This window comes from Lissotriton helveticus, chromosome 2_1 (genome assembly GCF_964261635.1).
Source record: "Lissotriton helveticus chromosome 2_1, aLisHel1.1, whole genome shotgun sequence".
NCBI lineage: Eukaryota > Metazoa > Chordata > Amphibia > Caudata > Salamandridae > Lissotriton > Lissotriton helveticus.
The window spans coordinates 300,986,008-302,139,440 of NC_136059.1; the positions used below are offsets into that span (position 1 = coordinate 300,986,008).

The 1,153,433-nt window shown below is 45.0% G+C and overlaps 2 protein-coding genes across 6 annotated transcripts in view; both read right to left on the reverse strand.

Moving 5' to 3' along the window:
• The window catches only part of LOC144819324 (uncharacterized), a 1,068,202-nt gene extending 1,033,706 nt beyond the window's left edge, over window positions 1-34,496 (reverse strand). For all 3 annotated transcript variants that reach the window (XM_078677268.1, XM_078677269.1, XM_078677267.1), the window contains exon 1: window positions 34,307-34,496. In XM_078677268.1, the coding sequence (XP_078533394.1) occupies window positions 34,307-34,418 (112 nt within the window). In that variant the 5' untranslated portion in view covers window positions 34,419-34,496. The remainder of the gene's footprint in view (window positions 1-34,306) is intronic.
• A 92,404-nt stretch (window positions 34,497-126,900) lies between these two features.
• ATP8B1 (ATPase phospholipid transporting 8B1) lies at window positions 126,901-684,365 on the reverse strand. Of its 3 annotated transcripts, none has more exons than XM_078674864.1 (28): window positions 684,180-684,365; window positions 477,769-478,020; window positions 449,964-450,061; window positions 446,724-446,837; window positions 437,260-437,358; window positions 437,066-437,127; window positions 425,350-425,422; window positions 425,183-425,253; window positions 422,137-422,249; window positions 411,569-411,727; window positions 408,527-408,615; window positions 386,832-387,031; window positions 370,026-370,234; window positions 354,218-354,261; window positions 306,578-306,734; window positions 306,264-306,452; window positions 288,518-288,630; window positions 246,211-246,375; window positions 236,064-236,175; window positions 228,570-228,645; window positions 226,729-226,825; window positions 211,203-211,491; window positions 195,524-195,747; window positions 187,346-187,429; window positions 163,137-163,382; window positions 157,565-157,703; window positions 135,180-135,310; window positions 126,901-129,911 (listed from the first exon to the last, which is right to left on the reverse strand). In XM_078674864.1, the coding sequence occupies exons 2-28, from the start codon at window positions 477,995-477,997 to the stop codon at window positions 129,678-129,680; spliced, it is 3,816 nt and encodes a 1,271-aa protein (XP_078530990.1). In that variant the 5' UTR covers window positions 477,998-478,020; window positions 684,180-684,365; the 3' UTR covers window positions 126,901-129,677. The 3 variants fall into 3 exon arrangements, with proteins under 3 accessions (XP_078530990.1, XP_078530991.1, XP_078530989.1); XM_078674865.1 differs by having other exon boundaries at window positions 306,578-306,731; window positions 684,043-684,365; XM_078674863.1 differs by having other exon boundaries at window positions 684,043-684,364.
• Window positions 684,366-1,153,433: the final 469,068 nt, after the last annotated feature.

The window sequence follows — 1,153,433 nt, forward strand, 5'->3', positions numbered from 1 at the left end:
ACAACCTCTTATGACTAACCTGGTCCTCCCAGACCAATCTGGCTTTATACCATCGAGAGCAACCACACATAACACCCGCACCTTGTTCGCCTTATCCCACTACCTGATCCCGAGTACTAAAGCTGTGGCGGTCATGTTAGACGCTGCTAAGGCGTTTGACTCCATTGAATGGACCTATCTTATAACAGTGCTAAATAGGATGGACTTCCCACCGATGTTCCTTCAGTGGGTCAAGCTATTATACACACAGCCAGTGGCTCGAATACAAATCAATGGTTATACCTCTGACTCAATAGCGATAGAACGTGGAACACGACAGGGCTGTCCACTATCTCCCCTATTATTCGCCCTGGCCCTGGAACCGCTGGCATGCAAGGTACGACAAAATCATCACCCATCTGCGCTACAATTCCCAGGCAGACCACTGCACATATCATTATATGCAGATGACATGTTGCTGTATGTTCGAGACCCCGAAATACATTTAGCACCTTTGTTGCGGGAGTATATTACATTTGGAGGACAATCCGGACTTCAAATAAATTGGGACAAGTCATGCATTATCCCACTCACTGACACTACACTACCACAAGCCACTGACGTCCCACTGGAGTGGCAGGAAGATCCCATCAAATACTTAGGAGTATGGTACCACAGAGACCCAGACATTATCATTAGAACCAACTATGGTAGAGCATTGTTCTCAATAGAAGATAAGGTAAATCGTTGGATACAGCTACCACTGTCAATGGCCGACCGTATAGTGAGTGTCAAAATGGTCATCCTCCCCAAACTTCTTTACCTATTCAATAATATTTCAATTCCCCCACCGAGGGAGGTTTTTCGGCGTGTAACTTCGGTAGTGACCAGGCTGATCTGGGCAGGCAAACAGGCCCGTGTTGGAATCCGTAAATTAACGCTCCCATACTCCAAAGGAGGGCTATGTGTTCCAGATTTTTTGTTATACTACCTATGTGCACAAGCACAATATGCCACATACTGGTATCACCAAATCCCATACCTGACGCATACAGCTGTAGAGGAAGGTGATGCACTGCCCATACCACTGACAGCAATCATTACGCACAAACGCCAGCCCTTACACGCTAAAGATATTAATACTATTGATGCTACAAATAATGCATGGTACAGACTTGGAACGGCTCAACCACTCCACTTTCACCCTGAAATATCGGTCACCAATGAGAAGGTAGGCATGGGACTACTACAGCAGATAGGGTTGGACACACTAGGAGACCTATATAAAAACGGGAAATTCATAACCACGCAAGATCTGTCATATGTGCAGAATCAGACCCTAATGCTTAGCTTCACCCACTTTAGGTTGCAGGAGGCGGTCAAACAATTATATCCCACATATCCTGCTGAACGACCACAACTTGACACACTACAACTGATACTTGCATCTCAGAATACTGAACATTTAGTGTCCCGTCTCTATACCGTAGCGCAAAATTAAATGAATGGTAACACACATGATGCCAGAGAGGAAGACTGGCACATATCTTGTGATTTAATTTATTTTTATTTTTATTTATTTAAAATTTATAACGCGCAACAGCTACCCGCAGTGGGTTTCCCGGCGCAAGGGATAGACTAAAGAAGAAAAGCCAACCTCTCAAACAGCACCATGAATCAACTAAAGCGGCATGCGAATCATTGGAAAAGTGTGGTTTTCAATTTTTTCCTAAAACAGAGAAAATTAGTTTCTGACTTCAGGGTGATGGGTAACGCGTTCCAGTATTTGGGGCCTAGATGGGAAAAGGCCCGACCCCCCATCCTTGCGAGCTTGAATCTTGGGACAACGAAGTCGCAGTTGGCAGAAGATCTTAAAGTGCGACTAAGCTTGTAGGGTTGGACCAGACTCTGCAAGTATTTTGGGGCCGAGCCCTGCTTGATTTTGAAGAGATAACATAGGGCTTTGAATTTAATACGGCTGTGTAGATCGCGAAGAGCCTGTGAGGCCGATAATCTCCTCGGGATGTTACAAAGAATTAGAATGTTAACGCCAAATGGTAATCTGCGGCTAGTACATTTCAAGTATCTGCACCAAATGTACCACACACCTGTAAAACTGTATAAGTATGGACTTCGTACAGAAGCATGCTGTAAAAGATGTGGCCACGACGAGGCTGACTTCATTCACTTGGCATGGTCCTGCTTAAAGATACACGAGTATTGGGAACAAGTTACGTCGACACTGACAGAAATGGTGGGTATAGCAATAGAATGCAATGTTCAGGTGTGCCTACTGGGATTGCTGAGGGATGTCAGAGCCATGAAGCGTAAATTTTGTGCTGTGGCGTTACTCCTTGCCAAAAGACGTATATCTATATGCTGGGATAGTAAAGTTACCCCGACTATTAAACAATGGCTGGGTGATCTGTCCCATTGCCAGGACACTCTACGGACATATGAAGAGGAGCTTCCTGCCCGATCCAGACCGAAAGACTATTGGCAATATTTCACACAGTACCTAAACACTAACCCGAACACCTCATGATGTAGATGATTTGGGAGCTCTTTCAACTTCATTGTAGCTGATATATAAATGCAATGCATGTGTACTTTCATTTTGATACAGATTTTGATGGGTTGACCAATGCTGTAGTGAAATGGCCTGAGTTGTTCTTAGCTTGTTTTCTTGATTTTGAGATGTATTATACCTGAAAACAATAAAAAGATTAAAAAAAAAAAAAAAGGTTGCTCACCACCACGTGAGTCATATCAATCACTGGTTTGAAGTAAAACCGTTTAAAGGTAGTGTCTGAAAACCAATCTGCTGCATTCAGAATGTCGTCCAGACGTGCTCCCAGGGCAAATGCTTTGGAGGCCATTGATCCTCTAGTAGAGTGCGCTCCAAAAGCACGCAAGACGATCCCGGCTTCTTGCATCACCCACCTTACCCAACGAGCAATCGTGGGGGAGGACACAGCCTTGTGAGGCTTCTTAATCTAAATGAGCAATTGGCGTTCCCCAGGAGGACAAAACTCCTCCATCTCCTCATATGCTTTAAGGCAAGAAACCACACAGAGTTTAGGGGAGTTCGGAAACGCGGGATAAGAGATGCATTTTGTCCCACATTTGGTGTGTCTATGAATAGTAAAAGTAACTCCTGTAGGGGAAAATATCCTACCCAAGACATCCAGGGCCATAACATCAAAGACCTGTTTGCAAGAGATCAGACATAGTAGCATGGCTAACTTTGTGGAAAGCTCCTTCCTAGAAAGGAATCTATTTGGTTGCCAGGAGAGCAGCACATTAAAACCCTATTAACATCCCATAACTGGGAATAACAAGGTTCAGGAGGCAACGAGAGACGATGCCACGGAGCAAGAGACAGACCAAGGGATGCTCCCCGACTGGTGAGCCATCAACCATGGCATGCCCAGCAGATATAGTGGAACGAAAGTATTGACGGTCTGATACGCCAAACCCCCTTCCTCCAGACAGGCCAAGAAGTTCAAGATGGAGGTCACATCCGATGCCATGGGATCGATACTCCGTTGCAAACACTGACTACACCACTGTCCCCAGGAGCACCGGTATCTTTTTACAGTACTGTCCGCCCAGGCTCTGGCCATGAACGCCGAAGCCGGTTCCAAAAGGCATGGGACAGCCCATCGTCCCCTGTAATCCGCCATGCCATTAGGGTCGGATTACAAATGGGTGTCAACCCGGTAGTCAAGGGACCGGGGTAGTTATGTGGTATCAAAGAATTGGTCCCTGATCTGTAAGGAGTGGCTTCAAATATCATAACAAACATTCATTGACAAAATTATTTGTAGTACACTATCGTTTATTCACATAGTGTCAAAGCTTTTTTCATTGTATTTTTCATTTCATAATTTTTTTATTTTGTATTTTTTTTTTTGTAAACCTTTATTTGTACAAAAAGGAAATACAAATCTGGGCCTACAACCAGACCGGCCGGCCACGATACAATAGAGCAATCCAAAAAATACAGAAGAAAAATATACAGATACAATCAGGATAATATGCAGTCAATACAGTTCGAAAAAGGAAGGGGGGGGGGGAGAATCTGGACGGCCCACAAACAGGAAGAAGGAAGGTTAATTTTTATAATATTACAATAAGGAGTATAACAGGCTCGGATACAGTATAAATGAATCCAGGTTCCCAGAGCAAACTATTGGCCATAAGAAAACTAAAGGGGCAGCAATGCGGAAAATTATCACTACAGTCTACATCAGTACGAAAGCAGATGCGGTTAATTCAAATCAACATACAAGTAGACTCATCGTGTGCACCTCTACCACCCAATAGCACAGCAGAGATAGGACGATGGAACCGGAACACTAACATCACTAAAGCCAACCCGTCATACTAACCCTAGGGAGAGAGAGAAAGAGAAGGGGAGGGGAAAGAAAAGGGGGAAAAAGAAAAATATAGACTGAAAGAGAAGAGCGCCGCGCCGAGACAATCATCCCGTAGTAAGGACACAGAAAGAGCAGGAGTATTAGCAACAAGGAAGGGATGGGAGTCGGCACTGAAACGCAGCATAGCCACAAAAGGAGAGAAGCAGCAATCCAGACCCCATCCCTATAATACCACGGGAGGCAGGGACAGCCGCGGCGCTCCTATAAAGGGATACAAAAGGGCCATAGAACAAAGGAAAATAAACCGGGAAAGAAAACCCATCCGACCCATCCCACCCAGCACCCCTGCAGAAGGCTACGGCCTACCCCCCCAGCAGCGTGCCTGTCGCCCTAATCCCGAACCCGAAATGTAGGAAACACGAAAGAGAAAAAGAATAAGGAGACAAAAAGAAGAATAAGAAGACAAAAAAGATGTGAGGGAGGAGTGAAGAAGTAAAAACAAAATGGTCGGCCTCAGCCCTCCGCCCAACCAGTCAATCGTAATACGTGTAGACGAAAGCGATACAACTCGAGCATCATAAAACGCACAAGGGGGTCACCCACCGCACTATGCACACGGGAAAGCTCGCCACGGATATGTATACCAGCAATCCACCGGAAGCAATGTATCTCACCCCAGGCCTTCCTTAGCTACATGCAACTCCCACCATACGACAGCGAGAAGCGAACAACTCGGTGCAAGGCAATCACACGAACAAAAAATAGTCCGATGAAGACGTAGGCCAGGGAGGGCAATCCATAAGCAAAAAATCAAAAGTCCGGGTATACAGTGCAAGTGTCCCAACAATGTTAACAGGGGCAGGAAAAGACAGGAGTTCAGTCTCGCCACTCGGGAAAGCGGGTGCTCCCCTGCAGAGCAGAAACACGACCTCATCAAGGTTCTTCCCTCTCTCCTCTTCTCTTCAACCTTTATATCCGACCCCTTATTTCCTCGCTCCTTGAGCTGGGGGTCTCGGTGTATAACTACGCAGACGACCTCCAGCTCGTTTTTGATCTTTCCTCCCCCACTCACTCTCTCCCCAAGCTCAGTTCTACCCTTGTCTTTATCTCCCAGTGGATGAGCTTCAATCATTTGAAGCTCAACCCTGACAAGACTGAGCTCGTTCTCACTGGTGGTCCCTCTAATCCCTGGTCCTCAGCCCACTGGCCCCTCTCTTTTGGTCCTCCCCCCTCCCCTGTTCCCTCTGTTCGGACCCTGGGCATCAAGATCAGTAATGATCTTTCGATGCACGCACACATTAGCTCTGTTGTATCCTCCTGTTTCCTCTCCCTCCGCCTCATCCGCAAAATTTCCCGGTTTTTTTCTGTTGATGCCCTCAAAGTTATCATCACTGCCCTCATTACTTCCCGCCTGGATTATGGCAATGGCCTGTATGTAGGCATCCCTGCCTACGAGACTCGCCGTCTCCAGGCCATCCAGAACCAGGCGGCCCGTCTTGTCCTCCGCCTTCCTAAGTTTTCCCATATCACTCCTGCCCTTAAAACCCTCCATTGGCTCCCCGTTCATTTTAGGTCCCAGTTTAAACTCGCATGTCTGGCCTTTCGGGCGCATGCTCGATCTGCTCCTCTCTTTATCAACTCTCTGATTTCTTCTCATGCCCCCGCCCGCTCTCTCCGCTCTTCTTCCCTTTCTCTCCTTCACGTCCCCCGCTTTCGCAAATCCCGCACTGGTGGCACTCGTTTTTCTGTGCGTGCTCCTCAGATCTGGAACTCTCTCCCCCACTCTATTCGTTCCATTCCTATCTTCTCCCACTTTCGGAAAGCCCTTAAAACTCTTTTCTTTCTTCAGGCTTTCCCTGGCTAAGTCCTCTCGCACCTTTTAGGCAGATACCGATGTGTTCCTTAGCGCCAGGAAGCCGCTTGGCCACAGTGCGCTTTATAAGTTTCTTTTTCATTTCATTTTCATTTCATTTCATTTCATTTCAAATAGATGTAGCAAGCCATCATGTTTCTCGGACACTCGAGTAGGATCCGACCCCAGAACGACATCCGGGCCCCCAAACTCCAAACAGTGAAGCGCAGGAGGTTCAGAAGCCAATCGTTCGCATACCTGTCGACGGCCAGTGGCAGTAGTTCTCAGCGCGGCCGAGGGGGGTGAGGCAGAAGCATCACCGAGACGAGAGGGGACCGTGAGAAACCGGCCCTCTAAGATGGCGGCGGACCGCACCGATACCCCAGAGGCAATGGGGGTCAAGGCCGCATGCAAGGACCGCAGTGCTTCCAGAACGTCGCCGATTGTAGGCTCGCGCACACATGTCCAGGCCCCCGTGCAGTCCAGTAGTCCAGGTCCGCCGTCCGGAGGATATCCACGGTCTATCTCGATGGCCGCCATTTTGTGGATTCAGGCTCGTCACCACCTCCCACGACTCCCGGATCAGGGCCTCAGATGCGGACCTCCACAGAAACCAAGGGGGTCCCGCTAAGGCAGCCTTGGTGCAGAAAGGAGAGCCGCCAAAGTCGGGTTGCAGCCTGCAATACCTTTGGCGTGGTCGAAGAGCAGATCCCGGGCGCGAGGCTCCAGGATGGATGGACGGAGCCGCGGCAGGGGGGCCCCCTTCACACGAACAGCCCTCGGTGCACCGTGCCCCACACCAGCTCCACGGCCGCCAAGGCAAGTCCGGATAAGGACCACCGGAATGTTCGCACAACGGTCTCCCACCAGCGGCTCACTCTCTCGGCCGGGGCCGACGCGTACAACAATGCCAGGCTGGGTCCAATAGGCGAGGCCCCGGCTTCATCACCGCGGAGGCCCTGGTTCCTCAGGGGGCACAACTTCAGAGTCGCGGCACGTAGGAGCCTCCAGGTCAGACGGTGAGTAAGAGCAACACGTTGCGTTTCAATCTCTGCTCGAGTGCATCGTCCCTGGGCAGGATATATGGCAGGATTTGCGAGTCAGGCCGGAAGGCTGACGGAGCCGAGCTACAGAGCGACCATTACGATCGCGAGCTTGGCTCCTCCCATTTCATAATTTTTATACTCTTGTAGTTCACAACTTAGCAGTGCCCACTGTACAGGGAAAGGGAAGGATAGTGCAGTGTTCAGGGAGGTGTGGGTGGGTGAAGTGACAATTCAATTGTAGGTTACTTTCAACAATTGGAAATGGCTTCACACGGGAGCCTTGCCGGAATTAATCCAAAATCAAATAAACATCATCGTAACATCATGTTGTAACAGGTGTACTAAATCACACTCTGATTATGTGGATTGGTTGATAGTCGACGTTTCGACCCTCGTTGTAGGGATGTTGCCCCTTACATGGCAGGTCTTCTTCAGGACAGTGAAGAGGGTGGGCAATTCCTATAGGGGAAAGGTATTTACAAAACTGATTACTAAGGATTCATTTAATGGAGACTATTTACACAGGGGTACAGTAATTAGCATCATACGTTGGTATTGCCTTAAGACCAAGGGCAAAAGGCAGAGTACCAGGTTAGTTTCTGTCTGTATCAGATCAAGGAGCATCCAGTTATAGCAGTTAAAATTAATTCGGGAAAGTATTCAAAAGGATCTAAGATATTAATTGAAATTGCAATATCTATTAGATCACAAATTACTACATGGATTAACAAGTATATGCAGTGTTACATTAATAAGGTACTGGATCTGACTCACAACCGACGTTACGTGGGCATTATGGAGAACAATAAGCGGTTACCTTGTATAACGTTTGTGGGGACGTTATGGAGTTGCACTTAGTACTTTAATGACAACGGCAATCCTAGAGATATAAATACGAGGATTTAGTATACTCATATGTGAATTAAAAACGGTAAGGCTTAGATACTGGCTCGCTTATTACCTGGTATATGATAGAAAGTCCTTGATTGATGGGCAATCTAAAGAAAAATGGTTGAATCAGAATAGTTGGATACGGCAGTCACATTTCCTTTCTAATTCAAATGTGCAAGTGGCATTAAGTCTGCTTTTACCTGTATTCTAGCGTACCGATCTAGGCACAGGTCCTAGTCCAACTCTGACTCGGTCGCTGTAATTTAAAATGAAACTCAATCAGGCTTGATGTAACACGAAGGAAGAGGAAGAGTTGCCACACATAATCACGAATTTACAAGACCAGTTAAATTAAGACATGAGGGTGTTAGATGCCACTTTAACACCCTGTGAGGCAGTTACGTGGTTGTGGACCATAACAATATATGTTTGAATTTCAATGGTACTTCATGCAATGTTCTATTAATGCGTATGATCTAATCACTCCCCAATATACCTTAGACCGCTTTAATACCCTGCGATGGCAATTACGTGGTCTAAATACATCATATGCTGGTTCTTTTATGGAATTACTCATGCAACTTTATGAAGAAAATAGAGGTTTTGTGAATAAATAGGAGCTTCCTCGATTTCCTGGTTAATAATAACCATACCTGATCACCCTTATATCTAAATTTTGGTTTAGCGTTGCTATACTCCCCTCACAAATTATGGAAGTCTATTGCATCTAACACCCTCATGTCTTAATTTAACTGGTCTTGTAAATTCGTGATTATGTGTGGCAACTCTTCCTTCGTAAATCAATTTTGGAAGGCTGCTGCATACAATTTTATATTGGAACCTCATTCGGAGTAGTTCGCGTCTTGAGCGTCCTGGTAACCACGGCAACCAGCTTAGTCTTTCCTTCCTTGCCCTCGTGGTCACGTGGTGCGGAAGTGGTTTAATACAACACACTTCGTACGCGAGCGCCACACTCCCGAGTTAACGGTGGAGGTGACGGATGCCGGGGACGAAGTGCTCTGACCCGGTTCTATAGGTAAGAGCCAGTAATACCTTTCTGCCATATTAATCCACGACTTGGCTGTGTGTTACATCAAGCCTGATTGAGTTTCGTTTTAAATTACAGCAACCGAGTCAGAGTTGGACTAGGACCTGTGCCTAGATCGGTACGCTAGAATACAGGTAAAAGCAGACTTAATGCCACTTGCACATTTGAATTAGAAAGGAAATGTGACTGCCGTATCCAACTATTCTGATTCAACCTTTTTTCTTTAGATTGCCCATCAATCAAGGACTTTCTATCATATACCAGGTAATAAGCGAGCCGGTATCTAAGCCTTACCGTTTTTAATTCACATATGAGTATACTAAATCCTCGTATTTATATCTCTAGGATTGCCGTTGTCATTAAAGTACTAAGTGCAACTCCATAACGTCCCCACAAACGTTATACAAGGTAACCGCTTATTGTTCTCCATAATGCCCACGTAACGTTGGTTGTGAGTCAGATCCAGTACCTTATTATTGTAACACTGCATCTACTTGTTAATCCATGTAGTAATTTGTGATCTAATAGATATTGCAATTTCAATTAATATCTTAGATCCTTTTGAATACTTTCCCGAATTAATTTTAACTGCTATAACTGGATGCTCCTTGATCTGATACAGACAGAAACTAGCCTGGTACTCTGCCTTTTGCCCTTGGTCTTAAGGCAATACCAACGTATGATGCTAATTACTGTACCCCTGTGTAAATAGTCTCCATTAAATGAATCCTTAGTAATCGGTTTTGTAAATACCTTTCCCCTATAGAAATTGCCCACCCCCTTCACTGTCCTGAAGCAGACCCACCATGTAAGGGGCAACATCCCTACAAAGAGGGTCGAAACGTCGACTATCATCAACCAATCCACATAATCAGAGTGTGATTTAGTACACCTGTTACAATATGATGTTACGATGATGTTTATTTGATTTTGGATTAATTCCGGCAAGGCTCCCCTGTGAAGCCATTTCCAATTGTTGAAAGTAACCTACGTTTGAATTGTCACTTCACCCACCCACACCTCCCTGAACACTGCACTATCCTTCCCTTTCCCTGTACAGTGGGCACTGCTAAGTTGTTAACTACAAGAGTATAAAAATTATGAAATGAAAAATACAATGAAAAAAGCGTTGACACTATGTGAATAAACGATAGTGTACTACAAATAATTTTGTCAATGAATGTTTGTTATGATATTTGAAGCCACTCCTTACAGATCAGGGACCAATTCTTTGATACCACATAACTACCCAGGTCCCTTGACTACCGGGTTGACCCCCATTTGTAATCCGTTTTCAGTGCAGGTAATCACCTGTGAGGTCGCTCCCTTTTCCACGCGAGATTTTATGTAGATCCATTATGGTGGACGCTGAAACCTTATCCTACACAGAGGATTACATTAGGCAACTCATACAGGAACGGGCTAATGAATTTCTGTCTGACAGTACACCTGGAATCGATTTTAGTCTGAACGACAAAATCGCACGCTTGGAGCGCCTTGAAAAGAAATTAATAAGGACTAGGCTACATGGACATCTATTAACCCAATACCTTCAGGCAAATATTATCCCTACTGGATTGCAAATTAAAATCGAACCTGCAATGTTTGTGGATGTACCCAAATTCCGGGAAGGATTTAGCTTCGTGGCCAACAACTGCTCCCGGCACTGGATGGTGCTGGGAGTGGAGACGGCAGCAGAGCAGATCAAAATCCTGCAAGAAGAGATCACAACTCTCAAAGCTGAAATTGAAAGCGATCCCACCCTTTCAAATGCAAAAGAAGCTCCAAAAAAACTAGACGCAACACTGAAAGACTTTGATATTACCACACAAACTAAAAAACTAAATAAGTTGGCAAGGGATATTAGACTGTATGATAAGAAAAAGACCTACCCTTATCTACAAGAAGATTTCTACAGACAAGACACCCAAGGCCGTTTTACGAACAGAGGACGAGGGGGATACAGAGGCAGACGCAATTATACCACCTTCTCCGATTCTTCTTACAGTTCGGGAGGGGATACAGAACAGGCAGGTCCTAGTGGTAATTACCAATATCAAGACTACAACTACCAGGCACCTCAGTCTTTTTTAGACCAAGGATCATGGAGACCACCACGAGAACGAGGCCGCCCTTTCCCGAGAGGGTCCAACAGAGGACAACAGAACAACAGTGGCGACTGGGAAGGCAATCGAGGCCGGGGCCAGAAACAGGTCAGATTCAACCAAGAAGAACACGGAGAGAGGTCAACCCGCCGGAAAAATTACAGGTGGTGAAGGAAAGTCCTGTGGTTAATCTATCAAACCACACCCTGACTGAGAATGAAGGAAGAGTGCTCAGTAGAGGCTTATCTTATGTCGCCACGGCAGTTCCTAATGCTTTCAATATCAAAACTGAATTGTTCAAATTCTTTCGTAAAGTGAGATTAAGATATCATTTTCGGAAGTCTCCGTCCACCAGTCCTCAGACACATACAGGACTTAGAATTCCCTTTACTTATGTACCACCAGCCCACATGATGACTAAAAGAATTCTGGCATATGAATCTGTGGTAATGAGAGACGTTGAGAGTATACTCTCAAAAGAAAAGTATACCCAATTCAATATCAGCAGAGATGAAAAACTTGCTTTGCAGAATCTGAGAGACAACAAAAATATTGTCATCATACCGGCCGACAAAGGCGGAGCCATTGTGATCCAGGACATCAGCAAATATAAAGCTGAAGTTATGAAAGAACTAAACGATGGTGTAAGCTGTAAGAAACTCCCAGGTGACCCCACTCAAGATATGGCATCTGAAATAATGCGCGTGACCAGAGAAGGATTGGACCAAGGCTTCCTATCAAAACAAGAATTTCAATACCTTAATCAAAAAAAAATGGACTCCTACCATTTATACACTACCCAAAATTCATAAAGACTTGCACAGCCCTCCAGGACGCCCCATAGTCTCTGGGTGCTGGTCCATATTAGAACCCTTGTGTCGATATATCGATTTCTTTTTAAAACCTATCGCCGAAACAACTGCCACTTATCTACGAGACACCACCCATACTATTACTATCGTTGATGGCTTACCGTTTAACCCAACTAGCCAACTATTGGTCACCAGTGACATTGTTTCACTGTATACAAGCATTCCCCAAGAAGAAGCTATCGAAGTGATTACCAGGGTGCTTGATCAAAGAACAGCACCTGCCTATGTACCTACCAAATTCATCACATTATTGCTAAAGATCGCTATGATGAGAAACTTTTTTGTCTTTCAAAATGACTTTTACGTTCAGACTAAAGAAGTCACAATGGGGGCGGCTTTTGCCCCTAATCTAGCGATTATCTTCATGGCTACATATGAACAACACTTTGTATTGAACAATGTTAACCCATACAGATCTATGATTATGACGTGGATGCGCTACATAGACGATATCATCATGATTTGGGAGGGGGACAAATCACAACTAACTGATTTCCACACATGGCTCAATGCTAGGTCCCCTGACATTCAGTTCACCATGGAGCCCAGTTCCTCTACTATAAATTTTCTGGATCTAACCATCTACACACAAGAGGACAAACTCTGTACTACCCTTTACAGAAAACCGGCGGAAAGAAACTCTCTCTTTACAATACTCTAGCCACCATCCTAGGGCATTACGCGATAATTTGTCTTTTGGGCAATTCTTGCGTATAAGGCGAAATTGTTCCTTGAAAGACAATTATATGGCAGAGTCTGAAGAATTAATCCAACGCTTGACAGATCGAGGATATCCCAAGCGTTTGGTCAAAAGAGCAAGAAAAAGAGCATGGTTCAGTCCTCGGGAATCCCTCCTGCAAGGAAATACACGAGATGAACCCGAACCAGACCGCCTAATTTGTGTGACGACCTTCTCTACGAAGAGCAACGAAATCAAAAAAGCTGTAAAGAAATATTGGAATTTGATCAGTGACGATGTGGGAATAAAAAACCCGCCCATGCATTCGTTTAAAAAGACTAAAAATATTCGAGAGCATGTGGTCAGTTCCTTCCTTGACACACCCACACCACCATCACTCACCTCGATGTGGAACCTGAAACCCATTGTTGGACACCACAGATGTGGTAACTGTAAGGCCTGTGAGTACACCTTACAAATTAAAGAGTTTGTGCATAAAGATCACAAAATTGTTCTAAAACACCACACTAATTGCAATACCATGGATGTCATCTATTGTATTGTATGCCCTTGTCAGATGATATATATAGGGCAGACACAGCAAAAGAATTTTGCAACATTGTAGTCGTATTAGATGTGAAACGTTGGGCGCCCCTCTTGTTGACCATTTCAAAATGCTAAAACATGCACCTGAGGACCTCAAATGGACTGTCCTAGAGAAGGTCACTCTTGGACCTAGAGGTGGTAACATTTGCTCCTTACTAAATTTGCGAGAAATGAAATGGATAACTCATTTCAACTCCATCAATGAAGGATTGAATGAATTAGACAGCAGTTTCATACAGATGTCTACAATCTAACGCCTAAGGTTCACCATCTATAATGTAGGATTCTACCAATTATAGGCCAGAATTCCTAATTCGCCATGTTAATGTGCACAGCAACCCGGACCGCCATAATACCCTGTGAGGCAATTACGTGGTCCTTTGATATGAAATATGTTATAATGATTTTATTCTGGATTATTATAGGGACCACTTTAACACCCTGTGAGGCAGTTACGTGGTTGTGGACCATAACTATATATGTTTGAATTTCAATGGTACTTCATGCAATGTTCTATTAATGCGTATAATCTAATCACTCCCCAATATACCTTAGATCGCTTTAATACCCTGCGATGGCAATTACGTGGTCGAAATACATCATATGCTGGTTCTTTTATGGAATTACTCATGCAACTTTATGAAGAAAATAGAGGTTTTATGAATAAATAGGAGCTTCCTCGATTTCCTGGTTAATAATAACCATACCTGATGACCCTTATATCTAAATTTTGGTTTAGCGCTGCTATACTCCCCTCACAAATTATGGAAGTCTATTGCATCTAACACCCTCATGTCTTAATTTAACTGGTCTTGTAAATTCGTGATTATGTGTGGCAACTCTTCCTTCGTAAATCAATTTTGGAAGGCTGCTGCATACAATTTTATATTGGAACCTCATTCGGAGTAGTTCGCCGTCTTGAGCGTCCTGGTAACCACGGCAACCAGCTTAGTCCTTCCTTCCTTGCCCTCGTGGTCACGTGGTGCGGAAGTGGTTTAATACAACACACTTCGTACGCGAGCGCCACACTCCCGAGTTAACGGTGGAGGTGACGGAAGCCGGGGACGAAGTGCTCTGACCCGGTTCTATAGGTAAGAGCCAGTAATACCTTTCTGCCATATTAATCCACGACTCGGCTGTGTGTTACATCAAGCCTGATTGAGTTTCTTTTTAAATTATAGCGACCGAGTCAGAGTTGGACTAAGACCTGTGCCTAGATCGGTACGCTAGAATACAGGTAAAAGCAGACTTAATGCCACTTGCACATTTGAATTAGAAAGGAAGTGTGACTGCCGTATCCAACTATTCTGATTCAACCATTTTTCTTTAGATTGCCCATCAATCAAGGACTTTCTATCATATACCAGGTAATAAGCGAGCCGGTATCTAAGCCTTACCGTTTTTAATTCACATATGAGTATACTAAATCCTCTTATTTATATCTCTAGGATTGCCGTTGTCATTAAAGTACTAAGTGCAACTCCATAACGTCCCCACAAACGTTATACAAGGTAACCGCTTATTGTTCTCCATAATGCCCACGTAACGTCGGTTGTGAGTCAGATCCAGTACCTTATTAATGTAACACTGCATCTACTTGTTAATCCATGTAGTAATTTGTGATCTAATAGATATTGCAATTTCAATTAATATCTTAGATCCTTTTGAATACTTTCCCGAATTAATTTTAACTCCTATAACTGGATGCTCCTTGATCTGATACAGACAGAAACTAGCCTGGTACTCTGCCTTTTGCCCTTGGTCTTAAGGCAATACCAACGTATGATGCTAATTACTGTACCCCTGTGTAAATAGTCTCCATTAAATGAATCCTTAGTAATCGGTTTTGTAAATACCTTTCCCCTATAGGAATTGCCCACCCCCTTCACTGTCCTGAAGAAGACCCGCCATGTAAGGGGCAACATCCCTACAACGAGGGTCGAAACGTCGACTATCATCCAATCCACATAATCAGAGTGTGATTTAGTACACCTGTTACAATATGATGTTACGATGATGTTTATTTGATTTTGGATTAATTCCGGCAAGGCTCCCCTGTGAAGCCATTTCCAATTGTTGAAAGTAACCTACAATTGAATTGTCACTTCACCCACCCACACCTCCCTGAACACTGCACTATCCTTCCCTTTCCCTGTACAGTGGGCACTGCTAAGTTGTTAACTACAAGAGTATAAAAATTATGAAATGAAAAATACAATGAAAAAAGCTTTGACACTATGTGAATAAACGATAGTGTACTACAAATAATTTTGTCAATGAATGTTTGTTATGATATTTGAAGCCACTCCTTACAGATCATGCCATTAGGGTCAGCGACCCCTGCTCGATAAGAGGGTGAAGATTTCCTGTCGGATTGAGAAGAAGAGTTGGAAACAGGGGGAGCGAGATTGGTAGATCCCAAGAAAGTTCCAGTACAACCGGAAACCAGACTTGCGATCTTCAAATCGGCAAAATGAGCACCACGTCCGCCAGTTGACGCCGCACCTGGGCTGTCACCCGTGTGATCATGGCAAATGGGGGAAAGGCATAGCCGCTTCCTCCCTCCAATTCTGTAGAAATGCATCTGACCTCTCTGCAAGGGGATCCGGCCTCCAACTGAAAAAACGGGGAAGCTGGTGATCCAGGCGGGAAGCAAAGAGGTCTACTGAGAAGGGAACCCAAAGGCTTTGGAGATCTGCGAACACCCCCGGCTGAAGCTTCGAGAGACTCATGAAGTGGAAATGTCGAGACTGGAAGTCCACCACCTGGTTGTCCTGCCGCGGCAGGTATTCGGCCGTGACCGAGACCTGGTGAACCAGGCAGTACTGTCAAACATTTGCTGCAAGATCCAAGAGAGCTTTGGATCGCGTGCCCCCGAGATGGTTGATGTACCGGACCGCCGACACATTGTCCATCTTCAGAAGGACGCAGGACCGGAACGAGTCCTTGGTCCAGCACTGGATTGCGAACGAGCCCGCCAAAGGCTCCAGACAATTGATGTGTAACTTCTGCTCCGACGGAGACCACACACCTCCCGTGGCGAAGTCTCCACACCTCGCGCCCCAGCCGGACCTGCTCGCGTCGGACTCAATAACAATATCTGGCGTGGAACCGAAAATGGCTCGCCCATTCCAAGCCTCCATGTGCAAGAGCCACCATTGGAGCTCCTCCCTGGCGTCTGTTGAGAGTCAGTTTGTGAGAATATGACCGACCCTTGCACAAGTGTGCAGCCTTGAGACGCTGGAGGGCTCTGTAATGGAGAGGGCCCAGAAAAATCGCCTGAATGGAGGCCGACAATGCGAGCCAGCTGCCCGAGAGATATTTGCGACTGGGATAAAGACCTCCAAATCTCGTGACAAATTTTTGTCATCTTGCAAGAGGGAAGGCTGAGGGTGGACTTCACAAAGTCTATCGTAAAGCCGAGAATAAGAACAGTCTGAGACGGGACCAGGGTAGATTTGGCCTTGTTGATCACAAACCCGAGGCTCTGAAGAAGGTCGACCGCTATCTGAAGATAACGAGAGAGCGTCCTGGGATCCTGAGCCATCAACAGAATATCTAGGTAGACGATGAGTCACATGCCAGATGTTCGCAGGCATTCGATCACCGGCCGAAGGACCTTGGTGAAGCACCAAGAGGCGGTGGACAGGCCGAAGAGTAGAGTGGTGAACTTGTACGTTTTGTCCCGCCAGGGAAACTGTAGAAACCACCGATGAGGTGGGAAGATAGGGATCACCGGATAAGCGTCTTTGAGATCGAGACGCCCCATCCAGCGAAGAACATTGCGCAGCAGATGGATGCCCTTCATCTTGAACCACTCGTTGAACTCGCGACGTTTTCCCACGTCCGGTTTGTCCACTAAAAAGAGGTTGCTGAGGAAACCATTGGGATGAGGCACGGTTTCTGCAATAGCCCCTTTGTCCAGCAGAGAGTGCACCTCTTGATCGACCAGAGCAGAGTCTGCCTCGGAAAAACAAAGTGGACGGGGGCACGGGTTGCGAAGGAGCCCCGAGAAACTCTATGTGGAAACCCCGCACTGTCTGTAAGACCCAGGTGTCCCCGGTGATGGAATTCCAAGTTGGGGAAAAACGTGCCAGACACTCACGGAAGAACTGGAGATGCCGCTGCCTCTTACTCCTCTGTTTTTGCCTTGCCGGCCTCGGCTGGGATAAAATTTGCCAAAGTGGGCCTGGTCTTGGTATTGCCCATTACCGGAGCCTTGTCCCCTGTGCTGATTGGGACGGTTGGACGAGCGGCCCCTCTGAAAAACCGAGGGCGAAACAGCTTCCTGATGGAGGACTGAGCCCGGTCCAGGGAGGTAAAGGTATTGATGAATCGCCACAATTCCTTTATAAAGGGTTCGCCAAAGAGGCCGCCCTGCGCCACCGGACCCACGAGGACAGATGTTCAGGAGATATAAGCGAGCCAGACATTTTGGCCTCCTCTGCCATGTCTAGGATCTTAGTAACGGAGCCCAGGATATCAAGGAGCTTGTCCTGGCGCACCCGCCAGGACCAGTCGATGCCCTTCTTAGGATCCTTGATGAATTTCTGAAGGAAGGTGGCCATTCTCAGGTGAATGTCCGGCTGGCAGCCACCTTCCCCTCCAGGGAGGGGCGAGGACATTCTGCCCTAAGGCAGTTGCGAGTTGCAGGTTCAAGTGGGCGGCGGATCCGACTGGCCACATATTGGGCGACCTTGTCTGAGGGGGCCCAGTCAGAGGATGAAGAATATCATCCGGGTCCAACATATCCCCACAGAGATTCTGCCCAACCGAAGAAGGGCCTGGGCGAGAAGGGCACCAAGGACGAGATGGGCCAGCAGCGTCATCATCATCCCCTTGCCCATCATCCCCGGGGCAGGGGGCACCGGGGGGGGGGTAGAGGGAGGGGTCGATTGAGTGGCAGTGCTGGACAGAAACGCCTGCTTAAGGCGTCAAAAGCATCGGTGGCCGGGCTAGCTGGCTTGGCGCGCTTCGCCGGGGGCTGCGGGTCCACCGAAGGGGCACTAGAAGGGGGGGCGGTAGATAAACCCTGCGAGGTCTAGGCCAGCCGATCACAGGCTTGGTCAATCTTAGGAGTCAACCTTTGTTCAAGGGGTGTCATGGCTTGCTCCACTGCATTATGGATGAACGCGTTAACTACGTCGTAAAAGTCGTCGTCCCATTGAAGGGCCGAAAGGGGATCTTGCTCCCACTGATCATCTTGGAACTCATCCATGGTGAAAAACCCAAACACCAGGGAAAGTCAGACAGAGTCAGTAAACAGCCGCTGTGAGGTGGTATACCTCAGAATCCAGGGGGGCTGGGTGTCAGCCTAAGAATGGGCGGGCAATGCTCGCAATAACAAGGGACCAAGCCCTGGACCCACACAGCCCTGGTGCCAATGGATTATGTGGGCAGCCTGCAGGAAAAAAACGGGTCCCTAGCAGGCACTCTCTGGAATACTGACTCCAAAACCGGAGCGTTATTGGCCTAGTAATATGGACCCCTCAAGGCAGTAAGAACTGCTGCTAGCTGCCTAACGGCAGATACTGACCCGAATTTACAGGCGTTCTGGGGGCGTAATAGTTAACGACAACACATGGGATAACTCCCCAAAAACAGGCTACCGACCCGGGTCAGGGGCGTAACTGCAGGCAAAAGGACCAGACCAGGCTTGCGCGGCAATGGTGCTCTGGATCTTTACGCGCTGAAGAATGCGCGGAATCCGGAGCCCGCATGCTGCGTCAAGCGTGAGATCCAAGCGCCCTCTAACGAGGCGGCGCGGTCACCGCGAGTCTCAGGCACCAACAACGCGGCCGCTAGGGAGCTCAGACGCTCCCACGGCCGAACGCGAGCCGCCAAGTAGCGGCGGACTCGCCAAAGAAAAAGAGGACCTGAAAGGGAATAGAAGTAATACCGCAAAACACACGCGGACCTGAAACCCGAGGCGGGCGCACATTCCCTGACGCCACGGAAATCAAGACAGCATTATGCGCCTCAGGCAAAATAGAAATACGCACAAAGGCATTAAATAGAGCAACGCGCAGCAATAGTAAAATACAGCAGAAAACACCATATACCCACAGTACAAAGCCTAAACTTGTGAGAGAAGAAAAGTTGGACTTATCTTGGCTGCAAGCAGCGAAAAAAGAGGAGGAATGGACAGGGACATGGGACTACCAGTGCCATAGGAGCCTGTGATTGGTGTAGAGGATGGGACACTCTAGCCATGGACTCTCTATTGTTTTGTTTGTTATTCCCTATGGTTCATGGGAATAGTGGTTTTGTTTTGCTTGACTACAAATGGCTGCTATTCAATTAAGTGAAGAAAGATTAGCATAATCCTCGCCTCCTGTCCTGACATAGAATCTGATGTCTCTGGTTTATTTACTTAAAGCTGTATTTTGACCCGTTACCGCTGGGCCCCTAAAAGGAGTGGCCTAGTTTGCCTATTTGGTAATCCGGAACTGACCCCCAACTTTTACCAGGCAAGAAGAGTGTCTGTTAGGCTGAACAAAGGTCAGCCTGACAGACACTCTTCTTGTTTAGGTCAGGCAGGCAGGCAGGAGGTGGAAATGCGCTAAATGCGCAACTCCCAGCTACCTGAGCTGTGACCGTTTCAGTCTGCTAAAAGTGCATTGAGGCCCTCCCCCTCTTGATGAGAGGGAGCATCCCCAATTGCCTCTGACCTGGGTGCTTCAGTTGTAAGCCCTGAAGTGCCCAGGGCCCAGTGTCAATCAGTGGCAACTAGTCATAGAGTGTGGAGGGGTCAGCAGTCTCACTGACCCCATCCCACTCTGTTGGGACTGCTGCCTTCCCTCATTGGCTGACCTTCGAAGGTAGCTGTCCAAACCCTCCTGGGACCACCAAGGCTTGGTACTACTGCCGTCCCTCATTTGCTGACCTAAGGTTGAAAAGGCCCCTAAGGTCAGCCAATGGAGGAAGGCAGCAGTCCTAACCCTACTGGCACCTCTGAGGCTTCCTTCTTGGGGAGCTGCAGCTAAGGAAAGTTTTATGCGTTTTGTATGTTTGGCGCATGCATGTTATGTATGAATGTATGTGTATTTGTTAGTGTTGTAAATGGGTGTTTGAGCATGTGTGAATGCATGGGTGTCAGTGAGGTAAATGTGTTCATGTGTGGCCCCTACCCTCTTTCCTGGTAAAATTACCGGTCACCACTGCTTTTAACACGGATCCTTGTGTTATTTTCAGCTAATATGTCACAATCCTTCTAATACAGCACACTGAGGTATGACCCGGCATCAAGTAAACTGCATGCAAACTGAAAGGCATTACTTTAGAACCTTGTTTTTATCCTCAATCTTTAGTTATTCCAAGGTTGTTAAAAAGGGTGATTTTGGATAATAAAAACTTATTAGCAGCACTCTCAACAACTGCATGTTTTTTAATCCTAACTTCGTGTTTCTACACACCAAGCGCTCTTAATATATAATGCCTACCAGTGTGCATGATATATGACTCAACTACACAGTGTAGCCCTCATTGTGCACATGAAGAGTGGTGCTTTAATTTACAACAAGAATTTATATAACCATCGCTCTACGCGCTCTCCTGAGAGGTCAAGGATTGGATATGCATATAGTCTGAATACCTTAATGACCCAGTGGCAGGCACTGTGAGAAAGCGGTACTGTCTTCTGCCACGGGACTCTCAATCGAACCCATGATAAATGTCTTCTCCCAGTCTGAACTCACCCAGACCTGAAGGCGAATCATTTCACAATTTGTAACATATGTATTGTGAAAATAATACTAGAAAAACACAACATCTAGAAAAATTAAATACGCTTAGGGAACACTGCATGAAGTATAACACATGAAATGTAAGCATGGACTACTTTGCTGACAAAGATTGCCTTTCTGCTCCAACAGCCTTGCGTTTATCTGTACCCCAAACACACCCATCTGCTGCTTTCACACACCATTGTGACACTCGTTCAGTGCTTGCAAAGATTTTTTTTATTTAATATGTATAATTTACAAAGGGCAGTCACACCAAATGTAACAATTTATATACATTTTCTTTGTAATTTAAACGAATTCCTTTTAGAGTGAAGTAACACTAAAAGTGAAAGTCTGTTTTCAATTACCACTGTGGTGAGGTCCCATGTACATATTTAACCTAGTGATGTAACTGACACGGTACCACGGTACTCGTGAACATGGGATTGTTTTCCCGAAACGCGTAGAGGTGGTCTAACCTGTAAGAAATAAACACCGCTTTTGAAGCAACCAACTTGTGTCCACGGCATGCTGTGTATTTCTGAAGGAGGAATTCAGCGTTAGTTTTTTATTTATATATATATATATATATATATATATATATATATATATATATATACATATATATAAATCCAACTTGTCCTTGGCGCGCTTGGTACCACAGACAGGTACGCAAACTGCAAAATATTACCGGAGATACGAAAAGTGGTGCAAGCCTTCAGACGCGTTTCGGACGATGTGTCCTTGCTCACTGATAACGAACGGAAGGGCTACCACTGTGATATATATATATATATATATATATATATATATATATATATATATATATTCGCCAGCACAGCAAGTCACCAAATAAGCACACTCTCAGGCATAGAAACACGGCACCCGAATAAGTTGTCAAGGGTGTTTAATGCTCACAACGCGTTTCAACACACGCAGTGGCTTGATCACGTGATCCTGAGAGTGTGCTTATTTTGTGACTTGCTGTGCTGCCGAATATTGACTTGCCGGTTTTTCTCTGCCGGCGTGCACACCACTTTCCAAGGGTTCAGGAGGTCCAGAAGGAGTGATTTTGGTTTGTTCATAAATATATTACCTACTGGCGGTCGCCAGTAGGTATATATAGTTAGGATTTTTTCTCTATGGGATTTTTGAAAATTCTATGTCTAATAACTTTGGCGTTTGTGGACGGAATTGGCTGAAATTTTCAGGAAAATGGCACATTTTGTTTCTGAGCAGCCCTTGAAAATTTGGGGGGGGGGTTCGTCAAGGGGGGGCAGAGAAAAAAGGGGGGTCCCAAAACGTGTTTTTAACATTGAGTTTTCCATAGGGCGGTTGGCCTCACTTTTAGCCCGAACGGCTGAATGGATTTGCACGAAACTTGGCAAAATTGTAGGGACTGGTAGCCCGATGTGCCTTTTGTAGGTCTTAATATATGTGCTCCAGTGGATTTTGAGAAATTAACGTTTAAAAAAAGATATATATCTGTAACAGCGGACCTGGCAGCGTCCCAGGACGCGTACTTTTCGCGCAACGGAGCTTTGTGAAGCGAAGCTGATTGGTTCTCCGGCGTCTGTCAACATTCCAAAAAGTCCGTAGCGGCCGCCATCTTGTCTCTCGGTAGGATCGAGAGACAAGAGGAGGTCAAAACAAAGGGGGAAATAACTATAAGGGGGCATAGTAGATCCTCGCTGACCCCCTAGGTTTGATGTGGAGGTTTTAAAAGGGCCCCGCGGGGCAAAAAAAAAACAAAATAATAATAATCGAACGGCTGAATGGATTTGCACGAAACTTGGCAAAATATTAGGGACTGGTAGCCCGATGTGCCTTTGCTAGGTCTCAATATATGTGCTCCAGTGGATTTTGAGAAATTCACGTTGAAAAAAAGATATATATCTGTAACAGCGCTCCGCTTCGCGTACTTTTCGCGTTACGGAGCTTTGCGAAGCTGATTGGTTCTCCGGCGTCTGTCAACATTCCAAACAGTCCGTAGCGGCCGCCATCTTGTCTCTCGGTAGGATTGAGAGACAAGAGGAGGCCAAAGCGAAGGGGGAAATGACCATAAGGGGGCATAGTAGATCCTTCCTGACCTCTTAGGTTTGATGTACCATTTTGCCAAGTTTGGTGTAATTCCGTTCAGCCATTCAGGCTGTAGACGTATGTAAATGTCCTATGGAAAATTGCATGGGGAAAACACATTTGAAAGTGTTGAAATTTAGAACCAATTAAAATGTTACTTTGGTTTTGTATTTGTGTGTGATGAAAGTTAATTGGTTATGTATATATGTCAAATGAGAGGAAACCACAGCCATTTTGTGATACTACTGTCTGAGGTACATTTGTGAGGAATTTTTGGTGGTGAATTTCTGGTGTTTGATTTACACAGTACTAACACTTCTGCTACTTTTAAAAAGGTGAGTTGTTAATTTGTAAGGGGAACTATGTTGTACACTTGAAGATAATTTGAAAAATGTTTTCTGTTATTTATTTGCAGTCCTTCTGTTATACTAAATACTTGATAAAGTTAGTTTTATATTATGTATTACTAAAAACGATAAATGAAAGTGATTATTTTTTTCTGCAATTTACAGCAAGCAATTTCAAAATAAAATGGCTCACAATGAAGAGACCGTGGCAATTTCTTTTGAATTGTCCACTACATTGATTGAAATTGAGAGCACCAATAATGAAATATTGTCACAAGGAGGACATGACTTGTATGATTCCATTAGATTGATTGAAATGGACAGCACCAAGAATGAAATATTGTCACAAGGAGATGACTTGAATGATTCCACTACATTGATTGAAATTGAGAGCACCAATAATGAAATATTGTCACAAGGAGGAGATGACTTGTATGATTCCATTAGATTGATTGAAATGGACAGCACCAATAATGAAATATTGTCACAAGGAGGAGATGACTTGAATGATTCCACTACATTGATTGAAATTGAGAGCACCAATAATGAAATATTGTCACGAGGAGATGACTTGAATGATTCCACTACATTGATTGAAATTGACAGCACCAATAATGAAATATTGTCACAAGGAGGAGATGACTTGAATGATTTTTTTGATCAATCTCTTGATGGCGAATTTATCGAGTGTTTGGAGACCATAGAGTTACAAGAATCATCATTGGAGACTTTTAATGAGGACATTGCTGATGAGGACATGTTACTAGTTCTTTCAAATTTAGAATATTCTGAAGAATAAATTTATATTTAGAAATCAAAAATTGTTTGAGACATTATTCATTTTTATTTTTAATTTATGAGGTTGTAGCGAAGTGATTGTAGTATAAAATGAGACTTATAGTATAGAGTGCAACATTTTTATGTTACATGGTAAGTTTACTCATATTTACTTCCCTTCTGCCACTATATTATCTCCAATGTGTATTTGACATCTCTTCTTCATCTCCGGCCTCCTTTCTCTCACTGTGTGTCTCCGATGCATCTTATCGCTGCTATTTTGTGTAATTACAGAAGAGAGTAAAATAAAATAGTTCGGAACGTGAAAAGGGGGCAAAGTAGAGTACTCCTCACCCCCTAGGCCTTTTTAGGCGGTCCCAAAAGGATCAGTTTCTGCTTTCCTGAGAGATTATGGTATGAGTTCCATATACCACAATAACTTGCATTACAACATGCAAGATATCTATCTCCTATTACCAACTTTTGGAGATATTCGCGCTAAGCGCGAATATCTCCAAAAAGTAACACCTGCCCTGAGCAGTTCTTAGCCATGTTATCCAATGGGAGGTGGATAACATGGCTAAGAGCATTAGCTCGGTAATGCATGAATATCGCTGAGTTTTTAGCGATATTCATGCATTGCGGCCGTTTATTATCGCATTTGCGATAAACCTTGATAATAGCAAGGTTTATCTTCGATAATTTCTGACGATGCTTAGTGGTAAAAAATTGGTTGGTAAGCATCGTTAGCGATAAATATCGCTTAACTTTGGTAATATGCCCCAACGTCTGTTAACGTTCGATTCGAAGGAAATGAGGAAGTGTTGAAAAACATTGTCTGCGCCATCTTGCCTTTTTTGAAATGCCACACTTTTGTCGTGCACGGCAGCCATTTTAGATGTCTTGACCAGACCCACTCTCTGCACGCTGTCGATTCGTAGCATGGCTCCTCACCCACGCAAGCATCTTCCCTAGGCACTGGTCACCACCGCTCTCTGTCTTATGCATGGGCAATAAACCTCCCCCCATCTGCGCTGCTCTTCCCTGAGAATCACACTCTGTGCCCGCCCGACACCTCCCTTTCGCCCTATTCACTACCGCACCCTCTGACACTCCTCTTTCTCTGTGTCCGATTGTCCAGGCTATCAGCTAGCCCTGCAGATGTAGTTTATGGCCCCAGCTGTAAAGAATCACCCCTCTTCAAAGGAGTTATAGTAGATCAAGGCCCACACCCGATGAGATCCGTCACACCACACGTGTTCCTACTATCTGAAAACCATCCTGTATTGTGATTGGGGAGGGGACCGAGCCTGAAGCGGAAGATTCCAGGAATGACTCTTTGTACATCAAAGTTTTTACAATTATGTGTCACATTAAAAATATATAGCACTCCAACAAAGTAGTAGGAATATAAAACTTTAATAACATATAAATATATACAAGAAAACAAAAACAGTAAAAACATTTAAACAACGAAGAGACCGTGGCAATTTCTTTTGAATTATCCAATAGATTTATTGAAATTGACAGCACCAATAATGAAATATTCTTGTCAGTAGCGGTCTGTTGTGCGAATAGTTCCAAGGCAGCAGAACGCGCTGAAATCTAGATGGCACGAAAGTGATGTCTAGTAAGTTGCCGCCCAGCAAAAAACGGCGTGGGGCGCCGCGGGGGTGAGTAAGTCCAGTAGGCACTACAGCTATTCTTACCGGCATTGCAGAATTACTGCTGGGGACAATGCCTGTGCTGTAGCAGGGTCACAGCAGAAACAAAAAGGATTCTGTTGAAGATGTTGTTGGTTTTCAATTTGAAAACAGTTCTGGTGTCAACTGCTATGCTAATGTAGTGGTTAATGTTTTGTTTTCTCTAGAAAATGTAAAAGAGGGGGAGGCAGTCCAAAGTTCCGTTAAAAGGGCAAAGGAAAGGATCGGTGGTTTGAACTATCAGTCAAAAAGGGGAGGGGGTGCAATAATTTTTCCTACCGGGTCACACTGTGCTTTCACCGGAAGTGAGGTCTGCAGGATTCTAGTAATTCAAAGTGAGGCTGGCGCCAGCATGGGAGCGCCGACGTCCCGCGGATACAGTTTCGTCACTCCACGGGCGATCATGGCAGTCATTCCCCATCGGGGGTCGGAGACTCCCGCGGCTCCTCTAGAATCTTCAAGGTCGTGGAGGACTACGGTGGTGGAGTCAACCAGTGACCAGGCCATTTCTTTATGCTGGGCCCGCTCTTGCCAGGTCGACCGCCATTTTGAGAGTTCGGCAGCTACCGGCGATCGCGGGGTCACATGAGCGGACGGGCTCCACCCTGCCGGGCGAGACGTTGCAGCATGGCCACAGTGGAAGAACCCTTTTCCGGGCGCCTGGAGCGCTGAGGGTGCAGCTGGGAAGCCTCCACCTGGGGAGGCGGGAGAGGCCTGTTCGCACCGTCTCTCCCTCCCAGTGCACCCCACGGCGTCTCGGTTGAGATTTGTTATGGCCGGACCAGGCGATGAGGACGAGGGGGGGGGGGGGGGTCGGAGGCATGTGCAAGACATCCCCCCCCAGTGTTGTCGCAGCCATTATAAAAGAAAGAAGTGTCCCGTCCGTCTTCGGGCCGGGCTTCCGGTGGATGTCGGCCGGACGCCCCTGGCTCTGGCCCCATGAACGGGTTTCTTGGTTTATCGGCTGCAGCCGGATCCCGTCGGCCTCGGCCCCCCGACCGTTGGTGGTCGGACCGGAAGAGCATGTGGCGGGACTACCTGCAACTCTCAAGGGCCACCGCGGCCGGACTGGGAGAGAGAGGGGAGGGTCGAGGAGACATTCCCCCCCCCTGCAACTGTTCAGCGTTGTAAAGGCAATCCCCTGGCCGGGTCCCGCTGGCCTCGGCCTCTCCTCCGGCTACACCCTACGTTAGGATCTCCTGGCCGAGGCGTGGCAGCAGGACCTGCCTTATATGGGCTGCTCCCGGCTGGGCGTAGCCGGAACCCTGCCCCACCTTGGAAGTTTCCAGAGTGGGGGTGGATGTTCTACTGACTTGCATTTTCCCTAGTCTATCGATTTTTTTGGCGTGGCAGGCGGTGGGACAGCGAGGGGTGATTTGATTTCTCTTACTGTTTTTCTGGTCTCTCACCACTGGCATATTTTAACGTTTTCTTGTTTCTAGGACATTAATAGGTTTTATCATTACGTTATGTTATCGTTTCTTTGTTCGTTGTTTAATAAAAGTTCATGTTCATCAGTGGCCTACTGATTTTCGTTTTCCTATTTTTTTCTTTCCAGGTTGTTTCATGGTAAAGTTTCTGTTAACAGGATACAGTGATCACTTCGTTATTATTGCATATGTCCTTTTCACTAGGGGTGCTCTCTGGTCGGGCCAGATGACGTATCTCTAGTAAATGGTCCGGGTGAAAAAGGTGCATCAATCAGTGGGGAGTAGATAGGCATGACAGATTACAACGGGGGAGAACGGTCCGCATTACGTACCCTTTCACTACTTGCAAAGATTTTCCTACGTTTATTTGCAAACAGGGAATACCTCCAAAAAGAACTAATTCCCAAACAGTCAATGTTCGGACAATCAATCAATCAATGAGGAATGAAATAGGTACGACGTGTTAAAGGCTTGCGTTACCTACCCTTCACTATCTGCAAAGGGAGAGAGAATATTCCTATTCTTCCTCGTTTGCAGGTAGAGAAGATCCTTAAGAGAATTAACTTCGAACAATTCAATGCTCGATTGAAACAATCAACAAGGGGTACTGTGAACACAAATGAACGCCGCTTATATACATACGCATTGCTATTTTCAACAGGTTGTTCCTAATGTTTCTATTTTAGCGAGGTCAAAAAGAGATCCCATTAGTGGCCTACTGATTTTGCTCGATTCCTTTTGTTTTTTTACACGATTTTTCGCTATCTGCAAAGACTAAACAGAGTATTGCGACTCTGTGCTTGTTTGTAAATAGAGAATGAACCAAAGAGAACAATCAATCAAATGGAGAGAGAAGCAGGCACGACGGATTACAAAGGGGGCAAAGGGCTGCGTTAACTACCCTTCACTATCTGCAAAGAGAGAGTACTCCTAATAGAAATGAGGGGTGGGGGGCAGCATTCAAAGCAGATCAGTGTGCATAAACACGAAAATGTTTTTACTTACCACGTACTTGACATTCGACAGCTTATGATATTTGCTATTAAAAAACCATTGAAATTCACTGAAAAAACCATAGGTTATAGACCATATATAGTTAGGAATTAGCATTTACAAAACCTTGAAAATTCACTGAAAAAACCATAGGTTATACACCATATATAGTTAGGAATTAGCATTTAAAAAACCTTATTTTACTCACACAAAACCATTGAAATTCCATATATAGTTAGTTGCACTAACTATATATCGCGCACCCGCAATCCACTGCTGATCATGTCACATATTACATCATTCATGACATGGTCAGTGACATCACTGATGACATCACTGATGACATCTCAAATGACATCACTGATGAGATCACTGATGACATCATCCAGTGACTGTGTGTTTCTGTAAAGTTTAAATATGTTTTACATATTGAAGAATGAGTAGATGTATAAGTGTCTGGACGAAGGATTTAGTAGGTGCATGACTGAATGTATGAGTGAGTGATTAAATGTGTCTCACTGAGTGCATGGGTTAGTGACTAAACTGTCTTAATTTGTGCATCATTATGTCTGTTGTTCTGTAAACTGCTGCATGTGTTGATCAGTAGCTATATGATTAACTATATGGGTTATTGATTGATTGTCCAAGTATTTGTATAGGAGACTGAGTGTGTGTGTGGCTGGCTGGGAGGTGTGTGACTCTGTGCAGATCAATGTGTACTTGTATCAATGATTGTATAAGAAAGTAAGTATGTGTTAGTATATGTTTGAAAATGTAAGGTGCTCTATGTTTAACTGTATAGACAAGAAAATGGAAGTGTGATTGATTCTTTACAGGACTGACTAGGTGTGTGAGTAACTCCATGGATGAGTGGCAGAGTGTAAGTGTCTGTATAGGTGTATGAGTGCATATGATAGTGTTGTAAAGATGAGTGATTGTATGTATGAATGATTGTATGGGTGAATGAGTGAATGTGTGTGTAGACGTAGGAATCAGTGAGTACGTATGTAGTAACTAGTATTGGTGTGTCAATGGTTTCAAAAATTATACTCTGTATTTAACACTGGGTGAAACAGAGGTTATATTAAAACGTGAGGAGATGCATTGTATTGTCACATGAATGATATCATCAGTGATGTGGTCATTGATGTCAAATGAGATGTCATCAGTGATCTCATCAGTGATGTCATTTGAGATGTCATCAGTGATGTCATCAGTGATGTCACTGACCATGTCATGAATGATGTAATATGTGACATGATCAGCAGTGGATTGCGGGTGCGCGATATATAGTTAGTGCAACTAACTATATATGGAATTTCAATGGTTTTGTGTGAGTAAAATAAGGTTTTTTAAATGCTAATTCCTAACTATATATGGTGTATAACCTATGGTTTTTTCAGTGAATATATAGATAGATAGATAGATAGATAGATAGATAGATAGATAGATAGATAGATAGATAGATAGATAGATAGATAGATATAGATATATATATATCACTGAAAAAACCATAGGTTATAGACCATATATAGTTAGGAATTAGCATTTACAAAACCTTGAAAATTCACTGAAAAAACCATAGGTTATAGACCATATATAGTTAGGAATTAGCATTTAAAAAACCTTATTTTACTCACACAAAACCATTGAAATTCCATATATAGTTAGTTGTACTAACTATATATCGCGCACCCGCAATCCACTGCTGATGATGTCACATATTACATCATTCATGACATGGTCAGTGACATCACTGATGACATCACTGATGACATCTCAAATGACATCACTGATGACATCACTGATGACAACATCCAGTGACTGTATGTTTCTGTAAAGTTAAAGTATGTCTTATATATTGAAGAATGAGTGGATGTATAAGTGTCTGGATGATGTATTTAGTAGGTGCATGACTGACTGTATAAGTGAGTGATTAAATGTGTCTCACTGAGTGCATGGGTTAGTGACTAAACTGTTTTAAATTGTGCACCATTGTGTCTGTTGTTTTGTAATCTGATGCAATTGTTGATCATTAGCTATATGACTAACTATATGGGTTATTGATTAGTTGGCCAAGTATTTGTATGGGAGACTGAGTGTGTGTGTGGGTGTCTGGGAGGTGTATGACTCTGTGCATAGATGTGTGAGCAGTTGATTCACTAGATGTATGGGTTCAAAAGTGCATGTGGAAACAGCTGTATGGGCGGTTTACTGTGTGCATGAGTGTATTGGTGAGTGAATGGATATCTCAGTGCTACATGTCAAAGTAAGTACATATGTAAAACACAGTACATGTGGTAGTTGACATATATAAATAACTGTGCATAAGAGCCAGTGAATGTGTGAGTGGCTGTATGGATTATTGTGAACTTGTATCAGGGATTGTATAACAGAGTAAATATGTGTTATTATATGTTTCAATAAGTAAGGTGTGTTTAACTATATAGTTGAGGAAATGGAGGTGTGATTGATTCTTTGCAAGACTGATTAGGTGTGTGAGTAACTCCATGGATGAGTGACAGTCTGTGAGTGTCTGTTTACACTGAGTGTATCTAAGGTTATATTAGAGTCTGAAGAGGTTCATCGTATCATCACATGAATGATGTCATGAGTAATGTCAAATGAGATGTCATCAGTGATGTCATCAGTGATGTCATTTGAGATGTCATCAGTGATGTCATCAGTGATGTCACTGACCATGTCATGAATGATGTAATATGTGACATCATCAGCAGTGGATTGCGGGTGCGCGATATATAGTTAGTACAACTAACTATATATGGAATTTCAATGGTTTTGTGTGAGTAAAATAAGGTTTTTTAAATGCTAATTCCTAACTATATATGGTCTATAACCTATGGTTTTTTTCAGTGAATTTTCAAGGTTTTGTAAATGCTAATTCCTAACTATATATGGTCTATAACCTATGGTTTTTTCAGTGAATTTCATAGGTTTTTTAATAGCAAATCTTTATAAAAATAATACATTTTAAATCGAATTTTATATTTTATAATTTTTTTATTTATTTTTTATATTATTTTTGGTGCGCTCCCGGGGCGCGGACAGGTGAACGCACGGGTAAGCGCAATCTTGCGGCGCGCCCCGGGGTGCGTACTGATGCGCGTCCCGGAAGCGATATTGCCGCGAACGAAAACAACATCGTGACGTATCGCGTAGCCGCCACGCCTTGCGTCATAAGACACGTATCGCGTAGCCGCGAGATGCGTCTTATGACGCACCGCGTAAGCGCACCCGGAAGCGCATACGATCGCACAACGTAAGCGCCCCGATGCGCTTACGATACACGCCCGGGACGTGCCCCGGGGCGCGTAGCGTAAGCGCGTCAAACCATGTGACTTTAAAATAACACTTTTCATTGGTTCAGAACTTTTTTTTTTCCAAATTGTGTGAAACCCACCCATTTCTCTCACTATTGCTTTGTACTTGGAGAGAGCAAGAGCTGTTCTGTCTATCTCCTACTTTTCTGATCTCCAGCAATGGCTGCAAGAGGGTCATCCAGCAGTGATTCAGATGGATTTTTAGATGAGGACCCTCCTCAGCAAAAGAAAAAAACCAATTTCATCTGGAAATTTTACGACATCCCTGAAGGACAGAAAAAAGTCAACGCTCCCAAAGTAACCTGCAAAATATGTGGGAGTAGTTTATCCAGAGGCAATCCTCTGAAAAAATATAGTTTTGGGAATGCTAATTTGATCAGGCATGTGAAAAGAAGACACCCTAACAACTTTGCCAGGGAGAGTGTCAGAGAGCTGGCACGGAATGTACCAACAGATGGCGGCAGCACCTCCACTGGTGGAGCAACACCTTCGGGACCACCCCGTGGAAGAATGGTCCCTAACATTCAGCCGGTGTTTGCAGGCATCAAATTTTTGTGCACGGAGTGTGACGAACTGCTCTGCTATGGGGAGCAGAGTGTTGAACTCATTGCCCTAAAGAAACAGCAACACCGCTGCTCTTCCAGTCCCTAAATTTTCTAATTTTTTTGCTCCTGTTGAGCAGTTTTGGAATCCTTGTTTTTGTTTTTCCCTTGACAAAAATCCCAAAAAAATATAAAATTGTTTTAAAAAGTCTAAAAAAATATAAAACAACAAAAAACAAATATAAAACAACAAAATCAAAAAAAAAGTTATTTTCAGAACTACCTCCAATTTATAAAAAGAAGCTTTTTTTTTTTTTTTTTAAAGTCTGTCATTTTTAATCTCCATGGTACGCTCCCCCGTACGCTCCCCGGTGCGCGTACCGGGCGCTCCCCCCTCGCGAAAATCGTTTTTTTTTTTTTTTTCACCCGCGGGAGCCTTTTATGGCCCCCACATCAAAAGTAGGGGTCAGGGGGGTGTACCCTGCCCCCTTTTGCTCATTTCCCCCCTTTGATTCTTGCCACCTCTTGTGTCTCAATCCTACCGAGACACAAGATGGCGGCCGCTGCGGACTGTTTCGAATGTTTACAGACACCCGAGAACCAATCAGCTTGCCGTGCGCAAGTCGCGTGGCGCGCCTGGAGCGCTCCCCGGTACGCGTACCGGGCGCGGCTCTAGATATATATCTTTTTTTAAACCTAATTTACTCAAAATTCACAGGACCACATATCTTGAGACCTAGCAAAGGCACATCGGGCAAACAATATCTACAATTTTGCCAAGTTTCGTGGAAATCCATTCAGCCGTTCGAGCTAAAAGTGAGGCCAACCGCCCTATGGAAAATTGCATGGCAAAAACACGTTTTGGGACCCCCTTTTTTCTCGGCCCCCCCTTGACGACCCCCCCCCCCAAATTTTCAGGGGCTGCTCAGAAACAAAATGTTCCATTTTCCTGAAAATTTCAGCCAATTCCGTCCACAAACGCCAAAGTTAGTAGACATAGAATTTTCAAAAATCCCATAGACAAAAAATCCTAACTATATATACCTACTGGCGACCGCCAGTAGGTAATATAGATATATATATCTATATATATGTATATATAGATATATATATCTATATATATATATGTCAAAGTCCACTTCTGAAGACCCAACCTCTTAGCTTCCCCTGCCCCCGCACACGTTTTCTGCTGCCATGCTTTACCCACCCCCAATATAAAGGATTCAAGAGTGACTTTTTCCAATTTACAGCACAGGTACTACCAAGGCTTTAAGTGGGCCAGGTGCTACCAGTGCTCAGCACCGGCAGTTTTAAATAGCAGGTGTTGAGACGGGTCCCTATCAGGCTTTCCATTTTTGCCCTCAGGGTGAAAAAGTGAAAAAACAATCTTAACTCTGCAGCTGTTCCACCCTTCCCTGCATTGATGTACCTTTAAAGAAACTCATTGTAGTTCTTTTACAATCTCATCATTTCAGAACTGAACCATTTTCAATATTACATACAACAAAGCCATAGTTGTTGCTTACTTATCTTATGCAACTAACGACCACTGACAAAGCCAACAGTCCTGGCTTGTTGCAGTTGTAATGCTACTTGTATTATTTATATGGATGCAATGAAAAAAGCAGCAAAATACCAGTCGGGCGGCACATTATGCTAAGCACAGATGTTTGGTTCGCCTTTTCTTAAACCACGCCCTTAATAACATCCGCCACGCCCCTCTGAAGCCCCATCCCCCCGCGGTTTTTTATCCCACCTAAAGCCCTGGGTACTACCCCGTACTTCACATATACTACTCTGTCCCCAACACAATGCCACAAGCGGCCGTCACTACACCACTACGAATATGGAGGTTAGGTAAACGACGTCAGCCTGGAAGACGAGGACACGTGGACAAGGGTTTCACTCACAAAGATCGGTCGTCGGTGTGGGCCCGGTGTCTGAAGCGCTGCTGATTAAAAGCGTCAGAAACAAAAAGAGGGCACAGGGGCCGGCCGTCGGCTGCCGTCCACTGCGCGACATTGTCGTCCTCCACTTGTCCTCAGCGGTGGTCGTTTCGGGTTGTAGATCTCGGGGCTCACCTACTGCGCGCACGCGGCACGCGCCTTCGCGGACGTACAGTCGTTGGACGTACGATTAACGGCACAACGTCCCGCAGCCAAAAGTGCGCACCTTGCCACTCAGCTGAGATCGTTTGAATTTAAATAATTGTGCGAAATTATATTTGTACCTGTTGGCACACGAAACCGAGTGAAGGCTGAGCGGATATCACCGGGGACCCTGCAAATCTTGCCAACACCTTTGACCGCTGCCGTTTCATACACGGATATGCCTGCCATTTCATCTCACTCTGTGGATCAGACGGAGGAAGCAATTAATCCACTTTTGATTATCGGGGCACTGCAAGCTAGCATAGCTGCTTCGTATTGCTATGTGTGACATTGTCATCATTTCAGTGGAATTATGAGTGATATTTAAACGACACTTTCTCACGAGCAAAACCAATCAATGAAGACAAGGGGAATCTACAATTATCAGAAATGACACCCATTTGAGCAACGATAAACTCAATAAGATCTTAAAACATATATGCAAAGCACCAGAGCGCTAACTTAATTTTTTTATTTTACAGAGTTTTATAAAGCGCAAACTTGACCCGAAGGTATCGGGTATCAGAGCGCTTTACAAAGCACCAGTTGCATTACATGAGGACACATTCATTTGTTTTGGGATGGGGAGATGAAGCCCAGGATCACAGGATGTTCAGAGTCATTGCCGAGACTCGAACCCAGTCCCCCTGATTCGAGGTCGCCCGCCCTAGCCATTAGGCCAACTCATCTAACCTATTGCCCCTGTAAACTGATAGGACTTTGGCCATTGCAGAAGAGCACTCTGCTTGTTGTCAGCTGTACTATATTATTATATCTAGGCCTGGCTTGTTTGTTTGTTGACGCCCCCAATGACCACCTTCACTACAGATTGCCTCACTACCAACCTTTAACAGTGCCCCTTAAGTCTCCATAACCACTCTCTCACTCAGATGCATTTAATTAGGATTATAGTGCCACTCATACCAGTATAAGGTGTCAGAGCACTTTACATCACACGCACGTTACACAGAGACAATCAATCAAAATGTGTAAACCAGTGTATATGAATGTTACATAAGACAGAGGACTACAAGGTGTAAGAGTCACATGTCATCCATACTGATACACAGTATAGTTTGAGTGCTTGTATAGAGAAGCACAAACTCAGAATTTAAAACATTTCACTGTGGTTGGGGGTTCTCTTTGATAATAAGAACTGATTTTTTTTACCAAAATGAATCCTTTTTGCAACATTTTAATAATGAAAAATTGGGGGGAAAAATCATAGCACTCTAATCTATACCTTGCAATTTACAGGCAGCTCTTTTAAGACAGTTATTAGCACACTTCTATATTGTGATTTTAACTTATACACTGCAAGTAAAAAAAGGTTCTTTAGAACAAAGCACTGCCCTATTTACATTACATGCACTACGTGATCTGCATGGAACACGTACTTAGCATCAGGCATATTAACCCTTTGCTCTACTTTATAACGCCGCCGCAAGACTGGTCCTCAACCTGCCAAAACACTGCCACATCTCCCAGCACCTGCGCACACTCCACTGGCTCCCTGTCGAGGCGAGAATCACCTTTAAGATGCTCACCCACGCACACAAGGCCCTCCACGGCACCGGACCAGCATACCTGAACAGCCGACTCAAATTCCACGCACCCCAAAGGACCCTACGATCAGCCCAGCTTTCCTACGCTGTGGTCCCCCGCACCAGAAAGACCAGATCGGGAGGCCGCTCCTTCTCCTTCCTCGCGGCCAAAGCATGGAACGCCCTTCCGCTCCACCTCAGACAGACAACATCGCTCCCCATCTTCGCAAGAAACCTCAAAACCTGGCTCTTCGACAGACCCCCTCCTTGATGGAATGGAACCTGCACCCCCAACCCCCCCCCCCGCCCCTAGCGCCTTGAGACCCTTACGGGTGAGTAGTCGCGCTTTAACAAACTCCTGATTGATTGATTGATAATCAGTCAAAACTTCCACTAGACAAAATTATCACATTCTAGGATGAACATTAATCACAGAGTTAGCGTGACATTTTTATTGTATGAACATGTAATGATATATGCCTACATAGGAAGTAAGGTTGAGGTGTGTTGAAGAGCCGTATTGGATTGGGATAAAAAACTCGCCTGGGCACTCTAAAAAAAAAGTAGCCCACATTTGCGGATTACGTCTTTTTTCAAAACGCTGCTCCGGTGTTTTAAGTGTTATAAAAAGAAAGATGGGGTTTCTATAAAAGAGGTACGTTTGCTTAACTTCACTAAGACATAAAATGCAAATACTGCAAGGCCCCTGTGCACGGATAACTTCACAATGGTGAACCACACATGAATATAAGTGAGGCAGGTTCTGCTCAGGCTTCCTGCCCCTGCTCAATCTGCATACATTAATGGGTTGGCCCAGCGATAGACTCGGAATGACACCTTTGCCCCACTGTTAAAGGGTGGTAAAAGAGGCCCATCTGCCTCAAGAAAGGCCGCTCAGGCTCCGAATGCACCGGTAATGGCATCTGAACTGCACAGACGCAGCCCAAAATGGCCATCAGGCTGGCCAAAAAAGCAGCCCGCAGCTGTGATACCGGCACAGACACTTGGCCAATGATTGGAAATGTCCGGCGCAAAATCAAAAGTGTACTAAGTGTGGCATTATCGGACACTTCCAGAAAGCATGTCAGAGAAAATCGACCGCTAGAGTTAAGATTGTTGAGCAGAACGTTTAAGTTCATCTGATGAATCCGAATGTATATTGTGTGTACATAATGTAATAGAAGCACAAGCCGCTGATACTAATGTGAATGGGAAGGGGAACAAGAAGAAACCCATGTGCACGGTAACCATGATGGTGTGAGCATTACTATTGTTGCTGATTCAGGCTCACCGTAAACTATTATCAACAGAGATGTGTGGGCTGAGAAATTCAAACAGGCTCTAGATCAAGACATGGAATCACCTGATATCACTTTAAAAACCTTCACAGGGGAACCCATAGACTTGGTTGGGTACAGGGAACTCAAAATTGTATTTAAGAACAGGGAAACCACCAGCATACTTAATATCTCTGTCACGGGACCCTCTGTATTGGGATGGAAAGACCAAGGCAAATTGGGCATAACACTTAATCCCAACAGTCCAGAACCTGTGCTATTGACTTAACCTGAAAATGTTTTAGGACCTGCCATTTCAAGTAAGTTCCACAAAGTATTCAGTGGTACCATTGGTAAGTTGAAAGAGTTTCAACACGAAATTGAACTTAAAGCCAATGCTGTAACAAGCATACGCAAAGTCAGACATATCCCCTTCTCCCTAAGAGAAGAAGTCAAAGCACTACTGGGCATACTACTCAAAGCTGGCATTATAGAACCTACAGAATCGTCTGAGTGGGTAGCGCCCTTAGTCGTAGCCCTCAATCCCAATGGCAAATTGAGGTTATGTATTGACTTACGCACCTCAACAAAAGCATCCTGGTAAACCAATACATCCTGCCCAAAACAAAATGCTAGCGCTTACCAAAAACATGAAAGTATTTTCCACCATTGACCTCACCGCAGCCTACCACCAGGTTTCATTAACCCAGACAGTAGGTGCCTCACCACCTATATCTCACCATTTGGGTGCTATAGGTTCAAAAGAGTCCCATTCGGGCTGGCCTCCGCGGCAGCCTTATTCCAAAGACTGAGGCACTACATTTTCAAGAGGGTCAGAAACATACTCCTCTTCCAAGATGATATCTTAGTAATGGTCAAGGACAAGAGTGACCATGACCAGAGGCTATTCCAAGTGCTCAATACTTTACAAGATTGTGGTATGACTGCTGAGTACAATAAGTGCAGGGTTGCTGAGAGGAAGGTCACGTACCTTGGGCATGAAATCACACCGGAAGGCATCAAGCCCAAGAGGGAGCTACTGAACGCCATTCGTGATGCAACGGTGCCACAGAACAAAGAGAAATTGAGAGTCTTCTTAGGCCTGGTGGAATTTTAGTCCAAGTTTGTGAGGAATTTTTCATCAGACATGTGACATCCTACAATTGTTAAAGTCAAAGAACAAGTTTGAATGGCCACCTTGTTGTGAAAAAACATTAAGAGCACTCGAATAGGAAACTTTTGATGCCCCTCCTCCTCAAGGTTTTGACCCATAACTTACCAGAGTGGTCACTACAGATGCCAGTGGGAGCAGTATCGGAGCTGTTCTTACGCAAGCTAGTGAGGCAGGTGGGGAGGTAACCATTATGTTTGCTTCGCGCTCACTTACTCTCACCTAAGAGAGGTACTCGGTCATTGAGCGCAAGGTACTAGCGTGTGTATGGGACCTGAAACACTACCGCCAGAAAATTTGGGGCAAGAGAGTCATTCTATGGAGTGACCACAAACCCCTCACCAGAGTACTTACTGCGAAAGGGTTGTATGCTGCGTCACCCAGACTGGCACGCATGTCGGTAAGAAAAATATAGTCGCTGATTTTCTCAGCCGTTTATCCCTCCCCGACTGTGGTGATGATTAATGTAAGGAGGAGGAATTCTGTGTGGCCAGCATCACTGAGGAATTTCCTAGCATTCCCAGAGAAAAGTGGTTGAGAGCAAATGAACAAGATGACATTTTGCATTTCGCAGTTGGCCTAACAAGAAAACCGTCAATAATGAACTGAGGACATACTGGGAACTTAGAAATGAGTTGTCAGAGGAGGGTGGACTCATTTTGAGGCAAGGGAAAATTATACCTACTGAAGCACTAAGGGAAAGTATTATAGACATTTGCCATGAAGGCCACCTTGGTATTAATAAAACCAAAGACAAAGTTAGATATTGGTACTGGTGGCCAGGTTGTGACTTAGAAATTGAGAGGAAGGTCAGGAATTGTGTGCAGTGTGAAAACTCGGACAAGTCTCAGGTCACCCTTAGACCCCCGGTGCAACCCTTGTCCTGTACTGGCACGCCCTGGGAAAAGGTTGGCATTGACATCATGGGACCCATAAAGGACCGGGGTGAGCAGGTGTATATGGTAGTACTTGTTGACCATTTTTCTAAGTGGCCTGAGATAGATATACTCCACAAGACTGAAGCCAGCAACATTGTCAAATTTCTTTACGGTGTTTTCATGAAGGAAGGCTTACCGAAATCCATTGTAAGTGACAATGGTACACAGTTCACCTCTGAAATTTTCAATAAGTACTTAGAAAGGAATGACATCACCCATGAGACCACATCTGTGTATCATCCAGCAGGAAACAGAGCTGTGTAACGGTTTAACGGGGTGGTAAAAGGCACCATACATTTAGCCAACAATAATAGGTTGTGTTGGAGGAATGAATTGAACAAAATTATATTGGCATACAGGATCACCCCCAGTGTGAGTACATCCTTTAGCCCCTTTGAATTGATGAGAGGCAGGACCTCCATGTCCAAAGACAATGTTGGTTGGCTTAAAACAGCTAGGCAAGCAGAGTGGTCTGCAGATGTGGTAAGGAAGATTGTTCAAGACACACAGAGTGAGGGCAAGAAGCGGTTTGACTCCACGCATAAGTGCAAACCACATAGTCTCAAAGTGGGGGACCGAATGAGAGTGAGAAGGGATGGATTCATCGAAAAAGGACAGAATCAATATTCACAGCCCCTCGTTGTCGAAAAAATCTTCTGCAATTCTGCTCTACTTAGTGACGGCAAGGTGTGGCATGTTTCTCTGCTCTCCTTGTGTGAGAAAGCCGGTGAGAGTGGTGTATCTCAGGACATTGCTATTTGAGCGCAGAGTGCTGCACGTGTCACTGCATGTGGACTACATACCCCGAATTGGTTGCTAGACGATATGTCAGGATTAGAGTAAGATAGCAACAGAGCCTCTGGGCATTCCCAGTCCACCGGTGCCTGTGTCCGCTTCACTCAGGGGCGCACCGAAATTATAGGTCAACACCTTACCCCGGATAGTAGCGATTCTAGTGATGTACCATGCATGAGTAGTGCCAAGTTTTCGTCAGAAGAAGATGATCCCGCAGGTGATTCTGTAACAGAGGGTGGTAGTACGGGCAGGTTTGGACGTGTTATTGTTAAACCTAGCAAGTTTAAAGACTTTGTATATGATTCATGTTTCTACACTTTGCAGGTCGCCTAGATCTCTTTCTTTGTGCACCTTTTCGCATGTACAAAAGCTCCTGCTCCTCTTTTCCCTCCTTGGGAAGGAGATGTGTTGTGTTGACATTTACATTTGCCTTTCCCTTAGCTTTGTCCCACCTAGGTCCCCATCCCTTCTCCCGTCGTGCCAGCACCCTGCTCGCGCCAGCATTGTGATGTAATCAGCTGGCATTCTAGAATGGCAGCTGATTCCGATGAGAGTTGGGTGACCGTTGTGAGTTCCTGCCCAGCTGCCATCTGCTACACACCACTCCTGCATTTCTGGTGTGTTGTCCTCATTGCTCTCTACAAAGAAAGGAATTCAATCTTCACTGTGTCAGAAGTATCTTTACAAAAGCAGGGTTGGATAGGAATCAAAAACTCGCCTTGTCACTATTTTTCATTTTTTCTTAACAAACATACTAATGCACATTATGTAAGTCTGATTTCCATGTTTTGTCTGACTATGGTTAGTGATTTTTTCGTTTTAGTTGACCATAGTTAAGGTGTGTTCATGTTAATTAAGCCATAATTTATGTAGACCTTGTGGAAGACGACTTCAGGTACTTCAAGTAAGTAAACAGGAGTAGTTTATTGAAGAGCACAGGAGCTAGGAACCCATCGCTTGCTGACCAAACTCCCAACTGAACATTATAGAACATGAACATAGAGGTAAACAACTTTTACCACTAATCTTTCTCCCCGCAGGGAATCACAACACGGTCCTTACACCGACTGCGTTGGGATTCCGCATACCATTACTCCGCAATTCGGAACAACGACTTGCGGAGGGGCGGGAAGGTGTTGGATTTAAAATCCAACACCTTCCCTATTGTCCGCACAGACTGGAGTTGGAATAGTAAATGATACTATTCCAACATCCAGCGCCCCCTCCACAAGTCGTTGTTCCGACTGGCGGAGTAACGGTAGGCGGAATCACAACGCGGTTGTTGTAACAACCGCGTTCAATCAATCAATCAATACATTTATAGAGCACGCTACTCACCCGTAAGGGTCTCAAGGCGCTGAAGGGAGGGGGGGCGCTGTTACTGCTCGAAGAGCCAGGTCTTGAGGTGTTTCCTGAAGGTGAGGTGGTCCTGGGTCAGTCGTAGGTGGGTGGGGAGGGAGTTCCACGTCTTGGCCGCCAGGTAGGAGAATGATCTTCCTCCGGTGGTGTTTCTGCGGATCGTGGGACGGAGGCGAGGGCAAGGCTGGCGGAGCGGAGTTTGCGGGTTGGAGTGTGGAACGTGAGGCGGTTGTTGAGGTATTTGAGGCCTATGTCGTGGAGAGCTTTGTGTGCATGGGTGCGGAGCCTGAACGTGATCCTTTTGCTGACGGGGAGCCAGTGCAGGTCTCTCAAGTCAGCTGACATGTGGCTGTGGCGAGGGATGTCGAGGATGAGTCGTGCGGATGCGTTCTGTATGTGCTGGAGTCTTTTATGAAGTTTGACTGTGGTTCCTGCGTATAGGGCGTTCCCGTAATCTAGTCGGCTGGTGACAAGGGCCTGGGTGACCGCCTTTCTAGTTCCGGTAGGGATCCACCGGAAGATCTTACGGAGCATGAGCAGGGTGTTGAACCATGAGGAAGAGATGGCGTTGACTTGCTTGGTCATCGTGAGAGAGGAGTCCAGGATGAATTCCAGGTTGTGTGCATGGTCAGTGGGTGTCGGTGCAGTGCCCAGTTCTGTGGGCCACCAGGAGTCGTCCCAGGCGGATGGGGATGGTCCGAGGATGAGGACCTCCGTCTTGTCTGAGTTCAGTTTCAGACGGCTAAGTTTCATCCATTCCGTGACTTTTTCATTCCTTCCTGGAGGTTGAGTTTGGCGGTGGCTGGGTCTTTGGTGAGAGAGAGTTTCAGCTGGGTGTCGTAGGCATATGAGATGATGTTGAGGTTGTGTTTGCGTGCGATGGCAGCGAGGGGGCTCATGTAGATTTTGAAGAGGGTTGGGCTGAGCGATGAGCCTTGGGCTACGCCACAGATGATCTCGGTGGCCGCGGAGCGGAAGGGAGGGAGGCGATCTCTCTGGGTTCTGTCAGAGAGGAACGAGGTGATCCAGTCCAGGGCTTTACCTTGGATCCCGGCATTGTGGAAGCGGGTTATTAGGGTGCGATGGCAGACTGTATCAAAGGCGGCTGAGAGGTCTTGGAGGAAGAGGGCGGTTGTTTCTCTGTTGTCAAGCAGGGTCCTGATGTCATCAGTGGCTGCGATGAGGGCGGGCTCGGTGCTGTGATTGGCTCGAAATCCTGACTGGGATTGTGGTAAATAAATAAATAATACCCTATTTTTGACTAGACTTATAGCATAACAGATAGCTCAATAAATAAGAGTCAAGATTCGAGGTAGTAGGAGTTTCTGCAGGTTTATTACAGCATAAGGACAGGATCAGGACAACCTGCATAGGAACAGAGTGACAGGGCCCAGCAGGACAACTGGGGCCCAGCAGGGGAAAAGAGGCCCAGCAGCTGCTGGGGCTAGGTCTGGGATGAGCGCGCTAACATTCAATAACAAAACACAGGCATATATACATAGCGCAAACACATAGCATTACATTGCAGTAGGCGTAGCAGTGGGTGGAGCAGAAGGCGTGACGCGTAGCAGTCGCGAAAGATAACAGTTAAAAGAGGTGTAACTGGGAGTATACATAGACATGTGATGCAAACGTAACAGAATATGTCATGAATGGGCGGAAACATAGGAGGGGGCTACCTAAGGAGCCGGGACCTCTAACCTAATGGTGCGCGAAAACGGGCAATGACGTGTTACTAGGAGAAGCTGGGGGCTACGAACTCTGTGCTAGGAGCAGAGACTAGAGTCTGGAGGGTCGGAGCGACATGTACCTAAACCCTATCTGGTATCTGATGTTTAGGGAACATGTTGATATAAACTAGAAGTCATGAGGGGAGAAGCTAACTTGACTCTAAGACTGGACCATGCATTATTCTACATGAAATGCGTGATGAAGAATACTAAATGACCATTAAATACAGTATTTCTCTAACAGGGAGACGAGAAGGCTAGACAATGACGGAAACTATTGATGCAGTTCAGTAGCTTAGGAATGCAGAAGGAGGACTGAACTGATAACTGGAATCATAACATACTTTTGGCAGACTCAGAGGCAGAGCCGGGCTGCACCGGGCATTGCGAGGCAGGGAGTAAGTGAAGGGTCGAGGATACAGGTGGGGGCTGTATCGCTCCTCAGCGAGGCTTTCAGGAGACAGGAGCTGAATCTGTGGTCCGGGCCCTTTTGAGGCCTGGAAACGGGGACTTTAAAATGGAATAACGTGCACACTGAGAAACGTGGCAACATTACTTTACATAGGCCTAATATTCGTAGTATTCACGAGGACTGGAAAATGTCATACCAGAGGTGGACACAACTATAATTGCGTCATTAATCGGACATGGGGAATAACATATGCATATTGGTCATGCACACATAACATATGATGGATAAGGCGTAGGGACACAGAACATGGCAAAATTTACTTTTCCACATTCCCTCCTTGTCACTACGTTTCCATCAGGAAACATCAATTTTCATGATACCATCTATCATTTCATACAGTACCATTTGCTCGTCTCGAATTGTCTGGGAACGGGATTTAGAACGGGGCTTGGGACTAGGAATACAAGAGGTAGCACACATGCTGCAAATCGCATGGCCACATTGTATACAGAGGCAGCAGCTAAATATGATCGCTACTGCTATACTTAGAAAGGACAGGACTTTCCATCCCCATGCGGAAATTATATTCCAGAACCAACCGGACCATGTCCAGGTGCCTGGATCTTGGTGTAACAGATGGGCAATTTTATGGAGTCTGGTTATAGCTGAATAAACAGACGGCGCGTTATTTGGAATGAAAATGCAGCAACTAGATCCGATGACTCTACAGGCCCCGCCCCTATCGGCCAGTATGACGTCAAGGACGAGACGATTTTGCAAAACGACAAATCTCATAGCAGATTGTTCTTCAGTTAGGTTGCCTAGAGCAGAGGCAGTCTCATTTACTACAGCTTCAAGGGTTCTTGTTAACCTACGGATCAGTTTACTATTCTGGACAGGTCCTACAAAGAAGAAGAAACCTTTATTGAAATCTGTATACTGTTCTAGAGTAGTTTCAGTATAATCGACAATTGGGGACTCCCTTCTATGTCTAATGTGTACTAGATGTGTGTTTCTGTGATAATCAGATGGGGCTAGGAAAACAGGTGGCAGTAGGAAAGCAATGTAACAGGTTCCCTCCCAATCGAGGGGCAGACGGACATATGCAGTTTGACCACAAATAAAATAAGAATGACGTGAAGCTTTGAAAATAGATTTCCCACTGTCACTATACTTGATAACAGTAGTACATTCACTATGACCTATGTGTACAGAACCATAACTACGGACACATAATTCGCCTTTGACTGGTAGTACTGAAATAGCAGGTAAGTCTGGAGTAGTATCAGACTGAACATTCAGGACCATGAAATTCGACGAATAATTACCTAAATTATATACTTCATTTTCTAGATCTAAACCTGTTCTGTGGGGGAAACCTTGCTTGTCTGAGAAACATGTACTGTTAAGAAAAGACATATCTGTTGAGGATGACGTTAACGTGGACCATGCTCCACACGAACCATTGTGTGAGAATGGATAAGGAAAAAGTGGCAGAACTCCCTTCGGTGTCTGAAAAGGGGGGAGTCGACCACACACCCAACAATTAGTAGCATTGCTGGTCTGGTGTGAGTAATGTAACATACGGATGAATGTGTTGTTGCGCATAGCGAGGCGGTAAGAATATTCGTGAGGAGGCAGATCACTAAACGTGTGCTCTACTGTAGCATTAGTAGACATATTTACATGAGGAACTGGTAAATACAGGAAAAATGCGTAGCTGGTGCAGGAAATCATTATGCTGAGAAACAATATGAAACTTAAAAAAACGATACATTGAAGTGAACTTCGACTGACTCTCTCACTATGGGGGTCTATTTTATACATGTCAGAAACAGTCTAACCGTTTCACCTAGGGGAGGACTTATACAATCAAACTGACTGACTTATTTTACTAGACCTGAGCTTTAACTTATACTCCTGCTGCGGAGTTTTCTCTAACAAGGGAGGGGTTGTAATAATGTCTTGTGCGGGACAGTCCTTTAAAACAATGTTCTGGCAATCTTTCGAATCTTGGGAAATGTTTTTAGAAACAGATTTCAGTCCTTTAAAAAGTTTAACATGAGACAGGTGGATCCATCCTTTCCTGCCTTCCAACTTGACGGCAGTACGGGTGGTGAGGAGGACCTGACGTGGCTCCTTCCAACGTGGTTCCAGCGGACTTGATCTGTCGAAATTTCTGATCATCACCAAGGAGCCTGGAACGATCTCGTGCGGTGCCACCTCGGTATTGTCTGGAAATGCGGCAGCAACCTGTGAACGACATGAGTTGAGGGCAGACATCAAGGAAGCTAGGTAATCTGTCAGCATATTACATGAAACATCGGTAATACTTCGGGGTCTAGGAGTACCCCACATGTTAGGGGGGCGGCCGAATACGACCTCATACGGGGACAGACCTGATCTGGAATGTGCGACCATGCGCATATAAAATAAAGCGACTGGCAGAGCTATTAACCAGTCCACACCTTTGTCTTTACAGACTTTTGCAATACGGATTTTCAGAGTCTGATTATGTCTCTCTACGAGACCGGCTGCTTCAGGATGGCGTACACAATGGAACTTCCACTGGTACCCTAACAAAAGGGACACGTGCTTCATGAGTTCGGATGAGAATGGCTGACCGTTATCAGAATATACGACTCTAGGGAGTCCATATCTAGGGAAGAATTCACGAACCAACTGCTTAGCAGTGGTCGCGGCTGTGTAATCTGGGACTGGATATGCTTCTGTCCACCTGGACAAAGCGCATACAACTACAAGGACATACTTGAAACCTCGACATCGCTCCATCTGAATATAATCCATCTGGAGGACCTCAAAAGGGTGGTCAGGGGGCTGGAAGCCACCTTGTTCCACCGGGACACTTTTACCTGGATTAAACTGACAACATATCATACAGGTACGGACTTTCTGCTTGGCTGCAGCTCGTAAATGTTTGTTGAACCAAATGTTCTGGATGCTGTCTAACATAGCTTTTTCTCCTAAATGTGCTGGACTATGTGCGGTATTGATAATGACTTGAACCATAGAATCGGGGAGAAACCATGTGGCTCTACCCTTCGTTAACCATCCTTGATCTGTCTGGACCCCTCCTTGTTCAGACCATTTCTTGATTTCATCGGGAGTAGCATGTAACTGTATATCTATGACATCTTGTGTAGGGTCCTTAACTGTCATGCATTTAGTCGGATCTGGAGTATGTGTCTGATCAACTGGAATGTCTGGAGTCTGTGCTGTAAGCTTGGCTGTGCGATCTGCTAGATCATTACCTTGGGAAATAATGTCTGTGACTTTCGTATGTGCTTTGCATTTCATGATAGCAATGGATGTCGGTAAATGTATGGCATCTAACAGGGCTTGAATAAGGAGACCATGCTGAATCTTGGTTCCATGAGAAGTCATGAAACCTCTCTCCTGCCAGAGTACTCCGAAGTCGTGTACAACTCCGAATGCATAACGTGAATCTGTGTAAACATTAACCTTCAGGTTCTTGGCATGTATACAGGCTTGTGTCAGAGCGACTAGCTCTGCTGCTTGAGCGGACAGGGTATCAATACGGTGTGTTTCAATAACTTCAGTGTCAGTAGTCACTGCATATGCGGCGACTAGTTCTCCTGTACCAGTTCTCATACATGAACCATCCACATAAAGTGTCAGGTCAGGATCTGGTAACGGAATGTCTGTCAGGTCTTGTCTTGGCTTTGTCGTAATGTTAACTACTTCCACACAGTCATGTGTGTCTGGATTTAAATTAACTGATGGTAACAGTGTAGCAGGATTCAGGACGTTGCAGCGTCTAATATCTATGTGTGGCTGGAACAGTGTCAATTCATAACCTGTTAAACGTGCAATTGTCAAGTGCTGTGTTTGTGTTCGGTTTAAAAGAACTTCCACTGAATGTGGGACTTGTACTGTCAGAGTATGTCCTAAAACTATGGAATCACTTTGTCTGATAGCTAGTGCTGTGGCTGCAACTGACTTGAGGCACGCAGGCAACGCCTGGGCGACTGGATCTAATGCGCTCGAAAAATAAGCACAGGGCTTGTATTGTCCTGCTTGATCTTGTGTGAGAACAGATAATGCTGTACCTTCGCGTTCTGTAACAAAAAGTGTAAAAGGCTTACTGTAGTTCGGTGTAGCTAGAACTGGAGCTTGGCATAAAGCTTTCTTTAACTCGTTAAAACTAAGTGTATGGTCAGATGTCCAAGGGAGGACAGTCGATACGGCTGCCTCCTGTGTCGTTAACTGTATTAGTGGCTTGGCTAGAAATGCATACTGGGGAATCCATTGTCTACAATAAGAAGTAAGGCCGATAAAGGCACGTACCTCCTTCTGGGTTCTGGGCTGGGGAAGACTCGCTATTAACTGGATACGGTCTGGTGTCAACTGCCTACCCCTCTTGGACAGCAAGTGTCCTAAGTATACCACTTGCTGGACACAGAATTGAAGCTTCGAAGGTGACACCTTGTGCCCCATCTCGGCTAGAAAATACAGAACTGTAAGTGATGCACGCTCGCAGTCATGTTCAGAACGGGCTGTGATCAGTAGATCATCGACATACTGGAGCAGGGCAGTGTCAGTTGGCATGTGAATATTGTCTAGTTGTCTCTTGAGTGCTTGACTGTAAATACTAGGGCTTTCTGTGAAACCTTGAGGAGCGCGTGTAAACATATAGCTCCTTCCATTTAAACAAAATCCGAAAAGAAACTGGCTGTCTGGATGAATTGGAACACTGAAAAATGCATTCTTGAGGTCTATGACAGTGAAAAACATGGCTTCGGAATCAATAGCAGTTAACAGGGAAGAAATATCTGGGACAACTGGGTACTGAGGAATAATACATTTATTAAGCTCTCGTAAATCAATCACTAATCGATATACTGGGGGTGCATTTGGATCAGTACGTTTCATGACTGGAATGATCGGAGAATTGCATACATTGGAGTCAGTTTCTACAACTACTCCTTGAGCCATGAGCTCGTCAATAATTTTGGATAAGGCTGCTACAGCCTCAGGTGGCAATCTGTACTGTCTGATTCGTGGTAACACTACACCTGGTTTGAGAGTCACACGATGGGGTGTGATTTGCATGTAACCTACATCAGTTGGACCTTGCGCCCATAAATGCTGTGGAACATTAGACAATCTTGAATCAAAATCTCGTAATACATAGTGACCCTTAAAGTCACGTAGGAACAGACGTATTCCCTCTGGGGAACAGCAAATAACTGCACCTAACTCTTTCAGTGTCTTAATGCCTAACAGATTTTCTGGACATGACTTAGTAAGTAACAGATCAGTAGTACGGGACAATGGACCTACTTCTAGAGTGACTGGCTTTGATATTTCATTAACTATTGGCTTTCCTGAAAATCCAAGGGAAACATTTCTTGAGCCTGAGAGCGGAGCCCCTGGAACTTCGGCATGACTAATTGTGGTCCTACTTGCCCCTGTATCAATCAAAAACTTTCTGTTTTTCCCTAATACTTGACTATGAACATAAGGACCTTCTTGATCTACAGGTATCTCGATGAGAGGCAAGCCTACCTCCCTCTCTAGGCTGTTTCATGAATATGACTGGTACTCTGGATACTCGGACTGTGCATACTGATACATCTGCTGTGTAACATGCTGTGTTGCAGCAATAGGCTGCGGTGCGGAAACTGTCTGTTGTGCATTCTGTGGCTGAGGAATCTGTGAAACTTGTTCTTGTCTTGGCGGACGTGGTCTTTCTTTAGTCTTACCGGTAGCTATGTTGTGTTTCAGAACTGCACACTCGTTTATAAAATGACCTGGCTGTTTACAATAATTGCAGTTCCCTTTAACGGGAGCTACAGGATGACTGGCTTGATTCGGACCCCTCTTCTGACTGTCTTGAGGAATAGATTGTGCAACTAGCACTTTCATTTTCGTGTCTTTCATACGTTTTCTTTCGTGTTCTTGCTCTTCTCTGATTCTATTCTGGTGGTACTCGAGCATCTGGAGCATCTGGGACGGAGTATTTGCTTGCCAGGTGCTTTCGACTTTCAAAACTCGATTTTTAATTTGTGGGCTTGAATTCTCGACTAATTTGGTAACGAAAAGATGAGGGTATGACTCACTACTTGTCTTGAGACCACTATTAATACTGAAACATTTCTCAAATCTAGAATAAAAATCACTAATATCTTCATCTTGTTTCTGTTTACAGGCTGAGATTGCATCCCAGTCTTCTTTTCTCGTTGTCAATAATCTTTTTCTCTCCCACCTCCCATTCTTTTTCCTTTAACTTTTCATACACCCCTGCGGGTAACAGGACCTTTAACATTTTAATGATATCTGGGTAAGTGTATTCTCCCATACGGAGCATGTCTTTTAATTCTCTATGGAACCCTGCTGGATCTTTGTCATGACAAGGAATTAATTTCTTCATTTCAAGAAGTTCCATCTTTGAAATTGGAGTGTATACAAACACTCGTTGCATTTCGCCACCCGCCCCTTGGACTGGGTGGACTTCTCGTAACGGATTCTGTCTGTCTATGTAGAATGATTTCCTTTCTGGGGGTGAGACATGAACGAAATGCGGGTTCAGGAACGTTCTATATTTGTGGCGCTGTTCTAGAATGACACTAATTAAATCGGTACCTAGACCTCTCCATCTATACTGGAGTAACTCGTTCAGGATATCGTGTAACGGACCTGGATCAGAATGTTGACCCTCATACAGAGTAATGAGGTACTGGATCATATACATACCCACCAGTCGTTGCTCGGCTGGGGGCAGTTTCAGAAACATTTGTGCCACTATTTCGTCTGGAAAAGTGGTAGAATCAGTAATCCATCGGACTGCTGATCGGGCTAGTTCTTGTTCATGCATAGTACTTAATTCACTGTAACCGACTCGTGATTTCAGAATGTGATCGGTAGCTTGAAATACTTGTTCTAGAGAACCTTGTTCTGGTGCTTGATGATGAAAAATAGACTTGTGTTCTAGGCGTAAATGGCGATCTGGAAATCTGGATTTTCCTACATACGCTATTCTGGCGGGATTCTCGTTCTCTTCCTCTTCAGGATCAGAGATACTTTCTTTCTCGCTTACTTGTGCTGCTTTACGCTGGTCGTGTAACCTTATTATTTCTTTACGAATTTTCTTGTACATACTCTCCATAGCACCGACGGTCTTGTGCTTACCCTCGGCTATATTATCACTCCACCTTGTCAGGATTCTCATTTCGGCGGAATCTTTAGACGGGTAATCTTGTTCTCTTATTAGACAATTGATCAGGAACTTTAATATCATGAGCTGAATCTCGGCTTTCCTTTGAGACATAATCTCGCCAATACTTTCTGGATCATCTCCTGTACGGATGAAACGATATATTCTGTCTAGATCTTCTTTCATATTCGGTAAGGTGACTAGATACTCGGTCACTCTCCTTACACGTACGGAATATAAAACCATATTATACTCGCCTGGAACTGGATCATAAACACATTCGTTAAGGGCTTGCCTGATTTCTGTGACAGACTTATTACTTTTAGGAGTACGCTGTGATGCTTGAGCATGTAATTCGAGTGCTGATAAACGCTTGTGTGGCGGCGGGGTTTGAGGAAGACCTCCTCCCGCGGCCCCTAAACTGGAATCGTCGACTGACATTCTTCGTCCTGACAGGGTCGGTAATTGTAACGTGGGCTGGACTTGTATAGCGGACTGGGCCGGGGGAGCTGTTAAGAGCACCCCGGTGTCTGGAGGAGCAGGAAGTGCCTGATTTACAGGGACTGGCGGAGCGCGAACAGGATTTGCATATTCTGGGACTGTGTCGTCCAAATAGGACGAAATAAAAATATCAGCTGCGGTCGGTTTATGACGTAGCTTGGTCGGAATTAATGGTGGCGGGAAATTACTAGATGCCTCTGGGGTCGCTTTTGGCACACCTTCGGCAAGAAGAGGATACATACCCTTAATAAGGGCATGCCTCTGTCTGTCTGACTGTTCGGCTTTGACTTGTTCGCCTATCTCGATTAATTCTCTTTCTTGGGCTCGTTCCTGGGATTCTCTACTTAACTCTGACTTTCTGACTTCCTTTTCCGTTCTTCTATGAGCTTCTTTACGCCATAACTCGATGGCATCTTTCTGTGACTGTCTGGCTTTCTTTTTCCATAGTGCTTCTTCTACTCGCATGATACATTCGGCATCCCATGTACCCGATACGGGCCATCTATACTTTTCTTCTAACTGTTTGGTATACTCTACCCATAAATCTAGATACATTATGGCGCTTATGCCATGTTTCTGATACATAAAATGACCTGGACTGTCCCTAGGCGGGACAGGAACTGCTTCCTCTAATAGACCCTTTCTAGTTTTTAACTGACGTAATCTTGAAAAGAGCGGCATTGTAAACTTAAATCGGAACACAATACAATACACGAAGAACAATAACAAGTGGGAAAAACAATTCAGGCATACCACGACATTGGAATTACATTAAACAATATCATAACATAACAGTTCGAACAGAATATTACCTGAAAATACTGAAACCAGAAACAGAACAGATTTTCTCGAGAACGGAACAGACTAGAGTTACTGGATGCACTGCTGTAACAGTACGGAACATACCGGTCCCAAAAAGGGACGCATCAAGACCCGTATCCACCTAGGTGAACACTTCGTTTGTGAGTCTGGGCACCACCAACCCACGGACCAGGAGTCAATTTAGATTGGTCCTGTCTAGATACTACCCCAGCAATGGTACTCACCGGGCAGCACGGAACGGAAGGCCTCGGACGGGACTGGACTGCTACGACGACGAACTTCGGACTTCGGACTTCAGTTACGGGTGGGCCTCCGGATACCTCGGACCTTGGACTCTCGGCTTGGGCTCTGGTCGGGACTCGCCGCGTTCCTCCACCGTCTCGTTTGGATGCTGGACCGCCTCCTCCGTCTCCTCCGTGGGCCTGAGGGATACTTGAGCAGAAATATCTGCCACTGCGCAGAAGAGTTCCGTCACGACTGCAGAGGGTCAGGGGGTCGGCGTGGCTTCACCGACGCGTGGGGAAAGGGCAAGTCCCTATTCGGGCGCCATTATGTGGTAAATAAATAAATAATACCCTATTTTTGACTAGACTTATAGCATAACAGATAGCTCAATAAATAAGAGTCAAGATTCGAGGTAGTATGAGTTTCTGCAGGTTTATTACAGCATAAGGACAGGATCAGGACAACCTGCATAGGAACAGAGTGACAGGGCCCAGCAGGACAACTGGGGCCCAGCAGGGGAAAAGAGGCCCAGCAGCTGCTGGGGCTAGGTCTGGGATGAGCGCGCTAACATTCAATAACAAAACACAGGCATATATACATAGCGCAAACACATAGCATTACATTGCAGTAGGCGTAGCAGTGGGTGGAGCAGAAGGCGTGACGCGTAGCAGTCGCGAAAGATAACAGTTAAAAGAGGTGTAACTGGGAGTATACATAGACATGTGATGCAAACGTAACAGAATATGTCATGAATGGGCGGAAACATAGGAGGGGGCTACCTAAGGAGCCGGGACCTCTAACCTAATGGTGCGCGAAAACGGGCAATGACGTGTTACTAGGAGAAGCTGGGGGCTACGAACTCTGTGCTAGGAGCAGAGACTAGAGTCTGGAGGGTCGGAGCGACATGTACCTAAACCCTATCTGGTATCTGATGTTTAGGGAACATGTTGATATAAACTAGAAGTCATGAGGGGAGAAGCTAACTTGACTCTAAGACTGGACCATGCATTATTCTACATGAAATGCGTGATGAAGAATACTAAATGACCATTAAATACAGTATTTCTCTAACAGGGAGACGAGAAGGCTAGACAATGACGGAAACTATTGATGCAGTTCAGTAGCTTAGGAATGCAGAAGGAGGACTGAACTGATAACTGGAATCATAACATACTTTTGGCAGACTCAGAGGCAGAGCCGGGCTGCACCGGGCATTGCGAGGCAGGGAGTAAGTGAAGGGTCGAGGATACAGGTGGGGGCTGTATCGCTCCTCAGCGAGGCTTTCAGGAGACAGGAGCTGAATCTGTGGTCCGGGCCCTTTTGAGGCCTGGAAACGGGGACTTTAAAATGGAATAACGTGCACACTGAGAAACGTGGCAACATTACTTTACATAGGCCTAATATTCGTAGTATTCACGAGGACTGGAAAATGTCATACCAGAGGTGGACACAACTATAATTGCGTCATTAATCGGACATGGGGAATAACATATGCATATTGGTCATGCACACATAACATATGATGGATAAGGCGTAGGGACACAGAACATGGCAAAATTTACTTTTCCACAGGATGGGCCGAGGGAGTCATTGGCCTCGAGGAATGCGGTCAGCTGTTTATTGACGATCTTCTCAATAACTTTTGCAGGGAAGGGAAGAAGAGAGATAGGGCGCAAGTTCTTGAGGTCTTTAGGGTCCGCTGTGGGTTTCTTCAGTAGGGTGTTGATCTCTGCGTGCTTCCAGCTCTCTGGGAAGAAGGCGGCCGCGAGGGAGTTTTTTATGACGTTCCGTAGGTGGGGTGCGATGATGGTGTCGGCTTTGTTGAAGATGTGGTGAGGGCATGGGTTTGAAGGAGAGCCGGAGTGGATGGTGTTCATAGCATGGGCGGTGTCTTCAGTGCTGATGGGAGTCCAAGCGCTGAGGGTGGTTGTAGGGGGTATTGGTTCGGTGGCTGGGGGCGGAGTCTGGGCGCCGAAGCTGTCGTGTATATCGGCGATTTTGCAGTGAAAGAACGTGGCGAGCAAGTTGCAAAGGTCTTGCGACGGTGTGATGTCGTTGCTGCTGGCGCTGGGGTTGGAGAGCTCTTTTACGATGCTGAAGAGTTCCTTGTTGTTGTGTATGTTGTTGTCCAGCCGCTCTTTGAACGATGTCTTTTTGGTGGTGCGGATCAGCTGGTGGTGTTTGCGAGTGGCGTTCTTGAGGGCTGTCAGGTTTTCTGTCGTATGTTCACGGCGCCAGGTTTTCTCGAGGGTACGGCAGGATTTCTTCGATTCTTTGAGGTCGTCGGTGAACCATGTGGTTTTCCTGTTGCCGGGCTTACCTGGAGGGTTCTTCATTGGTGCAAGGGCGTCGGCACAATTGATGATCCACTGAGTGAGGTTGCGGGCTGCGTCGTTGGTGTCAGCAGTGTTGATTGGTAGGTTCTGGCTCAGTGATGTGGTTAGCTGGTCTGTGGTGACTTTGCTCCAGCATCTGCGGAGGATCTGTTGCGGGCGGTGGTGGGATGTGGTCTTCTTAAAGGTGAAGTGGATGCAGCTGTGGTCAGTCCAGTGGAGTGGCTGAAGGCAATGTGGCTGCTGGCAGAGAAGATGGGGTCGAGTGTGTGGCTGGTGTAGTGGGTGGGGCTGTTCACCAGTTGCTTGAGTCAGAGGTTGGCGAGGTTGTCGAGCAGGGTGGTGGTGTTGTTGTCATTGTTGTTCTCCAGGTGGAAGTTCAGGTCCCCTAGGAGGATGTAGTCTGATGAGGCGAAGGCATGTGGGCTGATGAAGTCAGCGATGGCTACACTAAATTGTGTGCGTGGGCCCGGGGGTCTGTAGATGAGGGTTCCTCTGAGGGTGGTCTTGGGGTCCGTGTAGATCTGGAAGTGTAGGTGTTCAGCGGTGGTGAGTGCATCTTCGGAGTTGGTTGTAACGCTGATGGTGTTCCTGTGGATGATGGCGATTCCTCCTCCGGTTTGGTTGACGGGGTCCTTTCGAGTGATCTTGTAGCCGTCCGGGATGGCTATGGCGATGTTGGGGGCTGAGGAGGCGTTCATCCAGGTTTCTGTGAGGAAGGCGACGTCTGGTGCTGTTGTGTCGAGGAGGTCCCAGAGTTCGACAGCGTGCTTGTGGACGGAGCGGGTGTTGAGCAGGATGCACTTGAGGTGTTTGTTGTTGTTGTTGTTGTTGGTGCGCTTCGGGGTGGCTTGGTAGCAGGCAGGTGGTCGACCGGTGTTGAGTGCGTGGAGGGTGTTGGTGTCGTATCTCCGTTGGGTTTCTTCGCTTCGGCGGGGGCCAGGGGTTCTGGCGCTGGGCGCGGTCCAGGGGCGGACGGGCGCAGACGGGCTTGCCTTTGGCGTTCCTTCGGCGCACCAGTGGCGCGGCCGCTGCGCGGCCTCCATATGAGGGGCTGTGGGAGGGAGGAGCAGCTGGGAGGCTGGAGCAGGGCGGCGAATGGGGCACCAGCGGGGCGAGGCCGCAAGGGAGGCAGCGGCAGGAAAGCGCGAGGGAGGGGAGCGGGTGAGGGGGTGATACAGAAGGCAAAAGGGGGCAGGGGGGGAAGAGGGCATAAAGGGCACCAGTAAGCGAAAAACAGTAAAAAGAAAACAGTCAATGGCAGCACAATTAAAGGTCAGAATCAGGAAATAACAGGCACAGGCAAACCAAGCAGTTCAGGACACAGCGGGTAGCGGCAGCGGGACAGCGGCACAGGAGGACCGTGTGGCGGCTGAGGGGGGCGACCTACCTGGTGACAGGGTCAAGGGTCACTCCCTTCACCACCGCGTGGCCACCATATGAGGGGCGGTGGGAGGGAGGAGCAGCTGGGAAGCGGGAGTGGGGCGGCGAATGGGGCACCAGGGAGGCGGGGCCGCAAGGGAGGCAGCGGCGGGAAAGCGCGAGGAAGCAGAGCGGGTGGGGGGGGGTGATACAGAAGGCAAAAGGGGGCGGGGGAAGACGGCACAAAGGGCACCAGTAAGCGAAAAACAGTAAAAAGAAAACAGTCAATGGCAGCACAATTAAAGGTCGGAACCAGGAAATAATAGGCACAGGCAAACCAAGCAGTTCAGGACACAGCGGGTAGCGGCAGAGGGATAGCGGCACAGGAGGACCGTGTGGCGGCTGAGGGGGGCGACCTACCTGGTAACAGGGTCAAAGGTCGCTCGTTGTGATTCCCTGCGGGGAGAAATACAGCGGAATAATATCATACATTCGAACATAGAATACACGCAGGTATTCTGGAAGATGGGAGGGAAAACATGGTGAAGGATATGTGTAACTATAGAGAGAATGATGTAATAGGAATAATTTACAAACACATCTTCCTTCTTTAGGGAAAGAAAGATAAAGGAAATTTTAAAATAATAAAAATGTACATAAAATAAGCTAAACAAACTATTCGCAACAATAATCATTCAGGTAAGCTGGTGGTCTACGGTACCTTGCAATTCTGGTATTAGCAGGCAAATATTCATTCTGAGAATTGGAAGGATCAGTGGTACCATTGTTTGAATGACAAGCGCTGCTTGAATCAAAGGCATCACCTCCACATCACATCTCCTGCTAACCGGAAAAGAAGATAACGTAAAGTCTTCCATGGTAGATAACATGTAACCCCTATTCCCACTGTTACAAGGAGAATGAAGAGGTTCATGTGAAATACTATCCTTGTGAACTGAAGATTTCTTTTGGTATAAGGCAACATCTTCGTAATTTCCATTTTTCACTATTTCTCTAAACAATATAATGAGGAAATACCTCACTGACACAAAAAGGACCTCTGAATTTGGATAAACCTTTAGAAACCCTTACCATGTTTTACCTTAACATAGTCACCTTTTGAAATGTGAGATCCAGATTTTTTTTTTACAAGTAACAGGTAGAGAGTCTAATTGACCTCCTTTAGAGACCAATTGTTTGATCCACGAAGGAGGGAGCTTTGTGCCAGGAAGTCTACCACGCATAAGTTCAAAAGGTGACATCATTAGAACCATGTATTGTAGTGCGATAAGCACAGACCATATCTTGGACCATGTCATGAGCTGACACACCTTTCGAGCAAGCCATCTGAAGTATACCTTTAACAAGTCTGTTGACTTTTTCACACAAACCATTACCATGTGGGTTATATAAAGATGTTCGATGGTGGGTTATTCCACAACTAGATAGAAAAGAACACATGTCATGGGAAACAAGTTGTGTGCCATTGTCTGTGATAAGAACATTAGGATGATTCAGAAAAGGGGGTGGTGATGAACAGAGTGTCTGAATTAAGCAGACCACTCTTACCCAGTCCAAAGATCAGGGCTTGATCCATCACCGTTATTTAGCTCACTGCCCCATCCCAGCTCAGAACCTGGCTATATGCAAATTAGTCTGTCCCTGGCCCAGTGCATCATGGGAACAGGGCAGACCAAACTACCAAGCCAATTCTTCACCAGAAAGGAGACAAGCTACCGGGGACCGGTTTCTGGCATTTCAGCCTCGTCGGCCCGGCTTGCTTGAATCCTGATGGAGCAGTGAGCAAGGGACTCATGTCTGAGTATACCCTGCCACACCTATAGTGGCCAAAAACGACTCAGAAAAGGGGGTGGTGATGAACAGGGTGTCTGAATTAAGCAGACCACTCTTAACCAGTCCAAAGATCAGGGCTTGATCCATCACCTTTATTTAGCTCACTGCCCCATCCCAGCTCAGAACCTGGCTATATGCAAATTAGTCTGTCCCTGGCCCAGTGCATCATGGGAACAGGGCAGACCAAACTACCAAGCCAATTCTTCACCAGAAAGGAGACAAGCTACCGGGGACCGGTTTCTGGCATTTCAGCCTCGTCGGCCCGGCTTGCTTGAATCCTGATGGAGCAGTGAGCAAGGGACTCATGTCTGAGTATACCCTGCCACACCTATAGTGGCCAAAAACGATTCAGAAAAGGGGGTGGTGATGAACAGAGTGTCTGAATTAAGCAGACCACTCTTACCCAGTCCAAAGATCAGGGCTTGATCCATCACCGTTATTTAGCTCACTGCCCCATCCCAGCTCAGAACCTGGCTATATGCAAATTAGTCTGTCCCTGGCCCAGTGCATCATGGGAACAGGGCAGACCAAACTACCAAGCCAATTCTTCACCAGAAAGGAGACAAGCTACCGGGGACCGGTTTCTGGCATTTCAGCCTCGTCGGCCCGGCTTGCTTGAATCCTGATGTAGCAGTGAGCAAGGGACTCATGTCTGAGTATACCCTGCCACACTTATAGTGGCCAAAAACGATTCAGAAAAGGGGGTGGTGATGAACAGAGTGTCTGAATTAAGCAGACCACTCTTACCCAGTCCAAAGATCAGGGCTTGATCCATCACCGTTATTTAGCTCACTGCCCCATCCCAGCTCAGAACCTGGCTATATGCAAATTAGTCTGTCCCTGGCCCAGTGCATCATGGGAACAGGGCAGACCAAACTACCAAGCCAATTCTTTACCAGAAAGGAGACAAGCTACCGGGGACCGGTTTCTGGCATTTCAGCCTCGTCGGCCCGGCTTGCTTGAATCCTGATGGAGCAGTGAGCAAGGGACTCATGTCTGAGTATACCCTGCCACACCTATAGTGGCCAAAAACGATTCAGAAAAGGGGGTGGTGATGAACAGAGTGTCTGAATTAAGCAGACCACTCTTACCCAGTCCAAAGATCAGGGCTTGATCCATCACCGTTATTTAGCTCACTATCCCATCCCAGCTCAGAACCTGACTATATGCAAATTAGTCTGTCCCTGGCCCAGTGCATCATGGGAACAGGGCAGACCAAACTACCAAGCCAATTCTTCACCAGAAAGGAGACAAGCTACCGGGGACCGGTTTCTGGCATTTCTGCCTCGTCGGCCCGGCTTGCTTGAATCCTGATGGAGCAGTGAGCAAGGGACTCATGTCTGAGTATACCCTGCCACACATATAGTGGCCAAAAACGATTCAGAAAAGGGGGTGGTGATGAACAGAGTGTCTGAATTAAGCAGACCACTCTTACCCAGTCCAAAGATCAGGGCTTGATCCATCACCGTTATTTAGCTCACTGCCCCATCCCAGCTCAGAACCTGGCTATATGCAAATTAGTCTGTCCCTGGCCCAGTGCATCATGGGAACAGGGCAGACCAAACTACCAAGCCAATTCTTCACCAGAAAGGAGACAAGCTACCGGGGACCGGTTTCTGGCATTTCAGCCTCGTCGGCCCGGCTTGCTTGAATCCTGATGGAGCAGTGAGCAAGGGACTCATGTCTGAGTATACCCTGCCACACCTATAGTGGAAGGGTACACTCAGATGTGAGTCCCTTGCTCATTGCACCATCAGGATTCAAGCAAGCCGGGCCGACGCTTGTTTCCTTCCCAGTGTAAGAATTGGCTTGGTAGTTTGGTTTGCCCTGTTTCCATCATGCACTGGGACAGGAACAGACTAATTTGCATATAGCCAGGTTCTGAACTGGGATGGTGCAGTGAGCTAAAAAACGGTGTTGGATCTAGCCCTGATCTCTTGACTGGGTGAGAGTATTCTGCTTAATTCAGAAACTCTGTCCATCACCACCCCTTGTTGTTAAATATTTTGTCCACCCCAAGCGTGGAAGGGTATACTCAGATGTGAGTCCCTTGCTCATTGCACCATCAGGATTCAAGCAAGCCGGGCCGACGACGGCTGGAATGCCAGAAACCGGTCCCCGGAAGCTTGTTTCCTTCCCAGTGTAAGAATTGGCTTGGTAGTTTGGTTTGCCCTGTTCCCATCATGCACTGGGACAGGAACAGACTAATTTGCATATAGCCAGGTTCTGAACTGGGATGGTGCAGTGAGCTAAAAAACGGTGTTGGATCTAGCCCTGATCTCTTGACTGGGTGAGAGTATTCTGCTTAATTCAGAAACTCTGTCCATCACCACCCCTTGTTGTTAAAGAACATTAGGATAGCCTTCTTCTTGAAAAAGTGATTTAAAATTTTTTATGATGCTTTCAGTGGTGATATCTTTTAAAAAAACAACAGTGAGCCATTTAGAGAAAACATCAATGGAAACAATGGCAAACCGATGACATAGAGGTAGTTCCTCCATGGGTCCAATGAAATCAAGGCAAATACTGTGTCATGGACTATTTGGAGTAGACAAATGACCCATGGAAGAACCAACTGCAATTTGGAGTTTTTTCTCCCCTTCTTTACATGTTGGACATTTTTCAATCCAAGAAGACACCTGTGAGTCCATTACAGGCCACCAAAATTAGCTTTTAGTCTATGTTGAGTCAAAGTTTGTCCCAGGTGACCTTCATGGGCAATGTTGAGTAATTTTGTTCTCAACTCAGAAGGGGGAATGAATTTGTCACCAAGCATGAGGATATTATCACCACACGTATATAATTCATCAAGCACCTTAAGAAATGGACTAGCAGAGACATGTACACAACTTTCACGTCTGACACCCATTTTAACCAGGCGAATGACCTCTTGAAGTGTAAGATCCTTAACCATAGCTTAACACCACTCATCATGTGTAAAAGTACCTTCATAAACTGCTAAGACATCATGGACCCAAGCAATGGCTTCATCCTTATTTTCTAGATTAAGAGAAGCATCATCGATGTTTTCTCGTTTGATTGTAAGTCTAGACAGACAGTCTGCTTGAAAGTTGCGCCAACCTTGAACATGTGAAATTTCATATTGATACTCTTGAAGTTTGGCTGCTAATCTGGCTAACGTTGGGGAACCCTTACCCGCACCACCTGGGGACAGAATGCGAACTAAGGGTTTGTGATCAGTTTTAAGAAGAGATTTCGTGCCCCGCAAATATGTGCGGAAATACTGAATGCCCCAATCAGCTTCCAATGCTTCCTTTTCAATAACCGAATAGTTCTGTTCAGAAGAGGTAAGGGTGCGAGAAGCAAATGCAATTGTCCGCTCCCCATCATTGTATTTCTGGAGAAGAACACTACCTAGCCCAGATGCACTGGCATCAACCATTATGACAGAGGTACGTTTAGTGTCAAATGGAGCTAGGACATTGGCTTCCCAAATTTCTTTCTTGATTAGACTAAAACATGTATTTTGATCATCCCCCCATGCAAATTTTACTCCCTTTTTAAGTAAAAGCCTCAGTTGTACAGTCTTGTCAGAGATTGTTTTTACGAATTTTGAGTAGTATTCTATCAGACCCATGAATGACCCAAGTTGATCTTTGTCAATAGGACAAGGGGCAGAACGAATAGCTTCCAAGAGATTCTTCTTGGGCTTGACTCCTAAGGCCGATATTTCATAACCAAGATACTCTATTTGCTGCACAAGAAAAGAACACTTCTCCTTACGCAAAGTAAGACCGGCATCCATAATTCTGTGCAAAACATCTTGAGCATCAGGTTATGATCAGCCATAGAGTCGCCAAGCACAAGTATGTCGTCCTGGAAAAATACAACTTTCTGTAAACCTTTAACAATGTCTGTGACCATACGTTGAAACACGCTGGCTGCTGAAATTAAGCCAAAAGGAAGGATTGTGAACTGAAAAAATACCCTCTGTAGTTATAAATGCAGTGAGGTGTTTGGAGTCAGTATGTAGTCTTATTTGGTGGTATGCACTCTTTAGATCTAACTTAGAAAAGAACTTGGCGCCCTGTTGAGTGGACACTAATTCTCCAATGTTTGGCAATGGAAAAGTGTCAGCAACTAGATATTTGTTGAATGATCTTAAATCTCAATTTTACGTCCGATTTTTTTGTGATTACAACCGGAGACACCCATGAGGATGCCTCAGCTGGTTCTATTACCCCACTCTGTAACATTTCATTCAATAAAAATTTTACATTATGTCTAATTGAGAAGGGACTCCTTCTTAATTTGTCTTGGATAGGTATGCTACTTTTTTTTAACTGAATAAAATGTGAATAACCTCTCAGTTCACCCAATTCATCTTTGAATACAGTGCTAGATTCAAGTAAAATGTCATCCAAGGAGTGATCTTCAATAACCATGACCTGATTGGGTGCTCTTGGATTAATAATAATATGTAAATCATATTGATGAACCCAACCTAATATAGGAGGTCCATCAACAGAAACATATACTTTACCAAAAGTAGAGCTGTTTTGAAAAAAAATAATCCATTCAAAGTAACCCAAAATTACAATGGTTTCACCCTGAAAACCCCTTGGAGAAATGTCACTCTTGCACAAGACTTTACTACTCCATTCACCGTCCATGAAGGATTGAGGAATGATGGTATATCTCGAACCTGTGTCAACCATGGGAGACACTTCTCGACTGTCAATTGTGAAAAGAGCTTTATGTCTATTTTGTCTTTTGTCATCTTCTGCAACCACATCAATGTCATCAATCGCCAGTAGTCTGTTTCTCTCTTGTTTAGTTTCTTCCATATAATCATGAACTACTGCTATTTTTTGTCGAGTTTTAGTTTTGCCCATTATAGAGAAATTACCTAGTCGACCACATGTGAGATACTCTTTGTTAGATGCAAAACAGAATCTTGCGTCTGATGTGTGACCATTGCTACCACAGCATGAACAAAACTTTTTTTGAAGTTAATTCTTTTTGTTAAAAGATCTAGATTTACTCTTTACAACTGCGACTGATTCCTCATGAGATAGTTCACTTTCTCTTCTACAAAATTTTTCAGAGACTTAAGATACATCTTGTTGAGAATTGTTTTTCTTCTGGGTCTCTATCACTTTCATACAGCTTTCAGATTACGCTATTACTTTAGCCAGATCAATGGCCACTTTCAAGGAAGGGTTTTTTGCGGCCCACAACCTTTCTTGAATCTTTTTGTTATTACATTGTACCATTAGTTGGTTTCTAATGAGTTCATCATTCATAGCTCCAAATTTACATTTGACTAATAGTTCTCTAAGGTGAGCTACAAAATCATCTATAGACTCATCACTCTTTTGGCAGCGAGTATAGAATTTGCAACAATTCATTACTAGATTTTCATCTGTAGAAAATCGCACCTCCAATCTCCAATCTTATATTCACCAGGCATTGGCTGCCCATTTGCTTGTAGTGCTTAAGGAAGGAATCTAAATACTCCATGACCTTCCTTACCTAAAGTGCTAAGTAATATGGTTTTTTTTACGCTTCCCTGAAAATTCTTGTCCGTCCAGAGCCTCTAAATAGTTATCAAAAATAATGAACCAATCTTCCCATGTTATTGGGGGAGTGCCAGGTTCATTTAGGAATGGTGGGGGAAGAGTGACGGTCACTTGTTGTGTCATGAGTATAGATTTACACTTGTACAGTAATTGAAATTAGCACTATTAAGCTATAAGTTAGATTAAGCACAAATTTGCTATTAAAAACTGTGGTCGTAGAGCACACAATAAAATTAAAGCACAAAAATGATGAAATAAACAAATGAACATAACCGTCATATTAATGGGAAAGATGTGCGTATCATCGTAGTATAAGCACTAAGAATGAATATGTGTAGTTCCCTTAATTATCTTTAGTCCAATTAAATTGTTCAATTCAATATGAAGGTGTGCATATCACAGTTGTTTTACTTTTAAAATGGCCAAATTTATTCCTGAGAAGAGCACTTCACCACATTTACACTGTGTGATAGGATGCAAGCAAAGTTGTTCATTAACGCGGGCTTCATTTGACGCTAGCGATGTTTTTGTTTTTTTTAAATGGCCACCGGCGTTCACGTATGAGGCTTGGAACGCAGTGTTGAAGCCGTGGAGAACAATGGTGCCAAGGAGGATTCTAGGATAGGCAACGTGAGATGACGCTACAGCTTGAAGCTAATGTGCGCTGCTTACTGATGCCACAGTAGCCATGGAAACGTGTTACTTAGAGACGGTAACACCTACGAGATTACGCGGGCTGCAGTTTAACTCGCAGTTGCTGACGTCAGAAATCCTCCGCTGTGAATTTCGGATCTCTAATTCAAATTCCTGAAATCTTGCTCCTCCGCCGATTGCAGGAGGGAGATGGGCCTCGTCGTGATGGTTTTTTTTTTCATTGTGTGGATTCGTTTGTCGAAGGGTTCTCCGCTCTGTGAATTCTTTGGCTGGGAGCAAAGTAGAAAACAATCAGTCTTCTTTGAAAACAGTGCTGTTTTCAGTCTGGTCAGCTTGTATCCCGGTATCATCGCCAAATTGTAGAAGAAGACTTCAGGTACTTCAAGTAAGTAAACAGCAGTAGTTCATTGAAGAGCACAGGAGCTAGGAACCCAACGCTTGCGGACCAAACTCCCAACTGGACATTATAGAACATGAACATAGAACATAGAATACACGCAGATAGTCTGGAAGATGGGAGGGAAATCATGGCGGAGGATATGAGTAACCATAGAGAGAATGGTGTAATATGAATCATTTAAAACAGACCTCAATTAAATAATTAATGTTAACATTGTAACTGTGCTTTTGGCTACTGTCTCACTCTTTTCTCTGGTTTCAGGAGCCAGGCTTTAAACTGCTGTAGTTTGAATAATGAACGGTTTCAGTTTTAATCTGTATGAGAACAGCTTATATTGATGGATTCACTGTAACTGAATAATTTGTTTCGCCCCTGTGCCTGGGAAGGCCTGACTGTGATGTACCATCCTGCATGAGATATCTTCTGAGTGCCGTTCAGCTGTAAGACCCCTTTGTGAGATACTTGGGAAATAGGGATACAACACCTTGTCAGGGAAATATTGAACTTTGATTGGTCCCTACTTCTTGGGACCTGTAGGATGTGTAACTGTTTGTTGAATCTTATGTTTTAATTATAAATTGCTGGGCTAGTTAGTTGCAGATGCTCCTATCCACTCTTTCGAGAGCCAGATGACCTATTTCTCTCCCTTGAGACTCTATGCCTACTTTGTTCCACTCATAGTTAAACTCTTGAGCAAATCTATTTCTTCTGTCTGATAGACCCTTCATTTGGTTCTGCCTTTAAGACAATTTACTTGCTGACACCTGCTGCTTATCTTCCCCCACTTCATTTGAATCTTTAGCTTAGCATTAGGGAATTTCCCTTCAGGGAAACTGAATTTTATTTGATTTGTATATGACAATCCTTAAATAACTTGCCTTTGTATTTGATATTTTGATTCAAACTTTGGATTATACTGAAAGAATGCCTTTATAAGATGATTACTGATTTATGACTAATTTGATTGAATTAAGTTTGCAACATGAAAAAGCCCATGATTATATAACAAGACTGTTGCCCAATAATATACCCTGAGATTTGGAAGGGCTAATCCTCCTCTTTCTTTGGGAAGTATCAGCAGTTTATAGGCGCGGCGGGGGTGTGTATATGACCAGACAAAGTCAGTGAACATATGCTCCATTCTTTTAAACCACTGGTCTGAGATTTCCAGATTAATGGCTCTAAATATATACAGGAGTTTTGGAAAGTAGACCATCTTGATGGAACAGGGACAACTGTTGATAATGACGCCCCTTCAATTCATCAAATAATACTAGGCGATAGAAGCACTGGTTATCTTTGGAGATATCTCTTCAATAGTTACCATAAAAAAGTGAGATTAAAAACACTCATAGGAGCATTTAAGGTTTGGAAATCTGTGAGGAAAATGATAGGTTTGGGACGGTTATCTTTATATACACCCATACAAAATAATCCCTCCCTACCAGACATATTTAAAGACTCCCACATTAATAGCTGGATCACAGCCGGAATCACTCATATAGGATGTTTTTTTTTCCTCAGAGGGGCTATATTCTTTTGAATTTTTGAAAGATAAATATCACTTGGAATGGAGAGACTTCTTAAAATATCTCCAAATAATTTTCTGTCACGACGTATAAGGGGAGAGGACACCCTGATTAAATACCCCATAGCCGAAATTCTCAGCCACTCTCAGGAAAAATTCCGGATTGGGGGGTTATACCAGCTATTACTGATTCATTTTACGGATGATTTGCAGAAAATCACCCAGGAAATGGCAAAGTAAAATCACAATCTCCACAGAAGAATTTGAGTATGTATATGGGCTATCGCAAACTGTACTTATGTCAACGAAACTACAAACACAATTTTATAAAATATGTTTTTTATGTATTATACTCTGGACAGAATCTCCAAATGGGGTAGTGGGAGAGGCACATGCTGCTTTCGATGCAAGTTACAAAATGCGGACTGTATACACATTTTTTCATCCTGTCCCTCTTTAATTTCTCTCAAGTCAAAAATCGAACATTTCTTTTCACTGATTCTCAAAATAGTGGTCACCCTACCTGATCAAACAGTTGTCCTGGGCGTAACAAACCGCACCAACCAGAATATCGGTCATTAATTGATTTTTATCTCGATGGCCGTATTAAGAATTTGCATAGCATCAGCTTGGCTAAATCCTATGGCCCCCTCATATCAACAGTGGTTTTCAAGACTGTTAGCAATCTTTAACCTAGAAATGGCAATATATAAAACTAAGGGTAGGAAGCGTAGGATAAAAGGGCTAAAAATCTGGTCACCTTTAATAGAATGGTCTGAATCCCAGTGACTTATATTGTAACAATCCGGCTGTAATGATCTAGCTGTCACGTGTACCTATCTAACCTAATGTTTATTTGTCTTTGAATAATTATTTGTTCATTCATTTATTTACCTTTTTCCTTTATAATATACATGCTTTATGATTCTCTTTTGTTCCACATTTAACCTGCCCGACCAGAGGGCGGAGGGGGGGTGTTGTTTTGTTTTATGTGTTGTATTGTCTTTTTTGTATAAAATCTAATAAAGATATTTATAAAAAAAAAAGAATTAAGTTTGCAACTTTGATAATCTGCTAATAAACCTTCATGGTTTGCAAATCCAGTACTCTCCGTCATCCTTGTGAGGTAACATTTGCTTCACTGTCAATGATATTTTGTTGAACTGTTGAAGTTAAGCCTCAATTCGAGACAAATGTCCATCCATTCAAGTGCAACTTGTACCTGAATTATCGCCGAAGAATGAAACATTTCCTAGAAACCATGACGGAAAGTTTCAATTCTATTAAGGATGCAGAGGCGAGGATTATGCTGTAACTTCCTTTATTCCTACAGCCAGCAGTGTAAAACTCAAACAGATAAACAAAAAACTAGCACTCCCAAGGTGCTCTGGGCAGTCCATAATGTCCACCAATCAGCATGCCCCGTCATCCCCGAATTTGTGTGCTTTCTGGATCACCTCCTCTTTCGAGACTGCGGCCAGAACCAATTTCCAACTTGTCACTCGTTCTTGGCTCCATCTGATCCTGAAAGAAAGAACCAGAGGCCCATGACTCTGTTCTCCAGCCCAAAGATAATCAATAAGCCAATAAACAATAGAAGTAGGATGACTCAAGGCATGCGTCTAAAACAACCAATATAAAAGAATACTTATACAATACGAGGCCTCGCTCACCCAAAAGAAGGCAAAGTTATGAAACTCAATCCTAGACGGGGACAGGAGTTCATTAGAGCCCTGGGTGGGAATAATTCTCGCCTCCGCGTCCTTAATAGAATTGAAACTTTCCGTCATGGTTACTAGGAAATTTTTCATTCTATGTCAGGACCGGAGCCGAAGATTATGCCTCTAGGCAGTTGATGGTCCAACCTGGATGCAAACAGATCCACTGAAAACGGACCCCACGTGTTGTTGAGGCAATGAAAAACACCTGGTTGAAGCTGCCACAGGCTCATATCCGTCCAACTCCTGGAGCACTGGTCCGCCACTACATTGGCGACTCCCGGTAGGTACTCCGCCGACATCGAGATATTGTGGGACAGGCAAAAGGTCCACAGATCCTTGGCCAGATCTGCTAATGCCTTGGACTTCGTCCCCCCCCAGGTGGTTGATGTAACGCACCGCCGAGACACTGTCCATTTTCAACAGGACGTTGCACGAGACCTTGTCCTTGGTCCAACACCGAATGGCAAAAGACCGGCCATCAATTCCAGGCAATTGATGTGCAACTGGCCTTCGGCGGTGGACTACTTTCCTCCTGTAGATGAGTCCCCGCAGCGAGCCCCCCAACCCAGCTTGCTGGCATGAGACTCTATGACCAAATCCGGATCGCAACCAAAGACGGCTCTGCCATTCCAGGCTTCCATATGGTCGAGCCACCAACTCATGTCCCTGCCCACCTCCTCCGTGACTGAGACTTGGTCCGAATACTGGAGTCCTCTGCGGAGGTGCGATGCTTTGAGGTGCTGAAAAGCTCTGTAACCGAGCTGCCCTGGGAAAATCGCCTGAATGGACGAGGACAAGAGGCCCACCACTCTCACTATCTGCTGAAGCGAAGTGGAGGGGCGGGCCAGAGTATGCCGCAGCTCCCTGCGGATCTTGATGATCTTCCTGGGAAGAAGGCTTAGGGTCCGAGCCACCGAATCGATGGTGAACCCTAGGAAGGTCACCTGCCTTGAAGGGACCAGAAGGGATTTCTTGTCGTTGATGACAAACCCCAGATGCTGCAACAACTCTGTAGTTTCTATGAGATGACTGGCCTACCGCTCTGGGCACAGTTCCAACAACAGAATATCGTCCAAGTAGACGATGAGGCGCAGGCCTCTCCCTCGTAGCGTTTCCACTACCGGCTTGAGAACCTTGGTGAAGCAACACAGTGCTGACATAAGGCTGAATGGAAGGGTCGCAAACTCGTAGACCTGATCTCTCCACATAAACTGCAGGAAATGCTGGTGGGGGGAAAAAACGGGCACCGTCAGATACGAGTACTTCAGATCCAAACGGACTATCCAATCTCCGGGTTGCAAAAGGTCACGTAGCAGATGGATACCCTCCATCTTGAGTTGGCGATAAAGCAACTACTGGTTGAATTCCGTGAGGTTTATGACGGGGCGTTGACCGCCATCCGTCTTGTCCACCAGGAAGATGTTGCTGAGAAAACCATGTGCATCCAAGGGAGCAGGGACTATCGCTCCATTCCGCAAGAGGTCTGCCACCTCCTTGTCTACGAGAGTGGCTCTGTCTCGTGCGAAAAACAGCAGTCGGGGTTGAATGTCCTGCACAGGAGTTCCATAAAACTACCTGAAAGCCATTTATGGTCTGCAACACCCAGGCATCTGAGGTAATGGCTTTCCAATTGCTCTCAAAAAGAGCCAACCTGCCCCCCACCCCGAAGTGTGACAGAGAAAAGGCACTCACCTGAACCGGCCAGTCGCTGGCCTCGGCCTCTGCCACCTCTGCCACCTCTGCCTCTGGAGCCCCGGCAGGACTGGAAGAACTCTTGCTGTCCTGGATCTGCGTTTTCTTTCCGCCTCTCTGCAGGCCTTGCATGTAAAACTTGCCGGCCGAGCGGCCCCTGCCACGACCGGTACTGACAAAAACACGCGGGCAGAACACCTTCTTTATTGAAGTCTGCGCCTTATCCAGAGATGTAAATGTACAGACGAATTTCGTCAATTCCTTTATAAATGGGTCCCCGAACAAGCCGCCACCTACAATCATGCCCGCCTCCGAAGAGGCCAGGTCTCCTAGGTTGGGATCCACTTTGAGTAAGAAGGATCGGCGCCTCTCAGTAAAGAGGGCGCAGTTGGCGTTTCCTAAGAAAACGATTGCCCTTTGAACCCAATTAGAGATGCGATCAGGAGACAAGGCAGATCCCGAAGCCTTGGCCTACTCCACTAATTGTAGAATCTTTGTGAGGGGGCCAGTCAGTTTGTCGTGGCAGTTCTTCCAGGACCTATTGATACCCTTTTTGGGGTCTCTAATGTATTTCTGAAGGAAAGTCACCATCTTCTGGTCAACCTTTGGTGTAGTGGCCACCTTGCCCGGCAAGGCTGGTCGGGGGCACTTAGCCCTAAGGCAGGCCCTAACCTCCTTTTCAAGAGATTTGCAAAGCCGACTCACCACAAACGCCGTCACCCTTGGAGAGGGACGCCATGCAGATGAACGGGGATGCACCAGGTCCTCCGGGACCAACATGTCCGCAGGTCATTCGGGCTGAGCAGAAGGCTCTGATGGGGGAACGCTGGGATATCATGAGGTGGACAGGCTTGGCTCATCTAGGGAGTCCCCTTCCGAATCCTCGTCACCTTCACCAGCAAAGTGCGGCTCCTCTGGGATTTCCGGGGTCAAATCCTGCTCCAAATGCTGAGTTTTGGCCAGAAACACTGTCTTCAGAAGCTCAAATGCCCCTTGTTCGGGCTCCTTGGCAAGCTTCCTCTTCTCAGCATGTTGGGGCTGCTCCGCTTTAACAGCATAAGCATATTTCATGATGCAGCGTTCAAAGGGCCCCATTGCTGCCTCTACAGCCCTATGAATGGATGTGTCTAAGGCATCACAAAACTCGTCATCCAAAGGAATGACTTGGAGGGTCTCCTCTTCTGAGTACTCAGTCTCCATCGCCTGGTAGGGACTTCTTGTCAAAGGAAATACTATAATTCCCTTAATAAAGGGCCAGGAAGGCAGGGTTTAAAGGCGCAAAGCGCTATATATTGTGCCGCCCAAACAGAACAAGGGGCGACTCACCCTGCACTCACCGGGTGTTCAAAGTCTGGGCCTGCCCCTTCCCACAGCAAGCGCGCTTCAGGAATGTGCTCTGCTCTCAAATTGCCTCACGACAAAAGGTCTGACCCCAAAGGTTGTCCCGCTGTGGATCTATCGCCAAATCAATCAACCTGCAAGCAGGTGTCAAGGTCCCAGACCCTCCGCCGCCGATTTGCTCTGCGTCCTCTCTGAACCACGGGCGTGCTTGAACTTGCTAGTCCCCGCCACAGGAAGCGACACGGACCAGCGAGACAACACACGCGCCTCCCAGCGATGTGACGTGCAAATGCAGTGAAGGCAGGGGACGCGTGCGGAGCTTACCGCGAGCGCTCCCGTGGCCCCTCAAAGCATACTAAGCATCGAAGAATCGCGCATCAGCGCCGCTCAACAGAGAAAGTCGCACCGGAGTGAAAGGGAAGCCACCGCGGGCCGGCAGACGGTACCTCAGCGGGTTTCCCCACTACCGCGCCCACCGAATAGACTAGGCCATGCGAATAGAAAACACACACTCGTGTGAGAACCTGAAATAGTATTAAATACAATCAGCAAATGGTATCACTGGCACAAAAGAAAACAAATGTAAGCAATATCACTGTAGCTGAGTAATACAATCCTAAATTAAGCATTATAGCCATATATCAAAGTCCTAACACATGAAATATGAGAGAGACACAAGAAAAATGAACTTAACTGCGTGGCAGCAGGAAAGAAAGAGGAGGTGATCCAGGAAGCACACGCCTTCGGGGATGAAGGGGCATGCTGATTGGTGGACATTATGGACTGCCCAGAGCACCTTGCTAGTTTTTTGTTTATCTGTTTGAGTTGAACACTGCTGGCTGTAGGAATAAAGGAAGTTACAGCATAATTCTCGCCCCCGGTCCTGAGATAAAATTGCACGGTGCAATCTCCATCCTGCGCTGCTTCAGTAGTAAACTGTTTCTGCATTGGTTTAGTTCCCAGTTTTTCCTGTCTGAAAAGATGTAAGAACTGCACTAGTCAACCTTGTGCTGGGCTTCTCATTTACTTCATTAAGAAGTCTCATAATTTCTGCCTTTCGTTCGGAAAACTCCCTATCAGATAACTTTGACTATCACTAACAACTTTGACACTGATGTCACTGACTGTGCTGTCTGTCAGCAGGCTGCTAAGGTTCTCCAGTTCTCTAATGCCATTTTACTTGTAAATTTAATCAGATACCGTGGTGTAGGGTCTCCAGAAGTGAGCATGTCTCTCCTTGTCACCATGAAGACCTAGAGGGTAGCTTTGGCTTGGGAGAGTCAAACCAAAACTGCCACTACTGACAGACAACTCATTGCAAAAGATTAGTTTTCACCTTGGGAGCTGAAGTCTTTTCTGTAGCTAAATTCTGTGCTGACCTTATGTTGTGCTCCAGCACCTTTGGGTGCTTTCTAAGTGAATTTCTAGAGTTCATGGTAGCTGTTCTGTCCCAGATGGGAAACGCATTTAGCGCTGCTAACTGCTTAAGCTACAATATCCTCCTCATGTGCATGTTCTTTTCCACAAATAGTTGTAAAGGTGCAGTCAGTACAATGGCGGTCTGTGATGTGGAGGCCCTTTCTCCACTACTATTAGAATTATCTCTGTCTTTCTGGCTCTTAATTTAGATTTTGGCTAAGGGATTGTGCATTGAAAACTGCATTTACATGATGAAAACCTGGTGGTGCATTGGGATCATATCAAAAGTATGGGCGCTACATCGTCACTTGCTTGTACAAGTACATAACAGCAAGTTAAAAGCTTGTGGTCCTGTAGGGAAAGGATTAAATGCCTAAACACTCCTTCGCTTTCTGCCCTGAACCCCTTAGAAGAACAGATCTCTGATATTTTTCTGGTTCTGGCCACATGTAACTGGACCTTGAAAAGGAACGAGGTGGGATGAGTAAAACAGGCTCACCCAGGCCCCATTAGGATATTTCAGGCTCATTGTATTCCTTCACACCTTTGTTGATTATGATTGAGTATTTAGGATGAACTGCTTAAATTGTTATTATCTAGTTGCATTTGTATGGACAGTCTGCAAATTGAACAACTTACTTTCCTTTGGTAAGGCTCTTTCTGGTGGATACTCTATATAACCGCAGATTCCTTATCTTTAGAATATCCCGTGGACCTGAGGAGGAAGAGGCCGCGACCACCCTGAAGAATCTCACTGCTTGCCCAGTGATGAGAAGGTGGGGGCAGCGGCAGGACAGAAGCCCGAGCCAAGGTGTGCTTGCCAGGCGAAGATGCCCCACCTTCCTGGAGACACGGTGGCAGGAATACCAGCCGAGGGGCTGCTTGCTGGGTGGGGAGACCTGAAGTGAAGTGAGAGGAATCAATGAGACCCCCCACCCGGTGGGGAGCGCCCGCATGAGCTGCGGCCCTCCACAGGTCTGACTGAGACCCCTGATCTCAATGAAGAATGCCTGACCCTAAGATGGCGCTGGCTGCACGTGGGAAGGACACCGCCTTGGAGGTACTGGAGCGGGAGGGAGAGGCAATCCACTTATACTCTCTTATACCTCTGGGTGCTCTGAGACCCCAGTTCCTAGTGGAGGCTTTAACGGGGCCTACCCCTTTCCGGGTAGCGGCATCACTATTTGACCCGGAGGCAACCAGGGTCCCCCTATTACTGGGATCCTGCTCAAATGCCCAACACTCACTACTGCTGCTAGGAATGGGGTAAGATCTGCAGAATTAGGAACTGTCCCTTCCACCTCTCCTCTCACCACTCTTGACCTGGGGGCAAGCTGGAGGATGAGGCGGACGGCGCTTCCCAGCAACCCCTTGACCATGTTCTCGATGGAAACATGACGATGCCCCCTAGGCAGAAACCATAACTGTCTGTACCTTCAGCGGTGCCCGAGCAACTTTGGCCAATGCCCGGTGGAGCTGTCCTATGTAGCTATAGAGGAGTTTGGCTCTGGTTCACCCCTCGGCCATCACCTACCCAGCCGGACATCGGACATTGTTTTTCCTCGCCTCCCCGTTGTGTTTTCTACCTACATTCCTTACCCTTGTTTACCATCCCTCTTTACCTTTCACTCCCCATAAGATGTGTATACACGCTAATAACTCACATTATTGTGTAATCTCATGTTTTTCTCCTATGTATATTATACTTGGCTATGTAATTATGTAACCTGTAACTCGCTGATCCTCAAGTAAAGCGCTTTGATACCTATGGGTCTAGCCAGCGCTTTGCAAATTAATAAACAAATAAAGAAAGAATACCAGACTGGATCCAGAATATTTGACCAGCGTGGCTCCTGCTCACTGCAGCTCCAAGTTGAAGTCATTCTGCCCCAGAAATGATGACGGAGCCACATAAAAGCACTGCACCTGCATGTAAACATCGGTTTCTTTCTTGATTCAGCCCGCACCTTCGGATGATAAGTCCAAGAAAAATTAGAGGTAGTAGTTTGCAGATGCCTAAATTTGGAATATTTTAGAGGGGTAAAAGAATAATTTACAGAAAGTGTAACGGGGAGGGTGGTGGGGAATCTTCTGTTTAGAGTATCCACCAGATAGAACATTACTGAAGGTAAGTAACTTGTTCTTTTGACGGATACTTCTAACCCCAGATTCACCACCTTTAAAATAGATACCAAAATAGTCTCTGGAATGGCTTATTCCTGAAGGACCGAACGGGCAAGATGCAGTTCCCATCCAACCTGGCTGTCAAGGCAATGGTGCTTCATGAACATGTGAACTGATGCCCACATCGCGGCTAGGACTGGCACTACACGTATCATCACAGTGGAAGCAGCATTGGACCTGGTAAAACGTGCCCTCAGTCCTTCTGGGGGTATTCTTCTTAGCCAGTGCATTCCAGATCTTGATGAAGAGGGCTATCCACCTTGACAAACTCTTCTCCGCACTAATGTGCCTTTTTTTGTCTCAAAGAATCCTAAAAAGATCTGGGAGTCCTCCCGCTGGTCTTTAGTGCGATCAAAGTAAAAGCGTAAAGCTCTCTTGGGGTCCAGCAAATGTAATCTCTCCTCTTTTAGGGATGAGGCAGAGCAAATAACTTTGGAAGAGTGATGGATTGCCCAACGTGAAAAGCAGTAACAAATTTTGGCTAAAAGGCCACCTTGATCCTCAACACCATTTTGTCCCAGAAAAAGGTGGCATAAGGTGGCTGCACAAGGAGAGCTTGGAGTTCACTCACACACAAGCTGAACTTACTGCAACCAGATCAACACAGTCTTCCACACTCTCCGCATTATCCAAAGATTCTTCACAAGGCTTCCCATAAGCACGAGTAAAACAGTCACGCAAGCCCTAATCACCAGACATTTGAGCTACTGCAACGCACTGTATGCAGGTACCACCTCTGAACTCATGAGAAGGCTCAATACGATATAGAATTCAGCAGCCAGACTGATCCTCAACATGCCCAAACTGGCATACATCACCCAGCATCTGGGGGACCTCCACTGGCTCCCTGTCAAAAAGATGCTAATTCAAACTACTGACAGATGCCTACAAAGCCCTCCATAATCAAGAACCAGCATACATGAACCACCGCCTAACCTTCCACCAAGCATCTACAAACCTCTGCTCCGCCTCTCTTGCCCTGGCTCAGACATTGCACATCTACCGCAACCACAGCGGTGGCCGCTCCTTCTCCCACCTCGCCGCCAAGTCCTGGAATTCCCTCCTTCTCCAACTCCGGACATCTCCCTCGCTGACTGACTTCAGGAAGAGACTCAAGACCTGGCTTTTCAACTGAGCCCAGCAACCCAAGTCCCTTGATACCCTTGCTAGTAATAATTTGCACTTTAGAAGTACTGATTGATTGATTTATTGATTGACTATAAGGAGCCTATTCAGAAAGGCATTTTAAAGTATGTTAAACAGCATGCCATTAGTACTCTATAATGCCTTTGTGAAGTGGTCCCAAAAAATCTAAAATGGAAATATTCAAGAAATAGTCATTTACAGTTAGAACAAATAGAAACAATGGTACTCTCTTTGCACATAAAAGCTGTCGTTTTCAAGGCTGATTCTCAAAGGCTTGTAAGAGTACCTACACTTGTACTCTTGTACTGTGTCACTATTTTATGTACTCAAATGGTTTTGTAAACATGTTTAGTCACAGTGTGTGGCTATAGTCACTCGTGTTGAGGACTCAGGGGAGTCTTACTAAGGCTTTGTGGATAATGATTTGAATGGTTCGGCTCCAAGGATAATATGAAGATGAGGCAGTGAGCACAAGCCCATATATGAGGAAAAGGGTCTTATGTTGTAGGAGTTTGGGCAATTGTAGCCAATGTAAATGTAAATGTACCAATATTTATAGAGCGCACAGCTACTTCCCGAAGGTAGTGTCCCGGCGCTGTACGTATACCGCTTAGGAACCCTTCCTGGTTTTACCTGTGAGTGTCCACTCCTGGGCACCCCCAGGTGCGAAACTAGGCATCCCAGCGCTTTTGGGGCCGTTGTGGAGATTAAGCAAGCTATTGCCCAGAGTCACAGAGTGGGACCCATGATTAGAATAGGCACCGAGGCGAGAATTATCGGGTCCGAGGAAATTGAGCCCAAGACCCACCGAGGCAGGAATTGAACCCTGGTCCCGGGCCAGACCTCTGCATCAGGGTCTGCCGTTCTAACCATTTGAGCCACACTTTTCCACAATGACTTAGCCAATGACATCCCACGATTTTGAAGTTTGACTTTGAACTATTGAGCCCCATTTAGGCCTGTCGAGACCTTTTCCACTGGGGACGTATATACTTTTTGTTCTTAGTGGCTTAGTTGGGAAATCTCTTGTTCACACACATACTTACTTGGTTGTGTTTTATTTCCCTTTGTGACTTACAACAATGGATGTAACTCACAGACTCATTTTACATTTTTAGTCACACACATTCTTTCAGTTTGTCATGCTGCTCTTTCCCTTGCTGACACGTGGAGTGCTTGTGATGGGTCACTACTGGCATCATTAGGTTAATTTGAACATTTATTTGCTTATTTCTAAGCTTCCTTGTTCTTGAAGCGGGTCTTCATATTCCTTCTGGAGGTCTTTCAATCCCCGGGGGGGAGAGGGGGGGGGGGGGCAAAAAGGCCACTAGATGCCAGGGATTTTTTTGGGGCAAATTTTATTTAGGGTGGGGAAATTTGCATGCCCGTTTTGGGCAGCCCCCACCCTAATTAAAATTCGCCTAAAAAACTCCCTGGCATCTAGTGGACTTTCTGCCCCCCCTGGGGGCAGATGGCGGCATTAGCCCCCAATCTGCCCCCGGGGGGCTAAAAGCCCCTTAGCCCCCAATCTTCCTTGCCAAGGGGGGCTAAAATACCACTAGATGCCAGACATTTATTTGGGGCAAATTTCGATTAGGGTGCGGGCTCCCAAAACGGGCATGCCCATGCCCCCACCCCCTCCTCCACAAAAATGAAAGCCTTCCTGCCCCCCTGCGGGGGCAGATGGGGCAGTAGCCTCCAATCTACCCCCCAGGGGGGTAAAAAGCCCACTAGACACCAGGGATTTTTTGGGGCAAATTTGAATTAGGGTGGGGGCATTGGTATGCCCGTTTTGGGCAGCCCCCACCCTAATTAAAATGTGCCCAAAAAAATTCTTGCCGTCTAGTAAACTGTCTGCCCCCTGGGGGGCAGATGGGGACATTAGCCCCCAATCTGGCTCGCCAAGGGAGGCAAAAAGCCCACTAGATGCCAGACATTTATTTGGGGCAAATTTGAATTAGGGTGGGGGCTTCCAAAACGGGCATGCCCATGCCCCCACCCCCTCCTCCACAAAAATAAAAGCCTTCCTGCCCCCCTGGGGGGCAGATGGGGCAGTAGCCCCAAATCTACCGCCCAGGGGGGCAAAAAGCCCACTAGACGCCAGGGATTTTTTGGGCACATTTTAATTAGGGTGGGAGCATTGGCATGCCCATTTTGGGCAGCCCCCACCCTAATTAAAATTTGCCCCAAAAACTCCCTGGCATCTAGTAAACTGTCTGCCCCCTGGGGGGCAGATGGGGACATTAGCCCCCAATCTGCCTCGCCAAGGGAGGCAAAAAGCCCACGAGACGCCAGGGATTTTTTTGGGCAAATTTTAATTAGGGTGGGGGCATTGCCCGTTTTTGGCAACCCCCATCCTAATTAAAATGTGCCCAAAAAACTCCCTGGCATCTAGTGGACTTTCAGCCCCCCCTTGGGAGGCAGATGCGGGCTCCCAAAACGGGCATGCCCATGCCCCCAACCCTTCCTCCACAAAAATAAAAGCCTTCCTGCCCCCTGGGGGGCAGATGGGGCAGTAGCCCCCAATCTATCCCCCCAGCGGGCTAATTAAAATTTGCCAGACATTTATTTGGGGCAAATTTGAATTAGGGTGGGGCTGCCCAAAATGTGCATGCCCATGTCCCCAGCCCCTCCCCCACAAGAATTATAGCCTTCCTACTCCCCCTGGAGGGCATATGGGGCAGTAGCCCACAATCTGCCCCCAGGGGGGCAAAAAGCCCACTAGATGCCAGGGATTTTTTGGGGCAAATTTGAATTAGGGTGGGGGCATTGGCATGCCCGTTTTGGCAACCCCCACCCTAATTAAAATGTGCCCAAAAAAACTCCCTGGCGTCTATTGGACTTTCAACCCCCCCTTGGGGAGCAGATGCGGGCATTAGCCCCCAATTTGCCCCGTCGGGGGGGGGCAAAAGCTCACTAGACGCCAGTGTTTTTTTTGGGGGCAAATTTGAATTAGAGTGGGGCTGCCCAAAAAGTGCATGCCCATGTTCCCAACCCCTCCCCCTCAAGAATTATAGCCTTCCTACTCCACCTGGGGGGGGCATATGGGGCAGTAACCCCCAATCTGCCCCCCGGGGGGCATAAAGGCCCACTAGACGCCAGGAATTTTTCTGGGCAAATTGTAATTAGGGTAGGGGCTGCCCAAAACGGGCATGCCAACACCCCCACCCCCACCTGCAACAATTACATCCTTTATGCCCCCCTGGGGGGAAGATGGGGGGCAGTTGCTCACAATCTGCCCCCCGGGGGGCAAAAAGCCCACTAGACGCCAATAATTACGCTGTCTTTTTTATGTGTGGGGGTGGGGGTTGCCCAGAGTGGGAATACCAATGCCCCCACCCACATAAACATCGACATTGCCTATGAAACAATGTTTTTGGCCCTTGCCTGTTGCCGGTACTTGCATCTCCCACACAAGTGAGGCACCATTTTATCAGGAGACCTGGGGGAACACTGGGTGGTAGGATATTTGTGTGAGCCCGGTGATACCACACTTTCCCACACAAAAATGTGTGAAAAACTGATTTTTCCAGCTAAAATTAAGGTTTTGCAAAGAATTCTGGGTAAGGGAACGTTGGGGGATCCACGCAAGCCATACCTCCTTGGAAGCCACCGGGTGTCTACTTTTCAGAAATGTGTGGGCTTGGTAGGTTTCCCTAGATGGCCGTCGAGCACGGGGCCAAAAACCCAGGTGACCCCCCTTGCAAAAGCAGGTGGTTTTGAGATAGGCAATTTTGATGTTGCCTTACTATGTTTCCTGTCATGGGCAGTAGGCCGACCCACACAAGTGAGGTACCATTTTTCTTTGAAGACTTTGGGGAACGCGGGGTGGAGGGACATTTGTGGGTACACGCAGATTCTAGAACTTTCAACCACAGAAATGTGGAGAAAATGTGCTTTTTACACAATTATTTAGGTTTGCAAGGGTTTCTGGGTAATAGAACCTGGTGGGAGGCAGTTAAGTCCCCCATCCTGTATTCCCCTTGGTGTCTAGTTTTCATAAATGTATAGGTTTGCTAGGTTTCCTAGGTGCCGGCAGAGCTAGGGTTCAAAAACTACAGCTAGGCACTTGGCTAAAAAAGGGTAATTTTTCACTGCGAAATTGAGGTGTGACCACGTTGTGTTTTGCGCCCTTTCCTGTCGCAGGTACTAGGGCGACCCACACAAGTGAGGTACCATTTTTCTCAGAAGACTTTTGGGGAACGCGGGGTGGGTGGAAATTTGAGGATCCACGCAGATTCCAGAACTTTCCACCACAGAAATGTGGGTGAGATGTGTTTATTTGTAAATTCATTAGGTTTGCAAGGGATTCTGGGTAACAGAACCTGGTGGGAGGCAGTCAAGTCACACATCCTAGATTCCCCTGGGTGTCTAGTTTTTAAAAATGTATAGGTTTGCTAGGTTTTCCTAGGAGCCGACAGAGCTAGGGTTAAAAAACTACAGCTAGGCACTTTGCCAAAAAAGGGTCTTTTTTCACTGTGAATTTGAGGTGCAACCTCGGTGTGTTTTGCGCCATTTCCTGTCGCAGGCACTAGGCCGACCCACACTAGTGAGGTACCATTTTTCTCAGAAGACTTTGGGAAACGCGGGGTAGGTAGAAATTAGTGGATCCACGCAGATTCCAAAACTCTCCACCACAGAAATGTGGGGAAAATGTGTTTTATTGTCAAATTTTTAGGTTTGCAAGGGATTCTGGGTAACAGAACCTGGTGGGAGGAAGTCAAGTCACCCCGTCCTAGATTCCCCTGGGTGTCTAGTTTTCAAAATGTTATAGGTTTGCTTGGTTTCTCTAGGTGTCGGCAGAGCTAGGGTTAAAAAACGACAGCTAGGCACTTTGCCAAAAAAGGGTCATTTTTCACTGTGAAATTGAGGTGCGACCACTTTGCTTTTTGCGCCGTTTCCTGTCGCAGGCACTAGGCCGACCCTCACAACTGAGGTACCATTTTTCTCAGAAGACTTTGGGGAACGTGGGGTTGGTGGAAATTAGTGGATCCACGCAGATTCCAAAACTTTCCACCACAGAAATATGGGGAAAATGTGTTTTTTTGTCAATGTTTTAGGTTTGCAAGGGATTCTGGGTAACAGAACCTGGTGGGAGGAAGTCACATCACCCCATCCTGGATTCCCCTGGGTGTCTAGTTTTCAAACATTTATAGGTTTACTAGGTTTATCTAGGTGCTGGCAGAGCTAGGGTTAAAAAACTACAGCTAGGCACTTTGCCAAAAAAGGGTAATTTTTCACAGCGAAATTGAGGTGTGACCACGTTGCGTTTTGCGCCGTTTCCTGTCGCAGGCACTAGGCCGACCCACACAAGTGGGGTACTATTTTCCTCGGAAGACTTTGGGGAATGCAGGGTGGAAGGAAATTTGTGGATACACGCAGATTCCAGAACTTTCCACCACAGAAATGTGGGGGAAATGTGTTTTTGTTTTGTAAATTCATTAGGTTTGCAAGGGATTCTGGGTAACAGAACCTGGTGAAAGGTAGTCAAGTAACCCCATCCTGGATTCCCCTGGGTGTCTAGTTTTCAAAAATTTATAGGTTTACTAGGTTTCTCTAGGTGCCAGCAGAGTTAGGGTTCAAAAACTACAGCTAGGCACTTTGCCAAAAAAAGGGTCATTTTTCACTGCGAAATTGAGGTGCGACCACGTTGTGTTTTGCGCCCTTTCCTGTCACAGGCACTAGGCCGACCCACACAAGTGAGGTACAGTTTTTCTCAGAAGACTTTGGGGAACGCAGGGTGGGTGGAAATTTGTGGATCCACGCAGATTCCAGAACTTTCCACCACAGAAATGTGGGGGAAATGTTTTTTTTTTTGTAAATTCTTTAGGTTTGCAAGGGTTTCTGGGTAACAAAACCTGGTGGGAGGCAGTCAAGTCACACATCCTGGATTCCCCTGGGTGTCTAGTTTTCAAAATGTTATAGGTTTGCTTGGTTTCTCTAGGTGTCTGCAGAGATAGGGTTAAAAAACTACAGCTAGGCACTTTGCCAAAAAAAGGTCATTTTTCACTGTGAAATTGAGGTGCGACAACTTTGCTTTTTGCGCCGTTTCCTGTTGCAGGCACTAGGCCGACCCTCACAACTGAGGTACCATTTTTCTCAGAAGACTTTGGGGAACGTGGGGTGGGTGAAAATTAGTGGATCCACGCAGATTCCAAAACTTTCCACCACAGAAATATGGGGAAAATGTGTTTTTTTGTCAATTTTTTAGGTTTGCAAGGGATTCTGGGTAACAGAACCTGGTGGGAGGAAGTCACATTACTCCATCCTGGATTCCCCTGGGTGACTAGTTTTCAAATATTTATAGGTTTACTAGGTTTATCTAGGTGCTGGCAGAGCTAGGGTTCAAAAACTACAACTAGGCACTTTGCCAAAAAAGGGTAATTTTTCACAGCGAAATTGAGATGTGACCACGTTGCGTTTTGCGCCGTTTCCTGTCGCAGGCACTAGGCCGACCCACACAAGTGGGGTACTATTTTTCTCAGAAGACTTTGGGGAATGCAGGGTGAAAGGAAATTTGTGGATACACGCAGATTCCAGAACTTTCCACCACAGAAATTTCGAGAAAATGTGTTTTTTTGGCTATTATTTAGGATTGCAAGGGTTTCTGGGTAACAGAACCTGGTGCGAGGCAGTCAAGTCACCCCATCCTCCATTCCCCTGGGTGTCTAGTTTTCGAAAATGTATAGGTTTGCTAGGTTTCCCTAGGTGCCGGCAGAGGTAGGGTTAAAAAACTACAGCTAGGCACTTTGCAAAAAAAAGGGTCATTTTTCACTGCGAAAATGAGGTGCTACCACATTGCGTTTTGCGCTGTTTCCTGTTGCAGGCACTAGGCCGACCCACACAAGTGAGGTACCATTTTTGTCAGAAGACTTTTGGGAACACGGGGTGGGTGGAAATTTGTGGATCCACGCAGATTCCAGAACTTTTCACCACAGAAATGTAAGAAAATGTGTTTTTTTTGTCACTTTGTAGGTTTGCAAGGGATTCTGGGTAACAGAACCTGGTGGGAAGCAGTCAAGTCACACCATCCTGGATTCCCCTGGATGTCTAGTTTTCCAAAATGTATAGGTTTTCTAGGTTTCCCTAGGTGCCGGCAAAGCTAGGGTACAAAAACTACAGCTATGCACTTTGCCAAAAAAGGGTCATTTTTCACTGCGAGATTGAGGTGTGACCACGTTGTGTTTTGCGCCATTTCCTGTCGCGGGCACTTGGCCAACCCACACAAGTGAGGTACCGTTTTTCTCGTAAGAATTTCAGGAAACGCAGAGTGAGTTGAAATGTGTGGATCCACGCAGATTCCAAAACTTTCCACCACAGAAAGGTTGGGAAAATGTGGCTTTCTTGACATTTTGTTAGGTTTGCAAGGGATTCTGGGTAACAGAACATGGTGGCAGGCAGTCAAATCACCCCATCCTGGATTCCCCTGGGTATCTAGTTTTAAAAAATGTATGGGTTTTCTAGGTTTCCCTAGGTGCCAGCAGAGCTGGGGTTCAAAAACGACAGCTACACACTTCGCAAAAAAAGAGTACATTTTCATTGTGAAAATGTGATGCTTTTATGTTGGGTTTTGAGCCCTTTCCGGTCGTGGACACTACGCCTACCCACACAAGTGAGGTACCATTTTTATCGGGAGACTGAGGTTAATTCACATTTGTAAAGCAACTGTTATTACCTATTGAGTTTTGATGCATTTCTGCCTTCCAAATGAATGACATTGTGTAAAAAAGAAGTCATTTCGAAAAATGACCAATAATTCTCATGCTAGTATGAGCATTCCCAATTTTGAAAATGTGCAAATATGTACTGCTTCTAAACTGTATAATTTGTACCCATTTCAGGAATACATTAGGTGTCTTTCATACCGATTGTTCCATTTATACATTTTGCCACAATAATTGCTACTCAGTTTTTGACTCTGGGTTTGTCTGCTTCTTGCTGAACCTACAAGTCCTATATATCCCCACAACTTGGAAGGTCCATCGGATGTAAGAGTATATTGCTTTCAAAGAGCTGTCATAATTACAAGAAGTTACAGGTGAAAACGTTGACACAAAAGACTGTTTTTTTCAACTAATTTTCAATTTTTCCAATATTTAACTGCAGTCGTGTGACTCTATCTTTATCCTGCATTCTTTTAATGCTGGTTACAATGCTTTATTTTATCTGTCTAATAACTGCAGCTCACACTTTCTATACAAGAATACAATTATTTCAATAAAAGTTTGAAAATCCAGATGCAGATCTTTTGTGCGTTTACCTTGGGCATGCAAAAGTAACCACAAAAGGGTCGATCGGTTTACACAATTAATTTAGGGAATAAAGAGTGGTCATGTTCAAGATTGCTAATACCGTCTGTTACCTTGGTATGGTTAGGGGTTCAGATGGGGCACTGTGAGGTAGCTAGGATTTAGACCAACATTTCCTGATGATATGTTTGAACTGAGTTCCCATATTCTGAAGTTTATGTTGTCCAAATACACAGTACTATTTCATTCGTAGGAACCGGATAACATGGCACCCAATGTGGCAGCGCAACTGTACAAATATTTGAAATAAAAAAATAAAAAATTATTCGATCTGTCATTTTAGCATTGAGCTGCACAGCAGCTTATCTTTTCACTCACCCATTTCCAGTTTTTTTGCAGCTGCACAAGTTCCAAGATAATAACTGACATAGTCATACTTGGGGACCTTTACTGACCTTCAACCATTCATTCATTCATCCATCCATTCTGTCTTTGAGTTGCAAGTGCCCTAATCCATCCACGTCACATTTCCTATTCTGCAAGGATGTTTCACATCCATTTATCCACCACTTTTTCCAGCCTTACATGGGTCCTCATCTGGTAAATTGCCCATTCCTCATATTGACTCTGTGATGCATAGCTCCTCGTCTTTTCATTCATCCTTTTCAAATGATATCATTGAACGGCAAGAGCCCTCTGCTTATTCATAAAATTGTAATTACATCAATGAGCTGCAGTCATGTATGATGTTATTCCCCTATAAATCCATCCATCCATTAAGTGTTTTCACTAAACTTAGTAAGCACTTTTACACATATCCATTATTTTCATTTTCTGTCAGAGCTGCACAGGTCCTGTTGTATTAATTCACCCAGTCTCATTGTTTCACCGGGCTGTACTATTTGTGTATCCATTCCTCAGTTCCTACCTGTGATACAGAGCCACTCAGCTGTCAAGTATAATTTTCTTTCCTTGTAAAAAGTTCCTCCTTCAGATGCATGTCTACACTTGCAGCCATGTCTCACTGGCATGCGACTGCATACAGCCATATCTAATTTGCATTTCTCTTCGTCCCATAACCATCACGGCTGGATGAGTGATGCAGTGGTTGTGTGATATTTCCATGCAGATCTTCTGACTGCCCTGCAATTCTATTGGCGAATTTGCCAAATTACTGCAAAAGCTCACAAATGTCATTTTAAGTCAGGAAAAACAATCTCCAGACATACTGCATTCAATGAACTCAGAGTGGGCTTTGGGTCTGCCTTCTTCAAACCCCTGACTTGCATTCTTCAGCCATTGTCTTGAGCTATTGTCAAGTATATCTTGGCTCAGCCCAGGAGAATATTTTAATCTCACTGTCATGCTATTAGCTATCTACATCCATATTTGTGCTTCTACTACTGGAATTCACGAGGGACTATGTTATACATTAGAACATTTAATCACAGATAGAACCAAGAAAATGACAAAGACAGAATGAACAGGGAAAAAAAACGTCTCAGAATCGGGCTCGGAGGCTAGCGATTCTCCCAGACTCAGAATTAAAACAAATATTTGTAGCTATGCAGCACAGTCTGAACAAGATTGATGGGAAAATTGATGAGTTAACTGTCTAGATGGACAGGATGTCTGAAAGGCTAGACAAGCATTCAGAGCGCCTAGACGCTGTAGAAAAATGGGTTTCTGACGCAGAGGGCACCTTAAACGCCATATCCCTTTCATACTCCGCCATTTACAAACAACTTCGGCTTGTTCAGGCCAGGGCGGAGGACTTGCAGGCCCGCTCAAGACGCAATAACCTTTGCCTGGTGGATATTGTGAATTCGACTGACATTCCTAACATGGAGCTTTTTGTGGAACAACTACTCACCACAATGCTGGGAAGAGACTGCTTTTCTGCTATATTTGTGTTGGAGAGGGCACACCGTTCGCTTTTAATTTAATTTAAAGGAGTTTGTAAAGCGCATGGTGACGCCTCCCGGCGTGTCCCCGCGCTGTGGAGCGAGCATATTAGAAGGACAGAGAGAGCACAATCACAAAGTAAAGAGGCAAGTTTTCAACTTCTTTCTAAAAGAGGACTCATTAATCTCTAGCCTGATATCCAGAGGCAGGAGGTTCCAGTGCCTAGCCGCTAAAGTGCGGAATGATCTACCTCCCATTCTAGCTTTTTTAGGGCAGGCAGTTCTGAGCAGACCCATTCCTTTGGATCTGAGTGGTCTATTGGGTTCATACAAGGATGCCAGATCCAACATATAGGCCGGTGCTCTGTGATGGATTATCCTACGGCACCATAGCATAGCTTTAAAAACAATCCTCTTACTAATAGGTAGCCAATGGAGGGCTGCCAGAGAGGGTCGTGAGGGGGCTCTGCGGGGAAGCCTTAACACCAGGCGTGCTGCCGAATTTTGTAGAACCTGTAGTTTCTTGATGTTTTTCTCCGATGTACCCAGGAGCAGTACATTCCCGTAATCAATGCGGGAAGTTATTAATGCCTGCACCATGGTACGTCTGGAGTTAAGAGGTAACAGGTCAAGGGTGCGATTGAGCGTTTTCATCACCCCAAAGCATTTGCCTACAGTTCTCTTTATATGGCTGTCAAAGGACAGCTTGTTGTCAACCCAGACGCCTAGATTCTTAGCCTCTCGGTTAGGAGGAGGCAGAGGACCCAAGCAACTGGGCCACCATTCAGCTGTCCATTTGGCCTCATTGCCTCCAATGATGAGGACCTCCGTTTTTGTACCGTTCAGTTTTAAGCAATGCTCTGTCATCCAAGTGGCCAGCTTAGTCATGCAGGCATTAAAGTTATCAGCTTCCATGGACGGGGCTTGGGTCAGAGATATAAAAAGTTGCGTATCGTCGGCGTAAGAGACAAGCTCCACGCCGAACGATTGCACCACCTCTGCCAGGGGGGCCATGTACAGATTGAACAGGGTGGGACTCAGGGCCGAGCCCTGAGGTACCCCCTGTTCAAGCAGCACCCTGTCTGAGAGGGAAGTCCCTCTTTGGACTTGAAAGCTCCTATTGATCAAAAATGCTTTCAGCCATCCCAGTGCCTTATTAGTGACTCCAGCTTTGTTTAGACACTGTAGCAAGATGGAGTGTGCTACAGTGTCAAACGCGGCACTGAGATCGAGCATGATGAGGGCCATAGTCTTTCCCCCGTCTGCCCCCTCTCGTAAGGTTTCCGTGGCCCTCAGGAGAGCTGTCTCCGTAGAGAAACCAGATCTGAAACCCGACTGGGACTTATGGAAGACATTGTGGGCCTCAAGATGTTCCATGAGTTGATTGTTGGCAATTTTCTCAGCTAGCTTAGCCACATAAGGTAGCAAGGATATTGGCCGGAGGTTATCCATTGTGTCTTGGCTGATATTCAGCTTTTTTTTAAATTGGTAACACTACTGCTTGTTTCCATTCCGTCGGCAAACAGGCAGTGAAGAAGGAGATCTGCAGTAGGTGTCTGAAGTGAGGTTCTAATGCAGGGAAAGCTTCAGCTAAGATTTTAGGAGGCGCCGGGTCTCGGGGAGACCCCGATTTGATTTTATTGCACAATTTAGACAGGACTTCATAAGGGGGAACTTCAAAAGATTTTAGGCACTCAGGTGTATTTACACGGTTGTCATTTTCAGTAAAGTCCGTGGCCGGCTCTGGCTGATTGGAGAAACTAGTATAGATTTTATTAATTTTGCCCGAAAAGTATTGTGCAATTTTATTACAAGATTCCACAGAATCATTTTGGGCGGAGGAAGTCACATCCACTATAGATATTTCTTTATATATCTGAAACAGTTCCCTAGAGGAGTTGCCTGCTTCCATGATACGAGTATGATAGTGTTCTGCCTTGGCCATACGTACTGATTTATAGTATTCTCTCTGTGCTGCTTTATACTGCATTTTAGTATCTGCACAGAAGTTCTGGCGCCAAGCTCTCTCAAGTTTTTTGCATGCCGTCTTCAAAGTTTGCAGTGCTTGGCCAAACCAGGGAGCATCTTTTTTTGATCTCCTAGCATTGGTCAGGGTGCGACTCGGGGCAGTAATGTCAAGAGCCTTAGTGACGATATTATTTAAGTTCTTGTTAGCTGCCTCACAGTCGTCCCCTTTAGGAGGGCCTTCGTCCTGGGCAATTTGAATGAAAGAATCTAATGAAAAGTTCTTCCATTTTCTGCGTTTATATCGCAGGGATTGATGTCGGAAATGCTCGGTTTTGTCAAGTTGAACCGTGATGGGAATGATATAATGATCCGACCAGGGTATGGGTATAGGATCTGAGGTGAAAACTCCCTGCCAGTTCCCAAAGATGGGATCTAATAAGTGCCCTAATTGATGTGACGGTTCTTTGTTTTTTATTTCGAGCTGAACCGAAAGAAGTTCCCTTCGGATATCAGTAGCGTCCTTGTCTAAGGGATCTTCAAAATGAGCATTGAGATCTCCTAGCACTAATACTCTGGATTTCCTAAGTGCTAAATGAGTAATAGCTTCCATTAGGGTGGACGTGAAGTCATGCAGTCTACCAGGTGGTCGATATATCAAGATGCCTGATATAGAATGGTTGGGACCGGTGTTGATTGTAAAAGATCCGGCTTCACTGTGATCAACCTGTATGTACGATAGGGAGCAGACTAGAGGGGCTTTCGTAGCTATGGCAATGCCGCCTCCTCTACCGTCTTTCCTATCCAATCTCGAAAGGGAGTAGCCGTGGGGCATGGCCTGGATAATGTCCGGGTCTGAATAATCATCCAGCCATGTTTCCGTCAGGAAAAGGATGTTAAGGTTTTGGTCCTCAAGTAGATGGAAAATTTCTAGGGCGTGCTTGCGTAGAGATCTACAATTAAGTAAAGCTGCTTTGATGGTAAGACCCGTACTAGTGGCTGGGACTTGCAAGATGGGTTCAAAGCTGCACCTCATACATTTTGTTAGCGACTGGGCAGGCATGGAGTGTTTACAAGCGGCAAGCGTGACCGGTTGTAGTGCAAGCAAAGCATGTCTGCCATACCTTATGGTAGTTTGAGTCGATATGCAAGGGTCCATGGCCCCGCGCCCCGTCCGGCCGCGGACGGGCGCAGACGGGCTGGACTTTGGCTCGACTTCGGCGCGCTTCCGGCGCGCCCGCTGCGCCAGCCCGCTGCGCCGTCTGGTCGGATGACACATGATATAGGGCGGAGGAGGGTGGGAGGCCGGCCCGACTTGAGCGCTGACCTCGCCTTCCTCACCCAAGATGGCGCCCACCGCCGAGTGAAGGATCCTACAAAGCGGATTGAGGCGGATTGAGGCTCAAATATGAGAAGTAAGGGTGTAAAGAGTGTCAGTGTGCCTTCCAATTCAATTCCCCTTTCTAAAACAGCCCCCAGAATACAAATGCGGTAAAATTCTAAAAACGCTGAAAATTGCTCCAAATAATATTTTTACAAGGCTAAAATCAGTGCGCATAGGTTCGTGCTTTCACCTGTCCCCTCAGCAGCTCGCAGCCCCAGAGCCCTCGCTAGGGAGAGCTACTGTAGGGCAGGGAGCGCTGGGCAGGGCGCGCCTAAATACTGTGGGAGGGCGGGAGGCCGGCCCGACTTGAGCGCTGACCTCGCCTTCCTCACCCAAGATGGCGCCCACCGCCGAGTGAAGGATCCTACAAAGCGGATTGAGGCGGATTGAGGCTCAAATATGAGAAGTAAGGGTGTAAAGAGTGTCAGTGTGCCTTCCAATTCAATTCCCCTTTCTAAAACAGCCCCCAGAATACAAATGCGGTAAAATTCTAAAAACGCTGAAAATTGCTCCAAATAATATTTTTACAAGGCTAAAATCAGTGCGCATAGGTTCGTGCTTTCACCTGTCCCCTCAGCAGCTCGCAGCCCCAGAGCCCTCGCTAGGGAGAGCTACTGTAGGGCAGGGAGCGCTGGGCAGGGCGCGCCTAAATACTGTGGGAGGGCGGGAGGCCGGCCCGACTTGAGCGCTGACCTCGCCTTCCTCACCCAAGATGGCGCCCACCGCCGAGTGAAGGATCCTACAAAGCGGATTGAGGCGGATTGAGGCTCAAATATGAGAAGTAAGGGTGTAAAGAGTGTCAGTGTGCCTTCCAATTCAATTCCCCTTTCTAAAACAGCCCCCAGAATACAAATGCGGTAAAATTCTAAAAACGCTGAAAATTGCTCCAAATAATATTTTTACAAGGCTAAAATCAGTGCGCATAGGTTCGTGCTTTCACCTGTCCCCTCAGCAGCTCGCAGCCCCAGAGCCCTCGCTAGGGAGAGCTACTGTAGGGCAGGGAGCGCTGGGCAGGGCGCGCCTAAATACTGTGGGAGGGCGGGAGGCCGGCCCGACTTGAGCGCTGACCTCGCCTTCCTCACCCAAGATGGCGCCCACCGCCGAGTGAAGGATCCTACAAAGCGGATTGAGGCGGATTGAGGCTCAAATATGAGAAGTAAGGGTGTAAAGAGTGTCAGTGTGCCTTCCAATTCAATTCCCCTTTCTAAAACAGCCCCCAGAATACAAATGCGGTAAAATTCTAAAAACGCTGAAAATTGCTCCAAATAATATTTTTACAAGGCTAAAATCAGTGCGCATAGGTTCGTGCTTTCACCTGTCCCCTCAGCAGCTCGCAGCCCCAGAGCCCTCGCTAGGGAGAGCTACTGTAGGGCTTGCCCCTTGACCGGTACCAGGGGTTCCGCGAAGCCCAAACATAGCAAGGCTTCTTAACTAAAGGGACCTAGACAGTGCTCTCCTCAGAGAATTGCAAGAACTTCATTCTGAGGAAATGTCAGTTTCTCTTTTTCTGGACTTTACGCAACAAGTGCAAGATGACTTTTTGCACTAGTCAAGAGGAAGCTCCACGAGCTGCAACTGGACTACAACATGATGTATCCTGGCAAGTTGCGAGTTAAAGCTGATGGAAAGATGCATATCTTCACTGATCCATCGCAAGTGATGCCATTTCTTAAACGGAGAGATGCCGGTCGCTCCTGGAGGGGCCCTCAGGCGAACAGCAGGGATGAGATTTCACATGGAGAAGAATACGGACTCCTTGATTCCTATGTACTACTGGGAACTTTAAGTTACAGAGCTTAATTGAAATGTAGTGGGCTCACCTGGTTTATAGAATCCTGCTTGAGGTGTGAGAGTAAGCCGCTTTGCAGTGACTGGGATATCATTTGGCACAATGTCACCTGATGGTTTGTTTGTTTTGGAGGGCTAACTCTATTCAGAATGCTATATGGTGAACTGTAAGTTTTTGGGGGCTTTACACAAAGCTTCTCTCTTTACATGTCCTTTTCCTCCAACATTATAGGGACCTCACTGAGAATGATATACGCAAGTTGTTACTCCAAGAGGTCATTTTACTATTCCTATGGCATAAGTGTGGTGAGAATTGATCCGGACATCTTCCCCAGAGTGTGAACCACAAAGGGAGTGTCTCATTTAAAAACAATTATTTGTTAGGATATACTTCTTTCTTGTTATTCACTGTATGAGGGTAACATAGCGGGTGGGGCAGGGCGGTATCGACTATGTGCAGTTGGGGTTTGCATAGCATGGGTGGGGGGTGGTTGTCTGGTTTGAAAGACAGTAACAGTCTGTGACATTCATGTAATTCTATGGTTTTCCTGGATGTGTTTATCTTATGTAGGACTCCAGATGGGGTCAGTGGCGTGCTCGACATAGCCCATAGCATCCTCAATAATGGCTAGCACTGTGTGTTTTTTAACATGGAACATTAATTGAAAATTCAAACTGATGACAAAGGGAGGAAAGTCCCTGGCAGTATTAGGTGCTAAGGCATGGAACACGCTGCCTCCTCAACTGCGTACAATCACACCCGAAAAAAAGTTCAAGAAATTCCTCAAGCCATGGATCTATAGTCTGGCAGACTCAGTCTGCAAATCGTTGGTCTAATCACCCTAATTGAGAACTCTATTTCCGCCCATCTTTAACATATGAGTCTAAGCGCCAAGATGCTCCCTGGAGTGGTAGTGCGCTATATAAATGCGTATCACAATGCGTATCACAACGATCACAGAAAGGTTAGGAGGGTCGTTGGATACCTCAAGAGGCACCTAATATTTATAACAGGGGACTCACCAACCTCTTCAGAGAAACATGCTTACGCAAAAGCTTCTTCAGGATAGGTTCTGTGCAGCAGAATTTACGTCACAATCTAGAGGTGTATTGGTATGGGTGAAACTTCGCTCAGTGATCTCATTACAAGAAATAGAGGTGGATCCCAATGGGAGATATGTCACTGTGAGATGCCAAAAAGATGGGTTAATGGTTAAACTGGTGAATGTGTATGGTCCCAATTATGATGACCCTGGAATTCTATCATATGCTGGGGGCTAATATGATGTGTGAGAGGAACACCCCATTAATGTTAGGCGGTGATTTCAATTGTATCTTAGATCTACTTAAAGATCGTTCTAAGGGTCACAATTGCCGCCACTCAGCAGCAGCTGGAACCATCCTAGATCTAATGGAAGAATTGGATCTGTCGGATGTTTGGCGACAGCGTTCTGATGATGTTGCAGGGTTTACCCACTACTCAGCCCCTCATGACATGCATACTCAAATTGATGATTGGTTCAATTCCAAGATCCTACTCTCCCAGATTAAAGCGGGCGCCCTCCTCCCCATGCACCTACTCTGACCACGCACCTGTACAACTTAACGTAAAATGTCCCATTAGACAGGCGACTGCATTCCTTTGGAGGTTTCCCCCTTATTATTTAATGGACTCGGGGTTCATTGCTGAAATTGCAACAGCAGTAGATGTTTTCTTCGAAAACAACATAGGATCGGTAGAAATTGCCATTATTTATTTATTTTTTTAAATCTGTTTATTAGCATAGTAAGTAGAGCAGTTACATATATATTCGAGCGCAGTAGTAATCAGGGTGGTACATGCATGTGCTTGCCCAGAACATATAAATACATAGTATCACTGATTTTACGTTTTGTTGTTTTCTGTAACCATATCAACTGAACAAACCCAAGTCGTTCCCGAACCCTCCCTCCACCCACGAGAAACCCTCCCGACACTCTCTCAATATGCACATATCCGTAGTGTTTGCAACTGGGTCACCCATGACACTGCAACAGGCAACGTTATCTACACACACAGGTAGTTTGAGGTAGTGTGGTCGATGGTTCGGGATTCCCCGTACCCCATCACTGTGCACCACAGTCAGCGACGGTGCATGAAGGACTAGATCAGGACGCATCTATCTCGTGAGTGGCGAGTCATGTGTATCCCCATCGTCACTGTCATCCCCAGCTTCAAACGTTCCCATCATGGCAAACCAATCCAGCGAGATCTGAGTTTTCCGGAGACCTCTGTGTTCCTCTCGCTGCAGTGCTTCGCCTTCTGCCTTACCCCACCGTATTACCTCTGCTTTCCATAATTCAGGGTTGGGAGGTTTGGGTGACTTCCACCGCATCGTGATGGCACGCTTCGCTATTAACAGGGCCAAGTCTGTAAAGCGTGACGCCACGGTTCTAGTGCGTGTTGGTGGTCCCAGCCCTAACAGTGTATGTTCTAGTGTAGGTGACCGGGACAGAATACCAGCCCTCTCAAGCGAGTCATGGACCGTGGTCCAGTAATACCCCAACTTAGGGCATTGCCATAGCATGTGTATTAGCGATGCGTCGTCAGCGTCACATCGGGGGCAGTTGCTATTCGCGTCAGGGAACATCACGTGTATGCGGTGTGGGGTCAGGTAGGCTCTATGTAGCAACATCAATTGTATAAACTTGAACTTGGGGTTCGAAATTGCCATTATATTCGAGACTTTTAACGCCTATATTAGAGGGATAGTACTCTCCAAAACATTCGGGGGTGCTTCGGTAATAAACTCCCCAGTTTAATCATTTCGGGCAGTTCCATGTCCACCCCCACTGAAGTGATGGACTTGTGTACAGTAGCCCTGTCCAAGCTCATATCTTGCGTGAAATGTAAAACTTTCCAGGACTAGTGTCTGATATTGCTAGTCAATAGAATCAAATGCCTTTTTTGGTATCAAGAAATAGGATCTCTAATGTTTCATCAGTACCTCTAGTTTCATCTTTCCGCTTATATAACTGCTGTAGATTCATTCTGGTGACCCTTTGCAACATAATGTCCGACTGGTTTATGTGGTTCAGTGTTCGAATAATTTTTTGTATTCGTTTTGCCAGTACGTTTACCTTTACCTTAAAGATTGGCTTCAGCTGGTAAGAAGAGCAGTCTGTTTTTGATTTCCATTTCTTGTGTATTGCTTTGATTGTATTTGTCAGACGGATTTCCGTGGGCGGTACGAGGACTACTGGGCTCAGCCATAGGGCTTAGGGTTGTTTGCCTCTGAGGTCTCAGGGTCTATCCTACTACGAACGGGGTCAAATACAACCAATTCAGTGGTAGCAATTGTGAGCAGTCACATGTTCTCTAGGAGGTGGCGTGGGAGTGTGCAAGCTCAGGACTCAAGAATTACACAGCAGTACAATACCAGATTGTCCAGCCCTATGCTTTACCTTAAAGTACTTTAATGCACACTCAAAATGTAATACTCTAAATAATAGGCTACAGGTACATTTACTACACTAGTGCTTGGGCTACTGAGCCTTAGATCAGGATTGAGGCCTCCCACTTCTCGGTTATCCCCATTTTCATGTCTCGCGTTTAATAAACACGCAGATACGGAGTGGGGATTAACACTTCTTTTATTCTTTATTTCTGTTCCCCGACTGGCGCTCTCTCGCGCTGCCCCTCCCTTCTCCGTCTTGTCATACCTGACCCGGAAGTAGCAGACGGAGTCAGGCAAGATGACATCACACCCATTACCCCTTTTTAAGTTCATATTGCTCAGTTACTTTAAAACATTCCCCTTTTTTCATGTAGATTCACCACATTGTAGTCTGGACACCTGGTGGGAACCAACAGAATGCAATCACTCCCTCTTTCAGGAGCAAACATGCCGGCTGAAAGTACAACGCTCAATCTCAGAGGCAACACCAGACAGCAACAGAGACCACTGTCTGATGTAAGGATGATCCAGGTGCAGACGCCTGCCAATCACTGATGATGGACTGGTTTCTGGGTCTTCGGGTGAGAATCGGCAATGGAGACCCCTTTGGGACGGACTTCCCAGCGACACCAGGACAGCCACAGAGGAGTTGTCAGTCAGGAAACTGATGTGGGAGCACACTGCTTCACCTCCCAGCAGGTTCGCCCCTAGGCATCATGGTAGATGCAGTTCAACAAGTGTGTATACTTGCAAAGTCTCTCGAGTGTTTCACCAGGTGGGTGCAGATGAGTGCTGGCCATCTCTAAACACGTGTTTCTGGATTATTATCCGTCATCAGCAGAGATTAGGCATAAGATTATTTGGGGTTGCTGAGCAGGCTGCCAAAGCATTCTTGGGTCACAGTACCTCTCCAGGCGCGCAGGTGCCTCTCCACGAGCTCGTCAGCTCAAAGCGGCTTGTGGGAGCCTCTAAACAGGAAACTGATGTGGGCGCACACTGCTTCACCTCCCAGCAGGTTCGCCCCTAGGCATCATGGTAGATGCACTTCACCAAGTGTGTTTACTTGCAAAGTCTCTCGAGTGTTTCACCTGGTGGGTGCAGATTAGTGCTGGCCACAGGGAGGCTCCTGATTCAAGTGACACATTCCTCTTGGGGTGCAGTCTTTGTTGATTTGGTTACAGCACAGTCCATCTCGTGCACAGCTCGTCATTACAGCAGCACGTCTTCCTCAGGCACAGCTCTTAGGTTGTGGTTCCCACCTGGAACCATTTACTTCTCATGCCACGCAGATCACTCTCAATAGAATTCTCTGGCAGACATACACACAACTGTGGGTCAAACTGATTTTGGCAGTCTCTGGCCAGTCAAAAATCTTGCAGGGTTTGCAGGCTCTTTCCCTATCTTAGCAGGCAGGTTAGCTTGTAGGCACCTGGGGTCAGGAGAACTGCTTATTCGATCAAGGCAAGGCTTCATGTGTCCCTCACCTCTGGGAAGCTGACTGTCAAGCATACTCCAGGTCTGATTGCACAAAAGTGCTCTGAGTACTTCCTTGGTCAAAGAACCTGAAACAATAGATTGTTCAGTGTGTCCCCCTTTTATACAGTGAAAACTGTCAAGAGATTTACTATTGCACTTTCAGAACCAGTTCATAGGTAGGTCATCCCAGGCACAGCCTTAGTTTAGGCTGAAATCAGTTTGGCCTTGATTGATGTGCTTTCAGTTTATTACCCCCCTGAAATCCCAAAGTCCCACTTTTCCGTCCTGCAGATTTTCAACCATCCACCACTACATGCTTGTAAATCGACAACGTAATGCGACTTCGTAGGGAAGCTGTCCCCCACGAAACACAGTAATGTGTGATATAGGCAATGTGTGTCTGTATTACTCATCCCTGTTGGAAATGGCCCTTTCTGCAGGGTAACTCCCAAACATTTCGATTCCTCCTCCCCTTTTTCTTAATTTGTTTTTGTTGGCCTTAGGAGTCTGGACACTTTACCGCTGCTAACCAGTGATCGAGTGCAAGTGCTTTGAGCTTAAAATATGGTAATATTGGCTTATCCACAATTGGCATACTTAATTTACTTATGTCTCTAGTAAGGTGCACTACATGCACCCTGGGCCTGCAAATTAAGTGCTACTAGTGGGTCTGCACCACTGATTGAGCGAACCACTTAAATAGCCTTTTAAACACGTCACAGGCTTGCCACTGCAGAGCCTGTGTGCAGTTTTATACTGCCACGTCGACCTGGCAAGTTAACCCTCTTGCAAATCACTGAAAGTATGTTCTCAAAAAGTTTATTGAAAGACATCATTAGGTCGTGAAAGGGATCCTAGTGTGAGGAGGGAACATTTTGATGAAGCATGTCACCCTTGGGTGAGTGAAGGTTCTCGTCCTAAGAAAGGTGTCTCCTCATTAGAAGCAGGACATATAACCTCTTGGCCCACTTACTATATTGCTTTACAGTCCCAGAGGAATTCTCTGAATGACAATAATTCCTCTGGAATTATGCATCTTGAATCTTGGACTGGAGATCCTTCCCACACCCTTACACACTTTCCAGCGCTCTCCCTGGAGGGTCTTAATCGACTGCTCGATAAAACTAAATCAGCTTCTCCTCTGGATCCTGTCCCTCTGAAAGTACTCAAGGAATGTAGGAATACTATTTTACCTCCCCTGTTGGAGATAATGAATGGGGCTATGGAACAGGGCACCTTTCCTATGGTCTGGAAGAAGGCGATAGTAAAGCCTCTTCTTAAAAAGCCCTCACTGGACCCTGGCCTTCTTAAAAATTTCCGACCAATTTCCCTTCTGCCAGCCCCCGCAAAGATGTTGGAAGCTCATATGAACTCTCAATTATCCATCTTCCTGGACTCCTCTGGGTTCTTGGACGGGTCCCAACATGGCTTTAGAAAGTCCCACAGCACGGAGTCTGCCTTGACTAAGGTGGTAGATAACATTCGCCGAAAAGTAGATCTTGGCCAAACTACCGTGTTAGTGCTGTTGGACCTTACGGCGGCGTTTGACACCCTGTCTCCCTCAACTTTAACATCTCGGTTGAGGGAGGCAGGGGTAACAGGGCCGGCCCTGAGTCTCCTAAACTCTTTTTTACAGCAGAGAGAACAGCGAGTGATGCTCGGAGATTTCCTCTCCCCTGTTAAATCTCTGCTATGTGGGGTGCCACAGAGGTTGGCCTTGAGCCCGACCCTGTTCAATATCTACGTGGCCCCCCTCGCGAGATTAGTAAGATCACAGGGGATGGAGGTGGTGTCGTACGCCGATGACACGCAGATCATGGTGTCCCTGGCCCACTCTGTGAGTACATCCGCGTCCAACTTTAGGTCCTGCATGCAGCTTGTTGCAGAGTGGATGATTCTTAACTCCCTAAAGTTGAACGGCGACAAAACGGAGGTCCTGGTCTTTGGTAAGGACCAGGACGTGTGGTCGAGTGAGTGGTGGCCCTCATCTCTTGGCACCTGCCCCACTCCCACCCAATCTGCCAGGAATCTCGGCGTCATCTTTGACACCTCGCTCTCTATGGAGTCTCAGGTAAACAGGACAGTTGCCACCTGTTGGGGTGTTATCAGGACCCTTAAAAGAATCCTTCACTACCTCTCCCCCCAGGCACGCAAGCAGATTGTGACTGCTCTTGTTGGCTCCAGGTTGGATTATTGTAATTCTCTTTACGCTGGGACCAACAAGAGTCTTCTGCAACGTTTACAGGTGGTGCAGAACGCTGCTGCGCGATTTGTACTGGCCCTTCCATGGCTTGCATCTGCTACTATGGCAAGGAAGAGCCTCCATTGGCTCCCTATCTCCTTTAGGGTGTCCTTTAAACTCCTTTGCCTTACTTACAGTGCCCTCATGGCAGGCCCTTCTGATGCTCTTGGGTCTCTGCTTACTCGCTATGTACCCAGCAGATGTCTTCGCTCTCTAGAGCTGAATCAACTGGTAGTCCCTCGTTCTAGGAAGGTTAGATGGGGGAGCAGGGCATTCTCCATCTTAGCACCCCAATTGTGGAACACACTTCCTCTTGAGATCAAATCTCAGCCCTCATTGGATCTCTTTAGGAAGGCCCTTAAAACCTGGTGCTTCTCTAAAGCCTACCAGTAAGTCCCTGCCACCTGCTGACTCAGCTAGACATTGAGCTAGGCGCCTTGACGCCCATTGGGCTAAGTTGCGCGTTTACAAATCACATTTCATTCATTCATATCTTTATTACTCTTAGGAGACCCTCTCTTCTATGGTTTCTTTCCCCTTTCACAACCTAATGATGTCTTTCAAAAACATTTTGAGAACGTACTTTCAGTGAGTTGCAATTCAGATAGGGAGCAGTACGCTCTCTCCTTGGTGCTTCTCCCTTTTATCTTTCATGTGTATTAATAAGTTAGCACTCTTGCCAGGCTCAAACCTTCTTTTTAATAGACATAAGTCGCCCCGTTACGTGACCCTCGACAGCCCAAGGGCAGGAAGCAGTGTATGAAAAAAGTAGGACACGCACTTTTATGGTTTACATGTCCCGATAGTTAAAACTCAAATTTGTTTATCTCTACTGCAAGGCCAATTGCTTCCACAGATTAACATTGGGATTACCTTATTTCATTTTATAAGTGTAATTTAAATTGGGAAGAGATTGGACCCCAACGTTTGTTGTCTTTGGAATCAAAATTTAAACTTTAAACAACTTATTGTAGGATTTTATATTGTAATTCTTAAAATGCACTTTTAGAAAGTTGGTATTTTCCTAACTGTAGCCATTTGGTGCCTGCTGCCTTTCTCTGAATACACACGTCTGGGGTGGGAGACAGCTTGGCTTTGTGTATTCCCTCTAGACAGCAACACACACTGGGAGGTTAGGTGTGACTTGATGGGCCATTAACTGGCTCGATGGGGGGCCGGAGCTAAGCACTGCCTCACTTACACCAGGATAGGCTGTGTCCTGCACATACACAAAGGGCTGCAAACTCCCTGTAGTGAGTTTGGAGCCAAGGCAGGGACTCTGTGCACTTCAAAGGCTTTTTTTAAAATTCTTGCCCCACTTCAAAGGCACAACTGAGATAAGTACTGGACCTCCTACAGCAACAACTCAGTATACTTCTGGACCCATGGATACTCTGCGAGGAAGAAGGACTGATGTGCAGCTGTAGGGACTGCCAGTCTGCTGGACTCCTCTGCTCTGCGAACCAGCTGCCCTCTTGCCTGGGAGTGAGGACTCATCTCCATGCATTGGGCCCTCATCGATGACAAGGTACTTTGCTGCGGGACAAGTTTGGTCCCTGAATCCAACCCACACTCCATCCAAAACTGTTGTTTTTGACCCAGTCTAGTGTGACCAGACAGCCCTGGTTGGTGCTATTTGCTTTTAAGCACTACATTTCAGTGTATTCTTTAAAAAAATCTTAGCTCCAGTTTTACTTATTGAATTTGTCATTTTGGTCTTATTTTGTTAATTAAATTAAGCTTACTTAGTAGGTGTGGTATCTTTGTGTGTGGTGCTGTACAAATACTTTACGTATTGCCTCTTGAATTATGCCTGATTGTTCTGTACCAAGCTACCAGCGGGTGAGAATAGGTTAATTTAGGTTGTGTTTCTGACTTGCCCTTACTAGGATTGTAGTTCCTGCTTGAAAAGGGTGCATACCTCAGCTAACCAGAAACCCAATTTCTAACAATCCCTATACACTGATGTTTTTAGGACTCACCCTGTAACATTTTGGAGTGGGCTAATAACAGACAACATGTTAGTCTCAATCTCTTTTCAGAAAGTTATAAAACTCTGTGTGTTGATCAAATCTCACATGTGTCAGAATCTATACTGTTGTTTTCTGCTGAGTCAGTTTTCATTCCTCCTATCAAGCCCACCTTGCATGGACGGGGGAAGCCCATGCGAAGCCTATATCTTCATCGAGATGGATCTTGTTCTTCCAACAGCAGGTCTTCCTATCTGTGTATCACTTTCTGTTGGGCTAGGAAGAAGAGCATGCATTCTTCATGCATGGCTGTAATTTTTTTTCTTGACATCCTCAAAGGATTTCCTTTGAACTTGTGCTAACTTCTTATAGTCGGAGAAAAACATTACATGGGATAACTCAAGTTTAAGTGCCAGTTGAGTATGCCATTACTAATACAAATCTGTCTCAGAGGCGGAGAAATTTTACAGGGGGGCAGCATCAGCGATTGTTTGGTTAAAGAGCTGTGAGCTCTTTCTGTAGCACAGCTGAAGGAAAGGTCATAAGTGAAATTAGTGTGCACATCTATTTTTTCAGGAATTTTGTGTGGGCTCTTCCTTAAGTTCACACTGGAATACAGATTATTCTCAGGTTGTTTCCAGCACACTCAGCCCTCTGAATATTCTATTCTATCCTTCAGTGAAAGCGATGTGCCTATTTTTTCGGACTGCAATGTGGATACTCTGGGTGTTGCAACCCTTTATCTCAGTCATGCAACCCAACACGTTTTGCACGTCTGGTTGTGGGATTGCAATATTTAATGTATACCAACCCCCCCATTTTTTTTGTAACCATTGCAGTGTGCCACATAGCTCGGTGGATGACTTGTGAATTCTGAGTCTGTTTAAGGAGTCTAGTTAGCTGGGCTCACTCGCATGACTGATGCTGCTCTGTTGCTCAGGGCTGATGGGATTTTTATGTATTTGTCCAGCCGCTCATGACAGAGGAAACATCCTCCCCTTGTCTACCATCACTTTTCAACTCCCCTCAGAATACCACTTGCACTCCCACAAGACCACCAGCCAGTGTTATCACCGCACCTACAATAGTCTTCCAGTGGCTCATCGCACAAAGTTGACCATTCTGTCAAATGCAGGTATCTGTGAAGGCATCCCACTTGGCAAGTCCAAGTCAGTGTTTGTTATTGAAAGTGATTTATCCCTCTCACATGCATCCAGGCACCTCATAGTGTCTACATCAGGAATATGTCAGTGGGTGCCCACCCTATTTGTAGGCTCAGATGTTAACATAGTGGGTATTGCTCTAGTCTGTCTCAAATCACAATATGTTAGAATTCTCGACATTTGTTGTATACGCAGTTTGAAAAAATATGAGATTTGGCACCATGGGGATATTATACAGGGTTAAGCTAAGTTGACTGCTTAAACTCAACGAAATAGATCACAGACTTAAGAACAAAGCATAGATAAATGATTTTCCGGTTTATAATATGGTTCTGGTGTGTTGTATTACGACAATGACTTGTTTAATCAATCCTAATCCATAAAATGAGTGAATTTTTATTGCATGCTTGGCTTTGTAAATGTGCAATTGACGTGGTACCTACAGAAATAGAACATTTTTTAAAATGTATGATGCATAACAACTGTCCTCACTCATGGGTTTGCTTCCATATGCGTGCCCAGAAGAAAGAGGGGGAGGGGTAATTTCACTCTGTCTAAGGCTAGCTGACAGACAAGGCCCCAAGTGGCATGTGGTGGCCCTGGACATACAGGAGATTGTGTTTTTAGCACCCTGCCACATCCAAGTCACTTTAATGGGCACTTAGTGCCCATGTCAATCAATCAGGATTTATAGTGGTTCAATTTGTTCAGTGATATTAGATTCAGGTCTTGATCCTGCACTTGGTGTGAATAGGCATATGCAAGGAGTTGCTATTCAGTATGTGCATACAGGTAATGTAGTCCCACAGGGTAGAGGCAAAGGAAATGTTGGTCTGAGTCCTAGTGCTTTGAAGGAAGGTTATACCTTACCACTTCTGCAGTAAAGTTGGATTTGGAAGTCATACTACAGATTGAATCCTGATGTAGTGCATTTTGATTCTCAAATGCAGAATGTCATGCCACTAGAGAGGGCGATGCAATTAGCTAGCAGCCCCAATTCTGAAGGCTGCTATGCCCAATATGCAGAACCTGAGAAGCACGAGGCAAACTGTGTCCCAAACACCCACGGTGCAACTGCAAATGTAGAATGAAGGGTTAAACTCCTAGCCCCATGCTGTGGAATATGTGTAATATTTTATTTGGCATAAGCAGCAGCCATTCTGGCTGTGATGTCCATTTCCTTTCCTTTTCTTCGTAAATATCCCGTCCTCCGCAGGTCGTCTTTTCCTGCCTGTACTATCTATTATCGTTGACTTCCTGACTCAGCTAAAAGCAATGTACATGCTGAGAGTTGGAGCTGCCAGTACATCTGTTAAACTGTCAAACATTTCTGCGGCCATAAGCACTCCTGCTCCCCCTCTCTCTTTGCTGACCATGTCGTTTTTATCTGCCCTTGTTTGCTGATAACTATTTCTAAAACTGTTCTTTCCATTTCTGTTCACGTGCTTACACTGCACAAAACCTGTATAAAGAGGGCACTGGTTTGCAACTTGAGTGCTGTGTGGATGTGGTCCCACTCATGAGTGATTAATAAACTTGTTATTTATTTCCTACTCCAGTGCTGATTGCTACTTTATTGGTTTTTGAACCCGTGGACAAAAGGGTGACCTTGCACCAGTGTACCCCTAAAAAAGTATATTTCCACAGTTGGCACCCATCATGGGCCCCATTTGGAGACGCCGCCATCCGAAGGAGTGGTCTTGACGGAGGATTGGAAATTTGCTGAGGAAGTGCACTGCACGAGGAGACCTTGGTCTTTGCAGGCCGACATGAATTTTACAGTTTTCCTGATTTGACCCTCCAGGTGGTAGCCTGTCTCAACTGGGGTTTTCTTTGGTGCACTTTTGTAGTAACCATTAGGTCGACCAGAGATCAGCAGGTGGAAGTTGGAGTCTTCTGTCTGGTAAGGTCGATAAAGCGGCACTCTTGATTTTGTTACGCCTGGGCTTTTTGTTTGAATCTGTTATTCAATCTTTGCAAAGTTTGAAGGCAGGTAATGTGGAGATTTTTCTCCTTTTTAAATATTTTGTGGTAGTAATAGTTTACATATATTTTTGAAGCATACCTGTTCTCAGCACACTCCGTGGGTGGTGTTGCTGTTCTGGTGGTACCAAAACAAAGTTTAGAAAAAAGTCAGTCAGTTCCCCAAAGGGGACACCTAACAGAGACATGTATGTCAAATATGGTATTTCTTCCATAATGTACGGTCCACTGTGGAACAAATACACAAAAAAAAAAAGATTCTGATCTACAATGACCAGTGAATGGGTCATTTGATTTTAAAAAGGTTCAATATGTAGAGCAGTGTTTAATTAAAAGAAAAAGTAGACAGGATATGTCTGATTGTGTGTATGAGGGAAAAAAGAAGTATGAGAGCAAGTGAAGAGAGCAGAAGCTACAGCAGAAAAAGAACAGCGAAAAATGATATATCAAAACGCGCTCGAACTAAAAAAAAAATAAATAAAGAACGAAGATAGGGAATGTCGATTAGAGGTAACTGTCCAGTACCCTATTGGACGCCCTCCTTATCCAATACTCAATGAACCTCAGGATTCCTGCATCCTATTAGGACGCCCCCCACCCCGTATAAATTTCCCACTTCAAGTGCCCATGATGAGGTTTCTGACAACAAGCATTTGTCTTCAGAAGAAAAAGAACAAGATAAACAAGATAGGCGACAGACTTGCTCTACTTTGACTAAAGCAGACAAAGATACATTAAAAACCGCTGCGAGGGAGGAGGCTCGCCGGCCTCATGCTGCATCGATCATTGTAACTATGGTTCAACAGTGGAAAAATACAGAGCAATTTTATTTTGTAAAACAATCAGTTTGAGAGGTAATATTTCATTATAGACAAATTTCTCAAGAACTAGAGCCAGCTGATATAAATACAGATTACAAACGATTAACAGAGGAGACTTTTTCAAACTATCTGATATGTTTAGACGAGTGGTTAAAATACGAGACGCAACATTGTGTTTATGAATGAGTAAGAATTAGCTTGAAAACAGAAAGATGTAGAAACAGTCCAATCCCCGGCACAGAAAGTAGATGCCCTGGTGGATGAGGTTGCACCTGTTAGTAGTACATTTGCTATGAAGCTGCACCCCTGTATGTTCCTCCAAAGGGGGCAGGACAAATGATGACAAAACTTAAGTTGAAGGATAGTCTCGCAATCCCAATAAAAAGGGCGGGTATCACCACCTGGTTAGAGCTTGTCTCTGAAGAGGGACTTAATCCATGGGAGATATTAAGGGCTAAAGTGGGGTGTAGTTTCTCCAGGTTTAAATACCTGCAACTTGCCTCTTGGTTTACAGCGGATAAGGGAGACATAAGAGGAGATTGGGAAACTGAGCAGTTCTTGCAAACAGCACATTGTAAAAAGAAAGAAGTTTCTATTTGGTATAGGAAGCTCATGGAAGCGGACGACATGGAAATCCCCCAGCAACATGAGGTTTGGAATCAGTCTACTTTTGAGTCTAACATTGCAGACATTTATGACCCCTCCTTGAAACTTCTGTATAAACATGTTAACCGGCCAGCTTAAAGAAGAAAGACTTCTTTGTGATCAACAGACTTAACTGCACAGCTGCTAAAATTGCTAAGTGTGCCCCTCTTTCTTCCCCCAAATGTCCAAGATGCAATTTTCTTAACTCGAACGACATACACATTTTTTATGAATGCCCTGAACTTCGAGATTGTTGGGAGGAAGTGGGGGGTGTACCATGTGGCATCTTTAAAGCCAATATAAATATTATTTCTCTGGTAATATTTGGGGAAGATGGTGTGTCCGGGAGAAATCTATCGCAGCTATGTAGAGGGCTGTTGTTATACCTGTTACTATTAGCCTGGAGAGAGATCTGCATGAAGTGGAAAGAGCTACAGCCTCCGAGGTGTGAGGATTAGCTTTAAGCTGCGTTCCCTATGGCCCGTTTGGATCAGGGAGAAACTAGTGGAAGTGAACATCTGGCAGGCTTTAGTGATCTGGGTCCTGGATTTGAGCTGGATATAATCCCCTCTGGCACTTCCCGATCCAATGATTACCCCAAGCCAACATCAAAGGGGCTGGTCTGGTTTGACCTAAGCGAATGCAGTAGTCGTAGGGAGCACAGTTTGGTATGACGGCATCATGTAAGATCTGCAAATGCTTATTGGTGAGATGAGGACACAAAAAAAACTTTGGATGATGCAAAGGGATATTTTATATATAATTGGGTTTACACTCCTTGGAGTAGAGCTGACGTGATGGCCCTTAAAGCTGCTTTGCCTGACCCTCGGACAAATCCCACTGCCTTCTATGATAAGGTGGAAGGAGCCATTACCTCTTGCACTATGGCCTTGCCAGATATTGAGATGTTCTTTGGGCTTATTTTGGCCCCTGATATGTGGTGAACAACATGTAAAATAGATGATAATGTAGCATATGGTGATACCTGGGAACATTTAGAAGAAATAGATGCAGAAAGGGAGCCTGCGCAAAAACCTCAAAGGGAGATATTAGATCTTCCTAAAGCTATTGTGACTAAGTTAAAGACTCTCATACTCCCTAAGAAAATAGATTGGACTACGTTAGCATCCTGTGAACAGAATACGTATGAGTCAGTTTCTGACTTCTTTTCAAGGTGTGAGGAAACATTCCATGATTTTAGTGGTCAGTCATTGGCCGATGATATGGGTAGTCATTTGTTCATTTATAAATTGGTCGCTAATATGTTACTGGAAATAGCTAGTCGCTTAAAGGCCAGCGAGAGTTCTTGGACCACATCTTCCCCTGTTTCCCATTTGACTAGGGCTCAATATTATGAGCGACATGAAGCGAAAGGCAGGGTGGGAAAGAAGGTTAAAAGAATCAAAAGTTATGTTGGCTCAAGTAAATGGTTCACCATTTAGGGGAGGTGGAAGAGGCGGACTTGCAATGTGTACACCTGTGGTGCCCCCTCGCCGTTGAGAAAATGTGTCCCCTGATCAGTGTGCTTATTGTAAAGAGACTGGGCATTGGCATTCTGAGTGCACTCATTTGCAAAGTCAGCAGTACCAATGGGGAAACGGTAGTGTGAGAAGACACCCAGGGAATTCAGGAAACGGGAGGTACAGGAGCGCGCCCCAGATTTGAAGCAGTTGAACAAGTACCAAATTACTCTAATACTTTTGATAGGCGAAATCAATATCAAATGTCTGATTATTCTGATGAGGTCCTTGCAGATTCTGATTACGCTTAAGGATGCCTATGATGGGGTAAAGAACTGGTTAATGTGCCAGTAGATCAAATGGGTCCTTATGTTGACACAAACCTCTTGGGATCTAATGATCAGTTTCTGGTTGACACAGGGGCTACCTGTAGTGCCCTGTCTAAAAACTGGTTCCTAGGGCTCCCCGGTCTGGCACAAAGATAACATCAATAGGATTCGATGGGACACCTACACCTAGCCCACTGCCACAGCCACTTGAATTCAGACTTGACAAATTCACTGCATCCTGTCCATTTTTGTTTTTCCCCTAACATGCCGGACAACACTGTGGGTATAGATATGTTTAAATATTTTCCTGCCACAATATGGTGTTCTCCGGAAGGTGTGTGCGTTATTTTAAATAACAATTATCCAAAGGTTGAGAGATCCTATCTTATCAATGAGGATGGCACTCTGGCGTCCTTATCTAGTGTGAAGAAGGAACCCAGTTATTGTTATCATTTCTTGCATCCCATAATCAACAAGTCTCACGCAAGAAATTACAATTTTGTAGACAGCAGGTTAACTATTTAGGTCACCTCCTGTCCAAGGGGGGGAACCTGCACTCACACCAAACCGTATTCAGATCATTATAGATACTCCTGTACCCCACACTTAGGATGTTTGTGCACTGATTGGCCTCACTTCTTTTTAGGCAGTTTTCGCACATTATTAAACCTTTGTTGGCCTTTTTTCTTTTTGCCCCTCACATGAACTGCTGAGTGCCAGAACGCCTTCCAACAGTCACGCCAAGCTCTTTGTTCTGCACCAGTATTAGGAACTCCAGAATACACTCACTAACAAGAGCATGTGAGCTTAGTACAGACTTACTTGTCAGTAATTTTACCGACAGCCAGTACGCTTTCGGGGTGGCACACAATTTTGGCCGCTTATGGATAGAAAGGGTCTTTCTCACCTCACATGGGACACAAATAGTGCATGGAGAATTAGTGCATAATCTTCTTATTGCCCTAACCTATCCTAAGAAAGTAGGAAATGGTAAATGTAGTGTACACAAGAAAGTGACTGATAAAATAGGAGCAGGTAAATGCATTTGCGGATCACATAGCCCGTGAGACCGCAATGCAGCGAAGTACCACCTCCATGTATGTGGTGAAGTCACAAGCTTAACGTTGGCATGATGCCAGGCAGGAAGTGCTGGACATGCAACAATCTGCCTCTGCGGATGAAATATATCAATGGTCTAAGGAGGGAACACTGGATGATGAGGGCTGTTGGAGGAATAAAGATATGACCAAATGGAAGTTACCCACAGCCTACTTATATTCCTTGATTCACATGGCACGGCACACATTGGTGCATCCTCATTAGTAAAACAACTTATGCAAGTTTGGGATCATCTGGATATTGCCGGCACTGCTAAAAAAAGATAGTCCAGTCTTGTCTGGTCTGTCTCCAGTATAATCCTGGGAAGTAAACACAAACTCCAACAGGAGGGTTTGCAACACCAACTACACCTTCGAGGTCTTGTAAATGGACAACGGACCTCATTTCATTTGGCAAGCTGTAGAATACGTCATGAAAGGGTTGGGGATTAAGCAGAAATTGCATGCCGCTTTTCACCCACAGTCAGCAGGCCTGGTGGAGCGTTTCAACTCCACCTGAAATTGAAATTGGCTAAAATACAGGCTTCCACGTCTATGAAATGGCGTGATGCACTGTCCCTAGCTCTGCTTTCAATCAGATCGATATCACATACACAGTCTGGCCCTACACCGCATGAACTAGTCTTTGGGAGGCCCATGAATATTTGGGAGGTCCCTAAGCCTCGCACTATACATGATGTACCCCATGTGCTGATGAAGGACTATTTGTCTAAGTTAACTGACAGCTTGTCTTCTATTTATCAGTAGGTACAGGAAGTTCTTCCACACAGGGTGAAGGCCACAATCTGTGGCCTGGCGATTCCATGCTGCATGCCCTCGTAAGCCCAGCTACGCTGACAGATCACCGAGAAAGGACGAGCTGTGTCACCTGAAGGACCGGAGGAAGTCTTCCCGGATCACACGATCCCTGATACATCTAGATATCAGCTTCAATCCAGGAAGAAAGCCACTGTTCTGGTTGGTTAAAAACTGACTACACAGGGGGATAGCCTATTAGTGACTACTCATCTCAATGTTAGTGACAAAACCAACGCTTCCCCAGGACCTAAGGGCATCATCTGTTTTGTTGTTTGCCGATGAAAATGAGCTCGCCTAAGAAGGAGATCACTGCAACAATGTGCAACGGCAGTACAATCTGCATCCTTGGTCTAACTTTGACTGTTGCCGTAATCGCTACTGTAATGTGGGTGGTGAAAGAAGTAATGCCTGGAGCCTCCTTACCTAACATTACTGTTACATCACTTGCTGCAAAGGAGCACCATATTTTTGATTTGCCGCAACATGAACAGGGAGCCGGCAAAATCTGAGAAACAATTCATTTCTTCAAATGTTGCATCAGACACATCAGCTAAGCAATGCTACTAACTGTTGGATTTTTGGCAAGATTCCCCCTCAACATAACATAAAAGGAATTCTGTTGTCACTGCTGTCATTCTCGCATAATGGCTCCCGATGAGCCTGGTTCGCACTGTTGTGGGCCTCTGAAATTGCTAATATCACTCTAGCTGATGTAGGAGAACTAAATACAAAGTTTAATAAAGTTTGTTACCCCGATGAGGAAGGAGACCCACAAGCCAAAGGAACTATATGGGAAATGGAGGAGTATCGCAGAGGAAATTCCTCCACACGTTATGTTTTCCCACAACACTCGAACGGCCAAGGGTAACTGGCCTCTTGTCATCATCGTTACTAGAGCCCCAGCAGATTTTTGTGTGAGCAGTTTTGGTAGTATCTCAGTGGGAAAAAGTGACTGTACCACAGTATTGAACATTACTGGAACGAACAATAGCAGTTTTTTATCCTCGCACAACACTTATTTCATTTGTGGAAGTAAAGGCTACTATCATCCACCAATCGGATGGTCCGGAACATGCTACGTGTCCTTCTTGCTTCCTCCTGTGTTCCCAGCACCTGCATCTTATCAAAGATCAAAAACTGTTTAATGCAACCTGGGAACAGGACCTGGGCGAGATGGACACAGTAGACTGGGAAGCAGACCTGATGCACCACAGAGAAGTCGCAATTAAATCCAGACTACAACTTATTCAATATAAGATACTACACAGGGTATATTATGATCGGGTTAGGCTACACCACATGGGACAAGCCAGTGATTCCTACTGTCTCCGATGTGGATACCCGCAAGGGGCCTTTTATCATATTATCTGGGACTGCCCCATTATCCACACTTATTGGACACAAATAATGGGGGAGATGAGTAAGGTTTTAGAGACAAAGCTTTCTGTGGAACCAAAATTTGTTTTACTAGGGATAACTATTGATGTCGATTTGAGCCGCCCACACCTAATTTTTGCAATGCTAGCCCTGGTGGTGGCGAAAAGAGACGTGGCACGAGCATTGGGGGCACCGTTACCTCCCCAATTAGGGGAATTGAGGAGGGGGATGGATATGTATATGGCAGCGGAAAGGGTTACCTACATAGCAAGAGGCTGTCCCCGGAAATTCTACAGAGTATGGGGAAAATGGAGACAGTATCATGGTCTTGATGGGGGTCTGAGACCAGATTGACGCGCTGAGAGTCCTACTGACTAGGGTTTTGTTCCAAGTTGCCAGAAGACGGCCCATGGGCCCTAGACTTGCAGAGATTTCCTGGGGGATACCAGAGTATTGCAGAATAATGTATTGTAGGAGGAGGACGGATCTTGTGGAGCTGCTGTTCACGATGTTGTCATTGCAGAAGGTGGGTGGTGGGTGGTGAGACGGGGGGCACCTGGGTGTGTGGATAATTATCTGTGACTTGCCAGTTGTGTTCATGTTGGTTGAAAATGCAAATAAAAATATTTTTTTAAAACTGCTTAATGACATTTCCTTGAACCGATTCAAAAGTACTATAAATAATGATGAAGTGGATCAAACTGACACTGCATAACAGCAATATGTTGATTTTAATTTGGGACTCTTTTTCTTTGTTGCTCCTGCTTTGAATAGCAGGAAAATCAGGCACTTATATATCCAATGCGGGCCAAAGCTTTGCTCCCTCTGTATTTCCACTTGTACTACTTGTCTACCATCCAAAACAAATGTCCAAAATGTAAATGCCCATTTAGCAATAGATCAAGAAATCAGTAACATAATGTTAATTGATATATATGACATTTATCGTACCCCTTTAGAAGCATAAGAAAATGTCTTGGTTTATTTCAAAAGGGCCGTCTGTGGAAAACGTGTAATATTTTATTTGGCATAAGCAGCAGCCATTTTGGCTGTGGTGTCCATTTCCTTCTCCTTCGTAATTCTCTCTTCCTCTGCTGCTAGTCTTTTCCTGCCTGTGCTATCTATTTTAGTTGACTTCGTGACTCAGTGGAAAGCAATGTACGTGCTGAGAGTCGTACCGGTGCAGTACTGAAAAGTGATATACCCCAAAATCCCACAAAGGTGAGTAAAATACCACAGATTGGAAAAAGTGCCAACTTGTGCAGTATAGAAAAGAAAGTAGAAATTTTTATGCGCTACATAACAGCACCTCCGTGTTGGAAACTTCGACGGGTAAAAATATTATATGTCATATAATCTTTTTACCCGTATAATTCCTGGAATAGACTGGAGACCTGCAGGCATTGCATAGTTGGATCAGATTGTTTTTACATACAACAACAGGTAATTCCAAGGAGTACGCACTGATCTTCATATATGAGAAATATCCCTTATCTCGGTTTTTAACAATATCTAGCTGTGGAACTCACTGCCATCCTTTCTAACGAACTTTCCAACACGGAGGTGCCGTTATGTAGCACGTAAAAATCTCTTTCTTTTCTATACTGCACAAGTTGGCACTTTTTCCAATCTGTGGTATTTTACTCACTTTTTGGGGATTTTACTCACTTTTTGGGGATTTTGAGGTATATCACTTTTTAGTAATGCACGGATATGAGTATAGAGGCAAAGTAATTGTAATAAAAAAAATCCTTTTGCCACCACCCCTATTGTTACAAAAATGGTTTCATTTTCAGACAGCCCATGTCTCTCTATAGAGATTCCATACATCTTGGTCTTGAGGAAGGTGGTTTCCCCACTGAAACGTGCATAGACCATAAGTGTCTTTGAGAAGAGGTCCCTGGGAGCCTATTCCATCGAGGTGGGTGTTTTGGCAACAACTCCACCTGTTCTCCCATAACGAACATGGGACCCTCCACAGGGTCGAATCTCTTTTCCCTTTTGTGCTGCATGTGTGGTGTGCAATTCTAAGAATGCAGTTTGAATCAGTGTAAATATTGGTAATGAATGATTAGATACAGTTCCTTTTTGTTTTGGGATGTCTGACTTTACATATAATTGTGTGATACTCAAAAGAAATGATTTCCGGAAAACTTAGCAATACAATTTGACACAAATATATGTATTTTTGTAATAACTTTTACTGAAATGTATGTACACAAGAAAATGTACATAAAAAATAACGTTTACATTTCTAAAGAAAGTTCTGACATATAATAAAACGTTCTAAAGTTTGTCAAGGTTGATAATCATAGTTGGGGTGTTGTGGCATATTAGAAACTAACAGATCTTTTGAAAAATTAAACAGGTTGGTATAGAGGTTCCCTAAACCTTTTGGTTTTGTTTTTCCCCCCCTCCTCTTGGACCTAAAAGTACCGTAGGGGGGCCTTTTTCCCCCCGACAGTCATGCTGAGAGTCGTAGCTGCCAGCACATCTGTTAAACAGTCAAATCATTTTTGCTGCCATAAGCACTCCTGCTCCGCCTCCCACTTTGCTGACCATGTAGTTTTTATCTGCCCTTGTTTGCTGATAACTATTTCTAAAACTGTTCTTTCCATTTCTGTTCACGTGCTTACACTGCACAAAACCTGTATGAAACGGGCACTGGTTTGTGAAGCCAGTAGACTACTTCAGGCAGCACCTGAGAGTGCTATGTGGATGTGGTCCCACTCATGAGTGATTAATAAACTTGTTATTTATTTCCTACTCCAGTGCGGATCTGTACATTGTTGGTTTTTGAACCCATGGACAAAAGGGTGACCCTGCACCAGTGTACCCCTAAAAATGTATATTTCCACAACCCCAGAATTCATTTATGGTTAACAATATTACTTCTCTGGTACCTGTGATGTTTGAAAGCCCCCATTGGACTCGAGCAGTCACAATGACAGTGCCTGGGAAAGGGAGGAGGATTTCGTGCTGCGCACAATTTTAGAGGTAGATCACAGTGGCCCCTATGTAGAAGGTAAGGTGACTGGCCAACTCAATTCTTGATTGATACTGGAGCTACCCGCTCAACCGTTAGGGCAGTTGAAGTCCCAAAATCTACCCTTCTCTGGGTGATTTTAGCCATTGATTTGTATCAAGCATTCTTTTGCATTCCTCTACATGAGGACAGCCAATACCTTTTGTGTTCAGATTCCAAGATAAAACTCGTGTGGAGTTTACTCTTCAGGGATATACAGAAGGTCCCTCATTCTTTAAAAAGATACTGAAGCAAAATCTAGAGACCCTGCAGTTTGCGATTGGTGCAATACATTGATGATCTGCTCATGGCATCTGTGAACAAACACACTTACCGGCAGGACACAATTGTCCTCCTCAACTATCTTGCTGAGAATGTTTCCCCCAACAATTTGCAATACTATCAGAAGCAAATCTGTTATCTAGGGCACCAAATTGAGAAAGGAGCGAGGAGTGTATCTCACAAACACACCTCCACTCGCCTAAAAATGAAGCACCCTTCCACACAAAGAGAGGTGAGATGGTTTCTGGGAATATTGGACTACTGTTGCCAGTGGATTCCCAATTTTTTAAATGCCAAAAAGTGCTTTTGTGAAAGAAATCGCAAATTACCACCAACTTCAAGTTGGTGGTAATTTGCGATTTCTTAAGGTGAAATCACAAAACTTGAGTGCTTCTTGCGTAGCATTTAAGGAATCGCATTTTGCAATTCCTTAAATGCTTACACAAAGTTAAGGAATCGCAAATTTTGCAATTCCTTAATTTTGCGATACAATTTCCCTCATACATCCCGTTTTCCAAATTTTTGTTGCAAACGCTACTTTTTTGCGATTCGCAGCGTTTGCGACTAAAAATCATGTTGATACATATGCCCCTCAGCGACCTCATATGTTTTAACAAGGAGTGCATGGAAGCCTTTATAACGACACAAAACTTACTTTGTCATGCACCTGCTCTAGGTAATGCCAGACTACAATAAGGAGTTTACTTTGTACAGTCATGAATCAAATGGGTGCACGCTGTGTTGGCACGGACTGATGGGGAACAGAAATAACCAGTGGCATATTTTTCAGCTACACTCTATTCCGTGGCCGTCTTGCTCTCTGGTTGTCTAATCAAATCAGTGACTGATGTCATTCAGAGCACGCAGCATAGTGAGGACAACATGATAGTCCCGTACTTAACTGAAATCATTGTGACTTGTACTTAAACTCAACACACATGACAAGTAGTCACCACACTATGGGTAAACAGGTGATTTTGCCAGCTGTAAATGAGTCACTGAGGCATTATGCTCAATCTCACCACTCTTTTGCCCATTCCAGATAGTGATTCTGAAGAGAATGAGTTCGACCATAGCTGAATCCATTTAACCGAGGTATGCACCAGGCTGAGGCCAAACACTCTGGATGTACCACTCGAAGAGTCTGATCACACACTATTTTTAGATGGCTCTTGTTTGAGATATGCGAAATTGAGAGCAGCATATGCAGGTTGCACCATGAATGGTTTGTGGAAGCACCTTACTTGTGCAATATAACCGCCTCTCAGGTAGATGAATTGATCGCAATAGTAAAGGCATGCTACATGTCTGACAGGCTGAGGGTTACCATTAATACTGACAGCCAGTATCAATTAGGCGTGGTGTCAGGCAGGCAGCTATTGTCGCAGAGAGGTTTCATGATCTCCTCTGGCTCCCCTATTTGATACAGTTTTGAGTCATGAATTTGTTGATCGCAGTCCAGTTGCAGGGCAACAGCAGTCTTGAGTATGCTGTCCACAAGAAGGGTGATGATTTTTTCACCACTGATAATCATTATGCAAATGATATTGGCCGGTATTGTACTCGAGGCGAGTACGTCACTTGGATGAACCATGCAATAATGAAAATGAAATGGGCTCAAACATGTTGTTAACCACTGTGCAGACCCTTAGTGAGCCCTAAAACGAGGTACCTGAGATTGAGAAAGAAAAACGGGAAAGGGCAGATTGTGTGAAAGATACCAGCGAGGTCTGGGTTTCTAAAGATGGGAAAACAGTTTGCCAGATTCCATGGAGCAAGCTATGGTTCCACACCTATATGACCCACCCCACATTGACAGAGATGGAATGGTGCAGACATTTTAAACAGTATTGGTACAACCACACCTTCGTGCAACGGCTGAGAACTTACAATAAAAATGTAGTGTGCTTCAATAATAACGAAAGAACAGGTCCTTTTTGAAAAGTTAATTCTTTAATTCCTATTCCAATAAAAGGTGAAAAAAGCCACAGCCAACGCGTTTCGTTCAAACAATGGAACTTCGTCAGGGCACAGCTATAGACGGGCAAATTGTGGTCTATAGATAGAAAGGGGTGGAAATGGTCGAATCGCCAAGTCAGGTACAGGATTGGTGTTAATGAAGGTGAAGTCATGTAACAGTCAGTGACTCCACGTGCAACCCGAGCCTCCTTGATAATCCCAAAGTGTAATCTGGAGCAGTGAAAGTAGAGAGGCTTTTTTCACCATTTATTGGAATATGAAATAAAGAATTAACTTTTCACAAAGGACCTGTTCTTTCATTATTATTGAAACTTCCAAGCCTGGGAGTGCACCTCTCCACCTTTTCTCAAAGTCTTGTACATCTGCCCAGCAGCTTGCATCTCCCAACGGCAGGTGCAGGAGCTGATTGTGCACACCAACTTCTATTATACTGTGACAACATAATAAGGGAACATAGATAAGAAGTGTGGCTACTGGATTCCGCCATTGTTTTTTTTTGCTACTGCCAAAAATGTAGTGTGTGCCTGAAAGTAAATGCACTGAGAATGACTATTGTGACCATGAGTCATAGGGAAATGCCCCGCTGTAACTAGCTGCTACATAGTGTCGTAGTAGCGTGCTTGTTTTCACGCTAGGTATAGGTTTTTCAGAGTAGGAGGTGCGATAGTCTGACCCTGGCCAAACTACTCTTCAGGGAGTCGATCCAGAGGTTTGATAGGCCTGATTATCTTGATTCAGATGAAGGGAGTAATTTTAAAAAGTGAGGTGCTGCACATTCTATGCAGCCTTTGACATCGGCCAGATGTTTCCCTGTAGTTAAAGACTGGAAGCATCAGGAGTTGTAGCAAGGGTCAACTGGACGATTAAAGCTAAACTAGCAAAAGCATATTCCTCCACTGCTCTTAAATAGCCAGATGCATTCCTGCCGGTACTTACAAAAATCCAGAGTATCCCCTGCAAAAGAACAGGACAATCCTTCAATTAAATGTTGAGGGGGAATGGCCATGATAATTCCTTCCTTTCCTTCAGTTGTTCTTTTAAGTATTAGAGATGACAATTATTGCAAAGCAAGGGTAGATGTGGTGCGTTTTCTCTCATCAGGTTGACTTAGTGACTACAGCAGCAATACCAGAACCGTGCCATGATCTGAACCCATGTAATTGGGTTCTTGTGTAGAAGCATGTGCGCAAGTCATGTCTGGAAGCCCTTTGGTGAGGACCTTACCAAGTAATCCTTGTGACCAACACTGCTGTGAAATGTGCAGGATCACCGGGATACATGCCTTGCATATGAAGAGAATGAGACGAGTAGAAGTAGTGGGGGATGACATTAATTGGAGAACAGAGATCAATCAGTCAGAAACCTCTGCACTGCCAGTTGAAGACAATGCAGGAATAGTAGCAGGGGTGAATCCAGAACTCAAAGGTGAAAATGTGTTCCATGAATCAAAAGTGATGAGTACTTCAATGGAGAGAATGCATAACGAAGACAAAATGGCCAAAAAATTAAGTGACGGAAAAAGAGTGCTGATCAGCTCAAGAAGGCCAGAGACCATTAGAAAAGAAAGATATAGAATAGCAAGAGGACATGGAACAGGTAGAGTTTAGTGATAGCGACAGCAAGAAGTCAAAAGACCAAGAAGATTCACAAAACCGAACAAGGTGTACTTGGGCCCAGAATGGATTTGCTTTGTGAGAGCGGACGCTGACAAGTGATTTTGAAGAGCCCACATTAAATGCAGAAACTGTAGCCAAGGTGACTCTTTGAGACTATAGGTATCCAGCTGAAGACGGTCACTTTCGAGTCTAGATGGAATAAGGACTGCAGGAAAGCTAGACGGAACTGACTAAAACAAGGAACTGAATGTCAATAAGATCAAAGAACAAGTTTTTATTTTTTTGCATTGAGCTGTAATTAGATTAACATGACATTCAAGGCATAAGTGTGCTGCTAAATTGTCCTAGTAGTCTTGGCATTTGCCTTAGTAATCTCAGTAGTTGGCTTGCTGGTGGACCTCAATTGTCTGGATGGATATGCCTCAACTAAGAATCAATTAAATCAGATGCTAGTAAAGAAATGGAAGATTAACACACAAGGAAAATTCTAAAAGCATCTTGAGTTACAATGTGATTATCCCCATACAGGGGGAGGAGCAAGATAGCGGATTGACGCCCTTTTAGGAGAGTCGGGTCACGGAGGAGCTCAGGAGGCTTAAACTACACTAATGAAAATATTGTAGTGGGAAGCGCGAAAGCATGAATAGTTGGATGGTTGGACTTTGTGTTTCTGCGTTTTTCTACGAGGGAACAAGAAGCACTGAGACATGCAAGAAAAACCAGAATAATTTTAAAAACGGCAAAGTGGCAAATGGAAAAGCCCGAAGTGGATGTTGTTTATCGGGCAGGAATTGCTGATGAAATTTGATGTCAATCTTTGACAGATCTCTGATGGATATATGTTTGCTGGTGCTCTGACAACAGGGAGGCTTGGCTTGGCTTACTTGCTGGTGCTTGCTGTTGCTCTGGCGGTCTGTGCAGTCTGAGCATCTGGTGAAGGCTGCGCTGATGAAATAACATTGCAGCTTTAGTACTTTTGTTTTGTTTCCCTGGAGGCAGACACAGAAAATGTCGCATTAGTGCTTTTGTTTTCCTCTGGTGCAGGGAAGCAGAAACCTCAGAAAATCGGCAAGAAGACCAGCAAAAAAAAAAAAAAAAAAAAGCAAAATAGCAGACGGGCTAGTGGAAATCCCGAAATGGATAACAGGGCAGGAATGGCTGTCAGAATTGTTTAATGGATCGCTGGTCCTTTCTGGCTCTGGCGACCTGTGCAGCTGGTGGCGGCTATGGATTACAGATGCAACAAATTACAGAGGAGCTTGGGGAGTTGAATGCAGCTGAAGGCAGACGACAGTAAGGCTTGGCTTTCGGCGCTTGCCGTATACTAGGGTAGCCGAGTGTTTGGCTGCCCAACGACATGCACAGAGCTCACAAAACAGCTGGCAAGCTAGTAGTCATAGACGCTCAGTGGCTAAATTGTACTTACTCCAATGGGATATGGCCCCACCGAAAGCAACGGTCAGGAGTACCCGTGCCACTAACAGGACATTGGTGAGTACAACAGTGACTCGGGTAGTAATATGGATGTTGAAGGTGTGGACATACAGCGGGTGGACTCTCCTAGCTCAGCTTTTGGACTGGGGAAGGTGGGAAAACCTGTGTTGCAGTTCTTGCAATCAAGGAAATCAATGGAATTGCTTTCTTCTGATATTGTGGCGGAAGCAGATACTTTCAACAATGGCAAGATATTAGCAGATATTGTGAGTGAGGCAATTGGGGCGCCACACAGTAGTATCTTTTCAGGACACATTGTTTCAAATAACCAGCAGACATCGCTTCAGGCACTTCCCTCAGCCTCAGACTAAGGAAGGCCTAGATAATGGGAGGGCCCCGGATTGGATAGGTGCTTGATCAAAGTGGGTATGGAGCATGGGAACCTCTTCACCAGCCCTGCTGAACCAGTGAGTGTTCGGGACTCCCCGAGAACACCTGGGAAGTTCAAGGCGGTTGAAGTCAGAGAAAAAGAGACCGAGAAGGAGACAGCAATGGAGCCCAGAATATCTAAATCTGGAGAAGGTAATCCTGAGGCGATTGGTAGTCTTGGTAATATTGGGACCCTTATGAGCCCTATTACTCCTTTAACTGTGCCTATTGAACTGATATTGGGTGATTTGAGCATCTCCTCTTCGGCTTCTGTTACCGATATCGATCAAGTACAAGAACAGAGCCAGACCCAGACTCCCTCTGCGTTGAAACATGAAGTCATAGTTGGCCAACATAAGAAAATGTCAGGGTCAGTAATTGTTAGAAAGAAACCGCAAAATCAAAATCTAAAATTGAAGGCAGTGAAGGAGCTCAAAAAAGCTTTTGGGGGTTAGGATCAGGCAGTAGGAGTTGAGAGGGCAAAACAACGGAAAAAGGGAGCTACAGCTGATAACTCAATATGGCGATGGGTACAAGTAAAAGGTGGGGTGAATAATACAGCATCAAGGTTATCAGAGACTGACACGACTGATGAAGCTGGCAGGATATGGATCTGGTGGCAGAAGGCTCAGGTGACCTAGGAATTGGCCCTGGGTCAGCTTTAATGATGTCATCGGTAGAAACGAGCCTGCAGCAACTATCTGGGGATCTGGAAAGTAAAGAGGAGCAGGGAATCGAAACAAAGATGCTCTCGCTGATTCTCCAGAATCTTAAAAATCAAAGAGAAGAGACTAGAGAGCTCTTTACCCAGGTGCGATCAGATACCCAAGGTATTCAGCAGTCTCTAAAAGAAGTCACTACCAAATTAGGATCACTGGCGGATGAAATGGCTGAACTTCAACAGCGAGTGGCGGATACAGAAGAAACAGCTTTGAAAACTTTTAGCATAACCGAGAAGCATGACAACGTTTTGGACACGATGTAACTTAAGTTGGAAGATCTGGAGAATAGGCAGCAGAGACAGAATTTGAAGATGTTTGGCATTCCAGAAGGACAAGAGGGTACAGACCCTAGAACATTTATAGTGCAAATACTGCAGAAATTGTGTCCTGACCTTAGGGATTGGGATTTCCAGATTCAAAGGGCTCGTAGGGTGCCAATGGTCCAAAAGAGACAAGATAGCCAATATCCTAGATCTTTTTGAGGCAGGCTGTATATTTAAAAGCTGGCCCAAGGTTGCCTAGGTCTGTTGATGGTAACTCAATTTTTATTCCGCTCCGATTACTGTAAAGTAACAATGGACAGAAGATGGCAGCTCAGACAATTGATTGACCCAATGAAACCTGCTGGTATGAGGCATATCTGCAAGAGCCAGCTCGACTAAATGTAATTTGTGGGGGTCAATCGTATATGTTCTTTTCAGAGGCTCTATGCAGATGGCAGAAAGAGGGGAAAGGCTAAAAAGGGGGAAAATGTATATCTCTCTAAAGTAATTTTTTGCTCCATTATCTATGTGAGAGTAGAATCTATGAGAGGTATACGGTAGAAGTTACTACATTAACGTTTTTCCTTTTTTTTATCGTGTAAGGAAGGGATCTATTGTGGTATATGATAAAAATATTTCATTCATGCTTCCCTGTGTTTTATGACTTGCTTTTTCTTGTGTCGAACAACATAGATACTAGAAGCCTCTGGAACCTTTGTGACCGGGACTCTTAGTGGGCTGTCAAAGTCAATGGCAGCTTCGAGAAAGGGGATGATTCCTCCTTCTAGATGCTGGGGGAGGGAGGAGGGCCAATCTCTGGTAGAGATTGGGGAGAGGGAGGGAAGGGTTGGGGGTTTAAAGGAGAAAAGGTCAATGATTGGGTAAAAAGCAATGATAAAAGTATTCAGATAAGTAAGGCGGTTACTAAAAAGAGTAGGTATCTTATTTTATATGGAGGGTGTTAAATGCTTAGCATGGAACGTTGCAGGGCTAAATAGCAGGATAAAGAGGCGACTGGTGGCAGAAGAGCTAAAAATGTGTAATCCTAGTGTGGTTATGTTAACAGAGACACATCTTTCGTATAAAGACCAATGATGATTAAAACAGCTAGGATTTGAGGTTATAGTATGCTCTACTCAAAGTGCTTCTATATGTGGAGTTGCAATATTAAAGAATAAACGGCTTAGGGCAACAGTATGTAAGACAACATCAGATAAGAAGGGTTGCTGGGCTATCTCACAGCTTATATTAAAAGAGGAAATATGTGTTCAGTATAGTGTATGGCCCTAATAATGACGATCCTACGGTGGTGGATAACAAATATGGAACTTTTGAACTGGGAGGGGGATCGGGTGATGATGGGTGATTTTAATTGTGTTATGGATTATGGGATTGATACTACAAGGAGGGGGGCAAATCAGAGGATGCGAAAACATGTAGGGCAATCTGGGAACTGGGTCGACTACAGGCTATTAGCGATGCCTGGAGAGCATTGCACCGAAGCATACCAGGGTATACCTATTTCTGTGCCCCACATAAATCTTACTCAAGAATAGATATGGCCTGGGTGTCTGCACAATTTTATGGTCTGCAGAAATAGATATATGCCTGAAAGTAACATCAGACCATAATCCTATTCTTCTTACTTTTAAAGTCAATACAGAAAATAGGCCACTAAGATCTTTTTCATTCCCTAGGTATCTTTTATCAGATGCGGATTATGTAACTAGTACCCAGGAACAAATCAAAAGTTTATTTAAAGAGAATACTTGGTCTGCTACTCCTATTATGGTGTAGGATACATTTAAAACCCTTATTAGGGGGCACACCCAACAGTATATCTGGCACCAAAATAAAATTAATAGAGGGATATTGAAGGATACAACCTCTGCAATCCGTATGGCTGAAGATTTACATGCAGAGGCAGTTCTGAAGGGGGCGGGTGAGTCAGAACAATAGGGGTATGAGGTAAATAATCTTAGATTGGGTCTCAAGAAAACACTTAAAGAGAAGAGCATGGTCAAATGTAATAAATATCGGCAGATACAGTATGAGTATGGGAAAACAATCAGGAAAATTCTGGCCTATAATGTAGCTGATGACAGAGCTTAAGCCCATATTACAACTATTAGGGGGCCTGCAGGTAGACTGTATGAGCATCCACTGCAGATTTTAGAGCAATTTGTGAGGTATTATCAAGCATTGTATACTTCAACAATAAAGCCAAGGCAGGCAGATATTTGTGAGTATATTTAGGCATGTTTCTTGCCAAGTGTAGGGGAGGAGATTGCCGAGTCCCTGGATGTAGAGATACTGTGGGAGGAGATTGAAATGGCAATTGGGGCTTTACCTTTGGGTAAGGCTGCGGGGGAAGATTCTGTTCCCTTAGAATTTTATAAAATCTATGAGGATGACCTGAGGATGACCTAAGGCTGCCTTTTAGCCAGACGACAAGGTTCATCAGTGTTAATGGGCAAGTGCCCGATTCCTGGAATATGACAAAAATCGTCTTCTTAAAAAAAGATAAACCAGCAGAGGAATGCGGGTCATATAGACCAAATTCTCGTTAACACAGATGCAATCATTTTTGCAATAATACTGTCTAACCGGCTTGCTCCAGTGATGCCTAGTCTGGTTTCTCCCCAACAACATGGGTTTATCCAAAATAGAGATACAACTACTCATGCAAATACGGCAGTGACAGCGTACGATGTGGCAAATATTACATCTACCCCACTCGGTATGATTCTATTAGATGCCGAGAAAGCATTCGACCGAGTGGGGTGGGAGTTTTCTGGGCTGTAATCGATGCCTTCGGGATCGGAAGTCGCTTTAAGAAATGGGTACAAGCCCTATATGATAAGCCCAGTGCTAAATTAGCGTATTTAGGTTTATCATCATCTGTTTTCCCGGTGTCCTGTTGCACGCCCCAAGGGTGCCCTCTCTCACCCCTATTATTTGCTCTATATATTGAGCCATTTATCTGTGCTTTACAAAACAATCAAATAAGTGCTTTTAGTAATGGAACAACTTCTTTAAAGGTCACTGTTTATGCGGACGATTTGGCAGTATTCTCCACAGACCCAGGGTGAGCATTAAGGGAAATAACGGCGGCTGTCGGGTTCAATCAGATATCAGGGTACAAACTAAATATTAATAAGACCCAAATATTAATGAATCACAAACCGCTAGATGTTATACAGGGGGTATGTCCAGTCATCACTTATGTAGGGGTATGGATATCAGCACAAATAGAGAAAATTATCTCTCTGAATTATGAGGAGCTGCTGAAGGATACAATGAAATCATTTAAAAATTGGCACAAGCTACCGATAGGCATTATAGGTCATATTAATATAATTAAAATGAAAACCGTGCCCAAGGTTTTATACCTTTTATGCTCCATTCCACTACGGGTCCCCAACTCCTCCTTCAAACAATTAGAAGGGGCAATTGGTAGCTTTATATGGGGATACAAGAAATCTAGGCGAGCGATAGAAAGCTTAAAATTACCATTTGGTCAAAAAGGCTTGGAGTTACCGGATTTGAAGATTTATTTCTGGTCATCTTTCTTTAGTCGCCTCCGTAGTTTGATTAATCCTGCGAGTATTCAATTTTTTTCATGCATTTATGCTGGGGGAAGAAAGCAAGATGTTTTTGTATAGAATGGACCCTAATTATTTTAAAAGGGTTAAATTCAAGACCGCTCGGGACAGCATATATATCTGGTGGGCGATTTTGCATAAAGGCAATATATCTTCATATCATGATAAATTCCCTCTGTATTCTAACCCTACCTTACCTAATATATTTCACGATGGGTCGTGGGGAAAAACTGGGGCAGATTGGAAGTGGGATGTTTGGGTGATCTCTATGACTATAATGGTATTATTGCTTTTGAAAGACTCCAACTCATATATAAATCACCAAATTATATGCTGCTAAAATATTATCAGACCCGAGATTATCTTCTAAAGCACCTGAAGTCTACCAATATAACTGGGTCTGAGGTTTGGGATTTTATGTATGATGAAGTAAGGGAATCTATTATTAGCAAGGTTTATAAATGGCTGAGCAGCAACAGAGCAGATGATTGTGAAAGATTGGCTAATCAATGGAGTGAAATATTGGAGAGTCCTGTAGCTATTAGCACTATAATACAAGCATTGGACACTATAAAAGAGGTAGTGCATTCTACTAATTTGAGATTGCATCAACATCGGACTATCCGTCTTCTCTATTACACACCCGAGAGGATAGCCAAGTGGGCGGTTAACAATATAATTACAGATAGGATGAAGTGCCCAAGGTGTGATGTGTATAAGGCAGATATCAAACATATGTTTGTAACATGTTTAGAGCTAAAAACATTTTGGCAGGATGTTCAGAATATCATCCACCAGAAATTGGGGTTAGAAATACCTTTGACAGTAGGGGAAATTATGCTGGGCCGTAGTGATGTTGGATTTAAAAGCAGTGGCCTATTAACTATTTTGTTAGTCTTGGCAAGGCTGATTATTGCTCGAGAATGGATATCGCCAAAGCCTCCAAATGTGATGGATTGGTGGCTTTTAGTCCAACAGACATATGCTATGGAACAAGCATTGGCCAAGTCAAGAGGCATACGCTCAGTTGCTAAATGTAATAAAATAGGGGGTGTTTGCTTTAGATAATCTTCTGGAAATTCAAGGATACCTAACATGGTGTAAATAAATGGGTCCTAGTATGTATTTTGGTATTTATTTTGTATGTACTCCTTGTTTAATTACTTTATCTGTGATATTATGTTTTGATGTTGGCTATATGCAGTATTGATACTGCGTTGATGTATTTGATTGTACTATACATTACCCAATCATTGACAAATAAAAATTTATAAAAAAAAAAAAGTTACAATGTTTATTATCAAATGTTAGCAGAACCCGCGAGGTTAATGAAAGTAAAAGAAACATGTATTCTCATTTAACTGCCTCTGCAGCTGATTGTGCTACGAATTTACATCATTGATTGTCATATTTATTCGCGTGAAGTGTGTTTTTGAATTTTTTGATCACCAGAACACCATCAATCTGTTTTATTCCGATAATTAATCACCTTTAGAGAAAGCACACATTAAGTCTTCAAACATGTATATATGGATGACTAAACCGATTTCTCGCATCTCAAAAGCAAATGGAAAGGTGAGAAAAAGAGAATACCTGATGAAGTATTTCCAACCTTATTTTCATCCTAATAAGACTACCACAAGTGCAAGCAGCTTTCATGTAAAATGTTACCATGCTGAAAGATTTTTTTTATAGATTAACTTAACAAAAGATGAAGGAAGGAGAAGGAAAACTCAAAAGAAGGGAAGAAGTGTAAGTCAGAACAGGGGAAAGCAAAGATTGAAAAGGCAGAAATACATCCAAGGTTAAACTTCGGATTTAGCAAAGAGAGGAAACATGTCATTCATTAAAGAGAAGGGTACAAGAATGCAGAAATTGTGGGCTGGAGCAATTATGACCAGATTTATTTGGTGAAGGGATCAAGCACTCATAGGGCAGGTAGCTTATATAAAAGGAAAATTATATAAATATTAATAAAAATATTAAGTTTGTCATAAAACGTCATATTTTCAGATACCATGTCATTCGGTGGGAAGTTACTGTGTGGCTTTAGCCCTTCCAAGAATATACCATACAGATGATTTGAGTTGAGGGAATGCTACTAATTTAGGGAGGAGCAGGAGTAGCTTTAAACAGGTGCTGGGAGATTTATTTGGCGCTTTAATACCTTCTGTTGGAGTAGCCATGAACGATGTGAAGATGAGAAAATTATCTTAGTTGCCTAGGCTTGCTACTAACAGAGTAGGGGCTCTAACAGCCATTAACAAAGAATTAGTTGGTATGAGAGGCATGATAATGCAAAATCACCCGGTATTAGACATGCTACTCGCAAAAGAAGGCAGAGTTTGTTGCATGCTTCCTTTACTACAATGCTGCGAATTTATACCTAAAGTGAATAACCAGGTGAACAGTTTGTGATTAGCATAACTAATATCACTCCTGCGAGTTAGAGGAGACTAGTGCATGGGAGGGAATAGCTTCTCTGCCCTGTTTAATTAGTAGATGATTTGTAAAGGTAGATGAGCAGTTTGGAAATGTAGGCGAAGGAGTCCACAAGCTAATCTTAACCCCCATACTAATAATATCAATTGGTGAAGTAAGTGGTATTTATTAAGAGTTTTGGATATATTTCATCAAGGGGTGGGACAATTTGTGGAAAAAAAAGCTGTCAGCAAAGAGTGGAAGAATAAGAAAAACAGCAACATCAAACTGGAGAAAATCCAAAGTCAAGTTTATACTGAAATGAGGGAACTAGGAGAATCTAGATTCGAAAATCTAAAGCAGAGGACTTCTGTTTTGTGAAACCGGTTTCAAAGGGCAAGGTGTGTTGAGTCTAGTGAATCATCAGACCGGTGGCATTTAGTTACGTTGCTATACAGTCCTTCAGTTTCACCTGGAATACTGTTTCGGCAGGCAACTCAATAGATTTGTAGATGCCCGAACAGGGCCTCAGCAATTGCAAGGTATTTTACCTATCACCAAAGAACTATTGCAGATTTTTAGACGGCTGCAGGAAGCGCATTCCTGAGGTACATTCACCATCTTGCCTTTTCAGGCCATAATCCTCAGCCAGTTAAGAAGTAACGCGACTTGCGGAGCAAAATGATGATGACTAAGCAGTAGTCGCGTTGACTCACAGAGCAGGGATACAGACTATCAGTACAGGTGAGAAGCATCCAAATATAAAGATGACCATTCCGCAGTGGACTCACCTGTTCGTCGAGATTCTGAAGGAAAAAGCAGGGCTAATTAGACAAAAGTGTGTACAATAGCACAGCATGGGTTTTCCAAGCTGTGCATGGGATTTTGGCCCCAACACAGACAGACAAAGACAAGGGAAGAGAGAGGGGTCTTATATAGAGGAATAGTGATTGCCGTTATGTACAGCCCAACACATGTACACGTATGCACCTTACTAGAAAGAGATCAGTAAATGTAAGATGAAAAGCAAACATTGAGATGAAAATCAGTACTGAGGCAAAACAAAAAACTGAGATACTTTAATCTGATGATCAAAAAGCCTACATACACGGAAATAAAAAAAAACATGCATACCCAAACACATCAATACGAATTCAGTCAGTATATTGTCACATAACGTAGGAGTTGATTTGGTGTCCCTTTCTATGACACCCAATTATTTGGTTTCTTTCTGTACAATGGTCCTCTCATTGATGTCACTGCTGATATAGATACAACATTCATTATCCAAAGGGTAATAACATGTAAAACAACAACGGTTTAAATAGAAATGTTTTATTAATTTGTAAAGCTGACTTTCATGAGCAGGTTCAGAAAAATACTGAACTCTGGAGGTTGCAGAAATTCAACCATCATATAATAGGGCAGTGCTGCCACCTTGTGCCGGTGTCAGCATATGGCAACTTTAATTTTATTATTACAAAATACATTTTACAATTTTGCATGTTAAGATTAACCAACAGTTATCAAAAATAGCTCAACATGTGGATGTTTCTGTGGTTGTGTTTAGCTAAAATATATTTTCATGGAGTGGACAGCCCTGGTATAAACTCCAGTTACTAACGGTTTCTGCTTGAGCCAACTGCCAAACTTCTATTTATCGTCACTGTATATTATATTTATCCAGGTGAAACAAGGGCAAGAATTCTGGCTAGATATTGACCGAATCATTTCTACACCACTAGACACCAACAAGTAATTACGATATGTAACTGGAATCCATTATAATTGCCTCTATGCAAATTACCCATATGTGCAAACCCGTATGCTAGCAACTGGACCCATTCATTGGGAAGGATTGGTAAACTGGAGTTTCCCCCGGAAGTACTCTAGTATCAGCAACCGCTGCTTCCGGTAACCATGTAGGCAGTAGGCCATCCATCTCACTATTTTTACTCAAAAAAGCATGCAGAGAGCAGACCAAACAGTTGGGCTTGTTGTAATATAAAGCTTTTAAATCCTCAGATGGATCTCGTCGATGTACAGATACCATGGTAATCCTAATCACACTGTATAATCTTGTTGGATTATTTTGCACACTTTTGATGGTCAATAACTATGCAGCTTTTTTCAAATTAATACATATTAGAAAAATAAATCATAACTGTGTAGCTTGAATTTAAGGGTAAAAATGTTGCTGCTCAATAGGTAAACTAGGTGTCAGTACGAGAAAAGCATACGTTTTAAACCAGGAAAGAACATCTTTTAGTGATACACAGTGTTTTGCCAAAGTGTTAATTACATTTAGTAAGTAGTATTAACTATTTTATCACCGAGGAAAAAATCACTATGAATCTATTCCCAAGTCTGTATGTACATCTAACCTCTCATATCTCAGGTCATTAACATTTGGAAAACAATCTAGGGATCACTCTGCACTTGTTCCCATTTCATTTTGTAATTGGATTGATCACTTTTAGCGATGGAAAGTGTTACTGCACGGAATGTTGGTTTAAGGGAATCGAGTGCACCTGCTGTAGAGAAACGCAGCCATTCCTTGGTTCGATGACAAAACAACCATATACAAATGAAAATGTTACTAACTCATTCCAATAAGGTGCTTTAAAAAACTGTGCATAGGCACGTGCATTTTAGTAGCCAAGGACAAGTAACAATTTCACAATCGAAATGTGGACTTCTTACCCCCTTAGGGAAACCTCGTTTTAAAGCATCCCTAAACTTAGTGGCATGGTGAAGAAGGAAGGAAAGGTGCAGAGATTGCATTGGTAAATGTCGTGGTTTTAAGCCATCTGAAGCCCATTTTTCTCTGCAAGCTGAAGACATTATATCCCCCACATACTGTAGACTAGACATACTCTAGATAGCAAAGGAGGTTATTCGTTGGCTGTTAAAAAGTTCGATTTTCCATTGTATTCTGTTTCCATAGGTTTCAGCATTAGCCTGTGAGTAGCTGGAGAAGAGAGCTAACAATCAAAAGAAACGTACCTTAACCTCTGAATAAAACTACTAAATATGAATACGCTACTTAAAAAATAAGGTAAAAACGTATTCATTTTGATATACTAGTTTTCACATGTACATTTTCTCTGTACATTTTCCAGGGTTGCATTAAAGTATCACAAAGTAATATGCAATCTTAATTTTACATGAGTACATTTAGTTGTGAGGACTCCAGTAGCGAATGTAAATACTCCATAGTAGACCTACAGTAACACAAGGTGACCTATTATCACTAACAAATATTGCTCTTTAGATCAGCCCTTCTGTAACAGGCAACTGTCTTGCATGTATGTTTGAAGCTTATAAGCAAGCTGAACTGATTTTATTCTTGAAAATGGTTTGGTGCCCTATGCACCTGGAATTAAATACAGCTTCCGTAATGACGAACGGTGTCTTTACAAGACGAGAAAAGGAGAAACGAATAGAAACAATTTAAAAGGAATCTATAGAATTTAAGGTAATACAGCAGGGGTACAAAGCCATTTAGACCATTGTGTTACCATGGAAGACCCAAAAAGGTACAGAAACATACTTGTATGAAAATATTCTTCTGCTATAAATAGGTGATAATGAAAAACATTGGAGGTTTTTAAACAGATTTAAATATAGTGCTGGGGTGCACAAAGGTGGTTAATAAATACTGAAACCAGAATCTCTTCCATTACATTATTTACTTGGACTACGTGGCTTAAAAGTTATTTGATTATGGTGTCCTAGACTCAAAGATTGGTATTCCCTTTGTCCCTATTAAAGCACTTTTAACTTTTTCTTTTAGTTTGATGAAAGCTGTTACCACCAAGATGGACTGCCATAAATGCCAGAAAACTTCCAGTACAATTAAACTTTACCTCAAACCTATAAACTTTAAAACCCCCATTCTTGGCATGTTTATTGTTCCATATTGTCCACCAAGTGATAATGTTCGAAGAAGTGTGATGCCTTCAAAAACTTCATCAACATTATATTTTTTCATTAAAAATCCTGAGAAAAAAACTCCTCCATAAAAAATATACCGGTATATATTTATGCTTGTCAATTCGATCAATAAAAATAACGTGGGATGGAAGCTGTTAAATCAACTTGTGCTCTTAGAAGACTGCATTATTTCTGCAGCACTCGTGCCCAAAACTGCATCCAACGGGGCTCGTTTCTTGGGGATGCTGCGTCCTGAAGCAATGAGATCACCATATCCACGTTGATGTGAAAAAGCATAAGCAGAACGGCGAGCTGCGTTCCCCCTCCGCAAAACAGTTTCCTTCGGTTTCCACTCAACTTCTTCAGGCTTATATTCCTTACGGGCCCTTTGAATCTAAAAACAATTACATAATGGTCAGTAAGCCCTAGATACTTTAATACATACCATAAATCCACATCTGATACAAAGTATTCATCTGATTTTGAATCTCTACACTAAATTCTACTACTGTGTTGCCTAATATATTATTGTAATAGCCTAGCTGGACACAGCAATATCTGAGCCCCAAAAGAGAAAAAGTACATAAGGTTAAGCATGATGTAGGATGGATACAACTCAGCCATAGTTACTGAAAACGGGAGGGAGGGATAGTGCACTAACGGGCTGGCTTAAATACTGGCATGTTACACAGTTCGAGTTTACAGCCCTGTCTCAAAAAGAAAGTGCAAATAAAAAATCTAACCTCAGCCAAGATGTAGGAAAGGTTATCATTTACAGTGTAAACCATCTTAATCAATTCACATCATATTTGCTGCAAAGAAAGAAGATTGAAGGGTGCTCGGTCTAGAACATCGGCCTAATTCTGATTACCAACAACAGCATACAAGCTGAACATTGAAGAATCCAAAAGGCAAGTCATTTACCATGCTAATAATATGCAGAAGGTGTTAAAGATTTCACAATTCTGTCATACGCATAGTATGTGGACCCACAGACTTCACTTCTTTTATTCATTTGATATCAATATAAAACGTACTCAAAATTCTTTCAATTCAGAATGAAAGACAATCAGGTTTGTTTCTTTAAGAATTATTTTTCTACTTTTATTTCAGAGGGATATATCTAAATGTTTTCTTTCTGAAAGGGTTCTGTGTCGTAATTATAGGGCATCTTCAGAATCTTTTGTATTTGGTGCTTTCCCAAGAGTTGCGTTGAAAGAAACACTAAAGTCTATCAATTTGAACTTAGTCAAGTTTTACTGTTACATTAGATTAGAATGAATTTCTGTTTAAATTTGTTTAAAGAAGAGCTGATGCAAATTTAAGGACACAGGCCTGCACAATGTGTGCATGTTACACTGGGGAAAGCTTTGTTACCCTTGGTAGTTTGCTAGTTTGAGTAGCCATTCGCCAGAGCATCACAATCGTTGCACCATCCGAAATAAATGAAAAGAAATGAACTCGTTCTAGAAGCTCAGAATACTATTTTAAGACAGTTTAAGAAAAGGTAATCTACCCAGTGCCTGCAAAGTAGAATATACAACATTAAATAGAGCAAATAGTCGCTTGCCACTTGTCACCATGCGCAAATGGGAAGGGTTTTAGGTTTACTCAAAAAGGTGTTGTGACAGCACAAGATCTTGAGTGCAAGGATATAAGTTCCCAAGTCCTGTGTTCCAGATGAGATCCTATCCTTGGATAAAAGGAGGAACAGGGAAATAGGCATGTCGTTTTTAAACTGCTGAAACAGAGTTAGAAATTTTTAAAGGAGATTTTTTTTTCACAGGTGGAACTGACGCCCAGCACACTGCTACACTGGCATTTAAATGAACACCACAATTTAAATTCGCATGCAGTGTTTCTCTGCTAACCATTACAGATTTGTGTAAATGTAAAAATACATGGCCCCTCTCACTTACAGGTGACAGACGCAGACAAATGTGGGCTCAAATGAAATAGAAAACTGGAACAAACGGCTAAGATATAGTAAAGGATAGAGTTCATACCTACTCCACCACCACCACGCTCTTCAAACTTAACGGACAGATCGCAGGAGCAGTACTGATAGTAAGATCTTTCTCTTTCTACATAATCAATTTTGCTCCATTTTGAAAAAAAGATATTGAATGTCTTCCACTGTTCAGTTTCTTCTTTAAACTTTATTATTAAACATGTTGTGACCATTTAAAAATTGGAGTCTACTATTCCTGCAGTCCTGCATAATCTATGGTACATTATGTTTATATTGTTAACGCTCTGTATATATTGTCAAGTAACAACTATTGATCCTCCTTGTCTCTAATCAGAGTATTCTTAACAAGCACTTGTTTACACTGTTAAATTTACTCTAGGTACCCGGTCTCTATCTATATTTTCTTGTAACAATGTTTTCCCCGTGCTTTGCCCCGGCAGATTTTTTGTACAGTGCTCAGAGCCATGAAAATGTGTAGCACACTCAATAAAATTGGAAATAAATAAATCTGTTCTACTTACTGCAATCATAATGTAGATCGAGTGAGTCTTTCCTTACATGATCTACGGACAAAGGCAACTCAAGAGAGATGTGCCCAACAATGACTCCGCTTCCACATTTAGTGTAGTCAAGGCGTGCCCTCACCTCATTGTTAAGTTATTTTGATGTGTTACCATAGGTATACCATATACCGACTTCTGTGTAGAAACATACAATACACCAAGACGCGATAACCAGAATTCCTAGAGGAACACAGGCCTATCACACAAACCAAAGAGCCTGTGGTGTAACAGAAAATGATGCCCCCCTCATCCCCCGCAGAATGTGGTGAGGGCACCACCCAAGTCTCAAAGATATGCATTGACCATGGACTGAAGAGGGACATCTTGAAGTGTTGGGGCCCCTTTACCCCACAGGAGCTGCGGAGGCCTGTGTTACACCACTGCAAACAGCTTAATGCATCAATCGAGGGAAGCAGAGTTAGCTGCTATTTAGCTCTTAATGAGCATATTTAGGTACACAACAAGAGACTTCCTTAATATTGTGTCTTGTGCAATTTCTTTAAGAAATGGGGAATAGGTTACCTTAGAGAAAGTGGATCATAGTCAATGAGCAGTGACCCTAAGATCTCCATATAACGTTCTTGCTGAATCTCTGAGCAACGCCGCACCTGCCTGCAACTGTTCATCGTTAGGATTCATGTAGGAATCCAGCCTTTTCTGGGTAGTCCCCCTGTATTATTCCTCTTTTGTTCAACCATGTATGTTTCCGGGCTTTAGTGCATTTTAACCACTACTAACCAGTAGTAAAGTGCTTGTGCCCCCCCCCTTTAAACTTGGTGGAATTGTCATATTTAACTTACCTATAAGTCCCTAGCATATGGTACAAGGTGTATCCAGAATTGGTATGTCCTCTGATGGACTGCAGCACCTATTGCGCCATCCACTACAGTGGCAGTGCAAACATAGCCTGAGGTATATCAATGTAGCCTGAATGCAGCAGTGCAAAAACTGCAATTCAGCCTGACAAAAAAACAAAAAACTTTTGACAGGTCAAAACTTTGTTTTTAAATACAAATAGATCACCCTATGCAGGCAGGCCTTGTAGTTCACAAGGTAGCAGGCATGGTATTTAAGTGTAGGACATGTAGCAAATTAATGTTAGCATGTCCTTACTGTAACCATATCCCAAAAGACATTTTGACTGTTGAATGAGGCCTCGCTGCCTTATGTTGAAAACCAGAGTACACATTAAAATACTAATACTTTATCTCAGATTTTTAATAGTTATTACAATCCAATTCAATGGTGCAGAACAATTTTTCATAAATATTAAAGAAAAATATGCTTTTCCCTGCCTGACGTTTCGAGCTGCTAATTTGCATTGACTCTATAGCTTCTCACAGCCAGTAATTTGCTTTTGAGAAGCAATTGACTCAATGCTAACAGTAGGCGGACCTGTTTTGGCAGAGATGACTTCTCTAAACCCCACAGAATATGCCAGGGAGGGAAGCTGTAGGTGGTGTAAAATCCTGCCTGCATGTCAAATCCTGCATTCATGTCAAATCCTGCGTGACAGGTCTGCTGGGTTCATATTTAACTCTCCGGGTCACAGTTGAAAGGGAAAGAGTACAGGATGTCGCAACCATTCTGGTGGATCCGGTGTCTTGTTTCTGAAGGGCTCTGCTTTTGCCCTACCAGATTTATGTCTCTAGGGTTATTGTGGGTAGAGTGGATGCCTCAAACTGGCTTTTAGTCCTAGATGTGGGAGGACACTAGGATTTCTATAGCACACTCCCAACACACCTGCAGCCCTCGGAGCCCATGATTAGTAGCTGAAGATTTTCACCACCTTGAAAATGCCTAAAGTGGGTGGGGTAGGCCCGGGAACTTTTACCTCATTGGTTAGAGCATACCTAGGAAAAGTTCCTACCTACTAGCTCCCTCTTCAGAACATTCTGTTACCTGAGGGGGACCCTGAAGGACTGGACCTACTCCATCTTGTACCAAGGACAAAGAAGTGATTTCCAATGGTCATAAGGCGGACCTCCTGTTCAAGCTACAGGGACACAGCAGGCAACAAGAGGCCTTTTCCTGGAAGTACCCAGCAGACCAGTGGCAACTGGTCCTGGACTAGACCCTGCTGTTAGCCTCTGCCTGACACCTTGCAAGTCTCCAAATGCCTCCAAACAGGTCCTGTGGGGCGTTAGAAGTATACTCCTGTGGTGGATTTAGACTTAAAAGACTGGCTCATGAGGTAATATCTTTGACCAGGATACATAGTGGTCAGCCTCAAATTGCACCTAGGGCCCAGTCTACAGTAACCATAGACTCCTCTTGGCACTTAGTGCTTCTTTGTTGCTAATTTCCCACACATTAAAACATTCATAACTCCAGTTCCCCTTGTTTGCCAGTTTGCTGCCACTGTGTTTATTAAATATTATCCTATTTTTCGAATTTGTGTTGGGATTTATTTTTGTTGTTTTGCATTCTGACTTTATAACCGTTTTGCTACTCCATAATTACTTTACACACTGCACTACGTTAAACCCGTCTGCTCAGAGCCACAGCTACCAGGGGGCTGAGCTCAGTTTAATTTAATGGCTCTAAGGAGTCACCCTCAGAATGGTTGTGATTGTTTCCAGAGGTGGCAGTCACCCACCCGAATAATCATCCAGCTAGGTTTTCCCTGTTTTAAACTATTACAGTGATATATTGTATATATGACTTTCCCATTCTCTTTCCTCAAATTCCCTACTCTCCCACTCCCCTGGTCTACTAGCTGTCTGATTTGCATTTAATCCGTTGCTTTGCACAGTGTCACTGTATTTTGTATTGCTTTAGTTTTCCCTGCTCCTCTTCCACTCACTCATCTCACTGCTCTAATTTACTTTGAATTTTGAGTCCCTATTTATATGCTCTCTCCATCATCTATCCACAGAGCCCGTCACTTGCTATCATGCTTATTTAAAGGGCTCCCCAGTTACCTAATCACCATTAAATTGCTTTGAGACCTTGTCACGCTTACTAATTGCTATAATACTGTGCAATACTTCAACCATATAAACCAGATGCTTTCCTTAGTCTAGCAACAATAAGGCAGGATGATGCATAACGTGTCATTCAACTGTAAAGTTGCAATGCAAAATGCATATCTTGTGGATAACAGAAAGTTTGTGTTTCAACTTACTTTGTCGCCTTCAGAAGGCCAGATTGTCTTGACCAGGAAGCGCCCTGCCACAACTGGAAATAGACAAACTGCAACTGTAATTATAATGGTCAGCCAAAGATATGGCTGCCGTAGAGCATTTGGAGCTGCTCCTGAGGAAATAAATAAAAGAGAAACAGAACATTTAAGGAACAACTCTGGTTTCTTTTTTCGATGGTAAAATGAGAAAAATAGTGCTAAAAATCTCAAGTGGAATTTGATTGTACGTTGCAACACTCCCCTTTTCAGCTTTTAATTTTTTTAAACTATATTTACAATCAGAATTACATTGCAATATTTTGACATGCAGGAAAAAAGATCTTGCCATCCATCAGCAACAGCGAAAATCAAACAAGCTCAGCAACAGCTTTTAAATAAAGTCAGTCATAGTCATAATCTCTTGTATAGCGCACATTTCATAAAAGTCTGAAATGTGAAATATGAAGTGAAATGTCTTAAAAAAAAACAGTGCTAAACTATTGTAGAATGAAATTAGAAAATATTAATTCAGATACCTATATTCATGTACATTCTTATATTTATATCAGAAGGCGCACCCTCTTTGACGAGGGGCCTTTCCCATACTGCTGAGCTTCAAAATATTTTATTTTACAGAATGCAGGTTCTGGTTGCACAGAGATACAAAATTTGGTTACAGACCCTATTTCTATAGAACATAATTTGCAAGATAAAATATAGCAAGAGAAGTATTAACAAATCCATAATGTTGAAGCTTCCTGGTTTGAAGACAAGGCGGCAAAGATTTGATGAATTCAGATTTCATGGGGACCCCGGGGCCAAAATTGGCCCGGGAAGAGGGGGGGGAGGGGGGCTCATGATCCCCCACCGCTTATTGTCTTGAATAAAAAATTTAAAAAAAGGGCAGGCCTAGGGGTCCATGGGGCCAAAATCGGCCCAGCGGGAGGGTGGGTGCACCTCCTCATCCCTATTTTTTAAAAAGCATGGCCCCGTGGGATGGGGACTAAGCGGCCCTCCTGTAAAAAAAAAAAATGCAGGACAGGCAAATTGCCAGAGGCCCTTCCCCCTTTCTCCAATACTCTGCAAACTGCACAATGAAGTCCCCTTGGATGCCGAGGGTCCTTGGGGGGCCAGGAAACCCTTATGTTACCTCCAGTAAGTCCCAGATAGCGGGATTGCCGAGAGGTCTTTGGAGGCCCACCCCTTTCTCTACCACTCTTCAAATGCACCTTCAAGTGCACTACTGGTTGGGGAATGAATTCCAGTTAACTGCTGAGGGTGTCAGGACCAAAGTGGAATCGTGCACCTGGAGGTGCGCTTGCAGAGTGGTGGGGAAAGTGGGAGGGACCTTTGACAACCACATAGCAATCCAACTATGTGGGACTTACTGGAGGTAACATGAGGAGTCGTTGGCCCACAAGCACACTCAGGAGTAAAGCAAGCCTCATCCCTCAACCAGTAGTGCACCAGGAGGCGGGTTTGCAGAGTTGTGGGAAAAGGGAGCATGGGCTCCAAATACTTTTTAGCATCCCACTGTGTGGGACTTACTATAGGTAATATGAGGACTTGTTGGCCCCCAAGGATCATCAGCAGCCAAGGGGACTTCATTTCCCAACCAGTAGAGCACCAGTGGGTGCATTTGCAGAGTGGTGAAGAAAAGGGGTGTGGCCTTTCAAGACCTTTCAGCAATCGGCAGTGTGTGGGCCTTACTGGAGGTAAAAGGAGGAGTTGTTGGCCCCCAAGGCCCTCCTTGGGACTAATTATTTTCTTTTTTTTAAAGGGGGGCCGTGGTGAGTGGCCCTGGGGACTCTCTATGTCCCGGGGTGCCCATACCCAGGAAATTACTGTTTGCTTCGACTACAGCTCCCTCCAAGTCAGAGCAAACACTAACTCTGCTCCCAGCAAGCGCGGAGTTGTCAAACTGCTCCAGCTTGCTGGGAGAGGAGTTTTCCACAATTTCCTGGACCGCTGTCATGTGGACAGGGAAACTGACAAAAGGACTGCTACCTCCACAGAGGGAGCTGCATGTTTAGCAGCTCCCTGTGTATGGGAGCAATGCCTGCTACTGCTGGAGAAGAGGAGCCGGCAGGGACTGTGAGGTCATTCAGTCTCCTCCTGCGGTCCCGAACAGTGCAGACTGGGTGCACTGACTGGGCTCCAGGGCACCCAGCATAACAAGGCCAGGCCCGGGGGATGCGATTCCAGAGGTCAAAATCAGCTCTGGGTGGGGAGCCGCACGGCCCCTCTTCCATATTCAATTGTGGCCATGCCCCTAGAGGATGGGGTCCCTGGGGCCCAAATAGGTCTGGTGAAGGAGGATGGGGGTCTTCGGGTCAAAATCGAAAGAAGCACTTACCTAATTTAGTCAAGAGGAAGTGCCTCTGTTTGGTGGTGATTCACCTCTTTATATTCCAGTCATCTCCTCAGGACGAGGATTCACTTTATAACAGATTTATGGATGAAGACGCTCTAGAAACAGTCATATTGTCGAAAAGACTATGCACTCAAGGTCACTGGGAACATTACTCCATGTTCCTTCACGCAGCCGTAAAACAGAATATGCATGGGACATTTATCCAACAAGTATGAAAGTACTCTAGTTGGGTAGACGTTTTCAGGAAAGAAATGAGGTTTCAGTCTAGCCCAGGTGTGCATGTCACACAAATTAAACCTCAACAGGAAGCACTTACACATTTCATTGATCTAATGTGCACAACCTGATCTGTAGTGTCTGCCACACGTGGTTTCTTTCTTTTTGTCTCATGGTGACCGCTGAGTCCATGGTAGCACCACTCACAAACCCAGTCACGGACCCACACAGGCACCTACACACTCACTCAGCCCCCCTACACACACACTCACAGACCCAAAGACCCACTCATACACCCACTTACAGACTCATAGTGCCACTCACACCCAGGAAATATCCTTTACAACGCAACTTTTACCATGCAGTGCCTTTACGACGCAACTTTTACAACGCAAACCATTACAACGCATTGCGCTGGGGGGCGATATAGGATAGGGAATAAGTTTAATTTACTATCCAACACCTTCCCTAGTGTCCACGGGGACTGGAGTTGGAATAGTAAATTAAACTATTCACTATCCAGCACCCCAAAGCGCTATGCGTTGTAAAGGTTTGCGTTGTAAAAACTGCGTTGTAAAGGCATGCGTGGTAAAAGCATGCATTGTAATGTCATACATCCCACCCACCCACACAGCCACTTACAGACCCGTAGCACCACTCACAAACCCAGTCACAGACCCACAGGCACGCACACACCCACTCACAGACTGACAGGCACTCACATACCCACACACAGACCCATTAAGCCACTCGCACAACCACTCACAGACTCATACAGCCATTCGCACAGCCTCTTACAGACCCACACAGGCACTCACACACCCACTTACAGATCCACTTACAGACCCATATAACCACACCCCCTCACAGAGAAACACAACCACTCACAGACCAATTGCACCATTCTCAGACCCACACACGCACTCACACACAGATTCATACAGGCACTCACACACCCAATCACAGACTCACACAGCCACTCAGACCCATAGTGCCATTCAGACTCACACACTAACCTATGCAGCCACTCACACAACTATACAGCCACTCAAACACCCACTCTCAGTTTACAGGTACAGTTAGGAAATACAATTAAAAAAAAGTAGACATTTACTGAAAAAACCCAAGGGTCACAGGAACGTTGTAGTTATAGTTAGGCTCAGATTTCACTTGTACAAAACCATAGAAATTCTCCCTGAGAGAACTATAACTTTCGCCCTGCAATGCATTGCTTATGACATCACATATTACATCTACGCATGCTTTCAGAGGCCAATAGCTACAAATCAGGAACACAGCCAGTGGGAAGGTCAACACACTTGCACTTTCATGGCACAATTTTGTTTCTCAAGCCCTCAAAGTCTTATGGAGTCTTTTCCCTCATGTATCGCCAATGAAAACTGGAGCATGCTCCCGCTATGGCCTTGTACCGCTGCTTGTTTCCACTCTTCATGCCGTCCTTAAAGGCACGTGCCAATAATGCTAAGGTGCTGTTTCACTCGAAACATTTCATTTTGAATCTGAAGCGGTGTGCCGCTGCATGGGTGCACACCATTACCCCACTCTATGTTTAGCAGCTGTCCACAGAGTTTATCGAACATCCTAGGTGCCCCAGCGGAAAAAAACCCTAACAAGAGGAACTACCTCAAAGTCTACTCCCCTTTGTAGTTGTTAGATTTGTCCAGCTACTGGTCTCTTCATGGTCACAATGATGTGACATGATAGTAATTAAACAAGACTGTGCATTGCAAAGAACCAAGTGTGAAGAATCCAACCTAGCTCATCAAGTGACTCACATGGAACACCTGCGCAGGCAAGAACCAGATAGAGTTAACATCCTCCAAGTGTCAAAGACCTGAAGCCATAATAGCAACCCCTTTTAATAATTAATGGACAGCTATAGCTGAGCTGCTGAAAAGTGTGGCCTGTTCCACTAAGATAACAAGCGGTGATTGTTTTCGCAAGGTTAAAGAAACTATAAATAATTTCAGAATGAAGGGATCTAAAGTTCTGCATAAATAGTCATTATTTACTGCAAAAGGCTGAATCTATGATAAAGATAAATTATGGACAATGAGTAACAGTGCATTTTAAAAGCTAGAGGTGTGCAGCATTACCTGCCTGGCCCTTTTTTTAGGTCGATCCTAAATGCAGCACGCATGCACTGCTCGTTCTGCGAGGCATGCAGTATTGGGGTATGCACTGGAAGCACCTCCCACTTTCCGCCCGTATTTTTACATTTTTAGTAAAAACTATTGCCTACAAGATTAAAGCACCAACTGTAGGTATCTGAGCGTGCGCGTTTGGTTCAAAGTAAAAAAAATATGTCCCACTGCAACGGAGAGCTGGTCATATGCAAGAAGTGTACTGAGCTATCTCAGTGCTTACCATCCGACTTGAAAGAATTTAAGAAAAATGTTATGAGACGGTAAAGGTTCAGCTGGGAAAGGGAGCAGGAGGTGTCAGAGGAAGGAGCTTCGTCATTATAAAGCTGCTGAAACGAATTCGTGGTGAAGAGTTCTAAGTTCTGACTTAATGACTTTTTGGAAGTCAAAAATCTCCTGTGGGACGTTGCAGGAGGCTGTAGACGAAGACAGTTTCAGGAGGTCAGATACCCTTTTGACAAAGGACTGCTGAAATGGATATTCTGCTGCAGAGAAGAGCAGAAGCAAAGTCAGGCCAACCAGCAATGCACTTTGGGCAGATAGACGAATAGGTTGGTCCTGGTCTTCCCCCTGCTCTCAGAGCAGTTTTTAGCAATAAAATGTCAGAAGTTTTGGATTTTGCCTATATGGGCACCTATTGCAGCACAGCCAAGTGTCCAGGACTGGAGGGACACCACTTCCGGGTTCAGTGCTCTCAGGTCGGGTCAAAGTGCAGGTTCAAGATGCTGGGAGCCTTTTACATCCCGAAGTTCTGTACAGGAGGCCTGCTAACTAATGCCTAAATTCACTCTGGTAGTCCTGGGTTCAGGTGAAGATTCAGGGCTTGAACAACAGGTGTGACCTCTAAGGGTTTAAGGCATGCTCCAAGCACCACATCCATTCTTCCATGTGCATCAAAGCAGTCTGGAATACACAGCAGACCACCGCAGCAGGCAGTCTTCTGAGAGTTCATCCACAGGCACTGAAACTTAACTGAAGAGTGGGTCTGAGGGCCCTAACTTTTTTTTATAACTGGTGCCTTTTTTTAAGTTGGGACAGGTTTCTAGAGGTTTCTCTTTGGAGTGCTTAGAATTTCCTGACTCCCCTGCTCTGGCTCCAAGTTGGCAGCAAAGTAAGTGTGGATGTGACAGACCCTTTATGTGAAGGCAGAGCACAGCCAATTCAGTTACAAGTGGGACTGTGCCCAGCTCTGTGCTCCCTCCTTTCTACCTGCAGATGGCTCATTTAAGAACACCTTATAAAAGTGGCATTTTCAAAATTGTAATTTAAAATCAGACTTCACCATTAGAGGATTTTTTTATTACGATTTCATAGATACCAAACATGAAATGCTTATTTGTTCCCAATCAACAGTCAGCACAGCCAGGTATCCCTCACAGTAGTGGAACCAGGATGTGTAAAAGTTAAAAGTATATGTCCAGTCTTTTAATTACAATGCACCCTGCTCTATGGACTACCTAGGGTCTACCTTAGATGTCATGTATATTCGATAAAAGAAGATTTTAAGGCTTGGCAATGGGGTTATATTGCAGAGTCGAATTGGCAGTTTAAAACTGCACACAGGCTGCAATGGCAGGCCCGAGACATGTTTTAATGGGCTACTTAAGTGGGTGGCACAATATGTGCTGAAGGTCCAGTAGTAGCATTGAATTCTACAAGGGATTTGTAAGTAAATTAAACATGCCAATCAAGTGTAAACAAATGTAACCATGTTAAAGGAAGTGAGTACAAGCACTTTAGCACTGGTTAGCAGTGGTAAAAAGCAAAGTCCTGTCCTAAGGCCCAAAAAGTCAGCTCAGCAGTAAAACGGAGGGAAACAGGCAAAAAAAGATTTGCTGGGGTGAGATCATCCCAGGGCTGACAAGTCTAACAGCCGGGGTACTCTCATAGGTGATAGTGCACCTTACAAATCTGATTTTTCAACAAAGTTTGTATTCATTCAAGATTTTTAATTTTTAGATTGTAGATGAACAGTAATTTGTGCATGAGTCTGCTTTTCTACATTTTAAAAGGTAATAGAATTACTATCAATTGTTTATTTTCCTATTCCTCATGTTATTTGCCAGAGTGTGCTCAGTTCTGACAACGTATCACACCACATAAGGGTGCTGGGGTAAAATAGGATTTGCAATATACTGATGTCTTCTTAACACTGTTGACCTAGTACTGCTGGTAATATTTCCAAGTGTGATTTATGCCCAGAATTATATGATCTTCATGTTGTGTTAATGTGTGTGTTGAGTACAATCTTTATTTACATTCACCTCATGTGAAGTCTCTTTTGTGACACTCAGTGTATTTATTGTGTGAAAATGCTGTGCTAAGGCTTTATACATTGCCTCTGTGATGAGCCTGACTGCTCAGTGCCAAGCTACACAAGGGTGAGCACAGGTTGTACAGTGACTGTAATCACCTAACCCTGACAGGAGTGGTAGGTTTTGCCTGACTTAGTTCTGGAACTTTCTGGTTGGGCTTAGGCAGTGTCCAACAGTAGGCCATGAGAAGAGTAAATTATTTCTAATGAAGACAAGATTGTTTTTGTGACGTACATCAGGTGACGTAGGTCAGTAGTGAATTTAGTCAGCAGGATGGCACAATCCTTAATGGTACACTCAAGTTTAAGTATACCAAACAGTGTTCCGAACAGCGACTATCCCAGGACCCACATAGACATCTCAAGCGGCATTGGTGCCAGATCGTGCCAAATTCAGACGGCGGATCCTTTACCTTGAGTATACCATTAAGGATTGTGCCATCCTGCTGACTAAATTCACTACTGACCTACGTGGCAGTAGGCCTTTTGTGCCTTTACTTATATTGATAGGAACACGATCCGTCCTTTGTCCTAATTGTTCTTTCTACTCTCCCCGTTTTGGAGCTGGTTGGCCCAACACTTGTTTAACTTTTCACGGTTACCTGCCCCTGTCCTCACCCACACCCTCACCTTCCTGATGAAGACCCTGTTTTAAAGTCACATGGATACCTAAGGTACTCTTAGGGTTGAAACGTTGACAGCCTACTTCCCAACCAGCTTGCGCCACCCATATTGAGGAGATTTATCCAATGCGCCTGCATCATGGTTCAACTGAAATGTTTTTGGAACATTGATTGCTCTTCCTGTGTCATGCTGGCTCTATGTTGAAGCTAGCATGGAGTAATTTAACCAACCTTTAGCTATTAACCAGCTTTGTGTATTTCTTTGAACCTTGCACCAACTTTCCTCTCACATTCACCCCTTTACCTTTTCTTTCCTCGGGGCACTAATGAAAACCTAACTAATTGTATGATAAAATGTATCTTTGTGTGTCCAACTGAGGTTTTTGTATTTATGTATGAATATTTGTTTGAATGTCCTCTTTGGCTAAACGCTATACACTGGGACCCATCTCTAATGCACTATAGCAAACACAAGAGGAGAAAGGAAAGAAGCGCACCTGCAAAAGCCAAAGATGAGGAATGCTAGGCTTTCAGATGTTTTTTAAAAACCAGATAAGAGTCTGCATTGGAGATGAAGGTGGGTAGAGAAATCCATAGCTTAGTGGCTACTACAGAGAAGGAGCCGCCACCTCATCTGGTCCTGCGAAAACTGGAAATCACAAGTTTTGTCTGAGAGGAGGATCTCAGCAGCCTCCCAGGGATGTACCATTAAAAAATAGATTTCAAATATAGCGTACCCTTACTATGCATGGCCTTGAATACCATACTCATAGCCTTAAAGCAGATACGCTTACTGAAGGGGAGCCAATGCATGGAGAGAATCCAATTCCTGGCTGACTGATGCTTGGGAATTTTAAGAATCAGCCGCGCTGCTTTATTCTGTACCACCTAAAAGCTTATTAAGGGAGACCGCATTGATGTTCAGGTACAGAGCATTGCAATAATCCAGCCAAGAGGTGACCAGAGCGATGATGGACTGGTGCAGGTGGGACAGAATAAGAGGCAAAACCTTTCTAAAAATCCTCAAAATATAAAAACAAGTACTAACCGTGGAAAGGACCACAGACTGCCGACCACCAGGAGTTTGACCAGCTAGAATTCTGCATGCCAAATACCAGGACTTCAATCTTAAACTTCAATGGATTGTCCTTCGTCCAGCAAATAATGCTGGACATACACGGACTTAACCTCTCAGATAAGGATTGTAGGTAATTCGAGATGGAGAAGATAATTTGCGTGTCGTCCACATGGGATAGCACCTGAAAACCGAAGGGCCGCACCAAATCGGCCAAGGGAGACACAAAGATTGAAAAGAGTGGGGCTCAAAGACGAGCCCTGGGGCACCCCACAAGATAGACTAAAGGCCTTGGCTCTAAGGCCTCCACAGCTGATGAATGATATGGGCCCCGTTTGACATTAATGAATGGAGAAGCTGCAAGGCATTCCCAGCAGTTCCCACTTGCACCAAGCGCTGAGCCATACGCGCCAGGGAGACAGCGTCGAATGCCGCTGATAGGTCGAGCATTATCCGAACTGCTGCCATGCCCTGATCAACCTGCACACGAATACAGTCAGTAGCCACAATGAGGGCAGACTCCGTGCTGTGACCGGTGCATTTTGCTAAACAAATTGCACAAGAAATTGGCCACTGGATCTGAAGCCAATGGACAAGGAGACAAATGCAGTTAAGCTACTTGACTGTTGCTTGGTACAAAGGTTCTAGCAAAGGGTCCTCAAATGGAATGATGGGTCTCAAACGGCAAAGGATGTGGATCGACAGGCATTGATAAAGGCTAAGGAGGTCTTGAAAATGCTTTTTGTTTCAGTTTCTTTTCCTTTGATGTTTGGACATTATTAAATTATTGGAGAATGTAGGGGTCTGTATATACTAAACCAAAGCGAGGTATAGTGTGCACAAAGTTCAGTGGAACCCCAAAGGTAGGCAGAGGTAAAAGGAGACAGCACCTTACTCTCTATTTGTGGCAGTGTGGTCGAGCAGTAAGGATGTATCAGAGGGTAGTGTTAAGCATTTATTAAACACACTAAATGAGTAAATGATATCACACACTCAAGACTGAACCTCAGACCAATTGGTTTTGTATAAAAATATTTTTAGTTATTTTATTTTCTAGAACCGAGCAAGCCTGGCACATGTAAGCAATAAATACTTTACAGCAGTAATGCAGTTTGTCAACAGTTTGAATTGTAATTGTATATATGCACTTTGATTCGATTACAGTTGAGTTACTGGTAATAAAATGCTTTTGATATACTGTACATATACTTTGTATAGGCTTTTTAGTCTAATGTCAAGTAGATTACTTTACAGATTACTTTTCTTACACAGTGCGTAATACCTGTATACTGCACTGAGAAATTTCCTGTAAACAGGTTAGTAAAAACGTTTTTGTTATTCAGTTACAGTTTTTTTTAAAGGTTTTCATAGATTTTCCAACTCCATACTTAGAAACTTTTCATAGAAAAACACTCAATGTTATCCTATGGAGGAAAATAGTGTTATCGGTTAACAGGTAATTACTTTGTTGAGGGAGTTGGTATTCTGGGGTTAGACTCAGCGGTCCCCCAGGGTCAAGAATGCACTCTTTTTACACCGTCAGCGGCACTAGGGCGGCTGGGTGCAGAGCGCTGAGGCCCAATGTTATCCAATGGGGGAAAGGGGGCCTCCGGTTGGTGGCTGCTGACTAGCAGTTCACTGGGTTGTGAGAGCAAAGCTCCTGGACTTAAGCTCAGGGCAAATGGGGGTTTGAGCCAGCACAAAAGGTGCACCCTCAGCGGCATTGGTGCGGCCGGGTGCAGAGTGCTCTTTTGGCGTCAGGAGCCCTGTGGCTTTCAATGGGGAGTCTCCGGTTTGCAAACACACTGCAGACTCAGGGACGAAGGTCTTCTGGGTGCGACCACCACTTGGAGAGGTAAGTTGGGATGCTGGGGGTTGGTTAGGCACTGTCGGTTAGGTCACCCAAGGCCGTGGGGCGTTGGGTGCAAGGGTGCCTTTTAGGGTCGGATTTTCTTACCAGCTCCTGGTGGCGGTTGGGGCTACCTTCCAGTTTGAGGCTGCAGGGGTCAGCTGGAGGCAGGCCAGGGGTCACCAGATCTGGGGTCAGGATCGCGGGGGAGCTCTCGTCTTGGTGTTGGGCCACTCGAATTTGGGCCGTGGGCGTGTGGTGCAGACTTGTGGATCCTGTTGAGGTGGAGTCTGTTGGTGAAAAAATCCAGTGTTCATGAGAGACCGTCTTCTTATGAAGGCATGGCAGGTCCTTGGGGTTCTTGAGGCTGCTGGCTGCAGGACACACCGGGGTTTTGCTTCTGCAGGTCAGAGGTGGGGACAGGCGGGTAGGGCTGGGGCCAAGTCAGTAGGCATCCTCCTCTTGTTAGCTTCATCGCGGCTGTTTGGTCCTTCTTTTCTTCTTCTGTTTCTTGTCTGAGGAAGCAAGTTTCAGGGGTGTCCCTAAATACTAGATTTAGGGGTGTTAGAGGTAGGTTAAAATGTTGGGACCAATGGGTCGCTTCCCTGGTGAGGGTAAACCCCTATTATGCCACCCTCCAGCAGTGGGAGGGGGCAGAAGCCTATCCCTGTGTAGTGCTAGAGGCACTCTTGTGGTCTGACACCCTGTTATGACCATTGACTACCATTATTTTAATTGACTTTGGTGTGTTATTTTATCCTGCCTGAATGTACAACGTTCTGCATATGCCTTGCTTCTCTTACAGGTGTATTATTTTAATTGACTTTGGTGTGTTATTTGATCCTGCCTGAATGTACAACGTTCTGCATATGCCTTGCTTCTCTTACAGGTGTATTTCTTGTAGTGTTGCAGTCTTTCAATGGGAGCTGTCACAGAGTAGAACAGCCATGCCAAGACCAGAACGTGTAGGATGTGCATTTGAAAGCATGAGAGAGAGCGAGAGAGAGGTGTGGAATGTACATTTTGGTCTTGAACTGCAGTGTTATGAGCAGTGGTGCACAAATGTGCACTGTGTTGTACATTGAGAGATGAAGTATGTGATGCTATAAGTAGTGGTGCACAAATGTGCATTGCGTTGTACATTGAAAGTATTATGAAGTTCTCACTATTGGCTTTGACATGGCCTCATGTCATCATGAATTCTGACTCTGCCTGGCTTGAGCTTTTTCTGCGCGAACAGCAACGCTTGCACGTTGTTTGGGTTAATCACGTTCAAGGATTGTTTTTGTGAGAGATTGTTTAATGTACCCTGGAAGGCTTTCGTTAGCTTTGTTAAGATATAGGCTGGAACCTGCAAGATTGTAGCGGAAATGTGGGAACTCCTTCCTGCCATTGAATGCTTGCTTGGAAGCTGGCCAGTCCTGGTAAATTCCTCTGGCGCGGGGGAAGGTTTCTCGAACCTTCTAGTGAGAGTTTTGAGACTATAAAGCTGGTGTTTGTAGACAGTTGAGTTTGGTGATCACTTACAAAGTAGACTTACTGCTGTAAGACAAATGGAACTTGAGTCCCGGTTGACAGTCCAAGCCAGCTTTGAACGGGCCCCCCAGCGAGAATTGGCAAGGATGTCGAGTGAACGATCGGGTGAGGTGATTTGTTTCTGACCAGTGCATTGTGATGCGTGGTTCCAGTGGCTGGGGTCATTTGAGGCGTTTTCTTTGTGATGTGTGACTGAGTGAGGTGCACATCCAAAGTAATCATTTGATACATCTAGTGTATATGTATCTTTTTGATCTCTTGCAGGACGCCCAGCATATTATATTTGCTGGAGTCTTATCTCATATTATTGGCTACTTGTTTATTATTCATGGCATTATTCATGCATTTAACTGTTGCATTTACCAAGGGTGTTATTGTTGCTTGCATATAAACATATATATATATCTCTGTGTATATGAATGTTGTGCATTTGGCATCTGGGAAAGCCTTTCTGTTAGAGAGCATTGTGTAAAATAAAGCCCTAAGCCAACATACACGACAGCTTCGCAAACCGCCTCCACCAGCCGCAGAACCAACGCCCCCCACCGCCCTCCTCAGTCGCTGGACCCCCGCCAACACCGAAGAAGTCGCCCAGATCATGAACACCATCCACTCCGGCTCTCCATCCGACCCCTGCCCTCACCACATCTTCAACAAAGCAGACACCATAATCGCACCCCACCTCTGAGACATCATCAAAAGCTCCTTTGAATCTGCCACCTTCCCTGAAAGTTGGAAACACGCTGAAATCAACGCCCTCCTTAAGATGACGACAGCAGACCCCAAGGACCTCAAGAATTTTCATCCCATCTCCCTGCTTCCCTTTCCGGCGAAGGTCACAGAGAAAGCAGTCAACAAGCAACTGACCAACTTCCTCGAAACCAACGGCTCCCTCGACATGTCCCAGTCTGGCTTCCGCAGCAACCACAGCACCAAGACCGCCCTCATCGCCGCCACTGACATCAGAACCCTGCTAGACAATGGAGAAACCGCAGCCCTCATCCTCCTAGACCTCTCAGCTGCCTTCGACACGGTCTGCCATCGCAGCCTAAAAACACGTCTCCACAACACAGGGATCCAGGGAAAGGCCCTGGACTGGATTTCCTCCTTCCTCACTGACAGAACCCAGAGAGTCCGCCTATCCCCGTTCCACTCAGAGGCCACCAAGATCATCTGCGGCGTACCCCAAGGCTCATCACTCAGCCCGACGCTCTTCAACATCTACATGGGCCCACTCGACGACATCGTCCGCGCACACGACCTCAACATCATCTCCTACGCCGACGACACCCATCTGATCCTCTCCCTGACCAAAGACCCAGTCACCGCCAAATCCAACTTCCAAGAAGGAATGAGGGCCGTCGCCGAATGGATGAAGATCAGCCGCCTGAAACTGAACACAGACAAGACTGAGGTCCTCATCCTTGGACCATCCCCCACCACCTGGAACGAATCCTGGTGGCCCGCCACCCTGGGCACTGCACCGACTCCCACCGACCACGCACGCAACCTTGGGTTCGTCCTGGACTCATCGCTCACTATGACCAAGCAAGTCAACACCATATCCTCCTTCTGCTTCAACACGCTCCGCATGCTACAAAAGATCTTCAAATGGATCCCCACGGAAACAAGGACTGTCACCCAAGCCCTCGTCACAAGCCGGCTCGACAATGGCAACGCACTCTATGCAGGGACAATGGCCAAGCTACAGAAAAGACTACAACGCATACAGAATGCCTCCGCACGCCTCATCACCACCCACCTCAGAGACCTGCACTGGCTCCCTGTCAACAAGAGGATCACTTTCAAGCTCCTCACCCACACACACAAAGCACTCCACAACCCCGGACCCGAATACTTCAACAAACGCCTCTCGTTCTACACCCGACTCGCCAACTCCGCTCAGCCTGCCTCGCCCTCGCCACCGTACCACGCACCAGAAGAACAACAACAGGCAGCAGATCTTTCTCCTACCTCGCCGCCAAGACCTGGAACTCCCTCCCCACCCACCTCTGACTGACCCAAGACCATCTCACCTTCAGGAGGCACCTCAAGACCTGGCTGTTCGAGCAGTAGCAGCCACCACCGCCCACCCTCAGCGCCTTGAAACACTCGCGGGTGAGTAGTGCGCTCTATAAATGCACTGATTGATTGATTCTAAAAAGAGAGTCTTTGCATTTTGTAAAATGTAATCCTTTTCTAAAGGGGTTAGTTGTGTTTCATGTCTCCTGCTTCACCGTGGGTTTCCACCATGTGGGAGATTCTGTATTATCTGAAAAACAAATCAAGACACCATGGTTGGCTGTGTCTTCCGATCTGCAAGATGGCGGGGACCGAGAGTTGTGCTCACCTCGCCTCCCCCACCTGAGGAATGGAGTTGGCAGAGGTGAGCACACCTCTCTTCCTCACTTGTTTTTCCCGCCAGTTCTCCTGCCCAAAATGGAGGTCAAAACCAGTGGGGACCAGTTGCTGCAGGCAGCAAGTGGCATGGGGAAGCTCACAAAGGCAGCAAGCCCACTGACCTTCGGTCCCTGGCCTGCTCTCTCCCCAACAGCTCCAGTCTACCTTCCCTGCCGCTGAACCCTCCAGCCCCTCCTGCGAGGTGTTAGCGGCCGCTGTAGGCCTGTGTGTCGTTTGTCGCTGGCTCCTGCCTTCTTGCTCATAACTGCGAGTCACCTGGTAATTTGTATTGTTGTATTCTGGGAATTGTACTGTACTGTATTTGTGGCATTGTATTTTCACTTTTCTGGCATTGTTGTTGCTAACTGTACTGTACTGTATTTGTAGCATTGTATTTTTATTTTTCATCTCTGTGCCCGTTCGTCCTTCTCCTGCTCCAGCTCCCTCCTGCCCTCCCCCCTGTTTCAACCCATTTCCTGCCTCCCAGCTGATCGTCCCTCCCACCTCCCCTTCTTAAAGGCGACCGCTGTGCGGTCACGTAGCAGAAGCGCGCAGGGGTACGCCGCTGGCACGCCTAAGGCAAGCTCGTCTGCGGCCAGCGGCCAGCGCCCAGGGACCCTGGATCTCTGAAACCCTGCCGATACAACTCCACTGCCCTCCACACACTCAACCCCGGAAGACACGACTGCCAAAGATCCTCACCAATTACCACCCATGGACAGTTCTCCCGCAGACACTGCGGACGATCCTTCACCACCAACAACGACCCTTCAACCTCCGAAGTCTCACCGGAAGCCCGCACCACCGAAGGCCTGACATGCATCCTCCTCAACGTATGCTCCCTACACAGACATGCCGTAGAGATCTGGGACCTGATCAACACCCTCTCGCCCAACGTCGCCTTCTTCACTGAAACCTAGACCGACACCACCTCCGGCGATGACAACGCCACCTCCATCCCCAACGGATACAAGTTCCAGAGAAAGGACCACCCCCACCGCCCAGGAGGACTCGCCATTGCACACAAGACCTTCCTCTGCCAGCACAAGCGACCCCCACTCCAACACAGAACACCTCCACATCCAGATTCAGACCAACCCCAGACCACACTACACGGCACCCTCGCTGACATACCCCCCCTGGAACCTCACACCCAGTACACAAACACAATTGCCGACCTCGCCGTACCCCAAGCCATCACCTCTACGGACTACATCCTTCTCGGAAGCCTGAACTTCCACCTCAGCTACCCGACTCCATCACCCTCCTTGACAACCTCGGACTGAAGCAGCTCGTCATCACCCCATCCTCTCCGAGCAGAACATACCCTCGACCCCATATTCGCAGGAGGGACAAATATCCACTTCAGCCACACCACGCACCCTCTGGAAGTACCACCACTGAGTACACGTCACCTTCAACACCACAACCGCACCCAAACCCGACCCCGCCGGCCATGAAGGAACTGGAGCAATATCACAGAGGAACACCTCAACACCACCCTCCTCCTACACCCCCCCTGAGCCATGAGCAACGCCAACTCCACAGCCAATGAACTCCACCGCTGGATCTCCAGCTGCACCGACAAGCTTGCACCCCTTCGCCACCCCATCAAAAAAACACCCCCTGAAGGCCGCCTGGTTCACCACAGAACTCCAAAAAGCCAGGCGCTCCTGCAGATGCCTCGAGAAAACCTGGCGGAACCAGAAAACCACGGAAGACCTGAACAACTACCGGAGCGCCCTGAGGGAATACCACCAACACAGAAGAGTCACCAAGAGAACCTTCATCAAGAACCAAATCCACACCAATGCAACCAACACTAAAGGACTTTGCAACATCGTACAGCAACTCATCAAACCCCCCAGCGAAGCCACGGACGTCACACCGTCCCAGGACCTCTTCAACAAGATCAGCTCCTACTTCCATCTGAAAGTCAAGGCCCTCAACGACAACTTCAGCAAACAGACGTCGGACTCCATTCCCCTCCCCTCCACCGACAACGAGCCAACCATCACAACTTAGCATCCGGCCACCGTTGAACAGACCACAGCGACCATAAAGACCACCCACTTAGGTGCCCCCAAGGATCCCTGGCCACCGCACATCTACCACAGTGCCGCCACCATTGCACCCGAAGTAGGAAGGACCATCAACGCCTCCTTCAAAGCCGGCTTCTTCCCAGATGACTGGAAGCAGGCGGAGGTCAAACCCCTCCTCAAGAAACCCACAGCCGACCCAACGTACCTGAAAAACTACCGGCCCATCTCTCTCCTCCCCTTCACGGCCAAGGTCACGGAGAGACTCGTAAACGCTCAGCTGACCGTCTTCATCAAAGAGAACTCCATTCTAGACTCCTCCCAGTCCGGATTCCGCAGCAACCACAGCAATTAGACGGCCCTCCTCGTCGCCACTGATCACATCCGCATGCTACTCGACCAGGGCCACACCGCTGCCCTCATCCTACTAGACCTCTCCGCAGCACTCTCACAACCAGACTTCACGATGCTGGGCTACAAGGAACTGCCCTCAACTGGGTCCAATCATTTCTCTCCTGCAAAACCCAGAGGATCAGACTCCCTCCCTTCCTCTGAGCCCACAGAGATGATCTGCGGAGTACCCCAAGGTTCATCACTCAGCCACACGCTATTCAAAATCTACGTGGACCCCTCTCCACCATCGTCAGACAGCATGGGCTCAGCATAATAACATACGCCAATGATACCCAGCTCATCCTTCCCTCATGTTGAACCCCAAGACCCCAGACTCTGCTTCCAGGAAGGAATGAAGGATGTCGCAGCCTGGATGAAAAATAGCTGCCTGAAGCTCAACTCGGACAAGACTGAGGTCCTCATCCTTAGACCCTCCACCTCCGCCTGCGACAACACCTGGTGGCCCTCCGCCCTCGGGAGCCCACCCACCCTGACAGACCACGCATGGAGCATCAGCATCATCCTAGACTCCTCCCTCACCATGACCCACCAGATCAACTCTGTCACATCCACCAGTTTCAACTGCCTCCGCAAGACCTTCAAATGGATACCCTGCCGAATGCCAAAAGACTGCCACCCACGCACTCATAACTAGCAGACTGGATTAAGGCAAACCCCTCTACGCCAGAATCAACAGAACTCTCCTACACAAGCTCCAAACCATCCAGACCTCTGCAGGTAGACTCATCCTCGGGACCGCACGGCACACACACATGACCCAACACCTATGAGACCTCCACTGGCTCCCCGTTGAGAAGAGAGTAACCTTCAAACTACTCACCCACGCCTACAAATCCCTCCACAGCATCAGACCCAAATAACTCAACAAGAAAGTCTCCTTCCACGTACCCAAAAGGAACCTCCGCTCCACCGACCTCGCCCTGGCAGAGACCCCCCGCATTCTCTGAAACAGAGCAGGCGGAAGAGCCTTCTCCTATGTCGCAGCTAAGACCTGGAACGCGCTCCCAGTTAACATCAGACACTCCTATACCCTGGACACCGTCAGGAAGAACCTCAAGGCTTAGCTTCATGACAAAACCAGGGCTGCACTCCCCTCCCCCCCAGCGCCTTGAGACCCTCACAGGTGAGTAACGCGCTTTATAAATCCCTGATTGATTGAAGCTACCCCTTGGGGGACCCTGCCCATCCTGGGGGAGGAGGCTTGGCACCTCGTCCCAAGATGTGCATTGTTTCAGACCTCCCAAAAGCAGCAGGCTCTCAACTCAGGGGTCCAGAAACATGTCTGGTGGTGGCAGCTGAAAGCAACCACTCAGCCTGGACACTAAAGGTAGGTCGTTTTTCAGGGGCATCTCTAGGATGCTACCTGTGTGCATTTGTCATTAAACCCCACACTGGCATCAGTGTGGGCTTAATGTGCTGAAAATGTTGACACCAAACTTCTCAGTTTTCAGTGTGCCATTATGGGGGTGTGGAGTTCGTAATGACAGAATCCCAGCACCATATACTCTTAATGGCAGCCCTGCACTTACAATGTCTAAGAATGGACTTAGACACTGTACTGGTTCAGGGCTCATACACCTGTACCCTCACCACTGGTATAGTGCACCCAGCTAGAGGGGGGACTGTCAATGGCAGGGCAGTTGGTTGTAGGCAGGGCACACAGGGATGTGTGCCATGTCAACTCTTCACTTTTTGCAGCACCAAAACACGCCGCCTACAAAGGCAGTGTGTGAGTGTAATGGTACAGGGCCTCTAAGGAGGCACAATAAGTGCTGCAGCCCTTAGAGGTCTTCCGAGGTCACAGTGCCCTGGGTACCTGTGGTAACATTTACCAGGGGCTGACCTGTGGCCAGGGATGCCAATTGGGTTTTGTTTTCAATGCAGTTTTGGGGAAAAAACATAGGCCCTGGGTACCTGATTGGCAGGAGCCCAAGGCACACTCAGTCAAAGCACGTCAGCAGTTCAGCAAAGAGTGGGGGTAACCATGCAGAAAGAGGATACTTTCTCACACAAGGGAGATATCTTCATTCTAGATTTTCTCAACGTCAATGTAGAAGATGAATGAGATAAATCTGTTTGTCATTGTCTTTTTGATAGCAATGGAGTCTTTGTAAATGTGAATCGATTCCGTTTGCTCTGATCGATGTGCTTTTGGCAGCAACAACATCCCATCCATAGGCCACCAATGTCTTTGGTCTCTACTGCGCGTCTACCACTGCCAGCAAAGGTCCTCGATAAATATTTGAATCAAGAACTTACTAGGTTTATCAATGAAAATAATATCCTGCACCCCTTTCAGTATGGTTTCGTGGGGGCCATAGTATGGAGCTTGTATTATACATAGCCACAGAGGAAATTAGGCGCACAGTAGATAAAGGAGACATGGCTGCACTGATCCTTCTTGATCTATCAGCAGCGTTCGATACGATGTACCATGGTCTCCTTTTACGCCGCCTTCAAGAAATAGGCATTGCCGGCACCGACCTACAATTGCTCAAATCCTTCCTCTCTAACCGTGAATTATTTGTAGAAATGGATGGTGCAAGGTCGTAGAGCTTTACTCTTCCCTGCGGGCTTCCACAGGGCTCCTCCCTCAGCCCAACCCTTTTTAACCTGTATGTAGCTCCCCTGGCCAGGCTTATCAATTCCTTCGGTTTCACTTTAGTGTCATAACCCGATGACACGCAGATTATAGTGTCCATCTTAGAGGACCCTCGAAGCACCATCCGCAACTTTTATGCCTGTACGAGACAGATCTGCCTCAAACTGAACTCCAATAAAACGGTGTGTCTTCTTTTTGGCAGGGATGTTTCCCATTGGTCCTCCGACAGGTGGCCCAGAGAACTTGGCCCTCTGCCCATGCCAGTTGGCAAGGCCAGGAATCTGAGAGTTCTCATCGACACAACTCTTTTTCTAATCATGTGAATTCAATCAAATCGTCCATATGGTTCATCTTAAAAATCCTAGGAAAAATCCTCTGTTTTATACTGTCTGACCTTCAGAAAACAGTGGTCTCGGCTCTAGTGTTGTCTAGGCTGGACTACTGCAACAGCCTCCAGACTGGTTTAAACAAAACCCTTCTTACCAAAGTGCAGGTCTTGCAGAATTCCGCTGCTCGCCTGCTTTTCAAACTTCCAAAATATGCGTCCGCAACGGCGGCCATAAATTCCCTCCACTGGCTCCAGGTGGACAATGGAATCAAGTTTAAGGTCCTTTGCATTGCCTTCAGAGCGCTGCACAAGCAAGGTCCTGCTTATTTTATCGACCACTTCTGTTGGTACACTCCCTCAAGAATGCTGCGGTCGGCGTCCCTCCGGCTGGTAGAGGTACCTAAGGCGCGTCTGGCCAACTGGGGAGGGAAAAGCTTTTTTTACAACACCACCAGACTGTGGAATCAATTGCCACCTCCACTGAAAAACTCATCCGACCTAATATCTTTCAGGAAAAGCCTAAACACCTGGCTATTTCAGTCCCCTAATATGTAATCATTTTTTTTTCTCTCTTTTGATGACTCATGGCAGATGGAGACAAGGAGGTCAGTGCCTAGACGCCTTCAGGTATTAGTTGCACTATACAAATACATAAATAAATAAATACTGCCAAAATGTATTGACCCCACCTTCGATCGTAAGCAGGATGGCTCCAATACCCTTGACGCTCCTAGCTTTGACATCTATTTTGAGCAACGTTAAGTGGTGATGCCAACGGTATTTTTTACCACTCTGCCTTCTGTCCTTTGGAGTCCGTTTCAGGAGCCATCTTACTTCCAGAAGGTGCATGTGGCGAAGCTTCAGTCCTTTTCTTTTTTACTTCCCTCATGCCCTTATACCCTCCCGGTTTTTGATTGTAATTTTAGGGATTTCAAGGCAAGTGTCACATTATGTACCAAGATGTGAAGGCTATGAAGCATGCTACACACAGACCTTGGGTGGGTCTGTGACTGCCTTTTTTTCTTCCACATGAGGGCACTTTTAAATAGAGAAGGCATTCTGACTAGAAAGTGATGCAGATTATAGAGAAAAAACATCACTTTTCTTATGTTGGTTTAAAAGATGCTGAGTGACCGTGAAAAGACTTTAGAGATCAACGAAATTTGTAAAACAAAATAAAAAAAGGAATTAAACCTCAAGTGCTCTTATTCACAGAAGCGCCTGTATTCTTAAGGGGATGGTATACCCTTTCGCAGGTTTTCGATTTAGGCCTATAAGCCTGCATTTGATCTACCTTTTTTGTAACTAAATTGCTGCAATGCAGACTTGCAATTGGTTATTTCCAATCTGACACTCGGGTAGAAATGTCACCTTTAATGGGCTCCTAAGGGTGCTGCTCATCATATTGGAACCAGCAACAAGTGGCAAGGGACAATATATCTATGATAAAAGTGCTCCAGGGTTTTCTCTAGGATGTTGTGGGTTATCTTTACCGTTAGCGCCGAGAAGCCTGTGTGAGGTAGCTGTACGCTCTAGAAATGTATTGTAGTGTATTCTTACATGCAGAACAGTATTTTTCAAGCATTTAAGACTTTAATGGATAGTCCTATGCCCAGCATTAAGTAGCCTATACTTCCTTCAAATATAGGCAGATAAAAAACAGGATTGTATGAGTAAGTCTGTGCCCCTCATCATAAGTATGTCATTTATTTGAACATTGTTTTTGCTTGTTAATTAAAATCTGCCATTTGACAAATAAGTCATCTATCAACAAACATTGTTAAGGCAATTAAAGTTCAAATAAGTATCCACTAAAGTGTTGACTAACAGGAAAGACCCCTTAAATTTCAGAGTGATATGGTCTGTCCATAGCAGGGAACTTAACGTATTCTCAAGCAGTCTTTGTTTATGTTTCAAAGAGGACGCAAATACAAAGCTGCTAATACTCACTGTTCAGAGGAGGTGACATTTTTGCAACCTTCCCCGAGTCAACCCACTCCTTCCATACTGCTGTCCATTCTTAGTCTGATTGGAAATCCTACTCAAAATCAAAGGACCTTCATCTAGACAATGCTGGAGCTCTACATCTACTATAGAACAGACCTAAGCATGTACATTAACCTCTTCACAAGGTTGACAGTATGGGTTTTTGAAGGAGCTTTTGTTTTAATAGGTGCATTGAGGTCTACTTGAAGCCCCTCAAAATGGCTCTCATGCAAGCAGATGTTTTTATAGATGTGTTTAACACATCATTGCATGAGAATATTGACAACCCTGAACTCCAAATGTTCGGATCTCTGAACCAGCAATGGTTATGTTTTCAAACAAGTCAAGAAATGAACCACAAACTTGGAGTGACACACAAGAGATTAACCAAGTTACAGAAAGACATTTAAATCTTCTATTTGGGTTTCTAAAGTGTAATCTTGCAGGTTTTTGCATCACATACGCACCTGTGAAAATAAACATGGATGGGAAGAGAACATGTATTCCTGCACTATGAAGGTCAAACATAATGCCAAAGTAAATGGCAATGCTTCCGAACACAGAGAACGCATTTACGAATGTCCAGTATGATGTATCCAAGCCAATCTGTTGATAAAGGAATATGATGGTAAGAAGAAAGTTAGCCAGTTAATATCTTTATGAATATATCTGAATTCAAATCAACTCACAGTACAATCATTAAAAATCACAAACCGAAAAATCTAGAAATTGAAATGTTTTGGTGTAGTGAATCTTTCAGTTGTGGTTCCCACATTACTCATATTGTAACACAGTCAGGGGCGCTCCAAACCAGTTACACGATATACCAGTGGTTCTTGAACCCCATGGAAATTATGTGTGAGCCTTCAAAATTTGAACATTTTCAAAAGTGCAGTGTGTACCCGACAAAGCATATCAGCAGTAGACTTTTCAACCACATTCATACTGGATGCTAAGTAGGACATCAACAGGAAAGGAAATTAAGTTTGTCACATTTCAAAATTTGAGTTGCATCACTTACGTGTTGGAGGTCTAACCTTAACATTAGTTTGAAATTTTGCGTGATATCTCGCACAGTGAATCATGGCACTCAACATTTTAAATACAGTCTTAATAAAAACCTTAAATACTAAATCTAAAAATATTTAAAAGCAACTAATGATACTTTGATGGCTGATAACAGGCCACAGTCTCCACTCAAAAGGTGCACTTGCCGATACCCGCTGTATTCACACACAGACTATCTGAGGTCGATATATTGCCCAGAGGGCTTTCCGACAATTCCCAGGGTGTCCTTAAGCTCCACATGGGTTCGGAGTGTCTGCCTTTTCGATGGCATATCTTGCCCTGGCATCTTCGGAACCGGGCATATAGGGCACTTTTGTACCGATCCATTACAGAATATTTCTCCCTTAATACAGAGGTGTGTCCTGCAAAACAATATAATGGGAGGCTATGAAACCAACCCTCTGGGGATGAGGGGTGATCAGTTTTTGCATTGAAGAATGAAGGCGTTGAATCCTCATTCACAAACTCGAGGTGCAAATGCATACATTTAAAAAATGTGGCAGTGTGCGGGAGGGTGAGTTGGTACAGTGGCAACTAGGCCTGATCCAACAGCAATATCACCAACTGCTACTAAACAATGCTAAACAAGCATGGCAGGCTTCACAGAGCCACATATATCAATTGGGGGTCAAATTAAGTAAGATGCTGCATCGACTTGCCAGGCCGCATGCGTGTCCATCCCCTGGTACCAGTGATACAGAATGCATCGGGTGGTGGCTGATGTTGGGCCCCAGGGCTGTGGCACAAAGTTTTGATGAGTACTTCAGGGAGTGGTACGCCCAACAAGATGTGGTAGAAATAGACTACATAATCGATTTCATTCAGGCTCGCCCTACCAGGTCTCTACCTGTTGCTGCCAGAGTATGGTTGGATGAGTTGATCACGGAGGATGAATTAATTGGTGGCTCTGGGAAAGCAGCAGCCTGGAAAGGCCTAGGGGCCCAATTACTTCCCGGGTGAGTTTATTAAAACATATTCCACAACTAGGGAAACATTTGTTGGGGTGATACATACTGCGCTTGGTGAGTCACGGTTTCCACCAGATAGGTGTCATGCTGAAATTGCTGGGTTACTTAAGGCAGGTCATCCGCCAGACGTACACTCATCCTACCGCAAGATTTCTCTTCTGAATATTGAAGTAAAACCTTTAGCTAAGACTTTGGCCAATAGGCTAATAAAACATATGCCTAACCTGGTCCACTCTGATCAGGCCAGCTTTGTGCCTGACCGGGCTACATGTCACAATATTAGATTTATTTTATTTATTTTATATTCTTCTATAGCGCCTGAATAGACCCCCGAAGGGGTATCTCCGCGCTTTGCCAGTAAGAATATCCTCAGATGAATAAGGGTAGTACATATAAGCAGAGAGGGATCAATTGCTGGGGAATAGGTACGTTTTTAAGACCTTACGGAAGGTCAGATGGTTGGTAAGTATTCTCATCTCAGAAGGTAGGGAGTTCCAGAGCTTTGGTCCAAGATGGGCCAGAGCTCGCCCTCCTTGTCTGGACCTTTTTATTCTGGGCACCTGCAAAAGCTGCTGGTTGCCGGAACGAAGGGTACGTCCAGGGGCACAGGGCAGGAAGATATTGGCCAGATATTTTGGGCCTTTGCCTATCATACTTTTATGGATAGTGCATAGGGTCTTAAAATGTAGATGCATCCACAACGCTCTGGCCGACTGATTAGGGCAGCCAGTCGGAATACTTCTCGCCAACATAGACAAGCCCTTTGACTCCGTTAGCTGGAGCTACCTCTTCGAGTTACTGAAGCTCATCAATCTAGGACTAAGGTTACTTTCAAACGTCTGGCTATTATATATTGACCTTGCTGATTCAGTCCAGGTGGCGGGCGTGGTTTCTGCTCCCTTTCAGATATGTTGGGATACCAGACAGGGCTGTCTCCCTTTCTGTTTGCGCTGGCCATGGAGACCTGGGCTGCCTGGGTCAGAATTTAAGCCCAGGTCCAGGGATGTGAATGGTCTGTAGGGCTGTCTGGCAGGATCGCCTTGTATGGGGACTATGTTTTATTCTTCCTTATGGACCCGGTGACCTCGGGCCCCTTATTTTACAAATTATGCAGGTTTTTGATGACGCCTCCAGGATATAAATGGACGCAGGGAAGTCTGTGTTATTTCCCATAGGTGTGGCTGCTGGAGACATGGAGCGGGCATCGGGCTTCGCACTAGCTACTCATGGGTTTAAGTATTTGGAGATGTTAGTCTCTCCGGCCCAGATGGTTTTGTGGACCCAAAATATGGCCCTATTACTGTGGCGTGTTAAGGAGGAGGTGAAGGCCTGATCACCGCTGCCACTGTCCTAGTTAGGTAGACTGGCTATTTTCAAAATGGTATCCTTGCATCGTATGGTATGCCAACTTTATGGTTAAATGTTTTTATTAGCATTTTTAAAAACAGAAAACATTCCAACAACGTTGGCGGTGAGATGCAGAAGAATGTGCCATACATACATTTGTGCAACGTAAAAAGGGCATGTTGCTCGCAGATAATATTGTACATTCGTGTTAATGTCAAGGCAAGGAGAACATTGCAGTGTAGAGGATACCACCTTTCATATGAAACCAAAAACGGACCCCCCCAACCCGTCCGATATCCCTTGGCCCCTTACTGTCCAGATCTTGTCTCACCATAGAGACAGCTTTCCTCATACAGTTAAAGAAGGTTGCAGCTCTGTCCCCAGGTCGGAGAGTCGCAACACCCTCAGATATTTGGCTGAGTGATTTAATTGGATTCTGCTAGGAGCACTTTTAAAAATTGACTCCATACTTTCTGGAATGTTGCAGCCGAGCCGCTCAGTGTGGCAGAAATGTGTTCCATCCCAATGATGTGCCATATTCGATGGAGCAAACCCACATACTTAGGAGGAGTATTTGTCCCCCAATGCATCAAGATATTCTGTAAAGCTGCACCCAGTGCTAACCCCATCTGTCGCCCTCTCATGCTCTTCAAGGGGAATGTAATGGGGCTGGGAAGGCCCAGGACGACATACACCGGGAGTTGCGGGATTTTAGGGTTGAAGAGTGCATCTAACTTTAGAACCACCCCTATGCTATCCCGCAATCGTCATTATGACAGGTCATTGCAGTTCTGAGTCATCTTTTTGAGCATCATATATAGGTCTCCAGACTGGTTTTCAGTCCACATACTGTGGGGGCATTGCGGCTGCAGATGTTCAATCCTACTATGCGGCCTCTCACCTACAGATTGATTGGTGGTGAGGATCTAGTCAAAACCAGAGAATGATGGGCGATAACTCTGTGTTCGCATTTATATACTGGGGGAGGGACATGACAGCGCTGCTCCCCACAACTCTCCTCCCCGGCTATGAAGTGATTACCATATGGAGAAGAGCCCTCCGTAGGATGGAATGTTGGGGGACACCTATGCAAGAGACACTGCTATGGCAGGGCACTTACCTCTGTCAGGAGGCCCAGTTGAGGGGATTTAAAAAATGCGACGCCGTAGGCATTTCCACGCTAGGTGATATCATGCAATGCACAGTGTTTAATTCATTTCAGGAAATGTAAATCGAATATTAGCTGCATGTAGCCAGTTTTATAAATACTTACAGCCGTAGCATGCCATATCGCCTTACCTGCGAGACCTCCAGGACTTGCCAGAGTTTAGCCCGTTAGAGGACAATTATTATTGGGGGATCTCGATAACCACAAGATTAGTAAGATTTATCAATCCCTGGTTACAAATAGCTTGAATACACTACCAGCCCTTAGGGCGCCATGGAGAGAGAATATTGAAAATATAGATGAGGATGACTGGGCTGAAGCCTTAGAAGCCCCTCAGGGAGCAGCAGTGTCTTACTGGCTCCATCTTTTCCAGTTGAAATACCCACACAGAGTTTATCATACTAGGAGCGGTCAGTGGCATATAGGACTTATTGGTTCCCCGGTCTGTCTTCGTTGTGAGGCCGAGGAGGTACCTTCCTTCGTACGGTTTGGAGCTGTGTGACATGGTCAGGCTTCTGGCGAGGGGGGTCGCCCTCTCTTAGGGAGGTTCTTACATGGGATATTCCACTAGACCCCAAATGAATTCTACTACATAGCACAGAAAGTATAGGGGGAAACCGCTACAAAAGACACTGGTTATTTTTAAGGCCTTACACTTGCGAAGAGATCGCTAAGCTGTGGAAAGCGATCACACTACCATCAGTGAGGGCACAGAAGAGAGGGATTTATCACTGTATGGGCTGGAAGGTGGAACTGTTCCAGGGTAGGGGCTGCCCACAAAAACATCGGAAGATATGGATACGTTTGTGGATTACAGGGGTATAGTCTTGGCCCCTGTTCACATTATGCACTCTCAACTAGATGTTGAAATAAGATAATGTGGTTGTATATCACAGGAGACTGAGATGGGGAATGGTGTTACATCTCCTCAGGGGCATCGTTAATGAATTGATGGGGCGAGGGGGTTGGGTAGAAATGCACAGGTTCATGTGTTCTAACTGTTCACAGGATTTTCCATAATGTTTTGTAGAAGTAAGTAGGCCAATAAGGCCCAGATTTGAGGCAAAACCCCCAGAAAATAAGTTAGGAAAAAAGAACAGAATTTTTAGTTAAGGCACAATGCTTATGCATACTATTAACAGCGGATTAATGGATTATAATATAATCACTGAGTTTTTTCCTAAGGTACTCAAAGCATTGCCATTTCAATTTCACACGCACATAATAAAGGGGTTCAATACATCCTTTTCTGAGCTGCATATAAAAGTTCACTAATGCGGACGGTCTCACGGATCTATATAGTCCCTAAACTAAGCATGCAACCGTTGGGAGTGCAGAGTGTACTTGGTGCCCTTGCACATGACCTGCAAAAGGAACTCGAGTGAAGCCACTAATTATATGTAAACAAACATTCATCAACCCTCATTTTATTAGTCAAAAGAACAATAATTTTGCAAACAACAGGTATTCAAGATTACTAATACTTGCCTGTAGATTTACAATGATAATAAGAGCAGTGGCTGTTGTAACGGCAAAAGACTGGTAATCGGAGGGTGCCTCGCCATCCTGACCCATGGTTTGCAGGAATGCCCCATATGGTATGAAGAAGATTATCAGTGAAGAGACAATCCCATGGAACAGACTTACGAAGAATTTCTTGTAATTAAACAGCAGATCCTTTTGCCCAGGGATGTAAAGCCGCGGGAAGAGAAGGCTTAGTTTGTCACTCACATCCTTGGAGAAGAAGAAGAATTTCAATTAAAGGCCTGCATGTAAAGAAGATTTGTACAGCACACAATATAACTAATTTTGGTCTCGAGCTCCGGCCTAAGTTGACACAATTATTTGTAAAATGCTAAACTTCCAAGGCATCATAGGATATTTAGAAACTTTAAGGTATGAGAAGCATAATGAAAAAAGTTGGACAGCGTAAAATAAATTTATAATTAGCTTAATGACAGGATTCAAAATTAAACTCCAATACGAATACAAAAAATATATAACAATGTAACCGTTGTATTTATAAAATGCATGTTCACGCCCAAGGAGTTCTCTCAGTACTATTGACGGATAACAGCTAACTACATGTTGTCCAACTAAAAGACTTGTGTGTATATGTTGCTTTCTGAATACGTTTATCACTTGAAATATGTGAATCAGACCAACTAAACGTATGTGTTCCTGGAGATGTGTGTCTGGTCTCACTCTAATTATGTCAGCATTCTCTTTGTGTATGTCTGATTTGGTTAAACTGAGGCAAAGTGTGTAAAAAAAAATCATCTTTGCAAGTAATAGGCTTATGCCTGTGATGATCCTCAAATGCCAAGAAACCTACCTTCAGTAATGTTAGTTCTGGTGGATAATCAATGTAACCACAGACTCCTTAACTTTAAAATATGCCCAGGCCTCAGATTGAATCTGGAAGTTTTCTCAGTATAGCCCCTGTGCATCAGTAGGCTGCATCCTGTGATTCCTCATCGACTAAGCTTCACCCCAGAAGTGACAACTTAAGTCACATTACCGGCGCACTGATGTTAGTTGTTTTTCCGGACATCTTCCATACCCTCTTAAGCAGAGCCCCAAGCCAATCATTTGTGCCAGTGAGCAATTCTCCATTTTAGGAACTTTTGAGATGGTGTTTCCACAGAATAGGAAGGTGTGTATCCACCAGAAGAAGTGTTACAGAAGGTAAGTAGCTTGATATGGATACTTCTACCACAGACCCTTCACCTTGAAAATAGATAGCAAAGCAGTACCTCAACCAATAGTGGGTCTGTAGAATAGCAGACCAAAATGTCCTGCAAGTGCGAAAAGGCAGAAAGGGCTGATAAAAGCCTCCAACAGTGCCCACTGCAAGTCCTTGCTGCACCAAAGACAGAACAAACAGGTACATATCACTAGTGCTACACCAAACCACAAACTTGGCCAAGCGGCCAGTGTAAACCAGTTTTGTAGAATGCCTAGCCGCCATGATAACCAACTACTTTGTGAGTCCAGATGCAGGACCTTGCCCTGCTGCTGGAATAGATGATCCTCCATCACTACCCAGGAGACTATCGCGCGGACGGACCACATCGGGATTAGCAATTACGGCAGCCCCGTTCATCCAGCTGGGAATTAACATCTTCCCTGCGATGCTTAACAGCGTGATATCGGTTATATAATCAACTGGGGACAGCAACCACGACTCACCAACCAACTGGGCACTGATCCAGGTGGCCACAGCAATCGTTAAGAAACATCTACTAATTAGAAGCTCATCGAAAGTCTCCGGGAACAGACATCAATCAAGGCTTCCTCCAGCCTTGCCAAAAGTATCAACCTGTACATACAGAATTCCTGAGGAAGGCCAACCGCCGAAACGCGTTGAAGGGGAATTAATTCTGTATTATTTGAAATAGTTTATCTGAAAATTGTTTTTGAATTGTAAAGCACTAACTGTATTATACACATGTAAATAACCTTCCAACCTGATATTAATCGATTCAAATATGGGAATACAGTTTATAATTATAATAAAATAAAAGAAAAATATTTTCATACTAAATTCACCTAGGCATTGACTTTATTTTTTAGCGTTCACTAGTATGATGTAAATATGTGCACATAACCCGGTGCTAATTTTTCTCTTTCTAAACATGATCCTCCAGAAGAGACAGCTTGAGCAGAGGACAAATGCTCACGCCCACAAGTTCAAAGTACTACACTCTCCTGGGCTAAGCTGGAGCCACCAGTATAGCTGGGCCCATTCATTCTGGAGCATCTTCTTCCTACTAGTGGAAGACAGCCTGCACCACTTCCAGGTGTAGATACTATTCGTGATCTGCCAGACGTCACCAGCTAAGTTTGTCTGCACGGGTTGTAGGAAGTGCACTCCTAATAATATGGACCAAAAAGAGGTACACTGTGTAACGAGTCAAGGCAAATCCCAAAGGAATTAAAGAGGCACAAATGACACCCCAAATGCTCTTTGGTGTTCGAGTACGCGAGCAGTTAAGCATTTCAGAGGGTGGTGCTAAGCATTTACTGCACACACAAAGGCAGTAAGTGAGATCACACTCAAAGAAATCCGACATCAATTTATAAAATTAACACGTACTTTTATGTGAATTTAGATGCCAAGATCATAGGAAACAGGCAAGTACTAAAAAAGGACAGTGCAATTTTTGTAGAGGTAATGGTGTCTATCCTATGCAGGAAAGACAAACTGCATACATGTACTTCACTGCAACTTATGTGACCAATCTCCTGGACTAAAGGCACGTATGGGGAAAGGTCCAAGGAAACATCAACAAAACACCTCAGGTGGCACTGGGGCAGCCATGTGCAGAGGTGCTTTTCAGCGTCGGGTGACCCAATGTTTTCCTGTGTGAAAAAAACATGTACTACTTACCGGCTCTGCACAGCGACATAAGGGACCAATCTCCTGGACCTAAGGTGAGTATGGGGCAAAGTCCAAGGCCACATCAATAGGTCACCTTGGGAGGCTCTGGGGCGTCAAATGCAGAGGTGTGTTAAGGTGTTGGGTGCCTCATTCACAGTCCAGTCACAAAGAGGCTGCAAGCTGGGACTGGAAGACCAGTCAGTCTGAAACAACAAGGGGGCTCAGGTCATGATGCTCGGGGATGTGGGGACAGCTTTGGTCCACTTCTCCTCAGGCCAGGGTGACTGGGTGCAGAGGTGTTCTGAGGCATCAAGTTTGTCACCGGAGACACTCGTAGTAGAGAGGGGCCAGCACTAAGAGGCGGCATTGGTGAGTCCACTGTGGGCAAACCCAACGAGGGCACCGTCTCTGGAAGGTCGGAAGAACATGCTGGCACCGTTGGCCCTCTTCAACCTGGGGAAGGGGGCACATGTGCAGTGGTGCTTTCCAGTGTCCGGTTTGCAGAGGTCCGGATTCCTCGCAGTTCTTATGGAGTGCCCCCAGTATGCAGGGAAGGAGTTCTGCTACTCTAAAGGAGTTCCTGGGTCTTTGTTGAAGGCAGGTAGTCCGCCAAGTCTTATATAGGAACAGTATCTGTAGGACTAGACTATTTTAGCGCAATCTGGAGAAAACAGCAGACAGGCGGGCAGGGCTGGTGCCAAGTCAGTTGCTTCTCCACAGTCCTTGCTTCGAGGCTCTTCAGGTGTCAGGAATCGGATTCCCTAGTCCCAGGGGCTTCCCTAAATACTAGATTTAGGGGAGGTAGGGGAGTGTATGGTAGTAGTCAATGGGCTACTTACCCCTGGGGTCACTACACCCCCTATATGACCACTTCCTGTGAGAAATGGGCATCACCCTATCCCAGAGTTCCTAATTCTACCATCACCAAGAAGGCAGACTTTTAAATGTCATTCTCATATTAGGTAGCCCACCTTAGGAGTGGAACTAGCCTGAGGATGGACACAGCTCTCTGACTACTAACTTTCCTGTCTGTCCTGGTGCCAAATGGTCCTTAGTCAGGGCTTACATCCCTCACCTCTGAGGGAAGCCATATTTGCATACCAATGGCAGTGGGCTCTTGGATCTCCCTGCCTCAGAATGCTAATTTACCAGTCTTCCTGGAGGAGGTGTAAATACATACGTCCCTCCAGAGCAGCCATTATTCGTGACCTCCTGAGAGCGTGAACTGTCACCTGTGGGGGTCAGAAATTCATATGTGGTGGCAGGGAACTGGACCAGTCAGCCAGCACACTAGAGAGCTCGTAGGTTTTAGGGCGTACTTTAAAGGTACCCCCACGTACCTGTACTAATGAATCCATCACTGCAATCAGTGTTGGTTTATTAATCCTAGGTGTTTGATACCAAAGACCATGTGTTTTAGTGGAGCCAGTATGTAGCTGGGGAACTTGTTTCGATCAGTTTCCAGTGCATACCTTAAGATGGCTTTCCTGCTCACTTGCAATATCCAGCAATATCCAGCAACAGAACTAGACATCACAGTGGCGTGTCTGCTCATACATATACCCTCACATAAAATATAATTCACCCTTCCTTGGGGCTGAAAGTCCTGCTGGAGGGGTGACTTACATATATTAGATGCAGTGACTTTGGCATGACACACAGAGTGTGTCATGTTCTGTTATCACTCATGGTTTGTACAATGTCACAAAGCCTGCAATGACAGTGTGTCGAATTTGTGTGTGGGTTCCTTAGGGTGGTATGAGATATGCTGCAGCCCTTTGGGATCCTCATTGGCAATCATGCTGTAAGAAAGTGGCTCTGTATATACTGGACCAAAGTAAGGTACAGTGTGCACAGAGTCCACAGTCCCCAGAGGTTTGGCAGAGGCTAAAGTTAGATATCACCTTACTCTCTAAAGTGGTAGCTTGGTCGAGCAGTAAGGCAGTATCAGAGGACAGTGTAAAGCATTTGTTGTACACACTCAGTCAGCAAATGGTCACACACTCAAGAACTGAACTCTTGGCCATTTGTTTTGGATCAAAATATATAGTTGTTTTATTTTAGAACCAACAAGGTATCAAAATATACTTTCTCAGGATGAGTTACTTTAGTTAAATACTTTTCAAATAGGCAATAGACTTTTTGATTACAATAGTTAAAGTTGTTGCGATAGGCAACACAATTTTAAACACAATGCAACATTGAGCTCAATGGGAATTTCTAGCTAAATATAATTAGTTACTTTGTAGATTGCTTGTCTAACCTCAGGACTGGATCCTAGATTCAGTCCTGGGACACATCCTGTAAACAGTTAAGTAAAAGCGTTTTGGTTACAGTAGTGATTTTTAAGGAATATTATTTTCTTTTAAAAGTTGACAAACTTTTCCAGGAAGGAAATTCAATTTGCAGGTAAAGTAGGTTTGGGTTACTTTTGTAATCCAGTGCTGGGCTCCTAGGTTCAGCACTGGGACATCTATTTAAAACAGGCAAGTAATTACGTTTGTATCGTTGGCACGATTTTTAAAGAATATTTGTAAGTTTAAAAAATCGACACTTAGAAACTTTTTCACCAAAAAGCAGGCAATGATATCCTATGGAAGGAAATTCAAGTTACTGGTAAGTACGGTTAAAATAACTTTTCATGGTCAGTGCTGGGCTAACAGATGCAGCACTGGGTTCTCTCCTGATAACAGGTGAGTAAATCTGAATCCATTGTTCGGCTGATTTTAGATGAATATTTCAAAGTTTCAAAACTCCACACTTAGAAGAATCTTCAAGTGAAACCAGTCCATGTTACCTTATGGCTTTTGGGCAAGTACTCGACTGTCAGAGTTAAGGTTCTGGGCATAGACTCAGGGGTCTCCTAGGGTCAGGTAGGTACAGTTGGTACACCCTCAGCGGCACAGGGGCAGCCGGATGCAGAGGAAGTTAGGCCCAATGTTATCCAATGAGAGGCAGGGGGCCTTCGGTTGGTGGCTGCTGGCAAGCAGGCCACACAACTGTCGGAGCTGGGCTCCTGGTCACTTGCTCAGGGCAAATGGGGGAGTAGGTTAGGACAAAGGTTGCACTGCCAGGGGCACTCGGGCGGTTGGGTGCAGGGTGCTTTTGAGCAGTCAGGCACTCAATATTATTAAATGGAGATCTTGGGAGATGAACAAAGGCTGCAGGCTCAGAGATGGAGATTCTTCAGGAGCGACCAACGCTTCGAGAGGTAAGTTAGGATCTTGGAGGAAAGGTAGGCACCCAGGAGTTGGGCACAGGGGGCCGTGGAGCGCCGGGTGCAGGAGTGTCTTTTGATGTCTCGAAATCTTACTCTCTGCTGGTCGCGGGGTCCCTTGCAGTGAGGCTGCAGGCTTCGTCTGGGTCATCGAGGAGGGTCCTTGGACACTGGATTCCAAGTCACAATCACCGGGGGGACGTCCTCAAGGTCTTTGTCCACTCAGGCACAGGCCGGGCTTGGCGGTTGCAGAGTGTGCTGGATTTGCGGTTCCTGGCTGGCACCAGGGGTTTTGCTGTTTGAGCAGAACCACTGCACATGGGAGTCCCAGTCTTTAGGAGGTTCAAGACAGGCAGGTCCTCCGGGGTTTTCGAGGTTGCTGTCCGTAGGAGATGCCGGGATTTAGCCGGAGCAGGTTCAAGGATCAACAGGCCTGTAGGGCTGGGGCCAAGTCAGTTGGTGTTGTCCTTTTGTTAGCAGCTGCACGGCGGGTGTTCTTTCTTGTTTTTAAATCGGGATCTGAGGAAGGAAGGTTCAGGGTGCCCCTGAATACTAAATGTAGGTGCTTTACATGTAGGGGAACGGCAGGAACCAATAGGTCCCTGTCCTGGGATAAGTACACCCCCTATCCTGCTCTTCTCCTGTGGGAGGGGGCAGAAGCCCATCTCTGATTGGGCAGGGCTCCCCATCCTCAAGATGGCCGGAGCCCAGAGTTGTGCTTTACCGCGCCTCTTCCACCTGAGGGGTGGAGTTGGCACAGGCTGGCACACCCCCTTTCCTCACGTAGCGTTTTCCGCCAGTCTTCCCACCAGAGTGGGGGTCAGTTGCAGAGTACAGCAAGTGGCCTGGAGAAGCTCACAAAGGTGTCATGCCTTCGAAGCTTCCCCCTGCCCATCCTGGGGGAGGAGACCTAGCACCTCACCCAGGATGTGCATTGTTGCAGGCCCAGGAGAGCAGGGGGCTCTCCACCCAGGGGTCCAGCAACATGTCTGCTGTGTGGCAGCCTAGGCAGCCTCTCAGACAAGACGTGGATTGTAGGTTAGGTTTCAGGGAGCATCTCTAAGATGCCCTCTGTAGTGCATTTTACATTAAATCCTACACTGGCGTCAGTGTGAGTTTAATGTGCTGAGAAGTTTGATATCAAACTTGTCAGTCTTCAGTGTAGCCATTATGGTGCTGTGGAGTTCGTAATGACAACCTCCCAGCACCATATACTCTTAATGGCATCACTGCACTTACAGTGCCCAGGAATGGCCCTGTGTACTGTAGGGGCACAGGACTCATGCACCTGTGCCCACTCCACTGCCATAGGGTACCCAGCTAGAGGGGTGACTGATGTATGCCAGGGCAATGGGATTGTGGGCATGGCACACAGGGATGTGTGCAATGTCGACTCTTTGTTTTAGTTCTGCACCAGGACACTCAGCCTGCAAAGGTAGTGTGTGTGTGTGTGTGTGTGTGTCAGGGTGCAGGGCCCCTAAGGGTGGCACAATAAGTGCTGCAGCCCTTAGGAGTCTTCTCTGGTCACACTACCCTGGGTACCTATGGAACCATTTACCAGGGGCTGACATGTGGCTAGAGATGCCAATTCGGTGTAGGCTTTAGTGCAGTTTTTAGGGAAGGAACACAGGCCCTGGGTACCTGATTGGCAGGGATCCAGGGCACACCAAGGAAAAGTGCATCAGGTATCAGGCAAAAAGTGGGGAGGGTTAATGCAACAGAAACCCACTTCCCTACACATGCCCAAGCTACCTGGGGTACCATTTACTAGGGACTTAAAAGGTTGCTAAAACCCTTAGCCAGATGTAGCACAATTAGAAAACACCTTATTTTGGGGAAAGGAGCACTGGCCCAGATGGCTGGTGAGCAGGCCTGAGTGTACTGCCGGAGTCGAAAATCAGCATCAAGTAGCTAAAAAGGGGGGAAAAAGTGGGGGAATAACGGCAACAAAAGCCATGTTTCCAACACTGGTGTTTAAAGATCCTTTCAGGTGATGCATGATCAAGGAGATGCCTTGACAATACAGCTTGGTCCAGAGGCGCAGGGTCAGACTGATTTCCATATGGCCATGTCTGAACTGGGGTGGCGGAGTGAGCTAAAGAACGGTGATGGATTAAACCCAGATCAGTTGACTGGGGGTGAGTGAGTGTATTGTCAACGCTCCGTCCATGATCACCTTTGGTTTTTCTTTGTTCGCCATAAGTTGGCAGGGTATGCTCAGACGGGAGTCACTTGCTCACTTTGCCACTGGAGTCAAGCAAGCCCGGCTTAAGATGGCTGTTATGCCAGAAACCGATCCTGGGAAGCTTGATTCCGGTCCAGGGAAGACATGGCTTGGCAGTTCGGGCTGGACTGTTCCCATGAGGCACAGGGTCAGACTGATTTGCATATGGCCATGTCTGAACTGGGGTGGCGGAGTGAGCTAAAGAACGGTGATGGATTAAACCCAGATCAGTTGACTGGGGGTGAGTGTTTGTATTGTCAACGCTCCGTCCATCATCACCTTTGGTTTTTCTCCGCAGGGCAATCTGGCTCAGGCTCTAATCTCATCCTGATTATATCAGGATCACATTGCAGTGGTGTTGTCCATAAGGACATCACCCAACCTTCCCCTAAAGGATGGAAGCAAGGATTTCAGTGCCAAATGAATGGTCCACTGCCACAACAAATCAATATACAGTTGGGTCTTGACCAGAGGCAAGAGTTCTCTGATCCCCACCTCTCCCAGATGACCTCCCCAAGCAAGCAGTGATGCATCTGTCACCACCATCAGCTCTAAGTGGGATAGGGAAAAAGGGTCTGCTACTGCACCAATCGCAACCAAGCAGCTATCACTGTAGATTTTTTGCAGTCTCCTGCGAAACCTGAATGGAGTCAGACAGGTTCCTTTGATCCTGGGCCCACTGAGATTGCAGCTCCCACTGCAGAGCCCGCATATTCCACTGGGCATAGTCATGAGCAGGATACAGGAAGCTAGTAAGTCAAACAAGCCTCTGATCGATTCTCATGAGACCCAGAACAGAGGCTGAAACATCGGGATCTTAGCCCAAATATTCTGAACATGTCCCAGAGGGAAGGCTCAAAAATGTACTGTATCCATTTTGGCTCTTATGAAAGGGAGCTTCTGTGGAGGAGTCAGCTGTGACTTCAGCTTGTTGTTAGTGAACTCAAATAATGTGAGGAGGTTCACCATCTGGAGGTGGTCTACGACTCACTGTGGCGAGCTCCTTTAAAAACCAGTCTTCGAGTTATGGGAAAACTGGTGACCTCCGGAGGTGTGCTGTGACCATCACCATCTCTTTCACCCAATGAACAAATGGAAGCACTGCAAACTAAAAATGCTTCATGATGATCTTGAGCCACAGGTAACCTCCCTGGGCCTGCAAGACGGGGATATGGAAATAGGCACCCTGCAGGTACAACACCATACTCCAGTCACCTGGATCCAGGGCAGACAGAAATTAAGCCAACATGAGCATCTTGAATTTGCCCTTTCACAGAATGGAATCGTGGGGTCAAAGAACTAATTTAGTCGAGGAAGACATCTGCCCTTTTTGGCACTGGAAAGTAGCACCCAGTTCCGAACTCCAAGGACAGAACCCACTCTATGGCTCCTTTCTCCAAAAGAGCCTGATCTTCCGGATGCAAAATGGGCAACTGGGCCCCTAAAAGCTGCTCTGATGAAGGTGTAATGGGGCATGCAGAAAGGAATGGCAGGGCGAAGCCCTGTTGGTTTATCTGCAGGACCAGCCTGGCCGATATTATGGTTTGTCAGTGATGGACAATGAGTGATCCTGCCTCCCACATGATGGTCATGTACAGCCAAGGACAAACTAATGTGACTTTGAGTCTGCTGCCAGAAGGACTGGGACGTCATTGTTCATTGCCCATGCAGGTCAGTATGCTGTCTGCCACAACTCCGAAAGGACTGGGCTGTCTTGCGGTGGTGGTGGGCCCGGATGTTTATTCTAGACAAAACCCCTAGCGATACCTTGAAAGGAGCTAAATTGCTGATGTTAGGCCTTACTGGTGTGGAAGGACTGGGGAAGCATGCAGTAACTTTACTCTCTGTAAGGCACTCAAGGGTGCAATCTTTATTGCCAAAGAGGTGAGAACTGTCAAAAACATATCAAAGAATGATGCCTGAATGTCACCCAAAAAGCCCACTGATCTCTTCCCTGCGTGGCACCAGAGCACCACACGTATGCTGACTGTTCTGTCCAAGCAGTCTGTCATGTCTAGGGCTGACAAGATTATGTACTTGGACATGCCCTAGCCATTTGAATGGTCTGTGCCAAATTGGACCGATAATTTCTCCAGAACTGGTCTTAGAATCTTAGCCACTCCCCAGCAAACAGCTTGATCTGACTGACCTGAGAACGAGGCTAGCAGATGAAAATATACTCTTCCCAAATGACTCAGTTTTTTCCAACTCTGCCTCAGGGGGTAGTGGCAGAAGAAGCAGGTTTATTCCTGCTAGCGGAGGCCTGTACAATTTGGCTGTCAGTGCACTGCGCTAGAAGGCGAGTCACACTTTTGTAGGTTTGGTGACATTTTAACAGATGACCAAGAATATGAGGAGAGTGTTGAAGGAGTCTTTCAATTTCTTAGTTTCTGCATCTCTGAGAATGAGTGATTGAGTGTGACAGTGTGTGAGACAGGGAGTGAGTATGAAAGAAGGAGTGAGTGAGTGTGTGTGTGTGTGAGAGTGTGAGAGAGTGTCTGTGCACGAGTGTGTGCGCGCTAGTTTGTGCGCGCGAGTGTCTGTGCGAGAGTGTGTGTGTGTGTGCGAGAGTGTGTGTGTGTGTGCGAGAGTGTGTGTGTGTGTGTGTGCGAGAGTGTGTGTGTGCGAGAGTGTGTGTGTGTGAGTGTGTGTGTGTGTGTGTGTGCGCGAGTGTGTGTGTGCGAGAGTGTGTGTGTGCGAGTGTGTGTGTGTGTGAGTGTGTGTGTGTGTGTGTGAGTGTGTGTGAGTGTGTGTGAGTGTGTGTGTGTGTGTGTGTGAGAGAGAGAGTGAGAGAGTGTGAGAGAGAGTGAGAGAGAGTGTGTGAGTGTGAGAGAGTGAGTGTGAGCGAGTGTATAGGACGCAGAGCTGATGAGGTCAGAGATTATCAGTTACGTCCTTTCTGGGTCCAGTAGATTTGTAGATCAGGTCTAAGTGGGTGCTTTAGAGGACTCAAATAGTTAGAGTTCTGCTAGGTCTCATAGGGTGAAGGGCAAGGAGGCCATGTGGATGATAATTTTCATTTTCATTTTTAAGGTTTTATATAGCGCGAACAAGACCCTTGCAAGTATCAGAGCGCTTTACAAGTCATATGCAGAAAGCAAGATACAAAGATATTGGTGAAATAGGTATACAAAGCTCATAATCGTAAAACTAAGCTAGTGCAAAAACAAAGGACGACTATGGAGCACAAGAACAGAATTAGTAATAAAATACAATAAACAGTCAGAGAGTTCATGTGAATTTGGCCATGAGGATCGCTTTCACTTCTTTTTTGAAGGAGGCAGTGGAAGGGTTCATTCTTGTTTCAATGAGCAAAGCGGTCCTGATCCTAGGAGCCATACCAGAGAAGGATCGTTTATAGGTTTTCTTCTTGGCAAATCGTTGTAGTTTTAGAAGAAGAGTCTTGGCACTCCTGGAGGCTCTGATGCCCACAGAGGGCACCAGTTTCTGAGCTAGGTAGTGCGGGGATTTGTGGTGTAGGGCCTTGTGTGTCATACAAGCGATTTCCAGATTAATTCTAGCTTCTAATGGTAGCCAGTTGACGGCTCTCAGGTCTGGGGATATGTGAGAGTTTCTCTTTGAACCCGTGATGAGTCTCGCAGGCGAGTTGATAGTGGCTCTTAGCGGGGCTGTCGAAGAGCTTGGGAGGCCGCATAAGGATACCGCCCCATATTCCACTTGAGGGATTACTAGGGCTTGAACTGCTTGTTTGAAATCGTAGGCAGGCAGAAAGGGTTTCAGTTTTCGCAGGGTCTTCAAGTGGAAGTTAGCTCCTTTTGTGGAGGCGCTGATATGCTTCTACATCTTTAGGTTACTGTCAAGCGTTTTACCTAGCGATTTCGCTGAGTCGATGACGAGAGGTTGTCCTTTGAGAGCGGTTAAGCTAGTCCAGGAAAGTGAAAGTTTTGTTAGGGGGAGCGATTAAGAGGAATTCCGTTTTAAGGGAGTTTAGTTTCAAATGGTTTTCAGCCAGCCATGTTTGGGTTTTTTGTAGTGTGTTTTTTTTTAATTTTTATTTTTTTATCAAAAACTTTTATTGAGCAATAAAATAAGAGTTACAGAGATGGGCCTACAACCACACGGGCTGGCCGCTAATAGCAACGCACAACAGAAGTAGCGAACGATCATTCCCGTGGCCGGGCACAAGGAAGGTACCAGTTATTGCTCCAAACATAGGACAGGACATTACAATTTTTATAAGAAACATGAAAACAACAAACTCTAAAACAAGGCGAATGCACAGTAATCAAGTCAGCCCTGGAGGCGGAGGGGAAAGCAACTAAGCAGGAGGACAAAAGCAAGCAATGAGACTCGGCATGGCCAAAGGGGGGGGGGGGGGGAGGCCAGCGGGGAGGGCAGGAAAATCCTAAAACCATATGAAAAATTTCGGGAACGTCAGCCTAGGGAGATAGGGTCACATCTGGAGCGTCAACCAGGGGAGGGGCACAAATATCTCCACGATATGCATTCCACTGACCCCAAATCTTCGTCCACGCCCTGGGTCTGCCCCTAGCCACATAGACGGTCTTCTCTCGGAACATGGACCAGTCCATGTTATCCTCCCACACCGAAACTTCGGGAGGTCTGGATGCGCCCCAAAGTTGCGCAATATCCCGCTTCGCGACCATGTATCCCAAGGTCGCCCATCTGGTCTGGGCCACAGAATAGTCGGTGGGTTCCCAGACGTTCAACAGGCATCGTCGGGCCTCAGGCCGCAGGGTAATACCAGTCACAACAGTCATCACCGCAAGCACATCAATCCAGTAGGCTGCTACCATCGGGCACTCCCAAAGAATATGCAGAAATGTGGCACTCATCCCACAACCACGCTTACATAAACCATCCGGGGAAAAACCCATCACAACCAGACGCGGACCAGTTACATACACCCGGTGGAGGATCTTAAGTTGAACCAAACGGAGACGGGCGGGGATGGCGACCTCTTTCGGAGAAGAGAGTGCCGACTGCCAATTCTCGTCATCCAAGTCCAATCCGTCATCGACCCAAACCTCCCGAAGTCGGACCAATAAGTCAGCGCGATTATTAATAAGTTTCTTGTAAATAAGGGAGATAGTGCTATCGGGCAGGTGTCCATCCAGTATACGATCCTCAAGGGGAGAGGACTCGGGCAGGGTCACATCAGGAGTCAGAACTGAGGCCAGGGCGTGCCGAACCTGCAAATACCGAAAAAACTCTCTATCACTCAAGTCATATTCTACCTTAAGGGCCTGGAAAGACTTCGCTCTACCCTGCACACAGACGTCACCCACTTTACATATCCCAATCATATCCCAGCGGTCAAAGCCCTTAGTAGACCAGAGACACCCCAAACGTTCAGAAGCATAAAGCGGGGTCGCCATTGTCAGTCGGTTCTCCCATCCCAAACTCACATTCGCGGCCCGCCACACATTGACTGCGATCCTGGACGGGCCCACAAGATGGCGCCCGGCCGATCTGGACTAAAGCGCTCTATTAAAATCTCCTCCCGGCAGCTGGAGTCTATCCATCTCAAAGGCCGGATCCCGACCCGGGGAATACATTACGTGGGGAATGGCAGACAGCTGGGCAGCCCAATAATATCTCTTGATATCGGGGAGCGCCATGCCCCCGTCATACCAAGGAATAGTAAGTTTTGCAAGGGCGATACGTGGACGCCCGTCCCAGATCAGTTGCCTTTGAAGACTCTTGATCTCCCGGAAATAGGTAGCGGGAATGTCGTCATAAGAATTTTGAAGCGCGTATAAGAATCGCGGCAAATACATCATTTTTAAAAGGGCAGCCCTGCCCAGAGGAGACAGGGGTAGCTTACGCCAACGGGCCACATCCAGTCGCAGTCTAAGAAGCGGGGGAAGGAGGTTACGCTCGAATCGGAGTGAGGAGTCCAGCGTGATAAAAATCCCCAAATATTTGAAGCCAGAGTGGACAACCTGGATGGGAAACCTGTCCGGCAATGGGGGCAAAACACCCGAGAGAACATATACACAGGACTTAGCCCAATTAATAACCAGACCCGAGTTAGCACCAAACGAAGTAAGAACGTCGAATAGGACATTTAAAGATTTACGCGGGGAAGTAAGATACAGAAGAATGTCATCCGCGTAAAGCGAGACGCCGTCTTCAAAATCCGGTGACCAACGGATCCCTTTGAGTGAAGGTTCCCATCGAAGCCACGCAGCCAATGGTTCCAGAGCAAGCGTGAAAAGCAACGGAGACAGGGGGCACCCCTGACGGGTCCCCCTACCAAGACAGAAGGGGACAGAAACTCGACCGTTTACAACGACCTGTGCCAAGGGTTCGGCGTATAACAACTTCACCCAACCAATAAACTCAGGCCCAAAACCGAATTTCTCAAGAGCTGCCCAAAGATAGGGCCACTCTACCGTGTCAAAGGCCATCGAGGCGTCCAGCGAAGCCAAAATGGCCGGCTCCGTCAGTAGCCCCGCCCTCGCAACAGCTCCGTGGAGACGGCGTAGATTGAGAGCCGTGTTGCGATGCGGGATAAATCCGGACTGATCCGGATGAACCAAGCCACTAATGACCGTCAAGAGGCGGGTTGCCAGGAGCTTAGCCAGGACCTTGGGTTCAACATTCAAAAGGGAAATGGGCCTGTAAGACGAACAAAGGTCCCGAGGTTTACCTTCTTTGGGAATAACAACTATCGTGGCCAAACGCTGATCATATGGGAGAATACCCCGTTCGCGGGATTCCAAAAACATGGCACGAAGATAGGGTGCCACCTTGTCAGGACGTAGCTTGTACAATTCAATTGGCAATCCATTCGGGCCCAAAGCCTTGCCCGAACGGAGTGAGCGAATGGCCGTCGCTATCTCGTCCGTAGTAAAAGGGGACTCCAAAGAAACTCGGTCTAAATCGGAGACACTGGGCAGAGCTATATCACGCAACAAAAGGCGAGAGTCATCAACATCCCGTTCAGACACAGGGGTATAGACCGCACGAAAATAATCCGCAAAACATTCAACTATTTCAACCGGGTCTGTCACTCCCACGCCACTCGAAGTCTGAATCACAGGCACTACACGATTCGCCCTCTCCGTCTTATCCAACCATGCCAGTAATTTACCCGCTTTGTCCCCCACATCATACAAACGACCCTGTTGCTCCCGAAACATCAGTTTAGCCGCATCTGTGACCAAAGACTTATAAGCAAATTGCTTCAAACCCAGGGCGTGGAGTTTATCAGATGTAACGTTCGATTCTAGGTCAGCCTCTATATCAGCAATCTCCCTCTCAAGGTCTACCACCTCCCGATTCCTCGCCTTCTTGGATTCGGCAATAAGGGCGAGGGCCTGTCCGCGAATCACTGTCTTAAAGGCCTCCCACAGGGATACAGCAGAGGAGACGGAACCCTCGTTGTCCAGAAAATAATTGTCCAAGGACTTAATCAAGAGATTGCGAGTCTCGGGGGAGGTGAGGTACCATGGGTTGATAGGAGCCACCCGGCCCGCCGCCTCCACCCCCACCTCAAAACAAAGCCAGAGCGGGGAATGATCAGAGATGCCCCGGGGAAGGTGCCTAATCTCACGCACCGCTGGCGACTGCGCCGCAGGCATCAGGAAATAATCCAGTCTAGACAGAGTCCCATGGGCCCCAGAGTGGAAAGTGTATTGAAGCTGAGTAGGATGCATAAGTCTCCAGCAATCCACCAGGCCGAACGTATCCAGAAACCCACCCAGCCACTGTTGGGACAAAGGGGTGTCCCTAGGGGGGTGATGATCATGAAGACCGGAGAGCACAGAATTAAAGTCACCTGCTATGAAGAGAGTACTATCAGGGAGGTTCAACAACACACGGCCCAAATCGGAAAAGGTAGAGGTCTGTAGACCGGGGGGCACATAAACGGCAAACAAGGAAAGGGTTCGACCCTCATAGCGACCCACGAGGACGGCGTATCGCCCCCAATCGAGGATCACATCATCAATAGCTAGGGGGAGGGAAGCCCGAACAAGGATACCCACCCCCCTGGAACCCGTGGTAAACCCCGAATGTGCGGCGAGGCGATAGCCCCACCTATTCATTGCACGACATGTATTGCCTACCAAGTGAGTCTCCTGCAGAAAAACAATATCCGGAGACAAACGTCGTATACATCGCAACACCACACCCCGCTTAATACGATCCCCCAGACCATTGACATTCCACGAAATAAACCTCAACCCGCTACCCCCCCATCCCATAAAGCAATGCCGCAACCCCCCTCCAATGAGCATGACATCAAAAACATCATTAGCAAGATAGAATCGCCTTGAGAACATAACACACAAACATCAAACTTCCCATCCACCCACTCCCCAACAATCACGAAAACACCCCCCACCCTGCACCCCTGCAAGAAGCTAAAAAGCCACCCCAACATGCAGTGTGCCTGTCGCCCAAGAACCCCCATTCTACAAAAAGACCCCGGAGGAGGAAAGGCTCTGACCCACCCGCCACCCCAACAAGAAAAATAACAAAGAGATCACTCAGACAGCAAAGGCACTTGGGCTTAGAACCCCAGAAGAAGTTACTTGACACGAGGACCCGGGCAGAAACAAACAGTTCAGCTCTCTACACCACCCTCAGCACCACCCGGGTGGGCGGCGGACTCAGCCGCAGGAGGTCGGTCCGGCAGGAAGTCCAGCCAGTCATTCACAGAATCAGGCCGATCAAAGAAAAAGGTTCGTTCACTGTACTCAACTCGCAGCCTGGTCGGAAAAAGCATAGCGTAGCGCAGTCCCATGTCCCGGAGACGCTTCTTGACTCCACGAAATCCCATACGCTGTTTCTGCACCTGATGAGAAAAGTCCGGATAAAAGTTCACCGTGGCATTCTCAAAGGCCACCGGGCCCTTCACACGTGATGCCTGCAGGATAGCGTCCCGATCCCTATAGTGGAAGAGTTTCGCAACAATAGGCCTCGGCGGGGCGCCAGGCTTACCCTGGCCTCCCGGAACACGATGGGCACGCTCCACCGCGAAGAACTTACTTAGCCCAGACGGAGAGAGGTAGTTCTGGATCAGGTCCTCCACCAGGAGATCAACAGAGTGCGGGTCTGGATTCTCCGGAACGCCGACCACACGCACATTACAGCGACGTGCCCTGTTCTCAAAGTCCTCCAAGCGCCGGGTCATGAAATCGTTCACCCTACGGAGATTGCCAATCTCTGTCTGTATCTCCGAGACGTCTGCCGTGAGGCTGGATGACTTGAGATCCAATGACTTCACCTTCTCATTGGTTTTAGATAGGTCAGCCCGAATCAAGTTCACATCAATGGCCACGGTGTCGATTTTGTGGGCCCAAGCTTCATATTGTTGACCTATCGTTTCCTTTATGCCAGAAATGGCGCCCATGATGTCCTGCAAGGACGGTTCCGTTGATGCATCCACGATGTGATCAACCGCACATGGGCCAGGCAGGGCGGCCCCGGGGACCCCTTCGCATGGGTGTAACGGTCCATAACGTTAGACTGGACCGGGCCCCCACGCAGGGGCATCTTGGTCTTTCGTGTCTCTCGGTCCCCTCTGCCCGCCATGTCGGAAACCGCGCCACCAGGAGACTCACTCGACCCGATGGAAATGGCCACAGGAAAGCAGGGCGTCGGGATCTGAAGGCCGCTGCAAGGGTACCACAAGGAGAGGACCAGCTTGAAAGGAGAATAAGCCAGCCAAAGGCCCGACAGCCGTATCGCGCGCCGGACCCAGCCCAGGCCAGACTCCCCTGCCAGACGTCTCAGTCTGAGGCAGAATCGAAACCGAAACTTAAGAGGGGGACCCACAAGTCCAATCCCCCTGCCGTTGTTGTTCAACTCCGAGTCGGCCAGAGAACCTCACCCAGTCCCGGGCACATCCCAAGGGCGGACCCCGAAAGTTCAAAGCGCCATATCTTCGGCGCCCCGGGTCCAAATCAAATTCCAAAAATCACAGGAAGATCAGCCCAGCGTCCTCTACATAAATCCTCGTGAAGAATCAGGATATGTTCAGGATATCATGCCGGGAGTGGCGGGGGTCCGGAGAGCGCTGTGCTCACGCGGCCATCACGGATGCCCGCCAAGCTCCTCCTCCCTGTAGTGTGGTTTTGAGCGATTTGATTTCATTAAGTGAGTGGATCTCGATGTAGATTTGGGTGTCGTCTGCATACATGTGGAAGTGAATCTTGGAGAGGCTGAGAAGATCGGTAAGAGGTTCACTAAATAGGTTGAAACGGGTGGGTGAGAGGGAGGAGCCTTGCGGAACTGCTAATGTGACTGGCATGGGTTTGGACAGGGATCGGTTGATCTTGAATCTTTGGGATCTATTTTGGAGCAAAGAGGCGAACCAGTTAAATACAGTTCTAGACATTCCCATTCTGTGTTTCAGGAGTTCTAGCAGGTTGCCGTGTTTGACGGGTGTCAAATGCTGATGACAGGTCAAGAAGGATTAGTAAACAGGCTGTGTTTTGGTCCAGGATTTTTAGAGCGTCGTCTATTACCCGTGTCATGGCTGATTCTGTACTATGACCTGCTCGGAAGCCTGACTGAAAATAGTTAAGCAGGTTGAATTGATCAATGTGACTGTTCAGCTGTATGGTAACACATCTTTCCAGGAGTTTGGCTAGCATAGGTATGTCAGAAATCGGACGATAGTTATTTAGGTCCGAGGGGTCAGCTGTTTTCTTTAGGATAGGCGAAAACCTAACCTGTTTTCAGGATGACTGGAATGGATCCTTGGAGGGACGTATTTATGATATTGGTCCAGAGGGGTAGTAACAGAGGAATGAAGTCTTAAGTAATTAGCCGGGAGCAGGTCTGTAAAATGATTGGAGGGTTTCAGAGTGGTTAGCGCCATTTAATATGGCATCTTCAGTGTAGGTGTTGAAGTGGGACCAAGTTGCGTTGTTTTTAAGTTTGAATTTTGGGAGGTCGTTAGCTCGGGCACCTGCCGGGGGCAGTGATGAATTCTTTTTCATGTCTGAGAGGGATAGGAGGTCCTTCAGTAGATCTGATTTTATAGATTCTGTTTTAGAAGCAAAGAAGGAGGCAAATTCATCACAATTGGGTAGAGTAAGTGGGATAGCGTTAGGGAGACTGGGTACTCTCTTGGTTTGGGCTTTGATAAGATCGAATAGCTTTTTGGGGCGGTTCTTGGCTAGGTCTAGTGATTCCTGAAGACGTCGGTTTTAGAATTTCTGATCTTTCTAAAATAAGCATTTCTGGAAATTCTTAGAGGCTTGAGGTAGTCAGCTGAGGGGGCGGCTCTCCAACGTCGTTCAATTACTCTAAGAGAGCGTCTGTCTCCATTTAGCCTTCCATCATACCAAGGTTTCGAGTCTTTTGTGGAAGTTCTTTTCAGGTGATCGGGGCTATTTTGCCTAGTAGGTTGTTCATGCAGCGAAAGTAGTGATTGGTCAGCCCCTGGACATTGGCTAGGTCTTCCTGGGGATATAGAGGGTTTGAATTAGCTGATGCTATGAGGCCAGAGCCAACGTTTTCAGGTTTCTCTTCCAGAACTTAGTTCTCAGGGGTTGTGTTGGGAGTCGTTTAACAGTTTCCAAGACTTGGAATGCAATGACATGATGGTCAGACTAGTCGCAGGGGAGGATCAAATCGAGTAGTGGAATCCACTTTAGAGATTACTAGGTGGAGAATTGCGCCTTTGTTGTGTGTAGAGCTGTTACATATTTGGTTAAGATTAAGGTCAGCGAGGAAAGTTTTGAGGCTGTTTACCCCATAGTCGTTCTGGTTGTCCCAGTGAAGGTTGAAGTCCGCCAGGAATATTTGCTTATTTTGTTGGCTGTCATTTGACGCTAGAATATCCATGAAGTGTTCTAGGAATGTGAGGTTATCTCCAGGAGGGTGGTAGACAGTGTGAAAGAGCATATTTGTTTGTTAGTATTGGCGATGTTTAAGCAGAGGTATTCACAGGAGGATAAAGCGGGGGCATTGGAGTTGGTCACGGTTAGGCTGATCTGGTGTATGCAGGCTATCCCACCACCTGGCCTGTCCGTTCTGTCTAGTCTGGCGATGTCATAGTTAGGTGGTAGCAAGATGTCTATGATGGGAGTAGATGCTTCATTTAACCAAGTTTCGTAAGGATTAGAATGTCTGGTTCATTAGTGAGTAGTAGGTTAGCTATATCGGCTGCATGTCTAGATGCGGATCTGCAGTTTAGGAGAATACAATTTAGCCACGTCTTGTTGGATACTGTTGAGGGTTCAATTGTGAGGGAGATTCTAGTGAGGTTATTTTCAACTATGCCTCTGGAATTGTGTCTGGAGGCTCTGCAAGTGTTGATCAGAATAGGTTGTATTTGGGAGTTTGTATGTGAGATAACTGGAAGACCAGCGTTATGAGGAGGGAGAGGTAGCTCGTAATAGCGAAGTAGGGCCCCTAATTCTATAGCAGATAAAGGGTTTATCATCCTGATAGGGCGGGATATGGCCTTAGGGTGCGGAACTGTGCTCTAGCGTGGAGACCCCTGAGCCAGGGCGCTTGCAAGTTGATGTTGGGTGCGATTAGAGCTCTTGGAGTGTGGGTAGGAACTGTTTTCCTGTTTATTGCGAGTGAACTTGGGTTGCTGTATAATAAGGTCGTGTAGGGTTCAGATGTCAGATTTGACTTGCTGAAGGGCTGATAATATCTGGTGAAGTCTGGGGTCAGGTGTGAGAGAGTCCTTATAGGAAAGATGGACTGAGGGAGTAGGCGGGGTAGAAGCCTCTTTAGTGTCATTTGGGGGGGGGAGTAGAGGTTGGGGACCATGCAAAGAGCTCTTTCTGTGTGTATGTCAATGGAGTGGGGGGGGAGTGAGGAAGCCGGATGGGGAGGAGTTAGAGAGACGGCTATGCCATGATCAGAGGGGGTATATGTGGGGCTGACTGGCAGATGGGAGGTGCTGGGAGTAATGGTGAGGGGGACGAAGGGAGAGGTAGTGCAAGGTGAGGGGACAGAGAGAGGGCTATGCTAGGATCAGTGGGGGTATAGGTGGGGCTGATGGGAGGTGCTAGGAGTAATGAGGGTGGGGGAGGTAGTGCAGGGTGAGGGGGGATAGTGAGTGTATTGATAGTGTTAAGGAGTGCGGCGGTTATTAGCTGGAGTGAGATGTTAGGTGGGGTGTCGTTGAAGTCTAGGGTTAATGACGGAGCAGATGGGGACAGCTGGAAATCCTGAATTACTTCGGGGTCAGGATGGGAGTTGAAAAATTTGGAACGATTGGTTAGAGAGGAGGGGTGTGTTAGAGTGACTCTCTCCTTGATGAGTGGAAATATGTGATCTATCATATTGAGGTTGCGGTCGGTAGATTGGATGAGGATGATCCCATTACGATAGATATTGACGGTGGCTGCTGCATTGAAGAATAGGAAAGGTAGGATAGATAGTGTAAATCCGTGCGCTGTTTTCTTCATATGAGAGACCTTAAAGTGAGCGAGAAAGGCTTTTCTCCATTGAGCTCTTCTTTTAATGTAAAATAAGTCATTCTTAATGAGCCCTTTGTTCATTGAGAAGTATGGGTCAGTGATAGGTGTTTCAGGATGAAATTTTATTAAGTTGTGTTTGAAACCCATAGCTGCTTTTTTTGAAAGGCTTGGGGGGTAAGTGATGGAGTAGGTGAAGTTACCGGTGCGCTCCATAGTGTAGGTAACACTAGATTCGCCGGAGTAGACAGATGGGAAGATGTCTAAGTAAGGTGCTGCCCTTTAGGGGGAAAGTGTAACAAGGTTGTGAGTGGAGTCATTCCAAGGTGGCTGCTCTGTTAACTGGGTAGAACAGTGCTAGCAAGGAAGTCCACTGTCTATTTCAGTTAAAGGACCTCACGGGAAGCAGTCCTTTTTCTTTGTTAACCTATTGATCTATTGCGGCCATTTTGTGTGATCTGTAGAGGTAGTAGCCATCTTACCCTATCCAGGAATTTGAGTTCATGGGAGGGAATTCCTAGATTATGGCCATCTGGTTGAAGTAAATCTGCTTGCCTTCAGTCAGAGTAGCGCAAGTGGCCCCAAGAATGAGCTTGGCAACGTGGCATCGTTATGTGCCAGCCTCGTTCTGCACATATAGATGAGTGGAGGTGAGCTCAGAATATGCCTGCTGAGCTCCTTGGGATCACCGCGTTATAGGAGACTCATTGTCTTTTGGTCTCTGATCAGAGCTGGCATCCTCACTCCATTGTCAAGAGGAGTTCCGGGGGGCCACTCTGATTTCACTCGCAAGGCTGTGTCTCTCGCGCTGAAGAATGCAGGGGAGTGGGAAGGAGCGGGGGGGGGGGGAAGTGGGTCGCGGTAGGGCGCTAGACCGGGCGGTCTCTGGTAGCTTAGTGCTGCCTTCGTGATTTGACTCCGCTGCAATATTTCTCGCTTGTTGCGCTCCTCCTCTTCAGCCGGGAAAGCTTCCTGAGCTTCCGTGTGCCCCGCTCCGGTGCCTGCAATCAGAGAACAGCTCTGGGATCCGCGATGATTTCTTGTGATGGTTATGTTCCTCCGCTCTAGCCGGGAAGGTGTCCCGACCTCCTAAGTGCTCCGAGATAGCTCCGTTTGGAGAGCTCGCCACGCGTCGGTGTAGGGGTGGGGGGGCATCCCGGATTCACGAGTGCTCCAGAGCCATCAGACAACTCCAGTACATCAGATGGGCCAGCAACAGAGAGAGTCCTGTTATAGTTATACCTATGCAATCTGCACATTTAATATATGACAATGAGGGAATAACAAGGGCTAAAATGTACAGTAGATGGGCGACTGTGGGTTGGTTTGAGAGTGGGTGACTAATATGGAGGTATGGATCCTAGCCATACAGGATATGTGCCATCTGCATCTCCCCTTAGCTCAAGAAGCCTAGACAATAGACTGCCCTGATGGAGGGTAATGCAACAACCAGGTATCTGGTAAGCAACTTAATTTAAACATAGTAAACTAGAGCCTGGGGTACTGCCCATAATCAGCCCAAGGAAATGTGGCCAATTAACTGTCAGTAATAAAACCAAGCTCTTCACCGGTGGCTTAATCATTAGCAGAATACAAGACATTAAAGTAAAATGAGACATTAAGAGAGGACAACATATGGGCATGGAAGAGAACCATTGAAAACAACAGCAGTGAAATAGAAGAAAAGTGCCAAACAAGGTCATAATAAGATTAAAAGAAGTAGTCATTCAGCTATAATAAACTGTGAATTCCATAGACACATTAGTAGGCTATTTTATTAAGAAATAAAGGCAGAGGTGCTGCTCCAGGTGAAACAGAATTGTAATAGGGTACTGCAGAAGAATGACAAACGGAGGTGACAAAAAAATAGTGAAGAAAAAGCTAGGTGGAAATGGAGTCAACTGAAAAATGTGAAACTAAGGGAATGATCACTGAGGTGTATAACATGAAAGCAATACCACTAACTTAGGAAGACTAATCACATTTATAATAGTGGAGAGGTAACACCAGATATAGGTGAGGTATGCCTGAAGGATAGGAGATGTTCAGGAAAGCAATAGGAAAAGAGCGACAGGTTTGTAGATCAGAATGACACACTAAATAGCAGGAAACCAGCATAGCAAGCAGGGAAAGATTACTTGAATTCGGGTTGATTACACCCTCCAAAGAGAAATTAAAAAAGTGAAGAGTGAACACAAGCTGAGAGAATATCTGGCAGCTAAGAACTTCGGAAAATTGACCTTCTGTAGAAACAAAAGATGTAATTTAATCCTTATAGTTTAACTAGACAGTTCTCATATATACAATAATGATTGGGTGGGCTGAAGAGTTTAGTAGTTCCCCCAATAAGACCAATGATGAAGTTACTGCTGCATCTAAGGAAACAAATAATGTATCATATTGAAGCTTAACAGTCAAGATGGGGATTAACATCTAAACATAGTTGCGTAGACAGCAGAAAATACAAAAACTCCAATTCATGTGACGTACCTGATCGAGCAAGCCAACAAGAAGAACTGGAAGACTAGAATACAAAACATTGTATAGTGCGATGAACCAATCCTCATACACGGGCTGGAAAAAACATTTAGGGGTCAATGTTAAAAGTGACAAGAGTTTTACAAAAAACGATTTCCAAAGTATGAATTATCTAATGTGCTTTCAAAAAAGTCCCATTGCTTGACAAGTGCCCACAACACCTATCTCCAAAGAAACAGGAGTTACTATACATCAGCATGCTCTAGCATGAACCTTGTGGCATATTCTGCCTGATGACCATCTTCAGATGAAAAGGTAATTCATATCTGTTGGCATTCAAAATAGTCAGTACCTGTAGAGGCGAACTTCATGTCTAAATCCAAATCTTTGTCGTAAAAATACAGCCAGCCAAGTTTTAATATATACCACTCATTCGGTTCTCTGTCTGACCTCTATCCATCTTCTCTAAAAAAAAAATCAGAATGTACTGCCAAATGAAACACACTGAAAAGCAATTTGTATTTTTTAAAATATATTTTATATTATGTTTAAAATAACTTGGATAACAATTTGATGAGACTCCGATTGTGTGGGAAAGTGCTGAGATTCCATTTTGTGTTATCTCAAGAGTAGTAAAATCATTGAATTAATTTAAAATACAGGCATCTGTGGGTACACAGAAATTGTGTTTTTGTGAGCAACAATTGTCATTTATTGGGTATTTATCTCCTGCCCAGGTTAACCTCTCATGCTTTCCTCACTCCCGGTCAGATATATCTGTCATTGCTGCGCTCTATATTGTGGTAATTAGTTGTTGTTGTAGTAAAGTGCCTCTTTACTACACCCCCACTTTTTGTAACAAATGTAGGGAGTTGGCTGTAAATATAGTGGACCAAAACGACGACCCTTATTAGTGTACAGAGGCTTCATTTAGCAATCCCAAAGTGCTCTTTGTAGTAGTATGGTCAAGCAGCTTTCGGCTTCTCTGAGGGGAGTGTTGAGCAATTGTACACAGAGTTAATAAACAAGACACACTCCAAGAAGAAGTTCAAGACCAATTTAGAGAAAGAACACATTTTAAAATTTAGTCACCAACATCTTAGGGATCAGGTAAGGGCTTCGAGTTAGTGACTGTGCAGAAAAGAGTAACATTCGGAGCTGTCAGAATTGAGACATGAGCCTCAAACGCGGTAATGTTATCCTACGGGAGAAACATACATGGCAAAGGTATGCTTTCAAGCGGTTATTAGGATTGATATCCTGGACTTAAGGTATTTAGGGAGCAAGGTCCTCAAAATCACCAACAGTAAGATGGAACCTGCACCGGTGTTTCCAGGTGCAGAACTGTTGTTCGTGATGGTAGCCTCGTATGCTACAGGGAAAGTAAATGGAGAAAACTGTAGCAAGAAAAGTGATGCCAGTGGACACAAGTCTGGCTGAACACAATGGGGGATTGGCTCTGAAGGGTCACTGGGGTAAGGGGACACCTTCACTTGGCTCAGACTCTGGCTATGGAGCAGCTCTGGTGCAGAGGTGTTTGTCCAGCGAGTCGGTTGCGTTGGAGACTCACTTTTTAGATCAAACTGGAAGCAAACTTCTAGGTCGAAATACAATTTTAAGAAAGAGGCTAGGAGAGGTCAGATTTTCTGTATTGGCTCCTGTTGGGAAGTAGATTATTAGTAGTGGTAAATATATAGCTAACACTGGCAATAAGGCCAGTAACACAATATAGGGCTCAGAATAGGTCTCAGAAAATTATTACCGTGCTCACCCCTTGGTAGCTTGGCTGCCAGCAGGCAGGCTTAACTACAGAGACAGGTATGTAAAGTAAAGCATTTAAAAACATCAAATCAGTAAATTATTCAAACACAGCACAATAAAAATCCAACACCAATTTATAAAATTAGGAAACAATCTTATCTGACACCAAAACAAAAAAAATCCAATGTAGGGAGCAGGAGATGCGAATATTATAAGATTTAGCACTATATAGCACAATGAAACCTATAGCACCTATTGGGACATTTGATTGTGCTAGACAAAGACAAAGCTAGGTCAACTGTGATGGAGCCCTGCGCAGCTTCCACTCGCGGTGGGTCTGAATAAAAGTTTTTACCTTCTGACTTCAAAACTTTTCTGGCGCTTTTTTTCCCCGGGGTACCTAGAAGCTCTCAGTCAGTCCGGATTAAGTGAGGGCTCGCCGGCTTGCCTTGTAACCAGCTCCCGGTCAAACCTATGGAAGTCAGACCTTCGGAGCTTTACAGCGGGGGAACCAGAGATCCAGCACAACACATGGTTGAAGGTGGGCTGCTTGACTCTCACGGTTAGTCCTGGTCACCCTTTCTTTGTTCTGACTTAGAAACTTTTATGGTGCTTTTTCTCTTAAGGTCCCTCTAAGCTCTTCACCAGACCAGATTTAGTGAGGGTTCGCTTCCTGGGTTTTGACCATCCCCCGGTCAAACTCTGGAAGTTGCACCGCTAGAGTTTTTTAGTGGGACGAACCTGGAGGGGAAGGCGGCTGGCGGTTGAGGATCTCCAGTTTAGCTGTCCAGGTCGAGTCGGTTCACTTATGGAACTTTTTGTCAAAGTTGCTCCAAATTTCTAACTTCTGGACCTTCTACCTGAAGTTTCTTTGAAGCTCCAAGATGGTCCTTGAAAGTTTGGGACTTCAATTCCAACAATAAACTTGGACAAAACCCTTACAAATCCACGGGAGTTACTCTAGGCTGGGGATTCTTGGTGATGGTCCAGGTGAGCTCTGTTAAGTTGTAGCTTGCAGGGAGTTCACTGTGTAGTCATGTTTAAGCAGGTGTGATGCACAGGACTGTAGTTCCAGATTGTGCAGCAGGCGCAGTCAGCCAGAGTGAAGGGCCTGGTTAGTGCAAATCAAGCTTTCAGCATGGACCTTTCTGTGGTTTCAAGCGGCAGATCTGAAAGGCACTGCCCCGCTCAGATACTTATTCAGTGTTCTCTGGCACCACACAGGGGTTACATAGGAGGGCACTCCTGTCCAATGAGATAGAGACGTTTTAAGGCATGGGCAAAGTGAGCTCTGGCCCAGGTACCCAGCCTTTCAGGGGACTCTCTGATTGACCCACCTCTCTTCTGCAGTTTTTCCCCAAGGATCTTGAATGATTCTTAAACAGATTGTTTTAATTACAGGTTTCCTTTAATTGATTTTAATGTTGGTAATGTGTGAGAGTCTTTTACAAACATTTTGCAGAGAAATGTGTTTATGTTTCATGCAACATTCAAGGTTTTTTTTTTACATCAAAACAGGACCTCACATATGAGAACTGGGAGGGTGTCAGAGATAACTTGCAGTAATATCTGTGAGCTGCTGCTGTGTTACACTATTGAAAACACACATCAATTTCCCTGAATATTATATGTAAATGCATCTATAATTTGAATGAGTGTGTCTGTGTGCCCGGTGACCTGACCAAAGAGGGCATGAAAGAGCTGAAATTTGATCATAAATTCAAAATTGTTTCAAACAGGGGCCCCTAAAATACGTTTGGCCAGGGCCCCAACTTCCTTAAGATGTCCCTGAATTAAGAGGGCAACACTGCAGAGCATGACCATTTCCTCCAAAGTATGGCACATTGGTCTCGCAGAGAGCACTATAGCTCTAAAATTCAATATGGCTGAAGTCTCAGCAAGGCAAGAGCAGGCTAAACCAGTCTCCAGGATAGGATGGCTCAATCTCCCTTCCCTAGCCTCTGCACATTCCTTCCTTGAGCCTGCAATCTGGCTGGGTCAGAGAATAGGGGACTAAATGAAACTGGGCTCTTCTGCCTGTCCCTTCCTTCTTTTGAAGATCATGGTTTACAACCCCCTCCCCTTGCTCTGGCATTCTTATGCAGCAGAACCTTCTCCTCCCAGAATGGCTCTTCATCCCAGGTCCCACTTAAGCAGCCTGACTAATCCACTTTAACTGGCAAGTCAGAGCAGAGCACTGGAGGGCTGAATTTTGGCTTACAAACAGGAACGTCTTATAATGTTTTGTATGTACTTTATGTATGTACATTCTAGGATAAATTTAACAATACCATATTGTTGGATATTAAAATACCATTCTACAGAGTCCTTGAATGCCATTTGCTGCGTTTCTTGGGCAGGATTTATTCATTAATAACTTCTTGCCATGTAAACCTATGTGGCTAGGAATCTGCAATGGGGAAAATGCACTGGGCAATTTTACCCAACACCAGGGCTTAGAAAACATCTTTTGCTAGAACCCTGCCTATTTCTAAAAGACCACACACCCCTGGAACACCTAGGGGAGACTTTAAGGGTTCGTAATATGTAAAAATATTGCAGATCATCACTCCACAGTTCCTCTAGAACAAAAGTAAATTTTGGGAAGCACTTTACTACAATGTGGGAAGTAAAATGTGCAATTTCATAAAACCCAAGGTATATAAAACCTATTTTATAAGGGTCCTCCTTACAAGTACCTGACTTCCCCCCTACCATTGGACATCTCAATAAGACCCTGGGGGTATCTAATAGTCCAGAATATTGTAGTTTATTAATGGTTATGTTCCCCAAACACCAGAGCCGAGTTTGGGCACAATTTACATGTTAAAAGTTGTCCTGCAAAACAGGGCTGCTTTTAAACTGACCTCAGGCCTCGGCAGTGCACACATGCAAGTGCAGAAAGGGCCTCTTAACTGCCATTCCCCATTATATACTAGGGACGTAAAATTAGTTTCGATCCCTCTTCCCTATTATGTACTAGGGCCTTATAGGAGAGGTCATGCCAATCATAGGGGTGCCCTATCCTATAGTGTACCCTAGTGTATGTAGGTGTTTTCACAGTATTCCAATTCTGTTTTAATCATAGCACTGGCCCTGGTTAGACGAAGTTCAGGGACAGACAGAGTCAATTACCACCAGAAAGCAAAAAATGGTGCTGTGCAGGGCACAAGGATGACTTTGCAACAGCTCCCCACTCCTGGAACACTATTCCCTCTGACATTGGATCAGCCAATTAAGCGGGATTTAGAAACTTCTTAAAAACCTGGCAATTGAGACAAGCTTATGGCCAAGTCAGCTGCTAGTTGCAGCTTCCACTAACTTAGCTCCAATAGACCTTATGGTGTATGTGCGCTCTATAAGCTTAACATCACATAAGAGACAAATCAGGACAACACAGCCACTCAACGATTGGCTCCTTTTAGCAGACGTCCCTCGTCGGTATATCGGTCTTGGCAGTGTTGGTGTCTGAGCTGGACACTACGCAAGACTTGGCTGCTGCAAGTTTCCAGTAAATTAATCTGATTTCTGGGCATCAGGAGGCGACCATCTCCAAGTCGACCTAAAAAGTGAAAGCCTCCAACGCAAGTGACCCGCCAGACAAAACGCCTCTGCACCGGAGTCCTACAGCACAAGTCGACACAACTGACCCTTGAAAGCCAAGTGCTTGTTGTTTTCAGCCGGACTTGTCCCCAAGTCCCCACTTGCAGGACTTAACTTGTTACAGGTTGCTACATTGGCTTTGCGGGTAGCGCTCAAGGGTACCAACTCGACCAGCACTTCTGCATCTGGATTGACCAGGGCAGGTAAAACCAGACTGCTAGTTGATTTGTGGTCCTTGGTCCCAAAGTACCTTAAGTCCAGGAGAACAACCCTAACAACTGTTTCCAAGTATACATATGTTTCGCCCATTGGATAACATTACTGCGTTCGAGGCTCATGCCTCGAAATCTGACAGCTACTTTACTATTTTCTGCAAAATCACTAACTCGAAAAGTACTTACCTTATCCCAAAGATCTCGGGGTCTAAATCAATATAAAAAATCTGCATTATTTTTCTAAATTGGTCTTGAATTTCTTCTTTGAGCGAGTCTCTTATTTTTTTATTCTGTGTTTACAAGTGCTCAGCACTCCCCTATGATAAACCTAAAGCTGTTTGACCACACTGCCACAAAGAGACCACTTTGGAATTGTTAAACCAAACCCCTGTAAACCAAATAAGGGACTTTCTGCACAGTGTACCTCGTTCTGGTACACTATATAGAAAGCCTGCTTCCTACAGTCGTTGAGTTGCTTTTTCTGTTCTATGCAAGAGGGTTTGAAACAGGTTCCACATAGAAATTCGTTCATTCCATTTTGTGTGTTTCAGATTATATACTACAGGAATGCATGCATTGGCCCAAGGGTTCCCACTCTTCCTTGCACTACTCTAGAATTTGTGAATTGCCTTAATTTTCTGAGATTCATCACTGCTTCTACTAAACGTGCCTCCACAGTCAAAGCGGAAATCATGGTGCCCAAATACTGATTTTCTCCTGAATTAGAATTGCATTTATTATTGTGTACCTGTATATTGTTAAGACTCCACCTTGTAATTTCAGAAAACAAACACCTGTCAACCCCCTAGTACAAAATAGTTGATCAGACCATTCGTATTTTTTTTTAGATGCTTCCCCACTTAAGGGTTCTTTTTTAAGCCCAATGTGTCTGCAAATGTAATGACCATATTCTGAAGGAACAACAGAAACCTAAACAATGAGTCGCACAAATGCTGCATTACTACAATTTACAAGCTACCGGCTTCTTTCCATTAATACAATTACTTTTAAACACTCACCACTCACATGATTTACCTACCGCAGACCTACTGTCGGAAGTTTACTCTTCCCCTTTTAACTAAAAGTTTGTATATTGAGCCATATCTTGTTAGGGCAAGAGGTGATTGGCATCTATTTGCAGTATGCTTCTTCCAAGTAATATCCATATGTTAGGAGGAAGAGCAGCACAATATTAGTGACTCTGTGGGGATCCACAGAAGTCAACAGGGTAAGAACTTATAATCTACCCATTAAGGTATGAAGGCCATTATGAATTATTGATCATCTGGTGTGCCCGGGCTTCAAGAACAAGGCGATCACCACCACCCAGGTGGATGGTGGGAGCAAGCCCTTACTTGCTGTAGTTTTTACATAGTTCCCTTATGTTGTATGAGTAGAGCAGAAAAAAGCCTTATAGAGCTCTGCCTTTTTCACCTGATAAAGGTTCATTGAAACACTGCCCAAAATCAGTATCAATAAACACAAGTGTAACACCCTGTCCAGGCATATTGCAACCCACTCTCTAAGCATTGTGCAAACTGCCAAGACACAAAACTGCTCTGTTAAGGTTTTATTAGTATCATTAGTATAAATGAGCATGCCACTATTTGTTTTCTTCAAATGCTGGGAACAACATTCATGATTTTTTCTGGAAGACTTCTACTCTACAGCATACTGCCTGCTGGCAGCCTTACAATGTATGAATTTAATTTCTCAGCTGTAAACTATCTAAAGAAAACATCAAGCCTTTTTCTGATTTGACCCAGAATATACTTGGTGCCTGAATTTCTATGAATCATCTAATTTAGAGGTCTTTTTGACTTTCAGGCTAGAAGGGGAGCAATTTAGTGAGGAACATGGAAGCATAAATATGGCAAGCGGTAGTCTTTAATTCAATGTGAAACTATGTTGCTTATGATCTGGGTTTCGCAGCTGGGTTGTAGTAATGGCAAGTAGATATTTTTGGACTCTATACACAATTCTACAGATTAAGTATTAAAAACATACAATACTGCTTGCAATCCTTTGTGACTCTTCCTCAACCACATCATTTTAGCTACATTAATCAAAAATTAATAAATAGTAATTCAATATTTGGAACAAAAATTAAACAGTAAACTTAGAAGGTTGTATTTCAAAAAGGCATTGTTTAAAATGAAAGTAGTGCTTATGTTTTTCTGATTGTTTACAAAGTAATATAGTGTTTAAAGAATGTACACATCTAATTCTCAAAACATATCTACTGCTCACTTCTATAATTTACATGGTCATTAATGTTGGCCTACAGGGTTAGGAGTTTGAGAAACTCAAACCTCAGTGATTAAGGGAACTCAATATTTACCCACACAAAAAAGCTAGATGGAACAAACAAGTGCATTTCACTGCTAACAATGGGAATGGTGACTGTTGTATCTTACATATACATCTATGTACATTGCAGATGACACCTGGATAGTACTAAGCTACTCAAGGTCTTACTTTTCAACTATCTTTTTTATACAAAAGTCCGTATTTTGAATTCTGTGCTCTCAAATATATCGTACATGAAAACGTGAAATGCATGCACTAGTCCGAATGTAATTACAAATTGCAAGCCTGTAGAAGAGCTTACCTGGGCAGAAAATCCATTGAAGAATGAGTACCAAAAATGAACTAAGGTGAATGCAAAGTTTTTGTAGAAGAAATATCGCAAGAACTTGCACATCCTTATGTATGACCACCTTCCATGAACAAGAATTAACCGTTGTAAGAATCGGAACTGCGCAAAGGAGTAGTCACTGGACATCACTGCCTGCATTCCTTCCTGACCACTTATGCCAACTCCAATATGAGCAGCTGAAAAGTAATAATGATGTTCAACGTATTTTGGTTAAAGTATTTACACTATAAAACCTAAAAATGACAACTTTGTTACATAAAAAACAGAATAAATTATCCACCGTATGTTCATATCTAGGGTATTTCTCCAATATAAACCACACACATTCTAGTTCAGGAACCATTTTCTTTGTTTGTGACATGTTTTAGATCAGGGTTGTATTTAGCAGATTTTGATCCATGACAGGCGTTCCTTATAATTTTGAAAATTGCAGACAAGTCTAATTTATATATTAAATGTAATTAGATTTATCGTAAGTGGGATTTATGAAAATCTGACCTGGATCTTGCCAATCTGAAACTATGCTGGAAATCCATTTTTGTTTATCTTCAAGAAGAATCATTTTTCACCCACATATTTTTGTATCATTTGATAAAAACATCTACAGGTCTGAAATGGATATGGCAGGCTTGTCACTGCTACTATCGAACATTTGATTTCATGACCACAAAGTGCTATACATAGTCTTATATTTGAATACATATCTATTATAGCGTTCTGTAAGCTCAGATAGTCCAACGTGCCTCGCTGAGTCTCATATTTCAGACCATCTTTTCATGCTCAAAATTAAAGGATGCTTTGAATATTGGGATGAATAGATGCTACCTATCTAAATTACAAGGACTGCATCATTGGTACATCTTACTACCATGAAATGTCAACATTTTCTATCCACGCTAGGATCACAGATTTGCAAGTCTATCAAAAGGGACACATTCATGATGGTCAGAAAGGAGCCATTCCGGTCTTTTGCAGGGGATCATCTTTTTATTTGCTGATTTCTGTGTTGTAGATTATCAGATAACGAACGGAAAAAAGCCATGATCTAGTATTAGTTCATGTACGGAATATTTATTAGACATTTTCCACTTCCTGGGTCATGAACCTTGACGAAGTTCCCAACAGTGTTATTAGTAGAACAGAATCAGGGCCACATCCTTTAATGCCCTATCAATCTAAGCAACTTCACAGATACAACTCTGAACATAGAGATATAGGTCTCTGCTAATCAGAGAGGACAGCAGGCAATACTTCATTATTACAACTGCAGAAGTTGAACTCTGAAATATACAGAATTGTTTGGAAAAAAAACCTGCTCCTGTCACTCTCATTCTCTTGATCACCGATGTTCAGCAGGTATTTCTCAAGCGTCAATGACTTTAAGCTGGTCTAGATTCTCTAAGTAAATCGGTTATTAAAGGCACAAGATATCAAAGTCCTTAGTGGGAGCGTCTTCTCTGAAATGAATAAAGTCTAGATACAGTACACTGCTCATAACTATTTTAGCGGAGAACCATAAGCAACTGTTTTCTCTGACATACATTACAGGAAACAGGGTCCAGGCGAACACAAACTTCTTAAAATTAACACCATTGAGAAATAAAACAGCATGCTATGCTACTACCCCATCTCATTTGTTGAGACCAGGTACTATGAACCTGAAGTGTATCTAGCAGTCTATGATAACCAGCAGTAAGGCACTTTAGGAAACACTGAGCATAGACCTCATATGCTCAGGAAATTCAAAATGTGCCTTTGGGTTCATCTGCTACATTGCAATATATGTTTCTCCTTTCATCCCCAGATAAACTGGTACAGGTATTTGGGGTTTCCTGTACAAAGGTGAACCTCAGAACCACAAAACGGGTTCAGACATTAGCATATCTGACATTGCTGATTGTTTTCAGGTGACTCACAATGTTAGCCAACATAAAGCACCCGAGAAGATTGCAGCATTTCTGACCCTTGGATCTAACCATAAATACCCCATATTAAGCTGGTTATTGTTCTGAAATATATTGACAGCATAAAGAGCATAGGATTAAAAAACCATGTTATTCATTAGTAACAATAACTCTCCTTGACAATAAGACATAAAACTAGTGTTTGAGAACAACTGAGACAGTAGGCACTCCCTCCTATAGTGTAAAATACAAAATATTTAATCTATGACCTCAATATTTATAATTTTTCTTTGAAAGGTGCAAGAGGTTGATATTTGAAACTTATGACGCCAACTTTATTTATTTTTAATAGATAAAACCCTACATTTTCCAGATTCCTACAATACCCTTTACATTATTTATTGTTAACTCAAAGTGAGTGCTTAGATTCCGTTTTGTTACTGCATTAGTACGGTCTACATTATATACTTTTAACTGACTCCTGTTGGATTAGAATGAGAAATGCCATTTTGCAATTAAATTTCTGCATTATAGCGGTTTTAGCACTCGCAAGCAAAAAGAAAGCCAAACAACTCCATATTTGTTGTTTTTTTAGGTCGAAACATATCAAGCAGTGCAGCGGTCTGGGTTGCAAAGACATATTAGTTACATACTACAAGCTTTACTTGGAACACATTCAACCCATTGTTCACCATTAGCTTTGTGGTTTGTAACATACATTTGCTTGCTTTATTTATTTTAGGCTGCACAGCATGTCTTTGTCCCTTCCGTGGAGATTAGCATGTTTACCACATCTTTGACTGTGTCCTTGCATTCTTCCATGATTGCTCACTTTTTTTGGAAATGTTTTGGGATTTTTCATGAGGCATTCCATGGAAGAAGTTTTCTGTGTCCCATCTTTCTGCTTGACATAATCTACTTATCTTTTCCACTAATCGTACATGCCTGTGAGGAACAATGTTGTGTCACATCAAAAAAAGGGGGGGGGTTTAAGAAGATATTCTGGATTCATCCTCCTGACCAAGTATTTCATTCAAAGAAGAGAAGCTCAGCAATGTCACACGAAACAACTCTACTGACGAAAAACACGTTTTTTTGTGTGAAACCCTCACCCACCAGGGCTACCCCTTGGTAGCATGCTGCATCACCGGGTCTATACCGTTCCATTACGGATGGGGTTATGATGCGACCTATGGACTATGTGGGAGTACTTCATGATGTAAGAGAATGGCAAAGAAGATAATGAAAGGGAGTGGGGGTTATTTTGTGCTGGAGTGCAGTTTACACATACCTGGCTAGTAGGTAACTCAAGCTGTACTCCTATTGGCTCTTCTTCAGGACCTCAGGAAATTAGTTCTCTGGTCCTAGTGTTCACACTAGACACAAACTGAACTCGTAGGAGTGGCACCAGGGAATTTGTTTGAGGTTTTGAAGAAGATCCAATGGGGGATGGCTTGAAACAGGTCTACCTTTAAGAAAGCAGGTACATAATAACCTCTTTTCCCAATCTCACCATCCCCTTTTCTTTAACCATACGGACTAGAGGTAGGAATAAATATGAAACCAAAGGAGCCATGGTCTGTATTTTAAATTATCAGGCTGCTGATAGCAGAGCCTGATAAGGAGTCAGGTAAGCCCATCTGCGCCCGTCCGCGCCTGGACCGCGCCCAGTGCCAGGACCCCTGGGCCCCGCAGACACCAGCCCACCCGCCGAACCTACCTCGCCACCGAACTCATCGCACTCAACGACGGCCGAAGCCCGGGTTGCTACCGAGCCACCCCAAGACGCACCCACGGACCCTTCTGCTGCCACTCCTGCAAGTTCACCAGCATCCGGACCTGCACCACGCCGGCACCGACCAAGACGGACAACAGCAGCAGCCACCTGAAGTGAATCCTGCTCAACACCCGCTCCGTCACCGACACGCCGTCGAGCTCTGGAACCTGCTCGACACCACAGCCCCAGATGTCGCCTTCATCACGGAAACCTGGATGAACGCCTCCTCAGCGCCCGACATCGCCATCGCCATCCCAGACTGATACTAGATCATCCGGAGGGACCGCATCAACCAGACTGGAGGAGGCATCACCATCATCCACAGGAACACCATCCGCATCACGACCAACACAGACGACACCCTCAAACCCGCCGAGCACCTGCACTTCCAGATCCACATCAACCCCAAGACCACCCTCAGAGGCACCCTCATCTACAGACCCCCGGGACCACGCACACAATTCAGCGAGGACATCACCGACTTCGTCAGCCCACACGCCCTCCCCTCCGCTGACTACATCCTCCTCGGGGACCTCAACTTCCACCTGGAGAACAACAACGACCGCAACACCACCACCCTGCTGGACAACCTCGCAAACCTCGGACTCAAGCAACTGGTGACCACCCCCACCCACTACGCCGGACACACACTCGACCCCGTCTTCTCATCCAGCAAGGACATCGCCTTCAGCCACGCCACCGGACTCCACTGGACGGACCACAGCTGCATCCACTTCAGCTTCACAAGGACCACGCCTCACCACCACCAGCAACAGGTTGCACGCAGAAGCTGGAACAAGATCACAGCCGACCAACTCGTGACATCCCTGAGCAAGAACCCACCCACCAGCGCAACGAACCCCAGCCGAGCGGCCACCAACCTCACGAAGTGGATCAGCGACTGCGCAGACGACCTCGCCCCTCTGAAGACCCCGCCCAGCAGACCCGGCAGCAAGAAAGCCCCATGGTTTACCGACGAACTCAAGAGCTCCAAGAAGAACTGCAGAACCCTCGAGAAAGACTGGCGCAGAAACCCAACACCGGACAACATGACTGCCCTCAAGCTCGCCACCCGAAAACACCACCAACTGATCCGCGCCACCAAGAAAACTGCATTCAAGGAACGACTGCACAACAACGCACACAACAGCAAGGAGCTTTTCAACATCGTCAAAGAGCTCTCCAACCCCAACGCCGGAATCAACGACATCACCCCTTCGCAAGACCTCTGCAACTCCCTCGCCGCCTACTTCCACAACAAGATCGCGGACATACACAACAGCTTCCGCTCTCAACCAACGCACGCCACGACCGAACCACCGCCACCCACTACCACACTCCACAACTGGACCCCGATCAGCACCGAAGACACCGTCCGCACGATGAACTCCATCCACTCCGGATCTCTGACCGACCCCTGCCCCCACCACGTCTTCAACAAGGCCGACGCGGTCATCGCACCCCACCTGCGGGACATCATCAACACCTCGTTCGACACCGCTACCTTCCCGGAGAGCTGGAAGCACGCCGAACTCCGCGCTCTACTAAAGAAGCCATCAGCCGACCCCACCGACCTCAAGAACTACCGCCCCATCTCGCTGCTCCCGTTCCCTGCAAAAGTCATCGAGAAGACCGTCAACAAACAGCTGGCCGCCTTACTCGAGACGAACGGATCCCTCGACCTCTCGCAGTCTGGCTTCCGGGCCAACCACAGCACCGAGACCGCCCTGATCGCAGCAACCGATGACATCCGAGCCCTGCTCGACAACGGAGAAACAGCGGCCCTCATCCTCCTGGACCTCTCCGCGGCTTTCGACACTGTCTGCCACCGCACCCTAGCACAGCGCCTCAGCAACGTCGGAATCCAGGAGAAGGCACTGGAGTGGATCATCTCCTTCCTCGCCGGAAGGACACAGAGAGTCCGCCTCCCCCCGTTCAGATCAGAAGCCACCGAAGTCATCTGCGGCGTTCCCCAAGGCTCCTCGCTCAGCCCAACCCTCTTCAACGTCTACATGAGCCCCCTCGCAGCCATCGCACGCCAGCACAACCTCAACATCATCTCCTACGCCGACGACACGCAGCTGATCCTCTCCCTCACCAACGACCCCACCACCGCCAGAGCCAACCTACATGAAGGGATGAAAGAGGTAGCCGAATGGATGAAGGACAGCCGCCTGAAACTGAACTCGAACAAGACAGAAGTCCTCATCCTGGGATCCTCCCCCTCCGCCTGGGACGACTCGTGGTGGCCCCCAGCCTTAGGCAGCGCACCCAAACAATCAGACCATGCACGCAACCTGGGCTTCATCCTGTACTCCTCCCTCTCCATGACCAGACAAGTCAACGCCGTCTCCTCGTCGTGCTTCAACATCCTGCGCATGCTACGGAAGATCTTCCGGTGGATCCCCACCGAGACCAGGAAGACGGTCACCCAGGCCCTCGTCATCACCCGTCTGGACTACGGCAACTCCCTCTACGCCGGAACCACCGCCAAACTCCAGAAGAGACTCCAGCGGATCCAGAACACCTCAGCGCGACTCATCCTGGACATCCCCCACCGCAACCACATCTCCGGACACCTGAGAGACCTGCACTGGCTCCCGGTCAACAAGAGAATCACCTTCCGCCTCCTCACCCACGCACACAAAGCCCTACACAACCAAGGTCCAGGATACCTCAACAACCGCCTCAACTTCTACGCCCCCAAACGCCAGCTTCGATCGACCGGCAACGCCCTCGCCGCCGTCCCCCGCATCCGAAGAGCCACCACAGGGGGAAGGTCCTTCTCCTACCTCGCCGCCAAGACTTGGAACTCCCTCCCGACACACCTCCGCCTGACCCAGGACCACCTCGTCTTCAGGAAGCAGCTCAAGACCTGGCTGTTCGAGCAGTAGCGGACCCCCCCACCCCCCTTCCCCCAGCGACTTGAGACCCTCCGGGTGAGTAGCGCGCTCTATAAATGCTTTGATTGATTGATTGAGATTTATGACCTATGTGGGTCACATAGGTTCAGAACTGAAGCATTGAGATATTTATCTCTTAAATAAAAGTCATTCTCATCTCAATGTTGGAGCATGAGAACAAAATGATATTTGTGAATGCTTTTAAGTGAGAAAATGAAAATGAAAGTGTTGATTAAATGAGAAAATTAAAATGAAAGTGTTGACAATGATTTGGTTAACTCGTCACTTTTCAAATTGTCATATTTAGAAACAGCAGCCATCTTGTTGGCTGTGGCTGGTAGACAGTACCATATTTGTAACTGAAAAAGACAGTAAATTGCTTTTAAATGGGAGAAATTTACAGGGAAGAAAAATGTTTCTACGAAGCATTGTCTTAATGTTTTTCTCTACTTTAAATTAAGCCAATTAAGTCCTAATGTTTTATGAAGCATCTTTCATCACTCTAATTTATCACATTTAAACAAATGAATGTGTCTTCCTGTTATAAATATTGTACCATGTCTACAGGCCACCTGGAGTATTTATTTTTTAAAATATGTTTATTGGCATTTGAAAACCGCAATAATAAAACAAGACAATAAAGTACAGACATTGACATGGTCCCAGATATAACATCCACATGTAGCAGTGCAGTAATCATACATCGTAGTTACTTCCTGTAGAAAAAGTGGTTAAAGCAGCTAGCATTTCAAGTATTCGGGTGGCCTCGCTCACGGAACAATGTTGTGCCCTGTAATCGACACATTGGTACTCAAGTGGAGGGGAGTAGGCAGAAGGGAAATGAGGGACTATTTATGTTTTAGATCCTAAATTGTCGTGATTAGTCAAAGTCTGTGGGGTAGTTTCATCATGATCAGGGGACGTCGGAGTGGGTCTCCTAGTCATATATAGGGTCCTGAAGTTTTTGGGCCTGTTGCGAGGTGGTAGTAACTCGCTGTAGTTTTCTGTTTGAGTGCAACTGTACAGCATGTCCCTGGACCACTGTGTTCATGTAGGTGTTGGACCGCGTAGCCAACAAAGAGTAACGCATCTCTTCTCTAAGAGGAAAGCCATATCTACTAGGCGTCTGAGTGTCTTAGGGAGTGGTTTGGAGTAGACCAGTATAGCTAGTACCGGGTCTGATGATAACGATATATCCGTAATTTGGTTAATTTCGGTGAAGACCTCCCCCCAGAAGTGGGCAATCCCCGGGCAGTCCCATGCCAGATGAAAGAAGTCCGCGTTTAATACACGCATCTTTCGCATTGAGGGCTCTCGCGCAAGCCATATCGATATAACCGTTCCGGTGCATAGTAAACCCTGTTGAGGAATTTAAAGTGGACCAATCTGTGACATCCATTGAGCGAGATTTGTTTGGTACTTAGGCAGCAGTAGAGCCACTTATCGTCCGTCAGTTCTACCTGTAGATCGCGCTGCCACGCCAGATGTGATTTGGTGTATTCTCCTTCCCTAGCTGACAGCGTAATGCGGTATAGTCTAGACACTAATTTGGTGGGCGATTGTGCCTTAATAAGAGCGGTCAGGGTCAAGACCTCTGGAGGTTCCGCCATATCCTCCCCAAGTTGATCCCTGAGAGTGTGTCTCACCCTATGAAACTGGAATTTCGCCAGAGGTGACTGTACTCCATCCCCCCAAGCAACATCCCCCCAGGGGCAGTCGGTTCCAACTGCAAAGAGGTCTCCTATTGTATGTATACCCAATGTACTCAATGCGATTATGACTCCCCTGTCTCTACACGGAGTAAGCTAGTGGCACCAATGAAGACGGACCGGTGGCGCATACAGTATTTTACCGGCTTGAGCATCTAGTAAAGAATGCCAAGCTTGGGTGACTGAGTTCAGAGAGTCCAATATGCCAGTGCGTTTGTCACGAGGCAAGAATAGTAGGGCTGGGACAGGGCTGGGAGAGGTCTGGGGTCAGCGATTATGGTTTCAATCTGGATGAGCGGCACCTCAGAGGGTCCATGCATCCAGTAACATGCATGAGAGCATTGGGCAGCTCTATAGTATAGTTCTAAGTCGGAAGCTCCTAGGCCCCCCATCGTATATGGCAGCGTCAGTATCTTCCAGGCAACTCGTGGCTGTTTTTCCACCCAAGCCAGACAAACCATTAGTGAGTGCAAACGGTGAAAGAATGTTTTGGACAGGACCATGGATATATTCGTGAAGAGGAGGTGGGGTAGAACAATCATTTTCATGAGATACCCTGTCCATCAAGGATAGGGTGAGGCTGAGCCATCTGTCGACATCATCTTCCAGTTTTGAGATGGCAACTCTAATTCTCCCGCAAAACGACCTCTGAGTCCGTATGCAGACAAACACCTAGGTATCGCACTGCATCTGTGGTCCACTGCAGAGGATATTCCGGTTCAAATTGGTTTGTAGCCAGAGTGAGGGGAAACAATGGACTTGTTCCAGTTGACGTTTACACCTGAAAGGGAACCGAATGGGACCACCTTGCGTACAACCGGGGAAAGGTTAGTCTCAGGGTCTCTAACATAGAGCATTGTGTTGTCCACATACGTAGAAACAATTAGCCGGTAGTTCGGGAATCGTATGCCCCTCTGTCCGTGGTTTTCCCTTAGAGCGCAAGCTAAGGGCTCCGCCGTCAGGGCGTATAATATTGGGGACAGGGGGCAGCCCTGTCTCGTACCTCTGCAAACAAGGCAGTCAGTAGCAGTAAGCATTGCGGAAATGTCAACCCCCCCCTCCCACGCCTGCCCAACCCCAACTAGCCTGCGGTACCATCCCACACTCCCAAATAGAAAACTCCCGCCCATTCCCAAACAACAAAACACATCCCAGGTGTGGTTCACGCAGGGTTGGATGTAGCTCGCAAGACAATAAAGGCGTGTGACCTCTACGGGCCACTCTCCTTACCCCGCCATTTAGGGAAACTTCTCAGCTCCAAAATAGTGTAGTAGGGAACAACTCAACAAGTCCCTCAAAGTCATGAGCGCTTAGTGGACCTTACTTTTGAACCAACCCCAAAAAAAACAAAAGCTCATATCAAGGTAAGCATAGCAGATCAATCTCCGTCCCCGTTTACTCATCAAACTAATGCTGAGACAAGTTAGTGCATGTAAGGCTCCTCAGTGCATACCCTCCCTATGGGGGAACAGACTCTCGCCCTATACATAATACAAGTAAAGCAATTCGACACTATGGTAGGTAGCAGGAGGACTCAGACATAGGGGTTGTATAGGTCCCACCCCAAACACAATCCCAACAAAAAACATTTCTTCGTCCATCAGTGACACCAAGCTATACTCAACGATTAAAGTCATCCTGTTGTATTCAGCCCTGCTCATCCATTAGACCTCCCAACACTTCATCCAGGAGTTGTCGCTCCTGGGAGGGCCGATTCTCTTTCATCCAGTCTTTCAGCACTTTTTTGTAAGGCCTGCGGGTCAGTGAAAATATGCGAGTGCCCCTGCCGGTTTACTATAAGCTTCGCCGGATATAACATGGCGTAATCGGCCCCAAGTTCACTGAGTTGCCTCTTCATGGGGGCAAACAGGCGCCGCGCCTTCTGAACCTTGACTATAAAGTCTGAGAACAGTGAAATTGTCGATCCCTCGTACCGCAGCGGTTGCTTCTCGCGAGCTAGTTTGAGTGTGGCATCCCGATCCCTGTAGTTTAGCAGTTTCCCTATGATCGGTCTGGGTGGTGCACCCGGTGCTGGTCCCGGGCCGAGAGAGCAGTGTGCCTTCTCTACTACAAACATATTGTAGAAAGAGGAGTCGCCCAGTACTGTTTTCAGGAGTTTTTCAATGAAGAGCTCCATGTTCCCTGGATCAACAAAAAACACGTACATACAGCAGCAGACTAAGATCAAGCACCTCAACTACTTGAGTTTCAAAAAATAATCAGAATAAGTGCAACAACTTCCAGCATCCGCTGCTGAAAGGTGCCTATTAACAGTAAGAATTCAAGACAAAAGGAAGGTGCACTTCATAGAAGTCAGGACAAGTGACAAGTAAATACTTCACAAATTTCTTCTTTTTATTGAATTCTTGAAAAAAAAAAAAACACCGGCACACAGCCAACGCGTTTCATTCCCCATCACCGTACATTTGTACGCAGGTGGGGAGCAAAAAGGGGAAACAGGAAAGACAGAGCTTGTTGTTCTTTTAATCTATTTTTAAATGTATTTCATTATGTATATCTTTGTCACACTGTATGTATGTCTCTCCAAAAGGGGACCGAATGTCAAGTCTTGCCGCATGCTTGTCCAGTCTTTCGACCATGCAATCCATTCTGTAAGTTAGGGCATCCATCTTGGTGCCCAAGGAGGATATCCTGCCCTGTAGGTTCTTTTCTATTGTCAACAGGAGGCCGCCAATGTCTTGGCGTTGGTCTTCCATGACCTGTTCCTGCTCACCAATGCCATCCTCAGGGATGGATTCGCCGGCCTTGGATCACTTCGGGTCAAACATTTTAGATTGTGTCCTAACCACTCGCCCCACCTTGTCTACACTCGCAGGACCCCCTACAAGCAAATGTCACTCAGGCGTGTGTTTTTTTTGTGTGACAAGCAACCAGATTCAGTCACAGCCACCGCAGGGGAGACCAGGAGGCCGTCCAGTCCCTCCTTGGGCCGATCTTCTTCCCTATATGATAGGGTCCCCAACTCAGCGATGCAGCAGTAGGGTATTCAAAATGGCGGCACTCCACGCCCCACCTCGCGCCACCTTTACAGTAGATCTCGCACTGCAGAATGCAACTGGTCGCCGAGGGAGGGGAGGAGGCCCTTTCCATAGGGATCCTGTGGATCAAATGGCAAATGGCAGGCCTCAAATGTCTCCAAAAAAACCAGCACTCACCCTGCAAACCTGTCTTCAAAACCAGTTAATGCGCTCTGTAGCCAATCCAGCGCTTCCTCAACAAGCAGCTCAGAAGCAGTAATATCTGACGGCATGAACCAAGCTGGCTGTGAATGACACCAGGGTGATAGGAGCACAGGGCAGCACGCAATGCTTAGCGAAGTGTTCCGCCACGATCAATAATGCCAGCAAGGGGAGGGGGGAGTCACTACACGTAGCCAGTCCAGTACGGGGGAAGAGTTGCAGGGCCCCCTCAGTTAGCCTTGATGATTCCCCCGGGGCTCACTCACCAGCGCCGCCTCAGTAGCCAGCCAGTTTTCCAGAGTGCCCGGTCTCCTCACCTCCCAGGGCACCGGGCCTTAGATTCTCGCCCAGTCTATCGGCCCCGCTCTGCAGACAGCCAGTCCCATCCCTGCCAGTCACCAGGGGCAGCAGAGATCAGCCAAATATGTGCAGAGGCGATAAGGCCTAGCAGCGCCGGGCCGATCCCACCACGCTGAGCAGGCCTCCGGAAGAGGCCACAGGTCCAAGAAGGGTGGGGCTCCCCCCTCATCAGGGCGCCCAGACGGAACTCAGTAGGGCCACACTGCAGACCTCCCTCACTTGAGGACCGCATGCCAGCTTCACATCAGGAGCCCCGGGGACACTCAGCAGAGCACAGCCTCCGCTCTCACCCAGGTGCCGCTCTCCGCACTCTCGTAGGGCCGCTCCGACGGCAACCCCAGGCAGCCAGCCCCACCTCCAGCAATCGGCCGCGCCTCCGACGCCAGCAGAGGCGGACAAGCCACCAAATCAGCAGTATCTTCTCTTCGTGGCCGGCACAGCGGAGTCACCCGTGGCAGCCAGTTGCCACCCCCCAGTCGGGGAGGGGAAAGGAGGTCTCCGGGCTACAGCAGGCCCCACGCCACACCATCTCCCAATCCTGGAATCGATATCCCAGGGGCTCGCTAGTCTTCGCTGAGCGGTATAAATGTGGTGCAGCTGCAGGATAATAGACGGATAGAGTGGGGGATTAACGGAGCTCTCGGCTCAAGTGGCCATCTTGGTCGCGAGCTAGCTCCGCCCCCCACCGGCCACCTGGAGTATTATGCCTGCTGTTTGTACAGACTCTGACATGGGAGAAAATTATGATGAGTTTAATGTAATGCATACAAACAAAGTTAACTTTTCTGTTACATTTTCCCTATTTTCAAAGTGCCACATTTACACACAAGAGGCAGGTAGCACTCAGGGGCTATTCGACCCCCTGCCATGTTTATAAGTGAAAAATACAGCCATTTTTTAAATTGGGAATAATTTAAAGTGCAGAAAAATGTTGCATCAAGTTGAGAAATATGTTCCTTATAAGGAACATTTCTGGAGAACATTTTTCTGCACTTTTCATTTCATCCCAATTTTTAAAAAATGTTTGCTTGTTTGTGTTGTACAGGTAACGGTGCCACATATTGTTAAAGGGAGTCAGAGTTAAAGGGTCTCAATCACCCATACACATATATCCCAACACACCTGTTCATACATCCCCACAGACCATGCACTCACTGACCCGCATGGCAGACCCATCATAGGACCCCTAGTCACAGTATTTTGTTCAAACCACAGTATCAGCCTCCATGGACATTAGTTCTAAACTCATTAAAGCTGGGTGAGGGAGTGCCTGCTAACAATGCGCAAGTTACATGGTCTTTAGTAGCTCATGACAATTTTCACTTATCAGAAGGAGCTCCTATTACAGAAAAGGTGGGAGACCCCTGCTCTACATGCTCCGTAAGATTTTCCGCTGGATCCCTATCACCACTAGGAAAACCGTCACCGAAGCCCTCGAATCCATTCGACTTAACTCCAGAAACATACGCTATGCTGCAACCATCAAACAGCTCAAACGTCTCCAGAGCATACAGAACACCACAGCCTTACTCATCCTCAACCTCCCCAAATGTATCAGCACAACTCCCCACCTTGGAATCCTCCACTGGCTCCCTGTCCAGAAGAAATGCCATTTCAAGCTGATGACTCATGCCTACAAAGCCCTCCACAACTTCGGATCCACCTACATCAAGCACCATCTGGTGCTCCACTTTCCCACCAGGTACCTTCTCTCCACCTCCCTCGACCTTGCACACATGCCTCCACCGAAGCCACAGTGGAGGTTGTTCTTTCTCCTACCTCGCCACCAAGTCCTGGAACAACATCCACCTGTGAACCTCCCAGTTGCTCACAGCTTCAGGAAGGGGCTCAGGACTAAGGCCGCAAATCCTCAGCACCGGGATGCCCTCTGGGGTGAGATAAGCCACAAAATACAAATACTATATGATTGATTGAGTTTTTTCATCTCTACCATGTCGACTGATCGAGACCTCCTTCGGGCCTATGGATCCATAGACTTACACAGCCCCCATCGTAGTCCTGACCATCATTTTTTGATTTGATAAAAGATTGACAATTTGAAGATAAAATCTTCACTATGAAAAAAGTCCCATCTTGAATCCATTCGAGAGTGAGTAGAAGTGTTCTAAAAGGATGCCTACGCTTTGGTCACATTTATGGTATACCTATTTTTAAGTTTATCTTCATTTTTTCCATTGAATTCTCATAGAATAAGAGGGGGAAGCCAATACATTTAGCGAAGCAATCGTAGAAGAGCGAAGTTTACCCCTTCCTTTGTGTTGCGAAACATGAGAAGGAGAGGGTCTAGATTCCTTATTTAACCCATTAATGACATTATACAACAAAAGAGGTCCTGAATAGAGTTTTCACCTTACCAGCATCATTCATATTAAAGGGGGTCTGATTATATTAAAAAAAGGGGCACGAGAAAGATGAAACACTACTGAATTGGAAAAAAGGCTTAATTACCTTTTCTCTTTTCCTGGGTTTGATAATGGATTGAGACCTGAAGGACTGTCTTGAACATGAATTTCCAGAAAACAAAGGAATTCGGGAGATTGACTACATTCCGCAACATTGATAAAATACCCCTTTAAAAGTTTTCAAATAAAATTAAGTATTATTTTTACTAATGATGAAGCACTGAGCCCTTTTGGGGGGTGAAAATAATTTGTAGGGGACAAAACATCGTTACCTATATTTTGTTAGACTAGTATATTACAATAGGGTCCTATGTTTCCTTGTTAATGTTAGTTCCCAGCTTTTAGTCTTTAAAGAGCTTGCATATCCATTTGTCTTTAAATTTCATGGGTAACTTGGGCTGAACTAGATTTGTTTCTTCAAAGTCAATGGCATGTTCACACATCAAATCAAAAAGAAAAATATTCTCGAGGCCATTGTTTGCAAGACTCTTATTTGGTGAGCATACAGGAGTAGGTGTGCAATAAACAAAGTTTCCAAATGCCTCAATGAGGAAAATCTCTCTTAATTGCCACACAATCTAGAAATAGAAGGTAGAAAAAGTCTGCAAGACTGAAACAAAGAAAAATTCTCATTTAACAGAATGTTCGAAAGATGGACGTTTGACTACACCCATAAATCATTTTTTTTACTGTTCTCCCCAATTTTTTATAACAGATTTTTCTCATTAGTTTTCAATTCAATCTGGAAAAGGCAATAGTCTTACCCTTGACTGCTTATTAGTGTTATTTTTCTCACTGACTTAGTGTCTTTAACAGTTTTTAATGAATTGTAGTTGTGTTTTTCTTATGTAACTAATATTTTACATAGATTTAGTGTGACTACTGTCACTTTGTGTATTAACATATTGCTGCATCTGTACTGCTTATTTGCTTACACATAGCAATTGCACCGAGGTATGCTTTACTTTCGGGTCTAGCTGCCAACAATAAACGAAGGTTTTTCACGCTGGACTGGATTTGGGGGTCACAGTGAGGGCTGGTTTCTCAGGAAAATAAACACAATTCGCTATTGAGTAGCGGCAAAGAAGTAGTTGAAAAGAATGTGTTTCAAAAAGAACTATGCTGCTACTCCTGTAATAATACAGTAAATATTTTTTTCCAAATAAAATTTACATTTTGTTTCTTTGTGCGGTTTGGAGTTAAAAATAGCATATCAAACCTGTAGCGCATGAACAATGGATCAACAATGTTAAGGTGAATAAATACACGTCATGGTAATTCTACAGCTTTCCTCTGAAGCAACATTCACATCTCAGAGATGAATTATATGAAGTTTATCGGAAAAAGAAACTTACTTTTTATCATGTTAACATCATTTGCACCATCGCCAATAGCCAGTGTTATTGCCTTCTTGTACTTCTTAACCAGTTCGACAACCATTGCCTTCTGTTTTGGAGTTACTCGACAGCAGATAACTGCATTGCACTCACAAGCCAAATCTACAAAGCTTTTTTGCCGCAGTTCTTTTATTGCATCTGCTTTCATTTTGTCAACTAGTTCTTTTTGTTTTTCTTCTTGTGTTTTCGGAAATTTTAATCTCAATCGTTTCTTTTTTCTCTTTTTCTTTTCCAGAAGAATTTCATTCTGTGTCATAAAACGTTGATATATATTTAGTGTGCAATAACATTCACAACTTTATAGGTACAGTTAACTATGAACTATGCAACAGCAAGATTTCAAAATAATATGAACTATAAAGGACTACCAAATCTCCTGTACACTGTGGAACTTAAAATATGTGTATCACTTATATGTAACCTAAATCATACCTACCACAGGATAATGAGGGCGGTACAGTGAGAAGGTATTACACATATACTGCAACCTATACAATTTCGCAAACAGCACCACAACATACTTGCTGAAAATTAGGTTACTGCTTGAGTGGGGGTGAAATTCTACTCAAGCAGTAATCACAATTTCTGTTATGGTAAAGTCACAAACATACCCTAAATTAACCTGTGCATAACCATCTGGTAGCTTTGCACAAGCAGTCAGGTTTAACTTACAGGCATGTAATGGGGCATACGCCAGATACAGCGACCAAGCTAGACTTGCAGAACAAGGTACCTAAAATCCTGTTTTGCTTAGCATTGTGTGATCCTATGTTGGGGATGTGTTGTCCAGTGGAGGGTCCGAGGAGCTGTGAGGCGTCGATGAGGGAATTTCAGTGCAAAGTCCTGCGTAGAACATATGTTACGCAGCAGTGGTTCAAAAGAAGTTGTAGGGCTGCAATGCTTAGTCCTGCGTCATCATTGAGGAAGCTGTTGACGAGGGGCTTGCGATGTGAAGGGCTCACGACGTGAAGGGCTCAGTCCAGGATGCATCATGCAGCACCAGTTCCAAGGAACCATCCTGCTGCGATGCAAGGTCCTGCATTGTGGATGCATTGTGCTGCGGCGGTTCTGAAGCAGTTGCAAAGAGATGCGTCACACTGCTTCAGTTCTGCTCACAGGACCACAGCTGGGCTGGCAGAGTACCTTCAAGCCCACTTCCAAGGGTCCAGGACTGGGGTGGCAAACCCGGTGGGGGGCAGGACGCACAGCAAGTAGACGCCAGGTGTTGGGTTTAAGATGGAAAAGAAGCCTTTTCTATTCCTCATCAGCCAACAAGCCATTGGAGTCACTGTAGTGGTACTGTGACCAAGATGAAAGCCCAGTCCTTTCCCTCAGGTAGCAGGGCAACAGAATAGTAGTTCTCTTTGCAGAGTAGCACAGTAGTCCTTTCAAGTTTTCCACAGGTCCTAAGGCGTACTGAAAAGTTAGGTCTGAGGGTCCGTTATTTATACCTGGACCCCACTTTAAAGTAGGAGAAGGTGCTGGAGATTTTCAACCCCAGAGGTGTTTGGAATTTCCTGCCTGTCTTGTCTGGGGTCACAAAGGACTAGGGACAAAATTATTTGCGAGTGTGCTGTGCATAGCCTTTGTGCTAGTGTGGTAAGTGACAGCTCCTTCCCCCCATCAGGTCAGAGGTGGCCCATCCTACCAGCTACTATTCTCCTTTGTCTCACTGTCTGAGAGCAATACACAAAGACCAACTGTCAGCTATACCTAATCATATGACCCAGGTTACAGGCCCAAGTCGTTGGGATAAGAAAATACCAACTTAATGAAAGGCATTTTTAGAAATGTAACTTAAAATCCAACTTTACCAATAAAGAAGGCTTCAAATTACATGTGTTTATGGCATGGCTTGGATAGACATCATGGTGGTTGTCTGTTAGATGAGCTCTGTCCCATCAAGCCCACAATCCGCCAAAATCTTTTTTTAACCCCCTTTGGGCAGACCACAGACCAGCAGATCCGGCAGAGAGACACTCGATCAACAAATGAAGGCCAGGGAGGCAGTGCACCGAGACAGCACTACCCGGCCCGGCCTCGTGAGCCATCCGTGGTCGACGGGCCTACATTGCCTCGCGGCTGCCCAGTGGTCGCAAGCGCAGAAGACGGAAGGCGTGGCTCAAATGGTCTGAGCAGAGGCTGAGCATTGCGCTGCACAGCCAGGGCTCATGTGGCGAGGCTGCATGTGGCACAGTAGTGCGGCGCATGCACAACCTGGAATGTCGACGCACCAGCGCTGCAGGCCGTCCTAAGTGGAGTAGGGCCCAGCAGCATCCAACGAAAGCTGCGTGATCGTAGGCAGATCTTCCTTACCTCACTGGTCCCAGCTCTCCACCCCTTGGAGCCCAGGGTGGAGGCCCGTTCTCCCCTACTCGGGCGGCGGCTTGGCCATGGTGGGGAGGGTTTGCGGTGCCGGGGCCTGCCCACTCTGGATCTGTAGTGACGCTTAGGGCCGGATATTAGCCTGGGAGTGAAGTGGATACCCCACCCATAACCTCCCATGGCCCACTTTGCCCACATTTTTGGACCATGGCCCCCTAACCTTGAGGGCCCGAGTGGGGGCTTGTTGCCTCCTTGATGCGCTGACCCGACTGCAGTGAGGTAGGCCCGTAGTGCGGGGTGGATTTCTCCAACTTTTGGGTGCGCTACTGAACCCCACTCCTCATGAGGTGCGGTAGGAGCCCGGGGGCTGAATCCCGGACTGGGCCTTGGCGGCAGAGACACCTGGAACCTTCCTGGGCAGGGGGATATCTCGGTACCCTAAGCCCGTCTGCCTCCCAAACACATAACTGATAGCGATTGTCAGCACCGGAGTCTACATTAACAGGGTGGCACGTGGGGGACACTGAGCTGGGGATCCAGCGAGTAAGGCCCCACTAGGGAACCCGCTCTGCGGTCCGTCCCTGGGTTGCAGAGGCGGTCGAGCTAGGCCCGGTGCAGCTTGTGGCCTAGGGTGGGCTGGTTCCATGAGACCTGGCCCGCAGTAGCTCACCCAGATATACTCCTCAAGTTTACCAGAGTGGTGACCGGACCCATCAGGGGACACTCTTGTGGTGCGCGCAGGGAATGGAGACACCTATCCCCCCAAGCTGCTCTTCTAATCATCATGATGAAGGATAAGCCCGCCGGCCCCACCAAAAAAGCAGAGCATCTTAGATCAGTTTATAACCACCCCTGGCGGTGCGGTCAGTGCTGAGAGTGGGGGCCCCATCATTGACAATGCAGACCTGCGAACCGTGATCACACAGTCCCGTGACACACTGGATGCAAAGATCAGTGCAGTGGGCTCAGAAATAAAAGTTTTAAGACAAGCCCTCGGGAAAGCTGTTGACTGCATTACTGAAGCCGAGACCAGGGTATCGGATGCGGAAGATATCGTTGCAACTCTACAACAAAAGGTCAACAAACTTACAGTGGTGGTGCAAAAACTGGCCTCCCGGATGGAAGATGCGGAGGGTTGCTGTCAGCAAAATAATATCCGCTTGATTGGCTTCCTGGAGGAATGCGAAGCCACCTACATATAACGCTTCACCTACACAATGGCTGAAATCCATCCTGCTAGAAGACAACTTATTTCCCTGTTTCGTTGTGGTGTATGCCCACCGGGCACTGACTGAGGCCCCCGAGGGGAAATGCCCCCACACCTTTATCGCTAAACTATTGAACTTTATGGACCGGGACACCATCCTTGAGTTCTCCAAGGGGTCACAAAGAGAAACTTGTCTATAACTCACACACCATCATGCTTTTCACCAACTATACTCGACTGGTCCAGCAGCAACGCCAGTCCTTAACCGTGGCTAAGCGCAAGCTCCGAGAGCTCAACATCCGGTACATGTTACTATACCCGGCCCACATGCTAGTCATTTATAAGCCCTAATCACTGTTCTTCGTTACTCCTGAGGTGATTTTTGCTTGGATAGACGAGGCTGGTCATCTCAAGCCACACTCTCCACCTCCAGTGGAATCTAAATCCTCACAAGGCAACCAACGAACGTGTCCGAAAAAGTTCACCTCCATGGCACAGATCACTATCCAATTGGCAATCTCAGGCACAAGGTGAGGAGTCCTGACCACTGGGAAAACTTGGCTGACACCTGCTATGTTTTCCAGATACTGACATTCGCTCGTTCAGAGTATATGGTCCATCCATGGATCACCATCAGGCTTGGAGACTAGGATTAAATCCTCCACCACACCCTTAACAATCACGGTTGAGGACATTGGGAAGTTGGGGAACCATTAGCGGAAACTATCCAGAGTCCCCGTTTGGGGACCCGGGAGAATTACTGCTACGACAGATACTTCACGTTTGAAGTATTGGGGTGGGGGCCAAGATAATAGGTTTTCTTATATCAATGTTTGCACAGTTCAGGCACAGGCATACATTTAGTCGTTCCTCTACATTAGCCTCGCCTCTGGTATCCCTCCTGACACATAGATGGCTGTGCACACCACTAACTCTCCCATGGTTGGACTTAACATCCTGACTTGGAATGTCCATGGGGTCGTGGATAAAATCAAATAAGGTGCTATCTTGAGACTGGTCATACACCGTACGGTTCCCTACAGGGTGTCCAAAACATGGTCCGATTTTGGTGGACTCTACACCATTGTGTACATTATACGTGGAAGCACCGGGTCCCAGCGGGTTCCAAAGTGAATTCCTGCAATCTCATATGTCCCTCCTGGGCACATATCCCTTACATGTACTCCATAAAGCCCTGGAACAGCGGATTCTTCCCACGGATTGGAGTCATGCAAAAATTGTGGTGTTCCACAAACCAGGGTGCCCTCGCGAGGAGCCCTTCCTGTGCCGCCCCATTTCTCTTTTAAACTTCAAAGCTAATCTACTGGGCAAGGTACTTGCAGATCACCTCTATACTCATATCCATGAACTTGTCCATCTGGATCAGGCAGGATTTATGTCTCACAGATCCACTAGAAACAATACAAGGATTGTCCACAATGCCATTGTGAAGGTCCCAGAACTTGGACGTCCAGCAGCCCTTCTGTTGGCCGATATCGACAAGGCATTTGATTCCCTGAGTTGGGACTAGGTCTTCCAGATCCTCAGAGCTTCATTTTGGGCAGCGCTTCCTCTCATATACACAACATCGCTAAACCGATCTCACAACCTCTTTCCAAGTGGTGGGCATATGATCGGGGAACTCTCAATTCGCCAGGGAACAAGGCAGGACTGTCCACTTTCCCCGCTGTTATTTGCCTTCGCCATAGAACCCCTGGCAACATGGGGGAGGCGTGACCCCCCTGGAGCAGGGATTCGACTGGTCCATTGAGGCATCAGGCATAATTGCACTCTATGCAGATGATGTGCTGTTTTTTCTTACAGATCCAGGATTCTCTGGCCCAAGAATCCTACAAATTCTCTGTGTATACTGGGAAACATCGGGTCTGGGATCGAATCTATCGAAGTCAGTGTTGTTCCCAGTCTGCAGAAACCAGGGGAGAAGAACATGGGCAGCTCAATTTTCCCACGACCCAGAGGGTTTCCAATACCTTGGAATATTGTTCAAGCAAGCCCGCTAATATCCACCCATTGCTCTCCCGTATGTGAGACAAAATGAAGGGGTGGTCTTCCTTAAATCTATCCTTGTATGGGTGGTTCACTGGGTGACATAATCCAGGGAACAGTCCTGAAGACCTTCCTACAGCTACAAACGGAGTATCACCTCCACCGCAACCAATTCTACAGATATTTACAGCTTAGTAGGCATGCGTTGAACCCAGTGATCCTTCCTCTGGAGGGTTTGCCGGAATTCCACCAAATGGCAGGGTGCCTGCTGATGGGGGATCTGGGGCACACAAAATCCGGCAAGTCTATCAAACCCTAGTCATACACAATCATACAACATTAAACACAATGCGTATGGCGTGGGAGGCAGATATCCTGGACCTTACAGATGACGACTGGGCGGAGGCTCTAGAAAGTCCCCAGGGTGCAGTTATTGCGACACGATACTGTCGGATTCAATTCAAATATGTGCATAGAACTTATTATACACGATCGAGTCTCTGGTGCATGGGAGTTAAACCGTCCCCTATATCTCGGATGAGGTGACGAGGAGGGGACCTTCTTTCACATGGTATAGGGCTGCAGGTCTCTTCCGCCATATTGGTGAAAGGTTTGCTTGCCTAGAGAGGGTCTTATCCTGGCATCTCACCCATGAGCCCAAGTTATTTTTACTACACAGTACAGAAGGGATCCACTACAAACAGAACAGTACCTCTTGTTCCTGGTTCTCACGCCAGCCAAGAGGCACATTGACAAACTCTGGAAAAGGACTGCTACGCCTTCAATTGGGGCTTGGAAGCGCACCATGGACAGATGTATGGGGCAGAGATAGCCGTGTTCAAGGCATGAGGTTGCCCAAAGAAACTTGGGAAGGTTGGGTCCTACGGGGCAACATAAAGAGGCATTGACCTATCCCCTACACAACTGATAAATCCATCGTAAATCAGTAAACATATACACCAGTTTCCGACACCCTCTTGTGTAACAGTCTCGGCTATATAAGAGAACGTTTACATTCCCCCCTCCCCCCGAGGTTGGGGAGCAAAGTGTACAGCTTGTGCCATGGTTGTTTTGTTTGCCTGCATTTTACAGGCTCATGTTGATGTTTGCTATACTGGTACCTTGTTGTAACAGATTTCTACTTGCCTCTCAGTAATTGGCTCCAGCCACTATGTAAAACAAAAATCCAATATAATGTGGTAAAAAAACAATTCATGTGCTTAGACACAGAATTCAACATTCCTACATGCTCCCAATTGACAGGTATCACTTAATAAATGTAATAACTTGACCCAATTTTATTGGGAGAGGTAGGCGTTGCAGCAGTGAAAACATGAATTTAAGAGTTTTTCACCAACAAAACATGGAATATACAAAGTACATGTCCAACTTTTTAAATACACTGCACCCTGCCCTACTGGATGCTTAGGGCCTACCCTATGGGTGGCTTATATCGATTCAAATGAAATGTTTGAGGTCTGGCAAAAGGTTTGCTTTGCCTGGTCAAAATGGCAGCATAAAACTGTGCACACAGACTGCAATGGAAAGCCTTAGACATGTTTAGATGACTACTTAAGTGGGTGCCACAATAAGTGCTTCAGGCCCACTAGTAGCCTTTAATTTACAGCCCTGGGTACATGTGGTACAACTTTACTAGGGATTTACAAGTAAATTAAATATATCAACTAGGTGTGAGCCAATTTCACCATCTCTGAAGGCGAGAGCACACGCACTTTAGCACTGGTTAATAGTGGTAAAGTGCACCAGCAAAATTGGAGTAGTAAAACAAAAAGTTCAGGGTGAGACCACCCTTTGGATGACGGGGCTAGTAATACTACAATCACATATTTAGGGACACTTGACTTGCATAAGTTGTGATAAAACAAATGAGATTTGATGGTACACCATAGTTTATTTTTCATTTGAATCTTTTCACAGGCCTGTCGAAATTGCCCTCAACATGGCTTCGTAGATTAACTGCTCTTCACACCAAGAGTTAGTTCGAGCCCCATTGTTACACTTCCATTCTTTATAGTGGGAGCTCATATTACTACAAAAGTGGAAAGATCCTGTTAGTTATCTAACAAAACACTCTTAAGTAACAGCTACTAGAGACAGTGCAAGGATATAAGAGAGTAATTTGACATAGTGGATTTGCTAACACTTTTAATCCTGAAGCGGGTATGCCTATGAACTGTGATCAGCTCTAGCTGCTGACTGTATGGCAGATGTCCCGTCTCCAACACAATAGGGGTTTGACAGCTGGGCTGTCAAACCTAAAATGAGACCCTATATTTCACAACTTTGTGAATTCATGGGGTGCGCAACTCATGGTAATTTGTTCATTTTCAATTGGTCAATGCAGTCTAGCCAATCCTATCCACTCATGTGGAGAAGTGTGGCTCAGGGGTTAGAGGCGGCAGACCCGCAAGCTGAGATCGGTCCTGGACCAGGGTTCAATTCCCCGCCTCGGCGGGTCTTGGGCTAAAAATTCCACGGATTCGATAATTCTCGCCCCGGTGCCTCCTCGACTCACGGGTTCACACTCTGCGACTCTGGGCAATAGCTTGCTTAATCTCCACAACGGCCCCTCGCGGCGGGATGCCTGACTTTCACCTTGTGGATACCCTGCTATCTCACAGGGGAATACCAGGAAGGGTTCCCTAAGCAAGCGCCGGGAAACCCACTGCGGGTAGCTGTGCGCTATATAAGCTCAACTACATTTACATCAGCAATGACTACTAGGCAGAAAGATCAAGTATCAATAAGAAGTACTTGTGCTTCATAATTATTTATTTAAACACATTTACAGATACATTTAATGAAAATCAAATTTATCTTCATAACAATCACAATAGTCCTATATAAAATTGAAAATATTAAGTAGCCATGCCTCATCGGATCACGGAGCACTGAAGGAGGCTCACGCGACTTGACTGCACGGATTAACCTGCAACGACTTGCCGGACCCGCTCCGCGGGTCCCGCTGCGCATAGAGACACCCTGTGGGGCGCAGAAGGGGAGCCCTATAGCCAGCAACATCTTTGGTCACCGGCAGGGCTGCGAGCAGCCTAGCAGGGACTCCATTGACCAGGAGTCCCTGCGTGCTACACCTGTGGGCGCTCTGCCTGCCGGCAACGCCCCCTGACAGCGGAGTGAAAGCCCAGCGTTTCCCCTGCCAAAGCGGGAAACCTCATCGGATCACGGAGCACTGAAGGAGGCTCACGCGACTTGACTGTCACCGGATTAACCTGCAACGACTTGCCGGACCCGCTCCGCGGGTCCCGCTGCGCATAGAGACACCCTGTGGGGCGCAGAAGGGGAGCCCTATAGCCAGTAACATCTTTGGTCACCGGCAGGGCTGCGAGCAGCCTAGCAGGGACTCCATTGACCAGGAGTCCCTGCGTGCTACACCTGTGGGCGCTCTCCCTGCCGGCAACGCCCCCTGACAGCGGAGTGAAAGCCCAGCGTTTCCCCTGCCAAAGCGGGAAACCTCATCGGATCACGGAGCACTGAAGGAGGCTCACGCGACTTGACTGTCACCGGATTAACCTGCAACGACTTGCCGGACCCGCTCTGCGGGTCCCGCTGCGCATAGAGACACCCTGTGGGGCGCAGAAGGGGAGCCCTATAGCCAGCAACATCTTTGGTCACCGGCAGGGCTGCGAGCAGCCTAGCAGGGACTCCATTGACCAGGAGTCCCTGCGTGCTACACCTGTGGGCGCTCTCCCTGCCGGCAATGCCCCCTGCCCCGCCTTATTTCATAGGTGAAAACAGCCGCTGCGCGGGAGCGCGCGGGAGCGAACGGGGCGAAGACCGGGCAAAGAGCGGGCTGTTTGAGGCCGCTCGAGTACGGCAGAGTACGGTCCGGGCCCACCCCCCCTGGCCGTTTGGAAGTACCTAAGGTAGGCGGCGCGCCTTAGCATACAAACCTTTGCCTCTTGGTTCTGCAAGGACGGATTAAAAGTAACTGTGTGATCTTTCATTCCACCTACATCTCACAATGCCCTTAAGGTCAGGTAAAGAACGCACAGTCCAAATCCATACCACCAAGGGAGTCGTATCAGGCCCCCTTGACGCCTTTATCACACGGGCTACGGGGATATTGGAGAATGAAATTGCCATGGTCGAAAAAAGACTCTCGCTTGATCTTATCAGCGGAAAGCGCTCATCGCTGGGGGGACTAGCTACCATTACCAGCCCCGTAGCCCATGCTGCTTTCAACTGTGTCCAAACCTCCTCCACGGACGCTATTGTCCATCTAGAAAGCGGGGGGCGAGTCCAACTGTTTCTACTCTGGAGGAAGATGGGTACAGTGCAGATGACTCACAAGTTAGTCAGGGGGACGATTTACAGATTAGCGGGGGGCTTGAACCTAGCCAGATATCTGGATACCTACCCCTTAACGTCTCTAACCCTGTTGCCACCACGGATTCCCCAAACACTAACACTGACTTTAATACCAAAAAGAGAAAACAAGATTCTAGACTGTCGGGGGGGAGAGAACGAAAGATCCCAAAAATAAAAGATGCCCCAGATAAAGGGAGTCAGGGCTCGGAGCATCCTGTTGACACACAAAACCCCTGTGCGTTTTCTAATATGTTGTGCCCTTCCCTCACTACATTGGGCTCTTCAAACACTTGCCCTATGTGTCTTAACAGTGACGAAATACTGTTAGTAAAAATGGAGGCCATGTTTAAAACTTTATTACTACCGGTTTTGGAGCGGACAAGGCTAATGACCTCAAAAATTGACAGCATGGAAGCCGTAATCAACTCAAACCACGCTATGCTACAAAAATTATCTGGCACTAGTCATATAGGAGTTAGCAAAATACAAACAGCCCCAAAAAACTTAGTTAGTAATAATTTGGCAACAAGCAACACAGCCCATAATAAAACATCAAGGCCAAATATCAATACGCCTACAGGGGGGGAGAAGCAAAAAGCCACATTCCCTAAACTATCTACGAGCACTTTAACACAGGTACCCAAGACAAAAGTTATTGATAAACATAATTCCCGCGGGCATCAAAGTACTAGGCCACCGCTTCAAGTTAAAATAAATCCTGCCCCCCCCGTCCCCTGCCACATAGAGATATAGTTGGCCAACGCAGTAATAATAACCACAAGGAAGGGAGACACAGAAGATTTACCACCCCTCGCGCTGATCTACCGGTTGTAGCAACTCAACACACAATTGTTTTGACAGGAGTTGCCCCACTAAAACCTGGCAGTAAGGAGTCGTATGGGGACCTCCGTAACAAAGTAATCTTCTGGCTAAATAAAAATCGACCTTTACCCCCCTCCTCTCCTACTGAAATCTTATTTGTAAGAAGAGTGGACTGGGTGGGTCATGAGACCAAGGATCTGGAGGGAGATTGTATTTTGATCTCGTTCAAAGACCCATGGGTGGTTGATTCTATTCGCAGAGAAGCAAGATTTGCTAGACAGGGGGATGTTCAAACTTTGGCCCTATCGTACTTTTACCCCCATAGGCAAAGATCCATCCAACTATATTCCATCTTCCGCCAGCCCCCAGCTATAAGATACCCCCTGGCATTAACCCCTCTTGACCGCCAACGCCCATTCCTCTTTAACCACTTTGGCCCCCTTTCTGACCTTGAGGCCATAGATTGACTGCACACAACACTTTGTGAGTCCTCCCCTGTTAAAGTAGTTGGTCATGAGCCAATAAGGTGTAGTATGGAGACCCCGCATCTAATTGATAACTTAGATGCAGCTGGGGGAGGTCGAGAGACAAGGGCGATTAATCTACCTGCACCCAAAGATGATCTAGATGCTATGTTAAATGCTGATTCCATGGATAATCCTAAGATCATGGAGAACAAGAAGGATTGGGGGCGCAAGCAGGCACCTATTCTAGTTTCACCTTTGCAACTTCCCCCTGTGGTTCCAATCTTTGACAATCTGAAAATCTTATCCTGGAATATCGCAGGAATTAAGGCCCGCATGTCCTCTGCAGATTGGCTGGAATTTGTGGACATATATGACATTATTTTGCTCCAAGAAACCTGGGCAATTGAACCAGTCTTTAAGTTGGGCTATGCTAATTTCTTTAAACCTGCGATTAAAGGGGGTAAAGGGCGTGCCTCAGGTGGTTTATTGATTTGGGTGAAGCAGTCATTGGGTTTTTACCCAACAGAGTTACATGTCCAGCACCCGGATCTCCTTTTAATTAAACTGAGTAAGGCTAATCAACGGGATCTGTACTTCTTTAACATATATGCCAGAGGTATGCCTGGTGGCCGTAGCCCGCCGTTGCTGAACGTTATCGACCACAAACTTGCTGAAATAGGTAGTGGGAATGTCACCATCTTAGCTGGAGACTTAAATTGCACCATAGAGCCATTGCTAGATATGGGGGACAGTTGGAGCTCGGCTGAGGATGCTGTTTGGGACATCCCTGATCTGATGGTTGAAAAAATGGCTAAAGCAACAGAGGTAGCAGTGAACTGGATGGCCCTTTGCCTAAATAGGGGATTCCGAGCTTGTAATGGCCGCACAAGTTCGGATAAAGAAGCTAATTGTACCTTTGATAATGGACTAAGGCGGAGCCGCATTGACTACGTTTTGTTAAAATTGGAATATTGGCCTTCACTAGTAGACATGGTAGTAATACAGCGCCCGGAAAGTGACCATAATCCGCTGTTACTACAATTGAAATTGCCAAATATAAAGAGACTAGAGGAGCCTACTATTTCACATACAGGGGACGTTTTGTTAACCAATGACAGGAGGAGGTTGAAATGGTCCAGGATAATGGAGGATGAATCCTTATGGGACAATGTTAACACAATGGCCAAAAATGTGTACAATGACATGTTAAAAATTGATCTGTTGGGGGAAAGTCCGGACTTGGCAAACAATGTTATTAATCTCCATACTAGTTGCTTTGACCACCTAAAGTCCCTACTTTCCCTCCCTTGCCGAAGTGCTCCCATTAAAGCCAATTCCCTTCGCCAGAAGTGGTATAACAAAAAATGTAGGGAGGCCCATTCTGATCTTATTAAAACTATTAAATCTCGTGACATGGTTGCAGTCAAAGCGGCTAGGCTTCATTATAGAAAAACCCAGTGGGAATCTAAACGGAGTGGGAGGACAGGTTTTGGTCAGATCTCTTGGACGCCTCCACCTCGAATAATCAGAAAAAGTTCTGGGATCTAGTTAAGTGGGGGAAGGATCCAGACTCAAGTACCCCGGCTAACCATGTACCCCTAGATGAGTGGGTAACATTTTATTCCGCCCAATTCAGAGCCGATAATTCTAAACCCTTAAAAACTCCGGGTACGACACCCCCGCCAAACACCCACGGAGAGAAACTCATTTTTTCAGTATCAGAGACCGAGCTGGCATTGGGCTTGACCCTGCGAGGGAAAGCTCCGGGCATGGATCTCATACCAGCGGACCTGTTTAAATCAAACCCAGCCTTGTGGCTCCCTTACATAACCATGATCGCTAACTCTTTAGCCAAAGGAGCTACAATCCCAAAATCATGGAAGGGAGCTGAGATAATTCCAATATTCAAAAAAGGTGACAGGTCCAAGCCAGGGAATTACTGCCCTATCAGTCTCATTGATTCCATACAAAAAATCATCGCACGTATGGTCTTGGGACGGGTTCAGGGCTGGATTGAATCTGAGGACATATTATCTCCTATGCAGGCGGGCTTTAGATCAGGCATAAGCACCATAGATCAGGTGTTTAGATTATGCCTGATCTATTGGAAAGTGGTCTTGCTTGGCGGCGGTACCATCTTTGCAGCATTTATTGACCTAAAGTCCGCCTTCGACCTAGTGCCAAGGGACAAATTGTGGGGAGTGAGGGAAAACTTAGGCTGTCCACCAGAACTACTTGACCTCATAATTAAATTCCATGAGGATAACTATGTGAGGGTGAGGTGGGGAGGTCAGGGACAAGTGACGGAAACATTTCCCGTAACTAGAGGTGTCCGTCAGGGGTGCGTCCTGGCACCAACACTCTTCCTCTTATTCATCGACCAAGTGGTGAAATTCTTTATGGACACCCCCACTGATGCACCAATGTTGGCTGGGATGAGATTCCCACTGCTCATCTTTGCCGATGACACACTACTCCTCTCTAGAACACGCAGCGGGCTGCAGCGGGCCTTGGACCGCTTTGAGGAGTTTTGTGCCATTAACAATCTTGCGGTGAACGTGGGAAAAACAAAGTTCATGGTTTTCTCTAGAAATCATCCTGTCCGGAGCTCTGTGAGCTTGAATGGCGTTAACCTCGAGCAAGTCGAGACTATGACCTACCTGGGGGTTACTCTTGACAGCCGCTTGAGATGGAAAGATCAAATTAACACTCAACATCTCAAGCTTGCACGGTTAACGGGCTGTCTTATAAAAGAGCAAAAGAGATCCATCACTAAGCGGGTCCTCCCAGCTCTCAAGATTTATGACGCCAAAATCCCCACTGCTATCCTATATGGCGCAGATCTTTGGGGCCATATGGATCTCCTTAATCTCTTTAAAACCCAATGCAAGTTCCTACGGAACCTGGTAGGCTTACCACAGTCGACTCCATTAATCCCGCTTTGTCTGGATTTGGGGTGCCTACCGATCAATGAGATGGCTAGATTTAGGCTGGTGGCCCTTTGGAGGCGAATATGGACCTCCCCTGACCTGTCCCTATTCGCGAAAGAACTAGCAGAAGTCAGGTTAATCAGTGGATCTGGAAAAATCCCATGGTTTCAAGCTGTAAAAAACATCCTCATTGATATGGGTTTAGAACAGCTTTGGATATCTCCTTCATCCAATGCTTTTCCCTCTAAACAGGAGTTTAAAGCCTCGTTTTGGGCTTCTGTTCGTCTAAATCGAGTTTCACTTTCCAGCAATATCAGCCTCACGGGCAGGTTCCTTACATTCAAGCTAGACCTGTCCCGTGAGTCCTATTGGGATTTAATAACCAAATCACTGGACAAGAAACTGTACCATCAGTTCAGAGCGGGTGCTCTGCCTTTGAATACTTTTGTAAACAAATGGTCTACGGGGGTGTCAAATTTCTGTAAAGCCTGCCCGGGCCAGAAAGAATCAGAGGGCCATTTTCATTTTGCTTGCCCCAGTTATTCGGTGCCGCGAAAGAAATGGTTAAAACCACTGTTTCAGTGTTTACCATTTAGAAAATCTGCCGATGCCATCTGGGCGCTAAAGACTAATACCTCTGAGGTCTTTGTAGTGAGCCTAGCTAAATATTTGGGGTGGGCCTGGCTCATAAGGTTAAAACTCATGTCAAAGTTGCCAGAGCCCGCAAATAGTGCTTCATAAAGTGATATACTCTGTTTATTGCCTAAACATTCATTTTTTACTATCTGCATTTTTTGCATTTTAAATCATGAAATGGTTTCCCATTGACTGACATGACTCGATATGTATTATTTAACCTTCATGGTCTTAATCAGGTTTCTCCCCTTAGATGTTTAATACTTTTTCTTAACTTCTTTAAAATCAATTTAGCTTAGGTTATCATTGTGTGGTTTATATGGTTTGCCTCACATGTATATAGCCTTTCCTCACGAATGTTTTGCACTTCTTTTTTTTTTGTTAAAAGTTTTTTAACTTATTGTTTTGTTTTATTAATGTACTATAATGTGTCTTTTATGATTTGTCAAAAATCGAAATAAAGACTTAAAACCTGAAGTAGCCATGCATCCTTGCACGTTTGCATCAATAATATTTAACACTATAATTTCATTTTAGCTACAACTAATTTTTTGGAGATTTTGATATAACAATTCGAACAACAGCTACATAAAGTTCGCTGTTTAGCATCAACATTGTTAACCACAAACAGGTATTCACCACAGTAACCTATGACCAAGAACAAATTGCAAAAGGAGCTACAGCATTCAATGCAACCGTACTGTAAGGTCTTACTCCAGTAAATGCAGAGCTTTACATACCAACCAAGAACCGGTGATGATAAGAGCACGTTTGTTCAGTTCCTGATTCCCTTCATTTTGATATTGCTGGTTCCCCATTCTTTTCTGAAGGAGAGCACTAAAAAACAAAACATTCCAAAGAGTTATACTTGTCATTGGTGTTAATTGTAAATCTATTAACTTTGCATCACATGCTACTGTGGGAACAGTAACAATGTACCATAGAGCTGTTCAGAAATCCTCTAAACAGTAGGTGTCATTCTCTACCAATACCCCTTGGGATTTCATTTTGCAATTCACACTTCAAGATTTACAGACCATTCTGAGGTATTCCCTTTATATTTTCCATGGTTCTGTTCCCAAAGGACAGGTATCTAAATGACACCAAAAATGCATACCATAAAGTGTCTCATCACCAGATACAGTTCAACCTCTAAATTAATATTCAGAAACGCAATTTATTAATTTTACTAACACATTCCTCAGGTAGCTTTTCTAAAGCGGGAACCTTACATTGGATATACTTGTTTATACTTAAATGGCACTTTATGCTGATCACATCCACTTTTTGTTCCAAATGGAGGTTGATACCTCTACTCTATCCTAACTATAACTCTCTCCTGGGTCTGAGCTGGTTTGCACAAACATGAATGAATGTCATGCATGTTGTAACATTCATGCAAATGCACACTACTTCAATATAGGAGGCATTCTAATATGCCCAGGCCCCTAATCACCGACTGAGCGCCGAACTACGGCACTCAGACCAATCACAACGCAGCGTTGTGATTAGCTCAGGGGAGCCTCACTGCTTCCTGTTTGGGCAGCGCGTAGGAGAGACAACATGGGAGAGAGTGGCAAGGAGATAAGTGTCTTTTTTTACAACCCCTTACAGACTGCCCCGCCACCCCAGACCGTTGCTGGCTGCCACTGAATACTTTACTTCAAAACAAATTAAGTTACCTAATCATCTATTGTTTTGTAACTCCCAGAATTAACTTAAATGGCAGGACCACCAGAAGGGCCCAATCATATGCTACACAGAGACGTGAAGAAATGTCCAAGGTAAAATGCCAGAGTCAACTGGATTTTTTTTTTTTAATGCATCATCTTGTCACACTTACAACATGCGTGGTGAGGATTTAGATGAGAAATAGGACAGCAGCCAAAACTGAATCTGGATAAGTGGATAGTAAAAAATAGCTACGCAGATTAGAAATTGAATGCTAGAAGAACTTCCATCAGCTTTGGGCATCATGGTGCTCCATGCACACCAATGTTCACTGGGTGATCATGTGGAACCATGGCACCAAGTACACAGCTCTAGGATAGTTTACGCCCTACCTTCAACTCTGAGGCTAAAAGCCCCAGATCATGGATCATTACTGCTCCTTTTCAGTACCTAGTAGGTCAGACAATCCCAACTTTGTTACTAGGGCACTAACGTTATGGTGCCTTCAAAGTTGAGTTTATTGCCAGGAGTGCTATTTTGGTTACACAGTTATTGAAAGTTTGTTACTGTGCATGGATCTACCAATACCTAGAATAGAATGTTTTCTAATACAGCATTAGAGGCACTCATAATAAACCAGTTTGACACAGTTAAGCTCTGGCACAAGGGCCTGATCAACAGCAGAATAATTTGTACATGAGGACTATTGTAATTTTTCACAATAAAGAGAGAACATTGTTAAATGCAAAAATGGAACACAGAAAGGCACAATAATCCTGCCACTGGATAACTAAAATACGGCATTTCACCAAATCACTTAGCAGTATAGATGATCCTCGTCAACATGTACAATTATTACGAAAGGTGATGCAGACTAAAGAATATTGAGAGGTACTCTCTGTCTACTTACTTAATATCCTCTCCATAGCAGATAGTCATATCATTGTCTAAAAGCTCACAGGAATAGCCAATGTTTTCTGCCGTTTCTGTAATAAAAGAAAATAGTAAATATTCTTGCTAGAATTTAAACATGTTTTACGCAACGCGATAGCCTCCTCCCCCATGCCCATTTGAAAAAACAGTTTAATGCTCACTTCATCCCGCCATCAAACAAAAGAGAAGCTATAATATTATATTTGTATAATCAAAAGGAATGTTACTCCATTTTAATTTAATCAGTGAGGGAGGGTTAACAAAAATGGCACAGTGTATTCGTCCCACACAATACAAATGTATTTCAAGTCAAAAACTTGATTTATAAAAAAACAATTCATGAGCCTTATCAGTTTATTAGACAATCCAATTTTATTTGTTCACAAGCCATTGAACTAACCCTATAAACACACGTGAATGTACCTGGGAGCTAAGGTACTAGCTGGAATATAAATATCTTCACAGTCTTGCCTGCCATCTCATATATTGTATTGATTTTACATTTCCTATTCAAACTAGTACAATTAAGTGCCCCTTCAGGACTCTAATTAATGGGGCTCCATCTGGACCAAACATTTTTCAAATTAACTCATGGTTGGAGAGAGTTGCCCACATTTAACATTAAAAAACATATAACAAATGATACACAGACAAACTTGAGACTTCTTAACCAATACACGATGAGTTCTAAAATAAAATAGTATTCAAAAATTTCATCCAGTTTTAAAAATAAATAAATGAGATAAAAGGTAAAAACTCACACCCAGGCCTGTTTTACAACTAAAGTAATTAATGTGCTTCATTTGGGATTTGCATTGCTTAAAATTGTATAATTCCATTTGTAATGGAAAATGAGTCCATCAACAAAGATCCTAAGAAATAATCAAGGAGAGCAACAGTGGAGTAAGGAAAGCATGGAAATAGGATTAAAAAGAACAAGCAAACAAATTTGATAGCGATGCCTTAAACACCAAATGTATTAACCCCTTAAGTGCAGAGGTTTTTCCATCTTCAGTGTCAATCCCTTATATACATTTGGGGTAGTACGGGATTACACCTTCATAAACTTTTTATCCACCTAAGGGATCAATACCAAAGTATGTTCTCTTTTTCCAGCATCGAAGGGATTCTTAAAGTACCCATGTTTTGGAATTCCCTTGGAGGGCACCGAGAAAATGAGTGACCTACATTTTTGTTTTTTGGGTAAAAAGTGCTGTACAAGAAATTATATTTTCTCCTTCTAAAAATGGCATGAACTAAAGGTGTGTGTGGATCACCATAGTTTCAGTTTTCAGAAACAAGCTGAACTGTGTAAAAAAAAAAAAAAGAAAAATTACCACAGTTTAAAAAAAAAAAAAAAGAGGTTGTCCATTTTAGGTCAATGGAATACAGCACATGCAGCCCATCTTCCACAATTGGTAAACTGCAGCGTTGCACTCATTTTCTTTGATGCCACTTGTAATAACATGCCGCGTAATGCCAGGCGTGCAACTCCCATTGGACTCAAAGGGTTCTCCCCCCCCCCCAGTTGTGTGTGTCAGCCCGGGATGAGACCGCTTCCCAGGCACACAAACAGCTGCACCAGAGTACTTCACAGGTCTTTAAAAGACCTCTTGCCAGTTAAGGAGGCTTTGATTTTTTTCACCCCTTCTTAGAGCCCCTGCAGCTGCACTCTGCCTTTTGCTTGAAGAATCGACCCCTCCCCCCGAAATCTTTTCCTAGCCCACTCCCCCCCCAACCCGAAATTGGGTTCTAGTTGCGCCTCTGCGTAATGCCCTATACTTTTGTTTGGACCTTCCATAACACATTGACCAAGTACATATTTTCTACACTGCTCCTAGTTTGTGGAGCTAGTTTTTTCTTTATTTTTAAGCACTCCATAGGAGTACGTGTGTTTTCAGGACGTCTCAGTTGTACACACACCACTAAAATATACGTACATGTACATAAACAAATGCATTTTGTTTTAGTAATATTAATATCCGTGAACATTAATTAGGTCGTTACACACCATGGTATATGCAGGCCCGTCCATGGCAATACCAATAAATGCATATCGATGAACGCCATTAAATGCAAGCATAACAATACAATGTCGATATCAGTAGAAACAATGTCAATGTATGCCATAATCTATGCACTCAATGTCAATAGAAGTAAAGACAATATCGATGTATTGCTATGACAACTGTACGCACAATACTGAGGATATTGGTAAAAATAATATCAATGACAGCCATGTTAATTGTACACATTTTAGCGAACTCGTATCATTGCTCTCGAATTCACCCAGGGTGACATCCCTATCAACCTGAGTCAGAGATTATGATCTCTCATCAAGGGAACCAGAACAAGCTTCTGGCAGCTCTCTGGCACTTGGTTTAGAGAGCATAGTGATCATAAATTGGTCGAGAAAGCAAAATTACTCGAGAATACAAATTTCCTGCCGAAGGTACAGCACCAATATGTGCGAAAAGAGATATGGACATGTAGAGGTATGCATGGCCATACAGTCAGATATGAAGCTGAAGGCACAGAATCCCACATTAACCAATCCAACTTTCTTTAGAAGAGGAAATACCCTACCACAAGAGAGATCATTTGAACAGATATAACCCTAAAAGCAGAGAAAGGTCCCTTCGGATTGCACCACAGGAACAAGAGCCACAAAGTCTGGAAAGCTACAAAATAAATGGAGTGAAGTCTCTACACATTACTGCCCAGACTTTGCCTAGACAGTCAGAAACACTCGTCAGCTAACTGAATTTGGCACTGTAAAATGCATGTAGCATTTTGTTTGTCCTCTTTCTGGTGGAACTCCAGCACGAATCATTTCGCTAACCACCTCATCCTACAGATAAGTAATCATGAACTTTGCAACACGTACTGTACAGCATTTAGTCTTGAAATATTTCTGAAGCTGCTATAAATTAATTTATTAATTGAAACAAAGCCACAATAAACATTTATGAGGAAAGCACAATCCCTATCAATGCAACAGAAATTTGAAATAATTTGAAGAACGTTACAAAGGGCTAAAAGTTTGAAAGTACAAAGTGTGACCTCAATTCTGGCTCTATACTCAAAACAGTGGGGTTTTTTCAAGCAAAAGAAGGCCATCAGGCAACAGGACCTTCATTGCTCAATGCATGTGTGCACACTCCCCACCAAACAGACACAGTGTTCAGGTGATGGTACTATGCTAAAGCTCACTGGTAATAAACCTTAGAAGCAACCTAACTTTGTATATAAGTGCGGTCTAGAAAGAAAGTCAGCAAAAGAATGTCAGCTAATGAGAGCCTTCTTTCAGACAACACAAGACCACGGTCAACCAACAAAACTAACATACCCTCAGGCACACCATGCAAACCTGTTAATAGGTGGCCAGCATCATTCCAGGGAGCTCACGGATCAAATGCCACCAACATAAAAAAGTGTTACAGCACTCATACAACTAACAAACAGGTGAATCACAGTGCCCAACATTATCATTGATACATTACAGGAAAATACACAAACAGGCAACCATGTTGTACAAGATCGAACCAGGCATTTAGGAGCCAAGAACATAGTTTTCTCTGCTATACCTATCCACCCCAGCAGATGGAAAAGCCAAACACAGTAGTTGATTAGTAGTAAACCTCTATACGGAGCCAATATAATTAATGGACGCTAATGTTCAATGAGAGAATATGGGGATTCTAAGGCCGCTTCTAACAATGATGTCCTGTCATCCCTGATAAAGACTGTAACCCACATCAGAAAGACACGAATTAATGAGAAGCCAGGTTTAGGGCAAGGACAGTGTACTAAGGATATCCAAGTCTTGAACTCCCAGGCTTGAACCCCTATTTTTCTGAAGTATCCAGAATAAGAATGTCCTGATGAAGCCACACACCAAAAATTAATCAGCACATTTACAAAAATTACAAGGTCGACACTTAGGCCCACATAAACATTCAACACCTGAAAAACAACTTACAAAATGTAATTTCACAAGCAGAGCCTTGTGTAAATTTGCTAGTCAAAAGCTCAACTATTATTAACAATAATTTGCTCCCAACAAATTGCGCAATCATCCAGAAAACAAACAAGTTCCAGCAAAGGAACCATGAGAAAGGTTCACTGTGCCACAGTAATACATTGCATACCACTGTCTTGTAATGCATTGTTAATCCTACAACAGTGATCTGCCATATCTCCTTTAGCATGAAATTCTTAGGCTCACACTAGATTCACAACCCCAGTTATTGCAGTCTAAAACCGAACCATAAAGACCGAAGAAGCTCTGTGCCTAAAACAATAAATAAAAGTTTCCAAGGACATACCCAACCACAATTTGGATCTAGCATTCAAACAAAAGATAGAAGTAATGACCCTAGCAGTGCAACCAAGTTATGATCTACCCATAAGCTCATCAGCATCCGTTCAGCAAATGTGAAATGCTGTTGGGGGCCCCAAGCTCCGATAGTTCCCATTCCATTCAGACATAAACCAAGAAAGCAACATCTACCATATATTCAACTCAGTCTTAGTGAAATCACAAGAGAAAAAACCTACAGAACCTACTGGAATTGGTTTGCATCAGAACAAATAAGCTTGGCAGCATTACCCACTAAAAAAAAAAACACTCAATCTGGGAGAAAAGCTGCTATGAAATGGTTCCATTTCAAGCTTGCCAACCTGGCACACCAGAAAAAACTGTTGAATGATGACAGTCAGGACTTGCAGAATAAAGGAAGTTTATTGCACGGCACTATTTTGCTAACTGTATCAATATAAAAATCCTCCAATCAAGGTGAATAGTGATATTTTTGTGAACTCTCATCGAGAATCCTGGTAAATTCCACTTGCTGAGCCTGCTGACGTTTACAAACGTAAAAGATTATATAGTTACAAGAGGCCGTACTGGACGACTATGAGTAATCCAGTTAATCTGTCTACACCCACATGTACAACAACCATAGTTATCTACCTCAATCAGACAAGGTGGTATATTTAGATAAACTGGTAAAAACATTACTGTTTATTGTTTTTACACAGTTTTTGCCACTGATCTCATGGTACTTGTGAACTCCTCCTTGCCAAGGCCATTGCCCTTGCCTCACAAAACCCAATGTAGCATGCAATTACAACTACTGAGCCACTTAGATAGAAGAAACCTGCAGGTGAGTGCAAGGCTGCTAGCCAACTACCAGTCTATATCAAACCTTTTATATCCGTGAAAAGTCCTAGAAAATGGCTAGATAGGAGAGCAACCAGACAACATTTCTAAACAATGCTATTGTGGGCTCAGATTAACGTTTGTTGCACTGACTCAAAGAGGAGCTAAATATCCCCTCAAATCAATGGGTTGGGGAACAGAAGAGGCTTAAATAAAATTATGGATGAAGCGGTTAGGCTTTTGCTGATTTGGTGGAGGTAAGATGTATGGCATAAAACTCTGGCCTCATTTTTTGTTTGAGTTGGAAAATACAATTATAAGAACTGCGAGGCTCATGAAAACGGAAAAAGTGATCCCCAGCATCTGCTAACGAGTTGAGGTTGTGAAAAACACATGTATACCCAAATACAGAATTTTCTATAGACTGCCACATCTCTAAATGTTTTCAGTAATAGTGCAAGCAGGTGCACTGGGAGGTCATGGGAGTGAGAGCAGACAACCCTTGAAAGCATAGTTTCTACGGAAGTATCACTTTCTCAAGAAACCTCACTCACCTCGGGTGCCAGAGGAGGTTCATGTCTTGAACTGCAGATGGTAATTTACGGTTAACAGCTTCAGAAAGAATAAGAAAACACAGCCCTTACAAGCTACAACAATCAAGAAATATACAGGATAAACTGAGTTTTATATTGTTTTTAGACCGCAACAGTTATCCCAGAGGGTATCCCAACTCGAAGTATGAAAACTGCTAAGGGTGTGCTGAATTGGTTATATACGCTGAAGAGGAACTTTATTACTATTCTGAACGCCAAGTGCTTTTGTGATGTTCCAAAGCAAATGGGCAGAGGGGTCTACTGTTTAGCAATAACCACAAAAATTAGGGCCCTCCATCCTAGATTTTCTAAATTGTGGGGCCTTGGATGAAGCAGTAGCCACTGATCAAATAGATCTGTTTTGGACCTTAAGTGTAACCTTTTCTTCAATATATAAGCCTCAATCAACTTCTTAATGACAGGTAGCGATCGATAATCAAAACTGGAGACATCTGGGTATGTCTATGCAGTCCTAGTAAAGAATGTCCTGGCAAATTCTGCAGCTTATGCAATTTAGGACGATACCGCTTTGGAATACTTAATGTGGCCTTAAAGAATACCTGCGGATAAGGTAATGGGAGGAGGGAAGATTTACTTTAATAGCTTTAAACTGGAAAAGTATGAAGAGGTAATCTTGTTAAATGGAGTAGTGAAGAAAGGGAATTATGAACTATTACACCCAGATTCTTTTTTGACATGAAAGGAACAGATAGGGTTCCTACGTCTTAAGGTCACCAACCATGGGACTAGTCGATCTTTGTAACTCCAAAAATAAGTATTTTTGGTCTGATCAGTATTGAGCTTGAGTGCATGTGTATCATTTAAAGAGACTATTTCTGCAAAACAAGTTTTACATTTTGATTCAATGTACCCTGATAAGTCAACTAATTGGATAAACGGTGTGTCAGCTGCATAGGTCACAAGTATAAATGCAAAGGTCTAATTAGGTGGGTGAAACAGGTAAGATATATGTTAAACAATGTGAGATTTGGGGACTATTCTCTAGGTTCTCTTGACACACTGATTTAAAATCAGACACAAAAGATGACATTTTGATGCCTGACTTTTGTCCTTGATGTATGACTGGATCCAGTCTAACGCGGCACCACGAAAAGTGCATTCATAGTCTGATGCTTCAAATGATGACAGATTATTGAAGGCATCAGAGAGGTCTAAAAATAGGGGCTGCTCTGCTGCCTTTGTGAAGCATTCATTGACTATCGTCCATAGTGTATATGATCGTGGTTTCCACATTATGCACTAATCTAAAACGAGACTGAACTGGGTCCCAGGCTGCTGACAGATATAGGATGTTAAGACTCTGAACTAATAAATTGCCTCCCACTCAATTATATTGGATATTTGCATGGCAACAATAAGTTTAACAGACCGAAAAGGGGAGGATGAAATTTACTTTTGCATATAGGATTAGGTGGTACTTGTTACATATTGACATAACATGCAGGGGTTTTGAATTGGCAGTCAGTATACCACTTCTCCATTTGGGGACAGGGTCACAGCAGGCTGGGAAGGTTTTCACTTAACCGTAATCTAGCATTCAGGGATGCCTGTAAAAATATACTCATCTGGTTGATCACTTTGGGACTATATAAAAGATGCATAGAAAATAACTACAGGGAGCAATGAAACTACTAAATGTATTGTACTGCCCCAAAGTGGGAATTTTAGACCTTACAGTATATTTTAGGTATACCTTTTTTGTCACCAGTAAGCACCCAAATCTTAATGTCCGCCTTCGCCAGTTTTGAAATGGTTTGTGGAACTCCATCTTGCAGTTTATCTTCTATAGCTGTAGCACCAATGAGCTGAAAGATATTTAACACACAAATATTGTGAATAATGTTTTTAATACAGTATTAAGTCCCTAAAGCAGCATTCCGAGGCAACAGCAATAGTGGCACTGTGTCAGGTTCTATATTTTCAGTTTACTGGAAAGGTAAATATCACCAAGAAAGAAGGTCTGTTTGGGAAAGAATTACAAAACGTTAATATGATGCTTTTGAGGTAGTTTTCAATTTATCTGAAGCCATGGCTTCAGCATATATTTGACAGCGTAAGTTGGCACCAGACTCCTTGGTTTAAAATTGGAAAAAAGGTCAATAAAACGTCTGCCTGTCATATACTAGAGCTCATCTGCTAACTTGCTTAATTCTTTCCACGACTTACCAATTACTGTTCAAAAGAGTAATCCAGCTGCTTCAGTTTTAGGAAAATTGAGCAAGTAGAACTAGGGCATCCTTCATCAGGGAAGTAGAACTGGAGTCACTTGAGAATAAAAGGAAGATTACAGCACCAATGATATTTCATAGTACTATAAGAGAGAAACACTTAATGGCTGTTCTTGCACTCTCAATGAATCATCAAAAGGACAAGCCATGTATCATGTATCTTTTCCTTGATATAATTTCTTCTTAAAGACATTGCAGTTTGACAAAGAGAAAAAGTCATCTTCCAACACAAGGCATGCAATCCCAGGACAGTTTGACAGGCTTTGAGGAGTACGGCGAAAGACACACACACAAACTTTCACATACCAGTCTTCTTTAAATGAGGCAAAGCGTGACCTGTGATTTAAAAACATCCTTGACTTATACATCTAACAAAAACACTACCAAGCAAACAAATAACTCAATTGTGATATCTAACTCACCCCTTTATTCAATTCCCCTACTTTTTTGACTCGAGTCCATGCCCCCATGCTGTTCTGAACTTGCCTGTCTCTACTGCTTAGTTCCCCATCTCATATGTATGCATTGTACCATGTCGATCATTTTAATCAGATATAATTGTTTCTTCAATAGAACAAGCCCATCCTATATTGCCATAAATGGTAGAGGCACTTGAAAACTTCTTTATGTTTCCATGATCCAATTCTGTTCTTTGGGCTCAAATCAAATGTTTCCCTGTTCTTCCACTACTTGCTTTTCTGCTCTCCTCTGCACCAATCACTGAACCACTCAGTTAAGCATCATTACGCCTCAATCAACCCAGCCAAGTTAGCACCATTTCATGATTTTTCTATTAACATACGACTGGCTGATCTGGTCTTTGACTTTTCCTGCCCAACTCTTGCAGTTTTTAAAGCAACTGTGATCATCTCATTCTTCTCCATGGACAATGTACTTCAAGTTTTTACACCAAGCTGTTTACATATTTTTTTTCCCTTCACACTAACCACTTTTAAATCGAGTAACCACATATTCAAATTTGAAGGTTCTTTGCAACTACCTTCCCACTGTAATGATACAAACCTGCCAAAGTTAAAACTTCTATTCTCTCATTCTTTTTTCACACCCCATAAACAAATACAATTTTTCATACTACTGTTTGCTTGCTAAGTGTCAAAGGACTGAAGAAGTCTCATTTTACATTTATCTCTTATACACAGCCACTAAAAGCAAAGACTCACACAGGCACATCTCCTCCCATACCGCTCACACACTGGTTTCATAACACCTCTGTGCTCCAAGTTCCTGTAAAACATGTTGTAACCATCACCACTGACAGTCTAACTGGATAGAGTGGGTTCAATCAAGGCTTCCTAGTTAGAAAATCATTCTCAATATTACTCATGAAAGAGCGTAAAAATTTCTATGAAATTTAGAATAACGAATTGCAAATCTGCATTGAGCTTCAGAAATGAAACTGCATTTAAAGATATTCATAGGCTTTAGTCAGATGCTTTCCACTTAGCAACCCATGTAAAACATTTCACAATTCATAGCTTAATTTTCTCTTGTGTGAAAGTAGTACTCTTGGCATAATTTACAGCATGTAACCTCTGAGCCATATCTATTTAGTAGCTTTAAATGTTTAAACAAAACCACGTTCCATTCTTTGCTTTAGAGAGAATAGAAAACACACGTATTTTAAAAGTGCATTACCATGGTATGTTGAATGTTTCTTGCTTAATTAATAAGTTCTTTTGCAGCTAATGTGTGTTTAGTTAAAAAATTAAATGGGGGAGGAGCCAGGCTGGCGACCGAGATGGCTGCATAGACGCTTGGCTCCGTGAGCCTTCTCACCCCGCGCACACATCCTGGCAACTATCCTGAGCCGTCACGGCATATTCAAGTAGGCGAAGGATAACTTTCACTGACCGTTTGCTCCTGAGGCTTTTCCGTGTGGCTGACCCGAGGAAATGTCCCCGACTGTTTTGCGGCCTTCATGGAGCTGGGACCGGGATGTCGAGTGAGGAGAGTAACCGGCCACGACTGCGACAACAGCGGCCTCTGGTGGAGGTGGGGAGTCGGCCGGAGGGCGCCGGAGATCTATTTGGCCGATGGCGATAGTGCTGACCCAGTCCATCTAGCGGAGTGCCTTGTGGTAAAGCAGGGTCGAGGGGAGTGCACAATCCTTGGCCCCCTTTCCAGTGTTGTGTCCGGACATGATTAATGACTTCTCCCGGAATCGGCGGGCGGCTCCCAGGGAGCGGCGGAGATTTTGTTTAGCCTTTTGGTGACCCTCCGCTGGGAAGCCTGCCTTGCCTTTTGGGGTCCCCGTGGTGCATCCTGTTGCGCCCTGGTGTGGGGCCCGGTCCCGAGGTGCGGTGGAGAAGGACGAGGCCGGATCAGCTAAGATGGCGGATGGCACCCTCTTACGCAGACCACATCCAGGCAGAGAAGCTGCTGTACGAGAGTCCTGGGGTCTGGCGCCACGAGACAGTGCCCACGTCCAGAGATCTACTGGCTGCGCTAACAACCTTGCATACGACCCTGATCTGGGACGCCCGAGATCTGGGAAGAAGGATGGCCGCCATTGTTGTCCCACCGTTCCACACGGGCATAGTTCGATCTCAAGGAAGCGCCGCTGTGCCCGCCTCTGTGTCAGTGAGGAGTGCTCCAGCTACGCCTATGGTTGTGGAGATGCTGGAAGACCCGGTTCATGAGATCGCTTTGGACAGATCTGTTGTACATGTGAGTGGCTCGTCGGGGCACGTGTCTAATTGGTGGCTGGGGAAACAACGTCGATCTATGGTTTGGGCTGCCCCGGCGGCGTTTCAGCGCTTGCCGGATGGAGTGACTCTCTTCTGGCTGGTGAGACTGTGTTCGGACTGGAAGATGCTTTCGGGGTCGATGCTGAAACAGACGGATTTCCGCCATACATATTCGGCTGGGTTTTGGTGGTTGCAGTTCCATGGAGTAACAGCTCTGCCCGGTCCGCCCGGACCACTTGGACCCTCCACGGTGCTCTGTATGCCGATTGATATGTGGACGTATGTTGATACTGCTGATAGAAAAGGCCAGGGTGAAACCGTCTAGGACATGGTGGAACTTATTGTTGGCTGATGGTGATTTGGGGGACGCTCGGCAGGGATGTTATTGATTGTGCTATCGGTGATTAATGTTTCCATGGCTATTCTGATCTTGCTTTTAGGATGTTTACTGCGTGCGGTGGGGGGGGGGTGGCCAGATCGATGGCCCTTCCCCACATTTTTCCTCTTTTTCTTCTTTTTTTTCTCTTTTTCTATATTTCGGGTCACTCATTTAGGGCGACAGGCACGCTGCTGGGGGGGGTAGGCCGTAGCCTTCTGCAGGGATGCAGGGTGGGGGGGTAGGGGGATGGGGTTTGTTAATTTGTCCTTTCTTTGTTTCTATGGCCCTTTGTCTTTCTTCCTTTTTGGTGTCATCGTTTTTCATGTTTCCTACAGTATGTTTCGTCTTGAGGGGTGGGGTGTAGTTTTGCTACGCAACGTGTTTGGTTTTTAACTTTATCCTGCTCGTATGACTTGCCCCCCAATGCTTCAAACGTATTTGTACTGTTTGCAGATTTCCTGCTTCTTGCTTGCTATTGTGGGACCATGTATGACCGTATGGCATTGATTCTGAGTTTTTCTTTCTTGTAAAATTGACCTTCTCGAATCCTGAATTTTGCAACAGTACGCTTGAATACAAGTTATATCCTGGACACTTATTAGACCCCGATTTTCGGGCTGCTGTATTTTTATGCATTGATTTGCTGTACTTACGATTTGCCTAGCGGCCGGCCGGGGTGGTTGTAGGCCCATGCTTGCATTTACTTGAAGTAACAATAAAGGTTTTAAAAAAAAAAAATTTAAAAATTAAATGGTTCTCTAGAAGAACGTTAGGAGATGAAGTTATATTAAATATGATGCAGAATATGTCGTGGGAAGGGTTTCGCCTGCCTGACGTGCGCAGACAGCAGAAGGGTGGAGGTGTCCTTTTGGAGAATGCTAGATTTTAGTTGGTTGCAGAACGCAAATTACGCCACATGCTTTGTAACATTATTCATGATAGGAGTTTCAGAACCCTTGCAGAACCATTGAAGAAACCTTTGCGAAAGGGAGACTCAGACAGATCTAGAGATGGGAAGCTGCAGAGGAGTTTTATTTATTTATTTGCGAGTTTGTATCGCGCTGGCTTCCCTCCCGAAGGAGTATCTCCGCGCTTTTGGCTTCTACAGAGAGTTGAGAGGAAGGGATGCTAGAAGCTAATGTGATCTACTGTTTAAACAAGAAAGTTTAGCATTTTCCTAAAAGGAAGATGATCTACACATAGCCTGAGGGATATTGGGAGACTATTCCAGAGAGAGGGTCCGGCTATAGATAATGTTTTTGCTCCATGTCTGGTCGTCTTTGCTCTGGGAACACACAAAAGGCCTTGTTCACTAGATCTAAGTGTCCGAGATGGTATGTAAGGTATAAATTTAGTATTCAGATATGCAGGGCCTTCAGACATAAATGCAGAACTTAAGGTAGCAGAGCAGATGTGACTTGCAGATGCAAGGAAGGAGGGGGTAGACTTTGATGGAGAGCAGAACAGAGGCAGGTGAAGGCAGATTAGATGCAGGCTTTGTTACATTCTGACTTATTAAAATCCCCAAGCTTTATGCTTTGACTAACTGGCTGTGCCGAGGCTTATTTGTTCTATGCTTTATTTCTCTTAATGGGAGATTCTGCAATTATTAATTTAGCTTCATGCTAATCTCACTCTTGCTTTAATTTTAATTTCTACTGGAGTTCTGACTAACATCATTTATAACTCACTTTCTTAGAATATGATCAATTCTGTAACCTGATTGATATCTGGCTAATGAATGAAGAGTCAAAGAATCTTAAATTTTGATTGGAAAATAAATCGCTTTAAAACTACTCACAACTCTCATTGACAAAAAATGTTTATTTACATTTGATTATTTGCCCATGTTTATGAAGGAGTTCTTTTGGTCAAAACACTGTGGCCAAGAGCCATCACCTTGCACAGAAACCAGAGTAATGGTAATTAAAGGTAATAGTGCCACATTTTCTAAATTTCTAATGGGAGATTACCCTGAGATTTCCGCGTTATCACACAGGAAACACCTATTCCTCATATAGATCTCAGAACATCAAGATCTATGAATAAATTACACTCCAGGACCAGTTTCAGAATTCTCACACTGCCCCTCAAGTCTGTTATCCCGAGGATCAGCTTAGGTTACGCCCTCAGCTCTGATTGGTTTCTCTAATCATACAGAACTCTAAGGGTTCAGAAACTCCATTGAAAAAGTGATAAAAACTTCCACCTCAACACTGGAAGAGAGACCACAGGACCTTAGTTAGTTATTTTATGTTCTCCAGCTATTCTGTACCAATGGTTATGGCTTTGGTGGCCCCTCCTCAGTGCTACCTTCTGTATCCATTTTCATTAGCACAGCAGCAGTTGTTTCACCCAGTCCGGTCTGCTATTTACATCTTTCCTCCCAAGCTCCTAGCTTTCCCATCCAGGAGCATCACTCTATTCATTAAACTCAGAGGAACAGGTATTAGTGGGAAATGCATACCTTTGAAATGCCCCTAATGCACGGTGAAGAGTTTTCTGCTCTACCCTAGAACTTAATTGGCCAAAGAAGACAGCACTGTACTTTTCTGTTCTTTCCTTGCTCCTGTTTCTAGGCCGCTGTCCATACCCTGGACCTGAAATTTGCTTTTACCAACTAGCATCTATTAGTAACTGATTTTTTAAAGACCAGAGACATGAGAAGCCCTGTCTAGAAGCCCCCTTCTCCTTGAACCCTATGGTCACAGATTTACATTCCTACTGGTCATGTTGTAAGCCTTTGTCTTCGGCTTTGTGCTCAGGCATCACCCTCACAGTCCACCCTTTTGGGTTCAAGCTGTGCCAAGTTGTTTAGATCCTCTTTCTCTTCACCCCCACTTGGACTCCTCAAACACTATAGGTTAGCCATGTTGTGAATCACCAGCAAGTCCTTAACTGGTACACATCTTTCTCAGGATGTAGGAGTTTGGCTTAGTATATGGGTGCACACTTATGCAAGTGAAGCACCATGCACTAATCCAGGTAACCCTTATAGTGATTTTAGTGGTCTTAGACAACCAGAGAAATCTTTCAAAGTGGTAGCTATAGAAAGCACCCGTAAGGCTTAGTCCATAAGGAGTGTAAAGCAGCTTGTTCTACCAGTACTAATCATACAGTGTAGGTTAAGTGAAAAAGAACCACACAGTGTAGTTATAAAAATATGTATTTATTATAAACACTCACTAACACATTTCAATATCTCCTCCCCAGAGATATAATCACAATACACACAATACTTCAGTAATAGAACACGTAAGTAGCACAAATACACAGTGGTCTCCGGGGGAGACCAAACCAGTAAAGACTGGACCCAGAAGACTTAGAGGAGACGGGGACCCAAGGAGCCACCCAAGGTAAGTACCTAGGAACCCCACCGAGGCTGTGTGCGGAGTGGAAACATGACTGCAGGCTCAATACAAGTCAAAGGGTAAGTCGAGGTTGCAGTTTTCAAGAAGGACCCTTCCCTAGGACCCTGAAGAAACCCAGTGGAAGATTGGAAAGTTACCCCACCCGTGGAGACCCCAGGATACCTACACTAGGGAAGCCGGGTGCATAGGTGCAAAGTGACTTCTGAAACCGCTGTAGACCTAAATGGAGGACTTCAGTAAAAATACTGCTGGTGAAGACGGTGGAAGAGTCCGGTTGAATCCAAGGGTGGATTCAGGAAGAGAGGTACCTGCAAGCAGAGGGGACAGAGTCTGTGCCACTCAAGAGTGACCAGGAGGCCCGGAATACTAATGCCCACCAATGTCAGAAGATGCAAGAGAGTTGACGGTGACCTTTGCGCTGCAGCTGTGCGGACCAGGCGACGTTGCAGAAGGCCAGGAGCTGTTCACGAGCTGTCCCACGTCGGATGTCAAGAGCCAAGGTGGGGAGGGTGTCAGTGTCCGGTGGAAGTACCAACAAGACTTGGAAGCGGGAACACATATGGCAGACGAAAAAGGTGCAATGTCCAGCAAGGTCCAAGGGACTCACCACGAGCAGGTAAGCCAGAATAGGTCCTGAGCAAACCGGGGAGCCCACTGGAGCCAAAGACTACCTCAATAGCACCTACAGGCCTGAGGTGCAGGAGTCGCAAGAGAACCTAAAGCAGCTCACCAATGATGCAGGCCCAGGGTGCAGAGAATGAGGTGAGGGCAAAGTTCTTGGTAGCAAGAGATGCTGGAGGCTGGAGCATCTTGGAGCCCGAAGAGCTCTGGAGAAGATAGTCAAAACGCCTTAGCAACTGCAAGTCGATGCGGTGCACAGGGGTACCGCTCCAGCAGTTCAGACGAAGGATACTGGCTTCAAACCTGCTGTGAAGACAGTGCATGCATCAAGAGAGTTGCAGTACTACCACCCATGTTAATGAACCTTTCGGAGTCCGTGGAAGCTCAGAAACAACAGACCGATCAGCTTTGTTGCGGTGCCTGCGGATGCAGGGGAGTGACCCCTTCACTTCAAGGGAGATTCCTTCGGGTGTCCTGGATGCCCACAGGTATGGAGAAGAACCTGTATGGAGCACAGGTGACACTGAAGACTGGCAGGACAGCGAGACCAGGAGCTGCAGGAGTCTTCCAGATGCAGTTTTAGTTCCCAAAGCTAAGTCCAACGAAGTCCCAAGTGCCCAGACAGTTGAAGATGAAATGCAGTGGTTTCAAATCTGAATCTTGTCCCACGACAAATCTAAAGACCCACCCACTGATAAGCCCTTAAGTTCCCTAAAAAAAAGGCTTGGGACGATTCAGGGGTCCCTCCCAGAGGGGGGCCCGGACAGTGGGGAGGATACTCCCATGTCCTTTGTCCAGTTTTGCGCCATGTCCTTTGTCCAGTTTTGTGCCAGAGCGGGAAACAATGGCTACCTGAACTGGTGCCAACTGGAGTATGCAAGGAGGGCACCAAATGTCCCCGTCAAAGCAGTCTACTGGTGCTAGCAAGTGCTCACACCCTGGCCCAATACAGTAAGTCATGTCTGGCAGGTGGTCACACCTCCCTGTGACAGGAAACCTACTGTCCCAGCTTCCCCTGCTTGAGCTTGGCTCAGTCGCAGGAGGGCAGAATCTGGTCTCTGGCCGGCAGCAGCCATCGATTGTGTCCGGGTCTGGAAGACTGGTACCGGGAGCACAGAGGACTTCCTGGAAGGGCCCCACAGTGCATGTAATCTGGTGTATGATTCCAACATGTTTGATAGCAAACATGCCAAGGTTTGTTACACCCAGTTTAGAGTTAGCCACCGCATAATGACGCATGGCCACCCTATGGATCGTAATGGCTGATGCAATTATGCCTGGAGAATGGACTCCGGTAATTGTAGGGGTGTCCTGCTCATGCAGGGGCACCCTCACACTTCTAACCAACCACCCTGCCTTCAGGATGGAAAGGCCTGCCTTAGGGGTGATATAGGTTTTAAGTGTAGTGACCTCATATATAAGAAAAGTTATATCTGTTGTAAGTGGGGCTAGCACCAGTCTACATAGGCTGCAATGGCAGGCCTATGGTCACAATTTGAGTGGTCTCATGGGTGGCATAATACATGCTTCAGCCCATGGGGGACCCCTGGTGTACCTATGCCCTGGGTACCTTAGTACCATATACTAGGTTCTTACAAGGTTACACCTGTAGCTAATTTGGGGGCTACCTAAGTACTCACCATGGTCTAATTTAGGGAGGAAACACAGAGGCTTGGGTCCTGATTAGCAGGATCCCAGTCAGACTAGTCAGAAAAACATAATGACACCAGCAAAAAGTGAGTGCGACCATGAAAGCAGATCCTACTTTCATACACATGAACCCTCCCGTACTTGCAAATAAATAAGTACAGTGCAAGTAATTTGGTGTCTTCCTGGAGTAGTGTAAGGGAAATCTAAAGATGCCTGGGAAAATTAGACACTATCTGCAGTTAAAGTCAATCATTTTCTTGAAAAATTCAAAAACATTTAGTAACTAAATTAACTGCACCATTTTTACTGTAGCCTTGGGAGGTACTCAAAGAAAACATGACATCTCCCCTTTCTTCCTGATCCTGTACATTAAGGAACAATATTTTCTCCTTTTCGTAACACGTTTAGGTCTAGTTGTCCGTTTCAGATCTTGGTGCACCAGCACCATCCACTATGTAGACATACATGCCTAAATCTAAGAATAATTTCAAAAAAGTATGACTAGAGATAGTGCGGATCACTACAGGTGCTAATTTGTGATACTTGAGGATATGAAAAGCTATTAAAAAAAAAGCATGTGCCCTGAGCCAACACTGGCCCTTTGACACACAGCATAGATATATTCTCTTAAAAGGCTCACAGTAGTTACCAAACTTTTGGGTTCTCTCAACATAGAAGTCAGTATCAGGTGGACATAAAAAATTTAATTTACAAACAATAACAGATAAAAGTGCACCAAGACTGCAGAGCAACCATTTGAACAAACATTCAATATCTCAAACTTAAGACCACAACTCTTAAGATACAATTGTGTAACATGGATAAACTGTTCTATAGCTTACACTTTGCACAGTACAGAAACATATGAAAGGAAACGACTTACAATGAGATCCTTTTCAATTTCTTCATAAACCTGATCCAGAGCATGATCTCGGTTTACTGATACCACTGATGCTGCCTGATACTTCACATTCCATTTTTCAAACTCCTCCTCGCTGATATCTTTGTAGCAAAGGCATAACGTACGTAATGTGTCACTTGCAAAACCCTTAAAGCCAAAATCAATAAAATTCAGTTATGTTTAAGAAACAATGGAAATTTTAAATTGGTATTCATCATGCAAAAATGATAATAAAACACATTTCACCAGGTAAACACTTTAAAAGAAATGTTAGTTGGGTACCTTTTGTAACTTTGGCTGATGGATACTGTCTGCCATCCATTTTTGAACTATCCAGGACAGCAGGAGAAGATGACAGCAAAAACTATAATTGTGTCTGCAAAGTTTTAACAACTTGCTCTGCTTCACATTTTTGTGAAGTTTATGAAGTGGTAAAAACTTTGTAAGCAGAAAAGAATATATATAAAAAAATCTACACCAAAGTTGCCTGACAACAATAGGAGTTTCGGAGAGTTAGATTCCTTCTTCAGCAAAATTTGCACATGAGGGATTTTTTTGCAAGTACTTTATTTCAGAAAGTTCAAGAGAATTTCACAGAAAAACCTCTGCAACTTCACACAACACAACCATTTTGACATAGGCCTAGTCTTCAAATATGACCAGCCATAGAAGAACTCTGCAGAGTGAAGAAATTATTAGCAGAACCAGTGCTCTGAAAGCTACCCAATATGTGCTTCTGATGCATAGCATTTCACTTGCACACTAATCTTTTATAGACCTTTCAAGCAAAGCCTAAGCAAGAGTATGGTAAGTACAAAAATATCAAATTCCCAAACAAGCCTCCAGTACAGTTTCAGTATCCAGACATTTATGCTGAGAAGACCAAGTAGCTCTTTCCAACTCTGTTAAAAAGACACAGCCCTTAAGAAAGCATTTGCAGTCTGCTGCCCTTCTCAGGAAGTCTTTATGGCTGCCTAACAGCTTTCATTAACACAAGTGACAATCCACCAATATATTGTTTTATTGTTTATTTGCCTTTGCAAACCCATTCACAAATAAGCAAATAATGTGTCATTTCTGTACTTGGATACCTCGGACATTTAGTACCCAAGTGTCCTCTTAGAATCTAACCTGTAAAGTCTCTCCTCTACCCTAGATGCATAAGGTGGCAGTAACGTGCTAGAAGCTGGTTACCAATTAAAGTTACATTGAGAAACATCTTTGGGTACAAAGCATGCTTGCACTTAGGTGACAATTCCTGAAACTCACTCACCACTTTGCCTGTTATCACATGAAGAACAAGCACTGGCAAATAGGTCTGAGTTGCATGTTTAGTTCTGCAAAAACATTAATAAAAAGACTCTAGGAAAATCCCCACAAACAACCACTGCTTTTTGTACAAAGTTTATCTATGATGTAAAGAAGTTAGTGTGATGATTCAGTCTACTTTGTAGATGTAAAGCAGTCCTCCATGGAGGCAAAAGGACACCAAACGGCCAACAGCACGAGGAGAGATATATTCCACTGGTCCAAGGCCCGCTCTATATTTTAAAGCATTAATAATAGTACCTTTTGCAGACAGCTGCACTATAAATCATGCCCTAAAAAGTGTACCAAGAGTCCAAAATGTAAACCAATATTTACCAGGGATTCTAAATTAAATAACTTAAGTTGAAGCCAACAGTAAGTTCCAATAACACCGTACAGTCATATTTAGCACTCATTGATATCTAGTTTCCAGACTTTTCAGAAATAAAATTGAATTAATCACAAACAATGATGTTCTAGTTTCCTCATAATAACTTTGTTCTATGTGAATTACTTTGGTGCTTTTTTATGACAAACCTTAATATTTTTTCAGCAAGATCAGAAAGCACTATGCATGGTACCATCACCTCTATCTCATGCCCATCAACCCTGAACACAGTGGGCCAATCTTCAAATGTCACTATTTATTGCAGAAAGATTCTCAATTTACACAATGCTCAAGGATGCCAATAACAAAGTCGGCTTATAATCGCGCCCCCAACCTACAACAGATTTGGCAAATGGTGAAAATAAAAAATGCCTTCATCACTTTCCTTTTACTTGTTTTTTCAATTTTTTTAGGTTTTAATAAAACAGTAAAATAACCTTCCTTTTAAAAATAAGATCAATAATCGATGAGGTATTCAGAATATAAAAGTAACATTCTGTTGCTGTCCTGCTACTGTTCTCATACATTCTTATGTACAAACTACAGGAGCAAATTGAGCTCCAGGGTCATCTGGCCACTCAATATCAGGAGCTCATTCAATGCATGAGATAGAGTCCACACTGGCTGGTGTCTAGCTTGATGTCATTAGCCATACTATTATTGTCAGCACCATAGGATGCTGTGGATCAGAACCTGCTGCCCTGGCAGGAATAAGCAGCTCTTTCAAGAGCAGGTGCCTACAAAAGAATACTTTTCAGTGACTGCAGTGTGTTCAGAAACACCCAGTGAAAACCCTGTAAGAAGGAGCGGAGATATTTTTGATAATGTTACGAAATCCCTCAGCAGCTGTGCAACTCTAGACCCGTATTAAGTTGTCATCGGTCTTAATTTCTTATTCGAAAACTTTCTAACACCAAATATAAATGCTATCATTAGGGATCCCATTACAGCTCACCTTACCATCTGGTTTATGACCCTATATTATTCTCAAGCATGAAAAAAAGGACCCTCAACAACATCAGGCACAGACTTGGGAATATTTTTGTGGCGTGAATAGGGATACATAAATCTTTTTAATGCAAGATTTGATGCTTTATAGATCTACTTCTCATGTACCCTCTTGGTTATCAGTTCTAAATGAGGGCTTCATTTACTGTTTGGTTTTTATAAATATTAATAAACATAGGAAAAAGTAGAAAACATCCCTGGTTAATGTTCTTTCACTTTAGCACAAAACATTTGGTCAAGCCGTAGGACCTTATTTTTTAGTTTCCCTAAATTTATCTCGAACAGTTTTTAATGTCAAATTGGGGAGACTGGATCATTGGTGCAGCAGCCAAGGCAGCAGACTTTGGAGCACAGTGCTCACGGTTCGATCTCCGGCTGCAGCTCAGGACCATGTGACTCTGGGCAACAGCTCACTTAATTTCCATGATGGCCCCCAGCACCTTGAGACCCATTGAAGGGAGTAGTTCACGCTTTACAAATACAGGACTACGGAAGTTTGATTCTCTCGATGATTTCTTCTTAAGGATGTAGTGGTAAGAACATTCCACAGTAGACTTTTGGGCCTGAACAAAACCAGACCACATGCTTATAAAAATAGGAAACACTGGTACATGGCTAGTATTGGGAGCAAAAACAAGCTCACCTACATCTTCAGTAGTATACAGATTCGAGATTTCACACGCTGTTGGTAGAATAACTCTCAGTAAAACTTGAGCATGACAATGCATAAAGATCACATGAAAAAAGTAACTGCTCCTTTGCACCACCGTTCTGATTGTTGGAGAAATTTACACAGACAAGTTTGTGTTTTATCTTATGAACCAACTTTATTATTTTTGCTGCGTCTTATGCACTTCAGTGTTTTATATAGACATTACTTTTGCTGTAGATACAACATACGTTAAACATTTCAGTTACTCACGTTGAATTAAGTTTGTTGCATTTTGTCTGGTTACATTTTGGTATTGGTCAACACATTATTAAAGCTATCAACAAAAACTAGGGTCGGAAACCTTGTTATTGTTCCCACATGTTGCTTTTGCGTCCATGAAAATAATGATTAGAGTAGGCTCATCTTTAGAAGGGCATTTTATGAGTTGGTTTTTCTAGCGTTTTATGTTTATGTGTTCTATAGCAATCTATTCATACAGTATACAAATATGTTTCCTATTTATAGGTCATTGGGTCTAAACATGCTTGATGCCAAGTATGTGGACAAGTTTCTGTTTTATCGGGTAAAATTCAGCTGTCTGTACAGTTGTTGGTCGCTCGGATAAAGGTTGAAAGCTCATATGTTTTAAGTTTCTCATTAGATAACCATATCCAAGTTGCAGAATACCTTCTAGAAATGGTTGAAATCAGTAATGGACAATTCAAATGACCTTGTACAGTACCACTATACATCATCAGTGTATTGTACAATGCTTAATAGACTGACCTATAAAGGAACAGAACTGTCATTGCAACCAATACCAGTGCTGGTTTTTGTGAATACATAGTAAGGGGTGTGTTCACCATCAGTTAGATGCCTATTTAATACTTCATTAAACTATAACATTCATAAGAAAACATGGATGGTTTATTTATGCGTAAACAAAAGGAATGGTCATCCAGCTCAAGTGATACAATATACCAAATTAAGTGATGGCCCTTGCTCCAAAATTCATAAACCATTACAACTACAACAAATACTGCAACTCTTAACATAGAAAACAACCCTTCTATTTATTTCAAATAGAATATTTCTAATATTTGTTTGGAACGTGGGTGTCCTCTTTGCGGCTCTTTGCTTGTCACTGATTGGAGTCAAAATGTTCTGTGCATATTGAATTTGGTTGTGTTCATGTTATGAATGAATCATACTGTATAATGGCTGTTAGTTATAACAGACTGATATATTGTTTAATAACAGCCTTACCGATTTTGTGTACGTGATGGGCACTTGCAATCATTTTTGGGGACCTGGACTTCAATTACATCGCCAGACAGACAGAAAAAAGAAAGGCAGAGAAGGAATGAAGAATACAGAAAGATTGTCCCAAAATATTCAGAAGGAGATGATGATATAGCCAAATGGTTTACGGGCTTTGAGAGGGCTTGTCAATTGAGGGAACACAGCAACAAGTACTGGAGTTCTCTGCTCTGGGAGCTGTTTTCTGGGAAGTGTAGGGATAGGCTCCTGACACTGAATGAAGCAGGATGGTGGATCTTATGACCTCATGAAGGATACCCTGATTGAGGGCTTTGGACTTATCACGGACGACTACAGGTTCAGGTAGACTTGAAAACCCAGAGTCAGCCCTGGGTAGATTTTGTAGACTCTCAGTAAAGACACTAGGTGGTTGGTTGAAAACTAACAATGTGCATGGATATGGGGGGTTTTACAATTTATTGTTGAAAGAGCATCTGTTGAATAATTTTTATCAAGAGAAATTACGTCAGTACCTGGTAGACATAGGTCCACTTTCGCATCAAGAGATGGGGAAGAAGGCAGATCACTGGGTCAAAACAAGGGTGACCAAAACTATCACCGGTGTGGGTGACCAAAGGAAATAGGCCAAAAAGACCCCCCTCCAAAGGAAAGATGGTGATCAAACAAAAGATAAAAACAAAGTCTTCTAAAGCCCCCAAAAAAATCTGTTCAGGAGGGTGGGCCCAAGAACTCACAGTCTAAGGGTAGCTACCAGGGTAAGAACAGGGATCCCAAAAAGGCTTTATGTCATGATCTTAGAGCTCTTGGACACCGAACTTGAGACCCTAGTTGTAACAGAAAGATTGCCTCTAGTATACTCCTGCAACAAATGCAATGGTGAGTCTCCAGATGGGATCTCAGGTGAGCTCTGACTAAGTCATAGAGCCCACTGAGGCAATTCTAGTCTCAGAAAGTGGGATGGATGTAGCTGCCCTGTCTATCTGATTTCATAATCTGAAAGGATACAGACAACAGTCACAAATAAATTGAATGAGGGTGGAGGCACCGAGAGACACTAGGGCCAGTCTCACCATGGTGGATGAACCACTAGAGTCCACAGAACAACACTTGACTCGTAAGACTTATACAGTCCTCAATGCTGATAATCAGGCTGAGGTACTTTCCATGGCATCCTTAGAATGGGGAGGCGTTACTGACCACAAGAGAGTGGTGGTATCGTCTGCAATTCCTGTACAGTGTTTACGAGGTAATGAACTGGAGTCCTCAGCATGGGCTGAAGTCTAAAGAAAACCCCTTGCAGCAGTGCTGGGTATACCTGAATGGGTGTGTGTAAAAACCAGAGCATAGTGTAGAGCCCAGGGTGAACAAAAAGAATTGTAGACTGGGATAATGGCCCAACCTTCCAAGAGAAAGGGCGTGAAGACTAGGAAACCAGCTTCAAAACAGACACTAGATCAGGTCCCCTCTCCTCAGGGAGAAGAGCTGCCAGAACCAGAGGGAACTGACCACAGGAGCTTGGGCCTTGCACTGCAGAGCTCTGGGCCCAAGGGAACCCTCTAGGGAAGATGCATTCCAGGGGCAGAGGACCTGTCCTGCTCTTAAAAGCCTGAGACAGAAAGCTGATGATCAGGAAAAGGGATATATCAGTGGCTCCCAAAGGACCTACTGGAAGGAGGGACTCCTTTACACTGAGGCCAGTGACCCCACACCTGGTGCCACTAGAAGAGTGGTAGTGCCTCGGCAGTTTAGAGTTTCTCCCCACATTGGCCCAGGATATCCCCCTAGCTAGGCATCTCGTCCAGACTAAAACGTAAAGTTGGTTGGAGAACCACTTCTACTGGATAGGTATGTCCCAGAAAGTGAAGGAGTTTTGTAACTCCTGTGCCACCTGTCAAGCCAGTGGCAAGACAGGTGGTCACCCAAAGGCCCCATTATTTCCACTTCCAGTGGTTGGGGTTCCCTTCAAAAGGGTGGGGACTGATGCGGTTGGTCCCCTTGACCCTAAAACAGCCTCAGGAAACAGACTTATACTGGTAGCAGTGGATCATGCTATTAGGTATCCTGAAGCAATTCCCCTAAGGAGTACTACTGCTCCTGCAGTAGCTATGGCGCTAAGAGTGGGTTTTCTAAAGGAGGTGGTGGCAGACAGAGGTACAAACTTTATGTCTGGTTACCTAAAACACATTTGGGCTGAACGTGGTCTGACTTACAAGTTCACTACCCCATGTCACGCCCAAAGAAATGGCCTTGTTGAGACATTCCAAGATTACAAGACTATGAAAGGTATGATTAGTGGACTCCCTGAAAAACACACAAGGAGATGGCATGGCTTACTGCCATGCCTGCCTTTCACCTACAGGGAAGTGCCACAGAAGGGAGTAGGGGTTTCTCCCTTTGAACCTCAGTTTGGTTATCCTGTAAGGGGACTATTGTGTCTTGCAAAGAAAGGATGAAAGAGCCCTCTCAAAGAGCCTAAACAGGACATTGTGGACTATGTGCTTGGCCTACGTTGCAGAATGGTGTAGTACATGGATAAAGCAAATAAAAACCTTGCAGCCAGACAAAAGATCCAGAGGCTTTGGTATAACCAAAACGCTGCCATGGTGGAGTTCCAAACAGGGCAGCAGGTGTGGATTCTGGAGCCTGTGGCTCCGATTGCTCTCCAGGACAAATGGGGTGGACCCTACTCTATCTTAGAAAGAAAAGGGAAGGTCACCTATCTGGTGAACCTTGGCAGTTGCAGGAACCCCAAGAGGGTCATCCATGTTCACCGCTATAAACCCCATCATGAAAAGGCTGAAGTGACTATGCAAATGGTCACTTCAGAAAGCAGAGGATCAGGAAGCAGAGAGTGAAGCTCTCCCTGACCTCTTCTCAGACAACTCTAAAAATGAGTAAGTAGAAGGTGTGGTCTTGTCATGGCACTCTCACTGACCAACAGCAGACTGATGGAAGGCTTTTCGCAATCATGAGACATGGAACCGGAGGGTCGAGTTAAGGAGCGGTGGCGAGTGCCAGCTGGGAACTGGCCAAGAACAGCAAGAAGACCACGGACGGCGCACTCAATGCAGCAACTGTCGGGGGAGTCGGGGGAGCTCAGCTGACCTACATCGGCCCAACATCAGGTGAGCCTCGGATCAGGTACCTGCCAGCTAAATGGCCCTAGCAGACCTGGTGAGGCGGGACTGCCCCAGTCCTGGTCGCGGATTGCTGCTGTTCTTGGTGCTCTCCCCATTCCTCCAACAGTCCCCACCCCTCCCACCAGACAGGACAGAGGCGAGTAGCGTGGGCGCGTGTGCGGCAGCCACAGTGAGCCGCAGCAGAGAGAGGGCCCGAGGAGTCCACAAAAGCAGCCCAGCTGGGTCTGGGTGCGGCTTGTGAAAGTGCAGTGAGCCCCTCTCAGCCCTGGCCAGTCCAGTGCCTTCTGCTCTTATTGGTTCCTCCCTGTTGAAGCAAGAGAACAGCCGAGGAGTCGAGCTGAGGAGTGGGGGAGCCATGGAGGAAAGCCAGGCAGTTGGCTATGAATGGGGGGGGGGCATCCTCACTCCCCCCAGCATACAGAGTGACTGAAGGAGGCCAGGCCAATGGGGGTGCAGCAGTCTCAGCTGCCTCAGCCCGAACCTGGAGTGCTGCCTCAGCCGCCGCAGCTGCTCTGGTACAGCCTGCACATCAAGGATGTACAGCAAGACCAAGGCAGTGAAGCCAGAGCCTGGTGGCAGTATTAGCTACTGTCCGCAGAGGTCGGATCCAGGTCCTCCAGCAAAAATGGCCCAGCTAGGCTGGGTGCAGTTTGCCAGCATTCTGGTGAGCTTCTGCTGGCCCACCCAAGCACAACTCAATTCCCCAGTACAGAACCAAAAAAGAAAGCGTAGCAAGTTGGAGCCAGAGGCAGCAGGAGCAGCTGCGTTGCAACCAGTTATAAACAGCAGAGATAACCTGCAGTAGTAGATCCCACTCATCGTCTGAACCCAGAGGTGAGGTGTCCCCACACAAAAAGGGGTAGAGGAGCCATCAAAGGACCGCCATAGAGCATTTAGCACAAGAGACAAAATACATTCAGCAGCAGTATTTAGGAACAGCATAGCGACAGAAGTTAGATGGGCGATTGTTCACTCCTGCCACATTAGAGAAATTTGGGGTGGCCAGAGGGGATTAGAAGCAGGTAGTTCGAACATATTCCTCACCCCAACTGCCCCTCAATAGACAAGGCATGGCAAGGCATTCTCTGCAGCAGCACTAGGTCACAATAGACCTGGGAGCTTAACAGCAAAGCACTGCCGAGAACCGGTATCCAGTGGTGCAAAAGTGGTCTATTAGTTGCAAGCAGATAAAGAAGAAGAGAGAAACAAATCAGTCATAACCCCCAAAAGATCACGCAACATTTAAATTGGAACCAAAACTGGCAAAGAAGGATAGAGACAGAGGAATAAAGAATTTGAGTGACCTAGCAGAGGAGTGTTGCCATAGCACTCTTTATTTCAGAGCAGAACAAATCAATGTGAATGAAGCCTGGAAGGAGGCGGCCCTAAGGAAATATGCAGAAGAGAAGCCGCGGAAGAGTCCTAAGAAATACAACCGTACCATGCACTGGTCATAAAAATAAGAGCCTAAAAACACACAAAGCAAACTGAAATGAAATCAAACCAACCATAAATATATAGGGAAGAAGTCATGGCCTAAGGAAACCTTGAAGGAGGAACTGTAGTGTAGTTCCTATATCCCCGATATGCTCTGCACATTGGAATAATATACACTATAGTTTTGGCATAGGACTGAGGTCAGTATGCCTCTATCGAGTACATTAAACTTAATTACTTGTGTGTGCCAGCTAACTCAGAGGTCACTAGAAACTTCTCGAATAAACAAGGAGGGATTAGTTTCTGACAACCGCATAAACATGACAACTTTGTTTCCCTTAGAGTCGGAACAATCTCAGAATCATGGAATCAATAGATAAGTTTCAATCAGTCAATCGCGCATGCTTCATTTCTACAGAGTTTGCACAGAAATAGGGAGATGGGTGTTTCAATAATAAGGGTTTATTGAACAGTCTTATTTCTCGTGCAAGAGATATGAACTGCTACAATCGTAAGACAGAATGCAAACTATAATACGTACAGCGTTTGCAGTGTGATAAAATAATACTGTAATAGCATGGTTTGTAGCTACGACATATATTCATAAAAATACATACATAAATAACACAGGCTAAAATACTATTCTGGTGCTTTAAGATAATCCTACTCCAGCGTACCTAACCTAAGTGTAGTACGAGGGAAGAAGTAGGTGCTGTTTAGCTATAGTCTAGTGTAGCCAAGAGTTGCAAAAAGTTTCTCTAGGTTCTAGTCCGCACCATACCTTCGAATGAGTAAGGTTGGAATCTCTTTCCGGGTCTCGATTTCTAACACCCCGCAAGGGGAGTCAGAAACACCGGAGCTGGATTCTCTGCGAGGAGGATGACAGCGTCTGGTCAGTGCGTCGGTTGGGGACTTGACTTCCTTCCGAACTTTCAGTGGCGAGCCGCGTCGTGCAAGTAGGCAGCTGAACCGTACCGTGGTTTGCCATGGCGAGTGAAGGTATATTTATAACTTGAAGAAGTTTAGGAATGCCAGTATTGACGTAGAAGTCGGGCATAAGAACGTTATGAATTAACCCCTAAGGAATAGATGTTCATGCAGAATAAATGAGTTCTTGGAGAAATCCATATCCAAGCAAGGGGAAGTCCTAAAGGCTTAAGAGTCTATTTTTCCAAGAACTCGTTGTGACGAGAATAGACGGATGTAGTTGACCATGCCAGTATTTGGTTAGCAGGAGCAATTCCTAAATAAGGGCTGGATTTCTATGCCTAAATAAGGGCAATGTGAATTGTACCTATATAAGGGCATAAATTGGGACATCTATATACGGTATCTAAATCAACACACAACAGAACGAGAGAAAGGGGGGCACAATGCGCTCAGGGAAAAACAGAGGGGGTGCCGGGTCAGGGGAAAAAGAAAAGATCAAGGCAAGATTTCCACAAGCAGGACTCCCTATTGGACTCAGTTGTATGTTTCGGTGATACAAATGAGAAGAAATCACCCCCTCAAACTGCAGCCATGAAAAAACGCAAGGATGGTCGAAATAAAAAGGAAAGAGGGATATAAGATAAGACTTTTTAACGACAAAAGGTCTAGTTAAAACAACTAAAACAAGCTTCATCAATAAGTCTCGCACTAGAAACAGCAATCCAAGGATGTGATAAAGTGCCCTCTTTCTGCATGGTTGCCCCCACTCTTTGCTTAATTGCTGATGTGCTTTGACCGAGTGTGCCCTGGGCTCCTGCTAATCAGGTACCCAGGGCCTATGTTCTTTCCCTGAAACTGCATTGAAGCCTAAACCCAAATTGCATCTCTGGCAAAGGTCAGACCCTGGTAAATGGTGCCACAGGTACCCAGAGCACTGTGTCCAGAGATGAGCTCTGAGGGCTGCAGCACTTATTGTGCCACCCTTAGAGGTCCTGTTCATTACACTCACACACTGCCTTTGCAGGCTGCGTGTTTGGAGCGGAACAAAGTGAAGAGTAGACATGTCACACATCTGTGTGCCATGCCTGCAACCCACTGCTCTGGCATAGGTCAGACACACCTCTAGCTGGCTGCACTATACCAGCTGTGAGGGTACAAGTGCATGAGTCCTGTACCCAAATAGTGTCTAAGTAGTTTCTTAGACATGGTAAGTGTAGTGCTGCCATTAAAAGTCTATGGTGCTGGCAGTTTGTCATTATGAAGTCCACAGCTCCATAATGGCTACACTGAAAACTGAGAAGTTTGGTATCAAACGTCTCAGCACATTAAACCCACGCTGATGCCAGGGTGGGATTTCATGAAAACTGCACACATAGGGCATCTTAGAGAAGCCCCCTGTAAAATGACCTACCACTAGTGTCGAGGCAGTGTGACTGCATTCAGCTGCCACCACCAGACATGTTTCTGGACCACTTCGTTGGGAGCCTGCTGCTCTCGGGGGCCTGAAACAATGCACATCCTGGGATGAGGTGCCAAGTCCCTTACCCCAGGATGGACAGGGTCCACGAAGGGGAAGCTTCAAAGGCTTGCCACCTTTGTGAGTTTCCCCAGGCCACTTGCTGCTTTCAGGAACTGGTCCCCACTGGTTCTGACCCCCAACTTTGTGCAGGAGAACTGGCTGGAAAAACAAGTGAGGAAGAGAGATGTGCCCACCTCTGCCAAATCCACCTCTCAGGTGGGGTAGGTGAGGTGAAGCACAACTCTCAGTTACCACCACCTTGCAGATGGGGGGGGCTCAGCCAACCAGGGACAGGCTCATGCACCCCTCCCACTGGAGGGTTGCATAATAGGGGGTGTACCCACCCCAGGGAAGGGACCCATTGGTCCCTACCTTTTTCCTACCTGTAACGTCCCATTAATCTAGTATTTAGGGGCACCCCTGAACCTTGCTTTGTCAGAGAAGAAGGACCCAACAGCTGTGAAGAAGCTAAGAAGAGTAAGACTTGGCCCCAGTCCTACCGGCCTGTCTCCCCCTCGAACCTGCTCCTGCGAAATCCTGGTGGGTCCTGCAGCCAGCAACCTCAAATACCCCAGAGGACCTATCTGCCTTCTACGCCCAAGGACTTTGTCTCCCGTGAACACTGAATTTGTTCATCTGCAACCTCTGGCCCCAGCCAGAAAACGCGAATCCGCACCACTCTGCACCCGCTGTCCACAGCCCGAGCTCGAGTTGACACCTGCAGCCTAAATCCAGAAGGTCCCCCACAACCGCGACCAGGAGCTGGTAAGAACACCCGACCACAAAAGGCACTCCTCCACCTGACACCCACGGCCTTGGGTGGAAAACCGACGGTGCCTAACCAAACCCCCAACTTACCTCTCAAAGTGGTGGTCTCACCCAGAAGACCTTCGTCCCCGAGCCTGCAGTGCTTTTGCAAACTGGAGAATCCCCATTGAAAGCTACAGGGCTTCCTATGCCAAAACAGCACTCTGCACCCGGCCGCCCCAGTGCTGCCGAGGGTGCACCTTTTGTGCAGGCCTAAACCCCTGTTGGATATGACCCTTTTTGCAGGGTCATCCCTAAACTTTTTGCCTTTCTCCTAGCCTTTTTTCTGACATGGTGTTGGTGGTTTTAGGTCTCGGGGCACTTTAGCACTGCTGTTCAATGTAAAGTTAGTGTGCTTTCTGTTAAGTATGGTAAGATTGGTCTACACCTGTTTGGCCTATTTAATTTACCTGTCAGTCTCTTGTAAAGTGATATCTCATACCCAGGGCTGGTAAGTTAAATGCTACTGGTGGGCTTGCCGCGCTGATTGCACCACCCACCAAAGTAGCCTTTCGAACCGGTCTCAGGCCTCTGCCATTGCAGGGCCTGTGCGCGCAGGGTTGCTGCCGCTGTGATGTGGCACCTAAAGTGTGCACCATGTCCGTGACCCCCCTTTTACTACATGTCAGTCACTCCTAAGGTAGGCCGTAGCTAGCCCTATGGGCAGGGTGCATTGTAGGTAAAAGACAGGACATGTACCTTACGTGTGTGACATGTCCTGGTAGTGACAAACAGCCATTTTGGCGGCTCAATACTGTGGGGCTACCCTCCCATAGGAATGCATTGGGCATTCCCAGATAAGTGTTTCAGTTGTAATTCCGGATATGAGAGGAGCAGCATGGTCAAGTTTGGTATGTTTGAAATAGTAATAATAAATGCTACGCAATGGGGTGCGCAGATTTATTATGACTATTTTAGAAATGTCACTTTTAGAAGTTAGTGAGAAGAAGGGGTCCCAGTAGCAATGGAACATATAAACACACAAATGCAAAATAATCAAGGAAACATAAATTGTATCCACATTGTTTGCTTCACAATGGGAATGCGTATTGAATATGCAAGATTAATAAACATAATAATAGATCAATAGTTTACATGGTGCCCCAGAGAGGGAAGCGGGAAGGGTGGTATAGTGATTGTGGGGAATTGGTGAGGGAGAGAGTGAAAATTCGTAAGTGACAGTAAAATCAACAATTGTCGATCGTTTAACAAAGTTACAAACTATGTACAAAAAAATGAGACCAAGATGTTCATTCAATTATTCAGAACAGGTCATACTCTAAATAGTCCAATAAATGTAGACAGTGGGGTGTGGAGTTGACGGATGAGAATAAATGGATGTCGACGTTTCGACCCTCAATGATGCAGATATCAGTGGTTATCTTGCTGTAGGGTCTTCATCAGGACTGAAGGGGACACACAACCTATTTAATATATAAATATATGTTGTAAATACGGGAGACAAAGTCCCTGTATATAGTTCAAACAATAGTAGCACATCACCCCAAAGTGGGTTAAATTGAAGTAAATAAATTAAAATCCCATACGGATAGTTGGGACAGTGTAAACACTGGAATTGCAGTAAATTGAAGCGTCAGAATTATTATCTGGTCATGAGCCCGTGGGGATGAGCTAGATCCAACAAGGTGAACGGTGTCAAGGAACAGGTGGTAACTGCTGCCTGCTGAGGACTGGTCAGCGTGGTGCCAGAATCAAGGTCAGGGCCAAAGAGTCACTAGGGACTACATACATTTCAACATAGAGGTAAAAAACTTACCACAGACGTGGTATTGACCGGACTGATTCGATTATGGAAAACGTGCCACGGGTAGATCTGTAGAATAAGTGCATTCAAATTGTAAACAGCGCACTAGCTATTGAACAGAGAGTGGTACTAGTTAATGATGGTGGACAACTCACCGTGGTGTACACCAGTCGTTGTACAGATGTTGCGGGTTGGAATTGGGGTCGCGGATACCTTCGTGAATTAATTCTAACAAAGAGCAAGGCGAAGGCACATTTAGGCAACATAGGGAGACTGGCGTTGTCAGATTACATTAATCAAACAGGACGGAATCAGAACTCACCCAATTGCCGTAATGTAAACCCGTCCGGCTGGAATGGTGGGCCGTGTCGGTCAGGCGAGAACACTCTCATACATTAGTCTAAGGGGAGGGAGGTGCATAAAACACTGAGATTACTAGCCAGACCGTGACTGGCGTTGTCAGATTACATTAAGCAAAAAGGACGGAATCCGGACTCACCCAAATACCGTAATGTGGACACCTCCGGCTAGAAAGGTGGTCCGTGTCGGTCGGGCGAGAACAATCTCCTTACATTAGTCTAAGGGGAGAGAGGTACACAAAATACTGGGATTACTATCCAGACCGTGACTGGATTGCGTCTGGACGAAGAAAAAAGAAGGAAAGCGGGACAGTCAAAAGACACCCGGCGGCTCCTTACCAATCCGGGATTGAATCACTCTGGGATCGCGGCTTGGCGTCACAGTGGCGGGGCCGGTTTCCGGGTATGCTCATAGGTCCCAGCTACCAACAAAACTATCCGGATCCTGGTTATCACCAGCAATATCAGTACAACCCTTTTTTAGGGCAACGCCAGGGCACATGGCGCCCACCTCGAGGCAGAGGAAATTTTTGGCCGCGCGGCCAACAACGTGGATCTCAGCAGAACACCAACACCTGGAATGGGGGACGTGGCCAACAACAAAAACAAGTACATTTCCAGTCGGAGCCACAGCACGGGGAACGTGTTACACGCAACAAGACCTACAGATGGTAGTTGGCACCAAAACCTCAGAGGTAGCTATCTACCCCCGTTTAAGACTTCTTGGAGGAGCTCCCCCTGGCATAGACAGCCCGGTTGTCAATATCTCGAAACAAACTTTAAACGATGATGAAATTAAAATATTGGAGAAGGGTTTATCCTATGTCCCCACTAGTCATCCTGATTCTTTTGTTATTCGCATCGAACTGTTAAAATTTTTTCGTAAAATCAGGTTGAAATATTTCTTCAGAAACTCCGCACCAAGTGCACAATCATCTGTAACGGGTCTGAGACCTCCATCGACCTTTGTCCCTTTCAGTAGTGCTATGTCACACAAGATTCTGGCCTACGAATCGGTTGTTCTACAGGATGTACTGCAACTTCTAGGAACTAAAGGCTACACCAGATTTAACACCAGCAAAAATGAGAAATTGGCCCTACAATCATTGTCTCAGAATACTAAACTTGTCATCAAACCGGCCGATAAGGGCGGCGCCATTGTGGTACAAGATGCCAGCTCGTATGAATCAGAAATTCTCCGTCAATTAAATGACGGCACTAGTTACCATCTATTAAGATCTAATCCTTCTCAGGCAATTGCACGAGAAATTCTCGAAATAACAACAGCTGGTCTGGACCAAGGGTTCCTATCTGAATTGGAGTTTAATTTTCTGAATAAACCACATCCACGGCTTGCCACAATTTACACCATACCTAAGATACACAAATCAATGGTCGACCCCCCTGGCCGACCTATAGTATCCGGGTGAGGCTCGATCCTTGAGCCCCTGGGGCAATACATTGATTTCTTTCTAAAGCCAATTGCAGAGGCCACTCCGGCCTATTTGCGTGACACCATGCACACCATAAACATTGTTGAACAACTACCCTTTGATGCCAATCAACAACTTCTAGCTACGTGTGACGTCGTGTCATTCTACACGTGCATCCCTCAACAGGAAGCCCTAATGGTGATCACACGGTGCCTGCACCAGCGACCATCCCCGGTCCAAGTACCGACTGAGTTTATAGTTGCTTTGCTACGCATAGCTATGGACTAAGAACTTTTTTATCTTTAAGGATAAATTCTATATGCAAACATCGGGAGTCGCCATGGGAGCGCCCTTTGCCCCGGATGTAGCCATTTTATACATGGCAGCCTTCGAACAAGACACTGTACTCAACTCGATTAATCCATTCAGAGACCATCTCGGTCTCTGGATGAGATACATAGACGACATCTTGCTTATTTGGCAAGGTAATTTGGAACAACTGATGGGGTTTTTTGGCTGGTTGAACGCTCAATCTCAGTTTCTAAAATTCACCATCCAATCAGACAACCATCAAATTAATTTCTTGGATCTCACTATCTATGAGAACACAGGGCATCTATTGACCAGATTATACCGTAAACCTGCTGAAAGGAATTCACTTCTGCACTACGACAGCCACCATCCTCGAGCATTACGGGACAATCTGCCTTTCGGGCAATTTCTACGCCTACGCCGAAATTGCTCCATCAAAGAACACTATTTCACTGAATCTGAAGAACTGAAACAGAGACTGTTGAGCAGAGGCTACCCTAAACAATTGGTTAAGCGAGCAAGGAAAAGAGCCTGGTTTTACCCACGTGAGGAGTTACTGGTTCCTTAGACTGATAAAGACCAAACCGAACAGAGAATCGTATGCGTCACAACGTTTAACACTAAAAGCAATAAAATAAAACGCATCATCAACAACCACTGGGAACTGATATCGGACGATATCCAGCAAACAGACCCGCCACTACATGCCTTCAGAAAAGCAAGGAGTGTCAAAGATCATGTGGTCCGCTCTCTCCTCAGGACACCGGAGGCCCCTACCATCAATACTATGTGGAACTTACCTCCAATTCTCGGTCACTTTCGATGCGGCTGCTGCAAAGCCTGTGACAGTACGATACAAACTAAAGAATTTACATATCGTCATCACAAAATTCCGCTCAAAAGCCACACCAATTGTAACACGGTCAATATCATTTACGCCATCCTTTGTCCGTGCAATTTGTTATACATTGGGCAGACTCAGCAAAAGGCTAAAATCAGGATACTTCAACACATGAGTAGAATCCGTTGCCAAGTCCAAGGCGCGCCCATGGTTGACCATTTTTCCACAGCAGGTCACTCACCTGAAAGTTTGAAATGGGTGATCATTGAAAGAGCCACACTGGGACCTCGGGGTGGGAGCCTCCCTAACATCTTGAACACACGGGAACTCAAATGGATGTTTACCTTTGACTCAATTGAATCAGGGCTCAACGAACAGGACAGTTCTTTCTCTCAACTAGCCACTTTGACCTGAATAGTGTTCTAGTCTGATCCGTAATGGCCTTTACCCGCATGTGCGAGGTACGCCATCACTGTTTAGTTTTGAATAATGTCCTACTGCAATCGTTAATGGCCTTTACCCGCATGTGTGAGGTACGCCGTTTGTGTATGGGTCATGCGACTATAATAATGGTTTTAAAATCATAATTGTTCAGCACTTTGTTCCATCAATTATATGTGCTAATCAAGCAACCCGGCCCTCCCATGGGGCCCTCTACCCTCTATGGGGAGGTATGCTATGACTAAAGCTTTATGTATGTATGATTACACTTTTGTCATTACTTTTTGAGTTTCATGTGGGTACCACATCCACACTGCAACACGTGTCTCGCATTTACCAACTACTGCAGATTATTCCTCTCGGTCTGGATCTAATTAATATCACTCGTTCACGCTGCCATCTAATTTCAGCGTGTCTACTCTTTCCCATAATAATTTTTCCATTCGCTAGCAACGTTAACCTTAGCGAAGTATGTTCACTATGTCCTTTGTTTAGACGTTGCCAAGCTACCCCGGTCAGTCTATCCACGCCCACACTATTCGACTAAGCCACGTGACCTTGTTGCCACGGCGATATGAGCATACCCAGAAACCGGCCCCGCCACTGTGACGCCAAGCCGCGATCCCAGAGTGATTCAATCCCGGATTGGTAAGGAGCCGCCGGGTGTCTTTTGACTGTCCCGCTTTCCTTCTTTTTTCTTCGTCCAGACGCAATCCAGTCACGGTCTGGATAGTAATCCCAGTGTTTTGTGTACCTCTCTCCCCTTAGACTAATGTAAGGAGATTGTTCTCGCCCGACCGACACGGACCACCTTTCTAGCCGGAGGTGTCCACATTACGGTATTTGGGTGAGTCCGGATTCCGTCCTTTTTGCTTAATGTAATCTGACAACGCCAGTCACGGTCTGGCTAGTAATCTCAGTGTTTTATGCACCTCCCTCCCCTTAGACTAATGTATGAGAGTGTTCTCGCCTGACCGACACGGCCCACCATTCCAGCCGGACGGGTTTACATTACGGCAATTGGGTGAGTTCTGATTCCGTCCTGTTTGATTAATGTAATCTGACAACGCCAGTCTCCCTATGTTGCCTAAATGTGCCTTCGCCTTGCTCTTTGTTAGAATTAATTCACGAAGGTATCCGCGACCCCAATTCCAACCCGCAACATCTGTACAACGACTGGTGTACACCACGGTGAGTTGTCCACCATCATTAACTAGTACCACTCTCTGTTCAATAGCTAGTGCGCTGTTTACAATTTGAATGCACTTATTCTACAGATCTACCCGTGGCACGTTTTCCATAATCGAATCAGTCCGGTCAATACCACGTCTGTGGTAAGTTTTTTACCTCTATGTTGAAATGTATGTAGTCCCTAGTGACTCTTTGGCCCTGACCTTGATTCTGGCACCACGCTGACCAGTCCTCAGCAGGCAGCAGTTACCACCTGTTCCTTGACACCGTTCACCTTGTTGGATCTAGCTCATCCCCACGGGCTCATGACCAGATAATAATTCTGACGCTTCAATTTACTGCAATTCCAGTGTTTACACTGTCCCAACTATCCGTATGGGATTTTAATTTATTTACTTCAATTTAACCCACTTTGGTGTGATGTGCTACTATTGTTTGAACTATATACAGGGACTTTGTCTCCCGTATTTACAACATATATTTATATATTAAATAGGTTGTGTGTCCCCTTCAGTGCTGATGAAGACCCTACAGCAAGATAACCACTGATATCTGCATCATTGAGGGTCGAAACGTCGACATCCATTTATTCTCATCCGTCAACTCCACACCCCACTGTCTACATTTATTGGACTATTTAGAGTATGACCTGTTCTGAATAATTGAATGAACATCTTGGTCTCATTTTTTTGTACATAGTTTGTAACTTTGTTAAACGATCGACAATTGTTGATTTTACTGTCACTTACGAATTTTCACTCTCTCCCTCACCAATTCCCCACAATCACTATACCACCCTTCCCGCTTCCCTCTCTGGGGCACCATGTAAACTATTGATCTATTATGTTTATTAATCTTGCATATTCAATACGCATTCCCATTGTGAAGTAAACAATGTGGATACAATTTATGTTTCCTTGATTATTTTGCATTTGTGTGTTTATATGTTCCATTGCTACTGGGACCCCTTCTTCTCACTTACTTAATAACCCAGGTCCCCGTAACTTTAACTGGGTCAACCCCCCTATTAATAATTTACTTTTAGAAGTTGGCATTTCTGTGTGCTGTGTGTGAGCCTGGCTGATGTGAATTGCATGTCTGGCTTTTGAGTGCCAGGGGCTGAGAGGTGTGTGTAGTTCCAGGAGGGGCAGGGTGAGTCAGCGCTAGGCTGAATGGGACATCTGCATTTGGAGTGGTGGGAGGAGAAGTCCATGGTCCCTAAATAGGATTGTGCCTGCCCTAGTTAACGCTGGCTCTGCCCCCCTGTGGTGTGTGATGATGAGCCCCCACCTAACAATAGGGAGGAGGAGGCCTGTTTACAGAGTGCTCCAAATCCCCCCTGAACCAGTTGCATCTGGTTCTCCCAAAAGCCCTGTCCTGCAGACAAAGATTTGGTGTATAAATACTGGGGCTGTGACCCCATGAAAATGTGCTGTACCTGGACCTGCTGGGGGGCTTGCTGCTGCCGGGGGCCCAGGAGGAACTGCCACAAGGGCTGGCCTCCCTGGGCCCCACTATGCCCCTTGATAACCCAAGGACTCTTTTTATGTTGCCCCCAGCAACCGAGTGAGCGCTATATTTATATTGCCCAGGAGGTGAGGAGCGTCTGTCCCCTGCAGTGCTGTGTGGCGAGGGAATCCCAGGTGTGGGGATTTCCCTTCTGCGCTCCTGAAACCAAGCGGGAGCCCACCCCGCTTATGGTGCCGACGAGCGGGTGCCCACCTCGCATTGGTAACTTTATTTTGAGATTAGCGGGAGCCTACCCCGCTATGTTATGCCTTTCTGATGGCGGGTGCCCACCCCGCAATTATCTTTGGTTTGTAGCGGGTGCCTACCCCGCATTGCACCGCTGCCTGAGGGAGCCGCAGGGCCGCTGCTAGCGCGATCCAGAAGACAGGCACCGTTACCTGATTGTGGGCGGGGCTAAGTTCTGGCCCACCAATTGAAACGGGCCAGGAGAGGTAGCTGCTCCGGCCGCCAACTGCTGCACAGCCAGAGCGGAAGACCGGCAACTCAGTGCCTGACTCGAGGCGGGGCTCCCATACTGGAGAAAAGAGCCCAGCGCGTAGCCTGGAACCCTGCGTGCAGACCGGGCGAATAGGAGCGCAAAGTCCCACCGAGAGCCGGTGAGTGGAGCTTGAATCGATGCGAGTCATATTGCCAGTTCTAGTGTCTTGGCAGTCCCGAGAGAGAGCGGGCCACCCCAACGATGGGGGAATATTTTTTTTTAGAGCCAAGGGGGGGTCCAGAGGGCACAGGGGTGCCGGGCCCCTTTATGGATGTTGTCACAGCTCTGCCGCCGTAGCGGATAGCTGCAACATGGGCATATTTGTTCCTAGGGCCCCAGTGGGTCTCCAGAGGGCATCGAGGTGCCCGTGCCTGCTCTTTGTTCGCTCACAGCTGCACCGCCGTAGCGTGCAGCAGCAACAGTGGCCACAATTGCTTCTTAGGGCTCCAGTGGGGGTCCAGAGGCACAGTGGTGCCTGTGTTTGCATTGCTGATTCCAGCTGTCCTGTGAGAGCGCAGGCTGCTGCAGCGTTTGGGGGGCACATTGTCAGCAGGGTCCCAGGGGGGGTCCAGAGGGCACAGAGGTGGCAGTGCCCCTTTTCGATTTGTGCCAGTGTCCCCAGTTCCTTCACATCTGTACAGCAATTAGTGACAGCTGCAACGTTTAGGCCTGCACAATTGCACCCTTTTGATGTTGCTACATTGGCAGCCCAAGCCCTGACATTTGGGACATAGGACATTTGATCACTCTGAGAAGGCCAGTTAGCCAAGGGGGCTGTTAGATGGATAGGTCGCCAGGCCCAATGTGATTTATGTGGTACGCAGGAAATGTGATTTATGCCTAATGTGATTTATGCTTGTGATGCCTATGACATAATGTGTTTATGTTTAGGGTGTTTAGGCATACTGTGTTCATGTTGGTATGGCCTAGTCAGTAATGTGGCTATGCTAATGAGGTTTGGGCTTAATGTGATTTATTGCCTAATGTCATGTTATGTTACTTCAGGATGGGGTTTAGTGATAATGTGATAATGCTGAGGTCATTAAGGTACCAGTAGTTACTGGTTGTGTTTTAGATTTACTTACCTCTTCTGATGCTTTTGACCGAGGCCCAATTGGCTTGGTCCTGTATATAATCCCCTGTGAATATTGCCTGTGCCAGTTGGCACAGTGTAAAGGTGTGATTAGGTTTCTAATGTGTTTATGATAATACAAAGGCTATGTTGCTGCTGTGTGTGTGTGTGTGTGTGTGTGTTGCACAAACGCTTTAGACATTGCCTTTGGGATAAGCCTGACTGCTCATACCAAGCTACCAAGGGGGTGAGCAGGAGTTATCTTCAGCAAGTAACTCCCTTTCCGTGACTAGAGTGTTGGTTTCTGCCTGGCTTTAGAGCAAGCCTTAGCCAACCAGAAATCCCATTTCTAACAACCTCCATTTTCCCTGAGTTTAGGTCCGAGAGCTTTGCTCCCACAACCCAGTGGCCTGCTCGTCAGCAGCCACCAACCGGAGGCTCTTTATCCCCCCATTGGATAACATTGGGCCTCAGCACTCTGCACCTGTCCACCCCAGTGCCACTATGGGTGTAACTAGAGTGCATCCTCGACCCTGGGGGACCCCTAAGTCTACCCCCAGAACCTCCCTAAGTCTACCCCCAGAACCTCCCTAAGTCTACCCCCAGAACCTCAAGTCCCACCACTGAATACTTAATTCAAAATTGATAACACTATTTTCCTCCATAGGAAAACACTGACTGTTTTTTGTGAAAAGTTTCTAAGTGTGGAGTTTGAGAACCTAAAGAAATTCTTTAAAATTGTACTGTTTAACAAAAACGATTTTACTTCCCTGTTTACCGGAAATGTCCCAGATTAGTATCCAGGTATACTACTGTGTTTAAGAAAAGTAATCTAAAAAAGAACTTACCTGTAATCTTACTGAAAATCCCATTCAAAGTATATGTACTGTATTCTCAAAAGCATTGCATTACCAGTAACACTACTATAATCATATCAAAGTAAATTTACAATTGCAATCCAACCTGTGTTAAAATCTGTATATTTACTGCAAAGTACTTTACCTGGGCCAGGCCTGCTTGGTTCTAGGAAATAACTAAAAGAATATATTTATACAAAAACAATTGGTCTGAAGTTCAGTCTTTGAGTGTGTGAATTCATTTGCTGACAGTGTGTACAAAAAATGCTTAACACTGTCCTCTGATACTGCCTTACTGCTCGACCACACTATCACAAATAGAGAGTGAGGTGCTATCTAACTTTACCTCTGCCTACCTTTGGACATCCACTGGACTCTGCACACTATACCTCACTTCGGTATAGTATATGCAGAGCCAGCTTCCTACTAAGGAGACTTTATAAAAATTGCGAAATCAGATCTGGAAACAGATGGTAAAGAACCAGCAGAAAGTGAATGCGCTACCTGGATGAGCAGTCAAGGTCAAGAAGATTCAGAATAAGACCTAATTTTGCAAAGTCCAGTAATAACTAAAACACTAACACCACAAGCAGAAGTTTATAACTCAAGTCCGAGAGATTCCTTCTTTTCATTAAACCTCAGGTGCAGGGATTATGTGATTTAACACCAACAGAATCCAATAGGACCCCCAGAATCCCTTGAACAACCTCTAATTAAATTATTGGAAACATACCACTCCCACACAAGATGAGCCAACAATTGTTTAATCATCCACGAGCTTCATTACTAACTTCGCAGGGTGATGTTGGGGTTCAGTTGGACAAAACAATAACTGAATCAAGTCCTTTTGTGGCTGAAAGCAACCGTACATCAGACAAAAAACTATCCATCTTCAAGAATACATCCCCATCCATCTTAATAAGGAAGACCGAAAACAAACCGGCCTCATTTGAGAAACAAGAGTCAACATCCAGTAGTCAATTCTTCCCCCAAAACAATCAACAAAATCAAGGATGCAGAAGAGCGAGTACCATCTAGCACATGGGGGGGGGGGTACTCCTATCCACATTGGATTCAATTTCGACAGCAATCTCACATCAAGCAGACAAACATGACTTCCAGGTGGACCTTTTAAACATCATGGAAACTTATATAGTGGTAATCGATAAGAAGCGACAGGCACTGAATGATATGATTATGAGAGCTCAAAAGTATAAGTATACACAGCAAGTCAACTGCCAGAGCACAATGGCAGGTGACAACCCACAAATGTTATCATCAATCCTTTCAGATATATGGAGTCCAAGTAAGATCACAAGCAGTAAGACCACTAATGAGTCCAAAAATATGAAGGAAGAGAGTCAATAAATACAAATGATATATTAGAATTGCCACAAATAGAATCAAGGACAACGTCTCCATCAATCAAACCCCCACTCTGGAAAATAATCAAACAATAAGAGCAAATGTCAGTATTCCTAATAGGCAAGTCAATTCCAATACAAGAATAAAAAATATTAAAAAAAGAACCTAAAGTCATAGCAGAAGCGGAACTGGTGGTCTCAAAAAATGAAAACATGGGGGCGTGGCCAACTGCCGAGCATGGTGGCAGCCTGATCCGGGAGCTCCCCGCAGCATAACGGCCCTTCGGCAATATCCTTCACTTATCCGACCCTTCGCCTGCCCGAAGTAGCAACGCTGACTCCAGAACTGGTGCGGCACGCTCCGGTCTGGTCCCGGAGCAAATCGGAGACCGGGAACTGCCCCGTTCGCCACTCCCGTCCTGCGGCCTGTGCCTGACTGGCTGCACCGGCCTTGAGTGCGGAGGGGATCCCGGCGGAAGTACACCCTGTCCGGGTTCGGCGGAGTGGACGCCCCCCGCCCTTCTCCCCCCCCTCCCTTGTGGCTAATCGGCGTGGGTCTCTCCAGCCCTATAAGTTACGCTTGGCGGCCCCTGGGTATCAGCGCCACCCTGCACTGCTGGACCGGGCGGTCTGAGGGAGAGATCAACGGACTACGCGGTCCGCGACCCTGCGACGCCGGTGGCCGCCATCTTGGATACACGGCCGGCACATATCTCCGGAGACCAGACGGCTTGAACTGAGGGAGGTGAGGTCTCTATGAGTGAGCGCCTGTATTTAACACCCCGCCGAGGATTGAGGAGAGAGGGACGCTGCCCCAAGCCCCTGACCCCTGGCACGTCTGCCCGCGGTAAATCCGGCAGGGAGGGACTAGCGCCTGGAAGACGCGCAACACCCCCCCACGCTGAGGACGCCACACCATAGGTACTGAGGCACATCAACCGGCTCTGAGGTGAGGAGTTTACCACCACTCCGACGTCATTGCACCTTGAAGGTCGCTTGGCCCTGCACGATATGTTCATTTGAAACTTGCGTTCTGTCAGCAAGTGAGGGGGCAGACCGCTGTGCCACGCCAACGGGACATTCTCTGGCCAGGCAGTGGTTGGCCGGGTGTAGGACACTCTACTGAACACTGTAGCCACAGTCCGGTCTATAGCTGGGGACGCTGTGTGGAGCGGTCTGGGGTCTTGCACCGGCTCAGACGGACCTGATTGTATACCCCGCCCCGGACCTACGGAATCAGCCCCGCGGCTAATTGAGGTGTGGTGCCGCAGGGACCGCTATACCAGGCCCCCCACATAATCCAGACGTCCCACGCCATGGCGGGCAAGGGGACCAGGAGCAACTCGACGCAGGCTAAACTAGATAAATTCGCCTACTCACAGCACGGACACCCCCAGGCGAGTGGGCGACATTCTGCGGGCTCTCCTCCGGACGCGGACGGGGCCAGAAAAGTGACTCTGGAAGATGTAATGAGAACCCTCACGGCGGTGCAGACGACGGTGGGGTCCATCTCCTCAGAAGTCACCCTGTTGTGGGCGGACCTCCAGAAAATGGCAGAAAGGGTGTCCCAGGTTGAGGTGGTAACGAAAGCGCTGGTGGACGACACTTCAGACTTACAAGCAGCAATGGAGCGCATGGAAAAGGTCAATAAACAACTTCAGGAAAAGCTCGACGACCAAGAAGGACGCTCCAGGAGGAACAACGTACGCATCCTTGGCCTGCCGGAATCAGAGGGGAAGGGTGCGATGGACTTGTACGTCGAGGACCTCATCAAAAATGTACTGCGACCGAAGGGCCTATCTAACTTCTTCTCGGTCGAAAGGGCACACAGAGTACCTGGCGGAACGCCCAAACCTGGGGCTGCACCGAGACCTGTACTGGCCAGGCTTTTTAATTTTAGAGACAGAGACGCAATCCTGCAGACGGCCAGGAATTCACCGCCTGTAAAGGTCCAGAACTCGACTTTGGCCTTCTTTCCGGACTACACGGCGGAGGTCAAAAAGGCCCTGCGCGATAAAGGACTGCAGTACTCGATGCTGTTCCCCGCCAAACTGCGGATTGTGGCCGAGGGAAAGACTTGGTTCTTCGACAACCCGGAGGTGGCACGAGACTGGCTCGACGGATGGCGACAGGTGGGGCTTCCCCGGCGCCCACGAAGAGACCGACAAGATCACCGCGGCGGCGACCCGGCGGAGCAGAGGCCCGTGGACTCTCCGCACGGAGAGGGTGAAGCGGAACTGGGATCAGATCTGGAAAGAGACCCATTTGATTCGGGACAGCCGGCTGCCATTTGAGTATAGCGTTGCCGACTCATTCGCGCCTTAGGAACATATTGAACTCTGGAGTTGGCGGAGCTGAGTAGGGTAGGCATTGGCCGGTGCCTGTAGGGGACTCACCGACCCCACGTGCAAGTAAGATAGTTGGGGACGGGATTAAGCACTCTGCCAAGTTGGGGATGCGGGCGGGGAATTGTCCGTGGTGCAGGGGAGCAGGGAGGTGGGAGGGAAGAGGGCTTCGGTTGTTCTTGTTTTTGTTCTTTGTATACACGTTTTTGGTTTTAGTCATCACTCACTTCACATATCATGCATCCATCCTAGATGGCGGCTCGCTCCTTGACAACGTCACACACTACCCACGCTCTGAAGCCACCCTGGGCCATAGCTTACTCCTCGTTGTCTCCGCGCTGGTCACCAACACATTGCTGGGGTTACCCCCGACACGATCCCATGGCTGATTTCCTTCAGACACTGCCCGCCAGAAACACCGCGGTAACGATGGGGGTGCCCCCTCTGCGCATGCTCACATGGAACGTCAGGGGGTTGGGTGACAAAATAAAGAGGGGCCTAGTGCTGCAGGCTATTAAGCGACAGGGCCCAGATTTGGTTCTACTCCAGGAAACGCACCTTACGGGTACCACCTGCAAAGCGCTTGATAGGCGCGGTTACAAGATGGTGACGCATGCAGATTTTACATCAGGGTCCAGGGGGACGGGAATACTTCTGAAGAAGTCGTCACCCTTTATACTCACGCACCACACTACAGACGACCAGGGGTGCTTCGCAGCGATCCATGGCCAATGGGAGGGTACACCGCTTAATGTGGTATCAGTATACATTCCCCCGGCATTACACTCTGTGACGTTACCTGCACTGGGTAGATTCCTGCTGGACCTTCCTGAGGGTGACACGATTATAGGGGGGGACCTGAATGCCATCATGGACTCGGCGTTGGACGCCTTTCCCACTAGGGCCCGCTCAAGGGGTTCTTCACCGCTTCCTGACTTTTTGGAAGCGTTAGGCATTGTAGATATATGGCGGCATCTGCGCCCCACAGCCACCCAGTACACCTTTTACTCTGCGGTCCACAATAGCCTGTCTCGCATTGACTACTTTTTATTCCTGGGGGGAGGATTGGGCAGGGCTGACACGATCGACATTCTACCCAGGGGTATATCTGACCACTCACCAGTCACTCTCACCCTTACCCTTACTACTGGGGAACACAAATGCGCAAGGATCAACCCCATCTATCCGAATTATTTAAAAGTTCCTAAATTAAGACGGAAATTGAAACTAGCAACGACGCAATACTTTGCGGAGAATGGTGGCTCAGTATCCTCCCCGTCGATTCTGTGGGAGGCCTACAAGACCGTCCTGCGAGGGGTGGCGATCACAGCTATTACGGGTCACAAGCGTGACTCCCGGAAGGAACTCACGGAACTAGAATTAGCCCTCCACGAAGCCAACACGGCGCACATGACGGACCCTTCCCCGGTCAAGACACACACGCTCAAATTACGACAGCAGCAATACCAGGCGCACCTGAGAACGACCGAGAAGGGATACATGGCAAACACCAAACATAGGATTTACGAAGTAGGCGACAAGGCGGGGAAAATGCTGGCATGGCTGGATAGGAGAGAGGGAGGCGCGAAGGGAATTAAGAGACTCGTTAGTACGGACGGCAGCTTCATAACACACCCAGAAGACATAGTGCACGCGTTGGCGCGTCATTTCCACACAATCTACACACCGGAACACGCCGTCACTGCCCAACTGGCGGCGGCATCGCTGGAGGGCATTGTCCTCCCCGGCGTACAGCCGGAGGCTGCGCAGGAGTTAGAAGCGGATCCCTCGGAAGAGGAAATCCAGTTGGCAATACATTCACTGCAATCGGGCAAAGCCCTGGGACCTAACGGCCTTCCGGTGGAATGGTACAAATCAATGGCATCTGACCTCAGTGGTCCCCTGCGGGACATGTACCTGGACAGTAGGGACCGGGCTGAACTACCGTTGTATCAACGTACAGCCACGATAGTGGCTATACCTAAGCCGGGTAAACCCCCGGAAGTCTGCACCTCATATCGCCCGATTTCATTGTTAAATGTGGAAGCCAAAATACTGGCTAAACTTCTGGCCAGCCGCCTGATGCCACACTTGAATACCCTGATCCACCCCGACCAGTCGGGCTTTATGCCCCATAGGAGCACGGCACTGAACCTCAGGAGAGTTCATGGGGTAATGGCAAGATCTCACCTTCTCACTGAGAGGGCGGTGATCCTTTCCCTAGATGCGAAAATGGCTTTCGACCTAGTGGAATGGGAATACCTCTTTGAGGTGCTTGCACGTGTGGGCTTTGGACCGAAATATATAGCCTGGATACGGCTATTATATACTAATCCAGTGGCACAGGTAATATCTAATGGCCACACCTCCCCGACGTTCCCATTGAGCAGAGGTACTCGACAGGGGTGTCCTTTATCGCCCCTGCTTTTCGCTTTAGTGCTGGAGCCTTTAGCTATCCTGATCAGACACACGCCCTTGTTTAGAGGCATTCAGTGGGAGGAGGGGTGGGAGGACAAGATCTCCCTTTATGCCGACGATATGCTTATTTACATGGTCGAACCGGATAGTGGCATCCCAGCCCTCCTAGACATTTGCAACACACATGGGGAAACTTCGGGCTATACCCTTAACTGGTCCAAATCCATAATCTACACACTAAAGGGCCCGGCGCCGAACCTACCGACCGACTGCCCTCTGGCGGAGCCGGTGACCTCCTTCAGGTACTTGGGTATTAACATTGTGCCCTCTGAAACAGATTTCTTCACTAGCAACCTAAAACCGCCACTAGACCGACTGCGAGCTGATGTTAGACACTGGGCGACCCTGCCCCTCACCATCTTGGGGCGCGCAGCCTTATTCAAGATGATGGCACTCCCCAGATTTTTGTATGTGCTGGAAAACACCCCGCATCTTGTCCCTCCACGTTACTTCACACAGATAGCGGCGTTGGTCTCCGCTCTCCTATGGAGCAATGGTACAGCACGAATAGCTTACGACAAATTGGTTAAAAGTTGGTATGAAGGGGGAATAGCACTTCCCAACATTCAGATGTATTACTGGGCGGCTCAACTTAAAATAATTAACCAATGGATCCACGCCCCGAGACACGACCCGGCGTACAGGGCGGATTAGGCACAATTGGGGTCGGACTCCATGCTGTCGGTACTGTATAATAAACCGCAAATTAAACGTCTATGCGGCCCGACGCGGCATACTGCTACCCTTTGGCATACAGCACAGGCGCGACTGGGCTGGACGGGCAAGATAACCAAAATGACACCTCTGTGGGACACGAAATCACTGGGCAACCTTAGAACCTGCAAGGGCTTCACACAATGGGACCGAATAGGTATCTCCACGGTGGGGGACCTTTGGGAGGGGGACACAGTGGTACCGTTCTCACAACTTCAACAGCACTATGACCTCAGACCCACTGAAATGTTTCGCTATGTCCAAATTAGACACGCGCTGCTCCAAGCGATACCGCAGGACACTGCTCTGCCCGAATCCTCGCCGCTTGAAGACAGACTGTTAACGGAGTATATGCACCGGAGCGCCACATCCCTCACCTACAAAAAATTAATCAACAACTTAAAAGACCCCACGGCGAAACTTAAGGAAAGATGGGAGGGGGAGATAGGTATGATGGATGACTCAGAGTGGAATGAGGCCTTGGCTTCACCGAAAGAAATAGGCATTTCAGCCAAATTTAGACTGGTACAACTAAAAATCTTACATCGCATTTACTACACCAGGACACTGCTCCATAAAATACATAGAGCGCCCAATCCCTTTTGCTTGCGGGGTTGCGGGGAGGAGGGAACACTGTTCCACACACTCTGGGACTGCCCCGGGATACAGGGATACTGGACACAGGTTATGCGCACCATATCCCAGGCACTTGGGATTTCCATTATGCCAGGCCCGCGTAAATGCCTTCTGAACATTTGGGACCCCAATGACCTGAACAGATATGGTATCATATGGGCCACACTTGCCATGACAGTAGCAAAACGTGATCTTGCACAGAAATGGGGGGCTCCGGAGGTGCCCACTGTGGACAGATGGGCTGCAAACATGGACTGCCTGATGGTTACGGAACGAGCTGTGTATGTCCTTCGGGCAGCCCCGAAAAAATGGAATAAAGTGTGGACAAACTGGAATGTTTATAGGGGGGACATCTGTGAGCCCTTGCCGGAGGATGATGACCTGGATTCTGATGGGGAGGAGGAGTGATGGCTGAGATGGAGAATTATGCCTTGCGATCTTAATTGTGATGACAAGGGGGTTTCGTAGCGATGTGTCCAGTCACAGGGGCGAGGGAGCGTGGTTGGGTGAGGAGAAGTACGCAAACTACTTAGGAGTGATGACACCAAGTTGGGGTATGGGGGGGAAATGTTTCTTAAAATGTTCCACAACTGTTTCGTAGGTTGGGCACCATAACACTGCTACTTTACTAGTAAAGCTCAGTAGTAATACCTAATTGATGTATGGACTTACAAGTATAGGCTTTAGACGGACAAATTGTGATTGTGTCATAACAGAAATGTTACTGAAGGTGATTTTGTTTTACTGTTCCGTAAACCTGACTATGCCGAGTATATGTATTGTTTTCACTGAGTGCGCCACCTTTTATATTAATAAAAGAGATTTAAAAAAAAAAAAAAATGAAAACATTGAGGTGAAGAAAAGGGAAAATAACTCAACAAAACAAAATATGGCAATTATTTTTATAACATAAGAACACAACAGCATTGGAACTTGAAGATCAACAGGCAGAAACATCAGCGATTAAATCCAATGAAAAAATTTAAACAGGTCCCAGCTCCATAGTAAAAACCAAAGACCAACAGATCTTGACTTCAGTCTTCCAGGATAGTGCCACCAACATACAAGTAGCAGAGTTTGGACATCTTACAACAAAGACTCGAAGAAAATGATTTGCGCAGAGTATTATAACTAGTGTATCCAGTCAACAAGGAGAGCCCAAAGGCGGATCCGAATCAGAGATTCATACAAATGCAACACAAAGAAAGCGCACTGCCAGCACAAGAGCAAAAAAATCAATTGGCAATCGGAAGAATGCAGGCAACAACTAGTCACCCACTCTTTAACGAAGATCGACCCAGAGAGACAGCAAACAAAGGGGAGCCATTCAAATACTTTTGTTATTCCCAAACTATACTTCGAGAGGGCCCTTTGATATTTTAAACAGAGGCACAATCATAAGACTGATCAAGGAAATAAGGGATGTTGCCTACATTAAATCCTCCGACTTATCGGTCAAATTTAAACCTCGTCCATTTATGAATATCAGAGCGGCAACAGTAACCAACTGGGCCTCTTCAGAGGTAGCAGACCATATATTGATAAATCACTAAAAGTTTAAGTAATGAGGATAGAGTTACAAAAGGTCGATTCCCCATGCTATCCAGGACCTCTGCTTCCATTAAAAGAAAGAGGGAGGGGATTAAACTACAAAACTGCCCTCAAAACCACTCAGGCTGCCTTTTTCGAAGAAAAACTCAGATCCTCCACCAGCTCATCCAGGGAAACCTTCCACATTCTGGAAAAACTCCAGAAAATTCCCACCCCCCTCCCCTAGACCCCTCCAGTCACCGCTGTAATGAGATGGCCGAATTATTTTCGGACAAAATCCAAAACATTCGCAAACTTCTCCCCCACAATAAGTCTGACTACCCACCAGTACCTTCATCTTAAGTGTGTCAACAAAAGGATCTTAGCTTGGAATCATTCTCTCCCATTACGGAGGAGATACTTCTTCCAATTCTCCAATCAATTAAAAGAGGCTCCCCGCTGGATCCAGTGCTGTTAAACATCTTAAAATTAATCGCACCCACCATCATCCCCCGATGCTTAAACTGATCAACACCTCCCTCTCACAGGGTATTGTACCCCCGAACTGGAAGAGGGCCATAGTAAAGGCACTTCTAAAAAAGCCCCATCTCGACCCATCCGAGTTGTGCAACTACCGTCCCATCTCCCTACTGCCCGGTATCATCAAGGTGGCAGAAATATTTGTCAACCGTCAGCTCTCCACCTTCATGGAATCTGGTGAATTACTCCACTTCTCCCAGACGGGCTTCCGCCCGGGCCAGGGCACTGAAAACGCTCTGATTGCAGTGGTGGAGGAGGCTAGGAAGATCCTCGATTCAGGAGGATCCGTGGCAGTGATCCTCCTGGACCAGAGCGCAACCTTTGACACGGTGAACCACCACTCCCTGTTCCACCGGCTCAAGGGATTGGGAATCACCGGATCGGCCCTGTCCTGGTTGAAATCTTTCCTCCTCAACCGATCCTTCCAAGTCCTTGAGGGCAACTCCAAATCCCAAGTGACTCCTGTGCATTGTGGAGTTCCCCAGGGCTCATCCCTGAGCCCTACACTCTTTAACGTGTACATGTCCCCCCTGGAGAAAATAGTTACCCCTCATGGTATTAAACTGGTGACCTACGCAGACGATACCCAGCTCATTGTCTCACTGAATCAGCTGAATCGCACCCCCAAAGACGTCTGTTCCTGCCTCAAAGACATTACCTGCTGGATGAACAGCTCTCACCTCAAACTAAACAGTGATAAAACAGAGATCCTAGTATTGGGCAATCAATCTTACTTCACCCGAGACTATGTGGCCAACCTGTATGGGACCAGTGCCAATCCCAAAACATTACATAAAAAGCCTAGGAATCTGGCTTGACCAGGACCTCACGTTTAACACCCAAGCTAGGAAAACCGCGGGGGCCTGCTTTGGCCTTCTTCGAACTACTCACAAAATCCTTCCCCTCCTGCCCCCTGATTCCAGGAAACTACTAATCCAGGGCCTCATTCTATCCAGACTGGACTACGGCAACGCCCTGTACTAGGTGCCCCCAGAACAGTCATTGCCAAACTCCAGGTCTTCCAGAATTCGGCAGCCAGGCTTCTAACAGGCACTAAGAACCGGTGCTCAGCTCCACTGGCTCCCCATACGGGAAAGAGTACATTTTAAAGCCAAGTGCACCACCCACAAAATCCTCCATGGCAGGGACCCCCCTATCTTAAAAGACATCATCACATCCTACAAAGTGGAGAAGTGTGGCTCAATGGTTAGAGCGGCAGACCCTGATGCAGAGGTCTAGCCCGGGACCAGGGTTCAATTCCCCGCCTCGGCGGGTCTTGGGCTCAAAAATTCCACGGACCTGATAATTCTCGCCTCGGTGCCTATTCCAATCATGGAGTCCCACTCTGCAACTCTGGGCAATAGCTTGCTTAATCTCCACAACGGCCCCCACAACGCTAAGGATGCCTGGCCTCCACCTTGGGGGTGCCCAGGAGTGGACACCTCACAGGGAAAGCCAGGATGGGTTCCACAGCGGTATTCGTGCAAGTGCCTTGAGACCCTTGCGGGTGAGTAGTGCGCTATACAAGTATCAATTTACATTTTATCAATTTACATTTACAAAGCCAATAGAAACCTTTGGTCTGCCCATCTTCATGTAGCTTCTATGCCCAGAATTAAGAGGGCTCGCACAGGGGGCCGCCTCTTTTCCTACAACGCCCCCAAGCTCTGGAACTCACAACCCCTGGCCATCTGCTCTGAACCCAACCTGCTATCCTTTCGTAAACTTTTGAAAACTTGGCTCTTCCGGTAAACTCCATCCTTCCCGCCAGCACACGCATTAGAGCTGGGACGCTCCCGGGCAGCCATGCGCTTTATAAATCCTTTTCATTTCATTTCATCTCATCAGTCCTGAGGGGTGCTATCGGTGCTGGAATCAATAAAAAAAAAAACTTAGAAAATCTAAAAGTTGTCCAGTACTCAAGTAAGGGCCCCCACTGCTGGAACTCTCAGGAATAAGTGCAACTGGGTAAAAAATGAAGAAGAATCATGGCCTTACAAATATCAAGTTAAAACTTAGTCCTGACAATATGTGTAAAAGATCACAAGAGAATCTAACTAATATCAATATATGCTCTTGGAAGACCAACAGGCTAGAAAATCTGCTACAAAAAAACGAGGTCATGGCATTCCTCCAGAATTACGATATTATCATGATGCAGGAAACATGGAGCTTAACTTCACTAAACATCACAGGTTACACAGATTATCACAAAATCACAATAAAATCATAAACATTTGGACACTCGAAAAGGGGCCAGCCTACATTTGGTTTTTTATAAATTCAACTGTTCAATAGAAAAGTTTGAAACAGGGTTAAAATGGGTCCTCGTGACTAGGTTGGAAAATCAGAAAAGCATAGTACAGAGTACAGACGATAATTATTTTAATAAATGTCTACATTCAACCTAGAAAAGAGACAAAAGAGGAGCATATGAAACCCCTGTATGAAATAATAAAAACAATGCAGAGTCAATACTATCAGGTGCAGTTTATCATCACAGGAGACTAATACAAAACGGTGCAAAAATCAGAAGAAATACCAGCAAAGTGGGAACAGATTCAGATGTCAACTGGAAAAACTAGGGCTAAGGCATCTGAACAGGAATGCAAAAGAGGATTCACCAGCATCAATTACTTTTTTAAGCGGAAAGAAGAGCTCAGCGCAATACTACAGATTTGTAAATTTGAAATAATCCCATGCACGGAGAGCACCGTATCCAAATATTTTGAATAGCGTTCAGGTTTAGTTTGATACCGTCATCCAAGGAATGCACAGCTCCCTTGCAAACAATTTAAAAAGTCTGAAATGGCAGGGCACGGGGATAGAGAAGGTGATGGCAGAGGTCCACCTTCGCGTTGGGACCAAAGAAGCAATAATAAATGAATCAGGAACACACAAATTCACTCAACCAGAAGAAGGTGAGTGACAAATGGCTTGGGAAACCCTAAATACCATCTTACTGGAAGAATTCCCTGTTAAAAATCAGTTATTTAAGCATAATTTCTGTAGGAAATATAATGGTGATACTGGTAATCATTCTTGGTACAGTACTAAATTACACAAGCAAAAACTTCAAATATTGCAAGAAATAAGAACAATTGCAAACCTGTCAAAACAAGGACTAAGATCAGACAAATTTAGAAGACAAAAAGCAAGAACTCAATACAAGAAAAATTGTTTCAAAGCAAAAACAAGTCATCAAGTCATGATCTAGAACAAACTTCTGTTGGCAAGTAAACAACTAACTAGCAGAAAATTCTAGCAGCTGATAAATGAACGGACTCTTGGGAAGACCAGACATCAAAACGCAGGAATCAACGCAGCCACATGGGAAGCACATGTCCGAGAATGTACACAGATCCAGCGCCCAAAGAAAAAGATAATCCAGACGAAGTAATCGAAAGGAGGGCAGGCTCCCTTCTAGTGGATGTGCAACACTTTTTAAACTATCTTTTGAAGTGGGAATCCATTATTGCCAACAAATTACAGACTCATAGCATTAAAAGACGTAGAGGCCAAGCTCTAAGTAGCCTTTCTACTGGAGTATCTTAATAAATGGTCAAAAATCAACATACTCATGCGTCTGATCCAAACAGTTTTTAGGGCCAGGGAGGGCAAGCTAAATAATCTTACTGCACTAACACTCAGCAGAAAATGACAAAAATAAGAACACACAGGGTTGTATACTTGAGCCACCTTGTAGTGAGAAAGTGCCTTTTTTGCACGGTTAGCCCCCACTTTTTGCCTGGTTCTGATGTGATTTCAAATATAGGGCAGAGGGTCCCTTTCAACCAGGACTCCTGTGCCAGTGCTTCTTCCCTAAAAACAAATCCCCAATTGGTACTTCTAACCCCTGTAAGTCCCTAGTAAATGGTACACTGGGTGCCTGGGAGCTAAAGAGGGTCCCTTGGAACCCCCCCTCACAGCTTGCATGCCCCTGGGAGGGAGAAAACAACAAAGTCAACATGGCACCCTGAGTGCCAAGCTAGCTGTCCGAAGGCATGGGTAAGTCATCCTTCTAACAGGCCTCACAGCCTTAAGGCAGGGTGCACTATACCACAGGTTAGAGCATATTGCATGACCAGATATGCCCCTACACCATTGGGGTCCATTTTCCTAATATTGTAAGTGCCAGGGAAGAGATAGAGAGTAAATGGGCTGGGAAGTTGACAACTCGAGTTCCACAGCACCATGATGACTTCACTGAACACAGGAATGTTTGGTATCAAACTACTCCTTACAGTAAATCCACACTGATGCCAGTGTGAGATATATTGGTGTGGTCCGACAGGCAGCAGGCAGCCAGCCACCACCAGACATGTTTCTGGACTCCTGGATAGAGATTCCCCGCTCTATGAGACCAGAAACAATGCACATCCTGGACAGAGGTGTCATGCCTCCTCCCCAGGATGGGCCAGTGCTCAAAGAGGGAAGCTTCGAAGGTCTGCCACCTTTGTAATGTGACCCCCAGCCTCTGCCTCTGCTGTTACCAGCAGATGGCAAACCCTGGTTTACACCCACATTTTGGATGGGAAAAATTCAAAAGTATAGGAGGTGTGCTCACCTCTGCCAACCCCACCACTAAGGTGGGGGACGCGAGGTGAAGCACAACTTTCAGTCCGCGCCATCTTGAAGATGGGGAGACCCCTTCAAATCATGGCTAGGTCTATGCCCCCCTTCTACAGGAGGGTGGCATGATAGAGGGTGTTGTCACCCCAGGTAAGGTGCCTATTGGAGCTACCCGCTACTCCCCTAAAACACCTCCTAAATGTAATATTTAGGTGGCACCCCAGACCTAGAAACTAGATCTGCGATGACCTAAGGAAAAAGACGACAACCCTGCAGAGAAGACTGAAGACGGCAACTGCCTTAGCCCCAGCGGTATCGACCTGTCTCCAACTTCTGCAAACCTGTGACCAGTGACCTCCGAAACCCCTGGGAGGACTGCTGCCTTCAAAAAAGACTCCAATCTCCCTTGGACCTGTCCTGATTAAACCTACTCCAAGGACTCCTGATCCCGGCAGATCTACGTTTCCTGTCCACTCTGCACCAGATACCCATTGACCAGGTCTGAGTGGCTCAACTGTGCAGCAAAGTCTCCCCGGTGATCCTGACCTCGTATCCATTGCTGGCTCACCTTTGCTACCCTCCAGAACAGCGACTGCAGTGTGAATCCAGGGGCTCCCCTGACTGCGACCCGCTCGGGTAAGAAGACTCAGACGTCTAAAAGCACCTCTGCCCCCAAAGCCCCTGGGCCTTGGTGAGCTGTAAAGTCTGTGCCCCTGTGACCCTCTACATCTCTACTTACCTCTGCTGTCATAGGTCTTCCTCCTGCAACCTCTGGTGGTGCAGTTTTGGTACTCACCTGACCCTTGGCCCTTGCTGACTTTTGGCTCCGGAGACTGGGATTGGAAGTGCAGTACTTACCTGTTTAACCTTGATACTGTTTTCCCATAGAATACAATTAGACTGTGTTGAAATCTTCAAATGTCGATTTTTCAATGTGAAAAGTATTTTCAATTACAAAAAGTACTTACCTGATTACAAAGACCTTGGTCTTAAAATAAAATCCAAATTACATTTTTCAAAAATTGGTCTGGATCTCCTTCAAGAGGCGTGTGTCCATTATTAATCACTGTTGTGCAATAAATGTCTTACACTCCTTGGTGTTTGGCCTAAGGCAGCTCACCCATACTTCCCTTATAATAAAGCACTTTGGGGTTTACATTGAGCCTTGTATACTTTTGGGGAACCCTTGGACTCTGTGCACGGTATTACCACCTAGTGGCAATATCATATACAAAGCCAGCTTCCTTCAGTACCTCCAACCACCCAGAATCAAGTCATGGCATTCCTTGGCTTGACTGGTTACTACAGGAGGTTTGTGAGGGGATATGGGTCCATTGCGACCCCCCTCCCTGAGCTGACCTCCAACAATATGTCAAAGAAAGTAAGCTGAACAGAGGGCTTTCAAAAGGCTTTTGATACCCTGAAGGAAGCTGTGCCCTGCTCAGCACCCATTCAAAAAGCACCAGTTTATGCCAAGCAGTTTATAGTGCAGACAGATGCCTCTGAACATGGGATAGGAGCAGTTCTATCCCAACTAAATGATGATGGCCATGACCAACCTGTTGCCTTCATTAGCTGGAAATTACTCCCCAGAGAGCAGTGTTGGGAGTGCCACTAAGAGGGAAGCCTTTGCTGTTGATTGGTCCCTGAAGGAGCTGAGGCCATACTTGCATGGCTCTCATTTCCTTATTCAAACGGACCACATGGCTCTCAGAGGGGTAATGCAAATGAAAGGTGAAAACCCCAAACTCTTAGTGTGGTCCATATCCCTACAGGGAATGGACTTTACAGTGGAACACAGACCTGGGACTGACCACACCAATGCAGACAGCCTTTCAATGTTCTTCCACTAAGAAGATGAAGACTCTTAGGAAAGGTTAGTTTCACCCCCTTCCGTTGGGGCGTGGGGCCATGTAGGAAAGTGCCCCTTTTTGACATGGTCACCCTCACCTTTTGCTTAGTAAATGTTGCTATTTCGACTGAAAGTGCACTGGGTTTCTGTTAAACAAGTACCCACTGCTAGAGCTCTTGCCCAAAACTGTACAATTGTTCCCCTAATTGGCAATGCCTTTAGCACCCTCTCTAAGTCCCTAGTAAATGGTACCCTAGTACCTAGGGCCTGTTGTACTAAAGAGCATGCCCTAAAGGCAGCAGCACGAAATGTGCCACCCTGAGGGACCCCTCACCAAACACATGCAAGGCTGCCATTGCAGGCTGCATGTCTTGGTGCAGACAAGAGTGAAAACATGACATGACCCACATACCTGTGTGCCAATGTCCCTTACCACAGCATGGGATACTTGTAAGGCATCCCTACAGCAGGCCAGACAGCCCTAAGACAGGGTGCTTAGTACTAATATGAGAGCATACCTGCATGAGCAGATATGCCCTGTCCTGGTCGGTTATATTACTGACAGCACAAGTGACCAGGGAAGCCATTTTAGGCCATGTGCTGTAAACTGGTGAATAAGACTTTCCCAGCTACATGATGGCTTCACTGAAAAGAGGGATGTTTGGTATCAAACGTATCATATTGGCAAACCCACACAGATGCCAGGATTGGGTTTACCAATACATACACATAGAGGGCACTTTTAGGAGTGCCCCCTGTAAACCTACCAGCCTCTAGTGTGTTTGCTGACTGGTTTCTGCCAGCCTGTTATCCGAGATTCTGTTCTGGCCTTCTAAGGTGAGAGCCTTTGTCTCAGGAGACCCAGAACAAAAGACTGTCTGGGAAAGGGGTGTAACACTCCTCTCACAGGTGGACCTGCGGATTAGCCTTTCTTGGGCACCAAGCCTCAAATGCCTTTGTCCAGGACCCCCTGGGCACCTAGACAGGTGGAAAAATTAGCTCATCAGATCAGGGCTAAACCCATCCCTAAGGTGGATTTAATTTTTCAGAAGTAGCCATCCTTGTGATCTCATGCTTAGGAAATCTGGGACAGGCGTATGACCACTTGCCTTTGGAAGTGGTTATATAGGGGGTGTAGTGACCCAAAGGATCAGTAGCCCACTGGCTACTACTCTACACTCCCCTAACTTCCCTACATTTTGTATTTAGGTGAGTCCCAGGCACTTGAGAGGCAGATCCTGCTGACCTATGAAGGAGGAGAACAAGAAGAGCCACGAAAGCAGAAGAGAGCACCTGGATCTGACCAGAGTCCCGCTGACCTGTCTGCCATTCTCCATCTACCCTGTGCCAAAGTCAACTCGTCCTGCAGCGGAGAGCCTTCAGAATCTGGAGGACTGCCTGCCTTCAATAAAGAGCAAGACCTCCTATGAACAGCGGACCTGTACAAAAGAAACTACAAAGAAAAGACACTGAGGCCTACAGAACTACCAAAGAACCGACACCCGAAGCCACCTCTGCACCAGATGCCTCTGGCCCAATTTAAAGTGGCCCACCGGTGCCAATAAGGTTCCCCAGCTCTCCAGAGTCTAGCATGGTGTCACTCCTCGTGGACTCCCCGACATCGCCATCAACGTCTGCATGCAAACCCCCTCGACTGCTACCGGTAAGGGAACCCAGATGCCTGAAGACACCTGCATCCGTCGACCCCAGCCATGGAGAAGAGGACCCCTGGTGTCCCTACATCACATCACATAGCAAGTCTTTAACCCCTCCAACCCCTGGTTCACCCTGACTAGCCTCCCAGTCAGAGCCTGCAGCCTCTTTCGGCAGTGACCGATCTCCATTGAAACTTATCGAACTCCCTATGCTGTTTTGTACCCTGCACCCGGCCGCCCTCTTGCAGCTGGTGGTGTACGGTTTGTGCTGCCTTTGACCTTGCCCATGACTCACCCTAACTCCCTGAGGTTAGTCTAAAAGGCGATGTACTGTACTTGTTTGCAGAACCTATTTGTCATGACATAGGAATACATTGCAGAACTCAAAAATTGCACTATGTCCACTTTTTGAATTGAAAAGAATTTTTATTTAAAAATGTACTTATCTGAACCATTGTCTTCTGATGCCTAAACATATATAAAGATCCTTGCGAATTTTTATAAATTGGTGTGGATCTCCTTATTAAGTCGTGAAATCCTTTATCAACCATTGTGTGCATTTGCAAATGTCTTGCACTCCTCTGTGTTAAGCCTAAGGCTGCTCGACCACACTACCCTATCCATATGCAATAAGTCTTGACCCTGATCCAGTGGGAACAGTCCAGCCAGAACAGCCTTGCCAGGTCCTTCCTTAAACGGAATACAAGCAACTTAAGACTGATTTCTACCTAGCTAGAACCCATCAGCCAGGTAAACTGCCCACTATTCTATTGCACCTGTGCTAGAGTGGATGCCTGTTAAGAGACATGTTTGAGTCTAGCCAAAAAACGCTCTAAGCAAAAAAAGATCTATTTCACCTGCGTTTTAATCTCTCGTCTCCAAAAATAAGTGAAACAGGGAAAGCCTTTGTGGGGACACCGATATTGGTCTGTTATGCTGCCAAATTACCAGCCGAAAACCACAACACAGACTACATCTTTTTTCCTCTTTCCTCACATCAAAACGAGTTCCTGGGACTTGTTTAATCAATTAAGTATAAATAAAAAATTTAGTACATCAAAACAGACATCAGTCAGTCTCATCGGGTATTTCAGCCCTGAATTTCGTCGAGGCTACATAGTTAAAGTAACAATCTTTGCCCACAAATATATACATTTTTACATATACTTTGAACTTGACTGACTGAAATAAGTAACTTTTGACAGCACAGCAGATGGCGATCCAGTGGAAAATTAGATCATATTAGCGTCTTAAACATGTAGAACTACAAAATAAAATACAAGCACTGTTTGGTAAGAAAACATAGGGAACATACGGTCATTGATATTCTTGGTCTTATGTCGAAGGAAATTGCTTGTATACCTAGTTTAATAGTATCAAGAGGTTTTATTAAATACATATGTTTTGTTATGTTATTGGTTTTTGTACCGCGCACAGCTGCCCCAGCAAAGGGGCGTCCTGGCGCAAGGAAAGGTATACACAACATCACAGAGCGCAACTGAATCAAGAAGTATTAATTAAAAAGAAAGGTTTTAATGGCGCGTCTGAATAGAAATAGATCCTAGGTTTATTATTTAGGTACTGTGACTAATAACCTTTGATTAAAGGCAGGGTAATGGTCTAATTATTATTACACTACTTTGTTTTAAAACACTTAGACAATTTCTGATCCATGTTCATGGACCTTTGCCACAAAGTAACTGTTGCCGCGATACGTGGTCATGTGAATCATAACAAAAAAAAAAACGACTGCATACTCTACACATCAAATAATACTTCGTAACATAAACGTAAAATGTCCCCTTAAATGTGGAATGTCATTACATGTAAACAGATTTCTAAAAGAAAACTTACATCTAGTGATTCTTGCGTCTCTTCTTTCAAGGGATTATTAGGACTCAGCCTCTCATAAATGACAGTATCTGCACCTTTGCAGTACAGTCTTTTGTTGCCTTCAGGTTCAGTTACTATTAAAAAATAATTGTAAAAAACAGAGTTTAGATGTATTAGCAATTCCAACTTTATCATGATTCATAAACTGCTTTCCTACACAGAATCCATCATGTTCGTTACACAGAGAAAAGGCCCAGTGACCAATGACTTCTACTTAAACATTAATCAACATAACTCTACTTCGTTACAACTATTGTTCATAAACTAGGGGTAACCAATTTCCCCTAGATTGTGCTAACTTCTGCTACTTGGCATTACTTAAGAGACGACTCAATAGATTTCAAGTAATTCAGAATGCCACAGCTCGTACAATCTTTAAACGTCCTCTCAAAGAACACATCATCCTAGTTCTCGTTCAACTTCACCTGCTGCATGTGGAACAAAGAATCTGTTCCATGTTCTTAATCACTCTACACAAAATCCTACAGGTCGGCGCCTCCATCCCCCCCCCCCTTTTTTTTTTTTAATCAAGATTTTTTTTTTAATCTCAAATTCCATCCCGCTCTTATATAGCATCATCTACAATGCTGCTAATAAGCATAACAATCTTGAGAGCGGTAAGGAACATACACAGTAGTCTATCAGTTAGTCGTGCGCTGCATGGAGAAACCAAATGGATTACAATGGGGAGCAAGCGTGGTATTACAGTCTGTGTGACAGTAATACAACCAGGAAGCAGACCAGCAACCTACTCGCAAGGTGATCAGGACCCTCCAACGCCACTGACAGATTCAAGCATCCTCTGCGTCAAAATCCATGGATTGCTGCAGGAAATAAGTTCTAAAGGACTGCCATATGTCCATGGCCTTGAGAAGGGGGATAGCATTTCAATTCAAGTTGCTCATTGCAATATGGGCGTAAGACATTGCTTGAATTTAAAGGCTCGTCCCCTACCCCATTTGAACGACACCTGCCGTTTGGCCAACGGGAGGCCCCAATGCCACCATTTTCCTGTATGACCCGTTAACATTTTTGATGTTGCCTAGAAGGTCTATGCACAGATCTATGGCGAGGTCACCGCCAATCATCTTGGCCATGGCTGAAAACACCTCTTCGCAGAATTCTGCTTAGTGCAAAAGGAAAGGAGTGAGTTGGTACTTGTGGTATGGAATGTGAGCCTAAGCACACTAATGATAGCGGTCCAGGTCTGTAGCCCAAAAACCCACCTTTATGAAATGGCAATGCGAGGGTTTCCCATTCGATTTGTGGTTGTTTACCAACAAGGCCAAGTGGACTGTCTGTGCCTTGAGTTCCAAGAAGAATGCGGCCGTCAATAGGTGTGTTATATTGTAAAATAAGTAGAGTAGTTTTGGTATTAACATCATCTTGATTAGCCCTATGCAACCTGCCAGGGACATTGTGTAAGATATCCACCTAGAGATGTGTAAGATATCCACCTAGAGATGTGTTATGTGAACGTGGCAAGCGTGGTGCCATAGTTTGCCTGTATCACAACTTCAGTCCCGGTGTATCCAGACTCCCAAGTGTTTCAGATCAAATGTTATGTTCTGTTCTGTTAATTGTAGCTTATATAGCGCGTAATCACCTGCAGGTCTCTTAGCGCTTGGAGTGTGTCACGTCTTACTACAATCATGCACGGACACTGGTTAAGGTATGCTCAGCTCTTTATTATCCGTCTACTCAGTTCCCCGTCCCTACTCTATCTAACCCTTTCCTTTCCTGTCCCCACCTCTTCCCCTCTGCCCACCTAGCTCCGCCCACCCCAGCTACTGGACTGCTAACTTCTTTACATCTCCCCCTTTCTTAATAAAGCAACAAGGGAAAATAGAGATTAGTCCATCTCTGTGATCAGTCTCTTGGGAGGCTGCACGTGACGGCGGGGCCTCGCTGGTGTGGACACGGCGCCTTCAGTTGAGGGTTCCTTTACTGCCGAGTGCCCGGTGTCGGGTGCGACGGATTCAGGATTGTCTCGGGCTTCAGGTGTGGGGATCATAGTTATATTTTCATGGTCTTCAGGAGGGCATTTCTTGAGATGAGAAGCGTTGCGGGTGACTCGCCGGTTCTCTGATTCCGCGGTCACCATAGTGCCCTTTTGTTGGGTAATTGTTAGAGGCTCATCTTTGAAACGACAGTCAGTCTTTTGGCGCTGTTCCTGCCTGACAAGGACTCTGTCGCCTTCCCTCAGGGAGGGGGACCGGGCTCTTCGTTTGTGGTCCGCATACTCTTTCATTTTGTCTTTGCGGCGCTGATCTGTTGCGGCCATGTCTCGGTGTTGTTGATCCGACAGGGGCTTCCCCAGTGCTCCGTCCCATGTGGGAATTCGATTTCTCATTGTCCTCCCAAGCATGAGGGTCGCAGGGCATTGACCTGTTGTGGAGTGGGGAGTGGTTCTGTAGTCACTGAGGACCTCGTTCAGCGCTGACTGTAGATCTTTCTTCTCGGCTGTGGCTTGCTGGAATGTTCTCTTAATGGTGGACATGAATCTTTCCACAGTGCCATTGGCTTGGGGCCAGAGTAGTGTGACTTTGCGGTGTTGAAAGTCCATGTGTTTTGCGAAGTCGCTGAATTCGTGACTATTGAATGGGGGCCCGTTGTCTGTCTTGATGACTTTGGGGACGCCCCATGTCGCGAAAGTTTCTTCAAGTACCTTGAGGGTGCAGGCGGCACTGGTGGATGATATGAACTGGGCCACTGGGAATCTGGAATATTCGTCCATGATGACGACTACATACTTCCCTGATTGCAGGGGGCCATAAAAGTCCATGGCGACTTCTTGCCATACCCCATCAGGCAATGGGGTCATCTGTAGAGGTGCGGGTGGATTACCGTGGCTTGTCAGTTGACAGAGGTGGCAGTCTTTCAATGTGTCTTCGACCATCTGGTCGAGGGCTGGGAACCAGACACGTTCTCTCAGAGCTCTTTTGGTGGACACGACCCCTCGATGGCCTTCGTGGGCCAGGTCGATCACTCCTTGCCTCAGTGCCGCTGGGATGACTAGTCTGTGATCTCTGAGGAGGAGGTCGTCACCGGTTACAGAGAGTTCGTTGGAGACATGTCGGAAGGCTTGGAGTTCTTTCTTGACAGCGGGGTCTTCCTCTTCCTCCTGCGGGTGGTATCTCCATCTGTTGGTTTGTGTACGCTTCATGACTGTTTGTAGGATGGTGTCTTGATTGGTCGCTTCCCGAATAGCGTGCATGGGGATGGCTGGTGGACGGGCATGACTAGTCACAAAGTGAATGTATTCTTCCGCGATGGAGGGCTCAGTCTCTGAGGAGTCTCGGGGGTGGCGGGACATATAGTCAGCTGGATTCTCAGCCTTCCCCGGTTTGTGGATGATTGAGAACGTGTACTCTTGCAGCCGTAGGCCCCATCTTTCGATCCTGGGGGGCATCTTGCACTTGGGATTCCCGTAGATCGTGACAAGGGCCTGGTGATCGGTTATGAGTGTGAAATGTTTCCCGAATATGAAGATGTGGAAGTGTTCGCACGCCCACACGACAGCCAGGCTCTCTTTCTCTGGTTGGGAGTACCGTTTCTCAGGGTCGGTTAGGCTCCGACTGGCATAGGCGATGATCCTCCTCTGATCCGACTCATTGTCGTACTGTGCCAAGATGGCACCTAAGCCCACGGGGCTTGCGTCCACAGTGATTTCCGTTTTTCTCTTGGGGTTGAAGTAGGAGAGGCAATCAGCCGATTCCACAGCGCGTTTGATGTTCTTGAAAGCACGTTCACACTCCGGGGTCCATAGGAATTGCGTGCCAGCTTTCGTGAGGAGCCTCAGTGGATGATTTACAGTGGCATAATCACGAATGTAGCGGGCGCAGTAGCTCGCCATTCCGAGGAAGGAACGTAGGTCGTTGACGTCAGCCGGACTCTTGGTGTTATTGAGCGTGGCGATCTTGTCTGGGTCCGGTTTCATGCCACTAGCTGAGAAAATGTGTCCAAAGAATTTCAGGGTCGACTGATGAAATTCACATTTCTCCTTGTTGAGGGTCAGACCGGCTTCCATCAGGGCGTGGCAGACACGATCGAGAGCGATGTCATGCTCTCGCGCGTCCGATCCGTAGACCAAGATATCATCACTGTAATTAATGGCGTTTGGAACGTGGTGGATGAAGAGTCGTATGGCCTCCTGGAAGATTTCAGCGGCTGATGAAACGCCAAAACTGAGCCGTTTGTAACGGAATAGACCAAGGTGTGTGGCAAATGTCGTGATGGAATGAGAACTGTCATCTAGTTCGAGCTGATGGTAGCCCTTGTTCAGGTCCAGTTTAGAAAACACTGTTGCCCCATTGAGCGCTGTGATCATGTCGCTCAGGAGTGGGCCGGGGTGTCTCTCCCGTTCAATGGCCGTGTTCGGTAGGCGCATGTCCACACAGAGGCGGACCTTGTTGTGGGTCCCTTTCTTGGGGACGATGACCACCGGAGACACCCAGGGAGTGGGGCCCTCGGTGCGTTCAATGATGTCAGCGTCCAAAAGTTCCTGCAGTTCATTCTCAACCGCAGATTGCAAGTGAAATGGCACCCGTTGCGGGTGTTGAGCCACCGGTTTGATTTGCTCGTTGATGTGCAGATGGATTTGCCGGCTTTTCAGTTTTCCTAACCCTTGAAACAGCGATGGGAATTTCGCAGCGCAATCCGAGCTGTCATTAACGTTGAAAAGGATGTGCACCAACCGAAGGCGTTCAGCGGTGGGAAGGCTCAGCAGACAGTTGGCCTCGGGCCCTTTAATGACGTGGATGACTGCAGGGATGGAGACGTCACCATACGTAAGGGTGGTGTCAAACTTGCCCAAACATTGGAGTGGTTTCTTCGCCATCCAAGTATAGACACGGACAGGCGCGAAACGCAGACGGGGTTTTGGATTCATGCGGTCATGTTCAGCAACCGATATGTAGTTGAGCGACGCTCCACTGTCCATCACGAACTTAGCAGCGTGGTCGCCCACTTTGATGTTGAGACGTGGATAGCGTTTAAACTGATCGTGGTCAGCAAAGTTGACGTATTCAACGGTGTATGACGACCGCCTGGATGAGGATGATCTGGAGTCCCTTGACGGAGAAAGACGGTCCCATCTGGAGCGTCGAGATTCGTGACTGGAGTGTGAAGATGCGGGAGATCTAGGTGGCTCTTCTTGAACTGCTCTGATGTGATGAAGTTTGGCCTCCGATCGTGAGGGCCGCTGCGAGCCATCGCGTCTGTCATTATCACTGCGTCTTTCTTTGTAGTAGTCCCCACACATGGCCTCAAAGTGGTTGGACCGTCCACATTTTCTGCACCGTTGGCCCATGGCAGGGCAGGAGTCGATGTGAGGGTAGTCATATCCGCACCTGAAACATCGCCTCGTGAGTTCAGGACGTCGATCCCTCCTCTCAGAGTCTTTCTTCCTGTAGTCCGGGCGTCGCCTGGGCGAGAATCTGGAGCGCCGTCACCTGTCCCGTGGGCGACGTCTTCCACTGTCACGCCGATCCTGTCGTCCATGCCGTCGTTCAGTGACACGGTTGGCGTGTTCACGGCTGGTACTGGGTCCCGTTTCGATTTCCGCAGCGTTTTCTTCAGCTTGGTCGTACAACCGCGAGTTCTCTTCGATGTCTGCTAGTTCCTGTGGCTTTCTTAGCAATCGCCGTCTCAGCGATTCCGAGTGAAACCCAGTGATTATTTGAGATTTAATGGCTGCATCCGGCGAGAAGTTTGCAAACTCACAATATTGGGACTGCCGTCGCAGTCGATGTATGAAGGAGCTCAGTGGTTCCTCCTTTCCTTGGCGCTGCTGGTGAAATTTGTGTCGCTCGTAGTCGACGTTTCTCTTGTGCAGAAAGCGGTTGTTTAGGACATCTCTCACTTTGGCATAGGTGTCACCGTCCGCGGTTGGGATTTCTCGTACAATCTTGCTTATTTCACGCCCCCCTAGATTGCGAAGGGCTATGATCTTGTCTTTGTCTGGTTCAATTTTGGACCCTTCAATATAGTCCTCGAAGTCCTCGAGCCATTCTTGCCATTTTAGACCCATGCTGCTTCCTGTTGTGACTGTCAGCGGCTCAGGTGCTCGCAAGTGTGTGCCTCCCTGAACTTCCTTTTGCGCGGGAGGATTAGACATCTTGGCGATGGGTTTTCTGGTGCTTGACTTCGATTTTGTTCCACTGACTGGTGTGCGTTTCCTAGGATTGTTCTATTGTGGCTGACAATGCTTGTTTGTTTCTTTTAGATCCGCTAGGTTCTCTGCCACAGCCGGAAAATTTTCACTATTAGTGCTCGTCTTTGGTTCTTGCCTGACTCAAAGATGGCCGCCACACAATGACTGTGGAGTCTGTCCTCAAACCTGCCTGACTCCAAGATGGCCGCCACCAGTCATCCACGAGGTCTGAGCTCCTCTTCACTCTCAGTCACACTCGGTCTCTTTCGGTACTCACCGAGGGTCCCTCCATCCAGTAACCAGGATTTGGCAGTTCCCTTTCACCTTCTGGCCACTTTCCACCATTCAGGTAGGCCAATGCAGGTTCCCGCGTCTTGCTTACCGCGGCGTGCCGTTTCTCACGCATCGGGGGTGAGACCCGGTGTCGGCGGCATCGGCGCTTTTGTCCTGGCGCCTCAGCGAGTTTCGCTCGCTTCTCGCTGCACTCCTCACTTGTGCAGGACACTTCAGGAAGGCTGGGGTAGGCTCCCAGTCCCTTCCTTCTTGATTCTCTGCTTCGGGGCACACTCGGCACACTCCCGGATTTGGCGCGAACAGAGCGCCGGACACCAGAGGGGCAGCGTCTTGCTTTTCGCTGCTCTGACGTGGCCACACACGATCTCCTGGTCGTGAGCAACTTCTCCACCGCTGGCCTCAGGCTGGAGGCGGCGGCAATCACGGGGCACAGCTGTCGCAGCTAGCGGTCGCGTCTGGCTGGTGTCCTGGACGGGTCAGCTTCCTTTCTTGCTCTCCAGTGTTGCTAGTGGGTCACCGAATCCCACCCTCGTCGCCAGTTGTCACGTCTTACTACAATCATGCACGGACACTGGTTAAGGTATGCTCAGCTCTTTATTATCCGTCTACTCAGTTCCCCGTCCCTACTCTATCTAACCCTTTCCTGTCCTGTCCCCACCTCTTCCCCTCTGCCCACCTAGCTCCGCCCACCCCAGCTACTGGACTGCTAACTTCTTTACAGAGTGCAAGCTCAGATTGCTTCTACCATCCAAGAAAGGCACCAACCCAATGTATTAGACAATAGCCAGGGTTTCCCTAAACAAATAAGTCTTAAGACACTTCCTGAAGAGGAGGAGGGCGGGTTCCTTACAAAGGTTCTCCGGTAATTCATTCCAAATTTGGGGAATTAAAACAGGGAAAGCTCTGGCACCTTTCGATGCCATTTTGGCTCATGAGGGGGCCAAAAGGGCGGCCGTGGACGATCGCAGTGTGCGTCCTGGAGCATATTTCATCAGGCGCTCCTTAATATAGCCAAAGATGGCTTTGTGGGCAATGCAAAGGCCCTTAAACTTGGCTCTCTTAACAGGAGCCAATGCAGCTTAAGCAGCAAAGGGGTGGCATGAGGCCTTCTGGTGAGCCTAAAAGTCAGCCTAGCTGCAGCGTTCATGATCACCTGCAGCTTGCTGATTTTTTTCTCAGGAAGGCCGATATAGAGGGCATTGCCATAGTCCAACCTGGACACGATCGTGGCCAATATGATCATCTGTAGAGTAGTAGGCGAGAGCAAGGGGGCCAGCTTCCGCAGCGGTCTCATTATGCCCAGGCAGGTGCCAACCACCCAGGACACTTAATTGGTCAGGGTGAGGTTGGCATTGATTCTAATGCCCAGGCTTTTAATGACAGGCACTGGCCTAAGGGCAGAGCAGAGCTCTTGTGGCCAAAAAAGGTAATTCCAGGGGTTACCTCTAAGAGAAATTACCTTACCACGCTCTCAGTCTTGTCTGGATTGCCTTTTAAAGAATTGGCGGTCAACCAATTCACAGTGTATCTAAGGATGTTCTGTACGCAAGACTATGCTTGCGGGGAATTATTAATCTGCAGAATAAGTTGGGTGTTGTCTGCATAATTAAATACTTGATAATCCATAGCGGCTACTAGTTCTGCCACTAATGGCTGGAGATACACGTTGAAAAGGGGAGACAAAGCTGAGCCCTGGGGGACCCCACAGGTAAATCACCCCTATTTGACATTTGATCACACTATTGAATCTTTTGAGACCTCCCTAGCAAAAAGGACTCAATCCACTGATGGGCCAAACCGCAAATACCCAAATTGGCAATTCAAAGCAGGTGTTGTGCATGGTTTCCGATTCGAACGCCGCTGACTGTTCTAACAAAGTCAGGGCGCCCGCATCTTTGTTATCGGCTCTGACTCGGAGCTCATCGAGCACAGCCAACATCGCAAGTTCAGTACTGTGATGAGCCCTGAAGCCAGCCTGCAGCACTTGGAGTAAATTGTCTTCCTGCATGAAAGTATTGCGAGGACGTGTTGCTCAATAACCTTTGCTAAAAAAGGGAGCTGAGAGATGGATCTATAGTTTTTAACATTGGCCACATCAGCCCCTGGCTTCTTCAGCAGTGGGGTGACCCTGGCTTCCTTCATGCAAATGGGCAGGTAGCCTGTCTCGAAGGAGTGATTGAGAATCTCTTTCTAGCCCGGGAAGGGCCATACGTAAGATCCTTGGTGGGCAGGGATCTGCAGGGGAGCCCGATTTGACGCAGTTTATCAGGCATGCTATGCGAGCTAAGTCTAAGTTTGGTAAAACAGTGAGCTTCGCACCTGGATTGCGGGAGGCTAGAGTCTGGTCCAGGGCCGCCTGATGGGCTGTTATCTATCTCAGTCAGAATGTCCCTAACTTTCTGGAGAAAGAAGTCCTGAAATGTATTGCAGTGTGTCTCCTCTGCTACGAATTTCTGTTCGGACTGTTCTCACGGGCCTCCATCCTTCTCATGTTTTGGAGACTATCACTACCATCTCACAGGAAGCGCTCTTAATGCTGTGTGGTAAAGTTAAATCGGTCTCTCGGTTTATCCTTTGAAGCCCGCCCAGTTCAGGGACTCCCTTTCTGTGCTTCTGGCTCCTTTGTGCCAGGTCAGCTCAGCCTTGGAATGGGTCAAATCTTACCTGTCAGGCAGAACATTCCAAGTGACTGCCCCCCGTTTCTCTCCAGTGTCCAGTGCACTGGGCAGGGGGTGCCTCAGGGTTCCACTCTGAGTCCTGTACTCTTTAACCCGTACGTTCAACCGCTTGCTACGGTGGCTAGGGACAAAGGCCTTACTATGGTCTCCTAGGCCGACGACACGCAGTTGGTGGTGGCCCTTTCCGACGACTATGCAGGACGCTTCCAAGTTTAGAAGTGGTCTGGCAGCAATCGCGGAGTGGATCACCTCCAACTGCCTCCAGCTTATGCCAATAAAACCGAGGTGTTGCTGGTGGGGAAAGATAGGAGCCTGTGGAGTGGGCAATGGGGTCCTACCTCTCTTGGTAGTGCGCCAGTCCCCAAGACAGCAGTTAAAAACTTAGGAGTTTGGATGGACTCCACCCTCAGTTTCCAGAATTACACAAAGAAGGTAGCTGGTACTTGTTTGGGCCTTCTTCGTGGACTTAGACCCCTGCTGAGGTTCTTTGATCCACCCACTAGTCAGCTGATCTTCTAGGCGGCGATACCATCTATACTTGACTACGCCAGCTTTCTCCTTCTTGGGGCTAATCAGGCGGAGGTGGTGCGCTTGCAGCGAGTCCAAAATGCAGCCGCCAGAGCCCTGCTGGGGCTCCTGCGCAGGCGCTCCATAGCCGGTGCTATCCGGCAATTACATTGGTTGCCATTGGCTAAGCGAATTGAATTTAAAGCTCTTTGCCTATCCTTTAAAATTCTTAGGTTTGCGTCTCCCGGGCTTTTGGCCAACTTGTTGGTACCTTACGTTCCTGGACGCCAGCTGTGCTCTTTGGGGCAACACTTGGCTGTGATCCCTCGAGTGAACTGTCTCTGTGCCGGGGGGCAGTCCTTTCGTTGCTTAGCAGCCAAGTTATGGAACTCTATGGCCGGTCAGATTCGAAGTCTGGATAGCCTGCTGGCCTTCCGTAAAGTCATTAAGACCTACCTCTTTCCTGCGGCTTAATTTTGTCTTTTTATGTCTCTTCTTCTTTTGCCTCTTTACTCAGTTTCTTGCCTTCATGCCTATCTGCTGCTAGCGCCGGGACGCCTCTTTGCTGAGGTAGCTGCGCGCTTTATAAGCTTAGTTAACTTAACATAACATAACTTCTGGCTTAGCTCTTTGAGAATTCTAAAAGTTTCCCTCTGTTTATTGGTGGCCTCCATGATTCAGGCCTCATAATATTTACCCTTTCTGGCTAGCCTATCATGGCCTTTTTGTGTAGGGTTAGCAGGGCTTTGTAGCATGCAAGCGCGACTGGATGGTATAGTTTGCACCACGATCTTTCAGCTTGATGAAGTTTGCTTCCTCTTCCGCAGATCTTCATGAAACCAGGGGGCTCCCTTACCCTTAACTCTAATTCTTTCCCTCCGGGCCGGTGCCACCTGATCTATGGCCTTGTTTAGGTTTCCCATTAGAACTTCACTCTCCTAATCAAGGTTGTCATTTGTACATCATAGTACACCTGCGCAGTAGAACATCTTGCATGAATTGCAGGGTATATGCAGTTAACTGGAACATCCATAATTTGTCCTAGTTAATGTGCATACCGGGGAATGTGGTGAATTGTATAAAACTGTGCTGAATGATATTAAGACTTTTGTTGGGCTTCCTTGAGTACAGCGTGATATTGTCCACATATAGAGGTACCAGTATATGCCTGCTTGTGTAGTGTAGTACCTAAAAATACAAAGGACCTGTGCGTTTGTAGATAAACTAAGAGATTGGTGTCTAGTCTTATTCTGGACACCCCCCAAAGGATAGGTCACCCTATAAACCAGCTAACTCACAGTACCACCATAAGCCCCCTAAACTTAGCAAGGAGCAAATAGCTTCTGGCAACCATCGAACATGACAACCCTTGACTCTTCAGGGATCGTGGAAAAAGTACAGTCATTTTTGCTAGTCAATTGTGCTTGCTTAGTCTCAGAGAGAAACACAGAATAAACATTGAGGACATTTTAAATAAACATTTATTGAACCAGGTCATTCTAGTATAAAGCATGTGTGCTGCGACAACCATGAGACAGAAATTAAGGACCCCAACTGGGTCACGAGTTGGGCACCCCACAAGGGATGTCAGGCTGAAGCTTCAACAGGCAGGTACTCCAGTGTTTTGTGTCAGCATAGGTTTTTTTTATACCATAAAGATAGCCTCGGGGATCCTACCACAATTGATCTGTTGGGAGTATGAATATGTAAATGAAGCTAAATACCTGCAATTATGCAAAGTAGTTCTATCGCCCTAGGATTAAGATGACCATGACTTTTATACAGACTATGTTAATCCTGTTATGTTCGTCATGTGCAGGGGACTTTTCAAAGAATCCTCATGCATAATAAATGAGGCTAGTTTCAAAGAAACTGATTGACATTTATTCAGCACATAACTGGGTAAAAGGTCAGTGCTAGCACAGTTATGCAGAGCAAGGTAGGACAAATGTAGGTGAAAGGTTGTTTGCTACTTGGGCCTAGTTCGGGGTACATAACACCCACTCCTCATCCGAAGGTCGATAAGGTCAACTAATGCTAAAAGCATTCCTGCTAAAAAGCATAAAAACACTGCCATAAAACCATTGTCTAAAAACATCTAAAACATTGGTATATTAAAAAATATGCAATTAAAATTCATGCCACCCCAGTTTAGACCCAGCAATATGCAAATCAGTCTTGACCCTGTGCCTCATGGAAACAGTCTGAACTGCCAAAGTGTGTTAGTGAGGGACTCTGAGGAGAGTTCAAATCCTTGTTCTTGGCTAGCCCAAGACAAGAGTCTGTTGCACTGTGTTGTTCAGGAAAATCATCTGACGTGGTATGAGGCATATTTTGGCCTCAGCTCCCTGAACTTGCCAATCTTTAGTCCCCCAGACAGATTTTTTGTCTCTAGTGTCCCTCCAAAAGTCAAAACCCTGTAACGACAGTTGGGATATGAAGCAGAGTATATCAGCTTAGTATTAGTAGGCATATTTTTCTTTGCAGATGTAGGTGCAAGCTTATAGTAATAAGAAGTCAGGTCTGAAGTGTTAGACCCAGAAAAATAAGCAAACTTCTGCACAAAGGTTGTTGAACCACTTTTCAGCGGTGTTGGGCAATATTCCTATTGATAGTAAGTGAAAACATTACGTAGGATACTTGCTTTGTGTGAAAAACGGTGTCCTTAGTGTTTGTAGCAAAACATGGTGTCAAAATGATATGCACCATCATACAAGTCATCATTACAAAATGCAGCAGATTGTTCTAAACTAGATAGCATAGTATGCACAGTTTCAATGTCCCAATCATCAGAGAGAGTACTAGAGGTGATGATCTCACCAAGAGAAATTTTAAATAAATGCTCCATTCTTAACAGTTCAGTAGGACCATATAAATCATAGAAAAACTACGAGTGTAATGTTCACAAAGGACAGGTCTCTCTGTTCAAGGTGTGATGATGCATGCGGTTTTAGGACCAAGTTCATATGTTGTACTACCGAGAGTTCTGGGAGATAATGTCTCTTCCGGAGCATGAAAAAGACAGTCACTATACTGATCCAAAGGAGTAGGAATAGTAGACCAATTGCAACCCAGAGCTGTAGCCAGGGAAAAAAAAGTACGTCTTTTTGAGCCAAAGTTAGAAATCAAACATTGTTTTTTGTGGGTTACAGGCGGTGGCAGTAATTCAGGTTCACTTGGATCCAATAGGAAATTGTCAAAATCGACAAAGTAGCCAGACGCAGTTCGATCTAGTTTTGGTGGCCCAGCAGGTTTTGTGGAACTGTTCGATGCCTGAGACTTTCACATAGACGTTGGTGTTAGGCCGAATTGAGATTGGTGTTTCATTTGTAGTTTAATGTTGTCCAATTTCATCAAGTACAAGTTGAAATCCATCGTTTGTAAATCCTTTACTTAGTGGAGTAGAATCTTCAAACATTATTAATATTTCCATCTGAATTTCCTGTATGGTAGTGAGAGGAGATCTGTTGCTACCCAGGAGCCCACTGGGCTTACTATTGAGTATCAGTCACATAGTGTGATTTGATCAGATCAACTGAGACAAATCTATTGGTCATTGCAGCTGGCAAAGAGGTGAAAGAGGTACTGTTCTTGTTCCTTCGACAGCCAGGACAGGTACAGACGACACAAATTATTTTTTGTCCACCATCTTTTCTCTGAATGGGTCACCAATCATCAGGACCCAGGTAGTACTTGCCGGAACAGGTTTCACTTCCCCCATCTTACTGGGATGTTGCTTTGTAATACCTGGAATTCATGGAGTGCCTGTAAAACAGCCAAGCAATCATTGATGTCAAGTGATTTTTCATCCGCCACTGTCTAGGTCAGGTACCCACATTCTTATCCCAAATAGGTCTTCATATGGAGTACGGCCCCCAGGGAACTTCTTGGCATGTTGTTTAGTGCCCACTGGACCCCATATAGGTGATTGACCCAACTGCCACCAGAGCCTAATACCTTAGCTGTTAAGCATTGCTTCCAGTCTCAGTTCGTCCTTTCCACAATCAAATTTCTCTCGGGATGATATGGGGAGGAATACCGCAAGGCCACACCCAAACTTCCCATAGCTTCTTTACAAGCCTGTGAGCTAAAGGTAGGTCCACAGCCGGAATGTAATGTGCCAATTGCATATGTACAGATGAAGACTCACAAATCCTTGAGAACAGTTCAGACATCGGGCGAGCGCTGGGGCCAAACCCACAGGACTCTAGAACATGAATTCACTGCCACCAAGTCTTCAGAGGTCAACACAGTACGAGACTGCTCTTATTACAGCCTCAGAGTATGTCAGCCCCCTTAGACCAAGGTGGGAATGCTGCCTTAATTCTACTTGAGCTCTCGGCAGCGTTCGATACCATAAACCATCAACTGTTGATCAACCGGCTGCTAGATATTGGTGTAGGGAATACTGCACTCAAACTTCTCCGCTCTTTCCTCTCAGAAAGAACGCAGTTCGTGGAATGCAACGAACACAGATCCGCTCCGTTCACCCTACCCTATGGGGTTCCACAAGGGTCTTCATTGAGCCCCACTCTTTTTAATCTGTATGTTACACCTCTGGCCATACTAATCAAAGACCTTAGCTTTTTGGTTGTCTCCTATGCTGACGACACACAGATTGTGGTGCCAGTCATGGAAAACCTCGCCAACACAGCCAGCTGTTTCCATGACTGCATGTTGCAGATCGGGACCTGAATGTCCACAAATTGCTTAAAACTAAACTCCAACAAAACTGAGGTGCTTTTGTTTGGCAATAATCCATCATTCTGGGGCCCCAGCTAGTGGCCTCAGGAATTGGGTCCAATTCCCACTCCCGTGCAAAAGGTGAAAAAACTGGGCTTTCAATTTGATGGAAAACTTTAGTTTGTGGGACTTCATCCTGCTTCTTCATCTTTAAATCCCTCAGGAAGATTTTCCCTTGCATCCCTCTGAACCTGCGGAAAGCAGTGATTACCACCTTAGTCTTTTCCAAAATTGACTATTGGAATGGACTCTTCCTGACGGGGCCCACAATAAAGCCTTAAACAAACTGCAACTGGTCCAGAACGTGGCAGCTAGGCTGCAGTTAGGGATCCCAAAATATCAGTTGGTATCCAAGTTTCTTCCCTCACTTCACTGGCTACCGGTTAAGAAAAGGATTATGTTCAAATCCTTATGCTTAGCCTTTAAAGCTCTCCACTCAAAAGGATCTGCTTCCATTAGGCAACTCTTCCATCGCTATATCCTGAACAGAAACTTAAGATCAGCCTCCCAGGCAAAACTGCCTGTCACTAAGTTTAGGAGGGCCACTTGGGGAGGAAAGAGTTTTGCAGTCACCACTGCTAAACTCTGGAACATCATGCCACTCACACTAAAAACCTCAAGTAATCTGCTCCTTTTTCGTAAAGCACTAAAAACCTGGCTTTTCAATAACTAGATCTAACCAACCTCTTTACTTGGCAGCTTGCCACTGTCTGAGGCTGCTATGCAGTTTATTCTCCCCTCATGAAGCTGCAGCGCCTAGACACCCACGTGTATTATTGCGCTATAGAAATTATGTTTTCGTTTCATTTCATTTTCAAGTATACCAAGAACACAGTCAAGTTTAACCAAATGTTCTTGAACTGAGATGGAAGAAATTAAGATGTCATTTTGATATGCAACTATGTCTTTCTCGTCTCCTAGTAACTGGAACATTAGCTTCTGAAAAACTGATGCAGCTGATGCAAGGATGAATGGCATTCTAAGAAAACTAAACGCTCCAAAGGGAGTATTAAACGCCGTGAGGTCTCAAGAGTCTTTGTTCAATTCTATCTGGTGGTATGCAGCCCTCAGACCAATATTAGAAAAAACCTTAGTACCGGTAAGTTGAGCCAACATGTCTTGGATGCTTGGTAGGGGAAAAAAATCAACTTGAATATTCTTATTCAAAGACCTCAAGTGAACCCAAAGCCTGAGTTCTTCAGATTTCCTTTTTAAAGCTACAACAATGGGAGAAACCCATAAGGACGAATGTCTAGGCTCAATAACTCCATCTGAGCATAACTTTTGAAGATGTTCCTTCAGACTCTCTCTAATATTCAAAGGAACATGTCTGACTTGATAAACAACTGGGATAGCATTCGGTTTAAGAATCATTTTATGCTCATATCCCTTAACCACTCCTAAGTTGTCCTCAAAAACAGATCAATGTTTACATCGTCTGAATTAACATTCTTTTGCACAGTATCCACTAAAGAAATAGGGTGCTCCGTCCCAGGTCTCAGACCCATTCCAAACTTCCCTTGATATCTCCAACCCAGAATGTTGCAACCCTTCTTAACTACATGGAGTTTTGAATGAATAGGTCTATCTTTGAATTGCAAACTTTCTGGAAAATAATCAATCATGTCAATCTCTTGGCCTCCAAAAGCTACTATACGAATGTCTCGTGGAAGCATATTAATGCCATCCCGATCTTTTATAAAAAATGTATCTGAATTGATGTTATAGGAGAGCCAGAGTGTACTGTAACTAGTATCAATGTTCCCAATCTTATCACATACAGTATCACCACCATCATGATGTGATTGTGCTGCAGTATGTACCATATCTATAGACAAAACAATGTTCTTATTATCATCAACATCATTGTATACTCTTGAAGTAGTTTGAACTTCTTGAGTATCTAACCCCATTACTTTAGCAACATTTCTACATACTTTGGCAAAGTGTCCAATTTTTTTTACAATTGGAGAATATTTTACCAACGGCTGGAAAACTGGAGGCATTGGCTAGATGAGACTGACCCACATCTGAAACACTCAGTTTTCCTGTCAGGTTTATTCATATCAGGTTTATTACTTAATGATTTATTATTTTGAAGAGAAATAGAAGTAGGTTTTTGTGTGATTTTATTTACTGCTTCAGTACCAATAGCCTAAGCTTTTCCTAATTCTTTGGATGCAGAAACGAAGTGCTCAATTCCTATGGTAATTTCTAATGTTTCTACTAACAAAGGGTTCCTGCAACACAAAATTCTTTATTGAACCTTGGAATCATGACAATTCACAACAATTTCATCTCTTAAGTATTATTCGATAGGTCCTACAAACTTACACAAGCAAACTAATATTCTTGATTCAGCTAGAAAATTATCAATATCTGTATGAAAACTATACACTGGGTTAACGGAAATGAAGGTACAAGACAAATTGTCTCATTACCATTTACCTATTCCCTCTGGGCCCTAACAAAAAAACTAAATCAACTACAATTTTCAGATCCATTCCCCCTTGTTAAGATTAAGAATTAGTACAACCCTTCTTTCTCATGTGTGAGCATTAAGTTAACTATAGCTAGTCAGACAAGCAAATGCTTATGTGCTTCTGATCAAGTTAAAATTGTATGCAAGTATACAAGATATTTTTCCTTTGTGTATTTTTCCTGTTCTAAATACATACTGGTGGAAGGGGGCAAATTCACATTTATCAATCCAGTGGAAAAGATGATTGGCACAATGGAATATAGCTATGAATGAAAATATTAAGTGGGTGTGGCTAATTAATGGAAGCGGTCTGTATTGTCACTGTTCCATATACGAAATCCTAATGAAAAAATAATTTGCCCGGTTTATCTTTCTAGAGCATGTTCTTATTATAGTCCATTAATTGAATCCAATGAATCAAGTTGCTTTCATATCATCTTCATTTATTTTTCAGTTCGTTAATTCATCCAGTCTTCACCAAGCAAACCAAACATTAGCCGGCTAATGTTTGGTTTGCTTGGTGAAGACTGGATGAATTAACGAACTGAAAAATAAATGAAGATGATATGAAAGCAACTTGATTCATTGGATTCAATTAATGGACTATGATATTGACTTTTCTAGCTCAGGATATACCATTTCTTTTCCTATTACAATTGTGGTTGGTTTTTCTTATCACATTGTTTGGTCCATGGTGGGTGACCAGGACCTTATCCTTGGAGCTTAAACAGATATTGAATTACACTTGTGTTTCTTCCTAGCGCAATTAACACTCACTCACCTGTCCTTTTTCGTTTCCATGCTCTTATTACTTTTGCAGTTATTTGGAGAATGATAAAATAAACTTACCAATGACAGACATGCGTTTTCTATCACTGTTGAAGTCTAAAAGAGCATGAACAGTATATTTTCTTTCTGTTCCCATCTCACTTATTGTGATCGTATCCTGGGTTCGGGAGAGTAAGGCAAACCCAAAGTTTCTCGCAGCCGTTACCAATGCCCCTTCATCAGGAGAGGCAGCTTGATAGGTTAGGTCTCCTATTTTAAATTTCAAAAAAAGAAAAAAAAGAACACTGCTTATGGAGAAGAGCACTTGGAAAAAGTTATCTTTACCAAAAGTTTCCTAGATGCCTTGTTTGGACCTTTAGCTCAAAAAAACTTACCATCAGTGCGTTCCACCATTACAGTGTGACAAAGGGCGAGCAGTTTAAAAAACATATGAACAGTGGGGTCGTTTCCAGACTTGATTTGTTCAATTAGGTAATGATCAGTAAATGTAAGATTACCATCTGCATACATGTTCCAGCTAAAATCAACCTGCTGAAATAAAAAAGCAAGACAAATAAATAGGATTTTCAGTTTTCAGAAACTGAATCACAATACACACAGGAATAATAAATAATTAAATCAAACTATAAATATCCACAGACATTGCAATACAACTAAGATAAAAGAAAAAATATTTTTAAAGTAGCACAAGCCGTTTTCAAATGCTCAGGTACATACTAATTCTCCATACTTCATCATAATGCTTTAATCAACTGAAAGATCAGGGTTTACAAGAATGCAGTTTGTTCCATGTAAATGTAAATATGCAAATCCAGTATTTGTAAAGCGCACAGCTACCCGGAGGCATCACAGCATTGGGGGCCGTCGGGAAGATTAAGCAAGCTATTGCCCAGAGTCACATGGTGCTGGGGCAAACCCCTGCCGCCGGAGCCAGGGATCGAATCGTGAGCCCCAGCATCCAGTGTCAGTTGCCCTAGCCGCGGCGCCACACCTCTTCCCTAGCACTATAGCACTATATTAAGTTTATGGTCATGGCCAGAAATAACTGCTATATCCAAACAGCAGATTGCTCACCCAGCAACACATCATACCTTGGTCATTAAGAAAAGAAAGCCATTGAAAGGCTTTTTCCCACTCCTAAATGTCTTTTCAATGACTGGACCAAGTTCAATTTCCGCAGTCTCTATTTGACAATTGGTCAGTGAATTGATCTACCTTGTCTGACTTTTTTACCTTTACTGTATTACTGAACCAATGCTATATAGCTCATGGAGATAGGTGAAGGTTCTCGAACATTATATAATCTTAAAATGGCGACTAGAGGGAGAGTCCTTATGTTAGCAGTTTCAATGGGGGTAGTGTCCTTTAGTACTATTCATAGACCTCAGTGTAAATCATTCATCTGCAACTTCAATCAGGTCTTTTCTTGGATATGAAGGTCCAGTCCGCAAAATGTTGCTGGACTGCAGCAGTTGCAGAGGTCAGCTATCTAACAAGGACTTAGACTAAGGTGGACTTAACTGGAAGTTTTACAACTGGAAGTTTTTCAACTGGGACTTTCTTACCAAGATACCAGCCATTCTATTAATGAATATGGCACGGATCACAAAGGTTAACTAGGAGCTGCAATTTCCAAGTGGATGGTTGTTCCATTTCCCTCTTATGTTTTAGTGTTTTCACTGGCTACCCTGATCAGGGTCCTAAATAATCAACCTGTTGGTGGATTAAAGGCCAGCTGAGAGGTGCCTTTACTGCTATTCAGACATCTACTGCTATGGTGGGTGACACAAACCTTCTTGGGGTGGGGTAATTGGTGAAATACCCCTTCTCAGTGATCACCACTTCAGTATTTCTGATCCTCATTGATGCCAGCCTCTACCCTCAATTTATGTCCAAAACACCACCAGCATTCTACTCACTACCCAGTCACCTCCCACAACCAGACACATGCAACACCTAACCAATATTTTTATTTAGCATCAAATATGGTGTTTTCTCATTAATTTACAATAAAATCTTATACTCAAGAGTATTCCAAATCCTGGCATTAGCCCTAATCTGTGTTAAATATTTCACATTACTATTCTTGGTGCCACTCAAAGGTTAACCAATAAAAATAACTTTTATAAATAATATTTACTTAAAATAAAATAATGGACTCCAAACCTAATACCCACTGATTTTTACTTATGTGAATTAAAGAAATTCAAATACACATTTAGTTAGAAGACCTTTAGCCCAATGGCAATTGTATACCAATAATTCATGTTTAATATTAAACCGCATTAAAAGTAATTACATTAATGGCAATTACTTTACCTTTATTTAAAAAAAAAAAATGGTATTATTAATTCTGTTATTCCTAACCCATACTATAATCCTACCAACTGTTTACACTCTTTTTGTAATTTAATTAACTGTATATTTTTTAATATGGTGTCCTTACCTTAATCCTAAACCCAACCAATGGACCTTAACAGTGAATATGTTATCACTATTTTTTTAATGAGCTGGTGATGCCTAATGTAACATTAGCGGCAATGCTGATGAAGGGCCAATCACAATGAGTTAAGTATCAGAAGAGGATATGATGAAGAGACAATAGCTAGGGGTGGGTGGCAAATTCAACTACGTGGGTGAAGTTTGCTAAATGTTGCTACTCTGCTCTCCGCTTGGAGGATGGAGTTCTGCAAAAAACTCTGACTCCACCACGTGGTGGAGTTTACAGGCTCCAGCAGAGCGTAAGCAGACGAGCCTTTACCAAGTAATAAACTCCCTGCAAAGCGTGCACTATTTTGAAAATCCTGCCAAATCGCCATGCATATAAGCGATTGCGAGGCAACCTCTACTCTCCAAGCAGGCCAGAATTGCAATAATTGGCCGGAATAAAAATGAAGAGCTAGTTCTGAACTGGGGTGGCGAAGTGAGCTAAAGAACGATGATGGATTCAACCCAGATCTGTGACTGGGAGTGAGTGTCTGAAAAGTTTCAGTACTTCATCCATCATCGCCTAGTGTTTGCCCTAAGTTGGCAGGGTATGCCAAGACGTTGGTACCTTGCTAACTTTGCCACTGGATTCAAGATAGCCTGGCTGATGAGGGCTGTTACCCTGAAACCGGTACCAGGAGGTTTGTTTCGGTACAGGGAACACCTGGCTTGGCAGTTCAGGCTGGATTGTTTCCATGAGGCACAGGGTCAAGACTGATTTGCATATAGTTGGGTATGTAATGGCATGGCGAAGTGAGCTAAAGAGTGATGATGGAGTAAACCCAGATCTGCAAGTGTCTGAAAGTTTCAGCGCTCCATCCCTAGTCTCCTTCTGTTTGCCAAGAGGGGATTTAGCCAGGAAGATGCAAGCACAGGATGACAGGGGCAGTTTGCCTTAATCTAGGAAGAGTTCAAGTGCTTTGAAGCCATAATCTGGGAGCCCCGAGTGAAGTTCACGCTCACTGGGCAATTAAAGAGTACAAGAGAAGAAAATGTCAGGAAGGGTGGATGGCATTACATTTTTTTAACACCAATTAAATGCTTGTAACCTCATTTATTTTTCATTTAATATATTTTATTTCTTGTTCCATATTTAACAGCTGCAGTTGGCACATTGTACATTAGTTTCCAGTAGCATCATATGTGTTTTTTTGGTAATTACAGTGTCAGTTACTTGTACCAGAGGTGTTACTGAGCGGTGGCACCCAGGAGTTTAACATGATGCAAATCGCCATAACTGTTTAAGCATGTATGAGAAATCACTGGGCTACCTTGTGCTGTTATTTGCGATGAGTAACATGTAGCAACTAGTAGTGCTTAAGTAACAATGATTGAATAGCACAGCTGACAACTTAGGAAAGAGAACATAAAACTAGGAGTGGAGTTGGATAATCCCATCCACCCTCCTGTGCGGGCCTCGCCTATTCTACCCATGCTTGCTGCCCTGTCGTGTGGATCTTTGCGAGAGCTCATGCTGAAGTGTGGCTGTGTATTACATGTTCTCAGGCTGAGTGCCTTGGGTTAGTGTGGAAGTACGGTTCATATGTGCGACGTCATACTGCTGAATTGGTCGCTTGCGGGGATGGGTCTAGTGCGCCTACGCCCTGCTGCAGGGCCATCAGGTTTGCGTCCTAGTTTGCAGAGATAGGGACTTTTATTAGGCCCATGGTTTATTCGCGCCGGATTGCTATGCTTTCCGCTCTAGCCCATGCATGTGCAGAGTGTTTCCACGCCTGTATGCATGGGGGGGGGTGGAGGGGGGAGGTGGGTGCCTTCCATCTCTTGGTGATTAATCGCTTGGGTTCTGTAAAATTTGTGTAACAGGTATGTGGGCCAGTCGAAGGGTATATCGCGTTCAGTGCATGTATGGAGTGTAGCCGCTGCTTCCCTTCAGTATGCGATGAGGCTGGTGCCGCTCCAGAGCATATGTATGAGGTCAGCATCAAGCATGGCACACCTGGGGCAGGCAGAGTCGGCGCAGTTAAAAATATCTGTTGATTTTGGCAGGAGTAAAATACGCTCTCTGAGTGATATAATATTGTATTTTCCTGAATCTCATGTTTCTGGGAATGTTCACTGGACTGGATTCTGCGTCCGAGAGTTGTCGGCCCGGATCGTGCTCCCACTTGTGCCGGAGGGAGTCTAGGCTGATCGCTCTATGTTGCCTGAATGAGCCTGCAAACCACTGTGTGAGGTGTCTGCCCTGCTCATGACATGTATATATTGCATGGTGAGTTGTGTTTGTAGCTCAGTAGTGAGATCGCTCCATTTCACAGTGAGTGCAGTCACCAGTGAGCGGTGCCTGGGGGAGCCCCTCATCTTCTATCATTGTCATGTAGGGAACGAGTGATCCGTTGTGATATAGGTCTCCAAGGGACTGTTTGCCTGCCTCGCGCCAGTTCTCTTACTCGGTGGCTTTAAGTGCAGATTGACCTCTAGGGGTACCTTCTAAAGGGAGCGCGGGGTGTAGGGTGTTGTGTCCGGTTATGTAGAGGCTCCTGCTGTATCATCTGTATGCCACGTTGAGTATCAGGGGTTCTGGGGGTCTTGCTTTTGCAATGGAATGGAAGAGCCTGAGAAGCTGGGGTAGTGTGTATGGTAGGTGCGCAGTTGCCGTGTGGTCTTGTTGTCGGTCTGCCATCCATCTGGCTATCCACTGCAGCTGGGCTGCCAGGTAGTAGTGTTCGAAACAGGGGGGCAGCTAAGCCTCCCCGGTCTGTGGGCAAATATAGTTTCTTCCCTGCCACTCTATGCCGGCCGGCACCCCATATAAAGTCTCTGGCACTCTTCTTCAGAGTGGCAAAGAAGGGGGTAGGCACGTATATGGGCAGGTTAGCAAAGTAGTAAAGCAATCTCTGCAGGGCCACCATTTTTACAAGTGCTACTCTGCCTGTCATGGCAAGTGGGAGTATGCTCCAAAATTGCATCTGGTTGTTGTTAGTGGCCTGCCCAGGTTGCCATCGAATAGGTCAGTCGGCTGACTATATATTTGTATGCCTAGGTAAAGAAATGTGTTCGTGCTCCCCTGCACCCTTCCCCCGTTAAGCACAAGGCCCTGGATCACGGTTCCCCTCTCCGAAGGCATATAGTTTAGATTTGTCAATGTTTACCTTCAGCCCTGATATGGCTGCAAAGTCCCGCAGGATCTGGACCAGTTTACTAGGCACGCCGTTTATGTCCCTCAGGTAGACTAGGAGATCATCTGCGTATGACGACACCTTGTGCATGCCTTCACCTAGAGGGATGTCAACATTTAATTGCGTCCTTATGGTCTCCGCAAGAGGCTCTATCACCAACGCAAAGAGGAGGGGGGACAGCGGGATGCCCTGCCGTGTCCCTGTCCGCACTGGGACTATACCCGATATGTATTGCCCCCTTTTTACTCTTACAACCAGTTCTGTGTATAGTAGGCGGGGTAGTTTTAGGAAAGTGGGGCCTAGCTTATATTTTTTATGAGTTGTGAACATATTTTAGTTAAAGGCCTTTTTGAGACGGAGTATCAGGCAACCCGCCCTTGGCCATGCACGTGTGGCATAGGCTGCAACCTGGAAGAAGCGGCACAAGTTGAGTGAGGTGCTACAGGATGGTACAAAACCGTTTTGGTCTGCATGGACCAACGTAGGGACCACCTGTGCAAGTCTGTCTGCCAGAACTTTAGCTACTATCTTGTAGTCGGTGTTTAGTAGGGCAAGGGACCTGTAGGAGCTCATGTCTGCGGGGTCCCTGTCGGGCTTGAGTCGGGACACAAGGTGTGCCTCACGTAGGGAGGGAGGGAGTTGCCTCACCTCTGTGGCGGCTTCATAGAAGGCGCGGAACCGCTGTGTTAGAGACACCAGGTACGCCTTCTAGTACTCTGCCAGAAGCTCATGTGGCCCTGGGGTCTTTCCCGTGGACGATATTGTCTCCCTGATCTCCTCTGGTGAACTTGATTCATTCAGTATCTCTCCATGTGCTGGTGTCGTCTCAGGTAGCTGTATACAGTCTAGAAATGGTGTGAGGCATTGTGTGTCACATTGGCATGCCTACAATAAGTGCCCTGTATTGATGCGCAGTGTGCCTATGGGTTTGCAGGCGTTTTCCTGTTGAATTAGCCAGGCTAGCAGTTGGCCTGCTCGATCAGCAGTGGCGTGTGTACGGGCCGTGTGAGCGGCATGTTCTGTGTGCAGTGTCTGTAGGTGAGGTGCCCTCCTGTCTGTTTCGTGTTGCAGGAGCGGTGTTTTTACTTTGCTAAGGGAAGCAGACAACTGACCAGGTGGCTACCAAGCAATGTTCCCTCATTGCTACCTCAAATGCTTCCCATTCCACTAATGTGTCTCCTACTGTGCCTGCGGTTTGGAGTCACCGCCATGTGGCGGCCGGGGGGGGTACCCCGGTCTCCCAAGTGAGTTTAAACATCTGGGGGTATGATCAGAGTGTGTCCAGCCAAAGTATTCTGTTCATCATCGAACTAGGCGGGGGGGGGGGGGAGTAGAGCGGGGAAGCCCACTATTCGGTCCAAGCGCGCATGAAGTCCATGTACCGCGGAGTAGTACGAGTAGACCCGCCTGTCAGGGTTGAGGGTGCGCCATATGTCCAAGTCCATGTTGAGCACTGAATTGAAGTCCCCTCCACGGAGCCATGGAGTTCCATTCCATTTACCTAAAACTCTGGTTAGGCTATCTGAAAAAGTGGGTTGATTTACACTGGGGGCATGGATGGAACCGATCACCATCATTTGGCCATTGAGACGACCTCTCACTAATGTGTATCTGCCTTCGGAATCAATCAGTACCTCTTCACTTATAAATGGGATACCAGCTCTTACCCAGATAAGGACACCTTATGCATGGGCTGGGTAGGTCGTGCCATAGACTTGGCCCCTCCATCTTCAATCCAGGTGCTCTAGCTCTGTTTTGGGACATGTGCGTTTTCCTGAAGTAACGCAATGCCAGCAGACCTGCGCTGCAATGCCAGCAGACCTGCGCTGCAAGTAAGCGTAGATTGAGTAGCTGCGCGCTGGGGTGTGCATACCGTGCACATTCCACATAACTAAGTTAACTTGTGCCATGTCCAGACATTGTGTTGGCCAGGGCGATTTAGGACAAGTGAGGTGTGGTAGATCATGGTGTACGTGGGTGTGCTCCAAAATAATAACTTTAAAAAAAAAAAGGCATGAGTATGAACAAAAACGTACATAAGTGTCAAGGGCGATTTCCAATAGGATGTTCGTCCAGAATTGGGATGCCCAACTATGGCGACGACTGTGAGTGCGACATTTCGTGTGGGTATGTGTGGCGTTCGATTAGATGGGGTTGATTAGTCCCTAAGTGTTGTGATTCAACTGTATGTCTTCCTAGCCAATCTATTGTGTGAGGAGAGTGTGTGTGTGCCTTTGATCTCGATACCATGTAAGCGCTGCTCATGAAGGTGTATGGGGTGTCGCTGCTTTGTAATAGACATGCGAACAATTGATTGGCTATGATAAGTCAGTTTGCCAGGCTGCGGGTTACTTGTATGCACTGGCTTCTATCTAGTACAGTAGATTCATAAAGAGCATATGGAGCCATTTGCCGTCTACGGCGTAACATCTGGTAGATGGTAATTTTTGGGGTCAAGTCTGGAGGGCGTAGAGTCACTGGAGGCCGAGGATCTAGCAGGGCTCGAATTCTGGTCAGGGTGTTGTGTCACCATTCCAAGTGCTGCAGCTACTTGTAACGCCTCCTGTCTCTCTATTGTTCTCTGTTCGGGGTCAGGCGCCATGGTAGTTGTGGCTGTGTCTACATGAAACCTTCTGCGCCCACCGAGTTGGCGTCATCTCCTGCCAGGTTTCCATGGCGTGTCTTCCGTGCATGGTCTGGGCCCTGTCCATAGTCTGGATTCCTCCAGCCAGTTCGACACTTCGGGGGAGAACCAGAGAAGTGCACCACACCTTTTGGGAATAATAGAGAGTAACTGAGGTCATGGAGTTGACGCTTCACTGCAGCATATGCGCCTCTGCACCGCTGTATTTGTGCTGTATAGTCCAGGAATACCATGATCTGGCTATTGCATATTTTTATGTCTGTCAGCTTGCGGGTTTCACACAGGATCCCATCCCTGTCCTTGTAGTTGAAGACTTTGAACAAGAATGGGTGCAGACGGGCTCCCATGTGATTGGGGGGGGGGGGGGGAGGTTTGTGCTGGCACATGGTGCGCACTCTCGACCACAAATTAGGGCGATAGCACTACAATAGGTAGTAGCAGTTCTCAGAGCCAGCGCATGGTATATTCCTCTGGGTTGTGTCCTTCTTCCCCCTCTGGAAGGTCCACCACACGGATATTGTTATGGCGTGAACATCCTTCTGCATCCTGCATTTTGTCCTCTATGGCGTGTACACGGTCTATGAGGTCCTGCAAGGGCGCGGTGTGGCTTTGTGTGATGGGATTCAGCTTTGCAAGTGATTGCTCTTGCAGATGCACTTATTCCCAGATGATCGGCGTGTAGTAGGGTGAAGACTGAGGTGACTGTCAATCTTGGCCTACAGTGAGGAGCGATTTTGGTCCAGGGTAGATCCGATCTTCTCCACCGCGGCCAGCACGGAGTCCAGTTTGGCAGCGCGTGATGTGTGTGTGGTGCCCCTGCTGTGTTCCCGCCTTCCATGGGCACCAGCTCCGAATTGCCATTTCGCGTATTGGGTTGTTGCGTGTTCGTGCATAGGCGGCCCATTACTAGCTGTTGTACTGTTGGCATTCGTTGGAGAAACGTGGCAGCCGTGTGTGCCACATGGGGTGTAATACCTTGGTTGTGGCCACACCGATCTACGGGATTGCTGCGTGCCCGCTGCGGTATGTGTTTAACAGCGTGGACGGGCGTGAGCACCACTTGCTTATCCCTTGTGCACTTCTTGCCACAGGGTGGGCAGCCCCCGGACCCACTGCTCTCGGGGGCACTATGGCCAGGGCTTCACACTTGTATGCTGCGCTTATAGGACCTATAGGAGGGGCTGCATCTTCTGTGCGCTCCCACGGTGCCCAAGGCCGTGCACCCACTCCTCGGGCTGCTGCCTGGGTCAGGTCTGACTCAAATCTGGGGCGGGCCTGGCCTGCACCGCCTTGCTGCTTCACTTTGGAGCACTTGTCGCCAGTCTGCGAGAGGGGGGGAATAAGAGTGAGAATAAAGGGGTGCCGCTCACCCCTGTGGCAGTGCCTCTATTCTTGGCTTGGGGGAGGGTCTTTTGTGTCTGCAAGGTGACGGGGCTTGTCTCCTCCGCTATGCAGTTGTGGCCTGGGCCAGATTTGAACCCCGGACCCAATGCTTCTCAGGCAGTGCGGTCTAGGCACCATTTGGGAGTGGCCGTGTTGCGCTAGAACCCGCTGGGTGTGCCGCATCCTCTGTGCGCATACACTACGTCTCTGGTCGTTTTCTCCATTCTCCGCTATCTCGGCCTGGGCCCAATCTGACCCCAGAGCCTGGCGCGAGGTGGTCTGGTGCAGACTCTCTGCTTCACCGCAACACTATTTCAGATTGACTCCGTGTTGGGTTTCCCCAGGCCACCACACCCTGGTCAGGCAGATCGTGTATGGCGTGGGACGGGAGGAGGGAAACGTGTTCTTTACTCCCCGCAGCCGCTGCCTGGACCCGATCCGACCCCCGATCCCGGAGTGGAGCAGATCTGCACTTCCCCTGCGCCTCACCACAATACTCCCACGGCCCGCCTGTGCATGAGGCCTCCCCGGTCTCTCCCGCTGCTGGGCGGGAAGGGGATGACCGGGTGCTGCTCACCTTCATACTGGCGATGTCCTGTTGTTCAGGGGGCGGGCGCGTTTCTGCATGGTGAGTCTCTCGTCTGGAAACCAGTGGCACGTTGTGGGTCTGGAGGCGCAGGGCCCAAGCCTCACCAGACGTGTGAGGGCCGATGGCTCGCACTGCCCTTCCGCGGCAGCCACTAAGCCAGGGGCCGGATGAGAGGGCGGTACCCCCGCGGCAGCCGCCGATTTTTGTCCATCTGGAAGAATTGACCTACATACTTCCAACCTTTTTCCTTTAGGCTCAAAATATATTTCTGCTCTAAGCACTAAAATTAGACTTGCGTAATTAAGTTTAAAACGGGGAATAAGACCTAAAAGATCTTTCACTACCAGGATTTTAGGAATGCAGAAACTATGTCACTCACTTTTTTTAACACCAGAAATGCATATAGCTCACTGTAGAAAGTGTTTGAATTTAATTTGTACCTGTCAAGAGTAATATTTCATATTTATTATTAATATTACTCTTCCCCCTTATGAAGGAAAAATAAACATACCATTATTTTGTTTTATCAACTGCATTACTTTTTAGTCCAAATCTGTTAACATATGGCACAAAACAGGGCTATCACACTGACCGAAATAAAACATGTTTATTGTTATTTCAACAGTCCTGATGGGAGGGAGAGATAAAGGAAAACAGAAGGATAAGAGGGGAAAACAGGGCCAAATGGAGGGGTGCTATAGAAAGAAAGAAATGGGAAGAGGCGTTACAGGTGAGAAAAGGGAAGAGAAAAAATGGAACAGAAATATGGATGAGATATGATGTGCGAGGCGAAAGTGATTGGAAGTGAGAGATTGGGCAAGATAAGCAGGGGGAGAATAGAGAAGAAGGGGTTGTTGTAAATAAAAGGGGGTAGGCAGGACAGAGGTGAAAAAAGGGGGAGTAAGTCTAAAGAAGAGGTAAGGGGTGTAAATGGATGAGGGAAGACCGATAAAAGGAGAAGCGAGACCTGGTAGGGAGAGGAGAGATAAAAAACGGGGGGATTAAAGGAAGGGCTCCCTAAAGAAGGGAGTGAATAGAGAAAAGGTGGAAAATATGAAAGAATAGCCCTTTTAGGGCGAAACGATCATGTTCTCAGCCATTCTGGATGCGGGTCCAAGTTGTGGGGGGGGGGTATTTATTTTGTCTGGCTGGTCCCTTGGTGAGAGAATAGTGAAGAGAGACAAGACAACAGCAGTAGGTGAGGGATTTAGAGTGTGAAAAGAGAGCAGAGGAGGAAGACAGTGGGAGGAGGGAGGAGAATGCCAGAGGGGAAACAGGAGAGATGGGGGATTTAAATAATGGTCATGTAGGTGAGAAAATGATGATGACGTGTTTTGGAGGGGGCAACGCAGGGTATATGGCACACTACATAGCAGTTGAAACAGATTGCATCAGCTTATGTGGGGCAGCGTGTTGCATGTGATTACAGTGCATTGTCTAGAGTGTGCACTGTTAGGGTGTGAATCCTGCTTGGAGCACATGCCAAGGTGACAGAATTTGCTACTACCCTCTGTGACACTCACTGTGTACATAGATCTGACCCTCAGCAACAGAACTCTGCTGTGATGGTACCAACCTTAGGCAACAACAAAAAACAAACAAAAACACACTTTTCTAGCTGCCATGGATTAATATTTCCTTCTGCAACAGATCCCCCCTGCTGGTTGTTCATGGCAATTTTTATAAAGGAAGCCCTATACAGCATTTAGGTTTGAAGAATTCAGCAGAGTTTTTCCGTCACTCTGTGGAATTCTGCAGAGTGAAACTTCGCTAGCTCCGCCCAGGCCTAAACATCTGCCCCCCAAGGTAATCCTCCACCAGCTCCTTAGCAGCAGTGGGACAGTTCTGGCTCAGATTCCCAGGATCCTAATCCTCTTCTGTGAGGTTCTAGTTAGGTTCTTTGGTCCCCCCCACTCAACTGCAACTCTATTATTTAGGGTGCTGAGGAATATTTGCCAAACTGCTGGAATAGATGTAGAAAAGTGCACCTTTTTGTCATTGGTTCTGATGATTTTTGACTGATGTGCACTGGGATCCTGCTAACCAGGTCCCCCTGCCAGTGTTCCTTCCCTAAAACAAGGTAAAATGGTCTAATTGTCACACAACTGACACATCCTTTAACACCCGTGTAATCCCATGTAAGTGGTACCTTTGTAGCTATTGCATGGGTACTCAAGAGGGTTCCTAAGGGCTGCAGCATGTATTATGCCACCATAAGGGACCCCCATACAAATTGCTTACAGCCTGCCACTGCAGGCTGCATGTCATGGTGCAAGCCATAATGGAAAGCACGACATGGCACACTCACTTTGTGTATGCAAAAGTAATTGCATGGGATATATGCAAGTCACCCCTACAGCAGGCCTTGTAGCCCTAAGGCAGGGTGCATTATATTATGGATGAGGACACAATTGCAGTAGCAGATTTGTCCCTGTTCTATCTAGTTCAATTACTAGATAATGCAAGAGGACAGTGAAGCAATCTTAAGTATATGTACTAGCCACTGGTCATTACGAGTTCCCCAGCTACAGGATGGCTTCACTGAAACCTACGGTTTTTGGTGTTAAACACCTTGTTTTAATAAATCTATACTGATTCCCGCATTTGATTTATTAGGACCTGCACCCAGAGGGCATCTTATAGGTAACCCCTGAAACCTACTAGTGTGCTGGCTGACTGGTATTGTCCACCCTGCCACCACAGACAGGTTTCTGACCCCTGCAGGTGAGAGCCCACACTCTGAGGCAAAGCCTGTTCCAGAGAAAGGCGTTCCCACCTCCTCCAGGTGGCTAGTGGTTTAGCATATCAAGGCCAGGGACTTCAAAGTTCATGCCACCTTTGATATGTGATCTTGGCTTCGCCCAGACATGGACAAAGAGAAGGACAAAGAGCTGAAGACCGCAAGAAACGAAGGCTAGCTGTGGACTTGGTGCCAAACCCTGCCTGCCTGTATCAACAATTGCAAAGACCTGACTCGTCCTGCAGCTGTGCATCCTTCAAAAGCCTCGAAGAGCTGCCAACACTTTGCCAACCCATCAGCATTTCCCTTTAAGTGGAGTAGCCGCTTCCCTGCAGCCACAGACCAGAACATCCGGTTCACCTATCTGCTGACCACATGGTCCACTGACGCAGCAGCCATCCTGCTCACCTTGCTCATGGAGGTCCTATCCATCTCCCCATCCACGTTTGGAGATGCCAGGACCCCTAGAAGCCACCCTATACTAATCCCTGGGGTACCAGACCCCTTGAGGCAGCCACGGCTTGTTCAGTATCCAGCCCGGACACCAACACCAACAAAACCGACCTACTGACTAGGGACTTCAGCATCACCAAAGTCAGCACCAACAGTGGCCCTGCTGTCCTGTTTTGCCCCAATCTCCAGGTCGACCCTAAAAGTAAGAGCCCCTAATGCAAGCGACTAGCCAGACAAAACATCACTGCACCTGAGCCTCCCCACCCTAAGTTTGAGCGTACCGATGGTGCACCATTGTTCCAGAGACCATCAAGAACTGAACCCCCCTGTTTGGGTTCCAACAGACTTGTCCCAAAGTCCCCACTTGCAGTAGTATTCTGCTTACAGGTCTCTCCACAGACTTCAGCTGTAGCGTTCGAGGCTACCCTTGAGACCAGCATCTCGACACCTGGATATACCAGGGCAGGCAACCCAAAACCACAGGTGGTTCGGAGGATGTTGGCCCCTACTTAACTTGGATCCAGAAGAACTACCCTATAAGTGGTTTGGGAGTGAGCGGTTGTCTGAGGGAATTAGAATTCGACATGGGGACGTTATTTGATTTGAAATGTATAACCTGGAATGTACGGGGCTACACATGATGGTTAGACGCCATAAAGTGCATGCTTATCTGGTTTGAAGGGGGTTTCATATAGCCTTCCTCCAGGAAACTCCTCTTAATCAAACAGAGGGAATGGCGCTGAAACGCAGGTGGAGGGGGCAACTTTTATATACGGCATATTCAGCTTTTGCAAGGGGAGCGCTAATATGGATTGACAAACAGTGTGGTGGATCCGAAAGGGAGGTTTGTGACAGTGGCGGGTCGCTTTAATGACGTGGATGTAACACTGTGTAGTATATATGTCCCTAACGTGGATCAGGTCCCCTTTTTAGTCATCTATCTGGGAGACTAGCACCATACCTGACTGGGCCAGTATTAATTATTAATGGGAGGGAACTTCAACTCCATAGCGGACACCACGATGGATAGATCCCACCCCCCCCCCCCACTGCCCGACGCACCTATACATAGACTCTCCAAGGTTAGGCATGAAGGGCAAGAGAGATGGAGGTTAATGGATACGTGGTGCGCTCATCATTTAGGAGAGCAGGATTATTTCTACTTTTCGGCTCTGCACGAGCTGCATGTGCGACTCGACGCAATACTGTGTACCTCTGACATCCATGCTAAAGTGTGCAACAGTGAATACCTCACGAGAACACTTTCAGACCAAGACCCATTACTAGTAACTATATGTTGGACCCGGGAGAGAACCGTGGTACCGACATGGAGGTTACAACCCAGGGCACTAGAGGACCCTGTCTTCCGTGAGGAAATTAGGGTAGGCATCACCCAGTATTTTGACGAGAGAATGAGTGCACAGCAACAACATTGGCACTAGAGTGGGAACACGGGGCCTATGTATCGCTAAAATGGTGGGGGTACGGAAGACCCTTGTACATGATATCGAGACAGCAGAGCAATGTGTGGTATATAAATGATGTTCTTGAGTCATGGATATATTTATAGTTGCTTTATTCAGGATAGTTACAGGTCCAGTTCTTATGATGGTAATTAAGAGACCCCACCAGGAGTGACTGCCTTGTCACTCAGCCTGCCTCCAACTGTCTGTAGGCTAAGGCAAAACCCCCAACATTCTATGATGTCACTGGGTAAACTCACAGTGACATCAAGTGATTAACAAGGAAGTACAAACCTGGGAAAGGATACAAAGTCCATGTACAACACAATGTTTGTGAACAGCCGAAAGGAATCGCCCGTAGACTCCGGGCGCACAAAGGGAAGTTTTGGAAGCTAAGGAGGCGGTAGCCGCGCAGGTGGAGCGATTGCGCTGCTTTGACCACAAGTCCTATCTGGCACGTGTGCATGCTGAGGGGGACAAAGCGGGCACTTTATTGGCATGGCTAGCTAACCCGAATCCCCGGGGCTCGCCTATATTGGGACCGACAACCCCAACGGGAGGGTCGGTATACACTTAACTAGGAATTAATGGGTTGTTCCTAGATTACTATACCGAACTACACTAAAGCAAATGGCGGGATGCCGGGGACCTCATAGGGGAGATCTTGTCCAACGTGGCATTACCGAGGCTAGAGGAGGAGCAGGCGGACCTATTAGGACAGGAGATTACAATAGGAGAAATACGGGGCGCAATCAAGCATATGGCACGCAACAAAACGCCGTGGGCAGATGGGGTGCCCATATAGTTTTATTCAGTATATATTGATTGTTTAGCACCACGACTACTGGCAGTGTCCCAGGAGGCGCGGAAAACGGGAATGTTACCAGCTTCCACAAGGGAGGCTATTATAATTCCCTTGCTAAAACCTGAGAGGGACTCCTCCGATAGGGCAGCTTATCGCCCACTCTCAATGTTAACCACTGACTATAACATTTTAAGTATGATCCTTGCGACTCGACTCCTCCCGTACATGGTGCAGCTGGTGCATTAGGGATCAAGCAGGCAGGGGTGTCCGCTTTCACCCTTGTTATTTGCATTGGCCATTGAACCACAGGCCGCACAAGCCACATCGGGGAGACCCTGTATTGGTCTATACTTACGCGGAGTCATGCAGTATATATCGCTTTATGCAGATGATTTACTAATGTTCTTGGCCAATACAGAGAAGGCTCTAGATGGGGCATCATCTCTAATGCGTATATTTGGATCGGCCTCAGGCCTGCAGGTTCATTGGGCGAAGACCTGCCTATTCCTTGTGGATATATCGATGACGAGCCCTGCACATGTGGCAGATATTCGGTGGGAACCCCGCTGCCTGCCCTACCTCGGAAACCAACATCTATCACACACAGGAAGATCTGTTGGAAGGTAATATAGGCAGAGCCTTGAGAGGCATTAAGAGTAGTTTAGCGTTCTGGGGAACTCAGACGCTTTCAGTAGCAGGCTGGGTAGCACTCTTAAAAATGGTGGCACTCCCCTGGTTACTGTACTATTTTAGGATGCTGCCGATATGGATACCAAACTCATACTTCAAAATGCTGCGCTCTATAGTAGGAGGGTTCTTGTGGGGAAACGGTAGACGGCGGGTGGCATTAGACACAATGATGAGACTGCGAGGTGAGGGGGGATGGGCGGTTCCAGACTTTGAGCTATACTACTTGGCAGCTCAACTGCAATGGTTCACCCAGGCAGTGGCCAGGGAGTTTAGGGACCCAGATGGCCCGGATGGTAGGTGGATTCCACTTCATGCATTGTCCTTTATTATACTTCAACAGCGACTATATCTTGGGATGTTATCCCATGAGGAGCGGACGTTGAGGTTGTGCTGGCAGCGGGGACCTTCAAAGCTATCACATGCCTTTAGAGACAAATGATGAGTGAGGGAATGAAACCACTGAGCCAATTGGTGCGGAAATGGGAGATAAATATTTGTAAGGAGATTCCGGAGATGACATGGACCAAACTAGTCGAGAGAGCGTGGAAGAGCATGCGCAATGCCAGGTTCCAATTGGTTCACTTCTATATATTACATAGAGCATATTTAACACCAGCTAAGATCAATAGGTATTTTAAAGTGGATACAGCTCAATGCCCACGTTGCAATTTAGAAGGAGCGGAGTTTCACCACATGCTGTGGAGTTGTACGCAACTGGGAACGTACTGGAGGGAGGTGGTTGACCTGCTTTGTGAGATTACAGAAAGACAGATAGAGCCGGACATGGGTGTTTGCCTATTACACTGGTTCCCACATACGACTAAAACAAAAGTCACGAGTAAGTTCTTGAACTTGGGCCTGTTGCTGGCTAAAAAGGATCTAAAAATGCATTGGATATCCAAGCAAGGTTTAGCTTTTCACAGTGGACGGCAGAACTACTTAAATGGGCGACAAGTGAAAGCACAGTTCAGTTCCAGCGAGCTAGGAGATCTAATAATGAAAGAGCGCTAGAGACTGCGAGGGAGGCCGTAGTTGCGCTATTACATGATCCTGAAGCACACTCTGATGGGGACACAGAGCTAGAAGTACAGATGGGGACGCCTTGACCTATTGAACAATAGGGGAGTCATTGATATGCCCAGCGCTAATGAGATGGTTATAGGATGAGCCGAGCAGCCCGGAGGTTAAAGAGTTCCTTAACTTTGCATATTGCAGAAAGTTGTTTCTTTTATGTTGATATATGTAGACCGAACACACCAGTGGCAAGGGGTGGGGAGGGAGGGGGAGAAGAGACTGGCCTTATTTTCTTAATGATGCGATTATCTGTCAATCAACAATGACTTGGTTCGAAAGTGGGCAGTTTTCGACCCCGTATGTGAACATTGATAATTACAAGAAAAAGGAGAATTGAGAAATAGATTAACATTGTGAAGTATGTAACCATTCCATCACAGGGCAAGGGGGTCAAACACAGTATATTGAAGATCTGTTGTCACGATGTACATTGACTTATTTCTATGTGAATTGAATGAGCAGATGTCTAGTTGTTTGAAAATGTAATACAAAACAGACCCTAGAAGCCACAGAGAGCTTCCATTTTAAACAAATCTATCAAATGTGAGGCTGGAATGAGGATACTGTAAGGAATTTTTGTAATCCCAGACTAAACAACACTCATACTATTAAGTTTTTAGATTTTTACTGAAAGGCAAAAAAATTAAAGCTTTAAACCGATTATAAACTAAAACACTGCAGTAGAAACTTGAAAAGCAAAATATTTAGTAAACCACCCCAGATTACGCAGGTAAGGATACTCTCGCAAAGAAACTAGCAAACATTCATTTTGGTTTAAAAGCAGAGATAAACTAGGCATAGTGGCAGAACTTGTAGTCCTCCATTGATCACATTTTAAGGTCAACATATTGAGAAATATAGAGAGGCAAGGGCCAGCAAGCAGATGTACCATTGGCTGTGTTGTTGCAGAGCAAGGTACCAAGGAAGAAACAGGTTGCTTTCCCAAAACTACAGTCTTGCATCTTCTAGCTCTTCTTGAGTCACCTGCTGTGCTTTAACCCCTTGGCTGCTGCGGTAATTCCGCCGCAGCGCTAGGAGGGGAAGGGGGGCCGAGCGGCCCCGTCATGCTCATGACGGAACCACTCTGTCAAGAGCCTCGGGTGCGCTGTGCTTGTGACGTAGTGGTTCCGTCACTGCCCCGCCCGCTCAATAGAACGCTCGGCGCAGGCGCGAAATCGCTGCCGCGCAGGCGTGGCGGCGGGGCCGTGACGGAGCCACTCCGTCATTAGCACAGCCCGTCCGTGGCTGGTGACGGAGTGGTTCCGTCATCAGCACCCAAAGGGTTAGTCAGCCACCTTGGGGTTGGGTCTCAGTTTTCCTTTTTACTTTTCTCTTGTGGGAGTCATGTTGACCTCCTAAAATTCCAAGTGGCAACTCTCAGTGCCCCAGTACTAAATTACATATTTCGCTTATTTTCCACCATTGGGCTCAGAAGAAGCAACAAGAGTTCTGGTTCGAATAATGTCAAAATCAACAAAAATGAAAACTCGGGGTCTCCTGTTAAACAAACACGAGGGGGGCGGGGAGTAGGGGGCGAGGGGGTGGAAAGAAGACCACAGAGATATTTCCAGACCATATTACTGTAGGAAAGTGGGTTTCTGTTGCAGTACTCCACCACTTTTTGCCTGGCTTTTGATCCAACTTTGACTATAGACTATTTTGTCCCTGTTAACCAGGTTCCCAGTGCAAGTGTTCTTTCCCTAAAACTGTATCACGATTGGCATAACTTCAAATCCCCTGTAAGTCCCTAGGACGTGGGGACGGAAGAGGGTCCACTAGGGACCCTGAACCAAGGCCATATCGACTGCCACTTCATACTGCATGCCTTGGTGCAGACAAAAACAACAAAGTCGACATGTCAAATTAGCACTGCCTAAGGCATAGGCTTGATGTCTTCGATCTGCTCACGGATAAGCAATTTGACCTGCTGTTCCTCACAGAAACGTGGCTGAACACACATTCTGACCCGGATATTATTGAGGCAATGCCTGAGAATTATTCGATGGTGAAGCAAGACAGGCCTGTTGGGAAAGGAGGGGGAATTGCTATTATTTTCAAACAGCACCTTGGATGTCAAATGGAGCCAGTATCGGTCCAGGACAGCGAGGCAGGCTCTTTTACCATAAAAATCGATGGGGGCACCACGGTTAAGGGCTACCTTATTTACAGACCACCTGGGCCCTATACCAAGTTCACGGAGAGCCTGGTGGAAGGTATCACTGAGGCTGCTTTGCGTAGGGATAAGTTCATGGTGCTGGGGGACCTCGACATTCATTTGAACTGCCCGGCAGACAAAGGGGTCGAGGAGTTTCGCAAGGATATCCAGGCCTTGCAGCTAGAATTGAAAGTCCTAACCCCCACCCATCAACAGGGCCATTTGCTAGACCCTATATTTACGAACTGGGGGGAAGTTGAGGTATTTCCGGTAGTACCGATTCCCTGGACGGACCATTTCCTTGTACCGTTTGCGATATATATCTCAGACACTAAAGGGCCTAACCAGGCACCTTTGAACCATCAGAGCAGGAAATGGGCCAAATTCTCCCGGGAAAGATTCAACGAGTCACTGTTAGCAGGAGGTCAGCCAGGTGGGGAGGATGTTGAAACGGGTAATAGCAATCTCAATAAACGCATTACAGAGGCGTTAGACTGCACTGCCCCGCTCTGTCAGACCACGGCTGGTAGCCGTACTAAGAACGGCACCGTGGTTTGATGGAGAATTGCGGCTTACAAAAGCAGAATGCAAACGGGCGGAAAGGCAGTGGAGGGCAGCCTTCGACAGTCAGGCCAGGGAGACATATCTGGCTAAAAGGCGAATATACCACAGGAGGATTAAGAAGGCGAAAACGGCCTTCTACGCAGAGCGGATTATGGGGGCAGAGAACTCTGCTAAGGAGCTTTTCTGCATCTATAAGTCCCTCGCGACCATAAAATCATCGGCAGGACCTGAGATTTGCTCAGTGGAGGTTTGCAACCGTATAGCGAACTATTTCGCGGATAAGGTTGCAAAGATTTACACATCTTTCCCGGGTCAACCCGCCACGGGGGCTGAGACCACCGAAGCACCGGGGGGAGCAGAGGACCAGTGTGTCTTATCCCACTTCCTCACCCCTTCCCCTGAAGAGCTAATCGGGATTTGTAGATCGGTGAAGTCGGGTTCTCCTCATGACCCTATGTCACCTAGAAGGCTTATGGACAGTCTAGGGGTTCTGGAACCCTATAAAAGGCATATCCTGGATCTTTCCTTTGGGACCGGTTTGCTGCCTAGTGGCTGGAAACAAGCAGTCGTGCTCCCCCTCCGAAAAAAACCAAACATCAGTTTTGAGACATTAGAAAATCTTCGACCAATATCTCTGTTGCCCTATATGTCCAAAGTGGCTGAGAAGGTTGTGAATGGCCAGCTGATGCAATATGTGGAGGAGGCGAACTTACTCCATGACACTCAGTTCGGTTTCAGGCCCTGCCACTCAACGGAGTCGGCCCTACTCATGGCAACGGAGACCTTGAGGCAGGGTGCAGATGAGGGACAAACTATGGCCCTGATCTTGTTGGACCTCAGCGCTGCCTTCGACACTGTAGCACATTCCACCTTGCTACAGTGTCTGAATAAAGAGGGAATATCAGGTGCAGCGCTGAGATGGATCCAGTCCTTCTTAGCAGATCGTGGATTTCAAGTCAGGCAAGGGGACTATTATTCCAGAGTGGTCACCCTGGGCCAGGGCGTGCCCCAGGGCTCGTCCTTGAGCCCAACTTTATTTAATCTATATGTTGCCCCTGTTGCAACTATTGTCGAGAGCTATGGCCTACGAATAGTGTCCTACGCCGCCGACGCGCAGCTGGTCATCTCCCTATCGTGTGCGCCCTGTCTTGCCGCGGACAATTTCAGAACATGCATGCAAGATCTTGCTGGTTGGTTGTCCACCAATTGTCTGAAACTGAACGGCGGCAAGACGGAGGTGCTCATAGTGGGGGGAGGCCGGTCAGCGTGGTCGTCGGCGTGGTGGCCATCCTGCCTAGGGACGGCACCGACGCCCTGCCAGGAAGCCAGGAACCTGGGAGTATGGTTCGATGCAGGTCTCACCTTTGGATCCCAAATCAATCGTGTGGTCGGTGTTTGCTTCGGTGTCTTGAAAACTCTGAGGAAAGTACTGGAGCTTCTACCAACTGAAGGTACCTGGCAGAGTTTAAATGGAACAAATTACCGTTTGAACTGCGTCTTGAGCCCTCGGAGACCAGGTTCCGGTCTAAACTCAAAACCTACTTATATGTCCAGTAGTTGGTCCGTCCCCCCTTCTTTTGGATCCTGTTGTAGCCATCTCACCATAGCGCGGGGACACGCGTAACCAGGCGCTCTATAAGCCTACCTATTATTATTTATTATTATTATAGGTAAGTTAACCCTCTAGCAGGTCTTACAAGCCCTAAGGCAGGGTGAACTGTCTCTCAGGTGCTGGCATATCTGCATGAGCAGATATACCCCTATAATATTTAAGTCTATTCTTGATATTGTATGTGCCAGGGATGCCGTACAGAGTACATGGGCTAGAAAACTGACAACTCTAGTTCCCCAGCACCATGACGGCTCTAATGAACCAAGGAGTTTTTTTATATCAAACCACTCCTCCTAATAAACCTACACTGATACCAGTGTTGGATTTATTAAAACATGTACTCAAAGCCCACCTAAGAGGTGCCCTCTGAAAACCTACCAATGCTGGTGTGGTCTCGGACTGGCTTTAGGCAGACATTTTTCTGGACCCCTGGGTCAAGAGTCTCTGCTCTGAGGCCAGAGACAAAGCCCACCCTGGGCGGCATTGTCTCCCCCTCACCCACAAGATGAACACAGTGCCCAAGAGGGAAGCTTCAAAGGCTTTGCCGTCTTTGCAATGTAACACCAGTCTCTGTTTCTAGCAGCAGATGAAGTCCCCGGTTCAAATCCCCACTTTTGGTGGGAGAACCAATGGGAAAACTTAGTGGGAAGAGGAGGTGGGCCCCCCTTCGCCAATTCCACCTCTAAGGTGCTGGAGGTGAAGTGAAGCACATTTTTCAGTGCCCACCATCTTGAAGATAGTGGGACTTAACCAATCAATGCTATGCTACACCCCATGTCCCACAGGAGGGTGGCATATTAGCAGGTGTAGACACCCCTAGGTAATGAACCCATAGGTGTAGCACAGCAGTCACAGTTGCCAACTCCAAAACACAGGGCTCACAGTTCAATCACCGGTGCCAGCTTAACATCATGTGACTCTGGGCAATCTCTCACCTAATCTCCATGACAGCCCCCCCAGCATCTGGATACCCTTAGGGGTGATAAGTTTGCGCTTTATAAATGTGAAAATTATAATTATTGGTCCCTACCCGACACTCCCCTGTAACGCCACTAAATGTAGTATTTAGGTGGCACCTCAGACCCATAAATCAGATTCCTGATGACCTAAGAAGAGCCGGACACTACAGCGTCACACCAGCAGAGAAGACGGCAGACATGAACTGCTGTACCAGCCTGTCTGCTGCCTTCAACGATCCTACACCAACACACAACTTGTCCTGCAGCCCAGCGACCTCCAAAGCTTCGGGAGGACTGGCTGACTTGGACAAGGATCAGGATCTCCTGAGGCCAGCGGGCCTGTCCAGAAGAAACCAACCTTAAAGAACAAAGTCCTCTGCCACCCGACGCCCACAGCCTGAGTCCAAGTGGGCCACCGGAACTGTGAATGTTCCCTCGCTCTTCCGAGTAAGAGTCCACCATGGGCTGATCCCTGCGGACTACCTCGACGCCAGCAGCCTCAACTCATAGACTCCCCTGACTGCGTCTTGCCCAGTAAGACTTTCCTGATGTCCAAAGACACCCTTGCATCCGAAGCCCCTGTGCCTTGGTGAGTGCAACTAACAGTGTCACTACATCCGCTAGCATCTCTACTTACCAAGGCAGCTGTGGGTTTTCTGTGTCCCGTATCATGGCCTGAGCCTGCAGTCTATTTGCAAAACCGATCTCCCCCATTGACTTTCATTGGGCATCAGAAGCTGTGTTTATTTATTTTTATTTATTTTCTTTATTTTAAAAGTTTTATATAGCGCTGGCTAGACCCGGAGGTATCCGAGCGCTTTACAAGAGCATCAGATCATAGTTACAGGTTACATCGTTACAAAGGTTACACAGTTCTTAGAGCATACACCCTTACACCCTCAGCGCCCCTGTGCCGCTGAGGGTGTAAGACTGGTGCTCACTTGTGGTCCCTCCTGGGCTTACACTAACCCCATGAGACGTCGATAGCAAATCACTTTACTAGCCTGTGAGGGGCATCTCTTCGATTAACCCCTTTGTACTTTGGCTAACTTTGGCTGCAGATCCTGAGTTTGAATCCTGCACCCAGCTGCTCTTGTGACGCTGGAGGTGCAGAGTTGCTGCTTACCTGAACCTTGTCTGGTGATGATTCTTCATCCTGAAAAACAAGACTAAGTTCTATACTTAGCTGCAAAACTGCATTCTTATTTTCCTCCCATAGGTTAATATTGCTGAACTGAAAATGACAGTGTCCACATTTTAAAGTGAATCAATATTTCTTATGAAAAACATACTAACCTTTTCACATATTTCTTGGTCTTAAAATACATTTTGAAGAAGCTTATTTTTTATAAAATTGGCTTGGATCTCCTTTTACAGTCATGTCTCAGTCACTGTGTGCATAACAAATGTCTTGCACTCCTCTGTGTTAGACCAATGGCTGCTCGACTACACGATCACAAATAGAGTGCTTTTCGTTTACATTAAGCCCAGTACACTTCTGGGGGAATCTCTCTACTCTTTACACGATATAACCACTTAGTGGTATATTATATAAAGAGGCAGGTTCCTACAATTACTAGACAATAGAATAATGCACAGCATGTTAATCTATAAAAGATTCACTCTGAAATTGAAGTACATTTGGTGGTACAGAAAAGATATAAACAATTTTAGACCACTTCTTCACACCCAGGTGACCAGATAAATTAAAAAGCAAGGCACCGCCATGCATTGTTACAAAGTCAGTGGACAAGTCCAGTAGCACAAGACCTAAAATGAAGGACATCATCCAAAACATGAATAGAAACTAGGACTGGGCTACAACGGCAAAAGCATTTAATTATATTTTAGCTGTATCTGTAACTCAAATGCTCCCTCAATTATTACATTTATTAAAACAAGCATTGGCATAGCCAATAGATCTCGCCTTTGGACCTTATAAGTGTTTAGACATGCAACAGTTGATGTTGTTGCACCAAGGCTATTGTACTGCATAACTAAATACTTATAAGGTTCCAAAGGTGGGACCTATTGGCTATGCCAATGCTTGTTTATGTAAGTATGTGGAAACTCTACAGCGTACAGCTTTCCACTAGAATTGTTTCAAGGGTAAAGGTACGGTAAATGATGGGTTTTCAAAAGGAACTTTAACAAAAATGCAATTGAGCCGTGTAGAATGATGATATCACCTTCTGATTCAAAGATATCTGTTTTGCTGAATCTCTCCCTCTCCCTCTACCTCCCTCTCCCCCTCCTAAGGGAACCCAGAAGGCACTCACAGGAGGAGCAAGACTACCAAAAATCCTACCCCAATACCTGCAAGGTAGTTCAGACTTCCTCCCATTCAAAAAGACATGGCTGTGGTCAATCCACTCATTGTTAATTATCCCTCATTGAATGCTAACTGTAATCTGTTATTTTTCCACTTTGCGCAGGAGCCATGCAGCATACATACCTCTTTATTTACGCTGCCCCTCTCTGACTCATTTTAGTCTCTGCACAAACAAAATTACTCTCACTGACGTCAGTGGGGTCCTAGGCATGAAAATTGCCCTTAGCCTCCAAAATCAGGACATCGCCAATGGTTGAGGCCATCACCCTAAACCACAGCACTCAGTCTCACCCTCTATTGCGACCGCTAAGTTTGAGGTACAGTTGAGAATATACTTGCATCGAACACATCAGGAAATAATAATGAAACCGAAAACGCAATGGTACTGTTAAGGCAAAAAGGTACGAAAATGGGAGACGCAGACCACATAACGAACAAAAAATATATTATTGAGGTAAATCGCTCGCCGCTGAAAATGGAACAAGTGCCAATGGCTGCACTCACATCCGGGAGGGGAAGACTTCCATGCTGTCTTTGTTCGATATCTTCTAGCATTGGTGCAGGCAAACTGTGAGGTGTGTCAGTGGCTGAAGAAACGAGGATCCCAAACTGAGCGCACACTGCGGCGAAAGGTCAGCTTCTGCCACTTAAAAAAGACTCGTAGAGGCAGCACCAATTATGAAGAAAGTCACAAAGTCAAAATGTTCTGAGAATAAATGTTGGCGTCTATCGCGGGGGACTCGCTGTGGGTTTGATTAATTTCAGAGAACGATTGTACGAGGCGGCTTATCAAGGTCTGCCCTTCCTCTTCTAACAAAACCTCATCTCTACTTATAACTTATATCCTCAGGAACCCTTTATAATTGTTGTCTTTATTTGTACTTTAACTTACTTTTGAACCTGAACCTATATAACTTGATTGACGCCACAACTTAGCGCCTACACTTTTATGTGTTTGACATCTTATACTTTGCCCTGACGAAGCTCCCAAGGTGGGGAGCGAAACGCGTTGGCTGTCCTGTGCACCCCAAAAAAACAAAATACTCAATAAAAAGAAGAAGTTTATTCTCAGAACATTTTGACTTTGTGACTTTCTTCATAATTGGTGCTGCCTCTACGAGTCTTTTTCAAGTTCTATCTGGATATCCAGTAAGACCCAACCACAGCAGGTCTTGGAGGTTCAACATCACAGAATTCAGGTTATTTTATGGGACTATTGAAGTAGAGGTGCTGATTCTTTGGTCCGCTGTGGTTCTCCTATTTTGAAGCTTCTGCCACTTAAGCCAGGCTCAGCTGAGCGTTGTCAAGTGACCGTCTGGAGCAGTAGAGCTGGAGGAAGGACTAGCCAGGGTAAAGAAATACTAAAATGGCAGCCATCTTTAAATGATGAAAATATTCTATTTAATGTGTTAACTGTATGAAAGTTCTAGAATGAGCAAGGTTACTAGTTTTAAATAATTTGTGCAGTAAAAGCATTACCTGCAACAGTTATAATGACCTTACTTTGAAATATACTATAACATAAATATATATTCTACAATTACCTTTCCATTAATAATTTTAATTGGGATGCGATTTCAATTATTTTTTAAAATAGATACCTTTTTAAAATGCATACTTTCTTCGCTGGTGAATTTTGTTTAAAAAATGTTAAAGATTTTCGGTCACGGCAAAATGGCAGCGTTTCCCTTGCAAGAGCGAGCAGGGGCACCATCTGTTTGCAAGATAATTACAAACAGATGTTGCCAAAGCTCGCTCCTGCAAGGGAAACCCTAAACGTGCACGTGTTACAATTGAAAGCCATGCAAAGCGTGCACGTTTTGGGGCAAAAAAGCTGATAGATTCCAAGAGGTCCCCTCCTATGCAGCGTGAATGCGCGCTGCGTAGGGGAGACCTACACAATGACTAAACTGACCAGATTTTAATAGAAAATGGCAATTCCCATATAAAAGACTTCTTTAGGGGGCGTGGCTTGGACGGCAGGAGGAATGGCCGCCTGAACCGTGAGCTCTGCGGAACGGGTGAGCGACACCTCAGCCACCCCTGCTTCCTGAACCGAAAATCATCCCAAAACCAAGAAGCCCACATTGAGAACCATGCTGCACCCTCCGGTGGGCTGAAATCCGCCTGCAGACATCAATTGCGGTCATTTCCAAACTTTGTCGGCCGTGCGCTCTCCGTCCCCGGCTGTGATCAAAATGGCGGCGCCCAGTCGCGGCTGCAACGCCTGACCCCGTGAGCGAAATCAACGCTCCCACCACCAACAGACGTCCACCACATGCCGGGGAAGCGCCACAAACATCGACAACCGACCCCTGAGTGTCGCTTGAGATGGAGGATGCCAATTAGACGACGCGACTGCTGCCAACCGGCTCAACGTGCCTGACCCCCAAAATGGCGGCGGCGATCCCCGCGAAAATACACTGCCTGGTCACACGGTGCGCTTTTAAGCATATTTAAAGCCCAACTTCACCGTCCCAGTGGGTTTCCCAATCATCTGTGCGGCTCCACCCTGCCATACCAGCCTTAGAAGCGACTGCTCGTGCCCTGTGCCGCCTCCCAAGTGACCACCAAGACCTGCCTCACTACCGAGCATCTCATCTTGGTCGGAGAAACACAGTCCTAGCCTAATTGAGCAGTGAAGTCCGTCGACTGAAGTAGCGCTCAGATACAGCGCTTACGTTCCTATCTGCGCGCTCTCTGCGCTGCCATAAAACCACTCACGAGACCCAAAGCTCAGACGCTCTGCAGCCGGCCCTACTTTCGTGGGTGTCCAGCCTCAACAGCCCACAGTGTCTTCCTAAAGGTTCTACAAGGCCCACCCAGATCCCTATAGAAGCTAACACTCATCACGCAGCAATGGCAAACAGGGAGGACAGGAACAACCCCAAAAAGGTGAAATCGGACTCACTCTTGGACTCACCCATTAAAAGCAAATCGGATATGGCAGCCACTATGGATGTGATTCTCAGAAAACTGGCAGACCTACACGATCTCTCAAAATCTACCAAATCCAATACCGACTCTATGCAACTTGAACTCACTGCGATCAGAGCCGATATAAATGCAATAAACACAGGTTTGGGTGCAGCCGAACAACGTATTAGCGACGTGGAAGACCTGACGAGACAATCAGCTTCCAAGATCCAACGTCTAGAGAAAACTACGGACGAACTTAAACGCCAGAATGCGGAGTTGGAAGATAGGAACAGAAGAGGTAACATCAGAATCTTTGGCGTTCCAGAGAATTCCGAAAAAGACGCAGATTCCTGCGTGGCCTTCCTTGAATCATGGTTTCCCATGATCACCAACCTAGAATTTCCACACGGCCTTGAATTGGACAGGGCACACAGGATCCCCACCTTCGCTTCCAGGAACTCCAAAGGTCCCAGACCATTGATCTGCAAACCACTCAGATTTCAGCACGTTGAGATGATCCTTCAATTCGCAAGGAGAAACCACTCCATCACATGGGACGGTCATAGAATCATATTCACGCAAGACTTCTCAAAAGACACGGTGGAGATCCGTAAAGGTTTCCTGGAACTCCGAGAAACTCAGATCCAAAAATATTACATTCTCCTTTGCCGGTCCGGCGAAATTCAGGATTGTAGTCAATGGCCATCCAAAATTCTTCACGGACCCCAGAGCCCTTGCTGATTTACTTAAAGATCGCCGAGAACAAGAAATGGACCTAGCGTCCGGCCTCTCGAACAAAAGGAAAACGTGAGCTCATCCACCGCTTAGTTCATCACACAGTTTGCTGTTATGACTCTTGCGTCATGCTCTGTAGTCGGACAACGGCCGCTTCAACATTGAAGCCCTTCATCTCAATGTTCACTCTCCTGTATAGTGAGTTTACTGTTCTTCACAGTTCTGCCATTGTTTCCTATACAGTTTGCTACTCTGCGTTTGCAGATATCTACAACTTTAATGCAAGCAGGCCTTGTGCCTCAATATGTCACACTATTGTTTTTGACTAATGTTCGTCAATACTGGTATTTGCTAATGCTATCGTTAAGCATTACATGCTAAGGCGAAATGAGTTATGTTCTCACGCCTCGACCAATGTTTACCGTTATAGTTAATAGTACCTTTTCAGCCGCAGAAGCAGCTTGAAGTGTAAAACGAGTTTCCGGGTCTTTACTACCATGCTATTCTCAATGTCTATGGGATTTACTAGCTACCAACTGTGTACCCCTGATTCCGCCTTGCACGGTGCTGCCATCGCACTCCTTATGTACGTTTTTGGGGGGAGGGGAGGGATGGAGAGGGGGGGGGGGTTTGGAGGGTGGTGGGAACAGGGGAGGGAGAAAATGGAGCTAAAAGAGTTCAAAGATTCTTAGTCTTTCTTTCTGTTTTGCACTGTTTATGTTCATTTACTACACATATGACACATGTATCTCGTTGCAGTCCAATGTATCTCCACACAATGACCCGCATGGTGACCAGCTCACGGCAATACTCACTGATATTTTTAGATTACCTCGCAGCTTCTCAGCGATGATACCCTTTTCCAATGGCTAATGCAAAATCACTAGTCGATGATCTCACGATAATCTCTCTTAATGTTAAGGGCCTCAATCATCCGGTAAAAAGGAGGAAAGTTTTCGAGTATCTCACCAAATCTAAGGGGGACATTATATTACTCCAAGAAACCAAATTATCTGAAGATGACCTACGTTTTCTGAACACCCATTGGGCGTCACACATATTGAGCTCACCAGCAACTCATAAAAAGGGAGGGGTAATCACCTTATTAGCGAAAAAAGCGAACCTAACACTTGTCTCGCACTCTCACGACGAAGTAGGTAGATTTTCCGTTACACACCTACTAAGGGAGGACGACCCCATTCATGTAGTAAATATCTACGGCCCAAATGCTGACGACCCGGAATTCTGGGACTCTGTCTCCCGCTCATTAGAACCCATCCCTTCAGAAGACCTGATGATAGTGGGAGGCGACTTTAATCTCCCCCTTGACCCGATTCTCGATAGACAATCTAAATGTTCCTTCCTCCCATCCCGTTCGCATGACGCCCTCCTTCGCCTCTGTGATAGATATAGTCTGAAAGATTCTTGGCGCCTCCAAAACCCAGACAGTAGGGACTACACTTTTTACTCCGCACCACACAACTCTTATTCACGCATCGACTTCATCCTGATCTCAAGCCCCTTCACACATCTAATAGAGGAAACAGAAATAGCCCCTAAATTGGTCTCGGACCACGCCTGTATTCGCACCAAGCTGGCTGGCTCCAAATCGATTCTCCCTCCCAAGAGATGGCGCTTCAATGATGAAACACTAGCAGATCCCTCAAACAAACTAACAATAGCTAATGCCATTGAGGAATACCTAACCATAAATGACACCCACGACACTTCACCCAACACCTTGTGGGATGCTCTGAAAGCCACGATCCGTGGGGTCATCATCAACATCAGAGCCAAGGCAAACAAGACGCTAAATAAAGAGCTAGAATCTTTGGAACAACAGATTGGTACACTAGAGTCCCAACATAAGTCCAACCCTTTAGACACTAAATTACTTGAAACACTAACCAGAAAAAAGTACGAATACAACACCATCACCAGCAAACGAGCGGGGGTATGGATCAATCGCTTCAAGGCCCTAAAACTCTGCGAGGGCAACAAAGCAGGGAAACTGCTAGCCTCCTATCTCAAGCATAAACAGAAACTGTCCATCATATCGTCCATTAAAGATTCTAGAAACATCACACACACTAAACAATCTAATATCCTTGACACTTTCAAAGCATTTTACGAAGACCTATACAAAAACGACAAACCACTAGATGAATCAGCCTGCACTGACTACCTTGATTCACTCCACCTCCCCAAACTCTCAGAAACAGATATGACTCACCTAGGTTCCCCAGTCACTAACGCAGAGATCAGGGCAGCAATTAAAACTCTAAAGAATAATAAGGCCCCCGGACCGGACGGCTTCACAGCGTCTTTCTATAAGGCCTTTACAGATCAACTTAGCCCTCCGCTCCTCAATCTTTTTAACTCTTCAGCGTCCAGCTGCAGTGTTTCCCCATCGATGAGCGAAGCGACGATCATAGTAATACCCAAAAAGGGAAAGACCCCCTCCTCACTAAAAACTACCGCCCCATTTCTTTGATAAACCTTGATTGCAAAATTTATGCAAAAATATTGGCGACTAAACTCCATCCTCCACAAACTAATCAGCCCCTCGCAGGTTGGCTTCCTAAAACACCGGATGTCAAACGACAACACGAGACTGCTGTGCCACCTTCTAGAAAAAGCTAAGGCCTCTTCCTCCCCAACGGTAGCGATAATCTTGGACGCGGAAAAGGCCTTTGACAAGGTCTCGTGGTCCTTTCTACGGCATTGCATGCACTCCTTCAACCTTGGCGACTCCTTTACCAAGATGGTGTTGGCCCTATACTCTGCCCCATCTGCCAGGATAGCTATAAACGGCACCCTATCCGACCCATTCCGTCTGCACCAGGGAACCAGACAAGGCTGCCCTCTCTCCCCAGCTCTTTTTCTTCTAGCCCTTGAACCCCTCCTTACAGACATCAAAAATAATAGTGACATTGCGGGTGTCTCTTTCCATGACACACGAGTTAAGTTAGCAGCGTATGCTGACGACATCCTAATCACAACGGAAGACCCTACTAACTCCATCGCTGGGCTTATGTCCTCAATTGACAAATACTCCTCCCTATCCGGCTACAAATTAAATAGAGATAAATCTGAGGTAAAACCTCGGAATGTCCACACCTCTAGAGAAGTGCTGGGCGACTCTGACCTAACTTGGCAAACTAACGTGATTAAATATTTGGGGATAGAATTTACCGATGACCTTCTAAGTACCCTTAAACATAATGAAAACACGACCCTGGCAAAATCAAACGACTGCTTGACGGTTGGTCCCCCCGATTCATAACTTGGTGGGGTCGTATAGAAACCATAAAAATGATGATATCCCCCTTGGTCAACTACCTCATCACAATGCTTCCACTCATGCTTTCCAAAGAGTTTCATAGTAAATTGGATAAACTGATCTCGTCCTTTATATGGCAGGGCAAGAAAGCCAGAATTAGTTTAAAGAAACTACGCGTAGACAAAAAATTAGGGGGAGTCAACTTGGCGGACTTCAAAATATATCAAATTGCCTTTTTAGCAAAACAAGGATCGTACTGGCTAACTTCACAGACTGAATATACCCCTGTGTGGCTCTTTGTGGAAAGGTCAATACTAAAAGGTCTCAACCCCTGTGCCCTACTCACCATTAAACTCCGTCCCAACTTAGGCTCGGGCCCTATCTTCAAAAACACCAAAATGGCTCTTCTCCAAGTTAGTAAACACCTGCCACATCAATTCCGGCACTCAAACTGGGAGTCGCTCTGGCACAATGCCGCCTTAACATACAAAGGGAAAACTCTAAATTATTCTTCTTGGATAGAAAAAGGTATACTATTCCCCCACCAACTCACCGAAAACTCGTTATCACTCACCTTTAGTGAACTACAGAATAGATTCCTCCTACACCACATAGAATTCTATAACTTCTTACACATTAAAGTAGCACTAGCAAAAGCAAACCTGAAGGACGTCACCCCCTCCCTCCCCGGCTTGCTCACCTCACTTAACAAGCTGGGCCACCAAGTCTCTAGAATATATAAACTTATTCGCCCACAATCGTCCTCCCTAACCTTGCCACTCCAACGCTATTGGGACTCATTCTCATCCACACCTACCTCAGAGGCAGACTGGGCCAGAACCTGGGAGTCCACCACTCGCCACAAAATAAGCCCTACACTCTCACAAACACAGTTCTGGCTACTTCATAAGGCCTTCTGGACACCTAGGAGGCTGTTTCTGCACAAAATCAAGGTCGATGACACGTGCTGGAACTGCACTGGAGAGGGAGGGGACCTTGAACACTTAATTTTCAGATGCCCGTGCGTATCCTCCTATTGGGACAGAAACTTTGATTTTATATCAAAAGTCCTCCATATCACCCTCCCAAGGGAATTCTCAACGCTCGTCTTCGGATTTGCCAAAGCTGTCTCACTAAATGATAATGACAAAGCCCTACTCGATCTATTGCTGACGGCTGCGGTTAAAATCATACTTAATAATTGGAAAAGCACAAACAAAGCTTCTTTTCCCCATTGGCTGAATTGGGTCACCAACTTAAGAGGGGCTGACAATATAGCCCTCGCCACAACCCCATTGCGTCCGCCACTCAGGAAACTCTGGTCCTTGCTAGACGATCACTTTGACCTACACAAACCTCCTTGAAGCTTGGTAACCTCGCGCCCATTCCGTATTTTCGTCTTCCTAACTTGCCTGCTGGGGTGGTTGCGTTATCACTCTATGACTTTGTACACCTACCGTCACTCTATGACTTTGTACACCTACCGTCATGGGATATTAAATACAACTTTCCTATATATACACATGTATGTTTCACGTAATGTATGACTTACGATGTATCTGTTTTATTGTGTGGTAACATTATCACTCTAGGACTTTATATGCATACCCTCTCGTACCTTTGGATGCAACTCTCCTTTGGATACTTGCTTGCTTAACGTATGTATAACTTATGTTTATTTAATTTACTGTAAAATCTCTGACACGACTCATGTGCATGCCCTTTACGCCAATTTTTGTTACTATTTTATTTACCTTTTATGTATGTACTCTTTATTCTGCTATTAACTTTTGTTCATATTATCTCTCTGAAGCTCCCAATAAAAAACTTTTGAACACAAAAAATAAAAGACTTCTTTAGGATATAGCATGATTACTATTATATCATAACATCTCACTAACAGTCTGCAGAAGGCCATTTATTTAAACACTAATGGGGCTAAAGCGACTCACGGACAACAAACCCAGTTTTCATAATAAGGTTCCTTGTCTTCCTATAATTTTTCCTAATCTGTGCTAGCATGTCATAGCAAGTCAATTTAGACAAGAGAATATTGCTTTTTTTTTGTCGCGCTTACTATTGTTTGCCCTAAGTGGCAAAGGGTATGTCCAGACGTGGGCTCCTTGCTCACTGTGCCACTGGATGAGGGGGTAATACCCCAAAACCAGTACCAGGATGCTTGTTTCCGGTCCAGGGAGGGCCAGGCTGGGCAAATCAGGCTGGAATGTTCCCATGAGTAACAAGGTCAAGACTGATTTGCATATGGCTTGGTTCAAATTAGGGTGGCTTAGTGAGCAAAAGAACGATGGATTAAACCCAGCTCTGACTGGTTGAAATGTTTCAGCACTCAGCCCATCATCTTGTTGCGTTTACTATGTTCGCCCTAAGTGGCCACGGGTATGGCCAGATGTGGGTCCCTTGTTCACTTGTGCTACTGGATGCAAGCTAGCCTGGCTGATTAGGAGTATACCCCGTAAACGGTCCCAGGATGCTTGTTTCCAGTCCAGGTGTTCTATTCCTGAGTGAGGCCCATGTAGCGAAGCAGCCTATTTCTTACATTGTCCTATTTTTCAGCAATAACCTTTTGCACATATTTGCACATGTGACGATATTGGATTTGTTTTCCTGAAGCTAAACTTGTTTACACATCTAGCTTCGCACAACATTATCACAATGCCCTGAACATCATGTACAAGGTCTCTGACCAGAAACCACCTCAAACTTAATGCGCTTTGAGGGCGGAGCCAGACCGGCAACCAAGATGGTCGCCCGGGCTCCCGGCTCCGTCGGCCTTCCTCCCCTACCGCCGGATCCCGCTGTCTATTCTGCGCTGCTACTTTGCTCCCGAACGCCGGAGAGGGTACTGCCCCGCTGTGTGTGACTGACTGATCTCCGAGCCCTGGAGACGGAGATATGTCCTCCCGTGCATTGTGGCCTGCACGAGTCCCGGAGCCGGGACCCTGCGTGATGCGGCTGCGAGTGGAACAACAACGGCCACTCAGACCCGGAAGGGACCGGTCAACCGCTATGGAAGTCCGCCCATCTCCGATTACGCATCCAGCACTCGATTTGTTGAGCCCAGTGAATCTGCACTATGCCATCCCTATATGCCAGTCGTCGCCCCCCCCCCCCCCCCCCGATTGCTGATTTGTGGGACGGGAAAACGTGCTGCCGCTCTTTGTCTCCCTAACGGAGCTTTGTGTGACCCGCGGGTAGCTGATTGTGTCCCGTACTCCAGGAGATCGGAGCCGGTTGATACACGGCGTTTTTGACAGCGCCTTTGGGATCCAGGGGGCAAATGTGTGACCATCTGTGGGGAAGTGAGGATGGCACCCACACTGCGTGCAACATGGAGGTGTTGGTATTATGCTCCCTTTTGTGTCACGGGCTGGCTGCCCTGGTGCGCGCTCAAGCGGCACTCATGCTGGGAGTCCCGGTTGGTAATGTTGCCTTCATTGAGCCGTACCTGTCTGTGGTGATGGTGGCGTACACTGAAGATCGGAGGGTGAGGTTCGGATACCGCCCTGTGTGCTGGAAGGACAAAACCTGGATTGGATTGCTATGGTGATCAAACCTCGGTATATGTGGCCTGGAGAGACAGCCTGATGCCGGTATTATCTCTAGGAGACTTCGCTTGTGTGATCCCCTTCACAGTTTTTGGAAAGACGCGGCTGTGGAGTGTTGATGTGATTTTAATTGTGGCTGAGAAGCGAGAGTTTGTACTTGGGGGTCTCCCTGTTCGTTCCAAAACTTATCGTCAAGTCCATCGGATGTGCGGTTTGTGGAGTCTTGTCTCATGCTCTTTCTCCGGTGGCTGGTCTCGTCTCGCAATCCAGACATAGTGAAATGACTAATCCTTTTGAGCCAGACTTTGTTGTCCTGATTGGGAAATGCCTAAGTGGGCTGTGGACGGCTTTCGGGTGTGTCGTGTTCTGGTCTACCACAAGATTTCCTGCCTTCCTCCGGACTTACCTGCTTGCATCACTTTTGGTACTTTGATTGTCTGACCCTGCACCAAACGGACTGGGATATGTCTATGATTATGGCCGGGTGGGTCTGGGTTGAGTAATGGTACTCTGTTTTTCTGGTTGCTGCATGGGGGGACTCTCATCTTAGCTGTGTGACTTGTGGAGCTGGTATGGCGACTGCTATCCTGTTTAGGTTGGCGCCTTTGATATTTTGGAAAACAACGTTGGGGTATTTGAAATGCAATGCGGCGGTGGGGGGGGGCCGGGGGCCTGCACTGGGGACCCCTCAATGTTTCTTTTTCTTTTATATCTCTTTTCTCTTCTATGTTTCGGGGCTCTGATACTGGGCGACAGGCACGCTGCTAGGGGGGGTAAGCCATAGCCATCTGCAGGGGTGCATGGTGGGGGGTTGGGGGAGGGGTTTTACTGTTTCCTTTTTTTGTTTCTATGGCCCTTTTTCTTTGGATCTTTCTGGCCTTTCTTTCACTTTTTCCTCTCTTTGGGCTTGGGATCAGTCTACTGGGTCGATTCTTGAGTTTTTATTGATTTGTCGTAACCTGTGCCTCAATAACTGTTGCATTGTTGGTATCGATGGGCGGGCGCCTAACTGGTGCACATAGTAATGGTATGCATATTTATCCTGATTCCTCTGATGTGGTGCCAATGTCTTAACTGTGATCGACTTAATTGTGTAAGATTTTTTCGTTTGGCCCGCCCATTATATAACTATATTTTACGGTTCGGCACCTGATCCCCGCGTTTCTTTATTTTCTATTGAAGCTTTTTACGTTCTTGATTTCATCCTGATTTAACAGTTAAAATTGAACCTCACTTATCCGGAGATATGATCGGTGTATGCCACGATATTGTGTCCTTAAGATGCTGCCGTGCCCCTGGGATGTTCGGCTGAATAGCGGTGTACACTTTTACATAAATAAAGGTTTTAAAAAAAAAAAAAAATTAATGCGCTCTAAACCAAATTCCTCCTAATGACCCCTTCACGAGGAGACGTTAACATTGAAGATTGGATGAAACACTCCACTGCCTTAAACTGCAAACCACATCATAGATTCAGCAAGATCTCTGGAAATAACAATTGACAAAAATCTCAACATGCAGAAACCTATCAGTACAGCCACCAGAAGTGCAAACTTTCATATGAACATTATTCAAAAACTAAAGCCCTTCCTCCCCGCCGACTACCTCAAAACAGCAGAGCAAGTTCTAGTGATACCCAGAATAGACTATGGTAATACATCCTTAATGTGGTCTCCCAAGATCCAGACTGGCTCCACTAAGAACCTCTCTCAATGTGGACGCAAGACGTATCACCGGCCCCAAAAAGAAATACCCCATAACCACAGATCTAAAGGCACTGAACTGGCTTCCTTATGAGGCAAAAACTCCGCTTAGAATTTCCTGCATGACACACAAATCCTTGCACTTCAACACTCCAAGGTACCTAGACACTAAACTTGAACTATCAAGCAGGTTTCAGAACATCGAGAAGCACCAAACCTCAAACATTTTGGAAAAAGAAAACATACAAACATACTTTCTCCAGACTAGCGCCTAGAATCTGGAATGCCCTGCCCCCAGAAATCAGAATGACTCCTTCAAGCACCTTCTTAAAAATAGAAGTCAAACTGCTTCTAATGAACAAATCCCTACCCGACCCCATTACTTGACTTAGCTCACCACACAGGACTTACTCCGGATGTTAAGGACCAATGGTTTACACACTCTTGAGTACCCCCAGACTCACTACTAATGTTTGACCTCACTTATGCCTTCCGTACTGTAGGAAGTTGGCTCTGTATATACTATACCAAAGTGAGATACAGTGTGCACAAAGTGGAACCACAAAGGTAGGCAGAGGTAAAGTTAGACAGCACCTCACTTTCTATTTGTGGTAGTGTGGTCAAGCAGTAAGGCAGGTGTACCCTCAGCGGCACTAGGGTGACCAGGTACAGGGTGCTGTTTTGACGTCAGGCACCCTGTTTGCAACGGGGAACCTCTGGTTTACAAAGGCACTGCAGGCTTGGGGACGAAGGTCGGGTTGGTGCGACCACCACTTCAAGAGGTAAGTTGGAAAGTTAGGGGTTGGTTAGGCACCGTCGGTTTGGCCCCCCAAGGCCGTGGGGCTTGGGGTGCTTTTTGGGGTCGGATCTTCTTACCAGCTCCTGGTCGTTGTTGGAGGGACCTTCTGGATTTAGGCTGCAGGCGTCGGCTGGAGACTTAAGGCAGGTCAGGGGTTGCCGGATCTCGGGTTAAGATCGCCAGGGGGACCTCCTCCTGGTGTTTGCCCTCTCAAGCTCGGGACGTGGACAGCGGGTGCAGAGTGGTCCAGATTTGCGGTGTACAGCTCGAGGTTGTAGGTGAACAAATCCGGTGTTCACAGGAGAAGTTTAATACCAAACTTCTCAGTTTTCAGTGTAGCCATTATGGTACTGTGCAGTTCGCAATGGCAAACTCCCAGCACCATATACTCTTAATAGCAGAACTGCACTTACAATGTCTAAGACTTGAACACAGTAGGGGTACAGGGCTCATGCACCTGTACCCTCGCTACTTGTTTAGGGCACCCAGCTAGAGGGGTGACTTATCTATGCCAGCGGTACAAAAGGGGGTGGTGACGGCTGGAATGCCAGAAACCGGTCCTCGGAAGCTTGTTTCCGGTCCAGGGAAGACATGGCTTGGCAGTTCGGGCTGGACTGTTCCCATGAGGCACAGGGTCAGACTGATTTGCATATAGCCATGTCTGAACTGGGGTGGCAGAGTGGGCTAAAGAACGGTGATGGATTAAACCCAGATCTTTTGACTGGGTGGGAGTGTTTGATTGATTCAGATGCTCGGTCCATCACCACCCCCTTTTGTACCACTTTTGGCCGCCATAAGTGTGGCAGGGTATGCTCAGACGTGAGTCCCTTGCTCACTTTGCCACGGGATTCAAGCAAGCCGGGCTGAAGACGGCTGGAATGCCAGAAACCGGTCCTCGGAAGCTTGTTTCCGGTCCAGGGAAGACATGGCTTGACAGTTCGGGCTGGACTGTTCCCATGAGGCACAGGGTCAGACTGATTTGCATATAGCCATGTCTGACCTGGGGTGGCAGAGTGGGCTAAAGAACGGTGATGGATTAAACCCAGATCTTTTGACTGGGTGTGAGTGTTTGATTGATTCAGATGCTCAGTCCATCACCACCCCCTTTTTTATCTATGCCAGGGGAGTAGGTTGTAGGCATGGCATACAGGGATATGTGCCATGTCGACCAAAACACAGTCTGCAAAGGCAGTGTGTGAGTGTTATGGTACAGGATCTATGAGGGTGGCACAATAGGTGCTGCAGCCCTTAGGGGGGCCTGGCTAGCAGCCCAAGATGTAGGTTGCATAAGCGACTAGCTCCGGGCCGGGCCTCCATTTTTGATAATTTATCTGGACCCCTTCGTGGCAGTGGGACTGGCGAAACCGCCGGACATAGTGGAATGAGGCGTGTACCCGCTGCCGTCAGGCAGCAGCGCTATAGAATGCTCCGGCCCGACTATTAATGGTGGCGCATGTCGGTGATGCAGTGGGCCTGGTGAAAGTAAGTGCATCCTGGCCCAGAGAGGTGCGCCCTATACAAACGACCGTTGGAGTCCAATTCTACTTGGATGGGGATCGAGTCTCAAAGGTGAGGTGTGCAGCCCCTTCCCCAGTCCTTGCGGTGCTGTATGAGCTGAGAAGCTGGATCGGCGGGGCGCCACTGGATTACTGATTGCCTGTACGGGAGTGGCCGGCAGGGACAGATCATCTCCCTCCCCCTCTCTACCAGAGATGATTGTCTTCTGTCAGGGTTGACTGAGAAAGCGCTCCTGATGCGGTGGACCTTTGGGACCTGGATCCTGTAATGGGCCCGCGTGGGTTCACCTCCTGCTTCGGCACTGCTGCAAGTGGCTACTAGTCGCCCCCCAGGAATGTTGGTGCTAGTGCAACCACAGTGGGTTATGTAGGCACAACATAGGCAGACTCCGAGACCAGTCTCAGGATTCCCACCACTGGTGCCCCTCTTCCATTGAATAGAGCTCCTACACTACCTCCAAGCTGAGAGGGAGGGTGGGGGGGGGGGAAGAGTGCTTTTGTTGGTGCACTCGACAGTTGGCTGGAAAACCTCCCCGGGCTGCTTGATTGTCTGGACCTACAGTGGCAAGCACACCTGGACCGTGTCGTGGTGCATTAGAAACAGTGCTACCCGAGTGACTCGCCGGGAACACATAACCGCTCTTTGCAACGCGGGAATTGTGAGGGCTCCTACCACCCCCACTTATTAAAGGTTGGTCCTGGTCTATTGAATGGTGCATGGATTTTAACTCCTTGATCAGTAATCAACATGGATAGAGGGAAGCCGAGGCCGGGCGGCGGGCTTGACATTTGCACTGCTTTTCCCAGCCAAGCTCAAGATTAACTACAACCAATGTTTGTTGTTTTTTGATACCCCTGACAGTGCTTGGGATTGGTTGGAGAGGTACTTCCCTGATGTAGTATCGGAAAAGCGATTGGAATCATCACAACTGAAATCTCAGCGGTTCCCCCGGCAGCGCAGGATGGGCGTTGTCACGCAGAGTGTGGGATCTAATCCCCCGCCTCATCAGCTAGTAATGGAGGGTAGGCAGGAGGCCCTCCAGTCTGCTGAAGCACTTAGAGTTCCATGGTCGCTAATCAGTAGTAACACTTCCGATGAGGCAAACACGGACTCTGAATCTGGGGGTAGCATGGCATTATCCCGTCGGCAACTACTCAACATAGCCATGAACCGGTGGGCTGAGCCAGGAAGGTATTGGAAAGAATGCTGCCGCTGATTATTTGTAACATACACACCCACTTCAGTAGTTGGACCATGTAGAACCTCGGTGCATTCCTGACCAGTCTATATTGCAAAATGTGTAGGTTTTACTGCTGTATACACATGAAGGGTGTATTATTATAGTAGTAAGTAGGCCTTACCCGTCTTGGGCATGTACTCGTATTGTATATCAGGAAACTTGTGTGTTGAGTACGCAGCTTACCCCCACAAGTGAAAGTAAGAGATCCAAGTGTATAATGTTAACCCTTTTTTGCACAGTTTGGTCGGGTGAAGTTCAATAGTTGGACCCAGTATTGGGGTTTATTTGTATTGTTGCTGTATATTCTGATGGGGGACTCAGGGGACAGGGGTGGGTGGGGATGGGGCAGAGGGCCTTTTAACAGCTAGTGATGCCGGTTACTAAATTGCATACTGTTATGTTCTGAAATGGCTGGGGTCGGTCCAGAAGGGACACCGAATAGTTTCTCAGCTACACCGACGCAAGGCTCAAATAGCATATCATCAGGAGACGCACTTACTAATGTCGGAATCGAGTAAATTGCAGAAAAGATGGAGGGGCCAATTTTTAGCAACAGCATACTCTGCGTTTTCTAGAGGGGCTGCAATATGAATAAGGGTGAGAATCCCCTTTTTACAGAGTGAGTTTAGAATAGATGACCAAGGGAGGTATGTTTTCATTCGAGGGGCCCTAGATGGTAAGCAGGCAGTATTGGGCTCTATCTATGCTCCAAATGTGGATCAAGAAACATCTTTATCATGGTTAACACAGGCCCTTTCAGACTGGGTGCAGTACCCATGGTTACTGGGTGGAGACTTTAATGCGGTGTTTGACGTTCACTGGGACCGCTCCCATCCCCCTTTACCAAACACCAACCCTGTGACTCAGGTTTCTGCGCTGACTAGATGGGCACGGGGTGGAATCTTTTGGATGTCCGGCGGTCACAACACACAAATATGAGGGAATACTCCTTCTACTCTCACCCACATAACCTATATACCAGATTGATGAATGGCAGGGGATAAACCCGGGGTCCAGAGAAAATGATCCAGAGTACTTTCCATCTTTGACCATAACCCTGTAGAAATGACATTACACTGGGTACGGGTCCCAACGCCTATAACAAGGCTGTTGCATCCTTTGAACTTAGAGGATCAGCTATTTCGCGCCAAGCTAGCTGACACCATCACTACGTATTTTGCCGAAAATGAAGGCACGGCCATGGCCCGATCGGTAGAGTGAGAGGCCCTAAACAACAATACATGGGGTCTCCATGGGAAACTTGGTGGGAGCCAGGAGGGAGGTGACGAGGGACTTAGCGAAGTTAGAAGATAAGTTGTAAGCATTAGAAATGGCAGCTCTAGCAGACAAGACAGGAGCGGAGAAGTTATAGGAAGCTAGGAACAAGTATGCTGAACTGTTGGAGCGGCTGCGGACAGTCATTTTACATACTTACACACTGTGTACGCAGGCCGAAGCGGACAGGGCTGCCACACTTCTAGCGTGACTGATCGCACCCCCATTCACTCACACTCCTATTCTAGTGGTATATAATACACACCATATGCGGATTACTTCTCAAATTGAAATAAACAAGACTTTCCAGGAACATTATAAAAATCTCTACATGGCTCCTTCCCTAGATAGGACGAGTGTAACTAAGCAATTTCTTAACGGAACAGAAACAGAACTTCCCATTGTAACCGACTTATCTGCTAAGTTGTTAGCAGCCCCGATTACTGCAGCAGAGATCTGTGTTGCAATAAAAAGCGTTTGCTTTTAAGACCCCAGGCTCGGATGGACAGCCTGTTGATTTTTATTCCACCTATGTGGACGTATTGGCCCAGAAGCTGTTACAATTGGATGTCACCTCGCTCGCGGAGGGCACACTGCCCCGCACTACTAGAGAGTCAATAGTCACATCCTATTGAAACCGGATAAGGCCCCCACTGACTTGGCGTCTTATCGACCCTTGTCGATACTCAACACAGAATATGAAATTCGAAGTAAAATTTTTGCATCTACATTACTTCCTCTGTTACCGAAATTAATACAAACGGACCAATGTGGTTTTATTCCCAAGCGTAGCACTTCTCTTAATATCCGTCGGTTACATGCCCTAATGCATGCAATGGCGGGAGCAGTACCATTAGCGGGATGTTTGTCATTAGATATACGACAAGCGTTCGACACATTGAGTTGGTCATACATGCTCACAGTACTAACCAAGTTTGGAATACCCCCCCGAATATTGTAAATGGATTAAATTGCTTCATACTAATCCCACAGCCCAAGCCAAGTGGAAGCAAATATATCGCCTACATATCATATTTCTAGGGGAACTCGCCAGGGGTGCCCCTTGTCACCCCTATTGTTTGTGTTGGCGGTAGAACCTCTGGCACAACTACGTTGTGATATGGCCCCATATGGCATCCCAATGCAAATAGTCACCCACTCAGTTTCACTTTACGCAGCTTTTATGCTGTTGTATTTTAAGGACCTTGGCATGAATATGCAGCCCATAGCTACAGTGTTCTCACACTTCGGTGAAATCTTTAGCCAACATCTTAATGCCATGAACTCAGTGGTGTACTCCTTTTCTGAACCCACTTGCAATTTGGTCAATTACAGTTCAGGGTAGAACCCATAACTTTAAGTACCTTGGGGTACAAATTTATAGGTCCTCAACTGACACTATGGATGGGAATGTAGTAAGGACTATGAATGCAGGCCTGGATTTTTAGGACCTTGGACCCCTTGCGGACATCCTTGTTGTGGGGAAAGTGGAGAAACGGGCTAGCTCTGTCTAAGATGCAACTGCCGTGCGGTCTGGGGGCACCTGATTTTAAAGCATACTGTACTGTTGGGCAGCTATAGTGGATGGCGTACTGGTTGGCAGGTCACAACTTGTTTGAAATAGGGTACACCTCTGCGCAATTACAGCACCAGACGCTACATGCATTGCTGTGCCCCGGGGCCGACAGGATACGTGACACTCCCTTTTTATTGCACATTGCATTACACTAGTGGAAGCAAGCGCTAAAATATGCCAAAGTACTGAATCCATATGCTTCCAACATTCCCCTTTGTGGTTTGCCTACCCACAGTGGCATTTTATCTACTGTTCGGGTGCGGGGCTGGACACAGGTGGGGTTGACTACTGTGGGGGTCCTCTTTTTAGATGGTAATTTGATCCCCCATGGCAAATTAGTGCACACTAACGCAGTGCTAGACACTCTGTTTCTCACTCTTGCAACGGTCACACAATATATCCAGAAGTACAGACTAGGAGATCAGAAAGAACCCCCTACGTTTCAGTTGTTGCGGTCCCTTTACATAATGGGACATGAGCGCCAACTAGTTTGATGGACGTACCAAGGACTGCAAGAACACTTAAATATACCGCCATTACCTCTCCGTCAGAAATGGGAAGTGGTCCTGACAAGAGAATTAGAGGATAGGGAATGGAGCTCCACCCTAGAACATCCCCAGCGGGTGTCCTGTAACTTCCGACTAAAGACGATGCAACTATTAATATTACACAGGGCCTACCTTACACCGCAGGCAATTCAGAAGATGTATCCCGCTGCCTCTGCACTATGCCCCAGATGTTCTCACCAACCCACTGATTTTACTCACATGTTGTGGTCGTGCTCTACACTGGGGAGGGTTTGTCAGAGGTTACTCGAGGTTTATCCCAACTCATGGAATGCTCCCCTTGGGATACTATGGAGGTGTGCTTGTTCGGTCTTCTCCCACTCCCGAAGAAGGCGAAATTACCAAGCCGATTCACAGGTTTGGCCTGATGCTCGCCAAATGATTAATAACAGCGCTGGAAATCTTGCACGCCACCATGGGAGGGCAAATGGAAGGAATAAGTCATTAGATGGGCAGTGGCAGAAGGGGAAGCACTTGGACGCAAAGAATATAAGAGGACTGAGAAAGAGACAGATTTCTCTTGAATGGGCTCAGTTAATAGAGCAGTTTAAAGCGGAAACATATTATGACGCAGCGGTGCCCCTAGATCCACTGACAGATTAGATAAATAATACCTGGTTCTTCAGTGGGTTGTGGCCTGGACGGATTTCCCCCCTCTCTCTCTCCACCCCCTCGGCTTACTTCTCCAATCCTGTCAAGTTCTTTCCCTTTCTCAGAGCCACCCCCCCCCCCCCCCCCCCGAGTTCTTTTGCTCGCCATTGGTACAATCGATTTCCCGGGGCTCCTGTCCCGGTCGAGACGATTGGGAACAAGAGGCTACGTTTATAGCTAATTGTTAATAGGGAGGACAGAATTGTGTGTGGGATAACTAGGGTGGGTGTTGAGGGGGGAAAAATGACAATGTACCAATACATCTGGGTGTACTGTCTCAAGCATATTGATATGTGTATGTGTGGTTATCCTAACTACCAGTCAAAGTAATATGCAACTTTCATTAGTAATATACAAGAACGAAGATACAAGAATAGTTATAGAATATGTCTGAATGACGAACTATACAAAAATTGTAGCAATGCATACTGTTTGTTTTACATGCCAGAGAAACTCAATAAAAATTGTTTTTAAAAAAAGTGCTGCAGCCCCTAAAGGTTTTCTCTGGTCAAAGTGCTCTGGATACCTGTGGTACCATTTACCAGGGGCTGAACTGTGGCCAGAGATGCCAATTGGGTTTAGGCTTCAATGTAGTTTTAGGGAAAGTACATAGGCCCTGGGTACCCGATTAGCAGGAGCTCAGGGCACACTATGTGAAAGCACATCATCAATTCTGCAAAAAGTTGGGGCAACCATACAGAAAGAGGGCACTTTCTCACACCTACTATCTACTCTTATTTTTTTGTACCTAGTCTATCAAGCTATCTATTTTATGTAGCATTTATAAAGCGCTCCGATACCCTTCCAGGGTCTATTTCCGCTTTTTAATTTTTTTTTAAATAAATAAAAATAAAAGATTAGCATCCCAATAGATTAGCAGAGGAGGCACTCCAGCTGACACCAGAGGTCCGTGCATGCTGAGAGTTCACCACGGCATTCTGATATGGAGGACGCCACTGAAAGCATGGAAGACTCCGCCGAGAGCACGCTCGTACTTGAGCAGCCACCCACTGTGTTGTTTAACAGTACACGGTGCAGGAAGAGCGAGTTTGAAGATTTTTTATGAAGTCTTAACTTCTACATATGGGACATTTGCCCTATAGAAGTGGATCTTTCTCTTCAGTGTGTAGGGACCTCCACGCTTATAACTCCATAGTTTTCAGTGACAAGTCCTAAAGAGGAGCTCCTACTGTTTTCCGCACATACCGAAGAACCCTAGATCGAGAGTATTTTTGATTGATTTTCCTCAGTTAGTACCTAGGCATTGCCATTTCTTGTCTCCTCTGTCCTGATGAGGCCCGTATGAATAGGGCGAAAACGCATCGACCTTGCATCATGGAGGAGTCCGACAGATTATGATTAATACATAAAAGATTGTGATTACACATTTCTTGTACCAGTGGAGGGTTGATGGATTTCCTCGAGTGTGTAATGGACTACTCCCTCTATCTAGGATTGCGGTTTTTGAAATTACGTTTTTTGTTTATTTTTAGCATCCGTATGTAAAGACAATGGGTAGGAAGGATTGGTTTTTTGTATATGTTTGTATTTATGTTCATGTTTTGTATGTATCTTTATGCGTGTTCAGCAACATAAAACATAAAATATATCCTTTAACAACCATTTTTGGAGTGTATATTGGTATAAAGGAACTAATTGTAGAGATTGAGGACTCATTGAAAGGGAGTAATTTGTTTTTTCCCCCTATAGAAGTATATATGTATTAGTTCCTCTGCATCACGGTCTGTTTCAGAGTTCACCAAGCAGCGGTCAGCTGTCTCGTGAGGGGTGTCCAGTTCGTGACCAAGATGGGGTCCTTCACTCTCCCTCCAGGTAATGGGGTTGGATCGTCCCATGGGGGGATTATTGGCTCTACACCTACACACACATTAGCTACACTTAGAGTAGGGTTCGCATTGTAGGAGTAGTTTTGATTACTGCCTTGTTTTATATGCCAGCATATTTTCATTGTTTTTAGCACCATGGTAGAACTAGATCTAGTATTCACAATTTTGGTTCCTGTAATAACTTTTATCTTCTTCTGTCTACTAATCATTACAGCACATGTATTATATACAACAACAATGTTGGTTCAATAAATATATTGAAAATGTCCCCTGTGTCTTCCCTGTATACTTCTCTGAGAATAAGTAAGCACGAGCGACTTAGCAAAAGGTTCTGTACTGTTTCCACGATCCCTGGGGGTCTGGGTTATGTTCTTTGGTTGCCAGAAATCATTTGCTCCTTAGTAAGTTGGGGGAAGGGCGGGGGGGGGGGGCTTACGCTGGCACTGAGCGCTAGCTGGTCTGTAGGCCACAATATCATGCGGGGTGTTCAGAATCAGTCTTGGCACCAAGCCCCTAGTTTGTTGTCCAAAAAATGCACAGAACCTACGGATTAGTAGGAACTACACGACACAGGGAGAACCTAGCCAGGCAGTTCGAGCTGGACTATTCCCATGAGGGACAGGGTCAAGACTGATTTGCATATGGCTGGGTCCTAACTAGGGTGGCACAGTGAGCAAAGGAATGATGGATTAAACCCAGATTTGTGACTGGGGGTAAGTGGTTGAAAGGTTTCAGCACTCCGTTCATCATCCGGTCGTGTTTACTAAGATTTCTTATGTATCAACTTTCAATCCCTACATGTCCAGTACAGCAAGAAGTGGTTCACTCAATGTTAATTTTTACAGGACAATCTCATATATTGTCAAAGACTATTGTCACCTCTTACTCATGTAACAAAACCCTTAACGTATGAGGAGGCACACACCACCTATCTGGCTGCAACACAGATTACATTTTTGTTTTCCATCACACATTTTCTCAGGAGCTTTGAAGTGTTAGTTCCTCGAATTGACTGCCTCATGAATGCTATATCAAAATATTAAAATATGTTCTAAAGGAGGTTATGTTAATGATTATGCTACTGTTGGACGCTTAAATGCAATTCTGAGAACATGTTTCTTAATATGATCTAATGGGTGATAAAAAGAAGCTGCATCTTGTTCTGGAAGAGGTCTATGGTCATGCATGGCTATTTGCCTGTGTATTAACAATATATTTGAATTCAAAATTGCAAACAATGCCTACTTACCCCACTTTTTCCTGTTGCATGTCCTGAAAAATCCCTCTGTGTTCCTAAAGGTAAAATCATTAAAAAAACAATTTATCCACTGTTGCTGATTGAGATATATGAAGTTCAGTATGTGTCTTGAAGTATCTAATCTAGTTAATAACTTATACCAAATGTGTAGAACTATACACACAAAATGCATAGAATCCTAATAAACTATCTAACAATTTTAAATTTAATAAGTTGGTTAATTATGCAAATAAATGAAATTAAAATACTGCTTACCTTTTAATAAACATAATGTATCACTGCAAGCTCAATGTACTCAAAATTGTGGCTAAGCAATCTTAAACCAAAAGTTGAGTTTATTTCTATTAAAATTTGAGAAAGTTTTTTAGGTCTATGGCACAACTTTCCTTTGGTACATATCCATTTTGTTACAGCCAGCCAAGAGTGAAATGTCGAAGGCGAAGTACAAATTTGACTCTCAGAAATGGAAGTATCAAAAGACAAGAGAAGTTCAGAGGACACCTTGCTATTATTAGTGTTGTTGCGTGTTCTCTTGCATGGGATCCCTTCGGTATTGGTAGCTAAGACACTATGCCTCTCAAAAATGTTCTAGCTGCCATAGAATACATCTTTTTGTAGCTAGTCAACTAAAGCCTTGTGATTATTTCAAGCTCTCATTTAAACTCCTCTGAGTAGCTACGGGCTTTATTGGGCTCTGCATGCAATTAAAAATATTGGCTCTTTGGCCAGTCAGTCCACCGAACTTGGGACTTGGTTATTGTTTTAGCACAATTTTTAATTATGTTTCTGGTCTGTTGTCCCCCTTTTCTATTCATTTAGGCTTTTTTATTGCCTAAAGTTTGTGCCAAGGTATAACTTACCATAGTATTTAAACTACAATCTCTATTCTTTTCAGACTTTCAAAAAAAATATTTTCAAACTTTCTTCAAGACAAATGATATTAGAGGATACACTAGGGGAAACATGAGCTGGTTTTGGGCCAGCCCCTTGTTCATGAGTAGATGGCTTGTCTATCCCAGTTCACTGCTCCTTATTCAACGTGTTTCCTTCCTATCCTTGTGTGTATGTTTGTATGAAGGCACTAAAGAGCTGTACATGGTCAAATTCAAAGATATAGCCAAAAAACGATTGATGAGGAAGCTGTGTTCTGGGAGCAGAAGTTGAAGGTTACTTAATTGTGACAGTGTTTGGTAAAGAAGATCATCAGCTCTTTCCTAAAATAGGGCAATCCTTGTATTTATGTTGCCCCTGAAGCATTTCTACTTTATGTTTCTGAATGGATAAGTTGCATCATTTTTACCTGGTTCCTTGGTTTGTCTCCCATCTGCTCATTCTACCTCATATGCCTGCCCCTAAATTCTCCCTCAAGACTTCCCTTTTCTAGCGCTTCTTCGTTTCTCCACTCCACATACCGCAAATGTTTTTTTTTTTTACATTTAATTAATACAATTGCTTTTTTAAGGGCACTACAATTGTAGACTGCTACTGGGCCATTTACTACTATTGGCAGTCTCCCATCTTGGAAAAGTAAATTAAATTTTTTTTAAAATACCAAAATGGTTGCTGGTGCATCACGAACCATGTGCACACCTCTGTGCCAGCCTTGAAATGTTTTCTTTTTAATGGGAAAACAATTACATGCAAGCATGAGTAGACCGCTGTAGCCATTTCGGTATGATTTTTCGCTTAAACAATGCCCAAACCAGACACCAATTGTTGTGGATATATTGTGACAGACTGACAACCATCTAGGGAATGAGTTTTTTTTATAAAAGATAAAATATTCAAGATAGTTGGCCATGCATGTGTATGCATTGTGTTGCACCATCAGCCATCTAGGAATAGTTTTTTTTTTCTGGGCCATGCCTGCTTTAACAAGTAGGTGCAAAGCCAATAGCTCGGAAAACAAATTTGAATGGAGATGCCTATTGGCTTTGACAGCTTACATTTATATAAGGTCAGAAATCATAATGGACACTTCTGCTCCATAAGGAATCCTAAAAAGTTCAAGGTTGGAATGGAGTTCCGAGATCTCTCCCCCCTGGGCACCTGTGTACATACACACTCAGACACACAAACAGTGGAACCCCACCTGAGTCAAAGTCTTTTCAATGGCTTTATTGCATTCTCTGTTATGTGGTACATCTTGAGGTTCTTTGCACTATTATGGTAGGTCTAATCAATATGCATACATTATATTTCATGGCATCCTTCGGACCCTTTGGGATACAAACAGTTTTGCTTTAGGTTTTGAAGGGGCATGCGAGACGGAAGTGATTAACAATTATGCAAAGTTCAAAAAATAGTTATATGAAGTGACAGTAATGAGACCGGAGAGTTTAAGTCGAGTTGCACTGATAAATGGGAGGTTAGACCAAGAGTAGTATGGCGGCACTGTAAGACAAGCCAAATCCAGAACAGTCAACAATAGAGGGCCAGTCATCTCTTTCTGGTGATAAATATGCCCATCTCAACATCATTTGGGGTTATATGGTCCTTATCACTTGGTGTAGAAAGCTGGATCATTATAGGATATATCAAAATAAATTATATTGTGTAAGAGTCCTGGGTTTCCCTTATGAGTGGACATGGGCATGGTATGGCAATCCCAAGCTGCTCTTCTAGGAGGTCGAGAAGCCTTAGGCTTATCACAGAGGACTGCAAGATGTCTGCAAATACACACAATTGTCAATTACTGAGACGCAACTCAAAGAGATCCACATCAATTTATAAAAATAACCAGTATCTTTATATTTGTTTTAGTAACAGAATCAAGGCGTTCGGGTAAATACGTTTTTCAGTAGAAATACTTTTGAGTTTGAAAAGTCAACACTTAATTAAATATATGAAGGCTGCAATGTTAACCTGAACAAGGAAAAACATATGCAATTTACCAGTTCTCTGCAGCAATTTACAGGGCGCGACTCTCGGGTTACAGGACCAAGAGGTACATGGTCCAAGGTAGCATTAGCAGAACGCCTCCAGGTGCACTAGAGCGGGGTGTCTGGTGCTGCAAACACCGTCGGGTGCCCAATGCAGTTTGATGGGGCTAGTCAGGTAAAAAAGAGGCTGGGGGGGGGGGGGTCAGGGGAGGAGGGGAGCTGAGAGGTCAGCCCAGGGAAACCACCAAGTGGCTTCAGGTCTTGCGATGAGTGTAGACACCTTTTTGGTCCTCTTCTCCATGGGCTGGGAAGACCAGGGGTAGAGGCATTTGGTGGCATCGGATTCTCGTCACCGGTAGCAGTAGAGGGGGCCCGCACACAGATACTGCAGGTGTTGGAGGGTTCACAGTGGGAAAACCCATGGTGGGCTTACACTGTTGGCCCACTTTAGCTCTGTCTCAGGAGTACGTGTGCAGTGATGGCTCGGGGTAACAGATTTTTGTCCCCGTCAGCAGACCAGAGTCTTCCGTCAGGAGTTCAGACTCTCACAGTTCGTTTGGGGTACCCGCAGGATGCAGGGAAGCAGCTCCATCAGAGTTCTTGAGTCTTTGTTAAAGGCAGACGGTCATCCCAGACTTTGGAGGCACAACAGTTGCAGGACAAGAAGTCTTTGGTCTAGGGTAAAAAATGGACTGATCGGCTGGGTTGGTGCTCAGTCTTCTGCTTTTGCGGTTTTTCCGTGTCCTTCATAGGTCACCAGGATAGGATTCTCTGGTGCCAGGGGCTTCCCTAAATACAAAATTTAGGGGCACTAGGGGAGTGTAGGGTAGTAGCCGAAAGGGTAGTGGGCATACCCCTGTCCCAGAATTCCTTACTGTGCGTACCCAAAGATGGTCATTTCTGAAAAGCTGCACACACAGCTGGCTAGGCCAACTTTTGGGTGGTACTAGCCTGGGGGTGGGCATGCCTACCTGAGCTAATTTTCCCTCCTGTTCGAGTGCTAAAGGGCTATGGAAAATGGGGGGGGGGGGGGAAGGGGTCAGCCACCTCTCTTCTACCAGATTCACATTTCTAAAGCAGAACCTACCACTCCCTTCAGGGTTGGGTTATAACACTCACTGTATAGCCTGCGCCGACCCTTGGGTAGCTTGCACTAAGCAGTCAGACTTAAAACAGAGGCAATGTGTAAAGTATTCACAAAAAATCTACCTAGCGTCACAAGAGAGACTTCACACGCGATGTGTGTAAATTATTTTTGTATTCAACACACAATAATCAACGCAATATGAACATCATATACTTCTGCGGTACAAAAGGGGGTGGTGATGGACGGAGCATCTGAACCAATCAAACACTCACACCCAGTAAACAGATCTGGGTTTAATCCATCACCGTTCTTTAGCCCACTCTGCCACCCCAGTTCAGACATGGCCATATGGAAATCAGTCTGACCCTGTGCCCCATGGGAACAGTCCAGCCCGAACTGCCAAGCCATGCCTTCCCTGGACCGGAAACAAGCTTCCTAGACCGGTTTCTGGCATTAAAGAACGTCTTCAGCCAGGCTTGCTTGAATCCAGTGGCAAAGTGAGCAAGGGAAAAATTACTGGCAGTACTAGGTCGAACTGTAATGAAATTACATTAGTAGTGTGCTCACTTAATTTAGATCCTACTCTACCCCCCTCCCAGCACCCTTTTGCGGTGCAACACGTTGTCAAACCTAGGTCTAAATACCAGTATACAATACAATACCAGACAGTCAGTGTGCACCGCAGGTTACGACATTAGAAATATGTACATAAATACAATTATAACACTTTTAAACAGCACTGTGGGCCAAGGCTACATGGATAAAACAAATGTCAAATGCAGTGTTCTTCTAGCAAGAAACCAACCTGTAACACAACTGCGCTGGCCAGTACCATTAATCACAAGCAGCCCTCAACTATCACTCTCATACACACACACAGATACACAAAATACGCTGTGAAATGGATATCGGGCAAGTCCAAATACCCCGAAAGCACTGTAGTGCAGTGCAACAGATATCCAGCCGGTCAATTGGTAACACACAGCAGACCCTGTGGCCAAAGCCTCCGTCCATCCTCCAACTCACCCCGGCTAGCTTTTGCCCACATATTGGAAATAACCAGCCCTCCCAGCAGACTAGGTCACACACGGCCGAAGTCACACTTAGGGTCCCAGGGAAGTAGGAAGTAGACACATTTGAAGCAGTTATCAAACGGGGGGGTTTGGCCACCACTCAGGAAGTTCACCCACAGGACGCAAAGCAGAAGTAGGCAGAAGGCAATAGTTGGTCACTCAAAAGGGTTCTACCAGGCGCCTCATGGCATCAGCCCACCTCTGCGAAACATGGGTGTGACGCAGTTTCTTCACCTGCTACTGAGAAGTGTCCCTTCAATCCAATCAGTCACTCTCCATACCCAGGACCGATCTGAGCAATAATACCTGGCCACCCAATGTCGTAGGGGCCTGGGTGAGGAGAGGGCAGTTGGTCCGCCACACTGAGGGCCCAAAAGGAACAAGCTATGAATGGGGAATGTAGCGGGCCCCTTTCAGAAGAAAGACACCTTGCCTAGCACAAGTCGCTCAAAGTCACACCCAGGCAATCTGGGCACAACATCTGGTGTGAAAACTCTGGGCTCACACAACGAAGAGTTGCATGCTTAGTACCTCCCTGGAAATGAGGTACTATGTCCGGTGCACATCGATACGAGTCACACCACGCAATGACAGTCACAGACAAGCACAGGTTCAGCAGTGCCACACAAGGTAGAATGCAGCACCCTTCTGGGTATGCCTTCACCTCTGAGGGTCACACGATGTGAATCGGACACTGCACCAAGTAAGCATTACACATGAGAAATGAGGCTGTATTGACGAAACGGGCAATGCCGGATCCCACAACAGTTGAATTTGCGTCGATATGTCAGGTATAGTGCACCCAGATAGGAACTGGCGCCGCAGCGTCTGTCTCCACTGTCATGTGGGGCTGAAATGGTGTTGGGTGAACAAAATAGTGTAAAAAATGTGCTTGCCCACAGAGTGCACATCATTTCATATCCGGAGCACCCATACCTCCCTGCTTTAACGGAAGGGACAGTAGTTCCCACAACACTGTAGCCTGCCCACCCGCTCACACCAAAGAGATCAGTAGAGAACGTAATGTTTTGAAAAAGGCATGCGCAAGTATGATCGGCAAATTAACAAAAAGGTACAGGAATTTAGGTAATACTACCATTTTTGCCAGGGCGATCTTCCCTGCTAAAGATAAAGAAAGCTTAGTCCATAGTGTAACTTTATCTTCCAGCCAATTTATGGCTCGGCCATAATTCAAATTCCACACCTCCTGTAGGTCACGACTAATCAAGATGCCCAAATATTTGACCTTCTCAGCCTCCCATTTCAGCGGGAACTCAGAAATCACAGCCTTAGTGTAGTCTGTCAGGGGAAACATGACTGACTTAGCCCAATTAATGGATATGCCGGCTAACCCTCCAAATTGAATGAATTATCTTAAAATGGTGTCTAAATTCGTCGCAGGGTCTGTAATATGCAGAGAAGCATCATCCGCGTAGAGCGATATAAGGAGGCTTCTAGTACTGAACCCTATCCCGCTGGGCGTATGATGTTGTCTGTTGCGTGTAGCTAGAGGTTCAAGGGCAAAGAGCAGGGGGATAGGGGGCACCCCTGCGAGATTGGGAACTGATCTGACAGTAGACCATTAGCCCATATCCGAGCGGTTGGCCCAGTGTACAATAACCAGATCAAATTAATAAAAATGGGACTAAACCCCATCCTGGCTAATCTCGCAAAAAGATATTGCCATTCAAGTGAGTTGAAGGCTTTAGTGGCATCCAGGAACACTGCTGCAGCCTGCACATCCGGGTGTAGATAGTGCAGAACCGAAAAAACGGTCCGAAGATTATGAGAGGTGGACCTCCCAGGGATGAATCCAGATTGGTCCAGACAAGCAATAAGGGTGGGGGGGGGGGGGTCATGGGTTGTAACCTATTAGCTATTAACTTCGCCAGGATCTTAACATCTACGTTAATTAGTGACAAAGGCTGATATGAATCCAGCTCAGTGCCTGGTTTCTCAAGTTTTGGAATAGTAATAATGATCGCCTCCCATATCATTTGGGGCAGTATGCCCAAAGTTTGGGTCTCCACATATACCGCCAACAGACGAGGTGCTAGCACCTCCACATATGTTTTTATAAAAGGCGGTCGTCAACCGGTCCGACCCAGGGGCCTTGTCCAGGGGCAGATCTTTAATCACCTGAGCGGCATCTTCCACAGTAAACTAGATGTCCATGTATTCCCTATGTCTGTTATTGAACCAAATGAACTCCAAGGAGTCGAGGAAGGCTGGCATGCCCTACGGGCAATTATCCTGAGTGGCCGTATATAACCAAGAGTAAAACTAGGTGAACTCATTAAGAATAGCTACAGGGAGCCTAATAGTACCTCCTTCTAGTAGTGGACCGCAGGGTACGAATCATAACAGCAAGTGTCCCTCCCGGTTTGTCTCCCTCCCCATATCTAAACACTTCTGAATGCTTCCCAAGAAACTTCACCTCTCTCTGCGCTTCTTCGGCATAGTCTAGCAGTTTGGTTTTCAAGAGAGCCAAAGTATCAGGTGTATCAGCAGAATACCATTGCGTTTTAAGGTCTTTGATCTGAGCTTCACGTGAGGTCAGCTTGCTCCTAATGGCTTTCAGCACCCCTGCCTGGCAGCGATACATTGACCCACAATAACCACCTTGAATGCCTCCCACAAAGAGGCTTCTGTGTCGACAGATCCTGCATGAAAAATAAAATAGTCAGTTATGTCAGTCCGTATTTCTTCCTTAAAGACCTCGTCCATTAAGGCATGTGGAGGGAGTCGCCAGGAAAACGCTTGCTTCACGGAGTCAGGGAGTATCAGGCGCAGTAGGCATGGGGCGTGATCAGACAGTCCGTGGCAAGTGCGACACATCCACAATCCAACTGGCCACATCCCTAGATGACAGCCAAAAGGCCAACCGGGACCAGGCTTTGTGATGCTCAGAGAAGCAAGTGCCTTCCCCAGACAAGGGATTCCTCAAGCACCAGATGTCAATGAAGTTGCTATCTGCAAGTATGGCATTCAAGACCCTGCTAGCAGCAAGATGAAGAGTCTGCACCGTTCCCTGCCTGTGCATATATCGTGGAAGAAATTAGGAGAGTCTACATTAGAACCGTATACTGCTACTTGTACAGCAGGAACACCACCCAGCTATCCCAATAGTATAATGTACCTGCCCCCAGGGTCTGTGTGTACCACCCGCTCTCTCTCCAGTCAAGATTTCACGTAACCAGTACTGCCACACCGCGACAGTAGTTAGAATAGATCGAAGACTAAGTATAGCCCCATCTGTTATGTTTGAGCTTTGGGGAGGGTTTGAAGTGAAGGTGGGTTTCTTGGAGTAGAAATATATCTAAACTATATCGTGTTAAGTAGGCATGTACGAGTCTGGACATTCTGCCATCATTTAAACTTCTAATGTACCACATCAGGAAATTCAGGCCGTTATCGTGATATACAAGAATGCAATATGTATTAAAGCACAGTGTCCAGGGCAACACATCATAGTTGCAAGCCAGGCTGTGTAATTCATCCAATAGCATGCAGGTAGACTGGCAAAACATTAACATTCTCAACCCTCTGCCCCCCACCCACACCAACCCCTCAATCAGGTTGAAGAGAACCCACCCAACAACATAGAAGGAAACTTACATTCAGGAAAATTCCCATGGGGATGTGGGAGCACCGGCTCACTTCCCTACCGTGGCAGGGTGGCCAAGAAACTGCAGAGAGCTAGGTCTGCTGCCTAACAAGAGAACCAGATATTGGCTAAATGTGAGTTGCTTCCACGGCTCCCCAACCCTGTCAATTCCAGCATGACAAGATAGCGGACAACCAATAGCATCCTACCCTATATTAATAGCCGAGAAATCAAACCTTCCCCACAGCAACCAGGGTCATCTGTCCATCTCATGCATGGCCATCACGGAACAGATATAAGAAGCTTCCAATGCACAATTATAACCAGCAGTAATTGTCAAATAATGGTTCAAGTTCAAAAATTTGTATAGCGCACTACTCACCCAGAGGGTCTCAAGGCGCTTGGGGGAGGGGGGGTACATTACTTATCGAATATCCAAGTTTTTAGTTGCTTTCTGAAGGAGAGGTGGTTCTGTGTAAGGCGGAGGTGGGTGGGGAGAGAATTCCAGGTTTTGGCCGCTAAGTAGGAGAAGGATCTTCCCCCCATGGTGGATCTATGGATGCGCGGAATTGCGGCGAGGGCTTGATTGGACGATCGTAGTTGGCGGGTGGGGGTGTAGAAGGACAGTCGCGTGTTGAGGCATTCGGGTCCTAGGTCGTAGAGGGCTTTGTGTGCGTGGGTGAGGAGACGGAACGTTATTCTCTTGTTGACGGGGAGCCAGTGGAGGTCTTTCAGGTGTCCGGAAATGGGAGCTTGACGGGGGATGTCTAGTATGAGTCTGGCTGATGTATTTTGGATGCGTTGGAGTTTTTTCTGTAGTTTGGCTGAGGTTCCGGCGTAAAGGGTGTTTCCGTAATCCAGTCGGCTTGTGACCAGTGCGTGGGTGACCGTCTTTCTTGTTTCGGTGGGGATCCAGCGGAAGATTTTTCTGAGCATGCGTAGGATGTTGAAGCAGGATGATGAGACGGCGTTGACTTGTCTGTTCATCGAGAGGGAGGAGTCCAGGATGAAGCCCAGGTTACGTGCGTGGTCCGTAGGTATGGGTGCGATTCCCAGGGCCGGTGGCCACCATGAGTCGTCCCAGGCAGCGGGGGATGAACCTAAGATGAGGACTTCCGTTTTGTCCGAGTTCAGTTTTAAACGGCTGTTCTTGATCCACTCGGCTACTTCTTTCATTCCTTCATGTAGGTTGGTTTTGGCGGAGTTTGGGTCTTTGGTGAGGGAGAGGATCAGCTGGGTGTCGTCTGCGTAGGAGATGATGTTGAGGTTGTGTTGGCGTGCGATGGATGCGAGGGGACTCATGTATATGTTGAAGAGGGTGGGACTGAGTGATGATCCTTGTGGTACGCCGCAGATGACTTCGGTGGCCTCTGATCTAAAAGGGGGGCGGCGGACTCTCTGGGTTCTTTCGACGAGGAACGAGATGATCCAGTCTAATGCTTTTCCTTGTATTCCGACGTTGCTGAGGCGTTGTATGAGGGTGCTGTGGCAGACTGTGTCGAAGGCTGCGGAGAGGTCAAGTAGGATGAGGGCAGCTGTTTCTCCGATGTCCAGTAGAGTTCGAATGTCGTCTGTTGCTGCGATGAGGGCGGTTTCGGTGCTGTGTTTGGCTCGGAAGCCGGACTGTGAGGGGTCGAGGGATTTGTTGGATTCGAGGAAGGCGGCGAGCTGACTGTTGACGGCTTTCTCAATGACTTTGGCAGGGAATGGGAGGAGCGAGATGGGGCGGTAGTTCTTGAGTTCAGTGGGGTCTGCTGTGGGTTTCTTCAGAAGGGCGCTGAGTTCGGCATGTTTCCAGCTTTCCGGGAAGGTAGCGGAGTTGAAGGAGCAGTTGATGACGTCACGGAGATGGGGTGCGATAATGGAGTCTGCTTTGTTGAAAATGTGGTGGGGACATGGGTCGGTTGGCGATCCCGAGTGGATGGAGTTCATCAGGCGGACGGTGTCTTCAGTGGTTATTGGGTTCCAGGGGCAAAGCTTGTTGGAGGGCGGTTTTGGTTCGGGGGTGGTGGAGTGGACTGGTCTTCGGACTGGGTTCCAAAGCTGTTATGTATGTTGGCGATTTTGTTGTGGAAGAATGAGGCTAGGGAGTCGCAGAGGTCTTGGGAGGTAGTGATGTCGTTGGTGCCGGCGGTGGGGTTGGTAAATTCTTTGACGATGTTGAATAGTTCCTTGCTGTTTTGGGCGTTGTTGTCAAGGCGATCCTTGAATGCTGATTTCTTGGTGGATCGGATCAGTTGGTGGTGTTTGCGGGTGGCGTTCTTGAAGGTGGCCAGGTTGTTAGTGGTTGGGTTTTTTCTCCAGGCTTTCTCGAGGGTACGGCAGAGCTTCTTGGATTTCTTAAGGTCATCGTTGAACCAGGGGGCTTTTTTGCTACCTTGCTTGGTATTTCAAGGGTGCTAGTTAGTCAGCGCTGTGGGTGATCCATTGTGTGAGGTTGGTGGCTGCTTGGTTTGGGTCCGATGATTTGGCAGGAGGGTTTTGGTGAAGTGATGTGAGGAGCTGGTCGGTAGTAATTTTGTTCGTTTCTTCGGGGAATAGGTTGTGGGGGGTTGTGGGTTGTGGTCTTTTTGTAGTTGAAGTGAACGCAACTGTGGTCCGTCCAGTGGAGAGCTGCGGTGTGATTGAAGGAGATGTGCTTGCTGGAGGTGAAAATTGGGTCGAGCGTGTGTCCGGCATAGTGGGTGGGGGTATTGACAAGTTGTTCGAGTCCGAGGTTGGTCAGGTTGTCCAGAAGGGTGGTGGTGTTGCTGTCGTTGTTCTTTTCCAGGTGGAAGTTGAGGTCTCCCAGTAGCATGTAGTCCTCTGAGGGGAGGGCGTGTGGGCTGATTTAAGTCAGTGACTTCTTCGCTGAATTGTGCGCGGAGTCCTGGTGGTCTGTAGATGAGGGTGCCTCTGAGTGTGGTCTTGGGGTCGGTGTGGATCTGGAAGTGAAGGTGTTCGGCGGTAGCGAGGTAATCGTCGGAATTGGTTGTGATGCGGATGGTGTTCTTATGGACGATGGCGATGCCTCCTCCTGTTTGGTTGGTGCGGTCCTTTCGGATGATCTCGTAGCCGTCCGGGATGGCTATGGCGATGTCGGGAGCTGATGAGGCGTTCATCCAGGTTTCTGTAAGGAAGGCGACGTCCGGCAATGTAGTGTCGAGTAGGTTCCAGAGTTCAATGGCGTGTCTGTGGACCGAGCGGGTGTTGAGCAGGATGCACTTTAGGTGGTTAGTGTCGGAGCTCTGTTTGGAGTTTGTGGGTTTGGTGTGGGTCCTGATGCAGGCGAATTTGCAGGAGTGGCAGGTGAAGGGTCCATGGGTGTGTCCTGGGGCGGCTTGGTAGCAGTTTGGTGGGCGGCCGGGGTTAAGGGCTGAGAGGGTTGCGGCGTCGTATGTAATGCGGGCGGAGAGGATTTTGCGAGGGCCAGGGGGTCTGGCACTGGGCGCGGTCCAGGCGCGGACGGGCGTAGACGGGCTTACCTTTGGCGCACCTTCGGCGCTTCAGCTGCGCGTGAATGCTGTGCGCTAAAGCATCTGTCATATGTGGATAGTGGAGGGGGCGGGGGAGAGGAGGAGCAGCTGGGAGGCAGGAGCGGGGTGGAGAGCCGGGCAGGGAGGCAGAACAACAAACCACAAAATGGCAGCAAGCCAAAAGCCTAACAGGACGAGATAGGGGCAAAACTTTGATAATGGCTATGAAATGGCCAGTGGCACCGGCAGAACCAGGTACAAATTAGCAACTCAGGCAAAGGCAGCAAAGCACAACCGAATGTCTATGAATGCGCACCTCAGCAACACAGCGCTATGATATAAATGCAAACAGCGTTACTATATCAATGCAATCAGCAATCAGGCACAAATTATATGCAGGATGCGCTATGGCTTTAAATTACAAAGAGCGGTCTGGGAGTATAGCGCTACAATACCAGACAGAGCCTGGAGCAGCGTGAGGAGTGACCGCTTCTGATGAGCTCAGGACGGTCACCATATGGCAAGGAACGAGGTATCAAACAGCAGAACCCATAGATTTACAAACTAAGGGGCCAATTCCGATTCGGGAAAAAAGCGTCCGTCTGAATCGCATAGTACGATCCGTATCTCGTCAATCCGTCCAAATCGTCTTAAACCGTACGAATTGCAAGGCTGAAACCGTACGACACAGACCCTCACAGGGAACCGTACGATTTGTAAACATGCCGTACGACCCGACGAGTACGATCCGGACCGGGGTATGATGACGCGATTTGTACGGTCCACGTCAGGTAAGGGTGATTCGTACGGACAACCACACAATCACATACACACCGTACGGTGCGTACACCCCATGATCGCAGCGGTACGGTGAGTTACCCTGTGATCATGGGGTACCGTGTGTACACCCCATGTCGTGGGGTACGGTGCATACACCCCATGATCGCAGGGGTACGAACCATACCCCTGCAGACATGGGGTGTACGCACCGTACCCGGGGGTGGGGCGTTCCGTACTGGTTTCGAGGCCTACTCTGCATCTCTGGATGTTTTTGGCTCCCGTAAAAAAAGCGTCGTACAGTGCGTACCAGACACGAATCGTACTTGCTGGGTCGGGAAAACCTGCTTCGAACCGTAAGGATGTCGCGTACAGCGGGTTCCGAGGGAGAATCGTACGGAGATTAGAGTCATACGGTCTTTGTACGATTCGCATTCAGTCCTGCTCCTGGTATGAATCATACTTCATCGCACGTACGGGGGAGGTTGCAGGGTACGATTCATATGGGAAAAACGCTCTGTACGGCTATTCGGAGTGGTTTTTCCCGAATCGGAATCGGCCCCTAAATAGGAGAAAAACCTGAGCGATATACAAAGCAAGTTCAGCGTGCCCTCAATCATTGTCACTTAGCTGGTTTTCAGTCGAGTCCTCCAATCTAGGCCTTCTCTTCGCCTGCTTACCTCCTATATATTTTGCAAACTTAAGCGCGGACTTGGCGTCAGTAAACAAGTGGGAAGAGCCATCATGTGACACTTTAAGCTTGGCGGGGTAGAACAGTGAGCAGGGGATGTTTGCCTGCATAAGGACTCGTTTTACGGGCAAGAACTTGCGTCTCGCCGACTGTACCGCTGGATAAAAGGAGATTTGGTTCCCTTTATGCCTGATTTTCCCCATCTCACATGCCTGTCGCAAAATCGCAAAATCATATCCTGGGTCGTGATAATTGAGGAGTCTCGCCAGGATGTGAAGACCGGTGTGGATCAAAGAGTTCCCGCAGCAGATCCGTCACTCCCGACTCCATTTTGGAGATGGCCACAGTTTCCGGAATACAGGTAATGCGCAAATTGTTGCGGCGGGACCTCACCTCCAAATCTTCATTCTTGGCACGTATGACACCCAATAACTTATCCATTTGTAACAGTTGCTCTTTCGTCTCCGCCAGGAACTCATGGAAGTCTGTTTGGTTTTCTAGCACATCCAGCCGATGCTCATGAACTACCACCTGATTCTTGACAGATTCCATTTGGGTCATCAGAGTATCCAGTTTGGCGTCAATAGTGCAGAGGCTGGACCTCATTTCAAGCATGAGCTACCAAATGTCTTCTCCCTAGTCTCCCTCAGCAGGCCCCCCTGCGCCATGCTCAGGGTCTGATTCTATAAGCCGGGTCATTCTCCTCCTGCAAAAGGTGGAGCCGGGCACTCAACACAATCAAAGTCCGCACCACACTGTCCCTCAGGAGCCGAGCCGGGCCGGTCCGTGGGATATAGCGCCCTACGTTAGGGTTGCTCGTCAGCAGAGGTACAATGTGGTAGAGAGTCCGCCGAGAGCTCTGTCCCCCAATCACCAGCCTCCAGCTGCTCCTCCCAAAGGCACCAGCCCAGCGTTCCGCCAACTCTGCTATATGCGCAAGAAGGCCCCAGCACACCGCAACTGCAGACGTAGGCAGGCCAGCAAGTAGTTATTTTCTGCGGATCATCATCTACAGGGTCCGCAGCGGCATCTGACACCTATTAAGCGCGCGGGGGTTGAGCAGATAATTCCAGTCTTATCGCACTGGGTGAAGTTGTGCTCACGGAGCACAGTGCGCAAGCCCAAAATGGCGCCCTCGTGTTCCAGAGCACCCCGCAAATCCCTCACCACCGTAGCTTACCCGTGTGTGTCTGTAAGGGTGCACTGCGGGGCGTTCCGGCACCTCTGGCTCATCCAGCACTGCAGCAGAGGGCGGACAGGCTCCAGGTTTCTTAACAAATTTTCCCGCTGAGACCGCGGCTTCAACAGTCTCTAGTATTTCAGGCCGCTCTTCTGCCCGGCACCCGAATGCGCCCCTGCCGCCGCTGTCCACACAGCAGGGCTCGTAGCGTATCGCCAGAGCAGGGTAAACAGGCAAGGGTGTCGCCGCTCAGTACAGCATGTATTCCGCTAAAAGTGAGTCGTGCACAGCATGACCTCGACTTCCTTTTTGCTCGGATTTATGCAGGATGATGTCTTGGCCGACGGAGCTCGCTCACAGAGCGGCCATTCCGCAGCACGGCAGACCACGCCCTCAAGCATGCAACTTTGATGCATAGAATCTCGAGCCTTGAATCGAGCACAGTGCTGACACAGTTTAGACATGTTGGCCACACTTTTTAGTGTCAAATTTAAGTGCTAGAGGATCTGCTCTTAAAGGATGGAACTGCGCCTTGTTGTATGCAGTCTGGTTTGTGTGTCAGAGATCAGGCATCTGCAAAGTAGAATAGCAATAAAACATATGCCATTGTAAAATATTAAGCAAACCTATTTTCCTTAAGATGATGCCTAAACTAAAATGATCATTATCTTCGATCATGACAAAAAGGTTGCATTATCGTAGATGGTCACAAGATTTCCTCCAGCTAGGCCTGTAGTAGAGCCTATTGACTTTCTTGTATAGCAGAGCAGACATTTTTGGTAGTTGACCTATGACTTGAAATGGGGGAAATACCAACATGGCTGATTTTTCTAGACTGAGAAACATGTTGCACCTATTCAACATTTTTCTTTTTAAAACTCAGTTGAACGCATTTAGAAGTTGAATAATTGCTACTTTAAAAAAATAATATTGACAAGTTTATGCCAGACTACCTTCTCAATCATAAAAATAAATACACACAAAAATGAAAAGTTAATGATTTAAATTGGCACTGCCGATTAAATGTAACCAATGCTTACAACTTACCATATGTCTCTCCATTAATAGAGCATTTTTTGAACTGCATGATGTTTTGTGTGAGTGTTCCTGTTTTATCTGAGAAGATATACTCTATCTGTCCGAGCTGTTCATTCAAAGTTGTGGTTCGGGCTTTTGCTGGAGTATCTTTCGGAGTATAGTACATTTGTAGGTCCCAGTTTATAAAATAACTTTGACCCAAACGAATCACTTCAACGCTGGAAAAGAAAAACATGAGTAGGTTGTTATAAATGGTCTTTAATTACAAGTTAGTGTTGATACAGGTCATGTTTTAAAGTAGTTGGTCATGGTTATCCTCCATGACCAACTACAGTAACAACAGAAAAGTGTTAGTTACAGATCACCTTAGTGTTGAGGCATATATAGGCAGATTCACATGCTGTGCACATCTTGCGCTGTAAAGGTATGGTAGAAACATTAAATCTGTTGTCTTTCATAGTTTCATTGGGAGCATCACCAACGAAAGTCCGTGCAAGAAGGTCCTTCACTGACTAAGACACCTGCATTGTAGAGTGCTCTGTAATGCCTCACACACTGGTGACATCTTTCAGATGTTCTGCTCCACCCACGTTAAATTTAGTCACAGTACAATAAAGAAGATTTTGGAAGCAAAAATAAAAATCCCAATAAACAAAATACGACCTTAAAACTGGGTTCTCCAATGACCAGTGAAGGCTACTTCGAGAAATAGTATACTATATTATTTTAGGGATGTTCATTCAGAATGGGGAGGGCTGGAGAATAAAATCCTCTTTCCCTAGCTACAATCCGATTTTTTGATTGGCAATCTCCAGGTTTGCAGTCAGTGTCACAGGATTCCAGTTACATCAACTTTTTAAAATCACATCTTCTGAATAGATGTTTATTTACTGCATTGATGAAGATGGTTCGGGATGAGAGTGCTATATCTTATGGAAGGCTCTTGCAGCGTTTTGGAGCAAGATGAATTGTGAATTCTGTGCTAGGTATTCTAGAAATATGATCAGAAGTCCAACCAAGACACAGACATGAGCAAAGTAAAAAAAAAAAGTAAGGACAGTCTGATGCTTTAAGTTCTAAATTCATATGCCTTCAGGAGTAAAGATCCTGCATAGCACCTCGGAACATGTGGAAAATAGAACAAAACTTGCTCCTCTTTAGAATTTAAGAATGTTTCGAGAGAACAGTTAAAATCTTAATACTGGACTCATTAATTGGGAATTCCCAACCTTGACAGCTTTTTAAAGCAAATGGGAGTCAGACACTGGCAGAAATAAAGGCTCACCTATAACTATCTTAGACCCTTTAAGATTAGGCTACTGCAGCCATTTTGAGAAAGAGAAGAAGCCCTGAAACGAGGGAACAGATAAATATTTATCTTTCCCTGGATCAATTATTTAACACTTATTTATTAAATTAATGAGGTGTTTTGTAAACCTCTGGATTGTCGCTGGGCACATTGATAGTGGGTTCATTATGGCACGCCAGACAGTTTTGTGGCAGTGAAGACTGTATAGTAAGAACAATGCAAAAGATCTTCATACATAGTTTAGGTGTAGTTCTGGGAGTGTTTGCAGGCATTAGAAATGGCGCAGGACAAAACAGCTATAAATTACTCTTGGAAGGAGAAGAAGGTCTTCAGAGACCTCTTGCAGGTTGTTCACTGGTACTTATGGCTCAAGCAGGTGGTGAACTTGTTTCATTCTCCCAGATTGCCATCTAAAGAGTTATGAAGAATGGTGTCATCCATGTAGATTTGAATTTGCAGCTGCTGTTGTGCAAATACCTTCACCAGCACCCAATACAAAAGTAAGCACCTTTTATGAAGCCATAAGTGCTGTGGTTTAGTAGTCCGGTACTGATTTTGGGCTTATGTTCTTCATAAAAGAGAAATTATCAGTACACCCCTGGGGCTGCTTCAGTGACTAGCTATTTTTTGCTAAGTTACTGACTTGATTTCATGGACTCCTGAGGCTTATGCCATATATAGGTAGAAAAGGATTAAAATGTCTGTTTGTGTATGTAGGCAGCTGTTTTTTGTATATATCAAAATGAGACCTATAATGTAAAGAGTACAGGGGTTCTCTTATAAGTGGAAGGGGCTTGCTCCAGCAATCCCAAGGTGCTCTTCTAGGGGCTGTGTTCGTGCAGCCTTAGACTCATCATAGAAGAGTGCAAGACATCTGCATTACACACAATAGTCAATAAATGAAACACACAACTCAATAAGAAGATCCACACCAATTTATAAAAAGCATTTGCAATGCAATAGGTCTAGACTTTACGAGAGTTTAAGCTATTGGGATTGTAAATGACAATGTCAATTATTTTTGTTTTTTAAAACATAAATAAAAGGCACTGTCATTTACAATGCCAATAGCTTAAACTCATGTAAAGTCGAGACCTATTGCATTGCAAATTGTTAAGTTTAAAACTGAGCCCAACTATTGTTTTCTTTTTTTTTCTTTGTTTTTTTATCTTTAACGCTGAGCGCGGTGTCCCTGAAGCAGGCACAGCGCTCACTATAAAAGTCCTCCCCCCCAAAAATCCAACAATTAAACAGAGCACGGTGTCCCAGAAGTGGACGCTGTGCTGAGAATACAAATACAAACAAATTGCATCGGTCATTGCCCCCATAAGTGCCCGTAAACAAAGAAAAAGGTCCAGTCATTATGGGCGGTAACAAATGGCGACAAGGCAGTAACAAGGAGGGACTAACGAGCCTCATATTGAATCAGAAGCCAGCATTTACCTAGGACAATGACAAGAGGCAATTAAAAATATGGTAGGAGAGTGGGCGAGGCTTCCACAGCATACTCTACTACATCAGGAAATGGAAATCTCGCAAGCAATGTCGAGCAAGAGAAGAGCTGCACCGGAACTAAGATGGAATAAGCAGGAGGAACGAAGACCTAGAATGAACACAAGCACAATCAGACACTAAACAGTAAATAAAGCAGATCACACGTATTTACCGTAGGAGCAAAATAAACTTGCCTACATAAGAGTGCACACATGCACAAGCAGAGTCACAGCAGCATTTACCACAGGGAGAAAGAAGCAGGTACCTACCTCAAGAATCAATTTAAGGACCAAGCGTGTCTACCTCAAACTAATCAAAGCTGATGCAACACTACTCTTGGTCTAGTGAGGTGTACCAAAACATTTCGACCACAAGAGAGTGGGAGAAATCAAAACAAGCTGAACGGGGCAGCAGGTGATGACAAAGAGGTTAAATCAACAGCATATTGTTTTCCTTTTTTTATATATGACTGGCAAAGATACGAGCATCTGGTGGGAGGGCGCGGGGAAGAGGGGCTAAAGATAACAGCTCTCAGAGAAGAGGAGATCAAGTTAAAAAGTGCATAATGCTAAGTAGGGTCAGAGGGGAAGCGAGGAGGGAATGGGAGGCGGGTAATAGTAGATTTAACTTCGGATCACGGGGCTTAGAGTCTCCCAGGGGGGACGGACAAAGGATTGTGCCGTCGCATGCCTGGAACACGATGTTTGAGTACAGGGGGTTTGGGAGGGAGGGGGTGAAGGAGGGGAGGGGTTGTCAGTTAGGTTTGTATTGTCTGTCTTTTATATACACTTATTTATTTCCCCTGTCCTCCATCCTACCTTAATCTTTCTTGCTACATTTCACATACAAGAAGGTACATGGAACCAAGAGCTGTGGGAGACGAAAGCGGGCCCAACAGTGGGGGGGTATAGTTGCCACCCACAGAGCAACAGAGTTAACCAAACAGAAAAGAGGGGCAAAATCACACAGCAAGAGGTAGAGAGGGAAAACAGCGATCAATCACCGTAGCAAATGACCCAAAATAACACGCCCTCCTTGACATCTACCCTAAAGATAGTCGCCCTAAACGTCCAAGGCCTGAATCACCCAGTCAAGAGGAAAAACATCCTAGACTACCTAGCAAAGACCAAAGGAGACGTCTTCCTGCTGCAGGAGACCAGGCTAGCCGTGGAAGATGCTGAGCGACTCAAAGCGAGGTGGATCGGGCAGGTGGCCTGCTCACCAGCAGTGGGAAAAAAGTGGGGAGTAATCACTCTGATAAACAAGAACTCGAAACTAACGATAGAGAGCCAACAGTCCGACGAAGACGGGAGGATTCTAATAGAGAAATTCAAAAGAGGGGAGGAATCCATACATGTAGTGAACATTTACGGCCCCAACACAGACACTGCATTCTGGGAGGGGGTTATGGAAAGACTAGAGACAACCCCCCAGAATGACCTAACAATTATGGCGGGTGACTTCAATCTAGTGCTAGACCACACACTGGACAATCTCAGTGCCACTCACTCCCTCCAAACTCTCACAACACCCTAAAAAAATTATGTACCAGGTTCAATTTAAAGGACCCCTGGAGACTACAGCACCCAGATACTAGAGACTACACATTCTACTCCAACCCACACAGCTCGTACAGCAGAATAGACTACATACTAATCACAGGCTCACACACTCACTTAATAGAACACACAGACATTGCAACCAGAACTATCTCAGACCACTCATGCATCAGTCTTCAGTTGAGCAGTCTTCACAACGAGGACTTCCCACGGAAATGTAGACTCAACAGTGACGTCTTGGCAGACAAGGTTAACACAAATAAAATAGCAGAAGCGAATAAAGACTACATTAGACACAACGACACAATAGACACAGACCCCAAGAATCATGTGGGATGCTCTCAAGGAGACAGTCAGGGGCACAATAATTGGAGTCAAGGCCAAAATTAACAGAGATGGTAACCTACATCTGACCAAACTAGAAGAAGCAATACAAAAAGTAGAGGCAGCCCACATATCGAACACAAGGGATCGCAGCGCATTAACAGAGTTTACAAGGAAAAAATACGAATACAACAAAATTCTGAGCGAGAGGGCCGGACTGTGGGTGTACAAATATAAAGCAATCAACCTCTGCGAGGCCAACAAAGCAGGGAAGATCCTAGCCTCCCATCGTAAACACAAACAAAGACAGCACACCATCTCTTCAATTACCGACTCACGTAACAAAGTACACACAAGTCACAATGAAATACTAAGAGTATTTAGAGAGTTTTACGGAGACCTATACAAAAATGACCAAACACTGGACCAGGATGGCAGCACAGCCTACCTAGACATACTAAAACTCCCAAAGATGATGAACAAACAAGCCAAGACACTGGGTAGGAAAATTAGCTCAAGAGAAATTGAATGGGTACATGGCCTCTTACTATAAGACGTTCCTCACACAACTGCTTCCCACCATAAAAAAAGTGTTCAACCATTGCAAAGCTACAGGAGCGGTCTCACATTCCATGGCAGAGGCAAATATAATAGTTATACCAAAGGAAGGCAAGGACACACAGCTACCGCAAAACTACAGACCCATCTCACTAATAAACGTAGACTGCAAGATTTACGCAAAATCCTAGACACAAGGCTGAACACGGTACTCCCACTTCTGATAAGCAACGCACAGGTGGGTTCTCAAGACACGCATGTCACACGATAACACCAGACTCCTATGCCACATACTGGAACGGACCTCTAGGTTGGAGGTTCCGGCAGTGACGATCACACTAGTTGCCGAGAAAGCCTTTGACAGGGTATCATGGCATTTCCTCGAGCAATGCATGCCTACATTCAACCTGGGAGAAGCGTACACATGGAAAAATTTGGCTCTATACGAAAACCCCATAGCTCAAATAGTAGTCAATGGGGCGATATTGGAACCCTTAACCTTACAATGTGGTACAAGGCAGGGCTGCCCCCTGTTCCCCTCGCTATTTCTGCTGACCCTAGAACCGCTTATCAGGTGTATCGGGGCCAGCAAAGAGATGAGGGGAATCACCATAAATAAGGTTACAGTTAAATTAGCTGGATATGCAGACGACATTCTTATAGTCACAGAAGATCCCGACTCCTCCTCCGTGGCCCTCATTGAGATCATAGGGAAGTATTCAAGTCACTCAGGCTACAAGCTGAACAAGGACAAGTTGGAATGCAAGCCACTTAACATCCATACCACTAGACATATTGGGTAACTGAGGACTAGCCTGGCAAACCAGATTCATTAAATACCTGGGAAAACATTTCGGCAAAGACCTCAAATCAACACTTGACCTAAACGAAAAGCGACTCTTGCAAAAGATAAAGACACTGCTGGAGGCCTGGTCTCTTAAATTCCTGATGTGGTGAGGGAGAATAGAAACTACAAAAATGATGATCACCCCAATGATCAATTACCTTTCGAGTATGCTACCGCTCATACTCTCGGAGGAGTTCCACCGCAAATTGGACAAAATGATAAACAATTTCCTGTGGCGGGGGAAAAGAGCGAGAATATGCCTTACAAGACTAAGGCTAAACAAGAAACTGGGGGGTCTAAATATAGCAGACTGCAAAACATTCCAAACTGCTTTTCTAGCAAAACAGGGGTCCTACTGGATCCTGCCCAACCAGGAATACTCGCCGGTAGAGAGAGACATATTAGGCAACATGGAACCAATAGCACTTCTTACAGTCAACAAAAAGGCACAAGTAACAAACCCAATACTCAGAAACACCAGGAAGGCATTACTTAAAGTAGATAACACAAAAAGTGTTGATGGGTCTAAAAAAACTATAATGTCTACAGAGATATGTAACCTGACAGCACTAAGGTGTCCAACCAAGAGAAATTGAAAGTGAAAAGGTGAAAGATACCCTGACCTCAATGTGATCTAGAAAGGATACCCATCAGTCACCACACGGAACCGCCCTTCATCATTTGGGAGTCCTTATTGACCAAACACTTGGAAACCTACCGGTAACCAGGGAGGCCCTGATAGAATAACCTCCAACTACCAGGTAAGTGGAAAGGGAACTGATTTGCAGTGCATGTGAGAAAAGTGTGAATGTTAGTGAAATAAAATTGAGTGAGGGAGCAATATGAAATTTTATTCTAGTTCTACCCACTCCTCCAATGTTAAAAAAGCAACAGCAGTTTTTAACAAATAACTGCCTAGGTGTAAGTAATGGTCGACATGTTTCAGCAAATGTATTGGACAACTGTGTCCTTGCCTTCTTCAGGACCTGGGAATTGCTTGTGCTACTGCAAAGTGAAAAGTGATAATAAATAAAAAACTTGACTGCATATACATCTTACTATGGCAAGGAAAAAGATAACCTGATTTCCTAGGTGTCTTCTTGGCCTATTGTTGGTAGAATATGCATTTCACCAAGTCACAGGAGTTGTGGACCTCACTCCACCAGGCAGCGACTCCGGTAATGAGGGAAGCACCGCTCTTTCCGACGTTACTTCTCTGCCGACTCCCGAGCCGACTCCCCAGAAGAGCGGTGCTTCCCTCATTACCTGAGCCGCTGCCAGGTGGGGTGAGGTCCACCCCACCTGGTATGCATACTCTACCAACAATAGGCCAAGAAGACACCTAGCAATCTTTTTCCTTGTCATAGTAAGATGTATATGCAGTCACGTTTTTTATTTATTATCATACAGCCTGTCCAGGTGCCAAAGGGCTCTGGACAAAGGTAGCTGGCTTGCTCTCCTGTGACGGGCGCTAAATTTTCATTTGAAACGCGGCAACTTCTTTGATGTTTGCTAACCTAGGAAGGCTAATCAGCAGGTCATCCGGTGAGAGGGGAGAGTGACCGCCTCTACTCGGAGAGGCTTTGTTCCTGAGCTCCTTGAGCAAAAGGCTCTCACCCTAAGAAGTCAAAAACATGCCTCCGGTGGCAGGCTGGCAGAAACTAGTCAGTCAGCACACCAGAGGCTGGAAGTTTTCAGGAGGCACCTCTAAGGAGCCCTCTGAGTGCAGGTATTAATAAATCCATCACTAGAATCAGTGTGGGTTTAAGATGAGGTGTTAGAACCCTGAAAGCACTATTTTGAATAACTTGATTTGGTTGCTTTTTTCAAGTATGTTTATTATTAGAACAGGAATATGGCTGTACATTTATTTGACTTGATTGAATGTCATGCAAATTACATTATATATAAACTTGATTAAAATGGAAATAAGCAGTTTGAACTCTTGACTAACAATACTTCGGTTGTGCATCTTGGTGATTAAGGAGCCTGAGTGACGAGGCTTGAGTATGTTTTCATTATTTCACGCGAACGGATGGAGCACTTTCCAGGGTGGCATACCCTACATTCTTGACTGTGAGCAGCAACAGTAACATTGAAGACTGGAGTGCATTCTATGAAGGTTTTATATGACATCTCATTTTCCGTCCACAGTTTAGTTTGCACCCGCAGTTAAATTCTAGAGTAATCGCATTGTTCAATAAAAAAAAAAAAACACCATTATGACACTTTTAGTCAGACCTGATATATTGTGAATATTGATAGTCTCATGATGATTGAGCATTGTTTTTAACATTGCGTATATTTAGAAGGCCAACACAGAACGAATTTCGCATATCACTGGTTTATAATTTCTCACAGGAAATGTTCATTTCTTATCATATGTTGTTTTTTAAAGATCAAGAGAGATTTTTGGTTTCATATCTAGCACGGATTAAGTCAGCACAGTATTATTATTTTTTCAGTGTTCCCGGTCACATGTTTGCATGCGTCACCTGGTTTAAATTTAGCACATTTATTTAGTTTGACCGCGTTTAATTTGAGCACTTATCTGCCACTGGAAAGCCGTGGGGCGTTTCTTTGGTGCAGGAATTTTATAGTTTATATGTTGGCACATTTAAGTTCACTCATGTAGCGTTTTTTATTAAGACACTAGCCCCCAGATTCATCAAAGTCCCATTTTGCGAGTCCTTAATAGCGATTTTTAAGGAATCGCTATTAAAGACTCGCAAAACGGGATGCATGTAGAAATCGCAATATTTTTTGCGATTTCTACTGCTTCCTTATTTGCGATTCGGTAATTGCTAATCGCAAATAAGGAATGGCTTTCCCATTCATTCCTATGGGCCTAAAGGCCCATAGGAATGAATGGGGAGTCATTCCTTATTTGCGATTCGCAATTAGCGAATCGCAAATAAGGAAGCAATTTCAAGGGTGCCAAGGTGTCCAAAGGACACCCTGTAGCACCCCTGAAATGGTCATGTACACTGGTGTTGCGCACACACATGTCCATAGGACATGTGTGTGTGTAACATACAACTTAGAAAAATGCACTAAAGTGCATCTTTCTAAGTTTTCGCTATTTACCACGTAGTTAGACTTTGCGGTAAATAGCGGCCCCAGATTGCGAATTCGCAATTTTAAAATTGTTCATGAATTGCATTTAAGGAACCTCAAATTGAGATTCCTTAAATTCAATTATTCGCAATTTAGCGATTTCTAGATTTGCGATTTTTGCATTTGGGATGATGAATCACAAATGCAAAAATAGCGCTCGCAAATGGCCAGATTCTCAGAATCTGGCCCTTTGCAAGCCGATTTTGCTTTGATGAATCTGCCTGTTGGTGTGGTTGCATGCACAAGAATTTTATGTATATTTATTGCATGTGTTTGGTTGTAAGTTTTTGGGACAGAGTACGTTTGTTTTTCAATTGGTAGAAACTTGAAATCACCATTTTGAATAACTTGGTTTGTTCGCTTTTTTTACTATGTTTATTATAAACACAGGAATATGGTTGTGTACATCTATTTGATGTCTTTATTGAATGTCATTCAAATTACATTACAAGATATCATGTTTATTTTGAAGTTGGTGACCTTTGATATTTACGGTTTTATTTTAGCCAATACATTAATGCATGTTACATTATCACAACCACAGGTCATTTTATCAATCACAGGTTTTATACTCCGAGGATCTCATTATGCTTACCCTCACTTATCACAGTTCCAGATTATTTGTTTGTGTGTCATTCAGTTACTCATCATTCGGGTAACAGGCTCCTAATTTTGCAGTTGAGTATATTCCCCTTAGTTACAGTCCTCTATGTTTAATCCACAATCCCCATATGGGATGTTTTTTTAATCATAATGCTGAGGAAGGGCAGTCTTGCCTGATAGGCACTGGGTCTACAGTTCCCATACTGCACTATGAAGAACAGTGAACAAATGCGTGTTTTGGAGGAAAGTCTGATCAGCTCCTGTTGAAACTGTTGTTGAACTATTTGAATTAAGGCATGGGTACATTTGAATTACTGATGTACTAAACCTGATTAAAATGGAAATAAGAGGTATGAACTCGTTTGACTGACAATTCTTTGGTGTGCATCCTAGTGCTTCAGGATCCTGACGAGGCTTGAGCACGTTTTCACACTGGGATGTGTGTCATGCCAGGTTTTCACTTTTGTGTTCACCAAAACATGCAGCCTGCGATGGCAGCCCTGCATGAGGGACCCCTTAAGGTGGTACAATTTGTGCTGCAGCCCCTTGGAGGGCCCTCTTTAGTACCTCAGGCCTTGGGTACCATTCACTAGGGACTTACAGAGGGTGCTAAAGATATTGGCAATTGGGGTAATCCTTTGTACAGTTTTGAGAAAGATCTGGCCCTGGCGACATGGACAGCAGGAACCTATTGCACTTCCACATCACACTGAATACCAGGCAAAAAATGGGGGTGACCGTGTCAAAAAGGGGCACTTTCCTAAAGTGTAGAATTGTGCAATAGGGGCAAGTCACTGCGATATCCATTAAGGTAGCTTTGGTGCCAGCGCAGAGGCAACCCGATTGCTAGTCATTCAGGAAGTTCATCTTCACAATGTAATCTGGGAGTGGGAGGTTAGAGATCACACAATAGTTTACCAGGTCCTTGGGATCAACTATAGATGTTTTCAGAATTGTGACTGAGATGAGATGTTTTGGGACATATCAAAATGACCTGTTGAAGCAGTTTTCCATGCAATGCTGATTGGGCGTGGCCAAGCAATATGGCCGGCAACACAAGTAACCGGTGGCTCCTAAAGCCAAAATGTTATTCTTAAGTACCCTGAGCCCAGATAGCTTGTGAGGGAGCTACTGGAGTGCTCCGAGGATTAAGTAGGTGCTCTCTCTTTGCCCAGAAGACTGCTGACCCAAGGGTCTGCTACACATTCCTTGTTCAAATGCCCAGCCCTCCTTTCCTAACTGAGAAACATGGTGGCACCACCCGGCCCGTCCTTAGAGGCCTGCCTCTGAAATGGCACTTCCCACCCACGTGGGGGCCTTAATGGATGAGATGGCCAATGGAATGAGTGATCCACTGCCGTTCCCCCTTGGAGCTCTAGTTTTACTGTGCAGGGTGACGCTCTTGAGACTCCAATTGGAGGGTGGCGTGTGAGCAGTCTGGGCATGCTGCACATTTCTCGATCCTGCAAAGCTGACAAGCTCGTTGGATTGTGCTCCTTGGCCTGCTTCTTGGCTCCACTTCAAACTCAGGATCTGCAGTTGATTGCTACTGTTGGGTGCAAAAAAAAGGTAGGAGGGAGCACAATCCTAAGTATATGTAAAACAAGTGATAAAATGATCACAAAGTCCAAAGATTTTTTTTTGACAGGGTCAAGTTGAAAATATCAATGAGTCTTCACTTTTAGGCAAGATACACAATCAATTGTAGTCCATGTATGCTTATTTCTCCATTTATTCAAAATGCTTCACAGAAGATAATCAAAGCATCAACAAAAGCAGCCAACACGTGTTTCGTAGGTACATCCAATCCGTACCATGACTTTTTCAAGGCTAGATGAATGATTAAGAGCGTAATGGATCGTGGCCTTGCTCATGTACCAGAGTTCAAGAAGTATCAAATTATTCTTGCAATTGAAAGAGGCAGTTGTACACTAAAGAAAAATATTGACGCCATATCTTTTATCTTTTAAGATCAACCTACTTTGGACAAACTTAGATAAAGTTACTGAATGGTCTCCAGGACAGTGTTGGAGCTAAAAGCTGAATTAAATGAAATTAGCTCACTTGTTAGAACTAGCCAATCAGCTCAATAACAGAGGAGGAAGCAGAGGGGAGGTCATGTAGGTTCAATCTACAGTTCATAGGATTTCCAGAAAAGGCAGAGGTACAAGATTCTGAGACGTTCTTGGAAAGCTGGCTAATGTACCCTATCCAGCCGATTAAACTCTTAAAGTGCTTTATAGAGGAGGGAGTGCCTAGGGCGCAAACCCACTCCTTTCCCTTCCAGTCCTTAATCCAAAGCCATCGTAGCCAAATTATTGAACTATTGTGAAAGCCAGAAAAGTGAGTGACAGGTGCCATGAGGCAGAGGTCATTAGAATATTCAAAGATTACACTCAAAGAGTACAGTATTTTAAAAGGTCAGTCAAGCTAGTGAAGCAAAACCACAGGCTATGAACTTGAACGACATGCTCTTGTTCCCTAGACAAACTGCGAGCGATACATAAAGGAAAATGGCACTTCAACTCACCTGGGAAGATTTGGGATTGGTTGGAACATGGGGATAGAATGAGCCATCTGCCAGGGGCGGGAATGACAATGGGAGTGTAAGATCCACTTCGCTGACCTCATTGTGAGATATATGGAGAGCATGAGACTTCCAAGGTGCATATAGGTTATTGTAGAAGAGTTGGAATCTAAGATAATGTTGGAAGGAATAAAAAAGGCGATGCAATCAATGCCTAAGGGGAAGTCAACTGAAAATGACACTTTTCAGTAGAACTCTACCATTCACTGATTCTCTAGTTGCCTGAAACATTACAGACTTTCAATGCGTATAGACCAATAGGCACACTACCAGACGCAATGAGAGAGCATAATTTATATGATGCTGAAAATCTTGTCCTACAGACCTCGGATAATGGTTAACTTAGACACCAAAGTTCTGTTTAAGGTCTTGGCCAATAGGCTATGGAAAGTGATGGAGAAACTGGTACATGAGGGTCAGTGTGCTTTTATGCCGTGATATAGCACAACAATAAATATTGGTAAACTTACAAACCTACTTTATGCCACAACCAACTTGCCAGAGGAACTTGTGTTGGTAGCAGAGGATCTGTAGCCGGCAATGAGGTGGTTGACCAAAGATAATTGCAAACATCTGCTACACAGGAATCCTCCGCTGCTGGAGCTATTAATAGGGGAGGACATACCAGCCGACTGTAAAATGTACTTACCTAATACGTCAGACTAGAAAGATCTGGGAAATGGTAGGCAAAAGAATCCTGAAAAGACTGCCGTTGGTAAGGGAACTGGATATACAGGGCTTACAACCTTTCCAATGCAGATATGCTATACACTGGGAGACTTGCATCCTGATGAGGTCTTCATTTCTTCCCAGGAAAAGTTTGAGTTCCGTCTGGATCAACTCCTACAGTACGCCAGGAAGATCTTGAGTGACTTTCTGAATTTGCCACTTGCATATTAACGGCAATCCTGTAGCTGGACTCAGATTGCCATGTGAAATCTTTGGGACAAAGGCCTTAAGGCGGGTAGGGCCAAGCAATCACCGAAGAGCAGGCAGATATGAGAGATCAACTTTCATGAACATATTCCTGACAGGGAGTGAGGTGAGTCTTGCTTTCTGGTAAGTGGGATGTCATGGAACGCTAGATTCAGACTAATACACTTTAACTTCTTACACCACACAAATCTGACACCAGTAAAATTGAGAAAGATTCATTGCTTGGCATTTGACTCATGTGTGGGGTTGGGGAGACTTCTTTTCTGCATATCACATGGCTGTGTGATAAAGTGTCACGTTTCTGGTAGTGAGTGATCATGAGGCTGAAGGGACCTTCAGTTGGAAGTTTCTCCCAAACAAAATGTATTATGGGATGTCCCAAACCTGAAGAAAAGCCAAATGCAGTACAAGTTATGCATTACTGATTTTGGTATTGGCAAAACAGCAAATAGCCATGGGCTGGCTTGTGACCCATCTGTAAACATATGGTTCAGGGTCATCAAGGAGTGTGCTTTATTCATGAAGCCAAATATCAGAGCATCTAGAAGAGATAAGAAAGTAGCTGATGATCTGGCAACAGGGGCACAGACACAATGCAGAAGCTCATAGATGTGCAACAAACCGGCACACTGAATCCCCCTAAACATCAGAGGTGGAAGGGGAGACAAAGTAGGACGATAAGCCTGGGTTTCTGACCCGCTCCGTTTCCCCCCTACCCCGGAGGGAAACTTGAACAGCTATTGCATGTGGAATGGTTGAAGGGAATGTATTAAATGTGCATTACTGTAATGACTCGTTGACTCTTGGATTGGCAGCATGGGAGTTTGTGGTGCTTTTGTAATTTCCTTTAATTTTTGCCATATTATAACAAATAACATTATTAAAAAAGCAAATGCTGAAAGGTTAGGTGACATGATGCTGATATAGTCTTTATGGTGGATGCTGCCAATGGTTTGCTCGGGTAGGCACTTGTCAGGTAAACTTGTCTGTGGAGAGAAGAGCAAAATTATGAAACTAGTAGTTGCCTCTGAATGGCCAAGAAAGGCTATCCAGGGCTTAGATTCTCTGTAAATCTGAGTAGTTTTAACCCAAACATGGTCTTTGATAGTTCCTCACTCTTAACCCTTACGGTGCTCATGACGGAATAGATCAGTCATGAGCACCGGTGATCCTGTGCTCATGACGGAACCATTCCGTCATGAGGACAGGGGCAGAAAATCCCTCTGCTGTAAACAGCAGATGGATTTCCCTTTTGTTTTTATTGGCCTCTGGAGGTTGGAGAAGAGCTTCCTAAACCTCCCAGGGCCAATTTACATTTTCTTTGCAATGCCGATCGCTCTGACGTAATTGCAATGAAAAAATGAAAATGAAACTGAAATGAGCCAAGAGGCTCATTTCAGTGACCCTTTTTTTTGCCAATGGCTGTTTTTTTCAAAAAAATGTCTCCTATATTTAACTGTTAGTTTCTATGAAGGATGTACACAAATGACCCCTTGCTGAATTCAGAATTGGGTCTACTTTTCTAAAATGTATGTATATCCATTTCTACCATTAACTGGAAAGAGGTTGAAAGCACAAAAAATAGCATAAATAGGCTATGTCCCAGAAAAATTACAAAACTGATGGTTTGGTTTTCTGACAAAAGTCTGCTTGTCCCTGAAAGCTGGGAAGATGGTGATTTCAGCTCCACAACCCCTTTTTAGATACCATTTGTAGGGAAAAAACAGACGCTTTCATCTGGAGCCCTTTTTTCCAATTAAAAAAACAATCATTTAGCTATATTTTGTCTAATTTCTGGGTCCCCTCAAGGGAATCCACAAACTCTGGGTACCTTTAGAATCCCCATGATGATGAAAAAAAGGACACCAATTTGGCGTGGATACCTTATGTGGTCAAAAAGTTACAAGGGCCTAAGCGCAAACTACCCCAAATAGCCAAAAAAATGGCTTAGCACAGGGGGAGGGAAAGACCTAGAAGCGAAGGGGTTAAACAATACAAGGATGCTCTTATTTATTAGTGGCGACCTTGTGATGTTGCCAAATGGTCAGATAGGCTGGCAATATTTGTTTCTAGGTAACAAGAGATTTAGTATGGGGTGAAGCACGTGGCCGGTTGGAGAAACAAACACAATGTTTGAAATATTTGCCTTTGAGGGGGAGCAATACGCATTGTAGGTCATAGGAATTTTGCGTGGGTGAATGTATGATTACTTTAATTAAGGAAAGTAAAAAAGTAGAACATTTGGAGGGGAAAAAGAAGGCAATGTATTTTAGCATGTTGCAGAAGTAGAAAGGCTGGTGAGATTGGAAGAAGAAAGGTGGGTTCAAAACATTGTGCATTTGTTCATTAAAGTGTCAGCAACATTATGATTCTCATGCTGATGATTTCTCTATTAGGAGAGAGAGTTGTACCACCTGAAAATGTAAGTAAACCATTAACAGAGCTGGCAAATGAGGCCATTTGGGCCAGACAATCAAAAAAAAGACAAAAATTGATGTTAGAGGATGAACGAAGGATAGACTCTCAGTGAGTGGAGTGTTGTCCTGATTGTAAAAATATAACACTGAAAATAAACAGAAACTGTATGTGGGAACTGGATTAAAAGACGATCCAGAGGAAGCAGGGACTACAGCAAATATTAATTGTTTTTGGGATGAGAAAAGGTTTGCATATGAAATACAAGCTCCTAGTGAAGATATAGAGTGAAACTGTACAATCCGCAGTCTGCAGATGGGACTACTCAACATGCTAATAGGTAGAGTAAAAGCTTCATAAAAATGGGTCCCAGGATAAATGGAATGTGAGGAGGGCAGTTTAAGAGAAGGTGTGGTGCACTATATCGTCAGAGAGGATAGGACTAAGCTCATTCCAGGGTGGCTGGAAAACTGCAGGAAGAAAGCTGGTGGAAGAAAAAAAGGGATAAGAAAGAATAAAGAAAAAGGGCACAGAGAAAGAGAGCATAAGGTGATGGGACTTAGTGAAAATTAGATTTGAAAGAAAATGTGTTGGCCTTTCCAAGTTCTCTAAAAAGGTTAGAGGGCTGCATATGATTTTGAGTGATAGGCAGCATTTTAACAGGAGGAAGGTAACATCAATTGGAGAAGAGTGTAATCTGACAAGGAGATGAGAGTAGACAATAGTCAGGATATGGTAGATCTCTTGTTTGATTGGAGGTGGAGAATGAGGTGGGAGAGGGAAAGTCTAGCAAGTTCTGGGGATGCAGGGGTAAGCGAGGACGTTGTATAGGAGTGTTAATCTCAATAGCAGGATGTTAAGAGTAGCCATTAGCCCGGAGGAGAATGGTTTGTCCTAGTAGTATTTAATTTTCTGCTACCTCTTTTTATAAATACTCTCATAAGGTGGGGGGGGGGGTGTACCCTTGTTTTTTGCACTTTCATTTGTCATGATTTATTTCATATATTTTCCCAGGGTGCCAAAATTAATTTCATTTGAATAGTACAAGCTGATCAATTGAACTTACCTCACATAAAGGGAAATGGGGACCATGGTGTTCAATACAATAATGTAGCCCCAAAATGCAAGGAATCCACGGTAAGACGAAGTATATGTTGTCTTTCCGTCATAAAGGTACCATGACAGAGTATAGTTGCCAATCTGAGCTTCCCAGAATGAATTTCCAATTGCAAGACCAGCAGAAGCAAGGATCAGGAGTATAAAAATCTGGAAGGAAAAAACAGTAACAATTGTTAAGCAAGTCAGCATGAGAAATGAGAAATCTAGTAGTTGATGTTTTGAACTTACCAAAAGCTAATATCACATTTTAAAATTAAACTCAATAAGTAATCAACTGGAGAACCATTAAGGTTAACTGGAGAACCATTATGATCTACTAGAGAACCGTTTTGATTAGCAGCAGGAGCCTTCATGTTGTATTTGTTGATTTAAAATCTGCTTTCGACCTGATCCCAAGAGCCAAACTCTGGAGTGTCTTAGTTGCCCCAGGTATGCCTTCTGATATCTTATCTCTTCTAGTCTGCCTCTATAAAGATAATTATGCACGAATACGATGGGGAAGGGAACAGGCTCAGCTGACACAAAGGGTACCAGTTTCTAAAGGTGTTTGCCAAGGCAGTGTTTTGGCTCCCACCCTGTTTTCATTACATATTCAAGACATTGTATCCTTTTTGTCCCAAGTAGAAGCAGATGCTCCATCTTTGTCTGGACTTTAAACACAAACCCTTTTCTTTGCGGATGGCACCTTGTGGATTTCTAAGGATTCCTCAGGCCTCCAGAAACCTATGCTCCACTTTAATGACTTCTGTGAGGACCGGGGCTTGGAAATCAACACTTCTAAAACCAAGGTGATGTATTTTAATCAGCATAGATCTTTTAAGGGCAAATTGGCCTTGTAAGGTGTTCCTTTACAGAAAGTAGAATATATACCTGGGGCTCACATTGGCAGCGGGCATGTCCTAGCATCTTCATATTGTTAGGGCAACCATGAAGCTTTAGCAGATCTCAGGAGTAATCTTAAGGAGCTCTCGATATCACATGTTAAACCTATTTCTCTTGTGCTAAATATCTATGAGGCCAAGTGTTTAGGTCAGCCCTCTATGGGGCTGAACTATGGGGGCTTTCAAAATATGATGATATTATAAGAACTCAGAACAAATTCCTGAGGAATCCTGTATCTCTCCCAGCCAGCATCCTATTATATCCTCGATTTAGTGACTTCGGTACCACCAAGGTTTTGGATAAATAAGTTTGCAGCTTGTACTGTTTTGGAGACATGGGTGAACTACCCCGTACTTGCCCACAACACCGACTCCCTGCTGGATGTTATGAAGGTCTACTATTTTAACAAAATCCCTAGGCTCAAAATGATGAAGCTAACCCTATATTTGTTAGGGATCCACGATTTGTGAGATCACCCGGACACATCTGTTTTTACTTCAAAGGCTGCAATGAAATGGTTATATTGGTCTTGGTTTCTGATGGCTGAGGATTTGCAGAAGGCTGCCACTATCAAGCGAACTAGCAATTTTATATATTCTAAGCCCATCCGCAGGTTGGAGTTATTTTGGGACATAGTGCCTGTACCACTGCATAGGAATCTTTACTTAAAGGTTCGCATAGGCACCCTACCGCTTAGAGTGTTTACAGCAGGATGGACTGGGAAAAGAGGTACCTCTTGACCGATTTGTGATCACCCAAGCAAAAGTGTCTCCTGTGTTTTTTTGCATGTCCATCCTATCTATCTCCTCAGTATACCTGGCTTGTAGCCATCTGTAGACCAATAGGTGTACAAAATTATCAGGAAGCCCTTCAGATCTTTGGATCAGACTCTCGTCCTGTAATGGCCATTTCTGTTGCAAAATGTTTAGGCGTTAGGTGGATGATTCGTGGTAAAGCCCTTATACACCTTTCGACTTGACATGCACTATTTGAATGCATTTCCTTTTTTTTGCTTGTCTTATCTGATAATCAATTATGAATTTTACTTTTGTGAACAGATTTTATTTATCGGCTGATTATTATTTTTTATATGATCATTTTTTCAATGGTTTCTAATTATGCTGTACATTGTATCTATTGTATATGGTGTGTGCTTTTATAGCCGAAATAAATAATTTGAATGGAAATGAATTAAAAAAGTGACCTTTATGTTTAATTGCATAATGTTTAATTGTAACTTTTGTCACATGATATTGCATATGCCTCAACCCACCCATCCCTGCATTGCTCTGCCAGATTGTGTTTAAGTAATCTTTAAGCCCACCAGCAACTTTTAGAAGTTAGTTTTAGTAACATGTAATAATTTTGTTTTGATGTAGGTACATGCTATGCATTACTACGGATGCCACCCATAGGTGGATGGACATATGGGAATTAGATACTTGTTTTTCCATCCTGTAGTGTAGAATTGGTTTGTACGGTTATTGAAAATAATTCCATGAGTGTTTAATTGTTAATTGAGATCTGTGTATTATGAAACTATATGTGCTATTCATTAATACAAAATGTGTACACAGAAAAACCCCACAAATAGGGACAAGCTGTTACTTTTAGGATAATGTTCAAATCCATAAATAGTTTTATTTAAGCACTAAAGAGTACAAATGGACTTTTTGCAAAGCTGCATAATTCTTTGCCTTGGGTCACGCAGTAATATATAACCATAAATTGTTAGGTTATCCATATATCAAAGAGCCTGCACTGACTGCTTCATGGGTGTGGAGTGAAAATGGTCTCTACAAAAGGCTAAAGAAATTATACAATGCAGAGCTGTAGTAAAATATATGGAACAATGGGTACTTCACCAGTTCAGTGAAAGCACTAGTTTCAAACTCCTATAAAGCCACAATGTTATTCATAGTGTTCACCTTATTAAAGAAAACTGACATTTCATAAAAAACACGACCTTACATATGTAAAAGCACCATTGTATCCTTCCAACTTTTACGCAACATTGTAGTACTCACCTTTATGTGTATTTTAGAAAACTAAATGTATAAAAAAATGGTCAAAACTAAAAGCTGCAGGCACATGTTATGCTAATTATTCGGGAAGAAACACATTCAAAGTGCATTCTTTTATCAAGATACAATTGCATGGAAAAGCAAGTTCTAAAAAGGCTGCTCAGAGGTCAGCTAGGCTGGCTGCCAAGCTATTCTCATGGCAATGGGTGTAATTGTGCCATATTGATGCTTTTGCTTGCCGTAAAACACAGGTGTGACAGAAGGCAGTGGCCACAGTGGTGTGACAGGTCTATAGTGTGAATGTGTGATTGGCAATACATTGAAACAATGGTCCTTGTCCTACTCTATCAACCTCACTATGCCTACTGTAAACCTCCTGGACAATAAGCATTACTCTGTCCAAAACTCCCCTTGGTAGGATTATCTACATCCTTGACTTTCATATCACACTTATGGAATTATAATACAGATTTATGTACTTTCCCATCTTTCATACACCATTCACGAACAAATGTCCCAGATTGTCTCACAATTATACATCAGACACAGGATAGTTTGAAGCTTTGCCATGCAAAACATAACTTTAACAGAGATATTTTACCTTCCTGCTTCCTCCAAGATCACTTAAATTCTCTGGGAAAAGGGTCACCAAAAGAATAAGGTGTCTGCACTCGCATATCTGCCAAAGTATATGCAGATGTGAAAGGACTTCTGGGGGGAATCAGTGGGCTCTGTGCACAGTATAACCACCTAGTGGAACACCATATACAGATTGAAAGGGAGTCCACTCCTAATGTACTTTTTAATCCTAATAATTTGAAAATGCTTTTCACTTCTTTAGCATGCTACGTTTGCTTCTGCCTGCTTGGCATGTACTAAATCATGAAAATGGTCTGGTCCCCATCATGTGACCTGAACTCAAATGTGCAGAGCAGTTTTGGTTAAATACTCACTTTGTTTTATATTTATCTCTGATTAATAACTCATTCATCACTTTTCTTTTTCGTATCTATTTGAAATTTATTCCTCATTGCATGATTTAGATCAATCCAATAACATTTTTCTTTTTCTAAACATTCCTTAATGCATCTATAAATTATTGATTCATCATTGATTTGACAATATACGTATTTTCCGAGGCGATTGAGCGTTTGTAAGTTGAGCCCAATGCATTTAGGGACTGAGTCCCTTCTTCAGAGGCAAACCTTTAAATAAATAAATAAATTAATTAATGTTGTGTACCTGTTTCTAAAGGTGCACTGGTTGAACCATAACTCAGTTATATTACAACTTTATGTCATGCAACTCCCAACTTTCGTTATTTCATACATAATGAAATACACTTCAAAACATAGTAGAATATATTTCAGAAGCTTCAAGTTATTGGGTACCAATTGTGAGGCCTTCCGTTTTGAGGCGAGATCAATATACTTCAAAGACCCTATTTATTCTAGATATTCTGTGAGATACAATATACATTATAAACTAGTTTTTCCTTACCATTGTACAGCAGATTGTGTGTTCTCTTTATTATTTCTTTTTCTTTGTAATTTGTCATTTGTAATTTATATTTATATAGCGCTTTATCACCAACGGTCTCTAAGCGCTTGAGAGAGGCAGCTGCTTTGAGTAATTGATTGGGAGACAGTACTTACTGTGAGGCCCAAGCTTCCTTATAAAGTAGGGTCTTTAGTTGTTTCCTAAATGGGAACAGGGCACGTTCCTTTCGGATGCCAACAGGGAGCCTGTTCCAGATCCGTGGAACACTGATGTAAAATGCTCTGCCACCAAGGGAAACCAGGCGAGAGCGGGGGCAGACTAAGAGCCTGACCTCCAAGGATGGAAGTACTCTGGTTGGGACATAGTTGGCTAGGCTATCTTGGATATATTTTGGTGCCTGGCCAAAGATGGCTTTGTGTGCGATACAAAGCCCTTTGAATTTTATACGTTGCCTGATCAGCAGCCAGTGGAGTTGACGCAGAAGGGGGAGGCATGGGTGCAGCGGGGGACCTTGAACACCAAGCGAGCCGCATCGTTCATAATAGTCTGGAGTCTGGCCAATTGGTAGTCTGGAAGCCCTAAGTAGACTGAATTACCATAATCCAGCCTGGATATGATGAGTGCTACTACCACTCGTTTAAGATTATCCAAGGTAAGAAGGGGGGCCAGTTTCCGCAGTTGCCTTAGCAGGTTTGAGCAGACACCCACAGTAGTCGAGACTTGCAGCGACATAGTTAGTTTGTCATCGATCTTAATGCCTAGGCTTTTTACTGCTGAGGCTGGCTTGGGGTATTTGCCCAATTCTTGTGGCCAAAAAAGGCTGCTCCATGGGTTGGCGACAGAGGTGACGGCCAACACCTCAGTCTTATCTGGATTGATTTTCAGAGAGTTGGCAGTCATCCATTTAACAATGTATTTGAGGATATTCTGAACTCTAGTATGGGCTAAAGGGGAGTTATCGATCTGGATAATAATTTGGGTATCGTCCGCGTAATTATATAATTGACACTCCGTCTGATTCAGTGCCAGTAACAATGGTTGAAAGTATGCATTGAACAGGAGGGGTGACAACGCGGATCCCTGTGGGACAACACATGGAAGTGTGCCCGGCCTAGATACCGCATCTCCCAGCTGCACTCTCTGGGAGCCCTCTTCCAGAAAGAAGGTGAGCCATGTCAGAGCTAAGCCCTGAACCCCAAAATCATACATCCGCGAAAGAAGAAGCTCGTGGTTTACGGTATCAAAAGCCGCGGATAAGTCTAAGAGGATCAGGGCACAGGGAACCTTAGAGTTGGCCTTAAGTCTCAGTCCATCGAGTACTGATAGCATGACAAGTTCTGTACTGTGATGCGCTCGAAAGCCTGACTGGTTGAATTGTAGCAGGTCGTTGGCCTCCAAATGGTATGTAAGTGAGGCGAGCACATGCTGTTCGAGGACTTTGGAGAGGAAAGGGAGCTGGGAAATTGGCCGAAAATTCTTTAGATTCGTGATGTTCGCCCCAGGTTTTTTCAAGAGGGGGATCACACGCGCCTCCTTGAAGTCTCTCGGGACTACTCCAGTTTCGAGAGGGAGGAGTTCAGTAATGATAGAATCTCGTCTTTAATCCCTGGGAGGGCCATCTTGTAGGTCCTGGGCGGGCAGGGGTCTGCTGGTGAACCAGACTTTACGCTCCCCAGAAGTGAGGCAAGTGTTTCAGGCGCAAGCGGGGGAAATGAGGTAAGGTTCTCCTCTATGGTAGAGCATGCGAGAGCAGGTTCCAGGGGGCATGGAAGCTGTGGCGTGTCTTTGATAGTGGTCAGGAGGTCCTCCACTTTAGAGATAAAGAAGGTTTGAAAATTATCACAGTCTTCTATCCCAAAAGAGGGCTTCTGTTCTTTAACCTGTCTGAGTTCCTTAAGGACTTTAAACGTTTCTTTTTGCGTATTTGGGGCAGAGGTTATTTTGTTTTCGTAGAAGACAGCTTTCCTCAATAGGATGGCCTTTTTATATGTGGCAAAGGCTCCAAGATACTTAGAGCAGGCGATTGGATCATATGCTTTCCGCCAGGCTCTTTCGCTTTGGCAGAGCTGTTGTTTAAGGCTCCGGAGGTCCTCATTAAACCATGGGGCTCCCTTCCCTTTATCTTTAATCTTTACTCTGCGTGCGGGTGCTAGAGTATCAATGGCTATGTTTAATCTTTCCATTAGTGCGGTATTTTGTGCGTCGGGGTCCCCCGCGGGTAATCTGGTGGACGAGGTTTACTAAGAGCGGAGACCAAATCATCTGCCCTTATTTTATTCCAGCTCCTGATTGTTATCCAACTAGGGGATGGTGGAGCTCCCTGCTTGGGAGGTTGGATAGTGCCGCAAATAAGCGAATGGTCAGACCATGCACATGGACTGATGACTGGGGGGCCCGTAAGGGGCAGAGAGGACCAAACTAAATCCAATGTGTGTCCTTTGTCATGGGTGGGACCTATAACAGATTGATGAAGTCCTAGAGCGGTCAGGGCCTCATCCAATTGACTTGCTTGGCTTTCCTTGGGAGAGAGTTCCCAATGGAAATTAAAATCTCCCAGTATAAGGAGACACTGATACCGTGAACACAGATCGTGAGCCAATTCCGACAGCCACTTAGTAAATTTGGGCGAGGTTTTTGGCGGCCGGTACCCGATCAGGAAGGTAACACATGTGGCGGCAAGTGTGTAGTTTTGCCCCTTGTATTTCCGCTCCCTCAATGCTTTCTGAAAGTAGGATCTCTGCCTTCAGGGAATTTTTATGGAGTAAGGCCACCCCTCCCCCTCGAGTACTGCCCGGCCTGTTATGATAAAGAGCCGCGTAGTTGGGGGGAATGGATGCCACAAGATCCGGTGTAGATGCATCCTCTAACCAAGTCTCCGTGATACCCAGGATATCGATCGTTTCATCTTGCAATAATGTGAATACCTCTAGATGGTGTTGTTGTAAAGATCGAGTATTCAAAGTGGCAAAAGCGAGGACCGGGTTTTCGCGGGTGCTAGGAGGGCTCGGTGGTTTACCGGTGTCCCTCTGGGTAGTTGACCTAAGCAGCCCTTCCGCTTTAAGCAGGATTGCTGCCTTGTCATCCAAGGGTACTCGTCGGCTCTTTAGCCGGTGAAGGTCTGCCAAAGAGTACGTAAGGCCCCGTGCAGGGGTTCTGGCCCCTGGGCCCGGTATGGCGCGAACGGGCGCAGACGGGCTTGCCTTTGGCGCGCCTTCGGCACACCGCCGGATCGCCCGCTGCGCTCGCCCGCTGCGCTCGCCCGCTGCGCGCTTGTGTCCCCATAAATAAGTACCTGCCCTAATTATGTAGTCTCCGCCCACCCACCAATCAGCCCTGCTGTGCCACGGCTGTCAGTTCCCTGCACTAGACCGGTGACCGACCGGAAGTGCCTCTATCGGGAAACAGAGTGGAGTGGGGAGACAGGTATGCCAGAGCACAATGAAATATTTGTAGTTAAAACTTGTGAGTCAGTTTAAAAATATACAAACAAACACTGTGCAAATACGCAAGATAGCAGCAATACAATTTTTAAAAAGGGAGCAACGAGCGTGGCAGCGTTTCTGTCAGCCTACCACACCTAAGCAGGGCTCTCATCTGTGCGCTCGAATTCGGTGAATTATGTAGTCTCCGCCCACCCACCAATCAGCCCTGCTGTGCAGCGGCTGTCAATTCCCTGCACTAGACCGGTGACCGACCGGAAGTGCCTCTATCGGGAAACAGAGTGGAGTGGGGAGACAGGTATGCCAGAGCACAATGAAATATTTGTAGTTAAAACTTGTGAGTCAGTTTAAAAATATACAAACAAACACTGTGCAAATACGCAAGATAGCAGCAATACAATTTTTAAAAAGGGAGCAACGAACGTGGCAGCGTTTCTGTCAGCCTACCATACCTAAGCAGGGCTCTCTCTTTGCTACCTAATAAAGATATGTCATATTAATCTCATCATTCTGTTGGGAATAGAGTGTGCTGCTCTGTCTTATCTAATAAAAGTCGATCTTACCTCTAGGTATATTATTTGGATCTTCGTTCGGAATGTGACTTATTTCAGGATTGTTCTATTTTTCATTCTGATTGCTTCGTAAATCTCCGTACACAAAGCATGAGATTACATTGAGGCAGTGTTTCGTTTTCTGCTGATATTATCTAGATCATTAAAACGATAACAATTCTTACCGGGTATCATATCCATTCCAATGTGAAGCTTCTTTTTAAAATTTTATTCCTGCTGATTGCAGGTCTCTAAATAGTTCCCTAAAATGTATACATGACATTAGAAAAAAAGACTGCTTTTTCTTTGTCTACCGCAATTACATGTTTCCTTATATTCAGTCTTACCAAAATGGTGTATAACTTTCTTGTCTATGAGTGCGAGTCCACATGCCATTGTGTTGAAACGTTCTTCATTGGTTTCTATTCCATATGTTTAAAAATGTGACCTGCAATGTATATATAACTTTATGTGAGCAGCAGTCCTTTGTAGAAGAAATTGAGAATATCGATCATTTCGTGTTTTGACCTTACCTAAAGGTGCAAGTTTACCCCTGCGTCTGTATGCTTCAATCTGCTTAACCAATATTTGAGCAAACCTCTTCAGTTTTACTGCTGCTTCTATTGTCGTGTCTAGAAGAAGAAATTGGGACTGTTTGTAAAACCTCCCTTTTATGCCCGATTTCTGTTTGTTTTAGGTTAAAAGATGCCCCTTCTTACCTATTGTTTGTGTATCGATGATCTTTCAAGCCTTTCCAGCGCGTAGTCCACATACGGACTCTGTTTGCGATTTTAAATCTCTGTGTGTTGCGTGTTATTGCGAGACAGCGCAGAAGTGTGAGCACCATTTTAGATTGGGTTCAGATTTAGAATCTCAAGATTTATTCAACGTTCATGTCCTTATGGTAAACAATATTATTCACATATAAGTTCGAAACCGTTATTTATTGTGCAAAAAGGTTAGAGAGACACCTCTCCCTTAGTGCAAGCTCCGCTGGTTTAAATTACATTAATGTTTAGATCTTCCCTATCTCAAAACACTACGAAAGGCGTTTTTGGTTTCTATGGTTTCGGTCAAGTGCCATCTAAAGACGAGATTTAACGCTTAATATTCTAAGCTTAGATTATAAGCCACCTCGTGTCTTGTGTGTCATAGTACCTTTACCCACTTTCCTTGATGTGAATGTTACTTGTGCTCTTAGCGTACCAAATAATGTAGCTAGCTGCTGACATATTTACATGGAATTTCATGTTGCTGGTGGTTCTATTTAATTACATGCTTCCTTCATGTAACAAAAAATACTTTTTCCCAGTCAATTCATAATGTTATTTACATCTAATACATTCACCTATGTCTTAATCATAGTGTATAACCAAGTGAAGTGTGTGGATTTATAAAAAGCATGACATATCTAATTTATCATTAAGACCTAATGGCATCATTGTGTTTAATTTCTTGATCCAAAAGATCTCCCTCTGTAAAAGCATTTTTGAATTGTCTATTCCATCCCTATTTGGAATGTGTTCTATAATCTGGAATTTAACTTGTGCCCTATTATGGCGAGCTTCTTCCCCGAGGTTGTGTTTTTGGGTCTTATACGTCTCTTATGTTCCGTTAATATGGTCTTCATCTTCCCGTCTGTTTCCAATGTATAGTAGCCCACATGGACATTTAATCGAGTATACCACGTGTGTAGAGTTACAATCTAGTGCCTCCTGTAATTTGATTTTTTTCCTCCAGCCCTTGGATGTGATAGTACTTCTCCAACTATAACATTGTTGCAGTGGATACAATTACCACATTGGAAAGTTCCTCTTTTTGATCTTGTTCTTCTAGTTATATTTTTTGGATGGTATCTCTTTAATGTTACGACCTCTTTTAAATGCAAAAAAGTGGGGTGTCTTTGTATAAATTATTGAAGTCCTTTTCCTCCTTCAGTAGTTCCCATCTTTTTAGTATAATTTATTTCATCAGTTTAGAAAGAGTGGAGTGCTTATATACAAATACGCATTTGGTGGTTGTTTTTTTGGGTCGCTTTTGAAGTAATGCTCCTCTGTTCATGGATTTTGCATGGTTTATATGTTCATTTAATAGATTCTCTGGGTATCCACGAACCATGTAATTCTGTTTTTGTTGTTCTACGAAAGTTGGGGGTTGCATGACAAAGTTGTAATATAACTGAGTTATGGTTCAACCAGTGCACCTTTAGAAACAGGTAAACAGCATTAATTAATTCATTTATTTATTTACTTACAGGTTTTCCCTTGAAGAAGGTACTCTAAGTCCCGAAATGCATTAGGCTCAACTTACAAATGCTCAATCGCCGCAGAAAATATGTATATTGTCACATCAATGATATATCAATTAATTTATAGATGCATTTAGTAATGTTTAGAAAAAGAAAAATTGTATTGGATTGATCTAAATCGTGCAATGAAGAATAAATTGCAAATAGATATGAAAACGAAAAGTGATGAATGAGTTATTAATCAGAGATAAATATAAAACAAAGTGAGTATTTAACCAAAACTGCTGTGCACGTTTGAGTTCAGGTCAGATGATTGGGACCAGACGACTTTCATGATACCATATACAGAGCCAGATTTCTGTAAGCTTATAGTCCTTCCGTGCAGCCTTCTACAAAACGGGGCTCTGTGTAGGGTAAATATGATCTCTTATGTAAACACACCTTTTCTCCCTCACTGTGGAAAAAAACAATTCCCTATGGAGAAACCTGCTTCCACTACACCAACAGCAGATATTTAGGTGATCCTTTCTCACCCTGGAAAAGATTTACGTCAGCCCTTGCCATGCATGACCTGGTAGAAAGGGGATTGAAAGTAATCTATGAAAGCCCCGAAACCTACCTTTTGGAAGGCATTCACAAATGTCAAAACATAACAATGCTTTGCTTTCGAATGTCTGAAAACACCACTTTTCCTTGTCTGAACCAGTCCAGTGGAATTCAGAGTGGTGGAGAACTTTGCACTCTTGGGGTAGATGTAGGCATTTGTAAATGGAGTTAACCCTGCCATCATGCACCCTTATGTGAACTCCTTCCTGGCGTAAAACAGGTAGATTTTGCCATAAACCCACATTATGGAATTCACCTTTATTAATATGATCTAAAGTAAATATACATTATGTACATATCTACAAATTGTCTTCAGCACAGCTTTATTACGTTTGTTTCCTTTAAATAGGTGTACAATAGTAATTAGAATTAATATATGAGCGCCTTTCATACAGTTCCCGCTTACCCTAGAAAATCTAAAAGCTCTTCAGCCCAGGGCAATATAATTTCACCCCTTTGGCTGTTGAGTGCTATTTTTAATTCATTCCAGCAAGACACCCCTTGTTGGAAATGTATCAGGGGTTCCAGTGCAGACAGACACAACATGGCTCAGACAGAGACAAACCAAGCTTTTTATCTATAGTGTTCTAGGTCTTACCGTTACTGCAAAACCCAAACCAGAGCAGCATATAGAACCCATTAGACCTTCACCCTCAGGATAATGGAGTCCAGCAGCCCAAATCTTACTCATGGAGGATGTTCTGGGTTAATGAGTTGGAACTAAACAAACCAACCATTACAAGGTAATAATTCAGAGTCCAGCAGTTCTTAGTATTTGAAAAAAGTACTTTACTCTAAACTTTACATGGTACATAATATGTCAAAAGGTAAAAAAATTATAGGAGACATCTAATGAGTGCACAATCTTGGATGCTTCCTAAGGGAACGGGGACAGCCTCTTCAAAGTGCTGCATGTGCAAACTATCCGAACAGTCTATGAGATTCTTTTTGGAGGGGGGGAAATCAGAACCAGCACTGGTGATTATTCCCTTCACCTAAAAATGGTCTTTGCTCCCCTATTCACTGTTCTCTTGGTATGTACAGTGTTTTGTTGTCGGTTTGATCATTCAGAACACAGACATTGAGGGGCGTGGCTTGAGCGCCGACGGAGACAGAGATCAAGATTCCTGAGCAGAGCGGCCGATGAAGTGCCTTCTCGGTGGAATTTGACAGTGGATTTAGGTGCATGAGTGTCCGCTGAGACTAAGGATACTTTTTTCGTCTTGCAGTGATCCTGTATTCCTCTGAAATTTGGCTTTACTATGTAGTGCGCTCTCTTACTGGAGCGCAGCTTCGTCTCAGCTCGGCAACAGGCACTCTGAAGGTACGCCGCTCCCACTAAATATGTGAAGTTGATGCTGACCCCTTTAATATTTTGACTTTACCACCACTTTGCCTACAATGCAACTACAATATGCGGCGCATTTCATGCATACATCGCGACTGCCATCTTATTTGCCAATAAAATGTCTTATCTTTGGTTTTCTCCTCACCGGGTTTCTTCTCTATTTCCCTGAGGAGATTGAGTGCATAAATGGAAGCTTTTTGTTGCTTTACAGTTCCAATACATAGGTTATTGTTATGCACCTGATTTTGCCTATGTGATAACTTTTTCTGACTAAATTCTGCCTCCTCAAAATCTGTTACCCATCAAAATTTTCTGACAGAAAACAGTTCATAGGAACATCCTATGTGCGACACTCAACTCTATTCTTTAATAGTCTCTACACTGGATAGACTTTTAATATGCTATGCCTCATTTAACTATGACATGCTGACCGAGTCAATGACCACAATTCAGCTTTGTTGATGCAAAGAAATAGAATTTGATGACTGCTGTATAATATCACTTTGTGTCTTTTACGCTGCTTATTTTTAAAACTCTCAACTTTTCAGTATTCTTATCTAGATAGAGCCTTCTCCCTCTCCTGGTCAGAAAACAACTTTAACAAATATGTCTTCCTCCCGCAAAGATTCTAATCCGGCCACTCATCCTAAACAACATAAAAAGGAACACACTTTGCCTACCAAGTCACCACTACCCATTACTATGGAAGAGATTAAGTTGAAAAAACCTTTTGTCATTAATACTAACGCTACTCTTCAGAGGTTGGATGAGAAATGGTCTAACTTGGATTCAAGAATGTCTGCGGTGGAACAGAGGATTAGTGATATCCAGGACTTGTTACCTCAGGTGGCGGCCATGTCTCAAGAGATTGCTCTCCTCAAAACGCAAACAGAAGACTTAGAAAATCGTAACAGATGCAATAACCTTCGAATTTATGGCATTCCTGAGAGAGAGAAGGGGTCCAACATGCTGGCCTTTTTAAAATTACATATTCCCAATATTGTTGGTCACAAAGTCGGCACAACTCAACTTACAGCACGCTCATCGCACAGGTCCTAAATCTGCGGATTCTTCTCCTTCGTCAGTAAATCATCCTAGAAGGATAGTTATTTTGTTTTTGGAATACACTGATCTGTTAGGGGTCCTTTAAGCAGCAAAGTCTAGGAAGCAAATGCTGTGGTCTGGTCAAAAAATTTTCTTCTCAAGATGTGGCCCGTGCAATTGCAGCATGTTGCAAAGAATTCCTTTCTCTCCATCCGATCCTTCGATCCATGAATGAGAGATATGGTTTAGTACATCCATGCTTTTTCAAGGTTACTTATAAAGGGAGGTCCTACTTCTTTGATCGTCCTGAAGACAATTCATCTCTCACCATAAAGGGGACGCTATGGACTTTGGAGGACCCAGAGATGCATTGTTACTCTGTTATGTGTTTGTTTTTTTGAGATTATTATCTCTCTTTAATTGTTCTGAGGATTCTTATCTTCTATGTTGTTGTGGTTTATGATTTGTAGTTGTTGTTTTCCCTTGCCTTTTATGGCTTGGAGGTCTTCAGTAAACTCTTCATATTGTGACTTTTCCATGTTTTTCTTGTAGCTGTTCCTCCTCTTGTACAGATCCTTTCCCCAGGTGTCTCCCTCCTCATGCCCTTCCATCCTGACCCTAGAGTCCTCAGTCATCCCTTATGTTTGGTAAGTGTTGAGTTTTTCATTGCTTTGTCTTTCTTTGGTCGCTATTTTTCCGCCTATGTTATTCTAGGTTATGTAGTTGATCTCCTTGGCCTAGTATTCTATGTACAATTACTTTCTTTTATTTAAATATTATATTCCTTTAGTTTTGAATGATCTCATTGTCTGTATCGGTTCTGTCATCTGTCTTCCCTCGCAGCTTCCCTATGTTATTTTCTTCACCATGGAAATCTATTCCTTCTCAATTGACTGAAGTCTCCCGACTTCTAGTCAGCTTATCTTTTTCTATCACTTGTTTTTTATACTTTTCTTTCCTTTTCTCGCTTTGCGATTTTTCCTTTTTCACCCTCTTATTTGTTGGATTTATCTTTTTATTCATTACTTGCATTTCTTTTTTCCCCTCTTTTCTCATCTCCTTTTCTAGCCTGTTTTTTTCAATTTTTCACTTCATTAATTTTCTTTTTCATGCCTGTTCTCTTTTCCCCAATTGCATTAATCACTATTTTCATGTTCAATCGCATACTTCAATGTTTTCTTGGTTTTGATTTTGGTTTCCTTCATATCGACTGTACAATTATGTTGTATTGTATATCATCATTAATAATTTTACTGTCTTGTTTGTATTGTAAAGACTGAATGTTGGGATCATCTCATCGAATGTAAAAGGATTGCGTAATCCTTTCACAAAGCAACGGGTACTTACCCATCTCTCTAAACTCCAATGTAAAATTGCTATGTTACAAGAAACCCATCTTAATGAGAGTGATGTCAATTCCCTTAGGAAGCAATGGGTGGGTCATGTATATTGTTCCCCTTCCAAGGACAGGAAAAATGGTGTTGTAATACTCTTTCACAAATCCTTATCCCTCACATTAGAAAAAGAAGAGAAGGATGAAGATGGTCATTGGCTTCTTCTTCACACTATTATCAGTAGTTCTCAGGTTTCTTTATTGAACATTTATGATCACACAGGCATGGATTCACAATTTTAGCAATCCATGTCCCACACTCTTCATGCATGTTCTAGTTCTAATCTCATAGTGGGTGGTGATTGTAATCAGGTCACGGATCCCTTCAATGATAGGAAATCCTCCGTTAAGTACATTCCCAATAAAATGCAAAAAACCTTTGCTAAGACCATATCGGCAAGAGGCCTAGTAGACGCTAGTAGACGCTTGGAAAATATTCAATCCTGATAGTTTAGAATATACTTTTTATTCTCCTACTCACAATTCTACCTCTAGAATCGATTATATATTTCTAAGTCTGCATCTGCTTTCCAACCTCATTCATGCAGAGATTGGCTCAATTCTTATCTCCGATCACGCTCCTGTTCTGATTAGTTTAGATCTTCCTTCCTTGTCCTCAAAATCTCAATGTTGGCATTTTAACAATTATCTTCTAAAAGATCCCACCTTTCTAAACCATTTTAAAGATTTCTGAATTCTTTCTTAATACTACTCCTGTTATATCCTTTCATACTATTTGGGATTCCTTTAAAGTCACAGCTAGAGGTTTCATTATTGATCATGTAACTACCAAAAAGAAAACATTTCGCATAGAATCAATTTCTTTGCTCTCCTCCATTAAAAAATTGGAACATGCGTATTTTTCATCTAAAAATGTTGATTCCCTTAAGTCTTTGGTCCAGGCAAAGCTTGAGTTTCATAGGAGATCCAGAGAAGAGGCATCCGGGACATTGCTAAAAATAAACTCTAAATTGTATGACAGTCGCAACCAAGCCGGTAAGTTGTTAATGAACTATTTGAAGGTGAAATCTCAAAGAGCTAGAGTGGTTATGATTATTGATAATGATATTCCTCGTTTTAAAGATGAAGCAATATTAGCATGTTTTACAGATTTCTATAAACCCCTTTATACCCCTGAATTGTCCCCTTCTGATGCTAATCTAGACTCAATTTTTGATTTGTTACCTCCTCGCTCTTCCCCTCTTTCTGATTGTCCATTCTACCCAAGGATAAGACTCCTGGTCCTGATGGACTTACTGCTGAGTTCTATTCTTGCTTTTCGTCGGTTCTTCTGCCACATCTATTATCTCTTTGTCAATATTTTGCTCTTAATGGAGAGGCTCGAGGTTCCTTTCTTGAAGCTATGATTTGTCTCATTCCTAAAAAAAGATAAAGACCCTTCCCGTTGCGCCAACTATCGTCCTGTATCCTTGACTAACCTGGATTGTAAGCTATTCGCCAAGATCTTAGCCCTTTGTAATAATCAAGTCCTTCCGGATTTAATTGACTATGAATAAACAGAGTTTGTTAAAGGTAGGATTATTTCTGATAATTCCAGAACTTTCCTCCATATTATTCATCTAGCATCTAAGAGTTCTTCCCCTATAGCCGCCATCACATTAGACACGGAAAAAGCTTTTGACCGTGTTCATTGGTTATTTATGATGCGCTCTCTTAAATGGCATGGTTTTGGTCCTTCTATTTTGTCCCTTGTTAATTTATTATATTCCTTTATAACTACTTCAGTTTTTCGTTAATGGTTCTCAATCTTCTTACTTCCCTTTACAAAGAGGTACTCGTCAGGGATGCCCTCTTTCCCCATTACTTAAATCCTTGCTCTTGAGCCCTTTCTTCACTCTTTACTACACTCCCCCACTTTGAGGCTTTACGCATAAATCTGTTGAAATTAAATTTACGGCTTATGCTGATATTATGTTACATGTTTCGGATCCTTCTACCTCTATGCCTGCTTTTACTGAACTTCTCTCTTCTTATGCTGCCTTTTCAGGCTATAAATTGAATTTTTCCAAATCTGAAGTGCTCCCCTTAAATAAATACATGTTTGAGGGAATTGATTTTAAATGGAATACTAATATTACGTGCTTAGGGAATAAATATTCTTCTACCCTTGCAAAAACAATTCAGTCTAATTTGGATAAAGTTTTATTAAAAATATGACTGATAGATGGTCTCCCCTTTTTTTGTCATGGTGCGGTAGGTTAGACACCATTAAAATGATGCTGCTTCCCGTTAGTAGTTTTTATTTATCCATGTTACCTGTAAAAATACCATTAACATTTTTTCAAACTCTCAATGGAATTTTTAGCTAATTTCTCTGAAATGGTCGGAAAGCTTGTATCTCTTTGGCCTTTCTCTCTGCTCCTAACGACCGGGGTGGTATCCATTTTCCCAATTTTCGACAATATCATTTCTATTTTCTAATTCATCAAATGTTACCGTATATATCTATCCAGGAAGGTTCTTTCACTTCAGTATGGCAAAGGCTGGAGAAATCTTTGATATCTCCTTTCCCTTTTTCAGCAAGTTTTACTCAAATCCTCCCCGTTCATTAAATTAACCCAAGATTTCCAAATTTCTTTCCACTTTTTATCCTATTAAATGTAAATCTCAAAGCCCCTAGCAGATATTTTTGGACTCACCTCTTTGGCATTACAAACACATCAAATTGTCCAATTGCACTATTTTTTGGAAACCATGGGTTGCTAAAGGGATCTTTCAAGTTAAACAATTGATACAGGATTCTCGTTGTCTATCCTTACAAGAGGTTCGGTCCGCTTTGGACTTACCTGCTTCCTCGTTATCAAGATATGAATGTCTACGTTTGTTCTTAACGGAACAAATTTCTCGACTCTCTGGTTCTTTTCTTCCCCCTCAAGATCCTTTGTTAGAACCTTTACCCTCTTCCCCTTACATTAAAGCCTCCCAAATTTACAAATATCTACATTTCTCTTCTCTAAGCCGTCCTAAAAATAAAGTTGAGCTTTTATGGGAGTCTGATCTTCAATATTCCCTCTCTATTGATACTTGGAACTCAATTTGGACACGCATACATCATACCTCTTGCAATTCTAGAACCACTCAGACCATTTATTATTTTTATCATAGATTATTTTTAGCTCCACTATCACTCTCCAAATATAGTTCACATTTATCCCCGAATTGTTGGGTATGTCCTTCTACTCCCAGTTTTGTTATGCATTCCTTTTTTCTTTGCCCTAATATTGCCCGTTTTTGGACTAGAGTGTGTGAGTCAATTTCCTCTATTTGTACTATTAATTTTCCCGTTGATATATACTCCATATTTTTAGGAAGTAACTCTTCATATTGGTATCATTCTCGGAAGATAGGCATATTTGTAGACTTGTTAATTACTATCGCTCTTCAGGTAAGGTAATCACTTCTAATTGGGAAGATGCCTCTAAGGTTGCCTTCTCCGTTGGTGGAATCTTCTTTATTATCACCACAGACTACGATGGAGCTTCCTCCAAAACCTCTCAACTTTTTCATAAAGAAGCCCTTTGGTCTCCACTCACTAACTTCTTATCTGCATCTGCGCCCCGAATTCGAGGCAGTTCTTTTGTTTATCGACCTCTATGAATATTTGATTACATTCTTCTTTTAGTTTATTTCTTGTCATATGTCACACGTATATGTATTACTATGTTTTTAGAAACCAATGTCATTATTATAAGATTAACGTATCAATATTATGTTAGATGATGTTAGTATATTTCCAGTTCTTTTTTTTTTCCCTGCTCTGTTTTTCTTGCTCCTACTTTTTCTTTTCTCCTTTTATTTATTTTTCTTTTATACTCTTTCTTCTTCTGAAAAATAAAAAATAAAAAACACAAAATGCTATTTTCTCTTTAGGTAAATTTTTTATTATTGCCTTTCCTCTTTGGCTTATTTTTAGATTTAGATTGATCTATTATGTTCCTTGTTGCGCCACATTGTATAATCAGTCTGTATATCTATTGCTTCTTGTTTTACATCCATTGTGACTTATTGTACCTATGCTTCTAACTACCTTAATAAAGCTCTTTTAAACTAAAAACAAAAAAAAAACACAGACATTGCCTGTGTTCTTTGATAGCTTTTAGGGTGATGTCTGATTTACTTATTTGTAGGAGGGGGGTGCGCAACTCCCCTTCCCGAACCCATCCAATCCCCAGGGCCCAATTTAAATATTATGGGTTGCGAGGTTCCCCGCCCGACCCGTATTCAGCTCAGAGGCTGTTACTTTTAAAAAAGGGAGGAGGTCCCTCCTTGAGACTTTAATGGCCCCAGGGAGCCTATCCCTAGGGCAAGCTAACTTGCTGTGTTCTGGTGAGCCCACCACTGAGACCCAGTGGTGTCCCTGCCCGCTTCTGCACTGGCAGACAATTACGTTTTTGCTCCCATCTGGAGGAAGCATTTTTTAATCTCCCGCCAAACGGGAGAAACAGTCAGCTACCAGCCTTTGGGAGCTATAAAAATGCTCATCAGTGAGGTCATAAATGATGTCCTAGAACATGTCATGAGTGATGTAATATGAGAGGTCATAAGCAGTGCATGGCAGGGGCACACTGCATAGTTACCTCTGTTAACTATAACTGGTGAATTTCTGTGTTTTATTTAGTTGAAAATATCAGCGTTGTCACAGAGAGTCACCTAACTAGAACGTTATGTTAAACTAGTTTTTTTTGTGAATATATTTATTTTTTATTTCTGTGGCATTAAGAGTAAGGAAAATATACTCATATGGCAAATCGATTGTATGAGCCTGACTAAGGATATGTTTCTATGAGATTCCTGCATGACCATAAGCAGCATGTCAAATTTTTATATAAAATTCAGGGCTGTATGTCTTTTTTAAACTTTTTTTTTACTTTTTAAACCTTGATTTTATAGCATGTATCCGTTATTGATTCTTTTATCCAAATAAAGATTTGACTGAATGTATTATATGTAATAGATATATATATTGAAACCAATGTGCCCTTGCGCATAGGAGCGCACTCTACTTCTCCCAACCATGCGGTTTTCTTTAGCAGCCCGCTTCTTTGCACCCCATTATTTTGCTTTTGCCAACGCGTTTCAGGGCCATCGCCCCTCCTCATGGGCTCAAAAAGAAAGCTTGAAACACTCACTGCTTCTGAATCCGGTTCCTTTTATTTCCGGCATTTTTACAACAGCAGCCTCTAATGGGCGTTTGCATAATGCTGTTCGTTTCTGTGCAGAATGATGGGACACGAAGTCCTGCAGCGGTACCATTACACTTAAAGTAAGTTCAAGTGTTCTCTTTGTATTTCATTTTAATTATTACCTTATTAGGCTGTGGTGCAAAGAAGCAAACTCAATCTGCTTAGTAGAAGTGCTGATCCGTAGCTGATGTGCAACCAGGCAGCTTCGCAGCTGGTCTATTTCCTTTTCCAACCGCGATGGTGCAGCTCCCCACGGCTGGACCGCCGTATTAATTATTGAAACCAATGTCCCCTTGCGCATAGGAGCGCACTCGACTTCTCCCATAGATGCGGTTTTCTTTAGCAGCCCGCTTCTTTGCACCCCATTATTTTGCTTTTGCCAACACGTTCCAGGGCCATCGTCCCTTCCTCATGGGCTCAAAAAGAAAGCTTGAAACACTCACTGCTTCTGAATCCGGTACCTTTTATTTGCGGCATTTTTACAACAGCAGCCTCTAATGGGCATTTGCATAGTGCAGTTCGTTTCTGTGCAGAATGATGGGACACGAAGTCCTGCAGCGGTACCATTACACTTATAGTAAGTTCAAGTGTTCTCTTTGTATTTCATTTTAATTATTACCTTAGTAGGCTGTGGTGCAAAGAAGCAAACTCAATTTCCTGTTTGTTTATAAAAGAGGCAAACAAACAGGAAATCGAGTTAGTACTTCATTTGAAAATAGGCCAGGAAGAAGAGTCTGTGTGACTTGAAACGTGTTGGCAGTATGAAATAAATACTGGAAACTGGTGGCGAGTGCAGAACAGAAGTCCGGAGGGATGGTGAACTGTGTGTTCCCTCCTAAAGCTGTTGAGGATTTTGGTGAGAATATATTAAACAACTTTGCATAACATGCAAAATGCTCCAATACCTTCAGGTCTAGCTAGCGCTATATTAAACTCTAAAATAAATAAAATATACCAAATACCTTAACTATACTTATGCGTGGTAAAGATATACGTGAGAAAGGCACCAAAAATTGCTTGCATGGGAAAGGCTGCGTGGTAAAGGCTCTGCTTGATAAAAAAACATGATTGTAAAGGATAGCTCCTCAAGTGATCTATGCTAAAAAGAATGGACCTGATTATGCATTTGTAACTTACTTAAAACACAAACAAATGCATATCAAGTGAATGGGGTCATGAAGAATGCCAGTTGGATTTTATAGGGGATGAAATATGTTGAGTATTTGCAGCTCCCAGTTTTAGACATTTTCGTAGTTCAATGTCAGCACAGACCAAAAACGCCAAATAAAGTATAGAACATATAAAATATCTCCTGCTAAAGCGGGGTTTCAAAGTAAAGTTAGCATGCAGACTCATCTGTTTCTAAAGTAACAAGTGGACATGTTGAGTTCACTATATTTACCAGATACACCATGTAATTCATCAGATAGTCAATTTTGGTCCGTTTCATCCTAGTTTTGCCACTGTTTCTCATGATTTTCGTATCAGCGCCTAAAAAATGAAATATAATTACAATGCATTGTGTTAATTGCTCTGTATATCAATGAAGTATAAACAAAGGCAGTCAGATTTTGGGTTCTCTCGTATAAACAATTGATGAAAATATCCCAAGGAACCTAGCAATGTGACATAAAACAATGCCTTTAGCAACTAAGTAAAACTGTAAAGCATGCTACAAACCAATTCCGATCAGTGAGCATGCACTCATATTGCTCACCCACCTTTTTGTAGGCTTTCCGCCAGATGATATACATTGGAGAAGGTTTTGGACTTGAATGCACCCAACAGATGTGAAGGATTGGAGCTGGCTTTGCATTTTGATGCCCAGTCATTTTTATATACAAAGGAGAATGCAGAAATGCCACTTTCATCCATTTTTGTCACAAGTTCAAAATATGCCTATCTCATGTGTGTGGATACTCAAAGATGCCCCTTCAAGACGAGCAGATTGTGCCAAGTAATCTGCAGGAAGCTTGTGCGATCTGCTTAGGAAGGGGCAAATCAAGGTACTGATAGCTGGGCAGATATAGTACATCATTCCTGTAGAAACAGTCTACAACAGATGTACCACAAAAGTGAGTGATGCATATTGAGGAAAACGCAGATCTTAGGCCTCAAATTCTTGATTGGATGTTAGGAAACCAGGACTGTATGCATGACATGACACTGCAGCTGTATGACTTCTCAGTACCTATCAGAGGACCGAACCATTGTGTATCATTTGGACAACACAAAAAACCACGATCTGCAACTACCCCACCAATGTGACTTAATGAGCTTTTCCCCTCAGCACCTCCCATGCCACTCCTAATAGGCTGTTCAGCTATGCTTCAGCTTTGGATAAAGGAAAACAACTCAAGAACATATAGAAAAAATAAATTGACTACTTCCACATGTTTTGTACTCATCCTTTGTTGACAGAAAAGAACATCAGTGTGTTGCTGGCCAGACCGGGCGACGGTGGCACATCTTTAGGGCACTCCACCAACTCCACTTCATAGCAGGATCACAAGTAGCTGACGAAAGACTACTGAATGCACTCATGAAGAGGTATTGGGTTTGAATCCCTAAACAACAATTAGCAATCCCACTGCCATCTGCACACAGTAGAAGATGTCAGAACCATTGCGAACCAGATTGTGTATTTCCCCTGAGCGTAAAGGTACATGTGGTTAGCACATAAATTAACTGGCAGATACTATAGGCAGATACAAGGAAAACAATGGCTTTACTCTACGGCTTAAGAACAGCGGTAGGAAGTAACTTATGTAGTCGGGTTATTTATGGAGGAGCTTGCGGGAGGATGTCAGCCAATAAGCACTTTCTGCAAGAATCCCACTGTACTCACAAGTATTTACAAGAATGTTGGTTTGATTTTCTATTCCATTCTGCCTTTGGATATCTGCCGATACACACGATTGTTCTTGCTGGGATACAAGCCCCCCAACCCCCAAGACCCATGCTGAATGGGACTTCTTCGAGGTTTTGCATGACTCTGGCGGAACTTTTCTTTAATTCAAATTTACCCTGAGGAAGTCGATGGGCGATATACCCAAGATAAAACACGTGTTGGCTACATCTCGGCTATACCAGCTATGCCCTTTTGCTATCAGGAGCCATCTGTAATACATCTACGGTTCTGAATAAGATGAGAGAATAAAGAAGACTATAAACATAAAATTTGGACTGATATTTTCTTGGATTAACTTTTGTGATATTAATTTGCATTGTGCTCGGGAACGGGTTTTTCTTTTGTACTTTACTATTTGTGTACCTTTGGTCACAGAGGACTTCGGGATACGTGGGCGGTCGTTCCCCAACTGTTCCTTTGAGCACTCACCAGATAATATTGGTACTGAGATTATAATCCATGATAATGCGCGAGGTTTGACCTAGCCACGCTTCTAATTTACATGAACAAAAAAGGAGGGCAGCATTTCTCTTATCCCAGATCCATTTGCTTAGACACCTCCAAGACATGTAATGGTAAAGGGTTGCAAAATAAATGAAAATATAGTACAGTAGAAAAGCCATGTACCCTGCAACATGAACTCTAAGACACATGGCTATAAGAAGGCCGTAAGAACATTGAAAGTGAAAATCAAGCCACCATGTAGGGTTTTTAAACAGTGGAGGAAGAGGGAATAAACATCTTCCTGCCTGCAACAGCCCCCTAGGCATTCTGATAGATCCTCAACATTGTTTATATTCACAATAAATCAAGTGTTTGCCATCTCTTGTTGGAACAGGAAGTGTGTGATATCCATGCACACGTGTTTCATGCTAAATGGCACTCATTAGCAATAAGCAATCCTGTGGTTTGGGGGTTCTTGGCCAACCACTTTTAGTATACCCGGTTCAACCACAATATAGAATGGTTATTGGTGTGGTGCATGCTATGATTAAGGCAAAAGACAGAGCTCACTGTAGCATAATAGGTCTGAGAAGAAATAAACTTTCCAAATATTACAGGAAGTCTAGCACAATGCTGCAAGTAAATAATTACCTCCAGAAATATAAAGAGAACATTGCACATGCATGTTCTGGCCATTTTTCCCACTACTAAAAATGGAGTTCCAAGAAAGGCAATAGATAAAAATAGAGGCAAGCACGATAGATGACCGATATTATCTGGTTGAAATGTTGGTGGCTCTAGCTGACAGAAAATAGGTGTTGTGTTGCAGCACACATTGTTAATTGCATACTGGAGCAATTATTTCTAATAAATACTACGGAAAAAGGAGAAAATGTCACAACTTGTACAAGGGGAATGTCAAAGAAAAGTTAACTATCCATCCATATGTAATTGTTTAAAATAAAATATAGTGTACAACCCAATATCATATTTCTAGTTTATAATGACAAACATGGGTACAGTAGAAAGGCAGATCTAAAACAATTCTAACCGTAACATAAATGAACTGCAACTTGGTAATGCCCATACCTGCAAAGAGGACAAGCCCGTGACAGACCTCTGTGTTCCTGATCGTGCAGCCACGCAGTAATATTTTATCTGCATCCAAACCATAGCTCCTGTTCTTCCAGATTAAAGTGCCAATAAAACGGTCTAGTCGATTATTGGGCTCTTCACACTCAACCACCCCTAATGCAAAACAAAAGCAATATTTTTCATGTTATAAAATGTTATAGTTAAACATCTAGTAATACCTTTCCGTGTGCATAATTTTAATTAGGGATTACAAAATTAAAATTATGAATTGTCTAACTTATACCATAAAGTAGAGAAAAGAAACATTCACTTCCACAGCGTAAAAACTACATGCAGCATAGTCTATTTACTGGTACCCACATAAAACTGTGGGGTAAATAAGACACTGGTTTCTTCAACAGGAAAGCGGATGACCATGCATAAAGAACAAATGTCAGACACGTGCACTAAATATTGACCAACTACCCCTTCCCAACAGCTAGCATAGTAAGTACCTTAAAGAACTCCATGAAGCAGTGTGGTGCTGTTGAAACAGAACTAGTTCAAGCAAAAGTACAATTTAAAGTTTTGTAATAGAAGAAAAACTGAAATCGCAGATATGTTGGACTACAGCATTACCCCATTTGTATGTATGTGTATTTAAAATACTGCATACATGCAAGATGCCCATGTATTAGCAGCAACAGTATTTCCCCATACTGGCTGCATGAGAATTTGAATGATTAAGTTTTACAACTAAAATTAAAGAATAAAGGGCTAAAGATTGTTTTCCATTTAAAATAATACCTACAAAGTATAGTTAGAACTTGTTGCTTGATACTGAAGTGCAGTATATATAAGATGTTACTATTATTTAATTTATTCACTTCCGGAAGATGGAATGGTATGTACGTCTTGGTGACCTGAAGGTCACACAAGGTGTCAGTAAAAAGAGTTCAATTCACTGATCCACCTTGGCAGCAAAGTGGTGCATATAGAAACTATGCAACAAACTGCCCGAGTCACACGTGAAATCCCAGACAAGCACAGGAGACCAAATGTTGATCGATGCAAGGACCATAGGTTTAGCAGATATGCTGATTTTTGCCATGTAAGGACCATAGGTTTAGCAGATATGCGTTTTTCCCATCATTCTTCAGAATTTACAAACACTGAAGGAGTTTATGAAGTCCATTAGTCATAATTAGTTTTGTAATGTTTAGACTGTGTCAATCCATAACCCTGCTTTAGCATGAATAAGTTTCATGCAGTGGTTTTACTGTCATTCGGAAGCCCACACAAAATGAGCCTCTAACGATAAGGGCCCTTTTTGGTGCTGGATTCTATTCTTCTGGACTTTCCTTATTATGTAAATGTAAATGTACATGTATTTATATAGCGCAAATCACCGACACGGTATCTAAGCGCTTGCTTAGGGAACTCATCCTGGTATTCCCCTGTGAGATACCCCAGCAGGGTATCGACAAGGTGAAAGCCAGGCATCCCGCCGCGAGGGGCCGTAGTGGAGATTAAGCAAGCTACTGCCCAGAGTCGCAGAGTGTGACCCCGTGAGTCGAGTAGGCACCGGGGCGAGAATTATCGAGTCCGTGGAATTTTAGAGCCCGAGACCCGCCGAGGCGGGGAATCGAACCCTGGTCCACGGCCGATCTCAGCTTCCGGGTCTGCCGCCTCTAACCACTGAGCCACACTTCACCATTATTAGGGACTAGTAAGTCAAGGACTTGAAACAAGTGATTGTGGGGGTAACTGGCAAGGTCATTCATGTCAGTCTTTTTTTCTAGATGTGATATAGTTTGCTCTAAAGGCTACTAAACTCTTCCTCTGTTAGATATAAGATGGATATTTGGATGCTATTGTTTTCCTGACAGCAGTTTCTATAACCAGGTTGAAAATACAGCATTAGCATCCCCATAGTATTTCTGTACCACAGTAATGCAAAAGCATTACAATATCTGAGCATGGTTTATTTTTCTTACTCAATGTCAGGACCTCGAGAATTTCAATTTTGAGACTAACGCTGCAATAACCCCAATTTTAGGCAAAATAAAGAAAATGACAATTGGGTAATGGGAAACAATAACTTCCCATTCACAAATTCAGAGATTAAAAGTAATGGAACCAAATATCTATTTAATAAAGTAAGAATAACTCTTGGAAACAACTAAAATCCAACATGAATCCTAATTAAATGTTTTACTCCTTTATATGGTCTTGCTTGACAGCGTAGCTGTCACCAGACAATATGTGAGCATCACTAGAGAGGGACTGTGGCTCTTCCCACATGTTGGGATCCCAGTATACATGTTTTCATTGGGCAGACTACGTGTAGTTCCACGAAAAAGGGCTTGCCCTTCACTGCAGGGTTGCTCATTTTATTTAGCCAGCTGACTGAGATTGAACTTTCAGGGGCACACACATGACATTGTAATGTTGTAAAGGTGTGTTAGATAACTAGATAATGTATTCAGTTTGATCTTCTCTAGAAGCAGCACAGATAAGATGAGCAGTCATTACCCTAAATGGATTTTCAGGACTAACTTGACAGTACAACCGTCACCTAACTTTATAATTTACACCAATATTGTTCTTGAGTTCTTTACCTCCTGTTAGAAATGGGGCTTCTGGTTGGCTAGGATATGCAGCTAAGCCAGGCAGAACCCACCACTCTAGTCAGGGCAATGGAGTTACACACCGAAGTTAACCCCTGCTCACCCCTCGGTATCTTGACAGAGCGGTCAGGCTTATCCCAGAGGCAATGTGTAAAGCGTTTGCGCAACACACAGCAGTGACACACTAGGCACACCACAAAAGAAACCACACACAATTTTATATAAAAATATCCTTTGTAATATAAAAAAAAACACATTAGAACACAATCACATATATTACTGTGCCATTAAGCACTTGTCATGACTTCACAGGGATTACATAAGTCGGGCCACTGTCAAACATTACAGATAGGGTCACCAGTAACTATTGGCAGGATTGCACTTAACGTAAAACACTATGCATAAACCACATCTGCAGTGCACTATAGTAAATACTAGTTAAGTTGCACACATTATGGAGATATCCTTGCTGACATTGTACCTACCACTATCACAACACTATATCCATGGGGCGAACGCAGGCAATGTAACATTTCACATTAGGGCACAGAGTGCAAGATAAGGCCCATGAATCATCACTGCAGACCATCATACGCAATCCGGAGTCCCTAGGCGCTATCCGGTTATGGAACTGGCCATTTCCACACAGGACATACCACGACATATATTTATAGTTCAGGGTTTGAAATGACCCATAGCACCACCTCAGGGCATAAGAACCATGCAGTAGTCACCAATCACCAGGGACCTTCCTGGTTGTGTAGGTATTCCCTGTGTATGGTGCACTTGCGCTGCTCCTAACAGTGTAGACGGTAATTGGCACTTGCTGAAGGAAATGCGGCAATCCGCATGCCCCTCACCCCCGGCACTAAGCCTTCAATTTCACCTCTAAATGCAGTGAGGGTGTAGCAGACCCGGGCCAGCCGCACAAAGCACGTTGAGGGTGGAAACCCACCCTGACCGCATGGAGGACGATGCGGCCTGGCCGGCAACCCAACAACCACAGCACAGCAGGGGAATCTCAGCACTCACTTCTCACCCTGCGTCCCTCCCCACCCCCCCATCTCGGGCCGATGAGCACTCAGAAGGGGAGATGTTCCCAACAGAAGCACATGCACTGCTCAGGGTGCACGAGCTCCAGGATGACTCCTCTGTCTCGGAGCACTACGGAGCACTACCGCAGACTGTGGCGTCTTGATTCAGCCTTTTCTCCTGGTGCGAGGAGTAGGTACAGCCAACCGTTTGGGATCACACAGGTCTGGAGGACGAGGCGTGCTGGTCTCCAAGGCACATGGGAGAATCCCAGAGCAGATGCCAAACTGTGCCCCGGGGGGACTACTGAGTGGACGTTGGGATGGAATCACTCCAGAAGGTCCCTGCAGGGAACCCGGTGGCACTGTAAATGAAACACTCCACAAAATGGCTGAGGACGACCGGGCTGGCTTCTACAGCCTGGGGAAAATCAGTCAGCATCTCAGCATATCCACGTGAAGCCTGTCTGGCAGGGCAAGACGTGACTCCCTCTTTTGGCACTGGGTCTAAGAGAAGGCAGGGAGCAGCCATCCATATGCTCTTCTGCCAGAGAACCAGTTATAGCACTTCACACACACTTGTTGGCCTCACAGTGAAGGGAGATACAGCACTCACCAAGCGCTCTAGTTTATCAATACAAAGTGCATAACAGCACACCAGGGAGAGCACTGGGAGCACACCAGCAAGGTGCAGGTTGGTAGGCCAGCACAAGGGTCCTCAGGGCAGAGCTCCAGTCCTCCTTTCAGACTGACAGGCAGCAGGTCAGCACCCTAGAGGGGCAAAGATCCCAGGTGGTTCCCCCTGGTAATCCAGCAGCCCTCCAGTAGTATACAGAACCAGCAGCATCTGGCAATAAATTCCACGCAGTGTCTTCTAAACAATAATGGGGTCACATTCACTGTACTTATAGTGCAATGTCTGATCTGGGGGCACTTAAAACACTAATGAAGTGCACAACACCCCCATTCATATTTTCATCCCAGGCCCTAGCCACACCAGAGGAGAGTGGAGCCAGCATTGTAGAAGGTAGGCACAGCCCTATTCAGGGGAAAGTGCAAGTCCAAGCACCACTCCAAATGGTGACCAGGTCTATTCAGGTGCAAGGGACAACTCCTCCCGCTACTCTAAATTCAGCCAAGGTCTATTCAGCCTAACGCCGAGTCATCCAGGCATGGCAGGACACACCTCAAGCAACCCCCCACCCAAGGGACTAGCTGGAGTGAATGCACAGCTCCTCTCCCCTGTCAGTCAGAATCCAACGGTCAATAAACATCCAGGCTGGCACAAAGACACATAGCCCACAGAAATGCCCACTTCTAAAAGTGGCATTTCTAAAATAGTAATAATAAATCTGCTTTCACCAATTAACAGGATGTATCACTACTATTCAGAACATACGCCTCTCATGTCAGGAATTGCCACTGAAGTACATATCAGGTAATTCACAATGCAAACCTATGAGAGGGTAGCCTCACAGCAGTGAGAAACCAAACAGGCGGTTTGTCACTACCAGGACATGCCTCACAGCTAAGGCACATGCCCTACCTTTTACCTACACCAATACCTGCCCATTGGGCTAGCTAGGGCCTACCTTAGGGGTGACTAATATGTAGTAAAAGGGGAGTTGCAGACACGGCAAGCACTTTATATGCCACGTTGCGGCGGCAGTAAACTGCATGCGCAGGTCCTGCAGTGGCAGAGGCCTGAGACCGGTTTGAAAGGCTACTTGAGTGGTTCGCGCAAGCAGCGCTGCAAGCCCACCAGTAGCATTTAATTTACTGGCCCTGGGTATATGGGATATCACTGTACAAGGGACTTTTAGGTAAATTAACGATGCCAAATAGATGTAGACCAATCTTACCAAGTTTAAAAGAGAGCGCATGCACTTTAGCACGGATCAGCAATGATAAAGTGCCCAGAGTCATTAAACCACCACCAACAGGTCAGAAAAAATACAGGAGAAAGGCAGAAAGTTCTGGGATGACCCTACAAAAAGGGTCAAGTCCAACACCACCATACAAATACATATTTATTCCTGGGCTATTTACTTGCAATGCTTCATATTGCCATACAACATTTCTTTAAAGCCGGCCCTGCTGGCATTGCTAATGCTTGCTAATATGATGTAGAAGCTTTTTAATCTAACAACTGTTAGACCTATATGGCATCACAATAAGTCCATGAATTTGGAGGCAAATGTATTGGGGGGGGGGTTGAAGGGGCTTATCAAGTGATAGTTCAGACACAGATGCACTGCTTGTGACACTTAGTATCAAATGATTACCTTAGGTTTTTTATGAGATAGTAAATTAACTAATAATTGCAAACCTATGCCCCAAAAAATTGATGTATTTCGTTGTAAAAATTAATCAGAGGTTGTTCTTGCATGTATATGCATTTTCATACCAAATATTAGAATCACTGAGTGTTGCACTGATAAAATAATACGCTTTAGGCATATATTAAATGTATCTGCAACAAAACATGGTCAACAGCCTTAAGAATCTGCTCCCACAGTCACTCCTGCATGAATGATCAGTCACCTAAACCCCAGCTAATGCTTTCTCTTATTTTTCCTGCAAGGTCTCCTTCAACTTCACTGGTTGGGCTTCATCCCTTCTAGGTCCAATAACTGGGAAGATTGCAAACAGTCCTAAAAACAGGGGCATCTATATGCATTCTTTTGACAACTTGTCCTTCAGGCACTTACTGTTGGGTCTGTCAGGGCAGCTGCAATATGTGCCCCTGTTCACCAAGGCTTACACTCGTGCAGTTAGAAAGCACCAATTCCTTGGGAACGTCAACACTTGGAAAAAAACTGTTGGATACAGTGGCAATACCCCAGTTGAGCCATACCAGCATGCCATTAGTCCCCAAATGGCTCTCCCTGATACACTTGCTTCCTCCTTTTTACTGCATGGCACCCGTAATTGTAGACCTGCAGGCACTGCATGCCACGGAGGATCACTACACTGACTTCTAATGCAGGCACTTCAATGACCACCACAGTTTTATAGCTATTTATTTATTTATTTATAGAGTTTTGTATAGCGCGGACAAGACCCGTGGGTATCAGAGCGCTTAACAAGGAAAGAGATTACATATAGACATTATAATAGCATTAATAATAACAAATAGATATGAGGTAGAAGGCAATGTACTCTAAAGATGTGATTCGATCTATACATTCCTGTTGTCTGTGCAATTAGCAGTAGATGCTTAACACGGAAAAAATTACATATAGACATTATAATAGCATTACTAATAACAAATAGATATGAGGTAGAAGGCAGTGTACTGTAAAGGACATGATTAGATATATATATTCCTATTTTCTGCGCAATTAGCATTAGATGTCGAGCAGGCTTGGCTCGGGTCAGAAAAGCAAACCCCGCTCGGTGAGGTAGGGTTATAAGGCATTCTAGTGCTTCTCAAGGATAAAATGGATAGATAAATACAGTAGAGGTAGCGATTATAAAGTTTGTCTGTGAGATATAGTTATAGGTGTCTGGCCTCAGCTTGACCACGGCAACAGTCATTTTCATGAAGAGGAACAACCCTCTATCATTGTAGGCGATCGTCCCAGTAATCTTAATTTCTATGTAGGGTATTTACTCATCAAGTGGCTCTTCAGTTCTCGTTTGAATGTAACTGTATTTTGAATCTTCCTGATGTTTGGAGGGAGTGAGTTCCAGATTCTGGGGGCGGCTCCGGAGAATGCTCGGTTGTAGGTCTTTTTCTTGTGGAAAAAGGCTGGTCGTAGTAGTAACTCTTTTGCGCTTCTGGTTGATCTGTTACCCCCTGATAGCTTAAGTTTCTTGGCTAGGTATCTAGCCGTGTTGTAGTGAACCGCTTTATGTGTAATACAGGCCATCTTCATTTGAATTCTGGCCTCATAAGGTAGCCAGTTTAGTGCTTTCAGTTGCGGGGATATGTGATCGAATTTCTTCTTTCCCGTAATGAGTCTAGCCGCTGCGTTGAGGCAGGCTTTTAGTGGTGCAGTGGATGTTTTCGGTAGGCCCGCTAATGTGGTGCAGCCGTATTCGATCCTCGAGATAACTAGTGATTGGATAGCCAGTTTTAGATCCGACTCTGAGATAAAGGGTTTCAATTTTCTTAAGTAATTCAAGTGGAAGCGGGCGCTCTTGGCCATTGAGTTAATATGATCTTTCATGTCGAGGTTTTCATCTAGTGTAATTCCAAGTGATTTGACTGAGTTAACTAGGGTCGGGGTGCAATTTAGCGCCGTCACCAGTTTAGTCCATTCTTTAACTTCAGATTGGCTCCTTGCCGGTGAAATTAGCAGGAATTCTGTTTTCTGGGCATTTAGTTTCAGATGGTTTATTGTTAACCATCGCAAAGCTCTCTTTAGTGTTCTGTTCATTAGGTCAATGTCCTCAAGGGAGGCGATCTTTATGTATAGTTGCGTGTCGTCTGCATACATATGATAGGCTACCTGTGATTTTTGAAGGATCTCCGTGAGAGGTTCTACATACAGGTTGAATAGATCTGGGGATAGCGTTGAGCCTTGTGGAACCCCGATTGCATTGGGGCTCGGGGAGGAGATTGCTTGGTTAACCAGGCATCGCTGCGTCCTGTTCTGTAGGAAAGAGTTGAACCATTTCAGCACGTTTCCGGACAGACCCATCCTGTCTTGTAGTCTGGTCATTAGCAATTTGTGTTTTACCGTGTCAAATGCTGATGACAGGTCTAGGATGATCAGTAAGCATGTTTGATTTCGGTCTAGGGCTTGTAGGGCGTCATCAACAATATGCAGGATCGCAGTTTCCGTGCTGTGCCCTGTTCTGAATCCTGATTGGCAATCGTCAAGTAGCGAAAATTTTGCGATGTGTTGACTTAGTTGGCCCTGCACGCATTTCTCAATGAGTTTGGCCAGTAGAGGGATGTTGGTCACTGGTCGATAGTTGTTCGGGTCTGTTACGTCAGCTGTCGGTTTTTTGAGGATGGGCATTACCTGCCCTGTTTTTAGGCAGTCAGGGAGGGTTCCTTGTGCAAGTGAGGCATTTATTATATCGGTCCAGATCGGAACTAGAGTGTGGCTGATTTCTCTTACACACTTTCCCGGTAGAGGGTCTTGGTAGTGGTTGTTCGGTCTAAGTTCCGCCAGCGTTTTGGCGATTTTTCCCTGGTCGTATAGTTCAAATGTGTCCCATTTTGCCTTATTTTTTGTTTGGAGACCCTCTGCTGAGACATTGGCCTCATTATTAGGTGGATGAAGGGTCATAAGGTTAGTTGCTGCATTTTTGAGTTCAACTTCTAGCAATTTGGATTTTTCGGTGAAGAATGCAGAGAATTCCTCGCAGCTTAAAGGTGTTATTGTCTTCTCTTGAACCGTTTTGGCTAGTTTATTTGACTGTTGTTTTAAAATCTCGAAGAGCTTTCGTGGTCTGTTTGAGGCACTGTCCAATTCAGATCTGATAAATTCTTTTTTGGAGTTGATTATCCTTTTGTTATATTCTTTTCTTGTTTTTCTGAGGGCTTTCAGCTCCGGGGAGGAGGGATGTTGTCTCCATTTCCTTTCAGCCATTCTCAGTTTGCGCCTATCCTCATTCAATGACTCATTAAACCAAGGATTTTTTGGTTTCTCTGAGACTTTTTTCAGTTTTTGGGGCATGGTGTCTGACGATATTACCTATCGAGGTTAAGTAGTGGTCCGTCAGCTCATTGACATTTCGTTTATTGTTGGGTGGCTTCAGGACTGTCTCACACCTTTCAACCAGTAGTTCAATATTAGCCTCTTTTGTGTCTCTGATCAGTTTCTTGAGATTGCGTGGTTGCACGGTCCTGCCCTTTTTCATTGTAGGTATCGCGAATGTTATGACGTGATGGTCAGACCAATCACATGGGTCTATAGCGAGGATTGAAGCCTCATCCTTTCTTGAAATAATCCAGTCTAATGTCGCTCCATGTGAGTGAGTGGGTTGGTTGCATGATTGTATAAGCTTTAGCTCATTGAGGAAGTCTAAGCGAGTTGACCAGTTTGTCATTGCCGTCATCCCAGTGGAGGTTAAAGTCGCCCAGGAATATGTTATTGGCCTCCGAATTAGAGTTGGTCGTTATGATCTCCATCAGTTGCTCTGTGAACTTTGCGTTCTCTCCTGGTGGGTGGTAGAATGCGTGCAAGTTGCAACTTTGCTTATTTGGTGTTCTCACCTTAATACCAAGGTATTCACAGGATTCTAGGGGGTCAGATTGGAATTGGCCGACCTCGATCTCTGAACGGTGAATGCAAGCTATGCCTCCTCCCACATTCCTTGGTCTATCTAACCTGACGATGTTATATTGTGGGGGTATTAAGAGATCCATGGTAGGAGATGATGATTCATTGAGCCATGTTTCGGTGAGGGGGTATCTTGTAAATCTAAACCAAGCCTAAATGTTGGGAACGTTTGCAGGGAGGGGAAAAACCTATGGAAAAGCCAAGCACAGAAAATCTTGAAAGTTCAGTATGTACTTTGATGCTCATTCCAGCCAGAAAAGAGGTATGTTTATTCAAGTACTTATGACTACACTTCACACCGCCCTGGTAAGTGCCCATCAGTGTGACATCAGTTCCAAGTACAGAACAACTAATCATATATTTTCACTAAGAATTAAACGATCCTCATCAATAAAATAAAAAAAATCAGAACAACAATTTAGGAAAAAATATAATTGCCACAGTGGTCTTTCCACAGAGACCCGTATGTCCTTCAGTCCCGTTCAGTTAGCTTACCTGTCTTTCAACCATGTTTAGGAGTTTGCGAATTTGGACTCCGTGGACCGAGCTCTGGCCAGATTTATAAAAAATGGGCAACTGTTAATTCATCAATATACTAAAGTCCGTAAGCACATTACCGTTAACACTTGTAAAGCATACAGTCTCATCGCACAAAAGATAATGTTTATGGTCGCACCAACCATCAAAATCGGCCAAGTTTTTTTCTTCTTTAATTGATCCACCTGCATCACCATCTTCCTTGAGCAACCTATCTGTCACTTCCAATGACATTTTGAATTTCAAATTTGTTTCTCTACAAAGAAAGATTTCAGAAAACAATTAGTGTCAGTGGGCGGTAAAGAGAAAAAGAAAGACTTGATTGAATTTGAGATGCAAGGCATTTGTAATGGCTAAAAATAGAAAGAAGCTTCTGTGAGTCAGCGTAATGTACAAGCATGTTACCATACCTTTAATCCACGTGGAACTCAATATTTTGGGAAGAAATGATTAGGGCTAAATAACATGCATCAATTATGTTCACTGCGAAATTAACGAGTTGCCTAACAAAATGTTTTACAGAAATATGTAACTTTTCATGAAAAGAGCTTGCACATAAGTGGTGGGAGCTAAACATAGGCAATCGGTGCATAAGAATAGTCAGATGAAACCTTTAGTGTGAACTAAACTCAGCCCACTAATATTCTCATCAAGTGCTGGCAAAGGGATACATATATATTTTTGTATTCATCAGACATTCCGTTGTGATGCAATTCTAATAGTTACGACAAAATGAACAGGAAAATGTTCCAGCAATAGCGGGACACTTCACTGCACCTATTACTGCGTGCATTACATGTTACGACTAAAATTAGCCATTTCCAAGCTGAATGTTTTTTCTAATGGTTTGAAAAACAGAAAAGTATTTACCAATTTCTAAGCTTTGGAACCCTACTGTGAACATTACTGGAGAACCCTACCTCTATCCAGCAATGCTGTACCCTGAACAGACTGCCTCATCTCCATCAATATAAACTTTGATATTGAGTCGACCAGTCTAGATATGTCACTCCTGCAGTTGAGTTTACCACCTCTGACGGAACACAAACAGTTGCTAGTAACCTTGAGGGGGTGAAAGCACCAGGTTGCACATTCATCTTTGACTGCACTCAAGTGTCTGGAAAGAGGGCAATCTGGTACGCAGAGGGCAAGAACCCACAGCAACTGAACCATCCTTTCTTCATTGAAAGTTTTGCACCTTCCCATCTTGGGTGTGACCATGGAGCCAGTATCTACTCCTGGGTCTGGTAATAAAATCTTTTTGCAGGTAGATCATGCCTCCATCCCTAGGTGCTTTGCTGTCAATTACATGACTTACATCTGCTTTTTTGTGGAAGAATTGGGAGTGAAGCCACTCACATTGCAAAGTAGTCACTCAAACAAGTCCCACTCCGACAAAATATAATAGGCTATTTACTACTTGCTCACCAGTGGCCACTCCCATTTGGAGCAAGCGAGAACGGAGGGGAAGACTACTTAAATAAAAGAATTAAGCAGAAAAGTTTGAATTCTTTCATGGCAGCCAGTACCAGCTCTCTGGTCACCCCTACTGAGGTGACACAGGTAGGCGTGCAGGCGGCATCAGGCTACAAGGTTCACCTACACCATACAAGTGGGTTCCCATATAGTGATATTTTATTTAGAATATTATTGTATGTGTAGAATTAAAGTAAGTTTCACTTTTAAGAAAAAGCACTGCTAGACAATGATCAATTGACTTGGGTTTTTCACTTCACTGAGCTCCAGATTTCTGCCTTAACTTCACAGAGTAGGCCTTTGGAATGTCACCTTCACTATCCTGTTGGACTAATGCTAAAGGAGGGTACTTGGGTTCAATAGTAAGGTAGAATCCCAGGATGTGAGCGGTAAAAGGCTCTAATTGTCAGAATATGAGCCCAATCGCTCCGGACTATCCTGGGACTCCTCAAAATGTTCCAGCACATTTAGGTCTTGTGGCCCAAAAAACACTCCTGGTAGCATGTTAACATTTTCAAAGGCTACGCTTTTCTCTTATAAAAAATGTCCTCATTAATTAAGGCAGTGCTGTTTACTCTCATATGCTGTATTCTTTAACAAGAATGTTGTAACAAGGTCAGATCATTCTATTAAGTCTTGCTGTCCATGTCTTAACAATTGTTGTGAGACAATTATTAGTTACAGGGCAAGAAAAATACCATTGTGTATATGACCTAGATTTGAAATCAACAAGCAGTTACTCACTTTTGACATATAATAAATGTTAATTTTCAAACAGGAGCAGCTGGAAACTATTTTTAAATGATGCAAAAACCACAGCACAAAAAGATTTTGTGTGCAATCCTCCTACAGACAAACATCTGCAGGTAGGCTGAGGCGTTTGAGAAGGTTAGTTTACCACTAAAGGCTCAGTAATCCAAAACAGACTTCTGGGTTAGTGATAATACTGTAATTTTGATGAAAATAAAGATTCACTTTACCCTACAACAAAACCTCTTTCTTTTCACACATAATAAAGATTATTTTTTATTATGGAAGCTGAAAAGCCCTTTATTTGAGTTTCGCTTAATGGTGTTGACATAATTGGTATCTATAAAGTTATTCACACTTGTATTTGTCAGAAGGAACGGATATACATCCAGGCAGAAGGAAAAAACTAAATACAACAAACAAATACTGGTAAATACAATTGGCTTAGTGTAGCAAAACTGTATTGCTGAAGGAAACTGCTCGGCCCTCACTAATGAAAAAAAATAAATGGCTTAAAGCAAAACAATTTTTTTTGCCTCAAATAGCAAACATTGCATTGTAATATCTCTCACTGGAAGGGGCTAATTTGTGAGCAGATGTGCTCCATGTGAAAGAGTGGAATACAGTCACTCTTAGTGAAGTCAGGAAAAGGCAAAAATGCCCAGTGCTGTATTGGGCAGAAGAAAACTGTGAATTACAACACTGGACCAATGGATGAAGAAGACTGCTGGCTAAAAGCCCCTATGCATTAATATGATACATAGTTCTAGTAAAGTAAAAAGGTAAAAGTAAGCGGTTATATGGCTCAGACTGTTTACGTAGGTCTGATAAGAAATCCACACGTACACATCTTCTGTTGAGGAAGGCACAACACAGCCAAATGATCCCTCTCCCCCCCAACCCTCTCAAACAAATAAATACAGCAGCAAAGATATATTTTGTGAACTTTTGTTTCAAACTTACCCATCCAGTGCTGCTGTTTCGACATAACACAGGCTGTTCGGGTCTGAGCTGGTTAGCAAGAGAATGTCCGCCTATCCATGAAAAATAGATAAAGTAATACATCATGATTTTTTTGAAACTCACAAATTCCAAACCCTCAAACCCCAAGCAACAAATAGTTTACTTACAGGTACAGAGTCATTTTTTTTCAGGCGAATTATTTCTCCAACTTTTATATGCTTCCATTTGGTTTTTTTAAATCTGAAAATCAGTAACTACAATTAGTACAGACATTTTATGACGCTTCATATACTTCCAGAGCATCCACAGTTGTAACACCTGATGCCTTTTAGAAATAAGTATAATTAAGTTAGTGAAATTAAACGCCCAGGTTTTCATAACTCCAAGCTCCAAGACAATTTCTAAAAGTTTCCAAAATGTGGTACACTGGACAAAGAGAGCAATGGGATAACAATGAGGTCAAGCGGGCAATTGTTCCTTAAAAACGTTGCTTTGTTGCACCAATGTTGTTAAGGTGGGGTACAGATGTCATCTGCCCTGTTTAATTTGAGAGCGAAGTGTAGGCAAAAAGGACAATTCTGGACCCAACCACTAAATGTCAGAATAAAGCACAGCGTGCAAATTTAGAAACTATCCATGCAAAGCCCTATTTTCACAACTTCACCATCTTTAACTAGAGTATAAACGCCCATCATAAATGGGTGCCAGAGTATGGCTTTATAGTTCAGCTGGCTACAATAAGTAACATTACAACTGTAATATATATATATATATATATATATATATATATATATATATATATATATATATATATATATATAGCTTTGGATGCCCATTGGAGTATTTCTTCCTCACCTCATTCTACTGGCTAATTAGAGTACATATACAGTTTATAGGAATTGCTTCCATTACAATGAATGCTGCACAATGTTGAACCCAAAAGTAAAATCACAAGGCCTGTTCTCACATTCAATTCTTTACCTTCTATGTATATTCTATAGACAATGCACTCTCTTTTAGCTACTTTTTACAAAGCACAAGCCAAAAGTGCACTCTTGAATGTGGTAAACAATATTTGAGTATGAAAATAATGCAAGCATTTGTGGATGCCTGTGTTTACATAGGATGTTACACAAAGCCACCTTTATTTGCTTCACCAATGCTTGTTTTCAGCTGCATCTTCTTTGCAGTTACTTTCTAACATGTTGCTCCCATCCGTATATGCTTATATAGTATACAACTGGGGCATATGAAATACACCAAAAATCAAATTCAAGTTTATTATACGACAGTTTTAAGAAATAAAGATTTTCAACAAAAAAAGTTATTTTAAACGTTAACCTTGTAATTTATACTATGCCTCAGCATACCCTATATTTGGAAATGCACTGGTTCAATTGCAGAAATATCTTGTTCTATTCATATGAATCATAATAGCGTGTAATTAGTCAATTTTAAGCCATAAGACATACAAAGTCATTGTAGGGGAAAATAATTATTGACGCTAATTGTTTGCTCTGTCTGCCTCGGTGCATTTTCTGTCACATTAAACAGAGTTGAAGGACCATCAGTTCAAAATACTTGTAGTCCTCCTTGATAGGTTACTCTTACTTTAGCTATTCTTCTGCTGTCTGTTGCATGCTGATGAGGCAAATAAACTGCTAAATCCCTTAGTGGACACATAAAACCGATATTGACACCTTTGAGAGAAAAATAACAAATGTGCACAACTTGTGCTCACTATACATTGGAGAACCTGGAGAAATAGATCATAAAAAGACTTAGTTACTGCATCATAAAAGCATGCAGAAAAGTGTAGACTAGACGAAAATGCTCGTTTGAACAACATAGGTTCATGTTTTACTAAATAACACTGGTGTATTCTTTAAAGTGGAATAGAAATGTGAATGTGATGACTCACATGTTATAGAGGTTCCATTAACCATTCTCCTTTAAATGATGTATGTGAAGAATTAACTAAACTAAATGTAATATAGATAACACTATAAATGTTTATTGAAAAGTTTTATTTTCAACTATCTTTACTCATGTTAAAATCTGCACTAAAAGAGAAAAAGAGAAATGGGGACGCATGTTTATACTAATGAAAACTGCTCTAAAACTTAAAGAACGATCTTCATACATGTACTAATGAGAATTACTAGAAAATACATGAATATTCTATATTTTGAAATTATTTCATACATTGGTACTTTGAAAATGTAGTAGTGTGTCATAGTTACACGTATTCATTTCGATGAAACTTAAATGCGTTATAAGTACCATAAGTTAAAGGAAAAGATAAAGTATTAGAAACTCTAGAATGCAATATATATTTCTATTAATGTATATCTTGTATTTCATGCACTAAAATTCAATTTAGGCCTGCATTGACTTTTCTTGATTTTTTTCTCACTGAAAGGCTTTATAACTCGCAACGTGAGATGAAACTAGGTTTCATAAAAAGAGTTCCCATGTACATACTAGGACTATTCGCTACTTTGGGAACATCCACTGTGAGGAATGGGTCTTCTTTATGCTGCATGACAATTACCCTATACGAACTGACCAATAGATTGAGTGGTCTGACCAGATGAGGTGACCCAGGAGGTGTCACACTGGAACTTGAAAAATAGGGAGAGGGATAGAGAGAGGGAGGGAGAGAGAGGGAGGGAGGGAGAGGAATGGAGAAGGAGGGAGAGGGAGGGAGAGAGAGAGGGAGAGAGGGAAGGAGGAAGGGAGGGGGAGAGAAAGTGTCATGGTAGTCCATTTCTTCATCTTGTTCTTTGTGGACTGAAAGACAGCTTTCGCTTCTTGCGGGCTGTACTAGTTTTTCTTGGGCTGACGCCTAAGCTGTGTGCGCTATTCCCAGACTCCTATCCCTCATTGGGAGATAACTATTGAAATGATATGATTCACACTGTTTCCTGAACATTTCTATAACATGGATTTATTTACTATTCTAAAATCTGCATTGAAAACCATATCTTAACTAAATCCGGTTTGTCTTTCCATGACTTGTCTCCAATAATTCATTGTGCATTACAATGTAGTATTAATGAGGGATGGGAATTCTAACAGAGGTCTCTGGTCAACAGATTTTCATGTTACTATTTTGCATAGCTCTAACCGAATTATTGTTTGCATGATTCTAGTCTGACTGGATTTCTTCAGGAGATTTGGTCTAGCTATAATATTCCTGTATTTGTATAGCATAGTTTTGACAGTTATGAATATGAATTTAATTACAAGTTTATAGGTCAGTTATCGAATTCATGGCCCTCACTGGATAACTGGATTGGATCCCCTATAATCCTCTCGGCACAATTTAATATCGATTGGAGGACCAAGTAAATTAATCGTAGTTGTAGAGTAAGGAGATAAAGTGAGACAAAATGAATAGGCCCAGTGGTACTACAGCAGCACACAACCACAGCCCTATACCACCAACACCAGAGCTCCCAATTCATAACAGTACAGCTCCAGCCCTACAGCAGTGCAGCTCCATATTACAACAGATCCAGACCCCCAAAGCTACTGCACCAGCTCCACAACACTACAGCGGCAGCTGCTACAATACGAAGGCTCTAGTACCAACACTACTGCCAAACACTGCTACACAACTGCTCCAGCAACACAATTCAAACACTACAGATCCTCCTCCACAACAGCTTCCGCTCAAAAACACTATAGCTTCTACTTCACAACAGAACAGCTCCACAACAACACAACTCCACAACACTACATATTCTGCTCATCCAACATCACATCTACAAAACTACAGTCCCTACACTACAACTCTACATCTGGCCCTTCAGCTCTAGTAGCAACAAAACAACTTCAACATTAGAGCTCTAGCTCCTCACAGGTCAGGGCCCCAACACTATAATTCTACTTCTCCGACAAAACAACTGTACCGGTTCAATGCTACATCTCAGACGCTAAATCTCTACAGCTTGAATGCCCCAGCACTACACTTGACATCTACAACATTACAGCAACACTACAGTCACACACTACAGTGTTAAAGCACCAACACAAAAACACAGGCGATAACCATGTGCATCCTGAACCCCAGAGCAGGCAAAATCAACAGCCTCCAGTGGTTTTCCAAAACACATGTACACCACTATCAAAAGACAGGTGAAGAAGCATTTATCGATGCTGGTTTAAACTTGGATTAGAATATAAAAATGGTCTTTTGCTGCATGTGTTGGGGCCAAGTCATGTTATGTTATATGACTTTATAGAGTGCAACGGTTACCCGAAGGTGTCCTGGCACTTGCTCAACAACTGACAAAAAGAGGACTAAGACAATGCTGGACATATCTGTTGAACAGCCATGTTTTCAAATCCGTCCTGAAAGTCATCAGGTTGGGAGGAGGAAAGGATGTGAAAGGCACAGGCTGTTCAGGTAAAGAAGCTACAGCCCCCCAGTTGGTTCTATTCAATTTGGGAACCACCAGGGTCTTGGATCCCAGAGAACTAAGTGTTCTATTGGGAATATACCATTTCAATCTCAGCCTGAGAAGAAGTGAGCCAGTATCATGAGTCAATGGAGCTTTCCGATTTCAGTTTTTTTTTTTTTTTTTTATTTCAATTTTTTTTTATTTGCATCAAAAGGGACAAGCACATAGTAACCGATAATAAAAAAAAAAGAAAAGTTTCATACAAGCATCAAAACATAATTAATACAGTAAAATATCTTCAGCAAGGCCAAACAAAACTCATAAAACATTAAGTACATATAATAAAGAGAATTTTTTTTTTATAAAAGTAGTATCATGACTTTAATAGTCCCCAAATCCTTTCCACCTTCAGTTTAGTTTGAAGACCCCTTGTTGTTGCTAAAGCATATTCCATATTATATATGTCCTTTACAAGGCTCCACCATTCCATGACCGTCGGTGAGTTATGTTGGATCCAAACTCTAGCTATTATTAATCTAGCGCATGAAATTAGAATATTCAATAAATCACAATAAAACCTGTAGCCACCAGAGTTGCCCACGAGCACATCAACTGATGTTAATACTATTGGACATGCTAATTTCGCAGACATAACTTTAGTTACACCTTTCCAAAATTAATTGCGGACAGGTAAAAAACATGTGAGTAATATCAGCTGCTCTTAAATTACACTTTGGGCATTTCGTACGTTCGCTGATGCCATTATTATTTGCCCATTTAAGAATCCTGTCTGGTGTATAGTAGAGTTGACATATGGTTTTGAATAACTGTAGCTTTAGACTGGAAGAGTGGACAGAACGGTGTAAGCTATTTAGAGAGAAGGTGATTAAATTTGGAGCCACATCAATTCCTAGCTTCTTACTACATTTCTCGGCCAATTTTGTAGAGTCATCGCTTCTATAATCAATAAATATTTTATAACCAATGCTAATCCAAGCTTTATCATTTTCTCTATAAATACAATTCCATAAATCAGAGTCCAGAACATTCTATAGTCCTAGTTTCCGTACCAGATAGTCTCTAATTTGGTAATACTTAAACCGGGCCCCCTCAGAGATTATAACATGCCTTCAGCCTTTCAAATGTACAATACCCATTGTGATCATACAGATCTCCCCGCTTTTTAATTCCCAGATTCTGACAATATTAAGCCCGCTAAGTCATGGAAGATTCCCGGTAAACCCGGGTTGAACCACAATGGGGTTCTATGATGGAAAAGAGAAGTTTTACACTTAACCAGAATAGAGCGCCAAATATTAACAAGGTCTCGTACCGTCTTAAATGTCACGCGTTTAAAATAATTTGGGTCATTTAAACTCTAAAGGAACATATTTGCGTCCTCCCCTAACACAAATTTATGAAAATATAAACATTTATCGGGGATTATCAAACTCTGAAAGCGAGTCAAAAAAGTAGACCAATAATAAGCTTTAATGTCTGGTAAACCTAATCCTCCTTGATTGAATGGAAGTTTAAGCAATGTGACAGTGCGAAAGGCTTTCTTGTACCCCCAAATAAAACTACTAATAATACCATCTAATCTATTAAAATAAGAATTATTTATCCGTAAAGGGATAGAACGAAAAAGATAAATATTTGGGTAGTATTGTCATTTTGACCAGGTTTATTCGCCCAATAATACTTCAGGGTAGTTTGTGCCATTTCTTAAATGAAGTAACAGTTTCTTTTAGTAACGGCTCGTAATTTAAAGCAGATATTTCATTAATATCCGAAGAAATTTTAACCCCCAAATAAGTAGCTACATCACATACCCCCGTCACTGAGCTTGGTGGTTTATAATTCATAACGATTTGGGTCTTGCCAGTATTAAGTCTGTATCCCGAAACAGAGCCAAATTCCCCTGCCTCTATTAGAATGCCCTTCATTGCTTCCAAAACATTAGTGGAGTAAACCGCAACATCGTCAGCGTAGACAGTTATTTTAAGGGAGTCTACGCCATTTACAAAAGGAAGGATCAGATCTTGACTCTGTAATGCGATCAAGAATGGTTCCATTATAAGGGCAAATAGCAGAGGTGATAGAGGACACCCCTGTCTTGTCCCACGTTTGATCGGAAAGATAGAAGAGCATTTGCCCATATAGGAGACTTTACCCATAGGCTTATCATAAAGTGATTGAATCCACTTCAGAAATTGGCCTTTTATACAAAAAGCCTGTAGTGTGGCCCACAAAAAGCCCCACCCACTCGGTCAAATGCTTTCTCTGCATCCAATAAAATCATACCGAGTGGGGTTGGCTCGATCCGCGCCACATCGAAAGCCATATTTGCCATATTGATATGGGCCGTAGTGTCCCTCTTAGGGATCAAACCATGTTGTTAGGGTGATACCATTTGTGACATTAGTGGTGCCAGCCTAGTTGCTAATATCTTTGCGAATATTTTAGCCCCGCTGTTTATAAGCGATATAGGTCTATAAGACCCTCTTTCATAAGCTGGCTTGCCTTTTTAAAAAAAAAAAAAAAGATGATTTGAGTCGAGTTCCAGGACTTTGGCGCTTGCTCCCCATTCCCAATAGCTTGAATGACCTTCGCTAATAATGGTATCAATTCCTCCGCGCAGGTTTTTAATAATTCTATAGGGATCGAATCTTCTCCCGTAGCTTTAACAGGTGCCAAAGAATTAATAGCTATTCTGATTACTGCCGGTGTAATACCCCACGTTAATTGATCTGATTGTTCTACATCAATAGTCATAACTTTATTCAAAGTTAAATATCTTTTGATCTTATCGTTACTAACCTCGCTTTCAGGTGTGTATAGTTCTTGATAGTACTGAGCGAATTGCTGCAACATTGCTTTGGGATCCTGGAATATTTGATTAGCCCCTTTAATTTCTTTAATAGCCATTTGAGCTCGATCTTCAGCCACTTTATACGCTAAAATTTTGCCTATCCTTTCACCACCTTCATATTGACTTAATTGGTATTTTTTTAGTTTAATAATACTTTTTTCCCTAAATAGATTTTTTAGAGCTGATTTTAACTCAATTAATTTAAAGTTCAATGCTTCCACGCTATCCCCTTTTAGCAAAGCTTCAGGCAATAGATTTTCAATGTAAAGTATATCGGTTATCATTTTCTCATTTTGGCACCTACGTTCCTTATTTTGTTGCCAGATATACTGTTGTGAAAATCCTTGAATGCTCGCTTTACATGCATCCCACACTATTCTTGGTGAGGCAAAATGAATATTTATATCTATGAATTCTTTTATATGTTCTTTTAATTGATCTAAAAAGATAGCATACAGAAATAAATATCTAGGGAATGAAAAAGAGCGAGGAGCTTGTCTTTCAGTCATTACCTCAAATGTCAAAAGAATAGGGTTGTGGTCTGAGGTGACTCTTGGGCATATTACCATAGTGCTAGTTTCAAGAATAGAATCTGAGACCCAGACCATATCTATGCATGAGCATAATTTGTGTGCGGCAGAATAATAATAAGTATAGCCAGCTTTGTTAGGGTATAGATATCTCCAAGCGTCCTTAATTAGATGTATTGCTGCAAGATCCCGAATTGCAGCCCTAGTCTTCCGCATTCTTTGGAATGATCCCCTTCTAGTTGTATCCAAATTATAATCCATAATGCAGTTAAAATCTCCTAGCACGATACACTCTCCTTCCCAACTAAGCCGGTCCACATTAATTTGATCGATAATTCTCGGTTCATCTAAATCAGACGCATAAATGCCGCAGATAGTATATTTGCAGCCTTCGATTGTTAACTGTACAATCGCCCACCTGCCGGCTTTTTCCGTCAATGTTTTGTTTACTTTTAACTTGAGCTGTTTATGTTTTAGAATTGCTACCCCCCCCCGAATTGAAGCATTAAAATCCGTACATACCAAAGTATCATAACCAAGTTGTTTAAATAGTTTTCTATCTTTGTATGCTACATGAGTCTCAGTTATTACTGCAATCTGAGGATTATACATTTTAAGCTCCTCGAACACCAAACTTCTTTTAGTCCTACTATTTAAGCCCTCCACATTCCATACCAAACACTTTAATTGATACATTTGATATAATACATTTTCCTATACTTGATTTCAATACACCGTAACAAATCAGTCCTGCTACCCCAAAATATTAAATAACTTGCCCCTGTGATGCCTTTTTTCCCCTGAACCATACCACCCCCCTAACCCCTATCTTGCAAGGCACTGCCCCACCCCCTCCCCATTCTGTTCCTACCTGCAGGTCCCCCCATTAACCCAGCTACCGTTGAAGTGGCAGCAAACACAGAGTTACGGCCCGGAGAAACCGGCCATGCAATACTACAAGCTCATAGCTACGTATCATATCTTGCATTGTCTTGTATCAAAAGAATAAAAAATAAACATTTTTCGAATTTAACTGCAAGTTCAACTAACAAACAACCAAAATCCAATCATGATCAACCTGTATCTAGAATAATTCCATAATTCATCGTTATTCATAAGATAGACAAGAGATAATTCAATGTCCATTTTTCTCCGATTTCCATTTACCCATAATATGCTCAATCTCCTTTTCGTCCAAAAAATAATATACCCGGCCATTCTTTAAAACCTTTAACTTGGCTGGTTCTTGCAGAAAAGCCTGACCCCCCAGCTCCTTTATCGGGTCAATGTATTGTCGTAATTTCCATCGCCGCTCCATAGTTAGTTTGCTTATATCCGATCTGGCAAAAAAGGTAATTGAATCAATAGTGACTGGGGTATTTGGTCTTGCCTTTAATGAAATTGCTTGGCGAAGTAGAAAGTTACCAATACAAATCAGAATGGGGCGCGGGTATCGATTACTCTGATTTCTTTGAATCAGAGGAAGCCGATGGGCTCGTTGTATTTGTGAGTCCCAATCCCAGTCTGATAGCTCAGGGAATGCCTTCTGGAATAAATGTACAATGTATGGTCTGGGATCGGCTCCTTCGGCCCCTTCCACTATGCCAAAGATTCAAAGATTCGGTCTTCGTTGTCGATTTTCTAAATCTTCAAGTTTGATTTGCATTTGAGAGATCTGGGCCTCATGTTTATTTACTACTGTTTCAGAATAGTTGACTTTTCTTCCGTTAAAACAACCCTCTGTTGTAGATCTTCCATCTCCTGAGACATAGCCCCTAATTTACATGATATCTCCTGAAGCGATGACTGAGTCTTGCTACTGTCTTCCCGCATCTGTTGGTAATGAGATTGAGCTTCCTGTTTTTGCTCGCTGAGTAGTTGCAGAATGACGAGGAAACCTCACCATGCAAATTCCAATCAATAGGTGTGTCATCTTGAAAGGAGGTTAGGGAGGGTATACTGTTGATATTACCTGCCCTTGTTAGGGTCGAGCCAGTGTCTTTTATTACAACTGCGGCTGGGCTGACCCGGATAGTACAGATACTAAAGTTGGTATGGGAGCTATCCCTGTTGCTCCCAGCTGTGAAGCAGGGGGGAGAGAAGAAAAATCTTCTGTTTCTTCCATTGTAGCAGTCGCGGTGTCCAATCCATCTACCAAAACCTCTACAGGGGTTGTCTTATCACCAAGACAGTTTGTTTCCCTTGGTATAGTGCCCATCTCGGTAGGGCTATTCCCTGAGAGCCTTAGGGCCATAGATTTAACACCTTTAGCATGTACCCATTTCCCTATGGGACTATTCTCTGCTATCACTTTTGCCGTCGTAGGCTTTGATTTATTTACCATCTTTTTTACTTTGTTCTTCACTTTGCCTCTTCCTTTCCCTACACTGTTGATTTTATCTTTAATTAGGTACGAGGGTGTACTATTACCTGGGTCAGGAAAGTCGCTATAGTTCTCGTCCGTATCAGTTCCCTCCAAATGTTCAACCTGCTCAATCTCCCCTGCCGCTTCCGTTTCCTTAGTATTCTCCTCCCCTTCACCTGACAGTTGGCCAACCTCTGTTACTATCCTTCGATCAGTTTGTTATCGCATACACCTTCCGTCGTCTATCAGTACAGACGCAGGTGCAGATGAAGTCGGTAAAGGTAACGTGGTATTATTATTAGGATTAGCGTCATCATCAGTCTCAGTTTCTGGTTGGACTTCTAATTGAGTCTGAGTATCAATACTGGGAGAACAGCCTTTAAGGGAGATTGTATTCAGTCCCATAATATCATAAGTAGTTTTTAAGGCAATGGTTGTAACATTGTTCTCCCCGTTTGTTGAATTAGCAAGAATGTTACCCTGTAACCCCAGTGAGCCGGAAGCCTCCGATAGCATTGTAGAGTCATTAGCAGTGAGATTTAATATGCTTTTATCAGGCACCGAATTCGGCACCAAATTAGTTTTAACAAAAAGCGGTAAACGAAGAAGTGGCTTACTAGCATTAAGTCCGGGTTTCTCCTGCTTGCCGTTTTCTTTCCGCCATCTGGAATCTGCGCTGCCAGTCTCTCTGTGATAGCTCCTGTCGCCGCTATTGTAGATGCCATTTCATTATCCACAATGTTTGCCCCCGTCTGTTTTGTAGATCGCGCATTCCTCTTCTGAGGTTTTGGCGCCATTACGGGCGGATCCGCTGCTGCCGTTGAGCCTGGCAAGCCTGAGCCTAACCTCCAGTAAGCCGACAGGTTAAACCGACCAAGTGCCGTCCAGCCCTAGAGGCCACAGGGGGTGAGGCGCGGTAGTCTAATGGACCGTAGCAGCTCTCACCCGGCTCTCAAGAGACCTCAGCCGCAGCATCCAGCTCCAACTCGGCTCCGCTCTGCTGCACTCCGCTCAACTCCGCTCCACTTCCGCGTTCTTCTGATGGTTTCCGATGCTGTACCGTGATACATGTAAGCCGCCACTTCGCTTCAGCGGTAACCCTCAGCTCCTGCACAGTTCGCTATCACCGCTATCAAAATCACTATAGACAGCTTTGTCAGTAGTAGTATTTAGATTGAATCCTGGCCGTTTTGCAAAGCTACCAGCTACCAGCCATAGTCAGCACGGCCGGATCCTTCAGCAGCCGCTCTCTGCACTGGCGGTATCAATCCGCCATCTTGGACCTCCCACCCTGATTTCAGTTTTTAACGACTTAAATTTAGATATGCCTGACCGAAGTCTGGTTACAGTATTTTGTAACAATTGCAGTTTAAGTTGTTGCTGCTGCATATTGAGATATTCAATATAGTCTGAAAGAATGACGCATTGGCGAAAATCAGTAAATACCCTGTCCTTACCCTATCATGTAGGTTGTATGAAGGGCTCCCCTAAACACACACTTCCCACTAACAGGATGCAATTATGAAATAAACTCAAGTAGCTGATTCATTTCTAAAATGTGTTTCTGATTTAGAAATCTGCTACAGGACACACAGTTCTAGTGTTCCAAAAAGGTGTGTCTAGAAATTATGCACGGACAAATGATCAGGTTCCTATGGACACCAATGTTTCATAACACAGTAGTGAAACCAGCAAAAAGGTTTATACCTGCCATCCGCAATAACTTCACACGACCTGTTGTTGATTTCATTATCCATTCGATGACGGGCCTGAAGGTGTATTATACAAAAAAAAAGTTTGTTTTCTACAATGTGAATTAAAAAAATTCAATATATCACAACATAACTTTATGCACAAAGCAGTTTGTAAACATTGACAAACATTGACAAAAAGCTTCTTACAATGTCGTCGACAAGATCTTTGATGGCAGTTATCGAAAGCACCAGCAACAAAGGTATCAAGGTTGTGGACCAGGACACAGATGAGATTTCCGGAATAGCCTAAAAGATTTATAAAAAAAAAGTTTCTATTGAACTAAGTTTGAGCACTCATTAACAACACAGGTATACAGGGTGAGAAAATTAATTCGAATTAGCCAACACACTGCCCCTGCTTAAGGAACATGAGACCGATAAATGTAGTTAGTTTGCACACATAGGAACTAGTGTGTTCGAAGACTCTGGGCTGGGAACAGGTTTAAAGGCTGTCACAATACATGATTCACTTTACTGAGTAATAGTTACCCTATGCCACTTTTGGGCACAGGGTGTGCCAGCCATGATCAACACTTACTCATGCCTAGCATAGCGGACACTGTAAAGGCACTTGGGTGGTGGAAGACACGGAACAGAGAACAAAGCAAGGACGGCACTGGTAATGATGAAGGGAAGAAACATTGCAGTTTGTGGTGATGCTATTGTGGGGCATTAGGGTGAGGATTGCATGCTTAATGGTGCCAAATATTGGTTGACTCTAATGAAGTCCTGTAAGACTCCTGTATGCTCAGCAAGTCCACCAGTGCGTACATTGCCTTCACTTTTCCCATTATCCCCAGACTCTGGCCCATACAGCCCTTTATTGCAGTCAAGATGGCTCTATGAGTTAAACGCTTCTCTATTGCGATGAGCATTCCTAGCTCAGAATTCTATCCTTCCAAGGTCACACTTAAATCCAGAAAGAGGAAGGCTTACATCTCTAAGAAAATGCATGTGTGATATGAAGAGCAAATATTTATCTCACACACACACACACACAGGTGGCTCTCTGGACCATGCTGATAATGGTTAATATGGAAAAAGTCGATGCTAAAATGAAAAATTATACATTCATTTATGAGAACGGAATTGCATCTTTATTAACAAATTTGCCTGTTGTGAACGCCACATCAACCGTGATTCACAAATACAGAGTCAGGCAGGCTCTGAGCCCTAAGCAACTGATTGATAGGTCACAGGTGAGGTGGCACGTAGGTGGCAGATAAATGCACAAACAGGAAACCCTAGGTCAATCACACAGATAGGTGAATCAACACTAAAATGGTCCAGGGAAACTGGCCCTAATAAAAACACACATGGCTGGAGGGGTATGCGCGCTCCTAAAAAAAAAAAAAAAATCAAAATCAGATGCCACAAGAGTTAGGAACATATAGCCAATCAGGACACGCAGTTATCAAGTACTCACCATGCCGGACATCTATAAATATTACCCACTGGCCACATTGTGTCCACGCAAGTTCATGTGCCACCTGTACTTTCCATTAGACAATTAGGCCCTCCTATCCTGCTGATGATCGCCCATGCAGGTACACCTATTCCTCCTATTGTGTGCAGCAGTCTACAACCAGCCATGTGACCCAGAAACAGACTGCAGGCAGGAAAATGAAAACTTTCTAAAAGTGGCATTTTCAAAACTAATTTAAAACCGGGCTTTACCATAAGAGGAGTATTAATTACAATTCGAAAGACACCAAACAAACTGGTTACCGGTTTCTATTAAGACATTACAACCTATTAAACTCCAATTTTATAAAAGAATACATTTTAGAGTTTTTCACTAGCAGGACATGTAAAACTTAAAAGAATGGGTACAACTTTTTAAAATGCACTGCACCCTGCCCTCTGGGCTGTCTAAAGCCTATTTTAGGGATGACTTCTGTGTAATAAAAGGAAGGTTTGGGTCTGGCAAGACGTTTATTTTGCCAGGTCGGAATGCCAGTTTAATACTGCATTCATAGGCTGCAGTGACAGACCAGAGACATATTTAAATGGCTACCTAAGTGGGTGGCATTATTAGTACTGAAGGCCCACTAGTCAAATTTATTTAACAGGCACCGGGCATAGGTAGTGTCACTTTACAAGTTAATATGCCAATTAGGCATAAGCCAATTTTACCATGCTTGGAGGAGAGAACACAAGTCCTGTAGTACTGGCTAGAAAGTTATTAAGTGTGCAGCGTCCTAAAGTCAGCAAAACAGGAGGGTTAAAGGCAAAAAGTTAGGGGGGGTGGGACTATGCCATTGATACCAGGTCTAACACCTAATGTTTAAATATTAGTTACACCTTCATATGTTTTTATTCAAAGTTCATCTCAAAATGGGTTGAAATCAACTGAATGATTGGATTCTCTGCTCAACAGCTCTGGGTTTAATCCATCACCGTTCTTTAGCCCACTGTAGTAATTCACGGCACTACATACAAAGGTTAACAGGTTCTTTATTCTTAAGTATACAAGGATGTCGTCAGCTGTCTTCTGTGAGTGGCGCTGCTCTGTCAACATTCTAGAGCGAGCGCCAGTTGACACATGGGATGTACCAAGTGCAGCTGTAAGGGAGGGGGGAATGGGCACAAGGGTGATGGGCCATGCTAAGGGGCTAGTTACAACACATCATCCTCCCTACAGAAACAGGTAACAGAAGATGAGAACATATGCAGAACAAGAAAGAATTTCTGATAGGAGCTATTTCATTAGAAACTGTTTTTGCCATTGGGGGGCGTGCCTTTGCCTACCACTTCTCCTGTCCAATCTTGTCTCCCCTCTGACGTCTCCACCCTCTAATCTCGCGGTGTGTGGCCTGGAAACTTCCCTACCTGCTGGCACTACCCTGTCCTGGCTCCACATTCTTCCATCTTCCATGACTACGGAATTCTTGTTAAGAGTCTTGATCGTACTGGGGGCATAGAATTTGTCTCCTCCTATTCTCAGTCTCTCCGGCTTCTTTACCCAAACTCTTTGTCCTTGCTGGAATCCTCTCTCCTTAGCTCCCCACTTCCTGTCATACCACTCTTTGTATTTGCGTTGATTGGCTTCAATTTTCCTCTTGATCTCCTGGGGGTTGGCTTCCACAATTTGACTCCTTCCCATCCAACTGGGTGTGAGTTTAGTGCCCGCTTTTCTTCCTCTAAGTAGCTCGAAAGGTGTGCATCCTGTGGTAGACTTCGGCGTGGTATGATATGCCCACAGCATGTCCCTTAGTGCTTCCTCGATGTTCCGTCCCGCTTGTTTTGCCAGCTGTATGCACTCTTTCACCATGCGGTTTACTCTTTCCACCTTGCCGTTAGCTTTGGGGCAGTACAGTGGCGTGCGGACATGTGCAATGGAACAGTCCTTGAGGAATTCCTTCATCTCTTCAGATATAAGCTGTACGCCATTATCCGTCACCAGAGTCTCAGGCACTCCTTCTCTTGTGAACACCTCTCTCATGAACTCGATGATCGTTCGGGTGTTCACGTTGTGGACTACCTTGTAGGTCACCCAACTCGAATAGTAATCCACCATGACTATAAGGTACCAGTCTTGAGGCCCTCTACCATGTATCGGCCCGGTTATGTCCAAGCCAAGCTTGTTCCACGGAGCTTCAGGTACCTCCACAGGTGACAAGGGTGCTCTTCTCACGGTCTTGGACTTGTCGCTCAAGCTGCATGCGTAGCAATCACGCACCTTGTCCTCCATCTCACTGTCCATCATTGGGAACCAGTAGTCCGTGCGAAGTCTAGCCTTGCTCAGGCTTCTTCCCAAGTGACCTTCGTGAGCTAGCTCCACAATTTGGTTTCTCAATGCTTCTGGAGGGACCAGTTTCCCGGATTTCAATATTAAATCTCCCTCCACTGATAGATCCTCTCTCACGTTCCAATATGGTTGGATCTCGGTCTCCATGTCTTTACACTTCTTCGGCCATCCCGTGAGTATAAACCTCCTTACTTTCTTCAGTGTCTCATCCTGACCCATTTGAATCTCCCAGGTATCCTTTTCTACGGCTGCTAGCCGCAACTCCAGAATTGGGTCACTTCTCATCTTCTCCACCACCTCTTCCTCCGCCGGCGCTCTCGACAGGAAATCAGCTACTCTATTCTGCTGTCCAGGAATGTAAGACACTCTGAAATTGTAGGCTTGTAGTCCGACTGCCCACTTGGCTATACGTGGCGTCATGCTCTCCATATCTTTTTTTGTGAACAAAGAGACCAATGGCTTGTGGTCAGTCTGCACTTCGAAAGGAGTTCCCCAGATGAAAAATTTGTAGTGGCAGACTGCCCAGTAGACCGCTAGTGCTTCTTTCTCTATAGTAGAGTAGTTTTTTTCTGATGCTGTGAGAGTCCTGGATGCAAAAGCCACCACATTGACTTTGCTCCCTTCTCTTTGTGCTAGGGTGGCCCCTATCCCACGGTTGCTGGCATCCGTCGAGATGATGGTCTCTCCATTGGGGTCAAACTTCCCAATGAATGGGGCTTCAATGATGGCCTTCTTGATGTCTCTCATTGCCATCTCTTGTTCTTTGCCCCAATTGAAAACACTGTCTTTTTTAATCAAGTCTCTTAGAGGCTGTGACACCATGGCAAAGTCTTTAATGAACTTGGCCATGTATTCAGCAAGACCCAGAAATGACAGAATGTCCTCTTTTGACTTTGGAGTAGGAGCGTCTCTCACCGCCCTGATCAGGTCACTCTTCGGCTTGATCCCTTCTTCCGAGAGAGTGTGCCCTAGGTAGTCTACAGCGCACACTCCTAATTTACATTTTGAAGGTTTTGTGGTGAATCCCACTTCTCTCAATTTTCTCAATACCTCCTTAGCCATTTCGTTGTGCTCTGCCTCATTGCCCCCGTAGATTAGTATGTCATCTTGGAAGCACAGGGTGTTCATGCAGTCCTTTAATACATGTTGCATAACTCTTTGGAAGGCCGCAGCCGCAGACGCCAAGCCAAATGGCATGCGCAGGAACTTGAAGTTTCCAAACGGGGTTGTGAATGCAGTGAGCAGTTGAGAATCTGGGTGAAGTCTAATCTGATAATAGGCTGATGATAAGTCCAGCACACTGAAATACTTTGCTCCTTTAATCGTGCTCAACATTTCGCCTATTCTGGGGAGGGGATATCTGTCCACCAGGATGTTGGCGTTGAGGCCTCTCAGGTCCACACAGAGCCTAATGGTATTCCCTCCATCTTTTGCCGTGATCACAATTGGGGCCAACCAAGCCGAACTTTCTATTTCTTCGATGACTCCCTGACTAATCAGTCTCTGAAGTTCCTGCTCAAGGGGCTCTCTCATGCGCAAGGGTATGGATCTAGTCTTATGCACCACAGGTTCTGCCCCCTCCTTGAGGATGATCTTGTGCATATAATTCTTAAACACCCCTAGATTGTCACTGAACACCTCTTTAAACTCTTCCGTGAGGTTCCCCGCTATGCCCAAAGGGTCAATTAACATCACTTGTTCTGTGTTATTTGGGTCTAATTTGATACCTAACTGTTTCTGATGCTTCCAGCCCAGCAGTGTTGAGCCCCTGGAGGAAACATACACCTTTCCCACCGTGTGTCTATCCTTAAAGGAAATCCTCATCGTCACCATGCCCTCCAGTGGTATTCTCCCTTCATTGTACCCCTTGGGATTGATGTCAGGTCGCAACAATTTTACAGGGTGATTAGCAAACTTTTCCTCAAATACATTTTTATCCACCAGGGTGTAGGGGGAGCAGGAATCAGCATACATACTAAATTTAACTCCATCTAGATGAACATCACATTTTGGATACGAGATCACGTCATCTTCCTCATCCCCACTCACTTGAAAAACATATGATCTTTCCCCTTCCTCCCCTTGAGTGGTTTCTTCAATGACATTCACATTTTTGCCTGGCGTTTTACACACTTTAGAGAAGTGTCCCCACCTGTTGCACTTCCTACACTGTACATTCCTAGCAGGACACTTCCAGTTACTTGCCAAATGGTTTGGACTCCCACATTTGAAACACACAATGGGGCCTGACTTACTACGCACCCCCTCTTTGTTTTTGTCCCCCACTTTGCAAACAGTTTCTCCCTCAGTACTAGGCTTATTTTCCGTCCTCTCTTTACTTGCCCCCTCTGGTGATTTCATCTCCCTAATGCATCTCGCGGTATGTTACAGACCCTTGGCTATGTTAATAGCTTCTTCTAGGTTTGGATTCTTGGTGAGTAACTCCTCCTGAGTCTTAGTGTCATTAGTGCACCGCACCAGTTGATCTCTGATTAAAGAGTCGGTGATTTGCCCAAATTCGCATGTAGCAGACAACCCTCTCAGTACCGCTATGTAATTGCTCACCTTTTCTTCCCTCTTCTGCACTCTCTTAAAAAACTTGTGCCTTTCCATTACTACATTTATCTTCTCCTTAAAATGAGCTCCCAGTTCCCTGAGTGTGCTTTCATACACATTGACACCTTCCTCCACTTCCTCTTGCTCGTCTTCCACTAACCTCCCTGTTATGTCTTCATAGATCTTTCTCCCATGAGTACCCAAGTTGTGGAGTAGTATGTGTTGCTTGCGTATATTGGTATAATTGCTACCACCTATGGCAATCAGATGCGATTTGAAAATGCCTTCCCACCTCCTCCATGGAATGTCAGGTTCTCCTAATTCATTTAAAAAGGGGGGAGGTTGACTCATGCCCGCCCCCGCCATTGCCATGCGGGGTTAAATTACCTGAAAAAGACCTTGCCTGCGAGGCGGACCAAAGATGTGCAGGGGAAACCTTAATTATAAATGTTAAGACACTGTAACTATTCACTGTGTGACACCAAAGAACACCAATTTCACTCTTCTTTGAAATCAACACAAGTATTCAAAAAGAGAACAATATTTGATGAAATTAGTGGAAGTCCCCTTTCTACTTCCACCAAATGCCTCTCCTCAGACCAATGGGGTACTGGCCCCCTCCCACTGGCGGGACCTTCCTGTTGAGGTGACTTCCCCTCATACGATCTCACCCAGTCACGTCAGAAAACTCATGGTGTCTCGAGGTGAAAACAGGTAAGCTTCTCCACCAAATCTGTTCGATGCTCTCTCTTTCACAGGCGAGAGTTAAGTTAATTAGTGCAGCACGATGTAAGACGATCTCGAAGCAAACACGCTGCCTCACATCGTAGACCAGGCGAAGCGTTTGGCTTTCCCTTTCCACTTCACGCCACAGTTACACTGACCCAGTGAAGCGCAGAGCGCAGCGCGTAGCTTGGATTGCTTTATCCCTCTCTCTCACACCGCCAACTGAAACTGCTCGATTCCTCTCAGGCGTCGTTAATTTCTTCGCGCTCTGCCTGCGCGCTAACTGTGCCCGTAATGACACACGACTAAAACGCGCTGGTGTCAGGAGCTACGCTGGATTGGGTGAAAGGAATTCCCGGTGCCCGGCCCGACACCCGATGATGATTCCCACCACCCTTCTCACACCGTGGGCTGAATCACAGGGGAATAGAGGCTGTAGGGTCACGACCTCTTACTTGAAGTGCTTTGGAGTCAGCGCCTTTCACGCTCGCGCCGCATCAATCTTCTTCACCTACTCTTGACTCTGACTCCGCTTATCTTTTTTTCCGCGTCACCTCAGACTCGCCTCCTAAAACTTCAAAGCTTTTATTGACAGCAATGACTTCACCAGGGGGGCGACATCCGCTGTCCCTGGCACAGCTTTCCTCGTCCTCGTCGCCAAAGAATGTAGTAATTCACGGCACTACATACAAAGGTTAACAGGTTCTTTATTCTTAAGTATACAAGGATGTCGTCAGCTGTCTTCTGTGAGTGGCGCTGCTCTGTCAACATTCTAGAGCGAGCGCCAGTTGACACATGGGATGTACCAAGTGCAGCTGTAAGGGAGGGGGGAATGGGCACAAGGGTGATGGGCCATGCTAAGGGGCTAGTTACAACACCCACTCTGCCACCCCAGTTCAGACATGCTTGTTTCCGGTCCAGGGAAGGCATGGCTTGGCAGTTCGGGCTGGACTGTTCCCATGAGGCACAGGGTCAGACTGATTTGGATATGGCCATGTCTGAACTGGGGTGGCAGAGTGGGCTAAAGAACGGTGATGGATTAAACCCATATCTGTTGACTGGGTGTGAGTGTTTGATTGGTTCAGATGCTCCGTCCATCACCACCTCCTTTTGTACCACTGGATTCAAGCCTGGCTGATGAACCCGAAACAGGTGCCAGGATGCTTGTTTAAGGCCCAGGAAAGACATGGCTTGGCGGCAGTTCATGGCTGGGCTGTTCCCATGAGGCACAGGGTCAGACTGATTTGCATATGGCCATGTCTCAACTGGGGTAGCTCAGTGAGGCAAAGAATGATGATGGATTAAACCCAGATGAGTTAACGGGGGTGAGTGCTTGCAATGTTCAACACTCCGTCCATCATCCCCTTTGGTTATGCCTACTTCTATAATGCTGCAACTAGATTTATGCACAGCGTACACAATTCACCATCTACCTTTACCACCAACCATAAAAGACAACAAACAACCAACCCGAACGAAAGTTTGCTTGGGGTCCCGTCATGGAACTTTCTTAAACAAAAAAAAATAAAAATGAAAATTTCAGTGATACGCAATGACAAAGGTTGATGGCAGAAGTAGATTTGGCCATGGACACTATTCCTCTTCCTGCAGATTAAGTGAGGCCTCTTGGGATTATCCTAGACAAGCACTGCCTCACAGTGCAGGAATATGCAGGCTCATCTGTCTACTTCCACACTTTAAAGCTCCTAGAAAAAATCTTTCCATTCTCCCCACAATAACTCCACGCTACAGTAGCATCTAAGTTGACCACTGTAATAGCTACTCCGATTACATGAAGTTAAATGCAACTGCGAGTCGCTATGAATGGCTGCCAATCAGGCAGAGAACTAAATTTAAGGTGCTCTGCTTTATGCAGATGGTATACTATGCTAAGGAGAAATATGGTTTCCGCAAACATTTTAGTCCCTACAACTCACATAAGAGCCAAGGCTTTAATTCCTTGCTCTTACTCTGGTTCTATTGCCATGGGTGTTGCCAGCTAGGAAGTCTCTCTTCGTCTGCTTGACCCTCCACTGGAATAACCTTCTATTATACCTTAATGCGATTCAATTCCACCTCACCTTTACAAAAACTCTTAAAATGCATTTATTCTATTACAGATTTCTAGCTTTCAGAATTTTCATTTTCTATCTGATCTCAGTGTTCTTTAGCTTCAAGATACCGTTGTGGATACAAGAGCTCTTTCTAATAATAAATCAAAGGTATCATAATAATTTCGCTTTTTCAAAAATTGTTTTAGTTCTCATAAAACTATATATCATAAAGTGTTTTTATTGGTGAATGGCTTTTAATAACAAGTACCATTACGCGTATGTCTACTTCTCTGCACAAGATAAAAAACAGATACATCTCTGACAAATAGCACATGCCACACACCAGTGATATGGATTATGAGGGGTTCTGCATACTTTCATCATAATGTTCCGGACACCACAGTCTCTTGTGAAATACTCTATACCTTAATATTAAATCTTTCGGGGGCAATTTTGTCTTCTGGGAAGATACAGTTTCTAAAATCAAAGCAATTACCTACTGTGTGTCTGTATCAACAACTTACCTGGAGAATAAGCAGGGCAAGGAAGTAAGCATTGGCTGCTCTCTTAAATTGTTCGTATAAATTCATGGGTAAGAAGGTGATTGGGTTGTATTTGGAAGTCTTAATTGCATTTCCCTATTTAAAAAAAAAATAACATAAGTGAGTGTTTCCAGATAACATTTCAATCAACTTTAGTCCAACATATCCGGACATTTCACTCAACTATATGAAGAACCATTATTTTACCCCAATTCTACTTTGACACATTCAATGCACAGGTTAGTTAGCAATACTTCTCTTGCTCATTCCGGGCCCCACTGTACAGTTAAGAACTGTGATAAATCCTAATTCTGCGATTATCTTTCTGGTAATCTTCATAATTCCTAGCTCTACTCATTCTCTTATCTAACCCATTTTATTGCAGAAAGTACATTGATGGGGAAGACGAAAGAAGTATAATTTAAAAAAGTTTGCTAAATGTTTTCTGGGCATACCCTGTATTTGAGGATCTAATTTAGTGCTGATGACCTGCAGTCTCTAGCGTGTAAAATAGTTCCACAGAGAAGAAAATGAAAACAGAGGCTCAGCATTGATGGCAATGCAGTACTCTTCTTAGGAACACCTAAGCATTGCTCCACAGGACCAGGTTTATTCACATATTACACGCTATGAATTGAGATTCTAAATTGTGCAAGTTTAGTACAAGTAAAGCTCAGGTGAGTGCTGCATTAAGAGTGCTGGAGCTCAAAACCTTATAAAGCAGTTTCTCTCAAACGAAGTAGATTATTTGTGGTTTGTATTGTAAAACTCAAACCAGAATCGTAGTAGTATTCAGCAACATAAGATAGAAGTTAAATAAATACTATTCAGGGGATTAGCATGCAGTATAAAAACAGAATATGTTCTTGATTATACAGAATTGTTATATTACTTCAGAGCAGTTTATTGAGTTTCAGATTCCCAAATATGTAAATGCGAAAACTCCTACTGACATTAAAGACTGCAATACAGAAGAATGATTACAGTTTTTTAGACCTTTGCAAAAAGGGAAAATAGTCGCTCAAAATAAAACAAATTTGCAACTTCACAATCGATTACAAATAAAGGTCAATAATGTAACTTGGAGCAATCCAGTTCAATCACATTAATATGGGCAAGGAGGTAAAGTGTGTGGTTAGGTTCACACAAAGCACATTTTGGGTTGAATGACCAGTGAACAATTTGGCTTTAGTGACTGTGGTTCAGAGGTTGACATATTGGAACAGGTCCCCCAACAGCGGATACAAATGTTGGAGAAAACCCTAAAAAGATAGCAATTGGTGTGATCTCTCTCTCGTCTCTACACATTCACAAAAAGCTGCTTTGTCTAGTGCAAGCCGAACATGGGGAAAAGGATTGATAACATTCTCAAGAGTATGTGGAACTCAGTCTGCTGGCAAGAATGGGTAATTCTGAAGCTTAAAGGTAAGCTGTGACACTCTGGACAACATGGCACAAGTAGTCTGGCACAAGAGAAACAATTCATGCATCAACACCCACCGCATCATTTTAATAATAAATATAGGTTGAAATACTGTCTGCTATTGTCTGGTGTAGTTTACCAATTGTGGGATTGACCTAAAGGTTACACAACCAGAAAAGGGGTAGGGAACGTGCTCTTCCATCATTTTCTCTAACGTTTTGTTTAAGGATTCTTTGTTTACATTAATAAAAAATAAAATTTACTTCAGTTGTTAAATACCTTAAAACCTAACCATTAAATATTATCATAGAAAGCCACTAGTGGACATTTTTTGAATAGGCTGGCTGGGACCAGGATGATGTGTAGGATTGCGCCTCTGATTTGTTCTGCCTGCATGATAGCTGTTCGAAGAAGCTGGTGCTTTGGCCTCATACTTGCTTTGCGTTTCTGGTCATGATTTAGTGAATCTAGGAACGTCTTCCTCTGGTGATGCATTAGGTAGACAATCATTGTGTTGCAGGTACAGCCTATTCTAAGGTGGGAGTAGACCAGTACAAAAGGTTTGGTGAGAGATACAATTGCATACATTGGAGAGACAAACAGACTAGAATTGTGCCATAAGTATGCAGATCCAGAATCTGGAAGCCGTGGCACACTTCAGGCCATACATTTCCCTAGGAATCTCAGTAAATTCAACTGACTTTTCTACTAAATATGAGGATCTTTGGCTGGAAGTGTATTGCGCCCAACACACACCCCCAAGTGAGGATCTCTAGAAGAGACTGCCCTCATACAGCTCCTGGGCAACAAGAACCTTCTGTGTCCTGTGATCGAAGGTAGAGAATCTTCCATAGCCTCCCATTCAAATGACATGGAGGACCTTGGTGCGCTCGGTGGCAGCATTATATCTAGTAGAATTTGGGAGGCTGTTGCATGCTGTTTGGCATCCAGGAATTTACTCTTTAAAGCTGTAACAAATTAACCCGGTGGCGTTTATTGCACTACCCCTCATGTGCACATACGTAAGGAAGAGGTAGTTTTACTCAATCTTGATAATGTAATAGACTTGTTTGGGATGACACACAACTCTGATCTACTTCAGAGGTTCCTGCTTGTTCATCTTCTATCTCCTACTACTCAACATCTATCATTAAGATAATGGGTAAATCCAAGGAATAGCACAGACTGAATTTTATGAACTTGTCCGGTAGTTCTTTAGAGCAAATAATACTCAATAGGTAGGACTCCCTTGGTACATATTCTAAATATCTAAATGATATCCTTAATGGTCACACATTTAAATGATGAATGATAATTTACGGAGATCAACGGTTAACCAACTAAGGGTGTCCTGCCATTAAATTGCAACACCAGTAAGACAGACGACACTAAGTCAATTTTGGACGAGATTGGTATATAGATTTTTCCCGAAATCTAGATCGGAAATTCTTTGTCGATGATTAGCTTGCAAATGATTCCATGGCTTGGCAGAGAGGTGGCTAAAAGAACAACCTCCAAAGGTTTGCCTTCATAGAAGACCAACACTAGAGCGCGGGGTGTGAGGAGGTTGATAAAGCATGAATCACTGCTGGATGTGCCGGGGTCCAGAATCATGTAATGGTCTGAGTTATTGGCTTTGAATAGATGACAGCTTGAACTGTGAGCCCCTTTAAGTTATTCAGCTAAAGTAAAATAGACAATAACACACCATCCAAACGTACAATAATTGAGAAACAGGGTTTCTGGTCAGAAACAGGTATGACACGTGGTTTAAGTACAAAGAAAAAACGTAATCTTACTGAATATTTGCTCTTCTTTAAGCACAAAAACGTTGTTTTCTGAAACTCTGGTAGGTTGTAGAAGTAGGGGTCATTTGCACGAACTTGCCAAGAGCAATCTGGAAATTCAAGAAAACACAATTGTGAACTATGCATGCATATTGAGGACACATGTACAATGCTTGTGGTACAGTGTACCTGGGGGAGGGAACCCATATTCTGCTGGTCTAAAGTACAATAATGCAAGACACTTCATAGGTCATAATGAAAGAAAGAAAACCCGAGCTATGGTTTCCATCTATATTTCATATTTGTGTGCCAGTGTAGTTGTAGGTTTCACAAGCGATTAACAGGCAGATGTAGCCCAGAAAATTGGAACAGCCAGTTATTTCTTCAGCATTTCCATCTTTGACCTTTCTTGCGCTATTGGAAGGGGAAACATTACTTTTCACTGAGCCAAGGATGTTGCAGGGCTTGCAATTACTTAATATGAGTGCAGCCAACACAGGAAACACCGAAACGTACTCCCACAATAACCTAGGGCATGGGTCTGCTTTGACACTTACCAATACAGCGGAAACCATTCCGTGTAAGAATCCATGCACCAATCGGTGGAAAAATAATACAGTCCTTCATCTCTGAGGGAATGACCACTACAAAAGTAATCATTATTATTTTGTATTTAGTAGAAGAGGATTACTAAGCCAGGAATTGGCCTAATGCTTACTTCTAAAGGATCTCATGCACACCTTTGACATCCTGCCCTCACCAACAACTGAAAGAGTTAATGCTTAGCTTCAGAGAGGCTTGAAACAGAAACAAGCCAACTGAGCAGGAGAAAAACACCAGCCCATGAACTGCTAGCAGCAAAGATAAACACAGGCACCATACACAGCCGTGTAGCCAGCACGGTACACGTTTGGGGTGGGGAGAAGCGGGATAATTACATCTTCCAACACAGGGATATACAGAAAATATTGACAAGCAGCTACCATAAAGTTGCTACTGGGCAAACAAGCTGCACTTCAAACAGATGTTTATTTTTCCTTTAGTCGCATATGTAATGTTAATTTTGGACAGACTTGCCATCTTGCATCAGAATATAATAGCAATACAAACAACTGCAAAATGACTTACTCCCCACCGTATGTACCAAACCACTACACCAAAGGATTCAAATGTCGTCCAATCGCACATCGAGCTACCTTTTACCTTCATTCACATTATTCATTCAAGAAGCAGGCAGGGTCATCTCAAACTTCCACACAATCCACACATCAATCAGTCACAGCGACAGCACATGTGGGACTCTGGCCAATCATTACATAACAGAAGGAGAACCATTGGACACTCCCATGTAGTTAAGTTAGCCGCCTGGCATGGTAAACAACCAGAATTTCTAGATTCAATTAACAGATCCACATAGTAAATGGCTTAAATAACTATACTAAACAGTTTAAAATCTAGGACTTTAAAGTAGTTTAAAAAAAAAAATCTGGTTTGTCACTAGCCAAGACCAAAGGTTTACGATGATCTCGAACAATTAAAACATGTATGTCTTTAGCTGGCCTTTTAATGAATTAATATTTTTACCTACAAAGCAGAACTTTAAAAGCATGGTTTAAAATATCACAGGACCATTTAAATGACCTTTACATATTTTATTTGTTTTGTAAATAATTTGTTATCATAACTTTGAGCACTAAAATGCAGGCGTTACCACAGCCATTGCCAGAGAACCGTTTAAAACCTTAGCTATACAAAATTAAGTTAGATATTTGATGAAGAGGATAAATAGAAAGCAAACGTGCCTAGAGACAAATTATTTTTAGGTTTTTAGCTGACTGCATGGATTTCATTGTCCACATCTTAAGTTACAATATTTAAAGGATAATGTGTCAAAGGTAAATGGACATGCAACTTAGATGGATTATAATTAGTATAATGGCCTTTGGGCAGTCGAACTAAATTGCCGACCTTTTTCTAATATCTTTATGCTGGAAGGTGATAGCAACTTGGAGGAGGTACCTTATAATAATTGTTGTCTGGACCCTCAAGTGCCTGGTGTAATTGATTTACTCTTGACTTAGTGCTTATAATTAATGACCTTGGGGTGCTTATAATTAATGAAGGCCTTGTTGTAGGGACCTTGGGCATTTGGGTTTAATATTGGTTCTTGTTTTTGGACGGATTCTTGTACTTATAAGTAGGTGTATTCATCACTAACTCTTTGCACTGGGGATGTTTTATTGGAGGTAGTGACTCCAAGTATATTTTTCCTTGGTATTCCTTCGAGCACTTCTAAGGTTTCGCCGAGCCAGCGCATGTGCTGCTCAGAGAGACATTTAGTAGGTGAGATTTCAAAGTGCTACTGTCTAGCCTAGTGCTTGCATGCACATGAGCCTGCACGCGCGCTGCCGCCATCTGTCTTTGAACGCGATCACTTTTACTTCCGCGGGTCGTGCAACACTTTCACGGGCCACGTGGCCAGTACTTATTTTTTCTTCTTTTTAATTAAGCACTGAAGCCCTGTCCTCCCGGTCTGATCCTTCTTCATGATCACCTCCTCAGCCCACTCTCTCCAGCCTACCCTTAATTCTTGCACTGTGGCCACTCTCCTCTCAGTTTGGCCATTTCTCATCAGAGCCTTCCTTCTCTCCTCTCAGTCCGTTTATTTTCCCCACTCTCCAATAAGCCTACTTGATCTGTGCTCAATCTACCAATCTCTGACTCAGCCTGCCGCTTCTCCTCTGTTTTATTTCTATATGCCTATTCTCCTCACAGTATGTCTTCTCGTCTCCCAGTCAGTTTGTTAACCTTGTTCATCCCTTTCCCTGGACCCTCTGTTAGACTATCCTCACTTCCAGGCAGGCAGTCTTTCCACTCTCCTCCAGCTTGCGTGCTTCCCCCACAATCTACTCGCAGTCCCAGGCAGCATGCTGACTTTCTCCATCACTGAGACCCCAGATGTAACTAAGTGTCCTCACCTGATGCGAGTCATCAGAGAGAAGATGCTCAGGATATGATGTGACATTCTTGTCATGTGAGGGCGGGGTGGTTGATACGATTGTCATTTATGTGGCTGTCAGCTGAATACTAAATAATCATTACTATTTAGGTGGCGACTAGCTGGATAGTAACTAGGTAATGCTGTTTAGACAGAGGCTGGGTGGCTTGTAAATAACCTTTGCTATTCAAAAGACTGCCGGCAGAAAATGAAATAATCAATTCCATTTAGCGGGTCGCGGATAGACACCTCCCTTTAAATATCCTTTATCACGGGTACCACTTCATTTTGTAATGAGTGTATCACCTCAAAACATGTTCTTTATCCTGCACAAATGGCAAAGTATAGAGTTCTACATTTTAGCTTTGGGTTGTGGCTTCTACAAATGCCCCTACATTTTATTCTCTGTGTGTTGCAACGACAGCACTACTGCTGTTCGTTATGTTGTATAAAGGTATATAGATGTGTCAGTCCAGTACCTATGCATAAATATTTATTTATTCTTTTCTAAATCGCCTGGTTACGCCAACCGGCGTGTCCCCGCGCTGATGCGTACCTCCCAAACCTTACATGGGGGTGGTAAGCCTGTCTTTATTTGTATCACAGTACAGAGGAGAAGAGCACGGTTTTCAGCTTTTTCCTAAATGTGGTTTCACATTGTTAAACTCTTAAGGTTTCAGGGAGCTTATTCCACAATTTTGCCGCCATGTATCTAAGGGACCTTGTCCCCATTCTAGTGGTCCGTATTCTGGGGATTTTTACCAGCGCCCTTCCTTCTGATCGCAACTTGCGGCCGGGAATGTAGTGTACTATTAAAGGGTGCAGGTATTGAGGTCCTTTTTTCGCAAGAATTTTATGGCAGTAACACAGTGCCTTAAATTGTACTCTTTTTTCTACCAGCAGCCAGTGTAAGTCCTTCAGAGCTTTTTTTGCAGATGCTCTTTTGGGGAGACTCAGTATCAACCGAGCTGCCGCATTCTGTACTACCTGTAGCTTGGTTAGCCCCTTTTTTGGCGCTCCCAGGTATAATACATTCCCATAATCTAATTGGGAGGTTACCAGGGCGTGCACTATGGTTTTCCTAGTGCTGGATGAAAGTAGGTCCAGTATTTTTCTCAACGTTTTTAGGGTACGGAAGCATTTACCCACTACCTTCCGTAACTGGGCATCAAAGGATAGTGTAGTGTCTAGCCAGACACCCACATTTTTAACCTCTGTTTTTGGTGTGGGTACGGGACCCAGTGCTTCTGGCCACCATGCAGAGGGACCATATGTTAGGGGTTTTACCCACTATCATCACCTCTGTTTTAGTTCCATTCAACTTCAGGCAATGATTGGATATCCATTTAGCCACATCCTCCAAGCATCTCGAGAAGTTGAGCGCTTTCTGATTGTTGTTTCCGGAGAGTGTTACAATCAGCTGTGTATCATCAGCATATGATACAATGTTTACCTGATGCTTTTCCACCAGTTCTGCTAAAGGTCCCACATATAGGTTGAAGAGCGTGGGGCTCAGGATTGAACCCTGTGGGACTCCCTGGGATAGTGCTACACTTTTTGATGTTTGCGATTGTTGCAAAACTTGGAAACTTCGTATATATATTGAAACATCACTCCTAGATGTTCTGCTGTTCAATCCCTTGTTTTAACCATCTATTCTTAGTCTGCATTTACCGAGGCAGCCGTTTCACGTTTAAGTGAAGGCTGCTAATGATCTCAGCTAATAGCCTGAAATGTCTTAAGGACAGCTATTGCTCATCAAAGGACACACGCACGGCAACAACAGTGGGATTGTGGTTATATTAGATGGTTTTCAGTCATGCAGTTTGACTTTTTGTATCTTTCTTATTTTTTTTTCTGCATGTTAACCCCACTTCATATAATTACATCGTTTCTGTATTTCCAGGACAGCGAAATATAAAATGCATGAAACAAAGAATTAATGCACATGATCAGGACTACAAAGTTGATGTTCTTAAAAATAATGTTTTAAACATTCCGGGTTTAGGTTGTTTTCGTGCTGCACTTGTAACATGGATTTTGTTTTTAAAACCTTTTTATTTAATTTTATCTCCACACCAGAATAACCAAGCATTGGCATAGCCAATAGGTCTCGCCTTTGGGACCTTATAAGTGTTTAGCCATGCAACAGTTGATGTTGTTGCACCAAGGATATTGTGCTGGATAACTAAACACTTATAAGGTCCCAAAGGCGAGACCTATTGGCTATGCCAATGCTTGTTTCAATCGTCTTCTGAACTAACTAATAGGTTGGTGATGGTTCGGTTATGCATGACACCCGGGTGATTTGTCTTGTGTCAGGCTTAATTTAGTGGTTTATATTATGAAATTTGGTACGCCCTTAAATCCCACTGTTTTGAATTCTAGATGGAGTCTGATGGTTGCTTGCAATGTTTTTGTACTGATGATGACCTAATGAATTAATAAAGGTCAAAACACCATAAACGCCTTATTTTGGTGAATTAGGAGTAAGCATACATTGTGTCTTTTTCTGTCATTAGACGGGCCTTTTTGTGTTAATCTCCCCTCTGCTATGGTCTTTCTGTTTACAATGCATTTTGTTTTATTTTATGATGTATGTTCTGTGCAGCATTGTGAGCACCAGTTGAATGTTTGCATATAGGGTTTATCTTTTTGGAATATTTTTCGATTATAAATGCTTTTTTATATAATTATTGTGGGTACCTGATTTCATTGGGTTTAATTTTCCTTTAATTCCTTGTTACATGTATGTGTTGTGCTTTGAGAAATTTGTTTAAAAACATTTTTTCTTGAACAGCTGTTGCTATAATATTGTTGATTGCCCCCAGGTTCTGGGGAGTAGGTCTGCCCCGGTTTGTTCTACTCCTCCTATCAAGTACCAACATCTCAAGTCGCCATCTAAGATTTTAACAAGGGGTTCCGCATTCCACCACCAAATCTCGGACAGCATTGCCTCTCACTTTAGCACACACAGAATACTAAAATTAGAAGACCCCGTTCCTCGGAATACTTAATTTACATCAGCTCTCAATATTTTTATTGTTACACCTTTTTTGCCATCATACATCAATTTCATCCATCCAGGTCTCATTCATGACCTACTTCTATGGGGCTAAAATTCTTCTCACACACGCAAAACAACTGCAACCACAATTTTACCACGCTACAGTTTAAAAGGTGTTTTAATCATAGTCACATTTTCTATGGTGTGGAAAGACTACAATAAGGTCATCCTTCAGCAAAACTGTACTCACTCAAAGGACTATATTTATTGATTCGTATGTATCTTTTTGTAAGCAGTTTTGTGATATATGATAGCACTTGGACCACAAAACCACTTAATTGTACACTACACATGTGTATCCATCCCAAACCTTCAAATGTCTGCTGGCAACTTTCCTCTACATCTAGAGATGACCCTTATGAACAGTTTCTATGGTTTTCCTCTTCAACGCTTAAGTTGGCCTAAGCAGGTCTTCCCTCTTAAGCACATTATATAATACTGATTATTAGTCTTCTACCGTCCAGAAAGCCTTCTTTATACTTGGCCAACTCGGTCGACACACTACTGCTCCCGTAACAAATTTGGTTCATCTCCTTCGACAATCTCCACCCACTCCTATGGCTGGTTGTCATTCTTGATAAGCACTCTGCACTCACACTTCACCACCCTCCGAAGGATTATATTCAATCTTAAGATTGAACTCAAGTAGCAACACAGTAGCAAACATTTAAGCCTGGCAGTCTTTGATCTTTCCTAGATCTTTTTCTTACTTAGGAAACCACCAAATGGATTGTACTTTCCCCCCAGAACGGTTTTGCCTCCTCAGCCTTCCCACTCACAAAAAAAACCTTAAAATTGTCAATGATCCACAAACGCCAACATCGGGCAGTTAACAGAATACCTGCACTCAGGCTGATCATGCCATTCTCTTTGCATCATGGAGATGCAATATGTCCCTTAACCCCCTTCGATGCTCATGACGAGCTCAGCTCGTCATGGCATATACCTCTAGGGTGCTCATGACGAGCTGAGCTCGTCATGACCACACCCATTAACATTATGGCCCAGCACAGCAGATGAAAATCTGCAGCATCCATGTGGTTAAACTACAAAAGCTGAACTCATATTTGATATATACTTGCATGAGTGCTGCATAACTCCCGATCTTTGCAACATATGGTTGAAGGCAGGTGCATTTCCAACCTTTATGTAGTCAAACTATCGGACAATCTTCTGACCCAAAATCCTCTGCATGCTTACAGAACCACCTACAACATTTAATTTTCTACGTGAAAGTGGGTAAACATTTGGCATGAACTTGGCACCAACTGAGATGTTAGACTAGTAGCTCTTCCTCTTTTAGAAACTGGGCTTTTGCAAAGCTCTACAGCTACCAAGATTAGACTCAAATACCCCAGTTTACATATTCACAACAAAACACATATCCCTGCTATAAGTAACATGTTTCTCTAAATCCCGCAACATAAATTTCCATACTCTTGTAATGCCCTTCTCCCACATTACCAAAAAACAAAATACCATTTTAGAATGCGACTACTTCTTTTATGTACTTGAGCTGATACAAAAATCAACTGCTGAAATGCAAACATTATAGATACTAAGCCAAATGAGATCCAACAAACTTGAGAACTCGACGTCAGGTGAATAAAACTATATTATGGTGAGTTTGTCCATCCAAATTCATCCGATGCTAGGCTGCTCTCTAAGCCAGTTTAAAGTTTAAAAAAACACCACAACACTTGGCTTTACTCAAAGCCTTGATCAAATATGTGCCCTTCGGAAAAGGAAGGTTTTCTACCCACACAGTTTAATTCAGACTGCGCCAACCAAAGCACAAACTCACTTCAGTCTTTTCTTAAGGCAGCCATTTAGCAACCCGAACATGCTTGATGATTCTTTATAAACATACCTTCTCTTACAAGACACTAATCAATGATAAGTTTGACCAGTGTTACTCTCGTTTTCCCCCTTACTGTCTACCTCAGGGGTCTCCAGCCTTTTCTGTAATGAGTACAAAAAGGGGGTGGTGTTGGACAGAGTATCTGAGTTAATCAGAACACTCCTACCCAGTCAACAGATCAGGGCTTGATCCATCACCGTTTTTTAGCTCACTGCACCATCCCAGTTCAGAACCTGGCTATATGCAAATTAGTCTGTCCCTGGCCCAGTGCATCATGGGAACAGGGCAGACCAAACTACCAAGCCAATTCTTCACTGGAAAGGAAACAAGCTTCCGGGGACCAGTTTCTGGCATTACAGCCGTCTTCGGCCCGGCTTGCTTGAATCCTGATGGTGCAATGAGCAAGGGACTCATGTCTGAGCATACCCTTCCACACTCATGGTGGCCAAAATAATTACAAAAAGGGGGTGGTGTTGGACAGAGTATCTGAGTTAATCAGAACACTCCTACAAGCCCTGATCTTTTGACTGGGTAGGAGTGTTCTGCTTAATTCAGATACTCTGTCCATCACCACCCCCTTTATGAATCATTTTCTGTAATGAGAGCTCATTCTGATCAGTGAAAATCGTCGTGTGCTACTGAAGGCCATGTAACTCGTGCATGGTTACCAGATGCTACCTCATCCAGGTTCAATGACTTTACACCTAATATCCATGGAGCCTGATATTATGGTTTGAACAAAATGCTGTGACTAGAGGTACAATGATAGGGCTGCCTATCACACATCAGTGACTGCATAGTCTGTGAGGATGTATGAACATGTGTGTGAATGAATGTGATATATGTGTATGGGTGGGTGACAGAGACAGTGTCGTAGGTACTTGTGGCACTGGACATACCTTTAACCATATGTGGCACGATTACATGTACAACACAAATATACAACCATTTTTATTTTTTAAACGGGAGAAATAAAAAAGTAAAATGTTTTCCAGAAATGTTCCTAATAAGGAACATCTTTCCCCACTTGATGGAACATTTTTCTGCACTTTCAATTTCTCCCATTTAAAAAAAAATGGCTGTATGTTTCAGTTATAAATATGGCAGCGTATCTACCAGCCACTGGGAACAAGATGCCTGCTTTTTGTAAATCTTACACTTTGAAATTGGAGAAAATTTGGCTGAACAGTTAACCTCATGTATATGTGCACTTCATTAAACTTATTTTATTTTTCCCCAAGTCAAAGTATCTTTACAAAAAGCATGCATATTACTCCAGGTAGCCTGGAGACATGGTGCCATATTTATAATACGAAAATACAGTTATTTGTTTAAATTGAGAAATTTCAAGTGAAAAAACATGCTTCATAAAACATTAGGACTTAACTGACTTAATGTAAAGTTACGTAAAACATTAAGAGCGTTTCACAAAAACATATTTCTTCACCTTAAAGATTTCTCCGATTTAAAAGAAAAAAATATGGCACTGTGCCTACCAGCCAACGGGAGCAAGATTGCTGCTGTTGTAAATGCTTTCATTTTAATTTTCTCTCATTTAAAAGCATTCAGAAATTTAACTTTGTTCTCATGCTACAATTTTGAGATAAGGATTTTTATAAGAGTTAAATAACTCCGTGCTTCAGTTCTGAACCACTGTGACTTACATGGGTCATAAAATCGACTGAGTACTGCTCATAATCAGGCTCTACTATCTGCAGCCTGATAATTAAAAATTATAATAGCCTTGCCTTAACTTTAAAAGGAAAATCGCAACACTTACTTATTGCAGTTCTTAGTTAAACGAACTCAAGGCGGAGAGCTACTCTGAAGGTTTCTGCAACCTACTGGTAGCTCACGATGAACTGGTTGGAGACACCTGATTTTGTAAATCATTGACTCAGCATGTCCTGGAGTCCAACACTGCTTATGATTCAAATTGTAAATAAAGAAATGGCCTGGCATGAATGTCTCCCCTCATGTCGTGCTATGTGATTAATGATTTATAAAGTGCATTATCGCCAGTCTAGTCTGTTGCCAATAAAGTCAGTCCATCAGTGGAACAGACAATCGCTAAGCAAGATATTTGTTAAAAAGAAATGTGACTCTTACCTCAAGCAAAGATGCGCCATAATTAGTATAACACTCAGTGGCAGAGAATTCCACAGTGAAGGCACCTAAACTAATAAGGTGCAGCCACCCAGATGTGCTTTCCATAATGTGTACAAGGAAAGGAAGTTAAGAGGACAAAGTGATCTGCTGGGCCTGTATCCAAGAATTTAGAGATCAAATGAGGTGGAAGTCAGTTAAACATACAACGTTAAAGCAGAAACAAGCTTGGATAGGCAACCAGAACAGAGATAGAAGCGTCAAAGCCAAGGTGCCTAGGCTTCCATATGAGCTTGTTGATTTTCTATGTGCCAAAGGCACCGATTCAGGGCAGATTTTATAACTAGGTAGGCATCACTGCAGAGTTCAATGCCATGATGAAAGCACAGCAACCGTCTTTAGAATGATAAAGGGGAAGAATCAGTCTTTACTCCCACACTCTTCAGAGCTTTGGGGTCCAAAATCTAGGGCCCAGAGAGATGGATCCCAAAGGTTGGGATTTCCTCTATTGGCCAATATCCCTACTTTGTCTATATTTAAATTGAGTCAGTGGTGGCCCATCCACACTCTAACTTCAGAGATATATCGCTGAAGAGTGATCGCCTGCAAGGAGGTCACTCAATCTAAATAATATTTGGGCACCATCCTCATTGAATATAACCGAAGAATGATAGAGTAGTTGAGTAAAACAAGTAGTCTAAGATACAGAATAAATGGATAAGGGGACCGCATAGAACCCTGGGATATACAACGGGTTATGCCACTTGTCGAAGTTATAAAAGGACCAAGAGCTATTCATTATGATCTGGGAGAGGAAGGTTCAGAAAAACATCAGCACAGTGCCTCCAAGGCCAGCTAAGCAGAGTTTATTTATAAGAAGAGTGTGCTGGACAGTATCCAATGCCATTGAAAGATCTAATAAAACCAAGCTAGCTACACTGTCCACATCAGTCGCTAGGCAAAGACAATCTAAAACTGTAATACAGACTTGTACTTCTGTTAGGCCTATACCTTGCTTGAGCATCCTAAAAATGGACATTCCAAATAAACTTCTAAATACTAGATGAACCTTTTCAGCTCACCTAGTTTTTCAGAAAACCAATTTTGAATTCTCTACCAAGCCACTTTCTTTAAATTATACACAACTGCAAAACCCCAATCTCCTTCCATCCACTTACACTCCTACATACAAGTTATCACAACCATCCTTTCCTTAAATGTCCTCATCTTGGATATATAAATAAAATGTTCTACCACCTACACAATTTGTTTCTCATTATATGTTTCACCCATAAAACATACCTCCATGATTTTCCACCTCCTTCCATAAAGCCTAATGGCCGGACTGACTCACGCTTGTAACAGATGTTTTTAATATGTGGCTTCGTTTCATGTCTATATTTCATATTTCGAAAATTATGACTTCTACCTTGTACCTTACCAACTATATCTACTTTACATACCGCCCATGAAGCTAGAATTGTAAATGGGTAAATAATTTATGTACAACATTATGTTTAGGAAAATTAAATTATGCTGCAAGCTCATTGTGTAAGAGTTCAAAGATGTGATTTTAATTCTCGTTTGAATGAGTATTAAAGCGAATAATTCTGTGCTCCGCTGGTCATGCCGATTCAGAGTAAATTTTCATTTTTTTTAACTGACTCCGCAAATACTGAGAAATGATCATTAGAAATATTCATTCCCATGCATACATATATTACTCTCCTACTGTTCGGAGTTGAGAAAAGTGTTTTACAGGCAATTGCAGAATTAACAGCAGCTACCTCCTTGCGAGGAAGCCAGGTCTGTGCAGACAAGTATGTAAAGCACTGTTGATAGCTTGAGTGAAGGTGTTCTTTCTGTGCAGCTCTGGAATAAAAGGACGACCAAGTTAAGACTATCCAGGCTGTAAAGCTAACAGCCATCATAAAGTGCCCATTCATACCCGAGGTAAACAGTGGTTACTGAGAAAGAAGAGGATAGAGGCGGTATTATTTTTAAGCTTTAAATTCTCAATGTATGCTTTGACCTGGAATTGACTTTGAAATAAGAAACCTTGTGACAGAGCCTTTCAGAAAGCAAAGAGCACGTTTATTCAAGGCCCATAATAGGAATCAATAGAAAAGCACGATTTAAAATAGAGACGAGTGAGCACTACCAAAGTTAATGTTCCCAAAAGAACAGACTGTTGCTAAAATGATTGTTATAAAAACACAGGTTGTTATCACAAGGACTAGTTACATTTCCATAACTTACAATTTTACGGAATTAATGCAAAGCAAACTGAACAGAGACTGAGCTTAAGAAAGTGTTGTCGGATCTTTCTAAGTAGCCTTTGCAAACCATGGCAAAGTCATTCACATTAGAACAACAACATTTTATTAGGATATTGTGCGTACAACAGAGGATTTGCACCAGGATTTCCTGTGATCAGCAAACCATTAACTGATCTAACCTAAGGATATTACATATCAAAAAAGAAGGTGGAACGTGAAAGAACCCTAAAACAAGGTATTATGAAGTGTGTGAAGCCTCTGGTCTAAGATGAACTGCACAATGCCAGCAAGCATTTAACCAGCAAATTAAGAGGTTTACAAAGCCTTGGTATTAGTTTATGCGGATCTACATTTATCATTCTCCAAGTTGATGAAGTCAACATGCACAGTTTTTTTCTATGGTCGCTCTATTTTGGAACATTTCAAAATGATGCATCAACAGCTTTAGCTGACTACAGTTTTTTACTTGCCACAACTATTTTTATTTCTTCTGTCAAACAGATCCTGACACTAGTCCGTCCATAAAGTACTGAGTAGAAACCCTCAAATTGAATGTTCACACCTTATTTACCTGCATATAATGCATCCTCCGTCTGTATATTACAATATTTTGGCTACCCGTCAAAGTATTCTTCCAACTGCTTTACTGCAATCTTCCATTCATCCAGATTTTCACTACATGACTAACGGGGCAGTATATGGTGTCATCCCACCCATAGGTAATAAAACAGTAAACTTTACTTTCCGGTGTCTATATCTTGACCTACCAGTTGCTTTTCTGTAAACATTGATCACCCGCAACCACATCATCCATCGCACTGCAGGTTTTCCAGCAATGTTTGGGGGCGGGGGGTTTATACTCTGGGTGTCATCTATGTGATACATTTAAATGACTAAAAATCCCATCACAGTTCATTTTATTCTTCCCTGTAAATCCTTCCTGCTCCTCCACCACCTGTTACTTTCCCTCACTCTTTGCTGTACCCATGAGGCTCCATGGCAAACCTTAAATGGCCCTGCTTCTTTCATCTTACTGCCTCCCTTGGTCTTCTTTTTCACTTCACCTTTCTATTGGGAAGCTGGAGGGTTAGACATTGTCAACAAAAACGCTCAACCTACCAAATCCATATACGAGGATACTGCTACAGAATGTACATCTCTACCCATGTAATACTCTAACTTCAACTGTTATATTTTCATTGTGTCTTGTATGCAGACAATCCCACGTACAATTCTAGATTTATTGAACTATTCCCACCTTGCTTGGCATTTTCTCCCAAGATCACATTAAAAGCTCAGAAGCTACCTTCCCATTAAAAGTTCTTTGGAAGACAACTGTAAAAAAAAATTAAAAAACAGACTACCTCAATAGTAATTTGTTCAGAAAGAAATTTGCACCTCCTTCACATAAGCAGGACAGATAGAAACATACCTTCAGACAAAATCCATAGAACAAACCAATGAATTAACAGCTTCTTTGATCTCATTGCCCACAAGGTTTTTCTCCTTCTAAACTGTAATAATTTAATAATGGCATTGGCAAAGGGAAGCAGCCCATAATTAAGAGTATCACTTATTTGGTAAAAAGACACTCTAGAATACAACCCCACAAGTCTGACGATCTAGTCCATCTACAATTTGGGTTTATTTAAGAACACAAACGAAAATCACAGCATATATAATGTGCCTCTGGAAAAGGTATAAGCAAGACCAGGAGGGTGGGAAGAATTAACATGCATTTGCAATGCAATAGGTCTCGCATTTATGAGAGTTTGAGCTATTAGCATTGTAAAGGACAATGCCTCTTTTATGTGTTTTTAAAACAGATAAATAAAAGGCATTGTCATTTACAATGCCAATAGCTTAAACTCTCGCAAATGCGAGACCTATTACATTGCAAATGCGTGCTATAAAAATGTAAAAAGCAAGTTAGGAGAAAGCGTGTCCTGCCTGCAACAGCAAGCAGGACAAAGCTATTTGAGAAAATAGTGCTTGGAGGCTGTAATTAAAGCTACTGAGCAACAACACACGTAACCGGGGGTTTTGCTATGGGAGGTTACAAAATGAGACAAGGTGGTACTAAGGAGGGACCAAAGAACAGATAGAGTTTACAGTGGACAATGGCAGGCCAATGAAAAATGTGGGCAGAGAGTGGGTGGAGCTTCAAGTCCCTACCTCAATACAACATGGCTCACAGAGCAGCACATGCGGTGCCCAGACTCGACCTAAAAATGGGAAAATGTAACTAGAGGGTATGTGGCCCTTTTGCCACGCACCACCATATGGCTGATCATTTCACTCCCTGCATTACATTGCAGGATTCCACACCATGGTAGTCAGCGAGAAGAACAGTCCAGTTGCCCGACTTCTCCCAATAAAAAGGAAAAAACAAGCATTTGCAATGCAATAGGTCTCACATTAGGAAAGTTTGAGCTATTGTTATTGTAAATGACAAATTTTTTATTTATGTGTTGGTTTTGAAAATAGAGAATTTAATAGCTTTGACATTTACAATGCCAATAGTTATAACGTTCGCAAATGTGACACCTATAGCATTTGTAATGCAATATGTGTTGTATTTACGTGACTTAGATGTATTGATATTACAAATAACAGTGGCTTTTATTTTCTTCTATTAATTAATACTTAAATAAAAGTTATTGTAATTTATAATGGCAATAGCTTAAACTTTTGTAAATTACTTTTGTAAAGATTATGTTCAGTGTATTTTATTGTGACGAAAATCCAAGAAAAAAAGTGAAATATTAACATCTTTTTGTGACATTTGTAATAAAGCTTGAAACCGTGAGAGAACATATTTGAACCAGTTGTCGTTGAATGGTTGCACAGATTGATGCTGTGGTGGCGCTGAGTGATGCTGTGGTGGTGCCGAGTGACGCTGTGGTGGTGCCGAGTGACGCTGTGGTGGTGCCGAGTGACGCTGTGGTGGTGCCGAGTGACGCTGTGGTGGTGCAGAGTGACGCTGTGGTGGTGCCGAGTGACGCTGTGGTGGTGCCGAGTGACGCTGTGGTGGTGCCGAGTGACGCTGTGGTGGTGCCGAGTGACGCTCTGGTGGTGCCGAGTGACGCTCTGGTGGTGCCGAGTGACGCTCTGGTGGTGCCGAGTGACGCTCTGGTGGTGCCGAGTGACGCTCTGGTGGTGCCGAGTGACGCTGTGGTGGTGCCGAGTGATGCTGTGGTGGTGCTGAGTGATGCTGTTGTGGTGCCGAGTGATGCTGTGGTGGTGCCGAGTGATGCTGTGGTGGTGCGATAGAGTGAGTGCAATAGATAAAGGGAGTGCGATAGATAGCTAGAGGGAGTGCGATAGATAGCTAGAGGGAGTGCGATAGATAGCTAGAGGGAGTGCGATAGATAGCTAGAGGGAGTGCGATAGATAGCTAGAGGGAGTGCGATAGATAGCTAGAGGGAGTGCGATAGATAGCTAGAGGGAGTGCGATAGATAGCTAGAGGGAGTGCGATAGATAGCTAGAGGGAGTGCGATAGATAGCTAGAGGGAGTGCGATAGATAGCTAGAGGGAGTGCGATAGCTAGAGGGAGTGCGATAGATAGCTAGAGGGAGTGCGATAGATAGCTAGAGGGAGTGCGATAGATAGCTAGATGGAGTGATGGTGATAGATAGATGGAGTGATGGTGCTAGATAGATAGATAGATAGTGAGGGCAATAGATAAATAGTGTAATTATGTGGTGTGTAATTCAGTGTCACATTGATATTTGGAGTGTATGTTGCGTTGAGTGCAGTGTAATTATGTGGCGTGTAATTATGTGGCACGGAGTGGTATTTGGAGTGTATGTTGCATTGAGAGCAGTCTAATTATGTGTCGTGTAATTATGTGGCACTGAGTGGTATTTGGAGTGTATGTTGCGTTGAGCGCAGTGTAATTATGTAGCATATAATTATGTGGCACTGAGTGGTATTGTGTGTAGTGTATGTTGTATTCAGTAGAGTGCAATTGTGTGTCGTGTAATTGTGTGGCACTGAGTGGTATTGTTTGGAGTGTATGTTGCATTCAGTGCAGTGTAATTATGTTGTATATAACTATGTCGCACTGAGTGGTATTTGGAGTGTATGTTGCATTGAGAGCTGTTTAATTATGTGGCGTGTAATTATGTGGCACTGAGTGGGATTTGGAGTGTATTGTTGCATTGAGTGCAGTGTAATTATGTTGCATATAACTATGTGGCACTGAGTGGTATTTGGAGTGTATATTGCGTTGAGCGCAGTGTAATTATGTAGCATATAATTATGTGTCACTGAGTGGTATTGTGTGTAGTGTATGTTGCAATCAGTAGAGTGTAATTGTGTGGCGTGTAATTATGTGGCACTGAGTGGTATTAGGAGTGTATGTTGCATTGAGTGCGGTGTAATTAAGTGGCGTGGGAGGAGAAAGGGAGCGAGTGAAAGCACAACAATTGTTGTGCATTTGAAGATTTCGGAGAGGGGGCGGGGGAGCGGCTTGGGACGCACTAGAGTAGGGTTGCACTATGACAGATCGTAAAAGGGATGGTTCACAGAAAAGCGAGAGGGAACAATATACGAACGGGCATTGCAGCAACCAAGACTGTTCGGTGCACACACCACCCCATCACAACACCGGAAACATCATGGTACATCATAATGAGAACACTGTTAGAGTACACCAAATGGGAAAGTAAGGTTAAGACGGTTTGCTGTGGCGGGGGAACGCATTCCTTTGAAGTCTGATGGGGGGTGGGGCAGGGGAGCGGCTTGGGAGCTGATTGCTTTGAAGTCTGATGTCGAGGCAAAGGGAATGGGAGTAGGACGGGCAGGGAGGGCACAACAGGCAATATGTCTGCAAGCTGCAGGGAGAGAGCTCTGTGACGGAACCAAGCTCTTCACAAAACAAGGAACACGAAGCATGGGCAAGTGCTAAATGCTCAAATGAGGGATAGAATAAGAAGGGGAAAGAAACCAAAACTGGGGTACAGGTGCAGACAATAGATAGTGGGAAAAGAAAAGGCAAAAACATTCGAAAGTAAACTATAAAATAATATATGACATGTCTTATACTCCATTTATCCAGATAAGCACTTAACTGAAGTATAACCGCGATTACGTGTTATAAGAGGGCACCAGAAAAAAAAAAAGTCAGCATCCATGCTGTTTTAATTTATTCCGCAAGACTCGACAGCTAAAGATAGCCTGGTAAAGAATTGGAACCCCAGATTTTACCATGTTAGTCCATGCGGGCAACGAGCTTGAGCGCCTCCAGTTAGTACCTGAAGATTACCACGAGAATGTCCTTTTTTGGTAGATGATCCAAAATGAGTTTTTACAGCACAAATGTTTAAATATGATTCTAAAAAGTTACGGGTTTGAGCTGATGCTCTGAAGAAACACGCAGGAAAGTTGGTGCCCTGGAGCAAAATTTCTTTGCAGCAAATGTCGAAATAAGAAGGGGAAAGAAACGAAGATGGGGAGTACAGGGGCAGACAAGAGATAGTGGGAAAAGAAAAGGCAAAAACATTTGACAGTAAACTATAAAATAATATACAAAATAATTTGACGGAGGCGGTAACAAGGAGTAGGGTGTTGAATGTGGTAAGAAATGGCAAGTCTCAAAATGCTGGATAAACCAATGACTACATGAGACTGAAGAAAATCTCAGGGTGACAGAATACAACTTAAGAAACGTGCTATATGATTACTATTTTTTTAATGCGAGCATATAGTCTTGCTATGAAAAGTACGGAGAGGAGTCAAAGGAGGCTGCTTAAAAGATGGTTTGTAAGGCTATATTTTTTACCATTTGTACACTGAAAAGACAAAAAAATTGCGTAATAATTAAAATATCCTCATATTGCTGGAAGATTAAGCAGTAGATCGGATGGAGGATGCAACCTTAAAATGATAAGCAATATATGAGGAGCTTGGTTTAAGGCTGAAGTAACCACGCTTTTTGAACTGAGAATTTCCTTCAAAGAAAGATAACCTATCAGCGGAGGAAGAAATTATACATTTCAAAGAAAGGAGGAACAAGATAAGAAGAAACAATGGCAGAAAGGATGGGGAGAAGGGAAGGTAAGTGAGAGAAAAGAGGAAAATAAGGAAAAGGAGAAAGCAGCCAAGAAGGATTGTGAGGGAGTTACATCAGCACAAGAGACAAGAGGTGGTGAGGGGAAAATGGAATGAGACAGGATGGGAGAGGAAGAAGGAAGAGGAGACATGGTGTGGAGATAGAAAGGCAGAAAAGAGACACCAATATGAAGAAGGGGTGAGGCGGGGAGAAGGTTGGGATAAAAGCTGGAAGGAGAGCACCGGGGAAGGGTAATTTATGGTGGAAGAAAGGAAAGGAGAGGTGGAGAAGAGAATACGAGGGGCTTAGATAAAGGGAGAGGCGAGGAGGAAGGGAAACTGTGGTAAGGAACAGCCAACGGAGGAGAAAGACCCATCAGGGGCAGAGGAAGGAAGAGAGATGAAAGTGACTGCAGAGGAAAGAGAGGGATGAAAGTGCGACACGGTAGCAGCGCCGCCAGGCTGAAGGATATGGGGAGATGTGCTCCAGTGATGGAGGGAGCACAGAGAGCTGTGAATGTCAAAGCCGCAGATACGGGCCCGGTATCTCCGCCGCCATCAGGCGCCATCAAAGGCCCAGGTGTCCTTCTAGTCGAGCCTGGCGCTAGCCGGCACGAGATGGAGCTTAGAGACCCGTGACGGGGAGGAGAGAGGGGGGGTGACGGCCATGGAGAGACAGAGGCCGACAGAAGCAAAGATACCCATGCAGGGCCGCACACTAAAAGAACTAAGAGACAGAGGCAGGCGGAGGCAGGAAGGCTGTGACAGAGGAAGACAGAGTGAAAGAGTGACAAACATGCAGAAACGGAGGCAAAGACAGAGAGAGAGAGACAGGGAATGGTTGGCAGAGAGATGGGGACAGACTGAGGCAAAGAAAGAGCCAGACAAAGGCCGAATGAGGTAAGCAGAGTCAGACAAGTACAACAGAGACAGAAATTAACGAGCAGCCATAGAAAGATCCCAACAGCAACAGACCGATGCAAAGACAGAGACAGGAAGTAACAGATTTGCAGATACAGAGTTGGCAGAGACCTACAGAGTCAGAGAATTAAAGAGACAGGCAGGGGCATGGAGGCAGAGTTTAGAAGGAGGTAGACAAAAACAGGAACTGACGTACATGCAAAGACAGACACACATGGGCAGAGGCAAGGAGAGGCAGAGGCCGAAAGGAAAGCCATAGATAATTAGAGTGAGACAGAAATGGCCAGAAAGAGGAACAAGCACTCGGCATTGCGTGGCGGGGGAGCAGGGGAGCAGCGTTCCTTTGAAGTCGGGGAGGGAACGAGCATATGGGGTGTGAGCGATAACGAAAGTAAGAGGGGGAGCAGGAAGTGAGGCCGAGCGCACGCTGGCGAAGCTTCGCACTCAAATGCCTCACATGCACTAGGCGTAATCCGCACTCCAAAAACCTCTTGGTAGGATTTGCTGGTGGCCCTCTATATGTCTCGCCAGCAATGCGCAAGCACATTGGCAGGCCGAGAACTAAAACATGGGTGCAGGGGATAATCCTCATAAAAGATAAATAACACCAGGGAGATGGGCTACAACTACAGGAAAAAAAATACAAAATAAACTTCCATGTTGCGGATCGCCCCCTATAGCTAAAACCAAGCCACTCATCTTTTCGTTTTCCAAAAACAGATAGGACAGGAGAAGAGCAACAGTTTTTAAAAGAGTGGTGACAAAGGTGAGAGAGTGTAAGCATGAACGTGTGCAGCAGACAATCCACCACAAGCCAGACAATGGCACAGAACAGGTCTTGGTGAATGACCCACAGCTTCAGCTTTGCTCGATCTCCGAGTATCCCAAGAAGGTGACAATTCTATTTGTCTGAACCCAGTTGAGATGCACTCTCCTCATTATTTTGAAAAGGGCAGGCCTTACATCGAATGATTAAAATTGCAAAATTGAACATATTAACCTTACTGCTTCTTCACTTAAATGTAAAAAGCATTAGAAATCATTTGAATGATTTTATATAAATATATGTATGGAAACGAGAATCCCTGCGTTTCTAGAAGGAAAAACCGAGCCACTCCGGTGTGAAGGTGAAAATATCATGATCAAATGCCTGTCTATGCAGTGTTCTAATCTGATGTACTATGGTTAAATGATTCTGCATATTAATGAAATACAATCTCTTCAAATTTCAAAAAAGTGCATCATATTTTACATTAGGTTTGCTGCACGATATACATGGCAAACATTGCCATGGTTTAGCTCGTGCACAGACTCTTAGAGCCAAGCCTGACACTTGACTTGTCTCTTGCTCTATTAATAAGCCTGCACTCCCTCTATTTGAGACTCAGCCTTAGCACATGGGCCATCAATCACTTGATAAAAATGATTTATAAAATGTGAGGGCTAGAAACACGAAGCCCTGTCCACGTGCAGGGCTCCATGTGTCTAGTCCTCACCTTTGCAGTAGAGAAGAGGAGGAGTGCGTGCAGTAAAAATATATATAAAATAGTTGATCGCCCCCTTCCCCATCAAATCTCACTAAGATGCGCCACTGGTTAAACTGACTAAAGTACTCCGATCTATAACCTATACTAAATAGAAACAAGCTCAATTATACAATTTGGAAAACTGAATCCTAACTTACCTCATTAAAAGATGTGCCTTCTGTCAATCAGTATTCATTGGAGGAAAAACCATGTCTGCCATAGCAGAGTAAAAGAAACTGCATTCGTTGCAACAAACCACAATTTATTCAAATGGAGTTCCATATGTTTTATCACAAGACATCCCCTCTGCCTTTGGTACCATCCATCACGCTGCACTACTAGAGACTGGAAGACATAGAAGCATGGGATATTGTCCTTTAGTGGATTGTCTCTTCCTCTCTACCAAAGTTCTCAACACATCCCTTTCCCTTTTCTCCTAATTGGGACTCCAAGCCGGAGTCCCAAAGGCTCCACCTGCACGCCACTTCACCCACTCACACCAGTACCTGGAAATCCACCATTTCTCAATTTCCACAACACAGGATATTGCCTTTAAAAGGCTAACTAACTACTTCAAGCTAAGGGTGTATAAAACTGAGCTAATAGTTTGTGGTAACTTAGCCAATGACAACCTGTACCCAACATGGCCTAAAGAGCGTGGTTCAACTACAAAGTAATGAATCCTGGGGCGATTATGGACTCTAATCTCTGCGTTGTTGCTCATGTTAATGAAGTAACTCAAGGATCTTTTTTCTACAAATGAGATACCTTCATCTAATTATACCTGATCTAGGTTTCTTTCAAAGTGTACGTCCTATAATTAGCACATTACTCTTTATTCTAAATAGAGGAGGCCATCTGATTTGCAAACTACACAGAAAATGCAATTCTTGGGGTTCTCTTTACTTGTACCTGGAGACAACCAGCCATCAGCTTTAACACCACAAGGCTTAAAAACCGAGTAAGAAATATTAGAGGAATATTTACATTTTATGAAGGGGAAGGGAAATAGCGTTGCACCATGTAGGACAGCGACCGGTTTGAATACTCATCTATTTGCTCTTACTATATTAGTCTCTTATAGTGGAAAGATTTATCTGCAGTGTCTTGTTATTATTCTCACAAAAAATGCCTGAAGTATCAACAACTTCAAACAAGAATGGGACGGTCGGGGCAAAGAAATATCATCCACACCTTCTCTTTCGTAGCATATGTGTTAAGAGCATAGTTCTAAGTGACGTCACCTGGGGCACAGAAGAAATATAACTTATTGACAGTAAAATCTTTGTAAATGGGTGGGTAAACCTGCAATCAAAGAGCTGCAGGAACGAGGTTAAAACTCTGGGATCATAGGTGTTTTGAAAACGCCTACACAGTACTATATGACACATGGTGGCCTACAATATATTTTTAAACGGTTTATTGTTCTTATAATACTTGAGAAGCTACAGTCCCTGTATAAAAAGCCTGTGCCTCTCACCTAGAGAGTTGAAACATTCATCAAAACATGAGTGACGATAGCTGTACGTTTTTCACACTCTACTCACCTTTCTGCAACATCTGTAAAACCATGTTGTATGTACTGTTTTAAAATTAATTTAAACTTTCAGTAAAAAAGGGCGATAAAAAAAGTCTGTCTCCAATTGTGTTGCAGAAGAGTTGTGATGTCTCTAATCATCTGTAATAATGGCTGCTCTATTTTAATAAGATATTCAATCAGTAATTCTAGAATGCCTGCTGCCAGAGCGAGCAGCCAATGTTAATGGCAGCCATTGGCAGGTCACAGAGCCTAAATACAGCTATATTTTGAATTTAAAAAAAACAAGAAGTGTCTTTTCCTTCTTGTTTGTTGTTCTAAAATGAACAGTGATCTGCAGAAAGGAGATATTTATCGGAATATTTTTGTTTCGTATTCCATTGGTCTTATAGGAAACACATCAGCTCTCTGGATGTTTGTTCACCTTCCAAGCTACAGAATTGATTAATCTGACCTACAATAAATGGATTCTAATATTTTTGCAGCAAATTTAATTTTTTGGGTGTGTTTAATTTTGCACTACAGATTTCACTTTTATTCTTTCCTGCCTGCAATCATACTTTCAATTTCATATAAAAGAGTAGGAGACCAAGAATTTTAGTGGTTTGTTTGAAAAGTGAAGGTGTGACCATGTATTATAAGAAATAAAATACCCTCTGACTAAAAAACTTATAGCTTGTCCCCTTGGAGGTCAATGGCCTTATAAGGCCAAGGAACTCTGAGTTGATTAGCTATAACCTTTTCTGCCTTATGCCTCATTACTTTATTTGATTATAGAACTCTCCTGTGGCTTGCAATATCCTTATAATGTACAGCAGGTCATATTTTATCCCACATATTATCTTACATTTGGTACGTCACAAGCAACCTGTAATAATAAAATTACAAAGTAACTCTACTGTAATAAGTTAGTACACATTAGTTGTAACGTCACAAAGCCTGGCACCAGAGCTAGCAGACAATATGAAAAGAAACCAGAGCAGAATTACAATTGCAAAAAGAACTACTAAGTTTTTTGCTCTTCTGAACTTTTTCCACTATAAACAGTCCTTTGTAGTAATGAGACATTTAGAGCAATGTGTTCATGTATTGCACTGCTACAGTTCATTAAACGAATTATCAACATGTTAGTACACGTTCTAAATTACAGCAGTTTTTAGGTCTTTTAGATCTTTAAGTAAAAGTTTGATTTCAAGCGCACGGTCATCAGGTTTAGGTAGCGGCATGTTTCTTGTCTTTTCATTTTGTGCCCCAAAAAATGATGTCACAAATGTGCACCTATAATAATAATAAAGGGAAATTTATAAAGCGCCTGGTACGCTAAGAAGCGTGTCTCCGCGCTCACTGAAAGACTACATACTCAAACAGAAATAAGGAGTGGACCCGACTATCTTGAAAAGAGGTGTGTTTTTAGTTTCCTCCGGAAACTAGTTTCCGATGGGTCCAGACGGAGATCGAGGGGTAGAGCATTCCAGCTCTTCGCCACCAGGTAGCGAAAAGATCTACCTCCCATGCGGGCCCTTCTCACTCTAGGCACCTTTAATAGGCCTCCATGTGAGGAGCGCAAAGCGCGAGATGGAGCATACCTGGTGACTAGGCTCTGGAGAGGTACAGGCGACCTCTTAGCAAGAATGCGATGACAAGTACACAGGGATTTGAAATCAACTCTGCTCCTTACCGGCAGCCAATGGAGGGTCTGAAGGGCAGCTTTGGAGCTTGATCTTATTGGAAGCTTTAATATAAGGCGAGCTGCAGCATTTTGAAGCACCTGCAGGCGATTAGTCGCCTTACAAGTTGCTCCCAGATACAGCAGATTGCCAAAGTCCATGCGTGCTGTGACAAGGGCATGCACCAGGGTTCTGCGGGCGGTCATGGGGAGAAGAGCTAGGACCTTCCGTATCCTTTTTAATACACTAAAACAGATGCCCGTCACCCTGTCTATCTGGGGCCCGAAAGACAGGTCTGCATCGAGCCAGACCCCAAGATTTCTTACTTCATGTCGAGGTATTGGGGCCTCACCTAGACATGGGGGCCACCACGCCGACGACCAGACAGATGGGTTCCCCCCCACCACGAGCACCTCGGTCTTGTTGCCATTTAATTTTAGACAATTGGTGGACATCCAGGTTGCAAGATCTTGCATGCAAACCCTGAAGCTGTCCATAGCAAGGCCGGGTGCACGCGAGAGGGAGACAACCAGCTGAGTGTCGTCGGCATAGGATACAATTTGTAATCCGTGACCAACAGCAATCGGAGCCACTGGGGAGACATATAGATTGAAAAGAGTAGGGCTCAGGGACGATCCTTGAGGAACGCCCTGACCCAATTCTATGTCTCTGGAATAGTGGTCACCCTGGCGGACTTGGAAGCTTCTTCCAGTCAGGAAGGATTGGATCCATTGGAGTGCGGCTCCCGTTATTCCTCCGCTATTCAGACACTGTAGCAAGGTGGAATGAGCTACAGTGTCGAATGCCGCGCTCAGGTCCAATAGGATGAGGGCCATAGTATGACCCTCATCCACTCCCTGCCGCAGGGTCTCCACCGCCATCAAGAGCGCCGATTCCGTTGAGTGGCGAGGACGGAAGCCAAATTGGGTGTCGTGCAATAAGGCAGCTTTGTCCACAAAGTCCATGAGTTGCACATTAACCGTTTTTTCGGCCACTTTGGCCATGTAGGGTAGGAGAGAGATGGGCCGCAGATTTTCAAGATGATCAAAACTGATAGTGGATTTCTTCCTAAGGGGTAAGACCACCGCCTTTTTCCAATCTTTAGGCACGGTCATTGTGTTGAAAGACACGTCCAGTAGATGCCTGATGTAGGGTTCCAGAACCTCTAGGCTGTCTGCTAGGCGTTTCGGTGTAGTGGGGTCCCGGGGAGATCCCGATTTTACAGATCTACAGATTTTTAGGAGATCTTCTGTGGGCGGGGTGATAAAGTTGGTCAATCTAGGTTTGTCCCCCCATTCCCTTGGGCTTTATACACTTTAGCTGTTACGTGTACATATGTCTCCGGCACCTGCATTCACCAAGCCAAATATTACCACTGTATTTGTACGGCCCCCTTCTCAAGTGTGTGCTTGTACACCATAATCTCACCTGTATTCCCCTAGTCCCATCTCATGTGGGTGTGCCTAGATCTCTCTTACTGGTGTGTAACTACTTGTGTCATCTGCATCCATATCACATTACTCACCTGTCTGCACATAGAATTCCTTCACCCAAAACATGCCCAGCCTTAAACAGTGTATACTTATGGCTCTGACGTGTGTTGCACAGAGCCACACCCAAACAACTCACTTAAATTGGACATACTGTTATTTTTTATTCACCTATCCCCTCTCACATAGCCCTTGTCTATCATGTGTGCACTTCACCCCACTTAACTGTATATAACTCCTGCTAACCTATAAGTGCCAATGACTACAAGGTCAATCTGCACTAGGTCTCCATTACCAATATGCACCTACTTTTTATGTGGAGCTAACCCCATCAACCCCCTTTCATCTGTGAACACAAAGCCCCCTATAACCTATGTACATGGATACCTCTCTCTCTCGTGTGTACTAATTGCTCTTGCACCCTTATGTCCAGACTGTTGTCTCTAGACTCTTTGTACCTGAACTATGCTACTGTAGATTAAAAAAAGGTTTTATTTTGCGCAACCATAAATAATCAGCATGGTTTACACAGGAGCAAAATGCATTTCGTGCACACAATCTTGTCCCACAAAAAAATTGTAATCATAGGGTGTGACATGGATCAGGTTAGCGTAGAATCTTACACATTTCTGATTGATAGAGAAATGCACTGGAGTGCACCTGATGAAACTCTAGTTCCCCTGTGGCAATTCTAGTTTCAGCACGGTAACAAGCACACAGTGCAGAGCATTCCCACCCTCAGCTTGGAGGTCGAAATGTAACTAAGCATTGACAAGAACTGGACCTTTGCAACTGATGACTGCCAATTCCCCGTCTATGGGTGAAATGGTTTTATGGGTAGAAGGGCTCTAGTATCAGCAAGTTCCATCACCATCACCTTGTGGCTCATTTCTATTAATACATTGAAGGGCTGTCAAACTAGTTTATGATTTTAACATCCAGACAGCACTAATAAATCCAGAACTGTTGCATTTCACAGTGCTCTAAAATGCATCTAATTTGACCTAAATATGCGAATATATCATGTGAAGAACCAGAAAACCGCACAAATAATAGATTTTAGCTTAGCATTCTGTTACTAGTAACTAAACTTTCCTCATTTTAAATGCAGTAGTAGAGGTATGAAACTAGTAAAACACATCATCGGGACTGGGCGAATTACGCATACAAGTTATGGGACAACTTGAGAGCTTTGCAGCTCATTCACATATTGTTTCTACTTCCATTCAAGTGCTGGCACTCTGAACAGTGCACTAATGGCTATTTCCCTATCCTGCACAGCCCCTTCAACCGGCAAATAGAAACTTATTTACTTCAATTGCTTAATAGAAATGCTTCATAAGTTTTCATTTTGACGCTCCACCCAAACCCCGATAATCAAAGGCTCTCACCGGTATCAAAACAACAATCTAAATAGCTTTTCAGCACTTAAACGTCACTTTAAAAAAAAGGACTCCAAGTTATGGTGCACTAATTAATTTCCTTCCAGACTTGTTGTAGTAGTAGCCTATTTGATTCGGTTATTAAGTAAACAAAATAATTTAAATCGTCCCCAAGCAAACGTGCAAATACACAGTGCTCCTTAATGCCATACTGTGAAATGCGACCTCACCACTGTCGACAGCACGGAACAGCAGGCCCGACCTTCGCCTATCACAGTTTGATTTTTGCCGCCTCACTGGCTAAATTGCAGCAAGTGTTGCCGAGTATGAACGGTGAGGCCAAACTTCATTAAACTTTCAAAACCGTGCTGTACTGTTTTAATATTTACTATGCAGTGGTGCAACCTCATGGGGCACTGAAACCAACACCCGGGGACTCCAGTCGACCATGGACCTTATTTGCTTCAAGCAGGGAGGGGGGGGGCAGGTGGTAGTTCGCAAGCAACAAGCCGGGGGGGCGCAAGCAACAAGCCGGGGGGGCGCAAGCAACAAGCCGGGGGGGACGCAAGCAACAAGCCGGGGGGGACGCAAGCAACAAGCCGGGGGGGACGCAAGCAACAAGCCGGGGGGGACGCAAGCAACAAGCCGGGGGGGACGCAAGCAACAAGCCGGGGGGGACGCAAGCAACAAGCCGGGGGGGACGCAAGCAACAAGCCGGGGGTCAAGCTAAAGACCATTGGTCAAAGCTGCCACCCCTAAATGGCATCCATGCTCCTGAGGCTGTTTGTAGTGGAGTCAAACCAGAACTGCTCACACTGTAGCAATAACCCTGTTCCAAATAGAGATAAGTTACCTCTTCCACACAAAATTTACAACATATGCCTACTCTGGCACTCCTCATTCAAGAATAGATGGGTCATTCACATACCTCTAGTCAGAGTCTTCTGTCGCTCTTCCGTCTTTGTGTTGGCTTCATTCTGTCCTGGCTCAGCAGACTCCGGTCTGTCTAACTCATCCTCCGTTTCATCATCACTATATGGCATCACCTCATCGTTGGGCTCTTGGGACTCCTCATCAAATGTTGCATCAAAGTCCCGGTCCATATTTGAATCCCTGAAATCCGGGTTCATATTTGGATCACTGAAGTCCCGGTCCATATCTGCTTTGGGTTGGTGAAGACCTTTCAAATGTAACAAAAAGAACCAGTTAGCTCTGTGAATCATACCAACTACTGTTTGAGGATATATTTCGGATTGAACATAGTCCAAAAATTCATCAAGTTAAATATTTCCAGACTCAATAGTGGCATCTACAGATTTTACAGTTAATCGAGCAATATGCAGGTAAAACCAAAATACAATTGGAATACTATTATATGAAGTTAAGTAAACATCATATTTAAAACATACATAGGCATTCTTTTTAAAGCAGGATGTAGTTGCAATAAGCTTGCAGCTAAATTGTCAAACGCGCATAATAATGAACAACCTCCAAAATGCAGAACATGCAATCTACACGATCAAATATTTTTTATATACTGATCTCTTTACGTAAGTCAGCAATAATATATGTAAGAAGAAAAAAACCTGTTATAATCTAGATAACAGCACAACACAGGACAACATGGCGAGAGACCATGTTAAGAATGTAGAAGGCAGTAAGTTTTACTTAATGCACACTACAAACCTATGGCTATTTCTGTCTTGACCCCAAGTAAAAACGTGCTGGCGTCTAAATGTCTAAAAATCCAGAACAGAAATAAGATGACTTTTTTCAAAGTCGTAGCTAGAGAAAAGGAATGGTTCAAATTTGGAGGGAAGAAAAATCTTTATTGCAATGGGAAATCAATTGGAGAGTATACATTTATTGCTTCATAGGTCTGATTGGATTACAAGGAGATTGAAAATCAAATGTGAAGGGGCTGTTGCATGGATTCTGCCCCTACACAGAACTGTGCGCAGAGACCCAGGACCTCAGTGAATTGTGGTGGACCAAAAAACTCACCTCAGTACCTAGAAACCCTAACCAGCTAGCATCAGTGTCACATTAGCTCTTCGTCCTATACCAAAGATTAGACAACCCAGAACATGCGACTTAGGCTATACTCAGGAATGGTGGGAAATAAGAACACTCTTTCGTTATACTCTCAAACCAGTCCACAACAGGAGTAAAAAAAAGAGACACAGGAAAGTTTCAAATATTTATTTTAACGACATGCTCCAAGATGCAATATCTTTGCCCACATAAGCAGATATAGGATTAGAAATAATATGATCAACATTGTTACAACTCCATAAAACACAAAAGGAGAAATATTACAATGATGGTGAAAACAGGTATTATAGCGCCTAGTATACCACCCTCCTTTGCTAGGAACTATGTTTTATAAAATATAGAAGGTCTCTTAGGCTTATGTGGGGGATCCCATACCTCCAAGATCAGCAGGAGTATATCACATCAGGATCTGCAAAAGCTCTTTCTCTCTGGAAACAGAATTCTTCCAAGTGCCTGAAATCATGCCTAATGTGCAATATTAAAGGCGCCAGAATCTCCGTTGGCTTGCAGCTGCATGTATGTAATGTCTAAAACGTGAACCGATCAGCTCGAACAACAGCTACCTTGTTATGATAACATTGGAGGCTTTAGCACTCACTGTGCAGACTAGGGGTCGCAATGTAAGTCTAGGGATGCCAAAAACAAGCCTTTCTCATGTGAAGTAATTAACGCAGCCTAACTTACAACAACAGTTCTATGCAGTGTTTTGTGCAAAAGCAGCAAAAAGGTAAAATGTTGTTTAAACTACTAATAAGCCCATGCCAACATAGCAATGTGCGCAACAAGGCCCAGCCCTCACTACAGGGCAGCACTGCGCTAAGATAAAAACCCTGCCCAAACAATCCACAGTGTAATTTGTGTTAAAGTCTCCGTACACTTCTTTCACAAAAGAAGCTCATCACATCTTTTATTATACCAAGCGGGTGAACATGTAAAGCATCCACACTTTGATAAGAGCCCTGCTCTGCACAGGGTTATGTCTAGGGGTGGGCGTAGTTCGCGAAGTAGCGCTACGCATAGCTACGCAAAGTTCACTTCGCACTACGCGAGCTACACGTAGCACTACACGAACTGCGTAGTAGCGTGTTCGCACTGTGCAAGATGTTTTCAATGATTGCACAGTGCGGACAAGCATCCGGCACTGTGCAATCATTGAAAACGGCATCTTGAACAGTGCAAGCTGTACTTTTCTGCAGCTCGATTTTTAATCGAGCTGCAGCTTTCTCAACGCAGACTGGTAGTTTCTCATGCGCGACCACTCGCAATGAGAAACCTGACCTCCCCGCGTTGAGAATCTCGCCGGGATGTTCATTTTCCATGATCGCGATCGGCAACTTGATGTTGCTGATAGCGAACAAGGAAAAAGTCTCGCGAGGATGTCATTTTGCTTGCTCGCAGTCGCCAACTTGACATTGAGGACCGCGAGCAAGCAAAAAATTACTGCTACGCTACGCATGTTGGCACTGTGCTACGTGCAGTTCGCGTAGTGCGAAGTTGCGCAAACTTGGCAAACTACACTAGCATAGAGTAGTGCTTTGCCCAGGGTTAGTTATGTCCCTTGTGGATCAAGACAATTCACATCAGGTGAGTACTTGTTCTCTTTAAGAAGGAAACCCAAGATGGGCATCTGTTCATAGGCCACTCATGAGATAAGTTACATTTGCACCTTACTATGTAGGGGATTTGTGAGAGATTAACGAAGAACTCTCCAAGGTCCCTCCACTATCTGCAATTGTTCCCAAAAGGAGGGACTTGCCACATCTAAAGGCAGCTGAAGCTCAAGTGGCGTGCCTGTGAATTTCTCTATAGCAGGACGTTGTCCACCTCATTTCTCAATCGGTTCCTGGAGAAAGTAGATTGCATCCTTGGCGAGAGCCCACTACCTAGAATGCCATGGACCTGGGTTATGAGGTTTGTGTCATCGCATGATCGCAGCTCTGGAGGGCTGTGACCTCCAAAACACTCGGATCTACCTAACTCTACCCCCACCCCCAAGCCATGAACTCAGACTTTGATGAGGAATGTCATGGAGGTTCTCTCCACCATTTGATGTGCACTCGGGAGGTGGACATTGTATCTGCCTGCAGAGGACACTACAAACAGAATATAGCATTGTCATTTTGCTGGCCTAATCTGCCTGCCTGACTTGTTAGAAAGGGAAGAAAGACTATACAAATAGTTCCATCCTTTCTGGGTGACTATCAGGAAGGTAATTCTATATTTATTAACTGCCATTCAATTTTCACAGTTCCTCTTCTAATTCGACAATCGGAGATTTTTTCATGGTTCTGTTTTTGTTCTTACTTTACAGATAGTATACGCATTTGACTGAAAAGGCTCTGCAATATTTTACACTAATTAAACTAGCTCTCTTACACGAATTGTAATAGTTAATATGTTACCACACTGAAGAAGTCTCTGTAATAATGTGCAAGAGTATATATTTGTGATTCTTTCAACGATCTAGGAATCTGCTAGTACCAAAAAAAGCATACACGCCGGTAGTACCCGGTCCACATTTTGCCAACCTTTTTTATTTTTAAACAATTTTATTCTAATTTTTTTTTATAAAACAGACATCTCAAATAATTTGATCAGGATACAAACATCACATAAACCTCTGTAAAAATCCTACTCCAATTAACCAATAACCCCCCTCCTCTCCCACCCAACCTCTTAAGGTCCTACTGCTATCACATCATGCATCACTTTGTTACAATCAGTCTACAAAACGCTCACCTCAAAGTATATTTTTTCAGAATTTGCAATTACATATGCTCAATTCCAGATATACATTTTCATAATTTGGTACTACATATTCTCTAATAAATTACTATTATGTACATTCCTCTCCAGATACATCCACATGTCAGGATAGCTAAGACCATCTGTAGGAAAGTAGGATCTGCGTTCATGATCACCCCCACCGTTTGCTGGTGTCATCCTGTTTTTCTGCCTAGTCTGACTAGGATCCTGCTAATCAGGACCCCAGTCTTTGTGCTTCTTCCCTAAATTGGACATGGTGAGTACTTGGGTACACTCCAGATTAGTTACTGGTGTACCCTTGTAAGTCCCTAGTATATGTTACTAAGGTACCAAGGGCATAGGTACACCAGGGGTCTCCCATGGGCTGAAGCATGTATTATGCCAGTTATGAGAGACTACTCAAATTGTGACTACAGGCCTGCCATTGCAGCCTGTGTAAGCTTGTACTAGCACCACTTACAACAGATATACGTTTCCTTATATTTGAGGTCACTGAACTTAAAACCTATAAGTCACCCCTAAGGCAGGCCTTTTGATCCTGAAGGCAGGGTGCTCGGTTCTAAGTGTGAGGGTGCCCCTACATGAGCAGGACACCCCTACAACCTTCGGAGTCCATTTGCCCTGATTGTAGGTGCATCAGATATTAAGATACATTGAGTGGCCATGGTCATTACGCAATGGCTTTTTCTAAACTGGCTGTAATGAACCCTGTTGTGTGTGGTATCAAACATGTTGGAATCATACCCTCACACGCTAAACAGTGTGGGGGTATGATTCTATGCACTGTAAAGCTCCTCCCGGAGGCCCTCAGGGCTCCCGGTACCAGTCTTCTAGTCCCGGACAGCAAACTATAGCTGCTATTGAACAGAGACACGGTTTTGCCCTCCTGCTGCTGAGTCAAGCTTGAGCAGGGGAAGGCAGGACAAAAGGTTTCCTGTAACAGGACTTAGTGTTTTGCGACAGGGTGGGGGCGCTTGCCAATGACACTTGACTGTTTTGAGAGGCACATTTGGTGCCCTTCGTGCATTCTCCAGTTGGCTCCTGTGCTAGCGCAAAACTGGACAAAGGACATGGGAGTATCCTCTCCACGATCCATCCCCTTCTCTGGGAGGGACCCCTGGATCGCCCAAACCATTTCCTTAGGGAACTTAAGTGCTTACCTGTGGGTGGGTCTCTAGATTAGTCATGGAACAAGATTCATATCTGAAACCACTTCAACTTCAACCATCTGGGGAACTGGGAACAGAGACTGCAACTGGGAAGACTCCTGCTGTTCCTGATCTCCTGGTTTCGTCATCCTGCAAGTCTGCTGCAACGTCTGTGTCTGTGCTCCATACAGGTTCGTCACAGGACGTGGACATCCAAGACACCCAAAAGAATCTCGCTTGGAGTGAAGGATTCACTTCTCTGCATTTACAGGTACCGTATCACAGCTGACAGGCTTGCTGATCCTGAGCTCCCACGGACTCTGAAAGGCTCAGAAACACAGGTGGTAGTTTTACAACTCTTTTGAGGCCTGCACTGTCTTCTCACGAAATTTGAGGACAGTATCCCTCGTCGGAACTGCTAGAACAGAACCCCTGTGCACTGCATCGACTTGCCGTTGCTAGGCTGTTGACTCTTTCCTCCAGAAATCTTCTGGCTCCAAGAAGCTTCAGCCTCAAGCATCTCCTACAGCTAAGATCTTCACCTGCACAGTATCCTTTGCACTGTGGGCCTTCATCCTTTGGTGAGCTGGTAGAGGTCCTCTTGCAAATCCTGGGCCTCTGCCCCATGAATCCTCTTGAGGGTCTTTGGCTCCAGTGGCCTCCGCTGCTTGCTCAGGGCCTGCTCTGACACACCTGCTTTGGAGGGAGTCACTTGAACCTTGCTGGTCCCGACACGGCACCTTTTTCTACAACTACGTTGGTTGCCATTGTCAAGGCTTGTTGGTGCCTCTGCCTGACACCGACGACCCCTTGACTCTTGACATCCCATATGGGACAGCTCGTGAATGGCTCCTGGTCTTCCACAGCATGGCCTGGTCTGCACAGCTGCAACGTCATGGGCACGGTCATCTCTCCTGCATCTCCGGCATGGGTGGGAATTAGTCTTCTGTGCCTCCTGGTCACTCCAGAGTGGCATAGACGCTGTCCCCTTTGCTTGCAGGTACCTTTCATCTTGAATTCACCTTTAGGTTCCACCTGACTCTTCCCCCTTCTTTGCCAGCGGCATCTTTACTCAAGTCCACCATTGTGGTCTGCGCGGGTTCGAACATCACTTTGCACCAATGCACCCGGCTTCCGTGGTGCAGGTATCCTGGTTCATGGGGTATCTATGGGTGGGGTGATCTCCAAACTTCCATCTTCCACAGGGTTTCTTCAGGGTGCGCTGGGAAGGGTCCTCCTTCTGTAAAATTGCAACCACAACTTACACATTGACTTCTATTGGGCACGCAGTTGTATTCCCCACTCTGCACACGACCTCCATGGGGTTCCTAGATACTCACCTTGGGGGGGTTCTTTGGGTTCCCAGCTCTTCTATGTTTTTTCGGTCCATTCTCGACTTTAGTCGTGGTTTGCTTTCCACTATTTTAGTATATGGTTTGATCTCTCCCTGGAGACTTACGTATTATATTAAATTATTATGTTTATATCTCTGGGTAGGAGATATTTCATGGTGTTAGTGAGTGTTAATAATAAATACATATTTGTATAATCTACACTGTGTGGTTCTTTTTCACTTAACCTATACGAATAAGATTAAGTACTAGTAAAACAAGCTGCTTTACACTTCTCCTGGACTAAGCCTGAAGACTGCTCTCCACGGCTACCACTTAGAGAGCCTTCTAATGTTGTTTAAGACCACTAAAATCACCATAATGGTTGTCTGGATTGGTGCAGGGTGCTCCACTTACCTAAGTGAGCACCTAATACTAGGCCAGCCTACAACACAATCTAAGAAATGACCCCATGCTGCAGCCCGGTCAATTGATATCTTTCCTTTCCTTACTTCTCTTTGTAACACAGCACTCTGATAGCCAACCTACCAAATCAACTCCTCCTATTTTTAGGTCTCGCCTCTCAATGCGCATGCGCATGCGCATTGAGCGGAGCGAGACTATAGGGGCTTAAACAGACTTTAACTAACTGGCGATTTGATGCTGTGCCCGTGCGCTTTTAGGTCAATGCGCAAGCGCATTGACCTAAAATGCGCGTGCAAAGCATCAAATCGCCAGCCATCTGTTCCCCAGCAGCTCTTCCCGCTCCGCAAGCTTCCCCCAGCGTGCGCTCTGCCTCAGCCGCACTCCTCCCTGCTGCGGCCGTATCGCATTTCTCCTCCCCGCTCCCCACAGCAAGGCCTTCAGTCTTGTTTTCTCTCTCACCTAAATACCTATGCAGATATTTCAATACGACTCTTTCAAGTTCGACCTGTCCGTAGCAGACCGTTTTCAAGCGCTGTTGCGACGAGTTCTTTTATTGTTTGCCAGAGTGATTATTACCCAGGCAAAGCGCCCTCTCATAAAACTTGCCAATATCATAAGTCATGTTAAATCACTATATTCCACTCGCAGTATGTGAAATAGACACGCCCCTCATCCTTTGAGCCCGCTAGACCTATAGTACATTGGTATCCGGTATGTCTTTTCCGCCTTAAGTTACTGTTAGGGTTCTGAAACTTGTCACGAGGTGACCACATGTCCTTCAAATAACCCTGGTGTGACGGTGCTGGGACCCCACTACACCTTTTAACAGTAGCTGAATGGTTATGATGTGCATGGTTGGTTGGTCTTTGCTAACAAGGCAACCCCCATACATATATTCACGACCCCCTCCCCCCCGTGCTCTTTTTTTTTTCCTTACCCGTGCCATAAACCTTACCCAGAAAATTGCATCCTGGGCTTCTGTCCTCAGGAAAGTACTGTCCCACCCTCCCCCGAGCAATTTACACCTCAGTGGCAGCCAGAAGCTTGATAATACGACACTAGAAACCTAAATAGTGACCGTGGTACATTTACTACTCCAACATCAGCAAATGAGTGAAACACGCAGCAGGTATGTTTGAAGTGCGGAGCCGCAGCGGTGTAGCCTAGAGTCTTGCTGGTTCTGATGTCGTGGGCACAAAATACTACACTGGTGAGGGTATCCCGTCATGTCTTGTTACCATAACAAGCTGATTTCCATGCCAAGCCTGCCCCAGAATGTTGACCCTGTATGTTGCTGAGTTTTCATGCGCGAGAACCTGGCCCCCCTTTAGAGTGGACTTATGCAAAGTGGGTGGTGGGCAGTTCTTTGCCGCCACGGCTTCTATCAGAGGAGTGGCGTTCTTGTCCAAAAGGAAGTTACCGATAACTCGGAGCTTGCGTCCACTGGACTCTTCAGAGCATTCTAAAGAACCAAGTTATTTTTTGCATCCAATTCAGTAGCATTTACTTTAACAGCTTTGACCTCTTCAACGAGTTGAGTGAATTCAAAGTGTTAACATGCGGATGTTTCCCAGCAGGCACATAACCAAATGTTGCAGGTCAGTGTGTCCTGCAAGTTGCACATGCGATGACCACATAACCTCACTGAGCGGTCTTAGGATGTTGGGGCCTTATTTATGAAGGCCTTGCGCCACCGGTGCGTCACTTTTAAAATGGGAAAAAGGGACGCACCGGTGGCGCAAGGCCTTCATAAATAAGGCCCTTTGTGTATAGGTTTACACGCAGCGTTGAGCAAAAGACACAATATTGCAAAGTTGTGATAGTAAGTTGCTGGTTTTAAAAAAAATAATCATACACTTATGCACATACTCTGATTCTGAACACATTACTTAATTTCCCTGTGCCTAAAAAACAGGAAAAACTCAATGCGTCCTCGTGTTATGTGACTGGTGCTCATTTAAAGGATTCGAGCACCTTCTTGTGGAGATCGCGCTGTATACAACTGCAAAATAATAAGTAAGTAAAAAAAATCCCACAGCAGGGCTTCTGGCAGTGAGAGCCAATGAGTGTAGGGGGCATCGTGGGTGAGAATGCTAAGGTACTAACGGGCAATTCACACCTACATGCTGGGTTGAACAAAGGCCAGGAACCACTTCCTAATCTCCTGTCTGTTTGCGGAAAAGCTTTGAAGCAGGACATGACAAGTGACCAGAGCTGGGCAATCTGCAGAGAGAAACCCCAAGGGAACTACTTCACACTCCTGATTTTCACGAGCCAATTACTTTTTTTCTGTGCATTACTTTTGCGCCTGCTCATGTTACAAAACTTCGAATGTAACAAGGCAATTTTTACAGTAGGGAAGATCTGGTCTTTTGCCTAAAACAACTTCTCCATTAGAAACAGTTCTTAACCCTGGTGATTCTCATTTATTACCAAGATTAAATGTCATATGCATGCTTAATGATATCCCATCTTCCAAACCAACATTGCCAGTCTTCTTGACCCACGTAATCTCAACACATTATGCATTTCGATATGTTGTTACTCAGTTCCAAGGGGAATTCCATTTTAAATGAATGCAGTTACCCGAAAGAAAGGCCAATATTGCCTTTAATTTTCGAGGGGTCACTAAAATGCAAACGTTTTTCCATTGTACATATTGCGACTTTGTCTCAATGTTATCTTCGCGAGCTCCATCTCTTTTCACATTTGTCATCCGTATACATTTCAACAACCGTTTTGCCAGGCACGTTAAGCTGAACCAAATACACTCTTCATACATCAACTTGCTGTAAGATTAACAGTGACAGGGCTGCTCCAATTCGCACTAAACTGCAAACGGAATACAGTGTAGCAATCCTGAATCCCTCACCCTCACACCCCCTCACCCTCACACCCCCTCACCCTCACACCCCCACACCCCCTCACCCTCACACCCCCACACCCCCTCACCCCCACACCCCCTCACCCTCACACACCACCACTCACACCCCCTCACCCTCACACCCCCTCACCCTCACATACCATCACTCACCCTCACATACCATCACTCACCCTCACATACCATCACTCACCCTCACATACCATCACTCACCCTCACATACCATCACTCACCCTCACATACCATCACTCACCCTCACATACCATCACTCACCCTCACATACCATCACTCACCCTCACATACCATCACTCACCCTCACATACCATCACTCACCCTCACATACCATCACCCTCCCTCACCCTCACACACCATCACCCTCCCTCATCCTCACAACCCTCACACCCCCTCATCCTCACAACCCTCACACCCCCTCATCCTAACAACCCTCACACCCCCTCATCCTCACAACCCTCACACCCCCTCACCCTCACAACCCTCACACCCCCTCACCCCCTCACCCTCACAACCCCCACACCCTCACAACCCCCACACCCCCACACCCTCACACCCCCTCACCCTCACACCCCCTCACCCTCACACCCCCTCACCCTCACACCCCCTCACCCTCACACCCCCTCACCCTCACACCCCCTCACCCTCACACCCCCTCTCACACCCCCACACCCCCTCACCCTCACACCCGCTCACACACCACCACTCACACCCCCTCACCCTCACATACCATCACTCACCCTCACATACCATCACTCACCCTCACATACCATCACTCACCCTCACATACCATCACTCACCCTCACATACCATCACTCACCCTCACATACCATCACTCACCCTCACACCCCCTCACCCTCCCTCATCCTCACAACCCTCACACCCCCTCATCCTAACAACCCTCACACCCCCTCATCCTCACAACCCTCACACCCCCTCATCCTCACAACCCTCAACCCTCACACCCCCTCACAACCCTCACACCCCCTCACCCTCACAACCCTCACACCCCCTCACCCTCACAACCACCTCACCCTCACACCCCCTCACACCCCCTCACCCTCACACCCCCTCACACCCCCTCACACCCCCTCACCCTCACAACCCTCACACCCCCTCACCCTCACAACCACCTCACCCTCACACCCCCTCACACCCCCTCACCCTCACACCCCCTCACACCCCCTCACACCCCCTCACCCTCACACCCCCTCACCCTCACCCTCACACCCCCTCACCCTCACACCCCCTCACACCCCCTCACCCTCACATCCCCTCACCCTCACAACCCCTCACCCTCACACCCCCTCACCCTCACACCCCCTCACCCTCACACCCCCACACCCCCACACCCCCTCACCCCCACACCCCCTCACCCTCACACCCCCTCACCCTCACACCCCCTCACCCTCACACCCCCTCACCCTCACACCCCCTCACCCTCACACCCCCTCACCCTCACACCCCCTCACCCTCACACCCCCTCACCCTCACACCCCCTCACCCCCTCACCCCCTCACCGTCACATCCCCTCACGTCACACCCCCTCACACCCCACTCACACCCTCTCACCCTCACACCCCCTCAGTCACACCCCCTCACCCTCACCCACCCTCACACACCCTCACTAGCATAACAAAGCATAGCATAGCATAACAAAACACAGCATTGCATAAAAAACATAGCATAACAAAACACCGCATAGCATAACAAAAAGCATAGGATAGCAAAACATAGCATAGCATAACAAAACAAAGCATAGGATAGGATAGCAAAACAAAACCTAGCATAACAAAACCCAACAAAGCATAGCATAGCAGAACAAAACATAACAAAACATAGCATAACAACAAAACAAAGCATAGCATAACAAAACAAAGCATAACAAAACAAAGCATAGCATAGCAAAACAAAGCATAGCAAAACAAAGCATAGCAAAACATAGCATAACAAGACAATACAACATAGCTTAGCATAACACAACACAGCATAGCATAACAAAGCAATAGAATAACAAAGCATAGTATAGCATAACAAAACATAGCATAGCAAAACAAAGCATAACATTAAAATGCAACAAAGCATAACAAAACATAGCATAGCATAACAAAACATAGCATAACAAAACATAGCAAAACATAGCATAGCAAAACAAAACAAAGCATAGCAAAACAAAACAAAGCATAGCATAGCAAAACAAAGCATAGCAAAAAAAACAAAGCTTAGCATAGCAAAACAAAGCTTAGCATAGCAAAACATAGCATAAAGCATAGCATAAAGCATAGCATAACAAAGCATAACATTAAAACGCAACAAAGCATAGCATAACAAAACATAGCATAGGATGGCAAAACTAAACCTAGTATAGCAAAACATAACATAAGATAACAAAACATAGCAAACCACAACAAAGCATAGCAAAACACAGCATAGCATAATAAAACGCAACTAAATATAGCACAGCGTAACAAAACATAGTATTGCATAACAAAGCATCGCATAGCAAAACATAGCAAGCCTAACAAAACACAGCATAGCATAACAAATCAAAGCATAGGGTAGCAAAACATAGCATAGCATAACAAAACAAAACATAGGATAGCAAAACAAAACATAGCATAGCATACAGCATCAATCAGCACCACCACAGCATCACTCATTCAAATATGTTCTCTCAATGTTTCAAGCTTTATTACAAATGTCACAAAAAAATGTTAATATTTCACTTCTGTTCTTGAATTTTCATCACAATAAAATACACAAGTTATTTTCAAAAGTTTAAGCTATTGCCATTATAAATTACAATCACTTTTATTTAAGTATTAATTATTTGAAAAAATTAAAAGCCATTGTTATTTGTAATATCAATACATCTAAGTCACGTAAATACAAAACATGTTGCATTACAAATGCTATAGGCGTCACATTCGCGAAAGTTATAACTATTGGCATTGTAAATGACAAAGCTATCAATTTAGCTATTTTAAAAACCAACACATAAATAAAATAATTGTCATTTACAAGACCAATAGCTCCAACTTCTCTAATGTGAGACCTATTGCATTTCCAATGCTTGTTCAAACCTGGGGGCCATACTAGTTTTTCAATGAATAGCAATCCCACGCCCAGCAAGGATCAGGGCAAAGTCAATAAATCCTGAAATATTTTTGCACTTGGCAGATCTAGAAAATCTCCCCAGAAGACAAATCAAGGGAGCATAATCAATTAATCTCTGCGGAAGTTCATTAATGCAGGTCACTACTTTTCTGGCAACATCCACCAATAGTGGAGAAGACCACACCATGTGAAGCATAAGCACTCCCTGTTCACCACATCAAGGACATGCCACATCAGTGGAGTCAAATATGCCCTATGTAAATAATAGAAATTAATCAGCTTAAATTTAACATTCCTCGATACAGTATATGAACAAGCAAGTATTTTTGCCCAATGCGCCTCTGAAATAAGATGTGCAAAATCCTCTTTCCATTTCTAAGTCCCACTAGAGGTGTTACCTTATCATTCCATAATGCTTGGTAAAGACAAGTAACTGGCCTAAATCGACCAGACATAGTACATAACACCTGGCAAGCATTAAGTTGTTGAGCCTCCTCTATACCTATGCCCCAATGAAGACGCACCCAGGCTACTACCACCCAAGGCAATCAAGATTCCCCCTCTGGATTTCAAAGGAAGCTGAATACTCAAACTAAAGAAGTTTCCCATCTTTATAAAGATCCCCTATTCTATGCACTCCATGGATAGAACATTCCTTTAGGCCCCCTAAAACCTCTATGGATAGACCATTCCATTAGGCCCGTCAAACCTCCACCAGGTATAATTTGCTCCAAACTTCTCGATGGGATCTCTGGGCCATGGGGCACAGGAGCATAAGTTCACTGGAGAGCACAACACCAACATTGTCAAGCAACCTGCAATGCAGTGCGAGTCTCCTGAACAGACCTTCTCAGAGCCAAGAGGATTAAGTATAGAATACATAGATTTGGTAACAACTCCATATTTGACTCCTCAAATTCTTTGAGAATGGATCCATTGAGCAAACCACTGCAACTGTGCTGCCAAATAATAGGCCTCAAAACCTGGAGCTCCTAATCCTCCCATAATTGCTAGACGTTGCAATTTAGATAAATCCACTCTGCACCTACCTCCCCATTTAATGCTAATCACTAATGAATCCAGTTCACAGAAGATTCTACAGGGTTTCACTATAGGTAGTGCAGTAAAACAAATCGGGGGGGGGGGGTGCCACCATCTTTGCTATCGCTAAACATCCACCCACCAATAGCAGCAGTGACTTCTAGAACTCTACACCTCTAGTGGTTACACCAATGTTACCCTCCAGTAGGTCAGAGGTTCATGGTCCCATGTAGCCCTCTAGATCCTCAGTTTGAGGTGCATCTTTTAGTAATGGAAACAGATGAGATTTACTCCTAATAAAGCATAGACAAGATGCTTGCCCAAAACGTTCAATCAGGTTTATCACATGTGGCAAATCTACATTTGAATCTCTAAGAAACAAAAACGAATCATCTGCATAGAGAGCTGAGTAATGCACAATGCCCTGTCCCCTGTAGACTCCACCAGCTCTTATGCTACAAGCGCGTGGTTGAACTGCAAAAGCAAATAATAATGAGGCAAGCTGGCAGCCTTGCCGCGCTCCTCCACCCACCACACATTTTTCTGAAATATACCTTCCAGTCTGGACTCTGGCAGAAGGTGTTGAATACAGGAGTTTAGTCCATTGGACAAATCAGCGCTCCTTCCCCATTTTATTTAGCACTCCATAAAGAAAATCCCAGCAAAGAGTATTGTGGGCTTTTTCTAGGTCTATTGCCGCTTTCTCTTATCCTTCAATTTCTACATCCATATTCACCAGAGCCCTCCTGAATTGTGTGCTGTATTCCCCATGGGATGAGGCCAGATTGATCTGTGTGTATTAACTTGGGCATTAATGGTGGCAGGCTTGTTGCCAGGCTCCTACTAAGAATTTTGTAATCCGAATTGACCTTAGACAATATCCCATATATCCTTAGGAGGCTGTCTAGGCTTTAACAGCGGAATTACTAATCCCTCAGCCATTGTGGAGGGCAAGGATTCCGCCTCTTGGGCTGCAGAGTAGAGGGTAACCAGTCTCTGGGCCAACTCCTCAGCATAAGCTGCATAAAATCCTACTGGAAGTACAGCTGTCCTAGGAACCTTCCTTCTTGCCATATGTTTTATAGCATCCTGCACTTTCTGAATGGTAATCTCTCCACCTAGTTCTCTTGGTTCATCACAGGAGACCAATCGACAATTCGATAGGGTCTAGGAAACCCAGAAATAAACGGAGTATGTAACACCAGAGGTGGTACACATAACACTTAATAATAGTCCCTAAATCTACTACTGATGCCCTCCTCTTTATAGATGTTTGCCATCCTCTGAGTCCACCTCAAGGATTTGAAAGTTTATATTTTTGGGATTAGAAATCCAGCCAGCAGAGTGCCTGCCTTATTACGTTCTGCATGCACACAGGCCATATACTCTATTCAAAACAGCTTAATTTTTCCATATGAACTGCGACTTGTTCCCTGGTATCTACGAGCTGCTGTATCATACCCATGTCACATGGCTTAGAAAACTCCAGCTCCTGCACTACCTTCTCATGCATCTCATAATCGCTCACTAGAGTGTGCCTCACCCACCCACTGTTCTATAACACACCCGAACTGCAGCTTTGAACACATCCCACTCCATCAAAGGAAACATTGTCGAAGCCTAATTATCTAGGAAGTAGTTCTGCACAGTTTCTCCGATAGTTTGAAAAAATACAAAATACTCCAACGTCTCTACCCACAAACACCAATCTGGTATCTGAGGCTGCTCTCTATTCCACCCCAACAATAGCAGAAATGGATTATGATCTGAACCGTCCTGCCCAAGTACTCACCATTTAGTACCCAACTATGCACACTCAGGTGGCCCAAAAATGTATCCAGACGCACACATAGATCATGCATCCCTAAGTAATGTGAGAAATCCCTAGAGTCTGGATGTGAACATCTCCACAAGTCCCCACCTCTGCTGCCAATTTTTGAATTGCCTAGCAAGTGGAATCTATATTGGGTGGGTGTGATCTATCATGATCCAGGTCTACAATACAATTAAAGCCACCAGCTAAAAGTATATTTTTGCCAACCTTAACTCTTACCTCACTTCATAAGTCTACCTCCTGTCTTGGCAATTAGGGGATGCTTCACTATCTGATAAACAAACCAGGCAATCAGGCGTAAAGGGTCATCCATGTAGAGACTCCAACAGTCCAGAAAGCTCCAGTGTCTCAAAGATGTGGCTTTCAAAAATACTGTGAGGCAAATTTGAAACAATTTTTTAAAGCCCCTGTATTTGATACATTGTGGCTTCTCAAACTATTGTTTGTACATGGATGACCCTCTATCTCCGGATTGCTTGGTTTGTTTACATGGTGGACAATAGAATGGTGATTTGAGGTTTGAACGCCGAACACTGCATAATTATGTACAGATCTGAAGGACATTCCATTGGAATGTGCCAATAGAGGCAATTTGACTGATGTATGAACAATAAAAAAAGCTTCTTGGACAACACGTTTAGAATATAAACCCTGAGAAAGCTTGTGCTATACGAGCTAAATATTTTAAGAACAATAAAGGAATTCACTTTATTGCAAACTGGTCTCAAGACGTCTGAAGCTTTAACTCTGGACTAAGTAAATTAATTCTGGGATGCTATCTTTGCATTGTTTCAGTGGGTATTGGACAGCTGATCCAGAGAGGTGGGCAGCTTGCTTGTTGGACAAGGGGAAATTATTGGATAGTGTGGTTGAGTCGTCACAAGTGTGTTTATAAGGTATATCCCTGGGAGGAAACGTTCAGAGATGGCTCACTGTTCTCGCTTTCCTCTCGGGAATTTTTATACTTGTTCCCTAACTACCAACATGACAGTAAAAGCAAGACATCCGCGAGACGGAGGACTGAACCTGCCGGAGGACCCGGTAATCAGCCCAAATATCGTCGGACGGTGACAGCGGACGCAGGGCTGCAGGTACGGGGGACTGACTTTGTGAGTCTATTGACAACATCCCAGCAGCCCCCGGCGCCTACAAGGGCGTCATAGAAGGCGAGCCGTGGGAGGGCCCGGGGAAGATAGCTCCAGCGATGCAGCTACCAGTGCATTCCTGGGCATGCCACACGCGATGCCTGGAGTAAGCGTGCCCCTAATTAATGGGCCCGAGAGACATTTGGGGAGGCGAAATTAATAGTAGAGCAAGACACCAGAACAAACATATCGACTTTTCCTGACCCCAAGATGGCGATCCCTCTGAAAAAACGAGGAGAAGGGAGTGAATATACAAACAGGGAATGCTGATTTAACAGGCAGTTCTTTGCGGTGGAAAGTGATGAATCCCAGTTGGTAGAGCAACCATAGAAGAGTAGGAGAGGAGCCTTTTGGGGAGGTACTCACCTGACCCTAAGACGGAGACCAGGGTCCACGATTCACTGATGATCTGCCAACCACGGAGCCAACTTCAGCGCGGCAGATGCCCGGTGGTGATGTCTGGATGGCGGTCAGCTGGAGAGATGAATAGCGGTGGACGACGGCCATACCGCACAGAGGGTATGAATAGGTCAGCACCCATAGTGTACTTTGAGCAGACCTCGCTCATTTCAACCCCCACCCTCCACCCCCCCATCCGACTCACCCATCATGACATTGAACCTGTGAATCTTGCCACCGACCGTGGAGACTTAGCATTTTGGCCGAAGCCCAGTGGAGATCGCTAAAGATGAGATGGGCTGTGGACTCTCCCTCACCCCCACCCCCTCCTCAGCCGTCACCTACCCAGCCGGACATTGGGCAGACTTTTCCTTCGTCTCTCTGCCATATCTCCCTCCACGTTACCCTTTTATATTACCCCCTTTACCCTTCCACACACCCTAACCAACAGATGTAACTTGTAACTGATGTATCTTTTGTAACAATATGTAACTTGTAACTGATGTAACTGTCCTCATGTAAAGCGCTCTGATACTTCCGGGTCTAGCCAGCGCTATAAAAAAACTCAAAATAAATTAAAAAAAATTAAAAAAAGATATCAAAGATCTGAGCATCTCTCTAAAGCAAGTTCCCACTCTTACAATATTTTACAATGCTTACCTCTCTATGACTGCCACTAAAATATACCACACATGTTGCTGGAAGACTTCCCCGAGACCCTCAGACCTGTAGGACTTTTGCCCTAAAAGCAATCAGATAATAGACAATATTACTGACTAACACCATCACACTCTGGCTGAGACCTTTAAAGATTCTCTAATGGCCTCTTCGAAGTCAAAAATGCCCCATAAATGGGAACCAGCCCTTGCACCTTCTGCTTCACTCTATGCAGAAGAATATCTAATGAAATTCAAAAACCTCGATCAAAGTTTCAGATAATGTACAGAAATTAGAAGACCATTCTGTTTCTCTTCTACACACATGGAATTCAAGAACCTCCCACAGCCCTTGTACCTTTGGATCTGGGTTCGAGTCTCGGTAACGACGCCAAAAACCTCCTGTGATTCTGGGCAATTCACTTAATCTCCCCGTGCCTAAAATGAATGTGTGTCCTCATGTAATGTAACTGGTGCTATGTAAAGCGCTCTGATACCAGATTCGGTTCTAGTTCGCGCTATATAAAAAACAACAAACAAAAAAACACACCAATTCAGTCACAAACCCCTACCATTGTATGTAGGGCAGCCCAAACTTCCCTCCCTACTTCGAGTAAAGTAACTTCAAAACTACTCCTGGGCCTCCATGAAAGCAAGAACATGGTCTCAGCAGCCGTAAGCCCAGAATTTAGGATTCCACAGCTGCTCTTGTTTCTCTATTGCATCTAACATAGCGCAGGCCATCAGAGACCCAATTCCTTTCAACACCCTCTCAGGCACCCTTTCCCTCGTAATCCACCACAGGTATCATAAATCCCTACAAGCCTTCCCCCAATAAGCTGGTCAGCTTAACAAACTGAACTCAATGGTCTACTAATGGATTTAATCATACATGCTCAATGATAATTCCGAATCCGCTCTGCACTTGCCTTGTCCTTCCTCCTAATACTTAATTATTCCAAAACACAGGAAACTCGGAAATTAGGACGCTCTCCTTCGGGACCCATGCCCCCAGCCTATCTACATACAACCACTGTACTTCTTAATTCATTCCAATACTTAACACAGCATGCCTCTAAGAGGGACACACTGCCAGCTAACTTGAGATCTCGCCCAGTAGATTTAAACCTCACCTGGATTGCCCCTGCCTCAACTGAAAACTGCTTCACATCCAGTCTCCTTCATCTAGCACTTCACTAGGATGAACCACAAGTCTGTATCTCATATTAACAGACACGTGCAAACAAAATAGCATCATACTTATGAATGAGTAAGACAGAACCTCACCTACAGGACTAAAATGGAAACAGCAACTAGTACACTGCAAGGAGTCTCGGAAATCTGGATACTAGGCTAAAGAAGTTAGCTCAGATCCCTCCTAAAAGATCAGCAATGTAAAAAAAATCTGATTAGAATTGAGACTGAACCGATAAAAATTAGCTAAAACAAGGCAATCCATTTGGAATTGTTTCTTGCAGATGTAAATCAGCTTCTAGTCATGAACTAAGGAATGCGGAAATTATCACTAACCAAGACTTAGACATACAATTTTAACAGAAGCTATGCTTTAGGATGCAATAGACCTATTCATAAAAAAGGCTATTCATTCATTAGACAAGATCACTAGTGAGTAAGTGGCAACTATTTACAGAAACTCAATCAATTGCAAGATCCTGAAGGTTGACTAATCCCAATCATCCATTTCCTTAGCAGAAATAACAATAACCATCCCTCTTCTCCCAACCATGCCATGCTAGTGGGCTTTGATAAACACTGAGGATACCACAATGTTATCTGTGTTTCTGAAGTGGCAGAATCGTAGACAGATATGAACTTACTCAATCCTCCTAATCATAAAAAAGGTCTCTGTTTTGGATCTAATATTGCAAGTAAAGTGCTACTCAAGTATGAGATGCCAATCCCCAATGACTGGTTGGATCACTACTGCGTGCCCTTCTATCTTCCATCCTCAAAATTGGCAAGAAGCACTCAAATCATGAAGTCCTAAGAATGAGTAAGAGATTCTAACATAAGTCTAGAAACCTTGTCTAAAGCCTCATTGGCTCTCCAAAACATCCTGACCATGCAGGAGGTTCACCAAAATCACTAACCTACACAATAACAATTGCACTGAATATGGATGAACGAGACCCAAAGTAGCAAAATGGGAAGATATTTAAAATGTTGGGTAATCATAGTTCTGTGGCACAGACGAGAATCTGGACAAGCTTTAATAACGAGGCGACAATACAAAAAGTGCCTAGACCAAATGAACTTTAGAAGATATGCAATTAACAGAGCCAAAAACTGTAACTGTCCATAAAAGCTCAGTATTGTCAAATAGTGAACTAATCCTCTTTCTATTACTACAGCTAATTTGACGGCCAAAGAATATTTTGAAAACGCCCTACTTTAAAAAAAAAAAAAAAACGTGTGTGTGCGTGCGTGCGCGCTATGAACGAACTCAGTGAGGTTATATATAGCACTATTGGATGCTGTCCGCTTCCTTAGAGGACCTGGTGAAAGGTGCAGGCGGACCACTGCACAGTTAAACCTAGTGCTTTGCCCAGAATATAACAGAACAGGTGTATTTACCACCAGTAATACCTGAGCAACCATCAGATACCTAGTCACAAATTGATTAAAAAAGACGATAAAAAAGCGGATTAATAGTTTTATAGAGCTATTGAATGCATGTGGTTACATAACAAAATAGCCAGATTGTATCTACCCGTGCCTATGAAACACTAGTACTTCGTCTTAAAATAAAAGTGCATATTCATACATCATATATAATTGAGATGTTGACAAGAGTAAATAATGTTTGAAGAATCGAGAAACCACATATTTTAAAATGTTTGTTCTTTGCTCTTAAACCCCTTGGGCCATGCGGTAATCCTGAGTTAATAGGAGGGAGCAGCGACTACCGCCCGCTTCTCTACTACAGGATGCGGATTGAGAGACCGTGGAAAGGAGTAGATTATGTCCCCTTACTGTACTCTGCAAGGACTCATTAAAGCATACGACCACACTGCTCCCTGAAAGCCAGGTAGTAATCAGCATTGCTAATTTAAATAATCTAATCAGCGCTTGGCACCTGTGTAACCTGGCAATTCACTGGCACACAAAAGAAATGAAGAAAAGGAAAACGCTCACAAAGCAACTTTTGTTCAACGAGCTAAGATTAAAACGCTGAGGCACCACTGAACACAAACAAAAGAGAATTTCAATGCGTGGGGACCACAGAAAATTAAAACAGACCTTCGAAATGTGTTTCCAAGGAAGGAGTTAAACCGAATGTTATCTCCTTGTTTTATAGTAAGGTGAAAGGACACATACTACAGGAACAAGAGTGTTTCGGGTCACTGAATCTCTGGGTATTTCAGCAATAAGTCAATTTACAGATGACCAAACTAACTTTTACAAAAGAAACTGTATAATACAGCCATGTTCTGAGGTGCAGGGACATTTTCCAGAGTGGGGGTGCTGCATCAATGTTACATCACTGAGGTCATAGGGACTGTGCAAAATCCAAGCCTCCTCAAGAAGTGTAGCAAATGAGCCACGCCCATTCAGGAGAGGCGCGGCAATGGTGTGTGTGACATGCAGCCGGGGGAGCATTTTGGAGCATACAGACTGCAGATTTTCTAATGAAATGGTGACAAAATTTGCACCGACATGCAGTTTTACTGATAAAACTACAACGCACAAATGATACCATGTGAAAATCGGGTTTCAACAAATACTTATCAGTAACACATCAGGAAGTAAAGTGTCTTGAAATGTTGTGAACCCATTAAAATCTTGGTTTTCATCACACTTCAGAATTACAAAAAAAAATTGTTTCATTTGTGTATTTCTAACTGCTGATAAAATTTGAAATATTTGTGCAGTTAATTAACCGTTTTATAATGTTGTCGTGTTGATAAAAAATTGACATCCTACCGCCTTTCCTTTCACACTCTATGTACCCCAACAAGGTTATCAGATATTTCATCTTACAAAAAGCTCTAGCTTCACAGTTGAAAAAAGATTGGAGTTTACGTTTCTTTCTCTATGATAAAAGAATAAGCAGCAATCATTCACCTTCTGCTTATTTTGGGGGGTGCTGCAGCACACCTACGTCCAGCGCACATGCCTGATCGATAATATAGAGTACTCAGGGCCGGACTGAGAACCAAAACCGGCCCTGGCAAAGTGCTCAGCCGCCCCCCCCCCCCTCTCCCCTGGGGGTGCGACCGCGCTCTTTGCCAGGGCCGGTTTTCAGACGATTTTGTTATAGGGCCGTTTTTGCAGCAATGCTGCAAAAACGGCCCTTTAACAAAAAACAGCCCCCAGTGGCCCAAAACCGGCCCCCACCCTTGCGGCGCACCGGGGGATTGCCCGGTGCCCGCAACGGCCAGTCCGGGCCTGAGAGTACTCATCAACATCAGTAAGTAAACATGCCAAACCTTAAAAGGTGCATATCAGAAAGAATGCGGTGTAGAGATCTCTTGCTATAAATAAGTACATGGATGTTGTCACTTGGAGGCGAGTGCGTGCTTGGAGTATACTGCTCAATCTCTTCGGTGGCACCGCTTTGCAAGACCTAGTCGAGGTGGGTTAACGGATGGTCTGGAATGGACTGCATGGGTGGATTCAGGCTGCCAACGTGCCCAATGAGCGCATGCAACCTCTCTGGTGGCAAGAAGGTTCTAGTGTGAATAATAAAGAGAAAAATGTGTTGAAGCGTTCTGTGAACGGCGACAGGTGCCCACTACCATGCAGTGTTCAGACGGATAAAGCCCAAACTGTGTAGGGCCCAAAGGATGAGTTATTCTGAGAAGGGGATGCCAAGAGCATCAAGTTGATACTGATCCAATGGAAGGCTACCTATGGATAGCTTGGTTCCATGCACAGTTTCCCTGAAGATACGATGACCTTTGGATATGCCTTCTGAGAGCTTATAGGGACAAGCAACAAACAGTAACTGAACAAGACATGTTTATGTGCCCGGGTTAGGCCCATGTAGCGAAGCTGCTCATTTCTTACCTTGTCCTGTTTTTCACAATAACAATTCTGAATGACAATGTTGGATTTATTTTTCTGAAACTACATCTGTTTACACATCTAACTTCGTATAACATCATCACAATGCCTCGAACACCAAGTACTAGGTCTTTGCACATGAATGCACAAATGTTGTTCTATGTTTATCTGGCAGGGCTATCTACATATCCATAACATTGCTAATTCAAACATATATCACAAGGATGCTTTTTATTATAAATAATCAGCATCTCGTAAGATTAGCGGAGGAGGCACTTTAGCGGACACAGAGGGCCCCTGCATGCCAAGACTTCACCATGCAGTGGTCTGACATCTCCGTGGGGTGGGGGGTTTACGGTTCATGACCAAGACAGGGTCCTACATTCTCTCCCGCCAGGTAATGGGGTTGGATCATCCCTTAGGGGGGCTTCTTGGCTTTACAAATACATACACTCTAGACACACACCGAGTAGGGTTTGCATACCATGAGTACGCCCGATTACTACATTCTTTATATGCCTTCATATATACACTGTTTTAGCACCATCTGCTATTTACTCTTGATGATAATCAATTTCATCTGCTTCTGTCTAATGATTATCGCAGCACGTTTTATACAAGAATAACGTTGGTTCAATAAATATATTGAAAACTTCCTAGTGTGTATGCTCTGTATCTCTGAGAACAAAAGAGCAAGAGTGACTGAGCGAGAGGTTCTGATCTGTTATCCCGATCCCTGAGGGATCAGGTTTGTCATGTTCAGTGATTGCCAGAAACCATTTGATCACTGGTAGGGTTAGGAGGGCTTATGGTGGCACTGTGAGCGAGCTGCTCTCTAGGCCAACATATCCTGTAAGTGTGCTTTAAATCAGTCTAGGCACCTCATCCAAAGTTTGTTGTCCAACAAACACGCAGATCCTATGGATTAGTGGGAACTAAACATGTTTAACTCTCTGGGTAGGTTGGAGTATTCTGGCATGTCTTGCTCAACCAAGACAACCATCTTGTCTTGGCTGAGCAGAATTGGCTTTCCTCGTAATATGGCATCTTAGGCCCTGGGAAGTCTAGGATAAGAGTTATAACCCAATCACCATGTTGGGTACCTCAGAAGAGGGATGCGAGTGGAGATTCTCCCATACGAAGACACAGGCCTCCACTGCCCTTCCTGGAGTAATGCTCCCATGCCCCTGTGCCTACTGGACTAGGACGAAGATGGCATCGGGAGCCCACAGAAACAATCATTAACAGGATCAGGTGCTACCCTGATCACATTGCTGCACATTTCATGTGTGTTGAAGCCACCGCCATTATAGTGATGGCTGAGTGAATATTACTCACGGTTCTGGGGGATGTAGGTATTTAGTCTTCTTTCTTTAAGGTTAGGGTTAGCCTATTCCCTTCATCCCCCAAAATGGATTCTCCTACTTTACTCTTCCCAGAAAGACTGCAGCATGTCCCCATAGCATCGCATTCCATAACTGAGTTTGACTCACATGGGTTTGGTCTTTGGGGGAGAAATGTTAGTATCCAGTTTCAGGGCTTGAAAGGCGCCAGGTAGAGGTACTTTGGTTGCTTTGTCATGTATCTGGTACTTAACACTAGGGATGCTTTTTACCACAACACAGGCTGGCACCACTCTGTGCCCTGAGCTACTGGGACAGGAAAATAAATCTGCCCTAAGGCTCCCATTCTATTTTTGGAAACCAGTAGCCGCCATAGACTACAGCTGAAACCTTTACATAATCTTGATAAGAGATAGAGGACTTCCTCCAACACTACCAGGAATTTCTGAAATAATGTGGCACTGCTAGAGAAGTGCACTTTCCAGTCCCCTCTCCCCACTCTGTAGGTAGACATTTAATTCTTCCTGGGCCATTATAATAACACATATCTACTATCTGTGTTGGTACACTCATCACATCTCAAATGGTCCACTTCTCTTAAGCAGCTATTCTAACTGGCTAAGAGTGGTCAACTCCCTGTTTAGGAGATACTGAAAAATCATGCCGTAAATGTCATGATGCTAAAAGGGATGATACCTTGGTCCTCTGACATACCATCACTGAAGCCATGATAGCCTTTGGCTCTGGCTTCTGACCGCACTGAGGGACGGGCAGAAAGCGGCACGTGAATGCAACATGCAGGTCACCAATACGACTCAAAATAGATTTTTGCTTGTATCTTATTTTTTTTTTCGTTTTGGTATAGCGTGTTGCTCTGCATGAAGCTTTTCCATATATGGGTTCCCATTACTGCACCACATATCTCATCCATCATTTTATAAATAAATACATTCTCTGTATTTCATTTTTGGGCCGACTAAATGACTCGCATGATTTGTGATCCTCCTCTGAAGACCCTAAAAGTATCAAATATTAAATGACATGATTTGCCAAGGCTACAGGATGGCAGCTTCACATTACTGCAGTCTCCGGTCAGGCTCGATCATGTCTATAGTAAGGGCTGCCTGGAGCAGGGTGTATCACATTAGCAGAGTAGCCGGTGCTAGTAATAGTTGGTAAGTAAAGCTGGGTACGGTCAGCAGAGCTGGGTACGGTCAGCAGAGCTGGATACAAGTTTAGTCAAAAGACAGTTTTGGCTCAGAGTCAGGGACATGAGACCAATGACTACAACATCCCTTCTCCTCAGCTTAAGTTTCACTAGCTCCTTCAGGAATTAGAGTCTTCATGTAGCACTTCAGATTTGTCTTGAAGGAAGGAGCATGCCTGATACTTAAGATTGCAAAGGAAAAAAACTCAAATGCTAAATCCAACAGTAAGGTGTTTTTTGATAAAGAAGTTTTCTGGAGAAGAAAAATCCTGGTTTGCTGCATAGAGGGCGTTCACAAAGAAATAATATCTTTACAGTAAGGATGGTCTTCAGCGGTCAATAACGGAAGAGTAATCATGGAGCATTAATCTCAGCTTAAATATGTGATCTGAGGTGTTTAGCCAATTCTGTGGTGCACAACAGAAATCTGAAAAAGCAAAGTGTAACAGTTTTACCACTGGTGGTGTAGACTTGTCAAAAAATAGACCACAAATGTGGACTCTAGCGTGTGGGACCTTCACAATTCCTCTGGTGTCATTTTGACCTGTGGGGAAGGGTTTGTTGGCAAGTTGGTAACAGGCAGGGTTGACAGGGAGGACTTTGGTAACCCAGGTGTGGTGTTCTGTTCATCCCTTGTCTCTCCTCCAGCCACGGACCACTACCATGATTTTAAATAGGGATAAACAAACCCTTTTACAAAACATGGGAATTAAGACCTCATAGGTAAGGACTCTTAACAATAAAGAATGTTGTGATGAGATGAATAGGGATATAGAGTATGGATCCCAGAGGAAACATCTAGCGGTTCTACCATTAAAGTAACACTGAACTGAGCTGCTTGCGCCATGACAGCTCACATCGCAACAAGGAGTTAGCCTTTGATGGGTGCAGTGGGAAACCTGTTCAGTGTTCTACAGTTGAAACTCATGGTCTGCATCGAAGGTGAATGCAAGCCTGGAAAAGTAAAGTTCTCAAATGTTTCATCATTTGGTGCTGCATCCAGATTCAGACTGGGACATTGCACAGTTTGGGGATGTAAACTCCCAACAAACTGTTTGTATTTTAAAGGTTTGTCTGCTAATTAAGTATGCAGTCACTGAATGTAGATTCATGTTTGGTGAATAATGGTTGGTGTGGGTGGGTCCTTTTGGCAGATTATTTGGGTCACTGCCCCCAACAGACTTTGTGAACTTAACAGACACCCTGAACTTAACCCTTGAGTCCACAGGGAGCCAGCGGACATTTTCAGTGCTCATCTACTAGGGTGATAGTTGCAGAGATTCAGGAACAATGTGTCTGCCTGGTTTAGTTGCCCTTATAACTGAACCAATTGCTTTGTGAGCCCCTCTGAGATGGACATCGAAATAATCGAGGTCTTCCATAACCAGAGCTTTTAGAAGCTCCCTTAGAGGTCAGTTTAGAGTAGCTGAATGTAGACCGTCTTGACAACAATGGTGCACTGAGAGCTCGGAGTCAAAGATAATCCTCAGACTACTTTCAGTGAGACAATAAAGTGGTTTTGACTGACTGACTGACTGACTGACTGACTGAGACAGTTAGAGGTTTTCCGATAGCTATGAGATTGATGAATTGCAGTGGAACTGAGCTCTGCCACAGCCATTATCATAAACTCTGTTTTAGCTCCATTTATGCAGAGAAAACTAGTCTTGATCCAGTAAAACACATGGTTCAGGCTTCAGATAACTGTGTCCTAACCCCTGTGACTGCTTCTCCAACCAGAAATTAATTTGGGCAGGCATTTTGAAATTCACTTGATATGGTTGAAGTACCTCATTGAGGGGTCCTATGTTGATTTGGGGGAGGAGGCAAGACAGCGATAACCCAGGATAACACAGCAGGACACTGGTAATGAGGACAAATACACTCAACCAGTCTATATTTCTTTTGTCTACTATTGGCGAGTAAAGACTGAACCCAAGCCAGACTCAGACCAGACACTACCACCCAGTTATCCAGCTTATTCTATAGAATTCTATGGTCTGCCATAATGTAAGGTAAGAATGGTCAAGGAGTATTAAAGCTATTTTCTTATCTAAAAGGTTGATGAGTTGAATTTGTCAAGCTACAATCACTTACTCAAGTGCCTGGATCACACTGGTAATGAAGGAGTGTATGGCTTACAAAAAGCCTATTTCTGTATTTACACAGACATACAGTTCGTCACAGTCCTAATGAATTGACTATCGTGCATTCTGGGGAAACGTCTTTACAACGCTGTCTGAGCCACGCGTGCAGTGTGTGGTATAGATGTTGAGATGGGCAGGCACAGGAAGAGGAAGGATTGGGAGAGGACGCTTTCTGGTAAGCGAGGCTAGGGCTGGGTTTTGGGAGGGTAATTTTAAAGGGTTGAGGTAGTTTCTAGGACTCGGGTGGGGTAGTTTTTTGGGCTGGGGGGTATCCTTAGGGCTCAGGGAGGGTGTCAGGTAGTGATTAGGGCTCATGGGGAATGGGGTGTGATCTACACCACACATATCCCTTTATCAGTCATGCTTTTACCCCGGAATTGCATGGGAAAGGCATGCGTTGTTCAGGCGCATTCGTTGTTCAGCCAGTGTTGTAGAGGCATGCGTGGCTTAGCCATGTCTGCCTCGGTCATACAACCTGCATTCAGTGTTTGATGATGCAGTCACTGGCCCAGTGCCGTATCGTAATAAATATAATGTTTGGTAAATGACCCACTCCAAAAGTAATTTAAAACCCATCATCTACATAGTATGGCACCAATTTCAGTACACACCCAGTCAGACCTGACACACGCCTGCCCATTTCAGACAAAAACCATTATCACTGCTTCAGAGTTCCAAGGGATGAAATTATGAAGCAACTCAAGCAGCTACAACTCTGTCTAATAAATTAATAGTCTGTTCGAGACCTGCTTTCAACCTGCCGGTTGTACAAGACGTACCAGACATTGTCTCAACAGGAAGGTAACTGGATATTCATGTTTACATCACTTACCTTGCACAACAAAGACATGCATGAGGTCATGAGATCAGGTGCTTGATCTTCTCAGAGTAACTACAGGTCTTAGATTCAGAAACATTTCTATTTTTTATTGAATTTTATGGATATTAAAAAGACAGACATACAAGCGTACAAAGCATACAATGTCACAAGCGGTCATGTAAGAAAATTCCCACGTGAAATACCATCTTATATCGTCACGTTGCCATTATAACAATTAATCCTAAGGTACAAACCAGCACATCAGCACATTTGCGCATTCTTCTCTCCAGTGTTGTTGTACGTATAGACAAGCCCATCTTTATATATCGCATTGCAACCAGTAGCAACAATCCATACCTGCAGTCGGTGGTTTTAGGACCTAGTGATGGTCATAAAAACGTACACTTTATCCTCAACTACTCTACATGTCGGTACTCTACTTACTCATGTATTAGGGGTGTCAGCGTTCATGGTCTCATTCTCTTTGCTAGCCAAATATGTTTGGTATAGCTCCCAAAAATGTTTGGGAGATTACGAGGGAGCAGATCGCTGTAACACTCAGTCTGTGTATAGCAGTATACCATGTCTTTTGACCAGCATGCCATAGTGGGAATCAGGCCACTGGACCAACAAAACGCTACCCTACGCCTAGCTAGCAGCAGTTCCATATCAACCAGCCGCCTCACCGCTTTTGGCATGTGTAAGGAATACCCCAATCGGGCGAGCAGAGGGTCCGGAACCAATATCATAGCTGTAATGTCCCCAAGGCTTTAAATATCTGTCCCCAGAAGTTGGCAATCCCTGGACAGAACCATGCTAGATGAAAAAAATCTGCAGCGCTTTCTCCACAGAGTTCACATTCTGCGGTGTCCCGTAACCCATACCTGTGCAACTGCTCTGGTGTGTAATGTACCCTGTTAAAAAAAATGTAAATGAATAAGCCTGTGACGCCCATTCAAGGAGATAGGTTTCGTGAAAAAAATTCTATCTTTGTCTTATTTTTTCATATTACTTGCTTGTTTAATTGAGCTCGTATTCCTAGAGAGGACCTGCCCAAACATATACGGATATAAAATTACATAGGAAGTAAAGTATTTGCATGCAGTCTTTTGAGCCATGCTGTTCAAATTTCTAGCCTACCCTCTGTGCCCTTGCCCCAGTAAGCCTGGGATCTGCGTGCCCAATGGAGTGCCATCAATTTTACTCCTGTCTCATGGGAACAGTTCAGCCAGAACTGCCAAGCCAGGTCCTCCCTGGACCGGAAACATGCATCCTAGGACCGGTTTCGGGGTATCACCGCTCTTCAGCCAGGATAGCTTGATTCCAAGGCACAGTGCGCCCAGGACCCACGTCTGGGCATAACTGGCGCACTTAGGGCGAGAAAGCAAAAGACACACAATTGATGGGCGGAATGCAGAACAAATCAAAACATTCACCCCAGTCAATAGATCTGGGTTAAAGCAATCTTTCTTTTGCTCACCATGCCACCCCAGTTTAGACCTTGTCATATACAAATCATTTTTGACCCTGTGCCTCATGGGTTTCACCCCTCTTCAGCCAGAATAGCTTGCTCAGACGTGAGTCCCGTGCTTTCCAGGCCACTGGAATCAAGCTATCCGGGCGGATGAGGGCTGAAAACCGAAACCGGTCCTAGGATGCCTGTTTCCAGTCCAGGGAGGACCTGGCTTGGCAGTTCGGGCTGGAGTGTTCCCATGGGGCACAGGGTCAAGACTGATTTGCATATGGCTGGGTTCACCTGGACTGGCATGGTGAGCAAAAAAACGATGGGTTTAGGCCCAGATCTCTGTACTGGGGTGAATGTTTGACATTGTTCTGCATTCTGTCCATCAACTGTTGTTTTTGCACGAATTTTAAAAATAGAAAAAAGTTTAAAATACCATATATGATCTCTGTAGTTCCCAGGGAGACTGGTTACTGCTTTTTTAGGTGTAGAGGGAGCTCCCAACTCGGGTGGTTAGAACGATTTGGTCCAATATTCGAGCTTATTTTTGGTGGTAATAACTTCTGTTTTTTCCACGTTTAATTTCAAGTGGTTGATGTTTATCCAATTGCAGGGGAATGATATAATTTGAAGAGTAATTGCATGTCACCTTCGTAGTTGTAAATTGTACAGTTCTTTTTGAGCATGTGAACTAGGGTGCGAATATTTATGTTGAAGAGATGGGGGGGGGGGAATAGAGAAGATCCCTGGGGGCTCCGCAGTCTAGATGGCCTTGGGGGGAGGTAAACTGAGTCAGGCAAAGGGACTGGGAGCGTTCTCTTAAGGAGGTGATCCAATTGAGTGCTGGGCCCTTCAGCCCAGTGGCCTCGGCATGGTCCGCCAAGAAGTTATGGTCCACAGTTTCAAAAGCCACCAACAGAGCTAGGTGCACCAGTGCCTGGGTGGAGCAGTGGTCATCTTCCACTCGCATGTCATCCATCACAGACAGGATAACCGTTTCAATGGAATGGGCTGGATGGAAGCCGGTCTGACATGGGTCTAGGTAGTCGGACTCCTCTATGAAGGTGCAGATGTTATGTGCCACATGAGCTTCTACTACTTTTCCTAGATAAGGTAATAGGGATATTTGGCGGTGATTTTTCAAGGTAGGAGAATCTTCACCTTGCTGTTTTCTGGAGGGGTACCACTACTGCTACCTTGAAGGCACTGGGAACTTTTCCAGAATTGAGGGACTGGTTTAGAAGGGGCAGTACTGGGTTCAGGATGATGGAGAGAACCGTTTAAGATTTATGGCGGCAAGGGTCATTTGGAGAGCCCGATTTTACTTTCATCAGTAAAACCTTGAAGCAATCCTTACTGATTTCCGGGAATGAAGATAAGGTGACCAGGTTGTTCCTGTTTGAGTGTGGAACTAGAGGGGATGCTCACTTTGTTAGTCTTGATTTTGTTGATTAAATTGGTATTGAGTGCATCGCAAAGAGTCAGATATGAGGTGATGGGTAATGCGATTATCAGGGTTGGAGAGTTCTGAAATCATTCTGAATATCACGTTTGATTGGTTTGTGGACAAGAGGATTTTATTTGTAAAGAAGGTGGATTTGGCTTGCTAAATGTGCAATTTATATTGTTTGAAGTGTTTTAAGTAGTGTATCTTAGCCTCTGTGGCATAGTTCTTCTGCCATTTACGTTTGTGGTGACGTAATTCTACTTTTGCAACTAAGTTTTAGTTTGTCTGTAAACCATTTGGAGGCTTTATGGCAGCTAGTCTAATTTGGGCTGCGCAGGGTTGTGTGGGTGCCGCTGGCTTTTGTGAACCAGTCCGATATCTATTTCCGGGCTGGTCGATGTTTTGTTGGTCAGGTCCAGTTGATGACAGTGAGTTGCAAAATGAATTTATGTCTACTCGTATCTAGCCCTTGGGAAGAAGTCCTGAATGAGGTGGATGTTTTTTTTATTTTGGGGGGGGGGGGTGGGGAGGGGGGGGCAGTCCTGTAACGGAAAATTTGATTAGATGATGGTCTGACCAAGCACATGGGGACCCAGTGAAGATGGACAGTGATAAGTGCATGGACCAGACTTGGTCTCCTAAGGGGTGTCATCTTTTAATAGTAAATGGGAGAAAAAAAACATACGGAGAATAGGTAATTTTTTGTCCTGAAACCCATTGTGTAGAAAACGGTCTTATTACGAGAGCCATTCACCCTCATAGTGTTTAGAAAGCCTTTTAAGATATGGTTCTTTAAATACTAATTGTACTTATATTGTAGCAGTTTTTTACCCTAGAGCCACAAAGGGTTTAAGCAAATATAAATAAAATCACAAAATCAGATCTTAAAAGACAGATCAGGTTCAATAAATTTTAATAGTGTTTAGCAGTTTATTACCCAGCGTGCTCAATAACTCGTCCGGTTAATTCCCAATCCATCACCAGTCACCTCCAAAAACATTCCTACCCCAATGTTGCTCCATGCCTTCCATCTTAGTCAAAATATTTGCTAAAGGTGCGGGGACTTTACAATTGCATTATTGACCCTTTCCTTGTATCCAGATGACTGTGTGCAGGTCACAGCTCTACCCTTTTTGTCCCCATAATTGAATGAAGTGAGCATTAAATGGATGATTTTATCACTTTTGTTATATATGCTCATATTGGAATTGCATAAAACAAGCTTCAGCTTTAATGACAATTAAAATCCATTAGGTTTACCAGGAACTAAAATCAAACAGTGCTGAGGTCTTACTTGGGTTTCGCTGAGATAAACAAAGTGATGTGTTACTTCTACAAAAAGAAAATCTAGAATATTTTATAGTTTGATCCCTTTCCCAAAAGAAATAAGGACCTGGGGTTTTAACTCCTACAATTTAGATTAGCACTGTACTAATCCTACGAAACAATCAAATTCAGGAAAGCGATCTATGCTAGCACAAAAACTGCTATATAGGATAATATTTCTAATGTATGATACTCTTCAATTCTGTATTTAAGAGACCCTGTTAACAGGATTTTACTCTTTGTAACCAATCAATCAATAACTCAGCATTTGTATAGCGTAGCACTGTCACCTCTAAGGTCATCCGGGTCATGTCTCCATCGAAAAGTCAGGTCTTGAGTCTCTTTCTGAAGTCCACTAAGGAAGGTGCTGTTTGGAGGTGGAGGGGCAGGTTGTTACACGTTTTGCCTGAGCTGTAAGAGAAGGAGCGCCTCGCGCTGCAAAGAATGCAGGGGTTCTGTTGAGGGCAAGCGAGGAAGAGCGCAGGTGTTTTGCGGGGAAGTGGAAGTCTAGTCGATGGTTGATGTAGACAGTCCTTGGTTGTGAGGAGCTTTGTATGCGAATATGAGGATCTTGAACTGGCTCCTCTTCTGGATCAGTAGCCAATGGAGGCTTCTGAGGTGAGATGTGATGCTAGTCGGTTTGGGGAGGTTCAGCAGGAGTCTGGCTGCGGTGTTATGTATGGTCTGGAGTGTTTTGATGAGCTGGGTGGAAATTCCGGTGCAGAGAGCCTTGCCATATTCAAGGTGGCTTGTGTCGAGGGTGTGCAGGACAGTCTTTCGGCTGTTGGTTGGGATCCATCTTAAGATTAAGCAGATGCGAAAAGTGTCGAAGCTGGAGGCAGCGACTGAGTTGACTTGTTTTATGGTCAGTTGGCTGTTGAAGATGATGCAGAGGTTGCTGGTGTGATCTGTATGAGCGGGTGTTCATCTGAGTTCTGCTGGCCATCAACTGTATAGAAAAACAATGTTCCCAGACTTATTCCATTAACAGTTTAGCAATAAGCATTAATTATTCAAAAATTACATTAGTTATGCATACAACTAGCATAGGTTCATTCCTGCACAATCAAATACTTCAACGTGCAAGCATGTACATCTCCAAAAGACAAAAAGGCCTTCAATCTGGCTCCAATGGTGACTGTCATTTATTGTTCAACTTCTTTTTTAACAGATCACCAAAAATGTTTTAGCATAAAGGTTACTCCAAAAGGGGAGTGTAGAAAAGGAAGGTGTGCTCGTGAGGTAGAACAGATATGAGGAGAAGGAAATCAAGTCAGATTCAACAATCAATTTATACTTGATGTCATTTGCAAACTGGCTATGATTCTTAATGGTACCAGTTCACAGATAAGCCTGTTCCTCATGAATTATTGCCAAACAATGTTGTTTTACAGGTTTCAGAAGTTGCACAGAGAATTATCATCTGTGAAATAGGTAGGGCTAGGGTGGTGACAGGTACAGGCTCACTGGGGGGAGAATGTCGACATTTCGACCCTGGCGCAAAGAGGGCAATTTACATCCTCTACTGGCGGGTCTTCCTCAGGATAAGGGTAGGGAAGCAACCTATGGTAGAAAAGGTTCAGGAAACTGCCCCTCATATGGTGGTCCGCACTGTAATCACGGGGTAGGTTAAGGATTAGTCAGGTGAGTAGGGGCTGTAGTCACACATTACTCAAGGGTGAGTCAAACACCCACAGATTCTGGTAATCATCGCGTTTGTGCGGCCCGGGGGATTCGTGCTGTACTCAGCACAAACACTCTAATTACCAGATTCTGTGGGCGTTTGACTCACCCTTGAGTAATGTGTGACTACAGCCACTACTCACCTGACTAATCCTTAACCCACGCCGTGATTACAGTGCGTACCACCATATGAGGGGCTGTTTCCTGAACCTTTTCTATCATAGGTTGCTTCCCTACCCTTGTCCTGAGGAAGACCCGCCAGCAGAGGATGTAAAGTGCCCTCTTTGCGCCAGGGTCGAAACGTCAACCTTCTCCCCAGTGAGCCTGTCACCACCCCAGCCCTACCTATTTTACAAATGATACTTCTCTGTGCAACTTCTGAAAACTGTGAAACATTGTTTGGAAATAATTCATGAGGGACAGGCTTATCTGTAAACTGGTACCATTATGAATCACAGCCAGTTTGCTAATGACATTTAAGTATAAATTGATTGTTTAATCAGACTTGATTTTCTTCTCCTCATATCTGTCCTACCTCACGAGCACACCTTCCTTTTCCACACTCCCCTTTTGGAGCAACCTTTCTGCTAAAACATGTTTGGTGATCTGCTATTAAAGAAGTTGAACAATAAATGACAGTCACCATTGGAGCCAGATTGAATGCCTTTGTGTCCTATGCAGATGTACATGCTTGCACATTGAAGTATTTGATGGTGCAGGAATGAACCTTTGCTATTCGTATGTATACCTAATGTACTTTTTAAATAATGAATGCTTATTGCTAAACAGTTAATGGAATAAGTCTGGGACCATTGTTTTTCTATATCGACAGCTACCCAGGTTATTGGACATTTTTGGGTCACCCCATTAAATCATAATAGGTCACCAACTGTAGGACCATGCAGAAGTATTCTTCTCGAAGAACAGAACTTCTGCTTGGTCAGAGTTTAGTTTGAGGCAGCGGTCTCATCCATTTTGCTACGCAGGTCATGGTGTTGCAGAAGTTGGTTTTGGCGTTGTGGCAATACTCAGTGAATGAGAAGATCAGTTGAGTGTTGTTGGCATAAGAGATTATGTTGAGTCAGTGGGATCTGAATGTTTGCGATAAGGTGCATGTAGCTGTTGAACAGGGTGGGGCTAAGGGATGGCCCTTGGGGTACGCTGCATGTGATGTCCTTGGGTACAGAGATGATTTGAGGCAGGCTTATGCGGTGTGTGCGTCCTGAGAGAAAATAGGCAATATACTTAAGGGCATTTTGCTGAATGCCAATGTTGTGGAGTCTATCAAGTAGGGTGTGCTGGGAGACTGTATCGAACTCAGCAGAGGTCGAGGAGGATCAGGGCTACCATTTCTCTGAAGTCAAGGAGGGTCTTGAGCTAGTCAGTGGCGGCAATCAGTGCCTTCTTCAAACAGTGGTTGGCACGAAATCCTGATTGTGAAGCGTAGAGAAGGTGGTTTGGTTCCAAGTATTCTGTAAGCTGCTGGGTGAAGGCTTTCTCGAGTACTTAGGCTGGTTAGGGGAGCAGGGAGATTGGTCTGTAATTCTTGACGTTGATGGGGCTTCTTTAGGAAGGGGTTGAACTCTGCATGCTTCCTTTCACCAGGGAAGATGGCCATGGAGATGAAGGTGTTGAGAATTCTGGTGAGTTCTGTGCCGATAGGGTTGGTTCGGAGTTTGAAGAGACGGTCGGTGCAGGGGTCAGTGGGTGCCCTGAAGTGGATAGATGACATGATGGCTTAGGTGGTCTGAGTGTTGATCAGGGATCAAGTGGTTATGCGGCTGGTGTTTGCTGGTTGAGGGAGGTTGTCGAGGATGAGAGTTGGGGTTGGGAGTCGAAGTTGTTGATGGTGGCAATCTTGCTGTGGAAGTAGTCAGAGGGTGTCGCTGAGTTTCTGGGAGGGGTGAATGGTGGTCTCTCGCTGTTGGGTTAGAGAATTCCTTGGCAATTTTGAAGAGTTCTTCCATGTGGTTGGCTGCAGTATCTATGGAGGCGGTGATTGCTGCTCTCTTGGCTACCTTGATGTGGAGGTGATAGTTGCGAAGGGCTGCTTTGAAAGCGTCTCTCAGAGGAATCCTTGGTCATGGGCAGCACTTTGAGTCGGAGGCAATAGTGTTAGTTCTGGCCTTTGGAGTGCACCATCTGGCTTGCTTGGAGGTGTTGGTTTTTGATGGATTCAGTGGGGCAACTGTCGGCGCATTCAGTGATCCAATCGGTGAATTTCTAGACAGCTTGGTCAAGGTCCCCCATGGGCTTGGGTTGTGAGGTGCAGAGGGCCTGTGACCATTGGGTCTTGGTTACCTTGCCTCAGCTACGGTGGGTGGTGCTGTGGTGCTTGGGGATGGTGTGCTGGGTGAAGGAGATGGTAAAGTGGACCATGTCATGATCGGTCCAGGTGAGTTCAGTGACATGGGTGAATTTGATTCTGCCACTGGAGGTGAAAATGGCATCAAGCGTGTGTCCGGCTCTGTGCATGGGTTCAGAGAACAGTAGGCTGAGGCTGATGTGGCTGAGTAAACAGGAAGGAGGTGGGGTTGGGATCGTTGAAGTAGAAATTGAGATCGCAGAGTAGGACATAGTAGAGGGAGTCGATGGCAGGGGGGGCGCTGAAGCTGGAGATGGCATTGCAGAAGGCCAGTCAGGATCCCAGAGGTCTGTAGGAGAGGGTGCCTTGCATCGTGGTCTTTGGGTTGGTCTGTGGTCGAATGTTGAGGTGTTCCATGAAAGACATGGAGTCGTCATTGGTGATGGGGAATCCTGTGGTTTCCTTGAAGAAGCTGGCGATGCCCACGCTGTGTTTGTTGGTGCAGTCTCAGTGTATTATCTTGTAGCCATCGGGGGCGGCAGTGGCGAGGTCAGGGTTTAGGGAGGGTTTTAACCATGTTTTCGTGATTAAGGTGGCGTCCGGGGAGCAGGTAGTGATGATATCCCAGATTTTCGTGGTGTGTTTGCAGAGGGAGCAGGTGTTAAGTAGGATGTATTGGAGCAGTATTTGGTTGTGCATAGTCTTCTGCGTGGAGGCAGCGAGGTGGTCAGTGTGGGCAGGTGGTCCAGAGTTACAGGAGAAGCAGCAGTGGTGGCAGGTGAAGGATCCTTTGGTCAACCATGGGAAGGATGTGAAGCAGCTGTCGTGGTGTCCGGTGTCCAGGGCCTAATGATGGTGTAGCAGTGGATTGTTGTATGACCAGGGGTCCTGGTTTTGGGCGTGGCCCATAATCAGATAGGCCCAGACGGGCTTGCCTTTGGTGTGCCCGTGCTGCTGCCTCCATTACAAGTCCTGGAAGGTGGGTGGGGGCAGGGGGAGGTGGGAGCAGCAAGAAAGTGGCGTCAGCAAGTGGCAAAAGTAATGCAGGTTGTAAGCACCAAGAGGCAGGCAGAGATGCGGATGGGTAGCTGTGGCTGGCCCAAGAGGTCAGGCACCGCTAACCGAGATTGCACTGTAGCCTCCATTATGATTTCTGGGGGGGGGGGGGGTGAGCAGCAGCAACGGGAAAGTGGGGCGGCAAGGTGAGAATGTTGTGCAGGCGGTAGCTAGACAACAAGAGGCAGGCAGGCAGAGATGGAGATGTGGCTGGGGAGCTGTGACTGGCCCAAGAGCTCAGGCACTGCTCACTGAGATGACACTGCAGCCTCCATTATTATCATAAGTCCTGGGAGAGGCAGGGGGAGTGGCGGGGAGAAAGGGCAGATGTGGCAGAGGCGATAAAGGGTATCAGCAAGATGCAAATGTAATACAGTGGTAGCCAGGCAACAAGTGGTAGGAAGGCATAGGTGCGGCTGGGGAGCTGTGACCGGCCAAAGAGGTCAGGCACTACTGTAACTACTGTAATAATATAAACATATTGAACTTTTTCATCCAGAGATTTTGAGCAAACCAATCAAATTAGGAACATGACACTATGAATCAAATTCATGACATCGTGCTATCAAACGTAGGAACATGACACTATGAAGCATAAATCAGTTTATACACAGTATTCAATCTGCTGCGTTTGCTGTACTGCAAAAAATATATTTTTAAACTATAAGAATTCTAAAAAACAAAAAACTGTGAAATTGTGAAAAGAACATTCCACCCATAAGAAGATGCGAGCTCTCTATAAACGTGTGTTCTAGTTTCCAATCAGACTACTTTAGCTTTTGTTCCTAAAATACGATGTATTTAAAATCTGGCTCTGGTGTGGTAAATATTCAAACCTGGACCAGCCATGCAAACTGCTTTTGGATCGTGTGCTAAAAGGGAAGGATGATTTAGAACAACATGTTCCATTTGACAGCATAAGTAAGTATAAATTAGGCAGTTAATCGGAGTCAAGCTACAGCTACATTTGGGTAGAAGGCGTAACCAGGGCGCTTTATCATATTTCCATTCACACTCCTCGGGTGATTGTTCAAATGACATATCATTGTAAGTTACAGCTGAGCAAGTATTTCCAAAGAGGAGGCTCCTTGTTGTCGCCAACTGCTCTCCATTCATTGGTCGAACACTGTCACTTTAGTAACTTTTGCTCACAGCGCGGTGACTCATCCTCCCCATGTAGGCAATCACTAGTGTACTGCTGACAGGCGACACTGTGGACTACTTTTTGGTAGAGACATTACTTTTGACACTTCTGCAAACTGTGCAGTGCTTTTTCACACATGTGCAATTTCACTGTGATTTAATCCCCTCGCGCTGACATTTTAGATTGAGCCTGGGCAGCGCATGCCCTGCTCTGCGAGGCACGCTTTTTTCGAGTACGGACTTGAAGCTCTGCCCACTCTCCGTTCATATTTTTCATTGGCTTGTCTCATTGTCCTTGGTAAATGCTGGCTTCTGGTTCATTAATAGGCTTGTTAGTCCCTCCTTAGTACCACCTTGTCTTCATTTGTAACCTCCCACGAGGACTGGCCCTTTCACTTCTGTTGTTACACAGATGTCTTATTTAGTCTGTAAGCACTATTTTCTTTAATGAGTTTCTCCTTCTGCAGGCACAACATGTTTTCCTGCAACATTCAGCGCGCCATGCTCGCTTTCACTTTCCAAGCAGCCCAGGACAATGGCATTAAATAGGTCTCACATTTACAAGAGTTTGAGCTATTGGCAATGTAAATGACAACGTCTTATATTTATTATTATTATTATTATTATTATTTATAGTATTTGTATAGCGCATCTATCACCTTACAGGCATCCTGGCGCTGAGAACTTCGCAGGGCGGCAGCACAAGAGAGAGACAGAACAAAAGTGACCAACAAGTTAAGCTTTCGGAAACAGCCAGGTTTTAACACGCTTCCTGAAAAGGAGAAGTTCTTCTGTTTGGCGAATGTCCAGGGGCAGACTATTCCAGAGTTTAGCAGCAGCAACTCCAAAGGATCTGCCCCCGGCCCTAGCCTTCTTAAATCTAGGCACTCCCACAAGACAAGCCGTGGCTGAACGAAGGGCTCTGGTTGGGGTATACCTGGCAAACTTGGCTTGCAAAGAGCTGGGCCCAAATCCATGCAGGGCTTTGAATACTAGGCAGAGTGATTTAAAGGACACTCGCTGCCTTAACGGGAGCCAGTGGAGTTCAGCTGTCGCCGCTGTGGCCGAAGACCTTCTCGGCCAACCAAGGGCCAATTTGGCGGCAGCGGACTGAATTCTTTGTAGTCTGCCTAGCAGAAAGCCTGGAGACTCAAGTAATAACGCGTTACAATAGTCAAGGTGACTTAAGATAGTGCACCTGACTATTAAAGCCCAGGCCTGTAAGGGAAGTAGTGGTAAAATCTTACGTAGGGACCGGATGAGGGCAGAACAGGTGGACACCGTTTTCGCAACCTGGGCTTCCATACTCAGTTTGTTATCCATCATAACACCTAAGTTGCGAACAGTGGTAACCGGCTGGGTTTTTGTAACTGATTCTATTAATTATCAAAACAGATCAATAAAAAGAATTGTCGTCTACAACGCCAATAGCTTAAATGCTTGGAAATGCGAGACCTATTGCATTGCAAATGATTGTTGTGAATTGCTGCACTTTATGACATTTACTTATACAATTAACACAAGGCAGATCCGAAGAACTGGAAAGCCTTGTTTAATTTATATTGCCTTTAGTAACGGAAACACAACTGTAATGAATTTGCTGTGTTTTAGTGTCATTGATTTAATTAAGTACACACTTTAGTGATACATTTGAGAAAGTCACAGTTTCTGCTAAACCAACAAAAGCTACTTCTTTAAAGCTTGATCAATGGAATGTACACTCTGTTCTGGATGGAAGACTTGATGATTATCAGGCAAGGGAATATAAGTGGAAGAACCAGAATGCGGGGACCAGACTGGGCATACAAAAAGTAAGTTACGATCTGAGTTTAGTTTGCAATGTGCAAATGTTGTCGGCGAGACAGCCTGAAATGGCTGCAGCCATCTGATTCCATTAAAAAGAACCATATACATTGTTGATTTTTTTCCACCTTTAAACTCTCGAGTCTTGCTCTTGACTCAACATTGAACCTTTTCTCTTTTTTCCCTTTTTAGTGTCCATTCTACTTTATTTGGGTACTCTCCTTGCTTTTGCTGGTTCTGTTTCTGTAAACAGATCTCCCCAAAGCAACACTGGTTCAACTATTTTACACAGGTACGGTTTATCATTTTGAATATTTGTACTGCTTATGGCTATGAAAAAGGGTGCAGTTACAATGCTTCAATTATAGTGTTTTCTTTTTATTCTGCCAACTAGTTTTTGCTTTTTGTATTAACTATACACTAGTTAAACATGTTTCAAATGGTCTACCTCAGTTACGCTTTTTCTAATCCTGAATCTATTTGTAAAACAGGCACATATATACATATATATAGTATATCGAAAGGGTGAACAAAGCTTCAAAACAAACCCAAAAGAGAGCGAGCAAGCAACTGAAAAAGAACACAGCAGGTGTAGTCTATGAAAACATTACTGCCTGCAATTCCATTCACAAACCATCTTTGTTAATAATTCAAGTTGCTAACTAAGCTACTGTACCGCTTCTGAATTATTCATGAAAGCTGGACTGGGAAGAATTTAACACATTACTACACAGTGCTAATGAAACATTCACACGATTATTGAGTGAGACACGTTGAATATCTTCCTGCGCGTCTATCACCAAGCGTATTTCTCTAAAGCCATGTCCAACACAAATCTGGAACATTAGCGTTAGCGCAGAACTTGACTTACATTTGTTGTTTTTACAACACTTCAATGAACATATTTAAATTGCACAGGGTAAATCATCAATGTATTACTTGCCTATAGCTTTTTGTCAAAGTCACTTTGCAGATCACAAGTAAAAAAAACATATACATATATACATATATACATATACATATATATATATATATATATATATATATATATATATATATATAAATAATTCGATTGCAGAATCCAACTTTTCGGCAGGAACCACACGAACGCCACATGGGTAGAAAATAAGGCGGACTTCAACTCCCAAGATGCTTGTAGCAACACCCATCGGGGCGGGAGTGAATTGTATAAATGAAGACACGCTTTGCAAACGGTTTTCCCATGTCTCCGAAAAGCCACTGAAGAAAGGACTTTCCGTCCTGAAACGCGTCTGGCACGATGAGGAAGATGTTTAAGAATGCTCCTGTGTAAGGTCTTTTGCTGGCAAGATGCTGTTAATAAATAAGAGAGCCTAAGTACAGCGTTCGTGTGGTTCCTGCCGAAAAGTTGGATTCTGCAATCGAATATATATATATATATATATATATATATATATATATATATATATATATATATATATATATATATATGAACAACAGTTCCGGCTGTTCCCGGTTTCGGGCTTGCGGCGAGCCTGAGTGGGTCCCGGTCACCCTGAAATCTCACTCCAAATTTCTTCCGTTCACGAAGAAAACCACAGGCTACTTCTGGATGCTCAAATAGTGTTTATTTAAGGCACAAAATCAAGCGGCTGCCTATCGACGCGTTTCGCCACTAAGGCTTGGTCACGATACATTTGATATGTGCTAGGTGCTATTTACGTGTCGAAATAGTTAACAGAGAAGCAGGACTCAATTAGCTCATATTGTTTTACAATGATGGCAGACATTCTGGAATGGTGAAATGTTCCATATTACTCGCCCTTCTCTATAAGAGATATTTGTATAAACATTTTGCCCAAGTGGGCTATAAATCACCTTGGTTAATACACCCTAGCGGTTGACATTTCTGAATATTATTTATAATATCATACTGATCAAACAAAGCCTTAGTGCCGAAACGCGTCGATAGGCAGCCGCTTGATTTTGTGCCTTAAATAAACACTATTTGAGCATCCAGAAGTAGCCTGTGGTTTTCTTCGTGAACGGAAGAAATTTGGAGTGAGATATATATATATATATATATATATATATATATATATATATATATATATATATATATATATATATATATATATTCACTGTAAAAAAATGTTAAAGTAATGTCATACTTAGGTGAATAGGTCAGTGACAACAAATGTTTTGAACTAAAAAAAAACACAGAAATTCCTCAGTTCTAGTTAGTAGCACCAATTATAACTTGCGCCCGCCGTGCACTGCTTATGACCTCACATATTACATCACTCATGACATCTTCTATGACTTCAATTAGGATATCACTGATAACATCCCAAATGACATCATTGATGACATCATCTAATGAGGGAGTTAGTTTGTTTTTATAGTTTACATAGTTGTGGGTAACTACCATATTACTTTTCTACCTTATTTTGGACAGCCTATGTCCAGCTAATAGGTGTATGTGTTTACTCAACGCATCTACTTCCAATACATCATAGGTGTGTAGAGGAATCAAACACGTTATAAATCTCTGAACTGGACAGTAACTGTGTGCAGATAACAGTTGATGACTAGTGACCAGTAAGTTCCACACAAGTTCTTTGGTTCTGCAGAAAATGGTTCTAACAGGGTAAATCAGCTGTAGGAAGCTGGCGCTGTATATACTATACCAAAATGAGGTATAGTGTGCACAGAGTCTCCAGTGGAACTCCAAAGGTAGGCAGATGTAAAAGTAGATAGCACTTTACTCTCTATTTGTGGTAGTGTGGGCAAGCAGTAAGGCTTTATAAGAGGGTGGTGTTAAGCATTTGTTGCATACATTCAGGCAAGAAATGATGTCACCCTCAAAGACTGAACTCAGACCAATTTGTATTATTTAATGCTTTTATTTCTTGGACCAAGCCAAGCCTGGTGCAGGTAAGGGAAATAATACTTTGCAAAATCGTATGCAGTGATTTACAGTTGAATGCCAGTTCAAATGCAGGTTCAAATGCAGTTGGTTGAATTGCAGATAAGTAAACAGTTTGAAATTACTTTTCAGTTACTTTACAGATTACTGTGCAAGTTACTTTTTAGATTACTTTTGCTAATCAGTATGATACGCCTAGAAATCACACTGAGACATCTCCTAGAAACAAGGTTAGTAAATCAGTTTTTGTACAGTTGCAGTTTTTCAAGTTTTCATACAAACCAACTCTATGCTAAACAATTTTTTTTTTAAGCAGTCAATGCAACCCTATGGGAGGGAATGAAGTTATCGGTTTACAGGTAAGTAGTTATTTGTGGGAGGTGGTATATTGGGGTTAGAACCGGAGTTCCCCCAGGATTGAGGATTCACACTTCAGAGCCACTAGTGCGGCCGAGTGCAGAGTGCTGAGGTCCAATGTTATCCAATGGGAGATAAGGGTCCTCCAGTCGGTTGCTTCTCACGATCAGGCCACAAGGTTGTGGTAGCAATGCTCCTGGTATTAGGCTCAGGGAAAAGTGAAATGCGAGTAAGCACCCAAAGAACACCCGCAGTGGCAACTGGGCGCAGGGTGCTGTTTTGGAGTTGGGTGCCCTGTTGATTTCAATGGGGATTCTCCGGTTGTAATAAACACTGCAGGCTCAGGGACGAAGATCTTCTGCAGTTGACAACTGGTTGTAGCGGTAAGTTTAGATGCCTGGGGATGCTGGGACTCAGTCATTTAGGCCACACAAGGCAGGTGGACGTCGGGTGCAGGGGTGTCTTTAGGAGTCTGGTTTTCTTACCAGCTCTGGTTCAAGTCGGGGGGGATCCTCAAGAAAGGGGGTGCAGACGTCGATTGGAAAATCAAGGCAGGTCAGAGAATACCAGTTCTCAGGTCAGAATCTCCGGGGAGACCTCCTCGTGGTGTGAGCCACTCGACCTCGGGCCGTTAGCATCGGGTGCAGAGCAGTGCAGACTCGCAGATTTGGCCGGAGCCAGAGTCTGTTGAGAAAATTTAGTGCTCACATGAGACAATGTTTTGGAAGGCATGGCAGTCCTTTGGGTTCTTGATGGCTGCTTTTGCAGGTTCGAGGTGGGGACAGGCTGGGGCCAAGTCAGTAGGCATCCTCCTCTTCTTAGTTCAGCACGGCTTTTTCGGTCCTTCATTTGGTTGGTTCTTATCGGAGGAGGCAAGGTTCTGGGTTGCCCCTAAATACTAGATTCAGGGGTGTTACAGGTAAGTAACTGTCAGGTCCCTTCCTTGGGGTGGGTCCACCCCCTATTCGGCCACCCTCCAGTGGGAGGGGGTGCATATGCCTCTCTCTGGTTGGCTGGGCACCCCCCCCCATCTGCAAGATGGCAGGGATTAAGAGCTGTGCTTCACCTCCCCTCCCCCACCTGAGTGATAGGGTTAACAATGGTGGGCACACCTTCCTTCCTCACTTGGTTTTCCCACTGATACTCCCATCCAAGTGCGGGTCAGAACCGGTGGGGGCCAGTTGCTGGAAGCAGCAAATGGCTGGGGTAGCTCACAAAGGCGGCAAGCCTTTGAAGCTTCTCCTTCGTGGACCCTGGAGGTTTGGCACCCCGCCACAGAATGTGCATTGTTTCAGACCCCTGAGAGCAGCAGGGTCTCGACCCAGAGGTTCAGAAACATGTCTAGTGGTGGCAGCTGGCGAGCAGCCACTCAGCCAGGACACTAGTGTTAGTTCGTTTTTCAGGGGGCATCTCTAAGATACCCTCTGAGAGCATTTTTCATTAAATACAACACTTGCATAAGTGTGGGTTTAATGTGCTGAGAAGTTTGACACCAAACTTCCAAGTTTCCAGCAGAGCCATTATGGTGCTGTGGAGTTCGTAATGACAAACTTGCGGTATCATATACTCTTAATGGCATTACTGCACTTACAATGTTTAAGAATTGGCTTAGACACTGGCCACAGTTCCCTTGTCTCATATGGTACCATTTACAAAGGACTGACATGTGGCTAGAGAGGGCCAACTGGGTTTTGTTTTAACGCTGTTTAGGGAAAGAACATAACCCTTGGGTACCTGGTTGGCAGGAACCCAGGGCACACACAGTCAAAGTACATCAACAGTTTGGCAACAAGTGGGGGCAATCATGCAAAAAAGGAGGCACTTTCTTATTGCAGCTTTGAGATATTAGACAGACTCATCTCAGTGTGACAATTATAATATGAAAGACTGTGTACACCAGGTACTAACCTATGTGCATGTGCTTTGTTGGCTTCTGAAGATGGGCTGTTTGTAAAATTTTCACTACAGTATGAAGGCTGCAGATAGCAAGGTCTTTAGCACCTGTAAACCTTTGTTATTTTGAGCAAATAGTGTCATTTTTTGAAGTGTTGCACAGAGTGCACACTATTTTTAGTAGAGCGTTTTTTAAAACTCTGTGGTTTATTTCGTTGTGCATGGTGTGGAGTTACCCACAATGCCTGATTGCAGCCAGGCCCTGTTTCTAACTCCTCACAGGAAGCCAACCCCATGCTGCACACAGTCTTTGGCCATATGCAGCGGGGTGCTGGCCACTGGGCTTGGCCTGCCACCAGGCCTCATGTCCAAACCCCGCAGGCAGGTAACCCCACACCATACACAGCCTTTGGCATGCACAGTATAGAGTTGGCCTTCAGGGCCCAGGGACCCATCCCCTGGGGAAAAATATATATCTATATATTATGGGAAGGGGGCATGCAGTCCCCTCACCAACAATTCATTTGCTTCTGGGACCCCACCCCAGGGCCAGTTAAAAAACAAAGGGGTGGGGGGCAGTTGGCCATGGACCCTATCCCCAGGGGTAATTTATTATTTTATTTTAAAAGGGGAGAAAAGTTACACCCTGAGCTATATTATGGCCAGGGGAACTCATCCCCAGAGGCCGACCATTATGTAATATGTGGTCCTCTCCCTTGTCTCTTAGAAGGCCCAGGGGTACCCCATGCCCACAGGGTGTGTTTATTTTAAAGGGGAGGTGGCCCATCTGGCTGCCCCTCCACGAGCCTCATTAGGCCCTGGGGACCCCATCCACCAGCGCCATTTTTATTTTAAAGGGGAGGAGGACCAAGCACCCCCCTCTCTCTGTAGAACCTTTTTTGCGCCCGGGGACCTCATCCCTGGCCCCCGTTTTTAATATAGGTGGGCGACCCCCTGGGGCACCCATAAACATGCTGGAAGCTGCAGGTTGGATCCCCGGTGGTCCTAGCTGGCTCCCCTCATGATACGGGAGCTGGCATTCCTCCCTCCTGGAGAGGGCAGCTCTGAGAGATGGGGACCCTGGGTCTGAAAATGGCTCTGGGAGGGTGGCCATGAGCCCCCAATAGTAATTAAATTGGGCCCTGGGGGGATGGAGTCCCTGGGGCCAAAAACTGCTCAGGGAGGGAGGTTGTGCACCCTCCCCTCAATTAAACAATGCGCCCCGGACCGCCATTTTAACACCCCCCCCCCCCCCCCCGATTTTGCGTGTGACCCATGGGACCTGTAGAAGGGGTTTTTTTGGGCCTGGGTGGGGTGGTGGGGGGTGGGAGAAGGTCCATCTGTCTCCCCCCGGGGGTCTATGGGCCCAGGACATCTCTACCCTGCTCCCTTATCTTCCTTTTTTTTTCCAAACTTCAGGACAAGGGACGGAGTCCAACCCAAGTCCTGTAATGGCTGCCAGCAAACATGTTTCTCATGTTAATGGCAGACAATCAGAGCGCTCACTTCCGCAGGAGCGAGATTCGCCAAGGGAAACAAAAAAAAGCTATGTGAGCCTTCAAAGGTCCCAGGAACCCCAGCCCTCGGGCCCATAAACTGTTTAAAAAGGCAGGGCCCCACTGCCTGAGCCTTTAATAGTCCTGGTGGCCCCATCCGCTGGGGCCGCTCACTTGCGATGTCCCGGGGACTACAACCGTGGGAGACAGTAGTTTCCCTGCCTGCACAGGCGTGGGTAGAGGAGCATTTATTCTCTCCCATCTGGCAGGAGTATTTTTAAATCTCCCGCCTCTGGTCTGACATGAGACCGACGTCGAACAAATTCCACCAGCCTTTGGAGGGTAAGTATGTTAGGTGTTTCACCTATACCCAGATGTACTGGCCTGGAAATGATTATTTTTCGGTTCATTCAGCTTTCAGGGTAATGCTGAAAAGTGGTTTTCGGTTATAAATATGGCCTTCGAGGTCTCAGGATGTGAAATACTGTTGGCCAAAATCCCAGGACTGGCTGAGTGTGTCACATGATACTAAGCAACTTACCAGCTATCTGCCTCACGCTACCTAGACCTACTAACCAGTTAGAGAAAGAATGATTAGTAAAATAAAATACAATCACAAAACAGACAAATTATGTTATTGGGAACTGATGTCAGTAAAATATTATAGAAGTAACCACACTTGGATTTAATTAAACCGAAATGTCTAGCTCAAGTAATTTATTTCCAGGTTCATAAGATTTCTTAGCACACAGAAAAAGCCCGTACACAGAAGTAGATCAATGATAACTGTTTCACGAAAGGGCCCTAGAGATGCAGAAATTCAAAGGGACACCATCACTGGTAAAATAACAGTCTGCCTGAAAATGTGATATGTAATAACAGCAATTACTTATATCAAAATGTTCCCCAAATAGTGGCACGTACACCTAAGTTGCATGTAAATTCAAAAAGGTTAAAAATGCACCCAAGAGCAAATTATTTAAATGGTATTCAAAACAGTGTTTACTAGTGCTTATTTTCGCTGAATTGATATGTGAATTTTGCTAACCATTACTAAAAGACTGGTCGGGTCATGAGGAGCAATACCGAATTTTTAAAAATGCAATAGTTCCTTTTACTCATTATTTTTGACACTGCTTTGGTTAAATACAAGAGGCAGCCTCAATCCTTTAACTGAGACCAATGCCCAATGGAGAATTATTAATATACTTGGTTTTCTTTGTGACTATGGTTAGAGACAGAGTTTGTTCCGACATAGTTTAAAGACCACTTGTTTAAAGGATCCTTGCCCAATTTATTTTTACGTAATGGATCTAACAAAGAGTGTACATTTGCTCAGCTGGTTTTTTATATTAATTACGGTTTATACTTCTAGAAAGCTTGAAAACGAAGCTTCCCACATTGCTGGAATTTGGAACCTTTGGGCTAGTAAGCGGATCTTTAAGAACATGGCATGTGAGAAGAACATGCATTACTTTGTCCAGGCAGTAAGAGTAAAAAGATCAGCCTAGTCGAACAATAATTGCTGCTTGAGTGTATATCACATTCCAAATCAAAGTCCTACTCAAGCAGCGAAGCTAAGTAATCGCAGGACACCCTCTTGCATTTCTATAGTAATCCAGCACAGTAAACATAGCTATGACTGAGGGAAGCCTCCTAATGCAATAGAAATTGTATGGCAAGACCAGAGGCTCATTTTATGCTTCACTTAACTTGTATTATGTTTTAAAAAGCAGAAGTTTAGAAACACAAGAAAAAAATATATTTTCCCATAAGGCTTAGCGACAATAAGTCAATTTTAGAACAACAGTAGTACATTAGTTAAGCAGTCTGAGACAAAGGACCTCTACAATGTGATTGCAAACAGCCATCTTTTCTTACTGCACATACTCAAGAGAAGTATGTTTTTATTGCATTATATCGTTAGGTATATATTTATACTGTATAGTCTTTTTAGACCTCAGCTCTAGGTAGCGCATGCACTGGGTCAAAAAAGACATGTATATACTTTGGGGGCTTCAGCCTGCCCCTAAGCGTCCCATTTGCTGGCTCCATGGTCACACTCTTAATCTCCCCTCCCCATCCCCCAATTTGTCCATGGAAGGAATGCGTCGTGCCTCTTTCAGTGTTTAGCCCGCCCCAAGAGCATGGACCAATTACTACTATCCATCCTTTCCTCCCATTTAATTACCATTTTAGGAACTTAATGTTTCTTTGTTTAAGACCCCACCTCAAGAGCAGTCTTGTTTTCACTTGCTCCGAGAGCAGTGCCATTTCTGTAAACAGGCCTGTAGATCATGTTCTTATATCGTTTCTTATCCAGTCTCCCAATCACCCTCCTCCCGCCGTTGCTTACTCCATCCTGCATCCTAGTGTCTGCTTGCTCTGTGCTTCTCAGACTATTGTGAAATGGCTCTCCCCCACTCAAAATTTTTTCCTTATCCTGTCCTCCAATCACCCTCCTCCTGTTGTTGCTTGCTCCATCCATTGCACCTTTAGCGGATTGCCCTGTGCTACTCCGACTGTGATGGAACAAGCCTGTAAATCATGTTCATATCTTGTTTTTCAAGCCACAGCATGCTTTTCAATTACCAGGAGAGCATGCGTAGAGAGAGCAATCCCCTCCATGGTCTCCATTGCCTTGTAAGGTAACTTGACCGCTTTCTTTTAGCTACCCTTCACTTACTCATTCTCGTCCCCTTAGGTTGATACAAAAAACTGGAACATGTAATAAAGGGCTCACTGATTACTAACAGGCTGTGGGAAGGGCGTGTTTCAATTCACTGGACAGTCATTGTAAAGAGCCACACGCCACCAACTGCACTCCTAGGCGCTAGAGTACAATTGTAAAGTAAGCGTTTTGTGATTTAAAATACAGTGCACGGTACATCAGCAAAGCCCTCCATGGCCTCCAGAGCCATGCAAGGTCACCTGGCTGCTTCTTTTCAGCTGCCCTTCACTCACTCAATGTAAGTAAGAATTTATTGTATAGTTAATAAAAACTATTACAAAAGTAAAAGTGCATGAGTTTAAAATTGGTCAGTATACATGCCTGTTTAAAAAACATTAAAAAATATTTATATTCATAAAATGTCAGGTATGAAATTATTACTGAACTACATTATACGGTTTCATATTCGTCCTATACAAAAATAACTTTTTTCAGAAGTTTAATGTCAATTTACATCGATCCATTTGCTGGTGTAAAACGGATCACACAGCTCTTCCTTCTCAAGATCGAAGTTGATTTAGGTCCATCTATTGCGAGTTATGTGAAACCATTGAATGGCGTAAGACGGCAGGTGCAATTACTTGCGTGAAAGTGACAGAGGTTCTTATAGCCTTTTTACGTTACGTCTTGTTCTGAATTTTTAACGACCCTTTACAATAAAACCTCTTTTGCTCTCAAAATTCCTAACAAACTTGACTGATCTGCAGATAAATTGTGAATCCGCTGTACACAGAACTTGTATTATGGCAGTTCGACAAGTACGTATTTCATAGTCATTAAATGTTGCCTTTAACCAGCGCCGTCGTTCCTGGTCCAGTGTAGGACACATGCAAAATAGGTGGATACGGTCTTGTTTTGTGGCACCACATAAGTCACACTCCTTGGTGTCCGGTTTCATCCAAGCTGGTTGATCTGCATTTGTTGGCAGGTTTCCCATCCTTAAACTAAGGTATTTCAGTTTGACAAATGATGAAAAGGATAACCCGAAATAGACTGCGGGTTTGAGCATAGTGTATGATTGGATTATCATCCAGGCATGTTATGTTAAATGTTATGTTAAAATCACTTCTACCGCGCACGGTCATCGGGTCGGTTTCATGGCGCTCATGAGCAAACGCAGAAAGGGCCAGGCAGCGAGGTTACTCGTAAGCTAACTGGAAGAGATGTGTTTTGAGTAGTTTACAAAAGCAGGTGTAATTAGGACACAATCGGATAGTGGTCGGGAAAGAGTTCCAAAGTGTGGGGGCAAGAAAAGAGAAGCAGGAACCTCCGTGCTTTTTGCGTTTAAACCTGGGGACAGTGAGGTGGTTGTGTGTAGAAGACCGGAGATTTCTTGAGGGAATGTGACGCTTGAGACTAAGGAAAGTGAAAGCTGGGGCAAGAGCGAGGAGTGCCTTGAATACCGTGCAACCCAGTTTAAAAATGCATCGAGAGGCTACTGTGAGCCAGAGCAGTCTCCTCAGCAAGGGAGAAACATGGTGGTGCTTAGGCTGTTGAAAGATCAGTCTGGCCGCCTGATTTTGTACCAGCTGGAGCCGATGAAGATGGTAAGCAGGAATCCCAGCATACAGGGAGTTGGCATAGTCAATACGGGAAGTGACAAGAGCCATGATGACAAGTGTGAGAGCCTCAGTGGTAGGGAACCTGCGAATTTTGCAAATCCTGCGTACGTGGAAAAAACAGGAGGGGTGACAGCATTAATTTGAGGCCTCATAGAAAGATCACTGGAGATGATTACACCGAGGCTCTTCACCGTATTGACAGGACAGGGTGGGGAGCCAAGAGAAGGGGGCCAGAAGCTAGAGCTCCAAGGGTTGGACAACCCTCCTGTCAGCACCAACTCCGTCTTGCTGGGATTGAGCTTCAGCTGGCTGAAATGCATCCACTCAGAAATGGCATGGTAGTTTGGAAATTACCACAGGAAGAAGGGGAGGAATCAATAGGAAAAATTAACTGTAAATCGTCCGCATAATTGAAAGTAGAGACAGGGGTGTTGCGGAGAGAAGCCATAAGGGGTTGCATATAGAGATTAAATAAAAGGGGCAAAAGAGCAGAACCTTGAGGGACACCACAGGAAAGTGAGGAATAGGGGGCAGAGAAAGTGGACAGGTGAACCGACTGGGAGCGCTGGTGCAGGAAGGAGCTAATCCATGTCAGAGCCATGCCCTGGATGTCCGCATTTTTGACACGGTCGATCAAGAAGGCGTGATCGACCGTGTCAAAAGCAGCCTACAGATCTAATAGAACGAGAGCTTGAGCGAGGTTCTTATCGGCGCCTTGCCTCAGCACATCCATTACAGCCACTATGACAGCTTCCGTGGAATGGGCCGGTCTGAAACCGGCTTGCTGCTCATCTAAGAAGGAAGACCCTTCAATGAATGTGCTGAGGCAGCGGGTGACATAAGTCTCCAGAACCTTCCACCAAATTAGGGAGGAGGGAGATCGGCCGATAATTGCACAAAACGGAAGGGTCACTCCCAGGCTTTTTAAGTATGGGGACAACAACTGCCTGTTTGAAAGCATCGTGGACAGAGCCTGTGGCGAGCGAGTTGTTAAGGAGTGCCAACGGGGGTCCAGGACAAGCCAAGAAGGCGGCTTTCAGGATTTGAGGGGGACAACAATCATTAGGGGAACCTGAGCTGACCGCTTGTAACAGGGAGGTGAACTCAGTCTGGGAAATGGGAGGGAACTCGTTGAAACAACAATGATTCATGGGAGGTAAAAGGCAAGCAGAGGACGGGGAGGGGAATATTGTTTTTGATAGTAGTGATCTTGTCGATAAAAAATTAATTAAGGGAGTCGCAAAGAACCTGTGAATGTTGGGGTTGGACAGTAACGCGATCGGGCAAAGAGAGTTCCTCTACGATGGAAAATATATCCTTGGTTTTAGAGGCAGATCTGAGAATTTCCTCGGAAAAGTAGGAGGTTTTGAACAGTAAAATAGATTTTTTGTACAGTTTTAATAAATCAACATAAGCGGTTTTTAATAGTGGGTCATAATTATGCCTCCAACAGCGCTCAGCTTGTCTAAGGGCCAATTTGTCCTGTTTTAGCTGATCTGTAAAACCAGCGCTGAGCATCATGAGGGCGTTTAGTTTTAGTAGTTCTCAGCGGGGCTACCACATCACTCGCATGTTGCAGCCACTGGTCGAGGACGTCAGTCTGGGCAGATGTCATGGTCATATCGCTGGGGGCCGTAGAGAGTAGAATGGAGTGAAATTCAGAGATATCAGCTCGCTTCCAGTTCCGCGCAGTGAAGTTAGTAGTAGGTGATGGACGGTGGGGCAAAACGAACTCCAGTGAGAAGGAGATAAAAGAGTGATCCGACCAAGTGCAGGGATAAACTAGAGGAGGAGAAATATCAAGATTGGCCGTCCACACTTGGTCGAGAGTATGGCCTTTAGTGTGGGCAGCCAATGAGATGTGCTGTATACAGTTCAGGCCAAGTAGAAGATCCGTGAATTCAGCAGAAAGGCTGCTTTCGCGGGGATCCAGCGGCCAGTAATTAAAATCGCCAATCATGAGGATTTTGGCTGAGTTAATAACTAACCGGGAAATGAGGTCTCCGAATTGATGGGAAAAAAGAGGCATATTGTCAGGGGGGCGGTAACCCAGAACACAAATAAAGGAGAACTTAGAAGAGGTAAATTTCAACGTGAGGATGTCAGTTTTGAGGAGAGTGGAGGTTTCCAAGTTGGTAAAGTTCTATTGGGAACGGATGACAGCGGCTACCCCCCCACCCAATCTACCCGCCGCCCTATTGGACTGTAAGATGTAATAGCCCGAAGGCATGTGCGCGATGACTAAAGATTGACTTGTCGTTAATCAGCGAATGCCTGTTTGCCGCCTTTTTAACTACTTGCTTGAACAATGATACCGGTAGCTTAGTTTGCCACAATGATGCAAGTTCGGTGGTATCAAGGGACAGGTTTAGAAACTTGGTGTACTGTGAATTGGGACTATTTTGCATTGCCTCTCACGTAGCAGAATTGATCTCTGTTTGCCTGTTCATCCAGCTGTGATACCAGAACTTAATGGTCTCATAATTTTTTTGCAGATCTTGAGATTGCAGGCCAAACTAGAGTTGGACCTGTGCCGGAGAGGCATTGCACGGTAAACTAAATATACGCTTGTAGACTCTGGTTTGAATCGTGTCTAAAAGCTGTGCACTTCTCCCATGGTGTAACACACTGCCGTAGGCTATTGTAGGGAGTAGCTTGGCCTTGATGACAGCCAGAGGTGGATTAAACAGAGGGCCTTTTAACTGCTTGGAAATACTGTTGAATGCATGTAACAGTGCTATTCCCTTTTTTTCGATAGCCTCAAAGTGCAAGGAAAAGTTGAGGCGTCTGTCCAGTTGTATTCCCAAGTACTTATAGCTATCCACTACCTCCAGTTTCTTGTTATCTATGACAAAAAGTGACTTCACTCACTCACTCTCCCTCCCCTCCCTACCCAGAGATAGTTACAAAAACAGAAACACATCATATCGGGTGTGCTGGTTACTAATAAAACAGGCTGCGGGAAGGGCTCGTTTCAGTTCACTGGAAAGCACCACATGCCACCAACTGCACTCCCAGGGGCTGGAGTACATCTGTATAGTAAGTATTTTGTGGTTTAGAATACAATGCACAGCACATAAGCAAGCACGTGGTTTGTTATGCTGCAGAATTACAGGTTAGAAGCAGATGATCAGTAAAAGGCTTATTGCAAGATCAAATAAACAAAGGTATTTTCAACAGACAGCACCCTGCCTTTCAGAAGTAGGTTTGGTAAATGTTGATACCAGCACCCAAGTAAAATCACATTTACACAGATTTTGAAACTGCAACCTACCAGGAGCACCAAAGAGGCACTTTTGCATGTTCACGGTCTCTGAGCCCGTGCGAACCATGACCGTGGTAAAAAAATAACAATACTATTACATAACAGTTAAAGGCGAACATATTTAAGTACTGCAAGAAGTTGTACTGTAACACAAGTCAACAGGATTCATTTTATCAACCGCAAAATGTCTAGAGACCAAGATAGCCCTGCCAGGATCCGGCCATGTGACCCATTGATAACAGTACAGTGGCCTAATGAAAGCAGGCTTCCCACTTTCTTGCACTGGTCTTGACATCTAAGGGATCATTGTAAATCCAATTCACTGACTAGAAGGGCGGTATGGTCAGACTATACTATGTATATGAAAACGGACACTTGTAACACTTCCCGACCATTGGCTAAGAAGTATATTAGGATACCCTCAAAAACTCAATGTTTGTTGGTATGCGGTTTATATGTACAGACACGGAGCATGGCAGCAGCACAGCCCTCATCCAGCAAGACCAATCCTTGATAGTCAACCTTTCAAATACTATATTATCAGAAGAACAAATCAGTATCCTCAATAAGGGACTAGGATTTGTACCCACTCCCCAACTCGACACTTTCAAACTTAAGTGCGAATTGGCAGAATTCTGCAGAATACTGAAATTGAAAGCTTTCTTTTCAAACAACACTTCTAGCAGACAAGAAGGTGACACCTCTCTACGAAGGAAGTCAACATTCAATCCTCCTAACTCCAGTGTCCCCATAGAACTACAAACGTTTGAACAAGCATTGTTAAAAGGGGTGGATCAGCTGGAAAAGAAGAAAACCTTCCAGAACTTGACGAAAAAGGAACGCATGGCATTAGAGTCACTTCAGTCCAATACGGAAATTGTGATAAAGCCCGCTGACAAGGGGGGGCATAGTAATCTTGAGCAAAACTGGTTACAATCAACAATGCCTCGCCCTCTTGTCCGACATGAGATTTTATCACAGGATCACCACGGATCCAACAGAGAGACTCAAAAATACAATAGCCATCAAGGTGTATGAGGCAGAGACTAAGATGTGGATATCGAGAAAAGAGGCTGAATATCTGGTTACAAAAGAACCGAGAATTCCGTATTTCTATTCACTTCCAAAAACGCATAAAAATAGGTCTCCACCACCTGGCCGACCTATAGTTTCTGGAATAGGGTCGATCCTTGAGCCGCTTTCCAAATTTGCGGATGAGTACCTTAAACCTCTGGTCCAGAAAACACAAACATACCTAAAAGACACTCGAGATCTCCTCATACAAATAAAAGACAAACCTTTCGACCCTGAACAAATGCTTCTAGTTGGTCTTGATGTTGAATCATTGTTTACAAGCCTACCACAAGATGAAACTATCCAGGTTTTGGAGGATGTCCTTTACATGGAAGAATGGCATCATAACACACCTAGGCACTTTATCCTTGAGTGTTGCAAACTGGTACTAAAAGAAAACTTTTTTGCCTTTGATGAAACACTATACCTCCAAACCCATGGCACCTCTATGGGCAGTGCCTTTGCGCCTTCGGTGGCAGGACTGTATGTAAGCCATTTTGAGACCAAATATGTCCAAAACGAAACAAACCCTTTCTCTTCCAGTATTATATACTGGAAGAGATATATAGATGACATCATACTTATTTGGAACACCACAAATAATCTGGAAGAGTTTATGACTTGGCTCAATGGGCTAGATCCTTGGCTGAAATTCACCCACACAGCCAATAACAACAGACTGGATTTTTTAGATCTTACTATTTTCTGTAGAAAACAACGTCCTACATACCAGAACATATACTAAGCCAACGGCCAAGAACAGCCTGCTTTCGTATAAAAGTTACCACCCCAAGCCACTCAGAGATAACCTTCCTTACAGCCAATTTCTGCGGCTTAAAAGAAACTGCAGTAAAAATGAAGACTATCAAATTCAAGCCAACGAATTGAGTGAAAAACTGAGGAAGAGAGACTACACAGAAAAAACAATAAAGTACTGCAAAAAAAGAGCAAACAATCAACCGAGGGAATGCCTTCTGCAAAATTATCCAAAGGCACAGATAGAAGATCTAACTACCTGTGTCACTACATTCTGCCCTGCTTCCTACGATGTACAAAAAATGGTCAACAAGAACTGGCATATCCTGAACACTGGGATTTTCAGTTGGCCCAAACCAAAATTTGCAAATCGAAGAACAAAAAACCTAAAAGATGCCTTAGTGCATACACGACCTCGCAAAACACAAGACTTGGCCATAACAAGAGACGTCAGGATGACTCCGATAACAGGGCACTACCCTTGTGGTTCATGTGTAGCTTGCAAGACAACAACAATGTCAAAAGCACTGCAACTGTCAGAGACCTTGGTATGGACACAGAAACAACATACCAACTGCAATTCCTCTCACGTTATTTACATGGTGAGTTGCCCCTGCAGAAAGAAATATATCGGGATGACTTGCCGCAAAATCAAAACAAGAATAGGAGAACATAAAAGTAACATCAGACTTAAAAAGAATACAACTAAACTATGTTCCCATTTTATTGAACTGAACCATTCCTGTGACGAAATGCATTGGACCGTCATAGAAATGCTTACAGACAAAACCAACAACTGTGAAAAAATACTCTACGAAAAAGAACAGAGGTGGGTGAATCGACTTAAAACATATGAACAGGGTTTGAACGATTCCATTGCCTGGCACCAATTTGTTAAATAAATCAGTAATTTTCGCCAGTCTTTGATATTGAACATAACGTAATACTACACCTAGCGATATAATGTGTAAAAAAAATTTGTGAAAATTTTGTTTCCTTCACCAGTCTAAGACTTTGTATGACTGGGTTAAATTCACCTCATTGGGTCCATCTATTAATATCATTACCACGCTGATTTGGTATTAGACTAGAGCCTCTCTCCCTGAGCCCATAGCCTTTAAGAAATATAAAGTTTCCTCAATAACAAAAGAAAAAAAAGCTTGCTTCTACGCGTAATAGCAAGAGCCCTTTAAATAACGAGCCCGGCCCTCTGACCCTGCATCCGGGGGCAGAGTCAGCACAAGTCGGGAAGCAGTCCCACATGAGGGTAATGGCGGCGAATTTTCTCCCTAAACGAATACCGGTAAGACGAGCTAAACAATACCTTAATAAACTCGCCTTCTCCTAAACAGCTCTGGCTAATAACTAGCGGAAACCCCGTTGAAGATACTGGCTCTACTGACCCAGGTAGGATTTATATTTCTAACCGGCGTACTAGCGCGACAGTACATAGACTTAAGCTCTCGACAATGACTTAATGCAGAGTAGTCATAACCACTACTAGAGCTATTAGAGTCTGCTCTCCTTTTCCCTAAGAGGAGCTACCACCCTGAATACAGAATACATTGAATAGGTACCCAACAAGGTCATGCCTTAAGACAGAAACGCCAGCCCGTGTTTCTCCGTACTTTGCCCGAATGAATGTTAAATAATGAACTATGACCACCGGCAAGGGGCCCCTTATTTAGCGTCCTCTTCTCAATCCAAGACACAGTCGCCTTCCAGTAATTGCTTTTTAATAACAAATTGTTATTTCTGTGACCAAGTATACTTACTTTTTCCAGCCTTATTTGATTACAATACAAAAAGTGTGTATATGTATATGTGCATTTTTTCCTCTCATTACAGAATTTGGAGGAACAGTTTTGCCCTAAAATAGTATCCGAAAAATTGACTATAACAAAGGTACTACACAAATTGTGTGAGTAACATTTTTGTATCTATCTGTTTATGTTAGTCCTGACGAAAGCTCGATAGACCCCTCGGGCCGCAAGAGCTGAAACATGTCGACAATTAACTACCAATACTCCAAGATCCAGTAACTTGATCTGAACGCAGTATGAAAATTTTTTAATACAGTGGGATTTCACCCTACATTAAAATACTTTGGGTGCTCTTCCACCTTTTAACATTTTTACCTTTTTTGTAAATTTTGATTTCACACTCTGTCTTCGTCATTAGAATACCCGATGATAACTGCCAAAACTACAATGTGGGGCGGAAGAAACATATAAACAGCATACCAACAGCCATTGAGTTTTTGAGGGTATCCTAATATACTTCTTAGCCAATGGTCGGGAAGTGTTACAAGTGTCCGTTTTCATTCTGATTAACTTATACTCGCCCTGGGGAAAGAAACGGACCTCTAATTCCTCATCCCTCCTTGTTGATAAATTGATATACTATGTATATGTCAAACCAGATAGACACAACAGTGACCCACAAAACACAATGTAGTAGGAAGAGGGAATAGACTTAAAATTCAGAGGTCATTGAATGTGTAGATTCAAATTCAGGAATCCTTTATTGAGGATTGTTGGCCAGGGTACTCCTAGCCAGTCGGATAGCTCAGTGGGTTGAGTGCCTGCAGCAGGCACAGGTGTGTAGCATGCAAGTCATAAGTAGATGCACGAAGGCAGACGGTACCTTCTGTTCTTGTGCACTGTTTAGGTGAATCCTAAACCTTGGATGAACAAAAAATATTTTTGTTGACTCTAAAGGCACTCATTGCCATAGTAGTACCGGTCGCTCAAAGAAATATAACTTGGTGTGAATGTGCTCCGTGTTAAAGAAGACATTACATAAAGTGAGAGTAGCCAACGGCTGAAGTGGGCTGACCCATTTCTCCATGCTGTAGTGGGTAGAATTAAAATGTGAACACAACAATCAGTGATGAGGGCTGGCTTAAAGCCTCTAAAAGTAATATACCATATATACATATATAATTCTAGTTAAAGGTGTTGTACACTTTCCAGGGCTACATAAGTATGCAATGGTAAAGCCACATGTTTTCCTACAATAAATAAATTTAGAAAGATCTGCGAAACAGCTCTATTATATAGAAATCTACTAACTAGAGGGTAAAGCGTTCATCGATTCTTTCTACTTCAAGGGTTCAAAACAAATCGGAGGATTATGACATCACTAAAAACGCAGTCACTTCGGACAGACTTCATGTGCATTTCACAGCCCGGGTATCCAAGGCCCCTGCTCGGTCTCCAGCTCCTGCGAGACATTTAAACCCTGCCACGCCGTGATCTGAATTAATGAGACACGATGCCCTCCCCACCTCCTCCCCCGCTGCCGCTGATCCCTGCCAAAAAGTCAAATTGAATATTACCCTTCATTAAAGATGTATAATCAGATCGCCTGGCCGCAGCAGAAGAGCACTCGTGTAAACTGCCAATCCAAGCAAACTGGCTACTACTGATAAAACACTGCAGAACGACAACACCTCGCTGAGTAACATATGAATGGGTCCGATATCTTTATAAAGCCATTCAGATCAATACATTGCAGAGGAAGCAATGACCTAGGAGGGCTAAGAGCCAAACACAAAACCCTATTAAGAAACTTCAAACATGGCAATATAAAATGCATTCAAAAAGACACCGCAAGTAGCTTCCCATGCAGCGCTGCAAGTGGCATCAACATTTAACTGTGTACAGTTCTGCAATGTCTGAGACAAATATCCTTTAGAGTCAGCAGATTTTTTTGCAAGTATTAATACACCGCATGGAGGTGACGACGTAGTGTTCCTATCAAGCGTTTGCGCTTAATGATTTGTTAACTTGTAGCCTGCATAACCATAGCTTACGTGATTTACACACTATTTATTCAGCATTTATGAATTATTTCACAAATTATTTGACGTTATTTTGCATTTAGATTTAGTAAACCAAGTTAATCACCTCATTTGATTAGCTTCAGTAAGCAAATGTGGATTTTAACATGGTCATGAGTAACCCTGGGCAAAGCACTACGCTATGCTCGCGTAGTTTGCGCTACTTCGCACTACACATATTGCACGTAGCACAGTGCAAACACGCGTAGGGTAGCGTAGTGCAGCGGTCATTTTTTGCTTGTCCGCGGTCTTCAACGTCAAGTTGGCGACCTTGAGCAAACAAAATGACATCCCTGCAAGACTTTTTCCTCTTTCGCAACATCAAGTTGCCGATCGCGAGCGTGGAAAATAAACCTCCCGGCGAGATTCTCAACGTGGGGAGGTCAGGTTTCTCATTGAGAGTGGTTGCGTATGCTCGCGACCACTCGCGATGAGAAACTACCAGTCTGCGTTGAGAAAGCTGCAGCTCGAGTAGAAATCTACTTGAGTAGCAGAAAACAACCGCTTGCACTGTGCAAGATGCAGTTTGCACTGATTGCACAGTGCGGACAAGCATCCGGCACTGTGCATTCAGTGCGAACAGCATTTTGCACAGTGCACTACGCAGTTCGCGTATTGCGAAGTGCACTTCGCTTAGCTACACGTAGCGCTACTTCGCAAATTACGCCCTGGGTTAGTCATGAGTAGGACTAGCTGCCATACTCCATTTGAAATAATGTAATTGTTCTGCTTGTTGTGCATAACATTTTATTCTGTTTTAGGCACAAGAGACACCGTGTTCTGATTTGGAAATGTTTTTTGTTAGCTTACATTCTAAAAGTTGTAAAGTAGCAAACAATTAGCTTGGATGAGGTTTCCCAGCACACGCAAGACAGGAGGAGAGAAGGTGAAAACTCCTTTGTGCGTTATCCTGACGGCCAGGGCTGGACTGGGAACCACAACCGGCCCTGGCAAAGTGCTCGGCCGGCCCCCCTTCCCCACTCGGTAAGGGGGAGTGGGGGGTGGGGGGGGGTGGAGGTGCCGCCGAGCTCTTTCCGGGGCTGGTTTTCAGCCGATTTTGGTACAGGGCCGATTTTGCAGGCCCTGTAACAAAAACGGCCACAGGGCACCAAAACCGGCCCCCACCCGTGCAGCGCACCGGGGATTGCCCGGTGCCCGCTATGGCCAGTCCGGCCCTGCTGACGGCCATAATGATCAAACAAGTTGCCACTGCATTATTTTTGGGGAGGTTGACCCCAAGTAGAGTAAGATCCCTGGGTTTGGTTTGGTTGTTGTTTGCTGAGAACTTGTGTAATTTAACACTTAATGAAATTTCACAATTTTAATTGTGTGAAGCTTGCAAATTGGTTAGACTTCTCGTCCTAGTCCACCTTTGCAGGCAGACGCGCTTTCCTCGAGACCGAAATGATCCTTATTTTCTTGCTCATACAGCTACTTTCAAGACCAACTACATTCTTTCTCATTCTAATTGGGACATTCGTTTGGTTATTTTTTTATGCTAAATTTGGTGGCATCTGCTGCTTTTGAAATTCCCAGATTTGCCCACACTCTTAGCTTAGCCTTATGGTGTTTAATTGTGGTAACAAAGCTTTACTTAATTTGCATATGCTGCTCTTAACACAATATTTGCATCTACTAAATTGAATTACTTGAAACCTATTAATGTATCCTGTATTCAGGTGAAGTTTTGATGCATGTCTAATTGATTTGACTGAAGACTAAATTGTTAATGTTTTGCAAATCCACTTATCTGTAACTGAGCAAAATCTGCTTTACTGTCATTTAGATTATGTTGAATTTATGATTTCAGCCTCACTTACAGCAGACATTGAGTAGTCTTGGGTTTGCACCCAAAATTTGCAAGGTACAAATACGATCCTTATCTATCCTGCTATCAAGGTGGAGCATAACATGTCTGACTAGACATTACCATTATTTATGCGATAACTGGATGTGGTGAGGGCGGGTCCTCAGCAGAAGGAACCACCCTCTCATCATGGGTACACTGGGTACGGTGAAAGGACAGCATGACTGCGTATGATAAGCCATCATTCGGCAACTATGCCTTTATGTTGCTGTGCTTGTGCTCAGGGAATCATTACACCTCTCCGCCACAATGAGCTCAATTTCTGCTCTGGAACGATGCAAGAGATTGGGTTCTTTGGATGAAGGTAGGCTGAAGTGTTTGGTGGTGAAGAGTCTTTGGCTGCTACAGGAAGTAGAAGAAAGAGCTCTGGTAAGGTACGGCGAAAGCAGTCATCGTTTGGATTGCAGAAGGATGGGGAAAGAATTTAGCAAAGAATGGAATTGGAGATAGTGTGTGGCTGGTAACAAAAGAGCACAAGATGTCAAGAGATTTAGGAATTAGGAATGGGAAACAGAAAAGTTATATTTATGGGCCTTGCAGATGAATGGATGTTCACAATCGGTGAGAGAGAGATAATCACTCAAGAAAGCCAGGGAGAACTAGGAGGCATTCTTTCTGAATCTGCATGAATGTTCTCCACTAGATCCGTGTGCTGTGGAAGTGGGAGGATTTCCACTCTTCCTCGGCAAGGCGCAGAGGGACAAATGTTACACCCGCCTCATTACAGCTCTTATTTGATCGCTGCTGAGCTCTGGAATACTCTCCCTTCCACCTTGCGTTTTGCGTCCACTTAATCCCTAACTTTTCTTCTGCTCATGAAACACTATTCATTTTACAACTTCCTACAGCATTCTGGCAAAAGCTCTAAAAAATGCTGCTAGAGATTAACATCTGGTGCCAAAAAGTGCCACCCACCTGAAATAAGCCGCTCCATAAAAACCAACAAGCCCTGGCATGGTCTGCGTGCCTAGAATTGCAATCCCGCACTTGAAAGGTTGTGCAAGGACTGCTCCCTTGTATGGAGGGATGGGCAGGTTATTTACACCACGGGTACTTCAGAGTGTAAACTAGACGAACAACCCCCAACTCTCCCCTGACAGACGTGAGAAAGGCTAGATTGTAAAGGCATTGTGCTCGAGTCACCCTTTGCTCGCGGAATTCACGCTCATCCAGACCGAATACTCAAAGTGCATTTAAAGTTATGGCGTGCACTTATTTAATAAATAGCTCGGTCTTGTGCATTTTGTAAAGTTTCAGATTAGTTATTTACATTGCACGATTGACAGATCACAAGCATCTTTTGGCACATTCATGCACTGCATGCATTGAACATTCAGAGTCTGTTAATACAACGTGCGCAGGATAAAGTGCGCAGGAAAGTTACCAGCGTATGGGTCGGCCGGCACCACCTTTCACCCCGGTCAGAACCCAGGCGTTCCTCTATCGTTTTCGTAACATTGCACTTTCTGCTGCCGTTTCACAATCACCTGGAGCGTATGTTGTAAATAGAATTATTACAAAATGTTGCATTTACTAAACACAGTAAAAGGACGAGCAGAAAGTGGTGGCATTTTTTTTTTAGAGGTTTTATATAGCGCTGGCTGGACCCAGGGGTATCAGAGCGCTTTACATTTTTGCGACAAGAAGGTCAATAAGAAAGGGGACATACATACTATCAATGTATATAAACAACATAAAAGTCTCAGCCTGACAGATTTCTCAAAAAATATGGTGAATAAGCACACCAAAATGTGAAAGATGTGATAATCAAAAATATCATAAGGCACAAATTGAAAGGAGAGCCGGCAAATTGCACAGTCAGAGTAGGGAGGTTAGTGGTCCGTTAGGTTGGTAAGGAAGAGAGCGGGAGTGGGAGAAGTGGGGAGGTTGGAGGGGATGAGGGCTGAGGGTGGACAAGGGAAGGGGGGTGCAAGGAGGAGTGAAGGTGGTAAACAGGGAAGGGGAAGTGACAAGGAGGAAGGGCGAGTAAGGCTGAAGAAGGAAGGGCGAGTAAGGCTGAAGAAGGGAGGGCGGGTGCATCTAGGGTCGGACAGATGTGGCCGGTGGGAGAGAACGGATAGTGATTAGGGTCCCCAGTACTTATTGAGGAGATGAAGTTTGAGTTCTTTTTTGAAGCTAGCTTAGGAAGGGTTGCAGCGAAGGTCAGTTGGAAGGGCATTCCAAATGCAAGGTGCGTTGCCGGAAAAGGATCGTGACTGGGTGTTTTTCTTTTTTAGATGGGGGGGGGATAAGAAGGAGGGTGTTAGTACTTCTCAAGGAACGGGAGCAACCGGCTTTAGTGAGTTTGTTAGCGAGGTAGGTTGGTGTGTTCTGATGGAGAATTTTGTGAGTAATGCAGACTGTTTTGTAAGTGGACCTACCTTCAACGGGGAGCCATTTAAGGGTTTTAAGGGCAGGGGAGATGTGGTTGAATCGCTTACAGTCTGAGGTAAGCCTAGCTGCAAGGTAGAGCACAGATTTAAGAGGTGCTAGGTGGATCTTGGGAATTCCGGTGAGAATGGCATTACCATAGTTGATGCGAGAAAGAACAAGGGATTGGACTGCTAGTTTGAAATCGATAGGGATGAAGGGCTTGATTTTCTTAAGGTGGCGGAGAGTGAAGAGGGCTCCTTTGGCAGAATTGTTGATGTGTACCTTGAGGGTAAGGAGGTTGTCAAGGGAGATCCCTAGTGATTTGACTGAGGAGGACAAAGATAAGGAGCAGTTGAGGGCATTAAGGTCAGAGATCCAATTCTGAATGGGGAGCTGTTTACTTTTAGGGGAAGAAAGAATAATTTCAGTTTTTTTAGGGTTGAGTTTGAGGTGGTTAGTATGGAACCAGGCTTGAATCTTGATGAGTGTTGAGGTGAAGGATGTCAGCATGAGTTTTAATCTTATAATAGAGTTGGGTGTCGTCGGCGTAGGGATGGTAGTTGATCCCGGCTTGTTTAAGAATGAGTGTGAGGGGTTCCATGAAAAGGTTAAAGAGAGAGGGAGAGAGGATGGATCCTTGCGGAACTCCTAGGGAGATGGAGGTAGGGTTAGATAGGCAATTTTGGATTTTGATTTGTTGAGAACTGTGTTGTAGGTATGAGACGAACCATTTGTGTGTCGTACCATTAAGGCCGAATCGATCTCTAAGAACATTTAGTAGAGCAAAGTGGTTAACAGTATCAAACGCTGCAGAGAGATCAAGGAGGATCAGAAGGCTAGATTCACCATTGTCGAGTGAGTGGTGGATGTCGTCAACAATGTTTAGCATGGCGGTTTCAGTGCTGCATCCTTTTCTAAAGCCAGATTGGAAGGGGTCTAGTAAGTTAAAGTGTTCAATGTGTCTATCTAGTTGGAGAAGGACACATTTTTCCAGGGCTTTAGAAAGAAGGGGAAGGTTGGAGATGGGACGAAGGTTATTGAGGTCGTTTGGTTCTGCCAGAGGATTTTTGATAATGGGGGTGATTTGGCCTAGTTGCAATGAAGTGGGGACACAGCCGGTGGCAAGGGAGCTGTTGATAATAGAGGTCCAGGAAGGGGTGATGATGTGTTTGAGGTTTTGGACAAGTTTGGAGGGGAGAGGGTCTTTGGTGTGGGAGGAAGGCTTGAGTTTGGTAATGATGTTGAAGACGTCTCAGTGACTGGCTGGAAGTTAAGCCATGCGGCATTGTTTTTAGGATGAGAATTAGGATGATTGGAGTCTAGGAAATTGGAGGGCAAGGGGGGGGTAAGGGAGATCAGAGTTATGATGGGCAGTAGTGGGTGTGGGGGGGGGGGGGGGGAGTATTGATGGAGGGTGGGATGTTAAGAGATGTTCGGATTGATGGTAGGGTTCGCAGTAGAGAGGAAGGATTGCTCAATTAGTTTAATTTTGTCTGAAAAAAAGAGACCTATTTCTTCACATCTAGTCGTCGAGGCCAGAGGGACAGGGGGAGCGGAAGCGGTTTGATTGCGCACAATGTTGAATAGTTCTCTTGGCCTATTTTGAGCTCGATCTAGTTGTGACCTGAAGAAGGAAGTTTTTTTGTCTAAAGATGTGTTTTTTGTAGGACGATCTAGCAAGTCTGAGGCGGCCCAGGTTAGAGGGAGAGGGGTGCTGTCTCCATAATCTTTCAGTCAGTCTGAGTCTACGTCTTTCATTATTAAGATCTGTGTTAAACCATGATTTGGAGGGGATATTTCTTTGTTTTTTGAGTTTGAGAGGGGCTAGAAGGGCAAGGGTTCAAGTTCCAGGTAGCAGTGACAGCTTTGTTATATTGTTCGGTAGGTTCATTCGTGTTAAGGGAGGGAGGGATAGCGAGAAGTTGGGCATGAAGTTTGGATTCAAGTAAGTCTGGAGGTATATGACTGAGATTTCTGATCAGTTTCATGGGTTTAATAGTTTTGGTAGGAGGGGGGTAGGCGGAGATAGTTATGGAGAATAGGATGAGGTGATGGTCGGACCAGTCAATGGGAATGATGTTAGATAGGAGGGCTAGATCCTTGTTGGTAATGATAGCGTCAAGGGTGGCTCCTTTGGAATGGGTTGGTGACTGACAGATTTGCTTGAGGTCATTAATTTGGAGAAGGTCAGAGAGGAGGGAGATTGAGGGATCTTTGGTATCATTCCAATGGAGGTTAAAGTCTCCCAGGAAGATGTTTTTAGATTTGGAAATTGAGGATTGGGTAAGAAGGTTAGATAGCTCGTCAATGAAAGGGTAGTGATTTCCAGGCGGATTATATATATTGTGAAGGCGGATGGGGGGAACCCTGTATTTTGAGTTCGGCTACAAGGTATTCAAAGGAGGCATATTCGGCGTTATTGATAAGGGAGAGCTGTAGTTTGTCTTTGAAGATGATAGCTACGCCACCGCCTTTTCGGATGGGTCTATCTTTCCTAATGATGGAGTAGCCCGGGGGTGAGAGTAGGTCTAGAATGCTAGTAGAGTGGTCATTAAGCCAGGATTCTGTAAGGAACGCGATGTCAATGGATTCGCTAAGGATGGTTTCATAGATTTCTATAGCATGTCGGGCAGTGGAGCGGCAGTTAACAAGCATGCAGGTGAGGGGTTTGGGAGTGGGTTTGGGAGATGGGAGGGCATGGATGGAGGTGAGATGAGGAGGGGGTCTAGGTGAGATAGGTGAGAGGGGATCACGACTAGTCCCCAATATGACGAGGATGCTTGAGAAGGGGGGAGGCGTGTTCATGGTTATGACACAGGCGATCGGCCCTCCTTACTTCTTTGAGTTGGCCAAAGGCAGTACATGATGTGATCGACAGGCTTGAAGTACTCATTACTGGGGACTCCATCTCTGGCTCCAATGACTGCCAATTGTAGATCATTGTATCTTTTGTATGTGGTGGCTGCGATCACTCAACTGGCTTGACGTCACGTCACCCAACTCGGTGGATCTATTCCTGTTGACCTGAAGCCGTGCAGGCTTTGAATTAAACCAGCGTGTGTGCTGAGCTCCAACACTGAAGGCAGCGGCAGCAACAGCCACATAGGGGGCGAGAGTCACCAGAAAAGGTGGGACTAAGGGAGAAGACAAAGGCACGGGGACTAATTGGGCCGAGAGAAGAATGATCGATAGTAGAGTACAACAGGAGATGGGTGAAGAGTGGAAAATAAAGGTATTGTGGCAGGGCGCAGATAGTACACACACTTCGGAGAGGTGATGTTGGCACCTGTTGGGATTGAATTTTCAATACCATGCATTATTGGCCTAATATATCCAATGTAACCTCGTAATTATATAATCACGAAGTAAGATACAGTATAAACCGTAATTGCAATTTTTATTCGCTTGTTCCTATTGATATAACTAGAGTCAGTTAGTTTCGTTTCCTTGTGTGCCCGTGTTATTTCCCTGAAATCATGTGATCACCCTCGCTGCTCGAAACCATGATGGCGGCTAGGCCGATTATCATTGTTAGCTGGTAGCTCAGGGAAACTCAAGGTCACATCTGCCTTTCTTGTGGGATGCGCACATTCTAGCAGAGCCCGTTCCTGTACTCCCCAGGCTACAGATAGACACGGAGGCACCTCATTGACCTGCCCCCGGAATAGCTTAGGCCCAGGCTAATAGCAATCAATTGTGCCTTATATGGGCATTCCTCTTGGCTTACTGACAAACTGTATCTTTCCTTGCAGGGTGTCATCTTGAATACATGAAACGTATATATGCTTTGTGTTTTGTACATGTAGTCAGTCTCCTCTGCGCACCTCTGAGGGTCGTGTAGACTGAGGCTCCCCTGCCAGGGCGTGTATTTTCTGAATAAACGATTGAACCTTCTCCATTGCCGACTGAATTATTAATACTAATATATGTATGCGGGCTATTGGTAAGTATAGTCTATTGGCATTACATTTTGGATCCTTCAGTTGGCGACTCCGCCGGGACTCCGCGATAGGGTCGTCCCCTCCTGTAAACAGGGGTGACGGGACAGGGAGGAGTTCTGGCCGAGTGGGTGGACAGAAAACGAATCCTGATTTGAACCACCCGTTTGCGGTACAAAGCCAAGTTTGTTCCACCCTCAAGTCCAATTTCCCTCTTAGCTGCTGAAGACCCTACGCCGGAGTCCTATGGGCTTAACCCGAGAAAAGAACAGACTGTGTTGGTCTGTCTAGGTGTCGGCAGTGGAGAACTCGCAATCAACCTGAGTGCACCAAGTGAGTGATTTTTGCATTTGAAATTGGATAAGACTCATTTCGGAGAAGTGGGTCTTTTGAATATACAGTTAACTGTCTTTGTTTGAAGGTGGCCGGGGAAGCCGGACCACGAGGGAATCGAGGGACCGGTCGTGGCGGCGAAGGGGCTGCACGGGCAGAGATCCCTTGGACTTGTTTTGTGATTAATTGAGACCGCCTCTGATGCCTTAGCAGAGTACGGTGTTGCTCGCTTGGCCGAATTCTCTATGGGAAATCTCTGGGAGCACCTGGGTAAGCTAGGGGTCTGGAGACGTGTCCAGATACCCGGCCCAACCAGAACAGGACAATGGGATGGCCTATGAGAGAGTTCGTGGTTCGCCGATCCAAGGGTCTCGGAGCATTCTAATGATTGTCTCTTTTTGTGAATCTGTTGGTCTAGAATTCTTTTGAATCGATTCCCCGAACAGGAGTCAACGGGCTCTGTTAGTATTTGAAGACGTCATTTGCATTTGAATAGGTTACGATAACTAATTGCCTTGCACTGCTTTGCAGCACTTTGAGACGATTGCATGAGTGAATGCTATGAAAGGACGCGTCCAACTGTGTGTGCGTGATTATATGTGAAAGAGTGAATAGAAGAAACCACAATGTCGTGTTTTAGTAAATTGTGTTTCGGGTGCTGCTGTCGGAAAGGAACACGGCTCGAAGAGAGACAGCCTGCCCCTCCCGAAGGCAGCCCCAGTTTCGACATGTACACCAAGCATGGCTTACAGCCAATTTTGTTTAATACTTTGTGGAACAAGTATACTAGGGACAATTCGGATTTACAATGGCCTCTCACGGGGTCTTATGATGAGAAAAAGATTAATTATATACAGAATAAATTATTCATGAAGAAGAGTAGTCAGTCTATGTTTGATTCCTTGAATTTATGGTTAAAGGAAGCAAAAAGACGACGAATCAGGGAAGAGAAGCTGGGAAAGATGAAGTCGGGTCAAACGGTCACACAGAAAGCAATAGCGTATAAGGAAAAGGTGGAAAAGAATATTGAGCGAGACGCCGTAAGGTATTTGCGCGCTTTAGAAATTTTATAAATAAATAAATAAATAAAATAAATAAATAGGCAGTTCCGGTAGGAAACTGATAAAAGCTATGTGGCTAGACCAGAGACAGGCGATGAATTAAAGGAATTACTGGAAGCTCGACCACCTCCCCCTTATGCTCCGCAAGGCTTGTATCCGGCTGTGCCTGTGGTACGAGTTGATCAAGCGGGTATCGTCTCGGCCGTTCGACCCTCGTCGGGACTGCCCGCCACGGCCCCCATCGGTAGATCGGGACCCGATATTCCGATCTCCCCTCCTTCTCTTCGACCAACTACCTCGCCCTTAATATCCCTTCAGCCGGACGCGGCTGTTCCTTCTCCCCTGCACCCCGTATTTCTTTCTCCTCCGACTCAGACCATTTCAGAGCTTCGGGATCTAGTTGGCCCAGGTGCCACGCCCAAGCGACCGATGTCTGACTGATCAGCGAGCTTTCACTCGGTCGTTATTGGGACAGGAGGAGAGGAGAACTATTATAATTCAGGCATCCCAGTGGATGCGGAATCCTATTTATACTTTGGAGGATATTTGCTGTACTATGAAGGATTTTGAACCTGTTGCGCAACAATTGGCTCTAGAGAGCATGGCGATTCGATTGATCTCCCTATGGGAACAGTGTTTTGAGGAAGGATTACCTCCTCAGATACTGCGTGATATCAGGGATCGGGCTCATAAATTTCATCTCCAAATCGAGGAAGTGTATCAAAATGTAAACACCCTTCTGCATTATAGGGAACGGATGCACCGGAAGAGTGCTGAATGGGGGGCACAGCATCCTATGAGAGAGGTGCATCCTCTTTTCTTTCTGGAGCTACCTGAATTAAGGGATAATGGGGGCACGATCACAAGAGCACGAGTGGACGCTAGACTTCAGGAACAATGGGTCTACACCCCTTGGAAACGAAGTGAGGTCCTTACGTTAAAAGCCCAGCTCCCTGACCCCTGTATAAATCCTGCTGCCTATTATAAAGAACTGACAGAAGCTGCCAATTCGGCCATTATGACTATAGCTGACATCGAGCTATTTTTTGGTCTCCTAATTCCGGTGGATATTTGGAAACAGATACATGATACAGACCACGTTCCTGAGTTGGGAGGAACTTGGACTCAATTAAAGGATTGGGATAAGGAACGGAAGCCGGGTGAGAAACCCCAGGATGAAATATTAGCAGTCCCAGAAAAAATGGTTACCTATATGCAGACTCTCCTCCCTCCCAGGGAGGTAGATTGGGATAAACTGACAGCTTGTAAGCAGAAAAAGGATGAGTGTGTGTCCAATTTTTTCACCAGGTTTGAGAAAGTGTTCATAGATTTTAGTGGGCAGGACCTCTCTACGGAGGGTGGGATTCGATTATTTGTAAACAGATTTGTCACAAATTTGCTTCCTGAGGTTATGACTCGTCTCCAATCGGCAGAAAGCACATGGACTACGGCTGCACCCTCTGTTATTCTTAGCATGGCCCAATATTATGAACATCGAGAAAATGAAAGTAAGGAGAAATCGGAGAAAAAGGCTAAGGATCTAAAAACTCAGGTGCTACTGCAGCAATTCGTACAGGGAATAGTTCGGGACGGGAGTAAGAGGTTCCTTTCAGAAAGGTCAGGCAACAGGAGGAGGAAGGGGAGGCCCGCCGAGTATTGGAATAAATAAGTGTTCTTATTGTAAGGAGGAAGGCCATGGGAGAGTAGATCTCCCTCTGTTATTGACAAGGAATGGACCTGGTAGAGGACGAGGAAGAGGCTGAGGGAATACAGATCGGAATAGCATGAGAAGAGAAGTCACTACGTGAGGGTTCTGGGAAAAATTATTTCAATGACCCACAGAATAGACAATATTACAATGAGATTTACCAGGATGACAGATATGATGAACGGGATTATGCATGAGACAGCCATGGACAGAGCGGGGGCCATATTACTGTACCAGTTGACCAAGAGGGACCTTACGTGCAAGGAAAACTGTTGGGTACATCGGGAAAGTTTTAGTGGATATTGGGGCGATGAGTAGTTCAGTCGCTCGTACACTGGTCCCAGGGGCAGCTCTGTCTGGCCAAAATAATGTATCAGTGGGATTCTCTGGAATACCGGTAGTGAGCCCCGTTTCAAAACCTCTGCCTTTTACGATAGGTCCCATTTCCATGCACACCCCCTTCCTTCTGACTTCTAATTGTGGCGAAAACCTTTTAGGGTTAGACATTCTAAAAAGATTGCATGCTCGTATTTATTGCTCCCCTGATGGTGTTTATTTGACGATGCAGAAACCATCTGTAAAAGAGGCTCAATACTTTGCTAAAAATGAGACGTTGCCTCCTGAATTCTCCGCCATTCCTCAGACGCTGTGGGCAACTGGGGACACCGATGTTGGTTTGTTGAAAATAGCTCCTGTGTCAATAACCCTGAAACCAAATGCGCAGCTGCCCCGCATTCTCCAGTATAAGATTTCACCAGAAGGTGAACAGGCCTTGTTACAAATCATTCGTGATCTAGTGGACAGAGGGGTGGTGTAAGAGACGGCTGCTAATGTTTGTAATAGTCCTATTTTACCGATTTTAAAAAGCACCCCGATTGATGGTGCTCCTGATTACAAAACTGCCTATCGTTTTGTGATTGACCTACGAGCGGTCAATAAAGTAGTCATCCCCCAGTACCCAGTGGTACCAGACATAACGACCATTTTGACAATGATTCCTCCGACGGCTCAATATTTTTCTGTGATAGATTTAAAGAACGCCTTCTTTAGTATTCCAATCCATCCAGATAGCAGACATATCTTCGTATTCTCATTAGGAGGCCGAAGCTTCAGATTTACGCGTGCACCCCAAGGCTATACAGAAAGTCCTAGCATTTATAGCCAGGCTCTAAAAGCAGTCCTGGATGAATTAATTTTGCCTGCAGGCAACGCAATCATCCAATATGTGGATGATATTTTGGTGGCTTCTGATACGGAGGACGGTTGCAAGGAGGCAACGGTAAAATTGCTACATCATTTGGCTGTCAATGGAAATAAAGTCTCCCTCTCTAAATTTCAATATTGTCGACCGGAAGTGACCTACCTCGGCCACTTGCTGTCGAAAGCGGGGAGACGTCTAACACCAGAACGAATATCTGTGATTACTAACATGTCTGTACCTCATACTCAACGTGATGTTCGTGCTTTTCTTGGCATAACCTCTTATTGTCGTCAATGGATTCCTAACTATTCACTTCTCTCTAAACCATGGGTACTCACAAACTTTCTCTCGGGGGCCAAATTTACAGTGTGGTTTGTGGCCGAGGGCCGCACCGGTGGAGGCGGGGTCAGTGGGGGAGGGGGAAGGGGCTAGAAAGAAAAAAACTGTGACCATGAAGTTGAACACAGGCCCCTGCAGCTGACGCATTCATCCACTGAGCCAACAGACCAGCATACACACACATCTCTCTTTCTCTCTCCCTCCTTCCCTTTCTCTCTCTGTTTCCCTCTGTCTCTCTGTCTTACCTCTCTTTCTCTCTCTGTCTCCCTCCCTCTCTTTCCTTCCCTCTCTCCGTCTCCCTCCATCTGTCTCCCTCTATCTGTGTCCCACTGTCCATCTCCCTCTGTCTCCCTCCCTCCCTCTGTCTGTCTCCCTCCCTCTGTCTGTCTCACTCTGTCTTTCTGTCTACCTCCCTCTGTCTGTCTCCCTCCCTCTGTCTGTCTCCCTCCCTCCGTCTGTCTCCCTCCCTCCCTCTGTCTGTCTCCCTCTGTCTGTCCGTCTCCCTCCCTCTGTCTCTGTCTCCCTCCCTCTGTCTGTCTGTCTGTCTGTCTGTCTGTCTGTCTGTCTGTCTGTCTCAGTCTCCCTCTGTCTGTCTGTCTCCCTCCCTCTCTCCCTCTGTCTCCCTCTCTCCCTCTGTCTCCCTCCCTCTGTCTCCCTCCCTCTCTCCCTCCGTTTCGCTCCCTCCCTCCCTCTGTCTCCCTTCCTCCCTCAGTCTGTCTCCCTCCCTCCCTCTGTCTGTCTCCCTCCCTCTGTCTCCCTCTGTCTTTCTGTCTCTCTCCCTCCCTCTGTCTGTCTCCCTCCCTCTGTCTCTCTCCCTCTGTCTGTCTCCCTCTATCCCTCTGCCTCCTTGTCTCCCTCCCTCCGTCTTCCTCTCTCTGTCTCCTTCACTCCCTCCCTCTGTCTCGCTCCCTCCCTCTGTCTCCCTCCCTCTGTCTCCCTCCATCCTTCCCTCTGTCTGTCTCCCTCCCTCCGTCTCCCTCTGTCTTTCTGTCTCCCACCCTCTGTCTGTCTCCCTCCCTCTCTGTCTCCCTCTCTCCCTCTGTCTCCCTCTGCCTCCCTCTGTCTGTCTCCCTCCCTCTGTCTGTCTCCCTCCCTCTGTCTGTCTCCCTCCCTTTGTCTGTCTCCCTCTGTCTGTCTCCCTCTCTCAGTCTGTCTGTCTCCCTCTCTCCCTCTGTCCGTCTCCCTCTCTCCCTCTGTCCGTCTCCCTCTCTCCCTCTGTCTGTCTCCCTCTGTCAGTCTCTCCGTCTGTCTCCATCCCTTCCTATGTCTATCTCCCTCTCTCCCTCTGTCTCTCTCTGTCTGTCTCTCTCTCTGTCTGTCTCTATCGCTGTCTCTATCGCTGTCTCTATCGCTGTCTGTCTCTATCGCTGTCTGTCTCTGCCTCTTTCTGTCTCTGGCTGTCCCTGTCTCTGGCTCTCCCTGTCTCTGACCCTATCTAGCTCCGCCTGTCCCTGTCTCTATCTGTCTCTGCCTCTATCTGTCTCTATATGTCTTTATCTGTCTCTATCTCTATCTGTCTCACCTCACCCAGCTCTCAGTCCCTGCTGCCCTCTGTCACCTCATCCAGCTCTCATTCTCTGCTGCCCTCCCACCTCACCCGGCTCTAACTCCCTGCTGCCCTCTGCCACCTCACCCGGCTCTCACTCCCTGCTGCCCTCCACCTCCCTCACCCGGGCTCTCACTCCCTGCTCTGCCCTCCCACCTCCCTCACCCGGGCTCTCACTCCCTGCTCTGCCCTCCAACCTCCCTCACCCGGCTCTCACTCCCTGCTCTGCCCTCCACCTCCCTCACCCGGCTCTCACTCCCTGCTTTGCCCTCCACCTCCCTCACCCGGCTCTCACTCCCTGCTTTGCCCTCCACCTCCCTCACCCGGCTCTCACTCCCTGCTCTGCCCTCCCACCTCACAGGGCTCTCACTCCCTGCTCTACCCTCCCACCTCACCTGGCTCTCACTCCCTGCTGCCCTCCCACCTCCCTCACCCAGGCTCTCACTCCCTGCTGCCCTCCACCTCACTCACCCGGGCTCTCACTCCCTGCTCTGCCCTCCACCTCCCTCACCCGGCTCTCACTCCCTGCTCTGCCCTCCACCTCCCTCACCCGGCTCTCACTCCCTGCTCTGTCCTCCACCTCCCTCACCCAGGCTCTCGCTCTCTGCTGCCCTCCACCTCCCTCACCCGAGCTCTCACTCCCTGCTCTGCCCTCCACCTCCCTCACCCGGGCTCTCACTCCCTGCTGCCCTCCACCTCACTCACCCGGGCTCTCACTCCCTGCTCTGCCCTCCACCTCCCTCACACGGGCTCTCACTCCCTGCTCTGCCCTCCACCTCCCTCACCTGGCTCTCACTCCCTGCTCTGCCCTCCACCTCCCTCACCAAGGCTCTCACTCTCTGCTGCCCTCCACCTCCCTCACCCGAGCTCTCACTCCCTGCTCTGCCCTCCACCTCCCTCACCCGGGCTCTCACTCCCTGCTCTGCCCTCCACCTCCCTCACCCGGGCTCTCACTCCCTGTTGCCCTCCACCTCCCTCACCCGGCTCTCACTCCCTGCTCTGCCCTCCCACCTCACCCGGCTCTCAGTTCCTGCTCTGCCCTCCACCTCCTTCACCCGGGCTCTCACTCCCTGCTCTGCCCTCCACCTCCCTCACCCAGCTCTCACTCCCTGCTGCCCTCCCACACCCAGGCTCTCACTCCCTGCTGCCCTCCACCTCCCTCACCCAGGCTCTCACTCCCTGCTCTGCCCTCCACCTCCCTCACCCGGGCTCTCACTCCCTGCTCTGCCCTCCACCTCCCTCACCCGGGCTCTCACTCCCTGCTCTGCCCTCCACCTCCCTCACCCAGCTCTCACTCCCTGCTGCCCTCCCACACCCAGGCTCTCACTCCCTGCTGCCCTCCACCTCCTTCACCCGGGCTCTCACTCCCTGCTCTGCCCTCCACCTCCCTCACCCGGGCTCTCACTCTGTGCTCTGCCCTCCACCTCCCTCACTGGGGCTCTCACTCTGTGCTCTGCCCTCCACCTCCCTCACCCGGGCTCTCACTCCCTGCTCTGCCCTCCACCTCCCTCACCGGGCTCTCACGCCCTGCTCTGCCCTCCACCTCCCTCACCCAGGCTCTCACTCCCTGCTGCCCTCCACCTCCCTCACCCGGCTCTCACTCCCTGCTCTGCCCTCCCACCTAACCCGGCTCTCACTCCCTGCTCTGCCCTCCCACCTCACCCGGGCTCTCAGTTCCTGCTGCCCTCCACCTCCCTCACCAGGCTCTCACTCCCTGCTCTGCCCTCCACCTCCCTCACCCAGCTCTCACTCCCTGCTCTGCCCTCCACCTCCCTAACCTGGCTCTCATTCCCTGCTCTGCCCCCGCACCTCACCACGCTCTCAGTTCCTGCTGTCCTCCCCCCTCCCACCCCCTCTCCCCTGTGAGTCAGCCTGGCTGACACAGCCTCCCGGGCACCCCAGTACTTAACAGGTCTTTAAACGACCATTTGTTTGTTAATGAGGCTTTGTTCACCTCTTAGCGCCCCTGCAGCTCCACTCTTGACTGTGGCTGGAATCGCCCGGGCCCCCACAGAGCAGTGTCTCTGACTCGCACTGCTGCTCCCCGAGGTGTTTGCTGAAGATAAAAAAAAACACACACAAAGGTGCGATGTCTAAAGCTCCGCGGGCCGCCACTGAAGGCTTGCCGGGCCACTACTGGCCCGCGGGCCGTACTTTGAGTACCCCTGCTCTAAACCCTTGTTGTATTTGACCACCAAAGATGTGCATGAACCCCTACCCTGAACGGATGAATGTCAAGAAGCCTTTGATTCTTTGAAATCTGCTTTATGTTCTGCACCTGTCTTGGGTACCCCAGATTACCGAAAACCTTTCTCTCTCTACGTGCACGAGGTGGATGGTTGCTCCCTTTCAGTGTTAACACAGGATTTCGGTGGGAAACAGAGACCCTGTGCTTTCTTTTCATCAGTATTAGACATGGTCGCTCAAGCCCTTCCCAGTTGTCTGAGGGCCACTGCGGCAGTAGCGGTGGCCATCCGACAATCGGAGGGTATTGTTTTGAATACGGAACTTACAGTCCTGGTACCACATGCAGTAGACATTCTGTTAAATAGAACTAAGACTCAGCACCTTACGAGTGCTCGCTTGACAGGATATGAATTAACATTGTTTGCACCACACATTACAATCAAAAGATGTGCTACATTGAATCCAGTCACACTATTGCCTCTCCCTTCCGATGCTGAAACAAATGATGTTCACGACTGTATATTTAGAACTGAGGAAGAAACTAAAGGTCGTGTAGACCTTACTGACACCCCCTTACCAGAACCCCAGGGGGAATTGTATGTGGATGGTTCTTGCTTTAAATTACCAGATGGTACGGCCACAGCTGCATATGCCATTCCAACCCTAAAAACGGTGGTGGAAACCACTAGGATTTCACATCACTCAGCCCAGGCAGCAGAACTAATAGCACTACTACGAGCCTGTGAGATTAGTAAAGGCCTAAGGGTAAATATTTACACAAACAGCCAGTATGCTTTCGGTGTCGCCCATAGCTTTGGGAGGCTGTGGAGGGAGAGGGGTTTCTATACTACACATGGCCAGAAAATTCAACATGGTCCTTTGATTGATCGTTTACTGCATGCCCTGACTTTACCAGATAAGGTTGCCATTATTAAATGTAGCGCTCATAAAAAAATCATTGATTCTGCAGGAAAGTGAAATGCATATGCTGATTCGGTAGCAAAAGAAACCGCACAAACTAAAATGACTCCCATGTTCCCTAGTGCCTCAGCCCGGTGGGTGGCAGAAACATCTGTGTTTGATAATACCATTGAAAGTGTGAAAGAATTGCAGAAGGAAGCCACGGTAGATGAGATACAGAAGTGGGAACAAGAAGTGGGACAATTGGATAAAAATGAATGTTGGGTAGATCGAACAGAGAAACAACGTTGGTTACTCCCCAATGCATTGGTGTACGCTGTAGTGACCATGGCCCATGGACTAGCACACATAGGAGCAAAAGGAATTTGTGCAGTGTTGGATCCAGTTTGGAATAACCCCAACATTCCTAAAACAGCAGTACATGTGGTCAAGTATTGCACAGTGTGCTTACGTTATAATTCGGGGGGGTAGAGAGACTGTCCTGAGTGGAAACTTTGCTCCCCCATCTTTACCCTTTGAAGTGCTTCAGTTTGATTATATAGAGATGGAACGAGTGAATGGTTTAAAATATGTATTGGTGGTGGTTTGTGCGTTCAGTAAATGGGTTGAAGTCTACCCCACTAAGGAAGCCACCGCAGTGGCTACTGCTAAGGCTCTGATTAAGGAGTATTTTCCCCGTTTTTGTTTGCCCCGAATTATCTGGTCTGACAATGGCCCACACTTTAATGCTACCCTGGTCCGGAGTGTTTGTGACGGATTACAGATCAGGCAGAAGTTTCATGCAACCAGACATCCACAATCGGCAGGCCTCGTTGAAAAATATAATGGCATACTGAAGTTAAACATGGCCAAGATTTGTGCTAGTACAGGATTAAAGTGGCCCGATGCCCTACCCTTAGCTCTGTTATCTTTAAGAACCACTCCCCACACACGAACCGGTTTATCCCCTTACGAGGTGGTTTTCGTTAGGCCCGCTAATGTGTGTGGAGTCCCAAGGCCCAGATCCTTTAGAGATATTGATTATCCTTTGATCACAGACTATATATATGGATTAACTTAAGATTTACGTTCTATTCATCAACACGTATCCGAAACATTGCGGCCGCTACCAGAGGGTCCAGGTCATCGGTTGGAACCCGGCCAGTGGGTCCTGGTGAGGAACTATCAACGGAAATCAAGTTTGGAACCAAAATGGTCTGACCGCTACCAGATCATAAAGGCTACGAGGTCGGCGGTGAAGGTGTATGGGCGCAAACACTGGATTCATGCGTCCCATCTGAAGCGCCTTCCGCTTCCTTTACCTTTTGATTTGCAAAACCGTGAAAGAATTCCTAGCCAAGAAGGAGAGTCGCTACAGAGCTTTGTGCCCTTTTCTGAAGCTCGAGAGAAGGGGCAGGCAAGCAAAGCATTGCCCACAGGTGACGAGGTGGCGGCTCGAACGGCGGAGGCTGTTGTTTCTGATATATCATTGGGATCAAAACCATCTGATGTTCCCACAGCTGAGTTGTTTTTTGACCAGGAGCAACCTGGCCGTTGTATGTACAACCTGCGACCCCGAAAACAGCACGGTACCCCAGTTCTCCGTGGGAAAAGATAGGGAAAGACTTTGTTTGGAAAACATTAGATAGTTTTACTGGGGTACTGAGCGAGACACTGGACTGAACTCGTTGAGAGCTTGGAACATTGTGCTAAGAAGCTCTGTTCCGAAAGAAAGACTGAATTGGGGGTCGCGGTTGTTCTCCCAGACGAAGGAGATACTTTACTTTTCCCATCTGACGGATGAAGAGAGTCTGCCCGTGAGGCTCTGAACGGACACGGGAAGAAGATCCCCTCTGGTGGCGTGTGTGCTTTGTGGATACAAGGTAGTTGTTGGACTTGTAGAGAGGGACCGGGTTATATCTGGACTTATAGAGAGTATGTTTCCCTTTGCTCGATTTGCAATGGAGGATGAAAGGCCTTTGGCCCCTCGTCGATATGTGGATAATATGCATTTATTTTCTGGATGGTCCGCCAGAGTGAAGGTGGCATTCATTGTTTTTATCGTTATTATTACCGTTATTATGATGTGTATATTCATATACTTGGAATTTCGGCACCCAGCACAGAAATTGTTAGGAACTACTGTTGCCCCAGAAGAGCATCTTTTCTAGTCTTTGCCCCCTCACAAGGCCCGACACAGAGAAACTTATATGAAAAATGCCTTCATTGAAATGTTGCACCAGCCACATAGTACTACGAACAAAATGAATTGTTGGGTGTGTGGGTTACTCCCTTCTGTTATGCATCAGCATGAATTGTTTATCTCTCTGACGATGTCTTATTTAGCTAGTTGTGAAGCTTGGTTCCAGTTGTTATCCTTAATGTATTCACATTATGTCACAGAACCAAAAATTTATACTGAAAAAGATTATGAAGCCATTTTAAAATACATAGAAAAACACCAAGGATTTGATGCAGCCGGAAATGGAGGGGAGAGTTCTTTGGACCCAAATGCTTGCATGAACGTGTATACAGATTACAAGAATGTCACGTGGTTAATGGAAGAAATGCAAGATTTTGAACTCTTTAATGACACCATGTATTTTCAGCATTTTAAGGAAAGAAAAGTTACCAATGATAAGGCCTTACCGATTCCCATTATTAATACTACTTCACCCTTTTGTATACAGGGGAGGGGACATGTTAAGGTAGGGAAGAGCAGATGTAATTACACCTACACGTTACAGATATATAGTACCCCCCCCTATGATCACTCCACCCGATGTATATTTCGTTTGTGGGGAGAATACATGGCTTCCCCGGGGATGGGCCGGAAGTTGCTATCTTTCATTCCTCTACCCCCCTGTGTACATTGCTCCGCCCGATTATCACCGAACTCATCAGTTAGTGCAGAAAGAAGCAGTAGTTAGCCGAAATGTTAGAAGCTACGACACTGATAGTACTGACCAAACGGACACTTCCCTCCAACAATTCGAAGATTTTGGTAAGGGCCTGGTCCCTTTCTGGGGACCTATATTTAATAGCCGCAGCATCCGACGCTTGTCTAGAATAGTTGAGAACGTGGTTCAGACCACTACTGGGATTCTGACTAATATCACTGTAGAGCTTTCTGTGACGAGGCTTGTTTCGCTCCAGAACCGGATGGTTCTTTACGTCATCCTCGCAGATAGGGGAGGAGCCTGTCATGTGATCGGCAGCTCTTGCTGTGTGTTTATTCCAGATTCGGCCCCTACCATTCATCTAGCTATACAGAAACTACATCGTTTAGCAAGTGAAGCCCATGTGGATAACGGCACCTGGTCCCTTAGTAGCTGGTTCTGGGGTCTATTTGCCACATGGGGTTGGAAAATATTCATAATTCTAGCCGGAGCTTTTAGAGTAATATTCACGTGCTGCTTATGTCTTCAGTGTGGCCCGGCTTGCTGCTCGTTTTGTGCAGATAGAATGACATCTGCTTTTAATTTTTCTCGGCAAGTAAAAGTCGAGAAGCAGATGATCCGAAAGGAAGTATCAGATCTCATGCAGATCGATGAGGGAATTTTCGTAGAATAGTATTGGCTATTGTAGGCCAAAAGGGCCGTCTGTTGGGATTGAATTTTCAATACCATGCATTATTGGCCTAATATATCCAATGTAACCTCATAATTATATAATCACAAAGTAAGATACAGTATAAACCGTAATTGCAATTTTTATTCGCTTGTTCTTATTGATACAACTAGAGTCAGTTAGTTTCGTTTCCTTGTGTGCCCGTGTTATTTCCCTGAAATCATGTGATCACCCTCGCTGCTCGAAACCATGATGGCGGCTAGGCCGATTATGATTGTTAGCTGGTAGCTCAGGGAAACTGAGGGTCACATCTGCCTTTCTTGTGGGATGCGCACATTCTAGCAGAGCCTGTTCCTGTACTCCCCAGGCTACAGATAGACACGGAGGCACCTCATTGACCTGCCCCCGGAATAGCTTAGGCCCAGGGTAATAGCAATCAATTGTGCCTTATATGGGCATTCCTCTTGGCTTACTGACAAACTGTATCTTTCCTTGTAGGGTGTCATCTTGAATACATGAAACGTATATATGCTTTGTGTTTTGTACATGTAGTCAGTCTCCTCTGCGCACCTTTGAGGGTCGTGTAGACTGAGGCTCCCCTGCCAGGGCGTGTATTTTCTGAATAAACGATTGAACCTTCTCCATTGCCGACTGAATTATTAATACTAATATATGTATGCGGGCTATTGGCAAGTATAGTCCATTGGCATTAAAGTTTGGATCCTTCACACCCGTCCAGTCAATCAGAGGCATAGGAAGACAGGCGGATGTTCGTGAATAGATGATCAGCCCCACCATCCTCCATGGCTAATCTTGCTTCCATCCACTGCTACAGTTTTTTTTTTTTCAAAACCAGATTTTATTGACATTTTCAAATACGGATTGCGAAAACATTCACAGCGCTCCAGACACTGGAGAGGCTGTAAGCACAGAACCAAGAATCATAATGGACGCAATCTGCAGTTAACCTACATAGGATGTATTGCTTTTAACCTCCCGGATCCCTCCCTCCAACACCCCAACAACCCCTCACCCGGTTCCCACCCCTGTCCCGTTCACGATGGTCACCAGTAACGAAGAAAACATGAGCTGTACAGAAGCATGTGTTCACTCTCACTCCCGCCCCGGTACACATGGCTGTTGGTCCACTAATGAGTCCTGCTGCCGTGGCGGCTCCAGCCACAGTCCCCTATATTCTGCCCACCTCTTCCATATTTTATAATGTTTTCTGGGGCAGCCCCGGGCCTCAAAGACGGGGCGTTCCAGTCCCATACAATAGTCCAAGCCCCGTTTCCAGACTCCAATCGGGGGCGCCCCCGGATCCTTCCAGGCGCGGGCCACATCCCGCTTAGCAACTGTAAGGCCCAAAAGCAAGAGGTGCCGCTTATAGACGTTGCCGCCCACCTGCTCCAAGACATGTAGAAGGCCCAGCTGCGCCGTGCGCGGGAGCTGCCAGCCCAGAACCTCATCCAAGCAGTCCCAAACACGCTTCCAATAGCGGGCAAGAACCCCACAGGACCATACTGTGTGCAGAAACGTGCCCATCTCCCTTCCACATCTCAAACAGTCAGGGGAGGCAATCAATCCAGCCCGCCACAGCCTCTCTCTCGTGTAATACGCTCTGTGTAAGTATTTAAATTGGATAAAACGCAGCCGCACGGCGACAGCCGCCTCCCTCGGGGCCGCAAGAGCCTCCCTCCACCCGTCCTCATCAATCTCACCAACATCACTCTCCCATTTAGACCGCAGGCCATCTAAGGAGGACGCACAGTGTGTAACAAGGGACTGGTATATGCTCGAAATCTTCTTCTCCGTCAATTCACCCATGAACAGTTTAGCCTCTATAGGACTAAATACCGGGAGGGAGTCCAACCCCTCCAACGCGGGGGAGATAGCATGACGGAACTGCAGATATCGGAAGAACTGGGTGCTCGGCATTTCAAATTCATCTCTCAGTTCCTGGAAGGACTTCAGGGTCGTGCCCTTCATAACGTGTCCCAACGCTGAGATGCCTATCAGGTCCCAACCTCGAAACCCTGATAGGGTCGACAAGGCCGGCAGGCGGCCATTCTGCCACAGCGGGGTCTCCCCCGTCAGCTTATTCCACCACCCCATACGACCAAGCGCTCGACGCCAGACCTGAAAGACAGTCTGCGTAACTACCGGAAGCTTCTTCCTTTTCCCGGCTGAGCAGAGGAGCATGTGTAGGGTGTCGGGTTCCATTAAGTACCTCTCCAAGGCGTATGTCGGGTCGCCTCGATCCCCATACCACCACTCATTAAGTATCAGGAGATGGTATGCCCGATAGTAGGATAGAATGTCTGACGACGCCAGGCCACCGCAGTACGTGGACAAGAAGCAGGTGCGCAGGGCCACGCGCACCGCACCCCCAGCCCAGAGGAAGCGGCCCAGGGCCGAATTGACCTGGCGGAACCACTGTGGCGAAACAGGATATGGGTGGTTCTGTAGTTGATAAAGTAAGCGTGGAAGGGTGACCATCTTAAAGATGGCCGAGCGGCCATAGAGATTCAAGGGCATACGGGACCACGTCTTCATGTCCGATCGGACTCGGTCCCAGACCGGAACAACATTACGCTCCCATGATACCCCAGGGATGTCGGTCAGGAACACCCCTAGGTATTTAAGGCCTCCCGTCGCTATTTGGAGAGCCGAGGCCCAGGCACCGGGAGCCATCCCTCCACCTAGGGTCCATAGAACAGACTTCCTCACATTGAGATGCAGCCCCGACACCTCGCCAAACACTCATGATCTCCAGGACCCTGGGGCCCGATCTGTTGAGGTCCGTAAGAAAAAACAGGACATCATCCGCGTATAACGCGATGCGGTCCGACGGTCCCGCTTCCCACTCGAAGCCTCTCACTTGCGCATCGATTGTCACCCAAGCCGCAAGGGGTTCCATTGCGAGAGCAAATAAGTACGGCGAGAGCGGGCAGCCCTGCCGGGTGCCCCTGCCGATGGCGAATGCGTCGGAAATTGCGCCTGCCACCCGCACAGACGCCGTCAGATCCGTATATAGTAGTCGCACATACGAAAGGAAGTGAGGTCCAAGATTCAAGCGAGGCAGGAGCGCTTGCAGGTACGACCAGCTCAGGGAATCAAAGGCCCTATCTATGTCGGCTAAGAGGAGCGCCCCCTGGGAGCCAGTGGCGTTCATCATTTCCAGAGCAACTTGGGCCCGCCTAATGTTGTGCCTAGTGGCCCTGTGGGGCATGAAACCAGCCTGGGCCGGGTGGACCAGAGTGGTAATGAGAGGCAGGAGACGATTGGCCAGTGCCTTCGCCAGGATCTTCGCCTCTACATTCAGGAGAGAGAGATAGGGCGATAAGAGTCGTGTCTATCCGGCGGCCTCCCTGGCTTACAAAACACCACTATGTCTGCATGTCTCCAGTCCTGCGGCATCCGACCTCGCTCCCTTGCTGCGTCCAACGCCTTCTTGAAGCGGGGCCCTAACTGGGGGTGGTATTTCCTTACAAACTCGCACGGGAAACCGTTCGGCCCAGGGGCCTTTCCGGCATTCAGCTCGCCCAATGCCCTATCCAGTTCTTCCGCGGACAGAGGGAGCTCCAGATCCACCCGCTCCTCATCGGAGACCCCCCCGCGGCGGGAGATCCGCCAGAAATTTGTCTACCTCCGCCACCAGCAGGGAATCCCTGGGGGCGTACTGCGCCTCATAGTAACGCGCGAAACTGGCAGCCACGGCCCCAGGGTCGGTGATAGGGGTCCCAGCGTCATCCATCAGTGCAGGCATTGTGTGCGCCTGGAGAGCCCCCTGGCATAGCCTGTACAGCATAGAGCTGGATTTATCCCCCCACTGGTATATTCTACTCTGCGTGGTTAGCCATATAGTGCGCGACTCCTCAAGTAACAGAGGCAGCATCATTCTGCGCCTGCAGGAGCCGTCGCATATCCTCCTCCGCCCCCGTCTCCGTAGACCGCGCCTCGAGAGTGCGGACGCGATCCTCCGCCTTCTCCAAGTCTTCCTTCCGAGTTTTACGGGCCCTCGCGCACCAGGCTATGTCCACACCTCTGAGCGTTGGCTTCATAGCTTCCCACAGGGTCACCGCATCCATGTCGGGACCCTCATTCTCCTCCCAGTAGTGAGCTATAGCTGCACGCATGTGGGATTGATAATCCTCCCGTTGTAAATGCCAGGTGGATAGGCGCCATCGAAACGGCTGGCGCCGCCTGTCTAGAAGGATGTCAACCATAATCGGGGAGTGGTCCGAAAGCCCCCTGGGCAAAATAGCGGTCGATGCCACCCTTCCCATGACGGCGCGCGGGACAAACAGATAATCTAGCCACGAGAATGAGCGATGTACAGCCGACACGTATGTGAATTCTCTACTGTGAGGGTGTTGGCAGCGCCAGGCATCCATCCATCCCATACCACCGACCATATCACTCAGTTTCGTAGGTGCAGCCGCCAGCGGTCCTCCATCAGGCCTAAAGCGATCCACAGAGCCATCCATTACATCATTCCAGTCTCCGCCAATCACCGACAATACATCCGGCACCTCAGCCCAGACCATAAACAGCTTCTCCACTAGAGACCATTGCAATGGGGGGGAGCATACACACTACCAAACACCACTTGTTCCTCACTGATCATTCCCTTAATGATGACATACCTCCCTTGGGCGTCAATCCATTGCGAGGAATGGGTATAAGCAACCCTACGATGGACCAAGATCGCCACCCCCCGGGACCCCCGGACAAACCCTGCGTGAAACACCTGGTGATACCCATAGCGTTGCAGACTCAGCGTCTTCGTACCTAGCAGATGGGTTTCCTGTAGTAAAAGGACGTCTGCTTTTTCCCGCTTCCCCTGACGTAGCACAGCCCCACGCTTTATTTTGTCGAGCATGCCCCTCACATTCCAACTTACAACTTTCAACGCAGCCCTAGAGGGCTCCAAAGTACGACCTCTAGCCGCCATGAAAAGCATCTGGGCGCAGCCGCCCGGGCATAGGAGAGCACACCTGCTCAAATGACAAGAATCGAACCTGGCGAACCATCGTGCGTGAACAAGTTACCCCTGTGGACCCAAACAGTGTGCATCCCCCCTCCCCCAGCCCCCAGACCCAACCCCAACTCAACATCCCGCATCCCAACCACCCCCCTTCCCCCATACCTCAACAACATTGAAGTACCTGTCGCGGCGCAGGCACGCCCCAACCCCCAACGGGGGGTCAGCGGCCACCCACCCCATAAGTCTCTTCCCCAACTGTCCCAACTACCCACCCAACTAATCGACTCCCCTCCCCAACATCTCCCACTTAAGTAGGAGGCAAAGCCCCTATAGAAGGGCTAACCGAACCCCCCCTACCCCCCCACACCGCCACACAACTGTTAGGATATCTAGCAACCAGCAATGACACAGTTCTGGCAGCAAGCAGCTGTTCAAACAGACCTAGGAAAGCCCTACTCCCAGCGGGAGTTTGTAATCAGCACACGTTGAGTCAGTCCCCTGAGGTACCACCGTCCTTGCCAGAGAGGTCCGAGTCTGCAGGCGCGCCTTCCCGCCTCCCACCCCGTGAAGGGGAGCGATTACGTGACCTTGACCGTCTATTTCTTTTGCCTTTGACGACGGGATCCTCACGCTCCGGCGACGGGCCCCTCGAGTGGCCCGGGTTCAGTCCCGGCTGGTCGTGCGGCCGGACCCTTACTGTCTCATCCGTCCACTTAAAAACATCCTCTGGAGTGTCAAAGAAGTGAGTCCGTGACTGGAATATTACCCGCAGGCGGGCCGGATAAAGAAGAGAGTACTGGATCTTCAGGCCTCGCAGCTTTGCCTTGGCTGCGATAAACGAGTGGCGCTGTTGTTGCACAATCCTGGTATAATCCGGGAAGATCATTATCTTCTGATTTTCAAATAAAAGCGAGTCTTTGGACCGTGCTTCCCGTAGGATAGTGTCCCTGTCGTGGAAGTTTAGGATCCGTGCGATCACTGGTCTGGGCCGCTCCCCCGCCGGCGGTTTCTGCGTCAGGGCCCTATGTGCCCGCTCAATCACAAAACATCGTGACAGCACCTCAGGGGGAAGCCAGGACTCCAGCCATTGGGACAAGAATTGCTCCATGTTGCCCTTCTTGCAGCCTTCCGGGAAGCCCACGAAACGCAGGTTGTTTCTGCGCGCCCGCCCTTCCGCGTCCTCCACGCGGAGCGCAAGGCCTCGCTGAACGTTTTCCATCGCCGCCATTTTTCGCTTCAGGGTCACGACGTCGTCTTCCACCTCCGATATTCGGGATTCGGCTTCAGTAATGCGCACCACGGCGTTCCTCAAATCCTGACGCAGGAGGGTCACATCCGCGCCAACCGCCCCGATCTTGGCGTCCAGCATGTCTCTGGACTGGGTGATTGCCGCCATCAGAGCCGCGTTGTCAGGGCCCGAGCCATGGCCCCCGCCCGAGGCACCCGATGCCCCACTCGTTCCGGTAAATTTATCCAGGGTCCCTTGCTTAGCGGATCCGCTGCCGCCCCCTCCTCTGGTCATGGCCACAGCACCCCAAGGTCCGACAAATGTCCGAGCAGTTGCGACCAGCCTCTGGGCCCACCTCAGCACCCCGGACCACCGGCACGCACTCACCGCAGGATGGACACCTGGCCCACAAGTCCTCAAACACTGTCCGCCACCAGGGGGGGAATAAAGGGCCAGGGGGGGGAGGAGGGGGCTTTCTTCTTATCGTCACCCGCGCTCCACTAGATCGTCTGGAGAGAACGTGTGCACTGCAGTGCACCGGCCGGGCCCAGCCTCTGCTCCGCCTTACCCCACCGGTACTCCAGACACCAGCGGGGGGGTCCCGTGAGGCCACTCCCGTCCACACCGCAAACCACCACCTGTAGTCAGTCGGGGAGCCCCCCCGCTCTGTCGACCAGCAGTCTCGGGCACTCACCGGCGGCTCTCAGGCCCAACCAGGATATCGTCCAGCCAGGCATCCCCACCGGTCTTCTCAGGATCGCCCCTGCTGCTGCTCCAGCCGGCCTCGCCGCCTCCGCACTGCCTCTGCTGTTGTTGAAGACCCCGAAAATCGAGGCCCCGGTCTCTCGGCCCCGATGTAGGCCGCGTCGCTCTCCAGCTGCCTCCTGACGCCAGAACGAAACACCCACCACAGCTGGAGGGTCCGTCCAGCAGCTCCTCGCTCCGCCAGTTAGGAGAGCCCCGCCAGCCCCGAGGAAGCGGGTGTCAGCTGGCCGGCGCGAAGACCCCCCCGGCCGGGGAGCGCCAAACTCGAGGTCCCGGCTTTCCCTCGGGGACAAGGCCGCAGACTGCTGCCGCTGCTGCTTTCGGCTCTGCCAATGATCCGGGAGCACCGAAGGGCACACCGGATGACACCTACTGCCCTCCGCAACTCTCACCGGCGGTGTGGGTGACTAAAGGGGTCCGGAAGCCAGGATAATTAATCTGATTAAGAACGGGCCGGTGGGAGCTCTAACAAGCTGCGTCCACCATCTTCGCCCGCGTAGCCACGCCCCCACTGCTACAGTTTTAAAGTCCCCATCATCATACGCCCAAAACGCACCGTGCAAACTCTGGGACCCTTACACCGTATACCACCACCCATATCTTAACAATAACCACAAAACTAACTTCTATATTGTCACAAATACTAGACACACCAAACAATGCACACAAGTATATACAATAATTTGCAACTAGATCCTACATCACCTTCACAATATACACCACATATACCTACACCACCTGCATCTTTTCAGGGAAGATTGCTTGGCAGCAGCGTAAGCAGGCATCAGCACTATTGTACACCATCTTTTACATCAAACATATGACACCTTTTACAACCTTCATTGCAATCAATACTTATGCACCAGACCCTATAGCGCAACGGCACTTTATACAACTAAAACACTGACTAAACCATCTACTTGCTACACCCTTACACTATTCTGTAAAAACTGAACTTCTTAACTCCAGAAGATACTATGAGATTTTAATTTTCCATTAGTGCAACTGTACTTACTGCAGTCGATTTCTGCTTATACTGCCAGAAATTGAGTTATTATTTTGGGAAGGGGGTGCCCTGCCAATTCAAACAAGCATTGGCATAGCCAACAGGTCTCGCCTTTGGGACCTTGTAAGTGTTTAGCCATGCAGCACATTATCACCCACCGGGCAGATTATGAATCTGATGCAAGCTGGGATTTTAGGGCAGGATTGAAATCTATTGTAGAGCAGGATTTGGAGAGATTGCAGATAGGGGAAGGAGTAAAGGTAGATAGGGGAAGGAGTAAAGGTAGATAGGGGAAGGAGTAAAGGTAGATAGGGGAAGGAGTAAAGGTAGATAGGGGAAGGAGTAGAGGCAGATAGGGGAATTAGTAAAGGCCTTGAGTTTGAAGCAGACTCGATCTAGATCCAATAGACTCTGGTAAGTCAGAGTCGGCCACAGATTTAAGTGCAGACCAGAGATCTAGTTCAGTCTGGACATTTGACGCATGCTGTAAGGGACTGGTGCGAGATGGGAATCCACTGCTGGCTGGGGATCAAATGAATGTGAGAATCCCGTGCAGACTGCTAATAATATGCAGGAGAAATAATCCCGCACATGCGGAAAGCCTAGTGGGGCCACAAGAGGCTACGGATCCAATAGATCACAGGATCTCGTGCAGCCTGACCGGCCCCCATACACGCATGTAGATCCTGAGTATCTAGAGCAGCACGATACCGGCTGATGATGTAGTGGTGGTTTCTGTGGCAATGCACGAGACCCTCTCTTTTAACATCAAACATTTACATAAATAAAATTCATGAGTTTGAGCTCTGGACAGAACTTGTACACAAGTTTTTCTAAACGTAAATTGTGGAGAAAGCCGACTTCATGCTGGCTTTGTATCCCACGCGCTATAAATAACACGTTGACTTTACATGCTGCCATTAAATATTATATTATGAACATTCCTATTTCTTCAACTCAACTTCAATAACATTGGTTTGCAGTCACATGATTGTAAGTGACTATCCTTATGTTTTGAAAGTGAATATTTAATATACCATTGACAGTCTATGGAAATAATTTCTAGGCGCACGGTTTAAGATGTCAGACATCCCGCACCCCATTAGAGGGCGTTAAAAGGTTCAAACTCTTGTTGCAGGATGTTTTAAAACTTTGGCTGTTTCCAAGTTCTTGCACTTGTACTTCGGGGATTTCTGAATGTAATATATTGCACTTACACTAACAGGGCGCTTCTTAGATTACTATTTCTTTTTGATATAGAGTCTGGAACTCTGAGTAGCTTGTAGAAACCTGGACGGGGTGTCTGGATCGTATACTGTGCACCCCAAAACACCATGAATGAAGTCGTCCTATGCAAGCATTTTCAGAGCACACACAATTTTGCTTCTTAAATAAATTATTTCTCAACTGTTCACTTGCGGATTTGTTCAAATGTAAGATGTGAAGTGTGACCGTAAGAATCATAAAAATAAAGGACACACTAATGTTTTACACAACACTTCATATCAGAGGTACTGTTTGTAAGCGCCCTCAACGAAAGGTCTTAGCATTGCCCAGATTAAAGGCACTTTATTTCCTACAGGGGGTAGGACGGAAGACAGAGCCTAAAGTGTCAGACTTGTGATCTGCGTGTTATGGCAGCAAAGGTTTAACTCACTGAGCCATGGAGTTGCATTACAAACCACTTAAAAAGAAGTGCTGATACCACCACTAAAGATTGAATTGCCTTGCAAGATAAATTCACATTGTTTGCAGCAAGTGCACAACCCACAGAGCTACTTGAACAGGACTCCAACCTCAGTTACATCAGACTCTGTAATGAACAGTGCGTCACCAAACAATACACACTGGTGAACCAAGCATGGGGTACGCTGTGTTATAGGTGCTGTTTTATTTGAACAGGGAACTGTTTCTTTGCGGTTTTCTCACGCCTGTACCGGGCCACTTGGGTGGGGAGCGTTGCAAACTAATAATGCATGGGATCAATGATTATACTACTTGGCAAGGGTCCTGGTAAGATGGCCGTGTCTGTAATTCTGCCCTCAACAGATACTGGCCTGTTGATTACGGTCATCTTCGTCTAAGCAGCTCTGACTCAGCCTTTCATCCGTGGATGTCAAAGCACCAAACTGGCAGGAGCAGCTCTTTTCTTCGTCCCTTCGACCCGGACTCCAACCCAGCTCACTAGTCATCACACAGGCGAACCCGAGGCATTACCAATGCTTGATACTAGTGTCAAATCAACTTGCGTGTTGTGTGCTGGGAGGCGTGGCGCTTTGCTTCGTGGCGCTCCCGCATCGGTAAGTGTGAGCACCCTCAGTCCAGTTAGGCTCTTGTGCAGAACTCCGATAGATCTTCTTATATATTAGATCAGTTTTTAAAGTTTCGTTTTTTATTCTTAAAGTTTCGTTTTTTATTCACAGATCAGGCTATCTTTTGAAAGCTAAGATCCCAGTGCTTTGCACGACTTGCCAGTGACTTGTAAGGCAATCGGCCTTGCATCTCCGATATCTATGCGGAGCACATGGTAAGTCATTTTTTTTTATATATATTTGGGCTTTACACATGGTATTCACAACCGTTTCTGCTTTTCACGGGCATATGGTACCCTCTATCTTGACCAAAATGTCTCCTTTTGATGTTTATCCTTTGCTTAAAAAGGGAGCCAGTAAGTAAAATATATCACTTTCCATTCTGGATTCATCCTGAACACTGGTGTTGGTTCTTTCCACAGCCTATTGTCATTGCTTCGAATTGTGTAATAAGAAAACATGCAACTATATATTTCATGTCTCATTGTCCCCTACAGATGATATAATCATGTTGATTGCATCTCAAGATTGAGCCCCCCCCCTCCTTTTTTTTGTTGTATCATGTTGATTGAACTATAAACATTAAGGAAAGTTCCGCCTATTTATTTATTTTATTTATTTTATGAAGCTTATAAAAGCGCACGGCTACCTCCAATGGGGGTGTCCCGGCGCTGTAGACTACCGATTGAAAATGGAAAGGGCGATTATGAGGTAGAGAATAGCCAGGTCTTCAAATGGCCACGAAAAAGGGATTCAGAGGGAATGAACCTAAGATCTAGAGGAAGGTTGTTCCATAGTTTGGCCGTCATGACAGTGAAAGCTCTACCGCCCATTCTGGAGCGGCGGAACCGAGGGACTGTGAGAAGAAGTAGATTATTAGACCGCAGAGATCTGACCGATTGGGAGAGTACCAGTGTCTTTCGTAAGTATCCCGGGCCTGACCCATTAAGGGCCCGAAAAGCAAGAGTTAGCATCTTAAACTGGATGCGCCTGGAGATAGGGAGCCAGTGCAATTTTTTACGATAGAATGCAATCGACTGACGGTATGGGATATTGCCAATCAGCCTCGCCGCCGCGTTCTGAACGATCTGTAGACGTTCAATTTGATACAGAGGACTGTTGGCATAATCCAAGTGTGATGTTATTAGGGCGTGGGTGACCGTTCTATGGGCATCCGCGGGAAGGTACGGAAAGATCTCTCATCATGCGCAATTTCCCAAAACAGGCAGCCGTAACCTTGTTTATTTGGGCTTTACAAGAGAGGGCATCATCAAATTGGAAGCCCAAATTACGCACTGTTTGGACAGGGAGGGGAGGAGGATTAAGTACGGTCGGCCACCACCGAATGGAGGGTATGGTGGTTTTTTGATTGAAAAATAAGACCTCCGTCTTATCGGTGTTGAGCCTAAGATGGTTAGAGGTCATCCAGGAGCAAATGTCGTCAAGACAGTGGCGGAAACAGGAGAAACTGGAGTCAGAGTGATCTCTAAAAGAAAACACTAGCTGTGTCTCATCAGCGTAAGAGATCACTCTAATCCCCCAGGACTCCACCACCCTCGCCAATGGGGCAAGATACACATTGAAAAACAGTGGGCTCAACGCCGAGCCCTGAGGCACGCCACAGACAAGGGGTTTACTCTCAGATTCAAATGGTTTGAGGAGGACCCTCTGAGTTCGTCCACTAAGGAAGGAACTGATCCAAGACAAAGCTGAACCACCCAGTCCAATCTGCTTTAGGCGATCCAATAAAATCACATGGGACACCGTATCAAAAGCGGCGGATAGGTCGAGGAGGACCAACATGGCCTCCTCGCCCCTATCCACACACTCACGAATAGTCTCAGAGACCTCCAGGAGCGCCGTCTCAGTACTGAACCCAGTTCTGAAACCCGACTGGGAGTCGTGTAGCAAAGAATTGGTTTCCAGATAGTCCGCAAGTTGTAACTGCACGGCCTTTTCCAAGACCTTCGCTGGTTTAGGGAGAAGGGAGATGGGGCGGTAATTACAGAATTGCGCTGGATCTGCATCCACCTTCTTCAGGATGGGGACTAGCATAGCCTCTTTCCAAGCCGTTGGAAATTGGCCCAGGTGCAGGGAGGAGTTCCAGATAGAAATGAGTGGTTCGATCAGAAGGGGAGCAAGGTTACTCATAACCTTGGGCGGGACCGGGTCTAACGGGGAACCAGATTTGCACTGAGTGAATAGCTTAAAAGCAGACTTAGTGGTAAGATCTTTAAAAGCCACCAAAGAAGATGTTGTATGATCCAAATTCTTGGCAATGGAAGGGATTAGAACAGGAGCCGGCGCCGGCGGAAAGGTGGACGTAATTTTCTCAATTTTATCTTGAAAATACTCAGACAAACCGTTACATAAGGCCTGGCTAGAGAAGTTCTGGGGTATCATAGCGGGAGGCTTAAAGTCTTTTACGATATTAAAAAGAGTTTTAGAAGAGTTCTCAGCGTTTTTAATTTGTAAGGCGAAGAAGTCTCTCATAGTGGACTTTTTTAATTTGCTAACATTTTTCAAAGCAGATTTGTAGATGCTTTTAGCCTCTGGATCATAAGTTTGTCGCCATCTGCGTTCTAATTTTTTACAGTGACTTTTCTCCGCACGCAGGGCTGGAGAGAACCACGGGGCAGAGGGGCGGGATCTTGCAGAAGCGACAGGCAGAAGGGGGGCGGTGGCCTCAATGGCAAGCAATAGGGCTGAGTTGAATTGGGCCACGCTTGCATCAATATCATAGGTTAATGGATCAGCTGGGTACGAGAAAACGGGTTATAAGGCAGAGCAGGTGGCTTTATGCCATTTTCTCCCGTAGTCCCTGCCAAGTGGAGCAGAAGGGAGCAAAATCTCGAACAGGAGAAGGAAATGGTCGGACCAGGTGAGGGGAAGGGAGGGATGAACTGTGATACCAGGGAGATTTGAAAAAATGAAATCAAGAGTATGGCCTGCTGTATGCGTCGGGCCCTGGATCAATTGGGACAAGCTCAGACCCTGCAAGGTGTCTAGTAATTGAGTAGCCTGAGAACATGAAGGGTCTTCAGCATGAAGATTGCAATCACCAAGCACTATAAAGTGCGGATGTTTAAGGGAAAGGTCCGCTATAAGGTGTACTAGTAGCATTAATGAAGGGGCTGAGGCACTGGGAGATTTCAGAATGATAGCAAGGCCACCCCCCGTTTTTCCCTCTCGGTTAATACCCTTCAGAAAATAGCCGGGTGGGGAGGCTAAATGGATATCCGGTTTGGAAGTATCCTTTTTCCAAGTTTCCGTAAGGAACAAGATATCCCAGCCATGTGAGACAAGTGCTGACCAGATCTCGCTCGCATGACGGGTAAGAGAGCGACAGTTGACCAATCCAGCCCTCAGAGTCAATGGGAGACTTGTACGTTTGGCTAAGATGGTAAGTGAAGGAGCGGGTTCAACCCAAGGAGGAAGAGTCAAATCACAGCGTGGGCATTTAAAAGGATGACCCTCCAGCTTGCCCGGAGGGCAGCGAGAGAGCGGCGTACAGACGCCTGTCCGAATTTGTAACAGCTGCTCTCTAGTCCAGCTAATAGGGCTAACATTAGTAGAATGGGCAGGGGGACTGGCCCTAGGCCCGGGCCAGGCGCAGACGGGCGCACACGGGCTTGCCTTAGGCGCGCCCGCTGCGCCCACGGGAAATCTGTCGACTTTTATACATGGCGAGGAGGGTGGGAGTCATCCAAGAGCTGGACCGCTACCCTGCCTTCCCCTAATATGGCGGCGGCAATTTTCTGCGTGCCGGCGTCAGCACCTCAATTCGGCTGCGCCGGTAGGCAATGGAGTGAAGGAGACCCTGGAGGCGATGTAAGTCTCACCTGCAAGGTCGACAAGGGTCGTGTCGCCAGGGGATTAAAATTGCGCCAATTCAAGTATTTACAAGTTTTAAAATAGTGTCAGCCAAAAGTAAAGTAAATTGATTAGCGTAGAGGGAAAGTGAAGAGCGCCCCCGGCTTCCGCCTCAGGGGAAAGTAAACAGTAGTCTGCGAGCCGACCAGAGCAGATCCCTTAAGTAACGCAGGAGGGTGGGAGTCGTCCAAGAGCTGGACCGCTAACCTGCCTTCCCCTAATATGGCGGCGGCAATTTTCTGCGTGCTGGCGTCAGCACCTCAATTCGGCTGCGCCTGTATGCAATGGAGTGAAGGAGACCCTGGAGGCGATGCAAGTCTCACCTGCAAGGTCGACAAGGGTCGTGTCGCCAGGGGATTAAAATTGCACCAATTCAAATATTTACAAGTTTTAAAATAGTGTCAGCCAAAAGTAAACTAAATTGATTAGCGTAGAGGGAAAGTGAAGAGCGCCCCCGGCTTCCGCCTCAGGGGAAAGTAAACAGTAGTCTGCGAGCCGACCAGAGCAGATCCCTTAAGTAACGCGGGAGGGCGGGAGTCGTCCAAGAGCTGGACCGCTACCCTGCCTTCCCCTAATATGGCGGCGGCAATTTTCTGCGTGCCGGCATCAGCACCTCAATTCGGCTGCGCCGGTAGGCAATGGAGTGAAGGAGACCCTGGAGGCGATGTAAGTCTCACCTGCAAGGTCGACAAGGGTCGTGTCGCCAGGGGATTAAAATTGCACCAATTCAAATATTTACAAGTTTTAAAATAGTGTCAGCCAAAAGTAAAGTAAATTGATTAGCGTGGAGGGAAAGTGAAGAGCGCCCCCGGCTTCCGCCTCAGGGGAAAGTAAACAGTAGTCTAAACAGTAGCCTACAAACAATTATATTTACTCAGCCCTGACGAAGGAACTGTGGACACGGGTCCTACTCCAAAACGCGCGTTGGCGCCTCCTTCTGTTGTAATGTTGTATGTGTATTTTTCTGTGATATGATTATTGTGATGTCTTGTCCAATTTGCTTCATTGTGGTTTAGTTGTGTATGGTATGTTTGATGCATGTGAGGATGTGTGATGCTATTAGATGGATGTATGAAATTTTGCCTTTGGGGGTCATTGTATATATAAAATATGTAAATCAAGGAACTGTATATATAGAATGAAAAATTGGATACCAATATTGTGTTATGAATATATATTTTTTGTCTAATAATAAAAGAGAATAATGTTTATCAAACACGTTTTGTTGTGGGAATGTTGATGTATATTAAATGAAGGATATATTACCTATGTACTATTGTGTTACCTAGGAGAGGTTTCGTTCTTGTAGGTAGTCAGAGATGTGGCCATGTTGTTATAAAGTGGCAAGGGACTAAAATTGAGACATAAAATATATAACTTTGTTACGTCAAAATCATGTTAAGTGAGACTAAAGGCTGCTGCCACGACTTTAATTTTAAAAAAAAATCATCAAATGTACCCAGGATAGCCATTGCAGAAAAGGACTGGGAATCCCAGAAAAAAAGAAGGTTGGGGGTGTGGGGAAGAAGAGGGTTGTTTAAGTGTTAATGTACTAGAATCAGACTCAATTTAGAAAAAACGAACACAGCACAACCCTTTTGTCTGACTGCCTTTGGGTGATGACTACCAATTGGGAAAAGACAGCCATGCTGGAAGGTAATCAAAATAAAGAAGCAGAATGCACTAATGGAGTCAGTGTTAATCCTCTCATTTCCAGGTTTATTCCTATGGAAACCCACACAACAATACACAATTAAGAAAATATTGTGAGCGGTGTTATTGCTGATCCGAAGCGTATTACAGTTTTGCGCCATTTGAATCGTATAAGTAAGCTGCTCATCACCGCAGGAATATATAGGATAATAATAGCTGCTGCCATTCCCCAACCTCTGTTCGAGACTATATGGTGTGCCGATTCCAGGAAGCAGGTGTGCTTTAGAAAGAAAATCTCTAAAACAAGGGCAGGCAAACAATCCGCTCCGGGTATCAATAGAACCAAGAATGACTGCCCGGCTAACAGCGAGATACATGTGGACATAAGAAGAATAGAGTAAATAGCCAAGTAGGCTCACCCAGGGCAGCAGCATACACGGGCATCTTACCTTGTAAGTGACGGATTGATCGTAAAGTCAAAACCATGACAGGTATTTATTAAATGTGTAAGTGAAAAAAATATGCACACAGGAAATTTGGTATTACTTGTAAATGCAACCAATGCAATCATATGAATTATCATCTGCAAAAAAATGTGTCACATCTTGAAAAAACCTAACACTCCTTGGTAAGAAACCTAAGTTGTCAAGAACATCAAGTGAGCGGGCTTCAAGCAAATGAAGTTAGATATGTTTTCCACAGCATGAATCCTTGGGTCGATTTCTAATCAAACTCCCTTTGATTCATCTGCGCAAAATCCCACTGAAATATGGGACTATGGAGCAGTGCTACAGCTCCAAGTATCCCTATGAGCTGCAATATTAATTTCCAATTTGCAAAAACAATTTTCGAGTTCCTCTGCCTTTTTTTTCCAATAGTTAAGAGCTGACCATGCCCTTCAAGAAATTCAAAAGCTTGGTTGAAAACAGCAGTATGTATATGAAGACTTGCCTTCACAATCCAGAACGTAGTTTGAAAACACCCTTCCTTCTTCAATAAACTTGGAACAATTTTATTGAACTCCTCAAAATGCAACTTTCTACCGATAACAAACTAGGATTCTTGACACTTCAGGTTTCTAGTGCAGGGCACACAGGTAGGCCCACAATCCCCTCAATAATTCAGTCATCCATGTACAGCAGACAAATGCATACAATCATCCACATGTCTAATAGTCCATTCTACCACGGCATTTCTTTGCGGGTGATAGAGACTACAACTATTACGTACTTATCCAGTAATGTTCAATAATATCTGCACACCTGTAAAAAATGATTGGACTCCATTGTCTGACACTGTATATTTTAATTGTTCTTTTTGCATTTGTCACCCCGAGTGGGACAGGTACACCCTGACGTGGGTCCCGTGCTCTCCATGCCACTGGAGTCAAGCTATCCTGGCTGATGAGGGCTGAAAGCCCGAAACCAGTCCTAGGATGCACGTTTCCAGTCCAGGACTGTTCCCGTTGGGCACAGGGTCAACACTGATTTGCATATGGGTGGGTCCAAAATGGAATGGCATGGTGAGCAAAAAACGATGGGTTCATGGCCAGATCTCTGTACTAGGGTGAATGTATGGCATTGTTCTGCATTCTGTCCATCAATTGTTCTTTTTGCAACTGTATATTTAGTCAAACTATCCATGTAAATTGTGTGTCAAAAACTGACAGCCTAACCTCCTCCAATCTCGACAATTAAAATCAAAGCAAAACAATTTACAGTAGGCCCAGATTTTTACTGGGTAGAGGACCCAGAAAAATTCTCTCTAACCTATCCTACAGTTGTCCGGAAAATTCACTGGAAGCAGTGGCATTTTGTAACACTTAAAATAATTTTTAGACAACAGACTCTAGAACCTCCAGTTCCATCAGAGGACACCAATACTTCTCATGAAACCTTTTTCTCAAATACAGTGTCAAACTAAGAACGTTCCTTAGACCACAGTGTCTTAACCTATTGTATGACTTTTTCAGTGTAACCTTTTCCTGCTTGGTATCCTTGTATTCATGGTCCTTCACACATGATCAATCAGCTTACTCCAGTGACACTATAAGCTATCCCTTTTCACTTCTTCCACGCTATTCTTCCCACTCACATGCAAGGGCCGCCTTAACAAAATATCTGCTTTCTTGTTCTCAGCATTTGCCCTATTTTCCACTTGAAAATCAAATTCTAATGGTTTTGTACATAATTTACTCAAAATACAAAAGAGGGTCCCTGGCTTCCAAAATATAGGGAGAGGAGGACAGGGAAAATCGGTTGTGTTCTCAAATCTATTTTCACCATAGCATCTACATGTATTGATATATATTTATACATGCTTTTCCATGGTCGTCCACAGACTATGTTTACACACACACATATACATACATATATATATATATATATATATATATATATATATATATATATATACACACATACATACATACATATATATATACATACATATATACATACTTGCATACATACACATATATACATATATATATATACACATACACATACACACACATACACATACACATACACACATATATACACATACATATATACACATACATACATATATACACATACATATATACACATATATACATATATACACACATACATACATATATACATATATACAGACATACATATATACACACATACACATATACATACACATACATACATACATACACATAAAATTCCACAATCCTGAAGTGTGTGCAACCAGCCGGCAACACAGACACAGGTACAGACCACAGCAAGGGATCGTATGGTTTTAAAGTGCTTTTATTCCATCGATGGGATCGGCAGCATGACGCGTTTCGTCCGGGAAACCCAGACTTGACCACATGACAGACTCAGAGATACAAGTGGTTAAATACTGTCGGTCACTCCCCCTGACCACTCCTTCTTCTGGTCATAAACATAGTAAACATACTACATCATGTAATACTATGAATTTCAGCTGATTATCACAGCGTAATTCATTGCAAATATAAAGTATTTGCAACAAATAACATCGTATTCAATACAATCATAAATAAGGAAAAATAGTTCCTAAACTTTCTCCACATAGTGTGAGTGAGAATAGATCATAGTGAGTCCTAAACCCTATGGTAATGCAAAGGGCAATATATGCATAAGGACATTATATGTATATATAGTATGAATACAATGACTAAAATAAAGGGCAAGTGCCCAATAATAAAACTGACTAGTATAACAGTAGTACATAGTTATCCTAATGTAACTATTCATGGAGGTCAGAGGGTACACAGTTCAGTATATGGAAAAACCACATATTATATCAAAAGTGCCAAAAATAGTGCAAAATTGCTAGCCACAAAATGGACTATATATATAGTGAAAATAAGAGCCCCTACACCACTTTGTAAATATAAGTTCGAGATCTTTGGATGGGACCAGACCACCTCATGAATTGTACCTTCTGCGCCCTGACAAAGGAATTGTTGGTCTAATTACCACTCCGAAACACGCGTCAGCGCTGTCTGTTTGTTGTTCTATTATGAATTCTGAAATATTTGTGTTATTTTTGTACTGCTGGTTCCGTTGGATGTATTGTTGTTTTTCTTTGAGTTGTGTATGATATATCTGGTGTGCTTGTGATTTGTGGTTTTGCTATGTTCCTGTAGACTTTGTATAATGTCAATGTGGGGCTGCTCCATTGACTGTGTATAGTAATGAAAAAGATTTTTTATAAATGAATATATATATATATATATATATATATCTCCCAAAAAGGTTTTGTTAAAATAAAAATTAAGAAAAGAATACTGTCTATGGGACAATGATGTTACTTCTATCATAGGATGTACCACCTATATATTAATTAATCCATAGAAGGTGGTTTGTTGTTATTGTTCTTTGTACATAATTTAGCCAATCACGTTGTGGATTTCTTAAAACGTACTTTTGCACCGCCAAACAAGTAAATAAGCGGCTTCTGTTATATCTGAAGGGTTAACGAGGACACCTCCACAACTCCTGAACGCATGCACCACCCATGTGCAGGTCAATATTTCTTCCTCTTCAACGGAATACGATCGTTCTTACTGGCTACAGAATGGGAGTTATACGCCACATTCCCTTCATCGCGGTTGTGCCACTACGTGGTCACTTACATCAACTGTAATGCATACTGCCCAGCCAGTATTAAGAACAAACCAAACTCCAAAAATAAGATAAATGCATATTACTGCAATCCGCAGAAAGCAAACACGTTAACATAAGCTGGCTAAAAGACACTGACCAACAGACTTCCTTTACAGAACTCACACGAGCAAGATTTTACTCCATTATAATATTATTAATACACACTACATAATAAGTATGTCACACAACCATCAACACATTTTACTTGATCTCTATAAACCGAAATACAATCAACACAGAAATAAAAATACTTTCAGATATGAGCACTACCATCCATCCGTGGTTTTAGGAAAGCAATGAGCAGACAATGAGCTAAACTTAAAACAAGCATTTAGGTTTGCTTTAACAGTAATGCTACGTTGAAAAACAGGGCGGGGACCGTACGGCACACACTACAGCACAAACCTCAAAGCAACTGCATGAACACATCCGTGTTCTCACCAATTCAACCAAGCATACCAATATTATAAAACACTTTGAAACTTAACTAGGTTTTTAGCAGGAAGATAAAGAAGTGAGGTTCACACAAAGTCAGTAGGCAGAGTAGCATTGCCTTTGATCTTGATGCTCTATATTAAAAGCTTTAAAGAACATTTACAGACTCAATATACAGCATTTCTAATCCCAAATACTGGTGGACATGAGTTCTCATTTAGTAGCAAAGCCAAATCAAACTTCTCATGCACACATACAAATCTTACAAAACAACTGACCAGCATACCTGAACAGCTGCATACACTTTCACCAACCCACCAGACACCTACGTTCTGCCTCACTTGCACACTCCCTGCATCTGCAAAGGCAAAACTGGAAGTCACTCATTCTCTTGCATCGCACCAAAGTCATGGAACGAGCTTTCTCAAAACACCAGAGCCTCCTTCTCGCTTCTAGAGTTCAGCAAGAGGCTGAAGACCTGGCTCTTCGTATAATCACCTTGGGGACCACACTCCTACACAGCTGCCCAAGAGCCTGGATACCCTCTCAAGTAATTATTGTGCTATACAAATCAACATGACAAATATAGATACACAAACCACACACACCTAGCTATATAAAATAATGAAGGATTATGTTACTTACCCAGTAAGCATCTGTTCTAGGCATGTAGAGCTGTAGATTCACATGCTTTGCATACTCCTGCCATCTAGTGTTGGGTTCGGAACTTTACAAGTTGATTTTCTTCAAAGAAGCCTTTTCTAGTTACAAGGTAAGCTGGTGACTCCTTTCGGGCATAGTGCGCATGGGCATCGACTCCATTGTTAGATTGTTTTCCCGCAAGAGGGTGAGAATGGAGTAAGTGAGTGTAGTACAGAGTTGTCCATGCATATGTAAAGTACATAAAGAAAACTGCAACAACTACAGTTGCCCGGGGAGGTGGGAGGGCGCATGTGAATCTAGAGCTCTACAGGCCAAGAACATATGCTTACTGGGTAAGTACACAATCCATTTGAGGCATGTGTGCTGTAGATACACATGCTTTGCATAGACTATATAGCAGTATTCTCCCAAAGTGGTGGCTAACTGGTAGATGTTGCAGTTGTTTGAAAAGTGTCTTTAGTACTGCTTGCCCTACATCGGCTTGTTGAAGTTCTAACACATCCACACAATAGTGATTAATAAATGTGTGTGGTGTGGACCATGTTGATGCCTTACAAATGTCAGCTATAGGGATATTACCTAAAAAGGACATAGACACTCCTATTTTACGAGCGGAATGTGCTCTAGGAGGTATAGATAAAGTTATTTTAGCTTTAGCATAACACGTTTTAATTCATTTAACAATTCATCTTGAAATACCATATTTAGAGAGAGGATTGCCTTAGTGAGGTGTAGCAAATGCAACAAACAGTTGTTTTGTCTTACGAAAATCTTTTGTCCTTTCAATATAGTACAATAACGCTCTTCTGACAAAGTGTGTGAAGAGCTCTTTCTGCTGCCAAAACAGGCTGAGGGAAGAACACAGACAATTCAGCTGATTGTTTGATATGAAAAGCAGAAACCACTTTTGGAAGGAATTTTGGGTTGGTGCGAGCTACTCTACTTTGTGAAGATGAAAGAAGGGTTCTTCTAAGGTTAATGCTTGTAGCTCACCAACTCGCCTTAATGAATTGATAGCAATGAGGAAAGCAACCTTCCATGAGAGAAACTGTAACGGACAGTTGTGTAATGGCTTAAAGGGTGGACCCAAAAGTCTTGTAAGCACAATGTACAGATTCCAAACTGGTGCAGGAGGTACCCTGGGTGGTCAAACACTTTTAAGGCCCTCCATAAAGGCTTTAATTACTGGAACCATGAGCAAAGATAAATGTTGTCTGTTCTGCAAAATATGCGGCTACTGCTGCAAGATGCAATCGAATGGATGTGTAGGCTAGACCGGCACACTGTAGATGCAAAAGGGAACACATAATATTTTGGATAGAGGCATCTAGTGGATTAATATTGTTATTACAATATATCACACATCTTCTCCATTTTGCTGCATAACATGCTCTGGTGGTAGGCTTTCTTGCTTCCTTAAGAATAGTCATACAGTCTGGTAGCAAATTTAAATATCCAAACTCTAGGACTTCAGGAGCCAAATCACTAGATTGAGCTCCTAGGGATTTTGGGTGTCAGACTTCTCCATGGTTCTGAGTGAGCAGGCTGGAATTGAGATGTAGCTTTTGATGTGGAACTATCCAAGGGTGTGGGGAACCACGGTTGATGGACCAAAGTGGGAGCCACCAGAATCAGGGTGAGGGATGTTTCCCTGAGCCTCCAAATCAGAAATGGAAGGAGGGGTGAAAAAGCAAAGGCAAATATCCCTGACCAATTCATCCATTAGGCATTGACTTTGGATAGAGGGTGCGGGGAAACTGGAGGTAAAGTTTGGACATTTTCAGTTGTCCACTGTGGCGAACAGATTTATTTGTGGGTATCCCAACTATTGAAAGTATGGAAGGAGAACTTGGGATGACGTTCCCAATTGTGTATTTGTTGCTGCATCCTGCTGAATACGACAGCAATTTGATTGTTCACTCCTGGGAGGTGGTCTGCCAGAAGATTAATTCTGTGATGGATTGCTCAACGCCAAATTGATTAAAGGAGGTGTGACAGTTGCAGAGAGTGCCCCCCCATCTCCGTTTTTGTATATAGTACATAGCTGTCATTTTGTCCCTGTTGTCTAGGACAACTCTCCCTTTGAGGTGAGACTGAAAAGCTTTGAGTGCTAGACACACATCTAGAAGCTCTAGATAGTTGATGTGAAGACTTTTGTAATTGTCGTCCCATAGACCCTGAATTGTCAAATTGTGGAGATGGGCACCCCAACCTCTGAGATGCGTCTGCTGTTAGCACGATCTGTGGAACAGGGTCGATGAAGGGCTGCCCTTTTGATAAGTTTTGTGTGTTCAAACACTACAGAGAGCAATGGGTGCGGCTGTCTACCAACACTAGATCAGTTAATTAACCCGGAGACTGGTTCCACTAACGTGCTAAGCATTCTTGTAGAGGACCCATGTGTAACCTTGCATGAGGCACTATTGCAATGCATAATGCCATCATTCCTAATAGTTGCATGAAATTCCTGACTGCTAAGTATCGAGTGGACTGAAACTGCAATAGCAGAGTTTGAATATTTCAATATAATAGTGTCCTCTGAACTGACTTTGCATTTGGAAAGTGTTTTAGCTAAAATGTGTCCAGTATCTGGATTGATATATAGCTTCTTCTGATTAGGGTCCTATCTTTTCTTCATAACTTCCAAGATTCATTCCGTGGGCTTTGGATGGTCTTCTTTCGATTTCAGCGCCAAAGGTTTCGATGCCGAACCAGACTTGCCTGTTATGAGCTTGGAAGCTGAAGGTTTCGTTTCCGAACCAGCCTTGTGTTTCGGAGCAGAAGGTTTTGGATCCAAAGACGATCTGTCTCAGTTCGAGCCAGAGCCGGAAGGCTTAGCTGTTTGTTTTGATGCAGGGTCTGAGGGTGGGGCGCCTGAAACATTGTCTCGGTGCCGACAAAGGCCCGAAGGCAGAGGTGATGCCTAATCCTTATGTTTGGTGGAAGAGAGTTTATGGGATAAAGAGGCTTTAATACTCATGGCACCCTGTCCTAGTGAAACGTCCTCTTCCGGGTAAGAGAAGGCTCCTTCATCTACTACTGTAATTTCAAACGCTTCCTGTTCGGATTCTTCTCTGAAGATATCCAGAGTATGTTGAATGCGCTGCATTTCTCATCGTCGAGCGCGACGATCCTGAAGTGTCTTTCGAACAGAATGACAGACAAGCCTCTCAATCTTCTTCCTTGTGTTCCAGTGAGAGACACACGTTGCAGACTTTATGTAGGTCGGTGCGAGGGCACTTGTGGTACTGAGGACAGAATTGAAACTGAGTCAGTTCCATCGGGAGAAGGTTAGACCGACGCAGCGATGCCCGAAGGCCGCCCACAATGTTTTTGACCGAAGATGGAGTTTCCTCATTGAATCGATACGTGGAGAATAGGGAAACGAGTACAATAACAATACCGTCGAGGGTACAGTGCACACTGAGAGAAACCCGAAGGACGGTTTCGAACCGGCACGCAGCAATACACGTCAGAACCCAATGGCGGAAAGAAAACAATCTAACAATGGAGTCGATGCCCATGCACACGATCACCGAAAGGAGGAGTCACCTTACTTCGTGACTGGGAAAGACTTCTTCGAAGAAAACCAACTTGCAAACATCCAGACACAACACTAGACGGCAGGAGAATGCAAATCATGTGTATCTACAGCACACATGCCTTGAAAAAGTGGGCAACATAAAGGATAGAAAGATCAACTGCATAGCAAAGTGACATTCTTTTGGGCAGTGGTACGGTGAGAGCAGTGCACGGTGAGGAAAGAAAGATATGCTCTAGTTGCTTGGTAAATGGCACAGTGGTGTCTGCCTACTTTTCGGACCCACTTACTTCTGATGATGTGACTAGGTCAACTACCACTAGCAGAGATCATGCAATAGGTAAAGACAATGAAATAATTTTTTTAAAACTGCAGGAAAGTGCTAGATGAAGTTGCAGTCCCCTTAACACAGCATGAAGGGGACCTACAGCTCAGCACATCCCCACTCACTCAAAACAGCAAAATAAAAGTGAAGGATGGTCTACGGAGGTACTTATGTCATTAAGTCTCTTATGAGAAGTCCCTCAACTGTCCCCAAGTTAGTCGTTCACTTGAGAAACAGGAAGCAGCTGGGTCTTAGTTTATGGATTGTGCTCCAGGAATAAAGCAACAGATGACCTACCAGACGGTTAACCAGGCTTTGAACTCAACATGCAAACATGCTCATGAAATGATCCTTAAGGATTTGAGTCACGAGACAGTCAACACAAGCAAATATTGCATGACAGGGCTGGTACTGAACTAGAAAATGGATGTTTTGTTATACCACTAGTATGTTGCCAGGGAATTGCTATCAGCAACAGAACTCCCAGTAGCCTACAGCACATCAGAAACTGGGGGTTACGGTTATCAAGCCAACTGATTCCTCAAGATAGTGTGCAGAGCAGTCATTGTTACTACGAGTGGAGTTAGAATGTGCTCTGAGGTACAGGCAATTACTTTGAAGTAGTGTGCAAGCCCACGTGATACATTGTAAAGGTTCTATTATCTGTGTGCCTGTAGTAGCAATTCTGATTTTCCTTGAGAAGATGAATCATCGGGGGCAGGGCAGTAGCAGCAGGGGAAGACAGGCAAAAAGAACAAACTACTTTACAAGATGCTGCACAGTGGTATCAGTTTCTTTAAGGTTCGTGGTGACTGGTCTGCTAGTCTCAATGACACCAGACATCGATGGTGGTGCATCACCAATCATTGTACCGGTTTCAGTGAACTGGTAATAGGGAATGATAAATGGTGATCTGGGATCGGCCACTATGTCAAGGTCGTTCTTGAGAGGGGGGCATTAGAATAGGGAGTATGTTGGTTAATTGGCTGCACTACTCAATACTGACAGAAATCTGTTCCTTTTGTGAGACTTCACCATGAGCAAGGAGAGACGGAGTACCAAATCTGGCATCCAAAGCATTTACTAGGTCTCGAGACAGAATAGAAGGTGCACTCTAAGAAAAGTCAGTATCAGGAATTGTTTTTTTGTGTAAATTCTTCTTTATTTAGAAATTCTTTCAAACATCATAGGCACAGCCAACGCGTTTCGTTCCACTCTTTGCCTTTTGGAACTTCGTCAGGGCGATAAATAATAAACTTGAGACTCCGAAGAGAAAAAGATTCAAAGTACGATACAGTTCAGCATAGTAATCTGTACAGGCCGGACGTGCGTTCTCAATATTAAGGGTAGCGTATATCAGCCTGCAGATCCTGGAGTAGTCTTGTGTCTCACGTGGAGAGATTAAAAACCAGTTTCAAAATTTGACCAGCCTCTATTCGTATTTCAAACGTCGAGGTTCCCCGGAATATAATCCCAGCCCAAGTGCCTGAGATCAGTGTAGGAAACGTAAAGTACAAAGTGCCGAACCTGTGATATGGTATCGACTGTCAGACCCTCGCCGCCGAGGGTCTGACAGTCGATACCATATCACAGGTTCGGCACTTTGTACTTTACGTTTCCTACACTGATCTCAGGCACTTGGGCTGGGATTATATTCCGGGGAACCTCGACGTTTGAAATACGAATAGAGGCTGGTCAAATTTTGAAACTGGTTTTTAATCTCTCCACGTGAGACACAAGACTACTCCAGGATCTGCAGGCTGATATACGCTACCCTTAATATTGAGAACGCACGTCCGGCCTGTACAGATTACTATGCTGAACTGTATCGTACTTTGAATCTTTTTCTCTTCGGAGTCTCAAGTTTATTATTTATCGCCCTGACGAAGTTCCAAAAGGCAAAGAGTGGAACGAAACGCGTTGGCTGTGCCTATGATGTTTGAAAGAATTTCTAAATAAAGAAGAATTTACACAAAAAAACAATTCCTGATACTGACTTTTCTTAGAGTGCACCTTCTATTCTGTCTCGATATTCTCATTAATCACGCATCCTACGGCAGCGGATGTCAGAAGTGTTTGCACCACTGTTAACTAGGAATCAAATGAATCGTTGTGCATGACCTGGTTTGCTGCTCTGGTCCTTTTGTCTTACCATTTACTAGGTCTGCGCAGTTCGGGATTTATCTTTGAGAGTAAAACTATCATCAGACTGGTGTGGAGTTCTTGTTCAGATTGCAAATATGAAGTTATCACTCAAGTGGAGAATGGCTTAGTGGCTGGTGATCCCTTTTCTGTTTTCGTCCTTAGAAGATCTCCATGGCTGGCACGGCGCAGATACTAAGGGGATTTTATCTGGGAAGATAGACGGACAAATAAGATTATTTTTGGGGAAATGTTGGTGCAATTCAAGTTAGTGCTACCAAGATAGGTTTGGAGAACAAGGACACGCCATTGAGGGGATACAGTGACCGATGCATGGAGTGGAACATTAGAAGAGCTCCAAATTCAAGTAATGGAATGTGATTCAGAGGCTGCCTTACTTATTTACCATCCAGTCATTGGCTTAAAACCCTTATAGTCGAACTTCACCCAAGATGGTACAATATCACTATTCATGCCAAGAACCGCCAATTCATAAACAAAAATATTTATAGGTGTGCGGGTGTAGATGACAATTTGATGGATTAGTATAATAACATGCAAATTAAAAATAAAACTGATGAATACAGTGCCACTTTTATCTTTACTAGAAAAGTTCACTGGAATAAGCCGCTGAACTCAAAGACACCTTTGTACTAACAACCCTTTACATCCTGTCTCCTGTTGCAGCAATTTGAGAAAGGCAAATTTACCGTGCTGTTTAACAGCTCCATTTGCAGCCGACAGAGTAAATAAGGTTCCATGTCCCAAACAAAGGCATGGCTTCACCACAAGCCAGTTAAATATGGGCAGAGGAGGAAACCGAGACCTCAGCCTGGTCGAGCCTTTCCAGTTCAGTAAATGAAGACCTGGGCTCCCTGCTTCTGCCTCTCTTCCTATGTTGCTAGTTTTAGATCTACATGAACACACGCACTGCGACCACATCAAGTAGGCCCCCGCTCTGGAAGCACATCCCCCCCCCCCAGCAGCACAAGTTGCCCTCCACTACCTGCCTTCTCCGGGCAATTTTTACGAGCCACACCCTGCAACGTACACAATCATTTACAGGTAAATTGTTCAAACACTGCAAATGACAACCCGTTTGACTATTTTTCAAGAGATTTAGAAATCCAGATTTCTTGGTTTTACTCCAACCAGCGACAAAGCTAGCAGAGGGGCTGCATCCGGTGGCGGCGGGGGGGGGGGGGGGCGGGACCCAGCCTGCTCTGCATGGTCGGCTTTGATTTTAAAAGCACCTGTAGGCCTTGGGACTGGCTTTGAGTTTGCTGGCTGAGAGGAAGGGCAAAAGGTCGTGTCACGGAAAGGAGAGGGACAGACCGGCCCCAGGAAAGTAGTTCAGTAAAGCTCGAGGCCATTCCACACATTCGAAATCCACAGACAGACAGCTCATGGTCCAGAAAGGATCCAGTTTAACCATTAGTTTGTCCACATTAGAGACGGAATCCGTCTCATTTTAAGGAATTTTGGAACCCTGGCCAGACTTAACTTGGATTTGTCCAACAGGATCCCAACAGGAAAGTGAAAGTGTTTAGTAAATTCACGCTAAGGAGCTAAATGCATAGGGAAGTTATACAATATTCATTTATTTATAATTTTAGTTTCTCATAGAAAAAGTATAGAAAAATGGAGATATGGAACTCAAAGTTGGGTAGATCAGAGTGGGGGAGGTGGATTTGAGTTTTACATGGAATGCATTTATGATTATTGCTCAAAGTACAGGGACAGGTAGATATATCTGTGTTTATTGAAATGGCAACAATGGCACAACAGCGGAACAGGAAGGCTCTTTCCTTTGCATAGCGAAATGAAACTATTAAAGCAGAGACTTGGAACACATAGTGGCTAGGTAACCATAAAAAAAACAGACTGCCTTACATGGAGAGGCAGGGTGTCTAGACTGTCATGCTTCAAGAGACGAATCTTGGTACTGGGTCGGCTAGTTCCTTTGAAGACACCTGGCATCAGTCTACTACTTTGTCTCCTGTAGCAAATGAATGAATATTAGATTTATAAACCGCGAACTTAGGCCAGAGGGGTCAAGGCGCTGCAAGAGGGACTATCATACAGAAAGAAAAGAAAAAACTCAAACCGACATCTCTGTAAAGAGCCAGGTCTTAAGAGCTTTGTGGAAAAGGAGACATTTGTCCAGAGAGATCTCCAGGCAGTGAGTTCCATAGCTTAACAGCGGCAATGGAAAAAGCTCTGCCTCCCCATCTAGTCTTCTTGAACCTTGGGACTACCAACAGATTTTTACTAGCTGACCTAAGCTGCTTAGCAGGGACATAGCGCCGGAAGTGCCCTTTAATAGAATCCGGACCTAGGCCATAAAAAGCCTTGTGGGTAAGACAGTGCTTTGAACTAAATTCTTCGATTTAAAGGAAGCCAATTCAGCTTGCTCAGGGAGGCTGAAACAGAGTGGTATTTTGGACGATCCATCACTGCCTTGCTGCTGCATTCTTCACTAACTGCAGATGACGAACCAGGCTTTTGTTAATGCCCAAATAGAAGGCATTACAATAGTCCAGTCTGGACATCACTAAGGCAATCACCGCCTGCTCTCGAGAGGCAAAAGAAAAGAAATGGGAGATTTTCCTGAGAATCCTAATGATGCCAAAACATGTGGAAACGGTTCTATTAATCAGCTGACTCGGAGGGAGAGAGAGAGAGAGTTGTCCACTAGGACCCCAAGATTTTTACTATGGATACTGAGGGCAGCAACCAAGCGTATCTGGCCACCATTCACTCGACCAGATGCTCTGTTGGTCTTCCAAAGATCAGGACCATTTTTTTCCCCATTTTTTTCCCCATTAAGTTTAAGGTAGTTCTCCACCATCCAAGAGGAGACCGCCTGCATGCAATTTAAATTAAAAAAATTCGTAGCAGATTCCCTAATGCTGTGAGTAATAGACACCATAATTTGCATGTCATCAGCATAGAACAGTACCTATAATCCAAATGACCTTATGACCATTGCCAGTGGGGCGACATAGATATTAAAATGGGTTTGAATCAGAGAGGAGCCTTGTGGGACTCCACATACCAAATTATTAGGAGCCAAGTAGAATTGATCCATTTTTACAATCTGAGCACGATCACAGAGGAAGGAGTTAAGTAGCTTGAGGACCATGCCCCCATCCCCATCTCCTTGAGCCGTTCCCCCAGTCTCAGAGGAGATCGGGTACCAAAGGCTGCAGTCAGGTCAAGAAGAACCAACAGAGTGGCATGTCCTGCATCAACCTGAAGACGAATGTTGTAAAATGCAGAGGTTAGTGCGGTCTCCGTACTATGTTCACCTCTAAAGACATGCTGCGAGCCATCAAACAGCTGGTACTCCCTCAGATAGGAACGGAGAGGAGAATTCAGATATTTCTCCCAAATTTTGGCTGGTACTGGCAACAGGGAGATGGGGGCGATAATTCCTTAGTTCCGCTGAATCCAGAGATGGTTTCTTAGAAAAGGTTTAACCACTGCAGTCTTCCAGGGGATGGGGTACTGCCCCACTGAAATAGCTGTATTTAGTGTTAAGGTGAGGAGGGGGACAATAGCTTGCCGTCCCATTTTCAGGATCTTCAAAGGGCATGACTCCAACGGGGACCCGGTAGTAATCCCCCTTAACAAGTGCTCTGTGAGTTCAGGAGACGGGGGTGAGAAGTTTAGGTATCTCCTCCGTCGTTGTAGAGTCGTTAGAATAAAGGTGAGAGGGATTTATGAAAACTGATGGGGCCCTTTCAACCTTAGCAATTTCCAACGAGGAGTGAATATCCATGATTTTAGTGCAGAAGAAAATCTGCCATTTTATCGCAGAGCTCCTGAGATGTGCCCATCAGATCAGAGGCGGGAGGCGAAAAAGCTTATTAATAACATTTAAAAGCTCTCTAGGAGATTTAATGAGTTCAGTAGCCTTGCAGTAAAATACTACTTTTTCCTCCATAATGGCCATTTTATTTTCCCTCAGGTTCAGGCGAAGTTTGTGTAGACCTGCAGGACTTGGTTCTGAATGCCATAACCTATCCTGCTTACGAAAAAACTGCCTCAAATTTCCAAGTCTTTCAGAGAACCATGGAGCAGATGGCTTTTTCCTTGCTGTGTAATGCTCCTTAAGGGCCGCCAAGGGATCCATGGCTGCTAATAGCCAATTAGAGAGATCACCAGCCACTAAGTTAGCATCAAAATACATGGGGGCCTGATATTCTTTAAAGAAATTAAGAAGAGCCCCTTTACTGGTACGGTTAAGATTTCTCTTTTTCTCTGTTACCCTGTTATCGGTGGGAACATTACCTGGTACCAAAGTCTGAAAATTAAAAGGGATGGCATAATGGTCTGACCAGGAGAGGGGTATGGCGTCTCTACTTTGACTCGTAAATCGTTAGAAAATATACCATCTAATATATGTCCTGCCACATGGGTGGGGCTCAAGACCAACTGTGACAGCCCACAACAACCCAGAGTTTCCAATAGGGGTTGAGTATCTTCACATGAGGTTTTGTCTAAATTAAAATCACCCAACAGGGTGAGATTGGGTTTTGCCAGATATGGTTCTAATAGATTGCTAAAGTCCTGTCCGGGTTGCCAATAAAGTAACAACACTGGTAAAACTTTCAGTCAAGTGAATTTCTATTGAAAAATATAATGCCTGGTATACATCCATAGATGTAGTAAGTGGCTCAGTACGACATATGCAAGAGGATGTGCTGCTAAAAAAAACTACATGTATACAGGGACATACAGGGGAGATTTTGTAGGATTATGGGGTTATCCATGAATCCCCATTATTGGTTATTAATGTATATGCCCATATAATAAGTGTTCCCCTGACTTATTTGAAGCACTCCTAGCAACATACAGACAACACAGAACCATTAACATACTATGGGGTGGGGATTTTAATCCGTCTTTGCAACCCAACCTGGACAGCAACAACACCAATTAGTCATCTGTCAACAACATACACTCCTGCATTGATTTATGGCAGACTTTCTCAGACACGCTGCTGTGGGCCACAGACATCACACTGCTTTGTATCTGCCCAGATCATTTTGTGGTGCTCCTGCAGCTGGAGGCAGCAGACATACCTTTGCCCTGTAGAATATGGCACGTCTCTTTAAATTTACTCCACAACAATGCTTACCAGACGGACAATCAGGAGGCTGTAGCCATTTTATTTTTAAACTAGGGGTTAGTAGATAGCACCTCCACAATCTGGGAGACATTCAAGGTCTACATTTGAGGTTTCACCGTCAGCAAGCAAGTTAGGGTACTCCAATGAATTTACTCACAAACTCAATTGAATAGCAACCCTTGGAACTAGAACAAAAACACATGTGAAACGGAGACTCTAGTGTGCCATCAGAATTTGGCTCAACTCTCCATACATACAGAGACTTGGCCAGGACCGATACTTTTATATGGGACGGGATTCCTGGCATGAGCTACGGCAAATTTGAGCACCCCAATAGGACCCACTCTAGGCTAATAAAGAAGGCACAGCCGAGTAATCGGATATATACTATTAAAAGGTCAACTAGCAACGTTTGAAGGGTAAGAGAGGATATTTTAAAAGAAATTCAGGGAGTATTATGAGCAGCTATGTACCTGCAGTTCCCCCTTTTTACTGAAATGGGGTAGCATAAGACTAGAGGCAGGGCTCAAACTTTTTGCAAGAGCTGATTGATGCGAAGGTGATCATGACTGCAATTGAGGGACTGGAAAGCGGCAACAGCTCTGGCAGAGAAGGCCTGATGGCCAAATTCTGGCACACCGTCTAGCGGACTTCTATCAGGAGGCTATGGACAAAGATAAGAACCCTCAATCCCCACTGTCAAGGAAGCTCTACTTATGGTCATTCCAAAACCAGGTAAAGTACCCCAGGACCGTGGTCCGTACAGGCCTTTAAAGCGGATTGAGCTGGGCAAAAAGAACATTACCTGCATACTTGCAAACACGCTTCTCTCTCATGAGGAGTCCAGTGCCCCCATATCAATCTGCTTTATCCCAGGTCAGGCTACCTGTAATAACTTCAGGACATTGTTTGTTCTCATACATCAGCTACGACCATAATGCGACTCTTTGGTGGTTTTTCGGGACACTGAGAAAGTATTTGGCTCACTGGAATGGTCGTACTTATTTGCAATGCTCTGCAGACTAGGTGTAAGTGGAAACATCTAAGAAATTATTAAGTTGCTGTACATGTTATATGTTATGTTATATTGCATTTGTAGCGCGTACTGTTACTCTAGAGTGTCCTGGCACGACATGGGTATACATCAGTGACAACATTTCCCAGCCCTTCCAGATATATAGAGGTACGGGGCAGGGCTTCCTGTTCCTCCACTTCTCTTTAGCCGTGGAGCGCTTGGCAACCGGACAGCAAGAGTGCCACAGCCACACGGATTATCACTCTCCCATTCCAGCACATACGATTATCACTTTATGCGATGACATCAAGTTGTATGTTCGATGCCCGGCTATGAAGCTGGTCTCCCTGGTGGAAGAACTAGTGTGAGGTATGAGGAAATCTCTGGGGAATGGATTAACTGGGGAAAATCAGATTCCCTTGATGAAGGCAACACAAAGGGTTGTATGTTGGAACCACACAGGCATGTACCGTTCATGCCTTAACGCGGTCCAAGCCACAAATCCGTCTTTACAACACATTCCTTTACTACACAAGTCGTTACAATGATTTGCCTTAGGGAAAGTGCTGGATTTTGGTATAGTATAATTGACTTTCCAACTTAATAGTAGGGAAAGCGTTGGACTTAAATTCCAACAAACTTTCCTTAAGGCAAGTCGTTGTAACGACTTGTGAGTCAAAGGAATGCATTAAAAAGATAGATTTGTGGATCGGACAGCGTGAAGGCACAGCATGGTTCAAGCTGCAATGTAAAGGCTGTTTCCACGCACGAAGACCACAACTTGACTATCCACTAAGTTGGTGTGAGAACTCAGTCAAATATTTGGGAATTAGGATCAATAGAGATAACTAATGCCCGGAATAGACAAATTGTCTGGTCAAATAGATCATTGAATGACGCTCCCCCTTTCCATGGCAGGCCAAGTGGCCAAATGCTGGTATTCCCCAGGCTCCTATACCTGTTAAACAACATCTCCATCCCTCTAGATAAAACATTTTCCTCTAAATTGCAATATTTCTTTACCAGATTAGTGTGGGACATCAAGAATTCTAGACAAAGTGGAGATTCTCATCTTATAGGTAGGACCAGCAGAGTAGAGTCCCACACTCCTACACATGGAGATGGATCATGTGGACAACGTTGGGCTCAAATCAAGCATGCCCCTTCAGTATATTCAGACTGTCCTATGTACTCATTTGTCCATTTGGATCAGGACTTGTTCTTCTGATGGGCTTGTACTGTCTGCAATTGGGGCTCATTGGAAATCCTGATCTTCGCCCAACCCCATGCTTGAGAGGGGGATCCAGATAAGGTTGGCAAAGGCTGGCTTTCTCAAACCGGTCTAACTATACCCTGATCAGAAATTTCTCACCCTCAAACAATACAGGGAGGTGAGAGCTTAGCTCCACTTATTTGATTATTGCAGACTTGGAAAAGCAGCAAAATCTTGCATCCTCGGACGAACACCCAGAATTTTCACCACTGGCACAAATGATTGAAGAACCGTTTATAAACTGTACAGCAATTTGAGTTGGCAGATCTTCTTCCCATTTGGCAATAATTGAATGATCTGGGGGAACCAATACCACTAGATCAATTAAAGCACTGCAGTATAAGATCATGCAAAACTTTACATTTCTGAACAGACTTTATTGTTTTCCCAGTTTCCTGCATAGAATTTACCCCACCAAAACTTTGTGATGTGCAAGCTGTGGTCTTGAGCTGGCTGTGTTCTTCCATCTTGAATGGAAGTGCCCGGTGATAGGATACTGGGCAGAAGTGGCACACAATATGGAGGAATGCAGACTATGATGGACATGAACAACAACCCCATATGCCCCACTGCAAGGACTGATAACTCTCTGGCAAATAAAGAGTTCAGAGAGGTTGCTGACACAAAAGAAAGGCCAAACACATTTAGAAGCCTGGCCAGTACCTTTGGACCGTACTAGGAACTGATGGGCGAGTAGGACATACTGAAAGGACACTTTTTTCTACATAGAGCAACATAAACAATCATGAACCAGACTTCGGAAGCAGTACATGCTGAATCGCCCAAACACACAGGGCTTCAACGTTAAGCCAAAAGAATATTAGACACATCTAGAGATGACTTCTAACACAAGATATGGAGATGCTGAATACAGAGCAAATTTGGGAAAACATTAAATAATCAATTAAAGAAGCCACAGATATACAAACAGCACACCACAAACATTCTAGTCGGACTATGCCAGCATCTCAGGAATAAATGACCCACATCTGGATTCATACCTCAAGGTTTACTGTTGGCCAATAGGCAACTGGCTAAGAACCGGAAACACAAAATATTCTTCAAGTATTCACGCATGGCAATGAAATGGGCAGCATGCGCGGGTGCACTCTTGCAGGCCGAGCCAAAGAGAGGGACAGAAAACAGGAGTTGAGACATTCAGCGATGAAACAGACAAAGATACTGAGCACTGAAAGGAGCATAAAAAGTTAAACTGAGGCCCATGAGAAAAAGAAGGAACAACTGTAATGTGATCACAATACAAGAGACGCAATGGGACTGACTGCCCTCCGGCTAACAGAGACTCACTGATGCCAAACTCAGAGACTAATCAAGTTGAATATTAAGTGATGTTGATAATAAGCACAATGATATGCAAGTATTAACGTAGAAAGGTGTTCTCAAATGTCAATTTTAATAAAAATGTGAAACTGAAGGAAACCAAAAAAAATGATGTAGACAAGTTAGATATAAGGCGGATGTATCATCGGAATAATAGTAAAATAATAAACTTTGCTTATTAAAAAAAGCATGCATTCGTAATATTACAAATATGCACATATTTACACAGCCTGCCAGAGAAAGCCTAAGTAGTACTCTTATGGTGCAAATCTGTCACCCCCAAGATTTTTTAAAGAGTCAGTCAACACAAGCTCATTTGCCTCCTATAGTTATATATTTTTTTATTTTTTATTTTTACAATCTTCACTCCCAATTATTTGCAAGAAAGGAGTAAAACATTTCTCGGTAGGACTTCTGGTATTGAGCTCGAGCTACAATCAGGCATATAGACTTTATCACTGACTTGTCACCATAAAAAAATGCCTACTGTATTGTAATCATCAGGCAGCATCATAAAATTACAGAAATATATCATATTACAGTGTGTAAAACAAGATACAACTCCTATGAAAAAATGTAACCCGGATTATCACTTTGCAAATCTTCAAATTTTGTAACCAACAACAAAATTCTTACCTACTATGGTAATCTAAGATTCCACGTAACAAACTATTCGGTCCACAGCCTTGAAAGATAATTTACCTATAAAGACCTATCGGCTCTAACAAATGCTTTTCACAATAAACTGGTCTGGATTACTAACTACTGAATTATACATCAGCTTTCCCTCAGGTATACCATAAAACAAAAATATATTTGGAAAAACAATATTCAGTTCCTCCTAAAAGAATTAACAAGGATTATCAAAGTGCAAATCTACCTGCAGGGTTTGTTAGAAGAGGAAACCAACACCAAAAGTGCTCCAACTCAGGCATACTCTATTCTGAATAAGCTTTCCAACAAGACAACTATCGGTACACAGTCCTAAAATTACAAATATGTACAACCTGACAGCTATCAAAACAAAGTGGAAATCCTCTTCTCGAAGCTCTGTCACCAAACTGCTTACCTAGTATGGTAATCTGTGAGGTAACCTCTATAAAAATACCGATGTACCGACTTTAATACAGTGTAAAGGCAATCCACCCTTAAATGCCTATTGGCTTGAACATATGCTTTTTACAATACATAAGTTAGGCCTACTGTCTATGGCATACATTTTTATAATAAACAGATTAATAATGTTGATCAATGATTTGTCATCTATGTAGGTCATAGTTTTTCCCACAGGGCAAAAAGCACAAAACAAGCACTTTTTTCATTAAGCCGAGAATTGAAGCAAAGTGTTCCACTGTACCAGACTGTTTTTGAATCTCTATGTATCCAATGGACTGGAACTTCGAAAAGTCCTCTTTTTGATCATATTCTAGTCACTTACACAATCCACTGTCACATCAACCTTACTAGCCATTGAGCAGGATAGCGTGGTAAACTGAAGTCATATAGAAATTAAATAAAGCAGTAGCCACGACATTTAACAAGAAGATGAGACCGACAGAGTTAAAAATGTGTTTACGGCAAGCCATGTCGTAGGAATAAAAGCTGAACCACCACTATATTATGTGGTTCAAAGTGGAAGATGTTGTCACTTGCCAACGATGAAAACTCTTGGACGACACAGCTAGTGTGTAGAGTTAGAGGGACAGTGGTGGAGATAGACGCATCAGCACGATGGCTGGAACCTTTAAAAAAAAGTAGCAGACCGATTTGGGGCTCGTAGGTGGCAGCATAATTAAGAAGTGAAAGGAAAAAGAATGGAAATATTTATAGGGGTTGGAGAAAAAAAATGGCCACACTAGGGATTAATTAGTAAGATCTCTTTGCAGAAAGAGGGAGATTCGGTAACAGATAATGAAGAAATTATGGTTTGGCACAGTTAAAAGTTGGGCATGATGGTTAGGCATAAACAAAAGTTATAAGCATTGGCACAGCCAACCGTTCTCACCTCTCGGGTGCAGAGCAAATGTTTGTGACAACTTTTATGCAGATGGTGGAGTATGAGCACATACACATGGGGGCCTTCTTGGAATGCTTTCTCTTAAGCTTTATGAAGAAGCATTTCAATAAGGTAGAGGTAGTGCGTGCTTGTTTTTGCGTGTGCGTTTTGAAATCTTCATGAGCACTGCCGTTTCGTAGGTAGTTGGGGTGAAAGGTGGGACTGCACTTTGTTGTTTAAGTTGAGGAAGTTTTTCAGACAGACCTGGTCCCAATTATTGGTTCAGGAAGCCTGATGACAGCTGTTAGAACTGGCTATTTCTGGTAGGCTAGGGCTGACGCCAAAGCCAGGCAGAAACCACCATTCTAGTCAGGCCAAGGGAGTCACACGCCAAGATAACCCCTGCTCACCCCCTTGGTAGCTCGGTACGAGCAGTAAGGCTAATCTCGGAGGCAATGTGTAAAGCATTTGCGCCAGCGCACAACAGCAACAACATCCTAGGCACACCACAAAAGGAACTCCACACAAGGTTATATTAAAATAACTTTTGTATTGTCAAAACACATCAGATAGAATCACACATGTACATTGTGCCAACTGGCACGGGCAATATTCACAAGGGATTATGTACAAGACCGGGCCACATGGGCCACGGTCATAATCAACACTTTCAGAAATAGCACTTTAGGACTTAGAATAAGTATAGCACAAAATAACAGTTGTAAATCACATCCAGTAAATACTGGGAACAGGTAAGTACCACCTACGCAACCCTAAACACCTTAGGAGAATGTCACGCAGGGGACCAGGACCTCACTAGGACCACCTGTACTAAAAAGAACAACCACCTAAGTATCACATAGCATTTAGGGGTCTAGGAAAGAACACATTACCCATGTTGCATAAATATACATTCAGAGGAGTAGTAAAGGGAAACAAATGATGCATAAACCTACACATTCAGCGGTGTTAAGAACAGAGCACATGATGCATCACAAACACATTCAGAGGTGCAGCGCTAGAAGACACATGATGCATGAAAACATTCAGAGGTGCCCCAACACAACTCAATAGTGCAAAAACACACAGTAGGCAACTACCATCCTAAACATAGCAGGTAACCACATTGCGCAAAACTTCACATAAGTCACCACCTGTGGCAGTCCCTAGGCCAACTGGCCTTGTTGGGGCTAAGACGCCCTGTGTCTCAATGTCAGGGGCCTAAACGGTGCAGGTGCCCACTACTTGCTGGGCACCTGTGAACATCCCAAGACCTAAACGGTGCAGCTGCCCACTAATTGTTGGGCAGCTGGGGATCATCAAAACTGCGCCAGGGCCCTCACTGACCCTTAGGCGCAAACTGCACCCACTGCTGGCAAACTGCGCGTAGTCAAACGTTGGAGCCACACAGGCTCTAAACAAATATGCTCCCATAGGCTGGAGCCAAATAGGCTCTGAAAGATCACCATGCCCGTGGAGCACTCTGCTCCTAAACTAAGTATGCGCCCAGGGAGCCTCTCGGGGCTCTAGACAACGTTGGGGCGACCCGCTGCCAATCGGGGCCGCCCTGCTCGCACCAACTATGCCCCCCTAGATAGAGGGCTGGACACGGGCCATCGAGAGAGCCTACGGGGCTCTCAAACACATCACGGGAAGAAGAGAGGAGCGGCCCGCTGCAACGGGGCCGCTCGAACGCTGCCTCGATCAGGCACTGCCATCCGCAGAGCTCCCCGCCTATCCCAAGCCCTTCAAACACTCACCGGGCTGGTCGGGGGGGGGCTCTGCCTCACACGCGGCTTCCTCTGCTCTTGCTGCAGGGCTCCCTCAGCTCACGGGAGCCCTGTCGACCAGCCACCACGCTTCTCCTCTTCTCGCTGGCAGGCGGGCGGGCAGGCAGACCTCTCCAGTCCCCCTCTCTCTCGGCGGTGGCATCTCCGGTCTCCCTCGGTGAGGTCAGCTCACTCTTTCCCCGGCTTTGGGGGCCACACACACGGCTTCGGCGTCGTCCTCTAGGGTCCCGGGTACGGGGACCACTCACTCCGCGACTCAGCAGGCGAGCCCCTGGGATGACGTAGGGCTTCTGTGGGGATCCGCCAACCAGAGCGCGGCACCTCACGAACAGCTTTCAGCCCGCAGCCAATCAGATCGCGGGTCTTCCAGACAAGCCTCCTGCAGCCCGCCAATGACGGCGCGGCACCGCGGAAGAGCTTCGTATCCCTGCGCGACGTTCCTGAGGGGGCTCGTCCTCCTCAACCAATGAGAGGACAGTTTCGCCGATCTTTGTTCTCCGTGGTCCCGGCGAGGCTTCTCAGGCAATTTCAGGCCCCGGCGGTGATTCTCCGGCGGCATAAACGAGGTAATAAGATGCCTGGTGGGCACCGGCCAAAGCCCACAAAGCGCCCCCCAGCGCTAGAACACAATAAAGCGCTCCTAAGCGCTATGGCCAAAGATAAAGCGCTCCTAAGCGCTAGGGGGAAATAAAGCGCTCCAAAGTGCTAGCAAACAGGCAGAGCGCTCCCAGGCGCTAAGGGGGAAGCACAGCGCTTCCTGCAGGAAAATGTACCGTATTTTCTGGCGTATAAGACGACTGGGCGTATAAGACGACCCCCTTCTTTGCCTTTTAAAATATAGGGTTTGGGCTATATTCACTTGCTTATTAAATGATACCGGTGTATAAGACGACCCCCAACTTTTTAAAAGATTTTCAAGGGTTAAAAAGTCGTCTTATACGCCAGAAAATACGGTAGCTTCTCCATGCTGCAAAAAAGGTCCCAGAGATTCCCAGGGGGCAAAGCCAAGTCCCACCCATCAGCCCAGGCAAGGCAGAGGGGTCCCCCAGGAGTCCTCCAGGCATCCAGGAAAGTCCATCAGGAGTCCAGGGGCTGGGCAGGGCTCAGGGATTCCCCTGAGCCCAAGCAGCAGCACGCCCCTGGCAGCTTCAAGTCCAAAAACAAGAACATTTTGGAAGGGGACACAGCCCCTTCTTATACAGAAAAAAGTATTTGAAGTCTTTGTGCAGGCAGTGTGAGAACCAGCTAGAACTGGTTATAGGGAAGTCCTGTCAGTATCAGGGACAGAGGTGACAGTCGCCCAGCGGGGTGGTGGAACCAGCATTGTGGCAGGCAGGCACAGCCTCATTCACACTCAGGTGCTATCTCCACCCACTTCCCTGGCAGCAGATGCTGCCTTTCATCCACGGGCTGACTCAGACAACCTCCTGGGGCTCTGCAGCCCCGGTCATCCTCAAACCAGACAGTCAATCCACAAGCAGGCCCAGCGACTCTGGGCCAGGCTCACCAGCCAATCACACGCCAGGCAAAAATTACACAAATATGCCAACTTCTCAAAGTAGCACTTCTAGACTAGACACAATCATGCCGCATACACCATTACGCAGCATTCAATCTCACGAGTTCGCACATATCAAACTCGACCCTGCACTCCCCACACATCAGGAACTACCATGGGCATACATATTCCCCATTCATTCCTGAGGGAGGGCAGGTCACTCACCACACATACACAGAGAGCTCATGCACTTTACACTGTACCACAGTGAAAAAGTGCGCCAAGACCTAAAATCACTAACACCAGGTTCCAGAAACAGGCTAGGAAAAAGCAAAAAAGTCTCGGGGTGAACCTGCCAAAAGGGCCAGGTCCAACAACAAATGTTTCAGGCAACACACTGCATTGAGTCCATGTTCTGGGTGCACTTGCTTGATGCAGTCCCGGCTCAACCTGCTCTGAGAATCGTCCCTTTATACCAAAGGGGTGTCTGCAGAGTAGCTCAAGGAGGACATTTGGAAGAGAGCCACCCCAAACAGGATATGAAGTTTGAGACATTAACTTCACATCCATAGTCTACTTAGGGGTGTTAACGTAGGAGTCAAACCACCCCACTTGGTTCCAATCCCAAGTTCTTCTTGACCAAGAAAGGGAGCTTTCCACGCTATATTCAAAGAACTGCTGTTTAACCAGGGTTAGTGTCCGCTAGACATTCAGTCTCCTCGAGGCGAGAGGACATTGTCCATAAGTCACTACTCTCTGCTGGAGGAGTACCTGCTTGAAAAAAACCTAGAAGCCTGCATGCTGACACAAATAAGGAGTGTGCATGGCCCAGCAGGAGGAGCAACTGTCCAGGAAGAAGATGCGACGCAGGTTTCTGACCTGGGGAGGAAAACAGAGGAAGTTTGCAAACTTTGATTGTGCAATCCAGAAATGATCCTTGCTGTGACGGGGTCCCCTGGTCTCGCTCTATGCATTAATGATTAAACTGCACTATAAGTTTACCGGAAGCATTCCACTGAAATAACCCCGCAGCCTGCTGTAGGTCAAAATGACTGGAGTTGCCAATGGCAACCAGAGACCCAAACTGGCCTATTGGTCACAACTGATCTGTCACATAAAGAGGACTAGCCCTGGACACTGCAATGCCTGCCAGCTAAATTGCCGTTCACGGTGAGTTGAGAGGGCAGCTGCTGCCGAGAGCTGGTACCTCTGTGGGATCCTACCTAAGCTAAGTCCACAGAGATCGCCCAACAAACAGCCCTGATATCTGGTGAACAATTCCTCTAGAAGTCAGCACAATACAGGCTGGAACTCCCCCATGTGCCTCCAGTACCTCCCAGACAGACATTTATTTTCACTGAGAGTAAAATGAATTTTTAAAAAGACTAGCATCGTGCTGGATAGTTTATTATTGTGTCTGCTTGATTTTGAGCTCTTGTCCTCCACTTTACGTCTCTAAGAAGCCTGTGATTGCTCACTCTCATTACCCTGTAAGTAAAGTGTGGAAAGGGTTGTACTTGGCCCAGTTTGCATAGGCATAGGTCAATGGAGCATAAGACACTATGGCAAATTACATCAAACATCATGGTGTGTGATCAGTAGCTCCCTTCTGCCCAGTGGGCAACTGAAGGGGTCTGAAAGCAATCTAGTCCTGAGCACTGAATTGAGAGAGACCGGAAACCACCCAACAATGAGTCAAACCACCCACTATTCTATGTGCTGCAGACAACAGGTCTTCGTCAGCATAGCAAAAACCTAACAGAGACCTAAAAAGCATTGATTTTTTTATTTATTTATTTTGGAGTTTTACATAGCGCTAGCCAGACCCGTAGGTATCAGATCGCTTTACAATATTTGTTGATTAACAGTTGAGTATTCAAAGAATGGAATAAACATACAGTGTTCAAAGATGGGTCATTACTCGGTATAAGTCATGTATCATTCGAATGCAGAATTGCAGTGGGGGTGTTAACAGTCGAGAGAATAATGTGCATGGTAAGAGTAAGATGCTGTAAGGAGTTGGTCTTATTGTAGTGTCTGGATCCTCAGTTGATGTTGGATCGGTAAATTGTAGGACCTTTGTCATTTCTGGAGAGCTCGATTGAGGAAGAGCACTGTGAGCTGGCATTTGAATTCTTTGTAGGAAGGGTTAGTCCTGATATGTACAGGGATGGCATTCCAAATTCTGGGTGCATTTCCAGGGAAAGATCGAGATAAAGTCTTTTGTTTGCGGGTTTTCCGGGGGGGAAGGGGGGGGTTCGTAGAAAATGAGTAGCATAATGTTGGTGCTTCTGAGATTTGTCTGTTCCGCTTTGTTGAGTTTAGCGGCTAGATAGGTGGGTTTGCCAGTGTGGAGAGCTTTGAGGGTGAGATAGCCAGTTCTGAAGTTGGCACACAATTCTATTAGGAGCCAGTTGAGCTCTTTGAGAGCAGAGGCGATGTGATCGTATTTTTTTACCCTCGTCACCATTCTGGCTGCTGCATTTAAGGTAGATCTATGAGGAGCAAGATAAAGCTTAGCTGTGACTGTGAGGGCGGAGTTCCCGTAGTCTAATCTGGATCGCACTAGGGATTGTGTGACTTCCTTCAGGTCATTTGGAGGGATGAAGGGTTTGATTTTGTTTAATAGTTTCAAGTTGAAGAAGGCACATCTTGCGGTGTTTTTGATGTGCTTGATCATGTCAAGGTTGGGGTCTAAAGTTATTACCAGTGACTTCACGGGGTTTGCCGGGATGAGATTGCAGTTGAGAGCATCAATAGACTTTATCCATTTCGTGATTCAGGGGGTCTGCTCTTTGTTGGCTATGAGGAGGATTTCCAGTTTGTCCTGGTTAAGTTTTAGATGGTTTTGGGACAGCCAGTTTTGAACTTCTATTAGGGTGTCATTGAGTCTTTGCATGTCCGCTACGGTGGAGGTTTCAAGGTAGTTCTGGGTGTTATCGGCGTAGAGGTGGATGGGTATGTTGGCTTTTTTGAGGATGATGGTGAGTGGATCCATGTAGATGTTGAACAGTGTGGGTGAGATAACCTTGGGCAACGCCTCTGGTTATAGGGTGTAGGTCGGACGTGAAGTCTCTGATTTTTATTATTTGAGAGCGGTTTTTCAGGAAGGAGGTGAACCATTGTAAGACCACCCCATCTGCTCCTACCCTTTCTCGGAGTACGTTGATGAGTAGATTGTGGTCAACCGTGTCAAAGGCTGCCGAAAGGTCAAGGAGTAGGAGTAGACAACAGCAGTCCATGTCCAGTGATTTATGGATGTCATCAATGACATTTAGGATGGCAGTCTCTGCGCTGCATCCTTTTCTGAATACCGATTGGTGGGCTTTGCCAGTGTCTTTTGGTCTTGCTGTACAACATCAGTAAGATGCTGTGCAGCATGGTCAAAAGAAAAAAAAGCGAGAAAAAAACCCAAAAACAGAAAGGTGTGATTTCGCAGACAAATCAGCAGAGTTATTGTGATGGCAAGTGCATGAGCTTACAAAATGACGCAGATTGCTTTTTATTTTTTTTAATTTACCAATCCACGATTAATCAGTAAATAAAAAAACTTAAATAAACAAGCAGCGTGAAAGTGCTATTTTATGGTGATGGGGCTAGCAGCAATTTGTGGCCTGATCCTCCCTTAAAAATGCTATTTTTTTTTTTTTTTTTTTAAACAGACCGGGGGGATGGGAGGCAATGGGGAAGAGAGAAGTTGGGAAGAAAGCAAAGGGGAGTGGGCGGGGGAGGGTAAAATCACCCACGAGGGAAAGCAACAGAGGGGCAGGAGAAAAGCACACAAGCAAGAGAGCACCACGAGGGAGATACAAACATGGAGAGCGTGGGTGTGGCTACTGAAAATAATATGCACTCTCATGCAGCACTTAAGCGAAAAGAAATACAAAGTGAGCTGTGGAATGATACAAATCGGTAAAGCCAAAGGATGGTTAAGATGGAACAATATGCACAAGCAAAAGCATAAAATAAGAAGCAACTAAACGAGTAACAATAAAGCCAACCATATGGTAGGTGAGGACATTGAAAAAATGTGATGAAAGGTCATAACTGGGAAAATACCACAAAAGTGTGCGAGCGATGGAGTGCAAAATAGCCAAACAAGGGAGGCTGAGCTCTTCCAGGTTTGGATTATCCTGTATTTCTGTGGGAGGGTTCAAAGTGTACGAGCGAGTAGAGGCCAGAAAAAGACTTGCAGGCATTTATTCACATTACAAGACTTAAAGAAGGCCTAAACTATACTGGATGGTCATTAGATATTTAAAAGGAGATTATTTTAGGATCAATTTACTGACAACTACCAATATCAAGATGTAGGTGGGTTGTCTGGAAGAATTAGAAAATGAACAGCCAAAAAGAAATTACTAAACTATGGAAATGCAAAGTTATGGAATGAGACCGATAAAAGCAGCATGTCCCAACTGTATGCCCCCAAGTCCGGTGATCTATAATTTGCAGCTAGATGGAGATTTATTCTACTACTTGTGAATGATTTGCTACAGAGCGGCTGGGTCTGAGAAATACTTGGGCTTAAAAGTACTCCTCGAGTACTTCACTACTGTGGTTTATGCAGGAAGATGATGAATCACTTCTCAATAACAGATCAGATGAGGAGAAAACTACAATACACTAACTACACAGAGAAATGTGAGAAGCTGGATTGAAAAATACGGTGTGCTGTTCGTACTCCGAGGCAGTATTCTATTCCTTTTTAGCAGTGAGACAAAGCAATGCCACACAAAGAAAATGTTTTGTAAAAGCTAAATTTACAAATAAAACAGTCTTCCAAAGACGCAATTTTACTCATTTGCAGGAAGTAGTCATGTTTCAAAAAAACACTGTATTAAATAAATGTGATTATCAGACCTTGCAGTAAATGTTCTGGGACTTATATTATGATGCACATGATGTCCCAAAATAACAGGAACTCTTCTTTGTGTACCAGGCCACGTTTTTCATTGGGGTAAAGCTTCTCAAACACTATTAAATACCACAGCCACAGGTGCACCCTCAAAGAGACCTGATGGTTTTCTCGAAGCCAAAACAGCAGACACTGTTATGGTCATGTACCCCCCCCCCCTTTTTTTTGTTTCTAAACTTTTGTTTTTCAGTTGTATGATAAACAAGACAACCGCAGTTATTGGAGACTGGGACATACAGCAATGCGGCACATCCAGGGAGATCACATTTGTAGCCAATCATCCAGGGCACGAGTCGGGGTACCACGCGGGTGGATGGCATCCCCCCACTTATTTTCGAGGGTTTTCCAGGGTGGACGCTGTCCACCCTGCTCAATCAAAACGCCGTCCACCATTTTGAAATCAGACGTTTCTCGGACTGCCGCAGGTCAACGCAAGCAGCAGGTTTCTAAATGTAAAAAACACCTTGCGACACTTGAACATTTGAATTTGTAAATATCAATGTGTGTAATTGGTAAGAAGATGCATTGAGTTTGATGCCCTGTAGTGAGCAAACGGTGGGCGTGTAATTAAAAAGAAGAAACGCCCTTTCTGGAAAACATGAAAATCCAAGCGTGCAAGCAGCTAGCGCTTCCCGGACGGCTCCCGGGGCGCACGTGCCTCCCTCCTGGAGCCGGCGCGAGGCGAGCAGCTTACCTGGTCGATGTTCTTCCAGAAGTCGGAGGTGTGAGTGGCATTGTCCGGCTGGTCCCAGAGGGTGTAGTTCAGGAACCCCGGCCCGAGGCGTTGTTGCTGTTGCCCATCTCACCCCCTGCCCCAGTGACGCCCAGATAGGCAGGCGGCAGCGGGCATCAGTGGCCATGCAGGGGCCCAGGCAGCTCCATTGGCACAGGAGGCAGCAGACGTCTGAGGAGTGAGCGCTAGACCCAGCACCGCCGCCATGAAGGGTGAAGGACGCTTCAAACTAAGAATGTGTCGTGTATTGTCGGTAGAAATCTTGATTTGCTTCCGTGTAACGAGAAAAGCAGCTGGTTCCTAGATAATTAAACGTGTGTTCTGGGGTGTATACAATCAGCCCAATAGGCAAATCATGTGCCGACTGACCAAACAAAACTCTTTACTAAGGGCCTGTACAGTACACACTGTTCACGATGCTTTTGCTGAAACTGAACTGTACTCGTGAAAAACAAACAGCTCCCGTTGCCAGGGTACCCAATAGACGCCGAGATCTTCAACCAATGGATGGACGCCGTCCCCCCCTGCGCAAAAGCGATCCACCAACTATTAAACACATACCTATTTTAAGATGTTTTTTCCTTTTCGTGACGTCACTTCCGGTCGTGACGTCACTTCACGTATTTGAGCGTCCCCCCACTTCTAGGTTTTTGCCTTTCGTGACGTCACTTCCTGTCTGTGAGCGTCCCCCCACTTCTTTATTTATGACTTGTGCTCTGCAATCATCCCATACATGATTACTTAAAGCCCAACCAGAAGACACCCTCTCTCCACTGTCCCCTTCCCTCTATGAAAGTTCTCTCATCTTCATCTGCGTCTTCGCTAGCTGTGGAGGTCGTAGCAGCCTCGGGGCCCAGGAGTGTGTATGAGAGGTCCCTTCACACTGAGTTCCTCAACCGCCTTGTTGTTCTGCCTACTGAGCTTCATGTGGGATTCCTCAGCTAATGACAATTCTTGTATATCACTGAGTCAACAGTCCAACTCAGGTGCCCTCTGCTGCCCCATCCAGGTAATGGCGATCCTGCGACTGGCCAGGACTAGCAGCAGTTGCAAATATTTTATGCCACCTACCTGCCCTTTGGACATTTGAAGTTGCCCAATAGACTGCACTGAGGCGCAAGTTCAAGGCGCAGGTGCACGGTCCTCTTTACATCTGTAACTACTCAGACCAGTAGCACTGCACCTCACGGCAAGGCCAGGCTAAAGGCAAAAAACCTGCCTCACTGTTACCGCATTGTGGACAACTGTCCGGTTGGGAGAAGTAATTTCAGTGTTGCGACTTTCTTGGTAGCATTTTTCCACGGTTGGGAGAAGGACATATGCTGCAGGCCTTTGGGGGTAAGGTAGGTCCTGTGCAGGAAATTGTAGTGAACCAGCTTGAAGCTGGAGTTACAGAAAGTGTATGTGTGAGGTCATTGACTCGTGTCCAGTACCCATCATCCAGTGGAATATCCAGGTCTGTGTCCCACGCGACTGCAGAGTGGGCCCAAGGGCATTTGTTTGAATGGCCTTATACAACAGTGTGATCAAGTAGTGGTCTGTACCGCAAGACAAGAGCATGCCAAGAGTTTGTGCAGGTTTGGGTGCAGCAGGTTCCCCACTTTAAAGCCGTTGGCCCTTCATGGTGCTGGGATGGGTCCAGGGCCTAGCCTGGGGCCAGGCCCCACACGTAAATCCCTGAGGGTGCCCATCCACCCTACCGCCACGCACAGCTGGCTATGCCATCCAACACTATAAAGGGTGTCATTTTAAGTAATGTAGACCCATTGGCTTCGACAATGAGTTAGAACAACTAAATAGAAAAAGCAGCAGTCCTATTAGCTTTATCAAAGCGTCAGCACAACACTATTAACAAATGGTTGCGGTGCCCCTGTTCCTTCTGGGACACCACCAGGAAGAAAAATATAATTTACAAAAACGCTCACAGGGCACTATGTGGCACTATTTGCATAGAAAAGAAACAATGAGCTGCTGCTGCTCATTTATAATTATTTTTAATAATATTTTTTTCCCGGTCCCACTCAGGATTTGCAAAGTTTGTAAAAGGTTTGGGGCAACGCATCCCCTGCTGGCTCCCCAGCCAGCACATTAGTGGGTGCGGCTTTTATTTGAAAGTTTATGGCCTAGTGCCCACCCAGGGCACCCACAAGAAGGGAAACTGTTGGGGGAACCCCAAGGCCCCCCACGGACACTGCAGCTCATAACCAGCAGTCATTTTGGGTGCCTATAGGAGCTAGATATTATTTCAAAGTGGGTGCCCTGGGATACCCATAACTGCCCAAGTCACTGGGGGCTGTGGGAAGCTAAAAGCAGCCCCCAGACGTGTCCTGTTGCCATTACAGTGCCTCAGATAAGTTTAGCTTTGTTCAGACACAAAGGAGCAACCAATGTAAGCCAAAACTATACCCTATGAGGCTTAGAGCGCAGCATAAATTATGCAAGACAGGAAGCAGAGAACTCTGGGTAGTTTCCAGGAGTATATATTTATTATTATCAAAACCTATTCCACACTAGGACCCGTGGTTGCCTCTAGGCCTGATATCCCTTACAGGAGAGCCTGGTTCATTCATGACACTATAGTCAGGAACAGCCCTGAAATAACCAATACCACCAATTGGTTAACTAATGAACTAATGCTAAAGATTTTCACAAGTGCAGCAGTTGCAGGGCTTGCAGATTTGGAGTTACCACCACCCAAATCTCGGCGGAATTCAGAACCAAACCCATAATGTTACAACAGAAACTAACCTGCAGAAAAGAATTCGCAGTGTACATTCTCACTTGCAGCTGCGGACTCAAATATGTAGGAAGCACTAAGCTCCAAGTGCACCTACGAATTTTGCAACACAGAGCCATTGTCAACAGTGACCCTACATACCCTGTCGCAAGACATTTCAAAGAGACACACCAGGACAACATAGACCACCTCAAATACTGCGTCATTGATAGCATTCCGCCACTCAGACGTGGTAGCAACAGAGAGAAACTGTTGAGACAACTGGAGTCGAAATACATAATAGAACTCAACACTAAGGCCCCAGCAGGATTAAACATCAGTGAAGACCTTTACAACTTTCTATAGTGTCCATTTACAGTACTCACTCCCAGTCTTGCGCTCTGTGACTTTCGCCAATCTGACATTTTTAGAAGTCGGCTGACTTCAAGTTGGCTGTCCAGTTTTTAATCCACTACAAACACAGTTTTTAACTTTACTGCTCCAATCTCGCCTATTCCTTAAGCGACTGTTTGGATTTTTGTCTTCACCACATCTCACGGCACGAACACGAAGTTCTCCTACAATTATGCACTTACTTTTAACTTTACCCATAAGTGACTGCACTGTAGAGCATTTTTCTCACCTATTCAACTTGTTTTTTAGCAGTTGTCTCGATTTCCATACATCAGGCTCAGCCCTCAACATGTTAAGTGTAAACTACAGCAACATCTAGGCCCTTCTTCCGCACCAGCACTAAGCTTATAATTCTTGCCTGAATTAGTTGCACGCCGACTGATACATAGACTTTGGTATTGGCTTCCACACACTTTTAAAATATGAATGTGTTAAATACATTGTTCCCCTCTTAGTTATGATGGTACACCAGATTCCTCCCACATTTAATTGTGCCATATGGCACTCATGGTTTTTAGAATGTATTCACACACCCACAATTCATGAGGGATACCGTCTAATTTTGTTTTCCATCAGACAACATTTGGGAGACTTCAAACCCAATCATTGCATTCATTTATCATTTAGCACACAAGCTTACCTTCCAATCTGCTGCGATCAACTGATGTTACAGAACATTTGGCCATTCACACCTACATATAGAGGGGTAATTGCATGTCATTGCTGCGCCTAGTCATCACTGCATGACAAGATGTTTTACTACATGCTGCTAAAGTAACTTTCTTGCCTTGTCACTATAAATTGAATGCCTCTCACCTTAGCGCACTAGGTGATCAAGACCACAGGCTTGTGGTCAAAACGTGTCATCCTGACATGCTAAGACAATAACATTTCTTTATTGCATCTTTAACTGGAGTCTGTGCCCTTATTTGGCCCACCGCGGTCGTTCTTAGGGATCCTGGTATAGATTTGTTTGGGACATGTGTGCATGGCGTGAGCCTGCCAGCAAGATGCCGTTTTGAATAAAGAGCAGCAATTCACTAACCTCATGTGGTCTCAGTTCGAAATTGGTTCCTGTTTCGGTATATATACAGCCGCACTGCCACAAGCCCAGGAAAAAGGTGCGAACAGCACAGAAACGCGTCGGCAAGCAGGGGAAAGGACGGATGTCAAACCATTTTCTGCAACATGAATAAATAGAGGAATATTACCTCACTGCTGTCGTGTGCTTCTCTAATGCAGAGCATTTTGGACAAAAAAAAAAAAAATTATATATATATATATACACACATACACCGAAACCGGAACCAATTTCGAACTGAGACCACATGAGGTTAGTGATAAAGTGTTAGTATAAAGAGCAGCAATTCACTAACCTCATGTGGTCTCAGTTCGAAATTGGTTCCCGTTTCGGTATATATATATATATATATATATATATATATATATATATATATATATATATATATATCTATATATATCAAGTACGAAGAATCTCCCAGATGTCAGGAAATGCACGACGACACACCAAAGGTTGCTGTGCTTCAAAAAGTTTATTTCAGGCAGCAAAAACAAACAACGCGTTTCACCAACAGGCTTGATCACGTTTGTAATGGATTTCAAAATGATAGTCCTATTTACAAAAAACAAAATATTGACATAGAAAAAGGACTACTGTGCACTCACCCCCCAGTGTAAAATACATGGCAGACATATTGGAGAGGTGTAGTATTTATAACAAAATCAATATGATATGCAATTATTGCCTCAAAAAGCGATAAATACAACAAATTCTTTGGTTGTCAATGACAAAACAAATCAAATAAGGCTGCATAGGAATGTAGGATCAAAATCATTCATCTTGACCAGAAAAATCAAATGGACAAACCCTGTTCACATATATTCCCAAAGTGAAGAGTAGTTGTCTATATGTCTCATAATACCGCCCAGTGGGTATGGTCACTTTCTAACAAAACTTATTAGACCACATAAAAGTATAAAGTAAATTGTGATAACAAGTAATCCAAATGGACAGTCCATGTTCAAAATTGATCATAGAGTTAGAATTAATTATCTCTAGTCTCTCAATGCCGCCCATGTGGGCATATTTAATCCTACTACCAAAATAATGATTTATCCAAAGCAGCCCAATAGACGTAATACCAGTATGTTCATCATAAAGAGTGTCTTCAGTAATTCATATTCCTCATATATCATATCGACAGATCATCTTAATTTTCCACTGTTGTATCCTATCCTGGACTATTTGATATCCAATAGTCCAAGTGCAAAGTATCTGTGAATTAATTAAAAACAAAATGTTTTAAAATCAAGGCGCAATATTTTAACGGACTATGCAGGCAAGACTTAGTTCAACATGCAAAAATATAAAATTTACAAAAATCCAAAAATGGTACCTAATCATTTTACCAGTCAAACGGCCCATTCTTTAGACCCATATCCAATTATTGCGATTACTTCTCCAAATGAACAGACAGTTCTTCGTGATTATTGAGCCCCTCCGGGTATGTACACTCAAAATCAATAATCATTCTTGATTCAAGTTTGCGTAAACATGCAGTTCTATCTCCTCCTCGAGCACCTAGATCTACTTTGTCTAGCACCACCATTTTGAGAAGATTCTCATTCTGGTAGTGCTGCTCGAAGAAATGCCTGGCAACAGGGTATTGTGTGTTGTGATTTTTTATCGCCCTCATGTGTTGAAGCACCCTATCCTTAGCCTTTAAAGTCGTGCTCCCCACATACCATTTGTTACATGGGCAAATTAACAAATACACACAGTACATGGTATTGCATGTCAAAGTTTTACGTATCTTGAAGATTTTGCCTGTACTAGGTATCGTTATTTCCTTACAGTTGGTACTATTACGGCACGCTTTGCAGGATCTACAGCACCTGAATCCTGGTGTTTCTTTAGGTTTACTGGATCCAGTCACAGCATTGGGACTAAGCTCATCCCTGAGTGATTTACCTTTTCTAAAGGTCACCTGGGGGTACTCTTTAACATGTGGTTTGAGGTGTGGATCTGTAAGTAACACATGCCAATGTCTATTAAGAATACTCCTCAATTCCCCAGATTGGCCTGAAAATGTGGTTATAAACCTGATTTTGGATTCAGTTTCTGTGCCCGCATTAGTGTTAAGGAGATCCCTTCTTGTTCTGGTCTCAGCTTTCATGACTGCCCCCTGTATGGTCTTGTTGTTGTAGCCTCTCTTTGAAACGTGTGACCATTCTCTTTTTCTCAACCTCAAATGCCTCACTGGTGCTACAATTACGTTTGGCACGCAGAAGTTCCCCATAGGGGATACTATCCACAAGTCTTCTTGGATGCGCACTTCTTGCATTCAAGAGACCGTTGCCGGCAGTACTCTTTCTGTAGAGACTGGTGGTCATTCTTGTCCCTTGTATTTCAACTAGCACATCCAAAAACTCTATTCTGGTAGAATGTATTCCAGCTGTGAACTGTAAGTTCATAGAGTTTTTGTTGAGCTGAGCCACAAATTGTCTAACCGATTCTTCCGAACCGTTCCAAATCATAAAAATATCATCGATGAACCTGAGCCACAGGACAACTTGGTTGTTAAAGGCGTGAATTTCAGTGGACACCTGCTCCTCCCACCACCCCATGAAGATGTTAGCATAACTGGGGGCGAAGCAGGTGCCCATCGCCGTGCCCTGTGACTGACGGTAGATAGATTCATCAAAAATAAAATGGTTGTGTGTAAGACAAAAATCAATCAAGTCAAGTAACATGTTTGAGTGGTCAAGAAACGCAATGGATCTAGCTTTCAAAAAATGACCTACTGCCTGTAGCCCAAGATTGTGTTTAATGCACGTGTACAGACTGCACACATCCAAAGTGACCAGCATATAGGTATCCTCCCACACAATACCCTCTATGCTTTTGAGGAAAATATATACACATACACATACAGGAACCAATTTCGAACTGACACCACAGGAGGTTAGTGAATTGCTGCTCTTTATTCAAAACAGCATCTTGCTGGCAGGCTCACGCCATGCACACATGTCCCAAACAAATCAGAACGCCGAACGCGTTTCAAGAATAAAATCTCTTCATCAGCGGCGTGAGTTCATGGTGGAAATGAAAGCGCTCTTCCTTGCGCACTCGATATATAACTATCCCTCGCTCTGGTAGGCGTGGCCACCCTGTAGCCTTCTGGGATATGCAGTGCGAGGACGTCTTCCACTGTGGGCTGGCTGTCATCTCCATCATATCATTTTTAAAAGTCAAACCCAAGTGGGCTGGCATGTAGTCATGGCGAGCACCCGCCGTGCTTTGTAGATGCAGTCACGAGCTTCAGATAGGAGACTCCCTGTAAAGCGCCAGCTTGTCCCTCCTTCCATTGTTTGTACACCGATGGTGTCAAACGGACCACGTTCCAGAGGGGGTCTCCTGTTCACGACCAGGCAAGCCATTACATATCCACCGAAACAGGAACCAATTTCGAACTGAGACCACAGGAGGTTAGTGAATTGCTGCTCTTTATTCAAAACGGCATCTTGCTGGCAGGCTCACGCCATGCACACATGTCCCAAACAAATCAGAACGCCGAACGCGTTTCAAGAATAAAATCTCTTCATCAGCGGCGTGAGTTCATGGTGGAAATGAAAGCGCTCGTCCTTGCGCACTCGATATATACCTATCCCTCGCTCTGGTAGGCGTGGCCACCCTGTAGCCTTCTGGGATATGCAGTGCCAGGACGTCTTCCACTGTGGGCGGGCTGTCCTCTCCATCATATCATTTTGACTCATCTTGTGTCTGCTGGGTGCCAATAAATCACGGAAATGAAATTTTATTCTTCATGTGGCCTCCTTCAATTGGGTAACCTGTACTATTGGATTTAAAACGGCTGACCTCGGTCGTGAAGGAGGCCCTATGCAGGAAAGCGGGTCCTTTCAAGTGCAGACGAGTGCTTGAAAGAAGAATGAGCTGGCGTTCTAGCAGTAGGATGCCTGCTCACCCGGATTGGCAGCCATAAAGCGGGGCGCAAGAGTGCAGTGGACTGTCCATCTATCCACTTGGAAATGAACTATGGTTAATCTTGAACTGTCAGCACACCCACAGGGGTTTAACTCATAGCGCACTACGAGACCCAGGGGGCCTTGCATTTGCCACGCCCGGGAGGCAGGTATTTAATGAAATGTGCGCGATGTCATGTGCTTGCAGTTTTCTTCAACTATACGCCGCAGAGGAAGGGAAGTGAATTCCCGAAACGCGTCCGTAGTGCACACCTTGTTAGACGGAAACTACTGACTCATCTTGTGTCTGCTGGGTGCCAATAAATCACGGAAATGAAATTTTATTCTTCATGTGGCCTCCTTCAATTGGGTAAGAGATAGATAGATAGATAGATATACACACACACACACACACACCTCAGACAAAAAACGGACCCAGCCGAGCTCCAGTTCGTAGCCAAGCAGTCCGGATACACCACAGCACAAACGGATTCCAAAAACGTAATTTCTTCAGGTAAAGGTAATTTTTATTTTTTTACAACACCATTTTGTGCAAACAAGGACGGTCAACGCGTTTCGGCGATTGCCTTCAACTGGACCATAGAGTCCCACTGTCCATTTAAAGTGATAAGTGCACCAGTCCCTTCTTCATTTCATTTAAAAATAGACTAGACTGTTAACCCTACTAGTTTGTTCTTATTCAGTGGCCATTTAGGACATACATTTTTGTAATGACTCTCTGATGCAGAGAAACATAATGGTAAAGTACCCTAGAACAAGAAAGGCAATTTGAAATTAATTTTAACATTCGCTCAATTAATTTAAAATCGTGTTTTAAAATTGCATGTTATAAGATTTCATAAAAACTGAAATATGGAACTTTATATATCTTTCTCAAAATATACAATGTGTGACCTTCAATTGTCATGAATTGGAGTAATGGAAATCCTAGTAAAAGAGGGAAGATAGGGAAGGAGAAGGAAAGGGTGAATGGCAATTATCTATCAGATGGATCAAGAACGATTTTATATATATCAAACTGTTTCGAGTGCTAAAGAATTGGGATATAACATTGACAATAATGTTAATTTGATGCTTAAAAACCTTGAGAGGAAAATGGAAATAAAGTGGTGGGAGCATAAGTCCCTCACGAAATATGTAGAGGTGGACAGAGTGCCTCGGGGACTAAGAATTCTTTTGGCTCCAAGTTTTGATAACCCCAACTTGGCAATGCTAAAGGAGTGGGGTGAAAGCAACTTGTTAGCATCCATTAGCTTGGTACACATATTAATTAAATATGCTGAAATCGATCGCCAAGCGCTTATAATAGAAATTGAAAAAATTTACAAAGAATTGTGCAAATCTGACAAGAAGGAGTTCATTGCAGCGAAAAAGAATGAGATCAATGTAAGTCTTAAAAAACATGAAGACAAAATAAAAGCCAGGAAAGTACACAAATTTGCGTGGGATCAGGCAGATTATGAGCTAGGTCAAATTTACACATTTGCACGCAAGTATGACAACGCAAAGAAATTAAAAACAAGTGGTGCAAGTAAACCTACTATCCTAAGTTGTGCACAAACATGTGAAACCGAGGCAAATGCAGCCGAACGGAGACTGAATCATTGACCAGAGAATCGAGTGTGGGAGGTTCAAGCACTGATAGAGCACTCAACAAAGTGATCCTGAGTTTGGGCGAATAGGTGGAGGCACGGAGGCAAACATTGAGGCCACGAAACGATAAGAATACAACAGAAAAAGGCAGAACACAATCAGAAGGGCACGGCGCCGCAGGCGGAAACGCGAAGCCGAAAGTAAAACGAAAAAACTACTGCCGCAAGCAGTAGAACCTGATGAAAAAACTATCAACTTGTCCACCACAACGTTGACTAAGGCTGAGAAACAACTTTTGGCCACGAGTGGATATTTTCTGTTTTATACGTAAATTGAAACTACGGAAATTCGTCATGATAAAAAGCAGGATTAGAAAAGAAAAAGAATCTCGGAAATGTTGCTAATAAACCAAAGTTACAGGCCTCTGATGTACACATATTACTAACCATGCACGACTTAAATAATGAGGAACAAGAGGAACCAACTGACTCTACACAGAGGTTAAGTCCAATTAATTTGCTCCAAAAAGGCGCAGGTGAAAGTCCATACAAACCGAAATAGACATTCGTGCCATTGATGCCGAAAAACGCTGTAGACATTTTTCATGTGTGTCACAGAAGAAATAAAAAAACTCAACCGACAAGTCAATTATAAGACAAGACAATTACATTTTAATTAAGCAGAATATCAAAACCTCATGAAAAAAATTGGCAATAACAAAGACATTGTTGTGAAAAAGTCAGACAAAGGTGGGAACATTGTTCTCTGGCCAAGGGAACAGTATGTACAGGAAGCCATGCAACAACTAAACAACGTAGATTGTTATGAAAAATCCACAATGACGGCTTATAATACAGCAAAAGGGGCATTAAATAAAGAGTAACAACATTGGAAACAAGAAGGGTTGATATCGGCAGACAAATATCACTTCATCTTTAATGAGCACTTAGTCCTTCCGTTTCTGTATTTACTGCCGAAAATCCACAACATAACTTTTCCAATACCTGGACGCCCCATTATTTCGGCGATAAAGAGCATGTCCGAACAAATGGGGCAATATGTGGATTTTTATTTACAGGACTTAGTAAGAATATTACCCTCTTTTCTGAAAGATACTGGCGATTTTTTAAATAAATTGAATAACATCGCATGGACTGATAACATGATTCTCATAACTCTGGATATAGAATCGCTATAAACCAGTATTAAACATTCCTGTGGCATTAATGCAATCAAGCACTTTCTGAACTCTAGGCCTTGTGAATATTTTATCCATAACAAAATGTTGATATCTTTGATCACCTGGTGCTTAGAAAATAAAAAAATTTTATTTGGCAAAGATGTGTACAGGCAAATACAGGGTGTTGCCATGGGGGCCTGCTTCTCCCCTAGCTACGCTTGTTTACACGTGGGCTATTGGGAGGAGCAGGTCCTCAGGGTACAATACAAATAAATTTTTGACAACAGGATTGTGCATTGGTTGCGTTACATTGATGATGTTTTTATTGTGTGGAATGGAGGTATTACCAGCGCGGAGGATTTTATCAAAAGAATCAACGTTAACCATTTTAAACAACACTTCACATCACACATCAACTCAACCAAAATTGAATTTTTAGATGTTTGCATTTATGTTAACGATAATAAGTTAGTAACTACTGCATTTAGAAAACCAACAGCAGGGAATGCAACACTTCACGCAACTAGTGCAAATCCTAAACATTTAATTGGCAGCATCCCGTATGGTGAGATTTTAAGATTAAAACGTATTTGCAGCTCACCGGAAGGTTTGAGAGGTGCCAAAGTGAAGCTCTATCCAGACTGAGGAAAAGAGGTTATACAAATAAAGTATTAACAGATGCAGTACTAAAATCTAGCAAGAGACCTAGGGCATCACTCCTACAACAAGAGGAAGAAGAAGGGTTAGACAGTACATCAGAAGACCCACCTCGGCTCATTACAACATTTAGTCATCAGGAACGGAAAATCAGAGCCATAATTAATAAGAATTGGCCTATCATCTTGACGGATAATGGTCTCAGCAATAGACTGCCAGATAAACCCACCATCACTTTTAGGAAACCTCAATCTATGGGAGGGCAACTTCCAAATAACAGTCCTGAGTTAGAACATATGAAATCATGGTTGACACCAAGGAAAGGTTTTTATAAATGCACAACTTGTCGTGCATGCAAGTTTGGAGTTACTACAACTAAATGCAGTACTCCATTCAGAGAAAATGAGCAAGACATCAAAGGCAATTACAACTGCCGCACTGATTTTGCGGTCTATGTACTCGCGTGCGCCTGTGGGCTGAGGTATGTGGGAAGTACCAAGCTCCAGGTGCACGTGAGGATACTGCAACATCTTCGGGCCATCATCAATAGCGATCCGGCATATCCGGTCGCTCGTCACTTCAAAGAAGTACATAATAAAGACATCATTTGCCTATCCTATTTTGTTATTGATTCTGGCAACAGAGAAAGATCATTAAGACAGTTGGAAACTAAATACATTTTAGATCTTGATAGTAAATTTCCAAATGGTCTTAATAATACACTATTATTGCAGTTCTAGTTACTTGTTTTCTTATAGACCACAAGTAACTAGAACTGCAATAATAGTGAGAAATTGGATATATCTAGGAGATATTACATATAATATAACATTTCTATCCCCACAGGCTTGTGGGACATAGGTTCTCCTAGTATCTAAGAAGGATACCGTTGGAACACATCGTTAATATGATAATATTTGTCCAAATCTGCCTCAATTTTAAACATTTTAAATAATTTTTTTATTGGTACATTTTTTGCACCTATTCTTTGCACTAGACACTTGTGAATTTATTGATTGCACAATAGATGATCATCATAACATACATTTGTATCATTTGGGTCTTTGTATATGCGTATGCATCAATTCTACAATGTTGGAATAACAATTTTAATTAGTACTATAAGCAATAAGGGATGTAGATATCGCAATGATGGTTTCCTTGAAACACATTGACAGTACCTAACATAGTGACTAAACTCATCTGAGAATATCTATACATTATGCAGTAATTTTGCAGATATCTTTGCATAATTTGCACAACAATTTCGCATTTAGGCGGGAATTTGCACTTGTGTTTGCATATTTTCCACAAGTTGTATTTTGCGTGATTTGCACAAACAAATATCCTTGGATGATTATGTTTTATAAATATGGACATATTGCGGATTTTGCACAGATTTGTTGCGTACTTTGCACAATTTCGCGCATTATTGCAGTAATTTGCACAAGTGTCTATACAGTAGGTATATGTTATTTATTGCGTGACCTGTTCAGAATAGAATCCTTGGGATTCAATGACATTGTTTTATAAGGGTTATTTTTCGCAGTATTTGCAAGTTTGTTGCGTCATTTGTACATTTGCGTAATTTCCACAAAAGATGTTAACATTCATTTTATAGGTACTGTATATTGATGTTTTCATCAGGGAAGTATTGCACACATCTTGTTTCCATACTAAGATCCCATGCATTTAAGATTACACAGCAATAAGCCTCGCAATACGAATGTTTCTTTACTGTCTATCATCACGTGGTGTAGCAATGAAAAAAAGCATGTATGAAAAAACAATGACGTATCCCTGTCTCACTATGTGATCAAGGGCACTTGATGCCCGAAATGAGTCATGTGAGGAGTGAGAGAAAGGACAAATAAACTTACCTGTCATCTTCAGCTGCCTGGTGGTCCATTGATTTCCATGTTCGCCAAAAGGAAGTGCTGGAAGTGGTTGTCCGTCTCTTCATTTCGCCGCCGCAGTGGTGAAGATTCGTGATATATATATATATATATATCCAATTACCACTCCGGTGCTTAAGCCCACCAAAAGGAGAGAAACTGACTCTTCAATGCCTTCAAACTCTGCTGGCACACAGTGACTATTTATTTAATCCATAAAAACGCAATACATGCGGACAAGATTACGCGTTTCGGCCAAAGGTGTGGATATGTGGATATATATATATATATATATATATATATATGTTATGTTATGTTATGTTAACAGGAGTTTTGGATTCTGGAGGTAGGGCCATGCTGGACTTGTCGGCGGCGTTTGACACCGTCCCCCATGATCGCCTGCTCTCGAGACTTTACGAGATAGGCCTCAGGGGGACGGTGTTCAGCTGGTTTGTTTCATTTCTAGCCGGCCGCCGACAAACGGTCTGGACCCCGCCGGATTCTGCTGTGATGCCGCCACTGGGTGTCGGGGTCCCTCAGGGCTCTATTTTGAGCCCGACCCTTTTTAACATCTTTATGACCCCTTTGGCGGCTCTGGCGGAGTCTTTCGGGGCCCGGATCGTGTCCTATGCAGACGACACTCAGCTCCTCTTCTCCTGTGAGAGGGGAGGAGATTTTAACGGGGAGAGCATCCGGGATTGCCTTGGGGCTGTTTTCGGATGGTTCCACTCGAGTGGCCTCAAGTGCAATCCAGAGAAATCGGAGGTGCTCTTCTTTGGGTGTGCGTCTGACCCTGACTGGCATGGCTGGTGGCCCATTGATATGTTTCCGCCCTCTTCCCCTTCCTTAGTTGCCAAAAATCTTGGGGTAAAGATGGACAAGGGTTTGTCAATGAGAGCCCAGATCCTGGGAGTGACGGGTTCCTGCTTTGGTCTTCTGAAGACTCTTAGAAAGTTTCTTCCCTTGTTATCGGAAGAGCATCGGAAGCTGACTGTGCAGGCTCTGATTGGGTCCAGGCTGGACTATGCCAACGTCCTCTACCTGGGCCTGCCGGAGTACCTGTTACAGCGCCTTCAGGTAACGCAGAATGCGGCGGCGAGAGCCATCTTTGGCTTAAATAGGCGAGCTAGGGTGTCGGGCCTCTTGCAGGACCTGCACTGGCTGCCTATTCGCAACCGCATTATTTTTAAGGCGCTGACTTTGACCTTCAAGGCCTTACACTCTGGAGGGGCGAAGTATCTCCAAAGGAGATTGTCTTTTTATCATCCGGCCCGGGCGCTCAGATCAGAATCACAGTTTCTGGCGGTTGTACCGCGCGTCCAAAAAGCTCGCATCGGAGGTCGCTCCTTTGGTCTGCGCGCCCCCCAGTTGTGGAACGCCTTGCCGCTGTCACTCCGTGGCGCTACTAGTCTGTTGGCCTTCAGGAAGGGTCTCAAGACGTGGTTGTTTACTTTATAGGTCCCCTTTTGGTTTATTTTATTTCCTGCTGTTTTTATTGTCGTGTTGTGTTACTTTCTGTAGGTCTCGCTGTGAAAGCGCCAGGATACTCTTTTTGAGTCGCTGCGCGCTATATAAAAAAAATAGTAACATAACATAACATAACCTACTGGCGATAGCCAGTAGGTATATATAGTTAGGATTTTTTTCCTATGGGATTTTTGAAAATTCTATGTCGAATAACTTTGGCGTTTGAGGACAGAATTGGCTGAAATTTTCAGGAAAAAATGGAACATTTTGTTTCTGAGCAGCCCCTGAAAATTTGGGGGGGTTTCGTCAAGGGGGGGCCGAGAAAAAAAGGGGGGTCCCAAAACGTGTTTTTCCCATGCAATTTTCCATAGGGCGGTTGGCCTCACTTTTAGCCCGAACGGCTGAATGGATTTACACCAAACTTGGCAAAATTGTAGGGACTGGTAGCCCGATGTGCCTTTGTTATGTCTCAAGATATAGGCTCCAGTGGTTTTTACGAAAATTAACTTTGAAAAATATATATTGGGCTACATTGGGCTATATATATGTTGGAGCCCAAATGTAGCCCAATGTAGCCCAATGTAGCCCAATGTAGCCCAAAGATGGCCACCAGAGACAAAAAAAAACAAATGTAGCCCAAATATCAGCTAGATGTAGCCCAACTATAGCCCAATGACAGAATGTCCCAGAGTGTTCTAAAGAACAACTAGAGTGCTAACAGTCCTACTTATTACAAAGGTATGGCACACCTGAAGCCATCTTGATTGGAATAAAGTGGTAACTCTTAAAACATTTAATTTAAAAAGGAACAACATGAGGGGGTTCATTTTGCCATAGAAAGTATGATTAGCGAATATATGACGAAATCCCGCATACCATCAGTACGCAAAAAAAATCCCGCATGTACTATTAGGCCGCAAATTAAAATAACGAAAACTTTTAGAACGAATATGCCTTTAGCATACACTAAACAACTAAACTACCCTAAACCCTAAAACACTACCCCCAGCATGACCCTACACTACACAAACAGTACAACACTACCCTAAACCCTAAAACACTACCCCCAGCATGACCCTACACTACGCAAACACTACAACACAACCCTAAACCCTAAAACACTACCCCCAGCATGACCCTACACTAAACAACCACCACAACTCTACACTACACTAACACAACACTACACTACACTACACTACACAATCACTAACCCACGAAAAAATTAACACAAACCCACTTACCTCTCTCGTCATCGTGGTTTTCACAACGCAAATGCATTTACCATACATGCCTTTAAAACGTAATTCTTTGTAAAAGGCATACGCGATAAATGCACATGCGTTTTGAAAAAATGCGGGATAATGGTATGCGAGGTCAATGACCTTGCGGGATAATGGTATGCGGACTGAAAGTCTGCGGGATAAAAAATGCGGGAAAATGGCTGCAAACCATGATTAGCAGCAGACTTCCCTGGTGAGCACTAGCTTTACTACAGTGATCTAATGAGCAACTAGAGTGCTAACATTCAGAATTTATGGCAAATGTGTGACACATCTGAATGCCTTCTTGATAGAACCAAAGTAAACAAGCATTGGAAATGCAATAGATCTCGCCCTCGTTTAAGTTAAAGCCATTCTGTTTGTAATGAGGTGGCTTTTTAGCTTTGCTTTTATTAGTGTTTTTAAAACTTTCATGTAAATAACATGCATATGTATGCATATATGTATATATGCATTTATATTTATATAGATATGCAGATTATATATGTTTATATATGTATATTACCTACTGGCGATAGCCAGTGGGTATATATAGTTAGGATTTTTTCTCTATGGGATTTCTGAAAATTCTATGTCTAATAACTTTGGCGTTTGTGGACGGAATTGGCTGAAATTTTCAGGAAAATGGCACAATTTGTTTCTGAGCAGCCCCTGAAAATTTGGGGGGTTTCGTCAAGGGGGGGCCGAGAAAAAAGGGGGGTCCCAAAACGCGTTTTTCCCATTCATTTTTCCATAGGGCGGTTGGACTCACTTTTAGCTCGAACGGCTGAATAGATTTACATGAAACTTGGCAAAATTGTAGATATGGTTTGCCCGACGTGCCTTTGCTATGTCTCAATATATGTGCTCCAGTGGATTTTGAGAAATTAACGTTTAAAAAAATATATATATCTGTGACAGCGCTCCGGTTAGCGCCCCGGTTCGCGTACCTGACGCGTAACGGAACTTCGCGAAGCGAAGCTGATTGGCTCTCCGGTGTCTGTCAACATTCTAAACAGTCCGGAGCGGCCGCCATCTTGTCTCTCGGTAGGATCGAGAGACAAGATGTGGTGAAAAACGAAGGGGGAAATGAAGGAAAGGGGGCAAAGTAGACCCCTCCTGACCCCCTAGGATTGATGAGGGGGATATTAAAGTGCCCCGCGGGGCAAAAAATAAAAAAAAAAATTTTTTTGCGAATTTACGCTGTAGAGGCGCGTCCCGGTACGCGAACCGGGCAGCTCACCGGGCAGCTAACCGGGCAGCTAACCGGGCAGCGTAGCTGTCAACATTGTAAACAGTCCGCAGCGGCCGCCATCTTGTCTCTCGGTAGGTTCGAGAGACAAGATGTGGTGAAAAAAGAAGGGGGAAATGAAGGAAAGGGGGCAAGGTAAACCCCTCCTGACCCCCTAGGATTGATGAGGCGGATATTAAAGTCCCCCGCAATTTTTCGCGGTAGAGGCGCTTCCCGGTACGCGAACCGGGCAGCTAACCGGCAGCGTAACGGGAGTCCGCCATCTTGTGTTTTTGGAGCGTCCGGTTCGCGTACCAGGTAGCGTCCCGGTAAGCGTAACAAGGGGAAAACCAAGAGAAACAGTAAAAAAAAAATTAAGGTAATAGATTTCCAGCAAACTTGGCAAAATTGTAGGGACAGTTTGTTTGATGTGCCTTTGCAAGGCCTCAAGATATGTGCACGTGTGGATTTTGTCTAATTAAGGTTAAAAAAAATATATATATCTGTAAGCGTGCTCCGGCACGCTTACGTTACGGGTTTTGTTTGCGCTGCATAGCCGATACGTCACGGTTATGCGACGCGTCATGAGGCGTCTCACGTGGCTACGTGATACGTCACGTAATAAAGAATATATTTTACAGCTATAGATATTAGCTTTTAAAAAACCAATGAAATTCACTGAAAAAACCATAGGTTATAGACCATATATATTTAGGAATTTGCATTTACAAAACCTTGAAAATTCACTGAAAAAAACATAGGTTAGAGACCATATATAGTTAGCTGGACATTTTATTGACATAAAACCAATGAAATTCCATATATAGTTAGTTGCACTAACTATATATCGCGCACCCGCAATCCACTGCTGATGATGTCACATATTACATCATTCATGACATGGTCAGTGACATCACTGATGACATCACTGATGACATCTCAAATGACATCACTGATGACATCATGACACACCAATACCAGTTACTACATACGCACTCACCGATTCCTACGTCTACACACACATTCACTCATTCACCCATACAATCACTCATACATACAGTCACTCATTATTACAACACTATCATATGCACTCATACACCTAGTCAGTCCTGTGAAGAAGCAATCACACTTCGATTTCCTCATCTATACAGTTAAACACAGAACACCATACTTTTTCACACATATACTAACACATACTTACTCTCTTATACAATCACTGATACAAGTACACATTGATATGCACAGTCACACACCTCCCAGCCAGCCACACACAGTCTTCCACACATCCACTCATTCTTCAATATGTAAAACATATTTAAACTTTACAAAAACACTAGATGATGTCATCAGTGATGTCACTGACCATGTCATGAATGATGTAATATGTGACATGATCAGCAGTGGATTGTGGGTGCGCGATATATAGTTAGTGCAACTAACTATATATGGAATTTCATTGGTTTTATGTCAATAAAATGTCCGGCTAACTATATATGGTCTCTAACCTATGTTTTTTTCAGTGAATTTTCAAGGTTTTGTAAATGCAAATTCCTAACTATATATGGTCTATAACCTATGGTTTTTTCAGTGAATATATATATATATATATATATATATATATATATATATATATATATATATATATATATATACATATATACATATATACATATATACACATATACACATATATATACATATACACATATATATACATACATATATACATACATATATACACATATATACATATATATATATATATACACATATATATACATACATATATACACATATATACATATATATATATATACACACATATACACATATACATACATATATACATATACATACATATATACACACATACATATATACACACATACATATATACACATATATACATACATACATACATACATACATACATATATACACATATATACACATATATACACATATACATACATATATATACATACATACACGTATGAGCAAATGTCCCAAATAGCGAGAGGAGCTCTGTAGCTGGTGCCGGCGGCGAGGTTCAGGACACCCTCGCAGGATACTTTTCAGCAAAAAATTGTTTCAATCAAGAAACACGCCGCACACTACTCCATAGGTTCAAATCTTAAGTTTATTTTCTGTAGGATCCCCACCTACGCGTTTCGGACAACAATCTGTCCCTGGTCACGGTACAAACATTAGTCCATCATCACTTTCCATAATTTATACCTGTAGTCACCACCTGGCAGTTAAGGTGCATTGTGGGCACAGTAGTTTTATGGATTAATTACCATTCCAAATCATGCACCATAAAGACCGGATCCCAACATTTTCACGACCCAGATAATGCTCAATTCATTGAATTCAATGATGAAACAATATGACGCTAAATGCAGTCCAAATGGACTAATAATGATGTAGCTAAATATGCTTACATCTTGAAGCGCCAATTTCATCTCTGTTTAATGTTTTTCGTGGTGGACTGAGTGTCCTGATTATCAGTGATGGCTAAGTGCCTGTGAGCATACATTGAGTCGCTCCATGTTATGGATCAACAGTAATCATGATGCTTGAATAATTAAAATCGATTTACAGCTTATCACAAATTGAATATAAAGTACTAGGTTTGTTAAATACAGAAACTTATTTGTTGCTACAGCATTTCATTTCTATAGATGCTACGAGAATTATGGACTTTAACACTTGTTTAGCCAAACAGAGTATTAATGATGGTATCAAACTTATAAATGTACATGGAGTTCCTCATCGGCATTGAGACCCCAAGGGCTTCTTGTTTTGAATCTAATTATTAACTTGGACTCAAGCCTTCTCAAGTTAGTTACTCTATCACCCCCTCTCTCATTCTCGCCAACCATCGCTATTCCTGAATATTTCATGTCTTTCCAGGTTTTCCCTGGATGAGAGTTCAGGTGTTTAGCTGTTGCGTAGGTTTGGTCATTGTTCTGGATCGCTCTAGTATGTTCAAGAATTCTCTTCTTCAAAGGGCAAATTGTCGAGCCAATGTACTGCTTAAACAGAGATGAAATTGGCGCTTCAAGATGTAAGCATATTTAGCTACATCATTATTAGTCCATTTGGACTGCATTTAGCGTCATATTGTTTCATCATTGAATTCAATGAATTGAGCATTATCTGGGTCGTGAAAATGTTGGGATCCGGTCTTTATGGTGCATGATTTGGAATGGTAATTAATCCATAAAACTACTGTGCCCACAATGCACCTTAACTGCCAGGTGGTGACTACAGGTATAAATTATGGAAAGTGATGATGGACTAATGTTTGTACCGTGACCAGGGACAGATTGTTGTCCGAAACGCGTAGGTGGGGATCCTACAGAAAATAAACTTAAGATTTGAACCTATGGAGTAGTGTGCGGCGTGTTTCTTGATTGAAACAATTTTTTGCTGAAAAATACATACATACACATACACATACACATACACATATATATAGTCCAGTGGAAGGCTAGCAATAGCCGAAACGCGTAGGCCGTCCTATTTGCACATGGTGTGTAAAAAATAAAAAGGAACTTTTGAAAACAGCAGGTGGCCAACAACATCGTTGCCTTTTCCCAAAATGTGGTCCTTTGGGCCAGGTATATAGACGACGTGTTCTGTCTCTGGAAAGGTACAAAGGAGGCCGCATTACAGTTCGTTGATGATCTGAATGTAAACAATTGCAATTTAAAATTCAGCTGTTCTATTGACAAACAGTCGATTGAGTTTTTGGATGTGGTGGTTTTTGTTGACAAGGATAAACTGGGAAGCAGGCTGTTTCGCAAACCTACTGCAGGTAACAGTTTGCTCCATGCAACAAGTTGCCACCCTAGAAATTTGATTTACAGTATACCTTTTGGCGAACTGTTGAGAGCCAAACGCAATTGTGGTACTCCCATAGATTTTGCAAAGGAGATGCTTTGTATGAAACAACGGTTCCATGAGAGAGGTTATTCAACTAAGATTATAGAACAGGCATGTGCTAAAATCAAGAATGTAGCCAGATGTGATCTTTTGAGCCCAAGACCTCTGGTTGACCCAGATAATGAGGATGGACCGATCAGGTACATCACCTCATATTCTGATCAATCTTGGCAAGTGAGAAGAAGCCTTAAAAAATATTGGCATGTTTTGAATCTTGACCCGGTACTCAAAAAAGTGGTCGGAAGTCAACCACAGATCACTTTTAGGAAAAGCACTGCATTGAAGGATGTTCTATGCAGCAGTACCATAAGAGATAAGAAGGAAAAGACAGCCATTAAAGGCTTCTTCACCTGCCAATCGTGTAAGGCTTGTAAAAACAGCATAAACAGAAAAGAAATTGTTCTCTCTGAAATTCATCAAGCCTTCAAAATAGAGAAACACTTGTCATGTAAATCTGATTTCTGTGTTTACGCACTACGTTGCCCTTGTCCCCTGGTATACATTGGGAGCACAATACACCAAGTGAAGAAAAGGGTGTTGGAACACACTAGGGCAATTATTAATGAGGACAAGAATTATCCAATTGCCAAACATTTTAAAGATTTTCATCACAAAAATGTTAAGTTGCTCCAATTCTGTGCACTAGACAGGATTCCTGTATCAGAGAGGGGTGGCAACAGACTCGAGCAATTGCGTCAACTTGAATCACGAATGATTATCAAGTACGAAACGGTCCAACCATGGGGTCTTAATAAGAATGAGGAACTATCTGTCCATTTGGGTTAAAATGTGAACATAATTGGAGAATATATGTCTGCATATCTTAAACACTGAAACAACCGAAGCTTTTTTAATCAGTTTTTTAGCACTATTCAATATTTTTAGTGATTATGGTTTTTTCTTTTATGTTTGTAGGAGACTACTCTATACACAGAGGAGATCAGGACAATATGGTTTGCCAAAAGAACACGAGTCTATACAAGTTTTCAACTGTACAGATAATATATTTTGATGCCATTGATTGGATATATTAATTGCCTACAGAGGCGGTATATTGTACTGTAATGTTTTTTTGTTTTTGGTTAATGACTGAACTGGCTTAAACTTTGTTTATTCTGGCATTATGAACACATGCCCACTTGGGCTAGATTCTGTACAAATGGAGAAAAATATGACTGCACTGTAAATAAATGTAGTATGCAGATTTTGCCCACTGGGGCAATACTCAACTTATATTTAGGATTATAACAATTCCTGAATAAGAATTAGGCAGCTTAGAGGTTCTGTTTAAATGCCAGTACAACACTTTATATGCTTTGTGTCATACTTAAAACTGTGGCATCATTGAGTCTAGAAAGGTATGATTTCAATGAGAACTGTTGACTTTCGTAAATACTTTAAAATGGCCGCCTCCATAGGTCCACAAACCTGGGGTTGTGAGGAAGTAGTCCTACTTTTATGTTTATAAAACACTTTGTCAAATCACTTTAAAAAAGCACGAATGTATTTACTGAAGTCACCCGTGACCAAGGTGCGGCTGCACCGAAACGCGTCGGGCGTTTGCGACCATTTTTCTTGCTTAAATAAAATCACCACGCTTATGGAATTAGCGGCTCGAGTTTCCTTCTTTTTGATACTTGAAAGTTGGTGTGACGAATATATATATATATATATATATATGAATCACGTCACCACCAGCGCTCTCCTTCCCGATATTAAGGAAAAGAATTACACAGGAGCCGTGGCCTCGGTTAAAGTGCAGATTTATTTTCAGACACAACGTCCTACGCGTTTCGGAGTCAACACTACTCCTGTAATTCTTTTCCTTAATATCGGGAAGGAGAGCGCTGGTGGTGACGTGATTCATTTTAGGGGGTGGCTACCCCTGCCGTGAGCCCGCCGATACTGTGGCTTGGGAATAGCTACAACTGTGTGTGTATATATATATATATATATATATATATATATATATATATATATATATATATATATATATATATATATATATATATACACACACCAGTGGAAGGCTAGCAGTAGCCGAAACGCGTAGGCCGTCCTATTTGCACGTTATTTTGCTCATGGTGTGTAAAAAATAAAAAGGAACTTTTGAAAACTTACCTGCTGCTGTGCTGTGACATCTGCCAAAAGGGAACCAAAGGGCTAGAAGATTCGAAGGAATATATATATATATATATATATATATATATATATATATATTGATCCATACATAGACAGATATATCATACATACCCGCTCACACAAATACTGCCAAACTCGCCTAGGCAAATCTTGCTTATCCTCTTGTTCTCATGCTTTAAATACCCACTAAACTTCAAAGTAATGCCACTGAAATATGGCGACGTTTCACAGAAAACGGTCAATACTTTTTTGACCTGATAGTTGGTGAAAGATCAATGCACATGCCAAAACTGAGGGAAAAAACGAAATGCTAACAAATGGAGTAGCATTGGTAGCCTGTGCAAGTTAAGTAGTTACATTTTAATGAATGGCAGTAAAAAATAAATAATTTTTTATTTGTAAGTCTAGAAAAAAGCATTAGTGACTGACACTAATCGCAAGGTAATATGGCACATTTCCCAGACTGGAAGGACGTAAAAAAAAAAAAAAAAAAAAAAAAAAAAAGCCCTCAAGTGTACCTCTATTCCATTTTCTGTTTCGGATTACTTTAAACATAGAATACAAATATTGTTGTGTATACATTCTGTTTGTGTGGCGGTTATACTTTTCACTATACAAACTATTGCAAGAAAGAAGGCTTTTACAACTCTTTTTTTTAATTCAGCAATAGTCGTACATACCCACCAATTCAGGAGAACGTTACAGAAATAAAACAAGCATCGGCATGGCATTAACGAGAACAATGTGAGGTGACCCATGCTTTTACCCTTTAGCAAAACACTCCACTCTGTGTTGTTAACCCATCTCCATTCGTTATTTGATCGTTTAGGCTGAATTTGATAGCGAGGTAGGAAGCTTTCCTTAACAAAAGTTCCACAGTTTTTATCCTGTTGAATGTGAATGGAGCTTTTATTTTCACATCCAGGCACTCATGATTTTGATCCAACTGTTCCAAATTACCTTATCTGAATTTTGTAAGTCTCCTGAAAGGTTAGGGCTGTTGGCAAGCCTGTGATATTGAATCTCTTCTTGGCACAGAATGCTATCCAACAGCTTGTATGCGGACAGATTTAAGTTAAACTAAAACAAGCAGAATAGCTAATTAAATAAAACTTCGGGTGGCAGCAGTTATGGAAATCGCCTCTTCAAAACGTTACACTTTAAAATACACCAAATAAAATAAACTAATTAATAAGTAAATTCTGACTAAGGCAAGTCAAGTACCACTTAAAAAAGGCATGTGGGAAAAGCCACCTGACCACAAAAAAATAGTATTTTAAAACTTTTGTTTCTCGGGGTTTTCATTTCTCTTCCCATCAGAAAATATATGAAACTGTAAAAACTTTAGAATAGTGGGTGGTCAAACACAATATCTTTTCAGTAACTGGCTGGCGCTCACATACTCAGGATTCATTTAAAGAGAAGATTGGGAAGAGGATGGGTTTAAATTGCCCCGTGAGCCAGGGGGAAGGAAGAATTGGAGTCTTACAAACACCGGATAGCCTACATCAAAGAAAATAAATATTTTGATCAAGGAGCCTTCCTCATATTGGACTTCCTCTCACATTTCCCCAGTAATGGCCATAGCAACTAGATCAGTAATCAACATACAGGGAGTCATCAAAAAAAGTATTAGTGCACAAAACTACAAGGGTCGCTCCTACAAGCAGATGGGCATTTTTAGTTCTAAAGAACAGCTCATAGGTCCATCTCTGCTAATGTCAATTATCCCCCTCAGTATATTAAAGACAGACTCCAATTACACACCACTAACATTCACCACTGGGTGCAGCAGAGAGCTGCAAACGGGAAACAGGCACGAGAGGTGGATTGAGGCGGTGGTTGTAGCCCCAGCGGAGGCGGCTCTGGCGGCAGAACTAAGCGGCAGAACTAAGCGGGACAAGCATCACCCAGCACGAGTACAGCGGGGGAACTGTGAGCCATATCGCCATAGAGCCGCGGGTGCCGCAAGAGCAGCGGGTGCGGGAGCCGTGAGTGACACGAGTTCCAAGGGTGGTTCTGCAAGTACCGGGGAACTACCGTGGAAGTACTGCAGAAGTGCTGCGGGAGTGGCCGCGGGTGCTGCGGACGTTGCCGCGGGTGCTGTAAGTACCGCGTGTGCTAGGAGTGCTGCAATGTCGTGGAGTCCCGAGACTAAGCCCTGAGATTATTTCCTGGTTCCTTTGATTTCCTTGATTTCCCGCCATAGAGCTGAGAAAGCTCAGGAAAGCCAGACACTTATCAAGCAGCCTAGCCAAACTAAATAACTGCTAAATAACCATTATACTGCAAATCTCACATCCGTATTTTCCTTTTTCCTTTTGGTGGCTCCTTGTGGGAGTTCTTGGTAGGCTTCGTTTGTGCCCCCCCCCTCTGGCGTGGAAGGAGTGGGTTTGAGCCAGAGACAGTCACAGCAGCCCCACGCCACAAACCCTGAGCCCTGAATTCCAGAGAGCGGCTAGTCACCAGAGACGCCAGAACGCCAGACGCTGCATAGACGGGCGACCGGCTCACTAATCCATTTGACACACTGTCCCACTGTTCGCCGTCAACCCGTGTCTGACCCGCTTGGACCCTTGCTTGGACAATCGCTGCAATCGCTGCAATCACTGGGCAGCACGCTGGTCAGGACAGGCTGTGCTTTGCATCTGGGGCGTGCTGTGACGCGTCGGAGAGGAGTACAGGAGGGACACGGAATACGGTCACAGGCACGGGCACGTTTCTAGGCAGCCTGAGCTGCCGTGCTATCGAGGCTCCCGGCATCCCGAGGCAAACCTTCACCGCAGCCCCGCCCCGCTCCACACCACACAGCTAGGAGAGAGGAGAGGTGGCAAGAAACGGTGAGTTGGGTGACGGGTGCTGGGGCAGGGAGCAGGAGCGGGTGCGGGTCGGGGGCGCTGTCAGCTCTAGCCCGAGCCCCTGAGCCCCAGAGGCCCCTGAAGCCATACCCCGCCAGCATTTCAGACTTGAGGGCCAGTCACAGACTTTTCGCTAGAAAAGGGCGAGTCGAAGGCAGCAGCTGTAGCAGCGAGCAGCGAGCAACAGGCCTACAGGAAACCTACCACGGCAGAGTTACGGGGGGACCAATGCACTACTTAAACACTAAGCATCAAATAAAACATTTAAGCTACTAGCCACTATTCAAGCACCAACATTTTACGCAGGCAACAGTAAAAATTACTGAGGACTGCCAGACAAAAACTGTTAAAGCTGTCAAATTAATAGTGTGCTAATTGTTGGAGAACTTGACCTGAGGCCCCAACAGAGGGATCCAAGTAGGCACTTTATACCTCGACGGGTCTGATTGTAAGCGACTGGATACGATAGAGAAAGTCACCACATTGCCAGACACTACAAGACACTGCAACACACCAACGCAGTCCCTCCCTGACGGCAGCTGCCACAATCCTGTGTCGTGTGTCACGCACCAAGCCACCCCTCAGCACCTTGCGCCACACCTAGCGTAAGGGTTGGAAGCTGGTGGGGGAGTAGTCACTCAGTAGGACGCAGAAGGAGCAAACAGGCTTGGGAGGAGGCGCTGGAAGTTGCGAGAGAGGCGAGAGTCCGGAGGAGATCTGAGTAGAGAACTGGGGATATGCGTTCAGGAAAAGTTCGCCAAGCCCCCATTTATAAAAATAAGAAAAGAGCGACAAAACGGGAACAATTAAAAGCGGCTAACAAATCTGGAAACAAGAGCAAGTTAACAGAGGATTCCAACCCACAAGAAAAGAGTTTGATCCCTACAACAGCTACAGAGCCATTTAAGTTCGGTGGGAAAAACCCAAAGCACAAATTCCAATTTTTAAAAGACACGATGGCGGCAATGTATGCAAATACAGAAGAGGTGCACAACCTACAAACCCCCATAAAACCAATACACTTGACAACACCAAAAATAACCGGAGACAAAAGCCGAGAAGCAATGTCGAGACAATCAGAAAAGTGCCAACAAAACGAAGAGAGAACACCAGAAGAAAAGGATGAAAGACCGGTTCAAGAGAAATCAGCTTTAAAAAAATGGCTCCTTAAAACGACAGCACTAATACATGTCCCAGTCCCAAACCTACATCTCAACTAACATCTCAACATACAGTTACTCATGAAAAAAGCAAGGAAGAAAAAACTGCACAAAGGTATATGTTAAGGGAACAAAGTGAAGGTGGGGATCAAGTAATACAACAAGGAAATATCCGAGAGACAAACTGGTCTAGATCCTTTTCAATAACAGAGGAAGAAGATCTTATAAAGATGCTTGAATTCAAAACACCAAAGGAGGGGGAATCAGGGACAATTAACCAGGGAAAACAGAGACACAAATCAGCAGGAAAAAAAGGAAATGGGAGTTGAAAGGGGAGCAGTATCAACCCCCCCATCAGACACACCCCTAGCCCCATTCTTTGGAAAGAAGTAAACACGGGGCGAAGCGATTCGCCACAAGGAGACAAAAAAAGTCACCAATCACCATTTCATCAGTAAGCGGGTTTGATTCCATATCAGGGATCTCAATACAACCAACAAACAAAGAAACAACCACTTGGAGTGATTAGTTACTAAAAAGCCTACAGCAAGCAATCACTGTATTAAATTTTCAATCCGACAAATTGGATGTCCAGGTTGACTTAATGAACCTGATCGCAACTCACATTGCAGGAATCAATAACAAGCTGGATAAAATTGCAGATCAAATAACTAATGGAATAAACAAAGATAGACAAAACAAAAACAAAATACTGGACCAAAGCTGCGGGTGTGGCAAAATAATAGATAAACTGGCATGTCTACCCGAAATTGACGGAGATCCTACGTGCAGCACAAGTAAGAAAACAAATAGAAGAATCACCGCGCTTAGATAACATAGGTAGAATAATAATGATCGAAAAACAAAGAAGTATGAGGCAAAGCATGGAATCTGCAGAAAACTCCACGGAAGGTGAGGCAAATATAACAAATAAGAAGGGCAATATGCACGGCGAAAACACTACATCTGCCGCCCCAAGTGTACTGGAAAATCAAACCAAAAGACAACGCAAACGAGCACGAAAAGCCAGGAAGAACGCCAACTTAAAAACTAAGCAGGGAAAAAGACAAAATTATGCTAACAATAGTGTACAAGAGCAAGCAGTCGATGACTCAACAACACAGCAAAACATCGAAGAAATAAATACAGTAGACAACTTGAGGGATGGCAAAACATTCATGCTAAGCAATCAGTGTGCACCGGAACCTGCTGACAGAAAAGCAATAAAAGGGTGGAAAGCAGTCGAAAAACTAAAAACAAAAACTAAAACAGAGGAGGAGACGGAAAACGTGATAAGAATGGATAAAAACAAACAACAAGACAACAGGAAATAGAAGACACGTCTCAGAAAGTGGTACCTGAAGCAAAAAACGAGGACGGTTCAAAAACCAAGCACCAGGAGGCAATAACCAAATGGATAACCAATGAAGATCAAACAAATTTGCCAAAAAGGGAAAAAAGTCCCGGACGGTACATAGAAAGATCCTCAAGCACTGACTGCCACCTATCAATCACCCTGGATAAAAAAGGCAGGACGTTCAACACTATCGGAGAAAAACCAAATGGAAAAGACCAGGACAGTAAAAATTATCAGAATAAAGGAGGAGAATAGACGTCAAAATGAAGAAGAAGATACTACGCCGAAATCAAGCCCAAAAGGATGGCCCACCATCGAGCGCACGATCAACGCTAAGGCAGAGGAAAGGACAAGGGAAAAAAGGGAACAAAATGGAAATCAAGAACCTAAATCAAACCCAGCAGAAACAGGCCGTAAACTAATCTTCAAGCCAGAATAATCAAACGAAGGGAACAAACGACATACTGAATAAGGGTAACATACTGAGATTATTCAGAGAAATTCCAAAATTAAGGGAAATTCCATCGTCCGATCTCTTGTCATTAGAATTTGTCCAATCAAACATGGAAATGGATTCGGAAGTAAGTAGAACAACATGGGCATCGATTGAGACAACGGAACTGATCTTCTCCACCAGAGAGACCTTTGCAACTTGGGGCATAATAATATCATATCCACCGTTAATTAAATACCCATACCCGCTAATAAATGACGAGGCATCTGGGTTTCTGAAAACAAAGGGAAATTCTTCTACGGTACTAAAAGGAGCCAGAAGTACGTCACCAAATCAAGAGACATGCAGGGGAGCCGGCGTGCAAATTCTTACGGATAGGCAAACAGCCACCCAGTCAGAGGGAAAGCATGACTGGTCCTGGCTAGCCCTCACCTTGAATTCACATCGATCCTGAAGAATACAGCACAGTAAGGGGGGAACAAAACAATAAGGCTGTAAATCAAAATGAGAAAAAGACCATGATCTGCTCCTGGAACTTTCATGGTTTTAAAGAAATGCAACAAGATCAAGAAACCCTCACCTATTTAAGTAACTTTAAAGTAATATTGCTGCAAGAAACTTGGAACACTTCACCAATGCACTTGGAAGGTTACGAAGAATTCCACATTATGGCGGAAAAAACCTCCAAGTATGGGCACCCAAGAGGGGGTCTGTCCACATATACTGCAGTAGAAAATGACTGGAAAACTGAGGAAATGGATTCCGGAGAAAACTGGATCCAAATAATAAAAGTGGAAGAAAATCCCCCTGCACAAGGAGAAGGAGTGGGAGATAAGCTAATAATCCTCAACATATCCACCCTGCAAAGAACAAAAAAGAAGAGAAACTGTCAACCTTAATAAACTTAATAAAAACACTACAAGTCACACACCAATATCACGATATGATTATATCAGGGGACTTTAATTATAATCTGATAGGAGGAAAGACTAATAAGAATAAGAATAAAAATCAAAATATACGAAACGAGCTGAAAAAACTAGGCCTGGTCATCCTAAATGGAAGCATGGAGGGAGATCAACCGTCATCACCTTTTCCAGTGGAAAAAAACAATCAATTATCGATTATACGATAATTAGTAAAGAGTCAACGCCCCGGGTAGGCAATTTCTGCATCTCAACACTACCTGAGAGAGATCATTTCCCTCAGGAGACAGTATTATACTTATACACCAAGTAAAAGGAGAGTGTAGCATCATTAGCCGCATGGCCTGAAATATACAACTTACGGAAGCTTAAATGGAGAGGAAACATCATGGAAGAAATAATGAACATGGTGAACGAACACAGAGAAGACTGAGGAGCCAGAAGGACAACTATTAAGTAACTGGGAAAATCTATGTGAAGCACTCCTGGATAAATTTCCGGCAAAACCAATAAGCAAAGGTAATCATAGGGCTATTAAAGAGCCATGGTACACAACACAGTTGAGAAACAAAAAAAGAAATATTGCCAAAGAGGCGAGACAAAAAGCGCAAGCAATTAAAATGGGAAAAAAATAGACAGCGGAAAGATTCAAAAACTGAGAAAAGACTATAAGGTGGAATGTAGAGCGGAAAAAAGGAAATACAGAGAAACGTTATGGGAAGATCTGCTGTGGGCAAGCAAATTACCAAACAGTAAAGAATTTTGGGGTATAATCAATAAACTAATGAAAAGGACACGGAAAGCAAAATAACATCGGAATAAGTGAAAACACTTGGTTAGAATACATTGACAAATTGTACAACCCCAATCTAGGATTAGAAAAGGCGGATGCAGTAAGGTCGTTGAACAAAAAGGAAAAAGAATCTCACCCAGAGTCAACTAGTACTACTATTGAAAGTGGAAAAATCCAGCTTAGTTGGGAAGCAGATGATCAAACCCTGACAACCGTTAAACGCATAAAAACACTGAGAAAAAATTTGAAAGCGGAAGGAGCAGCGGGCCCAAATGGGCTACCTAATGCCCTGTTCAAACGAGATCTGGACGTTTGGGCAAAATATCTAACACCTCTTTTTAACCAGGTTTTTCGAGATAACAAGATCCCACAGTCCTGGAGCGGTAACCTGTTCCACCCAATTTACAAGAGCAGCATCAGAACAGATCCTGGGAACTACAGGTTGATCGCCCTGATCGATGTAGAGGCCAAACTCTATGCTTCATGCATTTTGAAACATCTACAAGAGTGGACAGAGGAAAACAACATCATCCCTAAACTCCAAACAGGCTTCAGACGGGGAATGGGCACCATCACAAATCTAACAGCCTTGACAATTCTTACGGAAAAAGCTGAAAGGAAAAAGGGAGTATTAGTGGCTTGCTACATCGACCTAAAAGCGGCTTTCGATATAGTGCCGCGGGACCGTTTGTGGAAGAAACTGAAAGCATGTGGATTGCCACAGCCACTGATAAATGCAATACAATCACTATACAGCGAAACATGGGCCACAGTTAAACTTGGGGACGGACAAAGAGTCTCTTCAAAAATAAACATAACAAATGGCCTAAAACAGGGCTGCGTCCTTTCGCCATGCTTATTTAACTTATACTTAGCAGATTTGCACAGTCACTTAGAACAAATAAATAGACACCCTCCGAATCTGGCAAAGGAGCGGGTTCAATACTTACAGTATGCAGATGATATTGTCCTGGTAAGTCAAAATCCGATAGGGCTGCAAAGGACAATAAACAAACTGATAGACTACCTGGACGCCCAAGGTTTAGAATTGAATAAATCCAAAACCAAGGTGGTAAGATTAGCGGGCCCAAGACAAGGAAACTACAAATGGTATGCAAAGAACTGTCAAATAGAGGAAACAAGAGTTTATAAATACTTGGGCATCAGAATGGCAAGAAATCTGTCAATGGTAGAGCAGAAAAAGGAGATCACAGCAAAAGCTCAATCCTTAACATTTGCCTACAAACAACTGTCCAAGAAACTGGAAAGCCCTTCACATGGACATCTTTTAAAAATCATGGCAGCCCAATTGCTACCAACCCTGTCCTACGACCTGGAAACCTGGCATGGCCAAGAAAGCAACATCTTAAACAAATTACAAACCGAGGTTTATAAATCAGTATTCAATCTTTCTAAAGGTTCCTCGCCAGCACAAATTCGCTTGGAATTCGGATTACAGAATCAGGAATTCCAAAGGAAGGCAACCATGGTAAATCTATGCTGGAAACTCAGAGCAGCAGAGTTGGGAACTTTGAACAACTTATGCTGGTTGGAAATAAAACAACAACTAGAGCAAAGAACATCAAACACATGGGGGGGGACCAACTGCGGATAGCGCTGGAATTAGAGATCAATGGGCTTTGGAACAGCAAGATGGAAAAGTCCACATTTAAAAAAGCTTGCAATAACAAAGCAAAAGCATTATCCTTCGTGGAGGATAAAAGGAGATTACTAAGACGCCGCCACGCATGGGTCATAATAAACTCTTACACACGGCTAAGACCACAACCCTATCTAGCAGCTCATTTCCGATTGTCTTTAAAAAGGAGATTCATGGCATACAGATTTGGCGATCATTGTTCATTAGACTTGGTGCCCACCTGGAAAAATAAGCAGCAAACAAAGGCATGTCGTCTATGCGGTTATCACATTGAAACTCTGACCCACCTGCTGTGTGTTTGCGAATCTGTGAAATCAGAAAGAAGGAAACTGCTGAGAAGGGTTTTTAATGATTTAAATATCCGCACCTGCAGACAGGCGGCGACAAGTTGGATCGGTGCCGCATCAAACATTTTAATATGCAGGGGGATAAAATTTATGATAGCTGTAGAAAGCTTACTTATAAAAATGGGCAAAGACTGAAGGCTCAGTGCCACAATGGAACTAAGTAGAATTTTTATGAACTGAAAAAGTTTTTTATATGAAATATGTTTTATATGCTTTATGGTTTGTGAAACCCAATAAAGTTATTTTTGACTGACTGACACACACACCACTAACGGAGCTCTGTGGTAAAATTGGTCACCTACTGGATGACTACTATATCCGATGAGGAAGTCCTGAGTGCTAGTAGGTTTCGGTAGGGCTAAGCAACAGAACTGGTCCCTTAGTATGCACTGGATGGAGGAACTATAAGTGGGCTGGATACACAAAGAAACAGTGTCCCGAGTATGCAGTAGAGTCCTGCTACAAAATATGGCTTAGAAGCAATGACCACAGAGTCCATTCATGAACATTTAGGTGCTGGAAGGCAACACCATATGTCTTTCCTCCAAAGCAAGCATGTTATTGACACGATGCTCATGCCTCAGAGGTGTGTATGAGAAATAGATAGAAATAATTTCCATAGAAAGTCAGCCTTTGGTTTCATTTTCACAATCAATATCAATTTACCAGGGGACAAAGGGAAACTAACAGACCCGTCTCTTCCTGGTGGGGATGGGTGGGGGTGATTAACCGGTTTAGTGGAACCTTCTGGCTGCCTGGTAGCACAAGTAATCGTTTCTAAAATAAATTATCCATCCATATATGTTGCATACTGATCCAGAGTTTTTTCAGAGTTCTTGGCTTTTATGATTATAACAGCACCATACAAGGCACTCACAGAGCTCAACCTTAATCTAAATTGAGTTTATTGCTTTCTAAGAATAGTCCCTCCAATCCAAAGGAAACTCTCTGGCACTTACTGGAGAGTTCGAGTGCATTATTATAAATAATTTCACCAAAATTAGGCGGAAACATAGATTACGAGAAAGGAGATGTTCTGCAATGTTGAAATGGATGGCAGGGAAAAGCGCTCGTAGTGGGGTGTGAACACACAGAAAGGGAAATAGACTGGCGAGACAGAGTCAGACTTCTGTAACACCGTGACTCCCTAGTAGAGCCACAATGCTTCAGGCAATGGGAATATAAGAGACAGCGGAAGAGAACTTCTAGATACTAAAAACAGCACATACCTAGCTAGGAGCACATTGTATGGTTTGTATTTACTCTTAGCATGCACTACAGATTGGTGTGGCTTATTTTTGGGTCAATATACAAGACAGAAACTGATCAAGTAATTTTAATAGCATAACTATGTATGGATGTGTTCCTTGCCTAAAAGTATAAAGTTTCAAATAATGTGCTTCACTGCTGAGACTACTGTATTAGGCAGCAGGCCAATTGACTGTGTCAACATATTTAACATGCAGTGGTCTGTTCTCCTCTGCATTTTCCGCTTCATTCTGTGGATGCAACAGACCTCACAAGGTTCCAGGGCCAATGCTTGAATAGATGATGCGGGTCAGGCTTATGTTTGCAGGCTGGGAAATGTAGCCATGATTGGAGAACAGAAACTCAACTGGATAAGCTACTCAAGCTTCGACCTGGGAAATTTGAGAGCTTTAGATTCTCTAAAGATATTTTATGCCGCAGTCTGACTGAGCTCAAGTACCTCAGATTCTCCAAGATTCTGAGTCTGTCTAGTACTTGTTGGTCGTTATTGTGAGGGTAAATGTAGGAATTATATGCGCCTATGAATATTTAATTACCATGTAGCTTTCAGAATGCCATATGCTGTAAAGGACACATTTAAATGACTGCCATCTTCACATTTTCCTAGATCTTAAAATGAACCTAATAAAGACATGTCGGTTTAATTGTGACGCAGCCAGACTCGGAACGAGTGACCGCCCTACAGAGGACAGCCTGGTCGGTCACACATGCGTCTTACGTGACCTTAGAGGACTAGGGTTCGGAGCAAGGAATCTAGGACTTTCCCACCAATCGAAAATTAAATACTGAATAGTAAACTTCACTTTCCAGATGTAAAAATTAAATTCTTCTAATACCTTGCCCAGGTTATGTGAAGACCAGCTCAGCAATACATGGGCTATGCAATCCAGCTCAACCTTACAAAGGCAGTGCTTTTGAATTAAGTTCAATTTATGATGCAGACTATGTAAACTCTAGTCCGTCCAATCAACAGCCAAAGATTGACAAGTGTTGGAACAGATGCTACTCTGTTCTGTTGAACAAACCTACATGATGTACCTAAAACAAAAGGTCTGTTGTATAGGCCACTTGTGGGGCAGTGCTTTTGAATTAAGTTCAATTTATGATGCAGACTATGTAAACTCTAGTCCGTCCAATCAACAGCCAAAGATTGACAAGTGTTGGAACAGATGCTACTCTGTTCTGTTGAACAAACCTACATGATGTACCTAAAACAAAAGGTCTGTTGTATAGGCCACTTGTGGGTTCTCAAAAATCAGCCAAATGGTAGGTGGGCAGAAAGAAAAATGTACAGGCATTCACAAACATTTCAAATTCCTGGTACCAAACTGGGGGGTACTTCTCAAACTCATTACAGGTTGGGACATGGGTCACCCGAAAAAAGCTCTTTTCTGATATCAAGGAAGTTTAAGACCTAGATTACGCTCTATAAGAAGAGTTCACAGTCCCATTCCTTTCACAAACATTATAGGCACTTGCAAAACAGTCAGGCAACCTCTGCCAGAAGGCAGCAACTCTGGCCATGGAAACCAAATAGATCTAGGAAATTATGTCAGTTATCTTGAGGCAAATGTCATTTTTAAAGCTTTGTGGTTTACCTTTTTAAAAATAGAGTGCCCCGTTTGTAACTACATATTTATTTATTCAGTAATGCACACATTAATTTACAATTCATGTTGATTCTTTCCAACAGCAGAGGGTCTTCCTTTACTTTCTACCTTAGTTTTTACATTTACGAACTGGACAGTTTGCTCTCTGTCTGCTCCTAAATACATCGTTCTACCATCTCTCAAGCAGTCTCTAGTCTGTTGAATAATGCTACTACAGAATTCTAAAATAAAATGTTTTGTTTACCATGCAAGCTAACTTATGCTAGCTAATCATTAGCATGTATGTTTTTTTAAGAGAAACCAATTAATTCATTTACACAGGCCAGTCTTTCTTAGCTTACTGTGAAGGCTTGTACAAATGTCTTTAAACCCACATTCAATTTCCAGTGGAGTTCCTAAGGAATCAATCCTGGATATAATTCAGTCTAATTTATACAGGAAGCCACTAAAATATAATTCTGGTGAAGTAATCCATCATATTGCTTATAGCAAAAAACTTCCCCACTTGCTGACATCAACATCCTAAAAAAATTGCATCTTCAATGAATGAATGAATGAATGAGTATTTCTAGAGCGCACAGCTACCTCAGCGGAAGTGACCCAGCGCTAGCGGAGTGCTCATGTGCGGGTTGTGTAGGCAAACTATCACTGCCTGAAGAGCCAGGTTTTTAAGGCTCTCCGGAAGTCTGTTTCTGATTACAGCAGACACAGATGGAGTGGGAGGTAGTTCCATGGTTTAGAAGACTGCACCACGAAAGATCTGCCGCCCAGCCGCAGTTTGCAGTATTCGGGTATACGGTCAGTAGAGGGCAAGGTTCAGGTAAGTATAAAGTCTGTACCACCAGCGGCACTGGGGGGCCGGGTGCAGGGGTCAAATTCAGAAATAGGCCCAATCCAACTGAATGGAGACTGGTAGTGCTTGAAGCAACGCTGCTTGCAGGTAAGTAAATTGGTTACAGGGGCAAAGCTTTGGGGGTTAGAGCAAGTACAGGGGGGGGCGGTCACATGGCAGCACCAAACACACCACCAGGTTTCCTATGATGTCAGGTTCTTCTTGCTGGTCGCTGGAGCCTTTGGATTCACACTGTAGGTACTGTTGTGGAGTCCAGGAGGGGGGTCAGCCAACGCTGGACTTGGAATCAGGAATGGTGGAGAGCCTTTTCTGGATCGATATGCCACCTGGACATAGATATAAAGTGGTGGTTCATGCACACCAAAGTGTAAAAACAAGATTTGAAAGGCTTGTTAGGGTGATGCTTGCAGATTGGGTAACACTCACTGATCTACGAGCATGAATTTTCACTGATCTACGAGCATGAATTTAAGTAGGAAAGATAAGCGCTGCCCTGGGCGGCGTCCCCTAAGTGCACAGCGTGATGTCCAGTTGGTGGACTACTCCAAGTTGAATCAAAGGTACAAAATCGTGGGCGTCGCTTATCTTGCACAACACCAGGACATAGGCCAGAGGCATTGGGTTCAGAGTGGTCAGAGGTAGGCAGTCCCCTCAGGGTTTGTGGAGTTCTATCACTGCTGAACAGGCGTAGTTTCTTCACAGGATTTTCATGGGCTGCAGACAGGCCTGTAGGGTTGTCGCCAAGTCGATAGGTGTTTTCAGTCATCTTCTGCACAGCGTGTCCTTTTTCTTCTTAAGTTGGCAGAAATCGTTTCAGGGTCTGAGGGAGCCACCTAAATATTAATTATAGGGGTGTTTTAAGGGAGTAACAGGTAGGGCTAATGGGTACCTTACTTGGGGTGTCTACACCCTCAATTATGCCACCCGCCTGTGGGAGGAGGCATAGTCCTAGCCCCGATTGGAGGAGTTCTCCCATCTTCAAGATGGCGGGCCTGAAAGATGTGCTTCACCTCACCTCCTACACCTTAGGGGTGAAGTTGGCAGAGGTGGGCACACCTCTTCCTAGCTTTTCCCACTGGTTTCTCATCCAAAGTGGGGATTTAAACCAGGGGCTACCATCTTCAGCTAGCAGCAGAGGCTGGGGGTTTGAGGTGTGGGGTGTAACATTACAAAGGCAGCAGGCCTTTGAAGCTTCCCTCTCGAGCACTGTGCCCATTCTCGGGGGGGGGGGGGTAGTGGGACACCTCTGCCCAGGATGTGCTTGGTTTCTGGTCCCATAGAGCAGAGGCTCTCCACCTAGGGGTCCAGAAACATATCTGGTGGTGGCTGGCTGCCTAAAGCCAGTCAGACATGACACTAGGGTTGGAAGGTTTTCAGGGGGAACCTCTAAGGTACCTTCCGAGAACATGGTTTAACAAATCCAACACTGGCAGCAGTGTGGGTTTATTAAGAGGAGGTGTTTGGTATCAAACACTCCTGTGTTCAGGGAAGCCTTCATGATGCTGAGTAACTCGAGTTTACAGCCCATGTATTGTCCAAGGCTGCCCTGGCATTTACATCATCTAAGAATAGACCAATATTGTAGGGCAAATCTGCTCATGCAGCCATGCCCACACCTGTGAAATAGTGCACCCTGCCTTAGAGCTGTAAAGACCTGCTAGAGGGGTGACTAACTTCTACCTCAGGCAGAGCTAATTGCCATTGCAGCGTGCCATGTCGACTTTGTTCTGTCTGCACGGTCTAGGTGAGGGGTCTCTAAGGGACCCTCTTCAGTCCCAATGCCCTAGGTAACCAGGCACCATTTAGGGAATTACAGGGCCCATTGTGGAACACTTTGTGGAAAGAACACTGGTGCTGGGGACCGGGTCCGATTAGCAGGGACCCAGCACACTTTCAGTCGAAATTGCACCAGACACCAGGTAAAAAGTGTGGGGTGGGGTAATGCAACAAAACCCAATTTTCTCAAAATTACTATCCTTAATTTTTTTTCCCTCTACATTCCACCTTATTCCTGCCCCTCCACTACTCTTTTTCTACCTGCCTCAATGTTTATTATAAGGTAATAAATATACTGCACTTCTCTTCAAAGCACCTCCTAATCCTAACTCTCGTTTTCTTCTTTATTCTTTTCCCTTTCTACCTTCATTTCAGTGCTCCTCCGTTTTTCTGCTAGTCCCACGTCGGTTTCACTTGTTACCTCCCCCAAAGTTGTGTCCCAAATATTTTTCTCCTGCTTGGCTCGCACAACATACTTATAACTTGCTCCTCAGCCTCTCCCGCGCACCTAAAATGAATATCCCTGCTTACTCATACTTTCAACACCTCACGGCCCTTCTTGCCAATTCTTTTTCAGGTTTGTGTATGGCTCCACCGGAAGTTAATTAGCATGCCATTGTTTTTGGTTTTTAGCGCTTCCTCTTCCGTGTTCTCTGTAAGAAAATTGTCGATCTCCAATGGTGTTTAACTGTAAAGTGCACTTATGCCTAGCTTGCAAGAGTTGTGCAATACAAAAACGCAATATATATATATATATATATTTTAATTATACTAGACTCCTTAAGCCCTCTTTACTTGCTGCATTTTTCACAGTATGCCCTTAGCGGCGCATAAAGAAGCTGGAGTTAGTTGTTAACAGCTTGAGGTGGTAAGGTAGTTAAGTAATGCTGTCGAGGGCTAAGTGTTGCGAAATCACTTCTGCTACTTTGGCATTTTAGTGAATAACCATCCATGGCAGTCGGGAAGCCGAGTTACGCATCTGTGGGATTTTCTGCTTAATTATGGCTTTACCACACCTGTTGTATATTAAACTACTACCTGCCTACTTTGTAGATTTCAATAAAAAAATGTTTCCATCTCAAATAATCCGAAGTTACGAAAGAAATGGAGTGGCAGTCACTTTGCCAAAGTAAACTCGTCAGCATCGGACATTTTTACTGTCCATACCTGCCGAACTTGGGCAGTGGCATCTCTAGAATTGAATTTTAGGGGTGGGCGTCGCACATCAGGGGGCCACTAACAAAATGTATTTTTCTACATACATGTGCTTAATGTAAATATATATATATATATATATATATATATATATATATATATATATATATATATATATATATATATATATATATATATATATATATATATATATATATATATATATATATATATAGGTGACCGAATCAAACAAAGTCTATGGTGAAATGCTAAGTGAATGGCAAGAACGTGGTCTCTTAGAATGGGAGGAGCTTAACTACTTGAAATGTCCATATCCTCGCATCCCTGTCCTATACTTGTTACCTAAAGTTCACAAGGACCCCATTAACCCACCAGGGAGACCTATTGTGTCATCCATTGGGTCACTTCTAGAAATGACATCTAGATTTATTGATCATTATCTGAGGCTCTATGTTGTCAGCCTGCCCGCGTACCTTAAAGATACCACCCACTTCCTCACAATTATTGAAGGAATCCATTGGGAAACCAATTACATTATGGTCACACTGGACGTGTGCAGTTTGTACACGTCCATAAGACATGATTTTGGTTTGAAAGCTATTATTCCACAATACTACCTGAGGAGACGTTCGGTTGCCTTCCTCTCCCATTCCAAAATGATTCTTATCATGATGAAATTTTGTTTGCAAAATAATTTTTTTCTCTTTGATGAGGTGGTGTATCGTCAGTTACAGGGCACGGCGATGGGCACCTGCTTTGCCCCCAGCTATGCCAATCTGGCAATGGGCTGGTGGGAGGAGCGGGTGGCCGCCCAATTGGAAGATCATGATCGCTGTGTCCTGTGGCTGAGGTTCATAGATGACATTTTTTTGATTTGGGATGGAGACATGGAATCTGCACGTAATTTTGTTAAACGTCCCAATGAAAATGATTACAATCTCAGATTCACTGAACATATGAGCAAAACTAAAATTGAATTTTTGGATGTTCTAGTGGAGATTGTAGACAGCACCATGCAGACGAAACTATTTCGTAAAAGCACAGCAGGCAACAGTATTTTGAATGCTGCCAGCTCACATCCGAGACAGCTAGTGTATAGTATCCCCTATGGTGAGCTATTACGGGCCAGACGCAACTGTAGCTCTGAAGAAAATTACCAATTCGAGAAACAGACTATGATTAGTCGGTTTTTAGAAAGAGGGTACAGTAACAAGAACATTCATAAAGCCTGTGCTAAAGTGGATATGACAACTAGAACCAAATTACTTCACCCTGACTCAGAGGCCCCAGAGAAAAACACCTTACGGTTCATAACCAAATTCTCAGGTCAAGCCTCACAACTTCGCAAGATATTGCATAAACATTGGCATGTACTGTTGACTGATGTAAATCTTGAGAAGCATCTGAGTGCTAAACCACAGATTACATTCCAAAAAAGCAATTCTTTAAGAGATGAGTTGAGTCCCAACTTGATAACTGGCAAGCAAATGAAGGACAGGGTAGTTTTTGGGGGTTTCACCAGGTGCAGGAAGTGTAAGGCTTGTAGTAACAGCTCTGATTGCAAAATTCTATCCATTGCAGGCACAGAAAAAAAGCTGACCATAAAAAAGAAACTTAACTGCAATACCATGTATTGTGTGTATGTGCTACTATGTCCGTGCAATAAGGCATACATAGGGAGTACGATCAAATGTGCTAAAAACCGAGTCTTAGAACACATGAGAGCAATCAGACATAACAATAGACAGTACCCAGTTGCCCGACACTTCTTCGAACAACATTTTCAAAATGAAAAATTGTTGAGAATGGTTGTCATCGATGAAATCCCCATTAACATCCGTGGTGGTAACCGCAAACTGGCACTTCGAAAACTTGAGTCCAAATACATTATCGACATGGAAACGATGATGCCACAGGGTCTCAACTCGAGTGAAGAATGGTCTATCCATCTGCACTGAGAACTGCTAATATCATAAGTGGTCATGTATATAGTGAGATGTAATTGGTCCTACCTATGACCCGCATAATTGGTGAGAATGTCCCCTATGTAAATATACATGATCTGTGCAATTTACAGTTGCTGCCGGTTTAAACTGTTTTTAAGAACCTTTATATGTTTTTTTCATTGTATGATATCTTTCATTTTATTTTTAGGTGAAGGCACATTATTGGTGATGGTGGAACACGCCTATCAGACCTTCTTTGACTAGTAAAGTTATATTGTTTTGAATACCCCTTGAAGTTCGTGTCCACTTTTTACGCTTCTGTCTATTTAGGCAATTGGTATGCATTCAGCGCATCGGTGTACATAACCTTTTGATTTATTATGGATGATTGATGATTGCCCACATGGGCGGTATTTTGGAATCTTTAGCAGCTTGATTAATGCTGTTCCATATTTTGTTGAATCAACTACTGTGGCTGCTTGTATCAAGTATACTACGAACTGCTTAGGGGCTTCTTGCATATACAGTGGTTATTTACAATGACTAGGTCAAAATGGCGGAACCAGACATAGAGTTGTATATTACAATTTTCACGGTGGTGAAGTACTTTGTTTATGTTTATTATTGATGCATACTTAAATGTGTAAACTGCTAGGCTTCTTTAGCGTGATCAAGCCGAAAGGTGAAACGCGTTGCGGTGCAGTCCTACATTTGAAATAAATTACCTGCAATCCATGCAAGGTGTCCGTGTTGTTTCTTCCTTAGTGGGGAAGTGCTGGAACTCGATAGTGTACAGGGCTGCCGGTGCCCTGACCGCGGTCCGCCCTGCCTGACGGCTTGTTTCGGAACCGGAGTTTGTTGATATAGATATATAGATATAGATATATATATATATATATATATATATATATATAGATATATATATATATATATATTATATTATATTATATTATATATTTGCTCTGTGTATCCCCCTGGCTCGTTAAGCAGCTGTGGTTGCAGGGGGCAGGGTTCAAGGGGGCCCAGAGGAATATAGCTGACGCATCTGGCTCGCCTCTACAGAAGTCATTGAACTTTGGAATGGCTTTCTCGTCATCAATAAACGAATTCTTACATATTTTATGCAAATTAAATAGAGTGGTTATAATTCCCTGTCATGAAAAAAATGTTTTGTTTCATATTTCAAATAAATTTACCTTAGGACGGAGGCACTGTTCTATTTGCAGCATTCATTAATAAACATTCTGAAAACAGATAAATCCCAAACATTTGTTTTTGATGTTTTTGAACGGATGTCAACAAAGTACCTGATGTTAAAACCCACGAAGACCGAATTCCTCCCGTTCTCCAATAACGACAAATTTCTTTGATTTAGTCATGGTTGTCCAACTTAAACCGAATGGGCTTTACTTGCCATGTAACAGAACAGGGCAATTCCCACTCAGCTCAATCCTTTCACTGAAATAACATTACCAGGAAGACCAAAACAGCCCGATTCAAACTAACTCTCCTGAAAACAGTGAACCCATTTCTCCCAGGACAAGACTCCAGAATGTCAGTTCAAGCCCTAGTCCTCTCTCAACAAGATGGCGGCAACTCTCTGCCGAACGGCATCCCAGAGACCACCCTTGCTCCCCTAAAAGGCATTCTTCAGGCAGAAACATGGCATATCAAGGGGAGGCAGAAATCAGACCACACCACCATTGTGCTACTGGATCTATTCTTGTCCCCCATGCAACCCAGATCATCTACACCACTTATGAGGTCCTCTAGACGAAGAACCCTGTGATCCAAGCTAACAATATCTGGAGATCAGCGTCAGACAATGAGCTCGGATATTGCCAGAAGGGGAAAACCAGCATTTTTAGCATATGCCCACAGGATCTGGAACTACATCTCCTCCACCATCAACCCTTCTACAACTAAGAAAGAAACGGAAAATTCACCTGTTCAAGAAACTCTACATTAGATATGCTGATTTATTACCCCTTCCAGTAGCTCTTCCTTATCCATCTGTAACCCTATACATTCCCATGCGGGCTTGACCCATGTACTGCACTCAATTGCTAACCAGCTAGACTCACGTTTTAGAAACACCAAAATGTAAATATTATTGAATCTTACTGAAGATCTAATTGAGACACATTAAATACAAGTAATCTTCAATACACCTATGCAGGTATACTTAGGGAAAGATACATCAAAAAGGCCAAAGCAAAGAGTGAATTCAGAATTTAAGCCAGCTGTAAAATAGAACTGGCATATGCAAAATAAGGGGCACAGTTTTTACTACAAAACGTGTGCACATTTAGACTACTTTTCTGATGAGGGAACAAACCATGCTGTATTCTGCAGAAAAAAGCCCACACGTGCAACCTTGTAACACTATTCTACCCTAGGAGCCATTAGGAACGGTGTTAATAAAATATTGCACTATTTGAGATTCTGTGGAAGATAAAACTATTCTTTCATCATCAATAACATTTTCAATAAACAAACAAACCTGTGGTGGCCTTTCAAACGGACACCACAGGTTTGCAATTATAGCCTGGGTAAGATGGTGTACCCACCCCTTATCTAGATCTAGATAAGGGGTGGGTACATCCCTAAGGGGTGGGTACACCACCTTACCCAGGCTATAATTGCAAACCTGTGGTGTCAGTTTGAAAGGCTAACCAGGGGTGGCACAATACACGCTGCAGCCCCTGGTAGGCCTAGGGTGCACCTATGCCCTCGGTACCTAAGGTACCATATACAGGGGCTCACAAGGGTGACCCAGTAACCAATCTGGTATGTACCTAAAGTACATGGAGTCCATTTTATAGAGAAAGCAGATAGACTGGGGCCTGAATAGCAGGGTCCCAGTCCAACTAATTCGAAAACCAGAAAAATACAAGGCAAAAAGTGGGGGAAACCATATAATCAGATTTCCACCTTTCTACACAATACAAAAGGTTTATTAAGAAAAAAATGTACATTTTCACCAGATCCTATTGAAAATGTTATTGATGATGAAAGAATCGTTTTATCTTCCACAGAATCTCAAATAGTACAGTGGTGTACCAACCCCTTATCTAGATCTAGATAAGGGGTGGGTACACCACCTTACCCAGGCTATAATTGCAAACCTGTGGTGACAGTTTGAAAGGCTAACCAGGGGTGGCACAATACACGCTGCAGCCCCTGGTAGGCTGCAGCATGTGACCCAGTAACCAATCTGGTATGTACCCAACATACATGGAGTCCGTTTTATAGAGAGACTGGGGCCCTGAATCTAGATATAGATAAAGATATAGATATAAACACATAGTAACCTATAAGTCACTCCTATGCAGGCCTTGACAATCCTGGAGGCAGAGTGCTTGGTTTTGTGTGAGAGGGTGCCCTAGCATGAGCTGAGCCCCTCTGCAGCTTTCAGAACCTATTCGGGCCCTATTCGGCCCCTGCCCCGAGCACCTTTTGCACTGAAGCTCAGAGGCCTACACTCCACGAGTGTCCCGTGGGCCCACTTCGTGCATTTCTGCTCGAGGTCCCTTCGCGGTTCCTAGTCCATTGGCTAGTGAGCCCCCACAAAGGGCCATCTTTGATTTCTTGAGCTTTCCTGGTTACTCCAGATTTGCTCCCACTCCTTTCCAAAGGAGGAGTTCCTCAGATCTTGCTGGTCTGCACCGAAGCCCATCTCGACATCCTACGTGGATTGCGTTTGCTAAGGCTAGTTGGGTCCAATCCGGATTCCGACACCGCAGTTAACTAGATCCTTCATGGGACAGCTCAAATCCAGCTCCTGGTCATCGCTGACACCTCCTGGTCCTCGTGGCTGAAGAGACAAGCTTCACCTTTTCACCTGAAATCACCAGACATCGGCTGGCATCTTCCTATCGCCATCCTGGTCACTGGCTAGTGACCCAGACTCTGTCTCCTCTGCTTTCAGGTTCTTCGCATCTCCGATCCACCCGGAAACTCTTTTCCTCTGGTCGCCTGCAGCATTTCTTCGCAGCTCTCCATTGGAATCGACGACGAAGGCCAACACCAAAAGACACCTATGCACCCGGCTTCCCTGGGTGAGGTAACAAGGGTACACCGATGCTCCCGTGGGTCTGGACTCTCGAAGTGTCCTAGTCTAAAAGAGTTTCATCATAGGTCACCTAGAAGTGCCCTTAATCCTTAAAATTGTAACTTGTTAGTTTCCCATAGAAAGTCACTGGTGATCCGCGGCTGTGTTTAGACACTGCACGCATCCCCGTGGGCCTCCTGCATCCTAACCTTTAGTGATTCTAGGTAGCCCCAGCGGTTCTACAGGCCCTAGGCCTGCTTTCTAACTCTCACGTGGTTCTTATAACACTATTTTAGTATATGGTTTGTGAGGCCCCTAGGGCATAACGTATACTGAGCAACTTATCGTATGCTAATTAAGTTCCTTGTATTGTACTTTTACCTCTGACCTCATTAAGAGTCCAGAGGGATTGTGTTTAGAATAAAAAGATATATATTTGATATTTACCTTGTGTGGTGTGCTTTCATTTGCTCATTCAAGAGATTATAATTGGTAAAACATCTAGCTTAACTCGCCTCTACGTCTTAGCCTGAAGGCTGCTCTCCACAGCTACCAATAGGATAGCTTTCTATAAGGTTGACTTTATAACCTACCATCAATAAGGGTCGTTTGGACTGGTGCAAGGTGCCCACTAGATTAGTGGACATCATATACCAGGCCAACTTCTCACATATTGTGCATGCTGTCTGGGATCATTTTTGTGTTAATAATTGTAATTGAGAATGTAGCCACAGAAAAGATCACATAATGTCGTATTCATGCTGCATAAATTAGCCAACCATGCTCCTCTACTGCCGCTACCTGCGATTGAGGATGGATGAGAAGGTTCCTGGGCCTGGCATATTGTTGAGAAAAGTTCTTGCTGTGAAGGCAGCAGATTTGCAAGTTGGATTTCCTTGCACGTTTGTGCAGAGTAGTGGTCTGCCATTAAATGAGATGGTGAGGATCCGATTGGGATGACCATTTGCCTTCTTGCTTCAGAGATGGTATTCATATTTTTTGGGTTCATAATAGGGTCACAGAAGTTGTTGGATTTTGGTGCAATCTGGGTTGTGGGCATTTGAAATGATATTCTGTACATCCATGGACAAGGATTTGGCTTTAGTTCTGTACAGAGTAATTAGAGCCTTTATCCATTCTTAAATTGATGGTCTTGATACTTTAATCCCTCTGGATGCATATTTTGTCAATATTAGTTTTGAGCTTGTCTCTCTTTTCATTGATCCGTGGGCTCAAATGAAAACGAGGGGATTGAAACTTGTAACTTACATATTAGTGCAGGGCATCCATTCATTAATGTCCATTTTACTTGTAGAGGAAAGGAACATAGAAAAATTAGCCTTTGCAGTATTTTAGTTATTAAAGTTACAAATAATAAAATACACTTTGTAAACATTAAAGGTTAGCATTCTGTCTCCACCAGAATGGTAAAGAACAGTTTTTAAAGTCAATACGTGACTTTAGTGGTAGCACATGTAAACTCAAAATCAAGCAAGAGTTTTTTTCTGCCTAGATCTTGGTTTGCTGTTTTCAATCAAAAAACAATAATCCTAACCCATAACAATGTGGCTGCAACGAGTTAGATGCAAGACAAAAAGTTGATGGATGGAATGTTGAACATGGTCAAACATCGACACCCTCCCCCCCCCCCAATCACAGATATGGATTTAATCCATCGTTATTTTCTTCATCACGCCATTCCAGTTTGAATCCAGCCATACGTAAATCAACCTCGACCCTGTTCCCCATGGGTAGTCCAGCCCTAACTGCCAGTCCAGGCCCCTCCCTGGACCGGAAAACAAGCATCCTGGGACATTATATGGGGTGAAACCCAAATCCCAGGATGCTTGAGAAGGCCCAAGTCCCCGACAGACAAAACGTACTAACAAATGCCACGTTATGTTCGGTTAAAAGAAATAAAATAAGAAATAAGTAAAACTGTGTAAACATCAAACAATTAAAGTTAGCACGGGCAAAGACCACCTGATAGATGTACCACATAACCCTACACGTCACAACTTAATATGTTGTTACAAAACCAAACATTAGCAGATGCTTGAGGTGTTCAATCAAGCAACATCACTAAGGTTGTCACAGGCAAATTCTCCAGTCTTGACATCTACCACTTAAACTCATACCTACAGGTCACGTTGTACATTACAAAAAGAAACATCAGTAAACGTTTGTGTACACACAGCAACAATGTACTTTATTATTTCTTGAACGTGTAACACAAAGAGCCTACAAAGTATCAGCAACAGCTATTGCACCAAAAAAAAATACAATTTAACAGCGTTCACGAAAATTGGACGTAAAACAAAAAGCCCATTCACACTCAACATGAACCACAAACAAAAACCGACACCCAAAACTGAAGCAAACTCCAATAAGACGTTTGTAAGCAAAACAAATGAAAATGGTGAATAGCTACTTCATATACATCATACACTGCAATGTCAATCAAAACACATGGATGGAATTACAGTTTTAAATGACGAAACGTTTAGTACTACCATGCAACTAAGGTTGCTACCTCCCCCCTTAACCCACCAAACAATACGGGACATTTGTTTAGTAGTGTGTAAAGTCCTGGACATGACACTAAGTAGGACACTCAACAAAATCAAATGTATTTATTTGTAACATTAATTTTCTTTTTGTGCTTTAGTCAGAGACGGTTAATAAAGCTTTAAAACACATTGAAAATATTTTCTATTTGTATTTATTGTTTTAAGTATGTGCAGGTAAAGGCTAAAAAACACTGGCTTTAGATGATTTTGCTTATTTTTGTACCAACCGGGACATTAAAATACCAGTGGTGCCAGCAGAAAATTGGCCAGGAGGCAACCCTACCTACAACACTGAAAGTATAATCAAACACAGGCTATAAACAACTCAAGACCATAACAACAAACCTATGAAGCGTTACCTCAATGAGAGGAAGCTTTACGGAGTACCATTATATATTGAAACAAAAATAGCCATATCCTGGGCTCAAGCTATCCTGGCTGATGAGGGATGAAACTCCAAAACCGGTCCTAGGATGCTTGTTTCCGGTTGAGGGAGGACCTGCCTGGACTGTTCCTATGAGGCACAGGGTAAAGACTGATTTGCATATGGTCAGGTGTTAACTGGGGTGGCATGGTGAGAAAAAGAACAATGCATTAAACCAAGATCTCTTGACTGGGGATGAATTTTTTGATTTGTTCTGCATTCCGTCCATCAACTGTGTGTCTTTTGCTTATATTTCAAGTCATATCACACTTACAAAGGATAACCCTCAAACTCTTACAGACTCAGCAACATGTCAACTCTTCTCTTAACATCTCATTTTCACATTTGACATATGACTTCCAGATGGTTAAGTTACCTTAAGTTGTGAATTTCACTTTTTAGGTTTGATGTTGTACCCACTTTGGAGTAGACTGACTGACACTCAACAACCTTAACATCCCATAAAATTATGTTTTTGGGAAACTTATAAATGTATTTATTTAATACGTTATTTAGTGCCATAGAAGGCCTATGACTCGCAGGTCACTGGTATTCAAGATTACTTTCTAAGGATTTTTTTTTAAATCCCTTTGTCTTATAACTTTGGTTACCCAAATTTAATACAGACTCATAGATTTAATATGTGCTGAAAGATGTGGAATCGATCAACATTGTTCAAGGATTTCTACCTTAATAGAGTGTTTTAATCTCCAATAAATCACAAAAAAGCTAAAGAGCTCAATACGAACCAAATTAAATGTGCATTTAAATTGACAAAATTACGAACACATTTTTATGTAGTGTATTAGCTTTTACAGAACATGTATTCCTTTGAAGAACAGTACATGCACAAAAGAAACTATGCAAGCGAATAAAAAAGCACTGGCAAAGTCAATAGGTCTGCGTTTAAAGTGCCAACGCATGAATCAATTGTACATCAAGACACGAGTGGGAGACAGCAGGGGCAGACAGAGGGCTATAGTTGTTAAGTAGTCTCTCGTGTAATTCATTGCTAGCATTGGAGTGGGTAGATTAAACCAAGACTTGACTGACACATTTTCAAGTCAATGGCTTAAAGAGGCGGATCTGAAAAGGCAGTGGTTGAAAGAGGAGGACTCAAAATACACAGTGTGCATATTGTTAGCAATAGGTCTTTTTGATAGCTGCTCTGTCAAAACCCATATCTAAACGGGGGGAGAAGGACAAAACCCACTAAAATAAACACCAGGTCATAACATGTTACATTTAGACACAATAAATATTCATCAACAACTACGTTAATGACTAAATGCTACCACATACAGAATTCATCACATCTACCATGGTTGTACAGAGCCATCTTTACAACCACATTCACAATGCAATACATGATTCATAGACTGAATACAAAACCAAAGAATTTGAAAAAAAAATGTGTATCCTTCATAAACAAAATGAGAACCAGTAAATGTCATTGTTAGATCTGGGGGTCTCTAGTTGTCCGAGGCAGGTACCAATGTCCAAATAGGAACCCTTGCTTCTAGTCAGGGTAAGGGGGATACACTGTAGATAACCCCTGCTCACCCCCTGTGGAAAATGACAAAATGTATATGTACATAAGCGGCGTTCATTTGTGTTCACCCTCGCCACTGTTGAAGGTAAAGAAAGTCACGAAACAGTGGCCCCGCCATCTTGTTCCCTTTTAGGCTCCATCACGAACATAGATAGTAGCCATCTTTGTGTCATGACCTCCCTGCCCATTGCCGATAGCCATCATCTCTCTCTCTCACTCTCCCTCTCTCTCTCTCTCTCCAGCCCCGCAAGCACCCCGCGCCCCGACAGCCCCCGGTCTCTCCTGTTCGGGCCATAAACGCACCGCTAAACACGACCTTGTCTCCGTGCTGAACCCCTGCCCCCTCGCTCTTTCATCCTACCCATAGAACGGGCCCTTTTGGTAACCTCTTCCTCCCTGCCCGATTGCCCGGCCTGATCCCAGGCCAACACCTAGCCCAACAGATGCAGTTTATTGCTTCCTACAGTAGGACCTCGCCTCACATCGGAGGAGCGGTGATTAATCAAGGCCTTCGCACCCCTAGACCTGACCGACACCCCCGCATCCCTCCCAGGAACACCCTTCCTCTCTTCTGATGCCCCCCCCCGGCTACACCTGGCCTCTCGACCCAGTCCCACATCATAAAACTAGGTCTCGTGGATGTACCCCTCCGGCCCCGCATAGCCCAACCTTAGATCTGACCACCCCCTCCTGCCCTCATGCCCTGTTGGAATGTCCGGCTGCAGATTACAATCACATGTCACATTTGGGAGGGGAAAACAACATCAGAGCGGTCAGTATGGGAATGGGCCTGGAGCTGGGGTCCCAAACATGCCCTTTTTGTACTTCAAAGTGTCTTTATTGCAATAAGGAATGTTTGTACATCATAAACCTGTGTATAAAAGACGGAGCCATAGAGAAACTTGCGAGAGCACCTCGAGAAGATACCCTGTTGTCCGATTTGACGTGTTCTGTTCCGTCGGAAATAAACTCCTGTTTCCTGCCTTCCAGTCTCCAGTGCCTGCCTCTTTATTTGGGTAATCGTGAGTTGGGTGAGAAGCGGCTAACGCCGGGCAAACCTAGAAAAGGGGTAAAACGACCTGATCTGCCTGAACCCTTTTTCGACAATTGGCGCCCAACGTGGGGCCCATCAGCGACACGTGGATCCAGTGAGAGAGGTCCCAACGACAGAGTGAACGACTGCAACGATCGGGAAGAGCTCCTGCCCGATAGACCCTTGTCTGGCAGCCGATCATCCGAACTTCACCGGTTCCGAACAGACCTCTCTCGAGTGATCTACGGTCCTGACTGGGAACCATCAGGAGTGCCACAGCAATTACGGAGAATAGAGGACGATCGGGCACTGGAAACGGAAGACGAGAAACCGTCCATACGGTCCGGGTAAGGTCGTGGAAACACGACAAATTGCGAATTGATTGTTTGATTGTCATTGGAAAATACTAGTATTACGCATTTTGATTGTTTTGTCCTGAGCGATTCTCTGTCTACAAACGGGGAAGGATAGGAGTATTCTCCCTTTGCAGATAGTGAAGGGTGGGTAGCGCAGGCTTTTGCCCCCGTTGTAACCCGTCGCGCCTACTTCCCTCTCCATTTGATTGATTGTTATCCAAGCATTTATTGTTTTGGAATTGGTTCTTTTTGGATCATTCTCTATTTGCAAACAAGCACAGGGCCGCCATACTCTGTTTAGTCTTTGCAGATAGTGAAGGATAGGTAACGCAGGCTTTTGCCCCCGTTGTAATCCGTCGTGCCTATTTTTATCCCCCACTGATTGATTGTTTGACCGGACCTTGATCGTTCGGAATTGGTTCTTGGAAAGGATCTTCTCTGCCTACAAACAGAGAGGAACAGGAAGATCTCTCTCTTTGCAGATAGTGAAGGGTAGGTAGCGCAGGCTTTTGCCCCCGTTGTAACCCGTCGCGCCTATTGTATTCCTCATTTGATTGATTGATTGTTTGTCCGAACTTGACTGTTTGGAATTGGTTCTCTCTTTTGGGTATTCCCTATTTGCGAATACTGTAGAATAGAAATATTCTACCTAGTCTCCGCAAAGTAGTGAAGGATAGGTAGTGCTGACTTTTGTCCCCGTTGTAACCCGTCATGCCTATCTCCCCCCCATTGCTCAGTAGTTGGTTCAGCCCGGACCGTTTATTAAAGGTAGACCATCTGGCTCCACCGGAGGACACCCCTAATAAAAAGGACATATATAAAGAAAATGCGGATTAGCCGCGGTATCGTGCTAGCAAATAAAAGAACATAAGAATCATTAGGAAAAACAAAAGGAATCGAGTAAAGTCAGTAGGCCACTGATGAGATCTCTTTTCAACCTTACTGAAATGGAAACATTAGGAACAACCCCTCGAAGTATGAAACTAGTGAGGAAAGCCGAACTCAACGCCATGATGACTGCGAGACAGCTCGGCTCCACCGACCACCCCGCCCAATTAACGACAAACCCTAGGCAAATATTAGAAATATACAACACTATAGCAAAGTAACAGGTTAAAACGTTTTTATTTGAACAAAAATACATTAAACAACTATTTACACGGCAAACGGCTGCAACAACAAACCCACAATGCATTTCGCCGTCTGCTTGACGCCGTTCCTGTCCCTCCTTCCCCAAAGTAGCAATGTCGGGCTACTTTGGGCTACTTTCTAGTAGGTTTTTGGGAGTCAGAAAGTCTACAAAAGCCGTCGGCGGCGGCCTGGGGTGGAGAACCATTACGCGAATAGTCCGGAGGCGACACCACGCGCCAAGGCCTGTCCCCGGGATGAACCAAGGGACCCGTTCCTGGGGCCGTGGCAAAGAACGGCCGGCCGCCGAAGGCATGGGCCCGACCCGGAATGAACTGGACCTCCCATTCCCTTCTTCTCCCGGCACCTTGCAGGCCACGGGGGGGGGGGGGATGTCTTGCATATGCCTCCGACCCCCCCCTCTTCTTCATCGCCTGGTCCGGCCATAACAAATAGCGAGACGCCGTGGGGTGCACTGGGAGGGAGAGGCGGCGCGGACGAGCCTCTCCCGCCTCCCCAGGTGGAGGCCCCTCAGCTGCACCCCCAACGCTCCACGCACCCGGCAAAGGGTTCGTCCACTCTTGCGGTGCAGCGTCGCTCCACACACCCGGCAAAGGGTTCGTCCACTCTTGCAGTATAGGGACGCTCCACACACCCAGCAGGGTCTCGTCCACTGTGGCAGTGCTACGACGCCTCACCCAACAGACTGGAGTCCGTCTGCTCATTTGACCCAGTGACTGCCGGTAGCTGCAGAACTCCTAAAAATGGCGGTCGACCTTGCAGGAACTAACCTGGCGTGCAAGGATGGCCTGGTCGCTGGCCAACTAGAAAAACGAGTCCTCCGTTCAGAAACGTTCTCCTCAGCTTTGAAGATTCTACGAGAGTTGCGGAGGGCCCTCGACCTCCGCGGGCCCCCAACCGCCACCGATGGGAAATGACTGCCATGATCACCCGCAGAACGACCAAGACGTAGCCACAAGACTTCGGCGCCCTCATGCTGGCGCCAGCCTCAGTTTTGAATGACCCAAGATACTGCAGACTACCGATTTGATCAGTTCCGGTGGAACATCAGTACGACCCGGTAGGAAAGATTGTTGCCCCTCCCTTTTCTTTGATTGATGGTTCATGTCCCCGGTCCCTTCTGTTGCCCCTTAACGAAACTTCTGGACTGCCGAAAAGAAGTTCTGGTCCAACCACGAGTTGGTAGAGACAGTTTGACTATACTTGGATCCACCTGACCCCACCCAAAATGGCGCCGGTACAAACGAAACTCACAATTCCCCGTTGTGTTCCGGATGCTCAGACTTGATATCGTGAGATATGTATGCAGTTTTGAAGCACATGGAGTATTGCTCGAACATTCGAACAATGAATTTGATATTAAGTTCTGACGCATCATTGATTACAGTATTATTGAAAGTTCGAATCTTTTTGACACTGATGGTACTTACCCACAATGAATTTTCGATATGATTTTATTGCACTTATCGTACCTTGATGAAATAAAACAACCACCGACTCAGTTATGTTTTCCGCAGATAAATATGCCCTCATGTACAGTTCCAGTCTGCTCCGTGGCTGGCCCACGTGGTTGTAGGCCTGCATTTGTACGTCAACATTTTTAAAATAAAGATTTTGTGACAAACAAATAGTCGTAAGCTTTTGGATTGGTAAGTTTTGAATACATAGCCCTTGTTTCCGATCTACGTAAAATATAGGCGAAATAAAGCAAGTCGATTACTGAAAGGTTAAAAAGCAAAGTACCTAGGAATATTGAAAATGTGAACGATCCAAGTTGTTGCGTGTGTTTTTTCTTTTGTGCAACCTAAGGCAATCGATAAAGGTCCTGATGTTCTGTTTTACTTTGTATGCCACATATATCAGGGAAATTGTTTCAGATGCCCCTAAACTAGACCCGGTACCACTGTAGACCACCCCGACTCCTCGAAGAAGAACACGAGTTCACCCACCTTACCCTGATTGCCCTTTTGTTTTAACCCCCCCCACACAAGATCCGCAATACCACACGTGGGCGATCTATGCAATGAGCAGTCCATAAATGATTATGCTTCCCGCACCACCAGTCCCACGGGGCTTAAACGCCGAGATGGAAGGGACTGCACCCCGCGGAGATAGGTCGAAATATGTAGTAAGTAAAAAGCCTTTTGGGTGTATGCGCGCAAATGTGTCTTTAAACGCCACCCCCACCCCTTCTTCTTCCCCTTCTTTCTGCAGGTCGCATCAGAACATCGACTAAAGTGTGGAGAAGACCTAAGCAACGCGGATTTGGGTGATATGAATGCATGTGTGTATGACCGAATGTGTGTAACTCGACTGGATATGCGTTGCACGCGTTGACCTGATGAGAGATGTCTTTGTACGACTTGAGTGATGATTGGACGGCCGATGGAATAGGGAAAAAGGGGGTCTGAACATAGCACCTGTACACGATGAACAGACATAGATATAACGCACCCTTACTAAGAAACGACCATCTCTCTAATAATGCAACCAAGAATGACGTGCACCTACGAGTAGATTCTTACGCCATGAAACTCGAAGTTGCCCATTGTTCCCCCAACTAACACCCTCCGTTGCCTTGGCCTGGATACCCGTCCGCTAAAAATGATTCAAAGATCCCACCGTAAGTACTAGCCCGACCAGGATAGTTCCCGAACAATTGACGAAAGTATAAGTATTTGCAACAGAGACGAACAGCAAAAGACAGCCAGGCGAATTAAATAGGAAACTAAGGATGCGGAGCATGCAGGAGGAAATGTCTTTGGCCAAGTACTGTTCTATGTTTTGTCTTGAATTCTGTATGTAAATGCATGTACCCCCCCCTCGCCTGAATTCATGTGTACGTGGTATATGGATTTACGTTGTCCCTCAGTCTGTGTTTCTATATAATATGACCCCTACTGTTTTGTGTTTTGTGCGCATCAAAATGGCCTATTATTGTACACGTTTCTCTCTCGTCCTTTCCCTTCATGTTGTACGTGTACCGAATAGATCATTTAAGATGCGAACGACCCCTGCCCCCTCTTCCTCTGTGTGGTAATGATTGTGCCCCGCCGGCACGAGCCGAATTGGTTTTTCGAACACAAAGGTGATCGACAAAATTGCCAGAAACTAAAACAATTGTAATTTGCCATGTTACTACCTCTCCCTTTCTGTAAAAATGACAGAACTCGAATTGGCTATAAGGAAAGGACAGGTAAGACGACTGATGTCCCCCTAATCTGGCCCTTTTTATAGGAGGACTATACGTCAGTGGCCTTCTGCTCTCAGCTCGTTAGAAACACAATCTCCTAGGCCCAGATTGCCCCACCCCTCCGCACCCAAGTACGGATGTCCAAAACGTCCCCGTTCCTCCCGCTTGACCCCAGCTCCGTAAACTCGAGGTATAACTGATGACCCTGCTTAACTGTTGCTCCCCGAGAAAAGAGTGTTTAACCTCTACCCCTCTCTCATGATGATAAAAGACTGCCAGGGCTAGGGTCAGAAAGCCACATGCGACATGAATGAACGCCAAATAGACCTAGTTCAAAATCAGTAGACACGCCTGTATACATACTCCACAGTGATAACTTCTGACCGTGACCAATGAAACGTACCCCCAGCTACCTAGATCTGGGACGGAATTGAAATGTATAAATGCCTTCTCTTGCCAGTTCGCTAAAACCTGTTTTGTACCCATTCAAGGATACACAGCCACCGGAGGAGAGGGGCTGGACGTGGCGCACAGCCTGGCCACAGATCGTGAGACGCGTGTGACCTCGACCTAAGATGGAGCCGCAGAGCAGCGGGACGCGGGACGATGCACCACTCTCAAACGCAGAAAACGAAGGAATGGAAGGCTGCCTTGAAGCCCTCTGCTTGTTGTCCCACGCGTGCCAGAAGTCCCCGCCCCTTTTAGCCCGATTGATGGACCTGCCTGCGCATCACCCTTTTGCTCCCCTGGTCCGTCTCAAAGATCCGGTCCCACTCCGCCCTCTCCTCCCCAGATTATCCGACAAAACCCCTTCTATCCTTTCCACGTGGATTTTGACTCCGAGACAGAAATGCAGGTGCCCAGCATAAGGCACCCTTAAGAGAGATTAGCTAGGAAACAGGACTGTGGCCTAACGGCAAAGGACAGATCACACCCTGCGACGTGTAAAGAAGGACCCGAGCTGGACCTATAGTTCCACCGCCGGTGCTCAACAGCGCCAACGGAAGAAAACGAACTACCAGTGATGACTCGCTACTAATAAAGACACTGTGGCGAAGACCCCCCTTTTTTGGAACTTTCTACACCCCTTGACTAATTGCTTGTATTGGACTAAATTCCTCCCTCAATCACTTTTGCCTGTAAAATGTTTCATCGGTCACTTTTAAGTACGACAAATGTAAATTTATATGTATTCCACCTCGTATGTTGCATCAACTACACACAGTTATATGTAAGTCTACCAATATTGACAAACGCTATTTCATTGACTAAACACGACTATATGTATGATAAACACAGAAATGATCTAGCTTATGTAAAAAGCGGCGACTGTGGAAAATGACAAAATGTATATGTACATAAGCGGCGTTCATTTGTGTTCACCCTCACCACTGTTGAAGGTAAAGAAAGTCACGAAACAGTGGCCCCGCCATCTTGTTCCCTTTTAGGCTCCATCACGAACATAGATAGTAGCCATCTTTGTGTCATGACCTCCCTGCCCATTGCCGATAGCCATCATCTCTCTCTCACTCTCCCTCTCTCTCTCTCTCTCTCCAGCCCCGCAAGCACCCCGCGCCCCGACAGCCCCCGGTCTCTCCTGTTCGGGCCATAAACGCACCGCTAAACACGACCTTGTCTCCGTGCTGAACCCCTGCCCCCTCGCTCTTTCATCCTACTCATAGAACGGGCCCTTTTGGTAACCTCTTCCTCCCTGCCCGATTGCCCGGCCTGATCCCAGGCCAACACCTAGCCCAACAGATGCAGTTTATTGCTTCCTACAGTAGGACCTCGCCTCACATCGGAGGAGCGGTGATTAATCAAGGCCTTCACACCCCTAGACCTGACCGACACCCCCGCATCCCTCCTAGGAACACCCTTCCTCTCTTCTGATGCCCCCCCCCCCGGCTACACCTGGCCTCTCGACCCAGTCCCACATCATAAAACTAGGTCTCGTGGATGTACCCCTCCGGCCCCGCATAGCGAAACATAGCCCAACCTTAGATCTGACCACCCCCTCCTGCCCTCATGCCCTGTTGGAATATCCGGCTGCAGATTACAATCACATGTCACATTTGGGAGGGGAAAACAACATCAGAGCGGTCAGTATGGGAATGGGCCTGGAGCTGGGGTCCCAAACATGCCCTTTTTGTACTTCAAAGTGTCTTTATTGCAATAAGGAATGTTTGTACATCATAAACCTGTGTATAAAAGACGGAGCCGTAGAGAAACTTGTGAGAGCACCTCGAGAAGATACCCTGTTGTCTGATTTGACGTGTTCTGTTCCGTCGGAAATAAACTCCTGCTTCCTGCCTTCCAGTCTCAGGCGCCTGCCTCTATATTTGGGTAATCGTGAGTTGGGTGAGAAGCGGCTAATGCCGGGCAAACCTAGAAAAGGGGTAAAACGACCTGATCTGCCTGAACCCTTTTTCGACACCCCTTGGTAGCTTGGCACGAGCAGACATGCTTATCAAAGGCAATGCGTAAAGTATTTGTACCAACACTCACAGTAACACAGTAAAAACAGCACAAATGGACCCCACACCTGTTTAGAAAAAGAAAGTATTTTTATCTAGACTACACAAGACCAAAACGACAAAAATCCAACAGGCACGGTTCCAAAATAAGACTTGAAAAAGAGTTCAAGGTCCAAAATAATCCACAACTGCGTCACTTTTACTCCAATGTACCTGTTGATGCGACAAAAGTTCCAAGCGGCAGAACACAAGCGATGTGTCACTCCTGAGACCCTGGGGAGGCGATGCGACAACCCCGCTGCACGCAGCGGGCGGTTTTGTCGAATCCGGTTTGTATGGGCGCAATGACATAACTTGTATGGATTCCGGTTTGCAGGTTCTCCGGTGGAAGTGTCTTGCACAGGCACAATGAGACGATCTCCGGGCATTGGTGCTGGGCTCTGCAGCGATGTTCGCAGTGAGGATGCGGTCCGCAGGCAAACGGGCCTCGAGTCTCGCATCGACGACAGGCTCTGCGACGATGTTCGCAGCAACAGGAATCTTCCCGCACCGGGGCGATGCGCTCTGCAAGCGAGTGTCGGGTCTTGCAGCGGCAACAGGCTCTGCGACGATATTCGCAGCAATAGGAATCTTCCCGCACCGGGGCGATGCGATCTGCAAGCGAGTGACGCATCGGGTCTTGCAGCGGCAACAGGCGCTGCGTCGATATTAGCGGCAACGGGAATTTCTCGCACTGTCGACAATGCGTTCCGCAAAGGAGCGATGTGTGCAAAAGTGTAGATGATCTTCTCTTCTTCCTTTCCAGTTCCCCAAACAGCAGGAAACAACCTCCAGAGGCCCCACAACGGGATGCAGGTCAGAACTCACACAGCAGAATTCAGGGGGGAAAGCTGGAGGTGAAGACCTTTTGTTCCTGGGACTTCTTAACAAGAGACCAGCTGTCCTCAGGCCCTTGGAGATCTCTTCAAGCAGGGGACACAGCAACAGCAAAGGCCTTCCCCTCTCCTTGGCAGAATAGCAACTGCAGATCAACCTACAAAACACACAGCAGGTCAGTCCTTCCTCTTCAGTCTTCCAGCTTTTCTCCTTGGCAGAGGTTCCTTCTTGATTCCAGGATGATCTAAAGTTCAGGGGTTTGGGGTCCGGTAGTTATACCCCAAAATTTCTTTGATCCCTTTGTGCAGGAGGGCTCTGAGCCTGGTCCAAACAAGTCCAGGGTGCTTCCGGCCAGTGGACACCTTCTTCCTTTGAGAGAGAGGGGCACGGTCGTTAGCCGCCCAGCAGGAGGAGGAGCCAGAATTGTGGAAGGCAGGCACCGCTCTATTCAGGCCCCACTGCTATCCCCTCCCACCGCTCAAGATACAGATGGAGCTTTTCAGTCTAGTGCCGACTCACCCAGCCTCCTGGAGCCACCCCAGCCCCCGTCACTCACATACCAGACAGTCAATTCACAAACAGCCAAAAGGCACACAGAAAGGTCAGACAAGAAAGCAGCCACTTTCTAAAAGTGCCGCTTTCAAACACAGAATATAAAAACCATCCTTCCTAAAAGATGTGTTATTAAATTCTGAGTTCAGGGATACCAGACTTCAATTTTCCATCTTGCTCCTATGGAAAGATATGCAGGTAAACATTATACATAGCATTCCCCATTATAGCATATGGGCAACATAGCCTTTCAAAAGTGAAAAACAAAAATGGCTAATTCAGTACCAGAGCATGTCACCCACACTAGTACATGCTCTACCTATCACATACACTGCGCCGTGCCCAGGGGGGTACCTTGGGCCTTCCATAGGGGTGTCCAATGTGTACAGAAAGGGAAGGGTTGGGCCTGGCCAGTGTGGACACTGGTCAAGTCAGCATGGCAGTTAGCAACTGCACACAGGACCTGCGGTGGCAGGCCTGAGACACCATTTTAGGGCTACTCATGTGGGTGGCACAATCAGTGCTGCAGGCCCATTGGTAGCATTTGAATCACCAGCCCTGGCACATGCAGTGTACTTTACTAGGGACCTACTGATGAAACAAATCTGCCAATCATGGATAACCAATCATAATAGCAATTTACCCTGGGAGCACTTTCACTTTGACACTGATTGGCAGTGGCAAAGTGCCCAAAGCACCTAAACCAGCAAAAACGAAATCCAGCACAGCGTCAAAAATTCAGGAAATAGAGGCAAAAAGTCAGGGGAAACCACACCAAAGATGCCAAGTCTAACAGTCATCCCCAAGAACATACATTAAATGTGTCCAATAGACGAGCTCCCCCTTTCTATTCTAACAATCATGAGCTACCATTGCTCACATCGTTATTGGACCTAAGGTTTTTTATTAAAGCTCTCCATGTATTGATGCGCCTCCAAAAATTGGTAAACAAACTGCATAAGATGCAGGACCATTCCATCTCAGGTATATTCAAATGTAATCGGGTAACTCAACCCTGCCTTCTTTACAACGACTATTCATTGAGACAAAGATTCTCATTCAGAGGCTGTCTTCTTGAATGAATTCCTGTAAACACCTTGGACTTGTACCACAGGACGGTGTGCATTGGCCAAAGAGTTGAGCTCACCTGGTGCTAATGGGGTTGGTTGAGGATATGTCCCTTGCTGGAAGTTAAGCGCTGAAGCTCTGGAATGAGTTAAGAAAGTGCAACAGCCCTGAGCAGTTAAAAAAGCATGCCTAAAAAGGCTATAACTTAGGTTTGAAGTAATACAAGCACATGGATCCCTCCTGGTTTCACAGCTTTATAAAATGTTATGGTTAATGTCTGATAAAGTACACATCTGAAAGATTATAACACATAACCATGCACATAAACTATCCAATAAAAAGTCCACAATATCAAACAGATGAAATAAAAGCCACACTTAATTTGGTAATATTTGCATTAGTAACAGCTGAACTGAGAGGCAATGTATAAAGTATTAGTGGAGCACTTCAAACAGTAATACAGTGAAAACGCACCACAAATGGATCATACACCTGAATTACAAAAATAGGATATTTTTATAGAATAAAACCAGACCGAAATGACAAATTTCCAAATCAGTAGAGCCAGAGTTATTCAAACTTTGAAGATTTTAATGAAAACAGTGAAAAATAGACAAAGCACCAACTGTGCATATCTGGTTGCGCTGGACCATTTCACAGGTTCAACCCGACCACGATGGAGCACAGGCTGACTACAGGGAGCCAGTTAGGCTAGCTGAACAAGAGTACCTTAAATCCTCGTTTAAGAAGCGTTGCAGGGGTCCCTGTCGAAGTTACATTGTGCAACTGAAGTGATGCGTCGGTACCAAGATGAGGCAAGGCTGCACTGCGAGGACCAGTGTCACCATTGCAGATCCTGTCGATGAGGACTTGCAAAACCAAGTCTGGAGGCAAGGAAGTGTCATGCAGTTGGAGCGATCTGTCTGTTCAGAGGAGCTGCGGTTTGGAGTCGTCGAGGCTGCTGTTGACACAGGGTGGGAGGGCGTGCAAAGAGATGTGTCACAAAGTAGCATATCCAATGGGACGACGGGCTGCGATGTGGCTCTTTACAATGGGAGACTATCCACACAGCAGCAGTGATGCATCGGTTCTGCTCAGGGTTGCGCAGGAGAGGCATTGACTCGCTGGATCCACAGAGAGCCTCGCAGAGCACCTTAAGCCCACTTCCAGGGGGCCAACGAGGAGTGGCAACACTTGGCAGGGTAGACTCACAGATGGTAGAGTCCAGGTGCTGTGGTCAAGGCTGTTGGAGCTTCTGTCCCAGAGGCGCAAATCAGTAGACCAGCCAGATAGCTCTTGGAGTCACTCTGGGGTACTGGGTTCAACAGATGCACGTCCAATCCTTCTCACCCAGGCAAGGCAGCAAGTCAGCACAGTAGGGCAGCAGTCCATCGGAGCAACAGTCCAGCAGATTGGAAGTCCTTTCAGCAGGACAGCTGTCCTTCCTAGAAGAGTAACCACAGGTCCAGAAGTGCATTGAGTCTGTCTTGGGTCGAATATTTATAACTGGTGCCCTCACTCTGGAAAGTGGGAGTAGTTTCTAGAGGTTTCCCTTGAAGTCCCTAGGCATCCAGCTTTCCCTGACCTGGCTACAGGCTAACTACAAAGGATATGCCGTCTTTAGTATGTGCTGTGTCCTGACTCCACACAGTGTAAGCAGGGCTGTGCCTAGTTCCTCCCTCCGTCCTGCCAGTGATGGCCTATCCAGTTACACGTAAGCGCTTTATTGTGTGCGGCTGTCCAGGAGGAATACACAAAGCCCAATTCTCAGCTACACCTAGTCATGTGACCTAGAGGCAGTCTACAGGCACTATAAAACTAAGGCTGGAAATTAACAACTTTCTAAAAGTGCAATCTTCAAAATTGTAAATTTAACATTAGACTACCATAAAAGAAGATTTTTCAATACAATTCCAAAGATACCAAACATGAAATGGTTACCTGCTCCTAGTTGGAAATGATCACTTATTAGATGGTATGTAGTAACTCTAATGTTAGCCTATGGCAGAGGTAGATCTTGCAGTCGTGAAAAATTCATGTAAGATTTTTTTCACCACCAGGACATGTAAAGCTGAAAAGTACATGTCGTACCTTTTAAATACACTGCACCCTGCTCTCTGGGCTGTCCATGGCCTACCCTAGGGGCAACTTGTATGTATTAAAAAGGAAGCCTTCATCTTTCCAGGTCAAAATCGCAGTTCAAACTGCAAACACAGGCCACAGTGGCAGGCCAGACAGTTTTACAAGGCTACGTAAGCGAATGGCACAACAAGTGCTGCTAGTCCACTAGTAGCATTTAATTTACAGGCCCTGGGTAAATGTAGTATCACTTCATTAGGGACTAATGAATAAATTAAATATGCCAATTGGGTGTAAGCCAATTCTACCATGTCTAGCACTGGTTAGCAGTGGTAAAGTGCACAGAGTCCTAAGGCCAACAAAATCTATTTTCAGCAAAACAATTGTAGTGAAACAGGCAAATGTTTTTGGGGAGGGAGACCTCCCAACAGCTGAACAGTGTAGTAGCTAGACCTTTGGCCACCTGTGTGGAGGTCCGTGCATTTACTGCCCCGTGGTAGCCGCAGATAGAGTGGGGGGTGCCCCCCAAACTCGTGCCTCCCAGACCCCATCCCCCTTGCTTTGCCACTGAGGGGGTCTAACAGTGCGAACTCAAAGGGAATTGGAACACTTTACAGGAGTACCAGATTACATTACAAAAGGACAGATTAGTTTGTGATTATTGTTAAGGAAGCCTGGGAGATTAAGTGGTTTGCCCATTATCACAGGACATTGAGCTGTTACCAGGACTCAAACAGGTTCCTCAGTTCTAAAGTCAGCATCTCTGGCCAATGGACCACATCTTTTTCCTCAATATTTATTTCCTTGTGTAATTTCTGAGTAAAGTCCAAATAATATTTTTTTTATTAAAAACCATGAGATTACAAGATTACAGAGGTATAGAATGACCTGTCAGAAGCATGCCATAAGTGAAGAAAGGCACAAAGGAGTGTCAACAATAAATTGTGAGATGCACCCCATCCAGGTAGATAAGCATAGCGCAGTCAACGTAAATGTGGAGCAATGAACATGTATAGCATTTCTGCATATGTGGGTCACCTCTGCTAAGCAACTGCAGTCTGATCTAGGCCAGGCTAACGCCTAGCATCCAGGGCAAGAGTAAAGGTAAAATGTTTGGGAGAGAAAGAGCCATGTGACAACACATGCATAGCTCAGAATCATTCCAATTTCCAACACTTCCCTGTCAACAACTGTTGCCAAAATTACTCAAGCCCCTGTGTGGACAAGTAGGTAAAACAGGCAGTGGCATTAGGTCTTGATTTGGGACCTTATAAAAGTGTTTAGCCATGCAGCACATTATCCCCCACTAGTATGCCCAGACACTCACAACATCTTTGCATAGTTGTACAAGTTGTATTCTTTTTTAAGCCGATATGAGAGGAGAAACATGAAATTGTTTTACTTTTGCCCAGTGTTAGTTGGCATTTTTTTGTTTACTTCTCACTTTGGCACCCCTCGTTTACACAGAAGTCATCAATGTTAGGAGTTTTAAATGATAATGAGTTGATGTCAAAACTTATAGAAATGAAAGACAGTTGCAGTTAAGGGTGTTTCTTCCTTTTTTTATGATTTATAAAGCGCACAAATATCTGGAGTTGTCTTAGTGCTAAACAGAACTGTAGGGAGCAAACGAGGGCAAAGTACGAGTGATCATTGATTATATAACCAGGTTTTAAGATTTCTCCTCAAAATCATGAGTGAGGGTGCCATTTTCAGAGTTAGTGGTAAACGATTCCACTGATGGGCTGTGAGCCTAAAAAAAGCTTCTGCCCCCTTCCCAGTAGCACACTTGAAGGGGGTGACTTTTAGTAGATTGGCTGAGCAAGAGCATAAAGTTCTGCCCGGAATTTTTAGTAAAGAAAGCAGGGGCTTTTCCATAGAGAGCTTTATAGGCTAAACAAAGGGCCTTGAAGGTGATCCGATGGCAAACAAGAAGCCAATGAAGTTGTCTAATAGAGGCCCTGGCTGATTGATGTTTAGGAATTCCCAGAAGAAAACGAGCTGCCGCATTCTGGACAGTCTGCAATTTTTTAAGTGGGCCCTTTGAAAGGCTAATAAAAAGGCTGTTGCAGTAGTCCAGTTGTCACAGAACTAGGGCAATAACCACCCCTTACAGTAGGTCAGCCGGAACAAATTTTGCAATTTTCTTTAACATTTTTTTTTTTATCTTAGAAGAGGTAATTTGATCTTTATATTTTAGTTAAATGTCAAGCATAAAGCCTAGATTGTTTTTACTTTGGGCATTGGCTTGGCAGCTATACCCAGGTACGATGGCCACCAGAGAGGAGCCCAAATGGCCGGATTGCTCCCGAATTGGATGTCTTTTGTTTTAGAAGAATTAAGCCTTAGACAGTGGTTGGCCATCCAATTGCTCACTGACTCCATGCAGTTATTAACCGTGGCACCAGCAGCACGTACATCATTAGCCAGTGACACTATGATCTGAGTGTCGTCTACTTAAGATGCCGATGACAACCCAAAAGATTTAATCCGAGCCACATAATTAGCCAGTGACACTATGATCTGAGTGTCGTCTACTTAAGATGCCGATGACAACCCAAAAGATTTAATCAGAGCCACAAGTGAGGTGACAGATTTAATAAGGTGGGGGAACAGGGACAATCCCTGAGGAACCCCACACAAGAGAAAAAAAAAACCTGAAACAAAGTCACCAAGGGATACCACTTGGAACCGTCCTGAGAGGAATGATTTAAGCAGAGTCAATGCCAGGTCTGTTATCTCTAATTCCTTCATATGGTCGATCAGTAGTACATGGTTGACCGTATCGAAGGCTGCAGAGCGATCCAACAGAATCAAAACTGCATTGCCTCTGCGGTAGAGAGATGAACGAATTTCCTCTGTGGCTGTAAGCAGTGCAGATTCAGTGGTATGATCTGTCCTGTAGCCAAACCGCGAGGTGTCCAAGAGATGGTTGTCCTCCAAATAGGAGGAAAGTTGATGGTTCATGACTTTTTCAACTACTTTCACCGGAAAAGGGCGTCTAGCAATAGTTTGATAGTTGTTAGGATCAAGAGGATTGAGCCTATATATAGAAGTAGTGATTCTGCTTTCCAGGTAATAGGAAAAACGCCAGTATCAAACATAGATGAGAAGACCGTAAAAATGTATTGTGCAATGACTTCAGAAGCCATACGAATAATCTTGGGGAGGGCACGGGTCAGCAGGGGATGCAGCTTTCAGCTGTTAGAGGAGTTCAATAATCTGCGATACTGAAGGGGCGTTGAAGTGCTTGATGCAAATTAGATTGGGACTAGAATGGGGTACTCCCATTGAATCGTTATGGTTCGTAAAATCCTTGAAAATATTGAGCACATTATCCTGGAACATGCTAGCTAAAGAATTGCAAAAACCTTGATTGAGATATGCTGTGTCTGTTCGTCTAATAGTGGTCAGTTGTTTTATGGTCTGAAACAAAGTTTCATCTAGCAAGTTCTGCCAATCGCCCGATTTAACTTGGACAATCTTTTTAGAAAGCTGGCACCAGACAAATAGTCAAACTGGGGATGAAAGGGTTCTCGACAGTCTTCTCCAGCCGTTCATTATCCTAGTCTCACGGTAGAGGAGGTTAGATCAGGTGGTTTCTGTCAATATACGTTATTTGACAAGTCCAGACCCAACTCTTAGACTTCTAACAAATAATTGAGGGCCGACAACCCAAGCCCAAATTGGTTGGCAAACTTGGCATAAATTAGCATGGTGTCACCCTGCTTATCATTTGACTTTGTCAGAACCATAGACCTCTCTAACATACAGAGGCAATCCTCTCCTCAAGGAACTTTCCAGCATCACAGTGGCACTCTGAAAGTCAGCCTATATGCTGCAGCACATTTGAAAATAGACTTGATGAAGTTTGACAGTACCACCCAACATTAAAAGAACTGCACTGCCGAATAACAGTCAACCTTCCTCCAAATGCATTGTATAAGGCTATCAGCGAGACACCACAATACAAGTAGCCAAGTCATCACCAGACTAGAAGCAAATATATATCAAAAAGGAAACAGAAAGCTGGAATTCTCCATTAATTAATGGAACTACATCTAGATGCTCTTAATCTCCCTGCAATCTAAAGGGACTGAAGACAAGGCTCTCCAGAAACTCCTACCTTCCTACTCCTACATACTCAGCAAAAAAAAGCCCGTCTCATTATAAACTAGGAATTACTGGATTGATGACTTCATGTTCATCTCCTGGGGTCCGACTCCACTAACACCATTACACACCAACCATAGCCATGACACTTCTACTATGGTTCCAGTGTTGGCAAGACAGATTGGCAAATAGGATATCACCATCAGAGAGATAGAAGGGAATCACCATCAGAGAGATAGAAAGAAGTCTCTCAAAATTACGAAGTGACAAGAATAAGAGACCTGTGGACTTTGAGTCTCCAACTTGAGGAGATGTTTTCCGCACTGAAGCTTTCCTACCAACACCGGCTGTTCATTCAGCCCTCTCCACCCGATGGAAAGCACTAAATATATATAATACAATATATTTCCAACAGTCAATCAATCAGTGACACTTGTAAAGCGCGCTACATACCCGTAGGGTCTCAAGGCGCTGGGGGCGGGGGGGTGCCGCTACTGCTCGAACAGCCAGGTCTTCAGCTTCTTCCTGAAGGAGAGGTGGTCTTGGGTCAGGCGCAGGTCGGTCGGGAGGGAGTTCCAGGTCTTGGCGGCCAGGTAGGAGAAGGACCTTCCTCCTGTAGTCGTTTTTCGGATGCGGGGGACGGCGGCGAGGGCGTGGTTGGCTGATCGGAGGTGGCGTTTGGGAGCGTAGAAGTTGACTCGGCTGTTGAGGTAGCTCGGGCCTTGGGCGTGTAGGGCTTTGTGTGCGTGGGTGAGTAGGCGGAAGGTGATTCTTTTGTTGACGGGGAGCCAGTGAAGGTCTCTCAGATGTCCGGAGATGTGGCTGGTTCGCGGGATGTCGAGGATGAGTCTGGCTGAGGCGTTCTGGATCCGCTGGAGTCTCTTCTGGAGCTTGGCGGTGGTACCGGCGTAGAGGGCGTTGCCGTAGTCCAGTCGGCTGGTAACGAGGGCCTGGGTGACGGTCTTCCTGGTCTCGGTGGGGATCCACCAGAAGATCTTCCGTAGCATGCGTAGGATGTTGAAGCACGCCGAGGAGACGCTGTTGACTTGCCTGGTCATGGAGAGGGAGGAGTCCAGGATGAAGCCCAGGTTGCGTGCATGGTCTGTCGGTTTGGGTGCGGTGCCCAGGGTGGGAGGCCACCAGGAGTCGTCCCAGGCGGAGGGTGAGGAGCCCAGGATGAGGACCTCCGTCTTGTCAGAGTTCAGTTTCAGGCGGCTGGTCGTCATCCACTCGGCTACCTCTTTCATCCCTTCGTGCAGGTTGGCTCTGGCGGCGGCGGGGTCGTTGGTCAGGGAGAGGATCAGCTGGGTGTCGTCGGCGTAGGAGATTATGCTGAGGTTGTGTTTGCGTACGATGGCCGCGAGGGGGCTCATGTAGACGTTGAAGAGGGTGGGGCTCAGAGATGATCCTTGGGGGACGCCGCAGATGACTTTGGAGGTCTCTGACTTGTACGGTGGTAGGCGGACTCTCTGTGTTCTTCCGTCGAGGAAGGAGATGATCCATTCCAGCGCCTTGTCCTGGATTCCGATGTTGCTGAGGCGCCGTACTAGGGTGCGGTGGCAGACCGTGTCGAATGCCGCGGAGAGGTCTAGGAGGATGAGGGCCGCTGTTTCTCCATTGTCCATCAGGGCTCGGATGTCATCGTGGCGGCGATGAGGGCGGTCTCGGTGCTGTGGTTGGCTCGGAAGCCGGACTGTGAGGGGTCAAGGGATCCGTTCGTCTCGAGGAAGGCGGCCATCTGCTTGTTGACGGTCTTCTCGATGACTTTGGCTGGAAATGGGAGGAGCGAGATGGGGCGGTAATTCTTGAGGTCGGTGGGGTCCGCTGTTGGTTTCTTGAGTAGAGCGCTGAGTTCGGCGTGTTTCCAGCTCTCAGGGAAGATGGTGGTGTCGAAGGATGTGTTGATGATGTCTCGCAGGTGGGGTGCGATGACAGCGTCGGCCTTGTTGAAGACGTGGTGAGGGCAGGGGTCGGTTGGTGATCCGGAGTGGATGGAGTTCATCGTGCGGATGGTGTCTTCGGTGCTGATCGGGGTCCAGGCGTGGAGGGTGGTGGTGGGGGGTGGTTGCTCGGTCATGGTGTGCATTGGTTGGTTGTTGAAGCTGTTGTGTATGTCCGCGATCTTGTTGTGGAAGTATGAAGCGAGGGAGTTGCAGAGGTCTTGCGATGGGGTGATGTCGTTGTTTCCTGCGCTGGGGTTGGAGAGCTCTTTCACGATGTTGAAGAGTTCCTTGCAGTTGTGTGCGTTGTTGTCCAGCCGGTCCTTGAATGCTGTTTTCTTGGCGGCGCGGATCAGCTGGTGGTGTTTCCGGGTGGCAAGTTTGAAGGAGGTCCTGTTGTCCGGTGTCGGTTCCCTTCTCCAGACTTTCTCGAGGGCTCGGCAATTCTTCTTGGAGCTCTTGAGTTCGTCGGTGAACCATGGGGCCTTCTTGCTGCCGGGTCTGCTAGGCGGGGTCCTCAGTGGGGCGAGTTCGTCCGCGCAGTTGCTGATCCACTTCGTGAGGTTGTCGGCGGCCTGGCTGGGGTTCGCTGAGCTGGCAGGGGGGTGCTGGCTCAGGGAGGTGGCGAGCTTGTCTGCTGTGATCTTGTTCCAGCTTCTGCGGGCGGCCTGTTGCTGGTGTTGGTGGCTCGTCGTTCTCTTGAAGGTGAAGTGGACGCAGCTGTGGTCCGTCCATTGAAGCTCTGTGGCGTGGCTGAAGTCGATGTCTGGGCTGGAGGAGAAGACTGCGTCGAGTGTGTGTCCGGCGAGGTGGGTGGGGGTGGACACCAGTTGCTTGAGTCCCAGGTTGGCGAGGTTGTCGAGCAGGGTGCTGGTGTTGCGGTCGCTGTTGTTCTCCAGATGGAAGTTGAGGTCTCCCAGGAGGATGTAGTCAGCGGAGGGGAGGGCATGCGGGCTGACGAAGTCGGCGATGTCCTCGCTGAATTGCGTGCGTGGTCCAGGGGGTCGGTAGATCAGGGTGCCTCTGAGGGTGGTGTTCGGGTTGGTGTGGATCTGGAAATGCAGGTGTTCGGCGCTGGTCAGGGTGTTGTCGGTGCTGGTCGTGAGACGGATGGTGCTCCTGTGGACGATGGCGATGCCTCCTCCCATCTGGTTGGCGTTTCGGTCCCTCCGGACGATCTTGTAGCCCTCTGGGATAGCGATGGCGATGTCGGGAGCTGAAGAGGCGTTCATCCAGGTCTCCGTGAGGAAGGCAACGTCCGGGGCTGTGGCGTCTAGGAGGTTCCAGAGTTCGATGGCGTGTCTGTGGACGGAGCGGGTGTTGAGCAGGATGCACTTGAGGTGGGTGCTGCTGGTGTTCGACTTGGCGGGTGCTGGTGCGAGGCTGGTCCGGATGCAGGTGAACTTGCAGGCGTGGCAGCTGAAAGGTCCGTGGGTACGTCGTGGAGTGGCTTGATGGCATTCTGGGAGTCGGCCGGTGTTGAGAGCGGTGAGGGTGGCGGCGGAGTACGACAGGCGGGTCGGTCGGGGTCTACGTGGGCCAGGGGTCCTGGCGCTGGTCGCGATCCGGTCGCGGACGGGCGCAGACGGGCTTACCTTTGGCGCGCCTTCGGCGCACAATCGGCGCACCCGCTGCGCGTGGCCGCTGCGCGTTCGCACGGTCGCCATTTAAGGCGAAGTGCGCGGGTGGGCAGAGCAGCTGGGAGGCGGGGAGGGTACAGAATAGAAAAAGGGGCGGGGAAAAGCGGCGGTGGCGGGAAGGGAGGGCGGCGAGGTAGGCGGACAACAAGGAAGGAAAAAAAACACGGGCAAAAAGAAATTGACCACGACAGGCACAAAGTATTGACAAAACAAGGGAAAATGAAATTAAACAAAACAGGCACAAATTATCAACAAAACAAGTCAAAAACAATCTCTGCAGCGGAGGCAGCCGGCAACCGGCAAACGAGGCAGCAGCGAGGCAGAGGGCAGGCAAGGGGCACACGCAGCAGCTGGTGGCCGTGCGGCGCGGGGGTGTCCCACAAGTGGTTAGAAACAATGCACATTACTTACCGCCATCTCCAAACTCCCATCTAACCTCTCACCTTACGCCTCTGTATTGGCCTAAGACAAAGGGTGAAAGGAATAGAAGTACTAACTTGTTCACCAAGGAGATGGAAAAGACTAATTTCAGGATACAATTAAAAGGTGTGCTAAAGGAAATGAATACTGCAGAAACTCGTGATACTTTTCTGATGGAGGCTAGAGGAGTCTATGTTACATCAATGGGGACAGAAAACGCAGAGGGCAAAGTATTGTCCTGTAAGTCTGATATAACATAAGAGAGCCTTCTATGGACATAAATGATCTAGCAATAGGCCTGTTAGAGTAACCCCGCCATAGCAAGACAAAACAAGCAGTGGTAGGAGAAAAACAAGCCCACAGAGTGCCCCCACTCCTTCCTCCAATAAGTGTGCCTGCAGAAATAGAGAAGGACGTGCTGAACAGCCCCTGACTGTGCGTTTTTGGTCCTGAATTTCCCTGTTTCTATTAATAAAGAACTCAGTGAGGTTGGTGCATGTGTTTTTTTAAACCCAAAAAACATAAATGAGCAGTTAGTGCTCTGAGCCATAGAAGGTAAGCGCATGTGATCTCAGAGAGCTCTGAAGATATACACCAATCTGAACAAGCCCTGGCTCTAGCCTAACCCCTCCTCCAGTTAACAGCCTGCCGAGCCCAAGGGAGGATACAAAGACAACAACAAGATAAACAGTCACTCAAAAAAGATTGCATGAGTAAAGTACAAATGTCACCACATAAGTGCGTGTAGTCGTAAATTAAAAAATAATTACAATCCAAAAATAAGCAGAGGCAAACATAAAATCAGTGAATACAAAAAACAAAAAGAGTAAGACCACATATAACAGAGGCAGTTTCCATGGGAGGTTCCAAAACTCCAAAAGGAGGGACTAATTAAGCAATTTACCAAACAAAAGCAGGCATTTTCGATGGGCACTAACAGGAACCAATCAAAAAGTTGGGAGGTGCTTGAAACCCACATTGTAAATACAGCATGTTTATTAGAGATAGAGCATGCATTACCTGGGCGAAGCCTAAAAAACAAGTGGCTGTCCACCTCTCATTAATTCCGGGGGTCTGACATTCCCTGCTAATGTCCGTACCTTGAGGCCAGGAAATCTCACAAAAGAGGGTCTCCGCTCTTTATCATGCCTATCGCCCTACCACAGCGGTCTCCAAGCATTCAATATCAGGCCTGTGATCTCCAACCAGTTGCGGCTTTTTAATATCAGTCTACTTTGCATGTGGGTGCTTGCAGCCTAACATTTACGAGAGCAGTAAACGTCCTGGTGCCTGTGGACTCGTGTTCACAATAATACATATAAATGTGCTTTTGCTTGCAGTGTAGCATTTAGATTGGGAGATTTACAGATTCTGGTACTTGTTGCCTAGAATTTACAACTGAAGCAGTACATGTAGCCTAGCATTTAGAATGAGGTACATAAATGCACAAGACCCAGAGCTCCAGGTGAGGTGAGCTAAAAAGCTAAGGATAGGTTAACATATCTCACTTCACGTGAAAGCTCTGCACTAGGTATCCAAAGCTTTCAATTTATGTTTTTTCTAATCACAGATTACAAGAAACATAAAAAATATTAGCCTCTCATCATAACATATCCTTAAAAATAACATCAGCATTTTCAAGCTCCCAAATGCCAACATCAGGCCTAAATGCCACGAATGGTTGAAACGTCTCACATCAGAAACAGAACCCACAAGAAACCACTCAAAACTCTAGTTTGCCCCTAAAAACAGCACGTATTTGATGAAGAACAGACACATGAATGGATATCTTCCGAGCTCTTCAAAATGTGAGACAGATATTTAGTAAAGAACAACCATGCTTTGGAGGACAATAAGATTTGAATGTTTCGATAGCAAGAGGCACTTAAAACACATTCATAGTAGGACGGACCTGCTGACAGAAATTACCTTATTGCAAGCAAGAGCCATGATGGGAGCTGGATTAATATATTTCAATAGCACGAGGCATTTATCGATAGCCATTATGTACGCATGGCGAGACCGTATGTCAGATAGTAATTGACAATTTATCAATCGACAGTCCGAGTTGAGCCATCGAGAGAGCACATGTCAGGTCAGCACTGGACATCAATGAGCAGCCATTAGTCGAGTGATCTCGAGATTTTAGGTCAGATTCAGGACATCACTAGACATGTAGCTACAGAAGCTATGACGTGGGATGTATGAGAGCTTCTCCAGGATCCTCTTGATATTTCTTTTTTTGAGTTTTATATAGGGCGAACTAGACCCGAAGATATCGGATATCTGAGCGCTTTACATCGCACCAGTTTCGTTACACAAGGACACATTCATTTTTGTTAGGCACAGGGAGATTAAGTGATTTTCACAGAATCACAGGATGCTGAGCGTCGTTGCGGAGACTCAAACCTGGTTCCACAGCATCTACGTCGACCGCTCTAGCTGTAAGGCTACATCCTCTCCCCAATAGTTACAGGCATACAGCAAAGAGCCAAAGGTATGGGGCACCCAGAGAGTTACTTGAGAAACTGTTGACTTATTCTAATTATTATATGATAATTGTTTTAACAGAACACTAATCTTGTTAGATGTTCTCAAAGTCAATTAATGCGGACAAACTGAGCCCTGAAGTAGCTCAAGGATCAACTTTGAAATATGTGCTTCATGAATTCTAGGAAACCGGGCTTGTTGTTCTTTGTAATTACTTTAGAAAAGTATTGTCCTAATGATTCCAAGTAACTCCCAAATGCTTATTTATTTTATCAGACAAACTGGTGACTCATGAGAGGTGCTACAACGCCCTTTGGGCCTTGCTGGCACCAATATAAAAAATATTTTTCCAAAACAAAACCCACACACACACACAATATCAGTTGATTCTGGCGTTATTGATACTGGGCATTTAACTAAAAAAAGACCATATGGAATAAAATACTCCCTGCAGTGCATTATGTGGATATAGGAAGTCACTGAAGGGTTCCATGACCATTTAGAGTAAAGAGGATGAAGGCAGAGTTCCTTTATAAGGTTATGCAACTCCAAGGGGACTTGCAATATCCTCTTGTATTGCAGGGGGTACTTTATTCCTTATAATATGTCGTCCCACCAACACCTTTCCAACACACCTCTTAAATACTTGGTGCGTAGCCCCTTTAAATTAAAGAGAACATGTTTGCAAACATTAAGAATGAAAACAGAATCTCTAGGACACAAGAGATGTTTTAAGGCATGGGCAAAGTGAGCCCTGGCCCAGGGCCCCAGCCTTTTAGGGGGGTCCTCTGATACAGCCAGATCTGTTCTGCAGAGTCTTTCCCCAAATGCCTTGAATAATTCTTGAACAGGCCTTTCTACTTTAACCCCTTCCCTGTGCCGCCAATTCCGCCGCGACGCGGGTGGCTGGGGGGTGGGCGTGGCGCTTCGGTGCTCATCACGGCTCCACGCCGTCATGAGTCACGGGTGGCGAGTGCTCATGACGGCGTGGTGCCATCTTGACCCCGCCCACTCATTAATTAGCCCGCACAGGCGGGGATTTAGTGCCGCATGGGCGGATCGGCATGACGGCTCCACGCCATCATGAGCACACGCCTACCATGACTCATGACGGCGTGGAGCAGTCATGAGCACCCAAGGGGTTAATTTACTGTTTAATGTGGGTAATGTGTGAGAATCTATTACAGACATTTTGCAGTAAAATGTGTTTATGTTTCATGCAACAGCCATAAAACAGGCTTTTTTTTACATCAAAACAGGACCTCAATATGAGAAATGGGAGGATGCCACAGATTATTTTCTGTAACAGTGATCTGCTCCTGTGTTACAATATTGAAAGCACGTGCGACTTCCCCTGAATATTAGTTGTAAACACATTTAGAAGAGTGTGTCTGTACACTGAAAGTGACCTGGCAAAAGAGGGCATGGCATGAAAGAGCTGAAACTGAATCACAAATTCAAAGCGGTTCCTATCCCCACCCACCTCCCAAAAAAAATACGTATGGCCCAGGGCCCCCAAAATCCGAAAGATGTCCCTGCTAGTGCAAAACTGTTAGCTATTTGTTGAAAAACAATATTAGAATCAGTTTAATACAAGTCAGATATTAAAATAACACAGTGACTCAGAATGTGTAGAACCATGCAGAACGATTCCAACAAAAATAAGCATATAGCCCTTCCTGCTTGTCACGGTACAGCTACAAAACAAAGCAGATGTAAGAAGCGCCTCGTTTCATTTTTGTTCTTTAAACAACTTCTTTAATTATGCTCCGTAACATGATGACCTGGCTTCCCCCTCACTGGCTCTGGCAGCAGGCATTGAGATGTCAAAACTCAAATGTAATAAGTTATTACAGCTGAGTTCTCAAGTCATTTCTTTATAGTAGGCTACTGGGTGTGTCACAAGTCGCCTATTTAGAAACTGTGTTTTCAGGTTATACAGGGATTGCAGAATCCCATGTATTATAGTAAGAATATAGGACACGTATTAGCTTGGGTACCATGTCTGAGCTTGCTCTTGTTAACAAAGGATATTTAGCAAATAGAAACCGTGGTTCAGGGCACCGTGAGAACTCGGGTAGCATGGAGATTTAGCAAAGAAGAGCCATGGTACAGGGCACCATGGGGGCTCGGGTAGCTGTGCCAGCGATCAATGGGCATTTAACAAATACAAGTGGGGATAACTTAAGAGCTTGGATAGCTGCACGAGATAACGGTAGACAGTTATTAAACAACAGCCGCGACACATTACGCCCTTGAGAGCCCGGATACCATTCTCTGATGGTAATGTACATTTAAGAAACACAAAACATAAAATGTGACACTTGAGAGCAAGGGTAAAGCAGTGCATACTTTGTAAACAAATAAGTGCCGGGCCTTCGTGTGGAGACCACTGCAGTTTGCACCACACATTGCTAGTGCCAGCGCTGCCAATAACAGAACGTTCACAACTAAGTGCAGGTGCCTAGCACCGGCTCAAAATAAGCACTGGGGTAACGTCACGTGTCCGCAATAATAATGTAAAATCATAGAAAAAGGCCATGATACACGGCAGCTCGTATCTCGTTTGTGATATAAATGTATAATTGTCAAACGGCAGCCAGGGTACAGGGCACCTCGAGAGCTCGGGCAGCTGTGCAGGAGAACAAGGGGCACTTACCAGCCGTGAATATGATGCCTCGAGAACCCGGGTACCGGGTCCCTGTTCACAATGGGCATTTAGCAAACAAAAATCGAGATACATGGCACCAACAGAACTCGGGTGGCATGTTCCTGTCAATACCAGCCATTTAATAATTAATAGTCACTGTATAAGGCAACACTGTAGTGAAAACAGGGTCAAATGAACTTTGTTGGGTGAACGGATATGGGTTGACATGAAGAGCCAATAAGAAATAGAAGGGGGTTCCCCGAGACTAATAAATGATATAGGCAGGAACGGGAGGGGAAGACACAATCAAAAATAGAAAGAAACACCCTGCCTAGAATGATGAATACTGGTCCCAGATGGGATCCATTAGAAGTTAGGGGGGAGCAACGAATGACCAGGGCCAGAGAGGCGAATAGACCACACTTTTTATAAGAAAAAAATATATTTTTTAATTATTGTTGTTTAGTTTAATTTAGTGCAATAAATCACATTAGCAAAGATAATCAACGAATACAATTACATAAAATCATTCACATTTGATCATATCGTGAACGGAAATGCATACATAGGTAAGTGTAAATAAAAAAATGCAGTGTTCCACTCACTCCAGGGAATGGGATGGGGGGCTCAACAGACGCTCATATTCAAAAAATCATTCATACTCTAATACATTCTGTCATTTCATACATGTGTGTTGGGTTGGGCCTGCAACAAACAAAAGATGGAATGATGGTTGCATAGACGCAGGTACAATTTAAGGAAGGCGAGAAGATGGAATATAGTGACCGTTCCTGGTGGTAAATGCCGTAATGACGTCCTGTCATTACGGCATTTACCACCAGGAACGGCCACTATATTCCATCTTCTCGCCTTCCTTAAATTGTACCTGCGTCCATGCAACCATCTTTGCTAATGTGATTTATTGCACTAAATTAAACTAAACAACAATAATTAAAAAATATATTTTTTTCTTATAAAAAGTGTGGTCTATTCGCCTCTCTGGCCCTGGTCATTCGTTGCTCCCCCTAACTTCTAATGGATCCCATCTGGGACCAGTATTCATCATTCTAGGCAGGGTGTTTCTTTCTATTTTTGATTGACATGAAGAGCCATCTACCATCCAACAGCAAACGTGACTCAAAGCAAAAAAAAAGCGGCACATCAAAAAATAGGTGTAACAAACGAACATTAAAAACAAATATTAATAGGTTTCGCAAAAAAAAGCCGTTCCTTTGTTTACAATTTTATTTTCTTAAAAGCATTTCGAAGCAGTAAAGAAATATGGAGAATTGGGGGATGAAAGACTCGGAAAAAAAGGTTAGGAGGGGCCTTTGAGTTAGGGAGTAGAAAGGGTCTGCGAACACAGCAATTACAATTATGCAGTCTAAAACGGGGGGAGTGGGGAAAGGGACAGTTACAGCGGTCAAGCAGCAAAGGGTCGTTTGGCAGAGGGGATGAAAGCCCCCGCTGCCCAGGTGCGGAGGCTGCCCACTGCCGGGCGAGGAGCCCGCCCCGGAAGAGAGCTCCGTGGGAAGCCGAGCAGATGATGGTCCCTTACCTCTCGGGCGCACGATGGGGGGCTCAGCTGCTGCCCCCCTCCAACTCCCTCTCCCGCGGTCGGCGCCTCTACCTGACGAAAGTTCTTTTCATCCCCCCAAAAAGTCCAAGGCGGACACAAAAGCTCCGGGAACACACCTGCCCACTTCACTCCATGCCGCGCGAATGGTTCCTCCCCTCGGCAGCCGTGTCACTCCCTCGCCCAACTAGTTAGGCAACTTTCGGCTGCTCCCTGCCTGGTGCGCTCACCTCACTCCCGGAACACGGGGGAGGGACAAAGAAGAAAGACCACAGCTCTACCTGAGCCCCACCGGGAAAAGAACCAGACCAGGTCATGTGACCCTCCCACGGCCAGAGGGCGAGGTCAGCGTGGGGGATTCCCTACCCCCAGCCCTCCCTCCACCTGGCACACCCACCTCCCCTTACATCCCGGCGACTGGATTTGAATAGCTCAGGTTACCCTATTAGACAGGCGCACGCAGAGGAAACAAACACGTCGGTAAAAACACCAGCACTAGTACAAAACACGCAATGAAGTACAAGAAGAGGGTGCAGGCGCCTCCTTCAATTTCAGGATCTTTTGTGCTAATGATGCGTCCCAGTATCGGGTCCAGGTAGCTTTAAAGAGCAGGCTGGGGGGGGAAAGAACCCGGCTGTAGTCATTACACATTCAAAGCACAACAACAGGCGCCCACATATCTGCAGAGAAACAACATGAAGCACTTTAACAGTGTTTTATTTATGTATGCGTTTTTACATAGCGCGAACTTTACCTGAAAGTGTCAGAACGCTTTACAATAGAAGCAGTTGCATTACATATAAGTGAGGGGGCCCAAAGCTTTTCTTAAAAGTCCACTACTGGCTTAACCGAATGCAGCCGGATTCCTAATCGTAAAGCTGCCTACTATAAGTAAGGGTTCTACCCCATGCTTTCTCTTCCATCACCCTACACCTGCTCTTTATTTTGCAGTCTCCTTTTCCCGCCATGCATTTTCCCTTTGTCACTGTTTTCTTATCTTTCTCTTCGATTTTCTTTTTCCCGTTTCTACCCTTCTCTTGTTATGGGTTAAAGTCTGATGAGGAAAATTAAGGACCAGTCCACAAAAATGAGCGCCAGTGCCCAACAGCTGCTTAAGTTAAGCACTCCGTCGAAAGAGAACAAGATGACGCAATTGCAATGTGTGGACAATGCCAATACGTACAGTTGCTGACTACTTGTTGATCTTCTTGTCATACTCATTTACTTGCTTCTTATTGGATGGTTGTCTTTCCTCTTCTTGTTTTGTCCGTCCCCTGGAGCATAGCTTCTTTGTATCCTTCCACAACACTCATCAGGGAATTTCGTTTTTCTTTAAGCACACTGTTAAGATTCAAGGATACACTTCACTCCAGGTTAAGGGCAAGTTGAATTTATTTCTACGAACAAGCATGTCATCCTCAGCTCTTCTTCCAACTGTTCTCCCTCCTAGAATACCCACGTCCAAGATTCCCTTGACGATATACACAGTGTTCCTAGGAGAAAAATGTAGGCCGCAACACATCTCCCCCACCCAGAACATACCAAATGCAAAAACAACAACAAATAAGTTAAAGAAAAAACAACAACATATTGATAACTACAGGCAATACAATAAAACTTTGTAAGTAACCAATACACATACCACAAGCTATGGCAACATTATCAGTCCTGTTGCCACCAATACAAATGTTATGACACCTTTAAAAGTTGTGCAGAGACCAAAAAGGGTGGAATAAATAAATCCTATCATAACGTATAATCCTTCAAATAGGTTGGGCTCTTCCTGATACGTATGCCTACATTATTCTTGCCAACCGAGACTGGCGGCAAGTTTGCAGCCCTACAAAAGTCATCTGGCGTGCGCACAACACTTACAGAGTCATCCAGGAACTCAGAGGCACACCTTTGTCTCTGTTGAAAACCCTTGACCAAGCGTGACATACTCCATTTTTCACCATTTCCTGTACAGCTACATTCCTCTTGACATCAATCACTTGGAAAGGTCCCATGAACCGGATTCACCTTTAGAGACCCACTTCGGTCCTTCCACAAACACCATCTCACCCACACACCAGTTTATTTTAGTAACCCCATGTTTAATGTCATAATGTTCTTTATATTTCCTTTAACAGTTAGCGACCTTCCTGGGGTCATAAACTGTAAGATCCTTGAAACACACTGTTGGACCTGTAATTGTTGGGTGGTCATCCCCCAAACCTTTTGCTTGCTTACCTCCTCTTTTTGCTGATTCTTTTTGTTGGCCAGAGGACTCTGAGCATGTTACCACTGCTGACCAGTGCTAACGTGCACATGCTTCTCCCCTAAACATGATGACATTGGTGTATACATAATTGGCATATTTAGTTTACTTGTAAGTCCCCTGTAAAATGGTATGCCATATACACAGGGCCTGTAACCTAAATGCTACTAATGGACCTGCAGCACTGATTGTGTCACCCGTACAAGTGGCCTTTCAACCCTGTCTCAAGCCTGCATTGGAGGGCCTGTGTGTGCAGTTTACTGTCACTTCGACTTGGCACTTAAAACTACTTCCCAAGCCTTAAACTCCCTTTTATTACTCATAAGTCACCCCTAACGTAGGCCTAGGTAGCCAACAGGACAGGGTGCAGTGCAATAAAAAAGGTAGGATATGCACTTTAAAATTTTGCTTGTCCTGGTAGTGACAAACCATCAAATTAGTTTTTCACTACTGTGAGGCCTACTTCTCTCATAGGCTAACATTGTAAATTCCTTAATACACCTTTAAGCTGCAATTCCCTATTAGAAAGGAGTAGCTGCCTCATGTTTTATTTCTTGGGAATGGTAATGATAAATCTTTTTTACTCGTATAGTTGGATTTATACATTACTATCTTAGAAATGGCACTTTTAGAAAGTAGACATTTCTTTACTCATACTGCTCTGTGTGCCTGCAGTCTGTCTCCAATACAAGTCTGGGGTGGGTGACAGCTACACTTTGTACCCTCTAGACAGGCACAAACACAGGAAGGTTAGATGTGTGTTTTTTTGTGTCTGCATACTTAGCTGCATTCTGATGGCTCTTCTTGAGCAGAAAGGGGAGGGGTAGCTGACACTTTGACCTGAATAGGCAGTGTCCTGATTAATCCCTACTAATAGTCTAGATGCAGAGTTGGGAAGAAATTACCTATGTTCACTTCAAAAACCCTTCTTTGAAGTCACCCTCAATTTCAAAGGTACATTTGGGTATAAGTACTGGATATCTGACCCCACCAAATCAGGCATTTCTGGACCTAAAACTGCACTCTGTCAGTAGAACTGATGTGCTGAATCAAGACTGCTGATCAGGAAAAACCTGCTTTTCTCTATTGCTGCCCTACTGCCTTCTGAGTCTGCTGAAAATAGCTGGACTCTGCCTTGCACTGAAATGATCTCCAAGGGCATGTTGGCTTGCCTCCTACAGCTTGAGACTCAAATATATCAAATTCTCTACCCCTGCTCCAGTGCCTGATCTACTGGAAGTGGACAAAGATACTTGCATCATGGAAATCGACGCATCTCCAGTCTGTGTGTACCAGAACTGGTGCATCAAACATGTTGCAGGAGTAGAATCGGTGCATCTCTCTCAGAACCAACGCATTGCCTTGAGAGCCACAACACATTGGAACCACGCCTCACTGCTGCAGCAGTGTGGAGAGAACGATGGATCCTTCGACTGCTTGGAGAAACCTGGCGCCTCGCACTTTGAAACCAACGCATCTTGGCTTGGCGTATCCTCTATGGAACTGGCGCATCGCCACTCTTGCGGGACAGGCATCGATGCATTGCTCGACTGCCCCCTACATCTCGCTGTTGCGACTAGGATAAGGTACTTTGGTCACCGGGGCCTGCGTGTGTCCTGTAGTTGGCCTGTGCTCCATCGTGATCAGCTTGAACTATTGACTTTGCTTTGGATAATCAATCATTGTACACTTTAATTGGTCGAGGCCCACAAGATAGCCCAGCAGCTTTTACAGGAGTGACGGCAAAATCAGGAGCAACCATCGACTTTACTCTAGCAGACCCAGACCTATTTCCCTTCATTACGAACTTTCAAATAATAGAAAGAGTAGATACCGACCACTATCCTCAATCTTTTATATTAACCAACATTCGAGAAAAGTCCTGCCAACCAGTGCCCTCACACAACTCACCCAACTGTACAACTTAAACCGATTAACATGAAACGATAATACCATAGATGCAATTCTGGAGCTTTGCTCGGCTCGACACATAAGGTATCCATGCCAAATTTGCGTCCTTTTCTTCCAACATCATTGGGATTTTAAAGGTATGCAGGGTTTGTGGATTCCCCTGGAGGGAACTTAGAAATTAGCCAAAATAAAGCTAAACTTAGTTTTTGGGGGAAAAAAAATTGGGAAAAAGGGCTGCAAATGAAAGCGTCTGGTTTTTTTCCTGCAAAGGTATCAGTAAAGAGTTTGTGGGGCTGAACTCACAATTTCCCCAGCTTTTAGGGAATGACAGTGTTTTGTCAGAAAATGAATATATTTTCAGAGTTTTAGCATTTTTCTGGGACATAGCCTATTTTTGCTATTTTTTGTGCTTTTAACCTCTTTCCAGTTAATGGTAGAAATGGGTATGAAAGCAATAATGGATCCTGGCAAGCTATACATTTTAGTAAAGTAGACATAATTTTGAATTCAGTAAGGGGTCATTTGTGTAGATCTTTCAATTTTTTAAATAAAAACTAACAGTTAAATATAGGGAAAATTGACAATTATTTGAAAAAAACAGCCTTTTGTGTTCACGTTTTCACCTGGAACTTCTACTAAGTACGACAGCTCCTTATAAGCAATATACTGTTAAATCTGTGGGACCTTACTGGTTGTGGCGATATATAGGACTTGTAGGTTTACCAAGAACCCGACGAACCCAGACGCAAAAACTGAGCAGCAACGTGCAATGGTTTTTTATTATGTACCGGGTATATAGCAATTATTCTGGGAAAATGTATACATGGAAAAATCGGTATGAAAGCCACCTAAGTATTTCTGAAATGGGAACAAAATATAGAGTTTAGAAACAGAAGATATTTGAACATTTTCAAAATTGGGAATACTCATACTACTATGAGAATTATCGGGCATTTTTCAATATGACTTCCTTTTGTTACATATTGTCTTTCATTTGGAAGGCAGAAATGCATTGACAGTCAATAGATAATAACAGTTGTTTTACAAATCTGAATTACCCTAAGTCTCTCGATAAAAATGGTACCTCACTTGCATGGGTAGGCCTAGTGCCCATGACAGGAAATGGCGCAAAATGCAATGTGGACACACCACAATTTAACAGTGAAAAATTACCCTTTTTTGGCAGAGTGCCTAGCTGTAGTTTTTTAACCCTAGTTCTACCGGCACCTAGGGAAACCTAGCAAACCTATACATTCTTGAAAATTAGACACCCAGGGGAATCCATGATGGGGTGACTTGACTGGCTCCCACCAGGTTCTCTTGCCCAGAATCCCTTGCAAACCTAAACAATTGTGAAAAAAACATATTTTCCGCACATTTCTGTGATGGAAGGTTCTTAAGTCTGCGTGGATCCACAAATTTCCATCCACCCAGCGTTCCCTAAAGTTTTCCAAGAAAAATGGTACCTCACTTGCATGGGTAGACCTAGTGCCCGCGACATGAAACGGCGCAAAACGCAACATGGACACACCACAATTTCACAGTGAAAAATGACCCTTCTTTGGCAAGGTGCCTAGCTGTCGATTTTAACTGTAGCTCTGCCGGCACACAGGGAAACATAGCAAACCTATACATTTTTAAAAACTAGACACCAAGGGAAATCCAGGATGGGGTGACATGACTGTCTCCCACCAGGTTCTGTTATCCAGAATCCCTTGCAAATCTATAAAATTGTCAAAAAAACACATTTTCCACACATTTCTGTGGTGGAAAGTTCTGGAATATGCATGGATCCACACATTTTTACCCACCCTGCATTCCCCAAAGTCTTCCGAGAAAAATAGTGCCTCACTTGCATGGGTAGGCCAAGTGCCTGCGACATGAAACGGCGCAAAACACAACGTGGACACATCACAATTTCACAATGAAAAATGACCCTTTTTTGTTAAAGTGCCCAGCTGTTGTTTTTTAACCATAGCTGTGCCAGCATAAAGGGATACCTGGCAAACCTATGCATTTTTGAAAACTAGACACCCAGGGAAATCCAGGATGGGGTGACTTGACTAGCTCCCACCAGGTTCTGTTACCCAGAATCCCTTGCAAACCTAAAAAAGTGTAAAAAAAAACACATTTTCCCCACATTTCTGTGGTGGAAAGTTCTGGAATCTGCATGGATCCACAAATTTCTACCCACCCCCGTTCCTCAAAGTCTTCCGAGAAAAATGGTACCTTATTTGCATGGGAGGCCAAGTGCCTGCAACATGAAACAGCGCAAAAACGCAACGTGGACACACCACAATTTCACAATGAAAAATGACCCTTTATCTGGCAAAGTGCCTAGCTGTAGTTTTTTAACCCTAGCTGTGCCGGCACCCAGTTAAACCTAGCAAGCCTATGCATTTTTGAAAACTGGACACCCAGGGGAATCCAGGATGGGGTAACTTGACCAGCTCCCACCAGGTTCTGTTACATAGAATCCCTTGCAAACCTAAAAAAATGTCAAAATAAACCTATTTTCTGCACAATTCTGAGGTGGAAGGTTCTGGAATCCGTGTGGATCCACACATTTCCACTCACCCTGCATTCCCCAAAGTCTTCCGAGAAAATGGTACCTCACTTGTGTGGGTAGGCCTAGTGCCCACGACAGGAAACGGCGCAAAACGCAACATGGACACATCACAATTTCACAGTGAAAAATGACCCTTTTTTGGCAAAGTGCTTAACTGCAGTTTTTGAACCCTAGCTCTGCTGGCACCTAGGGAAACCTAGCAAGCCTATACATTTTTGAAAACTAGACACCCAGGGAAATCCATGATGGGGTGACTTGACTGGCTCCCACCAGGTTCTGTTACACAGAATCCCTTTACAAACCTAACAAATTGTAAAAAAAAACCAACACATTTTCCGCACATTTCTGTGGTGAAAAGTTCTGGAATGTGCGTGGATCCACAAATTTCCACCCACCCCGCGTTCCCCAAAGTCTTCCAAGAAAAATGTACCTCACTTGCGTGGGTAGGCCTAGTGCCCACGACATGAAACGGCACAAAACGCAACGTGGACACACCACAATTTCACTGTGAAAAATGACCCTTTTTAAGCAAAGTGCCTAGCTGTAGTTCTTGAACCCTAGCTCTGCCGGCACCTAGGGAAACCTAGCAAAACGATATATTTTTCAAAAGTAGACACCCGAGGGATTCCAGGGAGGTATGGCTTGTGTGGATACCCCAATGTTTCCTTACCCAGAATCCCCTGCAAACCTCAGATTTAGCTGAAAAAAACACTTTTTTCACACATTTTTGTGTTGGAATGTTGTGGCATCACCATGCTGACATAAATTTCCTACCACCCAGCATTTCCCTGGGTCTCTCGATAAAAATGGTGCCTCACTCGTGTGGGAGGCCCAAGTACACAGGGCAGACAAGGGCCCAAAACGTATTGAGGCGACCTAAAAATTGCCTATCTCAAAACGACCTGGTTTTGCAAGGAGGGTCACCAGGGTTTTTGGCCCCGTACTCGGCAGCCATCTAGGGAAACCTACCAAACCCTCACATTTCTGAAAACTAGACACCCAGGGAATTTCAGGGAGGTATGGCTTGTGTGGATTGCCCAACGTTTCCTTACCCAGAATCCCCTGCAAACCTCAAATTTAGCTGAAAAAAAAAATCACTTTTTTCACACATTTTTGTGTTGGAAAGTTGTGGCATCACTGGGCTGACACAAATTTCCTACTACCCAGCGTTCCCTTGGGTCTCTCGATAAAAATGGAGCCTCACTCGTGTGGGAGGCCCAAGTACACACGGCAGACAAGGGCCCAAAACGTATTGAGGCGACCTAAAAATTGCCTATCTCAAAACGACCTGGTTTTGCAAGGAGGGTCACCAGGGTTTTTGGCCCCGTGCTCGGCGGATCTAGGGAAACCTACCAAATTCTCACATTTCTGAAAACCAGACACCCAGGGAATTTCAGGGAGGAATGGCTTTTTGTGGATTTCCCAACGTTTCCTTACCCAGAATCCCCTGCGAACCTCAAATTTAGCTCAAAAAATCACTTTTTCCACACATTTTTGTGCGGGAAAGTTGTGACATCACCGGGCTGACACAAATTTCCTACCACATAGCGTTCCCCCGGATCTCCTGATAAAAATTGTGCCTCACTCGTGTGGGAGGCCAAAGTACCCGCGACAGGAAAGGGCCCAAAACATATTGAGGCAACATCAAACTCCCTGGAATGCCCTGGGTGTCTAGTTTTTAGAAATGTGTGGGTTTGGTAGGTTTCCCTGGATGCCCGCTGAGCACGGGGCCAAAAACCCAGGTGTCCCCCCTTGCAAAACCAGGTCGTTTTGAGATAGGCAATTTTGTGGTCGCCTCAATACGTTTTGGACTCTTGTCTGTAGCGTGTACTTGGGCCTCCCACACAAGTGAGGCACCATTTAAATTGGGAGATCCGGGGGAATGCTGCGTGGTAGGAAATTTGTGTCAGCCCGGTAATGCCACAACTTTTCCACACAAAAATGGTTGGAAAAAGTGATTTGTTCAGCTAAATTTGAGATTTGCAGGGGATTCTGGGTAAGAAAACATTGAGGAATCCATGCAAGCCATACCTCCCTGAAATTCCCTGGATGTCTAGTTTTCAGAAATGTGTGGGTTTGGTAGGTTTCCCAAGATGGCCGCCGAGCACAGGGCCAAAAACCCTGGTGATCCCCCGGGTGTCTAGTTTTCAGAAATGTATGGGTTTGGTAGGTTTCCCTAGATTGCCGCCGAGCACAGGGCAAAAAACCCAGGTGACCCCCCTTGCAAACCCAGGTTATTTTATGATAGGCAATTTTGATGTTGCCTCACTACGTTTTGGGTCCTTACCTGTTGCGTGTACTTGGACCTCCCATACGAGTGAGGTACCATTTCTATTGGGATACTTGGAGCAAGGCGGGGGGTAGGAAATTTGTTATTTGTTTCTGCAGCGTGAACATTTTGGCACAATAATGCATGGAAAATGTGACAGACATTTTGAGGTTTGCAGGACATTGTGGGCAAGATAACGTGTTTGTATCCACAAGAGAGACATCACCATGTACTCCCATGGATGTTTAGTTTACAGTAATATCTACAGTTGGTACGTTATTCTTAGATGGAATGTACACCTTGGCAGAGAGACTAAAAAGACAAAGATTACTGGACAGCCATCTACTCCTCAAGCACACACACATACTGGTTGGATTTGGCACGAGGGCGAGTGATGGTTCAGTATATAACATTTTATGAAAAAGAGATTTCACAAAACTGAAATGCACTGTCAATAATTAAAAGGACAAAAAACGGAACCAGTGACTCGCTGCTCGTGAGCTGTAAAGACACGGCAAGGCAATATCCGCTTTACAGGCCATTCACACACCATTCATAAGTGATACACACAAGACCATTCACACCACCAGGCATGAAACCAACACATTACAATATTCACAAAAAGGGACAAGGTACACCCTGCTTGAGAAACATAGAAAAAGGCAAATATTTCTCAACAACCACCTATTCTTCAAGCACACAGACGTACTGGTTGGATTTGGCACAAGGGTGAGTGATGGTTCAGTATATACAGTTGTATTAACCAGAGATTTCACAAAAATTAAATGCACTGTTAATAATTGAAAGGACGAGAAACTGAACCATTGACTCACAGCTCGTGAGCTATAAAGCCATGACAAGGCACCAACCGCTTTACAGGCCATTCATACACCTTTCATACGTGTGACACATACAAAACCATTAACACCGCCAGCAGCGGGCCCAGCACATTACACTACTCACACCGGCAGACAGCGCCATTCAAGGGCCCATCACTTTCACACGCCAACATTCCTGACACAGCAACCACACCAGCTCACGGATTGCATGGAGTGGCGTTTGGCTAGCATTGTGTGTAGTGACCAGCAGCAATTCCCTACTCACACACCGCCAGCCAAGCGCCCATCCACGCTCACCACCAGCCAAGCACCAGTCCACGCACACCACCAGCCAAGCGCAGCCACACTGCCAGCCAAGCGCCAGCCCACTCACCACCAGCCAAGCACCATTCCACGCACACTGCCAGCCAAGCGCCAGTCTATGCACACCGCCAGCCAAGCGCCTGTTCACGCACACTGCCAGCCAAGCACCAGTCCACTAACCGCCAGTCAAGTACCAGTCCACGCACACTGCCAGCCAGGCACCAGTCCACGCACACCACCAGCCAAGCGCCATCCCATGCATACCACCAGCCAAGCACCAGCCCACGCACACCGCCAGCCAAGCACCAGTCCGTGCACACCGCCAGCCAAGCGCCAGTCCACGCACACCGCCAGCCAAGTGCCAGCCTACGCACACTGCCAGTCAAGCACCTGTCCACTCACCGCCAGCCAAGCACCAGTCGACGCACACTGCCAGCCAAGCGCCAGTCCACGCACCCTGCTAGTTAAGCACCAGCCCATGCATACCGCCAGCCAAGCTCCAGCCCATGCATACCGCCAGCCAAGCACCAGCCCATGCATACCGCCAGCCAAGCATCAGCCCATGCATACCGCCAGCCAAGCACCAGCCTATGCATACCGCCAGCCAAGTACCAGCCCACACATACCACCAGCCAAGCACCAGCCCACGCACACCGCAAGCCAAACACCAGCCCACGCACACCGCCAGCCAAGCTCCAGTCCGCGCACACTGCCAGTCAAGCGCCAGTCCAAGCACTCCGCCAGCCAAGCTCCAGACCACGCACACCGAAAGCCAAGCACCAGCCCACGCACACCGCCAGCCAAGCACCAGTCCACGCACACAATCAGCCAAGTGCCAGTCCACGCACACAGTCAGCCAAGCGTTAGTCCACGCACACAGTCAGCCAAGCGTTAGTCCATGCACACAGTCAGCCAAGCGGCAGTCCACGCACACAGTCATCAATTTTTTTTAACAAGAATAAAAATACAAACAAATTGCAACTAGATACAAAACTATAACTACAAAAACAACAGCAGTAATTAAAGACATCATTCTAATGCCAACAGTGAGACTGAACAACAACTATATAAAACCATGCTGACCAGGCAGTAAACTAGTAGAGCAATGGATGTGTACGGGGGCTGCACTCACTTAATCAGTGTTTTGAATGTTTAACCAATATGTGTGCTGCGCTAGATTAGTGCCTGCTCACTGTATAATAACAAAGTATATGGCCTGGTACAGAAACCAGGACTCTAGCACGCACAAATAATAATTCCAATTCTCCAATACCAAATTCAAGTTTGATTTTATCTCGTCATCGACAGTATATCATCATACATTTACTTGAATATCATTCAATGCCATATAGTCTCATGTATTCGAATAGCGAATAGAATACTCAGTTATACAATACATACATCATATAATATATTCCAAAACAATTCAACGAAACCCAATGCATTTCGGGGCAAGAGCCCCTTCGTCAGGGGTCTGTAATAAGAGAAAGAGTGAAAGAAAAAGAAAAAGGAAACTGTGTTACTTCTGATGCTTATATGGTCTATATCATTTCTGTGTGCTGAATTACTTGATGATTCTTACCATAAATATAGGATCTCATAGCCAATCATAGATTGGATGATTATGTTTGATGCGACTGCGAAAGGTCTAGAGAATAAATGAATGATAAATAAAGTGAAATAAAATAAATGAACGAGCCACTACTTTTGGTTGTGTAAACACAAGTACCCTTGGGTACTTATGAGATATAGATATTACCTGAGTTTTCGCGTGTGAACAAACTGTAATAAAAAGTGCACAATAATCAAGGTTAGAAGAAACTTTAAAGAACGTGCTCTACGCAATGTTCACAAAAATATATATGGTAGTGCTCACCTGGACTGAATTAATTCTAGGCAGTCAATCCTGTGAAAGTTAAAAAACTGAATGAGCATTCTGAATTGCGTTAGCAGTTTCGGTTTGTAACTATGCTCTCCTAAGTTGAAAAAACGTGTTTACCTGCTGACCTTTAGGCAGCGTCTATCTCCGTCATTTAGTCGATAGACCCGTCTTTAAACTGCAGATAGAAAAAACATGAAGATCTTCAAAAAACGGTTCCCTTAAGCTCGAGATATTGTAAAAGGCTTAAGTGCCTGCTCTAAAATTAGAGCTTACCGTTTATCGCAAGGGAGTCTCCTTGTATGTAGTCTATCCGCGCGTCCACATCGGTTGAATGCGAACCTTTCTCTGTTGCTTATTTACTCGTTAGTGTGAGTGTAACGATAGAAGAAGGACTATTGGATGTGATGTTTAAACCGACGCCATTACTAAACGTTATATAATCATATTCGCTCGATAATCAAAGCTGCAAAATCTAACTTAGGTTCAAACGATAAGTGTCAAGAGTATGATTATAGAGCAGAGAAGAATAAAATGAAATGAATAAAATGAGAGTGAAATTAAAGAACGGATCGTGACTGCTATACAAAATACGAAAAATATTAATAACATAACACAGCAGTCATTATTTGCATTTTCCTACCTATTTACAATCTTATACAATCAAGAGTAATCCCACAACAATTTTCACATTTACTAACTCGGTGTGATTTATTAATGTATTATGGATCAATGTGTGGTTGTGTGTATTGAGCGCTTGTATCACTGCGAGGTTGAATCCCTCGAGAGTCTTGTAGTTTAAATGTTTATAAAAAGCAAACCATTTCCATTTTGTCATTGAGCCCATTGGGGGTCAAAGTTTGTAATTTGCGGATCCAAAAGGCCTCCCTCTGGAGGAGGGTCTTAGCATTATCATGTCCTAGACGCTGTGGAATCTGCTCAATAATTTGAAATCTAAGTTGGGCTAAAGTATGCCCTGTGTCAATCCAATGTTTAGCCAACGGAGAAGTACTGTTTTTGTTGCGAATTCGACTTTTGTGCTCAGATAATCGCACTTTTATTTTTCTATCTGTTTTCCCGATATACAAAAGTCCACATGGGCATTTGATTGAATAAACCACATGCTCTGAGTTGCAGTTCGTAGTGGGCCTCAATGATATTTTTTCACCTGTACGTGGATGCAGTAAAGTACTTCCCAATATAGCATTGTTGCAATTCTTACAGTTGAAGCATCTAGTTGTTCCTTTATGAACTTCTTGTTGCTGTTTCTCATCTCTTAGAGGTTGGTTTAATAACTCCTTAACTAGTAGAAGCACGGTTGCTCCCAAAAACTCTTTCAAGTGTGATACAATCTGAAACATGTGGGCACACACACCCCAGGATTAGAAGGACAATCGGCACAGTGCATGCGACTCTCCTTTCGCATATCTCTTCGCAAACAGACTCTACATCTCTTACAGGGATTGGGTTTTTTGGGCGTGGGAGGAATTAAATCGGGAAAGTGGCGCTCTTTCAATCTAGCCACATCCTCCACCACTCCAACTATAGGAACCCTTGCCTGTTCCACAACAACAATGCTTACTATCACAGACTCCTGAAACTGAACAAAAGTCATCTTTGATGCAGAACACTCCTTGAACACAACAAAAGCATTAAAAGTTGCTAAATTGAAGCGATGGATAGCCAAACTTCTAATACCAAATGTAAGCCTTACGAACAGCAGTGTAAGGTTCCAACCTCTGATCTACTCTATCAACACCACTCATGTGCTTATTGTAGTCTACAATGCACACAGGTTTGCGCACTTCAGCAACCTGACCCCAAACAGTCACAGGTGAAGTACTCTCATCATGGATGGTAGTCAGCAATGACACATCCCTCCTGTCCACAAATTTCACAGCTAGCAGTTCCTCACTACGCAAGGCACTGCACAGTCCCCTCTGAAGCTTTTTGCAAACAAGCTCTTTTGGGTAACCTTTATGGTTAGAGTGGATTGTGCCATAAGTCAAAGTGTCCACTTTTAACAATTCCTTAAACAATGGCACAGCAGTGTAGAAGTTATCAAGGTACAAATGGTGACCTCTGTTAAGCAGTTCTCTAGCTATTTCCCGCACAATTTTCTCTGAAACTCCTCAAGTGGACGGACAACCAGGGGGGTCCATAGTGGAATCCTTAACAGTGTACACCCGGAACTTAAAGGCGTATCCTGCCCTACTCTCAGATAAAATATACAGCTTAGTTCCATAACATGCCCTCTTGCTAGGAATGTACTGCCTAAAAACCAAACGGCCCTTGAACAGGACCAAAGACTCATCAATAGATATTTCTTTGAAAATCGATCTACAAAGCAAGAGCAGGCCAAATCTCAAAAAGATAGTCACAATCAGGGTGATCTTGTGGCAATGCCAAAGCGTTATAAACAAAATGCAGCATCCGAAGCAAAAGTAAATACCGATCACGACTCAAAATTGCAGGAAATATGGCCGTTGCCATCAAGGGACTGGTAGACCAATATGAAGCCAGGGACGGCTTCCTTATCAAGCCCATCAAAAAAGTAAAACCCAAAAACTTCTTCATCTCATCCAGATTTGTGGGAGTCCACTGGGTAGCTCTAGAGCGGGGCCTAAGTCTGGCACTGTTGTCCCTCAAATACTGTTCAGCTTACAAATTAGTCTGCTCAACTATCTCAGCCAAAAATACATCATCCATAAACAACTGAAAAAACTATATAGGCAAAAAAAAATCACAATTCACTCTACACCCTGCATCACTACTAAAGGCAGGCAACACCGGCTGCACCATGTTTGGATCAACCCAGAGTCCAGCGCTACCAATGGAAAGCCTTACAGTCCCAGGTTGTAATCCAGATGCCTCTTGCACCATTGGCACATCAGTGCCCTCCTCTAAAACAGGCACTTCATCCGCACTGAAAGTGCCTTCATCCACACCGAGAGTAGCTTCATCCGCACTGAGAGTAGCTTCATTATCCGATGATTCCAAAGTGGAGAGAAAACTCACTGCCTGAATCTTCCCCTCCCTCCTCTCCCTCAGACTCACTATCAGTCACATAATCATGGTCAGAGGAAGATACAAAAAGTATTCCAACCACCTGCTGAGCAGTAATTCTACAGCTAGCCATAATCCTTACTAATAAAGGTAACTGGTCAAACAAGTCAACAACAACAAAAACTTTGTAAAATAAGTAATAAACAAAATGCGTCTTTATCACAAAGACCTATATACTCCAAAACTATACCACTCACTTGCCAGAAGCAGCTAGACTCACCACCACCTACTCTGCACAGACACCGTAAGGATCAACAATATCCCACTAAAAATGAAAAAGAAAAAAGAAAAGAAAATTACACATAAGACAATGCAAAACACATTGCAAAGAATTTCATGCTGAAAACACTAACTAAATATGCTGCCATTATCACACCACTTACATAAAAATTAATTCATGCATGACAATAATACTCATTTGGAGTAAACACAACAAAAATGTTTTTCTTACCAAATAAATGCAACTACGCAAAACTGCAGAACAACCACTGCCGAAACCGCAAACAAGAATCAAAAGCTTTACACTAGAATAAAAGGAGAAAAACCCATTACAATCACATTCACAAATATAAACCAGCCAAGCTAAGGGATAGGTGGGCCTAAGAGTATAAATAAAATATTCACCCCCGTAAAAGGGGAGTAACCCTTGCCCAAGGGGCCACTCCCCACAGTTAGTCCCTGGTGGTCTAGTGGGCATCTAAAATACCATTACATGGCAAGATCTGCCCCCCTCCCTGATGGATGCTTCTTTGAATAGGTCTTGCATTTACAAGAGTTTGAGCTATGGCATTATACATGACAATGCCTTTTATTTATATGTTAATTATCCAAACATACAAATAAAAGGCATTGTCATTTACAATGCCAAAAACGTAAACTCTTGCAAATGCGAAACCTATTGCATTTCAAATGCTTGTTGAAATTAGCTTACAGGTGTTAGCAAGGGGTTCATATGCAACATAAAATCGTATATCTCAGAATCAATAACGTGGAGTGTTACACATCGAGGTTCCAGGTGACAGCATAGGTTATGCTAGGTAATTATCTAAAATCCTATATACTATAGGTCATTGATGTAGTGATTATACTGTCAAAAAGCTGGTTCAGAACCATGATGTCAATTCAACAAAATACCAGTGGCAGCTGATAGAATATCACATGCTAGTTTACAACCTCCGACAACTCTTCCGTCAATAACGTCGCATGATCTTGGAGGAGTGTGGCTCACTGATTAGAGCGGCAGACCCTGATGCAGAAGTCTGGCCCGGGACCAGGCTTCAATTCCCGACGCGGCAGGGTCCTGAGCCCAAAATGTCCAGGGACTCGATAATTCTCGCCTCGTGCCTATTCTAATCATGGTGTCCCACGCTGCAACTCTGGGCAATAGTTGCTTAATCTCCACTACGGCGGCCCACCCGCTGCGGGATGCCTGGCTTTCACCCTGGGGATACCCAGTAGGGGTTATCTCACAGGGAAAAAGCCAGGACGGGTTCCCAAGGCAAGCGCCTTGATGCCTTCGGGTGATACGTGCGCTATATAAGTCGCAATACATTTACATTTACATTTACATCTTGACTCCAAGGGGTCGATTCCGATCCGGTAAAATTCTCTTCCGTACGATTTGCATCCGGAGCCGTTTCCATACGACTCGTACACACACCGTACGACTCGACAAGTACGATCCGGTCTGGGGTATCAGGACGCGACTCGTACGGTCCACGTCAGGTAAGGGCGATTCGTACGGAAAAGCGCACATTCACATACACACTGTACGGTGCGTAACCCTCCATGATCGCAGGGGTACGCACCGTACCCCTGCGATCATGGGGGGTACGCACCATACACCCAGAGGACATGGGGTACGCACCGTACACCCAGCGTACATGGGGTACGGTGCGTACACCCCAAGATCATGGGGTACGGTGCGTACACCCCGTGATCGCAGGGGTACGCACCGTACCCGGGGGGGGGGGCATTCCGTACCTGTTTCGGGGCGAACTCTGCTTTTACGGCTGTTTTCAGCTCCCGTAGGAAAAGGGTCGTACGGTGCGTACCCAACACGAATCGTACTTGCCGGTTCGGAAAAAGCAGCCGCAAACCGTACAGATGTCGCATACAGCGGGTTCCGAGGGAGATTCCTACGGGGATTTGATTCGTACGGTCCCTGTACGATTCGTACGGAGTCCAGCTCCTGGTACGGATCGTACTTCGTCGTACGTACGGGGGACGTTGCAGGGTACGATTCGTACGGGAAAAACGATCGAACGGCAATTCGGAGCGCATTTTACCGGATCGGAATCGACCCCCATGTGTCACAAATCACAAGTCAAGGTTTACATTGAAAAAGTCAATATTTCTAGTATAAAGTGTGCAAGTTAAGACTAAACGTCATTGTCCTCATTATGAATGGCCCGGTTCTTTGGCCGATATTTAATGGACCCAGCAATAAAATCCAACTCCATCTGGTTGGAGTTCATCAGATTCAATACATAACCCCCACTTAGAAGTTTGTCACCGAAAATGGAAATAACATGCACCCACCAAAATGATCATGACCCGATAATTATCGGGCAATGTTCACCAGATACATTTTGGCAAGTTTGACCTACTGAAATTTATGAGGGGAAAACGGTAGCAGTGCAGTGCTCTACCATGAGTGAGGATGGCCACTGCCCCTTTTACCTGGCTATAAAGTAACTGGCATTGCTGGCATCGTGATGCTAGTCCAGAGGCACAGGCCTTTTGACCAGTTCGTATGTGGGGAAACTGCATTATGTCTAGCCTTGTAAAAAGGTCGGTCTAATGCCCCATTTTTAGAGTCCCCTGTACTACCAACACATCTTGCACCATTTTTCTGCTCCCCATACCCAACTTAGCATGTCTTGTACTCCCACCCCCCAGTTGATTCACTCCTTTAGTGCTTCTATCGTCCAATCCAATTTGACCCCACTTAGTACTCATTGAACTACCCACGCAGTGCATCTTGTGCTTTCTGTGTACCATTGAAAGCATATTCTGAATACTGTGCTCTATCCAGTGTATATTCTTCTTGACTGCCGCTGTGTCTCTGCATATCACAAGGTTAAAAAAAAAGAGCACGTTTAGGAGAAGTTGGGAGATGAAACAACACCATGGAGAGCACATGGGGTCAAGGAGAGAAACACAAGGGCAAAAGAGAGCAACTGGAGAGGGGGTAGAGAAGTGCATAGGCAAAGGAGAAAGCAACCTGGGAGGAAAAAAAGCTCGTGAGGGAGACAGCTGGAAAACACTTGCACACTCATTCGTGCTTAAACAAAAAGAAAAAAGAAGTTCCCTAAAAGCGAGCAGAGGAAGCACAGAGGCATTCCAGTCAAAGAGATGGTAAAGAGGTTATGCTCCATGGAAGGGACCAACATAATATGGACAGGCTGAAACAAAGAAAGCCATCCAATAGGAAGCAAGCAAATAAGGGTGACAGTAAAGCCGGCCATCAGTAAGTAATGGGTGGGCTGCAAATCCCTGTCTTTTCTCGATAAACCGACAGTATGTCCTTTGCTTTCAGACATCTTTCACTGTCTGTTAGGCTCGACCTAAAATTGCCCCCTTTCAGGCCCATCATAACTATTGATTAATTGCAGTACTTGATGCTGAAGCCAAATATTACACAAACATCTTAATGCATGAACTAGAAACTTGGGTTGCCCATCAAAATCTTTTGTCATTCTTCCAAATAGGACTCCAAGAACGGTACATCAGACAAAATTCTAGCACTTTCTTTGTTCATCCACAAACATGTTTATGTTGGAGAGCTAGTGCATGCTTGCTTCATCAATTTCACAACCATGCAAAATGGAGCTGATAAGAACTTATTGCAGAATGAATGGAGTAGGTCGGGAATACCCAGTCATTAGTTTGAGCAGGTGGTTTCTGGTGCTCGGCACCCTCACTTAATTGTCAACACTGCTGCTTGTGACAGTTTGCCACAAGGTGACACTGTGTGGCTACTTGCAGATGACCACAACAGTTAATTATTAATTCAATATACACTAAAAATGACTATTACCTGCAGCCCAAGCCATCCTTATAGTTTTGGGGATCCTGGAATAATCTGAATTGCCACACTTGTAAAGGAGTAATGGTTAGTAGTTCTGTTGTTACTATCATTGGTATAATGGCAAGGGCAAGGTATGGTGCAAGCTGCAGCGGTCTCCTGACAAGAGTCCTGACACATATTTTTTGCAAATTAAGCACTGCCTGTATTTCACCTTTACTCAGCGCTACACGCAAACTTTAGTATTGATGTGGCCCTCTATTATTCTTGAGCACTCGCCGGAGTCCTTGGTTGGCCACACATGCTGTATTCCTCTGATGCCCATGCCTAAACCATCTGCACCCACAAGCACCAATGGCGATCCTTGTGGATTCTATGTCCTATTCTCTATGCTTCATTTATCATAATCTAGACTCTTGATCCAGTGTAGAATTATATTAATGACCTTGTGAAATGGCAGGCAAGTTTTATCTGCTTTATCTCTCAAACATAAATTCACAATTCATTAGGTTAAATGCCTTCTTAGCACCCAGTGCAACTGCTATTATAGATATTTTCAGTATTAACTTATTACAGCAACTCAATCAAAACGTCAGTGTCTGGGAGGTGAGTACTTATCCTCTAAAAGCCTAATGTTGTTGGCACTGCAATGTTCTCAATCACAAACACCCACAAATATCTTTTTGGGGTGGTAGAGGGGGTTTATAAGGATCTAGGATACTATCTCCCTCACTACATCAATTGCACAACTGGTATCCAACAACCCAAACAAGTGATCCCAATGTTGGGAAATTGGTACCTGTATAACAGAAACACTCTCATTTTCATTGAAGCCTCTCGCCCACTCTATTAGTGGCATGCTTCATCATCGGAGCTCATTGTGGTCCCTATAAACAGGGATGGGCTGAACCATGTCACATGGAGCTCTTTGGATATTCTCCTAGTGTGGTTATATAGATAAAAATGCCTAAGGGTCACCCTGGTTTCCCCTTATATTGTGTGTCCTTGGTATAGTTTAAGAGGAATGCATATGGATGTTCACTGGTAATATTGTCCGTACATTCCTATACAGGTTGACTTGTTTCAGCCAGTTCCCAGGACACTATGGTTCTAAGGCTTTCATTAGGAGCAATGTTGCACCACCTGCTCTATATCCAGTCCTATTACAACCAGTTTAGTAGTTTTTATGTAACACAGGTAAGAACTTAGGAGAGGTCTGTTACGATAAACTGAGTTTTGGAAATCAGGTAAACACTGTTGTTTCATCCTCATTTCTCACCTTGAGAATGATCAAAATGATGCTTTCTTTTCTTCCACCAGATAGTAAAAAACCCATTAACACAGCATTAGTCTTGTCAAAACTTGTCTATTGCAAAGGCCTATATCTAAATAAGCAAGAACAGTGTCTGAATAAACTACAGATTTTACAAAATACTGCAGCCAGGTTACTACTTGGCATGCCTAAGTTCAATTCAGTCTCCAAGGCAATACATAAGCTACACTGGCTGCCAGTCAGGTATCACATTCAATTTATGGCTCTCTGTATAGCCTATAAGGCATTACATAACAAAGGCCCTGAGTTTCTGAGGCAGGCATTTGTTTGGTACGACCCCAGCAGAAATCTCGAATCATTCAGGGCCATGAAGCGGAGAAGCGTGGCTCACTGGTTAGAAGAGGCAGACCCTGAAGCAGAGGTCAGACCCGGGACCAGGGTTCAATTCTCGACGCGGCAGGGTCTTGAGCCCAAATATCCACGGACTCGATAATTCTCGTTTCGGTGGCTACTCGAATCACGGGTTCACACTCTGCAGCTCTGGGCATTAGCTGCTTAATCTCCACTACGGCTCCCCCCCGCGGTGGGATGCCTGGCTTTCACCATGGGGATGCCCAGTACGGGTATCTCACAGGGAAAAAAGCCAGGACGGGTTCACAAGGCAAGCGCCGAGATGCCTACGGGTAATCGAGCGCTATATAAGAACGCATAATAATAATAATAATAAGGAAAACAGTGGTCCCCAGATTTAAGCGAATGAGCTGGGGAGGAAGAAGCTTTCCTACGGGCTCAACAAAGAGCAGGTATTGCCTTCTACAGTACATTACAGCCTTACCTTCTCTGCTCTTCTTTAGAAAGGAGTTGAAAACATGTCATTTTAATAATTAAAGATTGTTTCTTGGTTGTGTTCAAGCAAAGCTAGCGCAATGACACCTCTGAATATACGAGTGCTTTACAAATCACTTTAACATAACATATATTAGAACATTGGAATGTTGGGAGCTCCTTTTAAAACAATGGAGTGCTCCAGGCTTCTAATGCCCAGTAGAAGACCAGAGCTCAAACATTCCAATGTCTGTTCACAGTTGTTGCTGTCAACAAAAGGCCTCACGGAACCCGAGGGGAATTCAATCCCCTCGGGTTCCATGAGACCTTTGTTTTACAAATTAGGAAATCCTGCCCTGTGGGATGGAATGTTCTAATAGCCTTAGAGCCCTCCGTAGGGGGCTCTGCCAACCATTGAAGGCCCGCTCCCTTGTTAAAGGCCATCACTTTTGGCTCGGGCATTTAACACTGGATCAGGCCTTTAATGGCTGGGAGAGCTCCCTATGGCAGACTCTAAGGGTATATAAGAAAACATGCAGACTTAGCCCAAGCATCTAGCACCAGGTTGTGCCACTGGAGTAATAAAGGTATGCCTATCAGTACGAGTTCAACATTATATAAAGATATGAACAAAACTGCAAACACTGCATGCAATACAACATTCATGATGTATTGCACAGGAAGAATAAATGTATCATCCTGCTTAAAAATCACATAAACGGTACAGACAATATATGTAGTATTCGATATAACTAGTAAAACACCCAGCACTGCAAACTAGAGGTGATCAAGACGCATAGTAATTTTTGTTTTTTAATTATCAGTCTTTCACCTTAGTTGTTATTTTATAACACTTTATAGGAAACAATGGGTGCCGTTCCTATAGTCACACGCTGTGCCGAACGGATGGGAAGGAAAGAAGGTAGGGGTTTGAGGAGTTAATGGAGTTAAGACAAACCGTGTGCGGATATGCATTCTGTATATAATTTCCCTGGTTACTTCAGCCCTAATACCTGCTTTCTCAAGGGTGCCAAGATGAGGATTATCCTTAGGTTACCCATCGTTGTTCTTAGCTGGGGTCACCACATGGGTGTGTGCTGCAGTATTTCAAGAAGTTTGTCTCTTGGAAGGTTCTGAATACATGATTTTTTGGGACCGTGCATGGCGTGTGACTTTTGCATCATGTGACGGTGCAAGTATGCGGGCCTTAGCCTTAGGGTGGGTGTTTTTTTTCTGACAAATAGTTGGGTACGGGTGCTTTCAATCAGGCATGGTGAGGTGTCTGTCAGATTTCACCAGGAATTATCGCATACACACAGATAAAAACAAACACACACTCTCCCTTTCTTTGTTTCTGAAAGTCTTTAAATTATTCTGTAAGTTTACATAATACTGTGTTTTTCCACGTTTAGTAGTCATACAACTCTGCATTCCTCTCACCTTCTACTGCCCGTTAAGCCCCGCTCATGCACCTTGCCCTAGTATAATGTATTTAACCTTACATGTCAGCTCCTCCTCTCTGCTCCCCCCCCAATCGTACTGACCAAGCTTAACCCTATATGGCAAAGGAATGCTGTGAAGGGTAGTCTAATTTGTGTTAGCTAACACTGCGTTGGTCATTCCCGGATGTGTACCAATAATCATTTCCTTTGGGAGTTTATGCCCATCTGCATATACCTGTTTACACAGAATCCAAACTAACGTGAGGAGCCAAGCTCAGAATGCATGCTTAGTTGGCAGCACCCGTTGCATCTGATGTGCGCATCATATGACACACTGAAAACAATGGGGTGAACCCAAATAATCAATAGGACCTGGGTAACAGTAGTTATGTAGAAAAAGTGGTCCTAGATATAAGTTTTAGACGCGGCTAGTGATGTAGATGTTATTATTTCATAATCAACCCTTAAATCTATCCCTTTACTTTCCTTCACTTGAGCACCAATTTCTTTTCCTTTCAATTTTTCCCTTTGCTGAATTTTATAAATTTGTAAATAAACTACAGTCGCATTTGTTGAATTTATTGGTTGTGTTGTGTTACGTGCATGTATTGCATTTTTTGAATTGATTTAAGCTTGCATTACATCTCCATGTGGTTGTATATTCAGATTCATTCTGATCCTTTGTTGATTATGAAATAATAACATCTACATCACTAGCCGCGTCTAAAACTTATATCTAGGACCACTTTTTCTACATAACATCATATGACACAGGCTTATTTGGCAATGCCGATGTTAGGAAACATAGTCCAAAAGATAGATTGAATAATGTCAGCAATGGGCCGGGGGAAGTTTCACAAGGTCTCATTATGGAAAGTGTTTGGTAATAACTGTCCTGCATCTATCTCTGGTGACGTATTATCCTAAATAAATGTAAGAATAAGTAAAATTATCAAATTTCAGTTGCATCCATCAGAGTTGATATCAAGATTAAACATTAGACAAGAAATTTGAGAAAAAGTGGAAAATGTCAGCTTATCCATGATTGAAGCTCAACTTCTTTATAATGTATTGCGAACAAAGACATATTGCTCGCAATGCCCCTCTCTCAGGCACGAGGTCGGACATTGACTAACTCCCGTGTAATGCAGGTAAGAAGGAGAGCATTAGACAAGAACTCAAAAAGAAAGGAAGGGTACCTCACCTCCATGTGGATGTGGTCTATCGAGATGACACATATGGCACAGAATGTTAACAGCATTGGAAACCCTCAAAGGGCTGTGCCTACTGCTGGGCCTCCATATACTGTGCCAGGTTGGATCCAGGATTATTGTGAATGGAGATGAATCCGAGGGCTATCATCATTGAGCCCACTGATGTTGGCTTTGCATCTATGCAATCAACAAACAATTATTCTAGGGTTCAAGGGAAGTGTTTTGAGACCTGAGCACAGTTATACCCCCCACACAAGTATTTAAGAACAGCAAATAACTGTGGGTCTAAAAGTGAGCTCAAAACATGATAAGTGTTGCTGGCTATGTGTCTGCTACTATTATGACGATAGAAGACAGACTGGACAGTTAACCACTGTGAAAAATGTCCATCAGTTACGCGATTTTGGGCACCCAGTACATCATTTGGTCTACTCCACAGTAGTTTCACCACCACTCTATCACCATAGATATATATTGGAGATACGGAGTGATGGATGGATGTCTGGTGGATTGAGTTTATTTGTAACTGTGAGCAGTGCACAAAAAATGAATGTAATGAAAATTATAAGTGTAAGATTGGATGGTACATACAATTATTACTTTATTCTGGAGTCATGCACCTCCAAAGTTAAAAACAATAGTGCAAAAAAGTCAGGTGGTTCAAACAAATACCTTCTGACTGGGCTATCTGGTCGACATGTTTCTGCGGTTACTGGTCAATTATTATACCATCCGCTTCCTCAGGACCCATAAACTTAATTGCTACTGCTAAACTAGTGAAATGTGAAAAAACAGGACATTTGTGAACGAAAAAGTGTCACCTGTACACTTCCATTTTCCTCCTGTGAGTGTCCGTTTATGACACAGCCAGCGAATCCGCATGTAATGAAACACAAACAATCATAGCACTTACGTTAGTTCAGGCTATACAAACATTATTGTTCAAATTATTCTAATACTGCATCTGGGTCAGAAGACCCTAGTGTGTATAACATTGTCAGCGTAATCAATGTCTCACCTTAATTTTTAAGGGGAATGGCCTCACCTCACCTGGCAAACAGCTCAGGAAAATGAAGCACCGCTCTATAGTGCAGAGAAATATATACAAAAGTCAGTGTTAAAAGCCAGTGCCTGGCAGGTACAGAGTCACCACCTATAGGATGCCAAGCAGCACCCAGTAGGGGTCAGTTGTCTTATCATTATTCACAAATATGGCATATTTTTAATCATTCGGCGTAGATCGCCATGAGGTGTCTATCGTTGTCACCTATAGGATGACAAGCAGCAACCCAATAGGGGTTAATTGTCTTATCATTATTCACGATTATGGCATATTTTAGAGCATTCGGCATTAAAGAACTGTTAAATAACTGTTAAATCGCCAATGAGGTGTCTATTGTTACCAAAACGTAGTGCTTATGCTCCAAATGATGATGATATGGCCATAAGCACCAAGCACTATCTTGCACTAAATGTCTAAAATCATTGACACAGACAGATACACTCTGTTTATCACAGTGAAGTCACGCTGTGCCTACAAGTTCATTCCAACCATTTACACAAGCAGCGTCTATCACGCCCTGCATATCAAGTAAGGAGTTAATGAGTTAAGTAAAGCCCCTCCCGCAGCCTTACCTCTCCGTCGGTACTTCAGACAGCCAGCCGGGCTGTTTGGGGAGGTGCCGCGGGGGGAGACGTGCACTTCCTTATTGTTTCTGAGCCAGCGCGATAGGTCACACGCGCGGCTCACAGAACTACAAGTGCTGCTGGGAAATGTGGTCCCACTCGCGCTAGACAGGCGTCCTCTGGCGCGTGTCAGTTAAGAACTACAACAGCCTCTGGGAAATGTAGTTTCGCACGCGTCCCATGGTCGCGTTTTGTTTGTACTGCCGCTATTCATGGAAATGTCAATTATAGCGCGGTGACTAGTAATGTCAATTATCATGCGGTGACTATATATCTTGTCTTAATGTGTCAAATGTTTAAATCACAGTCATACAGCCATCGGACTCCTATTCAGGAGTGCTGGGAATCGGTGTGGACTCTAACCGATGGTGGCTAATGAGTGTGTTGATGGTACAAATATCGCCAATTTCTGAGCATATGTACAAGACAGACATCTACAAGGCTGTATAGCCTGAATATCTGTGGTGGAAATGAATAGATATGGTCCATACCTCATTAGATAGGACTCACCTCAGGATAATAGCAGGTGGCCAGTCAAATTAGCCTCTCAGTGTACATGCAATCATCGGATGATGCTCCTACAGTGTCATCCATGGGATGTCTTCGTTAAGCCCGCCTTTGTCACAGTTGAGCTTGTACACCCATTTTTGCTCGATTTTGAACAGGTACCTAGATATGTCCGTGATATGAGTTGGAATATTGGGTTGTTCTAACACAGTCCACTCAAACTCCGTTGGTCTGTGCCCCACTTGAATAAAGTGATTCGTCAGTCTTGTTGCTTGCTTTTTGCACCTTATTGTGCTCTTGTGTTCTGAGAATCTTGTTCTGATCTTCCGGGTAGTCATTCCGACATACCTCAGTGCGCACGGGCAGGTGATGAGATAGATCAGATTACTGCTGTTGCAGTTGGTGAACCTCTTTTGTTCCCATGGACGATTCGTACCTATATCGACAGAGGTGGTCTTTCTGGTCTGTGGACATGCAGCACAGTTGCCACATGGATGGTGCCCTGTCACAGGTGGCATATTCCATATCGTCCCCACTTGATGAATTTCCTTAGGAGGAGGTCTGGTGTGTACCAGCTTGTCTCTCAGACTCGTTGCTCTTTTAAAAGCAAATAATGGTTGTGGTAGGGAGTCTTCACCGGTGTTCAAAATCCTCCAATGTTTTCGGACTATACGCTGAATGGCGTTGGATCTAGTGCTGAACGTGTTCACGAATGTGAGCCTGTCATTCTTGGTCTTTGGAACAGGTGGTTCCAATAAGGATTCCCTATTATTGTTCGCTGCTCTCTTCATTGAGCGCCTAATCAATTTCTTAGGGTAGCTCCGTTCGGCAAGTTTTGATGCCAAGTCATCAGAGTGCTTGATCGAGTCTTCTTTGATGGTACAGTTCCGCTGCACCCGCAAAAACTGTCCATACGGGAGATTATCGCGTAACGATTTGGGATGACAGCTGGTGTATTGCAGCAAGGAATTGCGAGCCATAGGCTTTCTGTAAAGCTCGGATTTCAGCCCCTGTGGTGTAGCCGTAATCAGCAGGTCTAAGAATGCCAATGAGTGTTGGCTGTTCTCCAATGTGAACCGTAGATATGTATTCTGTTCATTGAGCCAACTGTGGAAATCGTGGAGAGAGCGTTCATCTCCACGCCAAATCACCAGGATATCGTCGATATACCTCTTCCATGAGCATATCGATCTCAGAAAAGGATTCCCATTGGTTAGAACACAGTCTTGTTCAAACTTGTGCATGTACAGATTCGCCAGGGACGGAGCAAAAACGCTGCCCATGCTTGTCCCAGACGTCTGCAGGTAGAACTGGCCCTCGAATTCAAAAAAGTTCTCCTTCATAGCTATCGTTGCCAGATTCATCACCAGTGGAATGGGTGTTATAGACTCCCACGGTAGTTCGCCCAACAGAGATTCAATAGCCTCTAATGTTTCGTTCTGGGGGATAGAGGTATAAAGTGACTCCACGTCAAAGGATACCAGGTGATCTGTCAGGATGTTGAAATCCAGCTCTGGTAGCAATCTAAGTAGGTCCTTGGTGTCCTGCAGGTAGGTTGGCATCAATTTCACCATGGGCCTCAGAAAGACATCAACGAATGTAGACAGGGGTTCTAGTATTGACCCAATACCCGAGATAGTAGGTCTGCCCGGTGGTGGTCTCCTAGCCTTATGGATCTTAGGCAGGACATAGAAGTATGGAGTGACCGGATGTTGAGTGGTCAGGTAGGCTGCTTCTTTAGTCGTTATCCAGCCTTCTGCCAGTGCCTCTTCCACAATGTGCCCAATCGTTGTTTTCAATCTTGGCGTGGGGTCTGTCGTTAGAAGCTGGTAGGAACGTGTGTCTCCCAGCTGGTGTAAACACTCCTCTCTGTAGGTGGATGTATCCAGAAGGACTGTAGCACCCCCCTTGTCAGCTGATTTGATAGTGATGGAGCGATCATTAGCCAGATCTTTGAGGGCTTCTTGTTCAGGTTTAGAAATATTCACAAAAGGATTGTGAGATTGTCTGAACAGTTCTTGTATGTCATGCTGTACGGCTTCTTCGAAGGTAACTACCTTCGCGGGAACCATAGCTGTAAGGGGACTGAAAGTAGATGGTTTCTTAAGTCCTGTATTCTCAAGGAGAATATCAGTTGGTTCTTCCTTCGAGAAAAAGAAGTGTAGTCTCACTTTACGGAAGAATTTCGACATCTCAATCTGTGTCAAAAAGGGGTCGCCTGTATTAGTGCTCACAAACCCTAGGCCTCGGTTCAGTACCTTCTCTTCCATTGGTGTTAGATTGCGTGAACTGAGATTCACTACGAGGCTGGCCCCGTGCTCTGGCCTGCTTGATCCTGCGGGATCTGTTTGCCGCTCCGGAGTCCCATCGCCTGTGGGGGGACGTTCCATTGTACTTGTCCTTGTCCTTGTCCTTGTGCGGTCCGACGTCGTCCACGCGACCTCCCTCGGCCAAACCCTAAAAAAGGCATGTTAGGACCTGGATAGTATGGTCCGGGTCCGAAAGGTCCCAACTGTTGGGGTATCTGGGGTGGCCCTTGCATCCATGGATTGGGTGGCCACCAAGGGTTGAATTGGCCCTGATTGTAGTTCTGTCCTCCTCTCTGTTTCCACTGTCCTCTTCCTCTAGGTTTTGTCATTTGATTACCTTGATTAGAGGAGTCAGAGTCAGTTGAATTCTCGGATGAGGATGTCCCATATGTCGAGCCACCAGTTCTTCCATTGCGATTGAATGGCGTCGGAACATAATTTGCGCTGGTGTAAGGATAGACTTTCTCCTTAGAGAACTTTTCTAAGTCCTTCTTACATTTCTCTAGTTTAGAGAAAAGAATGTTATCTTTGAAATCCTTGTTAGTCTTATTGTTTTCATCCTGTTGTTTAGTAAATAGTTTGCCAGTTATGGTAGTTTTAATTTGGCCTTCTAACAGTTGAATCTCGATCATTATTTTATCCGCAGCCTTTTTTGCAGTCTTTATTATCAGGACCAGCCAATCTCTGGTGCATTTCCATGCAATGAGGTACCAATCTCTAAGGAAGTCGGGATCATCTAGAAAAAGTCTCGGTGAATTGACAACAATCAACCCTGTTGGTGCACCGTTCCCTCTGAGATACTCCGCCATGGTAATTCCATGAATGCATGTTCGAGAATGACTTTTTTTCAAAGACAAGATCTTAGGCCAACCATCCTGACTACTATCCTGAGGTTTGGATAAGTTATCCAGCATGCTGGGATTGTCATCTAATATAGATTGTATTTCGGCCTCATCGAATGCTAAACCCAAAATGGAGGCCATCGTTGTCAAGACAAATACTGCCAACTGGGCCGATAAGAACAAAGGGTGCTCTGTCTGTACCTCGACACTGAATAGTCAACAAAGACTAGGTAGCCACAACCTCACTTAGGAGGTGGGCGGTGATATTTTTATCACTCTCAAGGAATAATGAACCCGCAGCCTCAGCTGCTCCGGAACTACAATCAACAAACAATTATTCTAGGGTTCAAGGGAAGTGTTTTGAGACCTGAGCACAGTTATACCCCCCACACAAGTATTTAAGAACAGCAAATAACTGTGGGTCTAAAAGTGAGCTCAAAACATGCTAAGTGTTGCTGGCTATGTGTCTGCTACTATTATGACGATAGAAGACAGACTGGACAGTTAACCACTGTGAAAAATGTCCATCAGTTACGCGATTTTGGGCACCCAGTACATCATTTGGTCTACTCCACAGTAGTTTCACCACCACTCTATCACCATAGATATATATTGGAGATACGGAGTGATGGATGGATGTCTGGTGGATTGAGTTTATTTGTAACTGTGAGCAGTGCACAAAAAATGAGTGTAATGAAAATTATAAGTGTAAGATTGGATGGTACATACAATTATTACTTTATTCTGGAGTCATGCACCTCCAAAGTTTCGGACCCGGACCATACTATCCAGGTCCTAACATGCCTTTTTTAGGGTTTGGCCGAGGGAGGTCGCGTGGACGACGTCGGACCGCACAAGGACAAGGACAAGGACAAGTACAATGGAACGTCCCCCCACAGGCGATGGGACTCCGGAGCGGCAAACAGATCCCGCAGGATCAAGCAGGCCAGAGCACGGGGCCAGCCTCGTAGTGAATCTCAGTTCACGCAATCTAACACCAATGGAAGAGAAGGTACTGAACCGAGGCCTAGGGTTTGTGAGCACTAATACAGGCAACCCCTTTTTGACACAGATTGAGATGTCGAAATTCTTCCGTAAAGTGAGACTACACTTCTTTTTCTCGAAGGAAGAACCAACTGATATTCTCCTTGAGAATACAGGACTTAAGAAACCATCTACTTTCAGTCCCCTTACAGCTATGGTTCCCGCGAAGGTAGTTACCTTCGAAGAAGCCGTACAGCATGACATACAAGAACTGTTCAGACAATCTCACAATCCTTTTGTGAATATTTCTAAACCTGAACAAGAAGCCCTCAAAGATCTGGCTAATGATCGCTCCATCACTATCAAATCAGCTGACAAGGGGGGTGCTACAGTCCTTCTGGATACATCCACCTACAGAGAGGAGTGTTTACACCAGCTGGGAGACACACGTTCCTACCAGCTTCTAACGACAGACCCCACGCCAAGATTGAAAACAACGATTGGGCACATTGTGGAAGAGGCACTGGCAGAAGGCTGGATAATGACTAAAGAAGCAGCCTACCTGACCACTCAACATCCGGTCACTCCATACTTCTATGTCCTGCCTAAGATCCATAAGGCTAGGAGACCACCACCGGGCAGACCTATTATCTCGGGTATTGGGTCAATACTAGAACCCCTGTCTACATTCGTTGATGTCTTTCTGAGGCCCATGGTGAAATTGATGCCAACCTACCTGCAGGACACCAAGGACCTACTTAGATTGCTACCAGAGCTGGATTTCAACATCCTGACAGATCACCTGGTATCCTTTGACGTGGAGTCACTTTATACCTCTATCCCCCAGAACGAAACATTAGAGGCTATTGAATCTCTGTTGGGCGAACTACCGTGGGAGTCTATAACACCCATTCCACTGGTGATGAATCTGGCAACGATAGCTATGAAGGAGAACTTTTTTGAATTCGAGGGCCAGTTCTACCTGCAGACGTCTGGGACAAGCATGGGCAGCGTTTTTGCTCCGTCCCTGGCGAATCTGTACATGCACAAGTTTGAACAAGACTGTGTTCTAACCAATGGGAATCCTTTTCTGAGATCGATATGCTCATGGAAGAGGTATATCGACGATATCCTGGTGATTTGGCGTGGAGATGAACGCTCTCTCCACGATTTCCACAGTTGGCTCAATGAACAGAATACATATCTACGGTTCACATTGGAGAACAGCCAACACTCATTGGCATTCTTAGACCTGCTGATTACGGCTACACCACAGGGGCTGAAATCCGAGCTTTACAGAAAGCCTATGGCGCGCAATTCCTTGCTGCAATACACCAGCTGTCATCCCAAATCGTTACGCGATAATCTCCCGTATGGACAGTTTTTGCAGGTGCAGCGGAACTGTACCATCAAAGAAGACTCGATCAAGCACTCTGATGACTTGGCATCAAAACTTGCCGAACGGAGCTACCCTAAGAAATTGATTAGGCGCTCAATGAAGAGAGCAGCGAACAATAATAGGGAATCCTTATTGGAACCACCTGTTCCAAAGACCAAGAATGACAGGCTCACATTCGTGAACACGTTCAGCACTAGATCCAACGCCATTCAGCGTATAGTCCGAAAACATTGGAGGATTTTGAACACCGGTGAAGACTCCCTACCACAACCATTATTTGCTTTTAAAAGAGCAACGAGTCTGAGAGACAAGCTGGTACACACCAGACCTCCTCCTAAGGAAATTCATCAAGTGGGGACGATATGGAATATGCCACCTGTGACAGGGCACCATCCATGTGGCAACTGTGCTGCATGTCCACAGACCAGAAAGACCACCTCTGTCGATATAGGTACGAATCGTCCATGGGAACAAAAGAGGTTCACCAACTGCAACAGCAGTAATCTGATCTATCTCATCACCTGCCCGTGCGCACTGAGGTATGTCGGAATGACTACCCGGAAGATCAGAACAAGAATCTCAGAACACAAGAGCACAATAAGGTGCAAAAAGCAAGCAACAAGACTGACGAATCACTTTATTCAAGTGGGGCACAGACCAACGGAGTTTGAGTGGACTGTGTTAGAACAACCCAATATTCCAACTCATATCACGGACATATCTAGGTACCTGTTCAAAATCGAGCAAAAATGGGTGTACAAGCTCAACTGTGACAAAGGCGGGCTTAACAAAGACATCCCATGGATGACACTGTAGGAGCATCATCCGATGATTGCATGTACACTGAGAGGCTACTTTGACTGGCCACCTGCTATTATCCTGAGGTGAGTCCTATCTAATGAGGTATGGACCATATCTATTCATTTCCACCACAGATATTCAGGCTATACAGCCTTGTAGATGTCTGTCTTGTACATATGCTCAGAAATTGGCGATATTTGTACCATCAACACACTCATTAGCCACCATCGGTTAGAGTCCACACCGATTCCCAGCACTCCTGAATAGGAGTCCGATGGCTGTATGACTGTGATTTAAACATTTGACACATTAAGACAAGATATATAGTCACCGCGTGATAATTGACATTACTAGTCACCGCGCTATAATTGACATTTCCATGAATAGCGGCAGTACAAACAAAACGCGACCATGGGACGCGTGCGAAACTACATTTCCCAGAGGCTGTTGTAGTTCTTAACTGACACGCGCCAGAGGACGCCTGTCTAGCGCGAGTGGGACCACATTTCCCAGCAGCACTTGTAGTTCTGTGAGCCGCGCGTGTGACCTATCGCGCTGGCTCAGAAACAATAAGGAAGTGCACGTCTCCCCCCGCGGCACCTCCCCAAACAGCCCGGCTGGCTGTCTGAAGTACCGACGGAGAGGTAAGGCTGCGGGAGGGGCTTTACTTAACTCATTAACTCCTTACTTGATATGCAGGGCGTGATAGACGCTGCTTGTGTAAATGGTTGGAATGAACTTGTAGGCACAGCGTGACTTCACTGTGATAAACAGAGTGTATCTGTCTGTGTCAATGATTTTAGACATTTAGTGCAAGATAGTGCTTGGTGCTTATGGCCATATCATCATCATTTGGAGCATAAGCACTACGTTTTGGTAACAATAGACACCTCATTGGTGATTTAACAGTTATTTAACAGTTCTTTAATGCCGAATGCTCTAAAATATGCCATAATCGTGAATAATGATAAGACAATTAACCCCTATTGGGTTGCTGCTTGTCATCCTATAGGTGACAACGATAGACACCTCATGGCGATCTACGCCGAATGATTAAAAATATGCCATATTTGTGAATAATGATAAGACAACTGACCCCTACTGGGTGCTGCTTGGCATCCTATAGGTGGTGACTCTGTACCTGCCAGGCACTGGCTTTTAACACTGACTTTTGTATATATTTCTCTGCACTATAGAGCGGTGCTTCATTTTCCTGAGCTGTTTGCCAGGTGAGGTGAGGCCATTCCCCTTAAAAATTAAGGTGAGACATTGATTACGCTGACAATGTTATACACACTAGGGTCTTCTGACCCAGATGCAGTATTAGAATAATTTGAACAATAATGTTTGTATAGCCTGAACTAACGTAAGTGCTATGATTGTTTGTGTTTCATTACATGCGGATTCGCTGGCTGTGTCATAAACGGACACTCACAGGAGGAAAATGGAAGTGTACAGGTGACACTTTTTCGTTCACAAATGTCCTGTTTTTTCACATTTCACTAGTTTAGCAGTAGCAATTAAGTTTATGGGTACTGAGGAAGCGGATGGTATAATAATTGACCAGTAACCGCAGAAACATGTCGACCAGATAGCCCAGTCAGAAGGTATTTGTTTGAACCACCTGACTTTTTTGCACTATTGTTTTTAACTTTGGAGGTGCATGACTCCAGAATAAAGTAATAATTGTATGTACCATCCAATCTTACACTTATAATTTTCATTACACTCATTTTTTGTGCACTGCTCACAGTTACAAATAAACTCAATCCACCAGACATCCATCCATCACTCCGTATCTCCAATATATATCTATGGTGATAGAGTGGTGGTGAAACTACTGTGGAGTAGACCAAATGATGTACTGGGTGCCCAAAATCGCGTAACTGATGGACATTTTTCACAGTGGTTAACTGTCCAGTCTGTCTTCTATCGTCATAATAGTAGCAGACACATAGCCAGCAACACTTAGCATGTTTTGAGCTCACTTTTGCATCTATGCACCCATCTTGGATGTATGACGTTACAACGCAGGCTATTACAACGCCTGCCTTTACAACGCGGTTTTTACATCGCAATCCATTACAACGCATAGTGCTTTTGGGTGTTGGATAGTGAATAGTTTAATTTACTATTCCAACTCCAGTCCCCGTGGACACTAGGGAAGGTTATTGGATAGTAAATTAACCTATACCCTATCCTAGAGCGCCCCCAAGCGCAATGCGTTGTAATAGTTTGCATTGTAATGACCACGTTGTAATGGTAGTGCGTTGTAAAAGTTTCGTTGTAAAGGTTGTTTACCACCCATCTCTGTTTCCTTTCAAGTAATATTTGTATTATGTTAGTATGCTTTGATATAATTTCAATAATGCCTGATATAAGATCATCGATAGATGATCCACTTGTCAAGAAATGGACAGTCATTTTAGTCATATTACGGATACATTTGATATTACTACTATGTTCTCATATCCTAACTCTTATTTTTCCTAAGTTCATCCTGATTCACTTGAGACCACAAGGGCACCGGATGAGATATTGAACATTTGTAGAATTCCGATTAGTGTGATTTCTCAGTTCCTGCAGTCGTTGCAGACCTCGGTCTAGTGGTTTTGTAGGTAATGTAAACCTGCAGCCTGAGCACTGCCCACACAGAACCTGTCCAAAAACTAGGAGTAGGTTCCAGAAGTTATTTGTTTCATACTAGATAGATCCCTGTGGCCCAGTATATACTAGTACATCCTTTAGAATCCTGTTGCATTTAAAAGAGAACATGGGATTCTCCAGCAAGAGACTATCTGAATTAAGTATGCATCAGTGCTTGTTGATTATCTTTTCACCCATTAGATGTGTTATTGTATGTTGTGGCACCTATTTATTGTGTTGGCTCTTCCCTGAGTTTGTCCCTCAGTAAGCTTTCTCTGAGGTTGTATTTTTCTCCTATACTTCTGTTTTCCCAGTTATAAACAATGTATAATATATGTAGATCAAAGTAGTAATGATATTGTCAGCCTCAGACCAATGGCCCTGTAAGTTGGTACTGTTCCACCTGATGAGCAAGAACTTCATGAATAGTAGCTTTTTTCTAAGTGCACGAGGTTGTGCACTGTTGTAATGTAGTAGGTTGTTCCTATCAGTGGGTTTATTGAATAGTAATCTATCTCATGTTCCTTATTCTGCCTCTGTAAGTAAATCTAGAAATGAGGATTCCAAGTTTTTGAAGGAATAAGTGAATCTCAAATATTGTTTTTGTAATCTGAGTTCACAAAAGTGTTTGCCAATTCTCCGTTGCCCTTGTCGGATGACGGATTGATGGATCAGCACCAGAGATGTACATGTTCTTGATAGGTGCTATTTGAAGTCCTCTGTTGATGTAATCATTCTAATGTACCAGGTGATCATTTATCCTTAATATTTGGTTTTCTACAACTTATACAATGATCTTATAGTATGTGTTAAATACTCTTGTTATGAGTGGATTTGAGCAATCAAAGTGATCCTAAACAGGATTCAAAAAGTTGACAATAACTCTTTTGTGAAACATGTGATCATCTATCATATAATAAGAGAGGAAAACAGCCTACAAAATGTAGGTAGTTGAATAGTATAAAAAACAATTCCAGACACCTTGCATTTAGAAAGTTGATATATTGCTTCTTACTCGGCTTGTGGAAAAAAATGCAGGCCCCATTTTCAAATCAAAACAGCAGCACCTTTGAGTTCTACTGGGGTGGCTATATTTACCCTCTTCTTTCAACGTCCTATCTTTTTAAAACACATTCCTGACTTTACATTGCATGTATAGCCCTTCGAGTAAAACAATAGATTTGTCTGAAATATTTATGTTAATTTTCACTCAGAGTATCTGTTGAAAATTGCCCTTTTTGCAGGGTTATCCCCAAACTTTTTGCTCCTTCCTCCATTATTTTTCCTGACCTGTGGTTGTTGGCAATAGGACTCTGGGCACTTTACCACTGCTGATTAGTGCTAAAGTGCATATGCTCTCTGTATAAATTATAATTGTAATTGGTTATCCATGATTAGCATATTTGTATCACCAAGAAGTCCCTAGTAAAGTGCACTGAGTGTGCCAGGGCTGGTGATACAAATGCTACTAGTGGGCCTGCAGCACTGATTGTGCCACCCACATGAGTTGCCCTACAATGGTGTCTCAGGCCTGCCACTGCAGTGCCTGTGTGCAGTCTTTGAACTGCCATGTCAACCTGATCAGTGTCCCCATTGACCAGAACTAACCATTCCCTTTCTGTACACATCAGTCACCCCTATGGAAGGCTCAAGGTACCTCCTTGGGCAAGGTGCAGTGTATGCGAAAGGTAGAGCATGTACTAGTGCAGGTGACATGCTCTGGTAGTGAATTACAGCCATTTTGATTTTTCACTATCATTATTGTCAGGCTCTCTTGCCCATAGGCTATCATGGGGAATGCTGGCTACAGTGGTTACCTGCATATCTTCCCATAGGAGCAAGATAGGACATAAAGGTCTGGTATCCCTGAACTCAGAATTTAATAGCACATCTTTTAGGAAAGGTGTTTTTTAAATCCTGTGTTTCAGAACAGCACTTTTAGAAAGTGGCTGTTCCCTTGTCTGACCTTTCTGTGTGCCTTGGCCTGTTTGTGAATTGACTGTCTGGTTTATGAGTGGCAGGGGCTGGGTGGCTCCCAGAGGCTGAGTGTGCTGAAAAGCTCCATCTGCATCTAGAGTGATGGGAGGGGGTAGCACATGGGCCTGAATATGTCTGTGCCTGCCTTCCACAGTTGTGGCTCCACCTCCTGCTGGGCGGCTGACAACCCTGCCCCTTTCTCTGAAAGGAAAGGAGAGGCCAGGAAAACAAAGTGCTCAAGGAACACCCAGAACTAGTTCAGACCGGGCTCAGAGCCCTCCTGCACAAAGGGAACAAAGACCTTTAGGGGTATAAGTACAGGACCCCAAACTACAGAAAATGAGATCATCCTGGAATCAAGAAGGAACCTCTACCAAGGAGAAAGCTGGAAGACTGCAGAAGGAAGACTGTCCTGCTGTGTGCTTGTGGACTGACCTGCAGTTGCTTTGCTGTCAAGAAAAGGGGAAGGACTTTGCTTTGTGCTGTGTCCCTAAGCTTGAAGGAATCTCCAAGGGCCTGAGAAGAGCAGGCTCCCTGTTAAGAAGTCCCAGGAACAAAAGGACTTCACTCCCAGCTTCCCTGAAATCTACTGAGAGAGTTCTCTCCTTTCCAGAGTGCTTGGGCCAGTCGTGGTGCCTCTGGAAGTTGTACCTGTGCTTGGGAAGCTGGAAATCAAGATACTAAAGACTTTCTGCAAAGTTTCATGCATCGCTCGCTTGCGGAGCGCATCCCCGTCAGTGCGAGGAAATTCCCACCGCTGCGAAGATCGAAATCATCGCAGCGCCTGTTGCTGATACAAGAACCGACGCATCCATCGCTTGCGGAACGCATCGATCCGGTGCGGGAAAGTACCATCACTGCGAATATCGTCGCAGAGCCTGTCGTCACTGGGTGAGATCATCGCACCGCCTGCATCACGTCGCTGCGAGAGTCATCACAGAGCCATCGCATCGAGGGGCCGCGAGAGGAGAAGATCAACGCTGTGCCGTGCATCGCTGCCTCACCTGAGATTGTCGCCATCCCGAAGATCGTTGCACCGTACCTTTAGCGAGCCGCTTCCACCGAAACCTGCGCACTGGAATCCACGCAAGGTATCTCATCCCTCCCCATACAAACCGGAGTCATTGCAACACGCCCAATGCGTCCAGTGGGGTTGTCGCATCGCCTCCCAAGGGTCTCAGGAGTGACGCATCACTTGCTTTTCAACGCTGCAGCTTTCACTTGGAACTTTTTGTCGCATCTAAAGGTACTGTTGGCTAAAAAGTGACGCAACTGTGTATTAGTTTAATGCAACCTTAAGAACTCTTTTCAAACCATATTCTTGAACTGTGTATGTTGGATTTTTGTCATTTTGGTCTTGTGTAGTTTAGATTAAAATACCTTTATTTTTCTAAACTGTTGTGGAGTCCATTTGTGGTGTTTTTACTGTGTTACTGTGAGTGTTGGTACAGATACTTCACACATTGCCTTTAATAAGCCTGACTGATCGTGCTAAGCTACCAAGGGGGTGAGCAGGGGTTATCTAAAGAGTGTATCCTTCTTACCCTGACTAGAAGCAAGGGTCCCTATTTGGACATTGGTACCTACCTCTGCCAACTAGAGACCCCCACATTGTTGGTCAGCGGTGGGATTTTGAACTTGTATTTGTACTTGACCCACAGTGATTGGTGTACATCACTAATGAGTGCAGACCACTATGCCACCACATATTACGTTTGAGTTTTTGTTTTGGTTCTATTTTAGATCGTAACCCTGAAAGTATCCACGCATCATGTCTCAGAATGGTAAACCAGCAAGTGAGGTTGCAGAACAGGAGTTTGATATTGAAATGTTAAGTGATTACAAAGTAGGTCAACTCAAGCAGTTCTGCAGAAGCTTTGGATGTCCTCTGAAGCGCCGCTCCAAGAAGGAGGAGCTACAGAAGGCCTTAAGGGCCTGGTGGGAGACCAAAGAGGCTGGGGAGATAGATGGTGCAGAAGTGGACGAGGATGCAGAAGGGGAGGGTTTCAGGTCACAGGATCTGCCTGTGTCCAGAGCAGCCTCCAGTGCTGGCAGCAACCATTCCACTAGAAGTTTTTCCCCAGAGGAGTTGGAGGAAAATGAAAGGGTTAGAGATCATGAATTGGGAGTCATGAGAATCAAGATAAAGCAATTGGAAATAGAGAAAGAAATGGAAAGGATGGCAGAGGAGAGTAAGACTGCTCATGCCTTGGAAGAATTGAAATTAACATTGGTCCATGAATTGAGAATGAGGAAGCTTGATTTGGAGCTCGAGAGTCTTGAGGCCATGAGTGTCTCAGCTGAAGAAGAAACATGGGTAGCTCAAGAGGTGAGCTTTGCTGAGTTGGAGTTGGATTCCAGCTCAGATGGTGGCAGCAAGATAATAGTTTCCAGTGCTGGGAGAAAGGTACAAACACCCAGAGATGTGGCGCCTGACGTGAGGGAGGGGGTTGACATACACCAGGGGGTTCAGGTTTATGATGTAGTTCCAGTGGTGTGCAGTGTCCAGAAGTAGATTGGGTGACTGACACAGAGGATCATATTCCTAGGGATGGGAGGGACACTCTACTGACTCTAGATGAGAGGTGCAGGGAGAGGGGTTCCCCCATGGTAGAAACCTTGGTGTGTGAGTGTGTAGACCAGCTAGAAGAGTGTGGGTTGTGTGACAGAGACAGTAGGACACTGTCTTGCCAATTTCAGGAGAGTGGTGTGGGGTACTTGTGTGGAGCACTGGAGGGTGAGGCAAAAGGTAGCTTGGTTAACAACTGTGGGGGGCTGTGTGATTCACTTGTTGGAGAGCATATTTTAAGTCCCTGTTTTCCAGAGCTATGCCAACACCCGGTGGAGTGTGAGTTATCTGATCCCAGGGAACTTGCACAATAGGCAGATCTCTTGGTGGATTCCAGAGAGTCTGAAGAGACATTGGGGAGTGATCCCAAAAGGAGTGGCTCAGATATCTTCCATACCTGTGAGGTGGAAGAGGTTCAGTGTAGCCCAGCTAGGTCCCAGTGTAGTGGGAGGGGTGTAGGGGCTCAGGTCCTGTCTCAGTGGAGAGGAGTGAGTGTGGGACTGCGTGTCCCAAGGTGCCTGAAACCCAGTCTCAGGGCCTGGAGGGTTCCTTAAGGGAACACCAGGTTGGGGGCCTAGAGGATGCTAGTAGGCCATTTGAAGAGGATCTTCTAGTGTATGGTGAACGGGGAGTGCCTGTAATCAGGCCTCCATCAGTTCTGGTGTCTGGCAGTGCCACTCCAGTTGGGAGGGTGCAGAAGTCCAGACTGAGGGGTGAGAGGGGGGAAGGAGTCCCCAGGGGGAGAACCAGTGGGTCAGGGGCCAGCCAGAAGGGCTGAGTCACCGGTGAATGACCATGGTGACCTCACTTCTGTCCTGGGGGATCTTCCCGTGCTGTCAGATGGACAGGGGTCGGGAGATCTGCAACAGGCAGACTGTGACATGACAACTGAGTTGAGTGTCACCCTTGGTGGGGCTTATGTGCTGCCAATGAAGTCCTGGCATGCCAGGCAAGTGCACAACCGCAGGTGCTGGTCCCTGGGTTGGGAGGCCAGGTTCAGGAACTGCCTGACCTGGAAGGAAGGATATCTGTAAGCAGTGTCCTGACCGGTTTTGCTTCCAGGGGTACCACCCCTGTTGGGGGTGCAGAGGGAAGGAGTCTCTGACCCCGGTGCAATGTGAGGGTTTAGACCCTAGGTTGAGAAACCAGTAGCAGGAGAGAGGTTCTGAACTGGTGGGAGAATTGTATTCTGAGGGTGACTCTCGTGGGAGGAGAGGGCAGGACCCCAGAACAAGAGGTAGGGGGAGGAGAGCCTCGCACGCGACCTCTGGTCAGTCTGAGGGTACAGGCCCTGGGCTGGTGTGCCAGTGTCAGGATACCATTCCTGACTTGGCAAGAGGGAGAGTGGAGGAAAGGTGCCAGGCACCTGGGGCCACTGCCCCTCACTCTCAGACGCCACAGAGGTTAGAGAGGCCTGACAGGAATGTGACCTGGCTCTCATCACTGACAGAGTCAGTAGCCCCTGTGGCTGGTTGTCCGGGTGGATAGGGTTGCCCCTGGAAGGGGGGCAGGAGTCACACCCTGGGGGTTGACTGGGCCACACCGTTGTGTTTGCCAGGTGGGTACTGTGCGAGTCCCCAGAAGTCCTGGTGTGCCAGGCAGGTGTTCAATTGCAGGGATTGGTCCCTGCGTGGGGAAGCCAGGTTCAGGTGTTGCCTGACCTGGAGGCTTTGGAACCTAGGTTGGAGGGTCAGGTCCGGGGTGTCCCCCCCTGACCTGGAATCCCAGTTGCAGGATAGAACCCCTGAACTGGTGGGTGGATGGTGCAGGACACCCACCACAGGTGCCCTGACTATTCTAGAAGGGTGTACCGCTCCAGATGGGAGGGTACATAGCCCCAAGGAAGAGGAGGATCGGGTGTGGGGAAGCCCACCCCAGCCTCCTGTCCAGCTGCCAGATACAGGTCCGGGACTGATAGGTCAGTGCCAGGATGTCAGACCTGACATGACAGGAGGGAGAGTGGACAAAGGGTGCCGAGCACCTGGGGCTACTGCCCCCCACCCTCTGACGCCACAAGGGTTTGAGAGCCCTGAGAGGCATAAGGCCTGGGTCTCATCACTGACCACTGTCAGTGGCCACTGTGGCTTGCTGTCTGTCTGTTGGGACACACCTGTGAGCAAGTCTAGTTTAGGTGCTGCACAGGTGGTGTCCACAGGTGAGGAGAAGGGTTCCACATGGGTTGGCTTGGTGTACCCTGAGAGTATGGATGGAGTGATCCAACCGGGTTCAGGAAGGCGTAGAACAGAAATAGTACCCTGCTGTTTGGGCCAGTTTCCGTGTTCTATCGCCCTAAGCAGGGAATCCCATTGAGGTATCGTTTGGTATACCCTGGCTTTAGGCTGGAAAGGTTTTGTGTTGGAAATGGCCCTTTTTGCTTCTTCCTCCTTTATTTTTCCTGACCTGTGGTTGTTGGCAAAAGGGATTCTGAGCACTTTACCACTGCTGATCAGTGCTAAAGTGCATATGCTCTCTGTATAAATTATAATTGTATTGGTTATCCATGATTGGCATATTTGTATCACCAACTTAGTGTGCCAGGGCTGGTGATACACATGCTACTAGTGGGCCTGCAGCACTGATTGTGCCACCCACATGAGTAGCCCTAAAATGGTGTCTCAGGCCTGCCACCGCAGTGCCTACGTGCAGTCTGTGAACTGCCATGTCAACCTGGTCAGTGTCCCCACTGACCAGGCCTAACCCTTCCCTTTCTGTACATATTGGTCACCCTTATGGAAGGCCCAAGGTACCCCCTTGGGCAGGGTGCAGTGTATGTGAAAGGTAGAGCATGTACTAGTGCAGGTGAAATGCACTGGTAGTAAATTACAGCCATTATCGTTTTTCACTATTGTAAGGCTACCTTGCCCGTAGGCTATCATGGGGAATGCTGGCTACAGTGGTTACCTGCATATCTTCCCATAGGAGCAAGATAGGACATAAAAGTATGGTATCCCTGAACTCAGAATTTAATAGCACATCTTTTAGGAAAGGTGTTTATTAAATACTGTGTTTGAGAACAGCACTTTTAGAAAGTGGCTGTTCCCTTGTCTGACCTTTCTGTGTGCCTTGGCCTGTTTGTGAATTGACTGTCTGGTTTGTGAGTGGCAGGGGCAGGGTGACTCTCAGAGGCTGAGTGGGCCATCCCTGGGCTGAATAGCTCCATCTACATCTTGAGTGGTGGGAGGGGGTAGCACCTGGGCCTAAATAGGGCTGTGCCTGCCTTCCACAATGCAGGCTCCACCTCCTGCTGGGCGGCTGACGACCCTGCCCCTCTCTCTGAAAGGAAAGGAGAGGCCAGGAAAACAAAGTGCTCAAGGAACACCCAGAACTGGTTCAGACCAGGCTCAGAGCCCTCCTGCACAAAGGGAATAAAGACTTTTAGGGGTATAAGTACAGGACCCCCGACTATAGGAAATTAGATCATCCTGGAATCAAGAAGGAACCTCAGCCGAAGAAAAAAGTTGGAAGACTGAAGAAGGAAGACTGTCCTGCTGTGTGCTTGTGGACTGACCTGCAGTTGCTTTGCTGCCAAGGAGAGGGGAAGGATTTTGCTTTGTGCTGTGTCCCTTTGCATGAAGGAATCTCCAAGGGCCTGAGAAGAGCTGGCTCCCTGTTAAGAAGTCCCAGGAACAAAATGACTTTACCCCCAGCAACCCTGAACTCTACTGAGAGAGTTCTGTCCTTCCCAGAGTGCTTGGGCCAGTTGTGGTGCCTCTGGAAGTTGTACCTGTGATTGGGAAGCTGGAAATCAGGATACTAAAGACTTTCTGCAAAGTTTCACGCAACGCTTGCTTGCGGAGCGTATCCCTGTCAGTGTGAGGAAATTCCCGCCGCCGCGAAGATCGAGATCGTCACAGCGCCTGTTGCCGCTGCAAGAACCGACACATCCTTCGCTTGTGGAACGCATCGCTCCGGTGCCGGAAAAGTACCATCGCTGCGAATATCGTCGCAGAGCCTGTCGTCACTGGGTGAGATCGTCACACCGCCTGCTTGCGGGCCGCATCACGTCGCTGCGAGAGTCATCGCAGAGCCATCGCATCAAGGGGCCGAGAGAGGAGAAGATCGACTCTGCACCGCACATCGCCGCCGCACCTGAGATCAATGCCGTCCCGATGATCGTCGCATCGTACCTTTTGCGATCCGCTTTCACCGAAACGTGCGCACTGGAATCCACGCAAGGTATTGCATCCCTCCCCATACAGACCGGAGTCATCGCAACACGCCCGCTGCGTCCAGCGGGTTTGTTGCATCGCCTCCCCAGGGTCTCAGAAGTGAACCATCGCTTGCTTTTCAACACTGCAGCTTTCACTTGGAACATTTTGTTGCATCTAAAGGTACTGTTGGCTAAAACTGTGAATTATTTTAACGCAACCGTAAGAAATCTTTTGAAACCATATTCTTGAACTGTGTATGTTTGATTTTTGTTGTTTTGGTCTTGTGTGTTTAGATTAAAATACCTTTATTTTTCTAAACTGTTGTGGAGTCCATTTGTGGTGTTTTCACTGTGTTACTGTGAGTGTGGGTACAAATACTTTAGACATTGCCTTTGGTAAGCCCGACTGCTCGTGCCAAGCTACCAAGGGGGTGAGCAGGGGCTATCTAAAGAGTGTATCCTTCTTACCCTGACTAGAAGCAAAGGTCCCTATTTGGACAGTGGTACCTACCTCTGCCAACTAGGGACCCCCAGTTCAGACAGTATCTTTATTCAGATGAATTTAAGTTCCTTATTCATACTTATTGTTCATAACATATTAGGTTATAAAAAATCTACTGCTTTTTCAACACAGATTTCAACCTGATTTTGACAAAGGTACTGGCCTCCCATTTTATTATTTTTCAGCATCTACACTCCATTTTACCATCTTCTTCCCCTACTTGGCAAGGCACTCTCGTTCCCACTATCTACTATTTGCTCTCCCTCCCCTTTCTTCCAAAGTAATATAATAAATAACCCAAATTTGAACAAGCTTCCGTTTTTACTGCTGCTAAGGATGGAGAAATGGGAGAACCTATAGTTCCAGGTACAGGGTCCTACTGCTGGGGTGTCAGGGCTCTGATGATGCTCCCATTCTTGTTCTCTGAGTAGGTTAGTGAAAGCCACGTCTGAGGACTATTGAAAGGGACGGGGAAGAGATGCATGTGCTGCATAGCACCTTTGTATGGATTATTCTCATATTCTGTAGTTTTAAGATCTCTGGTCATAAAAGAAGAAAATAACGGAAAATCTTTAACAATCTAATGGAATTAACTATCTTTGGGATCTTACATTATGATTAAGCTATTTTGTGTTAGGTTTAAACCTATAATAACTGATAAAACCCCACCAAAAGGGAAATATCCCTTACCAGTGTAAACATATAAACACCGAAAAAACACCTGCACACCTACCAACTAAGTAGCATTCAAAGAAAGGAAAAGGAGAGTGATTCATTTTTATTTCTACTTGAAGGGAACAATACAATGTAACTTTGTTATAGAAAGTAGCAGCAAGAAAGAGGGGCTAACAATAATCTGCATGAGTTTGTTGTTTAGGGATGTCACTAAAATATTGATTCTTCTTCATTTTGCAGTTTTGCGACCTCGGGTCTAAAGATGCAGGGTTTAGAAGCATGTTTTTGGTCTTGTTGAATTATTTTATAAACTGTAGAAAATTAGGAAATAACAAAATCATATTTGATATTTTGACTACGTTTGATTATTTCACTGATAGGTGATAAGGCTGGTTTCAGAATAATCTTTCCCAATATGTACCATCACATTTACCCACTGAGAATGGATAAAACCCCTTGATACATCAGCCCCCATGTCTAGCGGGACTATTGATATTAGGCGAATTGCCAAATAACCTAGGCTTTAAACATTCAATGCGAGGTATAGAGACAGGTGTATGTGAAAAGAATGCTGTCATCAAGCATCTTGGATAAGGGTGAAAACATGACACCAGACGTTTGGAAAACATGGAACACAGTGTCACTTGGAATGCTGTTGCAAAAAGTTCTTATCGAGTTCAACAAAGATTGGTGTGATATTATTTGCATTTGCAGTGATTCAGCTACGTGTAGGAAAAAGTTGTCTGATGACTTGTCAAGATCGATACTTGAGCTGAAGTGCTTCCCTGTAAGAGATCCTTGCCATTTGTTGGATGGTGTGCCTTCTGGGACACTGTTTTGTTATGCGCAGGAACTAAAATGTTGTTTTACAGTTCTAGAGGCCGTGAATGCTATATTATCTATGTGGCAACCGTTTACATAATTTATTATGAGTGATGATGCCAAAGGTAATAAATGTGAGGATCTTAGGTCACATATTGATAGTGATGTGAAAAAAAGTACACTCTACTTTTTTTTAATAGATTTTTTCAGGAAAACATGACTGCTGTAGTGGACATATTAAAACAAAAACTAGTCTGATAACACCTTTGTCTATCAACTGCTTGCGTACCGCATAATTGGTGTAGATGTCAAACATCTCCTTGAGAGTAGGCTGGGCAACACTTTTAGAAGGGAAAGTGAGACACTATATCTAGTGTGCACTAAGGTGGTAGGATAACTCAGTCCCTGCCTACTAAGGTTCTGTGGTCTCAAGCATAGTTCTGTGACTCCACAGACAGCCTGTAACATAGCCCCACCAACGTTTGGTCTGGTACTTATTTGCGGGACCCTTGAGTAGCGCTTGTGCTTGTCCACAACACCCTTGCACCCCTTCCCAGGGATGTCTGTGGTGTGGGAGCTTTGCCTCCTCAGTTTGTATGGATTACCTCCTGCTGTAGGTTTTTCAAGCTTGGATTTTGAAAGGTTTGTACCCACTTTTGTGCTGCTGTTTGAATCCCTTGCTTTCCACTATGGCTAACACTGCTGCGATTCCGGCTCATTGGCACGAAACTCTTGCTCAACATTTTTTACAGCATTGAGTCCCCAATGTGGGACCTCCTGTTGTTTTTGTAGTCAACGTCGGCCCCACTTCCCGCTATGAGGATTTTTACTCCTGGGTTGTATTTTCCCCTGTTGATGCGAATGATAATACTTTTCATTCTTATACTGTGGCCTTTGTTCCTGTGGCTTATCACCCATATGAGTTTATTGAAATTCCTCTTATGGCCTGGAAACACCAGATTTGGCTTGATGGCGCACTTCCCCATCCAATTGTTGTTGTGCGCATGGACCCCTTAAGTGTTGATGCGGCCACATGGCCTGCATTTTCCGTTTTACACTGTACCCGCATTATGTCAAGGCCAATGTGGCAAGGTTCATTTGTTTTATGCCCAAGTAGTTGTTTATAGATGCTTGATTCAATTTGTTGCCCGTGCCTTTCTGGCAGCTCCACCTGTGGCTGCGCATTCTGTGCAGGATCCACATGGTAGCGGGCTTATTATTAGGCATGATATTATGAACTCAGTTATGGGCAAACATCCCCTTACCCGTGAAGACTTCCCATTTTGGATAGCTCAAAACATTTATCAGCTTGATGCTGTTTTTTCCTATAGAAAAGCATAGGATCCTTACCTTATGTTTGCCTAGTGGTCTGCTTTCCTCTTTGGCCGACTGCAACACCTGCGGGACAGTGTTAGCCACAGTGTATACACTTTGTTATTCCACCCCCTCAATGAGAGTTTTTCCGAACCTTCTCAAACATGTACAGAATGAACATGGGGCAGGTCCTGCCCTATATTTTGGGGATGAAGCTACTAGGTAATTTTCTGGTAGTATCCGAAATGATTCTTTCTAATGTTAAAGGTTACACAGCATTGTTAATTATACACCAGCAACTTTCCGCGGCGGCCGTTGTCGACCACGTATCTGACCACGTGCGTGAGTTGACTATTATTATCTCTGATGTTTATACATCCTTGTGTCATAATAGTTTGGGTTTCAGACCATCTGCACAATCTCTGGGCAAGCCTCCTCCTAAAAAGGATGGTTGTCTGGTTTTTCCTAAGAAGTCTTGGGGTAAACCTAAACAACAACAACAACAGAAGCCTAGGTCTCATGGCTGGTCGTCTCCACCAGATGCTTCTGAGCAGTAATATGATTTGTGTGATCACACTAAAATTAAGTCTCCAGAGCGTTTCAGGTTCCTGATCCTCATTCGCCTCGTTCCTTTCAGTATTCATCCATTCAATAGTATGACAGATGTTAAAGATTGGAGGGATTTGTTAGCATGAGCTGAAAGCCATTTTGTATTTTGGCAGCCATTTTAGTTAGCCATGTGCTAACCATGTGCTGTTTCCCTCTTCAGAGCCTTGCACATGCTCAGAAGGGCCTAGCTAGTAGAATGCACCTGCTTCTCTCATACAACTGTCAGGCTATTTTTGCTGCTGTGTGGAGAAGTAACTCTCCTCCTACTTTGCTGAGCAAGCAGATCTTATATGCCCATAATAGGCATTTTGCATGCTTACATGAGCCAGGACTGCCCCTTGGTCTTATGCTGACTATGTAACCCTAAGCATATATAAGGCCCCAGTTTTCTGTACTCCTTAGACTGCCTCTATCAGTTGCTAAGGCTTCTGTGTGACGTAGTCTCCCTCATCTGAGGTGAATAAATGCATTCTTTTTATATTTCAGCTTCTTTGCCAATTTCTTCTTTGTTGGTTTAAAAGGACCAAGTATCAGTGAGACCCCTGAGAACGTTTTTATGTTCTTCACAGAGGCGGGTGACAAGATCGCAGATAAGGCAAGTCCGTGCAGCCCAAACGGGATATGCAACGCTCTTTTGACGTGAAAGTCAAGAGGGAGGAACTTCCCCCAAATAGAGCCCCCTTTCGAAAGAAGAACGTTGCTGCTTTATCAGAAAAATATGCCCCAGACCGTGAGAACCCTTCTCCTGGACAGGAGTTGGGCGGTGACTCTCCTTGACAGTGCGGCAGAAGTCACAGTAGTGTGCCAAACACACCGCTAGTTTCTGTAGGCAAGAGCAACTGACACCTTTGTAACTGTTGAAACCTCAGCTACCGCTTTGCGCCACCTGATCGGCTTCATCATTTAAATATTCAGATTGAAGGTGATATTAAATGCACCATTAATGCAATTTTTTGGGATAATTTAACTTCTACTTACAACATTTTACCAGCGGAGGTCGATTGGCCTCCTGCCTTTGTTCTCGTCTGTACCTGTGGTAAGGATGTGAATCTCCCTTCAATTTCGCATCTTCTTAGATTACAGACATTTGAACAGTCATACACGGACCTTTATGGTGCAGAACACACATAATATGGCTTTTATTAAAAATATCATCCATAAAACATTTAAGACTACACTTGATAATTCTAAGGCTTTTTTCAGTCACATTCTGGCTCCTGAGAGCCGTGACTTGTCTGCGTTTACCACCCTAGGTTCTCAGAGGTGGTACACCCATTTACCAATGGGGTATAAGAATAGCCCCGGGATTTTTGCAGCTTGTATTGTGTCCTTTTTACATTACATTGATCCCTATGTTTTCTCCTATGTCTATGACATACATCTTACTGATGATGAACTAATCCTCATTTAGCGAGGGGGGGTCGCGTCATTACGTGGTTCGCTGACCTTGGCTACAAGTTCAATTTTCCAAAATCTCATGTTGCTTTTCTTGCTGTACTTTTTCATGGTTATGAATTGACCAATGAGGGTGAGGGTTTGGCTTTCCATTTTTGGAGTAATGTGAAGAATTGCCACCCCCTTTCACCCTCAAAGAATTACAGTCCGTGCTTGGTTTTTGAAATTACTCAGATCTTACATTCCTGATTATGCTCAGTGAATTAAACCTCTTTATTTTTTAATACACCCCACTTTTTCTGCTTTGTCCTGGCTTCCTGAACATGCTGCAGTCTTACGTGATTTGCAGGCAGATCTACTAGCCACACAATTCCTACAGACCAGGCTTAATACCACGAATTTGGTAATCCGGATTTTGCTGAGTGCTTATACATCACATCTGTGCACTCCTGCTGAAATATATTTTCTTCCACTGAGAAACGTTTGGCTTCAGTACAGTTGGAAATCCTTAAAGATCGGCCTCTCGCGCAAGGTAAACGACTCTTTGCAGTTTCACCAGTGCCTGCCTTAGAGGCGGTCACGAAGGCTAACGTTCCTGATTTATAAGCTCTTCACCCCTTGGATTCAATGTGCTACATCTTTGACATCCATTGATGATAACTTTGTTTTTGACCCTTCCTTGCAATTCCTTCAATATGAACATGTTCATCTTCTGCCTTCTTAGCTTCTTCCTCTTGATCAGCATAAATGTATCATTTACACCGATGGTTTGGCACAGCCTGCTATTGGTTCTAGCAGTCAACAAACGGAGGTTTTGGGTCCTATCCCTGACCAGCCTGGACCTCAACATTCGCTAAACGGAACACAGTGGCTAGTCCGGGTCACTTTGTGACGAATTTACACCCCACCCAGCCAGTCTATGCTACGTGGGCCACAATTTATTTAGGAATTATTTATTTTCCTTTTTTGGTTTATGAAATGTTTTGTATTTTTTGAGTATTTTCTGAATATGTATTGTATATAGTAACTTGGTCTTTGGTGCTTCGAATTTTGAGTATCAATTGTGATTCATTTTGTCACTAGAATTTATTTGTCACTTGTATATATTGTGCACACCTATGCCTGTTTGTTGACTCAACTGTTTGACAATTGTGCCTCTCATGTCATATGTGAAATCAATGAAACCAATACCAAAAAAGGAAAATAAATAATTCCTAAATAAATTGTGGCCCACGTAGCATAGACTGGCTGGGTGGGGTGTAAATTCGTCACAAAGTGACCCGGACTAGCCACGCTATTGGTTCTAAGCAGACTTATTCTGCAGCTTTCGCTATTGTTCTAGGAACTTTGATCCACTTCACTTTGATTCATACACATACATTCATTCATACACAGTCACTTGTTGACTGTACGGCACAGTTGGCCGAGTTGAGACCTTTACTTTTGGCTCTCAAGCATTTAGATCCTGAGTAATTCACCCTTGTGGTGTGTAATTCTTTTTATTGTATACAATCTTTTAATGACCATTTGCATTTTTGGAAACAAAATGAATGTAGGGTTTCTAAAGGTAACACACTAAAGTATAAAACGCTTTGGGTCAAGGTGGCTAATCATTAAGATCGCCTACCTCTCACACATGTTGTACACACATTGAACCATCAATGTGTGGGAGCGTACGCTGTCGGAAATTCAGTCAACTAAAGTACCCGTTGTTACACGCTCTATGACTAAAACTGATGATGACATTTCGACTGCCATCGCCGGATCTAGGGATGGTACTGCTTTTCCGCAAGGATTTCCTACTAAACACACTTATCAGTTAAATGCTGACAAAGTTGCCTTTGCCACAATTCCTGGGGTTGGTGACTGCTTGATACCCAACCTGGACTGCAGACACTTATTGATAGTGGCCACTCATGAGGGTATAGTTTCTGCGCATGCAGGAGTTGCTGCCACTCTTTCACTCTTACAGCAATATTATTGGTGGCGGGTTTGTACCAGAAGGCTTGCAGGTATGTCCTATGTTGTAAAGTTTGTCAACAAATTAAGTGTTCTGCTGTGCCCCGTCCACCTCAGACACATCTATATATATTTCTAATCAGCCATTTTGCTGTTTCTATCTTGATCATTGTGGTCCCCTTGTTTCAGATAATGTATTCAAATGCATTTTGATTGCATTAGATTCTTGCTCTAGGTTCCTCTGGGTTTGGCCACAGCGCTCAGCTGATGCTTGAACTGTTATTACAGATTGGCAAGTCTTTGTCAGGACTTATGCCTGTGATGATAATAATGCCTTTATTGTTAATACTTATTTAAAATCTTAACACTGTATAAAACCACAAATGTAAATAGCCTTAGCAGAGTTCTTACTAGTGGCACTGAATAAAATTAAACATGTTAAAACAATAGCGTTTTGGAATGCAGTACAACAGCAAGTCTGAATTTGTTCATTATTCAATTGGATAAAACAGCAACACAATATTTGGATGTAGAACTGATTCTTCAAAGCACTTGAGACCTTATCTATGAAAACACAAATTACAATTCAGGTATAGTAAACAATTAATTATGTTAGTTTTAGCTGAACTTGGTCTTTAAAGTACAAAGAGTATTTGAAGTGCTGGTACATCAATTTATGAGTAGGGCCAATAGTTGCTCCTAAGAGATAGCAGCCTGAATTTACAATAAAGTGCAAATGCTAAGCAACAACTCAAATTACAAGCAACTTGATATCCTGAGTTAAAACACTCTTTAAAGTGCAGAGAATAGTTAAAATGCCTGTACCAGGATTTATAAGAGTGGAGGTAACAAGTTGGTCCTAAGTAATAGCAGCATAGAATTTCAATAATGTACACCAAGGACCCCCTCACCGCCGAAACCAACCTCCATGAAGGAATGAAAGCCATCAAAAAGTGGATGAAGAACAGCCGCCAGAAGCTAACCTCGGACAAGACAGAAGTCCTCATCCTCGGCTCCAACCCCTCGGCCTGGGATGATTCCTGGTGGCCGACTGCACTGGAAACAGCCCCAACACCCACCGACCATGCACGCAACCTGGGGTTAATCCTCGACTCTACTCTCTCCATGACAAAACAGGTCAACGCCATCTCGTCCTCCTGCTCTAACACCCTCCACATGATCTGCAAGATCTACAGACGGATCCCCACTGAAACGAGAAGAACGGTCACCCAGGCTCTCGTCAGCAGCAGGTTGGACTACGGAAACGCCCTCTACGCATTAGCTTCGGACAAACTCCTGAAACGGCTACAATGCATTCAGAACGCCTCTGCACACCTGGTCCTCGATATCCTTCGCCGCAGCCACATCACAACCCACCTGAGAGACCTGCACTGGCTCCCCGTCAACAAGAGGATCACCATCAAGCTCTTCAACCACGCACACAAGGCACTCCATGACACCGGACCAGCATACCTCAACAGATGACTCCCCTTCTACACCCCCAACCGCCAGCTCTGCTCCGCCGACCTCTCCCTCGCCGCCTTCCCCCGCATCTGGAAAGCGACCTCCGGTGGCAGATCATTCTCCCACTTTGCCGCCAAGACCTGGAACACCCTCCCCATCCTCCTGCCGGCAGACCCAGGACCTACTTACCTTCAGAAGACTACCCAAGACCTGGCTATTTGAGCAGTAGCAGCTTCCCCCCCACAGTGCCTTGACACCACCACGGGTGAGTAGTGCGCTTTACAAATGTTCTGATTGATTGATTCATTGTATGTGGCGTTCTCGCTTTGGCAACGCCGGCTGGATAGATGTTTACGAAAAAGGCCACTCACCCAACCTCATGGCCATAAATCGTATTTTCCAATAAAGGGTGTAAGTACAGGAGAGGTAAGAAGCGATGGTGGATGGCTTATATCCGGCGATAATTGATGAGGTATGTCGACATTTCACAAGTTGTGCCCTGTCCTAGTGAAATGACCAGAGGTGGGTGCCCTTTCTTATACTTATTTTGAAATGTTGTTGGGTAGGATTACTATCCCAAAGATCTTTTGCTTCCAGTAGCTGCAGGCAATCTTCTAGGCATCAATATTGTACTTGACCTAGTTGGCTGTCACTAATTTCAGACAATAGCAGAGCCTACAGACTGCCCACCCTGGCTCTTCGAAGCTTATTGCACATATTAAGGAAGACACCAGCCCCTCCCCTGTTGATCTCAAAGGCCAAATTCAAGTCTGACCTGGGCAGGAGAAGAGTGCTGCGGCAGTTGGAAAACTTGCTTAAAGATCTTAGCAATTCATTTGTTTAACAGATTGTAATCTTTTCCTAACATGATTTCCCGGCCGTATGTTAAAGACGGTAGAATTGTAGTCCTCATAACTGTTAGTAATGGAGACAGGCTTGGTCCCAGTAGCTGTTTCGCAAATTTTAATAGCATCTCCTGCAGCATCAGGGCTTTCGCTCCAACCTCTTTTCATTGCTTCACGAAGGAACATCTGTTGTCATTATGGTCCCTAGATATTTATAGGACTGTTCCTTGGTGATGCTTTCGCTACTAAAAGACCATCCTCCTCCTAGATAATTTTTCCAGCCATTTGTTACAACCTTTGTTTTGATCAATTTCACCTCCAATTGGTGGTTGTACAAAATGCCCAGTTGATCGAGAAGCTGTTGAAGGCCTACCCTTGTGTAGCTAAACAGGTCAAGGTTGAGCATTCAGCAGGCTATAATCCGAGTGTCACCTATTTTTGGTGGATGACGTTGATGATAGAAAGAGTGCGATAAATCGGAGATAAATAGGTTACAAATCAGGTTCAGATATTTAATGCTTCTGATACCACGGGCTCTTTGGATCCGTGCCCCTAGATGCTCTGGATGCCCGCAGGTGTGGGCAGGGAAATGTAATTTTCTCCCACCGGGTGGGCGCACAAAGCTGCTGCCATCAGGTGGGAGAACACAACTTTTACCTTACTGTACTCTTGGGTACGGAAAATACATTGAATTGGTCCTGGCCTGAGGGAGCAAAGTAAAAACTTTTCCCGCAAGCTGGAAGCAATACCAGCTTCTGCTGCACCCGTGATGTGTGCAAGCAGGGAAGCTGGCAGGGCTGTGGGGACCCTGGTCCTCCTCCTGTAGCCTCCAATGATGGACCTGCTGTGGGGTGCCCGGGTGGGCAATGGGGCACCTCAATAAAAAGAAAATTGTCAGACCCTGCTGGGCCCCATGAAATGGGGACACGCATAGGCAGCCGACAGTCCCACAGGGGCCCTAGGATTTCCTCCGTGGCCACCCTAAAATAAGAACTGTGCGCCCTGGGTGCAATCAGGGCACTTGGAAACATAAAAAAAAAAAAAAAAAAAAAGGGGCTTATAAATGAGCAGCCACTAATGCTCATTTATTATTCACTGCTCCCTCCAGGAGTGCCCCATAATGCCCTACAAGGGCTATTTACGTATTTTACATTTTTGGTGATGTGCCTAGTAGGGACAGAGACACCACCAGGTTTGTATTAATCTTGTAGAGCAGTGGTTCCCAAACTGTGGTCAGCAGAACCCCAGGGGTCCGTGACACATTCCCAAGGGGTCCACAGCCAGCAGTTTACAAAACACTGCAAAGTTCCTTGTATAATCAGCAGTTTTTGGGCAGCAATAAAAGTGTCAAGATAACTCCAGCGATTAGCTGAAGAGAGATGGGGTTTTTGTGCAGTGGCAGCTTTGACTCATTTAAGGAAGCGCAGATTGTTAATATGTCTGCTGCGAAGAATGTCTACAATGCATTTAAAAAAAGTAGTATTTTGTTTTGTGCATAGCTCAGAGGGTTCCTGCTTTTGCCATAGAGATTCTTTTGTTATTGTGCAGTTCACAAGTTCCAATCGTAATCTAGCACCGTGAGCTATGAATTGCCATCAAAAAGCTGCATGCAAACTGCATGATACAAGTTAGTAAGTTATGCTTTTTCCCGGCCTTTCATTTTCCCAATGCTGCTAAAAAACTTTGTTTGGGTAGAAATAAATCCTTATTATTAAAGTCAACACTAACCCCTGTGTTATGTTCTGAATCCTGAGTTTGTGCTTCTCCAGAGCAAGCACTTTTAAAAATGCCTACCAGTATGGATGACATGTGAATCCTACACCTTGTAGTCCCCTTTGCCTTATGTAACATTTTCTCTTCACTGATTTACAGACGTATGATTCATTGTCTCTGTATGTGTGTGATGTAAAGTGCTCTGACACCCTACAGTGGTATGAGAGGTGCTATAAAATAAATTAAATACATGTGACAGTGGGGCTATGGGCAGATGAGAGGCACTGTTGGAGGGTAGTAGTGAGGGAATCATTAAAGATTGCCAAAAGATTGTTGTATCCTGGTGCATAGTCAGGTCATTATTTACTATGCTTTAAAAATGAATACAATTCAATATATAATGACAAATGTGCTGTGAAATACACCATTTTCCCACTAAATTTTCTTTGGGAAGAGCCCCTCAATGCCCCCTTTGTAGTGGTTGAGCTCACTCACTGCACTTGGTGTGCACTGTACAGGGCTGCTTTGGGTTTCCAGTCAAGCCATTGGCAGGAGCAGGAGCCTCGAGCAGCGAAATAAAACTAAACAATGATAAGTTAGTCGCAAGTTGCGGCAACAACCTTCCAATTAAGATTTTTCAATTTTTTGCAAAATAATTTTAATATAAAAATACTAAAATTGTTAATAATTCAAGTCTAGTCTTTGTTTGATGTGCACACATGTGTGTTAATTTTTTCGAATTACAGTTTTAATGTTTGACATTTAAATCATACAAATTGCTTGGGGGTCCCCGGCTTCCAGTAGTAACTCAATGGGGTCGTCAGGAGTGAAAAGTTTGGCAACCACTGTTGTAGAGGGCTGCAGGGAATTCTGCAGCCCCCAGCAACATTTGAAAAAAAGAGTAAGTCTCCTTGGTCATTGTTATCATTACCCCAGGAGAACTTACCATATAAGGTGGGTTTCTGGAGTCCGGTGGGGGTTTGTGGCCGCAAAGAGGCATCAGGGGAGAGGAAAGAGATTTTCCTCTCCCCTGATGTCTCTTTGCAGGGCATTTCTGCCTCACAATCGCACACAGCATCGCGATCGTGCGGCAGAAATGCCCCCACTAGCACCAGGGATTGTAAATTTAGCTTTTCGGAAGCGACCCCTTGGGCATGGGTCACTTCCAGGTGGGCAGCCATATTATTTTCGATTTTCTGCCCCCCCTGGGGGCAAATCGGCCCGTTTTTTTGGCCGTTTTGCCCCCAGGGGGGCAGAAATGCCCCACTGACACCAGGGATTTTTTATAGGGCAATGTTTGTTTTGGGAAGCGACCCCTTGGGTAAGGGTCGCTTCCAGGTGGCCATGATTTTGTTGTTTATTTTCTGTTCCCCCTGGGGGCAAATCGGCCCGTTTTCTTTTGCCGTTTTGCCCCCAGGGGGGGCAGAAAATGCCCACTAGCACCAGAGTATTTAAATTTAGTTTTTAGGAAGCGACCCCTTGGGCAAGGGTCGCTTCCAGGTGGGCTGTGATAATTTTTTTGATTTTCTGCCCCCCCCCTGGGGGCAAATCAGCCTGTTTTTTCGGCCATTTTGCCCCCTGGGGGGGCAGAAATTCCCCACTAGCACCATGGATTAGTTTTGGGGCAATGTATATGTTTTGGAAGTGACCCCTTGGGGAAGGTTCGCTTCCTGGTGGCTAGTAGTTCTGTTTATGAATTTCTGCCCCCCCTTGGGGCAAATAGGCCCATTTTTTTGATGTTTTGCCTCCTGATGGGGCAGAAAATTGCCGCTAGCACCAGGGTTTTTTTTTACTTGGTTTGTATTGACCCCTTGTGCAATGGTCACTTCCTGGAGGGCTCTTAATTTTTTATGTATATTTTTGCCCCCCCGGGGGCAAATAGGCCAGTTTTTTTTGCCTGTTTTGCCCCCAGGGAATATAGAAAATACCACTAGGCACCAGGGATTGTTTTTTTTTGTTATGGCGGCTACCCCTTGGGCAAGGTTTGCTTCTTAGAGGGAACTTGTTTTGGGAATGTTTTTTCTGCCTCACCCCCACACCCCTGGGGGCGAATAGGCCCTTTTCTCTTCTGTTTTTTGGCCCACTAGGCCCTAGGATTTGAGATTTGTAGTGTGTCGAAGCGATCCCTTGGGCGAGGCTTGGTTCCAATGGTGGTTATGTTTTTGGTTGTTTTTTACTGGCCGCCTCCCTTGGTGCCAGTTGGTCTTTTTTTGTCCTTACTGCCCCCGTGTGATGGGGGTACTGTTAGGAGCAAAAGACCGACTGGCACCAAAGGGGTCAGGCAGTAAAAAACTTTCAAAAAATTAACCAGTGTTTTGATGGTTTTCCTCACCTAATCCCAATTTGTCCAAGCCCTATTTGATGGCCCATCTGGGCGAATGTAAATTTGGGGGGCAAATTTGAGTGTTGTTTTTTTAATGATTATAATGTTTGTGAACTGTGGTATTAATTTTTTTTTCTTCTCTATTTTTGTCTTGTTCCAGGCTTTTGCTGTTTGGATTGTTGTAGGTTGCGGGTCTGTTACTGCTGGTTTTGCAGCTTGTGTAGTTGCTTGTGCTTGGTAAATGAATGTATTTTGTACTACTTTCCCTTGATGATTGTCTTTTTGAAAAAGGTGTACTTATAGCAGTTTGTGTGGCTCTGTGTTTTTTTCTTTCAGCATTAGTGCTTGATGTGCACTTTGTTTTCTAATCTGTAATTTTTTTTTCTTTCTAGTGGGATATCATTTCTTTTTGCTGTGTCTCAGCAGAGTAGGTGCTGGTGAGTGTAGCTATTTTTGGTAAGAGTGAAGTTGTTTTGGATTGTATTGTTCTTTGTGTGAAAGCCTTACCTTGTTTACTTCTTACTTTGCACAGTGTAGGTTGTTGTTCACTTGTGTGTGCAGTCTTCTTGCTTTGTAAGGATAATGGCTAGTCGCAGGATTACTGCTCAGCAGGTTCTTGGTTTGCTTTTTGAGTCTTCCTCTGACCATGGTTCAGAGACTGACTCCGATTCGGACCCTGAGGTAGGGGCAGAAGATTCAGGCAGTGAGTTTTCTCTTCGCATACAATCATCGGATGATGAATCTTCTTCTAGTGCTGATGAAGGGCCTATGGTAGAGGAGGACATTGATGTGCCGGTAGTGGGCCAAGAGGCATCTGTGCTGCTGCCTAGGGCCGCAAGGTTTCCTTTCTTTTTAGGTCGGAAAGAGGCATGTGGGCTGGAGCCTGCACCCAAAAGGCTTCACATTGCTGTGGTGCGCCAAGAGGCATCTGGTGCTTTTCGTCTTCCTGCTGGTGTAGTGCAGCAAGAGGCATCTGGGGCTGTTAGGCTTCCCATTGGTGTAGAGCGGCAAGAGGCATCTGGGCCTGCTTGGTTTCCCGGTGGTGTAGTGCAGCAAGAAGCATCTCAGGCTGCTAGGCTTCCCGTTGGTGTAGTGCAGGAAGAGCCCTCTGGGGATGCTATGTTTTCTGTTGGTGTTATGCAGCCAGAAGTATCTGTGGCTGTTAGGCTTCCCGTTGGTGAACAGCAGCAAGAGGCTTCTGGGCTGCAGGCTGGGGTGGCTGCTCCCCCCGTTGATAGGGATGGCCTCTGGGTTCCCCCTGGCATGGTGCAGCCGGCATTGCCAGAGTTCACAGGTGTTCCTGGGTGTAGAGTGAATACTGAGAATTTTCTGCCAATACATTTTTTTCAGTTGTTTTTTGACGATGTGTTTTTGCAAGAGATTGTTAATCAAACTAATTTGTATGCAGAACAGTTTTTGAGGGACAACAGTGCCAGCCTTAAGCCCCATTCTAGAGCTACCCGGTGGACTCCCACAAATGTTGAAGAGATGAAGAAGTTTTTGGGATTAACTTCTTTGATGGGCTTGCTAAGGAAGCCATCAATGTCTTCATATTGGTCCACTAATCCCTTGATGGCAACAGCTATATTTCCAGCAGTCATAAGTCGTGATCGGTATATGCTTCTTCTTCGGATGATGCATTTTGTTGATAATGGTTTAGCGCTGCCACGCGATCACCTGATTGTGACCGTTTGTTTAAAATTCCGCCTGTCCTTGATCACTTTGTTGATCGTTTTTCTGAGATCTTTGCCCCTGGTAAAGAATTTGCAGTGGATGAGTCTTTGCTATTGTTCAAGGGCCGCTTGGTTTTTAGGCAATACATTCCTAGTAAGAGGGCACGCTAAGGAATCAAACTGTATATGCTGTGTGACAGTGAGACTGGGTATGTCTACAATTTCAGGGTGTACACTGGTAAGGAGTCCAGCATTAACCCTCCCGGTTGTCCTTCCACTTTTGGAGTGACTGAGAAAATTGTGTGGGAACTAGGTAGAGGATTATTTAACAAAAGCCACCATTTATATGTAGATAACTTCTACACTGGTGTGTGGTTGTTCAAGGAGTTGGCCAAAGTGGGCACTGTTGCTTGTGGCACAATGCGCAGTAACCGTAAAGGTTGCAAAAGGCTTGTGCGGGGACAGTCTACTGCATTGCGATGTGGGGAGCTTCTAGCTGTGAAGTTTTCAGACAGAGAGATGTGTACATGCTGACTACTATCCACGATGAAAGTACTGTACCTGTGCCTGTTTGGAGTCAGGGTGCTGAAGTGCGCAAACCTGTGTGCATTTTAGCTTACAATAAGTACATGGGTGGTGTTGACAGAGTAGATCAAAGGTTGGAACCTTATGCTGCTCTTCGAAAGGCTTATGTTTGGTACAAGAAGTTGGCTATCCATCAGTTCCACTTGGCATCCTTTAATGCTTTTGTTGTGTACCAGAAGTCTTGTCCTGAGTCGAAGATGCCTTTTGTTAAGTTTCAGGAGTCTATAATAGGCAGCCTTGTACTTGTGGAGCAGGCAAGTGTTGCTAGATTTGGAGTGGTGGAGGATGTGGCTAGATTGAAAGATCGCCACTTTCCTGAATACATTCCTCCCACTACCGCAAGAGACTTTCCGACTAGAAGATGCAGAGTCTGTTGGCGAAGAGGCGTGCGGAAGGAGTCTCGTATGTACTGCCCTGACTGTCCTTCTAAGCCTGGATTGTGTCTGTCAGCTTGTTTTAAATCGTAACACACGCAAAAGAAGTTTTGGGAGTTTTAATGAGCTGTAAAGTTAATTGCCTGGTCTGCATTCTGTAAAACCTTTTAGTTTGTTTCAAGGATTGGCATTAGTGCAATGTGTTTAGTTTTAGAATTTGTGTTAGCTGATTTGTAGGTATTTCCATTTGTTTAGTGTTATTTTGAAAAAAAGAATTCTAAATGTGTTTGTGGTGTGTGCAGGCTGGTGCTTGGCTGGCGGTGTGTGTGGAGTGGCGCTTGGCTGGATGTTGTGTGTGGAGTGGTACTTGGCTGTCTGTGCACGGAGTGGTGCTTGGCTGGCGGTGTGTGTGGAGTGGTGCTTGGCTGGTGGTGTGCGTGGAGGGGTACTTGGCTGTCTGTGCACGGAGTGGTGCTTGGCTGGTGGTGTGTGTGGCGTGGCGCTTGGCTGGATGGTGTGTGTGGAGTGGTACTTGGCTGTCTGTGCACGGAGTGGTGCTTGGCTGGCGGTGTGCGTGGAGTGGCGCTTGGCTGGTGGTGTGCGTGGAGTGTTACTTGGCTGTCTGTGCACGAAGTGGTGCTTGCTGGTGGTGTGTGTGGAGTGGTGCTTGGCTGGTGGTGTGTGTGGAGTGGCGCTTGGCTGGCGGTGTGTGTGGAGTGGCGCTTGGCTGGATGGTGTGTGTGGAGTGGTACTTGGCTGTCTGTGCACGGAGGGTTCTTGGCTGGCGGTGTGTGTGGAGTGACGCTTGGCTGGTGGTGTGCGTGGAGTGGTACTTGGCTGTCTGTGCACGAAATGGTGCTTGGCTGGTGGTGTGTATGTAGTGGTGCTTGGCTGGTGGTGTGTGTGGAGTGGCGCTTGGCTGGCGGTGTGTGTGGAGTGGCGCTTGGCTGGATGATGTGTGTGGAGTAGTACTTGGCTGTCTGTGCACGGAGTGGTGCTTGGCTGGCGGTGTGTGTGGAGTGGCGCTTGGCTGGTGGTGTGCGTGGAGTGGTACTTTGCTGTCTGTGCACGGAGTGGTGCTTGGCTGGCGGTGTGTGTGGAGTGGCGCTTGGCTGTTGGTGTTCGTGGAGTGGTACTTGGCTGTCTGTGCACAGCGTTCCCCTTGATCTTCCGAGTAAAATGATACCTCACTTGTGTGGGTGGGCCAAAGGCCTGTGACTAAGGTGGGGTGCTTAATTTGTCAAACCTAAATACTACATTTTTTTTTAAATTAATTTTTAGCCTGTTCTGCTTTGGGGCACCCACACAAGTGAGGTATCATTTTACTCGGCATAACAAGGGGAACGCTGGGTGGTAGGACGTTTTTGCCGGCACGGAGATCCCACGCAAAAAAGTTTGGAAAAGTGGTTTTTGTACCTAATGTTAAGGTTTGCAAGAAATTCTGGGTAGGAATACATTGGGGGGCCCACGCATGCCATACCTCCCTGGACTCCCCCGGTTGTCTAGTTTTCAGAACTGTTTGGGTTTGGTAGTTTCCAAAGATTGCTGCCGAGCCCCGGGCCAAAAACTCAGGTGCCCCCCCCCAAAAAATCAAGGTAGTTTTGCTATAGGTTATTTTAAATTCACCACCGTACGATTTGAACCTTTTCCTGTTGCATCCACTATGCCTAACCACGCAAGTGAGGTACCATTTTTATCGGGAGACCTTGGGAAAACCCTGGCTGGGTGGAAATGTGTTGATCCACGCAGATTCCAGAACTTTCCACCACAGAAATGTGGGGAAAATGTGTTTTTTTTGTCAAATTCTTAGTTTGCAAGGGATTCTGGGTAACAAAACCTGGTGGTAGGCAGTCGAGTCACCCCATCCTGAATTCCCCTGGGTATCTAGTTTTCAAAAATGAATAGGTTTGCTAGGTTTCCCTAGGTGCTGGCAGAGCTAGGGCTCAAAAACAAAAGGTAGTCTCTTTGTCCAAAAAGGGCAAGATTTCACTGGGAAATTGAGGTGCGACCACGTTGCGTTTTGTGCTGTTTCATGTCGCAGCCACTATGCCTACCCACACAAGTGAGGTACCATTTTTTTCGGGAGACCTGGGGGAACGCTGGGTGGGTGGAAATTTGTTGATCCACGCAGATTCCAGAACTTTCCACCACAGAAATGTGAGGAAAATGTGTTTTTTTGTCAAATTTTTTGCTTTGCAAGGGATTATGGGTAACAAAACCTGGTGGTAGGCAGTCGAGTCACCCCATCCTGAATTCCCCTGGGTGTCTAGTTTTCATAAATGTAGAGGTTTGCTAGGTTTCCCTAGGTGCTGGCAGAGCTAGGGCTCAAAAACAAAAGGTAGTCTCTTTGTCCAAAAAGGGCAAGATTTCACTGGGAAATTGAGGTGCGACCATGTTGCATTTTGCGCTGTTTCATGTCGCAGCCACTATGCCTACCCACACAAGTGAGGTACCATTTTTTTGGGAGACCTGTGGGAACGCTGGGTGGGTGGAAAGTTGTTGATCCACGAAGATTCCAGAACTTTCCACCACAGAAATGTGACGAAAATGTGTTTTTTTTGTCAATTTCTTAGCTTTGCAAGGAAATCTGGGTAACAAAACCTGGTGGTAGGCAGTCGAGTCACCCCATCCTGAATTCCCCTGGGTGTCTAGTTTTCAAAAATGTATAGGTTTGCTAGGTTTCCCTAGGTGCTGGCAGAGCTAGGGCTAAAAAACAAAAGGTAGTCTCTTTGTCCAAAAAGGGCAAGATTTCACTGGGAAATTGAGTTGCGACCACGTTGCGTTTTGCGCTGTTTCATGTCACAGCCACTATGCCTACCCACGCAAGTGAGGTACCATTTGTTTCGGGAGACCTGGGGGAACGCTGGGTGGGTGGAAATTTGTTGATCCACGCAGATTCCAGAACTTTACACCACAGAAATGTGAGGAAAATGTGTTTGTTTTGTCAAATTCTTAGTTTTGCAAGGGATTCTGTGTAACAAAACCTGGTGGTAGGCAGTCGAGTCACCCCATCCTGAATTCCCCTGGGTGTCTAGTTTTCAAAAATGTATAGGTTTGCTAAGTTTCCCTAGGTGCTGGCAGAGCTAGGGCTCAAAAACAAAAGGTAGTCTCTTTGTCCGAAAATGGCAAGATTTCTCTGGGAAATTGAGGTGCGACCACGATGCGTTTTGCGCTGTTTGGTGTCGCAGCCACTATGCCTACCCACGCAAGTGAGGTACCATTTTTTTCGGGAGACCTGGGGGAACGCTGGGTGGGTGGAAATTTGTTGATCCACGCAGATTCCAGAACTTTTCCCCAGAGAAATGTGAGGAAAATGTGTTTTTTTTGTCAAATTCTTAGCTTTGCAAGGGATTCTGGGTAACAAAACCTGGTGGTAGGCAGTCGAGTCCCCCCATCCTGAATTTCCCTGGGTGTCTACTTTTAAAAAATGTATAGGTTTGCTAGGTTTCCCTAGGTGCCGGCAGAGCTAGGGTGCAAAAACTACAGGTAGGCACTTTGCCATAAAAGGGTCAATTTTTAACTGCCAAATTGAGGTGTGACCACGTTGCATTTTGCGCCGTTTCCTGTCGCAGGCACAAGGCCGACCCACACAAGTGAGGTACCATTCTTATCGGGAGACTTAGGGTAATTCAGATTTGTAAATCAACAGTTATTACCAATTGAGTTTTAATGCATTTCTCCCTTCCCAATGAAAGACATTGTGTAAAAAAAAATCTTTTTCAAAAATGACCAATAATTCTCATGCTAGTATGAGTATTCCCAATTTTGAAAATGTGCAATTATATACTGTTTCTAGACTCTATAATTTGTACCCAATTCAGAAATACATAGGCGTCTTTCTTACCGATTTTTCCACATATACATTTTCCAAGAATAAGTGCTCTATACCCAGTAAATAAAAAAAAATCATTGCAAGTTGCTGCTCAGTTTTTGGATCTGGGTTCGTCGGGTTCTTGGAGAAACTACAAGTCCTATATATCCCCACAACCAGTAAGGTCTAACGAATGTAATGGTACATTGCTTTCTAAGAGCTGTCAAAATTACAAGAAGTTATAGGTAACAACGTTGAGACAAAAGGCTGTTTTTTTCAACACATTTTCAATTATTCCAATATTTAACTGTTAGTTTCTATAAAGTCAGTCAGTCAGTCAGTCAGGAGTTTGTTAAAGCGCGACTACTCACCCGTAAGGGTCTCAAGGCGCTAGGGGTGGGGGGGGGTTGGGGGGGTGCAGGTTCCATTCCATCAAGGAGGGGGTCTGTCGAAGAGCCATGTTTTGAGGTTTCTTGTGAAGATGGGGAGCGATGTTGTCTGTCTGAGGTGGAGCGGAAGGGCGTTCCATGCTTTGGCCGCGAGGAAGGAGAAGGAGCGGCCTCATGGAAACCTCAAGAAACCTTCATGGATTTAGACAACTGACCCTTTTTTGAATTTAGAATTTTGTCTACTTTTTGAAAATGTATAGCTTTCCAGGATCCCTTATTGCTTTCAAACTCATTTCTACCATTAACTGGAAGGAGGTGAAAAGTTCTAAAAATAGCAAAAATAGGCTATGTCCCAGAAAAATGCCAAAACTGTGTGAAAAATGTTGGTTCTCTGACAAAAGACTGTCATTCCCGAAAAGCTGAGAAAATGGAGATTTCAGCCCCACAAAACCTTTTTTGATGCCATTTGCAGGGAAAAACCCAGAGGCTTTCATTTGCAGCCCGTTTTTCCCATTTTTCTGAAAAAAACAATACGTTCACTATATTTTGCTTAATTTCTGGGACCCCTCCAAGGGAATCCACAAACCCTGGGCACCTTTAGAATCCACATGATGTTGGAAGAAAAGGACGCAAATTTGGCATGGATACCTTATGTGGTCAAAAAGTTACAGGGGCCTAAGCGCGCACTACCCCAAATCACCAAAAAAAGGCTTAGCACAGGAGGGGAAAAGGCCTAGCAGCGAAGGGGTTAACATGTGCTGTGCTAAGAGAAATGTATTTCTTTGCTTCCTCACACATATGATGCATTTCTTTAGCCTTTTCACACCATATGATTTCCTCATTTCACTGACAATAGAGCCCTGTGCTGGGTCACAATCATCACTAAAGAAAGATACATCCAGCACTTGTGCAAGATAGTCGTGTGTAGGTACTAAAGAGGGGTCACAAATCTACAGCTTACCACAATGAATCCAATGGAGGGGCACATAGATCAATGCAGGGGACATTACTCAATCCCAACAACAGCCATTCAAAATCTTTCATTTGGATAATTTGTAACTGGAAATAAATGAGATCACAGCTCAAATATTAGGAAATAATTACATTGGCTTCCTACAAATGGCAGCATAAGCTGGTATTCAAATGCTTACACTGTTTAGGTGCAATTTACTTGCAGGTGTGTCCGCCACAGGTAACAGCTGGGTGGGGGTACTCGACAGACAATGGGATGGGGAAAGTAAGATAAAAAATAAATAATACCACTTACCTTGCTCTCGCTGCATTGTCAAGTCAGCAAACAAACTCATGTTCAGTCATTATCTAAAATGTATAAAATTTGCAGTATGCCGCAAATCCATTACTACTGTTACTATTACAAGTTGTGCAGGTTTGGTTAATGTCCAGTCAGCACAAAATGGGCATGACATTTGAGGCTAGTACAATGTGCAATGTGCACTTCATTAAGTATCTGTCATACATAGAACTGAGCCTAATAACATTTCCATTAGCTTCAATCAATGTCTATAATGAACAAGCATTGGAAAAGCAATCGGTCTTCCATTTGTATGAGTTAGAGCTTTTGACATTGTAAGAATTAGTTGTCAGATTATGTGGCATTGAATTGTGTGGTGTAGAGTGTGTCGGTCAGTTTAGGCCTGCTAAAACAATGGAAAAGAAAGGAGAGACGGGATAAGGGAGACAGATAAAAGGAAATAGCTGAAGAGGGATGGCGAACTACAGGAGAGAAAGAGAGCAAGGAGAAGATGTAGAGCCTGAAAGAAGGACAAATTGAGATGGGCAAAAGAGCAAGCAGATGAAAACCATAGTCAAAGAGCGGGGAGGAGAGGGAGAGATAGATAGACATTCTGTGACCAGGGTTCCCACCCTGGTCACAGAATGTTTTCAGGGTGTGCTGCGATGCCTGATTACAGCAGAGCTGGTTATATTTGACAGTGAGTGACTAGTACTCAAGTGTAGTGCCCGTTTTAAAATTGGCTCAAACATTCTCAGTCCTGGTTGACCTTAATTTTATTGGCGAGAGTATTGGTCAATGTTAAAAATCATGGTGGATATGTGAAGGATATAAATTGGAAGCTTCTTATCCTGCGTACGGCCTACATGATTCAGCCATATTCTTATGTGCCCGACAGGGTCAGATGGCTTTGCCAGGACCGAAATATGAGCTAAGATGAATGCGAATCCATTTAGCTAATTTATGGATTGTACTTACAACCCACTGAAATTTCCCAGTGTCACATTCATTTTTCAACGACTGTAGCTAATTGCTACCTGGGATCGGCCAAGAGGGTGGACCCTGTAATAACACTTTCATCAAGGTATCTCACCCTCCGTGATACCTGTTCTTCCTCAGTCGTCCCTCATTCTTTAGCCAGAGCTGCATTGCTTGTGCTGTGCTCCAAATAAATCTATCTCCTCTAATTATCACTTGTTCATTTATCATCATTATTCAGCATTCTGTTTAGAAACCTTTGTTTTCAGCTGTTGTAGTCCCATTGGTTATGCGGTTATGGCTCATGACTACAACTCCCTCAAAGCACCATGTTAACAAAAAGCCAAGGCGTTGGGCATCATGTCCTCGGTGCACAGTTATCTGATACCTTAGATGTAGGTCGAGCCACTGGAAATAAGTGGCCACAGACTTTTCTGCATATTTCTGGATTTGCCATATAATCCTTCAAGTGCTCTAAAAGGTGTAGGTTTATATTTAACACACACATGTTTCTACCTCAAAACAGACACAAGTTACAAAACACACTATCAGGCGTCTTGCCACTAGGAAGTTGCAAATATTAACTTCCATTGCTGACTACTTGACTTGGGGGCTAATTTAACACTGATGATGTAGCAGAGAGTAAATGTCCAAATATTATCGCATAGTGGCCCTAGTTATAGGGCACTGTTAGTTTTCAACTATGCAGACTTAAATCATTAACAAGAAGCCTTAGCTGTGGCACCCAGACAGACAAGTTATATGCAAAAGTGACATCATCCCCTCAAAAGGGAGTTTGTTTAGCATGAGAAACAAACGGCCGCAGCCTCGCAGAGCAATGGTCAGCCCGCCCCGTGCAGAAAGCGTGGAATGGTCCGGCCACACAACTACTCAAGGTTGGTTGCGGTGCAATGCTCAGCAGGAATTCAGCCCCAGCCATGCGCACCAGGGCACATCTCTTTTAAGTTGGTGAGAGAAGCCAACATCACTCACCGCACTTCAAGCAGCAACAGAGGCGGAGATGGCTGGGTTGTGGCAGGAGCAGAGGAAGTTGAAGGCTGGAGCCACGGAGGTTGAACTAAATGGGTAAATGTAAAAAAATGATTCTGCACAAAAAGGGCCAAAATTTGTAGCAGCCACGTGTTGGACCTAGGCTTGGGCATGGAGCAGAGGTTCCCAGGAGTGGCAGGAGGGATTGGGGGTTACATGAGATGATAGGCTCATGACTATTTAACAGTCCGAGTGGCGCAAAACAGAAGCTGCTCAGTACAGCAGTTGAAGCCATGAATCCCTAAAGCACTGACTGATGCAATTGGATGGTTGTGCGGTCTACAGATTGGCTACAGCAGGCTCAAGCTTGCAGAACAGGTTGTGATTAGCTGCAAGTATACCCTATAAAATAGCTGCACTGGAGGCACCATCAAGCAGCTATTAGACACAGGATCCTAAAAAAAACTAGTTAGCGGTGTGGCCAAACATATAATTATAGTTACAAGATTGGGTCAACAAACGTTCCAGCTCTAAAAAAAACATGCCCAATGTAACAATTTAATTTGAACGTATAATAAATATACTTACAGTTACAGGATTGGATGAACAAATGTTTCTGGAGCAAAAGAAAACAAGAGGGAGGGGAAAGTGCACTGAGCAGGAGGGGGAAGTGCATAGAGCAGGCCACAATGTATGGTAAATAACATGAAAACGTGACAGCACATGTAACAGGGGCAGTCCTCACGGGTAGATACACAATTCTTAAAGGAGAGACTCCAAAGTGTATTCACCAATGAAAAGCCAGCATTTCTAAAGAGGAGAGGAACCAATTAAAAAGATGGGCGTTTTTTGAAGCTCAAATCCTAGATATAGCATGCCTCAAAGAGACAGCACACGTGCTGCCTAGGCGAGACCTGAACACTAATGTAGATTCATTCTAACAAATGCAATTTTGAACCAAAGAAGGTACATTTAGGCGAATCAATGTTCATTTACAGAAAGAAATAAACATTCATAAAGTATAAAAACACATCACATTTAAAGAAGGCGACTAAACATGTTCAAAGCGTATGCACCATGAAAGAAGTCAAAAGTATGTTGCTAAGGTACTGAAATACATCATCTAAGGTGTTTTTTAAATAAAAAAAATAATACTACTAATCAAGCCATGAAGTAATTCTGACTGATCACCACTATACTGACCAACATATGATGCAAATACGCTATATTTAGGAAGACTTACAGTGCTATCATGTTTTGTAATAAAGGCACCTTAACTGAGCATTTTTGAACTTCTGAAACCGTCCTTAGGCATTAAATGTACACCAGTTCTAACATTAAATTTCATTGAAATGCTGCTTTCATTTACCTGATATATAAATGTTTGCACTACATACCATTTGCCACTGCAAATTTTGCAGTTTTGCAGCACTGTTGACAACTTCTTCAGTCATATACATTTTTCAATTTTAGAATGATGAAAGGTTGAAGATTCTAAATCCACTGCCGACAGGTGTAGCGTGAACGCCGATCCTGGCAGCTACGATCTAATATTGCTCTGCGCGGTCACTGGAAATGCAACATAATTCTGGCACACACCAACGAGGAAGCACTGCCGTTATATGCGCTTAGGTCCTTTCTGACACTAGAGGCGAGAGGGGCACGCCTTGACATGCTGGGTGGTCTTATGATTGCTGGCTTCAGAATGTGATGTACAGTTTAAGCCGGAGCAAATAACATGGCAGACCTGGCCTGGTACAATGCTGCAGGACATTTCCCCGCTTCATCGGAGACAGAGACTTTCCTTTTTTAGGTTGAGCCTACACAGCGCTTGAGCTGTCTGCAAGACATGTTGTATTGTATTATATGCAAGAGTTGTTGTATTGTATTCTATGTGTATTAAACAATTAACTGCTTTCTATTGGCTGTTAGCTGTGCCATTCAAAAAAGTAGCCTTTGTATTGGTGTTGGGTTGTAAAAGTCCCTTCCTTCTCTCCTTCTGGCGATTTCACTTAGTGAGTATTTAGTTCGGCCAGAGGCGTGCATCTGTTAGCAATTATCCTTATTGAAACTGCAGTCTGACTTCCATTCTGACCTAAAGAAGCTCTGTGGCTTTTTTTTCTGTTTCAGCGTGCATTTGTTAGCAATTATCCTTATCTTAACTGCAGTTTCACTTCAATTCTGACCTGAAAAAGCCCTGTGCCTTTGTTTATATTTTAACGTGCATCTGTTATGAATTATCTTGATGGTAACTGCAGTATGACTTTTATTCCAACAGTCAAACATTTAAGTGATATTTAAAACTACAGAGCATTTTATCTTACCAATATTAAACATTGCGTGTTATTAATTAAATAATAGGGTAGAGCGTTTTTAGTTTCCTTCTCTGTTGACGTCTGGGTTTGTTTTCCGTTTTGCCAGCGGACATGGGCAGAGATGCTAGTCATGTAAGGTGTGGCTGGAAGTAAATCGCAGTGCATATGCACTAGTTTTGGCACCAGCTTTTTAGAGCTAACGATGGTGAGCACCGTCAGGACCCGGGCCATTTAAACCTGGTGTTATTAAAAAAATACATTAGAGCATTTTTAGTTTCTTTTTCTGTTGACGTTGTCGGGTTTGTTTTCCGTTTTGCCAGCGGACATGGTCAGAGATGCTGGAGTCATGTAAGGTGTGGCTGGAAGTAAATCGCAGTGCATATGGCCTTGTTTCGGCACCAGCTTTTTAGAGCCAACAATGGTGAGCACTGGCAGGACCCGGGCCAATTAAAGCTAGTGTTGATAAAAAAGTACGGTAGAGTACTTTTTGTTTCCTTTTCTGTTGACGTTGTCAGGGTTTTTTTCCGTTTTGCCAGCAGACTTGGGCAGAGATGCTGGAGTCATGTAAGGTGTGGCTGGAAGTAAATCACAGTGCATATGCACTTGTTTCGGCACCAGCTTTTTAGAGCACCAGCAGGACCCGCGCCAATTAAAGCTGGTGTTATTAAAAAATACAGTAGAGCATTTTTAGTTTAGTTTTCTGTTAATGTTGTCGGGTATGTTTTCCGATTTGCCAGCGGACATGGGCAGAGATGCTGGAGTCATGTAGGGTGTGGCTGGAAGTAAAGCGCAGTGCTTATGCACTTTTTTAGAGCTAATGATGGTGAGCACCAGCAGGACCCGGGCCAATTAAAGCTGCTGTTATTAAAAAATATGTTCGAGCATTTTTAATTTCCTTTTCTGTTGAAATTGTCGGGGTTTGTTTTCGTTTTGGAGCGGACATGGACAGAGATGCTAGAGTCAATCGCAGTGCATATGCACTTGTTTCTGCACCAGCTTTTTAGACCTAACGATTGTGAGCACCGGCAGGACCCACGCCAATTAAAGCTGGTGTTATTAAAAAAACATTAGAGCATTTTTCGTTTCTTTTTCTGTTGACGTTGTCGGGTTTCTTTTACGTTTTGCCAGCAGACATGGTCAGAGATGCTGGAGTCATGTAAGGTGTGGCTGGAAGTAAAGCGCGGTGCATATGAACTTTTTAGAGCTAACGATGGTGAGCACCAGCAGGACCCGGGCCAATTAAAGCTTGTGTTATTAAAAAATACAGTAGAGCATTTTTTGTTTCCTTTTCTGTTGACGTTGTCGGGGTTTGGTTTCCGTTTTGCCAGCGGACCTAGTCAGAGATGCTGGAGTCATGTAAGGTGTGGCTGGAAGTAAATTGCAGTGCATATGCACTTGTTTCGGCACCAGCTTTTTAGAGCTAACGATGGTGAGCACCGACAGGACCCGCACCAATTAAAGCTGGTGTTATTAAAAAATGCGGTAGAGCATTTTAAGTTAACTTTTCTGTTAATTTTGTCGGGTTTGTTTTCCGTTTTGCCAGCGGACATGGGCAGAGATGCTGGAGTCATTTAAGGTTTGGATGGAAGTAAATCGCAGAGCATATGCACTTGTTTCGGCACCAGCTTTTTAGCACTAAAAATGGTGACCCGGGCCGGTTAAAGCTGGTTATCTTAGGCTATTTAATACAACTATATCAAAGAGTCAAACTTAAAAATGATACTAAAAAACCATGGAGCATTTAATTTTAGTAATGTTAAGCAATGCATGTTATTAAAAAATACTGTAGATGTTTTTTTTCTCCTTTTCTGTTCACATTGTAGCGGTTTGTTTTCCGTTTTGCCAGCAGACATCGGCAGTGATGCCATAGTCATGTAAGGTGTGGCTGGAATTAAATCACAGTGCATGCCCAGGTAATGATGGGGATCCTTGGCAGAGGGGGGGGTGTCACGGATTTACAGTTCCCTGGTGAACAATGGTCCCGCGTCCCTAGATTGGCTCCGTGCCCGCTGGGAGGGGTGACTGGGTCCCCTGGAAGAGGCGGACTGGAGAGATGCCCGTATGGCCCCCAAGACCCTGACAACCTCTTCCAAACTGCATCTCGTTCAACTCTATTATCTCCATGTGGCATACCTCACCCCAGCACACCTGTACAGTGCCCACATGCGGCCCTCCCCAGCCTGCGTGTGCTGCAACCACGCTCCACCAGATTTTTACCACATGGTGTGGCAGTGTCCCGGTCTTGGGCCATTATGTGGGGGGGGGGTGGAACTTGAGCTTACACGGGCCCTGGGTTGGGATGTTCCCCACGACTCACTGCGCCTTATCCTGGGGTGTTTGATGGCCTTGATGGATCCCGGGCAGATAAGCACTCCCTGGGAGCAGCGGTAGCGGTGGCGAAGCGGGACATAGCAACACTCTGGTCCCAGGCTAAACCGCCTACTGTCAAGAGGTGGAGGCGAGGAGTAGACTGGTGTGGATCCCAGGAGGAGCCCCTTTTCGAAGCCCGGGGACGCCCCAAACTTTTTGGTAAAATATGGGGCAAGTGGTTCAACTTATTGCCCGCTTGAGAGGTCCGGGTGTGTCGAATACATGGATATTGTTAAGCAAGTGTCGAGCCCATTTCTCCGGTCCATTATGAGTCCCTGTTGTCTCAACTCAAATGTCCTTTATCCCAATAATGTGTTTGATTTGCTGCCGATTAACTTTTGTTTTTGTTATCAAAATGCAATAAAGTTGATTATCAAAAAAATAAATCACAATGCATATGCAGTTGTATTGGCACCAGCTTTTTAGAGCTAACAATTGTGAGCACTGGCAGGACTGGCCCAATTAAAGCTGTGTCTGTTGGTATGATTAATACAACTATACCAAACAGTCAAACTTAAAAATAATATAAAAAAATCACAGAGATTTTTATTTTATTAATATTAAGCATTTCTTGTTATTAAACAATACAGTAGATCATTTTTTTTTCTTTTCTGTTTACGTTGTCGGGGTTTGTTTTCCATTTTGCTATCACTGTTACAACGACTTGCGCTGGAGGGCGCTGTTGGAAAAGGAATAGTTTAATTTTATATTCCAACACCTTCCCTACTGTAACGTGGGCTGGAGTTGGAATAGAAAATTAAACTATTCCACTATCCAGCGCCTACATCGCAAGTCGTTGTAACAACTTGCGTTCTAAAAGCAGCATCGTAATGGCAGCGCTGGGTAAAAGCCCGCGTTGTCATGTCATACATCAACTAAACATTAACAATAACAGAAAAGAGAGTGAACATCCCCACTAATGCACTTTAATCAGATTGTGTATATCTAAGGTGATGACGCACTCCAGGCAATGGGGTATAGGGTGTGTCCCGTGGTGACCCATGTTCTCCGGTATGTGGTGTGTGTGGGCGAGGGTGGAGTTCTAGTGTGTATCATGTGGTTTATCCCCTACAGCATCGCAGCATCTGTATCGCCAATGTGTTCTAGTAAATAGGTTTGCAAGGGGCCCCAGATGTTTTTTGGCCATGATGAAGGCGGTTGGAAGTCCGCGTATGTATGTAGTTGCTCTTGGCAGTAGATAAGGTCTTGGAGCCAGTCCTTGAATTTTAGTGCTCTCCCTCTACCACACCTACAGGATATTCTCCTCTTAGCGAGAAGGAGTGCAAGAGAAGTGTATTTTCGTACTTTGGCAGCATGGGGTTCAGTGTATCCCAACAGTGTAGTCACAAGATCTTCAGGAATGTGTAGGCCAGTCATAGGGTCTAGTGCGGTTAGGACCTCCGACCAGTAGCGTTGTATGGGCGGGTTGTCCCAGGATATATGTTTAAAATCAGCCTCCTCTCTTCCGCAGCGGTCACAGTTATCGTTATCTCGAAGACTCGGGCAGAATAACCGTGCCGGCGTGTAGTAGAGGCGGTGGACATATTTGTAGTGTATTATTCTAAACCTTCTGCTGGCGGATATGTCTCCCATTTGCCTGCAGCAAAATGTCCACTGTTCCTCAGTAAGAGAGTGTCCCAGTTCCTCCTCCCATCTGCGTCGGCCGAAGGGGGGTCATATTCTCTGTTGGATTGTACTGTTCGGCATAATAGTGAGAGCACATGTGCGGGCGCATCTTGCTGCAGTAGTGCGTGTAGTGGGGGCATAACTGGGGACCCTATTGGGAAGTCGGGTGTGATGGCTTTCACATCCTGGCAGAGTCGAATGTAGTAAAAGCGCTCTAAGGGGTGGGGTTTGTGTCATTAAAAAATGTGTCACTTGTACAGAATGTCCCTCCTGTGTAGAGGTATTCCCAGGTTTGTATGGAGAGTTTGCGGAAGAGCCGGCGGCAGCCTCCTTCTTGTTTGACCGGGATATCCTGCCACCCAGGGAGGGGCAGGAGCGTGGAGTACATAAGTGTGCATTGAGTGGCCTTAGCTAGATCATGCCATGCACTGGTAGTGCATTGGACAGTGGTAGATGCGAGGCGTCATGTGACTTCAGGGATGCTAAAGTAGAGGGCGCATAGGGTAGGGGCCATATAGCCGTCCTCTATTGCAAGATGGGGCATGAGGGGGGGGCTTCATTCAGTATGCGGCATAATGAGCTTGTGCGCAGCTGAAGTATAACTCCACATCTGGTATCGCGAACCCACCTGCACAGAAAGGGCACGTGAGGTAGTCCCACCATAGTCTAGCTTGCTTCCCTCCCCATGTGAGTCGTATAAGCTGCGTCCTAATGGCCGAGAAGAAATGGCGGCTGGGGGCATTGGGAATATTTGCAAATAGATATAAAAGCTTGGGTAAAATGACCATTTTCATAATGGCTGCTCTGGCAGCCTTTGACTGGGGCATCGCAATCCATCTCGTGATTTTATCAATTAGTGAAACTAGCGTCCGCCCATAGTTGGCTCTCATAAGTAATACGTGATTGCGATAGACGACTATTCCGAGATAGGTGAGCATGTTTGTCGCACCATTTAAGGGGAAAGTCCGGTTTGAATTTCATAGTGGATTCAGTGAGGGGATATATCTAGGATTTACCCCAGTTAATGTTGACTCCCGATATCTGTCCAAAGAGAATAAATAGTCGTAGGTTGGGATTCAAACCTACTTTCGGGAGACGTAGGTAAATGGTGAGGTCATCAGCATATAAAGAGATGAGTATTTGTCTTTCTGGATAGATGATGGCATGGTCCCAGTAGTGTTGTTGAATCTTGGCGGCCAGGGGCCCGATAGCCAAGGCAAAAGGAGGGGGGACAGCGGACTGCCCTGCCTGGTGCCTCTGGCTAGCGGAAAAGAGGAGGAACGCATGCCATTGACAATCACTGTGACTAAGAGTCCTGTAAGTTGATCCCGGCCAGGAATGGGGGAGAGAATCCCATGCGCACTAATATGAATGATAGGTAGTCCCATTCCTAGGAGTCGAATGCCTTAGTGGCATCAAGGAAAATGGTAGCCGCATCCTCCTCAGGGTCAATATCCTGGAGTAATGCGAATTAAGTGAGTAAATTATGGGCTGTGCTTCTAGTCGGGACAAATCCCGATTGGTCTGGGAGGACCAGCACTGGCATAAGGGGACTAATGCGGTTTGCGATTAGTTTGGCAAGGATCTTGGCATCTACGTTTATAAGGGATAGGGGCCTATATGAGTCCAATTGCGTGGTCAGTTTTCCTCGTTTGGGCAGGGAAATTATAAGCACCTCACGCATTGTTAGGGGCTAAATGGTTTCTTGGGCCTCTTCAAAGACGTGCCGCAATATCGGAATGACTAGATGACGGTATGTTTTATAAAACCCGGCCGGAAGACCGACTGGCCCTGGAGCCTTGCCAGATCGTAGTTGCATAATCGCGGAGATATTTTCCTCATCTTCATGATGTACTAGCAGGAATTCTCTCTGGCCATTACCCAGCCAGGCGATAGCAGTGTCTTCAAAGAATGAAGTGAAGTCTTCTGGGGCCTGTCGGTGGGTTGCATACAATGCTTTATAGAATCTTTTAAATGCGGCGATTATATCCGAGGTGTTTCTGTGTGTTAGGCCATCCTCATCCTCAATCTCTAAGACAGTGTTGGTGAATGGAGGGGTCGGATAGAGGAAGCCAGCACCCATCCCCGTCTCTCCCCCTCCCCATAGCAGCGAGCCCGGTGATACTTCCCCCTAAATTTGCTGTTTCCTGGTACTCTGTGAGCAGGGTGGGTAGGTGTGCTTGTAATGTTGAGGAGGGTGTGGATTCTATAGCCGACTCAGTTTGTTTAATGTCTAATTCCAGCTTTCGGAGTGTGTTACGGATATCTTTTAATATTCCACGTTTAGCTATGCAGACGCCTCGTATGGTGACATTAAAGGCCTCCCATACCTTGGAGTATTCTGAGCCATTATTGTGGAGGAAAAAGTCTGACACCTCCTGCTCTAGTTCGTCTTTAAAGACAGGGTCTAACAGCGACTGTGGATTGAGGAGCCATGAAAGGAAGGTTGTTCCTCGTGTGGCGGCATGAGAGTTAATAATATAGGAGAGTGATCCGAGTATGTGCGCGGAAGGTGGGATGTGTGTGATGCCCAGGTTGCTAGCCCTTTGTCGACCAGCCAATAATCTATTCGCGACCAGGAGGAATGGGCAGAGGAATAGCAAGAGCCCTGCCGAGTCAGCAGGTGGTGAGACCTCCAAGGATCTATGAGGTCGTGATCTTCAATTCTGTTTTTAAGGGCTAGTTGCGCATTGGTGTAGTTTTGAGGTTGTGGGTGTGACCGGTCCAGATTCAGGTTGATGATAGCATTAAAATCTCCCCCATGTTAAGTGCGTGGACCCCACATCCTGTATCTTTCCCCACAATACGCGATATCTGTCAAACATTTTACTGAGTTCAAGGTTTAGGGTTCAACTGGTGGGCAGCAGCCAAAGGGCAACCAGATTCTCCTCGCGAGGGCGATGGTGTTTGGGTATATTGGTGCAAGTCCATCTTGGCATAGTGTCTGGTGAGGCACGCAGCCCATTTTAGGGTCTTTCTATTGGTGGGAAGTAAAGCGTGTGTTTCGGTGCAGGCCTGCGGGGCCCATCCCGGGGCAGCGAATGTGGGATCTGAAATAAAGATTCTCCTTCCAGATCATGTATGTCGCACTGCGCCTTGAGGAGTCCGGTGGTTGGCTAAATAGGGTGGTGTGCATTGCACATTCCTGGGAGTGTGTAATCGTCTGCCCCAAACCGGGCCAGGATGTGCGTCCACCGAAGCTCCTCCGCGGAGAGTGAGGCCCAGTCTCTCACCTCGTTAAGTCCGCAATATGTGAGTGGGGGCCATAGAGATTTACTCCCTGGCCACAGTAGACGCGGGGGTGCCTAAGGGCCAGCATGGAGGTATGATATCATTGTCAGTAAGTCCAGTGTCTACTGTGAAAGGTGCTACTCAATGTCTGATGTGCCTCAATTTTCGGCTTCCTGGCGTTCAGGGGACGTCCGGACCCCAGGCTGTTTGAGTAGGGTCTTGATGAAGTCCTGGGCATGTTGGGGGTTGGTGAAAATGTGCTGTTTGCCATGGTATGTCACACTGAGGCAGGCCGGGAAGAGCATAGCATATGGGATATAGTGCTGTTAAAGTTTTTTATGGACTTGAATTAATTTACGTTTTTGGCCATGGTAAAATCTGGGTAGATTGATATCTCCATTTCTTCATGTTTGAGGTTTCCTTTCTCTCTGGAGAGTCGGAGGGCTGTGTCTCTATCGCGATAATTCAACAGTTTGGCTATGATGGAATGGGGAGGGGTCCCGGCAGCAGGTCGACTCGCCAGCGAGCGGTGCGCTCTCTCCAACACCAGGACTGATGAAAATTCCTCTCTAGCAAATAGCACTATGAACATGCATTCCACGTAATCCTCCATTTTCCCAGTGTTCGTCGACTACGGTACGCCTAGGATGCAAAGGTTGTGCTTCCTTGAACGTGATTCCAACTCCTCGTTTTTAGCGGCTATCACTTTCAATACTCTGTCCATTTCGAGCGTGCGGCTAGTGGTAGCGCTTGACGTGTCCTCCAAGTCAGATATCCTCCTCTCTGCCTCAGTTAATCGATCATCATGTGTCAGGCCTACCAAAATTCTAACGAAACGGAAACATTCCGTATGTGTAATTGGAACCCTCAACCCACCGAGGAACCGCCGCTGGAGTTCGCTAATTCGCGAGCGGAATTCCAAAATGCCCGCCGACTCGGAAGACGAGTCGGCGTTCTAGTTGTTGCCTGCCAGTAATTCTTGACAGCTGGGGAAGCGCGAGCACTAATAGAAGTGCGAACTTCACCAGAGCTTCTTGAGGAGATAGTCGTGTGTAGCCCTGTTCCCTTATCCCTGCCCACAGCGTCGTGTATTTCCCAACCTTGAGTCTCCGTTATACGGACTCGAACTCTTAGCCCCTTTTCCCCTTTCCGAGTTTACCCACAAACAAGATTCAAGTCAGCAAGGCAGAGTGTGAAGAGAATTAATGAAGCGGGTTTGAAGGATTTCTAGTCAGCCGGAGTCATCGCTTACAGTTTCCTGAAGAAGAATACGAAAAAATACAGATAAGTGACAAGAGCCAGAGCAACATAAACGTACAGCAATTGGAGTTTATAGAGAGTAGTTTCATCGCAATACAGAGAGACAATAGATAAGGAATAATACTCACTCGATAGACAGGTTATCCTCCAGCATAAGCCTGTAATGAAAAGGAAGAGTACTTAAGAGAAATTGAAGTGGAAAAAGTCTTAAAAAATAAATAGAACAGCTAAAGAACTCTATAAGAGGTTAGAGTAGGAAAAGTAAGGGAATAACAGACAGTTATCTAAAAGGAAGAAATAAAGGTTTTACTACCTAAAACTATAGGTAGTAAAATCAAGAAAAGAAACAGCAGAATTAGCTCAAAGAATGGGGCAACCTTTCAGTGCAAGTAGAGAGGTTTTAGGAACTCCGCCAGAGAGTTCGAACAGATTAACAACACAAGTTATCCATTCCTTGTCCCCAGTAATTCCACTGGCCCCTCCTGAGCGATTTAGTGGGGACCCTCAGAAAGCACAAATCTTCCTTACATAATGTTCTCTCCACTTCATGTGCTGCCCTTCCATTTCCCCAGATGCGCAGTCGCGGGTGGTGTTCGCTCTTTCATATTTGAGTGGTGACGCAGCAGCTTGGTCGATGCCTTTAGTCACTAGAGATGATCCAATCCTACAAAATTATGACGAGTTTAAGAAGGAGTTTCTCAGAAACTTCGACAGGAGGAGAATTTCGAAAGCTGTAGACAATGAATTACTGGAATTGCGACAGGGCAATCGGGACTTGGTTGCCCATTTAGCCCAATTCAATAAGCTGGTTGTGGAGACAGATTGGCCAGAAAGCAAGAGAGCAGCGGTCTTTTATCGTGGATTGCGGGATGAACTGAAGGATGTACTAGCACAGATACCTAACCGACCCACAGAGATATCAGAATTGGTAGATTTGGTGCTAGAGATAGACTTTCGTCAAGGAGAAAGAAAAGGTGAAAGAAGAAAGGACCAAAGACCTATCGTACCCAGATTTGATAGATTTGATAAATTGGAACCATAAGTGGTCCATTAAATAAAGAAAAGAAAAGAATTGGAAATGTATGTATGTACTGTGGCTCAAACGGGCACTTTGTGAGGGGTTGTCCGAAAAAAACAAAAACCTCGTTTAAGCCGAAGTAAAACTTACAGCACCACCTATAGAGGGAGTTGAACCGGTGGATGCAAATCAAAAATCAACTCCGAAGGAGCACCAGTTGGCAAATACACTTCAGTCCTCTTCACCTTATTTGGTTCTGTCAATGATAATCAAATTTCGACAAACAACACTTACGGATGTGGCGGTAATGGTGGACTTCAGAGACACTGGAAACTTCTGTGACCTAAAGTTTGCAGCAAGTGTAGGTTTGAAGGCCATACAAAAACTTAAAAGTGAGCCAGTGCGAGCAGTAGACGGCACGAATCTTTCGTCCGGACCGATTGGAAGTCTTACTGAACCTGTACTGATGACATCAAGTGACGGACATGAAGAAGTCATTCAATTTAATTTAATTGATGCAGCTCAATTCCAGCTCATCTTAGGTTTGCCATGGTTGACAGAACACAATCCTACCATCGATTGGAGTGCCAGAACGATCACAATGGAGTTGAAATATTGTAAAGAGAATTGTTTTGAAAGAAAAGAAGAAGGCTATGAATCTAACCCCGCTCATTCGTTGTGTATGATGGGTGCATCAGTGTGCGTGATCAACTTACAAGAAATACCCCGAGAATATCAAGATTTTGAAGATGTATTCAGTGAAAAAGAGGCTGAACAATTACCTCCGCATCGGACCTATGACTGTGCGATAGAATTGGAGCCTTGGGCAAATTTACCCTGCAGTAGAGTTTACGCTCTGACTGAGAAAGAACATCAACATTTAAAAGAATATTTGGATAAGTATTTGGCAAATGGCTTCATCCGACCGTCCAAATCTCCAGTATCTTCGTCCCTGTTTTTTGTGCCGAAGAAGGAGGGGGATCTAAGGACGTGTATAGACTATCGCGCCATCAACAAGATTGCAAAAACAAATCGTTATCTGCTTCCCCTCATTTCAGTCTTATTAGATCAGGTAAAGAATGCAAGAATGTACACCAAGTTGGATCTTCGGGGGGCCTACCATTTGACCAGAATGAAAGAAGGTGATGAGTGGAAGACGGCATTCAGGACAAGGTTTGGGTTATTTGAATACCAGGCCATGCCGTATGGCCTATGTAACGCCCCGGCAGCTTTCCAACATTTTATCAATGACACACTGAGAGAATTTATAGACCAATGTGCAATCGTATACATTGACGACATCCTGATCTACTCCGATGATACACAGAAACACAAGGAACCAGTAAGACGAGTCTTGCAAAAGTTACGAGAAAACCGACTGTTTGTAAAACTGGAGAAATGTGCCTTTGGTGTTTCAAAAGTAGAATTTTGGGGATTTGTCCTTTCTCCAACCGGCATGAATATGGATGAACGTAAGATTCAAGCAGTGATGGATTGGAAATCTCCCACCAGTGTAAAAGAAGTGCAGAGCTTTACTGGTTTTGCAAACTTTTACAGGAGATTCATTGAAGAGTTCTCCCAAAAAATCCTGCCTCTCACCAAGTTATTGCGAAAGGGCGCTACATTTGAATGGACCAAGGAAGCAGAAGAGGCCTTTAAATTGTTAAAGAAAAGTTTTACTTCAGCTCCAGTGCTGCTGCATGCTGATCCATCTGAACCATTCTATGTGGAAACGGACGCTTCCGATCAAGCCATAGGTGGAGTGTTATCTCAATGACACAGAGAAACTGGCCAATTACACCCAATCACTTACAGGTCAAGAAAACTAACATCTGCAGAACAGAATTACACAATTACGTAAAAGAAATTGTTAGCGATAAAGGACGCTTTCAATGAGTGGCGACACTATTTAATGGGAGCCAGACATCAAGTAACTGTCTTTACGGACGATAGGAATTAAAAAAATTGAAATTTGCCAAAACCTTAACGCCGAGACAGTTGAGATGTAAATGTATGTAAATGTATTGCGACTTATATAGCGCACGTATCACCCGAAGGCATCAAGGCGCTTGCCTTGGGAACCCGTCCTGGCTTTTTCCCTGTGAGATAACCCCTACTGGGTATCCCCAGGGTGAAAGCCAGGCATCCCACAGCGGGGTGGGCCGCCATAGTGGAGATTAAGCAACTATTGCCCAGAGTTGCAGCGTGGGACCCCATGATTAGAATAGGCACCGAGGCGAGAATTATCGAGTCCGTGGACATTTTGGGCTCAGGACCCTGCCGCGTCGGGAATTGAACCCTGGTCCCGGGCCAGACATCTGCATCAGAGTCTGCCGCTCTAATCAGTGAGCCACACTCCTCCACAGATGGTCACTGTATTTAGCAGAATATGATTTCATAATCACTTACAGACCTGGAGCTCAAAATGGAAAGGCGGATGCCCTGTCCCGGATTGGCACAGAGGAGAAAAGGTGTTTGGAAGAAGGTCAAACCATCACACCAACTTCAAGGATTGTCGGTGCCACTTCACTAGATACCTTTGGAGAACAAATCTTACGAGTCATGAGTTTTGAAGACGTCCAGAAATGGGTTAAGGAAGAAGAAGGAAGAGAAGTTTGTCATCAACTGCCTTATCACCAGGGAGCCTTGTACATACCAACTAAGGAATTACAGAACCAAGTTTTGCATGAGTGTCACGATAGCCCCTTGGCTGGCCACAAAGGAGAGACAAAAACTAAGGAATTGGTAAAAAGAAACTATTGGTGGCCGCATATGAACACTGATATCGAGAACTATGTGAAAACTTGCGAAGTCTGCGCACAGGGAAAATCAGAACGGCAAGCACAAAAAGGTTTGTTACAACCAATCCCCACCCCTCCTGGTCCTTGGCACACCATCACTATGGTCCTAATAGTGGACTTACCTTTCAGTCAGGGTTATAATACTATCTGGGTGGTGGTGGACGCATTTACCAAAATGGCACACTTCTTAGCATTAAAGGGGGTACCAACATCAAAACAGTTGGCAAGCCACTTTAGTACACACATAGTCAGAGTTCATGGAATTCCCAAGGTTATTATAACAGACCGAGGTTCACAGTTTATGTCTCACTTCTGGAAGGCTTTTCTGAATGGGTTAGGAATAGAGGCTAGATACTCTACTAGTTTTCACCCAGAGACAGACGGGCAAACTGAGAGGGTTAATCAAGAGCTAGAACAGTATTTGAGGTTATTCCTACTGAAGCAGGGAGGGGAGTGGTCGGATTATTTGTGGGCTGCGGAATTTGCACACAACAATGCAAAAAATGTTTCGACAGGTTACTCCCCGTTTTACTTAAACTATGGCAGACACCCAAAGTTTACTGTAAAAAACTGTGAACTTACTGTTCCAGCAGTAAAGGACTTAGTTGTTCATTTGAAACAGGTTCAGCAAGATGCTTCCCAGAATTTAGAGCAAGCCAAAAAGAATTATAAAACCCAAGCAGATAAAAGAAGAAGAGAGGGTCCAGATCTGAAAGAAGGAGACAAAGTTTGGCTAAATACTAGAAATTTGAGACTGAAGGGTAACAGGAAGTTTTTCCCAAGATTCATAGGGCCCTATCCAGTTGAAAAACAAATAAATCCAGTTACCTGAAATTGCAAGTTAAGATGAAGATTCATCCGGTCTTTCACATCTCTTTATTAAAGAAAGCTTCCCCAGAGTTACGGAAAGAGTCACCACCAAAACCCATTTTGTTAGAGTCAGGGGTGGAGTTTGAAGTGAAGGAAATTCTAGATTCGAAGTACCTAAATGGAAAATTGTACTATTTGGTGGATTGGAAGGGCTATGGCCCTGAGGAAAGATCATGGGAGGTGGCTTTGGATGTTCATGCTCCTCGTTTAGTGCGATCTTTTCACAAGAGACTTCCTACAAAGCCAAATGAGAAAGAACCTCCTTTGTTGGGGGTACTCTCAGGCCTACCAAAATTCTAACGAGACGGAAACATTCCGTATGTGTAATTGGAACCCTGAACCCACCTTGGAACCGCCGCTGGAGTTTGCTAATTTGCGAGCAGAATTCCAAGATGGCCGCCGACTCGGAAGACGAGTCGGCGGTCTAGTTGTTGCCTGCCAGTAATTCTTGACAGCTGGTGAAGCACGAGTGCTAACAGAAGTGCGCACCTCACCAGAGCTTCTTGAGGAGATAGTCGTGTGTAGCCCTGTTCCCTTATCTCTGCCCACAGCATCGTGTATTTCCCAACCTTGAGTCTCCGTTATACGGACTCAAACTCTTAGCCCCTTTTCCCCTCTCTGAGTTTACCCACGAACAAGATTCAAGTCAGCAAGGCAGAGTGTGAAGAGAATTACCAGAGCGAATTTGAAGGATTTCTAGTCAGCCGGAGTCATCGCTTACAGTTTCCTGAAGAAGAATACGAAAAAATACAGATAAGTGACAAGAGCCAGAGCAACATAAACGTACAGCAATTGGAGTTTATAGTGAGTAATTTAATCGCAATACAGAGAGACAATAGATAAGGAATAATACTCACCCGATAGACAGGTTATCCTCCAGCATAAGCCTGTAATGAAAAGGAATAGTTCTTAAGAGAAATTGAAGTGGAAAAAGTCTTAAAAAATAAATAGAACAGCTAAAGAACTCTATAAGAGGTAAGAGTAGGAAAAGTAAGGGAATAACAGACAGTTATCTAAAAGAAAGAAATAAAGGTTGACTTATATAATTATTTTGCAGATATAGTTCTTAGAGGCAAATTATCAGAAAAGACAGCAGAGTAGCACAAGTTCTGGAATGTTAGGTAAGATGTAGAAATTAACCATCAATAGACAAGAAAAAAAGTGCCTTGAGACCTCACGGTGACAAGCTGCGCTATATAAGAACTTCTGACATTGACAAGAGAGTAAGGAAAGGAAATGTGTTGATGTCTTTTCTCTTAATGCGTTAGGATTCCTTAAGATTCATCAGGCAGTAGACGAGACCTAGGAAGCCGAACAAGAACATTCTGGAGCTGTCTCTTCTTGTTTGTTATTTTATCCATTCCCCCTTCCCCCGTTGAGGTCCTAGAGAGTTGAGTTTTATATAACGGAATCTCTGAATCTTGGAGGTGGAGTTGGGAAAAAGGTAACTACCTGTTCCTGTGCAAGTCGTGGTAAGAATTCACTTATAGTCTTTTACATCATGCTTCTCCACTCTATGTGTTAGGCCATCCATTCTGGCTGACATGGAGGTCTTTTTTGATTCTATAGACGTCAGGCTTGATTGCATTACGAGCAATAGTTCCTTCAGGTCTGCTGTAGATGTAGTTGGAGCCTCTGCATGGTCTTCGTCCGGCTCCATCTGGGAGCAGGGAGTTTTCTGAGTGTCAAAGGTAAGTTTTGGTTGTTTACCGTCTGGTTTCCCCATGGCAGCTTGTTGGGAGGACCTACAATGCGGCTGGGACCGGAGGGGATCCGTCTCTTCCTCCAGATAAGTGCAATCAGTGGGTTGAGATGGGGGCCAAAGGCGTGATGACAGCAGGGAGAGCGGGCTCCTCACTAAATGTTTTCCCCCCTGCCATAGGTGGCAATGGGTCTCACTGCCAGTGCGAAGTGGCGGGTTTTCCACTCTATGCACCTCAGCAGCCTCGCCCACCCGCTCCGCAGACTGATATTACGGCGTTTGAGGACGAGTAGTGATCCAACGGTCTCTGCGAGGTGCCAGCTGGGCAGTCAGTGATTTCTTCTCAGAGATACCACTTCAGCAGACGCAGTAGTGGCCTCCATGTCCGAATCACAGGCGTCAGTGGCCCTTGTGCGGAGTTATGGGGATGGGCAGTTTGCCTTCTCCAGGGTCCCCTCTGACGTCCTCCCAGTCGGGGGGCACGCGCTCTACTGCACTCTCCTCTCTAAGCAACCAGGAAGGGCCTGGGCCCTGAGGCACATCCTCCACTGGCCCTATTTCAATCTTCGTCCGCAGTGTGCGCCAGTCAGGTCCAGGTCCAGGGCGTTACTTTGTTCAATAAAGGGATTACCCCCCGGAGGACGCAGAGCAGGCCCTATTAATACCAGGTGCACGCTCGAGCACAGGAGCACATGATCCCCTAACCGCAAATGACACAGCAGAATCTCAGCAGGAGATGGGCCGCCCAATCCCCCATTTGCAAGGCCGCTGCCAGTTGGTGTCCATTGAGGGCTCTCAGTGGGCCCGGGCAGTTTCGTGCAGCAGTCTGCGCCGTCTCCGCACCAGCTCTCCAACACAGTCAGTGGTGCAAGGGAATGCCTCGCGTAGGGGCCCACGAGGTAGACACAGCCACCCAACCCTGGGGCGCACCGGACAGTCACCTCCTCCTCACCTCACCAGTGCCTCCGGGTCTGCTGCAGGTCCTACTCGTCCGCCGGCAGCTCCTCGCTGCGGTGATCCATGGGGCATGACGATCCAACCCAGGGAACACCAGCACAGCTCCGATGCAGCGGAAGGGGGACGCTGCGTTTCAATCACCCCGCAGGGCCCGGCAGGCCCCCCGGTCCAGGCGTCCCCCTCAACTGCACAGCCGCACGCACCCGTCTCCAGCCGTTCACTCCAGCGCGCATTACTTGTAGCGCAGTCGCGGAGGCCAGATGGCGATTGATGGGGTTCCCAGGTAGGAACCTCTTCGTTTTTGGTGGCAATATAACACTGTGCCATTCCGATGTGTGGAGGACTGCTTCTGGCATGCTGGTATTCCCAGATGGCAAGGATAATTGACGGATCTTAGGCCGAACTGCAAGAGCCTCACGCAAGTGCGGCCATCTTGCTTGACGCTCTCCAGCGCCCCCCTGGTGTTGGATTTTTATTTTGTGTTGTGTCTTAATTATTTACTGAAATGGTGTTTTGATATGCTTTACATACCTGTCTTTGAAGTTAAGCCTGCCTGCCTGCAGCCACGTTACCAAGGGTTGAGCATAGGAATAATTTGCTAAGACCTATGCTGAGTCCTACCATATGTTAGTGGCCTTATTGTCAGTGGCAGACCTACATTTGCCCCTACCAATAACCCACTTTCCAATATTTGGTGCTCAGCGGTGTGGATGAGGACTTAAAAGTACACCTTTCAGGAAAGTGAATTAAGATGATAAAAATTCTGTAAAATGCCTTAGAACAAAACTTTTGAGTTTGATTTTTGGAATTTGGACTAAACTGTTTTTAATCCATTGTTTTGATTTTTCCAAATTGTTGTAAGTCTGTTGTGCCTATTTGTTGTGACCCAAAACTAGGGAATCATGGAGCTGGGCCTGGCTAAAACGTCTCAGTTCAAGATAGCTGATCCTAGGGTACGGTGTAGGCTTAGGGGGGCTGCATGATTCCAAGAAGCTTAGGAAGGCAAGGTTGATTGAGTTCCTAAAGGCCTGGGCTGGGGTAGCTGAGGAGACTCATGGGGGATGGAGGGTGAGCCCCCCCCAACGTCACCCCAGAGGGGGGTGAGGATGATGCCTCTTCCATTTTTTCTAGTGTTAGCCATATGATTCCAGGTGGTGGGAGGGGGGAAGGTTCCCTTACGCCAGAACCCCCACTGTTTCTTGCAGAGAGAAAACGAGAGCGATACGAAATGACTAAAAGAGGCACTGTTGGTTTCTAAGCACTAGAAAGTGACTAATCTTTAAAAATTCATATCTCTGGTTCCCTGCAGTGGATTATTTTGTCTTGGTCTCATTTAAAGATCAAAATATTACCTATTTTTATAAATTGGTGTTGGATTTTTATTTTGTGTTGTGTCTTAATTATTTACTGAAATGGTGTTTTTAGATGCTTTACATACCTGTCTTTGAAGTAAAGCCTGCCTGCTTGCAGCCACGTTACCAAGGCTTGAGCATAAGAATAATTTTCTAAGACCTATGCTGAGTCCTACACTGTGTTAGTGGTCTTATTGCCAGTGGCATACCTACATTTGCCCATTCTGATAACCCACTTTCCAACATTTAGTGCTCAGCGGTGTGGATAAGGACTTGTGTTTAAAAGTACACCTTTCAGTAAAGATAATTATGATGTTAAAAATCCTGTAAATTGGGAGGCGTGGCCAACCGCCAGCAGACATGGCCGCTTCCTAAGGTGGCTCCATCAGAGCGCACCCGCTCACACGAAAATCTGCTTTTCATAGATCCAGGTAGCTAATCTAATTGCACACCGGAATGCACAAGGAAGCACTAGGGATCATTTGAGCCGAGTCTCGCCTGAATCTGATCGGCGGGTCTCGGGATTGGGCTGCTGACGCCTTCAGTGGGGAGAGAGGCTGCCTGCCTCGCTGCACGGACCGCGCTGGGCCGCGGGCCGCGATTCCGTACTGGTGAGCCTGTGAAGTCCCTGTCTCCCCGCGGTGTACATGGGGCGTAATAACTGACCGGGAGCTGCACTGCCTGGCCTATGACCTGGTGTTCCTCGCTGGGGTGGCGTGGGATGTGACTCTGCTGCGGCGCGAGCTCTGGGATTCCTCAGAACACCTGGCTTCCTTCCGGCTGCTGGAGTGACTCAACTGCACTGCCCATCGGTGTTGGTGGGGTGGCTAAGCATGGGTGTAAAATCCGTTCCGTTCGCAGAATTTGCAGATTTTCTGCAATTTCGCGGTCCGTGAATCTCGCGAAATTGCAGAAAAATCTGCGAAATCGCGTTCGGGAGGGATTTTCAAAAACTGAAGTACATGAAGCACTTACAGGGTTACAGCAGGTGCCCAAGTTGAAGCTAATTTCTTTGTAACCATTTACAAAATGGTTACAAAGAAATTAACTTCAACTTGGGCACCTGCTGTAACCCTGTAAGTGCTTCCTGAGCGGCGCCTCCAGAGTTATGCCTACTTGCAACTATTCTCTGACCCTGCTCTGACCCTCGAAGCAGGGTCAGAGAATAGTTACAAGTATGGCACAATGCTCCAGGCTGTCACAAAAATTAAACCACAACAGGAAGCACTTACAGATAAGGAAGCAGGTGCCGGACTTGAAGCTCAAATTCAGTAACACATTAACCAGCCCCCGGTTGAGACTGGGCAGGTGTGCTTTCTCCCCATAATCTACAGTGGTGAACCAGAGGGTGGCAGTGGTGAACCAGAGGGTGGCAGTGGTGAACCAGAGGGTGCTGTGATGAACCAGAGGGTGGCAGTGATGAACCAGAAGGTGGCAGTGATGAACCAGAGGGTGGCAGAGGTGAACCAGAAGGTGGCAGTGATGAACCAGAGGGTGTCAGTGGTGAACCAGAGGGTGTCAGTGGTGAACCAGAGGGTGGTAGTGGTGAACCAGAGGGTGGCAGTGGTGAACCAGAGGGTGCTGTGATGAGCCAGAGGGTGGCAGTGATGAACCAGAGGGTGACAGTGATAAACCAGAGGGTGACAGTGATGAACCAGAGGGTGGGGATGTATGACGTTACAACGCATACTTTTACAACGACTACCATTACAATGAATTTTTTACAACGCAAAAACTTTTACAACGCATACCATTACAACGCAAGATTTTACAACGCAAGTACCTTTACAACGCATACCATTACAACGTAAATATTGGTAAGTATATAATATTTTTTTTAATATAAATTATTTTAAATTTTTAAAATATAATTAAATTTTATTTAATTTTATTTAATTAATTTAATTTAAATATAATTTTAATTTATTTTGTACAAATTAACCCTGTACCCCAAAAACCCAAAACTGACCCTGAACCCTAAAAATATTTTTTTTAATTTAAATTAATTAAAATTATTAAAATATAATTAATTTTTATTTAATTACATTTAATTAATTTAATTTAAATATAATTTTATTTTATTTTTACAAATTAACCCTGTACCCCAAAAACCCAAAACTGTCCCTGAACCCTAAAAATACCCCTTTACCCAAAAACCCAAAACTGACCCTGAACCCTAAAAATACCCCTTTACCCAAAAACTGAAAACTGACCCTGAACCCTAAAAATACCCCTTTACCCAAAAACTGAAAACTGACCCTGAACCCTAAAAATACCCCTTTACCCAAAAACTGAAAACTGACCCTGAACCCTAAAAATACCCCTTTACCCAAAAACTGAAAACTGACCCTGAACCCTAAAAATACCCCTTTACCCAAAAACCCAAACATATAATATTTTAAAAATAATGATATACTTACCAATACTTACGTTGTAATGGTATGCGTTGTAAAGGTACTTGCGTTGTAAAATCCTGCGTTGTAATGGTATGCGTTGTAAAGGTTTTTGCGTTGTAAAAGTTTCGTTGTAATGGTAGTTCGTTGTAAAAGTTGCGTTGTAATGGTTGTTTCCCGAGGGTGGCAGTGGTGATCCAGAGGGTGGCAGTGATGAACCAGAGGGTGGCAGTTGTGAACAAGAGGGTGTCAGTGGTGAACCAGAGGGTGGCAATGGTGAACCAGAGGGTGCTGTGATGAACCAGAGGGTGGCAGTGATGAACCAGAGGGTGACAGTGATGAACCAGAGGGTGGCAGTGGTGAACCAGAGGGTAGCAGTGATGAACCAGAGGGTGGCAGTGGTGAACCAGAGGGTGACAGTGATGAACCAGAGGGTGACAGTGATGAACCAGAGGGCAGCAGTGGTGAACCAGAGGGTGGCAGTGATGAACCAGAGGGTGGCAGTGGTGAACCAGAGGGTGGCAGTGATGAACCAGAGGGTGGCAGTGATGAACCTGATGGTGGCAGGGGTGAACCAGAGGGTGGCAGTGGTGAACCAGAGGGTGGCAGTGGTGAACCAGAGAGTGGCAGTGATGAACCAGAGGATGGCAGTGATGAACCAGAGGGTGTTGTGATGAACCAGAGGGTGGCAGTGGCGAACCAGAGGGTGGCAGTAATGAACCACAGGGTGGCAGTGATGAACCAGAGGGTGGCAGTGATGAACCAGAGGGTGGCAGGGGTGAACCAGAGGGTGCTGTGATGAACCAGAGGGGGGCAGTGGTGAACCAGAGAGTGGCAGTGATGAACCAGAGGGTGGCAGTGATGAACCAGAGGGTGACAGTGATGATCCAGAGGGTGGCAGTGGTGAACCAGAGGGTGGCAGTGATGAACTAGAGGGTGGCAGTGATGAACTAGAGGGTGGCAGTGATGAACCAGAGGGTGGCAGTGGTGAACCAGAGGGTGGCAGTGATGAACTAGAGGGTGGCAGTGATGAACCAGAGGATGGCAGTGATCAACCAGAGGGTGGCAGTCATGAACCAGAGGGTGACAGTGATGAACCAGAGGGTGGCACTGGTGAACCAGAGGGTGCTGTGATGAACCAGAGGGTGGCAGTGATGAACCAGAGGGTGACAGTGATGATCCAGAGGGTGGCAGTGATGATCCAGAGGGTGGCAGTGGCAAACCAGAGGGTGGCAGTAATGAACCAGAGAGTGGCAGTGATGAACCAGAGGGTGGCAGTGATGAACCAGAGAGTGGCAGAGGTGAACCAGAGGGTGGCAGTGATGAACCAGAGGGTGGCAGTGATGAACCAGAGGGTGGCAGTGATTAACCAGAGGGTGGTAGTGGTGAACCAGAGGGTGCTGTGATGAACCAGAGGGTGGCAGTCATGAACCAGAGGGTGACAGTGATGAACCATAGGGTGGCAGTGGTGAACCAGAGGGTGCTGTGATGAACAAGTGGGTGGCAGTGATGAACCAGAGGGTGACAGTGCCGAACCAGAGGGTGACAGTGATGAACCAGAGGGTGGCAGTGATGAACCAGAGGGTGGCAGTGGTGAACCAGAGGGTGGCAGTGATGAACCAGAGGGTGGCAGTGATGAACCAGAGGGTGGCAGTGGTGAACCAGAGGGTGGCAGTGATGAACCAGAGGGTAGCAGTGATGAACCAGAGGGTGGCACTGCTAAACTGCCCGGGAGCCCTGTGGGTGTGAGCCCCTGCGCTGCTGAGCTGCCCAGGGGTTATGAGCCCACGCGCTACTGAACTACCCCAGGGCCCAGTGGGTGTGAGCCCCCGTGCTGCTGAACTGCCCCAGAGCCCTCTCAGTGTGAAAATCATTCGTGCTCAATTGCCTGGGAGCCCTCTGGGTGTGAGCACACATTGTGCTAAGTGTCCCCCTGCCCCCAGTACATATATACCCGTACCGCACAGCACCATTATGCTCTTGCACCGAAGTCTTGTGCCTGGATGCTCCTGATCCGTGTAGGTGGTACCACCATCTGGTACAGTCAAAATGTAAAGTCATAACTTCCTACACAGCACCCATAAACACGTGTCCCCCCTGGCACCGGTATGCGCATGTACTAGGCGTGGAGCACCCGCATGCCACTGCACCCTACTGCCCAGCGCCAGCATATGCCTGTATAGGACAGTTTATTAGGAGATGGGACATTGTCCAGCAGCAGCAGCTGCATGTGCCTGAACCCATTGAGCAGGATCAGAATGGCTTTGTACCAACACGCGCAGCAGAGCTATCTTGGACATCTGAAGGATTCTGGGGTCCTGTGACAAACGTATTTTTGCATCCATGAGTTTCCCGAGCGCCATCCCTGTGTAGCTCCTGTGACCAGGAGGCTGCTTTCTCCTCATCTGCTGCTCTGCTCGGTCTCTGACCCTTTATAAACAAGATGCATGTGAACTCGCATAGAAACCCTGCCCGTTTGGCCCCATCTACCACACACTAGCGATATGAAACGTCTTCCCGTCCGTCCCCACTATAATGGCCAGCTCACTCACGGGACCTCGGCGTCTTTTGGCGCACTGGCAAAGTTACAGGCACACGTGGTCACATATTTGTGCAAATGGCACAAAAATCCGCGAGTTCGCGGGAAAATTCGCGAACTCGCAGACTTTTTTTGCAATTTCACACGAATTCGCGGACAGCGAATTCGCAAATTTCACCCATACTTAGCTAAAATTCACACCACGCTGTCGGAGACGAGGTGCGGAAGCAGCCTGCCATATTCTGCAACGGAGTGGTGACCTCGGTTAGACTGTGCTCTGCAAACTTATGCTGGAGGTGACTCATCACTTGCAAGAAGCACCAGCCGGTGAGCCTGACTCCCTCCTCCCTCTGGGTTTACTAACTCCTGGGTACAACATTGCGTTTTTCTGGCTGGCTCCAATTTATGTTATTGACTGCTCGCTGCCTTTGCGACGCCCATTGCTATACGCGGAGAGACGCGGGTGTCCTGACTCTCCTCGTGGAACCAGGGAAGGTGCTGTATGCGTTGTGCCCCGCCTGGGCTCAGTGCGGCCTGTGGTTTGGGCGCTGTGGAGGGGTGCTGGGGCCTGCTGCTTTTATGGCCCAGAGGAGAGTCTGGCTGTTTTGGTGATACGTGCAAAAACAACAGTTGATGGACAGAATGTAGAACAATGTCATACATTCACCCCAGTGCAGAGATCTGGGTCTAAATCCATCGTTTTTTTGCACTCCACACCACCCCAGTTCAGACATGGCCATATGCAAATCAGCCTTGACCCTGTGCCTCATGGGAACAGTCCAGCCCGAACTGCCAAGCCATGTCTTTCCTGGACCGGAATCAAGCATCCTAGGACCGGTTTCTGGCTATCAGCCGTCTTCAGCCAGGATAGCTTCACTCCAGTGTTGTGGAGAGCATGGGACTCATGTCTGAGCATACCCATCCCACTCGGGGTAACAAATGCAAAAACAACATTGATGGACAGAATGTAGAACAATGTCATACATTCACCCTAGTGCAGAGATCAGGGCCTAAATGCATCGTTTTTTTGCACTCCACACCACCCCAGTTCAGACATGGCCATATGCTAATCAGCCTTGACCCTGTGCCTCATGGGAACAGTCCAGCCCGAACTGCCAAGCAATGTCTTACCTGGACCGGAATCAAGCATCCTAGGACCGGTTACTGGCTATCAGCCGTCTTCAGCCAGGATAGCTTGACTCCAGTGGTGTGTAGAGCATGGAACTCACGTCTGAGCATACCCATCCCACTCGGGGTAACAAATGCAAAAACAACAGTTGATGGACAGAATGTAGAACAATGTCATACATTCACCCCAGTGCAGAGATCTGGGCCTACATCCATCGTTTTTTTGCACTCCACACCACCCCAGTTCAGACATGGCCATATGCAAATCAGCCTTGACCATGTGCCTCATGGGAACAGTCCAGCCCAAACTGCCAAGCCATGTCTTTCCTGGACCGGAATCAAGCATCCTAGGACCGGTTTCTGGCTATCAGCCGTCTTCAGCCAGGATAGCTTGACTCCAGTGGTGTGGAGAGCATGGGACTTGGATTCCAGTCCAGGGAGGACCTGGCTTGGCAGTTCGGGCTGGACTGTTCCCATGGGGCACAGGGTCAAGACTGATTTGCATATGGCTGGGTTCAAACTGGAATGTCATGGTGAGCAAAAAAACGATGGATTTAGGCCCAGATCTCTGTACTGGGGTGAATGTATGACATTGTTCTGCATTCTGTCCATCACCTGTTGTTTTTGCATTTGTCACCCCGAGTGGGACGGGTATGCTCAGACGTGAGTCCCGTGCTCTCCATGCCACTGGAATCAAGCTATCCAGGCTGATGATGGCTGAAAGCCCGAAACCGGTCCTTGGATGCTTGTTTCCAGTCCAGGGAGGACCTGACTTGGCAGTTCGGGCTGGACTGTTCCGATGGGGCACAGGGTCAAGACTGATTTGCATATGGCTGGGTTCAAACTGGAATGGCATGGTGAGCAAAAAAACGATGGATTTAGGCCCAGATCTCTGTACTGGGGTGAATGTATGACATTGTTCTGCATTCTGTCCATCACCTGTTGTTTTTGCATTTGTCACCCCGAGTGGGACGGGTATGCTCAGACGTGAGTCCCGTGCTCTCCATGCTACTGGACTCATGCTATCCAGGCTGATGAGGGCTGAAAGCCCGAAACAGGTCCTTGGATGCTTGTTTCCAGTCCAGGGAGGACATGGCTTGGCAGTTCAGGCTGGACTGTTCCCATGGGGCACAGGGTCAAGACTGATTTGCATATGGCTGGGTTCAAACTGGAATTGCATGGTGAGCAAAAAAACAATGGATTTAGGCCCAGATCTCTGTACTGGGGTGAATGTATGACATTGTTCTGCATTCAGTCCATCACCTGTTGTTTTTGCATTTGTCACCCCGAGTGGGACGGGTATGCTCAGATGTGAGTCCCGTGCTCTCCATGCCCCTGGAATCAAGCTATCCAGGCTGATGAGGGCTGAAAGCCCGAAACAGGTCCTTGGATGCTTGTTTGCAGTCCAGGGAGGACCTGACTCGGCAGTTCGGGCTGGACTGTTCCCATGGGGCACAGGGTCAAGACTGATTTGCATATGGCTGGGTTCAAAGTGGAATGGCATGGTGAGCTAAAATACGATGGATTTAGGCCCAGATCTCTGTAGTGGAGTGAATGTATGACATTGTTCTGCATTCTGTCCATCACCTGTTGTTTTTGCTTTGGTGATACGCCCGGACAGTCATTTGCTTTTGCAGGGGAGTGCCGCCTGACCCCCCTGAGACGTGCTGCCTGATCAGATTTGGGGGCCCGGGTGCCTGCATCTCTTGACCTGCGCCGTCCGAGTTGCAACTCCAGCAGACCCTCACTGGTACCAGACGGTCTTGCCCTCTTTCAACTGGGATCCAAGCTGACAGAACTGGCTAAATTATGGTGGAAGGCCGAAACTCTAAAGCAGCAGTTCAAGCCAAACTGAATACATACTCTTGGGAAGGTGGACCTGGCGCCAGCCCGAAGGGAGACCCTGTCATGCAAGAAAAGCCATAGTCTGGTGGGAAAAAGAAAGACCCAACATTACCGGACATCCTGGATGCCATTACAACTGTGCGGACATCGCTGGAATCGCGAATTTACTCTGTGTCCTCTGAGGTGTCTCTTATCCGGGTGGACATGTGCTCGATGAACTCGCGTCTAAAGGATGTAGAGATCAAAATGAGCTCTTTGGTTAAAGATGCCTCTGATCTGCAGAGCAGGGTGGATGACATGCAGACCCATAATGCAAAATTGGATGCGCAGCTGGACGATAATGAGGGGTGCTCCAGACGTAACAACGTTTGTATTTTGGGAGTGCCGGAAGGGGAGGAGGGGCCGTCTCCTGACCTCTTTGTGGAGGATTTGATCACTGCTCATCTCAAGCCAAAAGGTCTCTTCAACTTCTTTTCCGTCGAATGGGCGCATCGAATGCCGGCTGGTCGACCGAAGCCCGGAGACCCAGGGGCCCCTATTAGCTAGGATCTTCAACTTCTAGGATAGGGATGTTATCCTACAATGTGCGCGGTCGGTGCTACCGGTGGGTACCAGAACAGCCGTATCATCTTCTTCCCAGACTTCACCCTTAAGGTGCAGCAACAGCGACGCAGCGTTTTGAATGTTAAGAAGGCGCTTTGCGAGAAGGAGTTCCATGCCATGCTCTTCCCTGCAAAGCTGAGGGTGGAATCGGAGGGGAAGGCCTGTTTTTTTACCACCCCTGAGGAGGCCTGGGAATGGCTGAATGGCTGGCGCACGGCAGGCCGGGCCAACCCACGCGCCCGGAGAGCAAGGATGGAGGAGAGTGCTGGAGGATCCGGCAGAGATACCCCGCCCAGAGGAACGGGAGGCGGCCACGGGAGGGTCCGAATAAATGGTCTGTATGTTCAGTTATTAAGGGTGGTGGGCTTCTTCTTTACCTGGAGGATGAACTAGGGTACCGGTCCCCTTCGGTGCAACAGACTTTGCCATTGAACTGTGATAATGCTGTGCTGGGGCGTTTGCACATTAGACTTGCTGTGGCTCCATGTTCTTCCAGGACACTCTGCATTGATTATTAGTATCTTAGAGGGTTTGATGGCTGCTTCCAGACTATCTTTGTTTATAAAATGTGAATATCAGTTGCTTAACTTTCTCTGTGAAGGCTGCTCGGTTGGTGACACATACCCACAAGTTTGTGAGGGGTGGGTGATAGGCACTCTGCTAGTTTGGGTGGGCGGTAGGTTATGATACCGCCATGCAGAGAGGCAAGGGATGTACTTCGGGTTTGGTGGGGGTTCGTATTCATTTGTATTGTTGTTTTTTCATTGTACAGGCATAGCATATTTGATTGGGATTGTATTTGTGTTTGTGTTGGGATTTTATTGTTTTTCAGGCATGATATACTTGATCGCTCTAAGGTAGAGGCAGCTACAGGTTCAACATTTTAGATTTTTCCAAATTGTTCTAAGTCAGTTGTGCCTAGTTGTTGTGACCCAAAACTAGAGAACCATGGAGCTAGACCTGGCTATACTGTCCCAGTTCAAGATGGCTGATCTTAGGGTGCAGTGTAGGCTTAGGGGGCTGCCTGCTTCAAGAAACTTAGGAAGGCAGGATTGATTAAGTCCCTAAAGGCCTGCACTGGGGTAGCTGAGGAGACTCAATGGGGGATGGAGGGTGAGCCCCCCAACCTCACCCCAGAGGGGGGTGAGGATGATGCCTCTTCCATTTTTTCTAGTGTTAGCCATATGATTCCAGGTAGTGAGAAGTGGGAAGGGTCCCTTACGCCAGACCCCCACTGATCCTTGCAGAGAGAAAACGAGAAAAACAAAATGACTAAAAGGGGCGCTGTTGGTTTCTAAGCACCTGAAAGAGACTAGTCTTTGAAAATTCATATCTCTGGTTCCCTCCAGTGGTTTTTTTCATGTTGCTGTCATTTAAAAGATGAAAATATTACCTATTTTTAGAAATTGGTGTTGGATTTTTATTTTGTGTTTTGTGTTGTGGCTTAATTATTTACTGAAATTGTGTTTTTAGATGCTTTAAATACCTGTCTTTGAAGTTAAGCCTGACTGCTAGCAGCCCCGTTACCAAGGGTTGAGCAGAGGAATCATTTTCTAAGACCTATGCTGAGTCCTACCAAGTGTTAGTGTTTTATTGCCAGAGGCAGACCTATTTTTGCCCCTACCAATAACCCCCTTTCCAACAGCCACCTAATGGCAGACCACTAAACCACACACATTAAAGCAAGCCTCCATACCTACAGTGGTGCCCAAAAGCTGCTCTACCTGCTACCATCTGTCATGGTGAGGAGGTGCCGCGAGTAGAGGGACCCGCTGAAGGAAACTGTCCAGTGCGTTGCGAGGCCACAGTATCATGAAAACTGCTGTGGCCTCCCGAAGTGATTCTAGCGCTACCTGGCAGTCGCCAGTATACAATGCACCATTCAATGGCAATGATATCATAAGGAAATAGCCACAAAGAGACAAACACTTTCAAATGAACAAGACACCCTGTACTACCAAAGAACCAAGAAACCCCCTGCATCTGTAGCTCCAGTGCCGCTGCATCAGTGGAGCTGCCCTTGGCCTGCAAGAAGTGATAGGTGCAGCGCCGCCAAGTGGCAATTCCTCCACACCAGCATCAAAGGTACCCTCACATCGGCATTCCAGCTCTCTGCAGTCCGCCAGCAATAAAACTGTGGCTGCAGCAGTTAGGAATAAGAGGTGGCTTCAGCGCCACCCAGGGAACACTCACCACACCACAGCCCAGGTGGAGAGCTAAACTTGACAGGAAGCCCCCTAATGTGATGACACAGACCTGTTAGCATGTCCCCACAGAGTCACCATGATATCTACAGCAGAGAAAGACAAAAGTGAACAGTCCCTGCTCAACCACAGGGAGGCTAAGCCAAAGACACCAAGGAACATGTGCAACAAGGCTGCACACAGCACAGTAAGCGCTATGCGCCCCCTAGCAGCTACTGGACACCATTGCTCTGCTACCATAAAAGAAAGTGGTAATGGAGGAAGGACATGCAGCACTGCCGTGAATGTCTCCCTGCCCCAACATTAAGCACCTGGTCAGAGGGAGAAGATTGAGGAAGCAGGTTAGCCGAAAGGCAACACTTGTCAGTGAGGAAGCTCGTGATTCCAAAATGAGTGGCCGTGACGCCACCTAGGGAGCATGTGCAATGACAGGAGAAGAAGAATCACTTGTGCCCCAATGAGGCACCACAGCAAGAGACTGTTAACGCCTTAACTGCGGCGGTTTTTCCACCGCGGTACGGGCGTTCTGAAGAGTGGGCGGGGCTGCGTCAGCCGTTGGCTGACGGCAACACTAGGGAGGTAGTGCTGCCGTCGGCCAACAGCACGCAAGGGGTTAAACCCTTGCAGGAAACCCCATGTAGAGGAAAGCTTCCCCAACCAAGAGAGCCGACAAGAATACAGTCTTGCTAAGAGACTGGAAGGCCCTAATGGGTATCAATGTGGGGGAAGAGAACCTGCAGCTGTTCCGCCCCAGATAGCAGGTTGAACAAGTGCAGCACTGATGAAAGTGCTGCCCCAGCACTGAGAAAGAGTGCCAAGAAGCCCAAAACTGCCCCAGCCAAGTCAAGCATCAAATAGCCAAGAGCAGCAAAGCCTTAAGAAGGCAGAAAGCTCCACATCAAGCATGAGGCATTTGGGCGCAGAGCGTGCAACCCCCAGTGACCGTCTGATGCCACTGCAAGTGAGAAGGCTGCACCCCTTGCCCCAGTGGTAAACATGCACCACACCAATCTAGAAAATAGGCAAGGCATGCGCCAGCTGAAGCTGTCCATGAAGGAGAACCAAGAGCACAAAGTCAGTGGTGCATCGAAGGCCGCACCAGCGAACCTGACAGCACGGGCATGCACCCAGGAGAAACAGACCTCTCCGCAGAGTGGAAGCAATGCTGAACAGGAAGAGGCTGAGTCAGCTGGCCGCCCGCGACACTGAATGGCCACCATTGGCCCAGCATTAGACGTGTCACATGAAGTGACCAACCCTACCAAGCATGCCTGAACGGAGGCAGGAGCAAGTGCCACAATGGAGCAGGCTTGAGGTGCAAGCACTACGCCCTCGAACAAAGAAGATGGAAGAAGGTGACCCTCCATCCAGGTAGCGGAGAACCGAGAATATCCCTGAGTAGAAGATGGGGCCTGCGAGAGGTCCACAAGGAGGAGAAGTATGTCCTATCATCAAGACAGACCTGCAACAGATACGCAGCAAAGCAATCCATGATGTCCATGTGGCGCGAACATGAGACATGTGGCCACATCAGAGTAAGGAACCTGGTCAGAAGTAGAAAAGAGCGTGGCACGATGCCACAGGGTGAACAACCACCACAGGTGCACAAGAGACAAGGGAGAAAAGCAAGGACTCGTACCACTAGAAGACAAGGGTGCACCCGTGGACACAAGACAGCCACCAAGGCGGAGCAGCATCCCTGTATACAGCTCAATTGGAGAACCACATGTAAGCTGTCTGCAAGCGCAAACAGTGTCTCTCCCCCTACACTTCCCAAAGCAACCGTCAGTCCCAGAGAGTCAGCAGTTTGAGTCAGAGTGCATCCCCGCTTATGACCACAGATGCCACGGGAGGAGAATGGCACTAGCATTGATATGAGGCCATGAAGCCCCTCCAGTCCTCCTCACTCCAAGTTATCGCCACCTGTAACCCAAGTATAAGAAGGCAACCGTCATTATTACCCAAGTGCATCATCAGAAACATTAGGTGTGCCCCCATGGACCTGAAGCCCGCTAGAAGGAGCATACTCAAACATTGAACATTGAACCATTCACCCTTGGGGTTGCACAAGGTGAGCCATGGCCCTGTTCTGCAGTGACCATTTGGCGAGGCCTATAAGAGGACCCGCACAGCCTACGTTGTCACGTGGCATTCCAGGGGAAAGATCCTCAAGGGAAGTCTGGTGAGTGGGGACCCCCGAAAAGAGAGATGCATCTGCAGCAGTTCCACCACGGACAACGGGAAGCATGAAGGTCGCAGGTGGAGACTGGTCATCCAAAGACTGTCTGATAATGGCATGTGAACCTAAGTCCTGATGCCACCCTTGGCAGCTGCAAGAGTGACTTGGTTGTGGTCCTGTTGGTAGTTCCTCAGGGCAGCATTCAAAAGCCTTCACAGTCCATGCAGTCCAGTGACAGCACGGAAGAAAGGGCCTCAAGGAGACTGTTGTGAGTGGTGAGTCCTGGCACGAGAGGGAAGTCTGAAGCTGCTCCACCAGCGGACACTTGTAGACATCACAGCCTTCAAGGAAGACCAACATTTCATCAACATCATCCTCAGTCTTTGCAGTTAGCCGTCCATTGGAGTCTGAGGTCCTTCAAGAACGTCTCCAAAGTAGACTGCACCACCGATCCTGATGTACCCCTATTGAACTGTGTAAATAGTCTCCAACACTGTGACACCAGGCCGGACCGAAGTACATCACAAAGGGGGACTAAAACCTCATGGCCAGGTGGTCCAGAGGTCGTGCACTGCCCGGCGGATGACCTGAAGAGACTCAGTGGTGCTGTGTTCTTGTTGTTGTTTTTACCCATAGGTTGAACTTTTGTTTGTTTCTTTTCCAATAAAGTTGGGGAGGAATGTAGTGCAGGACATGTTCTAGTGCTCTAGAGTGTGATGTATTGCACTATACACCTACCCAGCACAGGTGTCACTGGTCAGGTGACCCTGATAATAAAAGGGGCCGGGCGCATGTGCCCTGAGCCAGTTACCTGTACCATAACCACTGTGTCGGTGTGCCTTATTCATCAGTATGTGGGCCTAGTGCACACAGCTCTACGCTGTCCTCCCCCTGAACACGAGAGGCACAGCAGATTCCATCATTGGGGATAATTTTCCTTTCTGCCCAGGGGCGGGCCCGACGTTTGCTTACACCCCCTGGGCTGGATAAATGTGCCACAAATGGTTTTCCTCAGCCCTACTTCAGAACCATTATGTTGTGCAATGCATAGGTAACGTGCAGCTGCAAGGGAGGAGGTTCCTGAGGTACATGGTAGTCCAGGTGATTCTCGTAGTGCACCTCAGAGGCCACTAGTGCTATTTGTCGATCTCCTTTCTCCTCTTCTCTCTTTCCTACTTTTCTTACTACAATCACTTGAGGAAAAATTGTGATCCATTGAACAGTGACCAAATCACACGCTGAATTACATGAGACAATAATACTGTCAAAGAGACCCCAACCATTCGGCCTTCTCCTTTCTCATAGCTAACAGAATCCCTCTGTGTTTTGGGAAGAAATCTCTGAAATAACAGTGTTTTGCTTAAGCACTTGGATCTCCATTGGGCCACTCTTTTATGGTGACGTGTGACCTTGTTAGCGGGCCACACAGGGGGTGGGCGCACCTGTAATGGGGATGGCCGAGCTAGGTTTCGGTGTGGTTTGTGACAGTATGCCCCCTCATCTCTGCTCCTGAACCTCTCTGTCTGCCTTTTGGGCCTTAGTAGTGGGCCCAAGGATGCTATAATCAGAGAGGAACCTGGATCCCGGCTGCTCATGCTCCTCCAGCATTAGCTCACGGTGAGTGTCAGGTGGGTCAGTCATGGGGCCCTGTACTGCACCAGCAGGGTTACTGTGTCCCGGTCCACTCTTAGCATCATAGTCAAGGACAAGGCTCCACCTGGTGCAAAACAACGCTTGGCAAGTACATAAACCTGGGGAGGCTCTCTTCATTCACTGGGGAAAGCAGAATAGACAATTCAATTCCTAACAATGCTGCCCTCCTGTCGGCCATCACGCAGTTGCAAGACATGCTCGATGCCAAAATTGGTGCTGTGGGCACTGATGTTTCGTTGCCTCACCAAGATTTACGGAATGTCGTTGAGCTAAGGTACCTGGGGTGGAAGAGACAATAAATTCTTTGCAACAGCCAGTGACCAAACTTACCGCAATGATCACAGAGCTAGCAGCAAGAGTAGAGGACATGGAGGGGAGGGCTTACCACAATAACTTAAGATTTGTTGGCTTCCTAGAGGGGTGTAAGGGTCCCTCAATGGAGCGTTTACTAGATAAATGGCTGTGTACATTGATGCCATTGGAGGCCCTGTCCTCTTGCTTTGTGGTCGAGCGGGCCCATAGGGCTTTGGTACGGCTCCCTCCTCCCAGGGACTTGGCCTAGACCTGTTATTGCAAAGCTCTTTAATTATATGGACAGGGACAGTATCCTCAAACATGCCCGGCTCCAGGGCAAAATCATGTATCAATATCAAACTATTATGATCTTCCCTGTTTACACCAGGATAGTACATCAGCAATGGCAGTCATTTCTGGCAGCTAAACAATGTGTTTGGGACCTCAATATTTGGTACATCCTCTTTTATCCAGAAAAACTAAAACTCATGTATCAAACTTTTTTCTTCGAAACACCTGAAGACATTTTTCAATGGACTGACAAGAGGATTCATGTGAATCCCCACACTCCCCACACTCCCCTGCATATGGACTCTGATTCATCCCAAGGGGACAGTCATAGCTAGCCTTCGAAGACCCCAGTAAAGTGCTACAATAGGTCTCGTTACTTGTGGAGGAATCCCCAGTAGGTTGACAAAACTCTGACTGCTGATGGCAAATCCCCGAAGCCGACCACAGTACCTCCTAGGTGACATTGGTGGGGACTCTTGTTCCGTCTGGTGCTTCCTAAGAACTTCGATGTGATCCATATCACTTGCAACCGTAAGACATTGCGAGTGGTTATTTGAGCTCCCTGATTGTTTATCCAAGTTGGGTATAGTGAACCATTAGGACAGGCCTGGCAGAGCTCCCTGTTGGGGCCTAACGTCAGTCTGCCTCACAACATATTCTTCCTCTTCTAGAAGTATGGGGGGTTGGAGGTTTGTTTATATTGTTATTGTTCTTGTTATTATTTTTGTTTTCCTTTAATTTTGCAAGCCTGCCACATGCCTGTCCCCCTATATACCTCCCCTGTCACTACTACGGCCCTATTACATCCGTTACTCACCATTGGACGGTCCCATAGACCAATTGCGCTTAGTGTTGTGGAATGCGAATGGCCTACTTGACAAGGTAAAAAGAGGGGTGGTTCTGAAACATGTTAGGAGGGCGGAGACAGATGTTCTACTCCTCCAAGAGGACCACCTCCTCAGTAATAGGGTCCCACTCCTGGCTCGTGTTGGTGACATTTATATCTTTCACTCTGGGTTGAAAAAGGGATCCAGGGGTACAGGTGTTCTGATAAAAAATGCTGTCCTGTTCCAGCATACTAATAAATGGGTGGACCGACTAGGTCGATACATTGACGTAATAGGTACATTATATGTGGAATATCTTACATTTCTTTGTGCTTATGCCCCTCCCCTCCTTGGCTTATCTTTTGTAGACCTGATAACGGTATTGTGGGGGGAGCTCCTTGGAGATTCACGGTGTTGGGTGGTGATTTAAATGATGTTGTGAGCCCTTCTGTGCATCTGGCGCATTGGTATGGAGTGCTCCCAGAGTCTGGGACAACAGATCTATTTTATATCTGCATTGGGTCTGACTGATGTGTGGAGGGCACACCATGCATCTGTGGAAGGCTATACATTCTCCTCTGCCACCTGTAACTCCTTCTACTACCTTGACAATTTTTTTATTCTGCTGTCCTACTTGCACAGAGTCTACGACATTTTTGTTCTGGCTGGGGGGATTTCCAATCATTTCCCAGTAGCCATGTGGCTCAGTGTGGGCTGCCAGCATCCAGTCTTCTGCTGACACCTCTCATCCTGGCAATTACAAAATCCAGAATACCATTTGCACATACAGCATTCTATCTAGGAATATCGTACACATTACAGCTGCGGCGTAAGGCACATGACCTAGTGGATCTTGAAACCCCTCGTATTCCCCTCAGCAAATGTTTTCATTTCACATACTGTGGGGGTATCACAGTGGCGGATCTTGAGTCGTATTATCATAGGTTTGCAAGTTAAAATTAGCTCAGCAGACTATAATAAACTATAACAAGTGAATTTCAGTATTTTTTAAACATTACTTTTTATCTCATTTCAACATCTAACTATAACGTCACTTTAGCCTTTGTTTCTTTCAATTAATTTCTGTGTGTATATATATATATATATATATGTGTGTGTGTGTGTGTGTGTGTGCGAGTATATATAAATGTGTGTGTATATGTGTGTGTGTGTGTGTGTATATATGTATGGGTGTGTGTGTGTATATATCGTTGCACGTTCTTTTGCACATGGTGTGTAAATAAATACTTTTGTTTAAAAATCTACCTGTTGCTGTGCCGTGACTTCAATCGCCAGCAGCGAGGTGAGAAGAATCCAAGAAATATATATATATATATATATATATATATATATATATATATATATATATATATATATATATATATATATATATGACAACAATTTTCTTTCCACGAAAGAAGGTGAGTTGCACTCCTTAAGGTGGTGTCGAAAGTCTTTTATTTTGAAAGCAGATTTCTAGCCTGTCAATTTTCCCAATGCATTTCGGTCTAATCATAGACCTTTCTCAAGGGGGCTAGTGGCATCGGCGAGAGGAGGTGAGGTTAGCTGTCTTCGGCCTCGTGAATTTACTTGTTATTAACCCCTCGGTGGGCGTCACTCTGGAGACTGATTGATGTGATTGCCCCCTGGTGGGCGCCGCAGTCGGCAGGTCAGCCGCACTCTTCAATTCAAAAGAATTACTGCACTCTCGGGGATGCTTCGAAAACTTTATTAAGCAGGCAGTCAACAAACGCGTTTCGGGTAGTGCCTTCCTCGGTGTTCATGACACACCGAAGGAAGCTCGTTTAAAAACATTGGCTTTTGATATGGAAAATGAGAAGGGACAGGCACCCTTTTGTTATCATGGGCGCCATTTTAAGGTGGTAAATACGACCTAGCAATCAATGTTGCACATTATTATATGTAATGCAAAGTTGCAGACATGACAAATGATCTTGTTCATTTAACATTGCCAATTGCTAGGTTAACAGTCTTACTTATGACAAAAGTATGGCACACCTGAAGCCAACTTGATTGGAATAAAGTGGTAACACTTAAAACATTTAATTTGCACAGGAACAAAAGGAGGGGGTTCATTTTGCCATAGAAATTATGATTAGTGCTGCAGAAAGAAAAATTAGGGCACAGTTTGACTTCTCAAATCCTCTTCTATTTCATTAAAAAATTCTGACATGCAGACTGAAACATGCTTTTTGAATACCAGCAGCAGACTTCCCAGGTGAGCAGTAGCTTTACTACAGTGATCTAATGAGCAACTAGAGTGCTAACATTCAGAATTTATGGCAAATGTGTGACACATCGGAATGCCTTTTTGATGGAACCAATGTAAAAAACTGAAAGTATTTCCTACTGAGGAGACTGCAGTAAATGAGGAAAGTAGGAAACTTCATAACAAATAAGTCTCCCAAGATGGCCACCAGAGACAAAAGAGCCCAAATGTAGCACAAATATCACCCAGATGTAGCCCAAGTATAGCCCAATGACAGAATGTCTCAGAGTGTTCTTAAGAACAACTAGAGCGCTTACTGTCTTACTTATGACAAAAGTATGGCACACCTGAAGCCATCTTGATTGGAATATACTGGTAACACTTAAAACATTTAATTTGCAAAGGAACAAAATGAGGGGGTTTATTTTGCCATTGAAATAATGATTAGTGCTGCAGAAAGAAAAATTAGGGCACATTTTGACTTCTCAAATCCTCTTCTATTTCATTAAAACATTCTGACATGCAGACTGAAACATGCACTTTGAATACCAGCAGCAGACATCCCTGGTGAGCATTAGCTTTACTACAGTGATCTAATGAGCAACTAGAGTGCTAACATTCAGAATTTATGACAAATGTGTGACACATCTGAATGCCTTCTTGATGAAACCAAAGTAAAAAACTGAAAGTATTTCCTACTTAGGAGACTGCAGTAAATGAGGAAATTAGGAAACTTCATAACAAATAAGTCTCCCAAGATGGCCACCAGAGACAAAAGAGTCCAAATGTAGCATAAATATCACCCAGATGTAGCCCAAGTATAGCCAAATGACAGAATGTCCCAGAGTATTCTGAAGAACAACTAGTGCACTAACAGTCTTACTTATGACAAAAGTATGGCACACCTGAAGCCATCTTGATTGGATTAAAGTGGTAACACTTAAAACATTTAATTTGCAAAGGAACAAAATGAGGGGGTTCATTTTGCCATAGAAATTATGATTAGTGCTGCAGAAAGAAAAATTAGGGCACAGTTTGACTTCTCAAATCCTCTTCTATTTCATTAAAAAATTCTGACATGCTGACTGAAACATGTACTTTGAATACCAGCAGCAGACTTCCCTGGTGAGCAGTAGCTTTACTAAAGTGATCTAATGAGCAACTAGAGTGCTAACGTTCAGAATGTATGGCAAATGTGTGACACATATGAATGCCTTCTTGATGGAACCAAAGTAAAAAACTGAAAGTATTTCCTACTGAGGAGACTGCAGTAAATGAGGAAATTAGGAAACTTCATAACAAATAAGTCTCCCAAGATGGCCACCAGAGCCAAAAGAGCCCAAATGTAGCACAGATATCACCCAGATGTACCCAAGTATAGCCCAATGACAGAATGTCCCAGAGTATTCTGAAGAACAACTAGTGCACTAACAGTCTTACTTACGATAAAAGTATGGCACACCTGAAGCCATCTTGATTGGAATAAAGTGGTAACACTTAAAACATTTAATTTGCAAAAGAACAAAATGAGGGGGTTCATGTTGCCATAGAAATTATGATTAGTGCTGCAGAAAGAAAAATTAGGGCACAGTTTGACTTCTCAAATCCTCTTCTATTTCATTAAAAAATTCTGACATGCAGACTGAAACATGCACTTTGAATACCAGCAGAAGACTTCCCTGATGAGTAGTAGCTTTACTACAGTGATCTAATGAGCAAGTAGAGTGCTAACATTCAGAATGTATGGCAAATGCGTGACACATCTGAATGCCTTCTTGATGAAACCAAAGTAAAAAACTGAAAGTATTTCCTACTGAGGAGACTGCAGTAAATGAGGAAACTAGGAAACTTCATAACAAATAATTTTCCCAAGATGGCCACCAGAGACAAAAGAGCTCAAATGTAGCAAAAATATCACCCAGATGTAGCCCAAGTATAGTCCAATGGCAGAATGTCCCAGAGTGTTCTTAAGAACAACTAGAGCGCTTACTTCCTTACTTATGACAAAAGTATGGCACACCTGAAGCCATCTTGATTGGAATAAACTGGTAACACTTAAAAGATTGTAGCGTGGGGGTGTGGACAGGTGAGGTCTTACTACTGGGGAAGTATGTATAGGCTGGAGACGTATTCTGCGTAAGGAGGGCTTTATTTTAATAAAGGTTTTGCGAGTCCTGAAAGTCAGCCTTTCTCTTGCAAAGTCAGCCCGGTCCGTGGTGGAGTCCGTTCTGGTCGAGGATGACGAGGCCGTCCTCTTTCTCCTGTGATGGTATGGATATCTTCAAGGGACCGTGTGGGCTTCTTACTCCGAGTCAGCTCCGTGAAAAGAGAAACCAACAAAGGGATAATGTCAGTTTCGCTATCTGATATCAAGCGACCCACGGGACCCGAGTCCAGTGAAGGAACACCAGTGCTTCACAGTTTCTTGCCGGTGCTCTGTGCTCGGGAGATAGTGAGGTATGAGGGGGGGTTTAGGAAGGTAGGATGTGAGTGAAGGTAAAGGAAGGTGAGGACTATATACACTATGTAACACGGGCCCCCTTGCCCCCGACCCAAGCTGCCCAATGCCGCTGTACCTGTGACAGCCACACTCCTCCCTCGGAGTGTGGCACGGCGGTTCACCGAGTCGTTGGCCTCCTGGCTTTCCACCGTCTCCCGCTCTCTCTCCTCTGGTCTTTTCGCGTCCTCTCCAGGGCTGTCCGTCCTCCTCGTCCCGTTGCACGTTTCCCGTTCTCCGCTCCCCTTCCTCCTGGGTATAAACACACCCCGAATAGAGGGCTTCCTGGCTTATGTCCAATCCGGGTCCTCCTACGTCATGAGGGGGAGTGGTCTCATCATCTACGAAGGCCCAGTTAAAGGCGCCCTCCTGCAATTCTCCTCCGTCCTCGGAAAGCAACGGACTGGTGTCCCATTCGGACTGAGGGGAAGGAGGGGAGGGACAATCAGCAATCCACCACGGAACAGGGGTTCCCGTTCCCACCCCGTTACACCCCTCCCCCCCTGGCTTCTCCCGATCGGGGAGAGCAGGAGTCTGGGACAGGTAGTCTGCATTACCGTTATCCACTCCCCTTCTATGCACAACAGTAAAGGCATATGGTTGTAGGAAGAGGAACCACCGTAGTACTCTTGAGTTCTGGGATTTGTTTCTCTGCATCCATTTGAGGGGAGCATGGTCTGTATACAACATGAACGGCTGCCCCTCTAAATAGTATCTTAGTTTCTCTACAGACCAGCGAATCGCTAAACATTCTTTTTCCACTGTAGGGTATTTGCGTTCTCTAGGGTGTAGTTTCCTACTAATGTACAGAATCGGGTGCTCTAACCCGTCCTCTCCCTCTTGGGACAACACTGCTCCTATCCCTGTGTCAGAGGCGTCCGTGGCTATGGAGAACGGTTTCCCAAAGTCAGGGGGAATCAACACTGGGCTGGAGGTGATCCCGTTCTTCAGAGTCTCAAACGCCCTTCTCGCTTCTTCTGGGGGTGGTTTTACGAGGATGTTCTTTATGTTCTTTTTCAGGAGGTCTGTTAAAGGCGTAGCTACGTTGGCAAAGTTCTCAATGAACCTCCTATAATAGCCGATGAGACCTAAAAACGCCCTTACGTCTCTTTTGGTGGAGGGGAAGGGTGTATTGGTTATAGCCCTGATCTTTTCCTCCTGTGGTGCTATTACTCCCTCACCTAGCATAAACCCCAGATATTTGACCTTGGGAAAGGCAGCTCTGGATTTTTTTGCGTTTACGTGTAGTCCAGCGTGCTGTAGGGCGGTTAGTACTTTGGTTATGTGATCCATGTGTTCCCTCCATGTCGTGCTAAAGATGACAATGTCGTCTAAGTAGACTGAACTTTACTGGGTGTGGGGGGCCAACACCTCCGTCATCAGCCTCTGGAAGGTTGCTGGGGCCCCGTGAAGGCCGAAAGGCAGGACGTTAAACTCAAACAGGCCATCGTCTGTAGCGAAAGCTGTTTTGTGCTTGTCCTTTTCCCTCAATGGTACCTGCCAGTAGCCCTTGGTCAGGTCCAACGTGGTGATATATCGGGCCCCACCTATTCTTTCTATGAGTTCGTCCACTCTTGGAATTGGGAAAGCGTCGAAGGTGGATATTGTGTTTAGGGCCCTGAAGTCCATACAAAACCTGGTGGACCCATCAGGTTTGGGGACCATTACTATTGGGGATGACCAGTTGCTCTTGAACGGCCTTATGACCCCAAGACCAAGCATGTCCCTTACTTCCTTTTTCACGTCTGCTCTTCTGGCAGCGGGTATTCTGTAGGCCTTCTGTTTAATCACCCTCCCCTCTGCAGTATCAATGCAGTGTTCTGCCATATGGGTGAGACCTGGAGTGTCAGAAAACATGTCGGAAAAAGGACGTAAGGTGTGGAGTAGTTCTCTTTGTTCGACCTTGGACAACTCCGGGTTGGTAGGGAGGTGTTTTAGCGTCGAGTCCTCCCCTCGTGTGGGCAACACCAGGTGGGTTGTTTTGTGGAAAAGTAAATTTTGCCATGTTCTGTGTCCCTACGTGTCATCCATCATATGTTATGTGTGCATGATTAAATATGCATATGCATTCCCTATGTTCGATTAATGACGCAATTACAGTTGTGTCCACCTCTAGTATGCCAGTTTCCAGTTCTCGTGAATACTACGAATATCAGGCCTATGTAAAGCTACGTTGCCACGTTTCTCAGTGTGCACGTTATTCCATTATAAAGTCCCCGTTTCTAGGCCTCAAAAGGGGCCCGGACACAAGATTCAGCTCCTGTCTCCTGAAGCCTCGCTGAGGAGCGATACAGCCCCCACCTGTATCCTCGACCCTTCACTTACTTCCTGCCTCGCAGTGCCCGGCTCACCCTGGCTCTGCCTCTGAGTCTGCCAAGAATATGTTATGATTCCAGTTATCAGTTCAGTCCTCCTTCTCTGCATTCCTAAAGCTACTGAATCGCATCGATAGTTTCCGTCATTGTCTAGCCTTCACGTCTCCACGTTAGAGAAATACTGCATTTAATGGTCATTTAATATTCTTCACCACGCACTACATGTAGAATAATGCATGGTCCAGTCTTAGAATCAAGTTAGCCTTTCCCCTCCTGACTTCTAGTTTATATCAACATGTTCTCTAAACATCAGATACTAGATACTGTTTAGGTACATGTCGCCCTGACTCTCCAGACTTCAGTCTCTGCTCCTAGCACAGAGTTCATAGCCCCCAGCTTCTCCTAGTACCACGTCATTGCTAGTTTGCGCGCACCATCAGGTTAGAGGTCCCGGCTCCTCAGATAGCCCCCTCCACGGTTTCCGCCCCATTCATGACATATTCTGTTACGTTTGCATCACATGTCTATGTATACGCCCTGTTACACCTCTTTTCACCCTTATCTTTCGCGACTGCTACGCGCCACGCCTTTTGCTCCACCCACTGCTACGCCTATTGCAATGTAATGCTATGTGTTTGCGTTATGTATATATGCTCATGCACTGTTATTAAAAAGTTGTTCCCCTTGTCCCGATCCTGACCCCGGCAGCGCTGCTGGGCCTTACCATCCTGTTCCTGTCCTTTATGCTGTAATAAACCTGCAAACTCCTACTACCTCGAATCTTGACTCTTATTTATTGAGCTATCTGTTATTCATTTATTCATTCAAAAATAGGGTATTATTTATTTATTTACCACATAATGGCGCCCGAACAGGGACTTGCCCTTTCCCCACGCGTCGGTGAAGCCACGCCGACCCCCTGACCCTCTGCAGTCGTGACGGAACTCTTCTGCGCACCGGCAGATATTTCTGCTTCAAGTATCCCTCAGGCCCACGGAGGAGACGGAGGAGGCGGTCCAGCATCCAGACGAGACGGTGGAGGAACGCGGCGAGTCCCGACCAGAGCCCAAGCCGAGAGTTCAAGGTCCGAGGTATCCGGCGGCCCACCCGTAACAGAAGTCCGAAGTTCGTCGTCCGTCGTCGAAGCGGTCCAGTCCAGTCTGAGGCCTTCCGTTCTTGCTGCCCGGTGAGTACCATTACTGGGGTAGTATCTAGACAGGGTCAATTTAATTGACTCTGGTCCGTGGGTTGGTGGTACACAGACCCACAAACGAAGTGTCCACTTCGGTGGATGCGGGTCCTGACGTGTCTCTTTATGAGACCGGTAAGTTTCGTACTGTTTTAGCAGTGCATCTAGTTCCTGTTCTAGTCAGTTCTGTTCTCGAGAAAATTCATGTATTCTGTGTTCCGTATTCCAGGTAGTATTCTGTTCGAACTGTTATTTTTAAATGTTCTTCATGTATTTTAATGTCGTGGTATGAATGGGGAATAAGTATCGTGTTCATTGTGTATTGTATTGTGTCTAGATTACAGTCCAGTCATGCCCTTGTTTTCTAAGTTACGCCAGTTAAAAACTAGAAAGGGTCTGCTGGAAGCAGCAGTTCCTGTCCCGCCTAGGGACAGTCCAGGTCATTTTATGTATCAGAAGCATGGCATAAGCGCCATACTGTATCTAGATTTATGGGTAGATTATACCAAACAGTTAGAAGAAAAGTATAGATGGCCCGTATCGGGTACATGGGATGCCGAGTGCATCATGCGAGTAGAAGAGGCATTATGGAAAAAGAAAGCCAGACAGTCACAGAAAGATGCCATCGAGTTATGGCGCAAAGAAGCTCATAAAAGAACTGAAAAAGAAATCAGAAAGTCAGAATTAAGTAGAGAATCCTTGGAACGAGCCCATGAAAAAGAACTAATCGAGATAGGTGAACAAGTCAAAGCCGAACAGTCAGACAGACAGAGGCATGCCCTTATTAGGGGTATGTATCCTCTCCTTGCCGAGGGCTTGCCAAAAGCGACCCCAGAGGCATCCAGTAATTTCCCGCCACCATTAGTTCCGACCAAGCTACGTCACAAACAGACCGCAGCTGATATTTTTATTTCGTCCTATTTGGACGACACAGTCCCAGAATATGCAAATCCTGTTCGCGCTCCGCCAGTCCCTGTAAATCAGGCACTTCCCGCTCCTCCAGACACTGGAGTACCTGTTACGGTACCCCCGGTCCAGCCCGCCATACAAGTCCAGCCTACATTTCCATTTCCCACTCTGCCAGGACGAAGAGCCTCAGTAGACGACTCTAGTTTAGGGGCCGCAGGGGGAGGTACTCCTCAAACCCCGCCGCCACACAAGCGTTTAACGACAGCCGAATTACATATGCAAGCATCACAGCGTACGCCCAGACATCAGACTGTAGCAGAAATCAGAAAATCCCTTGCCGAATGCGGCTATGATCCAGTCCCAGGCGAGGATAATATGGTTTTATATTCATTCCGCGTAAGAAAGGTGGCCGAGTATCTAGTCACCTTACCGAATATGAAGGAAGATCTAGACAGAATATATCGTTTCATCCGTACAGGGGATGATCCAGAAAGCATTGGCGAGGCCATGTCTCAAAGGAAAGCTGAGACCCAGCTCATGATATTAAAGTTTCTGATCAATTGTCTAATAAGAGAACAAGATTACCCGTCTAAAGATCCGGCTGAAATGAAAACCCTGACAAGGTGGAGTGATAATATAGCCGAGGGTAAGCACAAGACCGTCGGTGCTATGGAGAGTATGTACAAGAAAATCCGTAAAGAAATAATAAAGTTACACGAACAGCGTAAAGCAGCACAAGTAAGCGAGAAAGAAAGTAACTCTGATCCTGAAGAGTTAGACGACGAGAATCCCGACAGAATAGCGTATGTAGGAAAATCTAGATTTCCAGATCGCCATTTACGCCTAGAACACAAGTCTATTTTCCATCATCCAGCACCAGAACAAGGTTCTCTAGAACAAGTGTTTCAAGCTACCGATCACATTCTGAAATCACGAATCGGTTACAGTGAGTTAAGTACCATGCATGAACAAGAACTAGCCCGATCAGCAGTCCGATGGATTACTGATTCTACCACTTTTCCAGACGAAATAGTGGCACAAATGTTTCTAAAAATGCCCCCAGCCGAGCAGCGACTGGTGGGTATGTATATGATTCAGCACCTCATTACATTGTATGAGGGTCAGCACTCTGATCCAGGCCCGTTACATGATGTCCTGAACGAGTTACTCCAGTATAGATGGAAAGGTTTAGGTACCGACTTAATTAGTGTCATTCTAGAACAGCGTCACAAATATAGAACGTTTCTGAACCCCCATTTTGTTCATGTCTCACCCCCAGAAGGTAAACCATTTTACATAGAGAGACAGAATCCGTTACGAGAAGTCCACCCAGTTAGAGGAACGGGTGGCGAACTAGAACGAGTGTTTGTTTACACTCCGATTACAAAGATGGAACTCCTAGAGATGAAGAAATTAATTCCCTGTCATGATAAAGATCCAGCAGGGTTCCATAGAGAATTAAAAGACATGCTCCGTATGGGAGAATACACGTATCCAGATATAATTAAAATGTTAAAGGTTCTGCTGCCCGCAGGGGTGTATGAAAAGCTCAAGGAAAAAGAATGGGAGGTGGGAGAGAAAAAGATCGATTGGGCAGTTCTAGAAGCTGAAGACAAGGCACGAGTACCAGGTACCGGTCTTGGAGCGAAATGTAAAGAATTACCAGAATTATTAATACAAGTTTTACCTAGATTATTGACAACTAGAAAAGAAGACTGGGATGCAATCTCAGCCTGTAAACAGAAACAAGACGAAGATATTAGTGATTTTTATTCTAGATTTGAGAAATGTTTTAGCATCAACAGTGGCCTCAAGACAAGTAGTGAGTCATACCCTCACCTTTTTGTTACTAAATTAGTCGAGAATTCAAGTCCACAAATTAAAAATCGAGTTTTGAAAGTCGAAAGTACCTGGCAAGCTAATACCCCGTCCCAGATGTTGCAGATGCTCCAATACCACCAGAATAGGATCAGGGAAGAACAAGAACACGAGAGAAAACGTATGAAAGACACGAAAATGAAAGTACTAGTTGCACAATCTGTTCCTCAAGACAGTCAGAAGAGGGGTCCGAATCAAGCCAGTCATCCTGCAGCTCCCGTTAAAGGGAACTGCAATTATTGTAAACAGCCAGGTCATTTTATAAACGAGTGTGCAGTTCTGAAACACAACATAGCTACTGGTAAGACTAAAGAAAGACCACGTCCGCCTAGACAAGAACAAGTTTCACAGATTCCTCAGCCACAGAATGCGCCACAGACAGTTACAGCTCCGCAGCCCATCGCTGCAACACAGCACGTCACACAGCAGATGTACCAGTATGCACAGTCTGAGTATCCAGAGTACCAACAGTATTCATGAAACAGCCTAGAGAGGGAGGTAGGCTTGCCTCTCATCGAGATACCTGTAGATCAAGAAGGTCCCTATGTTCACAGTCAAGTATTAGGGAAAGACAGAAAGTTTTTGATTGATACAGGGGCAAGTAGGACCACAATTAGTCACGCCGAAGTTCCAGGGGCTCCGCTCTCAGGCTCAAGAAATGTTTCCCTTGGATTTTCAGGAAAACCTATCGTAAATGAAATTTCAAAGCCAGTTACTCTAGAAGTAGGTCCATTGTCCCGTACTACTGATCTGTTACTTACTAAGTCATGTCCAGAAAACCTATTAGGCATTAAAACACTGAAAGAGTTAGGTGCAGTTATATGCTGTTCCCCAGAGGGAATACGATTGTTCCTACGTGACTTTAAGGGTCACTATGTATTACGAGATTTTGATCCCAGATTGTCTAATGTTCCGCAGCATCTATGGGCGCAAGGTCCAACTGATGTTGGTTATATGCAAATCACACCCTATCGTGTGACTCTCAAGCCAGGTGTAGTGTTACCACGAATCAGACAGTACAGATTGCCACCTGAGGCTGTAGCAGCCTTATCCAAAATTATTGACGAGCTCATGGCTCAAGGAGTGGTTGTAGAAACTGACTCCAATGTATGCAATTCCCCGATCATTCCAGTCATGAAACGTACTGATCCAAATGCACCCCCAGTATATCGATTAGTGATTGACCTACGAGAGCTTAATAAATGTATTATTCCTCAGTACCCAGTCGTTCCAGATATCTCTTCCCTATTGACAGCCATTGATTTCGAAGCCACGTTCTTTACTGTCATAGACCTCAAGAACGCATTTTTCAGTGTCCCTATTCATCCAGACAGCCAGTTCCTTTTCGGATTTTGTTTAAATGGAAGGAGCTATATGTTCACACGCGCTCCTCAAGGTTTCACAGAAAGCCCTAGCATTTACAGTCAAGCACTTAAGAGACAACTAGACAACATTCACATGCCAACTGACACTGCCCTGCTCCAGTATGTCGATGATCTCCTGATCACAGCCCGTTCTGAACGTGCTTGCGAGCGAGCATCCCTTACAGTCTTGTATTTCCTAGCCGAGATGGGGCACAAGGTGTCCCCTTCTAAGCTTCAATTCTGTGTCCAGCAAGTGGTATACTTAGGACACTTACTGTCCAAGAGGGGTAGGCAGTTGACACCAGACCGTATCCAGTTAATAGCGAGTCTTCCTCAGCCCAAGACCCAGAAGGAGGTACGTGCTTTTATCGGCCTTACTTCTTACTGCAGACAATGGATTCCTCAGTATGCATTTCTAGCCAAGCCACTGATACAGTTAACGACACAGGAGGCAGCCGTATCGACTGTCCTCCCTTGGACATCTGAACATACACTTAGTTTCAATGAGTTAAAGAAAGCCCTATGCCAAGCTCCAGTTCTAGCGACACCGAACTACAGTAAGCCTTTTACACTTTTCGTCACTGAACGCGAAGGTACAGCATTATCTGTTCTCACACAAGATCAAGCAGGACAATACAAGCCCTGTGCTTATTTTTCGAGCACATTAGATCCTGTAGCCCAGGCTCTGCCTGCGTGCCTCAAGTCAGTTGCAGCCGCAGCCCTAGCTATCAGACAAAGTGATTCCATAGTCTTAGGACACTCCTTGACAGTACAAGTTCCACATTCCGTGGAAGTTCTTTTAAACCGAACACAGACTCAGCACTTGACAATTGCACGTTTAACAGGTTATGAATTGACACTGTTCCAGCCACACATAGAAATCAGACGCTGCAACATCCTGAACCCTGCTACACTGTTACCATCAGTTACTTCGAATTCTGCCGCACATGACTGTGTGGAAGTAGTTAACATTATGACCAAGCCAAGACAAGATCTGACAGATATTCCGTTACCAGACCCCGACCTGACACTTTATGTGGATGGTTCATGTATGAGAACAAGTACAGGAGAACTAGTCGCCGCGTATGCAGTGACTACTGACACCGAAGTTATTGAAACACACCGTATTGACACCCTGTCCGCTCAAGCAGCAGAGCTAGTTGCTCTGACACAAGCCTGCATACACGCCAAGAACTTGAAAGTTAATGTTTACACAGATTCACGCTACGCATTTGGAGTTGTACACGACTTCGGAGTGCTCTGGCAAGAGAGAGGTTTCATGACTTCTCATGGAACCAAGATTCAGCATGGTCTCCTTATTCAAGCTCTGTTAGATGCCATACATTTACCGACATCTATCGCTATCATGAAGTGCAAAGCACATACGAAAGTTACTGACACCATTTCTCAAGGTAACGATCTAGCAGATCGCACAGCCAAGCTTACAACACAGACTCTAGACATTCCAGTTAACATGACACACACTCCAGATCCGATTACATGTATGACAGTTAAAGACCCTACACAAGATGTCATAGACATACAGTTACATGCTACTCCCGAAGAAATCAAGAAATGGTCCGAACAAGGAGGGGTCCAGACAGATCAAGGATGGTTAACGAAGGGTAGAGCCACATGGTTTCTCCCCGACTCTATGGTTCAAGTCATTATTAATACCGCACATAGTCCAGCACATTTAGGAGAAAAAGCTATGTTAGACAGTATCCAGACCATCTGGTTCAACAAGCATTTACGAGCTGCAGCCAAGCAGAAAGTCCGTACCTGTATGATATGTTGTCAGTTTAATCCAGGTAAAAGTGTCCCGGTGGAACAAGGTGGATTCCAGCCTCCTGACCACCCTTTTGAAGTCCTCCAGATGGATTATATTCAGATGGAGCGATGTCGAGGTTTCAAGTATGTCCTTGTAGTTGTATGCGCTTTGTCCAGGTGGACAGAAGCATATCCAGTCCCAGATTACACAGCCGCGACCACTGCCAAGCAGTTGGTTCGTGAGTTCTTCCCCCGTTATGGACTCCCTAGAGTCGTATATTCTGACAACGGCCAGCCATTCTCATCCGAGTTGATGAAGCATGTTTCCCTTTTGTTGGGGTACCAGTGGAAGTTTCATTGTGTACGCCATCCTGAAGCAGCCGGTCTCGTAGAGAGACATAACCAGACTCTGAAAATCCGTATTGCAAAAGTGTGTAAAGAGAAAGGTGTGGACTGGCTAGTAGCTCTGCCAGTCGCTTTATTTTATATGCGCATGGTCGCACATTCCAGATCAGGTCTGTCCCCGTACGAGGTCGTTTTCGGCCGCCCCCCTAACATGTGGGGTACTCCTAGACCCCGAAGTATTACCGATGTTTCAAGTAATATGCTGACAGATTACCTAGCTTCCTTGATGTCTGCTCTCAACTCTTGTCGTTCACAGGTTGCCGCCGCATTTCCAGACAATACCGAGGTGGCACCGCATGAAATCGTTCCAGGATCCATGGTCCTTGTCCGCAATTTTGACCGCTCAAGTCCGCTGGAGCCACGCTGGAAGGAGCCCCGACAGGTCCTCCTCGCCACCCGTACAGCCGTGAAGTTGGAGGGTCGCAAAGGCTGGGTGCACCTTTCACATATAAAAAAGTTTTATGGACTGAAACCCGTCTCAAAGAACATTTCCCAGGATTTGAAGGATTGCCAAAATATTGTTCTCAAGGACTGTCCCGCAAAAGACATTGCTACAAACCCTCCCCTGTTAGAGAAAACTCCGCAACAGGAGTATAAGTTGAAACTCCGGTCTAGTAAAATAAGTCAGCCAGTTTGATTGTCTAAGTCCTCCCCTAGGTGAAACGGTTAGACTGTTTCTGACATGTATAAAATAGACCCCCATAGTGAGAGAGTTAGTCAAAACTCAATTCGATGTATCGTTTTTCTATGTTTCATATTATTTCTCAGCATTATGATTTCCTGCACCAGTTATGCATTTTTCTTGTATTTCCCAGTTCTTCATGTAAATAAGTCTGCTAATGCTACAGTAGAGCACACGTTTAGTGATCTGCCTCCTCATGAACTCTCTTACCGCCTCGCTATGAAAAATAATTCTTTCATCCGCATGTTACATTACTCACATCAGACCAGCAATGCCACTAATTGCTGGGTGTGTGGTCGACTCCCCCCTTTCCAGATACCGAAGGGAGTTCTGCCACTTTTTCCTTATCCATTTTCACATAATGGTTCGTGTGGAGCATGGTCCACGTTAACGTCGTCCTCAACAGATATGTCTTTTCTTAACAGTACATGTTTCCCAGACAAGCAAGGTCTCCCCCACAGAACCGGGTTAGATCTAGAAAATGAAGTGTATAATTTAGGTAACTATTCTTCGAATTTCATGGTCCTGAATGTTCAGTCTGATACTACTCCAGACTTACCTGCTATTTCAGTATTACCAGTTAAAGGCGAATTATGTGTCCGAAATAATGGTTCCGTACATGTAGGACATAGTGATTGTACTACTATTGTCAAGTATAGTGACAGTGGGAAATCCATTTTCAAAGCTTCACGTCATTCTTATTTTATTTGTGGTCAAACTGCATATGTTCGTCTGCCCCTCGATTGGGAGGGAACCTGTTACATTGCCTTCCTACTGCCACCAGTTTTCCTAGCCCCACCTGATTATCATAGAAACACACATCTAGTACACATTAGACATAGAAGGGAGTCCCCAATTGTCGATTATACTGAAACTGCTCTAGAACAGTATACAGATTTCAACAGAGGTTTCTTTTTCTTTATAGGACCTATCCAGAATAGTAAGCTAATCCGTAGGTTAACCAGAACCCTCGAAGCTGTAGTAAATGAGACTGCCTCTGCTCTAGGTAATTTAACTGAAGAGCAATCTGCTATGAGATTTGTCGTTTTACAGAATCGTCTCGTCCTTGACGTCATACTGGCCGATAGGGGCGGGGCCTGTAGAGTCATCGGATCTAGTTGCTGCATTTTCATTCCAAATAACGCGCCGTCTGTTTATTCAGCTATAACCAGACTCCATAAGATTGCCCATCTGTTACACCAAGATCCAGGCACCTGGACATGGTCCGGTTGGTTCTGGAATATAATTTCCGCCTGGGGATGGAAAGTCTTGTCCTTTCTAGGTATTGCAGTAGCGATCATATTCAGCTGCTGCCTCTGTATACAATGTGGCCCTGCGATTTGCGGCATTTGTGCTACCTCTTGTATTCCTAGTCCCAAGCCCCGTTCTAAATCCCGTTCCAGGATAATTCGAGACGAGCAAATGATACTGTATGAAATGATAGATGGTATCATGAATATTGATGTTTCCTGATGGAAACGTAGGAACAAGGAGGGAATGTGGAAAAGTAAATTTTGCCATGTTCTGTGTCCCTACGTGTCATCCATCATATGTTATGTGTGCATGATTAAATATGCATATGCATTCCCTATGTTCGATTAATGACGCAATTACAGTTGTGTCCACCTCTAGTATGCCAGTTTCCAGTTCTCGTGAATACTACGAATATCAGGCCTATGTAAAGCTACGTTGCCACGTTTCTCAGTGTGCACGTTATTCCATTATAAAGTCCCCGTTTCTAGGCCTCAAAAGGGGCCCGGACACAAGATTCAGCTCCTGTCTCCTGAAGCCTCGCTGAGGAGCGATACAGCCCCCACCTGTATCCTCGACCCTTCACTTACTTCCTGCCTCGCAGTGCCCGGCTCACCCTGGCTCTGCCTCTGAGTCTGCCAAGAATATGTTATGATTCCAGTTATCAGTTCAGTCCTCCTTCTCTGCATTCCTAAAGCTACTGAATCGCATCGATAGTTTCCGTCATTGTCTAGCCTTCACGTCTCCACGTTAGAGAAATACTGCATTTAATGGTCATTTAATATTCTTCACCACGCACTACATGTAGAATAATGCATGGTCCAGTCTTAGAATCAAGTTAGCCTTTCCCCTCCTGACTTCTAGTTTATATCAACATGTTCTCTAAACATCAGATACTAGATACTGTTTAGGTACATGTCGCCCTGACTCTCCAGACTTCAGTCTCTGCTCCTAGCACAGAGTTCATAGCCCCCAGCTTCTCCTAGTACCACGTCATTGCTAGTTTGCGCGCACCATCAGGTTAGAGGTCCCGGCTCCTCAGATAGCCCCCTCCACGGTTTCCGCCCCATTCATGACATATTCTGTTACGTTTGCATCACATGTCTATGTATACGCCCTGTTACACCTCTTTTCACCCTTATCTTTCGCGACTGCTACGCGCCACGCCTTTTGCTCCACCCACTGCTACGCCTATTGCAATGTAATGCTATGTGTTTGCGTTATGTATATATGCTCATGCACTGTTATTAAAAAGTTGTTCCCCTTGTCCCGATCCTGACCCCGGCAGCGCTGCTGGGCCTTACCATCCTGTTCCTGTCCTTTATGCTGTAATAAACCTGCAAACTCCTACTACCTCGAATCTTGACTCTTATTTATTGAGCTATCTGTTATTCATTTATTCATTCAAAAATAGGGTATTATTTATTTATTTACCACAGTTTTGGGAGGGGGGCCTATCCATCAACATTTTTATGTGAAAGGTCTGTTGGCGACTGGGTGTGATCTGTATTTTGTAGGTGGTCCTGCCTATGGTCTCTGTGATTTTTTACGGTCCTTTCCATTCACTCCTGAATTTCTGTGTGGAGGAGGGAAGGAGCACTAAGGCCCAGTCACCTTTCTCCATTGTCCTCCATTTTTTTCCTTTGTCATAATACTGCTTTTGTTTTTGCTGGGCTCGCTCTAGGTTTGAATAGGCGAGGTCTCTAAGCTTACCCAACCTGGATTGCAACTGCTGTGTGTATTCCAATAACGATCTCTGTTCGTTGGCCTCTTCCTGCTCCCAGGCCTCTTTGGTGATTTCCATGAGGGACCGTGGCTGACGTCCATAGAGGAGCTCAAACGGGGAGTACCCTAAACTGCTCTGTACCTGTGCGCGCAGGACGTATAGAGCCAGAGGCAGAAGCCTATCCCATTCCTTGTTTTCGGCAGACAATTTTTTTTTCAGTGTGGTTTTCAGGGTTCGATTGTAACGCTCTACCAACCCATCTGTTTGTGGGTGGTAGGCGGAGGTGCGTATTTGTCGGAGGTCTAGGGTTTTACATACCTCCTTCATCAACCTCGAGACAAAGGGTGTCCCCTGGTCCGTTAGGATCTCTCGGGGAAAACCTACCCGTGAAAACAGTTCTATCAACTTGTCTGCCACGTTCTTTGTTGTCGGGGAGCTGAGTACAAAGGCCTCAGGGAACCGGGTATTGTAGTCCACCACTACCAGGGCATACGTATGTCCCCTTGAGGTGCGTGGAAGGGGTCCGATTAGGTCCATTCCCACCCTTTCGAACGGGTTCCCTATTATGGGCAATGGTTGGAGGGGAACTGCTGTTGGCCTACTCATGTTTTTCTTTTGACATACCTCACATTGCTTACAGTAATTTTCGGCCTCTTTATATATACCGGGCCAAAAGAAAAGTTTTACGATGTTGTGAGTTGTCTTTTCGGGCCCCGAATGACCTGCGGTCAAATGAGTGTGGGCAAAAAATAGGATTTGTTCCCTAAAATCCTGTGGCACCACCAGCTGAGGTGAGTCACCTGCTTTCCCTTCCCTATACAACAGATCGTTGTCGATCCTAAACCGTGGATATGGAGTGTCAGGGTTGTCTTGAGCAATATGAGCCGCTTCCCATGCATTTAGAAGGGTGGGGTCATTGGCCTGAGCAAATTTAAAGCTGCGGTCTAATACCCATGGATCTGTTGTCAAATAGGTACCCGGTGTATGCTTTGCAGTCTGTTCTCTTATCTCCCTCCCAAACAGTGCCAAAAAGTCAGGGTTGTCTACTCCTAGGATAAGGTCCTCTGGTAGCGAGTCTACCACTCCTACCCTAACCGTACCGGGGCGTCTGCCTACAGGATGGAGGATGAGATGGGCCACTGGATAGGGTTTTACGTCCCCGTGAACGCATCTAATGTGTACCAGGACATTGGGACCCAGTTGGGATGAATGTACTAGCCTTTTCTGAATTACTGACTGCCTACATCCTGAATCTAAAAGCGCTTTAACCCATCTGTTACTGACCAGAACCCTTACGTAGAAAGAAGGCCCCATCTCTGCGGTGTACAGCACTGCCTTGGGGATGTAGCCGACCTCCATGGGTTCTTCACCGCTTCTTCTCCTTGGGCAGAGTCGCGCTATGTGTCCCCATTCACCGCATTCATAGCACTGGGGGCCTTTCACAGGTGGCATTATGTCCATTTTGAGGGGTCTTGTCTTCATGGGTTCGGGCATGGTTTTGTTTTTCTTTTCTTGCCTCGCTACCGGAACAGGTTTGCCTCCCTTGTCCGTTTCCCATGGGAAGGTTCGTGGCTGGGCCCTAGCATAGTTGGACGCCATCTCAATGGCCTGAGCGGCGGTGAGGCCCGAGTGTTGCCTCAACCACCGCTGCGTGCCAAAAGGCAGGGCCTCCATAAACTGCTCCAGGTATATGCTGGACATGATCTCCTCCTCACTGCGGCTTTCTGGTTTCAGCCACTTGTCAGCAGCCATTTTGAGACGCAGAAACAAAGTCTTTGGGTTTTCCCCCGAGGTCCCTTTCTCCTTTCTGAACCGTAGCCTGTACGCCTACGCGTCTAGTCCCAAGTGGTCCAGCATTACTTCTTTTATGTCAGGATATGAGGTGGTTCCTGCGTGGTTTGCGACTTGGTACGCCGCTTGTGCCTCTCCAGACAGTAGCGGAGTCAGAAAGAAGGGCCACTTTTCTTCTGGCCAACCACAGGCACGTGCCGCCCTTTCGAAGTTAGTGAGAAAAGCATCAGGGTCCTCACCTGGAACATACTTTTGGAGAGAGACCCCAGCAGGATGGTGTGCGTAATTCCTCCTTTCAACCGGTACCGGGATGCTGGGATTCTGTACCACTTTTTGCAGACCCTCTATCTGAGCTGTAATAGTGTTCCTGAACAGAGTCCTATCGGCATCGGCAGTGGAGATTTGCTGACTGACAGCCCACTCCAGCTTCTGTTGTCCCTCTATCAGGTGTTGTATTACCTGATCCATCTGTGGTTCCTTGATGGAAGGGGCGGATCCCACTTCTGACACCACTTGTAGCGTGGGGGTGTGGACAGGTGGAGGTCTTACTACTGGGGAAGTATGAATAGGCTGGAAACTTATTCTGCGTAAGGAGGGCTTTATTTTATTAAAGGTCTTGCGAGTCCTGAAAGTCAGCCTTTCTCTTGCAAAGTCGTCCCGGTCCGTGGTGGCGTCCGTTCTGGTCGAGGATGACGAGGCCGTCCTCTTTCTCCCGTGATGGTATGGATATCTTCAAGGGACCGTGTGGGCTTCTTAGTCCGAGTCAGCTCCGTGAAAAGAGAAACCAACAAAGGGATAATGTCAGTTTCGCTATCTGATATCAAGCGACCCACGGGACCCCAGTGCAGTGAAGGAACACCAGTGCTTCACAGTTTCTTGCCGGTGCTCTGTGCTCGGGAGATAGTGAGGTATGAGGGGGGGTTTTAGGAAGGTAGGATGTGAGTGAAGGTAAAGGAAGGTGAGGACTATATACACTATGTAACACGGGCCCCCTTGCCCCCGACCCAAGCTGCCCAACGCCGCCGTACCTGTGACAGCCACACTCCTCCCTCGTTGGCCTCCTGGCTTTCCACCGTCTCCCGCTCTCTCTCCTCCGGTCTTTTCGCGTCCTCTCCGGGGCTCTCCGTCCTCCTCGTCCCGATGCACGTCTCCCGTTCTCCCCTCCGCTTCCTCCTGGGTGTAAACACACCCCGGATAGAGGGCTTCCTGGCTTTTGTCCAATCGGGGTCCTCCTACGTCATGAGTCGGCGTGGTCTCATCATCTACGAAGGCCCAGTTAAAGGCGCCCTCCTGCAATTCTCCTCCGTCCTCGTGTAGTCCACATGTAGCCAGGTGGCAGAAGTGTGCAAAACACTTTTTATTTTGTGTGTTTTTGCAATTTTATATAGTGCAGACTTGTCAGGTATTGGAGTGCTTTACATGAGCTTTGGTTACATCACAAAAGAACAAATTCATTTTGGTTTTAGACATGGGGAGATTAAGTGATTTGACCAGAATCACAGAATGTCGAGCTGAAGCAGAAAGCCAACCTGGTTCCCCAGTTGCAAAGTCTGCAGCTCTGGAAGTAACAGCACATCCTCTCCCATGAGTGCAACATTTAATCAAGTGGCCAACTGGATAAAAAAACATAAGGATAACAAATCATTTAAAAGTGCTTTGTCGCTATTTGAACACTCAGAAAATATGTCCTCATTTTAGTTTTCTAGAGCACTAACCATAATTTTGATGCAAATAAGACCCTCTCATATATGTAATTTCTAAAGGAAATGCTCTAGGTATTACAGTTTTGATTACATCAAGATGACGTCAGGCGTTCCACACTTTTGTAATAAATATAGAATGTTAGCAATCTAGTTGTTCATTAGGATACTGTTGAGAGGCAGAGGCCAGGGGCACGGGCTCTGAAAATTGAAGGCAGGTAGGAGGGTACAGAGGCAACAATTTGACCACACTGGGTGGGAGGAAGGGCAGTGGCAGCACAACAGACTATGGAGGGCAGTGGAAAGGGGGGCAGGGGCAACAAACCAACAATACAGGACTGACAAAAGAGGCTGTGGCAATACAATAAACTATTGTGGGCAGAAGGAAGAGGCATTGGTAGTACAACCATACATGCCAACAGACCCCATTCAGCCAGGAAACGTCCAATGTTTTTAAGCCCAAATGGGCTTTATTTGATCTGTCTCCTGTCTTCAATCTCCTCTTTTTCAATGTAAGTCAAAGGGGAAAATCAATACTCTAGTTTTTTTCAAAATCTCCCTCCTACCAAGTTTAAAATGTTAGCAAGTATGGTACATTGGATCGTGGAAGGCAGGAGGAATTGGGGTAGGGACATGGACTCGAAGAACAGAGGACAGGAGGGACATGGAGGGGTGTACCAAACTGACCCTACAGGGCAGGCATCAGGGTTTGCAGATCCACAATACACCACACAGGGCATGCAGGACGGGAGTGCAGCACAACAATCCACAGAAAGCAATAGGGAGGGTACAGGACCATGCACATGGAAAACAGAGAACAGAGGGGGAAGAGGCAATGATAGCTGGCTGACCATAATGGCCAGACAGGAGAGAAAGCTGCAGCATAATGGACCATAAAAGGCAGGAGGGACGGATCAGGGGCAATACAATGGAACAGACAAGCCAGGAGGGAGAGAATAGGGGTCTGCAAATGGAAACAGAGAGCTGAGGGCAAGGAGGCAGGGCAGCAGCAGCAGGATTACCATGGAGGTCAGGCAGGATGGGTACTAGAAGCAAGGCACACCATGGAGAGAAACAGTGAGACTATAATGGCATACACACAGCCCATGGAGGGAAGGTGGGAGGGGGTCAGGGGCAGCTAGCTGACCACACAGGGAAGGTGAGAGGGGCTGTGGCAGCACAGAAGACCATGCATGGCAAGCAGGAGAGTTAGTGGCAGAACAATGGGCAAGAAGGAGGGTGCAGGGGCATGCACAAAGGACCATGGAGGATAGAAGGGAGGGTCAGGACCTGGACACAGACAAGAGAGTTCAGGGGAAGGGGCCTCACAACAGACCACACGGGGCAGGTAGGAGGAGCATTTGCAGCACAACAGACCAGGGAGGGCAGAAGGGTGTGAAGGTAAAATGGACCATGGGGGACAGGATGAAGGGGATAGGGCCATGTAATGTGGACAATCAGGGTGGCGGTGGCAGGGACTGGTTACAGTCATCTGACAATGTTAGACAAGTGGGAGGGGAGTGGCAGCTCAACAGAACACTCAGAGTAGATAGGAGTGGCAGGTCCATGGAACATGGTGGGCAAAAAGGATGGAGCAGGGGCATGCACACAGACATCAGGGCAGGGGGAAGGAGGATAGGGGCAGCAAGCAAAGCACAGAGGTTAAGCAGGAGGTCAATGATGGGGCATAGAATTGGGCAATGGAGGGCAGGAGGAGTGGACTGGTACATCATGCTAAATGGAGGGCAGTGGCAGCAAATCAGACAATGCATGGCAGGAGGGAGGAGGCTAGTCCATGAATTCAGACAACAGAGGATAGGGAGGAGGTTGATGGGTCAGCAAGCTAACTGTTCAGAGAAGGCGGTAAGGCCAGTGGCAGAACAATGGCCACACAGGGCTGTAATAAGGGAGCAGAGACATGGACTTGGTCAATCGATGGGTAGGAGGAGGGAAGGAAGGAGCAGCAAGCTTGGGTGGGGGCAGCACAATGCCAGGCCCTGCTTCCAACCCCCCACCATCCATTGTGATATGCATCTTACTTAACATTAAAATAACTAGAAATTTGCTGAAAAAAATCAAAGATTACAGGGATGGTATAGTTAGACTCAGATTTCACTCATTCACAACCAGTGAAATTCATCAGTTATAGTTACCTGAGCTAATTATAACTTACGCCCCCGCAATGTACTGCTAATGACCTCAGACATTACATCATTCATGACATGGTCAGTTACATCACTCATGACATCACTCATGACATCTCAAATGAGCTGTGAATGGAATGGAACTATAATTGCTAGAACTTTATTTAGGGATAGTGTGTGTATATTAACACCCCTTTTTTTTTTTTTTTCTTTCGTGTAAGAATCATTATAATACGCAACATACCCAGATTAATATGGCGGATAGCCTTTCACCTTAAAGTAATGTGTAGTCCATTGTTTATGTTGATGTTTGCAATCCTAAGTATGTTTATTATGAATAAGTCACGTTGACGAACATACAGGTATGGCGGTCACGGGGCAAGATATGCTGAAATGACAAAGTGTGCATATTAACAATTGTTTTCTTTTCTTTATTGTATCAGATCCTGAATTTTCACATTGTGACTAGGCCAATATGGCCGGTAGCTTTTTGGATTAAAGTAATTTGTCAATGTTGGCAACTTTAGGCATTTGTACATTTAAATAAGGATGCTACAATAATTTCTTGTATCGTTATCAAGGTTCGGACCAGCCGAAACGCGTGGATCACATCCTTTGCAGATTAAATATTTCCAAACTACAACCTGAGTGCAGATTCCTTCCTTGTATGAGTGAGAGGAGATTAAATACATATATATAAAATGCACTGGAAAAAACACAAGTTTCAGGGACATTATAGTTAGAAATTAGCATTTAAAAAACCTCAGAGATTCACTGAAAAAACAACAGGTTTCAAGGACTTCATAGTTAGTTGGACATTTCACTTGTACAAAACAAGAGAAATCTGGCCGTTATAGTTAGTTGTGCTAACTATAACTCGCGCCCCCACAATGCACTGCTGATGACATCACATATTACATCACTCATGACATGGTCAGTGACATCACTGATGACATCTCAACTGACATCACTGATGACATCATCCACGTGATCATCTTATGCACCTCCTCACACCCTAAAATACAGACTACCATTCTCGAAACCATAGAGACACCAATACTAGTACAGCTACAATATTACGTGCACTATCCATGCAGACCTCTAACCAGCTACATACTATTGATACTAAGCATGGGTGGATTTTGCGAATTGGCAATCCGCTTAATTGCGTATTTACGGATTCGCAATCTGCAAAATCCGCGTACTCTCGCGAATTTTGCGGATTCCTTTTTTTTTTTGTGTTCGCAAGTGTTTCTGCCATTTCGCAAGGGTTTTTTACCAGTTCGCAAATGCGAACTTACTTGTCGGGTAGCAACGGTCTCGACCATGTTGTTTCTACGTCTGGTTCATCACAGCACCCTCTGTTTCACCACTGCCACCCTCTGTTTCACCACTGCCACCCTCTGGCTCACCCATGCCACCCTCTGGCTCACCCATGCCATCCTCTAGTTCATCACTGTAGATTATGGGGGGAAAAGCACACCTGCCCTGCCTCAACTGACATGAATGAATTAGGGGCTGATTAATGTGTCACTGAATTTGAACTTCCAGGCTGGCACCTGCTTCCTTATCTGTAATTGCTTTCTGTTGCAGTGTAATTTTTTTAACAGGACCTTTCTTGTATACTTGTAGCTATTCCCTGAGCCTGCTGTGAGGGTCAGAGCAGGGTCATAGAATAGTTGCAAGTAGGCAACTGAACTCTGAAGGGGCCCCTCAGGAAGCACTACAGGGAATGGTTACTAATGATAAGATTGAACTTTTGCACCTGCTGAGTGCTTTCAGTTTTGCAAAAATCCAAATATCCAGCAGCATCCACAAAAAGTAATCCTTCCAGGTCAAGATCCAAATCAAAGTCACCAGCACACGCAGAAAGGACTGGGAGGAGCCTGCTGGACAGGAACAGGAAGTTGGAGACTGTGGGGCACTTCCTTCCTCCCACCCCCCCACCCCCAAAATGGACTCCTTGCACAAAACAAGTGCAGGCAAATGTCAACCTGATGAGTTATTCTGATAAAAATCATAATTTTCAAGGTTTATGCTGCCTGCTGGTGGATTTCTTGTGCGAAATTGCAAATTTTGCAATCTCGCAATTGCGAGATTGTCGCTGCCCGCCGCATCTACGTGTTTGCAAGTGTTTACTCCCGCAATGCGTGATCACGGGCCTTTATGATGTACTCGCATTGCCAAACTCTCGCTGTGCAAGGTGGCAAGCCGCGATGACGTCGACAAACTCCCGCGGGATCCCGCAGCAAGATCCAAAATGGCGCAGCACACGCAAACATGGAGAAAAACAACTCCAAACGTTGAATGACGGTAAGTGAACGCTGCGCGGCGCAAAATTGTATAGTATTCTAGTTGGCAAGTGCGACCAAGCAAAAAATCCGCTTTGCGCGGATTTGCGAATTTTCGAATTTTCGGCAAATTCGCGAGAGTTCGCCGATTGCGAATTTGCCGAAAATCCGCAAAATCCGCGAGCGGAACGGATTTTACGCCCATGCTTAATTGATACGCTCTTCTAAATACGCAGTTAGTACCTATGCAGTCTAGGAATCCTTCTGTCTGTCCCATGCACTTCTCCATTCACCCATCCAGCACTATCTACGTATCCTATCACTCCACCAATACTTAAGCACTTATAAATTCAGAACGCACTTTCTTTGCAACACTGAAATTACTCTAGTTATTAGTCGTATAGTTAAGCAATGGCGTAGTCACTAACACAAGTGCAGGTACAATATTTTGTCTTAAAAAATAAATCCCTTTGGGAAATATTCGTAATGCATACACACATATGCTCTACTCACTCAATCTCACTCAGCGACTGAGGCCATACACTAGCCAATCAATCAGAAAAATATATCAATGTTTATTCATTCAATGGGTTGCAAGTTCTTAAAAACAAATATACAAAATTAGTTAGATAAAATAGAGCCTTACACTCTAACAATTAAAAACAATAAAGCCCATATAGACTATTCTACGTAGTTAATCACAAGCTTGTTGCAATTAATACATAAAATGACAGATCATGGGGAAACAAAATGCAAGTACATTTTCCCTCCAATTTTGAGTATCATGTGGAGGATATCCTGTAATGTAAACACATATTTTTACAGAAATAAACACATGTATATAATTGTTCCTTATTTCCTTTTTATACTCAAATGACCAAGAAGCGACACGGGGTATACTAGAATAGTGCAGGTTAAGGAATCAAGAAAACAAAGTAGCATAGAAGGCAGTGCTGGGTCAGGAACAAGAAGTGAGGTAAGGCTCAGGAGTCAAGGCAGCACTGCAGGCAGTGCTGGTTCAGGAACATGGAATTACTAAAGCTTCAAGGAGTCAAGGTAGCACTGCAGGCAGTGCTAGTTCAGAAACAGGGAAATTACTAGAGCTCAGGAGTCAAGGTAGCACTGCAGGCAGTACTGGTTCAAGGAAACAGGACATAGCTAGAGCTCAGGAAACAAGGAGTCAAGAGAGCACTGCAAGCAGTGCAAATCAGGAACAATAAATTGCTAAGCCCAGGAACAAGAACAAAGAATAACTATTGCTCTGGAACTCAGGAAACAAGGTAGCACTGCAGGCAGTGCTAAATCAGGTACAAGGAATAGCTATGGCTCAGGAACTCAGGAAACAAGGTAGCACTGTAGGCAGTGCTAATTCAGGCACAAGGATTAGCTATAGCTCAGGAATCAAGGAACAAGGATTAACTATAGCTCAGGAATCAGGAAACAAGGTAGCACTGCAAGCAGTGCTAATTCAGGAGAAGGGGAACTGCTGTAGTTCAGGAACAAGGAATACTAAGGGTCAGGGTAGCACTGCAGCCAGTGCTGATTCAGGAACAGGGAAAACAGCAGCAGATCAGGAACAAGTCATAATTAATGCTCAGAAAACAAGAATAGCAAAAGCTCAGGAGCATTGGAAACAAGGATTGGTCTCACCGGTAAACAGCTACAATGACCAACCTTTGCCTGAAGGGAGCTGGGGCTTAAAAGAGCTCACAGTAATCACATGCAGCTGGTGTGAGCAGGCTAGCAGCAGACAGCCACAGGTGAGCTGAATTCCTCCACCCATCCTTGGCCTGCAGGGGTGGAGACAAAGCAGTGAGCAGGGAATTCTGGGTAATGGAGTTTCAGGCATGAGTAGGCTGGCTTTAAGTCTAAGCAGGCTGGCTTTCATAAAACCCGGCATGGATTGGGAATGGATGTCAATTCCCAAATAGTGTCCACATGGCTGGAAGTCAAGATATGCATGCAGGGGAGTGTCAGGAAGCATATTAGAACACTGGAGAGTCCCACAGTTCAGCCCCCTATTGGTGGACACGAGAACATAGGGAGCGAATCGTGACACTAAGCACTTATGGGGCAGATTTACAAGCACCCTGTGCCACCAGTATGTCACTTTTTGTAACGTAGTGATGGCACCAGGCACTCCTTGATATTTACAAGCAGAGGAAAAGCCACCCTGCATGGTTTTTCCTCTCTTTTCAAATACAACCCCTTCATAAACAGAACTTTGCGTTGAAGCGGTGTTCCATAGGTGTTGCTGCGGGTGTTCCCACGCAACACCCATAGAACAAGACACATCTTCAGATTTACGAGAAATCGTAAATCTGGAGATGTGTGTGAATGCCGTGCCATCTTAGAGTTGGAGTAGCAAGGCGCAATGAGGAGAATTGTTTTATTTCTCCTCATTCATTCCTCTTTCAATGCATGCTGCATTCCACAGCATACATTGAAAGAGGAAAATGCTTTTACTGATTGTTTTTGTGGAGGAAGGTGTCCCTTCCTGCACAAAAACAATCTCCGCATGACACAGACATCCTTGCACCATGGTGCACGGGTGCCTGTGTCACAGCATGGCAGCATTTTGTGCAGCAGTGCAGAGGGAAGCACAGAGTTGCAATATATTCATAACATATTGCATATCCCTATGCTTTGGAAGTGACACAGTGCAGTGCAGCTAAAGAGCTTGCAGTGTCATGCTGCAGTACTTCCTCATAAATCTTCACCTATAAATTCACCATACTCTACTAATGCATTCTTTCAGTCAATCATGCTGTATACATATATTCAACCACACTTTCACACATTACCTTGCAACTATAGTTCTTTCTTTAACCAGAGAAGGCAGTTCTGATAAGAACTTTATTTTCTTTTGTATTTTTTTTTTTTTTTTGAACAATTTTGTATTTTTTTATGTTTTTTCAAAAAATTAACAAAAAAAAGAGTGACCAAAACAGGAAACTTTGGGAATTACTTATCATTCCAAAAACAACAACAACAAAAAATTAACAACGATGGTTGCGTTGCGCAGCACAAACTGCATCCACCGACTGCTCACCGAAGCGTATACGTTTCTCACACTTCAAACAGTGTTGCTCGAGAAAGGCAAATTCCGGCCTAATGTCCATTGCAGGTGTTCCTGAGGACGCTCCAGACGTACTTGCCACACCATGTGAGGGGTTCAAAGCAGCTCGCCTCATTTCCTCCCGAGCAAGATTGAGAGGATGTGTGGTTTGGAGATGCTTATATATAGAAGCAGTGCCACAAGAGTATTTTTTTCACTGCCTCTTGACAGGGCTCGGCACAAATTTTGCATGTCACCTTTCTCGCATTTACTTTTTTTCTCTCTAGGTGGAAAAGTGAAGAATTTCCACACAACAGATTCCGGCCTCTGTGGACGTGGTGCCTCCTGCAAGAATTCTTCTTCAGAAGATACTTCCTCATGCTGCTGTCCAGATGCCATTTTGTTTGATATTTTTTGAAAAACACCAAACACGCAAAAAGGGTTCTTGTAGGAAAAGAGATGTCTCTCTAAAGATGCTCCTAAAAGAATGATTAAAATGGGTGGGGTCCTTCAATAGTTACAGTGGGAAATGTTATGAACCAATTAATTCTTTTTTTTTAGGTCACATGGGATCCGTGCACTCTGCGCTCACGATGCACGCACCCGACACGACTTCGCGAAAATATATTTAAAGATAATATACGTTTATTGTAAGTACAACTATATTATTTTTATGAATATCTTAGATAATTTTTTGCTCTAATATGTATATTAAAGACACATACATATAATTTTAGAACATAATTTTTTTTGTGGTAGTCGCGCACCCAGCAATCCCCAGCACGTATATGATGTCACGCGAGACTCGCCACCGCGCAAGCGTCGCATACCGTAATGCGCATGGGTCGCGAATGTGCGGGAGCAGGAGTCCGGGACTGGTCGGATACCAATCGTGCGCATCACGTAATATTAAATGTAAATGATGTAACTGAAAAACACGCAGCCGTTGCACACCATACGCGGATCCTTCGTGACTTTTATAAAACAGCGGCTAGAATCCACGCACCCACCATGATGTGTACGTTTTAGGTGTGCACCAAGCGCGCCCCAGCATGTATATGAAGTCACGCGAGACCCGCCACCACGCAAGCGTCGCGTACCGTAATGCGCATGTGTCGCAAATGCACGGGAGCAGGAGTCGCGGACTGGTCACATACCAATCGCGAGCATCACGGAATATTAAATGTTAATGATGTAACTGAAAAACACGCAGCTGTCGCACACCATACGTGGATCCTTCACGACTTTTCTAAAACGGCGGCTAGAATCCACGCACCCACCGTGATGTGTACGTTTTGGGTGCGCGACTCGGAACATTTTTGGGGAAAAAAAGAAAATAATATAAATATATTAAAATAAAACAAAAATATTAAACACTATTTCAGTTAGAATTTTTTAATTTTTTGTTGTTGCAATTTTCAGAAAAATATTTAATGTTATTTAATGAATAAAATATTTATAAATAAACAGTTAAAAACTGTAGAAAATCAGAACAAAAAAATAGGTATAACTACTATTACACTTAAAAATTAGCATTTAAAAAACCTTTGAAATTCAATGAAAAAACCATAGGTTTCAGAGACTTTATAGTATAAAATTAGCATTTAAAAAACCTTAGAAATTCACAGAAAAAAACATAGGTTTCAGGGGTGTTGTAGTTAGCTGGACATTTCACTCGTACAAAACCATCATTCCTCTGTTATAGGTAGTTCTGCTAACTATAACTCGCGCACCCGCAATGCACTGCTGATGATGTCACATATTACATCATTCATGACATGGTCAGTGACCTCACTGATGACATCTCAAATGACATCACTGATGACATCATCCACGTGCCAATCTGATACACCTCATCATACACTAGTATAACCTTTCATCACTCAATGTAAAATACAGAGTACCATATTTGAAACCATTGACACACCAATACCAGTTACTAAATACCCACTCACTGATTCCTAAGTCTACATACACAACTAGCCATTCAACAACAGAATCACGTATACATGCAGTCACTAAGTAATAGAACACTATCAAATGCACTTATACACATATATAGACATTGACACATCAGCACTCATATTAGTCGGTTATGCTGTCATCCTACTGACTCATGAAAAAAATTAATTACACTTACATTTACTCACTTACACAATTATACACACAACACCTCATTTATTCAAACACATAGTAACTACTAGTTAATATGTTAAAAAATCACCATTACAATTATACACTCATTCATATAGTTACTCTCACAATCACTGACTCTTACATATACTTATTTATATACACCAACTTTCACATACAATGCCTTTTATTTTTTTACCTTGTTGAAGATGCACAACTAAAACATATATTCACTCACCAACACACAAATAAATACACTCAGTCACCCAAACAACTGTTTCCACATGCACTCTTAAACCTATACACCTACTCAATCAACCATTCACACATCTATGCATAGAGTTACACACACCCCATCCAACCACACACAAACTCAGTGTCCCTTACAAATACTCACAAAACTAATCAATAACTAATATACACACTCATGTAGTTAGTAACCAACTGATGCAGCATGTTATACAACAACAAAGACAGTGATGAACACATTCACATAGTTTAGTTACTAATCCATGTATTAAGTGAGACACTTTTAATTATTCACTTAAACAGACAGTCAGAGATATAGTGAGTACAACTAACTATATCGGAGGAATTTCAATGGTTTTGTACGAGTGAAATGTCCAGCTAACTATAACGTACCTACGTTTTTTTCAGTGAATTTCTAAGGTTTTTTAAATGCCAATTCCTAACTATATCAGGCCTGAAACCTGTGGTTTTTTCAGTGAATTTAAGAGTTTTTTTTAAATGACAATTTTTAAATGTATTGTTATTTCTTTTTTATACTGATTTACTACATTTTTGAAACTATTTATTTTGAGATATTTTTTATATTACATTATAATTACATTATACATTACATTACAAAATATACTTTCTCAGAATGAATTACTTTAGTTTAAATACTTTGCAAATAGGCAATAGACTTTTAAGTACAGTACTTACAGTTGTTGCAATGGGCAACACAATTTCAAACACAATGCAACATTGACCTCAATATGAATTTCTAGTTAAATGCAATTAGTTACTTTATGGATTACTTTTCTAGCTACAGGACTGGATCCTAGATTCAGTCTTTGGACATCTCCTGTAAACAGTTGAGTAAACGTGTTTTAGTTACAGTAGTGATTTTTAAGGAATATTATAGTATTTTAAAAGTTCACACTCAGACATTTTTTCACATAGAATCACCAATGTTATCCTTCAGCAGGAAAATCCTTTAGCAGGTAAGTAGTGCTATTGTAACTTTTTCTTACTCAGTGGTGGATAATGGATCCAGCACTGGTGCCTCTCCTGTAAACAGTTGAAAGAATGCGTTTAAGTCATACAAGCAATTTTTAAGGACTATTTTTAGTTTGTGAAAATAGATACAGAAACTTTTCTGGTGAAAACCAGACAATGGATTCTTATGGAAGGAAATACAAGTTACTGGTAAGTACGGTTAGAATTACTTTTCAGGGTCAGTCCTGGGCTAAAACACTGGGTTCCTTCCTGAAAAAAGATGATTTTAGGTGAATATTTCAAAGTTCCAAAACTCCACACTTAGAATTTCTAAGTGAAACCAGTCAATGTTAGCCTATGGAAGGAAATTCAAGTTACTGGTAAGTATGGTTAGAATTACTTTTGAGCATCAGTACTGGGCTCAAAGATGTTATGTTATGTTATGTTAAATTAAGTTTATATAGCGCACGGCTACTCTAAAAGAGTGTCCCGGCGCTTTCCACAGGCAGCTCGAAGTAGAATAACACAACACGAAATAAACAGATACAAAGAAGAAAAGAAAAAGAACCCACCAGAGGAACGCCTAAAGATTAAAAAGCCAGGTCTTCAGGCCCTTCCTGAACTAAAGCAGATTGGAGGTGCTACGGAGCGCCAGCGGAAGCGAATTCCACAACTGGGAGGCCTTGTAGCTGAAGGAGCGCCCCCCAGTGCGGGCCTTCCTCACACGCGGAACCACAGCCTTAAAAAGGGATTCGGACCGCAGTGAGCGGGCTGGGCGATAGAAGGCCAATCTTCGCCACAGGTATCCGGCACCTAACCCAAACAATGCTTTGTGCATCAGCGTCAGGGATTTAAACATAATCCGCTTCCGGATAGGCAGCCAGTGAAGCGTGTGCAGCAACCCAGAAGCTCGTGCTCGCCTGTGCAGGCCAAAAATGGCGCGGGCAGCAGAGTTTTGTGCCACCTGCAGGCGCTGGACCAAGTACTCCGGAAGGCCAAGGAAAAGGGCATTGGCATAATCCAACCTGGATCCGATGAGCGCCTGAACAGTAATCCGCCTATGCTCCACAGACAGCAGTGGTAAAAACTTGCGGAGCATCTTCAGAACACCGAAACAGGTGCCAGCCAGCCCCAGGACATGTGCTCTTAGTGAGAGCCTGTTATCCAGCTTGACACCAAGGTTTTTAACAACCTGTGATGACTGTGCAGGGGGACACATATCAGAGGGCCACCATTGCCGCCAGTCAGGGTCAGTGGCACAACCAAAGAATAAGACCTCCGACTTGCTGGAGTTGGCCTTTAAACTGTTCCGCTGGAACCAGTCGAAGACCATTCCCAGACAGCCCCGAACACTCTCCCCATCAAATGCCTGGTCTTTACCGCAAGTGAAGAGGAGTTGCGTGTCGTCGGCGTAGGACACGATCTGGGCCCCATAAGCCTCCACCGCAGCCGCCAAAGGGGACATGAAGATGTTAAACAATGACGGGCTCAACACAGAACCCTGTGGAACCCCGACTCCCAATGGCGGCATCTCGGCGTAGCTCTGGGAAACCCAGATCGTCTGGCGACGGCCTTCAAGAAAAGATGTAAACCATTTGAACACCGTCCCCCTGATGCCGATGTCATAAAGCCTGGCGAGGAGCGCCTCATGGGGGACGGTGTCAAAGGCCGCCGACAGGTCTAACATGACTAACATGGCCTTGCCACCCACATCCAAAGTCTCCCTGATGATCTCTGAGACCTCCAACAACGCCGTTTCCGTGCTAAAATTAGGGCGGAATCCGGATTGGGATGGATGGAGCAGATTGTTGGCTTCTAGAAAGCTCGACAAGACGCCATGGACATGTTTCTCTGTGATCTTAGCCAGAGCCGGGAGAAGTGAGATTGGCCTATAATTGGCCAAAACCGTAGCATCAAGACCAGGCTTTTTCAGGAGGGGGATTACCATCGCCCTTTTCCAGGTACGTGGAACACTCCCCTCCCTCAGGGAGGCATTGAGGATATGGTTAACCAGGGGGTTCACCACCGCCGCCATCCCGGCCAAAAATTTGGCAGGGCATGGGTCCAGTGGCGAACCTGATTTAAGACTGGCCAACAACACCCGGGACGCGTCGCTGGAGACAGCTGGAAAGTCTGACAACACAGCGACCGGCATGGATGGTAACCCATGACCTGACCCGGGGCCGCAACAGCCCTCCTCCGAGCTCTCGGAGAAGGAGGCCTGAATCGCCTTGATCTTGTTGGTAAAAAAGCTGGCAAGATCACACGCCCACACATCTGATGATACTGGCGGGGGCGAGTGGGAACTAGGGGTCGTGAACTCCTTCACAATCGTAAAAATCTCCTTACAGGAGTTCGCCGACGCCTCAATCCTCCTTGCAAGATATTCTTTCTTAGCTCCTAGGATGTCCCGGTGATATGCTTTCACAACCGCCCTGTAGGCACTTTTAGCCTCCCCGTCGTACTGAAGGCGCCAGGCCCGCTCAGCAACCTTGCATTGACTGCGAGCCACGCGCAGCGCCTCCGTGAACCACGGCGCAGATTGCCGTATTACCGTGGACCGGGGGGCTGACTTAGGGGCGAGGTCTTCCAACCTCTCAGTCAGCCACACTGGATCCAGCACTGGTGCATCTCCTGTAAACAGTTGAAAAAATGCATTTAAGTCATACATGAGATTTTTAAGGAATATTTTTATTTTGTGAAAATAGACACTTAGAAACTTTTCTGGTGACAACCAGACAATGGATTCCTATGGAATGAAATACAAGTTACTGTTAAGTACGGTTAGAATTAGTTTTTCAGGGTCAGTGCTGGGCTAAAAGATGCAGCACTGGGTTCTCACCTGATAACAGGTGAGTAAATCGGAATTCGTTGTTCGGATGATTTTAGGTGAATATTTTAAAGTTCCAAAACTCCACACTTAGATGAATTTCCAAGTGAAACCAGTCAATGTTAGCCTATGGAAGGACATTCAAGTTACTAGTACGTATGGTTAGAATTACTTTTGAGGATCAGTACTGGGCTAAAAAATGCAGCACTGAGGTCTCTCCTGATAACAGGTGAGTAAATCGGAATTCGTAGTTCTGCTGATTTTATAAGAATTTTTTAAAGTTCCAAAACTCCACACTTAGAAGTATTTCCAAGTAAAGCCACTCAATGTAACCCTATGGAAGGAAATTCACTTAGCAAGTAAGTAGTGTTATCATTACTTTTTTTTACTCAGTGGTGGATCCTGGATCCAGCACTGGTGCATCTCCTGTAAACAGTTGAAAGAATGTGTTTAAGTCATAGAGGCGATTTTTAAGGACTATTTTTTATTTTGTGAAAATAGAAACTTTTCTGGTGAAAAGCAGACAATGGATTCCTATGGAATGAAATACAAGTTACTGGTAAGTACGGTTAGAATTAGTTTTTCAGGGTCAGTGCTGGGCTAAAAGATGCAGCATTGGGTTCTCACCTGATAACAGGTGAGTAAATCGGAATTCATTGTTCGGATGATTTTAGGTGAATATTTTAAAGTTCCAAAACTCCACTCTTAGAAGAATGTCCAAGTGAAACCAGTCAATGTTAGTCTAGGGAAGGAAATTCAAGTTACTAGTAAGTATGGTTAGAATTACTTTTCAGGGTCAGTGCTGGGCTAAAAGATGCAGCACTGGGTTCTCTCCTGATAACAGGTGAGTAAATCAGAATTCGTAGTTCTGCTGATTTTATAAGAATATTTTAAACTTCCAAAACTTCACACTTAGAAGAATTTCCAAGTAAAACCACTCAATGTTACCCTATGGAAGGAAATTCACTTAGCAGGTAAGTAGTGTTATCATTACGGTTTCTTACTCAGTGGTGGATCCTGGATCCAGCACTGGTGCATCTCCTGTAAACAGTTGAAAGAATACGTTTAAGTCATACAGGCGATTTTTAAGGAATATTTTTATTTTGTGAAAATAGACACTTAGAAACTTTTCTGGTGACAACCAGACAATGGATTCCTATGGAATGAAATACAAGTTACTGTTAAGTACGGTTAGAATTAGTTTTTCAGGGTCAGTGCTGGGCTAAAAGATGCAGCACTGGGTTCTCACCTGATAACAGGTGAGTAAATCGGAATTCGTTGTTCGGATGATTTTAGGTGAATATTTTAAAGTTCCAAAACTCCACACTTAGATGAATTTCCAAGTGAAACCAGTCAATGTTAGCCTATGGAAGGACATTCAAGTTACTAGTACGTATGGTTAGAATTACTTTTGAGGATCAGTACTGGGCTAAAAAATGCAGCACTGAGGTCTCTCCTGATAACAGGTGAGTAAATCGGAATTCGTAGTTCTGCTGATTTTATAAGAATTTTTTAAAGTTCCAAAACTCCACACTTAGAAGTATTTCCAAGTAAAGCCACTCAATGTAACCCTATGGAAGGAAATTCACTTAGCAAGTAAGTAGTGTTATCATTACTTTTTTTTACTCAGTGGTGGATCCTGGATCCAGCACTGGTGCATCTCCTGTAAACAGTTGAAAGAATGTGTTTAAGTCATAGAGGCGATTTTTAAGGACTATTTTTTATTTTGTGAAAATAGAAACTTTTCTGGTGAAAAGCAGACAATGGATTCCTATGGAATGAAATACAAGTTACTGGTAAGTACGGTTAGAATTAGTTTTTCAGGGTCAGTGCTGGGCTAAAAGATGCAGCATTGGGTTCTCACCTGATAACAGGTGAGTAAATCGGAATTCATTGTTCGGATGATTTTAGGTGAATATTTTAAAGTTCCAAAACTCCACTCTTAGAAGAATGTCCAAGTGAAACCAGTCAATGTTAGTCTAGGGAAGGAAATTCAAGTTACTAGTAAGTATGGTTAGAATTACTTTTCAGGGTCAGTGCTGGGCTAAAAGATGCAGCACTGGGTTCTCTCCTGATAACAGGTGAGTAAATCAGAATTCGTAGTTCTGCTGATTTTATAAGAATATTTTAAACTTCCAAAACTTCACACTTAGAAGAATTTCCAAGTAAAACCACTCAATGTTACCCTATGGAAGGAAATTCACTTAGCAGGTAAGTAGTGTTATCATTACGGTTTCTTACTCAGTGGTGGATCCTGGATCCAGCACTGGTGCATCTCCTGTAAACAGTTGAAAGAATACGTTTAAGTCATACAGGCGATTTTTAAGGAATATTTTTAGTTTGTGAAAATAGACACTTAGAAACTTTTCTGGTGACAACCAGACAATGGATTCCTATGGAATGAAATACAAGTTACTGTTAAGTACGGTTAGAATTAGTTTTTCAGGGTCAGTGCTGGGCTAAAAGATGCAGCACTGGGTTCTCACCTGATAACAGGTGAGTAAATCGGAATTCGTTGTTCGGATGATTTTAGGTGAATATTTTAAAGTTCCAAAACTCCACACTTAGATGAATTTCCAAGTGAAACCAGTCAATGTTAGCCTATGGAAGGACATTCAAGTTACTAGTACGTATGGTTAGAATTACTTTTGAGGATCAGTACTGGGCTAAAAAATGCAGCACTGAGGTCTCTCCTGATAACAGGTGAGTAAATCGGAATTCGTAGTTCTGCTGATTTTATAAGAATTTTTTAAAGTTCCAAAACTCCACACTTAGAAGTATTTCCAAGTAAAGCCACTCAATGTAACCCTATGGAAGGAAATTCACTTAGCAAGTAAGTAGTGTTATCATTACTTTTTTTTACTCAGTGGTGGATCCTGGATCCAGCACTGGTGCATCTCCTGTAAACAGTTGAAAGAATGTGTTTAAGTCATAGAGGCGATTTTTAAGGACTATTTTTTATTTTGTGAAAATAGAAACTTTTCTGGTGAAAAGCAGACAATGGATTCCTATGGAATGAAATACAAGTTACTGGTAAGTACGGTTAGAATTAGTTTTTCAGGGTCAGTGCTGGGCTAAAAGATGCAGCATTGGGTTCTCACCTGATAACAGGTGAGTAAATCGGAATTCATTGTTCGGATGATTTTAGGTGAATATTTTAAAGTTCCAAAACTCCACTCTTAGAAGAATGTCCAAGTGAAACCAGTCAATGTTAGTCTAGGGAAGGAAATTCAAGTTACTAGTAAGTATGGTTAGAATTACTTTTCAGGGTCAGTGCTGGGCTAAAAGATGCAGCACTGGGTTCTCTCCTGATAACAGGTGAGTAAATCAGAATTCGTAGTTCTGCTGATTTTATAAGAATATTTTAAACTTGCAAAACTTCACACTTAGAAGAATTTCCAAGTAAAACCACTCAATGTTACCCTATGGAAGGAAATTCACTTAGCAGGTAAGTAGTGTTATCATTACGGTTTCTTACTCAGTGGTGGATCCTGGATCCAGCACTGGTGCATCTCCTGTAAACAGTTGAAAGAATACGTTTAAGTCATACAGGCGATTTTTAAGGAATATTTTTAGTTTGTGAAAATAGACACTTAGAAATTTTTCTGGTGAAAACCAGTCAATGTTAGCCTATGAAAGGAAATTCAAGTTACTACTATGTCTGGTTAGAATTACTTTTGAGGATCAGTACTGGGCTCAAAGATGCAGCACTGAGGTCTCTCCTGATAACAGGTGAGTTAATCGGAATTCGTAGCACATCCAGTGAGCGCCACAGAGCTGCGTAGCAGAGAGCTGTAAAAAGGGGCACGGCATGCACCACCTCTATACAACGTAGCGCAGTGGCGCTTCCTGGTAGCACCTGGTGGACCACTTGGCCCCCATGGTCCCTCAGATTTTTTTCCCCAACTTTAAACGTGCCACAGGGGGTGTTTGCACACATCACGTCAGGCCCCGTCCCCCAGCTTCACCACTGTGTAAACGCGCCCTGTCACAGTTCTAGGTTGAGAGATTAAGTCCCCTTCAGTCCTAAGGATCCCTAGGGTCAAACTAGCCCACTAGGTACCTCCAGTAAGCACCACAGAGCTGCGTTGCAGAGAGGTGTAAAAAGGAGCGTGGCCTCTAAACACCTGTCTGCAACGCAGCTCCCTGGCGCATGCTGGAGATACCTGTTGGGCTATTCCACCCTCCGGGACCCTCAGTATTGAAAGAGAATTAATTCCCCAAGTTAAAACACACCACGGGACGCGTTTGCGCACTAATAAAGGAAGGGGGCGTGGCCTGAGGTGACATGTCTGCAAACACACCCTGTGGCGCGTTTTAAGTTAGAGAATTAATTCCTTCTCAATCCTGTGTGTCCCTGGGGGCCAACTAGCCCACCAGATACCTCAAGTAGGCGCCAGGGGGCTGCGTTGCAGAGAGGTGCTCAGAGGCCACACCCCTTTTTATAACACTCTGCAACGCAGCTCAGTGGCCCTTACTGAAGGTACCTGGTGGGCTAGTTGGCCCCCAGGGACCCTCAGGATTGACAAGGAATTAATTCCCCAACTTAAACCGGGCGTGTTTGCACACAGGTGAACTCAGGGCCTGCCCCCTACCTTCACCACAGGGCAAACGCGCCTGTGGCGTGTTTTTTGTTGGGGTATTAACTGCCCTTGAATCTTGAGGGTGCCTGGGGAGCAACTAGCCCACCAGCTACCTCTAGTAAGCACCACATAGCTGTGTTGCAGAGAGGTGTAAAAAGGGGCGTGGCCTCAGAACACCACTCTGCAACGCAGCCCCCTGGCGCATACTGGAGGTTACTGGTGGGCTAATTAGCCCACAGGGACCCCCAGTATTCAAGGGGAATTCGTTCCCCCTCTGCAAACGCGCCAGGTGGCACGTTTGCAGAGTGCTGCATGAAGGGGGCGTGGACCCGGGTGCGATGCCGGTGTTTTTCTTTTTTTCTTTTTTTTTAAGAAGGGGGGCCGTGTAGCCCCCCTTCTTTATCTATTTTTTTTGCCCTGGGGACCCCATCCCCCAGGGCTTGCCCCCTAATTTTTATTTTGTTTTTAAACTGTGGAGTGGGGCTGCGTGGCCCCCTCCTGAGGCTTCTTTTAGCCCCGGGGACCCCATCCCCCGGGGCTCTGCCTCATTTTCTTAAATAAATTTCTTGGGGGGGCCCACTTCTGGCCCTGGGGACCCCATCCCCCGGGGCCTGACCTCTTGTTGGGGACCGTGGGGGGTCCCCAATCCCCCCACGGTCCCTGCCGGCTCCCCGCATCCTGCGGGAGCCGGCATTGCTTTTCTACATGGGGAGCAGCAAACATGCTGTGCCCCCGCTATTACACATAATTTTCCCCAGGGGGTGGCGGTCGCCGGGGCAGTGTGGGGGGGATTGGGCCCCCCCACACTTTATTTTTACACTGCCACCAGGATTTGGCGCCCCCGGGGGCTAATTAGCATTAAAGCAGGCTTCAGGGTTTTTTTTTCATGGGATATGCGTATACTACTCTGATCCCACGATTTTGACCTAGGGGGTCAGGGTGTTTCTACCCTGCACCTTTGCGTCTTTTGCGCACTTCTTTTTCAGTTTTCTTGTGCCTCGGTTCTACCGAGATACAAGATGGCTGCCAACACTTCCTGGTTTGGAGTGTTGAGAGAAAGTTGACAGCCAATTAGCATGCAGCTAATCGTAAGGGTACTCAAAAGATCCTCAGAGGATACGCATATCCTACTACATACATAGATATATCTAAGATTTTACTTTTGATTTTCTCATTAACTACTGCACTGATTTAGACCATTTAATAAAAAGTGTGATCTGTGAACCAAACTCTACCTTTTTGCCAAATTTGGTGTAATTCGGTTCAGCAGTTCTGGCTGTAGTCATGTCTAAAAGTCCCTATGGAAAATTGCATGGGGAATACATGTTTTGGGACCCCCTTTTTTCTCGGCCCCCGCTTGACAAATCACCCCAAAACTTCTAAGATAGGAGCGGAGAGGAGCGCCCCATCTTCTTGGAGAATTTCGCGAAGATTCGTTGACCGGCGCCAAAGTTATTCCAAATAGAATGTTGCGGATTTCCTATGGAAACTAGGTCCTAACTATATCTACCTACTGGCGACCGCCAGCAGGTTATATATATATATATACATATATATATATTCCAACCACAATCCAGTCTCCGAGAAATAAAACTCACTGGTGTCGTGGCCTTGATGTAAGAAGAAGGTGTTTATTTAAAGCAACGGGCACCCGTTGCTTTAAATAAACACCGTCTTCTTACATCAGTGATGTCACTGACCATGTCATGAGTGATGTAATATGTGAGGTCATAAACAGTGTATTGAGGGGAATGAGTTATAGTTAACTGAGCTAACCATAATAGCTGAATTTCATTGGTTTTGTACGAGTGAAACTTGAGCCTAACCTTTGGTTTTTTCAGTGAATTTCTTTTTAAGTTCAAAAGAGAATTTCATTGAAAGTATAGAGGTGTCATCTTACAAAACCTGTAATCAATCAGTAAACAGTACATCACATATGTATTCCAGCATAAATACAAGAGTGAGAAAAAGAGATAAAAACAAATTGAAGAGAGTAAAATAAATAATGCAATACAAATTAATATATGAGATAAAGGAATGTCAAAAGAAAATTATGGGGGTTTAAGTACTTCCTGCTGAGACGGCTTAGGTAGAGAGTTCTGCCTTGCACAGTTATCAAAGAATGTTATAACAGGTGCCCATAACTGAGTTCTCTTCATAGCCAAGTGAAGAGGAAAGGTGGAGAATATGTCCAGTCTGTGATTGTGGCATACATCATACCACCAGACCTTATAAGAAATCTTACTGAAGTCCTTCCAATTTCTTGTTATTTGCTGAAAAGCAACTGCTATTAGTAAATCTATAATTTTGACATTAAGTTCACAATTATCCCAAGAAGGTGAGAGACTTCCCCCAAAAATTTCTTTTACACAGAATTGGATATTGGTACCAAAAATGACATTAATTTGAGACCATACAAGTTTCCAGGACAGTTTACAGGTAGACAAGAAAAAAGCATATGATACAAATCAGCGTCAGGAGATGTGCAAGACCAGCAAGTATTCGGTAAATTGGGGAATCTTTTGTTTACTGTGTGTGGAGATAGCAGAAGCCTGTTATAGATGTAAAATAATGTTTGCGTTAAACTAGCTGTCCTTGAGGTTTTACGTAACTTAGTCCAGATATTGTTCCACATAGATAAGGACCAAACTACATCAAAGTCTTTCTCCCAAATTTCTTCAATGCTAGATTTTTGTCGTATTGTACCTGTGGATTTAAAGTAAACACATATTTTGGAAGCTTTAGGTTTAGTATGTAAAATAAAAGACAAATCTGCACAAAAGTCACTAGTCGGAGATTTGTGGGGCTTGCAACTAAGCTGAGTACATATGTTAAGCACAGTGTTGGGTAAAATATAATACTTAGAAACGAAAGAGGCGGGCAAACTATATATCTGTCGAAGCAAAGAAAAATAAATAAATTCATTATTTGAGATTAATTGGTGAATCAAGATTAAACAGCGTTGCCTCCACATTTTCTAATAAAAGGGCTTGTTATGTATCAATACAGTTCTATTATGCCATATGGTTGAGACTAAGAAGGATTCGAGAGTGTCATGTAATAATGGATATAGAGGGCTAAGTAGTTTGGAAGTACATTTAAAAAGAGGATTAGATAATGATTGGGGTTTGCGGGAAAAGGAAAGGTATTCATGAAATGAGAATGGGGACAAAAACGAATTCTCAAGTAGAGTCCATATGGGATGGTCTCCTGTAGAATCATGCAGCCAGTATGAGGCTTGTCACAACAAAAACGCTTTTTGATGAGCTGGGAAATTGGGAAAATGAACACCCCCCTTCAATTTTGGGTCACATTAACTTAGAAATAGACATTCAGGGCTTTTTATTATTCCATAAAAAGTAAGATAATATTGAATTGATAGATTTAAATAGTTTAATAGAAATGGGAATCAGAATATTGGAGATGGTGTATAAAATTATAGGAGTGAGCATCATTTTTATAGTGTCTAAGCAACCCCACCAGGATAGGTAAAGGAGATGCCATTTGGTAGTAAGCTCTGAGATTTATTTAATGCAATGTTTCATGCACAAAGTTACTGTGCCTTTAATTGTAGGCATGAAATTTAAACCTAAATATTTGATATGAGAGGATTTCCAAGTAAAGTTTGCTGAAGCAAAATCAGCTTTAAACGTGAATTTAGTGAGAGGTAAGATTTCACATTTATCACTATTTAGTTTATATCCTGAAATCAGTGACAAGGAATGGACCCCTTTTAGAAAGGCAGGAAGTGATTCACTGGGATTTGAAATAAAAAGCAGAATATCTTCAGCGTACGCTGCAAGTTTGACACTGGTTGTGGGAGTTCCAAATCTATGTATTTGTATATTTTGACGAATTTTTTAAAGGAAGGGTTCAAGGGCCAGATTGAGAAGGAAAGGGGATAAGAGGCATCCCTAATGCACAGGGCCATAGCGGGCACTGGGCAATCCCCCGGTGCGCCTCATGAGTGGGGGCCGGTTTTGGGCCCCTGGGAGCTGTTTTTGTTACAGGGCCAATCGGCCCTGTACCAAAATCGGCCAAAAACCGGCCTCGGCAAACTGCTCGGGGGCCCCTCCAAACCTCCGAGTGGGGAGGGGGGTGTGGACGAGCACTTTGTCAGGGCCAGTTGTGGTTCCCAGTCCGTCCCTGCTGATGCACTCCTATACCAAGATCAAAAAATGATGATGTTAGATCATTAGCACAGACAGAAGCGCGTGGATTAGAGTATAAAAGTGAAATTGGGAACGTAAACTTAGGGCCAAATCCAAACCATTTGAGAGTATAGAATAGATATTGCCATTCAACTCTATCAAATGCTTTTTCTGCGTCCAACGCTATTGCTGCAAGAGAGTGTTTTAAATATGGAGCTTTAGATAAAAATATTTTTTTTTAAAGTCCTGTGTTATCCGTGATTACTCGCCCTTTCACAAAACCGAATTGTTCTTTGCCTAATATATTTGGTAAAGTAGGATCTACGCGTAAGGCTAGTGCTTTGGAAAAAATCTTATAATCTATATTAACAAGTGATATGGGTCTGTAATTTTTACAGTATTTTGAATCCTTGCCTTCTTTGGGTATTAGACATATATGGGCATCTGAAAAGTAACCCTTGGATTTTCCTATAGCGAAAAAGGAGTCAATTATAAAGTATAGTTTAGGGATTAATAATTTAGAGACTTGGATATAAAATTTGACTGTAAAACTGTCTGGCCCAGGTGCCTTATCTTTTTTAAGGTATTGAAGTGCATTTAAGAGCTCTTGTTGTGTTATCTCCATTTCTAAGGTTGATAAGTCAGGGAAGTTCTGCTGAGTCTTATGTAAAGTTAAAAAAAATTGAGAAAGCATTTGACTTGTGGGATTCATGTCAGAAGAATACAATGATTTATAAAACAGTGCAAATTCATTCCAAATTTCTGTATCTTTGAATTTTAGGACAGAATGATCATCATAAATAGAATCAATATGCAGTTTGTTTTGTTTTGTTTTCAAATAATTGGCTAAGATTTTACCAGCCTTATTTTCCCCCCCTTAACATTTTGCACTAGATTTCAGTAGATATAATGAGGCAGTGTCAGTCGATTCCTTGTTGAACTGTAATTTTGCTTTTATAAGGGCATTAAGAACATCTTTTGAATTAGATGTATAAAAAGAGTGCTCCAGTCTCTTAATGTCTTGAAGTAGGGATCTGGTACGCTTGCGAACAATGTTACTTTTTTTAGCCACAAAATGTATAATAAAGTCTCTTGCTGCAGCCTTAAAGGCATCCCAAATAGTTGAGAAGGGTAAAGATTCTGTGTGGTTGATGGAAAAAAATTATTCCGGAAAGGTAATAAATGAGGAGGAGAAAGCTGGTTCCAGAAGAAGAGAGTTGTTAAATCTCCATCGTTTAGGGGCAATAACTTTAGGCAAGATGTATAAGTCGATTGAAATGGGAGCATGATTCGATAATATTATTGGTCAAATATCTGCAAGTGTTTGAGATAAGTTATGAGATACAAAAAAGTAATCTATCCGTGATTGAGAGTGGTGCACCGGAGAATAAAAAGTGTACTCTCTGGTGATTGGGTTACATATCCTCCAAGCGTCTAAGAGTTTATGCTGTTTAATGGTGTGAATAAAAGATTTATGGGGTTTGTTGGGAATAAATGAGACTTTAAAATTCCGATCTATAAAAGGCTCGAAGATCTGATTGCAATCTCCTGCTAATATAAAGTTGTCTTCTATGCAAAGAGTAATCTGCATTGCTATATAGGCTCCAAAATGAAAAATCACCGCTAGTGGGGGCATAGACATTGAAAAAAGAGACTCGGGCATCCTTCAACATCAGTATGAGTATCAGATGGATCATTATGCAATCAACCATCAGTATCTGATTCTTGGGACATAAATTTAAAGTTAAGTGATATGCGACATAGCATCATGACTCCATTTCGCTCACCATCACCATTGGAGTAAAATATTTCTCCCACCCAACCTTTTTTTAGTTTTCACGACTCATTCTCTGTGAGATGAGTCTCTTGCAAAGATACTCTGTCAGCATTTAATTTAGCCAGATGAGTTAAAACTCTTTGTTGTTTTATGGGGGAATTCAGCCCTCTAACATTCCATGAAACTAATTTCAATGGGATGATGGGTGAAGATTAAGGATAAACAAGTACTATGAACAGTGGTAAGTTAATTCAATGAAGAACTCAGGACAAATTTTAAAGAGGATAAAAAAAACATAGACATAGTGATCATGGCCATTATAAGAAGAACAAGGTGGACAAAGAGTGGTGAGAATAGAGAACAAAGCTGATAAGAGAAAGCTGGAGTACATAAAAATATAAATCTAGAGCTATAATTCAGAAGGGAACGATAAGGAAACAATAACATATTGAAAAAAGTGAATAACCTTGAAAGCTGGACATGAACAACCTCTATAATAAAAGTGATTGAAGCAGAAAAGGTAACAGAGTAGAGTATACTAAAAGTAAGAAAATTAACAACAATCAAAAAATGGGTGAAGGAAAAGTTAAGAGAAGAAAGAAGGAAGAGGATAAGAAACAAAGTTAGGACAGAAATGTAGGAAGACATACCTACATAAGGAGAACGCAAATAGACACGGGGGTGGAGCCACATGGAATGAACGACACATCCAGGGTCGGCCAGACGGAACACCAGGAAGACATCATGAGAAAACGATAACGGATCTGTGGAGACGAAACATAACGAGTGTTAAGCTAATGTTATGAAATGGACATAAACAATGACTACTGAGAACATCATTAAACAAATTTGCGATGAATGAGCTCTGGTAAGAATAACAATAAATAGAACGTGAACAAGAAAGAACAAATCATAAACTACGAAATACAATAATGAGGAGAACGCAACCCAAATATTGTAACCAGTAAACAGCAATATTAATCATTGAAAGAACCAGAAGGACGAGATAAATGCATAGCAGACGGTTTGCAGGAATTGATGAAGCATTGTAAGCACAGAGGATCCTCATACATGGTCGTTCTATTGTTGAAGGTGACTTTAAAGAGGCAAGGGTAAAAAGACCGTATCTAGCCCCTATTGAGCTTAGATAAGCTTGCATGTTAAGAAAAGTCTTGCGTCAATTATCAGTAGCTTTAGAATAGTCTTGCGCAAAGAACAAAGAAGATCAGGACCATGTGAGTCGTGGAGAAGCTCTGACTACAGAGAGAACCTTCAGCAAATCCGTGTATTCTAGGAAATATAAAATAACTCCTCTCGCTTTTTGTGAAGGTGATGCATTGGATGGAGCACAACCTAGCCGGGGCGCTCCTTGAATGTTAAGTACCGTTCCCTCTGGCATGTGGCGCAATTTAGGGAGAAAAGATTTGAAAAAAGCAAGAGAATCACTCCCTTCAAGGCCCTCTTCCAGGCCGTTAGTGGGCAAATTATTTCATCTATTTCGATTTTCCAGGTCCTTAACCTGTTTCTGAAGCATAGAGAGTTGAGAATGGAGTTGAGAAACGCTGGCACATGTCTCTGTTAAGGAGGAAATGCTTTGTTCAACTGAGGAGACCCTTGTTTCCAGTTGTGACCAATTGTCCGTTAAGACTTGTAATTTATTGTTAGGCTGTTCCATGAAGGGTCTGAGAGCCCTAATTTCCTACAGTAATAATTCCTTTGACACTGGTGATGTTGATTTTGGTGGCGATGGAGGGTCCTTTTTGAGTCGTTTAGTGTTAAATTTCCCCGGAATCGTAGGAGAGGGCTCCATTGTTAGCTCCAAACTTTAAGAAGAGAATGCCAGAGAATCTTCTAATCTAGAGAGCTCAGAAAAACATCTTAGAGTTCTTTACAAAAATATCCTTAGAAAGACAGTGGAGAATGTGTTGATTTTATTCTGCCCATAAATCACAATTAGCACACTCCGCACTGAAGGATTCAGTGCGATGAGATAGGAACCGAAGCAAAAAAGGTGGGGTCATGAAGAAAAAACTCAATACTTTGAGACATGGAAAGAACTTTGATAACAAGTTAAGAAGTCTTTTTTTTCTTCTTTATTTTATTATTTTTTTAATGAGGATAATAGGCATCGACCAGACTTCTTATCCTCTTCAAAGGAGTGATATGTGAAAAATAGAGAAACATGTTTCAGAGAGACAAATAAGATGCAAAAAATGATTGTACTGCACTTGAAAAGGCCAATGTACAACAAGAATCAATTGGTGAAATGCACCATAATGTGGTATACTCTTAGTTTGCAGAAGAGTATTGCTTCCGAACAAAATATGCCAAGAAGAGCAAGGTACAATTGTCTCAGAAGTAACTCAAATAGAAGCTGTGAGGAGCTAACTGTTGAATACAAAATGAACGCTGTGCAAAATGCTCTGAAGAAGCTGAAATGGAGGTTACTTCTTAATGCACCACATTAATTTCCTTAGTTTCCTCATTAAAAACGGTAAAAATTTCATTTCTAACATACTTGAAGTCTTGTAGATGGCAACATGAAAATGGGGCAATTTTTCTGCATCTTTACTGAGAAACGCGTGTTCGTGTGACAGAATCAAAATGGTGGCCGCAATGAATGCGCATCTTGAAAACAACTCACGGCGTTAAATTAGGCAACTTTGCGCCCACCAAAGAAGTCTCAGAGGGTCACTGAGTGTTCTTTAAGTCTTCATGTGCCTTTACACTCCGTCATCCGAGCTGCAATTTGGTGCGAAGCGCAGAGTCCTCCAGGTGAGCCGCGGAGCTTCACCCGGGCGCAACCATTCGGCTCGGGCACCAAGCCACACCCCCTTTCAGTGAATTTCTAAGGATTTTTTATTCATACCTCCTAACTATAACATCTCTGTAACCTTTGTTTTTTCAGTGAATTTCTAAGGTTTTTTAAAATGCTAATTCCTAACTATAATGTCCCTGTAACCTTTGTTTTTTTCAGTGATTTTTGAAGGTATTTTTAATTTTATTTCCTGACAAACCTGTAAACTTTCAGGGTGAGTGTGTAAGTCGCTGTGCACGTTGGTAACAGGGTCTGTGAGTGGCTGTATGGGTCTGTGAGTGAGTGTGTAATGTCTGGGTAAATACATTAGTTCATGAGTAGTGCCTGTGTGATTCTATGAGTGCACTTGCCAAGGACACACTGCGAATACCAGATGTTTTTGACAGAGTGTAAAACAGATATATAGACATATTTCTCATAAAGGTTTAGTGTAACTGTTTAGTAAGATACTAATTTAACTTTCCATTTGAATTAATTTGTCTAAATAACTACATAAAAAATGCATTTTCCTTTTTCACATCAACACTTGAGGTCACACTGACATCAGTAGACACGAGTAAAACAGATATGTAGACATATTTTACAGAAAGTTTGAGTCTACCTGTTTAGTAACATATTGATTTAACTTTAACAACAGATTTGTAAAAAAACAACAGTTTCAAAATATAACATTCAACATCTGAACTCACGAATAGAACATAACTACCAAACACCCATCAAACTGCCCATTGTTACCCAAACTCCTGGGGAATCAAAAACTGCTGCAAAACTAGTGCAATGCACAATCTGTGACAAGACTATGGAGGGACAAACAAAAGATATTCAAGTGGGACGACGTCCATGTTATATCATCTTAAAACCTATCATAAAAAACATCTCCAATTGGCGATCTAGCAGAGGGAATCTGGAGGACCATCTGCATCAGTGCAAGCGGCCACAATGTCCGGCCAGAATGTCCCTTGAGAGGTGCAGATTACTACAACAGATATAGCTCCAGAGTTTTCAAGAATGGCCACATATTGCATGGTCTGTAGTGTTGTTATAAGTGCTGGTGAGCAGTGTGTTACAGCTATTCGCAATTAAGCATGGGCGGATCTAGCGGATCTCGCGTACGCGAAATTGCGGATTTACGGATTCGCAATCCGCGAAGATACGCGAACTCTAGCGGATTTGCGGATTTTCCCGTTTTTTGTGTTGGCGTTTTTTGGGACAAGTTCGCAATTGCGAACTTACTTTTCGGCTCGCAACGGCCGCGACTATGTTGTTTCTACGTCTGGTTTATCATCACAGGTTCACAGCACCCTCTGTTTCACCACTGCCACCCTCTGGGACACCCATGCCACCCTCTGGTACATCCTCACTGCCACCCATTAGGTTTATTTATCACTGTAGATTATGGTGGTTGAAAAAAGCAAGCACACCTGCCCTTCTTCAACTGCCATCAATTAATTTGTGGGTCATTAATGTGTCAGTAATTTTGAAACTTCCAGTCTGGCTGGCACCTGCTTACTTCCTTATCTGTAATTTGCTTTTTGTTGCAGTGAATTTTTTTTTCACAGGACCTTTATGGTCTACTTGTAGCTATTCTATGAGCCTGCTGTTTGGGTCATAGCAGGGTCATAGAATAGTTGCAAACTCTGGAGGGGCCCCTCAGGAAGCACTACCTTGAATGTTACTAATGTTAAGTTTGAACTTTTGCACCTTCTCATTGCTTTCAGTTTAGCTAAAATCGTTTTTTCTGCAATTTTGCGTGTTTTTTGGGGCGCGAATCCGTGCGAGATCGATTTCGGAAGCCGCGAATGCGTGCGAATACCAAATTTTTTTTTTTGCGACGTGTATGTTCGCGTGATCTTGCGCGTGTTCGCGAGGCGCTTCTAGCTATACGTTTGCCAAGTTACCCTATCGGTCGTACACGGGCGCGGCCATCTTGTTTGCGTGACGTAATTCCGTTTCCGGCCGCTATGTGTAATCTCGCAAAGTGTGCTGCTCGCTAGTACAATTTCGCGCGTGCTCGCGAGGAAAATCTCGCGCGAACTTACCCACGCGGTCGTGAACGGGCGCGGCCATCTTGTTTCTCATTCATTGCTATGGTTCTGGGCATGCTTTCTCTATCCTCTCTCAATCTCTGCCATCCTTTGCTTGTTTGAAGTTTATTTGATCTAATTTTACTTATTATCTATCCCTCTATTTTTCTAGCTCTATATTTTTGTGTTTTCTGCTGCTTTTAGTTACTTTTAAACTACTTTTTTAAACTCTTTTCTTTTCTTCTTCACTATTCTATTTCTTGTTTATCATTTAACTGTATTTCTGCCCAGACCATGGTAAAGGGAGCCGGGAAGCACCCTGAGAAGGGGAAGGGTCCCGCACCCCGTGCCCGGCTCCCGTGCGGGCGTTTGAGGGGGGAGCAAGTGGTGCCGCGGGAGATCTTCAGCGCGGAGGAAGTGGCGGCACTCATCTTCCACGTCCAGCGCCGCCTCCCCAAGACGATCCTGGGAGGCGGCAAGATCGCGACTGGCTATGGCATCCGGGAGCGCCGCAAGCGGTGGGAGAAGGTGTGCCGGGCCATGTATAAGCTCTCTGGGGTCCGGCGCACATATAACCAGGCCACCCACCGCTGGACCGATGTCATGGACCGGGAACGGGACTTGCTGGACGCGCTCGGCGTAGAGGTCCCCGGGCTTGGTGAGTAGTAGTAGCTATTCATTTACTACTCTGTTTTATCCGGCTCTGTTATTTGCAAATCTTTGTTCTTTACCAAGAGCAATAATGCTGCCGATTACATTGAGGTAAATTATATTTCAAAATCTTCTATGCATTTCAGGTGCACTGCTCTCCTTCTCAGTAGCCTTGCTTGCTACTATGCTTCTTTGTTTTGTATGTTGTGTTCAGAAGCATTTCATTGGCCTGAGAAATTATGTATGAGTGTAGTGTAAAGATAAGAACTGCGTAATGCTAGACACTAAGGGTCATATTTTCAATTACCGGCGCATCCCTGCAAAGTAGCAGGGATGCGGCAGTAATTGTGTGCCATGCCACCACCACCCATTGGCCCAAAACGTCACAGAAGCCTTACGCATCTGTGCCGTAAAGGCAGCGCATTGCTGGAGTTGCGTGCCAACGATGGCGCAGCTCCAGCAATGCTCTGGGGTACCCTATCTCCCCAATGCTGCATCAAGCCGTACGTCGGCTTCAAGTGTGCAGGGTTTGAGTCATGCATCATTGTCCTAAAAGTGACTGATTGACATCTTGTAGATTTCCCTCAGCCACTTTTAGGATTCGTTCCTGCGCAGGTACGCCCTCCCTTGCGCCGGAACGCCCCCTGATGGCGCAGGGCTTTACAACGTGATGCATCGCCCATATGCCCATATGTGGTTTTTTTTAATATATACGCCGCACCAACACCATGGCGAGTCTTTTGTTCTGCCGCTGCGTCACAAAAGGCACGCAACAATGGAGGAAAATGAGCCGCAAGGGACTTCTAAATCAGCCCCAACAGACTGAAGTCCAGTCCTTCCTTTAGACACATGGCTATAAGAAGAAATAGTGGCGGTGGTGGGTGGATTGATAGTTTGAGTATTCACTGATCTGCAAGCAGGATGGACTTTGTCTGTCACTTCGCGTGCTGCGGACTGCTGCCTGCAGTGCCAGGCCTAGGCAAACCTCTTTAGTAGTCTGTTTATTGAGTTACATAGGAACTTTCTAAGTCAACGTTCCGCAAATCAGGCAATACGAATAACGTAGTATACCACATGAGATAGATCCCGTGGAATAGTTGTCTACTCTATTTGCTATTTCTCCAAAATATTTTGTTATTGTTCTTTTGAAATGTTTGATTTGGTTGAAAAATCTCATCCATGTTTTCTGGTCTTTCTTTCTTTCATGTTGTACATCAGCTCCCCCCAAGGGCAAGAGGACACAGGAGGAGGGTGCTGAGGATGCAGGCCAGGATCGGGCAGGCGAGGGCTCCTTTGCTGGCCCCAGTAAGTTTACATTTTAATAAAGAGTACCTATTTTTTCCTAGCGGTCCTCATTCGATTTTTTCTAAATCGTCTTTGATCTTCTTGTAGACTGGATATAAATTCTTATCCTGCCTCGAATATGACTCCCTGTGGTATTACTAGACTATTCTTATTAGTCTGTCTGTGTAGCTAACTAAGATTGGACATTTGGCAATTCCATTGGACTCCCATTCTATTCAGCAATAGCTCTATGCACTGTCTCCTTACTGACTAGATAGTGTGGCAGAGTCATTCAGCTCCCGAAGTCACCGATTATTGATCCCCAATGATCTCTAGATTATCGTACGCAGGACAAGAGAGTACGGAGTCACAGCACAGTCAAGAAGTGTCAGAGGCACTCATGCTTGAAAAAATTCCAAAACCTTTAGCTCATCCACTCTAGTCTGGAGGAACAAAAACCACAGAGTCTATTTAAGTTTAAAAGCTTTATTAAAAGTAAACACATTTATTAAAATCTACTTTGTCATAAAACTATTTAACTGAAAACGGAAAAGTGTTTAGTGCTGACGATTAATTGGACACATTTCTTGTGGTCGAGCCGAGCTCTCACCTGGTTTGAACTTGATCCTGGTCGTGTTCTTAGGAGTCAAGCTTCTGTCTGTTAGGAGAAAAAGTGGTGCGTGTTAAAAATCAAAAGCAAGCATTCATCAGTTGTGCATAAAAGTGCAGCAAGACAACAGCCTTCCCTGGAAAAAGGGACATTTTTACTTTGGAGTAGACAGTCACAAATTATTACATTGTATTCAGTTTTTTTAACATTTCTCCTAGACCAAATATTATATAGTAGTGAGTGGTGTATTCTAACATTCTTAAATGTACTTTGTAGGTGTAACATCTGGTGACGGGGCCAGCGCGGAGGTGGCTGTGTTGGGCGAGGACTCGGAGGACTCTGGGGAGGAGGCGGTGCAAGAGCCGGCGGACGGTCCTGTGGGGGTTCAAACGGTGGTGGCGGAAACAGGTAAGCTATATATTCCTTACTTATTGAAATTGAAGACTGCATAGTGTGCTTTCTGCACGGGTGTATTACAAATCAACCAGGTAGTAGCCTCCTCGAAATGTACTTCGACTTAGCTGTGAAGTTTTTGGTGAGAAGAATCCCAATAAGTTCTTAGACGAACGTGATGGATGGGATGAACGAAAAGCGAAAGAAGGGTGTAAGTAAGTGGGACGCGAACTTGTATGATGGCTGGCAAAGAAGAACGATATGTGTTTGCTTGGCCCCCGAGGTGGCTGGGAAGGAAAGAATATGGTATGGTGCATGGCTGGGTCAATGATGAAGCAAGGATGGGTGGAAGGACAGCAGCCTGGGTGGGTGAAACAGAAACTGTATGTGTGCGTATACTTTGACTGAATGGATGCCTGGAGCATGGTATTCTCTGACTCTTAGATAGCACATGTGTATCTAGAGAGAGTAGATGGTCGCCAGATGAACTAAGTGTTACCTTGAAGAGCATGTACCACCGCACCCGCACGTCCGTTCCAGTGCAGGGAAGGCAAGGAAAAGAAATTGTAAATGTGTCCAATACTACCATGAATAGTAGCAGTACTTTGTATTGCGTCTGCAATCACAGCATATATCTGGTTATTACGGTGGACACTCCGTACCTCTCTTAATAACTTTAGTTTACTTGTAGTACGTCATTCATGTGTGGGTGTATCACTGTTCACTCAATATTAAGCAAAGCACCTAAAGTCATCCCATATGTCATCAAATACGTCCCATGTGAAGTGATAGATAATCAAATTAGTTAGCTTCTTCATTTTCCTTTTCTAGTACTCATTTGCACTGTAGGGTGAAAGGTAAATTAATTAAGCAGTAGCCCTTGTAACAGAGTATTCTCAGTGCCACCCGTAATAGAAAAGTAATAGCTTCACCACCTGCATGTACTGGACCGGTACAGTAACGCAAGTCTGTCTCACTCATCATGGTGTGCAACTTTTTTTCTCGGGTGCAAGTTCACTGTGCTGTCCATGTCATTCTGCCGGCTTGCATAAGATAACGTACCAATTTCCCTAAACAAGAGAGAAGAAGAAGAATAAGACTGGTGTACTGTCATAGTCGACTGTAATGGAAGTCCATAGTGGTCGTAGAATTTGTTCATTAAACTACCACTAATGTTAGAGCAAGGATGTAGAAGTGGGAGGTTACATAGATACTGTCCTCAATAGTTATGTACTGTGCTTTCAATTTGCTACTTGTACTGTGACCCAACTTTCGGCTCAATCACTTTGTGTTATTAATGGTAAGGAGCATTGGTTACAGACTATGTCTTTCTTTCTTCATATAGTTGCTCCTTCCAAATCAACAACACGGAGGGAGCAGGCTAGAATGGCCCGGCAACGGAGGCTGGAGGCCACTGTCGCCGAATATCGGCGGCTGGTGGCCCTGGAGGAGGAGGAGGACACGCAGTCGAGCGGGGCAACAACAACATCCTCGACTGGGACCGCTGCATCCTCCTCCGTGACTAAGCCAGCGGGACCGAGCCGGGCTAACAAAGACAACCGCCACCGCCAAGCAACAGAAATACCAGCTGCCCCCCACAGGAGCTGCAAGGAACGCCAACGCCGCCTACGAGTCCGAATGTCCAACCTGGAGCAGGAGGTCCTGAAGTATAAGAACTTGGTTAAGGGCCTCCGCTCCGAGCTTGCCACCCTCCGCAAGGAGTATGATGCCCATGCCGCAAAATGCACCAGCACCAGCACCCTCCAGTAGTGGAGTGTCCCTTGCCCTTTTTTTATAGACTTTTGGGGGGTGGGATTTGGGAGTTGGGATCGTTTTGGGACGTTTCAAAGACAATCGTTGGGGTTAGGGTGGGTGAGGGAGATTATTTTGTTAGGGCTACATAAATATATTTTTAAACTTTATCTGACCATACCTGTTTTTTACTGCTTTTCAGTCTGGTGGGTGGGGGGCGGGGGTGTAACAGTAACTTTGTTTTCCTGAACAGTCGTAGGACTTTAGTAGTACAACCGTCAATCTCTTGTCTACTCCGAAATAATACTCCATTATACTACCTCCCACCAAACGCTTATCTTACCTCTAATTTGTGTTAGAAATTAGGGCTAGGCCCAGGGCTGGCTCCACGTGAAATGGGGATTAACGTTGTCAATCCTGGGCGGGTGACATTTCCTCATTGCGGTGGTACTAGTGGTGTGACACAGTGGCAGTTGCATGCCTATGGAAAAAAAGAAAACGAAACCTTGTTTGTCCTTACTGTAGCATTACAACGGTTACGGTACGATCGAGAATATAGCAGGTGACAGACAGAACAGTGCCATAATGTAGCCTAACGAATGGTAAAGTATTTGCTTGCAAGTATAACTAGTACTTGCGTTGAATTTATTTGACATTGGCTACTACTACTAGAAGATATAGTACTGAAGCTGAGTAAGTCTAGAAGATATCCTCGTATTCCTTCACCAGCCTGTTGCTATGACCTTATCCTCCCCAGCAAGTGTGTGGAATTATTGATGTCATTTTAGTCAGACATCAAGCAAAACAACACAGCCCGGGGGAAGAGGGTTAGGGTTTGTAAAATGGATGGGAATGGGGGTTTCTTTTTGGGTAGGTTTTGTTGAGAGAAGAAAAAAAAAAGCAGAGCATGGACAAACAATAATTGAAGATAAAGACAATCTTTGGTTACAAACTAAAGCTAAGCACATGCAGTCACAATCATAGAATAAAACAATGGATACTGTATCTGTATTGCGTATGTTGTTGGAGTTGTCCTGTTGAATTTGGTAAGTAAGTTGCATGCAGCAAACAATTCCTCTTATTGGCGGCACTCCTCCATTCCAGCTGACGCTTCGTCCATCAATGTTGGTGACCACTGACAGAAGACACCCTGTCCACTGCCTGCCTGGCGGATGTTGACTGAAACCCGGCCTGTAATTATTGAACGGAAAACAGGAAGTGCTATTACAATACCACTGATAAATAAATAAAAGGTATGTACGCTGTGTGGTTCAAAAAGTGACACTTTGATTTCCCTAATAGACAGTACAATATTTTTGAAATTGCGTGCTCTGTCTGAGTCACCTTTTTAAGGATAAATAAGTATGGCCAAAATATTATAGCGGATCTTTCCCCTCAAGGTAGGTGTACTGTAAACTGTGTTTTAGAACAAAATTTGACCTTCCCAGCAATGCTCCCACCAAGACCCTTACTAAAGCCAGTCGCAAAAATGTAGAAGAACCCCAATCAGATCTCCAAAAACGATGCCTAGCAGAAAAATGGTTACAAAACGCACTTTGAAAGTAACAGTAGGCCCAAATACAGACCGTGGATTGTATTCAAACCACTTGCAAGCAAGCAAAAGTATCCATAGCCAGCATCGCTCCAACAGTGCTCTACAACACCAGAACTGCGTTGCAATAGAACCCCCCGAAACACATGCAATCCTGCTGCTAGGGCTAACCCTAACGAACCCTAACTTACAAAAAGTGCCAAAACTGGTGTTTCCTTCAGGATTTTGTCCAAAACACTTCTATCCGGTATTAGACCTTCCCAGGAATGCCCCAGGCAAGACCCGCCAACCAACCCACCCGGAAAAAACCACCCGACAACACCCCCAAACAGCGAAAAAGCTAAATCTCATACTTACAATATCTCTCGGCCTTCGGTCCAAACGCGGCGCTGTGCAGCTAGGTCATCATCATCAATCATCATAACTCCTGTTTTCCACCACGGATTTCCTGAAAAGCAAATGCAATCAAGATTAGATTGTCGCAGCAGTGCTTCGACAGAGACCCCGGCCGCAACCCACCCACGAACAGCAGGAAGCCCCCCAAAACGCTACATTGAGCAAGATGACAGAAGAAATAGCAAAAAAAAGGCTGTTCCTTAAGGATTTTGTCCAAAACACTTCTATCCGGTATTAGACCTTCCCAGGAATGCCCCAGGCAAGACCCGCCAACCAACCCACCCGGAAAAAACCACCCGACAACACCCCCAAACAGCGAAAAAGCTAAATCTCATACTTACAATATCTCTCGGCCTTCGGTCCAAACGCGGCGCTGTGCAGCTAGGTCATCATCATCAATCATCATCATAACTCCTGTTTTCCACCACGGATTTCCTGAAAAGCAAATGCAATCAAGATTAGATTGTCGCAGCAGTGCTCCCAGACACCAATAATCACCCACAAACACCCGGAACCCCGCCAAAGAGCACCCCAAAGGCAAGCAAGTCAGCAAAAACGGCAAGAAATTTCCACCTCATATTTGGTCCAAAACACTTTTGTCCATTATTAGAGCTTCACAGCAATGGGCCCAAATCCGTCAACTCACCCGCAAAGAAGTACAACACCCCCACAAGTGCTGAGTCTTTCTTCATTGGGCGTAATCCAGCACTCTGCTTTGAGGGAAATTGCAGTCTGGAGGAGGAGGATAGAGGAGCATGTTCTTCAGAACTTGTGAACCTGAGGAATGTAGACTGCGGCACCTTCAAATCAATAAGCAAACAAGTGAAGACAGTTCTGCTGATGGTCTTGTTTTTGGGATTAGGTGATTAAAGTTTGAATTAAATTAACTGTGCAAACCAAAGAAAGAGAGACAAACAGGAATAAAAGTGAATAAGGACGAAAAAGAAAGTTCTTGATTCATTGTCTCATTTTCAGGGCTCGGTGTCAGGGAATAAGAAGAAGATTTCGTCATCATACTCTGCGAATTCAGGCTGGATGAGGTCAGTGCCACCGAACAGAGAACAAATCCCCTCATCTACGTTGCCGTCCTCCTCGTCTTCATGCGGCGTGCTTTCTCGTACTTTGTAATCTGGTGGTATGAGGTGCTGATTCATCTTGATCATTGTCAGCCGCTCCACATTTTTGGGCGAGAGGCGGCTCCGTTTGGGAGTTACAATGCCACCAGCAGCACTGAAAACACGTTCAGAAGACACACTTGCGAGTGGGCAAGACAAATAGTTTATAGCCAGGTTGGAGAGCTGTGGCCACAATTGTTTTTTGCCATGCCAATACTGCAATGGCTCATCATTAAGAAAGACCTCTGTTGAGTCATTCATATAGTCCTGCACCATCGGCTCAAGGACATTAACGGTTCCTCCACTTTGCTTACTTTTTGCTGTGCCTTTGACATTTTTTCGAGAACCATACCCAAGCAAACTTAGCCAATCCTCTACAACAGCCACTGATACTGTTGTGTGTGGAGCAGATGATCCAGTTGCCTTTAACGGCTGAGAGGTCACTTGTGCCCCAGCCACAGGTGCAGAAGTGGATTCTTGTGACTGGGGATGGCCTGCTGATGCTGATGCTGATGTACTGTCTTCTCCTTCAATAACCTGCCGTTCTTTTTCAAACCTCTTGGCTGACAAGGCTAACCAATGTTTGTACTTTTGAACATCTGCATCAGCAAAAGGAAAGAATGCTTCGCCTGCCAGTGCCTTTTTGTAGCGTGGATCCAGAATAGTAGCACAAATGTAATGCTGTTCTGACTTGATGTTTTTAAGACGTTCATCACCACGTAGGCGCTCTAATAATTTCTCAGACAAAATAAAATGGTCTTTTTTTTTTCATCTTTTTCAAACTCAGAAGACACCACCATCAGTTGGTGCTCCAGCATGCACAACAATGGGATAGCTTTTCCCAAATTACAGTCCTCCTGGCTGACTGCACGCGTGAAGAACTCAAAAGGACGAAGCATGTCTGTCAGGCTTTTAACTATGTCCCATTGCGCCGCACCCAACCGCATGTCCTCCTTCTGAGATGTACCCTCTGTGAAGAAATAGTGATCGAGTACCGTATACTGCTCATACAGACGCTCAAGCATGTAGAAGGTTGAGTTCCAACGTGTTGCCACCTCCTGGATGAGTGCTTTCACTGGCATTTGACGTTCAAGTAGCAGTCTCCTCAGATGCTTCCGGGCCTTAAAAGAATGGCCGAAATGGTTGCACATTTTGCGGCAGGTGGCCATTACCTCGAACGCTGGACTGTGTTTATCACTCAAGAATTTTTGAACTACCAGGTTGATACAGTGCGCCAAACACGGCACTCTAAAATAGTCACCCTTCCACATGGCCTTAACTACATTGGCGCCATTATCCGTGGAAACATAACCAATCATGCGTTTTTGGGGGGATAGCATTTTCAAGACCTTTTTGTTAAACTCTTCCAAAAGGTTTTCTGCTGTGTGACTTTTCTCCAAGCCAAACATGGCTAGTGTTGCATGTTTCCGAGCAGCTTTAAAAACTTGGTCCGGGTCAACACCTGCGTTTAGCTTTGCTTTAACACCTGAAAAAGAGACCCAGTGTGCAGTGATGCACATGTAATCAGCGCCTGCGCCACTGGTCCACATGTCTGTTGTCAGATGTATTGTGTGAACAGCACTCTTCTGCAAAGCTGCCCCAATCGCCTCCAGCACATCTTCATGTAGTGCTGGAACCGCAACTCTGGCAAAATAGAACCGGCTAGGAACCTTCCATTTAGGGCAGAGCGTTGCCACTAATTCTAGAAAACCTACCGCTTCTACAAAAGAAAAAGGGAGAAGGTCCACAGCTAGCATTTTAGCCAGCTTAGTGTTATACAGACGCGTCAGTGGGTGGTTGCGTTCATATGGCACGTCTGAAGTAAGCATTGTTCTAATGTTGCCCTGGACCAAGCATTTACGGGCTGATAATGACTTCGTTGACCCAATTTTGCTCGCTGGTGAACTTTTGTGCGTTGGTGTCTCAGTCGCTCCAACACTCTTAGTGTGCCTCACATTGGGTGTGCTGCTGACAGGGGTACTGGGTGTAAGGGAAGTGTTTGACACGTCTTCTTCCTCCTCGTCATCATCAGATGAAACATCAACGTTTCCTTGAATTCGGCCTTTCTTGATCGCATCTAGGTGCGCAAACCATTTGACAGTGTGCTGTCTCCTAAGATGACCTCTCTGGCCTCCGGTACCATAGTTGGTACCTGGCTTACCACGACTAACTGCTTGCTTACAAATGGTACAAATGGCAAACTTTGGATTTTTTGGACAAACAGTAAAGAAGTCCCAAACTGGGGACTTGAAGTGTCTGTGGGACATGGAGGAGGCGGCGATACTGGTGGTGGTGGTCATGAAGCTAATGCCAGATGAAGTGGAGGATCTGGATTGCCCAACTTTTGTACGTTTTGCACTTTCACCGCCACTAATTAAGGTCGAGGTTGACGGAGGTCTCTTCTTGCCAGAAAGAAATATGGAAGCGGGACGAGTTGGTGTACTACTTAACTCCAATGATTGTGGTGTTTCCACTGCCTCCTCATCGACAACATCATCATCATCATCACGCTCAGCAGCTCTTCGGGCTAGGGTCAAAATGTCTGTTTGCTGCATGCCCGCTGGGGCTGCAGTGACCTTTATGATGACTGGGTCGTCGTTGGCAGAGTCTTCATCAGCAGCAGTATCCCCCACTTCTTGTTGAGCCTCATCACACTCCATAACTCTGAGACTTTGGACGAGCTTCCTTTTACGCTTAACTACCTTTGTCGGATCATGGTGTGCCTCACTCTCAGACGGCTGTGGTGCTGGTTCCCAAGTTTGATCCGTATCATCAGAAGGAGGTGTGCTTGAAGAAGATGTAGACACCACCCTTGATCTCTTCCTTGCTAGGGGTGTGGAAGACAATGAAGGATCATCAGGAGGAGTGGCTTCCTCAAATGATACCTCGCCTTGATTGTCGATTTCCTGATGTGCCCCTACTTCGGGAGGAACAACTATTGTGGCCACTTGTGACCCTCCATGCACCTCTGCTTGCGCATCTCCTTGCACTGCCTCTCCTTCCACATGTACTTGGGCTTGTACTTGCACATGTGATTGTTGTTGCGGCTGTGGTTGTTCAACACTCGTCAGATGAGCTACAACAACCTGTGTTGATTGAGGGACATTGCTGCTGCTTTCTTGCGATGAGCCAACATCACTGGTCGATGGTGATTGAAGAACTATACTGGCTGCCTCTGCAGCACTCAAGGGCTTGGACTTAAGTTGGAGTGGTGGTGGTGGTGGCACTGAGCCCAATGGAGCGGGGGTGCTGCTGCCAGCTTGGTCCCCAGCAGATCCCGCTGCTGCTGCAGGCATACTTTTTTTTTTACTCCCAAAAAAAGGGGCGGGCGGCACACCAGTGTCCTTGGTAACTTGCTTCTTCTGCTCTTTACTGGCACCTTTCTTGCTAGAGGAGCTACGGGTTACTTTTTTTGGGGCCATCTTCTTCAGAGCAGGTCAGCAGGCAGCAGTTGCACGAGTTGCAGAGGGTTCTGTGTCCAGACGTGACTTCGCGTGACGTTATGCTGCACACACACACCGCTGCAGGACTTCTTCCTGGCACTGGTGGTTCTCTTGAGTCTTCTTGTGCACCTAAAAGCAATGGAAGACAGAGGAACATCAGTTCAGTTATACACCCCAAAAAATGGACAAAACACAGAAAAATGAGCACAATCCCATGCCATCCATGATGTTTACATTGAAGACACCCCACAGAAAGACTAGGGACATGCAAGTATGCAACACTCACTACCCCTGGGCATAATGGATGAAAAGTAGGCAAAATAAGTGCATGCCTCAGACACTGCCTCTCTTCAAAATGGCCCCTTACACCCCAAGCACATGTTGCCTGTACCAGCCAGCACTCAAGATGGCCACCACCACCACCCACATGGCCAGTCCACATCAACAGTACACCCCCCAAAAACAGAAAAACACCCAGAAATCACCACAATACAATGCCATCCATGATGTTTACATTAAAGAGAGTGAGACCAGACCACACCACAGGCACACTCAGTCCATGCACCACCACCCCTGGGCAAAAGGCCACACCAGCACGCCCAAAAAAACGACAAAAAACAATCAAATCAGCACAATCCCAGCCCATCCATGGCCTCAATGGTGTTTAAATTCAAGAAGACACCCCTCAGAAACACTAGGCCCATGCAACACTCACTACCCCTGGGCATAAAGGATGAAAAGTAGGCAAAATAAGTGCAGGCCTCAGACACTGCCTCTCCTCAAAATGGCCCCTTACACCCCAAGCACATGTTGCCTGTACCAGCCAGCACTCAAGATGGCCACCACCACTACCCACATGGCCAGTCCACATCAACAGTACACCCCCCAAAAACAGAAAAACAGCCAGAAATCACCACAATCCAATGCCATCCATGATGTTTACATTAAAGAGAGTGAGACCAGACCACACCACAGGCACACTCAGTCCATGCACCACCACCCCTGGGCAAAAGGCCACACCAGCAGGCCCAAAAAAACGACAAAAAACAATCAAATCAGCACAATCCCAGCCCATCCATGGCCTCAATGGTGTTTAAATTCAAGAAGACACCCCTCAGAAACACTAGGCCCATGCAACACTCACTACCCCTGGGCATAAAGGATGAAAAGTAGGCAAAATAAGTGCAGGCCTCAGACACTGCCTCTCCTCAAAATGGCCCCTTACACCCCAAGCACCTGTTGCCTGTACCAGCCAGCACTCAAGATGGCCACCACCACCACCCACATGGCCAGTCCACATCAACAGTACACCCCCCTCAAACAGAAAAACAGCCAGAAATCACCACAATCCAATGCCATCCATGATGTTTACATTAAAGAGAGTGAGACCAGACCACACCACAGGCACACTCAGTCCATGCACCACCACCCCTGGGCAAAAGGCCACACCAGCAGCCCCCAAAAAACGACAAAAAACAATAAAATAAGCACAATCCCAGCCCATCCATGGCCTCAATTATGTTTAAATTCAAGAAGACACCCCACAGAAAGACTAGGCCCATGCAACACTCACCACCCCTGGGCAAAGGGCCCCACCAGCAGGCCCAAAAAAACGACAAAAAACAATCAAATCAGCACAATCCCAGCCCATCCATGGCCTCAATGGTGTTTAAATTCAAGAAGACACCCCTCAGAAACACTAGGCCCATGCAACACTCACTACCCCTGGGCATAAAGGATGAAAAGTAGGCAAAATAAGTGCAGGCCTCAGACACTGCCTCTCCTCAAAATGGCCCCTTACACCCCAAGCACATGTTGCCTGTACCAGCCAGCACTCAAGATGGCCACCACCACCACCCACATGGCCAGTCCACATCAACAGTACACCCCCAAAAAACAGAAAAACAGCCAGAAATCACCACAATCCAATGCCATCCATGATGTTTACATTAAAGAGAGTGAGACCACACCACAGGCACACTCAGTCCATGCACCACCACCCCTGGGCAAAAGGCCACACCAGCAGCCCCCAAAAAACGACAAAAAACAATAAAATAAGCACAATCCCAGCCCATCCATGGCCTCAATTATGTTTAAATTCAAGAAGACACCCCACAGAAAGACTAGGCCCATGCAACACTCACCACCCCTGGGCAAAGGGCCCCACCAGCAGGCCCAAAAAAACGACAAAAAACAATCAAATCAGCACAATCCCAGCCCATCCATGGCCTCAATGGTGTTTAAATTCAAGAAGACACCCCTCAGAAACACTAGGCCCATGCAACACTCACTACCCCTGGGCATAAAGGATGAAAAGTAGGCAAAATAAGTGCAGGCCTCAGACACTGCCTCTCCTCAAAATGGCCCCTTACACCCCAAGCACATGTTGCCTGTACCAGCCAGCACTCAAGATGGCCACCACCACCACCCACATGGCCAGTCCACATCAACAGTACACCCCCAAAAAACAGAAAAACAGCCAGAAATCACCACAATCCAATGCCATCCATGATGTTTACATTAAAGAGAGTGAGACCACACCACAGGCACACTCAGTCCATGCACCACCACCCCTGGGCAAAAGGCCACACCAGCAGCCCCCAAAAAACGACAAAAAACAATAAAATAAGCACAATCCCAGCCCATCCATGGCCTCAATTATGTTTAAATTCAAGAAGACACCCCACAGAAAGACTAGGCCCATGCAACACTCACCACCCCTGGGCAAAGGGCCCCACCAGCAGGCCCAAAAAAACGACAAAAATCAGCACAATCCCAGCCCATCCATGGCCTCCATGGTGTTTAAATTCAACAAAACAGTTGTATAATGCACCCCTAAGCAACCCTGGTCCTACTGGAAACTGTGGCTACCCACAATATAATTTATTTAATGTTCTGAAAAAGTTCCAAAATTTTACTTGCAGCAACTGTAATGCCCCAAACAAACTTACTTGTGAAAGTTGATTTCTAATCCAAAAGTGATCCAAAGACAGTCAAAAAGGCCTCAAATCCAAATATCCAGCAGCACCCACAAAAAGTAATCCTTCCAGCTCCAGATCCAAATGGAAGTGACCAGGAGATGGACAAAGCACTGGGAGGAGCCTGCTGGACAGGAACAGGAAGTTGGAGACTGTGGGGCACTTCCTTCCTCCCCCCCCCCAAAAATGGACTCCTTGCAAAAAAAAGGCCATGCAAATGTCAATCTGAGGAGTGATTCTGACAAAAATCATAATTTTCTGAAGGTTTATCCTGTTTGCTGGTGATTTTCTTGTGCAGAATTGCAAAAGCTCTATTTCGCGAGTGCGAGATTGTTCCTTTCCGCCGCAACTACGTGTTCGCAATTGCGAACTCTCGCGAGGTGTGCTGTGCAAGGTGGCAAGCCGCGATTACGTATTCGCGGGCGCCAAACTCCCGCGGGATCACGCAGCAAGATCCAAAATGGCGCGTCACTCGCAAAGAAAAACAACTCGGCAAACGCTAAATGACGGAAAGTGAACGCCGTGCACCACGCCGCGCGCCGCAACCAAGCAAAAAATCCGCCGCGAGCGGATTCATGGATTTTCGACAAATTCGCGAGAGTTCGCGGATTGCGAATTTGCCGAAAATCCGAAAAATCCGCGATCGGAGCGGATTTTACGCCCATGCTTATTCGCAATGCTGCAAAAAATCATACATGCACTTTTTTTCCCCTTTTCTATTTTTTGCAAATTTTTCAAATTCCTTCTGTCCCAGTTGCCATTTTTGTTACCATAAAAAAGAACAATTTTGCAAAAATAAATCTTTTCAAAATCACAAAAATAAATTTAAAAAACAAAACAGAAAATCATATCACCAGGAAATAAATGAAAATCATTGGATAATACACTTTTCAACTAAAAGAATAAGAACACACCCATTAATCTATCTTGAACATTCCTTAACCCCTTCACTGCTAGGCCTTTTCCCCCCTGTGCTAAGCCTTTTTTTTGCTATTTGGGGTAGTGCGCGCTTAGGCCCCCGTAACTGTTTGACCACATAAGGTATCCACGCCAAATTTGTGTCCTTTTCTTCCAACATCATGGGGATTCTAAAGGTACCCAGGGTTTGTGGATTCCCTTGGAGGGGTCCCAGAAATTAGCCAAAATACAGTAACATTTTTGTTTTTTTCAGAAAAGTGGGAAAAACGGGCTACAAATAAAAGCGTCTGGGTTTTTCCCTAGCTCTGACGGCACCTAGGGAAACCTAGCAAACCTATACACATTTGAAAAGTAGACACCCAGGGGGAATCCAGGATGGGGTGACTTGACTGCCTCCCACCAGGTTCTGTTACCCAGAATCCCTTGCAAACCTAAATAATTGTCAAAAAACACATTTTCCCCACATTTCTGAGGTGGAAAGTATTGGAATCTGTGCGGATTGAGAAATTTCCACCCACTCTGCGTTCCCCAAAGTCTTCTGCGAGCCAGTCAAGTTACCCCATCCTGGATTCCCCTGGGTGTCTAGTTTGTAAAAATGTACAGGTTTGCTAGCTTTTCCTATGTGCCTGCTGCGCTAGTCCCCAAAATCAACAGGCAAGCATATTGCTAAAAACAAATCTGTGTCTAGTTGGCTTTCTGCTGTCCTGGGGGGGATATCGGGGGTGGGGTTGCCCGATATGACCCCAAGGGGGGGCAGAAACACTGTGGCTAGTTTTTTTGGGGGGAGGGGGCATTGGTATGCCCATTCTGGGCAGGCCCCACCCCTACACATAAAAAAGCCAGCGTAAACGTTGCTACCTAGTGGGCTTTTTGTCCCCCGGGGAGCAGATTGGGGGCTACTGCCCCATTTCCCCCCAGGGGGGCAAAAAGGCTGTAATTGTTGCGGGTGGGGGTTTTGGGCAGCCTCCAAAAATTTGCCTCTAAATATCCCTGGCATCTAGTGACCTTTTTGCCCCCCTGGGGGGGGCAGATTGGGGTAGAAAGATGAATTATGGCAAACTACACATGGGGGAGCAAAGGGATCCACTAAGGATACCTCTCCCGTCTCTCTACATGCTCAGGGGGCTGAGATAGCCCCCCTGAGCACGTAGAAAGGGAAACTGAAATGAGCCTCTTGGCTCATTTCAGTTTTGGTCTAACTGAAATGACGTCAGCGCGACGTGCGAGCCGATCGTCATTTCAGGGAAACCAGGGGGGACTCAGGAGCTGCGGAAGCTCTTCCCCAGCTACCGAGGCATTGGGGGATAAAAGGGAATCCCTCTGGTGCCTGCACCAGAGGGATTTCCAGGGTGGGTGTGATGACGAGCTGATCTCGTCATCAGCACACAAGCAGTGTGTGCCATGACGAGCTCAGCTCGTCATCAGCAGGGAAGGGGTTAAGAGAAGTTCATAGTGAGCACATTTGCAAAATGCACAATACGTCACAAGACATTGTCAAAGGGTACAAAGAAAAAATATTCTTGTGGGACTGTGTCCATGCTTTACCATCTAAATACATACTATAGCAGTAGTGTAAAAGCAGCAAGAAGGCAATTCAAAGCTGAAGGGCCCTCAACTTAAATAGCAGCCGCCACAACACCGGGGCGATGAGTCCCTTCAGAGGTTGAATCTCGAATTTACGATTTGGCTCCACAGTTTTCCCAGATGGCATCATACTGCACTGATTTGTGGTGATTGCTGGAGAGCAGTCCATAACAGCGCTTCGCAGTGCTGCAAAGAATCATAAATGTTGATTTCTTTTTATTTTTGGCCCTTCATAGTTTTTCTACATTAGCAGGCCTTATATTATCTTCGAAAATGGGTACCTAATATCTATGTGTTTTTCATTCAATTATCTTCCATTTTATTGCAAAACTACTTACATATAACTTGCTGCATGCATAAGTCAAAGTCTTCCTCAACAAATAAATAAACATCAAACTATTGCCAGTTATCATTATTTACTTTTTCATTTTTTAAATACAAGTCAGGCGTCTGTGTTTGAATCTTCTAGTGAGTGCGTCAAGAACATATACAAACATACTCTGGTTTTTGAGACCACACTGTGTTAAATTTGGTATTCTCTTTTTTAAAACTACCAGCTGTAATATCTGTGTCCTGTTCTGCAACTCCTCCTCTTAACAACTCTTCATTTTCCCTAGAATTCTGCTCAGGACAAAAGAAAAGAAACTGCACATCATCACATACCTTTTCTACGTCTGCCACAGTACCATGCAAATGTGATCTAATCATTTCGCCTAAACATAACGCAGGAGTTTTCACATAGTACAGCCTCCTAACTAAAGTTTGCATTGTTGAGTGGTATACAGCTAACATTGTGAAATAATGAAAGGTACTTTGGTATACTTTGTTTGATGAACAAGCAAGTGAGTGCCCCTGCAAATTTGTATGCTTGCTAATCTTGCAAGGATCTAATCATTGTGTTTTAAACTTCGCCTTGGAAAGATATATAGAAAATTGCTTAATATATAAATGGTTTGCGGTGAAATACTACAAACACTACTACAATTCCATTTCTATACAGGTGCCAGACGCACCTTCCTTGTACCTGTTCTCCAATAACTTGTTCTACCTTTGTAGGTACCATCACCTCTTTCGCTATAGGAGTGCCATTCTTCATTTCATAATATTGTCCTCTGTAATCAATAGCATGAACTAACCTTTTATTCTGGAGACAGCTTTCTCATTAAAGAATGACTCTGTATTGGAAGAATGTATGCATTCTCAACTAAAAACTGTACAAAGTTTGCTTCTATTCACTACTCTTTGTTTCTGGTTTTGTCTCCTCATGCACAACATCATTTTGTCAAGAGTTTTCATTCGATTTATAATCAAAATATAAAGCTTCACTTTCAAAGCAAAGACCTTATCTTCTACTCTCTTGACTCGTTTTTTCTGTTTCAGTGCATGTCTCCTTCTGCTCTATCGTGGAGAAGTGTGGCTCAATGGTTAGAGCGGCAGACCCTGATGCAGAGGTCTAGCCCGGGACCAGGGTTCAATTCCCAGCCTCGGCGGGTCTTGGGCTCAAAAATTCCATGGACCTGATAATTCTCGCCTCGGTGCCTATTCTAATCATGGAGTCCCACTCTGCAACTCTGGGCAATAGCTTGCTTAATCTCCACAACGGCCCCCACAACGATAAAGATGCCTGACTTCACCTTGGGGGTGCCCAGGAGTGGACACCTCGCAGGGAAAGCCAGGATGGGTTCCACAGCGGTATTTGTACAAGCACCTTGAGACCCTTGTGGGTGAGTAGTGCGCTATACAAGTATCAATTTACATTTACATACTTCTTCATATTTCTCAGTAGTTTTATAACTGCTCTACTATCAAGCATCCTGGCTCTGATTTCCTTAAAAGGCTTCTATCTCCAGGTTAAGGTGTGTCCATCTTTGTTACATGCTTTACTGTTCTTGTTATATAGATTTTACCCATTGTTAATCTTTCTCATAGTTTGAATTTTGTTTTAATTATTTAATAATCTTTAGAAATGTCCACATATATTTTTAAGAAATTACTTTGTCCTCTTACCAGTACCTCTTTTTTCGTTCATCACTTTTTCTTCATTTTGCCCCTTTTGAGGCTCAGTTCTGCATAGCTGTTATAGTTGCTTCTGTTCATTTTTCCTTCTAGCTTTTGCAGGCATTCTGTCTGTAACTATGCAGAGATTTTTCTGTAAAAAAAAAGGAAATTATTTTTGGATTTTTTTCTAGCCAATGTACCATCTGCTTTACACCTGGCTTACATATAATAAAAAAACGGTATTTATGTTATGTTGAAGTTTTAGATCTATAAATAAACCTACCTACATAACTACAAGCACTTACTTCAATGTACCAAACCCAAACCTAAACACAAAAAGTAATTTATTAGTCACCTTTTATTATTGTAGCACCTTCTCCTACAAAACAGCTGCACCATATCTCAGTTCTCACTTATACACACTAAAAGACTACATTATCCCTTATGTACTCAATTTTAAAATAAACATCAACCGAAGAGAAAAAGTACTTACAGTGCCTCAATACTGTAAATCCAAACAAACAACATAAGAATTATTTCTGTGACTATCTACCACTGTGCTACTGGTACATTTAGTATTTCAATACTTTTCTACTTAGTTGTGTCAGATTTAAATTTTGTGAAACACTGCATATAAATATCTGCCCATTAATCTGTATCACAGGATATAGCACAGTAATTCTTCTGAGTACATGCAAGCAGTGTGTTACAGGTTACATATATAATTCATCAGATGGTTCTAAAAGAGTACATGTTCCTCACTAAAACTTGAAAATACTTGTGTTTCTGGTTGACTACAACAATAGTCCCTGGATAAATGGATGATTGCATAGATACTGGATAGGTGATTTCCTCATAATATAGATAATGCCTGCTTGATTCCCTGAGTATGTAGAAACTTTCTCTGTGTTCCCATATCTGCATAGATAGTGCCTGTGCATTCGCATGACTATATTGCTATTTATTTATTTATTTTATTTGAAAGGTTTTATAGAGCACAAACAAGACTCCAAGGGTTATTAGAGTACTGTACAGAATTGTCATCAGCAAATAAACAAAACATAAAGAACTATCTATCTTGGTGATTGGATGAATGCATATGTGTTGCCCGCGTAGTTTAATGAGTACACAATTAGTGCCTGCGTGATTAGAAGAGTCCATGTGTAGTGCCTGGGTGATTGAATAAGTCTAGACTATATAATTGCATACAAGGCTCTCTAAGAGCATACATTGATTTGTTAGCGTGCACATGCATAGATGTTTCTAAAACTGAAAACAATTCTCACTTTTTCAAAGCACAATACCTTTTCTTAATGGCATACCTACATCAATTTGCAAATATTTCTTATGTCTTTAAAACATATATTCAGGATTTCTCAAACAAAAGTTAAACATAAACAAGTGAAGCTAGCACAAGAACTCTCAAGAGACATTCTGCTTTATAAAACCTCCTCAATTTTAAACATAGCATGTTTAAAGAAATACACCACCGTCACCATATTCATGAAATTTTTAACAGCCTTAAAGAACATAGATCACCATGTACGCATATATGTGATTCATATTAGATCTAGACCTTCAGGCCATTGTTCAAAAAATATATAGTTCTCTGCATCTTTAAGTAAACTCAAGAGTTTCATCATACATATAACTATCTGCGACCACAAATACCATATCTCACCAGCTAAGTATATGCAAATCTGTTATATAAGTTAACAACCACACTTACTAATATATACCTAACAAGTATTACTACTTTATAATTCATATACAGACGCAGCACATTTTCTTATCTTTTGTCACTGACTACAGTACTGTTTAATAATGCGATTAAAACTACCACAGCTCCCAGAATGCAAATAGTATAGATGTATCTATTCTGCACATAATGCTTAGACATTTAAAACATTGTGACATTTAAAAGCACTGCCCATGGTAATTTTCAACAGTACTAACATCTTAAACACATACCCGCTGCCCGATACAGTTAATCTGATATATGGTTTTTTTCACATCACAGTGATGCTCTTTCTAATCAAACTCATAGACATCTCAATTTCGAATTTACATATTTTAAATAACTAAAAAGTTCCATTTATACCAATGAATTGAGTTTGTTCTCTTTCTGGATAGTATTGACAATGTTAAGGTTTTTAAAAACTAAGCACAAGAATGGTACACCACTCTCATAAAAAGCAACTATAAAATGGCAACCTCTCAACTTTCCACTCTATGTTAATGAGAAAGGCAGAAAATGAAATCTCTTTCATTTTAGACTATTGGATCTCAACTTGCGAATGGTTAGCATCTGTTAACCCTTCCCCTCTGTTTTAAAATGAGGTTGGTGTCTCTGTGTGTTCGCAATGTTTTCACGATGATCGTGGAGTAATCCCCCCAAAAAAGGAGTCCAAACTGTTATTTAGCTACAGTTTAAATACTGAACAACAGTTTATTACATAGTCCTGAGTTGGAAATTAAAGTTTGCCATCACTTAAAATGCTTAATAACTCCTCAACACTCTTCCCCTCCAATGCACTCTTGGCTCAGTGTAGCTCGCAACTCAGTTAAACCAGTAGGTTACAAGTTCACACTACATTCTAGAAGGAACATGCTACTTCCAAATGAGATACAGCAGGTGTGGTTTACTCCAGAGATTCAGAAGCATTTCCATGTAAGTAGTGCATTCCTTTTTTTAAACAACAGCCAATAAAAGGACTTCTTACTAATGCATCCAATGTACTACCTAATTTTAGTCACTTACTGACACCATCCAATGAATTTTATCTCTAAAAAAACTTCATTTTAACTGCTTTTTATTTGAAAAACTATCCCATTAAGCTCCACCCTTCTCCATACTGATATTGCTCCTTCACTTCAAAAGGCTTAGAGTGTGGATTGTGGGCCACATCTATGTCTATGGGGCTAAAGAGGCTGCAAAAAGCAGAGGTATTGACAGGGACTAGGGTTTGCCAATTGCAGAGATTACTTAGTTTGGCCAGAGAGGGTTAAAGTGTCATCAGTTGCTGGCTTCGGTTAAATCCATTGTGGATTGCCAGGCTCCTCACCTCATGATTGTGCACTGTGGTGGCAATGACCTAGGTACATTGACTGGGGTAAGGCTGGAAATCCCAATGAAAGATACCTTTGCAGAAATGTTGTTGCTTTTTCCTCACACTGTCTTGGTGTACTCTAACATCTGCCAAAGACAGAAATGGAAGTGGTCAAATCAGTTCTGTCCACAGATATACAAAGCCAGGAAGCATGTTAATAAAACTGTTCCTGCATCTGTCAGAGACCATTGCATTGGCTGTATCTATGACAACAATCTTCTTTTGACATGCATGGAATTTATAGAACTGCTGGAGTATACTTTACAGACGAAGGCAACAGGGTGTTTCTAAGTAACCTGAAATTCTGCATCCGGTCTTATGTGTATCTGTCATGTACGCTCAATTAACACAAAGGCTCTTCTCAGAGCCACCCTAGTACCTGAAATATTGTTAATTTTTTTTCTAAAGATCCTTTTTTAGTTTTGGCAAATTTCACGATGACATTGCGATGGTCTCGAATAAGTAGCGTAATCGCAAAACAAAAGCAGATTTTCAAACGCCACCAGCACATCCAAAAATATCAACAAAAAAAATCCATTCTAAACATTGCGCTACACTTATTACTATATACATGCTTCTTTAAAAACATGTTTAAACTTATGTTGTTGTACTATGTTTCTCTAAAATCCATCTTTAAGAGCTGCATTTTGTTTTTGCGGCTATTTGGAAGTCGTCTATGCCGTTAACTGCGATGATTGTGCCTTTTCCATAAGGTGAAAAACACATATATGCATTGTGTATTTCTAGAACAATCATCTCTAAAACCTATTTTCTGTTTTTGCTGTGAGGCTGAAGTTCGCGATGACATCAGTAATCGCAATCCCACCTGATACGGTGCAAAAGCGAAAAGCAAAAGCAGGAATTCAATAGCCACCACCACATTTAAAGATTATAACTATAAAATTAATTCTAACCATCACACTAGATAAATCACTTACCAAAGTAACTCTATAGAAACATTTATCAGAATCTCAATATAATACAATGTGTATTAATGGTTCACTGATATGTTTTTTTATACTTCCACCCAAATTCGGTGTCGCTGTGATACTCGTAACATCATGATGATACATGGGGGGCCACGCTGGCGGTCTCAGTGTTGTTGCGATTTTGGGCACATACATTTTGTCACTGACAAACCCATTTCTCAAAAATGGGGTCAGAGTATCTCCACTCTGACCCTTTATACATAGCACCCTCATCTTGGTTGTAAACATAGAGTTTTGTTATTGATTTTGATATCAGAAAGCTGAATTCAAGGAATTCACGGAATACATCAGAGACTGAAATAGCATGAGAAAGCATGGTATTGAGAAACCATATATTACTTCTTGACATAGCTCGAATGTACATCTACCGTTTATGTCCTTTTCAATAAGTCCTCTCCTACTATTACAGCAGGTGAGACACACTTTGTTAACTTTCCTGGATTATTAAAATTAGAGGCGTTAAGGGCCTCTTGACAGCAGCTAAGAAGGAAAAAAGACATAAAAGAGGGGCATTGTCTATACGGTGGGGATATGAGATATTTTGTTAGGTGTTGTCCATAAACACCAAAAATGAATATTTCAGTAAAAGCAAAAAGATGAGTCATACCAGCTCAGATAAAAAGCAAATAGAACAGGAAGATAAGATTCTACTTACTTTAACTCTACTTGTTAGATTATGTTCCTCTTTTTTGTCAAAGCCCAGATAATGCATGGGGAATGGCAGAGAACAAATGATTGTTGTTGGGTTGTTGTTGTTGGGACATTTGTAAAGCGCTGCGTTACGCACACCGGCGTGTCCACGCGCTGAAAGTGAGAGAGGCAGCAACAGGGAGCACAGTAGCTTAAATAGTCAATTACTTCGCATAGAGGTGGGTTTTTAATTTCGCTCCAAACCTCGCTTCTTCAGGTTCCAGACGCAAATCCACTGGAAGTTTATTCCAGTAGTTTGCCGCTAGACACCTGAAAGATCTGCCTCCCATGCGCGCTTTCTTCACCCTGGGGACCCTAAGCAGAACCACATCGGCGGATCTGAGCGCTCGAGTGGGTATATAAGCTTCAACCAATTTCCTCAGTGGTCGAGGAGCCCTATCATGCAAGATACGGTGACACGTGCAGAGGGCTTTATATTCAACTCTGCGCCTCACCGGAAGCCAATGTAGCTTCTGCAGTGCCGCCTTCGAAGGCGCCCTTTTGGGCAGCCTGAGGATCAGACGAGCTGCCGCATTTTGCAGCACTTGGAGGCGAGCCATGCTCTTCTCTGGCACCCCCAGGTAAAGCAAATTCCCGTAATCCATCCTGGCGGTTACCAAAGCATGTACCAGGGTTTGGCGAGCTTCCATCGGCAGTAGGTCCAGGACTTTCCTCAATCTTTTCAGTACCCCAAAACATACGCCAACCACACGGTTGATCTGGGGCCCGAAAGTGAGACCTGCATCAAACCATACCTCTAGATTTTTTGCCTCCTGGCAAGGGGTGGGGGTTGGTCCTAAACAGGGTGGCCACCATGCCGATGACCATGCAGACTGGGCTCTCCCTACTACCAATGATGAATTATTAATTGATTCAGGGGCCACAGGCAAATTGAAGGCAATCACGTACAACAATTACTCTTTCCTTTAATGCAGTGAGGACATGATTCTGAATTAGAAGGTCACATGGAAGTTATGAAAACTCGTGAAGTGGCACAAAGGTCTGACCCTCAGTTAAAAAGGGCATAATAATCACCTTGATTGGGAAATGGTACTGAAAATTATTCAGGTGGCACAAAGGTATTTTTGGTGGCCATCTTTAGAAAAATATATTGAAAAATAAGCTCTAGATGTGTTCGTAATTGAGTCTCCAGTTGGCAGAGGCATGCACCCTGTCCACGTAGGGACCACAATCCTAATCAGGACAAGTCAGATACATACCCTAAATTAACCTGTGCTCACCCTCTAGCAGCTTGGCACAAAGCAGTCAGGATTACCTTTGGAGGCATGTGTAATGTATTTGTGCAACATTTAATACAGTAACACAGTGAAAACACCACACACAAACATCCACACCATGTTAGTAAAATAGAGCATATTTTAATGGACACAACAAGACCACAATGACCCAAATCCAATAAGTAGAACCGGAGTTATAAATTTGTAAAGATTAGATTAAAATTTAGGGATTTAGACACATAAAGTGCAGGTCAGATACAGGAGCCACACAGGGCCCACTGCAAAATTACCTTGGATGGAGAAAATGCGTCGTGGATCCGATGTGAGGAGCAGAGGAGGTGATGCGTCGTCGTTGATCCTGTTGGATGTGGGTGAGTCGTCAGTTCTGAACTGCCCAGTCAGAGATGCGTAGTTGTCGAACCCCTCTCGATGAAGCCAATGCGCCATTGCCGGGCCGGGCAACCAGTGATGCGATATCATCATCTTTCTGCAGCAGTGACAATGCATCTGCATCAAGTCAAGATTTGTAATATCAGCAATACTTGGATTTTGAAGAGAACAGCCAGAAAACCAATTACCAAGGCCCCAGAACTGGATTGGCAAGACATGGCAGTTTAGGACTTGCAGTTGGCAGAGTCCAGAGGCTGTAGCATGGTTGAATGAACTCTTTGATGTCACTGAAACTTCAAAATGGGAGGCAAGTCAGCAAGTCCTTGTAGTCACTTGGTTCTGGGGATGTAGAGATGCTGGTCTAATACTTCTCACAACCAGTCAAGGAGGGCTGCAGGCAGCAGGGCGGGCACTGCATAGCACGAGTCCAGCAGCACAGCAGTAATTCTTCATGGCAGAGCGTAGTGAGCTCTAGAAGTGTTTCCTGAGTTGGAAGTGTCAGGTTCCAGTACTTATACCAAGTTTTGCCTTTGAAGTTGGGAAGAATTCAAAGAGAGGCCCTTGAAGTCCACAAGGTTGCTGCGCAACCTTCCCTGGCTCCAGACTCACTAAAGGAGGTGCACAGCCCAATTTAGGAGCAAATAGTCAGCTCCTCCCTCCCAGCATGCCCAGGGTGGTCCATCAGCCTGGTGAAGGCCCATCAGAATATGAATGGCCACCAGGAACAACTAAGCTCTTTATGTGTGGTTCTGTCTAGGGGCAATGAAGAAAACCCATCTGTCATCCACCCCAGACAGGTATTCAGAGGCAGGAAGAGGCACAGAATGATTAAAGTAAGAAAATTCCAACTGGGTTCTGTTAGACCTATAATATAGGATTCGGTTGAACCTTTCAACCAACCCATTAGTTTGGTGATGGTAAAGAGTGGTGACTTGTAAGGTTACACCACACCCCTTCTACATAGCCTTCATGTAGCAAGAAATGAAGTTGGTACCCCTGTCAGACACCACCCCCTTGGGGAAACCCATAGGGTAAAGATCCCCATCAGTGCCCTGGCCATAGCGGGCACATTCGCTGTTCTCAGAGGGATAGACTTCAGGTACCAGGTTGCATGGTCCACTAAGACTAGAATGAATATGTTGCCATGTCTGTCTTGGGGCCCAGAGACCGAATTATGTAAATGCCGACCCTCTCAAATGGATTGCCAACAACAGGAAAAGGTTACAGGGGGGCTTTGCTCCTCCCCACTGTCTTGCCACTCATCAGGCAGGTAGGACAGGACCTACAGTACGCATCTGACGCCTCCCTCATTTGAGGCCAATAAAAGTGGGTGACAAGGTCATGTCTTGCCTCAAATGAGTCGCATATCCAGTAGGATGGTCCTGTAGCCTTGGGGGACCACCAAGATACAAGTTGCACTAGCCTCAGGAGCCTTAAACTCACTATACAGCAGACCATTTTCCCAGTAAGTTAGTAGCTTCTCAGAGACATCATCAGCTGCCTGGCGCTCAGCCTTCTGCTGCAGTTCCACAAGAGAAGGGCCTTCCTTCTGCGCCTTGCAGAATTTCTCCCTGGTATGACCCCCCTTCCTGCTGCCAGTTGGACAGCTAAGTAGGTTCCCCAGTTTAGCCACATTGTAGATACTGCAACAACTTGGTGAAAAACGTTAGGGACTGATGGTGACCCACTGACTGTACTTTCTAGTATTGTCAAACATGTGGGTCCTCTGCACAATCTCACCGTCACCCAAAAATACTAGGGTAACCTCTGCGCTGTCCGGCAACTATCTGGGACAATCTCCTCCCCAAAGCCTACGCTAGCCAGCCCCAGAGACTGCCCACCAGTAGGGGACTGTGACCACTTGGGAGACTCGTCATCTCCCTTGAAGTGCCCTTTCTGCTGACAATCAAAGCTCTTATAGGGGTGCCTTATCTGCAGACCTACTATCAGGAAACCCTTTCTTCTTCTTCTCAGTAGGGGAATGGGAGTCCTAACCAGAAGAATTATGTTTCTTTCCCAATGGGAAACTACACTTATAATGTAATAAGGGAATCCCAATGTTAACCTATTGGAGAGATAGGATGTGTAGTAGTGAAAAATGAAAAACAAATTTCACTACCTGAACATATAAAGCTTAAAAGTACATGTCCAACTTTTTAAACAGACCACACTCTGCCCTTGGGACTGTCCAGGGCCTACCTTAGGGGTGACTTACAAGTATTAAAAAGGAAGGTCAGGGCCTGGCAAGAGAGTTAACTTGCCAGGTCGACATGGCAGTTTAATTGCAAACACAGGCTCTGCAGTGGCAGGCCTGAGACATGTTCAAGGGGCTACTTAAGTGGGTGGCACAATCAGTGCTGCAGGCCCACTAGTTGCATGCAATCTAGAGGACTTCACACATGTATTGTACTTTATTGGGAACTTATAAGTAAATTTAATATGCCAATTGTGGATAAGCCAATGTGTCCATGTTTTAGGGAATGAGCAACTTCACATTAGCATTGGTCAGCCATGGTAAAGTGCCCACAGTCCTATATCCATCAAAAATGAATTCAGTAATACAGGTCAGAGGGCAAAAAGTCAAGGGAAACCATGTCAAGGATGCCAGGTCTAACAGGGTGTGAAGTTTGTATTAATTCCAAAACAGACACCAGAAATTGTACTGCCTACACCTTTAGCCCCTTTGGAAATGGTGGCCATGGATTTCGTATTAGAACTACTTTTTTAGCTCACTCCGCCCCTCACCCCAGTTCAGACATGGCTATATGCTAATCAGCCTCATGGGAACAGTCTAGCACATGGTCTAGCCTGGATGATGACGGCTGATTAGCCAGAAACTGGTACCAGGATGCTTGTTTCCGGTCCAGGGAAGACATGGCTCGGCAGTTCGGGCTGTTCCCATGAGGCACATGGTCAGACTGATTTGCATATGGCCATGTCTGAACTGGGGTGGCGGAGTGAGCTAAAGAATGATGATGGATCAAACCCAGATCAGTTGACTGGGGGTGAGTGGTTGCATTGTTCAACACTCCGTCCATCATCCCCTTTGGTTTTGCTTTCCACAGCAGGAAGCCAGCTCTCCTCAGGCCCTTGGGGATAAGTTACTTCAGGACACAGTACAGAGCAAAGTCCTTTTAAGTAGGGGGACACAGCACACAGCAAAGTCCATTTAGCCTATCCTTGGTTAAATCAGCAAACTGCAGGCCAGCCCCAGAACACACAGCAAGTGTCAGTCCTTTCCTTCAGTCTCTTCAGCTGGATCCTTAATCACTCAGCAGAAGATAGAGCCATTGTTTTATGGTGGCAGCCCAGTCCTCTTCACCTCCAGGGGCTACTCCTCCCCCTACACTCCAGATGCAGGTTAGCCTGTTGCTGTCTCACCTCCTCCACTGGGTCAAGACATTCCCCAGAGCCTATCACATTCAAATCCAGACAGTCAATTCACAACTAGGCAAAGATACACCGAAATGTTAAACACAAAAGCCCAGCCACTTCTAAAAGAGTGGTTTCTAAACACACAATGCAGAAACCACCTTCTCAGAAAGATGTGTTATTAAATTGTGAGTTCAGGCACACTAAACTTCACCTCTCCATCTTAAGCCTAAGGGAAGATAGGCTGGAAACATATTACACAGCCTCCCCATTCTGTTATGTGTAAGATGCGCTTTCAACAGTGAAAAATGAAATGGAGAGTATTTCACTGTTAGGAGATAGTACACCTCAGTACATGTCCTACCTTTCACATACACTGCACCCTGCCCAGGGGGGTACCTTGGACCTACCATAGGGGTATCTGATGGGCATAAAAAGGGAAGGGTAAGGCCTGGCAAGTGGGTGCACTTGTCAGGACATCATGGCAGTTAGCAAACTGCGCGCAGGCACTGCTGTGGCAGGCCTGAGTTTTCTCTTTAGGGCTACTTTTGTGGGTGGCACAATTAGTGCTGCAGGCCCACTAGTAGCATTTGTATTACCATCCCTGGCACACATAGTGCACTTTACTAGGGACTTTACTAGTAAGGCAAACATACCAATCATGGACACCCAATTACCATTACACTTTACACAGGGAGCACTTGCACTTTGACACTGATCAGCAGTGGCAAGTGCCCAAAGCATCTAATTTGGCAACATTATGTCAGAAAAAAGGTCTAGGGGTAATTCAAAAAGTTAAGGGAACTTTAGCCAATAAGGGCCAAGTCCAACAATGACGTCTTATTATTGTCTGCTCCCACAAATGGCCTGCTGTTTTTACCTTGCTGCTTTGGGTCCAGGTTTAGGTATGACCAGTGCTCAGGATGTTTGAAAAGAGCAACAAAAAGCCCCAGAGGGAAAAAAACTGCACAAGCAGGAAAAAAACCCTGGTTGCAGGGAAGTCAAAAGCAAATGGTGCAGAATATATTTCTAAATTTGAGAATAATAGCAGCCTAAACTGGAACAGCGCTAGCAATACACAGCAATGTTATGACGCACTGATCTAAGTTTATTTTTTATTTTTTTAATTATCTTTATTGAAGTTTTATCCCAATTTTATGCAAGAAGAACAGAACATAGCAAATGAAAAAAACCTTCAGAAGAGATACACTTTAAAGCCAGTCAGGACGTGTCAACATGAAAAAATCATTTCTTGTAGTCAGTCACAAATATACATCAAAAGATAACGAGACCATATTTAAAAAAGAAGTAGTAATAAAACAAAGAAAATCAAATAATTAATTCAGCTCCCCTTGAATCAATTGCATTACAGGCGCCCAAATCTTCATGCCTAAAGCTCTTTTTTTCCGGCCCTTAGTTCTGTAAATGGCAATTTCAATATTATATGTGGCTAAAAGACGGGCTCTCCATGTTTCTAAAGATGGGGGTCTGGACTAATCCAATCTTGCGTAATGCACGCCCGGATTAGTGCCATACAGATAAATACTAAACATTTCCTCTCTTCTGAAAGAGTATCCAAGGTTACCCCTATCTAGACTAGTTCATCTGTCAGTATAACTGTCGAGCTAAACAAAGCTGCCAAAAATCTTTGAATTGATGACAAAAATTTAGATAATTGTGGACAAAGAAAAAACATATGTAGTGCGTCAGCTGCAAATTCCCCACATCTACTACACGAGGTACCAACAGTTGTCCCCCATTTCGAAATCTTAGAAGGCGTATAATAGAGGTCAAATAAAACCATATAATGTTGAGACCGTGATCTGCCAGTTATCAATATTCTGTTCGCGTAAGCAATTGATTCCTCTATATGAATTGTGTCCCTAGCCAACTTTAGAGCCCATTTATTTTGAATTGCTTCAATATCATCTGGACACGAGAAAATAATCAATTTATAATAATATCCGATAGGTTTTTTACTAAACATACTGTCAATAATGGGAATTCTCCGTAGATGAGATCGTATTTGTATTCCTAGGGAATTGAAAAAGCTATGAATCTGTAAATACTTAAAAAAGTCATTAACTGGTAGATTAAATGTATCTTGTAGTTCATCAAAGGATATCAAATGGTCATTTTGCCACATTTCACCCACATAATGAATTCCACAGTTACGCCACCTATTCATTACTGTATCTTGAAAAATTAATTGAAGGGTATAAAGCGAAATCTTAGAGATGCCTAGTTGGCGCTTTATTATTCTCCAGACCGCTTAGGCTGCTTTCACGGTCTTAAATTTGGTTTTTTAAAATAGCTGGGCTCTATGATCTTGATCAAACATCCACGACACTCTTCTCCTAATGCAAATTCATATATTGAAGGTGAGTGACTCAATGGTATCCGTGCCTTTTCACCAATTACCAGTGGACTAATAAACTGTATAACCGATGCCAAATAATAATTAAAAAAATGCGGTATACCCATCCCTCCCCTATCCTTCGGCAATATCTTTATTTATAAGCCCTTCACTGGCGTTTAGAGCCCCACAAAAACCTGGCTGACATCCTTTCCAATTGTTTAAAACAGCTAAGAGGGAATTCAAGAGGGATAGCACGAAACATATATAAAAACTTGGGGAGTATCAGCATTTTAAGAATATTAGCTCTCCCAACTAAAGATAAATGAAGATGATCTATTCGCTCAAGCGATGAATTTGCTTTTTTTAAAACAGTGCTTAAGTTTAATTCCGGGCTAGAATAAACATGGGATGTGATTTTGATACCAAAATATGTAGTTTCTGACACAGTTTTTATGTGTGCCGGCGGATTCTGTCCAACATATAGTATTTGCGTCTTAGAAATATTCCGCTTATAGCCAGAAAAAGACCCAAACTGGATTGTTAGGTCCTCAATTATTGGAAGTGCCTTCTGTATATCTGTTGTCACCACAACGATATCATCAGCATAAGCGAGGGCTCTGTAGTTCATACGTGAAACTTGCACAGGTGTAATATCTACTGTTTGATTCGGTTTGTTTAAGAGAATATCAATATAAAGAGCGAACAACAGAGGTGAGCACGGGCATCCCTGTCGATTACCACGAAAAATTGATAAAGGAGTAGATTTCTGCCATGCTAATCTGATGCATGACATTGGAGAAACATATAGAGCTTTTATAGCTAATATCATCCGAGGGCCAAAGCCTTTCAAATTCGGCAGATCCCATAAAAACGGCCAGGCTACCCTGTCGCTTGCCTTCTCGGCATCCAACAGGGTAATTCCAAGTGCTGTCTTAGTCGCCTGAGCCCAATCCATTAAGGCAATTAGACGTCGTATATGGTCTGTGGTAACCCGGATGGGTATAAAACCGTGTTGAAAATATGAAACGATTGATGAAATTATACCTGAGAGTCTATTAGCTAAAATCTTTAAAAATATTTTACTATCCGCATTAATTAGGGATATGGGCCTATAAGAGGCAGGCGGAAGAGGCGACTTATCTTTTTTCAAGAAAGCCATAATAATTGATTGCCGCCAAGATGCTGGTGCATTACATTTCTGTGCTTCTTGGAAGGTGAGGAGCAATTCTTTCTTCAGCAGATGCCGAAATATTCTGAAGAATTCCAGCGGAATACCATCTGGTCCCATTGCCTTTCCAGTTGCGGGATACAAAATAGCAGTTTCTACCTCTTCCCAAGTAAGGTCTGTAGCTAAAACTTCCGCCTGTGCTGAAGTTATTTTAGAAATGCTCCCACTTCCATAGAAATTCATAACATCCTCGGACGAGTAAGTTGTGACTTCCTCATTATACAATTTGATGTAATATTGTCGAAAAACCTCTACCACTTCTTCTGGTTTTTCATAGATTTGTCCAATCTCATCCTGTACTATTAATGCACTTGAAAATTTCTTTTTGCCTGATCATTTTGGCTAAAATACGACCTGCGTTCTCGCCTACCTCATACACTTGTGAGCAGAAGACTGCTATCTGTTCTGCTAGATTTTTAGCAAAAATCTCGTATAACCTTGGTTTGTGTATAGCCAGATTTGATTTTATTATTTCAGTATCTTGCATAAGCATAATAGCTGTTACTAATCTGGCTTCACATTCCTGTAATTTCCTGTAATACGATGCTAGTACATCTCGAGATTCTCTTTGCTTATTAATTGAATAAGAAAGAGTCTCCCCCCAATGAATCCCGGCTTTAAAAGCATCCAAGATTACTTGGGTAGAAGACGAATCTCGATTAAATTAAAAAAATTCTATTATCCACTTCCCCATAAATTCAATATATAATGGATCTGCCAACAGTTTACGCTCGAATGTCCATGAGCTCCCCTTAGACGAGACATTCAGGACTACATTAATTTCTATCATTATAGGATTATGATCAGAAATTATCTTTGGGAATATCTCATACCTTATATCCCTAATAAGCCGGGAAGTAACGAAAAAGTAATCAAGGCGGACAAATTTCTGATGCGGGGCAGAAATAAAAAAATACCCTGGGACAGCAGTACATTTAGCAAATCCAACATCCACTAGCCCAAATTCCTTTACAAGGCCTTTTATAGCTTTATAAATCTTCTTTTTTTCCCCTACATAGATCATATCATTTCTTATATCAGAGTTGCCCTCAAGGTGAATGTTAAAATCTCCACATAATAATAGGGGGTCTGGCCACCCTGCAAGCTCTAGACTAATGAAATGCAGCATTTCGGGATCATCCAAATTAGGACCATAAATCGAACAAATAGTCCAAGAGTTGCCCGCCAAGGAGATTTCACATATTATCCATCTGCCATATATATCAGTTTTAATGCGTTTGCAGCTCCCCACTCCTCTTTTCATCAGAATTGCTACTCCCCTTGTAGTAGTACCTTGACGCCTACAGCCCACCATTTGCATACCTAAGTCATTAAAACATCGTCTATCATTCCATGTTAAATGTGTTTCCTGTAAACACAATATATCTACCTTCATATTCTGAAGTATCTGTGATGCTATCCCTCTTTTCTTTCTGTTATTCAGCCCACAGATGTTCCATGAGCATATCATTAATTTACCCATCTTAGTATCTTTAACTGGTTAGTTAGTGATAGACCAAGAAATGCAGCTTTCTCTCCATTGACCACTGGCAACTTCATACAAAAAAAATATTTACTAGACGCATTACAGCATTTTCTTATATTAATACAGCCTGTTCTGTTCTTGCTTGCCCCACCAGCTTTCCACCCCCACCGGTGCCCCCCCACCCACCAACCAAACCCACCCAAAACCCCACCCAAAAAGGGCAAAGGGACTGTAGAGTCCCTATTTATGATGGAAAGAGAAGCATAATGCGTCTCGCTGTTCGCTTCCCACCGCCATAAAATATCACCCTAGGCAGATTGTCATACAAAAAGGACAAAAGAAAGAGTGAGAAAAAAAAGAAAAAGGAAGAAGGATGAAGACAAGCAGCAAATCTGCACATTGAGATCAATGATCAATGATATTGACTCAAAGATATCTACTCAAATCATATGTTACAGTACATTTCTATTAGCTGCCAAAAGTTATTTTGCTGCTCTCTCCGTAGTCAAAAAGTAAGTTTTCTCTTTGTGAATTATCTTCAGCTTTGAAGGGTTAAGCAGAAATACTTGCGCTCCTTTGGCCTGAAAAGGGGGTATAAGTTGACGAAATTGCCAGCGTTGTTGAACTGTAGCATGGCAATAGTCCGGACGCACAAAAAAATCCACTCCCTTCCCCTTTCTCTTTCTGTCAGGCCTGGCCAAATCATACAGTTCTTCACAGGCAAGGAAGTTATTTAAACAGATTAGCACAGCTCTTGGTTTTGCATTTGCGGCCCCTTTAAAAATGTTCTGCTGAAAAGGGAATTGATGAGCTCTTTGTAGTTCCGTATCCTACTGCCACCGGGTTAATTCTGGAAAAGCTTCTGTAAAGAGCTCAACAATATACTGCCTGATATTAGACCCTTCACTTCCTTCTGGTATGCCCAAGACATGTAAATTGTTCCGCCTAGATCTATTTTCTAAGTCAACCAGTTTCCAATTTATGTCTTCACGCAATGACTCTAAGGAAGAAATCTGAGTTTTATGTTGGTTCAATTCATCTTCAATTACAGAAATTCGTCCTTCTGCCTCTCCTACTCTGGTTGCTATTTCATTGCAAGTTTTAACTACTCGCCGGACGTTATTTTGAAGCCTTCGCACTGTTCCTTGTGTGCGCAGGTTCTCAGCTTTTGTCTCTTCGCGATGTTGAAGCATAACTTGGTAAATAGTGCTTAATGTAATTTCCGAAGACTGATTCTTGTCCCCCAAATCTATTTCAAGTTCAGCAGAATGAGTTAAGACTGGGAAGCCTTGAGTATTTATACCACCTCCATCTGTCTGTAAACGAGTGGGCCTACCATTGGTCACTACAGTTTTAACAGTTTTACGAACTGTGTCTTCTTCTATGCCCCACTCTATTCTCCTAGATGGTGATGCATCATTCTCCCCATCTTCTTCATTCCCTCCATCCTCTAGCTGGCCGAGCTAGTTAGGCTAGCTACGCTTAAATCGTCTCTCCATTCCCCCTCCAGACTCTCTGATTCCAAAGCATTAGATAGATCAGACATCGAGTAGAAGTTTCCTGCTGAGTCAATTGAATCTGTGTCCTCAACAGGCTCAAGTGAATCCGAATTTAAATTCAATACAGAGCTAGGGTGGCTCATTGTGGCTTCTTGTGTAATAGTAATGCTAGGAATATGTTCTACCAGGTCCTGCTCAGGTTGAGACTCAGACGCTACCAATTTGGCACCAGTCTGGACTACTGCAAGCACATTCTCACTTAATTTAGCCAATATATCGCTGCTCTCTATGCCATTACGATTGGAGCCCTGTGGGGGAGTCATATCGTCAGGAAAACGATGTTCATTGTTCGTTACAATTATGTGTTTTTTTTAAACATACCCGGTATCTTCGGGATGGCTCCAGTCCTACTAGTCCCAGAATTCGCTGCTAGTGTTGCAGGGGGTGATGTTTCAATGTTTTCAGGATTAGTCAGCTCCGGTTCAACCACGATGGTCGGCGTCCCCCTTGCACTTTGTAAGCCTGTGATGTCTGCGGCTCCTTCCATTACCACCGTAGTCGCTCGAGTCTTTGGCTTCGATCCCTTCGCCAGTACGGTTGCATTAGGGTTTTTTGGAGCCATCGCCGAGCTATGCCTCCAAGCCCGGCTCTTCCGCAAGGTCAATCTGCGCTTCTCCAGCGGCGCCTTCTCTCCCCGGAGACGAGGATCTGCACAAGACCATTCCGTAAGCCAGCCCACGAGCCACTCAGCGTTACCAGCTGAAGAACGCCAACCAACGAGCAGCAGTCGCCGATAATAATGCTGTTGGTCCAGGAGCATTCCGGCTCAGAAACCAGCACAATCTGCCATAATCCGGGCAGCAGAAATCTTTTCCACAGAGGAGCGAGGTAACGAGGTAAGAGCTACCCGCCAAGTGATGGGAAGCGAGACACCAGCGAGGTGCGGTTCAGCTGCTCACTCGGACGCGGGCGCATCCGCCATCTTGCCCCCGACTTCACCTTTACGCTGATCTAAGTTTAGGCAGCCATTTATATATAGAGATCACAAAATGCCCTAGAACTACTTCAGCCATGATGGATTGGTAATATTGAACTTGAAAAGTTGAGACTGGAGAATACGATCCCTAGGAGGCGATTCTTCTATATCTGGGAACATCTGGAGCAAAGTGTTGGCAATTTTTTTTGTGTAGTTGGAACGTATGTGATTATGGAGTCATACTGTTGAAAAAGTATGCCCATTCAGCTTGTCAACTGTTAAATGTTCTGCTTGCTGCAAAATGCAGAGATTTACGATATTACAACATGCAGTTCTGATTCTTACTGGATGGATCACACTAAGAAGAACTTGTCTCCATGCCTTGATAGCGAACTTAATTGACAAAAGTTATTTTTCCAAGACTGAGTAATTTGTCTTGAAAGGGCTTAGTTTTCCAGAATAAAAGGCTATACGTGATTCTTTTGAAGAAGAAGCACCCATATTGCTCTGTTTGAAGCACCTCTTTCAACTAGGATTGCTCTGGTTGGATAGCGAAGTGAAGTATAAGATCTGAAAAAACTGAATACATGAATTTCTGAAAAATTGAAGGCATGACCCTGATATTCACGATGGCCAAAAGGATTTATAGAGGCTGTTTTCCATTCATCCCCTTTCCCTGAATCTGAGCACATGGTGCGCCCTTCATAGGTCAAGTTTAGTAAACATCCTTGCTTCTCTGGCGGCATCAAATATATCAGAAATCTGTGGTGACTTAATTAAATCCAATAGGAGATTTCTGAGGCATAATCACACCATTTTAAAGACTGGTGTCCAGATATTCTTGAAGGCCTCTTCTTTCCCTTGATAAGAAATGGATTCATTCAATGGAGAAATAACTTTGGCTTTGAGATAAATACTACAATTGAAAGTTCTGTGCAGAGCCAAGATGGTAACTTCACTCTCTTAAAAAAATCTCTTGGAACTCTGCATATGCAGCAGGAATGGAATTTACAAGGGTTATAACTCATTCAGTTGACAATGGAGCAGAGATTTCCAATTGTTGAACTTTGGGTGAGTGACATGGGTCTCAACAACAGAGAACAGTTGAATATTTCTGAAAGAACTCTTTTAATATTTCACTCATCCTCTCCCAGACTCAGCTATCAATCTAAAGGGTTATTGAAATTAACTCTTGAAGTGAGGATGGTCTCACTACTTGCACCAATTCATTCTTCAATTCAACTTTTAACCTTTCTAAAAATGGAGAAAAATCAGTCTCACAGTCCAGAGCCTTCAACCTATTGTACAACAGTAAATCCGCGGAGCCTCGTTCAATTTAAAAAATATCATCTTGGACTCTATACTTTTGATTGTGTTGATTAAACATGGCTTAAAAGTTTGTAAGAAAGGCTGGATAGTTATTAATTAAGAAAATGTCTTCTGTCACTAAGGGCCAGGTGTAGGTAACTTCATTTTACCGACTTATAAATACCGAATTTTACCGATTCGGTATTTATGAATCGGTAAATATGAAGGAGGGAGATGTAGGTATTTATTTTAATTTGATTTACCGAATCGGTAACATTCTGTATTTACCGATTCGGTAAATACCGAATCGGTATTTCCCATTGATTCCTATGGGCTTCTATGGGAATTACCGAATCGGTATTTACCGAATCGGTAAATACCGAATGTTGCAAGGGTGCAGGGGGTGTCACTTTGACACCCTCTAGCACCCAAAGTAAAGGCATGTGTGACATGTGGCACACATACATGCCCTAAGGGCATGTCTGTGTGTCACATTGCACAGTGTGCATGCACAGTTGTACATGCACACCTGGATTCGGTATTTTACCACACAATAGGATTGTGTGGTAAAATACAGACTCTTAAGGGCCTGTGGCACTCTCAGGAGTGTCACCTACATTTGGATTTACCGAATCGGTAAAATTACCGATTCGGTATTTTACAGAATCGGTAAATTTACCGAATCGGTAAATTTACCGATTCTGTAAAATGATGGCCCCTACATGTGAAAACCCAAATACCGGTCGGTAACGGCCGAATTCGGCCGTTACCGACCGGTATTTGCTCTCCTACATCTGGTCCTTAAGGTGAAGAAAAGGTCAATTATTTTCATGAAACAAATGGGTCCCCCAGGATTTTTCAGTTTTGCCTACACAGCTTTTGGATTTTTACTGTGAGAGAGTCTCACAACCTGATTCCCACTCAAGGTAAATTTGTGGTAAATGGACTGTGTTAACCACCGGGACACTTCTATTAAGATAAGTCAGCTGGTGTGCAGCTAGGATACAGTGTGCACACATTTGTGTGCATGTGCGTGGTCTGCAAGTGTGAGACTACCATTTTGCGCAGCCTGTTATCTGTGCAGAGATAGCCTGTCACAAAAGATACTTTTCAGGGATTAGTGCTGGCCTGGGGTAGGTCTTTTAATGTCCGTGGACATTCATAGTGTTGGTCTGTAGTGCTTACTAATGCTCTGTGGTGCTTATACTGTGTACATAGCCCTGCAGGGCCAAGTTAATTACTCTGTTCCATAGCAAAGGGATCAAAGGCTTCCCCACATAATAGAGAAATTAACAATGCTTCGCTTAGTTACTGGGAAAGGAAGGTGTGTAGAGAAAATCTGCATCTGATAATTAGCTTGTCACACTGCACCTGGACTGGGTCAGCCAGGCTCACTGGAACAAAGAAGGAGGGCCTGTCAGAGTGCAACACAGGCACTTACCTGTTTAAGACCCTCAATATGGCTCCGCAGAGATGATAAGAACCCATTTCCGGTACCCTAACCTTCCTTACTTGTGAAGGGATGTACAGCAAGCTGAGATGATTAGGAACAGGGAACAGGTTCTTGCTTCTTTACCTGGAGCTGAACAATGTAAGGGGCTGCTGTTGACCTTAAACACAACAGACAACTTGTGCATTATGTCATAGAGATTTCTAGACTTCCCTATCTAGGTACCTTTCATTGGTTGGGTGAGGTCTATACCTATGATACAGCTTGGGTGTGTGCGGCCTCCTTCCTGGCCACTATTGTCTTTTCTCTCTAGTTAAAACTTGAGATAGAGCAGCGTCTCCTAACATGTCTTTTTTGGAAGAGCAATAGGTAACATATGCAACATATACACAATAACTCATTAAGACCATATACATAACACATTTGTCAATTGGATATCATAAGTTTGGCAATCTTCATTTCCTTTTTAAATCCGTGGTAGTTGCCAATGTTGGAGATCTCTTTTTTTCACTGTGTTCCTTCACACTAGTGTAGTGTAGTTCCTATATTCCCAATAGGCTCTGCGCATTGGAATAATAAATCCTATAGATTTGATGTAGGACTTAGGTTGACTAGGTTTCTATCGAATATATTAGACTTAATTGTGAGTGCCAGCTAGCTCAGAGGTCACTAGAAACTTTCACAAATACACAAGTAGGGATTCATTTCTGACAACCACATATCATGACAACTTTGTTTCCCCAAGATAAAACGTATCTTCAGAGTCGTGGAAACAATACACAGATATTTTACTCAGTCAATCGTGTATGCTTTGTTTCAACAGAGGTGCAGAGAAATAGAGAGACAGACGTTTTCAATAAAAGTATTTATTGAACAGTCTTCTTTCTCATGCAGAAGAAATGAACTGCTACAATCGTAATACTGTCTGTAAAGTATTATGCGTACAGCAAGAAGAGTATTATGAAATAATACTGTGAAAGCATGGTATGGTTTGTAAGCCATAAAATACATACATAAATAACAAAGACTAAAAGTACTCAACTGGTGCTTCTAAAATACTCCTTACCCGATGTACCTAACCTAATTCTAGTGTGAGGGAAGAAGTAAGTGTGGTGTAGCATAGGTTTAGTTTCTTTGCCAAGAATCTATCCAAGATTTCTCATAGGGTCTAATCAGCTCCGTACCTTGGTTTAGAATGAAGGAGGTCTGGTATCTCTGTCTCGGGACTCGATTTCCCAACACCCCGCAAGGGGAGCTTGGAAACACTGGAGCTGGATTCTCAGCGAGAGAAAGGCAGCCTCTCTGTCAGTGCGTCAGCTGAAGGGTCGGCTTCCTTCGGCACTTGCTATAGCAAGCTGCGTCGGGCAAGTAGATAGTCGAACTGCTCCAAACCACCGTGTGTTTGCTAGGGCAAGTGTGGGCATATTTATACCTTCAAGGTGCCTGGTTTGACGTAAAGTCGGACATAATAACATCACCAAAGAACCCCAAAGGAATGGTAGTTCTTTGAAAAGCGCCATGATTTCTAGGACAAATCAATATTCAAGAAAGGGGATGTCCCTGACTGCCGTAGCCGAGTTTTCCAAGAAATCATTGTGCATTTTAGAACAAGTGGAAGTAGCCATGCCATATTTGGACTGGATGGGTTATGTCTAAATATGGGTATGATTTCTATGCCTATATAAGGCTAATGTGAATTATACCTATATAAGGACATGAATCTGTAAATTTCACTTGATTCTAAAATGCTTTACAACACCCACTCCACTTTATTATGTTCAATATTACTAAACTCTAAGCATCTCAAAACATATCTAAAGCAAGATGTGTAAAAAATCCCTCTCAAAATACATAGAATGCATTCGAAATGGTTGTACACGAAAATTAGCATTGGTGCTGTACGCATTTTAAAAAAGCAATATTTGCATTCAAAGCATGTAGTGTGACATTGGAAAAATGCTTATCAAAATGAATCATGAAATGACAGTTATAAAATGGCTCTTAAATACAGAAAAAAGGTGGAGACCATTCCATGGCAGAATATAAAAACTGTTTTGGTTGTGAGCAAGGTCAAATATTGTCTCTTGGAAGTGTTCAAAGAATTCTTGTTCTTTAAGAATAGTTCTTCTTTAAGCAGATTACTTTGTGCCAAACAAGAAGTTCAATTTCGAAAAGTTAAATCAAAGAAAAATAGAGTTCTAAAGTTAGAAGTTTTGGTTTGAAAATTGAAGGTCGAATTCAGAGTATATCAGAACGCTGTGTGCCAACTCAAAAATCACTGTCATTGTTTGGAGAAAACATAAAATCTTCTAAGTTTGAAAAGAACTCGTGTACTACTGTAGGTGAAAGTTGGCTACCTCATTAAGCAGATCAATTGCACACAGATGAGAAGCATCACCGTCAGCGTCAGTCGCATTAGCAATGTTCGCAGTAGATGGTACCTGTGCGCCTGTTGGTCCACGTATCTCACCGTCAGCTGGTTGTGCCGGTGAGATCTCCATGAATACCGTCATCAGGATTGGTAGCCGTTGGGGACAACACAATGCATGAGCCATTACCATACCAAGCAAAGCGTCAACATCCGTTGGCAGTGCCGATGGAAGTGTTAGACAGATGTCTAGTACGTGTTCTTCTCCACATAGCAGGCATCGTAGAACAGGTAAGATGCAATCTTGCCAGATTGGTCTGAATGATAGAAACCATGTGGTATTCAGATCTCTTAAACGAGCCAAGCCCAAAATTTGGATTATGCGCTCACGACACTTCATTGCCAGGAGAGTGTTCTCGATGGTAATCTGGGCATTGTTGGTGGATTGACTTGCCATATCGAAGCAGAAGTAGTAAGAATAATATTCCTGCTGCGAGTCAAAAAATGAGAGGCAGTCCGCCAAACACAGAGTGCATGAAGTTTGGAAATATACAGAGGACTGCTTCAAAAGGTGCTAACAGTCCTGAAAAAATTGTCTTGAATACATGTACAATACCACTGGTATCAGACATGTCTAAGATATGACCTAACATTTCTACGAAGTGTATTGAACAGTTTGTGGATAAAAGGGCATGTATTTCTGCAGAGGACCTTGCAACTTGCACATCATACGTCTCTTTGGATGAGGTCAGTGGCACAGTTTTTTGTAAAAGAATAGCTTTCATTCTGCTTAAAGTATCAATTCGAATAGAAGAGATGTTCAGTGAAGGTCATAACGGCGACTTCCTGTCTGTCTTAGCGTTAGGAAACAATACTTGCATTCAACAAGTGACCCTGGCTGACACAGTTACGAGATAGGCAATTCCTGGCATCATTCCACAACAGCTGTGATCATTTAACATTATGTAGCTCCCATTGGAAAGCTGCCTAATAATTGGATCTATCACTGCTGTCAGAGAACCTTGCAGGCGGCAGGATAAGTTGGTTGAAGAACCATCACAGGCTCCGTGTAAATTAATACCCTGACATAAAAGTGTACCGCTTAGTGTGCTGTTACATTGTGTACCACTAAGAAATACTTCTTTTCCCCCACTCCAACATTTGTGTGTGAATGGTAAATCTCAGGTTGACTTAATGTATTCTTTACCCAACCTTTCATACAGGCCTGCTGGTATGTGTTTCAAGCAATACTGAAACTGGAAAATCGTCACTGGCAACGTAATAGTGCCATGTATTATCCATTCTACGGCTGGTTTCTCAGAAACAGTCAATGGTAATACTTCCAGTTTTTCTATGCTCAGCACCGTATAGTCTACTCCCCTTTGTGCCAAAGAGATTCGTTTATCTGTAACGTTAAATCTAGTAAACAATGATGTTGTATTGATTAGATGCCAAGGCACATAGCCTGAACGAAGATTTGGTAATGTCCAACCTAGCAGCATTATAGAACGCAATTGAGACTGTCCATGTTGTAACATGAGCAAGTCCTTTTCCATTATGTCTATGGCAGAGGATACAATGATGTCCAAAGAATAAATTCTGGATGACAGAGTTGTTAACCCATTATCAATTACAGAGAGAGCTTTCTCTAAATTAATACGATCACTTTCTCGTATTCGTTCTGCAGTTTCCATTTGCATGACTTTCCATGCTTCATTATAAGCAGTATAAATACCGGCATATATGAAACGTTTATGACGTGGTTTATGAGGCCCTAGTAAGAAGTCTCTCAAATCAACGCCATCTTTATTTAAAGTTAAGTGCTGTTTAACCTCTGTAAGTGTAGATTTATGTAGCCATTCGAGGCACAGTTTTCCTATACTGTATGTTGGTAATATCCCTGGATGTTGTCTCTGGGCATATCTTGGGTCTGGCCTAGTTACTGTAAACCCTTGTGTCTTGTTCGGGAATCTATCTTGACAGTTATTCATGTCTGTGGGTCAGAATAATAATTTTTTCCAATAAGGATCAGTTCTGTTTTTTAATAAAATTGATGTTACGTCGACCCCTCCCTCTGAAGTGTTTTTACTATCAGCTTTAGGTACAGGTATGGACGGTTTGTTTAAACCTTTTGTCTTGGCTAAGCCAAGACAGGATGTTTGTTGAACAGTGTCATTCAAAAATATTATTTGCTCAGGAATAATGCAGGCTCGGAATAACACTTCTAATCCCTGCACTTGCCAGTCTTTTGGGCCCCAGACAGTTTTTGTTTCTATGTTGTCACTCCAAAAGTCAAAGCCGACTGAGGACAGCTGGGCATAAAAGGCTGCTGAATAAATTTGCTTTGTATTTGTTAACATACTTTCCATTCCTGTCTTATTAACATTTTTAAAATAAAATGTTTCCGGATTTGTGGTAATAAAACCTGAGAAGTATGGACATTTTTCATAGAATGTTTTTGAGCTACCTTTTGGGTGGCGTTGAACAATGTTCCCATTGATTGATGTATTATCCATTCTATGGCTGGTTTCTCAGAAACAGTCAATGGTAATACTTCCAGTTTTTCTATGCTTAGCACCGTATAGTCTACTCCCCTTTGTGCCAAAGAGATTCGTTTATCTGTAACGTTAAATCTAGTAAACAATGACGTTGTATTGATTAGATGCCAAGGCACATAGCCTGAACGAAGATTTGGTAATGTCCAACCTAGCAGCATTATAGAACGCAATTGAGACTGTCATTGTTGTAACATGAGCAAGTCCTTTTCCATTATGTCTATGGCAGAGGATACAATGATGTCCAAAGAATAAATTCTGGATGACAGAGTTGTTAACCCATTATCAATTACAGAGAGAGCTTTCTCTAAATTAATACGATCACTTTCTCGTATTCGTTCTGCAGTTTCCATTTGCATGACTTTCCATGCTTCATTATAAGCAGTATAAATACCGGCATATATGAAACGTTTATGACGTGGTTTATGAGGCCCTAGTAAGAAGTCTCTCAAATCAACGCCATCTTTATTTAAAGTTAAGTGCTGTTTAACCTCTGTAAGTGTAGATTTATGTAGCCGTTCGAGGCACAGTTTTCCTATACTGTATGTTGTTAATATCCCTGGATGTTGTCTCTGGGCATATCTTGGGTCTGGCCTAGTTACTGTAAACCCTTGTGTCTTGTTCGGGAATCTATCTTGACAGTTATTCATGTCTGTGGGTCAGAATAATAATTTTTTCCAATAAGGATCAGTTCTGTTTTTCAATAAAATTGATGTTACGTCGACCCCTCCCTCTGAAGTGTTTTTACTATCAGCTTTAGGTACAGGTATGGACGATTTGTTTAAACCTTTTGTCTTGGCTAAGCCAAGACAGGATGTTTGTTGAACAGTGTCATTCAAAAATATTATTTGCTCAGGAATAATGCAGGCTCTGAATAACACTTCTAATCCCTGCACTTGCCAGTCTTTTGGGCCCCAGACAGTTTTTGTTTCTATGTTGTCACTCCAAAAGTCAAAGCCGACTGAGGACAGCTGGGCATAAAAGGCTGCTGAATAAATTTGCTTTGTATTTGTTAACATACTTTCCATTCCTGTCTTATTAACATTTTTAAAATAAAATGTTTCCGGATTTGTGGTATTAAAACCTGAGAAGTATGGACATTTTTCATAGAATGTTTTTGAGCTACCTTTTGGGTGGCGTTGAACAATTTTCCCATTGATTGAAAGTATATACATTTCTAGAGTTTGCAGATTTACGCCAATACTGATGACCATAGTTATTGTAACAATACATTTGTTCATAATTTAATGAACCTTCTAAATATTCATGGTTTGTAAAGTTTGCAAACATCTCTAAATCTGGCATCATACCATTAACAGTCTCAAAGTCCCAATCATCAGAAAATGTGCTGGGTGAAACAAAGTCACTCAAGGAAACCTTAAATTGGTGTGGAATCTTCAACAGCTCGGCCGGACCATAAATGTCATAATCAGTTCTGTCCCATGCTATACCACCAGGTATAGGAATGGCTGTGATGTTCACTGATGACAGGTCTCTTTGTTCACGATGAGATGATTTGTGTGGCTTCAGGAGCAAGTTGATGTTCTTACTTGCTGTGTCCATTTTACTATATTTTCCATCTATCAGTTTTCCCAAACTTAATACAAGAATGAGCCAAAGTAGGAAAAAAAGTATGCCTAACACAGTCCAAAATTCAACCCATGGTGAAACCTGATAAGTCTTTTCTAGTTGCTGAAAAAGTTCTGTTACTTGGTCTTTGAAAGTTTTATTTGCTGGCGTTGTTTCGAGCTCACTGGGATCCTCAGAAAACGTATCAAAGTTGATGAAATAGCCGGAGGCAGTTCTGTCAATTGTTGGTATTGCATCCGGATTATTTGAAATTGCAGGAGTTGCTTGATCCCTTGTCATATTAGTATAGTCAGATGCTATATCATTGTAGACAGGAGTGTCTTGACAAACTGTTATTTGGGTATCAAGAGGCACAAGTTCCATGGCTTTGTTGCATAGTCCTTATTTTCTTACTGCAGATTCTTCAAAGGTGATGAGTCTCTCAGTTTGAACCTCTTGGATAGTAGCAAGATTTGGTTGTCTGCTACATCTTTAGAGTCCACTGGGCCTACTACTTATTATCGGCCACATGATGTGGTTTTACCAGATCAATGGACACAAACCGGTTCTCCTTTCTTCCAGCAAGGGGTGGCAATAACACTGTTATATCCATCTTGGTTGTAAAGCCTTTGCATTTGGAATGCTTGCTTTTGTCACTGCCTCTAGGGCAGGTACAGGAGTAACAACCACTATGCGTTTACCCTGTGGGAGAGCTCTCTCTTTTGCTACTGCAGTTTGAACCGCTGTCAGAATTTTTTCTGTTGAAGTGAATTTCATTTCAGCTTGTGTGTACAAGTGTGATTTGTAAGCAATTGGTACTTTTTCACCTTCATTAAAGGTTAAGTACGTGAAACCTTCCTGGGATTATTCTGATTACAAGGTTGCGTATGTTTACGCGTGTCTGTAAATGTGATGTTGCTAACATATCTGTTTATATTGAATACAAAATTTCTGTGTGTTTTTGAGTCCAATTAGTTGGTTTGAAATTAGGTTTGATTAATTCGTAGAGAGGTTTAAACCTTTCTGCATAATTTAGAATGTACATTCTTCCGAAGTTCAGGAAACCTAGAATTGACTGTAAGTTTTTCAGCGTTTTTGGAGGTTGAAGCAGTGCACATTACTCTAAAAAGTTTGCTGCCAGGCTTTTGCCTTCACTTGAAAGTTCGAATCCTAAGAATAGGACGTTGAGATGGGCAATTCTTGATTTTTTTAAGTTGAATTTGTACCCTTCAGAGGCGAATCCAAGTATTATGGTGTTCACCCTGTTCAAGTGCCTGTCCAAGAATTTGTCTGTTACATAGATGTCATCGACATAAGATAATGCCTTATCATCATACGTTTGTAGTAACTCTGTTACTCTGGCTGAAAATAACCCTGGACTATTCTTGAATCCCTGGGGGAGACGACAGAAGTAACGCTCTGTCCCCATAATTGAGAAAGCGGTCAAGTACCTGCTTTCAGGTGCAATGCTTTGAGAGAAAAAACATTAGACATATCTAATGTGATTTTATATTTTTTGTGCACGATGTTATTCATCAGTGCTGCACTGTGTGCGTTTTGTGCTGCAAAGGTTTTGCCACAAGAGCTTAAATGTCTGTAGTCCAGAACTAGACAATATGGAAACAAAGGATTGTTCATTGACGAGGTGCATGTTTCAATCACCCCTTGGTATTCAAGTTGATCTAAGATCTCCCGGACCTGTTTTTTAGCTTCTTGCTTAACTGGATACTGCCTCTGTCCAGTTGGTTGATTTTTTAACTGGATTTTATGGTGAGGAGAATCCTCATCCCATCCTCCATGATTTTTATATAATGCTGGAGCCTGTGCTACTGCCCATTTTCTGGCATAGGTGTATTTTAAGTAAATTGGAATAGGTGTAGCGAAGGCTGGCATAATGATGTCTTCGCCATGTGGACACTCCCTGACAAATTTTGGTGGCCAGTCATTTTCAGCTAGAAGAATGTCATAACCCTTAGAGAGCCTCTCCCAAAAGAGTGCTCTTATTTTCCTAGTTATGTCCCCCTCCATCCGGAGAGTTACTTCATATAGCTTATGGGGTACACTAACCCTGGTATCGGCAGTTTCAACTTGAATGTATTAATTCAAGTCCACTGTCTCCAGATAATCCTTCAGGATCTTGCGAGCTATGGTGACTTCTGCTGCACTGCCTAGCATTGTCTGGGCCCACTCCAGTTCTTGAGTTGTGTCCTCAAGATCCTCGGCATGTCTGATTTTAAGACCTGCTACCTTCTTCTTGGTGAATTGAGTTTCATATTTTTTGGAATGTGTTGATCGTCTTTGGACTTCACGCGTTCTTCCTTGTGTTCTGACTGTCCTCTACTTTCCGATTTGTGTGAGGACGTCTGAAAAGTATGAGAGGAACATGTATCAGTATCTTGATACCTATCAGGTTTTCTCAAATTATCCCTATTTCTGAGGTTATACCTTTTTTCAGAGTGCTCTTTTTGAGGAGACCAACCTCTGGATTGGGAACGCTTCTCTTTAGAAAGTGCTTGTTTAGTGTTTTCCCACTTCTTTTTAGGAGTAGTGAGAGTGTTTTTAATAAAGACCTTTTCAGGATTTTCTGTTAGTTGGGGCTTAACTGGTTTCCCACCCAAGCTACCTCTACCTAGTTCTTAATAGGATTTTTCAATTATTCTGGCCAATTCATATGGTTGCTCAGTTACATCAAGTTTTTTTAATTTTTGGCGGATCGCCACGGATGCTGCTTCACCTTTAATATTAGCTAATATTATAGCTGAGACCTGTTTGAAATCTTTAAGTAATTTCATACCCAGATTTAAAGCAGATTTAAATTTATTTTGAATTTGTTTCAGGATGTCTGGTATTACCGCCATAGATGGAACACCATGTGTTTTTGTGTAGATTGCAGCGAAGAGTGTACCCCAAGTTTCGCAGTCCTCCAGGTGTGGTACGATCCCCATTGGTAAACAGATTGTTAAAATTCTGTATTTCTCATGAGGTGTACTATCTGGAAATACTGCCTCTATTTGAGTAATCTTTTGAGCTAACCAGAATGGAATGTGTTCCCTTTTTGCGGGCAATTTACCAATGACTGATTGTATAGTCTGTGGTGTAATTTTATTTGTGTTCCCCTGGTAAAGTGCTTGCTGTGGAATCCTGATAGCAGGTTGGACTGTTAAGTGTCCGCATGATATATTGAACCAATTGTCAATGTATTTTTATTAGCTGTTTTAGTTGAACTAATAGTTCTGGACCTGACATTTGTTCGATGGCAGGATGTGGTGTATAGCTGGCTAGTACCGGCCATGTTGCTCCTGGTCTACCTAGTGGACCGAGCCTGGTAATGTGATTTTGATGTTGTAGGGCGCCTTTAAACCAGAGCGCATGCTCTTGGTATGTTAATGGAATTTCAACATCCTCAAAAGGAGTGTTTTCCGCTGGAGGTTCCTCTACTTCGTAGAAGTGGAACACACATGTTAATGAATTTACTTCTGGGAAGATAATCCATGAATAGAATACCTCTGTCTGCCAATATTTGTGTGCCTCTATTACAAAAAATACCCTACCACCTCTTGATGATAGGTCATTTGTTATAAGCTTTATAGTGATGGTTTTCCTTAGGTTTTGCCGGGATGATCATAGCATCCGCGTCGTCTTCATCAAACCCTGTAACGTCAAAAAGCCCGGTCGGGCTGCTGTAGCTCCACCGGTCTAGTTTTCAGTCATTTTGTTGACTGAAAGTTTGCAGAGCAAGTTTCAAGAAAACAAAGATCAGGTGCACAATATTTTGGAACACTATATCCTTCAACGTTGAATCAAACCAAAAACTAATACATAGGATTTCCGTCCTACTCAGTAATGGTGGGTATTTTATCCTTTAACCCACTCCAGAAGTCTAGTGGAGTTTTTATGGGAATAAGGGGTCTCTGTAAAAAGCACGACTGAGTTACTCTAATATTTAGCGTTAAATTAGTGCCTCCTCAAATGTTGGGTGCCATGTAGTGTAGTTCCTATATTCCCAATAGGCTCTGCGCATTGGAATAATATATCCTATAGATTTGACGTAGGACTTAGGTCGACTAGGTCTCTATCGAATATATATTAGACTTAATTGTGAGTGCCAGCTAGCTCAGAGGTCACTAGAAACTTTCTTGAATACACAAGAAGGGATTAGATTCTGACAACCACATAAACATGACAACTTTGTTTCCCAAGATTAAACGTATCTTCAGAGTCGTGGAAACAATAGATAGATATTTTACTCAGTCAATCATGCATATTTCGTTTCACCAGAGGTGCAGAGAAATAGAGAGACGTGCGTTTTCAATAAAAGTATTTATTTAACAGTCTTCTTTCTCATGCAGAAGAAATGAACTGCTACAATCGTAATACTGGCTGTAAAGTATAATGTGTACAGCAAGAAGAGTATTATGAAATAATACTGTAAAAGCATGGTATGGTTTCTAAGCCATAAAATACATACATAAATAACAAAGACTAAAAGTACTCAACTGGTGCTTCTAAAATACGCCTACCCCGATGTACCTAACCTAAGTCTAGTACGAGGGAAGAAGTAAGTGTGGTGTAGCATAGGTTTAGTTTATTTGCCAAGAATCTATCCAAGATTTCTCATAGTGTCTAATCAGCTCCGTACCTTGGTTTAGAATGAAGGAGGTCTGGTATCTCTGTCTCGGGACTCGATTTACCAACACCCCGCAAGGGGAGCTTGGAAACACTGGAGCTGTATTCTCAGCGAGAGAAAGGCAGCCTCTCTGTCAGTGCATCAGCTGAAGGGTCGGCTTCCTTCGGCTCTTGCTGTAGCGAGCTGCGTCGGGCAAATAGATAGTCGAACTGCTCCAAACCACTGTGTGTTTGCTAGGGCATGTGTGGGCATATTTATACCTTGAAGGCGCCTGGTTTGACGTAAAGTTTGACATAATAATGTCACCAAAGAACCCCAAGGGAATGGTAGTTCTTTAAAAACGCCATGATTTCTAGGACAAATCAATATTCAAGAAAGGGGATGTCCCTGACTGCTGAAGCCGAGTTTTCCAATAAATCGTTGTGGCTTTTTGGAGTGGAAGTAGTCATGCAGTACTTGGACTGCATGGTTTATGTTTAGAAATGGGTATGATTTCTATGCCTTTATAAGGGTAATGTGAATTATACCTATATAAGGACATGAATCGGTAAATTTCGCTTGATTCTAAAATGCTTCACAACACTAGTTATAACCTCCAAGGTGATTTTAGTACTGACAGTTATTTATATTACTGTTCACTGATGCAGTGTTTAACATAAGGCAGTTGGGAACATTATTATCTTTATTTACATTTTGCACGTGTAATTAAAACTTAAGTACCTTTGGGATGTTGTTTTCTTAAATTTTGATTATTTCTATTCCTTTTAAGATTCCTGATTCCTGATGCGGAAGATTCAAGGAGAGGAAATTCGAAAGGCTAAGATGATCACCTTCTGTGAGCCAGGTAAGCAAGGTACTCTTAATGCTCAGATTACAAGGCAAAGCATGGTGCTGGTTTTGGGGGTGGGTTAAAAGCTACCAGGCCCAAGATGGCCACTGAGATTTGCCAAGATCTCAAGGGAATCTGAAGTTGTGCAAGAGTTTGGCAAATTATAAGCTGACCGTGCTGAGGACATGTGAGCAGCTCTTGATACCGAATAACAGTAACTGAAATAAATGCAAAGTAAATAAAATAGAAAAGAACAGTACTTGGTGGTGTTTAGAAGGCTAAATAGAACTTGATGTTGGAACATGGTCTCAGGTGGCTCATATAAAACTCGAGGGCTGAGATGTGACCCTAACAAAGAGGAACTACAAATACTTGGGCTGAGATATTGCTCTAGAATGCTCTAACAATGGTGACCTAGGGAGCTGTGAATGAGGTAGAGATACCACCATGACAGGGACAGACCTCTAGCCAACAAAGGGGGATGGGTGGTGCCTTTGAAGTTTTGGTGGGAAGGGAACTGTGTCATCGAAGTTCAGAGCTGAGGATCTCAGGGGAGCTTTTTCCAACTTGAAGTAGCAATTTTAGTTTGTCTGAGAATGCTGTGCAAGAGGGCTGGTGTTGGGGTGCAGCGATAGGTGGCCTGACTTCTAGAACTTTCCATTCCCAGTCTAGAAGGAAGGACTGAATGCACCAGGACCTAGACCTTTCTACGGAGGTCTCATTTCCAATGACCATCACTGATCTGGAATATTGTACCTTACGAGTATAATACTGCACATGGTGATATTATTAGAAAGATATTTGTATTCCCTGATGAAGGGTAGAGGATGTAGCCTTACGGCTAGAGGAGTCAACCTTGAAGTTAGGGAACCGGGTTCGAGTCTCGACATGGACGATCAACATTCTGTTCTTCTTAGAAAATCACTTAATCTCCACGTGCCTACCCCAAAAAAAAGGTGTTCATCTGTAACACAACTGGTGCTCATGCAAATCATTCTGATACCTGATATCTTTGGGTCAAGTTTAAAAAAAAGGTCTCCAGGACGGAAGGGACAGCGACGCTGCCGGGCTCGTCAGCGGCCCATAGATCCCATTGAATGTCTGCGGTAGGAGGGACTTGAGCGCTGGACATGATTTTGGCAGCTGGGCGCCGCATTTAATCGAGGCCCCGGCTCAGAGGCCTAGTGAATGGGGGGCCAGAGAACGGGGTCACTCAGTGGTGAACGTTCACTATCTGCCACAGAGATCAAAAGACTCCAAGGCAGCAGGAGTGAAAAGCATACGAGCGCACAGATAATAAACGCAGAGGAGACCCTAGGGAGCCGTGACTGCGTCTGTGATGAAGTCAAGTTGCCTTCCAGTTCACCAACTCGACCATCGCCAGGCACCCTACGGTAGGAGGGAGAACGGAGTGAAAAGATCATCCGGCAACTCTGCAAGCTCAACCAGATTCTGCACCCCTCGCCTCTCACCCGGGATACAACAATACTGTGTGGGGCCTCATCTAGACTCTTTTCCCAAACTACGGGTCGATTGATTGACCAGGAGACCCGACAGGCCGGCAATGGTAGGAGACCCACACCCGCGCAGCCAGTGGCGTGTACTGGGACAGGGCCTTGGACAATTGGCAACACAGCACCCAACACTTAGAAATGATGGCCAGTGGAAGAGGAACCAAGACACAGGCTCAGATCAAACTGGCCAGATTTGCCTGGGCCAAGACTGGTGAGGAGGAGAACACCGTGTCTCAAAGGGGAATGGGTAATCAACAACATCGAATGCCCCAGCAAGACTTGACACTCCAAGACGTCATGGAGGCCATTGACGGAGTGCAGACCTCCCTGGAGACTCGAATTGACTCAGTTAACTTTGAGATCTCCCTCATAAGAGCCCACTTGCAGAAAATTAACTCCAGAGTGAAGGAGGTAGAAGACGCCACTGTAGTACTGACCTAGGATACCGCCCTCCTAAAACAACAAGTAGACCAGCTACGGTATTAACAGACTAGAATGGAGGGTTTGCTCGACGATTACGAAGGAAGGGCGCACAGGAACAATGTACGTATCCTGGGAGGTCCATAGTGGGCGGAGGGTTTGGCATTGAACCTCTTTGTCGAGGACTTGCTTCTGAAAAAACTCCAGCCAAACGTCTGTCAAGCTACTTTTCCATTGAACGGGCCCATCGGGTCCCCGGACGGAGGCTGAAACCAGGAGTCCCTCCCAAGCCAAATTTAAGACCAGTCTTCCATTTTCACGTTCGTGACATCATACTTCAAACGGCACAGGCCAACCCACCACTAAAATTGGAAGACAGTGCTGTCGCCTTCTTCCCAGACTTTACCACTAAGGTCCAAGCCCAACGATACAGTTTCATGGCAGTCAAAAAAGTATTGCGGGACAAAGAGATAAAATACTCCATGCTGTCCCCGGCGTAGCTCCGTGTTGAATCTAAGGGTAAGGCATGTTTTTTTCCCTCCCCAGATGCTGCTTGGGAGTGGCTGGAGGGCTGGCGGAGAGGTGGGAAGCCGAATGGAGACAGAAACGGCGGACGAGTTTCTACTTACTTACCTCTGCTTTCATTACGATTGCACAGTATGCACTCATGTTGTTCTCTTGCCAAAGTGAACTTGATTGCCCTTGTGTGTCTCTCCACCTGGCAGTGGCGGTGTTGGAAGAGATGGTCTCCCCTCCTACTATGTTCACAGGAGCTCACATTTTCCTAACGCACTGTCTATTCTGACGTGGAATGTGAATGGGTTGGGGGACAAAATAAAACACGGGTTGTTTTGCAAATCTAAAGAGACAGGCTCCAGATCTGGTCTTGCTACAAGAACCACACTTAGTGGGTAATAAGTGTAAGGCCCTCACACGATGGGTATACAAGCTATTGGTTCATGCAGGGTTCACCTCTGGGTGAGAGGTACTGGTATCATAGTCCAGAAGAACATCGCACTTATTCCCACCCGCACATGGGCGGATCCACAGGGGAGGTTTGCAGTTATAGAAGCTAGGTGGGAGGGAAAACCGCTTAATGTAGTCTCGGTAAATCTTCTCCTGGCTTTGGGCAGGGAGGCACTTGCCGACTTAGGGCGCACTTAAACTGGGGGGGAGACTTTAATATGACTATGAATGATCATAAGGACAGATATCCCCAGCGTCCCCTTGCACAGCCTAACCCCCAAATGAAAGACTTTGTGCAGGCCATGGGCCTAGTAGAAATATGGCGCACCCTGCTCCTGGACTTGATTCACTACACCCTCTACTCCAATGCCCACAGGAGCATGTCCCGCATTGACTATTTCCTCACCCATCTAGCAGATACGGACATTTTAGACACCCACGTGGTGGGCCGAGGGGCATTTCAGGCCACTCTCCATTGTGGATTGAGCTTATTTATTACAATACACGACACCGAAACACGATTGTCCTTAATCCCTGGCTGCTGAAAATTCCAGACATCAAAAAAAACCTGACTACGCAGACAGACCTTAACTTTAAGGAGAATGTCAGGTCTGTAGATTCGGTACAGGTAATTTGGGAAGCCTATAATGCAATGCTTAAAGGCAAGGCCCTAGCACTGAAAACAGGTTATGTCAGACAACAAAACCAGAAGCTCTCTCAGTTGAAGAATGAACTCCAGCTTTAGAGGTACAAAATGCTTCTCTACCCAATGAGAATACAGTGCATCATTTACTTGTTAAACAGCTAGAATACAAAGCCCTGGCAAGGGAAAAGACAGGGGCCCGATTACTCCTGTCGCACCATAAGGTGTATGAAGTGGGTAATAGAGTAGGGAAAATGTTGGTGTGGCTGGAGAGGAGGGAGCAGGGGGAGCAGTGGGTCCCTCAAATGATTGTCGGCAGGGCGGGACAAGTCTCGGACCCGCAAGACATTGCAGAAGCATTCGCGGATCACTTGGAGAGGGTTTATAAGCCATAACTTGGTATACAGCCAAGGACTCCCGGCAACTGCTGGTTGACATGCGCTTACCCACCCTATGGGAGGTAGATCCGGACTTCATGGATGAAGATCTGACTGAGGATGAAATTTGCAAGGCCTTATATAGTATCCAGTCAGGGAAGGCAATAGGCCTAACGGGGTCCCTATAGAACGGGTCGCACCCCACCTGAAAAACATGTAAAATGAGAGCCTGGAAAAAGGGATTCTGCCTGAGGACCAGCGTCTGGCCTCCATTGTTGTTATTTGGAAGCCGGGAAAGCCCAATAATAGCTGTGGATCCTATCGACCAATATCGTTAATCAATGTTGAGGCAAAAGTACTGGCAAAACTCCTGGCTTCTCGCTTGGTGTCAATAATCCCTTAGTTGGTCCATATGGACCAATCCGGGTTTATGCCGGGGGAGAAACACAGCTCTCACATTCGCCATGTTAACGACATCCTAGATGCCAGACCCTTATTGAGGAAGATGCAGTGATACTCTCTTTGGATGCCTCCATGGCGTTCGACTTCCCAGAATGGCCCTATCTTTTTTAGGTGCTGAAGCGCCTGGGGTTAGGCCCGAGATTTCTGAGATGGATCAAACTTCTCTATACGGACTTAAAAGGCTTGGTGAAAGTCAATAATCGCATGTCTAGGGTGTTCCCGTTGGGTAGTGGTACCAGACAGGGCTGCCCCCTGTCCCCCCTGATCTTCTCCTTGGTTCTTGAGCCGCTGGCAGCCTGGGTGAAAGGAGATGTCTCAATTAGAGGTCTGAAATGGGCAGAGTGACACAAAGATAGAATTTCATTGTATGCGGATGTCATCCTGGTCTATCTCACCTCCCCATATACCTCAATACACGCACTGTTGAACATTTTCATCAACTTTGGTAAATATTTAGGATATGCCATTAATTGGGCCAAATCGGTGCTTTTTGTTTTTCGGGGCTCTGTCCCATGGATTCCTTTGGGATGTGAGATTGAAATCGCTCAAGAAGGATTCAGATACTTAGGGGTTTATATTACATCGGACCCCCGACCTTTCTATGATAAGAATCTGACCATTCCCTAGATAGGTTACGCAGTAATGTCAAATACTGGAGATCTTTGCCACTCTCTCTGCTGGGCAGAGCTGCTCTGTTTAAAATGCTGGCTCTCTAGCAATTCCTCTATATTCTTCAAAATTGCCCCTACAAAGTCCCTGACTCATACTTCAGAAGTATTGAGGGTGAGGTTCAATTGCTACTATGGGATGGGAGAGCGCCCCGTATAGCGCTCTACAAAATGACTAAAGGGTGGTATGTTGGAGGGATCGCTCTCCCAGACATCAGACTGTATTATTGGGCCTTGCAGCTAGTGGCCGTAAACCATTGGCTATACTGCTCCCCGATAGACCCTGCGTATATGCTAGATAGATATCAAATGGGAAGGGAAGGGGGCCTAGGAGCTCTATATACCAAGGTCCGGAGAGGGAGATACGTGGGCCCTACCCTGCAGATGGTCGCCATCTGGCATCAGGCAAATAAACGCCTAGGTTGGAACGGAGTGTTGACCAAGGCCACGCCCTTACAGTCTACTCAGAAACTCGGCCTCCTGTGTTTTCAACCGGACTTTGATAAATGGGACACAATTTGTATAACTTACATTGGCCATCTAGTGAAGAAGGGCAAAATCCTCACATTTAATGAACTACAACAGAAATATGAATTGGCCTGAGGGGAATTATTCCGCTACCTAGAAATTCGCCATGCACTCCTGCCAGCACTTCTGGACCTAAACATCCTAATGGAATTGTCCTCCCTGGAGGACCGACTGCTCTCTGACCCCATGCAAACACAGCCGTATCACAAACATATCGAAAACTTTGTAATAATCTCACAGATCACTTTCAGGCTTTGCAGGACAGGTGGCAGGGAGATGTAGGCCCACTTGAAGATGAGGACTGGCAGAAAGCACTGATGTCACCAAGGGAAGCAGCTATCACTCTCCGGTTTCGCTTGATTCAGCTGAAGGTCCTCCATAGAGCATACTTCATGCCAAAAAAAATATGTATAAATCTAGAGGATGCCCTAAAAAGTGGGATAAAAAATGGGAAGGGTGGAACACACATAGAGATGGTTTATGTGTATCCCCAACGGTCAAAATGGACATGTCAAGGCGTACTAATCAGATATTCGGATTGTTCAACCAATTGACTGTATAATGTTTTTGCTATGAAACCATGGTATTATGCTAAGTATGGCAGTTGTGCAGACGAATACTTTGTGAGGTTTGAAATTAAAAAAAAATATATAAAAATAAATAAATAAAAACACTGTTGCTGGGCTGGACGTTCAATGTGTGAAGAATAAAGTGTTTTGAAAACTTACCTCTACGTCTAGTCGTGTTGTTCATGAACAAAATAGAAGAATCTCTGAACCCATCTGGATGAACTTTAAAATGATTACATTCTCTTTCTGTCCTTAATATGGATACTATTCCAATACCCCAGTGATTATTTGGAGAGCGCTCCCTATTCTGTTCTTATTTTATATTGTGAGGTCATTAAATGCTGGGGCATTTTTCTGAGATGTAACTCTACATAAAAAAATCAGAACACTAGCACTTGTGTGATCACAAACGGCTTACTACTGCTCTGTTTGATTCGTGTCTTTCTACCCCCACTTAAAAGCCATTGCACAAAGTAGAGGCAGTTGAGAAGATCCTAGGAGTGATGACAGAATAGAATGCCAAGCTCAAAGGAAAACTATGTGGTGTCCTGCAAGGATGGCCTGAAAGACAGGAACTCCGGCTGACCCCGATGACTAGAATGGGTCTTTCTCAGGGCCAGTGGCGCTAGCTTCCTTATGCTCCCTGAGGAACAGTTGCAGGCGAGGAGTAGACATGTTGGGGGACCTTGGATGGTTTACCTAAGTATTCTGTGCACTGGTCCTAGACTCTGCTGACTCAACATTGCCCTGCTAGAAGCCAGGAGGCTCTGGGGCTGGGGAAGTATGGCAGGGAGGTTGTTTTGCTGGCTAGTGGTGGAGGAGCTGTGCAAGATGCATTCACCAGCAAGAGAAGAGCACCAGTCTGGTACAGAGAGCTAGAAATGTAGCCAAAAGCCTGGCCTTTGGCAGGCGAGATGCCTGAAAAGAATATTCCTGGTGGCTAGTGCTGACCACCAGTACCGAAGCAAGCTTGCGTTTGTCCAATGTGACCCTACAGGACATGAGAGGTCTGGCCCCTGCAGCATGAAGCAAGTAGAAAATTGAGTGCATGGCACTTCACAGCAATGTTTAACATTCCAGGAAGGGCCAAGCCCGAGGGGTCACCACTATCCACATTTGTTCTTTTAAATGTGCAGGGGTCATAGATGAGGCCCTGTAAAAAATGGGTTATTAGTTGCAAAGCATGTGAGTCCTGCAGACGTAATACGTCCTCAACTGTCTTTTTACAGGGAACTAGGTGCCCCATTGTAGCACTTGATACTCTCAGGGTAGTGAAGGAGAGCAGTCCAGGGCCTAAAGAAGTACTTTTATTACACACTCTTATCAGGGTCCTAAACCCAATAAACACAATACACCTCACTTATATCCGATGTAACATCATACTGTAAGTGAGAATCATTATTTCTAAGGCGGGCCTACTGCTTTTTCAAGGTGTTACCACATTAGTGAAACAGCCACATGCTATGTTTTAATATTGCACCACCATTAAAACCTGCTTGGGAGACTGCTGCAACTCCTGCAGCCGCCCACAACACAGGTTCAGAACATTGGTGGTGCCCCTACTCCTCCTTTGGGCACCACAAAAGAAGGATGTGCCTATTTAAGCACCTCAGCTGGCATTACTCCAGGCCCAAAGCACTGAATATGATCTGAGCAGGAAAGCTGCTTGGCTTTGTACTTTTACGGCCTAACCTTGCATACCTTTTTGTCTTTTTTTAGTTCCTGGGTATCCCAGGCTCCTCTAGGATCCCACAAGTGGCAGGGATTTGTTTGGGGACCCAGGATAGTACCAAAGCCCCCGAGGCTGCAGCTGGCTCCCAGATGCAGCTCCCTTCCTCTGGTGTTGCCCACCCCATCTCCCCTGAGCAGGCCTTGGACTGCTCGACTTCACTACCCTGAGACTATCAAGTGCCACAATGGCGTACTTGGTTCCTAGGAAAAAGGTAATTGTGGACTTATTACTTGTGAAGGACTCACATCCTTCATAACTAGTAGCCCAATTTCTTACATTTACCACTTAACTTACTCTTTATTAAGCCAAACATAGAGCAATCTTATGAATAAATATTTGGCTTAATTTAAAGTTAAAATGCACTGCACATATATGTAGGAACGTCTTGCATCTTTTGAAGCTGCCATACAATTTTAACTCTGCCAATCCAGCCAGTGGAGGTTCTGGTAGATTTTGCTGAAGGAACGCCAACAAGGATTTTAGGATAGTATTTTCAGACATTAACATGTGAACCTGAGTGGTCAGGTTACGTACTGCTGCTATCAGATCCTGAATGTGATCCATTATAAGATCCTGACTAGAATATCTGTCGTGAGTAGGTCTCCTTGGTCTTTTTGGCACCATGTCTTTCTTTGCTTTCAGGAATGGTCTGTGGCTCTCACCTTGCTGCTCTGGGTCCAGGTTTAGTAATAACTGGTACTCAATCATGTTGAAAAGAGAAGTAAAAGGCCCCTTAATGAAAAAACTACAGGCAGAAAAAAACCCGGGCACAGCCAAGTCAAAGGTAAACTGGTACAGGATTTACTTCTGAATTGTAGAAGAATAACAGCCCAAACTGAAACAGCGCAATCAGCAGAGAGCAGCATTGCGACACACTGATCCAAGTTCAGACAGCCATTTGTAGCTGGAGCTCCCAAAATCCCCCAGACATACTTCAGCCATGATGGACTGCTAATAACGAACCAGAAAAGAGACAAATGTTACTTATCCCCCAAAAAAGAATCCTGGCCTGGATTACTTGTTTTTAAAAAGTAAGGGATCTGGAGCTAGCAGCCTCAGAGAAACAAAAAACAAAGATGCAAGCGCCATCCGACCAGATCAAGCCCTGCCTACAACATGACCCTGTACTGCATGGATTGCTGAGCAGAGAGAAAACGCAGCGACCACGACAAGTAGAAGGAGTAGTCGAGAGCAAAATACCAATATGCAGCACCTTAGCTTTCATGATTGTCAAAAGGGGAGATAGGCTATGGCCGAGTAGCTGTCTTGAGAGTTTCATTAATGCTGCTTCAAGAGATGGTGCTTTCGCTTTATCCACTTCTTTCTGTTTTAGGAAGGAACCCTTAGAGTGCATATAGATGCCCAAGTATTTGTACTATGTCACTGTTTCGATATTTTTACCATTAAAAAAACACCCGCCATTCTGCTGCTTCCATTTCCCAAAGCTGATGGCCTTCATTTTTAGAAGATTTAATTCCAGGGCATTACTTGTTGAATAAGAAAGAAGCTGGTCAAGTAATCTCTGCAAACCAACCCTCGTGTAGCTGAGTAGAACGAGGTCATCTGCGTATAGCAGATTGCTAATTCGGGATCCACCAAGTTGGGGGGAGTGTGGGAGTTGATATTATCCAATAGGTGTTATAATCTGAAATGAAAAGATTAAATAGGAGGGGGGCCAACACACATCCTTGTTTGTCCCCACAGGAGGTCTGCATTTTTCTTGAAATGTGTGACCCCTCACCCAACTTTATGCAGATCCAAGTATTTGAGTGAAGTTGGAATATGGACCGTAGCAGGTCACGGGGTATTCCCCATTTATGCAGTTTGTGCCATAATAGGCCCCTGGGCACCCGATCGAAGGCCGCTTTAAAATCAACAAAGCAGCAATGTGGTGACATTTTTGAAGATGCTGCTTTCTGCATAAGTACAGATAGGGCCGGTAAATTAATAGTGGGGCCTGATTTAGCCAGGAACGGTTTGTGGCTCTCACCTTGCTGCTGTGGGTCCAGGTTTAGTAATAACTGGTACTCAGGCATGTTGAAAAGAGAAGTAAAAGGCCCCTTAATGAAAAAACTACAGTCAGAAAAAAACCTGGGCACAGCCAAGTCAAAGGTAAACTGGTACCGGATTTACTTGTGAATTGCAGAAAAATAGCAGCCCACACTGGAACAGGGCAAGCAGCACAGAGCAGCATTGCGACACGCTGATCCAAGTTCAGACAGCCATTTGTAGCTGGAGCTCACAAAATCCCCCAGAGGTACTTCAGCCATGATGGACTGCTAATGCCGAACCTGAAAACAGACAAATGTTACTTTCCCCCCCCCCAAAAAAAAGAATCCTGTCCTGGATTACTTTATTTTAAAAAGTAAGGGATTTGGAGCTAGCAGCCTCAGAGAAACAAAAAACAATGAGACAAGCGCCATCTGACCAGATCAAGCCCTTCCTACAACATGACCCTGTACTGCATGGATTGCTGAGCAGAGAGAAAACGCAGTGTAGGGGCGACAAGGAGAAGGAGTAGTAAGCGGTCGGGAGCCAAATACCAGTATGCAGCACAACATGGAATTCATCCTAGAATGATCCCTAACTCTAAACCTACAACAATTATTCTAGTCATCATAGAACATTCTATGGTTATTTCACAGTTTTGAAGTGAGGTCCAAGAGAATTTAAAGAAGATGAATAGGGAATACAAAAGATACGCTATTTTATAATCGGAGGCTTGCCCCTGTTTGCAAAGTCAGAGATAAAATCTGGTTAGAAACTCATCATATTACATTCACTGATATGACTAAACTCAAACTTAAATTGATTGGTTGATGTTCTATATTCATAATTATCAATGTTGGTATTTAGTGTACTGGTTAGGATATTTATCCTGAGGGAACCTTATGCTACTTTCCCAGGCCAGTATATTGTGTGTCAAATCTGACAATAGCGTAGATGTATACTCACAACCACTTTGATGAACACTATTCCATTTAAACTCTAACATAAATGCACCCCATGGATGACGTGCAGCTCACATCCATTACAGTTGTGACAGTCCGACATGTATCAATGTTTGATTATTTCACTGTCTTCTTATTTGACCATGGAGTCATATGTCAATTTGTGTTCCCTTACAGGAACACAGTTACATTGTTGCTAATTCCAGTTCAGTACACAAACCAAGAAGTGAGGTTGAAGATATAGCTGTGTCCTTTTAAGATAGCAATGGCCAGATGACAATGGTCCCTCTGAATGTGCATATATTCGTATGTGTCTTTGGTATGAGCTCAGTAGATGCGCGCAACAGTAGTATGGGAGACGTGCATGCGGATCAAAGTGGAAGGATTTTGCTTGGGGCATTACTGGTCTGTGTGGTGGAGTCTTGACAAACTGGCATTATGATAACAGCGAGACCAGCGTTGCACCACCAAAGAGTGCTGGCTCAAGTAAACACAGAGTTGAGGGGCGCCACCATAGTGAGGATCACACCACCAATTGGGACATGACTAGTAGTAGGTAGCTAAACTCTGCTGCAGCAGTGTGAAGAACCAAGTGTAGAGGATTGGCTATAGAACATGGATGTTTAGTGCAATAAGGCATGCTTTGGTGAACTAGTGCAGTGTATTAGGATGTATGCCATACTACATCTCTTCTACTCCCTCATGACAGGATTCCAGTAAGTTAATCATGAACTAAGTCTTCACTGGATATCCACTGCTTCCTGTAGAAGGAAGGGTAAGGTCTAGTTTGCTCTGGCCACCTATATTACCATGTTCCCTGGAATATGTCTCATCTGCTCCCTGATGACAGGGTTATGATAAGTCATCATCACATGTGTGCTTAATGAATATTGCTGTTATGTCTTGGAACAAAGACAGGCTTATGATTGTATGCAGCTGTGTGGACTAGTGCAGCACATTGTGTTTGTATAGGCGAGTTGTGGGATTGCTCTTGTAGGACAGTTTCTTTATGTGTTTTTTCACATAGGTTTGGCTACCCGCAAAGCTTCCAGTATGGAGGCCTCTTATAAGGGCTTGTGCAGATGTGTGGGTCAGAATTTGGATTTGTGTGGCATTTATCTCACCAGGTAATTAACAGGTGTGATAAAGTCCGTAGCCTTTGTTACATTTTGGCAGGTCAAACCTGCCAAAATCTGAAAGGGGAAAACAGTATAGTATTTACTGTGACAGGTGGTTTTGGCGCTAGTCAGAATAGGTGAAATTCATCGCACCTGATAAATTGCGAACTCAGTGAAGACAAATTTTATTGGGTGGGTAATAGCAATATGTAATAAGGGCCTTAGGGCCAGATGTAGGTGGCCAATTACCGGTCGGTAACGGCGAATTCGGCCGTTACCGACCGGTAATTGGATTTTGAGATGTAGGGCCAGTCATTTTACAGAATCGGTAAATTTACCGATCGGTAAATTTACCGATTCTGTAAAATACCGAATCGGTATTTTTACCGATTCGGTAAATTTGATATGTAGGTGGGACACTTCTGAGTCCCACAAGCCTTACTGAATCGGTATTTTACCATCAAATTCAATTTGATGGTAAAATACCGATTCCGGTGTGCATGCACATGTGTGCATGCACACCTGTGCCATATGACAGGCAGACCTGCCCTTAGGGCATGTATGCCTGCCACATGGCACCCGACCCTGTTATGGGGGTGCTAGAGGGTGTCAAAGTGACACCCCCTGCACCCGTGTGAAATTCGGTATTTACCGATTCGGTAAATACCAAATCGGTAATGCCCATTCCTTCCTATGGGCTTCAAAGCCCATAGGAATGAATGGGCATTACCGGTCGGTATTTACCGAATCGGTAAATACCGAATATTACCGATTCGGTAAATGCACATCTGGATTTACCTACATCTCCCTCCTTCTATTTTACCGATTCATAAATACCGAATCGGTAAAATTCGGTATTTATGAGTCGGTAAAATAGATGTACCTACATCTGGCCCTAGTCGTTAAAGTGCCCTGCAGGACTTTGAGGCCTTTAAGGGTTTTTTGCAAGATGACATACAATTATTTTTATTTATTTATTTAGAGAGTTTTATATAGCGCGAACGTGACCCTTGGGTATCAGAGCGCTTCACAGACAAGTATACATTCTGTAGATATATAATTCAATTACAGTACGATCAACATATAATAGAATGCGTGAGGTAGATAAGTGTCAAGTTGCTTAAGTCAAATAATATATCAGTACCACTATTATATTGAGTGAGGTAGATAATTGTTAAAAATAGATAATGGTCTAGCTATATTGTCAGAATTTCCTCCTGTTATAGGGTAGGTTGAGGTAGATAAGTGTCGAATGCTTAGTTCATAAAACCAACCATACCAAATTAATATATTAGGTGAGGTAGCTAATTGTCTACTGTAAGACCAGAGTGAGGTATCTAAATGTCTAGTTATATAATCGATAATCCCCTCCGCGTTGCGGTAGGATCGGTATCAGTCTAAAGAAAATATTCTGGCATACATACAAGATTTGTATGGGATATTCTGTATTCCTGTATAATGTTCAGCCTTGTCCTTTATTTGTGTATTCTTCCTCCCGGTTCCAGGGAGTCAATCGCCTCCAGTTTTCTTGGTGATGGTGCGTTCTTGTCTTTATTGTGTCAAGAATTTACTCATTAGGAAGATCTTAGTTTCCCTTTTGAAGGTTGTCGAGTTTGTAATTTTTCTGATAGTTGGGGGGAGCGAGTTCCATATTCTGGGGGCTGCCCCTGTGAAAGCTCTGTCGTATGTTTTCTTTTTCCTGAAGATGGGTGGTTTCAGCATCAGCAGATTGGCGCTCCTTACTGGTCTGCCTCCACCAGCCAGCTCAATCTTCTGGGCCAGGTATCTGGGTGTTTTGTGGTGAAGAGCTTTGTGGGTGACACATGCCATTTTGAATTGGATTCTTGCTTCGTATGGTAGCCAATTTAATGCTTTTAGATGCGGGAGATGTGGTCGAATTTCCTCGCTCTGGTAGTGAGTCTTGCTGCCGCATTGAGGCAAGCTTTCAGCGGCGCAATGGAGATTTTTGGTAGGCCTGTTAAGGTTGCACAACCGTATTCAATCCTTGAGATTACTAGTGCTTGTAATGCTGGCTTGAGGTCTGCTGATGAGATGAATGGTTTCACTTTCCGTAGATAGTTCAAGTGAAAGCGAGCATTCTTTGCCATTGAGTTGATGTGAGCTTTCATGTCTAGGTTCTTGTCTAATGTGATTCCTAGTGATTTCGCTGAGTTCACTAACTTAGGGGTGCAGTTTAAAGCTGTGATCAATCTAGTCCATTCTTCCGCCTCTGCGTACTTCTTTGGGGGAGAGATTAATAGGAATTCCGTTTTTTGTGCATTTAGCTTCAGGTGATTACTTGTTAGCCAATCTACTGTCCTTTTTAATGCCTCATTCATTAGCTTGATGTCTTCCAAGGATTCTATCTTGATGTACACTTGCGTGTCGTCCGCGTACATGTGATAGGATATGTTCGCGTTTCGGAGGATATCTGTCAGAGGTTCGACATACAATGAAGTTGAGAGCACTCCTACATTTTTTCCACCAAAGCTTCAGAGTGGGACTAGCTAAAGATTATAGACTCTAAAGTTACTTCACTTCCAGGATCACCTTTTCCCACTGGATTCCTTCACTTTCATTCTTAGTTTTGTTTTCTAGAGTGAAGAATCCCTGAGTATGGCAAGGGTGGACTGTATCCAACAGGGCATCCTGGCTTTATCTGGATCAGTCATTTGCAGGGTCTTTTATTGCCAAAAGCTCAGAGTTCATGCTGTCTTCATTGGGACTTTGTCACATTTGTGGTGCTTGAAATCCTATAATAGGATATGGATGAAAGCTGTAGCCAGTCAGGGCTCCACAAGGCTGGATACCTGGAGTATTTTGTTTCCCAGCTAAGCAGACACAGACAGCACATTCTTCCTCTTCTATTCTTATGGATGTCCATTTGTGTTTTTGTATTCTCTGAAGTAGAAGTCTTTATTTTAATAGTCACCGGCTTGTAATTGTCGATGGAACCTAATCCTAAATTCCCACACTTTATCTTATCCCTCTTTGGCATGTTCTATTTAACGGCAAACCATTCCAGAATTCACTATTCAATACTAGGTCACCACCACCTGTGACACTCCCTGAGCCTTATGACTCCTAACCACCTCAACTTCATCTTTGCCAGCCACATAGAGACAAGAACTTTACATGGCACCTTAAAAGTGACCTCTGAATGTACACTCAGGCGTGCACAGAGATATCACTTACAGCTTTATCAACTCCAGACTGGGTCATACTAATGCTTCTATCCTGGCCTTTGCGGAGTATCTATTGGGCAAAGCTAAACAAGCACAATCAGGACCAGCCCATGTTTCCTCTCCATCAGAAAAGTGATAAAGATTTTATTCCAGCCAATTATGTATTTCATCTTAAGTGATTCACACTCAGTGATCCTTAACCATCTTTATATGATAGCAACAATGTTCCAATGAAGTTTCACTGATATATATAATCCCCAATTGAGAGGTACCCGTTAGTTATACCAAGAAACACATTTTATGGGGCCGATTACGATGTGGACCATGAAGACTCCGACTATCGGTCGAAGCCTTCAGGGCTGCATTGTAATTGGCCCGAGGTTTACTTTCCGACCGCCTAATTATGATCTTGGCACTCGGAAAGTAAACCAGCTATTCATTACGGCTGGCTTCCGATGGGCTCCAGGAGCCTGTCGGCCAGTCAAAAACCGGCCAGTAATCTCAAGGACGGGCCTTTCCACCCATGAGATTACGAGGCACGGTTTACAGCATGCTTTCCATGCCGGCCTCTGCAACATGGAAACCAAGTCCAAAATCTTATTTGGGGCCCGCAACAGGGGCCCCTTGTGTATGCGGCCACCGGTTGGAGGCCAAGGGGGCACCTATAGTGCACCCCTGTTGATTCCTGCACTTAGTGGCAAGCACCTTGACGTGCCTGCCACGGGGTGAAGGAATGAACAACACCTCCCATTTCTCAATGGGAGCTCGTGTTTGATCCGGTTTACGGCAGTAACACAAGCTGCCATTGAGAAATGGCAGTATGCAACCGAACAGAGGTTGGTCGACCCCAGGACAGAGAAGTATCAGTCCGCCCGACATCATAATGAGGCCGTTAATGTGAATGAAGTGACCACAAAGACAAGGACAGTGGATACACCTTGAGTTTACTTATGTTCGTCTCCACAGCTTCCAGGGAAATGAGTAACAGACTCTGGGAGTTCAAGTATACACATTCCTTTACAATGGTGCTAGGGAAAATTCTAAAGAATAAGAGAATACATTACTTCAACAGCTCCCTTCTGTTCTACACAAGAGATTAAAAAAATAAAAACAAAAGAAAAAGGGAAAAAAAACAAAAGTAAAAAGAAGCAAGAACAACAGATCATAGGAAGCATTGAAAACAATAAATAGCTAAATGCAATTTAACAGATACATCGTAATGGGATGCATAAAAAACATTTGCATAACCATAGAACAAATACAAACTAAGGGATCTATGAAAAACATTCACAGAATATTAAAACAGATTACAGATCCATGCGTTTTGGTGGAACTCTTCTCCTACCACTACCACCGCATAGAGGGAGATTGAGCAGAACTCCTGAAGATGTCGGAATCAGAAACTTCTTGAATAGACTTTCCTCCAGTCCCATTTGATAAACAACATAATTGGGAATTCTGTAAATCATTGAGAGATTCCACCAACTCTTACCACTGACTCTACCTGCATAACGAGAAATAACATCCACACGAAAAGGAGGACCAAATTTGGACAAACCCGTAGGCGCATTATGAGGAAGCCTAATTTTCACCAAATCTCCCACCTGGATTTTAGAATCCCATTCCTTCTTATCCAAGTCCCATTTGGAGGGAACACCAACAGAAGATTTGCTACATTCACCACCAACTCTAGGTTTGCAAAGTTCAACACCACCTCCCACACCGGTCAGGGAAGTGGAGACCTTAGAACACAAACCCCATTGCCTCATCCAAGCAGGACAGATACCAAAAGTGACCACTCCCCCTCGCAGCAATTCGAAAGGACTCTTCCCCAAACTACACAAGGAGTAGTGCGATGAGCCCACAACATGCTCTGAACAGCTGTTGGATACAGCCCACTGAACACACTCAACCAAAATGCGGTTCATGCGCTCAATAAAACCATTGACCTGGGGGTGATAAAGAGCAACCTCCCACCCTTTACTATACTAATCTGCAACCACCAAGGTAAACCTATACCTGTTGGGTGGAGCATTGAAAGGTCTGACACAACCAACAGCCAACTTCATCCAGGGTCCAGAGGGAAGCTCTACAATTAGTTTAGGAGGAGTAACTGTTTTGAACACTTTATCACTTGAGCAGCAAATAACATAACTTTTGACCGGCCACCAATACACAGCATGAATTCTACGTTTGGTGCTGGTCTGCCCCACATGACCCTCATGCCTGGCATCAACAATGCGATCTCTCAGACAAACTGGAGGCACAAACTTGTCACCAAGTAAAATCCTTTCACCACCCACAAGAGAAAGTTCGTAAGCAATCTTGGATAACGACTGTAGTTCAAAATCAAGATGTTTTTCTTTGGGCCATCCGTGAACAATAATATCATTTACCTTCTTGAGTATAGAATCAGAATCCAAAGCATCAAACCATTCCTTTTCATTGAAGCAACCAATATTGCAAACATCCACTTCTGCAATTAAGCACTCCTCATCATCATCACACCCAGGAAAATCATACTCACAACAAGGTAATGGTGATCTAGAGAGAAACTCAGGTCTGATATTTCTTCCACCGGGAATGTAGTCAACCAGAAAGTTGTACTGAAGCAATTTAGAAGTCAATCTGGCTATCCAGGGGGCATGTTCTTTTACCACAACCCCATTCAAAATGGGAATGAGAGGCTTGTGGTCGGTCCATAGCTTTAAAGTCCTACCCCACAAAAAGTTCTTAAATCTCTCTACACCCCAACAACAACCTAAACGCTCTCTCTCAATAACGGAGTCGTTTTTTTCACTTTGACGCAAAGAACAGAATGCAAATCTAATGGTGTGCTCAACACCCTGTTTGACTTGCATTATCATTCCACCAAAACCATCCAAACTGGCATCAATCATGACAATGCACTGCAAAGAAGGATCACAGGGAGTTAAGATTTTACAAGCACCAAGCTCATGCTTAATCTGTTCAAATTCACCTTGGCACACTTGATCCCACAAAAAGGTAGCCCTCTTTTTGAGAAGTTCACGTAAATGAACAGTCTTGGCAGCAACATTGGAGATAAATTTAGATTAAAACTCACAAATCGCCAAAAGCGAAGACACTTGTTCCTTTGACTTAGGACACGGAACCTTAATGATAGCGTCAATCAACCTCTCTCTTGGAAGAATTCCCTCACCGGAAATACGATGGCCCAGATACTCAATGGAATCTACCCTGAAGACACACTTAAGCTTGTTGGCAACAATCCCCTTCTCTTGTAACCTGCTCAACACGTAGGTAAGATTCTTGTCATGTGAAGTTTTACATTTTCTGGCTACCAGGATATCATCCTGGAACACAACAGTATCTTCAATTCCCACCAAAACATTTTCCATAATATGCTGAAACACGGATGCCACTGAGGCAAGCCCGAAAGGCATCCTTTTAAACTGAAAAGTTCCAACAGGGGTACGTGGAAGATAAATTAATTTTAGAAAACCACTTTGAAATTGTAAATTTAGAAAGAATATCATCAATACAGAGTAAAGGGTGTGAATCAAACCATATTTACTTGTTAAGGCTGCTCAAATCAAAGCAGACTCTAAGATTACCATATTTATTTTGGGCCACAACCATGGGACTTAACCACAGACGATTCCACAGGCTCAATGACACCCGACTCACACATTCTCTTAAGTTCCTCTGCTAAATCATCTTTAATACTAAAAGGTACATTATGCAACTTGTGTTCTACAGGCACAGCTTGATCAATCACCTTGATACGTTGTTGGAACCCTTTAATTAGTCCAAGGTTGTCATCAAACACACTGCTGAACTTGATAGCCCAAGGAGAAGGACCATCATTATGTACACCAACATCCACCACAGACACAGGTTCCTTTGTCCCAGGCCAAAGAGTCATACCAAATAACACATGGTGGTACCACCCTAAAATGTTCAAGCCTTTTTTTGCAACATACACTTTTCCAGTGATACATCTCTCTTTGAACACCAAGTTACTCTCAAGAAAACCTTTCAACTCAATTCTCCTGCCCTCATATGAGACCAGATTTCTGTCAGGAGGTTCCAGACACTTATCAGTTCACACAGACTTAAACAGTTCCTCCGTGATCATCGTCATACAAGCACCCGAGTCAACAAGTAATTGTTTTCCCATCAACAATGATATCAACAATGGGATCTACACAGTCCTCACAGTCATCCTTGACCACTAACATTAAATCATTCATAGAACTTACCACGTCCACAGACGTGTCACACTTATCATTTTCAACCCATACCGCATTGACATTACCTCTGGAATGACACACTTTGGGAAAATGACCTTGTCTTCCACACTTTCGACAAGATGAATTCATTGCAGGGCACACACGTGAGTTGGGAAAATATGACGGGAAACCACACTTCAGACAAAGATTTCTTTGTTGACTTTTTTTTTTCATGCTTAACAAAAGGTAACTTATTCCCCTTTTGTTCACTTGCTTGTTTTTCCCCATGGTCCTTCCCTTCTTTTATTACACCAACAGCAGTTGTGTCTGGTTTCAACTCTCTAGAAGTGATATGGGATAACTCGATACTTTTAACAATAGAAATGGTTTCTTGTAATGAGGGATTTTTCAATGTTAGGAGCTTTTCTTGTACTTTGTTATCCCTACAATGGACCACAACTTGATCTCTGATCAGCTGAGAAGTGAAATGTTCAAATTCACACTCTGAGGCCAGAATACGCAAAGAAGCAACATAAGATACAATACTTTCATCTGCTTCTTGCTCTCTAGTGAAGAATTTGTGCCTAGCCACAGCTAAAGTACCCTTAACGTCAAATTGTTTTTCCAACATAGCAACAGCCTGGTCAAATTTATTCAGAGGCTCCTCACCCTCCAGTGCTTCAAGTGGAGTAAAATGTTCCAGAACGGCTTGTCCTTCAAGCCCAAGATTGTGCTCTAAAATATTGTTTTGCGTTCTGCACTAAATCTATTCCTCCAATAGCTCCTAAATATTTTGTAAAAGCTCTATACCATACTTTCCACCTAACCTGGTCGGTTTCCTGGAAGCTGTAAAAAAGGAGGAGGAGCTTGTACACTTTGCATGTTGATTAAACAGAGAAACAAAAGTGAGCACACTAAAGCAAAAATTGTACCTCTGAGAAAAAAAACAGCACAGTTGTATGGTACAATAATCAACAAAGAGTGAACTTACTTCCGCCCCCCTTTTTAAAGTAACGAATACTTCTTCTGAGATAAATATTTATTTATTTATTTGTATGTCCTTTTGTTTTATGGAAAAAAAATCTTTAAAATAAAAGGTCACAAAACGACATACTAAAAACAATTTCAAAAAATCTCAAAGTTTGAAATAGTGTGAAAGATGTCACATCAGTAAATCACAAAGATTCCCACGAAGAAAGTCTCTCCAGTGAAGCGTAGAAGATGTCCTAACTGACAAACATGGTACAAAACTGGTTACACTACAACAGTGCCAAAATAAACTTAAAAATAAGCTTTCCTCCTTTAGCGCAAAGATAATTCCTTATGTGCGTAACTTGGAGATGCAGGATAATGTACATTGATGGAATGTTATTATATGATTTTTTTGTTTATCTACAGTGACCCCAGAAGAAGGGCAATATATGCCCGAAATGCATTGGGTATTAATTAAACACTGCTTTTTACGAAACCTTGCATTAGTCATGTTCTTTCAAGAGGCCCGGAGCGGCACAGGCAGAACATCAGAAACTAGGGAAAAGGCATATGAAGTCAAAAGGGGATGATAATTGAAACTAATTGCAATAAACAGATGAGAAAAGGATAAAGAAAAAGAGTTAAAAGGGTTCAAAAAAGAAAGCAAGCAGCGCCGAAGGTGGCACATTTCGCTGTGCATTTGGTCTGGGTCGTAGACACGTCCCATTTTCACGTCGTAACTGACTACAGACACCTGACGTCCGACGTAAGAGATGCTGCGTTCATACGCACGTCTCTTCTCTTTTTGTGTATTCCAATGCAGGCGTGAAGGAAGAATGGTAGAAACAGCATGCGCAGAGCACACGTCATAGATGTTGTGTTCGGCTATGTCATCACTCGAAGCGCGGCAAATAAAGAGCGCAGATCAACTAATTCCCCTCCAGTCTCGCCACGCAGCACCCAATAAAATGACACAACACTCAAATACACACCTGATTTGCAGAACAAACAACGAGGCTCAACAGGACACCGAAGGAGGCTGTAGACTGCAGAATGTGTACAGAGGCACAATGTCCCATCGGCACACTGAATTCACCCCTCACTTTCCAACTTGATAATCCCCGTGCACCACCAACTCTGGCATTAGAGCAGAGAGAGCATTGAAAATGTAGTCCATAAAATTAGAACAACACTTTAAACCGAGACACGATGTCCTATCGGCAGTTTCCTGGCAGATACCGTTGTCATTACACTTCAGAAGAGAAAGATTACAGGACACAGGCTGCTCCACTTCTTCTCAGCTACACTCGTAGGTGGAGACACAGAACGGTAGACCAACCTGTTGCCAATTGAAGTGACCACAAAGACAAGGTAAGTGGATACACCTTGAGTTTAATTACCGTACGTCCCCACAGCTTCCCAGGGAAATGATTAACAGACTCTGGGAGTTCAAGTATACACATTCCATTACAATGGTGCTAAGGAACATTCTAAAGAATAAGAGAATACCTTACTACAGTGAACAATGGACTGATTATAGCATGTAAATATGTGATCAATATATTGCTTTGTAGAACTTAAACACAAAATCAAGTACTGGGCCAAAATGGTGCACTGAAAACTAGAAAAAGAGAAAAGAGCAGAAAATACTATACAACTGGAGAGAGGGCTGAGTGTAAACTATAAAATGAGATAGAAAATCCAAGACAAAGATACAGAACAAGACAAAGAAGAGGAAAACAATAGTAAAATGTACATAATATAAATAAAAAGAAATCACCAGTAAGGCACAAGGGAAAAAGAAAATGCAGGTAAAAAGGAGCCGGCCTGTAAAACATTGATAGTTGAGATGGAAAAAAAAAGCAAGAAAACTTCAGGAAAACAAATAAACACTAAGGGGCCTATTACCGACCTCCGATGTTGCGGCGGTCCCGCCATTCAAAATAGGATGCGCCCGCCACACTTGCGGGCGCAATCCACATTTTGTACATTACGGCGGGCGGTGCTGTAAGCAGCACCCGCCGCAATGTACAAATTGCATGTGGTGCCTGCCACCTTGTGTATGCAAAAGCAGGGGGGAACCATAGGTACCCCCCATGTGCACCCCACCCACCAACGCCCTGGGGGCACGCAACGGCGAGCAAGAACCGCCTGCCTTTCCATGGCGGCAATCCCGCCATGGAAAGGCTGATCCCCGCCTGCATAATATGGATGGTGGTGTCTGCAATTATGCTCGTTCCGCTGGTCGACTCGGTGACGGTCTTTCTGTCCGCCATGGACCCCTCAGCCATACTAATATGGTGGTGGGTCAATCAGGCATGGATGGCGGGGGGATCGACCCCGCCGGGCTAGCGGTGGTACCGCCGGCCCGGCAGGGGCGATCTGCCCACCATCCTAATGGCCTCCTGAGTATATCAAGATCTAAAAATAGAGATATCACAGTATGCAAATGTACCTACTGTAGAGATTTGGGTTTAATCAGTAGGTCACCTCTTTCAATCCCAGAGATCAAGGAGTAATCTGCATTACCCTCAGCTCTGGGCGTGAACAGGGTTTACGAGGCCCCAGAATGCCAGCATTCTAATCATTCTGATGGGCTGATCGTTCTCAGCATTCGATTCGCAATGTTTACATGTGGTTTGATCTTTAAGTCCCTTTACCTTTGCAGTAAAGTAATGAGTTCACCCCACCCTTTAGCCTCAGGATTTTGACACCTGAGCTCACTCGACAGAGGGCAGATGTTATTTTTTGCCATTAAAGTGAACTATTTACTTTGGGCGTCCTGTATTTCCACTTACCTCATCCGGAAAGAAATGAAGCAAACACTGTAGGTACTTTCAGTGGCTTAGGTCATGAAACAGACGCTTAAACAAATAGCCACAACAATGTCAGAAATCTCTCCTTGCTGCAAACTATTGTACAGGTAGACAATGCGTGCAAGGAGAAATGCTTTTCATGCATAATTAAATGCGTAGACCACATAAAGGCTAGACGGTGTAATTCTATAATTATTGTTGTTTCACTGCACATTCTCTTTTTTTATCAATCATGTTGCTGCTGTGTGCCATAAAGACGCTTGCTTACACCGATAAGGTACACAAGTAGGTATATACTAAGTGCCCATCACCCTACTCAACAGTGGTGATACATAGCTTGTTATACTTTGAGTGTCTGCATATAAGGTTTATGCCCTGGCATTTTTTCGTGTGCATTTAACAAAAGGTATATCTTTTTTTAAAGTATAAAAGGGGTTACATTTATGACTATAAGGAGAGTTGATTCCATGTCTAAGGTATTTGCAGCATGCAATCTGTGAGGCAGTAGATAATACAGATTGCTCACTTACTATAGTAAGAAACATGAATCTAACCTTGGCACTGAAGTAATAAATATGTAACTGTGAGTTAATTAGTACAGGTTCTCTAAATAAAATGTGCTATATATATATATATATATATTACCTACTGGCGGTCACCAGTAGGTAGTTGTAGGTAGGACCTAGTTACCAAGACTCCATGGGAAAAGCTTTTTTTGACCTGCCTATATCTTTTGCGCCTATTGATGAATCTTAACGAATTTTTACCAAAAAAGTGTGCTACTGGGTCTTATTGTGCATGGAAAGGTTTCAGGGTGATCTGTCAAGCGGGGACCGAGAAAAAGAGCTGGATCAAAAAAAGTGTGTTTCCCATGTTAATTCCCATAGGGATATTGAACTTAACTACAGACCAAACTGCTGGACGGAATTCCATCAGATTTGGCAGAAAGTTAGCTCTTGGTCCAGAAAGAATGCAATTTGTCATTTGGTGTATTTCGGTTCAGTAGTCAGGGGTGCGGGCAGAGAAACATAACAGAAGTCTGGTCCCAGCTGGTGGGAGCATGTTCAAATTCCCAAAGGGTGGGAGCAGACTTGTATGGGTGCTCCTGTTTGGCGTGAGATTTAAAAATGCTCCCGCAAGGTGGGAGCTAGCATATGCTTCCATGCCTGTGTTGGTGCGGGCAGGGAAACTACTGTGTGCTGCGAGTGGGCTCCCTGGGACACTGTCACTGACCTGGCCCTGGGGGATGGGGTCCTCATTTCCTTTGAATGCTCAGGAAAGGGGGCCCCAAGGCCGTCACCCTTTTATAGATTTTGACCCTGGGGGATGGGGTCCCCGTGGAGTCCTCAGGCTCAGGGAGAGGGTTGTGTGGTCCACCTCCCAGGGTCCCCAGGCACCAAAATAGGTTTGGGGAAGGATGCCCTATTCATGTACCATATATATATATATATATATATATATATATATATATATATATATATATATATATATATATATATATATTTTATCCACCAAATCGTTCACTCGGAAGTGTACTCTTTGTACGGTTGGTGCTGGACAGTAGGGATAAACGTCCCCCTACTATAAATTATCCACCAAATGAAATTATGTCCGCACTCGCTCAATTCGATAAATTGGGTTTATTTAAACAGAGACTACAATACAGCCCCCTTCACCTAAGCGTAGGTGAAGGGGGCTGTATTGTAGTCTCTGTTTAAATAAACCCAATTTATCGAATTGAGCGAGTGCGGACATAATTTCATTTGGTGGATAATATATATATATATATATATATATATATATATATATATATATATATATATATATATCGGGTAGTTCTCCTCTACTTCGCACTTACTCTCGCAGGATACCGAAATGAAGAGCACGGACCACAGATGCAGGAATACCTTCAGTATTTTATTTTGTTGCAAGTACAAACACAGATGGGGCAGTCATGACGCGTTTCGTCCCTACCTTGGGACTTGATCACATGATGCCTATCCACCTATACAATGCATTTAAATAGTGGTTCACTTTTTTCTACACTTCCTCCGTTTTTTCCCTTTTTTTTGGACAATTTTCTCTTTATTTACACACGCACCTGACAAACCATGTATTAGTGCAATACCCACTCATATGAACGTGATAAAAACCATATTAATTCACAACCAGTGATTAAAATTTGTCAGAATTCTGAATAAGGCAATTATTACTCCCCCTCCAAAAAAAAAAAAAACAACAAACATCTTATTTTTGCTTAAATGCCACAATCGCCATTAATTTTGTACGTTTCTTTGTTTGTTATTATGTGCATTGAACAGTCTTTTGAATTCTGGTCATGATTCATTCCACCTATGCAAATTAATAAATATATATATAAATAAATATACTTAAACTTTTAAAGTGAATAAATAAGAATATAATTGCATTATATACACTCATATTTACATAACCGTATAAATATGATAAAACCGCTTAATAAAACCATAACTCTATAAATACACAGAATATCTTGCATTGGCGGTTTAATACCTTATTGGAAATCCATCAAGCATTATAGTACCTCATCATAACCACTGTACATGCACTAATTTATTTTGAAAACTCTAACCAAAGGGAACCGCAATGGCTATATTTAGATTGCTCCTCAAATTCTATATTTGTAAAGGTAGAAAAAAGGAAGGAAGGGAGAAAGAATGGTAATGCCCTATTTATCGTAGGATTGACAATGTTTTGTCCTCACTGGATGTGTTTAATTAACAGTGATATGGACACACCCACATCTAAGTTTTGTGCCCACGATTAAAGTTAAGAAAAAGTAAAACCATTAAAATTACCAGTGATATATAAAAAATGCTAAGGTGATTAAAAAGAGTAAAAAATGCAAGGGATTTATAGTGCTTATCCATGTAATCTAATTGTATGTACATATATAAATATATATTCTCTTATTTGATTTTGATGCTACCGGGTCACACAATTCTGTACTCCAATTGATCTATTTCATCATATGGAATATCGAGGAGATTTAAGCTGTATACTGTTATTTGGTATCAAACTAGTTCCAAAAAAGTATTTTTGTCATTTTAGACATCGCAATTTGTACTACAGGAAATGTATCATTCCCTATAGGCTGGCATGTAGTTCTTCAGAACTATTTAAACCATTAGGGTGCTTACTATCCATGCTCAAAATGTAGTGCATTTCCAACAGTCTAAGACTCTTCTCCCTATTCCCCCCACGTTTTTCCTGGGGACAGAGTCTATGAGGTAATATATATATATTCGTATATATATTTGTATTCCAAGAAAGGTCCTTCCGGGATCCTACTCCCATTGTCAGGTGGCGCGTTACTTCGACGAACCCAGGTGCCGAACGAATATTCTTAGATAACACTATGCGTTTCGACACAGACTCTGTGTATAGAGATATATATATATATATATATATATATATATATATATATAAATATATATATATATATATATATGTATATATATATATATATATATATGAACACACTTCTAAGTACCAAATCCTTGGTAAACAAAATAGATACGGACCACCAGAGCTGAATTCTTTTAAAGGGCTTTTATTGCAATCCGTTCAGCATGACGTGTTTCGGCCGTGTCTCCACGGCCTCGATCACATGACACACTGTGGTGAATTCAAACATTATATAGTGACGACACATCATTTCCAGTCAGTTCCTTAGAGAGACATAGAAGACATACTATATTAGGTGGTATATAAAACCATACCATATTCATCATCAATTTTGTTAAAATCAATTTCAGTATAATAATCAAGGTAGGTGAATTTTACTTTCTGTGGCCCTGTGTCGAATGTTGGTTCCTGCAGGTCGGTTCTGACACCACGTTGGTGTTGAAACTACGGAGAAAGTTAAGTGAGTGCTTTGCAGGGAGCTGCCTGCTTTTGCTTCACTTGACACCTGGAAAGCGGACACGAAAGCATGCAAGGCGGACTGCATCCACCCTCTTGGGTTTTATTTGGTTTTATTGTGAGGAGAGCTGACAGTGCACCCACTTGGGAATACTATTGACACAACATGTACCAGGATGCCTAGACATAGGCATATTTATAAAATATTGTGGATACGGGAAACAATAGAGGTAATGTATCTATTTTAAGTTTTTATTTTTGTCTTACTCTCTCTAAAGGTCACCCCCATTCAAAAAGATCATCTGATTGGCAGTAGTGGGTTTTCAAACACTGCAGTGTCCATCCCCACAACAGGTGAGAGGACGTTTGGTGCTGAACCAGCCTCTTCGCCCTGGCAAAACTGTGCACTCTGGAGGTGGCTTACCATGACTTAGATAGGGAGCTGAATGCCATAGAGCAGCAACAAGGTGCTACATGTATTGACCTATAAACCTTTGCATATTGTTATTAACCTTCTTTACATTTTGCAAGTAGGGATATTATCTCATAAATGTTAGGCCCGCATTTATGGGCTGGTGTAGAATTATGCCAAATGTTACTCCTACCCAATTTGTCAAACATATCCCAGCCACCTTATTACAAGTGCATAGATATAATTCATTAGCAAAAACACTGATGCAATAGCTGACACATTTATGAGGAAGATAAAAATCAAACTAAATATAATTCAGGACATTCAAGTTTATAAAATGTTGTAAACAGAAGCACATAAATTAAATATTGACTTTTGCCAAGATGTTGGGCCTGATTTATTTTAGTTTTGCAGACAGGTTACTCTGTCACAACACGACTGATATCACATCCACTTTATTAAAAGTGCATTAAAATACAATGCACTTTTACTGAGGTAAATGGGATATCCGTCACATTCTAATGTAGTCACCATCTGCAAACCTCAAGATCAGATCAGGGCATAAAGTAGGCCCTATGTTCCTGCTTGACAGCTATCCCATGCCAAATGCGATAGAAGTCCCATCCACCATATAACATGTCAATTTACAAATAAGGCACTCATAATTACAATACACCAGACAGGATATATGCCCCATTTGTGACACAGTAATGGGTGCTTCAAAATATAAATGTACTACAGTTACAATACTGTAGTTGTAACTTTGCTGATGTTATACGTGGAACAGATGGTTTATGCCAGCTAAAATAACTCTAACCTGGACTTTCATCAACTGATTCCTGATACTCGTAGTCCTGTGACTCACAGACAAATTGACCAGCTGTTCATATGTATATTAACCAAAGTGTTTAAGGAGATTTATGATTAACTGTATAATATGTCACATGGATAATTTTCCTTGGCCTTCTGGGAACAGGTCAAGTACATGGATAATTTTCCTTGGCCATCTGGGAACAGACCAAGTGTCTGAAAAAACTCCTGTTAAATGTGCCCTATGCCTTTGCAATTTTTATTTTTTATTTTTAATATGTCTATATATAGTCAATGAAATGTGTCCATGGCCTATGAGTATACACCATGTGCACAAACGTTGTCTCCACACAATGTAAAGGAACCAAAAAGAACTATTTTCCCAGAGTTCCATCTCACCAGATAGGCGTTTCCTTGAAAAAATTCAAGGAGGTCTTCAGCTTTTTGAATCGTTAGCAAGTCATATAAAAGTTGTAAGGTGTTAGCCACAAAGTATGGGCCACATTTATAGTTTGTTCGTTGCGTTACTCCATCACAAATCCTGTACAACGTATTACAAGTGTTAGATAATATAATCCACTTATAATCAGGCAGACAGAATATCCTTGACATTTTCGAAGAAGCAGCTGTTATTTCGAAGTCACAATCAGGCCCTTTATAATGTCAATTTTTGTGGCCTGTATTGTGAATAGTATGGCAAAAGGTAGTATGTATGGACCTCTTTGACGTGTGTAAGTTTTGAAGTTGACCTCTGTAGTCTGTAACTGATGTGTGCATATATGTACTTTCAGCATATTCTGGAGCTACTGGGGAGATGTTGGCCAGACTTCGGGGTTGGAACACAAGAGTAACTGGGAGTCGGAAGATAGAGCCATCGACCCTGAGGGACCCAGTGGCACTGAGGGTTATGAGGCAGGCCAGGAGGCCAAATCATCATCGTACTCTGAAGCCTCCAACTCGAGAGAGCCCCTCATGATGGCAAAGAAAAACATCTTAGGATGTTCCAACTTTTCCTGTGTCTGCCACCACCACTACTGCCACCAGCGCCCTCACTCCTGTCCTCCTGGAAAAAAGCTAACACTCAGTATGGAAACCGGCTAGGGTCTGCTTTGCCCCAGGCACCTCTTCCCCTACTCCCATCCACCAAGCACTGTGTTGTAGCTTGCCCTTTAAGTTCAGTTTACGTCTTTAGGAATGTGAATTACATCAGCTGAGAATGTGAATATTGCAGTGGTCGAAGTGTCAGTTACGATGACTGCTGCAGGCACAGACTTTCCGGTGGGTGTGAATAAAGTTTACCTTCAAATGGATACTAGACTATCGTTTTATTACTGGCGACGATTTGCGACGTACACCCACCAAAAAACCCAGCGTTCCACCAAAGGAATTACAGTGAAGTCCAGACTCAAGGTCGGTTCATGATTTATTAATGTAAGCGCGCAGAACTGTGTGTGACTAATGCGTGGTTGAAGACTTACGTGAAGGTGTGGCCAAGCGGAATACTATATTTGGACTTGTGGCGGAAATTAAATATTATTTATTATGCTGATCAGTCGCCGTTACACAGATTACATGTGCATTGTTTGAACTGTGCGCGAGCTGTGGACGCGCAAACAAACTCACCACGTGTGTGGAAGTTTTTTAACTCCTGATGTCTTCATCGAGGAAACAATGAAGCAGCGTCAGAGGAACGTGAGATCTGACGTGTGATGAAGTGTCGTTTTATTACACTGATCTTAAAGGAAGCCCTGGAAGTGAAAAGAGCATCTATGTAGGGCACACAGCACTGTTGTATGATGTCAATCAGCAACTGACACACGTCATCAACATCTTGGATGGCATGCGCTCTGCCATTTCTGCCTTACAGTGCAGTTTGTTATGTTATGTTAGGGGCATTTGTAAAGCGCAACTGTTACCCAGAGTTGTCCTGGCGCTAGCTACAATCCTCTGAAAAAGTAAAGATTAAGACCGGGGTGAGCAATCGATCAAAATAGCCAAGTGTTAAGGGCCTTCCTAAAATCAGGTCAGAGCTGTTCCTCAGGTGGAAAGGCAAGTCATACTAAACCTTGGCCGCACCAACGCTAAAGCTTTTTCCTCCCCACCTGGCTTTTTTTTTGTGGGTGGTACAATCACCAATTTTGCTTTTGAAGAGCGCAGTGGTCTATTGGGCACATACCACTGAAATTGCCGCTTCAGATGGTAAGGACCTATGCCTTGTAGAGCCTTAAAAACCATACAGAGTGATTTAAACTGCACTCGATTCTTGACAGGAAGCCAATGGAGTCTCCAGTGACCCCTAAACCTGCTCACAGGTCAGGTCGCTCCCCACGCCACACGTCTCCCCCTGTGCGCCCGTGACTCCTGCTCCCTGCTACCACTGCAGAGAGTTCGCCGCTGGTGAGCTCCTGTGGCTATGGTCTGGTGACTGCTTCGTGCCTTTTCATACTGTTATTTTCTGGCGACTGCTTTGTGCCTTGTGGTCTGGTGACTGCTTTTTGCCTTTTCATACTGTTACTGTTATTTTCATTTTTATTTTTATTCTCATTGTCATTCGTTTTGTAGGTACCCTTAGCGCCCCTTGCCCTCTGTAGCCCCCTGCTCCCCGCTTCCCGCCGCTGCACCCCTGCGGCCATTCCCCTTTGCCTTATGTGTCCCGTCCCGTATCCGTCCCCCAACGCCCATTGGCCGCCCCGCTCCCACCTCCCAGCTGCTCCTCTCTCCCACTTCGCCTTTTACGGAGGACGCCGCGCGGAAGCGCGCAGCGGACGCGCCAAAGGCAAGCCCGTCTGCGCCCGTCCGTGGCTGGACCGTGCCCAGCGCCACAACCCCTGGACCCCGTGCCCCCCGCAACGCCAGACTCCGATACGACACCAACGCCCTCCTTGCTCTCAACACTGGCCGGGACCGCCGCTGCTTCCAGGCTGCCCCGAAATGCACCCACGGACCCTTCTCCTGCCACACCTGCAACTTCTCCTGTGACAGAACTACCAAGCCTCCAAGGACCGGACCCAATCACCTCCGCTGCATACTCCTTAACACCCGCTCCACACGCAAGCACGCCATCGAGCTCAGGGACCTACTCGACACAACGGCCCCAGACGTAGCATTTCTGACCGAGACCTGGTGGAACTAATCCTCGGCACCGGACATCGCCATGGCCATCCCGGACGGCTACAAGATCACCCGCAGGGATCGTGCAAACGGAATCTGAGGAGGGATAGCCATTGTCCACAAGGCCACACTCCAGGTCCACACACTCGCAGATGACTCTTTCAACTCCGCCGAACACCTTCACTTCCGGATCCACACCGACCCCAACTCCACTCTCAGGGGAACACTCGTCTACAGACCTCCCAGACCCTGGGCCCTGTTCAGCGACTCCATCGCCGACCTCGCCAGCACCCACGCACTCGCCTCCACAGACTACATCCTCCTCGGGGACCTGCACTACCACCTCGAAAACAACAACAACACCAACTCCGCCACCCTGATCGCCAACCTCGCCAACCTCGGCCTGAGACAACTCGTCACAGCACCCACCCACGCCGCCGGCCACACGCTTGACCCCATCTTCTCCACAAGCACCCACATCGCCTTCAACCACACCACCCAACTCCACTGGACCGACCACCACTGCATCCACTTCACATTCATGAAGGCAACCACGCACCACCACACCCAACAGCTACCCCACCGCTGCTGGGGAAAAATCACCGAGAACCAACTGACCTCCACCCTCGCCCTGGACCCTCCAACCGACCCCACCGACCCTGACACCGCCGCCCGAAACCTCAGACAGTGGATCGAAGACTGCGCCAACACCCTAGCCCCGCTAAAGAAGCCCTCCATCAACCACTCCACCAGGAAAGCAGCCTGGTTCACCGAAGAGCTCCAGACATCCAAACACACATGCCGGATGCTAGAGAAAAAATGGCTCCAAGACAGCACGTCAGACAACCACTCTGCCCATAAGGACGCCATTCGCAGACACCACCAACTCATCAGAACAACCAAGAGATCCTCCTTCAAAGCCCGCCTGGACAACAACGCACACGATTGCAAAGAGCTATTCAGCATCGTCAAGGAACTTTCCAACCCCAGCGCCAACAACAACGACATCCCGCCCTCACAAGAACTGTGCGACTCATTGGCCACTTTCTTCCACCGCAAGATCATAGACATCCACGACAGCTTCAACGCAACGCCAGCCCAGACCACGACTGACCCCACCCCGAACACCACCCCCACCAACCAGCTGACATCCTGGGCCCATGTCAACGACGACGAGACATGAAAGTTCATGAACTCCATATACTCTGGATCACCTGAGGACCCCTGCCCACACCACGTGTTCAACAAAGCAGACGCCACCATCCCACCCCAACTGCGAAAGATCATCAACATCTCCTTCAACTCAGCGACATTCCCGGAAAAAAGCACACCGAAATCAACGCCCTCCTCAAAAAGCCCAAGGCGGACCCCAAGGACCTCAAGAACTTCCGCCCCATCTCCCTGCTCCCCTTCCCGGCGAAGGTCATTGAGAAAATCGCCAACATACAGCTGACCCGCCACCTCGAGGACTACAACAAACTAGACCCGCCACAATCCGGATTCAGACGGAACCACAGCACCGAGACAGCCCTCATTGCCGCCACAGACGACATCCGATGCCAACTAGACAACGGCGAAACCTCAGCCCTCATCCTCCTGGACCTGTCAGCTGCCTTCGACACGGTCTGCCACCACACACTAAGAACACGCCTCCAAGAAGCCGGAATTCGGGAAAAAGCCCTGGACTGGACCACCTCCTTCCTCTCCGACAGAACCCAGATGGTCCGCCTCCCCCCCCCACCGTCCAAAGCTACCAACCTTATCTGCGGCGTACCTCAGGGCTCATCCCTCAGCCTGACGCTGTTCAACATCTACATGTCCCCCCTCGCTCAAGTGGCCCGCCAACACGACCTGAACAACATCTCCTATGCCGACGACACCCAGCTCATCCTCTCTCTCACCAAGGACCCACACACAGCCAAAACCAACCTCCACGAGGGAATGAAGGCCTTCGCGGAGTGGATGATGAGCAGCCGTCTGAAGCTAAACTCGGACAAGATGGAAGTCCTCATCCTTGGCCCCACCCCGTCTGCCTGGGACGACTCCTGGTGGCCGACAACGCTAGGAACAGCACAGACGCCCACGGACCACGCACGCAACTTGGGAGTAATCCCCGACTCCTCCCTCTCCATGTCCAAGCAGGTCAGCACGTCTCCTCCTCCTGCTACAACACCCTCCGCATGCTTCGCAGGATCTACAAGTAGATCCCGATCGAAACCAGAAGAATGGTGACCCAAGCCCTCGTCAGCAGCCGGCTGGACTACGGCAACGCACTCTACTCAGGAATCCCGACCAAACACCTACAGCGACTACAACGCATCCAGAATGCCTCGGCCCGCCTGATCCTCAACATTCCCCGACGCAGCCACATCACCCCCCACCTCAGAGAACTTCACTGGATCCCCATCGACAAGAGGATCACCTTCAAGCTCCTCACCCACTCTCACAAAGCACTCCACAACTCCGGACCAACCTACCTAAACAACAGACTCAACTTCTACACCCCCAACCCCACCCGCCAGCTCCGCTCCGCCAGCCTCGCCAAGACCTGGAACACCCTCCCCACCCACCTACGGCAGACCCAGGACCTGCTCACTTTCAGGAATCTACTCAAGACCTGGCTCTTCGAACAGTAGCAGCAGCCACCCCCTCCCCTCCCCCCGCAGCGCCTTGAGACCCTCACGGGTAAGTAGTATGCTTTACAAGTTCCATGATTGATTGATTGATTGATTGATCTCACTGGAGACAGATGCATATTTGGGTTTACCTGCGAGCAATCTGGCTGCCACGTTTTGCAAAATGTGAAGTTTATGCAAAAAATGCTCCTGGATATTCAGATATAAGCTGTTGCAATAGTCTAGTCTTGACATAATCAGTGAGGTAATTACCAAGTGCTGACTGTTTCTTGGCAACAAAGGCAATATTTTCTTGCATGTCCTAAGGACATATGACATGGCAGAAGCAACTGCATTAACTTGGGCCCCAAAATTGAGTCTGTCATCAAAAACAACTCCCAAGTTTTTTACTTTCCCGGTGGAAGTCGAAAGAGAGCCCATAGAGTCTGGCCACCAACTTGGGTTCCAAAAACTGGGATTATTCCCAAACAGGACAACTTCCGTTTTGTTTGAGTTGAGTTTAAGACAATTTTGGGACATTCACCTCCCTACCGCTTCCATGCAATCATGGAACCGTTTATCTATTCCAATCTCCTGTCCAGGCACAGCGACACCACAATTTGTGTGTCGTCGGCATAAGAGGCGAGACAGAAACTAAAGAAGCCAATAAGGGGGGCCAGGGAAGACACATACACGTTGAAGAGTGTAGGACTTATGGATGACCCCTCTGGGACTCCGCAAGGCAGATAAAGCGGTGAGGTGCAGAAATCATCCAATGAGACTGTTTGCGATCTGTCAGAGAGGAAAGACTTCAATAATTTCCAGGCTTTGCCCTGAACTCCGCAGTCCCGCAACCAGTCCATCAACAGATCATGGTGGACCGTGTCGAAGGCCGTAGAGAAGTCCAGCATGATCAAGGCCGCTTTACCTCTCTTTTCTAGGGTTATCTTGATCTCGCCCGTAGATTTAATAAGAGCGGACTCCGTGCCCCTCTCTGAATCCAAATTGGGTCGGATCCAAAGCTTGAGTGTCTTACAAGTAGGTACTCAACGGAGCATTAATACTTTTCTCAACCATTTTTGCCGGAACAGGGAGATGAGAAATGGGGCGAAAATTTTTGGATCCTTAGAATCTAGACTAGGCTTTTTAAGGAGTGGCAATATTAAGGCTTTTTTCCAGACTTTAGGAAAATATCCATTTGAGAACATTGCATTAAACAAAGAAGTAAGTGTCAATGCAATGGGTTCAGGGGCCATTTTTAATACTGCGACCGGACAAGGGTCATCAGGAGATGCTGATTTAGTGGATATAAGTAGATTATAGGTTTCGAAAGTGGATAAAGGTGTGAATTTATCAAAAGTAAACTGCAATTTGGAACATGACTTATGACTCATATTTTGGTCCGTTATATCCTTTGTAGTTGGTCCTTTAAACTTAAAAAAGATGGCCTTGACTTTATCCAAGAAAAACCTGGGAATATCTCACAAACTCCCTGGCTCATTGCAATGTTTGCTGGGCGAGGGCGTGCCAAGCAAGTTACTGTTTTGAACAGTTCTTTTGCCGAATTCTTAGCTGAATGAATTTGTTTAGCGAAGAACTCCTGTTTCGTCTTAAAAAGTAGTTATTTGTAAATCCTGAGACTTTGGTTATAAATGATTTTTTCAGAATCTTTGTATTCTTTCCTCCAATTTCTCTCCATCCGTTTACAGCAGAATTTCTAGTTTTTAAGTTCCTGCATCTACCATGGAGCAGAAGGTTGTGCCCTCTTTAGAAATAGGATTTTCTTAGGGTCTAGTTTATTACCAGCTGCCTCCAGCCAGTTGGTATATAGCGTGGTGGATTCCTCCATGTCTGGGGGCATTAAGTGTGCCGTGGCGGTAAGTAGTTCTCCTAACTCCAAACCATACACTTTATTCCTTGCTCTGGATTCCCTCTGTCTCTTTGGGGGTCTTTCAGCCGCGTGGTGATCTAGAACGGCCCACTCGAATAGTGTTGCCACGTGGTCTGACCACTCCAAGGGCAGCAAGCTAGAAAAAGAGAGAGATGGATGGTTAGAAAAGATGCCATCCAGCGTATGGCCAGCCACATGCGTATGCCAGATTACTATTTACCCAGGTTTGGCACTATTCATCAAGTCAAAAAGGGTAACCGTATCTGGATCTGTGTGTGCCTCAAGATGAAAGTTCAAATCTACAAGTAGGGTGTAGGGGTTAGCGTACAACCCCTCTTCCAACAGATTACCCAATGATGTTACCAAGGCATTCCTCGGACCAGGAGGTCTGTACAATAGGGTGCCTTTGAAGGTATGGTGCAAGGCAAAGGTGAGGCTAAAGTACAATACCTCACAAGCAGTATTTGAGGCTTTTTGAAAAGCTGCAATGATTGATTCTTGATAAATTACAGCTAACCCCCTCCCCCCCTTCCTGTCTGGCCTATTCACAGTATGACAAAGATATCCAGTGGGTGTGGCTTGTACTAAATCTGGGCCAGAGGCATCGTCTGTACAGGTTTTGGTGATGAATGCAACCTTTATTTCCTCATCCTCAATAAGTGATGCACACTCAATGCTGTGCTTTACCAACGATCTACAATTTAGTAGTGAGCACCTTAGTGTGGGTTTCACTTGATCGATTTTAGCTGACTTTCCCTAATTTCCCCATTCAGTCAACCCGTAAATTCATTCTGGGAGGATGGTATTACAATTGGGATAAATCATTAGGTCAGATGGGGCATAATATTAAGAGCAAGACCTAAACACCCGCTCGATTTACCCATAACATTTAAGCTCCGCAGCAGCTCACTGGAGTATTGTGTGAAACCCTGCTTACCTGCACCCAATCTCAGTTGGGCAAGGGTTCTGGCGGTGAGTGCCATCAAAGCGCAGACTGGCGCAGACGGGCTTGCTATCTCCTAGTGATTTCTCTGACACCAGTGCGTCCAGTAAACTTGTCCCTATTCCTTCTTTTGACTCCAAACCCTTCTGATACCATTACCCACTACCGAGACCCTTTTTACCACCTGCCACCATTCCAATACCTTTTTTTTTTAAACAAACTTTATTGGGTTTTCTTTTTGCTGTTTACCATACAATAAGACAATTAAATTGTGCATGACTCCGTGTACATCATATTTCTGAGCAGTATATGGCCTGTCTCCAGTATGTTATTTAGCCATTCTCGTTATCATCTCAAGAATTCCCACCAGCATTTATTTCTGTACATTAAATTCTCCCTTCAGGCTGTACAGCACATGTATCAGAATATTCCTAACAAATCAATACCCAATAACCCCACCCTCCTCCCTGCTAACACCCACCCCCCTCCTGGCTCCGGCACTGACTATGTAACTTATAAATCTATTAAACCTCTCTGGTTAGTTGGATTGTACTGTGTTTAATGTTTGATTCCACCACTTCATCTAGTACCTACAGGGGTTGACACGCACATTAGTGTGTGATTGCAGTTACTATTGAGTGTTTGCAACGCCTGAAGCAGCATCCAGATTGATGTTTCTATATGCTTCCACCATTGTGTTCCATTCCAAGGACCATGACAATACCTTAACGCACCTCATCTTCTCCTTCTGAAAGCATCCCTCTTTCTTCACCGACCATTCAAACTTTCCCAACCACACCCAAAACCCATAAAACTTCACATACCCTCAAACACTCAACCCTAAACATTCCTACACCCCAAACCTCACCAATCCCCCAAACCTCACCATTCCCATCGGTTGTATGACGGTACAACGCGGGCTATTACCACGCGTGCCATTACAATGCTGTTTTTACAACGCAAGTTGTTACAACGACTTGCGGTGTAAGCGCTGGATAGTGGAATAGTTTAATTTTCTATTCCAACTCCAGCCCACGTTACAGTAGGGAAGGTGTTGGAATAGAAAATTAAACTATTCCTTGTCCAACAGCGCCCTCCAGCGCAAGTCGTTGAAATTACTTGCGTTGAAAAAGCAGCGTAGTAATGGCAGCGTGTGGTAATGCCTGCGTTGTAAAGGCTGTTCCCCTTCCCATCGCACTCACTCCCCAGAATTATCAGGTTCATCATTATTGTGGGCAGGGTTTGGCTATTTATGCTCCTTTTCCTCCAATACAGGTGTGGAAGATAAACTGCCATGTTTCAATTGATGAAACGTAAACTCTAAACATGGTGGGTGGAGTATTGGCTTTCTGTCACCCCATCCATCATTTTTGGAGTATAACTCCATCGATGGAGTAAGCAAAATGCAACACACTAGGCAGATGGTTGACAAACCTATGTCGGTCAACCCATCATATTCTAAACCATACGGATGGATGGACGGACCTCCATGGCGGTGGGCAGATAAACAGACTTTTTTTGACGGACAGTATGCATCTGCCAAACTCTAAACCATGCCCTGAGTCATGATTCTGGCTTAAATATGTAAAACCACTGAAATGTGCCAATTACAATTTCCAAACAACACATCACACACCGTGATTTGTGCTGCTCGCCATGCATGTTGTGTGCATTGGAAAACCTAACCTGTGAATTTGAATGGTTTTACGTGCTAGAACGATAATTCAGTTTTTAACTGTGTGGTTTTTTTTTCAGTGAATTTCATTGTTGATTTATTTTATCATTGGCGGCTCCTCCGCTGTGGGGGAGGAGCCTCTCCCTACTGCTAAAACGCAGCAGACAGAAGAAAAATAAAATGAAAATAAAACTATTTTATTGTCCTTTTATTTTTGACTTCTAATCCGCAATTATAGGGTGGGGCGGGGCAATGTCACGCCAGCAGCATGGGGGGATTGGTGGTATGCACTGAAAGTGTGCATGTCGGTTTTGCCAGCCGTCCACGGCCACATGCGCACTGGATATCTCCAGGCTGTTCCCTTGGAGATATCCCCTGTGCTTAGAACACAGACTTCCAATCCTTACAGGAGTGTGAGATTGGCCTGCTCCGCCCAATCCAAGCGCTGTTCTCATGCTGGGAATAATAGCATGAGAGCAGCATTGGGTTTGCATGGTGAGTCTGGGAGCCTGCCGGACCTTAGCTGACGAACCTGGTAATTTGTCAAATAATGTGGAACTCCATCCATGGGATCAATAGTTATAGGCAGGCACGGCCCGTGCCCGGCGTTATACTGGGGCGGTGACGTCAGACAGGGGAGGGTCAGGGTGGTGGGTTGTAAAATGCGAGATATGGACCATTAGAGGTAAGTACCGATAAAAATAAATAAAATGAATTTCGTTGCCCATGCTGCATCACATTTGACGATGCAGTGTGGGCAACGAAATTCGTTTTATTTATTTTTATCGGTACTTACCTCTAATGGTCCTTATCCCACATTTTACAACCCACCACCCTGACCCTCCCCTGTCTGACGTCACCGCACCAGTATAACGCCCGGCACGGGTCGTGCCTGGTTATAGGCAAACGGATAATGTATTTTCAATGGAAAGTGCAATTGCTTCATACCATAAGAGGCAACCGCCACTGTCTAATATATATATATATAGAGAGAGAGAGAGAGAAAGAGAGAGAGAAAGCGAACGAGAATACATATGCAGATGCGCAGAGTGTAATATCCTATTTGCTACCATTGTTGAGTGAGTGCGGGAAGAGGCTATGATGCAAAAGAGGTGAATCCTCAAGGGGGACATTATGCCACTGCCACTTCTCTTCTATGAAGAGCCTTTTCAGTGATAGTGTGGGGAGGTGTAAACTCAAGGAATTCTGCACGGAAGATGCCATGATTACCTATGGGTTTTGTGCCATTTTTCCCTCAAGGATGGCACTCTGCTTGTGCACTAGTTCAACTCTCAACCTGTATCTCACATGTGGTGATTGGGCCTCCTAGTAGTTTCTCTGCCATCTCTTCCTTGATCTTGCATTTACTAGTTCTCTTAGTAGTGTCAAAAGCGTTGTTTCTGTTTTTTGCCCCACAGAAGTGACTTCAGTATGTTACATATTTGTTCAAACTAACTTTGGGCCTGCTGTACATAGCAATTTACGGTCACAAAGGTGAAATTTGAGCAATTGAGACACAAAATTGCTTTTTCAAAGGTACAAAGCCAAAATTGCGATTCGGTAACACATTACAGAATAGTGATTTGGGTATCAAACAAAATATAGAACCAGTATTTGGATGGGGCCTGTAAAAGGTGAGCCCATCCAAATACCGGTTCCTTAAGTTATATGTTAATGTTTTGCAGATAAAAGCTGGTAGAAAAACATTATTACTTTACCACAAAATCCAAATTGGTTGTAAACCGTCACAAACAAGAAGTGTTTCCTAACATGTTCCCTTTGAAAATGTTGACGAAAATATTTTTTGGAGCTAGCAGTGGTCCCTTGCTCCCCAAAAACCATGTAAATGAATCATGTTCTTTTTAAACGCATCCCATTTTTCTTTTAGGAAAACTGACTGCATATAAAAAATTACCTTCATTTAAAAACAATCACAAAAATGGCGGTCTGCTGACCCCAGCAGAGCATGACTCTAACCACTCAGTGGGTCTCTATTTGTGACCTATCTCATGCATAATAATGAGATAGGTCGAGTTGCAACCCACTGCGAATCAGTATTTTTTTAACCAAAGTATTACACATGGGAGGGTTCACAAAAAAACAATGTATTCAGTAGAAATCGGTGCACAAATTGTTCCCTCTCCTACCAAATCCATTTTGGTAGATTTCGAATTACAAATCGCAAATTGCAAATCGTTATTTGATGCAATTTACAATTTCAGGAATCTTTGTACATCAGGCCCCTAGTTCTGTAGATGTAGAAGAATTTAAGATAGCAGTTCAGTTAAACATGTATAGTCATGATATTAACTGAAGAAATCATGTGAACTTGGGTGGAGCTTGGCAGGGCAAGATACTGGATTAACTCAGGTCTGTGCCAAACAAATGAGTACGCAGGGAGATTCCGTGTCTGAATCATAGGTTTTTTAAGTTGTCAAAAGACATGAATCACCAAATTAGTTTTTCTCATGTTTTCATTTCCTTAGAGTGGTTGTCTGCCATATATTAGTAGAGACGATAAGGTTAGCTAGCAGAAAATATTAAGAAGAAAATGTTGGATCCTTATGCAGGATATTGCATCAGTTCAAGATTTTGGTGGCTAGGGTTGTGGCAAGCTGTCGACTCTTTGGATGTAGCCTAATACAATTCTTTCACATACTGCAATTTCTTGACTGAATCTTGTTTGTACACAATGAAAAGTTCCTTCCTCAATAAATCTGCTTGAATTTTTCTTTAAGACTTGATGACCAGAGCAGCAATTTAAAAGGAGCCACCCCCTTTCCTCCTTTGGGTATCTAACAGGCGAACACCAAACAAGGGGTTGTATTGTCCACCCCTTCATTAATCCAGACAAAACAAAGTGTGTGCTTGACGATTAGTTCTGCCTCCCATCTGATGAATCGTGAGATGATAGGAAAGCTCCCTCTAGTGCTCATATAATGGTCCAAGAGCTGGTCCTGGTGGGCTATGTACTGAGTGAACACCAGAGGAAACAGCACAACTACCATGGTCCTCTTCCAATAGCCTACATCTATACACAAGCAAGCGCACACAACATAGCCTGTAGGAGCACATTTTGCAAACTTATATACTTAAATTAACTAAATCGCTGACTGTGCAGGCTTTTGGACATCCTACTTTGAGATATACAACAGAAATCGTTCCACTGGCTTCTGGCTAAACACATAATGTTTTGTGGAGAAGTGTGGCTCAATGGTTAGAGCGGCAGACCCTAATGCAGAGGTCTGGCCCGGAACCAGGGTTCAATTCCCGCCTCGGCGGGTCTTGGTCTCAATTTCCCCGGACCTGATAATTCTCGCCTCGGTGCCTATTCTAATCATGGGTCCTACTCTGCAACTCTGGGCAATAGCTTGCTTAATCTCCACAACGGCCCCAACAGTGCTGGGATGCCTGGCTTCACCTTGGGGGTGCCCAGGAGTGGACATTTCACAGGCAAAAGCCAGGAAGGGTTCCACAGCGGTATGAGTACAGCGCCAGGACGCCCCGTTGCTGGGGCAGCAGTGCCCTTTGCAAATACAAATTCATTTCATTTCATTCATTCATTTCATAATATACCATCACCTTTAACCACATCGATGCTATGCATTTTCCCCTCCTGTGCTGAGTTTTTCTCATTCCCATGTTTCATGACGAGCTGGGCTCGTCATGAGCGTGCGAGGAGGCTACCTCATGACGAGCCCAGCTCGTCATGAGCGTGGAAGGGGTTAAACACATTTGAGGACAGGCCGTAGTGGGCACATTGTACATGATTAAGTTAAGGATGCTAAAAAGTGTGGATTGTCCTACTGATTGTGGATAGATGAGCAGCACTCAAGCTCCAGGGTGACCCAAATTGCCACAGCAAAGAAAAATGGGGACATTTATAAGACAGCAGTCAGTAGTGGCTAACACACAATCTCAGAAAAGAAGTCAGCAGCAACTGATGAAGTAGTTGTACTTAAATATTAAGCAGATATGAAGATAAAGAGGATACATGTAGTACTTCGAATATATACTCTGTTCTAACCCCTGACTTTCTACAACTCTGGAAATAATTAATCAAACTATACAGTACATTTGACACCCACACCATCATTCTAATTTTGGACAGCAAGAGAGGTCGGTGAAAGATGTGATGCCTGAGTGACTGAGCAATGTCAGCATTACAGCTTCTGACACAAAATACATTGGCAAACGTGAGCTATACTTGCACACCTTCAACTCACCCGCGTTACGCATATACGCACATCGTTCTCTACTGTTAAAATAGTGCCAGTTTACTTCCGTATCACTCATACATTTTCATTTATGTTTCATTATAGACCAAATGTATTTCCCCTGATGAAGTGCTCTAGCACGAAATGCATAGGGATTGGGATTGAATTTACATTGAAGAATCTTCTGGATTGTATATTGAATCATATTAACCATGTTACTGGACATCTGACTGAGATGCAACAGTTGAACCAGTCGAATGAATAACTAATGAATAACTGATGAAGATTAAACACGCATAGACTATCTGGATGTGTATGGATTTATTCAGAACACACAGCATTAACTTTCCTTTAAACCAGTGAAGACAGTTTTGTCGCACAAAGGAGTGTGGTTGGGCACATTGTCACGTTTGCCAATGTATTTTGTGTCATAACTTGATTATAACTCCCCCAGGTCAGAGGGAGCAACCCGCCAGCACCCAAGTATTCTACACCCACGTGTACGAAGTAGTGAACAGACTAATGGGAATACACACTGAGTGCCACACATACCCATTGGATTTGCAGCATACAGCTTCACCATAATTTCAGGCCATCAAGACAAAGGCTTGGATCTTATGAGGCTTAAGAAAAACCAACAATTGCATTGTGAATGCCATCGCTGAGATCGTTGATAGGGGTAAAATATTAGAACTAGAGTAAACATTCTTGAAATCAGAATGATTCAGATACCACTCCTTTAGCATCCCTTAGTCAAGCAAGCAAGCTAGTTTTCCGAAATCATGTATTTAACCAATACAGATTGTTTACAATAGCTGTGATGATAGGGTGTTCCCCAGATTGTCACCAATAAAACTAGAGGGTCAGAGATTAGAAATATTAGCAGGGGCTGAGGATGAAATGGTGGCAGGTAAGAAGTTTGGCACATGCTGCGAAAAGCTTCAAAAACAGGGATGAGAGGTAATATGGTCTTTTCATTGTAACATGCAAGAATATTTTCATGGAACTTCCCAGAGCCCTTTCTTCTTCCCAAACAAAGAAATAAACTTTGACGGGCATGGCTAAATCTTTCAGAGAAGTTTGTCTCAAAGATTGAGCCCCACATGTGTAAGTGTACATGGCTGGTACAGTTAAACTGCGAGTGACTCATTAAATCAGTTATTAGTCCTTTGAACCGGCCAAAAAGCACAATAAAATCAATGGATTAAGTCTCAAAACTTTGCCCCTTGCTTAATTATTGGATATTATTTTTGCATATATATCAAGCTAGGCAAGCTGAAATAAAGCTAAGGGTTTAAGACACAAGTCTAATTTGTTGTGGTTTGCCAATGCGGATTGTAAAAAACTTTGCACACATACCCTTTCCCCACACAAATTCCTACCACTTAGTACCAATACCAGGTAGTTTGGTTGTCAGTGAAAAACATTACTATGCTAAAACATTAAATTCTAGCCTTCAAAGACATCCACAGCAGTATTTCAACTTACTTCATGCAAAATGTCTCCAGGCTTAAACCACCCTGGACCCTTAGGTCATGGCAATGCATGCTGATGTATCCACTACGTTGCATAGGAAAAGATTAAAGGGGTGCCAAAAGTACTAATATCATGAATAACATAAACGCATTTGATAAATAGATTAGGCCTTTAAGGAAAGGGTCCCATTGGCTCTGCATCCAGAACAACGAAACATTCAGCTATAATAAAAAAAAGATTGCTTTATTTAAAAGCAATAACAACCCTGGTGGTCTGCTAACCCCTGCAGGCTGCCATGTCTGTGATAGTAGACAATCATAGTGGGTCTCAATTTGTGCCCTACCTCATTAATATTTTGTAAACCAACCTAATAATACATATTGAAAATGCTTTTGGTAAATGTCAGAGCTTAAATTGCGACCCCTTTTACATAATGCATTATTTGAATGTGAGGCCCCCTGCTTTGAGGTATTTCCAGTGTGCAGTGCCTTCTATTCTTGAAACCTGCATGTTTTGGCTTTTAGTAAGCCATGTGCCTAAATAAGATTTGGTAGGATTTAACTGGTGAAAGCATTGAAGTGTAGACAGTTGGGGTGTGATAGTCAGAATTCTAATCCACAAGATCAAAATTAAATCCCCACAAATAAGAGGAAACATAATGTCCAAAAAACAAAAGTGTACTATATGGTTATTTACAAGTTAACTATACTCCAGCCATTCTATGCTTTTTTTATCTGTGTATCCACAATGTCACAAGAAAAGAGTGTTTCATGCATAATTTGAAGCTTTGACATACGGTGGCTGTTAGACATGTTATCCTTCCCCCCAAATGTTTTGCCTGTTTAACTCCTCTTTTTGCTGCATCTTTTGTTGGCCCTAGAACTCTGAGAATTCTACAATGGATAACCAGTACTCAAGTGCATTCACTTCTCTCCTACACATGGTGACATTGGTGTATACACAATTGGCACGTTTAGTTTACTTATAAGTCCCTTGTAAAGTGCTATACCATATACCCAGGTCCTGTAACCTAAATGCTACTAGTGAGCTTGCAACACTGATTATTCCACCAACACAAGTAGCCTTTCAAAACTGTCTCAGGCCTGCCATTGCAGTGCCTGTGTGTGAAATTTACTACCACTTTGACTTTGGATATAAAACTCATTGCAAAGCCTTAAACTCCCCTTTTATTACACGTCGTCCCTAAGCTAGAACCTAGGTAGCCCTCAGGGCAGAGTGCTGTTTAAGTAAAAGGTAGGACATGGACTATTAAGATTTACATGTTCTGTTAGTGATGAACAGCTACATCCCTTTTTCACTACTGTGAGGCCTACTCCTATCATAGACTAGTATTGGAAATTCCTTAATACGCTTTTAAATGGTAATTCCTGATTTCAAGGATTTGCTATGTCATGTTTCATATTTTTGAAATGGTAATTATAAATCCTCTCTACTGATAAAGTTGGATTTATTATTGCTATTCTATAAATGCAAATTTTAGAAAGTGTACATTTCTCTGCTCTTACAGCTCTGTGTGCCTTGCAGACTGTCTCCAAAACAACATGTCTGGGTGGGTGATAGCTACACTTTGTTAATTCCCTCTAGATGCCACAAACACAGGAAGGGTGGATGTGACAGAGAAATCATCTGCATTCTGATAGCTCCTCCTGGGAAGGAAGAGGGGGGGAAGTTAACACTTACAGCTGAATAGACAGTATCCTTTTTCCACACAAAGAGCTGATGATCCCCTAATGATAGTTTGGGGCCAGAGCTGGGAAGAAAGGACCTGTGTGCTCTTCAAAGACCCTTCTTTGAAGTCACCCCCACTTGAAAGGCACAACTGGGTATAAGTACTGGGCCTCTGACCCTACCAAGACAGTACACTACGGGACCTGTGAAGAACTCTGCCAGGTGTAAGGACTGCTGCGCTACAAGGATTGCCACTCTGCTTCACTGCTGCTCTGGATGAACTGATTTTCTGCTTTGCTGTGCTACCCTGCTGCCTGCTGATCCCTGCTCTGCTGAGGGCTAGGTCTGGACCCATCTAACCTGAACCCAAAGTGACTCCAAGGGCTTTCTGGCTTGCCCCCTGTTCTGAAGACTCAGGGCCAATAAATACTTCCTCAACCCTGCAACAGAACCTGGGCCCTGCCATCTTTGAATTGTGCCTCGCCAAGTGGTGCCAATCCAGTCCTGGGCCCTTGAAAGGTGATCTCTACTGTCCAGAATCATCAGAATCAACAAAGTGACGACTTTGCGCTGATCGGAACCAATGCATTGCCCTACGATGCCGAGGCAGGATCTGATCGAGGACAGTGCTTTGATGGACTGCGCTACCTGATGACGCGCAGTGCCTGCATCACAAATGGGTTCGTGAACAAAGCCTTCATCGCCTTCATGGATTGGAACCAAAGCATTGAGTCTTCGACATCGAAACTTGCTCCTTCGAAGGTACTTTTTCAGCGGGACCTGTGTATCTCCTGTAGCTGGTCTGCACTTCATCGCAGTCAGCCTGAACTTTGTTGTACCCCAGTCCGGCACGACCTCAAGTAACCCCAAAGAGCTATTTGACTTGAATCACTAAATTTTACATTTAATCTTTAAAATTCATAACCACGGTTCTACTTATTGGATTTTTGGTCTTGTTGTACTCATAAAAATAATATCTATTTTTCTAATCCTGTGTGTAGTATTTGTGTAGTGTTTTCATTGTGATACTGTGTGTGGTGTACAAATACTTTACACTTTGCATCTTTAGATAAGTCTGACTATTCTGCCAAACTACCAGAGGGTGAGCACAGGTTATCACTTAGTGTGTATCTAGCTTACCCTTACTAAAGTGGTGGTTCCTGCTTGGACAGGGTGCATACCTCTGCCACCCAGAAACCCCATTTCCAACAGTGACTTTGTTTTTGATGTTGGACTTAGTGGCATCAAACTAGAATTTCGATTTCTGATTATGTTTCACTATCTATCATTCCAAGGTAATTTCTCATTATTATGCCCTGCTAGTCTGCCAGTCCCTGCCTTATTGACTTTACATTTAATCATACGTTTCTACCTCTGAAAAAGAATACAAGAAATCATTACAGCCTTTGGGAATTTATAATGGAACTATAGGAATCTTCCAGTGTGAAAAGGTAATCGATTTCTTATACTCTGGCAATGAACCTTACTTGCTCTTTATGACTGAATACAGTAATGTCAAATACCTAATACTCATAACATGCAGATTTGTGTTAAATGTTATCATTATGACTCTGAACTGTGTCTTAAGACCAGTAGAAATAAGGTCCAAAAAAGGTGAAAAATCCAGTGTGACCTTGAAGAAAAACTAACTATACTACAGCATAGTCAATAGATTTTCCATGTGGGGAATCTGGGACCTGATGTATCAAAGTGTTTTACGGATTCTCGGGCACATGCAGCAACGATAATTGGATTCGCAAATGGTGCGAATCGCAATTTTCTGCCGTTTGCGAATGCAATTATCAAAATTGAAATGCATCATGTATTTCGCAATTTTAGGAATCGCAATCATGTTGCGATTTCTAAAATTGCGATTGCATTTCAGAAATCGCAATTTCAGATTTCTGAAATGCAATGCATGAACATTTTAAAATTGCGAATTTTCAATTTGGAAGGGGTAAATTAGCATGAGGTTGAACCTCGTGCTAATTCACCGAAAACCTTCAAACATGCAAAAAAAAGCTTTTTTGAAAGATGCATTTTACACACGCACATGTCCTTGGGACATGTGTGTGTGTAAATTGCAGTTAAGTTTAATTTCAGGGGTGCAGGGAGGGGTTCTTTGGACCCCGCCTTCACCCTTGAAATTGCATTTTCAATTTGCGATTCGCAAATTGAAAATCACAAATTGTAAATGCCTTCCCATTGATTCCTAGGGGCCTCTTGGCCCATAGGAATCAATGGGAAAGGTTTTCCTACATTACGATTCGAAAAATTGTGAATCGCAATTAAGGAAAAATACCGAATCGTTAAAAAAAATGCAAATTATTCATGCATTGCCGTTTGCGAATCCTTAATTGCGATTCCTTAATTTTCACAATTAAGGATTCGCAAACAGCAACATTGATGCATGTGGCCGTCTGTATCTATGAGTCTATGAGTTAATCTCCAGGAAGACAGTCTGTTGCATTGTGAAGTTACCTCAATTTGAGCATCAAAGGTGAGTGATTGGACACTGCTGTGGGAAATATGTTCGCTGGCACACACCAATCTGGATTATAACTAAGCTTGATCAATCCAATAAAATGCATATTACACTATGGAGTGAACTGTGTATCCTCTGTACCCAGGAGGCATCTGTCATCATATATCTGCTAGACTAAACAGGTCCTGAAACTGTAATGTTGATGTATGGCACACACACCTCAAGAACAACCTCAAGGAACGTGCTGGAACAAGGAAAACATGTACGTGAAATGAGCACACTGTCAACAAAGAAACAAACATAGCGCTTCTTGAAAAAAGAGGGAGAATCAACACTGCCTGCAGAGCAGCCCGACCCTCTCTTCTCTGATGACGAAGAGGACCACCACAGCTTCGACTCGGACGCCCTCCAAGAGTTCATTGACAGCCTCCGCAGCCCACCTCCAGGAGCAGGGCAACCCAGCTGCAACAAGGAGACTCCACCCCCTGCACAGACCACACAGCAGGCAGCACCCACCACCACCGCTGCCTCCCAGGGCCCCCACAAAGAACACATGGCCTTCCAACGCCGTGTGTTCGGAGGCAGGCGACCCCGGTGGCAGAGGGTTCGCGCCTGCAGCCAGGAACGAGACTGTGTTTGGCGGAATTTGATCGCTACGCCCTGCTGAACGAGAGTTGTGGCGCTGGACTGCATTATTGCTTTTAAAATATCTCTGAGTCAACAGGAGACCAACTTTTAACTTTACCTTGTCAGGGCTCGGTGGAGTGTGGGCGCCATCTTCCTTTGGGCTCGTCAGGCGACCCAGCTCGGCGCCACACCCACCGCGCTCCGCCCCTATTTAGGAGTGGCTTCCCTCATCACTCGCTATTGGAGGCAGGCGACCCCGGTGGCAAAGGGTACGCGCCTGCAGCCAGGAACGAGACTGTGTTTGGCGGAATTTGATCGCTACGCCCTGCTGAACGAGAGTTGTGGCGCTGGACTGCATTATTGCTTTTAAAATATCTCAGAGTCAACAGGAGACCAACTTTTAACTTTACCTTGTCAGGGCTCGGTGGAGTGTGGGCGCCATCTTCCTTTGGGCTCGTCAGGCGACCCAGCTCGGCGCCACACCCACCGCGCTCCGCCCCTATTTAAACGTACCCAATGAGGAAGCGCAGCGGACGAGCGCAGCGGGCGCGACGAAGGCGCGCCGAAGTGGCGCCTAAGTCAAGCCCGTCTGCGCCCGTCCGCGGCCGACTGGGGCTTGGGGCGCGTCCTAATGCTCTTTTTTATTCATCTGAGGAACTACGCTCCATCCAGGGTGATTGGCCTCTGTCTGTGCCTATTATTCGGCACATCTCTGCTCTCGGCCTTAATTCTACCCCTTATCACACCATCCCTTCCCACATGACTCCTCTATTGTCCGGTGCTCCCGACCCTGGTTCCTCATCCCTTACCCCTGCCCTGTCTGTTATTTTACTTAATACCAGGTCGGCTGTAAAGCACCACCAGGAGTTATTTGTGTTACTCGATACACACCAGCCTGACATGTTACTTTTAACAGAAACATGGTTCTGTGAGTCCTCCCTGCCCTCCCTTTTGGCCGCTCTTCCTCCATCTTATGTGGCTCTCCGTGCTGATCGGTCAGCGGGTAAGGCAGGGGGTGGCGTGGCTCTTATAGCCCGATCTGAGCACAATTTTCAACTCCTCTCCTCTTGTCCCATTACTCCCACCGAACACCTTGTGGCTCGCTCCCTTGCTTTTTCTCCCCCGCTTACCTGCTTATTAATGTATCGTCCTCCCCAGCCATCCCACTTGTTTTTACCAGCATTTCAGGACTTATTGGCCCCTTTAGCGATTAATCACGCTTCAGTTTTAGTATTAGGAGATTTTAATTATTGGCCCTTGGACCCTCACGAATGTGCTGCTTCTAAGCAATTTTCTGATTCACTTGTATCCTTGCACTTTGTCCCTCACTTGCAGACTTCTACACATATTCACGGTCATGTACTAGACCAGGTCTGGTCTCTGAATATCTCGGTCTCTTCCATGTCCGTGTCCCCATGCCCCTGGTCAGATCATGCTTTGATCTCCTTCTCCCTCAGCCTTAAGCCGGCAGTAAAGATTCCGCTTGCCAAAAACACCTGGGCGCGGAACTGGAATAGGGTAGACCTCCCTGCATTGTCATCTTCCCTCTTGAACTCTGCACCTAACTTAGAGGGGTTATCTTCTACCTCTCAAGCCACTGCCATCGATACTTGGCTTGCTGGAGGCTGCGACACGGTAGCCCCACTACGTCGGATTTCAATCCGAAGACCTAAGGAGGCAAATCGGTGGTTCGGCGATGACTTGAAGATAAAAAAGCTGACCCTCAGGCGGGCCGAGAGGCAATGGAGAAAGGATTACTGCCCCCTATTAAAAACTCACTACATGACTCTGCTGAGTGACTATAAAAGGGCCATATTAGGCGCTAAAACTGCATACTTTTCAGCCAAAATTCTGGTGGCGGAGAATAAACCTAGGGAGATTTTGTCCATCATTCATGACTTGGCCTATTCCGACAGGGCCACACTTAAGCCTCCCCCTACCCAGTCCCTCTGTGATTCTTTGAATTTTTATTTTTTGGAAAAAATTAGTAACATGAAAGCTAATATCCCACTTCCTTCCCCTACTTTTGTTGAGCCCCTCCCCCCGGTTGCTCACGGCTGTCTCTCTTCCATCCCCCCCCGCTTACCGAAGAAGTGTTCCTTGCAATACTTCCAAAAGTCAAGTCTGGATCCCCGGCAGACATCTGCCCAGCTCACATCCTGCAACGAATTTATTCTATTTGCCCCAAACCGCCAATTTCCTTTCTTAACAGCTCGCTGGCTCAGGGTGTGGTAATTCCAGCTCTTAAATCTGCCACCATAGTGCCCATTTTGAAGAAGCCTGGCGCGGATCCTTCTGCGCCTGCTAATTATCGTCCCATCTCCCTTTTGCCCTATTTGGGCAAGGTGCTGGAGCGACATGTAACATCGGTCCTCAGTGCCCATGTAGAAGCCAATGGGGGCCTAGCATCCCGCCAGGCAGGCTTCCGACCTAGGCACTCCACCGAATCCGTTGTGGTGTCGGTCCTGAACAACCTCAGGGAGGGTATGGACCAAAACATCCACCAGGCTCTGGTACTCCTCGATCTCTCCGCCGCCTTCGACACGGTGGATCATTCCATCTTGCTTTCCCGTGTCGGAGCGACGGGGGTCGGGGGCTCAGCCCTGGTTTGGCTATCAACCTTCCTGAGGGACCGCACCCAGGCGGTTCGGCTGGGGGATTTTTCAGCCACCCAACTCAAGGTCACATGTGGTGTCCTCCAGGGTTGTTCTTTATCCCCTCTTTTGTTCAATCTCTACATTTATCCTCTGATTCTTGCACTTCAACAACTGGAGGTCACCGTTTATAACTATGCGGATGACCTCCAGCTTATCTTTTCTCTCTCCCCTTCTTCTCATTCCATTTCTAACTTTCAGACTATTATGATTTTCATCAGGGACTGGATGAACCACAACCATCTGAAGTTGAATCCAGATAAAACAGAACTGGTCCTTACGGGTGGTTCCTCCAGTCCCTGGAACTCCCTATTCTGGCCTTCTTCTCTAGGACCCCCTCCCACGTCTTCTCCCTCAGTCAAAACCTTGGGCATTAAAATCAATAACCAACTTAATCTTCACTCACAAATTAACTCTATGGTCTCTTCTTGTTTTCCTGCTCTTCGAACTATCCGTTCTGTCTCTTGTTTTTTTTCTCCCCTTGCACTTAAACTAATCATGTCCGCTCTGGTGATTTCCCGGCTGGACTACGCCAACGCTCTATACAACGGTATTCCGGCGTATAGTTTGCGGAAGCTCCAGCTGGTTCAAAACCAGGCGGCCAGATTGGTGTATGGTCTCTCCCGCTCTCATCACTCCACTCCATTACTGAAGGCATTACACTGGCTACCTGTTAGGGAGCGATCCCTTTTTAAAACCGGCTGCATGGTCTTCCAGGCGCGCCAGGGCATGGCTCCTGCCTTCATCTCTTCTTTGCAAAAAGAGTATACCCCTGCCCGTGAGCTTCGCTCATCCACCCAATCTCTCCTTCATGTACCCCGTTACAGACGTAAAAAATGGGGCGGAGCCAATTTCTCATTCCTGGCACCATCCTTTTGGAATTCCCTCCCCGATCACCTACGTCTGGCCAGACATTATTCCCCTTTCCGAAAAGATCTCAAGACTTTTTTGTTCACTCAGGCTTTCCCTAATGTAATCTGATTTTATTTTTTTCCTCTCACTGGTCTTTTTTGTTCCTGCTGCTAATATTAGTCTCCACAAGCGCCAAGAAACCGTATGGTGAATGTTGCGCTATACAAATATTTTAAATTCAAATTCAAATTCACACCTGATCTTATTTTTAATCTGTTGGTAGCAAATTCTCTATTGTTGTTAAACTCACCAGCAAAAAGAATCAAAGATTCACAGTCATCATGCTTAGGGCTGTAATCATTAACCAGCTGCTGCAATAGGTCAGCTATGCTCATATGAATGATCACATATGTTGCCTCCTTATCTGTGATGGATTCTACCATTTGTAAGCCTATTGAATTGTGGATCACATTGATGACTGTCCTTTTCTGTGAGCTGAATGAGGAACACTACTGGTGGCATTACAAAGGATGCATGATGACTTTGTAATAGGTGGCTTTCTTGGAGTATGCAAATATTAATGTTGTATCTGTTTAACCATGCAAGAAACTCCTGATCTTTGTTGATCTCTTTATGTTACTAGGAAGAAGAGATCCTGCCTCATGATTGGGGTCTGGACCACAGGAAGTGACCCAAACGTCAGCAATGCAGACACTGGAGTATTGAGAGTTGCTGGCCCTGACATGCCTGTTGTCCATGTTGGCTACACCAATAATGTCACCTGGCATGGCCATCAAGAGTAAATCAAGTTAAGACTAATCAAAATTCCAGGCTGTGTCCTGCAATGACTCCCAGCACCAACTGGCAGGCCACTTGCAGGCACTGATCATCCGGAAGATGATATGTGCCAAGACTAATCTAGATAAAATTTCTTAGGAAGCTAATGGCTTTCTTTCTGCCCTTTGTATCCTCTTTGCTAAAAATCACATAATTCCTGATTGTTCTCCCTTGGTTGCTTTCAGGTGTTGCTTTGGGGTCGTAGCTTATGTTCAACCAAGTCTCTAGATTCCTCAGCAGCAATGAGAAAGTGTGTCTTGCATGACAGTTCAGTATGCAGTTTAACTGGAAATGGCATAGGGCACCTCATTCCATGGCCGTGTTGAAGTTTATTAATCTTTAAAAAGGAGTTTCCTGAATCTTGCATAGTTGGAGTAAGGCTTGCAATATCCTAATTTCGGAACCATCATATGTCAACGCACCCTTCTCTGTTGCCAATCAGAACATGGTATCTCTGTCAAAAAGTTCAGTAGATGAGCAATTGGGGTCTTGATGGCCTGTTTGGAGGGTAGTGCACCTTGTGAGTTCTATGTCCTTTCTCCACCTCAAGGTACAGCTGCAGTTGTGGTTCTTTCAGATTCTTCCAGTGATGGTAGTCTGCTCTGCTTGCCATGTTTATCCAGTCTAATCTGTATCTCTGCCATTTTACAGTACATGACCTCTAGTTTCGATGCTGGCAATAATCTATTTCTGCAAGTAAAGCCTTGGCATCTTTATTAATGTCAGTAGGAGTATGCCCTGTGCCCATTACAATGGCCTTGGTAGTTGCCTTACCTGTTTTTTATCTTGTGTTCAGTATTTTCTTTTTTTTTTTGCTAGTAAGCACTATTTTATCTGCTGTAGAACTGATTAACCCACTGTGTTTGTATGTTAATAATACGCCTATATGATAACAACATATTGAGAAAGCTCTGCCTCTAAGCATGATCAACTACTGCAAACAACTAGATCACAGCTAGATTGGCATCACGGTGAAAGAGGTGTTGAGCAGCGTTTATGCTCTGAGGACTGCTCAGATCAGCACAGCAATTAGCAGAGATGGCTGGTCATGTGTCTATAGTTAAGGTCTACTGGGTGCTTGGGAACACCATAAATGTGTCTAGCAGTAAGTTCCTATCTTTTTATTCATTACATCCCGAATAGCTTAGTGGCTTCCACACAATATTTCCATCAGTCGATGCCTGGAATTGATTTCTGCAGCATTTTCGCTGCCCTTGCGACATATTTGATCCCGCCTGCCTTCCACCTTTCGTTACAGCAAGTCTCAGATGTTTACTCCATGCTCCAGATCAGCAGCCACCATCGATCAGCCGCAGACTTCAATGGCCTTACAAGGTACATTGGTCAATCAGATCTTCAAGTCTTTGCTTTCCTTGCACTCCTGTGCACTCCTTACAACTGTTGTGGTGTGCTGCTTCTGTCTTTTGGTGTAGGTGATTCTCAGGTTTAAGGTGGGCCTTTTTCCCTGAAGATAATCACCCAATAAGTTCTTCAATGCCAGACTGCCCTGGGGCACCAGAGCCACCATCTTACACCAGGGGCCATGTGCATCGGCCAGAGAGGGTCCTTGAATCACATCTCCTTGAATCAACTTCAGAGTCTGATCATATTTTGGATTCTCGGTTACGTGGGTGGCTTCAGATCGCATTTGCAATACATTTTTATGCACCGTATTTTGTAAGGATTTTAGTTTCACAGTATGCTCATGGAGCCACTTCTTAGCATCAGGATGGCTGGCACCTCAACTGTCACTGCTGAGATCTTATTTAAAAATTATAATTTCTCAAGTAAATCATGTAATACTATGATTGCTATTAACATCATACCAATAACCAGTAAATGGAACAATGATGAGTATTTTGTATGTAGTAAATTGTGTAATTCACTATTTAGTATTCAGAGGCTGGGAAAAAAGAACAAACTGCACTGTCTTCATAAGAGAATAATATAGTTGAAAGAATTTAGACGTCTAAAGGATATATTAATTAATAGAGAGAGGAAAGGCAATCAAGGAAGCAACCATGTATTATGATTTCTACACCTTTACAAGTGCTAAAACATGTGGACTTTTAAACATGTGAGCATGCTCCTTGTATCATTGCCCAAATTGTCAGCATGTACTTTTATCGTAATTGGATAGTTATAATCTATAGGAATATTATATGTGTAGCTTGTTGGATTTTGGTTCTCCTAAGACTCCTCATCTGATTCCTGTCATTTCCCCACTCATTGCTCTTTTCTAATGTTCATGCAAATTTCTAGTCAATGACTTAATTTGAGCAAAATATTAGAATAATACAAGTACTTTTGTTGGCAGATTAGGTGTGTACAGTTCTTGTCTATGATTAGTGGGGATCATATTATTTTTTGTATGCATAGAAACAAAATAAATATTTTGAAACTACAAATAAAGGGTGGTTCCAGAAGTCATGTGTTTTTTGGCAGCTGCAGAGCAGGCAAGGCAGAGAACACTAAACAGTCTTGCATTTGCAGCACTCATAAGAGCCTATTAGATCCAACTGATCTGAATCTTTTCTGCTTTCAGGCCCAGTAATGTTCCTTTGCAACATTTACTTGAAGTTTCAGGTCCTACTTGGCTGAGACTTTGCATAAGGCGTGCATTTGTAAGGGCGGAGATGCCAAGCCTATAATCCTGTAAATGGCCACATTCCAGACTTGGCACAATTAGACTTCAGTTTCATCAAATGCTTTGGGAGTTTGAATAAGTGGCAGGTCAAGAGAATCATTTAATCTTTGCCTTCAACATCTGCCAATCTCTGGATGACAGCAATTCCTCAACTTCTGTTCTTACGCCTGATCCTACACAGGAAACAGGGAGACTACAACAACAATTGAAGTGTGTAAAGAAGGACGAAACTACTAGTTAACATTTGATTAATTCTACACCTAGTTTTGTGTTGCTTTTGATCTTCCACTACTGCATTAGGTAGGTCATTAAGCCGTACACTGCAACAGTCATGCACACATTGTTACATGAATGGTTTAGTGGAGGTGTAACAGGAGAATTAAAAGACATGTGGCCTATTTCACAAAAAGAAGGCAAAAACGTCAGGAATGTCAGAAGTATTCCTAGAATTGATGACATCTTAGAATATGCCAGTCCTAATTTCCCAGAACATGTAGAATTTGCAGTAATTGATTCTATGAAACTCAATGAGAGGGAGCTAGCTCCCATCACCACCACCATGTGGCGAGCTTTATATACCCCAGAGAAAGTAATCCAAAGATTATCATGGTGCTTTGGGACACACAGGATCATGGACTTGGAGACATCCTGAGATCGCTTCTGCACCGCTGTGCATACACAGCAGTGCTGACAGGAACCCCAGGGGTCTCTGCAAGAAGCTGGTACCACCCAGCAGCCGTTCAGGGCCATTAGGCAGAACAGGGACATCACCATGGAGGATCTTTTACTGTCATGCCGATGTTTTGCACCGGCCTGCCATTCCCACTGTTTCTCCCACTGTAAAAGTAGTTGGACATTGATATGGATAGTTTTCAACATGAAGAAATGGTTGATGTGAGCTTCCTTCTTAGGGGTGTTTGTGAGTGTGTATGATACGAGATCTAATCAGTGTCCTTAAAGTCTTGATTGACACCAGTGCCTTTGGGGCGGGGTGTTCCTTTTTGCTCAATGAAGGCCAACATACTGTTACGGCATAGACTATTGCATACATGAAATTGAGTTTTTGTGGTTTCCAGTTTTTTCCCTGTCAACATAGCTGTGTACATTTGGCTTTTAAATGTTATTTCTGGGTGCATCTTTGTCAAGTTCTGTGAAATACCACGAGCTATGAGCAGGTGAAACTTTTCAGTGGTATATTCAGCTGCCAAACAGCTCCCGCTGCAATTTGTAATAGGGCTTTCAAAGTTGCACACCGTATTACTTGTAATCATGTGAAGTGGTATTTCTACATGAAAGCATATAGTAATACTGCTCTACACAACTTCTAAAGAGGGGCAGAGTCTGCCTCTGTCTTTGTGTCTCAGATTCCTCATGTTGCAGATTCTTATGCCACAATCTCTTCTTGCTGCATGTGCACGTGTTGCATTCTAAAATAATGTATTACCTTTTCATTGCATGGTATATGAATTTCATTGTAAGTCATATCCATTCTAGGACATGTTATATTTAATGTCAACATTTCACATTAATTTCAATGCAAGCCAAATTCTTTGGGGCACGTTAATTTCGACATATGCCTTATTCATTTAACTGAATGCCACATTTAAGTTACAGGGTTTAATATTATTTTCAACAAACGTCATATTAATTTTAATGCACATTTTATTCATTTTGACACAGACAATTTTGATCTCAGCAAGTGCCATATTTTTATTTCAGTGCATGTTATATTCATTTTGACATTTAGCACATTTATTTCATAATATGACTTAATTATTTTAACCCATCTCATACCAATTTCATTACATATTATATTCACTTCAAGATGTGTTATATTCATTTCAACACATGTATAGTCATGTCAGCAGTGGTTATATTCATTTTTAGAGGGGGTGCATTATTTTCAATGCATGCCATTAATTTCACCGCATATCATATTCAAATCAGCATGGACCATGTTTATTGTAATGCACGTAATATTCCTTTGAAAGCTGTTATATTAATTTCAAGACATATCATAAGCATTTCAATATATGTCATATTTACTTCAACATAAGCCATACTTAGTGCATCTATTATTCTTTTAAGCATAGATGGTATTAATTTTTAGCAACTGTCATATTTATTTTGACGTTTTTCATATAACTGCAATTTATCTTTTGTTCATTTCAACACATGCCGTATTCACTTCATGGTGTGTCATTTTCTTTTCAACACATTCCATAATTATTTCAACGCAGGTCACATTCATTTTAGCATAGGTCGCAATTATTTTAACATTTATTATTCTCATTTTAGTGGCTCTCACATGCATTAGAACATACGTGCTATTGGCTTCAAAGTAGTTGATGTTCATTTTCCCATGTCTCATGATGTGTCATTTTCAATTGAATATGGGCTTTATCAATTTCAGGACTGGTTATATTAATCATAATAGGAGTAATATCCATTTTAAGGTGTGTCATATCCTTTTCAACGTGTAAAATATTAATTTTAAAATACAACAGATTTAGTTTAACATGAGTCATATTTGTTTAATTGAAGGTTATATTCATTTCAGCACATCATATTAATTTAAACATGTGTCATATTCCTCCTAACATGTCATTCCCTTCAGTGAATGTTCTATTCTTTTTAATGAATTTCATATTCATTTCAGAGCTTGCTATAGGCTTCTCATTGGTGGCCATATTATTTCAGTATGGTTGACATATATTTTCATAAATTCTGTACTCCGTTTAGTATATGTGGTATTCATATCTTTTACTAATTAATGTATTTATCCTGCTCTGCATCTTATTTATTTTGACACACTTTGGGGTACATTAGAATGTCGGGCGGTGGCACCACCGCAGTGCTGGCGGTGCTGAAAAATGCATGTTTCCGCCGTGGTGCGAACTACACTACCATCAAAGTGCGCCCGCCACCGCGGTGAGAGCCAATGGAGACTCACCGCCGTGTGGAATAACATCCGCCCTGCTCCACAAATTAGGATGCCCAAACAAGGAGACGCACCGCAGCGGAGAAACCGGCCAATCAGAGACGGCGGAAGCACGACAGAGGAGCGCCAAACCAGAGTCCCAGTCCATACCACCTGGTCGCGACCGCTATGGATCCAGCTCTACACGTATTTCCGGTGCTGTAACTGCTACATCACCAGCAACTCATGGACCACCACGGCCGCCGCCGCAGGTGCGCAATAACACAAACACAACACACAACACATGGGCTGACTCAGGGTCCAAATCCACATCAGACACCCTGCTAGGGACAGGAACACATCCACAAGGGCACCCACACATGACCTACCTGCCACCAAGTCACCTCTCTGCATCCTGGCACATCTTCTGCGATCATGCAGCAATGTCCCGGTCACGTCACTGAAGCGGTGAACATATAGGGAATAGATGCACACAATGCAGAAGGCAGGGCCAGGCAGGGGCAGGGCACAAAGACCACAGGGCCACACCTCCTCCCACCACACATAAGCACACCCTAAGAAGGCACATGCCATGTGCCCCTCCTGTCCACCCCCATGCACAACAACAAGACAGGTCAATCCACACCCTGCACCACACAATAAACAACCAGGGTGACAGCCACCTCAGGGGTGGCTGCACAGGTACAAAACACACAGCACAGTAGCACAGGGCCAGGGAAACATACAAATCACAACAACACCACACTCAGGGAAACATAAATGAGTACAAGCACCAAATGAACACATACAAGGAGCAAACATCAAAATGGACACAAAGCCTGCATAGCCACACATACATACCACAGACTGACACACAGACACATACATATCCCACATGCCAACAGCAATAGAGCACAACAAATGGGAAAGCCAAAGTGGGCCACACACAAATGGAACACCATGGAGACACAATACACATGTGTACATCACATGCAAAATAAGGAACACAGAACTACACACTCAGACCATCAAAGCACCTGTACAGTCAGTGAAGTCAAACCACAGACATCACAGTGTAACAACACAGGGAGATAGCAAGGCAAACCATGTATAGGCACAAGGATGAAAGGAATGCCCTGAAGTCAAACTGTGAACAGCCACACGTGTATACAAGTACTTCACAGGAGTACACCAGCAGCACAACACACAGGGCTCACCGACACTCTCCATGACTGCCAAACACCAATAGGAATGTACACACATACCCTCCCTCACACCAGCATCACAAAACACCAGTGTCAAACACACTGAAGGCTGGCAATACGGGCCAGTCTATACACACACAAACAATCACACACCCTGGGGGTAGCCACAAACATCACACACACACACACACAGGGATGCTAGAACAAATGTCTGCACAAACATATCAGACAAACACATAACCCAACAGAACCACAACAAAAACAGACATGACCTGTGCATCAAAACTGTGTAAAGGCAATGGGAGCACAGACACAACAGGAGTGCACAACCTCCTCAGTCAGGAACAATGCACAGACAACATACCACAACACATACAAGAAGTGCACCATCACAGAACAACACAGCCACATCAAACAAACAACTGATGCACTGGCAAATGAATCACATAGCAAACACAACAGGACACTCAGGGATGCACACCAGGCAATGAAAAGGCAACATATACACACAGCACTGCATGCACAACAAGCAGTGTGTGCACACCAAGCATACCAACCACACACAGCCATGAGTGACAGAACAGCAACCCACACAACAACAATAAGCACAGCACAAAGACAACAGCACACCCAGGACGTGAAGCAATACCACAGCCAACACACATACATACAACACAACACCAACAAATGCACAAGTCTGGGACACAAAGGTGGAAAAAACTTGACCAGAGGATTGAGCAGCACACACAGCTGAACTGCAGATGAGCAACCATGACTGCCAAACAGCACAAGAACATCACATACAACCCAAAGGGGCAATGCCCTGAGGGACACATTGATCCTGGCCAAAGAACTGCACCACACAGCACAGTGACACAAATGAAGTGATGGTGAGGCACACACATGGAAACCAAGGGGACAGCTGAAATCAAAGTGAAGTGTACTTCATGTAAGTAAGGGACATGGCAGGAGTGTACCATACACAAATGGAGGGAGTGCAGAGCCCCAATGGTTAGGCACCTGAAGTACAGATAGGGATGGTATGACACCACACACAACATGCCACACTGGAGTCAAGAAGGCACAATGTGACAGCAATGCATGAGAAAACAAAACCACAATGGCAGTGTGGAGCAGCAGGTCTGCACAGTCACCACAAACAGTACCAGACACATGGATGATCAACAAAACACAACACTGACTTTCCAGTCACACACTCTGCATACTCACAAGTGACAAAAACAACGAGTAGGAGTCAGACAGAACTGCAAGGACACACCAACACACTGCAGAGTGCACAACATACAACTCACACATAGGCACACAACCACATCCACAGGGCTGAACAATCAGAACAACAGGCATACAACACCTTGGTGACACGTGTGTACTTGACAATGCAGGGGCATGCACACATCAACACTCCCGACAAACTCACCCCCTGTACACTGCACACTTCCTGACCATCCAAGAGCACACATGGAAAGTTAGCCATGGGACTAGGATGACTGGCCATCCCAAGATGACCACACACATGCACCACTGGGCACACATAAAGACAGAACACACATACATGATGACCCTGGCCAGCCTGCCTGCAAATCTGTGGATAGAATCCCACTCTGTGCTGGCAGTGCACCCCAACCTGACATGTGTACAACATAGCCAACATGAACAAAGTAAGAAACTGACAACTGATTTCCATTAGAAATTGACATCATTGCCCCCACAAGTATCTGGGACAGGAAGCACTGAAGTCTGTGTCACCCCTGGAAAAAATAGAGTAAGTGAGCCAAAACATAGACTATGTGGAAGTGCCACACAGACCATGTGGCACGGTAAAATACATACACAGAGAAAAATAACTTCATGCAGTAAGGACACTGACAAAATAGACAACAGGGGCAACTGTCTTTATTCACATATTGCACAGATAGGCACCATGAGAAGAGAATAACAAGGCACAAAATGCAGAGTATGTCCATGAGAATATGCACAGGCAGGGACAAAACAGCAAGGCCAGTGTCCAGGGCAAAGTGCAGAGCGAGAACATGAGAATCTGCACAGGCAAGGGCAAAACAGCAAGGCCAGTGTCCAGGGCAAAGTGCAGAGTGAGTCCATGAGAATCTGCACATGCAAGGGCAAAACAGCAAGGCCAGTGTCCAGGGCAAAGTGCAGAGCATGCCCATGAGAAGCTGCACGGGCGAGGGCAAAACAGCAAGGTCAGTGTCCAGGGCAAAGTGCTGAGCATGTCCATGAGAAGCTGCACTGGCAAGGGCAAAACAGCAAGGCCAGTGTCCAGGGCAAAGTGCAGAGCATGTCCATGAGAAGCTGCACAGGGAGTGTGTGTGAATGCACCTTTACATGATCAGAAACACAGTCAGGGGGTAACAATGGGCAGTACAGGCCCACCGGTGTGAGAGACAGGTGTTTGAGGGTGACTAACACTCAAACTTGGCTGTCATGCAGACTGGGAGCTGGCTGTGTGTCGGGGACAGTTGGAGCTCTTGACCGGGGAGAGAGTGGCCCAGCTGAGGTAGAGCTATCAGTGGCTTGGCAAGTCAGAGGGCTGCTAGGACCAGGTAGTGTAGTGGCACGTGGAGCTGGAGTCATGCTGACGTGAGATACAGTGTGGCTGGAAGCCTGTGGAGGGGTGTCTTTCCACTTCTTGGGGAGTCTAAATGGCCTCACTGTCTTGGTAGGAGTGGGTGGTGGGGCGGACACAACAGGCACACTCTCCAACAAAGCTGCATCAGGTGCCGACGCTGGCACTCCCTCTGGGGACATGCTGGATCCGGTGTAACGCTTTGCCTGGCTACGCCTTTGCCCCTCCATCCCCTGTTTACCAGGTGTAACCCCTACAGTGCCCTCCTTCCCCTGCTTCACTGGGCTTGGAATGGGAGTCAAGGTGGTGGGTGAAACTGCCTTGGAGCCCTTCTGAGGTGTAACCTTGCCATGCACTACCTCCTCAGTGGACGGAGAAACTGCATGCCTCTCTTTGCGAGATGCATTAGGGACAGGAGAGTCCTTAGCTGGGAATGACTCTGAGGCATGTGAGCCTGAGGTCTGCTTCTTTGCTTTTTGGGCTTTGATGTTGCCTGACGGGCTTTTGTCTTTGCGCTCTGGGGTGGCTTTAGTCATCAGTGGGGATGGTGTCTGCGGCCCGGGACCGCTTGGGTTGTTGCTGCGGAGTGCTTTGTGTGCTGTATCATGACTATGAGGTCTGTGGACCGCGGTCACTATCGTAAGACGTGGCCACTGCCAGGGGGGTGGGCAAAGGCCCCGGAGGTGGACTGGGAGTATGTGCCAGTTGAAGGGCAGACGTCACTGTGGAGGACAAAGCTTGGACAGTCCGGTGCTGAATGTATGCCCTCCATGTAAGCAACCACCTGGGCCAATTTGTTGTCATGGTCAATGAAGGCATTGAGGAGAGCTGTCCGGCCTACACATAGCTGGCGCAAAGGTTCCACAGACTCAGCACTGGTGGCAGCAGGGGGGACACGGGCAGGGGCAGCGGTGCCAGGTGTGAAGGTAACTCGTCCCCTCTTACTGACCCGGACACAGGCAGCACCAGAGGTTGTGGCTGGGAGGGTGGCCACTGGCCGCTGTGTGGTTGAAGATGATGCAGAGTCCCCATTCCCTGTGCCTACCAACATGGATGCATCCCCGCTGGCATTAGATGATGTGGTACTTTGTGTCTCAGGCTGGGATTCCTCCTGCAGACTCCGGTCCCCCTCTGAGGCGCTGGTGGCATCTGTGTCACTGGGCTCCTGTGCAGCTGTTGTGCTAGTTTCACCCCCACTGGTGTCCGTCTCCTGTCCCTCCATGACCACAGGAGATTCTGCACGAGAGAGAGATGTAGGGTCAGGTCAGTGGCAGCAACATCACAAACCTATGCAAGCAATGCATCACTGAAGATGACTAAATCTACATGTTGCACACCACCCTCTGCAATCACATTGCGGCAACTCACTATATAGACTCAAACAGTGCGTGGAACCCAGATTTACAGTCATGATTGAGCCATGTGATGGCCCCACAGCACAACACCCTGCTTGTGTCTCTATTCAAACAGGGACACAACTAACTCTGAGCACACCTAGGGACATGATGGGGGCACACCACTTGTTGACAGTGACAGATCTGGATGAAACAGGAGGGGACAACACAGAGACAGGCTACAACATGACAGTCCACAATGGCGATGAGCCAATGCCACCGACCATGTTGTCCTTTGGGGCCAAAAGACTGTTGCACATTGTTGTCAGATGTCTAGGCCTCCACAATCTGGGTGCATTGAATGGATGCATTGATGATGTCACACTGCCGTTCCCTCCCAATGTGATACCCCAGACAACCCCAATGCAGAAGACACCTGAAGAGCACAACTCAGACTGCAATGGAAATGCACAGCATGGAAAATTACCTTTGTAAGTATAAGTAGGGTAAATGCATGACACTGCCCCCCAGCCCAGCAGCCACTTACATGCCACTGCATCACACCACCAACATCACATAGGCCAGTGTCGGCACAGGCTCTGTACACATGCAGCCACTCCCAGCCAAAGTCACCCTCCCAAAATACTCACCCCTGGCTTGCTGCTGATGCTCCTTCAAACGTGCATCCAGCTCATGCAGAGTCATTGCCAAGATTCGGCCCATTAGTGGTGTCATGCTGCTGCCCAGTGCCAAACGCCCAGTGCGAGGAAGCAGCCCCAAGGTTTTCTGCCACGTTCTTTGCCAGCCAGCTGATGTCGTCCTACCTCTTGTGGCAGTGAGTGTGCCATCGGTTAGAGTCCCCCAGAACTCGCATCTTGGCTGCAATGGCCCACCAAACAGCCTTACGCTGGTGTACCTTGAGCTGCAGGCATGGGAGACAAGAGGGGGAAATGATCAGTGACACAGTGTAATGTTCCAACATCTATCAGTATAGCGGCAAGATACAAACTCATAACAAATTCAACGATATGTCCATCAGAGACAAGGGTACATCTCACATCGGACATCTGCATGGGATAAACTGATGTGAATGCATGCAGTTGTGAGGGGGAACACAGTCCCTATACATCTCACACACATGCAGGATGCCAGCACTGAAACCCCTATGTGGCCTGCCCACATCTCCAGTCCATTGTTGGGTTGGCAACACATACATCACATATCAACCTGTGTGTGGGGGTGGACTCACTGTGTGCAAGACTGCGCAGCACTCAATGTCCCTGCCCAGTGAATCGATAACTGTGTCATGGGTGTCGCATTGAGGGACATGGACTCACAAACAGAAATTCCTCAACACAAGGCCGGTCGTGTGCAATCTTCAGGGCTGAGAAGGCGCATAGCTGGAGTGCAATGAGTAAATATTGAGGAAATACACTGTAAGTGAAGTGATGTGTCCTTGTATTTCTGGGCGGGCACTATGCAGGCCATCTGGGCTCACACTGAGATGGACAACAGGGGCACACACAGCCATTCAGCCAAGCAATCACTGTCCTGACTCCTGTATGCCTGACAACACAACACAGTTCACTCATACCTACAACTGCAGGCAGGGAAACCTGTGACATTGGGACACACACCTTCACCCTGGAGACAGCATGTTTGGCAGTGCATGACACAACCCCACACCCTCAGGCACATACTGCATCAGTCCAACTGCATGTGTGCCCCCCCCTGCCCTACACTTCCACTTTTGAGAACTTACCACGACATTTGGGGCACCATACAGCCTTGGGTACTGTGTGAGCACCTTGTCCACCAGAACCTCCAGCTCCTCGCTTGTGAATGGACTGGCACGGATCTTCTCTGTCCTTGCCATCACTGTGGACATGGAACAACTGCAGTGGAATTGGGTGATGAGGGGTATCAGGCAGCAGTCCCTGGAGGCAGCAGCAGAAGAGGGGTCTCAGGAAGCAGTCCCTGGAGGCAGCAGCAGAAGAGGGGTCTCTGGCAGCAGTCCATGGAGGCAGCAGCAGAAGAGGGGTCTCTGACAGCAGTCCCTGAAGGCAGCAGCAGCAGGTCAGGGGTCTCTGTCAGCAGGCTATGGGAGCTGTGGAAATGTGAGGCTCCCTCCCACACATATATAGCCCCCCGGGTACCTTCAAAGGTGCCAAGCTGCAGCAATTGGTGGTCCAGGTCTGCCTCTTTCAAAAGCATCCAATGACCGCCTCCGCAGTGGCTGAGCACGCCTACCGCGATTTTCAAAATTGCATCATGCCACCGCAATCAAGGTTCCCATTGGATCTAGGGCACACTCCATGGTGGTGACACACAGAAAGGGGCCCGGTGCGCGCTACAGCGATGGCGCATCTTTCAAAAGCATCCAATGACCGCCTCTGCGGTGGTGGAGCACGCCTACCGCGATTTTCAAAATTGCATCATGCCACCGCAATCAAGATTACCATTGGCTCTAGGGCATACTCCATGGTGGTGACACACCACAGGGGTCAGACGGTAGCTACCGCGATATGGTTGCCATACAATCACATGAGGCACAACGATTTGGGTGGCGGAGCATGCCCACCACCATTTGGGCATGTCTCCATGCCCATCACTACAGCTCTTATGTGAATGGGGGTGCTGGTGACACACCGCTGGGGCCAGGAGGTAGCTACCGCGATATGGTTGCCATACAATCACATGAGGCACAGCGATTTGGGTGGCGGAGCATGCCCACCGCCATTTGGGCATGTCTCCATGCCTATCACTACAGTTCTTGTGTGAATGGGGGTGCTGGTGACACACCTCTGGGGCCGGGCGGTAGTTACCGCGATATGGGTGCCATACAATGCCAATGGCCATCTGGCAAACATCAACAGTGCACATTTCCCACATGGTCAATGGCACAACATTGTGCACATGATGGGAATGTTCCATTTCCTCCACTGGTGACTACACATCATGTTTGTGTATGTGATTTCGGAGATTGGCCTGTACTCCTTCACATGTCACTTATGTATTTGATGGTCGTGAAGGCAGGACGATGTTGTTCAGGACTCTACGATGTGTACACATGTCAATGTGTTCAGGTGCAGTGACAATCACAGCAATGCTCGTCTTAATGGATGATGTAATTATTTTTGCATGGCCTCTCATGTCTGCTCATCCGCACAATCGTCATTTGTGCGCCAACTGTGGTAATTGTGTAGTGGATGTGTGGCAGGTAGAATTGACGCATTAAGGTGTGACAGGTACAGCAGCTAGCTATGAGACAGTGGGGTTGCTTTGATACACATATGCTGGATGCCATGCTCCCATGCCTGCACATGTGATATGTGGCCATATCACTATGTGCATTCACATTGACCTAGGTGGCTTTTGATGTACTTGGTTAGTCTAAGTTGAGAGGTGTGCCCTTTGTGTAGCTGAAGGCGTCCCTACATGTAAGCTGCTCTGTCACTCAATTTTTTGTTAGTCATTGTTGTCGCTGTGTCATCCAGAATGTGAGATGCTGTGCCCATCTCATGATGTATTGCATTGACATGTGTCCACTTTCATCTCAACTAGGAGGAGGCCAAATCTGCTTTGTCACTTGACAGTGCTAGAGGACATGGAGGATGTGGCGATCACCCCGAAACTCTGTCTTTATAGAGCCACCCTAAAAACCCTTTGTGATATGTTGGAGCCCCACCTGCAGCCTAGCCGGACACATCCAACAGCTGTCACCCCAACTTATAAAGTGATGGCAGCCCTGCATTTGTTTTGCCACTGGATCATTCTAGGAGACAGTGGCCAATGCTGGTGGGATGTCACAACCGATATTCAGCATGGTGCTGAGTGATGTTCTGTCTGCCATGATGATATACAAGGACAGATATATCCATTTCCCCAGGGGTGCTGAATTGCCAGCTGTGAAGGGAGACTTCTATCCCCTTGGGCATACCCCCCACGTTGTTGGTGCCATTGATTGCACACATGTCTGCCTTGTGCCACCACAGGCAAGTGAGCACATTTACAGGAATCGCAAACATTACCACTCTATGAAATGTGCAAGTGGTGTACCTGGCAGATATGATCATCTCCAAAGTGTGTGCCAGATTCTCAGGCTCAGCCCATGACTCCTACATCCTGCGTAACAGCATTGTGCCCCAACTGATGGCAAATCTGCTTCCCTGTGCGTGCATGGATTGTGGGTGAGTATACCTAGTCGTATGACGGGCTGGGTGTGTGACCTGCTGAACACTGCCTCTGCGACATTGCAATGTCTCTTTGTGTTTGTCATACCTAGGTGACTCTGCATATCCCAACCGTTCCTGGTTGCTGAGCCCACTGCGGAATTCCAGGACCCCGTCTGAAGTACGCTACAATGAGGCCCATGGCAGGACACGTTGTGTGGTGGAGCGTTCTTTTGGTCTGCTGAAGTCACATTTCCGCTGCCTGGACAAGACCGAAGGTGCACTGGCATACTCGCCCAGGAAGGTGTGTCAGATTGTAGTGGCATGCTGCATGCTCCACAACCTAGCCGTTTGCAAGGAGATTTCCCTGCTCCTGGATGATGATGTGGACCCAAGGTCCCCATCTGCAAACCAACCCGTGTCCAGTGATGAGGACAGTGGAGAGGAGGAAGGTGTTGACCTGCGTCAACAGCTCATCACCTGCTACTTCACGTGAAGGTGGGTGACAATTTACAACATACCCATTGTCTGATGATATTGCTGCTGTCGTGAAGGGGTATGTGAAAATTGTAACAGCAGCCACTTGTAGACTCAGCAGTGGTTGGCAATGTATCTGGAACTAACTTGTGAACAGCTACAGGATGTGTGTGTTGACACTTGTTGCCCATTGTGACGTGTGCATGTTGGCTTCTCTCAATGGTAGGTGTTGTGTGATGTATGTGATGCCACACCCAGAACAGTGAATGTTGTTATGTTGTGTTTCCCTAGGCCTTCAACTTCTCCTTGCCTACATACAGCCCATACTCCTGGTACATTGTGATCATGTTGTAGACTGTACATCCTGCACTAAAGACGGAGCAGACCCAACAAAATGTGTGTGCGGTATTTTTATTTACAATGGTGCCATGTGAGGGGGACATTTCCATTGAGGTGGTGATGGAGCAGTGAGTTGAAAGTGATGGTAAATGAGATAATCGAGTAGTCACAACATTGATGTGGTGACCCAGTCCAACAGGCAGATGCCATTGACAAGGCAGTGTGGGTAAGGACAGTCCCAAAAGTCAATGCAGTGGTGAAGAGGGTTGCCATCAGGGCTGGCTCCGTGACTGGCGTTTGGCGGGTGCTTTGCCTCCAGATACTCCCAGGATCTTCTTAGGATGACCCCTTCAACCCTTGGGAGGGTGGGGCCTACTGCAGGGCCAGTGGGGTCTGAGGACTCACCCCTCTCTGTGGGTGCAGGGGAGTATGGTGAACTGTCATCCTGCGGCCCACCAGAGGGAGGTGAAGGCGTTGGTTGTGGCGCAGGCCTGTCTCTCAGTACCGCCACTTGCTGGCCCCAGAGGTCCACAATTTGTCCCATGCGGGTGTCGATGGACCTCATCAGCAGGATAAGCTCGCGTAACAGATCGTCCGACCGGCCCGTTTGTCCCTGGGCCTGTTCATAAGCGCCAAGGACCCTGGTGATGTGTTCCAGGGATTGGGTCCCAGCTCATGATGTCTGCCACGGACCTGTTGCCTCACCACTGTGGGCTCCCGCATCCTCTCCCTGCCATCCTCAGTCAGTGTTGTGGGGTGGTCATCCTCTGGGACAGGAAGGGTGCTGCAGGCAGCACTGATGGGGTGGTGGTGGTGGTCGCACAGGCCATAACGGTAGGGGTTTGCAGTGAAGTTGTTATTGCTGCAGATGTGGTGAGGGGACGATGGGGTCCTGGGACCTGTTGCTCCCTGGCACACCAGATGGGCCGGCTTCAAGCTCATCGTTCAGAGGATCCTGGGAGTCAACATCCGAGAGTCCATGTACCGGGGGTGGAGACTGGCTCTGCAGGTTGCTGGTGTTGTCCTCAGCAGTGAGTTCTTGGTCACCTGTGGATCAGATGGTAAATGGTCCTTGTAGTGCACCCTGCATGCTTTGTGTTAGCTCTGTGTCATTCACTGTACACTACACATTTGACTGATCATCACATTGTTTTCTATGAGCACTACTGTGCCTCCTGATATGATGCAGTGGTACATGCAATTCTTTGACCATGGTGTGAGGTGTCATTGCATACCATGCGACCGTGCATGATTCATGATTCTAGGGACCTATTGCCATCTAAGGACTGGCACAACATGTTTTTCATTGAGGACTCTTTGTTGATTTGTCTGACCTGGCAGACGTCACGTCTGGCCATGGACTGGCCATTGTCATCTCTTGCATACCTTTGCCCTGTCATGTGCATATCTTGATTTATACCACCACACATGCTTTCTTATTTGTGGGATGGTCCTTGTTGCTGGGGCCCCAGGGCGATGCACATATCAATAGGTGCTGTGCATGATTGTGCCCAGACTTTCTTCTACATGTGCATTGGTGTATCACACTTTGGTAGCAGTGTCAGTTTCCTTTGCTTACCTGTGTACACACTGTGAGTGGCAATGGGGGTCGGTTTGCATATTTGTGCAATGAGAGGGCTGGTGTTGTCATATGACGCCATTTCTTTTGTGATGTGTGGGTGCACGTACTGGCTACTTACCTGTTATATGATCACATTTGGCTTTGTAATGTGGCACATCTGGTGTGCACGGTGGAAGCTTACAACCTGCTCAGTGGTGTCATGAGACAGAATAATATGTCTCCCTACCTGTTAGTTTGTTTGAGGTGGGCCATTATATGCCACATGTGTCTGGGTGGTATGGAGAGCTCCATCTTGCTGTACTGGGGGACAAGGGTATATAGTGGGAGTATTGGTACAGTCCTCCCACCCAAAGACACCCTGCCAGGGAAGATGGCTACCTACTTGTTAGTTTGATGTGGGTAATGTAATGGCTTCTAACTGCTTCTGAGTGGGGTGGGGGGAGTGCTCCATCCTGCTGAGGTGTGGGCCAGGGTGCATGGTGGGAGTAGTAGTGCAGGCCTCCCACCCACAGACACCGTCCCAGGGAAGAAGGCAACCTACCTGTAAGTTTGATGAGGGTAATGTAATGGCGGACACATGCTTCTGGGTGGGGTGGGGGGAAGGCTCCATCCTGCTGATGTGTGGGCCAGGGGGCATGGTGGGAGTAGTAGTGCAGGCCTCACATACACCGTCCCAGGGAAGATGGCTACCTACCTGCTAGTTTGATGTGGGTTGTGTAATGGCTGACATATGCTTCTGGGTGGGGTGGGGGAGGGCTCCATCCTGCTGAGGTGTGGGCCGGGGGCATGGTGGGAGTAGTAGTGCAGGCTTACCATCCACAAACACCCTCCCAGGGAAGATGGATACCTACCTGTTAGTTTGATGTCAGTAGTGTAATGGCTTCCAACTGCTTCTGAGTGGGGTAGGGGAGGGCTCCATCCTGCTGGGGTGTGGGACAGGGGGTATGGTGGCAGTAGTAGTGCAGGCCTCCCACCCACAGACACCCTCCCAGGGAAGATGGCTACCTACCTGTAAGTTTGATGAGGGCAATGTAATGGCTTACACATGCTTCTATGTGGAGTGGGAGGAGTGCTCCATCCTGCTGAGGTGTGGGCCAGGGGGCATGGTGGGAATTTGAATTGAATTTTAAAATACTTATATAGCACACGTTTACCTGGCGGTTTCATGGCGCTGCGGGGACAAAACAGCTTTAACAGCTTTAACAGGGGGGGACCAATTTAGTTAGGATGAGAAGGCCTGTGTAAACAAATGGGTTTTCAGTCTCCTGCGGAACTCCATGTAAGATACAGAGGTTCGAATGGGGAGGGGCAAGGAGTTCCAAAAGTACGGAGCTAGGACAGAAAACTTACAGCCTCCTGTCCTACATTTCTTGTAACGAGGTAAAGCTAAAAGAGAAAGGGAAGAAGAACGCAGCTGTCGGCCCGGAATGTAATGATGGATATTGGCTTTGATGAATGCAGGGGCCGTCCCAGCGCGGGCCTGAAAAGTCAGGCATACGAGTTTGAACAGGGCTCTTTTCTTTATCGGAAGCCAATGCAGGGAGCCAAGGGACGGGTTAATGTGCTCAAATCTGGGTAGACTAAGAACCAAGCGAGCAGCTTGGTTCTGTACCAGCTGAAGCCGGCGAAGGGCATAGCTGGGGATACCATTGTACAGTACATTGCCATAGTCAAGGCGAGAAAGAACCATCGCCATGACTATGAGCTTGAGGGCAGAGGTAGAGAAAAAACGCAATATCTTGCGAATAGTCCGCAACATAAAGAAACAAGAGGAGACCACCGTGCTGACATGTGAATGAAGGGTAAGGTGTTGATTAAGCGTGATCCCCAAGGTTTTAACAGAAGAAGAAGGAGAAGGAGGGGAACCAAGTGAGGGGGGCCAAAAAGCAGAAGACCAAGGATTAAGTTTGCCTCCAGTCAGGACAAGTTCGGTCTTATCAGGGTTGAGTTTCAGGTGGTTCGAGCTCATCCAATCCCTGATAAAGACCATCACTGACTGGAAGCTGTGAATGGAATGAGAGGAATTAGACAGAGTGAAAATAAGTTGGAGGTCATCAGCATAATTAAATACTGTGACCTCCATCTGCTGTAAAGCAAAGATCAGTGGGAAAATATATAAATTAAAAAGAAGAGGAGAAAGAGATGAGCCCTGAGGGACACCACATTGTACTTTTTGAGCAGCTGAAGAAAAGTCTGCCAGATGGACAGCTTGGGTGCGATCACTAAGAAATGAGGTCACCCAAGTGAGGGCAGAGCCCCCGATGCCCGCCGCCTCGACACGGGAAAGAAGGATGGCATGATCAACCGTGTCGAAGGCGGCGGATAAATCGAGGAGAATCAGCGCTTGTGAAAGATTGGAATCGAGCCCCTCTCTCAGTGTGTCCATGACGGACACTACCACCTTTTCGGTGGAGTGAAGGGGACGGAAACCCGCTTGAGAGGAAGCAAGGTACCCACTAGACTCGATGAAAGAACTGAGGGTAAGTGTGATATGCCGCTCCAGCACCTTAGCCAAGTAGGGAAGGAGGGAGATGGGATGGTAATTGGCTGGCAAGGTGGGGTCGGCACCCGACTTTTTTAGAATGGGAATAATCGTGGCTGCTTTGTGAGAGAGAGGGACAAGGCCGGTTTTTAGGGACACATTGAGAAAAGTCAAGGGGGGAACGGAGCAGGTCGGGCAGATGTCGCTCATGATGTACGTTGGGCAGACATCTGCGGGAGAACCAGATTTAATGCTGGGGAGAATCGAAAAAAAAGTCTCCTCGGATAGCAGAGCTATTTGATCAAGGTGATGAGAGTTATTAGGTGGGACAATGTCACAAAATGAAATAGATGGAGGGGAAATATTTAACTTGATACCTTCAATTTTACTGATAAAAAAATTATTTAGGGAATCACATAAATTTTGGGAGGGAGCCGGTTTGGCAGTTGTTCTGTCCGAAGAGGCCAGATCAAAAAGTGTGGCAAAAATTTCCCTCGGTTTATTCTCTGCCTGCAGAATCTTGCCAGAAAAATAAGAAGTTTTTGCCTTCAGAATTGAACTCTTGTATTCCGCCTGAATAAGGTGATACCGGGTTTTCGAGGTCTCACTGTAGGTGCGTCTCCAGGTGCGTTCTGCTTGGCGGGCCGCCAACTTTTTCTCCTTAAGCTCCTGATTGAACCACTTGTTCGCGTGGTGGGTACGCTTCACCTGGATGCGCTTAAGGGGGGCCACCTGATCACATGACATGGTTAGCCTTTTATTTATTGCCTCAGCCTGAGATGGAATAGAAAGTTTATCAATAGCTGGGCTAGAGGTAGAAAGAGAGGAGCATAGAGAAGGAATAATGACTTTCCCCCAATTAAGCGCCCAGATATTTTTAGGGCGGGGTGGCCTGTAGGCTAAGCTCAGATCTAGGAGAAAGGAGATCAGGAAGTGGTCAGACCATAAGCAGGGGGTAACAGTCGGGGCAGAAGTAGAAATGTTAAGAGACCAGATTTGGTCCAAAGTGTGGCCAAGAACATGTGTGGGAGTGTGGACATGCGAGATAAAATTTAAGCTGGGAAGCAGCTCAGTAAATTCTTTAGATAGTGCGGTTTCCGCTGGGGCTGAGGGCCAAAAATTGAAGTCTCCCAGCACCAGAACCGCTGAATGGTTTACAATGAGTGTAGCCAATAGTTCCTGAAGGGCCGGGAGAAAATGAGACATAGGTTGGGGTGGACGGTACATCAAAACGCAGGTAATGGGGTTTTTAAAGGACGCAGAGCGGGCAATCAAAAAGTCCACCTCTGAGATCGAAGGAGAGGGAAGGAGTTGGAACTGAATGTCCATACGGACGAGCATGGCCACCCCTCCTCCTGCCCTTCCAGAGGGCCGGTCTGCTCGCAAAGCATAGTATGTAGTAGGCAGGGCGGCCAGAAGGTTAGGCAAGGACTCAGGGCGAAGCCAAGTTTCCGTAAGGAACATTAGGTCCGGTTTATGGGTGTCCAGAAAAATGAACAGGTCTGACTGGTGTTTAACGGCCGAGCGGGTGTTTAACAAATAAGCTGAAATGGTGGGGGTAGAGTTTACCGGGGGGACCGGGATAGAAGGGACTGTAGTATTTAAAATAGCCCCGGAGGGTAAGGAAATGAGTGGTAATAGCTGCTGGGGAGTGTTCAGGGAAAGGGAGAATGAAGGTGAATCGCTCGCAATGCCCATGTGACGGACGTGGTCCTGAATTACAGGATCTAGTTTCCAAGGACCTTGGTAAGCGCAGAGTTGGTCAGCCGAGTAGGAGCGAAAGTTGGCATAATGCCGTGCCCCTTGCCCCGTCTGGCCGCGGACGGGCGCAGAAGGGCTTACCTTAGGCGCACCTTCGGCGCGCTCAAGGCGCGCCCGCTGCGCCCGTCCGCTGCGTTTCCGGTAGCACATGTGCTACCGGCACTACCCCTACCGGTGGGAGGGGTAGTGCAGGCCTCCCACCCACAGACACCCTCCCAGGGAAGATGGCTACCTACCTGTTAGTTTGATGTAGGTTGTGTAATGGCTGACACATGCTTCTTGGTGGGTTGGGGGAGGGATCCATCCTGCTGAGGTGTGGGCCAGGGAGCATGGTGAGAGTAGTAGTGCTGGCCTCCCACCCACAAACACCCTCACTGTGAAGGTGGATACCTACCTGTAAGTTTGATGATGGTAATGTAATGGCTTCCAACTACTTCTGGGTGGGTTGGGGGAGGGCTCCATCAATCTGGGGTGTGGGACAGGGGGCATGGTGAGAGTAGTAGTGCAGGCCTCCCACCCACAGACACCCTCCCAGGGTAGATGGCTACCCACCTGTTAGTTTGATGTGGGCAGTGTAATGGCTTCCAACTGCTTCTGGGTGGGGTGGGGGAAGGGATTCATCCTGCTGGGGTGTGGGATTGGGGGCATGGTGGGAGTAGTAGTGCAGGCCTCCGACCCACAGACACCCTCCCATGGAAGATGGCTACCTACCTGTTAGTTTGATGTGGGTTGTGTAATGGCTAACACAGGCTTCTGGGTGGGGTGGGGGAGGGCTCCATCCTGCTGAGGTGTGGGCCGGGGCATCGTGGGAGTAGTAGTAGTGCAGGCCTCCCACCCACAGACACACTCCCAGGGAAGATGTTTACCTGCCTGTAAGTTTGATGACGGTAATGTAATGGCTGACACATGCTTCTGGGTGGGGTGGGGGAGGGCTCTATCCTGCTGAGGTGTGGGCCGGGGGCATGGTGGGAGCAGTAGTACAGGCCTCCCACCCACAGACACCCTCCCAGGGAAGATGGCTACCTACCTGTAATGGTGTTAGGTGTACTGCAATGGCTTCCAGCTGCTTCTGGGTGGGATGGGGGAGGGCTCCATCTAGCTTGGCTGTGGGCCAGGGGGCATGATGGGACTAGTAGTGCAGGCCTCCCACCTACAGACACCCTCCCAGGAAATATGCCTACCTACCTGTAAGTTTGATGTGGATTGTGCAATGGCTTCCAACTGCTTCTGGGTGTGGTGGAGGAGAGCCCCATCTTGCTAGGCTGTGGGCATGGGGGCATGGTGGGAGTAGTAGTGCAGGCCTCCCACCCACAGACACCCTCCCAGGGAAGATGGCTACCTACCTGTAAGTTTGTTAGGTGTACTGCAATGGCTTCCAACTGCTTCTGGGTGTGTTGTGGGGAGGGCTCCATCCTGATGAGATGTGGGCCAGGGGGCCTAGTGGGAGTAGTAGTGCAGGCCTCCCACCCACAGACACCCTCCCAGGGAAGATGGCTACCTACCTGCTAGTTTGATGTGGGCTGTGTAATGGCTGACACACGCTTCTGGGTGGGGTGGGAGAAGGGCTCATTCCTGCTGAGGTGTGGGCCAGGGGGCATGGTGAGAGTAGTAGTGCAGGCCTCCCACCCACAGACACTCTCCCAGGGATGATGGCAGCTCTACCTACCTGTTAGTTTAATGTGGATTGTGTAATGGCTGACAAATGCTTCTAGGTGGTGTGGGGGGAGGGCTTCATCTTGCTGATGCTGTGGGACAAGGGGGCCTGATGGGAGTTGTAGTGCTGGCTGCCTTTACACATGCCCCCATGGTGATGTTGGTAGCTACATTTGGGGTGAATGGGAGTGGGTGAATGTTGGATCTGTGAGACATGGTTTTGTGAGTGTGTGGTGCAGATGAATGGTATTTGTCCTAGGTGGTGTAGCTTTGTAGTTGTGCAAGACAGTACATATCAGTGTGGTAGTGGTCATTTGTTTGTACTTACCAGCCTCCACTCCCCCAGCTGCTCCTGTGAGACTCTCTGGATGCAGTATGGCAAGCACCTTTTCCTTCCTTGGAGTGAATGGTTTTGGTGGAATAGGAGGGCCTCTGCCAGTCCTCTCAGCCAGCTCCCGGTTCTTGCTTCTCCTCTCTTTGACAACCCTCTTCAGATCATGCCACCGCTTCATGATCTCATTTTTGGATCGCAGGGTGGTCCCTACTGCATTGAACCTTTGGACTATCCTTGCCCACATTTGTGTCCTTGTGGCTAATGGTGTCTGTTGGGCCAGGCTACCAAACAGTTGTGGCTCCACTCTGACTATCTCATTTACCATGACTGTCAACTTACTCTCTGTCAATATGGGCATTTTCTGTGCTGCCATGGTGTGTGGTGTACAAAGTGGTTGTGGGTGCAGGGTTGTGATTGGTGGGTGTGGTTGTGATGTCTATGGTGTGTGATGTGCAGGGGGTTAGAGGTGCAGGTTTGGAAGTGGTGGTGGTGGTGGTCGTGCTGTGTGTGGTGTGAGTAGTGCTAGTGTGTTGCTTTGCCTATCCTTTGTTGTGAGGGTTTGTGGCCTTCAGTCTTGGAATGTTGCAAAGGATTGTGGTCAGGGAAAGGCTGGTTTTATACTCAGCTATGTGGGTGTGTCCAAATGGGGTGTTGCTGTCAGGTGTGTTGTGTGTGTGGTTCTGGGAATTGTATTTTTCTTGTGTATTTGGGGAGCATGGCTAGTTTGCTGTGTGCACTTTTTGGACTTCTAGTGGGTTTTTTGCTTTGTCCGCTATATTTTTAACGGATCGTCCGCAGCGGTGGCTATGCTGCAGCTCTTCCACTGGCCCTCCCATTCATTCCAGTGTGTGATCGTGGCGGTCGGAAACAGCGGAACGTACTGCGGGACCATCGGGGATATCCTAATTTCCCGTGTGGTGTCTCCGCTATGCTTGTGGCGGGCTGGTGTTTTTCCGTTGCGTATCCGACCGCCGCGGATGGATTTTGGCCATCACCGCCCGCTACGGGCGATTTTTCTTGGGCCCGTTCCGCCATGGTCAGTGTTTTTTGTGGGATGGTCCTAATTTGGCCGCTGGTTTTTCCACAGTACTGGCAGGTGGTTGTTTTCTGCTTCCATGGCGGTCGGGGTGGTTTTCTGACAACCATCTTAATTGGCCATTTTATGTTCATTCTGATATGTGTTATATTCATTTTTTGCATATCGTATGCATTTCAGGAGGTGTCTTAGTTGTAAAGATGTGATTTTAACATGAACGCCTTCCCATATATCACTGGCTTAGAGTTTGCACCAAAAGGAGTTAAATGTGCACTCAATACTGACTGTAAATGGCAGTGGCTTCAAATAATTTTAATTATGGGTCATGTGTTCAAACTAAATAGATTGAAAAACTTTCTACCAGGAAAGGATTACAATTTCCCTTGATTTGAGACTGTAATAGCATTCTCATTCTTAAGAATATATTTGGAAGGGAGGATAGAAAAAACAAGATTTGTTAATAGGTTACAGAAAAGTTAATTATGGTATGGCAAAACTATGTGTACCAGATTTAATTCATTTTAGCGAGTGATTAAGGGCTTGACAATCATGAATTAGCTCAAAATTACAGTATGAAATGTAATGACTTTTTGAGTTGTACGAATTGTGTGTGGGTGGACTGTGGGGAAGTGACAGGACAATTTTTTGTTTGTTTTTGTTTAATCTGTTTATTGAAATTTTTTGATATCTGAAGCATGATACAGACATGCATAAAATCAATGAGTACCTGTTGGAATGGCAATTCCCATAGTTGAATATTGCTTGAAGTCATTACACGGACGGAAAAACAGACATTTCTTGTCGCAGTCATATACCGTCATTATGCCAATATACATTGTAGTACCACAATTTTATATTGCCATTCACAGCCTGTTGTTGGATTAATATCCAGGCACCATGGAAGAGCACAATTTGCTCCCCACAACATCCTATCTGCACATTTCCAGCGACTGCTCTCTGCTAGTGCTAAGCCATAGGGTCATGACTACTGTGTGAGCAATCAGATCCTGTATAACAAAACTATATACATCCACTCATAAGAATCAACTGGGAACAACAGTGAGGACTAAGACAGGAAGGGTGGTAATAGGGGCTAGTGTTTTTATGACCATAGCATCCTTCACACGATCCCAGTTACATCAAACTCAGTGTCATATTTCAAAATACCATTCCCTTAGAACTCATGTATTGCACTTGATACAGAACTCATTAATGACTGGGCACGGATCAGTGACTAAATATAGAGGGACACAATATTGAGTGTCCAAATATAGAAGCAAAAATATCGAGGGACATAATATCGAATACCTATCTACAAACGGGTAAGTACCAAAATATTGAGTACAAAATATTGTTGTTAAAAATATAGGTAACTAAAATATCGATTTTTTAAAATATATTAAAACTAATATAAAAGTGATAAAATAATAAACGCAATTAAATAAAACAGATTTAAAATAATGTAAAAAAGTTTAAATGTACAAATAATAAATATAATATAAACAAAAACAAAAAAATATGTTTAACATAAATATATTAACTTAATATTTTAAAAAAATATTAATATTCTTAATGATAAAGTATTAAAAACATTATTAAAAATATAATGTCATATATATATAAACATATATAGATTTAAAGATAAATAATATACAATAAGTTAAATAATAATATTAATATTTTTATGTTCATTATTTTACACTACATTAAACGCAACAATAATGAAAATGTTGCATAGCGTAGTGAATACAAATAGAAATTCACACTACAACAAGTGCAAAAGTATAGAATATGTTGGATAGCGGGTGGGTGCAAATTACTATTCCCACTCCAATGAGTGGAATAGTAGGGAAAATGTTAGCTAGCAGGTGGGTACAAATTACTATTCCCACTCCTACGAGTGGAACAGTAGGGAAAGTGTTGGATAGCGGAAGGGTAAAAATTACTATTCCCACTCCAATGAGTGAAACAGTAGGGAAAGTGTTGAATAGCGGGAGAATAAAAATTACTATTCCCACCCCAGTGAGTGAAACAGTAGAGAAAGTGTTGGATAGCGGGTGGGTAAAAATTACTTTTCCCACTCTAGTGAGTAGAACAGTAGAGAAAGTGTTGGATAGCGGGAGGATAAAAATGACTATTCTCACTCCAATAAGTGGAACAGTAGGGAAAGTGTTGGATAGCGGAAGGATAAAAATTACTATTCCCACTCCAATGAGTGGAACAGTAGGGAAAGTGATGGATATCTGGAGAATAAAAAATATTATTCCCACTCCAGTGAGTGTAACACTAGAGAAAGTGTTGAATAGCAGGTGAGTAAAAATGACTATTCCCACTCCAGTGAGTGGTAGGGAAAGTGTTGGATAGTGGGTGGATAAAAATTACTATTCCCACTCCAGTGAGTAGAACAGTAGAGAAAGTGTTGGATAGCGGGAGGATAAACATTACTATTCCCACTACAATAAGTGGAACAGTAGGGAAAGTGATGGATAGCGGGAGAATAAAAATTATTATTCCCACTCCAGTGAGTGTAACAGTAGAGAAAGTGTTGGATGGCGGGTGGGTAAAAATTACTATTCCCACTCCAGTGAGTGGTAGGGAAAGTGTTGGATAGTGGGAGTGTAAAAATTACTATTCCCACTCCAGTGAGTGAAACAGTAGAGAAAGTGTTGGATAGCGGGAGAATATAAATTACTATTCCCACTCTACTGAGTGGAACAGTAGGGAAAGTGTTGGATAGCAGGAGGGTAGAAATTACTATTTCCACACCAATGAGTGGAACAGTAGGGAAAGTTTTGGATAGCGGGAGGATAAAAATTACTATTACCAGTCCAATGAGTGGAACAGTAGGGAAAGTGTTGGATAGAGTAGAGGAATAATTTAGTAGAACCAGTCCTACAATTTAATTAAAATTAATTAAAAAATAATTAATTATTTAAATTTAATTTACCTCCCACTATTTTCCACTATAAACATCACCTCCAATAGTCTAAAATATTAATCAATTAACATAATTAATGAACATTTAATTAATTAGCTAATCACAATTAATAAAAATAATAACAATGATATCTAAATTAATTAACACAATTAACAGTATAAAATAACTTTGATTAAATATTATATACATATTAATAAAAATGTATTTTCAATTAATTTATTACACACCATACTCCAGCATAAACACTCAACACACTCAAAATTAACATATTAAGACTTTAATTATGAATAATTCATATTTAGTTAATCCTTTCCGTGCTCGTGACGGAACCACTCCGTCACGAGCCATGGACGCGCTGTGTTGGTGACTGACGCAATGGTTCCGTCACGGCGCCTTCGCGGCACGTTCTATTGAGCGGGCGGGGCCGTGACTGAACCACTCCTTCACAAGCACAGCGCGCCGTGGCTCGTGACGGAGTGGTTCCATCACGAGCATGAAATTACCGCCACCGCCAAGGGGTTAATCACTAATTAATAACAATTTACACAATTTAGCTAATTATCAATTAAATAAAAACTTGTATTAATACATTTTTTAATATTTAATAATACATTAATTAAGTAATTACCAATATTAATTATTTACCCTAAAATTATTAATTAATAAAACATTTTTTTTAAATTTGAATTAAATTACTTCCCACCCTATTCCCGTATAAACCCCCAACCCACTATGGAACTAATACATGCAAAATGAATTACCAATATTAATTAGTAACTATACAATTAATTAATTAATTAATTATTATTTTTTTAAATTACTTCCCACCCTCAACCTGCTACGGAACTAATATAAGCAAAAATTAATTACCAATATTAATTATTAAACAATAAATTATTAATTCATAAATTATTATTTTTTTTAATTTAAATTAAATTACTTCCCACCCTATTCCCCTATAAACCTACAAACCGCTATGGAACTAATATGTGCAAAAATTAATTAACATAAAATTAATTATCTTAAAAAAATTGTAACATACATTAAAAAATATATATACTTTTAACACATATACTAACATATAATACAATTTTAAAAAATTTGATATGACATTCTATATAATGACTTACAATATAATGACATTCAATATAATGACATTCGATATTACTTACCTATATGACGATATTATTTCCAACTATATTATGTCTATTCTATATTCTGTCCTCTCGATATTTTTGATTCGATATTGTGTCCTTTCGATATTTTCAATTCTATATTTTGGGTGTTGAAAGGCTTAACAATTTGGTTGCTAATGATGATTCCTATGCAGTCAGCAAATTTTTTTTTTTAAAACATATTTTCTTGATTTTGTATGGTACCATCTGGGCTGCAGCCCTGCATACACATATTGAAACAATGGGTAATTCAAGAGTACCAGATGTATACATAATTAGTAACAGTAACATGTAAAACAATGAAAACTTTGCGCAGACAATCCCATTACCCGTATAATTTAGTAAGTATGTTTGAGTACTCGCGCCGCAGGTGATATGGTATTGAGCTAGGCGTGTTGTGGTCCTGGACTTATGGGAAAACTCATACATCAAGGGGTCTGGGAGGGAAGGAGGGGAGATCTATACCCCGGTATGTTGCATCCGGACCATATTTTTCTGTGTTTCAGGGGACAACCTCTTGCCTGGAAGTCCGCAATCTCTGCTCCCATGCATCAATCTAGGTCTGTTCGCCATTTCCCTAATGTTGGGGGGGAGTTCCCTTCCATAACTGAGCGATATCACACTTAGCAATAGTGAGGGCCAGGAATAGCATGTGTTGTTAATACCGATTTCTCCCTATCCCATCAGTGCTGTGTAATAAAAATTGTTATAATAGTGCGTATGGGAGATCCCAGGATAGAACCCTACCCAGACAGGCCGAGACATTGTGCCAGAAGGGCTGTATTGCTGAACAATTCCAGACCGTGTGCATAAAAGTTCCCTTATCCCTACCCCAGCATAGACATTGGGGATATAGTACAATCAGTGTATGTATTTAAATTGGATGAGGCGGTATCGAGAGGACATGGCATCGCCCCAAGGACTAGCCACAAACTCGGCTCAGTTAAGTGTGGAATATTTACCTCCAACGTTCCTCTGGTCTTATGTAGGGTCGTTTCGGCGTGTGTCATCAGGGTTTGGTATGTCTGTCTGATTTTATGACATTCTAGATCCCCATGAGAAGGCGGCCCTCCATGTGGTGAAACTCTGGAACGGTGTCCATGGTGAAAATTTTGGGAGTGAGAGCGTGGCCTAATTGAAGATACTTATTGAATTGTGTTTTATATGATTGGAATTCTGTCTGTAACTGCTGGAAGGACTTCAGTGTGGACCCTTCATTACATCACCAAGGGTGGAAATACCTATCAGGTCCCATTTGCGAAAAATCCGCTAAAGCCGCTACCTGGAGCAGATGGGTGCCATGTCATAGGGGGGGGGGGTCGACTGAGTCAATCTCCGGCGCTGAATCGCTGTTCTGCTGGCATGTTGAAGGAAGTCAAAATTATGATTAATGTAAAATAACTGAAGAAGGGGGACCCCCCTCCTTTGCCGCTCATTCTAGAGCAAACGCTGGATCCGATGGTGTACTGTACCACCATTCATTAGTGATTACAGGGTGAGAGGCTGCGTAATAGGCGTAAACGTCCACCGCTGCAATGCCGCCACAATACGTAGATTGTGCACAAGTTTGTAGTGCCACCCGAACTGCTCCTCCGTTCCATAGAAACTTATTATGGTTAACATTGATTTGCGCAAACCATGACCGCGATATATGATATGGAATATTCTGTAACCGATATAATATTCTAGGGAGGGAGACCATCTTAAAGATCACTGAGCACCCATATAGCGAGAGGGCAAGGGATAACCATATAGTTGTCTCATCACGGAGGCCAGACAAAAGTGGGTTTATGTTATGCGTCGATGAGGTCTTTGGGCAAGGAGACATGAAAATCCCCAGGTATTTATAATGCCCTCTGTCTCGTGCGTCAACTGGCCCACCCATGTACTTCTCCCCTGGTTACCGCCAACCAGGAACAATACGGATTTGGAGGAGTTAGTGTGGAGTCCCAAGGTTTAGCTGAATACTCGGAGGATCTGTAGGATCCGTGGCCCCAAAATCCATGGGTCCGTTATAAAGAAAAGGACGTCATCCGCATATAGGGGCCAATTACGATGGCGTTGAATCCGCGACCGCAGGGCCGGCGGGGAGGCCCGCTGGCCCGGCGGTCGCGGATTCACCGCCATCGACCTTAAAATTCCCACCGCCATATTAGGATGGCTGTGGGAAGGGAAAAGGTACCGCGGCGGACGGAAAGACCGTCCGCCGTGGTCCCGCAAGGCGGGCCTGTTCCGGCCGCCTTGCGGGACCAGGTACAGGGGGTTAATGGAGGCGGTGCCGTGAAGACACCGCCGCTGGTATTAGAATGCCTGTCTTTTGCAGCGGAGTTTCCACCACAAAAAGACAGGCGGAAAATGCCTTTGGGGGTCCGATGCGGCCCCCCAGGGGGGTGGGGTGCTGCACGTGAGGGGTACCTATGGTACCCCCTAAATTTGCATGTACAAGGTGCAGGCACCGCACGGTTCCTGCCATGTTGTACATTCAAATATAAAACATGTGTTTTTACATTGTGGTGGGTGCTGCCACCCTCCACAATGTAAACATACAGGATGTGCCCGCCAGTGTGGCGGACGCATCCTAATTTATCTTGCGGGACCCCCGCACCTATGGCGGTTGGCCCCGCTTGCATCATCCGCCCGCCATCGTAATCGGCCCCATAGTGTGATCCGAGCAGGTTGCGACTGATGCCACTCGAATCCCCGAAGCACAGGATCTCTAAGTACCCAAACTGCCAAGGGTTCAATTGCTAGGACAAATAAAAGAGGAGACGGGAGCAGCCCTGTCTCGTGCCACGGCAGACGGGAAAGGGAGCCAAACAATGCCCTGAGGCGCACTGAAGCGACTGATTCTGTATATAGTAAGCGGTATATGCTAGAAAACACAGGCCGAGATTGACTGTCTTGAGAAGTTGAAAAAGATACTCCCAACTAAGGGAGTCAAATGCCTTGTCTATATCGGTAAGTAGTATGGCTGCTGGGCGTCCCAGCTCTTGGGGCAAAGCTATAGCGTTGTATACCCGGCGAATGTTGTGACGGGTAGCCCGGTATGGCATGAAGCCAGATTGAAGTAAATGGACCAGGTCTTGTATACAGGTTTGTAGACGATTGGCTAACACCTTACCCAGAAGCTTGGGTTCAAAATTAATCAGAGAGATGCGGCGCTATGAGGAGGGGTCTTCTGTCGGGTGGCCCGGTTTTAAGAGATGGACAATCTCCAATTGCCGCCAATCCTGAGGCAGTATGTGCCGTTTGAGTGCATTCTAAATGGCCTCTAACAGATACGGGCCCAATGTAGTCAGTTGTGATCGAAGAAATTCCATGGAGAATCCATTAGGACCCGGGCCGTTCTCGGGTGCTTTGCTACCAGTGCTACATTCAATTAATCCAATATGATGGGTGTATTGAGTTTGCCCCTCATCTGATCGGTTAGTCAAGGGGGTGTGGGGGTCATCCCTATAGAACTCTGCAATGAGAGTCTCTGAGAGCTGATCTTGCCGCGCATATAAGGAGAAGAAGCAGTGCACAAATTCTGTGGCTACAGCCCCAGGAGAGGAGTGTAAAGCACCGTCGGACCCACAATAATTGGAATAGCAGCCATATACTGTGCAGCCTGTCAGAGCCTATGTAGCATTTTGCTTGACTTGTCCCCCTATTAATAAATCTGGTGGTGCCAACCGGATTTCTATAGCCTCATTCATGAGATGTTGCTGTATCTCCTGTTGGGCTTGAAGTAGGTTACGCCGGAGGAAAGGGCTGGGATCTCCTATCTTTTGTGTCTCTAGGGACATGTGATGGGCCTCTAGCTCAGTTCGTTGGGTGGAATGTTTGCGTTTCTTATTTGTACGATAGTTGATGTCGAACCCCCAGAGTGTGGGTTTTAAGGCTTCCCAGAGGGTTATTTTGGATGGGGCAGAGGCAACGTTCATATTTATGTATTCTTCGATTGCTCAAGCAAGTGTCTCTTGATAGTTAGAGTCGCGGAGATGCCATGGGGACATTTGCCACCTAAAGGGGGGGGGGTTGAAAATGCATTTGAAGTTTAACTCTGACTGGGGTGTGGTCCAACAGCCTCCTGGGGAGGTGAGAGGCCTAGGAAAATCTGTGAATGTACCTAAGTGGTGCAAACATACAGTCCAGCCAGGATAGAGAGCCATGAACAGTGGACATATAGGTGTAGCCCACCTCTGCTGGATGATATTCACACAATATGTCCAACCATCCCAGTGTGCTAGCAAGCTGAGAAAATTTCGAGGCATCTGTTATGGGTCCCGAGCCGGACCCGCACCTTCTATCCAGTGGTGACATAACATCATTCCTGTCACCACCCAGCAGAATTAAACCATCCGCATGTTCACTCCACAGACAGCTGATTGTATCCATGAAAGTAGAGCCCAGGGGGCCCATAGATACTACCAATGCTAATGTGTTCCTAGTATATTGTGCCTGATATCATGATATATCTCCTCCCAGGATCTGCCCAATGTTTCTCATAAATGAAAGGGACATGACAGTGATTAAGGATAGCTGTCCCCCGAGAGCCCCTTGTAAAGCCAGCGTGATATATCAAATGGTATCCAAACCTAGCCAGGCAGGGAGCCTTGGTGCCCAACAGATGAGTCTCCTGTAGGAGAAGGATGCCCGCCTCATAATGCATGGCCTGGCGAAGAATGGTGCCCGCTTTATTTTATTTAATAATCCCTTGACGTTCCATGACATCACTGTCGAGTCTCCCATAGGGAGAGTATTAACCGGAATGGTCATCTATTGCGTGTGTATGTATACCGTGTGTCTTGCAAACGGGGATTGGATTGTGTGTCTGCACGGTTGTAAGAGCTAAGATTAACATAAACAAAAACCCTATGACCCCCAACCCCCCTCCACCCACTCCCAATACTGCAAAGAACAAGAAGTATCTGTTGGTGCAGAGGGCACACCCGGCCCCCAACAGGGGAGCCGAGTGACCCCCCTCCAATGGTTCCCAACATTTCCCCAGAACTTCAACATGGGGTACAAATGTCCGGGTCTGGACAGTCACAGAGAGTATTGTCCACGCTTACTCAGTGCACTAAATGAAACATGCTTAAATGTCAAACAGTTGGTGGAGACCGAAACACAAGGAGTCCAGCAATAGTTCAGCTCAGGATGCCTGCTCCGGGTTGGAGTAGCATTTGTTCAGATCCAGATCTTTATCACCTCTTCAATTTTGTTCTTCTAGATCGATTTCACTATGAACCACTGGATGAATCCAACTCCGGCGGAGATCAAGGTTTTAGGTGAGTACGTTCATCAGTCCAAGCAAACACAGCTTCATGCATATCAAAAATGTAATACTTGGAATTATAGACAACGCGTAGCCTGGCAGGATACAGGAGCATATATTGAATGTTAAGATCTCGCAACCGTCACTTTGCTGCCATGGAAGATTGATGCTGCTGCTGCAGCAGACGGGTATAGTCTGGAAATATCATTATTGATCTAGATTCAAAGATGAGTTTGTCCTCATGTATTCTGGCATATTGCAATGCAGCATCTCTGTCAGCATAGTTAAGCAATTTGACGATGACAGCCCGTGGGTTTTCCCCAGGAGCGGTTTCTTCATAAGTGCCTGGTGGGCACTCTTAACCACAAAGCAAGAAGATAGCATTGCATCTGGTAGGAGATCTCTGAGCCACTGGGTGAGGAAACAGTTCATGGAGGTGTCCTCACAGCCCTCAGGGAAGCCTCAGCGTTCTCCACCCCAGATGCTAGTTCCTGCGTATTGACACGCTGCTGCAAATTGCTCACAGTATCTTTGACTGACGAGATCTGTGTTTCTGCTTCAGTTATGTGATCCACTGCTTTACTTAGATCTTGGCAGAAAAAGGAGACCTTATATCCCAGGGCACCCATTTTCGCATCTAGTGTGTCCCTGGCTTCTGTGATGGCTGCCAAGAGCGCTGCGTTAACTTGAATGGTGCCACTTGTGGTTCCCCCTCCCGTCTTTATGGTATATTGATCAAGGGTTCCCTGTTTTGTAACTGTTCCGCCAGGCTTGTCTCTCCCCATATGTGAGCCGAATGGTGGTTATCCCGGGTAGCCAAGGGGGGTACAGTGTGGGCACTGGGTCCTGTGTAATGCAGTGATGGTTACACAGGACCGTGGTGCATTGTGGGTCTATTGTACAGGCCGTCCCTGAGCCGCAAGACGCACCAAGCCTAGCTGGGCCGCTTCCACAGCCCGTGACGACTAGCCAAGTAGGCCCCCCTACCGGGACCAGGCTCGCCGGACCACCAGATCATCACGTGTCTCACCCCACCGTGCTGCTCCCAGGCTGTGCCCTTGAGTCCAATCACTGCATATGACACCCCCAATGCCCGCAGCACAATTTCATGGTTCATTTGGGCTTCAAATGTGGCCTCTGTCTGGTGTGATGGCTGGTTGTAGGAGAAAAAAAAGGAAGGGGGAGCGGCCACCGCCCATTACACCCCTGTGTGTGGCTCTGCAATGTGTGCTAGTGCCCAAAAGCACCAATCAGAGCGGAGAAGCGCCCGGCCTATTTGAAGGTCTTGTGGTGGAGGCCCCTGGGACGCAACATCTAACAGAAAGAGTGCACTGCGGTGCCCGGGCAGGTTTGTACTATTCTGCCCTCAGTTCAAAGATCCAGCCCAGCTATATCCCCCAGGTGAGAGGAATCCCTCATAGAGTTGGAAGGGGGGGAGGTCCCGCGTGGCCGGCATATAGCGCCAACTGCTCTTCGGATGGTGCAGTAGGAGTCTGACACTATTGGGAATGCCCAACCCTGAATGGGAAGCGCAACCAGAAACCATGAGGCCGGTCCCGGCGGGTGCCGACTCACACTCACGGTCCCCCCGGGCCCGGTATCAGCCACCCTGGCGCTGGAATCACACTCACCTTTGAGACCTGAGCAGACCCCACGGCCCTCTGCTACGCTCCGTCCGGGGCCCAGGAGCAAGGTGGAAGAGGCAGGTCCTGCCCACCTCAGGAGACGGGCAGCCCTGTTGTGCGATGCACGGTCCCCTGCAGGGGCTCCGCGGCTCACAAGAGTCGATACTGGTTAGGTCTTGGTCTCCCTCACACCCAACAAGCTGCACTGGGTTGCATATTTCGACAAAATTAGGCAGGATATTGAGCGTGGATGGGTGGAGCTCGGTTAATCAGCATCCGCGATGTTGGCTGTCCAAGCCACGGCCCCTTGCAGTCAGCAAGTTTTAATAGAATTTGATATCTTGATTTGTTTGGTCATTGTTTTTAAACAATAAGTAATTGCTGCAAAGACCCCCCGCCATATTAACATGGCTGGGGGGTCCGCGGCGGATGGAAAGACCGTCCGCTGCTTTTCCGCCCCGGTCGCCTTGCGACCGGGGTGGAAAAGGGTTATACATGGTGACGGTGTCTATCAGATACCGCCAGCCATATTACAATGGGCATTCAACAATGCCTTTCCGCGGTGGCAATGCCGCCACGGAAAGGCATGCGGAGTCTCCCTGCAGGAGCCGTTGCGGGCCCCCAGGAACTCCAGGGGGGTGGGGGGTGCACATGGGGGGTACCTATGGTACCCCCCTGCATTTCAAGGAACAACTTGGCAGGCACCGCGACGCGCCTGTCACCTTGTGCTTTGAAATTCACAAGATGTATTCTTAGCATTGTAGCGGGCAGTGCTTTCAGCACCGCCTGCCACAATGCTAAGAAACGGGATGTGCCCGCCACTGTGGCGGGAGCATCCTAATACCCCCCACGGGACCCCCGCCCTTATGGCGGGCGGTCCCTTCACATGATTGGATGGCGGGCAGACTAAGTCCTTCTCCCACGGCGGGTACTGGGCAATGACTGTGAGGTGGAATACATGGCGCTTGGCATCTCTGACCACTACCCATTGTTGGTTAGAATGGGAGGGAGGGCTAGGGCAAACAGTGGTGATTGGAGGTTGACGGCTTGGGACCTTCAGAACGCCAAGATATTAAAGAGCGTACGGGCCGACACGAAGGTGTATTTCACAGAAAATGTTGGATCTGTGCAATCAGGCGTAATAGTGTGGGAGGCATATAAGATGGTGCTCCGTGATAGGGCACAAAACCGAATAACCTGGGAGAAGCGGAAAGCACGAGAGGATATAGCCTCCATGGAAGTCCAAATCCTGACGCTGGAGCGCCGGTATCTGACAGGGCGCGACCCGCAGGTACTCCGGCTCCTGACTGACACCCAACAACGCTATAGAGCTCAAGTAACAGAGGAGGACAAGGCACAGGCGACCCTTCATAGGCTATATGATGTAGGAGATAAATCAGGCAAACTATTGGCCTGGCTTAGCCGCAAGGAAATCGATGCCCGCTGGATCGAACGTATAGTGGGATCCCTGGGAATGCTCCATGGGGGAGATGCACAGATAGCACAAGCCTTTGCCTCCTACTTTAGGGATTTTTATGCGGCTAGGGAACTCGCTACCCCGGAAGAGGTACAGGCATATCTATCCACTGTTCAGACTCCGAGCTTGGAGGCAGATGATATGGCAGACTTAGAAGCTGACTGAACCTAGGGAGGCGATATCTAAATTGCACGCTGGGAAGTCCCCGGGCCCGAATGGACTCCAAGACGAATTTTTTAAGAAAGGGGCAGACCTCCTGGCGGCCCACCTGTTAGCTATGTTCAGAGACGCGGCCCAAGAGGGCGCCTTCCCACTGGACCTTAAACTGGCCACGATCATCCCCATCCATAAAGCGGGGAAACCCCCTGAGGAGTGTGCGTCCTATCGCCCCCATCTCCCTCCTCAATATCGAGGTAAAACTTCTGGCAACGATTCTGGCCCTCAGATCACGCCAAGTAATCTCAGGCCTGATGCACCAAGATCAAACAGGTTTCTTTCCAGATCGGGTGACCCGCCAGAACCTACGGCGGACTCATAACTGGCTTATGACAGTACGAGACCAGGAGGATCCACATATGTTCCTTTCTTTGGACGCAGAAAATGTGTTTGACGCTGTTCACTGGACCTTTTTGGAAGCGGTTCTGGTTAAATTCGGCATCGGCCCCAAATTCCGACCATATGAGTGTTTATTGCCTATGTACTCCTATACAATAGAATTTGAAAGACATTTAATTATATCTCATTTTTACTATTTTTGTTTCTACAAGACGCTATTGCATTGGCCACCTCCCACTGGCACTGTAAGGTTGCCCATTGCTAAGTAGAAAATTCCCCTTCATTGGACTCGCTTCCTGGGATGAGACGCCGCTCCTCGTGGATTATGTAACCTCCTTGGGTTGATTAATTCATCAACTAAAGAGGTTATTATGATTTTTCTGACGTTGCACACTGTGCCTCTCGTGACTTTGCTGTTTGTACCTGTTTAGACTCTTTTTCAACGCCTATTGGCCAACTACCCATAGAGCCCTGACGAAGTTCCCTCTTGGCACAACTGGAAACGGAACGCATTGGCTGTGGCTGTTGGCGATTATCAGAATAAAGAAAGAAGTCTTTTTTTGGCCTAACTGATTCTGCGTCTAATTTCAACGAGTGCACCTTCCATTTTTCTATGAACATTTACCCCCTGATATGTGGAAATCTATTCGTAAAGTGGATGATCATACAACTTTTGGGGATGTTCGGAATGTATTAGAGAGGATCGCTGCGGAAAGGGAACCCGCACAGAAACCACAGCAAGAAATTTTAGACCTTCCAAAAGCTATACTGGTTAAATTGAAGACTCTCATTCCTCCTAAAAAGATAGATTGGACTGTGTTAGCATCCTGCAAGCAAAAGGCAGATAAATCGGTCTCTGATTCCTTTACACGTTTTGAGGAGGCATTCCACAACTTTAGTGGCAAGTCATTGACAGATGACACGGGCAGGTATCTGTTCGTCGATAAATTTGTCGTGAACATGTTGCCAGGAATAGCTAGTTGCCTAAAAGCCAGCGAAAGTTCATGGACCACGTCTTCTCCAGTCTCTCTTTTGACTATGGCCCAGTATTATGAACGGCAGGAATTAGAAGCTAAGGGCAATGAGGATAAAACAATAAGGAGTTGAAAACAAAGGTTATGATTGCTCAGGTTTATGGCCCATCTTATGGAAGTGGTGGAAGAGGCAGACGTGCAATGTATCGCCCAGGCACACCCTCTTTTTCCCGAGCTACTTTGTCTTCTGATCAGTGCGCTTACTGCAGGGAGACTGGACATTGGGCTTTTGCATGTCCTCGTTTGCGTACTCAGCAGTACCAGCGTGGTCAGGGACAAATGAGAAGCTGCCCGGGGAATCCAGGACATAGGTAAGGTATGGATGATCGTGCTAGATTTGAGACTGTGGGCATACTTCGAATTATTTTAATAGATTTGATAGGCGTAACCAATATCAAATATCTGATTATTTGAATTTGGATTTGAAGGTCTCTGCTTATGCATAGGAATGCCTAGGATGGGGTAAGGAATCAGATGAAGACCCAGTAGATCAGAAGGGTCCCTACGTTCAAGCACATGTTTTGCGTTCTACTGATTAGGTTCTGGTTGATACAGGAGCTACTCATAGCGGCTTGTCTAAACAATTGGTTCCAAGGGCTCCCCTGTCTGGCTTAACCATTACATTGATAGGTTTCGATGGGACACCTTCTTTAGCCCACTGTCACAACCACTTGCATTTCATGTTGATAAATTTACTGCTCCATGTACGTTTTTGCTTTCCCCTAACACACCGGACAATATTGTGGATCTCGATATGCTCAAGTATTTTAGGGCTACAATACGTTGTCCCCAGAAGGTGTGCATGTTATTTTGAATGATAACTATCCGGTGGCTGAGAAGGCCTGTCTCATTAGAGAGGATGTTGCTTTGGCTTCACTCCCTAGTACTTTGTGGGCTACTTCAGACACTAATGTGGGACAAATGGTTATTCCACTAGTGCATATTCATGTACAGTAGGGAGCTTCTTTGCCTCGATTGCCTCAATACAAAATTTCTCAAGAAGTTGAAGAAGCACTTGTACGCATTGTTCATGATTTAATTCAAGTAGGGGTTGTGGAAGAAGTCCCTTACAATATTTGCAATAGCCCTATCCTGCCTATTCTGAAGAAAGACACTGATACTAAAATCTACAGGTTTATTATTGATTTACGATAAGTTAACAAGTTGTAGTGCCACAATACCCGGTAGTCTATGACATCACAACACTTCTTACCTTGGTTCCTCCAACTGCTACATTTACTGTGATTGATTTGAAGAATGCTTTCTTCTCAATCCCTATTCATCCTGATAGCTGATATTTGTTCGGCTTCACTTTGAATAACCAATCCTTTAGAATCTGTAGAGTTCCCAAAGGGTATACAGAGAGTCCTAGTATTTACAGCCAAGCATTGAAAAGACAGCTTGATTCTTTTCCTGTGCCGACTGGGGTGGCTCTCATACAATATGTCGATGACATCTTGTTGGCAGCTGATACGTCTGAACAGTGTGAAGAAGGAACGCTGCCATTGCTTTCATTTCTTGCATCACACCATCACAAAGTTTCACTGAATAAATTGCAGTATTGTAGACAGAAGGTTATCTATTTAGGTCACCTCCTGTCTAAGGCGGGACGTGCACTTACACCAGATCGCATTCAAGCTATCTTAGACACACCAGTGCCCCGGACTCAGAAAAAAGTCAGTGCATTTATTGGTGTTACTTCTTTTTGTAGGCAATGAATTTTAGGCTTCTCACACATTGTTAAACCTTTGTTGGCTCTTCTGACTAAAGACACTCCAATGCCCCTTCCATAGACGAATGAATGTTAGACTGCTTTCCATCAGTTGCGTCAAGCTCTTTGTTCTGCACCAGTATTAGGCACTCCTGATTACACTAAGACTTTTATACTCTATGTACACGAGAGAGATGGGTGTGCACTTTCAGCTTTAGTACAGACATAAGGTGACAAGCAACGTCCTTGTGCATATTTTTCAGCCGTTCTCGATCCATTTGCTCGTGCATTGCCTGGGTGTTTCCGTTCTGTCACAGTGGCAGCTGTGTCTATACGTCAGAGTGAAGGGATAGGCCTGGCGTAGCCGCAAGGAAATCGATGCCCGCTGGATCCAACGTATAGTGGGCTCCCTGGGAACGCTCCATGGTGGAGATGCACAGAAAGCAAAAGCCTCTGCCTGCTACTTTAGGGATTTTTATGCGGCTAGGGAACTCGTAACCCCGGAAGAGGTACAGGCATATCTAGCCACAGTTCAGACTCCGAGCTTGGAGGCAGATGATATGGCAGACTTGGAAGCTGACATATCGGTGACTGAACCTAGGGAGGAGATATCTAAATTGCGCCCTGGGAAGTCCCCGGGCCCGAATGGACTCCCAGCCGAATTTTATAAGAAAGGGGCAAACCTCCTGGCGGCTCACCTGTTAGCTATGTTCAGAGACGCGGTCCAAGAGGGCGCCTTCCCACTGGTCCTTAAACTGGCCACGATCATCCCCATCCATAAAGTGGGGAAACCCCTTGAAGAGTGTGTGTCCTATCACCCCATCTCCCTCCTCAATATCGAGGTAAAACTTCTGGCGACGATTCTGGCCCTCCGATTACGCCAAGTAATCTCAGGCCTGATGCACCAAGATCAAACAGGTTTCTTGCCGGATCGGGCGACCCAACAGAACCTACGGCGGACTCATAACTGGCTTATGATGGTAAGAGACCGGAAGGATCCACATATGTTCCTTTCTTTGGACGCGGAAAATGTTTTTGACGCTGTTCACTGGCCCTTTTTGGAGAAGGTTCTGGTTAAATTCAGCATCGGCCCCAAATTCCGATGCTGTGTGGGTCTTCTCTATGCGGATCCGCGCGCCCGAGTGAAAGTGAATGGGTTCCTATCGGAAGACTTCCCCATCAGGAGGGGCACCAGACAAGGGTGTCCTCTGTCCCCATTACTATTCACCCTCACCATTGAAATTGTGGCCTGTGAGATAAGGCAGACAAAGGAGATACGGGGGTTCTAAATTACGCAGGCCGATCTGGAGGAAGAAAAGATCTCGCTATACGCGGACAATATCCTTTTGTATGTCACTCATCCAGAAAGCACAATCCCACGCTGTTCCAGCTCCTGGACAGATATGGCACCTTCTCGGGGTACATGATTAATTGGCACAAGTAAATCCTGTATATCCCACGAACTGAGGTACGATGGCCCCCACCACCTGGGGCTCTCCTAACTACACAGATGGGGTTCACGTACCTGGGGATCTATATAACTATAGATAGAGGTCTTTCATACCAGAAAAATATCCAGCGCATCATTACGAATTTTATACAGGACGCTCTACGTTGGAAAATGCTCCCCCTCACGATACTTGGCCAAGCCGCCATGTTTAAAATGATAACACTACCTCGCTTCCTGTATGCTCTCCAAAATGAATATTTCCCTCTCCCATGACAGACGTTCCAGACGATAGCGGCGGAACTGCGTTCCCTGTAATGGCTAGGGAAACAACCAAGGATTGCATCGTACCCAGTACAATGGGGGGATATCCCTACTGGACGTAGAGGCCTACTATTGGGCGGAACATTTAACGCTGGTGAATGACTGGCTCCATGCCCCGGCGGATCATCCCACCTACAGATTAGAACAGGACACCATGGCGCGTCGTTCCTGTCTGTTTTATTTGTATGGAGGAACGGGTAGGAGATCCCTGCTGCTGGCCATGCAAATAACCATTGAGATATGGGACAGGGCGACTAAGGCCATAGGATGGGAGCGTAAGCCGACAAAACAAACACCACTGTGGAGCTGCACCTGGTTGCGGGAACTACATAAACTTAAGGGCTTTTGGGGATGGGATGACATTGGGATCTCCACCCTGGGGGACGTAGTCACAAAGGGGGAACTTAAAACCTTTGGGGCATTGACACGGGAGTTCAGGCTGCACCCCACCCAAATTTTCAAGTACGCCCAATTGCGACATGCATGGAGGGCGGAGGCGGCGCTGTCTGGCCCCCTGCCGGAATATGCCCCGCTGGAGGGTCGCTTATTACAAGAACAGATTCCCAACAAGACGGTATCGCTCACATACAGAACACTGAACAATAATATGCCTGACAAGCTGGGGAAATTAAGAGAAACGTGAGAGCTCATCGTGGGCGAGATGGACACAGTGGACTTGGAGGCTGCCCTGATGCCTCATAGTGAGGTAGTCATCAAGTCACGCCTCTGTCTCATCCAATACAAAATACTACACAGGGTATACTTCGACAGGGCTCGACTCCATTGAATAGGGCGGGCAAGTGATCCCAATTGTCTGCGATGTGGCCTTTTGCCGAGGGACTTCTACTATTTGGGACTGCACCGTCATCCACACATACTGGTCACAAATATTGGGAGAGTTGACTAAACTACTTGAGACTACACTTCCCCTAGACCCTAAATTTGTGCTGCTGGGAATCTCTCATGATGTTGACTTGTGTAGCCCACAGCTTAACTTTGCATTATTGGCATTAGTGGTGGCGAAAAGGGACGTGGCACGCACATGGGGGTAAGCGCTTCCCCCACAGCTAGATAAATGGAAACGGGCCTGGACCTTTATATGGCGGCAGAAAGGGTCGCGTATATGGCGAAAGGGTGTTGTAGTTCTATCTAGGACCCTAAATTCGATAGTCCTGACTTATGCCCTTATGTGGTTATAATGAATAATATCATTATAAAGGCATAAGAATCATATCCATATTTAGTCATAGCCCATGCTGTTCAAATTAAGCAAGGCTACTTCCCCAGTCTCCTAGCAAGTACAACGAGTTCTGTAAACAAACCAAACCTCCAGCAACCTGGGAATTCCCCATTGCTTTTGTTTTGATTTCATCCTAGAACTCCTGTGAGCACTCTAAGAACGGCCAGTTCTTGGTGACATCTTCATTGATGTCTTATGTCCAACCTTACGTCAAACCCGGCACCTTTCAGGTAGAAATATACCAACATTGCCTTAAGCAAGCACACGGTGGTGGTTTTGGAGCAGAGCAGCTATCTACTTGCCCGAAAGCCCAGCTGATGCGAGAGCCCACGGACGCTGCCCCTCCCTTTTGACGCACTGAGAGAGACGCTGTCTTTTCTCCTGGCGAGAAATCCAGCTCCGGTGTTTCCAGATACCTTCGCGGGTTACTGGGATATCGAGTCCTGAGAGAGAGATACAAGACCTCCTGCTTTCTAATACCCAGCTACGGAGCTGACTAAACCCTTAAAGAGAATTCTTGATTCAGATTCTTGGCCAAAACCAACTTAACTTAAACTGCTACTTACTTACTCCTTCCCACGTATTAGGCTTAGGTCAAGTACACCGGGGTAGGCGTATTTAGAAGCACCAGTTGAGTACGTTAGTCAATGTATATTTGTATGTATATATTTTATCTATTTTAAGTATCATATGGCTAAGAAACCATATCAATGCTTTTACAGTATAATTTCATAATACTCCTTTTACTGTACGCACTTTACTTTACTATGAGTATTGCAATTGTGGCAATTCATTTCTCTTGTATGAGAAAGAAGACTTCTCAATAAATAACAACCTTTTATTGAAAACGCCCGTCTCTCTTTTCTCTGCACTCTGGTGAAACTAAGTATGCACACTTGACTGAGTGAAATAGCTGTCTATTGTTTTCACACGACTCTAGAGATACACTCTTATTCTGAGGGAGCAAAGTTTTCATGTTATATGGTTGTCAGAAGCTAATCCCTTCTTGTCTATCCAGGGAGGTTAAACTCCTCCTCGCTTATTCGAGAAAGTTTCTAGTGACCTCTGAGCTAGCTGGCAAAAACTTAAGTCTAATATAGTCAGTAGAGACCTAGTCGACCTCAGTCCTACGTCTACACTGCTGAATATATTATTCCAATGCGCAGAGCCTATTGGGAATATAGGAACTACACTACATGGCGCCCAACGTTTGGTAAGGCGATAAATCTAACGCCAGACGTGAGAGCAACTCAGTCGTGCTTTTTCACACAGACCCTTTTCCCGTAAATACTCCAAAAGACGTCTGGAGTGGGTAAAAGGTTAAAATCCACCGGAACTTAGTAGGAAGAGATTCCTATGTATAGTTTTTGGTTTAGTCAACATTGAAGGATACAGTGTTCCAATATATTGTGCACCTAATCTTTGTTTCCTTGAAACTTGATCTGCAACAAAAACCTTTCTGTCAGTAAAAATGTCAGAAAGTGAAGACGAAAGGGAGACAGCTAGAATAGCAGCTCAACTCCTAGCGGATGACACAAGTCTCCAAGACAATGACCCGAATGTTATACTCATTCCGGTCAACATAAGAAAAACTATAACTCTTAAACTTATAGAAAACGGACTGACATCACGAGGTGGTATAGTCATATTCGTGATAGAGGCCCATGAATATCGGCAGACAGAGGTATTCTATTCATGGATAAACTTTCCAGCAGCAAACGCTGTCACACACGAGTTCCACTATTACAAAATAGAGGAACCTCCGGAAGAGTACACCCCTTTCGAGGAGGTGGAAATCCCACTAAATTACCAAGAGCACCTGCTCTGGTTTAATGGCGCCCTAAAACATAACAATCACATCACCAGGCTCGATCCACTAGGTAGACCAAGAGCAACGTGGCCGGTTCTAGCCAGCTACACACCACATCCAGACATCGAAAAAATTTCAGTACCAGAACTTTTAGCCCAGCTAAAACAACTGATTAAAATACATAGACAATTAGTCCAATATGTAATGCGGACTACAACAGTCCAACCAGCAATTAACATTCCACAGCTGACCCCTCATCAGGGGAACACAAACAAAATAACACCACAGAATATACAATCCTATCTTGGTAAAACACCCGCAAAACGGGAACAAATTCCATTCTGGTTAGCACAAAAAAATCACTCAAATAGAGGCAGTATTTCCAGATACTACTCCTACTGAGAAACACAGAATTCTGACTATCTGTCTCCCAATGGGGATCGCACCACATGTGGAGGACTGTGACACTTGGGGCACAGTCTTTGCTTCCATTTACACAAAAACACATGGTGTTCTGTCCATGGCGGTAATACCAGATGTGCTAAGACAAATTCAAAATGAATACGGTCCAGAACCTGCTTTAACTCTGGGTATGAAACTACTGAAAGACTTCAAGCAGGTCTCGGCTATATTATTAGCCAATATAAAAGGAGAAGCAGCATCTGTGGCGATCCGCCAGAAATTGAAAGAAACAGATATAGCAGAACAACCATTTGAACTTGCCAGAATCATAGAAAAATCCTATGAAGAACTAGGTAGAGATAGTTTGGGTGGACACCAGTAAACCCCAACTAACTGAAAATCCTGAAAAGATATTTATTAAAAATAATCTAAACACTCCAAAAAAGAGCTGGGATGGAAATAAACAATCCGCTCCCAAAGAAAAAAGATTCCAGTCCAGAGGAAGGTCTCCTCAGCGGAGAGAAAGATCTCCGGACCAAGGAAACAAGTCTCCCCAGAGGGAGCCCTCTGAGAAAAGATACAACCTTAGAAATAGGGATAATTTGAAAAAACCTGATAGATATCAAGATATTGATACACGTCCCTCTCGATCTTTTCAGACTTCCTCGCAGAAATCGGAAAGAAGAGGACGGTCAGAACACAGGGAAGAGCACGTCAAGTCCAAAGACAAAGAACCTGCTCATCAAAGAAAAAATTACAATTTCCAAGAAAGAAGGTAGCCAGTATTAAAATAATTAAACATGCCGAGGATACTGAGGATACAACTGAAAAACGGAGAGTGGGCCCAGACAATGCTAGACAGCGCAGCAGAAGTGACCATAGCTCGCAAGATCCTGATGAATCTTCTGGAGACAGTGGACACGAATGAATACATTCAGGTGGAAACTGCAGATACCAGGGTTATCAAACCTCATAAAATATACGAAATAACATTACGTATAGAGGGAGATAAGACTAGGAAAGTAAGGGGTCTATTTTGGGATAACCTTTCCAAAGGTTATGACATCCTTTTAGCTGAGAAAGACTGGCCACCAGAGTTTGTCAGGGAGTGCCCTCACGGCGAAGAAATGATTATGCCTGCCTTCTCAAATCATATTCCAATGCATAGAAAATATACATATGCAAGAAAATGGGCAGTAGCCCAAGCTCCTGCATTATATAAAAATCATGTAGGATGGGATGAGGACTCTCCTCCTCACAAAATCCAGTTAAAATGTCAACCAACTGCACAAAGGCAGTACCCAATTAAGCAAGAAGCTAAAAAACAAGTCAGGAAGATCTTAGATCAACTTGAATACCAGGGGGTGATTGAAACATGCACCTCTCAAATGAACAATCCTTTGTTTCCTGTCTCCAAGCCAGACGATTCATATCGTCTAGTTTTGGACTACAGACACCTTAACTCATGTTGCAAGACATTTGCAGTACAAAACTCACACAGTGCAGCACTAATGAATAACATCGTGCGCAAGAAATACAAAACGACATTAGAAATCTCTAATGGATTCTTTTGTCAAAACATTGCACCTGAAAGCAGGTATTTGACCGCTTTCTCAATAATGGGGTCACAGTGAATTTCTTTCGACTTCCACAGGGATTCAAGAATAGCACAGGATTATTCTCAGCAAGGGTAACAGAGTTACTACAAATGTATGATGATGAGGCATTATCTTATGTCGATGACACCTACCTAACAGATGATGACTTGGACACTCACTTGAAAAGAGTAAACACCATAATACTTGGGTTTGCTGCAGAGGGTTACAAATTCAACTTTAAAAAGTCACGAATTGCCCATCTAACAGTCCTGTTTTTAGGATATGAATTATCAAGTGAAGGCAAAAGCATAGCAGAGAACTTCTTAGAGAAGTGCGCTGTACTCCAAGCACCTAAAACGCTGAAGAACTTACAATCAATACTAGGTTTCCTGAATTTCGGAAGAACATACATTCTAAATTATGCGGAGAGGGTTAAACCTCTCTATGAATTAATAAAACCTGATTTCAAACCAATCAATTGGACTCAGAAACACACAGAAATTTTAAGATCATTGCAAACAGACATGTTAGCTAAAACAAAATTACAAACACGCGAAAACATACGCAACCTTGTAATCCGAGTCATCCCAGGAAGATGCGGATTCACATACCTGACCTCTAATGAGGGAGAAACGGTACCAATAGCTTACAAATCACACTTGTATACACAAGCTGAAAAAACATTCAGTCTTACAGAAAACATTGTAAATGCGGTTCAAACTGCTGTAGCAAAAGAAAGAGCCCAAGCTCAAGGCAAAAGGATAACTGTTTTAACAGCAGAATCAGCCTTTGAGGCATTAACAAGACCACGCAATTTGACTACCGTGGCATTAGATCCAAAATGGATCGAATGGGAAAATTCTCTTGCTGCAGAAGACGTGAAATACTATTTTGACCTGAACATGAAAAAACTGAAACATCTAACATATGAAAAAGAATATCCTCTGCCAATAGAAATTCTTCCCCTACAACTTTACGCCTGTGTCATATATACAGACGGATCAGCACAACCCACAGTTTGGGGTAAGCAAGCTTACAGTGCTGCGTGCGCGGTTGTTAAATGCCGGTGGCACGGAGGTAAATTGAGACCACTGGTAACTATGTCTCAATCTGTAAAAGACAGTTCAGCTCAACGAACTGAACTGCTAGCTTTAAAAATGGCGCTCAATATTGCCGATCGCGAATTCCCCACACTAATAGTGTGCGATTCGCATTACTGCGTCAAATCTTACAATAATGACTTGCAGAACTGGGTTCAAAACGGTTTCAAAGATGCGAAAGGTGACACAATCAAGCATAAAACGCTTTGGGAACAAGTAGTTCTTTTGCAGAAGGAACTACAAAAGACTCACGTGATACATACACTGAGTCATCAGCGTGATGGCGTTCACGCAGCAGGGGATTCACAGGCAGCCATTTAATTGTAGGCCTCAAAAATAAAACAAACACAAAGATAATATTTGCGCCACATTTTCATAACTACATGTAATGCTTATATGCAGACTGTAATGTGTTCTGTATTATTGATATTTTTCCTGATCTCCAAATTCTGTAACCTGATTGATATTTTACTAATGAACAAAGGGTCAGAGAAAAATTAACTTTTGACTAGAAAATAAAACCCTTTAAAATACTCAACAACTCTCTTTATTGGCTTGAATAATAAATTGCATTTTTGACTGTTCAGGTTTATTTAAGTCTCCTGAAGGTAATACATGGTGTGAAGGGCCCAACACCTTTTGAGCGGTAAATTAGAGGTAGCATGAAGGTTTTGCATTGAGAAACTACCAGAAGAAATTACCGCTCCATCAGTTTTTGGTAAGCAGAGGATGGTCATTATTGATTAGTTTGGTGATTAATGATTATTTATTTCACCATCAACTATTCAACTAATGGATCATTGACCTTAAGAGGGAAGAAAAATAATTGCCCAAGTTAGATAAATGCCCAAGTCCTGATTCCTGACTCCAATGCTCAGAACCTGAAGACTGGCAAAGCAGTACTGGCAGGTGATGCAAGAAGTGGTGTGAGTATCAATAGGGTTGTGAAATGTTGTTAATATGCTAGCATGTATTTTTGAAGTGATGAAAATATTAAGTTTTTTTTTTACTGTTGGTGACATTTTGCTCATTTTGAATTGATGGTGTTATTGATTATATTGGTAATTTCATAGGATATATTTTTTTGGTTATTGATTACATGTTTTAACTCTTCATGTTAAGTTAGTGTCTTGTTCTATGTTGTCTGGAACACGCAGGTATGCACACCTGTGGAATCCCGGGAAGGAATAGCGGGTGGTAAATGGAAGCCACACTGCACTGAGGTTACTCGTCTGTTGGAATAACACTGAGAAGCTAAGGAGGGCTGGCAGTGTTAAATTAGGGACCATTTTCTGTGTGAGTGATTGATAGCAAAGAGTTCGCTGGTGAAACTTTGGTCTGAGATATATCCTGAAGGATAAGTCCAAAGGAGTAGCAGGTTCTTCTGAGCTTGATTGACAGCAAAAGGGTTCGCTGGTGAAACTTTGGACTAAGATATATCCGAAGTCATCTGCGGCGTTCCTCAAGGCTCCTCGCTCAGCCCAACACTCTTCAACGTCTACATGAGCCCCCTCGCAGCCATTGCACGCCAGCACAACCTCAGCATCATCTCCTACGCCGACGACACCCAGCTGATCCTCTCCCTCACCAACGACCCCGCCACCGCCAGAGCCAACCTCCATGAAGGGATGTCAGACGTAGCCAAATGGATGTCGAACAGCCGACTGAAACTGAACTCGGACAAGACGGAAGTCCTCATCCTGGGATCAACACCCTCCGCCTGGGACGACTCCTGGTGGCCCCCCACCCTAGGCAGCGCACCCAAACCAACAGACCACGCACGCAACCTGGGATTCATCCTGGACTCCTCCCTCTCCATGACCAGACAAGTCAACGCCGTCTCCTCGTCATGCTTCAACATCCTGCGCATGCTACGTAAGATCTTCCGGTGGATCCCCACCGAGACCAGGAAGACGGTCACCCAGGCCCTCGTCACCAGTCGTCTGGACTACGGCAACTCCCTTTATGCCGGAACCACCGCCAAGCTCCAGAAGAAACTTCAGCGGATCCAGAACACCTCAGCACGACTCATCCTGAACATCCCACGCTGCAGCCACATCTCCGGTCACCTGAGAGACCTGCACTGGCTCCCGGTCAACAAGAGAATCACCTTCCGGCTCCTCACCCACGCACACAAAGCCCTACACAACCAAGGCCCAGGCTACCTCAACAGCCGCCTCAACTTCTACGCTCCCAAACGCCAGCTTCGATCGACCAACCACGCCCTCGCCGCTGTCCCCCGCATCCGAAGAGTCACCACAGGAGGAAGGTCCTTCTCCTACCTGGCCGCCAAGACTTGGAACTCCCTTCCGACCCATCTCCGCCGGACCCAGGACCACCTCGCCTTCAGGAAGCAGCTCAAGATCTGGCTGTTCGAGCAGTAGCGGACCCCCTCCCCCCAGCGCCTTGAGACCCTCCGGGTGAGTAGTGCGCTATATAAATGCTTTGATTGATTGATTGATTGAAGGATAAGTCCAAAGGAGTAGCAGGTTCTTCTGAGCTTGAGTGAAAGGTAAGCGGAAGGGATTTACCTGTAGTGTTTGAAGAGTAAACGGAAAGTCTTACTTTGTGAAGGGTAAGCGGAATGTGTTACTCGCAGTGAATATAAATCTATCCTTTATTTAGCACAACAGACAGAGTAGCGAATGTATTTATGTTGTTACTAACAGAGTTATTGATTAAGAGAAATATTGCAGTAAGATTTTGTGGAGGGTCAGTGGTAGGAGTAAAACTGACTAAAATTGAGACTGACAGCTTTGGAGAAAAGAAATTGCATTGAAATATTGCAAAAATGAAAATGTTTGAAGGTTTAAAGGAGCTGTTAGGAGGTAAAGTGAAAAATTCGGTTTTTATTGGTGATGCTCCTGAAGGAACACCTGTGCATTTTATGTCTACCAGTTTGGGACAAAACACATGTATGTGGGTTCACCAATGGTGCAAGATTACTGAAAAAGAGGGTGCTTTGAGGTTTCCAAAAGATGGTACTTTTGAATTGCAAATTATTGACAAATTAAGGGAAGTGGTATGTGAAATAAAGACACCATCTAAAGCTGCACAATTTGAGGCCTTAAGCCTGTGGGAAAAGACAGCAAGAGAGAAAGCAAGTGAGGATAAAAAGGTAAAGCACCAAATTCAGGAGAAGGGAATTAGTGATGATAAAGAGCTTCAAATAAATAATGATTCAGGTGATGAAATAATGGATGCATTGATAACTGAGTGTCCACCACTTTATGTGGTTCCCATGAAAAATACTGAAAATAGTGCACCAGTAAGTAGTACAGTGGCTACTGCTTCTGTTGAACAGAGAGAAATACAGACTGAGAGATCTGTGCAGACATTTCAGATTGAACCATTACCTGTTGATTCAGAACTGACAGTGATACCTCCAGGTGTTACTGATTCAAATGTGCCTGATTCAGTCAAAGAATTACAAACTGCAGATGCACAGATAATGCCTAGAAAAATTATGACTGTCCCGATTAATATGGTCCCTAATGAAAAAGTTCAAAGAGCTGCAGAATCAGTGATTATGGCAGGGTTTATTTCCGAAACTCAGAATTCACAGATTATTGAACAGAAATTACCCCAAACACTGAAAGGTGAGGAAAAAATGGTATTTACAACATCTGCAGCCCAGGATAAAATGAATGTAATTGAAAATGGGATTTTTCAAACCTGCTTTGAGGAAGCAGCAGTGATTAAAAATATAGAGAACATGGGAGAACATATTAACACAGGCCATGAAAAAGAAAAACAGCTTAATGTTTTAAATGGAACATGTGAACGTGAAGAAATTAACAGTCCTTGCTGTTTAAATAATGAAAATGTGAACCAGTGTCAGGAAAAAGAATTAATTTCCCTGAGTAAGGAAACAGCTGTATGTGCATTAACTACACATAATGGACTGACAAATTTGGTTCAAAAATATGAAACTGATGTTTCAGGAAGTTTTCCATCTCAGAAAAGTTTTAGGGTACACATGGATGATGAAGCAAATGAGAAAATGTGTTCTTCAGGAATGCAATTGCACATTGCAGAAATAAAATATTTTTTTTAATGCAATGGGTTTGAGCAATTAGGAGACAAGTGGGCAAGAAAACATGAGAAGAAAAAGAAACCACCAGACCTAGCAAGGAAAATAGATAAGGGAAAGAAGCCACCAGATATAATTAGGAAAAAATAATAAGCAGAATGAGGGAGAAGCTTTTGCTTACTCATTGAGAGAAATGGTGGGAGAAGTGTATGTGCATATGCCACAGAATAAAAGTGAACTTGCAGCATTTCTGAACACATTCCCACAGTTAAAAGACAAAATTATGCTGTGGTACCCACAAGTTGATGGATTTGATGAAATATTGAAAGAGTTGTGCATTAATTTGGAAATGTTCTTTTATATTGCCATGCTGACTAAATTGTGGTTTGAATCTAAAGTTGTTGTTCAAGGGCCAGGTGAGGAGACAGTGAAAAGGGTTTGCATGAATGCACCATCATTTTCTGTTGTTATGGAGGAAAATATAGCAGTGATTTATTTCCTAAAGGGCAGAGTGCTAGCAAAGGATGTTGATTGGGTACAGATTAAAAGAACACAGGATGGAAGTAAAGGTGTTTTGGTTTGTGCAAATTCAGGTATGGATGTTGTACTGCTGGAAAATGTGTCTTTTTGCCATCTTTATAACAGATTTGAGCATTGGAAGAAGAAATATAAATTTAAACATGATGCACAAAAACATGGAGAAATGCAGGTGCAAAGTATGCCAGCTAAGCAAATGCAAATGTCAGTTCAGAAACAGGTACCTATGGCAGGAATTTGTCAAGCACAAATGGTCCCACAAAATATGGAAAATGCTAAAATTAATTTAAATAAGGTGTCCAGAGCAAATGTGAATTATGTCCAGAGACAAAATGAGAACCCCGTCAAACAGGTTGCTTTTTTTGCAAATGAGAGTTTTAACACTCACAATTCTGAATTTACCAATTCCATTGTGAAGGCAGTGGAAAGTCCAAATTTAGTTGCAGGAGTTTTAAACAGAGAAATTACAAACCCAGTGTTAGAAGAATTTGCACCAAAATTAGGCCCATTTGAGGAAAATTGCAAAACTGTTGCCTGTGACTCAGGCCTAGCAAGAAAACAATTATTTTGCAAATCAAGCAGCACAGATTACTGTACACCAGATAATGTTATTTTTCAGGTTCATGATGAGGATGTAAATTTTAAAATGGCTCAACAAGAGACAGTTGTAGCATTGTTTTCAGAAAAGACAGTTGAAAAATTACCTTCTGCTTTGGAAAAAATAATAAACACAGAAATAAGAGAGTTCACAGAGAAGGATGCCAGATTAATAAAATGTGCAGAACATGTCTTATTAAAATTTGAACCAGATGACGTATTCAGGAACACAATCAGTTGCAGGAATTTTACCAATAAAAGGATTTTTGATGGAATTGATTAGAAGTTTGTGTAACTTTCTGATCATAGGTTCACAGAAAATAAATGAAAAGAACAGAATAGTGCAGCAGATTAAAAGCATATTTTTTCCATGTTGTCCTGTGGTACCGAATCCAGCCAATATATTTTTTCACATTCCATGTGGTGAAGAATGGCTTATTTTTATTGATTTTTGCCAAGTTCATGTCACAGTGCCATTGCATGAGAATAGTCAGGAGTACTGTCAAAAAGAAGATGAATGTCTGGGACACAAAATTGGAAAGGGAGGTAGAAAAGTGTCACCAGAGAAGGTGGAAATAATTTCCAAGATGAATACACCTCAAATTCAGAAATAAGTCAGGACATTTTTGGGAATGGTTAGCTGCTGTAGAGAGTGGTTACTAAACCTTTCCCTAGTGGCTAAGCCTTTACTGAGGCTGACACACTCAGGTGTGTCTGATCCGCTTCCATTGGACAACAACTGCACAAAAGCATTCCTAGAGTTGAAAGAGAAAAAATGTCGTGCCCCAGCACTAGGAATGAAAGTTTATTTGAAAGAAAATACACTAATTTGCAGTGAGAGGGAGGGCTGCGCTCTCTCATTGCCTATTGAAAAAGATGACTGTGTTCAAAGGTCTGTGATGTATTGCCCAATGACCTTTGACCCTAACTTCACAGAAATGTCAGCAAATGAATTGGATTGTGATGAAACTGAATATGAGTGTCTAAATATCATGAAAATATGCATAAAGCCAAATTCAGACTTTAAGGATCAACGTCTGAGTCAGCCCAACAATGTCCATTTTGTAGATGGCCCATGTTTGAAAGATGACACATTAAAAGCAGCACATACTGTGCTCCTTATGCATTATGTTGTCAAAGCTTCATGGCTTTCAGTAGTTACCCCAGCCCAAAATTCGAAATTAATTGCCCTTACCCTAACATGCAGTATATCTGCTCAATTGAGAGTCACTGTTGTCATGGGAGAGAGAAATGCTAATTCAGTTGCACAAATTTGTGTTCTGTTAGCATGTACATTCTATGGAATCTTCACGGTTGAATTAAAAGAGGCTCAAGAAAATGTTTTTGAAGCAGAACAACAGGGTTGTATCAGAACTGTTTTTGAAAAAAGTGACAACTGCATAGTGGCAAAAGTGTTATTGCAAAGACTGATGCCCAGGTATATATTGCCAGTTTCTCTGAAATCAGATCATAATGTGGGCTTAAAGATAATGAGTGCAGAACAACAGATTGGACATGGAATGGATTGTAGCTATCTGCCTGAAGTGTCAAGCATAATAAAGCAACACAATGGCAGCACAGAGTTACCTTTTGCAAAAGACTGTTTTTCAGCATCATTAAAGTGGCTTGAAATGACATATGCAAATGCACTTGTGGAAAACACTGATGAGAACACTAGCCATTGCTGTGTAGGTCTGGTTGATGTACAGTGTGCAGTTTCTCACCAGATTGCAGCTGCTACACAAGATCTGCATAATGGATGGTGCAACGGCTTTGATCTGAGAGATGCTGTGGTGAAACAACTGAATCTGATCAAAGTGAAAATAAGAGTGAAAGGCCTAGGTTGAAAAAGTGCAAAGGATTGATGGTGCTCTGTCAGAGTTTCTCAGCACCTAAGTAGTCTAATTTGCATGGAAAAAGTACAGAATGCCACACTGTATGAGCCATTCTGATGGCAAGCTGAAGATAAAGAGCAAAGAAATGCTGAAACTGTCCTGTTGAATTCTCCTTTTTTATTATTTTAGTTACTTGTTTTAAAGAAGACTAACTGTTCCAAGAAGCTACTTACAGATCTCTGCACTAAAACATTTGAGCTTGGCTATATATGATCTGATTACAGACCAAACTTGTGTTTGCCTTAGAAATAGAAGTAACATTGTTATATGCTCAGCTTTTGCAATTAAAAAAAATATATATATTGTCACTTGTGAAATGAAATAGGTGTGATGAATTATAAATCATTTTATTATGATTTGAATCATCAGAAGGGTGGATTGATGGAGCAGATTTCATCTGCAGTCAGGCATTGTTTTATTTTCTGTGCTTCAGACAGATTGCATTTAAATTGCCACGTACATTTTGGTGCACGTTAAAAACATGGCACATGAAAAACATGAAAGGGAGGCCTATTCAGTCTGAAATGCTTTTGCTGAATTAACATGTGTTTTTACAGTGTAGAGAAAAGTGGCCTTTTTAGCTTTGAAGATTAATAGAATGTGTTTTTCTCTTCCCAGCCCATCCCATGCAATCTAAAATTCCATATTTCTGTCTTAAAAGACTTTGACTTGTTGCATATTTTGATAAATATTTTCAGTTAAATAACGCCTCTTTTTATAATGTGTGTGAATTAACAAATGCACCAAACACTACACAGGGGACTAAATGCTTTTTGCATGAAAAGCTATCTAAAACACTAATGCATGTTGCTGTGTGCACTATATTAATTGTGTGTGCTTTTAAAATTTAGACTAAAGCATGAAGATGCTATTTTGCACATTGCACATTTTTGCATGTTGTACACAAATTAGAAAAAGCAGCTTTATACTAATAGCTTGGCTAGGTAAACATTTATAAGGGGTATTAGTATGGAGTTGGGAAACATAATGGGCTGATTTACATGAAATTAATATTATCTTTGTGTTTGTTTTATTTTTGGGGCCTACAATTAAATGGCTGCCTGTGAATCCAGCAAGGCTATGGCTTGCATTAAAGAGAAGAGAGCATGTGCAGACTGTACCAGCTTTCCTAAAGGAGTCAAGGACACTTTGAACTTTGTACATTCTTGTGATTCTGCCAATGTACCAGTGTTAGTTAAAAGTGTCCATCTGACTACGCTGTGGAAGGAAGGAAGGAGAATTAGAATGAAACATTTTTCCTAGTAAATGTTGCAAATGTTTATAAATGTAGTTATGTATGCTTCTTTTGTTAAAACTGGTAAAGTCAGGATTTTAGAATGAGTCAGGGTATTGAGAACTCATGCCATCATGACTGACCAATCACGTACAGGTTTTCCTGAAAGATGCTACATCTTTGTGTAGTCTGCCAATAATTAGGGTATAAAATAATGTCCTCTCTGGATGGGGGCTGGCTTTTCTCAGCTCAGCTGGCTTCTATGGGTTAGGTACGAGAAACGTCCCGGGAGATTGCTGAAGGGGAGGTGCGTCCGAGGAGATTCAGGGGGAGGTTTCTTGCTTCCACGTCATATCTTGCCACTGCAGGCCACATTCCTTTGAGGTCTGGTGAAGGGCGGGCTGTCTCCCTCCTTTTTGCTCTTTAGACACAGAGATGCACATGAGCAGCAACAGATAGAAAGGCTCTTTAGATTTAGATGCTAAACTTTAAGTTTATGCTTTGACTAATTAATTAGGTCTGAAAAGATTTATTTGACTTATGCATTTATTTCTCTTTATGGGAGATTTTTGCCAACTATTTAATTATTGATTAGCTTTGCAAGACTATTTTTCTTAGAAACTCTTTAAGAATTTTGACTGATATTTTGCGCCACATTTTCATAACTACATGTAATGCTTATATGCAGACTGTAATGTGTTCTGTATTATTGATATTTTTCCTGCTCTCCAAATTCTGTAACCTGATTGATATTTTACTAATGAACAAAGGGTCAGAGAAAAATTAACTTTTGACTAGAAAATAAAACCCTTTAAAATACTCAACAACTCTCTTTATTGGCTTGAATAATAAATTGCATTTTTGACTGTTCAGGTTTATTTAAGTCTCCTGAAGGTAATACATGGTGTGAAGGGCCCAACACCTTTTGAGTGGTAAATTAGAGGTAGCATGAAGGTTTTGCATTGAGAAACTACCAGAAGAAATTACCGCTCCATCAGCGGTAAAAACGTCTTCAAAAGGCGACTGTGCAGCATTACCCTTGAACTATCCACTCAATTATACATACATAATCGATGTAAACTCCGTTCCTTTTACTCGAATCCCTGGAGTGGGGGATAGAGTGATTCCAAACACGAACAGGAGAATCTTCTTGATTCAAGAAGCACATATGGGATTAGGTCTGAGGCACCAGGAGATCTTCACATCTCTGAAAGAATTACAATCAGAATACTGGTGGCCGGGGATGAGCCTGCATAACTACAAATTTGCAATGGGCTGTCAAAACTGCAACAGAGATCGCAGTGGCGAACCAGCCGGAGTAATGCCAGGACCCTTCTTTTAGAAAGCATAAGGCTATCTATATGCAGAAATCCAATAGGAGAAATGCGTCCCATTTATGTTTAAGACTAGATTCACTCAAAATGTAGACACCAGCGCTCGGCTGACGCCAGAACTGTTATAAAAGATTTGCGAGTCCATATCGGCACATACGCAATTGGCATGCTACATTCTGACCAGGGTCCTGCTTTTAGCTCTCGAGCTTATAAGGAGGCCATGACCATCATGGGCATTGCATTGCGGTACTCTTGTCCTTTCCATTCTGAGGGAAATTGGATTGTGGAAAGAAAAAACCGGGACATAAAGCAATCTATAACGGCGAGGGTATTAGGTTCGGGTGATGGGTGGGTCCAACATTTAACAAGTGTCCAACGTAGTCTTAATAATCTGCCAAGAAATTCTCTGAAAGGTTTCAGTCCGTACGAACTATTGTTCGGGACTAGAATGCATATTCAGGACCTCAATAGTCAGACTTCAGTGATAGAAGAAAAATGCTTTGATATCAAAGATCGTTTGGCTATTTTACAGGACTTAAATGAAACAAGAAAAGACCTGAGCAACGTAAAGTTAAAACAGCAGCCAACAGCCACTGAAGATAAACCACCTGTCCCAGCAAGGCCTGCCTGGATTCCAAAGATTGGGGATCTGGTCAGAGAAAAGATCGCGGTGAAGGAGGAATTTGGGCCTTCTTACAGAAAAGCAGTACCTGTCTTAAGCTGTCAGCGGAACAAGTTCAGTTGTACTACCGCCCCTTGCTGGTAAAAAGGAGAACCGAGTTGTATCCATCGACCTGGTAAAGCCACAATCATGTGGCCAATAATAAGTAGTAGGCCCAGTGGACTCCCAAGAAGTAGCAGAGTACCAAAACTTGCTACAATGCAAGAGGTTCAAACTGAGAGACTAATCACATTTGATAAACCTGCAGTGAATAAAAATGGACTATGCAACAATGCCATGGAACTTGTGCCTCTTGAAACCCAAATTGTAACAGTTCGTCAAGAAACACCAGTCTACAATGATGTAGCCTCAGACTATGCTAATGAATCAAAAGATGCAAAAGCAAATAAAAATCCTGAAGCGATTCCAACAATTGACAGAACTGCATCTGGCTACTTCATCAATTTCGATAGCTTTTCTGAAGATCCAAGCGAACCTGAAGAAACGCCAACAACAAAAACTTTTAAAGACAAAGTAACGGAACTCTTTCATCAACTCAAAGAAACCTATCTGATTTCTCCATGAATTGAATTTTGGATTGTGTTAGGTGTACTTTTCCTCCTGCTTTGGCTCATCTTGGGTCTTTGTTTGGGAAAATTCATTGAAGGAATTTACAGTACAATGGACACAGCAAGTCAGAACATCAACTTGGTCCTAAAGCCTCACAAGTCATCTCACATCTAGAAAAGAGAACTATCATCAGTGAATGTCACAGCCAATCCAATACCCGGTGGGGTAGCATGGGACAAAACGGATCACGAAATCTATGGCCCGGTTGAGCTCTTGAAATATCCACACCAGTTCAAGGTTTCATTAAGTGACTTTGTAAAACCGAGTACATTCTCTGATGATTGGGACTTTGAAAGTATTAATGATATGATGTCAGATTTAGTAATATCAGCAAAATTTACAGAACATGATTACTTACAGGGTTCATCAAATTATGAAGAAATGTATTGTTATAATCACTTTGCACATCACTATTTGCATAAATCTGCTCAGCCTAGAAATGTTTTTAATTATAATCAATGGGAACATTGTGCAACTCCACCGAAAGGTAGTTCAAAAACATTTTACGGGAAATTCACGTACTTCTCAGGATTTGACACAAGTGATGCAGAAACTTTTTATTTCAAAATTTTAAATAAGACAGGAATGAAAACAATGCTGACAAATACTAAATTGATCAACTCGGAAACATTTTATGAAAAAATGAACACATTTGGTTTTGATTTCTGGAAAAATAACATTGAAACAAAAACCATCTGGGGTAGCAAAGATTGGCAATTCCAAAGTTTAGAAGCATTATTTAGAGCCTGCATGATCCCAGAACAAATTATATTCTTGAATGATACCATTCAACAGACAACCTGTCTTGGCCTAGCCAAAATTAAAGACTTAAACAAACCGTCTATTCCAAAACCAACACCTGACAGTAATAGCACTACAGATGTTGAAGTAGACGTATCCCATATTTTTAACCAAAACAGAACACATCCTGATTGGAAAAAATGGTTGATCTGGCCCACAGACACAAATAACTGTCAAGATAGATTCCTGAACAAAACACAGGGGTTAAAAATGACCAGGCCAGACCCAAGATACTCCCAGAGACAAAATCCAGGGATAGTCACAACATACAGTGTAGGGAAACTCTGCCTCGAATGGCTACAGTAATCCACACTGGCTGAAATTAAGCAACACTTGACTTTACTTAAAGACGGTGCTGACTTGCGTTATTTTATAATGGGACCACGCAAACAGCGTCAAAAACGTTTCATAGCGGCCGGTATATACGCTGCATACAACGAAGCTTGGAAAGTGATGCAAATTAAAACAGCAGAAAAAATACGAGAAATTGATCGTATTCATTTGGAAAAATCATTTTCTGTTGTGGACAATTGGTTAATGACTCTGTCCTCCAGAATATATTCACTGGACAGTATTGTATCCTCTGCTATTGATATAATAGAGCAGGACTTACTAATATTACAACACGGTCAGTCCCAATTACGTTCTATTGTACAGCTTGGCTGGACGTTGCAAAATCTGCGTTCAGGCTACGTGCCCTGGCGTTTAATCAACACAACGTCATTATTCTCTATCTTTAACCTTACTGATACACAAATCAGTTTGGCACAAAGAGGAGCAGACTATACGATTCTGAGCATTGAAAAACTTGAGAGATTACCATTGACAATGTCAGAAAGACCTGTCATTGAATGGATAATACACGGAATAATCACAATTCCGATAACAACTTTCCAATTTAAATACTGCCAAGAGTATATACCAGCGGGCCAGTATGAAAGGTTGGATAAAGGGTACATTAAGTCATCATGGAAATTACCTTATACACACACATGTTACAGTGAAAAGAAACAGAATGTATTTCTTAGTGGAAAAAATTTTAAACAATCACTAAGCGGTATACTTCTGTGTCAAGGTATTAACCTGCATGGGGCCTGTGAGGGGACTTCAAATAACCTTTCATGTCACCAGCACGGCACACCTGCAACACAAATAGAACCATTCTTTAGACGACTTTCTAACGGGAGTTACATTCTAATAGTGGACCACAGCTGTTGTGGCATGGTGCCAGGGAAAGCCTATCTCGTCAGCGTGAGTTCCATGGTCACTTGCTGTATGCAAGTATTGTATCCAAACAGCACTCCAGATACGGAGGCAACAATTTGGCTTTCTTTGAATATCTCTTCTATTCGAATTGATACTTTAAGTAGAATAAAGTCTGTACTTGTACAGACAACTGTGCCCTTAACGTCATCAAAAGAAACGTATGATCTGCAAGTTGCAAGGACAACGGCAGAGATACATACCCTTTAATCAACAAATTGGCCCGTGCATTTCGTAGAAATGCTAAGCCAAATCCTAAATATGTCAGATACCAGTTGTATCCCAAATATATTTAAGACAATTTTTTTGGGACTGTTAACACCCTTCGAAACAGTTCTGGGCATTTTTCCTAATTTTGTCCATTCTGTCTTTGGCGGCCTGCCACTTCTGTTGGGACTCGTAGCAGGCATTTTATTTTTGATCCTTCTGCTCCGATATGGCAAGCCAAGTCGCATGACAAGACTCCAGCAACGATGGAAGAAACGATCCTAGCTATACGCTATCGGGACCGCATAACTAGAGTCCTTGGATTAGCCCGGCTAAGAGATCTGAATATGACCTGGTTTCTTTCATTCAGACCCATCTGGCAGAATTGCATCTTACCTGTGCTTCGATGTATGCTATGCGGAGAAGAATGCGTGTTGGACGTCTGTCTTACACTACCATCAGCAGTACCAATGGATACAGATACTTTGCTAAGTCCTGTAACGGCTCATGCATCGTGTTGTCCCCAGCGGCTACCCATTCTGATGACGGCATTCTTTGAGACTGCACCACTACGATTAGGGGGTAGTGAAGTACAAGGTGAGAGCAGCATCACCCAGGTACGACCTTCTGTGAGCATTGCTGATCCTGACATCGATGATAGCAATCATTCTCACGACTTAACTGTTGCGGCATTTTCAAACTTGGTCGAACTTTCACCTGAAGCCGTAGACCAATTTTTTGAGAGTCTGTCTGAAATGATGTTCTCCCCTCAACAGAAAGAATAACTTTTTAAGCAACAAGCACACAGCGTTCCCTGAACTCTGAATTCGGCCTTCAGCTTTGATAAACAAAAGCTACTGAAAATATTTGGAACTATTTTTTCCCCTGAAGCGAAATTATTTTTTTTTCCACTTCCAAAATATTTACCTTTTTCTGGCACATGTACTCTGCTTAAAGTAGAACTATTCTTAGAGAACAGAGCTTCTATTTTTAGGAACTCTCGAGACAATATTTTACCTCAGCCTCTAGGATATGTACAGAATTTGTATTATTATGTGATGGAATGGTCTCGACCTTCTCTTCTGTATTAAGAGACATTTCATGTGTAAATTTTCGCAATTCATTCAGATGATAATAATATGCATTTTTTAACTTAATGATACCACTGCTTGAAAAACGTACTATACCATTACTCATTTTCGTGTATTACGATATATTATTTCAATATGCAACTTTATGTATTTTGGGGTCGGTTGGAAAACACATGCATCATTATATGTTTACTATTGCTTAGTTTTTAGTAATGAGGGACATTAGATCGTGGAGTGGGTGTTGTAGTTCTAGCTAGGACCCTAAATTCGATAGTCCTGATTTATGCCCTTATGTGGTTATAATGAATAATATCATTATAAAGGCATAAGAATCATATCCATATTTAGTCATAGCCCATGCTGTCCAAATTAAGCAAGGCTACTTCCCCAGGCTCCTAGCAAGTACAACGAATTCTGTAAACAAACCAAACCTCCAGCAACCTGGGAATTCCCCATTGCTTTTGTTTTGATTTCGTCCTAGAACTCCTGTGAGCACTCTAAGAACGGCCAGTTCTTGGTGACATCTTCATTGACGTCTTATGTCCAACCTTACGTCAAACCCGGCACCTTTCATGTATAAATATACCAACGTTGCCTTAAGCAAACACACAGTGGTGGTTTTGGAGCAGAGCAGCTATCTACTTGCCCGAGAGCCCAGCTGATGCGAGATCCCACGGACGCTGCCCCTCCCTTTTGACGCACTGAGAGAGACGCTGTCTTTTCTCCTGCTGAGAAATCCAGCTCCGGTGTTTCCAGATACCTTCGCGGGTTACTGGGATATCGAGTCCTGAGAGAGAGATACAAGACCTCCTGCTTTCTAATACCCAGCTACGGAGCTGACTAAACCCTTAAAGAGAATTCTTGATTCAGATTCTTGGCCAAAACCATCTTAACTTAAACTGCTACTTACTTACTCCTTCCCACGTATTAGGCTTAGGTCAGGTACACCGGGGTAGGTGTATTTAGAAGCACCAGTTGAGTACGTTAGTCAATGTATATTTGTATGTATATATTTTATCTATTTTAAGTATCATATGGCTAAGAAACCATATCAATGCTTTTACAGTATTATTTCATAATACTCCTTTTACTGTACGCACTTTACTTTTCTATGAGTATTGCAATTGTGGCAATTCATTTCTCTTGTATGAGAAAGAAGACTGCTCAATAAATAACAACCTTTTATTGAAAACGCCCGTCTCTCTTTTCTCTGCACTCTGGTGAAACTAAGTATGCACACTTGACTGAGTGAAATAGCTGTCTATTGTTTTCACACGACTCTAGAGATACACTCTTATTCTGAGGGAGCAAAGTTGTCATGTTATATGGATGTCAGAAGCTAATCCCTTCTTGTCTATCCAGGGAGGTTAAACTCCTCCTCGCTTATTCGAGAAAGTTTCTAGTGACCTCTGAGCTAGCTGGCAAAAACTTAAGTCTAATATAGTCAGTAGAGACCTAGTCGACCTCAGTCCTACGTCTACACTGCTGAATATATTATTCCAATGCGCAGAGCCTATTGGGAATATAGGAACTACACTACAAGGATGACCTTCGGAAGTTACGTACGGTATGGAGGAAATGGAGGAAATATCATGGTCTGGATATAGGGTTGGACCCTGAATAGTGAGACATGGACGTCTTCGACCCTTACTATGTGCTGGGCACGAGACTGCTAGGGGACATAAGTATTAGACCCTGGGGAGGACAGGTAGGGAGGGGATGGGACATTCAAATGTATTGCCGGTTGCAGACCCGATTCTTTGGTGGGTAATATGTCATGGAAATAATGCTATGGGAGGCGGGGGGAGGGCGGGGGTTTGGGTGTGAGCGTGACCATCTGTACCACGTTGGTTATTTGGTTGAAAAAGCAAATAAAAACATTTCTTAAACAAAATAAAAACTAATAGTAACGTTCTCACCAAGAGGAGATGAAAACCACAGGAAGGCTGATTCATGGGTAGACGTTTTTGGACTGTAAGAAACAAGACTTTGTAACTTTCCAAGGACAAATGTCTGAAAGTCTATTATGTTCTGAAGAGAGAGTGAGGTTTGCTTATTCACAGGACTTGCTGATATTCTATTGGAGAATGAATAAGACAAAAGAAAATAATGTTGCAACATAGAATTTGTGTGTTTATATTAGTGTGTGTTCCTAGAGGAGGGCGGATTCCTTTCCCGACATTCGGGCTGGATACTTGTTTCTGATCTCCTAGGACCAGATGTAAGACCCTACCAATTTGCCAGTCTCTAATTGCGTCGTTTTGCGAATCGTAATTTGCAACTCGCAAATTGGAATGTACAACAGTGTCAGACACTGTTTGCGATTCCTACGGGGGTCTCAAATTGCATGCCTCATTACTATTCACGAGGCAGGTGCAATTTGCCAGCCCATTAGGAATGGCTAGCACTTCCAGTGATGGTGGCCAACTGGGGTCAGCAGGCCACCATGTCTGCGATTGCTTTTTAAATGAAGCAGTATTTTTAAAAATACAGCCCATTTTCCTTATATGAAAACGGGATGCAATAAAAAAAGTAAATTGAAACATTTCTGTTTCATTTTTTAAGGGCAGGCAGTGGTCCCCTGGGGACCCCTTCCCGTTTGTGAGAGGCTTACCTTGAATTAGGTGGTAAACTGCAAGTGTTTTGCTGCAGCAAATGCGGTTGCAAAACAATGGTACATTCCATTGTGACTTGTTATTAGGAAACTGCGCCACTTCCTAATAGCAAGAGTCGCAAACGCTATTTTGCGAGTCACTGACTCGCAAAATAGCATTTGTAGATGCCAGGACCCTTTTTTGCAGTCACAAACGGGCAAATTCCCCGTCTGCAACTGCAAAAAACAGTCGTACATCTGGCCCCTAGTCTTCTCTACATGAGAGGTTATTCAGACTAATTCTATATGTCTGCGGATTCATGACTATGAATAATTTCCAACCTGATCGGCATAGGCTTTATGCGTGTGCATTAATCTCTCTCTCTTTCTCAACATCATCTCCTACGCCGACGACACCCAGCTGATCCTCTCCCTGACCAACGACCCCGCCGCCGCCAGAACCAACCTCCACGAAGGGATGAAAGAGGTAGCCGAGTGGATGTCGACCAGCCGCCTGAAACTGAACTCAGACAAGACGGAAGTCCTCATCCTGGGCTCCTCGCCCTCTGCCTGGGACGACTCCTGGTGGCCCCCCGCCTTGGGCACCGCACCCAAACCGACAGACCACGCACGCAACCTGGGCTTCATCCTGGACTCCTCCCTCTCCATGACCAGACAAGTCAACGCCGTCTCCGCATCCTGTTTCAACATCCTGCGCATGCTACGAAAGATTTTCCGGTGGATCCCCACCGAGACCAGGAAGACGGTCACCCAGGCCCTCGTCACCAGCCGACTGGACTACGGCAACACCCTTTACGCCGGAACCACCGCCAAGCTCCAGAAAAGACTCCAGCGGATCCAGAACGCATCAGTCAGACTCATCCTCGACATCCCCCGACGCAGCCACATCTCCGGACACCTGAGAGACCTGCACTGGCTTCCCGTCAACAAAAGAATCACCTTCCGTCTCCTCACCCACGCACACAAAGCCCTACACGACCAAGGCCCGAGCTACCTCAACAACCGCCTCCACTTCTACGCTCCCAAACGCCACCTCCGATCGACCAACCACGCCCTCGCCGCCGTCCCCCGCATCCGAAGAGCGACAACAGGAGGAAGGTCCTTCTCCTACCTGGCCGCCAAGACCTGGAACACCCTCCCTACCGACCTCCGCATGACCCAAGATCACCTCTCCTTCAGGAAGAAGCTCAAGACCTGGCTGTTCGAGCAGTAGTGCCCCCCCCCCCCTAGCGCCTTGAGACCCTCTGGGTGAGTAGTGCGCTATATAAATGCCATGATTGATTGATTTCTCATCAGAACTCGTCAATGGATTTCTGAGCTGACACCTTTTTCTCTCTTAATACCAAATGTATTTAGAATAGGGAGTTTCCTTTATGGAACATGCTTATTTTGGCACTGAATAGTAACATTTTGTTCTGTTCTATAATCAAGTATCAGTTATTGAAATATACATACTTTTAATGCTAAAATGTACAGATTACTGCCTAATGAATAAATAGATGAAAAACTAAAAGATCTGAAAATAAAATCCTTTAACTAACACTAACTCTCTTTATTGACGGAATTTAAAGTGTTTAATGATTCATTGTTATGTGGAGGTTTGCCCCTAATTTCCATTTATTGACCAACAAAGGCCCATATGACCAGAGGTGGGGGTTATTAAATGATTATACTCAAAGACTAAGATATGGAAAACCCTGCTTCCTCAAGTGGAAACCAGAGCACGGTTTGTGTCAAATGAGAGAAGAGATGAATTAAGTTATCCCAACTCAAAATTGCAGACGTCCTTTAAGCCCAAAGCCCAAACTTGAAGACACAAGTAGCTGTGGTTTTGAAGATGTTTGCAGAGGTGGAAGTGTGAGTAGCAATAGGGTTATGCGTCGTCATTGTCTTTTTGAGATAAGGTTCTTATGTTGAGGTTATGTGTTATATGTCTTGTTAAATAGTGATGTTTATATTTCGAGGTTGATCATGTGATAATGTCAGACTCAAAGTAGATGAAGATCCCTGGATAGTTGAAAAATAGAAAAGTGTTATTTGTCTGCTAAAGGTTTGTGATGCAGATGTATGAGGTACCATCAACTGCACAATTGAGATTGGGACTATAATGATTTGTTGGGACTGTACTAATATTGATTGGTGTTAGTGGAACCTAATGTGCAAAGGCGATGCTATGTCATTCAGGGTGCTTTCCCACTAGTTAAGATTTCATTCATAGCTGTGTTGTAGAGCTGGAAGGTATTAAACCTCATCTCTGATTTGTTTTTGTATGAATGGCCTACTTTGAATTCTTTAGTGAAGGCAGACAGCAGTTGTATGATTATTGTGCTTGTATAAAGTTGCCGAATTTGCGGATGAGAAAATTGTAAAGGAGGGTGACTGCTGCAAGGAATAAATAGTTACGTCATAGTGCCACGCTGGGATAGGTCAGTTGATGTGAAGTGCCACGCAGAGATTGGTTTACAGGTCATCAAGCATTAAATTATGATAGGTTTGCGAAAGAAAAGTTGCAACAGGTTTGGAGGAAAATGTTGATGTATACAGAAATGCAAACAGAACTAAAACATTGACATTTTAAATTTGATCATTGTTCATTCATTGTTGAATGATTGCAAAAATGAACTATTTCTAAGCTATTAGAAACTTGATGAGAGGAGATGTGCATGTCCATGAGGGTGAGGAGGCTCTACTGGAAGGTATGCCAGCTCATTATATGGCTACATATGTAGGGCTCCATACATGTTCTATGCCTTGTCAAAGGTGCAAGATCACTGAAAATTAAGTCATCTAAGCTTCCACAATATGGTACTTTTGATTTAAAGATTACTGAAAATTTACAAGAAACGTTATATGAATTGTAGCCACCTCCTAGACCTACACAGTATAAAGCATTAAATGCCTGGAAGATAGCAGCTTATGCTAAGGAGAAAGAAAAGTACCGAAATAAAGCAAGGAGAGCAGTGTGACATTACACAGATGCTCAATTAGATGAAGGGCAGGAAAAGTGGAATAAGTGTGTGCTGTATTATGATGTATTGTTATCTTGCACACGCGCGCGCTCTGTTGTGCTATTTGTTTTTCACTGCGGGTGCTACGCTTCTTGGTGCCATGTATTCTGTTTTGACTTAACCCCTTCCGTGCGGCCGGGATACCCCCCCGTGTGGGGCCGCGGAACGAACAGGGTGGGCCGTGACGAACCCCAGCCGCCATCCGCACACGAGCACCGTGGAGCGCGACGGCTGGGGTTCGTCACCAGCATGGAAGGGGTTAATATGCAGTGCATCCTATGAAGGACTTTCTATGTTCCGTTGTTTCGGTGACTGATCGGTCATTTCCCAACAGCATTCAGTTAGTGGATCACGGAATATAAGTCGTCAGAGAATGGGCTCCTGGATCTAACATAAGAAAGGAGAACACGTTACTAACCATACCTGTTACACCTGTGAGCTCTTCTTCTTTTACGAGGATACCGTCACTACATATTTATGACGACAAGGATGGTTTCGTTCTAACACGGAGCAGGATTGGGTTATGTAATACTCCTGGGAGCCCACCTCATCTGCATGTCTGCACCCTCAAGCGTGGAATCGCCTACAGACGGATTTCCTGAATCAGCAGGGCGGAGTTACGCATGATTGCTGCCACACCAATTGGAAAGTTTTTGTGTCGTGTATGATTCCAGTGGTGTCAGGACGGAAAGACTTTCTGTAGGCCATGTGGGCAGAGTCAGTCATGTTTATACTCTGCCGTAATTTGAGCTGTGCAGCTGTGATCTCTGTCACCTCATTTGCAGAAAGTTATTGCTTGCATACACGCACGTCAGTTTATTTGCCTGTGTGGCTCCTTGTTTCACTACGTTATGAAGGAATATATGACGTTACAACGAATTCCGTTGCAACGCATGCCTTTACCACGCATGCGTTACAACGGAATTTGTTTACCACGCATAACATTTACCACAATTACTAGCGTGGTGACGTCATACGTCGTTAAGAGAAAGCGGAAGTTTATTTTCCGTTTTCTCTTAAACGACGCTGATACCCGACGTGACTTCAGGTGAGTTTCTTTTTTGGGGGGGAGACCCCCCCAAGCCCCCCTTTTTTTACTTTTTACCTTAACCACATATACCTTTACTACAAACCTCGTAGTAAAGGTATGCGTGGTAAAGGCTTTCGTGTTAACCACGCATGCGTTGTACTGCATGCGTGGTTAACGATTTCATTGTAAAGGCTTCGGTGTAATGGCCGTTTCCCGTTATGAAGGAATGTGTGTGATGGCCACTGAATCCTGTCATCTTTTTGCTCGTCTTCCCCATCTGATTCATTTTTCACCGTTGTCAGCTTGCATCACCTAAATTGCTATTTCACAAGGAATATTTTTTAAACTTATTTATTAAACTTTATGTATACTTTATTTTAAACCAGCCTGGAAGTTGTAAGCATTTTTGAGCTACTCTGTATACTTATATTTTACAAAGTTGACAATCCAAAATGTCTGGAGGAAGTAATGCACATCGACATCCTCCATGATTTTTGGATAGTCCTGACAAGCCAAATTTAGAATGGAAGCACTGTTCAGTTCAGTTCAGAAAATCTTTACTCGATGGTTAAAAAACATCATCAAAGCACATATATACAATTTAAAAAAAATAATGAAATACAATATCCGAACTCCATCTAAAAATCGCCGATACAGATAAGAGGTAGAAAAGGATTTTATCTTAAACATTAATTAACTCAGTCCTCTAGTGTTTCTTAGCCTTACTGAGACCTTAATGACATTCATAATACAACATAAAGTGTGTGTATAATTTGCTCTTTGTAAAAAGAGCAGGGCAACTTTGGCATGACAGAACTTCGCCTGTTTTAGGATGTCTACCAGAAATTTTCGTCTAGGAATCCTATAAAAGGGACACAAAAGTACAAAGTGAAGGGTGTCCTGCGGAGACCGATTGTCGCAGCCGCAGGCACCCTTCTGCTCAATTGTTAAAGTAAAACCTGGTGGGTCAGCCAGTATATTTGGTAATAAATTGAGCCTAAAATGAGACATTAAAAACTGGTCCTGGGAATTGTGCATCAAATACAAATAAGGTTCCATGCCCTCGCTATTCTTAATGAGACAGTGGGCACTTACTGAGCGTTTGGAAAGTTCCACTCCTGCTCTGCGTGTGGAAAACTGTTCAAGCAGCATTTTTTTAATCTTCAGTTTGTCAAGGTTTGATATTGCACTTGGGTTACTGAAAAGATCCTTCTCATCTAAATACTCTAGGGTGTCCTTAATGGATTTTATGCGTAATCAAGAGAGAGAGGTAGGACCAGAAAGCTAGTCCATGTCCCCAGGTTTATATGCGGTTTAATCAAAATGAGACTAGCTCAAATTACTTTGTTTTACAAAAGTTATTTAGGGGAGGGGGAAGACTCTGGTGTGTTTTGTCACGGAGTGGGAACACCTTGCAGGTGTGTTCATAAAGCCCTCACCCACCAACCTAGTTGGTGGCATGCTTCATCATCGGGCCCACCCAGTAGCACCTAGCGTGCCCCGGGTGTGCTTCAACGCCTGACTACAGCGGAGCTGGTATATTGCTGAGTGTGCAGTGATGAAGGATAAGAGAGTGATGTTAAAACGGCTAGACGGTGGTCCCAGTACCCGAGGGTGAATTAGACTTTAATACCTGGGCCTCCGTCAGCGGTTAAAAATAAGGCAAGGGGATGTGAGAGGCGAGTTACGACCGGTCACATCCAGTGGGTCAACATGTTTCAGCCAGTGCCTTATGACTAGACTGGCTTTCTTCAGGACCTAAATAAAAAGGTGAGTGTAGGTAAACTAGTGGGAGTGTAGTTGGGACTATGTGTCTACACGCCCTAAAGTGTATCTATGTGTGAGAGGGGGATTCCCTTCTCAAGACCACGCTAGTTTTTGCTCAGTCAGACCTCAAGGTTGGGAGGTGGCAAGGGCTTGACCAGCATTTCTGGGTAGAGCCTGCTCTGGACCTGTAGTGCCTCCACCGGTATGCGAAGGAGGCACTACAGGTCCAGAGCAGGCTCTACCCAGAAATGCTGGTCAAGCCCTTGCCACCTCCCAACCTTGAGGTCTGACTGAGCAAAAACTAGCGTGGTCTTGAGAAGGGAATCCCCCTCTCACACATAGATACACTTTAGGGCGTGTAGACACATAGTCCCAACTACACTCCCACTAGTTTACCTACACTCACCTTTTTATTTAGGTCCTGAAGAAAGCCAGTCTAGTCATAAGGCACTGGCTGAAACATGTTGACCCACTGGATGTGACTGGTCGTAACTCGCCTCTCACATCCCCTTGCCTTATTTTTAACCGCTGACGGAGGCCCAGGTATTAAAGTCTAATTCACCCTCGGGTACTGGGACCACCGTCTAGCCGTTTTAACATCACTCTCTTATCCTTCATCACTGCACACTCAGCAATATACCAGCTCCGCTGTAGTCAGGCGTTGAAGCACACCCGGGGCACGCTAGGTGCTACTGGGTGGGCCCGATGATGAAGCATGCCACCAACTAGGTTGGTGGGTGAGGGCTTTATGAACACACCTGCAAGGTGTTCCCACTCCGTGACAAAACACACCAGAGTCTTCCCCCTCCCCTAAATAACTTTTGTAAAACAAAGTAATTTGAGCTAGTCTCATTTTGATTAAACCGCTTAATGGATTTTAGCCACGGAATATGTAGACTTTTATCCCTATTCGGACAGTCTCTCATTATTTGTCTGCTTAGGTCTGCTTCGGGGTTTCCCCAGATACTAAACCATGCCATGATTGGTCTAAGCTTAACCTGGTTCTCAATGAATGGTCTGCCTAGTTCTCTATGCGCAATTATTGCTGGGGTACTCTGAGGGATTTTTAAGATCCTTCGTAGGTATTTATCTTCCTCCAGCTGTAACTGCTTGGCATCCACAAAGCCCCACACTTCTGCTCCGTACATGGCTTTCATACTACTTATAGAGCCATAAATGTTCATAACCTGTTCTGGGGACCAGCGGCCCAACCTTCGGGCAAAATTTGTTATAGCACCATTTGAAGATATAAGTTTTGTGCACCGCTCTTCTACCAGAGATTTAAATTTCAGTGCCCCATCAAATAGCAGCCCGAGATAAGAAAAAGACTGCACCTTCTCTAGGGTATGGGTCCCTATTTTGCACGAAAACTTCCTACAGGGGTTCGTGCCTGCCAGCATCACGAAGGACTTGCTTAAATTCACCAACAGGTCTAAAGTGTCCATGAAGTTAGCAAATCCATCAATTAGGCACTGCAAGCCCCTCGGGATACGGGCGAGCAGGACCGCGTCATCCGCGTACAAGAGCACCGGTATGTGGCGCGTACCTGCTTTATGGCAATCTGTGTTCAAGGCAATCAAGGTCCTCTCTAAGTTATTGATGTAAAGCAAGAATAAAAAAGGGTCAGGAATGCAGCCTTGTCTCACTCCACTAGTACACGGAAAGGATTCTGTGTTCCCACCCTCCGTGTTGTAGCGGACTTTCGCAGTGGTGTCCCAGTGTAACTCTCTGAGGATGTTAATCAGACCTGGATCAATACCCATGTTACTCATCATGGCATATAACTTGTTCCTATTCACGTGATCAAACGCGGCTGCGAGATCCATGAACCCCATGTAGATGGCTTCATTGCTGGCTTTGGTGTATTTTGCCACCAGCATGTAGCGGTTCAGACATTGGTCACTAGTGGACCTCCCAGATCTGAAACCGTTCTGGGTGTCTGCGATGATGCGATGATCTTCTGTCCAATCCATAAGCCATTTCAAAATTACCCGGCCTAGAATTTTGGCTGAGACATCGATCAGTGAAATTGGTCTGTAACATTGGGGGGTTGTCCCTGTGGCCTTTCTTAAAGATAGGGACAATTGTTGCGGTGGACCACGAGCGGGGCAATCCAGACTTAACGGCCGCATTTAACACCCTCATGAGGATGGGGGCCCATAAGTCTACATTGCTCAGATATAGGTCGGGTGGGGTGCCGTCAGGGCCTGGAGCTTTGTTACGAGTGAGGCCTTGGATCCCCTTGGTTATTTCTTCTAGGGAAAATTCTATGTCTGTACTCCGCTTTCTAGCCCACCCCCCCTCACCCGTCAGTATCCTGGTTATGATTATAAAGACCCTCAAATGTGTCACCCACTGTTCGGGTAAGATATTTGTCCCAATACCAGGGGTAGTGCTATCCTGAAAGCATGGCCTATTGATTATCCTCCAAAATTCTGTCAGGTCCCTTTTTTCGCCCGCCTCCCTTAAGTCTGCCCAAACTTCAGTTTGGAGAGAGATCTTTCTCTGTTTCAGAACATTTTTATATGTCTGTCTACAGTGGGATATTCTTAGTTTATCGCTAGGGTTAGATTTCAGGCTGAATTTTAAGTCTCTCAGAGCTCGTGTTGTTGAGCTACTCTGTATACTTATATTTTACAAAGTTGACAATCCAAAATGTCTGGAGGAAGCAATGCACATCGACATCCTCCATGATTTTTGGATAGTCCTGACAAGCCAAATTTAGAATGGAAGCACTGGTTTAGGGTGTTTGAAAATGACTTGGTGGATCGAGTTGAGTATAGTTCTGCTAGGAAAGAAGCCATTTTGTACGGTTGTCTAGGTACAGAAGGGCAAAAAGTTGCCAGAAATTCCTGCTCCAGGGGGAGAGCCTAGGGATTTGCGGAATGTGTACATTGAAGCAAAAAAAAGACTAGATAAACAATTTACTACTGGACCTAATGTAGTTTTAGAACGTTTTAATTTTTATTCCATAAAATAAAATTGTGATGAGAGCAGTTATCAATATGTGTTTGCTCTCCTAATATTGGCTAGTTCATGCCGCTTCGAGAATGCTAACGATCAATACTAAAGAGATCAAATTGTACTGAATTGTTATTCCAAAAAAGTGCAGGGGCATTTACGATGTTGTACTAATCCTACTTTAGAACAGTCAGTTAAAATTGCCAAAGGTATTAAAGGTTCTGTTATTTCCATTAAAGCTTTAGCCAATGCATCTACTATGTCTAGCATTGTAAATAGCACAGGTGTGATTGCTGTAAAGAATGTCACACACATTAAGTTTGGCAAATCTAATGCATGTTACTGATATGGCTCATACAATCATTTGGGCAATAGTCCCAATTGCCCTGCTATGGGTAAAAAGTGCAGTAAAAGCAGGAAAATTGGTCATTATATGAAAGTGTGCAAGAGTTCTGTTTCTAATGCAGTCAGAGTAAATTGTGTGCCTGAAGTTACACATAAGTATTCACCTGAAGAAGATGAGAGTGCTAACACTGTGACTGTGGAAATTTGGCAGAGATTGCTGTTAGCATTTAGCTGAAGCCATCTTGTTTACGGCAGCCATTTTGTTAACCATGTGCTCGCCATGTGTTCTTTCCTTCTTCTCTGTCGTTTGCCCTTGTGCTTTGCTCAAAGAACTAGCTATACTCAGCCTCTGCTACTCTGCACATGCTCAGAAGAGTTTGTAGCTGCCCATGCACCAGCTTGGGTTTGTTACTGTCAGGATGTTTCTACTAAAGTCAGCAACTGTTGGCTCCTCCTTCTTTGTTGACTGTGCATTTCTGTATGACCATTTCTGTATGTAACCCTCCTGTGTGTGCTTGTACCACCTTCTTTTGAGCTCCTGTGTGGGTATAAAAGACCCATGGTTCTTCTACTCCTTGTGCTACTTCATACACTACAGAAGGGTGTTGTGTGAATGTAGTTCCACCTCATGAGGTTAATAAAATATCTCTTTGCTATTTCAGTTTCCGTGCCAACTTCTATTTACTGGTCTGAGGACTTGTGTGCAGAGACGGGCGAACCCCTAGCCCAGGAAGGCCTTGCTGAGGTCCACCTCTAAAGATTGGTGGCCAATCAAGTGGGGCTTATCAGCGACTCGGATGCCCGAATGAGTGGTTGAAACGGAGGATTGGTATCTCGCTACAGACAATCACTGCCCGAGGAGACCCGCGTCTTAGCACTCAGAGCGTTTTTTCCTCTCTTCCTGATCTGACTCTCCAGGCGGTGCCGGTCCTCGACTGAGATCCCTTCTGGTGTTCACCATGCAGAGACTATTTGGTCGATTCAGAACTTGGCACTTGGAATCTGGAGACTTTTGCTTGGTGAGGTCGTTTGATGCAACAATTTGTTTATGGAAATCGACCAATATTTGGAATTTGTTTGGATATTGTCACGAGGACGTGTCCCCTGACTTGGACGGGCGGGACGTACCTTCTAACTTGTGTCCGTTTCCGCCCCGTCCGCAGGATCCCTTTGATGTGGCTTGGAGCGGCTCCGAGTTCCCTTCGATACCTACGCTGTTGGCCCTCCCTTCGCTGACGTCAGGGGGGAGTCCCCTGTCTCTTCCACCGGTCAGCCTATCCGGTGCGTCCTCGTCATCACCGACGGACCAATCAGCAGAGCCAGCGGAGAATAAGGAAGTGGTGGAAATGTCCAATGGCGCGCTGCCTGACGGGAAGACGCCGACCCGCGAGGAGGACGCCGAGACAGAGGAAAACGGACGGAGTGAAGAAACATCGCCGGTTACACCGAAGGAGAGACGCGACAAGCCAGGAGGCCAACGGACCCACGAGCCGCCCTGCCACGCTTCCAGGGGAGAAGTGTGGCTGACCAAGGTACGAGGGCGTCTACAGGGGTTGTTCACTGCACGGGGTGGGACAGGATAGGACGAGGGTAGCCACGGAGCCCTGCACGCACTGCTTGTAGCGACGCTGTAGACACGGTGGTGGAACCCGGTGATCCCTCACTTCCCCCTTCCCCTCTTTCATACTTGTCCCCTGGCCACGCCACTAACGAGGCTCTCCTGTGTCTCTTTTCTCCCTGTCTATATCCGGAGCCGTGGAGCCTCAGGAAAAGAGACAAAGGGACCCTGCTGTGCATCGTACCTGGAGAAGACGTCTCTAAGGATAGGAGGAACCCTTGAGTGGATAGAGACATTGACCCGGGCAAGCCCCGTCTGTTATCAATAAAGCACTTGTGGACTGCACATTTTGGGTTGAGTCCTTCCTTCCCCAGCCCCTCCGTCACAATTGGCGAGCCAGATAGGAGCTATTAAAGAACCTCCCATTCGATACAGGATGGAGAACATATTGACCCAAATGGAAGCTGACCGGAACGCTTTCACAATGGCCATCCAAAACCAGTCTGAGAACATTCTGAAACTGGCTGAAGGTCAAACCCAGTTAATGACTGTCATTGGACAAGGAAGGGCCACCGCACCGCCCCCAGGCACGGTGGTTCCATTGCAAAAATTCACCCCGGGTGAAGACCCCATGGCATTTTTTTTGAACTTTGAAAGGGCAGCAAGAGCCAGTGCATGGCCGGGGGATAGGTGGCCGTTCTACTTGGCGCCCCTGTTGATAGGGGAAGCACAGGCGGCCTATCAAACGGTGAACAGAGATGGCACCGCTGTCTATGCTGTGGTCAAGCAGTATATCCTTGACCGGTTGGGCGTGGACGAGGAAACGCATCGCACTCGGTTTCGGCAAGAGAAAGGGGCACCAGGGGATTTGCCCAAGACGCTGTTCTTCAAGTTAAAGGAGGCCGCCGATCTGTGGCTCAAGCCACAGGACGGGAACATAGAAGCAATTATGAACAAGATATACCTCGAACAGTTCATTGAAGCGCTCCCGTATAGCAGCAGCGGTGGCTCAAACAACATGCAGGACTAACTTTGGACCATGCCATAGAGATGGCCACCTGTTATGCTCGGGCTCAAGGGAGGCCATATGTGAGGGAACCCGAGAGACCACCTAAAACCATGCCTCCCATTAAACCGGAAAAGAAACCACTAAAACCCCTACCTGAACCACCTAGATTGCGAATCCAAAGGCCAGAACAACCAAACACAGGGCCTCAATGTTATGACTGCGGGGAGTGGGGACATATAGCCCGGTATTGTAGGAAAAAGAAAGACAAAGAAGACGAACCAATGGACGTGAGCTACGCCCCCAGATCCATCCTTTATGCACAAGAAACCGGCACTACGTTCTATGTAAGGGTTTCCCTTAATGGCAAAGTTATAAGGGCTTTGTTGGATTCGGGATGCAAACAGTCAGTGATACGAGAAGAGTTGGTAGAACCGTCAGACCTCATCCCGGGGAAACAGGTTCATATCCGTTGCGTACATGGCGACGTGAAGGCATACCCAATAGCATCAGTCACTTTGTACTCTCCGTCTGGAAAGGGACAACAAGTTACCTTAGGGGTTATGTCCAGATTACCTGAGTCCATCATCATAGGAACAGACAACCCCTCCTTTCCTGTTCTGTTACTTGAGGTCCTCCAACACTTGTCTCTTCCCCAGGACACCCTCCTAGCATCCGAGCCCTGGGCTAGGGATACACATTTCCGGACAGCCCAATTGAATGATGCCAGTCTCACCAACGCGTGGCAGATAGCACGAGACGGGAAAGATCCATCCACCAAAAGTTTTCCTACGTTTGTGGAGAAAAACGGGTTACTGTATCGAATCGCCAAAGCTGGTGCGGAACCACAACTGTTGGTTCCGAACGACTTTCGCGATCAAATATTGTTCTTCGGCCATGCCCATCTATTGGCAGGTCACTCAGGGGCTGAAAAAACGAGTCAAGCCATCTTACGCCATTTCTTTTGGCCCGGTGTTTACGCCCAAGTCCAGAAATACTGTCAGGAGTGCAGGATTTGACAAAAACGTAATCCCTACACCCCTCCTCCTGTACCACTGGTCCCCATGCCCATCATAGGGGTTCCTTACGATCGCATAGGAATGGACCTTATCGGCCCTTTGCCCAAATCATCCCGAGGACATCAATATGCCCTTGTCCTTGTTGACTACGCAACCCGTTATCCAGAGGCCTTTCCTCTGAAGGCAGCCACTTCAGCCGCCATAGCCCAGAGGCTCGTGGAAGTATTCTCCCGTATGGGTTTTCCCCGAGAAATCGTTACGGACCAGGGCACCCCTTTTGTTTCCCGTCTGATGCAACAAGTATGTGGACAGCTAAACATCACCCACATTAAAACATCTGTGTACCATCCCCAGACAGACGGATTGGTCGAGCGATACAACGGCTCCCTGAAACTCACCCTAAAGAAACTTCTGTCTGGGGACGGGAAGAACTGGGATCAGTTGCTACCCCTTGCCCTCTTTGTCCTCCGTAGCCAGAAACAGTCTAGCCTAGGGACTTCCCCATTCGAGATGTTGTTCGGAAGAGCCCCTAGGACTCTCCTGGAAATAACAAAAGATAGCTGGGAAGCCGAGGGAGCCCAGGAAGCGGAGGCTCTGTTGGATTATACCCGCCAGCTACAGACCAGGTTACACAAGCTCAGAACGCTAGCACATGAACACCTGGCCATAGCCCAAACCAAACAGAAGGCCTTTTATGATAGAGGTAAGAAGTGGAGGATACTTGACGTTGGCGATTGGGTTCTTATATTATTACCCTCCTCGTCACACAAAATGAGAAAGGAATGGCAAGGACCCTTTAAAGTCATCCGAAAAATAGGGCGAACAACGTACCTCGTTCAATTGGGAAGAGGCAAAACTCAAATGTACCACATTAACATACTTAAGAAGTGGTTGGGCAAGCCTCCCCAGGATGTCAATGTTGTGTCTCCGGTCCTAGACAACACCCATACGGTTGGAGATACCCCTATTAACCCAAACCTGTCCACTGAACAAAGGGAAGAAGTCAGTTCTCTTCTAATGTCCTTTTCGGGTATCTTCTCTGATCGACCGGGACATACGCACCTGGCAGAACATCACATTGACACTCTCCCTAATGTAGTTGTAAAACAAAAACCCTATCGAATTCCCGAAGCGAGACGACTTGCCTTCCAGAAAGAAGTGCAGGACATGTTGAACGCAGGAATAATCGTGCCCTCCCATAGCAACTGGTGCTCCCCGGTGGTATTAGTCCCAAAACCGGACGGGAGCATCCGTTTTTGCATTGATTTTAGGGCCGTGAACAGGGTTTCCAAACAGGATGCGTACCCATTACCCCGGGTTGACGAACTGCTGGAGCGCCTTGGTGAGGCTCGTTACATCACCACCATAGACCTCACCAAGGGCTATTGGCAGATACCATTAGCAGAAAAGGACAGGGACAAAACAGCCTTCTCTACCCCTTCGGGACACTATCACTTCACGGTTCTGCCTTTCGGGTTGCATGGGGCACCTGCCACGTTTCAAAGGGCTATGGACACCCTACTGGCCCCGCACTTGTCTTATGCTTCTGCCTACTTGGACGACATTGTTGTGTTCAGTAAGTCCTGGGATGAACACATCACCCATCTAGGAAACATTCTGTCTAGCCTAAAGGCGGCTAATCTCCATATCAATGCGAAGAAGTCCAGAGTAGCTTTCCAGCAAGTCAAGTACCTGGGCTATCTTCTAGGGGATGGCCGTATCATGCCTCAGACCGAAAAACTCGAAGCCATTAGGGCTTTGCCTTACCCATCCACGAAAAAGGAACTCAGGGCCTTCCTAGGGTTGGTGGGGTATTACCGCCGCTTCATTTCCCAGTTTGCCCACATGGCCGGTCCCCTCACTGATCTCCTCGGTAAAACTGTCAGGTCCTCCTCTTTGCCTCCTCCCTCTTCCGCCCACATGTCCGCCTTCCAGGCTTTGAAGGACGCTTTGACTTCCTCCTCTGTCCTTGTGTCTCCTGACTTCAGCAAACCTTTCATTCTTCAAACCGATGCCTCTGGGGTTGGCATAGGGGCCGTCCTTTCCCAAGAGGATGAGCAGGGTGTGGAAAGGCCTGTCCTCTTCATCAGCCGCAAACTGTTTCCTCGGGAACAGGCATATTCCACCATCGAGAAGGAATGCCTGGCTGTCAGGTGGGGGGTCGACAAATTGAAGTACTATCTCGAGGGGAGGCCCTTTGTTTTGTATACTGATCATGCCCCCTTGACTTGGCTCCAGCGTAACAGGGGTACCAACGATCGGATTCTTCGCTGGTTCCTCGCTCTGCAGCCTTTCCAGATTGATGTCCGGCATCGTAAGGGTTCTCAGCAGGGGAACGTTGACTTTCTGTCCCGCTATCCTATTTCCCCCGATCGGGTCAATCCTGGGGGTGGGATGTGTCACGAGGCATGTCCCCTGACTTGGACGGGCGGGACGTACCTTCTAACTTGTGTCCGTTTCCGCCCCGTCCGCAGGATCCCTTTGATGTGGCTTGGAGCGGCTCCGAGTTCCCTTCGATACCTACGCTGTTGGCCCTCCCTTCGCTGACGTCAGGGGGGAGTCCCCTGTCTCTTCCACCGGTCAGCCTATCCGGTGCGTCCTCGTCATCACCGACGGACCAATCAGCAGAGCCAGCGGAGAATAAGGAAGTGGTGGAAATGTCCAATGGCGCGCTGCCTGACGGGAAGACGCCGACCCGCGAGGAGGACGCCGAGACAGAGGAAAACGGACGGAGTGAAGAAACATCGCCGGTTACACCGAAGGAGAGACGCGACAAGCCAGGAGGCCAACGGACCCACGAGCCGCCCTGCCACGCTTCCAGGGGAGAAGTGTGGCTGACCAAGGTACGAGGGCGTCTACAGGGGTTGTTCACTGCACGGGGTGGGACAGGATAGGACGAGGGTAGCCACGGAGCCCTGCACGCACTGCTTGTAGCGACGCTGTAGACACGGTGGTGGAACCCGGTGATCCCTCACTTCCCCCTTCCCCTCTTTCATACTTGTCCCCTGGCCATGCCACTAACGAGGCTCTCCTGTGTCTCTTTTCTCCCTGTCTATATCCGGAGCCGTGGAGCCTCAGGAAAAGAGACAAAGGGACCCTGCTGTGCATCGTACCTGGAGAAGACGTCTCTAAGGATAGGAGGAACCCTTGAGTGGATAGAGACATTGACCCGGGCAAGCCCCGTCTGTTATCAATAAAGCACTTGTGGACTGCACATTTTGGGTTGAGTCCTTCCTTCCCCAGCCCCTCCGTCACAGATATATATACAAATTGCAATTTTTACAGACAGGTAATAAGGAGACTTTTCTCCAACTTTTGAGTAATTCGTAACAGCACAGATTGTGTTAAGTGTCAGTGCTGTATAGTATTGTATATGCTACAATATTTTTGGCATTTTCAAAAGAACAAAGGTCCTAAGCTTAGAACAATTTCTAGAAAATTAGATAACATAAAGACCACAATCGGACAATATGTACAGTTCTTCTTCTACCCAGCCGGGCAAAGAATTTATTTTAAGAATGTTTGACAGGGAGTCAATTCAGGTATTACAATATCATATCAAACATAATAGTGTTTGAAGTAAGGCACAAGCCTGTGCCGTACTCATCAGGATAGAAAAAGGTTGTGAAAAGGGGGTGCAGAAGAAAGAATAGTTTACATCAGGCAAAGGAAGAGTTGAGCAAAACAGTGGTACTGCTTTAGGATTTAAATTTGCAGTATTCCCTTTAGTAGATCATACAAAAATAAATCACAATACTAGAAATGTATGTCTACATAACAGTGTCGACGGCGTTTCGATCCTGTGCTCTAAAATAAAAGGATCATCATCAGGACTTAATATGTGCCTGGAATAACATAGAACAATCAAGCCTGTAAGGAAAAACAGGAGAAAACAGAGAGGCAAAAAATATTTTTAGAACGCTACTCTGTGTTTTAGCATATAAGAGGTCAACTTAGTCATACTCTAAAAGACATGCAATTCGGAATCGCAGTGCGGTGAAGGTGTTTTCATTGCTGTCGGCGATCAGATCCGTAAGTTGTGGCTGGGATGTGCCTATTTCGTGAAAGATAGTCATTTCTGTGAGAGTGAAGAAATGACAACTAGTGTTTGTATGAGCTACTGGCAATTCGGATTCAACAAAAAGGTGAAACAGTAGTGGAGGAGTGCAAGTCTTACAATTATTGGACGTGGGAATGGCTAGATTACAAACTGACCGACGTACCCAGAGGCCGGTTTGAAGAGGCGCTTTCAGTAAATGCTGACCTCAATGCGGGGGTACATTGGGGGCGTTTGTGATGTGCTTCAGGAGGCTGTAAAGGAATGGTCATTATAGGTAATTCGATCAGGCCCACATAGGTGCTCATTTCTAGCCGACTATCAAATAACGGCTCTTACCAATATATTCTCAGCGTCCTGGGATGGCTGCCCAGTCTAGAGTGCTCGATTGGAAAGGATTATGGGGGAACAATCTATTGGGAAGAAGTTGCGGTATTATATTTTTGGCATGCCTGTTTCAAGCACACTTCGTAGAAGGTGTTGCTTCTTTGGAGGTACCAATGTGAATATCGAGCGGAATCAGCTGACTCCTCCCGAAGGGACACTTAATAGGGATATGTATATCAAAAATGGTATTTCTTCTATAATGTACAGCACGTTATGGAATAAATATACTAGCAAGGATCCTGAGTTGCGGTGGCCTATACATGGGTCATTTGATCTTAGAAAAATTCAGTATGTGGAACAATGTATGTTTTAAGCTTATATAAATGAGAAACTACCGCCAAAAGAATATTTAGATTGGGAAAGTGTTGATAAGTTGGAAGAAAAATTTACAATAGCTGAATTACGCTTAGCGGTCTTTTCTCTCCCATCTATTAAAGCAGCAGGTGAGGATACACTTCCAATAGAATTATATAAAATTTGTGCAGATGAAATTCTCTCGTTTCTGTGTTTAGTGATTAATTCAATTGGCGATACAGGAAAGGCCCCGGATTCGTGGAAAACTGCCAAAATCATGTTTTAAAAAAAAAAAAAAAAAACACCTACGGACTGTGGGTCTTATAGACCAATTTCTCTGATAAACGCCGACGCCAAGGCTTATTCCAAATTGTTAGCAATGCGAATGGCACCCCTTATGCCATATTTGGTAAATGATCAACAGCATGGCTTTGTAGTAGGAAGGGACACTACTACCCACATCAATATGGCCATCACAGCTTTTGATGTGGCTGCTACTAATCTCACCCCACTTGGTATGATACTTTTAGACGCAGAAAAGGCGTTTGATCGAGTGGGGTGGGATTATCTGTGGACGGTTTTGAAGCAGTTTGGCATTAAGGGACAATTCCTTAGAAGTATACAGGCTTTATATAGGGACCCTAACGCTAAAATTAGCTATGCCGGGTTACTTTCCCCAACCTTTGGGATCTTAAGGGGGACTCGGCAGGGGTGCCCGCTCTCACCCCTGCTCTTTGCTCTCTCCATGGAGCCGTTTATTAATGCCCTGCAAACTCAAGAAAAGATTGTTCCAATGCAGCATAAAGATAAAATCCTTAAAATAACAGCATATGCGGACGATTTAGCTATCTACACTACCAATGTGGTGGATGCATTACTTGGAATAACAGAGGAAGCTAAAAACTTTGGAGTTATCTCAGGTTATAAATTAAACATTAATAAAACACAAGTCATCATGAACTACCAAGCTAATTCCGTAGTGTCAGGACTTTGTAAATCCGCAGTCTACCTAGGGGTAAAAATCTCCTCTAAGCCTAGTGAAATAAATATACTAAACTATGAATCCTTACTAAAAGAGGTGACCAAGCTGCTCAAAAAATGGCATAAGATTCCACTTAATCTACTTGGTCGAATCAATCTGATTAAGATGAACATTTTGCCGAAATTTTTATACTTCTTTCGCTCCATTCCTTTTCGGGTTAATAATCTATTCTTTAAAAAATTAGATGGAATTCTGAGTAGTTTTATTTGGGGTTATAAGAAGGCCAAAAGGTCTATGACTATTTTAAAACTACCACTTGAAAAAGGGGATCTGGATTTTCCGGACTTTAAAGCTTATTTTTTTGCATCTTTCTTAGGCCGGCTTCGTAGTCTATTTGTTAACAATCAACACTTTTTTTATCAGTTCATGCTTGGCACTAACTCAAAGCAGTTCTAGGCAAAAGTGCAAGATCCAAACTATTTTAAACGCGTAAAATTCAAGACGGCGAGAGATGCGGTACGTATCTGGAACTTGATCCTCAGTCAGTGAGATACTTCTTTTTTTCACACCGAGTTAGCACTCTGGGATAACCCGGGGCTTCCTGATATTTTTTGTGATAAAACTGGGCGGGACTGGGCCAAGTTTGGAATTAAGAAGCTAGGAGATTTGTATGGCACAGACGGATTCTTACCATTTACAACATTGCAAACTTTGTATAATTTGCCGGAGGTAATGATATTCAAGTACTTACAAATCAAGGACTATTTGATTCGTAAGATGAATCTGAAGCAAATAACTAGCTCAGCTATTTGGAGCTGTTTTTACTCTACGAAAAAGAAATCATTAATTAGTCTGGGATACAAATGCTTTCGCCTAAACAAATTAGACGACTGCCCTAGATTGGCGTCAAAATGGTCTGACGATTTGGGAATTAAAGTGACATCCCAGAATGTTTCAGATGCACTATATAATATTAATAAAGTAGTCCATTCTTCTAGTCTGAAATTACAACTTTATAGAACGGTTAGCCAACTTTATCATACTCCACTAAAAATATCCAAATGGAAACAAAATGCTACTAGTAGTGTTCGTACAAAATGCCCTAAATGTGGTCTGGTTGCAGCAGACCTCATACATATGATCTACTCATGCCCTTTGTTAACTAAATATTGGTTAGAAATCGAAAATGTCTTACTCCAAAAGCAACTAATCAACACCTCAATTACTGCATCATTGGTACTACTTTCTATATACCCTACGGGTATTATAAATAGGAGTTGGTTAAGTATAGCTTTGTCTTGCGCCAGATTGGTGGTAGCTAGGGCTTGGATTTCACAGAACCCACCTCATACGATCGAGTGGTGGAATCTTCTACATGAAATTTATACTATGGAAAAGGCACTGGCTAAGGGTAGAAGCTTAAAAGCAACCATCAAATTTGAAAAAATATGGGATAACTTCTCGTAAATCTTACTTGGATTTGTTTAATGGAATTTCTGTGTTTTGGATGACATTTTTGATCTTGTTAAGAATTTATATTTATGTTCGATTGCGACTAGTTTTCTTCTTTCTAGGTACTTGTTCCCGTTGAACGCTGATCTGTCCCGCCAACGATCGAACATTATTATTTTGTGTATGTATATGAAAATTGCTATACTCCTTGACTTGCTTGTCAAATAAAAAAAATAAAAATAAAAAAAGGAACAATGTATGTTTAAGCGCGAAAGTAGACAAGATATGTTTGACTGTGTACGAATGTGGGAGAAAGAAGCGCGTGAACAAGTGAGAAGAGAGCAAGCTTTGATAGATAAAGAAGAACGCAAAAATATCCATGCGAATTAAAAAATTAAGAAATGAAGGAGATAAAAGAGAGAGAGGATAGGGAGAGTTGTTTATAGGTAAATGGCCAATACCCTGTCCGGCGCCCCCTCTACCCTCTCCTTAATAAACCACAGGATGTTTCAATTCTGCAAGATTGCTCGCCACCTCCATATATTTTTACCTCTGCCCCTGTCCCTGATTCTCATGATGATATTTCTCCTTCGGATCAGGATAAGTTAGGATTAGATCCTCTGCAAGAGACTCGCTCTATGCTGACCGTTGAACGTGTGGCTACCCTTAGATCTGCAGCTCGTAAAGCCGCCTGTGATAGCATTTCTGCTTCAGATCTTTTAGACCAAGTACAACAATGGCAGGATAGAGAGCAGTTATATTTTGTAGAAATGTTTTCCACAGAAGTAATTGAATGGTTTAGAAAGCATTCCACAGAGGTAGAGCCTTCTGATATAGCAAATGATTATAAACAATTGTGTGACGGTCTTTTTCTCCCCTCTCAGGTGGCTGCCTTAATTAGACGCGTGGTTAAACTACGAGCTGATGCACTCCGTTTGCGTGAGGAGAAGAAGGCAGCTGCTGCAGCTGCACGAACAATTCAGACCACCGTGCCGCAGGCTGACCCTTCAGGGACAGATAGAAATGTTGTAGTTCATGGGAAACCCATGCGGAAAGCCGCGCCCTTGTATGTCCCACGTGGGGGTATGGGAACAGATGATGATAAAAATTCCACTGATGCAAAGGGTTATTTTATTGATAATTGGGTCTATACTCCTTGGAGTAGAGCAGATGTCATGGCTCTTAATGCTGCTTTGCCTGACCGCGGAAAAATCCGGCTGCTTTTTATGAAGAAGTTGAAGGAGCCATTAGTTCTTGTACCATGACTTTATCTGATATTGATATGTTTTTTGGGCTTATTTTACCCCCTGATATATTAGAAAATGAAGAACAAACGACAGACCAGGGTCCAGCTCAACCAACACACATGTACCATCAACAATCAAAGGTTGGTGCAAAACACTTCCCGCACCCGTCGTCCAAAGGTACAAGTCAGGTTACAAGGATTCATGTCAGGAAGGATTCCTGCTACCATGCCGGGGATCGGCATATGCGTTGAAGAGTAATACTCTTGATCCACTGCCTGTGTCGTGTACCCTATTCACTGGGACCATATGAGTGTTTATTGCCTATTGTGGCGCCCCGGGGTCTCCCGCTTGGTCTGGATTACGTGCAAGCGAGGGTGGTGTAAATTCCAATAGACTTACGGACACCGGTATTCGGGGTAGAGCAGGTTTTATTGATTTAATGGTTCTCTTTCGGTGTATGGTCTTTCGGTAATACGGTAGGGGGGTCTCCGTATCCTCCGTTAGTCTTTGTTGTCGCTTTTCACTCGCTTTTCGTCTCTCGTCCCGTTGTCTTCTGGGACTGGAAGTTCGTCCGTCTTCCTCCACGGTGTAACGGCGTCTCGTCCGTGCAGGGAGGAAAGATAAGGCAGATGTAAGAACCGTTCTACCCAACAGCACAGGGGAGGGAGTGAGGGTACACACGTGTGCAAGTACTCATCTAGGGCCCAAAGTGCAGGGGTAGTGAGGGATGGGAAATGCACTGGATGGGGTCAGGAGTACTTTAAGGGGTTGTCCGCCACTTAAAACCCGCCCAGCCCGAAAGCTTTGATCGTACCTCTGGTAGCCACACTTCCCTCGATGAAGTGTGGCTGGGCGAAGCGCCTTCCTGTTGGCCTTCTGGCTTGTTGAAGTCTCCTCCGGTCGGCTCGCTTCTGCTCCTCTCTCCTTCCTCGTCTGTGACGGTCGCCTCGGTTCCCCTCCAATGGTCACTCTCCTCCGGTCCCGTCCCCGCCTCCGTTCTCCGATGTTCTGTCTCCTCCGTCTCCTGCTTCTGTTCTGCTCGGCCTTCGTCGTCTTTCCGCTCCCGCCTCTCCTCTGTCTCCGCTCTCTGACTCCGCTCCCTCTCGTATTCGTCCACCTCCTCTCCTCGTCTCCTCTCTCTCACGCCTCTACTTCCTCCGAGTGTAAAACACACCTGTGAGGAGTCCTGGACGGCCTTTACCTGGTAAGTGGGGGTGGGCTCTGTGACGTCATCCGGGTCCAACTCCGCCCAATTAAAGTAGCAGGACTCGCCTCGTTCTTCCGGGTCTGGGTCGTCCAGGAAGTCGGAGTCTCTCCAGTCCCCTGTATGCTGGTCAAAGAGAGGCAAGACAGGTAAGCCAGGTGGTCCCCCGTCCTCCCCGTTACACCCCTCCCCCCTTGGAATCTCCCGATCGGGGAGAGGATACCGGGACAGGTAGTCAGCGCTAGCGTTGTCCTTTCCTTTCCGGTGAGGCACTCGGAAGGAAAACGGCTGTAAGGAGAGGAACCACCTCATGACTCTTGGGTTGTTGGAAGCATTGCGGCTCATCCATTGGAGCGGGGCGTGATCGGTGTACAGTTGGAAGGTGCGTCCCTCCAAGTAGTACCGTAGCTTGTCTATCGCCCACTTGATAGCCAGGCACTCTTTTTCAATTGTGGGGTACCTCACCTCTCTAGGGAACAGCTTACGACTTATATACAGAATGGGGTGCTCAGTTCCCTCCACCGATACCTGTGATAACACTGCCCCTATCCCAAAATCGGAAGCGTCCGTGTGTAAAATGAAGGGTTTCGTGAAATTGGGGGAGGTGAGCACCGGGCGGGTGGTGATTATTTCTTTTAGGGACAAGAAGGCTTTTCTCATTTCGGGTGTTGGTGTCTGGAACCCGGATTTTGGGGTCTGTTTCTTCAGGGTGTCGGTGAGCGGGGCGGCTATGTCGGAAAAGGAGGGTATAATTCTCCGGTAATACCCAACTAACCCTAAGAAGGCCCGCATGTCCCTGAGGTTGGTGGGAAAAGGGGTGTCTGCGATGGCCCGGACTTTTTCTTCTTGGGGTTCGATGACTCCATGCCCCAATATATACCCCAGGTACTTCACCTTTTGGTAGCCGATCCTCGATTTCTTGGCATTGACGTGGAGTCCTGCTTCGGTCAATAGGGTCAGGATGGTTTCCAAGTGTTTGAGGTGTGTCTCCCAGTCAGGGCTGAAGATTATTATATCATCAAGGTATGCCGAGCTATACTTCTGGTGTCCCCGGAGTACCTCGTTCATCAACCGTTGGAACGTCGCGGGTGCCCCGTGTAACCCGAACGGTAGCACGGTGAATTCGTACAGCCCGTCAGGGGTGGAAAAAGCGGTTTTCTTGCGATCTTCTTCTCTCAGTGGCACCTGCCAATACCCCTTAGTGAGGTCGAGGGTGCTGATGTATCTGGCCTCGCCTAGCTTCTCGATCAACTCATCAATTCTCGGGATGGGATATGCATCGAACGTTGAGACTGCATTTAGGGCCCTGAAGTCCATACAGAACCTACTGCTTCCGTCCGGCTTTGGTACCATCACGATAGGCGATGACCATTCACTTCTGGACGGGCGTATAACCCCAAGGTTGAGCATTTCTCTCACCTCCCGACTTATGGCTTCTCTTTTTGCGGCGGGTATCCTATAGGGACGTTGTTTCACGATGGTACCAGTTGGTGTATCGATCCGATGTTCGGCCAGTGTTGTGGACCCAGGGAGGTCGGAGAAGATAGACGCACACCGAGTTAGGACATTCTGTAGCCCTTCTTGTTGTCCCTTGTACAGGTCTTCGTTAATGACGAGTTGGCTCACCGTAGACGCCTTTTTCTCTGTCTTGGCTGGGGTAGTATAGGCAGAAAGGGGAGGAGCCCCCAACCACTTCTTCAGGATGTTGATATGGAAGATCTGGGTTTTTCTGCCAGTTATTTTCAGTCGGTATGTCGTTTTACCGATTGTTTCGATGACCTGGTAAGGGCCTTGCCATTCTGTCTGGAATCGTTTAGTGGTTGATGGAAGCAATACCAAGGCCCAATCGTTTACCTCCAGTTTTCTCCATTTCTTTCCCTTGTCGTACTGTATTCTTTGTTTCGTTTGACTTTTCTCCAGTTGGGAGTATGCCAATTCCCTTATTTTCCCCAACTGGTTTTTGAGGTTCTGGCTATACTCAAGTAGGGTTCTTGTGTCTCTGGTAGGTTCGGCCTCCCAATACTCTTTTGTCATTTCTAGGAGGCTTTTGGGCTGTCTCCCATACAACATTTCAAACGAGGAGCAGCCAAGACTGCTTTGGGTCTGGCCTCTAATGACATAGAGGGCAAGAGGTAGCAACATGTCCCAGTCCGTTCTGTTGGCGGTGAGCATTTTCTTTAAGATGCTCTTTAATGTCCCGTTATATTGTTCCACGAGGCCATCGGTCTGGGGGTGATATACGGACGTTTTGATTTGGTGGAGGTCCAAGAGCAAACACACCTCTTTCATCACTTTCGACATGAAGGGGGTGCCTTGGTCCGTGAGTATCTCCTTCGGGAACCCCACGCGAGAGAAGAGTTCCAGGAACTTCTCGGCGATGTTCTTTGATGTGGGAGATTTCAATGGAAAGGCTTCGGAGAATCTGGTGGCATAATCCACGATGACTAAGGCGTACTGGTTCCCCCTCTTAGTCTTCGGGAGTGGGCCTATGAGGTCCATCACTACCCTCTCGAACGGGGTCCCGATGATGGGTAGAGGCTGCAAAGGTACAGCCGGGGGTCTGTGGGTGTTTTTGCGTTGACATATATCACATGACTGACAATGTTTTTTTATGTCCTGGTAGACTCCCGGCCAGTAGAAGTTCCTCAGGAGGTTCTGGGTGGTTTTTTCGCTACCCGTGTGTCCTGCGAGAAGGTGAGTGTGGGCATAGAACATCACTTGGTCCCGGAAGCACACCGGTACAAGAAGTTGTTTGGGGTCGCCTTGTTTCCCCTGTCGGTAGAGGAGGTCGTCTTGAATCAGAAACCGTGGGTACCTGGGGCTTGTGTTATCTTGGTCGGCATGGGCCTGTTCCCAGGCATTAAACAGCGTAGAGTCATTGGCTTGGGTGAACTGAAAACTACGGTCGCCCTCCCAGGGTTCAGGGGAGGTGAGCACTTTCTTGGGATCGGCCGTCCCCTTTCTAAGAGATTCGGAAAAAAGATCCAGGAAGTGGGGGTTGTCTGTCCCTATAATGAGTTCTTCGGGGAGGCTATCCATGACCCCAACCTTTACCACCACATACCGCCCCCCTTCTAGCTCCAAGGGGACGTAAGCGACCGGGTAACTTTTTATATCACCATGCACACACTTGATATGGACAAGCATCACTGGCACTACTTGGGGAACACACACAAACCAACCCTGCATCACCGATTGTTTGCACCCTGAGTCCAGCAGCGCTTTTACCATTCGTCCGTTAACCAGAACACTCACGTGAAAGGCCCCTCCCAGCTCGGCTGTGTACATGACTGCACGGGGCAGGTATCCCACCTCCATGGGCTCTTCATGATTCCACTTCCGTGGACAAAACCTAGCGATGTGGCCCCAGGAGCCGCAGTCAAAGCACTGAGGGCCCCTAAAAGGGGTTACCTCGGTGTTCGTTGGTCTGGGTCCCGGAAGACCTGGTGGAGGTCGCGGTTTGCGTTCCAACCGAACCGGGGCTTTGATGTTTCTTTCAGGCTCCATAGGGTGTAGTCGTGGTTGTGCCCTCGAAAACGTCGAGGCCATCTCCATAGCTTGAGCAGTGGTGAGATTGGAATGTTGCCTCAACCACCGTTGGGTCCCGAAGGGTAGGGCCTCGAGATACTGCTCCAGGTAGATTTTGTCCATTATAGCATCCTTCGTGCTCTGTGCAGGGGTCAGCCATTTATCGGCTGCTGCCTTCAGGCGGAAGAACAGGGTCTTCGGGTTCTCCCCGGGGGTCCCTCTCTCCTTTCGGAAGCGGACGCCATATGCTTCCGCGTCTAATCCTAAATGATCCAGTATGATTGTTTTTATCTGTCCATAGGGGGTCTGGCCGTTGCCATTGGCCACCTGGTAGGCTGCTTGGGCCTCTCCGGTTAGCAACGGGGCGAGAAAGAACGGCCATTTCTCTAGGGGCCATCCACAGGCTAGGGCAACCCTCTCGAAGTTTACGAGGAAGGCATCCGGATCTTCCCCGGCGACGTACTTCTGTAGGGATATCCCTGATGGGGTGGGCATGTGCTGTCGTACATCGCGAACGGGGTTGCCGGCCGGGTCGATTGTGAGTGGTTGCAGCTCTCCCAGCCGCTTAACTACCGTGTCTCTGAGGATATCACGGTCTGCTTGAGCGGTTGCTATCTGCTGTTCTACTGCCCACCCCAACTGCTCCTGCCCCTTGACAAGTCTTTGTAGCAGTTCCTCCATCTTTTGATCCCAGATGGCTACAGTGTTGCCCGCATTCTCCACCACTTGTGGCGCCCCGGGGTCTCCCGCTTGGTCTGGATTAGGTGCAAGCGAGGGTGGTGTAAATTCCAATAGACTTACTGACACCGGTATTCGGGGTAGAGCAGGTTTTATTGATTTAATGGTTCTCTTTCGGTGTATGGTCTTTCGGTAATACGGTAGGGGGGTCTCCGTATCCTCCGTTAGTCTTTGTTGTCGCTTTTCACTCGCTTTTCGTCTCTCGTCCCGTTGTCTTCTGGGACTGGAAGTTCGTCCGTCTTCCTCCACGGTGTAACGGCGTCTCGTCCGTGCAGGGAGGAAAGATAAGGCAGATGTAAGAACCGTTCTACCCAACAGCACAGGGGAGGGAGTGAGGGTACACACGTGTGCAAGTACTCATCTAGGGCCCAAAGTGCAGGGGTAGTGAGGGATGGGAAATGCACTGGATGGGGTCAGGAGTACTTTAAGGGGTTTTCCGCCATTTAAAACCCGCCCAGCCCGAAAGCCTTGATCGTACCTCTGGTAGCCACACTTCCCTCGATGAAGTGTGGCTGGGCGAAGCGCCTTCCTGTTGGCCTCCTGGCTTGTTGAAGTCTCCTCCGGTCGGCTCGCTTCTGCTCCTCTCTCCTTCCTCGTCTGTGACGGTCGCCTCGGTTCCCCTCCAATGGTCACTCTCCTCCGGTCCCGTCCCCGCCTCCGTTCTCCGATGTTCTGTCTCCTCCGTCTCCTGCTTCTGTTCTGCTCGGCCTTCGTCGTCTTTCCGCTCCCGCCTCTCCTCTGTCTCCGCTCTCCGACTCCGCTCCCTCTCGTATTCGTCCACCTCCTCTCCTCGTCTCCTCTCTCTCACGCCTCTACTTCCTCCGAGTGTAAAACACACCTGTGAGGAGTCCTGGGCGGCCTTTACCTGGTAAGTGGGGGTGGGCTCTGTGACATCATCCGGGTCCAACTCCGCCCAATTAAAGTAGCAGGACTCGCCTCGTTCTTCCGGGTCTGGGTCGTCCAGGAAGTCGGAGTCTCTCCAGTCCCCTGTATGCTGGTCAAAGAGAGGCGAGACAGGTAAGCCAGTTGGTACCCCGTCCTCCCCGTTACACCTATATACTCATATACAAAAGAATTTGAAAGACATTTCATTACATCTCGTTTTTACTATTTTTGTTTCTACAAGACGATATTGCATTGGCCACCTCCCACTGGCATTGTGAGTTTTCCCATTGATAAGTAGAAAATTCCCCTTCATTGGCCCCGCTTCCTGGGATGAGACGCCGCTCCTCGTGGATTATGTAACCTCCTTGGGTTGAATAATTCATCAACTAAAGAGATTATTATGATTTTTCTGACGTTGCATACTGCGCCTCTCATGACTTTGCTGTTTGAACCTGTTTAGACTCTTTTTCAAAGCCTATTGGCCAACTACCCATAGAGCCCTGACGAAGTTTCCTGTTGGCACAACTGGAAACGAAACTCGTTGGCTGTGTGCCGGTTTTTTAAAGATTATCAGAATAAAGAAAAAAGTATTTTTTGGCCTAACTGATTCTGCGTCTAATTTCAACAAGTGCACCTTCCATTTTTCTATTAACATTTACCCCCTGATATGTGGAGATCTATTCATAAAGTGGATGATCATACAACTTTTGGGGATGTTCAGAAAGTATTAGAGAGGATCGATGCGGAAAGGGAACCCGCATAGAAACCACAGCAAGAAATGTTAGACCTTCCAAAAGCTATACTAGTTAAATTGAAGACTCTCATTCCTCCTAAAAAGATAGATTGAACTGTGTTAGCATCCTGCAAGCAAAAGGCAGATAAATCGGTCTCTGATTTCTTTACACGTTTTGAGGAGGCATTCCACGACTTTAGTGGCCAGTCATTGACAGATGACACAGGCAGGCATCTGTTTGTCGATAAATTTGGCGCGAACATGTTGCCAGGAATAGCCAGTCGCCTAAAAGCCAGCGAGAGTTCATGGACCACGTCTTCCCCAGTCTCTCTTTTGACTATGGCCCAGTATTATGAACGTCAGGAATTAGAAGCTAAGGGCAATGAGGATAAAAAAATAAGGAGTTGAAAACAAAGGTTATGATTGCTCAGGTTTATGGCCCATCTTATGGAAGTGGTGGTAGAGGCGGACGTGCAATGTATCACCCAGACACACCCTCTTTTCCCCGAGCTACTTTGTCTTCTGATCAGTGCGCTTACTGCAGGGAGACTGGACATTGGGCTTTCGAATGTCCTCGTTTGCGTACTCAGCAGTACCAGCATGGTCAGGGACAAATGAGAAGCCGCCCGAGGAATCCAGGACATAGGTGAGGTATGGATGATCGTGCTAGAATTGAGACTGTTGGGCATACTTTGAATTCTTTTAATACATTTGATAGGCGTAACCAATATCAAATATCTGATTATTTGAATTCGGATTTGAAGGACTCTGCTTATGCATAGGAATGCCTAGGATGGGGTAAGGAATCAGCTGAAGTCCCAGTAGATCAGAAGGGTCTCTATGTTCAAGCACATGTTTTGGTTTCTACTGATCAGTTTCTGGTTGATACAGGAGCTACTCATAGCGCCTTGTCTAAACAATTGGTTCCAAGGGCTCCCCTGTTTGGCTTAACCATTACATCGATAGGTTTCGATGGGACACCTTCCCTTAGCCCACTGTCACAACCACTTGCATTTCATGTTGATAAATTTACTGCTCCATGTACGTTTTTGCTTTCCCCTAACACACCGGACAATATTGTGGGTCTCGATATGCTCGGGTATCTTAGGGCTACAATACGTTGTTCCCCATAAGGTGTTCGTGTTATTTTGAATGATAACTATCCGGTGGCTGAGAAGGCCTGTCTCATTAGAGAGGATATTGCTTTCGCTTCACTCCCTAGTACTTTGTGGGCTACTTCAGACACTGATGTGGGACAAATGGTTATTCCACTAGTGCATATTCATGTAAAGGAGGGCGCTTCTTTGCCTCGCTTGCCTCAATACAAAATTTCTCAATAAGGTGAAGAAGCACTTGTACTCATTGTTCATGATTTGATTGAAGTGGGGGTTGTGGAAGAAGTCCCTTACAATATTTGCAATAGCTCTATCTTGCCTATTCTGAAGAAAGACACTGATACTAAAATCTACAAGTTTATTATTGATTTACGAGAAGTTAACAAATTGTAGTGCCACAATACCCGGTAGTCTCTGACATCACAACACTTCTTACCTTGGTTCCTCCAACTGCTACATTTACTGTGATTGATTTGAAGAATGCTTTCTTCTCAATCCCTATTCATCCTGATAGCTGATATTTGTTCGGCTTCACTTTGAATAACTAATCCTTTAGATTCTGTAGAGTTCCCCAAGGGTATACAGAGAGTCCTAGTATTTACAGCCAAGCATTGAAAAGACAGCTTTATTATTTTCCTGTGCCGACTGGGTTTGGCTCTCATATAATATGTCGATGACATCTTGTTGGCAGCTGATACGTCTGAACAGTGTGAAGAAGGAACGCTGCCATTGCTTTCATTTCTTGCATCACACCATCACAAAGGTTCACTGAAGAAATTGCAGTATTGTAGACAGAAGGTTACCTATTTAGGTCACCTCCTGTCTACGGATGGACTTGCACTTACACCAGACCGCATTCAAGCTATCTTAGACACACCAGTGCCCCGTACTCAGAAAGATGTCTGTGCATTTATTGGTCTTACTTCTTTTTGTAGGCCATGGATTTTAGGCTTCTCACACATTGTTAAACCTTTGTTGGCTCTTCTGACTAAAGACACTCCAATGCCCCTTCCATGGACGAATGAATGTCAGACTGCTTTGCATCAGTTGCGTCAAGCACTTTGTTCTGCACCAGTATTAGGCACTCCTGATTACACTAAGACTTTTATACTCTATGTACACGAGATAGATGGGTGTGCACTTTCAGCTTTAGTGTAAACACACGGTGACAAGCAATGTCCTTGTGCATATTTTTCAGCCCTTCTCTATCCATTTGCTCGTGCATTGTCTGGGTGTTTCCGTTCTGTCACAGTGGCAGCTGTGTCTATACGTCAGAGTGAAGGGATAGTTTTGTCGCATAGACTATTGGTGTTAGTACCCCATGCAGTTGATGCTCTTTTGAACCAAACTAAAACATAGCATTTAACTAGTGCTAGGTTGACAGGATAAGATTTGATACTTTTGGCCCCTCATATCACCTTGAAAAGATGTTCAACCCTGAATCCAGCTTCTTTGTTGCCATATCCAGCGACTCAGTCCCAGTCACACGAGCCTCATGATTGTATATTCTTTACCGAGCAACAGACAAAGAGTTGTGTCGATTTGCAAGATACGCCCCTCTCAAATGTTTATGGGGAACTGTGGGTTGAAGGGTCCTGTTTGAAATGACCAGATGGCACGACGTCAGCTGCATATGCAATTACAACACTTCAGACGGTAGTTGAGACAGCTCGTATTCCACAGAAGTCAACTCAAGCAGCTGAGCTAATAGCTTTGACACAAGCGTGTGAACTTAGTACTGACTTGTCTGTGAACATTTATACTGACAGCCGCTATGCTTTTGGAGTGGCTCATGATTTTGGGTTACTCTGGAAGGAAAGAGGCTTTCTTACATCCCATGTGATGCAAATAATGCTTGGAGAATTGGTACACAATCTTCTGACTGCCTTGACATACCCGAAGAAAATAGCGATTGTTAAATGTAGCGCACACAATAAAGTGGCCAATGAAATAGGACAAGACAATGCCGTCGCAGATCACACAGCCCGTGAAACTGCAATGCAGAGAAGCCCCACATCTATGTACCTAGGGAAGTCACAGGCTGAATGTTGGCATGATGTTAGGCAGGAAGTGCTAGACATGCAGTGATCTGCTTCTGCAGATGAACTTGAGCAATGGGAACATTGGATGATAAAGGCTGTTGGCGAAATAAAGACATGACCAAGTGGAAACTGCCCACAGTATATTTACAACCTATGATTCATATGGCACATCGTCCGGCACATGTTGGAGCCTCCTCGATAACGAAATTGCTTACGCAAGTTTGGGAGCATTCAGAAATTGCCGACACAGCTAAAAAGATAGTGCAGTCCTGCTTGATTTGTCTTTAGTACAATCCTGGAAAGGGACACGTACTCCTACAGGAGGGTTTGCTACACCAAATGCACCTTTTGAAGTTTTACAAATGGATTACATACAGCTTGAACGCTGTAATGAACTGAAATGTGTCCTAGTAGTGGTATGTGCCTTCAGTAAGTGGATAGAGGCGTCCCTACGAAAGATAATACAGCTCTTACTACAGCAAAGGTACTTCTAAAAGAATTATTCTCCAGATTTGGTGTATGCAAACTTTTATGGAGTGATAACGGACCCCATTTTATTAGGCAAGTTGTTGAGTATGTCCTGAAAGGATTAGGGATTAAGCAGAAGTTTCATGCTGCCTTCCATCCACATTCAGCAGGGCTAGTGGAGAGATACAATGCTACCCTCAAGCTTAAGCTAGCTAAAATTCAGGCTTCTACATCCTTGAAATGGCCTGATGCACTACCCTTGGCATTGTTGTCCATTAGATCAGTGCCACATTTACGATCTGGTCTTACACCATATGAGGTGGTATTTGGAAGACCTATGAATATTTGGGGGATTCCTAAGCCACGCCCCATACATGATGTACCATGTGTCTCAATGAGTGACTACCTATCACAGTTGACTGACAGTTTGATTTCTATTCATCAACAGGTTTGAGAAGCTCTTCCTGACAGGTCTGAGGGGGAAGGCCATGGACTATGGCCCGGCGACCATGTCATGGTCCGATCCTTCCAGAGGTCGAGCAGCTTGGAGCCTAGGTAGCGCAGCCCAGAGCAAGTCCTCCTAGCAACAAGAACTGCGGTTCGAGTGACAAACAGGAGGAACTGGGTACATTCTACCCATTGCAAAAGAGTGCCGTCTACCCTGGTGGAACCTCCTGCCCTGATCGACCGTCGAGACATCCTGGACACGGAGAAAGGCCAAGCCATATCACCTGAAGAACCTGAGGAAGTCTTCCCGGACCATAGGATCCCTGGTGTATCTCGATATCAACTGCGGCCCCGGAAATAAACTTCACTGTTGAGAAAGACTGGTTGAGCAACCGTCCTGGGTTAGTAAGAAACTGAGCCTTCGGGGGGGGGATCTTTTGAGTAGTGACACCCGTCTTAACCCTCAGTGAAGAAACCAACGGCTGCCCAGGACTTTAGTGCTCCAACAGTTTTGTTACCTTAACAACTAGATGAATATGCCTGTGAAGAAAACATCAACTGCTGCGAGGGTCTGTGATAAGAAGATAATGTGCATTGTTGGATTTACCGTCACTGTGGTCACTATGGCAGTGATAACTTGGGTTGTAGAGGAAGTGGCTCCTGCTCAAAAAATACTGACTGCCACTACTCCAGCACCCATTGAACACCACTATTTTATTCTCCCTTATCATGAGCAGAAGCATAGACAGTCTTATCTGAACAACACGTTCATCCAGATGTTGCACCACACACACACTGCTACGAACATTACTAACTGTTGGGTGTGTGGAATGATGCCAGCTCATCAGAAAAAGGGAGAAACACCTTTCATTCCTCTTCCCTTTTCCCATAACGGTTCTTGTCAAGCCTGGTTTGCACTTCTATTGGCTTCTCAAGTGGCTAATATTACTTATATGGCTGTAGGGAGAATAAACTAATTTCTTAATAAAGAATGTTATCCTGATGAAGAAGGTGATCCGCAAGCTAAAGGAACTAAATGGGAGATGGAAGAGTACTGGCGAGGAAATGCTTCTACACATTATGTTTACCCAAATACTCGAATTGCCAAGGGTAATGGACCATTTGTTATAGCTGTTACTAGAGCCCGAGCAGATTTTTGAGTGAATAGTGTTGGGAAAATTCCAGTGGGAAGAAGCAAATCTACTCAGATTTTGACTATTGATGGTACCAATAATAATAACTTTACGTCTTCACATAATACACACTTTATCTGTGGAAACATGGATACTACCATCTACCTGTTGGATGGTCTGGAGTCTGTTATGTGTCCTTTTTGCTACCTCCTGTGTTTATGGCACCTGCATCATACCACAAGGACTATTGATTGTTTAATGACATTTCTAAGAACAGATACAAAAGAACAATAAGTAATGATGAGGTGGACCAGACTGACACCGCACTACAGCAATACGTTGATTTTAACTTGGGGCTGTTCTTTTTTGTTGGTGCTGCCTTGAATAGCAGGAAAATCAGACGGTTGACTCGTATCGTGGATGCTGTGACCAACCAGACAGCTATGGCACTTAGAAACATCACAGACGAACTGCAAATTGCGAGGATTGTGGTCTCCAAAATCGTATGGTTCTAGATGTGGTTTTGGCTGATGGAGGTGGTGCTTGTCGCATCATCGGAAGTAGCTGTTGTGTGTACATTCCAGATCATGCCCCTTCAGTTTTTGATGCAATCTCTAAACTTCACAAGATTGCTGCTGAGATCCACCCTGATACCGGCACCTGGACTTTCGCCAGTTGGTTTTGGACATTGCTCGCTACCTGGGGCTGGAAACTATTGACAGTTCGGTGTATATTATTTGCAATTCTACTGACATGCTGCCTATTTATACAATGTTGTCCAATGCTTTGCTCCATCTGTATCACTGCTTGTACACCTACCAGATGTGATGCTACACAAATGAATGCCCACCGTATACTAGAAAAAGAAATCAATGGAATAATGAAAATGGACATACATGATGTATATTTAGACTCCTCTAGAGTATGAATGTCTTCAGCTAATGCTAAAATGGTCATCTGTGGAAATTTGGTAGAGATCGCTGTTAGCATTTAGCTGAAGCCATCTTGTTTCCAGGAGCCATTTTGTTAGGCATGTGTTCGCCATGTGCTCTTTCCTTCTTCTCTGTCGTTTGCCCTTGTGCTTTGCTCAAAGAACTAGCTATACTTAGCCTCTGCTACTCTGCACATGCTCAGAAGAGTTTGTAGCTGCCCATGCAACTGCTTAGGTTTGTTACTGTCAGGATGTTTCTACTAAAGTCAGCAACTGTTGGCTCCTCCTTCTTTGTTGACTGTGCATTTCTGTATGACCATTTATGTATGTAACTCTCCTATGTGTGCTAGTACCGCCTTCTTTTGAGCTCCTGTGTTGGTATAAAAGACCCATGGTTCTTATTCTCCTTGTGCTACTTCACACACTACCGAAGGGTGTTGTGTGAATGTAGTTCCACCTCATGAGATTAATACAATATCTCTTTGCTATTTCAGTTTCCGTGCCAACTTCTATTTACTGGTCTGAGGACTTCTGTGCAGAGAAGGGCGAACCCGTAGCACTGGTAGGCCTTGATGAGGTCCACTTCTAAAGCTTTAACTTTGGAAGTAAATTGCTTAGAAGTTGCCTCACTCTCTGTTGATAGTGATACTGGTAGTATTACAAAGAAAAATGGACTGTTTTGAACAGTCCAAATAGAGGTTTTGAGTTTACAGATTATGGTGGATTTTGGTTCACCAGTAACCATGTTGTCTGTAGAAACCTTTGAGCTACATTGGAGTGCTAAATTGCTTGAAGCTCCCGAAATTTAAGCCGTAGTATATGGGGAGTTTGAGATTGTTACCAGATGGTATTTTGTAGACCCCTTGGAGTTTTCTGGGTGGTCTATTTCTACCAAGACATATGTTGCAGTTAATTGTTGTGACATAATGGTTTGGATTGATCAAGGGAGACGGGGTATTGTACTGAAACTAGGGACCACTGTTCCTGTCATGCTTGTAGATAGTTATGCTAATGAGGTACATACATTTCTGCAGAAATACCTTACAGTTCTTTCTGATTCTATTGGAACTGTTATGGATTTAGATCATAAAATAATCTTGCAACCAGGTGCCTTGCCTGTTAAGCACAACGTTAGGGATGTTCCCCTGTCAATTAGGAAGGATTTGAGGCAACATTTAGATCCATTGTGTGCTAAGAAGGTTATTGAACCTGTCTCTGCTGCTGAATGGGTCAGTGCAGTTGTGATCACCAAGATAAATAATGGGAAATCCGTTAATGTGCGGAATTAATGCTTTTCCAATAAAAACATTTTAGTTGATTGTTATTCTCTTTCAAAAATAAATGAATTAATTTCTACTTTGGATGGGGCAAAGGTTTTTAGCAACATTTATTTAAAAGCGGCTTATCATCAAGTCTTGCTTAAAAAAGAATCTCAATCTATTTGTACTTTCATTACTCCTTCTAGAGCTTTGAAATACCTATGGTTGCCGTTCGGTCTTGCATTGGCAGGAAGAGTATTAAAAAAATTAATGTTCACATTATTTAAGGATGTACCTGGAGTTTTAGCCTTCCAGGATGACATCCTTATTATTGCTAAAGATGTTTTAGAGCACAACTGCATTATAGACAAAGTTTTAAACATTTTGGCTAAGCATGGCATGAAAGTTTCAAAAAACAAATGCACATTTTCAACAGATAATGTTGAATATTTAGTCATTGTATTACTGCACAAGGTATCAAGCCTAAGGAAGACCTATCAGAGCGCTGAAAGAAGCACCTGCACCCTGCAATAATGATGAGCTGAGAGCCTTCCTGGGGTTAGGCTACTATTATTCCAGATTTGTTTGTGGTTATGCTACTCATGGACCACTTAAAAAATGTTGCGGAAAAATGAAAAATGTGGTTGGAGTATGGTAGAACAAAGCGTTTTTCAGGTTATAAAGGAGATTTTATCTAAGGTTAAAAACCTATGTGAGTAGTCACAAATGCATTATAACCGTAGATGCCAGCAGGGTAGGTTTTGCCACTGTTCTTTGTCAGAAAGTGGGTACATCTGAAACAACTGTTGCTTTTACTTCCAGAGTCTAGTCCTCTACTGAGAGAAAGTATAGCACTACTGAGAGGGAGGCACTTGCCTTTGCATGGGCAATAGCAAAATTTACTTTGTGCACAGATCACACACCTTTAATGTATTTATTGGGTGATAAAGGAACATCATGTGCTTCTTTTGGAATCATCAGAATGTTATATAAACTACAAGAATATAATTTCAAAGTAAAGTATATACCTGGAATCACCAACTCCAGAGCTGATTTTTTATCCATGTTGCCTGTACCAGAACAAGAAGAAGGTTTGGGGATGAATTGTTTGAGAATGAGTGTATTGTGGCTAGCATGGATGTAGTGCAATTACGGAAGGGTACTCTTACTGAAACTGAGTGGGAGGCGGCGTGTTATTCTGATGTTGTTGTGAAGGAAGTCAAACTCTTTGTTCAACAAGGTTGGCCTCCTGTTAAAAATGGCAAGGGAGATTTATTTGTATTTTGCCAATTAGCTGATCAACTTACTGTTGAAAATGATATCCTCATGAGGGCTGGAAAAATTGTGGTTCCCAGATGTTTAAGATCTAAGGGGCCGATTACGATGGCAGGCGGTCCGCCACTGCTGGGCCGGCGGTGAGGACCGCCGGCCCGGCGGTGGCGATCCGCCCGCCATCAGCCGGAATATTCCCACCGCCAAATTAGGATGGAGGTGGGAATGGGAATGGTACCGCGGCGGAAGGAAAGACCGTCCGCCGTGGCCACACAAGGCGGTCCTTTTTCACCCACTTTGCAGGACACGGTACAATGGGGTAATGGCAGCGGTGCCGTGCAGGCACCACTGTGGACATGACGATGCCTGTCTTTTTTGGTGGAGATCTTGCCCAAAAAGACAGGCAGGGAATGCCTTTGGGGGCCCATCGCGGGCCCTCAGGGGGTTTGGGGTTGGGGTGCTGCCCATGGGGGGTACCTATGGTACCACCCTGCATTTGCATGTACACGGTGGCAGGCACCGCACAGTGCCTGTCAGGTTGAACATACAAATGCAAAACATCTATTTTTACATTGCGGCGGGTGCTGCCGCCCGCCGCAATGTTAAAATACAGGATGCGCCCACCAGTGTGGTGCGCGCATCCTAATCCGTATAGCGAGACCGCCACACATATGGTGGGCGGTCCCTTTGCAGCTGCGATCTGCCCGCCATCATAATCGGCCCCTACGAGTTTGGAATTAGCCCATAATGGACACTTAGGAACTACTTCCACTAGAAAACTTTAAGGTGCTATTTTTGGTGGCCTTATATGGATTCTAAGGTTGACAAGTTTGAAAGTAACTGTCAAGAATGCATTTTATCTTACAAGCATTGGAAGACACAGGATACTCCTTTAGTCAACACTCCGTTACCTCAAGGCCTGAGGCATAAAGTGGCACTAGATTAAGCAAGCCCTATCATGACGTTACCTTTTGATGCCAAGTATTTGGTTATCATGATTGACTATTTTTCAAAGTGGATATACTATGATTGTGTTCAATAAACATCCACCCAAGTTGTCATTACATTTTTGGACAAGGTTTTTGCATTAGAGGGTTATCCTGAGGAATTAATCACAGACTATGGAGTCTAGCTTTGTCTGAAACTATGGAGGCTTTTCCAAAAAATAAGGTTATAAAGCACTGCAATGTTGCACTGTATTCGCCTCAATCCAATGGTGCTGTTGCGAGGGTCAATAGATTAATCAAGGAGGGTATTTGAACAGCTCTCACATGCAGTAAGGATCTAGTTAAGTTTGTAAAAGAAACATTTTGGGCTTACCATAATACCCCTCATAGCATCACAAGGGTTTCACCATTTTCACTATTGAGGGGTAGACAATATCATCCCAGCTTGTGTTCCATTTGGTTGAAAGATTAGTCACTAAGTAATCCGGGTCGGTTGTGGATTAGAAAGATATAGATATGAAAGTTCAAAATGTACAAAGAAAAATGATGGCATATCATGATAACAAAACAAAAACAAATTCTGGAGGATCTTGGGTCATGCTGAAAGACATGAGACCTAGGAGATCCAAAGTAGAGTTCAATTTGTATGGGCCTGTTAAGCTTATCAAGGTGGCTTGTTCTTCAGTTCTCTAGGAGGATGGGCATTAGTAGACAAGAAGAAGTTTGGTGCTATCAAGCGAGTTTCAAAGCACTGTGGTAAGAAACAATTTGCAGCTACAACAACAAACTGGTAACTTATGTTTGCCGTCTTTGGATTCCACTACCACTGATATGTGTAATAATTACTCTGGTAATTATTATCCCCAACCTGTAGATAATAGTAGCCAGCATTCGTTGGTAGGGGATTCTATAATCATCCAGGGACGTCCTGGAGTTGTCAGTGATACTAGAGAGAAAATAATTTAGCTTTTTACAATAAAAATGTTACAACAAAGAGTGGCAGGGTTTAAAAAAACTATGTATTGGCAAGAATGTACTGTTTAATGCTGTATATTCATATACATGTATTTGTTTTTTGGGGAAAAAGGGGAGATGTGTTGTATTATGATGTATTGTTATCTTGCATGCGCGGTCTGCCATGCTAATTCTATTCTAACGCGGGTGCCCTGCTCCTTGGTGCCATGTATTTTGTATTGACTTAATATGCAGTGCATCTTGTGAAGGACGTTCTTTGTTCTGTCTTTCTGGCGACTGATCGATCATTTCCCAGTGGCATTCAGTTACTGGATCTTGGAGACAGAAGTCATCAGAGAATGGGCTCCTGGATCTAACATAACAAGGAAGAATAAATTACTTACCTTACCTTTTACACCTCTGGACTCTTCTTCTTTTACGAAGATGCAGTGACCACAGAGTGTAATCGATGGAGCTAGAATGTATCCAACGATAACAACAGAAAAAAATGAAAAGAATCGGAAACTGGCAGATGATGATGATGAGGAACCTGCATGGAAAACAAACACTGAGAGCGAGTCAGGGGATGACAGTTTATAAGCTTTGTTGTCCTTACGTCCACCTCAATATGTGGCCCCTAAACGAATATAGATGGTGTTACAACCACTCGTGCTATGGTGACTACAACCCCTGTTAATCCATGCACAATGCAGATTGAGGGACCACTTCCAGCACTTCCAATTGTCCCTGCACCTAATGAAGCACCCCCTATTGTAAGAGCTCCGGGTGTTACTGCCTCAATGTTGACTATTCCTTACCCCGTGTCACAAGTTGCATCAGCACAGACACTAGCTACTGCACTAATAAATATTGTTCTGAATACTGTTATTCAAGGTGTTGTGGGAGGAGTGACTACGACAAGGTTTATCCCAACATCACAGAATTCACTGAATTCACAGATTGTTGCCTGGACGCTACCACAAAAAGTCCAATCATTTAGAGAAGGGAGGAGAATGCCGATTCTCCAATTAAAATGCAGAGAGAATTTTGATTTCATTACAGACAGCGGAGGCTACCATTATGCAAAAACCTTTAATACTGCCCCACATACAGCCCTTTAAAGAATGTAAACACATTACCAAGTGAAATATTCCATTCTGGAATCATGGTACAGTATATATGACCATGACACACCACTATCTTCCACTTTTAGGCTATGAAACAAAGAGAACTTGAAACACCTTTAAACATCAGAAACAATGTACTCAATAGGGAAGAATTACAATATTCCCTCTTAGTCCGGTCTAATCACGAACTGTTTCCTACGGGTAAACAGGACAAACTAATAATATTCTCCCCATAAGGGTGGATGTAAATACCAATGCTTCAAGATTTTTTTTTAGTCTATATTTACTCATTTTTTAAATGTTTTACAATTTTTTCATCAGATCCAGCCACAAAATGCTGGGTGCGGTAGGTGGAATAATGATAGAATCCATTGTCTTTAATGAAATCAAGATTCTATCTGCATGTTAATTAGAGAATCACCATTTCATTATAATACCAGAGGCTATCATTATGCATGATTAAAGCTTTCCATACCTACCTTGCTTACATGCTTCACTGATCGCAAGCAGAAATTTGCAAAGGTGCTGGCTTTCAACCAGTCTGCTGCTTTCATGACCTCAGAAAGAGTGATACTGGCCCAAAATACTTTACTGGCCATTGCACCTATAACTGAATGTGCATCGAAATGTTATAGATCTATTCCTGCTTCTCTTATTATTGCTCTAACCCACCTAGCTATTGTGGCAGTAGATACTGCTTTATGTAGTTTCGCATAAGATATTAGTAGTTGACCATCATGTCTAATTTCTACCATTCGTTGCTCGTCTGCCTTCATGCAACTTACCACACACAGTTTCAAACAATACTTAGCTGAAGGACAGAAAACGTGACCAGACATCTTTTTGTCCTCTTCCAAATATCAAAATGTACACCATCTTATAAATAAACTCTGTTGCAAGTCTCTATAACTTTAATATCTGAAACCCTTCTGAAAGATACTAAGCAGAAACGTTTTGCCAATATCTGGGAAATCTATTACAGAGAAAGGTAGCTATTATCTAGTCATGAAACAATGAGTTTAAAAACAAAATTTACTTCCCATAAAGCAAAGTAAAGTCATTTTTATAATGAATGATTAATTAAAATCATTGCATTTACATAACACATGTATTTAAAATGAATGATAGGAAATTGTTATTTGGTCTGTGGTTTCATTTTAGTATTTCTTTAAAGTAAGAACCAAGGGAGAGCGTCTCTTGGATCAATTTGTCATTTCACCCTGTAGTGTTGTTTTGGCTGCGAGTGAATCCTACAAAGTCTTGTGCAAAATGCTCCAGTGTAAAATAGGCTTTTTTTTTAAAACATGTAGCTCCAGGGTTCCCCCTTGTCTGTCTTGAGTCCACAATCCTTGTTCTTTTGGCTTGACGTTTGCTATTCTGCCTTTTTATTTTAAGATTAGTGCTGTTATATCTTGTGCAAAATTCAGTGCATAGCAGTCTTTTTACAAAACACATAGGTCCAGGCTTCTCCCGTGACAGTCTTGCACCCACAGTCCTTATTTTATTTTATTTCTTTTGGCTTGAGGTTTTGCTTTTCTGCCCTTTTATTGTGCGATTAGTGTTATTGCATCCTTGTGGAGATTATTCGATCTACAAAGCTGGCATGGTTCTAACTGCAATCTCCGTTCTGTTATGCTTAGGAATTTTGTGAAACGGTAGGACAGTTGTGTGGAACCTGATTCTAAGCAAGCCAGCAGTGCCTGTTTGCATGAGCAAATCCCGCTTTGATTGAAAAGGGGGAGCAGGAGTAGGCGTTGATCTTTTGCTAAACATGTGCAGTTGCAGAATATATGGACAAGATCCTCTGATCCGTGGCTACATGGTCAGCAGGTGTTGTCTCCAGGTTTCCTCTTCCATGGTGAAAGGTGAGTTAAAATCAGCATTATGCCCATCTGATATTTTTAAAATGTCTCTTTCCGAAGAATGTTGAATCCTTCACTCAGATATGTTTGGGGTTTGGTTGTAACATAGTTGTTTAGGACGTGCCAGTCATGTGCACTTTTCGCAAAGTTGGCCTTGTCTTCTTCTATTGACAACGCTTTGACGGATTTAGTGACTGCTTTCTCAAAGCTCGTGTGGGCCACTGGTGCCTCCCATGGACTGTTTACGCCTGGTTGGCATAGGGATTCTCTAAGGTACACTCCAGCCGGTAAGTTCCCTCTTAGTGACAGTTCAGCCCAGAGTTGCCAGTTTAATTTATCTTGCTCTTCGACTCTGGTCTTATGCATACATTTTACAAATGCACCCCTTCTGGCCAAGGACTGTTTCTGTAATCCAAACTCTAGCCTTATTTGCGTGGGTAAGCATATTTTGGAAGATGAAAAATCGTTCTATACGACCCAGTGATTATTTTTACCACAGCGATGGCATCTCTTACTCGCATTGCCTCTCTCATGTATGTTTTCGTCGGAAGGAGTTTTGTTTGTATGACCTCGAGTAAGGGTTACAAAGAAGGCCAGAAAGTGCTTTTTTAGTGCCTTCAGTGCTTTTTTTAGTGCCTTCATGGCGACGGTTATTGTATTGCCTTTTCATCTTAGTGCTTCTATTTGGGTGTTAATGGAACCTTTGTCGTCGAGCACGACTCCTAGGTATGTGTAGTCCTTTACTGGTTCTAATTGGTGTGTGTCCAGATGCCAACAGAGTTTTTTCTTTTTGGGTAAGATTTATGGTCATTGCTTTTATTTTGCCTAAATTGACCTTCAAAGTATTCTCATGAGAGAACTCTTGAGTGACATCTAGTAAGTGCTGGAGTCCTATTGGTGTTCGGCTTACTAAGACTAAATCATCGTCATATAGAAGGTTGTAGATGGTCGTCTTACCTAGCTTGGGGGCGTGCAATTTTCATTCATCTAGCTTACAGGTGATCTGCCATAAAGAGGTTGAATACCATGGGAGCTAGGACTCACCCTTGTTTTAGCCCCTTGGTGGTTGTGATACATCTCAAAAGATGTGTCCCAGTCCCCAGCTTGACTTTTACCCATGAGTCTGTGTATAATAGGACTAGTTGTTTTAGTAGGGTTGGAAGTATGCCCTATCTTTTCAGCTTTTGCCATAGTCTTGTTCAAGAAATCTGGTCAAAAGCAGAGCTGTAGTCAATGAAACACAAATATACCAGTTGTCCGGCTTCCTTTGCGGTGTCAACCAAAAGTGTTAGGGCCATGAAGTTCGTGATTGTTCTTGTGTGTTTGCAGAAATCTGTCTGGTTTATTGGTATGATGGGTAGGAGGAGGCACAGGCTTTCAGTTCTTCCAGGATCAATCCTGCATAGTATTTGGCAACGTACTGTTTCACATCGCCCTTGTCACCCTACTTGTGAATTGGTGAGATTATTAATCCTTTCCATGATTCTGGGATTTTTACGTTGGCCAAGATCTGGTTGTATACTGGTACTGTAGTGTAGTTCCTATTTCCCTGATAGGTTCTGCGCATTGGAATAACATACATGATAGGCTTGGCATAGGACTGAGGTCAGTATGCCCCTATTGTGTATATTAAACTTAATTACTGTGTACCAGCTAGCTGAGAGGCCTCTAGAAACTTCTTGAAGACAAGAAAGGAATAGCTTCTGGCAACCACATAACCCTGATCCCTCAGGATCGTGGAAACAATATACTACTTTTCATTCAGTCACTCATCTCAGAGAAGTACATAGAAGAAACAGTTGCGTGTGTTTACAATAAAATTTATTGCACAGTTGTTATTCTAGTACTGGTTATATGTGCTGCGACAACTGTTGGACAGTAGTAGAGAAATATGACCAGCAGTGCAGTTAAATAAAAAGGCATTGTATAGTTCTACCATTTTGCAATAGTAATGAACACATACATGAAATACAGAATGCATTAAGATAAAGCCTGTACCCCTATGATGCCTAACTAGATGTACCTATGTGTACCTAGCATATGTGTAGGTCTTAGGGAGCCAAGAATCCCCCTAGGATTTAGTCTAACCCCATTACCTTAGTGGGACTTCACCCTGATCTCGAGCTGGACCCTCCAGCATGGGTGAATAGACTTCTGCCAGCTGGAGCTGTGGCATGACGCAGGTTGCAGCGTCTCAGGTCAGAGTGTCGGCATCGAAGTCTCGGTCTACTCTGCTTTACTTGGGCAAAGGGAGGTATATTTATACCAGATAGGTGCCTGGGAATGTTAGTATTGACGCAAAGTCGGTCAGAGGAAGACGTTAGGAATGAACCCTTAGGGAATAGTGGTTCATGCATATTTAATGAGTTCTTGGAGAAATCAATAACGCTGTGCTAGGGAAAATCCCAAGAGCTTAAGGGTCTATTTCTAAGAATTTGTTGTGACGTAGGTTAGTCACTGTTGGACATGGAGATGACGTATTTAGGATGGACCGTCTTCTGCGCCCAGAGCACACGTCAAATAAGGGACAGCCTCTGTTGCTCGTTATTGTGAAGGGAGGGCTAATGTAGGTGAAAGGGCCTTAAGTGGGTGAAAGGGCCTACCTGTCTTCGTGGCACGAAGGATTTGGGCACCTGAAATGGCGCACCTATGTTAGGGCCTCAATCTAACACATAACAGTACCAAGGTGTTAGACCAAAACTGTGGGTCGTATTTGTATAGTATTGGCAGAATCCCATGGAGGGCCCGGGGCACCTTCCGGTCTCCCTTTTCTAATTTGCCTAATTATCTGTTGTTTTGCTATCTTCAATTATTCTTCTCATGAATTTTTAAACTCTCAGTTTCCTGGCCAATATTTTCCTACTTCAGAATTGTTAGATTCCTGTCGCATCTTGTCGTCCATGCTTGCTTCAAGGTCTTCCTCATACCTGTTTCTCTCTGGGCCAGGACTGTTGAAGTGGTCAAGAAGATACGTGGCGCAGTCTTCCTCTGGAAGATAGGAGTCTGTTCCATGATAGAATGGCATTGTAAAGAGTTGATTGTTTGCCAGGATTTTGCACTGTTCTTGCTTTATGAATTGTGGAGAAGTCTTGCCCATATTGTTTCATTTTCTTGACTCTATACGACCCATTTTGTCTTTTTGAGATTTGACTTATGTTTCCTCACTTCTCCTGGAAGGGAGAGCTCCTGTGGGTTCTGGCAGAGCTTCTTTGAGGTTTGGTTGATGGCGGATTTGAGTTTTGTTATTTGGAGCGCGTTGTCATTAGCTGGTTGTATCTTGCTTAGAGTTCCTTTCCTGAATCCTGCATTAGTTGCAAACTTCTCCCTGAGAATGAGAGTGAAGTTCCGCCACTTAGCTAAGGGGCTCCTTTTTTGGTTGGAAATTTCAAGAAGGATAGATTTGGCTGATTCTAAAAGCTTCTCTATTGAATCTGGGTTGCACTTCATCCTTTTATTTTTAGTAATATATTCTGTGGATATTGCTTTATTTGCTGTGTGTAGTTGGAGAGCGACACCTTTGAAGATAACTTCTTGTGGTGAGTGATCGCTCTCAATCAGTTCTACCAAACTATAAGAAGAGATTTCATGAAATAGTGTGAGTGACGTAAATGTATAGTTAATATTTGAGGTGGCGGATGCTGAATAAAACGTGGGGGCTGGTGGCTTGTCTTCCTGGAAGCGGCCATTCAGGGCTCTAGGTTAAGGTGTTCAAGTTCCCTTACAAGGTGCGTGATTAAGCCAGACTGCTTAATTGTGGTGCATTTTCCCTGCATTGGGATTTTCCGCACCCTGTTTAGGTCTTGCAACAGTCATCTTCAGTTGGAATTCCCATAAGCTGTAGGTTGAATTTTACTGCAACTATGATATTATAGGTCTCTTCCTCCTCAATGATTTTAAGCAGTTTGTCGATTAGTTGTTTAGCACCCTTAGATCTATGCCTGGGATGTAGGTAAATGTTTATAAATATCATTAGGCATTCATCTCTGTTGATTCTAATTGTTGTTCTTACGTCTAATAGTTCATTGGGCGTCGGTAGAGTGGACTTTAAGTGTGTGACTGGCCCTAATGTTGTAATTGATGTATAGGTTAACGAGCCTCCTTTCCTGTGGCCAAAGCTGGCTTCTTTCTGGGTATGGATGTGTTGGTTGGGAGTTGTGTCCCTGCAGATATTTTGGTTGATCGAATGGCTAGGGGCGGCATGGCCTAGTGCACGGCAAATGGCCGCACAGTAGTGTAGCTCTGCCGGCCGCCGAACTAATCCGCTCATTATCCTGCTCCTGAAGAGCCATCCACCGGTGTAACCTGCATGGACGTGATTGCTGACATCCGGGGCGTGTGAGTGGTGTGCTGTTTAACAGCGAATTTGCCCCTGAGACTGGCGGAAAGCTCACCGCACACTCTGCTGGCGGCCATGATGGCGGATGTGGCACTGACATTGAGGGGACTTTGCTAAGGGTTTGACCCATATTGCTGCACTGCCGGCGGAGCTCAGGTACGTCCTGGGACCTGCGCCGCCTGTTGCTGTAACACGGGCTTAAGAACCTTCTGACCGGATGAGTGAACCCGTCGCTGGCTGCAAGTGCGGCGGTTCCTGGACATGAACGGGAGCTGGACCTGTAGCAAGAGTGGCGCGCTCTGTTACGCAAGGGGCCAGCTCCAGCCTGCAAGGTAGGCCTGTGTGAGGAGAAGGCTGTCAACCTGCCCTGCCGCACCGCATCCCGTAGTTAATTGCGGCCCACACAATTGCCTAATCTGCACTCTGCCCTACCCAGTGTTCAAGACTTTGATCACGAGGAGGCCAAATACTGCATGTGGATCAGCACAACATAGGGATAGAGCCGCGTGGTGACTGGCTCTTTTTGATTCTGGAGGATAGCTGCCGACTGCTGGGGGCATTGCTGTTTGCGCTGATTAACTGGGTGTCTAAGCAGCCCTAACCACACCGCACTGCGTCTGCAACTTACATCAGCCCATTCTCCCTGCTTCATGTCACTGATATCTAGACCTATTGCTGCCATGGACTGAGGTGCTTATGAGGCGGGTGGTGGCGCCACATTGTACTGGATTGCCGTGCCGTGGGTCGCTGCACGCTAGACCCGCCGCTGTGGTGTGTTGGGGATAGTGGACACATTACTGCGACTGCACACATCCTGGTAAGAGGACTGTGCTCACCTTAATACTTGCGCAATTTGGAATGTTGCTGGCCTTGTGGTACGGACCTTCTGTGTGGCGCGCCGGGCCGGTCTGCACTGCAATTTGTAGCTGGATCCTCCGCTCCCTATAGCTTGCGTTCTGTAAATCATCGCCAATCGCGAGCTGAGGCATCCCTCACTGGCATAAATGCATTGAAGCCACAATACAGAATCTAATTCATCTGTCGCTTAAATGGGCAAGCCAGAAAAAAAGCCTAGGCTGACCTTTGATTCGCACAGGGGCAGTAAGTCTCCCCAGACTGCTGCCTCAGACTCAGAGTTGGACTCTTCTGCCCCGGCCTCCACAGGTCTGGAAAAGTCACTGTCCGCAGTTCAGGCCAGCCTACAGGCAATAGATGGCAAAATAGAGGCACTCAACGGCAGGATGGACCACTTCTCTTCCAAATTAGACAAGCACGCAGCACGAATCGGTGAGGCGGAACAGAGAATATCAGATGCTGAAGATGACCTCCAACAAGTTGCCGTCAAAACTACAAACATGGCGAAGTTGCAGGCTGTCATACAGGCGAAGAATGAGGACATCAAGGCGTGCTCTAGGCGCAATAGTGTGTGCATTTTGGACCTGCCCGAATCAACGAACATTGGGCGCCTGGAGGACTATGTTGAGACTCTCATCTGGGATATCTGTGGGGTGGAACAACTTTCCACCATGTTCGCCATAGAACGGGCTCACTGATCGCTGACAGCACGCCTGCCACCCGGGCCCCCCCCCCAGACCGATCATTGCCCATCTATTGAACTTCAGGGACAGGGACACTGTATTGCGCATCATTCGCCAGAAGGGTACGATCAACTATCAAGGCAATGTTTTATCATTTTATCCGGACTTTACTGCCACGGTACATGCAGCGCGAAAGGAGTTCTAAGGGGTCAAAAGGCTCCTAATAAAGGAGCAAGTTCAATATGCCATGCTTTACCCAGCAAGTCTGCGCATAGGAACTGATGACAACGCCAAGATCTTCACGACTCCTAAACAGGCCATGGAACATGCCAAGTCCCTACGCCGCCAACGGAATTCTGCAGCCACTACGTCAGTTGTTAATGATTGAGTAACATGTTTGCTTCATATTTTTGACTGTATACCCTAATGCTGCTGTCACTATATCAATGACTGTCATGGGGGCATAATGTTACATTGTGTTGTTGATGTGCTGAACTGAAGAGGGCAATGGTAGGTAACTGCTTATGGTGTTACATATTTGTGGTATGGCCTCCGGATGTCGACTCATTATGGTGGGTTTACGTCCTCATGTTTTTACCCATTGCATACAAGCGGAATGCTATCCTCTCTGCCCATTGAGCTGACTGCCTCACTGTCTTTGGGGTATTCCGGCACCCGAAACTACGATTCTAAGTTAATCACCTTTGCTCCTAATGTGATCCTTTATGGCCCCACTGCTGGGTCCGGCTGGATGGCTTGGGGATAGGAGAATCTCTCATTACATCGGCGGCCCCCTCCCGACCACATTGGAGAGTGGACCCTGCCGCTACATCCCCCAATGGGTATACCCCACACAATGTTTCATAGTCATTTGTTTTTGTTGGGTTTGTTCATGTTCACGGGATTTGTCTTTGGCAATTTGGGATTGCTAACATGGGCGGGGGAGGGAACGGGTTCTTTTGTTTTACAGTTGAAGGTACTGTGATCAGAACACATGTTGCAAATGATACCCCAACCAATGTGTGCGCGAATAACACACGGGGCGGCACTCAGGGTGTGTTGAACATACTTGGAACTGAAAATGGGTGAGATGTATAAATGCTTAACGTGGAATATACGTGGTTTTAACACCCCCAAGAAAGTCCGCCGAGTATTAACGTATCTAGATAGACACGCTGTGCATATCGCTCTATTGCAGGAGTCGCACCTGAGTAAGCAGACAGAGGCTAGGGTGGCAAAAAATGGGCAACTTTCAGGTTGGCGTCCTCCTACTCTAATTACTCCAGGGGGGGTACTTGTCCTTATTAAAAAGGGTGTATCGTTTCGGGCCATACATACTTGTACAGACACAGAGGGTCAGTGGGTTATGGTACAGGGCAAGTTAGGAATGTCCTTCATAATGATTGTTAACATGTATGGTCCCGTAGTGGATGACCCGGCACCATTTGTCAACATGCTCAAAGTTCTGCGATCATGGCCTGAATCAGCAGTCATCTGGGGGGGCGACTTAAATACCCATCTTAATCCGCAAAAGGATAAATCAAATCCATCAGGTGAGCCCACTGTTAAAGTGGCCCAATGTGTTTGAGATGCCATGGCGGAAATGGGTCTTGTGGATGTCTGGCGCAGTGCGCAATCCGGAAGTTTTAGAAGGTACACATATCATCCCTGCATACAATAGCTGGTCTAGGCTTGACTACTGGCTGCTGAACGAAGAAGCTAATTGATGGTTCACACATGTATACACATTACCACGCACATTATCTGATCATAACCCTGTAGGCCTTGATGTCTGCATCCAGCGAATCCTCATCGACCTTTCACTTGGCGATTTCAGGCTGAGGCATTGCTGGATCCTATATACAATGTGGCCATCAGAACAGCTATTATACAATATTTTGACTTAAATGTGGGCTCTGTGGACAGTCAGGCCACACTCTGGGAGGCATTTGATTTGACGATACAGGGGGTGTGTATTGGTACTGCAGCGTGGATCCTGAGAGACATTAGGGGACAACTGTCAAAAAACGGAAAAGGCCTTGGGGGAATTGGAGAGTCAATGTCAGAACTCACCAGCTGCGGATACATTAGCTCGAATTCAAGAATTAGTGGTAGAGAACAACACATTGGCTGACACGGAGGCAAATCACAAGGCGACATGTGGCCCGGGCTTACCGGGAGGGGGAAGACCTGGGGGGAGCATGGTTTCTAGGTTACGATTCAGGGCCGACCATCACCCGATTGACCAAATAGTGGACCCTCATGGGGATGCACATTTTACCCCACTTGCAATAGTTGATCAATTTAAAAAATTCTATTCGGCTATGCATACCACGCGGGGCAGAATGGCAGATGAGGCACTGGATGAATATCTATCAGACACGGCCTGTGCATAGTTGTTGGATGCTCACAGGGAGCATCTGAGTCAGCCCATAGATGAAACTGACGTGAGGGAAGCTATTCACTCTCTTCCTAATAATAAGGCTCCCGGGCCGGATAGCCTAACAGCAGAATTTTACAAAGCCTATACAGATCTCCTTGTACCCCACTTTTTAGAGATGTACGCAGAGGCACATGAATCCCGGATCCTTCCTCCTTCCTTCAGACAGACCCTGATTATCACCCTTCTTAAAAAAGCTAAATCGCCCACGCTTTGTGAGTCCTATCACCCCCTATTGCTAATAAATCTAGATGCAAAAATATTAGCGAAGATACTGCAACCAAAATCCAACCTCTGATGCCTCTTCTTGTCCTCCCGGACCAATCCGGGTTTATTCCAGAGCGATCCACCTCTCACAACTTGTGCACCATTTTAGCAATGTTCCACGTTCTTAATCCTGAGTTATCTGCAGCTGCTGTCATGCTTGACGCGGCGAAAGCATTTGACTCGATAGAATGGAAGTATATGTTGCGCATACTGCACAGAATGGGCTTTCCCCCTATATTGACGTGTTGGAAACGGGTCCTATATACGGACGCATCGGCGCGGGTGGGAGGCCTTACCATGGAGCCTTCTAATATAGAACACAGCACCAGACAGGGTTGTCCCTTGTCCCCACTTCTGTTTGCCCTTGTTCTGGAACTGTTAGCGTGCAAAATCCATCAATGCCACAGAGCGGCAGCTCTCAATTTTAATCATCGTCCGGTCGGTATCTCTATGTACGCGGATGACATGGACTTTTTTTCTGTGATCCTCAACTTCATCTGTCTCCAATCATCCGGGAATATATTAGATTTGGCCTCTTCTCTGGACTCCTAATCAACTGGGAGAAATTAGTTATTATGCCTTTGACATTGGTCACATCTCCGCCTCAGCTGGAATATCCTCTGGTGTGGACAGCGGACCCGGTCAAGTACCTTGGGGTCTGGGTACATTGTGACCCGACATCGTGATCAGAGAAAACAACGGAGCAGCCTATGGCGCCTAGGTGTAGCAAGTGGACAGGTGGTCCCATCTCCCGCTGTCCCTTGCAGACCGTACCACAGTCATTAAAATGGTCATCCTCCATCCTCCTGCGGTTTCTATATCTGTTTTGCAATATTCCAATCAAACTTACAAACATTTTTTTAAAACAGTGCGAACACAGCTTTTGAGATTGGTGTGGGGAGATAAACAGCACAGAATTAGTTGGCATACCCTGACGCTCGTTTATGATAATGGGGGGTTTTCTGCTCCTGATTTCTATGTGTATTATCTTAGTGCGCAGGCCCAATACGCTTACTATTGGTTCCCTGACGCATGATTGTATTCCGCATATTGCAGTAGAGGACGGAGATGCACACCCCGTGCCACTTGGGGGCATCCTCATGCACACTCACCGGCATATTCCCAGGTCTGAGATTAACACCATTGACACCACTATTGCAACTTGGCAGGCGATTGGCAAATGCGCACACAAACACCCTCTGTAATCTCCTGCTCTGCCCCTTGCTGGACATGAGGCCTTATCTGTTACTTGGCAGCAGGGGCCTGTAACAGCTTTAAAGGAGGCCGGCATCACACACAAGAGAGACCTTTTTCCTAAAGGGTAGTTACATAACTGGGGAAGATCTGGAATACATCCAAAATCCTACCTTCCTGTTCCAATATTCCTGCTATCGCCTAAAGCATGCACTTAAGAATCATTATCCTGATTTCCCCGCTGAGCCCGCTGTACTTCAATCACTTCAATTATTACAGGTAGCCCCATCCAGGAAAAAACTGATTACCAAATTATACAAGGAGGTGCAGGATGAATCGATGTGTGGGCCTGATCGTAGTTTAGAGCGTTGGAACATGATAGTGACCCCTCCGATTACTCTGAAAGAATGAGAACAGATTTGCATGTTAACAAGTCGTCTCACGCCAAATGGCAATATGCATATAATTCATGTTAAATTCATTCACCAAGTGTATCACACCCCTGTTAAATTATCTAAAATAGTCCTCAGAGACTCTGACCAATGTAAATGCTGTGGTCAAAGTAATGCTAATTTTTTTTCCTCCTCGCCTGGCAATGTGCCCCTGTGTTTAAATATTGGGAAAACAGTTGTTGCACGCATAGACACCATGATGGGCATTGTTTTGCAGTGTACACCTCTGGAGTACCTCCTTGGCTTCATTCCCCAGTTGAAGGCCACTTTGGGCAAGTTCATTAGATTGGCACTCCTGGTGCCAAGAGGCGAATTATGTTCACTTGGGAAAGTAAACATGCCCGAAAATTGCCGAATGGATGAAATACCTGATTTACTGCTGTGAACAATTAGAATTATATGCTGAGGAATTGCCGGTCACATCCAGAACAACTGATATTTGGGCTCCTCTTCAAGAATATTTGCTACTCCAGACTCATGCCGAGACTACGTAATGTTGACTGACGATTGGTAATATTGTGTTATCGTATCACCCAGAATGCTTGTTTTGCATCTCCAGAGCGAGACCGCCCCATTACATTTATTGTAATATCTGATCATTAACTATGCCTTTTAAAATGTGTTTCTACTTTCTTGCTTGTTCTGTTTTCTCATGGAAGCAGAGTATACTGTTTAAGATGCCAATACGCTGTATGGTACTGAAACCTTTAATAAACACATTTAAAAAAAAGATATATTGGTTGATCAGTGCAGAAGCACTAGATCGAAGGATTGTAGATAGGTCATTAGTTGTGGGTCTCTTTCCATGTTTGGTAGGCCACTGATGTTCCATATGCACATGCTGATTGATCTGAACTCTGCTGAGTTATCAGGAGGAATTGCCTGTCTTTGGCTGTTGGATACATTGAATGTTCAGGTTACCCCACTCTAATTGCCCCTGTTTATTCCATCCAATGGCTTGCTTGTTTCGTTCTTATCACTTGTGTGGCTGGGTTGAGAGGTAGCCGGGAATGTGCTTCTTGCTGCCCTTAATATGGAGTGGATGGTGTGTTGGTCCCGAGATCCAATAACTGATAGTTTTTTTTGTTACAAATGGATTAGGATACGTTGGTTTATGGTGGGGGTATGCCCTTATCCCCCATTGTTGGAATAAGAGTGATTCATTCATTATCTTCTTTGATATTTATTTTGTGGTCCATGTTGTTTTGGTTGCTTTTAGTCCTTGAGAGTTATCGATGTAGAAACATTCTATGGATTCTAGGTCTGCTGCTCTTCACGTCTTCCAAGTTCTTCGTAGCATGAAAGAGACTCATTATGTTCCCTCTGCTTAAATGTTTCCTGTCTCCCTTGTTTTGTATTCTGACTGGAATACTAGGCAGTAGGCTAAGAGTTGTTAGTTTTCTCTGTCCCTTTTGTCCTAAGTTTGCATCCCTTTAGGTTGCACTTGAGGTGCAACATTTGTGGTTGAGTTGATGTCATACTGCCTACTTTCTAAGGGCTCTCCGGGCTCCATAATCGTTCTTGTATTACTGTATGTTGTGCGTTAGTGCTTCCGGTGATCCTTCTACCGAGGGTATGCAGTTGTAAGGACCTTTTTCATCCTCTATTAATGGATAGTTTGCTGCCAGCTCAGTGTGTGCCAAGGTTGGCTCTGTATCAGGTTTTTTGATCTGATGTTCTGGTGCAGAATGGCAAGCATGGTTTTTGGCATGCTGTCTTGGTGTCCCAGGATTGAAGTTTGCAGGTGCATTTATTTTTTGCTAGTCAAAATAATTCAGATTGCTCGCCAGAAGGTATGCATACTGGTAATCCCGCTTTTATCGTGGTTACCTTATTTTGTTCCTCTTTCATTGTTATAAGTGGAGCATGGAGGACTCTGTGAGTTGTTTTTTCATTTGATGTTGCCTGAGTTGTTCTCTTTTCCATTGCTATTAGTTTTGCAGATTGGTGAGAGAGTGGCTGTTGTTTTGTTTTTTTTGTTGTTGTTTTTTTTAGTTCTCATCAGCCTAGGTCCACAAAAGGAATAAAGAAACAAAACTCCAGGGTCTCCCTAAATATAGCACCGTCTGGAGCCCTTTTTTATTTTGACCTAAGATGGGTCTCTCTATACCTTGCATTTATTACTCCGACCATAGGAAGCCCTGCAATCGATCAGACCCTCTCAAGGCCACCACTCGGGTAGTCAAGCAACATGGTATAAAGGCCTAATCATAGGACTATAATTGTTTACAATTACAAAGGGTTATCCAGTTCTTAAAGGGGAGCCAGAACTCATTGCTTAACTGTATATTTTATAGAAGCTAACCATTCTACTTTGTTATGGGGTGGAGCTTTAATCCTATACTTACAAATTTCTCTGCGGGCAAGCAGTATTAAGTAGAAAATAATTTTCTTGTGTTTTGCGATAGTGTTTCGTAATTAACTGGAAGCCCAAAAAAAACAAGGATATGCTTACCCAGATCAATTCTCCAAGTACAAAAGATATCGTATTACTCACATCCCGCCAAAAATCTCGCAGCAGCGGGCAATCCAAGAACATATGTTCATCGTTACTTTTCTCTTCCCCACACTTAGGACATCTCGGCATGACACCTTTCGCAAATTTTGCCAGCTTACATGGCGTCCAATAAACCCTATGGAGACAAAAGAGGTGGTTCTGCCTTAAATTTGGGGCTCGTACTGTGGAGTGTAGCATGTTACAAGATACTTGCCATAAATCTATGGACTGCTCTCCCGGCAAGTTCTTTTCCCACAGTGTTGCTGGCAGATTAAAGTCTCCATCAGTTCTACTATCCTCAATGATTATCTGGGGGGTTTGATTTGACAAGAATCGGCACTCCTCTTATAGTGAGTTGATGATCCGTGCATATTACTATCTGCACCCATCTTCTAGATTTAAAAATCTCCATTGTTTCTTTACTCGTTAGATGCGTATCTTGAAGGAATATAATTTGGGTAGGGGCATCCCTTATATATTGCAAAAATGTTTCCCTCCTATGCCTCACCCTAAGGCCATTAACGCTCCAAGATAATAACTCTATCTGAGCCTCTCTACTGAAACTCAATTTTTATTCCTAGCTTTCACCCAACCCTTGCAACCGGAGTTCCTAGACATTAGAAGAGGACACATTTTTTTTTATTTTTTTTTGCCAATGCTCCCATACTCATGTCTTCACACATGCCCTACCCTCCCCTCCCTTGGAAAATCCTCCTCACTCTCCCTCATAGCCTAAGCCTAGCCTAAGCCTTAAGGAGACCTCCCAAGGTTGCAGAGCTAGTACTACAATAAACAAAAACCCAGTGAAAAAAGTGAGCAAAATACACCAGAATAGAACAGACGGTGTGGAAAATGACTAAAATCGGTATACATAAGCGGCGTTCATTTATGTTCACCACAGCCACTTTTGAAAGTAGAGCGACAACCATGAAAACAGTAGCCACGCCATCTTGTCCCTTTTAGGCCCCATCGCGAAAGTAGGTGGCAGCCATTTTTGTGTCACAACCTCTCTGCCCACTGCCAATAGCCTGCGCGCCTCTCCCCCTCACACCCCAGCCTCGCAAGCATTCCCCCGCGCCCCGACAGCCCCCGGTTTCTCCTGCTTGGGCCATAAGCGCACCTCTAGCACGACCCTGTCTCCGAGCCACATCCCGTGCTGAACCCCCTCGCTCTTTCATCTCATTCAAAGAACAGGCCCCTTTTTGATAACCTCTTCCTCCTTGCCCGATTGTCCAGCCCAATCCCAGGCCATCACCTAGCCCGACAGATGCAGTTTATTGCCCCCTACAGTAGGACCTCGCCTCACATCAAAGGAGCGGTGGTTAATCAATACCCTCACACCTCCAGATCCGACCGATCGCCCACTTTCCCGTTCCCAGCAGAGTGTCCAGCTGCGCGACAACCACCACATGCTGAGGTTGAGGTGGGAACTCTACTGTAAATATGTGTGGGAACGGGGGTGAAGCGGGGATTCCGAGGATGTCTTTCCGTACATCAAGTATTGACAAGAATGTGTTTCATGTAATAAAGCAATAAACCTGTGTATAAGAGGCCAGGCCTCAAGGATGCGTTTAGAGCACCTCGAGAAGATACCCTGTTGTCTGATTTGACGTGTTCTGCTCCGTCGGAATAAACTCCTGTTTCCTGCCTTCTGTCTCCAGCGCCTGCCTCTTTGTTTGGTAATCTCGAATGGTATGAGAGGCGGCTAACGCCGGGCAAATACTGAAGGGTTCTTGGTCGAATTCGGCCCTACCTTTCGACAACGGGATATACTGAGCATAACAACATGTAGGTATGGGGATATTGATTGAGTCTAGAGGGAAAAACCTTGAATGAAAAACCATCCTCAGCTTCCTGCTTCATTTTTATTTTATTTTTTATATTTAAAGACCTTCATTGTTCAACACTCTTTTTTTTCACACAGCACATAGCCTACAACCCTCAGGGGCCGGCAGCGGAGGATGGCAATCAAATGAAATACTTGCGAGATGACACAGCCATTTAGCCGGCAACCCTGGGGTCTGGCGGCGCTCAGCTTCCTACTTTATACTAGCGCCAGATAAAGATCTTAGGAATTCTTCAGCTTCATCTACTCTCCGAAAGGTCTGCATTTCTTTATTATGCATCACCCTTAGACTAGCGGGAAATCTTAACTGAGCCATCCCACCCCATTTTCTGAAAGGTCAATCAGGTTTCCAAACTCCCATTGCTTATTGGCTGTAATTTGGGAGACATCAGATCTAATATTGAAGTTAATTTCAACTACCAATAGTTTTCTTTGTTTTAGAGTACTGGATAATATCTCTTCCTTTATTTTATACGTTAGAAAATTATCCAAGATTCTCCTGGGTTTAGGTTTCTTTGGAATTAACCTGAAAGGATCCCTGTGAACCCACTGCATATCTTTAACCAGGTCTTCTTCAGAGCATTCCATATGTACTCCATTTTTAATCAACCTCGCCACAAAGGTCTTAATATCCTCCCCCTCTGATCCTTCAGGGATTTTTAAAACACGGAGATTGTTTCTCCTCTGGTTATTCTCCATTGATTCCAGCTTTTCCTTTAATATAGCCTCATTCCCTTTTAAAACCATGATCTCCTTTGAGTTGGCCTCAGTCTGTTCGGTTAAATCTCTAACTGAGCTTTTCAACTGCAAAGTCCTAACTGCGATATCATCCAGTTTCTTCTCTAGACTATCACAGGAAGCTCTAATCTCTTTCTGATTAGTTTCTGAGATTTCAAATCTATTCCTGACTTCAATGGTTAGCAAATGAATAAGACCCGAAACTGACTGGTCTTGTGGCTGTTCTTGGGGCTTATACTTTGTCTGGGTATGGCAAATGTCTTTTATAGAGCTCTCCTTGCCTGCACAATCCTGAACATCCAGTGGGGCTTTACCGTTCATATTGTTTATGTGGGAAACATGTGGATCCATGTTACCAGAAGGAGAAAGTGATCCTACCTCTTCATGCTCTGCTATTTGTTATTCTGGGGGCTCAAGAAGGGGCTGATTTTTGGCCTCAGAAAATTCTGCCAACACCTGATATTTGTTAGGGCTCAAAATGTCTTGACTTCCCGAAGCCAAGGTAGGGTTTTTTTAATTCCAGAGTCTATGGTACCACTTTAAAAAAAGTTCTTAGTGATGGGGCAATTTTTGGATTTGAGACCTGCAAATCTTTTTCCCTTTTGACCTTCTCCTTTTCGGGGTAACACATTCACCTTCATCAGCTTTAAGAGAGAGATTAGGCTCTGTCTTAAAGATGTTCTTTTGAGTTCTAGGTCGAGTGCTCGTCCCGTTTTTCCTAGCCTCCAAACTTCGTAAATTATAACCACTAATCAGAGCAGCTTTTTCCCTTGATTCGCCTAACTCTACTCCTCTAGTGTTGCCCCTCAATTGTAAAGCTTCAGAGAGACACTTTTCTGTTTTACCGGGAGAAGAGCCGGGAGAGGCACCTCTTTCTTGTCGATAGTAAAGTTACCCGATTTCCCTTCCCAAACACCACTGGCAGTTTCCCCCTCAAGAGTTATTCCAGGTTTTCCAACTTTTATCAGTTTTCCCCCCAAAAGAAGATTTTCCTACCTCCTGTGCCTCCTACACCTCCTGTACCGAGCAATTGGCAGACTCCCCAGCTTTGGGGGACTCTGCCGACTCCAAACCCCTCCGCTCCTCCAGCGCTGATCGGCTGTCTGTTTTGCAGTCGCATGGAGCACTCTCTAGCGCTGCTCTTGTGCTGTCTCTGCCGCTTCCCCCCATGGAGCGCTGAGCCAAAGCCCTCCATCATCGTCGTCCTGCCGGAGAGTGGCTGTTGTTGGTCAATCATGAGTTGATCTGTTGATGGACTTATGGTTGCGTCCCCCACAGGCAGGCCGAGTGTCTTGCTTTTCTTATTTCTGCGTTTCCTTCTTTGCTTGTGGCAGATTTGTTTATTATTTGGGCTTGAAATTCCAGTCTCTCCCATGGGTGGGGAGACTGAAACTGTTGTTGCCACTGTGGTAGGTAATTCTTGTTTGCTAGATGCCGTTGATGAGGGGTAGCCATTTGCAAAGGAACTTTTTATTGTGTTGTTCTGCTCAGATGTGTCCACCATTGGTTGCTCTGTCTGAAGCTGGGCGACAACAGCATTTCTTGGGCAGTGGTTTTGTTTTAGGTACATTATTATGCCGTCTAGCATGGTGAGGAGAGTGGCTATCTTATCCATTATTGGAGCGCAGGCGCAGTCTGTTTGTGCAGATGCATCTGCTTGGGGAGTCGCCTGGCCACGTTTTATCAGCCCATTGAGGTCTGCCAGCTTGTCATTGATTCTAGATACAGAATCTGCTAAGGGGTGGAGTACTATCAACTGCAGATCCATTTTGTCTGACTGGTATTGTAAGACAGTCACTGAGTGCTGCATGGTGCTGAAGAGTGCTCCCCAGGGGGAGACTGATGTGAGAGAGTCGGCCATTGTCCCTCTGTCCTTGGAGCTTGGTAAGTCGGGTTGGCTACAGTGTGCCTGCATCATTTTTTTGTGGTAGGAGGCTACCAGCTTTTCCAACTCCTTAGTTGCTAAATATGACATATATTTCTACCTTGTGCTTCCTCCTTGAACTGTTGCGGGTTTTCCTCTGTCTGATAAATAAGAAATGTGTCCTCAGCCTGCATTAGCAGCTCCAGGCTGGGTACTACAGTACCCCCTTGCAGGTGAAACTTTGTTGTGAAAGTGGTGGCTGCTGAATGGGACAGATTTCTAAGCAGGATTTTCCAGTTCCGTGCTGTCCATGTTGTCCAAGCACTGGTCCGTGTTTCGGTGTGCTGTCTCCACCTGGTTTTTTGCTATTGGTGTATTCACCTGTGCCTTAATCTGGGCTGAGTTCCAGTGATGAGCCCAGATGTTTCTTACTGTCTTCCTTCTGGTGTTCATCGTCACTCGCGGGGGCCCCCTGCTAGTCAGCGATAGCCACGGAAATTTGCTCAATAGGTTTCTCCTCATTTTGGTGGTCCTGCATGCTGCACCCCCCAGCTCCGATATTTTCTTCTAGTCCTCATTTGTCCCCCTGCATAGGTTTTAATAGTTTTCAATGATTGTTTGCGTTTGTGTTCAGTGTCTCAGGGCAGGAGTTTGAGGATACTGGCTGTAGGGGGGATTGCAGGCACTTTGCTTCGTCATTGGTGGAGTAGAGTACGGTACCGGGGTCCTGCAAAAAATGCAAGAAAGCGTAACGAGCTTTAGGTGGTCTCTTAAGTCTGATTCCCTTCCTCATTCTACATATTATTGGTTGCATCCAGCCGCAATGTCGCCTACCAGGGCATGGCCAGCTGATACGCCCGAACTATGGTAATTAATGGTCCTGTAAGATTAATCTGCCTGAAACAGTTTGGCTAAATAATTTTCCCAGTCTGTCACAGGAGCCTACATGGGATGCAAACCCCTTTCCATGGACCAACTTCCCTGTCTACACCAAACCCCTTTATATCTCTTCCTAGTGCCTGGTGGCCAAGACTCATACAGTAAGTCCTTAGCCTTTCTTGAAAGGTAGAAAATCTTCTATAGCCCCTGATATCTTCTAAACAAGAAGGTTCAGCTTTCCTTCTACTTCCAAAGAATGCTCCTCTCCATCTGGGCCCACCAGCAAGCCCTGATGTACCGATATAAATGAGGTTCCTCTACTGCAAGCTCAATTACCCTTGGGAACTAAACTTGTGAAGTCCAAAAGGGGATTACTAGAATTAACTTGCACCCCCCCTTTCTGAAACTTCCATACCACTCTCTGGATCATTGCAAATGGCGGGAAAGCATAAGCCCTTTCCACCAACCAATGCTGCACAAAGGCATCCACTCCTATAGCCCCTGGATCTGGCTTCCAACTGAAATACCTTTGCACCTGACATGTGAGTCTGCCTACAAATATATATACTTCATTTAGGCCCATGAGAGCTTGTTCCTTCCTGTAAATCACTGTGTTCAATTTCAAATCGCTGATATCTCTGAGATGACATGAATTCCAATCTGCCCTCTGATTCTGCTCGCCCGGAATGTGGCCTACTGACAAAATGATCTTGTGTTCCCAACAGAAATACAATATGCCCTTTGCTAGATCTGCTAACTGCTTTAATTTCCAGGCAATTGATATAAGAAACCGCTGAAACATTGTCCGTGCTAAGAGCACAATGCTGTTCGCCAAATAGGTTTTTTCAAACCACTCAGTCCTGCCGTCAACTCTTAACAATTTATGTGTAATAGTTTTTCTTGTCTCACCCCTCTCCCCTCCGGTCTCTAGGTTGTTCAGGTGAGCCCCCAGCCCAAAGTATTGGCATCTGTCTCTAAAATAAAACTTTGGCAAATTTCCAAAAATAGCTTTGCCATTTCAAATTTTTAGGCCACCAATCCAGATCTGCTCGAGCTTCCAGAGACAAACTCATTGAATCTGCATACCATAAATCTTTCCTCAAACCTAGGGTCTTTAACCTCTACAGAGTCCTGTAATTCAGGAGGCCTGGAGAAATTGCTTGGATAGAAGAAAACAGGAGACTAATAGTCCTTTCAAAGTTCCTAAGTGTTACTACCTCCTTCCCTAGGATGTATCTGATTTCTTTCCATATCTTCTTTATATTTTTCTGAGAATGAAGTAACTGGGTTCATAGATTGTCTACCTGAAAACCTGGAAACTCCAAGGACTGGCTTGGTACCAAGACTGACTTCTCAACGTTCACAATGAACCCAGGTTTTCTAGAAGTTTCCCCGTCATATGTGAATGATCAATTAACTCTGTTTTTACTTGACTCATCAACAGGATGTCGTTTAAGTATATTATTAGTCAAATTCCTCTCCCTCTTAGAAAGGCCACCGCCAGTCTTATGACCATGGTAAAACACCATGATGCGGCAGATAACCCAAAGAGAAGACAAGAAAACTGGTACAGTACACCTCTGTATTTGAACCAGAGATACTGCTGCAAAGTAGTTTCCATAGGAATCATGAAGTACGCAGAAATTCAGTTTTACTAACCAATCTTTTTCCTGAAAAATATCCCGCAAAAGATGGCTTCCCTCCATCTGGAAGTGCCTTTAAATCGAGTACTTGTTTAGGTTTCTTAGATTTATCACTGGGCGCCACCCTTTGTCTTTCTGTTTCACCAGACAAATTGCACTCACAAAACCATTGTTTGAATCTACAACATTTATTGTTGCTCCCTTTTCCAACATTTGAGCAACCTCCACATCTACCAAGTCCATTCTTTTCTTGTCGAAGACAATCTTCCGAGGTTGAGAACTTTGAATTGGAGACTCCCAAAAATCTATCTTGAAACCTGCTATAACTTTCAGAACCCACAGATTGCTTGTCACTTCTCAATATCTCTGTACAAATAGTTTTAGCCTACTGGCTACCTTTACTTGGGAGGAACCAGTAGAAATTGTTCCACTTACCTTCGTGTCCTGAACCTTTATTTTGTTTTCTTTTTTGGGTGGAGTTTTATATAGCATGAACTAGACCCAAAAGGTGAAACATATGAATACGAATAATGGGTTTGCTTAAGGCGAGCCGCACATCAAAAGTGTTATGCCAGTCGTAAAGAAAAAAGCATCTATTAGTGACAAAAGGCAACTATGGCCAGGGTGCTCTAAAGGTATATGACACCTACCCACCAAAGTGTCAATCAGTCCTAGGGTTCAGCCGAAACCAGGGCATACACATATATACAAAACACCTGAGCACACCAATATCATGAATTCCCAAAAGTCAATCGAATGTGTAAGTATTTCTCCGAATACTCCAATGACGTCTCAGCATACTGTATGTTATAAGTCCATACTGTCTTAGAACAACGATTCAATTAGTCCAAACAAATCTTCTTGGATTGGGATCTGTGTTTAATTCCCACAATTCACAAACGATAAACAGAAGCCGACGCGCGTTTCGCCCACAGGGCTTTCTCAAGGCTGCAAAAGATGTTTATACAGGTCCATCAACCATTATAGATGTTTACAGTCTAGTTGACAAACTTATAATAATCTGTTACGCATGCTAAATCCATTGTGACTAGGCAAATTCAACCTAGTTTCCATGTAAAATTGGTTCATTCATTGAGTTCATACTTTTTACCCAAAAGGTATCCCCCTCCGGTTTCTAGATCTTCCTTCCTGCAGGTAGAATCCTGATGAGGTTTGGAAACGTCTGCCAGCGTGGCTCAGTGGTTAGAGGCGGCAGACCCAGAAGCTGAGATTGACCGTGGACCAGGGTTCGATTCCCCGCCTCGGCGGGTCTCGGGCTCAAAAAAATTCCACGGACTCGACAATTCTCGCTCTGGTGCCTACTCAACCCACGGGGTCACACTCTGCGACTCTGGGCAATAGCTTGCTTAATCTCCACTACGGCCCCTCGCGGCGGGATGCCTGGCTTTCACCTTGTGGACACCCTGCCGGGGTTTCGCACAGGGGAATACCAGGACGGGTTCCCTAAGCAAGCGCCGGGACGCTCACGGGCAGCTGTGCGCATTACAAATCCAGCACATTTACATTCACATTTACATTCCCTTGAACTCTGGGAGCGCTGGTTTTGGGTATAAAGTGGGACCTTCTAACTCCTCTGCTGACAGCTAGTCCCCTCCTGTCGGCCCTTCCAAAAATGCGTGTGCCAAACGCATGCCTCATGTTATATTGGGCTTTACTCAAATTCATGAAAGTGGACACGCACTTGCCCACAGACTTAATGAAGTTGTGTCCAAAACTTAAGGCACCAAGTTGGCTATCCAATTTTTTATTGGCCATCTCAGTGAGTTTAGGGCTCATACTTATAAGAATGCGTTTTTTCTTTCAGATATTAGGCCTCTGTTGGCTTTGCCAAGCATACAGACTGCCCTTTGGCTCCTGCCCCTTACGAGCACAACGTCTACTTCTGTGTTATTCATATGTGCTTCTTCAGCCAGTGCCAAAGGACCCAAGATGTTCAAATGTCGCTCCTGACATTGTTTAAGGCACCACTCAAGGCTCTTTCTGGGGTCTTTACTTGATTTGTACAGGAATGTTATTAGCTCAAGATCCAGGTTTGGTGTATGACATGCCTTATCATCTATCACTGGCCTCGGGCATTCAGCCTGCATCAGATTTCTATGCTGCCTCTCGAGGGGCCTTCTCACCCGCTGTTTTATAAATTTTGCAACGTGTGTCAGTGGCCACAACTAAGGGCTACCTGGGTATTTTATGGAGTCTGGGTTGAACATATCCTTCCCCAAAGTATCCTTTTTTTAAAATCTCTTTATTTACATTTTCAAAATACAAATCACTGCGTCACTTCCCCAAAGTATCCTTTCCTTCCTTAGTGGATGAAGTGCCCTGTAAGTCGTCATCTAAACTCTCAAAGGTATCTAAACCTTCATCAGGGTCAAAGACGTAATCATCAAACACTTTGTCATCATTAATGTTATCGGACAATCCAGGCTGAGTGTCCTGACTCTTTTTTGTGCTGCTAAGGACACCACTCCTTCTTGTGCCGCAGCAGACACCACCATATCTTGTAGCGCTAAGGGTGGTAAAAAGATAATGTAATGAAAAGTAAATTTGCCAAAAACAACCAAAGGTGCATTACCAGTACTCACTCTGTAGCGCTTCTCCCAGGTTTGTAGAAGATCCGTCAAGATCTTTAAATCTTTAGAACAAAATTACAGCTTCAGCAGCAATCAATCAATCAATCAGGTCATTTATAGAGCGCACTACTCACCCGTAGGGTCTCAAGGCGCTGGGTAGGGGGGGGGTGCCGTTACTGCTCGAACAGCCAGGTCTTGAGCTTCTTCCTGAAGGAGAGGTGGTCTTGGGTCAGGCGCAGGTCGGTCGGGAGTGAGTTCCAGGTCTTGGCGGCCAGGTAGGAGAAGGACCTTCCTCCTGTTGTCGCTCTTCGGATGCGGGGGACGGCGGCGAGGGCGTGGTTGGTTGATCTGAGGAGGCGCTTGGGAGTGTAGAAGTTGATCCGGTTGTTGAGGTAGCTCGGGCCTTGGTCGTGTAGGGCTTTGTGCGCGTGGGTGAGGAGACAGAAGGTGATTCTCTTGTTGACCGGGAGCCAGTGCAGATCTCTCAGGTGTCCGGAGATGTGGCTGCGTCGGGGGATGTCGAGGATGAGTCTGGCCGAGGCGTTCTGGATCCGCTGGAGTCTCTTCTGGAGCTTGGCGGTGGTTCCGGCGTAGAGGGCGTTGCCGTAGTCCAGTCGGCTGGTGACGAGGGCCTGGGTGACCGTCTGCCTCGTCTCGGTGGGGATCCACCGGAAGATCTTACGTAGCATGCGCAGGATGTTGAAGCAAGACGAGGAGACGGCGTTTACTTGTCTGGTCATGGAGAGGGAGGAGTCCAGGATGAAGCCCAGGTTGCGTGCGTGGTCCGTCGGTTTGGGTGCGGTGCCCGGGGCGGGGGGCCACCAGGAGTCGTCCCAGGCGGATGGCGAGGAGCCCAGGATGAGGACCTCCGTCTTGTCCGAGTTCAGTTTCAGGCGGCTGGTCGTCATCCATTCGGCTACATTTCTCATCCCTTCGTGCAGGTTGGCTCTGGCGGTGGCGGGGTCGTTGGTCAGGGAGAGGATCAGCTGGGTGTCGTCGGCGTAGGAGATTATGTTGAGGTTGTGTTGGCGTGCGATGGCCGCGAGGGGGCTCATGTAGACGTTGAAGAGGGTGGGGCTCAGTGAGGATCCTTGAGGGACGCCGCAGATGACTTTGGTGGCCTCTGACTTGTACGGTGGTAGGCGGACTCTCTGTGTTCTTCCGTCGAGGAAGGAGGTGATCCATTCCAGTGCCTTGTCCTGGATTCCGATGTTGCCGAGGCGCTGTACTAGGGTGCGGTGGCAGACAGTGTCGAAAGCCGCAGAGAGGTCCAGGAGGATGAGGGCCGCTGTTTCTCCGTTGTCCATCAGAGTTCGAAGGTCATCGGTGGCAGCGATGAGGGCGGTCTCGGTGCTGTGGTTCGCTCGGAAGCCCGACTGTGAGGGGTCGAGGGATCCATTCGTCTCGAGGAAGGCGGCCAGCTGTTTGTTGACGGTCTTCTCGATGACTTTGGCCGGGAACGGGAGGAGTGAGATGGGACGGTAGTTCTTGAGGTCGGTGGGGTCTGCTGTGGGTTTCTTGAGAAGGGCGCTGAGTTCGGCGTGCTTCCATCTCTCAGGGAAGCTGGCGGTGTCGAAGGAGGTGTTGATGATGTCCCGCAGGTGGGGTGCGATGACAGCGTCGGCCTTGTTGAAGACGTGGTGAGGGCAGGGGTCAGTCGGAGATCCGGAATGGATGGAGTTCATTGTGCGGATGGTGTCTTCGGTGCTGATCGGAGTCCAGGTGCGGAGGGTGGTGGTGGGTGGCGTTGTTGCGGTTGTGGCTTGCGTTGGTTGGTTGTTGAAGCTGTTGTGTATGTCCGTGATCTTGTTGTGGAAGTAGGACGCGAGGGAGTTGCAGAGGTCTTGCGACGGGGTGATGTCATTGTTTCCGGCGTTGGGGTTGGAGAGCTCTTTCACGATGTTGAAGAGTTCCTTGCAGTTGTGTGCGTTGTTGTCCAGTCGATCCTTGTATGTATTTTTCTTGGTGGCGCGGATCAGTTGGTGGTGTTTCCGGGTGGCGAGCTTGAGGGTGGTCATGTTGTCCGTAGTTGGTTCCCTTCTCCAGGCTCTCTCGAGGGCTCGACAGTTCTTCTTGGAGCTCTTGAGTTCTTCGGTGAACCATGGTGTTTTTCTGCTGCAGGGTCTGCTGGGTGGGGTTCTCAGAGGGGCGAGTTCGTCCGCGCAGTTGTTGATCCACTTCGTGAGGTTGTCGGCGGCCTGGCTGGGGTTCGCTGAGCTGGCGGGAGGGTGCTGGCTCAGGGAAGCAAACAGCAACTCCCTTATTTCAATCAATACATTCTAAGTGACACCAGATAATTCTAATTGACATAAGATAATTCTGTAACACACATTACATCACCTGGAATGAATTAAAAAATGAGGACACAACACTACCCCAGTCTTTTGTAGCTCTAAAGCTACTACTCATGGAGGACAGGGGTTTGTCCCTCCTTGTCCTTGACCCAGTGTTCAGGGGTCTGTTCCGATATCTCGCCTCAGGTTTGCTGGTCTGTCTTCATAGGAGACAAAGAAGTACTCCTCTTCTGCAGGAGTGCTCTTCTTTCTCTTAGACATAGCGCCCTCCACTGCTTCTTGATAGAGGTCTTTATTTTCTCTTCAAACAACCTTATAAATATCTCCTCACTTACTTCTCCTCAGCCATACCACTACCTAAAGTAATCAGTGATATACACTATTCTTAATAAGAGCACAAGCCTAAAATCACTATATATCAATTACTAATATTTACAAAATCTTAATTCTAAATATTAACGACAAATATTTAAAATGGAATCCTAAATTTGTAATTAGCATTAACTGACGTTATTAAACCTAAATTTGTAATTAATAACCAAGTTATGAGTCTAAATATAAATTATAGAGAAAGGATATATTGAATGAAAAAGGACCAGTAACCTCAGGGGAAAGAAAGTGGCACTAATTATCAGCTGACAGCCAGATCGGAGCCAAGGCAGTTAAAAGCAACTGGCGATTGCCTTTGAGACAAAAGCCTTGTCATGGTAGCCAGTTAATTATTGGTGTTCCTATTCAAACTGGTAGCTGGATTTCAGTCCGCTTTTCATGTATTTACCTTCTATTTTTTATGCATATATGATTGCCGGGCTCACCACTGCTGCCGGGCTCACTGCTGTCGTGTGATCCCACTTTGAATACTCATTGCTGTGTCTAAAAGAAATGGGAGAGGGGGCACACGCATGAGCAGCCGCATTAAGTTCATGCCCCGAGCCGAGTCTCCGACTTCCACTAGTGCATCAGGAGAGGTCTCCCTGGGATGGGACTCACCAGTGGGTGAAGGCAAGAACAAGTCGGAGAGACTCCTTGGCCTGAATTAAAGTTGCAGTGCCCGCTGAGTAGCGAAAGGCTCAATTGAAAAAAAATATGTCGCTAGTAAGTGCCCGCAATTTACAAACAAATAATAACTTCAAATGACCAACTATGGCATTATTATCTCTTGTACTCGTATTGCCTCAACCAAATAGCGTATTGCTTGGATAAATAAATACAGTTTAACAGCACAATTAATTGAAGCGCAAGACATGAAAACCTAATAGTTACTCCATATATTGGAACAGCTCCACAAGAAATCAAAGCATATATATACTAACAGTATATAAAGAAACAACAGCCAAATAATTTTATATAAGGTATACAACAGTAAATGGAGTAATGTACTTATCTGTTGAGGGAGCAGCTAATAAAAGAGGAAGATAGCTGTATGTCATGGTCATATGTACTGTACTATGATTTCAGAATGGAGAATTTTTCCTTGCGATATGTTTGCGTTCTTCAAAGGACTGCATGTGGTGCAGCAATAGAGGTTTATGCATAATGATAGCCTCCGTTCTTGAAATTAAATTGTCTCCACAACACCAATTTCACAGGGCAAAACAGGATAATTTGATGATGGGATTTTTGAACCCATAGTTTGAGGGGACTTACAAGAATAAGAGAAAGAGAAACCCTCTAGTAGCCAGGAAAAGGCTTTAGATATGCCAAAATCGAAGGTAGAATTATGAGAAATCATTATCGGGTGTTTAGACATTCCAAATCTGAATTAAAATCAGGGAAAGAAGTTGTTGCATTTAAGTACAGAAATTACGAGACGTGTGGCTGCCACCCATGATAAATAAATTGAATTGATGAGAAAATATGAGGTGAACCATTCTAGGAGCGATCGCTTATACAACTAGATTATAAAGGTATTGTGACAATGAGTTCTTCAGGGATGAGAATAAACATTGCCGAATTAGTCAAATGCATCCGCAAATGTAGTGGTTTTGAGTAAGTGAACAAAGACACAGGGAAAGAAAAAGAAACAATCAAATGCCACCTCAACAATGGTAAGCCACCATCAACACAACCAGATGAAGATGACGGTTTAACCTTTCCTATGAGGCAATACAAGGTGTAAGGTATGGTCATGTGCCACAGGGTAGAAGTGATGTTGCGACATTTACGAACAATTTTCCAAAGTTGAGAGGGAATCCTGCACAGTGTAATATGCAAGTAGTGCATATTTGTATTCTTTGATATTGTAGTACTGATTAATCTGTGGGCCGAATGATAGGTGGGCAATGGCCATGTTCTGAACCTCCAGGGAGATGTGCATATTCATGCACCTTCACCTGTAGTAATGACTAAATACGATGAGGTGATTACCTTTCTGAAAGGAAAAGTTCCAGCAGGAGACATTGATTGGTTAAAGATCAATAGAACTACTCAGGAAGCCAAAAAATCAGTGCACGCTTTTTACGAAAGATTGTTGCAGGTGTTTAAACAACACAGCGGACAATAAAATCCCAAAAAGAGAGATATGGGGAGCTCTGTGTCACAATTGTTATTGGATTGAAACCAGAAATTAGTATGCACATACAACAGAATGTGATTTGTTGGCACACAAAACCTTTAGATAAGATGATGAGGTATGCAAAATATTGTAGTGATGCACATGAAATGTAGCAGAAGAGACATAAGGCGAGGTTTATGCTTGCGCAAACAAAGCTGGCGCAAAAGATATTTCAGAATCAGTCACATGGAGGAAATGTTGGTGGAATGCAAGGTGTTGGTCGTCAGGCTGGAGGTCAAGTGGTTGATCCAAATTCAGGGATAGATATTGCAAAGTTGAATAAAACAACTCTTTATTATTGTAACAGGCTCGGGAACTTGAAGACAGTGTGTAGAGAGAATCCAAATCAAGTGAGTGGTGATGGACAAATGCCAGGAGTAAATCAAATACACATGCAAAATGTTCAATTTCAAGTACCTGCTGAAAGAATGCAGATGACAATGCAATCACAAGGTCCCATGATGCAAGGCCCAAAAACTTCGATGGCCCCAAAACCTATGGGTAATCCAAGATTTCACATGAATCAGTCACCAAGAGCAGGTTCAAATCTATTCCAGAATCAGAACCCATTTCAACAGTTCCCCATGTTGGACAATTAAAATTTCGACTGACAATTTCCAATGACAGTGCCTGAAGAGGGAGGAAGATTGCATACTTGGCATAGTCTTAGAGGTCGGAAAGGTAGACCAAAGTAGACTACTTGAAGAAGGAGAGACTAATGGCCAATAAATGTAATTTCTTATTGACACAGGAGCTACCTGTTCCACTGTTAGAGCAGCAGAAGTCCCAAACCTACCCCTCTCAGGAAAGAAGAACCAAGTGTCACAAATAAACAAATAACAAACCCGGTTTTAAAGTAAGTGCCTGTAAAAACAGGTTAATTTAAGGAAAATCATCAGTTTGTAGTATGTGATTCAAGTCCTGTAAATCTGTTAGGAAGGGATCTTTTGTGCAAGTTAAATTGCAATACATACTGCACACCACATTCAAACGCTTGATGAAGATGTTGAATTCAAAATAGCCAGACAAGAAACAGCTGTAGAATTGTAGCCTGTGAGAATGATGCAGGACTTACCTCTCAATCTGAGAGATGCACTAAAACAGAAGTATGGGATTTTTCAAGCAAAGGCATCTGACTTATTAAATGTGTAGAACTAGTCCCAATAACACCAAATACTCTGTTACAGAGAACTGCACCCTATAATATAACACCAGAGACAGTGGCTTGAATAGCTCCAGTGACTGAAAATATGTTAAACCAAGAGATTTTTAAATAAATTGTAAGAAGTTCTTGCAATCAGCCCATTATGGGTTTACAGAAGCCCAATGGGAAATACAGGATTGTAAAGGATCTTCCAAAGATTAGCAACATGGTTGTCCATGGTACTGAACCAAACAACAATATTATTTCAGATTCCCTGCACTGCATAATGGTTTACCATTGTGGATCTTTGTTTATTTTATTTATTTATTTATTTAAAAGATTTCTAAAGCGCGTAGTCACCCAGAGGGTATCCCAGCGCTGAACCTCTTACTCACAAAGGGGAGAAAGCCGGGGGGGAGAGAATGGCTCAGGGAAAGCCTTCTTCTCTATTCCATTGCACAGTAAATGTATTTTCTCGTTTGTGTTTAGAAATACAGTTTGAGCATAGTGGTGAGTTCCACAATGGTGTACCAAAAGTCCTTCAATCTTTAATCAAATTTTGAAAAAGAATCTTGAGACTCTGCAGATACCACACAATTCAGTTCTTGAACAGTACATTAACGACTTACTTGCGGCATCAAGTAGGCAAGAAGCCTGTAAACAGGACCCACTTGCTCTTTTAAACGATTTATTTTAGAACTGACACAATGTGCCCATGAGCAAACTGCAAAACGGTCAAAAACAAGTTCTGTATTTGGGACCTATCATTGAGAAGGGAAGGAGAAAGGTGTCACAGAAGAGAATAGAGAAGATTGCAAGAGCAATCCAATGACCAAGACAAAGAAAGAAGTGTGAGAAAAGGAAGACCTCCTGGAAATTGGAATGGCTGAATGGTAGGAGGCAATTGAGATCAAGTGTGTCAGTTGAGCGAATATCACAAACCATCGTAGAGGAAACAGTCTAGTGGTATAAGTGAAACAGAAGAACATCAACAAACACCAAGGAGATCAATGAGAGCAAGAGTACCCTGTCAAAGGTATTCTGCACTTGAATGGACCTGCTATGTAAAGAATATGCCAAATTAGTCGGGTCAAATTCCTAATGAACTGAGATCAGAGTTAGTTGAACCTCCATGATATGGCACACTTAGAAATAGCATTGATTAAAATAAGATTCCAAATTAAAATTACAAAAGGAAGAAAGAAAATTTGACACACACTATTTAGTTAATTTAAAAACCGAATCAATTGAGATGACACATGAAGGACTGTATTTAAAACTATGCAATAACTTACCAAAAGAAATGACACTAACAATAAAACAAATTAATGAAAATAAATAAGAACAATTCCATAGGGCCAAGGTTGCAGAGTTAGGGATGTAGCACAAATATGTCTCTATATAAGTTTAATGTAATAACTGCAAGTGATGAATCAAGAAGTTTTGCACATTTGCACAAATAGAAGTCAACGTAGAATATTGAATCTGCCTGCTGTGATTATTCTACTAAAGGTCTGACTTTAGACAAAGGTGTATTCCTACCAAAGCTAAGTGTAGGATCATAATTATTGTCACTTGAATAGTTATTATATTGGCTATTATAATTAGGGCTCCCAGTTTTCTGGTTTTACTGATTTTTACGGATAAATACAGACAGAAAACTATTTATTTTCCTGTCTGCATATATTTTAATTCAGAAAATAGGACTTCTTTATATGATGTTTTCTACTGTCAATCATGAGTGCCAGGTCAGTAGATGCACAGATTGAAAGGTAGGGGAGATGGAAAAAGACACTAAATTTCCTAATTAAGCTTAATTAAGAGCAGATCTACAGTTATGTATGCAATTCTACAATGCCAGTGTTTTCAGATAACGCTTTTTCACTGTATATTGTTGAAACCTTCTGGACATTCAAATGCAAGTATACATTTATCAGTTAAATAAATGTGGAAAAATCCCAGTTGCAGCTTCATGTATACAGAAAACACAAAATAAAAATGGATACATACATAAAAAAATTAGAAAAAAACTAAATATAGATAAATACAGATGGAAATGTTGAAAAAATATTTATCATAAAACCGCAAGCCCTAATTATAATCCTTTTAGTTGGCCTCAATTCTAGACCAGAAATAGAAACACTTAGGTCTACATCTGCACCTACAGCACCTGCACACACAGTATTTTAGACAAAATGAAAGGCTTTGCTTGCAGATTATTCGAAAGAAGAGTTTTCAATCAATGTTTATCCTAGATTAGTTCAGAAATACACTTGAGCTCTAGATGTTATGGGCTGTTATGTTTGTGCACACTTACTTTCTTCAGCTGCAAAAGAAGTGACAAACCACCCTATCCCATTGTCTTATGCAATTACACGTATTATTTTGCTTATTTGTTTTTATAGGCAGGCCAGTTTTGAATATAATTTTCCGATTATGATATGGTTCTTTCTAAAGTTCCCCTACAGAAAATAATGAGCACTCATCCACAAGCTAAAGATATGGAAATTGCATGGTGTTTCTTTAGACCCCTTCCCCCCAACACAGTCATAGATACCGTCAAGGCATACAAAAATAACCTAACCTGTTTAAGGAGATCATTAGAAAAGACATTCATACTAACATTTGAGTAAAGGAGAGCTCAATTGTTCCATAGTAAAAACAAAGAAAAGATGTTTTAAGGAATGTTTGGAAGAAAGGAGAAGAGGAATATAAAAATAAAATTGTCTGTATACTGTAAATTGTCTGCTCTCCCTGCGCATACAGTGGTAGGTATCTGGCAATTCGAGTTATAGGCCCCAGGGGCATTTTCTTATCCTGTTTCCCAGTCATGAGGATGTTATTGGGGTGGAGCTAGGGATAGTTGGTTTTGCCTGGTGTGGGCATGCCTCTAGAGCAGGGTAGTGATTTCAGAAAACTTCCCATTTCACAGATGGTGGTGGGGCGCAAGGTCGCGCAGCATGCAGAGAGGGCAGTATCTCGGTATGAGTGGTACGTACAGGGAGTTGCAGACATGCTGAGCAGGGCCACAGATCACTCTTGGTCAAAAAGCTGGAGTGCCCGGAGCTTTGGGGGATTAAAGCATGTGAATTCTATGCGAGTAAGATAGTGTATAAATGGCTGCCATATCCATTGAATCTTTTTTATCAGTGTTAACTATGCTCTGGGACAGCCTTTCCATCTCCAGAAGGTACCAAATCCTAGTGAACCTCTGTGCCACCAAGGAGGGCAATGTTTGTTTCCAGGTGCAGGCTATAAGCTACCACGCGGCCACCAGCAAGTGACTTGCCAGGGTCCAGTCAGCATGCGTCATGGCAGTGATGCTGGGTAAGTCGTATGCCTTAGACAATCTTTCCAAAAAGTTGTAATCACCTTGAAGGACCACCAGTTATGGCAGAGGGTGCCTCCCTCCAGTCCGCAGCGCAAGCATATATTTGGGACCGCATGGTAGATAGCCGCCAGACGAGCAGCAGTATGGCACCATCAGAACATCAATTTAAACGCGGTTTCACGCATGGCGAGACTGCGTTAAGTTTTGGGGATAGCCTTCCATAGTGTTTCCCATTGCTCTGTGGTAATCACCCGGGGGATAGCATCATGCCATGCAGCCTGGTAATCATGCATGCGGTCATGGGCTGAGTATCGGAGTACCTGATAGGTTCTGGAGAGCAACCCTTTGGAGCCATCAAAGGCCCGTACAAGCTTCTCGAAAGGGGTGAGAGGGCGAGTTGCCACTGTGTATATCCCAATTGCATTGCCCTTTGCCGTAGCTGGAGGTATTGGTGTCAGCATGGTCGGGAGAGCAAATTCTGTCCAACAGTTCTCAAAAGATTTCATGGCGCCTCCCACAAACAGGTCACTGAGAGTTCGACAATCCCCCTCCGCCCAGTGGCAGAAAGCGAGCGTTGGCTGGCCCAGGGGAAAGGCCAGATTACGTGTAAGGGGTGTATTGGGGAATGAGAATGATGTGGGTCCCCTCTTCTAGGCAATTCTATCCCAGATCTCTAGTGCCACCCTAGTTGGGGCAGCCACGTAGGCACTGGGCGGGCAGGCCCGTTTGGGCAGCCAGGCAAGGTCCCACAAGGGCCGCATGCCACTGCCCGGTCCATTTGGAACCAGTGCTTCTCACTTTTGTGCACTACCCACTCAGAGATATACTTCAGGTGCATCGCCCAATAACATTCCAAAGGATTAGGGCATGCTTGCCCCCCTCTATCCCGCGGCAGCATCTGTAACCAGTAGGCTATGCTGGGGGACTTCCCAACCATATAAAAGTATGTAGGTCTTTCTGGAGGCGTTGAATGCCTACTTGGGGGATCGATATGGGCAATGTTAGAAAGACGTAAAAAAAACTTGTGGGAGGATGTTCATTTTGGTAGTGTTAACATGCCCCAGCCAGGAGATATGAAGGGATTTCCACCTATGCAAATCTGCCAGAATAGAGCGGTGAAGGAGAGCCCAATTAGCTCGGGACCACGTTGACAGAGTAGGGTTGGTGTGAAGGCCGAAGTACTTAAAGGAATCTGAGGACCATAGGAAGGGGTGACACCCTGTATTGCCTTTGCCTACGTGGTCAGAAGGGTAATGTTGAGGACGAATGACTTGGTCATATTGATCTTAAAGCCAGAGACGTCTGTGAAGGTCGGCTATGACATCAGGGAGCAAGACAGCATGTTGGGCAAGGGTAAGGAGGAGATCGTCTGCAAATAAATTGGGCTTATGCTTCTGCCCTCCAAGGATATCCGGATATCCGGATGCAAATAGTCAGGGACTCAACTGTCAAGGCAAATAAAAAAAATAAAAAACAACTTTATTCACATTTGGTACATACATAAAAGTACAGAATAACATTTTCATAGTGCAATTTGATTGAAGAGGAGTTTAAAATCAATTGATAATTCATTTTATGTTTTAACCTTTTAAAATAGCTGTATTTGCAAGTATTTATTTATTTATTTATTTAACGGTTTTATATAGCGCTGGTTAGACCTGGGGGTATCAGAGCGCTTTACAGGGTTGGGAGCGGAAAAAAACAAGTTACAAAATTATATAAGTACCAAACAGAGTCAAATGTAATAAACGATACATCAAAAAAAACATAACCAATACATTTAGTCAATGACAGGAAAAGGATAGCTGTGTCATAGTGGGAGCCAAGGAATAGAAGGGGATAGGGAAAGACCATGGTGGGAGAGGGGGGAGGAGCAAGAATGTAGGAAAAAGGTAATGCCTGAAAGGGGGAGAGTAGAAGTAGGATAGGATATGGGAGAAGGGTAGAGGCGAGGGAGCGATTCCGGTATGATGTGGCGAGAAACGTCAAACTGACCGTGATGTGTTCTGTGAACCGGGAAGAAGGCCAAAATTAAGGGCCCCAGTATTTATGGAGTAGGTGCCGCTTGAGATCTTTTTTGAAGCTGGCATAAGAAGGGTTGCAACGTAGATCCTTGGGGAGAGAGTTGCAGTTGGATGGGGCGAAACCGGAGAAAGAGCGAGATTGGGTGGATTTCTTGTGAACCAAGGGAGGGATCAGGATGAGGGAATTGGAGCTCCTCAAGTCTCTAGAACAGCCTGCCTTGTCAAGTTTTTGAGAGAGGTAAAGAGGGGTTTGAAGATGTAAGGCTTTGTGTGTAATACACGGGTTCTTGTAGGAGGATCTGCTTTTGATGGGAAGCCATTGGAGATGTTTGAGGATAGGGGAGATGTGATCAAACCTCTTGCAATCGGAGATAAGCCTGGCCGCGAGGTTGAGGACAAACTTGATTGGAGCTAGATGGACTTTGGGTATTCCCGTGAGTTAGGCACTCCCATAGTCCAATTTGGAGAGGACAAGTGATTGGACGATGGATTTAAAGTCATCAGAAGGAATAACACGTTTGATTTTTTTGAGGTGAAGAAGGGAGAAGAGAGCGGCTTTAGTTGCATTTTTTATGTGGGAGGAGAGGCTGATGTTTTGATCAAGGCTTTTTCTGAGAGATTTAACTGAGCTAGAGGGGGACAAGGAGCAGTTGAGGGCTTTTAGGTCAGAGAGTCAATGTTTGATGGGGAGCTGATTGTTTTTGGGGGTGAAGAGAATGACTTCCGTTTTGTTAGGGTTGAGTTTCAATTGGTTAAGATGGAACCATTGCTGAATCATAAATAAGGGGTCATTGAGGTGGAGAATTTATGCATGAGAATTGATTTTATAGTAAAGTTGGGTATCATCAGCATATAGGTGATAGTTAATTCCTGCTTGCTTTAGAATGATGGTGAGCGGTTCCATAAAAAGTTTAAATATAGAAGGGGAGAGAATAGACCCCTGGGACACACCCAAGGAGACAGGCGTAGGTTTAGAGAGGCAGTTGTTGATTTTAATTTGTTGCTATCTGTGCTGAAAGAAGGAGGTGAACCATTCAAGAACAGGGCCATTAAAGCCGAACCGATCCTTGAGTGTGTTGAGTAAGGTAGAGTGGTTGACTGTTTTGAAAGCAGTCGAGAGGTCGAGAAAGATGAGGAGAGATGCCTCCCCTTTGTCAAGGGAGTGATGGATGTCATCAACAATATTGAGCATCGCAGATTCAGTACTGCAGCCCTTACGGAAGCCTGACTGTAGTGTGTCCAGGAGATTAAATGAGGCAATGTGTTTGTCCAGTTGAAGCAAAGTGCATTTTTCTAGGGCCTTGGCTAAAAGGGGTAGATTCAAGATGGGGCGTAAATTGTTGAGGTCATTAGGGTCAGCATTAGGATTTTTGAGGATGGGGGAGATTTGTCCGAGTTGGAGGGAGATGGGGGCGCAGCCCGTAGATAAGGAAGAGTTGATGATAGAAGTCCAATAAGGGGCAATGATGTGCTTTAAATCTTGAACCAGGTTGGCGGGGAGCAGGTCAAAGGTGTGAGAGGAGGGTTTATGTTTGGTGATGATGTTGAGGACTGCAAGCTCGGTAACTGGGCTGAAGTGACACTAAGATGCGTTATTTTTTAGCTGTGTGCAGAAAGGGAAATGTTCAAGGGGGGCACCGGTGTGCTGGTGAGAGATAGAGTCAGGAGGGTGTGAGGGCATCAGAGGTGACCTGGGGGGGAGGACCTGGAGTGGAGATGAGTTCAGTGGTGGTGAGGATTCATTTTGGCAATTTTCTCAGAAAAAAAGGAAGCAATTTCCTCACATCACTCGATAGAGGAGGTCGGTTTGGGAGGGGCAGAGGATGTTTGGCTTTTGATAATGCTGAATAGTTCCCTGGGTCTATTCTTGGCTCGGTCAAGCTGAGTGCAGAAGAAGGAGGTCTTTTCATTGAAGATGTGTTTCTTTTAATTCGCCCTAGCACTTCTGAGGAGGGCAAGATTCGAGGGGGAGAGATGCTGTCTCCAAGTGCGTTCGGTCATCCTGAGAGAGCGTCTCTCACTGTTGAGATCGGCATTGAACCAGGATTTGGAGGGACTGTTTTGGGGTGTTTTAATTTGGCCAGGGCAATTAGGTCTAGGACCTCAATGATGGCTTGGTTGTAGTGGTCTGTGAGGTCATTAGTATTTAGTGAGGGAGGGGGAGGTTGGAGTTTTGCTTTAATTTTAAACTCCAGTTCATCCGGAGGAATCAAGTGAAGGTTTCTTGTTAATTTCTTCTGTTTAATATTTATGGGGGAAGGGAGATGTGCAGCGTTGTTAATCGAGAAGAGGATGAGGTGATGGTCGGACCAGTCAATCGGGATAATTTGCGAAAGGGAAGCCAGGCCTTTACTAGTGATGATAGCACCAAGAGTTGCCCCTTTGGAATGAGTAGGAGCATGGCAGAGTTGAGTTAAGTCTGTAACGTCCAGGAGGTCATTGAGGGAGCAAACCAAGGGATCAGTCTTGTTGTTCCAATGAATGTTAAAGTCACTGAGGAAGATATTGTTGGGGTTGGAAATCAAGGACTGGGACAGAAGGTCAGAGAGTTCTTCGACAAAGGGTAAAGGGTTACCGGGGGGATGATAAATGTTGTGTAGCCAAATAGATGGGCCCTCTGAACTTTTAATTTGCCTCCCATGTATTCGAAGGAGGTTTGGTCAGAATTCTTGGTAAGGGAGAGTGGTAGTTCTTCTTTATAAATAATGGCTAGACCCCCCCTATTTTGTCCAGTCTATCATTTCTGTGAATAGAGTAACCAGGGGGGTGAGTATGTCAAAAATAGAGGAGGAGTGAGCCTTGAGCCAGGTTTCAGTAAGCGATGTCAATAGCTTCATTAAAGATAGTTTCAGAGATTTCAATTGCATGTTGTGCAGCCGAACTACAGTTGACCAGCATGCAGTTGAGGGGTGTATGATTAATTTCGGGGGAGTAGCTTGAGTGAATAGTGGTGAGTTGTTGAGGGGACCTGGGCGAGCCAGGGGATTTAGGTATGCGGCTTGTCCCCAGGATCACGGGAATAGAGGAGTGAGGTATCGGCAGATCGGGGGGAGCAGTAAATTGTGGAAGAGGTATGGGCGGGCCGGAGGATGCCCGGGAGCAGTTGAAGCTCGGTGTAGTCGATAGGGTGGGGTAAGTATTCAGAGGGGCCACAGTCAAGCTACATGGAAGGTAATGATTGTTTAAATTGCCGGGTTAAGGGAGGGGTGAAGGATCGGTGCTTGGGACAGTTGCCAGGAAGTAAATCATCAGATGAAGTACATCCTTGAGGCGGGTGTGAAGGGTTCACAGATGAAACGCCGGGTGCTATTGTGTGTGATTAGCTGGGATAGTAGCTGAGAGTGCATTAAAGTCTTTCCAGAGTGAAGATAACTCTGACATCAAAATGGAGATGTGAAGATCGATGTTAAGAAGTGATTGGGATAGAAGCATGAAAGGAAAGGAAGAGACGAGGCCGGGGAGGAGAGGAGTATGGCTCGCATTCGCCGGGGGTGAAGGGGAGGGAGGAATACGTAGAGGAAACCCAGAGGGAGGGAGGATGGGGGAGAGGGGTGTTCAGGCTTGTTGATTGAGGAAGGCATTGGATTGTGGGAATCAACATACCCAGATGTCAGGTGTGTACTGTGGGAAGATGAGGGGGAAAGGGGCAAGTGAAGAGAGGTGGAATCAACTGATTGAGGTGGGGCTTCCTTAGGATAGGAGGACCCAGATGGAGCAGAAGGGGAGATGATGATAGGGGACTCAGAGTGTAGGGGGTACAGGGAAGGAGAATCGGGTTGAGGGAAGAGAGGAGTCAGAGGAAAGAATGGAGGGACTGGTGTTGGGGGGTTGGTTAAGAGAGTTAGGGGGTAGGGTTATGAGGGCCGAGGAGGACGATGGAGAGTCTGGCCAAGGAGGAGAGGACAATGGGGGAGGGGGAGAGCAGGGGGAAGGAAGATCAGGTGAAGGAGGAGAGGGCAATGGTGCCGGGGAAGAGAGGGAGTTAGAAGTGGCAGTGTCAAGCGAAGGAGAGGATGCTGAGGGAGCAAGTGGATCAGAGGTCAAGGATTGGGAGAATTCAGAAATAGCAGAGGAACCAAGCAGTGATGGGGTTGGCGTCGAAAGAGGTGAAGTCGGGAGTAATACTTGTGAGTGTGAGGCTGTAGGAGTAGGAGTACCAGGCAGTGTACTCAATAAAGGACTAGAAATTTCAGGCATCTCAAGGGCAACTTCAGGCACAGGATTTGAAGCCGGGGCCAAAACAGAATTTCTCACAATCGAAGGACATGAGACCGCCGGTGTCATACTAAGAAGAATCGGCCACTCTGTGTATCTTGACATTGTTAATGGAGATATACCTGTTTTCCTTACGACCTGGAAGTGGTGGTAAAACAACTGTTCTTGTGCCCTTCACACCAAGCACTGGAACTGGAGCTCGATAAGAGGGACCAAATTCTTTCTTGTTTTCGATCTTCTCCCGAACCAGTTCTCCAACTTGGGGTAGCCAGCCAACTACCGGGATCTGCAACGCATCATTCGAGGTGGAGGGCAAATATTCCTTTGCAAGACTGTCTCTCGTCTCTTGTAGATTCTGTAAAACATTGCAATGTTCATCTACGTCAAAGGAGGCAGCAACAGCCCCCGAGTCTAGACCGTCAAGGTCTGGTATGTACATCTTGATACCAAAGAGCATTTCGAATGGGGTCTGCCCACCCAGAGACCTTCTAGGGAGATTATTTGGAGCACACTGCACGCTATTGAGGTGGGCCAGCCAGTTCCTGCCAGTGCCTATAACTCTAGCTGTCAAAGACTGCTTTAAATCTCGGTTCATCCGTTCCACAACACTATTACCCTCAGGTCTGTATGGAGACGAAAACTTGACTTGGACCCCCAACGAAGTCATGGCATCCTTATACGCCTTAGAGGCGAAAGCCGGACCCTGACCCGAATGGAAGGTACCACAGGCAAAAATCCCTACAAAGACACCCAGGTCTCTTATGACAGTTCGTGAATCAGCGCTGCGGTGAGGCCACACCCACACAAAGCGTGTGCATGAATCAACTGCTACTAAGATGTACTTATACGCAGTATCAGAAGAAAAAGGACCGCAGTGATCTAAATAAACACAACCTAGTGGTTTATTAGATATGTACAACTGTGTCTGGGGCGGACGCGCAGCAGTTGAAGGCTTAATCTGCTGGCAAATGTCACATTGAAGGACATAATCACGCGTCTGTTTGTACAGTCCCCGCCACCAGAAACGCTGTTTTAACTAAGCCACAGTAGCCGAAACGCCCGCTTGCGCAGACGCAACTCCTTCATGGGCCGCTGTGAGCAATGTGTGCCTGCGATCTGCGTTGGGAATCAACCTTTCATCAATGTCAGGTATTTTCACATAAGGAACTTTATCAGGACTAAAGTGGTATGAATACTTCGAAGGGAACCCCTTAGGATATTTACTTCCCTTCTCAGTCACAGCAACAGCTGCCAAGATATCGTCATCGATCTTACTTTTGGACCATGTAACTGCTGCAACCAAATATGACGATACTGCTGATTTCGCGGCCTCATCTGCCAACGAATTGCCAACAGTGTGGACTCCCACGCGCTGATGACCTAAAGTGTGAATTACAAACACGAGTGGCAACTGCTCTTTAAGCTCAGCCACTTGGACCCAGATCATTTTATGTTTTATTGTGCTACCCTTGGAATCACGAAAATCATTCTGAATCCAAAAGAACAGGTCGTCACACTAGGATCAGCGGACTCCAATACAAGCATCAGGCACAAAGCTCTGCCAATTGTACGGTGCAGTCCCCTAGAGTCTGCGTGTGCACGACTCTCGACTTTTAACTCATCATTCACCATGGCACCTACCACAATGGCGCAAGCTGAAACGTATGTGTGCTTAGACCCATGCGTAACTTGCGCTGAACCATGTAAATGTAAATGTAGTTGAGCTTATATAGCGCACAGCTACCCGCAGTGGGTTTCCCGGTGCTTGCTTAGGGAACCCTTCCTGATATTCCCCTGTGAGATAGCAGGGTATCCACAAGGTGAAAGTCAGGCATCCCGCCGCGAGGGGCCGTTGTGGAGATTAAGCAAGCTGTTGCCCAGAGTCGCAGAGTGTGAACCCGTGAGTTGAGGAGGCACCAGGGCGAGAATTATCGAGTCCGTGGAATTTTAGCCCAAGACCCGCCGGGGCGGGGAACTGAACCCTGGTCCAGGACCGATCTCAGATTCCGGGTCTGCCGCCTCTAACCCCTGAGCCACACTTCTCCGTCTTCTAACCATCACTGTATATGATGCAATGGAAATCCTCCAAAGGCCGCTTTGCCAAAGGGGCAGGATGAACGAATTCATATTGCAAAAACTCCTGCGACTGTAAGGAGGCATCAAAAATAAACGTGACATCCGGAGATGTCAATGATGCTGCCCATTGTATCCACCATGGGTGCAAAGCTTTAGAATTTGGTACACTGGCTTTCGTAACTGCCTCTAATGCAGGATACGGGGTAACAACCAACATGCGTTTTCCCTGTGACAGAGCACGTTCCTTAAGAATTGCCATCTGCACTGCTGTTAAAACTTTCTCCACAGAGGAAAACCGCATTTCAGCCGAAGTGTACAAGTGTGACTTGTAAGCAATAGGTACTGTGTCTCCTTCGTTAAAAGTAAGGTAAGTGAAACCCACCGCCCCAGGGATGATTCTTATCACCAGGTTGTGTGGTTGTCACGAGTCAGTAAGAATTTAGATTCTAGAAGATCAGCCTGCAAAGATTTCAAAATAGCTGAGTGTTCTGGCAGCCAGCACGATTTAGTAAAAGTAGGTTGTATCAAAGCATACAAAGGCTTGATACGCTGGGCATATTCAGGAATATATGTACGCCCGAAATTCAAAAATCCCATCAAGGACTGTAATTTTTTCAGAGTTGTAGGAGCGCGCAATAGTGCGCATTTCTCCAAGAAGAGAGGAGCCAATCCTCGACCTTCATTGTTAAGCTCATAGCCCAGGAACAACACTGTGTACTCCGCAATGTGAGACTTTGCAAAGTTACATTTGTAACCGAAGTCCGCAGTTACAAATTATGCGGTCACCGCGACACAGATGCGCCCAAAGCTCGTCGCCTGTGAGATAGATGTCATCCACATACGAACACACATCCGTGTCCACTCTCTCTAAGAGAGAGACAATGCAGGCAGCAAACACGCCTGGACTATTCTTATAGCATATCGGTAAATGTTTGTATTGGCGCTGTTTGCCGCCCCTTGTAAAACTGGTCCATTGGGAACTTAGACCATCTAAATTGGGGGCAAAAAAACCATTGGAAATGTCAAGTGTGGTTTTAAACCATTTATGCACAAGACCATCCACTAAAGCAGAGCCGTGGGTATTCTGTACTGCAAAGGTACGACAATGCGAGTTGAGATGCCGGTAATCCAATACCAAACGGAACGAGCCGTCTGGCTTGGTCACAGTAAAAAGAGGGTTATTCATCGGTGACACACAAGTTTCAATTACACCTTGATATTCCAATTGTTCAAGGATTTCTGCAACAGAAGCCTTAGCTTCATGCCTGATACAATATTGAGGTTGAGGCTGTGGCATAGACCGTAAGGGTATCTCGTGGTGTGGGGAAAATTTATCCCAGCCACACTGTATACGGTACAGAGCCGGCGCAAGGGCTTTAGCCCACTCTTCTGCAAAATTCAGCGCTTGCTCCTTCGAGACAGTGTGCGCGAAACTAGGGAGGCTCACCTCCTCCCCTCTCGGAGCTGCGAGCACAAAAGGTGGGGGCCAGTCAGCCTCCGCTAACAAAATGTCATAGGTAGTCGTAAGATTTTCCCAAAATAACCCTTTTATGGTACGTTGTATGTCACCTTCAATTAAAAGGACTATTTCATAAAGTCTATCAGGGGGAGCTACTCTAGTGTCAGCTCTCTCCACAATACCATATCGGTCAGTCACTGTCACCTTCAGTAGTGGTCGCAGGGCCTCTCGCACAATGGTAATCTCCGCCGCCCTGTCCAGCAAGGTCAGAGCCCATGTCTGATTCCGAAGCTGCGTTCTCACTATCTGTGGCATATCTCGCTGTTAAAGCGGCAACTTTCTTTTACTGAAACTGGGGTCTTTTCAATGTCGAATCGTCCTGCTTGCCTTTACCGTCTTTCGGGCGGGGCTGGTCGCATCCCTGCTGGCCACTCCGACCTCTGCCGCCTCCTCCCCCACTGGTTGATGAGGCCGATGATTCCTGAAAAGAACGAGGAGAGCGTTGTTCAGATACCTGAAAACGATCAGGTGATTTTACCGTCGTGCGATCGTGCAAGTCATAAATACGTTCTGTAGGTGCAGGCACTGGAGATGCAGGACGAGACTCCTGTTTCTGCTGTTGTTGTTTACCCTGTTTTGTTGTTTTTTCGGCCAAATTTGCTTCTTAGCCTTGGGCTGTTCGTCAGTTTCTGACTTCTGCCCTTGGGGTTGTTTTTTCTCTTTTGTTGAGAAAGGCTTGAGTCCCAAACTATTACGGCCTACGGTCTTATAAGCCGCCACAATATTTCTTGCTAACTGTGGGGGTTTGTCGACATCGGGTACAGCCTGCAAAGCATTAGACACCCGAAAGTTCACAGCATCTCCCTTGACATTCGCAAGTACGAGTTCGGGAACTACGTCAAAAGTGCCGCATAGGCGCATACCCAATTTAACCGCCGCCTCGGGTCCGTGCTCATCTTGAACACGCTTAATGACCGTTGGAAGAACAGTCATTGACGGAGTGCCGAAGCACCTCATATACACTGCCGCAAAGGTCTTACCTCATGTCTCACAGTCACCAGGTTCTGGGACCAACAGGTAGATTAATCAATGCCTCAATCTGTGAATTCTAAATTGCGATTAAAAGCGAATCGCAATTTAGAATTCGCAGAACGGCATTCATGATTATTAGCGAGAAAAAAATGCGATTCGCAAGAGGTCGCAATCGTCGATTGCGAGTCCCAAAAAATCGGTAAAGATTCGCAGATTCGAGATCGCAAAAATGGGAAGTCGCATCCTGAGCACAGTGATGACATCACAACCAGGAAGTAGCCAGGTCACACCCTCATTCTACAGTGAGGGATGTATGACATCACAATGCATGCTTTCACAACACATGCCTTTACAACGTGGTTTTCACAATGCATGCCTTTACAACGCATAGTGCTTTGGGGCGCTGGATAGTGAATAGTTTAATTTACTATTCCAACTCCAGTCCCCGTGGATAGTAGGGAAGGTGTTGGATAGTAAATTAAACCTATTCCCTATCCTAAAGCGCCCCCCAGCGCAATGCGTTGTAATGGTTTGCGTTGTAAAAGTTGCGTCATAAAGGCACTGCGTGGTAAAAGTTGCGTTGTAAAGGATGTCTCCCACAGTGAGAGGCTGAAGTACAGGCAGCAGTGTCAGAGCTCCCCTCCAGTGTTTTCCACATGAGTACAGCAGGAGACACCACAATGGCAGGCATGTCACAGGATGCAGCAGGAGCTTCCACCAGTGGGAGAAAGCGGAAAATCAAGTTTTCTGAGCAGGAGCTCGAATACCTTATAGAAGGAGTAGCAACGGACCACAACAGGCTATTTGGCAGTGACTCCCGAAGGGTGCCTAAGGCCGACAAAAGGCGCATATGGCAGCGCATCCGCGCCAAAGTGAACGCAGTAGGGGTGACCCAGCGCTTGGTGGACGGGCTGAAGAAGCGCTGGTACGACCTAAGAGGGCGGGCAAAGGAAAAGATTGCGGAGAGGCTGGGGGAGCATGTGGCGACAGGTGGAGGGGAGCCCACTGTCCCACAGAACACACCACTGGAGGACTGCGTGGAGGAGACCATCAATCCACAGGCCTGCGTGGGTGTGACCAAACTGGACTCCTCCCGACCCACCAAAGACACAACAGGTAAGTGCCATGCGACAGCGACCCCCTGTCCCCTAACAATGTCCATGACTCCAGTGCATCCCATAGCAAACCCCAATCATGCTGCCAAAGCCCACCACTATAGCGCTATTGCATTGTGGGACATGTAGTCTGACCACAATTACCATCCTGTACCATTAAGCCTGACATGCCCAGTGTTAGTCAGTCCTGCAGCGAGTCAGGGAATGGTAGTCTGCATGCATGTAGCAAGCCTAACCGTGTACGGAACATGTCACTAATCAACATCCACCTTAAATCACAGGTGGCGCTGATGTCCCCAGCATGGACAGCGAGGCCCTGGTGATTGATGACAACTTGGAGGACACGGAGGGAGACACACAACATACCCCACAGCCCGGACCATCAGGGCAAGCTGCTGCGCCAGCGGCCATCCCACCACCTGCCCCTGTGGCCCCTACCACCCCTGTGCCAACAGGCGCTGCTGTACCACCACGCCGCACTCAACCATCAGTGGGGCCTGCAACACCAGCAGCAGAACACCAGCAGCAGGTCGCCAAACAACCCGCTGCCCTGCGGCTGTGAGGAGCCAGACTAGTGGGCTGGCGAGAGAGCAGCACACCCCCAGCGCTGGCAGGGTCAGGAACGTGCGTGCAGGTGGGCTCTTCATCGAGTGCAGGATGTTACATGTGCACCAAACTCAGGCCCGTCACCTAGCCGCCATCCATCTACAACTTGATAAGACCGCACGTAATGTGGATAGGATGACTGCATCTCTTGAGGCCATGTCCAGACAGCGTGATCTCAATCGCCGCAGGCACCGACAACTGATGACCCGCCTGTCGGCGTACACGTGCTCAAACTATGTTATGGGCAACGCCACCACCCAGCTCTCGCGACGCTCCCTGGCCATGCAGGTCCAAATGGCCCAGTGCTGCCAGGACGTTGCGACAGCCCTGGAGCATATTTCTACAGCCATGCAGGGCATGCAGGCTACCAGCCATGGCCAGGCAGACGACACCAGCGAGGCTACATCAAGCCACAGCAGCCAGTCCCTTCCATCGGTTGTAGCACCCCGCCGCAGCAGCAGGCCCTCTGCTGCCTCACGGCAGACTCAGGAGGAGGACATTGAGAGGAGGTCAGGTGCAACTACCCGGAGACGCCACTGAACTGTTGAACATTCACATGAGGGTACATGCTGACGCCACAAGCATGCCCTACAGACATACAGACATATGACGCAATATGTCAGTCTTGTTGTAGTTAACAGAATGACCATTTTATTGTGCAGCAACATATAAAAAAATTCTGATTAACTTAATCTGACTCATGTCATTATTAATGTTGTCATGCATGAGTTGAGTAATGGGTGTGGGGAGTGGGTGTACTAGAAATAGTTCATGGTGATTTGGTTGCGGCGCCTCTGTCCTTCAGCAGGATTCCCTCCGCGTGCATGGCGTACTTGTGCAGGTGGGCGGTTGTCCCCTTCCGACTCACTGCCAGAGATGTCAACAGGGATCCTGCGCTTGGTAGCAATGTTGTGAAGGATCGCACACACGGCCACGATGCGGCAGCAGACCTCAGGATCGTATTTCATGGCCCCACCTGTCTTGTGCAGTATGCGGAACCTGCTTTTCAACAGGCCAAATGTCCTCTCAATACAGTTCCTTGTGCGAATGTGTGATGCATTAAATCGCCGCTGTTGTGGAGTTGCAGGGTTGAGGTATGGGGTGAGGAGGTACTCACGGAGAGCATAGCCGCTGTCACCTGTATGTAAGGAGCAGAGAGTGAGTGCCTGTTCTGCGCAGCTACATGATCACAGCGTACACATTTGGGGTATGTGTACTTACCTAGTAGGTGTCCTTCCCCAAAGTCTCCCCTGGCCAGTCGTGTGTGGATGCTGCTGTGCCTGAAGATGAAGGAGTCATGTGTGCTCCCTGGGTACTGTGCCACAATGTCCGTGATTTTTGTTTTGGCATTGCACACCATCTGGATGTTGAGGGAGTGGTAGCATTTCCGGTTGCGGTACATGTACTCCGTCTCAGCAGGCGGGCAAATATGGACGTGCGTACAGTCAATACATCCAATGACGTGTGGGAATTGAGCTACATTGTAAAATTGCAGCTTTGTATCATTGAGGTCCTGTTGGCTGGTGGGGAATGATATATAGTGGTGTAGCCGGTTCAGCATTGCCTCCAGGAAACTCCTTAGGCAGCGGGACATGGTGGGCTGGGAAACCCCCCCTGCAACTGCGACCATCCCCTGGAAGCTTCCGGAGGCCAGGAGGTGCAGGCAGCACAATACCTGCACATGTGTGGGCACGGCATTGGTCCTCCTTGTAGGGTGCTGCATCAGGGGGTCTAGGTCCCGGATGAGCTTGATTATCATGGCCCCACTCAGGCGGTACTTGGCATAGATTTGCTCCCTGGTTTGGCCCAGAAGGGTGACCCGCTGGCGGAATATCCGCTCCTGTATCCTCCGTCTGTTGCGTGCAGCTCGCTGCAGCCTACGCCGCCTCACCAGCATGTAAATTCCAGGCATTGTGGGAATCACCAGGCTCCAGCTGCATGTCCTTAAATGTGTTTGATCAGCCCTGCACCTGTTGGGAGTGACCTAACTGTTTTTTGAATATTTTTTTTTCAGTACTGGTTACCACCTGATTTGAGTTCTTCTTAAATTGCGCGTCGCAAATAGCGATTTTCACGTTTTTCGCTTTTAGCGATTTTTCATGAATGGCTTTTTTGCGAATTCGCTATTAAATTCGCAGAATCCATGGATTCTCGCTATTTCCGATTCGCTAATGCCCATCCTCCAGAATTCTGCGAATTTAATAGCGATTTCGCTATTTTTAAATTGCGAATTCGCTATTTTGGTTGTTTGGGTTTCTTGAATTCCTTCCCTTCAAATTGCGAGCGCAATTGCGAATTCGCAGCTATTGCGAGCGCAATTTCCTTTCATGAATCTAGCTGCAAGTCTTTTGGCATGCTAATTGTCAGAATCCTGTGTTTTTCACCAGGAGTCATGTTAGGAAATACTGCTTTCAGCTGGTCAAACTTCTCGGCAAGCCAGAAAGGAAAATCATCCTTATTCTGAGGGTGCTTGCCCATTACTGCATTCACCACCACAGGACTGAGCTTCATTCCACCCTGTCCGGCAGAAAGCACCGCAGCACCCGGGGCCCCGCCCGGGAGATTGTGGGTAATGTACTGCACTAACGACCAAATTACACTAATTGCGACTGTATGTAGCAGCCGTAAATCTGCAACGGGAACCGCTCCATGTCTAGGATGCGGTGTAAATCCAGCCAAATCAGGCCAAGTTGTGCCTGGAATGGACAAAGGACCTCGGAGTTAACAAAGAGTGGGGTAGGGCGCCATTAAACCAAACTCGGTGCTGCCAAGCATTGATAGGAACTTCCTATGTCCTATAGGGAACATATTCCTATGGCATGGCATTCGGAGTGTACGTGTCGAACACATTAGTATTTGCATTCACAGCCGGGAAGCTCACCCACGAGTAAAACATTTTGTATGGGTAAGCTACTTCCGCACTCACCACCATGATCACAGCCATGCCATCCACAGGTACATCATAATTCTGCAAATGATTGCGAACCGCAATCCGACTATGCTGCGGAATATCAACGGCATTAGCCATAGGGACACAGTAAGAAAGAGGTACAATAAAAACTATGTAGCACAACTGGGTAGTAATTCAAAAAGAATCTGTTTGAAAAGATTCAAGCTTGAAAAGACCTATGTAACTATAGGTAGGTTTGTCCGACACCACTGTCTTCCGGAAACAATAGTGAAGGGGGTTAAGGACTGATAGAAGCACTACTCAAGTGTCATGTAATAAGACCACCAGCGTTGGGCGCCATGTCGCAGGGATCCTGCTCTCATACAGAACTGTGCATAGAGACTTGGAACCTCAGTGAATTAGGGTGTGCCAAAACTCACCTTAGTACCCAAAATCCCCTACCAGACTAGCAATCAGTGTCTCATTGGTTCTTACAAACTCCCAATGTTTAGACAACCCAGAACATGGACTTAGAACACCTCAGGTAACGTGGAACACATGAACACTCTTTCGTTTTACCAACATATCAATCCAGAACGAGGAGTAAATGAAGACACATGCAAGTTTGAAATGTTTATTTCTAATGCAGTGTTCTCAAGCGCAGTATCTTAGCTAATACAAGCAAACATATTATAAGAAACAAAGTTATCAGCATAGTTACTAGTCCATTAAATACAAAGGGAGAAAGCATGTTAAAATGCTAAAGGGAAGAAGGCTAAATGGCACCTAAGTCTTACCCTCCCTTGCTAGTATATTATATTATATCTAAAGAAGGTCTCTTTGGGTTTTAGAAGGGCGGCCCTATACCTCTGATCCTAGTGGAAAGGGATCACATCATCTTCCACCAGCTCTCTGCATGCGAATATCCATCAAGTGTGTTTGCATGCTCTGTGCAGTGCAATATTAAACGCGCCTAAAGCCAGAGTTGGCCGCAGCTGCATATGTGTTATGTCTACAACGTGCGCAGATCAGACCTCACAACAACCACTGTGCTGAAATAACCTTGAAGGCCTCGGAACTCACTGTTCAGACATAGCTTACCAAGCAAAGCTGATACAATAGGAAAACATATTCTCGTGTGAAGCAAAATATTCTACTAGGCTCAAAGCTCTAATAACAATATGTGCCGTGTGCAGAAGCAGCAGAAAGGTAAAATGGCGTTTAAACTTCTAATAAGCTCATGCTAACTTAACACAGTGTGAAGGCAAAGCATATCTATATGACAGAGGTAGAGGGTCAATTAGTTAGCACACATCCAGGAATTGATTTTTTACATTTAGTTAACATGCTATTTATTTCGCAGGTATTACTTTTTTGAAGCTGTACGAAATTCAGGGTTAGCCATGGTTTTTGACTGAAGGCTAGACGTGGCTAAACAAGCACCAGAATCTACCACCGTTTGTTGTACCAATATGGTCTGAATTAAACCTTGTCAAATGCATTCTATGGAGTCTAAGCAGGCATAAATTGGTTGTAAGAGTTGGTTAAAATTGACAAGCAGATTCTCCTAGTCTAAAGAAGATGTAGAATTTAGATGTTGCTGGCCGTTCGTACAAGTTGATAGCACTGGTGTGGTGACCTTTCTAATCTTCTTAGCTGGACACTTGGAAGGCAATATTGTGTGGCCCCTTTTACATTTCCCATTAATGGAGGTAGAGCTATTGGTTTCTCTACGTATAGTGGCGGGCTGTAAGTGTTCTGTAGGTGATTTAGATACCACCAGCAGTTCTGTAGAAGCAGCCCCATCTACTTTTGTTACACCCCTCTGTGTTAAAAAATCAACTAAAGCAGATGAATGCCCTACCCCTGAGACCAAAAAAAGTCTCCTTTCCGTATGAGCAATTTCTTTTCTAGTGCCAATGTAGCTTTGGCCAGAAAAGTATCTAGGGAAGTTACAGTTACCTCTTTGATTACTCGTGGCTTTTTATTTCTGATGGTGGTCCTAGTGCTGCGGGCGTTGACGTTGGGTGGGGGGGGCCAGACCAGCCCCCTCCGGGCTACGACAGGCTTGGACGGGCGTGCCCTTGGCTCTGGCTTTGCCCGGGTGCGTTCAGTGCTGCTGAACCTCACAGAAACCTTTATGCTGCTCCAACAGCTCGAGAGAAGGAACTGACGTAGGGCCTCACAGGGGGAGCTGGGATTTGTGGTATCTCTCCCTCCCAGCAAAGCAGAGTGCTCCTGCTCTGCAGACTGCAGAACCTCACAGCGACCTTTACGCTGCTCCAGGAGCTCAAGTGGAGGAAGTGACATCAAGCCTCACGGGGGGTAGCTGGGAGTTGTAGTCGCTCTCCCTCCCAGCACAGCAGAGTGCTCCTGCACATCAGTTTTGCGTTGCGCACTGCGCTACCTCACAGCGACCTTTATGCTGCTCCAGCAGCTCGATTGGAGGAAGTGATGTCAGGCCTCACGGGGAGAGCTGGGAGTTGTGGTCTCTTTCCCTACCAGAAAAGCAGAGTGCTCCTGCTCGTCAGTTTTCTTGATCCGTGCTCCGGAACCTCATAGCGACCTTTATGCTGCTCCAGCAGCTTGAGTGGAAGAAGTGAAGTTGGACCTCAAGGGGGAGCTGGGAGATGTGGTCTTTCTCCCTCCCAGCAAAGCAGAGTGCTCCTTCTCATCAATTTTGTGGCAGGGCAAAGAGCAGGTGTGAGAGCAGGCAACCTTGCCGCGTACCGCGGCTCAGGGGGATCAAGGCTGAGGTCTTCCCGTTCACTTGAATACAGGCTGACAGGGCCACATACAATGCCATGATTTTAGAGATAATGGCCTGCCCAAGACCTATATTGTAGAGCACAGCTCGGAAGTAAGTCCAGTCCACCCTCGCAAATGCCTTCTTCGCATCTACCGAGAGAAGGCAAGCGGGTATGTTGAGTCTGCAGACTTTCTCTATTAAATGGGCAATGCGCAGCACGTTATCGGCCCCCTGTCGCTGGTGAATGAACCCACTTGGTTGGAATTAACAAGGCCGGATAGATACGGGGGTAGATACGGGTCAAGACGTGTCGCAAGGATTTTGAAGCACAGCTTAGCATCCGTATTCAGAAGGCCTATAAGGCGGTACAATGAACATTGCTCAGGATCTTTCCCTACCTTGGGGATAAGTGAGATATCCGCCATTGTGGGGGGATTCCCGTATCTTATGACAAGGAGTTAAATAGATTCAGGAGGGGCTCCTACACCTGTTGAAAGAACAGGCGATAAAAGAGTACCGTCAGCCCATCGGGCCCAGGGGCCTTGCCTAGGTGAATGGCTCGGATGGCAACTCATCTGCAGTGATAGTGTTGTCCAGGATGGCTGTTTTGTGTGGGGGTAGGGGTTCCCAGTCACCGTCTGTAAGGTATGAGTAGAGCCACGTATGGGAGGGGTCTTCACAAGTGTACAAGTGTTGATAATAGGATCAAAAGGCATTTAGTTTATTGCGGTCTGCAGTCACCCATTTCGCTTTGCTTCTTTGCAATTTGGCAATATGGGACTTAGCACGCTGGTGCCGTAATTTCTACGCCAAGAGTTTCCCTGTTTTGTCACCCCCTCATAGTATCTTCGACGTAGGGACAGAAGAGCACGTTCCGCCCTACCCGTGTGCTGGGCACGCAGTTGGCCACGTAGAATAGCCAGCTGTCTCTTGGATCATCGGGTGGGAGCCACCTTATCCAAGTGCTCCAGTTGCTTGCTCTCCGCAGTAAGTTTAGTTTCAACCAACTGTGCTTTCCGCCCTCGGGCTATCGCTATTATAGTGATTGTGCCCTGAATGGCTGCCTAAATCTGTCCCAAAGTGTGTGCAACAAGGTTTTGAGCAAGTCATTGAAGCAGAAGTATTCTTCGACACCCTTGCATATCTCTGCAACATCTACTGGGTCGCATGGTCATGTCGAAAATCGGCATCCCAGATGAAAGCTAAGTGTACGTGATTGGATATAGCGATATCTGAGAGCTCAACTATGTGAAGGCAGCGCAATATGGAGGAAGTGACAATGGCATAATCTATGCAGAAATAGTAAGTGGGAAAATGTGAGTAGAAGGGGTAATCCCTCACACAGGGGTGTCTGTATCACCACGCATCAGTCAACCCATAGCCCTCAATATCCCTTTTAAGATTAGCAGACATTGCACCCGTGTTCTGGTATGTCGTGGAGCTCCTGTCTAACGAGGGTTCCCAGATCAAGTTGAAGTCTCCTTCTACGCCAACTTGCTGCTCAAGCAAAATACGCCTAATGAATGTGTCTTGGGTGGTGTTGGGAGCATGAATATTCAGCAGACTGAGTGGCTGCTGTCGTTGGAGTAACTGGAAGCGATCCTCCTTATCCCGTGTCTCTTTTACTACAGGGGTATAGAAGGAGTCTTTGCATAGGATGCCCACTCCTAGAGTTTTGAAGGAAGAGTATGCCCAATGTCACCTGGGGGTTATTGGGTGTGTCATGCAGTGGAGATCAGCCTTTACTAGGTGGGTTTCTTTGAGCATTAATATATCTGGGTGGATGGGGGTTCAGCTGGCTCACCGGGAGAGGAGACCTGCTGAGCCGGCAGTGGGGCTGGGGCGCTCATGTCGCTCCTAGGAAGAGTGGCCATCCCTAACTCCCACAGTTCCTAATTGCGCAAGGCCCATACCCTACATTTGCGTACCCCCATCCTACACCCTCCCCCAGTCCAGGGGGCGCCTGCCACATCACAAACACCCCCTCCCATGAAATGTAGCAATAAGTAACCCTTGCCATTGACTAGCATCATGCAACGTCCGACCTCTTGGGGCAAACAAGATGTAACAGTGAGCAACAATAGACCAACCAGTTCTAACTGGGACATCCTCCACATGCCGAGAACGGCACCAAGGCCCTCCAATCACGCTAGAGGAGTCACCCTCTGGTAGAGGAAGTCTGTGAGGGGTGGTCACCAGCAGTTCAAGAGGAACAAAAGAATCCAATCCCCAGGGCCCTCCGACCCCCCAGGACCACCTCAAGCGGTGACAAAATAATGTGAGAAGACTGCAGCAGAGCATTGAAGCAAAGTCCGCCCTTGTGCAAGCATGCCATCAAACAGAGCCAGTGATCAAGCGATCTGGTGATGGTTTTTCAACCATCAGAGGGGGAGAAACTGCTGCCGCAAATTTTATCCGCTGTTAAAACACTTTATTAACAATGTGCACAAACTTATGTTTAAATAAAACATGTCCTAAATGCAACATTTGTAGTAGATAACTATACCTAAATGTTTAAGGCCTGCCCATGAATACGTTTCTGAATCAAGTAAGCTTAACCGTCGATGCCATGTTAAGTGAAAAATAATGCAGTAACACTGAAAGGCCTGTTTTTACATTGAATAGTTTTTTGTGCAAGATGTTTTTGTTCTCTTTGCTGCAGATGTTACAACTTCAGAAGCCTACAGTTAGCAAGTGAATAGACACGTGTTCTTTACTAGAAAACTGATAGTAAGGTTCTCACCTGGAGGAAACGAGAACGACAGGAATGATGATTCATGGGAAGTAGTATTTGGACTGTAAGAAAGCGACGTTGTAACTTTCCAAGGACAAATATCTGAAAGTCTATTATGTTCTCATGAGAGAATGGGGAGGTTGCTTATTCCCAGGAGTTACTGATATTCTATGATATGGACGAAGAAGAAAAAAAACTAATAATATTGCAACATAGAATTTGTGTGTTTATATTAATGTGTGTTCCCAGAGTAGGGCAGATTCCTTCCCCTACATTCTGGCCAGATACTTGTCTCTGATCTCCTAGACTTCTCTAGATGGGAGGTTATTTAGCCTAATGCTATATGTCTGCTGGTTTTATGACTGTGTATAATTCTAATCTGATTTGTGAAGGGTTTATGCTTGTGCATTGATCTCTCTCTCTCTTATCAGAAATATTCATTGGGTTTCTGAGCTGACACCTTTTTCTCTCTTAATACTAAATTTATTTACAGTAGGGAGTTTCCTTTATGGAACACGCTTGTTGTATTATTACCCTTTTAACTGTGATCTCAATAAACATTTTGATCAAATCAAAAATGCTTTATTCGGTGTGTATGTATACAACCATATAGCAGCAACAAAAATAAAAACAATACATCTGGTTTGTATCGACTCCAATTTGCTATATAACATCAATGACATTAGGCTTTTAGTAACACGTGTGCAAATAAGCTTTTCTTAAAGTGCGTCCTAACTAAATCGTTTGTTCATACGTGTGCAAACTAGCAATAAAGTGCAAAAAGTGCTAAAAGTGCTCATTTTCTAATGCGTGCAAATTTGCAAAGTTAAAAGCATATAAGTATACACAGACATTATTCACATGCTAGCCAGCAACGGTAAAATGCATAGGAGTCAAAATGAAGTATTGAATTCATATAATGATTGATTTGCGTATAGAAATACATTTTAAAATATAAGTAGCCACGTAAAAACATACTTCTGGGCTCTCTAAATTAAACATCAATTGTATCGCTTTCTTGGTACTGCGAATGTTATTTTTTAAAAAGATGGGTTTCAAATAAAATTTCCTATAAAAGGTATAAAATTTACAAAACAACATAAAATGGGGGCCACTCTGCTTAGATGCACCATCTGATGGGCATAAACATGAACCTGGTTTCTTAATTGTTGGAAATGCAACTAAATGGTTCACAACCCCCAAACGTAAGCGAGATAATACAAAACGGTGTGAACTTTTACTAACAACAGTGAGATATCTTTGTAAGCCTTCCTTAATATTGTATTCCATGTAAAAATTGAAAGTGCTTTGTTTTAGATATTTATCCATCCTGATATTACCTGTATGTTTTAAGAGAGTAATTTTAAGCTCCTTTTTTGATAACCCTATACCCAGTGTTGGTTCTTCAAAAATGTCACAACCATAAAGTGTCTTATACCATGATTGGATGTGACATAGCCAGGGGATCTTTGAGCGATGGTCAAGCTTTAAACAATCATTGATCACATCCTGGGTGAATTTTGTCTCCTCCTTTGCCCATATAGAGCGCCATAGGGACAGGGGTCGTAGGGCAATTAAGTCATTAACATGGTTTAGGCCAACCTCCCTGTGTACTAGCTCATTAGAGGCCGAAACCGGAGCACAAAGCAAACGTTTCAGGGAGGCGTTCTCCTCATTCTGAATTAGGTTAGCACTCTGGGAGTGATATCCCCATATCCCTGCTCCGTAGAGAGCTGATGATATGCACCTAGAGTTGTATATTGATACCATTTCCTGAATTCTGCGGCCCCCTAGTTTTGCCGCAAATCTAAAAATACAGCTAGTATTTCTTACCATTTTAAAATGAACGCTATCTTGTTCGCTGGCCCACTTCCCATCTCCAGAAAATGTGATGCCCAGGTAACAAAATTTTCTTACCGGTTCTAGTTTCTCCCCATCTAAATAAAACGGTCTGCTTATTCTTGCTTTCTTGCCACAAGACATAGTAAATGTCTTACCTTTGTTGATTAACAATTTTCTGCTCTCAATGAAGGTATGAAACTTGTCCGGGAGAGAAGAACCGCGTCATCCGCGTATAAGAGGATTGGAATTGTGTTACCATTAATGGTAGGGGCATCTGCTTGAATACTTCTTAAAATTAAGTCTATCTGGTTTATAAAAAGCGAGAATAGGAGTGGGGCAAGCACACATCCTTGGCGTATGCCTCTGTTAATTCTAAAAAAGGGTGTGCATTCTCCATCAGGCCCAAATCTGACTTTGCTAGACAAGTTTTCGTAAAGTCTAGCCAAGAAGTGTATAATTTCATTCGGGGCACCCATCTCCAATAAAACTGGCCAGAGGAATGAGTGTTCCACCAAATCAAATGCTGAACTCAAGTCAGCAAAGCACAAAAAGAGGTTACCCCCTTTAGCTTTTGTGTACTTGCTGACTATGAGTTCCAAGTTTACACACTGCTCCATCGTTCCCAACCCCTTTCTGAACCCGTACTGCACTGGGGATAAGATGTTATTTTCCTCTACCCAGGCTTCGAGTCTCTCTAAAAGGACTCGACTAAGAATTTTGATTGGTGAGTCCAGAAGTGAGATGGGACGATAGTTTCGCGCCTCCGACCTCAAGCCTTTCTTATAGAGAGGTACTATAATGGACTGGCCCCATGTAGGTGGATAATGGACTGGCCCCATGTAGGTGGAATTGTAGTAGATAACTATACCTAAATGTTTAAGGCCTGCCCATGAATAAGTTTCTGAATCAAGTAAGCTTAACTGTCGATGCCATGTTAAGTGAAAAATAATGCAGTAACACTGAAAGGCCTGTTTTTACATTGAATAGTTTTTTGTGCAAGATGTTTTTGTTCTCATTGCTGCAGATGTTACAACTTCAGAAGCCTACAGTTAGCAAGTGAATAGACACGTGTTCTTTACTAGAAAACTGATAGTAAGGTTCTCACCTGGAGGAAACGAGAACGACAGGAATGATGATTCATGGGAAGTAGTATTTGGACAGTAAGAAAGCGACGTTGTAACTTTCCAAGGACAAATATCTGAAAGTCTATTAAGTTCTGATGAGAGAATGGGGAGGTTGCTTATTCCCAGGAGTTACTGATATTCTATGATATGGACGAAGAAGAAAAAAAACAAATAATGTTGCAACATAGAATTTGTGTGTTTATATTAATGTGTGTTCCCAGAGTAGGGCAGATTCCTTCCCCTACATTCTGGCCAGATACTTGTCTCTGATCTCCTAGACTTCTCTAGATGGGAGGTTATTTAGCCTAATGCTATATGTCTGCTGGTTTTATGACTGTGTATAATTCTAATCTGATTTGTGAAGGGCTTATGCTTGTGCAATGATCTCTCTCTCTTATCAGAAATATTCATTGGGTTTCTGAGCTGACACCTTTTTCTCTCTTAATACTAAATTTATTTACAGTAGGGAGTTTCCTTTATGGAACACGCTTGTTGTATTATTACCTTTTTAACTGTGATCTCAATAAACATTTTGTTCTATTTTATAATAAATATCGATTGTTGGTTTATATACACTTTTAATGCTGAAATACAAAGATGAATGTCTAATTAATATAGAGATGAAAAAATAACAGATATGAATATGAAACCCCTTAACTCACTTTATTTACTGAATTTAAAGTCTTTAATGTTTTATTGTTATGTAGGTGGTTGATCCTTGTTTCTCTTTGTCGATAAACAAAGTACCAAATGACCAGTGGCAGGAGTCAATTAAAGATTATACTTGAAGATGGAGATATAGAAATCCCCTCCCCCGCAGGTTCCACTAACCTTTCCAGTGAGTATTGTTAGACTACTCATTACCTAATACACGCCTTACTCAAGTAGTGCTCAATGGGTGGTGGGAGTTTGCAATCTGCTGGGCTCTCTGTCTCATATTGGTATGTTTACTAAGTCTTTAGTGCCAAGTCATAAATGAATGAATACCATCTGTACAGCCTGACAGATGCTTCTGAAGGGGAGTCCGGAACCAAAGTATCTAGGAAAGTCATTCCTGGACAGTGCTCTGGAGTTAAATCCAGAAAGAAATATCACATGTTTACTTTGAAAGATAAATCCCCACTGATCACTCGGTGAGGGTATTTTCCCTCAGTTAACCAGTCAGTGTACAAATCGAATAAGCCCGGCCAACTGTCCTCATGAGGATTTCCCCTTTTTTGTTATGATATTCTTTTTTTTTTTTTTAAACCTTTATTAAAGGCAAAAAGTTTCATCTACAGCATTAGGCCTACATCCCTGCAAGGGCCGGCACAGCGATTTGATATGCTATACGTTGTTAAAAACAGAAAAGGATAACACAGCAAGCTGCCTACAACCACATCGGCCGGCCGCGTCAGTTGGAGCAGGGAGTATTAACCCCTTGCCTGCGCTGAACGTTCCGTGCTAGTGCGGAACGTACTTTTGCACGGGCGAGGCCGCGACGTTCAACGGACGTGCGCAGCACTACCGAGGTAGTGCACGCGACGTCCGTTGAATGTCGGCAGCAGCGATGGGGTTAAGGACCATATAGTTGTCTGTAAGCATGTGATTTTAAACAATAAACTACCAAAAATAACAGTGCCACTATCGCATTGTGTGTATATTAAGCATGCCTGTATATTTTGACGCATTCTGATCATTGGTGTATGGAGTGATGTTGCATGGTGTCCCATCATCTCCTGTGTGCAGCGTGTTCCATACAAGGCGAGGATTCCCTACGTGTCAGGTCACTTCATTCCGTTGGGGTGTTACGGGGAGGGTCGCGGATTCTGCGATGGTGGTGTGTTCCAATAAGTATGTTTGTAGGGGTGCCCATACATCCCGTGGTCGAGAGGAGGGGGGTAGGAGATCCGCATAAGTGTGCAGCTGTTCTTGGCAATAGATAAGGTCTTGAAGCCAATCCTTAAATGTTGGCTCCCTCCCTCTTGCCCACCTGCAAGCTATCCTTCTCTTGGCAAGGAGGAGTGCAAGGGAAGTGTATCTGCGGATTTTGGCAGTCAGAGGTTCAGTGTATCCTAATAGTGTGGTCAGGGGGTCATCTGGAACATGCAGTCCTGTCATGTGGTCTAATGCCGCAAGTACCTCCGTCCAGAAGCAGCGAATGGGTGGACAGTCCCAGGCTGTGTGTTTAAAGTCAGAGCCTTCACTACCGCAGTGGCCACATCTGTCATTATTGCGAAGTCGTAGCGATGTAGTCTCGCTGGCGTGTAGTAGAGACGGTGGACATATTTATAATGAACTAGCTTACCCGTTGTGCGCTGCTGCGATCTCAGAAGAAAGGAAATTCAAGGAAACTCGTTATGATAACATTCAATTTACATTGTGTAATTTTTATTGAAACGTATTCATTTTAATATGGAAAACATTTCAAAGTTTCGTTTTAATTCTATTTATTTATTCGAGTGCTTGTGGATAAATGATATTTTTTGTTTTTACGTCAGGTGCGTACACAAATTAATCAGAAGGTTTTCCGACGCGTGAGCTGGCTTGTTTGTAGATGCTAATATAGCACGTGCACTGAGCCACTGATGATTTTTGTAATTCCGCGTTATATTTGGGAAAACCTTTTGAATCAATTCATCTTTGGTTGATGTCATCTTACAAAAGTTTGTTGGCAATGTGATACATTGTGTAGATCTGTCGATTGCCATCTTCCCATTCCCAATATCCAGCAATTGTTTTGCGAAACGTTCGGCAAATGCATCATTTTGTAGTTGAACACGCATATTGGTTTTCAAAGTCAATTTCTTTACATGTCGCCATAGAACTGATGATTTGAGACATGCATTAAGTTCATCAGCCGGTGTTGAACGTGGTATAACTGCCAGAGTTTGTCTAAAATCACCAGACAACAAAATGAGTGCTCCACCGAAGGACTGTCCATTTCCCCTGAAATCTTGCAGTGTACGATCAAGCGTTTCCAATGCTTTTTTGTGAGCCATTGTGCCCTCGGGGGCCGATATTTAAAAAAAATTATGCCAGAAACCTTCGCAGTAGTGCACTCAACAACTTCCCAAAGTTTCATGGCGATCGGATGAATGGTGTAGTAATGCATAAAGGACAAACAGGCAGACCATCAGACATACATTTGTTTTTATATATATAGATGATTCCAAATTTGCTGTTAGCGGAGATATCTCCCGTGTGCCTGCAACAAAAGGTCCACTGTTCGTCAGTTAAAGGATGTCCCAATTCTTCTTCCCATCTACCCTTGGCTAGGGGTGGTTCATGTTCCCTGTCTTTCTGTGCTTTGCGGTATAGTAGTGATATCACGCGGGAGGGAGCGGTTTGTTGTAGAAGGACGTGTAGGGGGACATGATGGGGGCTCCTGTGGGATTCAGGGAGTAAGGGCTTTCACATCTTTGTTGTAATATTCTTATTTTTGGTAGAAATGTATTACATACATCGAGAAACATCCTTTCCTATTCCGCCTCATTCCTTCCCCATGCCGCACATCCCTCGGGCACAGGGTAGGTACAGTTTATACTAAGGTGCCTCCCTCAACCCTACCCACAGTGTTACACAGGCTTCCTTAGCTCCCAAGGAACAAATCCCTTACTCAAAGAGATGAGGCATCTGCAGTCTTGTTGGAGAGAAGCATAGATTCACAGCGTCTGAGTGATAGTGGTATGGAGTTGACTATGTTTTAGTAGATTTCCTTTTTGTCTGTGCTACATTCAGTGTTATGTTTTTTAAACAGCAAACATTCACCATAGATTGAGGAATCACGGTACAATGCCAGGCAGTTCTTTTTTCTTCCATTGCCGGGCTATCAACATTGTGGCAGCCCCCTTACATCTAACTGTGAATGCTTTATCCCTCCCATTTAAAACCTCCAGATGGGTGCTTCTCATGCCCAAGATCAAGAAACTCTCAGTCTCAGATAGAGGAAGTCCGGCATTGCCCTGACATGCCTTAGGACCCTTTTCTAAAATGTCTTGATTAATGATCTCTTGGAACGACTCCTGGTGGTCATCGGATGTAGGACCTGCATCCACACTCGCCGACCGGGCCAGAAACCTCGGAATCATCATTGATAGCAAGCACACCATGAAATCACAGATCAACGCCATCTCTTCCACCTGCTTCCTCACTCTGAGCATGCTACGTAAGATCTTCAAGTGGCTACCCCTACACATGAGAGGCAATGAGACACAGGCCCTCATCAGAAGCTGACTGGACTATGGCAACTATCTCTATGTAGGATAAGCCACACACCTCCTACAGAGACTTCAAACCATACAGAACCCTGTATCAAGACTCATCCTTGATGTCCCCCCAATGGGCCCACAGCGTAGGCAACTCCACTGGCTCCCAGTACAGAAGAGATGCCAATTAAAGCTCCTGATCCAAACACACAAGGCTCTAACACAACCATGGACTTGCCCACATTAACCACCACTGGAACTTCCACCAACCGTTAAGATGACTCTCCATCTCTCTATCACTTGCTCGCACTCCCTGCATGTACTGGAGCAGAAGTGGAGTATGTCCCTACTCCACCATCACAACAAAGAACTGAAACAGCCTCTCCACACAACTCTGGACCATCACCTCACTTCCAGAATGCCAATGGATGCTCAATAACTGACTGTTCGATTGAGCCCTTTCCAAGACCTGCAAGCGCCTGGATACCCTTTCAGGTGATTAGCAGTGCTTTATAAATCCTGATTGATTGATAGATACATGAAATCCAGCATAGTTAAGGGATTTAAAAGAAGAGAGCTAGTTTCTAGTGCATATTTAAAGCCTGAATGATAAGGCGATAGCAAACAATGCAGTTTGGTTGAGCTTTATATTTCCAGCTACTGATTAATCTGTCTACATACTGTTGTTAAGAGCATCTTAGAGGAAAGCATTCCCAACACTGACGGAGTGAATTTTGTATATTATCACTTCTAAATGTACTAATGTTTCTAAGAAGAGCAAAACACGTTTCCCCCTTTCAGCTACTCCTATTGTTTACTGCTAATTTTGTAATGTTATCTGAAGAGAATGTCTGTGGTGGCATCATACGCTTATACACTGTGAAATATTTGCATATTATTTTGAGTTATTCCGATAACAGGTCTCAAAGTTTGTATTGAGTTGAGAGTAAAGACACCTCACAGGCAGCAGATCAAGTCCCAGTAATCTAGACACTTAAATTGGATAGAATAGACACAAAGGCCCAATGAGGAAGTGAATCAAGTGACTGCACTGTTGGCTTCCCTCATATTAAGATTCAATGACAAATTACTCTACCAAGCATCATCCACATTTAGAATTACTTTTCCATAACCACTTACAACTTGGGGCCAAACTGCTTGAAGTATTCCTATGATTAATTGGTATCATGCAAGAATATCCTAACCTAAATATCATCAGAAAAAATAGTGTCTTAAATAGTGTTTACAGACGTATTGCGCCATTGGGGTTAATAGAAAAGCTACACACAATGGAGTGATATTTAGACCACAATATCTATGTCAGACAATATTTTTGTTATTGATAGTCTGACATGCTGTTTGTACTGAGAGCAACCGTGTTCATCCTTCAATTGCCATCTTCCTCAACTGAAGGTATCACATAAACACTCACCCAAAAGACATGGTTACAGGGGGAGAGGTGGCACCTGGAGACTGTTGCAGTGAGGGAAAGCACAGTGAATACTGCGGCGATTAAGGGAGTATTAGTCAACACAGGAAGCGGCTCCAGGATACAACAACACCATGTTGGGAGCTGGAAGCTCTCTGGTGGGGCCTGTCTATCTTATATACACCCAGCCAGGTAACCTGAAACCAATTACAAGTCATCAAAATGCCTATAAAAACCATAGCCACAGAAGGACATTGTATTGTATCAGCAACATCCTCAGTATGAGCAAGAGATGTCTGGCTAAGATAGCTCTTGTTGACCAGCCCTTGCACTGGTTTCCTGCCATGACAGTTTAGCTGTTTAGATTTACACTAACCTTGTTTCAGTTCCTGCTATAGTTTCCTTCCTCTAGAAGGAGAGTTTCTTTGATTCTTCAAGAATGTATTATTGTGCCAGTTCACAAACATTCTCCAGAGGGATTCATCACCATTTCGCTGAAGTTATTGCTGGGGGTTACAGATTATCAGCAGCAGACCATTCTGGATCAGGTAGTTCACTTGGGAAGTTTGACAGTGGTGGGGGGGTTGAACTACAAAGAAAACATACACTAACTCTGTGTTATCAGGACATTATACTCATACTCGTTCCAACTCCATGTTTATGACTGCTGTTTTCCTACCCCTCAAGTGGACTGCTTGCTGTCCTGTTTGATATATTGGTGGGTAGCAGTCTCTTATGAGGGTAAGGACATATATATTTGGATCCACTCTTAAAGTTACATCAATCTCCAGACACCAGCAGCCCCATTCAACTTGGTCAATTATAGTTTTAACACGTAATCTGACATTAAAATATCAAAGATATTAATAGGCAACTCTAACTTAAGTATCTACGTTACCTATTGAATAGCTAGATGAGGAGCACTTTTACAACAGTCTGTTTTGCACACATACATTTATAAGAAGTTTTCCTTCACTAGTAAAGTGCTCATCGGGCGTGGCCAAGCAACATGGCCGACAGGACATGAGCCTCTCCAGCTCTCCGTCCGTCCACCCGAAGATCCTGGAATTATCCTGGTTGCCCCGATGGAATCCTGACCCCCTGATTGGGAAAAGACTGCTGGGGACCCCCTGAGTCCGTGGGAGTAACTTGGGGCGAGCTGCGACCCCGTTTCACTGGGATCGCGATAGTGGGTAATGCTGGCTGGCCCTGCGTGCAATGCCCTGCTGGTACTGGAACTTTGTTGAGGCTCTCCGGCTTTCAGATGAGCAGAGAGCCGATTTGTGGTGCCCCCTCCCTGCACCCTTGAACACTGGGCTGCCTCTGGGCGGCCGGCTGTGGCTGTTTGCAGATGGTTACCGGGCATGGGCGGCGATCCCTGCCAATGAGAAAACAAACTGCTGAAGATGCCTGCTGGAAGGGGGGCCTGTTGCAGACCCCCAGCCGGGTGTGAGAAGTGCTCCTGGGATGCGCTGCCTGCTATCGGCGTCCAGGAGTGAATGACGGCAAGACGGCGTTTGGAGGCCTGCGTGCTGGACGGACGCTGGTGAGTGGGCCTGAGGCGGAATGCTGCTCCCCCGGCCGGGGCCTGAAAAGGGGAGCGGTCCGCTGCGGGCCTGGTCGGGGTGCTGGTGGGTTGCGCCTGCGCTTGATGCCTACCCATGTGACTAGACATAAGTAGGGGCGTGGACTTCAGGGGTGGTGTGTGCATGGGGGGGTCACTGTTTACCGGCCCCCCTCCCTTGTGACTATAGCCCTGGGAATGGCTGAACTGTGGGGACTGTGGCCCTATACATTGGGACATTGTTCCAGTTGTGGTGCCCCGGGTGAGTGTGTGGGAACCCTATGGACTTGGCTGAAGGCCCCTGAGGGCCCAATGATGCTGGCATAACTGGGAGAGACCCTGGGGCTGAATTGTTTGTCGACTGCATGGCCTCACCCCTGGCATGCTGGGTGTGTAAAGCAAGGATCTCTCTGATTGCAGTCCTGCTGACCTGAGGTCGCTGTATGTGAGAGCCTTCTGGGGTAGGTTGGCCCCAGCTCCTGCTTGCTACTGTGGGACGGGAGAGCAGTGTTTGTCACCCTACTGCATTGCGAATATTTGAGTGTCAGCGAGTCCCTGTGCATTGATACATCTACTGGCCGGCTTCAATACTGGACTCTTGCTGGGGAAGACTTTTTGGCACATAGATTGCACTGATGAGTGCACCGTAAGCACGTGATGGTGATCGCAGAGGGCAAAGAGAAAGCCCAGAAGCCGACTGAATCTAACACCATTACACAGTATACTACCCCTAGGCACCCCCACAAGCGACTGACCAGGCAGACTGGAGGGGAGGGAGGGACTTGTCGGGGAAGAGAGAGCCCAGAGCCCACCAGGGCGGAACTCATGGCAGCCATACAGGGTTCTAGGAAGGCTCTTGAGGACCGAATAGATGCTGTTTCTGTGGATGTGAACCTATTATGCTCTGATCTCCATAAGGTAAAGAACTAAACGATTGCCAATACTGATACCTTACTCATACTCTTTCAATTTCGAGAGGCAATGCTGAAAGTCCAACAACATACACCATAGACCACCTTTTTTGTCTGAAATAAATCCTTTTCTTTATTTTCTTGTTAAATCTCAAAAATATACATCCTATGAGTCATCAAATCATTATACATTGCACCTATAAACATTAAAATACAATCCTTTACTCATCCAAAAATCCTCCCACTTCATTCCATATCATACATTCATACTCTATTCCCATTCATATTCTATTCTCATTCACTCAACACATCAACATCAATCATCCTGTACAAAATTCGCTCTTCGTTTTTATATATAGAACCTTTCAAATACATTCCATAGAAAGCAAATTATAACAAAAATGTACTGTGTTGAAAATATTTGAATTTGTACACAATTTCTATGGCAGAAAACCAGGTCTACGCGTTTCGAACTCCTGCAATTCTTGCAGTTCTCATCAGGACCTAAATGCTGCAAGACAAACATAAAAAACGTATTCAGTCACTATCGGTGCCTGCCACCTCCAATTGCCCCTGCACCCTTTGGGTTTGTAGGTGCAATGTATAATGATTTGATGACTCATAGAATGTATATTTTTGAGATTTAAAAAGAAATTAAAGAAAAGGGGGGACCCAGGGAGAGCCAGGCGCGAGCTGGTCTTTCCCTGGGTGTGTTCGCGCGAGGGAAGAGCAGGTGGGGTTGATTAGGGGTTTATAAGGGGCGGTTAGGCAGGCGGGTGGGAAGTGCGTAGCGGGAGGCAAGGGAAGGGAGGTTCTTTTTGCTGGCTTTTTACTGCTTGCTTGGTTCGGTGGGCCATGGAGGAGGCTTCGGAGGTCCGTAGGGCTGTCCAGACGCTCTGCGCTGCCGGGCGCGAGGACCTTCTGCGGCCCGGCGTGCCGGCGGAGGCGTGGGTGGGGTTGACCCGCCCCCCTCGCAAGGCTGCCGAGGGCGTGTCGCGGGCGGTGACTGCCTGCTTGTCACCCGGCCCGGAAGAGGAGGAGGACGGAGAGGCTGCCATGCCGGCGGTTTTACCGCTGCCGGCTCCAGTTCCCGCAGCCCTGGGGCCCCCGCCGTGTGACCCGGGCGCCCACCAGCAGGTATGTTTGTTACCTTTGGGGAATGCTGGTTTGCGTGGGGCGCCCGGGGGAGGCGGGGGCGCTCTGTGGGCCGGCAGGCCCAGCGCTTAGGCGGGCCCCCTCCTGGTAAGGCGAAGAAGCCTTCGGTGTGTCCTGGGGCGTGGCGGGGGAGGAGCCTCGATTCTCAGAGCCTCCCCCGGGCCCATTTCACTGCCCCTGTGTCTGGGGGTCCCTCCATTCCGGAGCCTGTGTTGCCTGTTGGGGCTTCGCCCTGTTTGTGGGTGAATGGCCGTTGTTACTTGCTGTCTCCTGTCCCTACTGGGCTGGGGCAGGCACCAACCCCTTTCCCTGGTGTTGTGGCTCGGGGCTGCTCGGCTGTTGGGGGACCCCTTTCTGAGTTGACAGGTTTTCCCCCCCAGGGGGCCCCCCTGGCATCTGATGTTGTCCACTCCAGTGAGGTGTCCCCCCCCACCCCCCTGGCCCCCAGGTCCTCGGCTCCTGGTTATGTTGGCCTCCCTCCTGATTCACAGCAGTCCCATGCTCCTGGTGGGTTGGGTCTGGACCTTCGGGGGGCGCCCCCTGCTACCAACCAGTTGGTGTTCCCGGTTCCTCGTGAGATGCCCGGTGCTCCGCAGGGTGGTTTGGTGGACGGGTTGGGTGGGGGCTCTGGGTTTGCGACTACGGCCGGAACATCGGTGAGTGTTTCCCTTGGCTCTGCGGGGGGTGGCATCCTTGCAGGTTCTTCACAGTCTGGCTTGAGCGGCCGCAGTGTTAATGTCGCGACTCCAGCTGGGCGGCTGTTGACTGGTTCTACGGGCTTGGGAACTGTCCCTACGGCTGTTTCCAGTGGTGCACTCACGGGGGAGTCATCTGGAGCGGATCTCTCTTCTGCAGCTCTGCGCGCGCGGCGCTTTCCTGACATTGATTGGCAGTTTTATGATGGGGGAATTGGAGATGGGGCTCTGCCAAGTGGCAGTGGACAAGTTTCATTTTCTGGGGATGTTTTTCGCTTGGATCTACAAGATGATGATTTGGAAGAGAGGGAATTGAGGGAGAAGGATGTTGGGCTTTTGGCAGCACGGGCCCAGAGGGGTGGGCCGGGGCAACTCCCTGTTTCTCGTATATTGCAGGAGTCAGGTGCGGACCACGCAGCGGTACGTGAGGCAGCGAGGAGTAGACCGCATCGAGGGGATCATGTTGATTTTCAGCAGAAGTTGGCACAGTTGCCAAGAGGTGAGGATGGCTGGTGGGCTGTGTGGCAACCAGGGGAGAGTCTCCCGGCTAAGCGTACCAGATCAATCGGTATGGGTGAGGGGGTTATTGGTGAGCGAGTCGCTCTGGCACCGAGGCTTGAGCGGCCGGTGAGTTTGAATGTTTCTAATGTGCAAACTGCAGGGGGAGTTTCTACCATTGGGGTCGGGGTGGCTGCTACACAACCTGTTACGGAGGATAGTATCCTGCCTAAAAAATAGCCTTATTCTGGTGTGGGGATGCCTTTGGGTTCCCATTTGTCTGAAAAAACTAAAACTCGCATCTGGAGTGGTGAATTTGTGGATGTGTTTCGGCTTCTCCATAGAGATGTCCAAGCTAAGGAAGGGTCGAAGGAGGAGGAATTGGAATTGGCTCGGAGGCCTCGAGTCCCTAAGTCTATTGAGAACTGGACTTCGGCCTTTTTAATTTATGCCAGCGTTTATTGCCAGCGCCATCCGAGTAAGGCGGTGGACATGTTTAAATATGCTGATGTCATACGTAAAGCTGGTAGTTATTTTGGAGGCTTTGCCTGGTTGTCGTACGACGAGGAATTCCGGGCCCGTATGAGCGTTTTTCCAGAGCGTTCCTGGGGCGAGGTTGATGCGGAATTGTGGCTCCAGTGGATGGCATCTGCTCACCCGCCAGCTACGACCCACACGGCTAGCGGGCAGCCGGTGCATTATCGGCCCTTTCCATTTCGCCCCGCTCTTGCTGGGGCGGGGGTTTGGGGCAGAGGGCAGTCCTCCTCATCTGGCGCGTGCTGGCATTTTAACAGGGGTTTGTGTAATCGACCAGCATGCAGATATAAGCACGAGTGTGTGCAGTGTGGGGGGCGACATGCTCTCACCCAGTGTTTTCCCGGACAGCGCTTTGGAGACCAAGGGAGGGGTTCCGGGGGCAGGGGACAGCCTTCACACTTTGTATCGAAGGGCTCCTACTCCTATTGATCTGGACGTCCTTGATTTGTGGTTGGCGGACTATCCTGATTTTGAGGCTGCTAAGATTTTGTCATGGGGTTTCAGAGTTGGTTTCAGGATTGGGTATCAGGGCCCTCGGTTGGGCAGGTGGTCTGACAATCTCAAGTCTGCGAAGGAGTCCCCACAGGTTGTGCAGAAGAAGTTGGATGCTGAGCTTGCAGCGGGCAGGATTGCTGGTCCTTTTCTTAGTTGTCCTCTACCTGATTTGATAGTCTCTCCGCTGGGTGTGGTACCAAAAAAGGCGGCTGGGGAGTTTCGCCTCATTCATCATCTGTCTTGGCCTGAGGGTGCCTCCATCAACGATTTCATTGACCCGGCTGATTCGGCAGTGACCTATGCTTCCGTGGACGACGCCTTGCGGCTCGTTCGCGCAGCAGGTATCGGTGCTTTGCTGGCAAAAAGTGACATTCAGTCGGCTTTCCGGCTTCTGCCAATTCATCCTTGGGATTTTGGTCTCTTGGGTATGCACTTTGGTGGCTATTTCTATGTGGATAAGGTGTTGCCAATGGGCTGCTCGGTGTCCTGTTCCCTCTTCGAAACCTTCAGTACATTTCTGCAGTGGCGTTTCACTTTCGTCAGCGGCCACGCCCTGGTTTGTCATTACCTTGATGACTTTCTTTTCATTGGTGAGGGCCAGTCTGGGCAGTGTCAGTTAGCTTTGGAAATTTTTCAGGCTATGTCCAAGGAGCTGGGCGTGCCTTTGGCGCCGGATAAGACCGAGGGTCCGTGCACATCTCTGACTTTTCTGGGGATTGAAATCCATACCCTGGCTATGGTGGCCCACTTGCCTGCTGATAAAGTGCGGGAGATGTCTGATTTCATCAGGTTGGTTTTGGGTGAACGCAAATTGGAACTGCGAAAGGTTCAGAAGCTTTTGGGGTATCTGAATTTTGCGTGTCGAGTTGTTCGGGCGGGTAGGACGTTTTGTAGACGTCTTGGCCTCTCGATGTCCGGCGCCAGCCTGCCTCATCATCGGGTGCGCATTACCACAGCTGTACGTGCCGATTTGAGTATCTGGTTATGTTTCCTGCAAGATTTTAATGGTGTGTCCTTGTTTTTTGCGGATGAGGACATGGTGTGGCAGGTGCAGCTTTTCACGGATGCATCAGGAGCTAATGGCTTCGGCATCTTTTGGGAGGGACGTTGGTGCGCGGCTGGCTGGCCAGTGCATTGGCGGGAGCAGGGTCGCAGCATTGCGTTTTTGGAGCTCTTCCCGTTGTTGGTCGCTCTATACATCTGGGGGGAGGAGTTTCAGAATCATTCTGTGTTGTTCCATGTGGACAATATGGCTGTAGTTCACCTCGTTAATAAGCAGAGGGCCCGTGATTTGCGTGTATTGAAGCTCTTGCGCGCTTTCATGTTGCGGTGTCTACAACTGAATATTGTTTTTAAAGCTCGACATGTTCCAGGAGCCACTAATTGCATCGCTGATTCTTTATCTCGCTTTCAGTGGTCAGAATTCCGCACACTGGCTCCCGGGGCGGACCTACAACCGACGGCGATCCCACAGTACGTATGGGCATTGGGGGATTGAGGGTGCACCACTTGGTCGAGAATTCCGTGGCTGCCTCCAGCCGTCGGAGTTATTTGAAGGCCTGGCATGAGTTTTTACAGTTTGGTGAGGAGATGGCGGGTCCGGCACGGGCTGTGTTATCTGATGAACAATTCCTATTGCAGTTTGTGTTGCATTTGGCGGACTAAGGCCTCTCCCACACGACCATTTCCGGCAAGTTGGCTGGGGTGTCCTTTTATGGGCTGCTTTGGTGGGGGAGGGATCCTGTTGGGGGGGGGGTGTTGGTTCGGAAAGTTTTAAAAGGTTTGGGTAGGCTTCAGGCTGGTGCTCAGAAGTTACGGCAGCCGGTGACTTTTGATTTGCTTCAGCTGCTTTTATCGCAATTGGAGGTGTGCTGTTATGATGCATTTGAGTGTCAGAAATTTCGTTTGTGTTTTGTGTGGTTATTCTTTGGGGCGTTTCGGGCCTCTGAACTGCTGGGTTTGAGGGATAGAGTGGGTATGACCAGCAGTGAGGTAGTGGTGGAGCATGACAGGGTGCGTATGTGGTTGCGTATGTCCAAGACTGATCAGATGGGGAGGGGTAAGTGGGTGTTTTTGGGAAGGAGCGGTGTGTCTTCTTGCTGCCCTGTTGGGGAATGGGAGGTTTTTGTGTCATCCCCTCACTTTGCTTCGGGGGCAATTTTTTGTCATGCTGATGGCAGCCCCATTCTTGTTTCTCAGTTGTTGGCTGTACTTCGCAAGGTGTTGTTGGGTTTGGGGCGAGATCCTTCTCAATTTGGTACACATTCCTTCAGGATTGGGGCAGCGACAGAGGCCGCCAGGTTGGGGTGGGATTGGTCCCAAATTCGGCGTATTGGGCGTTGGCGATCGAGATGTTGTGAGAAGTATGTGAGAAAATAGATCGCCTTTGCTTTGCCTAACATTTCTTTTTCTCCTAGGTCCTTGGCCCTTGGTCACTGGAGCAAAACGGAGGGTGTGGATTCTTGGTCACTCTTTTGTTAAAAGGGCTGCTGTAGCCGCTGCACGTCAGCTTTGTGGTAGATCACTTGGTTTAAGCAGTCTGACACATGAAGTCTCCTGGCATGGCACAGGGGGCATGCGTTGGGGCGGCCTCTTTCCCGCCTTGACTTCTCTGATATCAGGGGGTTGGGGGCCCCCCCGGATCTCCTGGTTTTGCACCTTGGGGAAAACGACTTAGTTTCTCTATCGGGTTTGACTTTGCTGAAGTTGATGAAACAGGATCTCGAAGTCATCAAGGACACATGGGTGAGCACCATGGTGATATGGACTGAGTTGGTGCCTCGGCTGACATGGCATGGGGCGAGGAGTTATTCAGCCATGGAGAAAGCCAGACGCAAAGTGAATCGAACCATGAGACTTTTTTGTAACCATTTATGTATATACAGTTTGGCTCATCATCATTTGAAAGTTTCAGAGACGCATTTATTCTGCGAGGACGGTGTCCACCTGTCCAAATTGGGCATTTCCTTTTATCTTTTGGAGCTCCGGGACTTGATAGCTAAGGTTCTTCAGGTGCAGTTGTGGTGTGCTCCTTCCCTTTGAGTGGGGCAGGAAAACGCTAAAGGTTTTCCTGGGTGGCGGTTTTTGCTAGTGGGGTGGGCAGCCTGGAGCGGGTTGGCCATCCTGAAGGGTAGCTCATTGGGTAATCCAGGGGGTATTCGGCAAGAGTTAGTTTCTGGTTCAGTTAGGTAGGGATGTTTAGGCATACTGTGTAGATTGGAATGTTTTGAAATAAATAAATAATTAATGTGTTAAAGAAATGTATTATGCACCTGTCTTAAAATAAAGTGGCCTTTCTTGCTCCTAGAAGAAGTGTGGACAGTGATTTCTTGCGCGAGGGGGGACCCAGGGAGAGCCAGGCGCGAGCTGGTCTTTCCCTGGGTGCGTTCGCGCGAGGGAAGAGCAGGTGGGGTTGATTAGGGGTTGATAAGGGGCGGTTAGGCAGGCGGGTGGGAAGTGCGTAGCGGGAGGCAAGGGAAGGGAGGTTCTTTTTGCCCCACCCACCCTCCCCCTTTTATTCTCTTAGTTAGGTGTTACTCTGCGGTGCTCTAGGCGCTGCTCTGGTCTTCGGGCCTTGCCACTGTTAGGACAGGTGTCTTGGTTCTTTCAGGAGGCGGTTTTTGCTAGTGGGGTGGGCAGACTGGAGCGGGTTGGCCATCCTGAAGGGTAGCTCATTGGGTAATCCAGGGGGTATTCGGCAAGAGTTAGTTTCGGGTTCAGTTAGGTAGGGATGTTTAGGCATACTGTGTAGATTGGAATGTTTTGAAATAAATAAATAATTAATGTGTTAAAGAAATGTATTATGCACCTGTCTTAAAATAAAGTGGCCTTTCTTGCTCCTAGAAGAAGTGTGATCAGTGATTTCTTGCGCGAGGATTTATTTCAGATGAAAACGGTGATCTATGGTATATGTTGTTGGACTTTCAGCATTACCTCTTGAAATTGAAAGATTATGAGTAAGGTATCAGTATTGGCAATTGTTTAGTTCTTTATTTGATTGAAGCTTGGCCTTACTGTTTTGAGCCCAAACCCAGTTCTGGTATTGAATCTCCATAAGGTGGCGGATAAGGTCACGATTACTCATTTGGCACGTTTTCCGTTGGATAATGCACCAGTGTGCGGCTCGGTCCGGTGGGTGGCGGCGGAGCAAGGCCCCCATAGCTGGCGGCTTCCTGATGATATCATGGAGGACCAGGTTGGGTGAGAGGCAATCTTGCATGCGTTGACAGAGTACATGTCCCTTAATTGGGGCACTGCAAGCATTAGAGCCAATGAGGCGAGGGTGTTAATGGGATTGACATATGACGTCCGGAAGCAATTGCAGTCTGAGCTGCAGGATAGGGAGAAATCGCTGGCCGAGCTCCAGTCAGGGCCACAGGCAAGATGATGCCCAGGAGTGAGAGTGTGCACTGCGTGAGCAGGCTGCGGATACGTGGGATAGGCTGGATAAGTATACTCTTACGAAGTATCGCCAACGGTTGCATGCAGAGGGAGACAAATCTGGTTGATTACTGGCCTGGGTATTGCATAAAGAACATGGACCCGCTGGTTACTAGCCTCTGCAGCCAGTCAGGTGAGCTGGTTTATACTCGGGCAGCTATGCTGGAGGTGTTTCTGCAACACCTGCAGACAGTGTACAAGGCTGACCCCACTGTTCAGGGCTGACCTTTATATCCCTTTTTTGGAGGGTCTTCAGCTGAGGCAGCTGTCTGAAGAAGTTAGGAATTGGATGCGCAGATTACTAAGGAGGAGTTGATGGAGATGATCGCAGACATTCCTTGGCCCAAGGCTCCGGGGGACGAAGGGCTGCCCATTGAGTATTACCAGACATATTCAGCAATGCTGGTCCAGCCATTGTTGCAGACCTTTAACCCTTTCTATGCTCATGACAGAGCGGTTCCGTCATGAGCCATGTTGGGCGTATGCTCATGACTGAACCGCTCCGTCATGGCATCCACCCATGGGGGAAGTGCTGGCGCTCCCCCCATGGGCAGGCCATCTATGCCCCACAAAGGGGAATGGCAGCAGAAGAGTTTCTGCTGCCACCCCCAACCCCCCTCCCCCGGGCAATCCCATGACATCAGCGTGCACAGCGCAGGCCGACATCATCAGGAAGCCCCGGACGTGCTGGAAGCCATTTGCTTCCAGGCGTCCACAGAGCAAGGAAAGTGTTCCTTGTTGTTCCAAATCCGGTGGGGGGGTCTTTACCCGTCGAGGCATCAGGGGAGAGGAAAGAGTTTTTCCTCTCCCTGATGTATCTTTGAATGGCATTTGTGTTGCACAATCGCCCACAGTGTCGCGATTGTGCAACACCAATGCCCCATTAGGCACATTATTTTGACTGCATGGAAGCGACCTCTTGGGCAAGGGTCGCTTCCAAGGGGACATAATTATTTTGGCTGTTTTACCGATCTGCCCCTTTTTTTTGCCTTTCTAAATCCCCACTAGGCACCAGGGATATTGTTTTTAATGCATGGATGCGACCCCTTGGGCAAGGGTTGCTTCCAAGGGGTCAATATTATTTTGGATGTTTTTCTGCCACCCCAGGTGGCAGATTGGCCCGTTTGTTTGGCTTTTCTGGGGGTGGCAGAAATCCCCTCTAGGGACCAGGGAATTTGTTTTTTGTTGTATGAAAGCGACCAAAGGTTTTCATAAAACAAAAAAACAAAATTCCTGGTCGCTTCCAAGGGTGTCAAATTAACTGGATGATTTTTCTGGCCCCCTGGGGACAGATCGACCCTTTTTTTATCGCAAATGGAAGCGACCCCTTGGCCAAAGGTTGCTTTCAAGGGGCTTAAGTTATGTTTATGTATTTCTGCCCCACCAATGGGACAGATCTTCCTGTTGTTTTGGCCTTTCTGCCCGAGGCAGGAGGGGGCTGAAAACTCTACTAGGCACCAGGGATCTATTTTTTTTGCAAGGGGGCACATTTCTGCCTGCTGTTTTCTGCCCCACCTGGGGACAGATCGACCTGGCAGAAAACCCCTCCAGATCCCTTGGGTAAACTCACCACTCATTTTTCTCGGCCCAATTTGAAGGCCCATCTGGCAGATTGACCATTTAAGTAGTGACATAGCATGTTATAATGTTAATTGTTTTATTTTTTCTGAATTGCAATTGTAACATTTTATTTTTCCTTTTTATTCTATTTCAAGGCTTTTGCTCTTTAGACTGATGTTCCAGGTTGCGGTTTCGTTACTGGTGGTGCTGCAGTTTGTGTAGTTGCATGCGTCTGGTAAGAGACTTATTTGTGCTATTTATTCTAAATGAGTTTCATTTCCCTGCATGAATGTGTTTTTTGTAAATGGTTTAATAATAGCACTATGTTTGGCTTCTGATTTTTGAGTGTCAAAATCTTTTTGCATTTGTGCTCGATGTGTATTTTGCTATCTTGTGAGTAATTGGTTTTGTTTCTTCTTTGTAGTGGGATATCGTTGGTTTTTGCTGTGTCGCTGCAGAGTAGGTGCTGGTCAGTGTAGCTATCTTTGGCAAGTGAGTCATACTGATTTTGAGTATATAGATATTTGTGCTAAAGCCACACTTTGTTTATTACTTATTTTGCACAGTGTTGGTTGTAGTTGACTTGTTTGTAAAGTCTTTCTTAGTAGGGATTATGGCTAGCCTCAGTATTACTGCTCAGCAAGCTGTTGGTATGCACTTTGAGTCTTCCTTTTACCATGGTTCAGAGACTGACTCTGCATCTGAGGGGAAGATTCAGGCAGTGAGTTCTCTCCCCACGAGGTATCATCGGATGATGAAGCTACTCTTAGTGCGGACAAAGTTACTCTTAGTGTGGATTAAGTGCCTGTTTTAGAGGAGGACATTGATGTGCCGATAGTGCAGCAAGAGCCATCTGGGCTGCAGCCTGGGGCTGCAAAGCTTCGTGTTGGAAGTGCTGACCTCTGGCGTGCCCCAGGCATGGTGCAGCCGGCATTGCCAGACTTTACTGGTGTTCCAGGGTGTAGAGTGAATACTGAAAACTTTTTGCCAATACATTTTTTCTGTTGTTTATGGATGATGTATTTTTGGCAGAGATTGTTGAGCAGACTAATTTGTATGCTGAACAGTATTTGAGAGACAACAGTGCCAGCCTTAGGCCCCACTCTAGAGCTACCCGGTGACTACCACAAATCAGGATGAGTTGAAGAAGTTTTTGGGGTTAACTTTTTGATGGGCTTGCTAAGGAAGCCATCAATGTCTTCATATTGGTCTGCTAGTCCCTTGATGGCAACAGCTATATTTCCAGCAGTCATGCGTCGTGCTAGGTATTTGCTTCTGCTACGGATGCTGCATTTTGTCGATAATGGTTTAACGTTGCCACGAGATCGCCCTGATTGTGACCATCTTTTAAGATTCGGTCTGTCATTGATCACTTTGTAGATCGATTTTCTGAGATCCATGCTCCAGGGAAAGAGATAGCAGTGGATGAGTCTTTGGTCTTGTTCAAGGGTCGCTTGGTTTTTAGGCAATACATTCCTAGTAAGAGGGCACGCTATGGAATTAAGATGTATATGCTGTGTGACAGTAGGACTGGATATGTCTCTAATTTCAGAGGTACACTGGTAGGGATTCCAAGATTGACCCCCCTAGTTGTCTGTCCACTTTTGGAGTGACTGAGAAAATTGTGTGGGAACTTGGTAGAGGACTTTTTAACAAAGGCCACCATTTATATGTAGATAACTTCTACACTGGTGTGCAGTTGTTCAGGGAATTAGCCAAAGTGGACACTGTTGCTTGATGCACAATCCGCTCTAACCGTAAAGGTGTCCCAAAAGAACTTGTTTATCAAAAGCTTGTGCGGGGACAGTGGAGTGCGTGTGTAGTGAGGAACTCCTAGCTATGAAGGTTTCAAACAGGAGAGATGTCTACATGCTGACTACAATCCATGATGAAAGCACTGTGACTGTTCGGGGTCAGGTTGCTGAAGCGCGCAAACATGTGTGCATTTTAGACTGTAATAGGCACATGGGTGGTGTTGATAGAGTAGATCAGAGGTTGGAACCTTACAATGCTCTTCATAAGGCTTACATTTGGTATAAGAAGTTGGCTATCCATCTTTTCCACTTGGTAACCTTTCATGCTTTAGTTGTATTCAAGGATTGCTATCTTGAGTCAAAGATGACTTTTGCTAAGTTTCAGGAGTCTGTAATAGGCAGCCTTGTTGTAGTGTAACAGGCAAGTGTTCCTAGAGATGGAGTGGTGGAGGATGTGGCTAGATTGAAAGATCGCCACTTTCCTGATCACATTCCTCCCACGTGCCCCAAAGACTTTCCCAGTAGGAGATGTAGAGTCCGTTTGCGAAGAGGTATTTGGAAGGAGACTCAAATGTACTGTTTGAGTGTCCTTCTAACCCTGTGATGTGTTTGCCTGCTTGTTTTAGAATGTACCAGACACAAAGGAATTTTTTGGAGCATCCATGAGTGGTAAAGTGATCTTTCTGGTCTGTATTGTTTTATATTTTTTGTCCAGTTTCAAGGTTGGCATTTGTGCTAGTAGATTTGTATCTAGTTACGATTTTTGGGTTTCTTTTTTGTATAAATAACCCTAAATGTGATGGCGGTGTGTGTAGGCTGGCGCTTGGCTGGGGTGTGCGTGGACTGGCGCTTGGCTGGCAGTGTGTGTGGACTGGCGCTTGGCTGCCAGTGTGCCTGGACTGGCGCTTGGCTGGCGGTGTGCGTGGACTGGTGCTTGGCTGGTGGTGTGCGTGGACTGGCGCTCGACTGGTGGTGTGAATGGACTGGTGCTTGGCTGCCAGTGTGTGCAGGCTGGTACTTGGCTGGTGGTGTGCATGGACTGGCGATGGCTGGCGGTGTGCATGGACTGGCGCTTGGCTGGCAGTGTGCGTGGACTGGTGCTTGGTTGGTGGTGTGCGTGGACTGGCGCCTGGCTGGCGGTGTGTGAGTAGTGACTTGCTGCTGGTCACTCCACACACTGCTAGCCAAACGCCAGTCCACGCAATCTGTCAGCTGGTGTGGTTGCTGTGTCAGGCATGTGGGCGTGTGACAGTGATTGTCCCGTAAATGGTGCTGTCTGCTAGTGTGAGTGTTGTAATGTGAAGGGCCCACAGCTGGCAGGGTGAATGGTTTTGTATTTGTCACAAGTATGAAAGGTGTATGGATGGCATGTAAAGAGGTAGGTGCCTTGTCATGGCTTTACAGCTCACGAGCTGTGAGTCAATGGTTCAGTTTCTCATCCTTTAAATTATTAACAGTTCATTAAACTTACTTTTGTGAAATCTCTTATTACAATTATATGTAATGAACCATTACTCACCCTCCTGCCACTCATGCCAAATCCAATCGATATGTATGTATGCTTGAGGAATAGATGGTTGTGCAATAATATTTGTCTTTTCCGTCTTTCTCAAGCAGGGTGTACCTTGTTCCTTTTTGTGAATGTTGTAATGTGCTGGTTCCATGCCAGGTGGTGTGAATGGTCTTGTGTGTATCGCATATGAAAGGTGTGTAAATGATCTGTAAAGCGGTTGGGGCCTTGACACAGCTTTACAGCTCACAAGCTGTGAGTCACTGGTTGAATTTTTTTGTCCTTTCAATTATTGACAGTGCATTTCATTTTTGTGAAATCTCTTGCTAATAAACTTTTATATACTGAACCATCCCTCGCCCTCGTGCAAAATCCAACCAGTATGTGTGTGTGTGCTTGAGGAATAGATGGCTGGGCAGTAATATTTGTCTTTTTTGTCTCTCTGCCAAGGTGTACATTCTATCTAAGAAAAACCTACCAACTGTAGATATTGTCGTAAACTAAACACCCATGGGAGTACATGGTGATGTCTCTCTTGTGGATCCCCCAATAAGTTATCTTACCCCCAATGTCCTGCAAACCTCAAAATGTGACTATCACATTTTCATTTCATTACTGTGCTTAAATTTTCACCCTTCCGAAAGAAAAAACAAATTTCCTACCACCCAGCATTTCCCCAAGTATCCCAATAGAAATGGTACCTGTGGGTTGGGCAAGTAGTGGCAGGGTATGGCCCAAAACGTATTGTGGAGACATCAAAATTACCTATTTTGAAAGGACCTGGTTTTGCAAGGAGGGGTCCCATGAGTTTTTGATCCCGGGCTCGGCGGCCATATAGGGAAACCTACCAAACCCACACATTTCTAAAAACTAACCACCCTGGGGAGTCCAATGACGTATGGCTTGCGATAGGTCATTTTGATGTCTCCTCACACAAGTGAGGTACCATGTTTCTTGGAACCCGTTGGGTAATGCGGGGTGGGTGGAATTTCAGAAATGTGAGGAAAATGTGTTGGTTTTTTTTAACAAATTGTGAGGTTTGCAAGGGATTCTGGGTAACAGAACCTGGTGAGCGCCAGATAAGTCACCCCATCCTGGATACCCCTGGGTGTCTAGTTTTAAAAAATGCATAGGTTTGCTAGGTTTTCCTAGGTGCGGGCAGAGCTAGGGTTCAAAATCTGCAGTTAGGCACTTTTAAAAAAAGGTCTGTTTTCTCTGTGACAATGTGGTGTGTCCACGTTAAGTTTTGGGCCATTTTCTGCTGCGTGCACCAGTACTACCCACACAAGTGAGGTAACATTTTTCTCAAAAGACTTTGGGGAATGCGAGGTGGATGGAATTTTGTGGATCCACGCAGATTCCAGAACTTTCCACCACAGAAATGTGAGGAATTTTTTTTTTGTTTTACAAATTTTGAGGTTAAGGGATTCTGGGTAACAGAACCTGGTGAAAGCCAGACAAGTGACCCCATCCTGGATCCCTCTGGGTGCCTAGTTTTCAAAAATGTATAGGTATGCTAGGCTTCCCTAGGTGCTGGTAGAGCTAGGGTGGAAAATCTACAGCTAGGCACTTTGCAAAAAAAAGGGTCGGTTTTCACTGTGAAAATATGGTGTCCATGTAGCGTTTTGCGCCGTTTCCTGTTGCGGGCACTAGGCCTAACCACAAGTCACCCCATCCTGGATCCCCCTGGGTGCCTAGTTTTAAAAAATGTATAGGTATGCTAGGTTTCCCTAGGTGCTGGTAGAGCTAGGGTGGAAAATCTACAGCTAGGCACTTTGCAAAAAAAAGGGTCTATTTTCACTGTGAAAATATGGTGTGTCCATGTAGCGTTTTGCGCCGTTTCCTGTCGCGGGCACTAGGCCTAACCACATAAGTGAGGTACCATTTTGTTGGAAGACTTTGGGGGATGTGAAATGGGTGGATATTTGTAGATCCACGCAGATTCCAGATCTTTTCACCACAGAAATGTGAGTAACATGTGTTTGTTTAATAAAGTTTGAGATGCGCAAGGGATTCTGGGTAACAGAACCTGGTGAGAGCCAGACAAGTCACCCCGTCCTGGATTTCTCTGGGTGTCTAGTTTAAAAAAATGTATAGGCTTGCTAGGTTTCCATAGGTGCCGGCAGACCTAGGGTTCAAAATCTACAGCTAGGTACTTGGTAAAAAAAAGGGTCCGTGTTCACTGTGTAAATGTGGTGTGTCCATGTTGCATTTTGGGCCATTTCCTGTCATGGGCACTAGACCAACCCACACAAGTAAGGTACCATTTTTCTCGGAAGACTTTGGGGAATGGGGGGTGGGTGGAATTTTGTGGATCCACGCAGATTGCACCATTTCTATCGGGAGTCTTAGAGGAACACAAAATTGTAGAGCAACTGTTATTACCTATTGACTTTCAATGCATTTCTGCCTTCCAAATGTAAGACAATGTGTAAAAAGAAGTCACTTTGAAAAATGTCCTATAATTCACATGCTGGTAGGGGTACCCACAATTTCAGAGATGTACAAATAGCTACTGTTTCTAAACTCTATATTATCTTCCCATTTCAGAAACGCATAGTTGTCTTTCATATCAATTTTTCCCTGTTTATATTTTCCCAAATGAATTGCCATATACCCGGTACACAATAAAAAAAACATTGCAAAACGCTGCTCAGTTATTGACTCTGGGCTCCTCGGTTTCTTGGTGAACGTACAAGTCCTATATATTACCACAACCAAAAGGATCCAGCAGATGTAATAGTATATTGCTTTCAAACATCTGTCATACTTAGTAGAAGTTACAGGTGAAAACGTTGGTACAAATGGCTGTCTTTTTTAAACTAATTTTCAATTATTTCTATTTTCAACTGTTAGTTTCTATACAAACATCTATAAGGATCTACACAAATGACCCCTTGCTGAATTCAAGATTTTGTCTACTTTTCAGAAATGCACAGTTTTCTAGGATCCATCATTGCTTTTATACCCATTTTTACCATTAACCGGAAGGAGGTTGAAAACACACAACATATAAAAAATAGCCTATGTCCCAGACAAATGCCAAAACTGTGCAAAAAAATGTTGGTTTTCTGATAAAAGTCTGCTTGTCCCTAAAAGCTGAGAAGATGGTGATTGCAGCACCACAACCCCTTTATTGATACTATTTGCAGGAAAAAACCTAGACATTTTCATCTGTAACCCTTTTTCCCCATTTTTCAAAAAAATAAATTGCGGTATTTTGGCTAATTTCTGGGTCTCCTCTAGGGGAATCAACAGACCGTGGGTACCTCTAAAATTCTGATGATGTTGGAAGAAAAGGACGCAAATTTGGCATGGATACCTTATGTGGACAAAAGGTTACAGGGGCCTCAGCACGAACTACCCCAAATAGCCAAACAAAGGCTTAGCACAGGGGAAGAAAGACGTAGCAGCAAAGGGGTTAATGAGTCGTTCGACAGTGGAATATTGCCTTCTATGAAGCGCGAGGGCAAAATTTGCATGATCCCAAAGCTGGGTGGGGATTTTCAGGACCCGGCGGCATATCAACCTTTGACAATGAACAACACAGATGTTAAAATGTTATGTAAAGTGTTGGCCAAACGGCTGGGACCACACATGGGCTATTTAGTTCAGGAGGACCGGTGAGGTTTTATCCCGGGCAGTAGTATGTCTATGAACATATGATGGTTGGCGCATATACTGCACGAGACACAGTCAGCCCCTAAAGAGATGGCGCTGGTGTCTATTGACCTGGAAAAGGCGTTTGACATGGTGGACTGGGGATATTTGTTGGAAATTCTCAGAAGATTGGGGATTGGACCACGCTTTTGTAGATGGGTTAAACTATTATATACGAACTCTGCGGTACATGTGAGGTTAGGTCAAACCAGGTCAGTGCAGGGGTTGCTGCGGCGTGGAACGCGGCAGGGGTGCCGCTGTCGTCTCTGCTGTTTGCTCTGGCCATTGAGCCCATGGCGGTATGGGCAAGACAGGACTTACTTAGGTCGTTAGGGCATACAAATCAGGAATAGTACACACCTTATCTTGTTGTATGCAGACAATGCGCTGTTTTATGTTATATCCCTGCGTGAGGCTATACCAATATTGCTGCGGTTGATGGACCAATTTGCTGTTTACTCTGGATTGCACATAAATAGGCCTAAATCCCTGGCATTCCCACTGGCAGGACTGAGAGAGAGTGAGATGGAAGAGCTGCCTAGCCTGGGTCTGAGATAGTAGGTGGACCACTTTAGATCCCTTAGGGCATGGGATGCTTGGAATGAGGATTTGCAGGTGCCATTGATCTATCACCATTGCCGGAGAATGACTAAGTGAGAGCATGTACACTAACGCGTAAGGTGTCGTGCAGGTGTCACACGGGGACGCTAAACTACTACAACTGAATATGACATGGGTAGTTGAGTCGCTGAGGTGCTCAGTGAATTTTTGGAATACGCTGCCACTGTTCCTAATTGGTAGAATAGCTTTGGCAAAGATGGTGATGCTGCCAAGATGTTTCTATGTCCTGCAGAATGCGTTGAGCCCGATTGCTGTGAAGCTGTATTGACAGTTGAACTCCCTCCTGGTGACCCTTTTTTGGGCAGGGAAGTGCTGTAGAGATGCGCTACAGGTGTTTTTGAAGTGGTATGAGGAGTGGGGGCTGAGGGTGCCCAGGCTTGATCTCTACTATTATGCGGCGCAACTTCAGCATGCTGTACAATGGTTGGATGTTGGTGATAACTGGGAAAATCGCTTACTTGGCAGTCTAGTGCGACCAGGGGACCTACCGGCGAACTTGATGGAGGGTGCTGGGCTTAGTGTGGAACTACCATATGTGGTAGAAATTTGTGGAACGACTGTTGGTGCGGGCTCCCTTTCACCCAGAAATGCCCATCTGGCAGTTAGTCTCAGTGCAAGGTATGGTGGAAAACATATCTTTCCAGGCATGGTGAGAGGGTGGCTGCATGGTTTTGGTGAACTTATATGTGAATGACACTTTCCTTACTTTTGTGCAGGCGTGTGGGGGGTTTGAACTGGGGCGGGGGCAATATCTTCAATACGCTAGCCTGATGGAGCTGGCCATGGTCACATGGCCCACTTACCCATACATGCCCCGGACTACTGAGACCTTAGATATATTGTTAACGTGTAGCAGTGGGCGTAGATTGGTGTCTTTGTTGGAGAAGGCCATGAGCGCGGATTCAGGGTCTCTATCCCTTAGGGCATGGGATGCTTGGAATGAGGATTTGCAGGGGCCATTGATCCATTACCATTGCCGGAGAATGACTAAGTGAGAGCATGTACACTAACGCGTAAGGTGTCTTGCAATGCCCATCTGAAGTTGCTGCAACAATTCCAATAGAGGGAAGGTAACTGCAATGTGAGGGTGCACGCCTCAATAGTTTAAACAACCAGTGTGACCTTGCATTCCATTAGCTCCGAGAATCAGAATGCCCACCAAATAAGAGCAACAGCTCTCCGCAAATCAGCCTGAAGGGTTGGCTGGATCATTCGCACAGCCTTAAGGACAACACATTCTGGTACACCCAACAGGAAGGTGGCTGGCCAAGGACTGAGGTGACATCAGAATTGGTTGGAAGGGAGGAGAAACAGTGGCAGTGATACAGTTTAGTAAACTGAGAGGCGGAGTAAGCAAAGTAAAAACAATGCTCATGTCCAATGACCTGAACTTCAAGACAAGGCCAAAACATCTGTTTTTATGCTGCCCGCATCTCTCCAGCATTATCCTCAAGATCACGCACCTCCCATCATAAACAGTATCTGAAGTGGAAGAATCACTGTGGACCTTTACTGCAATAACCTCGCATCCACAAAGAAAAGCACAGAAGCAAATCTTCGACTGTACAGAGCATCTTCATGAGCAAATACCCAAGAATGTGCAATGAAACCTCCCAATTGTGTTCCAGATCTGCCTAGATTTGCTCCACTGCTAGCCGATTTTATAAAGTAAAACATGGATACTCCAGACCAAACCTTGTGAATATGACCCACAATAACCATGAAAAAATACACAAGCAACAGTGTTATTGGGTAAGCATTGCATATTGTATTTCATATCATGTAAGTAACCAAACACCGTTGAAAGAAATTGTCTTAAAGGAAGTCCACTTTTTATGTTCAGCATCAGCAAAAGGAAAAAAGCCTCAGTCCCAGTGTGGTGCAGTATGTATGTTCTTCCATCACCACACATGCACATATACGCATCGTGATGCTACAGTGATTCCAGTGTAATGACGTCTACAGAAGTATGTGTCACGAAGCATTTAGGAGAAGGAGGCCGGTACCAAATTGCAGCTGCGGGGTCTTCCTTAAAAAAAAAAAATGTAATTGATGTTGAGTGGGGAGCAATAGAGGAGTGTGTGGTAGGGTGAGCACATCAACAATGCGGGCAGTAAGCACTGCCCGATGGTGGTGCAATGAAGGAGCACGGGACAAGAGGAAATAAAACAAAAGCTGAGGGGGACTTGAGATGCTTTAGGGGTAGCAGAGAGAACAAAATGGGGAAAGCAGATATAGGTGGTGGACATGTGATGGGAGAGCAGCCACAAATGAGAGAGAAAAAATACATGTACATAAAAGGAAACATGCGCGCACGCCTTGCGCTCACAAGTGGGGGGAGTGCGGCTGAGAGCAGGGACGCGCAGCGTTTCCCTTGCAGGTGTGAGCGTGATAATTGTTACCAGATTGCGCCATTCGCTCCCGCAACGGAATCGCCAAACGTGCACGCGTTGCCATTCAAAGCAATGCAACGTGTGCACGCTTTGCCTGAAAAAGGGAATCGATGGCTTAAGGTCTTTTTCCAATGCAACTCATGCGCACTGCGTAGGCCAGACGTAAAAACGAAAATGGCCAATAAGTTATTGCAGCTAGCGTTGCTATTGGCCAAACGGAGGGTGGCCATTTGCTGGATGGGTGAGCGGGCTCCATCGTTCGTGAATTGGAAGAGAGATGTGGGTGAATGGTCCCTGGCGGAGGAACTGCACATAAAAGTCTGCCGCAGGGATGAAAAGTTGGAGGAGGACATTGTAAGTTGGAGAGTGTTATGCAGGGATTTGTTGAATCCAGTGAGGACTGGTAGTGAGCAGACAGATGAGTCTGATAGCAGCAGCAGCAGCAGCATGTAAACATTGGTGCTTATGTCAATCCTAATTGTGCAAGACGCTGGATTTCCCGCTGAGCCATGAAAAGTGTAAAGTATATTTAACTAATCAATCCCCCCTTGAACCTACTATTGATGCTGAAATTATTATATACATTTATCAAACCAGCAAGCCTAAAAAAGAACCACTTTTTCGTTCTTAACAGGTTTTACTATACGCCTGCCAAAATAGCCAAGTTTGCCCCACTACCTATTCCTAAATGCCCTAGATGCATGACTTCTAATGCCAACGATATTCACATCTTTTATGAGTATCCCAAACTGACTGGCAGTAGCGCTTTTCAATTGGCGGCTTCGTGCTCTCAGTCTGGGTCTAATCGATGCTAACAGCATGTGAAGTCATGAGAAAACAACCTTATTCACTTCACATGCTCACACACTGCCTGTCAGTTTATCTATAACCTTTAGACAATGAAGACCTTTCAGAATGTGCAGAAGTTACCAAAATTCAGTGTGAACAAAAGGATGCAAAAACGTTTGATTCTTTTGTGGGTGAGTTTGAGCCAGAAGTATGGAGGGAATGTACAGGAAGAATTGGAGGTAAGCCAGCTTAAAAACATGCATTTGCACACACAAAACACTAGTAATATTGACGAAGCCTCCCTCAATCAATCAATCAATCAATCATTTATAAAGCACAGCAAATCACCCGTGGGGGTCTCAAGGCGCTGGGATTGCTAGCCGCTGTGAGATGATCTGTTCATATGAACAGCCAGGACTCGAGTTCTATTCCTGAATTGATGGAGTGATGAGGCACTTTTGAGGAGCAGGGAAGGTTGGTCTAAGCTTTGGTGAGAATGTGAGAAAGAGCGTCCTCCAATGTTGGCTTGATGGATTCATGGGACGTCTACAAGGTAGAGGGAGTCGGATAGTAGGTGTCTGGTAGATTGGTGAAAGGTCATGCGTTTGTTGATGTAAGCTGGTCCTTTGCTGTGCATGGCTTTGTATGTGTGGGTCAACATCTTGAACTGGCATCTCTTCTAGATCGGGAGCCAATGCAGCTTCTTAAGGTGGGGCATAGGTCCGTCTGGGGAGGTCGAGGATGAGTCTTGTTGCTGATTTTGTATTGTCTGTAGTCTCTTAAGGACGCGTGCGGTGATTCCTATGTACAGTGTGTTCCCGTAGTTTAGCCTGCTGGTGATGAGGGAATACGTGACGGTCCTCCTGGTGTCGACGGGAAGCCACCTGAAGATTTTGTGGTGCATGCGTACTGTGTGGAAGCAGGCGAATGAGACAGCATTTACCTGTTGCTTCATGCATAGCTTGCTGTCCAAGATGATGCCGAGATTGTGGGCGTGGTCTGACAGTCCGGGGTGGGCCTAGTTCCGCAGGCCACCATGCAGCGTTCCATGGCGAGGGGTTGTTCCCAAAGATGAGGTCTTCTGTCTTGTCTGTATTTATCTTGAGGCAGTTGTTTTACATCCAGCTGGCAACATTCATCGTACTTCTGTGAAAGTTGGCTCTGGTGGTGGAGGGGTCTTCGGACAGTGAGAGGATGAGCTGGCTATCGCCAGCTTAGGAAATTATATTGATTCCGGGCGAACCGGTAATATTGGCCAGTGGAGTCATGTATGCAAAGATTGCATCAGAAATGTAGCAGCAAATTTCACAGGCGTCTCCATGACTCTCATATAATATAAAGTGCATACTAAAAGATGATTGTTTTATTAGGTCTTGCACACTGTTGTCGAGGGCCTGTTGTATACAATACAATATGCACTGAGCAGGTTTTGGGTCAGCCTCTTGCTCATAATTTGATGACTTTCTTGTTTATCTCAGTTCCCTGATCCTTATTCAATGGCTTTCTTACGTATTCTTGTTTTTGTGGTGCCTCTGGAGCACTTTTTCTATACCATCATTTGAATTGGATGTCTTTGTAAACTCCCATTGCTGACATGAGGGGATTCTTTTTTCATTTCTCTTTACCACTCCATGGGACAGTATGGCTTTTCTCGCTCTCTTCCAAGTCACTTCAGCTTCTCTAATGATTTATTTATTTTTCTAGAAAGGGTTATGGGTGGTGCACTGCCGGTTGAATTGCGGTTCTTGAACCGTTAGGAGAGTTTAAAGATTTTGGGTGCTGGTCCTGGATAGTGTTTCCGTCAAAACACTCGTGAAATCAGAAGAACTTGTGGTGTACGCATAAAAATGCTGATACATCCCCAGATGAGGCACTCCACAGTTGATCAGACAATGATTCAAAAAGTTGTAATCCAAAAGTTGTTGTTTATTCAAACAGAGTTCATCATGAGTATTATGTTGATATTCACTTCATATCAATCCAATATGTAATACATATATCTTCAGTTTAGAAGGGTGAAAACGAACTGCTCCAATGCATTTCGGGCGGCGAGCCCTTTGTTTGTTCTGCTCAGTAGTAGCGCGAGGCGCTATTCCAAAGGCTCGGGACCATAGCAGAACACTCCTTGACAAAGGGCTCGCCGCCCGAAATGCATTGGAGCAGTTCGTTTTCACCCTTCTAAACTGAAGATATATGTATTACATATTGGATTGATATGAAGTGAATATCAACATAATACTCATGATGAACTTTGTTTGAATAAACAACAACTTTTGGATTACAACTTTTTGAATCATTGTCTGATCAACTGTGGAGTGCCTCATCTGGGGATGTATCAGCATTTTTATGCGTACACCACAAGTTCTTCTTATTTATTTTTCTAAGCAGTGTAGCTGTACACTGAGACTGTGCCACTGGCTTTTGGGCATTGGCTTCAGTGCTGTCAACTTTACAAAATCGCCCTACTCCCAGTGACGTCAACTCCCTCATTTTTTGCAACTTTAAAAAAATATATTTTGGAAGATCTGGCAGATCTGGCAGATGCACAGTTCTACAGGGTCTTCTACATATCTTGTATTTTGATTGCATCCAGGACCTGCACCTAGATTATTCTTCATATTACGCTTTACATGGTAGCTGTCTCCCACAGTTCATGCCAATTCATCTAATCGGGCTGGACTGTTCCCATGAGGCACAGGGTCAAGACTGATTTGCATATAGCTGGGTCTAAACTGAAGTGGCGAAGTGAGCTAAAGAATGATGATGGATTCAACCCAGATCTGTGACTGGGGGTGAGTGTGTGAAAAGTTTCAGCGCTCCGTCCATCATCTCCTTGTGTTTGCCTAGTTTACCCTAAACTGGCAATGTATGCCCAGACGTGGGTCCCTTGCTCACTTTGCCACTGGATTAAAGCTTGCTTGGCTGATGAGGGGTGTTACACTGAAACCAGTCCAAGGATGCTTGTTTCTGGTTGAGGGAAGACCTGGCTTGGCAGTTTGGGCTGAACTGTTTCCATGAGGCGCAGGGTCAACACTGATTTGCATATAGTTGGGTCTGAACTGAGGTAACGAAGTAGGCTAAAGAATGATGATGGCTTCCACCCACATCTCTGACTGGGGTTGAGAGTCTGAAAAGTTTCAGAGCTCCGTCCATCATCTTCTTGTGTTTGCTTTCTTCGCCCTGAGTTGGCAGGGTATGCCCAGATGTGGGTCCCTTGCTCACTTTGCCACTGGATTAAAGCTTGCTTAGCTGATGAGGGGTGTTACCCCAAAACCGGTCCCAGGATGCTTATTTCCAGTTCAGGGAAGACCTGGCTGGCAGTTTGGGCTGGACTGTTCCCATGAGGCACAGGCTCAAGACTGATTTGCATATAGCTGGGTCTGAACTAAGGTGGTGAAGTGAGCTAAAGAATGATGATGGATTCAACTCAGATCTGTGACTGGGGGTGAGTGTCTGAAAAGCTTCAGTGCTCCGTAGATCATCTTATTGTGTTTGCTTTGTTCATCTAATGACACAAAAACATTTAGCTCATTTTTTACCCACACCTCTTTAACTTTACCATAGGACACACCATGCACCCAGTGGCTACTGTGTATGGCTTGTATAACTCGCAAAGCCCTCTACTCTGGGAAACCAACCTACCTCGCCAAAAGCAGGCCAAAAGAAACATCTTCGAAGCTCTAACACTCTCCTCTTGATTCCACCTAAATTCAGGATGAATACATCTCTCACCCACTCCTTCTGAGGGAATGCTCCCAGAATTTGGAACGCCCTTCCAAAAGAATTACGTGACAACCAGTCTTACCTACACTTCTTGAAAATCCTCAAACGTTCAGTACATGTTGCTCTGTTCCACCCATCTTTACTCCATCAGAGTTTTCTGTGATGTGATCTCAAAAAATGAAAATATAAAAATGTGAATTTAATTTAGGTACCAAAATGCGGCCTGCTAGGGTCGGACTGAGAGAGAAATTAGTCACAGGTACCATGTTTGCAAATTGGCATAGGTTTGAACTTCTGTAGGCACGCTGAATAAGTGTTTTGAAAGATATGTAAGATGGCCTTGATTTGAGCTTCCTGTAGGCAATGATTGCTTTAATAGCAGGAAATGAAAAGTAAACTCCAGCCCATAAAATAGGTCCACAAACAGAAAACACACAGCTGACACATCGTGTCATGTTTGTTAGGCTAGTCCTGTCATGTATACCCCTTTTTACATACATTGTCCCATCCACACGACAATAACGGTCCTGAGGAGTGACCTTTTACCTGGTAGTTAGCCCCGTCTCTTCGTAAACAGGCTTTTAGTATATTATGAAAATAATGCTGTACCTGACGTACATTAACATGTCCCCAGGCACGGCATAATTATTCTGTATACGGGTCACCACTTTTTTCATCCTTGGCCAACAGCCCGCTGTGCATGATCGTATTTGTTTGGATAAACATTTATGATTGTTTTCATAACATTTATGATTATTTTCAAAACATTTAGGATTATTTTCATAACATTTATGATTGTTTTCAAAACATATTGATTCTAGAAGAAACCCTGGACTGACCACTCTAATATATAAAACCTTTATTCCCCCCCTGCAAATTAGAGGAAGATTCCTTCCAAGCTGACACGGGGTCCTGCATGCTAAATCTTCGACAGGCAGCGGTCTGACATCCCTTGCAAGGTGTCATCCTCAGAGCAGAGACGGGGTCCTTTGTTATCATGTTAAGGGGGTTGGATCTTCCCTAGGGGATTCTTAGCTACATACACATATGCACATATACATGCTAGATCTACATATCTTGGCTAGGTACATGTAGGCAAATTACGTAAGGCGCACATTATAGGAGATAAGGCTACTGTTTTATCTGAACTGTATATGTTCATCTTCTTAGCACCATGGTAGAAATGTATCTACTGTTTACCATATTAGCACTTGCAATTTCTTTCGTATGCTTCTGTCTCCTAATTGTCGCAGAAAATATGTTTCACACACGACTATCGCTGGACCAAGAAATACTTATTGGAAAGGTCCTAATCGCCATCCTGTGTACTTCCTGGGAATAAGCAAGCACGAGTGACTGAGCGAAAAGTACTGTACTGTTTTCCACGATCCATGAGGGATCAGGGTTGCCATGTTTAGTGGTTGCCAGAAACTATCTACACCACTGTAGAATACAAGGGGGTGGTAGTGGCACTGTAGAGCTAGCTGGTCTAAAGGCTGACATATCCTGTTGGGTGAACAGCGTTTACAACGCAACTTTTACCACGCAGTACCTTTACCACGCAACTTTTACAACGCAAGTCGTTACAACGACTTGCGCTGGGGGCGCTGTAGGATAGGGAATAGTTTAATTTACTATCCAAAACCTTCCCTACTATCCACGGGGACTGGAGTTGGAATAGTAAATTAAACTATTCACTATCCAGCGCCCCCCAACGCAAGTCGTTGTAACGACTTGCGTTGTAAAACCTGCGTGGTAAAGGCATGCGTTGTAAATGCATGCGTAGTAACGACATACATCCATCCTGTGGGGGTGTCTGGAGTCGGTTTGGACACCAAGCCTGCAGTTTAGGTCATCCAAAACACGCAGGTCTTGGGGGTTCCTTGGAACTATACGACAACCTGTTAGACTAGCCGGTGGGGCGTTGCCAGTACCCACCCGCCCCGTGTGTGCTGTAAAGTTACAGCAAAGAGAGCCTTCATTGAACTGTAGCAAATATTACTGAGGTTTTCTGTGTGTATTTAAAGCACACTGTGGCTGGGCGGATCCACCCACCCTCTGCTAGGATAAAAGACACCTTTTTGTGTACATAATAAAGCAGAATTACACATGTTGCACAGACAGGCCTGTCTGAAGCGAGGGCCCTACTATTGCACTGTGGCTGTGCTGTGTGCAGTGCTTAATTTGTACAAAGTAAAAAAGTGCAGGTGTCTAAAGTTTTTTTTGGGGGGATCCCGCTGCCAATGCTACTGAAGGTGGGGCGTGCTCAACACCAAGGCCACCTAGTCCTAATTACTTATACTACCTCTGTTGCATTCATAAGGCCCTTTGCGTTTTGCTTGCCTCGGTTGAGCAATTTTCTTTGGGAGTGTCTTTTACCTCGACATTTTAAAAATACCAACTCATACACAACATTAACTCTCCCTGTTCTGTAGCTGACATTTTAGTAAATTTCAAAGTGTCGTGATTTTCGCTCTGGAGGGATAGACAATGAAAGGTGCATGATGCTATTTTGAAAAAATACTGTACGTGTTTCAAATGTTGCTTGAAGGTGAAACATTGCGCAAACATTAGCCTTGTTTATGAAACAAGAAGGAGGCCGCAGGCACTGCAGCAAATATTGTGCAAACGCACCACACCCTGTGCGTGCTGTGGTTAATTGGTAAAATACTTTCCAAGAGAGAGTTACATTTTTAAAAAAGACCGTTGGGTGGCAGCATTGCATCACTTTCTATCCAGTTCCTCACGCATTGGAATGAGAATGCCTAATTTAAATAACCAAAATTGTCTATAAATCCAGAAATAATCATTTATAGATCGTTACATGTCGAATGTGGTCTGCTCACCATCCGTGCTAATCTATCTTAAATTAATTTTGAGTGCATTTGACTTAATGAATATGTTTCACGTTCACGGTGGGAAACAAACTTCAGACCAATAAAACGAGGGTCACTTGGGGGCGCGGGGGGGAGGGGGTGATACTTAGGCAAAACAAATATCTATTGTCAGTGTTAAACATACACTAGCGACTAAAATTGCAACTAGAAGCAGAGACACACCCCCTAATCTGAATACTTAGGCAATCTCATGCATCTCTTGAGTTGGTCATCCAGTCGAGGTTTTTACTTTGCTTTGTGGTACCCATTCTAAAATCAGGACTACACGTCCCACAATGCAAATGAAAAAGCTGCACTAGATGAGCTACTTACGAATGGACCAAACAAACGCGAGAGATAGAAGTCCCAGATGACTCCAGTCACCAGGCCACCATTTTTCCAATCCTGGGCTTTGATTTTAAAATCATTGTTTTCACACGAGTAGGTTCAACTGGTTCAATTCAAGTGAACATAGACCACGACTTCCAGAATACATTGGTTTATTACCCGAACGTGGAGGTGTGAAAGGTCGTTTTTTTGCAAATATTTGTGTTAATAAAAAGCAAGTCTCTGCGCAAACGGCACATGCTGGAATTTACCCTGCAGTTACAATGGATGCTAGCAGCACAATGAAAGGGACACTCTCGGTGTCCCTGTATTTGAATCCACGTCTCAGTACCTGAGTGTTGTATTTTGTGTTCCTTTTCCCTGGATGTGGTCTGGAACGGCGAGAGTGGATCGTGAGAGTGAAAGCTGTGAGGCTGGGTCAGTTTGAGGGACGATGGAGCCCCGAGAGCACCTCCCAGGTGTAGTTGGGACCCAAGAGCCTCGCATGGAATAAAGAACTCACCTGCCACCGGAAGGGCTCCCGTTTCTTGAATGAGGCTTTAGAACCCAGTCGCTATCAATACGTTGAAATATCAGTAACTTATGACACCATTAATGCCCCAGAACCATCAGTCCGACAGACTCAGTCATAATCACTGTCAGCACCAACAAAGCGAGTATTAGTAAGTCAGTTGCCAGCTGTTCCAACACTGTTGGGTACTGCAATACTTCTCAACTCAGTGCCCCACAGCTCAACTTAGAAACAGTTGCCATTCGTAGCAGCACGTCCAGTGTCAGCGTGAGTACCTCCATCGTCACATGCCCGCTATTGCAAGCCTCTGCACCTAGTTCACCATTAGTGCATGTGTCCTGGTCAGCTTGAGCCTTTCAGCTTTAAGAATTCCTGTCTCAATGGAGTGACTCAGGGATCCACAGCTTCTCACCTTGAGGAATGAGAGTCTTGGGATAGGTCCCAGGACAGAGCCTACCCATGCTAGGGGGGTGGCCAGGGGATGCAGAGCCTGAGCACAGACACAAGGATACTTGCTGTCATCTCAGGGATGCCAAGGCTCATGTTGAAATTGGCAATGTGTATACACATAAGCGGCGTTCATTTGTGTTCACTGTACCCCTTGTTGTAAGCAGAACGGATATCGCTGAAACACTGACTGTGTTATCCCGCTAGCATAGACCCATGCACACACGTACACGACAGCCATTTTAGGTATCATGGTCTCCTAGTTCACGATCGAGCATCGGCACATTTCCCTGACCCTGCAAGCTTCCCACATGCACCCTGACCGCCCCCGCTCTCACATGCACAAGTCATGAGCCCTCCCCTCCTGCATGACTCTGTCTCTGAGAATCGCACCCCGCGCCTGACCAACACCTCCTGTCCCTCCATGAATACCCCTCCTGTGATGACCTCTTCCTCTGAACCTAATTGTTTGCACGGACCGCTGGTCATCCCTTAGCCCGAGGATACAGTTTATTGCCCACTACTGTATGCACTCGTCTCTCTTGAAAGAAGCCACTATTGATCATGGCCACCCCACCCCATGAGATTCGATCAGGCACACACATTCCAATGGAATCAGCAGAACTCTCAGTTGCGTGACAGCCCCCTCCTATTGCATGAAGGATAAGGGCCCCTACTGTAGCCACGTGTTGGAATATCTTCGTACTTCACAATGTATTGATTGTAATAAAGGATGCCTGTGTGCCACAAACCTGTGTATAAAAGGCGAAGCCTCAGAGAAACTTGTTAGAGCACCTCCCGAAGACACTATGCGAGTGTCCCAAATGACATGCTCTCCTCATGAGTAATAAACTCTGTTCTTGTTTTCCTACTTCCAGTGCCCGTCTCTTCATTTTGGTCATTATTTATTATGGGAACGAAGAGTCGCCCTGCACCAGCAGCCTGGGCATCGGGTGCTATATGGGCTGACTTTTCTACACTCATTGCCTTGGAACAAGGATAAGGAACCATCCTTAGGCCGGAATGGCTCAGGAGATTGGCTGTCATCTACAGAGTTTGAGACCTATGGGACTGGACTCGTAATGGTACTGGCACGATGATACAAGGCAGGATTGGTTCAAAGTTCAACAAAAAAGAAAGGCAAAGGACTGGATAGCATGTGGCTTCTAGAACATGGTTTGCAAGGGGAATTGGCGCAGTAGTGCAATAGCATTTTGCCTCTTGGACTACGCAGACAGCACATGGAATTGACACATGGGGTAAGAGCCTGCGCTCACTGGAACTGGAGGGTCCATTGGGCTGGTACACTGCTAGGGAGAGGAGTTCATTTTGACTCCTAGCTAGGAGGTGTTGATTGGCAAATTATAGGAGCCTGTCAGCATTGCATTGGAATTTAGGCCAGGGACTCCAATGCTAGCCCCATTCTTTCCCCTTCCAGTCAAATAAGATCTGTAATTAATTACAAGTTCTGAAGTGACTGTACAGGAGAGGGTCGAAGGGAGGTAAAGATAAATAAACACTTCGTAATCATCTCAGCTCGCTGACCTTGGAAGCATGGCTGGTGGAAGGCATGCAGCAGGGGCCCTCGAACTTCGGTGGACTGAGCGGTAATCCTTGTCATCATAAAAGACAAGGAAGCATTAATGTGATATACTTGTATACAGCGGAATGCAATGTTTTGTGCATATCAGTAGAATGGCTTACCAGGGGATAGAAGTGGCGGCCCCCAGATGACCAGGTTGCAGTTTTCAAAAGTAATTCAAAGGTCTACCTCCAATAGTAGAGGCACCAGGATTCAGGGTACTTGAAGTGACAGAAATTGGAACAGGAAATCCGGAATCACAGCAAGCAAAGCTTAGTATATGTGGAAGTAGGGGTTAACCTGAGCTACCCTAATCACCCGAGGGAAGTGAAGTAGTTGGGGTGGAAAAGTCCTGAGCATGGTAATGGACATTCACCCCTGCCTTGAGTGCCACAACTGTACTGATGTCTGGATGCCTAAAGCTAACACTTGTTGTCATAGGTAAACATGGATCATGCGTATGCGCCATGACTTAGTCCTGTTTCACTGACTGTGGTCTTGTTGGACTGGGCAGGGCACCCAAAGTGCTTCCCTCCTAGTGGTGGAAGTCTACTGCCTTTACCAGGACTTAAGCAGCACATATGTGATGGTGCCAGCATATTTTGTAGCAATCAGTGTGAGGAAATGGTAATTTTTACCTGTGTCATTTGGAGTATGGCCCCGTTTAAAGTCCAGATGCTGTGTGCTTAACTCACCCTTGAACTACATTAGTTTGGTGTGTAGTGCTGTGCTGCACATGAGTGGTGTACTGTGGTATAATCATGGGATACTGCAGTACTGCGCAGTATGTGTATGCTATGTATATGTGCTGGGCGCACGTGTGAAAAGAACAATTAATGGACAGACTGCAGAACAATGTCATACATTCACCCCAATACAGAGATCTGGGCCTAAATCCATCGTTTTTTGCTTACCATGCCAATTTCAATTCAATTCAATCAGCTTTATCATAAAAGCACAATACAATGTTGGACACAATATATACACACATTAGATTATGAAAATCCATAAATTAGCAGTGCAAATGGTAACCGATAGAGTTAAAAATATAATTTCCATCATGATTGAATTTCCACATTTTATCACCAGCTTTAAAAATATTAAAATTGAAACGGTCAACTGTTCTTCTCCTAGTGTTTGTAAAAACAGAAAAGCAGGCCGATATTGTCTTAGGGCCCAGGTGTTTAAAATTGGCAAAACCCACCATTGCCTATGGTGAGAATAAAATTTACAGAAAAACAAAACCTGAATAGTCGATTGAGAGGACACATCATCACAAGGGCATTTACACAACTCCTTTGACCAGTTTTTTTGGACAGGAAAAGTAACGAGCCTATGAAAAATGCCCAATTTCAAACGGGTCAACAGAAATCTATCATGTTCTCTTGTAAACATGTTTAGGTAGGGCTGGAGTCTGTCACTTGCCACTATTAACTGATGGGCTTGAACCGAAACCTTTTGGGATTCTATGTGTCTTCTCTTATTATCCAGATAATATAGACAGATAGTTTTAAGTTCTTTCCTATTTACATATATTAAACTACGGGGCTCCCAAAAATATTCTGGATGGCCGAGATTACCAACAAAGTTTTTAATGTACTCAAGCCAACTAATCTTTCGCACCCCATCCAATTTACCACAATCTATAAATATCTCTCTATTGAGCTCCAGCGAGTCAGAAGTCCAGATTCTGTGCCACTGGAGTACAGGTTGGATTTTGCATATATCCGATATATAAGGCAAGCCCAATTCAGTGTGGCAAATATGGGTAGAGATGCTATCCGGGACAGCCAATAAAAATCCTAAAAACCTGTTTTCAACACATTGAAGTGATGTGACATTCTCGTGGCCCCAGATACCTGCCCCGTAGGTGGCTATCGAGATGCATTTCGCCTTGTATATCTGTATTAGGACCTCTGGTGCCCGTTTTCCCAATTTCTTACTAAAATTAAAAAGTGCGGCTACCACTTTAGAAAACAGTAGCTTCTTAGTTCTAATAGCCTGGGTCCATGTCCCCGTCTTATCAAAAAGTATTCCCAGGTAGGAAAAAGTTTTGCAACAATCGATGTATTTCTTTTCGAGTAAAATGGGTCTAAAATTTGTATTCCCTGACCCACAGATCATCACAAAGGTTTTAGAAATATACATTTTTAGTCCTAGATGGCCATATAAACAGCAAAACAATCCACTAGCCTCTGCATCCCTATCGGGGTACGGGACATCAGGACCGCATCGTCGGCATACATTAATGTTGTATGGTTCTTTTACCCACTAGTGGAAGGTCCTGGCACTCTTTCCCCAGCATACTTCCCAAATTGTTGATATATAATATAAACAGAAAGGGTGCCAGCACGCATCCTTGTCTCACGCCCCTTCTTACCCTAAAGTGCTTAGTGCATTTCCCTCCCACCCCTTAACGAATCCTAGCATTTGCTCCCATATATAATTGTCTTAGAAATAAAACTATTGAGCTTTCCATCCCCATATTAGATACAATTCCCCATAGTTCCTCGTGATTTACAGAATCGAACGCTGCAGTTAATTTTACAAACGTTAAGTACAACTTTCCCCTTTTAACTGTGGTATATTTAGTGATTCAACCCTGGTCGATTGTGCCCATGCCTTTGCGGAAGCCATACTGCAGGTCGCTAAGAATCGAATGGTCTTCCGCCCAGGCTTGTAGCCTTAATAACAGGAAACTTCTGATGATCTTGATGGTTGAGTTGAGTAAAGATATTGGCCTATAACAGGCTGGGTATGACCTATTCCCTTTTTTGAAGATGGGGACCAGGGTTGATTCGTACCAGGAAGTTAAAGGGCCGGTTGAACTACAAGCGTTTAAAACTTGGGTTAAAAGAAGAGCCCAGTTAAAAGAGGAACCACCATACCATTCCAGTTTAGACGCAGCCATATGCAAATCAGTCTTGACCCTGCACCCAATTGGAACAGTCCAGCCCGAACTGCCAGGCCAGGTCCTCCCTGGACTGGAAACAAGCATCCTAGGACCGGTTTCGGGCTTTCAGCCCTCATCAGCCAGGATAGCTTGACTCCAGTGGCATGGAGAGCACGGGACTCACGTCTGAGCATACCCGTCCCCCTCGGGGTGACAAATGCAAAAAGAACAATTGATGGACAGAATGCAGAACAATGTCATACATTTACCCCAGTTCAGAGATCTGGGCCTAAATCCATAGTTTTTTGCTCACCATGCCATTGCAGTTTAGACCCAGCCATATGCAAATCAGTCTTGACGCTGTGCCCAATGGGAACAGTCCAGCCCGAACTGCCAGACCAGGTCCTCCCTGGACTGGAAACAAGCATCCTAGGACCGGTTTCGGGCTTTCAGCCCTCATCAGCCAGGATAGCTTGACTCCAGTGGCATGGAGAGCACGGGACTCACATCTGAGCATACCCGTCCCACTCGGGGTGACAAATGCAAAAAGAACAATTGATGGACAGTATGCAGAACAATGTCATACATTTACCCCAGTACAGACATCTGGGCCTAAATCCATCGTTTTCTGCTCACCATGCCATTCCAGTTTAGACCCAGCCATGCCTGAACTGGGGTGGCGGAGTGAGCTAAAGAATGATGATGGATTAAACCCAGATCAGTTGACAGGGGGTGAGTGCTTGCAATCCTCAACACTCCGTCCATCATCCCCTTTGGTTTTGCTTTGTTCACCCTAAGTTGGCAGGGTATGCCCAGACGTGGGTCCCTTGTTCACTTTGCCACTGGATTCAAGCTAGCCTGGCTGATGACGGCTGATTAACCAGAAACCGGTCCCAGGATGCGTGTTTCCAGTACAGGGAAGACATGGCTTGGCAGTTCGGGCTGGACTGTTCCCATGAGGCACAGGGTCAGACTGATTTGCATATGGCCATGTCTGAACTGGGGTGGCAGAGTGAGCTTAAGAATGATGATGGATTAAACCCAGATCAGTTGACTAGGGGTGAGTGCTTGCAATCTTCAACACTCCGTCCAGCATCCCCTTTGGTTTTGCTTTGTTCACCCTAAGTTGGCAGGGTATGCCCAGACGTGGGTCCCTTTGTTCACTTTGCCACTGGATTCAAGCTAGCCTGGCTGATGACGGCTGATTAGCCAGAAACCATCCCAGGATGCTTGTTTCCGGGCCAGGGAAGACATGGCTTGGCAGTTCGGGCTGGACTGTTCCCATGAGGCACAGGGTCAGACTGATTTGCATATGGTCATGTCTGAACTGGGGTGGCGGAGTGAGCTTAAGAATGATGATGGATTGAACCCAGATCAGTTGACTGGGGGTGGGTGCTTGCAATGTTCAACACTCCGTCCATCATCCCCTTTGGTTTTGCTGGGTGTATGTGTGCTTGTGAGCGGTACAATACATGGTTAATGCAGTACAATGCAGTGCGTGCAAGTTATATGCATGTGCTGGGTGTATGTGTGCCTATGTGTGGTACAATACATGAAGGATCTAACGGTGTGCAGAGTCAGAATGGAACTCAAACTATTAGTGGGGCTTACCCTGGATATTGTCTATAGTTTTTTGGGGAATAGCCATTATCGCTAGAGCCAGAAGGGAGTGGGACACAGGGAACTGCCTAAGAAAAACTAGAACCCTCAGGGTTGTGGAGCCTTAGACATCCTTGGGACACTGGACATGATCCCCAAACAGCATGAACTCCAGGATTCCTGATATTACATCCCACAAAGGCCCCTACTCTCCGAGGACCTGGTTTATTAAGAAAAAAATGGTGGAACAACTGGATTAAGTGGGGCGCACAAATGAATGACTCAGGTTTCCAAGATTTATCTAAAGCAACATATCCTTTTGAGGACACTAGATATTGGAATTGGCCTCTGACTCTATGAGAATCAAGAATCTCCTCCACGTCATGCTCAGATGACACTTTTTTTACAATTGAAGAAGGTAGTACCTTGTCTATGTTGGTTGCTTTCTTAAACCTAGAGATAAAAACTACTGGGTATATGTGCCATTTTGCTGGCAATTTGAGGCATACTGCCAAATTTCCGACTAAGCCAGTGATCTTGAGAAGACCCACAAATTGAGGACGGTACTTAGGGTGGAAACCAGGGATTGATGCATTCTGTAGAGCGGCTGACTTGGAAGCTGGGGAACCAGGTTTGAGTCTTGCGAGAAGCTCAAACATTCTGTGATTATTGGCAAATCACTTAATCTCCCATGCCTAAAAAAAAGAATGAATGTGTCCATCTGTAATGCAACTGGTGCTCATGTAAAGCGCTCTGATACTTTGGGTCAAAAGTATCATTCTGATTGTCCTGTCAATGCAGATCTGCCAATCTCTTAAGGTCTGCTTTTTCTCTCTGAAGAGTTTTATGGCCTTTTGTTGAGTGTCTCCTTTGTTATTCAGAGCACTCTGTACATTAGGCACTGTGGATGGGGACAAATCTCTTGCCCAGATGCAAGGATGATACCCATATGAGCAAAAAAGTCTGAAAACCTAAACTACTAAAGAGCAAATTGTTATAATAAAATTAATCTAGCAAAAACCATTGCAACCTCTGTTTTTTGTATTCCAGTAAGAGATATTGTTATAAGTGTTGATCAATTCTCTTTGTCTGACCATCAGTCTGAGGGTGGTAACCAGTTGAATGGAATACATAATGCCCAACAAAGTGGGTAAATATTTCCAAAATGTGGAGAATAACTGGGGTCCTCAATCTGCAATGATGACTTTGGGTAGTCTCCATTAGGAACACCTGCGATAATGCAACAGAACTAGGTACCTTAAGAAGTGGAATAAAGTAAACAGTCTTGTCAGATAATCAACTACAACCAGAATTGTAGTGTATTGTTGAGAAATAGGAAGCTCAACAATGAAAACAACTCAAGCCCAGGGTTGACTGGGTGTGGTCAGAGGTTGTAGCAGACTCCCGGGTTTACTGTGAGGTGATTTGGCACTGGTACAGGTAGCACAATGGTTCATGTATTCCTTCATGTCTCGATCCATTTTCCCATCCGAAATGCAGTTTAAGAACTTCGCCTGTCTTTCTACATCCTGCATGCCCTGCTGTAGAAGAGTTGTGGCGCAGCCGACAGGGTGCCTGACTCCGGACAATGGGGTTCGCAGTTCGATCTGAGGTTCTTTAATTTTGACTCCATCTTACATTTGTCATCAATTTGTGTTGCCTTTACACAGGCTGCTCTATTCATGAAGTGTCTCTGCCCTTTGGACTGCAACGTGTTGAAAACCCCCCTCTGTCCTTGCTTTGAAATCAATCTCAGACACCAGCTGGCCTAACTGCATACAGACATGTTCTGCCGTTACTGATTGACCTATAGGTGCTGTAATTAATTTACTTGTGGGTTGGGCAGAAACACGACGTAAGGGGGACGTTCTGGTTATATGATGCTTTTTTTTTAATGTTCTCCTATTGGCTAATATTTTGCAGATCTTGTATGTCCATATTAGGTATTTTGCATGCTTGCAAAAGCTAGGACTGCCCCTTTCTTTTATGCTGAGTTTGTAACCCTAAGCATATAAAAGGCCTCTGTGTTTTGTACTCTTTAGACTGCCTCATTCAGTTGCTAAAGGCTTCTGTGTGACGTAGTCTCACTTAATTAAGTTTAATAAAGATGTATTTTCATATTTCAGCTTCTGTGCCAAGTTCTTTGTATTAGTGAGACCCCTGAGAATGAAGATTACAGTGCTTCAAATGGCGCGGCCAACGTGGGCTTCATCAGAGAAGTGACTTTCTGAAGGAGTGATCTTGTCAGGAGACTGAAATCTACTGAGGAGGACAGGATGGGACTCTACTACTCTGTGCACAAGGATTTTGGAGATTCTTTGTCTTTGCAGGCCAGTACATTTCTGATCTTACTGATTTGTTTTTTAAACATTTTCATTATTTTCAGCACCTGGAAACAAGTACAGTACAAGCACGTCACTGTCAAGTAAAAGGCCCCACCTCCCCCACCAAACTCCCCTCACACATTCCAGCAAGGGTTAAGTTCTCCCCACCAACAATCAAATACACATGCAGTAATCGTCGATCAATATTTTTGTAATGCATAGTCTCTCGAACTCGGACGGCTCCGTCTTGTGTATTCATCCTAGTTACACAGAAACGGCAAGTCTCATAGTGACCATGGTAGTGCCTCCACTTGCCCCATACTCTATCAATCAATCAATCAATCAAAGCATTTGTATAGCGCGCTACTCACCCGGAGGGTCTCAAGGCGCTTGGGGAGGGGGGTTCCGCTACTGCTCGAACAGCCAGGTCTTGAGCTGCTTCCTGAAGGCGAGGTGGTCCTGGGTCAGGCGGAGGTGGGTCGGGAGGGAGTTCCAGGTCTTGGCGGCGAGGTAGGAGAAGGACCTTCCCCCTGTGGTGACTCTGCGGATGCGGGGGACGGCGGCGAGAGCGTGGCCGGTCGATCGGAGCTGGCGTTTGGGAGCGTAGAAATTGAGGCGGCTGTTGAGGTATCCTGGTCCTTGGTTGTGCAGGGCTTTGTGTGCGTGGGTGAGGAGACGGAAGGTGATTCTCTTGTTGACCGGGAGCCAGTGCAGGTCTCGCAGGTGTCCGGAGATGTGGTTGCGACGGGGGATGTCCAGGATGAGCCTTGCTGAGGCGTTCTGGATCCGCTGGAGTCTCTTCTGGAGTTTGGCGGTGGTTCCGGCGTAGAGGGCATTGCCGTAGTCCAGTCGGCTGGTGACGAGGGCCTGGGTGACCGTCTTCCTGGTCTCGGTGGGGATCCACCGGAAGATCTTGCGTAGCATGCGTAGGATGTTGAAGCATGACGAGGAGACGGCGTTGACTTGTCTGGTCATGGAGAGGGATGAGTCCAGGATGAAGCCCAGGTTGCGTGCGTGGTCTGTTGGTTTGGGTGCGCTGCCCAGGGCGGGGGGCCACCAGGAGTCGTCCCAGGCGGAGGGTGAGGATCCCAGGATGAGGACTTCCGTCTTGTCCGAGTTCAGTTTCAGGCGGCTGTTCTTCATCCATTCGGCTACCTCCTTCATCCCTTCGTGTAGGTTGGCTCTGGCGGTGGCGGGGTCGTTGGTGAGGGAGAGGATCAGCTGGGTGTCGTCGGCGTAGGAGATGATGTTGAGTACTCTGCGAAATTTCTTCGGGCACCCTCTCGCCCTATACGTGACCCTTTCGGCCACCATGTACAGGTCCATTCCCCTCCTACATTCTCCCAATTGGGTAGTATCTGGTTCCCCCCACTTCCTGGCTATGTCCCTCTTGGCTACTACCAGCGCTAGGGCTAAGAAGATCAGCAATGGGCGGGCCAGGTCCACATCATTCGTCATCCCCAGAAGAATGAGCTTCGGGTCCATTGGAATATCCATCCCCAATACCTCCCCCAGTTCAGCGGTGACCTCCCCCCAGTAGGTTTGTATATGTGAGCACGACCACACTATATGTAAGAAGTCCCCAATCGCCATTCCACATCGCAGAAAGCTAGGGTCAGACACTCTCCCCATCCTAAAGAGCCTCTGCCTGTCAAAGTATGCCCTGTGTAAGATCTTACCCTTGTGGTTAGGAAAGCACCCTAGAGTGCTTTCCTAACCACAAGTAGGACCTCAACTCGGCATGCACTTCTGAAAAAATCTTGAGCTGTAACGGAAAATACTCATTTTGAAATGCATAAAGAAATCTCGGTAGGGAGACCATTTTGAACATGGCTGCCCGCCCAAGAATTGTCAGGGGGAGCAACTGCCATCTACTCGCATCTAGTTTAAAGTTACTAATCACACGGGCAATGTTGCGGTCATAAGATAGGGCCCTGTCTTTTGTTATTAGTATCCCTAGGTATAAGAAACCCACAGTAGTCGTCTGCAATCTGTCCGGTAGCTCAGGCCATTCTGTCCGTCCCCTGGGATCGTAGAGTGTCGACTTATGCCAATTAATTTGGTAGCCGGATCTAGCCCCATACTGGTCTAGCTCAGAGAAGAGCGCCGGTATAGTAGTCTCCGGCTTCGTCACATACAGCAACACATCATCAGCATAGATGGACAGTTTTTCCTCCTGCAGTCCTGCCTGTCCCACTCGGAAGCCCGTCACCCGAGGGTTTTGCCTAATCGCGCATGCCGCGACCCCGATAGATAAGGCAAACAGGAGGGGCTGTTGAAAATGGCAATGTATATGCACATAAGCGGCGTTCATTTGTGTTCACTGTACCCCTTGTTGTAAGCAGAACGGATATCGCTAAACACTGACTGTGTTATCCCGCCAGCATAGACCCATGCACACACGTACACGACAGCCATTTTAGGCACCATGGCCTCTCTGCCCGTTTGTTCCCGGCACCCCTCCCCGCGCGCACTGCTCTTGCATCGGCCATAAGACCCTCTCCCTCTGCGTGACCCTGCCCTAGAAGTAACCCTCCTGCTTGACCCACACCCCCCATTTCCTCCCAAGAACACCCTTCCCCTCAGCTGATGAGCCCCCCCCAACTGCACTTGGCCCTTCGACCCGGTCCCAAGTCCTAAGACCAAGCCTCGTGGATGTACACCCCCCCCCCTTTTTTCTGCCCAGCATAACAAAACCGTGATACACCAGCCGAAGTCCCCGATCTTATCGCCTGCCCAACCTTTGATCTGATCATCCCCTCCTGCCCTCGTGTCCTGTAGGAGTGTCCGGCTGAGAGATCACAATCTCTTGTTACATTCAGGAGGGGAGAATGACATCTGAGCGACTGGTATGGGAATAGGCCTGAAGCTGGGATTCCAAGCATGCTTCTTCCTACTTCAAAGCGTCTTTATTGCAATAAGGAATGTTTTGTGCATCATAAACATGTGTATAAAAGACGAAGCCTCAGAGAAACTTGTTAGAGCACCTCCTGAAGACACTACGCGAGTGTCCGAAATGACAGGCTCTCCTCATGAGAAATAAAACTCTGTTCTTGTTTTCCTGCTTCCAGCGCCCGTCTCTTTATTTGGTAATTGTTCAAGATGGGAACTAAGAGGCGTCCTGCGCCAGCAGCCTGGGCATCAGGTGCGAGATGGGCTGACTTTTCCACAATTGGCGTCCCAACGCGGGGTCCATCAGCGACATAAGGTCCGGTAAGAGAGGTCCAGACGATGGGGTGAACATCTAAACGATTGGAGTATACCTGCCTTGAGAGGGCCCTCGTCCGGCTGCCGATTGAATGAACTTCACCGATTCCGAACGGACCTCTCTCAAGTGACCTACTGTCCTGACTGGAATCCCACAGGAATGCTGCGGTAAAAACATGGAGAAAGAGAACGATTGGGCGCTGGAAAAGGGAAGGCGAAGAATTGCCCACATGGTCCGGTCCGGGTAAGGTTAAGTAGGACGTCTTTACGTCCGATTGGTAGGATGGCTTTATCCATCTGATTGATTGATTGATTGTACTTGAAGTATTGGTTCTCTTTGAGACATTTTCTATTTGCAAACAGCGATGAATAGGAACGTTCCTCTCTCTTTGCAAATAGTAAAGGATAGGTAATGCAGACGTTTGTCCCCCATTGTAATCCGTCATGCCTATCTTTCTCCCCACTGATTGTTTGTTATCGATTTTTATCGATTATTGCTCTTTGAGATATTCCCTGTCTACAAACAGGGAAGAATAGAAATATTCTGCCCCCTTTGCAGATAGTGAAGGATAGGTAATGCAGATTTTTGTCCCCGTTGTAATCCATCATGCCTGTTTTTCTCCCCACTGATTGATTGATTGTCTGGACATTTATTGTTCAAGAAATAGTTCTTTTGAGGTATTCTCTGTTTGCAAATAACGTAGAAAAGAAATATTCTGTCTAATCTTTGCAAGTAGTGAAGGGTAGGTAATGCGGACCTTTGTCCCCCGTTGTAATCTCTCGGGCCTATCTACTCCCCACTGATTGGTAAACTAGTTCCACCCGGACCATTTATTAGAGGTAGGTCATCTGGCACGACCAGAGGGCACCCCTAATAAAAAGGACATATGCAACAATAACGAAGTAATCACCGTATCCTGTTAACAGAAACTTTAGCATGAAACACGCTAGAAAAAAAAGGGAAGAAAGAAATAAGAAAGAAAAATCAGTAGGCCACTGATGAGTTTTTGATTTCGCAACAAATAGGAAAACGTTAGAAATAGCTCACGATAAAACACATGATTTCACCAAGAAATAAGAAACGTTAGACATAAGCCCGTAATAAGAAACATGAAAATGGTGAGAGAAGCCAAGCTTGACATCGCAACGGCCACGAGGCAACCAGGCTTCGCCACCCCTCACTGCTCCAAACATGTCTGTCCCACCGCCTGCCACGCCCCAATAACGGTAACATGAGATAGATACAAATCAGCAGATACCTACCCCCTTTCTGGAAACTCCCGAAGTGCAACAGGTCCGCGGCTACGCCCATCCGGAAGACGAGATCTTCGGCACGTGTAGGGCAGGTCCTGCTGCCAGCCGTCGGCCGGAGGTCGTCGCATAAGGTGGGCCAGAAGAGGAGCCGAGGCCGACGGGATCCGGGCGTCCCCTCTTCTTTCTTCAATAATGGCTGCGACAACAAGGGGGGGGAATGTCTTGCTCATGCCACCGACCCCCCCCCTCGCATCTCCTGGTCCAGCCACGGCTTGGTATGAGCTCCCCGTTCGGCCCTGAAGCGGCGCCTTGCAGGCCACCGGGGGGGGATGTCTTGCCTATGCCTCCGACCCCCCCCCCCCCTCTCGTCGC

Bases quoted from the DNA above. Each gene is read 5' to 3' on its own strand.
- ATP8B1 (XM_078674864.1), bottom strand. From the start codon at position 477,997: ATGGACCGGGACTTCAGTGATCCAAATATGAACCCGGATTTCAGGGAT. The intron at 370,235-386,831 runs GTAAGTTCAATT...TTTCTTTTCCAG, and splicing joins CCCATTTCCCTTTATGTGAG to CGTTGAAGTGATTCGTTTGG. The intron at 163,383-187,345 runs GTACGTCACATG...TTCTTCTCCAAG, and splicing joins TTGTTGGCTTGCTCGATCAG to GATGTGAGTGACAAACTAAG.